The sequence below is a fragment of the Tauraco erythrolophus genome, chromosome 8 (assembly GCF_009769465.1).
Source record: "Tauraco erythrolophus isolate bTauEry1 chromosome 8, bTauEry1.pri, whole genome shotgun sequence".
In the NCBI taxonomy this organism is placed as follows: domain Eukaryota; kingdom Metazoa; phylum Chordata; class Aves; order Musophagiformes; family Musophagidae; genus Tauraco; species Tauraco erythrolophus.
In genome coordinates, this window is record NC_141472.1 from 32,806,804 (window position 1) to 33,828,442 (window position 1,021,639).

Consider the following 1,021,639-nt stretch of genomic DNA (forward strand, 5'->3'; position numbering starts at 1 on the left):
CTATGGCCTGATCTGCAGTCGTGTATCACCAGGAACCCAGAGGACACTGGCCCATGAACGCTCACGTCTGCCCCATGCTTGTACATACTTGTATGCCTAGGGCATGTTTCCACATACCATTTGATTTAACAATAGTTTTGAAGAATAATTCAATTACCTTCAGATTGCACAGTTTACTGCTGGTAGGGCTTTGACAATATCAACTGTTAATTTCCAGTCTCACTAAGTAAACTAACCAGCAATGTCTTGCCTTCAATTTCACATCCATTTTCTTGCTCATGCAAGAAACCTTTTCCACTGTTCCAGTTTGCTAACTTCAGAAAAGTTAAAGTGCTTTATTTACTTAATTCAAATTGCACCAAAGAACCAAGTAAGGAAGCACATTTAGTACTCAAACCAGTAACTTTCCCAGAAGTAGTTTATACACTGGAACAGAGGTCTAAACCAGAACATCTAAGCCAGTGCATCCACTTCCCTGTAATCATGCAATAAACACCTAGTGGAAAATGAAAAGGACTTCATGTCATCAGCACACCAGACGAAACATTGCAGCATTTTCATTACATTCTGTTATTCTGCCTTAAAAAAAAAAAAAAAAAAAAATCTTTGGGAAGCACAATGGCAGCTCTGTACTCTCCAGTACTTCTCCTCTTCTTCCATCTCATCTTTTTATTCACTGTTATTAAGTACAGAAGACCAGCACTCAGTATCTTTTTCTTATCCAGTAAGTGAAGAGGCTGTATTCTACCTGAAGAAACCTTTAACTAAAAGGCAAAGTGATTTCATAAAAGCAACCTAGTGTTAGGTTGCTGACTGGAAGGCCCTCGACTTCCCATATCCTCTCCAGAACTGATTTTTTTTTTGTAGGCATGCTAGATGCAGAGGAAACAAAGGGCTGACCTTTAATTGACATCAACTTAAAACTAATTTTAAAGAAGATACTTTAAATGCCTCTATATAGATATTCTTCAGATTATTGCTCACTGTTTAGAGTGAGACTAACCCACTGCAGTGCCCAAAAGGCTGAATGTAGATCACACAGCAAATATGATTCTGCAAGTTCAAGCGTTCAAACTAGAAAATGTCAGTATGAAAGTTTTTAATGTACACTTGCTGTAAGTGATATTTATATATGGTGACTATAATATTTAACAGTGCCTAAATGACAGCTACAGAATGGTTTGCAGAAGATTGTGTGGACTGTCAGAAGCAGCAGTCAAAAAGACAGGACAAAAGGCAATGCATTGTTCACAATTCAGCTGAATAAGCATCTGCAAAAACTTCCACTACTGAATTTCCCAATAAAAACATCTTCCTTTAGTACCAGGTAATGTAAAATTTCTATGTATAAACTATACAGAATTAAATTAATCTACAGAGCGTCAGTTTGTTGTGACACAGTATGTGCAAGTGTAACTAGACATGGAAGTGTTTCTAAATATTGTGAATTATGCTTTTATAGTGGAAGATTGAAATAATATGCTTAACTTAAAACAGTAGAAAAATTAAGTTATAACATTGACAGTAACATCTCTTGCCCTAATATTAGCACATTATCAATGTCAGCACATCAAAGAGAAAAAAACACATCTCTGACAATACTAATGCCCAGCTAATTTGTGAAGACGCAAATTCAGATCTTTCACATCTGTAAAGGAAAATATTATTCTGGAAATCAGTAATCAACAGTATTAAGAGAGTTTTAAGTTTTCCACATCTTTAATTCCAACTGCTTCAAGGTAGCTTTCAGAAACTACAGCAGCTTTATTAATTCCCTCACTACAGTATTAGTTTTCTGACAAGTCTGGAAGAGTATTTGTTTAGGAGATGGGAAGCAGAATTTAAGAGCCACTTAATACTGAAAGGAAGTTCCAGGCAGTCAGGTAGCTTGAATCAATCAATCCCAACTCTAGAAATGCTCAGTCCATACCAAATGAAACTCAAAACACACAGATATTCATATCTTTTTATTTTATACTCAGCACACCAGCACAGATCCTTCCTCAAGCTTTATGCCAAGGCTTTATTTAAGATGAGCCTTAAATACGATCGTGAAATTAATTTGCTTACAAACACAGAATCCTTATGCTTTCCAGACTTTGTGATGTTACCTTAGGTAACTAAAACTGTTTCCACACATACTGTTTTCAAAATGCAAAAAGGAAACACAGATAACCAGTAATGGTTACTCTAAGGCACAAATGGAGCTCAGCACCACTCTTCATGGCATAACATTTCAAAGAGAAGTTTTTAATTACACAGTAGTGCTAAGTCACAGCTATCATGCGTAGGACATGTGCTGATGCTGGGCATGACATTATTTCATCCATTCTGCAATCAAACAAAAAAATCACTGTAGTTATGCAATCTTATGACAAGCATATGCCTAGAATAATAGCACTCACTCTGCAACTAGTACCCAGTTCCTCTTAGAGGATTATAATTTGTTATTTACGAGCATTAACGGCATCTAGACACAGTATTTAAATCTCTCTCAGGAAGTGTTAAAAATGCTAAGAACGTTGCCATGGTAGCAGACAAATTATATTTAGTAGATGAACTCTGAAGCATTCTGTTGCATTAGTTAAGCATTCCACTATATTTATAATGCTCAAACGATCTTGGTTTTGTAGAAAACCATCACCATCTAGAGTACAGATACCAGGAGAACAAAGAGCCCGCGTTCTATTGAAGATCCTTCAGGAAGTTTTAAGTTTGAATGTTAACACACTCAGTTAACATGTTGTTATGAATACCTCTTTTAAAAGTAAAAAGCAGAGCATTCGTAACAGTATTAAGTTCCTTAATTCTTTTGTTTGAGCTCAAAAGTGATGTATGCCAAAAAATCTTGTAAATTGCAAGGTACACATTATAAACAAATGAATAAAAACACAGCCCTAATTAATATTTGTAAAGTATCTACTTTTGTTCCTTAAACAGTAACAATACCACATATTTTGTTCAGAATTATTTTATTTGGATTATAGCAATTAGTATCACTAATCAGTAGGCCAAATCCAGGCAGAAAGCACAGAATCAATTTCACAAGGCAACAACACGGACTAGTGTTTTAGCATACAAACCATTTCACTGCATTATCAAGTAGAAATATCTTCCAAACATGCATAAAAAGTCTATGCTTAATCTTTCAGAGCTCCAGGTAATACCAGATTCCTAAATATACAAAAAATACATTTAACTTATAATAATCTTCATGAATCAGACTTATAAAATTACAATTTTTTTCTTCACAACATAGAAAAAAATACAAAAATGACTGTATATAGTTTTCACCCAAATTTCGCTGACATAAATATACATCAAAATGTATGATTTGATGTATACTCACGAAAATTAAGCTGAAAAATAGGTTTTAAAATGACACTGCAGATTGGTCCACACAAATGCCAACCTTTCTACTGATAAATTAAAAAAACCCAACTTTGATAGAAACATCACATTGTGAAAAATTACAATTTACCTGCACTGTAACCAGCATCTTACTGTAATTTACAATATGAACATTTCTACAATTCCAGTTGTAAACTACACACTGGTAAAAACCTTGGTCTTTTAGAGGGTAATGACTAACTCGGACAAAGCCAGCATGGTAGAACATAAAGTATTGTTAACTGAACCAGTGCACACCACACAAAGACTACCAAAGCAGAAAGCATGTCTGCTGCAGAAGTTTAGTGATGCTGATGGAAAAATACAAGCCAAGTAAATAGCCTGTGGGGGGGAAAAACCCCAACCCTCTCGAATTTGTGACAAAGAGTACTAATCAAAGCTGCTTTTATGAAGTTCACACGAACCACGTTACAATTTCAGTGACAGATGAGGGGAAATTTGTTCTTATTTTACGAGGACAAAAAAACCCAGACGTGTGACCAAAGTCAATATTAGGGCATCGCACTACAGTTCTTACTCAAGATCGCCTCCCAGTGATTTCCATGGAAGCTAAACTTGCCAAAGCGCTGCAAGCTGAAGTGCTGGAATTCTTGTATGTACTAACTGCATGTTCATGCCTCAGAATATATTTTTTTACATCAACTTTGCTGGTAAGACTTCTTACTATCAAAGCAATTTCTTTTTCTTCTTTTAAAAGGATAAGTAACTCCATTTTCTTTTAAAAGGTTGTCGTTTATTTGCATTTGTGTGGTAAATTAATATTTCCAATTAAATATTCCATAATAAAGCTTATTCAGAAAAGACGGTTGTACAAGCCTTCTCCCTACTGACAGCTCTCTCTGCTTTTCCGTAGTGCAAATGCTATCTAATACAGATCTGTACTACATCTTTCTCAGCAACAGAGCTAGGAGTTTGTTTCATATAGGAAAATTACACAGCCATTTCTTTTTGCACTTTGAACCAACAAATAAGAAACCAAATCTTTTATTTGGGTGCAGAAATCAAATCAAGAAAAGTTCAGGAGCTGAGCATGAACAGTATCCAGTAACCTGAGCACATCACGAAATCAGATCTTTTAGATGATATCCTTCAGAAATACTGACACTAACTCCTTTGATAGCAAGTATAAGCAAAATGAGATGTTTTGGTCAGAGGTGGAAGTTTACACTTTTTGAACAGCGAGTTCAGTATAATGCAACATTTCTCAGGTCACAACAAAACACCACATAACCTAATGGAGAAATTAATTGAAATTGCTGCATCTTGGAATGCAAAACCACTCTGAGGTTATAAATGGCCATAGTGTTTTTGATTACAGCCAGTAACTGTCTTCAAAAGGTTTAAAATAGAAGCAAAGATCATTATTGTCTCTTACCCTCTCCCTGCTTACAGTTGTCCTGTTTGTGTTGAACAGGAAAGGTGTTAAACGTGTTACTGAGTGCTAGGAAAATTCTGTCAGACTTTTTGATGGAGCCAAAAGAAATTATTGAAAAATGCAAAAATTTTTTTAAAAATAGCTCTGATAAACATAAACCAAAATAATCGTAAATCAGCTCTCCCCAAGTGCTAGAACTCTTGTGCCCTTAGGACTTACGTTTAGGGAGAGCTGCGATATGTGAAGCACAAGTAACTGGGACACAGATACGGGCTGTGCCCAGGGGGAGGTGCTGGCAGGGGCAGCACAAGACCAGTATTGCAGGTACAGTGGTACTGGTCACAATTCGTTTCTGCACTGAAGTCACGCTTTACAATAGGGAAGCCACAGAAGCCCTTGTGTTGTTGCCTGGTGGCTCTGACTGGCTTAAGACAGGACTATTCAACTATCAACTCCTAACAGAGCAAAGACCATAACCTACATTTTCTTTTGCCTTTGCTTGGATATCTGTTCATTTCCCTGCTCCCTTTGTCCCTTCCATTCCCTTCCACACCCCGCCTCCAATCAACAGTTTGTTCATAGCTTGGGGCACTGCTCACACAGCACTGGCGCATTCTGCCTTGCCACAAGGTTTTCTCAGATCTTTCATCTTCTGTTTTATCTTCCCAAGGGGAGGCTTAGCCTGAGAACCCAGAGAAAGCACCTAGGAAAATTTAACTTTCTATGGTCTTCTGCTCTTTGAAAAAAGCAGATGAGGGAAGGCTTGTCCAATCTGCAAAAGCAGTATGTAACACATGAGATAAGCTGCTTTCAAAGAAGGAGCTTATGACTTTGCAACATTTCAGAAGCTGAGTGCCTGGAACTGCCTGCTTGGATGTGCCAGAGTGATACACATCAGTCACTTGAGAAAAGTCAGGTTGAGGAACAAGGCCCTCAGATGATTCCACAGTAGACCAAGTAGTCCTCAACACTGAAAGATGAGTGCCACTGAGTTAGTGGACAGTAATTAGAGATGATAATTTTAAAGCAAACCAGCGAGAACTGCACCTGGTTTTGGGTGACTTATCTCCGTGTATTGTTTAGATTCATTACTGATATCACTAGAAATGTTACCATTAGTATTATCATTTTTTTAATATTTAAAAAAGTATCCAGGGATGCAGTACTTAGAGGAATTTTAATGTTTCAGATAAGCATTATAGCCTCTGAATTAACATTAGCAATTGAGAACCATCTTAAACAAGATCTTCAGAGAACACACTCTGGTCAGACACCCTGCTACTTAAATTCCTAAAGAATCACATTCCCCTCATTTCCCATAATTGGTTTCCTGTTCTTGTTCCCATCACCTTTTAAATACACAACCTACCTTTCTAAATTCAAGCACTTTGCCCGGATTACATTGTCCACTGGAGTCTCTGACAAAATCCTAGAGTATTCCAGAGCATATTGTTTGCTTTCACAGCAATACATACAGTTTCTGGCATGCAATCAAGCACTTAAAAAAAAAGAGGTATCAGTAATACAATCCCAATTCAAGCATTTAGTGGGTTCAACTTCATCACTCATACTGCAACCTTCAGGCATTCAGTAATGAAAACCACTTAGCACATCATTTAAGGAAAAGGTTAATTGCCAAGCCGTATAAAGTTTAAAAGTTTTCTGAAGCACTGCAAGCCGAAAATTATTTCAATGTTTACATTGTGGAATTTCAGTGGAATCAGATTTATTGGTTATTCTTGGTAAATTATTGGGTTTTTACCTCTGACTTATTTTATCTTGATATATTCTTTATAAATGTGCTGGGTATTGAAAATCTGCAGCATTTTGATGTTTGAAAAGTTCTGAAAAAGAGCTGGAATTACTCTGACTTCTTGTGTTCTTCAGTGTGGGAGAGTACCTTTCGCCTCTGATGTAGCATATGAAAATACAGCTGAGGAAAGACTGAAGAGAAAATAGACGTAAGTAAATAAAGTATGAAATGAGGCTTACATGTCTATGTAAGATGCACAGTTACATAGTCAAGGTCACCAATTCTCTACTAAAAGAAAACATGCTTATCTGCTTTCCACTCAAGTCATCTATTGCCTTTTATTGTTTAAAGAGAGTAAGTGATACTGTTCTCAGGCTTCAAGTAATGTTTATTTTTTGCTAGAGCAACCACATTTTTCATCAAATGCAAAATGCCTTATTTAACTGCGCATGTACAAGCAGGATGACAAAAGTTTCCTGAACTGCACATGCACAATACAAAGAACATACATTGCAGGGAGGAAAAGTACTTCCAAGGAATGAAATTTCCAGATTTGTCTAATTTCTTACAATTCTATTGTCACTTTTTCAGGATCTAAGGAAATTTATACAAACTGATGCCTCTTCCATCTCTTCTCTCTTTATCCTCCATGCAAAGCTGCTTCTCCTCCTATTTCTAAGACTACATTACGTGGTATGTTTGCAGAACAATGAAGTAGGGGATGGAAAATATACATACATAAACAGCAGAAAGCTAAAATTGCTGTGAGACACTAAACCTTTGTGAATCATATGTAAATTAAACAAGGTCGGCATCAGCCTAAATTGTATCAGTTACACATGCAAAGCATTCATCATAAACATAGGCCAATGACCTAAACTAATTCGTGTACTAAATTTTTTTTCAAGCCAACATTTTTTCTTTTGGCTTTCTTTACCCTGTATTTAATTTCCTGATTGTTTCCCCCCTATCCTGATTCACTCCACCAGTGTTAAGCTGTGAATACATCTGTCCAGAGACATAATAGAACAGAGAGCCATGTAGTTTCTCCATTAGAGGTCTAAGTAATGGGGATCCATTATAGGCAAAGAATTTAAGGACATCTTTTCTAGCACAATGTCAATTTCGACAGACAAGTACTACACTTAAGAGATTTAAAGTGAGGTAAGTGATAAGGTGCAACTATCAAGAATGTAAAAACTCAATTTTTAACAACAGTTTTCAAAGCTTGCTTTCCTCGTGATATTCATTCTCAAAATTTCCAAGCTCTTCAGTGGGTTCAGAAGGTCGAACTCTCGCATAGGTAACTTTCATGAATGAACAAGTGGACTATGGTGTAATCAACGACTGCAATGAACATTGCTTTTCTTGTGTCTCAGGAGTACCACAGGAATACCTCAACGTGAAGAAAAGGTAGCTAAGACTGCTTGAGTTCAAGCAGTTGGTTCTCAGAGTTAATGTACCGATTCATAATCATAATTTAAAAAATAATTTAAAAGACTCCATTCAAGTTACACATCTAGCAAACAGTAACAGATCATAGAAATTACCTCATTTAAGAGACAACAATTTTAATGGAGAAAGCAGGGTAAAATAGTTACTTGGGTTCACTGTGGGTTCCCACCCACATGTCCTGTCAACTGTGATTGAGCTACTGCACAAGTAGTAATTAATACTTGTGATTATTTTGACTAAAACAAAAGATATTATTCTGTTTGCTTGGAGTTAGTAACATCACCAGTTTTGGAGGAGGGGGACAAGGTGAAACAAAGGCATGAAAAGTGTAGGGTTTTTTTTTTTAAGAACAGCTGGAAAAACTTATGAACTTTGATGTTAGAATTACAAAATGGTTCACTGAAAGTGCTAGTTACAGAGACAGCCACACTACTGAAACTTAAATCTTTAAATATGTTTTATCATTCTGCACAAACAAGGTTCATATAAAGACAGCTGGAGAGATAGCTAACAGCAACAACATCATCACTACGTTAATCTACCAGTTGGACTTTATTTGCACATTTAAATTTGCTAAAGGCTTCTGTGTTCCTATTACCCATTTCAAAGCAGCGAAGCTAAATCTTCCTTCCATCTATAGAAACATCAACTAGAGATTATGTCTCAACAGAAATAGTTCCCTACCCACTAATGCAAAAGCAATGTTCTTATTCCTGATAAAGAACTAAATTTTAAAAAGCTGTTTGAACTTTGTTCTCCTAAAAGTCTGTAAATGGGGGAAAATAAATATGAAGATGTCAACAGTTGCCAAGAAGTACCACAGTTATTTTCTATTCCAAGTGTAAGAGAAAAAACATGTATTGCTGTTTCGCAGGTGTTGGTAGAAAGCAATCCTTGTAGTTTTAACACTGACTTTTTTCTCTAGATAATTTTCCAAATTAATTTTGCAAAATTAGTTAGTCATATGTATGTTAATTCCACAATTATTAGCTTTTCCTGTAACAGCTTTTAATATTAAAAAAAAATAACAAACTCGTACTTACTTGGAATGTAAGAGATCATAACCAGGATCAGGAACGTATAGTAGTCAAAAGAAAAATTGTACTTGTTAGGTAAACTAATGGAATACAAGCCAGACTGCCTGACGAAGGGCAATGCAGCATATATTGTGAGTAATTCACCTGAGACTCCCATTGGATACAATACTATAAACAAAGTGTACCTAGAACAAAACATTTACAGAAAGGGTTAAAGTTATGCTAAACTCTGACAAAGTATTTGTTAAATGTTATTACGATATTCAAATTTTAAATTCCTCAACTCATTATTATTTCCCTTAGCTCTTTTTTGATGAACATTACTGTAAGGTAAGTATTCAAATCAGCAATCAGTTTGAATTATTTAAAGATTACTTTTGAGAATCTGAAAACTATCTTTAAAACTATTCTCCTCCTCCTCGCCCCTCCTCCCTTCCTTTGTTGCTTCGATTTCTGAACTCTTTGATAGAGGTCATTATATTACTTTAAATGGGGCCAAACACAGTTGAAATTAATCAATGACTTTATGATTGTTTCAAGCACAACCCTTGGATTCCAGGGTTACTGTTAAGCGTCAGTTCACTTACGGTTACCCCTTACTGTTAAATGTCAGTTTCAGACAAACACAATCACTTTGCCAATGGGAGTGAGTTCTGACAAACTCCTCTTTCAGCTTACAATGTAGTAGATTTTTTTTTAACCCAGAAATCTGCTGGAAAGAAGCTAAGTCGTCACATTCACAAACAGGGCAATTACCTCAAGGTAGAATCTAATTTTTTGTACTGCAACTATTTCACAAGATAAATATCCCTGTCAAATCAGTGCTTTAAGGCTGATTTCTATTATGCCACCTACCTGGCCCATTTGATGAGATAAGGGAGATGGTTTAACAAGCTAAACGTATAAAAAGAATAACGGATTATCTCAGTGATTGTCCAGGCCACCACAAACAACAGGACGCTATCTTCAGTTTGTACCTGTAAGAAAGAAAACAAGCTCAGTATGAATTCAAGTGTTACTAATTACTCACCAGACCTAAGAAAAGCTCAAAGAAATCAATTCCCACGGGTTGTTTTACTGCATCGTTTTTAGAGAGCAGACTTCAAGAATGAGCTTAAAAGCAACATTAGTAACAACAGTAAAACACCCTTCTTATCATGCTCCATGTTTTTCTAGTTGCTTAAGAACAGCTCTGCTTGGCTATCAGGTAACTTAAAACCTCCCATTCTATGCGAGGTAAATTAGTACAAGAAATCCCTGAAATGCTGAGAACAACTTGTAACTCTTCCTATTCCTGTAGAGTACCAGCTTCAATTTCAGTCCTATGATTGCTTCCCAGTGCACCAAGCAGAAAGGATGCTAACGCATTAGTCCAACACTTGATATCTTGTTTAGACTTTATATTCTGATCCTAGTCTACTACTTCTGAGTAGAAACACTGTTTTCCTCTCTCTACAGATAAGAAACTGGGTCGTACTTTAGAGCAGCAGCAAAACAGCTAAAACTGGGACACAGGCTGGGAGAAGAGAAGAAACAGCAGCTCAGAACGTCTCACGTCAGGTAAGCTTGACAACTACCTGCTGCACTGCTCGTGCTCCTTTTCCTGCTTATTGTATCTCCTTTTTCTGCTTATTGTATCCAGCATAGTTCTTCTGATGTTACACTCAACCCATTATTATGTTTCACTGCTTTACACCTCTTAGAGCTTTTATTTCAGACACACATCACTGAACCAGCTTTTACTCCCTTCACATATTGAAGGTTAATCTTCAAAAGCATGTATTTTTAAATGAGTTATTAGATTTGGAAGCATAATTATGAGGTTTAAGTTTCAGACAGAATAACACTGATGAAGAAGTATATGGGGTCACATACCCACACTACAAACTCTTGAGAGTAAATATGATTTTTATGGAGCCCTCCCCCTCCTCCCCTCAGGAGAATTAAGCAGAATTCTCAGTTGTATGTGTACCTTGAGCCCAAATTCAGTAGAACGTGGGAACAAAAAGAGCTCAACCACAGGAGCCTTCTTTTTTTTTTTTTTTCCCCCTCCAACTCTTGTTCAAAGCGAAAAGGAATTCAGTATGTATGGGTATGAATTTTGGGCAACATACATGTACAAACAAAAAAAGAAACAAGAAAAATCTATGGGCAATCAGAAAGCTTTTAATAGGTTTAATATGAAGGGACTGACCATATATTTGGGTGTAAAAACGCTCCTGAGGATTACCCATAAAAAGCTCTCTCTGTTACAGACTACAAAACTCAAAGATTTGTACAGAAATCTTGGAATATCCTGGAATGTAGAGCTGCTGTTAATCTATATCCTGCTGTGTACAACATTTCAAGTCACTTTCATTGCATTTTGCAGCAAATGCACCTTGTCCTTTTTCCACGTGAAACTCTACATAAGCAAATTATCATTAATCTCCCTTACATCATTATAGAAGAACAAAATCCAAAAGACATTTGAAGATTTTTCAGAGAAGAGATCAAATCTATTTTTACATTGCTACAAGATCCTAATCCTGTCTGGGGGCTGCTTTACAAGTAAGACTTGGTTCTCAACCTGGAAAAGTTAACAGCACTTCACAGATGATGCTCTTCCCGAAGAGCAACATACTTCACAAGCACTCCAGAGCTGCATCTTCTGGTCAAATCAGGAGTAGCAGCTTAGTGAGTTTATCTAAAACCAGGTGTCACAAACTGCAACCAGTACTTTGAAACCGCACTTCTTTCCCTAACTATGGAAGTCAGTAAAGCCAACAAACAAAAATTTCTAGCTTGAAGTAGCACCCAAGAACACGAGCAAGGACAAGAAACCGTGAAGCTAACAGTGAACGATAGATACTCGTAGAAGTAGAAAATCTGGCAGTTACAATCCAGTTCTACCACAGGACTTCTGTTAACACAGCCTTCTCAGGTCTAGTCTTTCCCATCTACTTTAATGTTTAGAAGTTATTAAAGCAGTTCACGCCGTTATAAAATACACACACACAATCCTGTTAAGGTCACTTAAAGAACCACTCATCGTGCCTGTATAGCTTGCGTCTCTATTTAAGGAAGAAATAATACTGGAAATTTGTGCTAGTTTTCACACAAAAGTGACTATCCAGTTCTCAATTAGCTCCATTTTGGACAATAAGGAAGAGTACTGCGCGTTTTCATATTTTGACTACATTCCACAGCTCATCATTAAAAAGCATGTTTCTTAGACACTAACGGATCTGTCATAAGTCTGTCACTATTAGAACATCTCTTTGAGGACTGACAATTTTTCAATACTTCAAACAAAGATGTGAGATGCACGTTATCAAACCCCTGGGAACTGATTTACAAAACAGGCTCTCAAGAGTCTTATTCATTTAGGTACTGCTAATGCTCCATTTGTACTGTTCCTCTTCCAAGTTGAGGATAAGGAGGATAGTACAGCCAATAAACAGTAGACCCTTAATAAACCACTAAGCCCAATGCTGCCCTCAGAGCTCAACTTCTCTTCCTCTATTTTTTCATGTCAGTCTTTGAAGGAGGTGTTAGACAAAGTCAAAGCACATTTTACACTTTATTTACAACTTATTTGTCCAACTGCCTTAATAAGGGTCAATCATACCACGAGTATAATTTCTTGGCATGTGTTTCAAAGCAATTTATCATCAAGGAGGGTCCTGAATATATTTTAGCTTTTCTTCAATACGATGATTAGCAGACAATGTTTGTTAAAATAGAAGATAATCCACAGCCTTTTAAGATGCAAAGATGAGAACTGGGAACTGACAAAATAAAGCCTGAGAGGTTTTTACTGTTCTCCTTGCATGAAAAAGGGAAAGTCTACAGATTTCTTCACGTTAAGAGTAACAGTTTGACAAATTATTTGTAGAAAATTTCAGCTAAACACATACTTAAGCAATCCAGTGCAGAAGAGCAGCACTATGCAACTGTAATGATGAAACAGCACATCTCCATCCAGACCACCGGTTCTCTGGTGCATCAATTATTAAAAAAAGACAAAGCCAAACAAACAAAAAAAACTCAAAAAAAAGCCCCAAAAAACTTTCACAATAGGCACAAAGGGCCTGACAGACATCTGTGTTGTACAGTATTACTCAAATTTTACATAGATGTAAAGCAGTGATGAATCAGGCTTTTCAACTGCATTCACCCATTTAGAGTTCTAAACTTTCCAGCATGGACTTTTTACTACAACTTGGTCTTAAATATCATAAATTAAGATGCTCTTCCCTCTTTAAGTATGCTTTACCACTGATTGAAGATGTCAATTCACAACTGTAGATACTGGTGTCTTAATTGCCAGCTCAATATGCTGTACATGTCCTCTTCCCACCACCCCTTTTGACTCTGTGTCCTGGAAAGGTTCCTCTAAACACACACTGTACTTACACGCAACTCGTCTGTAACCACAACCAACTGGATAAGCACTAAATCACTGCCGATGCCATTTTTCAGTTACCCATCAGAACCGGGTGTGGAATTATCTATCAGAATGGAACTCGACTAAGGCCTGCCATGATGTCACCACATGGTCTCATTTTTCACACAAGTTCAAAAGACAACTTTGAACTGAAGGGCATCTTCTCTCCTCCTATGCCTAGTTTCTTCTAGCTTTTCACCCCAGTCTGCTTGTTTTCTTCCCTCCTTTGCAGGAGAAACAGTAAAATCCACCAAACCCATTACATTGGAAAGGGGTAACAAAGTGACTGCCAATACTGTATTACATGCCAGGCTCTCCTCCACTAAGCTACCAGCTACAGATACGCTGGAGGGAAGGTGAATCTCATTGCTACCCAAAGAAGTGTGCAGTGCTTTAACATTTGCCATGCTTTAACATTTATTATAAATACTTCGATATTGAATTTAACAACACATCAGCACTAAATTCAACAAAAAGCACAAACATGTTAGTGGCAAGAAGCATGCTTCATATCACATCACATATCTAGAAGTGTGTTCTCACAGAAAGGAGGGATGCAATACAGATGTTTCTTCTTTTAACTATATTATATACGAAAACAGTCCAGAAAAGCAAGATACTGAACAAGTCTCACTCAAGAAGTTAAAGAGAAAAACTGAGTTTTATTTTACAAGAACCTCATCATGCAACTGCATAGCTTACAAGTTCCATAAAGCTGTGTGAGAATTTAATCCTGGACTTCACCATGGAGCTCACTTGTGCAGACAGTCCTTTAGAGAAAGTAGAACACTTGTGACACTTTCAATACATCTCCCTAGGTGAGAATGCATGCTCTCTGGTTGGGGGGAAGGGGAGGGGTCAGAACACAGCCTCTTCATTTGATTTATTAGCTCTAAGGCACAGATGAAAAACTCATCACAGGATTCCTCATCCTTACTATTCTTATGCCCACTTTCTAAGACATTAACAAAAACTAGCACAGAATACAGTCTCTCAAAAGACTTTAACCAAACAACAACACAAATGTGAGGAAAAAAACTGCATGTAGTATTGTTGAAAGAATCCTTGTTAAAAACAATCTTTGTTAAAAACTGAATGTTAGGCTGAACTTGTTGCTCGCATTTTCTCCCATTTTGCTGTTTTTTTCTAGTGAGAACGTAGGCATAAGTTTCAAAAAACCTAACCCACAAGCATTTTACAGACTTCCCTTTGATGTCTAACAGACAACACATGGAATAACTCTAATCCATGCAATCCAACCTTTAACATTTGGGTTACTTTGAAACCAGGAAGCAATTCACAAAAACAGATTATTGCTGTTCTTTATGAAGCACCAAGTACCCCAACATTATACACGGAATGAGCAAAGCTACAGGCATATTTCTTTAAAAATACTTTATACAATGTATCTAAAATCTAAAGTCTTGGGATTATGGCTTTTTAGAATTCAAAATCTAGTTTTTATCTCCAGTGAATTAACAGAGACTGGAGTACACTTATTTGCACCAAAAGTGAAATCCATCAGAAAGTAAGCATTTACAAGATTGAGTTTATTGAGAAAAATAACATTCCTCCACTTTAAATAGCATGAAACTAGGGCTCCACATGAGCAAGCACCATGGTATCAGAAAGAGCTGTTAACTGCTAGGAACTACAGTTTCTTACGTTATTCCACATGTGGATGGACACTCTGATAATAGGTTTGGAGTAAGGAAGAGAAAAAGCAGCTTCCTTGAAGACTTGGTAATGAGACAAGCTCCTTAAGACATTCTCCACGTCAAGTCACAAAAGGTCTTATGCATATAATGACAAAAGATGACCATGACTTATTGCAGGCAGCCATGCTGACAATGGCACCAAGACTAATTTCCTTCTTTAATGAGAAGAAAACCAGTAAGACTGGTTGGCTAAAGTAACAGCGCAGATGCTGCATATCTGGGCTACAAAAGGTATTTGGATGACATGAGTCAGTCAGCATGACCTGTATCAATTAAAGTATGTTTAAATTTTAAAATAGCTGTCAGAAATAATTTTCACATAAGATTGCTTCCAAAAGATTCTGCAGAGATTTTTATCAAGTACAGCAATATTTGGTGTAGTAAGCAATGAAGAAAAAACACCCAGACCCCAAAACCCACCTACACTTGAATGTAAGAAAAATGAATGAAAAGATTACCCTGGAAAGCGGTAACAGAGAACATCCAGGCATTGCTGTGCGCCAACAGTTGAGGGGGAGCCTCCACATGCCATGGTAAAGAAAGCAAATTGTGTATGAAAGAGGGGGGCAGTGAGGATATTTTGCTATTAATTATAGCACTAGTGAGATCAATACTAAAAGGCTGTCCCAAATTCTGGGTTCCGTATTACACACCGGAACCTCTTTAACTTTCAGTAAGGACTGCAAAATCTGTTCAGGAGCTAGATGTCTGAGTGAGAGAATCAGACCTCAGACTATTTGATTGTCAAGAAAAGATGACGTCAGGTTTATTTTTATTTCTTTTGATCTACAGAAGTTCACACAAACAATGTCACATGCTGGGATACAAACAGAAGTCATTTAAAGGAAAATAAGGAAGGGACCAACACTTGCTTTTCAGCATGAGTCATTAGTTTTTCTATCTATTTTGTATTTTAACTTACCTCTTTTACACTATGTGTTACTGCCCACGTCAGGAAAACCCTTGACATCACTTGGAAAGCAGTCAGAACAACAGAAGAGGGAACAATGCCTGGAAGATATTTTGCAATTAGTAAATATTCCTGACTATCGAGGTGGAAGGTGGGGAAATAAAACACAGCTACAGCGAAGCCCAGTTATTTGAAATTTTTGGAAAGAAAGCATTTAATTTTTTTTAATTTGAGAGTATGAAGTCTATCCTGTGTTGCATTTATACAGCTCCTGACAAGACTGTGCATCAAAATGCGAATAAAAGTAATCGGTCTTGTTGCAAGCACAGCACATTCCCTAATACACGAAACAGCTGAATAAGATGATAACTTCAGTCAAATAGCTTTTGGGATACAGTCTTTCAAATAAATCCTGTTTGATTAAAATATCCAATATATTCTTCGTTACTGTGATTTAAAGAGTAAAAACAATAAAGATGTTTTGCACAGTATATCTCAAAAAACAGCAAGCAAAAAAGTGTAACTACTTTGAAAAATCACTGATCTAGCCCATATTCTGATAGATTCAAAGTTTGCAATTCCTTCCTGGGAATAAAAATTTTTTTAAAAAAAACAAAACCCAAGGAATAGCTGATATATTGGTAGGTACAAAAACAATTTTAAGATTTTCTCAACTGGATTTTGCTGGCTCTTCTAAGTTCTGAGGTGCTAATTAAACTGCCACCAAAAGGATACTATACACCCAAGTCTGACAGCAGGAATAGTTTTAGACTGCAAGATTACACAAAATTTCTGAACTTCAAAGCACAAGGTTTCATTTTCTTCCAATAGCATGATGAAAACAAATGCAAGAGCAGTTACAGCTCCAAAAATAGAGTAAATTAAAGTGCTTCTAAAACTAATGCAAACCACAGCGACCAACACAATAGCCTCAGAAAGACATAAAGACCAAACTGGAAAGCGGAAGAGGAAGAAAGACTAAGAAAAGCCAAAAGCAAGTTTCATTAGAATTACTTTCAGTCACAGTCATTATGTTAGTCTTCTTTCAGAGTAAAAAGGGAAAAATCCTACACACACAGTTCAGTTTTATCACATATTGTTCATAACCTAATTTCTGTTGTAAAACCTCAGGACAGAATTTCAGTTACTCAGCCAACAGAAAAGGGGGTGCTATAAAACCCCACAATCTGTACTCATTAAATGCTCAGACCTTTTCTTTTCTGCAATTAAGATCATCCCTTCCTAAGCAAGATAACCTAATGTTCTTGCAAAGGAACCTACAAATAAGCCAGAAAGACTGTGTAGTGACCATTCAGATCATCTCACAAGTAAGACAAAGTTTTTCATTATAGTCAAGACAATGCCAATCTGTGTCAAAAACAGAAGATGAAAATAAGCAACTCACCAGCTACAGTTTATGTAAACTTGCCTCTAATTATTTACTTACTGCACTGAAAAGGTATCCAACAGACAATTTTAACTTGGTATTTTTAAAAACATGTCACCACTTATCCAACACTGCACGTGCTGGAACAGTGGCTGACAGAGGGCTCAGATCCAGAACCATGCCCAGACATCTTCCAGATCCTGGACTAAGCCTTCCACCTCCAGCAGGAAATCCTCCAATTCCCAACAAGTGTCTCCTCTCTCCCAGAGCTCCTGACGGAGAACAGGCTGTATGCATAGCTTACAGGTGGAGCCCTCGTACCCCTCCTAACTGAGCAGGTTAAAGCAAAGCCAGCTAGTGCTAACCTTGGCTTACCAGAGGGTTACTGGTAATCATCACTATGGTAGGAAGCGATTGCTGGTACTGCGGCGATTCTGTAGGCTGGGCCTGTACTCACCAAGGCCTTCTTGCTTTTCTCCATTCCCTTTACAAACTCTGTACTACTATTGCTTCTTCATTTTGGTGGCGCTTATCACCTCTTTCCACACCAAGTTCCTCCAGGCAGAAGCTCTTCCATGCTATCAACGTCATTCATACACTTGGATTCTGTCTGCTAAACAAGTCAAGGAACTGCATGTTCACTTTCCGTTTGCCTGTCCTTCAGTCTTCCCTCTTGGTCTCTGCGATACGTTACCTCCTCTCTCCACACAGAGCTCTCCTTCCTCATTTTTTAAATCTTTGCCACATACCAAGGCTCTGTTCTTAGCCATGCTCGATAGAGACATTCTCCTATCAATCTTCATATTTTGAAAAACTTGCCTCACAGATGCTAACATTTCAGATTCTACTGAAAAGATGCGGAGAGAAAAGTTATGCTGATACACACAGCCATCTGTCAGAGATAAGCTCCTCTACTGACAGAGAATTACAGCTCTAGTTATAGCAATTAGTTTTGCAGGGGCAAAGGAATCTGTAAATTTCCTGTTTCTCCTTGCACAGAAACTTTTATCAGAAAAAGTAAGTAAGAGTCGGGCTACAGCAGACAGCTGCAGTGTATCCAGCTGTGCAAAAATACCCCTCATTTTATTTAGCTGACAAATGCTTCCATTAACAGGGAAAAAAAACCAGAATCCATGGGCAATGTTAATAAAATAAGTGGGGTTTTTGTAAAAACCTTTGTTAGGGAAAGCAAAAAGATAGAGTTATATGTTATAAAATGTTGCAACATTCCACTAAGGGCTCTCTTCACTGATATTGAACTGTGTGACTGAGGATAACATGGGCTAAATGGATCCACACTTCGAATCAGCGGAGCCAGCATTATTAGCTTTGCATGCAGACAGGCTGGTACAGTCATCTTCTTTTCTGCTCTGCACGAGCCTGGAAGGTGAAACACAGGACTCTCTCCTGCTATTCACTGATTTGGGTGGACATAACACTCCAAAGTGCAAGGAAAAGATAATCCAATTAATTTTTTTTACATTTTCTTAGATTTAGTACTTGTAAACATTGGCATCTGCACACAAGTTTAGCGTAAGAAAACAGCAGAGCGTTATAGATTTACAATGGTAAAATAGCATTTTATCTGCAAGTTTTTTTTGCCCAGTGTTCTGAGATTTAACTTGTCCTTCTTACCACTTTTTAAGTAAGACTTCAAAAGTTTCACATTTTATTATTAATTTTTGACAATTTTTTTAAAAGTAAGTATGGTTTATTATGGTAAAAACTAGTAATTGAGATTTAGTAAAACAGAACAGTATTGGAAGGACTGCATTGGCATCACAGGCAACTATACGATACGTATAGGTTACTATGAGAAGCCTTTACATTAATTTGAGGAGTATATGATCATTCATTTCTTGAGATGATCTGTGCATAGCCTACAAACTGCCCTTTATAAGGTAACATTTTCAGAGTAAGGGAATTATGCAGGAAGGGCAGAAGTACTTTATCAAATACAGCATTCGACTGCCCTCTGCTGACACATTTATGTATATGCTTTTAAGTTTTCCAAATGTCACATTGGGTTATTCAAAAAAAACCCAAACAACTTTTGCACAGGAATTCAATATGAACCTACTTGTACCACAGCGATACACCCTCCCGTACGTAGACTGTTTGTACGATACGTAAAAAATAGCAGGTTTGTAGCTGCATCTTTAGGAACCTTAATGCTGTCTCATTCTTTAAGTAGTGGCTAGCTAACACTCAAGAGAGGAAGGAGCTCAAGCACATTTAAACCCACAAGATCAACTACTTGAACACAAAACTACCTCTTTGTGAAGACTGGATTGCTTAGAAAAAACAGAGTTAAGCAAAGGTCTGCAGACAGGCACTGCTCCCTTTTGTGGCACACTGGCTTTGATCTTACAGAGACTGCGGCACAGCATCCATCTGTGACCGAAACTGCCAAATGCTGAGGCCAAACTGTCTCTACTCACGACGACCAACAAACGACACACGATGCAATCCTCTCCCTCGGGCATGAGACTCCGCAGGTGGACTGAACCATGACACTGCTGCTGACCCCAGACCACATACACACAACTGAGTTCCTGCTGCCCAGCTAACAAACAAGTTACAGAGAAGCCCTGAGTCAAGTCTTCAGTAACTCTTACTCTCCCAAATGGTTCCATTAAAGCACAGCCGACTCTGGGATAAAGCGTGGTTACCTCTGCCTCATTTTACAATGTATATCTATGCTCTATGGATGCAGGCAAAGTTTCAGTGCTTGAAACATTTTTTTTTTTGGAATTTAAATTACTTCCAGCTAGAAATACTTTTTTTTTTTTAGGAAAGACAGCTTCGTACAGAATATTATAGGATATAGAGATGCAGAGTAATGATTTACTGTAAAACATTTATAAACTGCACTAAGATTTGTAGCATTGGAAGGATCTAGATAAAAATAGAATGTCAAGCAACTGAAAACCTGTTACACTATTTTCCTTTTTTGTGATTTAACTTGCCAAACAATTTAGTAAAAAATTGGAATGTACTTCAAGCAAAAATTAGTGAGTTATGCCAGAAAAAAGTCTGGCAATTCATGGACCGTAACATTTTTAATGCTAATATATTGCTAAAACCGCAGTCTTTGATAAAAATAATAAAACTGAAAATTTGCAAGCTTACCAAGCGCACAATGCAGGATCTAGAACAAAAAGAAAAATTCAAGTCACTAACATTTCAAATGAAGCAATTCAGACACACATTTAGTTCTATCACAAGAGCTTAAGATTCGGTATTTGTATTACAAAGATTAAGCTTAATATTTAGCTCTGCTCCCCAAGCTAAATAGCAGACAGTAAGCTGCTCTCTGCTTGCTCGAAGGAAAAATTCAGCATTTGTGTGAGGCATATCTTATGTTTACCTTCAAATGACTCTATAAATGCTAATGAGAAAATGGGTACCTAGACAGCACTGTTCAACAAAGGCTGCCTTATTTCTCCTAACGAAAACACTCATGCAAATATTAGTAACTCCAGCGAAGAACACTACACCTACCTCAAGCAAAGCTCCAGTCTGGAAGAATTTCAGAGGCTTTTCTATTGAATAGTACAGGCTATGGTAGCTACCTTTAGCCAGGTATGCTCGAACTAGCCCAACTGCAATAACAAGCCATCTGAAAGAGAGAAAAAAGTCTAAGACAAGGAGACATTAAGCAGAGCATAATTACAAAGAAATCCTTAATTTATCAAAGTTAAAGATTATGCATTTTTAAACATCTTTCAGCACCAACATGATACCAATACCTTTAACGTCTAAGTTTATTTTTCAGTGAGCTGTATTTAATCTGGTTATGGAAGGTATTCATGACATTTTAAATAAGATTAGCATCAAATTTTGTTTAGTTTAAGCAGAAAACCATTTACTGCTAGTCAAAGATGTCTTACCATATCATAACTTAAAGTAGTATGACTTGACTTCAACAATTAAGATTCAAAAGGCATTAATTTTAATGTTTCAGTTCAAAGGAAACCCTCAGACTTTAAGATAGACCATCCAGCTTAATTGCTAACATATATTTTATGAGAAATAGTTACAGACAGGTAACTGCAAGAAAACTGAGCCTGCTAAAGCCTTGAAGGTGGCAATAGCCATTCCTGTCCCAACTTTCCTTTTTAAGCAACAAATGTATCTAGACCTATGTAAGTAGTGCCTATATAACTATACTATAAACAATGTGACCTGTTAACCTTGCTGATTTTCCCCTCAGGTAATCTAGGAAGAAACTCTAAAAAATTCTTCCTCCAGTCCTGGCTGATGGAGTAATATATTTCACTACCACAGCTGTCCAGAGTTGGTGTTTGCCCACAACCTCAGAAATTCTTCAGCGAAGCCTAGGACAAGCCACAAAACTAAGGTGAGTTCACTCTGGCAAAACGCTTTTTCATTTGAAATTAGCACCTACGGTTAACTTTAGCTTCCGACTGCTCAACTGCTTGTGGCAAACATGGGGAGAAGGGCTGGTCAACAGGAAGAAGGAATTCTTACCAGCGGCTCCCAAACTTTGCACTGACAGGCTCATCCTGGCTGTCTTGCCCTCAGCTGCTTTTAATGCCAGCCCACTTTATCTCCACCTCCCTGCAAACTCAGAAATGCTGCTGCAAAGTTTGTGCTGACAGCCACCAAGTGTCTCTGCTAACAACAGGACACCTCAGTGGAAGTCTGTATGGACATGCAGAACATCCCCTGACTATGCAATAGCTTTTTACCCTTTGGAAAAAAATCTGCAGCTGCGGTTTTGCAATAGGGAAGATGAAGAAATTCCCTTAATTTAAAGCATATTAGATGCTTACAAGTACCACATTAGTGTAGGTATTATGAAATATACACAATTATTGTCCCAAATGTAATATTTGTTTGAAATACACTGTAAGTTCAGATTTTCCAATAAGAAGTAACTCTGGCATCCAAGTTTGTGTTTGTAACAACATTTGTTAGTACAACGAAAAAAAAGCTAATTTCATTTCTGCCTGGACTTCTCAGAAGATGAGCACCAAAGAAAAGCAGTAGGAGTGGGAAAGAGAAACAGGGAATGGGACACAAGGCCTCCTTTTTTTCAGTAATGACAAGTTATTTCAGTTAAAGCTGTCTTGTGAAACCAAAAGACAAACATTTGGCAAGTAATTGCCATTTACAAAGGGAGAATCAGATTCAACTGGTATTTGGACTTCAGTGTAGAATAAACCAGTAAGCACTACAGTAGTTACGACTCTCCCTTGCAACACTGGCTGCTGCTCCTCTAGAACAGTAAATCAGAGCAGGTTGACGCTGTCCCGTTCGTATCTGTCAAGTTTCTCCATTTTTCCCAGTATTCCGTGTTTGTTGAGAAACCTCACTGAATTGAGCAATTTCTCAGGTTGCACAAGATACCAGTTCTTGGCTGAGCCTGTTCTCACCTTAACCGAGTGACTGCTCCCAGAGGAGCTCCAGCCCCTTGCTCTCCACCCTCCTTGCCGGATCACTCACTCCAGAAAGACTGTACTTTCCATCACCATAGACCACGTCTCTCTTTTAATAATAAAATTACTGTCCTTCAAAAAAACATTTGATACAGATCAAAGTAATAGTCCATACAAAATTGAAAGCTGTGCCTACGTTGCGTTGAAGATTTTAGTACCTCTGTCCTGCTTCTGTGATCCTTAAATAGCTCTTCACCTGCTATGACTAGAGAAAATGGAATAGGAGCAGGTGAAAGTGAGGAAAATCAACTGAAAAAGCAACTTGGGGAGAAGTTTAAAAGGGCAGCAAAATGCACCACTATCACACAGAAGCTAAGCTGTAAGTTAGTTTTTCCAGCTTTCTCTGACCTAGACACTAAAGTCTACCTGACATTCCAGCTGGAGTTACATTTCATTAAATTACCACTGCAATGCTTGTAAGCTTTAAGTTAGACTCTTACACTCATTGATTAATCCAAAATAAGGAAAACAAATACTGCATACACACAATTTAACTTTTTTGTACTTTCAGTTGCTCAGACTTGATAAACAAGCTTCGTGCTCAGTATAATTGCCTTTATTTCTCTTACAAATTATTAAAAGGTGTTTTCTTATGCAAAGTGTACTGAGGTTCTCCATCATTTATGCAAGAGAATACAGCAAAGTTATGCAGTGAATGGACCTGAAAAGGGAGAAGTGTACTTTGACTCTCGACCACCGGTCAGTGAAGATGTGGACAATGAAACTTACAACCCAGAACACTCTTTGATCGACACTGGTAACATGAACCCTTGCAAATTTGAAAGCTACTACATTAAGATCTATCTTGACGAGTGAAATCCTTTTGAAATTCATTGTTTACACCACCATCAGCTGCTTCTACCCAGAAGTACTAGTCAGTTACTGCACCCGACTGAAAATAAGAAACATAATCACATTTTAAAGCAGCTTGTCAAACATTGACACTCAACTCTAACAGAATACCCTCTCTCCCAGCTCCCCCATCATTCAGTGATTTCAGTTGACCATGGTTTTTAGGAAATAATTTCTATGCTGCATCTACGCCTCCAGAATGAGCTTCCTATGCCAGGTCAGACATGACTACGTGACTGCGCGCTGTGGCGGGAAAACAAGTGTTTGACTGAATGCAAGAGCAGAAAGATGCAATGCTTTCTACATCTTAATGCTTTGAACCACGGTCAAAATAAGCCAAGCCAGGACAGCTGAGAACCAACTGCAGGCTGGTCGTTCCCTGTTGTGTCACGTTGGCCCCTTTTCTGAAAAGAAACACCCAAATATGTGAATCAAATGGTAAGTGTACGCAGCTTCACTTAGGGATCCACGAGTGTATATGCTTTTTCTACTGTTTTGCTCTTGCAAAAGCCATTGCATTACCAGGAATCCATATACTACACGCGCTACAGTATAAAATTAGAAAGAAGATCTATTCTTTTTAGAATCAATGTTTTCTTTAGATAAGTCAAGATAAGTGCAAAGTAAATACAATAATTATGCTGAGATTTTTCAATTGTTACTTGATCCATTTTAAATAAAGCTAATACCTAAGGCAAATACAATATTAAAACATTTGCTCTACTACCTGGTTATTGCACAACAAAGCTGTTGTGTGCTTCAGTTTAAAAGCCACCTTTTTGTAAAGAAAAACAAAACAAAACAAAAAATTACTTTAAAGAAAAAAGAATCTCGTGCTTTTACAGCATCACTTCATCATCTGGGTTTTCACAATTCTCTTTCCGAGGCAGCGCTGTCTGAGAAACTAAGTCTGTGCACTCTTGATTGACACCGGGACAGTAACTACTGCCACCAGCTGTGTATCAGTCTTCTCATAGCAAGAAATGAGCTTCTGCCAACCAACTCCTGAAAAACTACCCTATTATGAAGTCTTCCAAAAAGAAGAAATTAACTAATAAGGTTTTTCTTCCTAAGCTCAGCATTGTATATTGCGGAATTTCAGCGGTGTCCAAGGGAAGCGCAAAATCCTCATCCATTTGAAGACAAGTCATCAGTCAGAGCCCTCAGAGACCTACCCCAAAAGAAGAGCAGTGAGTGACAACACAGAGGTATGAGCCCTGATCACAGGACTCCTATGGGAGCTCCCCAAATCACAGAAATCATCACAAATATGCCCAGAAAAAGCTGCTCACGTTAAAGCACCATAAGCCACGCTCCATCCAAGTCTGGAATTTTCTAGGTTTGGTATAAATCAGGAAAACAGGTAACATCGTGATCAAGATTTATGTGACAACAAGAAGCTAAATACACATTTATGTTATTTACTTCTGAGTTTCTAACACTTGGATTTGTTTTAATTTTTTCTTCAGAGGAAATAAAAATTTCATATGCTCAGGAATTTGCCTGCCATGATAAAACTTTCAGGATCTTTAAAGAAACTTTCCATTTACACTGCAATTTCTCTCTCAGGTTTCTGAGATCTTTTATAAACGTAAGTGAACTAAACATGAACAGCTCAATGAGCAGCCAAATGCCTTCACTTTTAAGAAGAGCTCAAAGAGGTTAACTTCTTAACATTATGCAGGGAGATCACAACAGAACTGAAGAGACCTCCTGACTGCCTGGACCGTGTTGTATTGCTCATGTAATTACGTATTTCTGAAACAAGAGATTCATTTTTACCAAACTGGGGGGTAATTATCATCCCCCTCATTATCTGCTGAGGGTATAAACCTGCTGAGCAGTTCTACTTCACAGTAACACACCTTCTGGGTAACGAGTACCTTACAAGTACGGAGCTCTCCCCTCTCAGCTACCTTTGTTACATAGGTGTAACTATCTTACAAGCTGAAATAGCATCAGCTCTCCCCAGCAAAGATAAGAATCCTCATGTCCAATTGCCTTATGAAAATAAATCATATCTGTATTAATTCTATACTATTCTTCCCCAGAAACAGTGAGACCAGTCTGTTTGCCTGACTCCTCACCCGTCAGGCATTATCTAGCAGAAAACAGGCTCATTTGGGATGCATTTTAAAGGCCCTTTTCTCCTCCCACCCGAATACCCTCAATCTTTCAAAAAATGATTTTATTTTTGTCTGGATTTCAACATGACTCTACAGCCTCTTAAAAAAAAAAAACAAAACAAAAGGAAAAAAAGAAAAGGTCTCCTTTATATGCATTTGAGAGTCCTCAGTTGTCGCTATTTTCATTTTTGTGCCTGAGAGCACACCTGAGGATGCACCAACCAGCCCAAGTCTCTATTTTGCTACCCAGGGCAAGAGCAGAGCATCAAGCAGGCCCAGGAGCTCACATGTGGCAAGCAGCAGCCTTCCGCTTCACCCAAAGCATGACCCAGCTGAAGGGCTGAGGGGCACCTCGCAGGGCCCGTACAGGGTGACGGCTCTGCCTTGTTACCTACTGCTACGGATCGACTCCCTGCGTTTAGGCTCCCCTCTCTGCCGCCAAGAGCTGCAGTCCGCACCACAGACGCAGCGAGGCGAGAACGGTGGTCTGCACAATCGCCTGGGTGAGGAAATAGTTGCAGAGCAAATTAAGGCATCAGCCATAAAACACAGCAGTTCCCAGAGAACCTGCACGTGTGCTGCTCCCCTAGTTTGTCGTGCAGGAGGCACGTGGAGGAGGACAGGCGGCAGAGGGGCTCGGCCGGTGCTGAGCGGGCCGGCTCCCGGGAGCTGCCAGCAGCGGGATGCGCTCCGGGGAGCACCGGGCGGGCGCTGACCCCTCACCAGCGCTGGGTTATCGTCACGGCGCACGACGGGAGAACCGAGCGAGCGCGCAAAGCGGCGTTACACGTACGCACAAGAACCCCCCGCAGCACGAGCAGCAGCACGAGCGGGTTTGGGCTGCGGCGTTTTAGCACCATCGACAGCGTGAGGCGCGACCGCCGACAGCACCGGGGCAACGGGAGCGGCGGCGCGTCTCCGCGCGGTGCTCGAGCACAGCCGAGGCGGCGTGCGCCCGAGGGGCGGACGGGGACTGACAGAGCAAGGGCACGGCGACGGGGAGGACCCGATTAGTTCGCCCAGTCCAGCTCCTGCGGCGCAGGGGAACTCGCCTCCCGGCCCCGCCACCCGCCGGGACAGCGCCGGGGCCGCCGGCCGGACCCACACACGGACCCGGCCCCGCACCCGCCCGGCCGCAGCCCGTCCGAGCGGAGCGCACCCGGCGCTCACACACTCCCGCTCCGCTCCCGGGGGGCTCCGCCGAGCCTAGCGGCGCCGGGGGGAGCCCGCCCCGCCGCAGCCCGCACAGGGACCGGCGGAGAAGCGGAAGCCCCGCGGCGTCCGGCCGCCTCCCCGTCCCGCCAGGCAGAGGGCGACCGGCGCGGGGAAAGTTTCCCCGGCGCGGGGGAAGGCGGCGGCAGCCCCTGCCCCGGGGAGGCGAGCGGGGCGCGAAGGGGATCCCGGGCGCGGGCGAGCGACGTGCTCCCGCCAGGGAGACCCCCCGCCGGCGGCCGCCGCCCGCCTCCTTACCCCGCCGTCATCACCACGTTGTAGATAACGAGGTAGGCCGTGGCCAGGGCGCCCGGGCCCTTCCTCCGCCGCGGCGGCTGGCTGCCGTAGCCATTGTCCGCCCGGCTGCTGCCGCTGCCCGACGCCGCCATGTTGCGCCGCTCCCGCGGCCTCCGCCCGCTCTCGGCGTACGGCGGGGCCGCGGGGCGGGGCCTCCCCCGGCGCCGCCGCCATCTCGGAGGCGGGCGGGGCGCTCCGCGCAGCCGTGCGAGCTGCTGCCTGGCGGCGGGAGCGAGCCCCCGGGCGGCGCAGCCGGGTCCGGCGCGCTGCGGTGCAGCGCAGGGTGGGGACCCCCGCGGGGCGCTGCGGGGCACGGCCGGATCCTCGTGTGCCCGCGGAGGGGAGCGCGGAGCGAGAGCGGTGACGAATTCCCGGGGAATTCCGCTGGATGCGCGGCGCTGCGGTGGCGCCGCCCGCTCCAGGCCTGGCGCTTCGGGCCGGTGATAAGCGACCTTTTCCATCGCTTCTTAAAGTAGGTTGGAAATGCCCCCCTGCGGTCTCGTTCCTGCAGGAAGAAATAGGTCTGTCATTTCCGTAGGGAAATTAAATTCGAGTTGCGGTTATTTTAGGAATATTTAGTAGGTTTGTGTCACTTTTATAGTTCAATAAGCTGCTGAAGCCGAGCGCAGCCGGAGCCGTAACTCATTGTCTGCCGAAATTTTACACCACAGCAAAAACTCGGGCAGAGTTGCTTTCATAACAACACAAATCCCCGCATGCTGTTCAGGGGAGATAGAGCTGCCTTTCCAAAGAGTTACAATCAAAGGATGAAAATAAATATTTTTTTTTTCCTACAGAAATTGTAAATACTTGGTAGAGTTACTTCTCAACTTCCCGAAGCAATTCTCAATTTGTTTTTCACGCCGGTTATGGTGCCGTTCCTTTATGAGCAGTACAGAACATCAGCATAAGGCTCCCTCCCTCCCTGTCTGTTTCGGCAAATTCTGCTTTCACGTAAGAACTCACGTGGCCCAGTAAATTCATGGCATAATGCGCGCAACTCCTGCAGTCCATAGCACTCAGTATTCAAGGATCATTTCTGAGAATTTCACTTTCAAACAGTAACGATTTAGTGCGATGTTCCAATAAATATTACAATAAATTTTAGAGAAACGGATCGTTCTTTATTCGTGTATGCAAATAAAAAAAATTTCTGTGTTTTCAAACCCTGACACTACAGAAGAGAGAGCTGCAATGTCGTGTGCTGTCTTCCTGGTGAGCAAAGAGAAACGCTGATGGAGAACTCTCCGCATGGCGCACATGCAATTAGCAAAGGTCTCTTCATCAACCAGGAGCATGCACAGGAAGCTTGAGTGGTTGGACAGGCCAGTAATTAAGTTAATTAATTTGTTTCTGCAAATCTAGAAACCCAAGCAGTGAAAACCAGTGGCCAGTCCGTCTTGGGCAGTAACAATGTCTGGCGTAACCTCGGCTACTTCCACCCTACCGCACGCCAGGAGTGGCTCTCTGAGAACATTATACAAGCAAGACAAGACTTAGAGGAAGTGGTAATACCCTTTATTAAACCAACTAGGATGGCTGGCAAAATTAGGATTTCAAGTACATAAAATATCCTTCTTCAGTGGAAATAGAATAATCTTTCTTCTATTCTTCAAACAACACAAAAAAATTAAGGTCAAATACAGGTTGGAGTCAATTGCTCAGAGTTGAATCAGATACGTATGACATCGTTTTTGAAGTAGAGGCCATTCCTGCAGACGAGAAGGGATGGTAAAAGGAGGCAACAAGGAGATGGTAAGCTAGTTACATCCTTGAGGAAAAGGAAAAGGTGGCAGTTTCTAGCCCATGGGACATTGATGGGCTAGTAAAGGAGGAGAGGGAAGGGAGGGTCTGTGCAGGAGCACCAGTATTGAGCTGTGGGTGCTGATACCGGTATGTGTACCCACAGACCTTGCCCATCCTGCAGACCAGGCCATCAGAGCCGCACCTTCTACTGCTTTATACATGTGCCTACCTGAACGGAAACCAGCAGTCAATGAGTACCGTTAGATACATGCACAGGACAGTAGAGCACATCTGGCAAAGATGACTGTTTCGAGGGCTGAAGATTTGCTCAAGAAACTTGTTGCTACAAGCAGGATGTTTCACAATCTTTGCTTTAGGCAGTTTTTGCGTGGCCCTGCATGGTCCGTGGTGTCTTTGACTGCATGTTAAAAGAAGTCTGCATAAAGGCAGCGCAAGCATTTTGCTAAGTACCTTCATCTTTACAGATTCTAGGAACATCGGTGTAAGACTTGCCTGGATTTTTTCTCTCTTGCCCTTGCAGTCTTTCTGAAGTACATGTTTCCCCACCATAAGAGACTCAACTGTAAAAGAAAACCACAGCCTGGGCTGCTGGGGTAGAAGTGCAGCCCAGCACAAAGATAAGGAGGTTTCACTGTTGCCATCTCACCCATCTCTGTGCCAAGCAGGTCTCAGGACAGAACAGGAGAAGACCGCTGTTACTGATACGCGTAGCCAACGTGTGTGCAGTGACGCCTGCAACAGAGTAGACAAGGAGCGTGCTTTGTGGTATTATTTATTTAGGAACTGTGAGTAACTACAGCCGTAGCGTTCTCATCTTTGCAATTCTGATGGTTTAACAAACTGGGAGCACATTAGCATATTTTTATTAAGGTACAAAATACACCCCGTTGTTGCCTAAAACATTTGAAAAAACGTGAGAAAAGCTCTGTATGCTCTAAATCAGATTCAAAACCTTTCTGTATAAGGAATTGTGGCAATTCTGTGTTTAGTATAACAAGAGGTTTTTATCAATGGAAAAGGAAGAGACATGCTGGCGATCTGAACTTAGCAACAGAGTAAAGCAGTTAAAAACCATCGTGTCATCCACATCAGTTCAGCTTTGAATGTAGAAGAGCAAATCATATGAAACACATACACAACTGGGTAGTATCAAACAACCTAAAGTTGATAATGTACACACCTGTATTAAAGTACACTGACTACTTAAAGGTGAGGAGTTAAGGTAATGTTTGTTTGTTTTTCAAAGAGGTAACCTTTGAAATGCAAATGGTTGCACTTTACACACAAAAAGTGGAAAAGAAAAAGAATCACTTTTGGAATGATACATAGATATAAGACACACTGGTTTTGGATTATGCATGTCACCTTGCAGCCTCCGATATTACCTCTGAACGATAACAACAAAAAAAATAAAAGTGCCAATACTGTGAAAGGAAAGCAAAGTTACTAAGTCTGAGTGCATTAACCATTTCTGAGAAAGAAAACTGGGTTTTGGATTTGTTTTGTTTTGTTTTGTTTTCCTGCATTTTTTAAAAACGCAACAGCCTTACTGGTGCAGGTTCAAGACAAAAACAAGACAGTCAAGCTCATAAAGTAGCAATAGGTCCTATATAGGTTAGGATTCTTTGGAAACTGCTAAGTATAAAGGAGTTTGTAATCCAGGCTACTATCTTTTTGGCTACTCCAAAAATCTGTGGGAGTTTCCAGCTTATCATCAGTTGAAATCTGTTTTGCAATCGCCAAATAAATGCAAGAAAACTTTAACCTGGGATTCCATTCACACACATGCACGTAGAAGTCACCGATTGTGCAATAACCTGTTTTTTTTTTTCACAGCAACATATATATGAATCATAAGCCATTATTAGACTGACCAGAACAACAGAAAATGTTCTCAGTCTTTGTGTTTTCAGTCTGTTTCTTAAGTAGGCAGCTGTAACTGCGCTGAAGTGGCAGGTTCTATAAGGGAAAGGTGACAAGGAGTGATCAGCTGGTTAAAAGCAAGGTCAGAAGTATCTCAGGACACCACCTGGATGTTTGACTTTAGCCAGTATGATGATGGCACTAACAGCGCACTTAGAAAGGGCAGTAAATGTGTGTGAAGTTAGGACAGTGAAATTCTTTTAAAACAAAGGAGAAATGAAACACACCAACACCAAAATCACAATGCTGGCTGTGTCAGACCTTCCCTTATAGAAGATACTGCTCAGGGAGCAGCCATTTTCTTAGGACTGGAGAGATTCACTGCGTGTCAGGCAAACAATTCCTTCTAAAGTAGATCTTGGGGAGCCAACTTAGCTGCAATTTTGGCTGAGGAGAGTGATGGTATAGAGCAATGAGCTCAGTAAATAGACTTTTTCTTTAAGGCGTTCAGAATATAACTATAGACTTGTTTTCCACACATTTAATTTTCAAAACAGACTGGGCAACTTAGCTGATGGCTTGCTTAAAGTAAATCCAATCATGCTAGCAAGTTAAAATTGCCTGCTGATTTAAATTAATGCCCATATATAAAAAAACAGGTATCAACTGATCATGCTGAAAAAACAACCCCCCAAAGACCTATGTATCACACAAGGTGCTTTTGATAACTTGGTTTTCTGAGCCTTAAAAGGAGAGTCTTTAAATAGATCTTTTTCAATTTTTTTTTTTCTTTGAGCCTTGTTTCATTCTTCCTCCTCCTCATCTTCATCTTCTCCTTCTTTTCCCATTGTTTCCACAAGGAGTTCTGCGGTGCACGTGGCTTCCCCAAGGCTGTTAACAGCTTTGCAGGTGTATTTGGCATCATCGTCCCCACATACTTCAGAAATAGTCAAAGAACAGTTCCCATCCTCATCGTAATCTATCTGGAAATGACGGGACTCCTTGACAGGCTGATCATCTTTGTACCACATCACCTCAGGGTCGGGGTAGCCTGCGATGGTGGAGAGAGAACAGCAATTGCAATCAACGAGTATTAACCAGTCTGTAATTACTTCAAGCATTTATTCCACATCTGTATATGGACACGCTGCTATGTTGATACATAAATATTTCATTGAATTCGATTTAAAATAAATATAGATGATCTCAGGCTTTTTTTACTTCTCGTTTACCCAAAATGACTTTATTATGAATAGCAAAAAAATGACAGACAGCACTGAGGTACTCACTCGAGTCCACTACTTTGGCAGTGACTGCAGACACCTTTTCCTGTGTCTCGGGTATCGGCCACCAAGGGACTCTTAGTGGCGTACTTGAGGCTTACCTTACGTTGCAGCTTTTGTGGAACCCACAGTTCCCAACAGCAAGATTTAGAATTTCAAGAGTAAGGTGTTTTGGGCTACAACTACAATTTAATATCCTCCTCAGGTTGCTTTGTTGTGGCTATTCCGAATCTTCCTCCTCCTAATCTGCTCCTTACACACCTGCCTGTCCTGTATGGTGACCGTGGCACTCTCATTTCCTATTGGTGTTTGTTGGGATAAGTGAGGGAGTCTAAGAAAAACATTTTGATTATGCATCTCAGCAGGAGTTCTGGAGCCCTTTGTGAAGCAAAGGCTCTGCTACACTCGAAGCATCCAGAGCAGGGCTGTACAATGCGTGCTGGAGAACAATCCCTTATACAGTACTCTTGGCTGCTATAATAAATTGAAGGCTTGTTGTCTCAGCCAAGTTCTGGACTGTGATGGGAGGATGACTTCCTACTGAGCAGAAATAAAGTGCAGGAATCCTTAATACACAACAACCGTTACAGTGATTCACTGGAAATTTTGAAACATCAGCCGTGGTACATCCATTGATTTTATTTCATGCAGTACTTGTGCACATACCCCTCACGCTGAGCATCCATCAGCAACAATAATCCATCCTCACATCTCCGCTGTGAGGTAGGAAACACAGGCAGTGAAAGAGATTAGGAGCACAGAAACAAACAAGCAGAAGGTCAGTGAAGCAGTTTCTGAACCTCGTTTTAAGATTAGAAATTGTCTAACTCAAACACATGCAGTATGGTATCGACTCCATCCATTTTTTTTAACAGCTCTGCCTAATTTCTCGTTTTCCTTAACAGCTGCAATACAGATGGTTCAGTCTCATCGCAATAGAAGTGCTAGCGGTCTTGGCCTTCAGACTGTGGGGCTGACCAAGCCCAAGCTCCTTAAACACTTTCTCATAAACTTTTATCTATATATTCCAGTCAGAGTTTTCTTTCTTGAACTCGCAAGTCAAAAACCCCACAACAATACCGTATTTTCTAGATGTGACTTTTGTAACCAGCGCAATGATATTATCATTACTTCTCACACAGATACACTGTTAGGGACTCCTTTGCCTTTAACACAATGTATGTGTGGCTTAAAGTTATCTTGAGGTCACCTGAAACTTTTCTGGCATTTCAGACAAGTGAATGCCTACGAATTCTTGGTTTCTGGTTAGCAGTCTCCCAGAGTGTACTCTTGCAATTTGTGGTACTACATTGGATCTCGTTTTTACCATTTCTACACTCAAAAATCATCTTACTGTTCCCACTTGGCTATCCTGAATTAGTCATTCAAACATTGACTCTCGGAGACTTCTGTTCTATGGCAAGCACAGAACAAGCCCGTGCAGCTCCAAATAATTTCTGTTATTGCAACATTTTCATGCTGTGACATGCAGATATTGGTAAACCAAAATGGCACCAACTCAACAATAATACATTAAAAAAAAAATAGAAACAACAGCACAATGCAGAAAGCTGGCAAGGAAGGAAAGAAAGAATCAGCTACGCAAATTCAAAGTACCTTCAATTTTGCAGTCAAATCTAGCAGCACTTCCTTCTACAACCTCTATGTCAAGGATTGTTTTAGTAAAATATGGCTTTACATGAGGCTTTTCTTCAGCCACTTCTTCAAGGAAAGCATCTGGAGGAGAGTAAAGAAATAGTTAATTATTTTACAGGCCATGTTCTCAAAAGATGCATTTTAATTTTTAATTACCAGATGGTAGGGAAAGCATCTTTTATTTCACTTAATTCTGTAAGGCTAATGGGACAGTGAGGACGTTAGCTGCTAAGTTTTGTGCCAATCTTTCGCAGCAGGACAAAGATTCAGACCATAAATAGAATGAAATCAACATGCAGGCCACCACGCTATGAATCATCTTTACTTTTTCCTTGAATTTGTTTCTAACCAAACCTGGATTTTTGCTAGTCAGAGGGGTAAACCAGTTCCAGTTGTATCAGGCTGACAATCTATGTGGATATGTCAGAATTACTTGCTTGATTTTCAGAAGTGTCAAACATCTGCGCTTCTGATTGTTGCACCCCACAAACCTACATTTCAAATGGGGGCATAGGGGAATGGTGTAGGCACATTATTTTTGTTCTTAAACGCCTGCCCGAGGAGCATGGCTAAGGCAGAGCACACGTCTTGGTTACAGCAAGCGTTAATACGTTATTGCTTGCTGGCTTGCACGGGAAGGCAGTACAGCACTCCAATCTTTGTATAAACACACAGTCCCAAACTGACAGAAAGTGCAGCCGACAAATCTGCCTTAATTCTTTGGCTTTAAAAAGAGAAGAGTTTACTGCCCATATTTATACTGGGGCATTTTGAGTAGCAGAACAATACGAGAAAAATGAATTTTTGATAGATTTCTTTAAAAAAAAAAAAAAGGAACAAAGAGAGAGAGAGCGCGTGCGCAGGAATAACTAACTTAACGATTGATCTCTAGAATTTTGCTAAAAGTTTTAGTAGGATTCACAAAGAGGTAAAAATACGGTGCAGAAAAATTCCTTACCTTCGTTCTCTACTTTGTCTGCATTTATAGGGCTGGTAGGCGAGCTCCCAGAGGCCTTCCTCCCACTCATACCAGAAATCATTGCCATGGACGACAGCCTTCCTATTGCTCGGACAGCATGGCCTGTTTTCTAAGACATAACATAAAAGGCTTCTGATCAATCCAATCCAAAAGGCATGTGATTTTCTGTAACAATCGTGCTTCGGACAAATTATCTGGGATCTCCGCAAACCTCGCTGGAATTGTTGGACAAACTGCTTATATATAGCTCTGTTGTTTTAGGAGAGACAGAGCAGGCTGGTCTGAATTACCAAATTTAGTTGCAGATATAAACTTCCCCTGATGAACTCATACCTAAATGAATGTCTCTGGTAGCTGCGGATAAAAAGCACTGTGCGAGAGGAGGGCCAGCAAAGAGCTATGTCCTGTTTAACTGGAACTCTGCTCTGGTGGCGGACGGCTCTTTCCATAGCCGTATGGGCTGGACTGAGTTTCATCAAGGATGAATAACCAGCTAATATGAAATGAATGAGAAAGTACCGTCTGCACGATGGAAGCAGACCTCTGACAGGCTCGAGAATCAACCACCAGGATACTAAAATATGCTCAAACTACGTTGCCTCTAGTACGGATACTTGTATTTTAGCACAGCTTGCATAAGCTCCTAAGAAACACAGACAGTAGAATACAAGAAGAAATATAAAGTAGATTTACATAAATGAATATTTTGTAGGCTACTGAAAAGGCTGAATCCAGGATTTTATACCTCAACTGCCCTAGCTATCAGAATGGCACAGATGGACCTGCTACAACAGTTCCAGCATTAAGAAAAAAGAAGATATGGAGACCAAATACATCAAAGAAAATCATTAAACCAATCTGACCAAATCCATGAGAAGCTTGGTGCTCCAACAGGACAGAACTACTGGCTTAGGAGAATGAAACTACCACAAAATGAGGTATCTTTCAAGAGGCCAAGTGGATAAGTGCTTCCCTAGCTGTTCAGGTTTGTTCAGGATAACATCATCCCCCAGCCCTCAGAGGCATGGAGAGGGCACAGACGGTCATACGCCCAGAAGAATAGGAAAAGTTATACTTGAACTCATACACCTTTTAGTAGCCTGAACTGGAATCCTCACGTGTTACATACATGCAGCTGTGCACCCTCCTACTGCTCGCCCGCAGAAACCAAACCTGCTTTGCTGCATTCGTCCTCTGGCCACGCTGGAGCTTTCACCAGCAGCAGAAACCAACCACCTGGCATGTCATGTTTCTCAGAATCACGAACAGTAGAAATAAAGAGACTTAGGAGGATAAGTAGCCCAGTTCTATGTCCTCTTTATTACCTGCCATTTTCTTCTGGCCATATATTTCTTCATCCTATCTTTGGAAAGTTTTTTGGCTTCCATGTTTTTGGTGTCTTTTTGCAGCCAAGGATGCTGAAGACACTGAGTACAATTGAAGCGACTCCTGTTTTTACACAAAAAGACTAGTCAGTGTTAACCATAGTTGAACCTACCTGCTTTAACGTTATTTTGCGCTCTCTTTTCTGAGAGCTGATTTTTCTGTTTCCTAAATTTAGCACCACAGATCACACGGCACTGCTTTCACAGCCGTGCGTGTTTCTTAAACTCACTTTCAGAATTTCTGTACCTTTTTTTTGAGAGAAAACTGTGCATTTTCAAGTGGTAGTAAAACATTATAAAACAAAGCACGAAAAGCCCAATGTTTTAGGCAGGAACACATACAGCAGAGCCACAATGGCAATGATTCAGCTACCTCATGCTGGCAGAACTGTGTCCCAGATCTCCTTTCCTTCACTTACAGAGATTTCCCCTTTCCCACCACTTAATATGCCCTCCTTCCCTGCAGCACTGAACGTTTAATGAAATAGAAATGTCCAAATCTCTAACTAAGTCACACCCATTCTTCACTTTTTTTCATGGTACACAGATAAATGACCCTCTGTTCTCCATCCATCTGACTGCAAACTCATTGGAAGAAGCATGTTTTTTCCCCTTGGTTTGTTCAGAGTGCTGTAAACAGAGCTTCCAACTCTGATTTTTTATTTTCTTGCCCAATTACTAGATTTATAGGAAAGGTTCCTACTCAGAGATACCGCACTTACAAGCAACACATGGAAATCTGGCAAAATTGCAACCCATTCAGATCAAGACAGAACATGTCGTGCAGGACTGTGTGTGACAGGGTAGTGACGATAAGAGTAGCCACACAAAACCTCAGGGTGCATCTTGCCCAAGGGAAGGGAAAAGCAGAATGAGCAGGCGATTAAAAGCGAGGGCTCCATTCAGACCCTGCACCCTGGACGTAAAATAAGTGTGAGCTGCACACACAGACAGACGGCACGCAGAGCTCCTGATGAAGAACTGCCAGAGGCGCCTGCCTCAGCGTGGAGATTCACAGTGGGAAACAAGAATGACAAGTTCAGCTAAATGTAAACATAGAAAGTTTATCAAGTCCAACAGCTTTACTTCATATCTTTCTTTAGTAGATTGCTGATAAAGTCCTTGGCATCATCGGAGATTTCATCAAAAGCCTCATCATCGAAGTCCCACGTTGCTGAGGTAACATTGGCCAGGGTTTCGTTGTCGTTGTCTCCCATGAAAGGAGAAAGTCCGCTGACCCTGGGGACAGAACAGACAGACAGACCCAAACCAAACAGAGTCAATTTACAAATTACCAGAGGAGCAAATTAAAATTGTGTGTGACATCTCCTGTGCTCTGCAGAGCTTTATCAGTAAAAGCTCCCTTTAAAAAAAAACCAAAAAAACAAACTCAAAGCCAACTACAGATAGTCTGGGAAGGAAACTGGAATTTTGACTGCAAAACTGAAAGGAAAATTTTTGCTGTTTCTTTCTGTTTTTCCAAGACATTTTTGAGGAGAGAACTAGAATTAGGTGAAAGTGGAGCATACTAGTTTGTTAAATGACTTGTCTGGTTCTGCATAAATAATACTGAAATTTTCACACCAAATTCAGTTGAATAGATTTTATTTTTTTTTTCCTGGTTCCAGAGTGACTTTGCTGCCTTTACTGTCAAACCAAGTTTTTTGGTACATTTTATTCCATTTACTCCTGCAGAGAGAGCCCAAGAAGAAACGTGCATAAAATCATGAAATCCACAGGGCTATTTTGTAAATAAAACCACCCTGAATTATATAGCCAGATAAAACAGTGCTACATCACTGCGGGCTGTAGAGTTATGCAGATGCATCCAGAAGTAATTTGGTCTTTATGTTCTCAATCAGTCACGATGATGCATGAAATGGAAATAATACTCTTTTATAACCTAAGTGGAGCTTCCAAGGCTTTTTACTCAATATAACTGATAAATTGCCAGTGAAAGGCAATTACAGAACATCATGGTGTCTTTTTTTGCAGAGTATCTTTCTCCAGTTGAGCTTTGACATTTATTATACTGTACCTTTGGGCATTCAGATACTTTTGATTCCTGTATATATCACCCTTTCAGTAAAAACTTGCAGGTGAAAAGTTGCTTATTCCTTAGAACTACAAGTTACTCAGCTTTCCAGGTCTTCTTCCTGGCATGCAATTTACATAATAACTTACTCTTAATGAAATTTTACAGACTTTATTTGCTTTCTCTGTACAATCATGTTAACCAGTTACAATCACCACTTGCATTTCAACAGCAGTACTTTTTTTTTTTTAAATATGGAAAAATAAGTGGAACTTATTAAGGTTCTGAAAATACTATATGGAAAACTATAGTGATGCTCCTGAGTATCACAGAATAGACTGGTAGAAAAAGAGATTGGGATCAAATAAATTGAGCTACTGGATTAATAATATTAGTATAATCTCCTCCTCCGAAGTTACTTTGCTACACTTTTGTTACTAATTACATTCAAAATCTGATTTGGAATTTGTTCCTAAGGATTTTACTTCTGCAAAGCAGAAACACACTCTTTGAAGCCTCAAACAAAGCAGATACTAAATCTTTTACCATTTCTGGAAGTTGCGTGCAGTACTGCAGAGTCTAGAATCTTACATGTATACTTCAGAAATTTGCTAGTAATAATACATGAGATGAAGATAAAAGGTTTGTTTCTTCTCAGGCAGAAAGAGGTAAATCAGAACAGAAGGTATTTGCTGTCTTACTTTCCATTATGTGGGGTGCATTGAAATGCAACAGTGAAGCCTGACTTTATAAATGTGTAAGGTGGCATAATCCCATTTATGAACATATAATAGGCGTGAGTTACAGCAAGCTGAAAGATTAACATACCAAAAAATGCTCACATAGAACAACTTTACCACGACTGGTCTCTGTTTTGACACTTACTTTACTGGAAGAGACAAGGTTTATGCCTGATAGAATTGGGGTAGCTGCTGCTTGATGAGAGACTCCGTTCTGCCCTCACGCACATCAGCTGTCATGGCCAGGTAAACCGGTGAAGCAAAATCTCTGTCCTGGAATCTGCAAAGCACTCCTGCACGGCCTTAAACCAATCTCCACTCCAATATTTAAGCTTTTTTCTATTTATGACAATGTCATTGTTCTCCATAATGTTTTAGAAAGTGAAAAAATCTCATCCAGACTGCAGCTTTAAGTTTCGGGTTCCGGATGCTGGTTTCTAAGTTGTCTTTTTTTTTGGACTATGTAGTAAGTACAATAATCTCTCAGCCAATTCAGCGGCTGCTGAAAAGGCTCACCTTTTTTACAAATGAAGGGTCTGGGAAGTATTTCTTTAGTTCACTGTCAATATAGGAGATGCATGTCTTCTCTTCGTCCAGTTAAGCTTCCAGAGGGCACACTTGGGCAGCCAGAGCAATAATGATCCCATTTCCCTTCAATACTTGATTGAAATATGGCAAAGGTGACCTCTGCATAGTATTACCACAAATAGTATTGTGCAGCTCTTGTGCTGCATTAGATAATATTTGGCCTATTTCCAGAGATTAAAGCTGCCCTATTGAGAGATCATTTCCATGCTAAAAAGACTGCTACAGACACAGAGACATTGCTTCAGGTGGAAACACCACTGCTCCCCACTGCCGTAAGAGGCAGTCCTTGTAAAGACATCTAGCTTTATGGGCAAAGGGATACTGTGTATCACACACAGCTTTTGAGGGATGAGGATAAATAGAAGATCAGAAAGGAAAAAAACTCTTTTGTTGTTTTGGTTGGCTTTTTTTTTTTTTAAGAACTGCATAACAGAATTCTCGTAGAAAATCTTAAATGCTGTGGTAGGATTGACCCATCCCATGCATTTGGCAAATTACCAGATTGGTAGTTTATTGGTTAAGCCTCTATTCACTTTGACATTTACGAATAGCAGTGTAACATTCAAATGTTTCAATGAACCTCTTTCCGTATTTCTGAATGTGCTGTTGCAAATTTATAAGGCTAAAATAATTTTCTCTCTCTGCCACAGTTTTACACTGTGATTCAGTTGCCTTGCCATGGAAATACTTGTAAGGAGAACTAAGTCCTTGTCTATAGTCAGAAAACAAAATCCAGTGACCAGTGCAGATTATAACCACAGAGTCTTATCTTTAGCACAGATTTAACTGACCTAGGTCTTGGTTGCTCATTTCTTAATAGCCATGTAAAGTAATAATGGCCCAGCAACTCTTTTGACAGATTATGGAAACAATTTCCTTTTGGAATGCTGAAGCTAAGTGATAAAGATGAGCTACTGCTCCAGAAAATTAATACTGAACTTACACTGTGAAGTTACTATTAGACAAGCAGCAAGTTGTTTACTGAAAACATTTTTCCAGCTACTTAACCAGGCATCTTCCTGGCATGTTAAGAACCATTTGTTTAGAAAATCTTTCGTAGTTTCCACTTCTAAATAAAGAAGACAGATATTTTACCCTCTAGAAGTTCCTTAACATTTATTGGTCTGTTCTAACAAAGCTCTGAGTGCAGATTTAGAAATGTTAAGATCGAAAGTTAACTGAAAGTTGCCAGTGTCACTGCCTATGTAACAAACATCATAGCATTTCACTTGGAAATATTTGCATTGAGGCTGCCGCTCATCCAGGAAAGATGAGTTTGCTGCATGTCTCAAAAAGTCAGGCTCGGAGCATTCCCCTGCACGCAGTGCTTGCAGCAGCAACTGATTTGGATGGATGACGCTGAGTTTCTCCTTACAGTCGTTGCATTGCGTTAGCATTAGCAGCAACAAAAGCAGCAAAAGTAGCAGATTTCAGTATGAAGACTACTGTCTGCTGCTGATAAACCTGTGCAGGTCATGTCAAATAAGCCCATGATAATGCCTGCACCCTGGAGATCATGTAGTAATTTAATTCTTTTACAAGTAAAATAAAACAAACAGTCTTGGGCTACTTTGTGGAGGACATGCATCCACTGGACAAAGCCACTTTTTCCTTAGCTGATGGTTGACTGACTCCATATCGGTTGTCTCAAGAAAGAGACAGACCACGGAACCCACGTAGAGGAAGACAGCTCAGGGCTGAAGCAAGGGTATTACTCTGTTCTCATCCTTGTTTTACGTGCCCAGTGAATTAATGAGGAATTACAATTTGCCGGTGCCACTGAACAAATAGTTAATTTTCCTTTGAGCAGTACAGTCACGACATTAAAAAACTCCAAACTTGCTTTATTAAAAGAACAAGGAGTGCTCTCTCATCTTTATATTAACAAGACTTAAATTTTAATACGACATGGAGTCAAGCGTCGGCCAGCATCCTGAGTGCCTTGCCTTCTCAAAGTCCCAAGTCAGCACACCCAGAAGACGAACGATGCCAAAAGATCTTTTAACCAACCCAAACTGACAAACAAAGGAGGAATAACAGCAGTAATGAATGACACAACAGATAAAAACGAAAGGGAACGTTTGAAGAATCGGGGTGCATGTTATTAGAAAGGCACTGAAGGAAAAAGAGTATACAGCAGGATCAAATGTGATATTAAAAAACAGCTTAAGATATAGCATATTAAAAAATTATTAATTGACAGAGATCGACTACTCTGAAAAAATACACACTGCCTAGCACTGATAATGCAAGAAGAAGTATAGGAAATCAAGCAGAGGTTTGAATCAGCCACAGCCAATTCCTCACCAAAACTAGTCAGATTCTATGATGACAGAAGGAAAAAGGGTGTCTGCTTTCAATGTATGTACACGCAGCGCTGAAATCTTAGACAAAAATTTGGTTTGAAATAAAAATAGAATTTAGAAATTGTTTCAGATTACTAAATATTGGAAACACTGACTATCCAAAAGGATCATCAGAAAAGAACTAGAAGGAGAAAAAATAACAAATTCAGCAATGCCCAGAAGAACAAATGAGACAGAAAGAGCTGGAAAGAATTCAGGAGGTTTAATCTTAATATGATAAAGATTACTGCAAATGCAAAAAGAAACACTGAAATAGACATAAATGGAGATGATATACACAAGCTATATTATTTGTGGCTTGTTACTTCAAAGGCAATAGATCATCTTAAGTATGTGGGACAGTACTGTGATGCAGAACAGGACAGAGAACAAGATAAAAGTGGAAGATAAAAAACATGAGGTGGAGAATATGAACAGGGAAATTTAAGGAAGTACAAAGACTGATGAAAAGACAGGACTGAATAAGTTATCCAGACAGATTAAAAGGATTTGATGTGTAGCTTAGAAATGCGGAAAGGGAACCCATGATCTGTAGGATGGAATTAAGTCAGTCATGCCATAAGGAAGACAGATGCAGCACCCCAACAGAGACTGCGGTGTCTGTACTTACGCCTGCACAGCACAAGGCCAGGAGAGAGGTTTTGCTGCCGGGCTTTGGAGGAGCTCTGTCACCCCATTTGCTACTTGAGATTACATCCCACCCATTTATTCTTCTGCAGGGAAGACCCTTTACCCACAGAGATCTCTTTAGCAGCTCTTTGCTAAACCTGGTTTGTATTCACTGTTGTACAGGATATAATGGAAATGCAGTCTTTTTCTCGGCAGGTGACAGGTCTCCTAACAGTCTAGAATCCTACCTTAAAAGAAGTGTTATGTCAAGTCATGCTGTAGCATGCTCCCTGCTGCTTCACTCAGGACCTAGGATGGACACAGCAGCTTTGGGTCATCAGCTGCCTGCAGCAGACCTGTCCCTAAGTTCAGTGCTGCCGCCGCGCTTGCCTCTACCTTCATGGCCCCACTCACCACATCGAGGGGAGAGGGGATGCAATTGCTAAGGTGCAATCCCAGTGATGGTATGTGAGTCAGACACCAAATGAGTGAGTCTTACACTTCGTGCACGAGATTTGGCAGTTCTGAGCTTATAATCAAAACAGGAAAGCAGAGCTACAGCTGAAGAGAGATGCAGTTCTCAATGACTTTTATTTGCATTCTGCAATGATGATGTGATGATCCATTTTGGATAACGGCTCATAGTTGTGAGTCTGCAAAAATAGCTGGGCCTTAAGGAAGTGAAGATGGATTGGGAGCCTGTCACTCTGGGGTGGAGAGGGAAAGTCCAAGCGATGACTCACAGGTCTTCCCTAACTTCTATTACTTTATTCTTATGGCAAGAAAGACAAAAGCTGATTATTACTGTTTATCATTATTGCGGCACTAGGTATGCATCAAAACGAAGATTTTTGTTGCTTTTGAGTAATGTAATTTTCCCCTCAGGAGGAGTTAAATGAGCTTAAAGACACCTTAGCAAACAAGTAATTTCATAATATATTTCACAAGGCATATTGGGTCATCTGAATCAAGTGTACCACCACCGCAATCCCATCAGCTGAATGTTACGGCATCCAAATATCTAACTTCTGGTGGCATAGAGAAACTGGGAAGGAGCAGTTCTGCCACTGCCAGCAGAGCGGTCTTTGGCAAGACGTTTCACCTTTTCTCCATCTGTTTCACTTGCCCCCTTTGCCTTGTCTACTAAGACAACGGCGTTATCCAGCACGTACCGTATCGGAGCAGCAGCCCTGGTCGCATGCCTTACGAGCACACACAACTGCTATCACAGATTTTTACCTCGGTTGTCTGACACGTCACTGCTTCTCCTGCATACTCATGTATGCTTTGATAACAAATGATGGCAAAAGATGTTAAATCCCCCCAAAAAGTGCGTGTCACGCTGGGGTTAATGTTTTGTTCCTTCCCGTGTGAGAAGCCTCTAGAGGGCAATGCAGCATTGAGGTAACTTGGGTTTTCCATTGCTGTGCGGGCAGGCTGGGCTCTCCACACCGCTCCTCCAGTGCTCTGTAACTCAGGAGGCCTCAAAAGTTAGAGAAATAAATGAATTTGTCATCTGAGTACTGTGTGTGTGGTCTACATTATTTGAATATAGAATGATCCAAATGAGCTTTCAAGATCTAGAAAGAAATGCTGGAAGTGAACAGAAAATAAAGGTCCTGTAAATAAACTGGCAGAGCAAAGTGACCTTGAAGAGTGTAGCACGCTTCACATAAGAAACAGAAGATAACAGAAATATTCAGAGTCTTTGCTGGGAGTAAGAGAGTTGATGTAATAGGTTTTGCACATGACAAGAACAAAAATTCTGTTGCTTAGTTTGGAAATGAGAAGAGTTTGAGAACAAGTATAGGCTGACAAGACAAGCAGAATCACAGGAAGACCAAGTAAAGATGAGGCAAACACTGTGCCTAGCCAGGTGTCAGGGAAGACGGCAGCCAGGGCAGAGGGGACTCTTGTGAAAGCAAAAGTAAGGTATTGAGAGAAGCCTCCTGAAAGAACGAGTGCAAAGCAGATCTGCCGTTTACTTACTATTGAAACTGGAGTGAGGAAGAAAGAACCATGCTCCAAACTGAGCTTCCCTTTTCATGTGTTTATATGGCATCAAATGCGTAAAGTCACAGTTGGAGCAAGATCACGTGCTGTTCCACTCATGGAGATCCTATTTCCATATACATTTCTCTAGACCCATTGAAGTTCATAATCATGTGTTATCAAATCACATATAAAGATCAAATCAAATCCCAGTATACGTAACCAAGAGCTGCAGCTAACTGTCCTCTAAAATATTTCCATGAGCATGATCCATGCTGCTTATAAAATCTATTTATCCAGGTGGTTTGTGCTTAGTAATAAATTAAAATGCTCTGTGAACAGATATGATAATGCTGGGATACTTTAGTCTGTCCCACAAGGTATACAATCTGAATAAGAAGATCCCAAAATGTCACAAAAATTTTCTCTCTTGGGAATAAAAGTATGGTAATTATCAAACACTGGTTCATGCCTACCTAAACATTTCTCTTTAAAATCTGGAAAAGAAAAATAGTTAGAAGTTAATAATAAAATAGTCACATTGTCTTTTTAAAGGAGATGAAGCATTGCTGGTTTATGATGTAAGATATACAACACTAAGCAGCTGAATTTCCAGAACTGCTAGTTCTGCAGTTGACCAGTTACACCCTTCAGAGAACAGAGAATTTTTATTAACCATGCTGGAGCTGCTGAGTAGAAAAAAAAAGGCCTGAAAATTGGAGAAGAATTCAGAAGCTGATGGAAATTTTGTATGTTCAGCAACTGTCAGGATTTGTGTTAAGAATAGCAAAGGTACTCACAAAATGTAGCAGATAACTCCTATACTCCACATATCTGTTTCATATCCAATAGGTTCATAGTTTATAACTTCTGGAGCCACAAACTCAGGTGTCCCAAAGAGAACTTTCAGAGAACCTGCATTTTCTGTGAAGAATGAAAGAGAAAACCATTAAGTGCTGCATGCAGATTTTTAAAAACAATTATTCCCCAGTAACAGGAAAGCCAGTTTTGCCCTTATATTTGTGATTTTGTTAAAGATCCTTATCAGAAATAAAAAGATCCTGAACTGCTGTTTTTGTAGCTGATACACGTATAGCAATAAAGAATTATTTATTAAGCACCCTCACACAAACAGCACTGTATAAGGCACATAATAAGAAGGTTCCTATTGCAAGGAGTTTCCACAAGACCAAGTCTAAGAAAGAGGAGAACTTTTAGTGTTTAATTCACATTTGAATGTCCTGAAGCACAGAAGTGTTTGAGCCTCCGTCACTTCAGCAGTCACACAAGAGGACTTCAGGATTCCAGTGTTATAGATAATTTGTGAAAACTTCAACTTCTTTCTAGGATTTATCAAAGCTCAGGGCTCTGCATTTTATGGCAAAGAGAAACAGCAGTGATAAAATTATACTAAGAAGAAAAAACTATTTTAATCCAACACATTTTTTCCAGTTTAGACAGGCAAGAAAATCAATACTGGGTTGCATGTCTCTGAAATTTGAAGTGGCACAGCTCAGTGGTGAAACAAGAAAAGAAGCAGATGATGTGCACCTGTCAGATCACCACCTTGTCAGTAAAACTGGGCTTGAGACAGCTCCCCAAACCAAGCTGGCCTACGAGTCTACCTGTGGAGCTCCAAAGTGGTGAAGGAGAACCACAAATGCTTAGTCATCAGTGGCCACTCCAAACTTTTATTCAGCTAGCCTGTAGCACAGGTGTCCTACATTTGGCTCTGCCTAAACACAATGTGGATGCTTTTAAAATGATCTACAGCAAAGCTACTCCAAGTAATATGAGCTGAAAGAATGAGGTCACGGGACACATGAACTCGCTCTTCATCTTTCTTATGCTGATCTACCAGTATTGCTCTACTGGAAAATACAGTGATGAAGGTAGAATAATAACCTATACAGAACCTAGTATTGCCAGTTTATGCTACCAGTGTGCAATTATGAGTGATATGTCTTTTAGTCATAGTTTGAAACACAAGTCATTTAGATAGAAATTATTAGGCAAATCCCAATGGACTCGTTTTCATCAATGCTCATTCTAAATAGGATGGGAAGAAGAAAAGAAGCAAGGTCAGGAAGGAAGGAAACTAAGGAATAGATTAGGGACTGGGAGAAAAAAACAATCTTAGTAAAAAATTTGTATTACAGAAGTTTCAAAACGTAAGAAAATAAATTGTTTCTGACTTGAAACAGGCTTGGATTTAGGTTGAGAAACTCTTGTCCAGTCTGCACATGTGCCTGAGCAATAAGTATTTGCCTTAAGTGAGATTCACTGCATTACGTTTATCTTTTGTGCAAGAGTCGCATCCAGATTAGGCACAGTAGAGTGAAATAGTGAGGAATCATCCCTCTCCCAAAGAGATTAACATCTAAACAAAACAGATATGAATGGAAAGAAAAACAGATGTAACAGATTCCAATCCTGCTCCTGTTAAGGTTACCACAAGTACAGAGATTTGCAGCTCTACAATCAAGAGAAAAGCTTAAAAAACCTCAAACAACAGCAGATCAAAGTTTTGAGAAGACTACAACAGAAGCTACTTGTCCACAACTCTGAATCTTTACAGAATATTTTTATTCACCAGAACTTCCTCTGGTAAAACGCTGATCCTAGTACTGACTCCACACTTACAGTCACCTCCACCGCAAGCTGTTAAGACATTCCATAAAATGCAGTCATACACCTGAGTATTCATTTGAGGTATGCAAATCCCCAACTTACCAAATGAAAATTGAAGGATATATGAGGTTAAGAACTTGCCTAATGATTGAGCAGCATGCTGGAGGGAACTTTTAAGCACTACCACAGTAATTCATACACAGTCGTGCCAGTTTCCCATTTTAAATGCTGTGAAACCCTTTTTGCTCTGCTCAGGTATGGTGATAGTAAATAAATTGTGGAAACCTCATTTTCATGTTAACTCGTCCATTTCAGAGACCCACCCATGCAGAGAGTACCCGTTTCTAGAGACAGAAACAGACAGAACGCCTGGGAGCAGCCCCAGGAAATCACCTAGATCCTCCCATCCAAGTTCACCAATATCAAGACCTTCCTGCCAGATGTCTGACTACCCTGTAAAAAGCATATTCAAAAGCTATTCTGCAACATCCCTATACTCACATAACCAGAGTTTTCTTACTCCAAAAGGTAGGATCCTTTTCCTGATAGCCAGTCTAAACTGACTTAGCCTAAAACAAGGTCAATGTCTTCTCCACAGTGGCCATGAGGAGTGAAAGGTCACTCTTCCTTTTCCAAGCACAAATGGGAAGCCTAAGATCCCATCTTCCCATTTACCTTCTTTGTAAGGTCAACACCTACATTTTTTCCCAACTGTCCTTATGAAAAATTACTGAAATTTGTCACAAAGAATCTATTTTTCTAAAAGCTTCATCATGATCGTCCAAATCTCGGGCTCAGATTTTCACATCCAAGTTTGGACGCTGTTCTGTGCACTGTGTAAACTACCATGAGCCACTGTGTATGCAAGAGGCTGGTGTATGAAATGTGCTGCCCACAGGTCAGAGAAATGTTTTTTTGAAAACATGACACTTGAGTGCAAGCATACAGTGTGAAACAACTGATACAGCATTTTCTGTGTATAAAAGAAGAAAGAAAATAAAAGAATAAGACCTTTTCTATGCAATAATATGTCAAATCTTTACCCAGATGTTTACAAGCTTAGTACACAAGTAGGATCTGTGTTTGGATATCCCTTAGTTCAGATAGAAAGCTGACAAGCTAGCTGGAAACTGTTGCCGACACTGTGTATAATCAACTGATTAAAAAAAAAATCTTTACAGTACTTAAAAAACATTCTCTTTCCTCCTGAAGAAGTTTATCTTAAACAATTTTCTACATGTGTTCCTCAGCACACCAAAAAAGGTCAGGAAAATATCCCACTGCAGCTTTGGTATTTCCTGACAGTGTAAGAGAACTAATTAGCTGTAGAAGATGACTGCAGAATGAGTGGATCCTAATTTCTTATCAAAACTATTGAATATTTAGAGGCATAATTTTGCACCAGTTACAAAAAGTTAAAAGTAAATCTCAGAAGTCGAGTTGCAAAATCAGCCACTCTTCCCTTCAGCAGTCCCTTGGTTGAGCGATTTCTGCTCAGTCACGGTCAGGTCCATAGTATGAGGGCTCCAAACCCACATCTGTCAAAACCAAAGTGAATTTGACAGCCAATTTCAAAATCACAAGGCTTGAAGGAACACAAGAGGAGGAACGTGCCCTCAGTGCAGCACACCAGACAACTGGCAAGAAGAGGGAAATTAGTGAAAAGTGGTTTTAGCTATTTTTGAAAGTAAATGAAACAGTAAAAATTGTTTCCTGCTTTTGGAAAACGTCTCAGTCAAAACATTATGAACATCTTCATGATTAACATAGTGCTTTTGCTTTATGGGCATGGAACGGGAGGGCACTGTCTCTTCCTTGGGAAATGCCACACACATCGAGTTATCCAGAATGGCAGGCTGATGAAAGAAACAGCAAATATCTATAATGTAAGAATTACGCATCTATAATGCAAGAATTATCAACATATTAAGCCAAACAAATGTACAGTACTGTAAAATCAAAGTCAGTGTCAGTGCCCATGGCTCTCATCCTTCTACATCAAGAACAGCTGGATGTAGGTTGGAGAGTTACTACATACGGCATGACTGCAGCAGCTCACAAGCCAGGGTGAGCTGTGCTGTACACAGTGATGCCACAAGATTAACAGAAAAATGGAAAAGCTGGTGGATATGAACAGGCCACTGAAAATAGGATCTTCCTCTTGCTAAACGTGGGGTTAACTGTGGTTTAAACTTAAAAATGTAGTCGAAGAAATTTATGTAGAAAGAGCATTCTGTGGTTATATGGTGTCTCTTGTTGATGAAATTCACTCCAGCCTTAAATGTGTAGTTTTTAGGCCGACGGCTGGAAGGTCACGGGATGAAGTCTTTCACACACCTCTGATAACAAAAACTTCAGCACTAGAGCTTAACAGTTCATCTGCTTTCCCAATAAGAATAAAAAACAGGTCACGCTCCCAGAAAACTATTAGCTCCATACTGGTGAAGGAACATAAATGGCAGCGATTTCTTTTTTTAATGAATGAAATAAACACCTTATCTGTGAGTTCACAGTGTGCATGTGACCAGGATTCATGTAATATCCTTTTGGAGCTGAACATCCTCTACAAATCTGAAAAGCAGATTTCTTTTCTCCTATTCATTTTACATACCATTTTTGGTTTGTTTTAATGAAATTATATCCTTGAGTATGCAGCAGCCTGCTACTCAAGTGTCAAAAGAAGTAGGATGAGCAGCATGTAGGCAGATAGCAAAAACCAGGAGGTTGTAATTCCAAACTTTACTCTTACAAAAATAATTGTTCTGCTTTTTAATAAGTATTAAATATTTTTTTTAAAGAGGGAAGGCAAAAGATTACAACTAAGAATTTAGCTGTGGGCCACTTTCTATAGAGAGACTAGCAATTCATATCAGTAGCCTCAATTGATTTTAATGGCAGAAGGAAGAGCTTGTCAAACAGAACTTTTCTTTCCCCCCTCTAATCTCATTGTATTATTTTTAAGTAGTGCTATTATATTAACAATTTTGAACATGACAAAAACACAGCTCCTTATAAAATTCCTTCCATGTTTAGCATGTACAACAATATGCTGCTGTTTAGGATAAAAAACGATAAAACTAATAGGGAAGTGTAAATTTAATGCAATTCCATGTTTGAAAGTCTTTTAGAATATCATCTTCCCTCCTGCTGTTATAAAAATTTAAAGGATTTGCAGTATTCATGAAGATCAAGGTTTTGTTCTATTTTTTTTTTTTTTACAATCAGAGAGTGTTTTATGGCTTCCTGTAGTTTGTTAACATTACTAACTACTGTGTATTTTACCTCGTAGTCTGCAGGGATACTCTATCCATAGAAACAGATAGGTACCTTATATACATTTCACCGCAAACTCCTCTTGAACATGAGGTGTCCTACTCCCACTCTTGAATGTCTTATTTTCCCCTTTTCTACTTTTTCCTAAAACCAGAACTATTTATATGAAACATGTCTATTTACTCTCGATACATGAAAGAATGTAACAGTAGGGATGAATTACTGCCTGTCCTGCCCTTTTCCCCATATCATACTGAAATAGGCAGAAAAATCATTACCTAATCTCCTCGCAAGTCCAAAGTCAATGAGTTTGATACTTGTACCAGTCTTGTTGACACACATAATATTTTCTGGCTTCAAATCCAAGTGGACAATACCCTGCTTATGGATATACTGAACTCCTTCTGAAATCTGCTTCATATATTTAATGCACTCTCTCTCTGTCAGTTCAAAGTCTTCATCAATGATTCGTTCAAAGAGTTCTCCTCCAGAAACCCTATGAAAGACAGAATAAAAAGAGGACTTCTATAGCTTTTTCATTTTGGGAGTAATCAAACTATTTCATTTAACAAATACAGATAGTTCAAGCTTGCAATAGTCACTTCAGGACTCAATCTGTGTTTTGTAATGGCATTTTCCATATAAGGATCACATAGGAAGAATCACCTCTTATGTGTGGTATAAATCGATAGATTTTTCCATTTTGAATCTCTTTCCCAGGTTAGGACTGTGAAATATTTGCATTACTATCCCAGGCAGTGGAGATGTAGCTGGATTTACATCCTGCCTTAGATTTCAGCCACCTACAGCTGGCAGTAAGGCGTGTGCCATGTGATTGTCACCCCGCTGACATGTCTGTAACACCGCTCCAGACTCTGAGCTCATGTTTCTCACCGCTTCCTTCCCTCCTATGCTCCATCACTGCACAAGTGCAGATAACATAATTTAGAAAGAAAGAGAACTATAATACATGGGATGGGTCTCAGGAAAAGAGGACAAAACTTCTAGTAGATTAGCAAAAATTTGGGAAGAAGAGAGATTGAGAGTGAAAAACAAAGGCTGAAGAAGGAAGAATTCAAATGATATGGTTAATTGGAATGCAAAGCTCAAAGGGTAGATCACTGACACAAGTGAGCTCCGAAGGAATTTCCTTCTTAGCTATGACAGGACAAGGATATAACCCACAACCCTTTCAGTGCTGGTATTTTTAGCTGAGCCATCATCACGCTCTTTGTAGGTCAATTCCATTTTTATGCTCATCTAAGATGTGAAATAATTGGTCTTTCCAGGGTAGAATCTCCTGGTTAGGACTGTTTGTGAAACTAAAGTGGGACATTCCTAACTTAGATTTAATAGAGCAAAATGTAAGTTGTGGTTTGGTTTGGTTTGGTTTGTTTTTTTAAAAAATTCTGAGTAATCACTCAACTGGCTTATCTGCTTACATCCAAAGATAGGAAATAATTTTTGTATGTGGTGGGTGAATAACCCATACAGAAAGGAGCAAATGGTGAAGAAAAGCTTTACTTTTAGAAATCTGTTCCAAATTAAATGCTCCATGCTCTTTATATGGCTTAATATTTTGCAGCATTCATGCCTATTGCCGAATGTAATTGCACATTTCAGTTACAGAAAGAAAACACGCAACTGAAAACTGGCCTTGCAGTGTTTGCAGGCTGTCAGATATATGATTATATCCCTCATGTACTAAACTGAAATTGAAACATCTGGAGTTCTGGACACATTTGTTGCTTTGGCTATAAGATTTCAGAAAATATATAATTAGAAATGCTACTGCCATTCCCTATTAACATGAAAATATCAAGAACAGCATATGCTTGACAAACAGAGAGGTTACATTGGATTATAGCACATTTGTAACATAAAGCAAATAATATGGCTAGAGCTGCTGAATAAACAGCTCTGGTAAGTTGGAGATCTAGTATTTTGTTACTTCAGTAAGACATTAACCAGTATAGAGGTGTTTATGAAATGCAAAATGGAGCACTCTGGAATTCCAAATGATAACCATCTTAATAATAAAAAGTATCTGGTATTTGACTGTTTAACACAGACAGTGATGACCTGTTTTTACTATAAAAGTGCCATATTTTTCAAATCTCTAAAGGAAAAATTTTCAGAAATCATACCATTGTCTCAAGCATCATTTTTTAGCACATTATTTGGAAATTAACTACTGTTAATTCATTTGTTTGCTGTTTTTACCCTGGGACTCCTAGACACTCTAGTTATATCATTAGATTGATTTGCAACTGCATTTATAGAATTTATGTTTTTACATTTATATTCTCAAACAAATCCAGTTTAATTTTTGCCAAGTTAGGAAGCTGATTAGGTTCTACGTATACACAGAAGGAGAAATCAGCTTTCTTCAGTCACAACTAGTTCAGAATCTAAATGTCTCATTCTTTTCTTGATTCTTCTCTTTTCAGTCTTCTCTAGATGAAGTCACAGAGGTCTATACAGTCATAGAATACACATTTAAAAAATACTTTATTATAAGATTTTGGTCATGGAGGAACGGCAAGAAGAATCTACCTTGGAGTTGCCCAGGCAAATACTTACTGCATTTTAATAAATCTCCCTTCAAACCAAAGAGAAAACCTTAGTGACTTGTGCCAACTTAAATCACAGCAAATGAATGGAAAAACACAGAGTTCACTAGTTCACTGCTGAAAATTTGCTTTAATAATCTTAATTTGCAATACAATAATCTTCTGATCTGCGTCAAAAAAAACTATCTGAAGGTTGTAAAAACTTTAAAGCACTTAGCTCCCAATGCTGAACATCATTCACAACATGCCACTATTTCTCAGATGTTCTTTTTCCACTGAGATGCTTATTGTGGAACAGGTACGTCACTATTTTTGGAAAGGAAATGTCTTGAGATTTGCCCCTGACTTCCAGTAAATGGCAGATGGGAGGGTTTTCAGATAAAAGCACATCAAATTATTTGAACTCTATAATATAGAGTTTGATTTTAAATTAATGATAAAATCTTCTAAATCTATTACAAATATGAAATCAAACCATATAAAACAGTGGCATGAAAAATATTAAAAGGAGAGAGGACAGAGTTCAAAAAGTTATAAGATATGGGAATAAAATTAAAATACAACGAATAAAAATATTTCAATATATCAGGCTGAATATCAGGAAGAAAAATCCAAAGGTGCTCCTCATCAATAGCTCTAATTGGAGTGGAGGAGGAGCTGCTAAATTCCAGTCACTGCTAAAATTTGGTTTAAAAGGAGACTGATGGTAGGTGAGCTTGATTTATTTGAAATCCACTCATTTAGACTCTGATGGGAATAAAGAGAACCACTTGGATACTAAGAATTTTTGAAGGTATTTCCCACAACTTCTTTGATATTGAAAGAAATATTAGTATAATGGCTAAACAAGAAACAATCCGTCAGTGACTCCCTAACAATACAGGTGCAGTTGCCATGCTGAGACTGTGTCACCTGGGTAACACGCGACCGTGTAGAGGGTACCAAGTCATCTGTCACGAAGGTGTCACGCAAGCATCGCGCTGCCCAGACCTGCTCCAGAGCAGGGACAGACTGCTACTGCCTGCCTGCGCGCTGCTTTACGAGCCCTTCCTCCTGCGGCTCTCCGCACTATGGAAATATCAGTGTGGGTGTTCAAAAGCCAGAAAAGGTGGCCACCCCAAACTAAAATGACATCCTAATTAGTTAACAAAACTACTTCAAATTTGATTGCACTTTTCTGTATTTTAAAAAAGTAAAACTCCCTTTGTTGGCAGGGGGAAACTAGCGGAGTGTAAAGCCATATGCTATTCAAAGCTCTTTATACATTTCCTTGTTTTCCATTAGGTCTGCCAGCTCCCAATTCCAAGCTAAGTAGGGCTCCCTTCCCTTCCCGTCATCAGCTTGCTCAACTGCTCAATCTAAAAATAGAAACACCTTCTTGCACATAAGTACCAAGGTTGTATAACTGAGATGCGGACTCTGGAACGCGCTAGTGCAATAGTAGTTTGCACACAATCCAGGCAAGTGCTGAGCCAGCAAAATAGACGTACAGTCTCTTTTGCTTCTGACAATTTTTGTCTTATTCAGCACTTCCAGACGGCCAAAACCCTGCTTGTCCTTCTTGCAGCAGACAACGCATGAAGTAGATGTGGCAGCAGAACAGTGACTGATGTAACTTTTTAGGAAAAACATCAGCACAGATCAGGATTTCATTTTCTTTCCAGCTGCTACTGCCACAAGTACAGGATTCACACTAAGCAGGTGCGTTATGGATGATGCAAACATTGGTCACGTTGGTCATTGTTGGTTTTGAAGTCTGACCATTACTTTCCATCCCATGCTGTGCAGATTCATTTCTTATAATGAATTCTGTTGCATGAACATTTAAGAGAGATATTGAGCTCCTGGAGCGAGTCCAAAGAAGGGCGACTAAACTGGTCAAGGGGCTGGAAAATAAAACTTATGAGGAGCGGCTGAGGGAGTTGGGGCTGTTTAGCCTGGAGAAGAGGAGGCTGAGGGGAGACCTGATTACGGCCTATAAATACTTGAGAAAAGATGGTGGGGAGGTAGGGGAAGGGCTCTTTACATTAGTGATGGGTGATAGAACAAGAGGAAATGGGCATAAGCTTAGTCAGGGGAGATTCAGGTTGGATGTTAGGAAGTATTTCTTCTCTGAAAGGGTTGTCAGCCACTGGAATAAGCTGCCCAGGGAGGTGGTTGAGTCCCCATCCCTGGATGTGTTTAAGAATAGGGTGGATGAGCTACTTGAGGATATGGTTTAATGGGGATTAGGGATGGTTGGACTCGATGATCTCTAAGGTCTTTTCCAACCTAGAAATCTATGAAATCTATGAAAACATGTTCTGAACTTTCTTTTTTCTGGAAGTAAAAATCTGCTGTCTTTGAGTACAAAGATACCCAAGTCACAGGCCTGTGAGACACTTTACAACACTGCTTTTGGCGTGGTCTTCTGTTGCTGCCCACAGTGGTGTGGCATAAGTAGCTCAAGGCAAACCATTTCTGCGAGGTAAAAATGAGCATTGCTGTCTTACTCAGCAAGAACAAGACAGCAACATAGGTTGTATTCAAATTCAGCTTTACTTAATTGGATAGCTTTGGATGAAGAGTGCAATGACTTCTCTTCTACAACTGCTACACCCGGACCATCATGGAGAATCCGTTTATTGACATTAGGGGCAGATAACTCATGCTTAATTATTTTTTGGGGGGAAACAGTCAGTGTAACCAATCTTTCTGCATCTACTGATCTAGATTTAGAACATTCACTGTGTTCACCTGCGGAGGTATTTTAGACAGCATTCCCTTATTATAAATAAATGTTTTGCAATCGGAGTATTTGTGTTGTTGCAGGAAAAACACACCAGACTAATCCTTTTAAGGTCTCTTAAAAATTTAAAAACTGGATATAGCACTTGATGAAAACTAAAGTGTTCCCAGTACCTCTTGGGTCCTATAAATTTGCATGGTAAGAATCGCCTAAAGAAAAAAATATTTTTTCTCCTCCTTAAACATGTTTTTAGTTCTAAATGCAAGCCTAAATTGCAGCTAACTTTTTTCTGTCTCCTCCCAAGTCGCCAATAAAAGAGTGAGCTGCAGAAAAACAGCACATGCAGTTGATTAAAAAACAAACTAGGCAAGAAAAACTGTAACACGTCTTCACTGATTTTTAAGAGATACAACACAGATTCACTTACACAATTTAAACAAGTTGGATAAATAATTGGAAAAACTTGCAAGATGTGAAAACCATCCAGGTCCTGCAGATTCTGAAGCTTTTGACAGTCCTATGTCTGGGTAAGTTGCTACTTCTGTATGCACAATTATTTTCAACATTATTAGCTTTGTTAGCGTGATCTGCTCTATACTTACATTTCCAAGACCATAACGATGTTGGCTTTTTCTTCAAAGGCATCTACACATTGGACAAGTTTCGGATGATGTAGACAGTTCATGATGCTGATTTCATCCCTTATGTTTTCTTTTTCCTTAGCAGAATATGCTTTGAAAAATTTTCCTGCCCAAACTTTTCCAGTCTTCTTTTCAACAAGCCTAAAGACTTGTCCAAATTTCCCCCTGAAAATATATAACTATTTCCATAAAATGTTTTTATAATGTATGGGCCACCATGAATAGCAACATTTTACTAAATATTCCAGTGCAACCACTCCATTCTGAAATAAAAATGTCTCCATATCATGTACTGTTCTGTACCGATTTTGTGCAGAGTAATCTGCAAAAACTTCTGAACGAGTACCACATTTAGAGAAACCCCACTATTCCAATTAGCAAGTTTTATATGAGGGTTAAAAAAATGGATTCCTACCAGGTTTTAATTTTTGTGACTCACGTTTTTCTGCGCACAGTTTTCTATAGGTTATACGCCTCTGAAGGGGCAGCAGATAGGAAATATCTCAGGTATAGGATATAGGTGAAATCCGAATCTGAATGCTGGAGGCTTCAGTACTATTATTTCACATTGCTGTACATGTGCAGTTCTGCCTCGACAATACACTTACCAATATCTGTTAATGGCAGCACACAGCATCCCCTGGCCTTCAGCACCACCAGCAGCACAAATTGCTGAAAGATTATCATGGCATGCAATTCCCACAACCATGAGATTGAGCGCTGAGAAACACAGCCAGGCTAATCCCTGACCTTCACGGAGTAACACTATTAATGCTCTTGGGATTACGACCGCTGTCAACAGAGATTCTAGCCCATGGGCAGGATAATCTTATTACCACTAATGGATATAATGGAAATGTTAGTACACAATGTGTACCTTTTTTTTTCAGCTGGCTTTTAGAACACTGAACAATGAATGAATCCTCTAGCTTTATTCATTTGTGAGCTCCATTTTCCTTGCCAGAAATGCATGTAGGGCCTACTTAAAATTATCAATTAATAGAAATAAAGGATCTTTATAGAGTGGAGGCCAACATATGTTAAAACCTATTTTTACTGCAACAAAGGAGCCCAGCTGGAATGTTGAAAGTGCGAGACACCGTCAGAGAGTGAATGCCCATGATAATTGACTGTTAGCCTTGAAAACTCAAAAGCACCATATAGTACTTACGATCCCAGTCTTTCTTCAATATTATAGACATCTGAAACTTTTTGTTCGGTGTTGATAGTAACCGTCCGATAGTCAACCTCTGTTTCTTTCCCTTCTACAAATAAATATTAAGGACCATGATTTAAACCTCCATAAGACATGAGTTAAAACACAGCTTTGCACTTGTCCTGATTAAAATATGAACTTCTTACCATCGTCAGATAGCTCCACTTCATCCTCCTTAAGTTCTACGACAAAAATAAAAAGAAATAAAAAGACATGAATAATTTACTATATAGGATATGGTACTTACATAAGATAGTCAAATTATTCACAGTAACATGGGCAACTATCAGACTCTATGGCTAAACAGCAAAAAGCAGTCAGGGAGTTTGTGCATTAACTTCATGATTAAAACCTCTTTACCACTTCTACGTAACTATTGATTACACAATCACAATCTGGTCACCATTTCTTAATAAAACAAGTTCATATGATTTGCAGTACTTGTCTATTTTACCTGCCTACTAGGAACATCAGCATACTGAATCAGTTCAAAGTCACCTAATAAATAGCTTTAGGAATGCATTAGTGAAATAGAAAATAAATTAAAAATACTAAAATCAATAGCACCACTTCTGGTTCAATGACAAATCCTTTTCTGGCTTTTTCGGGGATTGCAAAGCCAAAAGTAAAGCAAGTTTAGATGTGAAAAGACTTCCTGCAAAGCATCCAGACAAATTTTTCAGACTCAAGATGACTGGAAAATTTGGACATAATGCACTTTCCTGAGCATGGCTGAATTTTGAAATCATTGAGGTCCAAAAGGAGCCTCAGTTCTGCAGGCATATGTAGAGGCAGGCAGGGACGTTGGCACGCCCAGTGACATAAGATAGAGCAAAAGCTGCCCTGAGTGTCTTGATTTTAATTTTTAATTTTCATGTGCAGCAACTGTCAGTAGCACCGGTTTGTGTGTTGTTCCCTATGTTGCCTGCAGGTATGAGGGGAAAGGGGTTGTAGCTGGAATGTTGTTATATATTACTTACACTGCTTGGGCTAAGAGCTGTGGCTATGACCAGTAATTTGAGAAACTGCAAAGGCAGTTGCACAGTGACCTGTACAATTGCCCCTTTAGCTGCTGAAGCTGCACTTTGCCATTAGAGTACAAGCGTAACCAAGTGGTTTATCCCCACTGCATCAACAGATTTATGTTATGAAACTTTAACGCGGTACTCTGGACGCTGTTAGGTGCTTTAGAGTATAGAGTTATATGCAGTGGGCGAGAAGAAAACGACAGTACAAAAGAATGCAGGGTGAGCGGACAGCGGGTCTGACGCACGGGCATCACCTTTTCACATCCAACACCTCATGCTGCATCTGTATTCTGGTAGCAAAGCCAATCAAGTAGATATAATCTGTTACTAAAGCCCTTCTTTCTGTTTTCTGGATTTGCATTGCTTGTCTGTCCCAGCACAGACTAGCTGGCTTGCAGCGATTTACCAGAAGAGCAGGCAGGGAAGCGAGCCCTCCCTACGCAGGGGTAGCTGTCCTCAGATCTTCCTCAGCTAGAAAACACACTTGCACAGAGCACATCACATTTTCCTCCCCTTTTAAGGGCTGCATAAGGGAGCTGATCCCAACCACCCTGCCAGTAGTTAACGTCTGCCAAAAACTGATTAGACAAAGAAGTCAGTTCCCAGTTCTGCAGCGACACTGTATTGAAGATATGAACTAGAAACATTTTGGTCCACCAGTGGAAGCCTAAATTAGATAAACAGAACATATCTGAGCTTGGTAAGCACTGAGTAGCTGCGTTAATATCTTTCTCAGAACTGAGTCAACAGTACCAAATTTTCCTCTAACATGGCAATGCTGACTTTAATCTGTTGTGACTTACAACCTTATTTTAGTAGCTCTTTTCTTTAAATGCACAGTGAAAAGTTAGCCATGCCTTTCTTCACTGAGATTACATTGAGATTGCTAATATGCACTGGCCACCTCGGTATGAAAATCAGTGATCAGTCTTTCTGGCAGCAGCGGAAAATCCCTAGTTACTCAGTTAAGTGTTTACATAGATGGTAGCCTAAAGTCCTGATATTGAGAGGTGCTGAACACATGCATTTTCCACTGCCTTTAATTAAAGCAACAGTTATATTTGCACACTTGAAAAATCATGCTTTATATGACTTGCCCTTTGTCCACGCTAGCTGCAGTATGAAGAATTGAAATCAAGAAGCCCTGGCACTGAGACCACCAAGACAATCCACCCTTCTGCAAACACAATATATTTTCTTTTCACGTAAAACAATTTTTGTTAATTGTCTTTTATATGCGTTACAATGATTCATATGCTTTCTAGACTTTTTGTATGAAATCTATGTAAGAATACTCTCAGTCTTAAAAAGAACAGCTTGTTTGCTTTGGTCCAGTACAAGTAGTGCTTGCTCTAGGAAAAACAAATGTAGGAAAGAGTCAGGTCCCCAACTTGAGAAGGTGTTCGTCCTGCAACTAAAGAAATGCATTTGAACACAGAATTTTATTATAAAGAGCCAATATCATCTAGCTTCCTTTTAATGTCTAATGTATTCCCCCCCCTTTGAAGAGAAGCTGCATCTTGATTTAGATCAGGTTTTAAATCTTTAAGATACAGGAATGAAATTTCTCAGAATGCATCCAATTTAGCACTTGAAAAGAAATATGATTTACTTTTGTTTGGAAGTGTCTGTTGAGAGACTTACTCAGTTGTGTGATGCTGCACCACTTTGCTATCATTTTGTCTTGCTGTGGCAATAAAAGATAACATCCCAAGGATTATGTGAGACACTTAAAACTCCAAAGCCCTGCATATATAAGTAAGGAGGGAGAAATACAACACACGGTCCACTCCTCAAAGACAGAGAAAAATGGCAAAATACATTATTCCTTGTCTGGGCTGTTCAGTGAGGTAGGACAATCAGTGTGGTCCTTGCCCAGGAGGTAAATATGGGTGTGCACAAAAATATGCATTCAATATCTGTTTTTAAAAAATAATGCTGATTTTTGTGTGTGTTTAAAATTTTGGTACCAGTTTCTGAATAATTTCTGAAACACTTCAGCTTTTCCCGTTAGTCCTTTGGGAAGATCTTAAGCAAAAAATAAGAGGCAAAAGATACTGAAAAATATTTTTAAAAGTATGTGCAACCATAATCAAAAACCCTGAAAAATATTTTTAGCACCCATAATACTGCAAAACCAACATGCTAAGTGGGATAGCCTTGAATCCACAAGACTGGTGTCCTAGAGGCAACAGGAGTGAGGTGCTCTACCATGCTGGGATTTGAAGCACAGGAACTGCAACTAGGTATGAGAGGCTAATTCAGTTTCTGCTGCACGTTCAGTGCTTGGCTAGCAGCAAGCACATTTACTTTTTCTGAAAGCAAATTTGGGATAGTGTTTACGGCTTGTTTTTCCATGGTGTGTCCAGTATAAACTGTAATAATGCCTCAGTATGTTTCAGGTAAGCCACCAAACATCATTTTCCAACTAGGCACCGTCTGAATGTGTAAGTTCTGTGTGCAAGGTTTCATCTCCCATCACCTGTGCACTCAACTACAGAAGTCTGTCAGCCAGCACTCGCACTTCACGCCAGAAATATTGGTTGCTTTCACAAGGCAGGGTTTTGAGATCCCTGAAGCCAAGTTTCCACACTGGATGCATGCAAAACTTACATGCTCAGACACCCACGTGAAGTCTGTGAAGGGATTTCAGCACACTTACAGCCAGCATAAGCATTCACTGCACAGAGGCACACGCAAAGGCGTGTGTACAGCTGCCTGATCTCACTTGGGAACTGTTAAGATATTGTTTAATTGAATTTAGATTTTTTTTTTTTTTGTCTTATAAACTAACCTTCTTGTTTCTCTCCAACTTTTACCAGCTCGGATTCTTGACTGGGCTCGCTGATGCCATACACGTTAGCAGCTCGCACACGGAATTTGTACTCCCGGTCAGCCTGGAGGTCCTGCACATTGAAAGAGGTGCTGCGGCAGGTCGTGAGATCTGTCCATTTGTTATCCACTGAGTTCCAAATCTCCACAGTGTAGGACTGCACCGCACTTCCACCATCATAAGAGGAGCCATACCATGACAGAGTGAGGGAGGAACTCCGTATGTCTGATGCGCAAGGTGTTCCGGCAGGTGGGTCTGGTTTATCTGCAAAAACATATGCAAAGCACATTAGATGAAATCATGAGGGTAAGAGGCAGGACTTCCATACTGGCCCTACCTAACAGCCTTTTTCTTTCCATGCCATTGCTCTGCTTCAGAGGTTTGTACCACAGGGAGGAGAAACAACTGCAGCACAGACAGACATACCTGAATTAGCTAATGTAGATACCAGTCCCACATGGGCCTCGGCATGGGTTGTTCAGTTTCCTGGGCATCTTGCTAAGCCATGCTGAACCCTAATGCCCATCACAACTATGGAGATTAAAACCAGTCACAGCTATGCCTGCAAGTACTGAAATCAAATCTCCCACAACAGTGCAAAGCACTCCTTGGTGAACTTGCTTAGAGGTTTACCCCTGTAACAGTCACTATAGCTGTGATACTCTTTCTCTAGCTCCATTCATCTGCTTCCATACTTCAGGGCCACTACTAACCTTTCACAGCCTCAGAATGTGCCACTTATCCAACTATACCTGCGTAGGAGAGATACCAAAACCAGTTTGTTGGCACAGAAACACAGATCTGGAAGGGTGACAACTTTGTCTGCTAACAATTTAGTGAACAATGTCACCTATGTGCAGTTTTTGAAAGCTTAGTGCACTTTTTGGTAAAAAGGAATTAAACTTAGAATACATCATTTAAATACTGAGATTTTTTTAATCACATATGCATTTTGGAAATTGTTGGGGATGTGGAAGATAGAAACTTCTAACTATTTTTCCTCAGTTAGAGGCTTGCTCCTACCGCCCTTATTTGCATGAATAGAGCCAATATCACCAGAACCTGGGCGCAGACGAGCGACGAGCTACGCAGACGTCTGACGCAATACAAAAACCTTCCAGTTATACGACTTTTTCAAATTGAAGTTTAATGATTACACAGTTATTGAAATTAATGTTTTCCTAAGACAAAAAAAAAGTTGACTTTTAAAAAAATTACAGATCAAGAAAATAACTATGGAAGTTAAGCACTTCACAAGACTTTAATGGGAACAATATCTTCCTTCGGAATAGTCCTCTCAGAAGTAATCTAGCAAAACCTACAAAATAATGATGACATTGATCTGGATGAACTAGGGGCCAAAGGTTGAATGAGAAATCAAAAAATGGAATAAAATGATAGAAGATGAAAAGAAAAACATAGAAAGTGTGAGATGCTACAAACAGTGGTTACACTGGACATGGACTGATAAAATCCTGTCCCATTTTGCTGGTTAAAGCTGCTAATGGACATTATCACTTTGTCTTTAAGAAAGGCAGAGATGCCAAACCAGTCAAAAAATACAGCCAGTTTCTCCGCAATAAAAACATCCAAGTGCTGGGGAAAACTGCTGTTGATTTTGATCAAAGCCTTGCTGTGGTAGTCTGTATCAGTTATCCCTCCACACTCAAATTATCATTCATAGGAAAATCACTGAACAGACAGAAATAGCCACAGTTTGCCATAAACATGCCTTTAGTTCTTGGACAGAGGGACTTCTCTGACTGCTGAGGTTTTACTTACAGAGAAGGAAAATGGAGCAGTCTGATCAGATCAAGACACTTAAATATCAGTTCACTATTTAGAAGGGTGCAAGTTCCATTGACCATGGTTTCCTTGAAAAAACTTTTAAAATTCCTTTTAGTTCAGTTGTGATGCAAAATCCATCTCCCTGCACAACTTCACCATATTAGAATATATATAAATAGAACTTTTAAGTATGATGGAAAAGACTGGGAAGGAGGAAGGGAGATGGTCACCAAGGGTTTGCTGCTGCATTCAGCATGAGAATGCCCAGGCGGAAGAAAAAGAGACTGCCAGAACGTAGGTTATCTTTATTCATTTTGGCAACACTTAAACCACCATTCCACTAGGAGTCATCGTTATACAGTACATCTCTTGTTAGAAAAATCAGGGACCAGATGTCCTTACCTCTGGAACCACTTATTGCCCTGCATAGTTGTCACATTTTACTCGCCTCATTTTCTCACAGAATAAAAGGGACTATTTAAACAAGCATGAATTTGTAGTGTAGCTATAATGAACTGAGTCAAAGAGAGGTTAAATAATTTCTCCAAGATTAGAAAGAGAGACTGTAGCAAAGATGAGAACTGAATCTTGATCTCCTGGTGCCCAAACAGCAGCACCACTCTTCCCTGTACTAGTCCTACCCCAGCCTCCTTGGAGCTGCAAGAAGTGTGAATTCAACACTCACACTGTTCGCAGTAACAGAACCCTTGTACAATACTACAGCAGCCACCAGAGAGCTGGTTGTGTGGCACACCCGGACAGTAAGATTTTAATCAAACAGCAGTGCTAGCCATCTGCTTGTCACTACAGCTTATTATCTGTGCAGACCTTGTAGGGAATGACACTACCTCTGTGCTCTTCAAAATCTGTGCAGAAGAATATTCAGCTATGTGTCTTGTTTTTCTCCTATATAATCATTGCATCACCTCGAGATGCAGATAGAACTTGGATAAGTAACAGCTGACTTATCCTAAATCCAAACAGAACGGAGCAGTTGCTGATAGCAAGAGGAAAATACTTTGAAGAAAAAGCTAAGCTAGTAGTCTATCACCTTACAGAGGTATCTGTTTGAGTTTGTCAAAGTAGTGCAGATTCTCTGACATCTGCGGTGCACACAGATAAACGTGGCCGGTATGTGTTTGGTTTTTTGTTTGTTTTTTTTTTTAAAGTGTTAGCTTGCTCTAATGGTCTGCACTGAATTTTACATTGAAGCAGGAAAGAACACGTATGCTTCAGTCTTTGCAGAGCACAGTAGCCTGCTTCCCATGCAGGACATGAAAATACAGTCTCTCTTTGCTGACTTTCAACACACTTCACTTTCCAAATGAAGCTCTGGGCATGATTTATCAGTTGCCTAGGCCACGGTTACCTTAGGGACCTCTCTTTCCATGACTCACCTAGATAACTGCGATCCATTTGACCAGCACAGTTTACAGAAGCAAAGCTCAGGTATGTGAGCATTGGAGAGAAAACATTCATGGCCAAGGGGACATCAGCAGTAAAGAAAATGCTACATGGCTTAATTCTAATATCTGAAAGCCCTGGGATTATTTCTACTTTCCTAATAAATTCTTCCCAGTGGGCAAAGATGAAAACCTGCAACCCCGGCTGGACTGTCTTGAGCCAAAAAGATGCACGTCTTTCTTTGAAGTCTACCGTGTGCTGCTCCTTGCAGATCTGCTCAATGTATAAATACTAGGGTAGTAGCTGCTATGGGATACCATAAACAAGAACAAGAGTCTAATCTTTGCTCTTTCTTAATATGACAGATGTATATGTACCATTTTACCACGCTTAAAAATTATTTGATATCAGACTGGATGGTATTCTACAGCTCTGCACGTTCAAAGAATTTGCAGATGGTCTCTCCATGTGTCTGTTTTGTTTCTCAACAGTTTATCCTATGGGGATTTTAAAGGTTACCCTTTATTCATCTGTCTGTACTGAAAGCAAGGACATTTTGCCAAACTACATTCCCTTCTGAAATATGAAATCTCTATCAGCGCAATTAACTGCTTCCAATAAAAACATCCAGTGGGTTGAGGACGGGTGTGGAAGTCAAGAACAACTATTTGTCCTTCTGTTTTACTGTTTAGTATACCATTAATGTCCTTGAGCTGCCCATCTTCAATATTTCATTTGCATGTCATGTGCAGTCTTTTACACACACAAACGTACTTCATACTTAGGCTTATATTATGAGGGCTTTACACAGGCTTCCCTGGACCACAGTTTTGCTTTTCCTATTCTGGACCAAACCATAGCCACAAGCCAACATGTGAACTAAAAGGAAGGGAGTGCATCCAAAAATACACTGCTCCTTGTGAACATAGGGGAAGCAACTAATTTAAAATATCAAGCTCTAACTTCAATTTCACTATTACATGCAACAAAAGAAAACGTGTGTATTTACCACCATAAGATGTCTTGACTATATGGAACTAGGTGTAGGTACTCCAGTTTTGGCTAACTTACAGCATGCATATAACACCAAAATCAAGACTTTATGGTATTCTAGATTGTCACAGTCAAACTGGCTGTATCCACACAGTCATGCTGAACTTGGTCAGAATCTTACAAACTTTGTAGCAGATAGTACTTACACCTCTTTTACTAGGATCACCTCATTTGCCTAATAGTATGACTGCAGAGGCTAACAAGATAGTTGTAGGCTGGACAGTTAAATGCTAAGGGGGACTCAAGCACAAAGCTCCCTATGTAATCTCTTTAGGAATATCAGGAGGGTTGCCCCAAGCTGGCTCCCCAAGCTTTGTGGCAGGCAAAGGAGATGGACAGCAGCTAATCTGGCCTCAGGGACTGTTGTTCACAGCAGCACGGAGACTGCATAAAGTCGCTGACACTAGTGGCACAGAGGAAACTCAGTAGCAACTCACACATGCTATATGCCGTGAAAGATGAGTAAGAGGGGAGTGGAGGTGATATGAAGGAGGGCACTACTGCTTTCCTCTCTTTGTGCTCCAGCAAACTGGGCACAGATTAAAAAAAAAAAAAATCTACTTCCCAACGAAGAGAGATGTAAATTACCACTACCTCAGAGCAAGAAGGTCAGATTCCAGTTTATTCTTTGTGGTATGCGTTCCTTAGGGCAGACAGTAAGGTCACGAGCTGGCCTCATATGAAATGTATAAGCCACATTTAAGACCATACCAGGATCGAAATGTGCACTTCTTATTTACTCTCAAATTGAATTCAGCTGCACTCCTTCCTCAGACAAATTCTCAGAAATATTTTGGTAAACAGCCTGGAGTAACCTTTAATTAATGTGTATTTGGACACTCTGAGAAGCAGAAAGCATAAGCATGCTCAGCCTTTAAATCACTGCTATTTATGAGACAAATTTGACTTGAGGTCCTTGACTTTTTTGTCAGTGGTGTGTAACCCAAAATTCCGCCTGATAAGGAAAGGGACTTTCTCTCTTTCTGCATAGGTGGCGAACCTACAGCTCATACAGGACACCCACATAACATGAAACCGTGCTATCCACATCTCACTGGATCTCCACATGGCTAGTTTGCAGAGTCCACAGAACGCAAGCTCCATTCCAGGAGACCAAAAAAGGCAGCAATCTCCTTATCTAACTCTGAGTGCAGGGAAATGGAAATTGTTCTGCTACTTGATGTGAGGGCCAGGCTGAGCCAAAGCAAGGCGATACAGCTTTGCTGCACATTAAAAGCTTGCAGGGCTCTGGCGGGCTCTTTAGCAGCAATGCTGTTCCAGTGGAAAGCCTCTGAAAACTGAGAACAGTATAACCACAGCCTCTGAAAAAAGTTTTTTTTTCTTTTACAAACAGAGACAGTACCGAAGCAGTGTCTCTGAAGTAGTTTTCTTTATCTGTTCGCAAAATTGGTTTGGTTTCTTGCTAAATCCAGTTATCATATTATTGTATAATACTATTATTAGCTATTGTGATATTTGTCTGCCAGATAAAGAACAGACAGAAAGAAACAATTTAATTCCATTCCACAAGCTGTTTAGCCAGAGAAGGTATTTAATATGCTGCAATAGCCAGTTGAACACTGTCCATGCCGACAGCACTGGCAAAGCCTTCATCTGAAATTCAGCAGCAGGAGAAAAGCGAAACCATAAAAGGTCATAACTGAACTCTGCATTATTGCTGACAGGGCTCAGGGTCATGGCAGACCTCTCTGGTTTGCTCGGAAAACTATGCCCTGCAGCTTTTTTTCCAAGGGAGAGGAGTGCTATAAGCAGAGATATTACTACCCCTTAACACCCTGTAACACCCGTTAGCACCCTTCTGGATGTTAGTGTACCACAGGATAATATAAAATTAAACTGGAAAAGAACACCTGTGTTCTCTCGCAAAACAACACAAAAGAAGTGGAAACAAACAGAAATTTTCTCCTAATGAAACAGCCTCCTAGCAGAGGCGAGAACCACATGGACAAGGTTGGTTAGCTCAGGGTACCAGAGTTTGAAATTCACCCCTCCTCTGTAACACACACTGCGGACTGCTGCAGACTGCTGCTAGCCTCCTTGAAGTGTGATCCCTCACTATATTGCCTCTCTTGACAGCTCTGACATAAAATGAAGTTATTTAAAAACCGCCTTTTTGACACTTGCGGAGAAAGTAGCTCACAAGCACTGGAGGCCCAGAGCACGGCTCCGTGCTGTTGTTCCCACTTTGCCAGTTGGGCACAAAAGAGTAAAATGACCTTGCCCAAGGACACGCAGGAGAATGGAGCTGGGAACGAAACCAGAGCTCACCACTCCCACGCAAATGCCCTCAGCACAAGAACATCTCCTTCTGCCACAGGCCTAATGGAACAAACAAATATATAATGCATTCTCAGGAGCCCTTTTTCTAAACCATCTGCTCCTGTGCCTGAGTCAACGAGCTATTCGGATTACTCATGTGCTGCACGTTAAGCATCTGGTTTGATAACTGATTGAATTAGAGCTCCGATACCTGTCCACTGGAAGGCAGAATAAATTTTAGGACTTTCCCCAGTTAAGACTATCAGCAGATTCTAAGTCTCCTCCAAGGTTTGGGTCCTAGGAACCCCACATTTGCGTGCAGGAGTCGTGATGAATCATTTCTTAGGAACTAAGACATCCCTAGCATTTAACAACAGGTAAAATACAGGAATTTTGTTGTGAGAAATACTGTCCTGATGTTTCCTTTTCTTCATCAGAAGAAAGGTGAAGGTAAGCATTAGGAAAAAATAACTAAACAGGGAGTTCTGCTGGAATTTCTCCTAACAGAAATGACATTGAGACTAGATGATCCTTCAAGGAATAAACCTGGATCCGTTTACTGGCACTGATACACAAGCAACGTAAACTGTTTTTCCTCTATACACTGTTATCTTGCTGTGAAAATTTAGTTTTGATACAGCTGCAGAGTTTTGCCACCAAGCGTTAGTGGGGAGGCTGACAGTGGGGGTTACAAAACTGCTGAACTACAACAGCAGCAACAGCAGCAACGTTACGACGTTTCTTCCTTAATCACCAGTCTAGTTGCCCTTTAACCGTAAAACTGGTGACAAAAATCCATCAGCAATCTAGAGGAATTTAAAAGGCTAAAGGTTAGAGACTGAGTCCACGCTCATATTCTTAGGAAATTCACTGCATTCTCGACCCTATCTGTGAACAGGGAATCACATGGATACTGCAAGATATAATGTGATGCTTCTCAAAAGAAGTTTCAGAAACATTCATGCTAGCATTTCTGAGCTGCAGTATTCTCTGTAGAAATGTCTATGGTTGTTCTGCTTCACTATCTGCTTACAGATGTCTGCACTTGCTCTTCCAGAGACAGAACGCAGTTTCTGACCACCACTGGATCTACTCAGTCTGAGGGGCTAGCACTGACCCAGAATTCTCAAGAACTCACAAAAAATGCTGACAGTGCAACTGTGAACTGTTGGTTAGGCGACCACATTTCCTTCTAATAGAGTTTCAGGGCAAAGAACTAATGCTAATACAGCATGCATATATGTCACTTGTCGAACCAGGACCAAGCCCTTCAAATAAGCAATTAATATCAATTATATTCAATGACTATTGGAGTTAGTGATGATCAGATCTTGTTCTCAAGCTAAACTTGTTTTTTGTCATTTTTGCTTGGACAGACTCTGCTCATACAGATTCTGCTAAAGGCATAGAAGTAACAGTTTCCTCACAGAAAGTAACTTCTCCATCCCAACTCAAATATGGAATCATAACCTCATGCAGAGGAGCAGGTATTACTTAGTGAATTCATGTTATACTACTTGCATGCATGTGTGCAACATGATTATATAAGTGTCCTTAAGTACTTGGTTTATCACTGTCCAGCAGTGCATAAGGACACAGTACTAGTATGTGCACAAATGCTTAGAGTAATAAAATCACCATAAAAATTATCTTTAGGCCTCTCAGGGTATAATGATATTGCTCTTATTCTTCTGCATATATCTATCATATAGCTCACTAATCACCATGATTTTTTTTTTTTTAATACAATACCACACCAGGAACAATACAAATCTGAAGGATTTATAAAAAAAAAAAAACAAAGCTGATCAAACTCAGCCCCCACGTGTTTTTACTTCTGTATGAGCAAAAGTAAAAGATGTCAGTAATATCCAGAGTATTCATGAAATACTGACCATCAGAAAACTCCTGTATACTAGGCATGGAAACAGAAACCAGTTTGCCCAAAATCACGAAGGAAGCTTGTGGCATAGCTGCAGGAGAGACTACTTCTCTAGTGCCAAATTCTCCTTGTTGAATACTCCACTATTCTTTTGACTCTTTGTCATAGTATTCAGCTTCAACCAGTATGAAAACCAAGTTTCTTTTTCAAAAGTGGCTACAGACTGGGGTATTCTTGTCACATAGCTAAAATGTTCAGAATGAGAAATTTGATAAATTTACCCATATACATCTAATAAATTACATGAAAGGATTGATATTGCTTGCTATCACTGTAGCGTGAGGGCTCTACTTTGCCTTGCAGTCCTGTCTTACACTAAGCTCATCACTGGCTCATTTAATATCACTTTGGCAACAGAAGTACATTTTAATCAGACATGTTGTCTGCTGTAAATCATTAGCTCAGTCCCACATCAGGCCATTTTGGTTTTGGAGCAGAAATGTGTTGCAAAATCTCCCTAGAGAGATCATTCAGCTAATGAAATTGCTTATTTAAGAGAGCTAATCATAACAATAGAGAAGAGCTCACATGGACATTTTGAGACCAGTCAACCCTTTAAAAAGAAGACATTGCTTAACTTGGATGTCTCACTTCTACTGCAGGTCTCCCAGAATTATTAGTGCTTATGCAGACAGCGTTACACAATGAATCAATGTGAAACTCAAGACTCAGTCCCTGTGGCTTCCTCTAACTTGACTACATATCTGTGCATCTGGTGTGTGGACTGCAAACAGCTCACACTGGAGGCTGAGTGTAATGGACATTTTGTTCATTGATATTCATTAAAATCACAAAGGAAAAAAATTCTTAGAATAAAGTTGGGTTTCTTTCAAAAGCATCTTTTCCCACGGCCCAAACTGCATCAAATCATATACTATTCAAACTCTCTCGGTGTCAGAACCCCTGGTCAGTTCAGTTGAGATCGCAGTGGCAGTCTGAGCCTGACAGTGTGAGAAGTTAAATGTTAAGACTTGAGGAGACACATTCAAAGGAATGCAGTATAGGTTTTTTTTTTTCCCCCTAAAAGTCATTAGTAAAAATAATTTATAATAATCATACTCGGCTATAGTTTACAGTCTAGGACTCATGGTTTAAAACAGCGGGATCATTTCTGGTTTGAATCCTGGCAAATAAGCTCAGTCCTTTGTCGTCTGGTTGGAGGTAAGTCAATAATGTTATTTTTTGTAAAGAAAGGTCTTTAACAACCAAAAGCATAAAACCAAGATCTTAAATATGCCCAAGAAGGTCTTTAGATCTTTAGCAGGATCAGCTATAAGGTCAGCTGCTTATCCTGTTTGAACTTGAACATCTCCAAGGATAGAGACTACACAACTTTCCTGGGCAACCTGCTCCCTGGCATGTGTTACAGTCCAAATTTAATCTGGGAAATGTTTATTGGAGTCTTTCACATAAGAAACTTGCCCATCAGCATGAAGACTTTGCAACCCACATGGTAGTAAGGAGTAATAATAAAAGAAATATTTCTTTATTTCCTTATTTATTTCATTTTATATTTTAACAAATGCCTTTGATTTGCTAAAATTCAGAACAGGCAAGCCTGTTAGCTACCTCTTTGAGAAACATACCTTTAGGTTGGCTCAGACACACTCCTCCAGAGAGCACATGTTCTCTATTTGTAGTTTCCCTCAACACATTCAAGACTCAGTCCTGGCCTGTGGTCAGTTCACCATGTTTTCAGCACGCAGCATACCCATAGATGTGCTTTTTATCAGTTCACTCATAGGGAAGCAGCTCACACAGAGTTTGCAGCATTATTATAAATAGCTGAGGCAAACGGAGCTGATCTTTAGCACCAGGGCTTACTCCACAAATGCTTGTTATGAGTGTGGGGTCAGGGCAGGGAGGGCAAGTTTCTTCCCAGTACTTTGGATGGAGCACAGAGAATGGACAAGTGAGCATTTAGGACTTAAGATGAGCTTTGGTAGACTAAGAAGTCTCACATTTTGCATATTTAGAGAAGTATAGTTTCCCTGTTTTGACTGGAACAGGCTTTGGAGAAAAGTACCTTCCAACTTGCACAAACGTCTGAACACCTCTGAAGGTGCAAGCAGGGTGAAGGATTTTTCTCAGTAGTGAGATTCTAACCCACTTTCTCGAAGGAAGACATTTTTGCTCCCTTTTCCCACATTTTTGAGTACTCAGATGGAAGAATCTGGCCTTAAAATGCATGTGTAGCAAACTAGGAATCTTGAGGTTTTGTCATGCCTTTTGCAGTGCTGACATCAGCGAGATGTCTCACTAAAAGCTTGGCAATTTTACAAGGTGGAATTTATTCTTTTCAGTTGGAAACAGGTAGCTTGTCATCAGCCAAAATGCATGGCAAACTCTAGCACACTGTAAGGATTCTTCACTCAACTGTCCCAAAAGCATCTCTGGGAATCCCATTGTTCTCTGGCACATTTCTTATGGAAGAGCAAAGCCGGAGGCTGAGATGTAGCTTTATAAGGTTATAGAATTCAAAGACTTTCAAACCAATTAACTCCAAAGGATATAAACCAGTGACTTATATAATACTGAGTCAAGGCTCACACAGTGACAAGATAATAGAAATTGTCGGCCTAGTTCAGCTAAAAAAAAAAGTCTGTCTTGCCCAATAACTTGCTATAGTTAGCAGTCTGCAGCAGTTGCTGAGGAAAGAGTGAAAAAAAGGGAAATGTAAAGAGCTATTAATCTCCTGCCATTCTTCTAGCTGCTAATCAGCTGTGTTGGGGCTTTGGAGCCAAGAGCTCTTCCCAGAACAATGTATATGATGATTATTCAATTTTTCATGGTGTTTATTTCAACCTGGCTATACTCCTGACCTGCATAACCCACTGTTGGAAGGAGCAGTACAGTTTATCTATGCATTATGTGAAAAATACTTTTTCTATTTTCTTCTATTATTGAATTCTCTGGCATGTTGCTGGAATCTACTTGATATTTATACTCATTCATTCATTTATCTTTTAACTGCAATGAAAGGCACGCATTAGATGAAAGAAATTCATTTAAATAATCTGGAGGCCTCTATTGACAGTATGTACAGCAGTATGTAACTAAGGGACATTCACCCTTGTGGATATTTTACTTGTGGATATTGTACTTGGAAGTGTGATTCTACTCATTAAACTTTGCATGTTATTCACTGGATTGCTGGAAAGAATTTCCAGTTCAACTTGGGTTAACAGTATTTTTTCACTGATTTTATTGGAGTCAGATTTTCATCTTTGGCCTTGTACTTGGGTTTCTTTCCTTGCTCACTAGCCCACATATCTGTTACAACAGCCCAGCCAAAGCAGTTTTGAGTGTGTGATTAAGAGGCAGCCCTGCTGGTTGAACTAGAAGTCATCCAAATGCCTGGTCAAGTTCTGCCCTCCCTTGCCTTACGTCAAAAAACTCTCTGCAGTCCACAGATAACAGAGCCTAGAAACAGACCCATCCTGCAGACTAAATGTTTTAACCAAATCACCCTCTTTGGTGTAGAACTTCCCTAGGTTTCCCTGGAAACCATTTGCTGTGTATCCACACCAAGGTGAGTTCATTAACCCTTGCTGAGCTAGATGTCAGAGCTCTAGATCTCGTCTGACACTCCAGCCAGCTGGTCTAGATCTAGGCTGCAGTTTTATCTGCAAACACACTGCAACCCAATACCAGTCTACAACTCTGCAGCTGTCCACAGCCCGCTACAACAAACAGGGTGGCTTGAATGCGTCATCTGACAAGGTTGTTTGAGGCTTTAAAATACATGTGTGTTAAAGTCCATATACGAAGGGCTCCATATTCAAAGAAGATTGCTTTTATTCACTGCTTTCTGTCACTATAAAACAGTAGACAATGGTAGAGATGTCAATTAAAAGAATAAAATCTCCTTCCCTGAGCAACAGGATGTTTTCAAATTTACAGTCTAATAGAAACCACCTCAACCCTTCCTGAACTAACAGATTTAAAATTTGCAGTCTAGCAAACATCTGGATGCTGCAGGCATTAAATGGGAAAAAGAACTGGTATCTAACCACAACACAGAGACATGAGTTGTTTTTTTCTTGTGTTTTTTCTTTTTTTGAAGTCTGAGCTATTTTGTACCTCTATCTGTAACCAGTAATTTTTCAAAATAAAACACAGTATAGCCCTACTGAACTTGCTTATAGTCCTTATTACAATGTCACTGTCCAATCCACATATTTTTTAAAGTACTAGTTTTTCATTTCTGTCTTCTTAACTTATCTGATTTTTTTATTTAATTTTCTGCATATTATCATATATAAAGCAAATGCAGAGTGATGTCTGAAGAATGAGTATAAATCTAAAACATTATTATGGACTTACCAACAACTGTAAGGTTGACTTGTGCTTGTCTGCTGCCAAGTTTGTTCTCTACAACTAGGGTGTAACATCCACAGTGCTCCTGCTTTGTTGATGATATTGTTAGCTTGCTGCTGTTTTCAGCATTCTCAATTTTAATATATTCATTTTCTTCAATCTGCCAAATTCAAAAGAAAAAACAATAAAGATTTTATGGGATAAATTTCTTCATATCTGAAAGACCTCAAATTACAATACAGCATTATCATATTGAGTGTTATCTGCAGATAAGTCTATTATAGCAGTGAGTATGTGCAGCTGCTCAAGAGTGTAATCAACACAAAACATCTAGAAATGCAGTGGAACATTATAATGGCTCCAGTCCGGCAAAGGCAACAGGGAGCATTGGTGTTGCTGAGACTCCACCAAAGAACTTTCTAACTCCTCTTTGACAAGCTGAAAGTACAAACTGTGTAATTGGCAAAAGAACAAAGCTGGGTCTCATATATCCCACAGAGACCACAGGGGAATGAGGGTTTAGCTCTAGATACCCCAATACATTTGCTGTTTCCCTTTAGAGGCCAAATGTGCAAATCATCCATAGCTGTACGGACTTTTACCCTCTTGTCTTAACCAGCCTTAGTCTGTACTTTCACATAAATCAGGGTAACAGTTTCTTGGGTTTGAACAATTGAAGATGATGTCGCTGAAATGGAGATGTAATGCCACAGCTGTGCAGAGAGACATACAAAGGGCAGATTTAGCTTTCCTATTCTAACATTTTTATTTTCTGGAGAGGCAAGAATCAAAATCTCAGCTGAATATCATAGGCATATTATGAACTAATTTTTAATTGAAATAAAGCTATCATAGCATAAATGGCCAAGGAGACTTAGATTTTAATCAGTATTAGCTTGAGACATGACATTATTTAAAAACCTCATAATGCTACACTGCAATTGTAGGAGCTGTACACTGTGTTCTTATGAAACAGACAACATAATGTCAATGCCCTTCTTCCTCCCACCACTTCCTTCTTAGATAAGTGACTCTTCCAAGTCATTCTCAGAATTTCATTAAAAATGAAGGCTATTTAGTTTGCCTTATCTTGTCTCATATATTCAGAGAATAAGAAATTACAAGGGTAAGAGCAGGCCTTTCCCTGCTTTCTCCTCAGCTGAGATAGAAGACATGCATTGCTATATGCCCAAAAGTAACCTGAGAAAGATGCTCCTACAGTAACTTGAATGAAAAGTTAGTAAATGGGATTATGTAGGATTACAGTTTAAATTATACTGAAAGTTGTTCCCCCCCACCCCTGTACTTTGTTCTTCTGAGATTCTACACTGGCTTACATGTTTTGCTTCATTAGAATAGTCAAAGGGTAATGGCAATGAAACAATTAGTCTAGTAGAACTAGGTCTGTGTTATGCAGGGAAAGCCCTGAAACTATGCAGAGAAAGCCCTGAGAGGATGCTCAGTGGCTTGCAATGGTTGTGGGGAACAGGAAGCTGGATCTCTGTGTTCCGAAAAAAAAGTCACTGGTCATAGTTAAGAAGCTCCAACAATTGACAATGTTAAACAATGGACTTTGTTCCTCAACTAACGAAGAGGCTTTCAAAGACTTTCCCCTTTTTAGCTGAGCACAGTTCCAACATCCCTCCACTAGACTGCTGTCACATACAAGAGTATGGGTCACAACTTTGTGACATTCCCTTTCTTCGGATGAAAGATATGTATCCAGAATATACCTGTGAGAAGCCGCTGGGGCTCTCTTGAGCCCAACGAAATGTGAGGAAGGAACATGGAGAGGACAAGTCACCCCTGCATACAGTGGCAGGGCTGACATCACAACTCACCACTTACTGGATCTGCTCAAACAACTACTACAAAGAGCCCTCAGGAAAACTGTAAGAACACTTGGGTGATTTTCACTTTTAAGACTGGGAATAGAATAGAGTTGAGATCAACCACATTTATAGAAGAGGAAGAAATCCAAGAATAAAACAATGTGTGGTGAAGTACAAGTGGAAAAGAAAGCAAAATAATGGTGCAGCACAGTACACAGTAACTGGCTCCCCATTTAATTTAATAAATGAAAGACTGCCGCTCTCACTTGTCCTCCTGCAGTGCTTATTAACATTCCTGAAGTTTATTTTCTATCTCCTTCACTTACCATAATGAACCATTTAAAAATTTATGTCATTTTAATGTATGATTTTGCAAACCTTTAGATTGTCTTCTAGTGAATAATTAAATAAGAATGTAGAAAGATGGTAAAAATAGTATTTTTACAAAGGAAACAGGTGTAGAATCACAGATTATCGACCTGATATGGGTATTATGAGCTGCCGACCTCTGTTCTCACATAGATTTCATATATAAAAATGGCCTTGAAATCTACATAAATAGGGTGGTTGTATTCAACAATGAACTGGGAATTCTGCACAAAGCAGAAACACACTTTTGAGGGGTACATTTTACCCACGAGCTAAGACAGAGCTCAGCAAAACGGGACACTGTATGTCACTGGAGCTTCTGAGACCTGTTTTTGTAGAAATGAGTAGGCAACTTTTTAAGTTCAGTCTTGAAACTAAAGAATGTTAAGAAAATATAGGAGTTCAGAAAAAAAACATTCTCTCCCCTAAAGTAAGAGGTTATTTGGGGTTACCGAAAATGGACCCTGGAATATCCTTTGCACTAGCAAACTGTTTTGAATTCTTTCAATTAAATGCTGACACATCTGGATTTAGAGTCTAAACTTCCTTGTAGGAGGAGATGTTTTTATTTATGTTCTATAGAGTGCATAACGAGTTCAGAATGAAACAAACAGAATAGCAGCTACAGTATATATTTATATTTGCTCTATTCCAACATGGCACTTCATCTTCCAGTTTGTACTTGCATATTGGGTTATTTGATTTAAAGTGGGTTTATTAGTCGCTAAAGCAACTCTCTTTAGAACCTGCCCTTATGGACACATGTAATATAGTTCAAGGAAATTAATTCAAGTAGAAGGAACTTTAAACCCTAGAGGTGAGGGTACTCATGGCAGCATAATTGCTGTTGTGCCTTGCATGGTGACATTTGTGTTGTAAGATGTTTCACTCAAGCTTCCTATGTGGCTTTTTGGCCTTCTGACATGACTTTAGATCAGGCATCAATGAAGAGGAGGTTATTTTTGAAGAAGAGAAACGTTTCCTGTGACAGATGCTTTTCAGATACCTGTATCTTTCACATTACCTACCCTTTAATTACATGGTCTAAAGCTTTCCTCAAAGGAACAGTCATTTGTTACAGGATGGGACAGGCAACAATGAGTTTAAACTGTAGCAAGGAAGATTTGGGTTTGGCATTAAAGAAAAAATTTCTAAGACTATGGTTTTTTAAGCACTGCAATAAGTTGCTAGTACAGGTTGTGAAATCTTCATCATTGGAATGTTTTCAGCAGAGGTGAGAAAAACATCTGGCAGGAATGACTTGGACTTTACCAGTTCCTGGGGAAGGGAGATGGGACCAGATGGGTCACTGCAGCTCCTTTCCATCTCTACATTTCTAGTGATCGTTAAAACAGACCAGAAAACAATTTACAACAATTTACCTGCTTACGAAATTTCATCCAGGTGCAAGTTATGGGTGCTGTTCCTACCACCTTGGCAAACAGTTCCACTGATTCACCCGCACGGACTTTTCTGTCTTCTGGGAACTGAGTAATCTGAGGAGGAGTAGCTGATGAAAAAAAAAAAAAAATTAAAAAAATTCTCTTTAGGTGACTATATTTTCTATTTTTAAAATTCAAAACTCATACATCTCTCAGCTCAACAGTTTCAGAGAAGCATTTGAAATCCAGATTAGCAGTTACCTGTTGCTTGCAATGAAACAATTCTGTGGAGATTGTTAATTCTACTGTAGTGACGCAATAAAAATCTACCCATCAGAAGTTTGCTCATGCAAGACCAAGGTACAGAAACCCGAAGGCCAAAAGTGTTAAGACCCACCACCAATTCCAAATATATAGCTTATGAAATTTTGCATTGAGCTTTTCAGAATTTTTTTTTTCATTTGTATTTCATATTTTTGAAGAATGGCTCCAGCTAACTTCTTATTAATTTGCTTGTGCTGAGGGTGTCTGCAAACCTGCTCCCTAATGTCATCAATGGCATTCAGAAAATTTAAGACTCAACACGTGCCTATGAAGATTCTGGCTTCAGTAGCCAGGTAAACATCATGTGGGACATCTATTAGAGAGACAAGGAAGGAAACTGACGTCTTTCTCCATCACACTCAGTTTTCCCTGAGCAATGACAGATCTTTTTGTTTGTATATTACAGCACTGCTTTTCAATCTTGCAGTCCCATTCACACTCCTCCATGTCTGGATCAGGTGCTTCTCCTCTTCCTTTTCACTGCCTGAGTATCAATAGATGGCAGAACATCTATTTTGCTAATAGTACTGCATCCTGACTGTCAGTTGTGATGCTGAGTGTGCCAGAACCCCGGTAGCTGCTAGGGACAGATGCCAGAAATATCACAGCCTGGAAAACTCCAGGCTGAAACCTGTTCTGCTGCTTTACAGTAGCAGCACAGTAAAAAATATTTGGGGTGGGATGTATGTATACAGATTTACAGATTTGAAGACACTTTGACAGAAACAGTAAAAAGCATTCTGTAACGTTAGAATGACCTCATTGCCAAATGTAACATTCCTGTCCAAAGCACAGGGCTACTGGGCATGAAAAAAAAAAAAGTGCTTTATTTTTCTTTTCAATGTAGTTCAAACAAAGTGGCTTTTATTTTCCCTAGACTTGCTCTTTGAAAAGTTATTTTTTGTTTGAAATATCTGAAGGAAACTAGGCGGAAATGTGCTGTCTGTTCTTTAAAACTTTATTGGTTTATTTTTTATTCCTACAGGATGACACACGCAACAAATTACCTGCTTTTGGAGGAGTCTTTGGAGCTGGTTTCTTCTTCACTGTTGCTTCACCTAGTTAAAAAAAAAAAAAGGAAAAAAAAAAGAAGTTAATTCAAAGGTGAGCTTTGTAAGCTGGAAGGTACCAGCTTAACTGCACAGCTTACATCCATAGTGACGCTTAGCTGACAGTTGAAAATCTAATATGCTCTTTCAGCATATTAAACTCAAGAATTAAAAACTTTTTAACAACACTTTTATTATCCTGAATGATCCTCATAATATTTACAGCTGAAGCTGGAACTTTTAAAAGAATCATAGAAATCTGCTACACATCTCCCATACTCTGCCATACTTCATTCCTTTAAGCAGTTTATTTGGAGTGAAAACACTGGGCCAAGATCCAACTCATACCAAATTACTGATCAGATTTCCAGCTTAATCAATGCTGAATGAGGTCAGTTAAAACTAGGGTCATTAACGCCACATACTACTTCTTACATCACTTGTGAGCTAGCAAAGAAACAGCGATATACAGGCAGGAAACACTAGTATCACCCCTCTGCCACACCCTCTTTCCTAGGCAGGGACAACTTTTTGCTATATTCACAAAAGAAAGGGTCAAAACAGAATTTGGAACCTGGGCACATAAATATTGGGAAGACAATGTTCTACAAATTGTGAATGATAGGTAGAAAGAAAGTAGAGAAGATAGGTAGGTAGAAAATGACTGTTAACTGTTTTTCACAAAACAAGAACTAGGGGTCACCCAATTAAATTACCAGTCAGCAGGCATAAAAGAAACAAAAGAAGTATTTTTAAATATAGCATGCATAAGCTAGGTTCACAGACAAGTGATGTTTTGCAAGAGAAAAAAATAAACAAGTTCAAAAGGACAAATTCATAGGAGTCGGGTCTAGTGGTGGCCATTAAATGCAACAGTCTGGATGCTTTCAAACCACTGAATTCCAGAAGTGCAGGGGTTCATTCCTTTTAGAGAACTCTCTTTTTATCTGCTATCCTAAGCATCCTTGTCAGAGGATGGCCTCTGCTGTGAAAGGACATTTCTTAATTTCTTATGCTCAAGTAGGCAGCTTGATTGAAGTAGTCTGGCTTTCAAGATGTTATTGCCTCCAACAGAGGCAGAGTATCTGCTGAGTGCTTTTGAATATCAGGCAGCATATACATAGGTGCCTACTGATAGCCATAACAGTCTCAAAGGGTTTGAATTTTTTTGTGCATTGTTTCCTTAAGTTATTTCAAAGTAGTAAGACACTGAGCAGCAAAAAAAAATCTTCAAAAATCCACCAAATCAATAAAGAGAGTCTTTCATTTTAATTCTCTTTGCTACAGCAAACTACAAGCTGTGCATGATACCCAGGGAACACATCACCTGATGCCCCATGAATAAGGAGCCATGAGTTGTGAACCCACCATGGGAGACTAATGTTATAGCTCAAGCAACAGACAAATGTGAAGATTGATTTTAAGTTTGAGAGTCACTGGAGATAGTAACTGATGTGCTATAGGCTGTTAAAAGACTAAATGCTTTAATAAATGTATAACGAATTAGCTGTTAACACCAGTGTTTATTCAGTTCATTCTGGGGAATATTTCACTATGCACTGAAAATAGAAGATGTTGTTGCCACCTTCTTTTTACAAACTTTCATTTAATAGTAATTTTCTTTCAAAGTATGCTTAGCGTTTACATGCTGTGTCTTCATTGATTTTGTTGGAACCAGAGATGCAATACTGGAGAGGAAGGATATTCTTGCAGTACTTATGGCTGAGTCAAAAAAGAGTACTTGGATATGTCCCAAGGAAGCCTTGCTTCAATGACAGTCAGTTTAACAGAACTAGTTAAAGGTTTAGATTAGTACTTGTGCAGTGTTTATCCCAGCATAAACGGACCACCAGGGCATGAGCTAGGTATCTGTCCTGCCATGTCTTCCATGTGGCATTAACCCTGTTTAAATGAGGGTCTAAAGAGCACTACTGCTCATTAAAAGACTGACATGTACCCTGGCTGCTGTGGTCAGTGACAACAAATATATTTCCAGCTCCTCTTTCCTGCCCAAGCTGTATGAGCAAAGGTAAGTGGTGTTTTCAAAGCAGCTTTCCTCGTTATCATTGTATGGTTATACCCGAGCTGAAACTCTCAATTATTTCAGGCTATAGTCACAGTTACGTAGATGAAACTACTTATATGATCAGGTGGCAGCTGGAAGGGCTGTAGAGTCTGGCCTGTCATCTACTGCTAAACATCCTTATTCATGGAAGTAAGCCATTAGTTATTCATTAGATGCATAATCCGATGAAACTGACTCAGTTATACGATTTAAAAACTGTAAATATTTTTGGGTGTGTGTATGCTGTATTTGACATCAGATTCTCTGCTCTTCTCTAAACTGAGAAGGAAATAGCTGTTGGGTATCTCCTCAGAACTATAATGGCTTTTAATACAATCTAAAGCAATAACATGCATTTGATTACTTCCACAATCCATTAAGCCTAGTATGAACAAAGAGCACCAACGATGAAGAAATCACACCATTTGTCAAGTGCCATATTGGGTTGCAGATACTATTGCTATTTTTCAGAAATGTCACTGCAGATCAACAGGGGGGAAAGCAAATTCCTTAATCCAGCACGATTTTCACTCAGCTATCACCTCTTGGCCTACATTGTATATTTGTTGCAGTATCTTAGTTAACAAGCAAGGTGCTAGTGGAGTCATCACACTCTCCAAATGTTCATGTTTTATTCTGGCTCTTCATATCTCAAGGTTTTTTTTTTTCCTCCTGGCTGACAATGTCATTCTCTGCCTTTGCCCAATACATGCACAGAACAGATAGCTATATACTCAGATACCCCTCTCGCTTCTCTCTGCCTACTATCAGCCACTTTCAGTTCATCACAGAAGGGACTCTGATAACATAATTTGTTCATTTGCAACTACAGTCAATGACATTCAATTCATCACTGTTAAAGAACAACGTTTCTATACAGGCTAGGATGTATAATGAACCACCAGGTATTCTATTTACCCTAGAAGTGGAATAAATACATGTTGTGCCCCCTAGCCCTGGGATAACTAAGGACATGCTTAAGACAGGCTCTCACCAAAATGAAGATCTCTATAGCAGCAAAGCAAAGAACATGAACCCATGACCTCATTCAGCTAGGATACTGCTTTTTATATGCAAATACAAATTTTTTGTTTAATTTTTGGGTTTTACCCACAAGGACATTACATTCACTTAACTGAGGATATACAGACTGTCACTGGATTTCATCAAGCCATGCAGATTGCAAAGGGTTGCTGGAAGGTCTGGCTGAATATCCTGTTCTGCAGACACAAATAGCCCTGAGCAGAAATGAAAGGCAGGGGCAGCATGGAAAGGGCTAAGTATAAGGATCTGTCCCTGGGTCTGTGAAGCTGACTCCTTTGGCTAATAGTGTACACTCCACTGTTCTTAGATCTTCCTTAAGAATACCAGCTCATCTCATGCATCTTTTTGAAAGGCAAGTTTTGTTTCAAAAGCTGCTGGAGACAGTTAGTGAAAAAAATCTAATAAGATTACCCAAAGTCGACAAGGTCAAATGATTGTTTTCATTAAAATATTTGAGCCTCTTGGAAATGTTAGTTCAAGTCTGCCTCTGCTGCTTTTTTTTTTTTTAAAAAAAAAAAAAAGACAGTTTATCTCTCTCTTGATATTTACATTGAAACAGGCTGAAGCTGAAAACCATCCTGGAGGAAAAAGGACATAATATTCCCTCCTTTAGATGAATCTGCCTTCTAGAAACAACTTAATGTAAACATTACAAAGCTGGTATTTACATGACTTTATAGGCAGGTTTGCCTCTTAGAGAGCTTGCGTCTGGGAGGGGGACATAAACTAAAAAAGGGAAAGATCCCATACTGGCTGATAGCTGTGGGACATTTGGTTGTGCCATTATTTGCCCTGTTGTTGAATTCGTGAGAGCAGACATGTTCAGAAGCCTCCGTCTTTCTTTTTTGTTTCCCTTTTTTGGAATTTTACTAAAAATAGGCATAGTCCTCCCCTGAAATGGCTCTTTGCACAACTTGCTTTCATCAAGCATGAAGTAAAACTCTTACAGTCTGAAAAAAACATCAGTACTCAAGACAGCATTTCCAACCAGTCCACAAATCCTCCTGTCTTCCTTGAGGGACATGCCTAAAGTTATGTGCATGTCTTCCATAGTGATGGGTTTCAGCACCTTGTAAACAAATAGAGTAAATACCTAACTCCATTAACAAAAGGAGCAAGACATTTTCTTGCTTCCATCTGCTTGTGGAATAGCCTCATTGTAGCTCAGGACAGGAGAAGGGCTAATGACATACTCTAATACTATAGTCACATAGGAAAACATTTTCCCCTCATGCAAAACTTTTCAAGATTTCATCTTCTGTTGGTTTTTTTAGTTTCCTTGAAGAGAAACTGAAAAAAGAAGTGATGTCTGTAATGTGTTAGGTATCACAGTAATGAGAATATTTATACAGAAGATGGAAAATCCAGAGTCAAGTCTCTGCTTCTTCCCTATCACACTTGAATGCTTCAGATGTGTGTGATATGACATGAAGTCTCTCTCTCTTCTACCTGTAAATGTAACCTCATTCAGACCCTTCTGGGGATAGATATCAAGGTCTGAATCAAAGGTGACTGTTGTCTGTAAAGCTTCACTACTCACTACTACGCTAGAAAGCATGGAGTGACTGAGACCTAGCAGTACAGAAAAAATAAAACACTTGGTCTTGTGGTCAAAGCAATGAATTATTCCGTTCTATACTTGCTTCTATCACAGACTTCCTTGATGGTACAGAACCTTATTACAGGTATTAGCACAGACAAAATGAAATAGGAGAAAGATGATGGCTACATTTGTAGGAGAAAAAGACAATACATCATTATTTACCAATTTCTTCACACATTCCTGAACCTATGCTAATTGCCAAAGAGAAATATGACAGTGACAATGCACTAGCACCAGTAGCTTGAACACTTCATCAATATTTGAAAGCTTAAACAGTTCTGCTTCCTTGCTTTTCAGAGAGTAAATTCCTCATACTATTTCCAAATAACTGTTTATTATCTAAATACAATAAAATAGAAAGCAACTCTGTCTTAAATTTGATGACAGGAAGAAATTAGAAAACTAAATGCCATACAAGTCAGCTATTTGAGTTTGCGTGTTTCTGAACAGTTTTTAATAGCTTTTATTTTATTCATTAAAATAACTGTCATTTTGTTGCAACAGTCCATATTTAGTTTCTAAATCATGCAGAGACTCTCCTCTAATTGAAAAAAATCCAGCCTCCTCCTTCTCAATATAAAAATAAAAATCCAGGAAATACTCTTGCATTCCAGTCAAGAGAGAGCTAGTATATACTATCACACTCAGAGCTTCAATAATGCAACATAGCACACTGGAAGTAACTCAGTATTTTAAAACAGCTCAGCTGGAGGAAGAAACAATTCCGTAGCAGTTTCATACCACAGTGCTTAAGCAATTTCTGCAATTAAAGCAAATCTGAGCAGTGCAGAAAACATCCAGTATCAAATAGAACTTATAAACAACCTAGGTCATGTGAATTCCACTAAAAGCTCTGGTGGAAGCAAGACAACAATGTTCATTTCTTAAATATCGATTTAATTTTCCTATTTCTCATGTCCTGCGAGAACAGCTACAATTAGACGCTAAAATGCTGCGCCCAAGTGTGCAGGAACAGCAATCTAAACCAGGTTACTAGCCTGCTACCCAGCCTATTAAGTAGGAAAACACTGCCGGATCACTTGGACATTCAGGAGCTCTGAATGATTTCAGTGGGAAAAGCTAGGTGTTATGTGCTTGTGCACATTAATTAAGCCAATGGATTTAGGTCCCTGTTTTACAGAGAAGAAACTTTGGTCAATGCTTCTATTACATGCCGCAGATCTGCAATTTCTAGTCAATGACTTAACTGGGAATTAATGGTGCATGGCACCTCTTCAGTTCAAGGCCACATTGCAAAAACTGTACTCCTGTTTCTCTGCATGAGACAGTCAATAAAAATTTCTGTCTTCTTCTGTCAACATACAACTATGCAGGATGGACTGTATGAAAAATACATGGAAAACAAGGTTCTGAGCCAACATGATTAACTCAGAAAATGTCAGTATGGTGTTAGCTGTTAAGTAACCCGGCAGAGTTTCAAAAGGCATACCTTGCATTAGCTAAACAGTGCTGAACTGAGCATCAAGGAGAAGTGATTTACACAACAAATTAGTGTTTCTCCATTGCTCTCTTTATATGTACAGTAACTGAATATTTTTTTCGTCTGTGGAGGCAACCAACCTTCAGAGTCACTAAGTTAAATCTTACATTGTCTTTTGCTTCAGCTAGTTTGGTTGGCCTCGTGCCACAGCTATTTACCCTTGGGCCCCCGTCCTGAGGAATGAAGTCAGCACCTTACATTATTCAGAGTTTCAGAGAAATCATATCTAGGTCTTAAAAACAGGTCATGGCAATTTTATTTACGTATGCTAAAAGAGGAAGTTTCAGCTTCTCTTAGAAAAAAAGGTTAAATATTTTTCCTTGAAAAAGTTTGGTCAGAGGCTTCCCTGGCAATATAACTTACATTGTTTCCGCACACTAAGGACTTGTATTCACTGTGCAGAAAATGTCTTGATTCTTCTTGCAACAGCCAGGAGTTGAGCAGCATGGACCTTCTGGGAAATTTATGGGACTGAGAGAACTGGTTTGAACAGTCTCATTGACCCTTAAAAGCGTGTCGGACTGTCCCAGGGACCAGGATGGCAGCAGCAAAGTCACCAGATCACAGCTGCTACACTGTGCTCTTACTCCAGCAATTAAAAGAACATCTCTGACTTGATTATTTACTTCCTTAGTAAGTGAGTTTTCCCTTAGAAAGTGGAAAGTTTTGTATTGAGGACAAAACAATCTGACATGAAAGGAAGATTTTTGAAACATTTTATATTCATGAGTGCTTTGTTTCATATATTGACAGAATGGAAATCAAAACTCAAAGCTTTTACTGATTTATTTATCTATTATCTAAACTGGACACATCAAGCTTAATGTTTTAATGACATTTTCTTAAAATGGTGCTTGTAGATTTGGGTTCTCTGACAAGATTGTTTATTGAAGAGTAAATAACAGAACTGCATACTAATCACTTGGCCACTGACTCATAAGTTTTCCATGGTAATTAAAATGTGTAGAATCCTACTCACTATGAAAAAGAATACATAAATGATAAGGAGTCTTGTCTGATGTATTTACATTTGTGACATGCTGCTTCAGAGATGCCACTGCTCAGCCTTGCATTCAAGTACCAACAATGCTGAGAAATCAGATCTGGGAAGATGGCAGCACAGCCTTCCAGAGGATTTGATCTGGACAGTGTCAGTGGCGATATTTAATTAACAACTGTCAGCAAGAGAATGCATCGTTACTTAACCAAAAATGTGTCTGCCAGGAAATCAAACAGATCTTATACAGTAGCAGATATAAACGATTTATATTAGCAAGATACCAAATACTGCTAAGTAATGTATTTTAGGCCTCTTTACTTAAAGGTGTGTGGTGGAGGAAGTTCTTTACTTTGATGTAACTTTATTTTTAACTGAGCAGAAGAACTTCTATTTGTGCAATCGAACTCTGTGTTGGGTCATCCCTTCAATGTATGTGGTTTGGATATGAGAATCGCAGATTTAACAAGTGTATTACTCAGATGAGAGAATCCAGGATATCCTGTTAGTTTTTCATATCACTGATTATGACAGATGATAGTTGCCATTTCTTAATATTTACTGGAAGTAGTGCTGTGAATTAGCCCTACAAAAAAACAGGGAGCATTTCTTTCCAAACACTTCAAGGCAATGCTTAGATTTAGGAGGGTTATTTTCTAAAGTATTAAAGCCAATGCTTTTCTCAGTCACAACGATTGGGATAAAGTTTCTTCCTACTATAGTAAAGTTATGTTGCTCTGCTCAGCCCTGGTGAAGTTTAAGAAATAGCATCTAACTGTTGTAATGTGCCTTTTTCCCCAGTACGTCTTGAAAAAAAATAATTGTATTTTGGAAAACTCATGTTTTATATAAATTTTTGGGATATCAGTTTATAAAATCTATAGTATTTTGGATGGGGCATGCAAACTACTCACAAGCCCGAGGATCAAGAAAGTTGGGTTCTAGGCTTGATAATGATCTTGAACTAATTTCTAAAGCTATGATTTACTGCTCTTTTGGTCCTCAGTGTAGCACCACCATCAAATCCTTATTTACTCTTAAAAATCTCAAGCAGCACTTTGATTTTTTCCACAGTCTGTTAGGCCAAAAATGTTTATTTAATATGGACTGAAAATTTTGCAGGTGGCCTTGTTAATTTAAATAAGCAATTCCCTTTAAGCCTAATTTGAAGTAACTTCTAATTTCAATAGGAATTGGGTGCCCAAGACCCTTTACAGTAGATGCTTTCAAAGCTCTCCAGAGAAACGTTCAAGTGGTGAGAATTTTTAGCTTAGTACTTGTGCTGCAGGGTTATGTCAAACTAGAAGACCCTTAAATTATCCACTGATTGTCCTGGCATAGAGTGGAGTTTGCCGTATGATAAATAGTGAAAGGTTCCAATTTTCCACTGCCTCTTCTAGTCTTTTCTATCTGCACAGAAGAAACATAACACTTTATTATTCTAACTCAAGCATTTTACATCCACCTAGCAAAGACATAAGTGACAAAGCCTAAGTCAGTACAGTCAGTGAAGGATGAACCAATTCCAACATTAAAAAAAGAAATGTTCTTCCTCAGGATTGATTTCACTGAGATTCAAAGCTGGATTTGTTTGTTATTCTCAGAAACATTATTATTTATTCTATTCATGATTACAGAGTTGCATTCTGCAGAGTCATAATTATTACTAAATTCTGGTGACAGAATATTAATTGTAAGCAAAAAGAAATACATCGTAATTTTCCTAATTTGTTAACATGGGAGATATTCTTAAACACTGAATGCTAAAAAGCTGCCTTCATAGATGTTTTTCTGAGAATAACTGCTTATTCTAAACCAGAGTCTAGTATGTATTGCATTTGAAAAGAGATAATGCTCAAAATTTTACTTACTATTGGATTTCTAGAGCTTACAAAACCCAAGCTTCCAGTAAAATAATGTCGTCAGAGTGAGTGGTCAAACGACTAGGGTCAGCAACTATTCTCACAGTGAGACAAATTCTACAGATTAACATACTGACAACGTTCATTCTCTTTCACAAAAGGAAATGTATTGATCTTTGCTTTCAGGAACTAAAAGTTAATTACTTTCCTGAAGGTTTCTATTAGGGCAAAAAGAAGGATCACTTATAATTTATCTGAGGGACAAAAGGTTGACATAGCTGCTAACCATAACATTTGATTTGCATTTTCTTACAGAGAATGGAAAATATGGATTTTTCTCCCCTGAGAAATATTTCTAAAAATGACAAAGAGTATATAGCTTCTGTACCCCCTATAGTATATACTTTTGTGACTGAATTCACTATTCAAAATTCAGAATTTATTCACTGATATTCTCTAATATCATTCCTTATACTCTACTTTTCATTAGGACTGTTGGTGAGTTGATGTGGCAACAAAGACTAGAAAAGATAAGAGTAAAAATTTATCTCATTAGACTGGGACACCTAACTTCGCAGTCATTCTTTATTAACCTTCTTTTCCAGAGAAATACAGTAAAGATACACGAATATTTGACTTATTAAGCACATTCTCTTTCAGGTAAGGAACTTTAAAATCTCTACATCTGAAAGGAATTTCAGTTTACATTGAAACTGTGAAGTCTACTGGATCAATTTTGGATATTTTGCCCCTAAGAAACTTACAAATATCAGACTCATTTCAGGCAGACAAATACCCACAGCCCTCAGAGACTGAGGCTGAGATGTTAAAAAACACCTGTGGAATCTCTGCAGCCAAATCCTTTTAAAATTAAGTATGTATTTTTCCAAAGTTTTCCAAAAGCTCTTCCAAAGACCAGCGTCCTAATTTTCCCCCTGGTTACCCTGATGTTGTCAGTGCAACAGGAAAGATGTTTTAAAGGTAGTTTGAAAAAAGAGCTTATGAGAAGTTCAAGAACTTTAAACACTGGTATAATATACCATGTGCAACCTTAAGAAAACCATTTACCATTGTTTCAACCTTCTTTTCCCAATCATTTCTGAAGCCAGAGTTGCTAACTTCTGTTTTGCTGCCTATATCCAAATTCCACTAAAATCAACAGCAAGACAAGCAGTGATTTCAGCAGGATGTGGATCAGGCTGTACATCCACTTATTTAGACTTAGTTCCCAACTCACACTTTCTCCTGGGAAAGCTGCAATTGATAACACCGCCGGGCAGATCAGAGGAATTGTATGCGTCCGTGTGCACAGAAAACACTATTCAAAACACTATCCCATGGAGCTTTAAATGGCTTTAAAACTTTGTTTTCTGTTGATGTTGATGATCGTTCTTAAGTGCTATTATTTACAGCATTTGAAGCTCAGGTGCAGAGGTGGAGCATGTCGGTGTGAGCCTTCCCACACCTCCAAATGACTGGCTGGAGAGAAAGTTACAGTGCCCAGCCAGCAACTCAGAAACAGCTGTAGCCCAGGGCATAACTGTAGGTAAGTGAATAATTCCAGAAGCACAATGATTACCTGTGCTCATCAATCAGTACAAAACTGCACTGAGTCCTGCTGAAAGCAGCTGAAAACGTTCCATTCTGGAAAATCAGATTATAGTTTCTCTTTTTTTTTTTTTTTCTTTGAGCAAGATGGATAAAATATTTCATGTTTCCATTAGAACTGTGTTTTTACATTTTACATCTTTTTTAGGAATTCACATGGTGGACATCTTAGACAACTTCCTAAACCCAGTGTTTGATTTAAGAGATAGTTATATCCCACAGACACTTAATTTCAAAAGTAACAGTGGTATGAGGAATTTCTGAACTGACCTTATTGTGCTGCCTTTACCATTTAAAGTTTATTCTTAATCAAATGCATGTACGCAGAGTGGCAAACATGGGAATTTATAGCTGATTTGTTATTTCAGAAAGCATTAAAAGCAAGTAAAGCATTTAGGCTTACAACCAGGAATGTAAAATTCACCAAATCACTCCCCATGGTCATGGAAAAAAGGACAAATTAAGCTACAGGACATTTCAGTCAAGAAATTGCCTACCAATGGTAAGACAGTATATTGTCTACACAGGATACAACATGACTTGCAGCAAACTACTCGAGAGTTTCTGTGCTCTTTGGGAGTCAGCCAAAAATAAATCAGTGTCATAAGTTTATTGCACCATTATGGAAAACTGAGAATCGAGTGGGCTAGGTTTGAATTCACATTTTCAGCACTTACTTCTAATCCCCACAAGGCAAAAACTCATTTCACATGACTTATGTGCAAGGGTTAAAGAAACAGCACAAGCTTCTGATAGTACGCCTGCAAATACGAGGGAATGACTACAGAATCCCAAAGCACTCTTTTGATTCCAGTGAAAAGGAAGTAACCAAAATCAGTGTCACTTACTCTCTGTTGGCAGCACAGGGGGAAGTGTGGTCTTAGGCTTCTTGGTCTTCTTCTCAGTAGGCTTTGAGGTTTTTGTGGATGAGGCATCTGCAATCAAAATAAATAATAAAATAAAAATGCTATTTAAAAATCAATAATGAAAAAGCTGCCTATTAACATAAATTTCTTCTGGATCTTTCTGCAAAGTTAGAGGAAATTGTTGTCCTTTTGGTTTTTAAGAAAGATTTTCTGACAGACTTGCTGGAGAATGTCACATTCCAAAAGGAAGAGGGAGCAGAGAGGGAGAAGTCCTCTATGAAAGCAGCTGCCCTGAGAACCTGAGAAAGCAACTAGACAAGAGGCACCGTTTAAGATGACAGGTCTATTCTAACTGCACAGAACAATGTGCACAAAGCTGCTTTAGGCAGGGCATGGAAGAGGGAAACAAAGGCATATTTGAAACATCATTTCATCCATAAGAATCTCTTGCCCTGTCATTCTTCTGTTCCATTGTCTATGTGATCTAAACAGGTGAACACATTTTGAAAAGAAGCATTTCCTCTGTATGTTTAAATCTTTCCAAGAAGATATTAGTACACATGGGTTCATTCTGAAAGAAATATGGCAAAAGGGACACCACAGGACTCAAGTTTGATGGATTTCATTATTCCCAAGATTGCATAGCTCAAATCCAGCAACTACTGAGCACTGCAGGCTCCACCACCAGCTAGGAGTCAATAAAAGCTTTCTTCCATGTGTATCCCATATGACATACACACACATAACTAGAAGATGAAACCTTTTTTCAGCAAGGTTATCCCAGGTCCAGCATGTCATATAATGCAAATTCTAACAAGCTCCATGTGTCAGATTGTTTGATCTTGACATTTCTCTTTGAAAGAAAGATCCCGAATTTGGATTATGATCTCAGCAATAGCTGTATCAATTTATAGCTTTCAAATATTCAGCTTTCAAAGGATTTGAGTATGAGGTAGCTGTTTGAAATTTAGTTACCAGAGAAAAGATAACATGAATGTTATGGAACCACCTATTTCAGTCACCTACTTCCAGGTGCCAGAGCATTAAAGTTGGTCTGTCTAAGTTTCCTAAAAAGTTAACATGGGAAGACAGAATCTCCTAGCAAACAATTCAGAGCAGAAGGCTGTGCTTGATCTGAGTTCAAACACTCAGATTCTACACGTTTTTTCCCTGAGCTAATTTGACAACTGAAGTAAAATACTCCTTCAATCTGACTTGAGTCCATGGGGCCAAAAGGAATTACGGTTACTTGTTGAGACTAAAAATCAGCATCCGGTGTGCTGACAGCAGACTGAGTAGAAAGGAGCAATTTTAATTGTTGTTCTATACCACAATTCTAATTTAAAAATAACAGTCATCCCCTCTGCGAGTCACAGACATGGGATATGAACGGGTGTCTCTCCTAAATAGCTGAAGTTTGCTGTAGTGCCATTCCTCAAAAACCTCTTCTCAGCCATACAAAGCAGCATGCCAGTAGGGAATGGAAAAGACAGATGAAGCAGCCAGTATCAAGGTAAGGAATGTGATCATTCTGCTGTGCAATATTGCATGAGCAGATAGCTCCTAACACCATGGGTGCCACTACAAGGGTGAGCCAGACAGCTGACGTAACGCCATTCATGTCATCATGCAGTAAATACGTCATGAGCTGACAGCCTCCCACGGGCAAGACTGCAAGCCAAAGTCTACCTCCAGCCTCCTAGAACATGCATTGCCCAGCAGGAAACTGGAAGTGGAAAATATGCTAAAGGAAGTTTCAGGAAGTAAAGCAACTACTTGAAGGAGATCTGAAGACTAAATCAAAGGAAAAAACACACAGGTGACTGATACATTTTAAAAATCCTAGAGTAGCTCAGGAGAACTACTGTGTGCTAAGCACTTGATGGTCTGATCCTTTAACTCTGCATCTGTGGTAGTTAAGATGTTACAGGGTACGAGATTTTGCATAAAGTCTCTTATTGATAGTCTTCTTTGAACTTCAGTGCTGGTAAAATGTATTACTTTAAATTACAGAAATATAAATAATAGTTTATCAAAGATTTAAGCCAGACTATGTTGTGACCATAGTATCATGGAAGGTGCCATTACAGGAACCAATATAACTAATTGTAATTATATCTATAATTAATTCATTTTCCTGCGACATGAAGACTGACTCTTACTGATGGAGTTACAGGATCACATTCTTACCGTGTGTCATGCTACATTAGGAAAAAAAAAACACTTTTCTTTTCTAGACCTCCTGCCCCAAATACCACATCTGCAACACAGTTATGAAGGCTTAATACCCAAGATCTGTTATTGGGCTTGTTGTTTAGTTTCGTGCTCTTTTTAGTTACAATGGAAAGTATCAGAGTATTCAAGGATGAGCTCGCTAGAAGGTGAACTGATAAGAAGACATTTGGTTACTAAAAGTCTCTTAAGTAGCTTAAAGTCCATGGGGGGTTTAAAAGTCTGTGCTCTCAACCTCATGACAAAACGTTTGCCCAAGGCCAAGGCTACTTGGCAAAAGTACAGTGTCATCAGCATGACTGAGGCTGAAAACAGTATCTCAGTCAGTAAATTGTCCATGTTCTAAGACTATGGCATACAAAGGTCGTTGAGTTGCTAATTTGCTTATTTTTACTCACTTCCACTAGAAAAAAACAAATGACCAAATGTCACTGAATGCAAAGAATTGAAAAGTTCTAGACTGAGAAATGTGCCATGCATAGTCCTGAGGCAGACTGGTACCCAGGCTCACACAATGAATTCTTACGTGCTCTTAAAGAGTGCATACAGCTCAGAAGCAAATCTTCATAAGTTTAACTTACTGCTCTAAAATCCTTGTAGAAATACAGTGGGCAGCAGGACAACATGGATTATTCCACAAAGCAGCCAGAGCCTTTGGCTCTGTACTGTCTCTCTGCTCATGCTCCTTCATGGTATACACTGAATTACATATGCATCAAAAATGCAGGAGAGAAGGGGGCAGGGTTCTTTTTCGTGTATGTGGTTTATAAAGGCTAGTATTGGGAAATAAAGGGAGAATGAGGAGTTCTAAGGAAGTGTTTTCCCATGTCCAGCAAAGTACTTACCTTCTACCAGCACTTTGCAAGCACACTCAGCTTTTCCTGCTGCATTCTCAGCTATGCATCTGTATTCGCCCCCATCTTCAGGCATGGCTTTCTCAATGGTAAGTGAACACAGTGTCCCTAATACAAAGGAAGGAAAGATCAAATGGATGTTATGTTGCAGTTCACAAAAACCTTTGTGCTAGTAAGGAACAGAATGCATCAAATGAGCCAATCCTTTATTACAGGTGATCTTCACTGCTAGAAAAAGATGTTTTGTCCTTAAAAATTCAACATCAGAGTTGATGCTAAATAAAATAAAAACAACACACTGATAGATAAATTGAATCTTATTGCTGTTCCCCAGGATACTAAAAGCTGTCCCTGCAGCCCTAAAGTGGTTAATGGATGAGGGTAGAGAAGACTCAGAGCAGAATCTCTGCTGCTGTTCTTTGTTTCATAGCAGGGATAAGAAGTCCTCACTCTGATGATCTTTTTCTAAAAGTGCTTGTAGTGTAGGACCGTAAACAAGAGGGCTTCTCTCAAGTGACCATCTGCAATATTTTCATTTAAACTTATCTCTAGTATTCCCATGGGCATTCACATGTGAATGTAGAACTTCAGCTTAGTGCCCAAGTTTAAAAATTAGAGTGCCATTTTCTTTTTGCTTTAATTGCTCAGAAAAAAAGTCTGATATTGTAAAACATCTGTTAGAAAGTCCAGTATATCAGTGGCAATCAAATTTGTCACTGCAACGCATTAATTTCTTTTCAAACAAAAAAGCAAAATTTCACTTCATTGAGTTTGCAGAAACAGGATGCGACACAAGCTCTGTAGTTACCAAGGGAAGCTTGGTACGACCCAAGGGAAATACATTTCCTCTTAAAAAATAAAACTCTGTGAACCAAAACAGAAGCTGTTCCCAGTAGTTGGGGGATGAGGAAGGAGAACTGTGGTTTACCTAATCCCTTACGCTCACTTGCATTGCTTGGAACAACGAAGTACTTTGCTCCCCAGGGAGAATCCCAAATAAAACACTCCAGACTCTCCTCTTCCAAATATCCCTTATTAAATGAGGGTGAAGTGTGGCATTACTTTTTATTTCCCCACTGGAAAGCCTGGCCTGGCCCCTAAACACAGCCTGAGGCATTGTGCACTTCCACCCATTGCTGTTAGCTTGTCCAAAATGCCTCTACTCCTCGCTTATTTCAGCCTCAGTAATACCTTCCCCCCTTCCTCCATTTACCATTCCCACAGCCTCTCCTAATTAATGGCAAGATTGGATAGATGATCTTTTTAAAACATTTCCCCTGTGTCCTGAGAGATAAGGAAATTTCCCAGCATCTCTTCCTGTTTGCCACCTTTCTCTATGGAGGCTGCCTTCTGCCTTCCACAGTGCCTGATCCCGGGCTCTCCATCAAATATATCCCTTGTGATGTGGGAACTGGCACAGGCACAGGTGACACTGGTCCTTGAAAAGGATGTCGAAAGGTCTTTGAAAGGAACACTCCTCTACCAGAAGAACTTTGAGAGCTTACTGGCTCCCCTTGAAGACTAGACCTCAGTTCTGACATGGCAAATATGCTTTCGGCATTCAGATTTTCCCCTCGTTGTAAAACTGGATGTTATTATTCAAGACAAATCTTATAAAAAAACATTCAAATGGTTCCCAACAAATTTGGTTTGCCAGACATGCACATGGGTTAGAAGAAAATGAAATCTTCCCACCTCCTCATCCTCCAGAAAATCAAGAAGCTCTAAATAATGACAATTTTCCCCCTGAGAAACAATGTGAAAACGATCTCAGAGGAGAACTGACCCCCACTCACGTGTGCTGTGCTCAGCCAACCACAGGGTGAAAAGAAAAGCCACGTGCTTTCCCTCAGGCAACTCATCTCCACGAGTCCGGCTGAGCCAAAAATGTCATGAGCTGCAGTTCCATTCCAAATGGAGGAGGGACACTAGAAAAGTATTCTTGCAGGCATCTAGCAAATACAAATTCACATGTCTCTGCTGTTTAAGGAGACAACTGGAGTGCAAGCCAAAGATAAATTTCAGTCTAAGAATTTGTATAAATCTGTATAACATGATTAGAAAAGATAGAACCAAAAAATGCTATTGCAGAAGAACAGAAACTGCAGAACAAAGACACACATACGAAGAAGATCTCTGGCCACTTTACTGCTTGTAAGGATAACTGGATCGTTAAGGGACTGGAACAAAGCAGCATTTACTTTAGTTTTTGCTGGAGTTTTCTACCTGCTTAAAAGCCCTTCCTCACCGGCATGCTAATCAGCTCCTTGGAGACTACTGTGACATAGGGTCATTCCTCCCCACTCATACTGTTGCAGAGCTGCCCATACAGCCTGCTGCAGCAACGTAAGTTAACACCTTACGAGAAACACTTCCTTATGCAGCATATACAAACAGAAACATCACAACCTAGCGGCAAGTAATTCTCCACACATATATGAAAATCTAGAGCAAATCCTAGGGTTTTCCCATGACGATCTTTGACTTGCCATGTGCATTCAGTGCTCTGTTAGTTTTGCTTTTAGAATCCAGCCCTGGCCAGGCTGCATGGCAGGGATCTGATCAAAGCTGCATTTGGATTATTCTGGAAGCAGAGTCCTCATGAAATAATGTCAGTCTTACTCATTCCAAAAGAATATTTATATGTGCTGAATTTTAATGAAGTTATTTTGTGAGAAGGAGGATGAAGGTAATATGTTTTTTCAAAGGCTGCATCCTTTTTCTCCTGCAGCGATAATCCTGTTTCCCTCCACTTCTTCATACTTGCCAGCAACTACACTGGAACAGCACATACAAAGTACATGGGGATTGCTGGGCTTGTTGCTACCACCAGATGCAACGGTGGTATTCTTTCCTCAGTGCAGGAGTGAAGGGCAAATGAGATAATTTGGGTTATTCCCCTTTATCGAGCCACTAGTTTTCATGAAACTGTGGACTACTAGGACTTAGTGTCCTGTGTGGACAACTAGGACATTGGCCAATGGTTCAAAATAGTATTAGCCAGGCTGGGTCAAGAGCATAAGGGGAGGCTGAGAGAGCACATGGCTGTAGAAACCTAATTTTCTTAGAAAACCAGAAAAACAAAACAAACCAAAACAAAAAACAATCAGGCTAAACTTGACGAGATTTCATAAGGATAGGAAATTCCCCAATAGGCCTATGTTCTGTGATCTAGAGTTACCGTCAATTCCTGGGGCTTGACATCCAAATGTCTTTCAATGAAGTATTTGGTATTTCCTCTGTAAAACCCCTTCATGACCTGAAACAAGCTTATTTTCCCCCAACTGCAAGAAAGCCCAGACTGGTTATTCCAGTTGGGTATTCTGAATCCTGGCATGTCACAAATCCCAGTCAACTCAAAGAATTTGCTATCAGTTTTGACCCCCCATCCTTCCACTTTTTTCTTAGGAAACACTGTCACGAAGGGCAGGATTGGAGTAAACATGAATACTAGGATCTTCCACTTAGACGTTGGAACTGGTGTAACTCTAGAAAAGACCTTAAGAGCCACAGAAGCTGACAGTTTACTGGAGGCTCTGGTTTAGATACACAAAGCCTTTCCCTTGCATTTTGAGCTATTAAAGGATTTTCTGACTTACTCAAAAATAATGCAAGCCAGTTTAAAATATCTCTAGGCTTCTGCATTCTTTCCATGAAACTCCACAGAAAGTCAACTTCAGATATAAAACAAATACACAAACCAACAAAAAACAGCTCCTGAGTCTAAATCCCCACACTGGCATCTAGCTGGCTAACCTCCTGACTCCTATCCCTGATGCAGACTAAAGTTTACGGCTTTCTCATTTGTAACCCATGTGATAAAGAAGTAGTATGGAGCACTTAGGCAATATTAATAAATACTAAGCCATGAGAAAAATTGTACACAGGAGCCAGAACAAATTTATTAAGCAAATCGTTGGCCCACTGGTGTAAATTTCTTAATAAATCAGAAATTGTCTGGGAACGTGCAAATATGTACTAGTGTTGCAGTCACGTTGAAAAATAGCAAGTGGGTTGACCTGGAAAATACCGACTACAGTTACAATGAAAACAAAGTAGTGAAAAAATCCATGAGTTTCAGAGAAGAAAAATTGTCAAATTTAATTATTGCTAATTGATTTAAGGGAAACAATGTAAGATACCTGCTTTCATTATTCATGACATTACACATTTAACTGGCAAAGGCATCTGTGTAAAGGTAATTTTCTTAGTCTTTACTGAAATATTTGTGTTATCTCACATTATTCTGCTCGAAATCAATGCTATATTACTATATTAATGACATTCATGTTAGGAAGAGTTAGAGTTGCCAAAATAAAGATCTCATGAAGAAGCAGACAACAGGAAATCATCACCGGGTATGTTTCTGATGGATTTCCTCTATGATCAGACTAGGACCAAAATTATTCGATATTCTAATCTGTGACACAGAAGTATTCATAAATTAATGTTGATAGAGATGATAAAAAGAATGTTGGAAAGAGAAAACACAGGGGAGTCCTCATAAACAATCTCATTTTCTTGTTAAGCTGAGTCCTGTTTGCTCAAAAAAATGGGGCTTCAGTGAAACGACAAGCATCCATGGACAGCAAGGGATGCTCTATTTTCAGAAGGTTTAAAGGTTTGATACAGAAGTAACAAACATGAGCTCCACTGCTGTGAAGTAGAAAGAGGACCAATGACCTCCAGTAAGCACAGCAATATGAAGGTGACCTCCATCTCACTGATGCTGATATCGACACATGGTTCTGCTGCCTATTTTCTAAGTAGGATAATAAACCAACAAACAGCAACTGGAGAGGAGGCATTAAAAAGAAAAACAAAACAAAACAAAACCTCAAGTCTCCAAGGTCTGGATAAAATGCATTATGGAGAGAAAGTTAGTGCGAGCTTGACTTGCCAAGTTTTGGGAAAGAGAGAGAGAGAGAGAGAGAGAGGTAGCTTGACTATGGAGTGACTCTAGCAGAGAAGGGAAATAAGCGTATGGAAGAAGAAACCAGTTAAATTCAAATCAGAAATAAGACGTTTTGTTTCTTGATTTAAAAACAAAACACTTGTAAGAATAAATAGACATTACGTAATGTAACAATATTAGACATTAGATAGCAATAAATTACCAGTGATTATAGCAAATGTGTCTCATTTGCTATGCTTAAACCTACACTGCATGCATTTCTGGAGGAAGGAAGATGCAGACAAAAATGGTAGTACAGAGGAAAATGTTGTTGCATGTGACAGACATGGAGCTGTGTCAGAACTGATGCTCAGACTATCTCCATAGCCTTAAACTTTCTGAAGAAGTTTTTTTTTAAGCTGCAGAATCCATCTACTTTCAGCTGTTGCGTTAATTACACACCAAACCCTTGCTCAAAGTTAATTAAAAAGAAATCAAAAGAGTCATGGCAGCTCCTGGTTAGACTGACAGACACAGACTTGCACAACTAATAGGAAGATTTAGGAGTTATGTTAAGTCACAAGAAAGTTGTTAAGGCATTACTGCTAACAGGATTACCAACTCTGTATGCTGCCAAGACACTTAAGAAGAAAAAAAATGCTGTCTTACACAAAGCAGTACAAACTCTGGGCATTTTCTAAGCTACACCATCACTGCTACCTGAGTGTATATTAAGTAATTCCTCCTCAATCTATATAGTCACATAGTACTGAATATAGCCAAAAAAAAGCAGAGCAAGCTGATTTAAAAACTGGCAAGTTTGCCAGTTTTGACTTCTATTCACCATGCACCTCAGTTCTCTAGTCTAGTAAGGATGCCACCTTCCAAACCCCTTTCACTGTTGTCTTCCAGAAAAACTTTCGTAACCATGCAAAAGTTTTCTATCTGGATATTCTATCCAAGAGGACACTAGCACAGGGCACTGCTGTGCCAAGTACTACACAAATGTGAAACAAAATGGTTCCTGCTCTGAAGAGCTCACTGTGTGAGGAAGCTTGTTCTACTCAGTCCTTATATGTCTAACTCCATTGTAATGTCTGCTAGAGCTTTCTTAAACAACTTTTTTCCAAACAAAAAGCCCCCCATAACTTCAAACAAAGAACTCTCATATTATAATCAACTGCCTCTTAACCATATATCACCCAACCTGCCCATATAGATGCATAATGCTCTAATTTTTGAGTACCTTTTTTTGTTTGTTTGTTACAGCTACCACTTATTTTGAGATTTCACAGACAAAAATCACATTGATATCAAGAAAGCAGATAACTGCATTCTGACAAGTGTTTAAAAGAAGAAAAATACAAAATCAAGCCATTAATAAACTGCTACCAGGTCAGACATGTTTGTAGAAGAAAAATGGTGTAAGAGCTCACTTTCTCATAAAAATGATACTTTAAGCAACGAATCACTCACGCCAACCAACTGACAGAATACTATTTGGGGAATTATTAAAAGAAACCGAGAAACAAGTACTGATTTTCATTATTTCAAAGGGAAACAAAACAGTATTAACAGTTGAAATGCAAAATGGAAGGAATGATATTGATGACTGAAGGAATGATATACGATATCATTTTGGGCAACCTGGTGTAGTGGAGGGTTTCTCTGCCCATGGCAGGGGGGTTGGAACTAGATGATCTTTGAGGTCCCTTCCAACCCTAACCATTCTATGATTCTATTCTATATGTTATGATTGTGACACTCTGTATAATGCTGCCCAGATTCTGATTTCTAATGGCTAATGTAAACTTAACCCTGGAATAACAGAATACATTGCACACCCTAGATTAAGTACTAGAATACAGCACAAATACTGCGTAAATATGCCTGAAGGTGAAGGTCTTTTTTGGAGCTGGATTTAATTTTTCCTTTGCCGAAGACCTTATCAATCAGCGATTATTCTGATCGTGGTGTTTGAATTTGGACTTCTCCAATGGTACAAAAGTGGGGCTAACATCCCCCCCAGCCTTGCACACTAATGGCTAAATTGCCTTGGACAGGCAATGTAGTTTCAGCCTCTTCAAACACAGAGAAGATGTGTGAGTAGAGTTGTTCCTAAAAGGTAAAGGGCCCTGCTAACAGCTAGGACAAATATGCCAAAGAAAGTTACTTCCAGTGAGTGACTACATAAAGGGACTAGTTAGCTTGCCTATCCTGTGAACTTGTTACACACAAGTACTTTTAAGTCTGCCCTTCCTGGCCAAATATGCCACTTGTTTTATCAGGTGGGCATGTTCCTGAAACCAGATTTTATGTCTCTATCTTCACAATACATTTGGCACCAGGAGATCAGCAAACTGCTGCTCTCTCTTTTTATTTTCTGGCAATGACAGAAAGGGTTAATTTAATTTCCAAAAGAGATATACATGGCATTCTGCAGGTTCATGTGTTACTTACATCGAATGGTTTGTGAGCCAGTGGCCCATTCTAATATGGGCTTGTAGTGTGATAAGAAGCAGATAGACATGTCTTACTCTAAATAGAAGATTCTTCGCTCTCCTGTGAGGTATCTCTTGAAAATTTTATATACATGAGAACCAGTGGTCACCACCAAACACCACACCAGCACAAAACCAGTTGGTGAAATAGCTAAGAACAGACCCAGTCTATCCACATCTATAGTGGATTTTGTTGCTGAACACAAGAGGAGCAAGGTGATACTGAAGAAATAAAAAATGGCTTTGCAAGATTTAAGCCCATTAATGTGAGCTAGGTCCATTTGCTCTGAATTACTCCTTCCTCAAAGACTCAACCTTCTTTCAGCTGAAGATGACTAGGGGATTATCTCCAGAGCCCATTAAGTGATGCTCAGAGGTTGGCCAAAGGCACTGCTGCAGAAGGACATGACACCTGCGGGCGTGACAAGGCTGCTTTTTGCATTTGGGGCAAAAGATGGAATCTGGGATTTTGGCACTTGGCTGCTGAGTACTACGTTTAAAGCTGCTCCAAACACCTTCTGTGAGACTAATCCACACAGTTTCTCTATTGAACGGTATTTCCTGATATTCATCCTCAATTTGTTATTTCTCACTCCTAGTTTGTGGCTCTAATTATTGCTTCTCCTCCCTTGGTTCCTTCAACTATTTATGTGTTCCTAATGAGGAGAAAAGAGAAAAATCAATCTCTAAGAAAATTGGAATTTTATTAAAGTAAGTATCATGCATATCTAGTTAATTACTTAACAGTTGGCATGAAAGCATTTCACAGTGAGAGAGCAGCACCATATTGTTCTCCAAGTGCCAAAGCTAGCAGGTACTGTCAGGAAAAAAAATAAATTGACCATCATGCAATGCATCCCCTCAGTGTACCAGAGGGTATGTAATCAGGTTTTAAAAAAAAATAGTTCTAATCCTCTTTCCATTTCTTTCCATTAAAAGAGAAAACCATAGCATTTACTTCCCTGTGTAATATTTCTTTCTAAGATCCTCTGAAAATACATGCAAAAGAAAGCATAACTTTGAAGTACTGACAATACTGTCTTGCTAAGTATGATGCTAGTGAAATGCAGGTACGACTCAAACCTAAGGACAGGTTTTTCACTCCTGGAAACACGATGTCTTGGAACAGTGGATTCCTTATCCAGTGGTGACCTTTGTTCCTTACCTCAATGCTAAAGTGTGACATCCTGACAAGATGCCAGCTCTGGGATGTTATGAACAAGAGTGTCACCTAGCCCAGACAAACTGGATGGACAAGTCACATGCCGTGCTCAGGCAGGTGATAGAGCATTTCGGTACACGAGGATCACTTCCCTGTAAACACAACTACACTGAATTTTCAGCTCCACAGTACCATTTCATAAAGTGAATATGAGTTGGGGGATTGTAACAGTCAATGACTCAGATTGTTTCAGTCAGAAAACAGTTTTCTGCAGCACCACAACACTAAAGCTTCAGGACTTGAGGAGGCTTCACCACAGCTCAGAAGCTTTGATACAGAGATGCTGTCTGTCTGATGTACTTAGAGGTGCATAATTTCTTTTCACTCTGAGCAACTGCAAGAAAACCCTTGAAATCTTGCTTCCAGTGTAAGACTGATTAAATTGCAGTCTCCCACCTTCCTGATCCTGTCAGTCCTTTTACAAGCATGGCATTTCCACCAGTCAACTTTTTCTCATGTACATGACAGTTATCCCTATTTTATACAGTCCCCTCTGGTGAAAATCATCATGTACTCATAAATAAAATTTTTATGCTACTTCAGACACATGCCAGACAACGCACCTGCTACCATTTCCCTCTCTCCATCTACTTACTTTGGTATCTCCTTAATGTAGCACTCAGGTACCTTTTTTTTCCCCCACCCTATCTGAAGGCAATATTGTTTCTGACTGCATCCACTTTAAAGGAATTCTCATGTTTCAATGCTTGGAACACTGCACACGGATTCACTCCTTGTGGTAAACCATTGTGCGTATTCATTTGGTTCTCATTTAATAACACTGAAAATAGTCTGGATTAAATGAAGAAGAAAAATCCACAATTAAGAGTGCAGACTCCCACATCAAGCTATAATTCTTACTGTGAACATGAACCTTTTTACTACAACGTGCAGGACAGTATCATTCCATATAATTCCCTCAGTGCTTTATGAAACAAATATGAAGTCATTAGGGGTTTTTTTTTGTATTATCAGTTATCCTCCCTATTTTTGTCCCAAAGAAAATGTATTTTGTTTAGATATAATATTAACTTTTACACAAAACCAGTCTAGTAGGGTTTAATTATCCAGAATGTGGAATATAAACAAATCACTCAACTTGACAACAGTAAGTGTTCTCTCTGAGGACTTTTACCAAACTCTGTACTGTTTTGAAATTAGTTAAAAGTCGTCAAGACAGTGGGGTTCAAATATTTCAGTGTCTGTAAAGGCAACAGAAGCATCTGTGGTGGGGTATTAAATACACTGGAAATCAATTCTCAACTCTGATCTTAACTATGTAACTTGACATCGCAGCAACTTCCTTCTACAACACAACCCCTCTTTGCTTCTGTGTTTCTTATTGCAATAAAAAGCCTGAAATTTTAAACACACAAGAATTAAATTAAAATTTGTAAACAAGCAATAATATTATTCTGTTTTCAATGTTCTAAATCCTTAAAGTTCATCTTAAATAAACATCGTGTACCAGCTCCTTGAACAGCGTTAGCAACGTAAACAGCATTTAAAAATGCAAGAAGTTCAACTCTGTAAAAATTACATCTGCAGGCTGTTAAAGGAGAATCTGCAAGAAATGTCAAACAGTACTGTTCCTTGTGTACTCCACTGAAATAACAGGAGTTGCATCTGGAAACAGTTACTGGCACAGGACTTAAATAAAGTATTGCATTACCTTTAATGAACCAAATATTATTAATCAAGAGCTGGATATAACAGCGTGCCATCCAGCTGGCTTTTAATTCAATTAATTTACCTTCTTGGGAGATGACAATGGACTTTGATGATTTGATGGTTTTGCTGTCTAGAGTCCAGGTGACAGCTGCAGGGGGATCAGAGGAAATCCGACATTGTAAGACCAATTTTTCACCATCTACTACTTGAGCATCCTGAAGCTTCTCTGTAAAGGAGGGTGCTGTTCCTTTGCTTGCTGGTGGTTTGCTTGCAGTTGCTTTATTTTCAGCTTTTTTCCCAGTTATTCCGCCATCCACCACTGCACACCCATGTTCACAGTTTCTGTCGTTCTTCTCTTCTTTTTTCACTGCTGGTTTGGCAACAGGGGCTTGAGAATTGGGGGTCGCATTCTGGGCTTCAGAATTGGTGCGGGCATTTGGGGTTGGGGTGCTAGTGCTGCCATTCTCTGCAGGTGGCTTTTTCTTCGAACCCAGCACAGATCTGAAATCTGTAATGCCTGGTTTAGGAGGTGGCACCTTCTCTGGCAATGGGGTTTTTGGGGTGCCTTTCTTGGCCAGCACAGAGCGGAAGTCCACCTGCTGAGGAGCATGAACTTTCCTTTCCTCCTCTGACAAGGTCTTGGGTTTGACCTGCCGCTGCAGGTTTGCTCGGAAGTCCATTTGCTCGGCTGGGATTTCTTTCAATTCCTCTTCAGAAAAACTTTTGGTGCTGACTTTCTTGCCTAAAATGTCACGGAAATCAAGTTGCTCAGCTTCCTGCTGCCTCAGGCTCTCCTCTGTGTGTTCCCGAGTTTCCACTCGCCTCTTCAGCACACCTCGGACGTCTTCCTGCTCTTCCCCAGCTGTTCTGGTTTCACTGCTGTTCTTTTTGAAGCCACTTGTTCTACCAAATGTTAGTTTACCATGATCTCCACCATCTCTTCGCTCTCCAGAGCTGCCTGATTCCCTCCCACTATGATCCGAAAAAGAAAAGAAAGAGAGAGCCAGGAAAGGGGCTGGTTTAAAAATGTCAGGGAACAATCTCAGAGCAGGAACAAAATGTGTTTATAGAAGGGGAGGTTGATTAGAGGAGCACACTCCATTAGTTTATTGCATCAATGATGACTTCAGGAGCCTTATAAGGGCACAAACAAAAAAGATCTTCTCTACTCTGGCTTGGTACCATGTGCTTAGCCTGTATGATGAAAACAATTTGTTGGGCCACATTTGGGGATTAGGTTGAACAGCAGCCAGCCTGGGTCTGTAAGGGCAGGGAATTAACAGAGCAAAAAATAGAACCCACCCATGCAAGTCCCTGGGAAAAATACTCACTCTCTGAGCATTTCTGCTCTGGAAGCTGAACTCTCCCGCAGCATCAGAGACACCTGGCAGCTGCATTCTCCAACTTGGTTCCTGAAATATTTACGTGAAATCAGAAAAGCAGAGGTTTCTGCCTCCAAAACTGTAACTTGCCCTAGCAAAGTGATTGTGTGTTGCACTAAAACAGCTCAAACCCAGCATGGCATCCTCCTTTCCTGTGCCCAGCATTGTGGTGGTTGACTGAGTGGATTTGGTCCTCTTATATTTGGAGCCAAGCTATCTCAAATAGCTTTTACAGATCTGTTGTGTCTACACTGGGAACAACATACTTTCTGAACAAAAATCAAAGCAATTTACAGAATGAAACAGCTGCAAACAAACAAGCTAAAGGAAAACAAATACAAAAGCTGGAAAATCAAGGCAGAGGAAAGGGCTATTTTGCAAAGTTGAAAATCTTTCCAACTCTGCCTACTGTTTATTTATTCAAACCCAAGCTCTTAAGTTTTCTAGTGTTAAGATATTAAAAGCAGGGTCTCATTTCCTTCCCTCCCCCCGGCCCAACCAATCAGCAAAACCCATCTACATGGATTGCTCCAGCCTGTACATGTTTATATTAAAAAACATAAAAGTGTCACCATATATGGTGCTGAGTACTTATTCTTCCTTTTGCAGAGGAATACCATGGATGCCTTCTGGAAAGGGCTCCCATTAAAGAATTCATTTAAAGTGCTCCCCCCACTCCCGCTGCTCCCTCCCTTCTGCAGATATATATCATTCTTCTAGCCCCAAACACTCTTCTCCGCTTAACACAGGACATGCCAAAAGCAAAATTTAACTCCCCCAGGGCAGCAGTTGTGTAACTGTTGCCACTACTTCCCTGAACTGCTATTAAAAAACCAGACTTGAATTGATTAAGGACTAGAGATATCTTTTATTAGTGAAAATACTTTCGTCCTTCCCAGTTTAAGTATAAGCTTGTAAATGGACTACGAACTCCTGGATGATTTTTGTTTTTCAAACAAAAGTGGGTTTTCTACTGAAAACACTTCCTGGACATGAACAAGACACATGTGCGTTGGGAGAAGGAAGGAAAGAGAGGTGGGTTTTCCCAGCTGTCTTCTTTCAAAAAGACTAGATAAGAGCACCTTCAAGTCCACTCTGCCCTGAAGTTTAAAACCCAGACTCAGGAGTGCTTTTCTGTTAGTTTGGCATAAACATATCATCTGGCTGTTTGTTAAATAGTGCATAGAAATACATTCCTAGGTATGGTTCTGTTTGGATGAACAAACTATAATTTCACCGTTCATTGCAACTTGCAATGAAGTCACACAGTAGGAAGGACCGTTAACACAGATGCAGCACTGAATTATGTCTTTATAATAGCAATTAGTGCCATCACCTTTTCAGACGGATTTCCCTTGCTTTCTGTTGAATTAAACAGTGTATCAGCCTAATACAAAAATCAAGCCTTTAACAGCAAGAAGAAATTGATGGGCTTGACTGAAGTAACTGGATTGCAAAGTAAAGGCCCTGCTGGTAGGAACAGATCTTATTTGACCTTAAGACCATTAACAACAAGAAGCCATAGAAACATTTTTTAATGCTTTATATCCAACAAGTGAGAATACGTACACTAGAAACTGTTATCAAAGGCAATCCATAAGGACAGCACTAAAAACCACCTCCCCAATTTCCTCCAATACAAAAAACTAGAGAACATCTGAGTACCAAACAGAAACTGTCCAAATGGCAGGAGAGGATCCAAGTCAATGCAGAGAGCATTTAACTCAGTCCTGCACTGGAGACTTGCCATTCTTACTTCCTCTTATGTGTGGTCTCCATTTGGAAGCAAGAGAAACAGAAACGAGGAAAGACAAATGGAAAGATAAATAGAAAGAATTGCAGATCACCTCCTCCCAACATACTGATGGACATCAAATGATGGCAGGGTACCAACAGTGCCGAAAACCTGTTGTGTTCAAACAATGCATTTCAAACCTGCCCCTTTTGTCATTATTGAAATCCATGATTTTTTTCCCTGCTTCTCAGAAGCTTTTAAGAAAACAGACATACTCTGAAACTGCTCAAGTACTTTATCATTTACCAGTGCTACAGGGCTGTTAGCAGGCTGTTGGTTTACCAGAAGATCCCTCCCGTAGAGCTCAATTACTCTTCCTTCAGGACTTAAAACCAATCCGAAGCTGACAAAGCAGGAGAAGCCATGCAAGCTGAAGTATAGACAATTTACAGCATACATCAAATAGGGAGGCACCACTGCTCAGCTGCTGTCATGACTGTATGGCAAAAATATTTGCCCACAAGAATTGTGTCACCAGTGGGAGAGGTTAAAGTTACAGAGACAGCACTCTCCCAGGAGAGGGATCTAGGGAAACTGAATGTGGTCCTGACAGCTGTGAAGAATAATAGCATTTCTGCAGGACGCACTTCTGCAATGCATCTTTCCCTCTGCAAATTCTTCACGTATGCAAAGCAGCAAATAAGGAAGGCAAAGTAAATCTCTCTAAACTAAGCTATTTTTCACAGACTTTGGAAAATAAAGGAGGGGGTAAGAAAGCAGGAGAGCATTTTGTTCTTTCTATTTTTAAAACCTTGGGAAGCACTTACAAGTTATGGCAATAGTGGGACATAGAAGTACCTAGATGGAAAAATGTCTCACAAGGTAGTTTTTTGATGTTAATTATGATTTCTGATCCAAACGAATGGCTGAAAACCAACCACCGGATACAAACGTTGAGTCTGTCTCTGATTCATCATATCCCCGTTCAAAAGTGTTGTCTTCTCAGGGCAAGGCCTGCTCCCAATGAAATCAAAGTGAGTTTTGTTACTGATTTTAGGAGCAGGGAGAACATAATTTTGTCTTCTGAATTCAGCTGCAGAGTCTAAAAACGTGAAGTTAATAATACTGACCCACCTTGAAGATCACAAGATGGAAAAAGAGACACAAGCCAAGAAAAATTAAGAAGAACTGAGTGGTTTAGATGCTAAATTCAATCAAGAATAATTTTGGAAACTTTGTAAATATTTTTACATTTATGCAATTTCAGAATCTAGGCAAGGCAAGATACATAGACACAGTTAGAAAAAAAGAGCTTTGCACCACGCAAGCACTACTTCAAGTCTTTCACGTCTCTGCTGTTTTGAATCGGCAATAACAATATTATTTCTGCATCTTGGGGTTCTCTGTATTGGCATTTTTTCGACAAAACCATAGACGAAGATAGATTTTAGTGGTTCTGTTATTGGAATGATAGACACGGATAAAACCTATGCTTAGTAGCTATGCTGTAAAGAAGTGTCTGGAAATATTGACTTTTGCAGGATTATTCCGTAGAATGCCCATGCACAGGACTTATCTTTAAAATGTCAAGGAATAATAATAATAAAAAACCACTAAAAACAAATAAAAGCCCAGCTGCAAAGCCTGAAGCAATTTTAAAAATAGCTCTCTGTCTTATTGTAGGATCGTTTTCCCTGGAATGGCTTTTATGTTCAAAATATCTTGAAATACTAGTTTCTTGGCAGAATCTACTCAAATATTTTCACTGAACCTTAGATGAGACTTATTGTCTGCATGTCCCTAGGAAGCACTCTCTGGAGGAAGAGGAAAAAAAAGAACTGTTAATTATAATGTGGGGACACACTGAAAATTCCTACTGGCCTACCAAGTGTGAAACAAGTACTGCAGAGTAAATTACATTTTTAAAAGAATGAACTGAAAGGGGCAAAGACGCTGATCCCTAGCTATAGCTGGTGCTTCAGTGCAGGTAACTGTAAAGCCTCAGGATGAGGTTTTGCAACTCTTTTGTGAGTTAGTTAAAAGGAGAGAAAGTCCAGACACTCTGAAGCTTTATTGCTCAAAGAAAGCAACTAATCTACTGGATCACAACTTTAGCTGACATAAAGCAGATCAGCTCTACTGGCTTCAAAGAGAATGCTCTGATTTACCTCACTTGAGGGTTTAGCCAAAAGCTTTTTATACCTGAAAGACTAATAATTTTATTTGTATTTTACAGCATTGAGTGCGAGAATGGAATAGGAAGGATTCACGGTTTTCTTTTCTAAAAATAGACAATGTGTTGATAGCAGAAAACAAGGTTTGCAAACTGTATTTTACAGAAAGACAGACTATATTTACTGTTTGGTGTAATGGAATGTAATCTCACAACTGCTTTTTATATAACTTGAATTGCAGAGTATTCAAGGTACAACCGATTTATAAGATGAACGTTTATCCCTGATTTTATTCAGATTATCAAAATCTCTAAATAAGATTAATCAACACTAACCAAACTTTTATGAAAGATGGAGTGGGAGAGAAGAGAAATACTCAGTGCCTGAAAAGACAAAGGTTAACAAAGGTTGTTTAAGGAACTGCAGGAGAATATCTGAGGCCTCTCGTGTTGACTGTGCTCTTATAAAGATAAAGGCTATCTCAACAAACACAGTCTCTGTCCAGTACTCCAAATTTCTTTGCTTACCTTTTCATTTATGATGTACACACTGACTGAGAGAACATGAGAAAGTCATACTGGGATAAAAGGATACCAGTGCTTCAATCTCTGGAAGGATGAAAGCACACAAGAAGAAAAAGATATCCGTGGTTTTCTGAGTCAAAAAAGGATTGTTATTTCCCATTTCAATCCTGATAGTTTCACTGAGACTCCAACTGATTTATCTGACTTATCCCTCAACTGCACGGGCCGGCATTTGCAGGCTATAAAATGTTCAAATTTCAATAGATGAACCGCAGTAGTGAGTGAACCTGTTGTTGTTCTTATATTTATGCAACACCATTCCTTGAGGCCTGAGCCTTGGCAGACTCAATGGAACGCTCTTAGGACAATTAAAAAGAAGAATGCAAGTGTAGAGGAATCAGAGGTCTGTGTAGGTTTAAAACAAGGACCAGGAGAGGCTACAATGACTACCTTCTGAAAAGTCAGACTTTTTTTTTTTTTCTCTTTCTCAAAGAGAGAAAGCTAACCAGAAATCATTGAGGGATCACACTGGGTTACACACCCTTCTCAGCTCACTCTGATGAAAGGAGAAAGAACTAGGAAGAGACAAACAGATCTTTTGTTAAACCCAAATTTTTAAGACCAGGGTTTTAATTTGTAAGCACCCAACATAAAAGGAGACTTGTGGAGATATCAGGACAGAATTTACAGCTTAAGAAGAATGGAGAAGAAAATTGGAAAATAATTAACACTGGTAGGAAACCATGCCCAGAATAAATTATGGGAATTGGAGAAGGAATGACTCCCTAAAAGCAGCTATGTAACATGCTTCTAAAATTGATACATGAAAAGGAGCTGCATATTTTATTTGAAAAGAAAATAATTATGTTTAAAAATAGCCCACTGTCAACTTCTCTATAAAATCTTCAGTGAATTGACTTGTGGTTTCTCAGTTATTCCATATTTTTACTGGATTTTCTAGGAGTTTTTGAGAGAAAGACACTAAATGCAGCTCTCCTCCTCTCAGGTACTGTTAAGACTGTTTCTGAATATATTTCTTAATCAAGTATTCCAGACAAATGCATGTAGTTCAAAAGCTATTTAGACAAAATTATTTGCTTCTAAAAATTAGTTTAGCTCTATTTCAAACTTGAATTTATACAGCTCCTTGGATATTCCTGAGGTAGGTACGTTCTCTGTTATTCATCATGTATAAGCAATTGCCTAAAAGCATATGGCTTTCTGTTCCCTGAATAGTAAGTGAAATTTTACAAATGACAGCAGGGTAAAAAGAGATATCAGCATTCCTCTTGCTCTAATTGCAGCATAGCTTTGCTCATTATGGATTAGAAAAAGCCAACATGGATGCACTGATCTTTGTGGGAACCTCAGCTATTTCTCCAGTAAAAGGATTAGGGAATAACTGAAACTAGCATGCAATCTGCTGTGTTGTCTTCTAGCTTTAAATCTACTTCTTCTCATCCCTCAAAAAATTGTTCTCCTCTGCTAATCTTCTGAAATAATGTATTTTCTAAGTGTTTCTGTTAAGTTCTAGAGTCATGATATTGTCAGGTTTCCACTTTGATAAATGTCTTCAGTGATGAATTTGGCCTGGGTGATCACCAGCTACACCTGATCCTTAAGGTCAACTTGTCTAAGTCAGCCACAATAAAGTCTCTCACAAAGCCCTCTTGGCTCTCCTTTGTTCTTCCTTTTCTCTTTCCTTCTTCCATTCCTGAAGTTTTGCTGAAATATCTCATTCTCTTTCAGTTCAAGTTAAACCACCAGCATATCATAAGAGAAGATGCCCATGTCCAAGGCACGCAAACCAAAGTGTGGAAACGTACCAGTAGAAGGTAGCAATTCTCACAGTTTGGCCGGCTCTCTCATGTAGAGGTTAGTGACCTTAATGAACTGAACTGGCATTTCTAATCCTGCCAGAGGTACTGAGTGTTAGAAACACCACTGATCCTCAAAGAGACTTATACAAGGTCATGTCTACATACATCCTTGTAGACAGGATGCACAAGCCAGCGTTACAAATGCCCTAGATGACCTGGGCTGATTGCGAACAAGCCAATTGTTCTGAAATGAGTCAGTTCACAATTTATTGCAGAGTACAAAGGATCTAAATCTACTGAAAAGCTTATTTGCAAAACAGTCATGGCACGTATGGCTCTACCTACATACATGTTAGTAATAAGACTTAAGTGTAGAAACTCTTCATTATAGGAAATCTTGATATACAACAGCTATAATTTTCTAAAGCACCCTTTTCTGGTGAAAAGTGAGTGCCTCATCTGACTTTAAATACTAAAATATACTGAGGCTAGTTTGTGGCTGCCTGTGATAGTCTATGGAAACATACCTTAGCGCTAGGCATCTACACAGTGACACGTCCATCATTTGTGCAACACTGGTTGGAAAATAAACTGTAACTATAAAAAATTAAACTCACTGTTTAGAGGCTAAGTGGGTTAAATTTATTAAGAAATGTGCACCCTTTTTGAGTTAGTAAGAGATTAGTAATTTATTTACAAGCAGGTAAAGGATAATTCAGTTTATAAATTTCGTACTAGCTGGATATATATGAAAGAAAAATAACTTGTTTATAGCATGAAAAACCACAGAAACGCACCATAAAGCAGGCAAGTGCAAGCAGTGTAGAACTGCAATGCTAACACTTTGTAATACTGGGCAGTATCTGTTTAAACTGATTCTTCATTTAAAGGACAGTTATTTTATCAGAAAAAAAAATCAAAACAGTTCTTCAAAATTTTGTAGGAATGACAAGAAGTTCAAAGCATCAAGGTGTCTCATTTCAAAGACATGTCAGAAGAAGGAGACTACAATTTCCATATAAAATTCAGACATTTCAAACATGGCCAGGAAACACTTTCTCCCCTTAAAGGTATGGATCATAATCTTCTGGAATGGCCCTTCCTGGTCAGGTTGGTCCCATGGAAAGCAGGCACACTTACAAATATCCAGAAAGATGCCAAATATGATAAACAATAGCTCCAAAATCAACACCTTGATTGAGGTTTCCCTTGCTAGAAGCTCAAATTGCTTCCCATACTGCTGCCACAAATCTGTGTTTTTCAGGATCCAAAAAGGAAACTCTGTATTGCTTTGTCCTTCTTTCTGACTCTTCTTGTGTTTCCTCTTTCCTCTTTGAGTTTTACTAGTTCTTGTCATACCTCAGAAATAATTTGTTCCTTTAGTACCCCACTGTTTTGTGCAAATAGGAGGGAACCGTTGTCTTCTTCAGGTGGGAATTTCAACTTGAAGGTAAATAAACTAATTGTTCCAAGGGAACAAGCTCTTTTCATAGCAAACATACCTGAGCTGAATTTCATATTGCCCTGCATGACGAGATTGCACATTCCTCAAGATCAGTGTGAAGATGTCTTCGTTTTGCAGGATTTCACATGCTGTTCCCGGCATTATTTCTTGCCCATCTTTAAACCAGTGAACAGTGGGGAAAGGATCTCCAGCAATGGCACAGGATATAAGGACATTTTGCCCCGGAGCTGCTGTCACTGATCTCGGTTTGCTAATGAACCAGGGCTGAATGCCATCCTGAGGTTCTGTAGTTTACAAACACAGTTTACAAATGAGGAGAAAATGCCAAGCTCGAATGTAACCAATAAGCCGACTAATTTCAGGGAAAGCAATCACAGACAAGAAAAGTTATTTTGAGCATGCAGGGTATAAGTTTTTAATCTTGAAATAAGTCAGGCTTTAATTTTGGAAGTAACTTGTGTTGGTACTAAAATCAATCATTTACTTGGCACTTCACTGGCTCGATCTGGGCTTATACTAAGAGCAAAACAAAGCGACTTTAAAGCTGCCCTAAAAGGAATCTTGAAGATTTGTCCTTGGAGAAAAAGGGAAGGAATAGCTTTAAGGGCAAGTGACGGTACGACGACTGCTGTGCAGATGAGAGCTCAAGTAATAAATCATCATTAACAACTGCATAAAATTGCATTTAATATGGAAGACTGACCTGGAGGCTAGATCTCAGGGGAGCTTAGAGAATAGAGGAAGGTCTGAATTCAGAGTAGACAGTGCCAACAGACTACAGACCCACCCCTGGAGGCACAGCTCTCTGAAATCCTGGGGTTAAGATCCTTTACATTAAAAATAATAGAAGTCTTCCATTGATTTCCCATGGTTCTCAGCAATGACTATGGGAAAATGTTGGCATACAGTAAGATTAGAAAAGTCCCCTGTCATGAAGATAGTGAATGCCCAATCACAGGCATTTCATAGGTACTTCAGTGTTTACTGTGAGATTTATATCACATGTGGAGATTCAAAGCCAAATTTTTTGCAGCTAGGTCTCAAATTGCAGAAATCTTGTTGTTCACCTGCTACCACTACAATGCTAATATTAAAGCCAGGATACCTGGCTTCTAGACAGCTTTCCCAAATACTCAAAGCCTTCATTAGAAAGAAAAACATCATTAAATAGTTTATATTAAGTCTGTAGCCAAGTAAGCCTTGTAGTTATAATCTGAAGCTGCATTTAGCAGTTTTGCACTGTCCCTAGGAATAGGACTCAGGAATGCATTTTTGAAATAATAACATACTGTTCCAGAGTGAAAAGTTTTTTTTTTAAAGTTGCTTCTGCTCAATATCCTTTTTAATTCAGATGCAGAGACTGAGAACTCCTAGCATCCTTCACAACAGATCTTATAAACACTCATGTACTTTAAATAGACACTCCTCTAGCACATTAGAATTATTTTCTTTTAGCATTTCCTAAGGTGGAGAAGAAATTTTACCTTGTACTGTCAATGTAGCCTGGGTTTGAGTTTCTCCTAACTCATTCCAGGCTTCACAGGTGTATTTGCCCGTGTCTTCAGGAAATACTTCCTGGATATACAGACTGTACTCATTGCCTTTCTTCTCGAAGTGGAAATCTTCTGTCTCCTGGATTTCTTTCCCATTGTGCAGCCAGATAATTTCAGGAGGTGGGTTAGCTGAAAAATGGGAAACAAGAAAAATCAGAGACACACCCAAAACCCCACCATATACCGATTACAAATATGAACAAGGTTGGTTGTTTTCTGCCGTCTGATTCTGCAATTTGATCTTCAAAACATTCAGGAATTTGACTAACATTGTCGATGCTGTCTAATGTGGAATAGTTCTAAGTCTGTTTTATTACACTTAAAATACAAACGAATAAGGGAAGCATGTATATACAACAGAGAGGGAGAATGAGTTCTAGACCCCACTAAGGTGGTTATCAAGGGTTTCTATTACCAAAGCTCATACAAGGACTGCTCTTTTCTGTAGCACTAATCTTACCCCAGCTGACAGAAATTCAATCTTGTTTGGTTCACAACAAAAGCTATTACGAGTCCACTGAGACTTGGTTTTAGTTCAACAGCGGGACTCAATAATAACCACTTTCTTCTTACTATTATTCCAAAAGAGGATCACTGTACAGGTCTGACAACATTAACACTGAACAACATTCATCCACTCTGAAGATAAGATTAGACAAACCTAGCTTTTACTTTTAAAAAATTAGCTCCTTGAAATATTATTTCCAAATGCAAAGATACCTGCTAAAAGAAAAGGACAGTGGAAAAAAGCACATACTTTGCAGTAGGACTTAAAATTTTTAAATACAGTTCTATAGCTACGCACCTGATACCTCCACAGTCATTATCACTTGACTTCCATCCATTACTTTGAGGTCAGTGAGGCCTTTAAGGAAGATGGGTGCAAACGTTGTGTTTAACTTGGCAGCCTGCGCATTTTCTGCCTTCTTGCTGCTCTTCTTTTCTGTGAAGCCAAAAAGAGAACAAAAGGGGTTTCTTACTGGAATTTTCATAACAAATTTTAACGGACCTTAGGTTCAAACTGATTTGAGTCAGTGGTCTTTTTTCAGCTCTCAGAAGGCAAAAATCACCGAAACTGCCCAAGAAGGCTGTTGTGCCTTACCAGTAGAGTCCAAGGAGAAAGGCAAGAAATGGGAATGGAACTGTCCTTCCTCCGAGGATCCTCTTAAATCATTGTTAACAGATATCATAGAGTATCACACAGAAATTTACACTCATTTTCCCCAAGTACACATGCTCAAGTGCAAAAAAAAAAAAAAACCCAAAACCAAACCCAATAACTTGTAACCAACAATTCAATGCCTTTAATTACTGCTAAATTCACACAAAAATCTTAGGATATGTTACAAGTTTCGATTCTCAGGACTGATGAGTTAAAAATGTAAACTACAGGATTTGCTACTGTGTTTGAAACTACAGAGCACTTAGATTGATAGATGGTCAGTATCAAATGGGTTTGAGTTTGCCATACTCCTCTCCTGTACTACACTTAGCCAACTGATTGACAATGGGAAAGATTGAAACCTGAGGTTATCAACATACAACATAAAACAAACTGTTGGACTAGCGATTTTGGTTTTGTCTGGTTTTTTGAGGCTGTACAATCAAATGATGGGTGCTGGAGTTAAATTAATCACTCTTAAAAATAAAATCTGTCTGTGATAGATGTGTAATTTCCAGCATCCTCAGTGGTCTCCTCTGTCTTGGATTCAGACGCTATGAAGCAAGATCATTTAACTGTGACCTATATGGTACCCTAGACTAGGAAAGATACTTCTGCTCTAAAAACCTGAGCAAAGACACATCTGAAGCCAAAGTAGTGATCATGACCAAATGTAAGAAGTCATAAATATTTATTGGTCACTTGGATACACTTTTTGTTTTGTTTAGCTTGAGTTCAGACCTCTTACGTATTGCCTTTAAAATGCCAACCCTACTTTCTGTCCATACATGAAAGTCGCTTCATTTTACTTATTCCTACCTTCAAAATTTTCAAAGGTATATTAAGATCATCCAAAATAGCATTATAGCAACACAGAGTGACAGGCTAGAAAAAAAAACACCGTTCATAAAAGGATGGTGATTAGAAAAACTGAAAACACCTCACTGAGCAAGTCCACTGAACCTCCTGGAGGCGAAAAGTTAAGCTTGTCCCAGGGTTATTTAAGCTCAATGTAAATTTGGAAGCTGCCTAGGGAGGAAGTTTTTCCTCTTCTCTAGCAAAGCTTTTTCTAGCCAAAATCTTGTCTTGCTGGCTTACGTCGTAGGTCTTTTCTTGGCACTGAGCAGTGAGACATTGATGCATGTGAGAACGGAAATATGGGACCTGACTGAGACCCACTCTGCTCGGTGTTATGGACTTAATACTCTAAAATGCCTGATTCACCATCAAGCCACATTGATCAGTCTTAGGGATTCCTATAGCACCTGCCTGTAAGTGACTAATGCTGTGTAGAAGATAGCCATGAAGTTGGGTCAAACTCATCTAGGTAATAAACTGCTGTGGTTCACCATATTCCTCTGTTTTGTACTGTTTACTCAGTGAAACAGCATCAAACAACTGCTGCACTAACCAATATCTACACATGCTCCTTCACTACTCCAACACCTTGCAGAAAATCCCTTTGTCCCTCAAACTGACACAGACCTGGGAGGTAAAGCAGAAATCCATATAATGTGAAAAAGGAAGAAAAGAGAAAGAAAGGAGGAAAACAAAATAACAAGAAAGTGATAGAACAGGAAAGAGGCATAAAAGAGGGGAAAAAAGGAAAAAAGGAAAAAAAAGGACAGTTAAATGATAATGTTTCTGTTATCCCTTTTGTTGAAATAATTCGTAACACTGCAAATCGGAAAAGGCAGATATGCAACAAAAGGAGAGCAGGAAAAGGAAAATAAAAGGAGAGGTGTGGTTCTAGACCAACAGAGAAACAGACCTGGGGTATGACCAGAGAAGTTCAAGCCTTCAGAGAAGGATATATAACAAAAAAAAAGAGTCGAAACAGCTCCCATGATAGAGTTAACAGTGACCAGGAAACAAATTTGCTAGTAGTGGCTCTAACAGCAACTCTCCCAGAACAGACCAAGCTGCCTCCAGCAGAGCCCTGGTACAAACAGCATTAAGTACTAGCAGCACTCCTCATCTCTCGCAACTGGCTCTTCGCTTTATTAGACTGCCGTGCCTATTCCATGTCATCTAAGTAAATGGATTTCTGTAATCAACGAAGACAATATAGTATAACAGCCTCAGCTTATTAAAAAGAAATGGGTGAGCAACTACAGAAGGAATAGAGCAAAATCATTTCCTAAAAGGAATTCTTCAGCAATGCTAACTCCTCCAAAATATATGCTGCAGAAATAAAAGTTTTATGTACCGGAATAAAACCACCTTCTTGCACAGAGCTGCATAAACATTAAAAGGAAGCAGGCAAAATAACTCACCGTAATTGCATACATGAATCACAAACCTAACAAGATTACAAAAAAGTTAGACTTCAGTTTCTGAAGTTTTCAGGCAAACGTATCCTATGTTGGTGAGGAGACCTACTCATATGAGTGACATTAAGAAGATTTACTGGGGGTTCAGGCCCTACCCCTGAAAGAGTGACTTGCAGGATTAAAGGATGAAGAACAACTTGCCATTGTTACTGATCACTGTTCACTACTTGTAAGTGGAGCTGTCAAATTGAAATGAAGGGGGCCAGAACCTCCTCGTCATCGCACAAATCTTAAAAACAGCATTTACACTAAATTTAAGCACTGCATAGGTTTATGCTGATCTCTTTTATGAAGACCAGTTCTGTGCCTAAACAGAAAATTATGATGGTAAGTATTGAAAAACAGAAGTCTATGGTATATGAGTAGTAAAAAACTTCAAGATTATTGTTTCAGCAGTGCAAGAAAAGTTACTGGAGAGACAAAAGAGTTATTTGATTAGGGGAAACTGAAAGAAATGCAGAGAAATATTAAGATGGATTATGAAGTCTGAAATATTGAAATCTTGAGGATTACTCCAGGGACAGAAACAAATTCAACTTTATATATCATAAACTTTCTGAAGACATTCCTATCCTTGTAAACCTATCATATATCAATGCACGTACACCTTGATTTAGTCCTTGAAGTATTACCTGATTTCTCAATGTCTACTACAAAGCAGGAGTAAAAATGTCTCCCTTTCTAATGCTGATGTTTTTTGGAGCGTGGGGGCAGCGAAGTCATTCCTTTACCAACAGATATGAAATCTGTTGCATGCAAGAGCTCAAAACTTAGAAGCTAGCATGGCTAAGGTAACCAGTACTCCTTTTCAAACGTGTGACATGCAGGATGCAGTAAATATATGGCTAAAAAGACTGACTTATGGCAAGTCGAACAGGCTTTCTTCAAAACACAAGCATTCTCCCCTTTTAAATATTTTTTTTAATAGGGATATCTAATCTTATGCTACTGTTGCTCAGTAGTATACGTTAACCAGTAGTGTATGCTTATTGTACCAACAACTTCAGCAGAATACCGCAAAAATTGTCTAATGTTTCTTGACTTGGCAGCAACAATTAAAAAGACCGATGTTTTAATCCATAAATGTTACGTGTTCATTAAGAAACCATAGAGGCTCATTTCATGTAACATTTCTTCCTTTACTTAAAATTTGATAGTGTTCATTTCTAGACTTAGAAAAAATTAAACTGACCTACTGAAAACTTTAGTTTCTCACAGATGTTTTACACAAGACAACACAGTTATTTAGTTTTACTTAGTCTTAGTCTAAAATGATTGCATTTTCTCAGAAGGGACCGACGCAATCACACAGAGGCCAAATTACAGAGCCTGAATGTTAACTATTTTCAAATTCTTCTGAAGCTTGTAAATGCTTTCAGTTGTTTATTTATTACATAGCACCATGCAGTGACTCAGTGCTTTTCTGATGAAGGCTTTAACATTTCACAACTTTACCATGAGATAGCAGCACTGTACATTTTCACAGCTTATTTTAATACACCTAAAGGCTTCTTCAATCTTAGACTTTACAGCTCTTGTTTGGAAAAACAACAATCAATTTGATTTTGGAGGGTACTTGGGAAAAGATGGGACACTGCTCATTTACGATTACGCAAATAACTCCTGTTCCCATTTACGGTGAAAAGATATTGGGTGATTCTCCTTCCTTCTGAAAACACTTGGCTAACTATTTTGCCAGGAAAGTAGTACAAGGAAAACTATAAGCAAAAAAGCCAGGCACTGTTTGCAAAAGGGCAGCTTCAAAAAGTCTAACAACCATAGAAGTTCACATTCTCTGGCCACAGCTAGGTGCTAGCTAGTCTCCTACATCAGGAACAAAATCTGAGACTTGTGCCAGGAAAATGGAAGGCAAGGAGATAAGAAATACAGGACACAAATAAGCAAGCTGCACACAACGAAAGGCTAATATCAGGACTTGCTTTCCCTCCTTCCTCCAAAGCCCCTTTCGCCACATGAACTCTGCTGGGGTTCAAAATTCATATGCTCTTCAGTGACAGTTGGCTTCAAATCCCAAAGCAGGGGGAAGGAAGAGAAAGCAGAAAGCACAGGTACAGCTCCCAGCTCAGATAGTGCAAGTCACTCTGCTTCTGGCTGAAACAACCTCTTTCATAACACTGCAGGGCATTTTTGCTGCCAAAACTATAGACAAGAAAAATACGGCACATCTGGCACCAGAAAGGAAATCTGGAACCTAAGGAAAATTTTGTCTGACATTAGTATAAGGGCATGACTTTGTTATATATCTTCACATCCTCAAGCTTAATCAACCGGATACGAAAAAGAGGAGATCCAATCTCTTCCTATTATGTTAATGCACTCTAAGCACCTATAGCCATTTAACATCTCCCTCACCACTCTTACTTCTTATTACTTTCAAGTAGGTGTAGGTTCACTTCTAATAATGAAAAGAAAGAATATAACAGTTAATGCATAGCAGTATTGCCATAGCGACTAAAAAAATTCTATCCCAGGCAGCTAATTTTCTCCCTCCCATTCCTTTTGCCAATCAACTTCTGTTGCTGCAGTGAGTTGTCCCCAGGTGGATCACGTCAAAGCAATTCATGAGGAACATCAGAAAACACAGCATAGGGTGGGTTTGATAAAACACAGGTACATTTCAATAGCTTGTTTTCAAACTGTGCAACTAGTTTATTTCACAGCAGCTTATAAAAGCTGCCACAATTTTTTAACCACAGCTGTTGGTTTCATGCAGGTCAAATCACGCAAGATAATGCAGAAGATACTATGATTTCCTCAAAGGCTGCTTACATAGCACTGAATTCTCACAGGCTCTTATAAAATTATGAAACCAAGAAGTTTAACAATTTTTGCACAGAGCTGTGGTCTGGCATAATACATAAGCCCAGCTGGGGCGTTCTCTGGTGAGCAGTGGTCTCTCTGTCATTTCAACAGACATTTGATAAGGCATTACACAGGGTGATAGATTTAAAAGTCCACCACAATGATCCCACCTATATGGTTCCTATGGTTTTTGCCTTTCCTCAGGCTTTAATATGCATGAATGTTGGGAAAGAGCAAGTAATAAGATGCACAGCTCAGTGGGAAACACAGCCTGGGGGACCAGAAATAGCAAGCAAAGCATTTAAAGGGTACCTTACATACCCACATATGTTTTCTACAAAGCAAAAGTAATATCGACTTTTCCCACAGCATTGCCTTACCCCTAAGAGTTCATTTGTTTTTATGAGAAAGACACTCTAACAAGCATCCAAATCTATGTTTAAAAAAGCCACTTAGTGCATTAAATCCACAGAGATTAAGGAGAATTTAATCTCTTCCAGTTTCTTAGAAAAATACAGATTCTCAGCATCTGGCACCAGAAAGGAAATCTGGAACCTTGGATGGCAATGGGAAAAGAGATGTATTGCCTCTGATACACAACTATTTCTATGAATCTCTTATTCTGTTTTCCCATGTTTCTGTAATCAATAGTAAATTAATCCATCTACAGCTACCATATCAAACATCTGTTTATCTATTAAGTTGTATTAATAGAAATCTAAGGTGATAAAAAAATGCTTTCCTGTTGTTTGATATTTCTCAATTCAGGATTTGAAGAGTCCTTATATAAATTTAACCTTCATATATCTGCAGAGTGGAAATCATTGCAAGAGGAGTTTTAATGTTAGCCGTGGGCCTAAGCCAAAATACACTTGAATTTTTTAAAACCTAGACCTGGATCAGAAGTCAGTGCTTTAACATGTTTTTATACTGATAAGCAAGTGTGAGTTACTGTGTTGAAGGTGCATATGTAAAAAAAAAGTGGAAAATTGGTGCTGCACGGAATAGTTAACCTACTACAAATCAATTACACAATACACATGTACCAGTTTAACTGCAAGTATGCAGCCAACTATTTACTTTCTAAGGCAAAAGATATGGATATATCTATACACTCAGAGAGAAGGAAAAAAATAATCAGTAACTGATTGGATATCTGTGGCATTTCCGTTCTCAGATTTGCTGTTAAAACTCGAGTAAAGAAGAAAATCCAGATCCAGATGTAAACTTTAAGAAGGTTTCCAAAGACTGGATCTAGGTTTTACCTGGCCTATAGTCAAAAGAGTTACCATTTTATAGACACCATTTATTCTAGTGAATTTTCTTGTTCATTTGCCTACCCAGATGTACTGAAGACTTTTTAACGTGAGCTGCAGAATGCTGACATCTCCTGTTGAAATATCAGGACTTCAGCATGCTCAACACTGCACAGAATAACACAATGATTGAGTTGGGAAGAGACCTTTGGAGATCATCTAGTCCAGCCCCTGGCTCACGCAGGGTCAGTGCTGCACACATATGCACCTTCAGTGCAACAACACAGCTGCACAAGATCAGCGTTACAACTGGTTACACGTCAAGGACATGCGAAGAATAGAGAGTTTGCTGCCTTATGTTCAGAACGCTGCAAACAACTTGCAGTGTTTAGTCTTATAAAAGATTTAATTATGCTCAAGAAATCTGCTTGCCAGAACCATGTGGTTAACTGCCAAATAATGCCTAGTCAGAGACGTGCGAAGGACTGCCTCAGCAACATTTACCATTTATGGTGTTTAAATATCATTTTGGCTCAGAGGATAGTAAGTCAACTGAGCTGAGGGGAATGCTTAACTCAAAAAGCTCTCTGTGTGAGCAAGCTCAGAGAGAGAAGCAGCAGATTCCACTAAAATCTCTCAAACCAAGACACAGGTTCACACACAGATCTTGAAAAAAGTTTCACCTCTCCAAATATTTTCAATGTAAATAAATGCAGCTGTTACCAGATCTCATGTTAACAATGCTATCAACTCAAAAAATAACAGATTTTATAAGGCAGAAAATTGATATTAGGACACTCATCTCATCTTTCTTCCTGTAAAGTATTTTTCTGTCTCAGGCCTGAAGTGCTGTGGTCAAAATATTTTCTGCAAGTTTTCCAAGAATTCCAGACTTGATTTATACTGGCATAAAAAAAATACAAGACCTCTATGTTCTTGAGACATGTAGGGACATTTCTGCTTTATTAAAGATCTCAGGTTGGTATGCCATTTTGCAAACTTAGGTCATGAGAACTAGATGTTTAATGACCTAGCAATGTTCTTTACACATCTACCTCCCATCATTTATTTCTGTAGTTACAATATGTTTTTGTAAATGGAAGGTAAGATTGAAATATCCTTGGGAGATGCTTTCACTGAAGAGCTGGGCCAAATTATAGTCTGGATGTTGTGCCTTGCATTACACAGAAAAGCTGTTAACCTGAGTTTAACAATGCCCTAAGCCTATACTAGTCAGGGTGGTTAGGGATATGCAAAGGTGGCCGAGTTCCACTTTATCCAGTCTGGCAATCTATTTATTTTACTGCAGGCTAGTCTTCCAGCCCTATTCTGCAGCTCCATGTACGCTCCTCCTTGCCTGAGTCTTTCCTTCTGTATGGAATAGCACCAGGTCATCAGCATTTTAGCTTCTGTTTTGTCTACTCAGTTTGTTTTGCAAGCCACAGCATCTGAAAGAGATGCCACCTCAGAAATCCCACTATCAAAAGGCTGACTACACCAGTAAGAATAATGATTTGGGAGAAAGAGTCAGAATAGGATAGACTGTTTCAGCTGGAAGGGACCTGCAACAATCATCTAGTCCAACTGCCTGAACAATCCAGGGCTGACCACAAGTTAAAGCATGTTGTTAAGGGCATTGTCCAAATGCGTCTTAAAACACTGACAGGCTTGGGGCATTGACCACCTCTCTAGGAAGCCTGTTCCAGTGTTTGAGTACTCTCTTGGTAAATAAATGCTTCCTAATGTCCAGTCTAAACCTCCCCTGGTGCAGCTTTGAATCATTCCCATGTGCCCTGCCACTGGATCCCAGAGAGAAGAGTTCAGCACCTCCCTTTCCACTTCCCCTCCTCTGAAAAATCTGGATTTAGAGTGCAGGGGACAGAGATACACAGTAGCCAGCTGAGTTCATGGCAGATCACTCTACAGTCAGCAGATAGAATACCTCAGCCACAGTCTCACTGCAAGTTTTTTCAGCCAAAGTGGCATTTGCTTTTGCCTTCATAAATGTCTGCCTTAGTAATGACTAACTCTGTTTGCAAGTTATTTACATGAAGTAATTGCTCTTTTGTCACTGCCACAGACAGCAACTCCATGGAAGGCTTGAGAGCACGTATACCTACCAAATGTGTTTATAAGACAGCTCAGCTGGCCCACTGCTCACAAATTCCCCAGCGTTAGACACCAGTCTGACAAAGAGAACTGAAGAAAAGGTGCTTCACATATGCTAGATCAAGCCAGGTTAGCTCCACGGTGACAATGTGCATACTGCTGAGGCAGAGCTTCGCCTTCACATGTACAGTCTCAATTTTTGGTGTGGCTGCCCAGGTAGAATTTAACTTAATTGCCGTGTATCATGATAGATAGAGATACCACTTCCATTAGAAAATGCACTGGGCTATGCATGAGCTGAAACGCAATGGAAGCACCATGAGAACAGGCAGTCACACAGAGCACAAGAGTCCCCCATACTGATACAAAGAGTTAGAGCCCCTTCAGCCCTTCCCTCCTCTGGCAAGTCCACACTGGCAACAGAACAGTTAACCTGTGGTAAGATTAAAACAGTTCTCGCTCTGTGTGAGTAATCAAAAGGACACTGTACTAAGAATGCTCTGAAGGAGCTCCTCAAATAAGACAAGTAAGACTCAGCTTGAGGGCAAGGAAACATTTGAAGCTAGAGTAAGAAGAAGAAAAAAAAAAAAGGAAAAAATACAGCAAAAATACAGCAACATTATATTTCTGGGTAAAAGTCCGTGTTAGAAAGGAACTCTGAATTAAGGCTTATTTGGCATTTAAGTCCAGTAAAGTTAAGGTAGTTCTAGTATGATACTGTTTGTGGTCAGTTTTCTTCTTGACGAATTTATATTAAAAATCTCACAAACACAGATGTTAGTCTGGAGGGAAAAAAAAAACCACGAAGGCAAAGAAAAAGGCAAAGTCTGTGTATGTGGACTGGTAATCGAGGCTTGACTACAGTGGAGCTGCATGGAAACACCTTCAGTAGTGTACAGCTATACAAAATTCCTGCCCTCTGTTCCTTTCCTCTACTACACAGGAATGACCCACTCATTAGGACTCACACTATAACCTGTGTTAAGGCACTCAGACATCTCCGTATTGCTCATTTTTCCACTCCGTAAAATAGAAACCTTCTTCTAAAAGTGTATAATTGCTTTACAAAATCAGACTTCAAGAAGAAACGCTAAAGCAGGTGTTAGAGTTGTGTATCTGTCTAATTAGATATATTTTCTATCCCAAATGTACCTACAACAGGTTGTTATGCTGCTTCTGTTATGTGGACATTTTTGCCTTTTAGGGCAAGAGAACTGCATAGACTCACAGAACTATTAAGGACAAGGCAGGACCTGCTGAATTTCAGCATGGGAGCCCTGTATTTGTTTTTTTCAGCTTTGTTTTCAGTTTTGTTGGCCATACTAACCCAGGGACTCTATGCTGCAACTCAGTTTGATGCTTGAGCAACACACTTAAATTTGTAAGACTAAACTGAAGAAATATACCTTTAAGAACTTGCCATCCTTACTTGGCTTTACATACACAAGCCATGTATTTGAAATTTTCAGGTTTCTCTTTAGTCACCTAACTCAAAGACAGATGCTTCCCTTAGTCAAACCCATCTCCTCTTTTCCTTACTTGGACCTTCCTTTCCTACAACCCTACTTCTCCTTCTGCATATGCTGTTGATAAAGCAATTCTTTAATTCTCACCTTTACAGCTCTTCTCTTTCTGCTGATGCTGAATATTCCTTGCTTATACACTCACAACCCTCCTCCATAGTCCTCCCATTTCGTTATACTTTTGATAATGGTATTCACAAATATATTTATATTGAAAAGACATATGCACATCACCCTGCTCTCAAACTAATGTCTTTAGTTCACTGAGTCCTTCGATTAAAAGCCGTTTTTTGTCTTCTTGAACACATGACAAGACGCTTGTAAGGCCCTGACATCCTCTGCTTTCCTGTAAGCATCAGCCCTGCTCCTCTGCTTATGTAAGGATCTTTCTTCGGGAAGTGCAACTTCCATGAGAATTTTGCACTGAAACATATACATGTTTGTTTGTGTACGTTTTACATCAGCTGGTCATACAAGGTACTCAACAGGTTTCTAAATGCTGTCAACATGTCTGCTCCCAAATCCAAGAGAAATTAATAGAAAGGGACAAAACTCACACTAACAGATGTGCTAATTCTCTTTAAAAAAAAAAATGAAAAAAATAGGCACAGATATATCCTCAGAGTCTGTCTTACTGCCTCTGTAATTTTAATTCTAACATTGTAAACAACTTGCTTAAAGACATATTTCACCTTTTGATTTGTAGTTTAAAGGCAAACATCAATCCTACAGGTACTCTTCCATTTGTGACTTTCACTCTGCCTAAGTATGAGGCACTAGAGATGAAAAGCTTAAATGTGAAAACAGGTTACTACTAGCACTTAATTAACCATTTTACCTGTGATGTCGTGGTTTTTAATTGTTACATAACCATTCTACAGACTGAATTTCTCTTTGGTGGCTACTCCATCTGAAGTATCATGACTGATGGCACAGAAGTGAGTAAAATACGCATTTGCTCTTTGTCACATTTGTTTAGCAATATTTGCACAACAGGACTGTTTTGATACATCCAAGTTAATCCATTGGTCATGGAAAGGAAGCTCAGTGAAGCTAGGCTGGAAGTCAATTCACAGAAGTAATGAGAGCTGGGTGAATTCATAACTACATGAGAAAAGCAGGAAAAAGGCCAGGAAATGAACGTAGACAGAAATGATGCTTAATGTCGGAAACCAAGTCCATTTTCCTCCTGAAAAACACACATTACATCCAACTCTCAAATGCTTTGGGACTGGTTTTCAGGGATTAATTCTGATTAGTGCTTCCTCCCATCCTACAGCTTGCCTACCTCAAATCTACCTGCACAACAGTAATTTCTGGAGCGTTTTACAAATTGAGCTAATCCTATGAGATAGTTTGATGGCTGACTGTTTACAGAGTTCACATTCGCTAATTCACATCAGCTGTTCTTGGAAACATTCTTTGTTTCCAAGCATCATGCCCATGCTTTCCAAATTACTCAGGCATACATTCAGTTAACAGGTTTTATACGTATTTTGATGACTTCCACTTTTCAGCTGAAGCTTACAGCATTATAGAATTTGGCAATCCAAGTTTGGACAGTTTGCCCCTTGGCCAATGCAGGGCCATTCCCAAGACTGTTATAATAGCCATCTGTTTTCTGTCATTCTTGTACATAACAGCTTAATTTTCGCAGCATTTGATCACTTCACAGTTGAGAAGACTGTCAGATGCAGGGGTGGGGTTTTTTTTCATGTTTCTTTTCTTTTTAAATCAAACATTTTTTCTGTCAGCATCTCATCTTTGTTTTTCGTTTATAAGAAATACTAATGCAATTCCTGCCATTTAATTTTTGCTCATTCTGCAAGCACTCATCCCTCATTTGCATTCAAATTTGATTCCCCTTTTACTGGAAATGACTTATATCAAGAAGCTGTCTTCACAGAACATTGTTTATATTGACAGCACAAATCCTATATCATTAAAAGCTTCCACATATGTTTTGCTTTTGCTCTTAATTTTTGGTCTCTAGCCGACATTGCATTTCACATTTGGTCCTGAGGTGCTGAAAGAAGGCAAGTTTAAGAAAAAAAGCAGCTTAGTCTCACAAGAATTACATTTGTTTGTGACCCATACAGAGTGCTGGACTGAGAACTTTGGGACATTCTTGAAAGCACTGGAACAGTTTATGTGATGCTCACGACAGCTTACCTCTGACCTTTCGAAACAGTAACAAACCCCCTTCCCTTTCACTTACTGCTCTGAAACCAAGAGCAAGTGGTTGGCCAAGCGGGTCCACCAGCCGCTGGCCTGGAAGGCCATTTAAACGTTTAGCAAGACTAGATTTGTATATTTTGGAGTCTTCTGTAGTCCTGTATGTTTATGCTACAGTTGAAATACAGCAAAATGCTTTCAGATAGTGACTTCGAAAAGCTGTCACAAATATTTCATCACTTGTAGGCAAGTAAGACATCATACTTCATTCACCTTAGGCAGAAATATGTATCTCAGAGAAACAAAGCTGTAGCCTCTCAATTAAGGCTTCAAAGAGAGGCTGCTTATTGCAGTGATAGCCTTCTTTAAAAGATTAATGTCTAAGAGAGGTCATTCTGAGATAGAAAGAAAAACAACCCACAATCTGAAGACAGTATTTCTCACGACTGGAGGAAAAGACTCCTACCTGAAAGCCTTTCTTCCACCTCCTTATATTTCACGGTCCCACTCACACAAGATGGAAGAGTGACAGGAACAAAACAAACTGGTTTTCCAGAAAGCATCTCCCTTCACTGCTCCGATAAACTGGTTACAGCAGGGACTCTGACAGGCTTTCAGGTGACTCTAATCTGCTCGTCCAACGATCAATGAATGACTACAGTAATCGGATTGTAAGGGCTACAGGCTTCCCAACATAGACACTTACGCTGCGGAGGCTGCACTAAAAAAAAAGTGTGAACAGAAAGAGGTGGGGGAGAAAGGGGAACAGATGTGAAGTCAGGAAAGTGCACTGCTGTCAGGGAGGGAGAAATGAGGTCAACAGCCACTAAGCAGGAGCAGCAGTATTTGCTGAATAGTGTTTGCTCACTAAGGGAGGCAGTATTAGGCCTCTATTCCAAAAAGCAGCATGCAGAAGACAAGCATCGGCAAACGGGTGGCTGCAGAGCATTAGAGCCCACAAAAGTACCCTGGCTGCAAGCCTGTGCTGCTGCTATCACCACCCATGACTTATGCCCTCCCTCTTGAAATCAATCCATGATGCTGCTGCCTGGTGGGAGGAGGCTGGTGAACTCTCAAGGAGCTTGCGGTGGGTCAGAGATTTTATTTGTCATCTACTGCAGAACTGCAAGAGGACATTCTCCTGGGAGTCAGCCCTCATGCAACAAGCTCTCCAACTTAATGCCATACCTACAGAAAGCTGGAAAAAGCTATTAACTGCCTCTCTTACATGCAGAGTCAGTTTGCAAAAGAACAAAACCTTCCTACACAGTATTAATTTGGTTTGGCACAGCAGTAGATGGAGCCCATCATATGTTCCATCCCTATTCCTGCTCTCTCTCCAGCCTGTAATTTTGCACAGTACAACCAGGTATTGGTGTGAATGTCGGGTGGTTAAACATCCCTTTGACACACCTTTTCTACAGGTGGATCTGACCTACAATTCTTTGTCAGGGATTAGTTAACTGACAGAGACAACTACATATCAGGAGGCTTATCTCAGGTGTGATGCAGACCTGAAGAACAGTCTCTATGGCTGGGAGCTCCCTCACCTTCCAACTATACTACTTATTACCAATTGTCTCGCCTAAATACTATGAGTGTCACAGCTACAGCAAAGCACTTACACTGACTCACTATATAGGTGCATCCAAAACCAGTTAACTTCTCGTCACTTCAGTTTTCTATTCATGAAAAACTGATTAAAACATTCAGTCACCCTGATAAAAAGCTGATTAATATTAATATTCAACTTCAGTATCTACAATTGCCATCAGTACATAATGACTGTATATTTCAGGTGACCTGAATGATGTAATCTGCATATCCCTGTTGAGGAGCTGGGTTTGGTTTTTTGGGTGGGTTTTTTTTTTTGGTGTGTGGGTTTTTTGTGTGTGTTTTGTTTGTTTGTTTTGTTTTGTTTTTAAATGAGATGCCCAGAGTATTTAAAAAATAGCTTGTACAGTTATTTTCATATCACAAAACAATATGAAAATTGTAATATTAAATGGGAACACCAACCTAATTGCCTAGCTTGCACACACAATAACAGCAACAACTCGGTCACGCACACATTGCTTAAAAACTTTAAAAAAAAAAATTGTACATCAGCCCCAAAGCCTCCCACATTCTGATTTTTCTGTGTATAGAAAATGATGCATAAGTTAGGAGGAAAAAAATTCTAACATTTCGGAGCAGCAAGTGGTACAATTTCAGGATTGTCTGTCATTGAATGTTTGAATAACTCGGACCATGTTTCTCACCTCTCAGGTTTTCTTGCATTAGACTAATTAATCTAGCATTTTATCCAGCACACCCCACTCACTGGAGAGTTCAGTTAGAAAAAGTTCTCATGGTGAAGACATCTGTTAGGCTAGTTTTTCAAAGGAACGCTGCTCATTCTCTGTAGTTCATATTTACCTGTATTTCAGTTGTAAGAAACTGCTGTCACAGGGAAGATGGCTGTTGGGATTCAATTTAGTCTACTTAGTCTTTTACAAGGCCAAAATTAGCTTCACCTTGATTAACTTAGTTTCTCCACAAACTACCTAATGGATCTATCTCAGTTTACTCAGCCTTCAGACCACTTAAGTGATCTGTTATTTTCTTGTCTTAAATAAGCAGAAGACTGATTAGTTTGAATTTTTTAAGACCATTGCAATTCTTATGCCCCATCCATATGAAGTATGGGAGTTTTTCGACACAGAGCCGAAAGCCTCCTACAAACAGCTAAGTAACTTCAGCATTTTTCATACAAAACAAAGGAAGGACTGAGGTTGCTCAGCACTGGGCAGAATTTATCCTGCTTAATATAAGGAAGCAAAAGACAACCATAAATGAATCTGAGACTGATGACTTAGAAAGAATGCTATGCTCCAATAAGCCTAGCGAGTTATTGAGGGCCCAACGCAAAGCATACTCAAAGTGCTGGAAAAATTCCCCCCTTGTGTTTAACAGGACTTGGAGCAGTAGCCCTGTATGGGGCAAAGTGCCTTTAAAACGTTGTTTCCTACAATAATCCCACAAAAGGAATTTTCCTTTGACAAAAACAAAGAACAGATCTAAAGGACAAAGAACACAAAAAAGATGATCAGAAAACATTAATGTGTGGCCAGGTAACAGCTGTGACCTACTAGAAGGTTTAAGTATCATCTTGTACTATAATTCAAACATGAGGCTTATGTTGTAGTTGTTTTTCTGTTTTCCTTTTGAACAGTTTGTCACTGACTATCCTTGCTGCCAGTATGGGACTTTTCTGAGTTATCTGTGAGCTTAATTTAATTTAGAAGGTGGAGCTTTTTGCCTTTGAAAAATAAAACTGAGTTTTACTGACTCAGTTTACTGACAATTTATTCCAGGCAAAGTTTCCCCAATAGTCACAGCAGATATGCCCTTCCATGAGACCCTTGCTGAGTCAGAATAGCGAAGTCAAAAGTGGCAATATGAAATGAAATGCAGACCCAGACAGACTCAGTGATGTCTCCAAGGACCACAGTAGTAAGTTAAGGAAAAGCTGAATTCTGGCACTGGTCTGATACTGATGATATGCCAAGAACATCCATTCCTTCTTAGATTAAATACAAATTACTTTTCATATACAAAAAGAAAAGATTTCTCTAGTAATGAATGAACAAACCGAACATTGCATGAAACCTGAAAACCTTCAATCACCTTGGAGACAAAAAGGAACTGGAGAGACAAGGGTTATAATTCAGGAACAGTTTTTACAGACTATTCCAAAAATCAATGTCTGGTCAGGAGAGGATTTTTGAAATTTTCTCTCTTTCTGCACGTACACTGATTTCCTGTGGTAATCTGTCTGCAAAAGCTGAGCATTTAGAGAAGTGTTAGCAGCAGCATTCAGAGTCTCAGAGAACTCTAATGCCAATAAGCATTTGCTAGAGGGTCTGATGGAAAAAATATATGAGCAGATAAGAGATTTGGAAACCACGATTTTAAATTTGGTACTATTTTTGGCAGGCAAATCCACATTGATCTGAGTCTTGGGGAAAGTTACTGTAATCCTCACGGCAACAGGGACATAATGAGTTTTAGAGAGGAAGTGGAGGGGACAGCTAAAGCTGTAAAAATGTTGAACATGAGGCTTTACAGCTTGTCACGCATGTTCTTAATTTTGCTCTTGTTCTTCCCCCCACAATCCATGACTCCCAGAAAATACAATGGAATGCAAAACGAAGGAACTAACTTCCCATAACAGTGGAAATGCATCTTTCTAGCCCCAGACCAGCTAAAGTACAGGAGGAATCCAACTCAGTGCAACAACGACTACGTAGCCTGAAATAGCTCAGCAGAGTACACAAGCCTAAGGAAAGGCTAGGTCACTATTGCTCCACATTAGCATTGTATGTCAACCCTAAAATAACTCCGAAATGGTTAGTAAGAGAGGGGTTGTCTTTTTAGTTTCTGTGTCCCAGTGAATAATCAGCAGGTCCCATGTCAAAGACAGCTCCCTTGAGGTGGAGCGCTCGATCGGCGCTTAGCTAATGCAGATGAAATGCTTCAGAGAAATTATAAATGACAGCTTTGAGAACAGCTTAGTTTCAAGGCTTATTTTAAATCAATGTTTTCCCTTATGCCTTTTTTCAGGGGGGGAGGGGGAGGGTAGGGAGGGAATGACTGCATTTCCAATTTGATAATCAAGAAATTAACTCATAGGTTTACCAGAATGACTTTGTTTTCATTTTAAGCTTGTCTAGGGTTTTAAGTGGATTCATACAGACAGAATAGGGGCAGGCATATCACTGAAGTGCTGTAGACAAACTCCACAGAACATTGGCAAATGAAGACAAATCTTGGGATCCCAGGGATCAGGGTACATTTCCCACTACTCTGTGTGTACAAATTTGGGGCAGGTACTATTCGGTTGTAGGCAAATGGAATAGTTACTTTGGCAGCTGTCACTCAGCAGTCTGTTGGACAAGCAATGCCAAACTATTATAACTTTGGGAAAAAATCATTTCCAGATTACAAATACAAAATACAGGCTTTATTGTAGAGGGAGGGGGAATCTGAGGGACAAGGATTGTAGAGGGAAGGGGCTGATCATCTCCAGGCCATAAAAAAAAAAAAACACCTGTACAAACTGATGCCAGGTGAGATTGTAAGAATAAAGACCATAGTACTGATTGATACTACCTCACTGTTCAATTTATCGATAGGATTCTGTCATCTCGTGTCTCCATTGCGATCTCTGGTCTTTTAGACTGTGTTGTTCAGATCCTAGTGCAGAATTACTGCTTTCATGGGTAGATCAGCGATGTCAAATCAGCACTGAGGCTACCAAATTGTTGACATTTGCTAAGAGGGTGCTCTCAGATTTCAGATACAACAGATCACCTCGACTGCTTACTACAATGTTCTTCCAGTGCTTTCATTACCAAAATTCTACTTATTTAGAGATATACTGCTCCCAATTAGCCAATACATACCTCTTCAGAATTATCTCTGACAAATTCTGGTAGCAGAACAAGAATATTGGCAATTGCTATTGTAATTGCAGTCCCTGGCACTGGTCTCTGTGCTCTGACTTTCAAGAGAAAGGAGTAGCATCTGCCTCCTCACCACAACACACTCTGCCTGATGGCTGATATTGGTGATACTGCATTTATTTTTGTTTCAGCAGCGACAGTCCTTTCCTACACCGGTTCACCTCTTCCAAAACTTAGCCACACTGCTCTGAACCACACTAAGCCCTTCTTTGTAAAGTCAGAGCATTAATATCTTTTTTTTTTTTTGAAACATGCATATTACTTTACATTTCACGGTCCCTAAGCACTTAAGCTGCACACATCTCCAAGGGGCAGAAAAGGTACCCAGCTGACAACAGCTTAGAAGAAAAACAGAATCCACTTACAACCACCTCTGTTAAGGATCCAAGATTTTTTAAAAAATTATTCTAGTTGATATCATTACAGTAATTACAGCAGGCTGAGATATTCACCTTTGACTGTGACCCGAGCACTGCAAGATGCCTGTCCTGTGTTGTTTTCAGCCAGACAGGTATAAATGCCATCATCTTCTGGTAGGGCATCTTGGACAGTCAGTTTTGCAACTCCGTCTTCAAAAGTGCAATGGGCATACTGAATTGGCTGGTCTGCAGACAGAAAGGAAGAGAATTGTCTTAATACATCAGCCTCAAGTTTCAAAAGCACTTCTTGTTTTCAGTGAAAACTGGACGCCTAACACCAGCCAGTATATTAAAGTGCAGAGCCAAATCCCACTCTCTGGTGCACAGCCACTGCTCCCTAATGACTACAAACAGCAGCATTCCAAGCACAAAGCAGAATACAGTTGTCAGACAAATCTCGCAGATAGGTTCGCTGGGCGGTACCTTGAGTAGCATCAAGAGGAGAAAGGTTTATCTTTGTATTTTGAGTAGATTCTCTTTCAGGTGGATAAGGAAAGAAAATATTTTGTCTGCTTGCTTCAGATATTGTCTCTGTCTTGTACTTTGCCTGAAACTAGATATCAGCATTATTGTCTAGATGTGCAAAACCTTTTGGGAATGGAGAAGCGCTTGATGTCCTTCATCAAGTACTTTGTAGTGGAAGACATTCCAAGGGAGACAGCAAAATCTACGATGGAGCCAAGAGGCTGATTTACACAAGCAGTCAATCTGCACTACAGTATGTATAGTCTGGTAACAGACAGGTACAGTCTGAGCTGTGGTGACATGACTGTTAAAGAAGTCCATTTTAAGAAACTGGTTCCTTGAATTGGTTTGGAACGTGCTTAAACATTAGTATAGACTGGCTAAAGTTCCCTTGCTATTGTTTCAGGAACTGTCATCAATCTCAGCCTTACTTTCTGAAATGCTTCTGCAATCTGTTTTCTCAATATTAAATAGTTTCCACTACTGACTCATCACTGGTTGCTTTCCCAGTGTATGCAATGCTAAGAGGGCCTGATATCACCGCATAAACATCATGCCGGAAAAAGAAATTGGGATCATTTAACAGAAGAGGGTGAAACTGCAGAGAAATTGTGCAGGCCTAAATCAAAGACATCTGTCACTTGGGAAATCATGGTCAAAAGGAAAGATCAAAAGCTCTGAGGTTTCTAAGAATCAGCTCTGCTCTATGAACAGGATAAATTAAATGATGGGACAGATTTTTCTCTCATCTCTGATTTTCAACACTGGCAAACTCAGAAGGCAGTCATGTATACACTATCCGCACGCAAAATTTGAATCTGAAATACAAACATATGCCCAAATCAGCATGATCCAATACTTACATATTTATAAAACGTGGTAGATGATCTTGTTCCTTTACTTACAAGTCATCTGTTTGTTAAGTTTGCAAATTTTCTACTGCATGAAAAACTGGGGTGAACGTTTAATCAACTGTCCAGAAGACTTCAATTTTAGAGTAAACTCTCTCCACCTTCTTCACAGGTCACATATTGTTACTACCAGTTCCTTTGAGCTCCCTTTCACTCAATTACACACAGATTGTTGTAACTATTAGGTACAATCATATTTTTTGCATGTGGGAATAACATTACATTCAAATAAGTACATGTAGAGCTAAAGCCCAAGCAGACAAAGCTTTCTGTAAGAGGACATGGGGCACTGGACTGTCTTCCTGGTCTGACTATAGAATATCTAACCTGACAGGGATCTTGTCTAGGATTCTGACATTGAAACTATTAATGGTACCTAATGATGCTATGATGATACCCATATCAGAAATACACTCAGGATAAAAGCTGCATCATCAAAACCAGAACAATGCCTTTTTATTTCTGTTGTAAATAAGCAAATGAATAGGCTAAGTGTTCTACGTGGAAAAAGAAAATGTCTCCTTCACCGTGTCCTCAAATTTTGTCAGGGCATCCTTTTTCACTCCAGCTCCCAACAAAACTGTGACTATTTTTTAGCACTATTCACAGAACCATGAATTCACTTACAGAATAGCCTTTTCATCAGACCCCAGAAAACAAACACAAGTATATCAGCCCTGAGGAATAACCCACAGCAAGATTCTTAGTTACATCCAATGTACTTATATTTTGATCTAATAAAAACAACTCTCCCAGTAGTGAAATGTTCCTTTCTCCAGAGGCAGAACAGTCAAATTTCCATGATAGCTTGGCAGCAGGAACAATAACAAAAAATACCTTTCTGCTGGCATGTTATGCCAAAAGAAAGGAAACTTTCCCCTGGCCCATTTATTAAAAGCTTTCTGGACAGATCAGAAAGGTATCCTAAAACCAAACACTACTCAGGGGATTGTTATGCTAAAGTCATGGTCATACTGTTCTAAATTCAACAGAAAGAGGTTCAAGTCAACTTAGGCAAAGAAAACACACAGCAATATGAAAAGGAAGATATTTAAAATATAGTCATATAGGCCTTATTCCTGCAATTTAAAAAGAAGCTACCAACAAAGTATTTGAAGAAGATAAAGTAAATTGAAGTTACATACTGAAACATTGTTCAGAGAGTATGTGTAAAAAGTTATTTATAAGGCTTTGGTAAGGCCAGAATGAAAAGACAAGTAGTTTACTTTCAGGGCATTTGCCAGTAAATCAGTGAAAATTCAGAAAGAAACTTAAAATACAGAGTGAGAGCAATAGGACAAAAAAAGGTCTCAAAAAAGTTGGAAAAAAGCTTTAAATCATCAAAATAGAGAAAAAGGATAAGACAGAAACTGAAGCTGATAGAGCTGCAGAGAAGAGTAAGAGCTTGAATAAAACCCATATTTCAGTCAGGCAGCTCTTATTTGTGCAGTCTCTATGAATATGGACAAAACTACTCATCCGCACGGGCGCTAAGAAGTATTTACAGCCAATGCACAGCACACATCACCTATTTGTTGTCTGGGTGGACCAGAAAGAGAAGTCAATCTATATAATGGCTTGGAAAATGTTTTAAATTTATATGTAGTCACAGCTGGTAAAAATGGTCAGTATCTAAAGTAGTACTAGTATATAACATTGTACAAGAAGTTATTGCAAGTCTTTTAGTGCTTACGTGGTGGGGATTCCTTGGAGATCATGGGAAGGCATATCGGACAGCACACAGGCTGTTCCGTATCAAGGGCTGGCCAGCCTAGAAGTGAGACTTTTTTCCTATTTTTAATTTTTTTCTCAAAGCAGCCTTCTGTTCATGTTTCTTATGATTTGATAACTTGCTTTTTACATTCAGAATTTCACCAAGATATACGTACTTTTCTCACAATTCCTTTCAAAAATTAATTCTAATTTGTTATCATTGTCATGCTTGGAAGACAATTTGCATTTGACATTTTCTTGTGAACTTTACACATGCTGTCCCATATGATTTTTATTTCTACACAGTTCTGCAAAAGTGCTTTATTTTGAACAGTAGTGTGATTGCTCTCAGTAGATTGCCTTTTTCTCTGCCGCAGCCTATCGGTTGCGAATGGAAAACGTTTTATATTCCAAGCATGGACAGCAGATTGTCACACACCTTTTTTTAAAAACAAAATTTATCTGCCTGCCTCAAATTATATACTGTGAATGTATTGTTTTCGTCACGTGGCCAGTTGATGAAAGACTCCACCATGTCATTTTGCCAAAAGCATTGTAATGTCTGCTTGGAGTAATATTTCAGGACCAGAATCACAACTTTCCCCTTTACTTGATAATGGATATAAATATGAGAAGCCTCTAGTATCTAGCTAGCCGGTAGACAGGAAGGAAATGTTTGCATTCAAATGGATATCACAATAGACAATTTGATCCTTAGGCAAAATAATGACCCTAGGAGTGTACATGGAATTACCAGCATTAAGCTACTCTTTATAATCCATTCAAGTTTGTATCAAAATGGTATATAAACAGTTATGTATCACAATCAGATGCAAGACAGAAAAGCATTAAACTGTAGTGGTATGTCTTAGGAGTCTGGAATGAAAGCAGTGTGCTTATGTCTTTAGAATAATATATGATGTCTCTAATTTTTATTATTATGACAATTTCTTGTGCTTCTGTTACTCGGACTCATCACTGCCTTTTGGTTTCAGAGCGGAGTTAATGCACTGGCTTTCATTTACAGAATCCTAATGGCCTGAAATCCAACTATTTGAAAAAAAAACCACACCTGCTTTTGCCTCCTTGTGATATTGATCCAATTGCAGTGAGAAGCTTGGATGCAATATAAACATGGCTATATCTTAACAAGGGCAGACTCATCTGAGATTAGTGAGAAGAAAGGTCAATGCAGAACAAACATCTTGACAAAAAAAGGCAGGGGGGCACAGTGCATATAGGAGGCCTACAGAAATGTGTTGCTTCTTGATCTCTAGACTGTATTTTTCAGGAGACAAGGGTTTTCTGGTTTGCAAAGCAGAACACGGTTACATTAATGGAGATGCTGTACCTATGTCTGATGAGCTGTAACACAGAAAGTCATTTGAGGCTTTTTATGTGGACAACAACTGGGTGTAACCACCTCATTCAATGACTAAGGGAATCCTTTATGAGCAGGGGATACCCTTAGAACATGAAGATTAAATGATTGACCCTATGGGTCGGAGTTGTTCCTTTTGTGTTGCAAGACACAATCCCTGCATAGTGAAACAGTGATTCTACTCATGTCTGCAAAGGAGGAACTGCAGAGTAGCCTTCAGGCAGAGAAACAAATCATTTCCAATGGGAGAGTGTCAGAGCCTTTACTCACATGTTTCGTATTGTAAATAAAGTAGTGGCCTTTCTATTCTACACAGGGAGCTATTGGGAAAGGGAACGGACCAGGCTGCGGGAACATACCAGTCTCAAGGTCAGGGTTCATTTGCCCTGCCACCTTTTTCAGTCATCCTATTTACTCTGAATAGCAAAAGAAAAACAGAAATCAGGTACAAATAATTAATTTAAAAACAGTCCTGGAAGGAACATCTTTATGGCAAAATATCCTCCTCTTTGTCTTTAAATCACACACACAAAGATAGATAGTCTGGGAGAGTCTGCAAAAAAAAAAAAAAATTGCACTTCAGGAGTAACAGAGGTGATCTATGTAAGTGTTTAACAGGTATGATTCTAAAGAGCGCTTAGCCAAAGGATGTAGTGCCTGGATCTCTGAAAACATTTGGAATCTAAGCAAAACGCTGATGTTTGGGCCCAGCTCTGATATTAGGAGGGGTCTGTAAGGGAAACTTGTATGTTCAGTTGTGTAATCAGGGCAGGGTATAGGAGATGACACAGACTGATAACAGTAAAAAACATTTTACTTACCCTGTTTTTTTAGTCAGCTTTGGGGAAGCGTTAGAGTATCAAGGAACATATTTCTAGTAGAGAAGCAACCAGAAAAGCTGGGATTTGAAGATCTTGGGGACATAGCTCCTAATAGCAATTATGACCTACCCAGCTGATGGAAGGGTGGAATCGGGCATGGGGTTTCCTTCCTATCACACAGAGTGATATACTGCACGTATTTCGCTTAGAACTTCTTATCCCTGCAGGATCATGACGCCAACCCGTTACTCTCAGAGTGCCAAAGGAGCGGGAGTAGCAGAGGATTCAGCGTACAGTAGCAACACCGGCTTTGCTGCAGCGCGGTGGAAAGCTGTGTTTGATGAAACCCAGGAGGTGTGCGTACGCTCTTGTCACCAGAGTCCCCTGCTGGACACACTGGAAAGCTGCAGTAAGACAGAAAACTCAAGAAAACCACCCTTTGTGCATATTATGCGCATATAAACTGATTTTTTTCAAATATTCTAGCGCATTATGCCACAGTGCTTTAGCGTGCTTTGTGCAGTATTCACAGCCTTGGTACGTACTGACCAGGGTGGGATTTGAGTCTGTGGATGCAAGTGTGTGCATGCAGGTACTGCAGACCGGGGGATTCCTTACCATTGAGAAGCCATGTGATCTGAGGCACAGGTACGCCTCCTACACAGCACTGCAGAACAAAGTCTTGCCCTTCACTCACAGTGCAGCCTTTCAAGACACTGGAAAAGCATGGAGCAACCTCTTGAACTTTAGGCCCTTTAAAACCAAAACGAAAACAGTTCCTTTAACCGAAATGGAAAAAATCATCTTTATCACTTAGTGACTTTTTCTAGGTATGCTTAGGTGACACAGCTGGGCTAACAGATTCATCCCATGCAAACAACAACAACAAAAAATTCAAAATCAGAGTGAAATGTTTTATTGGGAAATATAAATAATTTTGAGCGATGAACCGGTATAAAGAAGGGGTTCTTCTACAATCTACTAGCACTCCTCAAGCTATATCTTAGGTGGTAGTTTTCTATAGCAGAATCCACCAGTTGCAGCCAATCACTAGAAGCGTACGCAATATATTACCAGAAAGCTCAGTGCAAAGAACAGGAAAGGTAATTCTTTACTCCTCTTGTCTGTCTTCTCCCTGCCCCTCTCCCACATTTCCCCTGGCTGGCAGTGAAACAGGGTGACTTAAAGATGCAGTTTACAGGTCTCGCATGAGACAGAAAGAGAGAATCTTGGGCACCCTGCTTTAACCTCAGGCACAGCAAATAGAGAAATGTTGCATAAACACGATCATAGCTCCAGGACAAAACCTAAAACCAGGTGAAAAGATTGGAATTGACACAGGATTTGCTAAGAGGCCAACAAATTTTTCAACCAGACCAGTGAGACAGTGCCTTCAAGCTCAAAATAAATGGAGACTGGGAAGCGTGCTAGAATTTAGCAGAACGCTATTCTCATTCCTTCACTGTTCTTCTTATACACTTTACTGCACAGGATTGGTTTGTGCTCCCCAAACATTTCAGATATGCAATGTCCTACAGAAATGCCAAACAACTCCTAAAGAACCGAATGCAGAACAACAACAAAATCTTCGGCAACCTGTATTAAATACGAGCATTGATAGAAAACCTCAGTGGAGAACAGGTCTCCCTGTGTACAAAACATCCAATGGGATGATTTTAGCTATACAAACAACAAAAACAAAAGGTCAGAAGGGAAACTGATGCAGAAAGTGGCTTGCCAGCTATGGCACACCACACTATTCACAGAGCTAGGAGTCAGAATTAACCATTCGGAGAAGTCATAATGCCCTGCCACAGTTTTCAAAGTGCAGATGGACTCACAAGAACTTACTTACTTCTGACAGTTAACAACCAGCTGGTGGAAGTCTGGCCTTTGGTGTTGAAAGCGGCACAGCTATAAGATCCACTGTCCCCCAAGCAGGCTTTCTTTAACCATAGGCAATGAATTCCATCTTCTTCGTATATTTGGACATCTTCTCCTGCTTTAATAGGTTCACCCTCTTTGAACCACTCAACATCTGGTTTCGGTTTCCCTGAAACTAGACAATCCGGTATTTGAATTTTTATGAACAGGTATTCCCCTTAGTGCAATTCCATTATTTGCTTTAGCGTCAATTAGGTATAATTCACACATATATAAATAGATAAACCTTAATGAGCAAATTATACACAAAACTATGTTCAAAAAGATGGTTTGATGTTTCTGGTCTTGCAAAACCTCTTGGCCAGTCTTTCTTTTAAAATTACGAATATTTGGCAACTTGAAAAACCTCAAGCACTTCTATCTGAAAATCGCTCCTCTAAAAGTCCCAGACAAAATGGATGTGATATTAGAGGGCAAAGAAATAAATTTCTCTCCATGCCTTCCTACCCTGCTAAATTGGTTTCTCTGAGCATCTAGCAGTACTTTGCAATCCACAGAACCTACCACTGAGGGGGTTTATTCTGGGACTGTTAAGCCTGGAGAAGAGAAGGCTCCAGGGGGATCTCATGCATGTATGTAAATATCTGAAGGGAGAGTCTAAAAAAGATGAAGCCAGGCTCTTTTTAGTGATGTGCAGTGATAGGATCAGAGCTGATGAGCACAAACTGAAAAACAGGAGGTTCGGTCTAAACATAAACACTTTTTTACTGTGAGGGTTACTCAGCACTGGCACAGGTTGCCCTTTGGGTTTGTTGAGTCTCCCTTCCTGGAGATATTCAAAAGGCACCTTGACATAGTCCTGGACAACCTGCTCTAGGTGATGCTGCATGAGCAGGGGTGGTGAACCAGATAACCTCCAGAGATCTCTTCCAACCTCAAACATTCTGTGATTCTGTTTTTTTTTTTCCAGACTAGGGTTCAGGTGTAGGTAAAGCAGGCAGCTTTCTAGGACAGTAAACTTTCAGGGAGCAGAAGCAAATCAGCTGTGGCTTCACTGCCTGCTTTGCCTGTGTCAGAGCTCTAGAAAACCAGATTGAGCTCCTTGTAGTGCTGAGGGAGGTCTGGGCTTCATGGAGCAGTTGCTATGATGAGCAATGAGGAGAGGTTAGGAAAGAATGCCAGAAAAGGCCACCCACTCCATCCTTCACTTATTTTCAGCAAACAAGACCCTCTGGGGCTTCCACCTTGCTGATGCTCCTTCCCAGCTCTACCCATTTCATTATAGCAAGAGTGCTCAGCCCCAGAGGAAGGTACAGGCAGTAAAAGATGGCAGGGATATCTGCAACAAAGACATATGATATACTGCAGGAAACCCTTCTGAACAGAGAAAACATAAGGATAGGGGAGTAACTTATGAAGAAGAGGAACCATTAGCTAGAAGCAGGACCCCAGCTGATACAAGTCACTGGAAACAGGAAAGCAAGGAATTACTACTTTTTTTTTTTTTTGGGGGGGGGGAGGGGGCAGGGAGGGCGGGCACAGTGGAGAAGCATCCCATTTCGTACATTGGAAAGCGGGAAATGTACTTTTTCTGTGAATTTTCTCCACTAGAAACTAGAAGCTATTATTCAGAAAAGATTCTCTTTCCTGCTCAGCAGAGAAAGAGCACATCGGAATCCACAGACAAATAGTGAAGAAGAATGAAGTTTTGGGACAATCTCCAAAAGCCAGGGAAAAACAAATAATCAAGCCCTGAAGTGTCAAAGAACCTGGATGCTTTGCAGTAACCATACAGACCCAGAAGCATGCCGAGTTGACAGCCTGGCAGGTAGAAGCCTCCTTAAGGGTGTAGTAGCATTTCCATTGTCCATTGCAACCAGAAAGCAGAAGTGCCTGTGAAAGCAACTCTGGTCACCCTTTGCGGAGAGGATTCTCAGGAAAGAGAGTTTCTCACATTACGTATTAAAGTGCACCGAGGACATTCCACTGCAACTTCCCTACAGAGACCTTGCCTTTGCATATAAGACTTTGTGCTTTAGGTCCAAAGCCAAATGAAAAGGCAGTCACTGGCTTCCATAAGAACTGAATGATCTCCTTGGCTTCTGTACAATAGGGGCTACATTTCCCTACCCAACAGGATCATGAATTAGTTAAAACTTGCAAAGTTTTTGAGATGCTCTGATGGAAAGCAATCCATGTTTTTAGTACTAATATATCTGAAAAATAAACTATTCAAAAGGTACTAGGATTTTTGGAATATTTTCTCTCCTCTTTACTCTCTAGGCTTGTGGTATAAATTGTATTCTTTACTTGCGGGGCAAGAACCATCAAGAAATGATATAAATTACCATGGTTTTGTTGTGATTTTTTTTCCTTGACAGATAAAAACCAATTTCTCTTTCACTTGTGGGAACACTTTAAAATGTGAATGTTATTTTTAAAAAAGAGCAGAAAAATGCTTCAAAACTATTTTCTACTAGAATTGTAATAAAAGAAAAAGAAGTATTCCAAATCTACTCCCTGGATTCAGCAAAAGGCAGCTCTCATTACTCTTCTGAGAGGTTAAAACCCAGTCAAATTCTGCAGAGCAACTAAACTTTCCTTTTAATTCTGACTTTATCGTTCCAGCTGTTAGGAAGAACTCAGATCAGCACTGGGTAGACAAAATATGAGAGGTAAAAGTAGATGCCACAAGGGAAATGCAGTGACTGACTGTAGTTTCTTATATGATCATTTTTTTGGCTCGAGGGCAAGGTAACTAATTACAGGTCCAAAAGTGTACCATCCATTTTCTCTCTTACACCCTCACATAAGAGGCCCTAAAACTATCTCCTAGAAAGAGCAGCACTGATTACATCTGGGGAAATCCTAGGCAAGAGAAGGGATGGACACTACCATATGGAATGGTTTGAGCATTTCATTGAGAAGAGTATTCTAGAAACAGCACAAGATTCTGCATCTATTTCCAAAAGGCCTTAGAAGGAGGACAACTTGCAATGAAGAAGAAATCGCTTCCCCACTTCCACACGCAGAAGGGGAACCTGACTCACCCAGGGCTCTGATAACTTCCATCCCTTTACCTTTGCTCTTGAATTTAATTTCCTGGCCTTCGGATGCTTCCAGGCTCTGTGGACGGCTCTCAAACTGAGGGGGAATTCCCAGAGGCTCCCTCTTCTCCTCCATTACAGCCTTCCGGGCTCCAGATTTGTTTTCTGCTTCTCTACTCCTTGGACTGACTTGCCCTGTCAGAGATGCGGTATGCTGAGCCGACATCAGGGGCTGCACAGCTCTTTTTCTGTCTTCGGTCTGTCTGATGAAAGTGGCCTGGGGCTCTGGTTGCAGTTTAACAGCTTGTAGTGTGATAGTGCTTGAAGTTTTCTGCAAGACCTGAGATCCCTTTTTTCCTTCTTTAGGTTCCTCTTGAAGAGACACTGCATTGACTTCTTGGTGCTGTACCTGCTTACTGTCTTTGGCTTCTCTGGCGATGTAAAAGGTCTCTTTCTTTGCTGACACCCCATCTTTGGTTTCAACCATGAGTTCAGTGCTGCCAGATTTCAGCTCTTTAGCAATCCCATTGCTAGTTGCCTGTTGGAATTCTGAATTTTCAACAGCTTTAACATCAAGTGTTGTTGGTTTCGATGGCATGCTGAAGGAAAATGATAAGTTTACAGATATGACACTGTATAAAAACTAATTGTTATTATCAGCAATGACATAAGTGTACAAGCCCTTAGCAAGAAGGTGGACTAATTAGCCTTTAGTTTCCTTCACACAGGTTAAGAACAGCGATGAAAGAGGTGAAGTGAAAATCTTCATAAAAATGTGATCAGTGCTCAGACACTGTCTTGATTGAGGAGTTTCTGGATACAAATCCACTGCTCAGGTTCTAACACGGTTTGCCAGTCAGACACTAACCTTGCATACACTGCTTTAGATAGAGAGCAATTACCCGAGACCCTGGCATGGCCATGATGTAACGGTACTTCACGCTTTAATAAATTGAGACATTGTATAATTATAGCTCAAAATGCCACATAAAATAGTTCCCTAAAGGGAAATGAAAATGTAAATTGTGCAGTGAATTTATTATTCCTAATTATAGTGTCTTGTAATTTAGGTGATTTCAAAAGAGGACTGATCAGGAAACTTGACTAAAGCCTAGGGGAGGGAGAGGGGGTGTTGTCAAAAAAAAAAAATCAAGTTGACTGAAAGAAAGCTGAAGAGGAACTTTTTGCAAAGGCATGCATCAATAGGACAAGGGGCAATGGCTTTAAACTGAAAGAGGGCAGATTTCGATTAGATCTAAGGAAGAAATTCTTCACTCTGAGGGTGGTGAGGCACTGGAACAGGTTGCCCAGAGAAATTTTGGATGCCCCATCTCTGGAGGAGTTCAAGGCCAGGTTGGATGAGGCTTTGAGTAACCTGATCTAGAGGAAGGTGCCCCTGCCCATGGCAGGGGGGTTGGAACTTTATGATCTATAAGGAAAGCACTCTATGATTCTATGACTGGATGTAACAATATCAGTTATGGTTTTATTAGGACAAGTTTCTCAGAATTGTGATGCATTTGCTGCTCAGTACTTTGTGGGCACAAGAGTAGCTAACTGGGGACTCGAATCTAAGTTTCCTTCATTGAAGTTGACTGTCCTGACCACTAAGCTATTACCTGTAGAGCATTGTCTCTGCATTTCACAGTTCCAAAGTATTATTCCAAGGCAAAATTTGAACGTAGTTGAAATACAGGAAGTAATTTCTAGCCCAGCTCTGGTTTGCTGTACTTGGTGCCATTGACTTATTCTCTCACAGAGATTCACGATATTTATTGTAGTACTTTCTTCAGCCAGAGTTAAATGTACTAGAGAAATAATGCCCATGAGATTTGCAGTTACAACTGTAATATTTTTACATTTTACAAAATATTTCTTTTGGTTTTTGTTTTTTTTTTGTTTGTTTGTTTTTTTTTTTTTTTTTTTTTTTTTTTTTTTTTTTTTTTGAATAAACAATGGAGGAGGCAAAACTACCCCGGAGAACCCAGTATAGGGCGAGTTTTGGCTGTAGAGCTGCACAGTTGCATTTACACTAAACTTATTTTAATGTATGTTCCTAAAAACCACACAGACCTGAAAAATAGGGTGGCACAGCATTTTCAGATCCATTTTGCAATGGATGTGGAGTTAGGACAATGTAAACATGTCATTTTGAAATCCCATCCAGGACATATGAGGACAGATGAAACACCCTGAAGACTGTAAAGCAACTGGCCTTCATGAAACGGTCTTACACAGTCAGCTTAGAGGATTTCATTCCTGCATTTTCTATTAATGAAGAAAAGCCATTTTACAATTTTTTTTTTAATTACAGGCATTTAACCTTTAAATCTTGATAATGCCCTAAAATATTAATTTTTTTGTTTGTTACTTTAACCATACTTTTGTATGTATTTTCAGACAACAGCAAAGACCACAGCCATACTACATTTTGGTTAAGACAGTAAAGAACAACCAGCTCAGTACTGACAAGATGCATTCAGGTTTTTGACTCAAAAAAGGAAGTTGGACCAATTAGTACAAGTACAATTTCTCCTCACATAGTTTTTGTTCAGATTATATAACTATTTGGCTACATAGGAACAGTAAGCATAAAGCCATCTAAATTTTGCTTCCTGAACCAGATCAGAACTCTGTAATTCATAGCGTTGCCACTAGTTCCACCAACTATTTTGGAGGAGTCTACCAGGACAGCTGAATTTGGCAGTAAGAGAGAATCTCATTCCAAGTAAACATTTTCTAACTTCCAAATACAGACTGACCCAAAAAGATTTATCACTTTGTGAGGAAGGCTCAGGCAGTAAATGTCAAAATTAGTGCACTGCAATTAAATATTCCGAGAAAGTAATCCAGTAAAAGCATACCATGGTGGCTGAGTGTATGTGTCAGTCTTATCTGGACCTGAAATAAAAAAAGAGAAACCAGGTAACATACATACAATACTTTACATAATTTCATAAATTTGAAAGATTTTAAACAAATTTTCACTGTTATTTTCAATTCATTGAAGTCAAGATTGACTATTGCCACACCTAAAATTTGATATGGACAACAGCAAGCTGCTCAGTAGAAACACAAGAGGTCTTGGTCCATTTTGAGACATTGCTGGGTCAAATAAGTTCTCAAGTTCCTTGAGAACTACAGGTACTGTGAGCCTCAAGGGCTTCGTGTTGGGAAAGAGAAGTAAGGAAGGTATCCCAACTGGGACGCAGCTCATCAAATCTTATGGGAACTCCACAGAGCTTGTAGAAGTGGAGAAACACAAATCATCAGGACCACACCAAAGCATGCCCACAGTGAAACTGCAACTGTCCTCTGGTTAAAACAGAAAACCAAATTAACAGTAGTAAAAACCTCCAAAACCTGAGCCCAGCTGTAAACTTATACCAATTTATTCGCTCTGTAGCAAGTATTATCATGTTTAACATGAATAACACAAAAGCTAATATTTCTTCACTTTGCAACACCACCAGGAAATCTGGGAACATGGCTGAGCCATATTGATTTGCTAAGGTACCTCATCAGCTGCACTGATATAACTCAGCACATATTTGCCCAAAGTCAGTCTGTTAGTTCACGTGTATGTGATCCTCCATGTGTTCTCCCAAACCCTGACAGTATTTATTTCCCTTGGAGGCAGCATGAGATAATAAATAGTTGGGAGGAGAGAAATACTACTCCAGATGAAGTACGAACCACATCTCTCCATTCTTCCCTAGTCAATACTACAGGATGTAGCTTGTTTTCTCCTGGTCAGATCAAAATTACATCTATGCTGTTGTCAGCTGTGAGACTAGAAACTACAGTAGAAAGACTTGTAATAATAAATATGCAAGATAATGAATTTTGCAAGTCATCACCAAATACTCCATAAAAATGGTTTCAGAGTCTGTCTCAGGGAAAAGACAAAAACATGTGATGGATGATACCCTCATTTCCATTGTGTTTTGCAAGCAAAAATCCACATCTATATGCTTGGACTTGCCACACCATTCAGAGTGATCAAAAGAATCTATTTACATAGGCACAAATGTTGCAGTGAGAGAGGGAAATAACCCATTGACCTCACTTCAATAAACCTGCCAATAAACAGTAACAGAAATTCTTCACATAAAAATTAAAGCTGAAAAGAGACTGGACAAATGCAGAAGAGGAAGCTAAATAACTACTGGTTGCAGGCAAGATAAAACCATGCAACCCTGTTAACTAAAAGAACATTTTCCCCCTCCCTCTCTACTTTCCACTATGGAAGCTTGGGGAAAAAAACATAGCTCTTGGAACAGGGTTATCTATAGATGAAATTGCACGGATTTTGAAGAAAACATAGTAATTCTGAGCCACTTGATTGTCTGCTAGCATCTTGCAGCAACTCCTATGACATGATTTAATTGATAAAGAAAGAATTAGGTATTATATATTGTGGTTAGGTGAGTGGAATTATCCGATTATTCAAGCACATTGCAAGAGAGCGCCCTTTTTACTGACCTGTACTAATCCAAGAAAGAATGCCTGCATTATTCAGAGATGTGGTCAGCATCTGAAGCAAACATATCCCACAACTGACTTTGTGACCCCAGTTCCACATCATCTCTCAAGGCAGATGTACCCATTACACAACAGAAAGCTCACCACTTCAGAGAGAGCAAGTGAGGATCAAGTTTCAGGTTCAAAAAAAAAAAAAAAGGCTTATTGAACAAAATGGCCCTTTCTATAAAAGATCAGTTGAACAGGCAACCCGTACAAGCTCCTTCTACAATGGCTTGTTCAGGTTGGAACTTACAGATAAAAATTACAGCATTAAGTGGTAAAGACTAGTTGTGGTTCTGCGCATCCCAAATGTAAATCCTGTTGTTATTTATATTCTTGATATCTTACAGAGTGACAGCATTGATGTGAACCTAAAAAACTCACATCAAAAAATTCACTGCTGGGTGCGTAACCCACTGATCTTATGACTGCAGCTGAAGTCAGCAGCTGCTGATTTACTTATTTAGTTGGGTCCAGTAACTGCTTACCCCCCTGACTGACGAAATTGTCTTTAGTGTGGTTGCTGAAGGCTGTATGATTTTGAGGCTGATGCAAAGGGCACCCTGAGAAGCACTAAACTGCAAGATGAACTGTGTATGTTAATGCATAGACAGAATAGAACTTCCTAAATTATTTATACAAAGATGTTTATTTCCTTTAACAGCAGTGAAATAAGCAGGATTGGGAGTTGAGAAGCCTGATTTTAATCTCATTAAGCTGTTTTCTCTCTCTTACAGTTTAGAGTTATGCTCCTTTACTCTACTTTCATGGTTCTACAAATACAGATACAATTTTGTTTCCCAGAACGGAGCTGGTATAAATGTGCATCTGATGTTAGCACTCAGCAAATACCAAATTAATTACTGATTATAATGACAAGTGCAAGGTCTCCATTTGCTGAAATTAAAATCTATGTTTGAAACATATGGAAGACAAAATCACAGTAAAAGTGAAAAATTGATTTTAAAGAACGTTTTTACAAAGCATTTAGACAGTCTTTTTCCCATTGAACCAACACGTTTTCAGTTTTAGCACGCTCTAAGATTTCACAGTATCATTTAATGAAGAGAGAGGAAGATAATGGGAAAAAGTGAATGCTTATACTGAGAACATAACCAAAGATATTTTGAAGCAATGTCTGTGGTTTGCTTGTGCTCTCTTCTGTAAACTCTTCACTGTACCTTGAACAGTGAGCTCTGCAGACACAGATGCCTTCCCAGCAGCGTTTACCACTGTGCACGTGTAAATTCCTGAATCAGCAAGCTGAGCATTCTGGATTTCCAAGAACTGGATGCCTGCTTTTTCAAACATGTTGAAACGCTCATTTTGCTGCAACTGAATGTCACCCTGCAAATATCACAAGACACCATGAGATAGCTAGCTATTGGTAAGTGAAGGGGAGCAAGAAATTTTTTAGTAAAACATAGGTCAAAATGCTTTTCACCTATCTTTTAGGCAAATTCCTTCTATGAATAATACTCATATGGTACAAACAAAAAACTGTGTCCAAAAGTTCTATAATGCATATCTGCAGGAACCAGTTTTTCCCTGCATTTTTCCACCAACTATCCTCAGTTTGGTTTTGCCTTTTTATTTACTATATTCATATTCCTAGAAAAATTTCTTTTCATTGTATGTGGGCTCAAAGCGGTTTTCTGTTCATGTTTGTTCCAGGAAGTCAAACATCACACTTTTAAGCAAAACCTTCCAAGCTGAGAGTAGTTCTCTATCCCTTAATAGCTCTTTTATGCTGTATCACTTCAGGAACTGGAAAAAATTCTGCATAAGAGGACCTCATCAGTGGCCAGGTGGGGCTGGCAGAAAGCACTAAGCATACACGAAGAGAGGCACTGCTGCCACACAGCTCCTTGCAGTGCTACACTGGAGTTAAATCAAAAGGTACGGCTTTGAGGCAGGAAGAAATGCATGGAGATCTATGCTCCCTGTTACATAGGTTAGATGATCAGAAGGAAAATTTCTGCCTTTAAATTCTACAAAATAATTGACCACCACAGCTTTTCCTGTCCTAATCTTAGGAAGGGAAAGCATACAAATCTATGATTTGCAGGGCTTTAGTCAGTAAACATTCAGGAAACTCTGCAGTGTTTTCAGACACTGTTATTCCTGAAGTTTCTATCAACTTACTGCTATCTGGGTGCTCTAAGTTTTATTTGAATAAAAAAAGCTAGTTCACATCAGGGGTTTGGTGGTGATACAGTAGAAACTTCTGCTCTTTACAACTTAGCAAGTAAGAAAAGAGGAAAGAAAACAATAAGCAGAGTAGGACATTTACACAAAAGCTTATTCATTAGCTCTGAAAAGCTAATTTTAATTGTTTATAAAGCTTCCATGCTGTATGAAAGGTGGTCATGTGTTGGCTCTGCCCTAGCCAGATGTGGTCCAGCAGCCATTTAAGTTCATTTCCATGACGCTGAGGCACAGCTGAAATACCCACCACTCAGCAGGACCCTGCAGGACCATCTGACATGTCCAGAAGCATTGTGGGCCTGAGCTTGTTTGCAGCTAGCCTAAGCACATGCATGATTACCTGTTAATCCATGCCTTATGAATAGGGATGCACAAACATGCTCAACAACAACGACCTGCCAATACAACTCTGATAAAGAGCAACAACGCATTTGCACTTTACAGAGCATATGAATTATTGAAAGACAGCTTCATGGTGCTCAAAATACATGCTAAAATAATATTATGAAAGCCTGAAGGAAAACAATTTAACCAAAAGTGGTGGTTAGAGGCTAAGTTCAAGAGAGCGGACTGGTCTGCAATGGTATGACTACTGAACCTCTGAGCAACACACTTGTGGTACTTTACAGAATAATATATGCAGATCTGCAAACGTTGAAATACATCTTTTAAGGACACAAACATGAACAGAACTCATGGAGCTACTAATAACAAGAACTTTGCCTACTTCATTCACTGGATCAGACAATGAATGCCAGATTACAGAGTAACACATTACAGAAGCTGACAATCAATAGCAAAACACATCATATAACCCCTATCAAACCGCAAAAACAGGTACGAAGAAGTACCAAAGCGTAGATCCAAGCTGCTGGATTGCGAGTCTCTACTTGCTGTTTACCATGCTGCCCTGAACAAAAAGAACTGAATGACAAATCCTGCTTTGCACTGAGTTGCATGGCTGGAGAACCTGAGTCTGGTGGGACTGAAAGCAGGCTGTTGTGGAGGAGCTGCATTGCAGAGTGCCTAGAGAGTCAGCTGCCCCATAAGAACTGATGGCAGCTGGAAGGAGAAGCAGACTCTAGATGGAGCTGCCAATGGAAGGAGATGTCTTAGTGAGTGCTTCTACAGCAAGAGGCTGCTTGTTTTCTGAGATGTACCCTGGCATTCTTGTATTACAGACAGCAAGGATAAGTCTGGAATAAAGCAGACAATTACTTGGAAGCATTTCCCTGCTCTATGGGCAGTTTTATGGGTTCTGTTGTGATTTCCTTTCCTCCCTCCTTGAAAACCTGGAGACACCAGAGGAAAACATAAGCTCTGAGAAAAGCTTTTTTTTTTTTCCACTATACGTAAGGCAACTCTCTGTTGAATGCTGAAGGGAGCAGGATGCCAACAGCGCAGTCACATATTTGCTCTTCCAAATTAAAGAAAGCAATTGTAATTCTATAAAATACTAATCGTTTCAGTAAAAATGGTTTAATCAGTATAATAATTATCACCTGAAAGCTCTCTCCTTACTAACAGAAAGAAGTGGTTGGAGATCTTGTGTATGCCAAAGTGGGCACTAGGATTTCAGTCTTCAATGCTTTTTTAATAGTCTAATGAACCTTAAATATTGCTCATTTATAAAGCTTTTTTGTAAATGACAGATGTGCACAATTCCCAATTTTAATGCAGATCTGAAGTTGACAGCTCAGATCTCCTTTTCTGCTACCACTGTCTTAGCAGAGCTCAGACTGAAACAGTTGAACTGTTGTTCATCTGCCTTGGATTTATTTTTTTTTCATTTGCAAAAAACAATCGTGCATGCCAAAAATCAAATCATATCTGTTAATTCCTAAACAGTTAATTTTCTTTTCAATTCAATTTCATTTCTTTGCAAACACCATATTTATTCTAATGTACAGGTAAAACCCAATGTGAGGGATACAGAAAAGACAGTTTATGACTGACACTGACATGTAACTTGAGAAATATAGCTGTAATTTTCACAGCTGTCAGACTCCTCTGTAACCAAGTCAAAGCATGAAATCCCTGCAGACCTTCTCTATAAAACAGAGATGACAATAATATTCACACTTCCCATTCTTTGTCTACTTCTCTTATCTAGTTAATAAGGTCTTTGGGCAAGTATTTCTCATACTTGCTATTTTTATAAGGGAACCTTAATCTTGTTTGGTGCTTTCAGATGATTTTTTTGCACAAATATTTTCAACAACGAGACAGATACGAGAGAAGTTTATACTGAGAAGGAAAGCTATTATCTTTAGTGAGTTCATTCAGTATAAAAATAAGGAAGAATATGGCTCTCCTTGTACCTAAATTCTCATCACAACGATTTGCAGTAGCAAGTGCATTTCATCCTTTCAAGTCACAAAATTGCAACAGAGAAAGAAAATATTATTTTTTGGGGGAAAAAATCATACCTTAAACCAAGTTACTTGAGGCTGAGGTCGTCCTGTTATTTTACATGAGAATTTGCCTGTTTGGCCTTCACGTACAACAACTCTATTGGGTTTTGTAGCAAACTTGGGTGGACTCTCTCCCCAGATGCTCGGCCTCTGCTCCACAGGCAGAACAGTAAGTCTTCCCCTGGAAAGGCAATTGACATCCTGGTTTCACAGAAGAACTGGAAGCTGTTGTGGTTAGAGCACACTTCAGGAAGCATTTTAGACCAGTGGTCTGCCAACAAGAGTATAAAATTAGTGGTAATCGAGACTGTAGTTACACGATATTTTTTTTGGCCAATGGAAGAAATGGAAATGCTGGTATGACTGCCCTTGACTCCTCATGCAACTAAATAGCATGATCCTAGACACCCTAATCCAGCATATACATAACTCACATAAAAGATCTCGACGATAACTTCAGTTGCTTATAAGCAGAGCTGGGCAAACCAAATGATAGGAAACACTGCACACATTCAGTTCTCCCTGTTTTCTGTTTCTTAATTGCCTCCTAACAGATTATTTGTGCATAGTTATTCACTGTTCATAGTTCTTTATCATGTAATTCAAGTACTATGGCACAGGAATTTTTGATTTGTGAATCAGCAACTTGTTTTTGCAACATTTCTGACATGTCCTGTAAAGATTTTTGGTTTGGGAAAGGCTTCTGTCTGGGATCTCACTCACTACAATATTTGCAAGGCAAACCCGAAAAGAGCAGAAACCCAAAGTACACCCATCCCGGGTGAATGTCTGTTAAGTGTAAATGCCCAGCTCTACTTACATGGATGGCACAGCTGGGAAATGACATGTGGAATGAAACTAGAGTGACATCAGTGACTGCAGTCCAAAACTCTCAGTTACACAGCCATAAAACATCAAGCAGTATTATAGCAAGAAAAAAAAAAGTAAAGGTACAACTTCAGGTCTTGTTAATGTCAAAGGGAGCACTCAACGTTCTTTCCTCTGAAGCCCAGCTACAACAAAGACACGCATTAGCAGATGGCAGATGGTGATTTTTTTAAAATTGTTTTTTAACCTTTAATATCAAGCAAATGGAACCATATTCAAGGCCTTCTTTTCCAGATGGCCTTTTACTACATGCAAGTAAGATGTGCCAATACCTCACCATTTCTGCCAGGTGTCAGATACTAACAGATACTGCATCTCCTTAGTCCAAGGTGCTGCCAAGATAGGATGGTTGCCATATAGGCAGCATGAGGTTTCTAAGTAAGAGATGATACCGTGATGAAAGGATTTACACAGGCAAGAGGACCAGCAAACAGTCTTGGAGGAGAAGGGTGACTGTAAAATGCTAAAAAGGAAAACATTTTACCATATAATTAAATATCTGATAGCTTTTAATGTCATCTTCCTCATGCTACAACTAAAGAGCATAAATGTGTATTAAACAAGTCTTTTAGTGACCATCTTTACATGGTGTTTCTATATTTATATATCTATACACTTATACTAACACATTAAAAGAAAGTCAACTACTAGCTAGCCTGCAGCTTTATGGCTGTTTCCTAGATATACATAAACTGAAATGTATTTTTTTTTCTCTTCCCTGTTTATGTAAGGCATAAACTTTCTATACCATAAAATTATTAATACTGAATAGGAGTAAAACACATGAGAATGAAAAAGGAGGACAATCTCTCTAACTCCATACAATGCAATGGATTAGGACAGTGCTTTGGTAAATCGGAATGTATAACAAAACCTAACAGCAATCTCAACCGTCCTTTCTTGCTTTGATTATTTAGCATGTGTGCATTTCTGTAGCAAAATTGCAATGCAGACATTATCATGTAAAAGCCTTCCTGATTACTCAGTTTTGCTTACTATTTTCACTGTTGTAATCTCAGTTCTCAGTTAATTTTAAAATTCAAAACGTACAGAAATAATATTTGTATCAATAACAAAACTAAAATCTTCAGTTTTAACTGTCTGTATTCTGATCACTAACATAATCAGAAACATGTATTTTTGCCAACATCCAGGGCGACTCAGTCCTAGGGATATAAATCTGAAATAATTCTGCTTAAATTTAAGCTACTTTTAAAGAAATGAATTCAGCTGTTGGAAGAATGAGGCCTGGGGCTTTTAAAAGAGGGGCATTCACTAAATTGTAAATGCTTACTGAAGTGCAGAAAATACATGACAGCGAGAAGGCTCTTCTGTGCACCAGTGTGGATCACCCCGTCAACCTATTCTTGTTAACTTTTACTCCAAACCATTCTTGCTAACAGCTACTCCGAACTGGAACAATTCTTTTTTCTGGACTACAGTTTACCCTCTGTATTGCTTGGAAATACTTAAATTACATGTGAGAAAATGCTGATTTCAGTTGCTTTTACTTCTTACTGATGAGTCTTAAAAGTGGTACTTGCTCTGGCTTTATAAGGAGGCTGTCAGGTCATGGAAGATGTGGGGAAGGATTTCTGAATAGCAGAGTCAAGATGGTGCAATATTGCAGCAGAGGAGGGTGCAACATTGCAGACACCAGCAGAATGTTCTGTTTTCAGACAGACTAACTCCTGACAGTATGAAGGAGCAGCAGCTGTATCAAGCTCCTTATGTCTTCCTGACAGCTTCATCTATTTTACTAACACAGCAGCTCTCACAGTAGCTATTCTGCTTGGGATAAATGGAGATTTGAACTTAGAGCATTTGACTTCACAAATACCAGAGTGCTTGTTTTCACATGTTGCTGTAGCTGGCACTGCCCTGCCTCTGCGAGCCCAGCCATTCCTGCTATCCCCATCTCACAAGTGTGAGAAATCACGCCAAGCAATTCCAGTGCAATGTTGTGCAGAACTGAGTTCTTAACTACCAGGCTTTGCCCTCCTACATTCCCTTTGATTCTTGCACAGGTAAGGAGCCTTGGGGGTTCATTTCCAGAGAGGAATTACTGAGAACTGGACAAGAATCCAACCCTTTTTGACTGACCCTGAAAGTGAAACAGAGCTAAAGACAAAACATAGAGGCACTTAAAATGGGGATAAATGGTCACTCTTTAGAAAGAGTAATTTTATTTGTTTTCCTACCAAAACATATTTAGATGTCTGTTAAACAATACCAAAGCCAGTGGACTTCTTACCCGGGGGTTTTGGCACTGGATGGCAGGCTGTATTTCTTCAAGGAGTTTCCTGTAAACACAGGACAGAAAGACAGGAACTCAGAAGTTAAGACCATTGGGAATTACAGATACTAAATACGCATTTCTCCAGGTTTCAAACATGAAGGAGGAATGCAACACCTGCAGTATGAGGTTATATCACCTGTAGTTCAAAGTTAGGCTCTCCAATTTCACAAACAACTTTTAGCAGAGTTACCATCTAACGCCTGGCCTCAGTAGTAACAACACTGCAGATTATTCATGCAAAAATATTTTTAAACAAGCGAATGAAACACTGTGACTAATTTCTACAGTGCAGCACTAATTCGATTTAAGATAGCAAAAAAAAAAGTTTTTGGACTCTGAAAGAGGTCTGACTTTACTTGGTTCGTTTTTCAGTCCTGTGCTAGCCCGGATTACCTTTTTTGTAAAATGATTCTTTTTGAAGCACAACAGCTCATCGTGCTTGCGGGTGTGAGCAACAGGGAAACGCGTACGAAGCCGTGTGAGCTCAGCGCCATCTACTGCACACAGCATTCCCGGGGCTTTGGCACGTTAAAAAAGGGCAGGGACCTGGGGCAGCATCAATCAAACAGCTCTGATGGCTGTGGAAAAAAAAAAAAAATTCTTCTAGAGCCTTATAAGAATCTACGTTAGCACCAGATAGAACAGCCACGCAGGATGGAAGGACTAGGTCATGTTTCAGTCACACATCTTCTCAAGCAGCAGTCAGCGCCACAGAGGTGTCTGCTGAGAACAGAAAGCATCTGTGCTTTGCTATCTTGATGCATAGAGGGATTTTTTAAATAAAGACAATGTAATTCTTAAACTCTGAGAAATTCAGTCACTGGGCACTACCAAGAAATTGCTTTTAAACTGCAGCAAAGCCCAGTCCAGAAAAACTGATATACGAACAGCTTTAAAAAATCCTCCACCTCCATGCAAGTTGTCACTCATAAAAGTTGTCACAATTTAAAACAAGGGGGAAAAAAATATTTTGCATAATTTTTACAACAGAAGGCAGTAACAATCATGTCAGATCTGTGCATATTTCAGGATGTACTCTGAGGATATCTGTTAGAGATTTTGACTCTGGATAAACCCAAATGCTGATTGTTTCAGGACTGCTGTGGATTTTTGCTTTGCGTCAAGAATTCAACACAAAGTTGTGACCTGAGGAGCTTTGATATTCCACAGATCTCTGACATGACCAAATTGCAACGATAGAAGCAGTACAATTGATTTCCATCCTTTTCTGGCTTTGTGTCACTCTTCACATTTTAAATTTGGCAGTTTGCAACTATCTAATATGCAGATGTTCTCTTAAAAATTCCTGGGTTTGATCTTGGCTGTTTCCCGTGTGACATTAAGCATGCAATTACAACCAGGAGTTCGGCTTAGCAAATGGAAGCATGCATGGAGAGCTCCAGAAACCCACTGCCTCAGCGTGCCTATCTGATGGGCTGTGAAGCAACCAAGATCACTACAGTTTCTACTGCCTGAAAGAAAATGTTAACTTTCCAGGCCTTTGTTTCTGTCTTGATTGGTGGCTTCCATGACAATCACAGTTTTTAGCAAAGTCTTTAAAGCTAGGTCTTTTGCTACCTGGGCATCATCATCCACATCCGAAACTGAACACATACTTTATTTAGCCATAGACATGTGGTTCCCTGCAAAATGTCTTAAACTGTGAAATGCACTTAATGAATTTTAGTCTTGCACCAGTGATAAAGCATGTGCGTACAGTTGTGATTTTAACCAGACAGTTTAACACAGCCTGTTCGTTTAACTAAACTCTATAATTGTCACAACAACAGCATAAGTATCCTCTTACCTTCCACTGTCAGTTCCACCGTCACTTGACGAGCCCCACCATCGTTTGCAGCCTCACAGGTGTATTTACCACCATCACCTTCCTGCACACCTTTGATTACCAAGCTGAATATCCCCCGAATGCTGCGGTCCACAACATAATGGTCTCCCTCTGGGACAGGATGCCCATTTCTGTACCATGTGATCTGAGGCTCGGGGTAGCCTCTGACCTGAACAGATGTGAGAGAGAGTGGAGAAAGAAGGCAAACATAACAGATGATGGTATTAGGAAGAAATGTTGGACATTGAGCAATGCAGTGGAAAGTTCTTGACACAGGAGCTGTTAAATACATACTCTCTGCAAGCCAAATGGCAGAACATAATGAAATGAAAAAACTCTTGGATAAGGGAAACTGTTAAAATCATAAGACTAGTCAGACAGATAGATACCTACACAGAAAAGTTTCCAAGTAAAATGGTGTACCTGCAGAAGCATAGTGATGGTGCCAAGGAAGAATCCTGACACCTGGGTCCTGTTCAGAGACCCAAGGGCAGTAGTGCTACTGTGCCTCTAAGTATGTAAGTTTGCAAGGTAACTAGATCAAAAATTTCTAGCATGATTGCCAAGGATTAGGCTTAGATTGTAAATCTGCATGGAGCCATCTAGTTTTCAAATGTGCTGAGATACAGCAGCTCCTGACAATACAGAGGCAAGAAATGCAGACAGATACCAAAGTTTGTCTTGATCTTTCAAAGCAGAAGATAAGGAGGGGCAATTTGAGAAAGTGTCATTAAGGGTCATTCTCATGATGTGGTGGTAGGGAAACTATAAAGACCTAGATATATTCGCACATACACACTGCTCAGCTTACAGAGCTTTGTGGACTACTGATAGCCCAAAGAAGAGTTTTCAACAAAACAAACCTGTCCTGTGCTCATTAAACAGCAGCTATATTAACGTATCCTTACCTGCTATGGCATTGATGGTAGATTCAGATTTGCAGGCAGATTCTCAGGTGGTATAACTGAGAATAGAATTACTACTTTCAACTGAGCTGTTGAAACCTGCTGAGGATCTATCTCTTTATTTCATAAAAAAATGGGACAAGCAGACATACACCAGTTTCCACCAAGGAATTGACTCCTCAGGCAAAGGTTCTTCCTTTGCTTTATGAGAAAGGCCATCCTCTTTGAAAGTCACTTTAGTACGTGTTAACTGTTAGCACACTTCCCCAATCATCATAACAACTCCTGATTACAGTGTTTTTCCCTTCTTTCCTATTCCCCCACTCTAATAAGTCAGCTCTCCATCTTCCGACTCTTTGATCCTTTGGCTACACGTCATGAAGTAACTGAGTGGATCAAGACGAGCTGGGATGAGTAATAGTTGTGGCTGTGTTTGCTCACTAGGAAAGGAGCAATGTTGCATTTTGAACTATGTTATCAAATCTTGGTAACTGAATAGGAAGGTCCCTTCAACCTCCAGGCGGGCAAAATATTGATGATCTGTCTTGATTTGAAGAGGGCTTGGTTGTGGCTTGCACGAATTCCTCCCAGCATTCTCCTCTCAGTTTCCAATCTGCATTTCAACTTTTTTGACTACACGGCACTTACTTTTCAAATTACAATCTTTATCCAACCAACCCTACCCATTCTTAGGTTTTCTTCTTTGAAAACCTTTCATTTTTAATCCAGCCCCACCTCACTCCAGCTGGGTTTCTCATCTGTTGAGCTTCACCTACAGCTGTCAGAAATTTTTCTCTTTCCTTTAATTCCTTGGGTATCAGGTCAGACAAGTTAATTTTGCCAGTGACGTGGCGACCCCTTCTTCCTGGCACTCCTTACTCAATATATATATAGAATACATTAACGTTTGCCAAGAGCATGAATATGCTGAATATGCTGGAGACAGCTTCCACTTCTGGTACAAATTTCTCAAGTTCTTTCCGAGTCTACCTAAGAGACATATTCTATGAAGAATACATTGTGGGATCCTGCACAATGGGGAATCGATCACTGTTTAAAAATACCACAGCATCTTTCTAAAGCTCTTTGCCGCCATGCTTTTTCTTTCCTGTGCTTTCCAAAAAACAGCAGCTCCCACTCAACCATCCCGCCGAACACTACTCCAGCATATTGGTTTAGTGCTTGCTCAGAGGGCAGGCTCCCAGGAATATCTTTCTCAGCACATCTCATTTTCATAAAAAGGGAGTTGTGAAGCATTAATAGGAGATTTCTACAGTAGTGTAACTCTTGTTAGTTGATAATGCGCTCACTGGTACAGAAAGCGACTTGTACCAAAGAACTGTTTCCTACTACTAACTTGTCAATGCCCTCCTGCCTATCTTTTCATTTTAGATTAAGAAACCAACAGAGAGACTAAATGATTTACTCAAAGCCAGCAAGTATATTAGAATGGAGTTTCTACCTCTCATTTTTGGTTAACTGGATGTTAAGATTTCCTTGAATTTGAAATATTTGAGGCAAAGCGGCTTTGAAACTGCTATTTCAAGTAAGGCAATACAGTAAAATGACAGAGTAGCACTTGAATTGGCATGAAGAAAGAACCACATTTTCAGTTTTCTGTTTACAGCTGCTGTGTTTCTGGCCTGTGAACACAAGTCATTAATTACACGTCACCTAATACATTTACTATTTTTTCCAGTTCACAATCATTCCTCCTGGTGTTTTCTTCTACGTATTGTTCAATTCAGTTTCGTAGCTCCCAAGCATAAACCTTCCATCAGTTATTCCAGGGAACATTTGGGGTTGAAGCAATGAGAAACACTTTCCTTCCATTTTTCTTTTTGTTTTATCATATTCTTAAGTCTCTCTTGGACCACACAAGGCCATTTTTACCCGACCTCTCAAGCTCTGGTAGACCATTAGACATGCCCTTCCAGTATCAAATGGCTGAGCCTATATTAAGTATTTTTCCATTTCTTCTACGTGTGTTTATGTGTTTATTTCATGCTTGCTATGTCTCTATTATTTTGTTCATCCACACCTCTACACTGAGGAAATGCCACATAGAAAATTACAAACACAGGCGATCAGCATGCCCTTTCCTTTCAAAAGGTTGAGTCATTCCCTTCCCAAACTCCTTTTTTGTCAAAAATGAATTGATGGGAAAGCAGAAGTTTACAGAATTGCTCTGTTGCAAGGATTTATTTCAGGTTTGGGTTTGGAATGTGTTTCAAACTGAGCCAGCCCTCTCTGAAATACATAGTCTTGCCATAAAAGTGTCAGGGACCCTTAAACGAATCACTGGTTACTAGGTTTTGATCCTAATGGATCAATTCCAGAACTGCAGCAGGTTTTATATTCCTTCCTAACCTTTCCAGAGCTCACTAAAAACATCTGCCTTGAATAAATCCACAGCAAAAGAGAAATTTATCTGCTTATTTAATGCCCAGCAACAGAAGGCTATAGCCTTTATTTACAGCTTGGCCTATGTGAGTATTGCCAGTCCCAGTGAGGCTACAGCTTTTCTTTACCTGCTCTACAACACTAACAAGTGGAAAATTGACAGCAAGCAGCAAATAACCATTGCACTAGCACAGACATGAGTTTTGCGTTTTTGTCTGGACCCATCGACTGCTTAGAGTCTTCCTGGAAAAGGCTGCTAAAGTAAAACAGGCCTTCTGCTCCACGCATCAACACAGCAAGTAGAAAGACCTGAGAGAGAACCTGTTGCATGTGAAACTTCCAGAGTTAAGATTCAGTTCTGCACCCAGGTTTGGGGGAATGCTATTGACAAAGGGATGGCACTATGTTTCCAAACAAAAGAAATAAGGAGAAAAAAATACAACAAATCTACTGAAGCTGTACACTAAAGGATAGTATTATTTAAAAACATGCTGCTACAAACTAGTCCTCATGATCACAAACCTAAAGGCATTCAGTGACCACCAATGCCAAATACATTCAGTGACCCTTTTTCTTGTTTGAAAGCGCAGGAAAGATTTTCTAAAACTTAGCCTATATCGATGTTCCATAAAAGAGCTGTTTATATACCAATTTCAAAAAAACAGAGGTTTGCCTACTTAAACATGTCACAGTTGCAGCAGCAGTTTAAGGCAATGAGATGCACGCTTTTGGCTGATGCTTTTAACTTCAAAGCCATACCCTGCTTTGTTGCTGGCTCCAGAGAGGTTAACAACAAACGCAAACCCACAGCACCCAAAAAGAGTCAGCCACAAGTGACAATAAACCAAAGTGTAAGTAACTGTGAAACACTGATGGGGGATGTACTATTACTGAGTAATTGTTGCTCACCAGCCTAGACTGTAGCTCCAAGGATGTCATTGCATCTCCCACAGCCAGGAGGAAATGGCCCACCTTTTGTGGGCAGTGCCTAAACCTTAATTAGATAATTACCAATTCCAGCCAGCTGGGTGATAGCTATAAGTAATAGTACACTGCTCACTTTGATGGCAATACATTAAGACTGTTGGAAATGATGGCAAACGTTTCATGACATATTCTGGCATTACGTTCATTACGCTGGCTGAAGTGTTCAGTGCATGACCTTAAGGACTAGCTAAACGTCCCATGTTGCTGCTGAAGGTCACATCAACACATAAGCAATGAGATCAGGAAGAAAACAGCTATCAAAAAGATGTCTTGGTTTGCAAACCCCCCGATTACATCATCTATAGAGAGGCACATCAAAAGTTGCACTAAGACTGGCAATAATACAACTGTTATGAAGTTTCTATTCAAAATAACTCCCCTCACTCGGATGACTTCATATGCTGCAATATGAATTCCACTAATGAATAAAATTCATCTCAAGAGACAATCCTTCTCCCATGAAGTCAGAATTTTAAAATATCCAGATTCTGTCAGCACACAGAGTTCAGTTGTGCTTCTATTTCTGTAGATGGCCTTTGCCTTTAATTTCACAAAATCCAGAATTAAGACCTATGTATGTAAAGTATTCAGTCATTGAATAAAAGAATCAGTTGTATTTGAGTGGTTCAATCCATCTAAAGAAAACTGATTTTGAATCTACCTTTGAAAGACAGAAATATTCTCTATTCAACTCTTTATACTTCACATACTATTTAAAATGTAGCTTCCAACCCAATTTGCATACCTTGCTCCTTTTTGAGGAAGGTTGTCCCCTCTGTAGGCTGTTGAAGAATAACAGGGTATAGTAGGTGGTATTTAACATCCTAAAATAAACAGGTTTGATGCTCCTGCAGCTGTGACACTGCTTTTTGACATCTGGTTCTCAGTTAGAACTCGATACCGTAACTGCCCACTTATATTTGAGATGGAAAACTACAGAATATACTTAAAGAAAATGCATGGAAGTTTTAGTTGGTCTAATTAACATGTGCACTGATAAAGGGTTATGCAAAACTAGACTTTTCCACTTCTCTTGAGACTTTTAGGGATACGCACCCCTCGAGGCTATTAAAAGCAATGCTCTTAGCCTCTATCTCATTCACTGCAATACAGAGAAATATTTTATTAAAACCACTGATGGTTAGTAGTGTAGCTAGCACATTTATAGTTAGACTGTAGTGTCTGGAAGCATTAAAACAACATAAAAACAAATTTTGCATGACCTGGGTAACAAGACTTACAAGAATGGCAGTAATGAGAAATGTTTTCTAATGCATAAAGGTACTTGCAAAGCTGAAGAGAATAAACTGTTCCCCACATCCACAGTGGATAACAATAGACTTTTAAGAAAAATTGGTCAGTGGGTTGGTAGATGATGTCTGACAGCAGTGATCTCCTTCAGAAGAACTGCCGGTGTTTTGCTTACTTGGTTGCCTGCCTATCTTAACACTAAGAAATGCCAGAGCGAGGTAGTTTTTAGAAAAGAGTTTGTAGCCTGTCCTCTGTTCCATGCCCACCTTCAACCAGAAACCAGTCATTTCTGGGAACTACATCTCAGAAAAAGCCACAGAGATGAGAAGCTGCAAAGGGATAAAAAGACGATAGCCTCAGTTATAGTTGCCAGATGTTACCACTGAGCTCCGAAGTGTATGCTTTGGGCAGATTATTAGAAGTCACATCAGAAGGAGATGTCAAGGGAGATGTGGAAAACCATAAAGAATATCTGACAAACTTTGACCTTTATTCTCCTGACTGCAAACAAAAGCCTGATACACAAAAAAAGAAGGGACTTGGCCTAGCAAATACTCATTACTAGCAGGGTGTAAACTGCTTGCACCTCTTGCAAAACTTAAGAGTATTGATCCGTCAGATTGTATCATGAAAGCAGCAGAAGAAATGCCATTAAGTAGCATGACAAATTTTGTAAGGGTAATTTTATTCAAAGAAGTGAAGATACAGGAAAAAACAATGTATAGCACTTACACTTGAAATGCAGTAGAGACTGTATAGTGTACTTCTTCTTCCAATGTCTAGGTATCAGCAAAAATGGAATATTATTCACTTTATTGCAAGTAATGTATTAGATGGGCTCATCTGAAGGTCATACAGCTGAAGGCTCTCATGCAGCCCCAAGAGATTCAATCCATAAAGTAACAGCTGTTCTGTGGATGTGGCTCATCCTAGGTCCTACAAAAAAAGAGGTGTTTCCCATAGTCACCAGACTCTAGCCAGTGTCCTCTATCTTCCTTCAGTCAAGAACAAGAGTTTTTGCATCTGGACATTGATCAAAAGACCTGCGAGGGGAATGAAGTACTTGAGAGCAAACTTACCAGAGGATGCTAAGAACTGGATACACCGTGACACTTGCTCTGTCCATGTGGACAGAGCTGTGCTCTGTAGTAAGAAAAAAAGCCCCTTCTTGTAATACTTCATACTGATGTGAACTCTTAATGTCAGTCTTAGGAAAACAGCACTACAAAACTGTGGAGACTACAACATCAACACCATGAATACAACCCCACCTAATAGGTGGTACATTTTTATTTTAATTTAAATTTTTTGGTTAGTGTAGCTGGGAAACATGGTCCTGGCCAGTGCAGCTCTTCTGTAAGTCTTGTAACAAGGCTTCTGTTAGGCTCAAGCTTCAGTTTGCTTTAACAAATGAACAGCAGATGTTCTTGATAAAGGAAAGTGGACATGATACATCGTTAAGCTCCTTCTGAGACTTTAAACACACACAAACTATATCTCAAGAATAGTTTATCCATTTTAAAAGCTTGCTTCTGAAACAGAAAACTTGCCTGGCAAGGTTAAACATGAAAACGTTAAATATTTGGACACTTAGCTATGACCTTGCAAACAAAGCAAAGAACCTACCTCTTCTACGGAGCAGTCTAGAATCTACAGTCGCCTCATTTAAAGCAAAACGGGAACACATATTAGGACTAAACATAGCTCACCTCAGAGCATTGCCTATTGCACGTACAAGAAACAATAATGGTCTTTCTGTAAACATCGGGTATGTTTTTGTTTAAGTGCCGAGCTCTGGTGTTTGGGTTTCCCGTTCCACATGTACACAGTCCTCGCAAATTAGTTCTTTAGGTGAAACCTTAACTGGAACACAACTCTGAAGACGTAAGTCTTCACAACTGCTGTGTGCGATTATCTGTTTCTTCTCACAAATGGTGTGGAGCAGGGAGAGAAAAATGAGAACACAGGCCTTCTAACAGACTGTTGTCTTGAAAAAAAATCAAAACAAAACACTCAACCAAAACCAGCAACAATAAAAAAAAGAATCAGAAGTAGAAAGTAGCATCAAACATCTGCAAAGCACCACCAAATGCTACAACTCATTCTTCAGGCACCCATCCTGGCAATCCCTGCATTCTGTTCTTACGCAATTTCAGACCATGTATAATTGTGCTGAGCTCCTTCTCAAGGTTTCACCCATAGAAGTTTGAAACCACACACATTTTGCTTGATTCTGATTTGTTGCAATGAAAACTTTTGCCAGATTGAACTCCTTGATATCACTAATGTTAACAATGTGATAGAAGAACTCTCATATTCTTTTAGTCTCAAGTAGAAAGATAATATGTCCCAGCACTAACATAGAAAGGCTGCAAGATTTGTCATTGTCCCCTCTGTCCTGGTGAGAGATACGGAGGAATAGCCTGGAGATGCAATTCACAGAATTCAATCCAAGGGTAGACCCAGAAGGTAGAGAGAGTCTTAGCACTTTCTTCCTATTTATTAAAAGCTGTTCCTTTAAAATAATTACTTCAATGAAACTGTTAGCGTGTCATATGAAGTTTACATCTTCCTAGCCCCATGGAAAAAACTTGTGGCCCAATTTCAGAAGATGCTGAGTAATATGTAGTTTTCACTGACTTAAAACATGATAGTGAGTGTTGAGCACTTCTGGCTCATTTTGGCTGCTTTACCCAACTATGGGGATGTGAGTGAAAAGCAGCATCCTTTAGAATTCCACTAAAAACCTCCACAATATCATAAACCTACATTGACTGAGTTCCGATTATGGATCCTGGATCTAATCTGTAGATCATAGGATACAATCACAGAATTCAGGTGAGACACAAGCCAGGGGAAAGTAAGAGTTAAAGGATTTCTAAATTTTCACATGCGAGACTCCTTCATAGAGTTTTGCTTTGCTGTCTGGCAACGTGCAAGGGTTTCTGCAGGAGCTTGGCAAAAAGTCCATTCATCCTAGAAAGTGTGGAATGATCTGATCACGTGGAAGAATAACTTTCTGCCATGCTCCTGCGCTTATTCCTTCCCTCAGTACGGACAATGTGGAATTCTGTAGCAAAAAGACCAAAGTTTATCTTACACAAAATTCTTTGACTGATGAAAACTCATTAGATTTTGCTTCGTTAGCTGCAGTGCTTCATTTGGCTGGAAGCATGCTTGCAGTTCAGACCATAAACCAGCGCCGGCACTACACCCACTCTACTGGGTCTAGTGAACTACTATCGCGCCTCACAACTCCTAATTGTCTAAGTAGGAATTTAGGTACCCAAGGACAAAACGTCCAACTTAAAACACATAAAGATGCCCACAGAAAATGCTCACACAAACACAGCCATTATGGTGGTCACAGGCAAAAGATGTTACAAGAAGGGAAAGGTGCCCAAAATGGTAATGCACTGGAGAATTCATGAAAAACAGTAAGCTGCTTTGTAAGAAGAACACTTTGGACCCTACATTGCTGCGAAGCTCTACGGAAATTATACAAATAAAGCTGGTGTGGATCTTCCATCTGAAAATGTAAAGTTATGAGACGGTCACAAAACCAGATTTACTTCGTGCATGTGGTGGGAGTTTAGAGAACGGCCAGAAGTTACAGTCTGGAGCATAGAAGCCTGAGCAAGTGCAGTGCCTTAGTACATCATTAGGGAAGGCTTAGGTGGGCTTCCCAGACTGTGTGCAAGGCATTGTTTGGTTTAATCCTGTTCAACATTTTACTGTGGCTTCCTAATTTTTATGTTTTGGAAAATAGCAAATAAACACCCTTTATTCACTTCCATGTCATTCATGATTGTATGAACTTGTTCCAACTCTTTGTCTGCTTGTGTTCAAGCTGAAGAGTCCTTGTTTTTTAATCTGTGCTTGTACTAGGAGCCATGAAATACCTCTGATAATCCTTGTCAAACTTTGTCTCTTTTCTAGCCTGAGATAAGTACAGATCAGAACTGCATGTAGCACCCAAAATGTGAGAACCCACAGATTTCTGGATTGACACAGCAGACTGTTGGGGGTTTTTCACTTTCCAAACTTTTTTTAACACTATTTGTTTTGCCCATCTTGAGCTGATTAGTCAGAGACCTGTTCAGGGCAAGATCTCTGTTTTGAAAAGTAATAGCTAATAAAAACTGAACTAAGTAAATTTTATTTTTCTACTTTGTACTCATCAATGCCAAACGGCACTTGATGTTTTACAGTCCAGGCACTAAAGAGAATGAGATCCTTTTGCAGATGGCACCCCATCAATTTTAGTTTTGACTCTTTAAAGTAGTTCTGCATTATCTGCAAATTTTGTTATCTCATTATTCAACCCTTTTTTGCAGATTGCAGAGGTGCTGAACACTACACATACTACCACAGTTCTTTAGGGGAATCAGCATTTACGGTACTCCCAGCAGGGAAGAATTTATGACCTACCATGGAAGACACGGTCTGCTAACCGAAAAGCAGACAGCAGCTGCAGATCATTTCTTCTTCAATCTTCTACATTTAATAATGGTGGGGCTTTTTTTTCAAAATTCAGCATGGATAGTTCCCAGAGGTGCATGGAGTATTGGCTTTGTGCTTAGCCACCAGAGTAGAGCTGTTTGAACAAAGCATTGCTTTCCCAGGTACCATAACATCTATGAGTCCATTTGTCCTAAATTATTTCTGAAGGACTCAAGTGGAATTTCAGAGCAGCACTGTGTATCAAGCTGCTTTGAGTTTATTTAATTTCTAAGTTCAAACACCACCCTCAGTTAAGGCAGCTCTTAAGAAAATGCTTACGCCCTACTTATGTCTTCTGGAATTAATCACATGCATAGGTGCTTTTCCTAAATTAGATTTTATTTCATTTAAAGAATAAGTTTAGATTTATTGCATTTAAAGTAACATTGTTATAGGAGTCTTCAGACAGCCCCAAAATAACCAGAAACATCATTCAGATGAAATACAGAACACTATCAAGGTGGAGTCCACCCTTTCCAGCACAGTGGACATGAGGGGAACACACTGTATAAACACATTTCTGTGTAGCTGTAACGTCAATCAGCAAGTGAATCCAAGGTTGTAAACCTCTGTTACACTAACGAGGGCATTTTCACACAGGGGTTGCAGTCTCAAGAGTGGCAGTGGTTTTTTGATGGAGCTTTAATAAATCATCCTACCAGCAGCAACATCTGCCTTTTCACTTTCCCCACATTGCAGCCAGCTGACCTGGAGCCATTAAGCGCATGAGGAGAGTTTCACGCAAACCACCCATACAGCTCACCTGGACTCTTTTTTTTCCTGCAAGTACAAGTTTTCTGATGGGATTACAAGTAGACTGAATCTCTGCCCTTCTTTCGATTTATATTTAGTCATTATCCAATTTTTCCCCTTTATAAAAAAGTTTGTCTAGGTTGGCAATTCAAAAGCAGTCAGATGACATAAACCTTGGGTAAAGTCTAGGAGAAAGGTTTGGCTATTTCCCCTGTTGCCACCCAGATGCTGTCCTGCCTCCCTTGTACTGCCTTGTAGTTGTTGCACGTTTTTATGAGTTACACTGGCACACAAAGATGACAAGGTCTCTGCAAAGCAGTGAAATTCTGACACTTTGTCAAAGGAGGAGTGCACAGGATACTGAGTTATGTTCAAACCAAAGACTATTTCAGTTCCAAAACAGGCAGCTGTCATGTAGGACAGTGTCCCTCTAACTTCATAGCTGAGGATCTGTGACACGGAGACACTCAGAGACTTTACCAAACTCACACTAAAAGGAAATTAACTTTCCATATTTTAGTAACATTAGATCAAATAATCTGAGCATATTTCCTCCTTGCCAACAAATTTGCTATTGCAGCAAACAATGCAAAGACTGAACTGAAGTTGCAGCGCAGAGAGCAGCACAGCTGCTCGTACCCTGAATAACGACTGAAGCCATCAACATCATATTAACGTGTTTGTATACAGGTGTCAAAGTGCAGAGTATGAAGTAACAGCAAAGAGAGTCCAGACAGAGCAGGACCAGAGTCTTGGCAGCAAAAGAGAAGCATGTAAAAACAGTGTTACAAATAAGACAATGTTAACTCACCACCACAGGAAAATGTGAGCAGCATAAGAAGACAGGACTCTGTGAGCTCTCAGTAACTTCGATATTGCCACACAGCTCTTTAGAATAGAAGTGTCTGTAGAATGGGCCACAAAGATTTCAAAGGCAAGGGTGAGTGCAAGAGGTCTCAACAAAACAGGGAAGATAAACTTTGCAGCCCGCTAATGGGTGAAACTCTCATCAATTTTAATGAGAATTTTATCTGCTTGTGAATCTCTTCTCAAAGAAAAAAAGAGGCAAACTGCAAAGAGGAAACTTTCTTCCCATGTACCAAATGATGTCAAGGCCTTTTAAAAAGTGTTAAATTTTATGAGGTGCTGAATAGTTTGAATAGATTAAAATGCCAAAACCCGAAAAGAAATAGCTGATCTGTGTGCGTGGTTATGGGTCATTTAGGATTATGCAGTAAGAATGCAAATGAGTTCAAAGGGAAACAACTGTGGCTGCTGAATGGAAATAAGGCTCTTGCTAATTGCTCCTCACAGCCCAGCAAGCCCCTAAAATGTGCTCTTTTACCCTGTCCTTCTCTCCCTTGCATCTCTGGTGATTCTGAATCAAGATGTCTATCAGCTGTCACTAAACGAAGCAGCTGCTTTAAGTCAGTAGGAATGAGTTTAGGAGCACACCAGAAGTTTCCTGATAGGATCAGTGTTCATTTCAGAGCAGCATCAATCTTTGCTGCAGAAGAGAAGATTTTGAAAAATCAGACCAGAGTTTCACCATGTTGCGAAAGCTGTCAGAACAGGAGCAGTTCATTCATTTCCACTTCCACAGGACAGCCTGATTTACTGTGCTTGCTGCTACTTTTGTTCATAAATTTTATTTGGCAGCACTAGAAAAAAAGGCTGAAACATAAAATGGTTTAACACAATAAAAATAAATTGTTGGGAAACTGTCTTGCCTCTTCCCCGCACAAAAAGCTTAGCTTTTAACACCTGACCAAGATTTTACTTTCAGTTGTGAATCCTTTATTCAGTAAAAATTCAGAAAGGTGGATACAGATTGTTCACACCAAACACAAGCACTAGGAAGACAAGTACTGGATGAATTAACACCAACATTTTGCTCTGTCATTAGCAAAATGTGTGTATGTCCCCACTCAGAAGGAAAACCGTAACCATTCAGCTGTTTTACCTCACAGAACTGACCACAGAATCCAGACACTCTGAGCCACAGCTTGAGACTGGGACATCATCGGGTCAAAAAACTCTGCTGATACCACATGAAAAAAGCAAAACTAAACAGCATCAATTATTTTCAGAGCAACGATCCCTTCATAACAATAATATTTGGGGTTTGAATTGGCAGCCACATCTTAAAGACGACAATCCACTCTGGTTCTTTCTTGTCTCAGAAGAATGATTGTCATTCACCGTAATAACACTTGCAAAAAACTAATTTTTCTATTATTTCTGGAAGACAGGAAGATTTTTTTTTTTTCTCACTGATGTGAACTTTCTGTCTTAATAGGATGCAAACTTATTTTACATGCCACTGAATACTAGTGGCCCTATCTTCTTCATACCTTCCTAGCTTGAGGATGCTGTTCCTAGGAATTTAGTATCAATACACGCTATCAACAGGTAAGGAAACTCTATAATTTACATGAGCACACACAATATGCATGACCTACTGTGGAAAATTGATAAAAAAAGAAAATATATGCTTTCCTTCTGTGTGCAAAACACACAGCTAATGGAAAATATGTTTGGAGATATGAAATTCATAAGTAAGGGCAAAAATCCACATCTGGAATGTAAGGTGGTAACAAAAACTCTTTGCTCTGAATGAACATGCCCATACTCTATCAATTTCCGGCCAGACAAGATTTATTTCCTACACTTTAGGAATCTGGCAGTGGCCACAGAAAATGCTCAAACTGGATTTTGCTGCTGAGTTGACTGCACAGTTGTATGTTCATTTAAAGGCTGTCTGCTGACAGTGACGAGTGCTGCTGGCAGAGGCCGTGCTCTGGACAGGCTATGGAAATCCTCCTCAGCTGCGTGTGCTGCTTCGCTGTTCACGCTGCTTGGTAGGGCTGGCGAGCACACTGGGCACAAAACGACATTTGTTTTAAATGTCATTAAAAGTAGAACTGCTGTGATTACAAAGAGGCATAAAATGCAACCTTGGATCATGACGATACAAATCCATTAGACAGCCCAAACATGCTGCATTTCTCATTGCATCATTTATGCCACTATAAGCAACTTGCTGCTATGCATTAAGCAATTAAGACTTCCACACATAAGCCTATTGCAAAACATGAACTGCTCATTCGCAACTGTCAGTGATGGTTTTATCCTGTAATAATCTGTAAAATATATAAGCTTTCCAGGCTTCACACATACACTTTTTAATAACAGCTTAGCAGAGAGAACTCATACAGTACAATATACAAACTGCCGTGTTTAAAATAAAAATAAAAATCAAGGGCTGAGCAACAACTGTTTAAAAGAAAAAACCCTCAAAGTACTAACTGAAATACTAAGTATAAATTGATGTGGCCATAAATTTCTAGTTCAACAGTCCAGAATAAATATTTATAGACATGCTGAGTTCAAGAGAAATTTTGTGGGCTTGCCTCTTCTTTCTAATGCTTTCTCCCCAAACTAAAATTGCTGTGATCTTGGTAAGAGCAACACACACGTGCACTCAAAAATAGCTGCATTTGTTTAGGTTGTGGAAAAAGTGCTTACTGTGCATATGCTTTCAATAGAGCTCCTCTTAACTGCAGTTGCTGGCATTCCTATCGAGAGATCTGAACAAATCCAACATAATGTTTTCCATTGAACCTATGAGCGTGTAATGGTCTCCCGAGCAGACAAATCTTTGTCTACACTTCTGCCCATTAGCATATTCCAACAGGCAAACAAACTAGCTTTTGTGTCAAGGCACTGAGGACCTAATTCTGGCACTGTGCTTTCATTGAGTGATGCATTCAACACAACAGCAGTCTCCTAGGCACTGGTGATACTTGCAGCTATTGCAAATCATAACTTTCTCTTCCGAAATTGGACGCTACTTATCTCCAACATAGATAGGTTCATGTCTCAGGTACTGGATGCAAATTGAACTTCTGGAAGACAGCAGTTCAGTTCTGAATCCAGGCATGTACTTCTGTGCCATCTTGCACGAACCAATAAATCTCACTGTGCCTCAGTACTCCACATAAATGTCAGAGGGGGTAACAATGACTATTTCCTCGGTTGTTTTAGCTAGCAAGGTCATCAGAGAAGGGTCCAACTCTAGTCTGGCCTGTGTATATGTTAAATACTATCAGCAAACATACACTAGAACTCCAGTTGAATTAGACTGTTTAAGTGGTACCATGAATAAGCAAAAATCAATATCATTTATCATAGTGCTTTAATCTATATTTCCAAGATTTTATCATATTTTTCTTCCAGTGCCTTGGCTTTTAACTTAACTTCATTTTGAAATATTCATATTTGCCTCCTTGTAGAGAAAAATTGCTGAGTTAATCTTTTAGAAAGAAATATCAGAATTTATATAGACAAAAGAATCAAGCTTGTTATTAAACTCTTGTTCCAGAGCGTTTACAGAACTAAAAAAAACCAGTTAGATTTCAGATTCGAGATATCAGATACTACCATGTGTGGGTGCGTGCTTTTACAAAGCTTTTGCAAAATAGTGTGCATTACACTAGTATTCTAAGCTTTGCAAAAATGATTTAAATAATACATGCTCCGTAACTATAGGCTTGCTTGTGTATTATGGGACACATGGAAAGAATGGCAACCTCTCAAGCCACACAGTTACCATTTGACTCTACTGTGCAGCTAGAGCAAAATTACTATTGTGATTCAACGTGAGTTAAGAGAGCACAGAGCCTGATGAAATAAGCTCAATATTCTTTCACCAAAAGCCAAGTCGCCATGAATAAAATTATTTAATTTGTCAGTCTTTGCTTCTCCATTTTCTTTGGGCTACACATGCAGATTGCTGTCATCTTTAAATGAAAATTTCTTGTATTCATTACATATGGGCATACTGTTTGACTTTTAATTAGTGTTCTAGTAAGCTCGGCTGTTGTATTTATAATAAATAATATATTCCATAGAGTAACATTTACTATAGTATTTTGGAAAGGTGCAGAAAAGCAAGGAAAATTCAGAAAGAAAGATAAAATAATTTATTTTTCAATTTCACCTCCTTCTGCTCATGAATTACAAAGGTCTCTATATAAGCAAAAAAACATCCAAAGCTGACTTGGAATTTGTACCAGTTTAGGCCACAGTATTATCAGAAGACAAGGATTGCTTTGTTCTGTTTGGCTGAAAGTTTACAGCATTAAAGCTATCTTCATAATCAGAAAGCCTAGGAAAAAAAATATTTTTTTTAAACAGAACATTTCCAGGTTTTCACTCTTTCATGCAAAGTGATGTATATTCTTAAAACTCCTCAGAAGAAGAAAGGCAGAAGAGCTTAGATCATCTCTAGAATCTCACCACAACATATCTTTAATGTGGAAAGGCCAGCCCAGAGGTCAGGTTACTAACTTGTGAGTCAACAAACACGATTTAATTCCCAATCAATAACCTGGATGTCAAGTCTCCTAGAGGAGTAAATTCAACATATTCAGGCAGGCCATTCAAGGCCCTTATATTGGACGAGTCCTCTTGGGGATGACCAGTCAGAGGAATGCCTTGATTTTCTAGCTCCTACTAGTGCAGAGAGCTTTGACACATAACCTCTGAGAGCAATAGGAGCAGCAGTGTCTCCCTCACCAAGCACTACCCCAACATACCAACATCTCACCTCTTCCAAAGGTGATTTCCTCCACATAAGAGAAGAACAGAGAGATGTGCATTCACATGTGATGCTGAACTATGAACTGGGAAGACTTCTGGCTTAAAAATCATGATGAAGGCAAGTTTATCCCCAGACACTAAACAATGAACTCTGGCACCTTAGGCACAGAAGTATGCGCTATTTCAGCCACCTGCTAGAGATTCACTTACCTCCAGTAACATAGTGATAATGTCTAACAGACTGAACATTTAAAACTGAACCGGGAACCTATGGAAGGACAATCTGGCCTGGCCTACTTTTGCTCCTGACTGTACCCTCTGTTTGGATCCTGAACCTGATTCACTGCTTGTCATGTCTGGGACCATCGGTAGATCCTGTTAGAGCACACGGCACTGCCTGCTGCGCTCAGAGCCTGTGAGACTGTGGCCCATTGGTGATGGCACAGCCCGTGCATGGCTCACCCTCAGCTCCTGGCTCGCTTTCCTTTGGGAGCAGCCAGCCCGTGCTGCTCCCTGTCAGACAGTCTGGTTTCTCTCCTTCATGAATTGGTTGAATTGTACACGACTTACAGCAATGTTATTTTCTGTTCAGCACACACTTAGATGCTAGGGAGTCCAGATGTTACATGTGAAAAAAAAAAAAATACGTTGTCTGGTTTTGCCCAGTAGGTTTCCAGACTTCATACTGTATCCATGAATGAGCAAAGCCAAGTAACATGTCAAAAGCAGAAAATTTTAGCTTTGGAGTCTAGGTGCTAGAGTGAGTGTGGACTGAGCAAAACCACAATGAGTAATGATGTGTTTTGATTATAAACCTTCTCCACATGTGGCCTTCTGCAACGATTCTGAATGCATCATGTTCGCTGTCTATTAATGACTACTTTCTTTTCCTACAGGGAAAAAGCAGAATTATACTGAAAAGTATGATTTGGTGTCATTTGGTATAATTCAGGTCAAACTCTCTGGGACACATTTATAGACAGTCAAACACATACTTTGCTATTTTACGTGCTTTCATAATTACATATAGCACTGGACTCCCCCTCGACCTTTGTGGTTTCATCAGACAGATGAAGGCAAGGTGCTGGAGTAAATTTTAAGCTTTGCTCGTGGTATCAGGCTTGGTTGAGAGAAGCTCAACATGAGCCAGCAAGAAGTGCTTGCAGCCCAGAAAGTCAACCGTATCCTGGGCTGCATCCAAAGAAGTGCGGCCAGCAGGTTAAGGGAGGTGATTCTGCCCCTCTACTCTGCTCTCGTGAGACCCCACCTGCAGCGCTGCATTCAGTTCTTCCAACCTAAGAAGAACATGGACCTGTTGGAGTGGGTCCAGAGGAGGGCCACAAAGATGATCTGAGGGCTGGAGCGCCTGTCCTATGAAGACAGGCTGAGAGAGTTGGGGTTGTTCAGACTGGAGAAGAGAAGAAATTCTTCACTATGAGGGTCGTGAAGCGGTGGAATAGGTTACCCAGAGAAGTTGTGGATGTCCTATCCCTGGAAGTGTTCAAGGCCAGGCTGGATGAAGTTTTGAGTAACCTTATCTAGCGGAAGGTGTCCCTTCCCATGGCAGGGGACTTGGAACTGAATAATCCTTAAGGTCCCTTCCAACCTAAACTATTCTATGATTCTATGGCAGAAGGCAAATATATTACTAGCTAGCCAAATGCATATCTGATGATAAGTATTCCATCCTACCTTTTAGGTTAGCTTGAAAAAGGAAATTTAAAGTTTTTCCAGCTAGGGCCACATTTCTGGAAGAACGAAAACAAGCAACGACATTTTCCACATTTCATCCCTCTCATGCCACTATAGGTTATTGCAGCAGAAGGAAAAGAAAGTTAACTGCTTAGCCTGTTCCAGTTACTAGGTCTTCTTTAACCTTTAAACCTGTTATGACTGTGAAAGGAGTCTAATGCACAATTTCCCCAAAAAGCAAATTTAAAACATCACAATGATAAGTTGCAGTCATGTTTCATGTATTATTAAAAACATTTATTTAAATAAGAAGCACAATGCTACATGATGAGTTTTACTGCCAGTGGAATTGACCACAACAAAGACTTACACACTGGCCCAGAGTAGCAAGGGAGACCACCCTGGAAAAGATGATGATATTTTTCAAATTAAAAGCAGAATTGAAGAATCTGATAAAATTTTATTGAAATTTGAGACATTCATGATTAAGCATCACGGGACAAGAAAAATGAGAAGAATTATACTGACTGCTCTACCCTGACTTACATGCATTCAACCTCTGAACACATATTTGTTCAGCTATTTAGGATATGCTGATTAGCTGTTTTTGTCTTGGGAAACAGCTGGATTTTCTTCTCTTCCTTCTTCAGAGATTTTTATCTTATCATCCCTAAATGGTGGACTTTATGACTAGTCATGGTATTTATTCCATCATTACTTTTGTAAAAGACTGAACCTCCTTTACACAAAAATATGAATATTTTGTATCTCCTTTTCCTCTTCAAATTTGTCAATACATAATTTAAGATTTTCTTCTCTGATCTCTATTTAAGGACTATAGAAAAATAGCAAGTCCAGAAATCCCTACTAATGCAGTAAATTTTCTTCAAAATCAACCCAAGGGATATCTCTATGGATAAATCCCTAAACAAACACACTTGCTGCCTTTAGCTGACAAAGCCATGCTTTACGATGATATATCACAGTAGTGGGTGATCACAAAACATGTATCTACAATAAACATTTCAGAGTCAGCAGTGTGTTGGTTCCCCCAATTCGAACTGAGAGCAGATAGATGCAACTAAATCACACAGAATTTTATTGTCTGGTTTCTCATGTGATTTTAATTGCTTCCATCTCAAAATCCAAACAACTGGAAACACGTTAAAGTAAAAGTAAAGAAAGAAAGAAAAAGTGGTGACCAAGAGCAGCACAAATGCACAGACTGGCTTCGGCTAAAACAATGCTGGTTTGGATAGATACTACATAAAATAATAAGCGATTCTCTTTAGCTCCATATGCACATTAGTAGAAGTGTTCTAAAAAACTTCTATTATTAATATTATTATTATTATTATTACATTATTAAAAAACATTGGGTTTGATGTTCCTTTAATTACAGTAGTCAGCAACAAAACAACCAAGAATAGGGAGCCAGTCCTTCTGCCATTGCACAGAGCAGCAGAGATCTGTCTGCAACTGGTTATAGACAAGGTGCAGTGAGGCAGAAAGCAAACAGAACAATAAATCTCATAGTGGCAAACAGCACATTTCTGCTACAGTTTGGGGTGGGTGGGTTACTGAAAACAGGCTTGATTGTACCAAAAAAAAAAAAAAATCAACCCTGACAAATGGCAACTGAGAATAGAGATACTGTATGTCCAGTCTTCCCCAGTCATGGCCTCTTTCCCACTTAGAAATTTCATCTGGGTGGAATTTGAGGATATGGAGCATTGTCTAGGATTTCTGAATATCTGGCAGATTGGAGCAACTCTGCAAAAGGTCTGACCAAACTCTGCTGCCAAACATCCAGAAATCTTGGCTGCTGCCTCAGTGCAGCGCATGCTCAGATCAGTTGCATGGGATGGTGTACTAAGCCCAGCACTTTTGGGAATCATCACACACACTGCACACAGGCTACACAAAGAACGCTTAAATACTTCACCTGGCCTATGATGGCCACAGGTGTCAGGGAGACAGGTATGAACTGAATTTACGAGTTAAAGAGACTGAGAGACAGAATTGAAGCTCAGAGACCACCGCTCCTGTTTAAAACCTAGAAATTTCTTGAGCAGCAACTTGCAGCCCTGCAGTTTTTTCTAAAGGACAAAATCATATGCAAGGCAGGGAAAATGAGTGTCAACACATGGGTGCTTGTGTCAGCTGATGAAGGGAAGTGTCTTTGAATAACTCTGGGTGTAGATGACACTGCGTGGGGAAGCAATTTTGACTGAATCCCACCTTAACCACTTCCCGGCAGAGCAGCCACTTTACCCTTGTCTAAAGCTGAAACTCTTTTGAGCCACTGTTTCTAAATGCCAATACAGTTATACAATAAAACAGAACCAAATAAAATAATACATGCATTGCTCATGAGAACATATAAATGGGTAAAAAACAGCACTGTGGTAAGTGAACGTCATGGTTCAGGTCCAGCCGGCAACTCAGCACCACGCAGCCACTTGCTCACTCCTCCTCCCCCGTGGGACAGAGGAGAAAATACAACAAAAGGCTTGAGGGTTGAGACAAGGACAGGGAAGGATCACTCACCGATTATGGTCACGGGTGAAACAGACTCGACTTGGGAAAAAATAATCAATTTAATTTGTTATCAATCAAATCAGGGACAGGGAATGGGGGCTGCACTCAGTTCATCACACTGTTCCTGCCACTCCTTCCTCCTCACGGGAAGGACTACTCACACTCTTCCCCTGCTCCAGCATGGGGTCCCTCCCATGGGAGACTGTGCTCCACAAACTTCTCTGACATGAATCCTTCCCAAGGGCTGCAGCTCTTCACGAACTGCTGCAGCGTGGGTTTCCCACAGTCATGGCCTTCTTTGAGTGCAGCCACCTGCTCTGGTGTGGGGGTCCTCCACAGGCTGCAGGTGGATCTCTGCTCCACAGTTAATCTCCATGGACTGCAGGGGACATCCTGACGTCTCACCACTGGCTGCCGGGGAATCTCAGCTCTGGCACACCTCCTCCCGCTCCATCTTCACTGACCGTGGTGTCTGCAGTTATTTCTCTCACATCCAGCTTCTCTCTCCCCACCCTCCCAGTGGGCCCAACTGGCCCGACAAACCCTGGTGGCTCCGGCAGGATGAGCTCTGGGAACAGGGCACTTCGGAGTGCTCCCTAAGTCTCGATTTAGGGGTGAATGAAGGCCCCTGGCTGACACCACCAAGCTGTGGGGAACCGCTTCCCAGTGCGGAGCCGCGCGCAGGCCTGCAAGGCACCCCAGCCTCATAACTTCTCTTATGTTTCAGTAACTTCCAAACACGCCATGTTTTTCCCAAGAATGCTCACTGGTATGTGGAAAGAAAGATCAAACAACACCTCCATCTCCAGTCAAATCAACAACTTTTCCAATTCTTTGCTCCCCAAAACATGCCTTAGTGTCTCATATCAGATTTCTGGGAGTATTACACGGCATGGTAGTTTTAAAGCAGATGAGCACAAGTCATCCCACAGCATTCACTTTCAGCAGACAACTGTCTCCCATGAAAACATGGATCTTTCTGAGTTTCTTCCTCATCTGGCTCCAAACACGCACCTCTCCAGAAAGTGCAGATCCAAAACCACTGGCAGCTTCATGCAATTATCTGCCCAGTACATTTTGTAACAGCAAACTTCTCATGCCGACAGCAAAGCACTTTATGCCATGTCATCATCCTCTGTCATCATACGGGCTTCTCTCATTTCAGATCCTGCCACCTCAAACTTAGACCTACAATGTAATTAAGGCATACCTCTGGAGTGCCTGCTGACTGAGGCTTGGAAATGGAGCACAGATTGCTGCTCCAAGTCCAAAGCAAAGGAAAGTTGACAAAGGTTTTGCCATGCAAAGCTGGTGCAGCAGCCATAGTAAACAAATTGGTTAGATCTGTTTTTCCATTAGCAGGTAGTTGAAAGGATTTACAAATGCTGTGGGAGCGTTTTCCTTCAACGCTGCTTTTAGCGCTTCCCCACTCTTTATCTCTTAACACACCACATAAATGGGTCTCCCCTCTACCTCAGAACAGATGGCAGAATCACTGTCAATCTTCCCATCACCTCGTTTCTCCTTGCCTGATCCCAGTTTACTTTCTCAGGCACGATGTTTCAAAGAGTACCTGCGCAACCAGCGGCAGCAAAAGCAGATCAGAAGTTGGCAAACTGATGCGTATCATTGGACTTAACTGATTCAAACAGATACAAGCAGGATGTTGCAATAGCAGAGTGTAGAAGGACAACCAGAAAGCACATTAAAAAGAGGCAGGATTTGACATTGACCTGGCTTGCCTTAAAATTTACCATCCAGCTCCCTTATCTGGAGGGGGATGGAAGGGGAAGAGCAGAACAGTAACTACTCAAAGGGCAGCATTCTGAACTACGTACCCCAACATCTACTCAAGGTATGAACTACGTGTCAATACATGAAATCTAGCTCCCTGGGATTAGAATACCAGACTAGATTTAGTAGTTTGATATCTTGATTCTGGCAATGGACCATATATGATGGTTCACATGAAGCAGAAAAACAACCCATACTGCACCGTTGCCAACTGTGCAATGCTTTATCCAAGGAGAAAAATTCTTTCCTGACCCCTAGGCAATCAGTCTGTGGTCTGCAGCATGACATTTGGCTGCTCCTCTCAAGCAGAGCTGTAGCACAAGTATTCTTTAGGCTCATAAAATTAATGACCGTCAATATTACCCTCAAAAACTATACTTGTGTGCAGCCAAAGCAGGTTGAGTTAACTGCCTGCCACAATCAGAGGTTAATATCACCCTGGACAGGGAAGGGTTTGTTGGAAACTGACGGTTCTTTGACTTGTCATTTTTTACTGCTTGACACTGTGACATTTTAGTAAAGAACCAGAACTGTTCACACCATATTTTTGATGTAGTGAGTCTATTGCTATTTAAGTTCAGTACAATTATGTGTGGGCAGCTAATCTCATAGTTATCAACTGAAAATGCTTGTTTGGGGCAGCCATCTTAATTTTTTTTAAAGCAATAACTCTGCTGCAGACTATTTTATTGTTCTCAGAACCCAAAGCTTAAAATAGGGAGGGAAAGATCAAAAGAATCTTCAGTTCAGTGGTTAGAGAATAGTAAAGATTCTAATTTTTTGTTCTCAGCTTCTCCATCAGTTTGCTGCAGAAACCTCAGCAAATCTCCCTATGTTTCAAAGTATCTTTCTGTACAGAAGTTAACACAGACTAGGGAAATCTGGATGAGAGCACTGACATTCACGGACTCCTTATCTGGACAGTCACAGTGCAGAGCCCTGCTGGGGTCAGTCCACCCTGCTGCTCTATTCACCTACATCCATCACCAGGAATTCAGGGTCTCAGTACTTTTGTCTGCTGCAGAAAGTCAACCTGTTTTCTAAGACTTCCCCAGACAGTCATGAAATAACTCTTCAGTGCTTCTAAACACAGAAAGGGAACCAGAGGATTAGCTTGCCATCTTAATGCACACATGACAAGGCTCACAAATCCAAGCAAAAGCTGAAACTGAGCCGTAACACTAGGATGGGCTAATTCAGGCTGAGAGCAACACTTAAGCTGTGGCTGTAGGTGGATGCGGAGTGGAGTTAGGGCAACATTTAAAAAACTGCTAGGTTCTACAATGGAGACATAACTTCTCCTCTGAACAGTTACACTGGAAACTTAGAGCTGGATAAAGTTGCCCAATATTTAGCAGTCAAATTTCTAAATATGAAGGAGGAGGTCTTCTGAAAAAGGATGCAGTTTGAGACATAAGACAGGGCTTCAGTCTTAAGTCACTGAGCTTGTAGTCTCTGAAAGACCGGTAAACGGGTTACTAGGATATCAGGTAGGCACAAAAACATGCAAAGTTGTGGAAATCTTCTTTGACTACCCTCTGCCCATCACAAGAAAAGGAAACTTGTACAGATTTGAAAATTCCAATGAAAAATCTTCCTAGGAACTTCTGCCCAGCACTCCTATTAATATATGCTTGCCATCCTCATGAGAGTTAGAAAAGCTAGCGAAATTCATGGAAACGTTTAAAAGCTTTATTTCATTTAACTGCATGGAAAATTACACCATTTCCATCCCTATTGGTCTACTGTGATGTTTTGAACCTTTACTAGTGCAGCTGAATGTGAGAGAGACTGAAACAAATTAAATTTTAAACTAGATATATGGCTAATGAACTTGTAGGTCAGCACAGTAATGCGCTCCATGTGGTAACTGGAGTATCCTGTGCAGTGTCAGAAAATGAAATTCAGTAACACCCAAAGTCTGAAAGAAATTGATAGGATATTGTGCTTGGATTGTGAATTCATCAAATGTTAGCAGCAGCAGCAAAATACCATCCTGCCTGATTATTTACAGATCCTTATTCAGCTATGGCTGAAAATGGTTTGCTTATCCTCTCATGTGACACTTGCCACAGAAACCCCCATGATATTTGCTACAAAGAAAGGAATCTCCTTCTTAGTATGCCATTGAGCATTTTAAAATCCAGTGATGTTCAGATGAATTAGAAAGATAAAGACATACAATCATAGTTTAATGTTGCAAAGCACTGATAAGTATTCCAGTGATTAATATAGCAGAGAAAGAAACAGCTTAAAACAAAGCCTGGTAACACTTTGGCCTGCTCTTCTTTTCCAAAAGCATCATAAAAGGTCTGACAGACAAGCTACAACGCCTTAGCTCAAGGCAGGAGATTACTACCATGAGCTGTTCACCTCACACATGATGTGCAGTTGAAGAACAGCACATCAATCAATTCCTAACAAGCTGGGAACCCACAACACTATTTCATAATAATCTGGGATGGTTTCCCTAAAAATCACCTCAGCAATTGATTGATGAACAACTGAGATGTCCACGCAGCAGACGTTTGGGGAGCATCTAGGGAAGGTAACCTTGCCTTTGCCTTACTAAGTGGTTCCACCCCTCAGCCGGTGCTCCAGGCCAAAATCATACTCATACACTTGAAAGACGATGAGCTAACGTTTTACGCTGAGGTCACACTGGAAAACCGAGATCTGCAGTCAGAGATAGATGAACTTGCTGAGATTTTAGTGAGAAAACCAGGGTAGTAGTGGGAGAAACAGGAAAAAAGAATTCCTTTTAATGGCAACTCCAGTTCCTTTCTACCTCCAATTTCCTACTTTTATGGGCTATTTCTCAATTTCTGCGTTCTCCTTGATCTTGAATTGCCATTTCACATAACTTATCTTACATGTCAGTGGAAAACAAAGCAACAAGTTTGACTGTGGGGCCCTCTCTTACTTTTTCACTTAATGAGAGTACAGGATCGTCACAATATCAGATTTATATCCTGTCTTGGATTGTCAAAATGTTTGTTCTTTCTGATAAGATAAATTCCACCGTAGAGGAACTCTTTGAAGAAAATCTCCTGTCTAGCCATTTTTTAAACTTTTTATTTTTCTTTAGCCTGAGTCTAGTTCAATATTTATACTGTGTGATGAAGCAGAGTATCAGCAACAACCCATCATAACATCTGTAGCCTATTTTCCAGGATAGAAAAAACGAAGTATATTCAGTAGCTACTTCTATTAATAAATCTTAATAACTTGTTTTTAAGATTGTCCTTCTGAACCTGTCCTGAACAGGTCCACTGTCCTTCTGAACTTCTGGAACATTAAAGCAATAGAAGAAGAAACATTGCACTAAGCAGCTGGAGACAGGCCCAGCTGATAAAAGATCTGCAGGCTGCTGCAGCTATTGAGTGACAGCACCCTTTCAACTCGTACTGTAGCATTCCCCCTCACCCTGCCCATGTTACTTAGACTGGGAGCACAAACAAAATACTAATTTGAACCCATCAGGTATAAACACCACAATCAAACACAATATCTTCAATCACATTACATTATAAACAACAGATGACACAGACTCAATTTTAATAGTCAGTATTATAATTAAAAACCTATTTTTTCTTGCATAAGATAATAAGGAGAACATACTATGCTCGATTACTCTCTATGTCAAATCATTACAATATAGCTTGTTACACCCTCAAAAAAAAAAAAAAAAAAAAAAAAAAATTGCAAGTTCACACATCAGCCTCCAGCTAGGGCGGATTCCAGGAAATTTGGAACTAAAGATCAGAACTTTAAAGATCAGCTGGTTTATGTCTTTAACTGTGTTACGAATTTCTTCTCACCTGTGTTAGCTGAGAGAGGTAAAGCAAAGCTCCTCCAGGGCAGCAAGCTGGACTGAACAAAAGGCAGGCAACACTCCATGCACAGCACGAGGCCGAAGTGCCAAAGACAGTGGCTGTAACGGCGCCGTCGTGGTTTGCCAAACCGTTGAGGCAGGCTACCTGCCACAAAGTAATTGCAGGCTTCACATGTATTTCAGTGAAGCCATGCTCTTAATGTTTGGCACTTAAAAAAGCACTTTGAGAATTAAAGGTTCATTTCAGCTATACGACGTGCATGCAACTAGTATATTATCATCCCCATTTTAAGGATAGAAAATTAAAGGTTTCAGCCATGCTCATATACCAGATGGGCAGAAGTGGAATTCAGATTTTCATCATGTAGGTTCAATCCTGGACTTCAGTCAAAGCTTTGTTCCTTCAAGGAACTTTAGTCTGTCAGTTTAATTAGTATTGAATTTGTGTATTTTTTCCAAGCTACTAAAAAACCCCCTCAGACTTTACCCTTCCAGCTTCTAAAGAGACTTCAAAAAGGGGATTGGTTTTCCTGAAAAATTAACACTTTAAAACCAGATCTGAAAAAATGCATAGCAGTAACGGCACTCTAGCTTGTAGGTCATTATATTTTGCAGTTGCTTCCATGTGACTAATAATAAAAAGCCTGCAGAGAGCACTAAAAATTGGAAATATCCCACTTGAGCTTTTAATTACATTAGGAAACACGAGAAATGTAAAACCAAATCTTAGCAACATCACATGCTTCAACTTTGATTTCACTGTACTGTTATGGCCAGTTGCAGTGTTGTCTGGAAGAACCAGTCAGAGCTAGAATAGTGTTGTGCATAGGTGTCACATGCATAAAGTAGCAATGTGTTGCCATTTTTCCACTGTATCTGCAATAAAGCAAGGTGAAATAATAAGGGCGGGGGGAAGAAAAAGGATAAAAGTAAGAAAGGGAATGCTCACTGGGACTGGCCGATGTCATACTCACCAAAGGTTTCTGACTCGTGCCTTAAAATCACAATAAAAGTAATCTATTTCTTTTTTTTAAATATTTCTAAAGGTTTGAAAAAAAACACCCTTGTTCTTCAGTTTAAACACTTTCATTGAAATTATCTACTTCCTATGAAAAATGCCAACTTTTCTTCAAAAAGTCAAATCCAAGAACTACTTCTGAGTTTTGGTTTGCACTTAAAAATTTATATACTCCAAAAATTGTTTTTCTCCCCAGTTCCTGTTGAAAACTCCCAGTTCCTGGCTTGCTCTGACATAAACAAATCAGAGGAACATCAGATGCCCTCTGCCAGCTCTCTGTTTAACTCAGAGTTTCAGAAGTTATGAATTTCCTAAATTCCTTCTAGCTTTCGCTTTTGTTACAGTAAAGTTGCAGTTTCCTGCCCCTGTCAGACAAGTCCCACCACTTCAAAGATTAAGTGCGGTCAGTCTGATGAAACAGCTGTCACCACACAACCAGAGCATGACATGGACAGCAGGAAACTGAAAGGGCTGAGAGGGGAAACTGGCAGCTCCAGGAAAAAAATTTAGGTTAAGGGAGGCAAAAGGAAGATAGCTAGAACAAGGAAGAGATCATACCAGGATTGAAGCATGAAAGCAACATGAATACCAGGTAAGCACAATTCAATGTCCAAATCATGAGGGAAAGAGGAGAATCTGGGATCCATGCCCCACTACACACCCTTTTAAACCCTTTGGATTAACAATTTTCCTTGAACAAATCAATCTTTCCCCTGAAAACGCTCCTTTTGCTTTCAGATTAACATGTATGGCAGGCAGTGCAGATACAAAAACATCGCAGCTCTCTTTACAGATTCCTGGCTCGACTACTGGGAAGAACATGCTGTAGCAGGGTTAGATTTGTGTTACACACAAACCTTCACAAACAGCCAGATTTGGGATGCAGGGAGACAGATATGCAGTAGGAGAATATATACTCTCTGATTAGAGACAGCTCTTGAAGCAGTTTTCCACTGATACTGAACTCAGTGCCTGGCACACTCAACTAGCTTATACTTCGCACACACTCAGGTTTTGCATCACCCTCCTCTACTCCGAAACAGACCCCTAATGCCCCTGTCGACTCAGGAGAGTAAACACTGCTGTATTCTTGACTAATGGTCCCATATTGCAGGGGCAACTTCACCACCTTTGCAGCCTACTAGGCAGCTTCAGGAAAGCGCAAACCCAAATGCAGAAGCCCTCCATCATCTCTGTTTCTTACCTTCCCCTCAAATCTTGCAGTGGCTCCCAGCTGCACTCGGATATTCCGAGGAGGAAGAGTAAATGCTGGTGCTTCAGCAGGGACAGGGGGGCTGAGTGTCAGGGAGGTTTTGGAGACTCGAGTAGCTGTCACCATTTTCACATCCCCCATGATGTGGCCTGTAAAAGAGAAACAAGTGGTAATAGAGAAGTTATGGTGATTAATTACTTACATTACAGTAACAGCTAGGAATCAGATCAGGAGCAGATTGTTCTATACGTGTGCTACATTCATATACGTAGTGAGAGCCTTCAGCCTAAGGTGACAAGTGCTGTTTTCTGGGTGGGGAACCGAGACCCAGGAAGACTGCTGGTGTGACAACGGTTGCGGTCAAGGTCACAGCCTTGAACTGAACTCAGTTTGAACTCTTCCAAGTCCCAAGCCAGAGCCTTAACCAAAAAGTCATCCTTTATAACTGCATTAAAAGGTAATAACTTATTTCAGGAGGATATTTTCACAACGTGACTTTGATTTTCCTGGCCTGGAATACACCGAAATCAATAAGTCTCAAAAGTAAAGCCAGCGTTAAGCAAGTACTTATGAAATAGAGAGACCTCTGTTTGCACTGGATTTGAGTTGCAAGCGGGAATGTGGAAAATTTGATTTTTCATACCATGCTTTCAAGATCTTAAGAAATATCTGGATATCTCCCTCCAAAGTACTGCTAGTACATAACAAAAACTTTTGCAGAAATTCCAAGTCTCTACTTTTCTGCAAATCCTTCTACGGCACCTAGACTAGTAAAATAGCAAGGAGACCAAATTTCATAATGCTACAAAAACAGGATTTGAGAGACCTCATTACAGATATCTGCTTCAGAGGTAATTCGCTTGCTACACATTTCATACTTCCCAACAGAAAACAAAAATTATTGTATTCGTGAAAAAGCAAAATTTCAGGTTTTCCAGGAACCAAAAAGTAGTAGCTGATCCTAGTACTAATACCTTGAATCATCTACATAAATTAGAAGCCCCACAGTAAAATACCTATTTAATAGACAACTTTAACAAAGGAAAAAAACTGAGAAATGGCTTGACCCACCAATAGGTCCTAGTCCTCTGCCATACACACCAATCCATGATAGATTCAGATTATTCATCTGAAAGGTACAATAAATAATACTTGAGTAAACACTGAAACTTCAATTTGAACACGAGAAAAATTAATTATTCTTGACTGTAAGAAGGATACTTTTTCTAGAAGAGGCTGCAGTTATTTGGGGAGCACAGGAATACAAAACTCATTAACTTCCAAAACCACTCCAATGTCACACGTTTGCACCTGAAAACCCAGTCAGAGAACATAGGATTCCTGACATGCTCCATAAACATACGGAAACATCTTCTCTACATTGATCAAAAAGCAGCTCCTCTCGTGGAAGTTATTAGTCTAAAAGTTAGATGTTTAATCTGAACAAGAAGTTTTGGCTCCCTCACAGTCAGCAACTGATGCATACTGAGTCCCTATTTGCCAGTACATTTTTAAAAGTTATTTTTCTTTACAGATTAAGAACAAACACTTTTCAAATCTCAAATTGGCATAAATATCAACTGTGATCTTTTGTCACTTTTAGTACATGACATTGATAATTTTGTATCTGCTTACTTTTTCTGAATTGCCCTAAATCCCATTCTAAGGTTTATTTCTTTCCTCTTTCTCAAGTGCTTCCTTGAATTTCTCTTTTCCACAGATGATCTTTACTTTCCAACACGCTCAACTAACTACTCAATCTCCAGTTTTTCTCCCCACATGTTCTTCTCCTTTTCTAAGCGACACCTTTCCATAGCCTATAAGCGCCAAAATCTGCAATGCCTCTCTAGCTGTGAAATTCTTAACAAACAAACCAGTCTGCCAATACAAGCCTGAAATAAAATTTTAAGACTACCAATAGTGACAGTAACGTGCCAGGTATAATATAGATGTTATGAAAATCTTCTCCAGTCTGAAGACACTGTAATGCATTTGATTCTGTAAGAAGCCAGTAACAAAACCTATCCTTACACACACACCTGTATCAACTTTGCAGAGAATTTACAAAACCAAAACAACATCAGAAAAAAACATATATCCCCTAAATTTTATTTTAAAAATAATATTATAAAAGTAGTAAAATTGAAAACAAAACAAAACAACCAACAGCCAGAATCTAATCCAATCATGCAAATAGAACTCCATTTTGGCCAATACCATTATAATGGCTGAAACAAGCAAGAGAGAAAACTAGATGCACTGCAGATGCTCACAGGACTATTCCGTAGGGACAAAACGCTCCAGTATCTGTCCTTAGGAACAATGCACTGCTTATGCATGGCAACTTTAAGGAACCAGTTAGGCATGATACCTTCTTACACACAGAAACCTTCACGTGGGTATGCTACAAGACCAAATTCACCAAGTACCTGAAACAGAGCCACCAGCACATGCCTTGAAAATGGAAAATGTCTGCATGGAATTTACACTGTATTCAACATATGCTCATTCTCCAAGCATCACTGGGCTCAGGTATGTCTGGACCGCATTGGACAAAAAGTCTTGTGGCTAGGAAAGACTCTGATGAAAAGACTGAGCTAAAGCTCAACACCAGCTTTCTACTGATTTCTCTGGTTATTCGATCAAGCTCTACACAAAATGAAATGGAAAAAAAAAAAAAGAAAAGAAAGAAACAGGAGGGGAGGGAGTAGAAAGAAAGAAAAAAGTCTTGAACAACTAAGACACTCTTACTAGTCAGGTTACATTTCGATTGCATGTTGGTAAGATGCCAAAAACTGTCAACAAATTGATGCCTAATATAGTGAGACTGTAAAGCATAAAATAAAGTAATAGCTAGTTGTTTCCATAAGCACATCTTGCACAGATTTATGTTTTTCTAAATAAACTGTCTAAACAGGACTGAATTTACAAACAAGCATTAGCTCAAACCAGCACAAGCAGTTTTCTAACAACATAAGCCCCTAATCATCCACATTTAGCAGCCCAACTTTAATTAGCTATGTATGCTGAAGATGCTTCGAGTAAATAATTAGGAAGTAGGGTTTTTTTTTCAGCTTAGAGGATGTTTAACAATTATGTTCTCAAACAAATAAATAATTCCAAGTTGTGCAGTCTGGTGTTACTACGCCACTACCATGTCCAAATATTTTAAAGAAATAATGTTCCAGAGAACAAATCTTGTCCAAGCTTAAAACTTGATGAACAGGAAGAAAGCAGACACTTAAAAGCTATGGAATATATCTGTTGTTTTTTTTTTTCTTTGATTTAAGCAACTTTCTAGAATGAGTCTATCCCTAAAATCTTTTTCTTAGTTATGCCTGCTGCTGAGTAAGATTTCAAGGATGCTATGTGCACTCAGAACATTTCGTTTCACATGCTGTGCACACCTAGACTATGGTCTTTAAACAGATCCAACTGCAACTAAACTTGCAATACAAACACTGTGGTATTAAACATAAAAGAAAACCACCATGCAAATGTTGGCTTGTAGGGTAGTGATGTGGTTAGACAACATTTCTAATCTAGATTTTTTTTTTTTTATTCTTAATCCTTTCTAAAAAGCACATAAATCCTTACAAATTCTCACAGTGTGCCTCTAATCTTTCTAATACCAAAGCAGACTAATGTGTTCCAAGCATTTTCTACTGGGAACAAATCTCTGTCACTCAATTCTCTGCTCACAAAAATGCACCCAAAAAAGCATACACTATGAAATCCACCTCATCGTTTCTTCGCCTCCACTTACTTTACAAAGTAAATACTTACCGTTGGCTTCCTACATAACCATTTAATTACACTAATTTCCTTTTACCAAGTCCTTCCTCAGAGGCAGAAGAAAAACGAGTTGCAGAGAGGGCATGTGCGTGCGTAGGAAAGCAAGCTCGAACAAGTGAGAGGAAACCAGGGCTGCCAGCTGAAAAGCCTGTATTTGACTTACTGATGTTGCAACTCTACACCTAAGAAGCACATTTTCACTTGGTCCAGCTGTTCTGTTGTTTTAGCCACACAGCCTTCAATAACCTCTGAACCACCCCTGAAATCTGGATAGAAACTTTTGAGTTCTTTAAAAACAGGAGCAAAAGGACAGACAGCCCAGGGGTCGGAGCGTTTGTCCGCTGTTTGGGAGTCCTGGCTGAATCCCTGCTCCACAATGGGCTGCCTGCATGACCTCAGGCAAGTCACTAAGCCTCTCTTTTGCCTCGGCCCCCATTTGTAAAGCGGGGATTATTGTACTTCTTTACCACAAAGGAGTGCTGTGAGGATAACTGTATTAGAGGGTGGGAGTCAGGCTACAGTAACAGGACCACATAAATAGGATAACTAGCAAAAGGCACAAAATTACCATAAACTTGCAGGAAGCTGGATCTCATTATAGCTTTCTTTTTTTTTATAAATCAATCAGGGGGTGTTTTCAAAAAGCACACATCTTAAAACACTAGGTAAAATTTATTCCCTTACACAGATCACTGAATCCAACAGAGTTTTGCTAGGGACTAAACGTTATCCACTATGCTTCAAAACCTTCAGTGTTTAAAAGTTTCTTTCATCTCTAAACCTGCTTGACAGCTTCCCCTTTTCACACACCTTATTTCCTTTCCTACAGCTTCTTTCTTTACCACAAGGACTAACACGCGGTCGCCATACTTCTATACAAATCTATAACTGAACACGGTCTCTACAGAACTGCAGAAATGAATTTTTGTGCAATGACTTGTGACTGTCTTTTCAGTCTTGCCCTACAAGACACACAAGGAAGTATCCAGCCTCCTGTTGGCTACCCAAACCCAAGAAACGCCATGTAGGAAGAGCAATAAACCATAGAGGATCAGCAAAGGTGATCAAGTTGTGTGTAGACTTAGCAGATGGGAAGAGCTTGGAAGCCAGAACAGGAAGTGAGGGCCTTGTAGCCCCACCAGTTGTAGCCACACGACTCCAAGTAGCTTCTCCTTCAAGACCCAGAAGTTATAATGGGTATTGACCTCTGGTAAAGGAAGAGCAACAAAGCTATGCTGTTGCAAGTAGGACTAATTTGAACTGGCCATACTAATAATACAAGAGAGTTAATTATTTTTCTAAGAGAAAAATAGGATACTGTCCACAAATCATGCTTTTGTAATGTTCAGATCTTGTTGTGCCTGCGCTATGCTATTTGTAGGTCTTGCTAAGTGTTGTGGTCAAGCAGAGCCTCAGAACATGGCCTGACACTATGGGAGCAAGTGAGATTTTGTATCAAGGCATTTTCAACCCAGGCCCTTAAATGTCCTATCCTTTTCCCAGTAAAATTTGATAGTGACTATTAGACAAGGCAGTAGGAACAGGATCAGATGCCAAATCTTCACACGCAATTCCATGATCCAAAAGTTTTGGAAGCTTAAGTTTTGGCAACACCATGTGTGTAAAATCCCTGGGTATGTTCCCACAATATGCATTTTCACAACCGTCCCGCACAAATGGGAATTGCAGATTAACTTGCAATTTGTGCTAAAGCTTAGGCTCACTAAAGTGACAGCAAAAAAATTCCAAACTAAATTACAATTTCATTTGGGACCATCACGTCAAAGATTTTCCCAGAAGTAAGCAAGTTCTTCAAATCCCATCATTTCAGTGCCTTGTATTTCACACTCAGCAAGTCAGCCATGAGCCTTTGCATTAGCAAGAATCTTGCTTGTACAAAGAAAATGGAAAGAACAGGTTCAAACTGTTCCAGGTGCTTATTTTAACAAAATACTATTGCAGCTCCTGTGTTTTATTCAGATAAAATAATGTTCTCCAGGCTGCTTTAAAGACTGAAATACTGTCAACCTCCAAAGGAAATGTATACATGTGAGACTGTGATATAGAGCTTGAGCTACGAAGTCTAGTAAGAGCTTTCTGACATGAAGCTAGGTCATTTTCTTACATAGCACTGTTCAATACCTTCTAGGAGTTCAGGCTACACTACTTGAGATAAGAGAAGAAAAGTGTTTTGTGGCAGATTTCCTTTAGTCTACTGTATGTCTTGGGTATCCTTGCAAGAAAAAGGACAACTCTTGTTATGTACTCTTTCAGGGCTTCAGCAATGCTCAGTACAGTTTTTATTGAATGTGCAAATCACAACAGTGTCTACTGTAGAAGTGTCCATAAGTAAAAGTATTTAATCCAGTGTGACTGAGAACAAAACTTCATAAATAATATTCAGCTGACAAGTCTCTAAAGGAGACAAAAAGAGATGATCATACAGTTTGTGTGACAAGAACTGTACTATATTTAGTAGACTAGAGAGAGAGGTAATAAAAGCATCTATTGGTCCAATAAATAAATTTAGTGGCTTTATTATATTTGCATAACTAATGCAGCACGGGCTTTAACCTGAAATAGTTTCCACGGTACAGCCATGTAGCTGGGTGAGGAATTTCATCCTGATCTTATATAAAAGAATAACTTAAGATGATGCTAAGTAGCCTACATTTATTTAAAGATAGGTTCCTTAGAGTACAAGGATGGCAGTCAAAACTCTTTATTTATATAAATAATACAAGAAAAAAAAAAAAATTCCCACGTCTTCTTATCAAGGAAAAAGAAAATCATGCCCTCCCTAGCCCTTTGTGCTGCCTAGCAAAGAAATCACTTGCAAGGATGTGACTTTCTTGCAGATACAGATGGTCATAAACATCCTCTGATTTTCCCCAATTTAACACTGCTGTTTAGGGTACTAAAGATACCAGGTCCACTGATGTGTACACATATCTAGCTTCACCTACTGTCAGTAGTCACGTTGCTGCAAAGAACACATTTAACATAAGCCCTGATATGTGCCCTTGCACAATTATGCCTTAATAGTTTATTGATATATTAAAGTAGCTGCAAGGAGCATCTCAGGTACAAGGAAGGATGTGGAAAAACATACAAAAGAGATAAATGGTTGTATACCTTTGATAATATGCACTCACCTTGATTATAAACAGATATGCTACATTATTCAATTATTCCATAACCGCTGAGCATTAAACTTTAAGAAAAAACGTGCCCATTACAAAGCAGCTGAACGTTTGTCTGAAAAGAATGCAAAGATGTTTTAAGACTCAAAACCTTGCATGTTTAATTTGAAACACCAGATAAAGAAGCAGTAAATCAGGAGATAGCACAGAAACACAGATTTTTTGCAGCTGTTATCTTAGAAGAAATACGCGTAACTAAAAGTGACATGCATTGGCAGGTTCAGTACAGCATCCATACCTAAGAATTATTTTATAGCAGCAAACGGAAGCCAGAGGGAAACCTAGATGGCAAATGAGATGCCAAGTTGGGCTTTTTCTAGTCGATTCCAAAGTGGCTTCCTATAGAAGCACACTGGGGAGAATAATTCAATCTGACTTCAAAACCTGCTACAATTCTAGTTTAGAAGTAACATTTAAAGAAAAAAAAGGAGGAAAAAAAATAGGAAAAAAAAAAAAGAAAAAAGGCAAGACCTACATAAAGATTTTCACTGTATTAAGCAGCAGGTCACTGGCAATAAAATTCTACTGGTTTTCCTTTAAAGTATCATTTCTAGTACTCAATATATATCAAAATCCAAACACTTTAGCCTTGAGAAGGTTTGGACTAAAAATCTCAATCTGAATTTTGTTATTGACAGATGGCCTCAAAGGAACAAACTTCTAGTAATACCTTTTATAGTCCTTAAAGAAGGATTTTCAGGATATGCATTTATAATATCTGAAGAAAGAAAGATCGCATCAGTCCTCACCTTACCAATAAACCTTTGCACTAAATTTGCACCTTATATCTTACGCTTTACAAGTACAGAAAATAACTGGTAGAAGTTGATGTTTAGTACAGAAACATGCATATGTCAAAGATCATCCAAAATTCTGGGTTTGGGTATGACCTTGATCACTGAACAGCAAGACCTAGACTACTAACTTATTTTTGCAGGAAGGAAAATAATTTTCCCAGTGCTATGCTGCCTTTCAGGACATACACTGATGCAAGGAGCAGAGAAGCTCATAGGAAGACATTTGTTTCAGGTCATCTTCACACAGCAGATGAGAATTTCCAACCTGTTTCCTCTCTCCAACTCACATCCATACGGCATCAGTGACTGAACAACACAGAATACCTGAGGATCAGCTGGGAATCCCAGCTGACCACGGATTTAAGAGGACTTGGGTGAAACATTTGGAACAGAGACTCTTGAAACCTTCTTGAGATATAACTTGCAATTCTAGAGTAACTTTCAGTGCCAGTGGCAACACTGTGGAGGTAAAGCATGTCAGTGTGAACTGATAACAGCATGAAGTTTTAAGTACACAAGGAAAAATTCGCTGCTACAGCTCTGGCTTCAGACCTTAGTACTCAACATACACAAGCCCAATAATACTGCTTTGCTAACAGCAGTATTTAGCACTTAAACAATACCTCCTGTCCAAGCCCCTTAAAAGTCATTTGTATGTATTAACTGTCCCAGTACTGAGGAAGAAGAATGATTCAGTGCTTCCATTATGTAGTATAAGACCATAGAGCCTGGGGATAACAACAAAAAAAGAAAGTAAAATCAAGGTGTCAAAGATCCAAAGACTGAATAAAAAAAAATGAATCTCTTAAAAAGAAAGAAAAATCTTATTTCCTCTTTATGTTGTAAGGTAATTCCTTTCATCTGAGTGCAGGTTTCAGCAAGGCTTCTAGCAGAGCTAACAAGTTTAATTCTGGAGCAAGTTAGCACGGAGCAAGTTTTGAAAGGTCTACCTACCATTTGATTTAAATAAAAAGTTTTATAGAAAAAGTCATATTTTTGTGATGTCTTAGTGATGGTAAAATGTTATGCTAAATCAGCAGTTTACAGTGAAGTTGTCTGTTGGTTTTTTTTGTTTTTTTTTTATAAGTTCCACATTTCAAAGAGTAACCACAACATTAACTTTCCTTGATGCTGATGCTGCAGGTGGCCAATTGCTATTGCCCATTTCCAAGCCAGAAGGGCCATAAACTTGCATGAAAGGTGAGTCATGGAAGATTTGTGGTTCATAAAACACAGAATTTTTAGCCTCTAAATTTTGCTTTGTGATTTAGTTTCAAATATAGCCAGAACACAAAACACAAAGAGACCCAAGTCTGCCAAGTTCTGTGCCATTTGGGAAAATGAGCACATGCACTCCACTGGCTGAGGTGTGTGAACCCTGGGGTAACATTGGAAAGAAATCTGTTGCCTTCAGCCAGAGATATAGACTGGGCCATGGATAAACATCACTACATTTCAAATTATACTACAAATACTTAATACTAAAGGAATTACATTCTTCATTTGAAAGAGCCACTGGTTTTTCATGCTGAGATACTCTGCACAAGGCCAAATTCCGTGCTGCCTTCCATTCTGTGAAGTCCCATTAACTGTCAGCAGAAAACCGAGCCCATAAGTTCTCCTGCAAGTGTATTTTTTCTGGAAACAGCAGTTTTGTTCACGTATGCAAGCCTGCATGCTCCAACATTCATTGGTTATACATCAATCCTTAACCATGTATTTGGCACTGGAAAGCAAACAGAAACACTATCTTGCTGAAGAAGTTATAACCCACATGTGAGATGGGGCAATATCTTTTTTTTTTCTTAACTAACATAGAGTTGGTTTTATTTCATAAAAGCATTAGACAGCACACAAAACTTACTGTGCAAGATGCTCCTGACAGTCAGACAGTTACAACGTTAACAAAAACATCGTCAATTAGATTGCAGAGACATTTTATCTCAGAACTTCAGGATAAAACAATATCTACAAGAGTGAATAAGCTTATGGTTGGTCCACAACACCCTTAACGCCACATTACCTGACACAGGACAGCTTCCTGTAACCTTCTTCCTTTCTCTATTAATGGAAAGAGAGAAGTGAAAGCTTTAAGAGGGCTATCCAGGAGAGCTGTGCCAGAGATCATCAAGAAGTTAAAGCAGTCTTCAGATGATGAAATGTGAACCCCTACACGCATCCTTTGAGCTGGAGACTTCTTTCCTACTTTATCTCTACTGTCCAGGTTTTAGCAGTGATGTAACCAAACAAGACCAACTCCTAACACTGAAGCCATCAGTCTGCTCTTCTCAGAGCTAGTAAGGTTCCACATCCAGTGCTGCATGTCACGCTCTGAGCCTGAACTAGCTAGAGACTTTGGAAACAAGCAATGAGAAGGGGTAGCATTTTTATAATTTCTTAAATGGAATAATTCCCCAAATGGACCCCACTAGGTAGACAAGTTAAGGTGGTAATTATATTCAAACACTTAACAAATTGCTGCAAAGAAAATGAAGACAAATTTACTCTCAATGTACATGGGATATAAGACCTGAAGTCATAAGCTTTTAATTGTACCAGGGACAGTTTAGACATTAGGGAAAAAGTTTAATAAATAAAAATTGAAGCAGTCCTGGAAGAGATTGCTCAAGGAGTCTGTGGAGTCTTCAGTGCTGGAAGCCATACAAATGTCTGTCAGGAATGACATGTACAGTTGATTTAGCCTTGGACATGGGAAAGACTGGATGGCCTTCTGAAGTCCCTTCCAATCTCATGACTCTGATTCATCTGACAATTGATGTTAAATTTGGACTACAATATAGAACTTTCACATGCTGGATATGGGCCAGTAAGAGAACTGTTACTGTGTAGAGAACACCATAAATCTGAAAAGAAACAACTGGTTTAAGGTGAAAAAAAAAAAAAAAAAATCAGCCTATGAAAATGACAACAATATCAATATATAAATCACTAACATTGCAGAGCTTAGCGAGAAGGAGGGAGACAGAAGGAATCTGATTTAATCTTACTGAAGCACCAGTTTGCAAATTTCAGCCAAATGTCCATGTCTGATAAGAAGTGAGCAAAGCTTTCATTTGAGACTGCAGAGAGCGGGACTTGCAGGCAAAGAAATCAATGCTTAAACACGTTTCCATTTTCAAACATAGGGAAACTGTCCTGTTGCATTCAAACACCTCCTGCATAAAGAAAGTTCTTTACATGCTTTTTACTAGGTTTGTAAATTAGAGAGTTGCAGTAAGTTACTTAGATCTCATCACCTTTGTTCAGCTGTGTTTTACGAAAGCACAAAATGCACGTTCTCCAAGCTGTCAGCTTCAAAGTGTATGAAAAAGAAGATTCAACTGTGAAACAGTGGTTTGGAGCCTCTTCACATTTCAGTGGGGCTGGTATGAACAGAAGAATGGATGGACTCAGTCTGAGATCCAAGTTGGTCCTGACTGCCCTGCTTTCAGCTGGGAAACAAGACCAAGAAGGGCCCATTTTCCTTCTTTTGCATGGAAATTTGTTAGAATGGCTTTTCACATGAAATCTGGGCCTCATCCAATCCTCAGCCCCTCTTTGCACAGTGTATCTGTTCAATGAACATATCAATATTTACTCTATCAGCAGGGAAAAAAGTGGTAGGAATAGTAAAATCTTTCCATGATGTCCACAAAGCAAAAGTTTTCCTATCCCCTTTTAAAAGGCCAAAATTGAGCAAGGCATAGCACTGTGATGCTCTCGTGAAGATGTTTTATAGAGGCTAGATCCTGTCAGTCTCATCAACTTGTATATCACATTGGGAGTAACTGGCTTAGCTTTCCTCACGGGCAGTAAAAGATGGGAGGTGAATAACATTTCATGTCACTGCCAGGCAGAGATGATCCCTAGCACGGAGAGAACAGAGGGTAAAAAAAGGAATTGAGATTAAAACCAAAAAATGAGAATAAGAAGGAAAACAAAATCAAGAGAAGATTAAAAAGACAACTCTGAGGATGCAGAAAGGCACTGAGGAGCAGGTAAAGCCACGGTCACGCAGGCAGAGTGAATAACAAAGAACATATGATGAAGGCTGTCAAAGGCCAACCAATATTTTGCCGTACTGGCAGTATAGTTGAGAATCATGATGGCTCCACTGTGGAACTCTACAGCTTTAATTGAATGAACTTCAGGACATTTTCTTTGATTTTTTTTCTCCCTACTCATATAAGAACAGACAAATAAGAACAGATAAATAATCCAAGAACGACTGAGGTTCATACAAACCCCTTTTTACTGACTTTCACTCACAAAGCTGGTTGTTGAAGAGTCATTCCCCACACCTCCCCATTCATTTTTCAAGCTTTGTTGTTTGCAAAGTGTTTTATATTTCTCCCTACCCAAGTGCCTCAATCTGTCTAGTTTCCAGTCTAGGTCAATTCTCCTTTATATGAGATCCCAACAACCACTCTGGATGCCAATACTGAAAGCAAGCATGTCAGAAAGACGCCAATTATCCAAGTGTTTACACAGATGTGAATAAAAATGTGCAACGTTGATATTAGAAACAGAGAAATGCATTCTTCACTTTAAGATAAAGTATTAAAGATTTAAAAAAACCCACATATGAAAAAAGCCAGTTCTTCAAACGCTGCTGACACTTCACATCCCATTACCTCTTTTGTATATCTCTTGCATATCTAAAAATTGTTCATGTTTTCTCCATTCTCTTTTCCGTTCCTTTGGCATGCAGCTCCTACCAGAGATTTCTTCTTTAATGATCGATTAAGAGAATCGGCCCTCTCCTTAAATTAGCTCTCCACCACCACACTGAGATACTTACATTTCTTAAGAGACCAGTGTATTGAAGCCTTAATTGAGACTAAAATTTGATCTCTGTCAAATTTATTCTGACAACCAGTTTCAGCCACGGAGGACAGAGGGCAGAACCAGCCAGTTTCTGTTTTGTTCCCGGTCATACGTTATATTCCACAAGTAGAATATCTGAGTTGAGCAACAGAAAAAATAATGTTGTCTTACTTAAATTTTACTGAAGTCAGTAGAAAGACTGCCAGTGCCTTTAGTGAGACCTGAATAGGAGGGAATGAGGGAATCAGGTCCAAGGCAAACTCTTCATTTAAAAGCACTTGCCAGGAGACTTCTGTGCGCTCGCTCAACACAGAGCTCTGCAGATTCTGAAAACCAGTTTAGAACTGGGTGCACTTTTAAACTCTGCAGAGAAGCTCTAAACCAGATGTGCCTTGGAGTATCATTTATCAATTAAAAAAGTAACCATATGCCTCAGTTCTAGAAGGTGTCCATGAACAAAAGGTTCTTAATTAACTTGGAAATAGTAAAAGAAATGGGAAACCTGATCTTTGGATAGTATCAATGAGATTAAAAAGTTCAAAGAATTTTGTAAAGCTTGAGGAGGGTGTTTGAGAAATTATCAATAAAATCCATACGATTTTCTCTTTAAGCAGTTTCTTTTCCTATACCCAGAACAACCAGAAAGTTACCCTACAAAATTGTCACAGAAAGTGTCAAATTGGAATGAGAGTTCTGCAAATGACAAAAATCCCCTTTTAGACAAAAATCTCCATGCCACAAATCTAGAAGCCAGCACTGAGGGGGGTAAGAGAGAAGAACAGAAAATTGCTTTTCCCGGTGGACCCACAGATACAGCACAGACACAATTTTAGCACAGGGCAGTTTTGGCCAGTTGCACAAGAAGATTTCATTTTTTCATACAAATTATTAAACCAGTGTTTTCCCAACAAAAGACAATTAAAGACAATCTATATCCAGAATCAGTAAACAGGGAGTAGAAATCATTGCACTGGGAACTGCAAAGGTACACAAACAGAAAGTTCATTGGTCTTGCTGAGGAAATTCTTGGAATATCTGCATCTCATGTGAGCAAGTCTGCTGATCATGGAATGCTTAGGCTTCAGTTTTAAATGATGCCTCCAAAACCACATGCAAAATAATTGATTGCTGAAAAAATTTTGTGAGCACAAACACTCATGAAGAGAAACCAAGCACTTAAGTACCCAACTAGTTCAAGGAAAAAAGAAAAAAAGATAACTAAATTACATCTAAAGGTATCAGAATGAAGTTGTTTGTTTTTTTTTTTTTTTAACATCGGGTATAATTTCTGAGGAATCGAGCTGGACAGGTAAAAACAAGGTAATTAATAAAAATAAAAACATATGAATATATAGGCTAGACAGGTACATCAGTAAACAACTCCAAATCAATACAGCAATATTTTGACAAGTATCAGCAAATCCTAAACCCTCAGTAACAGGATCCATAGCACAGGAAGCACAAAGACCTTTTTCTATAGCAAGTTCCAGGTCTGTATTAGAATTCCTTCTGTGCCACAGAATTAGAGCTCGCGACACCCAGCCCCAGCAGGGCTCTGACAAACAGCATCAGGATGTCACACGTTACGGGTTACAACAGAGGAAGACTTCCCCCGTGTCGCAAATACCCGCCCTACTTTTCCTGTAGCCGCAATCACTTTGCTAATATCTCCAATGGCCACGATCCTTTCCCTGCCAACGTCTCCACATTCCCCAGCTAAAAGAGATACTTCAGAATATTTACATGTTAATCAAATTACGCATTTCCCTATGCTGCTTCTTAGCCAGTTTTTCACAGTATCACACTTCGAGCTACTACAATGAAGCCACAGCTGTGTCAGATTTTTTATTTTTTGTTTGCTTGTTTGTATTTTTTTAGGTTTGTTTTGTTGGGGGTTTTTTTTGCATCACCTAGATCTCTTCCATGCATCTTTGCCATGTCAGCTTCAAACCTGAGCTCTGCATTACTTTCATGAAGACATACAGCGAGTCCATATAAGAAGAAGGACCCAGTTCTATTGCTGTCCTCAGGCTCTGTGAAATGCTGTCTTTCCTCAGCTCTTAAACAACAGAATGCAAAGCGATTTGAGAGGTTCCAAGTTCCCATGTTTATCACCTGGATTTCTTCATGGCAATATTCAACTTATTAGACTGTTAAAAGGCTCATCTCCTGCTTCCTGAGGTTTTGTTTTGGTTGGTTTCTGGGTTTTTTTTAAGGTGTGAGTGTTTATTTTCAGCATGGAGGGTTTTTTTTTGCTCAATACCTTCTTGATTTCTCACATGACCACTGAGATAATCTACTGCTTCTTCCTGCCTCCTCTGTCCTCCCACAGCAATGACACGATGTTCCAACGGTATCACTGTCGGATGCATTTTAGCTGTATGGGAGGGAGTACAGTGATATATTTATGGACACCATTGCTGATGACTGAAACACTAAATGCATGGCTTATGATGCTTCAGACTACTTAAAATAAAAGGTGAAGCACAGAGGCCAGACAAGCAGAGGTAAACAATGCTTTTGTGATTACTATTACCACGTTTTCATAAGGGAGAGGAATGTCTTAAAGTAAGGAGCTAACTTTTAAGCTGGTATAAATCAGACTATTTTCATAGGGTCACAAAAGTGAACCAGTTTACACTGGCTAGGGATCTGGTAGCACATCTTTCTGCAAAAGTTTTGGCAGCTGAATGTAAACCCATTAATCATGAAGTACAGTACCACAGTTCTGTGAGATCTGCAGTCACAACGACCCTCCATTATTTATTCAGTTTCTTATCTGGCAGGAAAGACCAGCCTCCAGGAATCTGCCTGGTGAGGTACAGGACAATGGATGATTTCTGCCCCTGAGGCAGCCACCTCATATTTGGAACGACTGGGTTATCTGAAACCAGAGGTAGAGTACCTAGCAAGAGTTTTCTTCAGATAAAACAGCATGGTCCTGTTTTCAAATAGTGGAGATATTTCAAAGCGTCTTTTTCTTTGCTTTTTTAGATAACCTTTAAACAGAGTAATCCAGGCAAATTCCACACAAGATCTCGTAATTTGAAGAGAGGACAGGGAGCCCAAGCTTCCAGATTCTGTTTCTGATCGTGATTCCCTCTCAGTTTGTGATCTTTTCCCGCCTCCATTCTCTCAGTGCATCTCCTGGTTGGTACACGAGTGCTATTAATCTCAGAGATGGTTATGAGAGTTGGCTTTTTTTAAAGTACGTCTGACAACTCTGGATCAAAACACTGCTGCAAGAAATTGGTAGAGCCTGAGTCTTTGTTTTATAATCACCTTTACTATTTGCACAGTAAGTGTCATTCACGTCAACTGAATGACCAGGAATGACAACTAACCGATTTGAGTGGTCAGCGGGTCAAGAGAGGTGATTCTCCTCCTTTACTCTGCTCTTGTGAGACCCCACCTCAAATATTGCGTCCAGTTCTGGTGTCCCCACCATAAGAGAGACATAAATCTGTTGGAGCGTGTTCAGAGGAGGGCCACAAAGATGATCCAGGGGCTGGAGCACCTCTGCTACGAGGACAGGTTGCGGGAGTTGGGATTGTTCAGCCTTGAAAAGAGAAGACTTTGGGGAGACCTAATAGCTGCCTTCCAATACTTGAAGGGAACCTACAGGAAGGCTGGGGAGGGACTTTTTACATGAGTGTCCACTGATAGGACAAGGGGAAGTGGTTTTAAGTTGATGATCAGATTTAGATTAGATCTTAGGAAGAAATTCTTCAGTACGAGGGTGGTAAGACTTTGGAATAAATTGCCCACAGAAGTTGTGGATGCCCCCTCCCTGGAGGTGTTCAAGGCCAGGTTGGACGGAGCCTTGAGTAGCCTGATCTAGTTGAGAGGCATCCCTGCCCATCACAGGGAGGTTGGATTAGATGATCTCTAAGGTCCTTTCCAGCCTATGCCATTCTATGATTCTATGATTCTACATAAGAAACCCTTGGCAGGCAGCTCCTTAGGCATTCAGAAATACAGACTGGTTGTCAAATAAATCATAGAAATTATGTAAGTTGTCATGAGGTGCTTATTGCAGCTTTATGCTTTGTTATTAAAGCAAACACCACAATCCACTCTGAAGCTTTAAAATGTATGTCCAGATGCAGTTCTGTTTTGAGGACATTTCAATCCAAGTGATGAGAGGCAGCATTGTTATTTATGTGTGGTTCTGCAGCACATCTGAATGATTCACCCAACAAGTGACAAAGGAAACAGCTTTTCTAGGATCCTAGAAGATGACATTGTACAGTATGTTCAGCAAAGCATCAATATTTCTAACACACACAGAGTCATGAACACAAAGAGAAAAATAATCTCCTTCTTGCAGCGTCAGAAAAAAAAAAAAAAAGGAAAAAAAAACATAAAAGTAAGGGCGATTCCTACAGACAGGACAGATACCAAAAAGACTTGCTACCACTCTATTTTCTATTTTTACATTTCTGATGGGGAATAACAGCAAGAACAAATAACAGGATGCAGCAGAATTCCAAATATGAATTGGTGTGTTGGTTTAACAGACAGGAGCAGCTTTTCCCAGCACTGTTATCTAAGCCCATGAGATATCCGAAACAATTATTAACCACTTACTACAAAGAAGTAGTTACTCCTGTGCTGGAAAAGACAGACACTATCTGGATTTATTGCAGTTATGCATGAAGAGAGGTCTGGTAGAAAACATGAAGTAAACCAATTTTTACAGGTTTTTGATATCACAACTGGAAATCCTTAGAACAAAACTTGAATCAAGAAGAAAATTGCCCAATTCGAAATGGTTTCTTATAAGTCTAAAACTTAGGCCAATTTCCTGAGCTTGGCAAACATTTCAGTTACCATTGCCATCCCTAATCACAGCAAGTTTTTCCTTCCAGTATTGTTTTTTTTTCTGAATTTGAAACGCAAGCTTAATGCAAACCCACATCAAGCAGAAACAGGATAAAACAGCTCCATGCTGAGCCTGTACGGGTAAAGCTGCAGAGATTCTTGCTGCTCTAGTCACAATAATAATTTTTCAGCTGAAAAACTACTGGTCCAATTCAGCAAGTGCCTGCTTTGCTCCTGTGCCACACAAAGCCACAGAAAAAGTGATGCTAGCCTTCTGCTAGTTTTTTTAACATCTGTTAGCTGGGACATAGCAGCATAGAATCTTAGAAGCTTGTAAAATGAATTAAGCAGACAAATGCACTGTATTTGTTTTCAGTTCGACAGGAGGCTCTAATATTAAATACATATGAAGGAAGAGACATGTTAAATCGAACGAGCCTGGAGGCTTAAAGTGATATTAATTCCACTTGCTTTCAACCATGTGGATCCAATGATCAAAGGGATTTAGAAGCAAGAAGGGAAAAATGGAAATATCAACACTCAGCAATGCTCTGCTGCCTCAGGGCAGCACAGGACAGTAACAGATGTCAGGAGAGCAGCAGGGCTATCTCTTCTCACATCGAAAGGAGACAGGAACTGCAGTCACACTGGATTTTCATGCACCAACCTCAAATCTTCAAGATGCTGTTATGAAAAGCTGCAAATTGTACTTCTACTCTTCTGCTTTATAAGCTTAGAAACTCTTTATATAAAGCACTGCTAGTGATGGCTAGTTCCTTTTAGCATGACTTCGGAGAGATGGGAGAAGAGCACCAAAACACCATTGGCAGTGACTGAAAATCAGTAGATATGTCTTTGAAGAGACCAGAGACAGACCTATTGAGTGTTTATGTGAGCAAGAGCACTTGCCAAAGGAGAGCAAATCTTTGTTTCAAGCTGTTTAAAGAAGCCTTCCCAGATCCAGCATATGTATTTTGCGTTATCCAGAAGCTATAATAAACTGGACTAGAAACACTAGCTGATTTTTTTTTTTAAAAAAAAAGTCAGAGCAACTTTTTGCCAGAATGTTCCTCCACTAGCACATGAGAAATCTCCAGTTATTCATTATTGCACGTTATTATGCTAGCAGTTAGTTTTCTGTCCTGGGGGATTTATCCTTCCTATATAATAGAACAGAAAAAGAAAAAATAGAAATTTATTGCTGAAAGATATTCCAAAGAATACTTTTCCAAACTAGATAAGGATAGAGAATATAGAAACAACTGTTATTTTGGTTGGTTTTTGGTTTGGGGTTTTTGTTTGTTTGTTTGTATTTGTTTATTTCCTGAATTACACAAAGATAACAATACAACAGTAACTGCTGTGAAAACTGATCAAATAAAGTATTCTTTTTAAAAGTCAATAATATTTTTCTTTAAACATTAAGTCCTTGAAACTGTCAATTTGCAGAGTTCTCCAACGTAGGCTGTTTCTCTGAGTGAAAGTGAAGTAACTCCATTGGTATTGATAGAGTTAATCTAGATTTATAACACCGTAAACAAATCATAACTGACCAGGTATGTGTTCTTGTTTTCTTCCTGATCTATATTTCTCATATATATATATTTGGGGAGTGGTAGGGGTGTGAGGGTGGAAATCACAGGAAAACATTCTAGGCAAGAACATAATTTCTCTGTAGATAGCAGGTGCTATCTACAATATTAAATTAAGACAAAGTAAGAGACTATCCAGTTGGAAGACTAGGAGGATTTAGGGCACCTGTGATTACCCACTTTATTTATTTTTATACAAAGCGGAAGCCGAGACTGCTAGTCTTGAAGTAACAGGCTGCCAAATGACTGAGGATTACCAAGTGGTTACGTCATAGATTTTAGTCTTTGCTTTACTTGTCACTGACATAACACAAGATCTCACATTTGGACTCACTGACAGATCATCTTGTGATGTTTGCTCCTCAGGAACAATGTTAGAGAAGACAGGTTTTCTACAGAGTAGTACTATAGAGTTTTCTACTCACTGCAGTGACCTAAGTGCTGATGGTTTCATGCCCAACTACATCGTACTGCTACAAGAGACAGACAACAGGTAACAAAGCGTAAGTGAAGACTCTGGACTTCTAATCATCTCTTCCAAAGGCCTGCCCAGCTTTCCGATAGAGCAGAGCTAGATGATGCCAGCTCCTTAAAGGTCAAAAGGCAATCAAATATCCTTACGTTTGAGGAGGAACCAAATCACTCAGTAGCCAGAAGGAATCAAGTCAAATCTCATCCACAAGCCACTTCTCCGGCATCACCTGCTCAGCTTGCTAAGTTTTGTCGGAGATTCTCCTGCGAGCCTTTGTGCATAACAGTAAACAACATTAAAGCTTGCACTGAAAGAGTTTCAGCCAAGCTCAGCATGGTTGCACTTCTGAATCAAACCAATCATGAAAGTAAGTTTTCACAGTATTAGGGCCTAAATTGTTCTCCACATTTTTGTAGAAAGACAGATCAGCTGAAGGCTGGTATATTAACATTTTTTAATTTTATGCCAGGCCTTAATTCTGTCAAGAAACAGACCCAATCTTGCCAAGGGCTGTGAGTTTAAAACAATTAGTCAAAACTGGTCATATAATTAATAACTTCATACTTAGCTTTAGTATTTCCCTGCCTCAACTCGAAATTGTGTTAATACCTGGCACTCAGGTTCTGCTGAACTGAATGGGAAGGTTCCCTTGATTTAACAGACTTTCCATCATGCCTTTTGGCAAACTTCACCAGTCAGATTCTTGTGTGCAAGACATCCATCCAGAGAAGTGGAAAGTACTCTTGCAGTTACTGGAGATTGTTGGAAGAGTATTTGATGAAACACTCCTCCCCAAGTGTGTTTGTTTTGGTTTGTTGGGGATTTTTGGTTTTGTTTTTGTTTTTAAGTAGCTATTGTTTCAAAGGACTAGAGGATTTGGATTTTGTTGTTCTTAAATGTTTAAGTTCTTTGTTCTTCTGCCCTAAATTTTAAAAAAGTGCTAGTGATAACTTTCCTGATGTCTTGCGACATTTTTAAAATATTTTAAATTTACTTCGGGAAGATCCTGTGGTACCTTATAAATCTCCCAGAGAGCAGAAAAGGATTTTTGTGGGCTTTCTTTTTGCCAGATTTCCCCATGCTATGTGTATTTTAACTACTACTTTCTTTAGACTGAAGTGCTGCCTATGTTTTAACTCCTCTTATGCAGAACTGCTGTCTTCTGCACAGAAGATTCAAATCACCAGAGCCCAAAATGGTCAGTTAGAGACAAAAAACTTACACGTCACTTAAATAACTGTCAGATGTCCTTACTGTTCCAACAAGATAAGGATTGTCAGTGCGCAGTATAAACTAACAAGCTCCTCACAACACATGTAGCTTCAGGAAAAAAGGTAAATGATGAAGAACAGATAAATGACTACGTATAGGTTTCTAGCTTCTTCAAGCTACTTCTTTCCCCATTCTTTGGAGATCACCAATTTGATTTTGAAATGTAAACTATTGTAGATTTTTTTTAAAATAATTTTAAATCATGAAAGAAAAGAAAAATCAGTGGGAGACCTGTATTCTTAATGTTAAATAAATGGAATAGATAAATACAAACCACAAAATACATATGAGTGTGCCCTTTGGTTTGAAAATATCAGCCATTTTTCCCCCAAGTGCTAATCCTAGTTAATGCCAGCTCCTTTCCTTTAGGACTTCGCAAGTTTCGTTGCTTGCTGCACAGCCTTGTGCATACATAAAGCTCTTTATGAATTTAGTGAGTCTATTTAGATAAGTAAAATTACGTATGCACATCTAGATGGAAATAAAAATGAAGCAACCACCATGGAACAAGGATACAAAAACTTTAGTATGGCTTTCAGTCAGAAGAAACATGGTCCTGGGAAGTCTTCAGATGCAATGTTATTGGCATCTGACAGAAATCATAGAATCATAGAATGGTTTGGGTTGGAAGGGACCTCAAAGATCATCTAGTTCCAACCCCCTGCCATGGGCAGGGAAACCCTCCACTACACCAGGTTGCCCAAAGCCTCATCCATCCTGGCCTTGAACACCTCCAGGGATGGGGCATCTACAACTACTCTGGGCAACCTGTTCCACTGCCTCACCACTCTCTGAGTGAAAAATGTCATCCTTATATCTAATCTAAATCTGCCCTCTTTCAGTCTAAAGCCATTGCCCCTTGTCCTATCACTACATGCCCTTGTAAAAAGTCCCTCTCCAGCTTTCCTGTAGGCCCCCTTTAGGTACTGGAAAGCTGCTATAAGATCACCCCTGAGCCTTCTCTTCTCCAGGCTGAACAGCCCCAACTCTCTCAGCCTGTCTTCATAGCAGAGGTGCTCCAGCCCTCGGATCATCTTCGTGGCCCTTCTCTGGACTCACTCCAGTAGCTCCATGTCCTTCTTATGTTGGGGACTCCAGAGCTGAACACAGTATTCTAGGACAGAACTGAATCCTTTGCTATTGAAGCGTTTGCTTTCCTCAGTGTTTGCAATATTTTTGCACTTGAGTGAAGCAATGATTGATTCTGAACTTACAAGGCATGAAAAGCACCACTGTAATGCAGACCGAGGGCACTGGTGACAGGTTGAAGGCTCAGGAACAGACATCCAATAAAATCCGAGCACATAAACATGGCTAAGTGAGACATCTGCTCCAAGCTACTCGGTTCATTCACAGGGTGAAACTGGTTTGCACTGTTTACAAATAAATATAATAAATAATCAGGCAGATCTGTTGCCAGTTAAAGCAGTAGAAAAAACCTTTCCAATGCCTCTTGCAGAAAGACATCTGTTAACTTGAACTCTCCAACCCAAGGAGCTTAAGGAAACCTGTGCTTACATATTATTTGGGTTTATTTTTTCTCTCTCTTCCTATTTGCTTTTCTGCTCTCACAGGTCACTTTATTAGTTATGTTTTACAAGGAAACATGTTTCCTAGCAACAAAGAACTTCATAATTTTGGCCATATGCTTACCATTACACCAGAGGCTCAATAATCAAAAATTATTTAACCAGAAAAAGAGTCTAGTGTTCTGAAAAATATTTTGGAAACAAACTTATTCATCTATAAAGAAAACATACAACTTGCTTGGACTACTACATAGTATTCGAGACTAACGTGTTTAAAAGACCAAACCTTTCTTTAAGGGAATCTGAGTATGAAATTTAAAATGTGAGCTAGATTTACAGCTGTAAACTCTCCCCAGGACAAGCAGTTTTCCTATTAATGCATCTTCTGCAATCATCTGCTTTCTCTAGTGTGATTTTTCATTCTGATCCCATTGAGAAGAGAATTAGCCAGGGCATAGTGGCTTCTCGTGAACTGAGCCAAGTGTAGCACATTCAACTGTTGAGTATTAAAGGCCAGATTTTAATTTAATTATTATAATTTCTTTCACAGAGGTTACTAGCACAAATCAACAAGGAAAAGCAGCGCACATGAATGTCTTCCACTGTTTTAAAGGAGAAGACCTTCTTCTTCAATCAAGACCAGCTTCAGAGTATTAATTTTCCATCCTAACAAATGGTTTAACATCCAGGCTCAACTCAGCTTTCTGACCTGGACTGATTCCACTAGACACCAAATTATGTCTGCATATCAGCTCCTTCAGCGAAAGCACATGATAAATCTCATTCAGTGAGAGAGGATATCAAAAGAAAAAAACCTCAAACATATCCAATAACACCTCAAAAATCATAGAATCATAGAATGGTTAGGGTTGGAAGGGACCTCAAAGATCATCTAGTTCCAACTCCCCTGCCATGGGCAGGGAAACCCTCCACTATGCCAGGTTGCCCAAAGTCTCATCCAACCTGGCCTTGAACACCTCCAGGGATGGGGCATCTACAACTTCTCTGGGCAACCTGTTCCACTGCCTCACCACCCTCTGAGTGAAAAATTTCTTCCTTATATCTAATCTAAATCTGCCCTCTTTCAGTCTAAAGCCATTGCCCCTTGTCCTATCACTACACGCCCTTGTAAAAAGTCCCTCTCCAGCTTTCCTGTAGGCCCCCTTTAGGTACTGGAAAGCTGCAATAAGATCACCCCTGAGCCTTCTCTTCTCCAGGGTGAACAGCCCCAACTCTCTCAGCCTGTCTTCATAGCAGAGGTGCTCCAGCCCTCAGATCATCTTTGTGGCCCTCCTCTGGACCCGCTCTACATTAAAATTTTGGAAACTTGTATATTTTCAGTATTGAAGACTCATGCAGTCTTTTGGTAACTAGCAGGGACAGTGATGGCATCGTACTGTGGTTAAGATGGAGGTGTCTACCACTGTCAGCACCTAGACTATGCCTCTAACCAGCTTCCTCTCTTAATGAGGGACCATGCATACAAGACAATTAGTTAAGTGATGAACACTTGTGTATCCCTCTATACTCCTATATCACAGGAATTAAAGATGAAAAAAGAGGGAAAAACAACAATCAAAAGACCCAAGTAAGCCACTGTTGACAGCACCTCCTTCCGTAAAAGCATGAAAAGCTATTGACTGTTCTTGGCACATTACACATTTCTACTAGGCAGAGACAGAAAAGAAGATATGTAACTTGAACTGCTGAGTTTCTTGAGAATACCAGGAGCTATCTTGACTTGCCTTCACTCAGAATAATTGCTATTTTGTTTCTTGCTGGAAAAGCATATTTATCACTGCAGTCCAAACTGGACATGTGAAACCACAAAGAAATCAGGATTTACAGCTGTTGGAGGATCAAAACGTCTGCATTTGATCCTATGGAGATCATCAAGTGATTGGCTCTGTAATGGAAGTGCTGCAGCATCAACAAGCAAAGAAAACAGATTAAGCAATACCTTCTTATGACCAGTTCTCATCAGCTCCTGACCTCTCACTAGTGCCAAAACTTGGAAAAAAACAATACTAAATAAAAACTTAATGGCTTTAAATGCTGGAAAAATATACTTACTTCTCTGGAATGAACCTCTAATCCAAACAAAAAAAAAAAATAACATCTTCTGCTCTTGTGAATTTTGGCTGCTCCATTTATATTCATATTCTTTCTTTACGCCTGCAATGACATCACCCAATAATAGGGAAAATGGAAAGTCATTGCAAGCCTAATTTGCAGCCCTTTAAAGAACTCAAGATCCAAACCATACTGAATCAATGCATTTACAGGAGTGGGGCTACTGCCGTCAAGAGTTTTATATAGATGTTATTTAGAGGTCCAGACACACATGAACAGTGGAAAATACAGTAATTGAAAACGCAATCATTGACATCCCTTTAACCAGAAGAAGGCTATACCAGATTAAATATTTAATCTTGAAAGGAAGAAAAAGAAGAACCTCAGACTTTTCAGTAGTTTAAAAACTGAGATGACTACAATTTTCAAAAATGTTTTTGTCTAGAACTTTCATATTTAATGCTCGTAATAGTTCATTGCTTCTCCTTTTATTGACTACATAATATAATCTTGTTGATCTAAAATTCTTTAGGGATTTCTGAATCCCCTTGTGAAGCACATATTCACAGGAGGGGACTGGAAGGATTATAATGACTTGCATCAGTTTTCTGAAGAGGTATAGTTCCTTTAATGTAGCCTCTTAAAGGGAGCCCATATTCTTTTTATTGCACCGTAGGGATCTTTGGATGGGGTAGGGGGCAGAGAAGGAAAGTCCAATCACATAAAACATAGTGATTTTAATCAGGATTTAAATTAATCAGAGCTGACCCATGTCTGGCAAAAATATATGCTACTCCCTGTAAAGAAACAAACCTGAACCACTCCTAGTCCCCATGAAATTTTCTAACTAGAAAAATACTCTCTTGTACACTGAGTTCCCCAAAAGAAATATTTTATTTCTTCCCTGAAGAAGAACTGTGCAAGGAAAAGTGTTTTCCTCTTCTAACAGCAAGTCTGCCCACAGGTGAACCTCTCCTCCCTCCCCATTGTCTCTAAATTCCAAATCATCCAAAGTAGCATTGAATTGCCATATCCACAGGTAACGTGCCATTGCTGAATCTCAGTGCTTCAGCCATCCTCTTCATGCTTAGGCTTAAACCTAGACTGGTTTTGGTGCCTTGTTAGTCAGCTGAGACTTGGGACTAGTCTAGTGCAGTATCCTGCCCCATTCAGAGCTAGCAGGTACAGAGGAAAGATAGGTACAATCCAGCTGCTTCTTTTCCTTTGTAATAGCTAACTCAGGTTAGACGCAAAAGTGGATGCTACGTCGAGAATTTTGCAGAAAAAATAGAGAAAATAACACCAACACAGATGAGACAACCTACCTGGTAAGAAAGTAAGCGCCTTGGCCAGAAACGGACTATCCTCTACACGTTATTAAGCAATCTGCAAATAGAGAAGGTCAGAGCATTAGCAAACAGATTCATATGTTAAAAAAAAAAACCCACAGAACAATCATTGTTCTTATCAGTCAAGCCTGGTCGTGTTAGGTCATGTTATGATACCCTATCATAGGGCATAAAATTCACCCTAAGATACATCTAGTGCAGAACTTCAACTATGGGCGTCTGTCGCCTAAACTGGGACTCAGCAAAATTTTGAGGGTTGCTGCTTTTAAGACTGACCTTTGTGAACACTGACGAAGTAAAAAATTCAGTTTAAAAACATGTTGTATGACCCCTTCTCTCTGGATATTTCCAAGAGATATTAAAAAAGTCTGCAAGAAGGTGTAGAGACTGACGGCATACACAAAAAAGGATTCGCCACCTCCCGTGGTGATCTGCTCCCTAGAATGCCCAAGAAAACAGATGCATCTTTCTTCCATGTAGACTGGTAACTGCAATCTATAAACCTAAATTCTTCTCCACTGTGCCAATCATCAGACTATTCAATTTCTATGGGTCTGAGAAAGACCAAGGCCATTTCCAAACAAAACAAATAAGATAAAATTTATAGCTTTCACCCAGGATGATTTGTGTATTTTGGAATAAACAGTCTCATGTAATAAGGTTACTTGAAAAAAAAGAATGTGTTTACATGAAAAGCACTAGCACAGGCCAATTTTTCACTCAGTGGTGGAAATACTGTGCTGTAACTCTTGAAAATTTTGCTTAATAAAACCTGATTGCTTTTCAGCTTTTTCTCTCAAACTAAGATCAATACATCCTTAATCAGATGTTATGTAAGCTTACCTGTAACTGATACAGTGGCAACTCTCTTCAAGAGATTGCAAGTTACTCCTAAAAGAAGTCATTCTCCTTGTGCAATACCAAACATGTTTTCATTATCAGTAGCTGACTCCTCAGACAGACTGAGGATAAAGAGAGCTTATTCTCCTTTTATGTTTGAATTTGAGTATGAGCTGAGAAGTGAGGCATTTTAAAAGATTGCCAGTTTTCCCATAGCCCTGACAGAGACAGCAGGCCTTCCTGTGGCTGACACACCTAACAGCAATACTACCCAGTGGCTCTTTGTGGCTCTCCAGTCAAATTGCTATTATTGTTTTTAAAGGTCACAGCTACAGAGGACAAAATAACCCAAATCACTCTCATTAAGCTTGATCTTTCCCTAAGTTTTTCTACTTCACACAAAAAACTGCTTCTACACAAATCTCACACTTGATTGTGTTCTGTCTGGGCACACACGTGCACTTGTGCTCACTCATTCATAACGTTTTTGGCCAAAGGGAGCTCTTGAAAACTGCAGAAGTGGGATTAAAGCCCCCAAATTTGTCCCCGTCCTGTGCTCTAAGGCTGGCTGGACACTCCACTTCTTCCCTAGTTTACATGTGGTACAGCACCAACAAACAGGGATTCGAGCCTTCATTTGGCTTTACAGGAAGAGAGCCTGCTGAAACTCGGGAGTTAAAGCGATATGGTAACAATGGAGACGTCAACTCTCAAAATCACATAGGCTCTAACAAGGCTTTCACTTGGCACCAGTTACAAGGATGCTTTGTAACAGACACCTAGCCTCTGAAAATAAGACAATACTAATTGCCTTCTTAACAGGTCTTCAGATAGACTATAAACTGGACCACAAGCTGGAAGTTTGAACTGAATTCAAACTGGCAACTGAGAACTTATTACTGAGTTAAAAGTTAGAAGAGATTATTCCAATCATTTTGTCTGAGCTTGGTGGGACACAGCCCAAAAAAATGATGCAAGAATTCCTTCACTTCTTTAAGATCCTTTAGAGAAGGCATCCAGTCACTCTATGGTGTCTCTAAAGCCATATTATTATTTTTTAAGAACGTTAAACATTTTGGCGTGTCAGTTCCAGTGAGAATTAAACCCCCCTTCAGATTCCAATCTCTGGGTCTAATTCTACCATCTACAATCTGTACCTCCTGTTCAGGTAGGTACAATTATAATCAGTTAAGAATCACATTTTTATCCTTTTGAAAAGTTAAATGTATTGAACTTCAAGGCATTTTTCCAGACAATGAATCATTCTTTTATCTCTTTTTTGAATCTTTTCCAATTTCAGCCTCCTTTGTGAATTGTGGCTACTAGAATTGGATTTGGTTAAGTGTACAATGACCTCCATGGTGTTACAAAAAAGTAATGTCCCCACCTCTCTCCTGCTTGATGTTTCTTTCCCTTCTCTATATCTCAACAAGGGCTTAATCAGATCTCTTGCCTACAGCATCACAATGACAGTCCTTATTTCCTTGTTTATTCAGTACTAGCCTCAAAACATTTCCGAAGCTGCTTTCTCAGATGTAACATCCCATTTTCTGTGACCCGCACAATGCTCCCATACACATTATCTAACAAGTGACTGTTAACAAACATGAGTCTGCCTTGCAATAAAATCCAGATTAGCACATATTATTATACCTGTTCCTTATATTATTGGTTAAAAAACAAGTATAAAACAAAACCAAAACACTCAAGAAGAAAAAACTGCTCTGCCCCACCGATGCTTGCATGGTGTCAATAAGTCCTTAGAATTAACCACTCACCTCGAATCTGAACACAGTGTACTGCAGTCAGGGTGCTTCTGATGTAAGGGAATTTCCGTAAGATTTCAGGAGAAGCAAATGTCAGGAGAGTTAATGGGTTTGTACGTGTTGTGTAGAAACACTAATTTGAAACACAGTGTGGATAAAAATAAGTATTGAATTTGAACCATTTCCACTGACTCTTGGAAATGAATAGTGGGGTTTTACTGATGTATTAATAAACGAACAAAATTCACCTCTGACGCGAGTGATGCCAGTGATGGATCTATTTGGAGCATTTAGCCTGCTAATCACATTAGCAAAGGTCCAGCTGATACAAAAACCATCCCTAGAGATGTCGCTGTTTTCCCTTCCAGAAATACTAAGAAACAGCTAGTGAATGATTTAGGGATTTTTCCATACATATAATTTATACAAATCTTCCATTGCTTCATGCTAATGACAGTCAGACAGGTAGCAAATATCACAAACTGGGAAAGAAAATTTCGGCAGAAAAAAAAGAGCGGGGCTTTTGCTAAAGCTGTTTTCTACTGAAAAGCTCATAAATGGAAACTTATTTGGCATCTTTGTTGGAGCTGAATTGGCAGAGTAAGATGGAAAGCAGTTCTGTATCTCATTACTGCCTCTACTATCACAAGCTGGAAACTTTGGAAAAACAGGCTCCTTTCTGTTTAGATACCACTGCGCTGTTGCTGTACAGAGTGTCTGGTTTACTCTTCTCCTTAGTACGGATGAGATCTGCATAGAAAGGCTCTTTGTCTTTTTAAGGCTTCACCTACTGCTGCTTATTTTCTACCTGATATCTACTTGTGACATTGTAGGCATTTCCTAAGCAACAATTACAATGTCAGCAAAAGATGGACCAAATGCCACCACACAAACACATGTAATCCAGTGTTCCTGACGTAATTTCTGTTTGATTTGGTGCAGTACACGTTTGCATTAATTAGTTAAATTCAGTAAATTTAGCTTTCTAAAAGGACTGCAAATTGGTACATAGAAAGAGCAGTATCAACAACTACCCAATCTTCAGTCTAACTGGAACAGGACCTGGATTTAAGGTGAGCAGTAAATGCTGAGAAGAAGCAAGTGTGTAAGAAAACCTCTGCTTTTATGTCAGGATTCCCCAGAAATAAAGGATGACGAGAAAAGATATCAAAAGCCATGACACGTGCTTGATTGCAGTAGGGGAATTATTTCTAAATAGCTGCGTTGATAAAGGAGACATGGCAGCTACTTTAATAGAACAATAAAGGTGTTCTTACATCTCATGTAAGGCCTAATCAGGGCAGCACAGTGTCCTATAGACATATCCAGGCCAGTTCCAAAGCTAAAATAGCAACATGAGCATGCTAATCCACTGGACTAATTATCACTCTTGAGACCTAAGCTAATTTTTCCAGGTGTTTCTTTGTGTAAGACATATCAGCACAGAAAGCAAAACCGTGGACTCTCAATGTTTTGCCTTGCTTTTCTCGTTTAGGAAATGCAGTTTCCATCCAGGAGCAGCACAAATCTGAATTCCATCTCCACACTGTTTAGAGCCTTACACTGGAAAGACAACATGGTCTAGCAGGCAGAACAATCAAGTAGTAGGAATTCCAACATCTGACCCTGTTTCTGGGTAAAAGCATTTCATTTTTCTTTCTCTTTTTCTTCATTTTGTATTTGGTTTATGTATTGAAATCCAGTGCAAAGTATCTGTGTGCTTGCACAGAGCCTAGCACAACGGCATCACAAGCAGTCATTTTTTAGTGCAACAAAAAAAAATACTACTTCTTTTGTTTCCAGGTTCTCACAGTAGGGTAGGGCTCTGTCTCACACTTAAAGATGTCTGGAAAATGGAATACTATATCCAGATTAACACAGAAGAAAACAAAAGCTTAAGTCAGCCATATAGCACAAAGAACCATAGTCCCTTAGCACCTCCAGTCTTTAGCTACTCATTTCACAGCTAACATTGGAAATTAGCCCCCCACCATCCTTTTCTTTCACTAATCAATTGACTGATTTCTCTTAAAGTCACACACACTCAAAGGGCACATTTGTTACAATTGTGCCATATGTGTTCAGAAAAAACTATCTCCAGTCAGATTGGGCTCTTTAGACACAGTGAGATCAAACAGCTCACAAAATCCTTTGATGGAAATTTAATTCTTTAAAAATATGCACGAGGTAATTGAAAACACATTTTATGATATTTCAGATTATAAACAGTAGATGTCTGGCTGGGTTGAACAAATAGCATTAAGCCTTTTTCTTCCTTCTGAAAAACCACAGTGCTTGGCAGCGTGAGGCACTGATGCGTCTTCTGCACCAACCCAGGGAAACCAGCGTTTAGAATGAAGCGCTGTGTGAGGATGCAAATTGCACTCCAACAGAAGAAACTATTTGTAAACATTGGTTATTCTTCAGTCAGAGCCATTTTGTGATATTTGCATGTTTTTCCAAGATCTAAGCACAAGGTTTATTATATTTTTCCTCTCCCTGCTTTCCCTTGCATAAGTCTTCAGGAAAAAGCAAAAATAAGTATCCTTTGCTCACAATCACCAGTCTTACCATCAATCCTATGCACTCTAGAATGCAGAGACATCAAAAATTGTAAGATAAAGGTTCAGAGTATAAAATTCCATTTGAGCTTTGCTCACTTGATATTTAAGCCTTGTGTTAAGTATCAGAGATACCACATGTAAGAACAGAACAATCAAGGTCTTTTCATGTTCGTCTGAAAAAAGATAGGACATTAATGGGCTGGGGTGGGGTGAATGAGGACTTTTCTGGCAAAACCATTTAAGAAAATGGTATCTTTGTCACAGCTGAAGTATTTCATGCAAAGATACAGGCTAGTCTGAAGGAGGTAATTTCTAGTTACAGAAAAAAGTGCAAAACTAGCCTTGACTTACACCAAAGGAGTCAGGACCAGTAGTCCACAGGTACTCAGTGACTGTGGGGGAGCTTGCTTCAGACTCAGCCTGAATCACACACCGGCTATGAACCTCAGTCTTCTACAGGACTCAAGGCATGTGAGGTACATGATCAGTGTCTCAGTGCATTTAAAAAGTCTTTTAAGAGTAAGAGCATAATGAGTCTGTCTCTCCCCTTTCTTTGCTCCTTGAGGAAAAAGAGGTGGAGGAAATCCAGAACTGTCTGGGGTTCCTTCTGTGGCAGAGCCACAGAAAAATCTGCGTGCTCAACACACCAGGAGTCAGGCTTGATTTGAGTTCATATTGCGCTTCATTATCTGTCCCGTTTTTGACACTCTATCAGTAACCCAGTCCTACACTTTCTCCTCAAATTAGAGATTAAACTACCTCAGTCTAAAAAATGAAATAGCTATGATCTTTATTTCCACAGAGTTGATTTTTTGCTTCATCTTCTTCCAAGTCAGTGGTCCTTGGAAAATACGAAGTTTTACTCCAGAGTTGGAACAACACAGACCAAGGCAGGTTCGAAAAGCAGGCCAAGACTGATGCAGCCTTTCCCTAAGGTAGAAGGCACCTTATTACTTGCTTCAGCTTCCTCGCTGCTTGAGCCACAAATGAGAGAACAAAGAAACATTTGGTGAAACAGTGGTACCTACCTGCTCTCTGCTTCCGCTTCTGCCTACTTGTGTTGACAGAAGTCTTTTCATTGCGTGTGGGATAAAGAGAAGCCTTATTTTATGGAAGAAGCTTCCCCTGCCTCAGAAGCCACTGATGTTTAAACTAAGGCTTCCTGGTTTGTTAGTGTCACTGGAACGCATACAGTGACTGAGAAATCAATGATTTGAAATGATAGAGTATCATCCATGCTTCAAACCAATGCTCTTGTTTTCCCTGGGTCACTGAAAGAATGAGCTGCTCTTTGTACAACAGGAATAAGAAGTTGATGTGTTAAGTCTAAAAGGCTCCACTCTTCCATACACTCATTTTAAGGGATTTTTCATCATAACTAAAGTTTTGAAAAGTGAAACAATCCAAAAGGATAGTGTGATCTAACAATAAATCAAGCTTTGAAGTGAGAGCACTCTGAAACTTTGGAGGAATTACAATTCATTGAGTAGGGAGGCATCTGCACCTTGGTAAAACCTAGCAAACTAGTGGCAAAGCAGAACTGAATAGGCAGCTTATTGTTCTGCACCACTCTCCCTGGGTGAAGTGAAAGTACAGGAAAATGAAGTCTTTCCCTCTCACAACTAAAGATAGAACAATGCAAATCCCAGGGCAGTATTGACTTGTTAAACAGTTTCTGCTGGCTCTATTTTAAAGCTCTAAAGACTTTGAAGTGGAGTTGTAAACTCAATTGATTTCAAACAAAAGGCTAATGTAATCCACTTTCAGCACCAGTACCATGCTGGCAGTGAATACATCCTTCTCAGTAATAGAAATTACTTATTGGGGTTTAAAGCAATTCATTTCAGTGCTTTTAAGTCACTTAAGGAGTTGGATAGGAATGATCTTGGCTGAATTCAGCCACAGGAAACAAAGCCAATCTCTGGACCTGTTTTACTGGGGAGACAGTAAGGTCTCCAGGAACACTAGCATTAATATCCGACACATTCATGTGCCCTTTTTGTCCCAAGCTGCTTTCCAGGTATTGCAGTTTTGTAAGTGAATTGTTTCACCCAGCCCCGCAGTGCAGCCACCTCTGAGGTGGGCAAGGTCAGCAGGATCAATTAGGGCAGTAGCAGACGCTGCATCAGCTTAAAGGACTCGGCAGCCGTCAGATTCAGACACTGGAAAATGAATGGAGAGTTTGAGAAACACGAGCCACCCTTAAAAGATTTTATAACACTTCCAAGTCATGAAAACAAAATGGTTTAGGAGTTTGTGGCAACAAGATCAGAAGTCTCCAAGAACAGCCAAATGGAAAAAGATCTAGGAGGGAACTGATTAGAAGAATATGGGACAGACTGAATGGAATTACCAATTGTAGAGAGTCTAAGGAAAACAGCAACTAGTAGAAGATAGAATAGGTCAAAGATTTTAAACCTTTCCAGTAAGTTTCACAGCGTTTGGCCCCTTCCTTTGGAAAGTACATGTGATACACCAGGCAAAGTAATGACTCAAGGCAAAGTGCGAAACTAGGCAAATATTAAGGTGGCCCTGACATAGTTTTACAGATACACATGAAAACTGCACTGCCTGTTTCACTGTGCTTTTCAGTTTCTAATGAAACGTAAGACATGTTAAAAAACCTCGTGAGGTGGGATGGAAAAAGCCTGCAGTATAATTTTTGAAGGCCAGTGCTTGGCAATGGGCACCCAGGACAATTTAAATTCAGAAGTGATTCAAAATTCCTGGTGTAACTGCAGGCCTGTTCAAGGCCCAATGAATAAAATTAAGATCGTTTTGTCCAGCAACTGTATTCTGGGCTACATCTGCTATTCAACCTTCCAGGACCCTTGGCAAAAATCTACTATGTCATTTATGTCCAAATGGATCTCGACAAGGAGAATCTGCTTTCGAGAAGCTTCTGTAAAGGGAGGACACAGCCTAAGAGGATTTTGCTATAACTCATTTTAAATCTTCAAATTAATATTCCCATATTGTTGACAGTTTCCAACGTTTGTCTGCTCCTGGCTTCTACAGAGTTGACTTCCACGTGAATCCAAGAGCTCTTCTCCCTGGATAACATATCTACACTGAATGCCTTGGAAAGCTTTACTACTTTCCTCTTCTACTTTCATAGCACTTGACTTCATTCCAGACTGAAGCACTTTGAGGTTAGCGGTCTTTTCCCCAAACTATGACACTGAAGTCCTTTGTCATGCCAGCAATTTGAAAAATATATCAGTAACAATCTGTAATTAGAGCAATTCAGTCATGTTTGATATAGAGAAAGAGAAAGGAGATTTTTAGTTGCATCTCAGCCTCTCAGAATGGCTATTTAGCAGCTGGAGCTGCCTTAAAATAAAAGCTCATATAGTAAGTTTCTTCCATGTTCTCTAACTCAGATAAGCACAAAACCATTTTTAAAGGGCATGCCAATTCCTCTTGAGCCAGACTACACAGCAACAGCACTCTCCCTCTCAAACTAATTATTTTGTGCTAAATGAAGAACAGAAATTACTCTTTACTTCTAAAAAATACAGCATGCCCTTCCCTAACTCGAACTCCTACTTGTCAGGTAGGAAGCATACTCGGCCTCTTGTCCTTCAGGCTAGGCAGGTACCAACCCCAAATCCAGCAAGGAGGCAAACCTTTTTGCATGTCGAGGGTGTCAAAGGATTTGGCGAGCATGAGACTGCCTGCAGTCAAATACATGACTAACTCCAGTTGAAACGTTATGACAAAGGTCTGTTTTTCCCTTTCTCTTTATTCACTTCATACTTTCCGTTGTTTACTGCCGCTCATCTATAGCTAATGTTTCTGTAATTGACCAGACTTGGGCTGCACAGATAATCAGAAGCCAAGTCTTCAGCTCACCCTGTGCTGTTAAGAGACTGCCCAACACAATACTACTCACCTTCATTACATACCCTCCCGTTTTTCTACCTGCTTTGATGCACAACAAAACAGTTAATGTTCACCTTTAAAGTTGTATCAATGCCGTTTGAATTAGCCATCCATTGAATGAATGACAGGAATTCACACCTCAAGGCTTATTGTTTCGGGCTGCCTGCCAACCCAGGTGGCTACCGCTGCGGCAGTGACCTGCTGGTCACTTTAAAAGGTTTCTTCACAACTACAAAAAGCTACAGAGTTAGTTTGAAAACTTCTGGTCATAAAAAATAGAGTAAAACTCTGGTATCTGTCTAGCCTCCAAACTTTAGCTAATCCTTTTCAAGGAAGCCTGCCCCGTTCATTTAAAAGTCCTGTATTTAAGCCACAGTTCTCTCCTTTTCCTCAGTACAGCATTTTTCAGTGTGACATCCTTCTTAGGAAGGCATAAAAATTTCCTCAGCTCCCTGAAGATGGTTTGCTTAGAGTTGCATACGTTCACACGCATGGTCAGGGAAGAAAGCAGCCACTTCTGCACCCCCAAAGGAGTGTGAAAGCTGGAATATTATATAAATCACAAAAATAGGCAGTGGGCCAGATACTAGAAAGGAAAGCAATTCTCATTCCTAAGGTACTTGCTGGTTTCCTATTGATTGTAATGGGAAACTTCCAAGTTCCCACTCCCAGTCTCTGAGACAGCAGCAAAAATATACACGTTTCTGAGCACACCACGACAGAGGTTAACGAACCAGCGGGCCCCTGCAGCTTCACTGCACTGGCTCACATTGCTATTGTGACACTGGCATTGACCTGGAATTCACTTATGGCAGTTACAGGATTAAACAAGCAAAATCCTGAACAACAAAACTCACGTGCATTTCGCCTATTTCACATTGCATGTGAAATACAATTGTCTGTCACTTGTCAAAGGAGCTTTACAGAACTAACACCTTCCTGTATTGCTTCCTTCAAATTCACAAACATGAACCAGAGCCCCACACTTCCATCCCTTCCATGACAAAAGCAGGAAATTCCCTTGCCCCTTATTTCTAGTGAGGAATATTTAAAACCAAAAGTGGACAAATAGAAAGGTTAGCAGCTGGAAAGAAGCATGAGTCCTGACTAGGAAAGCAACAGTTAAATTACCTAGATAATAACAGTAAAAAACTTCAATAAACAGAAGTGGAAAAGGCTTCCAAGATGATTAAAGGGAGAGCAAGTGAAGCTGAAGTGAGTGTATAGATGCTGTAGGACAGACAAAACAGAAGTAGGATCATCACCTCACAAAGCAATTGCTCTCATGAAATTCATGGAGTCCCACTGAAGAGGTAACTCCAAGTACGTTCCTGGCTGATGCTCTGGCAGACAGGGCTACCGTATGCTTTGAAGAGAAGAGTACAGAATAAATATAAGGTTTGATCATTAAATGGAATGTTACCAAAATATCATGTCTGTAAACAGAGTCAGACAGCTAGAGATTTTGGAAAGCAAACCATAAAAATGCCCCAATGCCTCATTCTTATGCATATCCTATCTCCAGTGACCATCAGTAGCACTTGCCTTGGGAAAGGACACATAAAGCCAGAGTAAGCTTACAGCAATTCTTTCCCAAATACACCCTCCCCGCTTCTGGCAATCAGCAGTTTATGGACTTAGGAAGCCAGACCATCATGTTTCATAGTCCCTAAGTTTAACCTCTATGAATTTAACCTCTTCCTGAACCCATTTAGGCCTTCTTGACATTTTATTGCAGTGAGTTCCACAATCAATTGCACATGCTTTGCATTAAAAAAAAAAATATGAAAATAAGACTTGTTTTAAGCTTGTTGTTTGAGTTTTACTGAGTTCTCCCTTTATTCAAATGAAGCTATGACTGGTTATTCCTTGTTTACTTTCTCCACACCATTTCTAGTTTTGTGACATCTGCAACCTTGAACCAAGATTTTTTCCAAACTAAAGGGTCCTAATTGACTCTCCATGGATGTCATTCCATATCTCCGATTTTTCTGCCCATCTCTGAATCCTTCTCAGTTCTATCAAGCCTTTCGAAGTTACAGACAGAGCCGCAGATCCAAGTTTTGAAGACGTCAGAACAAATGTTTCTGGTTTATTCTTTATTATATTCCCTAACTTTGTTATTTGGACACCCCTGGAACTGACAATTTGAAAGAACTATCTACAGTAATGCCAAAATCACTTGCTCTACATAAAGAATTTAAATTACATTCTCCATTAACATATTGTGTTGGAATTTTCAAATCCTCAGTTATATTTATTACTGTAGTACCTTTCTGATAGTCAACCTAGAATTAACCCAGACACCATGCTCAGCACCAGAACTTCTCCCCAGTGCTGTAAAAATAGGAGAACACTCATTTCACTTCAATAAAGTTTTTCAAGTAGAAAGCTGTTCTGGGAACAAAGCGTCCCAGGAATTAGTTTCGTATCATCCCTAGCACTTACGACATTTGACATAGAGCAGAGACAAAAAGCTGCAAAAAACATTCCTACCATTTCTTAAAAGTCAATCTATATTGAAAAGAAGCCTGAAGAAATGCTGTGTGCTCAATTCTTGCACTCAACACTCTTGCTTTTTCCCCTTCTCCAAAAGCATGATATGGAGACATAAATCAGTAGCCTCAATTCTTCACGCGCACACACCCCCCTCCTCACCTCCCAAGTTAACAGAACAGATGAAAACCAGCTGCCTTCCAATTTGCCTCTGTTCTAAGCAAGTGATTCCCACATTTATCAGTATTTCATCCAGCTATTTTTTGGCACCAACATTTTCAATATCACTTTAGAAATAGAGGGGTGACTAAGGATGGGAGGGGAGAACATAAATATAACCCACATACACACACAAAAAAACACCCACTGGTGTAAGGTTTCACAATGAGACACTTCCTTTGCAAGATTTTTCATTGCCTTTAATGATTTTTCCCTTGACATGACTTTAAGTCATTTTCTCATATTGAGCAACCAGAACAAACAAAATTAATATAGATTCCTTTGGAAGTAGCAGAAAGCTCCTAATTCAATGTTAACTCAGACAAAGATTGACCAATATTAATCCATGTTTAAAAACCAAATAAGCATTCAGCATATACCTCAAAGGGTAGTTGGAAAAGGTTGCTTTTTTCTCACCCATTGAGAGCTTCCAGGTTCTGTGCAAGCAACACCAGGCTGTGAAACAACAACTGGCTCAGGACACTTCTGAGATACCGAATCCACACACTGAATATTGCTTGCCCGGATAGCAAGTGAGAAAAAGTTATTTCCAAAGGCTCTTAGAAGGCAGAACTGTAGTTTTATCCCGGGAATAGAATATGCACACGCACACACTCCATAGCACACGAAAGATCTCTGCCTTACTCAGCTCCCTGGTAACCAAGGTTCTGTTTTGTTGACTGGACTGTTAGGAAACATTCAGGAAAGAAAAGCGTGGCTTGGCAGTAATGCCCTTGACTCAGAAGACGAGTTAGTCATTATCAGTTTGTATGAGTAGGGGTAACTACAGTGACCTTTATCAAGTTACTTCATCTTTCCAGTACAGCGTTCCTCATCTCCTTGCTTGTAAAAGGATGGGAGCTTCATATTTTGAAGTGGAAACTCCTTAGCCCAAGAGTTGTGCCTGTTAGTGTTTGTACGGCGACGTGGACAGGTTTCTAATCTTCAGTCTAGAGGGACCTTGGATGCACACCTGAAGTATCCACTGCTGCCAGTGACATTAATCTCCTCCTTTCTGTCCCCCCATCCCCTGTTCTCATATTCTTACCCTTCGCTTTTTACTAACTTTAGCATTCACCCAAGCACAGGAGGAGCTGGATCAGGACTGAAAATAAAATCAAATTACATTCAAAAGGACCAGAATTTGGAGTTTGAATACTTCCTCCATTCTGAGACGCAACTTTTCAAAGGTCCCTGCCTACATGCTGTCTTAGAAATACATTCTAGGCTAACGTCACTATAATATTCTTTAAATTCTTTGTTAAGAAGACAGAATGTGGACGTAGGTCCATCATGTCAAAATTGTATCTATTCTCAAGTAAAAGCTGGTAGCACGATTCACTAACTAATCCAAGCCTATCTTTGTGTGCAGTTCAGCAGTCAGCTTACGTTTTCTGCAATACTCAGGACAGATGGAACATCCTACTACACAGTGAGTTAATAATGTGATAATAGAAAGCTAAAATGTGCATGAGTGCACCTGGCCTACCAAAGTGACAATAGCTCATCCAAAGAGGCAGAAACTGTCCACGTACCAGTGAGAAGAGGCAAACTTACTTCCTCCTGGGCTGTCAGATGACCTGCCATCCTCAAAGAAATCCCAGACAAGACAGAGATAAAACTCACGAGCTACATCAAACCAAGTTTCTCCTACATGGATATACATTGGACAGATGCATTGTCAGAATCATAGTGTAACATTCATTTCCTGTTCGTTAGAGAAGGTTTGATCTGACAGATCAGTATGGTTTTCTCAGCTTTGTCACCTCCGCCTTTCTAAAAATCTTTCTAACAGTATTACCTATTTGGGATTTTAAAAAGAAATATTTGTATTCAGTGTAACTTGAATCAAAGTACTAAGGATTATTTAAAGGTAAAAGGCATCCCATTCTTGTGGAAGGAGTGATCAGCTTTAAAACAAGCATACACAATGTGCTTGTCATGCTCAGCTTTCCAGTACCTTTTTCCAATATCCAAAAGATACAGGAGGCACCACAGCTTCAGTGAATTGCACTGACAGTGGAGATGCCCACATGTGCATAAGTAAACTGTTAAAACAAGTGTTGTGCCAGGAAGGCTTCCTGGCATGGAGCGAACAGGGGGCACGTTCAAACCCCAGTCATAGAGCTTGTGACAATAAGTCGGCTCAGATAGCCTAGGAAATTCTGTGATCCTAGCTGTCCAGGAAGCTAACCTAAACCGTTATATAAGTTATTTCTGGCATTACCCATTTAGTAACAGACTTTCGTAACAGACCACAGGTGTAATTACAGGATTCAACACATATCTTTTTCACAGACAAGCGTTTGCCTACGGAGAGCCAAGCTGACATGACTAAAGCACTAATGCAAGCTCCAGGGAGAACCCGAGTTATACTGCTTTTGACTCCGGTCAAAAGCGTAATGCGTCTTTCGTGTTCAAAGAGAAATGATCCAGTTATTACAGAAACAAATTGTCACAGAAAGTCTACAAGGCAGGCAGAAAGTTCAAATGCAACGATATTCCTTCTAAAAAAGACTTCCAAGAAAAAGATGTGCTGCGGTGAGGAATACCTCGCTGAATGAGATTACTGCTTTTAAAAATATATGTGATTTCACAGTCTTTCTAGTCAGGAGCACTGGTCTTTTACACTCCAAAGAGCTAGGCAGATATTCTACAGCTACCACATGGAGTTTTAAGAACATGTATCTTTAGGTTCACAGAATATAGCAGTAGATTAAGAGATGTAGGACACTTATGATTTCCATGAAAGATCAATAGATTGTTTGTCACATCAGAAGAAAACCCCACGAATTAAAATATGATCAAAATGTACCATTTTTTGCTGAGATCCAGGAAAGTTCCGAATCGTGATGATAGAGACAGCTTCATAAACTGTAAGTACAGTGAGCTGTCCAAATTTCTAAACTACAAACCAGGACCCCAGAAAGACTGAGAGTTCACCCGTTTTGGGAGATGCTGTAAGAGGTCTTCATCTTCCCCAGGGATGAGGATGAAAGAAGGAAAACTGATAACTGATAACATAATGGCAAAGTCTCAGAAATGTCAGGGGGAAAGGATCTCCACACGTCCCTGACCTAACATTCCACTGGAAGCAGGACAACTATCAACACCCGATCAGATCAGCTGTGGTTTTGCTTGGACAAGCCTTGCACACCTCCACACACAGACAGGCCACAACGTTTGTGGTAACCAGTGTCAGTGCTGCACTACCCTCCTAGGCTTCAATGTGAACCACTCAAGCTGCAACTTTTGGTCACTGCCCCCCATTTTTCCAGCTGCCACTACCAAGAACAGCTTGGCTGTTTCATCTTTGCAACTCCCCAAATTGCAGGCTGCTATTTGATTGACGGCTCAGTAGCAAGACTATATATGAAATCTTTGAAAGTCTCCCATTACAGTAGGAGACACCTAACAATGAAATCTCTTTGGAAAGGAAAGAGTGAGAATGAAGAGCCCAATTTTCAGTTTCCCACTAATTTACAGAATTTTATATTAAATACAATAGTACAATATAAAACAGCATCTTTCACTAAAGGCAGAGTTTAGTGAAAGTGATGGTTTTCTTCCACACTACTTAAAGAGAAATAACTTTTGCCCTGGTGTCCGTGATTCCCAGCTTTCTATCCCTCCCAAGAAGTGTAATAAGAAATTTAAATGTAAGCTTTTTTTCACCTTAAGGTAGGGGTGGAAAAGGGGAGGAGATTCATGTGTATTATCTACTCTGTTGGCACTCAGAAGGGCTATGATTGAGAGAAAAAACACCCTATGGAATACGTAAAAACTGATTTCATTCAAAACCAAATACTTTCTGCAGAAACATCCATTTTAAAATGAATTCTCTTCCAAGCTTATTGTCATCATCACAGTCTTAAGTTAGATACTCAAATTTACGCTACTGCAGGCCATTTGTACTTCCCTGTTTCCTTAACCAAAACAAACACACAGTCTAACTAGAATATTACGTTTAAAATTAGCATATTCATGTCAAGACACTGTACTTTCACAGTTATTTGCTTTTCTTCTCTCTGCTTCTGAGCACCTTTGGGATATGCCTTCATAAAGCAGCTATTGAATCAACATACAGAAAACTAATATTTTGCAATATGCATTCAAGTTACTTTAAAGGTAAAATTTTGGGCCAAATAATCAATTGGAGGGAAAACAAAAAAAAATAAAAATCCATTTACCTCACTGAAGCCAAAACTCTTCCCTAGGTAATTCTTCCTAACTCTAAAGGTCAATGGATTCAATAAGTACATAATGTTTCCAATTCAAACTACTTATGTTCTTGGATGAAAACAGGCTAATGATCAGATCCAGATTGGGTGCAACTCCGATGACTCCATGTGGTCTCAAACACTTTGAGAAGAATAGTCATGGTAATGATAGCACCAGCTGATCCATCCAAAATATGAAGCTGCTCATGTCCGAGTAAGAGTTGTCTAAACCTGGCCATTCTCATAAAAATCAGCATTTCCATACCACCACAGTCTTTTATGCACTGAAGTCAAGCGGCTAAAGAAGCACAGTTTTTCTACCCTCTTTTTACATATTTTTCTCTTATTAGGTTGCTTATTCAGCCTGTCCTAAAAAGTTCAAGTCCAAGAACTGCTGCAGTTTTATTTAAATAAAGATTTTAATTTTTTTTAAGAAAATGTATCATAATGGAGACAGAGAAGTGACTGGTATGCTTTTAATCTTAAAATATGTCCTGTACAGTTATAACTTAAGGCATTTGTGCTTATTTTCAGAGTACACTTAGCTAAGAAAAATCTGCAGAATGGCAATTTTGAGAAGAAAAATTGAAGGAAGAACTCCAGCACTACAGTATTTGTAACATGAAACAGCTTTTTTCTAACCAGAACTTGACCCCACTTTTCAAAGGCAAAAGCATCAGTTATGAAAAGAAGGTGATGCTTGGTGAATTTCCCAACGGATATAGGGTGACTAGGACTGTGGGCAACATGAAATACAAAACTCACTACACTCACATTGAGCTCGCTTTTAAGGGAATTGTTCAGTTGCACCTTTTCGTCAAAGGAGAATAAACACAAACATGCAGGAACATGCACATTTGAACCCTACACTGGTATAAAGTTGTGTTTGCTTCAGTATAAGCAAGTAAGGGGTGGTGGTGTCTATTTCTTTATCTAAAAACACATGAATGCAGTTTTTAACGATTACAACAGTCAGAGTAAAAATGAGTGGAGAGGGCATGTAAAATGCAGAAAGCAGGAGCTGGAAGGAATCAATAGTCTGTCAAGCCAATTACTTGTCTAAGCCCTTGTTTTCCCCTCACCACCTTTTTCCCAAATCCAACTAATAAAAAAAAACATCAAACAACCAACAGTCAGTGTTCGCATTGGAAAATTGGTATCTCCTATAGGGTTCAGCTGCAATGGTATTCATGTTCCTTTCAGCCTCTGTTTGAACAATGTCACTATGGAAACAGATCTGTGATGCCCTGCACCTTATCAGGCCTTCTCTGTTTAAATTCCTTTCGTTCGTTTTCAACAAAGCCATTCACTGAACCTCAACTAATCCAGGATTCTGTTAGGGGCGAGGGTTTCGTTTGGTGGTTGGTTGTTTTTTTTCCCTTCACTATCCTGTCTCTTCCAAAAGGTTCTCTCCCCCACTAATGTCGACTGACAAATTTTCTTTGCCTCCCATCTCCTCAGTTCCTAGCTCAAAAATTGTATGGCTGTATTTATTGCCAAACAAATTCTATAGTTTTTATCCCACTCTCTCCCCTCCCCAAGTGACATAGTTTTCAATGAAAATTCCACTCATTCAACAGCAAGTTTTTCGTTTTGGTTTTAGCTGCTAGGAATCTGCCTGCATCTACATCAGATGTGCCTTTAACTTCTCTCTAGAGAATTCCTAGGTTAGAGGTATAAAGGGTTACATCTCTGCAATACCAACAGTTTATCAGTTCCAGATGCATATGGAATCTCAAATCCTGTGTTTACAAATTCCAACTATTAGAATACTTTTGGGGAACCGAACAGGAGGGGCACTGGCAAGCTTCAAAGTTACTTTATGCAAATAAAAGGGCAAATTTGGGTTTGCCCTCACTGCATCCAGATCTGGTGCACAGGAAAGAGCCTCCGCAGTGCTTCTGCAAACTCAGCAGATGCTATAGCCTCTGAAGCAGTAAGCAAAATGCACGATATAATCCTCCACCTAAATAGATACGAGCCAAATACTATTTAACTTCTGAGTTTTTGTAATATTGCCCATGACTGTAATTTGAAGCAAGGGCACAAGGGAAGTTGTGGAAGTTGTTCCCTTCTTTAAGGGAAGATTCTGGTACTTTCCAGTGTGAGGGGAGGTGGAGTCTTACCAGCTTGCATGAGTTTTGTGGAGGATGGGAGTTACAAAACAGTTTTATTTTATTTGCTTCCTACCTTTGATATTCTGGTTGGCTGAGGAAGCAGAAGATACGGCAACACAGTAGCCTAAGACATTCTGTGGCTCTTGGAGTTCCCAAGGTGGACTGGTATAAATGCAAAGGCAAGTGTGACTAACTATCCAAATGAGCTTCACAACAAAGAACTAATCAAAACCTCCTTATGACTTCCACTGGGACAAAGCAACTGTATGTATGTTGATGCTTTAAGAGAAGGTGAAACTGGAAGAAAGCATACAACTCAAACATTCCCCCTTTAAATGTTTAACTGCATTATTTCCAGGCTTTCATTGAGCAAGCTGTCTGATGGAGGCAGGAGAAGCACAATTCACAAGCAATACTCATTGGGCTTCAGTTACTATTTCAAATGGAAATAAGAAGGACTCTTAGGAACCTCATAGCAAACCAGTTTGTTTCATGTTGCTACTGCAAATTTATATTGTCTTTACTTTTATCATAACATACCACCTAACAGCTTTTATGAGGTGTAAAACTTGACACATTGTATTAGTGGATTTTAACTAGTATTTTCCCTGATACTTGCACAGCTTATTTTGGTTAACTGAGGAACACATTTGAGATACAGCCAAGGAGAAGACCTGCATACCTAAACAAGTCCTTCAATCCAAAAAGTTAATCAAATTCACATTTTTTCCATGCATCTAACCATGGAACAGCAGCCTTGTTTCCTATTTCTGCATAGGTCAGGAACTTGCCATTCTATTTCAGCCCATAGCCAGGGAAAACCACAGCAAAGCAGGTAAGCTCCCTGCTCCCAAAGGCAGCACTGCCTCCCTGTAAAGTCATGACAAATACAACATAGTTCATAGCGAACACGTTTAGTTCATAGAGAACACATTTTTCAGAGAGCTCCTCAGACACTCTATGCTAAATTCCACTGATGTTCAACAGAACATAGATACTTCTGAAAAATGCTACCTAGACAAAGCAAAGAAGGTAGAGACCAAATAACAGACATTCCAGATTCATCCCTAGTGTACTAACAGGAAATTTTTTAATCTTTATTTTTATTTATTTATTTTCAGGCACTACTAGGCTTGGCACAAAATAAAGCGTTACTTTGCGTTACCCCCCACGTTCTCAAACTAATCATTCTTCATAAGTCATCTCTGGCAGCTACTACTCTGCATCATCATCTCTTGCCATTGAAAGACTAAACACATTGCTGATTTTCAGGGACTTAAAAGCTGGGATATAAGATGAGGAACTAGGAAGTGCCGTGCTAATTTAATTTCTTGCCACAGCTCACCTTTCACTGAGCAAGATCAGGGCATTTCCACAGACCCTGTGCATCAGGCCATCGCTACGTCCAACCTCCTCTTACACAGATGGCAAAGCTGCACAGCAAGAAGTCAGCTGTGCCTTTGGAGAGGAACAGTCCTACACTCAAAGCTGCAGTTTCGCAACCTAATTGGGTTCACTTCCATGTGTACGTACCCCACTGGTTCATTTTGTTTCTCACTGTAAACATCCCTCTGCTGGGTTTTAGCCCCAATCTTGAGAGTATACAGTTACCAGATATCAAAGAAACAAAATCAAACAGAAAAATATTTAAATAAAAGAATTCTGAGTAACAAGAGGCTGGGAGAATCAGAGACATAAAAGTCATGGGTGCAAAATAAACAGTGATAATATTTAAGCTAGAAATCAGAAGAATGCTTCCAATATGGCAGAGGGACACCTTCCCACTAACTAAAGCAGCCTAATTTCTCTTAAAGATCAGGGTATGAAAGAGGTTGTATGGAACAGCTATTGTAAATAAGGCTGGACAGGCCCTCCTGGACCACTGGGTCTCATTCTCTGCAGGGATAATACTGGAGTTGGATACTCTGTATCCAACTTTATCCTTTCATTATGTCCTGTCATTCCCTCTGAAATTATTGAAAGTTGTGCTTACATTTCTGAGGGCAGGTCTGGGCAATTTGCCTTTAGCCTCATACCACTGAATACACTTCCCTTTCTCCCTCCCTGCCCACAACTTTAAGAATTAAGTTGGGAACATAAATCTCTATTTCAGATTTCCTTAGTTTAGACAGACTAAGCCAAGACGCTCCCCACCCCTCTCAAACTTCTATAGCAATGAAGTTATTTTGGAGTAATTTCTCCTCCTGTGGAAGACACTAGCCAATGACATTGATATGTATTTTCTCTCCATATTAATTAGATTTTGTAATCCAAACTAGAGTGAGACTTTGGTTGCTTCTGTATTCTTCAGGCTGCTGTGGGTCCTCAGAAAACAACCGAAGTGGTGAAATTAATTTGGAACACTGGTTTTCCTCAAAAGCTTTCTCATAGAAAGCTTTAGTGATCCTTCCACCAGAGACTGCTCACCAGACGGTTGCCATTAATTACTGCATGGAAACATTTGGCCAGATATACACAAGACACAAATCACTTTTTAGAGATTTAGTTGTTTTAGAACTATGGCCGAAGGAGCTGGCTTTCTCCCATTGTGTCTTGTATGCATCATTTCAAACTCCTATGGCATTTTTACTGGCCTGGCTGTAAACAGAAGCAGGTAGGACTCCGTAGTGAAGCTGATGAAGGATGGGTCTGAACCTGAAGTGGAGTAGGTAAGTGCAGCTTTGCTAAAACTATGAGCCTCTTCCTGCTGCACTGCACACTATCAACCTAGAGGCTGTAGCAAGTTTAAACCCGTCATTAAACCTGTGTCTACATGGAAGCCTCTGTTTCCTGGCCTAGAAGAAAATTAATTTGATGATTAAGAGAAAAACAGTTATAGCCTTGTGGGTGCAAGCAGTAGTAGAACCAGCTGCCAGTCCTCTTGGAGCGAGGAGACATATTGCAATAAGAACCACATTTTCTGTAAGAAGTCTCAGAGAACATTACTAGCAAGTTGTCTCTAATGTCTCAGATTTATAGCATGGCCTGGCTCAGAACCACTGCATTTTGAGAGCTTCCTTGCAACAAAAACTGTTATTAAAGTGTGAAACTCTGGCCAAGGCTTTCACTCCTATAGCAGTTTATTATCTCCCTCTCTTCTAGTGCTAAAAGTCCAACAGTACAATGGTGTCCCCAGCTTATATGTTAAAACACGTGCAAAAACAGTTCAGAGCTACAGCATTCACCTTCCAATAAAGCACCTTCTGTGTGAACCACTGGGGCATGTGGAGTCTTGAGGTCAGCAAAACACATCGTCTCGTTCCATCTTGATCTCTTCTGACATTAAAAGAGATGAGAAAGGAAGAAAATTGTGCCCTAGCGTGTCCATAGGTAGAATCATGCATTTAGTGGATGTGGTGTGAAACAGTAATGCAATGAAGGTGGAAGAAAAAAATCCAGGGAATTTTCCATCTCGTTCTGTATAAATTATGATGCACGAAATGTACGTACACTACTGTTTGCAAAGAGAACAGCTCATCTAGACACAGTTGACATTTTAAAGCAAGTTAGTGGTGGTGAAACAGAACAGTTTGCAAATCGCGCCAAGAAAGTAACCTCATTTTCAGTTTATTAGGATAGAAACTTCCCACTGAATCTGCCTCCTTTCCCTTCAGAGAAATGAAACATTTTTCTAGGAGCGAAAGAACTCAGATCCAAAGAAGGAACTGCATTGTGATACTCTCAGTCTCCCAGCTGATTCTCCTGCCCAACAAGTCCTCACTTTATATATTGATATATGGAAGAAATCCCCTTGTAAGGAAAAGGAGATTAGAGGTTAACATTTACTTTAACAATAAAAATAAGAAGCCACTTCACAACCCATTTCAGTCTCATGGGTTAAATGGAACCAGCTGTACATGTGGCCATCCTGCAAACAAAACAGTGTGTCAACTAAAAAGAAGTTATTTCTTGGTGGCACAGAAAAGCAGATAAGATGCTACACTGTTGTCACGAAGGGACAGGGAGGAAGGTTAGAAGGGACAGTTCAGTCATTTATTCCCACCCATTGGATACTGTCAGCAATTCAGTTTAACCCTTTCACACTTATATTGAAACTGATGGGTGCTACCTGGGTCAAGCACAAAACACAGGAAGACAATTCTTAAGCAGTGGTGTCTCAAGAATTTCTAACAGCTGCTGCATTGACTGAGCTCAAGTCTCTGAATTAAGTCCTGTGAAATCCAGTATTTGCCCCAAGAAACATGTATGGGATTATCCCATAGATTCCACATGCACAGGATACATGCAGCTTCAAAAGACAGCTCCCTGCTGACTGAAGGAGAAGCAGGTATTACAGGGCTTTTAAGTCTCTGCAAGCAATATAGATATCATATCCTTTTACTGTATTACTCTGTAGACTCCAATAAATCTACAGAATTCAGCTTACCACAAGGCTACTGTTTTTCAGAGTGACTGACCCAGTGACTGGTATTTATTTGCTGAGACAAGCTCTATAAAAAGAAAAAATCCACACTATTCCCCCTCATCGCCACAAAGATGACATCCTGTTGCCAATCTGCTTGCCAGGAAACCATCTGGAAACAATATCGATACCACAATCTATAGGCATCCCTCCAATGCATTAATCAGGTCACCAGAGTTCAATAACTGACAGCATCTTTAAAACCTGGAAAGGATAAAGCTGTGGTAATAAGGCACAGTCAAGATCAATCTCCAGGGCCTGGTTAGTTCTTCCTCTCCTTTGTTTTTTTTCCTTTTTTCTTTAAAAAGCATATAGCATTAGCATTTTTTTTCCCCAGTGTTTGGGTTTAAATTTGCCATTTCAGAGAACTTCGAAGCGCAATCAAGGCCTCTCAGTTTGACACCTGCACACGTAATGGAAAATGTCTATCGCCTCACTGAAGCAAATGCAAGTCCTCTCACACATGAGAGAGGAAGAGCCACGAGACTTCTGCCTTGACAGTAGAGTTATCCATATAAACCCTAAAGGGCATTGAAAAAAGTCTGGAGAGAATTACATGGAGCATGACGATGATTTGGAGATTGCAAAAAATACACTAAAAACCATAAATATGTACATATATGCTTACTGTAGCCAAAAAACATACAGAATTCGGTTTACGATGGTTTCAAGGTTTGTTATCACACAGAGCAGAAGCGTGAAGACAGGCTGAGAGAGTTGGGGCTGTTCAGCCTGGAGAAGAGAAGGCTCCAGGGTGATCTTATCTCAGCCTTCCAGTACTTAAAGGGGGCCTACAGGAAAGCTGGAGAGGGACTTTTTACAAGGGCTTGTAGTGATAGGACAAGGGGCAATGGCTTTAAATTGAAAGAGGGTAGACTTTGGTTAGATATAAGGAAGAAATTTTTTGCAATGAGGGTGGTGAAGGAGTGGAACAGGTCGCCCAGAGTAGTTGTGGATGCCCCATCCCTGGAAGTGTTCAAGGCCAGGTTGGATGAGGCGTTGAGCAACCTGGTGTAGTGGAAGATGTCCCTGCCCATGGCCGGGGGGTTGGAACTAGATGATCTTGGAGGTCCCTTCCAACCCAAACCATTTTATGATTCTATGATTTTCAGAGGGAGACCAGCAGTACAAGATGCTAAAGTTATCTCAGAGAAAGACCTACCAAAAGCAAGGGGCTGGAAACTAAAGCTGCAGAAATCTACACTGCCTTTCTTCTAAAGTATGAGAAGAGGTAACAAATCAGAAAAAAAAAAAAAAAGTGTTGCATGTAATTTTGGTCTCCTATCTTTCTTCCTCGAGTGAAAAAGCAGGTGGTTTTCTAGGAGGTACGTTTTAACGACACAAGTTATTGAGTACAAGACCAATAAAAAGACACACAGTCCTGAAAAGCAGAGAGTAAAAGCAGAAGCACAGCAAATCCCCCTAGATCAAAGAAACAAACAAATCACAACTATCCAGTTTTATCAGTTCAGTACAGCTTTCCATGAAAAAAAAAAACATATATATATATATATACCTCACTGCACTGGAAGTAAGCAGCTGTTCATCACCTTGGACAAAACTCTTTGGGGGCAGTGACAAGGTCTTCCTCGTGTTTGCACAGCAGCTGGAATAACACAACTCGAAGTTTACTGTTGTACTACGTAACTCTAACACAAATGGGAGCAGTCAGCCCTTGTTCTGAATTTATGTTAACCAGAACTGTCCAAAATGACAGCATCAAGTCCTGATATTGAACCTAAACTCAGGTTTTGTGTTCTCAAGTTGAGATTCAGTATTTGTCAAACAGTTCAAAGCATTTTATTTTTTCAGTAAGCTCATTTTGTTTGGTTTCCAGAAGTCTTTCTGTCTCCTGTAAGCCTGGAAACTTTGCAGAGCCATTTTCCTATAAAGCATGGTCACGTTGTCTCATTTGAAGATGGAAAAGAGTGAATAACTCTGATATCTGGAAGAAGCAAGGTACAGGGAGTCCATGTAATAAGTTTAAACGGTGATTTTTAATCTTATTTAGTTATTTTTCATGCTACAAACTTCCAAAGGTAGCTAGTAATAGCTTCATATCCAGTTTATAAGCACCGAAAAATATTCCTGGTCTGCAGATGAGGTGGAATAGCTGTGGATAATAATAAGAAGTCAGAGTTAACCTCTGAAAACTTTTTTATACCTAGATAACAAGCAAAATCCTTCTGAAGCCTGGCACTGAGAACAATTCCACAGCTAATACCTCCACAGAAGTCAATCATCACAAAAGATCCTGACAGGCACTGAATTTTCATTTGATAAGAAGTCACCCAAGAGAATGGATTAGTCAGATATAGGACTGTAAGAAGTCTTCTGTATCGCGAAGTCCAGTTCCTCTTTATGACACATAACTGTTTCACTTAACATCATTTCCCTTGCACATATTACAACAAAGCGATGAGGTACAGGTTTTCACCACAGATGTTATTCCAGTCAGCTTTGATGAAGAAATTGCTCTGGACAATTTCACTTTCATTTTTTTTTGCAGTAACATTTAAAGTATACAACTCTACTTCATTATTTAGCTCCTCATATGATGGGGAACTCCTGCAACTCATCAGTGAAGTCATCAAACAGAGGGAGCGTGTACATTTCCCACAGCTTTCTGGTCTGGGCAGATATGCAGCGGGCTGGAATCCAAGACCTTCAGCAACAAAGCACAGACACATCACTAGATTTGAAGCAAGATTGGTCCAGCACTCACAGGTTAAGTAACAGCCCAAACACACAACCTCTGCAAAGTTAGGTGTTTCTATTTACAGAATGCAAGGTGACTGCTATAGCAGGGGACTGGATGTGGCTCAGAAAAAAATCCAAACACTCCAGTCCTGTGCTTCTAGTAAAAAGAATATACGTGACTTTATTGATATAGTGCAAAGAGAACACAGTAGTAGGTTTATTCAGCTATCTAGGTGTTATTGGTTAATATTAGCTTTGATTAGCTAAGCAAGGTTAATCCACAATAATTTTTTTGCATATCTTGTTTCAGTGCTGGATTGCATCTGTAAAAGCAGCCCTTCAAAGTGCATCTGTAGAGAACAAACTTCTGCACTGCTCCTTCAAATGCATGCATATGCTTTGTGGAAGAAGGACAATCTGGTAACTGCACAGAAATGAATATAAATACACTTCAGCTCTTGTAAACACGTCCACAGAGAACTCTTGTAAAGCCACAGAGTATTCTCCTTCAGGTTTTTTCCATGTCTGCAAGACTGGAAAAGCAAGGTTATCTTCTTCCTGGATGTTTTAACTGCAGGGGTTTTGAATTTTATTAAATCCTGGGCTAGAATATGTGTAAGTACAGAGTTTTAATCATCACTGCATATACTGTGTGTATGCAAAAAGTAATGTACGTAGCTCCATTAACACCCAGAACAGCTTCATGCCCAGCTTGTGCCTCTCAATTTTAATAGATGGCTTCCACAGAGTATATCAACAACACATGAAGACCTTCAGAAATACTCAGTATTTACCCACGTGGAAAAGAAAGGGATGATATAGTATCAGTCATTATTCTAGATCCATATACAGTTCTCCAATGGAAAGGAGACTTCTAAGTATAGGGCACAATCCAAAACAGAGAAAGCTATAAACGCCACCTGCTAGGTAACACAAAGAATGACACTGATATTACAGGTCACCAAACAAAAACAGTATACAGGTATTCAATTTTAAGAAAGGGAACTACAGAAGGATGTGGCAAGAAAGAAAGAAGGCACTAAAAAGGAGCAGTTCAAAAAGCAAGAAGCCTCAGGGAGAGTTAGGAGAGTATTACAGGGCATAGATCAGCTCTTAGAAAATGGATTGCTTAAGTAAAGACAAGGAAGCCCACAAAACATGGCAAGTAAAATGTAAGTAGGAAATTAAGAGAGCTAAAAGGCAATCCAAAAAGTGCCTGCAAATGAAGGCCACAGTGCTAGTAATCAGCTCTTTGAATACATCAGCAACAGGAAGCCAGCTAGAAAAGCAGTCAAACTGCTGGATGACAAAGGTGTAAAAGGGGCAGATGGAGATGATAAAGCTGTAGCAGAGAAGCCCAGTGAATTCTTTACATCAGTCGTTACTGCTGAAATCTTTGGGGAGATTTCCACACCCATTGCACTCTTTGTTGCAAAACTGGCAGAGGAGCCAAATCAATCTGAAGTGAATTCAGGAAATACTGGACCAAACAAGGAAGTCGGATGTTAATAAATCACTGGGATAGAACAATGTTCACACAAGTTCTGAAGAAACTCAAACGTGAATTTGAAGTGTAAGCCAAGGTGTGTAAGCCAGCATTACAGACGGCCTCTGTGCTGGAGGACTCACATATCCTGCCTGCCTAACTCTCAGCTACAGGAAGGGCTACGGAGAAGAAGCTGGGAACCACACTCTGGCAAGTCCGACTTCATTAACAGCAAGAGTGAGCATATTAGAAAGAATAAGGAAGCAAAAGAGAGAGCTTAACAGACACTTTTTAAGATGGAGATGAATCAGCAGTGCAATCTCTGGGATCAGTGCTGGGACTGGTGTTACTCAGCGTGTTTGTCAATGACAAAACTGACTGGTAAAAAAGTTGGCAGGAAGGCTTTAACGCAGGTAAACGTCAAGTAATTCATCTAGACAACACCAGCTCCTACCGTTCCTACTCAGAAGCTGGAGTCATCCTTGACAGTTTTCTAAAGTCATTGTCTCATTGTTCAGGAGCGGTTGAAAAAGCCAGAAAAGCATGGGGCATCATCAGAAAGAGAACAAGGCAGGACACTTCTGCCACTTCACCCAGCTTGAGCACTCCCATAACTTGGTATGTGGGGAGCAGATCACAAAACACAAGAAGGACATAGTAATGTTAGAGGGGTACAGAAAAGGGCAACCAAATGGAAATGGAGCTGATACTTCACATGGAGAGACTAAAAAGGCTGGGACTTCTCAGCTTGGAGAGAAGGCGGCTGAGGGTGGATATGACCAGGTATAACAAAACAACCCATGAGCTGCTGAATGCAGAACTGTTATTTGCCAAACCCTACAATGCTAGAACAAGGCATTGCTCACTGAAACTAGCAAAAAACCCATTTAAATAGAAAATACTTGTTTACCCAGCAGGTTACAAGCTTCTGGAACTTGCTGTCACACCAGGCTGTGAAAGGAAAGGATGTGCATGGGTTCAAAAAGACATTAAAAAACTCCTGGACAATGGGTCCATAAATGGACATTTAAAAGACTAAACAAGTATGTATCCTCTAATATTCTTAACACAGGAGCTGCAGAACCTGGAGAGAGAGGGATAGAAGTGGATCTCAAAAAACTACTGTTGAAGAAACTTGTATTAACTGGAACACTGAGGCAGTTTTAATATTATTCATTTTTTACGTAGACTCAGCATTCCCACACATCGCACCACTTCCCAAGGATAAGCAATGACCAAGATTCATCAGAGCTTCAGAAAAGGACCTCCTGCCACTGTGACAACCAGACTACAATTCACTGCATGGTTTAATACAGGAATGTTGGTTTAGAAATCTGCTTTCTGCCAACATGCTGACCACTGGCCCTTAGTATCTAATGATATTTTTCCATAAACGATGCAATAAAATAAAATGTGCATGTGGCTAGTATTCTCCCTCCTGTGTGGCTTCTGGATTTATTTTGTTACTTCATCTGTACTCTAACCCAGACAAAGGAGCAAGTTTATAGAAAGCAAACACAGTCATTACCTCTCATGGCAGGGGCAGGAGTGGGACAGAGACAGATACAAACAGCAAAGTATAGGAAACTAAAAAATCTAGACCAGTTACAGGTGCCAGGGCTTTTCTTTTAACACTCTTTCTCCTGAAAGCACCTTTTACATCTGTACGTACAGTACAGACATTCATACATAATTATTTTACCAACCCAAGTAAACCCGGATTTTAATTTAATTTTTAATTCTTCACAAAGATTCATTTTAGAAGCATTTCTAACAGAACAGCGTCTTTGAAGACAGTAATTCATTTATATCTCAAAAAAATTTAATCAGCAAAGCTGTATTTCCTGTCTTGTAAGTGAAATATAAGCTTAGACAGAAGAAAAGAAAACCTTCACAAGATCTGTAATTACAGCGAGTTTGTCTTCAAGACAGCAAATCCTTTGTTTTAAGGTTCAATTTAGTTCATTATCTTGTAACTCTTACAGTTTTAAACGAAACTATTTTTGTTTGAGTCTTCGGGAAAAAAAAATCTGTACTATATAGATCAAAAAATAACAAGGTTTGACAAACTTATCTCTTATGCTTGCTCTTGACATAGTCTGTTTCAAAACCTTGTGCTTGTAATAGAACTGCATAGAACGGAACTAGCACTGTAAAGCCACATAGAGAATTCTGTTCACCACAGAGTCCATAACAGGCACGAACATAAATGAAACGCAATGTGTTCTTCTGCTCCTTAATTTGGTGAGAAGTAGGCTATCTTACTACAGTTCCCTACAGCAATATCAATACCCATACATTGCTAATGTAATATGTCTAATGTACCTGTCACGCATACAGGATCCTGCACAGTGCTCATGCAGCAAGTTCAAAGCAGGTCACCTTAGCTGTCAAGCAAAGTACAATATAACAAAAAAAAACAAACAAACAAAACCCAACCAAACAACAACAAAAAACCACCACAAAACATCAAGTACTAAAAGGTATTTACACATTTATGTTTACTTTTACTATCTCAGACAAAGCAAAAAGGATAAAGTGCTTAAGAGTTTGCAGCTAGAGGATACTGCATTAAGTCTAAGATGAAGATCACACATGTAGAGAAAAGAGTAAGGTCCACACTATTTTACCTGGAAAACAATTTGAACATCTCTGACTTTCTGTCCTTGCTGTTGAGATGTCATGCAAGTCGCTAACTTCTATACCCTCGTTTTCTGGATATCACTGTGGCCCAGTCAGGAATGGAGTCCCCTCTTCTGCTCAGGCTAACCAGAACTACTGAGCTAGTGTCCATACCTCAACATCCATAGCTATAGCTTGGAGATACCTTGGAGAAGGAATATAACTTCAAGTTTCATATCAGATAAGAGCTAAATATATCGAATGAGAACTAAATACTTTATTAGTCATGTGAGATGAAGTAGATAATGGCACAGTTTCAGGTAAAATGAAGGAGCAATACTTCTGCTGACTAAGTTTAGAAGCATTTGAAGAAGATCCATATAAACCAGCCTTTTAAACAGCCACACGGACTTTTACTCTGCATGAGACAGAATCATAGATCAGTAAGTAGCCCAGTACCTACGTTTAGATTGACTTCAGCACATAACTCGAGCAAAATTCCCCATCAGCTGCAATAAAGCTTTGGTCCCACAAGGTTGGGGCTGAGGCAAAATGGAGTGAGCGCTTTTGAGGCTGCCCGGTAGGTGTTCAGGCCAGCCACGTCTGCAGGGCAGCACAGCTCCTGCCGCCTCACCCTCCCTTCAGCATGAAGGGATTCCCTCACGGATACCCACCATCATCCCACAGCCACACCTTTATCCACATCTCTCACATAATGACATTGTAACGGGCCCGAGTGGCAGGTTGTGCAGCGGGGTGGCCTGTCAGGAGGCTGTGAGCCGTCTGAGCCGGTCCTGGCCAGTTCCCGACGGCTCTCGCACTGAGGGGAACCTCCACGGGGAAAACCACCGGAGGCCAGAGCCCGACCGTCACACCAAAACATCCGTCAGCCACAGAAGCGCCTGGAAACAGGGTGTTAGGGAAAAAACATGGCGCCTGCTGAGGGCTGGAGACGCTCTGTGGGGTTCGCCATGGCTGAGGCGGAGGGACAGCCTGCCTCCGCGCTGCCGCTGCTCCGTCACCTGCAGCGAGCCAGGGGCCAGCGGGGGCGGAATGAGCGTTTATGGAAGCGTCCTCATAATCGTCAGTGGTGGTCGTGTTCCTCAGTACCCGAGTCGCTGATCGGAAGTTTTGATTGCCAAGAAAATAATTCTAAAAACTTAGTTCTCTGACTCCAGCCTGTTTTGCCAGCAACACAGAGGCAGCTTGCCACGAACTCTCCTTCCAGAGCGCTACAAGGTGTGAAGGCACATCCCTGAGCAGGGCTGAAGGAAGCGCAGGATGCAAACTCCACAGCTGCCCTGGGAGTGCTGAAGCTCACATGTCAAAAGTCAGCAGCCTCTTCCATTCAAATGTGTTCGCTCCACTCACGGACATTCTCACAGCAACATGAAAAACTGCTGTACTAAGAAAGAACCAGAAAATGAGTGGGAATAAGAAAGGGAAATGAAGAAGAAAATGAAACAAACCTTCTTCCACCACTCCCCTGTCTGTGAGAAAGATGCACCTGGACACGCACAGACACACAAGCCAGGATCTCTTCCTGAATAACCTGCATGATACATGCTCAGATATTTGCCTCTGACTGATATGAGCTCAGTCAGCAGTAAACACCTTCAGCTGGTTTCAAATTACAGCCAGGGGAAGTAGTACCATAAAATTCCTCACAGCCACCCAAACCATTACTCTTCTATTTTCTTCCATGTGGGGTCATCACACCCCCTCTGGAAAGCTTAGAGGTATGACACCACAGCAGGCATCTTCAGAGAGAGACGGACAATGGCGTATTATGAGGCTCGTTGTAACATCCTTTCAATATTCTTAAGGTCCAGTGATTTAGAGAAGAGGGTCTTTTGTGTTTTCTGTCAGTTCCAGGAAGCTCCTGTCACTGGCATGGAGACTGCGTATGGAAAAGAGCTGCTAAATAGACCAGTTCGCTCCCACAGTACTGAAACCCATGAATACTGCAGCTCCGTTGAGGTCAGAGAAACTGCACAGCTCTGATGCTGGGGGTGAGACACCCGCACACCAGCTGCTACGTTTCAAAGCCAGGGCTCCCCTGCGAGGGTCTCACAGGCTCTGCCTGAGATACAGCCCCGGAGGCCACCGCCGCCAGAACGTCAGCGCTGGAACAGCACGGATCCCACCGATCTAACCCACAGCAGCGCTGGAGTAAGCTTACGACGCACAAAACAGAAAAGGTTTCTCACCTCCAAAACTAGGCTGGGCTTGAGCTAGTGATGTGGACAGCCAGTAACGCTTTCAGACATGAAGCATTGACTTAACACCTTCCTCTTCTACCACCAAGGAAAGGGAAGCTTATAATCATAAAAGATCTAAGGTAAATAACCTGAGTAAAGCAGGCCATTTTTGACTAATTTATCTTTCCTGTGTATTTTAAACACAGCCTGCTTATTGCTTCTGTTTTGCAACTTTCCTTTTGATACAATGAACAGTGTAAGACCATACAGACAGTGTTTCCCCGACCTAGACTTTGTGAGTGCTTCTTACAGAACGTGCTCTCACCCTTTTCCTTTATCCAGTCAGACTGTTAATCCTTGTTCAGGCGAGACAGTCAGTGATTTTTTTAATTTTTATTTATTTATTTAAATGACACCAATTCCAAACACATGACAAAATAAAACATGTGAACGAAAAAAGGCCTTTACTTCAGTATTTAAAAAACTGCTTGCATTTCTGCAAGGAATTAATAGAATGATATATGTATTCCATTAAGAGATGAGCAGCTTCATAAGAATTAACACTGCAGAAAACATGACTACACAACTACTTACATTTTATAATGGGGTAATAAAGTCAGGAGTCCTTATTATTTGCACTGCATTTTACAGAGTAAATCAAATTGTGACTGTCACTTAGTAGATACAGATAACCTCACATCCTTGTCTCACCTTTTTCATCTTGTTTATCTATCAAGTATCATTTTGCACCAGAGTATTCATCAGTTTATAGCATCACCTTGAAGTCAAACACAACAATGTCCTGATCAGTCCTAGACAGCTGGTAGCTGTAGTTCCTTTGACTCATGCTGCCTGCAAAACACAACTCTTATACGACTTAGAAGCAAACAGGAAACCTGCAATAGTTCCAGGGAGATAAGAACAGTTAACTCACAAAAAAAGGATCCTTTCATTATTCAGAACATCTCAGAGAGTGTCTATGCCAGACCAAATACCACCATGTCTCTCTGCAGGCACTCAAATCCTGATCCTCTTTGTAAGAGTATTTGCAACAGTCCTTGGTCTCCCCATTACCCACTCATCCCTTAATATTTTGCTGAGGTCAACAATCAGGATAGTGATTTTTGTTGCTTAGCAGCATTTCCCACTGAAAGCTGGATTACACTGGGTTAGACAGTATATAAAAGGTCTTGGGCTGAAACTAGAGGCTTGGAGATCAAGTTATCCTTCACTACACAGTTCCAGTATTATTTTGGGCACTTCCTTCTGTTCAGATATCATCCTGTTGCTCTGCAAATAACCCAGCTCACAAGATAGCTGAAGAATAACGGAATAAGCAGTAAAAAGACAACGCAGAGCAATGGTCTTAACCTGCTGTGCAATAATTAGAAATAAACTGCAGTGGGTGTGTAAAACAGCACATGCCATCACTCACTTTCCTCAGCCAGGAGGTCTGCAGCTTCAGACCACCTGTGGCCTCTCAGCAATTTATCACACTTCACAAGATGACAGAGCAAGTGATGCACATGACTGGCAGCTAGAGCATCTCTTCTTTTTCCCACAGGTTGTATCTTCAACTTTCAAACTGAGTGTATGGTCTGTTTTAATCCTTTCTTGATGAAGAAAGTAACTGAAAACATCCCTCGGTGAGAATTCCGTATCCTATGGCACATCAACTGCATCACAAGCCTAAAAACATCTTTGGCACGAAGAATCCTGCGCATGCAAAACAGCACTTCAGTCTGAATAATTAATATGCCATCAGCTGGCCATGTTTTTGGCAAGTAAGTAAATTTAATCCAATTACAGCAGAGGTGATGAGGTCAAGCTGACTCTTACTGAAGAATCAGCAGCAAGACGACCCTCAAAACATAAAGACACTGCAGCTTACTGGACTTCTTTAGAGAGCTGACACACTGTAGTGAAGTTTATTAATGCTCAGACTTGTTATAACAAAGATAAGTGCCAAGAAACTGCTTTGTGCCAGCAAGCAGAAGAGGAAAGGGATTCAGCAAGAACACACTTTGTAAAGCCCAGTGTAATCCTAAGCACTTAATTGCCTTTGGCAAGAGCTGCATCCCGTTGCTCTCTCAGAAGTCGTTTTATCTGCAACTTGATGCTCACAGCTACAGCAATGAATGGAGTGGGGGAGGAGAAGAAACTGGGGGAACCACTGAGAGAACTACAGCTACCGGTCTGCCTTTGCTGAACTACCAAAGCAAAATATATAATATACCAGTATGTGCAAGGCCTGCTCCACGCATCTGATGAATCTGGAGAGCTCCCATAGATGCAAATAAAGACTGACTTGCACCCAGGCTCTTTAGTCACCTACAGAGGCAGGGAAATTTGTTGTAGAGTTACACACCTGTATTTATACCTCAGGATTTATGTAGGAATGGCCTCACTTCCAGACATTCTGAGTGAACCTGTATAGGTCAGTGTAAATTTGAAGGTATAGCCAGAGTTTCCATTTCTTTTCATTTTCTCTGCTTCCAAGGCAGCATTCACAAATATTTTGCTATATGTTAACCCCAACTCATTGTTCCCACATAAATGGAAGACTCAAAGTTAAATAATGCACCAAGCCTCTTTAATTAAATAAGGAGTCTGGGGGAGGAGTTTCTGCAGACCCTTTTAAATCTTAAAGCCTGCCAACTAGATGAACAAAAGGTAGATTAGGCTCACATGATAAATCCCAGTAAACCTGAAAAGCCTTTGTTAATAAGTCACTAAGAGAATTTTTTTTCCCCTAGAATTTCTGCTCACCAGAAGTGAGAGTTAAGATTATTTGAGCAGGTTTGGTTTCCACCAGCATTAAATGGGTATATGCCTCATGGAGCTCTAATCTCCTCATTTCTATAGAGCTCAATTCTCCTTTCATTCCTACTAAAGGAGAACCAGTTATTTCTAGCTTTTATATAGGGAGCAGCTGCTGAAACTTCAGAGGCAAAAAAAAAGTTTATGAAATTAGTCAAGATTCCCAGGAAAATAAAACTGGAATTCTATATCAGCTTTAATAGCAACAACAACAGAGGTACAAATGTATTTTCATTTCATTTTGGTATTTCTTTCATGTAGTAGGTTGCAAATCAACCTTTTAAGTTTCCATTCATAAGTCAGCATTCAGTAGCTTGTTCACAGAGCCAAATGGCATGTTAGTCTGGCAATTAGTACACTCTTCTGTTTGTGGAGAGGCTTAATGAAGACATTATTAGAGACAGACCTTGCTGTAGCACATTCAACAGACCCTATACAATTGCTCAGGAAAGACTCAGATTTTAGCAAAACCCATACTATAATCACAGACAACACAGATGGCATTAAATTTATCACAGGGTCAGCTTTAAAAAAAGTCTGGAGTCCATCCTACCTGGATCCATCTGGCTTCACTAACGAATCCTTTTCGGCACTACAGATTAATCATATCTTCTTTGCATTCAGCGCTGAACTCCCAACAGCATATGTAACCCTAATGTACACCATGGAAGCATTTCCATCAGCAAAAGGGATGAAGGCAGCTGTGCAAGGCTTGCTAAGATCCTGTCTGGAACAGTGCATGCCACTGTCATCATTCAGGCTCAGAGGAAGTTTTAAAAAGTCTACCACAACAGGTGTAGCAACGTGTTTCTAGAGCAATCAGAGAAAGGACATCCTACTTTCCAAAGGGAGCTTAAAAATGAGTAATTTAGCATCAAAGAGAGAAGAAGGTATTAACCAGCCAAGGGGAAAAAAAAAAAAAATTACATTTGTTACTTCCCAACTTGTATCTGTGGAGTAAAGTTTGGGAAAGCTATTGAGAACAGCTCTGAACACAGCAAAAGCAAACAACTAAAGCTTGTTTTAGTATGAACTTGACAAGTTTACGAAGGAGAGGAGATGGGCCTTTCAGTGAAAGCAGGATGAAACAGCCCAGGATCCCTTCCAGTCCATGCTCAGGCCTGAACCCAAACTACCTAGAAGAGTCCAACAACCACAGACATGGCTCTCAAACAGAGCTTCTGAGCACGCTTTCCGGATTTAGACATTTGCCACTTTAAGGCGTGCATTTGGAGCAGTTCTGAACTCTGTTTACATCTGCATTTTGTTTTAGGAGGGCTCTGAAAGCAATTTGTAGCTGTTGGTTTATAGTCTTTCTAATACAGTGTGTTTGGCCTGTGTAAGGATATTGGTATGGATTTTGATTGACTGTAAAAATAGGATCACTGCCCAGAGGGAGTCCTAATGATCCTAAAGGAAGAGGCAGGGAGAACGCAAAACAGACCAAAAACTGGTGGAAAATCATGCATCTCTTACGTTTGACTTAAGCCAATGACAGTACGTACTCACTGCTTATTTCAGACTTCAGCGTTATACAAGTAAACCAACAGAACTTTACTGATCTCTTTCCTTCATCCTCCTTTGCACTATGTAGTGAGGCAACTAAAGTTGTGGATAGATGCTTGCAACAGTAAAGTATCAGGTTTCTGACTGTCTTTGCAGCAGACTTTTTAAGATTTCCCTACAAGACCAATAAAACCCGGGTCAGTGATAATAACTAGTCTGAGCCTCCCACATTCATACAAAATCCTGGCTGTGATGTATATCGAACCAGGCATTTTCCTTCTGCTCGTGATTCTCCACAGAGGCTAAACGCCACTAACGTATCACACACCAGCACAGGAGGTGCTGCCTACACTTCCAGTGGCTGGTCCTCTGGTGGCAAACGTTCTCCTACTACAATCAACAAAGTCACTCCTGTTACTGCTGGAATTAAAACAGTCGTCCTTTAGTGTTGGAATGCAAAATGCTAAGGACAAGTATAACACAGGAGTATTACGGAAACGCATTATTGTGAGCACCACGTTACAAAACAACAGTGCACGTAGCAACCAGCTACAGGAGAACGGTATCATCTGCAGAACCAGAAACTACTGTGAGTATGTGCCAGAAGAACATTAACTATTCATGCCATCTGACAGTTATTCGTAAATACAGTTCTGGTTTAAAAGCAGGCGGCTTCTAAAATGCATTCTAAGAGCCTAGTTCCAGGAGCATCTCAGCAAATATAAGGTTGCACAGGAAGACACATACCATATTTGGTAAATAATAATGCAAGTCATTAGGAAAAAAAATAAAGACGTGTGCAGGAAGTAGGGGGAGGGACATAGTCGCTCAGTTGGGATTTAAAATGTGAGAGGAATTACTCCTTCTCTTACAGCTTCACTGGCAGAAACAGTATTTCCAGCGCTCCACTAAGAGGTGGCATCGTTTTAGAGAGTCCTAGTGGGGAACACGCCTTCTGCATGTCATGTAACTCCATGCTGGCACTCCATAAGGTTCGTTGTTTGGAAACCCTCAGAAGTATCGCGTGTGGAACCAGGTATTTGCACTTACCCTCTCAGCCATTTCGTTTTTAGAGAGCATAATCTAGACTTCAAAACACTTCCTGACTCTGGGAGAAGTATTCCTATGGCTTTGCTCTGAAGAAGACTAGGCTGAGGCTAAAATATATCTTTGAGCTGCAAGAGAAGGGAAGGATTCTCTGCCTTTTTGTCCCTGGTCTCCAGCCCCTGCTAGTCTGTCATGCCACTCCCTTCCAGTCTGAGCCAGGCCAGAGTCCAGATGTGCACATACAGGAAAGAGGATTAAATAGCAAAGAATCCCAAAAAGCATATTGCTCCATAGCGTGAAGGCAGCACGCAGAGAAGTGATTTCACCTCCTCCTCCTCCCTCCCCTGAAGTTAATGATTCTAAACATTCATCTCCTTCCTCCACCCCTAATGCAGTATGTTTAAGTGGTGTCACCAGGATTTATCCCTCTCTGAGACCCTAAGTGTATTGCACCACATGGTACAAATTACTTTGAGAACATCACAAGTAAAAAGAAAAAAAAAAAAAACAAACCAAACAAAAAACAACAAACAAAAAACAACCACAAACACATACATTTTGTCTGAAACATGAAAGATGTAGATGTGCAGTGAAGGAACATTTCTACATGTGCCTCCACATACGCACCCTTCTACTTGAAAGGCTCCGAAGTCCAAGGGAGAGCCAGGGATGACCACTACAGCCTCGCCTGTAAATGCCTGTTCTTAACAATCCTTTGCTACCTGCCAACGGAGAACAATAAACCTACAACAAATCCCACATAAAAGATGACAAGTACTTACTACCAGCTCTGCTTGCTCTCGGATTACCGCGCTCTGGGAGGGGAGCCGTAGGTGAGCGCTTCTCCCCGCAGGAGCCCAGCCGACGCTCTCGCAGGGGAAGGGACGGGAGCTGGGCTGAGACACTCGCAGGAAGCCCGCGGCTCCGATGCTCCAAGCCCGGCATGAGCCCGCAGCCCGCGCCGCTGGGCTGGCCCACTGCAGCGCGCCTACCTCGTCCCTCCGGAGGAGCAGGTTTCCCTCCTCCTTCTCCGCCTACTCCGCCTCCCCCTCCCGAGGATGCCCCGGTACCCCCCACCCGTGCCCGCCCCCGGGCTTCCCTCCGCGTCCCGGGGCGCAGCCGGCAGGGAGAGCCCCGCGGGTCCGGGGAGCGCTGCCGGAGTCACCCCGCTGCTCCGGAGCTCCCCCAGCCCCGGACCGGCGCCTCCGGCTGCAGCCCACCTGCGGCTCGGCTCGGAGCGGCTCGGTTCGCCGCCGCCCCGCGCACTCCGGGAGCGGGGGAAGCGCGGAGCCCGCGGGGGAAGCGCGGAGCCCGCGGGGGAAGCGGTGCCCGGCGGCGATACTCACTGCGGCCGGCGCGGCTGCCTTTAACTCCTTCCCTGCCCCGCCAGCGCTGGCTGGCGGCCGCCGCGGAGCCTTATTAGGCAGCGGCCGCGGGGTCGGGGGGAGCCCCGGGCTCGCCACGGCGAGCGGTGGTGGCGGGGAGGGGCCGGCGACCCCGGCCCGGCCCAGCCCAGCCCAGCACCTGCACAGGTGGGGCGGCTACGTATGGGGAAGTGTATAGAGCAGTGTATGGGGAGTGTATAGGGGGATGGATGAGGAGTGTATGGGGTACCCATGGGTGCTATATGAGATGTGCGCAGAGGAGTGTATAGGGATGTGAGGGCTGTATAAGGTGCGTATGGGGGGGCTGTAGGCAGCGTGTGTAAGGGGACTCTGGATGGGGAAGCATAGAGGGGCGTGCTTATGGGTTTGCACGGGATGTGCATGAAATACATATGGGATGTACATATGTTTTCTGGGGTGAGTGTATGGCTTGCATATAGGGAAAGTGCATAGAGGACGTATGGGAAGGTCCGTGTGGGACTTAGATGGGATGCCTAAGGGATGTGTTCACAGGGGTGTGTGTATGACTATGTATGGAGAGCATAGGTGTCTGTATGGAGCTGCAGCCCTGCCGCCCACTACCCGATCCCAGCAATGACAGTCTCTCAGGCACACAGGGGACCCAGGGCTGCCCTCTGCCTCCCTCCCACCACCCCCTTCCACCCCCACCACGCCCCGAGCCTGGCTAGGGCTGCTACACAGGCACATCTGCCTGGGGACATCCAAATCTGGGGCAGGGGATTTAGTTTAATAAACCGTTTACAGTTAATTGTGTTAAGTGCTAAAGTAGTGTAGAAGGAAGAGCAAATGAGAGATGGGGACAAACTGAATCCTCTTCCATACTAAGACCTTAGAACTGCTGTTTTATAATGTGGAACCAGAGACCCTGGAGGGGAGGAGTAGGGAAAACAAGATGCATTGCAAGCTTAAAGCCTTTTTACTCCAGTACTTTTAAGAGTTTTAATTTACACATTGAAAAAACCCAAACAACTGACTTCTTATCTGAAATGGATTTATAGCCAGATCATAAACATGCATGCAGATACACACACCAAAAGCCCAGGTTCTATGAATAAAATCTTTTTTTCTGTCATCTTGCATTCCTCTGTGCTGCATTCAAATTACTGCCAGGTATCTTAAAATGTGGTTCTGAACTGCTACAGAAAAGGGAAAGCACAAGCTGCAGAGAACTTGCCTCCTCACCAGGCTCTAAAATACCTTTGGGGGTGATGGGCAAACCACAGCCCAGGCTCTTATTCTTTCTCTCCTCTCACTCTGTTTCCACTCAACAGCAGTCAACTGAGAAAAACGTGGCCAAGATAAGCAAGTCACAAAAAAGCTGTACTTTGCTGCAGCAATGTCAGGAGTTTTGTATTTGCAGAGACCTCAGTGTTTTTTGTTTTGATCCCGAGGGGAGCTTTCCAGCCATTGATAAAGGATAGAGGATGTATCCTACAACCTGAGTCAGCTGTACAAGGAGGCTGTGCAGGATGCTGCCTTTTCCTGGTACATTGTTTATCTTACTGAGCACAACCCTCTGCAAAAGATGAGAGCAGTTACTGGTATGAGTGCATGAAAAGCTTTAGCCATCCCTTTTGACCAATTCTCTTCCAGGTGCAGTACCAAGTGACTGAACTAGGAGGAATTGCTGCTGCCTCTTCAAGAGGAAGTTGTTTGCTGGCAGTGATACTTTCTTACTCTTAATTCCCTTTGACTGTCTGTTAGGAGCACAAGATGCTTTTACTGTATTAAAGGCTCTGGGACTTTGAAAAAAAGATAAATAGATAATTTTTTTTTAAAGCAAACAAACAAACCCTGAATCGCTGATGTGACAGTCCTAAAGAAAAGTGACTTTATTTTCAGAAGTTCCGAATACCTTATTTCTCACTGGCTCTGTTGAACCTCCCTCTTCGGATTTTCTTTTCTGTGAAGTCACAAGAGAGTTTCAAGGAAATTTTAAGAATATCTGTAAAGTAAAGTAAACCTATGAGTTGATAAAAATAAATTTCAAAGGCAGCTATTAGCCTGTTTACTTCACAGGTAATCTGGTGCCTGGTAACACCATTTGTAGTGTTAACATTCAACTGTTCTTATGTGCTATGCTATTTACATGCAGCCAGGCTACTGCTGCATGTAAATAGCTTTTTACTCCTAGGCTTTTTCCTCCTCAGTGCATGGTGGTGGAATGTTCTGGACCACACAGATGTGTTTCCCTTTAGTCCCAGACGAATGGACATACATCCTTGATCTCTGCTGAAGTGCATGACTCTTTCATAAATTTCATAGATTTCATAGATTTCTAGGTTGGAAAAGACCTTAGAGATTATCCAGTCCAACCGTCCCCAATCCCCCATTAAACCATATCCCTAAGTAGTTTATCCATCCTTTTCTTAAAAAAGGTGGTGCTTTGTTTATAGTTGATTTCAAATGGCAGTGCACATGCACAGAATCCACGGAATCCCACACCTACATACCTGTTGGCACATGAGCTGTTAAAAGAAAGATGCTTGTTATATGAACATTTTCTTTCTGCAGATAAATGTTTATTTGGCATTAGAATACAGAAAGAACAGAGAGACTGGCATGAGCTTGCTTTGACCTTCTCCATGCCACAGCTGACCAAAGTCTGTACTGGTAAAACCTTTTGGGAGTTTTCTTCTCAAAATTTTTGAGTGTTCATTCCAAGAAGATGCTATTCTGCATCATGCTTATGCTTTTCTTTGACGATGCCCACTGTACTTGAAGACCAGGTTCGAGAACATCTGAGGAACTTGAAGGTGCACAAGTCCATGGGACCTGATGAGATCCATCCGCGGGTCCTGAAGGAACTGGCGGATGAAGTTGCCAAGCCACTGGCTATTGTATTCGAGAAGTCGTGGCGGTCTGGCGAGGTCCCCGATGACTGGAAGAGAGGGAACATAACCCCCATTTTTAAAAAGGGGAACAAGGAGGACCCGGGCAACTACAGACCGGTCAGCCTCACCTCTGTGCCTGGCAAGGTCATGGAGCAGATTCTCCTGGGAACCATGCTAAGGCACATGGAGAGCAAGGAGGTGGTGGGTGACAGCCAACATGGCTTCACCAAAGGCAGATCGTGCCTGACCAACTTGGTGGCCTTTTACGATGGGGTGACAACATCGGTGGACAAGGGTCGACCAACGGATGTCATCTACTTGGACTTGTGCAAAGCTTTTGACACTGTCCCGCACGACATTCTTCTCTCTAAACTAGAGAGTCATGGGTTTGATGGATGGACCACTCGGTGGATAAGGAATTGGCTCAATGGCCGCACTCAGAGAGTAGTGGTCAACGGCTCAATGTCCAAGTGGAGACCGGTCACGAGTGGCGTCCCTCAGGGGTCCGTGTTGGGCCCGGCCCTCTTCAACATCTTTGTCGGTGACGTGGACAGTGGCATGGAGTGCACCCTCAGCAAGTTCGCCGATGACACCAAGCTGTGTGGTGCCGTCGACACGCTGGAAGGGAGGGATGCCATCCAGAGGGACCTCGACAGGCTGGAGAGGTGGGCCCGTACCAACCTCATGAAGTTTAACCAGGCCAAATGCAAGGTCCTACATCTGGGTCGTGGCAATCCCAGGCATAAATACAGACTGGGTGGTGAATGGATCGACAGCAGCCCTGAGGAGAAGGACTTGGGAGTACTGGTGGACGAGAAGCTCAATATGAGCCGGCAATGTGCTCTTGCGGCCCAGAAGGCCAACCGCGTCCTGGGCTGCATCAAGAGGAGCGTGGCCAGCAGGTCGAGGGAGGTGATTCTCCCCCTCTACTCTGCCCTCGTGAGACCTCACTTGGAGTACTGCGTCCAGTTCTGGAGTCCCCAACATAAGAAGGACATGGACCAGTTGGAGAGGGTCCAGAGGAGGGCCACGAAGATGATAAGAGGGCTGGAGCACCTTTCCTATGAGGACAGGCTGAAAGAGTTGGGGCTGTTCAGCCTGGAGAAGAGGAGGCTCCGGGGTGACCTTATAGCGGTCTTCCAGTACCTCAAGGGGGCCTACAGGAAAGATGGGGAGAGGCTGTTCAGGAGGGCCAGTTATGATAGGACAAGGGGTAACGGTTTTAAAATAGAGGGAGGTAGGTTCAGGTTGGATATTAGGAAAAAATTTTTTACCATGAGAGTGGTAGAACACTGGAACAGGTTGCCCAGAGAGGTGGTGGATGCTCCATCCCTGGAGACGTTCAAGGCCAGGTTGGACAAGGCCCTGAGCAACCTGATCTAGTTGGAGATATCCCTGTTCCTTGCAGGGGGGTTGGACTAGATGACCTTTGAAGGTCCCTTCCAGCCCTAACCATTCTATGATTCTATGATTCTATGATTTCTAGCCTAGACTTCATGAAAGTCCTTTCTTGTAAATATTCTTATGTCTTACCAGTTGGGAATTGCTGCTGTAGACAATCTTGTAATAGCATCATCATCTCTGCTTTCAATTTAAAATGATTGCTCAGGCCTTAAACACAAAGAACAAGGCCCAGTGTTGCCAGTGAACCCGCATCTGCCTTCAGCTGAGAGAGAGGAGTAGGAGACACTTGAATCGCGATGAAAGCCACTGAGCTCCATAAGGAGAGCAGACGGTGTCCCTGCTGGGTTTCAAGGGATTGACTCATTCTTAGCAGAGCTCACATATTTCTCTCTTTTTTCCTGTCTTTTTGATTGCAAAAGTCAGATGAAGAAGTTGGGGGGGTAGGGTGAGGGATCTCCCATCGTAGTAGAAGTCAATATGACATAACGATTCTTGCCCAGTCATGGTTTCTCCCCAGAGTCTAGTTGAGCTTTCGTCCTAAGAGCCCTCTAGGACGCTGGATAGTGCCACTTCCTTAGATGCTGATCCTAAATCAGATCAAGCTCAAGATAATGCATATTCAGATATGACATTTAATGAATGCTGCTGGCTAGAATAATCCTGTGCATTCTTAACTGGCTGCTTGAAGGTTTTTGAGGGTTTTTTTTTAATTGTAAACATCCTTCATGTGGCTGCTCCAGGGACATGTTGAGGAAACAGGCTGGCTGTGTTTAAAAGATTTCAGCTCATCTTGACCTACATGCAGGTTTTTGTAGCTTACAAGCCACATACTGTAACCAGCAAAACCCTCAGAGAGCTTATATAGCTTCTGTAGCGCAAGGCACAGGAAACAAATGAAGGATGAAGTTACTCAGCTGAAGTGTTTGGAAAAGTGAGTTACTGAAGCTGAACTATAGCGTTCAGATGGTTATCAGGTGATTAGGAGTACAAGGAGCAGAGCTGCATAAAGGGAGTAAAGATAACCTCTCCTTTCGCTTTGTGCCTTTTTCCTGATTCATTCTCTCACTTGCAATCATTCTGCAAAATCTATTAGGCTCCTTTTAGGATAAAGTTCAAAAGGTGCCTAAACACAATCGTGCTTTTATACGTGCTTCTTTCTCACTTGAACTGCTGCTTCAGAAATTGCTTGCATGTAGGGCCTGTTCTGGATATGACCCCTTATTAAGCGGGGAAACTGGTGGAATCAGATACTTAGGAAGTAACTTTGTTGGGAAGGAACACATCCATCCGTTTCCCAGAGCTAATTCTTTCTTTTCTCTGTCTGGTATGCGAGTGCCTGTTTTTGCAGAATGTAAGCTCTCATTTTCAAAAGCAACGCAGCTTCTAGCATCTTGAGATCAGAAGATCATCTTCTAAAATTGAGCCACTATAATACCTCCCCAAACCTGCAGGCAGGCTAAGTTATCATTCCCCCTCCTGCTTGTGTCTTTGCTGACCATGAACACAGAAAGCATTGAGAAGCCTGTGAGTTTCATTCTGCGAATATAGAGATTGAGTATCTAAGGAGGGGGGAAGCCAAGAGGTCAGGCACAACATAGTTCTAACATTGGCACGTAGAGTTTAGGCCAGCATTAGTTCGCTCAGCTCAGGAGCAAGAAAAATGATTTAGATGTGTCAGCAAAAGACCATGGAGGCAGTTTATGCGTATCTGGTAACATGTATGGGTATCTGAGTCTACACTTTTAGGTTTGTTGGAAAAAAGGCGACAGGGCTGTAAACATTTGGCTGTTGGGGAAATTACAGATTTGGAAATTCAGCAGCTGTTTTATCTTCTTGTACTTAGAGGTTGGAATAATGTATAAGCTAGGAGCAGAAACGAGAAAAAGATGGCAGTTTCATTGATTTTAACAGCAGCTAAAATGTACAACTTGTGCTTCAAACCAACAAACTGTTTAGACTAGCAGACTAAATATTTGGTTGGACTACAAAAATTCTGCACCATCGTTTTTCTAAAGCCACTGGTGATGCTAGAGAACTTTCACTTTCATACATTAAAGCTTTAAAAACATTAACTACTTCTGACTCTTGCTGAATGAAGTCTGTCAGCAGAGTACTATTGGCTTTCATGGAAGTCAAGTGATGGATAAAGGGAGTGGTTACTCTGTGTTACGCAAAAAGGCTTTGAGAAACAAGTTCTGACTGAGGCTAGATTGATCCTGCAAAGGAATGGATCGGTATAAAGACGATTAACAGAAAGACAGTATTGCCACTCTGCATCACGCAGCTAGCTTTACCCTTTTCTTCATGAAATGGAAACAGATAGTACCTGCACATATGGGGAAGACACAGCTTTTTGTCCTGAAGGTCTCATTTCAGGACAACTAAGTTCGAATTGACAAGGGTTTTCTGAGATGAATTGGGGTCTGGAAAAATTCAGCAAATATGCTTATTAACCATTTCTACCCAAGCTTACTTATGTTCTGCTCAAGTAATAGCTGAGATCCAGAGAGCTTCCATTACATATGCAGTTAGTGCCCGTTCCCATTCTGTACCGAGACGAGCCAAGCTAGCTACAGAGTATAATTTACTCTTATTACAACCTTCAGTCTCTAATCTCAATTTCTAGCCTAAAGAAAGAATTTCTGGTAATGGCTACATGGCTACAGCATGATTACAGAGATGCATAATGGTCTTGCTTTTTTTTTTTTCCTTTCGTCTTTTTTTTTTTTTTTTTTTTTTAAATTACGAAGCTTAAGAGTGCCATGCAAATAGTCTAACACTTGGGAATGAAAGATCAGAAAAATGTGATAGAAACAACTGCTGGTATGTCTCAAACAATACAAATTTGTTATCCTGAATAACTAAACACGATAAATTGAGAAGGTATATTTGAAGGTTGCCTAATTGATGGCAATAAAGTTGTTATTCAACAAAGCTCGGATGAGATAACTTCAACAGTTTTGGGAGAGTAACATAGCATTTGTAATTAAAAGTTTTTGCCAGGAAATTCTGTTGCATTTATCAACCAATACTGAAACAATGGAAATGCAAGAGGATATTAGAGATCTGGAAATGCAACACATGTCCGACCATGCTTCAGTGCGCGTTTGGAATTGCCAACCACCTACAGCAGGAGTTCCACATAAATAGTTCACCATCTATGTTTTGGAAGCCAACCCCAGTTACGCTGTAGATACACCAGGCTTCTGAATTTATAGCTAGACTTCTGTTGTAGCGTAGGTGAAAACTTGCAGCTTGTAGAGGGGAGTGCTTCACACAGGATTTCCCAGGCACTTCTGAAACAACTGTGTTTGCACATCACTCATACACGGCACACGTGTCTCAAGATACCATACAGATGTAGCTAGTACAATTTATAGATCTAGGGAGAGAGAAAATGAATGTTTTCTTTACTTGTCCCTCTTCCTTCTTTTTTTCTGAAAGAGAAAACATTTATTTGTACCAAACATGATGAGAGAAATCAATCCTGCTATATCAGTGCACCAGCTGAGAGTATTGTCAGCAAATTCCATCTAGACTAAAAACTTCAAGTCCCTGTGGTGTGTCAAATTTCTGAGACTTTAAAAATGAGTTTGAACAGATTAACTAGCTGGGACTTGAAGATAAAGCTGGCGTCTCTGAAAGACAGGTGTTTTACACAGTGCTAAGTGTGCTTGGTTCCTCTTTTATTCAAAGGAAGCAAAGGAGTTTTGTGAAAAGTCTTCAATAGGGTCTTTTCCTTTTAAAACTGTGGAAGAGTTCCAGCCAGTCTGTAGCATTGGCTTGAACTTTGTTTTTCTCCAAAGCAAGAACCCTTTAGCTTTCAGTGGCTTCCACATTTTTTCCTCCTCTTTTCGTAAGATGTGCCAGTGAAGTCAAGTGGGTTGTATTAACGTAACATTTTTCCAAACATTCACACTTAGGACCAAAAAAGGGAATATTTAATAAACATAACCAGGAATATGTTGGAATGTTGATCTTCTGATGGTCATAAGAATTTTCAGTCATAAGGTCTAATTAAATATCCCAAGTTGGAAACACTTCTAGTGACTGTTACGTCTCCCTGTTATCTGGACAAACATTTTTAAGTGGCTTCTGTGCCAAAGTGATATTTTTAATGCGAATAACACACATGCACAAGAGACTGTGTTAAAATTCACCTAGGCTAGTGACATTTTGGCATCTCAAATTTAATTTGAAAGCATCGACCTATCTTTATGTGCAGGGGGCTAACTGGCAATGAAATAGGTCTGCAGTGGTAATCATATGTGTTCGTTTATAACCAAATTTTTCAGTCTAAGAAAAAAATTGTCTGCATAGTGTAGCATGGGAATTTGGACTACCATTGCTGACATTCTTGAATTTCGATAGAATGGGATTAAAGAGAAATAAAGACATCAAATAAAACATTTTTCCAAAAGTACTGTACGATGTTATTATTCAAGAATAAAGAATTTTTTTTTGCCAAGATTAGATAAAGAAAACAAAAATGAAACCCAGAGATAAGAAATGACTAATTAACCACGTCTTCTGATTAGGAGCAATGGAATTCCAGTAGCACTCAGATAATCAGAGCTGCTTTGTATGAGCTGATAAAACAAAAAAAAATCGTTTAAAGAGATGATCAGTGCCCTAAGGAGCATCTCATCTAAGTAGACAAGTCAGACAAAGGAGTATCATTGTTTTAGAATTAGGGAACTGAGGCACAGAGTAATCGTCTTGTCTGCAGCCAGTTAGTGGTGGGATGGTAATTGAATGCAGATCTCCTTACCACATGCACATTCTCTGTCTATGTTCCAACTGGTCAGCTGAAACAGCCTTTCATTACTGCTCTGTCAACATACCAAGAATTACACAAGACCATGAACGTTTCATATGTGTTTGCTTCAAATCCACTTCTCCCACCACAGTATTTAAAAGCATGTAGCCAGTGAGCAGATACTTACTGAAGACACAATAAGTTCTCCAACCCAGAGCGCAGGTTGGAAGTTTACAGCCCATCTGGAGACTCATCCCCCTGCAAAATTCCCACCGACTTTCTATTTTAGACTCCAGCTTCCTTTTGCAGGATGAAGTTTTTCTTTCAGAGATCTTTAAAAGCATTTCCAGCTTTTCTTCTGATAGCTGGAAGATGACGCTGCATTTCCTTTAAGCCAAGATCTGCCTCTTTACTGTATTCTTACCATACCTTTCCTTGTACAGCGAACGGCATTCATCTGTCCAAACACAGTAAACAGTATCATTCGTAGAAAGAGTAAGGAAAACCATTGCAGCAGCCCTAAAGGCAGTGTATGCAATTGTCAGGACTACCAGCAGCTGGAAGAAGCAAGGAATTAATCCTGTTCATCAGTGTCAATATAGTCTTTGGAGAAATTGAGCAAGAAAATAACTAGAGGAAAGTTTTGGGAGACCAAAGAAAGTTACAGCCTGGCCACTTATCTGAGCTCATTGAGTCCAGATAAAAGAAGCAATTCACAGTCAAACTCTACTCCTAGGCTGTAACTCAAGGAGGACACAAGGTGTTCCCCAGCTCCTTCCTAAGCAAAGTCTTTTCTTTTATAGACCTGTGAAAATACCTCACCCAGTGGGGCTTCACAGGCCTCCTGCAGTACAAATAATCCATTACCCAAAGTCAGGCCATTTGCTTTACTAAACACAACCTTCTCCAAAGCAATTTTATGTTACACATTTGTGTAATTCATTCATACACATCTTAACCTACTGGGAATGCGGGAGGAGAAAGCACTTAGAGAATTAAGTGTGAAGGCCTCCATTTGCTCACAGGAAAAACAAGCAGCTATTTAAGAACTTTGGCACATAGGCAGTGATATAAACCACATTTCAGATGCTTAAAATGAGGAATAGTAATAATAATAAGTGAAAGCAATAGAGAACATTTTGATCCCTGCTTCTCTTGGCTTGAAATCTACAACTTGCTTGATCTTTCTTTGCATGACAGGAACCTTAGTCAGCACAAGGGAAATTTTACTGACCAGGAGACAAATCTATGATTCTTTAGAAACCTGGAGGTGCCAAATCAGTATTTGGTACCCTCACAGCCTTTGGGGTAATGCTGCAGGTACAAGCTTTAATACAGGGATACTATAGGATATAGGGTTTGTCTATGTGGCATTATGAAGAAAGAGCTGTGCAGAGAGACTGCCAGCGTAGCTTGGTGCTGATGATGGTGCAGTCACTTAAGCACAGCGCTGTGCCACCTACCTGGTACTTTCCAGAGTAGCGCAACCACCATGCAGTAAGTAACGCATAACAGCAAACCCCCTACGTGGCTTCTCTAAAGAGATGACCTAAGCTACAGAATAAAATCACTAATACCCTTTTAAAATTAATAGTGTTGGTGTCCATGGGTGTGAAAGAATTCAAATTCTTTCAAATCATGCTAGTTTTCTGGTTCCATCATGTCCTATGGCAAGGAGTTCCATAACCTAGCCTTTTGTTGAGAAAATATGTTTTAAACAAATGTTGGCTACTGCCTGTCTGATACAACTTAAAAGAAAAGGAAACAGAAGAGTAATTTGCACTAGCTTAAATTTTGCTTCTTGCAAAAAACACCCCATCCCTTTCTTCTGTCCCCTCCCCAAGGAAGGTTAAGGGACTCCTAGAATCCAGGTGCAGGGCTGAGAACTACACGAGACAAGTTCTTGTTCCTTTTTTGCGATTGCAGAGTGATGAGTAAATTACGATGGCCATGGTCCTTATTAGCAAAGACACAGTTAATGTATCCTTCCGCTGTCCGCATCTTACACCACCAGAGGAGGCAAGTCTAACCTATGACTTTAAAAAGTATAACCGTTTGATAGCTCTGTGGCATTAAGACATTACAAAGTCCGTAATATTCCTGCAGGCAACCCCTTGTGTAGAGGAGAGGGAGATCACGTTTAACAGTGCCCTCTCGTGACTGACGGAATAAAACCCTCTGGTTACCAACCAGGTGGTCCACTCAATGTGGTGTGGTACATCGGCAGAGTGCTTTGAAGAAGATGTAGGGCAGTGTGCAGGTGAGCCCAGCTTTCATTATGGATAGAAAATTTATTAACTGCACTCTAAACAAAACCATTCCCTGTCCAGACAACTTCCAAAGCAGACACTGGTTGACAGAAGCGATCAGTGATCTCCATCTACCAGAAAATCCCAGCGATCAGAGCTTGCTACATGACATTATTATTATACTGATCGCAGTTGCAGAGGACACAGTTGCATTTTTAATGTGACACCCAGGAAACATCTTTTTTTTGGGCTAATGAGCTACTTTGTGTGCCTGCAAGCCTGGCACACCACCATCGGCATTAGGACCTTCTCCTCCACACTCAGAGGAAGGGCTCCCTTCTCTGCTAGAAGTGGAACGGGGTTCTCCGAAGAGAAGGAAAGTAGATGGAAAGCAGCTGAGTGCCATGTGTTCACCCTTAAGCTAAATACAGAATGACTTCAGAGTGTCCCTGAACTTTTGGGCTGAAAATGAGGATAGAATGAGCACAAAAATTAGTAACAACCCAGAGATGCGCATAGTACCAAGCAAGAGATGCAACTACTGTTTTCTCAGATCTTCCTTGGTTCATCTTCCTGGTGCCACGCCACGTGCTTTGTGTAAAACATACCACACGTGCTTGCACCCGCTGCAGCACTGCTCTTCTAGTACTGGGTCACTATGAATTACAGTACCAGGGGCAGCTTCTTCATACCAGTTATGCTCTTCTGTTCACCCATGCTAGGAAAAGGGGCTTTTAAAAATAGCTTAATCATCTTCCTTGCAGCAGAGAATCTGCAGAGATCAAAGCTGGCATCTCTTTTCTTTGCAGTCCTGCTGTGAAACATTGAGTATTCAGGTCACCTCTGATCAAAAGAACTACTTTTGTCAGGGCTGCTTTATGCCCTTGCAGTTCCTAAATTTTTGGCAGCCAAATCCAAGTGAGTACACTTATAGTAAACGCTCTGTTTTCACCCAGAATTTATGCAGCTTGGTATCTGTTCCAAGCTGTGCCAGCTCTGCACTGCCAGCCCCAGCCTCTGTGGCTGATCTCCAGCCCAGCAGCAGGACAATCTGAGCCCTGTCACACTGCAGTGATAGTTCCTCCTGTGTATCACAGGATGCTTTGCTGTTTTTCAGCAAATAAGCAAACTAATTCCCTGGGCCCCGGACTAATAAATCTTGGTTTGCTGTTGATTTGTACTTCTTGACCAATTGCAATTTCATTTTTATAGGAGATCTTGACTATATGGATTCTTCAGTCTCAGACTACATGTGCATTCTTGCAGCAAGCTTTCAGGGCATTTATAGCTCTCTCTTTTCTGTCCAACTTCTAATTTTCACAAAACTTGTACAAGCTTAATTATCTCGTTCCTCCACTTCTGTCACATTAGCTTGAAATCAGACAATGAGTTCAAAAGTCATTAAGGGGACACAGACAGATACCAGGATCATATAAGCCTCATTTCCTTAATAAACTAAATTAACATTTCAGATGGTGTCTGGTTCTCATTGCTCACAGTCTAGACAAAACAGGCATACACAGGACAGGCAGGGTATTAGAGCTCAAGTTTATTTTTATCTTTACTCGATTTTCACAGAAAAGAAATTGTAACGTCACAATAAAAATAATTTGAAGTGGTTTTGGGAACAGCTCAAGAGAATGGTTACAGAAGTAGCAGCATTTCATTTCTATGTTTCCAGATTTATTCCAGCATAGGACAATACTGATCAAAAGTCAGGGGTGTTTAAATTCCGTTCTCATTAAGCGGACATCCACTGCAGACAGCACTGATTGTCAAAGCCATTCTGATTTTTAGAAGTGATCTCTAAATCGTCTTTTGGGACTAACCGATCTTCCTGTTGGTTCCAGATGATGAGGAAGAAACCAGTACTAGGACATTAAAAAGTAAATATTACATAAAAGCTGCAAATAGATCAGTAGGGGAATGTGTGGTGGCAGGACATGAGCAGTAGCCTGCAAAGAAAAGCAGACAAAGGGGTAGCTTTGAAGTACACTCCAACATCACAGCTGAAGGACTCCGGCATCAGAAATAAAAAAGGAACGTAGATGGATATTGCTTTATAAGTGCTCATAAAAAGTGGATGTGCAGTGAGACAGCTATTGTAAGCTGAATGCTGTGAGTTAATCCATACTTTTTTCACAAGAGCACTGAAGCTAATACATCCTGGCATTAGCTCCGGTAATTACTCTGTGCAGGTGCGTACATTTGCTATGCCTGTAGCCAGCTTTGATGCTGCTCCAACACAAGCTGTTAGCTGGGAAAGGAAGGCAGCTGTGGGTAGGTATTTTGTACCTGGCATTCATTAAGACATCTAATACATACCCCTGATGGAGGAGCTGGAATTTGACTCTGGTGAAAGTGTGTACTTTGTGGATTTTGTTTCTGGAAGTGCTTCTGATACAGAAAACCATGACTAATGCTCTGTTATTCCACCATAAGGATAAACAAAATATTAGAGTCTTTTAAAAATAATATTGTGGCTGTAAGATTTTTTTGCCTCTAAATGCGTATGTATATAAATATACATATGTACACGCATGTGTATGTGACTCTTTAGCACTAAGGCAATATTTAGTCATTAAGCAGAAGACAGATCTTTCCAAGCCTTAATCTGGAAAAGACTGCTAGTTTGCCTCTCTGACCTTCAAAACAGACTAAGATGTCATTGCAATGCAGATGTCAACTCTGATTATTATTTTCAAAACCAATTGTTTTGAATGAGCTTGAAGGATTTGAAAATTGATGACTGCAACAGCTCAAAGGGCTAAGCATGTTTTTGGTGAACTAAAGGATTGATGCAGAAATTTCATAACCAGCAGATTCTTCCAAACACTATTTTCAAGTTGGACTAGATGATCTTTAAAGATCCCCTCCAATACAAACCACTCTATGGTTCTTTGATTTCAGATATATACTAACCACAACTTGCTTACATACCCAGGCCTCTGGTGTCATTTCATAAGGATGGGTGTCTCTACTGCAGTGTTCCAAAATGTCTACCATAAAGATGAAGAACTAAACCAGGCCCAAATTAAGACAATAGTAAAGGTGTGAGATACAGATAAATTATGGTAATATACGGCTGTTTATTGGCATGCTTGCTGGAATAACTGACATTCAGTTTCACTCACACTCAGTAACCTACCTCTATACAGAAATTGTCTCTTGAAAGGTACCTTGATAGGTTTTTAAGAAGCAGGGTGTGGGTTTTTTGAGATCTAAAAGTATTTCTGGCACACCTTAAAGATTCTTAAATCAGATTATTGCTCAGACTACTTATCTCACTAGTAGCAACGATTTGGCACCCTAATGGGCCACCTTCTCAGAAATGGCAAGTGTTTCGATGAAAAGAACCACCTTGCTGTCCAATTACAGTTTCTAGATAGAGGTGAGAAGCATAGAAGAGCAATGGACATTTCCAAATGGGAATGGAAAGTGTCAGTCTCCAGACTTGCCAATTCCCAATGCTTTTGTAGGCATCAAAAAGAATCAGTTACGATTTTACCCCTTAATGAAAAGAGAGACGCTTCCTACCATGGAAAACATGCTCACTCCAGTTGAAACGCTGCATTCATTTCACCCTAAAACATCCAAAAGGCTGGGGTTAGAAACAACCAAAAATGACTGCAAAATCAACCCCCAAAATAAACTGCAGAAAAAAAACCTTCAGCCTGTATGTTTTGCTGCCAGAGTTTAATTCTCAACTGGAATTGTTTGACTTCTTTATATGTTGCACGTATTGCTTTTATCCTGGAGTATGAGTTCATCAGTAACATAAATGTCAGTTCATGTCAGCTGAAATTTGGAAATTAGAGGTAGACTAGTCACATCAAAGTGAAATGTTTTCACCACATCTGTGAAGCTCAAGAAACATTTTAATTTCTTTACCACAGACTTAAAATGAAATTTGATTTGGGCAACTTTCCATATCTCAGGTTCCCTGCTTTTAAATGGAGGTTCTGATAATAATTAATGACACATATTCTTTGCCTATTTGTACTAGACTTTCAGGACTACAAGATTTACACTGCCTTTTGCTCTATATATATTGCTCATCTTCTAAAAGAGAATCTAGCTTGGCGTCTTTTGGCCTCATAACAATGTGAATAATTGTGTTGACCTCCAGAAAAATGGCCTTAATTAATTAACAGAATAAGCTAGGAACTCAGGCTCAGATCAGACTGCTATTCATCAGTAGAAGCATTCAAGTGCTAAAATATTTGCAACAAATCTTGTAATAAAGGCTTTAACAGTTCCTCCAGTGCAATAGCATTTGTCTGAGAATGTTTAAAAATATTTTGTTGTATGTCTAAAGAGCTGAGCATGTGAATGAATTAGTTAATTCATAGAACAACGACTTTTATAAAGTTAATCTCATTAAGGCAAATCTAATGATAAATTGAAAACAACAATTAATCGAATAGATCTAAAAACACGTGCTAAGCAAAAAAAAAATACATGTTTTCATTATATATTGTAAACTGCCTAAGTACTAACTGATGGACTGTTCTGAACACACCTCTGCCTGAGGCTTTAGGCTCTACAGCTGCTATTGGAAAGCCCATTGCCTCTTTACACACAATCTGTATCCGAGGCATCAGCTTTGTCCAGAGCTCATTTCACTTCAATAAAGCTGAATAACAAATTCTAGCGGTTTTATGCAAGTAACATCTTCTGCTTTTAAGGTGGCTATGCATGTGTGCAGTAAGAAGGAACAGTAGGATTGTGAAATTATGTATAGTACCAAAGAAAACATTTCAAGCTGTCCCATTATCTTGCCTGCCAGTACAGGAGTACGGAATATCGATTGAAACTTCAAGGCAATATATTTACCACTGAATGAAATACCATTTACTATCACAGAATATAAATAGCTTCCAAAGCATTCTGTCTCATATCATTGAAGCCAAAAGGCTAAAAGAATTCAAAAAGCAATTTGCTACTTGTTTGGGTATTAAGAATTTATCTAGTTCCATTACAGATTGTAAGGATATAAACTCATGGTTCAGGATCTACCACTAATTGCATAGGAGCACTATAGTCAGACTGAAAGTTCTCTAAAACACAGGAAACAAGCTGTGATGCAGTGCCCAATTTAACTTAAAAAAAAAATAAAGGGAGATAAAACAGAAAAATAGTTAAATATTAAATTTAAAGTACATTGGGAATTGTTGCAAAAATAATAATAAAAAACATAAAAGAAGGAAAAGGTAGTTTTGGAAAATATAAATTAATAGATCTAAGATAAAATAATCTTGTCAAGAAGTAGGAAGGAGTTTGGAACACCCTACTAGTAAAAAAGAAGTTTTGCCTAACTGTGTAATGAACATCAATGTGGCCTGGCAACAGTAAACAAAAACACACAAAAAAAGGGGTAGTCTGGAGAAGTACCGACTGTGCAGGTAGGGAGGGCTGCCAAGGGCGGGCTGGTGCCCTGTGTGCCTCTGGAGCCCTGTGCTCAGCTCTGGGCCCTTCATTCGCCGCTACCCGGCTGACATCCTGAAAGCCTGTTGAGGAAATTTTGTAGGGGCTGGAACCTGACTCATAAGCAAAGGCAGTAAGTTTCTCAACAGTTCGGGTAAATTGTACCTACTGAAGCAGTCAAACAGTCACTAACAATATTTAAATGGTGTTAGATGAGGATGATGTAGGGCTTTGTGATGTCACTGGTTATCTTTCCACTTTCTGTCCCTTGCTCGAGGGCATTATTAACATCTGGCTTCTCTCTCTTAGGAGGTGATGCCACTAGTCCCCAGAATGACCTTTACAGACTGATGAGAAATTACCCCATCTCCCAGCATCCCAGATATGCCTTGGGTTGCAGGCACCCAAGGGCATTCTCTCTGCATTACCATTTTAATTAGATCTGATGTTTCCAAAGAAACAGCATACCTCGTGCCTGCTAGAGCTAATTGGAATCCTTCGTAGGCCCTGGCATGCTTAAACAGAAAACAAAGGCATTCTAGCAACAATTCTTGGAAAACAAATTACAGAAGAGAAGCCTAAAAGTAATAGAGTATAAATTGTGATGACACCTAGCTGTGGAGTTGTGCCTCAGGTGTTTCAACAACTCAACCATCCTGGAAATGGAAAGATGGATGATCTAACCAGCCAGCCATCTGCTGCTGTTGATTGTGCACAATGTTTTTTTCCTCCTTTATCTACAAAATAAACTTTCTCCCTATGTTACCTGATTCTCTCTCTCTCTCATCTGTTTTTAGTCCCTGACTTTCATTGCCATTCACTGTCACTGTAATAAATTGGGCCAGAGCCCTTTCCTTGAGCAATGAGAGTAGAGATGGTATTCTAGATATGCATATCTGATAGGATAGGCAGTACTATCTTACCTTGCAATCTTTAGAGATTGCTTTCGTTCATGCTTAAATGACTTTTCAGATGATCAGAATGATACTGGGGCAGCTACAAAGCTTCAAAAGTCCTGTGACAGAGCAAGTTTTTACTGGATGTATGTCTTACAAAACTTAAAGTCTTCTATTTGCTTTGAGCTCTTCAGGAAAATCACATATGAAATCTAATGATGCAGGCAGCAGGTCCAGCATTAGAGCTCAGCGGTGCAGGAGAAAGCCCTTTCCCAGAGCAGCTCCAGGTCTACATGGGAATTTCTCCTGAGAGACCAGGACCATCATAGTCACCAATTCGCACCTTCTCCAGATGTCTAGGGCAGATTTTAAGAAGCTTGTGTTCCTCCGTAACATATAAATTAGTTGAAAATAAATAGGACAAAAGCATGATTTCCTACAAATGTGTTTGGTACATCCCATGCTCAGGTAAAAGATCACTGACAGAGTCCCACAGTCAGACAAAGTACACAACCACACAAGGAAAAAATGCTTATGAAAAATCCTGCTGAAAACTGAGGTTCAGCAAGAAGTTTAACAATAATTCCTTGCTCAGCCTAATTAGAAAAAGTGGGAATATTCAAAGAACTCCTCAGTACAAGTAATATAAAACTACTGGGAGCTGTTCCTGAATGCTAACTCCTGGGAACCTATAGTTACGTTGGCATTTGTCAGTCAAAACAGAATGAGGGCGAGTGCAGGTGTTTTGATTTACTCCTGTCTCAACAGGTAAACACAAATAGAGTGGGTGCTCTGGGCCTTGTTCTGTAGGGATGGTCAAACGGTTAACAGAAAGACGAAGGTGTAAGGTCCAGAAATTGGCTGCTGTAGTTAAACTAGTTTATGTTTTCTGGGCTTGTTTTACAGGTAAGAATTTCAACATTCATTCAATTCCTTTTTCTGTATTTCTTAAGTCTTTGTTTAGTCTGCAAAACCTTTTCTTCATTGAAAATATCTACTGTAATGACAACTTCAGTAAAAATTTGTATATATTCTTATATACCTGTTTAGAGGTAATATTTCAATGGCTTAGTTTATTCAAAAATTCAACTTAGTTATTCAAGAATGCATAAGAGGGAACTTCATTTTGCTCTCACTTTTAAAATTTATTTAGCTTTATACAGTGTCTCTGTCGTCAGGGTTAAGGTAGTGACTTGTGTTTTCTTTACGTAGCGACAGAACGAGTGGTCAGGAAAGCCAAGCTTTAAACTTCAAAAAACCAAAATGAAGCTTTCTAGCTTGAAGTAGTGATGCCACATTGCTGGGGTGATTTTTACAGTATTTCTTTAAAACTGGTTTTCTATTACTAGATACAGGTTATAGCTAGTGCATAACTGAAAAGGGTAAGAAGGATTTTTTCAAAATTTAAAAATCATGCCTCAGTTTCATATCTTTTTGGATTGTAAATAGCTTCATTAATAAGTGTCAATCCTTGATCTGACTGGAAGCAGATTCAGACAACGATTTAATGCAAAGGATTTAATGTAATAATAAATGATTCGAGCACATTTCTTACTGGCAAACTGACTCTTTTGTTCCAGAACCACCAGACACACAGAACTGCCTTTATCACGAAGTCTCAAATCTTTGTTTGTGTTAACCTTTTTAGCATATAGGAAAGGGCTCTTTTGTAAGAAATGGATCAGGAGATGTCGTCTTGGTATTAATCCCTCAGGAGAAGTGATGATAAAAGAATAACACAGAAATTCTGAATGAAAGAACAGAGCACACTTACAAGGGTTGCATAGATTTCTGTGTAATGATTATCACTAATTGTGCTCTGTCTGTAGGTAAGCCTCCTTTTAAGTCCATTCCTCCCTGTGGAAAAAATCACTTTTTGTTAAAATCTGGATACTCTTCTAGTAGCAAACCTAATACTCTCTAAATCAATGAAAGCCCTTGGTAAATACATTGGGACTGATGCATGAGAATATTGCTATTTATTATTGATTATGCATGGAGTAGGAAGAAAAAGAATAGCTACAAGCTTAGTTAAAGCATCCCTTAAGCTATTACTTTCTATCTTAAATAGCATAAACACAGAATGATCTCACAAATGCAGGTCCTGATCCTAAAACTGAGATGCAGAGTGCCTTGACAGGCTGGGAGGTCAGATACTTAAACTCATCTCAAGCACATGATCTTTTATGGGCGTTCTTTGGGGAACTTAGCTTGGAACTAGAGTGTCCCTGGAAGTTGGAGCCATGATTTACAATGAACTACCCACAGACATTCAGATGCCATTATGGTAAGAATTTGTTTCCTCCAGTGGGTAACCAAGGAAGACTCTTAAGCCAATGAGGGTTGCATTGCAAGGAAGATGGGAGCAGAACCATGCACAAGAATGCAATATGATATGTGCAAGGAGAGAAGTACTGGCAGGAAGGAAAGGGAGAGGCTTTGATATATAAGCATAAAGCCTCAAACATTAGACCAAGAAATGCACAACTACTCCAGAAAAAATGCGCAGTCTTCTCAATGTTAATGGAATGATGTTTCCAGATTTGATCAACCGTAAGTGCAACGGTGCACGGAAGGAATGCATTTGTTGTAATCTTGATTTAACTGTCAATATTTGCAAGAGGTGGATGGGAACAACAAGACTAGTTAATGTCCCCTTTAACTGTCAGAACAACTCCTTTAGAAACTAAAATCCTGCAAAACCACAAACATGAAATCTTTAATGACTAGGCGTACTACACAGCCAGACTGTCTAGAGCATAGGCTGAGAATGATCAACTTCAAGCCTTGTGACCCAAGTAATGAATCTTCTTGCAAGCCTGTAAAGCAATCTTCAAAAGGAGAAGTTTTCTTGGCTAATTTTTGGAGCCCTGGCTGATTTTTCAACGAAACCCAGGCACTGTAAAATGACTTTCATTTGCAGTCCTCCCAGGTCTCTGTGAAAGGAATACCAGTCTTTTCAGCACACGTCAGAGAGGTATGTTCCTATTTAAAAGATGAAGACACTGCTGCTCAGTTACTTCAGAAGAGGGGAACCAGCTGAAGAAGCCAACTGGGGGAAAATTTCTAGACTTTTAGAAGTGGTCTCTGGATTTTAGAAGCAAAATGTTTCTCATTGTGGCTTCTCCTGTGAGATGAAATGACTGATGAAACAGCGTATTTGGAAGATGTGGCCAAATCCAAAGTAACCACTTTTCTGCAGTTGGGCTGGAGGACAACAGCTTTTGTTGTAGCTGGGTAAACCAGTGTTTTAGAAATGCCCAGAGTTGTTTACAAAGGAAGAAAACTAAATCAGCATCAGATAACTTTTAGAAACGGCTCCTTTTGTACTCTCATAGGCATGAAATGTAGAAGTCATGCAAGATCATTCTTGAAGACCTTTAAGCAAAAAGGGGCTAGTACTGCATACACAGGACTACATCCTATCACTTTTGGAACCTTTGGTGGAAGTTTCTACGGCGGCCGACAGAATAGATTTAAAAAACATCTCAGTAATTTAAAATATTAATGGTGAACATGTGTTGTAACTGCAGTTAATTAAGCGTTGATAAAAGAATCTGAGCGTAAACAATTACACACTCCCTAGAATATTTCCTGAGTGGCACTAACAATAGCGGCTCTTCCGTACATGGCCTGAGACAGTCTGCATGAGCGGTGTCTGAGGCTCCTCGGCGGGTTTGTGGTGATGATTCTTGCTCTCATTTCCACAGCCAGCTGCTAGGAGAGAGGCTCTGCTGTAGTGAACACGCTCTGAGGCTGCCTCTGGAAGCGGTGCTTTCTCAGGGGACAGTCTTAACCCTTTTGTAAAGATTAGGGTTGGGCTATGAGACAGCAGAGACAAAAGTGGAGTAAAGACAGTGATGGCATGTGAGGGAGCATTTAACACGTGTTCACTGAATGCAGTGAATGAATGGGGCTGGACGGTGACTCCTTGGGCCAAACGCGTGCTGCTGGCTCTTGTCTCAGTTGACATCATGGTCGGCATCGCTGCCTACACTGATAGAGGGAAGGTAGGTGTTTGTGACTCCTTGAGGTGAGACATCTCAAAGGCTTCTTAATAGCATAGCAGTGGTGGCAGGACCTAATTCAGGAACACTTCTGGGAATAATTCACCTGGGAAGCTTGAACAGGCAAATGCCTGTATTTGCTAAGTATATGACACGCAGAGCAAATTGGATTGAGTGCCAATGGATAGTCTTTGTTAAATAAAAATAGTAAGTGCTTTTGAAAGAACTCACTTCAAAATCCGATCTGAGCTTGTCCTTCCTTAGTCAATGGCTGCTATGTAAGTAATCACTTAAACTCTAGCTTCACCAGTTAAAGGGAGGCTCCACTGTTCTTTCACACAGAGGTTCATGGTTTAAAAGGTGGACTAGGTGGTAACATTCCTGTGTGCTTGGTCTTACAGAGAAAAGAGGAAAATGAGTAGCCCTTACATTTCAAGCACTGGCCCACGGGCCAGTGTGAGACATAAAAATGCCATGGTGAAAAATTCTTTGAACAGAAGTGCAAACTTTGGTTGGAGACAACACTAGTGCTGGAGAGAGCCCAATGTCATGGTGAACTCCTGCATCTCTGCAGATTGGGAGGGAAGGGAGGTGAAGGTGGAGGGAATGTAGGGGAACATCTGCACAGAGCAATAATTCTGTGTTGTCTGTATGGAACCTTGGGGGCAGAGCAGAGTTCTTGGCTCTGCTTCTCTTGAGTTTCTTGGAAAGGGGGCACTGGGGCAAGGGTGATGTTGGGTTGATCTTAGTTCTGAGACTAAGTATGAAAGAGAACTGGCATTCCCTAGGGGAATAAAGAGAACCTGAAACTGATGTTAAAGCTATTTGTGTTCTAGCTTATGCCAAGAAAAATATTTTACACTTAGCTTAATATCATCATTGCAAGTCCAAAACCATCACTGCTAGCTTCTAAATACAGAATAGAATCTGGGAGGAGGCAGTAAGAAAATATATGTTTTGGCTGTATGATTGCAGCAGAGAAGTAGCCAGAATTCATCATGGGCTTGGACAAAACCAGGAGTCTTAAAAGAAGTAATACTTCTAAGTAGTCTTGAGACATGCAAATGCTTACAGGGCCTATAAACCACAAAATGTTAACTGTAGCACAACCAGCCACCACCCTTTAGCTAGCTTAAGGTGCTCCTTCTCCAATCAGTAAAGCACCAATTTTTACACTGTCTTTGGAGCATAGTGTGAAAAATTCTGATGTTCACATGTATGCAAAAAGGATATTTTTCAGCAGATGTCATTGCTGGTGAACTTGCAATACTGTTGGTGTCACTTCATGACCAGGGGGTTGTTGTGCAGCTGTGCACTGTGACTGACATCTTGTGTGTGGCCGGGACAAACCTTTAAAAGTAAAACTGGAGAACCTGTGGGATAATGTTCTCTCCACTCTGCGTCCTGATAAACAGAGTATGTCTGCAAAAACATTTGATTTTCAGTTCAGCTTGGCGTTTGCTTTTCAAACAGCATGTGAAATCATTCACTGAAGATGCATTAAGGTGTGACCACAGCATCTGTGTAGATCTGAAGTTCACAGTTGACATGTCTTGCTTACATATGATTTCGTTCCTGAAAGAGATCACCATGTAACTGTGGCATTTCTGTCAAGCGTTGGAAGGGAAAGCAGTGGATGGCAACGGGGATTGACTAATCCACATCTGCACAAAGATAATCTGATGAATACTCTCCTTCAATCTGCACCACATTTTACTGTGAAGCCTTGTGAGGACTCGTGGCAAGTATAACAAGGAAGTGCCAATAACTGAAGGTATGAACTACTTACTTACAGAGAGGTACCTTTCCCTTGCCTACACTGCAGTAACAGATGGAAAGAGCTAAAATGAATATACTTACAAAGACTGTTAAATATTGCAGAAACAGTCCATTTCCATAGATTCAAAGAAATCTGGAGAATACAAACTGAGAAAACTGTTTTCTTCTCTACCAAAAAGATTATGCACTATGTGTGTGTATATACCATGTGTGCACCTTTTTTTTTTTTTTAAAAAAAAAAAAAAGCATAAACTATTCTTATTCTAAGAAAGACCTGAATAAATGTGATATTAACTGAAGGCAAGGATAGGTTGTTCTGTTCAGGCTCCTGTCTGGTTACAGCTCAAATTGTAAGAACAGTCATGGAAGTTACCATCACTCTTGGTTTCACCTTAAAAGCCGATAAGCTAAAGTAAGCTCAGCAGTAAGTCCTCATCTGCTATTTGTTTGACTCTCCTGTACCTAAGGCTCTGCAGGCAAAATCCCTGACTCACTCATATAACCAAAGACTACTGAATTTCCCTGAATCTAGCTGAAGGAAAATTGACCCTAGGCCTTTGTCATGCAGAGAAATTACTAAAGGACTTCCCTGAACTTTGGGGAAGATGGACACTAATCTCTAACACTATTGGTATTAATCTTGATCAAGAACCACTCAAGATAGCCTGCCTGAGCTTAATCGGAAACAGGTCATTAATGTGGGTAGTCTGATCTGCAGAGGATGGTTTAGAGCTAAACCTGTGTTTGGACTGAATTGTCTGTCATACCCACTTTAACACCTCAGAGGTGATGTGACATTTGCAACTCTTCTTGAAGGTTCTGGTGGGGTGGTGGGTGTGCAGACCTGTCCTGGCTGGCCCACTCAAACTTGAATATTCTTCTGCCTTATTTGGGGAGATCGTTGAAGTGACTAAACCTATGATTTTTTTTTTCCTTAATCTGTTCCTCTGATCTAACCAGTCAGACTGTAACCAGGGAAATATTTCTTTGCCTTCTAAGGAAAAAAATTCACCCTTGCTAAGGACGCCTGCGTAAGTCAATGACTTAAGAAAGGTAATTGAGGTACCAGCAGCAATCACCGTTATTTTGCGAAATGCACCGTGAGCTGTAAACCCTTCCTTCCAAACAGAGCTGAATGGTGCTGCCCCTTGACAAGTGGTGTCCCAGGTAGTTCACTTACACACACAGATGCTGCCCTGGCAGCACAGGCTTCACTTCAGCAAATAAGGCACCTTTGCCCATTATGAAGCCTTTGATCAACTTGGACACTGTATTAAGGCAGCAATCCTTTGTGTCTGCAGGGAGCTATCACCATGCCCAGTTCTTTGCATGAGACACTGCATTATAGACATTCATTGCCTAAGAAGTCAGAGCAGGGAACCATATATGGGTTCATAGATTTCATAGATTTTCTAGGTTGGAAAAGACCTTAGAGATCATCCAGTCCAACCGTCCCTAATCTCTCATTAAACCATATCCCTAAGTAGTTCATCCACCCTTTTCTTAAAGACATCCAGGGATGGGAACTCAACCACCTCGCTGGGCAGCCTAATCCAGTGGCTGACAACCCTTTCAGAGAAGAGGTTAAACTAAGGTATCCTGGATTCTGGAGTATTGCCCAATCTTTCTCCTTTTCCACAAGGAAAAGGGTTCATAAAAGGAAAATGACTGTTAAAAGCTTGATGAAATGTGTTTTAAGAGTTCCTTTCCTTTCCACATCACTGGAAAGTGCAGATCATGACTTCACAGAATATGATGTGTGAAAATGAAACTCCTGTACCTTCTCTCTGTGACTAAACAAAAATCTAGAGGAGGCTACACGATCACTGAAGTTGCAGCTGCTGAGGTCTTCCTTGTAAGTTAATCCTTGAACCAGGAGAGATGTTTCACAGCAGTTATTACTGAACATAGAACAATGATTTCATGTTGAATATAAGAATTTCATGTATCTCTTATATTTGGAGGCTGATACAGTGATGCACATAAGCTGAAACCAGCTTTGTTGGCCAAGGTGGAAAGTTCTGCTGAATAGTTGTGCAGCTGTATGATCAACTAGCTACCTGTGATAACTCCTCAGCGCAACTAAAAGCCACAACAAAAGTTGAGTTTTTCTCAACTTGGCATCATAAGGGTCAATTTTAAGTCTTTGTAAACACTGAAAACATACTATAAAATAGCTTATTTTATAAGTACTTATAATATAGAGGAAGAAAATCTTCAGCTGTTTTTTCCATGACCACAGTAAAACAGCAGGTGTGGAAGAACAAGCCTTCAGACACAGAGGAGATGGCTCCTTTTTCAACTGTCTTGTCTCATAGCTGTTTATGCTATTGTTAGTCTTGCTAACATCACCTCCTGGCTGCAGATACTGAGGCACCACAGCTGGTTGCCCTTTGTCTGATCCTTCAGCTTCGAGTGAGGTCCATGCTCTTCTGAGACAATATGTCTACTTGAATTTAAATACTACCTTTTTTTAAACTTAAAAACAACAGCAAAATTCCATGTGCAACACAAAAATGACTTGCACAGCTGACAGTGTGGCCCAATTCATTACTGTATTCTCTTGCCTATTCCAAGTTATTCTAAAGTATCCTTAACAAACCTAGAACAGAAACGGAGCTTGAATTCTGTCACAAATACACTTTGCCTCCTCTACCTATCACGACTGTCCCTCATTGCAGGGATACGTCCAAAACTAGAAGCCAATTAAGGATTGTATTGCTCTTACTGGAGCTGTTGGCACGAGTGCTGGACTTGACACAGGTAAAAATTCTGATCTGCTTCCAAATAGAAAGTTACAGTTTTCAGCAAGTGTACCCAGGGCCAGTGAGGAAACAAAGTTTGGTGTTGGAATCTAGCCAGGTAGTTCCATCAGTTAGATTAGACTGAAAAGTAGTGTGGAGAGAAATATATCTAAGTCCATGAAAGGACATAGGCCTGAGGTCTACTTGCTTGCAACAAGGATGAATCCTAATAACTCCCAATTTATGCAATGACAAGCACTTGTCATGTCCTGGATGGCGAAGAGCAGCAATACAGACTGCAGTTATGAGCTACTCCAGTATTCCAAGCATTGGTGTTGACAAAGGTGATGCCTTTGGTCCATAGTGATTTCTACTCTGTTACTGTGCGAATGAGAAGAAATAACTTTTAAGCAGTTTTAGGCACCAAAGATAAATATTTCTTTCTGCTCAGCCACCTGGGATCTTACTTGCTATGTACTTTTGAGAATATGCCAATTAGAGTGGTCAAAACACGCAGACTCTACTATTGCCTTTATTTCTGTAGGCATTATTTATAACACACCACACATTCAAAGAACGAGTTTGTAAGAGATGTTATCATTATTTATCTTCTGTTGAGCCTTACTGAACACTACAGCTATGTTGACTTCCACAGTTTCAAAGTCCTTATCTTGAGCTGAATCCTGGAAGCCCTTCCCACCTTTTAAAGACTTACACATTGATCTTGCTGGCTTTTGCTTCCACAACAGTGCGCATTCATAATGCCCATATATGGGAAATTTTATATTTCATTTAAAGTTGCTGTAGCTGATTGACATATCTGAGTACAAACCCAAGAACTATATGAAAGAAGACTCGTTCTCCCTATTTCTTCTTAGCTTTTCCTCCTTCTAAGAGAAGGATATACATTACAAACCTGCTTATATCTCATTATCCTCAAAAAGGTTTTCCAGTAGTGACCTCGTGGTTTGACAGAACTAACTTTGTAACAATGAACAGGACACAAATAAGATGGTGTAACATCTTCCCAGTTGAGGTGAAAGTGAATATAACTGTTCTCAATGCAAGAAGAACGTGCTTAGGCCTCCTGACACCACAGCTGCTTTATGCAGATTGCAACTGGCTTTGGCCAGGACAAATACTGAATGGAGTTAACACTCCTAGCTGCAAACAGAAAACTGAATTAGTTTGTCTGCTAATGAATATCAGCTTTCTTGTGAGTTTTAAAGATCAGAACTTATTGTAGCTTGTCTTTAATCCACATCATAATCATTGTTTAAATCTTGCTTTGCTTCTACACTGAAACTGCTTGTAAATGTTTAATTAAAATGTGTTCATTTGCATACCATCAACCTGATTTTGAATCTGAGCACAATAGTGTGGAGAGTAATAAGAAATCCAGGCCAAGCCTTAAAAGCATTCTAAATCACTGAAGTCACTATTTAGTCTAACTCTCCTTTTTCAAAGCAGGAGTGCCAGTTGGCATCTTCTGTATTACGTGTTGTCTTCATACCTTTTTATTGCTCAGTTACTAGTAACTAAATAATCACAGAACTGCTCCACAGCACAACGTATGGATAGTGCCCTAACCCTAAAACATGTTCATTCAAGTAACTAATCATGGGGAAAAAAAATAAATTATTTAAAGTTGTAAATCTTGAGACTTTTGTCTTACAGTGAAACACAAAAGAAGAGGCCAGCACCAAGCAGCACAGTAATGTTTTCTAGGGGGGAAAAAGTAAGCAGCACTGCAGGAAAAGCAGTCTTAAATTCAGGTCTTTGTACTGGTGACTTCTCAACTGTAACTCTTGAAGTTCCTGCAGAGCTGCTCTTCTCTGGCCCCTACCTGTGGAACTTCTTGCCCAGGTATGGTACCTCCAATTGTTCTTTGAGGAACAAAAAACAAAGGTAAACAAGGACGTTTAATTTAGCCTTCTGCACCCAAGTTCCTCTTTAAAAAAAAAACAACAAGCAACTTGAAGAGATCCACCTAGTCAAGGCAGAACACTTTTAAAGTTCAAGGCAGCTCCACTCTCACCAGCTAAACTCCCACTTCTTGATTAAACTCAACTTGGATTAAGAAGCAATGCAGCTGAGTAAGAAGTCCTGCCCACCTGTTTCTTTGATATTGACACTACTGTTTGCACACATTCATGGTGAACCAGAACAAGGAGCCAATTTCTTGAAATATATGGTCATAACCAAGGAAAATAACTATATGTCCAATTTTATAACAGTCAAATTATAATTAAACAAAAATTTCTCTATCATCTGTAACTGACTTCAACTGCGTCTCTCTCAATGCTGTTCTTACCACTTTAAAAAAGCACACCAAAAAACCAAGCAAGTGTACTTTATCATTTAATAGAAAAATTGTATTACTAACAGCACACGGGTTTCTAAAGCACTTGTCAAGGTCTGTTCTAAGAATTAATTTTGCAATTAAAGAATATAAACCTAATTCGTAATTTAAAAAAACGCATTTATACCTGTTACTTCAAGTTGTACACATCAAGGGAAGCAGCACCATAGCTTAATGAGGAACAAATCCCATCCACAATTTAAACAGCTAGGAATAAGTTATTTCATACCAAATAAAAAATAATATTCTTATCAGTACCATACTTACTAATATATTTCAGAAAAACCTAAGTAATTCAAGTGCACCTCATTTTGTTTCCTCATACTCATTGTTTCATCATGCTATCTTGCAGAGTTCTTTGTAATCTAGCTATGTTGGCATCCAAGGCTGCTAAGCTATTCTTAAAGTCCTCTTCATCTCGAGAAGTAAACGTTGAGAAAGAGGATGCACTCCACTCAGACTTCCCTGACATATCATCAAATGAAATGGAACTAAAAGCAGCTATTTCACTGCCTTTTTTCCAAGAAATCTCTTTTGGAAATAGCATCGGTATGTGAGGGTATGTACCAGGCTGAGATTGGTCTGGTTTATCTGGGAAGTCTTTTGGAGCTGCACTTGGAGTGCCTTTAAGCCTCATTTGGACTTTGTCTCCTTCTGTCTTCACTTTATCCCCTGTAACTTCCAGCATTTTTTCCACAGTCTTTCTCACACTGCTCCCAGTACTTAATTTATCCAGAAGAGTCGGATCCTTCGATATCTCACATCCATTCTGCTGCACAGAGTTAGAGTGTTCACAGTCATAGTCCAACATCTTACAAGCCCCTCTACTTTGGGGTAGTAGACAAGTTCTTTCAGAGATTGGCAACTGTTTTTTAGAGGCACTGCTAGTCAATGGAATATAAACAGTGTCATCCAACCTGGTTTGGTCATCTAGTAAAGTCCCAGAATCACTAACCGTTTCTGCATCTTGCTTCAGTGAGGTAGGCAATATTCTGGGAGTTGATGGTCCTCCTTCCAAGAACGCACTCTTTATTTTACTTCCTTCAGCAGCCGACTTTTCATAGGATAGATTTCGTATTTCTGATTCTCCGCTTTTATTTGAGAACTGAAGTTGTGTATCTGTCAAAATATGATCCGTTTCTAATTTTTTTAAATAAGTCACTACTGAAGTACTCCCAGGAAATGGATCAGGTTGCATCTGCTTTTCATGGTCTTCCAAAAGAGACTTTGAGAGACCTTTTTCAGGTCTGGGTCTGATGTTGTCTACTGTGAGGTCAGAGAGAAGCTTGGCCATACTGCCCTGCAAGGTTCTGTTAAGATAAGATGAATTAATCTTATTAACTATTTTTTTAGCAACTATTAAAAACCCACCTTTTATATAAAACCAAAAAATTAGATTTATCAGACGGCAGCAAAGTTACAATTGTCTTTCTACACATCATAAAAGGTAGTATAAATATGAGCCTATTCCAAGTTTATTGAATTTCGTCCTTCAGCTCAGAGAAATGTGTCTATAAAAAAAACCTACAACCCCCCCCCCGATTTACCTGCTTTGAGTACTACAAAATAAAATAAATTGATGTCAAGAAACTGCTACAAAGCATATAGACACAGCTATCAAAATCAGTGAGAATTTTTTTCTGAGTGATTCTTCCCATTACATCTAATAAAACATATAATGAAAGGAATATTTCTTCTTATTTTTCTGCTTGCTACATCAAAAGAAATGAAAGCTTAAATGCCTATGTGTATAGCATATACTTATATACATGTAATGAAACATCATTATACCACCATCTGGTGGTCAGTATAATAGTCATAAAGCGTGTAACATGTCAAAGCTTCTACTAAAGAATCTTAAGTGTTGATTAAAAATACTCTGCCGTTCCAATCAGTATCAAATATAAACAAGACAGACAACAGTTTAATTTCCTGTGCACATCATGTCCACACAAATTTTATGTACATACCACTTTGCACGTGCCAAAAGCTATTTAAGTCTCCCAGCTTGCCACTACATTCAATATACAACACTAAGATGAAATAAATTCCACCTTCATTCAGTGATCCAAGAACTCCAACATCATTAACATCTGGGCATAATCTACTTCAAACGTGTGTACAGTTAAAGAAAGGACTGCTCATTACCACAGCAAGAGCTTGCTGTGGGTCCTGAAGACAGATTTTTCTGCGAGTTCTTCTCCAAACAGACCAATTTCTGAACCACGGTGAAGAAAAAAAGAAAAATAATCCCCTCCTTAATTCAGGTTTGGTGGGTTGGCGCTGACTGGATGCCAGGTGCCCATCAAAGCCACTCTATCACTCCCTCTTCTCAATGGGACAGGGGAGAGAAAATCTAACAAAAAGCTCGTTTTTGAGCTTTATCCAGAGGGAAACTATTAACAAAAAGATCAGAGTGGGATGAGAAATAAAACCAAATCTTAAAACACCTTCCCTCCATCCTTCCCTTCTTCCCAGGCTGAACTTCACTCCTGAATTCTCTTCCTCCTCCTCCCTGCGAGCGGCACAAGGGGATGGGGAACTGGGGTTGCTGGCAGTTTGTCACATTGTTTCTGCTGCTCCTTCCTCCTCAGGGGGAGGACTCCTCACACTCTTCCCCTGCTCCAGCGTGAGGTCCCTCACACAGGAGACAGTTCTCCATGAACTTCTCCAACATGAGGTTTTTTCCCCCTTCTTAAATAATGGTGCTACCACTGTCTGACTGGTTCAGCCTCGGCCAGCAGTGGGATCATCTTGGAGCCGGCTGGCATTGACTCTGTCGGACATGGGGGAAGCTTTCTTTTTTTTTTTTTTTCTTCTCACAGAAGCCACCCCCTGTAGCTCCTACCAAAAATCTGCCCTGCAAACCCAATACATTGGGTTAAGATTTAGTTTCCAAATTGCACAACTTCAAGGGAATAGCAGCAGGTTTTCGGGTCCACGCGCTTCTCACGGAGATCCTTACCGGCAGGTCTGCTATTAAGCGTTAAACCTTCGCACAAATTGCAGCAGACAGCGTTTTACTTTGCAGCGGAACTCAAGTCATGGAGGACGACAATTCTGTTTTAACAAAATTATAGCACCATTCTAGCAAAACTAACTACAAAGAGTTTTAGCCTACATGATCTCCTACCACTAAGATACTAAGATTACAATAATCCAAAGTCTGAACAAACAAAACAAAACAAACAAAAAAGCAAAGCAATGTCAAGAGGCAAAAAAATAGCTTAGCCAACGGTACCTGGTTAATTCACGCAGTCTGTTAACTTCTGCATCACGCTGACGTAACGTTATGCCCAAAATCTTATTTTCTTTCTCTGAAGCTTCCAGCTTAAACTGAAGGCTCTTCACATTTGCTAATGCCTCTTCCGCTTCTAAAACACCAAGAAGAATACCTAATTATTTCTTTGAAGTTTTAAAAAACATTAAATGAAGACCAAATTCAAAACACGTACCAATCTTGAGCTTGGTGGAATGAATGTCATAATGCTGTTTGTTTTCTAGCAATTCTTCTTCTTTATCTTGAACATCTTTTGCAAGATGTTTATTCTCTTCTTTCTGACTTTCTATTATTTTAAGTAGTTCTTCGTTTTTAGCCTGCAGTGACTCAAGACCTTTCAGTGATTCTTGCAATTGACTCTGGAGCATCATATTCAAGGACTGCAAAGAAACTACTACCAAAAGTAAAACATAAAAAGTTTAAGTGGTTTTTTTTTTGTTGTACAGTTTGATTTCTAAATCAAATCAAGTTTTAAAATAATCTTGGTAATATGAATTTTGCTTACAGATAGAAGGGCGTCTTGAGGCAGCAAGATAAAACTCAAGCTGCCTTCTTAATTATCTAAATATGTCATCGTCATTTTAACATACACAGAAGGAAAAATAATCTACTGGACAGCTGAAGAGCTGAGTCTCACTATGTGGAGTCTGAACAGGCACAATAATCCATGCAAATGCAGTTGCAGGATTAGACCCATAACGCTTAGTTGTTGCCACTAAAGGCCATAATACGTATTGTTATTTTTTATTTATGTATCTATATATCTATATACGTCTGTATCTATTTAAATAAAGCTTTAACAAAACCGCCCCAACAAGCATCATTCTCTACTAGTACTTTACATTCATAGTTGCAGCTTTGTCCAGATGTCTTCTCACTTATTTCTCGTTCCCCAAGTTGCTGATTTAATATTCTTAGTCTCCTAAATGTGAATTGTGAAAAAGCACAAATTCAGTAAGTTCAGAATAAGTTCAAACACCGCATTTTAAATTAGTTTGGTAAGAAGCTGCTACTGAGAATTAAATGTCACAGAAAGTTTCAGAAATATAAAAAAGTTTTAGTAATGCATTTTTCTTACATTCCTATCTTTCTTCAACACAAAAGACCCTTTGCCAGTTCCGGTAAATATTTTTCCCTCTATTCTAAAGTAAAATGCTACCCAGTTATGTATTTGGGAGCTCCTCTGAAACGAGAGCCATTTTTTGCATTTGAGAATACATTACAAAAAGAATATAAGCAGGCTAACAATGTTGATACTTTAGTTTTCAGAGAGAATGATACATTGATCCCTCCTAGACAACAACCCAACCATGATGTAACTGCTGCTACTAAAACATCAGTATTAAGTGAAGTTTTGCTATGCGTTAATTATTTATTTTTAAACTATACAGCCTTACCAACACACTTTCTAATGTATAAATACTGCACAGATAACAATGAAAGGGTCGTAACACACCATAACAATGATAAAATACGCCATTTAGGACAGACCAGTCAAAGACGCTTTAGGCACATTTGCAGTAAATACAGCATCACTGATGTGTCACATACCTACGCAGCTGGGCATTTTCACTTCTGAGAGGCTGTAAAGCCAGCGCTATTTCAGCTTGTATGTTCATACTTCCCACTACAGCTGGGAGCAACGATACGCAGTCTTCTATTTCATTCATCAACCTTAACATTTCTGAATCATCTGCAAGAGGTGAGGGGGAAAAAGGCCCCATAAACATATAGACCTGTAATATGACAGTAATGTTTTCAATGCAATTCAGCAATCTGCAAAGTGATATATGAATGTATCTACATTCTTTTTTCCCCACAAAAACCTTATCTTTATTTATTTATCTATTTAAAAGTTTTAGGCTTGACTATGAAAACTATGCTTTAGGTCCTGATAAATCTCAATCCACCATCTCTCTGACCAATCTTGAAGGATTTGCTGTTGCAATCTGTCTACGCTGCTCTCTTTCTCAGGCGAAAACACTGTACATGAAATGAGAACAATGTTTACTCTAGCTGTTACAATAATGTTCAAATACTCCAAAAATAATTTAATGCTTATCCAGAGGGAAACTATTAAAGCTGTGAAGTTTTAATAGTGAAGCTATTAAAGTTGTGGAAAACCACTCTAAGATGTCACTTATCATCTGACACATACAACTTCCAGAAACTGAAGTGCTCGCTCATTTAACGCAGCTATCGTGCTATTTGTATGTAATCGCCCTACTGCACAATGAAAACGTCCTCACCTTCATCTGTTATGAGTGCCCTGAGCTCTCGCAAAAGGTATTTCACAGTCTTAACTTTATGGGCTGTTTCTTCTGGACTTTCTTTTCTAGATTTTAGCACTTCCTTCACAAAACTCGTCTTACAGCTTGTATCTCTCATTGGGGCTATGTCAAGTGCTTTCAATTCATCTTCTTCGCTGGCTGTGCCCTCACTATGGTCTTCAGGAGTATCCTCCTCCTTGTTACTTGAAGCATTATGTTTTGCAGGACAATGATGACGGTGCTTCTGTTCAGTCCTGCCGTTCATCATTTCATGTGATTGTAACAGGGCCAGGTGAGCTTGTATGCATCTTACCAAATCTGCTTCTTTTATCTGTTGCTCGTGGTTTGGGGTCATCTCTCTGCCAGAAGATGACGAGGTGAATGCAGGCACTGTAGAGTTACTTGACACACCTGAAGCTGTACAAGGGATCATGCTAGGAAGAGCGGTGGCAGACTGTGCAGCAGGAGTAGGAGCAGCAGAAACCACCGGGCAAACCACAGGTCCTCCTATCTCTGGCACACGTTCATTGCCACTGTCTACACGAACATCCTGCAAAAAGCATATTCATATTAAATTAGCATGATTTTTTAAAAAATCTTAAAATACCCACAAAACCCTTGTCTGACTCAATGTAGTCTTGATCATTCTTTGCAAATTATAAAAGCAACTACAACTCATTAATTGCCTAGTTTTCCAGTATATTAAGGAGCAATTAAAATGTAAAACTCATTTAGATTGCCTGCATCTTAAATGTTATTGGCAACATTAAAGCACAGTCCTTTTTCAGCTGTTGTGTAAAGAAAAAACCTGAGCAGTGTTTTGTTTTTGTCTTTTTCCTTTATGAACAATCATTCCTTGAATCAAACCAGAACAGGGAATAAAAAAAAACCCACAATGCTATCACCTTTCAATATTTTAAGTAGATGAACTTCTTAAAAGTCAAGGACAGCACTAACTACACATGGACTGCCTGCAGATGGAAGGTAAGTCTACAGTCTTACAGTTTCAAGGTGCAAGCCCTTTACCACATTTCCCAAGGTGGCAGTTGGTACTCTCCATTAATTCTATTCTATATCCTGAAATACACAAGTATTTTAAAATTTGGCTCTAAGATAATACACAGTGTCTGAAGAAATAATCAACTGGACCATTAGCAGGGAGAAGCTACATATGAGATATGATTTCTTTTATCCAGAGTTGGTTTATGACCCTGATGTGCATTATTGAGAGTGCAATTATTAACAGTAACGAATGATCTCCTGCATCTTCCATGTTTTCTGTCCATTACAGAATTCACCATGCAGAAACAAGCAGCCAGTTGAAGTGCCTCTAACTTCACTTTTTGGTGCCTATATAACATGTATGTTAAATAGCAGTATTCTCTCTAATTATTTATTTATTCTGTTCATCACTATAGGTTGAAATATGCAAATTTTTTTCTTTAAGGAAAATTATTACAGAATCACAAGAAAACCCCCCACTTAAATAAACGTATAAATAAACAGGCAGTGCTAATTTAAAACATTTATTAATAGTCAAAATCAAACTTTTACTTACTGACTGAGTAGATAAGGGATTAGCTGAGTGCTGCAGGGTCAGAGCTGATGTGGAGGTAGGTAATTGATAATTAAAAGCTGCAATATTTTGACATCCTAAAAGAAATCAACACTCATAGATCAGGACAAATTCAGGCAAAACTCATACAGTAAAATAGCAGGCTCTAAATTAACGGTTCCACTAACCGTGATTTGAGGTAGGAAAAGGGGTTACAGTAGGAATTTCGTGACTGTTCTGTGGTGGCTGGCCAGTTATCAAAGACATCTGTGTGCGCACATGCTCGCACAGTTTCTGATGTATCACAGGAGAGTGTTGACTGCAAGGCACGTGAATTGGTTGAACCATTTGACTCTGTGCTGCACTGGGAAGTTCTTTCTCAGTAGAAGGCGTGGTAGACGAGGCAAGTTTTCTATTTAATATTGGCACTATGGAGAAAGAATGAAGAAAAAACCCAGCTGAAGTTGTCATGTCTTCTTGATCTACACAAATTCATTGTGTCGTCAGGCAGACTCTGGCAGATTCCTTTGAAAAAGAAAACCGAAAGACCCTATGGCTTACGATTCCAGTCGGATTTTTACTCACCAGCAAACTAATCCATTATTTTTTTCTTTCAGACAGAGCAACCTAACCCAGTTGGACAGACTGCTCTCCTTGAAGGAAGCAGAGAGATTTAATCCTATAGAAGGAGAAGGCCAGTTCTAAACTGCAATTCTTAAAATCTCTGCTCAGCTGCTTCCTAAGCTTTTAGACCATTTGGAATGACCCATCCAAAGCACTCTCCAAACCTAATTTTCTTATGCTTGGTATAATTAAAACTCTGTATTTTTACAGTGCTGAAAAGATATCAGCTATGTGCTCACCTTCTACAATTCCCAAAATAGGCATTCTGCTACGTACCTAGTCTACAGGCCTCACCTGTCTACTGGATTAGAAATCACACAAAAGAAACGGGGTGGACAGAGAGAGAGAAACGCTCATAAAAAGTGAAATATTTCAACTGAGCACAAATCAGCCTAGAGCACTCCATCTACCTTCTATTCAAGTGCTCTGGCCACTAAACCATTTGAGTTACTATGTATTGCTGCACTTCCCTGATTCCAGAAACTGATCTTTGAGAAAACCCTGGCTCGACACCTAATGCCAGGACAGTTTTTAGTTGTGTATCCCAAACAGAGACCAAGCACTGTAATGCTTCACTGTCCATGAGAAATGGAGCTTGAGTATTATCACTCTCCTCCATGCTTCCTACCAGCTAAACTCGATGATGTTGGCATTTGTAAACACACTCAGCTTTCTTCCTCGTACGTGAAGCTGGCGCGTTTGTGAATTTTAGTAACTGTTTAGCAGAAAGGCAATGAGTAATGCCTACATCCTTTTGTGCATCCAGCCCTGGATCAACCTATAACAAACTGCAACAATTACCTAAAGCTTTGTTACATCTCCTCAATAAGTTGAGGAGTCTCTCCACGTTGTTTCAGAAAAAACAAGCCCGAGAAAGCCCACTTACCAATTTCCTTTCGGATGTGGGCAGAAGCAGTGTGTTTTTTCAACCCTTTCTTCTTGGAAGTATTTCCTTTGATTAACAAAGGCTTAGAAGTATTTTTAACAGATGTTGTTTTCCCTGGTTGTTTATGGGTAGTCTCCCTTCCTAGTATGAGTCAAAACAAAAACTAGTCAACAAAATAAATCAAAGCAGTCTTACAAAAAGTAGAAACATAACTTAAATTTTCAATGGGTACAACCTGTAGCCTCATTTTGTAAGATACTCTTCAGCAAAGCTGCACAACGGTCAAGTCCATTATGAATAGTATCAACCTGCACAAAGAATACTGCAGTCAGGAAATGCGTATCACTGCTTCCTTTCAGTAAACCAAGATACTATTTTAGAGGTGAGCGTTCCCCACTCCATCACCTGAAAAAGAACAACTGATAACCAGCAAAAGCATGTCATTTTCCATGTAGTACTTTGCAACTACACAGAAGTTTGTAAACAGGCAAATTTTGAAAAAAACCCTAAATTGTGTTGTTGCACACGTGACCATTTGCTGGATTTTATGTTTTGGTAGTTGCATGTGTGTTGTTTTTATTCTTATTTCCACGCACAGTTAAGCTATTATCTACAGTGTATTTCTATTTTGGGCATAATTGATGAGCACACAGAGAAAACAGCACTGACTCCACACAACTCACTCTTTGGCACAAACCCGCCCTTAACGAGATTTGTCAGACCTTAACCCAGTGCCCACAAAGCCAACTTGCATGCAGCTGCAAGGTGCAGTATAGAAACTCTCGCCAGCTTTGCAGGAGCTATTTCTAGTCCAGATGCAGCAGTGTCTAAATTAACCTGTTCTTCTTCTATTACTCAAGATATTCTAATTTCCCTTCTCTTTAGATAACAGAAATGATTGTATTAAAAAGTCACTTAATTACCTGATCATCAGAGTCAGTGGAATAGAGAGAGTATCCAGACTCCACATCAGAGTGATGTCCTTTTCTTAAGCCAACCCTGAAAAAGTCAAATTCACTGTTTATATTACCTCCTTAATATGCAGCAAAGCAGAAAATTCACTTTTATTCAATAATAGCAAACTAAAGTAAATTAATTTTATCAAGAAACAAAGTACCTTTCTCTTTCTGAAAACTTTGCATTGCTGCAACAAATATGTTGAGCAGATATCGATAGCTTACATCAAAGGAGAATCCACTCTTAACAGTTTTTTCTACGGCTAGTAACATACAAATTTAATATTTTATAAATAAAACATGCAGAGAGAGTCAACCCTGTATTTCTACAGGCATAACTGCTATGCAGTTTGTGTCTGTCTATTCATGGGCTGCTTAGAATATGGCCGTACTGCGTTTTAGCTAAAGGTGTTTTCTGATATTTATTAATAATTTCTGGCTAGTGGTGAGGTATGACAAGGATCAGGTGCCCAAACGCTCACATGTACACTCAGTCTTGGACAGTATGCACAATTCAAGCCTTACTGTTTTCTTCCATTTGTTAATTTCGCTGCTCCTGTCAGCCTTCCAGAAGACAGCACCTGTTGATTACAGAAACATACTTTGATTTTCACGATGTTCTTTCACAACATACCTGAAGACCATCACTGCCCACTAACTCCAAGCACTCCTGCTGAGGCAGATCAGTTAAAGGCTCGGACCAAGGAGGGGGCCCAGCGCTGCCGTTAGGGACACAACTTTGTAGCTTTCACTTCACAAAGCGCATCCTGAGCATCACCACGTTTGATTCCCACAGCATGTCACAGATAAAGTAATCCACTTATCGACACGGTCGGGGCTGGCATACCAACACCCCTTCCAGACGGAAGCCAAGCTCCATAAATACACACCGAAACTTCGGGATTTTGAGAATACGCGCCGGTCGCTGCCCAAACCACAGGCACGCCAAGGCGGAGGAATCCCTGAACGGAAAGCTCGCTGCGGTGCCCCTGACCGACACGCATCGGCCCGCGGCGCCCTGAGGAAGAGTTGCCGGGCGCAGCCCAAGGCCGCTGAGCCCCTCCGGGGCCGTTACTGACCGCCCCGCTCGGCGCCCGGCGGGGACACCCTCCGCACCCCGCCCCGAGCAAACCAGAGGTCTAACGAAGCGCCTGAAGAGAGAACGGAGTCCCGGCTCCAAACGCCCTGCTCCCGCCCCGCACGCACCTTGCACGGCCGCGGAGCGCCCGGCCGGGCCATGGCCATGGCCATGGCCCCGGCCCCGGCCCCGGCCCCAGTCCCAGTCCCAGGCCCGGCCCCGGTCCCGCCGCCGCGGGGAGCGGACAGCCCCGCCCGGCTCCGCCACCTCCCGCGGGGCGCGAGCCCCCCGCCGGCCGATCCCGAGCGCGATTGGCTGACGGACGGGACGGCCGTTACGGCGGGGCGGGGCTAACGCCCCCTGACCCGCCCCGCTCAGTGACGCCTCGCGGCGCGCCGGCGGTAGCCGACGCGGGAAGGGGGCGGGGCTGCGCTGCGGAGTGCGGTCGGGGATTGGCGGAGAATGGGAGCCGAGGAGCCAATCGGGAGGGAGAAGGGGAGAGGGCGGGAGTGAGGCGCGCGGAGGCGCTGCCCGCCGCGGTGGCCGCGCCGGGCGGGTGAGGCGGGCCCAGCGCCTCAGGGCGGCGCGGCCGTCCCTCGCCCTCTCTGCGCCCGTCCGGCAGCGGCCTCTCCGCTTCGTAAGAGAAAAATCAGCTCGCGTAGCTGGGCCTTCCTGTCTCAGTGCTTTCCTCCCACGGCGCGGTATCTGATGCCTTAGGGATTCTTTGGCAGCCGCAGGCCCTGCGGGGCAGGGGCTCCATGCGCTCATTAAATTCATGAAAAACAGGCCTTGCGATGAGTGGGCCGCCCGGAAGGAAAACTGCAACATCTGCGTGGAGGACCGCTCATAAAACTACCTCACGGCCTCTGCTTGCCTGTGCAGTCCCTGTCCTTCAAGGCCTCAGGCACAAAAGGTAAAAGACAGGTAGCAAGCCAAAGGGAACTGTTGATATTTTGTGTACAAAATCCACTGGCTAAAACCAGTGGGTTTTTGTTCCCGTGCCGGATTTCAGCTAGTGTTAAATCTCTGGCAATCCCTGAAAACGTCTGTGTACATACATCACACAGGGTGGTGCCTGAGGTTTCACACACGTGCACACGGGCACGAGTGTTCTGCATTTAGAATCATAGAAGGATGTTTAAGATCGTCAAGTCCAACCATTAACCTAACACTGCAAAGTCCACCACTAAATCATGTCCCTAAGCACCACATCTACATGTCTTTTAAATACCTCCAGGGATGATGACTCAACCTCTTCCCTGGGTCGCCAAGGTTCCAATTTCAGGGAAGAAGTTTTTCCTCATATGCAATCTAAACGTCCCCTGGTGCAACTCCTATTGCTTATTATTGGGAGAAGAGACCAACACTCACCTTGCTACAACCTCCTCAGGTAGTTGTAGAGGGTGATAAGGTCTCCCCTCAACCTCCTTTTCTGAGGCTTAACAACCCCAGTTCCCTCAGCTGCTCCTCCTAAGACTTGTGCTCCAGACCCTTCACCAGCTTTGTTGCCCTTCTTTGGACACGCTCCTGCACCTCAATGTCTGTCTTGTAGTGAGGGGCCCAAAACTGAGCACAGCATTGGAGGCCTCGCCAGTGCCAAGTACAGGGGGACGATCCCTTCCCTAGTCCTGCTGGCCACACTAGTTGTGACACAAGCCAGGATGCTATTGGCCACCTTGGCCACCTGGGCACACTGCTAGCTCGTATTCAGCCGGCTGTCAATCAATGCCCTCACGTCCTTTCCTGCTGGGCAGCTTTCCAGCCACTCTTCCCCAAGCCTGTCATGTTGCATGGGGTTGTTGTGACCCATGTGCAGGACCTGGCACTGAGCCTTGTTGAACCTTATACCATTGGCCTCAGCCCATCGATCCAGCCTGTCCAGGTTCCTCTGTAGAACCTTCCTGCCCTCAAGCAGACCAACACTTCTGCCCAATTTGGTGTCATCTGCAAACTTACTGAGGGTGCACTTGATCCCCTTGTCCAGGTGGTTGATAAAGATGTTAAATAGAACTGGCCCAAATACTGAGCCACCACTTACGACCAGCCACCGACTGACTTTAATTCCATTCACCACAACTCTTTGGGCCCAGCCATCCAGCCAGTTTTTTACCTAGAGAAGCATACGCTTGTCCCAGCCGTGAGCGGTGACTTTCTCCAGGAGAATGCTGTGGAAAACAGTGTCAAAGGCTTTACTAAAGTCTAGGTAGACATTATCCACAGCCTTTCCCACATCTACTAAATGGGTCACCTTCTTATAGAAGGAGTTCAGTTTAGTCAAACAGGACCTGCCTGTTTTTATTAGCTGAATAAATAGACCTTGTGAAAACACAGCATTGAAAGCAATTACGTTTAGTCAGGCTGAAAATGTGGTTACATTACTGTGTTATTAAGAATACTGTGGCAGAAGTGCTTATAAATATTCAACATCCGTGCTCTCCCAATGTGTAAATTGTGGTGGTGTTAGGTATTACTATGTTAACATTTGCACTGAAACTATGCTGGACTTGAAGTAAAGCTGAGCTGTGAAGATATTTATCATCTTGTAAAAAAAACCGGAAAGGTTTCCTGGCAGGAATTTGGAGACTGTTTCAATTTTTCTCTTTGAAAATTGAAAATAATGAGATCACTATAATAGGAGAACAGCTTTAGGAAGGATATAAATTAGACAAATGGAAGAAGGTAAAAAGAGCTCAAAAAGATGTGTGGCAACTACCAAACCAGTGCCAGAACCATTGGTATACTGTTTTTTTAAGGGAGTTTATGGAAGTTTATGGATAAATTCTCATTGAACTGATAGATGTGAGTGCAGCAATTTAAATAATAAAGAATTATCCCAAGTTATTTAGAAACAAGTAGCAGATGCAAAAAAAACCAATACCCCTCAAACCACAACCCCATCCTTTGACGTATTATTTGAGGACACACAGAACAACACTTCATTTTTTCATCAAAAGAAAAGTTAGTACAGAAGGCTATCGAGTTCCATTCTTGTCAACAGAACCATTTTGAAATGATGGATGAGATAGCAAGATTGTCTTATAAATAACTTTAAAAAATGCAACTGTAAAGATGAAAAAAATTGTATAAAAAATTCAAATTCTTGTGAAGTTACAGACGTCCAAGTAGTCAGTCTGTAAAGAAACGTATAACCTATCATGAGACTTGTGATAAAATACAAGAGTTAGCAGCAGTGTATTATGGGCATAGAGTTAGCTATCAGAAGAGTTGGATGTTTTTTCTGACTGACAGTGACTTTCTTCATTGAAACGGTTTGGAGAATCACTGAATGTCACTGGACCTGTCTGGTTATGGTAAAATTGTGATTAAAAAAAGCTTATTCTTTGTCTTGCATACTGAAATGCTTCAATGTCATGTTCTGCATTCGTACATAATACTTTATTTCTATCCATACTCGTGGTCAAGCTGTATTTCAGAGAGAAAATTAAATTCCATTTAATTCCATTGCATTCCATTGAACCAATTTCATCTTTTTTTCGTGTTTGAAAGATAACTAGCATTCCCCAAACATTTCCAGGGGCATGATTTTGGATGTGGAGAAGGCCAGGTTTGCTCACCCTTTGGGAAAGCAAACTGTGACAATCTGACACAGTTCTGTTAGAATCCGACAGGTTCTAACACTACTTGGTGTAGAAATAATGCTGAAGGAAATTAAAAAAAAAAAAGCTGACAAATGCAACATAAATAAAAATATAGTGATAAGCAGCATTGTCCTGAATAGATGAAGGGGAGACTTCTTGGATTTCCATGTTTTATCTCAAATTTGGTGTTGTGCCATAGCTAAATAATTAGCTTATGTAAAGAAATAAGGATTATATTGTTGTTAACGAGGAAGAAGAATAAATTATTTTTACAAATACTGTACAATGATGTCCAAGTAGTGAAACAGAATGAAGTGTGAAGTAGGGTATGACAGCTTAATGCAGGTCATCATGCATTGGACCATCCACGCAGAATCTACTGTGACAGAACATGCTCTCCCTACCAGAAAGTGCTTGACATATTGGACATAATTTAGAGGATAGTGACACAACCAGTGTAATACAGGACAAAAATACATGTGGAGGAGAAGATTCAAATCGTTAACCAGGGAAAAGCTGCCTGAATTGGGAATAATTAAAACATATATGTGGTTGTATTTGCAATCCTAAAGCTTGAGGTGCTGTCCATGTTGCATGAACCATCACTGAAAATAACAAAAAGCTTATTCTTACCCTAAATAATTTACAGCTTAAGTTGAAATACCAGGGTGATACTGTATATAAGACTGATGTGCTTAATAGTGGTGAAGAAATAAATATGCTTAGACCGCAGTTTTCGGGGACCAACAATTTTTCAGGGGATGATAAAGTAAAACATAAAGTAAAACATAAAGTAAAACAAAGCTCTTTTATTACAGAAACGAAAGAAAGCAAACAAAATGAAGCTAAGAAAGGCGAGAGAAGATGTTTGTCAAACAATCCAGTTTCATCAGAAAATGGGGCTTTTTCAGTGCCTACCTAGGAACACCAAGTCATCTCCTCATTCAATGTAAGTTCTGGAAGTCTCCTTCTACCAGTACTAACAAGGTCTAGTGGTCTAACTGAGTACTAATCTAAGCATGATCAAGCACCAGCACAAATTAATTCTAAGCTTTCCTCTGAATGGGCTACAACCAAAAATTTGTGTGGACTTAAAAAGGGATTATTTCACAAAATTAGGAGCTTTTTATGAGACAAGTAGGCCAAGAATACAAATGGTAACTGATTACTGTTTAAGACTGTTTTGGTAGGCCTCCAAACCTCCATCAATCTACAATTAGGGAATTGTCGTGGGTTAGGTTGAACTGCCCCCCCCACACACAGCCGGTGACTCCCCCTCCCCACCCCCAGGAATGAGGGAGAGAATTAAAGGATAAATGTGAAACCCGTGGGTTGAGATAAGAGTGATTTAATACAGATGATTTAATACAATGTAGGTGCTCACCACCCCCTCATATGCGAAGCCCGTCTCGTCCCGAAAACTGCAAATCCCGGACGAACGCGAGGCCCCGAAATAGAGAGGGGCAGAGAGGGAGAGATAGTACTCCGAGAGTGGGAGTACTGGGAGAGAGAGAGAGGAAAGGAAAAAAAAAGAAAAGCAATAGAGCGAAAAACACAGCAAGCGCAAAAGAGCAAAAGCAGCAAAAGCCAAAGCGCAAAAGCCAAAGCGCAAAAGCCCTTCTTCCCGGCTGACCCTCGCTTTTATACTGGGCATGACGCTGCACGATATGGAATACTAATTGGCCAGTTTGGCCCTCAGTCTTAAGTTCCACACAAATCACAAGGGGAATCGTGTCCCCCTTGTCCCATCTGTGCTCCCCCCTTATCCCGCCGTGCTTCTGCACTCCGGCACACTGAAAAGTCCTTGGCAGCTTGTTATCAGCGTTCTTCTCAGAGTGAGCCTCTGAGTAAAACCAAAACATGGAGCTTTTCTAGCTGTTAAAAAAAAAAAAACTCTGTCCCAGCTAAAACTAGGACAGGAATAAAGGTACAACTTGGCTTTTTTGTCTATGCACTTGTCCTTCAATCTACTAAGGGTAACAGAACACTGGAACAGGCTGCCCAGAGAGGTTGTGGAGTCTCCTTCTCTGGAGATGTTCAAAACCCGCCTGGACACGTTCTTGTGTGATCTGATCTAGGTGGTCCTGCTCCGGCAGGCAGATTGAACTAGATGATCCTTTGAGGTCCCTGTATGGATCCTCCGGCTCATGGATCCAAGTCAAGTTTCTCGGTGATGCCCAGCACACAGGCGACTCAATGTCTAGCACGCAGGTGACACAGGGGGGTTGTAGAAGCAACCCAGCTTTTTATCGCCTTGAGGCAGAGCCGACCCATGGGAGCTGTGTAGATCACTCAGCCCTGAGTTGTCTGATGAGTCAGTGCTGCATTGTACAAAGAACCAAAACTTGATTTGAGCCTTGAAATCCCTCAACAAAGAACATGCCCTGAGTCTCAATCCAACTATTGTCCAGTTGTTTGAGATAAGGTAAAGGAAAGCTGGAAGGTTTCTGCTTCCAGGACAACTTTGTGTACTCAGACAACTTTGTGTATTCAGACGATCCATACGGGGAAACTCCCTGTCACACCCCCAAAGACCCCCTCAGGCATGGTACCTACACAGTCACGTAAATCAGGGGATAAAAGCCCTACGATTTGGGTTGGGAATCGGGAGCTGTTTCTCCAACTACACAGCTGGTCTGTGAGGAGATTGTTCCTCCCTTGATCGGGACGCTGGCCAAGGTAACTTCCCTGGGATTGAGAGCCCTTACCTGGAGGGGTAAGTGATTATTTAGCAGCTTTAAGTCTGTGCGCTTGTGCGTTCTAAGTCTAGTGCGTTTGTGTGTTGTCTCTTCTGTGTGCTGCAATAGTGCATTCCGTGACTCTCTTGTGTGCTGTGATAGTGTATTGTAACAGTGTATATCTTGCTTTTAAAATTGCGACAGTGCGTTCCTCCATTGTATCCATAAAAACCTGCAATAGTGGCATATTGAATCTGCAAGTGCAGTTCAAGTGAATTGTTATCTTGAACCTTACAGTTAAACCTGTGTGACATTCTGTGTGATATTCTGTGTGATTCTGTGTGTGTGTGTGTAACAAATACAAAAGAGGAGATGAATAGCAATGAATATGTAGTTAAGAATATAACCTAAGGAAAACAGGTACTGTATTTGTCAAAGATAAGCTTAAAGGATGTCTTTTCACAGTAAAAATACTATTAGAGGAAGTAGAAGTCTAGTAGAGAGCTTTTCAGGTAAAGATATAATGAGGAAATTAAGCTGGATATTATGGACTCTAGAACTGTGGTGCGATTTTAAAATAGGTTTGAAAATAACCTACAAAGTGTTCTACTAGATTTTCAATGTCTCAGTCAAAGATACGCTGTAGTTCACTCGTACATGTTGAAAGCTGCCGCAGGACTTGCTGCGAGGATCTCTATGATTCTGAAGGCCTGTTGTCAAATTTTGATTTTGTGATGTATTTGGAATGAATGAGTGTATGAGCCATTAATTTCTTCTTCCTAATATGTAAATATAGTAGGAAAAAGCAAAATAACTTAGCTTTGGCCCGTCTGCCCATATTTAAGTGAAGTATCTTACGTAATGGGATGGCCCACACAGCACCAGGCTTGCTGGCATCAGGTGGGATTCACCTTTCTTATGGTGGGTAAGGGAAGAGCAACAGACATCATCTACCTGGACTTGTCCAAAGCATTTGACGCTGTCCCTCATGACATTCTTGTCTCTAAATTGGAGAGACACGGATTTGATGGATGGACCACTTCGTGCATAAGGAATTGGCTGGATGGTCGCACTCAAAGAGTTGCAGTCAATAGCTCAATGTCCAAGTGGAGGCCAGTGATAAGTGGCACTACTTAGAAGTCCATATTGGGACTGGTGCTGTTTCACATCTTTGTTGGCGACAATAGGATCGAGTGCACCCTCAGCAAGTTTGCAGATGACACCAAGCTGTGTGGTGTTGTGGACATGCAGGAGGGAAGGGATGCCATCCAGAGGGACCTTGGCAGGCTGGAGAGGTGGGCCTGTGTGAACCTCATAAAGTTAAACAAGACCAAATGCAAAGTCCTTCTAATGCGTTGGGGCAATCCCAAACACAAGTACATACTGGGTGGAGAATGGATTGAGAGCAGCCCTGAGGAAAAGGACTTGGGCGTGCTGGTGGATGAGAAGCTCAACATGAGCCGGCAATGTGCGCTGGCAGCTCAGAAAGCCAACCGTATCCTGGGCTGCATCCAAAGAAACGTGGCCAGCAGGTCGAGGGAGGTGATTCTGCCCCTCTGCTCTGCTCTCATGAGACCCCACCTGGAATACTGCATTCAGCTCCGGAGTCTCCAACACAAGAAGGGCATGGAGTTGTTGGAGTGGGTCCAGAGGAGGGCCACAAAGATGATCCGAGGGCTGGAGCACCTCTCCTATGAAGACAGGCCGAGACAGTTGGGGCTGTTCAGCCTGGAGAAGAGAAGGCACTGGAGAGACCTTCTAGAAGGCTTCCAGTACCTAAAGGGGGTCAACAAGAAAGCTGGAGAGGGACTTTTTACAAGGATGTGTAGTGACAGGACAAGGGGCAATGGCTTTAAACTGAAAGAGGGGAGATTAGATTAGATCTAAGGAAGACATTTTTCACTCAGAGGGTGTTGAGGTACTGGAACAGGTTGCCCAGAGAAGCCGTGGATGCCCCATCCCTGGAAGTGTTCAAGGCCAGGTTGGATGAGGCTTTGGGCAACCTGGCGTAGTGGAGGGTTTCCCTGCTCGTGGTAGGGGGGTTGGAACTAGATGATCTTTGAGGTCCCTTCCAACCCAAACCATTCTATGATTCTACGTGAAGTGCATTAAATTTTCTTCACCTCGAGATGTTCTTACAAGGGCAAGCTCATAGAATCACAAGGATTATGACCTGTAGGAAACATCACTAAGACTCGAGCTGTTTTGACCTTTATAAGCTGACGGCTGCAGAACAAGAACCCAGGATTGTCGGAAATCCTGCTGCCCGAGTCCTTTTGTGTGAGCTCTGGAACCCACAAGATGGCGCCACGTGAACATAGAATAAGAACTGCTTCAACCAGAGTGACTCATTTCCTTGGGATAAATCAAGGCACGTTTTCGTTTGAGTAACATTAGGACAATTCCAGTGGTGTTTCACAGAATCTTTGTCTGAACTTGTCTTTTCAGGCAATCCTAATGACAGCAATAATGTTTTATTAGTGAAGATGTATGTATGAAATAATAATTTTTGGCTGAAACTTCATGTCACTCTTTATGGCTCTACCAAATATAAAACCTACTGTGACATCAAAGTGATCTTTAACAACACATAGGCCGTTTTCGCAGTATGTAAGTTTAGTGGCAGATCTAGAATCCAATGGCTTTACGGAAGAACAAACTTTAATAGCAGATGAATTTCTCAAAACAATTCTCATTCTCATTTTCATTCTAAGTTTGGAAAAGAAAGGAAGCAAGAGAACAACAGGAAATAAAATATCTAAAGAGAATTTACTCTAATTAGAGTGTTTGTTTAGGTTTCCGATCAGGAAGGATTTGAAATTAGTACTAATGGTGTGAGTATTGAAGGTAACAGTCAATGAAGTTTGTCCCACCAAGGTCAAGTCTTGTAACTCTGGTTGTTTGAGGAGCAGATTCATAGATAAGTAAGTTATAATATCTGAGACATTTTAAATAATAAACTTTTATTGCAAACAGCCAATAGAGCTTTATCCACAAATTTTTGCTTGAAGCTTTAACTGTCATTTGAGCTGTACCAGATCATCCAGGTGATCTCAGGAGGTCCCTTACAAGCTAAATGATTCTGTGATTCTAATTCAGAACTTTTTCTTCTACGTTTTTTTTCTTCAAGTCCACTCTTGATTGCCTCATTGTAACCTATTGCCTTGCTCACTTCCATGGCCTAATCTCATCTGCATTAAAGCTTTCAGCTAGAAAATAAAGTTGATTCTACCAATATAATAAGAGTGCAATAACCAGTGCTCTGCTAATCATCCAAATGGCCTCACGTATGACTTATGGAGCTATGCAGTCTTCAGTATATGAACATTTGCCCAACACTGGTATTTGGGATGAGAGAGAGGGCTCGTTTCCTAAGATCTGCAAGTGAATCAATTACATCCACACATCTAACTAGTCATGTCAGCTCAGTAACCTGGTTGTCTTCCACTGCTAATAGAAAATCACAGATCCGTTTTCCTTTCTCTACTGAATGGCTAGAAGAATTGAAGCAGCAACACATTTAAGTGCTGTGAGAAGTATCTAGGCACTTTTCTGAATCCATAGTGAAATCTGTGACTGTATTTGCTAGGTTGTCAGCATTAACTGATAGGCTTTTACATTCCAGTTTCTTGAAGTTATGTGAGAAGACTGCAATCTGCTTCCCATACGAATTGACTATCAATTGCCATTAGATCCAAACCCACTGCCTACCCTTCGTTTTTCTTAGTAACTGAAAACACGTGTTATGGTACTAAGTTTCCCGCGTATGTTTGGGTTTCTTTGACAGAGATTGTCTGAATATTAGGGAGTGGTGAAAAGATGCTGATCTCTTTCCTTGGACACAAGAAGTTTGCTCCAGTCACCTACAGTAATTATACAAAATCAGAATGAGTGAAGAATAGCAAGACAGAGCCAGGATACTTTTCATCAGACATATCTGCTGAGTGATGCAGGAAATAAGGGAAGTCTTTTGGGCTTCCCCTCACAGCTATGGTATAGTGCTGCAGAAGAAGCTTTAGCAAATTGTTAGGTGAAGCTTATAACCTTTGTCCATGTCTCTCCAGCTGCCTTCCCCAATGCTTCATCTGTTGCGAATTGTCTGGAAAGGAAAAAGCTGGAAAAGAGCCTACTACAAATATTGTAGCTCCATTGATCTCGGAAAGAGTATGGTTAAAGTAATCCCCTTATTCCTAAAAGAAGGTTTCCTCCTGACTTTAAAACCAGCAGGTGTGGTTAGCTGATTAAAACGTGATTATTTGATCAACACAAACATTAACTCAAAATGACAATATACAGCATATTCATCCAGGACGACATGAAAGTATGAATGAACTTACAGCTCAAATAAGTTTACATGCCAGGGTTGAAAACTTCAGCCACTCAATTTCTTCAGTAAAATGTCTAATATTGACTACACTGGCAGTAAGTCTTCTGGGAGATTCAGTGCCTCCTACATGTGAGCCAGTCCACCTACGTGCATTAGAGCTCTCCCTTCTAGCTTGGAGATAAGTGCAATAAAAAAATACATCACAGGAAAATGCATGCTGTTTTGCCTCCGTTCAGAGGAAGACAAAGTTTTCTGTAATCGAATGTCACACCCAAAATACTTGAATTTGGCTTGACCTGGCCTTTTCTTTTTGAGGCGTGCTGTGATGATTAGGGGCTAGATATATAGGGAACATCAGTGATATCAGGGACTAACTGGATGCCTGAAGCACACATTCAGTGGGTACAATTAGGAAAGATTATAGCAAAAACATTCCATAAGTAAAATGGGAGGAAAAAGTGGAAGCACATAATGATTATGAGATACTAAAATATAGGTAAAATTAACAGTGTGAGTACAGGAGATAATCACTTCTGTAACATCTGTAAGAATGTTAATTTTACAGAAGTGTGGCCTGACTATAATACTAAATTTGTTAGTGGACATTTATTCAGGCATATCCTGTCTTTGGCAGCAGTGGTATGAATCGTGTGAGCAAGTGATCTGAGTATGAAAACCGTAAATCTTCAGGGCCAAAGGAAGCACAGTTGAAGAAATACTCTACTTTCTACTATATAGAAACAGCTAACACATTAGTATTCACCATCCGTTATATTTATATTAACCATATGGAGTATTGATGGACATAGAGATGAAAGCTGATTATCCAACCTGAAAATGTAGTCAGTGTAACAATATTACTGGAATAATAAATATAATAAAAAGCCTATGGAGGTACATTATCAATGTGTCATATATTTGCCCCAACAGTGTGGAAGATATTTCTTGCTCTTTGATCCAGGACCTTTAAGAGCTCTGGTGTGATGTCTTTCTTGGACGTTCTGTCCAAGGTACCCTTCTTGGTGTCTAGGGAAACATCACTACAGGCCACAGCAGATGTACAGTAATTCAGACCCATGACATCAAAATTTAAGATGTTAAAATAAAGAAGGCAAGCCTAGAGGTCATCTGGTCTCTCCTTCTGCCCCAAGGTTGGATCAGAGATGTCTGTGTCCATCCTGCCAGGAGTCTGTCTAGCTTGCTCTTGAAGACCTTCAGATTTTCTGTGTGGCATTCTACCTGCCATGGCCCAGAGGGCATCAGTGGCCTGAGTGGCCCTGACCAGCCTTCCCTGGGATAACTCCCATGCCTGCCCTTGGTCCCAGGACCCTAGTTTCAGCCCAGCCCAGGGCCATCAGTCCTTGCCCCAGCAATGCCATAGGATGCCAGGCTCCAGCTCCACAGTAGTCCTGCTTGGCTTGGCCATGGGAACTCCTGATCCCAGTCTGCTGGTCGACGTCTTGGCTGGACCTTGGACCTGCCTCATCACCAGGAACTTGCCTGATGACCTGGACTTGGGACTGCCTCCCCTGACCTGCCCTGATCCCTCACTGGGGGTACTGGGACGGGCCCCTGCCCGTGGCATTGCACATGAGTTCTGGCTTCTCATTCCTGAGGGATCAGCTGGCCCCTGCTGCGTTCTGATGCTACCATCTCCCTGAGCAATCTGCTGCACTGCTTCACTGGGAAAAAGTTTGTCCTGCGCCCAGCTTAAATCTTCCCTGTTGCATTTTAACCTACTGTTTTATTTCTGTTGTCAATGAACTTGGAGAGCATCACTTCCCTTTCTTCTTTGCAGTAGTGTTTTGAAAATTTGAAGACAATTACCATGCTGCCTTCAATATTCTCTTTTCCGTAGTAAACAACCTGGAATTGCTCAATCCTGCCTGTGTGTTGTGTTTCATAAAATTTTAGTTACTCTCATCTGGAGTCTTCAGCTGATAAACATCTTTCTTGAAATACGATGCCCAAAACTGGACGAACCACTCACGCTGAGACCTTAACCAATGCTAAGAATAACAGAAGGATTACGTCATCTGCCTGTAAATGATACCCCTGTTTATATTTCTCAGTGCAGTGCTTTGCTCTTTTGCAACAGCAGTGTTGTTAGCTGATGCTGAACTGGAATTTCCCAGCAGGCCTCAAAACTTTCTGCAAGCGTGAGCCATTGAGTTATTCCTTATGTTGTGCATATTGTTGCTGAGTCCTGACTCACTGTAGGATTTTGCACATTTCCTTATGGAATGGCTATCTTTTTTTCCACAGGATTCCTCTAATTTGTTAAAATACGTTAAGGGAATTTTTAGTCTAGATTTCATCTGCTAGGTCCTTGAGATTAGAATCTGCTCCCTTCCTCCTACATCTACCCACATGTAGCTGCCTCTACCGGCTTTTTTTATCAAATACTGTCCCTTCCTATCAGCAAAGTAATTAATAACATAGATATTTCAATTATCATTTTGATTCAATGTTAACACCATAGTATGACAACTGAATTTTATCAGAGGACATTGTAAGAAAAATTCTGTGTTTTACATCTGGCGTACTGCTTGGTTATTCCAGTTTATTCCATGTTCTGAAACCAATTTCATTGCCGCTGCAATGAATTGGTTTCAGAACATGGCAGCGGAGTGATGGAGAAACAAGTTCACAACAAACCTTGTAATTAATTGTACGTACCATCCTTATGTGATTTTTGCTTATGTTATTATTCAATATTATTTTTGCCAATTTGAGGAATTTACTGATATTTAAAAAAAATGCCTGAATCTTCTGCCTCTGAAAATTATGAGCTTTGCTTAAATGGCATTTCCTGTCTTTCTGGTGAATTCGATAAAAGATGGACCTGCTGCTACAGTCCATTTAAAATGAGATCTCAGCTGGGCCAGATATACAGCTGACGTAAATCTGTACAACTCCCTTTACCCTAGCCTGGAAGCTGCCTTGTATTTCCAGTTTAGCCACTGGGAACTTTCTGAATCTGATCTTATCAGTCGTCTAAGTAATTTTTACACTTTTTAGACTTTAGCCTAAAGCATTTGAAATAGTTAGAAAACGTGCTATTTATGTAATAGTAGGCTCGAGATTATTTTCTCTAACAGCCAAGTAATAGTGCTGAAAATGTATCATTGTATGTTCCTTGAAACAACATAGGAAATGACTGAAAATAAGCAAGTCTGTGATATATCTCCTTAGGTCTGGGGCTGCATCAAAGGATGCAAGTCATGGCTTGAAGGTAAAATGTTATCTTCATCTTAAATCATTCAGTAGAACTAAAGAGCACTAAATCATCAATATGGTCACCTTCACCTTAGTTATCTTATCTGAGAAAAACAACTATTGATGTAAAGTAGACAGTCACGGAAGAGCACTCATACTCTAAACCAGGTTTCTCCTAGCCTGTTTTATAGGATGGAAACTTTGCTTCACTTTTCCTTATCTGGCTCCAACACAGTCTGTACTTGAAAAGTCTGCTTTTGATCTTGCATTTCATGTAAATATTTCTCAGCTAAAGTTCTCAAGCAATCTTTTTTACTTTCACTTATGGAATAGCCAAGTAAATCCTTCAGTGGTATTCTCCTCATCATATTCCCTTACACTTTTGAGCAAACACTTCCAAAACCTTTTTCAGGATCTATGTCATCTCTCTTCCACAGAAAAAAAACAAACCACAACATTTAAAATAAATCACTGAGAATCGTTGCCTTCAATTTTGCCCAGCCTTGTGTTGAAAGCGACTGGAGATATTTTCCTATCTCGTGACTGTTTGTTGTCTTATGGGAAATGGATTTAGTGATTTCACTCTGCTTTTTAGTGAATATGTTAGCATAATTTATGACTCCCACAGCAGGCTGGAAATACAAAGACTTGAAAACAGATATTTCTTTTTCTAATATAAATCATTTCAGATTACTGCTGAGGGACATTGCTTAGGCCAGGGAAGCTTGAACTCCTGGTGTCTGTGCTTCTTCACACGGAGAGACATAACGGAGCTATATAGGGGAATTTCTCTAAGGCAATTGCTACAACCTCTGTCCTTCTCAAACAGCTTAAATTGCCAATATTGACTTTAAACTCAGACGTGTGGTAATGCTTGTTGTACCATGGGACTGGCTGTCTTGTGAACACTGTGCGTCCTGCCTCAGTCTCCTTTTCAGAGTTGAATTAGGCTGAGGTGGCTTGATATCTTGGTCGTACAGAGGATGATCTGACATCTAGAGACTGTCGTGGCTTTTGAGTAAAACTTATTGGATTTTTTTTTTACTTTATTTGTCTTCTGTCAAGATGTTGGATTTTCTCCCTGTTCTCTTCTGTGTGATTTTCAGACCCATAACTTATACACAGCTTCATTTCCAGTTTAATTCTCAGAGATGGAAGTGGTGGCCTCAGCCTTAGCACCTGTGTCAGAACACATGAAAGAAGCTTGCTGACCTAAAATAAGCTGTTTCTATGCTCAGTGTCTCCCACTGAGTCCCTCACTTTCACTCACAACTCTAATCCCTGTTCTGATTCCAGTAGTTGTCATCTCCTTTAGTTTATTTCCTGTTTCTTTGCCTTTTTCTTGCACAAAAAGTGTCAATCCTTTTGTTATGGTGGATCTACCTTTACAGGGTTCAGTGCTGGCTTCTTGCCTCCTGTCCCATATGGTCTCCTTCAAGGAGAAGTGTGACCTACGCTATCATGTTGTGAGCTTAGTGAGCCCTTCAGTATGTGTGGGATAGACCCTTAGAAAGACTGGTTTCTAAATGTCCTTCAGTTGACTTAGGTACTTTAGGCTCAAAATGCAGCCTTTTCCAAAGATCTCCAGAGCCTGATATTAAAAAGTCTTATTTCTTTAACAAAAAAAAGTCAGGAAGGCAGATCTGATTTTAAATATTCAATATAGTGTTTGAATTATGTTTCTGCACAAGTCAAGGGACTGGAAAATAAAACTTATGAGGAGCGGCTGAGGGAGTTGGGGCTGTTTAGCCTGGAGAAGAGGAGGCTGAGGGGAAACCTGATTACAGCCTACAAATACTTGAGAAAAGATGGTGGGGAGGTAGGGGAAGGGCTCTTTACATTAGTGGTGGGTGATAGAACAAGAGGAAATGGGTATAAGCTTAGTCAGAGGAGATTCAGGTTGGGTGTTAGGAAGTATTTCTTCTCTGAAAGGGTTGTCAGCCACTGGAATAGGCTGCCCAGGGAGGTGGTTGAGTCCCCATCCCTGGATGTGTTTAAGAATAGGGTGGATGATCTACTTAGCGATATGGTTTAATGGGGATTAGGGATGGTTGGACTCGATGATCTCTAAGGTCTTTTCCAACCTAGAAATCTATGGATATGAATCTATGAACCAGAGAACGAAACTGAAATCAACTGTTTACAGTCTTGAAACTTATTAATCTATTTCTGTTCAATGTGATTAAAGTGAAATGAATGAAAAAAAAAGTTATTATAGTAATCTCCCAAGTGATTATTAACAGAAAAAATAGGACTTGGAAAGTGTTAGCTCAAAAACAGCAAAAGAAAAAACACTTCTGGGGTTGAATTCCTACTGTGCAGAATGGTAATGAAACTGATAGATCAAGAAATCATGGCAAGGAAATAGTATTAACTTTCTCAAGATTTGTAATCCACACTGAGGAATGACCAAAGATTACATCCCAAAAGCTTGAGCTCCTCCAGGCCTTGAACATCAATATTTCTAGTCATGAAAAATTGCCACCCCATATGACATTACTGCCTGTATCCTTTTCTCTCCTTAGTGGTTCCTCAATGTAAGTCTGATAATTCCCACCTTGCTGTTCTCAAGTCAATGAGCTCATTTTCCTCTACTATTCCACCCTCTCTTCTTGTTTCACTTCCCAACCTTTTGTGAGTCTTCATCCTGAAATACCTCCCTGAACTCTTAACATACAGTTCGCCACAAATCTGTCCTGTAGCAGATAATTTCCTCACGTTCCATGACTAATGTCCATGCAGATATCCCACTTCTTCATCATTTTCCCACCTTACCACCCCCTTCGCCACTGTCCTCTGCATATTAGGTTGTTCCTGCTCCATGCTCATCCTTACTCCAGTTATCTCCCTCCTCACCTGCCTGCCCATCCACTGGCCCTCTCTCCCCATTTCCAAGCTCTTCTCCATTTTCCATCATTACCAGAGGCTAAGGTTTTCTCCAAGGAGCTTGGCTAGTCTTAAGGAGAGGAACCATTGGACCTGGTCCTAGAAGCATCTCTGTGATCCTAGCTGTAGTCTACTGGCAGGAACAAGGCTCCCCTTTCCTTGCATCCGTCTATGAATCACAAACACCCTGATCCCATCCGCTTTGTGTTGCCCAAGGAAGGGTGAGGCTGGGGAGCTTGGACAGGTCACTGAGGCTCCAGAAAAAAGCTGTTATCGTGCTAGAGATCAGCAAAGAGAGTGTTTGAACCTTCAGGGTGTTCACCTCAAAATGTTGCTGTGACTGGAGACAGGCAAGGTGCTGGTTATACGGAGTCTGCCCTACAGCATGGGGTGTGTAAATGTAGTGAGGCGAGAGGGACACTGCATGCAGTTTTTCAGGGAACTTGCAAACACATTTGTACAAATAGAGTGGCCCTTGTTTCGGGGCGCTCTGTGTCTGGGAGACAAGGGCTCCACTGGGATCAAGGGGGTTGGGGAACAAGTGAGAACAGTCTGCAAGTGTGTTTCTCAGCAAGGATGCGAACCTGTGTGTGAGTGTCTGAGGGGATAGCAGCACAGTATGATTCAAACGTCCAACACGATTGTCAGCTTCTAGAATTGTATATTTAAATTAGGGTGTGTTTTATGTTAAAATATATATTCCCAATCTTTGTATGTCCTTCAAATCCTCTATTTGAAATCATGATTCAAGTGGAATGATTTTAGGCAGACAGCCTAAAAGCAATAACTCCAGGAAGTCATCTGAGCTCTGAAACATAAGAGCTTTCCAAGGGAAGGCAGGGTCATAGAAGGCCTGATTCCTACCCATTTACCCTGAAATGATACATAATATTAGTCCCAAACTAACAAACAAGTATGCTACAAGTAGCTCCCATGGATTGTGTATCGCCTTTGTAAATTGTTTGGATGCTTCAGTGAAAAACCTTCAAATGCAAAACGCCTTATAGGATCACAGAATAGTTTGGACTGGAAGGGACCTTAAAGATCGTCTAGTTCCAATCCCCCTGCCGTGGGCAGGGACACCCTCCACTACACCAGGTTGCTTAAATAGTCAAGAGGTATAGTACGTACGTTCTAAATTATGTGCTCTCGGTATAGAACACAATAGATACAAATATATTCATGAAGATATAAACTAGATATCTGGCAAAACAGAGCTGTGAGTAATAATAATGCACTGCTCTGAAAAAGAATCACTCAGTAATTAGAGCAGAAGAACTACAGGAATTGTACATTTTTGTAATTGTTACAGTAGAAAAACTTGACAGCTTTTATATCAGAATATTATCATTCTGGCAAACTTCTTTCAAATGGGAGACTGGTGCCTTTGTTTCAGGTGACAGGAACTGTGCTGTACATAGACTGCAGTGAGGTCAGTCCAGAGGTGAATCCTAAGCAACTTCTAGTGGAAATTTGCTATACTTCTTTATGTGGCTTTAGTCTACAAATGAAATAGAAATGATTATTTTATTTCTCCATACAAAGTTTTTCTCCCTTCCTGATGCCTTTGTCTAAAATTGCATCTTGGCATATCTTTGAAGGTCAGGAAGTGCAGGGGAGGTAGCCTGCTGTTTATGGAAGTGAAACAACATGAATATAAAGCTCTCTTCTTTCAAGGAGTTCTTTTTTTCCCAGATACAAGAAGCTAAATAATGTTGCTAAATTGTCGTTCAACAAGGCATACGGGTGGTTTGGTTTTAGCAAGCTGAAGTCTGTGCTGAACTGGTTGTAGGCTTGCTGAGGACTCTTGATGGAGTTCTCGTGCTCAGTTTTATGTTCCCCTATGTAACTGTTTCAAGTTGTGAATAGGCTTTACATGTCCCAAAGAGATTTGTTGCTAACCAATTAGCACTAATAATATTACTTTCTCTTTCCTATTGATGTCAGAGTAGGCTTTTGTGCTTCAATGTAGTGGGAAGAGGATGGGCATATTAGTTACCGAGGGCTGGATCATGCTGCCTTGTAGGAAACTCTGTGGGAGGTATACAAAAGAGAGTGAGATTCCTCCATTGGAAAAGAAGTAGTAGGAGGCCAACTTCTCCTTCCCCGCTGCACAGACGGCACGGGGAACCCTGTCTAACACACGTGGACAATCTGCAAGAGACACCGACCTCAGCAGTGGTTGGACTTTGTTCTCTTCAGGTTCGTGAAGCACTGCTTAAATAAAAGGGCATAGAAGCTTGGTGTAAATTAGAACCAGAAGATTGGTTTTATCTTCTTTGTAGACTCCCAATAGCACCTGGGAAACGAACAGCTGTCTCTGGGCTTCCTCACCTTCAGGATTCTCAGAAACCATTTGAGAGTCATCTGAAAATATTCACCCTGACTGCATATAAATAAGTATTTTTATCTAGACAGACATATTTATTTTTAAACTTACTACTCTCTAAGCTGGCTTTAACAGGAAGTAATTTTAAATCATGCTTTGTGTGCTGTAATAAGGCAGAATATAATGAGAAAAACATCATATTTCATTCTGGTTTTCCTTTAAGACATTTTGTGATACAGCATTACCCCAGGGTTAAAAAAAGCCCACAGCAATCATCTGTAAGTACTGGACAAACTGTCAAGGGAGCTTCATAGCATTCATATCATTGCTGAGAGGGTGCAAATGCAATAGAACATGGGCATGGGAACTTTTTTTTTCTGTGGTCTGCTAGGAGCCGAAACAAGCTTATGGAGAATGAATTAAGTTGATCTGAGAAACTGCAAATATAGACACTTATTCCTTGAGAAAATTAAATCAAACAAGTTTTATTGGGGTTTGATTAAATAATCCACATGATTTTTGTTATGATTCATATTTATATTTTATTCTTTGCCATAATGTCTTACTATGCAGAATAGTTCATAAAACTTATTTAATAGGAATGTATTTAATTAATCTACAGAGAAACATGAATTCTTGATTTAGCACAGCACAGTAATGTTGTGATAAAAACAAAAGCTTAATAATGATGAGTGGGACAACGTGTGCAAAGGAAGTGTCCCTCAGCAAGCGGCTGTGCGGTAACCACATCACCACTGGTGGAAATAAGTAGACAGGAGGTTGCTATGGACATGCACACTGTGAGCATTAGGAAAACTCTGCTTAGGCTCCTTCCTCCCCCAACTTGCTCCTAGTGGTTGACCCTTCTTTAATCCATGTTTTGATAAGAAGGTGAGCAGAGAAGAGAGGCTAATCACTTCTTCATGGTTTGGAGCACCACAATCGTTTGACAGAAACAAAATAAAAGCAAACTGCCCAGGCAGTGGAGGCATGCTGTGTTTGTATCCTGTCTTTCGGAAAGAACAAATAGTCTGAGAGAGCTATGGGAGAAAGATAACACAGAGGAGCTTGCTGGTTTTGTATCACCACATCCTTAAATAGAGAGGGGAGATTTGAATGCTTATTGTTTCCCTATTTGTAGCCATAGCCAAGGGAAACAATAGCCTTGAACATACAGCCTGGCCCATATTGTCTGCTCTTGGACCTTAGCAGGGTGCAATATGTATGTAGGTGGAGGGGTTCGAATACTGAATACATTTTTGAAACTCAGATGTTCTCATCTTCATCCCAAGGATACATCTTTCAGCAAGCCTGGGAGGTCTAAATCAATTATTTACTGTAAGTTCCCTGCTTGATCTTGGTTTTTTGCTATCCAATCTGACAATCTAAGGGCAGCAAAAGTCACTAGGGTGTCTCCTTCAGGCTGCAGATTTTTCATTGCCTAATTCCCCGGTGCAAGTGGGATGACACAGGGATGGCATGTGGCCCTGGCTGAAGCAAAGTGTGCTCTCGCTCTTCCTAAATGAACCCTGAGCTTTTCTAGCTGCCTGCTGCCAACACTGGCTGCTCTGACGCTTGGCGGGAAGAGAAGAAAATGACAATTATGGCCTGGTTGCTGGATTTTCTTATTTCATGGCCCCTAGGCTTACCTGAATGGAAGGAGGGAGCCTGTTTATCATAGTTCATTTGAATCCTGCCAGTCATTCCTCCCCTCCAGTTCTCCTGAAAACTCCATGCTTCAAAGAGAAACAGATAATAAAGCAGCCAGAGTGAGTATTTTCTCTCTTCTATCTCTGTGACCCAGCCAGCATCCAGCAGAGAAGCTTCTATACAGCTGCAGCAGGGAAGGGACGTTGGCTCAGGTGGCCTCAGGTGTACCCTGCAGCTACTACCCAGCTTGTTGGAGAGGAGGCAGAAAAGGTATTGTGCATGGAGTTGCCAGCTACGTTGATAACGACTGATCCTATCAAAAATTTTCATGTTTTCAACTCATCATCAAATACGAATTTTTCTGAAGTCCAATTGGCACCATAGGGACTACAAGTCAGCAGCAAGGTGAAGGCACAGCACCTCTGCTGTGCTGGTGTGCAAGCTCAAATTTCCTTTCTGACCTTCCCTTCAGAAGTTGGAGAGCAAAGAATGGAGGTCAACGTGAGATAGAGGAAAGAGACTTGGTGGACAAGCTGTGGGTAAAAGATGACTTTCTGGATATTCACACCAGTTCTGTGCACCCACCTCACACTCACAGCTGCTCCTTGCCTTCTGGTCTCTCCCTCTTCTGCCCTCTGTGGAGTCCTCACTCCCCATATCTGTATCTCTCTGTGTCAGGGAGGAGACTGCAGCATCCTGCTGCACCTGCCCAGGTGTTCCTGGGCACAGAAAAGAGCAAAATGGCCAACTGGAAGATTTTTCCATGAAGGGTCTGTGTGTGATAGTGTTACATTGCACAGTTAAACAGTTACACAGCAGCTTGGGAGAGCACATTAGTAGGAGTAAATTAACTTTGAGGACATCTGTGGACCATATATCACCCTCTCAAAGAATCCACAGAGACTTAGCCACCAAAGTCTCTACCGTAACTTCCTCTTGGGCTACTTGGCATGTGATCAGGGCATGTGTAAGAGCCCAAACCATGAGTGCAGTGAAGCCTCCACAACCACTGCCATGACTGGTAGGAGCACTGCCATATACTGGGCCACAGCAGGTGGAAACACATTGGTCTTCAAAAATCAGCTGTGTGCCCATGTGGTATCAGTCTGCATGTATTTGTTCTGGTTGCCCCCCCAGTCCTCTTCCCCCACCACAGCCCACATTAAGAGATTATTTACTGACAGCAGTACAGTAGTGCCAATGGATTGTTGATCCTCCAGTGTCAGAAGTTCAGCTGGTACAACAGAGAAGGCCTCAACATTATAAGTAGAACTCAGATATCCACCTGTGTTTTCTTTTTCACAGAGGTTTAAGCCAACATGATTCCTCTCAGGTTTTCCACAGGTTAAGTGCAAACGTAAAGAATTACTTTGATGTGGTTGTCATGCTGCAAGTTATTAAACCACAGAAATTCAGTCATGAATCTTAAGGTAGATGGTGATGTACATCCAGTTGGTGTTGACATTAGGTTTTAGAGTAATCAGTCAGATCCATGATTAGTACTTTAATAACAAAAAGAATTAGCCAGCAGAACTTCCACTCCATTAAAAAAGAAAAAGAGGCTGTTTTAAATGTTGCTGAGCACATAATCTTTCTGAGACTGGTATCTTGACTTTAAACACACAGTATGAGTCAGAAAGCCTGTGAAGGTGGTGCTCAGAGACTGGCTCAGACAGCAAGGAATGTGGAGCATGTGAGCTCACCGAGGCTGTGTCTTGACACAGCTCAGCAACTGAGAGCTTCTGTGAAACCTCTCCAAGGCTTCCCAGCAGGTTAGATGTGCTGCTACAATTACCTTAAAGGGCTAACTGCTTGATGGAAGCCTAAAAACATTTCTCACGTGTATCTGAGCCTTCATGTAAGCCTCATAAGGTCCAAGCGTGCAACCAGTGCCCTGACAAAAGATTGGACCTTGGTTTGTGATGTGGTCCGTCTGAGCGCTGCCTTGTGCAGAGACCTCACTGCAAAGCATGCCTTGAAACTGGCCCAGCAAAGTACAGGTGCCGAGCCAGGAACCTCACACATGCAGATGTCTTCGTGCCACTCCAGTGGGCTAAAGGAGGGTAAACAGGGCTAAAACTGAGGCAGGGCGGATGGGAGCACAGCTACATTTTCTTCGCTAAAAGTTTTAGGTTTTTTTTCTCTCCTTGCTGTGGCTTTGGTAAAGCTGATTTACCTGGTCGAGCCGTGATTTCTTGTGCTTTAACTGGCAACTTGCTGGCTGGGGGAATCTTTAAGAAGAACAGGATAGCTTTATTAGTCCTTTTTACAAGTAGTTGAGGGGAACAAAAGTCTGGGGAGCCCAGTCTGCTTTCCTTCTTTATAGGAAAAGCTTTCAGCTGCTTTTTTATCTATCCCACTCAGAAATTTGAAAAGAAACATGATGGTAAAGTAAATTCCCCTTCTACCTTTGCAGATCCCTCTGTGGGATGGCACTGAGCAGTTTGGGCAGCAGCTTGTAAGCTGAGTGCAGTGTCCACCCATGTGTGTGACAAGGCCACTGGCAAAGTTTACATTCCTGACTCTTATTCTTCCATTGTGCAGCCTGGTCAGTCCTCTGCCCACCAACAGGAATCTGCCAGCTTGCATAACCATCTCCTCATTGGGTCTGCTTTAGCTTTTTTTTTTTTTTGGTATTGCTAATGTAAAGAGACCAGAGAGTTAGAGAGAGCAGTACATAATGAGAGATGGAGATGGTGTGTGTACATCTACATCTATGCATAATTTTAGCTAATACCTAAATTAGCAAAATATCTAAAGGATCTAAATTTTGCTTTGACTTTTACCATGTAATTGGAACTCTGATAATGCTGCATCAGTACGCTGTGAACTGGAAACCCCCAACTCCATTTTAATAGAATCCATACTGAAAATCAGAAAATAAGATTAAAGATGATGTTTTTGACTTCTGGGCTTTATCAGGCTCTAGGAAAAATTTTACATTTTCAGCTGAAGCGAAGAGAAACTGGCAAGTCAAAGCATAAAGATGAAGAAAGATGAAAGCAGTTGAGAAAGAAGAGGAGGAGGAGAATGAAGGAAAAAGGGGTGGAGGAGGAAGTATGAAAGGGTCAGGTGGCTTACTAGGAAGGCAGAAAAAGCATCAAAGGGTAGGAAGCCAAGCACTAGAAGAAAGAATTATAATTTTCAGCAGCTGGGGAGAAGACTAGAATAGAGGAGCCTTAATGGTGCACAGTTGGAAAGAGAAACTGAAAGGTACTAAATCAAAAATGATAGTAAAACAGAACTTGTGGGGGAAACAGCAGAGAAAAGCAAAGCAAAGTGACTGCTAAATGGAGAAGCATGCTGTCATTTTTATCAAGGGATGGTGGCATAAAAACAGTACTAGCTTTGGCTTCAGCTGTTCTGTGAGAGGTGTTGGAAATCCTTTCGCAGTGCTGCAGAGAGAAATATACTTTCAATATTATGTTCAGCTGAGGCTTGTCAGCAAACCGGTGCAATCAGCACAGCTGATTGGTTTAGCGTTCTTTGAAAACTGGTCTGCTGAACCTCTTTTTGCCTAAGATACGATATTTACAAACATTTCTTTCAAACCATGAAGTTACAAATCAAGAAATTAATGAGAAACTCCTCGTAAATATGATCCTGCATTTAAGGAGCAGTACAATGATCTTCAGTTGGGAATGGGATGACCTTTGGGAAGATCATCAGATGGGAATGGGAAAGAATCAGAGTGACTTTTCTCATTTTCTGACTATAGTTTTTTTCTGTATCAGGTTTTGCTGTAGTCTTTTTCTGTAGGTAGTGGAGAGATTTGGGCTCTTTATCATGGGATCCTGCAGCAGAATACATAATTTCCTTAGATTCCTTGCGTATTTCCCTGGAAGTGTTCAAGGCCAGGTTGGATGAGGCTTTGAGGAATCTGATCTAGGGGAACGTGTCCCTGCCCGTGGCAGGAGGGTTGGAACTAGAAGATCTTTAAGATGCCTTCTGACCCAAACCATTCTATGATATTTATACTGAAAATTATAAGCAAAACTAATTTCTATGCATAGCTTTGTTTTGCTTACAATTTTTTTCTACTATATTTTGCAGAGTTATTTCTGTGTTCTCTACTGTGTGACAACCTTTTGTGAGGGTTTTATCCCTGTATTGTGTCAACAAATGATCAAGTTTTTTTAGCACCTGTTCTAGATTTGTTCCAAACCAAGAACATGGCAGAGCAAAATAGGGTTATCCTGCCTCTAATTTCTCTGATGAAAGTAAGAAATAAATCCAGAAAAATTAGGCATAGACACAGTGTTTTGTCAGGAGGAAAGAGAGAGGGTGCTGAGAGAGAAAATGTATTGGTTTGAAATAGTCTCTCTTCACTAAATCATAATTACTGAGAAGATTCCAACCTGTTTTCAATGAACTGGATAAGAATATTAATGTTTGCTGTTTTAGTGCTATTAATGCAAATGGCAGAAGACCTCCAGCTCACCCACCCTCCCCACAGTCTTTTGTCCACTAACAAGGGAAATATGTAAGGGATCATACATCACCAGAGAAATGCTGAAATCAGCCTCAGTGACAAAATATCGAAAATTTGATGGAACAAATTATCTGGCATGCAGGCTGCAGAAAGGCCTCAGAGGTAGTAAAAAAAAGTCAGTGGTATTGTTAAATTTTGAACCAGATCCTTTAGCATCTCCACAGGACTTTTGTCTAAGGGTGTGACTCAGTTTTGAACATAACCCAATGTAATGAAATGTCAGCAGAATGTGCTTCATGGGAAAACCTAGTTGCTTGAGATACATAAAAGAAAACTGATTAAAGTGGAAAAAACTGGTGGAGAATCATGCATCCTGAAAGGGAGATGAAAATAATAGCTGACTCCTTGTACTTCTAAAAACCCTCATACTATTCTGACAGTAAATGTGAGCAATAAAATGGGAGGACTGTATGTGCATGCGCAGGAGGTGTTATTCCCCTCCAGTGATGACTCCAATGATTTTTACCTGGTGGGCATCTCAGCAGAGTAATTTGTAGAAGACTTACACGTGTGTGTGTGTGCATGTAGCTCCAAGGAAGTTGAAGAGAACAATATCACAAAAATCAAGAACAGAATTGGTTATTCACTATCATAAAAAGAATAAGCAGACAAAATCTTTAATGGATATACATTGGCAGACTGAAAAAAAAAAAAAAGACCATTGCCTTGAAAAGAACCTGTTCATTTTCTCCTTTTGACCCCTTTTTGTGCTCACCTCCAGTTGCCATGTGCCTGTCTCAGATCATGAGGTCTCCTGTGCAGAGACTCTTCAATAAGTGAGAAGAAATGCAACATGACTGCAAACTTTGTAGTGAAAATAAAATAAAAGCTTGCCTTTTCATGACCTTGAAGACTATTGCAATGAAATTCTTTACTGACTCAGGTACTCATCATAATAAATCCTTTAAGTCCAGAAAGTCTGTCTCCTGCCTTTGTCTAAACAAGATGAAATCAAATAAGGTTCTTCTAAAAGTTTTGTATTAAACCTAAATTACAATTCCCTGAAAGAAAGATTAGGGTTTGAAATGGGGCACAGGGGAAGAGGTAGACCAGCGTGGTGCCTGGGGTGCAGCAGCTTGCTGCGGGATGGTGGGAGGCGGAGGCATTGCTGGGAGAGGAGCCCTGGGGTGCCCTGGTGTAGAGCCACGTGGTGGAGGAGAGAAAGACCACCCCAGTGGGGCAAGTCTTTCGCTTTGAAGATGAAGTGGTCAAAGGGGCATAAGCTGCCTCAGGTGGTCCTTGCTGGCAGAGAAGCATGGACAAAACCAACATCTGCTTCAAAGCAAGAAGCTAGAAATTTTAGCAACTGCCTTCGATTTCTATCAAGGGAAAAGGACAGTGTCTAATACTGACAAGGAAATACCAGACAAATCTTGCCATATAGCAGTTGTTTGCTAGTCAGGAAGGCTACTAAATCACAGCATTACTTTAGAAAAAGAGCTGATGTATTTGAACACACAGTGAAACTAGAGAATCATGTAATCATGTTGTTAACAGAGCTCAGCCCTTCTATTGCCTGCCCTGTGCTATTTATCTCTTTTCTTTTTTGGATCATTTGAAAATGAGAGCCCAATTTCTCTTCAGGCAGAGGAAAGACAATCACATTGCCTGCACAAAGCCCCTTCCTGATAGTCCATCCTCACAGGTCCGAGACATGGTCCTCCCGAAAGGAGCAGAGCCTTCTGCTTCTCCTGTAAAGCAGCTATCGCTGTACAAATAACAACATAATGACATGGGAGGAAATGACTCGGCAGTGAAAATTGGGAGGAAACTACTGTTGATTGAACTTGAAAAAAACCCTGCTGCTGTTGTTCGGAGTATTTAGCCTGGCTGCAGTCAGTCTGCTTATTCCCACCTTTTGCTTTGCAAAAAGTGGTTGGATTTCTTACAGCAAATAGAAGCAATTGTTGTAAAGACAAGTCGTCAGTAGCATAGCTCTGCCCACACCGTGCAAGCACCGTGTGTTAGGTATATGGGAGAAAGCTGGGAAAACAGAAGGCATCTGCATATCCACACTTGATGTGCTGTGAGTTCAGTCTTCATCAAGCCTTTAAAGGAGCATCTCCTCAGGGAACAGCAAGAGAAGCAAGTTGTATGATGACAAATGAGAGACTAATTCTTTATTGACTGAATCAGATTATTTAATGTAGTTGTACCCAGAGTCCGTGACCAGCTAGTGAAGAGGCAAGCTTTGGATCAGGTTAAGAGGAGGGGTGCAAAGCCATGAAAAGGTGTAGCCTCCATAAGGCATAGCGCCTACGAATTAAAACAGCAGTCATGATGACTAAATCAGAGTCCCGACCTTTGGACATCTACCTGACATGGAGGTTTCTTTTCTTGTCACCACAGGCTTCTCTGTGTCTGGAAATCTTTTAAGATTATTATTTGAGAACTATTTCTGAGTGACGAAAGGATGCCAGTGCCTGCCCAACCTGCTGCTGAGCTAACAACAAACGTAGCATTCAGTCTTGCCAGAGCATTACAGTGTTGTGGCTGTGATGATCCAACCTAAAGGTATAAGCAAGGCAAATGCTGCCGCAAAATGTGCTACATTTTATTAGGTCAGATGGTATTACTGGGAAAAACAGACATATTTTGGGGAATGTAAACCTCTTCTTAGGGAAAAGTATTGCAAAGGCCTGTAGGAAGACTTATGCACCTGAAAGCAAATCTGCTGAACTAATAGAAGACATTCCTTGTCTTTGCAGACTATATCTCTTTTTGTGATAGCAGCGTGGTTTAAAAAACAGGATCTTTGCATTTTATCCTATTTAGTTTTGCTCATCCTCTGTGATGTGGAGCAGCCCACTGCTGCACTGCCTTTAATCTACCATGGAAGAAACGTCAGGCGAGTTAAGAAATTTGGAAGAGGGAGAGAGATTTTGGTAAAAGCTCACTATTTTCTAGCTACTCTGTGCTTTGTGACCCAACATAGAACAAGGGCTGGAATAACTGTGAGGTTTTCGTAAAAGCCTGAGGCAGGAGGAGCATTAAGATAGTGAAAAGCCACCTTGGCATTATATCTCACTTTCATTTTTTCTTGCCTTTAGATAAGAAATAAACAAAATGGAAAGGAGGTGCATGTAAAGAAGGAATTTTATCTTGCCTTCTTGTATTTTAATGTGTATTTTTCTCTTTTCTTGAAATAAATGGCTTTTGTTAATTCAGTCAGTGGTTAAACATCTAGAACTTTCAAGGTTAATTTAAGACATTAATCCTTCTGTCTAAAGACAAGCACACCTGAATCCCAAATCTTTCTGTAAAATATTTCCAAACTTTGCCAATTCTTTCAGACCAAAAACCCCTTTATTCTCTGTGGATGTTTGTCACTGTAATGTGGTCTGAAATACACAACTTTTCCTTTTATTTTATTTTTTTACCTTCTTCCTCAATTACTTATTTCCTTCCTCCTCTAAAATGAAAACCTGGGTGGAGGGAAAAAGTGTGTAACTGTATGTGCTCATTGATCTCTGTGATTCTAAATATACACAGGGCAGGATAATTGTAGTTTGAACTGAAGGCTGCCTGTACAGGTCTCATTGAATTTTAAAATATGTTTCTGACAAATGGTTTTAATTAGATTCAAATGATGGTGCTGCTATTTTGGGTATGTAATTTTTAGAAGCTATTTGTCCATGAAGATTCAAAAGAAAAAAAAAAAATTTAAACTTTAAAAGTTTTATCCCTAGAAAAAGCTGCCCTAAGAGTGGTCAGGAACATGTTTTAAACATGCAGCTTTGGTGTTTCTTAATCTCAGTCATGATAATGTCAAATTCTGAAATGCTCAGAAGTGATGTTGAACTTGTGTTCTCTTTTACTAGCTCTGAAATCTTAGGCTAATGATTCACATTCATATATTTTAAACTAATGCAGATTTATGGGACTTCAAACACAATGAGCCATATGCTCCCTCAAGCAGCAGAGGACGGAGTGAGTAAGACACTTGAAACACACTCGCCGAAGTGCCTGACGCATACTTTCTTTTACAAAAGAAAAAAATTCTGCATCTTAAAATACCATCATGATTTCAGATCCTTAAAGACTGCAAAGCACAAAGACCAGTGAAATCAGTGAAGAGTTTTCTGTTGGTTTCAGCTGGTGGTACAACAAGAAGAGGAGCTTTGTCCAAGCAGAAATGTGGAGAGCGCGTTAAAACGAATTGGCTGAGGAGCCTTCTCCTGTGTGATTAAAATTAGCAGAAAATGAAAGTTGTCTCATTCCTTCCTGCAAAGAGATATTTTAGAGAAAGGATAGAAGGGCATTTAACTCTCGAGTTTGGAGCTGTATGAATCTTCTCTGTTCTGCAGCTCGTGGGGATCTTTGTCAAAGATGATGCTGCCTGTGCAAACGCCAGCCGGGCCCAGAGGTGTGTGCCTGCTCTTGACTCCTCCGTCGCTGGACTCCTCTTGCTGCTGATTGCTTTGAGCCATAGGAGGGACCAAGAAAGAGGGAAGGCAATTTTATATTGCCTCCCAGCAGGAATTTTGTGCTGAAAATCTAGCAGCCACATTCTCATTCTCCATTACTATAATATTGCAGAAAAGATGGAAGAGGTTTTTTTCTGAAATTACTAATCTCTAGTCGCAAAGGAATAAAGCCTTTGAAGAGAGCAATTTGGTGCTGAGGCAACTTCTTTCTGTCCTCTGCTTAGTAGGGATCTATTTTTAGATGGTTTTGATAAAATTACATTCAGCCTCTTTGGTCTTTGTCAGAGGATGCGAGTTTGTTTGAAGACTTTCTGAGTAGTGCCGGCACCTCAGCGACAAGAGCCTCTGGTTCCTGAGCTGAGAAATAAGGTGGTTCTGGTAACGGAAGGCTGTGCGTTATTCAGTAATCTGCACGTAGAGTTATTCAGTAATCGACACGTAGAGTTCAGCCCCGTAAATCTCCTCATGAATCACCTTCTTGTTTATTTTCCACTCTCTCTGATTAATTCCCTGAATTCCTCAGTGCCGATGTCTGTAATGGGAGTCTATTCAGGTCAAAATACCTCTCACCGGGCACTTGTGATTTCTGTTTTCCCTTTGCCACTAGGAAGCAAGAGGGTGATCAGTGGCAGAAAAGTTTGCTCATGCATTTATTTTTTTAAAGTAATGGATGCAACTATCCATTTAATGCTTACCTGTGCTAAAAATCTACAGCTAGAATTAAAACCTGTGAATACTTTGCTGGTTTTTTATATATTAAAAAAACCCTCATCTTATTTCATTGGATATTCTTTCCACTGCATTGCTAGGGAACATAATAATTTGGTTATGCCGTTCTGAAAACATGGGGGAGTTTGGTTTTATTTTGTTATTAGTTGAATTATTTTTAATGAGTTGGATTGTATCACCTGTAATAAGAAATAATGAACATTTACAGTAGAGGGAGCAATAGCACCATTGCTGCTCTGTTTGGCTCTGTCAGTGGTTTTATAGCTTTATGTAGCAGATACATAGAAAAACAACAATTATCTAGATTAAAAGATGTGATCTTTTCTGTAAGAAAGTTTCCCTCATGATTCATATTAACTATTAAAATAATACTTTATTTTTGCTTAGGGAGTTGTCTTGTAATACAGCTGGATGAACTGAACAGCAATGCTGTGTCCACCTGGAAGAGATTTCGTTTTTCAATTGCTGCCTTAAAATTATGATCTTATCAGGTATTTTAAATTATAATCAGTGTGTTTGGCACCTTCCTTTTGAGGTTTACAGACTGGTTTAAAACCTTTGTGAGTGTTTGTGCAACCTGTGGTTAACAAGACCCTTCTAGTGTTGCTATGGAAATTGTGAGGCTCCAGTATACGCACGCTGGATCCTCTACAGCTTAAACAGGAGTGGGAGAGGTGATGGCGGTTGGGCATCTCTTTGTTCAACCAAACGACCCTTAAGCAGGAGGCAGTCAGAAAATTTAGAAAATTATTTGGGAAAAGGCATCTTAATTCAGGATGTGTTTTAAGACTTCTGTTCAGTGCCTTACAGGCTGTTTGTAATATATACATCAGCCTTCCCAGATTGGACTTTTACTGCAGGTCAAATAAAAATCAATGCCATTACTGGGCAAACCATTGTCCCTAATCCTTCGGGTGGTCACTTGAGAAAGATTTCTGTATAGTACAATGTATTTCCTTACATGAAAGAGCCTCTTGAAAAGGAGGAGGAGGTGGATGCATTTGGCACTGACGTGTCAGTGGAAGTTTTTGTGGGAGGCTGCAGTGGCTGCACACCAGTGTGGGGTTTGAGCTGGTGCCTCTCCAGATGCACAGGTCTGGACGATGCAGCTGAGAACAGAAATGTACCTAAATGCTGCTTTGAATTGCAGCCTCTGCACCATCTTCACTTCAGTGCAATTACAGGAAGGACATTCCTCCTATATGGGTTAGGATTTCTGAACAGATTGTCTCCTGCAACGTGTGGTGGCTTATTTAGGGCAGAGATGTGACACATCATGGGAAGTAGTTCAGGCTAGAGGACTAATCTTAGGTAAAAATGGAGGGGTGAGGCGTTTGGCCTGAAAGAAAGAAACAAATTTAGATTTTTCCATCATAAAATGGAAGAAAAAAAAGAAAGTTGGCAAATCCGGAATTTTCCTATGGGGAAATTTTGAATTTTGGAAGACTATTTTTCCTGAAAATGTAACACTTAGATTGAAACTTCCCAATGAGTTCTGCTGTTGAGGCTGCAAACTCTTCAAAACCAGGACTGTCTGCACATACGGTCTACATAGTATGTGGTAAGATAAGGCTCTGATCTTAGCTCGGTCTTTAGATATTACAGTGAAAATGAGACATTACGGGAAAAAAAAAGTAGGAATAGAGCTTTTCTCTGGTGTTCACTGACAATGAATAAATATTGATCTCCAGAGTGCTGTCTTTATGAAACCACTCTTCTTACCAGAAGTGCACTTTATAATCTCTTTGGAAGGTGATTAGAGGCAGAAGAAAAAAAAAAAAAAATAGCTCATGGCTCAGATGATCCTCTTGCCATTCAGAATTAGCTGTCAAAACATTGTCATTTATTGTAACTGACTCATTTAAAAAGCCAAATCACAGATGCATAAATGGCTCTTGTTCATAACATGATCTAAATGAAATGTCTCTGATTTTGTTTTATTTACTTTGGACATCATGCCATCTTTGCAGAATCATGTTGGTGTCACTTCCATTTTCTTGTTAAAGGTTGCTTATCAACGACTCACAGCATCGTCTTTTCATTTCGCTTTGACAACCCAGCATTGCCTCCATACGTGCACACTGACATTGTTTCATTCTGGTATCATAACATCATCTTGATAGAACCACGGAAATACTGTTTTGTCTCCATAACGGTGTTATAATTACATCATACTGTCTTGAAGCAATTAATATTACAATAATGTGTTACAAAAAGTGTATGTGATGTGCGCATAGCAGTCTGTGCTGTAGGACTGTTAGGATTGTACTGAGGTTTGTTTGCAGGTCTCCAAAGAGTGGCAATTTGTAATAGATGTTTACGCACTAATTAGTGTTTGGGTAAAAAAAAACCAAAAAACAAAACTTTCTACCTTGTCATAAGTAATTGCCTTTTCTGTGTTCCCTCAAAAAGAATTGACTTACAAAAGTTATTTTCAATCTAGAGGATGACCGCAGGGTTGACCAATTAACTCTCCACTTTTCTTTAGCACTCCTTGAGCATCTTGGAACACTATATAGCGGAATGAGGGCTCCTTGCCACTCCTGTGAGGCAAATAAGTATCACCATAACCATTTTACAGAGGTATAAGAGACGCACAGAACTGTGAATTGCTTGAGGTAATTTTGCAAATCCATAGCAGAATTGTTACAAGATCCAGAGATTCCTGTGCGTGTAGAAGAATGTGTGTCCATGCACACACACACACAGTCACTCCTACACGCAAATCACCCAGGGGCTTTATGTATGAAAATATGGCAGTATTTAAAATCTTATAAATGGCAAAACACCTTTAAGGCAAAAAAAAAATCCAAATCTTTGTGTTCATGTTCAGTGCATTCTTCCTGACCAGAGCAGCCCTGTTTCTCACTTGTGGACAGTGTAACTGGGAGAGAGAGAACGGCACAGGACTTGGAGGGAAATTCTGGGTCATCAAGACCTTCCACCTACTGCTGGCAACTCTGTCACACAGTTCTTGAGTTTTACAGACCAACCGCCAACTTCATTTTTTATTTAGATAATTTGTCTTTCATTAAGATAATAGAGAAGAAGATGGCGAAATAAGATTCCTAAAAACATGGATAGAAAACTGCCAATTGCAGGGAAACAGAAAGCATTGCCCTAAAGAATCGGAAACTACAAATAAGAGTCAAACCCTGCAGTTCTCTGTTTGAAATCTGGAAGAAGGCCAATGACAATTTTGCTTTAGCTGAGAGTATTTCTGAAATGAATAAGGAAGTGACAGCCCTGAAGCTTGAACTGTCTTTCTGTTGACTTCTCTAAAAATTATACTGGGCTCTGAAGAAGCGTGTGTCTTTGGCTGAGGAGTGGACAGAAAGCAATGTCTGTTGAGTAGGTTTAGCTGGAGGTTTCTGAAACCTTTTTGTAGATCAATTTCTCAGAAGCTGTGGAAAACTCTTTTCCAGAGAGAGACTTTGGAGTTGCGTCCTGTTAGCTGAAAGTTCACAACAGATTCTGAGTCAGTAGCTTCTCTGCCTGATGTTAGTGTCTAAAAATGTCCACCCACACTGTTACAGACAAAACTGGAGCATAGCAAGGAGGCAGCTCCACGCCTTGGCAAAGTATGGCGGATACAGTAATTCCTTCAGGGATTTTTGACATTATTTTCATGGTCTTCGGCACTTAACTTCTACAGAATTGTGAAGGGAATGGAGTGCCTAAGTCTACTAGGCTCTTAGCGTAATCCCAGTGTGGTAATGTGTTCCTTCCTTCCTCTTTTCCTTCTCACTTATCTCCCTCTCCCCATCTGGGTTTGCAGGAGATGGCAAATGCTCCTAGAAGGAAGGAGAATATGTCAACGGGCAGTATCGGCTTATGGTGCTCTTCCCAGGTATAAGGAGGACTAAAGCAAGCGCAGGCACCGCCGATGTAGCGGGGATACTCAACTTCCTTGTACTGGAGAGGTTGGAAGCATCAGGCTGTGTCTTAAGTGCGTGCTGTTTTGTTAGCGTACCATAAACCACAGAAAGTGTTATTGGGCCTGGAACAACAAACCACTGTGCCCCTGGCGAGGATGGGAAGTCCATCTATCTTTCATTTTCTTTAGGGATGCATGTTGGAGTATTTTTCTTTTTCTAATGCTTTCATGGTTGTGTTTCTTCCACTGCTAAATGTATCACAGCAAAACCCAATTCAATCTGAAGAATAACAACTTTGTAATGTAGAGAATATACCTTTCAATACACTTCATAATGATCTAGAAGATTAACTGAATAATGAAGTGGTGAAATCAAGCAAGAAAGCATGGAGTACTGGGAGGATGTCCAGAAGGATTTAATAAAACTGGATGATTGGGCAATATGATGGCAAATGAAATTCAGTGAAGATAAACACACAATAATGCATTGGGGTAAATAATTTAAGCTGCTCATGTGCACTGATGAATTCTGAATTATCTGCAACTTCTCAAGTGTAAGACCTTGGTGTTATCACGGGTAGTGCACGGTCTAATGATTGATGCAGAAGAAAGGAGTGAGGGAGATCCTGGAGCACATTAGTACAGGGTGGAAGGATGATTTTTTGAACAATACTCTTACTGAAAACATATAGAATGAAACAAAAGTGGATTTTAATTCAAGTAAGAGAAATTGCTCCTGACTAAACTTCCTAAGATTAGTTCCAGTTTCACAGTCTGAATGGATGATGAGTTGTGCTGGAAGTAGTATTTGAACCTGGGATTTCAGCAATAAAAATATCTTATACTGATCAGACTGAAAAGCATTTGAATGAAATTTGGTGTCTTTGATGTTAGAAGGACTTTTGCCCCCACTAGGCCTGGGATTTTACTTCAGTTCCACAGCTAAAGTCAATGGTAGATTTATGACACTTATATACACCACCGACTGAAACGAAATGCTGTTGTTGTGCCAGTGTTGCAAATACAAGGCATAGAAAACCTATATAGTCTAATAAGTTAGACAAGATAATAGCCATTGGTAAATAAAGAAAAATATTTAGCAGCAAACTTTAACCTTCATTGCCAAAATTAATTTTAATTTGATTCCCTATACTTTAAAAAAAATATGTGTATGTAAAAAGAAGTATGTTTGAAGCTCACCTTTCCATCGACTGGGGGAGAACCAGCACAAATATATGTGTATATGTACATGTATATAAGGGGAGCAGGAAGGATCGCCTTGGCAAGAGATTAAAATGAAAGGATTAAAATACCATTACGTATAAACAAATATGAATTCACGGATTTCAAATTATATTTGACTGTGTGAATGATAATAATGACTGCAGTGTTTACTTCTGTTGCCTAGGCAAGCCATGTATATTTACAATATTGACATTTGAATCTTAAATTCATTTGTCATGTTGTGCTGTTCCATTTTATAACTGATGGAGAGATTTATCTTTGAGATCAAAGCTTCTCCTGGCAGAACTTGCAATCGGATATTATTGAGCACTTGCAGAACATCAGACTTGGAGCAGGGCTAGCTGGTTTTTGGGTGTCACTCCTGTGAGCAAACGGGGACCAACATGGCTGTGGCCTAGGCTGTGCCTGCAATGCCAGCTGGGAGGAGTAAACAGAAGCTGTAAGGAAGATGTGCATCTTTTAGGCACCAAAATATCCTGCTATAGCTCCATACCACCCACCATAGACGGGAATGTGGAATTCCCATCTGTGCAAATGATCCGCCCAGCCTTCTCATCGGAGTAAAACTCACCCTGAAGTAGTGTGTCATTCAGCTGTAGATCTAAGAATACTTCACTGAACCATAATGAATTTAGCCTTTTCCTGATGATAAGAATACAATATAGCCCTGTTGCAGATAGGTTAATTATTATTTAGGTGGGTAATTATTCTCTGGAAGGTCACAGTTCACAGCACAAAGAAACCTTGAATTTGAATCTAAGTATCCTTACTCCAAATATTTGTTTCTATCTAATATATATTTGTTCTGGCTTTGGCACTGAAGTAAAGTATTTTTTCTTTGGCTACATACCAGACTGAATATCACTGAGCATGTACTGAATGTACGCAGGTTCAGAGTCTTTCCAGTAGCCATAACAGCTCGAGCTGCACAGGCACCCTGAATTTGTTCCACTTTCAGGATGCTTGGCTTGTCTTTAACCACCAATCATTTAAAACAAAGTCTCTGAAGCAAAAAACCCCCACATTTTCAGATACAAAGTCAAAATGTCAAATTTCAAAAGAAAAACATTCTGAATTCTTTCTTGCTATTTCTAGCAGAATTCTTTCAGCCAGTTTTACCAAAGCTATGCGTTACAACAAATTTATTAGATGTTAAAACCTGATATTAGCCCAACTCTGCCTTGCACTGAAACAAGAAAGGTTGCCCAGCCTTCTCCTTCTGGGTATTTGGTATCCTGAGCTCCCTGCTGCTGCCCCAGACAGCTCTACACAAGAAATGAAGTCCTGATGAAATGACTTAGGCTTTCTCTAATCACTGACAAGGTGGTGTATTAAGGCCTTTGTAGACTTTTGTCTGTGTTATACACCAGGTCTGCTGGTAAAAAAACCTGTTTTACCAGGACCAAAGAGGCTTGGTCCAAGAATGCTGGATCTTGGTAGCCAGGTGGCCTATGGCCTATAGTTTGGACTTCTTGCAGCTCTGGAGCATGAGCTGTTGTAGTGGTTTTATAATAAAAGGAACTGAGGGCCGAGACAAGAACCGGGAGGGAGCACTCACCTACCAGGGTCCCGGGCAAAACATGACTCAGGCTTTTTCTTGAAACAAAACGATTTATTAACAGTTGCTTAAACAAAGACAAAAGGAAACAAAAACAGTTACTTTAGAGGATAAAGAGTAAACAAGGCTAGATCTTAAAACAACACCTCCCCACCCCCTTTTTCCTTTCGTTCCTGGCTCTACCCTCCTCCCAGCAGCGCAGGGGGACAGGGAATGGGGGAGTGCAGGTCAGTTCATCCATGTTGTTACTGCCGCTCCTTTCTTAAAGGAGGAGAAGTCCTTACACCATTTTTCCCTTGCTCTAGTGGATCCCCTACTCACGAGGAAAATCCACAAACTTCTCCAGCGTGAGTCCTACCCGCAGGACGCAATCCTTCCCCATCGGATTACTCCAGTGCGGGCTTCACCACAGTCTTGGATTCTCAGGGAGTTGCAGCCACTCGCTTCGGCGTGGGTCGTCCCACAGACTCTAGATGCCTCACGACCTCGTCATGCATCCCATGCCCCATTATTAACAGGACCTCGTTGTGCATCCCATGCCCCATTATTAGCAGTACCTGGTCGTGCATCCCCTGCTCCACGACCTCTCCTAGGCTCAGGCATCTCTTTCCCCAACGTGGGCTTCTCCATGGGCCGTGAATGGGTCTCTGCTCCGCTGAGTCTATCTTGGCTGCAGGGGGGCCGCCTGCCAGCTCACCACCGATTGCAAGGGAAACTTCAGCTCCAGCACACCTCCTCCCGCTCCATCCTGACTGACTTGGTGTCGTTGTGGCCATTTCTCTCAGATCTCAGTCCTCTCTGGGTGAGCTCGGCCCGGCAGGCACCCCGAGAGCGAGGTGCTTCCCGAGTCCCCCATGAGGCTCTGCTGGTGCCATCTTGAGCACATGGTGCCCGCCCAGCCCGTGCAGCCGCCCGGCCGGGAACCGGGATCGAGGGCAGCGCCCTCCTCCCCTCTCCTCCCTGGGCAAAAGACAAAAAGCCCCTCCCGTCCCTTTGTCTCAACTTAAATAGGGCAATTCGCAGAGGCGCCGATTTGGCTCAACCCCCGAGGGGGATGGGACTCAGATCTGGTGGCACAGGGAGCAAATCCCCTCTCCTGCCACCAGAACACCCCCCACATCAAACTATCACGGCTGTCTAGTGCTGTCTGTGAAATAAAGTGAGCTAACATGGTGTAGCATGGGTTTTGTCTCTTCCAGATGGTCACCAGACTACAGGGAAGAGCAGACATGACATAGTCAAAGAAAGGAAGATGGTTGGTACTTGTGTACAGTTTCTATCTTCGTTAGTCATAATGATACAGGGAGCTTCCTTTTAGCAGATACCAGTGTTTCTAAACAGATCCAGATGACCACTGAAGGTTTACCCCTTGAAGGAAGAGAGTACTTCAGCTCCAGCAGCTGTGAGGCATTATACTTTCAAAGATATTCAGAATCATGTGTGGTCCTTAAGAATTTATAGCATAGCTTCCCTGGAGGGCAATTTTGATACCAGCCTCTATCAGACTGACAGATGGGGCTGTAGAAATACCTACCTTGAAGGCAGCTCTTCTACTGCAGAAAGTATGTCAGCCTTACCTGCTGTCATATAAATGACCTCCCTCTCAGAGCAAGTGTCACAGCAGCTAGAAACAATATTGTTTTGAAAATAGTATCTGCAGATGCTGTCTTGTCCCTTCTGCAGAACAGTATCACCTGTGACTTCCCATCTGGTTCCTAATTTTATCTCTTTCTAAGGTCTGAGCATACCAGATCTGCGCTTCTACATGAATCTTGGTCCCATCAGCACTGGAACTAAAAATACAAATATCAAAGTGGCTATTTGTGCTGAAAACCCAAATTATACAAAGGCTTCTGGGCCTCTCTGTGGTACTGACATTCTTCCTTGAATGTTCTGCCACTGAAGCATCTCTGGTTGGGTGAAAAACATTCATATCTGCAGTTCTCTAAAGTGGCACAACCCTCATCAGGAATCTCCAATATACTGTATGCACATTATCATCCCTGTCTGTCTGTATAGGTCTCCTTGCGAACCATGGGAATCCATCCCTGATTTCTTAATGCATGGAAAGTGTAAGATACTCTGAGCAAGATATGGTGGCAGTAGAGACCTACTTTCAAAGTTCAGAGCTAAGCTGGGCTTTGAACTGTGTGAAATCTGCAGTACCGCTGCAAGCAGCTAAGCACCAGATCTGTGATCATTGTGGAGTGGAGTGGAAGGCTGGTCCTCAGCCCAGCGGGGCCGGGAAGTGCAGGAATGTGGCTGGTTGGACACATCTTCCTCCTTGCCTAGTTACTAGTCTTTGATTGCAGGCCCATGTACTTCTTTTGTACTCCCAGTATCCCAACACCTTCCCTCCTTCACACTTGCCTGTAGCAAGCAATATTGGGAGGAAGCTGGCGCTAGTCTCCATCCTTTATAAGCAGCAGAGAAAGGAGACCTGCTAATGGGTGGAAAAGAAAAAGCCAAAAGGACAATAAATTAAGGAGAACATCTGGAAACTCTCCAGCCATAGCTGTAAGCCAGGCTGAAAAGATATCTGGGGAAAGTGGCAGAAGAGGAGATCTGCTTAGCAAGACTCTTAAAGCTCTCTGGAGAGAAGTAGTTACTGGAAAACAGGGACACGCTGAGTAACTGACCCCTGCTCCTGGTGTCAGGAAGAGTTATGACCGCCCCTGAGATCTTGTGGAAGGAATGGCTGTGGGTGCTTGCAGGAGCCTGGGTGAAAACTCATAGTTACTGAACAACTCCTGTGCATCAGATTTGGCCTCAGTAATTCACTGAGTGCTGCCTTCAGTAACAACTCTGTTTTTTAAAAAAATACAAATCCAAACCACCACAAAAAATCCCAAAACAAACAGCTGAGGGGCATCTCCTGGCAATTCCTCATGTGTGGCTCTGCAGGTAAGACTTACCCAAATTTGTTACATGAGTGATACTGTGTTGTTAACTTCAAAACAAAACAAAATTTATTTGATTAACCTTATTCATGTGGGTAATTTGGGAAAAAGACATTCCAGTTACTGGGTGCAGTCTGGTGTGAACATTACAGCGTACATTTATGGTGTTACAGATATTGTAAAGCACTGAGCAGGACAAACAGCTGCCAGGTATAGGGGCCATAAGGATTGCTGGCAGGATTTATGAGGACTGTATAGCATAGTTTGTAGAGGTCTAGGGGATTTTGAAAGGTTGACAAAGATGACACTACCTGATTCAATATGAATGCATGAATCATTCGATGCCCTAAGGACACTTCCGGTGTGTTAGCTGATTAAGTTTCAGTTTCTTAGGAGAATTCAAAGCCTAAATACTTAAACGAATTTAAAGATCCAATAATTTCGTTTTCTAACTTTTTATAAAAAAACCTGAGCTCACACTGTTTTTATTTTTGCATACACGACTTTTATTTTATCCCAGGAAGAAAATTCTTTCTCACACTACTTTATACTGGTGAACTGGAAAACAGGTCAGTATTTATGTCCAACCATGTGTGAAATTAGTATCCTACAAGTGCACTGAAATGAATGCTCGTGGTAATCAAGTAGTAGTCACTGTTTAATTTTAATGCATGCTTCACCTTAAAATTGGTTTTCTGAATAGCTACTATGTACATTTACATTCTTCCCAAAACACTTCAATATTTAATACTTCCTTTTTCTGATCTAGTTCTGTAACTCTTTCTGCACTGGGCAGAACTTGCCTGGGAGGCTGCATGGAGTTTAGTAGCTCCTGGTAAATAAATACAGCTCAGTATTGCTAAGAATCTGGCAAAATTGCAGAATCAGGATTAAATGTTTGCAGTAAACTTAGTTAGAATACAATGTTCCAGCTTAACAGTGCTTAAGGCTGATATTCTTTATGTACATAAAAGTACAGCATAGACTTGGCCAACACAGGCGTCTCTCTTCTGCCCTGCTGTAGCAAACGGAGCCTGGCTCAGGGATAGCACCTTTGTGATTAGATTTTTTTTTTCATTAGTTAACAGAATCTGTGATCCATTATCACTAGCAACTTATTTAACAAATGTATCCAAATAATTACTGGGGAGAATTGGATTTTCAGTCACTATTGACTCTTCCCAGATTCATATCTGTAAACTTTGAGAAGGACCTATAACTTCTGGGGTGCATAAACTGTTCTGCTTGCTGCTAATTCAGTTTAAGCTTCTGTGGCCAGAGTGGCAAATGCATTTCTATATCTTCTGGAAGAGGTACATTCGTCTGTCTGCTAATGCTAGCAAATCTCTGCATTGCTACAGTCATAAAACTACTCTATATTTTAAAATTATCTTGCTAATTGTTATAACTTTCTTCTGGATGGGGTGATGTTTCTGGAGAGAAATGGTTATTGCTCAGCTTTCTGCCCAGTTTTGGGGAAATTGGAACTAATGTCGACTCTGGAAGCAGGAGACTGGATGGTAACTGAGTAGACATTCCCACTTCAGCTTTAATCCAGATGGCGAGGATAACAATAGCAGTGATGATGCTGGGACAAGGGCTTTGGCATGGGATTAGAGCTTGCTCTATGCCTGCCCATACAGCTGTTCCACATCTGAGCAAAGTGGAGAGCTAACCTACGTGTGCAAATGTGTATGTGGGTGCTGCAAAGCCAACCTTCGTGTGCATGTGCTGTCAACTGAGTGCAGAAATAAACTTTGGCATATATGTGGGCATTTGAGTCTAAGCACATGAAAAATGCCTTCTGCCTCCTCTGTCCTCCCCTAGAAGCTTCTCTGCACACCGTGTTTCTGGGGACTTGCAGATTTTCCCTCGCAGCATTCCTGATAGTCTAGAATATGGATAGAAATTTCCACCCCCTGCACCTGGTCCCATTTAAGAGCAGAGTAATTTCAACTCTAATACCTAGACGTAGGTCTGAGCAGGTCTCTGGGTGTGAGAAATTCTTCTCACATACCCCAGAATGTAGCTGCCTTATTAACAAGGCAGCCTCAGGTACTTTTAAGACTTACGTTTTCCTGCTCTGCTGTTCAGGTTTTCCCTTTGATCCTGCCCATTAACACTCTGTATTTAGACATTGCTGTGACACTGAAAGGGAGGGACTTTCTGCACGAATAACGGTCTCTGCAGCACCTTGCAGACTGCAGCTTGTCTGCTGAGCCTGGCAGGGTGGGTTTTCTCCCTGTCCCTTTTGGAATGAGAACCCTTGGTGCACATGCTGTTTTGGAGCACTTGACTCCTGATCCTTTGTGCAGGACACCCACGTTGCACGTGCTTTCTCGAAGTGCTGTACTGTTTCCAGCAGTGCAACAGCCCTGGAGCCTTCAAATACATTTCTCTTGTCTTGGATCTGCTGTCTTGGAAAGATGAATTTTACTGATTTCTTGTTCAAATTTTTCTCCCTCCTTCCATCCTGTAGTCTGCAAGCTCATGAGATTTAGCTAAAAAGTGTTTCATCTCAGATGCCACCTATTGCCATCCCATTGGAAAACTTGACTGTAGCAGAGGCCTTAAATCAAACGCCTGTGTGACAGTTTCTGCTCTTTGAGCAGCTTTAGGGGCTGTCACAAATAAAAACATTCGTACCTAGTTAAACTAAGTTGTTTGGTATGGATTGAGGTATTTCTCAAGTAGAGCCATGCAAAAGATTAAAGCAGTGTCTGCCAGGGAAACTAGTGTATTTTGGCTTACGTAATTCCACAGAGGTTTCTTTTGTGTTCTGTTTTTCAAGGAAACTGTAGGTGCCTTCACCGTTACTTCTAAAAAGTGAATTATACATTGCAGAAAGTATTTCATTCTATATTTAACAGCTCTTCTTTGAACAACAAAAACCGTAAACTTGTTGCTGAGACTTGAACTCATGGTAGCTCCTAGTTGTTAATGATATTTTACAGTGACAGCCCTGTTCTGCTTGCAGTGTTAATAAAAATAGTAGCTCACTTAATGTCTGGGGTTGCACTAAAATTTACTGATATCTGAAAGTGGTACTGCCCACCCTGCACTGCCATGGCGTGTGCATACGAGAGGTGTGTGCAACACGTGACAGCAGGACTGCTGCTTCAATGATAACACCATCATTGTGTTATCCAAAACAGTGGATAGATTGCGCTGGGCTTCCCTGGCCAGCAGAGCTGCAGGCACCAGACAAACTCGCTGTGCCTTGCACAGCAGAGATGGGCAACAAAAACGCGTGGCTAAGTCTTGATATACTTTGATGAAACTGGATGAAAAAAGCTCCAAACACCTTTATTCTTTAGAAAGTGGAATTTCCCATTTGTTTCAAAGCATGAGAGATCTACGACCATTCTTGTTCTAATGAAGTTGTCCTATGAAGAAAAAAACCTGTTTGTTTTCAGAAGATATCGGTATTTTAGATGGTTAAATATGAGTGCCTGAAACAGTTTAATCATTAACCAGGAATCCATGTAGGTGTCCGAATGGCAGGTCAGCTCAATGAACTGCTCTCCCTCCCCCAGCATTTTCTAACATGTTTGATTGCAGGTTATACAGACAAAGATGTTTTCTGTTGCCTCTATGATTTCTACAACTGATGCTAAAGGCCGCACCTGCAGGGTTCATAGTGAAAGAAGAATATAAATTTCGCTGTCATTGACAACATTAATTCCCTTTGGATGATGTTAAACCTTCCTCCCTGTCTAGCTTCTAAAGATGCTCCTGAAGGAGGAATGCTCTGACTCTAAAATTGTACCAAATCCTGAGTAATTCAAAGTGCTTCATGAGGAAGCCACGTTCTTCCCAGCTACCAAGGCTTTAGCCCACACTCATGAATCAATCTGTGTGCAAGAGCCTGGGGGAGAATGAGGGTTAAGGAGGGAATCTGGGTTGTGGATAGTGAGTATTTGGAGATGAGATTTGAAATGATGCAGCTTGCTTAAGCCTGGAAGATGGAAGGCTTTTCTGCGTTGTGGCACAATGTGGACGAAGGGGTGAATGATCACTGAAGAAAGTTTGATGCTTGAAAGACTGATTGTAATCAGGTGCTTATAATGTGGTAATGCCCTACTGCTGGTGTTCCTGGCCTCCTGGTTGTCCTAAGAAGGTGAGCTCAGAGGCAGCCTAGACATAGCTTTTGTGTTGATGTTTTCTGCAGATAGTTGTGCAATGACCCTTTTTATCCATAAACATAAAAAGGTAAATGGCTTCAGTTAAAACCAGCTGGTGTTAGGCTTGGGAAATGGGCGGTAGATCAGAAGGGAGGGAATAAGGCAACCAGAGGAAAACGAAATGCTAGATAGATCTCTCTGGGATATTTGCTCTTATTTCTGCAGTCCCCAGGCATGACATATGATTTGAGTCTCGATTCTGTTTCAATTCCAGTCGTGAACAGTAAGGTCAGAGAAATGTGACTGAGATCTCTGTGCCCAGCCTGCCTGGTCAACGCCATTTTGACAGTTAAGTTTCTGCAGGGAAAGTTTCAGCCTTTCTATCAAGTGCAATATATCTCGTCAGTGAGCACACATCCAAATCCAGCCTTCCTCTACACTCTGTACAGAAGGGATCAGCTGGAGGAAACCCATGTTCCTCTGCTGTCTAAAATATTCTGGGCTGAAACAGGAAAGGTTCTGCCAGCCTCAGCTGCTAACCTGCCTGGCAGATTGAGATCTGATCCAAACCATGTCACTTACAACCATTTGGCTCTGAGATTTCTGCCATTCAGATGATTTTCTTTCTTGAGATGCACTAGGCTGATGCTTAGCTCTTTTGGAGTGCCCCAGTGAGTCCCCCTGTGGTGACCAGGTTCCCGGAGGTGTTTTGTCCTCATCTTCTACAGCTGACTTCCTCCTGCACACCTATAGAGCGAGTCCCTTAAACATCAGAGGTTTTCAGTGGCAAAGGAGTGGTGACTGGGCATTATCCCTACAGGATAACGGCACTGAAGGCACGGGGACATGCTGGCTAAAAAAAACTGTTCTTGAGAATGGGAGATGCTATTTTTCAGCAAGAATGGGTTATCAAGGGGTAACACAGCCAGAGGGGTGATGACTCCAACAGTTGCTTTTTCTTTTTCATGGCAGAGGTAGCAAAGATGAACACTGTGAGGTGTGAGAGTAGCAATCCCGTTTCACAACGGTGTTTTGAATAGGTGGAACAGCAACGTTTCTCCTTAATCAGGCTGCTAGTTTTAGAGCTGTTACGCTATTATAGAGGAATGAGGAGCTGGTGAGACTTCAAATAGGTGAACAGGAGAAGAAAGGAAGGTGCCCAAATGGCAAACATCTGTCTTTCTGTCTATCTCTGCCTGTCTGTGCTTGAAATCTGGATAGCTGGGCTTGGGGAATAATATTTAACACAGCTGCTAACAAAGTACAAACAAGTATTCCCCACAACACTCCTTTTGAGGCAACAATTATTGCCCCAAATCACAAATATTGGAGCTACAGCGGAGAAATAAAAATCATTTAGCTAGCTGAATCAGTGTCTGAGCTGGGACCAGGGTCCTGGCTTCTCAGACTTCTTTTGGCTTTCTAGTCATCTAGGACTGTAAAGAATAAAACACGAAGGCAAGCCTGCAACAACATGCCGTTTCACTGATCGTTTCCAAAGCAATCGTGCCCCACAGCCGGTGAACAAAAAACCCAACCCACCCCACCAAACCCCAAAACAAAGAAATGTTTTTCCCTGTAGCCACACCGGCGTTCACCTTCTCTCCCGGGTACCTGCCCAGCTGACAGCCGGGCGCCGCGCCGTGCCCCCGCCGTTACTCATCGGAAGGGAGAGACATGGCAGCGGTGCAGACCGGCGATGCGCATCACTACGGCTGCGGAGCGCACCGGGGTAGGAAATAGAAAAATTCCACCCCCCGCCGAGGCGTCCCTGCCCGCACCTGTGCCCGGCCACCCCCCCGCGCCGGCAGCAGCTGCACCCCCGCCCCGCCCGGGGCGCGCTGCTGCGCGGAGCGGCCGCGCCCCGCGGAGGGGCTGCCCCGGCGGCGGGGGGCGCCGCAGCCGCCCCGGCCGGCGCCCCGGCCTGGCTCAGGAAGTGCCGGTAGGGAAGCGGCGGGGGCGGCCGCCGGGGGCCGGGCCGGGCCGGGCTGGGCTGTCAGCGCGGCGAGGGGCAGCAGCGGCGGCGGCGGTGGGGGGAGCGGAGCGGAGCAGGTCGGAACAATAGCGGGTGGAGGGGAGGGGGCCGGCGGCGGCGGGGCTCGGTACCCCGCCCCGGGCCGCGCCGCCCAGCGCAGCCCGGGGGCAGCGCAGTCCAGCCCCGGGGCAGCCGCCCCGCAGGCACCGCGGAAGGGATGATCCGGGCGGCGCTCGGCTGGGCTCGCTGCTAAACGCGCCTCCATCCCTCCCTCCCTCCTCTTCTCCCTCCCTCTTTCTCTCTCTCTCGGCTCTCCTCCTCCCTAACTCACTGGATATTACCAGCCGCCGGGCTCGCCGCCGCCTCTCTCCCAGCCATGAATCCCACCGAAGGGGCGGCGGAGGAAGGCGCTGTCCCCGACTCCGAGGTGGATGCTTTCTTCCGAACAGGTAGGGGAGCCGCGGGGAAGGGGCCGGGACAGCGCCGGGCCCTGCCTCTGCCGCGGGATGCGGGGCTGGCGGCGGCGGCGCGGGCACCGCCGGCAGCGGAGCCGCGGGGAGGGGAATTGAGGGGATCCCCGCCTGCCTCCTCGCTTTGTCCGCCGCAGCCCCTCGGCTCGTCCGTGCCCCGATCCCCCCTCTCACTCCCGAGAGGATGCTACAAGGGGCTGCGCTCCTGCTGCCGACTGCCTCGGGAGGGGACCGGCCGGCCCCCGCCCCGCCAGGCACAAAAGCCCCGTGGGGGATGCTCGGGGAGAGCCGCCGCGTTGTCGCCCCCGCGGGAGGCTGCGCTGGCCGGGCCCCCGCCCAGGGCAGCGGCGGCCGCCCGAGTACTGGCCGGTATTTGGAAGCGGAGCCAGCTGCCCCGGTGCTGGCCGGTGTGTGGAAGCGGAGCCGGCTGCCTGCCCTGCCCGCCCCGCTCCGCCTGGGCGAAGCGCCGGGCGCTACCCCGGCCGCCTTCGGGGCGCCCGGGGAGGGCAGCGCTCGCCCGCAGCCCCGCTGCCGGCCGGGGATGCTGACCTCGCGGGGACGGGCTCGCAAAGTATCTCAGGGCTGGGCGACAGCCGTGTGTTCCGCTCTCCTGTTCAGGGGATGCTGAGGTGGAGCAGAAGTGTAGCTGGGCTGCAGCACAGCGTGGTGTGGGGCCTTCGCTAATGATGCAGCCGTTAATTAAATTCTCTGGGCAATGGGTGCGTGCTGGGGTCCCCGCTGCACCAGCCGTTTGTGAGGTGGTGTTTGTGTGGGAGCTCTCAGCTCTGAAACATGGCTTTGCACAGGATCAGCATCTCAGCTGAAACAACTTGTGGTCTGCCTTCTCCACTACCCCTCCCTCCCGACAAAATCTTAAGAAAGTATTATAGGCTTCTTGGTAAATCTGTAATTAAAAATCGTAAAGGATTAAATGCTTGTTTCATAAAGGGGATTGACCCTTTGAGGTGAAGACTGACACTTATTGCCACAGCTGTTTGTCAAGACTTTGCTTCTCAGCTGCTTTCCTCCTTCTACCTGCTCGTTAGCTACACTCAGTGCTTTGAGCTCCAGTTACAAAAAAACAATTATGTAATCACTGAAACTTTAAAGAAGTAAAATCCCGAAGGCTGCAGCAGCTCCCCTGCTATGGTAGACTGCACCCCATTTATGTGAAAACCCTTTGATCTAGAGGATAACTATAATAAGGTCTGGCTGTGTGTCTTGTGATCCACAAGCCATTAAGCCATGGGATATTTGCCTGTTGATAGCCTACCTGCTTACAAGCTAATTTCCTAAGTCTCAACAATGACAGATTTGTTTTAAAAAAGAAAAATAACTCACTAATTTTCCTTTTAAAAGAAACCTGTTAATTAAGGTTCTCCCCTACATTTTCCTCTCTCTTCCCTCCTTCACCCAAAGCCGAATCATTTCTCTGTGACACTGCCTTCTCAACGTAAGCACATTAGCAGAATTGAATTTGGACAGAGTCAAGTCTGTCTAGTTTATATGAAAAAAGTATTCCTAAATGAGGAAAAACCACAGGGAGCCACATGACTAGACATTTTTCCTAATCTGCTTCCTTCACCTGAAATTTCACCTGCAGATCCATGAATACAGTGTCACCTGCCTTATGCATTTAATCTGGAGATATCAGAAAGTGCTTCTTGAGGAAACAAAATCCTAGGAACCTGGGCCTGGAAGAGATGCCTGGGCCACGTCCTTGCACTGAAGCACGTATGCATAGGCTGTTCCTGATGGTTGTCTCATCTACTTTATGCTTCATCAAAGGAGATGGCAAAATTCTTGTTTCTGCACCGTTATGTAGCATCTCATGTCCAAAAAGATGACATGAAAAAAACCAACCTTATTAGTAATTAATTTTGATTGTCAGCTGTCACAACGGCCAGGCAACATCACTGAGAAATGGGGAAACAGCAGGAGAGCAGCACGACTCGCGTGGAATCGCGCTGCCAGTTTCCCACATTGTTTGTGCACCGTTCACTTCTGGGGTTTGTGCACTGCTGTTGTGCCTGTCTGGAGCTGGTTTTAATGGATGGCAGAGAGAACAGCTGATGTGGGGCTTAGGAGAACAGTTGTAGATGGGACACAGCTGATTCTCCCACTCCTCTTTTTGGCTGTTGATGGCAATCCTGCCTGAGTAACGGTTATGAAGCGTGGTTTGATTTGTAATAGCTGCAGAGACCTGCATTGACTTAACATCTTTTTTTCCCTCGATACTAATTTCTTCTTTTATTCCTTCTGTCCTGACTTGTATTCTGGACTTGTAAAGCATAACCATTGTGTCTTAACGTGCCCTTGTATGTTCAGATCAAACGAAAAATGAGTCTATGTGGTTTAAAGATTAGCTGCTCCAATAGCACAAGCGTACACTCAACTGCCCAAACTCTTCCCGAATTCATAGCTACTACACAGAAAAGCATGAACTCATTCTCAGTGAAAAAAATGGAGTCCAAGCAACTAATACTTCACTCAGAGGCTTTTAGCAAGCAGACAGGCTTTGCACTGAGCCAGGAGGATCGATAGGCTGCTCCCTGGTACCAGCAGAGGAGGCTGATGCTGGGAATGGCGCCACGCATGGAGCAGCTCTCCCAGCAGCACCCAAACACTCAGAGGTAGCAGACCCTCCTCAGCGATGACAACTGAGATAGCAGCTCTCTGAGCTGTACCTGGAGAGTAAAACTGAAGGAATTAACACGAAGTAATAAAGGAGGGCCTGTTCTGGTGCTTACACGGATGAGAACTAGGAATGACTTTTAAGAAAAGGGTGGATATAACACCTGTGTGGTTGATGCTGGCAGTCATTTAAACCTCCCTGGAGACAGGCAGGGTAGGGGCTGTTCTAATTTTCACCATCAGATATATACAGAGAGTAATTCAGTCTTCTTTTAAAGAAACATTCCCATGTAATTGGGATAAAAATCAACAGGCAGAGGGACTTTAAGGGCAGAAATGACTATTGCAGTCTCCTGCTCTGATTTCTGGGAAAACACCAGCTGCTGAATCGAGGCAGTGATTTCGGTGCAACATCTATCACTTCTGTTTGAGCTTATGTTTGAGTAAGAAACCAAATCTATGCCTAGGTATGCCTTATTAAAATTTCTTATATCTGTTTTGGTGACAGATAAAATATGGGCAACTTGTCTGGAACTCTCAGTAGTCTCTATCAAATGTGCACCGAGGCTTTTATATTGCACAGAATGGAATCCAAATACTTGTTTCAAACATAAAGTAAGTCACTTTGTAAAGGGTACAAATGACAAATATCTGATACAGACACAGAGGGAAAGCTTTACCTTCATGCCTAAGCTGCAGGAATTTCTGTAGTGTGTTTTGGAAGCAGAGGTGAAACATAAAAGGAAGTCTTTTACGAAAATTTTAAATATTTATAGAGGTCAGTGACAGAACAATTTAGCAGACTACCAATTACTGGCAAAGGTAATCATCAATATTTTTTTATCCAGTAGCAGGTACAGTTTTATTTTCTAATTTATTTTTCTAGCACTCAAGTATAATATTGATTATGTCTGATACAAAGATGCTGACTGTGTCATCGATACTTCCTGTGAGTGAGTTGAAAATTGATATTGTTCCATCTTCTTTGACTGCGATGAATTATTCTGTTTGCTTTCTGCCTTCCACCAGCCGGTTATACTTCCAGCGTTGTTCATTTGTGCATGAGTGACTGGCAGCTCCGCTACCAAATAACTTCAAAATGATTGGCAGTGGCCAGGCTGTTTGATCAATAGACGTGCTTGAAATGATGTCTGCAGAGAAGTGCTCCTCGAGGTTGATGGCATCAAGTGTCTCTTCATAGAGCGGAGGCATTGATTCAATCGAGTTGTCACTGGGGGTGAGGTGTTTGCGTGACGCCTGGCTTCCTCAACTTGAGACTTGATAATTTATAAGGCCTGGTCTGGCAATATGTGCTGATAAAGGAGGCTCTGTTGTAGAAGACTGTCAGGTTGTGCCTACCACTTGGAAAGTGCCTGTTTTCTTTAAGGTGATGCTGTTAATTAAAACCTGTAACGCTCTCTGGAGGCATTGACCTCTGATCCTGTCAGGCATTTGAGTATTCTTTCTTTCTTTCTTTCTTTATTGTCTAATGTAGGTGTTTTTTCATGTGATCGACGTCGGGGAGGAGGACGGTTATGTCACTACATGTGGAGACCCAGATCCTCCCAAGCCTCTGTCACCTGGTGCCCCAGTGCAGGGGGAAGGCCGTGTGGCTCTGCCCTGCTGTTGTCCCATCGCCTCCTTAGAACTCTTGGAGGGAACTCTAAGAGTCCAGGAATTGGCACATAGACATGGTGAAAGACACGTAGATCAATCAAGAGGTCTTGGTGGGAATGGCTGTCCTCTCCCTGCTCTCACCCTGCAGCCACTGATCACAAATGGGCAGAACCTGCTGATTTGTGGGGTCTTGTGGCAAAAGGGAAGGATCTCTTTTTGTCTAATCCTGGAAGGGAACTATCTGAATTGGTGATTTATATTCAGAAAAGCATTTCTTTCCAGTACTTCTTCCTTCCTCCTCACTCAGAAGTACACACAGGGCAACATGGGTGACATCTGATAGTCGTTTACAATATGTTTCTTCTGGATGAGATTGTGTTGTGTTATAGGCCAGTGGAAGATATTTATTCTATTTGATATTAATTCAATTAATACTGAACAGAAATTACTTCCAGCTTCTGTTCAGAGCTGGTATGTACTGAAGTTCACAGCCACTGATTTCCAGGACAGGGTGTAATAGTGAACATAAGCTTATAGCACAGGCATCAGTAAAGTGCACAGGCAATGCAATACGGCTCAATATGTCACATGCAGAGGTTATTCTGGGAGGGGGGGAACCTGTTGCCTATGCTGTGTTTTGGGGTTGAAATTGTGAAAGAAGAAAAGCGCTATCCCAAAGTCGTCATCATCGTTGAATCATCATAGAATGGTTTGGGTTGGAAGGGACCTTTAAGATCATCTAGTTCCAACTCCCCTGCCACAGGCAGGGAAACCCTCCATTAGACCAGGTTGCTTAATCAAAGAGGAGCTCTGATCAACCCTCCTAGTGCTTGTGTAGACCGCTTTGTGTGTGGCCTTAGATGGCCACGCATGTGTTGGGATAATGAGCTGCACATATACTAGCGAGCATCCAGCTTGGCCAGGCAAATATACTATCGCTGTTTCCCACTGCCTGCTTATCAAGTCCCATAATAATAGGCTGCTGGGGAAACTTGAAGTTTAGAAATGGGAGCAACTTCGATGGGTTTGGTTTGGTGGTGTTTTTTGTTTGTTTTTTTTTTTTAATTTCCAAGCACACCCTTACGTTAAGAGCCCGCTGGGGAGTCCTCTGGCTGGACAGGTGCTCTGGACCTCGTGAAGGTTGGGGATGAAGTATTCTGTTGTTTCAGCTGCTGTGACCTTGTGGTCCCTAGGAAGGTTGATTATGGATGTATAGCAGCTTTATTGCTCCATGGCGACACATACCGTACAGTACCCAGTGGTATTTTAAGTACTTCATAGTTATATCAAAGAAATACTTATGGAGTATTAGGCCTTATAAACCCATAGCGCTGTGCATTTTATGGCTGGAACTTAAAGTAAGTCATGAAACAACTTAGAGGTATTTATGCTTTTGTTTGATTTGGACTGGTGTCCTGCTTTTAATATTTCTTTGGATAAACAACCCCCGTTTTACAGCCTTGCATGGCACACGCGCCCTGTGTTTAACTGAAGGGACTCTGCCGCTTGGGGAATTTTGCCTAGCGAATCTGGCAAGCATAACAGCGAATATTACGATATATGTGTTGCAAAAGAAAGCTGGATACAAAAAGAGAAGTCAAATATGATTGTCTGAATAGAGAACCCTAGAGTGCAGAGGGCTGTAAAAGAAAAAAGTCATAATATTTTGAAATATTTTTTTTCCACTCAGTTCTGGGACAGATTGTGTTACTGTCGCGCAGATCCAGAGGACTTCAGAGGAATTGTTTGCGAGTTTTCATGGATGTAACTGAAAACAGAACTTGCCTTGGTACTGCCATGGCAATCATAAATCTAGGTTGGAGTCAGTCACCTGTGCGGTATGTGGACTGCGGTGGGCTGAAGTGGGATTTAGAGCATTTCGTGCTAAGAATGGAGTAATATTTCAGCAAAATATTTAATTTTTCATGTCGTATTTCAGATTTGGTTCAGAGTGAGCCCAGTATTTGAATCCAGGGCAAAGACTTGACTTTAAAGTCATTGCGAAAATTGTTACATGTGTGATTACTGTCGAATACCGTTAGTTTCAGTTGCTTTTAATTTTTTTTTTTATTTTGAACTATTCAGTGAAGATTCAAAGGGGTATATTAAAATTACGTACAGTGTTGGAGTGTGAAATACCATGTAAAACATTTCTTGAAATTTAAATAATTCCTGTTTCCTAATCAAGGGTTTAGGAGATAATTCTGTTTCTACTTTTAAATATAAATATTCATTTTGTTTGCTCATTTTCATTAACTTACTACCTAGAATAAATTGTAGTTTATTGGGGTTCTTTCTCCCTTACCAACATGTATGGTTTTGTTACTGAAATCTAGGAGTGTTTTCTGTTTCTTCCAAATTACACAATATAATGACTGAGAACATATAGGTACATAGGCCTAATTTGTTGCACTCCCACTTCAAGGCAACAAATTGCCTTTAAAACTAAAAATGAAATTCCTTTTTTTGTAACCTCAATTATCTGAACCAGCATTTCAGTTTCACTGATGGAACAAAACTACCATAATTAGGCAGACTGTAGTTTTTAGCGTAAGGTCACATCATGCTTTGCCGAGAATAATAAGAGGAAATGATCTTCAATTTAACATCTCGGTGACGGGCAGGCCAGCTGCTCTGGTCATTTCGGGTAGTGAAGTGGCCTTGGGAAAAACAGTGAGTTGAGTGTGTGTTGTTCGTGAGAGAAATTAAATTAACCGTATCGCACAATTGGTACCCACGTGGACTTAGAGGAGTTTTCAGGTTTTTTAAACTACTTTTTCTTTGTGTGTGTGTGGAATAAGCTGTGCTGCAGTGGCAGAAGACAGGCTTTACCTTTAAAATAAAAAAAAATAATTACAAGGAAAGACTGGACTCCAAGATATCGCTCTCTTCTGAGGATTGCGAGCCTTTCTTTGCAAGGTGACTGTTTGGTAAAACAGTAAAGGCAGCAGCTCAGGCACGCTCCGCTGCAGCCGGGATATGAAGAGTGGTAGTTGGCCCAGGTTGGTTTGTTACCTGAAATTAAAACATACATATATATATATATATATATAGAGTGAGATGAGCTTTGTAAAGGTTCCCCGCTACTACCGGTGCTGCTGGCGCAGTTCCTGGCTCCTGGAGCGTACCCTGGCGCTCCCGCTGTTTTAATGGCAACTGGCAGCCTACATTGGGAGCAGCATCGTCAGCTGGAAACAATAGTGTCTGATTCTTGTTTGTCAGCCCGGACAATAGCCCCACTGATGGGCTGCGGTGGAGGAGAGCAGGCTTCCTTTGTATGGCAGTGCAGGCATGGCAGATGGCTAATTGGACATGATAAACCACGGGGCAATGGGGGAGAAAAAGGAGATCTGCAGGGATTATCGGCTTGGGTCCCCCACGTTAGGGGAAAAAAATAGTAATATTTTAAAGATGTTACCAACTTTAGTTCTTTGCCATGAATATATCATTCAGTAACGAGGAAGGGGACACACTAACTGAAGTCTTTCCTTAGCTGTTGTGAAGTCCATTTTATTAGCTGGGAGCAAATCATATTACTTTATGGGAAGGTAGGCAAACACATGGCCCCCAGAGACGCTGGCATGGCACTTAGGAAAATTAGCAGTGCATATTTTCACCAGCCTTGTAAGTGAATGTCAAACTGTTGTGCCAAACAGCATCCGAGCTGAAAACAAAGAGCTTTGCAGCAATGCTTTTCAGGAGCAGAAAGTTACGCTCTACTGTAGTTTGTCTTGATACAAATAGACATCCATAAGTGTTGGAGCACTGAAAAACGAAGCTGATTAATGAAGACAGAATTTATTTATTTAAATGTATTTTGTTAGACTTAATAGAGTATACACTAAGAAGCCAAAACCTGAGGCCCTTGTGTAAACAAACTTTTGCTTATTTAAAACAGCTTAGTGAAAAATGGAATTAAAGCCTCGAGGTGAGGACCACAAAAATGATCAGAGGGGTGGAACACCTCACCTATGAGGAAAGGCTGAGAGAGTTGGGGCTGTTCAGCCTGGAGAAGAAAGGCTCTGGGGACACCTTATTGTGGCCTTTCAATACTTAAAGGCGGCTTATAAGAAAGATGGGGACAGACTTTTTAGTAGGGCCTGTAGTGATAGAACAAGAGATGATGGTTTTAAACTAAAAGAGGGTAGATTCAGACTAGAATTAAGGAAAAAAAAATTATGAAGGAGGTAAAACACTGGAACAGGTTGCCCAGAGAAGTGGTAGATGGACCGTCCCTGGAAACGTTCAAGGTCAGGCTGGACGGGGCTCTGAGCAACTTGATCTAGTTGAAGATGTCCCTGCTCATTGCAGGGGGATTGGACAAGGTGACCTTTAATGGTCCCTTCCAACCCAAACAATTCTATGATTCTAAGGTATGTGTCAATCCCAGGTAGTTTTTGCTATGAGATATGTAGGCTTAGCTGGTGGCTGTGGGCTGTGAGCTCAAGGCTGTGCCCACAGCCTGGTAGCAGCAGGCAGAAGTTTGTCCCATTGTATGCATTTTAATTCCTTTTTGCTCCCCCCCTAGTTCAACAGCAAGAGAAAGCACACTACAGCTTTGAGAGTAATTTTTTTTCATCTTCCCTCTGTCCACAGAGGAGGTATAAGAAGTCAGGCTGAAAGGGGCTCATGTGCATCAGTGGCTGCTGCAGTGATTGCAGTCATCACTGGCTTTAGTTCCCTGTTTAGTAAAATGGTATCAAGTGCCCAGAATACTTTGCTATTTTAGTGTCTCTCATAATAATAATGTTATGGCATATAACAGATACATTTAAATTGTAGTAAAAATAAATCTGCAAGAGGTTAAAAATAATAGCTAGCAAGAAATAAGCAGTACTGTGTGGAAGCAGATTTGCTTTCTGTGGAAATGTCTGGACTGTGTTTCTCTTCCACTGTTTACTACTGTCTTTTCCCACGGGACAAGTTTAGTGGGAACTCCAGATGAAAAGTTTCAGTGGGTTTCCTTTAAGTGCTGTACCTGTCAGTCTGCTCAGCTTTTGAAGCCATAGGTGCAGGAGACCATTTGAAGGATTGAGTGGATGCAATAAAACTTCCAATAGGGCTATCCTCCTGTAGGATCTACCACGTTGTCATTTTGTTACAATGGTTCTCTACCACAGTTTCTTATTTGTATTATTGTCTCGGTCACTGATGAGCTCCTTCTGAAGCAGGTGCTGCATGAACACTTGTCAAAAAGGTGATTCCTGCCATCAAGTACTTAGAATAAAAGCTGTCAAGTGGATTGTGAATTCTTTAACCAAAGACTTGTCTTTTTCTTTGATTTTGCTTTTAAACATGTCTTAAGGACAAGCCACAGGAGTTACGGAGTCTAGCACTGGGTGTGGATCAGAGGGAATGGCTGAGAGTAAGGTACAAGCAGAAAAATAGGGAAGAGATGAGAAAACTGTAGAGAAACCTGAAAAACCTTGGAAGAATGCAACTGTTGCCTAGCAGAGCACTTCAGAGTTGGAGAGGGCTTGGCTGAGAAAGGGATGTCAGCCTGCATGCTCCATGGAAGGGAAGTGGGTGATGTCAGTGTGAGGAAGGTCAGAAGCCAAAGGAAATCACAGAAATGAGACAATAAGAGGTTTGTTTGGAGTTGTAGCTTTTGGGATGGAAAGCCAAAGGTAGGTTTTCTGACACGTTAGAGAAAAAAATTGGCAGACTTGGGCTGAGTATATAGTGAAAGGAGGGAACAGGCAAATCCTGGGCATGTACTATGCTCAGAATTGGGAAGCCAGCCATAGGAGGTATTCCAAAGCACAGGCAAAATAGCAAGGTTTTCTCTTCTAGGAGATGCTCCTCACCATTGAAGACCATTATTATCACACTGCAGTCTTTTAATGGTGACTGCACCAAATGCCTGTCTTGCTTTGATGCTGCGGAGAGAAGACATTTCCCTCTGAAGTGAAGACCCAGAGCCAAAATCCTTCGGTGTTCTGCTTCACGTTTAATGCCATTAAATATGTCAGGAAGAGCCAGCCTCCTTGGATCTGACTGCTACTGTGTTTGCAGCCATTTAACTTTCCTGCTCTGCTTTTCTGTGCTGAGGCAGAGTTCAGGAGTGATGCTAATAGAGTCAGTCTGAAGCGTTCAGATAAATTTAGTCCGAAGGAGCAAGTCAGGCCTACCGGGTAAATAGTAACGATCTTGTGAGCTTCAAGGACTTAGATCTACCGCGTGCGACTCTCCCGTAACAGCTTGCTCCTATTCAACTCAATCCTGCTCAAAACTTAGCTGGGGTGTTAAATAAGCCAGCTATCTATTACAGATGCCCGTTAGTCTGTAATCTGTCTGCTGCTTCAGGTTACTTATCAAATTCCTAATGAGACTGTCTTGAACTATTTGAGGCCAGGAGAAAGCTGTTGTCACTGGCTCGGTTTAAAACACCTCTGTGCTGAAACAGAACAGAGGGAAAACCCTGTTGGTCAGGGGAGTTCAGATCAATTAAAAGTGCTCTGTATGGTAATGGAAGTTTGTAAAAATGGCACTTCCCAGCATGTCTGCCCTTACCGTGGGAAAGGATTCTATTTATTTATTTTTAAAAGCTACTAGCCTTCATCATTGAGTTGTGCAGTAAGGTGTAACTGGCAGCTCAGACCTGGTTGCTGTGATTGGGATTGATTTCGGTGCTCGATCCAGCTTCAGCTCCATCGTGATGTTTGTGCCTGGGAGCCTTGTGATGCTTATGTTCAGTAGTTCAAAACCAATGGCTGGTAGGTTCTTGCTCGGGTAGTCAAAGGACAGGTTTCTACAGCAGCCACTTCAGAAGTCAAGCAGAGCTCAAGATGTGCAGGATGCACATGATTGCTTTGCTGGGCTCAGCCATCCTCAGCTCCTCTTGGTGTGCAGTAGTAATGGAGATAATAGTGATTAGAAATGAGAAAATAGAATTAGTACAGCATTTCAGAACATTTAAGTAGTCACAGGCGGTGTAGAATAGGGAAGGCTCCTCAAAGCCATCTATAAAAAGGGAATAACAGGCACAAAGCTGTAGTAAGTGGTTTTCTTGAGGCTGCATGGACTTTGTGCACGTGTTCTCTAAAAACCCACGTCCTGGTGCTGGACCAAACCCTGACAAAGTGCTGCATGCCTTTACCTTCTGTTGGCAGGGTGCAGGCCAGGGAAAGCACACCAGTCAACTTTTTACTGTAGGATTGTCAAAAGTCATGGCTGAAGTGACAGGTGAAATCAGAGAGATGTGCCAACACTTGACTCTCGTTAAACCACTTGATATGGGTGCCTATATATGGATGCAGGTGACCTGCTTCAGACAGGTTGTACATCTTGGCCTTAGTCCTGGAAATGGGATTAACACACCTTGCCTATGTCCACACCAACCAGTCAAAAGGTCTTAAGATTTTTATTACACTGACCCTATTTTTAAATATACGTAGGTCAGAGCCACATCTGGTGTAAAAAGTGGCCCGATGCCAGTGAGAGCAGAGGAGCTACAGTAATTTACACAGGCGGAAATTTTGGCCCGTGTTCAGCTGACAGACTCATGTGGGGCTGGGGCCAAAGAGTACTGGTAGCAGAGTAAGGATATTTCTAATTTAATGCGTTAAGACATCCAGATGATTTTGCTCATCCCTGTGGCACCTGAACGCTGACAAAACGAGGCACTTGGGCTCTGGGTCTGTTCTGCTCACTGTTTGGTAGGGTCCCCTGTGCCTTTTTTTGTAATGAGCGTGCTGCTGTGAAAGTTACATCTATTAAATGCTAAATGTAAGAAAGATTTAATGACATGTTATTAAAAAGTTCCCCCTACCTAAAAATGCTTTGTTTCCAGCCCAGGTTTGCTAATATATTCCATATTTCACAGAGATCTCATGAAGAGAATGCTGTCAGGAGCCATTTACAGCTCTGATCCTGCTTTTGTTGTCTTTACGAGTGTCAGATTCCCTTTCGCTGCAGAGCCAACCACTCTGCCACGAAGTCTATGCCGTGGATGTCTCCCATGGGCGCGTTAGTTACTCGGGGCATGGGAAGGTACCTCCTGACTGGTTCCATACAGCAGAGTTTAACTGAGCTATAAACATAGTATACGATTTCCTTTTCTTGGTCTCATTTTTCCTCAGACTTTTTCCTCTTGGAATATATCTAGCAAATGTAAAACCTGTGTGTCACTATTCCAAATGGGGCTGTTCGCTTAACTTGGCATTGTCCAGGGCAGAATAAATACCCAAGGCCTTCTGAAGAATGCTGAGTTGATTGCTCATACCACCTGTATTTACCAGTAACGTTCCCCATGTAACATGTGCATGAGAGAACTGTGAAGAGTTGTAATTAAGTGCTTCTCTGAAGAGTAACTTTGACACTGACAAGAAATAGAAAGTCATGTTGCATCCTCCTATGGGATTATATAGACGAAGGGAAGTTTCCTCTTTGGAAGTTATCTTTGTATTTATTTTCTTTAGAGACAGAAGCTGCAGGAGGTATAGCACAGGCAGCGGTCACCAGTCTGTGGACTGCAGAGATCGGTGTGGGAGCTCTCTCCCCCCCTGAATGCCACTGCCCCTCCATTGCTCCCCAGTCCAGAGCGCAGCCCTTACTTTTTGTTGGCTGCAGCTCCTCAGAAAAGGGTTCCTTTGGCTCATATATACTTGGAAGATTTAAGAAGCAGCAAACCTGCTCCTTGGCTGTTTTCTAGATGTCCCCAATCCAAATGGGCCTCTGTCTTGTTGAACTGAATGACAGTGTGCTATGGGGGGAGTCTTTTGCTCCTTCTCCTCTTGTCCTGCCCCTGGGGTATGCAGTGACCTCTGTTTGCACACAAAGTAGCTGAATGTCAAATGGACAAGACAGAAACTTTATAGAGATTAAACTGGAAATCTTGAAAATAATAGGATAGCACAGAGGGCAGACTTGGGGTGCCTAACCGGCAGGTGTGCAAAGTGCCCAGGCAAACAAAGCAGGACTAAGCTCCTTTTTTTCTTTTCTCTGTTTGTTTTTTTTTCATCTAACATGTGGCTATGTTAACAGCTGCAGCTAATGACTTCTGAAGGGATCTCCTCTCCTGGCTCTCTTTTGCTGTTCCAATCTATGTATGTATTTTCCCTGAGAGCTGTTCCAGGAACTGAATTAAAACCTCCCTAGTCATTACTTTTTCCTTTTGGTGTGCGGACACCCTGCAAACAGTGGCTCGGGCAGCAGCCTGAAGCAGTTAGCTTTCAGAGGAAGCCAACTGTAGCAATCTGTTTTTAAAAGGTTATTTTGATGAATTGGATTTTATGACCTGATTTGAACTGGTCTTGGGCACCCACGTGTTGTGCTGCCTCAGTCTGAACCCACAGGAGCGTCACTGTTTGCTGTTTTGCCATTGCAGTCCTATCTGCTTTCTGTATCAGACAGCAGCGAGTGAGTGTCTCCATCCTCAATCCTGCTTGTCCTGTGCGTTGACAGTACAGAGTTGCAGATCTTTGCTGGGGAAAGCAAAAAACTATGCTTGCCATATGGCAGTTTCTTGGCTGTCCTGTTTCCCTTCAAGCGGTGGGAGTCTGGAGTTGGGGCTGTCATCTTTTGTGAAACGCTATTATGTTTTTTATTTTGACTATCTGTAAAAAATTATTCAGGAATCCTCCATGACCAAAGAGTTTGTATAAATTTCATCCTTAACTTTGCTATAGAGTCATGGATAAAGGTGCAGTGTAAGACCTTAAAACACCAGAGTTACAAACACCCACATCTCTCAGTTAGAGTAAATGAAACTTGAACAGCCTTGACCCAGAAAGCCACGGGCTGTTGCAGCATCAGTCCCTGATGCCTCGTTTGGACGCATCCTTGCACAGCTCCTCTTAGCATCAGTAGCGCAGGAGCTTTACAGTGGGGCTTTGGTGGGCACCAGCCTGGGCTTGTACCTCCTTATCGGAGGCATTCAGCATGTAGGAGCGAATATAAATCCTGTATTCAGTCCTCTTGAAACTGTCTCAATATTTCTATTGTGTAATTCTACACAGTATTTCTATTGTGCTGAAGTAACTTGAGTTTATTCTCAATCCAGAAACAAATGGGAAAGCTGTAAGGATTGCTTTGGATTGGTATTGATGCTCAAGAAAGCTTTATGTTTCAGGGTCACAATTTTACACACAGATAAGTAAACGAATGTGTGAGTTTGGAAGTTTAGGACTTGTCATGGAGGTGTTTATCATACTGCAGTCCTGCTGGGACTTTGCTGATAAACGGGATTTTTAGACAGAAAGCCTCCATGGATGGGTAGCTGCTGATGGCTCTGTTGTTGGCACCCATCCATTTGAGCCCCTAAGAGGCACTTAGATATTGCAACTGTACTTTTTTCAAAGTTAAGGCTTGAGGTTCACAGTTTTGAAGCCATTGGTGCAACCAAGGAATCTCCCAAGTAATTTCTGGAAGGAAGGCTGCATTCCTAATATCCTGGCCAGATTCCTCTTGGGATAGCTATATTCTTCTCTTGCTTGTGTACATTTCTACTGTGAGGTTACACTTTACAATGCTGGTGTGCCTGAATAGTTGCTGAATTTGACTGTCTGAATTGCTGCATTTTAGTATTGAGAGGTAATTTGTATCTGTGACTCCTCCATAGGGCTTCGGGGTGAAGATCCTGTTATTCTTAGCGCCTCCCCTGCCTTTACGTAACCTCCCTATCTCGCTCTGAGCAAGGTAAAACAAACGCAGCCTCTGGCAGCTCTGTCTCAGGAACAGCACACACAGGCACCACATCCAGGCACCTCATCCTTCCCGGCTGCTCCCGAAGCTGTCCGGGAACACACGGGCTTCCCTGCGTCATGGCCCAGCCTGTGCGCCTGAAGGAAACCCCCTCGGCTCTTCAGCTCTTCCTGACCAGCTGCGCACCAGTCCGGCACGTCACAGCTCATTGTTTAAGATGGCCAGAGCGCGTTGCGGTCCTGCAGCATGAGAGGGGCTGTAAAACGTGAAACGATGTTATTGTTGTTAAGAAGTTTATAAGCTGTTAAACGCCACGTGTTGGTCAGGCAGAGCTTTTCTGTTTCCACTGCTTGATAAGAGGCTTGTGAGTGAACACCTGCTGTATGCAAGCAGGGGAAAAGGCAGGCTCCGGTTGTCTCCAGCATCCCAAATCAATGGGTGCTTTCCTGGTGCTGACTGGAGCTGAGTTCCCAATATCTCGGGTGTGTATGTTTGTATAGGGTTAATGAGGATGCAAGCAGCTGAATTCCAAGCTTTTGACAGAAGCTCTTGAGCTTCTGCATCCATAACCTTCCTGAGGCTCCCTTAGGTAAAGCCTGGCATGCTTTATCTGACAGAGAGCTCGACTGATATTTCTAATGGCTTACTCTGCTGGTTTCCGTGTGTCTAGGTGCAGCCAGAAACGTTCATCCTAAAGTTGTAGGTATCCCCAAGTTATATTTACAAGTGGGAATGTTTGCAACAGAAATGCCTCAGCAGACAGGCTGTGATACAGGAATGAGTGTTGCATCCCTGTAAGATGAAACAGTTGTGCCTTTTTGGATGGGAACCATGATTTGGATACAGGAATCTTATGTGCTAGAACAGCATCTTTTACTGAGCTTTTAATTTTATGCATCTCATCTTTTCTGGTCGATGTCAGACCAGAGGTTCCTCAGTTATTCTCGTTCATCTTAAGTACAGTTATACCCGTGCTGTGAAAACTGGTTCATTGCAGAACAAGGATTTTTTTTTTTGCAATGGAGAATCTTAAGAGAAAAGATTGCTGCTGTGAGAAGCAAAGCTCTTGGTCTTGTTGTTCTGTGTTCCTCTTGTCATTGTTAAAGCTCTTCATGTTAGACTGTGAGCAGCCCACATCATCACTGGCTCTCCCTGCTGCTGGAGCCTGCCGTGAGACCATAATCCTGCATTTGCCACCACAGTGTCTTCCCATACAGTGTGATTTTACAAATCTAATATTGTGCTTTCTCTGCAGGAACAAACAACGACAAGCAGATAGGCTGCAAATAGCAATGTTAGCAGAAGGAAGCAAGTATCCCGTCATCTGACAGTGCTGGACAAGCAGCAAGCTAATTTTCACCTTGTAGTACCAAGGTTGTAGATAAGTTTAGTGGACAATGTAAATTCTGGAGATGAAGGTCCTACTTCTGCTGTGCCTACTGAATGACGCTTAGCAATTAGCGTTGCCCCGTGCCTCAGGTTTCCCTCTGAGAATTGAGCAATTGGCTATGGATGAAAAGCCCTATAGAATAATAACACTTAAAGCAGTGTGTACAACAGTTGTTAACACAGAATGCTGTCATCATCTCCGCTTTATAAATGCGAGGAACTGAGGCCAGAAAATGGTTTGCCAGAAGCTATTGATGTAGTCCGGGCAAGAGTCCTCATTAGACCTCCGGAGCTGGCGGCCGCCTGGCCAGCCTGCAGGCTTCATGCTGCTCATCACCCTCCTGCCCTGCCTTTGGCTACCGCGGCGCTGGTTAAACGCAGAGGACTTTGGTGTGCGGAACAGATTTAGGCTCATTCCTTTCACTGTTCCTGCTGAGTGAATTGGAAAAGTAATAAACAAAATGATTTTTATCTAGGAAAAAGGTTTTGGAGTCCTCCATTTTTAACAAGCGTACATTAAGAGTACAAAGTATATGGGACAGCATTGTCCTAATTAGTTTTCTGTCAAAATTAACAGCTCTTGAGTTCAATAGGAACAGATTTAGGCCAACACAGTGTCTTTGAAGAATTCACAGGACTTTTGCCCTGTGATTTGGATATGAGCTGAAGCTTCAACATCATGGAACCTCCTCTGACCAGAGCTTTACTCTTCATTTAAAATGTTCTCTCTCTTTAAAAGCCAGCTTCTTATTGTAATTTGAATCCATCTTATTTTAGGGTATATATTTAGTATCCAGCTGATTTTTTTCCCCTCTAAAGTTCTTGGATAGCAAGTCCATTAAGAAATCTCAGTGTTGCCAAACCAGTTTAAGACATTTGGAACTTCAATTACCTGCTGAACTCTTAAAAAGTAATTTGGTAATGAAAGCAGTGAATGCATTCTGCAGTGTTTAAGGATTGCTTACAGAGATAAAATGGTTTTGGCTGGATGTCAGATAATACTTTTATGCTGAAGCATATGTGCAAACAGTTTTTTCTCCTTTTTTTTTTTGAATGAATCTGAAGAGCCTAATCCTTCAGAATATCCCCAAACAAATCTGGATTACTAGATTCTGTGTTCTTAGTTGAAGACAGTCGTTTAGTATTTGCACCTGAGGAACATCTTTCCTCTCTACATCTTGATGTATTTTACAAAGCCAATGAGTTCAGTCTAACCAAACTTCTATGAAACAAGAAAATATAACTTCCCGTTTTACAGCTATGTTACCCAGCAGGAGGACATGATCTGACTCTCATCTCAGGCTGGTAGCAGAGATTGCTGGAAGATGATATGGGATGGCATACCCAGGTGTATATATATAAATATATATATATATATATATACACCCCCAGGTAACTTGGGGAATAGATTCTTGGAGTCTCCCTATTTTTGACACTGACTCCAATGTGATCCTGGACACGGGTCTGATGCCTCTTGCAGGTGAACAAAAGAAGGGTGGAAAACTGTTTCCCTCTCACTCTGAGTTGCAGTTTATATTTGCATGGGTCTGTCAGCGAGCTCTGCTCGTGCCTGGGAAGCCAAGCAGGGCTCTGGTGTGCAAGAGACCGGCCAGCGAAAGAGCTGAACTGCCTTGCTACTGTACAGGTAGCAGAGGGCATTTTGCTTATGGGAGAGAAGCTTCTCAGCTTTTCCAGTGTTCTTCCATTTTAAATTCATCTTTCTGAAGTTGGGTTGGCTGAAACAAATACACACTTAGCTCAGGTTTGAGAGGTGATTGAAGCCATCCCCGGTACTGCGAGATGCCTATCTGGTGTGTGGCTATGTAGTATAACAAGCCAATCCTAGTTACCCTAAAATGAAGAATTTAGTTGAAAAATGAAGACCATTAGTACACGCATTTTTTTTTAAATTGTGTAATGGAATCTGAAGCTGAGTGGTGTTTCCTGTGAATCATACCCTAACTTGTTATACTCCATAGTTCATCTGTGACACAGAATGCAACATCATATGCAATTTATTTTTCCTGAACAGTATCTACAGCTGTGGCCAGATGTGCTGGTTGGCGTGCAGCTGAGTTGAGTCAAAGGCTTTGCACCCAAGCCAAGCTCAAAGTGGCTGGGCACTGTCCCCACTGCTGCGGAGTCAGTATCTGCAGGCATAGCTGCACGTGCAGTTCTTCTCTAACCCAAATCAGTCAAAATGATCTGGGTTACAGAAACCCTCCATGATTTTAAATAGTAAGCCAACCTGGATCATTTTGACACAACCGGGTTAGGGAGCGACTGCATGCAGATATAGCGACAGATTGGAGGGGGCGGGGTAACCCAGCTCTGCTGCAGCCCAGCCCTCAGCTGGACCACGGGCTGAGCGACACTAAGTGTGGGTGAGTTCAGTAAGCTGCCCTGACTTTTGTCCTGTGTGATAGCCTTGTTTTATAGGAAATAATGAAATAGTCGAGGGCTAGAATTGCAGCTGCTGTTTCCAAGGTTTGGCCTCTGATTGTCAGTTTAAAGCCTGATGCCATCTGTAGTAGCTGTACTCGTACGTTCCTGCCCAAGGGTCTGGTAGTGGCATTTTTTTCCCCCCCAACAGACCATTTAGAGCAATTTCAAGGTTCTTCTCAAGTGCACTTGCTTTCATGGACTGTAAGGAAGATGCTACCCAGGCAATATTTTCTGGATAACAGCAGTGATTTTCAGATGTTTATGCACATGACTGACACATATGTGGTCTTGACATGAGAGATGAGAAGGTTTTCACAGCCTTCTAAAGATGCTGATAAGGGGCAGATGTAGCAAGGCTTTCTGCAAAAAACTGAATGGAGACATTCAAGATTTTTATTTCACAGAAGATAGTATAAAATTCCTGTAGCGCTGTCCTGGGTAAATTTGTAGGTCTGTGTGTTTGACACTGGACTTGACAGTGATTTCATTGATTTCTGCTGTGCTGAGACTCAATTACTCTGGTTTAACATCAGTGTGCATAAAAGCAGAGTTAGGCCCACTAAAAGGACAGATACTTTTTCTTTCCCCTTGGGGAACCTGTTGGCAGTGGTTATGCAGGTCATGTTCACACGCTGTGACCTGTCTGCACAACAACGCACCACTCTGTGTCACTTGCCAGCAGACGTTTCCAAGATACCTGTTATAAAAGAGCAACTTCTCAGCCCATCTCCCCTCCCAGGAGATCCAGTCCTCTTGTTCCCATAGCACATGCACTGGATGCTGGATCCAGCTTCTCACCAGGGTGACATGTTCTTGCCATGAGGGACCTCTTTCAGTTTCTGGTGGAAGCAACAGTCAGGGAATCCTATTTGGTGTGTAGGCTCATTCAGGAGAGTTGAGCATCCATATAAATAAATGGAGGAAGTCCTGCTGCAGTGAGGTGTATGGTGCATGGTGGTGAGAGATGCCCAGGCCGTTGGATGGGATGCCCCACTGAATGCTGGGGCCCATCTCATTGCCTTCAACAGTCCCATCTGGTGCATGTTGCAGGTGTGTTGATGAGGGTGTGTGACAGCTTTCATGTCTTCTAGCCCTGAAAATGATGACAACCAAAGAGAAGTGTCTTTCCCTTGTCGATGTTTATTTCCAAATGGCAGTCACAGGGGGACTCGGTGCTTCCTCTGGCTGTTGAGGCGAAGGCTTGACCTCTCCTCTTTCCAGCTCTCTTGATATTTACTTGTAACAGACCTAGATGTTGCAGTACGTTTTTCTGGGTCATCGAATGCATTATGTGCTTGTCCTTCACAGAAGAAATACAGTGTCTTTATCTCAGCCCATCAGCTTATTTTGTTGGTTTTTAATTTTGTTGTAGTCATTTAAACCCAGTCATTTTGTCAATAGGCATTACTCATACGGGGAGAAGTTAATTGATTCGTACTTGAGCCACGCTCCCTCGTGCACACATGCACACAGGGCTGTAGGCTGAAGCAACAGCTACAAGTCCAACCCAAAGGGCTGACTCTGCTGCTGTGCGACCTGTGGGGATGGGATGCAAAGTCCCATGGCAGTGCTCAGACACCAGTGGGGCTGAGCAATCCCAGAGCTGGGTCTGGCCTCAGCTGGTTGTGTTTGGCAAATCTGCAATTTCTCCTGTGTTATGAGCATGTGCTCCCAGTGCAGGTCCTCCTGCTCGTTGTGTTACATGCAAAGACAAGTCTATGCGCAGCCTACAGGCTTCAGCATTTTTGGAAACCTCTGTGCATGAATGTTTATCTAAATTTCTGGAAAAGAGCTGATTGACACAAAAACACAGGAAAAGCTGCATTGCAGATGCTTTTGCTATGATTTGGGTATGTTTTCTGGAATACTTGGCATTTGTAGCATTGTTTGGTCTCCTTCAAATCATTACCTGCCCGGAGGCCAGGACTCTGGTGGGCTGGAGCTACAATTGGCATCCTTCAACACTACTTTTCTGCAACAACTCTTTTATTTGTAGAATTCAGTCCAATTTCATGGAATTCAGGCTGTTTCACTTACCATTTATCATGCTTTTCCATGCTATCTCTGCATCCAGGTAGTGCAATGGTGCTCCACATCATCTTGTCCTGAAAATTTTGGTAGAACAATAAAAACGTCCATATTTATCGATGGTTTCAGGAGAAACCTATTCAGCTTTCAGGTTGAAAAAGGAAAAACAGATAATTTGACATGTTTGGACAAAACCACTAATAACTGAAAAATTTGTTTGAAACGTCCCAGAAAATTAGAATAGAAATTGTTAGTTCCTGAGTGGGTTACATTTTCCAACAGAAATAAGAGTTTGTTTTGAGAACAAAGGATACTTTCCTTTGATTATTTTGCTGAGTCAAAGCCATATTTGATAGTGAGGAGAAAGTTTTGCTGGAAACTACTTGTTCAAGCCCCGCTCCTACAACTAGTTGGTTAAGCATCTCGTTCTGCTTGCATCACCAGTAAATTACCATGCTTTAATATTTACGTTAAAAATGAGGCTGATATATACTACAAAAGCAAGCCTGCGACCTGCACGTGCCAGAGGTAAGGGAGCTGTCGGCCGTGTTTGTGCCGTGGTGATTGATGGCAGCTCTGATGGAGTCGCCTCTTCCCTCTCTCTGTCTTGTCTGCATGTTAATGCCTCCACGTTTGATAATGATGCACGTTAATACATTTGTGTCTTATTTTTATTTCTGAGTGCTGGTGGCCTGGATTATGTCTGTGTTTCTCTGAAGCACCTGGCATGCTTCTGGTCAGTCGTATAATTCTCAGCGGAAGAATTTTGCTGGAGATGAATACATCCCTGCCTACGGAGCACCAACCTGTGAAACCGTTTGCATGTTGTATTTCATGAATCTGCAGATTTGTACTAAGGGTAGATGGGTCCATATCTCAGAGCATAGGCATTGCATGGATGAGCACTGGATATGCCTGGCGTTTTGACATATTTTCAGTGTGACAGAGGTGTGGGTTAGAGGGTATGAGGAGCACACATCGGGCTGTTGGTAGGCTTCTTGCAGGCGTTTTCTCAGACAGTTTTCAGGGGAGCCCCCGTGTAGAGAGCAGACAGCAGATCTATGCCCGTGTTGTACTTGTGTCTGCTCCTGAGCCAACTTGTGAGGACTGGTGTGGACACAACCAGTGGAGTTGTATGTGATTCCCTTGTGGATGTGCTGGCTGAGATACACCTTACATGATGGATGCACTTGGCTTTTATGCTTTGTGTTCAGGCATCAGAAGCTCATATAAACCTCCAGAAGAAAGTTTCTCTCTGTGGACATGATTCCTTGTGGAAAGGTGTTCAGAACACTGGAACAGGCTGCCCAGAGAGGTTGTGGAGTCTCCTTCTCTGGAGATGTTCAAAACCCGCCTGGACGCATTCTTGTGTGATCTAATCTATGTGGTCCTGCTCCGGCAGGGGGATTGGACTAGATGATCCTTTGAGGTCCATTCCAATCCTTAACATTCTGTGATTCTGTGTAATGCCTTCAGAAGAGCCCAGAGCTTTTCCTTGTCACAAAGATGCTCCAGATCACTATTTATTCACTTCTCTGTGGGATGAGGGCAGATAGTCTCCCTGATGCAATGTACTCCAGTTTGTCCTACTTGATATTGCTCTCTCTAATATAGTTATTTATGGTAGGGCCAGCTCAGCGTGCTATTGAATTTAGAAGCCCTTTGTTACATCATTAGAAGTAAAAATATTTTAAAAGACAAGGGCAATTTAGAGACCCAGAGTTAAGTGTAGCAGTTTAAGCAGCAAAGGCAGCTGGTACTCTGAATAGCACATACAAAGACTAGAGATTTAACAACATGGGAGGAAGGGGGCTTCAGAGACCTGTGCCACCAGTGAATATGGGGTAGTTTCAAAGACTGCAGAAAGACCTTAAGATATTTGTATCGACTACTGCCTGTATGATTACAATGTGCGAAGAGGGTTTATGAGAAGTAGAAGGAAAAGCAAGATTTTCACTAACTTAGTTCCCTGCATCTTTTTATACTTTTTTTTTGTAAATATTTACTTTATTTTGAGAGTCTGGTGGGTCAAACAGATCCTGGGGCTGCTGTCTGTGTAGGATACTTGGAAATCAGTAGACCTAAGGATAAGTAATTCTTTAAAGATGACAGTTCCCCCCTCCCTCACTTATTTACTTCAAGATAAGTCTTGAAATAAAAAAAAAATCCCCTGCTCCCATTGACAAATATTGTAGAGTATAGCATGAATATATAGTGTGAGTGTGTGTGTGTGTGTGTGAAGTAGCAATTTCCCACATAGGTCCAGTCAATTTTCTAGCTATTTGGAAGTCATACAGTATCACGGTTCCAGAAGAACAACAGAGGCTGCAGTTTGCAAACTCTGCCCCCTTCTTCTCTCCTGCAGTATTTATTCACCAAACTGTGCAAAGTGCTGTTAGCCACCAAGGCAGTTTGGGATTTATCTCCCTTGCTTGCTTTGTTTCACTAAGGGGTATGGAGCTTTCTTCCGTTCATCAAGCCACTCTGGTGAGGTTTAATATTGTGAATATGCCAGTGCATGGTACAGCTGTCATATTCCTGCTGCTCGAGCAGAAATTTATGGCAAGGAAAGACAGATACATGTGGTGTTGAGTTCTGAGACTGACAGATTTGCTGTCATGTCTCATAGCAGCATAGGTGAGATAAAGCTGGTTTTTATTTATTTTATTTTGTCATGGAGTGCAAAACTTGAGCAGAAATTAGGGATGTTTAACAAGTAAATGGAGCCTATTTTTCCTATTGGTGTGAATTTGGAATTTCCCCATTGATTACAGATGATTAGAAAAAATTAAAGCTCACCTCAGTGACACAGAAGAAGAGACAAGGTACGAGGCAGTGATAAGCACAACCTCCAGCTTGCTGGGGATGGCATCCCAACCCTCACTTGAGACAACGTGAGCAGTGCTCATCTGCAGTGGGGTTATCACAACTTTACTGAAATGGTTGTTGCGTGTGAATTGTTGTCTTCCTTCCAGCAGCTGTCAAAATCCCACCTTGGGTAATGTCTCAGAGTGGTTTGATCCTGCTGCAGGAGGCCACCCCAGCCCCGTCCCCCTGAGAGTTTGTTACATGCAGCCGATCATACGGAAGCAGCGGGCGAATCCCCTCCTGGCCTCCTTCACCTTCCCTGGCTTCATCTTAGAGGTTCTTTACAGCCTTAATGATTCTAAGGATGCGTTACATCACGTTAAAATGAAGCAATTAGGGAAAAACCTGAAAATTTGGGTTTAAGCCAAGATTTTGAATAGTTGTTACCAACGTCTTTAATTTTCTAGGGCCTGCTGGTAGTTCCTAAAAAGTTGTTTAGAAACAACTAGGGGTTAGTCCACGCTGTAGCATTTTTTGTGGAGGTTTTTGGTTAGTATTTATATTCTGAGGCCATATACGTGACTATTAATGTCAGAAGCTCTTGCCTTAAACCAAGCAGTGAAATAAACGTCAGAGTTTCCTTCTCCTCTCCTGTACCTTTGCAGTAGGTCCATGTGCCCATAATCTGTCCACTGCATGTGATTTAGGATGTCTAAGAGGAAAAGGATATTTTCCTGTATATATGAGTGAATTTTTGTCTCTGAAGTAAAATGTGAAGAATTAAAAGGAAAAAATCCATTCATTATGTAATTTCCTCTCCCACTTATTGTATTTTGTTTGAAAAATGTAATCCATGTGACACTTGGATGTTACAGTGAATTTGTTTAAAAATCTTACAGGTGATTCCAAATGCTTATTACTTCCTTAGTGGAAAATCAGTTTCTAGAGATGTCTTGGCAAATATTATTGTGTTTTTTCCTTTTTTCCCCTACATCATGGTCGCACTTTCTTGTCTAATTTTATTGTCCAGCTCTTTAGAAAAATAAATGAATCTAGGAGATCTGGTTTATTTGCTCTGCGCCTGGTTTGGCTATCATCCAGCCTTGTTCCTATTTGGATAGTTCCAGCTTTTTAACTTGTCTTCACGTCCTCTTTGTTTCTATGGGCGGATTGTATTACACTCCTCAGTGCTTCTTCATGTGTTTCGGTAGTCACAGAGCAGGGCTGGTCTGGATAGCAGAGTGTAAAAGCACGGGCAATTTACTGGCCTTGCCCTGGGAGGGGGAACAGAAAGAATTAAGTCAAATGCAGGATGTTGTGCTCTGGAAAAGCAGCAATCTGGAGTAGGAGAATAGGAATATCTATATTTACATGGTTTGCAGAAGATGTGGAACATAAATCTTACTTATTCTAGGAGTTTAGTTTCACGTTAGAAAATAAAATAAATTCAGAGATACTTTTTATTTTTGACTTGTCACACTGGCATGACCAGAGCCATAGAGAGAACATTGAATTGGTTGTGGCTTAAAGCATCAGAAAATGTGCTCCATCCTTCAGGCTGGGATCATTCCTTTGGATTGCTTAGAAGAGCTGGTAATAGTTATACCCCTGTGTACCCTGGACATGACTTACATGTGCACGCTGGAGTGCCTTGGCATTAGTGCAGGTTCTGCATTTACCACATGCCAGGGTGGCACGATGTATTGCTGTGAGCTGTCACTTCGTAACACTTAATTTCATTCTGAAGGACTTCTGCTAAATGTATTTTTTTCCCCTTTGTCTTACACATCTCTCTGTATCCCAACAGAAAGCTACTCTATGTATAGATCTTAAATAATAGTGCTTTTTCTGATACTCAGCCCTCTGAAGAGAATACCACTCTGTCTTGATCCAAGATAGATGTCCTGAAAAGGAAAAATATAATCTTCATGATTGCTTTGAAAATCTTCACATTCATTGCCATTTTTTAGTGAATGAATTTCTTAGATACCTTTGCCCGTAGAGGAACCAGAAATTGAATGTCTGCAATGTTTGCTTCGTTTTATTATTTGTATATTTTTGGTACTTCAGGAATAAATTCTGATATTGGGGAAAAAAAAAGGCTTATGTTTTTTCCTGCTCACCTATGAAGTTGTCAAGCTCTGTTGTTTCAAATCTGATATTAAAATGTGTTGAACATCTTCTGGTGCCTTTGGTTGTGAATCAGCATCAATTTATATTGTGCCTTGGGTGAGACGTTTTGTTCTTAGCTTTCTGAAGGTTAGTTTCTGCTTTACCTGGAGTATTTCCTCTGCTATTGCAGCAGTTATGGTTATCTGTCCTTTTTCCTTTAGACTAACAGGAATTGTTGACATCTGAACACCTTTAAGTAAAACATTCATGCTTCATTCACTAGGCTGCTCAAGTGTATGTATGCTGTCAAATTTGCTATATTGCTGTGAGCCTTTAGCAGCTAATATGCTATGTATCACCAGTTCATTAAACAAAACCACAAACAAGCAATCGAAACCCCAAACCAGCCCTATGGAGTACCTAAAGTAACCCAATTATTACAAGCACCAAATACTGCTATTTCTAAGCAACACATAAAGGTCTCTTCTCCGTCATTGTGAAAATGAGTTTTGATGCCAGAGCCTTATGGATGCTTAGGCTAAAAGATTCAGATTGCAGTTCCTAATATTAGACGTATAAGTACATTTTGGACTTGTAGATGAGTTGAGATTGCATTTTGGAAAAGAACAGTAACACTGCTCTCTCTGGCTTCTGCAAGTGAAGTTACTTGTTCAAAAACATGAAATAGATGTCTGGCGTTAAGTAGCCAAGATGTTGGCTGTAGCTTTCAGAGCATACGAGATGCAGAACAACTTTACTGGTGGTTAGCTGGAGCATTCCCTACACCCACCATGGGGCCGGACTTGTGGAGAGCCGCCTGGGGGTGGTGTGCCAAGTGCTCATGCAGCACAACCGATGAGGTAGTGTTTTGTCTGTTCTGAACAAGCGAGAGACAGAAATACTTCTGGTCTGATTCATTAATAATGCATGTTTGAGCCCTCCACACCAAATAAGGCTGTGGTAGCAACAAAAAGGTCACATTTTCTTTGACTTTGTGCTATCCGTGTTGCTGTTACTGCTTAGTTTGTGATCAGGTGCTGTGATAGAGCAGTTACTTAATGTCTCAGACATGTAGCCTGGAGCCTAGGGTAGAGGAAATTTAAGAAGGAAAATACGTGTTCTCTCAGCAGTACAATTAGGAACTTAGAAGACAAATGCAGCTCCAGCAAATATTAAATGGTGTGTCTGAGGCCCTTTTCTGCCCCAGTTTGCTCTTCATGGAGTGAATTTATAACTGGTAAAATGTCAATGTTGTGAAAGGTTAACACTCTTTAAAGAAGCAAGGCCTTTGTAGGTTACTAAATGTTAGTTAAAATCTGGGTTCCTGACACCTCTAGTGCAGCTGTTTTCTGTAATCCCCCTTCCAGTGAAGCCAACAAGAGCTTTACCATCACCTTCAGTAAGGTTAGATCCTTCTGCAGCAGAGAGGAACAGAAAGAGCAGCGATTTACTAAGCCAGCCAGGAGGTCTACTCCAACACCAAAAATTCACTTTCCTGTAGTTGCTTGATCCTTTCTTTCATTGCTGTTCTAACAGAGATTAAAAGCAGTAGTGTAGCAGCAATATTGGAGGCTTGCTCAAATTTACATCTGTCTGCTGATGTAACAAAACTCTGTGCTCTGGTATTTGCAAATTTTCCCCGAATTATAAAGTGGCACATACAGAGAGGTTTCCCTCTGTCTCTCCCCAGTGCCATCTGGACTTTGTTTATCTGTGTGTGAAGTGGGGGATTTTATGTGGTCTCTTTATGTAGCCTGGGGAAAGAAGTGACGTTTGCATCCTATGATGGAGGCACTAGAGATCATGATCTTGATTTGTTTTATTTTGGTTTGTTTCCTCCCTGAGTTTCTGTTGCCTGTGACTGAGGGAGCATTGCTTCCTGGAGAAGCGAGGACCACATTTGCAGTGGTGAAGTGAGTCTGAGTGTAATCTAGGATGAAACCCAAGTCTCCAGGCTTGATGTCCCTTGTTGCTTCACTGTCCTAGTGCATGTGGACTCAGCTACCTTGCACATGAAATAAGCTGGTGCTGTGAGTCACAGCCCCTCAGCACTGCAGCTTTCACCAGGAAAGTGAAGGCTCGGCGTGTGCCCACGGGGTTTGGTGCCATCCAGGACTCAGCTGGTGCTGAGCTGCCCTCCAGACCTGGATCGTCCTCATCGTGAGGATGCGGTCTGAAGAGTTCGTGGGCTGTTGGGAAGGCAGCTGAAATGTTTGAGCTTTTATTTGGTGTTTTGTGCTCCAGTAGCTTAAATTGACTCTGAATTTTCTCCAGTTCCATCCATTGCAGTTTATTCACAGTTGTCCCCATACAAAATAGCCTATGACAGTTTACACGAGCTGAAGAATTGCTCCTGTCTGTCATTTGCCTTCCTACCAAGTCACACAGTGCTTTTTACAACAATTGAGGACCGAAAAATAGAACCAAATGTTACAAGAGGTCTGTCCCTCTCATCCTATCTGCAGTGCCGCCCGTCCTCCTGAGTCCCAGGGCTGAAAAGGTGCGTTCTTGCTCTGCAGTGGTTTCTCTCTCTGCTGCTCCGTGATGGACTGGAGGCTACAGCAGGAAAGTTAGACTTTAAATTATGTTCCTACAAGATGATGATGTGGGAATACGGAAGTGAACTAATTATATTTATTTGATGGTTGTTATTTGTTGGCTATGGCCTTTCTATGTTTTGTTTCGGTTTGTTTGGTTGTTTTTTTTTACAATAAATCCAAATGTATTTTTTTCAAATTCTTGAATCTCCAGTCACGCTTCCTATGAAGCAAAGTATAACCCAAACAGGACTGCAATGGCTATTCTTGCACAAGTTGCAAGGAAACCACATGTGGTCACATACCTCATCTTACTTGAGATCATTTGAGATCTCTTTACCCCACACTATCCTGAGCTGTCAGATTTACATTGGAGCTGATAAGAGAAATTTATTTCACTAGATTTCCTGCTTTGAAAGGAGCTGTATATTTTGCTGACGTGATTTGATTTCGCTGAAATTGTGACAGAAGTTGGAACTTTCCCAGGGTCCCTGTCGAGGAGGCAGCCAGCTGTGCAAGCTGCTGTGGGGCTGGCGATGCCCTCTTGGGAGGGCATGTGGTGCCAGGGCAGCCAGGCATGCAAATCGCCATGGGGCTGAGGATCCTGGCATCACAGGACCTGTGGCTCAGGAGCAGGCTGCCAAGCCACCAGGGCCCCATTTTTCTTTTGGAAGAAAACCAGGTTTTTAAATACTAAAATCCTGCATTAGGCAACAGCCTTTCTCTTCCCAGCTCTAGTTATCCTGACCCAGAAAGAAGACGACCATCCCAAATCCCCCTTCTCTCAACAGTTAACTATTCCTTGGATGTTTCCCATCTAAGTATTTGTTTAATGTGCTCCTTAAATCCCAACAGAAGGAGATACAGCCCAGACAGTGTGAGAGAAGTCCGTTTAGTCTGAAACAAACTGTATGAAAACTTCCTGGTTTATTCCATGAAAAAGTTCTGCAAATCTACCATGACTGCTTTTTAATTTTTAGAATCTGCTATGGTTATAAAACTGTTGCTGTCTCCCATTTAGGAAGCTGAGTGAAATATGTAATGAAACACGCACTTCACGTGTGTGGGCTTATCTGGTACAACTGAAGGATGAGGGCTTTGGGCTGGCATCATCTCCCACTGCAGAACTGTTTAATACCAATCCAACAGGAGACATAGCTGCAATCAGCAGTAGGCAGCAATACAGCAGTACTCATTAAAAGAGGGGGAAAATTATATATTGATTAGAAGTTTTGTCATATCCAAGAATGAGACAGATGGTTCATTTATGGGCAGGGAAAGGTTCTTTGCTCTTATTTATTTATTTATTTATTTATTTATTTATTTATTTATTTCAGCCATTAAAACACACTCAGTTGCAAGACCTGGAGAATATATGTGGTAATTAATAAGCTGACAAAGAAAAGAGGTGATGTTGTGTATGTCCTGTTAGCTCCTGTCACCAGTACCGAAACACCGCTGAGCCCTGGTGAGATAATTCATAGAACAGCTGTGAGACGTGGGGGATTATTAGCATCTCTGTTTTACAGATGGCACTGAAGCATGGAGAGGTGGATGAAACACTAGGATTTGACAATGGTGAGGGAACAGGAATGGATCCAGTTTTCTCATGCTTAACTGCAGGACCTCCTTCCTCTCACCACAGCCTCTCGTAATAAAAATTAGAGCCTGGCTCTGACATGGTCCAAGTTTTGCTTGAGCATTTTGTCTGATACTCTTTGAGTTAGCAGTAAATGAGGACAGGGAAGGGCTTTCACAGAGCTTGAGCCGGAGCCTCTGAGGGATTGCTGGCCTGTTAATGGGTTGGATTACAACCAAGAAACCAGTGAGAAGCTGGTCGACCTGACTCCCTTGAGCTTCCTCCTCCTGTTGCCCCAAGCAAGCAGAAAGCTGCTGGCTGTGTCAGGTGACATAACCCCTCTGTCACCGTGTAGTAACCTCAGACAGACTCTGGGAGAGTGATGGTCAGAAAAACTGTCTGTGCTTGATGGCAGTGAGAACTGAAGGGAACGTATCTGCCTATTTTGGCAGCTTTACATGCACGTTTCCAACAGGAAGATGATCTCTCATATGTGATATACTGGTGCAGGTCATAACAGCCTGAGCCTGCTTCATTGGATTTCAGAGGAAAGAGCAGAAACAGTACAGTAGTAACAGCTACCCTTATGAGCATCTGCCAGGCAGTCAAGAAAACCAGGTTTGCAGCACCAGCCCTTCACACTGCCCCATGGATGTAGGTGCACTGCCCAGACCCTCCATGCGCTTGTTTGCCTCTTTTTCCTCTAAAAGAAGGCAGAACTCCTTGAGACCCTCACTGGTGCTGAAGTCGTTATTCTTGTGGCTTGATGGCAAGCAGAGGTACTTGATTTATTATTTATGGCAAATAATTTGAGGCTTCAGTCAGATCTGGCTGTATGGGTCATTCAGGTGGTATGTGACAGTCTACACCAGCAGGTGTTGAGCTCACTAAATGCATAAGATAGGTCAGATGAAGGTGAACAGTTCAGATGAGTATGGAGGGGTGGAGAAGTTGGGAATAACAATGATGGATCCAGGAAATGGTGTATGCAGTGGTTGTCTAAATGAATGACAACTTGTAAAGAATAGTAATTTAAAAATCTCATCATTTCTGAGAATGCAGGTTTGCTCCATAAGCTTATGTGACTACCCGGCATCACTATGGTAAGCTATGTGCTGTGGTTGTGTCTTTTTTTTTTTTTTTTTTTTTTTTTGATAAAAAACCAACTGTTTGGTTGGTGTCTGTGTTTCCTGAGCACTGGCATTAGTAAAACACAGTTCTAAACAGTCACCATATAAATTGGAAGCAGTGATCTCCAGACAGCTACATGCTAGTCTTAAGAAATAATACTTAGCTTTTAGGGAATAACATGTTGCATGTCCTTCTAAGCTTGCTTTCAGCACGTATGAGTGGAGTTCTGAGATTCCACTTGAAGTCATTGTCTTCATCCATCCCTCAATGATGAGACCGCTGAGATTCCTCTCTCTTTCCTTTGTTGTCTTGTATAGAGTTTCTCTATATCCGGGTACATCTGTCCTTTCTACCATTGACAGTTTTGGAGGGTGATTTTTAACAGTTGAAGATCATCTTCATGTCTAAAGAGCTGGTGGATTAAGAGCTTTTTCAAATCTTTTAAAAGGGCTGAAATTCTCCAAGTTCTAGCTTCAGATTTCTCTTTTAGACGAACAATTATGGATGAGATTTCTTGCTCATCATTGCACTGGTGCATAATTCTAAGAACAAGGTGAGGAAGTACCCACTTTGCTGTTTTCTTCTGTGTAGATGATAAAGTTAATCCCCACTTCGTCAGCTCCCAGCTTCAATTTTATAATTTTGAGTTAGTCTAGGTACAGGTTTGTTCAGCACTCTCATTAGGTATTGACTTTTATAACTGCTGACTTAAACAAATCCAGCCTCAGAAATCTTCAAAGAGTATTTACCAAAGGTCCAAGACAACAAAGTTCTTCTAATTGTATCCTAAATCAGTAGGGATGTTATGCTGCTGGTTTCATGCTAAAAATATTATTTGTATTCAACAAAAGAGACACTTCCAATTTGCACATCTATCGCTTCTTACAGAGCACAGTTGTTTTCTCAGGATATTTCTTACGTACCCACTAACAAATAAGCAAATAAATAAACAAACACAACTTGTAAAATGGACTGAGAAATAGAATTTCTCTAAAATACAGCTCGTGTGTGGGCTAGATGACAATACTGGTGATGTAGAGGACTAAATGGTAGCGTATCAGATCCTCTAAAATGACATAAAGAAAGCTACTCCTTCTGAGCGTAATTTTGCAGATTGTGTTGCCTCCGGTGTATGTTTTATAGCACTTCTTTAGTGGTTGCTTTTGTCTGTAACACAGTTTTTGGGAAGCTGTAGCTAGAAGTAAGAGAGATATGAGATATGAGCCGGCAATGTGTGCTGGCAGCCCAGAAAGCCAACCGTATCCTGGGCTGCATCCAAAGCAGCGTGGCCAGCAGGTCGAGGGAGGTGATTCTGCCCCTCTACTCTGCTCTCATGAGACCCCACCTGGAATACTACGTTCAGCTCTGGAGTCCTCAACATAAGAAGGACATGGAGCTGCTGGAGCGGGTCCAGAGGAGGGCCATGGAAGATGATCCAAGGGCTGGAACACCTCTGCTATGAAGACAGGCTGAGAGAGTTGGGGCTGTTCAGCCTGGAGAAGAGAAGGCTCCGGGGTGATCTTATTGCAGCCTTCCAGCACTTAAAGGGGGCCTACAGGAAAGCTGGGGAGGGACTTTTTACAAGGGCATGTAGTGATAGGACAAGGGGCAATAGCTTCAAATTGAAAGAGGGGAGATTTAAATTAGATATAAGGAAGAAATTTTTCACTCAGAGGGTGGTGAGGCACTGGAACAGGTTGCCCAGAGAAGTTGTGGATGCTCCATCCCTGGAAGTGTTCAAGGACAGGTTGGATGAGGCTTTGGGCAACCTGGTGTAGTGGAGGGTTTCCCTGCTCGTGGTAGGGGGTTGGAACTAGATGATCTTTGAGGTCCTTTCCAACTCTAGCCATTCTATGATTCTATATAAAGACTGGAAGTGAATGCTAACGTTCTGCTCTAATTTTAGATAACGGGACTCATTCTGGTGAATTTAGATCTTCTAAATGGAAATTTCTTGCTGAGTAACCCAGGCTCTCTAGCACCACGTTTTATTTGTTACATCATTGCTCATCTACAGTGAATCCATTGTTATCAGTTAAGGTACTGCGTGATATATTAGAGCCAAATTTACTGCTCTGGGGATTAAAACGACACAACAGTGCAAAGCTGAAAGGACCTATTTGCTTGGTGTAATTTCAATGAGTATATGTGTCTAAGTAGGGCAAAACAGCTTTGTGTCATCCTAGAATTCATATAAAACAGCTGAGTCACATTGAGACATCGCTACAAGAAGTACAAAACCAATTTGAAATGCACTTCTTTGTGTGCTCTATTGGAAATATAAAGGTCAAGTTAAGCAAAGGATGTCATGAGATGATGCAGGAAAGATACAGTAGGAGAAAATAATTGAAAGCAAGTACCCAATTAGTTGTTCCCATCTGCTTTGTAAGTGGTAAGAGAGGGATGGAGTAATGTCATTAGTGCACAGTCACCGTAGCTGTGACTGAGATCCTTCCATACGCTGTCATGTTGAAGCAACAAAGCAACAAATAAAACCCACCAACTTTGCAGCTGGTTAAAGCAGCTTCATTTGTATTAAGCATTTGGGAATTACAGTTTTTGAAGTCCTTACTGTGCTGATTTTTCCTTATTTTGTGTTACATGTGAAAATAGAGATGTTATGCAGCCCACAAGAAGGACATGACAGAATCCTCTGGCTGATTTGCAATCGTAGAGCTGCTTATCAGGTCTTCCATCTCCTGAGCTGAGTATCACATTTGTGACACATATGTCTTTATCACATCCCAGTGAACATCTGAAAGATGTGGTGTTCACCCAGTAATGATTTAAACCAGACAGTGGATACTACGAGGAATATGTTGAACATGAGAACTTTTCCTCCTTTTACTGGAAAAGCTCAGTGAGCTCTTATCGAGTCACTAGTGACATTTGAAGGCAACCATCATGGTTATATCTGCCCTGGGAAAAAGCAAGAGAAGTTTCAGGGGGTGGCATGCATCACAGGGAAAGCTGAGCAGCATCTGAAAGTGCACTGCTTGATGATGTCTTGGCATACTGCATACTGACAAGTCCCAATAGGCGTCTTCTGAAAATTGGTCCTTTCAGTAGTTATTTTGTGTAAAGGTATAAACAAGGTTTGCCTGTCAGGATTTTTACATGTGTTTCTCATAAACTCCATGTCCAAGGTATCTAAGGAACAGTTTACAACTTAGCAATATGTGAGAATGGAAAATATTATTTTTGTTGTAAGTATTATTGGCTGAGTGACTGAATTTCGCATAAAGCATCCAGTGCTTCTGAGGTGCCTGTGTCCCTGAGGAGCCTCTGTGCTCGGAAATGGATGGAACTCGTGGCTCAGGACTGACTGCATCACACACTCGATAGGAATTTGAAATTTCCATAGGAAACTGAAATGCTGTATGTCATTCAAGCTAGAAATTTTTTTGGCCTTTTGAAAGTGTTCAGTCTACACAGGCCGGGTCTGATCCTGCTCTCTTTAAGGCTAATGGGAGCCTTGCCATCACCTTAACGGGAGTAGGAAAGAATCTGTCATAAGCCGTTCTTGTCCAAGCCATGGATTATTTTGTACAAGTCAAGGTCTTTGCTTTAGTTGCTCTTCTTCTCATTGCTAGATTTTTTATTATTATTTGTTTTCCCAGCGTACCCAAAGACTCTGACTGAGATCACAGCTTTACTACGCTGTGCCACTGTACAAACAGGTACTTTGAGGGGAAACCTGCTCCCACAGAGCTTCTAAGTAAGTAGCAAGATAAGGGAAAGCTGGCAGGTGAAGGAAGAGGGGTGTGCAGAATGGACACAGCTTGCTTGGGAGTGGCAGGCATGGATGAGGGGTGCAGCCAAGTCTCTTGGTCCAGGTTCAGTGCTCCCAGGACGCTACTCTGTTCTGTGCTGGACTAATTGTGGATCTGTTCTGATGGAATTGAGGGAGTTTTCCAAACTGATTTAAGCTGGAGCACTATCTGCCCTTTGCTGTCTGAAGGCAGCAGGAGAATGGACAGACTCTTGTCTAATGGGGAATTACAGTGCCTGTTATCACAGGGAATAGAAGCCACTTATGCCATTTCTCTGGCTTATCTGGTCCTGTGAGTAACCATTTGCCTCTCAGGAAAGTTGTCCGCATGCTGAATGGTTCAACATGCTGTGTGGTAGAGTGCCAGTAAGATAACCACAAATAAATTGACATTTTTCCTATTGGATTTTCAGAAATGCTGAAGATCTTTTTAAAACAGGAGGGAAGTGAAGCTCCCGGAAGCAAATGCACCATAATAATTAGTCTTAGATGTTTCAGGGTGGCTGTCATTTGGGTTTCTTTATTCATTAGCTTGTGTTCGAGAGGAAGAAATGTAGAGAAGTTGTGGATGCCCCATCCCTGGAAGTGTTCAAGGACAGGTTGGACGAGCTTTGAGCAACTTGGTGTAGTGGAGGGTGTCCCTGTCCATGGCAGGGAGTTGGAACCTGATGATCTTTGAGGTCCCTTTCCAACCCTAACCAGTCTATGATTCTATGATTATGTATTTTCATTTGATTCATTATTAGTGAATGTTCCTTAACTTTCATCAAACTACTGTGAAGTGTATTACTTCTTTCCTGTACTACTTGTATGTATTTCTCTACAGCTCTATGGCTTTACTTATCCACAGCTCCTTCAGAAAAGGGGATTTCTTTTCTTTTGTTTTCACAGAGGCTGGTTTATTCCCCTGGCCCGGTCTTCACTGTTGGGGAAATGACTTAACAAGTTCTGGGTTTGCCTCAATTAATTTATCTAGTTTTCTTCATGGCTTTTTCTGGCTATAGGGCAAACATGGTATCCGTTTAGCACAGGACAACACGGACTTCAACTGTGAGCAAAGATGACGTTGCCCACACAGATATATTTAGTTTAAATACATTGGTACCAGACTTTATGCCAGCTGTCTGCTTTCCAAGGTTTAGAAATGGCTGAAAACTCACTCCCCAAGTTGATGCTGGGGGACATTTTTGTGCTAAATTTTAAGTGAAATTATTTTCACTCTTGCAATAAAAAGATTACAAGCCAGTCTGCTTCCTCCCTGTAGCAAAAGTCACCGACATGTACAGTGTGACAAGTTGGTGTTGCCGTTAGGAGCTTTCTTCGGTATCTGATACTATTTGAGAATGGTAATGCTATGGTGTATTTAAAGGCTCTGTTGTAAAATGCATATGCACGGGGGGTAAAATTAAGGTTGCCTGGGCAACGTTAATTCTGGCATTTCCTGATTTTTGAATGCTATTTGCGCAACCTCCTCATTGCCTCAGAGTGGTGCTTGCACTGTGTTCTATTTATATGCACATGGTATAACTAAAATAAATGTTTTGTAATGTAGTGTTGGATTTCAGCGAGTTATTTGTCTTCATTTCATACTGGAGTTGTTTTGTTTTTTGGGTTTGTTTTTGAATGTTTTTAACAGTTAATATTCACAGGAAATGTTACCGATTTTGTCCTTCCAATACTGCAGGCAGCTCTTTTCAATTGAACCTGGTTGTGCAGGGGTAAATCAGGAAAGAATTTGGCTCAAATTATTTCTATTTCCTTTGGTATTTTTCTCCCTGTTTTGCACTAGTTCTCTATGCAGCTTTTCAATGAGCAATATGTTTCTCCTACAGTTTCACTTTTACTGGAGAGATCAGGGTGGAAAACATAACATCCAATCAAAGTGATGTAATCTCCAAGGGAAAAGTTGCTTCAGCCTTCTATAAGTAGAAATTACATTTCTTTTTAGTAGGTCTCCTGGATCAAGCTGTTTAGGGCTTCTAGAGAGAGCAATTGCATCCAAATGGATTTTCTCCAAAGTAAAATGTTCTCTTTTTTGGCTGTGCTTTTAATAGCAGAAGTTATTTTAACCCTCATCAATTTCTAATAGGTCAGAACAGTGAAGTTCACTGAATCATCTGAAAATGAAGCTGTTAGATAATCTTAAAAATCGAACTGAGGAAACAAGGACTGCCACGTAACCCATGATGTATGGGGAGCTCATGGAAGCAAAGATGAATGGAAGGAGTTTTTGTGGAGGTGGGAGCAGGAAGGAAGCAGGTGGGTAGAGGTAGCTCTAAGTCAGATAGTTTTAAATGTGGTTCAGGTAATTTTAATAGTATTCCGCTGTTTCTTCTAGTATTGGGGAAAGTATTTCAATTTCCTGAGGCCCGGTGATTGAACAGTGAAACAAATGTTGTTTGCAGCCATGACTGATGGTGAAATCAGACCTTGCAAGATAACTAAGGGAAGAACTAAGTCAGTAATTAATTCGACTAGCAAGCTCAGTAAATCTAATTGTCCTTTTGAAAATGAGGGATGAGGATGAGTAAACACCTTCCAAAGGCGTGGAGAGATGCAGTGCTGGGGTAGCACCTCATCCAGGAGTTCAGACTTTCAGCAGCCCTGTGTCCAACCTGCTAGACATGACCTCTTTCTAAAAATGTTGATTGTACTGTGATTTAAAATTAGCATTCCCCCCAGCACATCACATGGTTTTCTAGCAGGGGCAGAGTGAATAAGAGTGTTCGGGACACTCCCAATATCAGCTGTTTCAATCTAAGTACAACGAAGGAGGGGGTTCCATGTCCTTCAGACCTGCTCTCTAGGCTGGAACATGCTGTTCCTTTCTCCCATCCTGAGCTTTACAACATACTTTAGGCCAAATTGTCTGCTGAAGTAAACAGCCAGAGTACCCTTTTGAGTTTATACAATCCCAGACAGGTCTTCCTCCCGTGGGGGCTGGGGGAGGGTGGGGAGTATCATATTGTAACTTCACCAGATCTAAGTGCTGCAAGCGCAGGGACTTTGGAGTTAAGGAAACATTTAAAATAAATCACTATGATATTATAAGAATGTACAATTAAGTCAGTCAAATAATCTACTTTATACTAATGCCTCACAATAATGCTTAATATGTGATAAGGCATTTTAGTGGTTGTGGTCCTAGAATACATGCAGCTGATTATAAGGCACATTTGAGTTTTTTTCTTCTTCTCCTTGTGGTATCTTGTAAGGCAGAGACATTTCCTACAAGACAGAGGAATGAATCCTTGATTTAATTTGCAAATGAAATTCAGCCTAAGTATTGATTTGCTCAGAGTACTGTCATAGTAAGATCATGCAATGACTTGCAGCATTTTGTGCCAGCTTCTGTTTCCATCAAGATCACTGGGAACTTTGTCACTGACTTCCTTGGGAGCAGCTCTGGGCTACTCCCATGTACTTGTAGTGCTAGTGCTCCCACTTACCAAGGCCTGAGGACAAACTGGTCTTGGATGTGACAGTTCATTGCTCGGAAAGCCATTGGGGGGATATGTGGATTTTTGATGTGAGGTTTTCAGTTGCTTCCTGGACCACTTGTAGCCTTGACGCTGTGTGGTTGTCACTGCTGCGCTCTTGTATCCATCACAGCTCTTCTGGCCAAAGGCCTTTGCACAGATGCACCTCTACTAGCACAGCTGCGCTCAACCTGGAAAAGACTAGAATAAATCTAACAAGCAATTTTTCCTTTTTAACTTATAAATGCTGCGTCCAAAGCCCCATCAGCACAGTTGTCCTGGTTTAATTGCACTGATGTGAAACTCTTGCGCTGTCACAGCTCCATGAGCTGGAGTGAAGACCTCGGTGCATCCCTGATGGACACAGTGCACAGGCAACAATACGTGGGCATTTCGACACCTCCTGTGTGCTGTTTTTATCCTTCAGTTCCTGTTTCCTTTTCTCTAGACCATGACATCCCCGGTGATTAAATACAGTTCTTTGTAAAGAAGTGACAAACTGATCTTGCTCTGAAGATCTGCTCACTGCACAGAGAGAAGTGTCGAGTCTAGGCGTTTGTTGCTCTGCTCTACAGACCCACCACAACTCTGATCAAAACCCTCTGAAACCTTTCCTAGGTTTATACACTATCAGAACTACTGTTATCTGCGTTTATCTTGCCAAGCCACCTGTAGATCATTGTCTTCAAGTTTACAAACTCATTGTTTCTCAAATTATACTCCCCAGTAACATGTGTACAACCCCAAAGAAGGAAATAGGGTTGGCCAGATGACACAGGAGACATAATCATGAGTAATGGATTTACACAGCACTGGACCCGAAAGGATTTGTGTTATTACTGATGATGCATGAGCCAGAAAAAAATTGAAGTTGTCTTCCAACTCAACGTGAAGTTTGCAACAGTGTTGTTTTTCTTTTAATCTCAGCTTCTTGTCATAGTGGTTCTTAATAGCTGTACAAGCCGTGTAGACCCGTTGTACAGAGTCACAGCATGGAGCTGAACGACACTGCACAGGAAGATGACAACCCTGAACAAAAGGAAAGCTCTTCCTAAAGACCCAACAGTCCTCTGATGAGGAAAACAAAACTTTTTTTTTTTTTTTCCACCATGAAAATATGTGATGGAATCTGAAAGTCAGGAATTCTTTCCATTTCCTAATTCACAGCTTTCAAGATCGACATCAGGGTATGTCATTGTTGGTAAATTAATAGCTTCAAGCTGAGTTTTGTCACAACATCCACCATTTTCTTTATAGCCAGCAAAAGCACAGACAGTGCTGGTTAAGTCACCTCTTAGTCAAGTCCTCCACTTTCTTTACTTCAGCATTGTTTAGTTACTAAAAGTAATTCAGGGCCTAAATTTTCACTGTTAACACTTGGATTTACTCTGTTATAATTCATTTGAAGCCAGCAATGCTACGTTGTCAGAAAGAATGAAGAAAAGAGAAATATCTCGCTTCAATCTAAAGAGTTACTGGTGCTAACAGTTATGAGGAGAAAGGGCCAATATTTTCAATGCAGTATCCTACAAAGCTTGGACATTTAAGTCCATATATGGACATGTCATTAGCACATGCCTACTTTCAGACATACTGAATCTCTCCAGCCCTTGTTGACATAAATGGAAATCGAGATGGTTATTGCTGAAGCTCATGTGAGGCTTTGGGTCTGCTTTATGCATGTGCTTGGCCCAGTACTGGAGCTTCTAGGACTTTGAGCCAGATGCTGAGCTCTGGACTGGGTGGCTTGCCACTCTCCCTTCCTTTTTGATGGACTTTCTGCACCAGCCCTCAAAATTTGTGAGCAAATAAACCGGCTTGAAAGCGTAGAAGACCATGACAAGGCTTTCTTCAAATCTCATCAGTGCTTTTCCTTATCATCCAGTTTCTAGCTCCCAGACCGTAAGATCGAGGCCAAAGTGGCCTATTGCGGAACAACACGAGATGTGCCCTTTCAGAAATAAGCTGGTTCTGTTGCCTCTTGAGTGCTCTCAGCCTCGGGATCAGCAGAAAAGGACCGTTATTCAGATGTGGCTTGGCACAGAGATGCAGTCACTGAGCTTCCAGGCTGGCTACAAGTTGGTTCAGTTGAGCAATTTTACACAAGGCCAATGCAATTATTATTTTGTTTTTCTTTTCTTTTTTTTTTCTTTGCTTGTTAAGAGAAGAAAAAATTCAGATTCTTTGCATTGATTGGAAGGAAAATGATCCTTTACTACTGAATTTCCCAAACTGCCATGTAATCCAAATAAGTCTGGATTTGACCGAATTCCCATAAGAGGCTTAGTGATATCCGAGCCATTGTTTTAACTTAATGCTGTCTGATGCGTTGATATACCTAGTGCTGCAAAGCTCAGGATTCTGTTTTGTTTGTTACATTGTGGATAAAGAAGTTCATTTGAAGATGAAGTCCCTTTCGTCTCTTTTCGAAACGAACAAATCCGTATTTTTCATTTAATGGGCCATAGTTTGTGGCATGTCTCACTGCACGGGCTTTTCAGTTTGCTTTCCGAACTTGCATTTCTGACCAAGGGTCTGTTTGATTTTGGTAGAGCTATGTTCAGAAAGCATTATGATCTTTTGTTGTTTCAGTTCTTATTGCAAGTGCCTCTCTCAACGGGAGTCAAATTCCTCATTTCCACTGCTGCAAATTTATTGTGAAAACTACCCAGTGTAACACATCCTTGCTTCCTTTTTGTAATGGATGAGGTTTCACTGGCATAGTGTTCCGTGTTTGTTCTGGCTAGTGGTATGATTTGCTGAATGCTATCCTGTAGCTGCCAGATCTGAATATATGTCTTCTCACCACCTTGTGAGGATGAAAACATGACAAATTATCAATCAAGATGTTGACTCTTAAGCTATTGTTAGTCCAACTGAAACTGTCAAAGGGCATGCTGCTAAACGCAGAAGAATAACTGTGCAGATCTTCTGTCGTATACTAAGGAATTTTTCCCAAGAACTTTACCATCAGCTATTGTTGTCAGGAGACGATTATAAATTGGCATGATTATAGCTGCAGCGTCCAAATTGTGCTCCCACTCATGTTAGACGTAAATGAGCAGAAGCAAATTCACAGCATAATGAGGATTTATTAAACACTGAACCAGATTGTTCATGTGTTCTGATCAAGTGAGTATTTTGGGAGGAGAGTGTACCTGTCTGGTTGCGTGGCAGGGAAGGCACACGGCTCGTGCCTGTGCCAGGCTCCCAAGGTCAGCCGCGCGTCCCTACCCTGATGCCAGGCCTGTCCTTGAGATGCTGGATGGGAAGGAGAAAGAGAGTTTGCATCATGAGGGCTCTGGGGATCACAGGGTGTTTAATTATAACATCACCTGAACAGGAGAGAGTTGATGCACAGTTCCACACGTGAAACTGAAAACCAAAGAGAGTCTGGAGAAAGAGGCAAAATTGATTCTCCTTCTCGTGCAGGTATCTTGTCTGATATTTCAGTGACATTCTACAGTGATTAAATAGATAAGAGAGGATCTGTAAACCTGTGGATGTAAGGGTTTTTTAAAATTTTTTGTTTTAAAAAAAAGACTGTTGGGGATTTGGAAGTAAGGCCTTTATGATCTCTTTAGTTATCAGTAGGGAAGACTTGGTACTACACCAACTCATGAGAGACTGGCCTCATGGCCTCTCTTTGCTGAAGAAATAACTGTTAGCTATCTCAGCTATAGTTCGAGCTAAGCAAAAAAGTATTGCACACTGGGGAACTGCTCTTTCCAGCCCCATTTCTTTCTGTCATTTGTATGAATAATGCTGTGACTGACAAAAATGTGTCACGTGTTAGCATGATATAGTCCCCATGTTCTTGCTGTATTTCGAAGCATCAACTTGATTTTCCCCTTCCTCAACTGGTTCCAGTGCTGTGCATTCCTCGTGTTTCATATTGATCCCATATGAGCTAATGACAGCAGGCAAAGTTAGAATTCTGATCATCGTATTTATCATTTGGTGACATCAAAAGCCTCAAGGAGGGGTCTGAGGTCTTTCCCAGGTCCTGTTACAGGTGCTTGCTGCCTGGCATCCAGATTTGAGAATGTATTTAAGTGCTACTTTTACTTTAGACTCCTAGGTCCCTACTGAAATGAGTAAGAATTTAGGGTCCAGATTCATCATATTTATTTCCATTGCGTTCAGTAGCTAAGTCTTTACGTGTAAAGGCTTAAGAAGTCAGGCAGTGAACATGAAGTCAGTTGGGTGGATGCAGGTTATGGAGTGAGCACTGTAGCCTTGTCAGTATTTTGATAACAGTCTGTAAGTAAACTTTTAAATTAATGAGTCACGTGTCAAAATGCCTATTGAAATTTGTGCTTTGCTGCAGTAACTGCTGCAGCTGAGGCACAGATCCTCTTGACGTGGCCTGGCAGCAGCGGGGGACAGCGCACGGAGTTGTGCGTGTGTTGATTAGGTACCTCCAGAAGTGATACGTCTTTCCTTGCCAAAATTATAACCTCTACACCTGGATACTAGTGCTGTTATAACTCCAACAGACACATATGGAGCTAGTTTTTCAGTTGGCAACAGCAGCATATTTTTATTTGATGGCACTTGAGTCCTAAGTGGGAATATGCTATTATAATGACTTACTGAAAGTTTTTGTAGCGAATTTATTGCTAATTGCAAAATGTATTTTCTTTTTTTGGAATAGCTTCTCTGATTGCCTTGTTGCATATGATGAATATGGAGTCAATGGCCTATATAGAAACTTGGATTCATGGTAACAATTCCTTTTCTGCTGACTTTGAAGCCGTTACATTGGAAATTATTGGTTTTACTTTGTCGTTATTATTAATGTAAATCTGAACTGTAACTTGTAGTTATTCACCAAATGTTTCTCATAGGTACTGTAACTTATAGCTAAATTTGGCAGGGAGGGGATCCTATCCAAAACCCACAGACAACAGTGAGGTAGACATTGCGTTGTCACACTCAGTTGTGTCGCTGGTATTATGGTATGTATGAAACAGCCACGTTCAGGGGTCCCGTTATGTGAGCGGCTGCTCGTTCACACCTGGGATAAGAGGTAACCCTCACCTGGCAGGAGGAAATTCGTGTCTTAATATACAAGGCATACAAATTGTGGGGAAGAGAGATTGTATTATATAAACCCTAAAAAGCCGGCAGGTGACACTCCTGCTGCCTATACCTCTCTGAAGCATTTTTATTTAAGACTGAAAGTGACTTCAGGGCAGGATCAAGAGATTTTGGTCATGCTAACCTTCGAGGGGAGAAAAAAAACACCTTGAAGGACCAAGTGCTTATTACTCACTGTTCTGTACATCTGCATGCTGCTTCTCAGCAGGTTTTTACTGAGAGGGGAACATATGGTATCCCTCTGCCCCTGCCTAAATCTATTCTTTTGCATTTGTCTTGTCACAGTCTTGGAGTTGCTGCCCCAGTTCCTGTGACCCCGGCGTCAGGGCAGCGTAGCATCGTGCAAATGGGTACCCCTGGGCCATCAGCAGTGACTGCCCTTGGTCAGGCTTCATGAAGGCCCTGTGACTCATGTTACAAGGCACAGATCCTCATTGGCATTTGCAAGAGCTCTTTAAGGTGCTTAGATATCCATCTCCCTTCATTTTCAGTAAGATCTCAATGGTGTTTCACCTTCCTCTCTCCTTCTTTGAAATTTCAGCCTGACTCCTTTCTGAACAGAGTAGAGGAGCTGTGGCCTGCACGCAAAACTGATGTTTCATGTCAACAAGGAGGGCTTAGTTGCCAACCAAGTTAAGAAACTTTAGCAAATCTCCATTGATGTTTTCCCAGCCCTAATAAGCAACTTTTACTATCATCTCTCAGTCTGCTGGAGGAAGGACTGAGATGGAGCTACCATTCAGTCTTACAACTTTGAAGGGAAATAATAAGGAACTGTGCTCACAGAAGTAGGGTTAAAAGCAAAATGCAGTCAGTTCAGTTGATAATCTCTGCTTTCAGGTGTAAATGTTAAGCTTTCAGTTAGGTTGCTGTGCCATCAGGTGCCTCTCAAAGCCTAGTGCTAGTTTTGATGCTGTCACAGCAGGGCTGCAGTACCCCAAAGCAGCAGTGGGCATGGAGCAGCCTCTTCAAATACAGCCTCAAAACGCGCAGCCGATCCGTGCTGGCAGGAGAAAAGGGCTTGTAAGGTCCTACATCACTCTTGTAAGCACTAAATTTAGAGGGTTCTTGTGTCATTGCAGATAGTTTTGTTGTTTGAAGGCAGAGAGGGACATTCTGGAGACCTCCTCTTTCCACAGATATTTGTTTTTTCATTAATATAAAAGGGACTATTTGTGCTTCTCAAACTGAACATGGGGCACAAAGTGATAACTGCTCTTACTCTTACAAAATACTTCAACCAGAAAGAGGAAATGTCTGAATTTGTATAGTTCAGCTTTAAAAAACATTGACTTTCCCTTTATAAAAAGAAAGATTTTGTGTCGAAGGAGAAATGAAAAACATTCCCAGACCTGGGTAAGGCTCTTACATAAGCCGTCCTTTCTTTTCCGATGCCCAGCAGTAAAATGATGCAAATGAAAAAGATACAGTGTGGGGAGTACTATTTCAGTGTAATCTTCCACCTCACGAGTGATGCCTGAATGATTTTATTATAGAACAACATGGTTCGGGGCACAGTGTCAGAAAGTCAGCTCTTGCCTGGAGCGTGCATTTAAATGTCAGTAACCCCTCTGTTGCCAAGTGTCCGGAGAAATCCCGTTTCCTTATCTTTTAAAACTTTTTCTCTCTCTTCTGTGCTGAATCCTACCACTGAATTTCAAATATAAACCCATAGAAAAAGAAAAGTTCTGCATGTGGACTGACTTTTCAGTGGCGTTACTGAACGTGCCGTAATGTATCGGGATTGATTCTTGTTAGTGTAAATTAATATTTAGCATCAGTGTTTGTAGTGTGACTTGGTCTCACCAGGTTGTCACCGAAAGGCTTTGCCACTGTCACTTGCTTCAGGAAGCGCCTGCAGGTGCTCTTTGGGAGGGTGCTATGTTAAGGAGAAGCACACAAGGTAGGGTATAACAGTGGTTTGTGGCACTGCAGGCGTGGGGAGGTGAAAAGGTACTGCACGTGTGAATTTGGGTTTCAGCCTTTGCCCAAGAGGGTTTCCTTCAGAAAAATGCGTGCTGTGTTGGTACTGCGGGAACAGTTTACTCATATCAGGGAGAAAATTCAATTCCAGAGACCATGTGGAGGGATAAATGAGCATTTACCTTATGTAAACATATACTCAGCAAACTGTCAGTGAGTGCTCTGTAGTCTGTGCTGTCCTTCAGGGCTATGCCAAAGCCTCTTTATTTTGGGAGAAGGACTTCCTGTCTTGTCTCATGAGTGCCAGCTATATTGAGGGATATAATTAATTTTAAGTATGTGGTCAGTCCATGCCATACCTTACCTTCAGGCCAGTGCAGAAGTGTTGTGCTGACTTCAGCCTCCCACAGGGAGCACCAACTGGGTGTAACTTGTAGAAATAGCCACCTTCCTGGGACAACATAGGTCCTGTCCGCCTGCAGCAGCTTGGGTTGCCCCATACTGCTCCCTGCTTGGGACATGGAGATGCTGACCCAAATTCTCTCAGTCCTTGCTGGCCATTTGTTTCAGGTGTTGAGCTCTGTGGAGTGGATGCTGGCTCTGCTGTGTGTATGACAGATAGCTCAGTTTTGGTGGAAAGCTTTAGCTGCTGCTGAGCACAAACAATAGAGAAAAGGCAAATAGCTTCTGTGAGGAGGAGCGCAGCCTGTGCCGCTGACCCGGGGCAGCAGGGATTGGGGGGGCTGCTCTCCCACCCACTGTACGGATCGTGCAAGCCCCTCAGAGCAGAGCAGCCTTCCTCACCCAACGAAGGCGCTGGCCTTTGTTTTCTGGGAATCAAATAAGCCCCGGGGTGAAGCAGCAGTGGGAGTACAAGGAGGAGCAGGAAACGTTTGGCTGGCGTTCGAGCAGGGATTTACGTTTGCCGTCAGTGCATGCAAGGAAGGTTGCAACGGAGCAACTGCTGCACAGTGGAGGGGCTTGGGTGCTGGCGAGCTGACGGGTTAAAGGGTGATTCAGCAGCTGAAATTCAGACCTGCTCACCTGGCCACTCTAGCTAACAAAAAAATCGATGAATGTTTTCATGGGTGTAATTTTTAACTGAAGCATGTTTCCTCCAAAAACATACCTCCTTTCCCTTTCCACCCTCCTCCTCTGTTTGGTGCCTAGCCCTGGGTACCATTTGATTCCCAGAGCCGTAGAGGTGAAGCTCTCAACACTTTTCAGCTTCTGCACTTTTGGACTTCGCACTGAAACCTTACTCTTGGCTGACTGCGTAGGGCACCGGAGATTTTACAAGTCTGAGGGTGTCTTGCACGACAGGGAAGTATTGAAGTGAAGGAAATATTTTTTTCTACCCAGCACATATATAGGAAATTCGTTGTCACAGGAGGTTGTAAGGATCGAAATTATAAATGGATTCAGAAAGGAATTACATGAATTCATGAAAAAGAATTCCAGCAAAAAAGTTTACAAAACAGTTTAATTAGAATGTGTTTCTGAGAAAACTCTTAAACCACTGCTTGCTGGAAAAGCATCCTGGAAAGGATCACTTGTTGGATATCTGGGTCTTATACTCTCTCCATGAGGTTCTTCTAGTTCTATCAGTCCCTCCTTTCGTTGGGCTTAGGGCTGAGCAGGTATAGCGTTTCAGCACTGATGTTCTCTAGCATGATGCCTGTTTCTTGGCGACTTAAAAATTATTTTTGTTGCTATGTGAAGTATGAGGATAAAAAGAAGAGACGTAGTGAAAGAGTTAGCCTCAAGAGACCAGCGCAGCAAGGGCTCTCCCAGAAGCTCTTTCTTGGGAGCCGTTGTACATATATTTCTCATGGATGTGAATGCTCTGTTCCCGCTCATGGCTCTTTGTGCATACTGCGCAAACGGAGCTTTAAAGGCAGCATAGAAGCATTTTTTTTTTTCTGCCTTAACTCACTGCATGGATATTATTTGGCAAGTAATTTTAAGCAGTAACACATTTGAGAAAATCTGCAAGGTTTTGTTCGAGTAAACTGTAAACAAATTTAGAAGCTTAATTTGGCAAGTGAATTAGTTACTCTGAAGCTTTTGCTGGCCTCTCATGTCAGGCCAGTAGTGTGTTTTTGTAGTTGTTATTGCTTATGTACCTATTTACATGCCATTATGACTTCTTGAACTCTAAATTATGTCACCTGTAGTAACGCGTAAGGAGTCAACGTGTTTTGTTTTTTTCATCAAGCATGGGAAAATACTAATGTATAAACATCTTGCAATCTTGATTCCTTTACAACTTCTTTAAGCACTTAACAACTGCAAAAATCCAACTTCAAACACTTTCTGCAACTACTTAGGGATTAATTGAATTAAGATAATTCGAGTGTTGGCATATAACTACGCGTCAGGCTTTAAAAAAAAAAATTTTGCAAAATGAAAGGATTCCATTTTTTTTCCTAATAAAAACAAACAGCTGTGTCTCCCATATGGTATTCTCTTGTAAAATATTTACATTTGAAAGGCGCCCAGACTCCTTGCAGTAGAATACAATTTAAAACAATGAACGTAAGTGAACAAAATCTATGTTGTCAGCTCTGATCACAAAGGTTTTTAGCATGCACCTTCCCCCTTCTGACCCCTCTGCTCTCAGCATTAGGCTATCGTCTTAGCGTTGGAAGATTTGCCTTGTCGAGTAACTCAGTGTTTCCCTTTCTGAAGAAATAATAATTTTCATCAAGGCTCAACCTGGGCAAGTCAAAGGGTGTGTGTGAGAAGAAAGATGTTATGAAGGAATTGGAGGGAAAAAAAACAATGAAAGAAGAGAATGAACTATTAGTACATGAAGTTTTGTAACGGTTCACTACTCCGGACTGCAGAAAAATTGGCTCTAGGAGAGTCTCCCTGGAAGCACCATTGCTCCTTGGTTAGTGGAAGCAGTTTCCTTGGCTGTGTGGCTGCCAGAGTCTGTCTTTTTTAGCCTACTGCAAGGATAAATGTTAACTTTCCAGCTGGAATTGCTCTGTTTGCTTTCACAGGGGAAAACAGAACTAACAATTCTGGTAATGTTATTAAAAAATATTGGTCATGTCAAAAGTCTTGCTGCCTGTAATTACGTTTAAACATCCCAAACTGAATAGCAACATTCAAACTCGGCTGGAGTATTTGATTAGGCTCGATTAATAGTTAGTAATGGGTGTGCAGCTTTTATGTATGACTCGATGGAAAGAATGGGGGAATTAATGGCAAGCTTTTCTGGAAAGCTGTGAATGACTGAAGAGCTACAAGGTCTTGAACCTCGTCCTGTCCTCTGCATGAGCGAGTGGGAGGAAGGCTAGTGCCAGGCCTGTGTCATAAAGCAAAGGGTCTGATTTTACCAGATTAAGGCAAGATCTTAATAGAAACCGAAACAGTTTTTTATGTCTGATGAATGCAAGGGTGAAGGGAGTCTCTTTTTTCTTGCCTTTTTTTTTTTTTTTAATTTTAAAAAAGTTTCTGTTTTGTCTCAAGCTCACAGCAATCTCTTTGCTGGCTGTGTTTGCTGTTGACGTTATGCTCTGCAGAGCAACGGGGACCTCAGTTTGTAGCGTTTCAGCAACAAACTACGATTACAGGCTCTTTTGTGCTGCGGGACACATCGTCTCCTGAGCCTGCCAGATACCCACAGTTTACTGAGGCGTTTCCTCTTGGAGAGTTGTATCACCAGTAACACCACCAGTGCTACTAAAGCAGTACATCACTTCCTAATGTAGCCAAGAGTTTGGATAGTTAAAGGGGCTTTTCACAGAAAAGGCCGTTCCTCAGGGCAAGGACCACCTGCATGGACAGAGGTGAGCACTACAATCATCCAAGTGATGTCCACAGCAGGGCTTAAGCTAGGACAGTGCATTTATTGGTATATATGATGTATTTACATTGTATTGGTGTAAAATCACATCCCTGGCCAGCAGCCACATGTGGAGGAAAACTGGGTGCCGACCTGGCTTTGGTGATTAGAGAAATCCGTGCACTTTCACTATTCATTGTATGTGGCTCCTGTTTACCAAGGCCCCTTGGCGTAAGCCTTGCTGAGCTCCCCTGCAGTCCATGAAGGTGTAGAAGTGTATTATGAAGGAAGCTGGTTTACCCTATGCAATGTTATTGTGACATCCCAAAGAATTAGTTTCCAGCGCAACTTCATCCTTTCCCCTGGTTTTCCTGTTCTTCCCATTCCGAGTGAGCGCTTTCCTAGCTGTAGTAAAAGAGTATTTCCCTTTCGAATTATTTATCAGCTCCATCCAGTGCATGTTGCTTCTCAGGAATAATATGAACTCTTGATAGGAAGATAGTTCTATGGTTTTTGGCAATAAGCCACAAGATGGTCAAAAAAAAACTGCATCTTTTTATTATATGCAGTGTTTGGACTTTGGGAATAGTTTATATTCAGAAATAATATATTGCCAGAGCCTTGAGAAAAGCCATGAGACTAAAGAATGCTTGTTTTTGATGCTTAAAAAAAGATTGTAAGGATAATGTTTATGACACAACTGATGTTGGAGATAAACTTGTTATTGGGGTGTGAAGCAGCATGCTATTTTACCTTGTTTTGAATGGAGGAATTCAAAGTTCTGGCTTTACAAATGCATTTTTTCTTAATTGAAGAGGAGAATCTCAGAAGTCAGAATACACGAGCAGATAATCTGCGTGCTAAACTGATGGTGTCTTTGAATAAATCCGGATGATGGATTTCTGACACGAGTGCTGGAAGCTGGTGACTGTTTGAAAAGGAACGCAGGAAAGGCACAGCTATTTTACACTGGAAAGGAAAGCACCTGGCACGTTTACATTTCTTTTGGAGACCCATCACCCGCCTGTGTTTTCGGACAGGTCTGCAGGAGATGGCAGGAGGATAATAGCAAGTTCAAGGGATGCTGCTTACAGCAAAAAGCCCTGGAGCAACGTTTTTAACCCCTGGCTGGCTGCTGCTTTTCTCTGTCACCATGTGTTGCCCTGGAACAGCTGTCGGCGGCTCTGGGCGCACCAGGCTCGCAGCACACAAAGGCTGGGCGACACGGAGGTATGACCTAATGTTAATAGTGCTGCCATTTATTGTGTGGCTGCCATGGGACTTCCCCTGCTTTGTCTAGGGTCCTGCCTAACCTAATATTCTCTTTAAAAGGCTTCCTTGTGCAAGGAAGAGTTATGAAATCAAACTTTCTCCTTTATTGAAGCAGCTTGTGTTTACTCGTGATGTGCTTGCTCAGAAAAGCTATATTTGTCACCGCTGGGGAAAAGAGAGTAGGTTCCTGTGCGTCCTGTTTAATCAGAGTTCCAATGGTTGTTTTCTAGGGAACAAAAAAAAAAAATCAGGTCAGCAGTCAAGGGATCTTTTTATGTTGATGGTGATGATTTTCATTCTCCAAAAGTTATAATCTAGATGAGGGAGGCAAAATACTTGGGGACAGATATCTGGCTCTGTAGAGTAAAAATGTTAAGTGTTGCTGCAAGGCTGAATGTAAGTCTTTTTTCACTCGAGTGCTCTGCTGTATTCAGGCATATAGCGGTGGAATTTTTCAGCCTAGATTTTTGCCTTCAAATTTGCCTGTTAGGATCAGTGTGTAAAGTCTGTGCACATCTATTTTAAAACTAGCTGTAGTTTGTTGCTTCCTACCATCAGATGGTGAGAGGCATATATTTATTACATACTTGGGGGTGTCTATTATATTCCTGCAACAATAATGTGAATAAATACAGCAGATCAGCTATGATTAAGTATGATAATATTTTAAAAAATCAATCCTTGACTATCTAGAAGATCTCTCTCTCTCTCCCCCCCCCCCCCCCCCCCATCTCTCTCTCTCTCTCCCTAGAAGATCTTCTATCTTATCTTCAATAGAAGATAAGCCTAATTCCAAAGGGCAGGAAGAATGGAGCATTGTCCTCCAGTTCCAAAAGCACAAGCTCTTTGCTGCCAACATCTGTTCAATTTGTCTGTGGTTGTTAACTTATAGCTGACCCGTAGTGCATATTGGGGTAGTCCTTTTCAATACGGTGAAGGGCAGTAGTGCGTATACATGCTGGCCAATTCATTATAATTGGTTTTGCAAACTGGGAAATCTAGAAGAGCAAAGGTTGATTAAGCACAGGATAATTGGAGCTGCAAAATTTGGTAAAATACTATTAGGATTTTACTGTGCCCAAGGGATACCTAGGGGAAAATCAGATTATAGATACATCATGGTAGAGACAATGGGATACAGTCCTGTCCGTAATTATTCTTGATGTTTTTATTCAAGTCTGTAGTTAAACTTTGCCTTCGGTTAGAAAGATTACTTGAGATTCAAGTGCTAGAATGAGTAACATATAATTCAGGTTCTTGTATCCATTGTCTCTAGCTGGTTCCTAAAACTGAGGTGCCTGAAGTAACTACGTGCTTGTTAAAAACTTAATGTCGGGTTTTCATTCAGAAAATGATAAATGGATGGGCAGGAACAGGAAACGTTTAAATGCTATGAACATAAAAGCCTCATGTGGCAGCAGAAACAGAATAGCGGCTTTTTGCCAAATGCCTGGGACAGAGGCAGGGCCCTGAGCACCCCCACAGACTTGTGATGCCGGCGCTCAGCCACATGGTGAAACTCTAGCTCGCCAACTTTGTTTCCTTACTTGGAGAATCTGTTTCAAATTTATTTATAAAAAAACCCCACCCCAACCTATTAAATATGGCTCGTTACCAAGTTTAAAGGATATCTGTAATGGATATTTCTCAAACTTGCAGGTAATAGAGGCTGCCCTTTGGAGAGTTACCTAAAATGACCCTTTCCATGTTTAAAACCATTTGCTACCACCACCGCAAAATGAATTGCAAGGATATTTGAAAGGAAACGTGTATTGATAAAGAGACTCCTGGGATCCTTCGGCTGTGGTTCGGATTCGTCACAACGGTGATGCTGTCAGGTGTCTGATGTTTCGCAACTGGTTGTTGCATAGGGGAACACTCTGTTTTATGTCACTAGAGGTACAGGAAAGCACAGCGTCTTGGACAGAGGGCACTGATGTGGCCTGTTGTTCAGCTTCAGCGTATCACCTTTTGAAAAGTTGCTTAGCAAAGTCGTTGGCAGGTTGTTTGCAAAGCAAATCATAAAAAATACGGACTTCAAGAGATTGTCTAGTCTGTTCCCTACTACACGGTGACTCTTGTGTTGTATCTAGCAGCTCCAGCAAGGAGATGGCACAGCCGCCACACTGGGGCCTATTCCACCACTTCACTATGCCTCGTTTTCTAATGTTTTTCTCAAAACTTTCTCTCATTTGCAGAAATTTAAGCAAGAATCTACAAGTTTGAAGCTGTCCTTTCACAAATTTGTTTGAAAATCCTTAGTGTGTCTTTTCATAGTCTTTTCTCATGAAGTAACCCCAATTCTTTCAGTCTTTCCCAAGAGCTTGTGTGCTCTGGACCTCTGCACTTTTCTCTTCCGGCCTCTTTCCAATATGCTACATCTTTTTTTTTTTTTTTGGTGAGCAGGGAAGTTAGAGTGTTTCCAAACTGTTGATTGGGTAAAATAGAAGGCAAAACTGAAGAATTAACATTTCATTATTCAGCTAATTCAGCTTGTTCCAGGTGGCCCAATGCCAATTTAATGAATTTCTTGTAATTCTGATGCAAGTGATTGGGATGCCTTAATTTCCCGAATGTTGTAATTCACTTATTGTCTCACTATATTTTTCCTGCTCCATTCTATAGTATTTACTTGCTGCTAGTTTTCAGATGGGATTTTTGAGTAACCGACAATGGAACGAAGAGATCCAGCACAAGAAAGTGGAAATTTACTGGCTGCTCTGTTCCATCCCATCTACACAGTGATTTATCTCTATCTTCATCTGCAAGCCAGCTGCCCTCTGTGCTTTCTAACTCTGATTTGATCCTCCTTGCTGTTGTCACAGTAGTCTGGGACAAAAGAAAACTTCTCTCCTGTTTTCTTGCTGTCCTAAGGCTGTTGAGGTTGTATCATAGCTTTTCCCTTTGTGTCTAAGAACAAAAGTCTCAGCCACAGAAACAACCTGGACTTAATTTCCTGTGTTTTGTGAATGTAAATCTTGGATGGCCGTTTGCTGAGACCAGCGATCCTTATGGCTGTAAATGAGAACAGAATATGGTCCTGCTTGTTTATAGAAAAAAAGAAAACCCGCATGGTTTGGGCTTTCAGTGAGGTTATCTTTTGGTTACGGATCTGTCCAATGGTTTTCAAGCTCTGATTTCTAAAAGTTACTCAGAAGACATCTGTTGAAGGATTTTTGGCCTCAGCAGTTTGGCAAAGCGCTGGTTTTATGGGATCTATATCTAGGTTCTTGACTGTTACTGCTTCTACTGGCTTATTGTTTCTGTGCTGATTTGCAGCTCTGAGTTGTGGTTACCTGCAGTAATAACTTTGGCCCTTTCCACTGAACAAATGGACCAGATTCAGAATTGGAGTTGCAGAGAGGTTGCAAATCAGGGCCACATGTAGAGACTTAATATTTTCAGGAGTACAGATTGAAGGTGCATTTCTGTCAGGGGAAACATGCCAAACAGGATGGAGTCTCATGGAAGCCAAAAGTTTGGGTTCTGCAGTGAAAATGCTCCAGTTGCAGTGATGCTGAGGTGACTTGGAAGAACAGCTCTTACCTAAGTTGGCAACAAGACTATTGAAAAAACATCTAAAAGAGCGCAGCCCTTTATGAGAAGGAGGCAGCAACCTGTGCAGTAGTGCAAGCCTCTGAATGAAACAAGCTCCTGTGATAGCTGCATGTCTTCTTCAAGTGTGCTTGGTTTTGTAGCAAAATGTGAGAGAAATTGTCATTAATCTACTATTGTAGAATAAAGTTCTGTCATATCTGTATGCAGAAAAAAAAGAATAAAAAGCACTGAACTTTCCCAAACCTCAGAGCGGTGTCTAGGGATGATGAAATGGATGGAGACCTGTGCATGACTGTTCCCTCCTCTGCGTGTTTAGTAGCCACAGGGTGCAGTGTGGTGACAACAGGCATTTCCTGGCTGGGCCTGTAATTCTTAGAGTAGAATATTTTCCATGCCTAGAACACGATAAGATCTGAATGTCCTTTTTTTTTTATAGCTGAAGAAAACCATCCATCTGACCAATCATTTTGTTCACTTATTAGCTGTGCTCAGCACTACTTTCCAACCCACAGTTGACTAAGTGATAGAGAATAGTTAGATTGGACTTTCAGTCTTGAAAAACGCATCTTGTGGAAGGGACCACATGCTGCTTCTGCTTTTGGGGCTCAGGACACTCAGAAATGGTGAGGAATTCCCAACTGGTACATGCTGCTACATTTACAGTAGCAAATAGTGTGCAAGAGGGAGCGAACGTTCATCGAGAGACGGTTGGTGTGGAGGAGCCGATGTTTGCATGTTTTGTGTTGCAGCTGTTGCACTTTGGACTGGCCCTGTGGGTGTCCAGATCATCCATTTGTGGTGTGTGTGCATCAACCATTTGAGCATCATCCAAAAGGACGCACTTTGGGTGCCCATAAGACCTCTCAGCAGCACAAATCAAAGCACAGTAAGTGGCAGCAGTTGGGAGATCTCTTCAAAAGCGCATTCCGGACCTGCGCCGTGATGCTAAAGTAGCTGCACCTACTCTTGCCCTGTGAGATGAGGGGCCACTGCTGGCGTGGTGAATATATTGCTTCTGTTCCTCTAACCTGCCCTAAGTATTATTGTGGCTCTGAGGGATGACTGCACCTCCAACGCTCTCCTTCTTTGTGTTCCCTTCCTCGGTGTAACACGTTTGCCTCTGGCATCATCTGTAAAGCTCCTCCTTGCAGCGCAGCCCACCGTCCGCCACGGGGGCCGTGTTCTGCCCCCTCAGCCAAGCAAAGAGCAGGCACCCAGCTTCCCCCCCAGCCCCTCCGCCTCCATCTCTCCCAGGGGCATCCGTGTGCACATCAGCACTGCTTCCACTCAAGTGGTTGCTATTTTGGAAAAGAGCAGAGAGGATATCAGTCCCTGTGTAAAGCGCTTACTGGAAGTGCCTCACTGACTCACAGCAATTACTGGGGTATCTGAGGTTAAGGGAGTGATGAGTAATTGAGGTCTTTTTCACTTTGGGTTGCCAGATCCTGTCTCCTTGTGCACCCTATGGAGAGAAGTAATTTGCAAGCCTTAAGTAAAGAATTTATAATAGGTGGATTTTTTTTTTTTTTACCCAACAAGACTAGTAGTGTCTCTAAAATGTCCCTTTGCGTTGACTGGAAGTGTTAGCAGGGGCAGAGAGGGTTGCATTGCACCCTCCATGGGAGGAGGGGTGCTGGGCTGTGCTGTCTACCAGACCTGCAAAAATTGTCTTGAGACCTGACCTTTTCCTGCGTAGCCCCTGGGAAAGGTAATTTTTGTATCACTTACAACACAGGGTCGTGCCTAAGATTTACCTCTGGGTCAGCATCTATGGAGCAAGAGCCCAGTAAAACCAGGGAGGACCAGATTCTTGCTGATAATCTTCCAAGAGTGCCGTGAGCCTCTTTATCAACTGGTGCGCCACGTCCTCAGCAGACTGACGATTGATGCCTGATAGCAGACGTTCCTGGGAATAGAAATCCCCACGCTGCCATGTTATGCATTCATAAGGCAATTATCAAAATGGAGGTGATCTTGCTGAGCATACAATTTGAATGCTGAATAATCTCACTCAAATGTAGTATCAGTACAGAGCGCGGGAGGTGTTTTTCATGCCTGAGTGTCTATCTTAAGCAGAGAACCCAGCAGATCTTGTAGCTAAAGCTTGTTAGTACTGTGTACCCACCGTCGGTGTCTATTTACTGCGATTGCCTCACCCGTTCTTCCTGAAGCAGGTTATGGTCCAGAAATGCATAGCAATTTATCTGACACTATATATTCCTATGGATTATTGACTGCTGTGTGCAATTCCATCAGAGGTACCAGATGGTTGCTCCTCTTTTTTCTTTTTAGACTCAACATGGTTTTACTTCGGGCTTTTCCATGTGTCTAAAATTTCAGAGCAAGTTTGGCTGTCGTTAGTCTCTTGCCTGCCTTCCGTCACCAACTTTCCTTGCCTTGCCTTTGTCGTGATGCCTGCTGTGCCATCTTCTCCTGGAGGATGCCTGCCACGAGGGACTGGAACTGCAGCCCATAAGCATTTAATTCTCGAACTAAAAATACGGACATGTCATTCCAGTCACTTCTACCCTGAGGCCAGACAGGCTTGTGGGGATTTTTATCATGTAATGAAATGCTTCCAGTGACACAGTCTAAGTGAAGAATAATATCTTATGCATCTTGTGGAAATAAATTCAAAACTGAAACGTAATTAGAATTGCTTTTGAAAGAGGACAAATCATGCTGAATTAAAAATAGGGAAAATTTCTTTTTAAACATTCACTTTTCTGAAGAATGTTGGGTTTGGGTCTGATTCATTGAAATAATGAGAGGCTTTCAGAGATTAGTGTTTGTCTAAAAAATATTGGCTTCCAGTTATGTAGACCGCATGCAACCTGAGCCGATGAGACCTTTCACTGCAGAACGAGTCTTGGTATCGCTATTTAAAAGCAAGTCAAGCAAAGAAAGCTTTGCTTGAATAAAAACCTTCATCCTAAGCTCTGGGCAGAATAGATCTGGGACTGAAGAGTGCCTTGTAGGGTCACAGCTTCATCCTTTCTTCTGCTTAGGATCAAGGCAAAGTGAGCTGTGGCAGCTCCTGGGTTTCGTTACTCTATGGGGCTGCGTGTAGTGTGAGTTCACAAGGCAAACGTCCTCTGGCATCACACTTTGCAAAACTTTCTGAACTCAAAGAGTGTCTTATCATAGAATGGTTGGAAGGGACCTCAAAGATCATCTAGTTCCAACCCCCCTGCCATGGGCAGGGACACTTTCTGCTACACCAGGTCTTGTATCCCACTTAGAAAACTTGAGCCAAATCAAGAAATGAGCTAAATCAAAGCATTTTTTTCCTTGGTGGTACTAAGTCCTGGTTACGCAAAGTGGTTTTCTGAGTCTATTTTTTGGGGCTTAAACCTGGAGCTGATCGTGGCCCTTGGCCTTTCCCCATCCCGAGCAGGGCGCAGGGGCGCTGACCCTGGGCAGACCCAGCTTTCTGCACCAGTGCCGTTCAGCTGCAGCCTGGTAATTGTGCAGCCAATTAGTCTTTGTTGCGAGTGTCTGTGACAACATACACTTTGTTTTAATAACAACCGTTATCTGAAAAGCCACTCAAAATTAAAACAGATGCAGCCATTATGTGGCTGCTTACATTTGCGTGGCTCTACCTGCTTTCTTCAGTCATGAGTGAAATTGTAGCTTGTTCGGGGAATATGACAGACCCCTAAATATGGTGATCAGGCAAAATATTTTCACCCGGCTGCCTTCACACAGAGGAGCTCACAGACGCCTGTGCTCCCAGTAGCTCAGGGCGAGACAGTGAGCTGACAGATTTCTGAATTCAAAACAAATTCAAGTCAGCCTCGAAGGCAGTGGTGGGAGGGAAGCCTGCTTCTCTCTCCCCCTCCTCCTCCATGTGAGTGTTAGGTCTCAGTAAAGCTCCAAATTAAAACAAAATACGCAAGTTGTGGTTGTGTGAGCATTTTTGTGCTTTTAAAAAAATATTCCCCTAAGAACTCAATGAAAAAAAAAAATCTTTCCTTTACCTACAGTGGTGGGAATGTGTTTTTGATAGTAACAGTACCAGCAATTATCATTCTTGCAGTGTTCAGAGACCATTGTTATTTTTAAGGGAAGAGTGCACAAGAAAAAAAGTGCATCAGCTGAACTCTCATACAACAGTATGAGAAATACTGTTAGAAGATGGTTAGGTCATGGTTAAGAAGAGATCAATGTCTCCTCTCAGAGCCCCTGATTATATTCTTCCATTTTCATAACGTGCTCATTATCAGATAACACTGCAGTGGGTCATACGAGGAATGGTTGTATCTGCTATGAGAAGTGATGGGGACTTGTTGAATGTTTTCAGTGTATTGTTGTCTGGAGAATATGAGAGACCAGTGTCATGGTTTGATGTGGAAGGGGGGGGTGGTTCTGGTGGCAGGAGAGGGGTTTTGCTCCCTGCGACCTCCCTGGTTTTGGAACCGGGTTAGGTTTGGTTCCGGCCACCAGATCAGACTGCCATCCCCTCGGGGTTGAGCCAATAGGGCGCCTCTGCGAATTGCCCTATTTAAGTCGGGACAAAGGGACCAGAAAAGGTGCTTCGCCCAGGATCGAGCAGAGAAGGGAGGAGGGCACTGCCCCCGCTCCCTGGCTCCCGGCCGGGCAGCTGCCTGCGTCGGGCCGGCGCCGCCCACGGAGAATGGTGGCGGCGGAGCCAGCTGGGGAACTCGGGGGCACCCCACTCCCGGGGTGCCCACTGGGCTGAGTTCACCTGGAGAGGACTGAGATCTGAGAGAAACAGCTGCATCGACAGCAGGTCAGTGAGGATGGAGCGGGAGGAGGTGCCGGAGCCGAGTTTCCCCTGCGGCTGATGGTGAGATAGCAGGCTGCCCCCCTGCAACCAGGACGGCCTCGGTGGAGCAGAGACCCACTCGCAGCCCGTGGGGAGAAGATGCCTGAGCCTGAGGATGGTCGTGTTGGGGTGCACGACGAGGCAGAGAGGCATCTGGAGTCTGCGTGACAACCCACGCCGGAGCGAGTGGCTACAGCTCCCTAAGTACCCGAGACTGTGGTAAAGCCCACACCGGAGCAATCTGTGGGGAAGGATTGTTTCCAGTGGGCTGGACTCACGTTGGAGAAGTTTGTGGATTTTTCCTCGTGGGTAGGGGATCCATTGGAGCAGGGGAAAAGGGTGTAAGGACTCCTTCTCCTTTAAGAAAGAAGCAGCAGTAACAGGACGGAATGAACTGACCTGCACCCCCCAGTCCCTGCCCCCTGTGCTGCTGGGGGGAGGAGGTAGAGCCGGGAGGAAAAGGAGGGGGGGGGGTGAAGGTGTCGGTTTTAAGATCTGGTTTTGTTTCTTTCTGTCCTCTCAAGTAATCGGTTTTTGTTTCCCTTTGTCCTTCTAAGTAATCATTAATAAACTGTTTTGCTTTGAGAAAAGGTCTGCCTGTTTTGCCCAGGACCATGGTTGGTGGGTGCTCCCTCTGTTCTTGTCTCAACCCTCAGTCCCTTTGGTTTTTTTTTTTTCTCTCCTCTCTACTTTACTGGAGAAGGAGAGACTGTGTGAGTTTTAGTTGCTGGATCAGCCTAAAACCACTACAACCAGGAAAGGACTTACATGAGAGAGATGTCTCAGTTCAGTACGAGCCACATTTGCTTTTTCTGCATTGGCTCTTATTTGCTCAGAGTTCCTTTCCTTTTGGTTGCACAGTGTATGCCATGAGCTTATATGAACAGCAAGGTCTCTGTTCTTCATTTCCTAAGGAGAAAAACAGTGGTATTATCTTCTTTTTCTAACATTCATCCTTCACATTCGATCCTTCTTCAGAAATCTCTCTTCCTCATGTATTCTTATTTCCTCTCTTTTTCTGACTGTTCCCTGTAGTTACAGTTCTCCGTAATGACCACTAGTTACAGACATACTGCCTCACAGGGAGCACCAGGATATGTAAAAAGAGAGAAACTCATATCGTGATCTTGAGTTGCTCCTCTTCGTTCTCCTTTTCTTGATATTTCCCATTGTGCTGTGTCTAGTAGCATCCCGTTGAGCCTGTACCTGAGCATGTCCATTAAAATCAGTGAGATGAGTAGTATCAGCAACAATCACTCACCCGAGGAAGATCTAAAGCATTACATGGAGATTGGAAGTTAGATTTCCTTAGGGACCTATTAGCTTTTATTCTATTTTCTTGATTTTGTAAGGCATAATAGATGTTGGTGGTGTCAGGGTGATGAAGTGAGGAGATAACACTCCCAAGCAAATGTGAGCACAGAATTTGTGGTGTTGGGCAGAAGAACGGAGGTGATATGATGGAGTTGGTACCTGGTGTGTGCCAAGGTCTACCTGAAATTTCGGGCTGTCAGCTGCGAGCCTGTATCTCCTGGCAGTGCTGCCCCAGTTCAGGGTTTCATCAATCTTTTGTGCAGGATCTTTGCAGTGGGAAAGAAGCTTCTCCATCATTGTTCGTCTGGATGTCAGTGCTAAAAAGATCCTTTAATGACATTTATTAATTGAAACAAAAATCCAGTAGAGGAAGAGATGCATACACAGAGTGCATAACTTTGGAAAGTTGATTAGAGGCAGTAGAAAATCTGTTATAACTACATTAGAAGACCTTAAAAGTGAATCACTCAGACCTTAAAAAAAATAATTGATCTTAACCGTAGTTTTGTAGAGGAAGTTGCTGAGTAGAAACTTTTTTCACATTTTTCAAGTGATAATCTGGGTTGCAGTCATGTTAGCGGACTCATCCAAAACGCAGACAGACAGTTTCAGAAGATTAAGGGAGCAGGAATTCCTGGCTCTTGGCCCTGCGTTCAGACCGTTTGCCCTAACAGAGAAGAGGAAACCACAACACACCAGGCACTTGAAGTACACTCCATTAAAGAGAACATGAGACTTTTAAATTAGACCCTATTTCAGCAAGGTGCTTTCAGCGTGCACTTAATGTTGTGTGATTTATGAAACGGCTTCACATGTTTTCCACAGGGTTACTCACGTTTAATGTTGTTTGCTGAATCAGGGCCTAAATCAGATCTTCTTTTAAAACTTCCTAGTTAATTAGCGATGTCATATTGCCTTGTACCCAGAGCAGTTTCCAAAGTGGCATTTTAGAGCCTGTGGGTACAGTTAGCTTAAAGTAATCAAGATGAATGTTAGATTTGGAATGCTAGTCCTATCTAAATTGCATGTTAACTAAAAATACTATTTGGATAAGCACTATTGAATCAAATAATATTAACAAACTGAACTGGCTCGTGCATACAGTTTAGGAGATGTTAACGATCAGGAACAAGAGGAATAAACAAGCAAGCTGTTGACATACTAGAGAATAAAACACTTATTTCTGTCACATTCATGACACAAGGTTTTGTAGTAACTAGGGACCAGTATTTTTCTCCAGCTGTTGTAACTTGGCTTAAGCTTAAGGTTAATTTGTCAGTTAAAGTAGAGGCATAAGATGATGGAGGAAGAGTGGTGATGTGTTTGTACTACGTGACAGAAAGTCTCTGTTCTGTTCTTGTCCTTGCTATAAATGTCCTGTTGGACTGTGGGCAAATCCCTTCAGCTTTGCAAGCCTCAGCTCTCTGTCTTCTGCTTCATGTTTCATTTACCCTTTGGTTGCATATCCAGAGTTTGGGCTTTCCAAAATAGAGCTCAGTGGGTGTATACAATTTTAGCACACTGGGCACTACTTCTGATTAATGTTCAAAGTGTTTCTGAAATACGAATAATAACATGCAATTTACAATAATCAGACCACAAAATGATGCAAACTACAATGTTCTATCATTTTTATTTGTTTGGAAAAAATGAAAATTACTCTCCTGGCTCATTTGTTTTGTGATAGCGTTGTCCTACACGAAGTCATGTTGTTTCCTTAAGAGATATGCTGAAGTTCTCCCATCTCCTCCCCGTTGCCACTAAGATGACCTGCACTATTCAGGGCTACGATCTCAGATGTGGTGCTTCATTGTTTTGCCTCACCATGAGCCTAATCTTGATCACAGCCCAAACTGTATTTTGCTTTACAGTATTTTGTGTGATCAATATGCCATATTGTCTTGTTCAAACTGCTTTTATACATTAAGTGCTACTGTTATTTAAGGTGAATACTACATGGTAGAAGTAATTACTATCATGTTGAGCTGTGAAACAGATGATTTTTCTTTTGTGTATGCATTGGACAGCATCTTTACATTTCTAGAAGCTCTGCCTTTAGGGAAGATTTGTTCTTAGGACTCGGGTTGTCTATTGGCATGGTTCTTTATATATAAAATAAACTTGCTTAGATGGAAAATATTTGTTTAGATCTTGGGATATGGAAACACCAGAAGCAGCTTTGAAACTTTTTCAGCTTCAACAAAAGCTACATCTGGAAGAACCAATCGCACTGAGTTTCTGTAGGACGTTTGACTTGTGCATCTTCTTCCCAGTTCCTGTGTAGCAGGATTGAACCAATGTCCTATTGTTTGGTCTTACCTTGAAATAGAAAGGAAAATGGCCCCTTGTCATTTGTAAGATTGCCCATCTCCATTTTCTTTCAAATTGGTTGCTTGAAGGAGACCTAGCCTATGGAAATAATCCCAATTACACTTTAGAAGCACGACAGAGTAAGTTCAGATGAAATGGTTAAAGAATGAATGCCATCTTGTCATCATTTTAATATTTTTTTATATAATAGTAAAATTATATTTGCTTGGCATTGGTGCTGACGTCATACTGTTGTGCATTAACTCTGAAAGCATGAGTATGTATTTAAAGTGCATCTTTATTGCACAGGGTTTCAATTTCAATGTGATGTAGCTTCCAAATCAATTAGGAAGTATGGAAAAAATTATTCACTGAGCAGAATTTTTCTATTAATTTGAGCTACAATAGAAGTCTATGTAGATGATTTTAATCTCCATGTTACTAGTAGTTCTCTATGGTGGAGTAAGATGACATTTTATGTTCTGCCAGAGTTGTTTGCATTTTTGACACAGATCCATGGCATTACTAAGGTTAAGTGAGAGGAACCTGAGGAAGTTAAATGTGAAAAATTTATCTAAGGTAGAGAGAAAAATGTTTTTAGTATATGTAAAATGACAGCCACCCATTGCTGATAGCTAGAAACTGCAATAGATGGACTTTTTTTTTTTTTTTTTTTCCTAGACTCCTTGCAAAATAGTCCTGGAACTGTCTCAGGAAATTCAGGAAATCTTTTTATGGCAAAAAAGTATGAAAATGTATTGTGAATCATGCACCACTTTTCAAGCTGTCATATTCAGCATTGCTAAGATACAGAGAAGGAATTTCCACATATCCTTATTGTCAGCCTGTCTTAGCCTCTGTGATTGCTGAAGTGAAGTTTTACCAGTGATATCTGCAGGAAAGCCTCACCAACAAAGAGCTCTGAATGCTTCCTTTTCATCTTATACAGCCAATCTATAGATAACGCTGGTGCTATTGGGTCGTGAATAAATGTTCAGCCCTGGGAGTACACACCAAAAAACACAGCATAACACATAAGGCTTCATATCAGTAGAACTCTTGAATGCCAGTTGAAGCACAAGATTAATTTTTTTTTACTAGTACATGAATGGACATTTACAGGAGTTGCAATATTGGAGCTGTCATTATTTGGCCAGCAATATGCCCCTGCATTAATGCACAGCCTAACGTGTGATTTGCAGGTAGAACTGGAAAAATTAGTCTCTGGCTTTTATACCTGTATGTTAATCTGAGGCATGTGAATACCTCATTTGTAAATTCATTCAGATACAGAGACAGCTAAATAATCTCTCCAGAAAAACTTGCAGGTGTATAAAGGTACTTAGCAATATTCTATGAAAATATAGGAATAAAACAGACACCTAACTAATACAGCTTGACATTGTTAAGTCTTCAAGGTTTGCCTGGAAGTCCATTGTACCTGATGGAGGGATTCTCATTGCATTACCTAGGACTTGAATTTGAGTGCAAGTGTACAATATTTTGCAAGTTTAAAATATGAATAGTTGTCAAAGCAGCATATGAAAACACAACAAACAGTGTAAAAAGCTGGCGAATTAATTAATTAAGGGGATTCTCCACAGATTCTCTATTTTGTGTCACAGTGCTGGGGGCTTGGAGGTAATAGTAGGTGAGGTATAATTAAAGGGCTTTTCAATTTAATGCTCCAAATTTTGAGGGTTGCATGGTAGATTACCAATCACTTAGCCTGGATTTTATTACATGCCCTATGCAGCTCAACAGCTTCTGAAGAATACTCATTGAAATGCTCTGGAATGTAGCAATGCAATATTGATCTGATGTGTATCCTGTTTGATTTGACGATGGAAAGCAATGTTAGCCTCTGGTCTTTTTCCTCGATTGCTGTGGCCGACACATGGGATGTCCCATCCATGAAGCAGTCATTGAAATCAACAAAGTTTCATGAGCAGAACAAGTACAGGGTTTGTGCTGCTGTTCCTGGGGTCTTCCTGCCTTTCAGCAGACTGGTGCTCTGTTCTGCCATATAAGTAAAGACATTACCAGTGGGGAAAAAAATTCCCCTTCTCAGCTAAACTTGTGTAAAATAATTGACATCACTCAGGCTAAAGGGGATTTAACTGCAGGTAGAACTTGGAAAAATTGGAGAATTTTATGGGAAATAATAAGTTTTGAGCTTGGGAATAACTGATCAGGCCTTGTGAGGATTTGATGGTTAATTTTCGTTCATCCTTTTCTCTCTTCTGAAGATTGGTTATGATGACTTGTGGATTTTTTGTTTGTTTTTGTTTGGCTCAAAAGATTTCTTCCCTCAACTGTTTCTGTCTGTTTGTTTGCTTTTAACCAAACCATGTTTGTATTGCGTCCAGTTCTGGAGTCCCCAACATAAGAAGGACATGGACCAGTTGGAGAGGGTCCAGAGGAGGGCCACAAAGATGATAAGAGGGCTGGAGCACCTTTCCTATGAGGACAGGCTGAAAGAGTTGGGGCTGTTCAGCCTGGAGAAGAGGAGGCTCCGGGGTGACCTTATAGCGGTCTTCCAGTACCCCAAGGGGGCCTACAAGAAAGATGGGGAGAAGCTGTTCAGGAGGGCCTGTTGTGATAGGACAAGGGGTAATGGTTTTAAAATAGAGGGAGGTAGATTCAGGTTGGATATTAGGAAAAAATTTTTTACCATGAGAGTTGTAGAACACTGGAACAGGTTGCCCAGAGAGGTGGTGGATGCTCCATCCCTGGAGACGTTCAAGGCCCGGTTGGATGAGGCCCTGAGCAACCTGATCTAGTTGGAGATATCCCTGTTCCTTGCAGGGGGGTTGGACTAGATGACCTTTGAAGGTCCCTTCCAGCCCTAACGATTCTATGATTCTATGATTCTATGATTCTATGTTGCAAAGGTTTGCTGCAGGGGGGAGCGGTAGTGTCCAAATACACTCCGTGCTTGGAATAGGTTTTGGACAGTACTTTGCTGAACTGTATGTAGCGGGGATGCTCCGTCACGCAGATAACGTTCAGGTGCCAGTGCGATCGTACAGGTGTGAAAAATGTGTCAGTGGTAGAGAAGTGGCTCAAACCAGCTCTTCTTTGATAAGGTATTCACTCAAACCAGCTGTTCTTTGATAAGGTATTCACAGATCATCTTTTGCATTTAATGCTTGTAGTATCACTAAAGAGATGCAAAAGGTTGTTGCCTGCAGTTACGATGGCACTAATGCTCGTGGGATTGAGATGATGAATGTTGACTAAAGTGAGTAAGTGACCGGATCGTGAAAGGCTTCTCTGTATTTCCGTGCGAGGGATAAAATAGTAATTTTCATTTTATTTTCACTTTGTGGGAAACCTCCAGTTCCTGAGGAAGTATCGTTACTGGCATGGGGTCTTCTCATGTTGCATCATGATCTGTTTCTGTAAATATGGTTGGATTTTCAGCTTTTCCATTAATGAAGAAGTGGTTTGAAAACCTGTAGGTCTTTGCACGCAGTGTTTCATGCTGCCTTGCAGCGTGCGTACAACCGCTCAAAATAGACTGTTGCAAGTCAACAGGCTCAGGGTGAAATTCTGCGTGATTTACACGAAATAAGATACAGGAGGGTTTGAGCAAGCACTCAGTGTTGGGTAACAGAAAAGTCTGTGGGAAATGCAGCCAAACAGCTTTAAGGTGCTTTAGGGGAACGAAGGAGGTTGTCAGCAATTGAAGGAGTTGGGAGGTTTTAATCATTTAGAAACGTGGGTGGGACTGTCATCACCAGCCACTGCTGACCATAAAAGCCCATTCCTGCAGCCCTTAGGCAAGGCTTTCCTCGCCCCAAATAGTTGTATAATCACACCTAACCCGCCCCATCGGTGGTAATGTCTGGCAGGTCATTTCACAAAGCAGCTTTTGGTTATAACTATGTAAGCATCTTTGAGCTCCCCATAACTAAACATTGTTATTAGCTAGTGGTTAGTAGCTTAACAGCCTGTGTTGGCTGTCCACGGACAAGACCAAATGTATTTACATTTCAGCACAGAAGCAGATTATGTTGGGGTGCTTTGGTAAGCATTTATAGAGAGACTAAGAGCTCCCATGCTGTAAAGGACCACATAAAAAGAACGTTTCTTGACATGGCCCACACAGTTATGTTTGATGAACCTGAAAATGTTTTATATGTGGAGACCTTGCAATGTTTTGTCTAATTGTCACAAAATAATAATGATATATCCAAGTTGCTGTTGTTTTCCAAAACATAGCTGTAGTAGCGAATAAGGAATCAAATCTTCCCAGAATCTTACAGAATGATGTAATATGTTTAAATATGTAAACTCCGTAAGTGGCCCTCTGTATGATTTGAAGGAAGTCTATAAAAAGAAATCAAATGTTACCCTTGTTTGCCATGCAGTGAGGGTCCTGCTCAGCGTTTCAGTGTGCTCAGGATGGTCACCGGTGCCCATGGGATGTCTCTGACTGGGTGCTCAGTGCTACTCTCTCCGTTTCTCAGGAGGTTACACTGAGGCAGAGACCATGCCAGCTCGTGAGTCCCCGTCATCCGCAGGCTGGCTGAATGGGTGATTTATGTTGTTAAATGGCAATTTAGTGCTGGTGAGGGCCCCAGAGGCTGAAGTCATTTATTTATGCAGGGAGCCATCCTGCACACAGCAGCGTAGTGTCTGGCCCCACATGAGGAAGCACCCGGGGCTGCCTGTGTGGGACCTGGCAGTCCTAGACATCCTGGTGACTTTCTGACATGGACATGCGCCCAGAGGAACTGGCCAAAGGCCACTAATGCTTCTCCTGTCCATCCACGGTTCTTGGGCTAAGCTGGGAGGACGTTTGCTGGAGTTCCCCTGGGATGGGTGACTCACACAGCACCAAGCCATGGCTGTGCTTCCAGCTGCCAAAGCGCCTTGTAGGGTGGCTGCAGAAATCCCTGGAAACATTCAAGGTCAGGCTGGATGGGGCTCTGAGCAACCTGGTCTAGTAGAAGTTTTCCGTGCTCATTGCAGGGGAGTTGGACTAGGTGACCTTTAAAGATCCCTTCCAACCAAAACTATTCTATGGCTCTATAATTCTATGAAATGCTGGAGTTTTCCACTTAAGCAATGGGAGGCGTGGGCGCGGTTGCGAATGGCATGGGAGGTGTCTCCTAAATGAGAGCAAATGGGAAAGTGATTTGGGAAAGTCTGGAAAACACGGATGCTATAGTACAACCTTAAGGCAGCACAGGGCTTTTGCTCCCAGGAGACCTGAGAAAGACTTGAACTGGTGGCATGGAAGTGGCTGCGCACGGCTCCCAATGCCCTGAATTGTCATGCTCTGCCTGAGGGAGTGCTATAATGTATATTGGCATTTGTCGTAGCTGCAGTGCTGGTAAACAGTTTCCTATGACAGGCACAGTTTGGCAGAACAGTTAATTTATGGGTTCTTTTTTTCCTTTGTCCAGTCCATATTCTGCTTCTCACTGGAAACAAAGATGTTTACAGTCAAAGCTGGATTACCAAACTGCCACTGATGTTATCAGGAGTGATGATTTAGCATTTATTTATACCCACCCATTAGGAAACAAGCTCAACATGAGCCAGCAATGTGCGCTTGCAGCCCAGAAAGCCAAGCGTATCCTGGGCTGCATCCAAAGAGGCGTGGCCAAGAGGTCCAGGGAGATGACTCTCTGCTCCCTACTCTGCTCTCGTGAGACTCCACCTGCAGTACTGCCTTCAGCTCTGGGGTCCCCAACATAAGAATGACATAGAGCTGTTGGAGCATGTCCAGAGGAGGCCCACAAAGATGATCCGAGGGCTGGAGCACCTCTGCTATGGCTGAGAGAGTTGGGGCTGTTCAGCCTGGAGAAGAGAAGGGCCCGGCGAAGCTTTTTAGCAGCCTTCCAGTACCTAAAGGGGGCCTACAGGAAAGCTGGAGAGGGACTTTTTGCAGGAGCATGTAGTGACAGGACAAGGGACAATGGCTTTAAACTGAAAGAGGGCAGATTTAGATTACATCTAAGAAATTCTTCCTTCTGAGGGTGGTGAAGCACTGGAACAGGTTGCCCAGAGAAATTGTGGATGCCCCATCCCTGGAAGTATTCAAGGCCAGGTTGGATGGGGCTTTGAGCAGCCTGGTCTAGTGAAAGGTGTCCCTTCTTTAAGGTCCCTTCCAACTCAAACCATTCTATGATTCTATGTGGCGGACAGTGATGCTTCTGGCAATCTACACCCACTGTTACTTAAAGGAGCCAGTCACAATTTAATGCAGTCATGGCTTCTTGTTGTTGTCTCAGAAAGCAATTAAAAGTTTAATTAAAATCAGCACTGTCTTTATTGGCTACAACTGTAAATATCCTAAAACGATCAGACATGTGTCTGCAGCCTTTGGAATTGTGAATAGTGAACGGTTGCCAAACACTGAAATGAAGGAAAGTGTTGGCATGCGTTTAAACCCCGTATAAATGCTAAATTGAATCTTTTAGATTGGATAATAATCTCCATATTTTTTAAGAACTATTTTAAGTATATCTGTCTCAAAATAAAGCAAGAAGGAGGCAAAGGGAACGACATATACTTTAGACAGAACAACATTACTCATCAGACTTTTAGCATTAATGATCACAAGGCTTTTAAAAGACTCTCTGTGCAATACTGTAATGTAGACCATATTTCCAGCTGAATATTTGGGACAAATAGAGCCAGTTGCTACAAGACAGAATTAAGCCTTCAAGAATAAGCCTTTGAGAGGCACTGGGATGACACCGTGGTGGGGAGAAGTGTGTTGCTTCTCGTGTAGTTCTCTTCTCCTCCCCATTACACTAGAATCTTGATTTAAAGCTCAGTAGATTATGAAGTTAGATGATGTTTACTTTTTAAAACTGTATTAGATTTTTGTAGAATTAATATTTCTTCTATTTTAATTTACGTCTTTAATTAAGAAGGTTTTGGCATATATTGTAGACAAAGAGTCTTGTTCAGGAGACACATTGGTTTGAAGAGGAAACTCTACCAGCATCGCCTGGGTCTAAGTGAGTGCAGATGTATAGATTTAAACTAATGTGGATATATGTCGGAAAACTTCCCCTATTTTGCTCATTAAAGGTTAAATCACAGGCTCAGTAGCTAACCTCTTCTTGATTAAAGGAAGCTGTAGAGCCAAGGAACGTCTGCATTCATGAGGTGTCAGGCTGTCAGCAAAATGGAGGAAGGAATCAAAGACAATGATTAATGTGCCTTCTGTTTTGCATGCTTGAGTCTGACGGTCTCACCAGGCCTGCAGGAGGGGAGTGTCCTTCACTTTCAAACAGCATTTCAGTGTTACACAACGGATCTCACCCAGGATGTTGTAAAAGCCCTTATGGTCCATGTCATGGGATCTAAAGCTGTGGGATGCTTGAGTGTTTGCCTTGTTTATTGTGTTATTTTTTCATGCAGAAAGGAAACCTCAGAAAAGTGCATAATTACTAATATTAAACAGTCAGTGTGCGGTAAAAATAACATTAGATCTTGGTGGAGTTATAGCTGCAGGGCTGTTCTTCCTGGTAACAGCCACATGCTCAGCCGCTCCACCAGATTATGTCTGCCAAGAGCCCAACTATTCTGCAGTCTATATGTACATAGAGACCGTTGCTGTGGACAGAGCTGTTATTAAAAAGGCACAGAAATCATGCTTTCTGTTTTTCCATCCCACCTTGAAAATGCCCTCCCAGCGCCCATTGCAGGAGTTGGTTGGTGTGAGGTGCAGAGAGGAAAGAGTTTGCATTTTCTTTTCTGTACATGGCTGCTCTGCTCGGGGCTAGCAGTTAATTGAAGCATGATGGTGCTGTTTTCTTTATGTTAAAAGGTAATTTTTTTAATGAAATATGTGACTTGATAACACAGAGAAGTCCTGATTTCCTTCTGTTGCTGAGGCAGGCATTCTTCAAGTGCTGCCCCATTCCTCTGGCCTGCTTTTGTTAATCATTTATTGTGAAAATTCCTAAACAGGCCAAAAATCTCATCTGTCATAAATGAGAAGGTAGCAACAGTTGTTTTGGTCAATGGTGCATAGGAGAAAGCATGAACAAAAATCCTCGACCTGGAATTTGGGAAATGTAGAGGTGCATGTTTTGAAACATGTATAATATGTGTGGCAGAGAGCAAAAGAAAAACTGGATTTTAAAGGAGTTCAAAATCTAAATCTTAAGTTTTGCAGTTTGTACTCTGCACTGGTGGAGTTTATTCCCAGAAAAGTGTTGCAACCAAACTCATTCAGGCAATGAGTTTGGTTAAGCGCAAACTTGATAAGCATCAATAGTGTCTTGGAACAAGGATAAAAGCAGTAATAGTAACAGAATAAGATGTTTGATAATGGAAAAGTTTAAAAATATCTGAAATATTCTGTGCTTATAGTTGTATGCATATCTAAATTCAGCCTCTGTTTCTCATCTTATCAGTAAAAAGGTATCACCAGACATAACGTTTAGGTGTGCAAGGTCTCACCTTCCTTTCTGGCATATGATAGGCATTATTTAATAAACATAGTTAGCTGGAAGCCTGATGCAATGTCGTGAACTGCAGGCTTTCAAAAATTGTGTGTTGGGCTCACCAATGCCTTAAAAATGAGATTTGCAAACAGCACAAGTTAGCTTGCTTTTTGTATGTGTATTCTGGACTTTAAACCTCTAGGATCTGTCCTTTTAAAGTTTACATTGATAACCAAGTTTCAAGGAAAGTTTCAGGAGGCTTGTGGTAAAATCAGGAGCAATGCAATCTCTGTTTTATAGTATATTAAGCCCAGTATGAATACTAATACAGAACTGAAGTTTTACTTCGCTTTCTCTCATGTGTAATATATGTACTTCCAGAGGAGACACGAATGCGACTTGTTGGTATTTATCCAACACAATGCACTGATCATAATTTAATCGTATGCAGTAATATTTCACAGATTTTATTGAGATAAAATTTTGGAGTTTGGAAACAAACTAGTCTGGCTTATTTGAACACATTCAAATAGACACTCTGGAAACCTGCAGAGTTCTGGGTGTTTTCCATTTCTTGTGAGATCTCCAAGGCCAAATTAGAGCAAAACACATCATTAAAAGGCCATACAACTGCCACAATTGTCTCTCACCAACCTGTAATTACAAATAGTTCCCACCGATTTGCCCCACCGACCTCCAATGAAGGCAAACGAGCGTTTATTTGGCACCGGGTTGCAAATTGTCCTGTGTGTTTCTTGTCGTACATTGAACTTTTTATTATTTCCGCTTTGTTTCTTTGGGTTTTGGGCAGTTGTGAGTTTGTAGTGTTTGCCTAAAAGTTATAAAAACAAGGGAGAGAAAAAGTTAAAACTGAAGAGGGAATGCGTTGGCAGAAAAAAATCCATTTGAAGCCACCGGGGAATTCCTACTGTCACTTGAAATGGCTGTTGAGGGGGAGGATAATACAAAGGCCTGGATTTTAAAATGTGATTAAGATAAACAAGCAGCATTTCTTATCCTTTAGCTGGTTACAATCTAATCCAAGCAGCTCAGTGTAAAAGTGCATTTTTGGCCTTAATTGATATTTTTTACTAATGCCAGTACACAGTCTGGAACGATCACGTTTTGCTTTGACAGTGCAAAGCGTTGTGTAAGTTTTCATCCGTACCACTGAGCCATAAACATTGCCTTAGCCCGTCTGCCAGAGCTTGAACGTTTGAACTGGGAGCCGTCTTGCCACGAGGGTGGGAAGGGAACTATTTTTCTTGCCGAGAGCGGAGTCGTCAATGGTGGTTTGGGGACACATCAGCAGGGGCTGGCTGCAAGTTTTAGATCATATGGGTCTGATCCTGTAACCTGGCTGGTCCTGAACTCTCAGGGAAGCATAAGAAGGTGTGTGAAAATTTTTGACCATGAGAACAATCAGCCATTGGAATAATCTCCCCAGAGAAGTGGTGGATTCCCCAACATTGGACGCATTTAAGATTCAGCTGGACAGAGTGCTGGGCCATCTTGTCTAGACCATGCTTTTGTCAAGAAAGTTGGACCAGATGATCCTTGATGTCCCTTCCAACCTGGTATTCTATGATCCTGTGAAATTTCATAATGCTGTAAAACCATATCAGTGTTAACTTATTCAACCCATTTCATTTATTTGTAGTAGGAAAAGTTTTCCCTTATATTTACTTACTTCTTAAAGTTATTTTTTCTTTTGGTGCACTTAGTGTTTATGAAGGTGCAGGATAATGTTGGTGAGAGCCAAGCACCATATGCAAAGATTGCATGCTCCCCACGCCAGCCAGCATTCAATGAAGGCCAGGCTCTGAGCCATTTAGGACATTTATAACTCCCACTGAAGTAATTTAAAGTTCTGCCATCCAGTACCTTCCAACTATATTGTTTTTCCTTTAAATCTAATTGCTGCATATCTATCCGTGTCCTTTTAAAATAAATTTCTCAATACTTTGCTTTCAGAAGCATGAGGTCATTGTTTTTGATAGTTAAGAGTTTCAAAAGAAAACAACACACTGATTTGCTTCATTCAGTTTGTTTAAAGAAATGAGCAGTGACATTCTTTTTTATTATTACTGCTCCATCCGAAATCCATATATCTCTTTTACAGTCTTTGGTGGCCTAAAATTATAAATAACATTTTAAAGGTAGTTTGCCTGTGGGAAAAGAAAATTTGGGGCAAGCTGGCTGTGCAGTCGTCAGGCCAAACCTGACAGAGCTGAGACCAAGCGCTGGTGAGCAGAAGGGACACAAATGAAAGCACAGTTGGGGTGGGAAGGCACAAAACGCGTTAAGCTTCAAAGCTGTTGCTCATGAGAATTAATGGGAAATAAGACGTGGAAATGCCATACCTGTGTCTGTATGAATGCGAATGAAGCTTGTCTTGACCCTAAGAGCTGACTTTGATGTGATAGAGCACATCCACGTGTGTCCAAGGCTGCTCTGCACAGGGGAGAGCACTGGGCTGCTACCAGCTTGTCCTCTTGCATCCTTTTCTTGTGAGAGGTGAGGAGCCATGGTCACAGCTGGCCCCGTCATGAGAAAACTCGGAGCTCTGAGTGCTGAGCTGGCTGGGATTTTAAGAAAAGGAATAGCTTAGACATGTGGATTTGCATCCAGGGGCTGCTACTGTGCATGTCCTCCTTTTGCCTCTTTCCAATGCTGTGAAGCACAGGGTTGCTCTGAGTTTCCTCTCAGTTCATTGCTCCCAGGGTACAAGTGCGTCAATTCGTTCAAAATATAAAGTCAGGAATCCCTCTGGACCTGTTCCTCCTTGCACAGTTAGGTATATAGTAAAACAAAGATAAATTGGTACTACCATGTGAAATACTGTGCTCACTGTGTCTGTGCTGACTTTGGATCACCAGCCAGCTGGCTCCTCAAGAAGAATTTTAGTCGCCTCTGAAACCTGTGAAACACTTCACAAGTTCACACAGCCTCAGTAGCCAGATCTTGCCAAGGGAGGCTGGGATCCATGCCACCTTGCATGTGTGTAGTTCAGCATGCCAGACTCCTGAGCAGGGTATTTGGAGCTGGTTGGTGATTGTCTATTTACTAAACAAACCTTGTCTGATTATATTAATTTACATCTTCTTTGTGTATCATTATCAACTGATAAATTAGTCACTTGAACTATTCTCCTTAGTTTCCATGACACCCATCAGTTCTGGGATGGGGAGCACAAGCATCTATACACAAACTTCAGGTCTGGTGTCCATCTAAAACTATCTCTTAACACATCTTGCTATCTTCCATGCCAGTTAAGAACTCTTTCTGCTGTCTGATAAAGTCCTTACTGATCCAGTGACCAGCGGCAACATGACCAAGATTTTGAGTGCACAGGGTCTAATTCCTTCCACCAGATTCTGGTTTATTTCTTCACAATTTCCAGATCATCAAAGATGATAAGTTCCCTGCAGGTCACTCTTTAAAACATGGTTTTCCAAAGGGCAAGACAACCTGGCCAGCCAACTGAACAGGAATGTTACTGGCAAACGTGAATCAACTCTAATACAGGCAATATTTCTACTTTAGACCTGTCTACTAGCAAGGAAACAAAAATATTATTACTTCTGTTCTGAGATGGCCAGGGCCAATTTGGGACTTAGAACTCCTATATGTGCACCATCTCAGCCCAGGGATCTTCAAGAAAATCAGAAAGCTCTGACTAAAATGGATTTAACAGCCCTAACACAGTTAAGACATTTTAGTTCTTCAACCTTTGATATTTGCACTCTGCAGTTTCTTATAATCAGGCTCTTAATCCTGAATTCAGTCTCTCAAGAGACAGGCCCAGGGTCTGCACCCTTCATCTCACCAAATGAATGTCGAATGGCTCTTTGGAAGAGGGAGCTCCCATAAATATTCAAGACATCCTCACCGGCAGCAGAAAAGGCTCAATTAGAAACACTTACCTGGCGAGGTAGGAAAGGATTTCAGTTTGGCTCACTGACATCTTCTGTCTCTATCCAAAGCACAGAGCCAAGGTATTTTGGGCCTGCCAGTGCTGAAGAAGTCAGGCCCCCCAACAAGATCACCAGAAGTTCTATTTTAGAAATGGTCTGGTTTTCCCTTCTGCAAAGATAAGAGTTTAAAATATTTAAGAAAGAAACATAAGTCTTCCAGGGCCTTTAACTCAATCTTGATGGAGCTTCTGAGACAAATTTTGCAACCGGTGCCCTCATTCTTTCCATTCCACTGTAAGTGAAGGAGAGAGCTACAAAGTTTTAACAGCAGGGCTCCTTCCCAGTCTTTTTATACGCATATATCGCATAAAGGACTCCCAGACACCTATCAAAAGTGATCTTAGAATTCCATCCAAACTGGCCAATGTATCCATCAATATTCTTTCCAGAACTTGAAGAAGCATGGAAAAGCTGAGCTTACAGGACATTTGGGTACAGTGGACTTTATATAGACATATATTTTAGATCTACTCCTCAGCTTTTTGCACCTTCTGCAAAAATAATAATAGTAATAACAATTTAAATAAAGCCTATCTATATCAGCATAAGGTAAACCAAGTCCAGCTCAGCCTGCATTTTGGAGACATCCTCTTTGCCAGAGAGCTTGTGGCACCTGTAGGGCTCTGCTCTGCATGGGCTGCTCAGAGGACGAACACTTCCCAGGCTGTGTGTCTTGTACTCCAAGGGTGCTCTTGACTGCAAAGCCCTTGGTCTGTCTGCAGGGGGTTGTCAGGAATACCTGAGCTATCGTGGGTACCAAAACAGCCTCGCCGCAGGGTGGAGTTCCCAGCAGGCTCGTTTCTCAGAAAAACATAGCTGAATTCTGAGCAGTCATAACTTTAGCGGTTCTGCTACTCAAACTATCTCATTTGCACTGTTGAAATATTCTGTGACTTCTTCAGGATGGATACAAGTTTGTAATAATCAGACACAGAAGCAAATGTAATCCTGATGCGCCAGAGCGAGTGTGCAGGTAAATAACCATGTAGATTTGCTTTGGTAAATTATCAGTTTCATCATTTTCTGTTTGTGGAGTGTATGAGTCATGACTGAACTGATCTAAACTGTTCACCACTGGGTTGAAGTGTCCTCCCTCTGATCTACAGGTCGTGGTATTGAAACTGGGCTACAAGCAAATGTATTTGAAGTTGTTCATTTCTCAGTGTCCAAATATGCCTCCTTTGCTGGCAGCTGCAAAGAAATGAAGACAAGAATTTCTTAAAGTTAAAATATGCCTTTGTGATGGTTCAAATTAATGCTTAGTTATCAGTTTGGGGAGCATTGGGTTTTTTTCTGATTTTTTTTTTTACTCAAGCAATCTATCAGAAGAGCACGCTTGCTTACTGCATTTCAACTATAATCTGTGATAAAAATGAAGATTGTTTTCTTAACTCAGGATCAGCTACGATAAACTTCAGCAATGAGTGTGTATGTGCATGAGAAAGTGAAAGAAAATGGAAATTTTAAGAGAAGGGCTTAATGAGTAGAAAGCTAGGAGCTGTGTTGGTTACAGTACAGCAACCCGTTTGCTTCAGACAGAAGTGGCGGAGGCTGGTAAAGGGTAGTTAATTGAACAAAAAGACACTGTAGTTACTGAAGACATCCGGCAAGTGGATAACTTCTTTGTTCATGGTGATGCATTTCCCTAAATCAGTTTGCTTAGAATGAGTTGTCTGATGACAACTTTGCTTGTTGTTTGAATGAGAAGTAGGGATGTTTAATTTGTGAAATCAGAGGTTAGATAATGGTAAATCAAGGCGACTGTGCTGACAGATGGGAATGCTGAGTCACAACCAGGCGCTCCTGGAGGCTGTAAGTCTAGGATCTATCGGTACAAGTAGATTTGTTTTCTTACAAATGATAAGGAGAGAGACCTTAAGAGAGACCCTCTACAGAAGCATCGATATTATTTTCTCTCCTAATACCTTAAAGTTCATCTGATCCTTAGAAAGACCTTGTGTCTACTTATTTAATTTAACAGAATACTTTAAGGCCTTCAAGTTATCCGCAGGTAGTACAGAGGGACTGGTAAAAAGCTGATATAAATGTCTCCTTCACCAGGAAATTTTTCTTATTTTACTGAGGCTTGGAGGAGAAATAGATGCTTACATGGAGAGAAAAGCCCATGGGTGTGCTGGATGCATTCATGGCAATTAGTCAAGGAGCTATCAGCAGGATTTCTTACATTTCTTTAGTCTGTGGCATCTTGAGAATATCCGTTCCCAAAGTACAATAAACTTCATGAGGGAAAGAAAGCTACAAGGAAATTCCAGATATGAAATACAGTGCTTCTTCAGTGTATGGTGAGGAGAATATTTGGGCTTGTAATAGCATGGAGACTGCAATACCAGATAATCCCTTTAGTGCCAATTTCTGGGTGTTTTTCTGTGCTTTTAGTATTCTTTTGCTTTTTCTGGGTCGTTTTTTATTTATTGCATCCCTGCTTACTCAGAAGGAAGTGCCTATAAAACATGTTACAAAAGCAGTGGTGCTATTTTATTGGAGCGTGTTACATGTGTCATATAATTATCAATCTATGCAGTGAACAGTTTCATATCATGCTTTGTTTGCAGCAGCTATTGAGAAATGGAGGTTTTATTCAGCTTGTTTGTCTACTTCTTTTTCTTAATGATTGAAGTCTTCTGACATAGTAATTCCTTGTAAAATTAACTTGATCATAGTAGAAATAGGATTTCACCCACCGTATGTGTGTACGCAGAAAGATGTAGTCATTAAGCCTGGTAAGACACATGATGAACACATTGACACAAGGTTAGGATTCATAAAGAAAATCTCATAAAGGCATTGTCAATTTGAGTCAGAATTTGAACGATTTGAACTTTTTTGAACTGACATCCTCCCTCCCAAAAGCCACAAAAAAGTTTTCAAGGCCAAATGATTCGTCATGAAAAACTACATCTGGCTCAGGGACTTCAGTCCGGGTTCCCCGAGCCAGGATTGCTTAGGGGACCACAACTGCAAAAAGAAAGTATCCGCCATGTTGGACAATTTCAGGGGAGCAGGAGTGGAAGGGAATTTGTCTCTGGGGAAGGGGAATTTGCTGGAGAAGAGAGCAGGCAAGCAAATGGAAGAATTACAGGAGGAAAAAAGGGTTAATCTGTGGGCCTTGTGATCTCCTTTGATGACGCATGTAGGGGTTCACCACCGTAAAAGCCATAAAGGGTAGGTGAATACCTGAGCGCCTCATGACATATAGACAGGTTGTGGTGTCGCACTGCATCCAGATGCTCCCAGAGCAAAGAACTTGTCTTTTGTTACTGTTCTCTGAAGATTTTGCTGCCGACTGAAATGGTATTTGGGTTCATTCCTCAGCACGCTCATTTGCAACCTCAATTAAGAAAAAGTTCAAGCAAATGCTGTGTGCACAACCCCATGAAAAAGCCTCTGTGGCCTTGAGTCTTTCCTCCTGCTTCAGATGTTTCTGGGGACGCATTCTTTCGAACGCTGATATTGTGTTGCTTCCAGAGTGAGCCATTTTAGGATTGTGGTTAAATATCATATTGTTGAAATTACCGCTGTTGATATTAAATTGGCTGGATGGTGACTCTTGCTTGGGGTTAGCACAAGAATAAATTCCTTCTCTAACGATTGCTTTCAGGTTCAGCGCCACTAACATTGTGCAGCAAATCTGTTCTGAATGTGCTTAACTAAACCTCTTGGCATTAACAGATGTGTTGCTTCCACTGGTGTACACAAAACAGATCTTGCAGAATTTCTTTGTTTTGGGAAATCTAGTCTCTTGAAATCAAAGAGATGAACTGAATGTTTAGAATAGGTTTATATATGTTTTAATTCTTTCCCTGTGGCAATGCCATACTGTCTCTTAGATGAGATACCTTCAGATTTACATCCAATACCGTTGATAAGATGTCTCTTAAAATTTGACATCTCAGTACAGTGCCACGTACTATTTTAATGTGGAATCTTTTTCACTCATTTTATATTCATTTAAAACCTGCTAGTTTCCAGCAAAGAACCCCTAAAAAGTAGTACTTCTCTGCCAAAGTTTGCTTGGAGATATACAGGGTAGAGAGTTTGAGAAATACAATGCTTTGATCTATGATTTCTTGTTTGCTTGTTAGAAGCAACATTTCCGTCTTGGTTCTTCTGTTTGGGTTGTCTGATGTATGTGGAGGTTACTGTGTATTTGTTAAACACTTATAATTTTCACAACACTGTGCGAGATGCAAACATCACAATAATCCCTTTCTCGGGGATTTCACAGCCTAGAAAATGGAAAAACAACATAAGCACCTGAGTCAGTATGTAGATAATGTGCCCAACATAACTCAAGAGGACAGAGCAGCCCTATAGAAAATTTACATGTGTACGTGAAATGCATATCCTGATCCTGGAAAAGAAATGAGCCTTTTGGAGAGAGGAACATGAACTCTGTACCAGTGTTTGAGTGAGGGGGAAATGTTGGAATTTTTTGGGTAGTAACTTCAGAGCATGAGGCAGGAAGGCGGTGAGATGGGAGAGGTGGAGCCTGTATGCGCTGCAGTTTCTAAAACACGTGAGGTGAGCGCAAAGGTAGTAAGTGGGCAACCCCCAGTAGGTGGTCTGGTGGGGTACTCTTGTGATGCTCAAGGATGGGCCGTCCTTGAGATGGTGGGTGGTGGGGAGGCCATGGCCATGGCTCAGCTTGAGGGCAGGGTGGCCATGGTCAGCACTGAGTGTCAGCTTTTGTCAGCATCTTAGCCATTGTGTTTAGCTCAAAGGTCCTCGGAGAGGATTTGCAGCCTTGCAGCCTTGTGCCTTCTAGCAAGAGGTCCTGTCTTCTGAACGGAGAAAAGTGGGATTGGAGAGGGTCATAAAGCAGAAAGTGGTTTATTGTGATGATGACTTTCTGACTGTTGTTTACACTACTGATACATAAACTCTCTCCTATCTCTTTGCTCTCATTTATACCATCTCCTGCAATCTGCAGCATCCAAGTGACACTAGTTATGTTTATTTAAACAAACTTTTATATTCTGCCCCTATTACAGCTTGCTTCAAGTCTCTTTTCTTACTTGAGCCATTACTAGTCTGACTCCAAAGGGGAAATAATCTTTAGAATTATTCCTGGTGCACATAAGGACAAAGTGGGAGTCACTGTCTCAACGGACCCTTCCAGAGACTGACAAAAAGTGCTTGATTAACCAAGGGGGAGTCAACTTGTGCGCTATGCACGCAAAGCAGTTTTGGGGTGTTCTCGTAGTAGGGGAGATTGCTTCATGACAAAGGCTCTGCTAGAGGAGTTCACTGTGCATTAAAAAGTGTCAGATTTTTATTTATAATGTGAAACTGAGTAATTTGCTCCTTTCATTAACCTGTAAAAGTGCAATTGCCAGAGGTCTAACAAAATCAGCAGAGCTGAGGCCTCCCTAATAATTACAATCAGTTTCTAGCTTTAACTTATGAAAAAGAAACACGATAGTATTATGTGCAAAGCCATTATTAACTGCTAAGCCTTTGTAATTAATTTTCTGCTTTCTCCTAACAGTTTTTATTTTTTTTTGCCTTGGTCATTTGCATTATAAATCTTTCCTTCAATGCCATGGATTTAAATTTTTAAAATTGAATGTAATGAATGTATACATAAGTCCTTTTGTGTTGTAAACAACACTAGGAATCCTGATTGAATAACTAAACAGATCTTTTAATTCTTCTGTTGTTACTAGACTACCAAACACTGTCAAGAATTTTAACACCATCATCCTTAGTGATGGATCTGATATAAATTGCTGGACAAAAATCTTCTTAAAGCCTAAGTTTTCAGTTGTTTATATAGTCCTACTTAGCTATTCACAAAGCATAATCAGCTCAGATAAACCTCTGGCATGCTTAACATACCTGGGATGTGCAGACTGTTACATCCCTTTACGGAGCAGGAGAAGATGTAGAAAAGGCTTTGCAAAATTTATTGATAAGCAACCGAACAAATCCATTTTGTTTCTTAGCCTAGTTTCTGAAAGACCAATGCCATTGTGGTGGTTGCGAGATACTGCCAGTTCTCTGGATAATAATTTTTGAGCCCAGTGGGAAAAGACTGAGTATGAATCGAGTTATATCATCGTTAGACCGCAGAGAAGCCCTGTTGTAAAGGGTGGTTCTGAAAGCCCGAGCTGTACAGAAGGCTTTGGATCGAAATGTGTCTTACACCCCAGGGAACCCCTCCACAAGACAAGAAACCCATAAGAAAAGGACATTGTTAATGCTAGTGTTGATTGTATTTAATTAGAGCGTGAGGCTGGGAAGCAATAAATCTGTTTGTTGTTTGTTTGTTTGTTTGTTTGTTTTTTTCCTGACTCTGACCTTGACTTGCTTCAGCTGCTTGGGTAACATTTTTACCCTCTTTGGATAATCTTTAAAAGGATTAAGAAATTTTGCTGTCTGTGCTACTCATGGTGATAACATTATGCTTTACCTAGAGAAATTGCATTTAGCCTTTGTGTCATCCAGACCCACTTTTCAATACTACGACTGTGATATCAACAGGGATGTTCCTGGAGCCTGTCTTATTCAGCCAAAGGAGAAGGGCAGAGTTACGGAACTTGGATATTACCACTTCTTTCACGGTAGTGAATACTTGCTCTAGCATTAGTGTAAGGCCCTTTCAGGGGCCAGAAGGGCCAAAAAAATGCTCTTTTGTAACATTGTATTATTTGTAGGGAAGCACAAATACTAAGCCCTTGTTAAGGTGAGGGTGAAATCTTTCCCAGTCGAATCAGTGGAAGCTTTGCCAATTGATTTTGTAAACCCAAGCTTTTAACACATTGATTAACTAATGGGGGGAAAATCCTCACAAGGAAACTCAAGATGCACACTTGCTACCTTGGAAGCTTAAACTCAGTTTACACTTTGATGAAAACAAGAGAATGTTACAAAATTTGGAAATATCCACTAGAAATCAACAAACCACAAGCCTCTCCCTGACTGTGCTTTTCATCCGTACTTTGGGCTGTTAACCTAATAGGAACTCATTGATAAGAGCACTAAAAACCTATTGATAAATTGATGAGAGAAGTCGTGAAAAACAGACAGGCCTGGGAAGACTCCCTTCCCAGCTGCATATCAGTCTGCAGATACTCCCCAGCCTTCCGAGCAGCCGATCGTAAAGCCATTTGCTTTCAGACATATCGGGATGGAGTTCTAGCAGCTGGAGCTGAGTGAATAATTACTTCAATTAAAATGCATTCAGCAAGAGGTCAGTGAATATTTGGTGTAACAACATATATGGTACTTAGCAGCTTAAATGCATGGAGATTTTTCAGCTATGTATATATACAAAGTGTCACTTTGGGCAGGTTGCGAGAAGCTCAGGATAGCAGCCAGAGGTCTGGTTTCTCCAGCCGTGGTGGTTGTGGTGGGGCTGTGGGGCTGGAGCTGCGATGAGGGGCCTGTGGCTGCGGGTGAGGTGCTGCCCTCCCAGGGACGGGGCTTGGAGAAAACTCGATCGCGTGTCTTGGGGTTGGACTGCAGACTTGGTGACACCCCAGGCTTTATGTTTGAATGATGCTGAACACGCACTGGGTTGCCCTCTGGTATTATTACGCAATAACTGCACAAAAATGCAGTTAAGCTACACATGAAATTAATTGCAGATAATATGCAACAGACCCATCAACTGTCTCCATGGTCTGTGTGAGACACTGTGGTCTGGTATTTGTGGAAATGCAAATTTATTTCTAGGTCTTATAACCCATTTTAGTTGTGACAGGGAAAGTTAAGGCACCTGACAGGGTGGTCAGGGAATAGTGTGTCCTGACTCCTTGGTGACCCACTTGTCCTATATGTAAAGTGGAGATATTAATTCTACCCATCCAAAGACCACGAACACTTTATCTAGATGGAAAACATTATTAATTTGAAAGCATTTTCCTTTCCTCTTTTTAGCCTTTCGCTATGAGCATCTTTGTCTGCAAGATCTTTGCTCCTTTCCCTCCTTTTGTCTTTAAAATCGAATGGTTCAAATTCATGGAGCGTACACCAGCTGAAGGGCAGCAGCGTGCTGCCCAGTAAGGGGCCCAGACCCGAACTGCAGCAAGCGCACCAAGTTCCCAGTAAGTCATGAAGGAGAATGTTGTGGGACACACAGCGGATCACACCATTGAGCTTTGCTGCTGTGTGCTGGGTTACGTGGGAGACTGTGGGTCAGGGTGCCTCTGTTGACCTTCATGCTGATTGCACAACTTTTTAAATGGATATATTTGACTTGGCCGGGATCGTTAAAGAGCTGAGCCTTAGCAGTTCAATTCATCTGGCTTTTTTTTTTTTTTTTTCTTCTGGAACTAAATCCCATTTGTTACAATGGTGGTGAGAACTGGAGAATTCACTTAGGTCTTCCTATAGTCAATACTATGTCCAGTCATGCTCTTTCTTTAGTCTTTCTCATCTGAAGTTTTCTCTTTGTATGTGGCAGTAGTTATACCCTGTAACGCAGTCAGGTGGTTTATTGCTGGTAAACTATGTAAACTAAGCTTTTAAAGTCTCATTTTCAGATTTCTTTTTTTTTTTACCCTGATTATTTTTTTTTAATGGCAGTATTCTGCATCACTTCTAAAATTTCAACCTCACTGTAACAATAAGGATTATTATTTGAAGTAGTTTTCCAGTTCTACTTTTGCAGTCCTCTGTTTGTCAATCCCTTTTGCAGCATCATTGAATAAAAGACTTGAGTTCAGCTGCTGTAGCTCATTAACCCAAATTCTTTCAGAGATGCTGCCTTCCAGAGACAAGTCCCACTTTCCTGCACACCTTGTTTTTTGCATCATTTTTCACCTTGCTGTGTAAAAATACATGATTTAGGAATGGGTTCCCAAGCAACCTGCTGCTGTTGACTATCGTGCCTTCATCACCGCTTGCTGCTTTAGCAGCCTCTGTATCAGTCAGGCCTTACAGTAGCAGCAAAGTTGCTTTTACCTCTTGAAGACTGATGAAAACATACAGTGGCTTCAAGTATAATAATAATTCCTGGAGAAACCTCTGCAAACTCCCCATCCCTCATGTGCGATTCCTCGCTGATAAATATTTTTGAGATCCGTCATCCAGGTCTGAATTCATTTAATGCCCGCTTTATTGGTACTCTGTCATGCTAATTTTTAATATCAGTGTGGCACCACACTGAATCAAACATTTTATAAAAAATAAGTGCACTATATCAATATAACCGGACTTCAGCAACCAAACTTGCCACCTCATTTCAGAATGAAGTCAGGTTTGTTTGACAAGATATTTCAACAATTGAAGTACGCTCTGAGATATTGACCGTGTTCATCTCTATCGATTGCATTTTGTGTTAACTTTTACATTCATCTGCCTGAGGTTGATGTCAGACTCTGTAGTTTATATCTGCTTGTGCTTTTTCAGTGTTGGCACAGCATTAATTCTCTGCTAAATGTTTTTCCCTGGCGTAATTTGCAGGCCAAACTTCTTAGCTGGACTCTAAGACCTTTGGATCTTGCTGCTTTGTGTTTTGTTTTTTTCTTTCCCATACATGCTGCCTGACAATGTTTTCAGTTTTTCATTACCTGGAGAGTGGTTCATCATCTTTACATGATGGGAATTCATTGTCCTACTTCTTTCAGGGCACAGTGCCTTTGTCACTGATAACAATTCAACTTCTGGTGTCTAGCAAAAAGGGCCTACCTAATTGCTAGGATTATAATTGCTGGGATTTGTTTTTCTGTAGAAGTTTATATCAAATTTTAAAGTGTACAGAAATGCGGCTGAGGAAGAATAATTTACTGTAGGAAGTAGATGAGCACTCTGTTCTTACACAATGCTCAGATCTAAAATGAAAGTTCAACTTGGCTTCTGGAGCAGCGTGCTGGGTCATTTTCCCTTTAAAGACTTTTTCTCCTTTTGCAGTGAAACCTTTTCCTGTAGGACTTTGCTTCCTTGAGAAGATCTCATGCTGCTTAATGTCAGCAGATACACCCACGGCTAGTCAGGAGGTAGATGTCAGAAAGGCGTCCTGCCGGGTTTGGATTCCTGAGGCAAGCTGGGTGCCCTGCTCGTTGAAAGGAAAGAAGTTCAGTGCTGCCTCATGCAGCAGTCAGTAATTTTCCCTGGTTAAAATGAAGCTTTGAATATAAAACCCCATACTCGCTCCCCAACAAGCCTGATCGAAATACTTATTTCCTTTGTTCAAAAAACAGAAATCACTATCATTTCTTGTACTTGTGCATGGCACAGACCAAAGCTATCCATTTGTTCATTATAAAGACCTATATTATTGTGACTTGTATTATATTTGCTTTTTGCTGTTTGAACTTCTAGTCTTTGACGTTGTTGTGATCTGTAACAGCACTGCCAGCAACTTGTGTTTCCTTCTGTCCTTTCCTATCCTATTATATCCTGTCCTGTCCAACATTTGTGTACTGTGCTCGTCACATCCATAGCTGACTGTCTTCCAGTAGTGCATCAGGCAATCTGAAGAGGAGCTGAAACACAGCATTACCTCAACATAAGGAATTAATATGATTTAATGAATAACTAACTACTACAAATATGCAGTACTTCCAAACTCAATATAAGATGCTATTAACACAATACATACAGAAGCCTGGGCATCTCTATTCAAGAAAGGTGCCAAGAAAGGCTACAAGGATGATCAGAAAACTGGAAAAGCTATATATGGGGATCTCGTTGAAAAGATACTAAAGATGTGGCTTGTTTATTTATCTAGAAGAAAGAAGACTGGGGGTAGATAAGGTTTGTTTTCCTGTAAATACAGCATGAAATAATCTATTATTCCACCACTAAAAGAAATTAAACTCCATGTTCTTGACTAATCCAGATCGTCCCAGAATGTCAGGTCAAGTTAGATTGGGTTAGTAGCTGGTTTTTGAACTTTTCTATGAGGTTACTAGGAACTGGGAAGCTTGGTCATCATTTGTGAGAACATGAAGTTCTTCAAAAGTCCAGATAGATCTTTTCAAATTATGACCAGTGTCTAGTGGGCTGGATCAGACCTCTTGGGCTAATTTAGTTTCCTCTGGCTTGCAAGCATCCTGTAAATACTTTTAATGATAGACAAAAGGAGAAGATGGAGGGTCTTGTGACCTACCAAGCACTAGGTATGTGTGCTTCATGGCTTGAATAGTGCACAGACATGAGTCTTGTTTCAATCAGCCTGTACAAAAAGTGGGAGACTGTGGGAATCATGGCTGGTCGTTACCTAAGTGAGAAGCAAATCCTGTGCTGTGGCCAGTCATCGCAGACTGGTCCTTCCCTTCCTACGCTGCAGAACCCTGGGCCCAGGAGCTCAGTCTTCAGAGAGCATGGCTGGTGTTGCTCGGCAAAGGCTACAGTTACGGCTGGTCCTCCTGTGCTCCCTAAATCCCTACAGCTCCTACCACTGCTGGGAACACAGCAAAACTAGGCACAAAAGTTTTGGTGAGAGCGGCTTTACAGTGCTATTAATTGTCATCCAGTTGATTATCTGCCTCCCCCCTCAATGTTTTCTGGCTGGTTGGTAATTTGATAGATTCAGGATGATCCTGGAAATATGCTTGGAAGACTTTTTTGTCTTTTGTTTTGTTTTGTTCAAAGAGAAGTAATTAATTCCTCTCTTGCTGAATTCAATTCTGTTGCAACTTAGTTTTTATGCCTCATCTTACCACTTGATAGGCAAATATGTTTGTGTAAGAACTGGCTTATTAAAGTGGGATAGCCCAATAAACCAGAAGTAAACCCATTGAATCCCAGTAATATCCTTGCCTAACAAAAGCCAAATCCCATGCAAGTGTCCTTGTTTATTGTTCCAGATTACATAAAAGTTGTGCCAGCCAGTGATGGGAAATAAACTCTTATTTTTCTTCTGATATTTGAGTTTGCGGGTAAAAAAAAAAAAAGAGGAAATATTTAGCTCTTTGAACAGGAATGCCATCTAACCCCAGCCCTGAGGTAGAAGCCAGACGTCTGGATGCTGTCTATGTGCCTATCCTGGAGATCTGCGGCAGGGTAATTTCAGGGCAGAGAAGATCCAAATTGTTGGGTGCCAGATAGCTGGATACTGACCACAAATATTCAGCCACATTTTGATGACAGATATTTGTGTTATTCTGGAGGTAGATGTTTCTTTTTGTCTTTTCCTGTTGCCAGGGCTTTGCCTTTTTATGAACATCTCTGGTGAGGGGGAGGGCGAGTTGTTGAGTGCAGCAGGTCAGCAGCAATTCCATCGTTTGGAGTAGTCTCAAGCTGTTTGGAGAGAATAACCTTCCTTTCTCCTTATTAAATGCTAATAACCATATTGGCTTTTGAAACCTTTCTGTGCTCAGGTATTTGGCTGGCATCTGCGAATCCTGGTGTTGTATGGAGGTGGGCTGAATATTTCCATAGCTGCAGAGAGCTGTGTTCCCATAGCAATGGAGAAACCTTAGCACCTTGCATGATTCACAGTGAGGAAAGGCAATCAAGGGAAAACAGTGGTAAATCCTACACAATCCTGGTTCTGTGGGACAGTTTGTCGTGTCTTTTCATTGCTGAGGAGGAAACACTGACATGGCAGCACTTGATGAGCACTTGATCAAATCAAGGTGAAAAGGAAGAGCGCTGGTATGTTTGCACATACAGAGGTGACAGTGCTCACCTGGATCCATGTTTAGTATCCGGGCTGCCTTGTCTGCAGCTGACAACAGGCAGCGTTGTCCTATTTGTGTCTGACCATCACACCTTGCCTGAGGAGAAGGAATTTGGGGACAGCATTTTCTCTGTAGTGCCATTCTCCACTCAGCCTTCCTTGAAATCAGTGCAGAGTAAAGAAACTATGCATTGTGCATACTGATGCACTGAGCTATTGAGCATACAGCTGCACAATTATGGTTTTGCCAGCTTTCAGGAGCAGCCAAGTTTGGGAGAGGGTCTGACATGATGAATCAAGAGAGAGAAGTATTAGAGTGTATTTTCTGTAAAATAATATTCTATTATTTTTATAGTTTTTTTGCTTGATAAAACACAGAACCAGAGAAGCAGGGAAAAAGGGAATCTGGATTGTATAGCCAGAATAGCCAGATTGTCATCTTCTGAAGAATGTGTCTTAACAGATAACCCTAAGCAGGCTGGAGAGGCACCCAGACTTCTCCCTTAACAGGCTCTCTCTCTTTGGGAACAGAGATTAGAGCTGTATCACCTGGGTTTGCTGGTGGAAAGGTTCGCTTGGACAAGGACATCAAGGACTGGATGCCATTCAGTACCTGAAAGCAGGTTAGGGCAATTTGTGCCCTGTCAGTAATGCGATGGGGTTGTGCCAGGATGTGTTACTCTGGCTTGCGAGACAAAAGCAACCATGGCTTTGCATGTATGAATGGGCAAGAAGGAGCTTCAAAGGCATCTAGACAAACCTTGAGACCACTATTGTAGTGACCTTTAAGACCTTTTGTGAAATGTCCCGTGAATATTTAAATAAAAATATGCTATATTAAAGAGTTGTTTTATTAGTAGGAACAGACATATCGAGATCCCCTATCTGAAAGCTGAAGTCAGATAAAGTGAAACAGGAGAGGTGGGTAACACTTTAGCAATCAGGGTTGTAGCATCTGCAGTAGCTTACCAGTGGATGTGGGAAGTTCTTAATTACCTGGAATATTTCAATAAAGATTAAGTATCTTTCTGAAGTAAATGATCTTATGTGACCACAGCATGTAGCTTCATTTCTCAAGAACTGCTAGGAAGTTTCTGCAACTGGTCTGAAGTGGCGGATCTAAATTCCTGTGCTTGTGGTGGTCTCTTCATAGGTATCTATGCTTTGATTATTTCTGCGGATGCCTAAGTAGTAAAGTTAAAGGGGTTGATAAGGCAATTGGTTGACACCAGTTTCTGGACTTTGTACTTTACACCTAAAGAATTCTCGTGATGAGTTTCAAAGCACTTTTGACTCGGGCATGTTTATTATGTATGTCTTACTGATGAAAAGAAAAAGCATGCTGAAGTAAGTCACCTTGCTTAAGGTCACATAGGAGGGCTGTAACATGACTGAGACTGGAAATTTATCTTCTTTTTTTTTTTTTTTTTTTCCCACTGAGAAGAGCCCATAGCATCTGTACTGATAGATCCTCTCCAGTTACATTAGCTCGACAATACTGATACTTGATCTGGCAACCTGGAGAATTAGATTCCTTTGCCCATTGCTAAGAAATAATGGGGGAAAAAAGCAAGACACGTCTCATTCATTTTGCATTCCATTCCTGAGCTGAAAGAAGGGGTTAGCTTGTGAATTTAAATCACTGTTAGCAAGATACCTTAAGTGGGCTGGCTGAAAGAATCTTGGCAGAAGTTGTAGTAAAAGCAGATGAGAGCTGTTAAATATTTTTCACTACATATAACTTTTGACCATCTATACAGGTCTACTGGTAGATTCTGCTGCTAAAGACAGACCAATAGAATCATCATGTGCTTGTCATTTTTGTATTTAATAATATGATCTTTCCTCTATCAAATCAGCAGAGCTGAAGTCTGAAGCTCTTTCACAGGCTGCCCATTGTGTTCCTAAACAAAAAAATGCAAAATCGTGCCTTTTTACTACATTAATTAATAAACAGCATCACAATGGGAATACGTATATTGCCTTTTGTCTCTCAACTTTACTCAACAGAGGTAGATAACCTTCTAATTTCATTCAGAGAGAGAAAAATAAAGGTGAGGACCACATAACTCAGTCAATTGAACGGTGCTAGAGCGGACAACAAAGTTCCTCAAGTTCAGCTCCACTTACAATTGGTTGTCAGCTACCAATAATCAACTCCTTCAATCATGACTTGTGGCTTCTGTTTTATGATATGACTAATGACAGTGGAATGCATACCTTGAGCTTATTTTCAGAGTCTGAGCCATAAACAATTTTAAGAGCAAGTCTTCTTAAATGTCTCTCAACATCACCTGCCATTTTTAAATATTCAGGCACGTTTTCACATAAATGTTGTTGGTCTTTTTGTCTTCTCAGGAAAATAACATACTTTTGGCTTGATTTCAATCTGAGAAAATCCCTCTAGCAGAAAGAATATGTCGTTAACTGAACTCACAGAGGGATGAAATTTAACTTTTTGAAGAATTTAATCTAAATCTTGAAATATATCAAAGAGAACAGTGAATCAGCAGAGCTTACCTACAACCTTCTAAAAGTTCTCCTTTAATATTCACTCTACTGAACTTCTGCTTCTGAAGGTATTTGAGAAGTCACATTATCTTTTTACGGAAACCTCTCTTGATCTAGCCCATGAGCAACAGCTGTGAAGATCAATAGTCCACTGATGGCAAGGAATAAATTGTATTGGCAGGTTTTTTTAGCAAGAAGGAAAAAAGTGTGATTTTAGAATAAAACTAGAAAGTTTATAAAGCATTTCTGGTGCATTAGTAAGATTTTCTAAGAGCTTCTGCATAGATATGTACAGATAGATTGGTGTAATTCTTAACCCAAGTGGATATTAGAATAAATATTTAATAAAACCACTTATAATGTGAATCATAGAGTGAAACATAAATCTCATGTACAAACTTTCTATTTCTTGTTCTGAATTTTGATGCAATATTTATTGACTAAGATCAAGTTAAATTTAATTTCGGCTAGCACGGCTGGATTTTCCAGAGTTATATGTACTCTGCTTGTCATTTACTCAGCAATCCACCTATGAACATACCTTGTTTGCTGTCTTTCCTTCAGGAAAGAATGAAATAATAAATTTCCCAGTGTTTTATATTTCTGCATCGTGAACTTACAATGAGTAAAACTAAAAGTAGAGGCAGTGTCAACAGGTTGCTCGGTAACAAAAGGGGAAGAAGCCAAACCCAGCTGTAATTCAATGACATATTTTTTGTCTCAAGTATCTCTTCAGCAGGTTGGTTCTGATTTTATAAGCTGATTGTGCTATGAACAGCATTAATAGTATAAACCAATGTGTACCTGCATTGTTATTAGACCAGAGGGACTTTCAAAATGAGTGTTTCAGGAGACTGGGCTGTCCCCAAGCTGTCTGTAGCTTGAAGAGGAAAGTAGGACAGCTTGAGCATCTGATGTGTGCTGATGTGGTACACTCTAAATTATTTTTGGTTTCATAAATCTACAGGCAAGTGCCTCTTCCTCCTCCTGGCTGTCTGATATCTGAAGATGTTTGTGTGTCCTGGTGCCTTAGCTCTCATATACATAGACATACAAAATTACCAGTTGTCTACTGGCCTTGTGGCAATACAACTTTTTTTTTTTTTTTTTTTTTTTGTTACTATTAGTATCTATAATTTGAGGCTAAAGTGATTGCTTGTAGTCAGTTTCTTGCAGAGGAGATGTTCTGATTTATGTCCAAAATACTTGTGGTTTGGTCCCTCGCTCAGTAATGAGGCAAATGGCCCACATACTGAGACGATACGAAGTCACTTTCCTGATCTGCTGCTTACAAATAAATATTTTATGCTGCTTCTAAACCAAATCCCGAGACTTCCCTGCACTTCCCATTCAGTGCTGTCACCCTAGTGCTACAGGGGAAAGGGTGAAACCTGATTTTTGGTGTGAGAAACTGAACCTTGTGTAGGAGGCCCCTAAGTGATCTGGTGAGTGTGTTTGAGCTCTGAAGTGGAGTGTTTTTTCTGTAAGTTGCCCTGGCTCCTTTGCTACTCAGGTACTTTAGTGATAAGCGTAGTATAAGCATGAGGATCATGAAGTTAGTCAGAAAAGAAAAAGAAGCAGAAGAAGGAATTTTGAGCACTGTGGATAAAGAAAAAGCTTTTGAAGGATTCAAAAAAAAAAAAAATTTACATGTTTTTGACCATAGGGATCTCAGATACCAGATTTTGACTGGCAAAGTAAATCTGTGCTTTATGCAGCACAAACATACAGTGCAGCAGTGACCAAACAAAAATGAAATCTATCACTTGTCATTGAATTGTAAAAAATATCTAACATATGCATGTAATTACAACCAGGATTACATATGTACAGAGAGCCAAGGGAGAGCTGTAACATCTATGCTTATAGAATCAGCAAGATCTTTCAAGTTCTGTAGGGATTACATGATAGTATGTTCATTTTACAAATATGCTTGTGGTTCTAATACACCAGTTTCTGTTCCTGTTGAGTTACTGTTGTCTTACCTCTCTTCTTGACAGCAGTTTAATCTGGAGATCCTTAGTTACATTGTCTGGGGGACCTGGAAAACTCAGGAGATAGATGAAGGGCTAAACTTCAAGGCCAGGTTGCTCTCAGATGCCATGTATGTGCATATGCTGCTGAACAAAATACCCATTGTGGCAAGGATCAAGCGAGTGAAAAACGGGAGCGAAGAAAACTTGTTGAGAATGTAACCAAAATGGTAGCAAATCCATGATTAGTTTTGTAAGTGGTTTCTTCACTTGTGACCAAATTAGTGCCTAGTTCACAGTTATTAAAAATAGCAACACCTGTACCACTCTCACATCTCTGCTACCAGTGTGTCAGATGCAGTGGAGAAAATCCAACTGCCCACCAGAGAGACAAGGAATGCCTCTCGCTTGGCAGCAACTGAGCTGCTCATTGCACATGTTGTTACTGATAGTTATCCCTTAAAAGCCATGTCTGTCACTTGTTTAAGCAGGCAGGGAAAGTCCATTAGTTTTCTCTGCTGCCCCTTGGAATGGAAGAATTCAATTAGCACTTAGTTGCTCTTAGCAGAGGTGGCCAGCTTGATACTCTTCCTGTTAGAAAGGTCTCTCCCTACTTCCTGAGTCCAGACAGATCCTGCCAGAGAAGTATCTTGCTCTCCCTGATGTCCTGTCCCTCTTGGCAAGGCCCCTCATGTGAGCGGCTGGTCAAGGAGCACAACAGCAGCTCAAGGAGCGTGTGTGTGACAGGATGGAGCCTCCTGCTCCCATTGATTTGGAAAACTGGTCAGATCCTTGCATACTTTAACTGCTGAGTGCTTTCACACCAAATGCACTGATGTTTGCAGTTGTATTTTTTAAAAACCAGTTATTTGTTTGCATTTCTGGTCGTGATCATGTGAAACAGAAAAAAACACCTTGATTAACTTAGATTTCCTACCAGGATAAGGCAGGCAATTTTCCCCTGCAGCTTAGTTTTAGCTCCTTAGGGACTAATAAAAATTATAATACTGTATCTTGTTTAAATCATTAAGTAACTTTATCCAGTTTTGTAGAAGAAAATATTGTCAGCTTATCTGCCTGCTTTGATGTAGAAACTTTTCCTTGGGTAAAGCTTTTTCCATTGAAATCTTATTCATGTCGCTTTTATTATTTTATTGTTTTCACACGTGGACCCTATTATCAGCTTAGGGATGAAATGGTGCTTCTATATTCCTTAAAATAAAGAGTTCAATGAAAATATTATTAATCTTTCTGGGATATTTACCCAGCATTACGAGTAGCATATCTGTGGCGTCAGTGTTAATGATTTTATGTAGGAAGGAATGACATCTCTCTGTTGACCCTAAAGCACTGTGGGTTTGCCAAGTATTGTTTTGCAGTGCAGACATCTAATACTGATTACTCTGGTCCCATGAAAGGGTGTATTAGCTGTAACATTGATTTTTCTTGTGCTCTTACATACACAGGAAAAAATGTGTTTGCTACAATTCATTTGAAGAGGAATCAAACAAGTTTTTTGCATTCCCTTAGCCTCAGCTGACAGGAAGGTTTGGGTCCTGCCTTCCTAAGTGATGCTAACTAAGATGGTAGTGCAAGAAAGGGTAGGTTTTTAAATCATGGGATACTGAGCTCTGAGAGAGACTTACTGAGCCTGTGCTGCCTTGTTCTACTGGAAACTGGGATGGAAAAACCAAAAAGTTGGCCTTCCCCAGGCACAGGTGAAAGTTGGGTGCCAAAATGAAGGATGGTAGTGTGAGCGATGCGTCATCCTGGCCATAGTGGAGGATGTCAGAGAAATACTTAACGGTGTACCTCTGCTTGAGCAGATCATTTCTGTAGCTGCAGGAGGCATGATGGCCCCTAGTACTGCACTTAACTCTTGTCATGCCATGAGCCCTAGATCTGCCTCCTGAGTTTATTTTTAGAAGTGATTTGACAGAGAAAGAAGTGCCGAGACTTGCCCTTTCCCTGTGAAGGGAGCTCTGATCATCCCTGTAGCTGCGGCATTCTTGTTTGGCTGCCTCTAATCTAATCTAATCTAATCTAATCTACCTCTGAAGGCATTTCCATACTGCGCTCATTACTGTGGTATGTGAGCGCTTTGGGCAGTGAGCTGAAGAGCAGAGTGAAATACAGAAATTCCCGGGGCAGGATCTTGTACCATGTTCGGCTTCCGCTTCTCTGTTTTTAGGGAGGTGGTGGGTGGCAGACTGTTGAGTTTGCCATCCCCATTCTGTACCTTCTGTATCTGGCCCTGGGGCAGTCGTTGCTTGCTGTGTTTCCTGTCCTACCACCATGTGCTGAAGGACTTCCTATATGACAGTTTCCACCAGGTCCTATAGGTCCAACATCCCATAATGACATTGACTGTGATGGGGCCACTGCAGCTCTGCCCAAATAGAACCCTTGAGTTGCAAACCAACGATATCTGGGCCCCTCAGTTCAAGAAGGACAAGGAACTGCTTGAGAGAGTCCAGCGCAGGGCCACAAAGACGATTAAGGGAGTGGAGCATCTCACTTATGAGGAAAGGCTGAGGGAGCTGGGTCTCTTTAGCTTGGAGAAGAGGAGACTGAGGGGGGACCTCATTAATATTTATAAATATGTAAAGGGTGACTGTCATGAGGATGGAGCCAGGCTCTTCTCAGTGGCATCCAATGATAGGACAAGGGGAAATGGATATAAGCTGGAACATAGGAGGTTCCGCTTAAACATGAGGAAGAACTTGTTCCCAGTAAGGGTAACAGAACACTGGAACAGGCTGCCCAGAGAGGTTGTGGAGTCTCCTTCTCTGGAGATGTTCAAAACCCACCTGGACACGTTCTTGTGTGATCTGATCTAGGTGGTCCTGCTCTGGCAGGGGGATTAGACTAGATGATCCTTTGAGGTCCCTTCCAATCCCTAACATTCTGTGATCGCCATTAGCAGCAGCATGTTTCGTCCTTTGGACCATTTCTGAGTAATGTGATTTTTAAAGTCTTTTTTTGTTTCCTGTGCTTTTAACTACAGATTCACCTTCCTTCTCCAGCTTGGACAGTAACGTAGCTTCCTGTGACACTCCCCTTACAAACAGGTCTTTATCTTGTGCCTTTCATGATCCTTTAATTGCAGCAGGATCTGCCTGTTTTAGGGTTTAGTCACAAGGCCTGAGTGTGTGTTTGCTTCGTGTGCTTAATACCTGGAGGAGAGTGAGTTTTGTCCTATTCCTTGGTGCAGAAGTGAATTGCTGCCAGATACACGGAGTGGAGAAGAGCCATGCAAAGAAAAGTACAAACACAACCAGCTCCCATACTTGGTGGCAACCTGGCATGTTAGGGCCACATTTTCCTGCAGCTTTCCCCCTGTTATATCCAGAGTGGCAGGAAAAAAAGAAGAGTGCCAGTTTGGCTTGGAGCCTGGGTCTCCAGAAGATGCAGTTCACTACGCCAACTACCCACCACCGTTCATGGTGCTGCTGAGGTGCCTGTCTTCTGCCCAGCTACATCTCCCCATGCAACATTGCAAAGAAACAAACTTGTCTGTGATGGTTCAAATGCTCTGGTAGCTGCTGAGGTGCTTCTTCCTCTTTTTGCCAAGGGATCCCTGTGAGGTGGAATACTTCTGTTTTCAGCAGTGATGGAGAGAATAAAAGGTACTCGTTCTCCATCTGCTGAGCTCCACTTAAATTGTTATTCTTTCATGCTTTCTTCACCCTTTGAAACATAAAACTGGCAGGAACAAATGAAGCTGTAAAATAACAGCTCTGAATTAATACAGCGTAATTGTGCCAAGTGCTGTTAAAAAGAGCATTGCCCTCAGTACGCTCTTAACACTTCAGCTGTTACGGCTGCTGGGAAGAGAGGAAAGTTGTTCATTTTTACCTGCCTGGATACTGTGGGGTTAACAGGCCCCACGCTAGGTCTGTCACTATTAAAATCGTTGTCTGGAACGAGTGGAAATCCTGTGGTAGCAGCTACGGAGGCAGTTGAGCAGCACCAGCTAATTAGCCTGGCTGTTAATACCTGGATCTACGGGATTGCCAGTTAAAATTCCCAGAAACAGGCTGGGCACTGCTTAGATGAAAAACCTGGTAGGAGCATGCACAGTGCTGCTGGGAAAAGGGCCGGGATTTTTACTGGAGTCATCAAAGACTGTTGTGGGTGTCATGTCTCTTGGATGAGACTAACTGAGCAGTGTAAGGCTGATCTATCATAAACATTTGTTTAAAGTCTTCCAGGAAGACTAATCCAAACCCAGGGGTCCCGGTGCTTTAGCTGGCTGTCAAGCAAAACTGCTTTGTATTCATAGGCAGGTAGCAGCGTGTCTGAAAATCTGCCAGTTTCTCTATTTAATTATCTATGAGGGCTGTTTCACCATTAGGGCGGCTGTTTCTTATTTTGCATTCTCTAAGGAAACGCAAGAACAGGCTCCCTGTGCCAGTGACAGGGAAATCCGAGGATGCCCAGGAAAAGTGGCTTTGCTGGGGCTGCAACTCTGCTAGGGATGGTCAGAAAAATTTTGTCAGAGTCTACACGCTGTGCATTGAAGCTGAAATGTTTTGTGGTAATATACTGGTCTCAAGGATGTTTTTTAAAGGAAGGATTTGGGAACCAGCGTAAACCCTGATTGCTTCTGAAAAGGAGAAAGAAGGTCTCTATCAAACCTCTCCCCTTTTCTACCTTGAAATAGATATTTCTCTGTACTGGTCTTCCTGTAAAATTTGAAAAGGTTTTCAGTTCAATGATGAACTCAAAAGAAAATAAGTTATCCTTTGTTCAGCCCTAGATTGTATTAGGGCAAAGAGATTCACAGGCCAACACATCTGAGAATCCTAAAAGCCCATCTTCGTTTTTTGTCAGTAAGAGGATGCATGTCCTGTGACGTACAGGCTGAAAAATCTCTTTAAAGACCTGTGCTGATTTTCACCGAGGTTGCGGTTGTTTTTTTCCTTTTCTTTTCCTTTGATTATTAATTGTTGGTTCTCTCTGAGGTAAGGAAAACTGGTTGCTCAGAGCAATAATCTCAAGCCTGTGCCTGTCGGATAAAGATATGTGATTAATTGACTGAAGTGAGAAGGGTGTCTCATTTAGATTATTAGTTTGGTGATACCGTCGTGGGGCTACAGGTGAGATAGGTGTCCGGCTAATCACAGCCGCTCAAAGATCGTGTAGCAAGACTGTGTTGCTTATAGGTAGCGGTAGGTCTGGAGCTGCACTGCACATTTCTTCACATGTCAGGTTTATGCACTAAACATGATTTATTTGGAGCCTGATGGAAATATTAGACAGTAGAATAAAATAAACAGATCTAGTTGCCAATGTTTCAGAGTTATTTAAAAATTCAAATTAGAGGTCTTCGAGTGCACTGCTCCCAAGAAGCAGTAACATCCAGGGGATTAATTCAAGAAGAGCTGAGCTCAGATTCCAGTTCCACCACTGACATAATGGATAGTGATGAGAAAATAATTTTCCTTAACATTTTTCAAAGGTGACCATTTGCTTTGGGTGCAGAAGCTAGTGTGCTGTTTGCTTGGTTTTCAGTGCCAGAGCCAGGACCCAGTGCAAATGCTTAGGGCTCACCACTTCTGAGAGTTTATCACGACCATCCTCGTAGCTGATGAGAGGACATTAAATAGCTGTCATGGATGCCTTTCGAAAACTCGCGATGGGCGTGTTATTGAGTGCACTCTCAGCAAGTTTACTGACGACACCAAGCTGTATGGTGTGGTCGACCTGCTGGAGGGAAGGGGTAAAGCAAGTAGAAGGATGAAATTTGCAGTGGTTCAGCCTTGAAAGGCTTTGGAAATGAATGGGAAATACAATATTTAGTTACTTATTCAGACAAACCGGGTTCCTGGTGTACCCTTTCCTTCAGGGTGTTGGTGAGTGAGCCTTGGTTCAAGAAATATATCCTAAGAATGAATTTCTTAAGTCAGAAAGGAAACAAAGAAAAAGTTTTATGGATATTCAGGGAAACTTAGACTGAGAGCAGGTCAAGATACAAAGGAGCCACTACTCTGCCCTTTCCCTGCAACTTTGTACTGATAATTGGAAAAATACATTAGCAGATGTTGCACTTTTCTGAGGAGAGTGAAAGATGCCATAATTAAGAGAGGGCTGATGTATTATTTAAGAGTAATTTGCAATTAGTGTTCCTAAGATCTGTGCCATATTATTAGTTTCTTCTCTCTGTCTGGATCAAATGCAGTTGGATAATCTGCAAATTAACAATGATGGAAAAATCACTATGGGTGCAGACCTTGCTCTGTGGACTGAAAAGATCTGGAAGAGAAATTGGCAGTTTGCTACTCTGGTTGCAGAGGGTAGGCGGCAGAGCAGCGTCGGTGAGGCCCTGGGGCACCATGGGCATGAGAGATTGGAGGAAGTTGATGTCTGGGACTTTTCAGCTAGTCCAAAGTTGTGATGGCAGGGCTGGGAGAGAGGAGATTTGTACAAATTTCCTGTGGGACCACATTTCTGCAAACGCTTCCCTCCTAGGGATGGGATCTCTGCACAGTAGGAGAAGCAGAGCTTTGCCATCAGACCTCCTGGATATTTGCTGGAAGAGAAACTCACCTGTCCCCAGGTCTCTCATCCCTGCCTGTAGGGTGAGCTTCTCTCACCTGCTCCTGACTTTTCCCTTTGAATTCACTGAAAAAGGTCATAATTATGCTTCAAATGCCCTTAATTTTTTTCTTTAAGGTTATTGGTGTTGAAAAAATGAATGTGTTTTCCGGTGTCCATGCTTCACCACTTGCATGCTTTGAGACTACAAAAAAGTTTTCTAAAGTCTGTTTCTCCACGTAGACAGGAGGTGACACATGTTAGCACTGTCACATAATGCCAAATGAACAAGTTTTTCAGGCTCTTTGTCACCTTCTTCCATCGTTGCGTTTTCCTTTCGTTTGGCATATTTATCCTTGCAGTGGCCATGGCTGAGCATGATCAGATATAATTGATTATTTCAGTCTGTTCCACACTGTTTGTGGCTTTAATAATGTGGTAGGAATATAACAGTGTTCAACCTGTAATGTCAGTGCAACTAATAAATATTTATCACATGTACAGTATGCCAGGGAGTGATTCAGAAATTATTAACATCCAGATTTGCATACAGGAGCATTAAGAAACCCCATAAAATGGACCATTCATTTCTAAAAATATATGCAGAAACATGTTTTGTTTTCAAATTTTCAGATATATGTGTTTTAAAGAAGCCTAAAGAATGGTGATTGGCATGATCCTATAATTCTACTGCCTTAAATGTCTGATTATGCTACATATCCCATAGGGCAGCTCTTTCAAACAGACTGTCAGTCTGGGCTGTTTTCTGAATCAGCAGCAGGTTTAATTCGAGCTGGTGTCGCTGTGAGCACCTAGTCCTTCTGCTAATGGAGCAATGGCGAATTTGCATGGTTGGAAGCAAATAGCTGTGGCTTAACAAATTCTAGTTTGTCCGACAAAACATGCTCATCTACTCTTAGTGTGCTCTTAGCTTACTCCAGTCACTAACGTGCTGGGTTTAAACCTCTGTGAAACAGCTGCAGATATCCCCTCAAGCACATTTTCAGCAAATGTGTTTTATTTCAGTACTGAGGTGGGCTTGAAGTGCACACATAGTTACTGCAACTCAGTGGATGGGCAGTAAATTGCTGAGCTGTAACAGCTCAATCATTTTTGGTTATGGGAACGTACCTATGCTTTCTGGTTTTATTAAGAATTCGATTTTTTGTTAGAGGCCAAATTTGACTTGGCAATGGTAAGCTGGAAATGCTTTCGATTCTTTTTCAAAATCAAGCAGAAAAACTCCACTTGCAATATTTTAAAGAGCTTTATATTCATTGTCACTAGTGCTATCTGGCTATGTAAGCAGAGCCTTCTAGGAGCTCATTTCTTCCATCTGGGCAAATGAACTTGCTGCTCAAAATAGAAAACCAGGAAGATTTTAAACCCCTTTTCACTAAAAGGGAATTTCAGTCTCTCTTATGTTTAGGCTGGCAGTGAGATACACACCTGAGAGTGAAAGACCTGTTTTTTTTCCTCTGAGTCGGTCTGTTAATGCATTTGACACTGGTCTGGCTTGTAGAGCTTGTGCTGAATCCGGCTGTGGACCTGGCGATTCTTTTGCAGAGATCACGTGCCACTGTCCTGTTGGAGGTTACGGCCAATGGAAGATGTGTCCATTCTGTAGCTCTCAATCAGCTTGCCCTCTCCAGAAAGACAGGATCTCCTTTGATCCCACGAAGCTCCTTCTACACTCGTTGAAGGAAAATACGGAATAGAATTGAGCTAACTTACAGGTACTGCAGAATCTACCTTGCTGTCAAGTTTTAACCGAAAACTGTGGCTTTCAAAAAGCCTTTCGCATTTCATGGAAGTAAAGAACTGCAACTGGAGTCTCTCCATCATAGCTGTAATACTAATAATAACAATTTCCACCATGTCTGTAATGGTCAGCATGGCTTGAGATGTTTAAGAATCCTGACTAGTCAGAATTGCCATAACCTCTTTTACCTAATCCCTCCATTTCAAGTTTCGTGTCTGCTGGAGGAAGAGTGGGTACCTACTGGTGAGCAGAGGCCCAGAGATGCGCCTCATATTACCTTATTTCCTGTCTTATGAACAAATTTGGTTCTAAACAGTGGCTTCTTTCTTTTTAAAAACTAATTTCCCCTGGAGTTATGAGGTTTATTCGTTGCAATAGGCATTCTTTGCGATAGGCTTGGCTTAAACGTTCAAGATCTGTAAATGTCGGATACATAAATGTTGCTGTTTTCTTTCGCCTTTTAAGTATTCAGAGCACCAAAGTGATATGACGCCGGGAGTTTGGTGGTTAATAATAGGCATAGCGATGCTACTCTGAGGATTAAATTAGATTCAAGGTACAGCCAACGATGCTGATTCAGTTTCTGACTTTCTTACAGAATTCAGACTAATGAGGAAGAAACCTGATAGAGAATTATCATTTATATCTACTACCTTGAACATGATGGGGTAGCACATTGTTGAATCAGCTGGTTTTAGAGCCCAGGTACCAATCCTGTGGTGTTGATGAAACTCCATAAAAAAGAAAAACAAAAGAAATTGAAAAGAATAAAACCGTGAACTAAGAGTTGAAATGTTTTATGAAACACATGCTAAATCTCCCTGCTTTAGGACTGGTGGCCTACAATGGAGCAGAGCACTGGGCCAAAAAGAGTAAATCTTACCCTAAATGAGCGAGACAATTTTACGCACAGCATGAATTTAGAAAGGGGAGGAAGGGAGGAGGCCATAAGACCAAGACAAAACTTAGCAGGAACAGAAGAGGTAGAATATGTCTGCGGCAGAACGCAATCATAAAAGGAAAGGAAAACTGACATAATATGAACAAAAAAGGATGAACTCTTTTTTTTTTTCTATGGCGCTTTGTCGTCCACTTCAAAGCCTATTAAACCATTACATCATTTGTGTACTGAGTACTAAACTGTGCTTTCACTGGGTCATACGTTGTTCCCAGGAACTTTACTACCAATTCACATCACCTCGAGGCTTGATTTTGCATTACGTCGGTGACACTGGGGTTAGTCCTGATTTATATCGCTCTAATCATGTAAAAATCGCACACTTCATTGGTAACACTTAGCGTTTCTGTAGGGTTTATCATTCATTGATCTCAGAGCGCTCTGTGGCAATAAATAATGATGATTTCCAGCATGCAGCAGATGATTAAAAAAAAAAAAGGAAAGCACAGAGCACTTGCATGTTTTGCCTGTGATCACATGGCATAGCAGGGAACACAACCCAGATCTCCTGATGCCTTGCCTATGAGATCATGCTGCCTCCCTAAATAAAATTAAAATGGAGTTCTGCAGTGAAAAGGAATGGCTCTGCTCTGATACCAGTCTTACTGAGATCAGCAGTGGGCCTCTGCTTAATAACACCACGTTACTGCCGGGTTCACTGGGAACGCTATTAGATTCCCTCAATAACTGGAGAAGAAAGTGCCCGAGCTTTGGTTCCCATCTGTACACAAAATGCTGTAGGACATTGCAGCAGGAACACTTCAGCAGGTGAAAAAACAGTCACCTCACAGTTTACATAGCAAACCAAGTATTTGCTATATGCATCCAACTTATATCACAATCCAAAAAAAGCACTGTTTTTTTTCCCCTAAGGTGGCAGTACCCCCATATTTATGCCTGACTTTCTGAGGCTCAGCTGTCTTCAGTGAGATGCATGTTTATCCCACTACCTCTTTCGCTCTCTTTCTAGCCCATTCTGATTGGAAAATGTGGTTTTAATATTGTGAAAGAGAGACTGTGTTTCCACACTACCAGCACCACAGGAAATTCAGCCCTTTCTAATAATAAAAAAAGACTTAGTGATTTCACTTGGAAGGGAGTTCAGGACAAGTGCGGTGTGCACGGGAGCCGATCTGGTGTCCCACTGCAGGGATCCGAGGACGTGGGAGCTGGGCAGCAATGGCCGTTGGCAAGGACTTCGGCTGTGTGGAAAATACACCTCAACGGGGGAAAGAAAAAGCAGCATCAGGATATGAGGCAGTTGGGATGGCTGCTTGGGTCTGTCCTTGTCAGATGCTCAGTTGGCAAAATGCTGCTGCTTATGGCAGTGCTTCATGGAGGAATGGAGGTGCCAGGGTCACGTTGCTCAAGGACACTGAACTCCTAAGTTGCCCAGTCAAAATTGTAAATTTGGGTCTCCACGCTCCAAGGTGAGTGATGTATCCTGTAGACAAAACTATTTATGCCAGCATTTCCCATATGAAGAAAAAGGAGAGATAATAAGAAGTTACTATTTCACTATTTCTAAGTCTACCATTTACCTGTTTTTCCCTGGAAATATACTCTTTTTTCCTCCTAGATTTTCTGCCCCCCTCAAGAAATGTTTTACTTCAAAAGGTCTGGACAAATGGTCCTAGCAGATGTTTAGGCCACCTTGGTGCACATCTGTTTATTTGTGTTGGACCTGTTGGGCTCTGTGCAGTATGTGGGCCACAGGTCCTGCCCACCCTAGGCAGAAAAGTTTTCCTTACAGAGAGTCTCTTTTCCACGGTGTGGACAGGACCCCAGTTCTGCTCACCTTCTCCCTGTATGTAGCACATGGCCAATTGTAGAGGTACAAAGGAGCTCGAGGGTTTGTGTCAAGCAGCCTGAGCCCAAAGTATCTGCTGGTGACTTCTGCAGTGAAACAGCCTGATGTCAATGCAAATGGAAGGATGCCTTCAATTAAGATGCAATTTGCTGGGAAGTAATAAACTTTGGGGCAGTGGAGCCTATGTATGTGAGTGTAAAGTAGTCTGTGATAAATGGCAGGGCAAAGGCATGGTGCTGGTTTACTGAAATGGAGCCTCTGCTTTTACACATTTAGAAAATACAGCTGTGATTCATCTCTGTGGGTTAAGGTTTGTGATCCAGTAGAGGAACGTGTATCTGACTGCCAAATATCTGAATATTGCAAAATTGACCTGAAATACTGAGTTCCTGTGGTGGTGTGCAGTGACCTATTGCACTTTCACGTGCTGCTTCACAGGTGTGCATGGTTGGGGTATCTCTTGAGATACTTTTTTTGTGATAATGTGTTCGATGTGTGACAAGCTACGTCTGTAGTGGTGCTTTGTGATGACTGACCATGTGTTTTGTTAAAGGGTTTTAAAAGATATATTTCATGGGTTTGCTTGATGGCAGTAAAATATTTTGATTGTTTTAAAACATTGTAATAAGGACAAAGAGCAACTTTGATGTTGGTGTGGAGTTCTGGTCTTCCTCTGCTTCAGTACTTCAAGTTTATACAGAAAAGAAATACTATGTTGCCATGGTAACTGCTTTTTCACAGTTTCACCCTGTGTAACTTGCTATAAATCTTTCTTATGTGCTAGATGGACAAAGAGAAGATAAGGAGGTAAAATCTAGGCTCAGAGATCAACGTATGGAAAGGTAAGTATAAGGTGTGGTCACCTGGAAGTAATTCAAGCAGTGTAGAGCACACAAACTCTGCCAATCTATCTGTTCATCTCTCTCTCTATTTTATTTAATTAATGTTCCTCTCTCGGGAATACCTGCTTCATCGAGTTCCCTGTATTCATAGGTCATCTAGCAGAACTGAAATTGTAACGTTATGGCTCTGTCACGTGTCTCATGGTTTTCTTAACAAACATTGCAGCCACCTATTTATTAATGGATTTGCTCAAAGCAGACTGATAAACAGTGTCTGTGATGACCTCTGTGGGAAATCATTACTGCCTCGCGATGCAGTTAGCATCCCATAAATCAGTAAGATTATAACTCCCACACTCTCCACAAAACGCAGCTCCTGCCTCCTCGGTTGCCCTGCCGGACTCACACGTCTGTGCTGGGGATAATGCTGGTGATGGGGCAATCTCCTGTTGCAGTAGCAGATTTTCTGCTAAGTTTTTCAGACCAGTTCAGCATGTAATTTGTAATCAGTGTCTAAATCCTAGCGTGGAACGGCTTTAAAATACAGAGAAGGGGCAAACATCGCTTGGTCATTTTTGTTATTGAGAGTGAAGCACCATTCTGGCATAAGCAGTTTCTGTCTTGAAAAACTTCCAGACCAAACGGCGGCAGCAAACAAAAGCTTTAGGGTACAGACAGACATACGGGGTTGAAGGAGCTTACCAAAGAGCATTCAGAGGTGCAGCAGTGTAGCGGGGAGCAGAGGGAAGCTGAGCCCTGGGCCCGTCTGGCTGCGAAGTGTCCCCCTCAGTGCAGGATTCTGTACATGTTCATGATTTTGTGTGAGACACAAGATTAAACTTCTCAGCGTCCCCTGGTGATTGTAACGGTGATGGATGTTGCAGGGTGAAGCAGGCTGAAAACTCCGGAGTAAGAATCTTTTGAGTGAAAAAATATGAAATGATTTATTAGCATTTGTCCCAGATTTTGATGACATCCTGGATGCTTACCGTGGAATATGAAAAAAAGCAGTTCTTGGTCACACACTGTTGTGGTGGTGCACTTACAGGCATTTGAGAACCTGATATTCATGAATACCTCATCAATAGCGTACCTCATCTCTTCACCATTTTTCCTTTGTGGGGAATGTGTTTGTGGTGAAATACAGCATGGCAGACAGTACATTAAAACGTGAATAACTGGGAACATACTGTACTTCTCTGCAACAGGTAGATCAAAACAACCCAGAACCTCCAACAAAAGCCTGGCTTTCAGCTCCTTTTCTATTTTTACTGGTGGCATGAAAGCTTAATGAGAACCTTGATAGAAAGCAAGAGCATTTAGCTGTTTGACTTCATCTCTTTTTTAACACGTACTGAAAGGCAATTTTGCTAGAACTCTGAATTCTTGATCTGTGCTTCTCCAGTTTGTTATAAAGTGAGATCTGACATCTGAAACACTGGTTTCAAAGGCTGTCCCATGTTCCTCTGATGGTCTGCAGCACTACAGGACCACACTGGTTTTCACCAGTGAGATTCTTTTTGCCAGGCAGTTAAACTAAGTTGAGGAAATTACCCAGATGTTGTAATTATGCAAATAGAGGTATTGTGGCGGATTGCAAATAGCCGTTCTGGACCTAGGGAGCAGCCCAGACAAAAACCTAAGATTCAGACTTTTAGTGAAGTAAAAAAGTTGGAGAGCATCTTGATTTTGTTTGTATTGATTGCTTTATCCATTAAGCTTATGTACAGGAAAGCTTTTGTGAATGAGTATCAGGCTGTAGGTAGGCAGCACGAAAGAGCTGCTAGCAGGATGCTTTGCTTATTACCAGACATGCTATAGATGGGGGCATCAGTTGCCAGGAAGGTATTGAACTGTAAGACAAATGGCTGACCTTGTAATGGGCAGCGTTAGGGACTTGTTATGGACCGTTTCCTCCATGAATGGGGCACTTTGGCACCAGTCTTATCCCCCATTGACACTAGAAACAAAAGTCCCTGAGAACCAGAGCCGGCCTCAGACGCCGAGCTGTTCCCGGCACGGGGCAGGGTCACTTGCTGAGATTTCTTGGGAGCTTCTGTGTGTAAAGAGAAGGAGCTGCAGCCTTCACCAGACTCCGAAAGTTCGATCCTTAAATAAGAGTGATTGGTATTAATAATTAAAAAATCACAATAATGTGTGTTCTAGAGGATGAGGTTGCAAAATGACAAAGCAGAGGTGGTTTTGTCATTAAAGACCTTTATAACCTTTCTGGGTGCTGAGTTTTTTCCAACGTTCTGTGAGTCTGGAGTCCCAAATGATTTAGTTGGTGCCAAAGCATACAGGGCTGTGCTGCAGTTGTGGTCATTCAATGTGTTAGAGGATCACTTGGGTTTCCTGAGTTACCAAGGTTTTCCTCCAGTTGAAAATAGGACCTGGAGAGGAGACAGTGGAACTTAGCACTTGCCCTGATGTTAAGTTGGGATGTGGCCAGAGTATACATCCAGAGTAGGAGCTGGGAAAATTTCCCAGACACCATAGTTTAGATGTGCCCATGTAAACACTGTCTGCTTTTCCTGATTTATTTGACGGTGTCACCTGGATAAACTTCTGCAATGCTAGGCAGTACCTTTGAAAATCAACCTCCAACAGGGAATACTCGCATCCCAATTTTAGGCATTTGATCTGAGTACTTCAGTCAGCAACTTAGGTGACCTGTATAAATTCAGTGGAGTCTCCAGAGGCAACTCAGAGCCTCTAAGCATCAAAATAGAAGCCACATAAAGGGTGGGAGTTTTTTAACTGCTTTTTTCTAAATCTGAAACAAAGCAATAGTGCTGTTTAACTGCTTTGTAGGAGTCTTATAAGAACGCAGTCAGTGACTGTTATGAGAGACCTGGGACAAAAAGATAAAACACATCTTCACTCTTACTGCAGCCGACTGTATTGCAGTCAGATGGAGGGTAATAGGAGTAAACGATGTCTCAACAAGAGCATTAGGTTCCACGGTGGTTTGACATTAGAGGGAGCAAAGCACAAGGTGGAGTTAGTATCAGAGGTGATGAGGATCTTGACTTGCACCATGCACAAGAGAGTAGAGACTATGATATTTTTCTAGTGATTGCATAAAGCTTTGTCAGGAGGTGTAAGTGAGGCCTTCTGTCTAGTTGAGGTCACTCAGTTTCTGCATTAAGAGATGAGATTTTAATGCAACTTCTGACCAGCTTGAAAGGTTTCTTGAAGCACTGAATATCTTTTCAGCCTGGGTCTCGTACAGGGCATGGCATAGTGAAATCCTCATCTGGGAAGGGATTTTGTGTTGTCACTGTGCATGTAATACATGTACTTCTTGGCTAAAACTACTTGGATTTGTTTGCATTTGATTGAACTTCAGGTGGAAGTTCCAGATGCATCCGTGATTTTGTTGGTAAGACAACTGAAACCATTTTTTTGGGATGCGAGGATTCCCTGTTGTCATGATTCTTTTTAGTGCATCAATACAAGAAGATAGACTTTTTTTTTCTAGAGAACATGTTTTTCATGTTCTGAAGTTCACTCATAACTGTCATTTCTTCAAAAGTGAAAAAATAAAGTTTAGTTTGTTTGGTTTTGCTGGGTGCAATCATCAAATCACTAACATAAAAAAGGGTAAAGCAGCAATGAAATGGAAATAATTTAAATGAATCATATTTAAAGATTTACCATATATCTGCCTTATTACCGTTTGTCTGCCTTTTTCTTTTCTAACTGCAATCTATGGCAGACTGCAGAAAATGAAAAGCTTTTCTTCTTTCTCTACCTTCTAGAAATCTGTATGGTAGGCAAAACATACACAGACATGCACAAAACTGTTAATGAATTAGCATCCTGTTTGATTTTAAAGACTCCATCAAGAGACAAACCAGAAACAGTCAATTATGAAATTGTGTCTTTATGTGTAAATTACCTACCAGATTCCCTCAAAAGGAGGTTTAGTCCCAATGAAAATGATATGCCCGTGTCCTCATACATCCAATGCACATAAGATAACCTTCCCTTTAAACTTTTGTAGTAATTAAATGTAAGCTCATTGTATTTTTTGAAGTATCCATAATTGAGATTAGGGAAGTGTGACAGCAGTTTCCTCTTTTAGGAAAGTATGTTGCTTTGCATTAATCATACTTGGTTGCAGGGAGAAGAGTGGGTGTGACTTTTGAAATTAAGCAGCCACAGAGAAAAACACTTAGTGATTTTCTTCAGGCAAGCTACTGTTTTGAAAATTATTTTAATTTGAAAGCAAATGATCTTGAGATCTGGGTTGGAGAAGGAGGAGTGATGATTTATTTTTATTCTTGTGTAGTGTTCCAGCCTCTTCCCTGTGATTTTCATTGCACTGAAAAAATTAATTAACTTAATTGAGTTCATTTGGAAATAGTAACAGAAGGATGACAGACGCGCTTGTGCCCCTCTCCCTAATGAGGGACCGTTGTCTCATTCAGTGGCTGCCCAGTGCCGTGTGTGTGTGGAAGGAGTACAGCAGTGGTCCCACTCCCTCAGCCTCTTAATGAGCAAAAAACTTCCCCCACTCCATCATCAGTCTGTAAATAATAGCTGCAAAGATGGTCCTGCTGGTCTCCTGCTGGGAATGGCAAGGACCATCTCTCCGGTGCTTCATTCTCTAGGTGTCCAGCTTGAACAACTTTTAGTAGGGCAAAATTCACTCAGAAAAATAACTGAGATGAAGAAATCAAGAGGGCGAAGGGGATGTTTCCATCTGGAAGCAGGAGGCAGATGCCTCGGTCCTCCTGTGCCCCCACCATATCCAAGCAGCAGGCTCTGTTGGCTGCATCGAGGCAGCAGTGTAGGCATGGGTGAAGGCAGCTCCTCTCTCACATCGAAGCCTCCCGTGAACCTCCAGAGATCTGAGTTTGTCTCTTCCTTTACAGTTTCAGCCTGGATGTTGGAAACATCTGCTAACCTGTTCACAGGCATGAAGAAAGGGAGGATTTATGTATTTTAGTCAACTTGATTTAAAGGGGTAAGACTTATTATGAGACAAGGAGGTATCAGCTGTTCTTCCTCGTAGAGGGAGAACCACCACATGGCTGCAGTAGGCTGTTTTTGGCAATCACAGCCGAAGTGCAATAACGTGCATGTTTCCTATGAAACATGGGGGAACATGTTTCACAGGAAACAGCCCTGAAAAATGCTGAGCAGCTCTGCAGGGACAAAGCACGCTCGGCTTTCCTCACTGCCAAGCCCCGTACCCCTGGGGTGCTTCACCTCTTGAGACCTTGGTTTACCACACCTTCCCTGTGCAGCAAAACACAGGAACACATGTTTGATGTTAAATCTACTCCTAAGACTTATATAACTCATTAAATGCAAGCATATGCGTTTAAATGCTCTCCTGAGTGACACCCTCACAGCACATGCCAGCAAGCACGTATTTAATTTCATGCATTTGGTGAAATGTTGGTTTTGTTTTATTTATTTTTGTGTCTGGTGAGAAGGAACAGCTTTTTTTATTTGATTTTCCTGCAACTTTCTGTATAGGGAGTGTTGAAAAAAAGGACTCTACACCATCAGTTAGAAGCTTTGCTACCTACTAAATCTAATTACTTCCCCCTGTGGTTTTTAAAAATCAATGGTGATTTCTAAATGAGTGTGGTATATAATAAATTAGGTTATTTTCGTGGCAGCTTGTATCTTTAATATCTGGCTACAAGATCAGAAGTGTTAACGATTGGACATGATGTGTAAAAGAAGATGCATCATTCCCAGTTCCCGCTCTATCTTTGACGATAAACAAGCAGTTACGTTTATGCATTAGAAAAGGAACGTGTATTTCTGTAAACGAGACACTACCAGAGTCCCAGCTGAGCAGAAGTCACCCTGGCTTTGCTTGAATGTTGCATGAGCATGGCTTTACTGGAGCGAGGGAGGATTTTGAGGCTTCTAATATGCTTTTCTTCCCAGTTAACACCACCTTCCCCCTCACGAGGTGTGCAGTTTCCCAATTTAGATCGGGCTGATCGTTGCAGACGTAGTTCAGCAAAGCTTTTAAGCATGTTCTTAACTTCAGTGTGAAATTAATGAGCATGTGTTGACGCTTGTGGATTCATCACTGTCCTACCTGCCACTCTGACTTGAAGCAAAAGAAAACTATTGTTGAAGCAGAACTAGAGCTATCATGCTTCAAACGCGTTTGGGTCCGACACTTCCAGAGAGTGCGGGGTGGACCTGCCTTTTTTGATAGTAACACTGTAATACGAGCTCTTAAATTAATTACAGGTGGGCCAGTTTGTATCAGCAGAGATTTTGGCCTAGGGTCTCTGTGGGCAAAGATGTAATGCTTTCACTTTTCAAGTTATATTACTAGCTTATCGAGATTTTTACCTTTATCTTTTTAAGTAACGTCCACCAGTTCTGGACAGGAACCCCCCTTTCATCATTTGGTGTGAGTAAGCATGGAGGTTGGTGAACTGTGAAAGGACCTGTTTGAAAGAGCTCTTTCCCCAGTAAGGTTTCTGAGGACTGTGAAGTACCAGACGACATATTTTTTATGATTTTTAAATGGTTCAAGAGATGAACCAGAAAACAGTATGCTAGTTTACTTAATATCTTCCGTTAGGACAAGAAACTTCGTGGAAGCTTTCTCAAGTGATGTGGTAAGAAAACATGTCAAAAAGTGTATTTTCACTGTGAACAAGTAGGGTGAGCACTGGCTGGGGAGGTCATGCTCAGCCAGCTTTCTGGTGACACTTTAAGGTAATAATGTGATGACAGAATGGGATTTTGTAGAAGATCTGCACGTAGGCATAACGGTGGTGGAGGAAGGAAGAAGGCAGGTTTTGGAAAAAGGTCTACATGGATAAGCAGTAGCAGAGGAGTCTCTGTGTGCCACTGGAAGCTGGCCTTACACCAATAAAAGATCACAGCAGATGGAAAATTCAAAATTGAAAGGGGTCAGTGTTGTGGCATGGCTCTGCTCATTCTGAGCAACTGGTGAGGCAGCAGGATGGGGACCCAGGGAGATGTGGTGGGAGGCTTCTTGGGTCTATCAGCCTCCCAGACCTCCAGCAGCTGTGCCTCTGATGGCTCTGCAGCTGGGATTCCAGCATTCACATGGGACTGTGCCTCCCCCAGGCCATCTGCTTGGTACTGAGAAGTACAGTCAGTGGTAGCAGGAGTAAGGCAAGCCCTCCAGATATCATTGCCTTTATTAAAACAGTGCAAATAATCAGGATTGTGGGGTTCTGTTTTTGTTTTTGTTTTGGTTCTGTTGCAAAGGTTCAAATTGAAGCAGCGTTAAAACTTTCCTATTTATTTTTGTCTTACCAAAATCAGTAATATAAGATGGCCATGATGTCTTGCATTCAAAATCTATACTGAAACAAATGCATGCAATTGCATATATTCATCTCTTTTGGACACAGGAGGGAATTCTTCTTGCTCATCTTCAAAGGTCATTATCCCTAGACTGTCTAATACAAAATATTAATTAGGGTGACTAGTATAATCCTCTTTTATCCCTGAGAGTCTTCTCAAGCCTGCACAACCTTGCAGGCTTACTGCCAAATTTTTAGTTAAGTGCAAAAGATGCCTTACATTTGTGCTGTAAGTAAATGAAATGATCAAAATGCACAAGCAGCATCTGACATTAATTGCATGAAATACAGTTCTGTTGAGAGTTGAGCAGAAGAGATATTCGCTACTGGAGGCTCCTCGTCTTTAAGATTGATGATATGTAGGACAACAGCCTTAAAGTTCATTACTTAAAGTTCATTGGAGGCTGCTGACAGGGGAGGCCGTCTCGATGAAGTGCGCTCCTCATGTAGGATTTCTTGGTTTCCCAAACGGGGCTTAGGCTTTAAAGAAGAGAGTGTTAATAGAAGTTAGATCTTTTGGGTTTTCCTTATGGTCTCTGTAATTTCCAGCAAATCTGTGGTTCTGCCTTATATTCTTGGATTCAGAAATGAGGTGGTGCAGGTATAAACAGGTGCTTAATGCACTCTATTTAAAAAACGACATTTCCATTCCCGTTTGAAAGCAAAAGCACCAAGCTTACTAGTGAAGCTTATGAGTACTTAATTAATATAATATATTGCTGTTATTATTCTCAGAATGATGCTAGGCATCCCCCTCGGAGGGGGTAAATTGAATCCTGATAAGTGGCATTTAAACAAAACTGGAAACCAGCACTTAATAATAGGCAGTAAAAGTGCAGAATATCATTGTTCCTCCTTTGAATTCAGTTAAGTCTGGGTGCGGGTGAAGAAATAACCACAGACTTCCATCTTTTGTTAAGAAAAGTAAAAAACAAAGAAAACTTTGGGCTGAAATAATCATTATACTTCATAACATCATTTGCTGTCAGTACAGTGCTTAGAGAAAAGGAGAGAGGTTTTATGGTCCTTGGCTTAGCGCTTGATGGACATTTATGGACTTTATCAGGCATTTCTTCCCAGGCTCTGCTCTCATTTTCTTAAAAGACAAGCATAATCATTTTTCAGTCTGCTGCAATCTCCTAGACCTCTTAATATGATCCTTTAGAGCTAATACAGAAAAAAAAAAAAAGTATTTTCAAGCTAAAGCCTTAGGCAGAATCCTTTGTGTCCTCTGCAACGCGATACCAAAAAAGTCCAGTGTTGAGTTAATGCCTCAGAAAAAGAAATTCAATGGCATCTATGTTGTCCACCAATCAATATGATTTTCAGGCTTCTGAACAGAGCTTGGGAATGTTTTGGTGTTGTAATGAACAATTTATATGAAAATATTTTTCTGTACCTACATGTTTTTTCCATGATCCCCAAATCACAATCTTTTAAACAAAATCATTATTACAGGTCCAGGAAGTTTTAAGACGTTAAAGTGCATTGCATTAAGTCAGTTCTTCCTCATGCCTGGAAGAGAGGTAGGCACAGCAGGCCACCACAGCTCTGCACAGAGGTTGCTGCGGTCAGTAGGCTTAGCTCAACACTGCGAAAACTCAGGTTGGGAAGAACCGGTTGCTTCCCTTAGAGAGCATTTGGGTGGGAGGTGGGAGGTTCTCCCCTTGCTTCACCCAGTGGTACGTACCTCTCTGTTACGTGGGGTGCTACTCAAGTAAGAAGATTTGGCCCTGAAAATTGTGGAGAACTAGCTTTGATTTAAGGTGCGGTCTCGTCAGCTGGAAAATTTGTCAGTTGGAAAACTGTGAAGTATACAGGGAAAGAAAACTGAGTTGCAAGACCTGTTAAAGATGTGGGGATTTATGGAACAAAACCCAGTGATGGATCTGAGAGTGTTTAGTTATTTTTGTAACACATAAAACCCAACTAAAATAACTTAATTAGCTTATTTCACATCTAACCTGAAGTAATTATGACAAATAGATGATGGGGAGGAGCTGCCTTCACGGGCCAGTGGTGACCACGCTCTCCTCCGTGCCACGCTTTTCCCAGACCCTTGTTCACCACACACTCATGTTCAGCATGATGCTTGAGTCCATGCTCACTTCCACTAAAGCACACTTAAGCATACGATTAAGTATTTTATTAAATAGAAAGCTTTGCTGATTCAAGGTGGTGGGTACCACGTCAGCCTTTACTCTGCTGTGCTGCACTTCACCCTGTCCATCCTCAGGGCTGCCGATCCTCAGCGGAGCTCGTTCCCTTCGCTGCGCAGCAGCTTCACAGGGTGTTGAAGGCTTGATTAGTGTTTGTGAAATGATTTGAAATCCATGGAAGGAAGTTGTCACAGGAAGGCAAAATATTACAAAAGATGTCTGTTCTGCTGTACTTGTTAATAGGTTCTGGGATCCCTCAGAGATGGAAAGTGTTACATAAATGTGAAATTTTAATTATTTCATGCAGCATTACTCATGCAAAGGTACTGCAGACCTATTTCTATCTGATTAACATCTGCGGTGTTTAATTCCAAATGTTTAAATATCGTTATTGGACAAATTGAAACTACAGACAAAACCTAATTTGTTGGTTTATAATGATGGTAAAACTCCATTATTATTTTTTATGTAACTTGTTAAAGATCATGTGCATGTGTGCAATTATGAGTAAATCACACTCAATTATGAATAAAACGGTACAATGGAATGGGTCACAAGTGTCCGGTATTTCAGTGATTAAAATAACAAAGCACAATGGAAAGAAACATAAATAAATCGAGACCCATTTTTAATTAATATCAAGTCTCTTTTGAAACATGTCATGCAGGTCCAAGAGTGGTGCTGCCGATGTCCATTGCAGTTTAATAGCCTCTTTTGTGTGGTTCTCATTTGCATAAGATTTACTTGGGAACTGATTCTTCTCCAGCCCTGCTAGCTGCTATTTTGGGAAGACAAAAGGGACCGAGTATGGTGCCGTATCTCAAGCATAGGGCAGGATTTCAAGAGCTGAACCCTGACGGGCTTTGTATGGCTGTCAGGCCGCTTTGTTTTCCTGAGCTGCTTCGGTTCAAGCACTGAGTTTGTGACCTTCCCGTCTTACAGAATAGAAATAATAATAGTTCAATTATTATTTCTAAAAATAGAAATAATAGAAAGTCCCATTTTAATTGGACCCCAGGCCTTTTAATAATCTTTTAATGATTTCTGCAAGTTTTGAACATGGGGAATTGCAGCTTCTTTATAGCATGTGAAGCTCAAATAAGTGTCTGTGTGAGCTCCTCACTCCTGCCCTGGCAGCCCTCTTCCTGGTCCAAGGAGTGGGGCAGTGCCCGAACCCTGCTGGGATGATTCTTTCCCTACCTGGGAACCCAACTGCCTCCCCAGGGACCTACAGGAAGGGTGTGAAGTGTGTTGGATGGGAGACAAGGGCATGTAAGGGACAGGGATTTGGTAAGGAGTGACTGTGCATTTAACATACTGCAGTATAACCGTAGCCCACAGGGTAGGCTAGAGAAAAGGCTGTAACATTGAGAAATCATCACTGAATTATGCTCATGGCCTTTCCAGTCCCAGGGTGTTGCGATCTGGAGCGAGTAGAGAAGACTTTGAGCCACCCACGGCTCTTCTGCCCCAACGTCTGTTTGTGTTATGCTTGAAAGTCATAGCATGGTATCATGGCAGGTCACCTTAGTGAAGTGGCTCTTCATGAGCAGCTTTTGGCATTTTGTTTCCGCAGGGACTGCAGTCTCTTGGGGTTTTACCTTTATAACACTGGCTGAAGCTAACTTCTTAGGTAGGTGTGAACATGGCTGCAAGTGGATGTAACACCAACTTGACAAACCTGTGAAGGGGTACAGGTACAGTACCACTAATGCCAAGGGCACCATCCAACAGAAGATCAAAGGTGGGAAATGCCATTTACACCATACTCCTTGGCATCTCTGTTGAGTTTGTGGACAAGGGTGCTGAGCAGTGTTGGTGGTAAAGTCATTTTTGGAATTAGAAGACCTATTTAGCAGCATCAGCACAAAAAGATTGCAAATTTGAAGTGACTGAAGAGGTAAAATCTAAATAAACAGAAACAAAAGCTCAGCTGAAAAATCGAGGGTGTCATGACAGGGTTTTAATACTGTCTTCAAAGTAGAAACATAACTCTAGCACCATCTGAGTCTCTAGGAGAGGCCAATCCTGCACGGTCCAGATTCTTGTAGGAAGCAGAGCGTCGGTGGGAGCTGAGATGACGGAGCTCCTGGCAGGATGAGACCAGGAGCTGGCATGTTTCACAAGTGGCTCTTTTTGCTGTTAGCAGCCAGCTCTTCTTTGATGAGTAGCAAAATAAAATGAGTGATGTGCTTTTTTGGTTCAAGGAAGTTTTAAAATGTGATGGAGAGCTGCCAGGATAGGAGCAGCGCTCCTCCCTTGCTTTGCTTTTGATGTGCAACAAAGATGAAGGCATTGCCTTGAAATAGTCTCCTGCACTGGGCAAACAGAAGAAGATGAAAGGGAAGAAAAGTGGGAAAACAGTCCTGGTTTAGACCATGGCAAAGGCACTGTGCAGAATAGCCTCTGTAAAATGTGCCATGATAGGAAATCAATTTTGAATTACACTATGTGACGCATACTGTATTTTCCATCCTTCATTATAATGAGCAAGCGCACCCTTACATAATGATGGCTTTTTAAGAGATTGCCTTTGGCTGAATTTATTGCCAGACAGATCTACCCCATGGCATTTAAACTTCATAATGCTATGAAATGTGCAAGCTGGCTGAAGCGGTGGGAGGATGCTTGTAAAACTTCATGCCAGTGAGGGCCATCTTTCTTTTGCTCTTACACCTCATTGATCTCCTGCATTGGGTGAAAAACAACACAAATCGATGCCACAGATCTCTTGTAGGAGTTGAGTTTCACCTCCCTTTCTCTGTACCTCAGCAGCAGCAGTGCTGCTGTAACAGGAAAAAGGGATTTTCCTTAGCATTAAGTTCCTATGTCCACATAGCATGTCTTGTGTGTCCATACCACCAAGGATGTCTGAATAGCTGATGTGCATGAAAGGGTGGTGACAATTGTTGAAATAACTCTGCACAGCACTGGGTAGAGAAGCTTGTGCTGTCTGTGTGGAAATCCCCAAATGGTTTGGAAGTGACTTGCTGAAAGTTGTTGGCATGCAATGTCTGCAGTTTCACATTCCTCCTCAAGATGTATGGGTGTATTTTCCAGTGTTCTCCCAGTTTTGAAGCACAGAAGTGGCCCTCAGTGAGCCTGTTGGGAGCAAGCGGTGGGGGAGACACGCTCGTCTTCCATCACATTTACTTTCTCAGCTTTGCAGCTGAGGCTGCCAGCAAAGATGCAGGTTGTGACGGTGACTTTTAGTACATGGGCACCTGTCCCTTCCAAAGCCTGTGGACAGATGGAAATGGTTTCATGGAAACCAGATATTGCATGCAGATAGTAATTCAAAGGCTGGATTTGAACCAGTCCACCATGGAGGGAGTGCTGTACTAGTTGGTTCCTGCCTTCCAGCAGCCAAGCAAATGCACTTTTCGATGAAATTGCACTGAGTTGTCCTTGTTGTTTTAGGGTGTATTCATAATTGACATGACGGATGAGATTTTCACATATTTTGTATTTTTATTACTAACTCTCTACAAATAATATGGTGAAATCGCCCCTCTCTTCCTTTCTTTCCAGAAATCAAAGTAATAGTTAATGAGTATGAACTCCCTTTCTACTTGGGTGACATTTTCAGCAATGCCCAAAATTAAACTCAGTGATTTTTTTATTTCTGGAAATTCTAGTTGGAAATCGCTAACCATCCAAAATTCACCCTGGAACGTCAGAATGCTTCTCACTGAATCATGTTATAGCCCCGCTTAGCTGCATGAGATGCTGATTCACTAAAAATAGAAAAACTGAGGACTCAATTCCTGGTTTTATACAGTGAATTAGAAAGATAATTTAAATTAGAAAAGAAATGTTTTTGAGTTCCCATATTGGAATCTAAGCTGGACTGGGTTAGGTTTTTCACTTTTTTTGAAAATTCTTTGAAAAATATTGGTGTTTGCACTACACTCATCCCTTGAAATGAAGAGATATCTCCTGGATCTGGAATGGATGAAGGGTCCCCAATGCGGAGCCTTGTCCTGACAGGCGTACAGAGGCCCTTCAACATCAATATTCTCTGCAGCCCCACTTCAGTGCCTCTTTAAGCGTCACTTCCCTCATGTTGAGAAGGTCAAAACACCAGGAGGAAATTGAACGTAACTTCTTGACATTTGAGATTGTGAATTTTCCTTTTGAATAGGAGCAGCAAATTTGCAAGTTAGTAAGACTAAAACTCTAAACCCTTCAGACGGTTAGAGGAGGAGGAATGGCCCCAGCTAAATCCTCCAGGTCTAGCAGCCTTGCTCTTCAGGTTTGATTTTGGTCAGCAGCCTGAGTTGGTGGGTACGGAAGCAGCTGCCGTTTGTTTTATTTCCCAAAGCACAACTGTTAGGAATCCCCCAGTGACAATAGTGGACTTGGACATGCTCAGCTATGGCAGAGTGATCGTCTTGGCTTGCCCACGTGCTACCCTCCGAGTCATGGACTGTTTGCATAGCACATAGGGATGGATATACATCACTTTATCCCGTAGAAGTGCAGTGAGCTGGAGCTCCTCAGCAATAGAGGCTGGGGGATGCTTAAGTGCAGATCTGGTTTGTAGCTGGACAATACCATCCTCTCTGTCTCCTTTGTGCCTTCACCTTGTCCCAGATGGTCCAGAGGGCTGTAGGGTTTGTTTATAAAGTGGTGGGGGCCGGACTTTGGTTTGCCCACCAGAAGGACATGCAGTCTGTGCAAGGTTGCTCTCTCTATCCTAGCACGCATAGGTTTGTGTTTGTGATCTCTTGATGGGGAAGGAGAGCCACCACCAGAAGCAGTGTCCCTCAGTGTGTGCTCACATGAGGTGGCAAGGAGAAGTAATTCCCATACCACAGCATAAGGCTAATTAATCACTGTCTCATTGAGAAAGCCACTGAACTTAGGCTTGGGTGTACAACTGGACAGACAAGTTGAATGTGGTCAATACTGTTCTCTAGCAGTGAGGGCATCTGGCATGGCGCAGCCCAGGTCTGTGTTAATGCACTGGTTTAATCTCCAAAGCAGGGTGGCTACATGCAGATTGCTCATGGGGAATGGTCCACTGCCCATGCTGCCCTACTTGGAAATTGTTTAGGAAAGTGGTGCTCAGCCCAAGCCAAAATCATGCCAGGCACCATTTATTCAACAGCAAAGAGCATTGACTTCCAACCTGTGTTTAGTTTATTCATACAATACAACTTGTGTAGACTTGAGTTCAAACAAATGGCCATGTCGTGGCCAAAGCATCTACTCCAGCTTCAGGAGGAGGCAAGAGGAACTAACTGCTCCCCAGCTCCTGCAGGCTCCAGGAGGCCAAACTCCCCCAGCATGTGCATGTGCTTTGAGGTGGGCAGGGAGACTGGAGCTGTCTGAAGGGAAGCATGAGACCTGGGCTTTGACTAGTCTGGCTGGGATCAGAAAAGTGCTGCACCAATGCAGAATAGCACAGCTGTTTTATTAGAATTTTCCCAGGGTGTTGCAGCCCAAGTGTTAACAGTAAGGAATGTGTATCAGCGAATATAAAAAGAACACTGTCCTTGAGATAAGAAGGTAGGTTGAAGCTGTGAAAAACACACTGTCCCTGGGAAAAAAACAAGAAGGATGAAACTATGAAAAACAAGATTCTGAGCAAAACATACTAACTGCAAAAATATTAAAATATTGTAACAAATATAGAAATCTGTATCCAATCACAGTGTGTATCATACTCGTGCTTGTCGCGTGAACAGTAGTGCTAGACCAATTAGCTTGCTAAGTACAGCGCATGAAAGCGTGCACAGAACCGAGCTATGCTATAAAAAGAGCAGTATCACAGAATAAAGCTGAAGCCTTTTTACTCATCATATTGATGCGTCTTGCTTCCCCGTCCTCGGCCGCAACATCTGGTGACCCCGACGTGATCAAGAGGGTTTTCAACGACCACAACGCGGACGAGAGAGAGGACGGCCATCCCGGCGCCCGAGAGAGGCGGATAGCCCGAGAGAGGCGGAATAGCCCGAGAGGCGGATCGTCCGAGAGAGGCGGAATCGTAGCGCTACGGACTGACCGGTGAGTCAGGCAGACCGAGGTCTGGTTCGGGATGGGAATGCTGCAATGACAGCCTGGGAACGAGATGATGGAACGGGACGTTGCATTGTCGTTGTTGAAAAGCTTCTTAGAGGAGCGTGGACTAAAACTTGAAAAAAGATATTGGCCCCTGATTGCAGGGGGGTATGCAAAAGAAGTAAGCGACTGAAAAACAAAAAAAAAAAACAAAAAAAAAAAAAAAAAAAAACAAAAAAAAAAAAAAAACAAAACAAAACAAAAAAAAACAAAAAAAACACAAAAAAGCAACAACTGCCTCAACAGGAGGAGGTAAGCGACTGGGACAAAGTGCTAGAGAAACCAGCACTACTAACAGTTCTAACTTGATAAAACTCCCGGTACTCCTGGTTTGGGTATCAGCCCATGTACCGGAGGCCTGACAAGGACTTGGGACACTATAGACGTTAAACTTTGGCGTGCAGCCACCTGTGGGGATGCTGCCGGCCTGGAAAAGTCATCATCGAATCTTTTGATCCAGGGCCCCGAACGAAAGACAGACTTATTTCTTTCCCCCGCTTCCAACGAAGTCGGTACACCGGCACCCCCGCGCCGCGCCGCCCACCGCGCCCGGCGGCGCCCCGGGAACGCCGCTGCTGCTGCCGGCCGGGGCCGCGGGCGGCGTTTGCCTCGGCGCTGCCGCTCGTGTGCGGGAACGAACCGCGGCTGGAAAGGACGGAGACGCGCGGCGGGCCCCGCTGCGCCGGTTCGTTCGCGGCTGATGGTCCCCTCGGCGGGAGGGGGCGGCGGCGCTTACGGAGCGCGAGCGGCCGGAGCTGCGGCAACAACAACAAGAGCAACAACAACAAGGGGGGGGGCGGCACAGGGCTGCTGGGTCGTCATCGCCACCCCGCCCGGCTGAGGCGAGGGAGGGCTGACCCCCCCCCCCCCCCCCCCCCCCCGCCCGGCCGCTGCCTGTGGCCCAGGTTGTACCAAGAGAGAGCACATCGTAACTTGGATCGTCTCGATCGGCATCGCAGGAAATAACTAATCCTCTTTTGTTCCAGCAGTTTCAACAGTTAATATCAGTGTTGCAAAACCGTAAACATGCACATTCCATTATACATCTGCGAGCGCACACCACGCTTCCAGGGCCTATAGCAGAAGGGAACAGGCGAGCTGAGCCTCTCACGAGTGCAGCTCTGGTACCAAACTCGTTAATACAGGCAAAATCTTGCAGGACTTCTACCATCAGGATACTGACGCTATTAAGTGACAATTTGGTTTAACACGACAATAAGCCCGCTCAATCGTACAATTGTGTACTAGCTGTTAAAATATGATCATGCCACCAGTGAATGGTGTTAATCTTCGTGGTTTACGCTCGCAGGAACTTTGGCATACACTTCTTATCAGACATATGTATTTTTGTCATCATAAAGTATTGAGCATGTTGCTGGTATTTCTTACAATCCTACTGGGCAACCGATCATAGAACACGCACATGGTACTTTGGAGAATATGCTTTGAAACAAGAAAGAGGAATGATGGGGAAATCTCCCAATGAAACAATAGCTAAAGTGTTATAGGTGTTAAATCTCTTAAATCGAGAGCTAAACATTTTGGGATGAATAAAATGTCACTCATGTCAAAATTAGGCACAGGCAGGGTTACAGCAAGTAGCTTTCCAACAGCTGACTGAATTGGCTACGAGAGCATTAAGACGTGTCCCTGATTTTTGGGACAAGGGAGGCTTCCTTTGCTTCCATTCGGCAGGGAGCACAGGAACCTTATGAGCATTTCTTTGATCAGCTACAAATGGCAGTTCAGAGATAAACAGAAAATCCGGCTACTGCAGATGTGTTGGTATTCCAGTTAGCCGTTGAAAATGCTAACACAGACTGCCAACAAGCTCTTGATCTTATCAGAAATCGGGCAAAAATGATTGCAGATTTAGTAAAGGCGTGTCACAATGTGGGCTTGAAACACTATAAAGCAAAATTTTGGGAACCAGCTAAAATCATTGCAGCTTCAATATTTGCACCAGGAGTTGGAGTGGCACAGGTGTTAACTACACTGAATAAGTTGGGTTGTTAGCTTGCAAAACAAACTAATGCTACAGCTTCTGCTTTATCAATGCTCTTAATTGACAGGATGGTTAAAATCTTTAATAAAGCAGACATTATATTGCTAGTAGTTCTTTTATGCATAGTAATAATCACCCCCTGCCTATTGTCACGCTCCCAGCAGACGGTACAGAGTACGGTTAATCAAGTAATGATCACAGAAAAACAAAAAAGGGGGGAGTTGTTGTGGCATCATACACACAGCTACAGTTGAGGTTTGACCTTGATGATTTAAGCCTGTGCTCTTTTCTGAAGTTGGGAAACACCGATAAAGAGGATGAGAAAGAAAAGGGAGTGTGAACAGCTGGTGCAGGGAGTGTGAGAAGTTGACATGAGGAGTTTGGGAAGTTGATATAGAGTGTGTGAGAAAATGATGTTTAGTTTAGCAAGTAAAAAATAGCTCCTTTTTAGGCATAGCCAATAGTAAAATTAAAATAGGTGCGTGCACTATTGTTTGTAATCAATCACAGTTGGGTGAGGGCCGCATAGACACATCGTGGCCAGAGTAATAATCTATAAAAGCTGCGTGTATAACAACAATAAAGGTCACTCTGCTATCACAAAAGAATTTTGGACACAGACAGTCACAGCTGCACAGCCTCCTTTAACAGTAATCATTAATGGGAAGGCTTTTCTGGCCTAGTTGACACAGGGGCTGATGTATCTATAGTGAAAAATCCTGACTGGCCACCCTCTCGGCCTCTGATACAAGCCCTGGCAGCTGTGATCGGAGTAGGTGGAACACAGATCCCACAGCAGAGTGCACAGACCTTGTTAGTAGTAGGCCCAGGTAACAAACAAGCTGTTTTGAAACCATATGTTTTTGATGTCCCATGTACATTATGAGGTCGGGATTTGTTGAATCAGTGGAATGTGAGGCTAACCTCAAATTTTTAGCACGTCACTGATGTCCAGCCCTGACTCAAGCTGGCAAGCCGGTCTGAGTTGATCAGTGGCCACTAAAAGGTGAGCGACTGAACTGAACTCAAAAATTAGTCAATGAACAGCTCAAATTAGGACATATAATTCCCTCCAATATTTGTTGTCCCAAAGAAATCAGGAAAATGGAGATTTATGTTAAAAGATTTAAGAGCTATTAATACAATCATTTCACCAATGGGTGCATTACAACCGGGTGTACCAAATCCTACTATGATTCCAGAATGTTAGCATTTGATGGCAATTGATTTAGAAGATTGGGTTATTTCACCTTTTTACTTTTTTATTTATTTGCACCCTAACGATTGTCCTAGATTTGCCTTTTCAGTTCCAGTGCTTAACAATGAACGACCCACGCAACAATATCATTGGATTGTACTGCTTCAAGGAATGATGAATAATCCTACAGTTTGTCAATTGGTAGTAGATGATGCTCTCTGTCAGGTCAGACAGTAAATCAAGCTTAGCAAATTGTACGTGCCTACCCTGACCGTCAATGTATTGTGCCTTCAAATACTCCAGCAGGAGTAAATCCAACAGGTTTATGTGCCAATGAATTATGGCAAACTGATATTACTTATATTCAATTGTCTAATCGATCTAAATATGTGCATGTAACTGTTGATATGTTTTCTGCCCTTGTTGTTGCTACTGCTCACACTGAAGAAAACCATGGGAGTACCAAAGAAAATTGGGACAAACAGTGATCCAGTATGGTGCCTTTTTTCAGGATTGGAGAGTGACTCACACTACCAGTATCCCTCATTCACCTATGGGACAAGCTGTTATTGAACAAACTCATTTAACGTTAAAACGAATGTTTGATAAACAAAAAGGGGCAGTCTTCCGTATATTTCCCCGCAAGAATCCTTGGACAAAGCCACATATGTTTTAAATTTTCTTAATTTGTCTGCTTCTAGGCAACATACTATGGCTGTGGATCACAATTTTAAACCCAGTGCCATTTTTGCAGAAAAATCAACAGCATGTTATAAGAAGCTGGACTCAACTCATGGGATGGCCCTGCGCCTCTGCTTACAGGGGGAAGAGGGTATGTTTGTGTTCTTCCCACAGGTCCATAGTGGTTACCAGCAAGAAACGTAAAGCCAACCAGGACTTTTGAAGCTACAAATAGAGAAGGGGAGATCCAAGAATTAGCAGAGCAAGCAGAGATCACAGAAACACCGAATGAAGAGAATGGTTCAAATGGACAGACTTGTAATAGAAGATTTCATGTTAATATATCAACTGTTCTTATGTTTCTCATTGTTAGGTATATTATGTGTGTGAAAGTTGCTTGTATATATGCTTTGTGTCTTTTCTCCGATCGGAAAGTGTATGGATTCCACCCGTAGTTACTGGAAGGAAAAGAATTAACTGGTACCAAATTAATGACAAAGAATTACTAACTGGACTTAGTTGTAAGCACGTAACTTTGAAAAGAGAAGCTAAGAGGATTGTTGTTGAACAACATGTTGCGATTCGCAAAAACCGCTGTTAGCCGGCAGAGCACATACTGGGCAGCCTTGTTGCATGCACTGGCCACGCGTGCGGCAACGCCGTGTCAGTACCTTTGTCGTAGACTCTGCTAAGGGTGAAAAGAGATGGCTCAGAGCGGAGCTGAGGGAGGCTGCAGAGCACACTGTGTGGATAAACAGGGGACGCCCTGAAGGTGCCGTGCCTGCCTCCCTTCTCCACAACGACCCTGCCGATTGACACCCTCCTGCTCAGCGAAATCTTGGGTATAGTGGAAATAGTAAGGCCCTCGGAAAGGGAAGTAGTATGCTAGAAACTGCTTTTGCAAGGCTGTACCAAAACAATATGCTAGTAACTGAAATTGCCAGTCTCCTACACAGAGTTTTATTCGTGCAAGAAAAGAAAAAGGGGCAACGCTGTCACTGATCGATCACACAAATTTTTTCACCAATCTGCTCGACCTCTTCAGAAAGAGTTTGCACTGTCGCGAGCACAAGCCCGTGCCATCGTCGCTGCAAGGCACCAACCCTCGAGGATTGCAACCAAGAGGAGTGTGGCAAACTGATGTAACTGAGTTTCCCGCCTTTGGTCCACTGCGCCATATCCACGTCACCGTGGACACTTGCAGCAGAGCTGTATGGGCGACACCAGCGCCTTCTACCGCCTTCCGATGTGTAAAACAACATTGGCTTTCAGCATTTGCTGCCCTTGGCTTACCACAAGTCATCAAAACAGACAATGCTCCTGCATACACAGGAACAACATGTGCTGCATTTGTAGCGGATTGGGGAATTGAACATAGAAAAGGTGTTCCGTACAACAGTACGGGTCAGGCTATTATTGAACGGTGCCATCAAGATGTAAAGCGACTCGCTGCCATTTTGAAAAAAGAGGGGGAGATGTCCCCCAACGCGCGAACTGAAAGGCGAAGGCGGAGGCAATCCAGGAGTTCCCAAAGACTCGGACCTCTCTGCAGAAGAATAGAAGAAGTGCTAAATCTTCCAAAGAACGTATTAGACGACTCTGATCCAGACGAGATAGATTTTGCCTTTATCCATAGTCTGATACGCACACGCAAAGCTGCAAAATTATACCCGCTAATGCACTGTAGGTGTAGATGTAGAAATTTACAGGCTATAACTATAGAGTGTGGAGGTTGTAGTCGCATATGTCATGAATCGCAACGTGATGCAGTGCAAGGCTGTGCAGATTGTAGACGCGCTTTAGATATTAACCCATACCAGGCGCTCGCTGCTTGGCTTAAAATAGAGAACGCTTCACGACAAAGGTTAACTGCGTTGTTTGAAAGTGCAGAAGAAGCTATATTAGCATACGCAGCCTTTAGGTTACAAAAACTACTGACTGTTGTAGAAGTAGCACAAAAGACACAAGTGATGGGTACCAGATATCAGAGGCAGTGTAGACATCATGACAAGGATGGAGGAGTTTATTGGTAAGACAATATTCATAGTAACAGGAATCTTAGTTTGGTGCCAAATGACCTACGGAATCAACTCCATCAGCCCGAGAGACAACATTTGGGTAACCATTGCTAACAAAACAAACCAGTCATCAATCTGCCTAGCCCTGGGTGGTATTGGAAACCCATTCCGTACCTGTCTCATAGGAGTACCAACATGGAAAGTGGCAGCCTTTAGAGGGCTAGTAAACACCACTAACCTAACATATAGCAACTTCAATACCACAACGATCTATGGAGCGACCCCTCAACAGTATGACGGAGCAGTACAACGCCGGCTTATTCATGCACTTAATGCTTCCCTCCAGTCTAATCCAGAAGAACTAGACCTGCTTGGTAGTATGCATGCAAACACTAACGCTGGGAAAATAGGAGGATGGTTTTCATTTTTTCCCAAAAAAACAGCTCAAATAAAAACAGGAAACTATGGGCAACCTTAGATTCTAATCTTGACAGCGCATTGATACTTCGATTTCTATAATCGAGCTGCAATGGCAGCAACATTACTGAACCTCGAAGGTTGCCCGAAGGAATTTTCTTAATTTGTGGAGACAGGGCATGGAATGGCATTCCAAAACAACCAGAAGGAGGTCCTTGTTATTTAGGCCAGCTAGCCTTATTCCATCCCAATATATCCCTATTAAGAAAATGGAGTAAAAATCACACCAGGAGAAAAAGAAGCCTACATGATCTAGACTGTAGCAGTGTAGGCAATCCCACATTTTGGAGTGAATTTGGACGAGTAGCTGCCTCCACACTTTTCCCAGGGTTAGCAGCAGCAAAAGCGCTCACCTTAGCAAAACAACTAGGTTGCTGGGCTCGTGACGAGATAAACTTAACATCCAGCATTCTAGATGAATTAACGAAAGATGTAGAAAGTGTCAATCATGCAGTATTGCAAAACAGAGCAGCGATTGACTATTTGCTTTTAGCCCATGGGCATGGTTGCGAAGAGATCGAAGGAATGTGTTGTATGAATTTAACAGGTCCAGGAGAGTCAGTGCATAGAAAACTTAAACAACTAAAGGACAAACTACATGCCTTGAAAGAGGTAGATGGCATCAATGGATGGTTGACTTCCTGGGGAATAGATGGTTGGGTGAGAGATCTCATCAAAACGTGCTTGGGGCCTCCTTTGTTGTTAGGCTTTCTCTTGCTTTTTGGACCATGCTTAATGCAATGTGTGACCCAACGCTTGTCAGCTATAGCGCACGCCGTTTTTGAAAAAAGAGGGGGAGATGTTGCAGCCCAAGTGTTAACAGTAAGGAATGTGTATCAGCGAATATAAAAAGAACACTGTCCTTGAGATAAGAAGGTAGGTTGAAGCTGTGAAAAACACACTGTCCCTGGGAAAAAAACAAGAAGGATGAAACTATGAAAAACAAGATTCTGAGCAAAACATACTAACTGCAAAAATATTAAAATATTGTAACAAATATAGAAATCTGTATCCAATCACAGTGTGTATCATACTCGTGCTTGTCGCGTGAACAGTAGTGCTAGACCAATTAGCTTGCTAAGTACAGCGCATGAAAGCGTGCACAGAACCGAGCTATGCTATAAAAAGAGCAGTATCACAGAATAAAGCTGAAGCCTTTTTACTCATCATATTGATGCGTCTTGCTTCCCCGTCCTCGGCCGCAACACCAGGGATGCATGGAGTGGTCAGTGAGGGTGTCTGGAAGCAGAAATGGGCTCTGTTTGATCCGCTTGTGTAAACAAGTGGTAAATCTGAAGCCAAAATCAGATCTGGTTTGCAGCACATAATCCCCCTTGGCTTAACTAGGGTTAATGAGGTCTGACTCTGGGCTGGTAATGGTCCCTGAGAGGTTCCTTCTTGTCTCTGTAAGGGACCATAGATTCTGCTTTGCTCACTGACAGTTATTTTGACAACAGTGCTGGGTCTGGAGTCAGGAGATCTATTTGTTCTATGTAACAGAACAACTTTCCAATTTATGTATGTGTTTTACATTGCTATTTTTGTTAACGCTGGCTTTACCAATCAGTCTCTTCCAGTTCCAATTTCTCAAGATATTTGCAGTCCAACTGTATTGCAGATACAAATATGGCAGCATTTCTCATACCTCTACTGTCTTCTGTATGGAGTGCCCCCAGATTTGGGGTGGATTTTGTTATCCTTTCTGTTGCTCACCAGCCTGGGCTGCGGCACCAGGGACGCTGTTGCATCTTCCGCAGCCAGGAGGAAATGGCCTGCCTCTTGTAGGCAGGATAGGTACCTTGAGTTGAGTAGTTAATTAGTAGTTCATTATCTCAACTCAGTCCAGCTGGGTAAGAATGATTAGTGCCATACTTTCCTGTACAGGTATGTTCCAGCTCACAATCCCCACTTCATTCCCTTAGCCCTTACAGGGTCTTTGGTCCGTGTCTGAGCAGAGCAGGGAATCTTCCTGGCTCCCAGTCTAACGTGAGAGCCTAGGAATATTAGGTACCTAAATGGGACAAATATTAAGTTATGTATCCTCTAAAGAACTACTTCTGTCTACTTTCCTGTATGGTGTCACATCTTCCAAGATTTTAATGACTTTTTGTTTTCTTTTCAAAGACAAATATTTCCTTTCCTTTCACATGGTTCATGTGGCTTTTTAGAAACGTGCAGGGGAGTTTGAAACACCAGCTGTTTCCTTTCAAAATCTCTTTGAAGGTCCCTGGGCCCTGTACTCCTTACTCAGCTCCCGGGTAGCTGCAGGGTCCATGATCCATGCAGACTGCAAGGGAAGAGTTTCCAGGCTCTCAGCCTCACCCAAGGGTATCTGGGGCTGCCTTGTCTCTGACTTGTGACAACTGAGTTGTCCTGGTGCTGCTGTGGTGGAAGCAAGTAACATATGGATGACTGTCATTGATAAAAATTCCTCTTTCTCATGGCCTGTGAGATGTGCCTTCATGTTAAAGAGCAGCAAGGGGAAAACATTTATTGACAGCAAGAAAATGCATTCCCATGCAATTTGCAGTCAGGATTTGGGTAAAAATTATATAGGAGAGGTGGAAATTATCACAGCTGGCCTGTCCTAAAGAATGAAGGGCTACAGCAGCTAAAATGTGCTCAGCCTTCAAAAAGACTAAAGACACCTGCTGAGAGCAGCCAGTTAGGAAATGTAGGAATAGTAACGCCGGACTTGCTCCTGGAAACATCCCATTGCAGTCATGGGAAGACTGTAATGGTTGTCAGGATAATGTCCTGACTGTCCCCTGGCACGTTTCTGGGCATACCCTGGATTCGAGGTCATTGCCGGGATGCTGGGGCTTCCCCCATGAACAGCACTCCCACTCCTGTGACAAAGATGTGTCTGGTGTCCCCATCACATTGATGCTGCCCTTGCCTGGACACAGCCCACTGTCCTGGGGTGATCGTTCCTACAGAGGTGGCCGTCTTTCCCTTCCGGCTCAGTGCCAAAACGTTCATACAACCAAAAGCCTTGAGATGTGTTTGAAGCTGAGAAGAGGCTGACTGCAGCTTGTTCTCTCCATGAAGGGGATGGCATTGTGTGGGCAGGCGATGGGGTCCCTGGCTGTGCTGTGAATATTGGCCTCCACAGTCCCACTTAATTCCCTCCATCCCTGCTTCACTCCCACAGACAGGATTTAAGATGCCCTGGCTACCTCTGTGCAGTTGTAACTCTGCAGCGGAGCCACCAAAGCCAACCTGACATCTGAGCTCTCTCTGAACTTTGCAGCCACCACGAAGCATGGGTTGGCCACATAGCACAGGAATTTTTCCCCCTGAATGATGCTCCATCATTAAGAATATTAGCACCAGGTGTAACTATTAAAGCACAATTGCGAAATATTTGTTCTAATGATGAACTCATAGCATTACTTTTGTTGCTCTCAACAATGGTAATCGCTTGGGTCCCTGGAAGACCCTGCAGCTAAGGGATAACCATGGCCTTCCCACTGCAAATATGCCTATGGGTAACTTTACGGATACGCAGCCTCATTAAGCCATCTGTAGAAAATTAGACTGCTTGCTGCATAATTGTTTGCAGGACCGGGAACTGGGCTCGTCGCCTTTCTAACAAAAATTGTATATCTGTCTAGAGACTGATGACTATTTTAATTTGCATGAAGGCCATGGTAATGAAATAGGCTTGATGAAAATGAAAAGCAGACTATGAGAACCTGGCATCGGTGGTGAGCTACTGATAACATGGTCTCATTTGCAGTTCATCCCGAGGCTGTGCTGTGCTGGTGCTGGGAAAGTGTCCGCTCCTTACTTGTATCCTGAGAATATCCATCTTTTAAAGATCCGTATGCCAATACTGGTGCTGTGTTCTCACTACTTATATTCTTATATACAAGTACTTCCTTTTTAAAGAAAACATTAGAATTTTCCTTTTTTTTTTTTTTTTTCATTTCTTTGGAAAGGAGAGATGGTCCTTTACTTGAACAGTTGACTGTGCTGGATTGAGATGGTTTCATTCCTAGCTTTTCATCTCTGTGATACTGCAGTTTACTCAGGGCATAAATAGGATCATGCTCCTTCCCTTCTTTTGCTGTGGGTATTGTCTTTAGAGATTGTCTATTCTTTGGGAAGTGTTAGCTCCTCAGGCTCCCATCTAATGCAAGCAGAGGTTTCCAAAGTTGAGGCTGGCATGTCCCACGTGCCTAGACCTTCATCCCAGCTGCAGTCTGACTTTGCTCACCTGCAGACAAATCTCTAGCTGTTAGGCTGCTGGAAAATGAAGCTCGTTGCCATGCTGGTGACCACAATGTCAGGCAACACAGAGTGCACTTGAGCGTCTACCACGTTAGACACCCAAAGTTTAGCGGCTTAGGTTAGTCCGCAGAGAGATTTCAAATGTATGGATGGTCATTAAACCATTGGCTTTTGCCTAAACTGTTGGAAGTCTTCCTTCATGCCATAGTTAGAAATCCGTGCTGTTTTCTAGAGAATTGACTCTATAAATCAGTGTGTGTTGTGCTGCTCTTGGGCCTAAACATGTTGGCTTGCTGCTAATGCAAAACTCCAGAAAGAGGAAACTCAAAAACACTCAAGGAGCTCAGCTCTCTGAAGGTGCTGTGGGTGGGATTGATGGATCCTACTTCAGAAGTTTACAGCGTTTACACCTGCATCTGGGCTCATCAGGAATCTTTCTGTTCTTAATTAAGAGATACAGACACTCTTAGAGAGTGATGCATCTAATCTTTTTAGACATCTCCTTCAAATAAGATGAATCGCCCCTTATATCGCCCCATTTCTCTCTTCTCTATTGATTCTGTTGTAAGCCATTTGCACTCGATGAAGGAAAACCACCAAATGTTGGCCTCTGCAGTTGTCTTCCAGCACCCCGCTGCAAAGGGAGAACTTGCACCTGCCACTGCTCTGTGCAAAGCCAAGACTCAGTAGGAACCGAGGACTTAGGAACACTCAAGTGTCAATGGCAACTGGAGAAAACAGTGATCGAAACCCACGGCCAAATGTATTCCCGAGCCCACAACGCGCAGTAGGGCTTTACTGCTTTCTGTGCAGTGCAGTTTTGCGACCTACTCAATTTCCCTCACTTGCTTTCTCCTGCTTTACTTGATCGAGGAGCATCTTTGACTTGGATAGAAGCAGCGAGACCACAGCGATACACACTGTTCCACTCTACATGCTCTTTGCAGCTACTTGTGGAAGCCTCCTGGCTTGCATTTTTTCCACAACGTGCAGCCATATATTACAATCAGGGAAGAAGATATTGCAAGTGGGGAACTGATTTATTTCATACTCTGCTCTTGTGAGGCAACCATGGATTGAAGTGGAAGCACACAAATAGGCCAACGCCGTTAGAGGGCCTTAATAAATATTAATATGAGCATGTGCTTTCCTGCTAAGAAAGAGTGACTGGTGAGCAGAGTTCATGGTGGCAGCTGTGCACAAATTAGCTTTTCCCTCTGCTGAGCTCATGTGTGGCCACAGAATTACACAGAGGAGAGGCACCAAAGTGAGCAGATGCACCGTTAACATCATCGCACCAAGGAGTCCATCTAGTCTCTATAATTAACATGAGAAGTGTCTTTGGTTTTCCTTCTTACTTTTTGATCTTTTTAGGAGTGAGGCTTGGTTTGATGTTATTTAGCAAACTTTAGGACATGATGATTTGCCAAAGCATATAATTTACACCCAGTCTGGCGGTTTTTGCCATCAAGAGAATACATTATCCAGAAATGTAGGTAATTATACAGCTTCCAATTTATTTTTCATATTTTTAACTTTTAGGCTTTAATCACTTAGAAAATGGTGAACAACTTTATTTTATTTACCAACTTACTTTTCATGCATGATTTATAGCAAACTTGCTAAGGATCCAAATCTGATTTCAGTTAAAATACAGAAAACCTGCCCTGTAAAATTGCTTTAGTGTTAGTTCAGTGAAGCTACTTTACTTGTGCTGGATGCAAGAGAAATTTTTTTCTTTAACTAATCCAAGTATACTTGTATTTTAAAATATTTAAAATATTGTTTCTAGGTAATCAACTGAATTGATTAATTTTGGTCAACCTGTCCTTCTGAACAATTAGATCCCGGTTTTTCACACCCATTTCTTTTTCATGAATCAGAAAGAGAAAACAATTCTTCCTGTTTGTTTGTTGCTTTTTTTCTTCCAATACTCAGTCCTTTTCTTAATCCTGGGTGTGAACTTATTACACTGGCTGTATTGAACCTAAACTAAATGGATCATTCCATTGAGGCAGTAAATATTTCCAAACGTGGCAGAATATGGCCGTAGTGATAGATAAAGCAGTATCAAAAGGAAATAGATGTACCAGATTTTAGCATTTCCAATACTTGATAATTATTTTCCAAACTTTGAACTGTTGAAGTTTTCTGTAAAACTGTATTGAACTGAATGCATAACCCAGTCATTCCTAGGTCCCTGATGATCAATTGGGTGTTATTTGTTATTGATTCCCATTGCTATTTTCGATCTAAAATGGACAAGACTTGATTTTAGCATGGTACGTAACACTTTTAAAGGAGACGAAAGTCTTTTGATGTCCAGAAATACTCACTAAGGGATCTAGCCTAAGTGAATAACCATCATATGATTTCAGAGTTGAACATAAGTATAAACTAAAAGATTTTTTATTACTAGCAAATATAGAAGTTGATTTTTAATACAGAATTCTAATTATTTGTCTTTAGAATTTGTAAAGCTAAGGATTGTTTATACATTGGAAGTCAAATACAAAATAGGTATTTTATATGCAAAAGAAAAAAGATATGTAAATATATTGGGTTGGATTTAGTTGAGAGAGGTTATTAAATTATTCAGTTCTTCATGTGATATTTAGATAAATAAAGTCTCATTTTCCACTATGCAGCTGATCTCATTAAAGGGGGAAAAAAACCCTTTTAATGTTTAAACCATCCTCTAATTCTGAGCAAATCCCAAAGAATGTGCTAAGGAAAGAGAATTCTTAAATCGCTGGATTTTGTATCCTAATTAAATCTCTTGACAGCTCTCTGCATTATGTGCATCAGTGGCTCAGTGCAATCCAGGAGGTGGAGTTCAGCTTTTCATGGTTTTCCTTTTTTATGATATAAGGCTTATATTTCCTTTTTATTCTGGGTGCTGAGGAGCCCTGTTTCTGGGTGATCCAAGTTCAGTTACTCCTTGGAGGTGTATGTTTTGGGTTTTTTTCCTTGGGTGGGAAAGGTCCAAAGAAGGGGTGGATGTTGCTAGTAGTGCAACAAATTAGGAGGAGGAGTGGATCCATTTCTGAACTTGTCTTAAGAATGAAGAATGGGATTTGACTGATAGATTTTTAACTATAAATGGATTAATTAGAGTGTGACTGAGGTCGTGTATAAAAAAACAGCAAGCTAATTAAGTCTGAGCAGTACTCCAAATGCCTTTTGTGCTGATGACTGGAGATCAAAGGCTAGAGAAAGTTTTTTAAGATTATATTTCTTTAAATGAATAAATGAGCCTTACTAAGGGTGGACAGACAAAGCATTCTTTTCAGAGGAGCACAGACAATCCAGGCATATTTTCTACCTGGTTGATGCACTTAGGAGTGTCTGGTGTTTAATCGATGCTTGAGTATTCAGATATATTGTACTCCCGTGCATTATGGCAGAATAGATTTGTACTTTTGCATTTTCATGCTTAATTTAAATGCAAAGATTTTTCTCCTATGCCTTGGGCTTAATTTTCAGAGATTCTGGAAACTGTTCATTATGGTTAGACTGTGTTTATTGTGGTTAGACTGTAGCTGCACTGATCCAGGAGTTGCATATGCCCAAGAGACTCACTCATCCTCTCTTCTTTCGAGGGATGCAATCAGGTATTCTCCTATACTCTCCCGCTTCTCCGCTGCATGGTCTCTCTCCTTTCTTCTGCTACATGGAGGTGGCTTATAGATACACAACCAGATTTGGGGTTTGTGGAAGTTTATTGAGGCCAAGTTATAGAATCATAGAATGGTCATCTTGTATCTGTTTGTAAGGTCATTTAGGATGAGCTACACCCATGTCTTCTTGTTTTGCACTGGGCTTTTAAAGAGTTGTGGATTCAAGGCAGTAGTAATGCATAATAAAAAGCATCTCCTGTGATGTGCTGAATGTCTGCAATCAGCAGTGAAGTCAAGGGAGACGATGGGCGCTCAGCTCAATACAAAGGAGCCCTGAATGTTGGTGAGGATTAGGAGCCTAAGTGCCACCTTAGTTTTTCTGTAAAATTTCATTTCTGTGGTTTAAATAGAAATGATGGATTTCCTGAGCAGAACAAGCCTAACCTAGATGCAATTTTGGGGAAGTCAGAAGTCAGTAGCAGGGCACGTTTGGAGCAGAAGGACAGTTGTACACCTCACTGAAAACGGCTTCTTTCTGTCAACAGTCACAATGAACTTATTTAGTATAGTTTTCATACATTGTGTTTGAAGATGTTTTTGCACAGTTATTTCTCATTTTTTCACCTGATACAGCATGGTACTTAAATGTTGACTTTGGTATTTCCACTCCCCTGTGATGTTGATGTAACTTTTCTGTGTCGAAGTTGAGGGAATTTTTTCCTTCTAGACAAGAAAAGTGCATGGAGAGGGCTGCTAATTTTTCACCACTCCATTCTAAAATGAGAACTATTTCCATTTGGATTTTTAAGAGAAAAGATTAGGGTTTTGCCACTTCTGGGGCTGGTATAGACAAAATGATGTCTTGAGGTCCTGTGTTTTGGTTCGGCGAAGTATGTCTTAGAAGTGACCCGACCATTCAGAGTTACACCATTTAATTCATGAGGTTTATCCCTTTTCCTGTCCTGTGGCTCAGCTACCAAAATTTAAAGGATCATTTAGGACAATGAGAGTTACTGGCTGATGCCCGGGTAGATGTGCAGAGTCTCCTACTGAGGGTGTTGAAAAGCTGCACAGCAGATGAGGTTTATAAGATATTGCTCCTGGCAATCTCATCGGTCAGATTTAGTCTGACGTGCAAAGACTTGTGAATAGAATTGAAGGAGGATTTATTGTTCTCCTGCTCTGGATGGCCCGAGGCGGAGTGCCGTTCTCCAGTCCATGGGTTGCTTGCAACATCCCTGTTGCTTCCCATGCATCACAGCAGAAACTGCTTCAGTCCCTAATGCTCTTGGAGAAATATAACCTTTTGGTGACAGTAAACATCACTTGATGGATGCTCCAAAAGAGGTTTTATTGACCTCTGTGTCTTTTCATATTTTCTGATTTCTTTCTTTTTCACAAAAATCCTGGCTGGGATAATCCTTTGTAGAACTGTATTGTTTCAGAAATGAGAGTAGCTGCTGGCTGAAGGCTTGAAAGCATCTCCTGTTGCCAGATTTGACCAGCAATATAGGAAAATAGGAAATAGCTGGTTCCTCAGTGTTTTCTCCCTGTGCAGAAGTCTGTGGTCAGAATGAGATGATATTTGATGTCTTTCAATTCTCAGCGTTGGTTTAAACCAAGAAAGGCCTTCACCTTACTCTTCGCAGATGGGTGCTCTGCAAGCACCTCTTTCTTTCTCTGCCTCAAAATAGAGCACCCAGCAAATGGTTGCAGGTGCTGACAGTGATATTCAGACACTCGTGAGCCCACGGCACAGACTTTGGGATGGCGTTTTTTAAACTTACTCAGTAGCGGATAGGCCCTTTGAGTATCCAAATCAATAGCAGAACTCTTAGACTTGAAAAAAAATCCTAAATACGTCTAAGGACAGATCTGTGTACAAAGAAATGTAAACATTACCTCGTGTGTCTTGCCAAAGCCACTTAAACAGCTTTCCTATATCTGCAAGCAGTTTTTATTTGGAAGAGAGATGACAATCAGCCAGTGCTTGAGCCATATCTGCCTTTCTCAGGGCCTAATTAAATAAGATGATGCCTCACAAGCATCTTTATTTCCAAATAAAAACTGCTAGAAATCATATTATGGACAAAGGAAGAATTCTGTGGAGAGGGAGATGGGATATATCGTGCCTGTTCACAGAAATTTAAATTGGGTTATTCAGAGGGGCACAGCGAGCGTACAACTGCCTGTATTATGGAATATTATAACTGTATGTAATAGAAATAAATTCAAGTGCTATTAGATAAAAACATCATCATCTCCATTATTCTAAGACCAATGGCCATTTTGCCCAGTTCAGGTGCTGTGAAACAGCGCTGGAGCCGCTCTCCCAGCGTACAAAGGCATTTATGTGGCAAAAAGCTGATTGTTGAGCAGTTGCTTGTCGCATACTTAGGAACAAGTCTAGAGTAAGGTCTTCTGTTCAGGTGCATAGCATGAGCAAATCTGTTATAAAATTGGGATGCTATTTCCATTCTCTGCAGAGGTGTTAAGTGAAAGTGCATTAGGGACTTGGAAGTTATCAGGAGTTACAGTGGAAAGGACAGTTCATTTCTATATAAGAGTACAGTGTTACTTAGCCACTGGAATCAACCGTGTCACTCACAACATCTTAACCAGCGGGCAGCCGAAGGGAGCCATGCCGTGGACGCAACGTGACCTGCTGCTGGACGTACAGCATACGCCATCCGCCATCCGTGCCAGAGCAGCACACAGTGGGTCTGTGTCCTGTAGAAAGCCAGATGCCTCACAGATATGGATGGCAAAGCAAAAAGCCCCTTCCATTCAAGAGCATCTCCAAAAATTGGCGCTTTCTACTCCTAACAGCGTTGCACTTCTTTCATATAGGCTGGTAATCTGACATGTTCATACCATGCGTACCTATACATATATGTATATATCGATGGGTATATACACATGTAGGTGTGTCTCTATATACATACCTATATATACACCCCTATATATGTATACACACATCAATGTATCCATAAGCATAAGTATGCATGGCATACACAATGTGCACACACACACACACAAACTCAGTTCTCTCTGGCTGTCTTTCACAACTCTTGACTTTTGCAAGTGGCCTGTACACCACATTTATAATGCAAGTTATGTTCTTCAATTATTTTTTTTCTCTTATTATCTGGGTGAATTTCTAAGCAGTGCTCTCCCTGCCTTCTCCAGGCTGTGCTAGTGACTAGGAGCTTGCTTTGACAAGGAATGAGCAGAAACCTGGATTTGATCTATGTATCAAGCAGTCAAAGCAATTTGAGATTATTGCATGGAAGAGGTGACGGTTAGTGCAGAGCACACGGGTCAGGCTTTTGAAGCCCTGAGCCTTTCTTGCAGTTTTGAACCTTGTAAATGAATTTAGGGTGCAAATCAGAATATTCTCTAGGTCTTTGATTTGCAGCCACACAGAATCAGAAAGAAGCACAAGTGTTCAGCCTGGCTCTTCCTTCTCAAAGGCTGGCACACAAATGGGGATGCCCTAATTATACAGGAAGCAAAAATACACCTGAAAAGGCAGTCCTCATTTGAAATCTAGCCCTGTATGAAGTGCAAGATGGAAAGGAAATCTGGGGTTTTTTTTCAGTGAATTGGGAAAATGTGGAATTTAAGTCAGAGCAACTGTTCCTCTGTGTGCTGCTGCTGTTTGTCTTTCACAGGAATAAAATTTAATATGGATATGTTTATTATTACCTCGTAAAACCAACCAGCATTTTAGAGTGGAGTAAGTGAATATCTTTGATAGATTGTTTTCCCCTGTTGGAATGAAATCCCAGTGAAAACAATACCATGTTTAAGGAGTCCTTTGGGAAGCAGAGGAGGATGGGGCTGGAAAGCCCTCTACTGTTTCACACCGCTCTGTAAATAAGCTTGCATCTCTCTTCTGACTTTTCACGTCTCTATCCACCTGGGAAGACGTTTATTTTTAGGACACTACCCATACTTTTATTTCTGCCTCTAGAACTAGAAGCAGTTGTTGTACTTACGGGATTTACTTTTGAAACTTTTCAAAACTGTGGACATAAATTGGAGTCTTCTCCCTTTTTAGAGTTACTTGGATGTGAAATTCCCAGTGTATTTCCCACCTCCAACTGCTTATAGAGCAGGGTACTGTGTGCGATGTGCAGAGGGGAGTTCTGCAGCTGACAGCTGGAAGCATGGGAAGGTGGATCCTGCTCTTGAGGCACATAGGCTGCAGGGGCTGTATCCGCTCCTCCACCTGTGTGCTTCGCACACAGTGAAGTTCCGGTGTTTTGTTTCTTTTCTTTCTGATGGCAAGAAACCTGTCGACTGTACTTCTCTCTCTCTGCTTGTAAGATTTAGGCATGGACACAGATCACTGAAGTTTAAAGTGTAACTTCGTTGACTTTGAGGGACACTAGCTCTTCACCATCCTTGGTATCTTCAAAATGCTTTGAGGTCTTCAAATGGAAAGTGCTAAAAAGGTGAACAGTAAAACAGTATTTTACCTCCTGCTTATACTGGAATGACCTTGTTTTTCTGCGTAGTGATTTGAAGGGTTGGTTCTGTACCACTTGATAGAAGAGCATGATAATCTGTTCCTGTCTATACAGAAATATTGGTAATTTGATTTAAAAAAAACACCCCTACAAACACAAATAACTTTCACTATTAATCATCAAAGATGTTAATAAATAGAGCGCATAAATGTTACATTGACTGTGTGTCTCAAATATTACAACTCCCACAAGATAAGCTTCAGTATAAGGATTGGCCTATCTTTCTGTGTGTTGAAATTTTTATGGAATTGTAGCAATGCCCTGAGCAAGGATTACATGGGGGAAGCAGCTTAGATTACCTGGAGATTTAAAGATTTTTTTTTTTTTTTTTTAAAAAGAGAGAAAGAAAAGCCAAACCCATTGCTGCAAGATTCATGGGGGGATGAAAAAAGCTTTATAAAAAGAGAAAAATTAATTAAAAGATTGGGCTTGGAGGCAGCAGCTGTATCAGATTTATAGTCTGAAGATCTAGGACACCCCTGCATCTCTTCAATCTGGATCACTTGCCTGTTAGGAAAGGAATTTCTGTGCTGTAGATGGTTTACTATTACTAAAGACACAACTAATATTGATAAAGCAACTGAAATGAAATTGCTAAAAAAACCAAACCAAAGCAAAACAAAGAAATACCTCAGAAACAGTTTAGGGCGGCAAGATGTCTTGCCCCAGTGCTTGCTGAAGGTCAGCTTTGGTTGTGATGTTTTCACTTGTGCCTTGCTGCACTCTCATGCAAGATCACGTTTCTGTTCAATCTGTCAGAGATGTCCATCTCCTCCCAGCAAATCTCTGCACTGTAGAAGCTAGAGATGAAAATCTACATGGTCCTCCATCTCTCCTTTTCAGAGTATTGTTCTTTGGTATAATTATCATTTGCTACTTCATTATGTTAAAGCTGGTTAAGTAGACACACCCTTGGAGATGAAAGTAATTTGAAAGTGCTGTCTGTCAAGGTGTTGAGCATCCTTATTTATGTCCCTTAAAGTCAGTGGGAGTTGATAGCACTTAGCACCTCATCGGACATATTCAACATCCCAGAGGGCTTGAGTTGTACATTACAAAGCCCCTCGGGGAGGGACTCTGTCATGATTTATTTGTCTTTGAATCTCCATAGTCCCCTGTGGTGCTATAGAAATAACAACACGGTTCTGGAAATGCTGTTCGAAGCCTCGCTTAGCTGACCCACTTACCTTAAGCATCTTATACTTCTTTACTACTGTTAGACTTGGGGGTGCAATGTCTGTCCTTTGTCCTGGTTTCGACTGGAATAGAGTTAGTTCTTTGTAGCAGCTAGAAGAGTGCTGTGTTTTGGTTTTAGTCTGGGATTCGTTATAAGAAGAATGTTGACAGTGCACTGATGTTTATAGTTGGTGCTGAGACCTCAAGGACTTTTCAGCTTCCTGTGTTTTGCCAGTGTGCAGGAGCACAGCAGGGTGGGGAGGGGAGCATGGCTGGAACAAAGGGGCCACAACTCCCCTTATTTGAACTTAGACTAAGGATTGAGGGCTAAATTGGCCGATGGAGTATTCCATATCACGGAATGTCATGCCCAGTATAAGATAAGGGTTGACCGGAAAGAAGGACTCTTGCTCCAGGGGCACTCTCTCTCCGACTCTCGGAGTACTCTCTCTCTCTGGCCTCTCACTCATCCAGGATTGTGGTGTCAGGACTTAATCTCTTTTGGGACTGTATACTGGGACGGGACAGGCATTAGTCACTGAGTGGTGAGCAATTACACTGTGCATCACTTCTTCGTATATATTATTATCATTATACATATCTATATATTCATATATTATTGTTATTACTTTTAATTTTATCTTATTATTATTATTAAATTGTACTTATGTCAAGCCATGAGTTTCCTTCCCTTTTCCCCTTTGATTCTCTTCCCCATCCCTTGGGGATAGGGGAAGGTGAGTGAGCAGCTGCCTGGTGTTTAGTTGCCAGCTGGGCTAAACCATGACATCCTCTCAGTGTGCTGAGCAGGAGGGTGCTGGGGGAGATCTGGGGCACCCAGCCCAGCAGCCTCCCCCTCAACATCACACTGTGAAGCAGCCTGGGCCCAGGGACTTCTCCTGCCCCTGGAGCATGCAAGTCCCTCACTCATCATTAAAAGTTTAGCTGGAAACTAGTTTATCAAAGAGGTGACCTGCAAACACTGAAGAACAAAGAATTTTAGGACGGTGTTTCAAACGACTCAAAGACCAAGCAGGTGGGGGAGATGTGCAGCTTGTTTTCTCCTTGTCCTCATTAATGGGCTCCCAGCTGCTGGTTTGAGTGTCTGGTGCAGGATATGCTCCACTGCCCGTGTCGTGGCATTGCAGCGAGCGCTCGGCCTCCACGACTGCACCTTACTGAGTTTTGCCACTGGTTTTGTCAGAGTTTGGTTTGAATAGTATAGCAGATTAGCTCACCCTTGCCTCAGCACCCTGCTTCCAGCCTATGGTGGGGTGTCATCATCACTAAGTGATGATGTTGGCTTTCCCCTGAGAGGTTGATCCCACACAAGGTGCATCGCTGCCCATCCAGGTGAGCCACACGAGGTGCATCACTGCTCGTTTCCACGAGCCCGATCAAGCAGACATGTCCCCAGGTGGGAGCACACAAGACCTGCTGTCTAGACTTGGAGGAGAGGAAAATAAAACAAAGATAAAATCTGACATCTGTTCTGTGTCAGATGCCCTCCTTATCCTGCTGCTCAGCACGTCAACTGAATTACAGATTTACTGGAGAGAATGAAGGCTCCCCCTTTTAACACAGCCCGATTGATGCAGGTTTGGAGGGCTAATTTGCTAGCTCCTTTGGATAGAAAGGTCAAATATTCCTTTGTTCATAGCAAGCGAGTTAGCTCCTGTAGGAACTGGTGTGCATCTCTGTGAAATTGCATGTGATGCATCTTTGTTTTTTCAGGGAATGACAAAGAGTTTGCATTGACCTCAGTGGGGCAGGAGAGGGATTTCAGGCTCGTCTCTCTGCAACTTGAGGTGACCGTCTGCTCTCAGTTAAGTGTGGAAGGTCAGGATGCAACCCAGGCATTATTGGTGCCGTGTCGTCTCTGTGACTCCCGTTAGAGCTCACGCACTCAGCTCAAGATGGGGCTTGTGGGTCACAGCAGTGAACACAGCCGCTCAAGAAGGAGTTTTGCACTAGTTTTTGGATGTTTTGTTTTCCCCAGTTTGAATTGTCCTGGTCTTTATTTAATAGAAATTTTTTACTTGATGCTCTGCCATTGTTTCCTCGAGGGGTACATGGAGGCTGAGCAGAAGCGCTGTTTTCTTCTAGCCATACCAGCCCCACCATTTCAGCAATGGCTGGAGCTCCATAAAAGCTTTTATACATGGAGGATCACTTCATACTGAAGTGCTTTCTCATCAATGGCTATCAAGGTCATCTATTACTCTGTAGAAGTTTCAAACCTACTTGTTAAATTAGGAAATATTTTGGGCATGCAATCCTGGAAGTGCTGCAAAACAGGTGTGTACAGTCCTCTGGCAGAAGGAGCTTCCAGTCTAACTCAGAAATACTTTCATCTGTTTTTCAGTCGTTTTACAGCTTTCATTTTCCCTCTTCATTACATGTTTATCACCAATTAAAAAGAGGAGAATATAAAATCCAAGGTTCACTTTTGTGGTCAAATAGTTTTTTTGTCTCATGTGAAAGAGTTTCGCTGCTAAACACGTTATCTGCTGCGGGAGACAGAACTCTGGGCTGGGAGTTTGACTGTTAAATCCCACCAACAAGGTTCTTGATGACTTTGACAGATAGCATGGCTTTTATGTTGTGGCTCAGCTTCACATTCAGATTTTCTTAACCTCATAATATCAAGATCTTCTCGCAAGGAAATGCTCTGACAAGCTGAAATATTATTTCAGTGATTGTTCGCCACACACACCTGCTTATCAAAAATAAATCCTCTCAGCTTTCTCTGTAACTATGAGATGGGGTGGGGAGGCCCGGAAGCTGCATGGCAAGGACTGGAGGCTTGCTTGGGGAGATGCCTGTTGATGAACCACCCTCTTGCTGAGGTTTTTTTCAGAGGCTTTTCTTCAGTGTTGCTCTGTGAGGGAAGTCAGGGCAACACAGAGGCCACAGGATGCCCTGGGGCTGGGATGCATCACAGGGTGACATGATACTCAATGTGTAAGTGCAGTGTAAGTGCAGAAAAGGAGCCCAGGAGTAAACTGTTGTGGGTTGCACACCCTCCTCTGTGTGCTGAAGAGCCCTGAATAGCAGGAGCTTTTCTCCCTCTCTTATGCAAAGGAACGGGTTCATCCGTGGATTTTGGAGACACTGGAGCCTGGCAGCCATCCCCTGCAACAACCCTTCCTCTCCCCACCTGACCATTTCAGCTCCAAAGCTAGTGGCTGTCACCCTCAGCGCAGGAGCTGGCCCTGAGCATCCTGCAAACACTCTCTTCTCTGCTGTAGCATGTGCACTGCCACGAGCAGGGGTAGGCAGTTCCCCCCAGCATCTGAAGGGTACACATCAGAAAAGTAACAGAATGAGACCAAGGGAAAACCACTGAAGTGTGGGGACTGGTCTGTGAAAATATGTATGAGAGGTGCCATGATGGCTGTCCACTTTAGTCTTGCACAAAGTACCCTGAGGTTCATCTCTGCCTGTGACTTTACTTGCCAAGTAGCTCATAGCCTCCTCCTGTAGTCAAACTTTATGTTGGATTTTGGAGACAAGTGAGAAGGCTGCTTTTTCTCCCTTTTCTGTGGGAGGTATTCAAATCTGCAAAGTGCTGAGTTGTATTTAGGGCTCACTTGTGCCAGTGAATGAATTAGAGAGTCGCAGTGATGCAGCTGATTTATATGCATTGGATGCTGTATTGTAGGAAAATGCATAGCGTTATCCAGCGCAAAGACTGGTGCTTCAAAGTACGAAAGGACCCCACGGAGGGGTTTATCTCCCCACCAAAACCTGGTGCAGGGTTGCACAGCCAGGTAGCAGCCCAGTGGAGTCCTTCCTTGCTCTCCTCCCTTTAAAGTGTCAGCCCCTTGTGCTGCAAAGCCGGATGGCAGCCTCGATGGCTCCGCAGCTCCGTGGTGAACCGTTTCCCTTAAGATGTGATCTCTCTCCTACTGTGGGCCAGATCCTCAGCTGGGACAAATCGTAACAGCTCCCTGTGTTTCACTGAAGCGATGTGAAATTACAGCTGCTGAGGACCCGGCCGGTACCAAACAAAGAACCCAATGAAAACTTTAGCTCATGGAGATGGCAGCCAAAAATTCAGATAAACAGCTGTAGATCCAAAAGCAAACCCGGGCTGTGGTTTCATTGCTCACCAATGTACCGTTGTGCCAGGGCTTTAAAACCTGATGTTGTGATAAATGCAGTAAAAGTGCTGGCTGTGCCGGTGCAAATCCCCTTCCAAACCCAGGCCCTTAGAAGTCTGGGCAGACGTACCCAAAGTCAAAATTTGGTGCTCGGCTTTCCACCTCGTGCCTTTGCTGCCTACTATTGGCTTCCTTTGACAGGCACCAGCTGGCCCTTTGCCTTTCGTCTGGCTTGGTTTTGGTGAGCAAGTCTTTACCCCCATGCTGTGAGTGGACAGCTAGTCATGATGTGTTTATTCTTGTTGAACTGGTGAAACACCCAGTTGGGAGGGAAGCTTACCAGTCAATTTGGTAGGAAAGGGACCATTTCTCATATTATGCCATGAATCCACGAGTCCCCTCACATTCGCAGGAGAGGCTCTGGGGTACAGCTTCGTGCAGAGTTTTAGAAAATGCCCACTGAGCTGTGAATGAAGAGGTCCAGTTGATTTCAGCATGGCTTTGGTCCCAAAGCATCCAGGGTTTCTGGCAGCTGGCTTCTTCCAGCATCACGCTTTATATCTATCCATAAATATATATATATTGGATCTCACTTAGTCATGAGTATTTTTCTTTTACAGGAAGGAGGAAATGCACAGAAAGGAAACGCAATGGCTGCATATAGAAAAAATGTTACTTTCTTTGGCTTTAAAAGTTGAGTTCCTACTAACCTCAGGAATATTCCTTCTCCCTCTGGGAGAGTCGAGTTTTGTCTGGGTATCATGTCATCTGTCCACATTTATTTTGGATCCAGAAGAAATTATTAAAAGTGATTGAAAAATCAGGCTTTGAAACAGTTGGTGTAGAAGTGTGAGACCTGTCTATCACCTTCCGTCAAGGAAGTCTTGGCATCTCTCTCTCCATCTGACAGTTCCCCTCACCCTGCTTCTGTAAAACAGACACGCTGGCTGCTTTGCTAGGGGAGCACAACTGAGCTGGTACCAACAGATATGCTGTGCTCACCATGTGACCTGTTGGCAAGTACCCTCCTGAGAAAATTAATCCTTTTAAAAGAGAATTAAGGAGACTGGAGGCTACCACTGTGCCCTGCAAAACATATTGGTCTCTGGGATATGGTCCACAGAAAACCTTTTTCTACTTTTTGCAGAGGAAGTGCTGTCTGTTCTCCATCATTAGCCTGTTTGTTTTTTTTTTTTTTTGCTGTCACCAGTGATGCTTTCTTGGTCAACATCCTGCACTGTCATCAAGGTAGCTGGGTTTAGTCCTTTCAGCTATTTATTTTCCAGCATTATCCCCCCTCTCTTCTCTTTTCAGAAGTGAGTGATTGACCTATTTTCTTGTTTCTTCTTGTCTGTGCATCTAGTCTTCCCCTGTGTTATTATTAGCAATCTGAAGCGTTGCTCACTAATCTAGGAAAACAGCCCTCTCCCAAAGACACATAGCCATATGCCTAAGTGCCTTCTTGAGTTTAGACCTAAATCTATGGCCTTCTCCTGCTGTCCCCTGCTGAGAGAGAGCTGTTTCCAAACTAGGACTCCAGTCGCAAACCCAGGGCCGCCGCAGGATCAGTTTGCAGAGTGGGTTTGGCAGCCCCAAGCCGTGATTAGGTTAGAGACCGGGATTCAGAGCTGTTAACTACTCTGCTAAACAGATCATAGGCAGCTGAGCGGCTGCAAGATGGGAGCAGCAAATTTGGGCTTGGTGCTGACACAGCCTTTCAGTAACCAGACGTCATGGGCCCAGAGCACCTCTATATACAATAATATATATACAGCTTTATAGACAATAGGCAGAATTAGCCCACATATGTTGCTTTTTCCCCTACCTGATAAGTTACCACGTATCTACACTGTCTCCTCCACTTGCTGTCATTGATTATAGAGATGGTACTTGCCTGCTGAAAACCAAATCAATGAGATTAGCTTAGTCATCCTGGGTCCGTCTTCATTGTCATCTCCCTACAGGTAGAAAAATCAGGTCTGCCCACTTTGACATCCCTCGTGTCAATGTGTGTCACTCTTTATTCAAGTTACTGCCAGTAACTTTTCCTGGTGCTAAGGCCAGGCTCAGGGAGCCCGATGTTCTCTGCTGTCTGTGCTGAACCTGAGCTTGCCCAGTCTCTCGTCTGCTCCTCATGGGGAGTTAAAGGGCTTCTGCCATACAGGTTCTTCTTCAGCCTGTCACTCCTTCCTTGCTGATCCTCCCGACCCCTTCAGACCATTGTCTGATTTTAATTGTTCTTATCCCTTTTTTCTTTCATTTGACACACTCTAGTGTCTCCTAGCATTTCATTAATTTTTCATTTTCTGCCCCTGGGAAATGTCTCTCCATTTTTGGCGTGTTTCCCTCATTCTCCCCACAGAACACTGAGTCAAAGAAATCATTTAGTTTCCTAGCAATATCCGCCTCATCTGTCATCGAGAGATAAAATTACTAAAACAATGAACAAAAGGTTAAAAAAAATCTGGATACCTCCAACTACCAGATTGTAGATCCCTGCAGTCAAATACTGGTTGCGTGTGTATTTTCCCCATATGCCTTCACGTTTCGCTCCTGCCCACTCCCTCCCCTGTGCTGAAACATCTTGGTTTGATCTGATCCATCTTTCTTGTCTGGAGAGCTGGGTGGAAACCTTTCCTGAAAGCATCATTTTTCCTGATGGGGCAGCCGGAAGGTTTTTTTGGGGATGTCTCTCCATTAACTGTCATTAAAAGGAAGTATGGAGTGGTTTGTAGCACTAGAAGTTTTACTGGGATGCTCATGAGTGGGAATGGGCAGCCCCTTTGCCTTCTCTAAATATGCAAGTAATGGTCAAAAAATTGGGCGGACAAAGCCAAAAGTAAGGAGGAACAAGAAGTGGATCTGCTTAGTGGAAAAAGAGGAAATTCTTGTTTTATTATTATTCGTACTGTAAATGGAAGTGTTTCTCTTGGCCAGCAGATTATACACAGCACAGCTATTATTAGTGCCGAGGACGAGGATTTGCAAGTGGATATACCTACTGTCTGTGGGTACAGAAACTCCTTTGGATGGCAGTGGCTTACACAGGCGTGATGTATGTAGTGAATGACTGAGGGCTTCCTCCAGTTTGCCTTATGGATCTTGAGAAAGCAGTTGTTGGACGTGGTGTGCTGCAGGTCCTCGTGGAGCCAGGTGTGGGAGGAGAGCACCAGGCCCAAGCTGTGTCCTCTGTTGGGTAGGTGCAAACCTGGAGGTCTCGAGGGACTTACGCTGGATTGACACCTGCATGGCTCAGATGTGCTTTCTTCTAACTGGGAACTGGTTGAAGATATTTAAATCTTCAGAGATCTTCAGGTCTCTGAACATTAACTTGCAGATTGTTCACAAGCAAGTGTCACGTCGTTAAGGTAGTAAATTTGAACAAAAAGTTGCCTGAATTGTCTAAAATATGTACGGGGGAGATTTTGTTCAACAGAATGAGACTATCTGGTATGTTTCAAACAGCTGTCAGGCTGAAGCTTGCTTTTATCCCAGATGTGTGAATTTCCAGCAATGCTGTTGTTCATCCTCAGTGCTGTATGAAATTCTTTTCCTGCTATTGCCATTGAAGGAAACAAATAAATAAAGAGAAGGCTGTGTGTGGGGGTTATAGTGTCTTCTGCTTTCGTAGGGTGATTATAGAATAAAGCTTCTGACAAAGCTTCTGCGCAAGTCAGTGCATACCTTTCTTATGACAACAAAAAAAAAAGGGGGAAAAAGCCTCTAATTTTGTCTCAGTTTTGAGAGTTCTGCTTTGGGCTTCTGGTAATTTTGGTGGTTACTTTAAAGACGGAATCCAAAAAGCATAGAAGTGTGTGATGGCTTCGTGATGTGTTAGTACCGGCCAAAGCCATCGAGTCAGCCCTAGCAAAGGGGGCAGGTGTATTTTCCAAGCCTTGACAGCAAATACACTTGTTTAGTGTTTGACCTGCTTTTCAGTTTGCATTCTTTGAAGATCTTCTCCTCTGTGCTCCTCTAGGTTGCGATTTTCTCTTTTAATATGTGACAAGGAACTTTTCCTGATTGAGAAAAGGCCATGACCATGTCCATATAGTCCATTGCTTTCCATATTGTTTAAGCACATGCCTCAATAACCCCGCGGAGCAGGGAAGTATTACCAAATCATGACCTTTATTTACAGACTAAGTAAATATTGGTAACCATCAAGTTTATATCATGAAGTCAGAGGAAAGACTTGGGTCCGGTCGCTGATTGTCCAGAAAGCATGTGTGTGGTCTGTCCTTTACAGCTCGTGGCCGTACTCTGTTACGAATTTGCCAGAACAACCAGTCTTTTTAAAAATGCGTATTTTTCCAAAGTGCTATGGGAGCAGTCCTAGACCACTTTCTATTCCATAACTCAGGTTAATAAAACACTGTAAGTTTGCTTTTCTTATTTTAGCTTGATGACCTGCGATGAACAAAAATCAAGCAAAGTTTTACAATTTATTTCCCACGTGCATTTTAATTCTGCATCTAATGCAGGTTACTCCATCAATTGATATTTTTCTTAAATCAAGAGTTGCTATTTAATTTTTCCAGGTATTTCAGCTGTTTCAAATTTGCTCTTTTAAATAGCCACTAAAGCATCAGGATGACAGTTGGTCAACATTTGGAAGTCTGTTTTATGGAGAGTTTTGACATTACCAAATTTGTTTTCTTTCAAAATTAGAATAAAACTAACCTGGTTTGAGTTTCCCTTTGGAACAAAATTTGCAAAGCTAGAGGTGAACATACCACTCCTTCCATCATAATTAAAACTGGCAGAGGACTAAAAAAGGCTACAGGGATCAAACCCCGTCTATTGGCAGCACAGAGGGAACTCCGCTACTTTCTAAAAGATGAGGGAAGCAGAGGGATTGCACAGGAGACCTGAATTTTAAATCCATCTCCATGGTGTGTGCCCATTATTGCTGTTGCTTCATTGCATTTAGCTTCAGTGCCCATCAAGGCCCACTCCCTGTCCCTGCAAACGTGGCAGATGGGGACACGGACCTGGAGAACAGCGGGAATCTGAGCAGGGCGCCAATTAGGCAGGCACTAAAAGCACCTTTCTGGAAGACCTGTCCAGACAGTAGACATCCCAAGGGGACGAGGGTTTGTCTTTTTGCCTCCTCTCTCTCTTTCTTTTTTTAAATGGGCAACTCCAGTGAACTGTAGTATGCGTCACCAGAGGAAAATATATGACTCCTTTCACATTTTTAGTCAAAGCAGTTGGGATTCTAAGGTGACTTTTCTGCTAGTCTCTAATAAGCAGGTTTGTAACGTGCACAAGCATATGTATCCTCTAGTAAAAAATGTCTACATCATGCTCAGGTGCCACACGACTCACACTGTAAATGTCGTTAGTGCCTTATATGTTAACAACCCTAATTGTTTTCAGTGATCTGTGGTGAATCCTTAACTGAGGACACTGGCTCTTAACAGGAGAAGTTGCGCTAATTGCCCAGTTTTCACAGACTGGCTAAAACCTGTTGGCCTTTTGAAGTTTGTGTGTGTGTATATAATCTTTGTTAACAGCATATAGATCATTAATAGAGCATTCGGCTGTGGCAGCATCCTCTATCAGGGACCGCAGACCTTAGTGCTTACTGCCAGTGAGTTCCTGGGAAGAGAGAGCCAGATGATAACTTGACCCTCGCTGCACGCTCTTTATGCTCAGAAGCTCCTGTAAGAAAAAGACACTACAGGACCTCACGGTTTAGCATTTGTGTGAGCCCTTGTTTATCTTTGAATTACTTGGGATCTCATTTCTTGGAATCTGGGATCACATTATACAAACACTCTTCAGCCATAAATTCTGCAGATTTGTGGAAGTGGTTACAAAATTAAGGCTGTGAAGTGGTGAAAGCCTTTCTTTGGTGCCTCAGATGATGTCTCAGTTATTTGCAGCTGGTAAAATCCAGCTATAAAAAATATTTTGTTAATGAAATGAAATTCCGTAGTAAATAATTCTGCCATCTGTAAAGCAACTTGGAATAACAGCCATCTTAGAGGTAACGTGACTTACAAATTTCAAGTTACTTGCAGCTCTTTCCTTGTTGCTTCTCTGAGACAGACGAAATAACTTGCTGCTGATCTGACTCTGCAAGATAAGTTTTTGCAGTTTCAGGATGAGGGCCATGGCAAAAATGCTATTTCAGCGTGACTCTGAGCTTTCTCTCTGGTGTTTGCTGGCTGCGGCGACTTCAAGTTGCTGTAATAGTTGGGTGCTGCTGTACGTGTGTGTTTTCACTGAGGTCATCTGTAAGGCTCAGGCAATCACTGTTGGCTTTCGAATGTTTTTTTGGACTGGAATTACATGCTTCAGGGACTTGTATAGGAGGTGTGGATCCCTCTGAAGAGCACTCACTATTATCAAACAGCTTCTAGGACTGGTGGTAATTAAACAAGCCTCTGTGTGTTCATGTCACTTCTTTGAACTTACTGCTGCTGATTTTAGGTAGGTAGGATCCAAAACCAGATGGAAGTGACTGTGAGGTGCACTGATGAAGTGTGAGCATTTGTCCTAGAATCACAAGAAGAATTTCTCCATAGGAAGATCATAGAGATGATCCAGGATGGTAGAGCCATGAACAGACAAAAATATGCTAACCAACTCTCTTATTTCTTGAGTACAGCTGATAGGAGATTTTCTAATCTTCGGCTCCATAGGCTGTGCTGTTACTCTGGACCTGTCAGCATCAAGATCTCATGAGAATAATTTAATGGCAAAAGGGGATTTGGACCAGAAGAGCAGGAGCATTTCTCTTGCTGAGCAGCTACTAGAGCGAATCGCTTTGCTGCCTTGTTCAGCACTTCCCCACCCATGGTAATTTTGTCCTGACCTATTGAACCTGACTGTAAGGTCCCCTGGGCCAAGATTGTAATGGTGATTTCCCTGGCTGCAGCATCACTCCATGCTGCTCTGTGGTGACAAATAGCAAAGCTGACAGGAGATGCCTGGACCCAGGGCTGGACAGCAGTGAGCCCTCAAACCACCATCCTGGGGCTGCGGGATGCCAGAGGCTGGGGTGGGAGCATGGAAGGAGGGAGCCCAGCAGATAGGCATGTTGTACTGGGCAGCAGTCTGCAAACAGCAACCCGATGGCTGCTGTCAGAAGATGAGCCAAGGTTTGGAGAACTCTTCTGTTTTTAAAGAAGCACAGAGAGAAAAAGGGTTATTTTTTGGCACAAAACTCAGTTTCCATCAGCCTGTGTTAAAAGAGCAAATGTGACTCTCTCATACTTGTCACATAGACTTTTTTTTCCCCAAAGAAACCAAAAAAGTAATAGATTCTGAGAATGTAAGACCTTGCTGTGCTCGTGTTTTGATTTATGGCTTCTATTGGCAAAGGAAGCAATACTAGGTGAACAAATTATTCAGACATCAGAAAAAGTCGGGGGGAGGAGGAGATGGGCGAAACAAGAGGCCACTAAAGAAATTTGCCTAAAGAGGCACCTAAAGTGATTCCTGTTTCCCAGTGGAGGGCTGGGATAAAACGTGCAGCACAGAAATGCAACTGAGCAGGTCCCAGATGTATTTTCAGCAATTCAGAAAGAGGAGGCAGAAGTGGAAAGCAGAAATGATGTTAAAAAAGGGGGATATTTGGTGTTTAGAGGGGAGGACAGGGGCTTTTTTTGTGTGTGTGTGTTATGCTTTGCTGCTTTTGCAGCAGTGGGAATTATGAGGCTGCCTGGTACCACAGCAGCTCTATTGATGACTCCAGTCTGAACCAGTACTTTAGCATTCACGTTACATAGACTGAACTGCCGACAGTCCATTCAGCACAGCAAGTGAAAAGGACAAAACTGCCCTGTGTTCTGCTCAGCTGCGCTGCTCTCTGTTTCAGACTAATACAAAAACTCCCCTCCAACAGTAAAAGGAAACTCAGATCACAGTGTAAAGCCTGGTTCTCACTAGCAGTGGACTCAGAGAGCCTTGGTTATATCTGATATTCCAGCTGCTGAAGTGTGGGATGGGACATCCTAACGTTATGCTTTCAGAACTGCAGGTTGAAAGAGTTTGTTATTCGATAATCCGATCTATACAGTTCTCTTTAATCTCCTTTCCTGGTGGAGTCATTAAATACACGGGAATGTTTGGCAGAGAAATGATGGATGTGTGATATATCTTATTTTCGGAACTGACTTTCCTTTTTAACAGGAATGGACATTTTTTCCACCCATCACATTTGTGCCTGACACAGGAGATGTAGTAAAACTCCTGTTTAGAAAGTGTTAGGTCAGCCTGCAGCATTTCCTACACACAGAAACAGCTAACATCATTGTCTGGATAAACCCCTCAGATTTACAGCTGAGTGCTTGTTTGAACTTCCGAAGTGTGCTGAAAGGTTGATTTTAGTGGAAGCAGGACCTGCTTGCAGCACTGACAAAAACACCTGTTTGCTGTAGTGGGAGCAGGGGAGAATGCAGAAGAGGGTATCGGATCCTGAAGGCTGTGCTTGATACAACACTAGTGCTGAGATTTCACCAGTGGAAGCAGATATTTTGAGGGTTTATATTTTCAAGTTACCCTGCTGGAGCATCCTAACAAGAGGCTAGGTTTAGAGCATGCTCATCGCATATCTTCTTGAAATCTCTACTCCTTAAGAGGTCTCCTGCAGTTGCTAAGAAACTAGGTTCTCCAAATGGACGTCCCTTTGAAAATCCTGGTCTATTATCAGACGCATTTGTGGTATTTCAAAACAGCCACAAGATGCTCAGTAGTGCTTTTTGTTATTTTTGGTTTTCTGCTATGGGCAAGAACAAAAAGAACCATCTTTTCTCATAGAGACAACTGATAGATGAGAAATTCGGCAGAAGAAAGGATGTCTGTCATCACTAGGCTTAGGAGGATGGTGATTCTCTCATAATACAAGGAAATCAGTCCATGTACACAGGGCCAACTTAACACAACCCCACCTCACTCAGACCTTTCTTCCAAGCCTGCGTGGCTAATACTGGTGAGGAGCAACTGTGGGGACAGACCAAAGAGCATCTTCATCCTGAAGCCATATCCAGCTGTTGCTGCTCAGGCTCTGCTTTTTCGTCATCCTGAATATCTGAATTCCAGACTCAAACTTCTTCAGTGAACAGGCTCAAAGAATAATTTCCAGATGGTAGAGTTGTTCTTGTGGTTACAGTGGCAAAGTGGCCAAGAGGTTGGCTCAGATGGGGCTGATTTGGACACTAGTGATACAGCAGGTTGAGGTAGTCATTTATGTTGCCTAGAAGATGGGCAATGGCTCTGCCAAGCTTTTTACTGTGGTGGCTTCTCAAGTGCACTTACAGCTGCTTGATTATCTGTACACTCCACTGTTGTTTGACGTGAAGACATCCTCGTGTGAGCTAACCCCCAAATCCTTCTCTGCTTCTCTGCTCTGCACCCACAGAAATGGAAAGGCATCATCACCCATTGCACTAACATAGTTCGTGTTCGTCCCTGAGAAAACAGCCATCATTTGAGCCTATCACCAGTCTCTAGCTTGCTCCATTTTTTGTTTAAAGACATGTTACATTCAAAAATATAAATGAGGGGCCAGCTTCTTCTCTGATTTATATGCTCTATGCTACCACCTGGTCCTGAATCTGTAATCACTCCATGTCAAAATTTCCCATTTCTCTCAGGGAGTGTTTCATGCATGGATTGTATGTATTGACTTGGCCTTGTAATGATATGTTTGCTTGCAGGATGTTATTTAGCTGCTAGTTATCTTTGTGTACTGTAGAGAAATTCAGACAAGATTTGCCACTTGGTAAACAGGAAGGCAGGGTAGGAACGAAAGCCATTTTATTCATATGTCAACTTCTTTAGCTTTTTTCTTCAACAAATACCTTCTGTTTAAGAAAAGAGTATGTGACAGGAGTAAAACATGTATAAAGTGATAATGAATTTTCAGCTTGGGCAAGAAATTGCATATTGCTTTTATTCCACATTCTGGATTTGAATATTATCTTGTCTGGAAAGATTTGATGAGGTTTTACTGCCAAGTATCAGCACATTCTTATCAATCCAACACCCTGTCTTCTGATCACCGTGGAAAAATGGATGTTAGGCCTGTTTTCTGTCCAAAAAGGCGGTTTATAACTTGAGCAAGTTACCCTGGAATAAAGAATTGTGGTTTGGGATATGTCTCCCTCATCTGCATGAATTTACAACATCCATTTGAACTGGCACTGATTTATAGTCTTTAAAATAGCACAGGGCATTTAACTGAAGAGGACTGACAATACGCAAGGAATAATAGGCTGTGAAAGGAGTAATCGGTTATGAGGTTACATTGCTAGCAGGTTTCTTTTTCTTTGTAATTTGGCTTTGAGCCTAAGTTAAATTTCCTTTTTCTGTGCATGTGAGATAAGCAGTAGTTATTGGTCTTGTTTGAAATGATTTCTTGATTTCATTAAGGGTCTAAATCCTCTTTCTGGAAAAAGAGAGGCACAGCCCCTGTGCACAACTCAAACTGGGCCAGGACAATCGGTCTGTAATGATGTGTCAGCCTTAGACTCATGGATTCCTCCCTTGGTTTCCAGATCTTCTTGCTATCCTGGGTTCTTTCCTTTAATTCTTTTCTTTTTTTAAACTTTTTTTTTTTCCTTCTAAAAACACTTTCCACTATAGTACCATCCCAGGATGGCCACTGGCTGTTGGGTGTCTCTAATACAAATATGGACATAGGTCCTGTCCATACATCTAGAGAAAGTGTGCTGTGAATTTTGTTTCCCATGAGTTGGATATAGGGGCACAGCTGTAAATGATGACCCATGTAACTGACAGGTAAGTTAGTAGCCCATTTGTAAGCAGGGAAAAAGGGGGAGAGAAAGAAAGGAGACTCATGTTCAACAAATTATTCTGTAGATTTTCCCATCATCTTAATTGTTCCTCACAATTTCCTTCCATAAGTAATTATGAAGGAGAAAAGTCGTAAAGTATAACTTAATTTGCCCCAATTAATGTTGAATGATCAGTGCAGTTTGCAGAATTGAGTGATTCAGCTGCACTAATGGATTGTGGTGAAAATGGGTTTCTGTCACGTTATATAATGCTCTGTTATTGTCTTTAGCTCAGCTCCTGAGATGCTAGAAAATATCTTGTTTGCGCTTACTCGGAAGCCAGAGTCTGTCTCAGTTTGCAAAACAAATTACGTGGGTTTTCTCCTCAATGCTGTTACCAGGAATCCTGACAAAGTCCAAACCAGGAAATGGCTGGATTTCTTATTGAAAGGTTATCTTTATGGTAAAAAAAAAGTGTGGACTCATTACAGATAAATGTATTTGCTATATCCTTCTTTAAAATCATGTTCTTATGTATTAATTTCCAGGACTACCATTTCCCCAACTGTTTGACTGCAAAAGCCATTGATAAGAGTTTATTTCCTGTCATGGGACCAGACACTGTTTCCAATTACCATCCTACAGTTATATGTGCAACAGATTATTGACTATTTAGAAGACAGGATAAAAAAAAAAAAACTGTATAAAAACGTAATTCTTTTAACTTGTGCCATGTTCCAATTTTCTTCTTTTGACTTTTAGTCATGCAATTTAGCAGGATAATATTTTCATTAAAAAAGCATGTAGTCTTTCTCACTTTCTCTTTTTTGACTCTTTGTCCTCATTTTCACTGATCAACTGGCTGCTTTCACCCCATCACGCTTTCTTCTGGAAAGGCCTGGCAGTTCTGAGCTATCACGCAATCTCGTTCTTTTAGGAAAGTCCTATATATTCCATTAAATTCCTATAAATTCCAATTGGGTTAAAGGAAGAACATGGAGTAGCTGGATTACTCTGTTTTCAAAAATAATGTGTATCTGAGGCTTGAATAAAAAAAAAATGCAGCCTGAATAAATGATAAGCATTTTCTCCCAGATGACACAAAACCTCTAACAGGAACCTCCTATAAACAGATATGGCTCCAGCCTGGAGAGCTCAGAGATGAGCACGTCTCTTTATGACTTGCTGACGCTTTCAGCACCAGTTCCCTCACAATAAAATCTGGGTCTTGGCCTAAAAAAGGTGTTGGAAAGGCCTTGGAATTTGGCCTTCTGTGCCAGAAGGGCATGTAGCTGGGACCTGTTGTGGTAGAGATGCAGTTGAGATCTTGGACGCTTTTGTCCGGAGGAACAGATTTGACTCACAGCCACAAGAATTCCTGTATGAGACTTGGTTTCCCTCACAGGAAAGTGGGATGAGGAACAAAGATCGTCTAGTTATTAATATCTTCATATAATATTTCTCTGCTACCCATTGCCATTTTTGATATTAACTTCTTTTTAATTTCTTTGGCCGCATGATTGGTTAGCTGACCCTATTTAGAATCATAGACTCCATCAAACTGGATATTTCCAGAGCAAGAAGCTAGAGTGCCACTGATGAGTCTCCTCTTTAGTAATATTGGATTTGGTCTTGACGTGACTTCAACTGTGGAAGACTGGGAGTGGGGAAAGCCTTTCTCTTCTTTTCTGAAGCCATTTTGTTTTTTGCCACATGTCAAACACCACTGGCTGCCAGCTTCCTCTCCGTGCCCTGCTTAGCACCTCACATGCAGCCACACAGGACAAGCACTTTAAATGTGAGAGGTAACTCGGGGGCAATTCTGCTTCATCTGAGTCTCACCTGAGTAGAGACCAACAACTGATTACTCTGGATTTCAGTGTGTAGGTTTTCCTGTTGAGGACAGTCTCTTCAACCTCTTTTCACCAAACATCCCACACAGAGTTGGGGCATATATCTGAAATGTTGAAGGTGATAGTTTTGGCAACCAGGTATGCTCACTTCTCCTGCAAAAAACATTTCACAAAAGACTTGTGCTTGCAGCTTCTTTTTGCAACTGCATTGGCAGCTTTCAGGCTTATAGGTAGAGAAATTATATGCTTCAGTACCCAGGCGATTAAGTACGTGGTTTCATGTTTTATTTTCAAAACTGCCAACTTTTGGAGCTATTATTTCTCAGAAATTTGGTGCAGTGATTGTCAGATGTAAGGAAGGCTTAAGGAGGAAGAGATCTGAGCTAACGCCCACTCTATGCTTAAATGTCTCTTCCACCACCCAGACTACACGTGGTACCACTCTATACCTTCTGAAGGTTGCTACTTGCTGTGGTGGGAATTTCAGATCTAATGGAATGTTGGAAAGCTCAGAAGATCACGACTGTGTAAACAGACTCCTAAGACAAGCGCTTTTTTGAAGTGTTTAGTAAAAACGCCTGTAAACATCTGCAGTGCGGAGGATAAGCAAGTGAGTGATTCAGTCCTGGTTTTTGTCAGGGCAGGCAATGTGGTGCATGGCACAGGGCTCTGCGCAAGGAGTGAGGGGCTTATTCTGAGCCTGTGATAACCCCATGCGTGACCTCAGTGAGAGACTTGGCTTTCCCATACCTCTCTTCCTTCACCCACAAGGTAGATGCACTTTGTCTCCAAGCACACGGTTCTCCATGGCGGCTGCTCTGAGGTACAAGTGATCCTGCTCAAAGACGTGCATGTTGAAAGCTCAAGGATGACTCAGACAAGTTGGTCGTCTTTATGAATGCAGTATTCTCCATTCTTATTTCTCATTTACTCCACTAAAAACTGGCACTGGGTGATGGGTTACACCTGAAGGTGTTCTCTGGGTCAAAACAGGCCAGTGGGGCAGCTGAGAATAGCTCTTTGTGACCACCATGTGCTGGAAACACCCTGTAGCTTGGACTGATGGCAAGTTAGATTACACCTGGTGAAGTTCAAGCAATCAGCAGACTAATTGCTCAAGACTTTACTTGGCAGCAGTGCTAAATGAGTAGCACTTGAATATCTTCTCATCTTTCTAGAGATGGACATGTTTTCTCTCAAGAACAGCTTTACATCTTTTCTTTCTGCCTTTTAATTTCCCTTTGAGCAAATCGTACAGAGAAAACGCCCACTTACCACTGATGGTAAGAAATTTTCTTGGCCCGTGAAAAGACAAGATGCCGCTTCCAGGCTCTGCGGCTGCTCTCGGGAGGAAAGGAAATACACTGTCCCCAGCATATGGGTGAGCCAAGATGCAGGAAGAGCGAATGATTTGTGTGTGATCACATGTTACGTCGGTGGCTGGGATTCAGAAGGAAATGTTTCATGCTAACCTAGGTAGCCGTTATCCTTCCTTATCTTGGGACAATCAAGGAAATGTCAGAGCTTCCTGGAGACCAGAGCTGGCACAGCAAGACCCCAGGCAGAGCCACATGGAGCTGGAGGAAGATCTCACATATTGGGCCACCTGCAGCTTTTATCTTCACTGTGACACGAGTCACTTCCTTCACAGGCATTCAGAGAGGGTACACCAAGGAAGAGAGGGCCGTTTTACTTCCAAGGATAAAACACAAGTGTGGGTTCAGTCTTGATTTCTGGAGAAGTCTCTTAAACGAGCCACTAAAAGGGATTGGGACCTGCACTGATGTCCGGACATCTCCACCGTCTCCTATTTTTGCAGGAGGATAGGTAAATGAAAGGTTAGAAACATCCCCCATTTATGAGGCAGTAACTGTTTCCTGGGCTAAATTAATTTATAAGCAACTTGTGAGTAAGGTATACATCCTGAGGCTTTGAGCCAAGGGATTGTCCATGATGGTTTTATTGCCAGATTGATGTGGTACACCTCCATGTTACTCTTAGCAGACAGATATGCGGTCTCCTTTTTCTCATCCTAGAATAATTTAATAAGGGAAAGATAAAAAATGAAATAGGCTTTCAATATCAATTTAATCTGCAGCTATCAGCAGCACTGCGCACTAGTCATAGCTGCACACTTGTCCCCTGGTATCCCTGAAGGCTCTCTGCAATGTTGCTGGTATGCCTTGACACTGATTTCCACACCTGAGCCATCTTGGTTTGCTTTTATGTTTAACTCGGCTCCGAATTTTCTGTCGTTTTCTTGGTTGTCTGGAATAATTACGACTTCTCAAAAAATGCTACTTTTGCTTTCAAGTATCTGAATTTACTCAACCTAAACTCCAATTTAATGTTATTTTTCTTTGGAATCCAGCAGTAAGTGTTCAGGTCTGAGTCAGTAACTGTGCCATGTCCTGTGCTGTAAATGGCAAGGCAAATCCATTTCTTCTTATAAGGAATTAAAATGATTCGCAGAGAAACTGAAAATAAAGTCATACAGAAGTGTGGAACTGAAGGATGGTTTCAGTGGGGTAAATCTACAGTTCTCTGAAAACTGCGCAGAGCTGCTCCTCTGCATCGGTGTGACTAAGGACAGGGTTTAATCCAAAGTCTAAAGCCAGTAGTATTGGGAAGGCTCCTTTTTCCATCCAGCTCAAAGCATTTCATTGCCTACCATCCCATCCATACAAGGCCCCTTCCCCCTGACATCAAACAGCCCTTGGCTCTCCAGGACTCAGCTCAGCTAGAAGCATCATGAGAGAAGCCGAGCTCTAAGCCTGCAAGCAGAAATGCTGTATTACCGGTTGGGAACTATTTGCATTCTCAGATGAGGATGACTCAAATAGCACGAGCTGTGACTACGTGCTGGGAAAATATCATCCGGAGGATGGAGTGAGCCACGAGTACACCCGCTCCTTCTCGCTGTGCTCGTTTCAGCATCCCCCTGACAGTTTACGAGGGCCGATTGGTAACAGCTCGTTTGCAGGAGCAATGACCTTGTCTTGCATTGACTATGGGTTTCTAAAATCTCCAGGTAGATTTCATCATCATGGGCAAGACCTTGACTGGGGCTGGAGTGGGAAAGGATTGGCAATTGCCTGGCATTAAATAGCTCTGTGATTGAAGTGGCCCTGGAAGGAGCTCCTTGGGAGTGAATGTGTCCTAAGCAGCGCAATTAGCATTTGAGACTGCAGTTTCCTTCGTGTTACACCTGAATACATAAAAAGAGCCAGAGAACAGAAATACATCTCCCAGCACCGTAACCGCCGTAATTGGCCTGATGTTACATTGATCACAGCGTTCTTTAATGATGAAAGCCAGGCACCGTGCTTTCCAAATCAACAGTTTTACACTTAGCTAAAAATGATAATATTAGGATTTAATTAAACACCCTTCCTTGTCCTTGTGGGGGGGATAGGAAAGGGAGGAGTAAAGTAAAGCTTTTTTTTTTTGCAGTAAAGCTGCAAGGATGGCCTGGTACGACTGCCTCCCCAAGCAGGCATCTCCAGTTTGTGAAACCAGTGTGGAAAGGCTGGGTCTGTATTTTGGAAAGTTCCTCAGAACTTGTTAACTCAGTACATCTGTAAATGCTGGCCATGTTCTCAGCCTTTATTTTCAGTCCACTTTTCTTGTAAACTCTTATGCATTATCTCTTTGGTTGCCATCAGACATTGTCATTAACTCCCAAAGGTGCAAAGCCCAGATCCAGACAGGGTGGTCAGCATTAATGTGGCTGTACCACGGGTCATGGAGGAATGCTTCATGACAACTGGTTAACGGGGCAACGTTCTCTTGGTTTACCCTCAATAAATCTGTGTTTCACATACAGCTGTTAGCTAAGGCTCCTTCAAATCCTTTGCAAGGCTCAAGGCAACCATCATAATTGGTTCTACAGAGCAGCACTGGAGGTGTAATATATGTTTGACTGGTGGCATCCAAAACCAGTTGGCACAGAAGCCCAGAAGGAAAGAGCAAGATGTATTGGAGGGATGAAATGGGGAGAAGCAAAGACATGGTTGAAAAGTGGAGAGTTTGCTGTAGGGAACTCATAGGTAACGTGACACAGAGTTGGAGAGTCTGTGTGTCAACGCAGTGAGAAGCTAGTCCATAGCAAACCAGATTCCAGGAGTTCATCTGCCCCTAGAACAGCTTGTTTCTTTCATGAGCATGATAGTGGGGCTTGGATACCTGATTATGACCTGTAGGAGTTGCCACGAGGGAAGCCTGCTAACCCCTACAACTCTGAGGTTTTACAGACAGACAGCTGGGGAATGGTTAAGTTTACATGTACACACGCGTGTCTGTGTAAGCAAGTTGGTGATGTCTGTGATGCAATAATTTGCAGCTGTCAAATAGTTAATACAGACTCAGCCTGCGGACTCATAAATTTTAGTTTAACATACAATTCTGCTCTGACAAGTGTCTATATAAAAATAGCACCTTCCTACTGAAATGATCTGCTGTCTATGTGTAATCACATGCAAATCTGATTAATTTGCTGGCTAAATTAAGGGGAACTGTTTTGAAAAATTAATGCCTAAAGTTAGGTACATACTATTTAGGTACCTAAATATGCAGTAAGATTTTAAGTGGTACTTAAGTCTTGTCACTTCAAGTTGCCCTTGGAGTAGCCTTCAAAATCAGATTACCTTTCTGAAGCCCTGAAGCGCAGAATTAGATAAGTGGGTTTGAAAATGTTATCTTCAATTTTATTCCCTATTATCTCTCTTGAAGCTGGAAATACGCAGCCGCTCCGGGAGTGGGCGAGCAGAATTCGTTTTTGTTCCTTTTGCAGTTGTACAAGCCAAAAAGATGACAACTTAACTTCTAGATCCCAGCATGAGTTTGTAGACCTGGTAGTTGGAAAAACAAACCAAACATCTTTTTTACTTGTAAACTGACTGCGTTTGATCTGGAAATCATTGAGATGCAATAAACATGAACTCCATGATCCTATTTTTATGGAGTCAGTTTTCCGAGTAGAACCACACTTAACAAAACAATCATTATAATTAAATAGCAGCCCCTTGTGAAAAGGGCTGGATTGAAAACACTGACGACAGAAGCCTTCTGTTTATCCCTGGAACAGCAGCGACAGTGGTAGCATAAGCTACAACACACTGTTCCTCGAACAGTTGACACCCAATGGACTAACTGGTGTTAGAGCTTCAAGTCCCCTGTTTGGCCGGGTACCTGTTTTCTAGCAGTGGTGGGAGCCCCTGAGCCAGCAGTAGTGTAAGTGGTTGCGTAGCCACATTGAGCTCACATCACCCTGAGCAGGCAGTGGTGATGCAGGGCACTTCACCTTGCAGGCACTTTTGTAGCTACCCTATTGCTAAATAATTTTCTGGAAGCAAAGGGGTGAGGAGGTACGTCGGTTGCTATTGCTTGTTTGGTCTCCGCACAGAAGCTCGCTGCTGTTTTGTCAATTACTGCTGGCTGCATGGAGCTTGGACTTTTTTTTTCCTGTCTTTTTATGCTGACATCTGTCTGTTGGACATCAAAGTGCAACCATTCAAAGCCACACAGTCATATGACTTACCGGACACTCAAGTGATGATCTACACAAATGCGGGCAGGCTCGCTCCTGGAGGAGGCATTCTTCTGTCGTGACGCGTTAAAACTGCTCTTTGTATTTGGGCAATAACAAAGATTCATTTGAAGGTATTAGCTATCATCAGGGCTTGACCTCTTCGGATAGTATTCTTTAGTGAGGGTTTTAAAGTGGATTTGGAAAGATAATTATTCTTGTCCTCGGGTAGAATCTGGGCAATTTATGTGCTCAGCTGACTGGCCGTTTTGGCCTCAATGGATATTTATTCCCATAATGTAGGATTTCTCTGCATGGTCGTGTTGTGGCGGCTGAGGATGATGGTAACGGGCAGATTAGATACGTGCAGACAGAGATACTGCTCAGGATGACACATCCTTAATTGTCAGTAGTCTTATAGCAGGCAATGTGCTCAGTACTGTAGCTCTTCAGTGCAGAGGAAGAAGAGACTATTTATCTCTTTGTTTTTCTCTGTGTGTGTAAGTTCACAAAACATTTCCAAAGAAGCATTTCATGGCCCTGAAATGGTCGTTTGTCTGTATCATTTAAGCTGGTATACAACTCGGAAAATTGAATTTTGTACCTCTTCTGCATGGTAACTTTCTTTCCATAGTATTTCAATATGCATTTTTTATGCACAAACATGTCATTATTGCTTTATCCTGCAGCTTTCATTAGTTGTCAGTGTCATGTATCTTGACTTTCTGGAGTTAATGTACACTTTGCTATAAATGGATATTGCAACGTTTGATAGGGCTTCCCAGGAAAGTGATAGAGAGGGTAGACGTATTGCCACAGGCTGCGTTTTAATCAGATCACAAAATGAAGCAGGCACCACCATGAGGGTATTTTTCTGGCCCTCTCAGTCCCAGGTAATATCCCGGAACCCTGCTGATGGGCACTAGGACAAATCCTGCAGTGGGATGTGCTGGATGAGGTGTAAGACAGATCTGTGGACTCATGAACATTTCCATGGTATGTTCCTCAGGAGCAAGAGTTCTAGCTGGAAAGTCCTAGCTACTTTTCCAGCACAGCTTTATAAATATCAAGTTTATAAAAGGTTCTTGTAAATGTTCTACCATGACACCTGCGGTCTGCTATCAGTCAGCTGCTATGAAATATGAGAAATGCCATTACATGTTTGATTGTCTCCAGCCATAGCTGGCTCTGGGCATCTTAGGCACTTTTGGGTAGAAACTGTTCTCCATGATGTGTTTGTGCAGCCCTGTACCAGTGATGCTGGCTGGAGCCCATAACTAAGGTGGAGTCAGAACAGGATGCAGATGTAAGACAGGTGGTGAGGGGCACCAGCACAACTACTGTTTCCCATGACTGACACATGCATGTTGCACCAGCTGGTGGTGGCAGAGGGGTGGAAAACACATCTTCTTAATGTGCACCTGCTAATATAAATTAATTATGATAATAATGAAGGCAAAGTGTGATGAATCTGTTCTCTCCACTCCCTCTTTCATTCTGCCTTTTCTTTGGAAGCAGGCAGAAAAATAGGAGTGCATTTCTTTCTTTTCCTTTGTGCAGTTAACTTGCCTTTTTTGTTTTGTCATTGCTTCTAATGTCTCACTGACTTCTGATTGCAACTTGTCATTTATTCAAAGCCATCTTAGCATGGTAGTGCCTAGGAGTTATTGACCAACTAACATAACAGACAGGTCGTTTCAGCAGCAGAGCTGGAGTTTGCAAGAAAAGGTCGCAGAAACCCTGGGCTGAGTTGTAGGCTGGAAACATGGACAAGGTCTGTCTTTTCATCAGCAAATCTAGAGCCAAAATATGAGAAGGTGCATGTGGGTGCATGTTTGTGTTGGAGAGCAGGGATGCCTTGAATGAGATGTGTATGCAGAATGGATTCCTGGCTGGGGAAAAATATAAAAATAGGTTATTAAATCTGGTGTGAAATCTCAACTGTAGTAGGAGATGTGGGGGAAAGGAGGAGCTGTGTTTTCCCCTCGTCTCTAATTTACTGAAGGTAATAAATGTCCTTTTGTTGACTTAGCTGGGTTTAAATTGGGGTCTGTTCCTCAATATTGTACTCAAATGAGGCTTGGCAGCCGCGGGTGGCAAGATCCTGGTAAGAAACCGCAGGCTGCAGTAGGTTGTCTGTGATCAACGTATAATTTCAGTATCTTTAGAGGACTTTTCTAACAAACTTTGTGGACTATTGCTGACACTTTGCATGTGACAATTTCCTCCTGCCTGGAATTGCTGTTTTTGCAGAGCTTGCTGTTCAGTGAAACTGAAATCAGGGAAATCATCAACCAGTAAAATCCCTTCAGAAGAAGGGAAGATGTGCATGGGAAAAGGATTTTATAATGCAACATGCAAAATTAAAAAAATGGTTTCCAATATATAGCACTTCTGTCACCTCTGTTAAAAAAAAGTGAGGAGACAATGTCAGGTCTGTGGCTTTTGTATTTGCAACCTGGCAGTGGGCTGGAAAGAGGGGCCCCAAACTTTCTCTGTGTTTTAGGGATGAGTTGAATGGTCATTTGACTCCAGCTGTCGGGGATCTATAGAGCAGCAGCTTGCACCCTCTGGAGATCAGTCAGATCTCATTAACCTGTAGCCGGTTATTTGTGCAGCTCTGAGCTCCTCTTTAGTGAAAAGAAGCCAATTTACTGAGTTTAGGTGATAATCTTGTTAGATATATTTTATCCCCTCCATAAAGAAAAGTATGTTTGGGATGAAGAACATATTTCTGGTAACTCTGGCGTCCAGTCTCCCAGTCTAATGGGATATGTGAGGTGAGATTAAATGCTTATCCTCTGTCTTTAAACGCTGCCCAGTGGCTTTGTGTAACTCTACCTTCTGGTGAGTATCATTTCAGCAAATTTAAGGACTGCTTGTCCAGGAAGAGATCCAGACAGCTAGTGAGGCTTTAATCCCAGTCATCTCTTTATATGTGTCTTTAGCTGGAACAAACTAAAGGAAAGCTGCATTTTCAACCCGTCGGTGATCCTTTTCTATTCAACATTACAATAACATTGCAGGTTTTTACCACAAAAATGTCAAGCTTCTTACAGCAGTAAGTCTTAGGGCTATAAACATTTATACTCTCATGCTAAAGAGATTTGGGCATAAGGGGCTGTGCTGGCATTAGGGAGCAGCTGAAAATATGAGTAGGCTAACGTTAGATTAAACAGAGGCAGGCAGTAATTTAATTGGCATTTATAAATTGAAAGAAGGAAAAAATAGTAAGTTTAAAAAAAAATAAAAAGTAGCTAGGAAGCTTTTAGAAATCAGGGAGGTAATTTGCTTTCCAAAATGATTCACAGCATCTCGTGTTAGCCAATTAACAAAACAGCAGGTTTATGAATTTAACAGCAGTGGGGTTTGGGCTCGGTTCTCAACCGTGTGTTTGTTAGGGTCTGTTCAGCCCCCTCAGTGCTTTTCCTCTGCTCTTCGGCATCTGGGGAGCTCGACCCCTTTCAGGGGCAGTTACAAGTGGCTGCGCTCAGCGATAGGAGCCAGATGAGGGTGAAAGGGGCAGGTGGAGAGGCAGGAGATTATGCATTGACTGGCATGAGTCAGCCATCCATAAAATGATTTTCATTAATGTTTAATGTGTGTCAAAAATGTCAGCATCCGTAAGAGAGGCAGATAAATTATTTAGTCCTGTGAGTGTCTTGCCTTTCCCCTCCCGCTGATGTATGTAAAATGTTTGCCCTGGCTTTGTTTAGATTTAAGATGTTGTCGGGAAAGTTGAACTGATCGCTGTTACACCTTGTGAGACCCTCGGAGGAGCTGCCACTGCCACCGCTTTACAGTTCGGTGCTTCATTAGGGAGGCCTGGGCAATATGAAGTCAGTGGCAAGTGGGTTATGCACAGTCCCTGTCTGTGGGCCCTCCGGGTAAGGGCTGCGGGGAGCTGCTGTCGGAGCAGCCCAGCATCGCAGCACAGCCCCGAGCCGGCCCTGTGCCCCACGGGGATGTGCTGCGCCTGACGATCGTTGCCCTGCTTTCCTCTGCTGTTCTTGCTGGCTCGGTTTTGCAGGTTTTGTTCAGAGGTGCATCACCTGGAGACCTTGCAACTGCCTGGTCTAGATGAACCACGTCCCACTCAGGAGTGGGAACAGCCCCTGGGATCCTGGTGGGGCTTTGGCTGTTCTCCCACATACCCCTCTGCAGGGAAGGTTTCTAGTTGCCTGCCCCGTTTCAAGAGCTTAGGGCATGGATCTTGCTGTATCCCTAAACAGGGAGTTCATGCACGGGAAGGGAAAACTGCTCCTTGAGTTGCAGGTTTGGGCTTTTGTTTTGTTAATTTTTAAAAAAATCAGCTTCACAGGATGACACAGTAGCTGCAAGGTGAAATCATAAGCCCTAGCAGAAAGAAAGAGAGACCGAAGGGGATGAGCAAAGGAAGAAATGTGTCTTTGAGGTACCTTTGAGGTGAGGTGAGACAGAGGGAAATGCAGCCTAATTAATAGCGAGGTGCTAGTTTGTGAATGTTGGGTGAACCACAATCAAAATGACTAATTTAGTCACTCTGACACTCACGCTGGACACAATGGTCCTTCCCGGGCAGGGATCTTTCTGAAGGCCCTGGGAACTTCGTCAGCCTGTGCGTCTGTTGGCACGGGGCATATTGAGCCCTGTCAGAAAAATTAAAAAGAGAACTCTGCATTAAGAGAGAAAATGTACAAATTGTTTTTAAACACGGGGGCAAATGCAATTGCTTTAATTGTTTGGGATGTTTTTTCTCTTTTTTAGGGAAGTCACAGGCCTCGGACGAGGATCTCAATTGGCCTCTAATTAAAGTTACTTTCTTACTGTCTGGCGTGAAATCCCCCTGAGAGGCAGATGTTTGCAAAGCACACTTGAGGCACTGGCATATGGTTCCTTTGTAAGGCTGGCGTTTCAGCAAAGTGCCTTCTGAATGTTGTACATAATTAGATATTTTATTTTATTTTATTTTGTCCCGGAGAAGTTACTGGCGGCTGGGGACCTCCAGGATCTGAGAGGGAGGCTTTCTGAGAGACGGATGGGAAGCCCTAAGCACGTCACCGATACGTGACAGGTGCTGGCAGATGCCCTGCTGCTGCTTTTTGGAAAAAGCCTGTCGACTAAACCAATGCCAGTTAAAGGAAATTGTTATAACCTAGAGAATTTAATGGAGGATGAGGCTCTGGGTACCCAACCTCTACAACTTCACAGAGGACTTGCATCCTTCCTACAGGAATCCATCAGCAAGTCTAAACTTTTTACAGGATTATAAAATTCTGAGGAATGTTTCCATAAGGAATCCAATTGTAATTGAGAGGGGAGTGAAATGAAAAGATAATATTCATGTGTGCTAGGCTTGGGTAGAAACCATGGCTTAAAACGTGACATCAGATTACAAACGGCCCATAGCTCTTTATTAACACCATAAAAGACTGTTGCATCTGGGTGGTCACTGACGTGTAGTGCAATCTACAGCAAGACACTTGGTGATTAAAAGCTCAAGGTGCTGAATACACTTGTTTCCCTCTGGGGCAGCACATCCATCCCTTGAACACCTAAGAAATAAAATGGAGCATTTTGTCAGATGACCTAATTTTTCCAGTTCTCTTAACATCTCCCTTTCCTGCCCAAAAAGTCCTTTCTGTGATCACCAGAGCAAGGCTTTCCTTCTGTTGGTACCTCATTTTTGCCTAGCTAGAAATGTACACTGCAACAGTTCCCTGCCTCAGAAAGGTTTTTCGAGACAAAACTAATTGTTTGTAAGGTGCTTTTGAGGTCTGTGGACCTGACTGTGCTTTACTAATGTGGGCAGTCATTACTTCCATTCCGTAGAGAGGAAAACCAAGATCTAGTGCAGTTAAAACAGCTTGTTCAGGATCACAAAGCAATTTAGGAGCAGAACCACAAATAGAGCCAAGTCTTCTGACTAGTAGTCAGATGTGCTATCCACGGGGCCACCTATAACATCTAATTATTTTTCTAAGGGTAGGAACTAAAAGATCTCAGCCTGATTCCAAAGTCTTGATGAAAATTAAAAAGAAGTGCATAAAAGATTAACTCACAGTCATTGCATTCTCTTAGCGTCTCTATTAGTGTATGTTTAAAATGAAATGAATAAAATCCCCCACGGATGGAGATGAAGCAGCGCCTTCGCGGCAGATCGTGCGTTAGTTCGATATCCTTCTGATGCTTTGAACGGTTTTAAGCCACGTATGAAAAGGCAAAGCCTGGCTGTTGGCTTGGGTGGGTTGCACAGGGTGCGATATTTTTGGCTCCAGATGCTGAACACAGCTTATTAGAAGCCACATGTGCACAGAGGCTGATGAATTTGCATGCTTGCTGCAAGTGGCTGTATCTTTCTTGAAGCCTTGCCTGTTCTTCGGCGTGCTTTCAAGCTGAGGCTACTGTTTGAATGTGTGGACATTCAAAGGCCGTGCTGGGAGGCTCGATGCTGCCAAGTACCTCGTGGAAGGAATAACAATCTCAGCAATTAGCCAGCTCCCCCAAAGCCCAGCCCTGCCTCTCTGGGTCTTGTGGGCAGGGGAGGGAAGGGGGCTGTGCTGGCAGTGTCTCTCCCTTTGTGGGGATTCAAGCGGTTGGAAATCAGAGGGACCGACCTGTCGGTGTAGAGGGGACAGGAAAGCTGCTGGACCTCTGATAAGCGCTGGCAAAAATTGGAAGGAGAGGTAGCCTGTAGAATTGCCACCCAATAGCTGTGACCAGAAGGATGTTTCAGCAAGAAGTAGTGGTGTATAATTAATAAAAGGAAGGACAGAATAAGGAAACACAGAGAAAATAATATTTGTTTTGGACTGAGCCTAAGTATTACATATAAACCCAACATTCGTCTTTTAATTTTAGAACAAACACAGCAATGTAATGAGTATAACTTTTGTCTCAGCTGGGATAAAGTGCTTGGCATGTGGTGCGGTGGGATTAGTCTTCTGTGCAAACCATCTATTCGGTGTCTCTGGTTCTTGCAACTTTTGAGGCTATGGTGTAGGTCTGTGTGTCAGCCTGCACACTAGATCTGGAGGCATAAAAACATTTACTCCATGTAAGACTAACAGGAGTACAAGAGATAAGATTTATAGCAGATTTATGGTCAGGTACCTGTTAGGCACTTTATGCCTATAATCCTGTGTTTATATACAGTAATGCATGCAGGAACAAGTAGCATTGAACCACAAGCTTAAAGACTGTGTGGGTCTTCAGTTTTATAGCAGGAAAGCCATCCCAAGTCTACGAAGGTCCCAGGGATTGTTTACATTTCCATTGCAGAGCTGAAAGCAAGCTCTAGCCCCTTCTCCGCACAAGGTAAGAAACATAGCCAATGCCAGCTGTGTTTCCACGGAAAATATCTGCCATGTCCACGTTAGCTTTTGCTGATCTCCCCAGATGAGCGTTGCGTGCTGAGACCACGCTTACTGCTCAAGGTATAACACAGACGGGCTGCTTGCTGCGCTCAGGCGTTTGGGAAGGGTGGACATGTCAAGAGCAGCAGCTGAGAAGTTCTTTCTTGAGAAAGTGAACTGGGGTTGGAGGGGGAACGCTGCCATCCTCGCCCCTGGACTGTGGTGTTAGATCAACCTGCCTTTCACCCTATCCCTGCCACGCTATGACCTGCAACATGTGCTTCCTGTGAGGCCTGGTATTATGTTTTTTTGGTCATTAAAGAGGTTACTGAAGTATATGGCTCTGGGTTGATCTTCAATAATGGTTAGTAATGATATTTACAGATTAATTTTATATTCTTTCTGTCTGGTCCTGCCTTTAGATTCAGTTCAGTTCAATATTTCCTTCCTTCCTTCCTCAGTGAAGTCAAAACCTGCTCTGGTGCTGCTTGCAGCGGGGAAGGGCAGCAGGAGAACCTTGCAGGCTCCTGGGAGGCTCAGGACACTAAAACACTCTTTCTTTGCATCAGGGATCAGGCTGTCATCCGCAGAGGAGCGATGGGCAGATGCAGAGTGTCCAGCCCCATTTGTCTCTGCCAGATGGTACTAAAATACTAGTCCAGAGCACATGTTGCTTCTATTCAACCAAATGCTTGTGCCATGCTGTGGCCTTTCTCTCTGTGAACCAATGAGCCTCGGCCAGCGAAATCCCAGCGGCAAAGGCCCCGGCAGCCCTCGGCTAAGCCCCTCTCCATGGCTTGTAGAAAATCAGAGGAATCAAAGTAGGAAGGCTCACAGCCCTGTGGGGACAGACAATAGCGTGCAAGAAAGAAAGGAAGGGGTTAAAGAGGGTTTAGCACACACAAAAAGTAAATATTTGAGGCAGAAATGGAGAAAGAAGGAATAATGGAGAGACAAGGGCAGGAGGAGGAAGCAAGAAGTGTAAAGAGAAGAAAAAGGAGGATTATATTCTGCCAGAAGACAAAGGGATGGTTGTATGAGAAAAGCATTGAGGAAGCTTTGGGGAAATCAGGGTTCAGCTCTGCGCAAACTTTCTGTCTGACACAGGACAAGTCAATCTCTCTCTGTCTCGGTTTGCAAATGCTGCAATGGGAATAATAAAGTCTCCTTTGTTCTGCCTCTCTCTGCTCACATCAGACGTCCCTTCTGTTTGTGTGCTGTAGAAAGCCAAGGTGCTGCCATACTGCAAACAAAATTAAAATTCACTGAGGCTTTGGGGGAGGGGGGGAAAGAGGTAGGAGGGCAAATGGGTTATGATAAACCCTAGGAGATAACTGCTCCAGAAAACAGAGTAGATGGGAAAGAAATACAGGAGAGGCCTTTACTGAGGAAAGGAGAAAGAAACAATATGGACCAGATTAATACGACAGTTGGCTCCTGGACTCCAGTAGAGTTCCTCGAGGGATGGGTTTAGCCCAAGGAGTTCAGTTTTGTTTGGTTAAAGAAACTTTGCCAAAGTTTTTAAGTAGTCAAATCTGTTCTGCGAACTATGAGAATGTGGGCTGCCTTTCCTGAAATACTGCATGGGACTTGGGATGAACAACTCCCGCTGAAGGCATCAGGAGCCAAGTGATTAAGCCCCATGCGATGCTCTGACAGGAGGCCTTCTTCTTGCCTACGCATACATTTTTTAAGTATAGAAAGTATTTCCATATTTCTAGCAGCTGATCTTTATTTGAAGCCAAGAGCTGCATTTTTCAGATTAGAACTGAAGCTTTTCTAGGAAGAGCCACTCTGGAGCAGACCATGGGTTCATCTAGCCCAAGATGGTGTCTGCAACAGGGGCCTTGCACTCTGCTTAGAGACATGGAGAACGAAATCCTAAAGCCCACAGGGCTCTCTCCAGGGATAATTTATATTTCACTCCAAGAGTTAGAGTTTGGCGTTCACTCCAAAGTCTGTAGGCTTATATTCTTTCCAAAACTCTTGCTCATTTTGTTAATCTTTACACTTCCCTGGAGATCTTTGTTGTTTACAGATCTCTAACCTGTTTGGAAAGCCCTTGGAGCTGCTGACCTCTGCGTCCTGCGGCAGCGAGTTCCCCAGGCCGACTGAGGTGTTTGTGTTGGGAAAAAGGAATTTTCTTGTCTCCTTTTCAGGTTTGCTGCATTTAGTGTGGAAGCATGCTTAAGCTTCCTGTCTTACCCAGCTGGCTTCTCATTACAGCATCTCACCTAAATCTGTGAGCTGCTTCTGCTGGGCAGGGAATCCCTGCTAGGAGATGGGCTGTGCATGTGTGACACTGCTGTGCTCTGAAATGTGACTCAGCCGTGCTGAGGATCCACTGTTTTAATTTTTCCCTGCTTCCAAGTTTACAAGAATACATCATTCTGTCAGCTGCTCCTGCAGGCGTGGTGTGTTTTCTTCTCGTGTCACTGGAGTAATAAAAGTTTGTGGATAGTCATAGTGTCCCCGCTATGTGTGTAGCACTAAGCCAGGATGTGATGAAGGTGTGAGGGGCTGCAGGGTGACAGGGACATGGTACCGTGCTCTCTGTGCCTCTCTTTTGGTAAAGAGGCGATTACAATGCTCCAGCTTCTTTGCAGATCGTGGTGAGTCTTGCAGGTAGGAGGGCAAGAGAGACACTGATGTGTAGTTCCATACTTATGATGATGGTGAACCAGCAAACCAGTGCATGGACGATGGGCAGGATGGCTCAGTGTTCAGCCTGTCCTTCCTTCATCCCTCTGTCCTTCTCTATCCTTCTGCAGCAGAAGGGCTCAGGTCTTACAGGGGTAGGACAGAGGTGTAGGGTAGGATACAAAGTACATCCTTCGTCATTGTCTAGGAATGAAATAAGTAGATGGTTGTACACCCGGGGCTCTGCAGCAAAAATTGGATGGTGCTGTGCAGACATGGCTTGGGATCCAGCATGCAAACAAACAAAACAAATGTATTAGAAACAGCTGGGGGATAGGATGAAAATGAGCATTATTAGGGATATGCTTATAATAACTTATGTACTGGGGAATGCATCATTGCTGTGCTGGGCCCTCCTGGAGACAGATTTGCTGTTGCTTTTGGAGCCCTTATTACAGCCATTGGTTTTCCCATTTATGCATCCCTTCCCCCAGCCCGTGCTGGAAAACCTGACAACATGCTCTGAGCTGTGGCTGCTAACATGAGGATTTTATCAGGAGCTGGCGTAACCTCTGAAAGCAGTGCCCCTGGCCTCAGCTGCGGGTCGAGAGCTGCCGCTTGGGTGAGCGTGTACCTCACCCAGAGTGGGGGCATTGCTTTAGGGACTGACCTACCTTCAGGAGTTTCCTCCCTCATCTCAAGGGAAGTTTTGCAGCTCTTAGGAATTTTTGAGGATTCCCTGGCTGTCAGATGAGCTTACAGTTTTCCAACTCTTTCATCATTTAGGAGCATGACTGACCTGTCCTGGGGGATACTGAGAAAGGTGAAAACACCTGCTAATAGCGCTGTCCCCATCCGTGTCTTTTCTTGCCTTCCCTGTGCACAGTCAGGACATTGGGGCTGTTGGCAGCGAGCCTCGTGCCTGCAGCCTGCCCTGAGCAGCCCAAGAGGTGACCATCTTTAAAAGTCAGACATTGTTTTCCTGATCTCCATGCGTATTACTTCTGAGAGATGGAGTCCTTCCTAGTGGGAGAGTTTGAAATTGTCCTTCAGCCCTCAGTATAGTGGGCTCTTGCTAAGAAGTCCTTATTGTGTGTTTTACATATACAAATGCCGCACCCACTCATACTTTTTTGGTGATGTTCACTAAGACTTCAGCATTGTACTGTCTACTGTACAGTTAAGTGCCTAAGAATTCACTTTGCTGTTTCCCTGACAAATGTAACAAATATTGGCCAAAACTCAGCTTGCACTGACACTGCTGATCTTGCAGCTGGAGAAATTTGGCCCAGCGCTCCACTTCAGTGTCTTCGAGCCATCGTGATATGTCTACGACGTTGGCTGTTCTTGTTTGCTTCATGGTTGGATAAGATGCTTATCTACAAAGCTCCTTAAATTCCAAACATTGCCTATGACTGAACAGTTCCTACCTTTGATGTGAGACCTAGCCACAGCCTGAGATCAGAGAGCTTATTCTTGTTAAGAGAATAAGTTAATAGAAAAGTCTTGTATATTTAACACAGAGTGCACAAAGTCCTGTTTACTTGGATGCAGAAAGAGTTCAGCACCCAAGACTAGTTTCTCTGGTCCGGAAACACTTACTGACCCAAAGCTCTCTTTAGGGATCTCTCAGGACTGCACTCCAATGCCTGTTCAAATTGCAGTTATGTTGGTCTTGGCCGTGCGTTGAATGACCTCACACCTTGGTGTGCTGGTTTTCACAAGTCTAGGCTCAGCTGGTGAGCTTGCTCGTCTTCTGGAGCTGAGTGTCACGGAGGTGACACTTGAGAGCATGTAAGGGCATGGAGAGGTAGTTGTAGCCATTGGTCACAGATGAGGGACGTATTTTCGTGTACAAGACAGTCTTGTTGCAGAAGCTGACTGTGAGTGGCAAATGCTACCTCGTTTGTCATTAACAGTAACTCAGCCATCGTAGTAATAAAACTTGTCAGTACACAGGTTCAGCTGCAGGTGAAAATGGCTGTTATGGTCTTCATCCAGTCTGTTCCATATGTCTGTGTGGATGGAACCACTGTACCTTTGCAGGCTGCGTGATGCAAGAAATAGATGACAATATATAGGAGTGGCTTTTATCCCCATTCCCACTTTCAGACCCAGATGGTCAGGTGTTACCGGCTGTGTTCAGCGAGGAAGGCGTGATGGCCGGAGCAATGTTGCCCTGTTTCTAACTAGTCAAGAAAGCTGCTTAGTGAGAAGACTTTCTTGCCCTGATACCATCTCAGAAGAATGTTGGTTGCTGCCTGCCTGTGAAAGGCAGAAAGTAAAAATACAGGGTTTCAAATGTGTTGTAGTCTTTGACGAGCTGGAATAGATTTAAGGCCGTATTGAAGATCACTTGTTGTGATGGGTATTCACTACCCAGTGATGGATGAGTTATTTCTCAGAGCAACTGCAAAGACGTCCTTCAAACTCACCTTTTGTTTTGTAATAGTGCTGATGGAATAGCAGTGTCTGGCCTGCTGTGGGGTGATCAGTTACCACTGGTCTTTTGCAAAGCAGAAAGAGCTGTTGGTGGCTGAAACCATCAGCAATTCTTTTCCTAAGGCTTCCAGGAGAGTGAAAATCTGGATTTCTTTGGTGAACTTTCAGGAGATGTGAAATAATTTGGCCCTCTAGGAAAGGTAAATGGCCTGTGCAGGTATATTTAACATGTAATCAAAGAGCATGAATTGAGGATAGGCTGTGGTTTCCAGCCTCCCCTTGCACAGGGAAAACTTTGGCTGGCTCATAAGGAGCATGTCCTCCCTGTGAGCATGGTCCCCACCTTGAGCTGTTCCATCTCCAGCCATGCTGTGTAGAGCAGAAAGGGGGGAAGGGGAAAAGCCTTTTTTACACCAGCCCCTGTGCAAATCTGTGTCAAGGGCTGATGTGAAATGGATGTGTATGTCCTGTAATGTTCCCTGCAATTTTGTCTGGACTTTGTTCAAAACAGGGAAGGGAGAAGGCTCCTGGCTCAGTGTGCAAGCTGGGCATCTCTCAGGCTTGATAGTATGGTCTGCGAAAAAGGCAGTGGGGATAAATATGGTTCCTTAGTGGGAAATTTGTTAACCTTTCAGAACTTCTGAAGGATAAAGTGATGAGTTGATTCTCTGTGTTTTCTTTTTACAAACATATCTCTATGTTTATGCTGTTTGTGCATCAGCCATTAGGATTTGTCTCTTGGTGCTTTTATGCAATTTATAGACATTCTCCAGTCTGATTTTGAGAAACATGGAGTGTCTGTGAAGCTGGGAGCAAGGACTCACTTTCTTCTAATGTGCCTTTCTTGTTTTCCTCTGTTTTGCAGGTTCTTTTCGAAATGATGGTTTAAAAGCTGCTGATGTCCTTCCTATACTGAAGGAGAAAGTGGCCTTTGTGTCAGGTGAGTACATCTTTTCTGGATCCCTCCAGCCCAGCATGAGCACTGCCTGCTGCGTCCTGGTCCTTATGGCACTGCAGTCACGAGGGACCAGTTTCATGTTTGGACTTGGTAGTACTTAAATTAGCTCTTCTGCTAAGAAAAGGGCTGTATGTGGAACAGGGCTATCCAGTAATACTCAGAGTGTTGGAAGCTGGTCCATGATGATTTTCTTCATATTCTGAGAAACAGGTAAACGGGTAGCACAGGTGGGATGAAAAGCAGCTTCTCAGCTCCATCCCAGACCTGTGCTGTCTCAGCATTCAGAATGGTTCAGGAATCTTGCTTGGGGTTCAAGGTCAGTGAACAGCACTAATTCCTGTTTGTAGGATGCACTCAGACCTATAAATCACTGGTATTTCATTTGCAATCCAAATCAACTTGCAGTTAAAAGTACCATTAATGCTGTATTTGCATTACAACTCAGATGCTCAGAGATCTGCCATCCTGTACAAAGATTTACAGCCATCATTCAGGAGACAAATCTTGAGGACCTGGGGGTGGATGAAGATTAGACAATATGGAAAAAGCTTTGAGAATGGCTTGAATGATATTGTTTCTGGAGTGAATTACAACTTGTCAGGGAGAGGAGGAAGAGAAAGCCTGTACTAATCATAACCTTAACATGAAGTCACTCAAATTGGCAGCGTAAAAATGGGATATTTCCAGTGCCAGCGTTTCTGATGATTGCAAACCATTCGAGCTGCTTTTGATGATCTCCCTTGTTGCAATGAGAAAACCTGCATCAAAAGCAGCCAGCCTCCTTGTTTGCAGTCTTTGCTGTTTGTTTCCTTCGTCTCTGCGGTAACGCTGACTGCAGAGGGGAGGTGAGCAGCAGTGAGGCCATTGATGCCCGGGCTCTTCCTCCTTGGCTGCTGGAGCGGGACCCGTGAGGAAGGGGCTCGTTGCTCTGCCAAGCCATGGAAATGTCTGGCCAGGCAGGAAAAGCTTTCACCTTGACTAATGGTTGGTGTGAGATGTCTTCCTGTGTAACAACAATTCAATGGTCCAGGGATCACGAATCCAGCAGTGACTTGGGCAAATGATTTGTAGCTCCATAAACCCTAAACTTTCTGACCAATGACATGAAAAAATCCAGGACTTTGAAGGAAGTTTATGAGACACCAAAAGCCTCGTGTGAAAACCCAAGACTATCCCAGCAGTGCTCACATGCACAACTACTTTACCTCGCACTGGTGTCTCATTCTGAATGTCCTGAAATGTTTTATGTGGTCATTGTTTTTCACTGCTCTGAAGAGGGGAACACAGTCATGAAAACACAGAGTACCTGCAGGCTTGTTTGTGACACAAAGCTGAACCAGGCACTCTGGGGAAGTGAAAGGGAGGAATTTATGCAAGGACTGTAATGGAATTTAATTCTTGGCTCCTGCTGTTGCTTTTCATGGAAATGACTGCAGGATCATTTGGTAGTTCATGGAATACTTAATAACGACGACCTGTCTCAATCGTTTATGCAGCCCCTTCCACGACGGTGCCTGCATTCAGCTCTGAGCCAGAGGGTCTCGCACCAAATCATCAGCTCGTTAGACGCTGTCCTGGGCCAAGCTTGCCTTGTGGGGGGGCATTAAGTGAGCAGTGCCAACACCATCCCCTGAGGTTTTGCACTGTGATCCGCTGCAGGCAAGGGACAGCTCGCTCCTCGTAGACCCACCGGCCCTGGCCTTACATCTGTTCAAAATGTGCCTGTTCCTGACACAGCTAGCTAGATAGCGGTCCCAGGATTTACACCTCCTCTCCAGTCTCCAAACGCCAACGACTACAGGCAACAATTATCATAGAATCATAGAATGGTTTGGGTTGGAAGGGTCCTCAAGGATCATCTAGTTCCAACCCTCTGCCATGGGCCTTCTCTTCTCCAGGCTGAACAGCCCCAACTCTCTCAGCCTGTCTTCATAGGAGAGGTGCTCCAGCCCTCGGATCATCTTTGTGGCCCTCCTCTGGATTCGCTCCAATTATCAGAGGCCTTTGCAGATAAAATGCTCTGAGCTGCTGCTGGTTTAGTGCAATAGCCCCAGCATCACCCTCCAGCAGGGAGTTTAAGTACTGCTCAGTCTTCCCCTGGGTTGTTGTAATAAAGCAGATTAAGAAAAGGATTTGAGCACTTCAACTGATGGCTAGGTTCTTTTAAATTAAAATGGAATAACTTCCTAGAGAATGCTTTGAGCACAGAAGAGAAAATGTTTACCAAAATAGAAAAATCAAATAGTTGGACTTTGCAAGATAAAAAAATAAATCATTCTTTAGTTAGCTCAGACTCTTGGGAGCACATTGCATTTGTAATCAGGCTTCCTCGAGGAAAAGGAGAGTTTTATTGAGTCTTCTTCAGATTTTTATACTACAGTTAATTTTAACGATAACAGTACAGTAAAGTTGTCAAGGAGGTTCTCCTTACACCAGCAGAATTTATCAACACACACACAAAAATCTCAGCTGAGCATCTCATTTACGTACTTTATTTCTTTTCTCATCTGCTGTGGCTCACCAGCTTGTCTTTCAGTCCGTTGAGTGGACAGGAAAGCTGCAGAGAGCAAACCAGCGCCTTCAGGCAGGGGCTACACCGTACTCTGTGTTTCAGAGCTGTGGGTGCTCCGCACCCAGCCCAGGCGGAGCAGCAGGGCAGAGCGGGCAGGGGAGTGATGCCAGGCGCTGCCTGCTCCGGAGCAGGCACAACAGGACCTGCCTGCACAGCTGCACGGTCTCAGAGCAGCACTCAAGCTGCCAGAAGTGCTCTTAATTTCAGAGCTGAAATACAGCTCTAACTAGCTGGGCACGGATTCATCCAGCCTAAATGCCGTCCGGGGCTCAGTGCCTGGCGCTTGCCCTCAGCTGGCTCACCGCAGGAGAGTTGAGGGATGGATAACATTGGGATTTTTTTCCTGAAGCCGGTTCTTGATTTCTTCCAGCGATCTCATGTATGAGCTAGACGGAACCCAAGCAAAGTTTATGTGCGTGTGTGTCTAAACAGCACCTGGAGATCCCATTCCAGCACTCATAAGCAGAGAGATGACCCAAGCAGTCGGGAGCATGGTGCTTTCCAGCAATCACTGTCTGATTGGTTCCAAAGTTGACCTCGTGGAAGCAGATTAAGCAAGGGGTTGGTGGGGACAAGGCTTTGGCCACCTGCCTAAACCCTAATAAAAGCTTGGCTTTGCCTGGGTGGTTCGCTGTGTTGCTTCCAGCAAAGAAATGGCTTTGGGAAGCAGTAGAGAGTGAGCTACAGGCTGGAGACTGATTTTTATATTCTGAGAAGGAGATGAGCACAGAGGAGAAGAAATAAAACAGGTTGTAGGTTATTTTAGGTGGGTTTTTTTCAGTGAGAGGTGGTGAAATATTTTGGAAACCAGGCTTATAGTCTTTCTTAGGAAACACAGATACTGTTTTAGAAGAGTGGTTTAACTTGGTATGTTGTTGAGCTGCTTCATTATATTTATAGGAGATTTTCTATTGATCAGTGCAACACAGGAGGAAGCGTGTGAGGCTCTCAGGAGAAGGAGGGAAGCGCGTTACCGCATTCCCTTCCAGCACACAGAGCTTTTTGTACACTTAGGCTATGAAAAGCTTGTTCGTTGACTAATGCCGTGGGTCTTGCTGAAAGCATTTGCCCTTTTCCCACATCCTAGAAGAGTTTCTCAGGATCCTTCCCGGCAGTTCCTGTTCCCTGGCGGGCTCAGAGGAGCGGCAGTGCGTGGGCTCCCGCCTGTCACCCAGGTACTGTCTGCTCATCTGCCAAGGCAGGAGCACAAAGGAGGAGGCTGGCCAGGTTTCTGGCAGGATGGTTGAGCACGGAGGAATCAGGGCAGAAGGGTGTAATAAGTTGGTGAGCTGCTGCAGCTGTGACAATCAGAGCTTGTTCAGCAAAGCAGGAGGTTTTTCCATGGACTTTGGGCAACAAAAGGTACAGGGAAGGGAGAAGTGGATGCAGTAACAGTTTGGCCACCTCCATCCTTCAAAAGCCCACTGTCCCCAGCCCCACATGAGCTGGGTCACAGCGATGTCTGAGTGTGGCTGAGAGCCTGAAGGGAAAACAGAGAGAGATTTCCCAAAAGGTCTTTCAGAGGAGGAATTTCACTGTAAATAGATCAGATGAAAGGACAACTTTGCAATTAGGTTACATTAAATTTAGTGCAGCAGGATGAATCGAAGAGGAAGGCTCAGAGGGGAAGACACTGACCTTCCCAAAAACTTGTCATAGGCACACGGGACCACACGTGCAGGAGCGTGGTTTTCTTTTTCTCTGACAGATGCACTTCATTCTTCAGAGGAAGAGTTGAAATGAGATCCCAGTGCCCTACAGGCACTGGAAGAGTTCAAATCCAGGTTTCAGGGCGTCTCAAACGCTGATTTGTGGACACTGGAATTTGTATTGGGTTGGGAATAGAACTAACCAAAACATTTAGGTTTTGAATGATGTAAACATCTTGTATTTGCACAAAAAGTTTTGATTTGAATTAGAAGTTTCCATTGTCGTCTTCCTCTGGAATGGAAATTTCAAATGAAACATCAACAATTCTTCTATATTTTGTTATAGAAAAATGTCTTCTTCTTTATACCATTCCCTGATGTAGTTTGAAATCAACGGAAATTCCAAAAAGAGGAAATATGCTATTAGAAAAACATAGCATTGCTTGGCTATTGAATTTTCCTAGTGGTTTTGGGCCATCGTGCTTTCATCTAGAATTTGCTGCTGCATTGATGCAGATTTTTCTTTGAAGAAGAAAATGAGGAAGTTTAGACTGTAAAGTTTCCAGGTCTTTTGATGAGGTCTGAGCCTGCTGAGTTTTTTGTTGTTTTTTCCTTTTTGCTTTTTAAGATTTTTAGGTCATTTTTGAGGATAGAGAAGGGCCTTTACCTATTGGGGCTGTTTAGATGTCCTCATCAAGACTAAGGTTAGAGCAGAAATCAAAAAGTTTCCTGGAATTCCTGATTTTATTTACGGGTTGTAAATCTAGTGAGCAGAATCAGTTGCCGTATTTCTTTCCATACGTTTAAACCATAGCCGTGGACTAAATTACATGATTTCTGTGGAGAATGCCTAGTCTCTGCCAGCACTTACTGTCCTGGCACTCGCACACCAGCAGCTTGCCAAGATCCATCAATATATCCTTCAAGCAGGGAGATTTCTCCTGTATGTTCTTCCTTAATTAGCACGTATGAGAGTAGTGATGTGACCTGTGCTGCCTTGGGGAGAGGCAAAAAGGTTCAAGTACCTTACAAAACTGGGCAAAAAAAATCGACCCAATCAAAATTTCTATCCAAAAAGACTCACAAGAGCTTGTGGGATGTAAATAACATCCATGGATGTCATCCAAACGTGCTGGACTCTGCCTCCTGGTTGATGAATCCCTGCATCCTGTCACATAGGTGTAACATTTCAATGAATGATAGGGACTTTCAAAATAACAATAAGAGGAAGGAACGGAGCCTGTGAAGCAAGAAGATCTGTACACATCCCATCCTGTTCCAGCCAGCAGGGTTTTCTAGTCCTTAAAGACATAGTGAGCTGCATATATATCTCAGCAAAGGTCTCATCTTCATTTAAGCAGGTGTTTGAGAGTTGTCCTTGTATAGAGATCAAGGCTGGGAGCTTATAAATCAATATAAGGACCCAGGGAGGTGACTGTAGCCTCTGAGATAATTAATACGATAACGACCAAGCATTTTGGTCATTTTGCAGTAAGGTGTGCTCTTCTGTCCCATTAATAAGCCTCATCACCTCTGGAAACTTCCTTATTTCTGTGAAAGCGCTTTGGTTCATAGAGTTATGTTTTTTTCTCAAGGAATCAATTTCAACTGACAGGAAGCACTGAAATTCACAACTGGACATCCTCTGCGCATTAGCAATGGCTGGGTTGTTTTTTTAATACTTTTTGGTGGGAAGATATAGGCTATTCAAAATGGAAATACTTTGCTGGAATGTGCAATTTCAGAAACATTCTTATCTGCCAGTGTTTTCCAGCTCCAGGCTGAATTTCTTCTTAAAACCAGAGGGGAAGAAGACTTTCTAATAGCAATTATGTAAGTTCAGTAGCTTGATTTCTCCCCCAAACTTTCATTAACTTGTACGATCCTCTACTTGACTGTAGCTGTTGAGGACTTACCTGCTGGGGATGTGGCAAACCTGAGCAGCCAGTTATATTAAATCAGTTTATTACATATTTCACTTTGTTGATGAACATTAGAAACTTTGCCATTGCTGTTTCTCTATACTCGTCTCAAATCGAGAAGACAAACAGGGTGTGATGAGAGTGAATATGGCCTCTCTTTTTTTCTCTCCTTATTCTGTACGCCTTCCAACATGGTGCTCAGTGGGGTGAGTTTGGGGTGCTGGCCCGTACCACCATGAGCAGCGTGACTGGCATCGCCGTGTGCTGTTTTGTTCTCTTCGCTTGACCAGGGGCAAGAGGGAGTGCAGTGGGGTGTTGTGTTGTAGAAGATTAAAGGTTTATTTTGTTCAGTTTCCCCATTGTTTTTTAAATATATCCAGTTATTCCCATACCTCTGTGATTGAGGAGGCGAGATCAAAAAAAAACCTAATTTGCAGCTGGGGCAAAAGGTAGCGAGTTTTGCATAGGTGTGAGTGAGGATCAGCGTGGAAGGGGAGGATATTGGTGCTTCCTTCATACTTCACAGCAAACCATCTTCTTCCAGAGGAAGAAATGAGCTCCTCTGGACTCTCCCTGCAAATTTTGCCTTCCACACAAAGAATCTCTTCCTTTGTTTTAATGTCTCATTTGTCTTTAGTTTTGATTCACTGGGGCAATAACTTTCTCCTTGGGAAATGAGACAATTTTCCAGTGGTTTGTTGGCAAGTAAACATTTAAAATTAAAGAAGTACCCCAAAATACTTGCATAAATCAGCAAAGGTGTATCACAAGCCACAACAGGTGGTCTCTTCAAATCCATGCAGTGGCTCTGGGTGATTACAGAACAAATTTACGTGGTGGAAAATGGGATCCTTCAGTGGCTGTGCTGAGCATCCCATGTACAGCCTCTGATCTGCTCTGCCAAGGGATCTTCTGTTGGGAACATTCAGCTTTGTTTTTAGAGTCATTAACCCTAAATGTATTGTTGCAAATGTTGGCCATTAGGATTTGATTCAGGCAATTGACTCTGGGATATGGGACGCTGCAAAGAGCTACTCAAGGAGGATCAGGCCCTGCTGACTGCTTGCAGCTGTGTTAATTTGCAGGTGGACTTTCTGTGGGAGCTTAAATTTCCGTCACTGTTGCACTAGAACCACCTGCTTTGGAACTGACAGAATTTGAGAGTGGTCATACAGATAATCCTATTTATGACCCTTACAATAAATTAGTCCCTCTTGAAGCTGGAGGAGTTTTTGTATAGGAGTCTGTTTGCAGGAGGTCTGGTAGCAAGCAGAGTCTCACAGAGCTCAGCTATGGCAGGGAAAGGAGTATTATTTTAACACTCTGGATACCAATTCCTTGATACTTTGCTTTCCTAGGAAGTCTGTCAATTAGATTTAGAAATCCAGAGCATATTGTTTGCCATTTTATCGAGGCGTCTGTCATCAGCTGAGCTTATTCTGTCTCCTAGTTCTCTTCATTAGCATTCATTTTTTCACCATATTTTGGATTGAAATACCTTTTAAGGAGTGTTTCAGCTCCTCTGGAAACTCACGGTTTCAGCAGAGTCTGTAATGAAAAGATTGATCAGCTTATGATCTGCAGGGGTCAGATGAAGCAATGTATTCATCTGAACTGCAGTAGACATCTGAATGGAGGCCAGAGACACTGTGTACTACTACTGTCTCTGTTGCTGATGTGTTGCAGGACCTTAGACAAGGTACTTGGGAGTCTTTACCTATGTGGACGTTTGTCTGTGTCAATGGCTAATCCTTGTAAATTCGTGCTTATAAAAAGAGTGCAAAAAGAAGGAGAGGGCTTGAATCCCTTAAATACAGATAAATGCAAGCGGGTAAGTATAGTGATAGAATGGCTGATAGAAATGGAGAGATGAAGCTTGAAAACAGCTCGATAAAATAATCTTTTTTATACAAGAAGTCTGCATTAAAGGAAACTAATAATTTCCTGTCCTAAACAGGATTACACAAAGATAGAATTTCAGCTTTTTGTGTATTATCAGGGATGGATGTGCCTCAAGACTTGAAATTGAGAAGGTCCATGCATAGAGTTCACATTAATAACACTCTGGGTTGGCCAACATCTTGACTTACCTGTGGGCAGTTGGAGCCACCTTAGGCAGAAACATTTGTGCCCATCACTGAGAGGATTAAGATGTCAGTTCAGGCAGCTGCCAGGACAGGGATCTTGTGGCTGGAGTCCCTTTCCTCTGGGTTACAGGCTTGACCAGAAAAGTGGTCATCACAAGGTCAGTGACTTTGCTGCCTGTTTCTATGCAGGTTTTCTGAACTTTCTTTAATGGTTGGGTTTTTTTGTTTGTTTGTTTTTTTAAAGTGGTATGCATTACCATGCCTTGTGCCATCACTGTAATATCCCCTCTATGATTTGTGGAGGAAAAATGATGTAATCCTACTTCTGGGAACAAATGCTGAATTTAGCAATGGTTTCTGTATAGGCTGGAAGACAGGGAGATGGGAAGAACTGGAAAGCAAGCCAGTGACAGGCAAGGACATCAACAAAGGATTTTGTAGGAGGAATGCAAGACATATATGGCTAAATATTTGTTCTCAGTGTACTTTGTGCCCTGAAGAACATGTGTTTTTCTGACTCCTTTTTCCAGAGCACTAATAACTAGACCATCTGTTTGCCTTTCTAAATCAGAGCAAAGCCCATGAAAACCCACCTTGAAAAACAATTAGAAATTATCAGCTGTTTGTTTTAGCATTTAATAACTGTTATTAGCAAACCTAATGACATGTTTGATTATTGTATCCCATGTCTGCAAGCCCAGTGGGAGGCAGAAGATGGGACATATTGATTAGAGCAATTGCGACTTTACTTCCTTCTATTTTTTATTTTCTTTTGAAACAATATGCTGGGTAGTTCTCTGAATAGACTGTGCATGTAAAATTGGTGTTGAGATCATGGCAGACTTTGGGCAGGATTAGCCTCCTTGGGTGAATTATTAAGAAGCAGAGACAGAGTTTCTATAATGTTTTTAGCTGCTGACCTTTAGCCTAAACACTATGAAGCTCCAACACAGTGGACTAAGAGTCAGAAAACCTCATTTCTACTCCTGGTTCAAGTGACTTGCTGTGGGATCTTGTCGGGGGAGTTCCTGGCTACTACAATAGAAAGCACCTGTGCCTTGTTAGGACAGGTGCTGTGAGTCACGTTGGTCAACCGGAAACCACGTGACTCATGGAGGTTTAAAGGTGGGGCACTCCCAGGAGGGAGTGGGGCAGTTCCCTCCTGGAGACTGGAGTGATAGGAGCCCCTGGAGAGCAGTGTCTTGAAGCTCTCTGTTAGAAACCTTTGGTTGTGACAAGGACCTTTGGAGGGTGTTAGAGCCTTCTGATATACGAGGAAGATCACAACGACCTTCTGGGTTGTGATCCCCGAAGATTGAGGCATCAGTAGTCCGCAACAATTGGTGACCCCGACGTGATTCGTCGGAACAGGAACCACTGGGACTGCAGACCGAAGCTTGAGAGCGGTAGGAGCTGCGGACTGACCAAGACACCTGGAACAAGGTGAGCCGCTGAGAGTGAACATGGGTCAGAATCTTGTAAAGGAAAGCCAGACCTTCACCTTTCTCAAATCTGCAGGAATGGCTGCGGGGCTCAGTATAAGTAATGAGGATTTATATTACCTACTCAACTGGGCAGCGGGACATGAAGATCTAGTCAACCTCACCTCTACCTTTAACCTAGAACTTTGGAAAAGGTTGGGGGATAAGTTACTCTATGAAGCTGTGGTTAATCAAAAGGGCCGGACCGACCTGCTGCGTACATGGGAGGCCCTAGATAATATAATCCAAAAGGGGTCAGCAGAAGAGGAGGAAGAGGAATTAGCAGATTATGTATCTGCAAGTGAAGGGTATGAAGGGAGCAACGAACCATCTGAAGGAAGACTAACCCCAGACAGCGTGGACAGCGAGTTAGACGTATCCTCGCTGTTCATAGAGGTCAATAAAGTTGCGGGGACTATGCAGGGACTCTACCCCACCCTGCAGGAAATAGTGGAGCGTCCCCCACCCTTTGCCCCAGCAACCCCCCCTTCCTCCTCAGGATGCGTTATGCCTACGGCTCCGCCATTCGAGCAATTGGCCCCACCCTTGGCAACTTCATATCCCGCGGTATCTGGTTATCCGGCCCAGGTACATTTGGCACAGCCAGCACTAGTGCGCCAGGCCGTAACAATGCTCCAAGGAGTATCTCAGCAGTTGGCAGCTGTAGTGGAGATACTGCATCAGGCTATGACCCCCCCTGTAGCAAAAGAAATTTCAGGAGAAACCTCCAAGACAAGTGCTAAGGAATTACCACCAGTTTCTCCACCAAGGGAAAAATCACTAGAATCTATCTGTTTATTAAATCCAAACCCCTTGGGAACCCCTACAGCAATAGTTCAACGCCGTGACCCGGTCCGTTTTTGGAACAAAATAAAAATGAAAGCAATAGAGGCTGGGGATTGGGACTTGGCTCAAGTCTTGGGGCTGCCAGTCAATAACGAAAAATCATCCATGATGGAAATAGGGGCAAGGCCAAATGTATTCCCTGTGGAATTGACCCTCCCGGGTTCTAACCAGCCCAATCAATACCTGGGCTGGTCATGGAAAGTCGTACGAGACATACAAAAAGCGGTAGCACAGTATGGGCCAAACTCCCCAGCAGTAACACAATTATTACGATTACTAAACTTGGAAATATTGGTGCCGTATGACTTTCAACATCTAGCTCAGATTATGTTCCAGCCGGTACAACGCTCCATTTTTATGAGCACATGGAGGCAGTTGGCTGACCGTCAGGCACTACAAAATATACAGTTACCCCAAGGTGACCCATGTTATGCCGTAGGTGCAGATGTCCTGATGGGAACGGGTCAGGTATTTAGTAATCCGGCGGTACAGGCCCAATGGCATCCCCAAATTCTGGGGCAAATCAAACAAATAGGAATGCAGGCCCTCATGCGGACCATAGAAATGGCGAAACCCCAAGCGAGGTATTCTACAATTAAACAAGGAATTAAGGAGCCTTTCTTACAATTTGTAGAAAGATTGCAAGGGGCTATAGAAAAACAAGTTTATGACGGCAATCTACGGGCCCTGTTGACAAAACAACTCGCAAGGGATAACGCCAACGCTGACTGCCGAAGAGCTATTGAAGTACTCCCAGGGGACCCCTCCCTAGAGGAGATGGTCATTGCATGTGCTAAGGTCGGGTCCGTGGAACATGAAATGACCGCGCTAGCCACCACCTTGATGGCCTCAGATAATAAACTGAAGTGTTATAAGTGCGGGAGAATAGGTCATCTCGCAAAAAACTGCAAATCCAATGGCCGGCCGAGGAGCAGCAGAAAGAGAAAGTATGCACAGATGTCTTATACTCCAGGCAAGCCCTTTGCGGGAACACTGCAACAACCGCAAACTAATCCGGAAAAGACCCCTGAAGGAATGTTGCGGCAGCCGCAGATTAAGCAGCCAGAACAACCAGGGTGGATGTATCCAACCTCATCAGAACAGTGGATATATCCACCACCAACATGGTATGACAGGAAAACATAAGAACGACTCCCCCACGGTTTTGTTCCAAGGCATCTGACAAATGGCGATGAAAAATGGAACTGGAACATTGGAAAGCCCTAAAGGCTACCAGGTGTTTGTTTCTTTTTTTCAAAAAAAGAAAGGGGGAATTGTCGGGGGAGTTCCTGGCTACTACAATAGAAAGCACCTGTGCCTTGTTAGGACAGGTGCTGTGAGTCACGTTGGTCAACCGGAAACCACGTGACTCATGGAGGTTTAAAGGTGGGGCACTCCCAGGAGGGAGTGGGGCAGTTCCCTCCTGGAGACTGGAGTGATAGGAGCCCCTGGAGAGCAGCGTCTTGAAGCTCTCTGTTAGAAACCTTTGGTTGTGACAAGGACCTTTGGAGGGTGTTAGAGCCTTCTGATATACGAGGAAGATCACAACGACCTTCTGGGTTGTGATCCCCGAAGATTGAGGCATCAGTAGTCCGCAACAGGATCTGGGCTGAATTTCTTCCCCTCTCTGTACCTCTCTATTCCTCTCAGTAAAAAAGGAGATAATAATTAAGAAGAGTAAAGGTATAGGCTCCCTGTACAGCCAATACCAAAAGATTTTCTTCTCTTTTAGTGGTTGTTACTACCTGTCTGGATGCTCTGTTAGAGGAGATGAAGGTTCCAATAAAAGTAGGTTAAGTGTCTAAAGTTTGATGGTGGTAGTGTCCTATTCAGTCTGCCTAGAAAGGCTGAGATTTGCCATTATAAAGTGCAATGGAAAAGCTACATATTATTAGTATTTAAAAGAGTAAATCACAGTTACTGAGCTTTGCAAGTCTTACGGTGAATTGAACGTACCGTGGTTTGTTCTGGAAAAAACCTGACATTTCTTCATATAGGCTCTTCATAACATTGTAAATTATGCAGGCATTCATAAAAATTAGGGATTGCTCGTGAATAATTTGGAAACAAATGATTTTAATATGTATGATGCACTTGTAATAATAATTTCACCCTATTGCTCAAAGCATAGAGCAGTACTTTTATCACAAATGAGAAACATTTGTTTCTAAATCTCACATTTCTTGAGATTTGTTCCATGTCTCCTTGTTCTTCTGTGCCGTAGCACTAGAAGAAATCAGTCCAGGCACTTATCCTTCCATCATCCAGAAACCTCCAACTGGGTCATCATGTAACCTTCCTCCTCCAACAAGAATTAACCCATTTTCTCTGGTCTGTCCTGGTAACTTCTGTGCCAGCGCCTTATTTATCCTCCTCCCGTGAGAGCAGTTTAGATGAACTGTTGAGAGACAGTTTTTACCCTGAAGCAAAGACAGAACAGGGGTGTTGTGGACTGTTTCCTTTGCTGTAGCTGAAATCCTTGTGTTACTGTTAGTAAAAGGGTCAAGAATTTTCTGTTTTAACTTTTTCAGCCCACTTAAATTGAGGTAATGTTTTTTTTTTTCTTCAGAGCTGTTTGGTGGAATTGTAGGTGGGAAAGCAGTCCCTGGCCAGGAACACAGTTTTTGGTTTACCAAACTGAGATGAATGCACAGCATCAGAGCAATCAGGGCTACTGGGCTGTGAGAAGCTCATGGTCCTTCCCAGGTGTTTCATATCCTGGGAGAGGTTTATAACTGTGGGCTTGGATGTCTCCTGATCTCATCTCTTAGTGCTTTCCCACTTTGTAGAAATATTTATATAACTAGGAATGGAGGAGGAGAGGGAGTCTGACTGAGCAGCAGGTAGCATGTTCTGGGATGCAATTCAAGTTCAGTTCTCTGCTTCAGTGAGTGTCTGGAAGCTTTTGAAAGCCTTGGTTACATCTTGATATGATGGGAAATTTTTCAAAACCCTGAAAAGCTTCCTGTGTTGAAAAAAATATTTCCCTTCAGCTTTAGTTATTAGATTGGTTTGCCATTCTATAGGCTGGCTTGCTTTTGCATGATATAATGGTTTTGGCATTGCTATGGTGTGCGAAATAATCTCAACAAAGGGAGAATGTGCTTAAAATGAGGAAACTTTTTTATATGTATATAGGTCTGAAAATAAAAATGAGTTTATTGCCTTGTAAATTGAGTCTTTGTTACATTACACCCCATTCTCATGCTATGTGGCAGAGGCAGGGATCAGCCAAGGTGAGACCAAGTTCCCATGGATCTTCCTCACCTTCACGATGTGAAGCCAAAGGTAAATACCAGGCACAGAGATTTGGGTGGAGATTAGGTGGGACAGTTTTTGTACTCCATATGTACTCCTGGCTGGATGAGGGCTCAAAATGAAGATGGCATCTCTTGTCTGCCTCTCCGTTTGTACCTCTGGCCAAATCAGGCATGCCCTGGCTCCAATGGAGAGTTGCACGATGTAGCCCTAAAATAGCATTCATTGAAAACTATGGGAATTTCAGTGCTGATGAACTGTAACATAGAGTAACACTGTATAGATGAAGTTTATGTAACAGACTTTGACTTGTACAATCTGCAGTGCTGTAGAAAACTCTTTAGACAGGACTTAGGAATTTAAAAAAAAAAATAAATAAATGGATATATAGTAACAACATTGCTATTTTTAGCTACTTCTGTGTGACTCTGGTCGTGTAGAGAGCCTTAGTGCCAGAAGGTGAGCTTGTACCTATTGTGGCATCAACTGAACAGACAGTTTCAGAATCAACGAACAGGGGTTATGTTTTCAGAGGGGAGCTGGATCTACAAGTGACTTCTCTGTTCTGTAAGCAGGGCCAGCAGGAAAACCTGTGCTTTGGAGATGCATGCGTGTATCTCAGCAGTTTGGTTTCTGGTTTGTCCACCTGCAGGAACTCCTGCCATATGAGGCACCTCCTTGATTCCTGATATAAATTCTGCCCAGTGTGGTGATCCAGGATACTGTTTTTCCAAGAGCACATGTGCTCTCATGCTGATTGTACTCTTACAGCAGACCCTCTTAGGACTCTTCCTACTGAATTAGGGTGTTTAGGACCCCTACAGAAGTCATGGCCCCACAGATTGCAGATGTCCTGTGTTCTGCAAGAGGGAACACAGCATGGATCAGTGCCGGAGATGTGCGTGTCCTTGTATAGCTTTTTCTTCTTGTTGGCCAGGTAAATTAGTTCAGAGAAGCACGTGATTTTCCTTTCTCAGAAGTTATATTTCTGTTAAAGAGATTATACTTTCCATTGAAAAGTGCAAACTCATCCGCATCGCTATAGCTTATTTGCAGGGTCTTTGCAGTTCTGTGTTAGCTTTTTGAACTGAAGTTTTGCTATGACTTTTTTTCCTAGATGACAATGCAAACATGTATCTAACAACACAATTCCTGAAAAAAAAATCCTGTGATAATATGTGAAGAAAGAACTAAACATTGAGGGAGGCACTAGATTTTAGTTTCAAGCTTATTAAACCTTGTTCACAGCAGAGAATAAAATAAGGTGCTGTAGAACAGTCTGTATTTGCCCCTGTATTCGTGATTGTATAATTCAGGGTAGAGTCATTCCTTTATGGCTAAGCCTTTTGACAGTTGCTGCATAAGATGAAGTGCCAGACATTGGCAGTTTAAAAGTAGTGGATTTCAAGCCAGGAAAGCTACAGGGGAAAAAACAAACCAAAAATCATTGCAATTGCCACCAACACCCTCAAAATAGAAAGCATAGGAGGCATGAACTTCTAATCAAAATGTCAATTTCTAGTGAATTGGCAGACAGATTAGAATGTCTTACTGCTTAAACATTACCCAGGATACATCACCTCTAATGGTGGGACGTTGTAAATTATCTGGCAACGAACGATGCAACAGACTGAGTAACAGTGAAAAATACTTTCGCTTTCTTGATGTTGACCAGTTTAAAAATATCCCCACAGTAGGATTTCATTAGCATTGCCTGCTTGGATTGGCAGTTGTATTAGATTTGATGGGATTAGGTGAAAGTCAGAAGAAATACTAGTAGCAATTTTCCTTGTGTGTTGGGATTTTTTTTTTTTTTTTTTATTTCCCCCCTTTGGAGCTCCAGCAAACGCAAGCATGTCTTCCTTAATTAGGCAAGCCTGAGAGCTGCAAAGAGTGCACAGGCTCTTGAATGTGCCGTAATTTATGTTTATCAATTCAGTGCACATAGTTTTTTTGACGTGTGCTTCCTGCCTGATTTTCTAACAATCCTTTATTTTCCGCAGGTGGCCGTGATAAACGAGGTGGTCCTGTCTTGACCTTCCCAGCCCGCAGCAATCACGACAGAATAAGGCAGGAAGACCTTCGGAAACTTGTGACTTATTTGGCCAGCGTGCCAAGGTAAAGCTAGAAAAAAAACACTTCAAAGCTTAGGGTGGATGGGTGGGTGGGGAACTTGTTCTTGGCAGTTGCTGGTTTCCAAGTATTAACATTTAGTACCTTCGGTTCTTGGGACGGAGAAACAAAAGTGTTCCCTTCCTCCTCCTGTGCATGCTCCGACGGTTTTTATCGCACACGCGGCGATGCAGAAGCCCCAGAGCGGAGGCAGCAAGAGCAAACCCAGGCTTCAGGCTTGTGACAGCAACAAGGAGCAGCTCTCATTCCCCATGTTTCTGTGTGGCTTTTCCAGAGGAGTGGAAAGGGAGGAGAGCGCTTAGAGGTCTGTAGTTAAATCTAGCAGCCGGAGAGAGCCTGCTGTCTGCTCTTGCTTTTTAATGCCTGGTGGGAGGTTCAGGAGTGCTGGGGTAGGGGGCTGTAGTTGCTGTGGAGGAGAGCCTGCCCCGTGCAAGGAGGCAGATCTTCCTACTCCAGCACTTCCCAGAGCTTTCTCCAGGCTCAGGAAGGACATAAGTGGACTAAGAGGGAAGCTTTCCAAGAAAGGCATTTCAGATGGTTCTGCATATAAACCAGCACCTTTCCCCACGTTAGTCTCCATGTCCCTCCCCCAGCATGCGGGTCCCCATCCCTTTCCCAGGGATGCTGAAGGAAAGGTCTGTTGCCAGTGCGTATTCATCTTTGCAAGCTCTGGGAGACAGTTTATAGGGCTCAGTGCCCAGGCAGGTATTTCTGAGCCAATGTTTAATGCCTCTGAGAGTACGAGGCTATGCACGCCCTCATCCACTTCCTTTCCCTATTTTCAAGCTTGCCAAATATCCTTACCCAAAAACCACGGCACCGGTTATTGAGGTGAAGGTTATCCCAGGGCAAGTGAGGGACTGAGAAGGGATGTTCAGGGTTACAATAACACACCCTGTGCCACCCAGGAGCTCCTTCATTTTGAACCCAGCATATGATCTATTAAACAGTGCTGGTATTTTTGCAAAGAGCATGGAGTTAACAGCTGAAGGGATTGGCTGCATCTGTAAGTCAAGAGGTAAGGGTCTCAGAAACCCACTCAGTTCCTTAAACATGCAATGTGCAGAGAACAAATGTCCCCTGTTTGGTATGGAAGAGAGTTGAGGGCTGTTTGGAGACTCATCACTCGGCTGCGGAGAGTGAGGGGCAAACCCAGCCGTGAGTGCCAGATCTGCCAGTTCTAGCTTCCTGAACTTGACAAGTCCTCTAGCAATGCATTTTTTAAATGTGTTGGACTTTTTCTCATCAAGGTTTTACTAATAAGCTGAATTGGTTTGCTTTTCTTCCCACTCCCTCCCCTTTTTTCCTCTAGCCAGCTCTATTTTCAATCATATTGTAAGAGAGATTACGGACATGCTACGGGGCTGGGCGAGCAGTAGGTCACTCCCTGGGAGTGCATGTCCCAGGGCTTGGCGATCTCCCTCCAGCTGCTGCAGTAATGAAACTGCTCCCTTACATCTTATCATTTTTTACATGGTTGCAAGTAGGAAGGTATGATGTTGCTTGGGGTTGCAAGCAATTGCACAGCAAAAATTACCTTCTAACATGTCAACCTTTTCTATTAATTTCTCTTCCCTCATGGAGGTGGCAGTAATAGCAAGATATGTCCTTTCCATCCCCCACTCTCACATAACTAAATCGATTAGTTCAATCTTTGATGCTGCTTTTAGTTGCCTCACTGTGAATCAGTCCAGCAATGGTTTTTCTCTGATGATGCAGAAGCCGGGGGACAGAGGTGCATGCTGAGTGAGATAATACAACACCCAGCTGCTTGTCTCTCTAGAAACACTAAATAAACATTTCCCTCCTCGTCCCCACTGCAAAACCTTGTTCTGCCCTGGTGTTTGAAGCCTTTGAAGGACGTCTCTCTAGTTACAGCAGAGAACAATCCTTCCTCTGTGGTACAACCTCCCATCGTGAAACGTGTCCAGCGGTGAGGGACTGGCTACTCATGAAGCATGTTCACCCGTTTCCCAGGGATCTTTGCAGATTGGTTCTGTGAAGGCATTAACCAGAGTACTGTCCCCTGTTTGGGATATCACATAGTGAGGTGTGGAGCAGAAAGCAGCAAGAGTGATCAGAGGTCTAGAAAAAGTGGCCTATCAAGGAAGAGTTAAAAGGGTTGAAGTTGCTCAGCCTAGAGAACAGAAAGGAGTGAGAAAGGTCTTTGAACGCATGTGGTGATGCTGCAAAAAGAAAGGGTTTGTAGGGCTAGGACAAGAAACAAAAGTGGCACACCGAAGCAAGGGAAGCTTAGGATGGACATGAGGGAAAGATTTTGAATGGATTCCCATTAACACTAGAATAAGTCATCTAATTTCTTCTTAAATTCCTCCATAACTCTATAGGCAAACCTCTGACACGAGTATAAATGTTAGGGAGAGGGGATGATGAATCAGGAGGTGACTTCTTTAGGTTCCTCCTGGTCCTGTTTTGTCTGGTACCGCAGCTGTGAGCTCATTGCCGTAGGAGGGAAACGTGACCAAACTTCGTGGGTTTTGCGTGTGGGATTGTATAAACACTGAAAACTCATTTTCCCTAAACCTTTTGTTCACTTTAACAAGGGCAACCAGCAGAGCTTTCAAACTTATTTGCTTTTTGGAAACAAATATATGGAAGGAACAGCTTGAATTCTTATCACTGGCTTCTAGCTCCTATTTATTCCAAGATGAGTGCTGTAATGAAGAACTGCATCAGCCATCCACCAAAATAAACAGTTTCATTAGCAGAGACTTTGCACAGAGTGTCAGGAGAAACTGCTCTGATGTTCAGAGTGCTGAAAGGGGGAGAGTTTTCTGTGCTAGTTGAAATACTAGAAATTCTTCTTTAGGAAAAAAATAGACTGTAATTTATCATATTGACACCAGTATAATAATTCTTTCTTTATTCCAGTGCAATAGTTTCTGAGTGAGACAGATTGCTATCCACATTGATACTATCTGTCACTTAACCCTTGTTTTATATCTTAATGGCGGGGGCAGAGGTGGCGCATTGCTGGGAGCTTTGAGCAGGTATGAGATTGGTGATGAAATATGATGATAGATTAGGTTAAGTGAAACCAGGGTCTTGCGAGCAGTTTTCAAAGTTTCTGATTCAGCTTTCTGCAATTCCTCCTTCAAAACCAGAATAATAATGTGGGTTTTCTGAAAGCAGCAATGTGTGTTTGAGATAGAGCAGAACAGTGAGTGCTTTCATGCAGCTGCGAGTCACGGTCAGGCAGGTGCCTGCAGTCCAGGGGGCTCCCAGCGTGGCTGAGGATTCCTGCTTGGGGGTTAAGACTTCAGATGAGGAACGTGGTTTGTTCATACCTCAAAATGGTAACTTTACAGTCCATAGTACCTGAGGTGACTTAAGGGTCCTGGGAGATTCAAGAGCCTGATCCTGCACTCTTGGGTACTAGGAGGAGGTTGCAAGTGGGTTTGGTGCCGTGTGCCAGTTCTTTCAGGCGTTTTATGAGGTCCTTTTCTCCAAAAAGTTCTGCTACAATTAGTTACTAAGAAACAAAAATGCTATTCATTAGAAGTAAAGATAATTGCCACAGATGCCAGGTTTCTACCACTCTGCCATTTTCTGCTTGTTTTACGTTTGCACTAATGCTTTCTGGGTAGGAGAAGCTGTATTTCTTGTGAATCAGGACAGCTCCTATTTACATGCAAATTTAAATGGGATGCAATGTTTAGAAATTTGGAGGGCGTGACTGAATCTAGGATAACGTGGTGTTTATGATCGGGGAAGCTGAGGGGGAATCTTCTGGCCTCACTGGGTATTTTATTTTTAACACCAGTGCGGTGCCATCCATTCCGGTAGGCTGAGTTTTGATTTATGTGTGCGTAAATGAAACCAGCACCAGGCCAATCTCTTCTGCGAGCCCTTTGGAATTAAGAATTAAGTTATGCGTAGGCTATAGGAGGATACAAAGGAGACAGAATATTATTAGCCTGAGTTATCTCCTCGTATGGTGAAGCAATACGATGAAGGAAATGTTCTCTGTCAGCTATAGTGAATCTTCCAGCAGAAGACATCAATCTGTTTCGGAGCCAAGATAAGCAGTCTTCTGTGCTCGCTGCAGAGGGGGAAACCCGAGATGCCTTGGAGGCCTGTAGTTTTAAAGACATCTACTTTTTATTTGTCCTCTGTTTAAAAACCTGCTCAAATATTTCCCTGTTCTGGGAGACATCCAGGGCTCGTAACAGCAGCAAAATGTTTCCAAGGGACAGCCCTGTGTGTTTGAGCAGCTCATCAGAGCTGCCCGAGGCTGAGGGAAGGTGCTAGGATCAGTAGAACAATTTAAGTGCCTCTAATAATTAGTTCAGTGATTGGGGCTTTATAAAATTGGAAGAACAGTACAGGGGAAGGCAAAATGTAACAATACTGACCCATTCTTGGATTTATTTTAAGCTCTTCTCTGATGACCTGTGGTACCATGTATATTAGCTCCTCTGGCTGGGAGTAGTGTGAAACTCATTTTGTTGATTGATAGGAATTAAACCCTAGAGCTCTACTTTCTATTACATGATCCTAACACAAAAGAAGCTTTTGAGGATTTTTTTTTTTTCTGGAGACTATTGTAGATCTACAAAAATAACCATGTATTTTAAAAATAACATCAGGGACTTCATACTAATTTTAGTAACTAAATATCTGGTGCCATCTACAAGATAAGATTCCACCATACACTTGTATTAAAATACCATAGTAAAAAACGAAGTGAAGCTAATGAGGCTAATGGAGGTTTAGTATTTCCCTCAGATATAATTTGATTAAAAAAAAAATTTGCAAGTGCATTTCAGAGAGAGAAACTCATTATAACTGACAGGAATGCTAGTGAATTTAAGAGCCTTTTGCCACTTGATAGCCAGTTCAAATCCAGCCTCCATTGGACATGGTATTGGTACGTGATGTTATTATCACCATCTGTTAGGGACTGGGGGACTTTTGTGGAAATAGTTTATGGTCTCACCTTGTTCTGTTAAAAGGTTTCTGACCACATCACTCTGTTTGGCTTCCTGTGTCCCTTTACCGACCACCTCAGGACCAAGTTGTATGTTCACCTGTTATTGGAGATCAGGTGAGATCTCTTTTCAAAAGAGAATCTCTGATTTCCTTCCAGCTGTGGTAATGACCTGTTGAGACATTTTATTCCTAAATAAGTGGATAGTGGCTATAATTTATGTTGAAATTCTGCAGTAAGTGTCTACAGCTGCCAGCCTGGCAAGATCTCCTGTTTACCAGAGGCTGCTAGAAAGTGTGAACTTAGAAGTGCAGAGAGAGTAAGAAGAGCCGTCAGAGCCTGAGAAGCAGGAGTTATGAGAAAAGATTGAAGGTGTTGAGGATGCTTGGGTTGAAGAGAAGGAAAGTGAAAGTTATATGATTACAATCCAGTATGCAAGACTGAGCTCAAGGAAACAATTTGGTCTCAGCGTACATGGCAAACAGGACAAAAAGAAATGTATTAAAATCATAGATTGAAGAAATGAAGCAGGTTTCTGTAGCATCTCCATCTTGGACATCCTGTTAGAAGGCGTATCAGGAATGACCCAGGTATTGTCACTCCAGTCTTGCAGCAGAGGAATGAAAACAACAGCCTTTCCAGCTCTCTTGACACTGTTTTGTATAAGTCTTTGTTTGTTTTTTTTTTAATAGGTACAAGATTTTAATTTCCCATGTTTATTTTTAATCCCTGATTTTATTTTTTTTTTTGAAAATTAGTCCAAACCTGAGGTAAACGGGGGCTTTCGGTATCAGTTTCCAAATTACTTCCTTCTTTCATTGCCTGTTGCTGTTTTCCTGGATAGTGTAAGGACTGATCTTGTACTGCTCTGGACCTAAAGCAAATGTCCCCTATTCCTCTGCAGGAGCTGAGAGCACTCCCAGACTGGTTCCAGCTTGGTTAGCTGCTGAGCCCTGCTCTGCCTTGCAGCTGGATAACAGTGCAAGTGTTTTCAGACTGGGTTTGTGATGAACAAGACAAATAGCATGATACAGAGCCTTGTAGTTGATGTACTGTGAATTGCACAGCTCAAGTGGCCTTTTTCTTCTAAAGACTAATAAAAGGCAGGGTAAGCTGGGCTCTGCATATCGCTTCTACTGGCGACCAGCAGTATCTTCTATTTGGTCTGGCAGTAGTATCTGTCATCTCTCTATTGTGAAATAGAGGCAAACGAGAGTAACATCATGTTAATTGAGACAAACTCATGGAGATTTGATTGTCTTGTTTCAGAACATGAGCTCGAGAACTCAGATAAATAAATAAAATAAAAAAGCTTGATGTCATTTCAAAACTGAATTCCTTATTTGAAAGAAATTCCTTAAAGGACAGAGAAAATACTTTGCAAATTCTTTTGTAAGTTGTCTAGCTTGTATCCTAAAATATTTGCACAATTTTGGAAGACTTGAAAATCTGTTACTGTTTTTTTTCCCTCTAAATTCTTCAATATTTCTACATTCTTGAGTAGTAGCTTGCTTCATTTTATTATATATTAATTATATCCCAATAAATAATTGGAATTGCTGACTGCCACATGCAGAGAAACTAGGATTTCAACTTGCTATTGTGTTTTTAAGCATTCTATTCAACACTCCAAATCTGCTTAATTTTAGACTATAAATCTGAAATTGAAAACAGTTAATATGAAGGAATCCCGCATTTATTGTGTCTGAATTATTTCCAAGGCAATTGTTCTTTTTTATAGGGTAGAGGAGGGGGTCCAGTTTTGTCTTAGTGCCAATCACGCAGACTCATGCTGAGATTTCAAAGTCATATTGGGTTCTTTCTGGTTCATCTAATGTCTCCAACATAAAGATTCTCCAGCGGGTTACTCATTTGAAGATTTAGGATTGCAGAGGTAACACTACAGGCCAAGTCTAACGAACACAGAAAATGTACAGGCCTGGAAGAGAAGTTCCTTTTCCTGGTGCAGTGCTGCTTTTCCAGCCCAGTGAGAGCTCGGTCATACCTTCTTCAGTGGAGTCAACGAATAGGGCTCCACGGGGGAACAAATCTGATGGATAAAAGGTCACCGTTTTATTTTGTGCTCTTCCCAAACAGCATAGCAAATGTCTCTACCCAGTTTGGGTCTAATGTCTTTTGGTTTTACTGTTGTGGCCCCTTTTTGCTCCAGCCCTACCCTCCCAACTGTAGGCTGTTTCTCCTCACCGCAGGCAGCACATTCAGGCTGGAAGTTCAGAGCAGCCAGGAGGACAGCAGTGAGTGGAGTCCTTCTCCGCAGCCCCCATCTTCCCAGGTCCACTGCACAAAAACCAAAAAACAGGCTGTGCTGCTGAGCTGTAGCTCCACAGCATCACTGCCCCCGGCTTCTCTCTTTCTCACTAAGAGAGGAGGGTCTGGAGGGCTCCTGAAACGCATCGGCACAGCCTCTGTGCAGAAGTAGAGATGCTTGTGGCAGTGCTTCCCACCAAAAGGATGGCCAAGGGGATCGGACCTGAAGATAGCAACCTCCTGTAAGGATGGTGACCCCACCCAGCGGCATCAGCTGAGCCTCCTCAAGGCATCCCGAGAGGCTGATGGCACAGGGGTCTGCGCTTGGCCAAGGCACTGAGAAAACCTCAGCTGTCTTCTTGAGGGAGCCTTGGACGCTGCTCAGCAACCCGGCATGGGCTGGGGGCTGCTGGTCTCTGGCTCTCCCAGGCAGGATGGGTGCCTGCCCTGTGCAGCCGCTCCCCGTGTTGCCGCATTTCTGTTAGCGATGTTGTAGGCAGTGTCTGACTGCATTTCCAACAGGTGGTTCGGGCTGGGAAGGATTCTGCTCACATTTCTCCAAATCTGGAGCAAACAGCAAAACAAACCCCCTCACCATGCACATCACTGGAGCCACCATGGCCGAGTGACAGCCGGCTGCACCAGCCGGGTCTGGGGCCTGATCCCATCCCCTGAGCTGTCTCACGCAGAGCTGCGCTGCCACACTCTGCTTTTTGAACTCCATCCAAGCCCTTGATCTGGGGGTTAGATCAGCATTGTTCCTCCTTGCTAAATGGCTTTTGCATGTTGATTGTACCAGAGTTTGCTGCCTGGAAGAAGGATCTGAAGTGATGGAGAAAAGGCAGCAGCTTGTAAACTAGGATGTATCTTGCACCTGTTCACTGGTGAGGGAACCGGTGGGCACCACAGCCTGCTATAAATGTTATGCAGAGCATCATTTTCTCCATCCTCTTCCTCAGTGGCTCTCTGACAAGTGGTTTGTGTGTCTGTAGCACACTTCACCAAGCTGCCTTTACTGGCCTTTTCCATGCTAGTGCTGATTTAAAGCCATCGCATGCTCCTTGTGGGCTTTTTAACCATCAGATTTGTGGCTCCACAGTGCTCCGAGAGGTCCAGGCAGCAGCGACCTGGAGACTTCTGTGGAGAAGGCAGGTTTGTGCTAATGTGAGCAGTAATTCAGAAGAGCTAAAATTAGCAGACAGAGACCTTTTGTGGGAGCGGCACGCTGGCAGCAGAGCTGGCACCGGCCACATGCGGTTCCCTCCTGAAGCTGTCAGCAGCCATCAGCAGAATATGCAGCCATTCAGCCAATCTTAACTTTTCTTTTCAGTGATCTCTTTCCTACGTTTTTTGCAGAGACTGTAGAATAGTTTTTGTCTCGTTCCAGCATGGGTGCTTGTGTTCCTCATCAGTAACTTCAGTATGTGCTACATCCTTTTCACTCTTAGAAATTGTTATAATTTGGAAGCATCTTATGCCACCCTCTTCATGGATGTCATTAGAAGCAGGAAAACAACTGCTGTGCTTTGCAGTCTGCTTTGTAGCGGGAATATTGTCAAAGGTATCTTAATGTCAATGGAAAGCTCTTCTCAACTCCCATGGAGAATGGATGAGACCTTTACCGTGTGCCAGTATGGAGCAAATAATTGGAGATGCAGAAGTGCAGTTGGCTCAGTCTGGACAGCCTGGTCTTTATCCTCATTGGATGGGTGGAGGTGTTGTGGATGCTGCTCCAAAGTCTGGATTCCCCAGTGCACAGTTTGGGTAGGACTGAAGATGTGTTTTCAAGAATATATTTTTAGCCTTGTCTCCAAATGATAAAAAGCTTATGCAATCATGCTGTCTGTCAGTCACTGTTTAAACCAAATCTGTCAGAGAAGACTCTCAAGAATATTAAATTCCTACAAATTTAATGAGAATAGACAGCTGTGTCAAGGAAAGAGACCTAATTAGGGTCCACAGAGAGGGAAAGGTGGTCTGAACTCACTCCTTCTCAGAGCCTGGAGGTAAAGGGGATATCTCCAGAGCACGTAAGAGGCAAATTTGTTATTAACCATTAGAGAATCAGTGTGCAGACCACTACCAAGGGTTTGGCAGTTCCCACACTCACAGAAGTGCATGCTAGTTTATGGTATTAGAAAACTGGATCATACTAAAATAGAACAATGGCCGATTCATGGTAACATATGGTATTGAGCTCTTAAGCCTGATGCTCTTACAAGCATGGAAAGTACGGGTTGGGTCTGGCAAAATTTGTCTCAGAGGTTGGGATGCTCACTTCTCTGCTGTTTGCGAAGGGAATTGGTATCCAAGTTTGGTAGGCAGTTGTAAATCTCATCAATCGTTTCTTCTCATTTTCCACAAGGTGCTCCTAACCAAGTAAGTCTGTCATATTTTATGTTTTCCTTATGGATCCTGGCGGTGCTGCAAAGCTCCCTGTGGATCTGGTAACGTGTGCAGCAAAACATAATTGTAACTATGTGGTGTGAGGCTGTTGGGCTACTTAGATTAAGGAAAAAAATAAAGAGAGGAATACTGTAACACAAAATAATAAATAAGAAAAATCACTCTAGAATCTCTCCTTTTCCCCTAAGAAAAGGCAGAAGAGCGTAACTCAAACATGCTTTTGGCTCAGCAAATATTATCTGGTCTGCAACGTGTGCCACAGTGTACTTTTCTACTGTTAACAGGGGAGTATTGGTCTCCCTGTCTGTGAACACAGGGCTTTATATTTGTGTCTTATGTATTAAAAACTTTCACTTGGTAAAATTCAACGTTCTTCCTCCTCTAATCCTAAACCAGGGTCCAGCATCCATGCCATTATTAAATATATCCATTTAAGTAATACAAATAGCAAAGATACCAACACATCATCAATTAGCCTGGAGAAGAGGAGGCTGAGGGGAGACCTGATTACGGCCTATAAATACTTGAGAAAAGATGGTGGGCAAGTGAGGGAAGGGCTCTTTACATTAGTGAAGGGTGATAGAACAAGAGGAAATGGGCATAAGCTTAGTCAGGGGAGATTCAGGTTGGATGTTAGGAAGTATTTCTTCTCTGAAAGGGTTCTCAGCCACTGGAAGAGGCTGCCCAGGGAGGTGGTCGAGTCCCCATCCCTGGATGTGTTTAAGAATAGGGTGGATGATCTACTTGAGGATATGGTTTAATGGGGATTAGGGATGGTTGGACTCGATGATCTACAAGGTCTTTTCCAACCTAGAAATCTATGAATCTATGAAGATGGACGGGATCCTTAGCAGGATCTTTCTACACATTGTTCCTATACATGAGGCTGTGATACTTTGGAACTCCAGGGAGTGATTTCAGATTTTCTCTGCAGGTTAACATTCTGCAAAGCATGGTAAATGGTTTTGCTGATCCTGAGGGATGATCAGCAAAACACTGTTTCAGGTCAAGAATGAATGCTATGTTCTGAAGTGCTTTTGCATGGTATTAAGCAGCTCCATGGGCAAACATCACGTCCCACTAGGAACAAAAGTTTTTTTTCCCTTAGAGTACTCCAAATGGGCTTCCTGTGCATGTTTCATCTACTGCGCCTTTACACTTTGTATGCCACATGAAGAAGGCATACCATGTAATAGTGGATGGAGACTTTTGTATTCCGTGTTTTCAAATACGCTTTAAATTATATTATTATAAATTATACCTCTACAACAGTTTCATACCATTCCTCTTTACCTTGCATGTTCATTTCATGCCACTGAAAGATTAGCTGCAAGAAAGGTAGGTTTATGGTACTGGTTACTATTCTTTCTTGGCAAAGTACCAACAACATCCCTGGCTAGGATGATTTCATAGGTCTCTTCTATCTCAATCTGTGATTCAGCAGTTGACTGCCCTAGAAGCCAAAGTCCTCTGCTAATGCAGCAATGCAAATTTTTTCTTCCATTGTTTTTCTGTTGTGAGTCAGTCCTAATTGGAGACTGAAACTGCTTTTCCTTTTCAGTAGCCTTAGCAGCTCTGCTTAGACCACCAACTAAGGACTGTATTTATTAACAGCTCTGCTTGTGTCTTTTGTCATCTTTGTAGATGGTAGTCAGATGGGAACCTCAGGTTTAATTTAGGCCACTCATTTAGGTCACATTTTCACTAAGGTAGATGCCATCATGGAACATCAGGGAAGACACGCAGAAGTTCCTAAATTTTAGTTCTGCACTCAACATTGAGTTCTCTTCTCCCTTGATTTAACTGTATAACCTGAGTTTACCAGTCCATACAGGAGACACCTCACAAAGGTTTGGGAAACCAAATTAGCTGAGATTTTTACATCTCAAAGGTAGAAAACCCTAAGTGGTTTTATTATAATTATGCTGCGTGAGGTGGAAATAGAGGTCCCTTTAATAGTATGCACTGATTAGACCTCTCATTTGTGGGAAGCAGAGTTTTAAAAGCTGCATTTCTCAATACTGTCTTGGGAACACTATGTAAGAAATTGGCCGTGTGCTGTGTCACCTCCCGACCTTAGAAAACGCACTTGATAAAAGCGTCTCATTACAAATGTACCATTTTGCCATGCAGCGAGTCTAGGGAGTAGAAGAAGAACTTGCAGAACTGTAATTCCAAACCACAATCTAAATAAAAAGCAGGTACCTGATAAACTAGTGGGTGATCTTATGCATAGGAAGAATGATTGGAAATGCTGCCTTGTTAATAAACTGTTAGTCTAAGAATTAATCAAATAGGCAGTATGTTATTTTTCTTCAAGACCTCTTTTTCCTCCATTCTCAAGACAGAACTGAACTCTTACAACACTGATTAGTCACATCCAATTTTGTGGTTGTGTCCCCTTATTTTTCCATCCTTCTGTTTCTACAACATTTGTAATTTAGTTCAGAAACTGCATCTGGAGAAGCAAATGTCGCTGGGATCACAGATTAGTTTAGATTTTGCTTCCCACTGAAGATTTGCGGGTAGGAGCTGTGATTCCATTCCAAAATCTAATTAAAAACCAGGTACATAGGAAACTAGCAGACAATCTTACCCATAGGAAGAATGTCTGGAAGCTTTGCTTTGTTAATGAACTGTTAGACTAGAAATCAAATACACAAGCAATATGTGCAGGGTTTTTTAGCATTTCTTTCTTCTCCATTCACAAGGCAGAACTCAACTGTTAGATCATTCTACACTTACTAGGCTTATTGGAAATCTCAGTTTCTCCTTCATTTCCAGAACAGTCACCCCAATGATTTTTGCAGTGTTAGATGGTATATGGTAGGTGACAGGAAAATAGGATCAGCTAAAAGGGTTTCCTGGGATTTTCATTTAGGAATGAATTCTGTAGGACACTTCATCTCTGTGTTTTGATGGACTGTTAAATTGCATCTGTGGTATATTAGCATTGGCAGCACTTTTCTGGTGACTTGTTGGGCACTGCTAATTGTTTGAAAAAGGCATACATTTGCGTTAGGTAAAATCAACTCAGTACCTTTGAGAAAGAGGCCACCTGAGGATCCACCTGCTCTAACTTTGACACTAGGTTTAGAAATACTTGCCTTAGTGAATAAGATGCTAATTGTTCTCATGTTAAAATATGTATTATATATTTCATACATTCCCAGTGGAACCTGGAAAATTCAAGCGGACATGTTAGAATAAGATATAGAAAGTGGAGCAATATCAATCAGATGCATGTATCGGATACAATACCAGTGCAAAGTTGTCTTGATCTCCATTTCTGCACTTTTAAAATTGGTGACAAGTCATTATTTTCAGAAGCTGAAGTCCATCTTGCCAATGTCATGCTCACTTTGCCCATTTCGAAGTAATCAACTTATAATTGTTTTTATAAATGAAAACACATTTTTGCCTTTTTTTTTGGGGGGGGGGCGGGGGGGGGAGGACACAAATGCACAAAAGAACTTTAACTGTATTCATGCTGCCTTGAAAAGATGCCAAAAGTCAGATGTATAATTAGGGATTCTGTTAAAAGTCTAATTCCTGCACCTGTGAACATTTTTTGGCATGCAGCTTTTTAAGTTCTTGCTTTTCTTCTCATATTTCTTATTTTCTTGGCCAAAAATAAGTTCCCTTTCAAAGGAAATTGTCAAAGATCTTCTGGGATGTATTTTGTTCTTTGTCTAAGTCCAATACAAAAAGGCAGTTCCCTCTGCTTTTGTTACTGAGTGAAATATTCTAAAGCATGATATTAGACACTGTTTTATTTAACACACTCATGGCAAAGCTCTTTAAAATCCTTCAGGATGAAAGATGACAGGTTATGACTGCACTCTTATGATTTAGGTTTGTTCTTCTAATGCTAAAAGTAATGCATGAGGCACTTTATGTTCTAGCTCACAGGCTCAAATATTGGTCAACTTCTAACAAAGCTAATGACAAACTATTTTGTGAGATGGGGCAGAAAGAAGAGCAAAGAAGTCGTTACCACCAGGTGATGTAACAGGATTTTTTTGGGTGGATTTTAAAGTAGTTGGAAACAAATTAAAATATCAGCTAATTTTATGAGTGGCTCTGGATTGATTTATCAAACCATTAGTTCTTCCTACCTTTGATAGGTGCCTCCAGGGAAAATCACAGGATTCATCTGTTGGTTCTTCCAGGCTACAGCTGACTTCAGCAGAGTCTGAACATACTGGAAATCTATATCTGTTCTGCAAACAGAATCAAGCAAGAAATATATCTCAATATAACAGACTAGAGAGTGTCTGCCTAGGCAGCCATTCACCAAGCCTAGGACTTTTCCATAACTCCCTTACATCTTATGACACAACAAACATATTTATTCGTTGTGTAAATTGACAGAGGCATGAGAAGGAAATCATCAACATGGAAACATGCATTCACCATGTCTGCTCTTAGTTACAAATGAAAGAAGGATATCAATACTTTTTTACAAGCACATTAATTTACTAAAATAAATTTGGAAATTGATGCAAGAGGTGAACTGAAGCAGAAAAGGCCTCCCTGGCCTGCAGGCTTCTACTTGCCATGTCCTTCTCCTGATTCTTGTTTAAGTACTGTGATCTTCCTCCAGAAAAGCAGTCAAGTGCATACGGAAGTCCATCCGTATCCAGCAAGTGTAAACATGTGCTTCATGCACCATCTTAATTGCTTAATCAAGCTCCCTATGTTGTGAGGCACAACCATACAAGCAGGAACCAGATGGAAGATGTTTTTTTCAGGGTCACTGAACATTGCTGTCCTTTAAAAACCCAGTGTTGGGATATGCCTGCATCCATGCAGCATCCCCACAATGTGATAATTCGGGCAGCAACCACTGTCGTAAACTCAGACTCAATCTTACCTCTTTATTTTCAGATATCAACAACTTGAGTGAGCTTGCTTGATGGACATAAACACACATTGTTCATGATTCTAGGAGAGCTTATATCAAAGAGGGTTGAAACAGTTATTCAAGTTTGGAATCAGGAATTACAGCAAATGCAGGAATAGCCCGTTCTTTTTAGAGTCATTAGTATTGTGGGGGTTTTAGCATTGAAGCACAATGAATTGTTACAACATTGCTCTCATAAGAGACTGGTACAATATTCTTACTATTTTCAAGTGGTAGGAAAAAGTCTGAGTCTATTTGAGCTATGTTTTGTATGCTGTTTGTAAAGCATGTCATAGCAACAGAGATTTTAATCTGTTTTCCTTAGTTTTATATCATAAAGCATTTAAAATTATGTATTAGGCTAGTGCTCCTGTGGGTTCTATATCAAATGCAAAATAATTGTGGTTTTACAATCTTTTCCACTACAGGCTTCTGGTACTAGTTGTCTGATTATGCTGTGACCAATGCTTTTACTCCACGCGTTAAAAAAGGAGCAAAATCCTTGATTATAATTGAAGGCTTATTTTTATGTTTGGCCAGGTACTTGCCGGGTCCTAATTGACAGCCTGAATTCTACAGCACAGTCATCAAAATGGGCAGTGAGCTTATGTGAATAATTCAGAGCTTTGACAAACGTTTTATCTGCAGGTTTGGTGGCAAAATTAACAGCAATGAAATAGTTAAGAATTCTGCTATTTAGGCAGTCAAAATTGGCTTTTTAGTTAACATCCCAATAAGATGGAGGGTGCAAGTTCACTGTTCTCCTAGTCTCATTGTTTCTTTCCTCTGGCTGCAGACTCAGCAAGACAAATGTGCATTAGTTTATATTGTCAAGGCTATCTTTGCAAGCAGATGGGCTGGAAATCTAATTAAAAAACCCAAAAGCTTTGATTCTGGCAAAAAATAGAAAAATCTGTGGGACGACCCTAAATCCTCTGAATTAAATGGATGCTCTATGTCAATGCAGTTCTATTGTCCCACTTTATAAATAAAATATGAAGGGCTCTACTTTCACACAGACTCATAAATGTGCTCATTTATGAGTTTAATAAAGCATGTGTATTCAGTACAATTAGATAAGCATATGTATAGAGCAATAAATGCTCCCTATATAAAATCAGCACACGTGTAACAGAGAATATAGCCCAGCATGGATAAATAAGCACATGCTTAGATTATTAAGTGATCTCTCTTAAGCTTTGGTGAAGTAACCATGAAGCGGCCGTGCTGTTTGCAATTTGTGATTCTCCTGCTGTTATGTATCCTACCTGTGTCTGAAAATGTGGTAAATATAGTACGTTCATTGGAAGAATGCATTGACCTCAATAAAGAAAAGTACTGCAACACCCATTTTACAGATTAAAAAAAACCCACAGAGGTAGAGTTGAGCTATAACACAGAAACACAAGAAGGAGGCAAGCAACCCAACTAGGATGGCCTCTCAGTCTCATCCCCTGGACTGCAGTGCTCCAGCCAGATTTAAAAAATGAATAAACCGTGAAGCCATAATTGAAAAAAAGCCACTTAGAGTTATTTGTGTTATCTCAGTATCAGGGAGTTACACTTATGAGGCTTTTCTTATGCTGAGTGACATGTCCAATGTGAGCATCAGCTAGAGGTTTTGGAGTGACTGTGAAATGCTTCCTGTTGTTTCTCTCCAGTTGTTGCACAGGGGGTGGTTCATCTTGCTGCAGAAACCCACCCACTTCTGCAGAGGATGTTACATTGCATGAGTTTAACTCGCAGGTAGGAAACCCATTAGTCTGGTGGAGTAGACATATCTTTGATGTGTCTCTTCCCGATCAAATGAGCCACTCAATATTAGGACAAATAACCTTAGGTGCGGTGCTCCATGAATCTGCTCTGTGATTTTTATTACCATGGGCTGGCTGATTATCTACAGTAAATTCTAAGAGGTTTCTGACTAGCAGATTCCTGTCGTTCCTATCCTGGCACGTGTTAATTTGTCAATGTAATTTTCAGGTCTGGCAGCAAGAAAAGCATCACCTGGGGTATGCAGTTCCTGATATGAATAGGATGGTGCATGTTCACTTGCGGCACTTATAGATGGACTTGCCTGGGAAGTTTTGTTGTGCTTTTGATAGAGGAGCAATATAGCTAATAGAGGAAGGGGAGCAGGCAGTTGAAACCAGGCAATAACTTTTCAGAGCATTTATCTGAACCTGCTTTAGTTGATGAAACAGTTGTTCTAGGTTTTTCCAATTAGTGGTGGCTGATGGGAAGAGGTACTGATAGAGAACTGAAGTTATTAGTGGTCATGATGGAAATTCAGGATAATAAGGGAAGCAACCTTAAAACTGTGTTGGCATGACACCAATATGTGAGTTCCTATCAGGGTGGGAAAGCGCCTTAGCATGATGGACTGTACAACTGAGGGGACTGCACAGAGGCATCTAAGGAGCTCAGTCTCCTACAAAGGTGAGAGCATCTGAGGCTGGAGAAATACCTCAAGTGCTCTTGGGAAGACAGGCAGAGTGTTAGCTCAGAGACTCAGTCAAAGTCTGCACACTTATTGCCAATTTTTGGTTCCAGCATTCGAGTGTTGGATACATCTTTGCTTTCCAGAAGCTTTTTGGATCCAGCTGTCTTACTCTGAGGGTCAATGGTATCTTTTAGGTCTTTTGTTTCCTTTGAAATACTGAGTTATCGACTTCTTTGTGCTCAGTCAGCATCAGTGATTTTGATCTATCACACATTTATATCTCCATACAAATAATAGGGGATACATCACATCAAGTAGCTTCATTGGCAAGGCTTAGTCCCCCTGGCTAGACAGAGTGAGAGATCCTGGCTTTGCTAGGAGACAGATTCAGAAATAATTGGACAGGAGCTAGATGTTTTGAAGCTGGATTGTGAATAGCATGTCAGTATCCACTGTCTCTTGAGGACTCAGTAAAAAGGACTTTTTCTTCTCTCAATGCCATCATCGTAGTTATTTGAAAGGATGAGTAAAGTCTACTGTGTAAAGGAATACACAAAAATTAATTTAGGTTGCTTCTATAGCTTCAGAGCAAGCCCTTCTGGATGTAATACCGCAGGCAGTCTTCAACCAGCCTGGCATGGCAGGAAGTAACTATCTGATAAGTGAACTATTTTTGGGTAGATCATTGTGTCTACAAAGACCCGCTTTGTTTGGATATGGGTGGAGCTCAAAAAAAAGTGACTACCACTGATTTATTAGTCATAGTCAGTCCCCGTTGCCCACCCTGGGGAAAATGGAGGCATCAGCTTTTAAACTTTAAACTCAAATTCTCACGTAGTGTCTTAGCAAAACAGACTCATTGCACGGACGCAGAGTGCTTCTGGGATGTAGCACTCAACCTTTCCTCCCAACAGATGCACTTGAATCCAGTGTGTGCACTTCAATAAAATGAGTGTGTGGACTCTGGCCAAAATCTTGTAAGCCTCAAAGAATGGTTTTATCACTTCTTCTTAGGAGATAAAAACTGCAAAGCAAATCTCATGCTGAAGTCTGCACTGCAGATGGGCAGAAGCAAAGTTACTTATTTGTGGAAGAATCTTCTATTTTGAAGTGCAGATTTTTAAATGACGAAAAATCCAAAAGCTTTAGAAATTTCTCACCAAAAGTACCTCTAAAATATTATGTCGATCAAAATATTTTGGTTTAATAATATTCAAAGGGTGGGGTTTTTTTGTTTGTTTTTTGGCGCTTTTTTATGTTATCTGGTCAAAAAAGGGAACAAAACGAAAAAAGACATTGCGTCTGAAAAGGTCGAAATAGAATATTTTACTGTTATAAAAGACTTTTTTCAGTTTCTGATTCAGTGCACACTTTCATGAGAACCTGCACTTATCATGAAACATCTTATTTTGAATTAATATGTAATTTCTCATCTTCTTTCCTTAGTTTCTTACTTTAATTACAGCTCCAATGTACATGGATGTACATTGCTCTCCTGGACTGCCAGGAGCAGCATACAAGAACTGATGAGTGCTTACTGCAAGAAATGTCAATACTACTTAGGAAAAGTGATTTTAGCGTCTTTGAAGAGTATTTTTTCCTGTCCTCATCTATGAGCCCAGTTGAGCCCTGGATCAAATGTGTGAGTCCCAGGGTGATTATACCTGCTTGCATCAGGACTGAGTTTGGCATGGTGTCTGCCTCTGGACATAGATTGGATTTCACCAGGTGCTGCTGTCTATTGTCTAAACCAACATTAATCATTCTTTGCATGAGCCAAACATGTTTGCAGGCTTTATTTATGCTATAAAAGGTCTTTCCACTATGGATAACTCTGCCTCCCACAATGTATTTCAACGAAACGTGTGTATTTGCAATCTGGAAACTTCCCATTCTGGGGTGTCTTTTACTATGATGACTGGAATTCCTGGGGCTGTTCACCATGCTCCATTCACTCACTCGTTAAGTCACTGATGCCTTGAACTGCTAAATCAGGATCCGGGGTCCAAGAGCCCCAGGTAGCCATTGCCCAGATGAAGCATCCTTTTCCTTATGTGAAAATCTGGCAGTGTTGACTGTAGACTAAACTTTATAGCAACTGCATGTGAAAGAGACTTCACGGTCTCCTTGCCTGGGCTACAAAAAATGATTAAAGTGCAGTGAAAAAGATATATTTATTTTTAAAATCTTTCTAGTTTGACTGTGCTAAGCACAACCATATATATTTTTTTCTCACCTGGAATCCAATGGATTTGAATCTCCAAACATATTCTCAATAACCTCTGCCCATCCAAATCTTTTCAAGAATGGTGTGTTTGTATTTCAACACAACTCTAATATTTATTTTTCCAGCAAATGTCAATAACATATAATTTTCATTTAGCAAAGCGTTTTTGTTTTGTTTCTGCTAAATCATCTCAAATACAAAACTTTAAATGCTCAAGAGATAGTTGAATGGTGCTTGCTGTTCAGATATTTCTTTGTTGTAGTAACAGATCTTTAAATGTAGCCCTGCTTCAACAAAAACAAAAACCTGATTAATTTCATATTTATCTCAGCAGCTGTTTCAAGGAAGACCTGCCAGATATTGATCCAAATATAGTAGACGTGCAACAAAAAAAGAGGAAGAGAGTAAATGGGTTTATATGACGGCATCATTTACCAGCAGAAACTTAATAGGAATGTGAAAAATTATAATATTCGTCCTCCAGATTTGGCTTTAACAGCTGCAGTCATGCATTCTTGGACACAGCTGTGTTTTATATCTTTGCTATTTGAATGAAGACAGGAAGCTTCTCAAATAGTGTTTATTTGCTCAATTAAATAGGAGGATGAATGCCTGCAGAGCTCTGGGTCCCGGTTCTGGCCCAGGGTGTAATGATGTAGGTCAGGATTTTCACCTGGGTGGAAGACAGCACAACAAAACCCTGCTGAATCCTGACAGTGATACCACATGAGACCTGAGTCTCTCAGAACAACTCTCTGGAGCTCACAGCATCATGGTTACATGTTGGGAAAAAGTTCTTACACCTAGCTGATGTCTGAGTTCTTCCCAGCTTACACCATTTTACAACAGAATTACTTTGACTTCAGAGCCATTTTTCTTAGAAGTAAATGTTGAATACCAAAATAAGTGACTTGCTTGAGAATAGCAGGAGCACCCGTTCTGGCACCAGTTAGCTTATGCCAAAATATTTGGGTTTTTTTCTGTCTTACTGTTCCCTCCTGTTGACATGGGGCCAGAGGCAGGAGTTGAATGTGGACATTGTGCAGCCCACACAATCTGCATTCTTGTGCCATTCACAATCACACCTCGTGTCCCCGAAGAGCAGTGGCTGGAAACCAGAGACAGGAGGTTTGTCTCTGACCAGACTTCACTGGCTCCAAGTCTTTTTACAACATGTCAATGAAATTTCTCTAGATCGCTGCTTTGTGTCCAGCTCCAGCCAGTGTGAAACTGGCTTTGATTTCTTTCTTTCTCTTTTTAGAAAAGAAAAGTGAGAATGAGTGATTCCTTTTAAGCACTGAAAGAGAAGAAACAAATTTAGGTCACAGTAAGGAAGAAAGGATTAATTGGAAATGGAGGCTGGGTGACTGTGTCTCCTCTAATTACAAAAAAGCATTGTGAAACCAAGTTAGAAAATGTAAGAAGGAAAATTTAGGATAAAGTCTGTCTACCTACGGTCTTTTAGGTAGCTGAAGTTCTCAGGTGGAAGCTTTCTGTGAATCGTTATTCCAGATTAATGGTGCGCTCACGATGTGCTTCACTAACCTCCTTCACTGCTCACTGATACAGCAGCACATAAGGGAGATGTGAGGATTAGCAGTCACAAGTGTTTCAGAGTCTTTGAGAAGACAAACTGCCCCATCACCCCAAACAGCCACAGTCACTAAGGAGTGTGAGTGACAACTCAGACTGATGGTGCAAAAGTTCAGGAACATGCTTGGTAACTATGATAGCGAGCAAGGTACATTTTGCTGAGAAGTATTAAATGGAGTAAAATATTTTAATAAATAATGCTGATTCAGGAGTGCTTGACAAACAGGTCTACTAGAAAGGACTTCATCTGGTCCTTTAAATGTATTGGAAAGTATATCATGAATATAGATGACTGACTATTTCTATTGACAAGGTGATCTTCAGGCTCAACGTGGTAATGTAGAACCAAAGTATGAAAGTCAGTAAGTGGTGCTGATTGTAAACCTCCCCAGCTAGCTTCGTTTTCAAGCTGGGTAAACAAACCACAGACAAGATGAATGAAAAATTGCAATTGATCAAAAATATTAACACGTAAGTTACTGAAGTGATCCTTGGCACGTTTTGATATGGAAACTAGGCAGTGGAATTAGTTTGATCTCAAAATTAAATGAGGCCTTTGGGATAACAGTCTGTGCTTGGAGGCTTTCACATACCCGTTTTTCCCTTTTTCCTCTCCCTTTTCCACCCTCAGCTTGTGAATCATTTGCCTGACTACAGCCACATTTGTCAAAGGAATGGTGATCTCAAAAATAATTAAGTTCCTGCAGATTTTGTGCTTACAAATTGATGCTTGTAGAGCTACTTGTTATGCTGAGAGTGTCTCCTGACAAGGTTATGCTGACCCTTCTTAAAGGAGATCTTGCTCTCACTGTTAACAAATCATATTTTGAATGAGATGCTGTACATGTCAGATCTGTGCTTTTAGTGGTCCAACAGGCGTGCTAAATGTGCTGCTTTGTCATTAACTCATGACTGCAAAATGGGCATGGAGAGATTATGTTATTTCAGCTAATCAAGTGCTGAAGCTTCTAAATGCCAGAAGCTTTGGCCAAACCGTAAGGATGAAAAATGCACATAATCAATGATAGGTATTTGAAAGATTAATCAGAAAGCATGAAGTCTTTAAACTCATTTGGTACCCAGCAAGCCAGCTCTTGCCAAAGAAAATACAATTTAGAATGTGCCTGAATTAAAGAGGAAATTTGAGAAAATGACCCTATGAAAGTACCCTAGAAACCAAAATAGAGGCATTTATTTTGACAAAATTATCACAGCTGCTTCTGAGTTTCAATTTTATGCTTTTTAAAAAAAAAAATTCAGATTGTAAGTATTGTTTTCATAAATATTCCTGAGTATTTTTATTAAACTTAGAAGCTGGTCTTTGTCTTGGCTTAAAAGCAGTGTAGCAACTGAAATGACACATCAACTGTCAAGTATTTTGTGTTCGCCGTTGCAAATCTAGTCTAGATGAGCACAGCCAAAAGGCTGATGCATTGTCCAAATTCCTTGGTCTGAGTGTTTTCTCCAATTTCTGGTCAAATATCAATACCGGAAAAAATTAAGCACCACAATCAACATTAATTGCCATCTGAAAGTGATTACTTGTGCGTAATGGGTATGTGGGTTGATGGACCGTCTTGGGAGCCAGGGATAAGGCATGTCTTGATTGGGCAGTGTGGAGGAGGCGTGATTGCTACTGATGCTTTTCCCAATCGATTGCTAAACTGGGAAGGGTTTGAGTTGTTACTTTTAAACAATAAATTTTAATAAGCATGGCTGGACTATTTGAAAGGAACTTAGGGTCATGTCCTCAATACATGTTGAGGCAACTGAATAAAAATGACTGACTGTCAAAGAGGACAAATCTTCACAGATTGCCCTGACTCACTAGAGTTCATGGATGCTTCATTACGTGTGTGCAAGGCCAAATTTTTTAGGACCCTATCATTAGCTGTAAATATTTAGATATTGCAACTTAAATTTTGGCCTTTTTAAAGTTTTTCTAATTAAACTTGCTATGAGATGACCCCACATTTATGTAAGCCTTTTGTACTTTCACATACGTGTTCTGTTGTGGTTTTGTGAACTGTTATTACTCGTTATTTTTAATTCTTTGGATTTGCATCTATATAGTTTCCTGAAGAGTAATTTTTTGGAATTAATTCTAGACAGCTGAAGACTGTAGTATGAGTATAGGTACTTGGAGACCTCCACCAAGGCAGGCTGCTTAGACAAACACAGCATGGCAGATGGTCCCTGTCCTGGAGAACTTACAATCTGAATAATTTTCTTACCTCCCTCTTCTGTCTCTGAGGTATTAGTACCTGATTAGTATCCGACTGCCTGCTTGTATAGTATAAGTGCTCTCAAAGGCACCCCTCTCCACAGCATGCTCAGCAACAGAAAGTAGAAATAATGAGCAGACAGTTTTCTGGCTTGCAACAGTTTAAACACTGTTAAATAATAGTTTTTGACAAGCGTATTTAGAAATCAGGTGCTAATTTTCTGCAAAGAGTCAGAGAAGAATGCGTGGAATTATCATTCTGCCAGGGAGATCTAATTCTGTAGATGAGACTACAGACCCACGGGTCTTGTTACAGGTTGGTACCATTCATCTCATTGAAGAAAAAAATTGCAAGCAGAGCTAGTTCTGCAAGACCGTGAGCAAGGTTCTTAAAACAGAGCTAGATTTGCTCAAAACGATAAATATCATCCATTTGTACATTATCTGCACTATAATTGAAAAGGGGTACCCATCTTTTCATTGATTTTATTTCATGAAGGAACTTACATGCCTGTGTGACCAGTTGAGTAGGGAAATGCTGTTTGTAATTAGGAGTATTGTACTGAGTTTTGTATTCTTAGTGAAATAGTTGTTACTTGTTGATGTATTTTGAACCTTAAAAATCCATGATTATTCTCCTTTTCTTCTTTTCCATTCCTGCATCCTATCAGTTTCATACTTGAAAGTGTACTAAGCTTGTTGAAAATTTGGTCTAGTTACAAGAAATGTGGATAGTGCTGTTAGGGAATGACTATTTATTACCTCTTCCAGGACAAGACTCAGGAAGCATCTTGACCCCTACCCATGGGTTGATGCCTCAGCCTGGCCCTCAGGGTCAGTGGTTGTTTTCCTGTGTCCACCAGAAAAGGCCAGGGAATCATTAACCTTTCTTCTTCCACTGGAAACAAACTGTGAAGCCTCCAGAAACCTGAAAGTAGGGGTTTAGAGTGTTGTGGAGCGTTTTTTCATTCATGCTTAGGCATGGTGTGCCGTTCGGAATGGGCGGCAGTACTGTCTGCTTCATCCACTCCTTCTCTGCATCTCCAGGGTCCAGAAAGGCTGTAAACCTTCAGTAAGCACAGAATCCAGCCCATAGTTGCATCTCTTAGTTCCCTATCTATCTTACTGTAGGCTGGACTTCCAGTCATGGTGGTATGTAATGGTGAGTGTCAAGATGATATCACACTGCCTGTACTTTAAAGCTGGGGGCAGGGTCTAATTTTGGGTCTGTTTGGGTCTAAGACTTTAGTTCAGGTTCATAAACAGAAGACTTCAGTCCCTCAGGACATTCTCGTTCTGCTTACTGTAACAGGTTTCTCTATTGTTTATCAGTAAGTATTAAATTAAGTTATTGTTTTAGATGAGATTTGGTAAGTTGTCAGGTTGGCAGCAGCCCTGGGGAGCTGGAATGAATTTAATATTGGCTATGCCTTGCTGTGGTTGCAATCGGGGGGGTTGTGGATATTTATTTATTTATATCAGAAAAGACAGATTTCACTTACCTGTTACTGCATCTGTTGTTGGGGCTCTCCATGTGCCTGTATGACTCCTGGATCTCCTTGTAAAGTGTTTGAAGAAAAATCAATCCTTGGAAAATTCATTTCAGAATAACAGGGATTGGTGACTTGGCAGAAGTTACTGAAGACCCTATAAAGCTTTGCAAGTAAGAACAACCAAAACACAAACCCTCTTCTATTCATCCCTTTCTGATTCGATTCTTTGTCTCAGCTCTCATTTCAAAAGGCAAGAGGCAGTAGCACCACCAACAAAGCTTCTTTTAGAGCCTTTTTTGGCTTTCCTTGTGGAAGGATCAGATGTCTGACCTTTCAGCAGTAGGTAAAAGGAGAATAAAAGATCTATATTCCTGACAGTGTTTGGAAGTGCCTGGCCTCCCTAGTTTTTCTTTGCACTGACTGTTGTAGGCAGCGTGCTCTAGATGTGCCAATAATGTTAAGGCAGAGGACCAAGCTTGTTGGCTTCGACTGCTCCTTCCTGGCACTAAGGTGAGACTGTTCAAGTCAGCGAACTCTCTTAACATGGCAAAATCGGCTTTGCCATGGGGTGGTCTGTCAGTGCACAAATCTTCCTAAATACTGGTAAGGTCACCAAGGACTTTTATTTTATTTTATTTTATTTTATTTTATTTTATTTTATTTTATTTTATTTTATTTTATTTTATTTTATTTTATTTTATTTTATTTTATTTTATTTTATTTTATTTTATTTTATTTTATTTTATTTTATTTTATTTATCAAAGTGTGACTGTCCAAAATGTTAATTATCTTAATATGCTTTTATTCCTACAGCGAAGATGTTTGTAAACGAGGATTCACTGTTATTATCGATATGCGGGGATCCAAATGGGATTTGATCAAGCCTCTCCTAAAGACTCTTCAAGAAGCCTTTCCTGCTGAGATTCATGTTGCCCTGATTATAAAACCTGATAATTTCTGGCAGAAGCAGAAGACAAACTTTGGCAGTTCCAAGTTCATCTTTGAGGTGAGAGCCATATGAAAGATGTATGGGAAAGAATTATCTCTGATACAAAATTTTATTCAGGTAAAAAAAAGTCCCAAGCCCTATGTTTGAGAGGAAAAAAGACATCTGAGGACTGTCTGCAGGAGTGGGCTGATGCCCTGGCATCAGATTGCCTTATGAGCTCACTGGTGGAACAGGATGGACGTTTCATCTCAGAGGTTCACATACATAATTCGCTTTGTTGAGGGTTTTTTTGTGGTACTTATTTTTGGTGGTGTTACATTCAGGCTTTCCTTTGTTTCTCTTACAAAAAAATCCCATCGAATCAGTCAATATACTAAAGACAAGGTTCTCTGGATGGCAACATATGGGTTTCTTAGTTGACCTCTACCCAACTTCAGGTGGTGGCTTTTTTTAATAAAAGTCATTTATACTATATTTATCTATATATTGCCACTGCTTTAATTTAATTGAGATTTACAAGTCAGGGGTGACATTAACAACTCATGTTAATGATAAGGTGCCCAAGTCAGGTTCTTTGAGAAGTAAGCAATATACAACAACTGCATAATGAAAGGGAATTTTACTAACTTTGTCATTGGTGAAGACAAGCCAGCTGTGCTCTCTTAGTGCACTTCAGTTTTCTGTGAATTTCAGTTTCTTACCCAAAGAGAAGCAAAGCTCAGGTGCATGAGATGCTCACAGATCAGTCATGCCCTGTCATGAGTTATCATGTGTTGCTGTTTTTAAATTTGCTGAGAAACAATTCTATCATTGGCTGTCTTACTTATCAATCCATTAATTTCAGAGAGACACTCAGATTTTGCATCTCTGGATCTCAGAAGAGAATTTGGCTGTAGTTCTTAATGCTGACTGCAATGGAAAACTGTATTTAAGTATATATTTAAGATCTGTTGAAGTCATTGTTATAGAAATATGTCCTTGTTTTCAACCTCTTCTCAAAAGCACTCGAATTGCAATGGACAACTAGATTGGTGTTAAGCATTATCAAACTTTTATATTGTTATCACAGTTTAAGTATTTGTACATTTTTTCCCCTCTGTCTCACAAAAACCAGTCATCCCATATATTTTGCTTTGTTTAAATGGATCTTTACCTTCTTTGGTTACCTATAAGGACTCAGCCATGAAAATAACTTCCACTTGCTATCCCCTATGCGCTTTTCAAAGCAAGGCTGCCTTCAGTATAGTTTTATGTCACCTCCAAAGACTCCTCACACTTACTGAAATCACTGCTCCTGGCAGAAGTGGCTGCCTGTACAGTGCAATGAGATTGGCAATGCCGCCTGTGGGGAATGAGCGGGATTGGGGCAGTGGGAAGGAGAAAGGAGACATTTGAGTATAGAAGAACGTGCAGCAGGAGGAAGCCTGTGCAGAGACTAGTAATAGAATAGCTTTTGGGGATGGGGAGTTCTGTTTAAAATATAAATGGGCACTAAGGGCCAGTCCCACAGTAGCCCATGAAAAGACAGCTTATGCGTGTGTATCCAACACTGAATTTCAGTCTCCCAGTGCTTTAGTGAACAAAAGCAGTATCTTCTTAAAGCTTCAAATCCTAGAAGTAAAGTAACAGAGTTCAAATATATTTTTTTTAGAACATTTGTTTGTTTTTAAAATGAATTAGTACTTTCTAGAGGCTTGACCTTTTTTTTTATTGTATGGAGTTGCTGTGATGATAGTGAAGAGTAAACTGCAGTCAAGCTATTCTTCCTAGTTACAGCTCTGAGTCTGTATTGTGTTAAAAGCTCTGGACTCGTTTGCTGTACATGCTGGCATGCATCAAGGGTATTTTCATTTTGTGTGCGTGCCTTTGAGCCTTAGTCTGTCTGCTGGGCTGTTCACATAGGTGTCTGTAATGGTTTCTGTAATGGTTCCCAAATTTTTGGACCAGAGGAGGAGAGTCAGTGCTTTTGCTGTCTATTGGACCATCTGCAGACACTCAAAACTGATTTTAAATCACAATTCTATGATTTAAAAAGACTTCTTAAGCTAAGGTCCACTTTACAGCAGATGCCCTGTAATACACACACCACAATCCAGGAACTTCTGTTTTAAAGGATTCTTGTGGGTGCTGCTGCTTATAGGTAGGCTCAGGCTCTGGGACGGCTCATATTCTCTCTTAAGAAGGACTGTGAATATCAAACAAGCATCGCAGGTCAATATGACTCACATTTATTTGATTTATGTGTGGCAGTACACAGGTACCCTCTCTGCACTGAGCCATTGTGGTGATGTCCCACAGCTGTGATCAAACACGAGGCCCTTGGCAGGAACAGACTGCAGTGGAAGGCAATGGAAGTCTCCATTGAATAACCCAATCTACAAACTCAGCAGTAACCAGTGTCAGTTTTAAGGCCAGATTCTGCTTTTGAGCTTAATGGCAGCATTATGCATGTGCCAGGGCAGTGTATGACCCTTAGTGGAGGCTAATGATTTGGGTTTTGTGTTGTGAGACTCTGGCAGAATGATTCTGTGTCACAGTCCAGAGAGAGAAGCATGCTCGCAGATCATCACACAAAGAAAAGAGTTTAAAAAAGGGTTCGGTTGACATATGTGGACTCCAAAGCTTCCTGTCACTTTGAGGAATGGACCAAGCAGCTTAGTTAGCATTAATTCAGAGGTGCCTTCAAGATTATTTTATTTCTCCTGCCAAAAGGATTGAAATAGTGGGCAGTGCTTTTTAAAGTGATTTCTAAAAGAAATACAGGTGATGCCTGAGAGATAGTTACTTTATCTTACCACCTACCTGCCTAACTAAGGTTGTTTTCGGGAGAGTTTCAAGAACTCTTTAAAGAAACAAATCTGAATAAAGAACTTAGCTGCAGAAGTCGTCAAATGAAAAGCCTTTCTGCTATATCATCATGTCAAATTCTGTACGTGATAAGAGCAGTGCTTGCATTAACTTGACACGCTGCAGAGGAATGCCCAGGTATTAGCCATAAAGAGAAGTCTTTTCTTGACAGGCAGTTAAACTCTAAACTGAATTATCTTCAAGGGGTCAGTGTCCAGGTCAAGAGGTTTAGAAATTAGAAATCCCTCTGAAGCTCCATGCTTACCTTCCTATTATTTGTTGACTCTTCCCTCTGTCCTATCCTTTCCCCACAGCAAGGAACATTTCAAGAAAATTTGAATGTAATCTTTCTACTGAGTGTAAATTCAATACAATCTGAATTTTAATACATTGCAGAACATATTAATATAATTCCTTATATAATTAATATAATGCCTTATATTTTTAGATACAAATTGGAATAAAGGCCTGTTATTAGCTTTAAACCAGTGGGCAGCCTGCTATTTTGGACATAATTCAGGATAATGGACAGTACTTGAAGTATTTTTCTGTGTAGATTACTTTTACAAGATTGCTGTAACTATTGAGGGCCTCCATTTCTAAAGAGCACAAACTCTGACATTCTTTAGAGGCTAGATCTTGAGGGCATAGATGTGCAGTCACTGATGAACATTACAAGCCTTTAAGGGCTACCAACTTGGGTGTTAACATGACAGCACTGAAAATCTCTGGTAGCATATGAAACCCTATGCTCATATTTCAGAAAAAACTAATTTGTCTAAAATAGATGGGAACAGCCATCAGTTGTGTCCTTAAACTGTAATCTGCTTTCCAGGCACCGAGTGCATTTCTCTATCACCGATTGCTGAGTTTGAATGAATTAAAACCATCTCTCATTGATTGTGTATGATTCACGAGCGGTACTTCCTATTAGCAATAAATTCTAATTGTTAATATTCCAATGACATTTCACTTTTACATTGATTTTGGCTTAATTACATTAGAAATTACTGATATGAAAGAGATCTTCCTGTGGCAAAAGCCAACTACAATAATCTGGAAGAAAAACCCAGCATAGTCTGCATTTTGGCAGTAGGAGAATCCCTATAATACCATATACCTGGTTAGTGAACAACCATGTCCAGATATCCAACAGCTGCAGTTAGAAGTCCTCAGCGTCCGACTGGGTTAAAGTGATCTATGGCAGAAGCATTCTCATGATATGTTTTTGATAGTCAGGCCAGCTGAAAAAGATAGACATATCCCAGTAAATATCATGTCTTTTAATATAGAAATAAATCCGTGCCATTAATAGAAAAATTTTCAGTCCAATTAATTCATCAAAACTAAACCTAGTCCTCAGCGTTTTTTACAACTTTCCTTCAATTACGTATTGATGAGGAAATAATCCCTTCAGGCTATTTATGCATTGCACTGTTATTTCTGATTAGACAGTCACTGATTCAAATGCTCTCATTTTCCATTCCTTAGACAAGTATGGTATCTGTTGAAGGCCTGGCAAAACTCGTTGATCCTTCTCAACTGACGGATGAGTTTGAAGGATCCTTGGATTACAACCACGATGAATGGATAGAGTTGCGTGTCTCCTTGGAAGAGTTTTTCAACAGTGCCATCCATTTATTATCAAGGCTGGAGGATCTCCAGGAAATGTTGGCTAGGAAGGAGTTTCCGGTTGATGTTGAGGGCTCAAGAAGGCTGATTGATGAGCACACGCAGCTTAAGAAAAAAGTGATTAAAGCTCCTGTGGAAGAACTGGATCGTGAGGGTCAGAGGTTGTTACAATGCATAAGATGCAGTGATGGTTTTTCCGGTAGGAACTGCATTCCTGGAAGTGCAGATTTTCAAAGTCTTGTGCCAAAGATCACCAGCCTTTTAGACAAGCTGCATTCTACCCGGCAACACTTACATCAGATGTGGCATGTCCGCAAGTTGAAACTGGACCAGTGCTTTCAACTCCGGCTTTTTGAGCAAGATGCTGAGAAGGTAGGGAATAAACTGTTCCTTTCATACTTCAACCAAAACTTTATTGTGAGGACACTGTGGCCATTTTTTCTATAATTAGCAACATGAGGTATTCACCACAGGTGTAAATCTCATGTCGCCAGCAGATGTACTTTACACGACTCGTAAACCAAATTCACTGAACTAATTGTTGGATGTAGCAGGCATAATGATATCCAAGAATAACTTGTCTGTGTCACTTTTGATGAAAGTTGATCTGCTTTTTTGTGTCACAATGAGTCCATTTGGTAGATATTAACATGAGAATGAGGCTTTTTTTTTCAAGTTTCTTTTACTAAATTTATGAATATATTTATCTACGTGTCACAGCACCTAAAGAAGAATGATTTTAGGGTTTGATTCACTATGATTATTGTTTGCACTTCTTGTAAGGCTATGGGAAATTTGCAGTTTAAACCCTCCTAATTGTTTTCTCAAACAACGTTTTCAGTTTCCCTTTCCTAGGAAATCACAACAGGATTTGCAACTGGTAAAATCTTTAGCAATCCTTCGTACCAAGGACATGGCCACTTAGTTCCCACAGCATGAGATCTGAGGCTGTGTTTAGGTTAAACACATAAACAGATCAAGAAAAAGTATTCTGAAGTGATGGCGACCTGCGAAACTCAGTGTGGCTGTTCCGCATTAAACAGCATGTAAGCATGGCGTGTGAATTCATTCCTGACACTGAGTCAGCCGCCAAGATTCCTGTTCACCAGCGTTAAGACCTTATTTGAGAAATACTTAACATTAAATTATTCCATAGAGACTGCATTGCGACTTCGTATTTCTTAGACATTTGTACTGTAGCATATCAGCCTGAAAAGCACATAGGATGTCTTGAAATGGAGTGTACAAAAGAATGTAGGGCAGCAGAAGCACTGGTAAGTAGTGTGGCTTTAGGAAGCTGCAAGTCCCACAGGTGTGCAGTACTGCTCCAGAGTTACGTCGTCCTTCCCTGCCTCTTCAGGAGATACTCGTTCAGGCACCTGTAGTAGATAGGGAAGTCTTATGCAGCAAAGCATAGCAGTTTGTCGTGTTTGTTGAAAAGACTGGCTAAAAAACAAGCAGAGTTCCCTAACCAGGTCTCATACACAACATCACCTACAAATTTCAGTAAACACAATAATGCAGGCCTCTTACTACTTCTAGTATTTGTCTGCTGTTCATCTCTGGAAGCATATGAAGGTACTGTTTTCAGTTAATTTATTTTAGAAAACTGTGTTGTGCTAGAGCCTTGGCAGACTCACTTTCTTAATGCAGAAGTGCCTGACATCTTGTGAGGTGGTTTCCTGAGAAGTCTTTGCTGCACATTTAAAATTCTAGACCACAGCAGTAGAGTATTCTCAATGGAAGGTGCTGGGCTCTCAGACTCATGTTTATCTGGTCTGTATATCCATCAAAAGCACCAATTTCTGAGTCTTCTCCACTTAATGTATGATCCAGTTGTTTCACAAATGTGTCTGCCTGGACCCAGGAGGAATAGCAAAAGAAATGCAGACATCATCTGCAGGGGAATCCCATTGAAGATTATTTTTTTAATCAGCTGCAAATTAATTTTATTTTTAAAACGTCAAGGAGAAGCAAATTGCTGAAACAAATATAATCTTCAGCAGTGCAGAGCAAGATGCAAGACATTGGTTTTCAATGCATGCACTAAATATCTCTAAAAGATGCTAGGACTGAAATGGCTCCGTCATTGTATGATCAGTCCTCCCATTGGGAAAACCTTGAATTCAGATGAGTACCTCTAAAATGAGAGTCACTGCTGAATCACTCAAGAATGCATAAAAGCAGAGTTTTTCTTCCAAATGCTACAATTTCTTCTTCTCTCTTTTCCTGTGTGTGACATGCTATAAGATCACTCACTGCCGCCCTTTCCAGCTTTTCAGTTTGCTTCAGTTAGGATTTTCAGTCTCTTTGGGATTATTCAGATGATCACTGCTTACTAGCATAATTATTTTTTTTTACTTACAATGATTATTTGCTAATATTATTCATCAAATTATTATTATTCATCAAATTATGGTTATTATTGTTAACATTACCAGTTGAAAGGCTCTCAGATCAAGTCAATGTCTGACAAGTTCTTGTTGCTCAGCACCTTTCTGTAGTCTTGAAGGAAGTCTCCAAAATATTTTTCCTTTCTATCTTCTGCACTGGCATATACAGTTGGTGTGATAGGTGTCTGAGCATTGTGACAGCTAAGTTCTTTGCACATGTTATTCTGAGGTTGGTAAGTGTAAGGTTTAGGCAACTCAGCAGATGAATGAAAATTTTGAGGTGAAGTGAGAACATGATTCTTGCCTTTTTAACACTGGCTGTCTCGAGCTATTCCTGATTGACAAAACTGGCATTTTGATCTTCTCGATATCTCTTATTCATCTACTTCTCATTAACTAAATATATAGTCTTTCTTTGGCTTCTTTGAGTAGCTCTGCTTGCCTTTCCTTGACTACTGGATTTTCCCAAAGAATAGAAAATATTTTGTTGTTTTGTTCTCTAAAATCAGTGTTTTTCATCTTTTCTGTTTTGAGAATCCTACAGTTCTTCAATTAAAGGTTGCAGACCCTTTTACTTCACATTTCACATATGTAGGCTGATGTAAAATGTTGATGTGCTTATTCTCCTTAGCTGCCTTTTGCAGATCTCTTTGAAGCAGTCTGGCCATCGCAGACTGGAAAGTACTTGTCTCATAAAAAGTTCAGAGCTAAACTCAGTCTGAGCGCTGTCTCCACTGTATAAATATCCACCACAGTGTGTCTGTGTATTGAATTTTAAAGTTTCCTGGTACCTCCATTTGCTCAGTTGAACTCTACCCTCTACAATTAGGTATGGTAGCAGAGCCGGGATGGTCTGGATCTCCTGGGGAGAGGCACAGCTCTTTGCCTATAACCTGGATATGTCATTTAGGGCTAATGAAATGACAAGTCTAATACCCTATGAAAACTCAAACTCCAGCATAAAACTCTCAATATAAATAAGGTTTTAGGGTCTTTTAAAATATCTCTGTATACTCATTGGGTGATATTTTAGGAAACATGTTCTAATAAGGAGAAAATGGACAAGGACATTACATTTTCTGGACATCTCTGATTTAAAAAAAATCAGGTGTCCTCATTGCCTGAAAAGTTTTTAAAGATGGGACAGAAAAAAAAAAAAAGGGAGACACAGAAAGGAAAAGCACACAGTATTTTAAGGTAGGTTAGTTTTTTGAACCCTTTGGTAATAAAATACCCCAGATGTTCAAAGCAAATCAATCCACTTTTTTCCCCTCCTATAGATCCCCTCTATTGGAACATTTATAAATGACAGTCACTGGCTGGACAGCAAATTATTCAAATTACAGGTATTACAACTTACGTGAGGTCTGCGTAGTTGTGTGCTGAGCAACTCATATTATTGGCAAAATACAAGGAGGGGGTGGCAGTCACATCCCAGGCTTCTCCCACTCAAATCAGTGGGAGAAAGCAGAGCTGTCTGTGGAGAAACTTTGTCTCTGAGTCAGGCCTTTAGAGTTTTATTTTCCTGTGCTGGGGCCGAGGGAGAGGAAAAGTTGGGCAATCACATAGGCACAAGCAGCGCAGTGAGATTGAATCCCCAGATGGAGACTGGAAGCTCCTTGAAGCTCGAGTCAGCAGGCGGGTCAGCCACGTGGGGAGCTTTGGCAGAGTGGTGTGAGGAAGCTCACATGCTGTGCCGTGCTGGCTGTAATGATCTGCTGATAAATAACACATTTCAGCCGCCGGTGTAGCCCTGACCCTCACTGCTCAACAAATTCATTCCTCACCAACTAGTATACACATGCATATGTATGTCTATATATGATTTTGAAACTAGAACTGAGGCTTCACAGTGTTTTTACTGGGTAGCAGGGAAAATATATTTAGCCATCAGTAACATGAAAAAATGTAATCCCCTCTAAATTGAATATTGTTTAAAACAAAAACCCCACAATCAGCATAAATCCAACTATTAGAACTATCTGAGAAATGTTAATTGGTTGGTTGAAATCTAGATAGGGAGAGGAATTCAGGCAAGAGTCCACATGTTTTGCACTTGAATAAATACCAAAAAAAGACAAAAAAATTATCCTTACACTCTGCACTTTCCAGCCCTTCTGGAAATCATTTGTCACTGGCACCCAACTTGACTCTTGTAGGAATTTCCCCATCATTCTGGGTTGGTTCCATATCAATTTTACTACCCCGGCGTGTGTGTGAATGAAAAACAGCCATCGTGATGTAATTAGCATTGTCCACATCGAGTATAAACAATATAGTCATCAGCTGGGCTGAACCAAGGATCTCTAGTGTAAACTTGTAACACCAGCGCAAAGAAAGGGCAGGCTGCTGTGATGGCACTGGGGTCAGCCTCTAAGGGAGGCAGAGGAGACTTTGCCTGTCCTCATCTCCCCTTCTCCTTCCTGACTTTCTTCAAACTCCATTGCACAAAGGCAAATTCCAAAAGATGGCAATGGTAGTTAAAAAATGCCACGAGCGAGTTTCACTGGAAGTTTGTGGTGGGAGAAACGTTTTATTTGGATAGGGCCAGCTCCGTAGGAAGTCTAGTGGCAAACCACAGGCCACATCTAGTCTTCAAGGAGCAGTGAAGTTGTGGGCTTGCAGTCAAAACCATCTGCCTCAGCCATGCTAAAGCTTCCCTTTGGAAAGCACAGCTCTGCTTGTGATTTTCCCTGTGGAGCAGGCTATGGGAAGCTGTGCTGGCTGCTGGGGGCTGCCGTAGTTCTGCTGCTGTGCAGGTGGCTGCAGCGAGAGGGAGCGCAGGGCATGGCCAGCAGCTCCTACCCCACAGCAGCTGTTGCTCCAGGTGATGTGACCAGCCTGGAATGACATAAAGATTTCAGTGAGTGCAAGAGTAATCGAAATGTGATAACAATTGCAGAAGAGAAGGCTCCGCGGTGATCTTATAGCAGCCTTCCAGTACCTAAAGGGGGCCTACAGGAAAGCTGGAGAGGGACTTTTTACAAGGACGTGTAGTCATAGGACAAGGGGCAATGGATTTAAACTGAAAGAGGGCAGATTTAGGTTAGATATAAGAAAGAAATTTTTCACTCTGAGAGTGGTGAGGCAGTGGAACAGGTTGCCCAGAGAAGTTGTGGATGCCCCATCCCTGGCAGTGTTCAAGGCCAGGTTGGACGAGGCTTTGGGCAACCTGGTGTAGTGGAGGGTTTCCCTGCCCATGGCAGGGGGGTTGGAACTAGATGATCTTTAAGGTCCCTTCCAACCCTAACCATTCTATGATTCTATGATTCTACAACAATGCAAAGTTCCTATGATAGAAGACATGTTTGGAGAGTGGGGGAGTAAACAAAATGATTGAGGGGGAATAGGGTGGAATAACAGTTGCACCAATTCTCCTGCATCCCACCCCCTGTGCGGGTGTGGGCAGCGAGACCGTAGCACCAAGGAGCACACACTGCATCCCTCCCTTCTCACACACAGCGCTGCTTCAGGCCTCTTCCTTGGTCTGGTCTCCTTAAATATGGGGACTGATGTGTCATTCTGCTGGATAGGTGCTATTAAACTCAGTCCCCCTTTAGTGAAATAAAAATGGGGTGTTTGGTTTCTGAAGGAGGAAAATCACAGGTACACCAATTGGTGTACCTGGCCAGTGTCCTATTCCCATCCCTAATGAAAAGCATTGGGAAGACTCCTACTGATTTTTGTCAGAAGCACAATATACCCATTAACACTTATTCTGAAGTGCCAGATGAAATTTAGGAGTTCCTGGTTTAGAATCTAATTTAACACCATACAGAGTTAGCCTAGAAAAATACAGAGAAGCTCTAGCTCCACTGAAAAGTCAGCAGGATTATCCAAGAAGTACATTTTCTGAGTATTTGAATCATGCTCACGCTATTATTGGAATATTACGCCTGCCAAAGGTTCATGTTCCTCAGGAGGAAGGAATGCTCTGCAACATACTCTTTGTCTGAAAAGATGCAGGATGACTTTGATGGAATAATAGAATGCAAAATGTGGAAGTTTATGCTGTGGTTTAGGGAGGAAAAGATGGCTTTAAGAAATAAACATTGCTATCTTGATGTTGGAGAGAAGGGAAACTAAGTGCACTTGTGATTGTATGATACATGTTCACTTTAACCGTTTCATATGTTGCTTCCGCTTATACTGCACTTAAAAATTCTGGTGCTGTAGTTCTGTAATAAAATGGATTACAAATCTGATGATGTGATCCTTCTTGCTAATAGGAGGCAGTTTATTTTATTACAGTCCATTAAGTAGAGCAATTGTAGCTGCTCCTTTAGTCCAGTGATGGTGCATGGAGAAGCATTTCCTAGAAATGGGTCTTGGCTGACTTTTCTGGAAAAGCTGCGTAAGAAAGATTAAAAGGATCAGCAACATCTTCACTTCCTTATTTCCCCTCACCTCTACGTTTTCTTCTTCTAGCAGTGTCAAGAGACCCTGGAAGTGATACATAAGCTGATTATAGAGTTTTCCTATTTACAACATGTCATATTAACCCTTGAGCATTTGTGTGAGGCCAAAAGGGATAGCACCTGGGGCAGACTCCTCTGGCTGAGATAAAACCCATTTAGTGAAGGACCATGTCCCCTCTCTTATTTCACTGCTGGAAGAACTCGGTTTCTTTGGTCTGTTCTACGTGATATATATAAAATTGCCTCCAAGATTTCATGTGAAACATTGGCTTAGAAATTACTCTAAGGGAGATATGTCCCAGGGAATGAGACTGGGAAACCAATGAGGAAAGTAGAGAGGAGCTGACGGAGGGAGCTGTCATATAAGAAATGAATACGAAGTGAACGAGTGCTGGGGAGGTGGTTAATTAAGACTGGGGACGAGGCAGGAAGCATGTTAAGAGGGGGAAGAACCAGAATCAGGATTAATAACGAGAGCACATCCTTAGTGTCATGTACCAAGGAGAAGTATATATGCCCCGTGCTGTTCCACTGCGAAAGGATTTGTTACTGAATGAACGGTATTTAACAGTAATAATCATACAGGCATAATAAGCGTGGATTAGACATGGATTTTTGCGTAGGATTTAGATTTCATTTAAGTTACTTGAACACCGCATCGGTGTACAGAACTCAGCATGCCCTGGATTTTCCATCTAAGTACTTACACCACAGATATCACAACAGCACAGTAAGTGAGCATCACAGTAAGGAGCTTTCCTGGAGATTTTGAACATGGTGGGTGTTGTTAGACCTGAGGTAAGCTCCGTAAGACTTCCACAATAAAAGAAGTCAATAAGCTTAGTGTCTTCTGCAGAAACATTTGACTGAGAGTCTAAATGAGATTCATTTAAGCATGTTACTTTCATCCTTAGCCCATTCCAAATGTCAGTGTAGACAAAGGACAGAGGCCTTGGGGTACAGGTACTGACTGGGAAAGCACTGGACTGGGGTCTGCGCTTGTGAACATGCATGTGTTTGCAGAGAGCTTTATATGAAGAGTGACCTATTTCCAAGAAGAGTCATCTATTTCCAAGAATTTACTGCTAAGCATAAATGAAATCCCTTACCCATAGTCCCAGAAAAAGAGTTCTCGGAGATCACAAGGGCTCAGTTTGTTGTTGGTCCCTACCCCTCTCAGCGCAAAGCAGCTGCTTCTCTCTTCACTGGGTTACACAATTCAGTTTCAGGCCAGTTTTAGCTGCATCCCCTGGCCTGATTGCATTTTGGTGCTCGAGATCTCCCCGAACTGTCTGCTAAAAAGACAGAGGCCTGCTCCTGTAAAGCAGAGAGAGTCTCAGCTTCTACTGAAATGAGTGAAAGACTCACGGTCTCTGTAAGAGTTCCTGCTGACAGGTATTCAGTGAGCCAGTGCTGTTAGAGCCCGACATCCAGGAGCTGGGTAGCCACCATCTCTAGCTGCTGCCTCTGGCTCCAGCCTTGCTGATGGCAGGTTTAGCAACTTTGCCACCCGCTTACAGAAATGGGACCGTATTTCCAGCTTTCTGTGCTGGTGTATCCCCCCCTACCAGTATTCCAATTATTTTAGTAAAAATAAGCAACATTATGGGCAGCCTGGTTTGCCAGGGCTTGCAGCAGTTCTCATATAAGGAAAACAAGCTTTGAAAATGTTCCTGACACAATTGGTTCTTATTTTTAAGCTACAGAAGAAATATACAGATCTCGACATTTATGGATCTATAATAGGCATTGCTTAAGAGCAACATTTAGTCAAAGTATTTTAAGTTGCTTTAGCATCTCTTTCTCTGTCTTTTCTCATGCATATGGAGTCTTGCAGAGAGCACATAGTGTCTGTTCTCTGCTGAAACCTTGTTTCCATATCTGGCGTCTACTCTTTCATACTGCCAGTGAAAAACGCTTTCTTTTATAATCTGAAGTTTCCCTTAGCATGTGGTGCCTTTTTTGGTATAGAGATTCTCACTAGACAACTGTTCTTCCCCATTAATAACATCAGACTTCGGATGCCATTGCTGGGAAGGAAAGTCAGCTATCAGTCTAACTAAGCTGAACAGAAGATCGTCATCTTGTGCCATCCTTTGGACTTAAGCCCACTCTGAAACTAAAACAACAGAGAGTCCAAGTCCCATGTTCAACATGAAGTGTTTTCTCTGACATAGAGTTTCCGATACCAGGCAGAACACAGAAAGTAGGTGCAGATGTGTCCCTAAATTGTTGAATTGGCAGACATTGTCTTAGAATATCAGATCTGAAATGTCCGAAGGATAATTATATAGATGATATGGAAAGGAGGCTTGAATTCAGACTGAGCTGGGTGCGTAAACAATAGTTAAGTGCATGTTTGTATGGCACCTAGCACAGTAAGTACTGAATCTGGCTGGAGTATTGGCTATTTCCAGAAAGAAATGTAGATTTGCAGTTGAAAAATTCCCTTGGAGTTGCAAGGATGGGGAAACATTCCTACTGAATACAAATATGTATCCACACATGACTTGAGTTGTTTTACTATAGTAGTGGGAATATTCTGCTTCACTCGATATATTTTGTGTAAGACCTTTTGTCCTGGTCGACACCTTTCTAATAGCATCAATCAAGGACAAAGGACCAACATAGGAAATTCATATCAAAGGGAGAGACTGTATATCCATTCATAAAAATCTGTGTATTTACCCAAATGAACTGATATCAACTCTAATCACTTTTACTGAATTACTTCACACATCTTAGACTAAAGGAGGCTCTAATAAAGCAGGTGAGAATTGAAAGCATGTAGCAATAACTACCGTAACAGCTGGTTTTCATTAATTTTCATGTTTATTCATATGTTCTCTGTCATGTTTCTTTTTTTTTTTTTTTAATTTTAAAATAATTGAGTTCTTTCTACTGAATACTCCTGCTTTGCCTTGAAGCACATCAGTGCTTTCTGTCATGGATAAGCCACTCTATGGTGTTCTGATGCAGCTGAATAAACAGTATGATGTTATAAAATCATAGAACCATAGAATGGTTTGGGTTGGAAGAGACCTTAAAGATCATCTATTTCCAACCCCCCTGCCATGAGCAGGGAAACCCTCCACTACACCAGGTTGCTCAAAGCCCTATCCAACCTGTCCTTGAACACTTCCAGAGATGAGGCATCCACAACTTCTCTGGGCAACCTGTTCTGAATGCATCTTTACTGATTTTTTTTTTCTGAAGCTCAATAGTAGCAAAACAGGGCTTAGGCTCATGGATTCCTCAAATTACTGGGTCTACCTGTTCGCGGACTTCTGTCTTTTTTTTTCTGGTTTTTTTTTTTTTTGAACAAACAAAAAAACAGTTTGCCTAGAAACAGAAAAAGTGTTGTAACAAGGTGTAGTGGTGCACACAGAGTGTGTGTTGACAGTTCCTTGTGATGCTGTGAACATAGATGTTGTGCTAAAGAGATTTCAGAGTGGGATCAGTACCTTCCACTTTGGAAGGCTCTGAAAGTGGCAACTATACTGTGTCAAATCTGCAATCCCCCTAACCTAGTCACGGACACAAAAGAATTATTGGGAAACTGTGGGGTAAATCCTCTTCAGCATCTATAAGGATAAATCACTTGCAGAAACCTTCATCCTTAACAGAGGGATGAACGTGTGTAGCCTGTATGTCTCAGTTCAAGGAACCTGCATGCCAGGACTTGCAGCCTTTGCAGGCTGTAGCTCTGAATTAAAGATGCAGCTAGCTGACATCTGCTCTGTTTAATATGATGTAGGCTACTACGAAGACAGGTTGCTAATGCCATCCATAATTTGTTGCTCCCAATCTAACGTGAAGAGTTGCCGAAGCTGGAAGTAATCACGGGGGGCTCTGTGGGAACTGTTCATTACTTTGACCACTGCCGGTCACGCTTAATAGGATCCTGTTCTTCGTATCTGTAGGAAAGAACAGATTTTTGCAAACCAGGAGATCATTACAGGAGTTTTTTACTTCCCTCAAAGCACAAACAGAGCTCATTTCTGCTAATTGGACTGTAAAATCAAAATGCCTTCATTATTAGTGATGTTCCAAAGGACCTTGCAGCTTTTTCACAGTGTTAAGCTTGTATCCTGCTACTTTTTTCCTTATCAGTCAAGGCCATGGGAGGTCTTCCCTTATGTACCAATAGCTTTTCTGTCTTTCCATCCACTAGTAGCAAGACTGGGGACAAATCTAATAACAACAGGACAAATTCACAAGTACACACCAACTGCTTTGTGCTGCTCCTGCAACTGAAAGCAGCTACAAATCCAGTTTTGCCATCTGGTTTGAGGAAGTGTGGGATTGCCTTGCCGGCTGAGCAGAGCAGTAGAGGGAACTGGATAAATATATATCAGAAATCCTCTTCCTGGTGGATGTTATTTTAGTGGTGAATGTCACCTACCCTTGTTGCAACCATCGTTTCTTTCCCTGTGGAGGAGAGGGCAGGACTCCTTTTGGAGCCTATCACTGGTATTTCTGCTTCTGCTGCAGCGAGTCTGTTGCTGGTTTGACAACTCTCAGGGTACAAGCTTCCTCCAGTAACGCTTCCATGACTTGAGTTCAGACTCCACAAGCAAAGCACATAAGAATCTTCTGAAGGCATTTGTGGCTCTCATTTCTTAGATGTAGACAGCTCTCCATCAGGAAAGGCAATCATCTGCCAGAGACTGATTGCTGTTGAGCTGGATTGGCTTTGGAGCAGCAAAATTGAAGTACAAAGGATACAAAGTTCAAAGCTAAAAACTGGGAATTAAAAACCACAGGGGTTAACTGCCTTGCCTCCTGTCACACAGGAAGCCTGTCCTGCAGTCGGAGTCCTGATCCGATGTGTAAAATAGATATTTCAGTGCTTTCCATCTCTCTTTATCAATTCATCCTGCCCCATGCTGCAAAATCTGTTGTGGTTTTTTGTTTTTTTTTTTTTTTTTTTCAGGCAGCTAAATATGTTGCCTGCGCAGCACTTGGAATTGAACCTGATCTTTTTGATGGGAATGTAAAAACAATAACAATTCCTCTCTCCACTGCTGCAACTAGGGATGAGGAAGACTTGTGCATTTCCTTCATGCTAAGTGTGCCCTATAGCATAGTTACAGCAGTCCGGGGCCACTTTCTGTCCAATTTGCACTGGATCATCCAACGCATTTGTGACCTTTCATTGCAAGAGGGCAGCACGTTAACTGAGGGATGGCGTAGTTCCTGCTTTATGTTTCCTGACTCTGGCAGCAGTCGCCTTGCAGTCCGTCCACTCCTGACTGTAAGGAAACGGCTCTGAAGCCTGCCGCTGCTGGAACTGGAACATGGTGTGCTCTGCTATTTGCAGTTTCCTGCTGCCGACACTGGATACGCAGTTACTATTCCTCTTGCTTCCTCCATGAACATTAGAATGGGTCCAAAAATAATTGAAGGCAGTATGTTCGATGGAATATTTTTGCATTTGCACAAATTTCCTCTTTATTTTGCTTGCCAATTTTGATAGAGAGCAGTTCGAGGCTGTTTCAGCTTCTCCAACTTGGCACCGCTGGGAGGCATGGGAATGCTTCCCTGATCAGTATGGCAAGAGAAAGTGTTCTGGCATCTGAATACAGACATAAAAGTGTTTTTAGGGATGAATATAGCATGTTATAACCAAAAAGTTCTGCTTTAACTAATGAAGACAAGAAGACCCAAATGCTCTAAAGGGCAACAAAGCCCACACATCTAGAAAAAGAGAAGAGCGAGGCCCGCATGCATTGAAAAAGAGAAGAAAGCTGCTTTTTTTATTTATTGCTTTGATCCTCAAGAAGGTTAGGTGATAAGAGCCTAGCTGCCAGGAAATAATGTAATTAAACTGTGCATGAGGTTCACAGACTTATTTTGCAGCATCTTTCAGATGTAGCTGTGTGATTATCCCTAAATGAATGTCTTCCTGGCCTAGCTGAAATGCTTTAAATGGCCCACACTTGGCAGGACTTGGGGTTTTAAAAGTATATCTTAAATTAACCTTCATATCTATGTACAGTGAACGCATTGAGGGTGGACGTGCATTCGTGTTGCCTCCTGAGGAGCTGCTGATGGTTTAAGAGGTGAAACCAGGAGCATAATCTGTGGATCGTTTCCAGGTGTATCGCTGTCACTTTAAACCAGTGCACTGGCTTTTTTTCTTACACATCGTGCACATTATGAAAACTAATTTAGAAATGAATTGAACCTTCACATACTGTGAGGCCCCTCCATACCACTTGGCATTGGAATCCTGGATGCTTCACTTCCCACACAGGTGCTGAAGAGGTGTTGCGAGTAAAATGGTCTTGAGTTGAGGAATTTTGCTCAATTTATTGCTAATCAACACAAACTTCTGCTCTTGATTTGAGCGTTGAGAGGAAAAAGCAGGACACACTCCCATAAACACCTATTCTTCCCCAGACTCTGATTTTTTTGTTTCCCTGATTTTTTGTCGTGGTCTATACCCAGTCGATCAGAACTCTTCCGGTGGGGTGACAGGCAGTGAGGGATGTCGGGGATAATATTTGCATGTGTTTCTTTCTGCTACTGTCACAGCTGTTCTCTGATTCTTAAAACTTTTCTGCAGCTGTTCCTTAGTGTCCCCATCCCCTTTGCCATGGAGAACCCCATAGAGTGTCTCCAGCCCTCAGCAGCCGCCATGTTGTTTCCCTAACACCCTGTTTCCAGGCGCTTCTCTGGCTGACGGATGTTTTGGTGTGACGGTTGGGCTCTGGCCTCCGGTGGTTTTTCCCCGTGAAGGTCCCCCTCAGTGCCAGAGCCAGTGGGAGCCGGCCAGGACCAGCATGGGGTGGCTCATGGCCTCCAGACAGGCCACCGCACTGCTGCCCTGCTGCGCTCCCGTCGCACAGGGCAATGAGCTGGCAGCCTTACACCCGCCAGATTAGCTCCTACAGTCCTTCCAGCCCTGGGGAACCAGGAGTCACTGCGAGGGCTGAGTTGGATTTTAAGGTTTTTACAGACAGGACCGTTCGCTGAGGCAGCCCTGTGAAAGCCAGGGTGCTGCCGAGGGGATGGCGGGCCCCGCGCCACTCGGGCAGCGCCTGTCCGCTCCCCCAGCTTGCAAAGTTTGCCAGTGTCAAGGGAAAACATTGAACTGATGGATTCGTGGGATGGGGCACAGGGGTAGGGAGTGCCGGGCACTCCAAAATCTGGTGGAAAGCCGACGTCCTTTGCTTCCGTCTGTGCAGAGATCCCAGCTCCGGCCCTGAGGCGCCACGACATGTCGGAAGTTTTGACCTGTGATTACACCACGGCTGTATCTCAGGGCCTCAGGCCCGGGTGACTTTGGCAGGGGAAATGCCGTGATTCTGATACGACACAGTAAACGTCTGGCTGGCCGTTTTGTTTGTAATGGCAGCTCTTCGGCGGCACCGGAATGTTGCACATTAAGCCAGGAATAGAACCAGGGCCTATAACAAAGTCACCAAACTTGTACAGCGTTTTCAACTGAATGAAATTGTATCTCACAGATTCTGAAAACTGAGAGGAAGATCCCTCATCTGGGGACCTACTCTGATCTTTTCATAATTTACACTTTTCTCCATCCACGAGACTCTTGTCTATTTATCTCTTTTAGTATTACATTTCCTATCCAGCCAATGAGTTAATTTGTGCTTAGACAGCAGCAGTTCTCTGTAGATGGTCTGTGCCTAGGAAAAGCTGTTTCCATTTTAAGGAACAGAAAATCCTGTCCGGGAATGTCTGAGTATTTGATGTCACTAAGTGCAGTGGAAAGGTACAATGTTTCAAAAAAGCGAAGCAAACATATAGATGCATAAAATACACTCAGATATCATTAGACATATTTATGTGTTCAGTATCTGTAATTTTCTCCCACCTTCAACAATAACGTTATTGCTTATCTATTCAGTGTTGTAGGAATCACATGCTTTACTTTGTGCATGGCTGTGGCTTGATATCTGTCAGGAAAAAAACACAGATATCTTGCTCTGGCATTTAGTAGGAACATTCAGCACGAGTATGTTGGAAATGGTGTTCTGATGTTAATACAAAGCTATTTGTCACATCACACATCTAGCTAATTTTCTACTGGGTTGACAGTTGGGCCCATTGTCTGGAATAATTTAAAGTGCTATAGCTTAAACTTACTATATGAATCATATACACAGATATTTATAATGGAAAAACTGTGTTCGTGCAGGGGTGAGGGTTACACAAATACAGCTGTGGGTCTGAATCTTCAGCTGGTGTAAATTGGCCTCACTGGAACGACACCAATGTACCCTGGCCGTGGGCTGCGCCGAGCACATGTGAAAGGGAAAGATCTGGCAGAAGCATCAGCTTGTCCGTCAGCGTCTGTAAACAAGAGACAAACACAAAACCAAACACAACTTTGTGTATAGGCCCTGCCTTAGCAAAGCATTTACATGTACACTGAGTTCTATTTTAAACCTATAAATACTTTAATTTAATTACAGCTATATGTAGAGAGCGGCAATAGGAATTACAGCAGATTGGGATATTTTTCTATTCAAGCAATTTCCATCAAATTTGTTGATTCATGAAAAAAGTTAAATGTGCTATCAAAGTTTTCTGTAAGTTCTTGTCTGGAGGCACTAGGGGACTTTTTTGATTGATTGCCTTTTATAAAGGTAGCTCACATGCAACTCTTTGAAGCACCAGGCCCTTGCATATTAGTATAGACTGTGTATGTACCACAAATCTATTGTATGGTTTTTTTTTTTGTTGTTCAAATATTGGCTAAATTCAATTGCAAGAGATGTAAGGAATATGGCTTGACTGATCTTTAATTGAATTGTTGTGACTACTTCAACTCACTTAATGAGATAGAAACAGACCTTGTAGTTGGAAACTTAGTAAACCTCAAGAGAGTGACTCTGGCAGTTACGGTTCCACGTGTGTTATCATTTTGTTTGTATTGTGGAAACGCATGAAAATGAATTCACTTAGCTGTAGGTGCCCTCAGAGTTGAACTCTTCACTTGTTGTTTTAGATTAGTCAATTTAACACTCCTTGGATAGTTTTAAAAATCCAAAATGAACTTTTGTATGGACCTCTCTTTAATAAGCAATGCATGCTTATCTCTAGCATTTTCCAACCTGTGGATCATGGATATTAAGTTCCTTAGTAGTTGGTAAAGGTATTCAATAAAACAGATTTATTGTCTGTAGACTTTAATTTGCTATAGCACCTGCCTTGAAAAGTGTTATGGGGTCCACAAATTGGAAAAGATTGAAAAGCACTGATCTAATACGGATTTCATCTGGCATATAATTAGTCATCTGCCCTCTATTCAATTATAGGCAAGATGTTCTTTTAGATTAACTGTTTTTTTCTCTTTGTTAGAAGCATATGGAGGCGTAGTGGGAGAATACATTTCTGCCTGGTGCATTACATGTGAGACTGACTGGAGTTTATTACAAAACTCTTTCTCCTATTTTTTCTAAGTGCTCCTGAACTTGCTCTTCTTCTTTGGAACATAACCCGAGTTGTGCTTGTCAGAGCAAATCCAGTAAACACTACTGGTCTTTGTCGATATTTATGCAGGAGGCTACGAAGAGAAAAGATAGCGAGGTAATGCAGAAGGTACTGATGTCGATTCAGTAGCTATTGCTTTTCCATTTTTCTGTCTTCTAAAGTTGATGCCAGAAGCACTGCACAGGTGATCCTAGATGACATCAGCTGGAAAATTTCCAGAAAAACAACCCAGTATTCTACTAAGTTCTATTAGGACCTTAGCTTGGCTAGAAACATAACCTTGAACTAGAACAAGTGCAGAGAGAGGCTGTGTATCTTATGAAGAAATAAAAAAGCTGGGCTTTAGTAAAACAAACGGCAGGAGAGACAATGAACCCTCCCCATCCACAATGAAAAAGGTTAAATACCTGGGAGGAGAACTGTTTTAACTTAAAAGACAGTGTTGACCTAAGAGCAAATGTGTATAAACTGGCCGTGAGTCTGATTTAGAACAGAGAGTATATGAAGAGTTCAGTAACTGGAGAAGAATGTTTGTAAAACTGCTTCTCATAGGAGGAGCTCAGTGGTGGCACTTAACTAGTTTTCAGGTGAAGCTTCATCCCTTTATGAAAGGAAATTTTATACTGTGGTTAGTTACCAAAAGCAGACTGGAATTGACCTGCATGTCCCCTTCAGACTGTTTCATTGATATGTATCCTATGTTGTTCTTCAATATGGTGTGGTTATACTGGTTATTGTTCTGCCCTTACTTACCAGTAAGTAAGATATTTATGGCTCAGAACTTACAGAGAAGGTGATTCACTACAAGCAGGTTCATAATTAATTCCAGTGCTAGTATAGTGTTAGATGGATTTGGGATTTATTATTTTTAGCATGTATAAACAATTTCATTAATAAATACATTCAGTTCACTTGCTGCCAAAACCATGAGGGCTGTAACCCTCCCATCATTACCACTTGGCGTAGAGTGTGCAGCCAGCCGTGTGGTGGGAACATCATCCTGTGGTGCTCTGCACCACTGTTTCAGAATCCAGTGCTAATGCTCCTCAGCGAGCTCTGACAAAAGCCAGAGAGCAGAGGTTATTATTTGAAATGAAGTTATAAATCTCATTTTATCTGAGGTAGGGCTAGACTGCACACAGTCCACATACATGCTGTTCTGTATTTGTGTGTTTCTCCTCTGTTCTCAAACAGCTGTTCTCACCCTGTACTCACTAGCCTGCCAGATGTTACAAATCTCGAGAAATATGGAGTCACATTCTCCCTCTGTAGGGCTTATTCATGACCAGCTTGAGATCTGCTGTTTGGTCTAACACTTAACCTGGGTTGTCTAGTAACTCATCAACTACGATGACAAAACATGAGGTTAAGAACTCGTTCTTGCCAGCGTGACTGACGTTGGAGATGTGATGTGATATCCTAAACCTCAAGCAAGTGGCCTCAAGACCACATGTAATAATTACTGGCGCATGCATGATCATTACTGACAGTGTGGATACTTTAGCAAAGCGTTGGGCGGAGAGTCTTTGGATCATTCTTAGTTCTTTTGACTCTCTCATAAGAGACTAATTTTCTTAATTAAATGTAGTACTTAACATTCTTCAGCACATGTATTCACTTTCCTTTATGTATTGCTAGAAACAGGGACCACAAGAGATTATCACATTGGAAGTTTATCTTCTATTTTAAGTATGCTTAACCCCTCCCCTCAGCTACTCAGTCACTGGAAAACTCTTAACTGCTTAATGGGTCTTCACATTATCTACAGCAGTGTGAAGATGTGCCAGTCTGGGAGACGTTGAGGACAGTTGCTTCACGGGTTTTAAGTGATCTAATGTCTGATCTTAGTTATTCTGTGCTCCTGTTTAGTGTGAATTCAGGACTATAGGAATGATTAGCAGACTTAAGAGAAGAATTAACTCACTGGCAGTTAGCACGACTCCAACTAAGAAGTAAATCAAAGGAATAATTACATAATAATTAAAGATCCATTAATTTTATGATAATCACTAGGCTAGGTTTGTTAGGGCAGTAGTTTTCATGAATGAGATGAGATCAATTGATACAGTGTTGTATAGCCATGTTATAATGACACGGAAAATCTCCGCTGAGACGCTGTATCTGGAGTATGCTGATCTCACAGGGCACGTTCTTCAGACTCTACTATTTACGTTATTAAAAACTCATTCTTTTGACAGGGAACCTAACTTATCGAAAGATGTTAAACATTTTTCCAGGCACCCAAGTTAGCCCCTTGAAACTGGGGTGGTCCTCGCAGGGTTGAGTGAAATAGCCATTGCTGGGTCATTGCCATGCTCACATCCTTAATGGTGTGCTTTAATTAAGCAAACTAGGCAGCACACTCACTTCAGGAGCACAGGAAGCGTCAGTGTCTCTCATGAGCAAAGCGGGTTTAACGTGAAAATTTTCAGGAAATATTGCTAGTAATGTGGGCCAGGCCAGACAATGTTGACAGGTCTTCATATTGAAACCTCCTGGCCAAGCATTGCAAACTCTCACAGCATCACCATAAGTCACACAACATCTGGTATTTTCAGAGCCTCAACTTCTAGTCATATTATTTTGAGAAAACTGGCTAAGTCCATTTGTCGACTTTGTGGTCAAATTGAAAAGTTTGAAAACACAATCCATTAGATCTCAAAAGCAAATGAGACCCCATTTTAATGTATTTATTTTTTTTAGTTGTTAAAATCTCATGATTGTTAAGCAAATCTCATGATCTGTGGGACTGTGTGATGCTTATCATTTCCATGCATCCTGGATTAGCAGGGTGAAAGTACAAAGTTTTCCATGATGTCAGATCTGTGCAATAAAAAATAACCAATACTCTCTTCTGTGTACTTGGAAAAATGTCTACAGTTAAGTAAGCATCAAGCAAAAATGCTTGAGAAGTCTCTGAACGAACCAGCCCTGGAAAAAAAAAAAAGGCAATGTAGACAAATCCAAGCAGTACTGCGCCCAGGCTCTGCTGGTTTGGGGGTCAAGTTTGTGTTTCCACACAGCACTGGACTGTGCCATGCAGAGGTACCAATCCATCTGGAACTTTTTGAAGTATCTCAGATACAATAAAGCGTTGCGTAATGTAGGTATGTCTGCAGTTCTGCAAAGCGCTGGTTGTTGTGTAAAGCAAGAGTGATTGTAAATTCTGCTTATTATTCACTAAGATCTAAGAGCGATGAATGTTTTTGCAGTAAAATGCATCATTAAGCCTACTTTAGACCATAGTGAATCTGTAGCTTTTTTCTCTGCACACGTTCCTGGGCATCTTGCTTTATTTTCTCCCTACTCCAAACCACATGAAACTCAAAACTCTTCATCCTCTGGGCTTTCAAGTGAGACTTGAGAGAGTCAGGGAGAGACTCCAGACCATATTGATGGGGGATAATTTGCTACAGGCATAAACCAGCTGAAACCAAAGCAATTTTTAATGAAGAATATAATAGAAAGATTTGAAGTCTAAATTGGAATTGAGTCTCTTCCAAAATCTGCTGTTGTCCATGACTAGAAGTTTACAAACCATAGTGTTTTGGAAGGTGGTGCAGATCTGATCATTGAGGTCTGTTGCTTAGTTTTGCTCAAAATTCCTGAAGGTCATCCTTTCAGCTGCTGTTATATATTTCAATTGATTAAACCAGACAAAAAAATTAATCATCTTTTAAATTTCTTTTTTTTTTCCTTGATAGTTTATTGTTGTATTTTAAAAGGCAGAAGCATGGTTTAACTTAACCTAGATTCTCATCCAATAATATGCGTAGAGATTGGATGGAGGAAATGCTCCCTGTCCACAGAATAATAGATTACTAGTTTAAATTACTTATCTTAAAAAGATCCTGATTCGGCTTTGCTAAGCATAAAATATTAGATTTACTGTTTATTTTTAGTGGATTGCTGCCAGTTTTCTTCTCCCTAAATGCCTTTAGATTGTTTAAAACATTAAAAAATGTTCACATCAAACATGTATCTACTTACAAGAAGTCTGCGTCGGTTTCTCAGCAGAGATGTTGTTGGGACATGAACTCTGCTGTTATGGAATTTTTTTTCTTTATTGGCTTTATGGCTTTTTTTTTTTTTTCTTTAAGCCCAGAAATGTGGCAAATTGTTTTGTGCTTATATTGCTTATTAAATCTGAAAGTGAGAAAAAGGAATACAATGAGAAAGCCTTAGATGTCTCTTCAGGTTGTGGTAGGTTGTTTCATTCTGTTTAGTTGGCACTAATCTTTGAAACCTCTGATTTCATCCTTGCAAAAATCTTGTTATTTATACTTTTTAAAAAGATGATTATACACCTGATTTTGATCAGCTCCATGGGTACAAGTGAGAAAATAGCTGTGTCAGATATATTAGCTTGGACTTGCATCATTGTAACTTGAACCAAATTCGGCCTTTAAGACTACTCATCAACACAAAATACAAGCTAGTATAGACTCTGTAGTTGAAAGTGTATTTTCATAAATAAAAGATGAAGAAGTCAGGCATATGTGACAGATTTGTGAGACCAGATCAGTGCAGTGTGTCTGGTGGCATTGGAGCACTTGCAATGTTTATTTGCCTTTTGATAAAAGGGATAGTCAATATTATTTCTGCAAATCCCCTGCGTAAAGCAGTGCACTCTCCTGCCAAATTGAGTGCTCAGCACAAAATGCTCAGTTTATTGCAGGATTCTTAGGTGACCCATACAGGACCTTCCCTCTACTCTAACAAGTACCACCTCTACAGGGAAGGAAGGGGTAACTGACCCTGAGAAACGTATAGGGCCTGAGTGGTGGGTTCTGAGTGTTCTTCAGCTGTCACAGGTCAAAAATTGCTACTCAGTACTAAAGAACAAAACGGCTGTTGGCTGGTGGGTAGGTAAACGGTATAACAAAGATCTGGACTGATCCTTTGACTGTAAGGTGGTTGCTTAGAAGCTGCATAATGTGCCTTACAGTCACTTACCAGGGACTGTATTGACCTGACCTCCACTGCCTCTGTAATTATTATCGTTGTATTTTCTTTCCTAATAATGAATTAATAAGTCGGAGTTTTTTGTTATGAAAGAGTCCTTACTAATGGACAATTCCTCAACTTGCTGGGATGAAGGGAACATGGTTTGAAGGGATTCCGTAGCAAAAATGTTTGCATAAAAGAAGTCTGAGATTCTAATGCCTGCAGAGCTGTAGACAGGAGTAAAGAATGAAAAGTTCTCACTTTGAAAGCATTTAGTCTCTACCACAACACAGAACAAGCCAAAACATAAACACAGTGTCTCCTACCTGACTTGTGATGGCTTATAATGAATGAAGGTGCTGCAGATTGGAGCATCGCATGAACGTGCTGCAAATTAAGGAATGAGTTTCATCAGCTTTGTGCAACATGTTTCTGTCTGTGTCTGAAGTACTGAACTATCCATTCTGCTTGGAAATGCATTTGGAAGTGGGAGAAGTTGAAATTGGACTCTTTATAGATATTCATACAGTACTTTTTTGCTTTTTCTCTCTTCATCCCAAAAATAATAAGTGGAAGATAGACTGGGTTTTGGCTTTGGAATTGGAAAGATCCAGGAAATATAAGTATAGGAAGTCAACTGGCTATTTGGATGTAACTTTTGGAAACTTCACGTATATGCTAGAAAGAGAAGGGGATGAGAAAGTCTCATCAATAATATTTATGGAATTTTGAGTCCATTTCTGGATTACGGGTTCTTTATGAACTGCTAGATCTTTGATCCATGAAGCAACCCCTGCTTTTAGATCTCTCTGCTGCCATCTTTCTATATATGAAATTCCCATTACTTATAGGAAAAGGCTATGAGATGAGCTTTCCGAGGAACATACTTTACGAATTATGTTTCCTGACCTGTCATTCTGTTAATAATGGAGTATGGTGATAACTTAAATGCTTCCATTGCTCAACAACATCTTCTTTAGATGAGGATCACAGATGAGTTTTTTTGTCTGTTGCATATGTATCTCTCTTGAAACTGTGGATTTTTATATTTTGCACCATCTATTATTTTTTTCATCCCTGCCTAATACTTTTTTATTTGTCTTTGTGAATACTTCTAGATGTTCGACTGGATCAGCCACAACAAAGAATTGTTCCTGCAGAGCCACACGGAGATCGGCGTGAGCTACCAACATGCCCTTGACCTGCAGACGCAGCACAATCACTTTGCCATGAATTCCATGGTGAGTGGGGCGCACGCTGCGAATGGCGAGTCTGTGCGCGTGAGTGAGGAAGGGGCGGGCACGAGAGGCCACCTCCAGTTCCGAGAGCACTGCGGACCTGTGGGAGGTGAAGTGAGGCAGGTCAGGCTGCGCTGTGGCAGCAGCCCTCTTGCTGGGAAGCACAGTGCTGCTCCGTCCACCCAGACACTGATACATGATTATTCCCTGACTTAAGAGCACCACAGTCCTGTGGAGTTTGTTTACATTTTGGAGAGCAAGTACAGTATTTTTTAAGTTTTTGACGTTTCTTTGACTGGGAATTAATGAGAACTGTAGGTGTCATCTTAATAATTTATGTTTCTCCCCCACACCCTGCGAAAGTACTTTTCAAAACCTTGAAAAAGAGACACTAATCAAGCTGTCAGTTGTGACCACAGTGGGATTTGGGCTTTTTCAGTAGTTAATCGATCAGTCTTTTTCAATGCAACTCAACTTACCTTAGGCTTAAAATCCCCCCCGCTACACACACAAAAGAAAAAAAAAAAGCGACATAAGCCCTTTGCTTACTTTTTTATTCTTTCCAGGCATAAGGTATTGGTTCTGGAAACTGCTCTACTTTCAGCACAGAAATGAGAACAGAATGTATTGATGTTTTGATTGTTGCACTCGGTTAGAAAAATGCATGCATGCTCCCTGCTGCAATTGCACAATGCAGAGACGAGCCCTCTCTGAATACGCTCTGTCAACTACACAACAGCTTGCTCTGAGTAAACCAGTTCCTGCAGGTGTAGCTCTTCTTGCTGTGCATGGCCAGACTACAGTTGCACTGGGGCTGAGACCTCAAAGGTGGTGGTTGATGTTTAAGCTGGTGCTGTAAGTCACTGCAGAGCCATACCCTACTGTGCCACCAAAGAGCAAGGAACTTGAGAGAAACTGTCTGAAACATAAAGAAGAGGTCCTGACTACCTGAGGTCAATAAAGACCGCACACCACTTTCATAAGTTTACAGGTGTTAACTCTGGTATTCTGGCCAAATTTCAGATCAGGTAATTGACTTCTCTGACCTAAATTCCACCTGCCATTTCCACCTACCTAGCTATTCCTCACTAAAGCACTGTGCCCTGCTAGGATGTTGCGTGACAGTGGAAGACGAGAAATGTTTATAATGCCTATTAATGTATTTATTGTTATTATAATTGAAAGGGGTACTGAAAAACAGGCTTTAGGCACCTGATTGTTAAGCTCGCCATCACAACGCCACCTAGCAAAATACAGGATAGCACAGCCTTCATGTAATACTGCTGCTCACAGGGTCTTAACAAATAAATGTGTCCTGGAGGTTAGTGCATTAAAAGTCATTTGGATTATGAAAGATGCAAAGTCAGTCATAATTCTTCAGAAAACACCATTAGACAAGTCAAGCTAGAGGACCTCTCTTTATCCTTTTTTTGGTAACTGTCTGGTATTATTTTCTTAAAATAGCTGGGAGCTAAACTTGGAAAGATACAACTTAACAGAAAATTAACAGGTGACAGGGATGGTGCCACCTAATGGAAGAAAAATTATTTTCCTCCATTCTTCTGTCTGTCCCTAAGTGAACTTTTGGGAATGAGGAATGCAAGGAAGTGAGACATTTGTGAAGGTCATGGGGGAACTTCTAGGGGCAGGTAGCTCTCAGTGGCTGCACTGTGGCTCGCAGCTGTGCCATCTCACCATGGCAGAGCTGCCAAACTCCTGTCTACTAGAGCTGCCCAGGAGAGAGACCTTTTCAGCTGAGGGGAAAGAGTGCGACAGATGATGCGCCTCCCAGTTTATGCTGTCTCCAGTATAACCCACACACGTGTATAGTCATATGGAAGCCCGTACAGTCAGCATGAATCAATCTGCAAAGAGGATTGTCTCCTCCATCTCTTTAGCATAGAGGATCTATGTGGAAGGCCATGAATACTGGCCACCTTTAACTTTCAAGTACTGTGAGAGATGGCACTCAACTCTGCTCTAATTAATTGGTTTGAAATATATGACTTTGTGGAGGAACACCGTGATATAATAAATATGCCAGCAATATGTATGTTCTCAGATAATCTTCCTTATAAGGCTACAACTCAGAGAGAGCAGTACACCTGTATGTCATTTTCCATATGCTGCTTTTCTTTTAGCTTTAGTTGAATTTTAGACCTAGAATCCCCTCTGATGATGGGGTGATGTCTTCCTTTTGGTTTTGTATTCAACATCAATTCATATAGCAAACAGGCACAGTTCATTCAACTTAGATTTCTATTTTAAAAAATTCTTGTGATATGCACTCTCAGTAGGAACTTTTTAAAAAAAATTCTTCAACAGGTTTCAATTGTTGAACAGAGATTACATAAGGAGTTGTGGTATCATTATGGACAGTATGGCAAAGCCAAGATAAAAAAAGACTATGAAATATTTCAGGATACAGATGCAACTCAGGACTGCACTTTTTAAAAAAAAAAAAAAAATCTAAATGAAGCCTCTATGGTATTTATCAGAAATATCAGCGTTTTACTCAGTGCTTGAAATTCCTCATGATCAAATAGGTTTCTCAAGACTTTCCATGTTGCTGACAGCCCTGTATTTGGGTTATGTGTCTGCACAATGGCCTTTCTAGAGGTGATTTCAATGCAAGGGTTTGCACGGGCTGGCAAACGAGGTGAGTTTTACAGCCTGGCAATGTTGGCTTGTGGAATTCAACAGGGCTACTGTCTTGCAGAAGGCTGGGCATCCTATTTTTTGGAATAGCAGACATGGGGAAATATCAAGCTGAAAAAACATTTGGAAAATAGTGGGAGAAGGGTAATCACCTTAAGCTGCACGCTGCTTGAACTAATGCGGAGCTGCTGTTCTTATGTCAGTGTAGTGCTGCTGTTGGCAGTGATGCTTTTTTTTTCAGATGGAGCAGATTCCTTGCTAGAAAAATGTGGAGTCCCCAAAAGTCAGTATGGTGAATATGAGCGTGTTAGCATGCAGGAGACAACAGCTTGCTGCGTAAGGGTGTTGGGCTGCATACTAGTCACTCCATTTGTGGTAAAGCATGCAGGAAGAGCAAGCAGAGATTGAAACTAAAATGACCCTTTGCTGGCCACAGCTCAGCTCCTGTGGTAGATGGTAATTTTGTCTCTTGGTGTGCACAAGAACTCTGTGCCAGCCTACGTGAAGACATTCTGTAGTAAGGATGAAGCCCCTGCATTTGTTCAAGCAAAGAGCCAGTGATGGTCAGCAGTGGATTCAGGATGGATCGACTTGCTAGAATGAAGGAAAACCCGAGAAAGTTGGGTGATGACTCTGAACATGGCAGTAGAATGTTACATATCCCAAGCCTACACAGCAATCTGAGCCATAAATTGGTTGTCAGAGAAATGGGGCTAGAAATCAGGTTCAAGTCCATTTCATGTGTGAAAACACTTTGTGAAGGAGAGTCTTGCCAATAACAGAGAAACTAGTGGGAAAGAACCACTGCAGCTAACTGTAGCGTCTTGAGGCAATATATACAAGTTCTGTATGTTTTGTCAGGTTTTGTGATGCACAGTCTGATTATGTGGGTCTTAGGTTTTTTTATTCAATATAGTTTTCTCTAAGAAAGTGATGGTTAGTGATGTTAGAAATACTTAATCATGTAATTGCTACTGCACAACTGCCTTCATTCAACTGTCTTCCTTTTATGGCAACATCTTAGTTCAGTTGTTCATCCTACTATTTGATTTCTGTTGGAGAATGTTGGAAAATGGCTAATGCATGTTATCTGACAACATTTTTATAGCAGTAAGAGTAGGAGATTTAGGTCCCTGTTCCAGGTGCTGTACACTTTCAAAGGAAGAAATGGTCTTTGCCATGCAGTCTGTTGCCTAAGGCTCTGCTCCTACAGTCTTTGTATAGATAAATTACTCTTGTACATCAAGAATCTTCTTGCATTAAGTTGCCCACTGATAAACATTTGTAAAGTTAGGGATGAAGAATAAGTAACAGAATGCAGAAGGTGTTAGAGAGGAAACTATAGCTCTGGTGAATTTACTATTAGGTATGTACTCATTTGTATTTACAATCCAGTATTCCTCGATCTCTTCGTGTGATACCCTTGGCTGCAAAAAGAAAATGACAGGAATCCTTTCCAGTTTCTTTACCAGAGAATGGGGAGGTTATTACCCTGTTTGCAGTCCCAGGTAGAGTATTGTGACCCACCCAAGTCTGAAAACTTAAGATTCTGGTGAGTTTTAATAAATAAAAGCATTCACATTATTCATATCAGATTCATATCTGATAAGCCTTCAAGCTCTCTTGTGCTAATTACAAAATAAATATTTAGCTACCATACTTTGGGCTCAAGACATGGAGATAGGTTCAAGAAGAATCACTTTTCAAACCCAGTTAAATGATGCTGCATTTTTTTAATATAAATCTTTTGGTTTCTGACTCTTGAGGGTGAGATAGATCACACTGTAAACTTTTTCTCTGGGAATTTGCTTTATAATTGTAATTTTGGTACAAATTTGCTTTATAATTTAGCTAGATCTTTTTTTGTGTGTGCAATATATTAGTCCCAGCAACTGTTGGACTGAGAATAGTTCAGCTATCATGAATCTGAGTAACAAAATAATGAAAACTTGAAGCAGTCATGTTGGTTGTGGGGCTTGGGATTGTTTATGGCTTTTGGGGTTTGTTTTGTTTTTTCAATATATTAAAATCAGTATTGAGAAAAGATGTGGAGGAAGACAGTGTAGCTGAGGATGGCTGTATGTTTTGCAGGGAAAAACCCTACAGACTTCAGTGGAAGTTGGATCAGATATTGGATCTCTCTAAGGTGGTATGGTTTGGTGGGTTTTGTTTCTTTACACTATGCCTAGTGTCCTTTGAGCCTGGCATAACTAATAAGAGTTAAAATATCCTCTTCAGTTCTTCTAGAAAATAAACTCTCCAAATGTTTATTGGGTCATGCCTTTTGTCACATGCTCTTCCTATACATCTCTATAGGCATGCTGTGACCAAAGCTCCTTCTTGGAAAAACAATTTGTTACTCTGTTTTTTACAATAATAATTCTTCCTTTTGAATTACCACTGTGGGATGTGGAGAAGTCATGTACTTGAGGTAATAAACTGTAGTGTGATATTTTTCTTTCAAATAAGCACCATATATATATTTTTTGTGATTCAAGGCAGTGCTTGTTTTCACTTCAGTTTCAAAATAAATTATGTTAGACTTTATCACAGCTGTATAATGTTTATACTGAAGCAATAATACTTTTCACGAAGATGAATATTTAGCTCCAACATTTTGTGAGTAATCTCAACAATCTAGTAAATTCACTAGAGTTAAAAAACAGTGTTTCAGTATGACACAAAGCATACTGGTTGTAGCTCTACACTTGAATACATGGTGGACGTGCCATTTGTTCCGACTGAAAGTACTTGTGTTTCCTCTGCCAGGACTTTTTTATGCCTGGATCCGTTAACCTCCTTAAAGAATGAGTCACTATTTTCTGTGGGACGTGTAAAGCGCTGGCATTGCTGCTCTCCTGCTGTCAGGGAGTCAGCTGTCTTACACCAGATGAAGATGCATGTTGTCCTAAGAAAGTCGCAATATATTTCAAACATGTTACAATTATCACGTAAAGACTAATGATGTCTGTTGAAAATTCCCAACATTTATCTTAAATGAACGATATTTTTCTGTATGTAGGCTGAGCTAAAATGCCATCCAATATTATTCTGCAACAGAGTATATATGATTCGCCTTGTTATAGAAACTTAAAGGTCTTAAAGATATCTCATGAGTTTATTTTGTCACTGAAACATTCTGCTTTGGATTTATGTGTTAGGTTCGTTTCACAGATGGTTTCTAAACTCACAGTAACATAGTGCAAGCTGGTTATTTTTTTATTTTATTTTAAAGAGCTCTTCAATAATCAAATTTCACCTTCAATTAAACTGCAAAACCCTTCCCTTGCCACCCACCTTCGCTGCTTGCCGTCACAATATCTCAACTAGTTCTCTAGGAATGAGTTGAATGCAGCCAAGTTCCTTGCAGATTTACTGCTTCTTACTGCTCATTTTTCTTTTGTGAGTGTAAGGTATTCTTTTTATACATGTATTAGAAGAAAGTATTGTTCCAGCTAGAGTTGGAGGGTTTAATTAAGAGGGAAGGTCTCCCAGCATGCCCGCTAGATGATCAGCGCTGAGTTGGTGTATTTCCCTGTGGGAGATCATTCCACAATTAAAACTCCACTCCTGTCAGTGCTTATTGCTGAGACTGAGGGCTATTATCCTACCAAGTCTTAGAGACTGTAGCAGTGATCGAAACCAGGACAAGGGGTATGTGCACTTGCAAGGCATTGCAGAAGGCTTTCCTAAACTGTAAAAGAAATTCTTGCATATCATGATGCTGATGTACATCTGGGGAAATTTTTCTTTTGTTTGCCAGTCAAGTGATATTTAGAAGGCAAAAATCTCCTTTTTTTGACTAAAGTTTCAAAATTGAAATACAGTCAATGAAAAATTAACTCTAACACAGGGAGTGCTTTTGGAAAGTTTGCAAATACATGTAAAATAAAGGTTTTCCAATGATAAAGGATATATATTAGCCAAAACTTGGGTATATCCTAGTGTTATGACAACAGAATGTCAACTGACGTGCTTTTACCCTTACTTCTAGACATTAATGTATTGTTTGCTCATTGTTTGATCTATTTTAGTCCTAAGGGAGTGGAGCATCTCCCTTATGAGGAAAGGCTGAGGGAGCTGGGTCTCTTTAGCTTGGAGAAGAGGAGACTGAGGGGGGACCTCATTAATATTTATAAACATGTAAAGGGTGACTGTCATGAGGATGGAGCCAGGCTCTTCTTACTGGCATCCAATGATAGGACAAGGGGAAATGGATATAAGCTGGAACATAGGAGGTTCCACTTAAACATGAGGAAGAACTTCTTCCCAGTAAGGGTAACAGAACACCGGAACAGGCTGCCCAGAGAGATTGTGGAGTCTCCTTCTCTGGAGATGTTCAAAACCCGCCTGGACGCGTTCTTGTGTGATCTGATCTAGGTGGTCCTGCTCTGGCAGGGGGATTGGACTAGATGATCCTTTGAGGTCCCTTCCAATCTCTAACATTCTGTGATTCTGTGATTCTGTGAAATCAGTGATCCCGTGCAGTCCTTTTTGGGGACACCTCTCACATTTGAAAAAAAAAGGTGATGCCTTAGGTTATATTTAAAGTGACACTCTCTATGAACCGGCTAGTAGTGGATTTTCAAGCTTAAAGGAAAAATAGTCACAGACATTAGTTGCTTTATTTAATTTACTTTCTATTAGGATAAAAAGATCTATCTAACAGTGACATAGGAAAGTCTCAATTCATTCAGTTTTCAGAGGTGAAAAAAAACAGAGGGAAAGGAAGGTTTAACTTTGTGAAATGTCAACAGTTGAATTTTGGCAGCATAGCTTTTTGTTCCATTTTAGTCAGAACATTACATATAGGCAGATACAAATGAAAAAAAAGTGTCTTACAATTTTATTCTACTTCAACGTGGAAAAGAAATGTCTTGCATTTTGTGGATTGTGGTCAATTAAATGTTCTTCTCCTGAAACTGAATTCTGGAGCACCTTGAAGTCATATTGCATTTTACCTCAATCCACAACAGAGATTCCATCTTTCCCAGTTTTTCCCAGAGATTCCATTTTTCCCAACAATGGTGACACTGGGTAAAGGTCCTGAGATTGTAAAATGTGTTACATCTGATGGGATGTGCTGTCCCGAGTTCCAGATCTTTAGCCAAGTCTTTGCTCTGTCTTGTTTTTCTGTGAGATCTTGAACAAGTCTTATGTGTCCAAGCCCTACTTCAATGTCTCCACTTCACTGAGGTGGGACAGATAAAGCTGAGGTAGAGTGTGCACGTGTCCAGAAGTAGGAGATATCTCCATTGCACTACCTGTTGGAGCTATACAGAAGAGCACATCGCATGTGATATTGCACTTTATTTATTGCTCAGAAAGCAAAAGAGGGGAAGATCAGGAGTCTGTGTTTCCTGAGCCAGCTCCACTTGGTGCACAGTAGTGGAGATTTGAGCAGGTGACTCCCAAACTGCTCCTTGCTTTCTGCTGAAAAAGCTATGGAGTTAGTGGGTTGGCTACAGGATGGTTTGGTACTCTTCCATGAAGAATTCTCGTCTAGGAAAGTGAAATTTCATACATAAAAATCCTCATCTCTATATAAAAATATAACAAACAGACGTAACAATATATAAATCTGCTTAACTTATAAAACAGACTCTAAGAACATCTGCTGTATTTCAACTAATCCTACCTTTACCCTTCTGCTACTTAATACATCTATATGCTGTAGTGATAGGGAACCAAGGAATTTGCCATTTTCTTCCTCCATGCTCGCTTCATTGCGATGGCTGAGAGAATTCTGAGGGGGGAGGGGGAAATAAATAAATGAAAGCAAGATGAAGGCAACTATTTTTTACATGAAATCCAAACTTCTTTGGCAAATCTTCTTTTCCTTCAAACACAGCAAAGTTCCACGTCTTCATTTGGCACAACTCATCCAAGCTTTAGCAATTGTAGTGAACCTACACTGCCTTCCACCAGAAGAGCTGACCTGAAATGTTGCGAAATGATCTTGGCTAAGGCTCAGCCATGAAGACTTTCTGGGAGAAAGGCTTAACTATTTAGTCTAAATTCCAGTTTCTAACCTAGAGGGACACAAAGAAATGTTTGACTGCAGCGGGTGGTTGAAATTCCAAATCATATTATCTTTTTCAGCATGCTTTAAACTTCAGAACAATTTTGATCGGTTACTTTAATTGTAATTAAAAAAAAAATATTTCTTTAAAATTAATCCAACAATTTTGAGCCAAATCCGGTTTTTTAGAAGAGGCTATGTGATAAGGGGAAAAAACAAAACTGAAGGCTCAGTATTGCTTTAGATCTGTGTTATTTATGTGACAACTGTCGCAGTCATGGTTCTACCAGGCAGAGCAGAGTGACTGTAAGGGCTGTGGCCCCATCTTTCTTTCCTTTAGCACCTGTAGGTATGATCAATTTAGTCCATTGTTATCCCACACACTTTGCAGACATACTTTGCCCTGATTTGCCACTTAGTTTGGACCTGTGCCAGCCTTGACAGTGCTCTGTTGTGTTTCATATTTGGATTGGCAGATACCTTTCCACATTGTGCTCACACTCACTACGAGGAGATCCGGCTCCAACAAACACTTCCACGCCTGATTTATTATTTGCCCATGCGTAATACTGTTAAAATCATCAGGTCTGTGTCTGTCCTTATGTGTAAAGTTCTTACAGATTCTACTCTCTGTAGTTCCTAAAGCCCTTTTGAAATATTTTAGTGGGTCAAGAAAGCAGTGAGTCAACATTAGCAAAACATCTCAAATTCTGGGATGTTCCTTTCCTCTGGTGAGGAGGAAAGAGAAAGAAGTGTTTACATCAAATGGCATTCCAAAAATCTGCAAGACAGCGGTCATTGGTCTTTTGATGGCTCGTCTTTGTAAGATATTGTCACGAGGGACATTTATTTTCAGATTTACATTCCTATGCAGAATGGGGGTATTGTAATGCAATTACCTTGCTGTTCCCAGTTCAGTTTGAGAAAGAACTATCCTTTGACTGCTTCAAGGCTGAATAAAAACTATTATGGAAAATTCTTATGAAAGAACAGAAAATATTACCCTTTTACTAGGCTTTTTGAATCCTTCTAAATTCAGAATGTAGTTAAATGGTATCTCTGCCAGAGAACAGCTTAAAATAACCTGCAGAAAAGATAACATTTTAACTGAAGAATATAGTTTAACAGATATTTCTATGGAAACTCTTATATTTCTATAGAATATCCTTATGAGCTCTTTTAAATTCTGTAAGACTTTTCCATTTGTTGACACTGCATGTCTATAAAGGATTGTCAGAGAGTTCTCAAAGGACAGAAGGCAAACATTCACTTACGAATATGTGGATTTAGCATCCAGAAATATGAAGTAATGCAACAGAAATTTCAAGAATAAGATAGAAGCAATGAGTAGACCCTAACAAGTGAGTAAATAGCTGAAGTATGACAAATAGTTTTGCATAAATAAATTCAAGGAGAGAGGGGGAGATAACAGTGATAGATAATGGGATAGATGTGCAAAAAGATTCATGAGGGATGTATTTTTAGAAGGGAAGGTAGTATGCCTGCTATTCATGCATATTTAAGCGAGTAGTTGATTGCTCACCAAACTGCTCGGCTTTACTCCAACTGATGGTGTTTGGAATGTGTAATGAAGGCAGAGGTGGTCATGGTTCTTCCTTCTCTTTATTTATGTGTGCTTTTTAATTTCAGAATGCCTATGTCAACATCAATCGGATCATGTCCGTTGCATCGCGGCTTTCCGAGGCAGGCCATTATGCTTCCCAGCAAATTAAACAAATATCAAGCCAGCTGGATCAAGAGTGGAAGAGTTTTGCTGCAGCTCTGGATGAGCGCAGCACCATCTTAGCCATGTCTGCTGTCTTTCACCAGAAAGCTGAACAGGTGAGCTGCTTTTATAACTGGCAAAATGATTCACTGCTGCTTTGGTAGTGGCGATGTTGCAATACTACCTGTTCGCTTTTGGCTTATATGCACTGAGATTAAGAGCCTTGTTCCTAGTGGATCAGTGTCTCAAAACCAAATAGTAACATTTCCTCCAAAAAACTGGCACATGTTCTCTGAGTGGGTAAGAAAATCTGTGTACACTTTAATGGTGAGAAAGAGTCTGATCATAACTGAAGTGCACTGGTGCAGTAGCATACTGCTTTGTTTCTGTTGCCTAATTTTTCATCAGTGCTGTGGATAAATTCAAGATTATTATGGTCAGGAAAATAGTATGTATCTGCACTTATATGTATATATGATATGTGCTATGTACACAGGAATACTCACACATATGACATAGACCAATAGCGGCAGACAATTTCTAGGAGCCAAAACACATTACTGTTAATGAAACTTATGGAATTCATTCCACCACCTGCTTTTGCAGTGCTTTCCATAGCCCCAAACTTTGTTAAACCTTACTAAGTAGAGACTTCAGAGACAGCTAGGGACGTCTAAGAAAAATTTCCATGTCCCTGAACTCTGGTTTCTGTCTTTAACTACCAGAATTCTTCCATAATTTCATAGCTGCAAAAGATTTAAAATATGTCAGTGAACAAACCTTCTGCTTTTTTTACACCTAAGCCAGGTCCATGGTTCAGCTTTCATCATATGTTGATTACATTCGTTTTCCAGTGACAAACACTACCTTGGGGCTCTCTTCAATACTTTTGTGTGCTTGTTTTTCAAAGTAGTTAATATCAAAACTACTAAGTGAGTGTGCTTGATGTTTGTAAAATGACCCACACTTCAAGTGTCTGAAGAAGAAATTATAACTGATAAGCCAGAAACTGCTGCATAAGCCAGAATATATGTATGGAAAAGTTTAGCTCGAACAGTAAAAATGTCTTTATTGTTTGTTTCTGACCATAGAAATTACAATGTTTTTTTCTTTATTTTGGGTTTCTTTCCTATTGACAACAGGCCATAGCATAGAGCAATTACTCACCCTACTGGGCACTTACTCATGTAAGAACACTCAGTGGCTCTGATGGGACGGATACACCGAGAAGATGCCTAGTGCAAGCACTTCCATCTCTGTACAATGGGCATTGCAGTGTTTAGGTGTAGTCTTCATGTTAATAATTTTCAGTCATCATATGTTCATAAAAAAAAATCAAAAAATAATTTATATCAAGTCTATAGTCACAATGAGGATGTTTAAGATTTATTAATTAATTAGTTCTTCCTTGTTTGTTTTGCTTTGTTTAGTGTTTGAGTTTGTGGGGGTTTTGCCTTTTTTTTTTTTTTTTTACAAGCAATCCCCTGTTTTTCTGAAGTGTCAGTCTTGTTTGCAATTTATGAGGAGTTGCTGAGGTATTGTACAGCGTGAAAGGCAGTAAAACAGAAAGCTGTATTGAACTGTCAAACTAGAGGTGACTTGATTATTTTTTTTTGTCTTCCTGCCTTTTGAACATTGTCAAAGTGGGTATTTTGCCTCAGCCTTTACTTGGAAAGAAGCTACATTAATGTTACTTTCAGCTTTGTGTCTCTTTTCTTTATAATGGTGTGGATGGGTCTGAAAAACCTAGTCCTGCCTTGGCATCTCTGCATAAAGAAATGAAGTTTGTACTGCCTGACAGAAGTCAGTCTCATTACTAAGCAGACAGGAGAATTTGCTAATTGTGAACAGCAGTTGCTCCTCACTTGCAATAAGAGATAATTCAGTGGAAGGTAAATGCTGATGTGAAACCTGTAAACTCAGACTGTTGCAAAACAGTAATGTGGGAGTCGGTGTGTCCGTCAGCCAGGACTAAAATTTCAGCCTTACTTTAGTAGCTCTGGTAGGATAAACCAATGACTTGAATGCTAATAATTTAGTGATTTGAACTCTGTATAGTATAAAGAGTGAAGTGTTTGAGATTTGGTCTATAACTCAGTTTGCTGTCTATGAAACGTTCATTCCAAATGTGAATCTTCATTATTTGCCATCACCCAGGGTTGTTTTTTTTTTAACTCAAATCAAGGCTTTAGTGTTTTACGATAAATAAGGCTTAAATCTCTGAAGCAAAGATGTAGATAAACCCACTATTTCCTCTGTCGCAGATCAAATCTTTTTTCACTCCCTTTGTTCTGTCAGTAAAGGTAATCTTGTTGCGGATCCAACCATTTGTCCCACAGTCTACCTCTGCTTCCGTCATACCGATGTGATACGCAGATTGTCTTTCCTTCTCCAGTGCGATAAGCTGCTACAGTCTCTTTGTTCATTCCTTCCTATTGATTAAAGTTCCCTGCAATGCCAACAGGAAGCAAGTCTATTAGGACCATAATCTCTCAGCTTTTGGCACATCCCAGCCTTCAAGGAAGTTGTTGGCTTGGGACAGAGATTTATGAAAAGCTCTACGATGTCTATAATACGCAAGCTGAGCAGGAAGCAACTTGTTTTTCAAGGTCTCTTCCTAACGACCCCACACAGAAAATAGCACAGAATACAGTTTGTCTGGCTTGGAAGGATGAAAGGCTGAGTCAACCCTGCTGGGAATTGAACCTCACATCTGTCTTCACGTGCCTTAGAATCACATTGCTTTCCTGGCTCTTGTTGCAGATACATGTGGCGTGTTGAATGGGACTCGGCTGAATGAGTTCCTGGATCAAAGCTTTTTTTTTGCTCCCCCCCCCTTTGTTTCTTTCTTTTTCTTCTTCTTTTTTTTTTTTGTGTGTGTATGCGTGAACGTGTGTGTCTTCCTTAAGTTTTTTAAACACAATGTGAACATGCTGAATCATCATCAAGAAAAAAGCAAAGAAAAGAAAGAGGAAAAAAAGGTAAAAAAAGAAAGAAAGAAAAGACAAATCTTGCCAATTTAGTCTCCAGCAGGCTTCCTTCAGCACAGGTATTTGATCAAAAGCCAGTAAATGAAACTCCAAACAACCACTATGTTGAGGTCAAGGTGCAACTCAGGGTATTCAGTGGAGGTGTTTCCCAAATGTCCCTTAATTCCACCTGCTACAAATCTCTTGCTTGGTGGTTTTTTAGTTCTTTTGTCTTCCCCAGGCTCTTTCTCATGCTAGCATGGAGATATTCTAGTGCAAAAGAGAATCTGCGTCTGTATCTTTAGGTATGTCTGCAGCTATTGAAAATTGCAAGGAGAACATGCCTCACATCACTGTGATTTCAAGACAACTGTGATGATTTACTCCAGATGGGATTCCAGCCCACTAACTGCCAGATGGGGGAAGCAGACATACCAGTCGTCCTCCCTTTCTTGGTTGTAATCTGTGAAAGTGTGCTAAAGTACTCATAACATGTTCAGTCTAGAGATTCTATCAGAATGAACAAATTAATGTCTTCAATCAGCCAAGAGATCTCAACCATTTAATTCTCAGAAGTGCACAAGCAGGGTTATTATTTGAGGTAGTAGGTGTTAGGTGCACGTGCCAGACGTTTATGCTCATCCTCTGAAAACTGACCCCAGACCATTTGTTTCGTATTACCTCACTCCCCAACCAGGAAGACTACTGTTCTCATCTCTTATCTCTGCCTGGATCTCTCTAAGCATATCCTGAACTCCCCTATTTGAGGAAAGGAAATGAAAAAGTGTGGAAAAGATGAAAGGGAGGAATAATTTGAGGAAAGGAAAAGCCAGTTGATATCTATAAGATGCAGGGATAAGACCAAGGTAACTTCTGCATTAGATAGAGAAATTCCAGAAACAATAACAGGAAATATACAATTAGCTTCATACAAAAAATTCAGGGCATCAAGAGATATTATAGGTCACTGAGGAAAGCAGTTTCTTGACCTTCTTCCCATCTTTCCCCACAGCCATTGTGGAGCATGAAAGTATACTAGAGTTTGGTTTTAATTTCTTGAGGGCCTAGGAGAACCACCCTGGTTATTCTGCAGCTTCCGTGCAGAGGCCTCACAAGCAGTAAGCCAGGACTGTGCAAAAAAACATGGAGAAATATGGACTACAAAATGTCTGAGCTGTGTTTTGGAGGAACCATGTGATACATCATAGCAGTCCCTGTGGAAAACTAGTAAGAAGTGGTCTTAGAATACTTTATTACCTAATACAGAATTTGCAACTTAGGTGAATAGGTTGTGAGTCAGGAGTAAGTGTAGGTCATTACTTTAAAGTTACTTTTGGATTGGATCAGAGGCACAAAGGTATCTTAAGGATTTTTTTATTTTTTAGGAGAAATTTTTCTTAATCTTTCCTGAAATCTTGAAAAACACGGACACTTGTTGGAGCCTGTCCTTCAAATCATATTTAAGCAGCTTTTATGTTCCCAATAGGTGCTATTGTTATCTGTGGGCTAACTAGAAATTTAGGCAATTATTTTGAATGATATTGAGTATCCAGTGGCCAGTAACAGCTCCTGTTCTAAGCTAACAGCAATTTACAATGTTAAATGCATCTTTTTTCAACTCAGTCAAATGGTGATTTTGTGATATGAATATGTTTCTAGCATGAACAGTTACATTTAATATTTTTTTTGTCTGCCACAGTGCGTGACAAATAATAAAAATTAACATAGCTGCTTTTTTTCAAAATACCCAAATCAATAGTCCTATGATACGAACTAAGACTTTGCAAAAATCTTTAAAAAAACATTTGCTCTCCCTATGTGAATCCAACCACACAGCACAGACCACTAGGCATTATTTCAGGTTATCAGAGTGAAATGCTGACGGGCTACATTTCTTAAAACTTTTTAAAGCAGATGATGTCAACTGCTCCTGCTAGTGGCAGAAGTAAAATTACTGATGTAATTGCTGACGTAACAGTGTCTATATACAATAGATACACAAAAGAAAAAGAGATGTGAGACAACAAAGTGGAAATGTGGCTGTGTGCATAGGATCTTCCTGAGACTTCTTCCACCTAACGTGCAAATCACAGTCTGGGGATAAGGTGATATATGAGTAACACGACTATAAGAGCTTGTATTAAAATTGGTAGAATTCAGCAGTTTTGATAAGAGCCATAAGAGTGTGATTCCAGCAGCAGGAGCACTGGTCTGTGAGGTGTAAAGGTCTTTTGTTCACTGTTTCAACCAAGAAGTTCATGTAACAGCCCCAAAAGCGATTGATCTCAGCTCCGTGCTCTTAAAACTGCATAGGAAATGATGTGAATTCCACTACCTTGGCACAAAACGTGATGACTTCAGCTTTATGCAAGTGTGTTTGGGGATTTCATCTGAAGAGACTCAGCAGATCAAACCAACACAAGAGAACCTGCCATCCTTGCCTCCAGTCTTCTAGAAAGCACAGTTTTCACTGGTAGATTTGTACTTTGTAGACATGAACGTTTAGGAATTCATCTTTGTCACTTAATCTTTGCGCACTGAAAGGAAGTGTTTACAATGCAAACACTTTATAGCCTTGATTACACAGCAGCATGGTGAATAGCTTTACACTGCTAATAAAAAAGGATGCTGATGCCAGAGCTGGAGTTGAATTGAAATTCTTTGCTTTGAATCTCGCAGCCCTTCATGCTGTGAGTGAGCACTTTCCTAACAAGCCACAGGTGAACACTTCAGGAGTGGATAAAGCTGTGATCCTGGGGATGGTTTTGTGGCATTATACAGTCACCCTACAGGGCACTGCATCTGTTGTGTAATTAGCTGTTCTTTTTTATAAATAGCCCCTAACTATGGCAGGCTGGTTTAACAGAAAGATGAAGGAAGAGAAAATATTAATGAGAAGTAATGAGGTGGCACTAGGCAGTTAGTATGGACGAAATATGAACATGTGAGCTGTGTCACTGAGGTAAGCACTGCTTAAAAGAAAAACAGGAGGGGAACCTTAGAGTCTAAATTCCTCTTTTCTTTTATGGAACAGGCAGCACCCAAGGGAGCATCCCAAATTTGTTCTGTCAAAGTGCATCAGCACTGCTCTGGAGGCCTTTAAGAATGGAAGAATATTTTTTTTCCATCCCTCTGCTCCCCGAAGCCATTCAGTTTCTGGCTGTCTGTTACGGCTTCCAACCAAGGTGCTAAACCGTATCAGTTGCAATGGCAATGATTTTTTTCTCCCTTTTCATGGATGTCTGCCCACCAGGAACTGGACTGGGACTAGCAGCTCATTTTGTGTTGGCTGCTTAGCAGCTGTCAGATGGTAATGGTATCTGATCACTGCTGACCTGGGCCAGAATCAAATTGTGACCCAGGGGTTTAAAGCCTTGCTATCCTATTAGCAATCCCACTGAGCTGGCCCTGGGTTGGGAACTGCTTGAATACAGACTATCTGCCTTTCGCCAAAATGAATGTCAGCACTCATTTTAATGGGAGTTTTCTGTTGCTGAGATCAGTAGTGTTAAGGACAGGTAAGCGACTGAGGGAAGATTGACAGCTGAGACAATGCCAAAGACAGCTGGAGCTGTAACTGTGTCTTTTTGTGCTTCACGCTGATGGTTTTTTCTAAACATGTCACAGCCTCCTCTTTTGGAATGCAACGTTGTAGCCTCCCTGCATGGTATGCAAAGAGTCTTAGAATGGGTGTTTTCTGAGGCTGGTTAAAGGAGCATTTGTTTTTAATCCAGAAGAAACAGAAAACATTCCTTTGGATCTAGGTATTCTTCAGGTACTGAGGAGGTGACAGGAATGTGCTGCTCCGGGGTGCCCCAAAGGACTCCTTTATAACTGTTATGTTTTCCTCAGTCCTTGCTGCAGTCATGTGTGGCACTCTTCAAACAAAGTTTTCGAATGTTGATGAGCTACTGTTCTGTATCGCTGTTGCTGATGGTTCCTGGAATTGTTTCAGTTCCTTTCAGGTGTGGATGCCTGGTGCAAAATGTGCAGTGAAGGAGGCCTCCCCTCAGAAATGCAAGACCTGGAACTGGCCATCCATCATCATCAGACTCTGTATGAACAAGTAACACAGGCCTACACAGAGGTATGTGCTTCCCAGAGAAGAATGTCAGTATCTGTTAAGTGATAACAGATATTTGACTACATTTTGGAGTTTAGCTTTTCTAAATAAGATAGGTTCTGCTTTCCATTTCTGCCACTTTTTCAGAGAGAGAGTCGGATCTAATCCCAGACTGTTAGAGGTGACTCCCAGCAAACTGCTTGTAAGGGCACAACAAGACAAATCCCATACAGAGAGATGGATCCCATACAGAAATGAAATCTAGAACTAGTGTTGGCATCCCAAAGAAGAGTTGCTTCACTGTCTTTGCTGAACAGGGAACCCTTTAAGCCACCAGTAGCGTTACTCTGTTCTTTCCTTCTGTGGATGAGTCCTGGCTCTAGCATAGGTATGCTAATGGGAACAGAGAATGCCAAAGACTTTTTCCTTCAATATACATGCTCACAGAGATGTCAAGTCCTCATTAGAATGAATGCTGCAAAAGGCTGTGCTTTAGTTAGAACATAGAATCATTTAGCTTGGAAAAGACCCTTAAGATCATCACTTCCTGCCGTTAACCTAACATGACCAAGTCCACCACTAAACCATGTCCCTAACTGCCACATCAGATATATTTATATATACGTTGTTAAATATCTCAGACTTAAATAGAGTATGTGGGTTTTTTTCCTTTAAAAGAGTATGCCAAGGATGCTAAGACTAAAACAGAATCTGTGGCGTTTTGTCAAAAAAACCCCATAAAATTCTTCACTTGCTTTTTATCCCATCCAGGCTGCAGCATGAAGTAAAAGCTACCAACAAACAGCCAACATTCAGTGCACCCAACTGTGCAGGCCGGGGTCTGTGTTCAGTCCACTTCATGTTGCACGAGGACTGCAGGACCTCCCTGGCATCTGGGAGGAGTCCTTTTAGGAATGGTGCTAGTCTAGATGTTCACCCCAGGCATGGGCTGACCTGCAAATTAACCCAGGGATGGGAAGCTGTGTACTTTATCCATTCTATTCTGTTATTCATGCCTCCGGGACTCAAGCTTGTTGGAAAGTAATCCACAGATCACCTGAATGCTTGGATTTAGTTGTATTTTTCATGTCCCTGTACTGTTCTGTGCTTGACTTTCTTTCTGGATATCAAAGGATTTTGCTCCTTGCAGGGCTTTCTGAGCTGGACAGGAGGGCTGTGGGTAGTGCTTGCTATGCTTAGTAAGTTACCAAGTGAAGACTCCAGAACAGAACAACTCTCCTCCATGCTGTGGTCATCGTGTTCTTGGAAGAATCTGTAGTATAAAGTAGAAGAGAAAAGGATTTGCTTATCTAGGCTTGGTGGTAGGCACTCACGCGTACACAGTGAAGCTGTGCAGGTACTTTAATGATGAATGTAAGGAATGTTTCATAGAAACCTCTTATTTTCTGAACACCTGAAAAAATTTGGGAGTTAGTTAATTAGAATGAGCAAGGCTGGGTTGCGATCACAAAGGGCAATTCCTTACGCAGTACTCAGGCTTCTCAAAAACAGCGGGTTGTGGGAAGAAACAGAACAGTCCTGTTGACCTCTAGTTGCAACTGTGAATTTTATACATGTGCTCAGTCAGGTGAAAATAAGTTTTTTTGATTGCATTTAAAAATTATTTCTAAAAATTAACTCAATTTGGGACTGAATAAAAAATTGTAATGTTTGAAAGTGGCATTTTGTTTATCAGCCTCAATCTTAGTTTTTGTGAAATGAAAATTCATTTAAAACTCATGACCAGAATCAACCTTTAACATGCATATTGCTCTTGCTGATGCTTCCTCAGAAAGCTATAACTTGTCACAGACACAGCTGTTTGAAACATTTCTATATTGTTTTACTGATAAGTATATTTTTAAACAGTATGTAGAATTGCCAGAAAGATTACAGTTTGTTATTTCGGAAGTGTTCATCCCTTTTCCCACAGCTACATGGTAAGCTGAAAAGCCTGGATTAGACTTCGGAGTCTTGCCTCCTCCTGTCCACATGCCTATTTCTCCAGTCTATATAATGCCACTCGCCCATAGAAAATAATGTGTCTTCCCTCAGAGCTCTCTATGGTGGGATGAAAACTGTAGCTTTTCCCTTCCTTTCTTTTCCTGCAGAGTCATTAAAAATCAACGTTTTTATTTCTATAATCCAAAGAGACTTGGAATAGAATGAACATTCCTCGGAATAACCATTTTATATGCGTATCTAATAGGATATTAATTAACATTTAATAAGATACATGGGCCTATTCTGTTCTATTACAGAGTGTAACAAAGCAGTTCAGATTCACTGCAGGAATCTAAGACGAGATTCCCAAAGAATCTCAGGGATACTCTTTTTTTCCATCTTGCCATGGCTGTAGCCATAATTATTTGCCTTCTTTCCTTTATTGCACTTGAGTGAAGCTCAAAAATAGTAGAGGCAGAGATCATGGGCCTGATACTCAGTCCACAGCTACGCAGTCCTCCCCTGCACTACGCCAAGCTGCTGGCAGAACAGGCCTTCCTTCTTCTGGGAATCAAGTAATGCTCTTGCTTTTACTTTGGGTAAAAGTAAAAGTTTGAGTGCTAGAGTGAGGAGATAGACAAGATGTATGCCTTTGGCAAATTCCTCTCTTGCAAAAAAAAGTTCTTCTAGATGTCTTTAGCCAGGGTGTGTTTATGTTGCTCCACCAGTGTTTCTAGTGGATGAACAGCAGGAGACAAACTTGGGACACCCCTACTGAGGACTGTACTGATTTGGTAAAGACAAGAAGAGAGAGAGAAAGGTTTTCTCCAGTCAGGCTTGAGCCTGGTTGATAGTAAGAGCATCGTGTTCACTGTGACTTGATTAAGTGCATTTTACTGTCTATTTCCAGAGGTATGATATATTTGCTCTAAAGACCTTTTTTTTTTCAGAGTGCAAATTGTAGCTGTTTCATAGATGGCACCATTGGTCTAGTCACTTAGAAGGCATTGGAGATCTTTCTGACCCACTATATAGGATATCTACAGATTTTAACTTATTCCCTAGCTATGTATACAGCATCTGTGGAGATTATTCCAGTAGCACAACAAAATAATTTTTTTTGGTTCACCCAAGGTCACATAACTTCCTACAGAAGGATTTGCCCATCCTAGCCCTTCTCCTACTATGAAGCCAAAATGCGGGAGTATCATCATATGACAGGAGTGTATATGCGTGTTGTGTCAAGTGGTGAGTTAAACCTTCCTAGAGAGTCCAGCAGCAATTCTGTACTTTTCAAATTAAGTGAGAAATGGTCAGATTTGCTTTGACAGACGCAGCACTGGCAGTTACACCTTACAGGGACTGCATACCATGCTGGGTGCAGGTCCGTTCAGTTTAAGACTTTTGCAAAAGTTCTTACAAACACATTGTAAGTGAGATGTAAGTGAAGCGATGCAACTAAGCTGAGTTGCTAATGCTTGTCTCCTTGCACAGTCCTTGAAAAATTCAAAAGATTAAGATGAAAAAAGATTTTGTGATTTATTTTTGCAGTTATAAGGAGAACATGGAAATGACTGAAAGCACAGTAGGTAGCTTCTCCATTTGTGAATTTGTTCCTTTCTGAAATCTGTTCATTGGTGAACCCTTAAGAGTGCAAACCTCCTGTGCCCATTCATTGGGAATGCAGTATTATTCCCAACAAAAATGCTTTCAGAGAAGAAACTTTTTAAGCCAAACAACTTGAGAGCTGCAGAAGATATGAAATCCTGAAATATGTATGTAATCCTTGCAAATACTGAGTACAACTGATTACCTGATTGTTACTGTGCTGCTTGCTATATATTTAGTCCAGCATGACCAGAAAAGCCTGTAAATTAGGGAGCAGGAGAACACTTCTAATAGCCTCTGTTTTGTGTTAATGATTATTAGCATCACAACACAAGCACTTGAAGTCTGGTGTGTATGTCTGGCTGTGCCTATCAGGGAAAAATCATAATTTGTAATTTCTGAGGCTTTTTAGAGAGACAACAGGAACAAATTATCGTGCAATAGATAAAAGCCTAAATCCTACAGAAGAAAAAGGAGTGACAATGCAGAAGTGTACTCACTCTTTCCCCTCACACCATGAATCTGGGAGAAAGTTGTCCTTTCAGCTTTGGAAGAAGCATGAGCGTAGAAGCTGTTGCCTTTGAAACAATGTTTTTCTTCTGCATTGCTCCTGCCACTGAGACTTTTTATTGTGAAGGCCTTGTTGGCCGTGTTCACCCACCAGTCAGCTCTGGAAGAGCGCTTTTTTGTAAGATAACTGAATTTAGTCTGGTATTTTGATCAGTCATGGTTAGTATACAGAATATTTCACCCAAGGATCCGACCCCTCAAAATTGAAGAATTGCAGGATTTTACGTAGCTATGGGAAGTATGCACTTGGGAGATGGTGTAGGTATGAATAGGTCTGTGTCATGGCACAAAGTTTCCAGGAAGGTTTTCCTGAGTAAAGCATGTCTGTCATATTGTCAGGGTAGTCACTTGTCTGTTACTGGTAAACTTTTGAACCTTTATTGTTGGTCCTGATTCTGCTGTGACTTCTATCAGTGTAAATCAGCAGGGGCTATACCAGTGTCATGGTTTGATGTGGGGGGGTGGGGTGGGGTTTCTGGTGACAGGAGAGGGGCTTTGCTCCCTGTGACCTCCTTGGTTTTGGAACCGGGTTAGACTTGGTTCTGGCCAGCAGATCAGACTGCCATCCCCCTCAGGGTTGAGCCAATAGGGCGCCTCTGCGAATTGCCCTATTTAAGTCGGGACAAAGGAACTGGAAAAGGTGCTTCGCCCAGGATCGAGCAGAGAAGGGAGGAGGGCACTGCCCCCGCTCCCTGGCTCCCGGCCGGGCAGCTGCCTGCGTCGGGCCAGCGCCGCCCACTGAGGATGGCGGCGGCGGAGCCAGCTGGGGAACTCGGGGCCACCCCACTCCTGGGGTGCCCACTGGGCTGAGTTCACCCGGAGAGGACTGAGATCTAAGAGAAACAGCCGCATTGACACCAGGTCAGTGAGGATGGAGCGGGAGGAGGTGTGCTGGAGCCGAGTTTCCCCTGCAGCTGGTGGTGAGATGGCAGGTGGGCCCCCTGCAACCAGGACGGCCTCGGTGGAGCAGAGACCCACTCGCAGCCCGTGGGGAGAAGATGCCTGGGCCTGAGGATGGTTGTGTTGGGGTGCACAACATGGCAGAGAGGCATCTGGAGTCTGCGTGACAACCCACGCCGGAGCGAGTGGCTACAGCTCCCTAAGTACCCGAGACTGTGGTAAAGCCCACACTGGGGCAATCCGTGGGGAAGGATTGCTTCCTGTGGGCTGGACTCACGCTGGAGAAGTTTGTGGATTTTTCCTCGTGGGGAGGGGATCCACTGGAACAGGGGAAAAGGGTGTAAGGACTCCTCCTCCTTTAAGAAAGAAGCAGCAGTAACAGCACGGAATGAACTGACCTGCACTCCCCCAGTCCCTGCCCCCTGTGCTGCTGGGGGGAGGAGGTAGAGCCGGGAGGAAAAGGAAAGGGAGGGGGAGGAAGGTGTTGGTTTTAAGATCTGTTTTTGTTTCTTTTTATCCTCTCAAGTAACCGGTTTTGTTTCCCTTTGTCCTTTTAAGTAACCATTAATAAATTATTTTGCTTTTAAGAAAGCCCAGTCTGTTTTGCCCAGTACCATGGTTGGTGGGTGCTCCCTCTGTTCTTGTCTCGACCCTCAGTCCCTTTACTATATTTTTTCTCCTCTCCACTTTACTGGAGAAGGAGAAACTGTGTGAGTTTTAGTTGCTGGATCAGCCTAAAACCACAACAACCAGAAACATTGTAACGTCATCCAAGGACAGATCAGACTGACTGTAAACCCCAAGGCCTATAACAGGACCGTAGTGAACTCCCACGGTGAATTTAGACAGTGCAGAGTGAGTTTTGGGTCTAATAAGCAGCTCCCAAGTGTGTGCATAGCCTTGGTTTCCTGTTCCCAGTGGCTAAATTGTTGCTGATTATCTTCCCACAGATAAAATAGGAGGTAGTATGCCTTGTCTCCTTCCATGTCTAGAAGCTGCTTCTTCCTGCCTAGCAGCTCTTGCTACCTCCATAATGTTGCCAAGGTAACACCTTTGCCTCAGTGTTTCCTCCTAAAATCTCCCCGGTCTCGCCACTATCCAGTGCTGTTGGCCAGTACGGTTGTTCCCTCTGTGACTCCAGCAGGCTCCAGCATGTGCAAATTGTTCCAGCTGGTCTTCAGCAGCAACTGAATTTGAGTATGGAAAGCTACTCCCTACAGACTCTCCAGTTATTTCCTGATCTAATTCTAAATTGCCTTGAGTATTTAATCTCCAAGGACCTTCCTAAGCCCACCTGATAGTCACGTAATATGATGAGATTTGAATCTTACTTTTGCCAGTATAAATCTCAAAGTGTCTCTTGATTTCTCTGAAAATGCACCAGATATACACTGCTACAACAGACTGGGATGTGGCATGGCTTGCCAAAAGACACAGGTTTGGGTATGAAAGGATAATTGCTACATTTGAACAAGCAACTTACAATACAGAAATAAATGAGACTTGGAAATTCTCGAGATGTGTTTTAACTGTGACTGATAATGTTCGAAATTCAAACTGGATGAAAAACGTTCATTAAGCCATTCTCTAGCAAGGTTGGTGATTGTTATTGCATAGAAATAAAAACACTTTTCAGAAAATCTTGTCATTTTCAATACAGTTTGTTTCAGAGGGAAAAGGGAAAAGTGGGCGGCGAAGAGGAGAGGAATTCCAATGGTGTCCTTATTTACCATTTCTGTTGAACAAAATATTTTAACTTTGCAATCTGCAACTGAAAAGTATTTCAAAAAGCCATTTTTAAAGAACCAATGCATGCACACCCTTGTTAATAGCAGTTTGGTTTTTATGGTTCCATTTTTCATTTTGCCCCTGCAATATAAAAACACTTCAGGAATGTTCCAGGAAAAAATCTGGCGTTAAGAAATCTGGTTTTCTGGGTTTTTTTTAATGCCCAAATGTCTTTGCATCTGCCAATGTGTTTTAATATGCTCAAAAAAGGTTACATATGTACAGAAGGCTTTGCATTTGCCAGCAAACTTGGTAGCCCATTGAAAACAGAGACTATAGGTCCCTCTGAGCTGTTCCTGGGGAAGAAAAGAATCGTTATCATATACTAATTTATTTTTCACTGCCACTGAAAGAAATGCAGAATCGGAATGTCACACTTCTCAACATATATACATACCTAGAATCCTATGAAGAAAGGACTCTCTCTTATCATACAGAATATGAATGACTCTGCCATCTGTGGTTTTCTTAAAATGCCACTTCCTCATGAAAATAGGCCTGCTATTGCAAATGCCACCTGTCATCAACTAGTATATGTCAAGAATTTTCTGTGCCCAAGTGTCAGAACGTAATACAGTCTTAGGATCTCTGTCTCTGTGTGTGCAGTCCCAGCAGCGCAGTATCTGTGCTCCTGCTGAGTGGCACAGCAGGCCCACTAGGAAGCAAAGGCAAGTGCTGAATGTGTAAGTACCAGTCAAATAGAGATGTTATGAGGTCTTTCATCCTTTTTGACTAAAATAAGGAAAACACACAGGGGAAAAAGAATCAGCTAGGCTGTTCTCTGTCAGCTATTGGATGTTTAAGTATCACTGCAGTGAAGTAGACCTATTTCTTCACTCAGGTGAGCCAAGATGGAAAAGCCTTGCTGGATGTCCTACAGCGTCCCTTGAGCCCTGGGAATTCTGAATCCCTCACTGCTACTGCAAACTACTCCAAGGCTGTTCACCAGGTGTTGGATGTGGTACATGAAGTCCTGCATCACCAGCGGCGCCTAGAGAGCATCTGGCAACACAGAAAGGTCCGGCTACATCAAAGACTGCAGCTCTGTGTTTTCCAGCAGGATGTTCAACAGGTAATATCATTACTAAAGGAGATAAAGAATGGTCCGTTCTTTGCAGCCGTAAAGATTGTTTGGTGACTCACCTAGAGGATATTACCATAACCAAGATTTCACATGCAGCTCTATCTATGCTAGAAGTATGCTAAAATCCTAATATGCCTTTCAGCACCTCTTGGTTTCATGTTGGAAACCATTGGTCAGTACTTTGATTACTGATCAGTCTATTCCCCACGAGAATGTGACGCTGTTTTCAGTAGTTAATTTTTCACAAGTGAGTAATTAGCTGTACGTAACTCTAATGCTCTTGAGAAAGTGATGTTTAACAGAAAAAAGAATTCCAAGTTTAAAAAAAATCGAACTGTAATATACTTCACCTTCCTATGTGGAAATAATACAGATACAGACCTTTTAGTGGTGGTGTTAAATTATCTTTGCACTATTACCACTTATGGAGTCCGCGTACCTGTGCTATGAGTTTGCTGGCTGAAACGAACCGCACACCCCAATGTGCAGAGCCCACCTCACAGAAATACAGTTCATACGTTACAGGCTCACCTCGGAGAACTCAGGCTCCAGGTGAATAACTTTTCTCTCCCAAAGGAATCCACTTGAATGCCAGCACAACAGCGTAACTGACAGTAAGTAGGAGATGCCAAATATGCAAGCACAATCAACAGATGTTACAGGACTCTGCTTATTCAGGATGGTGTGGTTTGTTTAAGGGCCCCATTACAGCCCAAAGCAGATGTTGGCAGCAATATGGTACTTGCTTTAAATGAAAAGGCTGGATGCTCTAATCATGTTTATGGAGCATTCTAATGTCCCTGGGGTTCTTTATGTCATTGCCTTTCTCCAAGTGAAAAATGAGGTGGAGACGGAGTGACAAGGCTGTCGCATGCAAAACAGACGTAAACAAGCAAGGACAGGAGACAGGCAACTTTTATTTAATATGAAAATTTGTGGTCCTGGTAGTGCCATGGTTGAAGTGCACCAGCACAGACAGAACTGCATCCTTTGCAAATATGTATGATTGTTTCTTTGACAGTCTTGAAAAGTTTGCCAGAATTTCTACCTGCTCAGTTTTTCCTATAAAACCACACAAATATTCATGCCACATATATAACTAAAACTGAGATTGAATGTAACACATGCTTAATTTAAGCAACTTCACTTTTGTTATGTGTCAGCAAACATACTGCATGGTAATAAAATTCATCAGTTATGTATAAAGTAGAGCATGTACTTGGAATTCAGTTAGAATACTCCCTGCAAACTACGTGAAGTTAACGCAATTTTGGGGTTAAAATCTCGAAAATCAAGAGCTGTAAATTCTGATGTTATTATGCTTTTTCCAATTGTGGTATATAATGTCAATAAGCATCTATATTCTCTTAGGTATTCTTCAGCCCCTAGGGTGATTTACACTTTTGTTCAATCTTTCCAACCCAAAACTTTCTCTCTTACATGTTCTGAAATCAGTAGAAGTGTTTATGAGTTTCATTCATGAAACCCATTCAGACTTTTACCTCCCACATGCGCAAGGCATTGGGGCTGTGTCACTGGTTTTCAAAAGGAACAGGTCTTTTGCACGTACTGTGACTTCTGGTGAGAGGAAAAGAAACAAGCAGTAAAAGTCACTGGAGTACAGTCACTTTACAAAGCATTGCTCTGTGTGAGTTCTGTTGGCAGCAATCTTTCCAAATTTTTCTCTTAATGGGTAGTTATTATCTGGGAAGCAACAACTTAATGACAGACACGTTTCTGTCCTAGCACACACTTAATGGAGGCATCTCTTTGTCCTACTTATAAAGTAGAGAGGAAGAGATGAATCATTCTGTTCACTAAACATCTGTACTATTCAAGCTAAATGCTTTGCAACTGATAAATGAAATTATCAGCTAAACAGAAATATCAAGTGTAGATTCTGTGAGGAGGAGGAAGATATCTAATTATGTTGGGATTTTTTTTTTTAAATAATCACCTCCTATATATCTATCGTGCAATTCCTGCTATGCTTATTTTGTTAAATGCCCGTCAGTTGGCAGGTGAAGCTGTCTGCCTGTATGTTGTTGCTAATCATAAGTAACATTTATCTGTAACAATCTTCTGCCTTGTCAAAATTTAATAACCTTCAACAAGGTTCTTCCTGGTTCAAGCCTAAAAAGAAAAGATGTGGGAGAACAAATCCTGACAGGAGAGCCCTGAGTTTATTAGACTTCGCTGTCTTCTAGACAAGTAAGGATACAGTGCAGTTTCTCTAAGGAAGATGCTCCTCTTCTCTTTCCACCCAGCTCAAAATTAAGCATGTTCTCACAGATGCAGTTTTCCGTCTCAGGATGTCCCATGGCTCACTATCTCCAGCTGTTGGCCAGTGGAGTAAAAATTCTCGTGAAAGATCATCTCCATGTCAGAACTTACACTCTCTCACTTGTTCATCTATACCTTTCTCTTCATGTCATCTCTTCTGTATCAATCTTGTCTTAAAAGCAGATGTGAATAGGGACAGTTTTTGTTGTGTTGCATGTTCTTAATACAGACTCCAGGATTATTTTGCACCCTCTGTCTTCCATTAATGGCGTTAATAGCTTTTGGTAAAGGCACATCTCCAATAAGAGATTCTTCTGAATCTTCAGAGATCAATCATTCCTCACCTAACGACTCTAGTTAGTCTTGCCAGAGGGATCAAGTATTTAGGCATGCAATATCAAATGTTCGTAGTGTCTTGTAAAACTGGTTAGCTGGATGAAGGCTTTTTGTAGGGCAAGTGTGTGCCTTTTGCCTGGATTTAAGGGTTAAGCTGTGTTAAACAGGGCTCGTTCATATCATTCCTGGTGTATTCTGCACCATTTTCAAGGCCAGACTGCATGCTGTATGCATTACTGGCAGGTCAGGGCTATCTCAGATAGCTTCACACTGTCAAGGAAATCCTTTTGATTTTAGCTGGGTTTCGGTTTGAACTGCACAAAACCTGGAAACATTGAAAATGATGGATTAAAAGAAATAAAAGAAATAAAAGTAGTTTTTATTCTGAGATAGAAAGTCAAGCATCCTTACAGTCATGCCATAACCAAAATATAAGTTGTGCTGTAGGAAAAAAAAAGTTTAAACACTGTTACAGTGTTAATGTAAGAAATGTTATGCTGTAAAATGTCATTAGAAGTAATCACTACCTCACACCATCAGATGTTTTACAAGATTATTTGCTACATCTGTGTAGTAATGCAATTACATCAATTTGCACATGTGAACCAAGGTAAATAATGATGTGCTAAGGACAATGAGTTATGAATATACAGCATTTTGAAGAAGGAAGGAAAATAAATGGCATGAAACTGCATTTGCAGCCTGCACAGGAAATAGGGCACCATTCCTAGAAAAGGGATAGCAGATAAGACAATTTGTGAGCTGTTATGAGGCTCTATGCAGGCGCAGCTGACAAGGAGCTCGTTTAACACCAGAAGTATTTAAGATCGTTATAAAAATGTTGGGTTGCCGACTGTGTAAAATACTTCATTGCTTTAGTTGTTTTTTAGAAGTTCTCTGTCATTTCAGATAGGGAAGAGTTGCGCTGTTTGATCCTTTTAGAACACAACTGTGGGAGGAGGTGCTGAGATTCTGTCCTGCAAGGAAGGAAGAAAATCCTTGTGACATTCATACTGATATTCTGTAATTGCTGCAGATGCTCGAAGCCCATTTTTGGTGGCTTTTCATTTTTGCTGCTCTCTGCTCTGGGTCTTCCCCTTCTGTGGACTATGTACCAGCAAATTAACACCATTTCCATTTCTGTTGAGATTTCAAATTATTCTCATATTGTCTTCAGCTTTCACTGCTTTCCACTATTACATCCTGATTTGCCCTGTCTGCCTTTGCATGCATCTCTCCACTTTAATATGTTCCCTATGCCCCCGTGAACAGCAACACTGTGAAACAGCAAGGGTAGCATAAGGGTTGTACCATGAGCAGATGTTACCAAGCAGCTTTAGAAATAGCTGAAGTAAGTTGTAACACTGTTCTTCACCCCATTGCCTCCCCCATCCCTTTTGTTTCATATGGGCAAGAATTTTGTCTGAATTCTCTCACCTCATAAACTCATTCAAGTGAAGCTGTAAAGCCTGAAGCAGACCTATTAAAGTAGAAGGAAAATGGAGACCCATCAGATGCATTATTGAAGTGATCTGTGCAAGTCTTGAACTTGGTATTTTAAAGCACTTTCGTGGCAGAACAGTCAAACTGCTACTCTTATTCTGCAGGCTTCATTCTTTCTCATGGAGATTCTTGATCTTTCCTTTATTTCCATACATGCACACCAATACTTAGCCTGACACAGGCAGCCTTCTCCACAGATTCACATGATTCTTTCAGGATCACTGCTGGTGCTGCTTCCTTCTTGCTTCACTTTGGTTGTGATGGTTGCCTGTGAAGGAAGAGCTGGAAAATAGGTGGACGTAGAGGTAGTGTGTTTGCTGCTGGAGTTTCTTGGCTATGTACAAAGCCTTGAGTTAGCTGGGGTGGCTCTGCATGGCAAAATGGAACAGGCCCATCATGCCAGATGAAGACCAGTGGTAAACAGCAAGATGACACTAACAAACGCTTACTAGCAAGAGGGCAAGCATGTACTAAGCAAGCTAGGACTGTTGCCATACCAGCTGTAGTGATGTCTCAAATCCTCTTGGTTATTGAAAAGGTCAAGCTAGACCAGTGTCAGGTTCACCTGGATTTCTCTAAATTTGTGGATCTGCATTCTGTTGGCTTCATGCCCAGATACATTAATGGACATAACTTTGGTTTCCTTGTGTGGTTATCTGTTTCTGGTGATGGATAAAAAGGCCATGTGGCCATACTGATATCATTACATTTACCAGCTGCCGTTGTTGTGGGAGATTGCAAAGTATTGCAGAGGAAAAGCTGTCTCTCTTCATAACCAAGCATTTTAAATCGTAATGTCTCTGGCTTTTACTGGCCGAGAAAACAGATCAGGGCATGATCCTGACGTCACTTGTATGGAAAAATGTCCTGCCAACATCTATCTGTCTCCATACAGTATCTGAGAACGCTGAACACTTCATGTGATGTGTGTGATCTACGTAGTCCATTTGCAGAAGAACGCTAGGATATTTGAGGCAGTTCATGATTCATTTAGCTCTCACACAAGATTTTAGAGGATTAGGTCTGTACATCCCCCCTGACAGGCACACATACACTCAGTTGCTTTGGTCACTTCAAGGCAATGAAGAGTTCTCCAAAATTCTGTAGCTTTCCAACTTGTCATAGTTTGTTTCAAAACCAGAAGAAATTAGACTTTATATGTCCTTTTATGCTTTGTTTAAAATAATACCTTCACTGGGTCTTGTAAAAGAAGAGACTTATTTGTAAACAATTACTAAGAAAAAAGTACATTACAATCAAGTCAAGATTATATTTACTACATATGACTGCAGCCACAGCACCCTGCAAAAATACATCACATGCTCTATGCACCATCTGAGCATATTTAGCCTGTAAATAGCTACCACTGGCAGATCAGTAATTAAAACATTACAATTCAAAGCATCCTAGAGAATTTTCACAGCCCCTTTGGTACATTTATCAAGTAATGATACACACTCAATGTTTGTCACTTATTTGTTTACATTTTTGAAGTATTACTCCTGTATTTTCTCCGAGCTTAGAAGGTACATGTGACCTTACAGTTGAAGTGTTACTTGATAGTGAGTAGAGTTTCTACCTATGATTGTATTGAATTGATGGAAAAGGAACTCAGGAGTCAATACTGGTGAAACTACTTGGCAGCCTTCTTCCAATGGGATGTAACAGGAGAGAAAACAACCTTTTGTTATCCATGACTCAGAGATAAATACCTCTGTTTTCACTGACCCTGTCCTTCCAGCAATTGTTGAGGCCAGAGTGTCCACACCTGGTTTATTATCTGATATAAATATCTCACCACACAATTCTAATTGACCACACCACGTTTTTCTTATTAACCACACAACTTTTACCTACGTAGCTCCAAGGGACTAACTGAGTAAGACGTGCATGTGTTTCCAAAAACACATTATGTCCCTAACAGCCTCTTATTTAGTACTTGTCTGCTTTATTATTTATGCAGTAAAAGATGGTACATTTGTAGTAAAAGGATCTTTTGTTTGTTTGTTTCCATCCACTCTTCGTCACAGACCATACAATAAAACATCTTGGCAACTGCTTCTTTAGAGCAATTTTCGTTCCATTCCTTTTGTTCCTGCCAAAGGGACTGGCACATTTTCAGGCAATGTGAGTGGAAGTCTAGGCGATGGAGAGATTTGTGGCCCCACTCATCTTCTGAAGAGGACTAACAAGTAACCAACACTGGCACTGATTTGGAAGTAAGGTGGTGGTGTATTCGTACTGATTAGTATCCTGCAGATATTATAAAATGAATTAATAATGACACGGACTTTTAAATAACACAAGGGTTGCTGAGTGACTTAGTTGCTTATTTTGAACTGTTAAAAAAGGACTGTCATTCCTTAATATGAACCCACAGTGGGATGGAATTATGCGGGAGTTGCAGATGATTTCTACTGGCTATATATGTATCTCCAAGCTCTGGTGGCAGCAGAGGGAATATTAGAATAAGAGCACCCTGCACAGCTATACAGCTCCTCTTACTCAGTAAGCAGACTGTGTAGGGTTTGCCACACAGGGCAGTCACGCTGGGAAGGAGAATGTTGCCTGCATATTTCTTCAGTTTCTGGTTATTTCATACGGATGTTTCTCCAGTTCCTTTAGCTCCTTTACGGAGCATTTATGGACAGTGGGCTCAGGGTCATCCAACCCAAACAGATCAGGGTTCCTGGAAAAAGAGCACAGCTGAAAGAAACAACATGCATTTTCTTCTTTACCAGTGACTGGCACAGAAATCTGCACTTCGGAGGAAGTGCATAGCTTCCCGAGTAAGGAGTGCAAATACATGGCATTTTGCTGTTTGAGCGTGTTCAGACAGTGGCTGTTGGTATAGAGCTAGGCTCTGTGCTTTTGTCCAGGCGGTCACTTTTGCATCCTGTGACCAGTATATGTGATAAGAACACCTCAGAGATGTCTCAGGCGATCAGCCTAAGAAGTTAATTGCTTTAAATACTTCAAACTTATGTTAAAGAGAGGGAGCTCTGTTCTTAAATTCTGACAATGGTCTTTAAATATAGATCAGTATTAGCCTGTATTTTTTTGTGCCAAAACTCTTCACAAAGAACTATAGGTTTAAATTATTACTTTTTCATTGAATGATGTTTATTCTGGAAATTTCTTAAGGGTTGCTGATTAACAATACTCTATCCTCTTCATAATTTGATTTAAAGTGTAACTTGAAATTATCTGGAAACAACCTTTGTGTCTTTCTTCCTCTATATAGTTATTAAGCCAAGCATACAATTGTTCTTTGTGCTTTTAAAGAGTCACTGATTAAAAAATAATAATGATCACTTTTTAATTTACACACAGAGCAGTAGTGCTAGGGATATCAAACTTCAGGGGCCAGCTTCAGTTACCAACTGAAGTTTACTTAGCACTGATGTATGAGCAGTGCAAGAACACTTTGATGAGCTCCACAGCTGTCTTGGGAAATAGGATCTGAAGAAATCTGAACCAGCCAGCTTGATCTCTGAACCTATTGAAGTGAGAAGAGGAACTGAAAAAAAAAAAATCTTTTGTGCCCCAAAAAGTGTTTTTCTTGTTTAGAGCACTGTCTGTCCTTCAAGACTTAGTCCTTTCAGATGGTCTGTTTTGCTATTTCCTGAACTGCAAATGTTTGGATTCTTACTGAGAGCTTAGGAATCTCTGAGAAGGCCTCCTGAAAACCCTCTGAAATCCTACTGACTCTTTGAGGTTTTGGATCTACCTCATAGTGGATGAAGAGGACTTAATTCATAAAATGAAAAAATGGAGAAGGTGATATAAAGATACAGTTAGTTCTCTGTAGGTAGATGCAGCTATCCATGATCTGGATTTATCCTGCCTGTCTTTAGGAGTGTAACTGAATCATCAAAGTTAGGAACCTAATGCATGGTTTCCTTTTATAGTCAACAGAGAGACACTGGCATCTTTAGAGAATGACTCAGTCTGTCTAAGATCTGAATTGTACCCTGGATACTTCCCTCTCTTACTGTTGACTGTCGGGGAAATAATGATAAGGTAGACTCTTCAGAGAAGACCTTCATTTTATCACCTAATGTTGGGTGAGATGTATTAGGGTGTAAAATCCCAATCCTGTGTGGTGTAGAACACCTTTAGCCATCATGCCAGGCCACTTAGTCAGTGCCTTTCTGATCCAGGATTTGCTTTGCAGCAAAGTGCAAGAAAGTCAGTCCTAGGCAAACTGCTAAAATTTGCTGTTATGCTTAAGCAGAATCATGCTCCTTATATAGCATATCCTCATTGTCTATTTCTATCCCAGGATTGTTTGCATGTCAGCATCCCTGAAAATATGATCTGTAGTTTATTGTTTCTGAAAGGCATCATTGGCTCTCGTTGTTGTAGCAAAGGAGGAGAAAGGATCAGGCTTGTCTGTTACTGATTAGTCCTACAAAAATAGTAGGGCTGCAGTGGTGAAGCAAGAGAAATAAAGTAGAATTTTCTCCAGAAATATGTATATTTTTTGAAAGCAATTGCTAGAATGAGTAATTGTTACCAAGGACATGGAGAAAAATAAGGTCTTTCAATAAACGTAGGCTGCAATGCCAGAAGGCTTTCTCCCCTGTAACTTTAAGCAGTAACAATAACAGTAGTACTTCTTGCACATTGTGATTTCTTTCATCTCAGGATTATGGTTTTTCTAAAAGGTTGATGTTGAGTGACTTGCCAAAGGTCACTGAAAGCTTCGTGACTAGAACTCTTCATGTCAGGATGTCTGATTCACAAATCCCTGCTCTAAACCCTCAAAGTCATTGCTACTCCAGTTTTACCCCTTATGAAAAGGTTTATAGGATTTATTGGGACTACCTAAAAATAAAATACGGGTCTGTTATGCTAAGAAATAAATATGCTATTTTAGGCATTGGTTTAGGAGTCCAAAATAGTAGGTTTTTCTACTTCATTTGTTTCCCTTGATCTTTTCTCCCAATTATCTCCTCACATTGCCTCCCAGCTCTTTCATGATCCTGCCTGTCACTCAGAGTGATCAAATCTCTTTCATATTGCTTTTGACTGATGGCCAACAAAAGGTATTTTCGTTACAGTGAGAAAAAACCTAGCCAGACAACAAAGAGAGTAATGATAACTAGTTCCTAAAATACAACTGTAACAATTTCACTATGTTTTCTTCCACAGAGCAGCTGCTCAGCCAGCTGGTTACTTTCCCCCTCTGGTAATGAGTTGCAATCACGATTTAAGATTATTATGTCTTGGTGGGTAGCAAGGCCCTGATTAGGTAGAGTTGATCTGGCACCATGACCTGTTTCTGCTAGCTGGTCCTCTCCATGCTAGTCATTCCCACTAGCTCTTGCTCCTCCCTCAAGCAGCTCTATCTTACTCCATGCCACAAACTACTTTTACTGGCTCCGCTCCATATGGCTGCACTCTGCAGCAGCTCTTTGCTCTGTCAGCATCTCCTGTTGGATGTGCCTTCTTTCGGTAGCTGCCCTACCTAACCAACTTGTCTGAAGAGTTCTGGTATTTCTGTTCTTGGAAGAGATGTTGTGCACCATTTAGGACTAAACACAGTGGTTTAACTCACAGGAGACTTTTAAGCAGCTTCTTTTGTTTCATATTCCTCATAGGGAACACTTACACAAAGCTCCTTGTTTGTTTTTTAGAGTTGTAATTTTTGGATTGTACTTCTGGAAGCTGTTGTCTAGGCTGGGGTGACCCTTCAGGCATATTTAGACAGAGCCGGTTGGCTCAAACTCCTATATACTGTTACAGCTATAAACTTTCTTTTATGTTATGCTATGTTTCCCTTTTAACAAAAACATCCTTCATATTTAAATCATGCAAAACAAACATATTTCAGGCCTGTCCATTGGTCTTTTACCTTTCTCCTCCCTTTGTTTTCATAGTTCTTTACTTGGTGTTTCTTTCCTGTCTTTTGGGTTTTTTTGGATGCAACATATGCTGAGGGATGGAGAAAATTACTTTTATTTTTGGCTTCAGCAACACACAAAACATTCTGACCTTGAGACACTTCCCTTCCCAAATAAGGAGGAAAGGTTGAGGGAGGAGGGAGCCACAAAATGAAACTTTTTAAAAAAAATTTCCCTCTCCCTCCAGCAAAAAGTAACTTTAAACAATCAAAATGTATTTTGGGGTATTGTTTCTGCTTGCTTACCTCCCCGGGTTTCAAAGTGCAAGAGGTGTCAGGAAACCAGGAGAGAAGGAAGTTCAGGATGAGAGGATGCCATATTCTGGGAGCCACCAAGCTAGGGGAAAAACACAGGAAAGAAAGCAGTTTTTCACAGAAAACTCCATTTTAGGGGAAACTGAACTTTTCATTAAAAAGCTGCTCTCAGGGGAAGTCCCCAACCACTTCTGCCTCTCACTCTGCCCATGACTTTCATTCCTGGAGTCTTTTAGGTGGCTCCTCTTCGCTCTCGAACAGCTCAAGGTTGTTCCTTGCTGAAAGGGCTTTTCATAAGTCTGATCCTGCTTGCACATATATTCGAGTTTATTATTGCATTGTCTCTACCAGTCTGCCAGGGGACTCAGGGCTCAGCATCCGTTTGTCTTCCTCATCGTAAACAGCTTCTCATTGCCATTATCCATGGCCTCTTGTGGTGAATCTGCAAGGTCGTTGGCCTTTCACCCTTCAAAACCCTCACAGGGTCCATTTCTGCTGTGACACGTACAAGAACTCAGCCGTGCAGTTAAGGGTAGGTTACACAGTGACGTGAACATCCTGGGCTTTTTATTTCAGCTCTGCTGTGTCTTGTATACTGAGTGCCCAGCTCAGCATGGGGTCTGTATGCTTCAGGCAAAGCTTCTCACACACCACAGCAACTTAGCCCTTTCCCTACTGGTTTGCAGTACTGAGCTGTGACTTCTCTGCCCTGGGACACCATGTGTCACGTGCAGCTGCTTTGCCTGAGTAGTGATTGACAGGCAGCGCAAGCAGAAGAGATGCTGTAATGGCCCTCCAGCAGGAGAAATGCTGTGGTGCAGGTCTGAATCCCTGGGCAGGACTCAGTTTTAGAGGAGCCCTGCCAGGAGGTCAAACACAGCCTTGCTCTGCATTCCTTTCTCCCTGTGAACAGCCTGACACATAAAGTATCTTCAACTGGGAGATAAAATCTTTGAGACATCAGGCAATTTATTTAGAAGAAGAAGAAGAGGAGATCCTAGAAAAGTCCCTGATGGAAAATAGCCACTCCTGGCATTCAGGGCACATCTTTCATCCTTGTTCTCCTGCTTCTCCTTCCTCACATGGTTTGCACTTCCATATTTTACCCCTAGTCTCAAATCAGGTCAGAGCCCCATGGGAGAAAGGTTCTGTTTTTCCTAGATGTCGGCATGATGCTCACCCCCAAGGGGCTCTGACCCTGGCAGGGGTGTTTAAGACCACGTCAGAGCTGTGCCATCCTGCTGAGTTCTTCTGTTACTGGCATGAGACTGTGTTCCAAGACCCGTTTATCCAAGTTGGGATTTGTTCTCTTACTAAACCTGTCTTTGCTACGTGCTGTGATTACAAACCTTGTTAAACCAAGATGATTAAATTGTCTGCTCCCAACAGTAACCTAAAGCAGCGCTTTCTTTAATACCCTGGTCAAACAGCAGTTTTCTCTGTGGTGAAGCAGACAGCTCAAGCGCAGTGGGGAGTGCCTCTACGGGGCCTGAAGCGTAGTGCTTGCATTAAAGCCTACTCTGTTGTAAACTCATCCTTGCTTTATCAGTCCTTTCTAATTGTTAATTGCCTTTAAACATCTTGTTTAAACTAGTAACAGTTTAGGTGGGTTGATACTATCAAAATGTAGACAGTACTGTCTTAATTCATGTCTAAATTAGGAGAGCAATCTCAGGTTAGTGCAGTGATAGCAGTTCCAGACAGTGACCCAGAGCACTGAAATTAGGAGCCAGCCACGTAGGTTGCCCTTTTCCCACTGAGTAGATAGGGAGTGTATTTCCCAAGGTAGGTGCCTACTCAATTTACTGTTGTACTATTATACTTCTGCCTACACTAACACAGTTTTGCTCTGGTTACAGTTGGAGCTGAAAAAACATGCAGTAAATGTGTTTAGGATTTATTTTGTTGTGTTTTTTTTTTTTTCTTCTGAGTGTTTAGTGGCTACCACTGAACGTTTAATGGTAGCAGTAATGATATCATTATCTGAGTCTGCCATTTATTTATCAGTGGATTTCTTTCTTCATTTTACGGACAGGGAAACAGGCACTGAAAGGGGCTATAAAGCAGATCAGGGTTGGAACTGTGAAGAACAGTCTTTTTATTTCTGACTCTTTTTCTGCTCTCTATTAGTTTTGGTTTGTTTCCTCTCAAAGCCCATAGGCACATCTATCCCTGGCAGAGTTAAAACCAATTGTTCTATTTACATACTTAAGGATAACATACTTTTTAGAAAAAAAAGTTCATGTAGCTCCTTTTTTTCCTTCCTGTGTGCTTGCTGTATTTCTTGGGAACCTTTTACATTTTGGACAGTCCCACTGAGAAAAAAATGAAGCAGACATATGCAAGGAAAATACTTCAAAAGCCACGAAGGGCCACGCTTTCAAATGCACAAATTTCTCTATAGGATCAGAATGATTTTCCTCCCAAACATAGAATCATAGAATCATAGAATGGTTTGAGTTGGAAGGGACCTCAAAGATTATCTAGTTCCAACCCCCTCTGCCACAGGCAGGGACACCTTCCACTAGACCAGGTTGCTCAAAGCCTCATCCAACCTGGCCTTGAATACCTCCACGGGTGGAAACATGAAACATGAGAATCACTGTGATGCTGTCTTCACAAACAGGAAAATTAGCTGTGATGATAGCTGGTATTAGTAACAACTTGGAAGTCAACACCTTAGAAGTCTAAATCAGAGCTTCCAATCAGAAATCTAAATCAGCTGGGTGCTGCAGGTGTCTCTACTTACTATCAGGTCTGCAAATGCTGTTTTTTGTTGTTCTGATGCCAGAGAAGCAAAACAGTGTTACTAGAGGTAGGAGGAAACACAAGGTGCTAAATAATTATTTGAGAAATTAAAAAAGCCGCTAGTACACATGGTCACAGCATAGTCTGAGCACTGTTAACTAAGCATACAATAGCTTTCTAGTAATTAGGATATTGTTTCATCTGTTGATGCTTAAGAGCTGTAGATATAGAATCATAGAATGGTTAGGATTGGAAAGGACCTTGAAGATCATCTAGTTCCAACACCCCTGCCATGGGCAGGGAAACCCTCCACTACACCAGGTTGCCCAAAGACTCATCCAGCCTGGTCTTGAACACTTCCAGGGATGGGGCATCCACAACTTCTCTGGGCAACCTGTTCCAGTGCCTCGCCGCCCTCAGAGTGAAAAATTTCTTCCTTATATCTAATCTAAATCTCCCCTCTTTCAGTTTAAATCCATTGCTCCTTGTCTTATCACTACACGCCCTTGTAAACAGTCCCTCTCCAGCTTTCCTGTAGGCCCCCTTTAAGTACTGGAAGGCTGCTATAAGATCACCCTGGAGCCTTCTCTTCTCCAGGCTGAACAGCCCCAACTCTCTCAGCCTGTCTTCATAGCAGAGGTGCTCCAGCCCTCGGATCATCTTTGTGGCCCTCCTCTGGACCCGCTCCAGCAGCTCCATGTCCTTCTTATGTTGGGGACTCCAGAGCTGAACGCAGTATTCCAGGTGGGGTCTCACGAGAGCAGAGTAGAGGGGCTATATCCCCTACTTCAGGGCACATGAGGAAGAAGCTGGGCCAAATGTTGAGCATGCTCAGGTATTTCTCTTCCTGAGAGCTCCAGAGTGTAAGCTAAAGTGGTGGAAACAACCATAGTGGAAAATGAAAGGGAGGTTTGCTTGAGCAAAAAATCAAGAGCTTTTCAGGTTGTTTTCAAGTTGTTTTTGCTTCAATGCCTGCTCTGCCTGGGACAATGTTCTTCTCATCCACTTGAACTGTGGGAGACCTGGGATGTTCTTTCAGAAAACTCCGATTATGTCCGAGCAAACAGCCCAGATCAGGGGGCCAGACCTAAGACTAGAGCTGGCCTCAGCGCTGACTGACCCAGCAGTTGTGACTTGTAAAACTGATCTGAAAGGACAAACATGAGACAATAAATGGAGACCAGAGGAAAGCGTATTAGTCTCAGAAGGAAGAAAAGGAAAGCCTCAGAAGGAGCAAAATCACTGTTCTAACTAGTGCTGTGGACAACAACAACCAAAATCTTCTACATGCCCTAGGTGAGAAAATATTTCTGAATATTACCATTGATAAGGGACTGACAGATCTGATTAGTTGTATTGCTAATTCATCACACTACAGCTCATTGCCAGGTATGATTCCTGAGTTTTGGAGAAAAGACTTGCAAACAGCAACACCAGCAGCATAACTGTAAAAGAAATAATCTACCTGCCAGCCTTGAGAAGCCACATGCAGAGCACAGCAGCATTTTCTATGCTGATGCAGAGCACGTTTTGTGTCTTGTACAGAAGGAACATGCACAAATGTGGTTATTTATGGCTTCTCCACCCACTCACAGCTTTGAAACTTGCTCTAAAAGAAGTTCAGTATTTAAAGAACACAGTGTTTAAAGAATACAACAGGTTTTTAACCTGAAGATATTTTTTCTTTTTTTTCTTTTTTTTTGTTATTTCCTTGAAAACAATATTCTGGAAACATTAGTAACAATCCAGGCATTAAGGAAGAAATATTAGTTCTTCATTTGTCTGTCTATTGTTCTCTTACTTGGAATGTTTTTAGAGAGGCAGTTGCCAAATTTTATCAAGTAAAACAATTAATCAAGAAAATGAAAGATAAGTGGTATTTGTTTGATGAACGGGAACTTTACCAAAAGAAAGCAATGTTAAGTTGAAAGAAGGTCTTTCTCAGGGAAGGAGAAGCATGTGTATTCCCACTCCCTTCTGGGGAGCTTGCATCCTAGACGACAGCATTTAGTGAAGGAGCAGGTTGGGGCTGCGTGACCTCAGCCAAAGCCCAGAGGAAACGGGCAAGTACTGCTCTCAAAATGCCCAGCCTACACCCAGCCAGCTCTGCCAGAGCCCTGAATTGAACGTGCTGTTCCCAAGAGAGAGACATGACTAAACCCTGCATCTCCCTAATTACTACGGCTGGGATCAGCTCTTTTCTTTGTGTGGAGTGAAGGTGGATGCGGCCACGTCATATTCTCACTCTTCTCCAAATGCATGTCAGTATTAAACCATTGTAATAGGTTTATAGATGTGAAGAACTGTACGAGAACATAATAGCCACCTGCAGAAAGCAGACATGAGGTTATTTTTGCCAGAGACTGTGCACACCTCATCATTACATGAAGTGAGCAGCCATGTTGCCTGTGGAAGGGTGACGCATTTGGGAGCAGGCGAGAGTATTTGTGACTGTTGTACAGGTCTGTAGGTCTACAGAAACAGCGAAAGCTCTTGGAGGGGTAGGGAATGGAAGAGCAATGCTACTGCAAGAGAAGGCCTGAATCAGCAGGTCACCATGAACTTCTGAGACTCTACTAGAAAAGTTGACAACAGTCTTGCTGGTGCTCAGGCCATGGCCATGGAAGATATTTAGGATTTTTTCACTTAGTCATACTGCTAACTTTGGAGCCCTTTTCACAACTAACTGTTCTTGAATCCTCTGCAATAGAAGCTGCTAAGAAGGAGGTAGCCAGGGGGAGTTGTTATTCTGTAGTGATTTCCACTGCAGAAGCTGTTGATGAACAAGCATCCTGCTGCAGGGACTGTCTTGTCTGGACAAGCTCCTACAGTCCTATTTCCAGATGGGCTTGTAGGATATCTGTGGGTGCTAGAAGCAGTGAGGAGTCTGAAGAAGACTATGTGCATGTATTTTTGCATATTGAGGACTTCTCTAACGCTCTTCTAAATTGGCAGACACGCACGTCTCAGTAGTTGTATAATTTACTCAGATGTGCTCAGTAGTATCAGCTATGCTTTGCAAGGCTGTCCCTGCTGCAAAGAACAGAACACGAATGTTCTGCTTTTGGCAAACTAGTGGTCTTTTTAACTACAGAGGTTATATTTTTGTTGTTAAAATGAGAAATTGTGCAGAGGTGAAACTTCTACATAATGTCCAGGAAGCTCATAAAAACACCGACAGTCTGATTTCTTGGGGACTTCTTTTTTTTTGGTTGAATGTAGACAAGGGAATAAAGGAAGTTTTTAAAAATGTTATAATTGGCTCTGCATTTAATTCTTCTTGTTAATTTAGTTACACTGTGTAGCAAAGTACTGATAGATCTGTAAGGTTGCTTTTCCCTTCAAGGGTAAAAGGGACTAAATGTTTTTTCTTTTTGAAAAGACCTCTTTAATTATGTGGTGTTATTTGGATTAACTACAATTAGAGGGGGAAAGCCGAGAGTGATTAAAAAAAATCGTACTTAATAGCAGTTGCATTAGTTCTCTGGCTTTTGAAAGAGACCCAGACACAGCTGAGTACATACATACCACACGGAGGACTTGTGGTGAAAAGTAAAGGCAAAATGGAGGTGACAGACTTTTCACTGACTTCAGGGAAGGTTGTCTATTGTAGCATTTTAAGAGACATCTGCCTTGAGAAAGGATTGAAGAAATATCAAAATTCACTTTCTCGTCCAGTCCTCAGACTGTGTTAATGAGTGTAGCTCTGTTCATTCAATTTCACCTCTTCTTTAAAAGCAAAACAAAGCAAAACAAAACAAAACAAACTGGAAACCTCAGATTGCTTGGTTGGTGATAGTGGGATACACTGATTAGGTCTCGAGCCACTTTGAAAGAAGTGACTGTTACGACTGACCGTCTGAGCTGAATTATGTGCAGAAGAACTTGATTGACTGGCTGTATTGTTTTCTGAGGATAAATCAGTCATTGCCACTCGGACAGGTCAAGCTGTGGCATTTCAGGATTTATAGCTATAGGCTCAGCAATTAGGCGTTTATACCACAGTGAATTTGGAGCAGCTTACACCTGATTTCAAAGCCTTGCTGTTCAATGGATTGCCTGCTTGCTTTTGTACAGGGGCCATGATGTTGTTTACTATTAAGAAAATAAAACTTATGGGGAGCGGCTGAGGGAGTTGGGGCTGTTTAGCCTGGAGAAGAGGAGGCTGAGGGGATACCTGATTACAGCCTACAAATACTTGAGAAGGGATGGTGGGGAGATAGGAGAAGGGTTCTTTACATTAGTGTTGGGTGATAGAACAAGAGGAAATGGGTATAAGCTTAGTCAGGGGAGATTCAGGTTGGATGTTAGGAAGTATTTCTTCTCTGAAAGGGTTGTCAGCCACTGGAAGAGGCTGCCCAGGGAGGTGGTTGAGTCTCCATTCCTGGATGTGTTTAAGAATAGGGTGGATGATCTACTTAGGGATATGGTTTAATGAGGGATTAGGGACGGTTGGACTTGATGATCTCTAAGGTCTTTTCCAACCTAGAAATCTATGAAATCTATGAGAAATCTATGAAATCTATTTATGGTATTTCAATATTTTCCTGTATTGGAAAAGGTTCCTAGGGTCCCCAACCAAATATGGAGTCATGTATTGCTAGAGGCTGCGAAAGCTTAAAGTAAAACAAACACTTTCTATTCAGCCTTGCTTGTTTTGACTGTGAGTGTGGTTAATGTCATTTTAGAAATACAAATAGATGCAGGAAAGTTGAGTCATTTGCTGAACTGCAGTGCTGGGCATTGAACCAAATCGCTCAAATTCCAGTCTACTTTTGATATGAAGTCCTTGCTGCTTTTTGCTTATTTATCAAAACTCTTGGATAATTTGTATGCTTAACTAAAGAGAGTGAGCAGAGTGGGGCACTGTTCCCTTCCACCGCTGCTGAGCTGCATTAACACAGCTGTATCTGTACATTAGGAGTGCTCTCGTAACGTGCTGTCATATGAACAACATTTGTTCAGAAGTTGCTAAATGGGAAATGGAACCTGGTGTTCAAACATGTGTCCGGAGGCTCAGATTCTGCTGGATGCATAGCTAGCTCCTGTCTATTAACTTTACAAACATGAGGTCTTTGATCAATGTTGGCTGAAGTTAGTTGAAACTTTGCTGTGGATTTTAGTGGGAACAAGATCTAAGTTTTAGAGTCAGATATAGATGTGTCTGAAATTAAAAATAATGTCATGGGAGCCAAAGATGATGTTTCTGGTTTAAACCTGACATGTGATTCTCTTCTCAAAAAAAACAGTTTTTTGAAATACTTTACTGTGCCACCAACTTAAAATTATAAAGAAGAAAGAAGTGAAAAAGGGAGCTCAGTTTTTATTGGGAGGTAAAAACCACAAATGAGAATGGCTGAGTTTTGTTTTGGGTTCTATTATAAACCATTAATAATAGCAGGAAAAGCCAGAGGATAAGTTCCTTTGTATTTTGGTGTATTTTCTCAGCTAGACCTTTACTTGACATTACCCTGCTGTGACAGGGCCAGAGATAGGAGGGAAAAGAAATCTATTTTCAGCAATGATTTGGAATACAACAAAGGAACTGTATTTTAATTAAAATCAGACTTGGTGTGCATTTTAGTCATTAAAAAGGATTAGGATTTATTAAGCCTCCTTGAGCTATTGCGGGTTTTGGGAATATTTTGTTTTGTTTTTCTTCTAATTCTCAGAGTTTGTTCTGTCTTCACTTGTGCTGTCACTGACACCAAATTCTCCTGGAAGGCCTGGTAGCAGGCCAGGGGATGTGCTGCCCACGGCAGCCTGCACAGAACAACCTTATCCAGAAGCAGATGCAATTCCAATGGATAGAAGTTGACAATCCCCCACTGGCTACTGCCTCCACCCAGAGATCAGTGGTTTCTCTGGCAAATGTGCACTCTTTATTGCTTAGGGGTCCTTTCCTTTTACCTCCCAAGAAGGGAGTGGTTTGTGGGTATCCTGAGAGCACACCTACTTTGAATCGTGTTCCTTATAAATGCATGTATGATGTGTAGCTTCTAGTTCTTCTATTGTAAGAAAATGAATTATTTATCTTTTGCCAAGAGATTCTCCGTCTTGTATCTGCAAATTCTTGTTCACCCAGTAAGTGTTACTAACTATCCTTATGCGATTTTGAAGGGCTTTGACAGAAAAGATTGGATTTTGTTCCTGTGCAGTGTAACAAATCATTTACAATAAACTTTGGATGTAAAGTATCTATGAAAGCACAATCTGAAACATGAACCTTTTAACAACACTTCCTGGTTACAAAAAGCATGGTTGGCAAAGGCAGAACTTCTGGAATAGATATTTCAGACATATAAGGCCTTGGGAGTTACTGAGCATTCATAACACCATCTACAGAAAAGACAGAGATGAGGTTTGATTCTTGTGAGTGGAAGAATCTCTGTGATGAGACTATAAAATCTCAAGTTTTGAAGGGCCATATGAATTCCTGGTATCACCAGGAGCTGTAGAGCAAGTAATAAAGTGCACATAGTGGCAGCTGGATACTGTTTGGCTTCTTTTCACTGGCATAAGCCTTGCAGATTTTGGAGGCTCTATCCATGTGTTTAAAGTTAGGCAATGCTTATACACCTATTTGAAATAAGACCTCATTTAAAGCTGAAAAAATTGAGTGTACTTGACTGGAATTGGTCTGGAATTTGTTACAACTCTGCTAGAGCTACCAAAGAGTTAATCTAACCCCTTTGAGTTAGGACAAATTTGTACCATTTTGAAATCAAGATCTGACTCTTAACTGCTTGAAGTGTAAAACAATATAATTTATTTACAGTTTTCAGAGTAACCTAGTTTTAAGAGTCACTATGGCAACAACAGTGGGTCTTAGGGTAACAAATATTAATGATTCCCTCGGCCGGGACACTTCAATGGGTCATCTTGCTCAGGAGCAATGAAACTGTTCAACACAGGTCTGGGTCAAACGCAGAAGTCGGGGTGCCCCACCACTGACAGCACAACATGCTGCATCTTATTGATGCTGATTTAATCACCAGCTTACGCTTCTCACCTCTTTCAGGTAGGGTGAGGGCAGGGTTCAGTGACTGGTGTATTTGAGCAAGCCTCTGTCTTCTTCTCCAAGTCATTCTCATTTCATCTTCATTCACTGCTGCTAAAAGAAATACAATCTAAAAGATGGGAAGATGCGGAAGTTTTTCAACTAACTTCAGCAACAGATATATTTCCTTGAAGTATGGATTTACTACTCCTTTCACATTTTGTATTCATGTAAAATGAGAGCAGAGCATGAAGACTTGCTAGGAAAGAGTTGACTCCCAAGGAGATTTTAATTTAAAGCCAGATAAAGTTATGAAGTGCTTCTTAGTTTTCACATTTACTGATTAGGAAACATACCTACAGAAAGAAGCTTCATTTTCAAAGAGCTACGTTGAAAAATCTGTCCTTTTAAAATAGCGCCCATCACTTTTTTTTTTTAAATTTAAAAATCACATTAACTTTTTAAGCTATTAAAAGAATTGACCTTAACTGCACTAATGCAATCATCTTGCCATATTCCCATCAGACAAATTAGCCTAGAGGAAGAGCAATTATCATCCCAGAGCTTTGCTTAATTATTGTCTGATTGCTTCTTCAACCTTTTTCCTTTAAAACCATTCTTCCATTTCTTGATTCCCATGTTTTCCTACCTTGTTCTATCCAAACTATCACCATTCCTGCAAATGAACTCCCAAGTACTTTTTTTCCCCTGACCTCACCTGGGCGGTATTTCTTTTGCCAGTTTAGCTGTGCCATAGGTCTTAGATTTCCCATAGGCACGAGTTTGATCATCAGCAAAAGGAGTGTGGAGAGGCCTCTGGAAGCGTTGCCTCTAAGCACCTGCTTCCTGATGCTGCACTCGGACGAAACCTGCCCGAATTGTCATGATTATTATTTCTGCAGTTACACAGATCATTCCAAAGGGACAGCTACGGCTATTCTTCCTCCAGGTAGCACTTTGAATCTTGTGGTTATCCAGCCATATAATGACTGCGATAGCTAGCGCACTCAGTCTGCTGTAATTGTGCTGGAGTTTTATTTAATTTTCTTGGTGACCTGGGTTTGCTGCTTATTTTCTTGGGTGTGTAATTATGCCCCTGAGGAGATAAGGAGGCAGGACATGCACATCATGATAGAAAGAAAATAATGCTCCTACCACTTTTGATGTTAAACTGGGTGAAATAAGAAAGAGATATTAACATCTTAATATGTGTATATCCTGCAGCATTCCTGCCAATGTTGCTGACATCAAACGGGCTTCTTGAGCATTTGGTTTATGTTCTCCTTCTGTTAACAGGCTCCTAACAAACATTTCATACTTTTAAGTATGTAAAAGATGCTGTAAAAACTTTTACTGTATAGGAATTAAACACAGAATTATGAATCTCCATCCAGAAAAGAAAGGGAGCCGCCTCCTCCCCTCCTAGCCTCACATACACATTTTCTGGAGTCCTGTGCAAGCTACCATCAGACTAAACAGAGCAGCTCATTTATTTCCTCCCATGGACATTTTATGGGACTGGGCAGAGGAACAGGAGAAACAGCAACCCCAATCAACTCACCAATAGTGATTGGGTCAGTAAGGTGTGGGATGGGAATTTGCCACAGGTGAAGGTAAAATACCAAGACTTTAATACCCTCCCATCCTTTCAGAAGATGTCTGTGAGTTATAAAGTTTCCAGGCAGTTCCAGAGGCAGCTTTACCCCATGCTTGGAGATGTGCCTTGAAGTTAAAGCTTATTTATGTTTTTATTATGTAGTGTTATCTAGTGGATGGCAGCCTGGATTGGAAAATGCTATCCTCTGTGGGCAATGTGTCCGCAGAGTGGTTAGCCTGGCTTTGATTTGCAGGCGTGCAGGATCAGGCTTTACTGTGCTCGGAGCTGCAAAGCAGGAGGGAGGTCCTGGCCCCTGTCCCGAGCAGCTTTCAAACTAGTGGAAGTAGAGTAGTAAACGCATATTGGAAAGAGAATTGGTGTATACTGAAGTTACAAAATATATTTTGTTTCAAGAAATACCTCAGATGATGGCTTTATCTGCAGCACAGTATTTTCATTTTAAAGAAGTAATGACTGAGAGCTTTTTCTAACTGTTTTAAGAAAACATAGCTTGGCAATAAAGGAAAATTAGGAAATTTGAAGATGTAATTTGGAAAACACTCTTAACTGCATTTTTAACAGCATCTTCAAACTGTTTATGTTTTTAAGGAGGAATTAAATTATTTGAACTAAGTCACTGTAACTTCAATGGCTAACTATATCTCAGGAAGTTAATTTTTCAGCAGTAGAGTAAGTTATACATGGTCTCAATTAAAATGTTAATGTTTACCTTGAATTATGCTAGTTCTAAAGACATTTACTTTCTTCAGGGTAAGGGAGAATGTGTCCAAACGTGCTGACAGGTAGACGTTTACAAGTGGTGATGATTTCAGGTCTTATTGTGACCTTTCAGAGTTGTTCCTGCATTTGCTGTAGACTAATTGCTTAACATTTCTCACTGTTTTCACTGGGGACTAAGTGCTTTGTATCCATGCAGATTTATGTTCTTGCTCACTCAATTATTCCAGCTCCTCATTTAGTGCAAACTTTCTGTGCCTTGTTTGATGGAAACAAAGACGTGATATTTCTCCATGCTTGCAAATAATCGTGAGCTTATTAGGTGGCAAATGCTTGTATAAGGAAAAACATATTAGCTGCTCACAGAAATGCCGAGGATTCTCTTGAGAGTTAGGACTATCATGTTATCAGAGCCTCAGGCTAACATCTTGTCTTCTGCCAACTTCCTGGGATGCCTCAGCAATTCACTTAGTATTTTAATATGTCTATATATAAGATTTTCCCCTCTCCTTCTATTCAAAATGAAAATACAGCATTTATGTATTTCACAGAATGGTTGTGAACATAAGACTTTGCTGCAGAAGTTGCCAGCTCTTGCATGAGTCCTGGAACAAAGGTTTATTCCCTATGGATTAATGTTCTAGCACTTTGTTTGTTTCTTTTATTGAGAGTGAAGTATCCATATTTTGACCAGTACTCTGGCCTGGATTCATTGCCTTTGTTTTCATCTTTGTTTAAAGTGGGCATCATGTGTTGTATTTCTTGTTTTGAATTGAAGCGGGTAACAAAATACCCGTTTATAAAGCAAAAGTGGCAATCTCTGTTAACACTCATCTAGCAGTGACTAAAGCAGCCCAATATAACATTGGTTGGGATAAAAATTTTGTTATTATGTGATTACTACTTTAATGCAATAAGTGTGTAAAAGTTACTAGAATAATTTGCTGCAGAATTACAGTGAATGGCTATCAAATATTAATAAATAGAAAGCATATACTGAGTACTAACTTCTTATGAAACATTGTTTGAATTAAAGCCATTTGCCATTTAAAAAATAATATTTTTAAAATGAGGCCTTATTAGGTGAGATTTTTTTCAAAATTGAGTTTTGATCTGGTTCCATTTTTAATAGGTAAGTTGAAAACTCCTGACAAGAGAAAAGAGGATGTTAATGGAATTATTTACAGACTGTTAACGACACAAATGCTAGAAGGGTACCCTCCAATAACTGGTGTTATTCCAAGTTATATACAGACTCCTGGTCAATAATATATTGCAGAAAAGCTCTAGCAGACAAGCTGGAAAGTCACTGTCAAACAGTTTGAAGGAATGTATTTGGGATTCTCTCCCCAGAGCAAATGGGAGACAAACTGATCAGAAAAAGGGATGCAGGAAGCGATGACTGAACTGCCAACACACCCGGTCCTGCTTCCCCATCTCCACAGTGACACTTGTGCCAAATATGTGTTGTCCCTGCAGGACATAAAGTGCTTTGATACCCCATTTTGTGACATTATTTGTACTCTGTGGATTAAAAATACCTTGTAAGCACAAAATATTAGTTAAAAAAAATGCTTTTTCCAGCAAAGACATAGAGTTGGGAAATAACAATATGTATATAAAGTTTCGTTTGTACTTGCAACTTCTTATGAAGATATGCTTGGGATCTACACTACAGAAAAGACTCAAAGCCCAGGTGGTTTAGATTCTGTACAACCAAGCCATGAAATAGCTTTACTTGCTTGAAAAAAAAAAAAAAGATAATCATGTCTTCCATTTTTCCAGTCTTAGGCTTCTAGGCTTGGTCAATAATATCTGATTTATCAGCCCCACACAAGACAAGTGGCTCCTTTGCACAACGGCTCTCTCCCATCCCGCTTCTGTGTCCTGGGAGCAGAGCCCTTCTCAGGCCAAGCTGCGGTGAGTTGCAAGGCATCCTGCAGCCCCTGCCCAGCTTCACTGGGGCCTGTGATTGCTGCTCATGCCCCAGCGCTGCACAAAGAAAGGATGCAGCTCTGAGGCCATTTGCAGGTGCAGAACTCTGTGGTAGTGTCACTATCCTGGGGATGCTTGGGGTGTCTTCTCCCTTCAGTGTGACAGAAACACCAGCTGTTCTTTGCTAGTCCATTAGCATCAGTAGCAGCAAAGATCAACAATTCACTGTGAGCATGGGGTTCCTTGCTGAAAGAAGTCCTAGTACTTATACAAGTTCCAGTACTGATCTAGTTATATGTATTCTCTTAGCCTCTCTGATTGGGAAAGAGATGTAGAAAGGGTGGGGATCACATTCTGAAATTTTCAATCTCGTATTGTCAGGTTATTTTTTTTTCCAGCTTGTAGTAGACCCCAAACAGATTTGATCTAAATTTTAGTGCCAGTGTTATTACGAGAAGGAGCTCCAAATGGATGATGCTCATAGAGTTGATCTATTTTTTGAAAGAAAATCCTCTTTAACTCTTAGAATATCAGATTTGCCACTCTACTTTTCCATAAGGATCAGTTACATTTGGAACTGAAAACCTGAAAGACTTGGAGGGTGCACACCATCGATATTTTATGGCCTGCAGTGAAGGATTCTTAACCTTTTCATTCTAGCTACTCTGATAATGCTTTCTCCCTACATAAAATAAATTTTAATTGATTCCTCTGTCATGCTTTTGGACTCACTTAAGATGCTTCCTGTAGAGATCTGCTGTTTATGTGAAATCAACTATCACTGCTTTTCAGTTTACACAAAGAGGAGGATACTTGCTGTAGAAGATTCCAGATTTCTGATTCCTATTCCCCAAAATTCATTTATGTGAAAGTAAATATTTAATATCTGCCAGGCTCAAATAACTAAGCTACACTTCAAAATAAATTGAATAGTAAAAATCCAATAATCTTAATTTACCAGTGACATCCATAAACATTTATCTCCTATCCAGTTGGAATGGACTTTGACAGATCCGCATGTGTTTAGCCATAGCAATACCTCTGCAGCTGCTTTATGCTCACCCTGAGAATTCCTCTGTGCTGCTGAGACAGGAGAGGTAATTGGATGTTGTTTTTTTTTCTGACAGGTACTGGACTGGATTGAAAATCACGGGGAAGCTTTTCTGAGTAAACACACAGGAGTGGGGAAGTCTCTACACAGAGCACGTGCACTGCAGAAAAGACACGATGATTTTGAAGAGGTAGCACAGGTAAGAGTCTGAATCGGAGACCTCTGCTTTCTGGCTTCATTTTTGTTACTCCTCTTGTATATTGAGAAAAAAAGTGTTGCTCTTTTGGGTCACGCAGCTCTCTCCAAACATTTGGAGCTGACCAGGATCCTGCCTCCCAGGTTCGTAAGTTAGCATGCACACTGCAGAGCATAGTAGCAGCAGGGCTTATAACCGGAAAATCGCCACATTGAGTCGATGGAAGGTCTCAAAGGCTGTGAGAAATTGCCAGCAGATTACGGGACAGTAATACAAACCGTTGGGATGTAGAGGAGGATGGTTATGCGCGAAAGAAACAGAAAAAATCAGTTGTAACTCCTACAGCAGAAACTGAGGACCTTGAGAATAAGGTGGAAAGCAGTAGCTAGAAAAGAAGCAGGAGAAACACTAAAGTGTGTTTGCACTAAGGGCAACTACCTTTTCACTCTTTCCAAGAGTACAGTGTGTTATGTGGAAGGGGGTTTTGTTTGTTTTGGACTGAGAGGCAATTGTTGCCGAGAGGCATTATTAGTAGTATTATTATTTTCCTCATAGCACAGTGTAAGCAAAGCTTGTCCAGGAATTTTGGTATGAAACCAAAAGCTTCCACCTAAAAGCTTCTAACTTTTTCCGAAAGCATGGTCATAGTAGATGTTTAAACATGCAACCTGTCTTTATTTAAAGAATTTAAAAGAAAGAGGGCATTTGATAAGTTCTTCCAGTGACTGAATAGCTTTTTTCTTTCTCTCTCTCTTTTTTTTTTTCTTCCTCTCAAAGTATCTTATGGCCAGAAATCATCCAACCTCAGCACTGGCTGTCAGATCATGTTACACCTTTTTGGTTTAGATTTGAAGCATCCTCTATCCAAAATTGATCTTCTGTAAAGGCACTTCTGCTTTGGATATTTCAGATAAAATCCCAATTAATCTATGTAAAGGAGAATGTATCAAATACTTTGTCTTCCCAATGCACACAAGGCAGGTTATTGCTCAAATATTTCACTGTGGCATAAGACAAAAATGTAGGTGGTTTTTTTTTGAAAAAAACTAGTTTAGTTTAAGATTTTTCCAGCAACAGGGACATACCTCTCTCACTGTGCCCTCAAGGAAACTATTTCACTGCCTAATGGAAGCTACTGGCTAGATTATTTTTTTTTTTCTCTCCCTCATGTTTAATTTATATTTCTCTTAATCTTTTTTTTCCCCTTGTTTATATCCCTTTAGTCTTATTTATCTCTCCTTAAGGAGATAAATACCAAAGAAGGAGATGAATTAATAACCCTGAAATATCTGTAGAATGTTAGCATGTCTCTCCTCTGTGCTTTTTAACCATGTTAAACATATTAATTCTGCTACCGTGTTCTTTATGTTCTTTGTGTTCTTTATACCGTTAAATATGTTTTGTTACCTGTTTCTTTGGATCCATTCAGTTTGCCAACATCCTTCTTTTCATCAGATGTTCAGCTCTTGATGGAATATTCTATTGCTTGGCTTGCTACTGAACTTCAGTGTTACCTTTCGGCTGTGATGAGATGTCTTTGCATACCATTGACAAATCAGACAGCCTGAAAGCAGCAGTTCTAGATTGGTGAGTCTCTAAAATTTCAAGGGATTTCCTGTCGATTTAAGCCATCTCGTACTAGGCTTGAATTTCTGGAATTATGTTTTGCAAATTTATTAAAATGGATCATAGGCTGGAGGTGCAAACCACAGTTCTATAGGGCCTCATTCACAAGCACGAGTTAGTAGTAGATTTCATTCTGAAATCAACATTAGGTGCCTTTCCAGAAGATGTGCTTGGGTCAGCTGTTATTGGATGCAACACCAGAGTAGCGAATGACAATGAAGATCATGTAATATACAGGAGCTGAAACTAGCTGATTTAATATCTATTGTGGCATTAACATTTTCTGAATCTCCCTTCCCTATGATATATTAGCTTCATAGTTCCAGTTACATCTCACATTTCTGGATCGCGGTTAGCTTTTTTTTTTTCTTTTTCATCTCCTCTGAGTAGCATCTCATGGGAGATGTAGGAAACAAATTAAGAACAGGTGAGGAAAGACAGAAAAATAACACGGTCTTGACAATAGAGATGAGCGCAAGCTGTGTAACTGTCTGCACATGGAAACAACAGCTCACTTAAGTCTTGCTCCTCTGGATGATGTGATTTAGAGATACATCCCCTCGTCAGGGTTTAGGAACCTTACAGATGTGCAGCTTGCGTGTGTAGGTACTAAGGTAAGTCAGAATAGAATTATTTCACTTAGGACTTTTCTAACCCCCCTGTTAATCCTCCTTCTATGCTATATCAGCATGTCTGACACATTTCCATTCACTTCAAGAGGCTGAATTCAGAGCAAAGTGTGTATGAATCTAGTTCACTGTATGACCACATGTTCAAATGAAGGTGGGTATTTGGGAGGAGAATGGAGAGGAAAGAGAAAAGTATAGTTTGCCTAGGTATAGAATCTCCTAGATTTGTCTGAATCTGATTCTTTTACACCTTAAGTGATATTATCAATGAGCATGTCATTGCTTTGCCTAGACAATTGTAAACAGTCACAATCAGTCCTGTGCTCTGTGTGTGAAGTTTATGGTGACTCTTAAATAGAAATAACTGACACAAGTCAAACCTAGTTACTTCCCCCTGGCTTTGACGGGAATAGTTCCCTCTGGGGCATTCACACCAGAATACCACTGCTAATTTATGAGGTCTGTCTGCGGTGTGACACTGGAATGTGGTGCTGGCAAATGGACATGGGGACATCTGCTGAGGGGAAGTGAAAGGAATCTCAGGCTTTATCTGAGGTCAAGGACTTGAGAATATAATACTCCACTTTGGAAAGAGTAATAGTGAGGGTAAGAGGGAGGCCATAAATTTGTCACACCTGAGTTCTCCTGCAGAAGCTTCTAGTGAGGTCGATTTTGTGGTTGGGGAATAAATCTCCTCCTCACTCTGATTATGACCAATTCCCTTCTTTATGCTTAACTATTCTTCCTAATTCCCTTCTTTATGCTTAACTCTTTGGAGTTGGTTGGTGATTAATTCTAACTTAAGTTTAAATATTTGTCATTTTTCTCGAGATATTCACTATCTTTGCCATGGCTGGGGTGGATAACTGACATTGTTTTTTGCCCATATAGCCATATAATAAAGCACATGTGCTAAGATCTGGAAGCAAACTGATGAGTTTTCCCATTCTCCTCATCAGAATGTTAATTACTGGCATTAATGACAATAGACAGTTGTGTTTGTTTTTCTTAAAAAATAAAATAAAAAGTGTAGTACTGACTGGCCTGGTGAGATTGACAGTATAAGCAATAGTATTTGCTATTGGCAGTTCTCTGAAAAGAAAACACTTAGCATGCCATACAGTATGAATTTATTCTCCAAAATCTACTGTCTTTTGACTTTGATATATTTCTTCTTATCTCCTACTGTTTCAGGAAGGCATTTGAAAAGGTCAGACCAGAAGCAATTTTCTTGAGTTTTCTTGATATTTTCAGTGGTGGGCAAGACATCTGTGTTTTTGAATACTGACTAACTGCATGTAAAGAGTAGTAGCGTATCTGGGATTGCTGTGCTGAGAAATGCTCTGATTGACTGACCTGCCAAGGCACTAGATTGAGAGGTGGAATGTGCTCCCTCTATGTTTGATTAGAAACTGCACAGCTTTATAAATCTGGATGTAATGATCCAATCAGGCATAGCTCAGATAGATCACATTCCTGCATACAGCTGTGCTCAGAAAATGTCAGTGATTTTTAGAGCACTGTATCGTGGGCAATAGGAAATATAATTTGGGTTCTCTTTCTCATAACTGCTGTTTAGACAATGCTCTGGCAATTTTTCTGACGGTATGTATTCTACATGGAATGCACAGATGGCAAATGTTGGAATTTGGATTAAAAAGCCTGAGCTCCCGGGAGAGAGGTTGTTATCTTGTATATACCTGCGACTGTTTCTCGGCCAGTGCTGATACTGTTCACAGGCTGCAACCATGAAAATGCCAACCTTAGGCACAGTGCCGACCGCACAGTGAAATTCAGTAGTCAGGCATTATCAATGAGGTAGGTATCGAGATATCACCAAAGAAATACCTCTCTGGGGATGTAGCTGCAATGTTCCTGCAATGACAGCCTCTTTGCTTGTCTGGGATTACTTTGTGTGAATCAGATAACCATAGTTCAGCCAGCTATTGCTGTAAATCCAAAGATAATTTCATTTTAGACTCTCTTAACTTTCCCTTATTCAGGGCTTTTATCCTGAAAACCAGTGTGCTTTCCAGTTAGAAAATTCCACTAACTGGCTTGCGTTCCTAAAATCTCCCAGCACTTCAGTGCTATTGAGTAGAGCCACACGTGTTGGATACCCTTCTCCTGTTCTTTGTATCTGAAGAGAGGAACCACAGATCATTCTCCTTCCTTCTGGCATTCCCAGCAATTGGAGGTTAAGGTCGCCTTCTCGACATCCTCCCCTGCTCACAAAGAGCATCACTGTGTTTGTAAGCTGGTGCCGAATTAGGAAAGATACTGGGGAAAGAGCTCTGCTAACCCCACTCGCTACACTGAATGCTTTTGTGACTTGAATGATCTGAAACAAGCGCTTCTGTAGTCTTTCTGCATTTATGAGCTTTTCCATCAGATGCACTGATAAGATTTCCCATCGGGCAGGTTCATCCGCGTTTTTGGGACGTGAGCGCCCACCAGGACGTGTCTGAGCCTGCAGATGGCACTCGCAATGCGCTGTACAAGCCCTCAGCTCCCTAACGGCAAACAGCTGATGTTTCTAATCCAAACTAACCCAACACTGTCTCGAAGTGAAATGAAGCAGAAGTGGAAGCTGGCTCGCACGCTGTCCCCTTGGTGTTCTCCCACCCCTGCCAAAACCCTCGTTGTTCAAGGTCACCCAGAAAAACAACCTTTCTTTTTTTTTTCTTTTTTTTTTTCCTTCAAATGCAAAGCTGGGCGGTCGGTGCTTTAGTGCAGGGTGGTGCTTGTCAGCTGTGTTTATGGGATAAGCTGCTCTCAGATCTGTGGAGCTGCTTTCAAGGCTCTTGGGCCACATTACGCTCACAGCTACGACTGAGTTTTGTATTCACTACCTGTGTGCATGTTGCATGCAATATTTGGTTTGTTTTTCAGAGTAATCCAAAGGCACTGTTGTTTATAAAGTAAAATATCACAACCTCAGCATGCTACAAAGCACATGTTCGGAACAGCCTTCATTCAAAATGTGTGGAGTTGTCCCTTGTTATCAAACACAGTAAGAGGTAGACTGGAGGCTAAGTTGTCATGGGGCTTGTCTGTATATCCAATGCAGTTTTTATTTAGGTACATAGCTGGATCCTGTATTCCTGACTTTGAAAGTTTCACAGTCTCCATTTTGCCAAGGTATACATGCAATGCGTGGACCATTCTTGAATTTCATAGATTTCATAGATTTCTAGGTTGGAAAAGACCTTAGAGATCATCCAGTCCAACTGTCCCTAATCCCCCATTAAACCATATCCCTAAGTAGTTCATCCACCCTATTCTTAAACACATTCAGGGATGGGAACTCAACCACCCTCCCTGGGCAGCCTCTTCCAGTGGCTGACAACCCTTTCAGAGAAGAAATACTTTCTAACATCCAACCTGAATCTCCCCTGACTAAGCTTATGCCCATTTCCTCTTGTTCTGTCACCCATCACTAATGTAAAGAGCCTTCCCCCACCTCCCCACCATCCCTTCTCAAGTATTTGTAGGCTGTAATCAGGTCTCCCCTCAGCCTCCTCTTCTCCAGGCTAAACAGCCCCAGCTCCCTTAGCCGCTCCCCATAAGTTTTATTTTCCAGCCCCTTGACCATTTTAGTCGCCGATTATTACAAAGGAGAGCCAAACAAAATGAGAGCAAAAGTGCTGAGCTTTGCAGTATGCCATTTGGGAAGCTCTTCAGTGTTCATGTTCTTGGGTACCTAGGCTTGCCTTCCTCCTAGAGAACTTTTGGAAGATGATGATTAAACACCTCAATGCTGGCTTTGAACTATCAAAGTTAACCTTATGTGTACATAAATAGTTCTTTAAGATTCAGCTCTTCCTTTTGTCCTTCTAAGGGAGTTAAATGTATTTCCTGTAGGGGAAGGCTTTCAGAGGAGATCTGAAAGCCAAGAGCCTGTATCTTCCACTAGAAATCAAAGATCAGGTGATATTCTTCATCTGAGAGGCAATCTGTGCTCCAGTGTTCCTGTCTAGAGTATTCCTTTCTTCCATGGTACTGTTCCTAAGCTGCTGTCAGTTCAGAGATAAAAAGAACTGTAAGTGTAAATATATTGAAAAATATGATTATATTGTTTGTCATGTGAAATATCCAGTGGATTCAGTAAGAAGTCCTGCAGGTAAAAATGGTGTTCTGTGATGTCTCAGTCCCACATAGTTTTACTGGAACTAAGTGAGGTACTTGAATAATCAGGCCAAAGCTGAATTATGAACAGCTACTTGTTTGGCCTTCAGGATAAAAACCTAGTGCTTTCCCATGCAAATTCCAGCTCTGTTGGATGTCATTGTTCTAAAGTTTGGCATGAAGTTCAGTACTGATGTAAAACAGTTAGGCATAAATTAGGAGCCCGTGTTGATAATCAGCACTTAAGAAACATTGTCTCAGGGTGCTTTTTTTAAAAAAATTGTTATTATTATTTTTTTAAATTTGTGACCTTCTTGGTTGGTGAAAGGAATGGCTCACTGGGCTTACTGGATTTGGCCCTTTGAGTTGGGTAACTGAAATCCTATGTGGTATGAAATACTAGGCCAAACCAAGGAGACAGCAGATAATTAAACCTGGTAAGAATTATGCTTAAAGTTAGCAATAACACTGTGGTTTCAATAATGTCAAACCTTTCTAAAAATAACAGAAACATGAGAGACAGGCAACAAAATATCAACCCTACTCTTATCTTTATCATCCTTTACATGTTCATAAGCAAATTCTGAGGCTATAACCTGCAGTTTCCTGTTCACTTCGACTGTGTAAATGTATTCACTTCTACACAAAGAGGAAAAAATACCCTCTGGCAGCAGATTACACAGGTCTTTGTACCATCGTGCAGGAAGTCTAAGCTCCAGAGCTCTTGGTTTCTTCTCCTGGCTGGCAGCAGACTGCATCTGGCAGTCATAGGCAGCAGATAAAAATGAAACTGCCTGTATATGGGTTGTCTGTGAAGGTTATCTCAGGACTTCTGGATCTAAAAGTTTCTAGCAGCATAGCTGAAGAGACAGATAGTTTATCATGGAAGCCATAGCATTACTTTTTGCATGAAGTCAAGCAGCTTCTGGGTGACTTAGGACGTATCTGCATTGCAAGCGCAGAGGCACTGAGACTGTTCTGCACAGCCTGAGCCACGAACCAGAAAGGCTGGGAAGGGCTGAGCAGTAGAGCGGTGTTGGATATAATTCCACAGGGACTCGACTGCCAGACCTAAGTCAGAAGCAGGTCATGTAAGACATATATTACCTGAGGAAGTGTGATACTCTGTGCTGTGGATATCAGTACCACGCTCCTTTGCATTATCTAGACATGCCCATGGAGGCTTCATTAGTAGGGATTGCTGAAAGAATGTCTTGTCTAATCTTCTGAAAGTTTGGCTAGCAATGTAATTGAATTGGTGACCGTTGATAGTCCATGATCTAGTAGTAACGGGGAACCTGTTTTTAGAGAGGCACTATAAGGGCTCGGAAGTCTTCGGTGTAGTCACTTAAAGAGCTGTCTCTATTACACCATGTCTCTGAGTTTGCATTTCAGTGTATTTCTCCTCAAGCTAGAGGTGAATTTCTTTCCTATTTCTTCTTTTCCAAAATCACATGACAGCCGGATCTTTTCATTAAACCGTCTGCAGCACGATTCACAATCTAAATACTCCCTATAAAAACTGAGGGCTTGGCAGTGCAATACATTTTTGACAATTGCCGGGAGCTAGCTTCCTATTGCTGGTTTATTTGGGTAGGTTTATTTTTTTGTCTTTAAAATCTGTTCCTTTAATTTGCCTATAAATGCGAAATGCTGTTCCCATGGCAGACTGGGAGAAAAATAAAACTATTTAAGAAATATGTATTTTTAATTCTAGAGGTTCTGGAAATTGGAATTTCTATTGTGTGGAGAATTCTGAGTTTTTTAATTTGTTTCATTTTGAATCAGAAAACAAAGACAAAACTTCCTAAAGAAGAAAAATCCTGGAATTTGTTTTTTTAAGGCCATAAATTTCTTAAAGAGAACATTGGGAAATTGTAACGCTGATGTGTTATATAACATGCATACTAAAAATATATTCAATATGGAACTGATGTCTCAACTGAAAAAACATATAGCTGAAACGAAAGGTATTTACCATTGACAGTTTCTGTGAAATATACACACTTAGTTGAACCACTACTGTTTTGACTGACCCGTGTATGTTGGTGAAAACAAGTGTCATCTAAAGGCTTTTGATCCCCTCTGATCATTTTTCTTTGTATACTCTTCTTATTGGCAGATCAGTGGGTTATCAAATTCTGCCTGTTGATTCAGGAAGATTAATTGCAGCAATGTCCAAATCTCATTCGTAATGATGGTGGGCTAGTACTCTTCAGTTCATGGGGCTTTGAGCAACCTGGTGTAGTGGAGGGTGTCCCTGCCCATGGCAAGGGGCTTGGAACTAGATGATCTTTGAGGCTCCTTCCAACCCAAACCATTCTATGATTCTGATATCTTGTATCTCTCTTGATCACTCTGCTGCGCAAGATTTGGAACAAAATCACACTTCTAATTTCAGAGAAATTGCTTGTAACTGGCTTGTTTTGAAGTGTGGAGAATCCAGTTCAATGGCTGTATCTACACTGCAGAGAAGCTGCTTGGCAGTGTGGTTATCCCTCTCTTCTTTTTCTATCACAGGTCTCTGATTGTCCAGATGAAGGATGTGCTCTTATTCCCACATCAGGAGTTTGAATTGACTAAAATCTGCATTTGCACTATGAGACTATTGCGAATATTTTATACTGATTGTATATAAATAGGAATGATTCAACCAAGATTTATTGCATAGAAATCTATTTTTAAAATTTATTTCCCTAGGATAGAGTTCAGATCTCAGTTTCTCTTGTATAGAAATAGGGCAACATCAGTGGATTTATAGAGGTCTTTTGGAATTACATGTGTGTAAACAGGGATAAAAATCTTAATGTATGTATAAATAATGCACTTGTTGATTCAGCGCACATAATCCAGCCATTAATATTGCCCTCCATAACTGTGGTCTAAGAGGTCTGGTTTTGCATAACCAAGCCCCAAGAAAGCACTGGTTTGTGTCGCTGTGGAAATAGAGTATGATTTGAGGCATTTACGCATCTTTGTTTAGTGTCTGGCTCAGAGCACTGCCACATGCAAATGTGCAGGTTCCTCTCCCTGTACTGCATCTGCTGAGCTAGGGAGAGAAAGTCTGAGATTGACATGAGAAAAGCAAGCAGGATCAGCCTTCTCATGTCACTAGAGTTAAATGAAATTAAAAGTGAAGCTTGTTTTGAGAGAAAGAAATCACAGAATTTGCAAGAAGTCAAGGACCGAGACAGGGGGTGTTTCTGAGCTGTCAGTGAGTACGTGCACGTGTGTTTGTCTAGCATGGTTGCCTGTATTAGCATGCACCTCGTACAACAGAAACCGGTATGGGCTCCAGAACAATGACACCGTGTCCTATTAACATGCAGCCCTCATTATTATTAGTGTTTTGCTCAATGTATGAGGGTGGAATTTTCTGCACAGTGTAGGTAACTCCTCATGACATTAGTGAGATGCGCAGCTATGCAGCAAAGAGAGTGCAGAGCCTGCTTCTGCCTCCCCCGGAGGGATATTAGGGCTCGGGCTCAATGCAAAAATGCACAGCGTAAAAGGGCGTTTGTGACTCATTAACATCAGGGAACGCAAAGTGCAGCTGCCACGTTAAACCTGTCAACCTGAGAGCTGAAGCAAATGCATTGAGGATTCCATGGAACGATGGGTGTTTCTGCACAGAAGGAAGAGGTGGCCGAGAGCGCTAGTTTTTGGCAACTGACTCCTGGTTGTTTTGCCTGTGATCAGGGTTTATGTTGACGACCAGAACTTGGATTTGTCGATGCCCACACATCAAAGTTGAGTGCAGGAAGGACTTGAAACCTGCAGTGCTCCACAGCAGAGGAGAGAGGTCTAGCACAATTTCAGTGTTACTTTCTGTTGTCTTCTGGGATTTGTTTTAGGCTCAAAATGAACCTAGTTGAATCCTTTTTAAAATCAGAGGTAGATGTTTGTTCCCACTACAAAAGTGGCTCATACAAATACTGCCCAGCCAGAAATGCATTCACAGCATTCCTCCTTTGTAAATAGTAACCATTGCTGACTGGTTTCACAGGGTGGCAAGCTGTCCCTCCCAGTGCCAGGCCCTTTCCCAAAGGGTTCATAGTTTCATCTGTGCTAAAGCATAGTTCCTCAGTGCACATTGAGTGATGGGCTCCGTTCCCGCTCTGCCTCGCTGTCATGCATTGAAAATCAAATGGGAGAGAAGGAGCCTACGGCACAGCCGAAGCTGTGCAGCCACGATGAAATATCAGTCAACTCATCAGAGTGTGTGCTCCTCCTTGGGGCTGGTAATTGGGTCACTAGGTCATTTAACCATCGTACATTTATTTTCTTGTAGTCGCATGTAAATGTGAGACAGGGAAAAAAAAGATACTTCAGAGTAGAATCTCATTTGTGTGCTAGTATAGGGACACAAATAAAGAGATTATTTTGGGATGAGAATGGTGAGGGTGCAGTGTGAATTGCTGCTGGGACCTGCTGGGCATGCCTCCAGGGGTGGGGGCAGGTGCCCAGATCGTGCTGCTTGGAGTTTGGCACAAAACTGGGACTCCAGGATAGCAGGCAGAGAGAGATCAAAAGACAACTCGAAGAGAATTTCTCTGATCTTTTTTTTGTCTCATATTATGTCCAATCTTATCCTTTGGGGGCCGATTTGGGATTTTGGAGGAAGGCGGATTGGATAGGCAGAGGGAAGGATTTGGCAACACTAAATAAAGAATACACTGGAAAGCTCAGGATTTTTTACAGTAAAAAATTTGGCAAATGTTGACTATAGAGGCAGTATTTTCATATGCCTGCAATATTCTTGAAGATGTACTACTTGCCAAAAATCAATACATTTTATAGCACGAAGATTTCTGGTGGGAATACTGTTCTCTACCAGACCTCTCATTGTAAGTCATTATTAAGATATATTTGTCTCAGATCATGTGTGGCCTCCTAATAAGAGCCAGAAATAAAAAAAAATGCTATCTTTCTAAACCTTTGTTGTGATTATGGATAACCTGAATTGAATTTCACACAGTCGAACACATTTTTTAAATGCCCCATACAAATGCTTTCTGACCAACATGAACAATTTTAGTCCTGTCTGGAAGCTTTCTAAAATATATGAATATCTGCTGTAAAATAGATAAAATGGTTTATTACTTCCAGGATAGTGAACACCCCTTTTATTTTTCCTCATTATAAATATGCAGTACATCTCACTAGCTGTTAGAGAAGATTTTAATCTTTCTAAGTTTTAGGGCAGACTAAGCCCTTAGTCCATTTTGCTTTGGTGGCAGCTCTGAAGAACTAATTTGATGGGTAAGCTGTACGGACGGTTCACACGTCAGGGAAATAACAGTGGTGAAAAAAACTGGTTTATAAATCTAATAAGATACAAAGAATGGTTTCTACTCATTTGAAACAAATTCCAATGTGTAACCATGACAGGGAGCTGAATTAATGTTGACAGTGAAGAGATTCTGAATCCAAAGAGACCATCTTGCTGACCTGCTGCTAAGGACACTGAGCTGGAACAAGGAGATGAAGTAAAAAGTTACTTCAACTTTAATTGAGGCTGGGGAGGCTGCTTTACTCTTGTAGATAGCAAAGGGGCATTCACCCTCAAGTTATCTGAGGTCCAGAGAGCATGGGTACGGGGATGGAGGTTATCTAAGTGGTGGGCAGCTGGTGTGTTACCACTCCTGTTCACAGAGTATGTTGAGAACTTCCTTCTGCCAAATGGAAATATCCAAACTGTCAAAAAAACAGAGGCATTGGTATTTTACTCTCATCGTGTGTTTTGTTTCCAGCAGGCAGTGTACTGGAGTGTGAAGTTTACTCCGGATGGAAAGACCAATTTTTAAGTGAATCTTTACTAGAAGTTAAACTTACCTGGGCAAATAGAAAGGGTCGAAAGAACAGCAAGGGACTCTCTGCTTCCCTCTGAATCTAGAGGGAATATAAACAGTGCTAGCACATGGCACTAGCTCAGCTGCACCATGAGACATGATGCGCGTTTCCTGCACCACTCCCACCTGGGTTGGTGCATGGGAGCTGCTGCAACGCAGCGTGTCAGGGAGGCAATCTCTGTTTCAAAGGAGCAGCAGCAAAAATCTCGGTAAATCTCTGTATCCTTCCTGAGGTAGCAGCTACAGACCGGCCCTGCTGAAAGGCTTCAGGATATCTTCCTCCATATCTTTTTCTGTCGAACATCAGTTGGCTTGTCAGAGGTGGCCTTTAACTTACGGCAAAATAGAGCTCACTGCACATCTTGAGGTCCTATGGTGCATTCATGGTAGACTTGCCTTTTTGCAGCAGCCTATGCATATAATAATGTTTTTGTCACATATTAGCAAACAGAAAGAATGATTGTGATGTATATATGCAGTTTTGCTTCAGACTTGCCTGGTATTTGGCTATATAGGAATTCTTAAGCTGAAAGCTGTGGAGAATTCAGGACAAAGTTTTGCTGATTTTTCTTCTATTAAACATGATCTCATTCTATAAACAGTCCCATGTCGCTCAAAGTGTGCTTCAGGAAAGATGTTATAACCTGTCTCTGCATTAATGGAAATAAAAGCACAGCTGAGTGTGGATGGTGGCTGTGGGGGAAACAGGGAAAGGAAATGCTTTGCTGTCTTATTTAAAGCAGGTTTCATGAAAACCTAGACACTAGAAACAAAGCCAGGCCGTTTACAAAATTCACATCCTCGTAGGTTTATTTCTGCCTCTATTTTCAAGGCAGCAGTGCTGCCAGTTGTATTTGGTACTGACTTTTCCCAGTGCTGCTGACAGTCCAAAGCCTTTTAATACTGTCGTTGCTGTGTCTTTGAAATCTTCAAACTGTGAGCATGATATTAAACCCAGAATGCCTGAAGTTATTTCAATTCAGGAGACCGTCAGGACTTGATAAAGCTGTCATGACTGAACACATGTCTGCAGGGCTCAGAAAAGATGCAAGCTGAGCCTTTGGGACAGAAAACAATACTGTGTCCTCCTAGATTGCTGCTCACCTCCGAGCTGCCACACGTTTCTTTGTTTCTCCACTCGCCTTCCCATTTCCCCCAATCATAAAGAAGTTGTGGGGCTTTGCTGTCAACTGTCTGGGCTTGTTCATGATATTTATAATTTGAGAAGCTTTCAAAATGCTGCATTTCACTCCTGACAGTTTGCCTTCTTGTGCTTCCTTGTCATCTCTACAGAAAAAAAAAAGCTTTCCTCACCTTTGCTGAGTTTCAAAGGCTCGGTTACCTTACAGTGACTTGAGCAGCTCTCATTCCTACACTCTGCTAACCACCCAATTATCAAGTCATTGTGCAGTGACAATGCTGTTTTACTGGTACATTCACTGTGCTGTATGACACTAACCAATATCAGATGACATTTTTTTTGGCCTTAAAACCAGTCCAGTTTCATGTCTGATACCAGAACTACTGTGTAATTGCAACTCAGTCAATTATGTTGTTTTCATTGTTCTGCTGTCCTCGCTGTTGCTTACTTCCATGTGCCTGTTACTGTGCAAGGATGTTCTCAAAGAGGAGGGATCGAGCTCTTTTTATGGCTATTACCAAGGATCAAATTCTAGGATAAAACTTGGCCAGTAATCATCAATTTCAGGTATCTTCCCTAATTCTTGTACATCCTTGTAGAGTCCATAAAATATTGAAAATATTTAACAGCAATGGAAGTATTTCATTGTCTCATTTTAATATGCTGTTTAGGTATGCTTCTCCCATAAGAGTAGTAGGGTGATAGTAAAAAAAAAATATTCCAAAGAGTATTAATTGACCTTTACCTGCATAACCCAACCATCATATTTCCTACTTCTTCCAAAAATGAGCCTCCATATTAAGTACACTCTTTCTATTTAAGGTGCCTTAAGGTCCAAGAGAGGTATGACTGCTGGCTTTGAAGGACTGAGACCACCTCAGTTAAAAATGTGAAGCTTTTTCAGTGCAATCTCTGAAAATTGTTTCCTCTGATGGTTCTTAGTTTGTAAATGGAGGTGTTTGTGTGTCAGACTGAGTGGATGAGCCTTCCTGTGGCAGCAGGCAGCACCGCTGTGTCAGCTGGCAACCTCTTGCCTCAGGAAAGATGCTGAGGATGGCTTTGTGGGATTAAAGTTTCATTCTTGTGCCAAAGGGGTGTTCTTCCAGCTCCTATGTGGAGTTTTGTAGATCAAAGCTTCTTAAATCCCGTCTCACAAAGTGTAAAAGTGCATGTATTTCTAGCAGTTTAAACTGGACCTTCTTCAAGGATGTGTGTCAGACTACAGTGTAATCCTGCAATGATATGCCCTCCTTGTAACCTGAAGTGTGCAGATTGCTTCCCTGGGAAGAGTAGGACTATTTACTTATCTCGTATAAAGCAAGTGCTTAGTGATTATTTAATAGAGGAGATTGCACATACATACTCACTAAAATAAAATAGGGAAGAAAAAGGAAGTTTGCCAGGCTCCAGGTGAAGCCGTTGGTGGGTGTAATCTTTTTGCCTACAAAAAAAAATAATAATCCCTTGTCTTCTTCCTTGCAACAAAAATAGAAATGAGTCTTGCAACATTTAAAAAAAAAAAAATCTAAGCAGAGGTTTGAAAAGTCTAGATCTTCGTCAAACATGCTTTTGAGCATTCTGATTTAGAAGAATAAAATAGCTTTGGAGGCATTTGAAGTAAAGTCCTTGCATAGATGGTACTGTTCAGGAGTGATGGTTAAGCTGACCACACTGAGCTAAGAAGTTTGTATGTTCTTTTGTGTATATGGTATATGCACGCACGTTGCATCTATGTGTCTTTGCATACTTATTAACACTAGATATGATGTGTGATATTAGGTTAATATTTAAAACATTATTTCACTATATGTTTCACTGGCATTTCATAGAATAATAGTTGTGATCACATTGGAGTTAATTAGTGTGATTGTGGTAATAAGAGTATTCTCTATTTGATGTGTGACTGGGCTCCTGATTGAGATGAACAGCTGATGTGATAAAATATAGCATAGGCAACATTTTTTTTAATCTAAAGTAAGCACTCAAAATGAAATAGCGCAAAGAAGAATTCTTTTAGCTAATGTATTTCCAGCTGTTAATTCTAATCTTGCTTATTTATTGGCTTGAAGGTCTAAGGTAGCTTTTAAACAATTTATTTGGGGTTTCAGCATTTGATGTAATGTGTAAGTGTCGTTCTTTTAAATTCAAACAATAAATTAATCTCAATTTGTGTGTTTGAACCCTGAGGGAAAACCGTAAATAAAAGGCAATGATACATGGAAAAATATCTGGTTCTTGGCAATGGTTAGTGAAGATGCTGTGTGATATCCACCTCGTCATTCCTGGCAACTATTTATTTCTCATTCATGCTGAAAAATCCCTTATGCTTGGATAATCCACTGAAATAATGGAATTATTGGAGGTGTAAAGTAGTAATTAGTACCAGCATGGTATTATATCTGGCCTCTTAGCCATCTGAAATGGGAGCAAACTTCACATTCCCCAAATCTGTGGATGTTACTGAACTGAGCTAAGCTTGCACTCACAAACTTACCTGAGACCCTCATTGTTAAACTGCTTAAACAGATGTGATTCACTCATTTAAAGGCAGGCGTGTTCTTATGTGTCCATCAAAAGAGGAATATGACAGACTGTAGTATTTTAAGAGCTCAAACTTAAAGGACAGTCCAAGGAGAACCGAGGTAAAATTATGACAAGAAAAACTTGAGATGAATTGCCATATCTAAAGGAAAAACAGTCTGGAAAAGGAAGTGATGGAAACTTCATTACCTGCATATTTTTAAAAAAGATCTGAAGAGGTTTTCCTTCTAGTGTACAGTAGGGAACAATCCTGTACTGATAGAGCAAGTGGTGCATGACCTCAGAGAGCTATTCTGCCTTTAACTTCTGTAACTGTAATTCCTGGTAAGTCTGTTTTGAATAAGAGCAATAGAGTACAAGTAAGAGTACAGGTCTTGATTTGATTATGTGAAATTCAAACTGAATAAAATCACATCTTACATTAGATCATCGTACGCGCTTAGCTTTTGCCCTTCTTAAGAGAGCAGGAATTTTGACAAAGATGGATGCTTCCTTAAACCTCAGATTTATTTATCAAAGAAATGCTTCATTGTGGTCACTCATTTTGGCTTTAGAATATCAAATTACTAAAGATATAATTCTCCAAAAGAGCCTGATTGTGATGTCATTTAACCTAAACAAAAAACGAGCTAATTTTAACAAAATGGCTTGAGCAAAGAATCTGATAGCAGTAACTGAGCGTCATAATTAAGAATAACAATAGTTTATAAGGATTGAGATGAAATGCAGAATAAGCTCCATAATAACCATTTTGTGAATGTGTATGGTGCTGTAGTTTCTGCAGGGAGGAGTGCTACCCGCTGCCTATGCGCAGAACTGGGTTGCGAGGCCTCCAGTTTTCTATTTTTAGCCCTTTGCCATTTTTTGTCTCCTCCTGCGATCTTCAGTAAATGGCTGGGAGGCTGACCCAGTTCTCACTGGAGTCAGTACGATCCTTTTCACTGTTTGCGGTGAGAGATGGATCAGGCTTTGAACTTTGTCTCGACAGCCCATCTTCACAGCAAGAGTAATAATACTGTGATTTCATCTTTGGTGTTAAAGAGTCAAGTCGTGACTCTGAAGAACATAAAGGAGATATCACATCAGAGCAAGCCTAGTAAGTCTCCTAAGCTTCAGCCTGTGGGCATAAGATGGGATTCACACCACTAGTCTTCAGTCAAGATCAGATCTAAGCTAAGGTCTCTCTCTCATCAGTACTTACTGGCTTCTAGAGATGCCATCTCTCCCATGCCCTTTACATGGTAAAACCTAAGTGACAAAGCTCTCTGAATCAAATCGAGGAACCTTTGCCTGGAACTGCCTTGCACAGCCCCAGAACTTGATTAACACAGAGTAAGGCAAACCAGTGCTGCCTCATTCCCCTTCAGCATATCTAAATATCTACTCAGGAAGTGCAGTCTAGTTGTGTCTTCTGTGTTTAATGCCATAGTGTATCTGATCACCTGCCCTGTTCCCCTTCCTCGTGTTTCTCCTCCTGCGTATGCAACTTAGCTTCTTTTCCTGACTGATCGGCATGGTTCACAACACGTTGAAGATCTTGGAGACGGTTGCCATGAAAACTTCTCAAAGAAAAGAAACAGCTGTAAAATACTATGCAAGGGGAGATTGTTCTGGAAAAAAATTGCCCAGATTTAGGCCGTGAACTCTGCCCTGCACTACCATTAGACAGCTATTTTCAATGTAATCTGCCTAGAAACACCCAGCAATAAACTAGTAACAAGTGTAGTTGCTAGGAGTACAGGGAAAACTACGTGGAACCGTTTTCTGAGTTTTTCACTTGAGTTGAAACCAAAATGCTGCACTACATCAATGCCTTAAAAATGCAGGGAGGGGTCAGTGAAAAGCACAAATACATATGATTGGTACGTTTTGTTTTGTTGGTGTTTTTTTTTTTTTTTTAATTTAAAAAGGATATTAAGATATTTGAACGCATCCAGAGGAGGGCAACAAAGCTGGTGAAAGGGCTGGAAGGAATGTCCTGTAAGGAGTGGCTGAGGACACTGGGTTTGTCTAGTTTGGAGAAAAGGAGGGTGAGGGGCAAACTCATTGCTGTCTACAGCTTTCCGAGGAGGGGAAGTGAAGAGGGAGGTGCTGAGCGCTTCTCCCTGGGATCAAGTGACTGGACATTTGGGAATGGTTCAAAGCTGCATCAGGGAAGGTTTACGCTGGACATTAGGAAGCATTTCTTTACAAAGAGGATAATCAAACACTGGAACAGGCTTCCTAGAGAGGTGGTTGATGCCCCAAGCCTGTCAGTGTTTTAAGACGCATTTGGACAATGTCCTTAACAACATGCTTTAACTTGTGGTCAGGCAGCTGGACTAGATGATTGTTGCAGGTCACTTTCAACTGAACTATTCTATTCCATTCCATTCTAATTTGTTTCTAAGTGACAAAGATATTAGATTTCTTTAGCTTGCAATACGTACCATAAATAAGAAAGGCAAAATATTTCTGTTCTGCTGCCTCTAACCTTACACTGGTCCAAGAATTAACTGATGCCTTATTCAGTATTTTCTCTTTTTTTTTTTTTCTTTTTAATTAGGGAAAAAATGTCAAATACTTTGAAATCAGAATTAGGGTCCTTGATTTATACTGAGCACTGCAGTGCTATTTTCTGAGTAACAGATGAGGTCAAGCACAAACTGCGTGCAGCCAATTCTCTCTGATGATGAGAATCAGTGCAACTCCTACTCAGAGTTAAAAAGACTTGGAGAGAACAGTTGACAAAACACTTCTCTGGCACAAAGATTATGGACAAAGTAATGTTTGTTTCAACTTTATGGAAATCTGTTAGGTAGTTTGCTGAAAGAGCTGTATTTGGATAGTGCATTTTCAATGCAGTTTCATGTGTTAAACTGAAGACATGGTGCAATCTTGACTGAGATCTGCTACCTGAGTCAGAGATAGAAATGGATCCTGACATTTTGGCATTTGTTGGTCTGAGATGCAAAGAAAAGCATGATAAATATAACAGGCAAATTTTGCATCAGCTTTTTCATAAACCGTTTTTTTTTCAACTTGCTATAGAATATCAAACTGTTAACAATTAATGAACCAAAGTTATGGGAATCCTGTTAGCAAATATTGCCATGGGATAAGACAACAATCACCTCAGATTCTGCATTGTGGTAGGGATTGCTGTATAGGTTTTATTAGACTATTTCTTCTCCATAATTGTGTTTGAGGTTTTTTTTATTTGAAAGAAACAGAAGAGGTATGAAGGCCTCTTGATTCTTTCTAAAATGAATTCCGAAAACATGCATTACAGTCATTTCCATTCTAAAACCTGACGGGTGCAGTTTAATTTTCTTGTGATTGCAGATTTCATGATTGAAATAGGTGATTATGGAAAGATTAGTATAGAAAGATTATTAAGAGATTTGAGATGGAAGTTGGGTTGTGCTTGAAACAGTGCAGAAGTATGTAATGCCAGCTAGCAGATCACTGAGAATTTCAAGGGTTTACACATGACAGTTCTCTCAGGGGTTAATGCAACGTTAGGAAAAAATATCACACACTCCTGAAGTTTTAGAGAGTGTATAATTTTATAACTCATAGATTCTTTTCCTGTGGAACTTGTGCTATTATCATTTGATAGGAATTAATTTCCACAGATGTAGAAGAGAGATTCTCCATAGGATCTTCACTCTGGAGGGATTAGCCATTTTTCATGTCACCTTCCTCAGGATTCCACAGAAAACCTTCCATGGGTCTGCGGTTGGCAGAAAAGGAGACAGCCATGATTGTCCTTCTAGTAGCAAAAATTTCCTTCTGAGGTTGCATTAGCTTTTACCGCCTTCCGAAGTTTTGAATCTTCATGCCAGTTTGGAGATGTACCTAGATCCTGTGCCCTTGGTAGATCCTTCCAGATCTCAGAAGGCTGGGGAATCTGATAAGGACAAGGGACAAGGAGTCATTATATGCTTCTCTTCATCAGGAAACTTAATTCTCTCTTGGATTCCCACCCTGCCTGATCCAGGGTGATGTCACACCAAAAAGTACAAAGTGCTCCAAACAAATGAAACAAGGGTCTAAACTCTGAAGATCTTACTAACAAGAGAGTGAGCTCAGAAGGAAGGTGTACGAAGCAGGCAAGCAGTGGAGCGTTATAGTACTAACCAGGATGGAGCTCTCAGGTTCAACATAACTTTAGTTCAGAACTTGTAGAGACATAGATGTACGTGAAAACATTTGATATGCACCACAACTTCTGATATGATTAATGGACACTTGAAACAAATGAACAGAACAAAAGTAGAGCAGGCTCTCACCAAATAACTAGCCTCCAGCTTATTTGTCCTGTGCCATGTTTATATCTCAGCTGACAGTAGATGACAATCCTTTCATGAGTACATCAAACTTTGAAGTTCAAAATGAGTGTAGTTAACTCCCAAATGTGGCTGGTTATCTGAAATATATCTAAACTCCTTAAATCTGCAACAGTGAGCTGGAAATCTCTCAGCACCAGGCCTTCCTTCTAGAATGACAGAGACAAAGCCATTAGTGTTTTTCCTATCATAAACTGCACCTGTTTTTAATTAATACCCAGACACTCAGCTGGGAACTCAGTGGACAAAGACGGAAAAACAGGTGAACAAAAATTTCACCGTACTTAATATGTGTTGCATTCAGGCTTCTTGTGTGTGATATATTTAAGCAAACGTGTCCAAAATTAGGTACGAATGCTTCAGGGAAGCATCACTGGATGCCTGTGTCTGGCATAGCCCAGGTGAAACACTGCATGTGCCTCCTTCCACATCCAGACAGCTTCCTTGCAGAAAATCCCCTTTGCCTTTGGAGAACCTTGTGTAATACAAAGGGAGTGCTGTGGGACCGCTGCATCCTTTACTGTTTGTGCAGTGTGGCCAGAGCCTCTGTTGAGGCCAGTCTGCACTCTTTTTTCCCCGAAGTCTAGGGCTCAGCCTACACCCTTTTCACCATGCGGTGTATTTATATCTGATGATTGTATTGGTGAACTTACCTCTTCTAGACGTAATTAGGTACATCACGTGTTGGAGTCAGTGAACTCATAGTGGTTTTCAGCAGAGATATACATAAGTGTTTTAGAGACAAATGCAGCAAAGCTGTGTTCATACTGTATTTCAGCAAAGGTGGATGTGTCCCGAATCTGTGCCATGAGCAGAGGGTGAATGGGTTTAAAAGTATACTAAGTATTATAAATGAAAGCAGAGGACAGCCTTCTCCCCAGGGAACTGGAATGGTGTTTGAGCTGTTGTGGTGGTACTGTGTGAAAAACGCTAGAGTGGAGTAAACTTTGAAAACTAGTGCTGGCTTTGGCATTTGCTCCAAATACTATTGGAAGAGGATCATTCAGAAAGGATGTTGTTAAGTGAAACTGGACCCTAATTCAGATCGTATTAAATGGAACATTTTTTACAAATTCTCAGCTAAAGAGGTTTCCAAAAAATGATTATTAAAGCATAACATTTTGCAACTGTTAACAACCTAACCGTTATAGCAGTACGGGAAATAAAAATTTACTATTGGTAACAAAACTATCTAGAATATGTTCTTCACAGTCCAAAAGAAGAAATGCAGATACTGTAGATTTATATTCAGCCCTCAGAAACTGGGAAAATGAACAGTGAATGAGCTGTTTTCTTTCTGCTTTTTATAACTGGAAATATTTTCCCCTATTAAACACTTGGAGGCCAGTGTTCCATCTTTCCATTGAATATTTTCTCCAGCCACAGCTATTGACTGCAGCGAGATATTATCTAAGTAAAAACAACATGACTTGATTCATGGCTTTTATGTTTGACAGTGTGCCTTTAATGCTCAGTAGTACATGTGTGTCCACAGTGTCCAAAGGTATTTTGGGTATACCTATAAAGTTAATGCATTTTTAAACTGAGGAGGATTCTCAGTAGGATTTTGAAAAGGAAAGTGCTACAATTCTACTTTTCTTGAAAGGGAGGTTAAAATTCCCAGTGGGAGCAGTATTAGGCCAATACTGAGCATTTCTGGAGATCTCACCGGGTACTAGAAACACACTTAAACTGATATATTTGTCTATCCTTATTTTTGTTAAGTGTTAAATGCCACAGAGCTATTGGCCTCAACTTGAATGAAGAAAGCTTTCTATGACAGCGAGGGCCGGCTATGTTTAGTTAGCTAGACATAGCTGACTAAACCATAGCTCCATGGCTATGGAGAAGATGACTGTGCTCCCTTTCCATTTTTGCTGTTATTTGTGAGACTCTCTGGTGTATTAATTCAGTGGTGTTTTCCAGAAATATGAAAGAGGGAGAGAAAGGATGGGCAGGTAGTTTGAAAGCTGAGATAAGTTTGATGTAATTCCCTTCTGTTCCTCCGTAGTCTGGCATGTATTGGGTACATCGCTTAGCTTCTGTGTTCTTCAGTTCCCTCTCTGTGGAGTAGGAGTAATACATCTCATATCGCAAAGGCTGTGGCTATGGGGTAAATCTATTCAGGATGGTGAAGTGTTCAAATTCTTATGTAATAGAGAGCAGGTAGGTGCCTTCAACAGACTGGAGGAGTTACCTCTCCAAAGCAATCTGAGCATTACATATTGGCAGCTGCAAGCTGATAAAATAGACTTACTCCGTTTAGAAATATGATGCAGAACAGTAGACGAGAGGAAAAGACGTAGAAGGAACTTGAAGACACCGTCCTCTCAAGTTATCTCACAAGAGCCAGTGAAAGGCAAATGTTTCTTGAGGCTGAGACATCTCTGGCTAACGTGATTACATGCTGTAATGTGATAGCTGTTGGGAGGCCTTTGCAATGAGCTTGTATCCAAGTGTCACGTGAGGCACCGTAGGCTTCTGAGGTGGTTAGTCCCACTTGCTTCATTACGTTATCTTTGAGAAATACCAAGGGACTTGGAAATAAACAAGTGCACAGTCCTGTTGCTGTGCCTGGCAGGAGAAATTATTTCATGTGCACTCAGGGATTAGTCTATGTGGCTTTATACATTCTCCTTTCACAGATGGAAGTGCCAGTAGGAATTATTACTATTGTTTTAAAACTCTGGTAATCACTTGCTTTCATGCCTTTGAAAGTATCAACAGCCTGTTTCAGGGGTTTACTTGCCACAGTTGTATTACTCATACTCCGTTTCTTGCTTTGTTTGCTGGTAGAATACGTACACCAATGCAGACAAGCTTTTGGAGGCTGCGGAGCAGTTGGCTCAGACTGGGGAATGTGACCCTGAAGAGATCTATAAAGCAGCCCGGCATCTGGAAGTACGGATTCAGGACTTTGTCCGGAGAGTGGAACAGAGGAAACTTCTCTTGGACATGTCAGTCTCCTTCCATACCCACACCAAAGAGGTAAGATGTGCATGAGGGAATTTTTCCGTGTATTGCAGAGTGCTGCAAGAGGCTGTCTCTGAAAACTCTGATGACATGGAAAAGGCATCTTTGCCACGCAGGGCTGATATCCAGTTCATTTGATGCATATGACTGACTGTTGTAAAGAGGAAACAAAATGTGAATGAAACCTGTGAGTGATATTCTACGTTAAAATGTAGGGACAGCATATCTAACATATCAAGTGGTACTTAATTCACAACTAGAATGTATTGTCGTAAAGCAAGAATTCTCTTGTAAGAACATGAGCTGATATTAACACGTTAGGTATAAACATGCTAGCAGTGTGATAAGTATCCTCAGAGGGATTCCATTTGAATGTGATGTTAATTAATGTAGCCATTATTACTAAATGTTACTGGAAATCTTACATCGTTTAATGAGGCAGACTTCACTTTTCAAAATTAGAGTTAAAGAGCAAATAACCATGCTCGGGTACAGTGAATCAGTAAGGACTTGAATAAATGCTGTTTAGTGTAATTGAAAAATATCCAGAGATAAGGTTGTCTCGCCAGAGATACAGTGGACGGGACATCAAGTGGGAGGCCACTGGGGATGTAATTAAAACATACTTCACATTTTTCTGCAGACCAAAGGCCATTCAGTGATGAGTGACTTTTAAAGACAGGGTTTCTGCTGAGAGAGATGGAATTAGTCAGAATGGTTGTTTTCATGTTCTGCAGCATCTGTTTGCAAAAGCACACTTGATCAGAAAGATGCTCTTAGAAACTGAAAGCTTTGCAAACGAGTTGTGTATAGCAGCGTGTTGGGGAGCCTCCTTAAATAGATGGTGTATGCACATGTTCAAATAGATATATAGATATGGGAGATAGTTGGAGTTACAGTGTGTCCATTAAGCTGTTGATACATGAAGGTTTTCCTTTCACATCCTGCTTCTGCAATATGCTTGTTACTTTAGTCTTGTGAATAGTACTATTGTTTCCAGAGGAGCTCAAATGCTTGCAGCTATGCTTGTTTGCCTCAGAGGAAACTTAATTGGTTATTTCCTCAGTCAAAATTATTTCATAACAGCTTCCTACTGTGATTAACCTCTCTTCACCTATGCAAGTGATGACTAGTAACACAAAGATAAGCATGACTCCAGGAAGTTATCAGTATAATATGTTTTCTATCATCTGAATTTCTTCTGATGATTACTGGTACTGGTTAGCCTAATTTGAGTTTGGGAACTAGAGCTTCCCTGTATGAATGGGTTTGGATTGCAGTGCACTGTATTCACTTCTATTCTTTGACGAGAAGGGAATTTGCCTCCTCCACTCACCTGGTTTTAATGAGCCTTCTTTTAGTGTATAGAAATGCAGATGTATAAAAATGCGTATTTTTTAAAAACTAATCAAAACCCAGTCTTCTGTGACAGCATCCGTGCTGTTTACTAGATATTGAAAGTATCTCTGCCTCGTTGCCATTTATCCATGAAACAGATTGGTGCTGTGATGCCTTTTTGGAAAGCTTGCTAAGTACTTGCTGTCAGTTTTAGGAAGATCCAGAGTGAACAGACTCCGGGTGCCCCTCTCTGTACAGAGGGACAGGTGAGGGAGCTGTTGCATAAAACTGGGATGTCAGCAATGTTGAGGTGGACCCAGGAATCCACATTCATCAGGATGAAAGACAGCCATTGATTTGGGTTTAAAGAGGCTACTGAAGTTATTGCAGTCTCCAGCAGCACCCCAGCGTTGGAGGATGCACAGTAGCTCTGCAAGAGAAAGGAAGTTTTCACTTCCTTTGCCCTGTGTTAATTCAATCCCATGGGGGCCAAATACACACTGGTTTTTTGCAGGTTCATTGAATTTCACTGTGTGTCACTACCTGCCTCCTTCAGTGACACGTTTCTGCACTGGTGGGAGTCACATACCTCATTTTTTTTTTGCCAAAAATAACAAGTGAAGAAGTTGCTGCGGTTTTAGTATTTGTCTGCCAGCTCTGGGCATCCCCACAGACACAGTGAAGTAACCAAAGACTGCTGACTGCCAGGGGGAACCTGGTGCAAAGACCAAAGCATTACAACAAGAGAGCCTTAGCACGTGGTTGGATCTATATTTGCCTTGTGCTATAAATAGATGGGCTCAAGAAGAAATAACTCATGTTTGGCCTTGCTTGGCCCTTCACATGTGTTGTAAAATGTTGAATTAACCAATGTCATTGTCATTCTTCAACATGAATATAAAACACGTAGCTGGATTCCTCAAAATGAAGAAATACAAATGTCCTTCCTTTGCCACCATGCCTATGATATATTATGCCCTTTCTGTCTTTCATACCAAATGATCTCGGTTGGTTCCTTCCTGGGCTCTGACTAGGAAATGTGCTCAGCCCTGGTGAGACCTCCTAGCCTACAGAGCTGGCCTGGACCAAATGCAGGTTCTTGCTCTAGCCACTCACCCACTTGCCCATGTCAGATCTGCACCACCCATGCTCATTTTATGAAACTGCTTAAAAATAAATTCACTGTATTTACTGGGATTTCAGTCCCAAATAACAAAGATAACATTAGATTCCAATTTTAAAGTCAGGATTTGTCAAGCAAAATTTCCTTTGAGTCAGTAGCAGTTTTAGTTACAGAGTTTGGAGTCAAATCAAAATTCTAGCAGATGTCAAGACAAGAAGTCCTTTTGCTGCAGCAGTAAAATACAGAAAGATCTGAGATCCATTGCTGCTGTTCTACCAGGAGGCATTCCAGTCACAGTGCTGACACGTCTCCCTGATTGACCTTGCCCCTCCTACCTGCCAAGCTGTGCCTGATGCTGGACTGTATTATGCAAGGCAAGGAGAAAATAGTTTGGTTGGCATGTTAATGTGTTTAACACCTGACATATTTTGCATTATTCTAGCAGGCTTTATTAGTTACTTAATGGTAGCCATCATTATTCATTTCACCCTTTGTAGTTCTTAAAAACATTTCTTAAACTATTAAGAATTGTTTCTCTTATGTCCTTGGAAATTAATAAACAGTTCCCTTTATTTTTTCTTGGCAATAATGCAGGAAACTATGGCCTAGATGTATTTTTCATCTAAGTTTCCCAAAATCTCATTATTTCTTGATGTATTAATCTACTGAGACAGAACTGGAAAAAGGGAGAATTAAATAGAAAGAATCAGTCTTACTGACATGGTTTTTATGGAAATATTCTAAATATCTTCCTGCAATGAACATATTGCTTCTGATAGTCTTCCTAGGACAGATGAATTACATTTCTGATGTGATAATTCCCTGGTGTGGATGAGTGCACTGATTGTGAACTTCTCACTGCTTCACCTGTACTTCGCTCACCTCTTCATCTTCATGTGTGACTACTCATATTCCCAATAACTGAGAAATTTTTAACAGCACCCATTTTTAAGAAGTGATCCTGTCAAAGAAATGTTTCCATGTGTAATCTGCCTTGCTAGAATTTCTTCAGGACAATATATAGTGTTGAATTAGGGAGTCATTTGAATCCAGACATCCCATGAGCAATGAAAGTGAAGAGTGGCTTTTTTACACTGCAGTAGACTTCAATCCCTGCATGTTTCATGTGAAAGCATTATAAGAGGATTCCTTCTGCTAAAGACTGATTTACACAGTTGAAGGAGTATGGAAAAGACTGTCAATTAAGCATAACAATAATTTAGATTTTTTTTTTTTCAAGTGGCCTTACTTAAACTACATGCAATAGGCTGAAATGATGACTTTCTGGTATGGTAAAAACATTTTAGAGGCATAAATTTAGAGCAGTCCCCTAAGTCATTGTTGGTGTCATAACTTGTGAGTAATGTAGTTGTCCTGTGGCCATGCCTATAAAAGAGATGTTGTATGTCCTACTGTCCTACAGTACTCATTATGCTCTCTTAGTATATAGTCAATATTTTCATACCCTTTTAGGCCAAGGCATTCCTGACGGCGTGAGCAGAAACCTGGTACCTTGGGAATCATATCCAATTACCTGTATGGCAAGGGTAAAGTTATAAATTATTATCAGTGGGATAAATGCATTCAACAAACTTGAACCCGAATTATTTCTCTAAGGATTAAGTGTGATTGAATACAAGTTCTTACTTCAGATCTGAATCTTACTGGCAGGAATGTCAGATCTTGCAGTTTTATCACAAATCTCATGATAGTTGATGTTTGTTTTTTTTCTGTGAGCTTTCAGCTGCCAAGATCAAATGATGATACAGGATTCTTGGCTGTCATTTTGTTATGTTTAAAAGTGAATAGTTTTTTAGCCTCCGGGAGAAGAGGTTGCAGATGTGATAAAATCACACCCTGAAGACTCAAAAACCTCAAGGCAAATAATAAAAACCTCTTATAATTCATTGTCTGAATCTTAATATTTTTCATTGGTCTCACAGTTTTATACTTACGGTTCTGAAGTTTACTTTACAATTTGAAGTATAAAAATGTAAACACAAAAGAGCACTGTCACCTTTTTCATATCATTAAAAAAATTTAAAATCCTTTTGCATAATTAAATGATGACTTAGCATCTTGTAAATGTCTTCACTTTCCATCAAGATTTTCTTCTCTGTTGAGCAATCATAGTTTTGTTTTGCCTGGCTTAAAGTGGCAGAACATACTGCTACCAGCAGTTTCTGATACGGCTTCAGTGCTGGAGTTTTAAACAATGGTATAGGAAGGCCTGGGAATTATTTTTGTCAAGTAAGGACTGAGATGAGGCTATGCATAGATAGCTGTGTGTGATATCTACATGCAAATAAATTCTTGGCTTCATCAGCAGGATTTTAAGCTTTTAGGATTAATGTAGGTGTTTAAGAGCAAGTATATGTACCTCAGTGTATTGGCTATATAACTGAAGTAAAGATTTGTTGTGTTACTTGTTGTATTGGCTGATAATGAGATTGCTAATTTAAGAACAAGGAAGGAACTTCACTGAATTTTGATCCATTTACAGTATATGGGTCTTACCTGAACTACAAAGCAATTCTTCAATTGCTTTATAGCTCTTCAAGGCATAAAAAGAATGTTTTACCACCTCTAGGTTTCTCATATCTCAGTGGGATTCAGATTACCAATTTGTGTTGCCTTGAGACCTGCAAGACAGCAGTACGAAGCAGGAGAGGCAGTAGTGTGGTCTCAGGCCATGAGCTCTGTGCTTTTTTGGCCCTTGGTAGGTCAGAAGAGCAATAGGACGAGGTGCTCAGTGCTTGCAGTTCCATGTTGAGCCTCCCAGGTTTACGTGGCCCAACAAACAGGGGGATGAGTATGCTCAGGAAATATTTAATGTTGAGAAAAATGAACTGCCAAACTCTTAACAGGTTCTTTCTGAATATGTGCAAACTGGAACTTGGCAAAGGTCTTCTGAGTGACCAAATTTAGGCAAATTTTCACATGGATGACATAATGTATATTTTTGACATCAAGGCTAAACCCTGCAAAATTTCAAACCCTTGCTTAAAAGCATGGAGGGTCTGGAGCATCTCATGTGAGCAGAAATAAGACTTCTTTTCTAACACAGGCAAAGTAAGTCTTTTTTCCCCTTCCTCTCATTCTGGACCTTTTACCTCAAAATTCATCAAGTTCAGCCTTAGGCAGATACCTGATATGGAAAGTTTCACTCTGAACAGCTTTTCTGATAAGGCCGTGAGAAACTGAGAGCAAAGTCCTAGACCATTAAGTGTCAGGCAGCTTTCTATATAGACCTAAATTATTTGTGTTCAGCAGGTCACCTTGGTCACCCCATAGAAATCAGTGGGGTTACTCAAGTGAGTAATGGGAGTGGGTTTACCCTGTCAGGTAGGAACAGTAACAGTGTTTTATTGCAGGCACTGCTAACTTAGTTTTACTTGATAACCAAGGCCTGTGAAATTAAATTCTCTCTGCTTCAGCTGAATATCGTGATTAGGAGATTATTTCAGTGTAGGTCACAAATTTTGACAGGGCTTGGCCCTCACGTTGTGGCAGAGTTGCTGGGAAGCAGGGAGCAGAAAGTTCACGGAGCTAAGGTCTGCTGCTGTTGACCCTTGTCAGAAGAGTTGACCAAATGAATCAAAGCTAATCATGGAGCAAACATGACAGTGGTTCTGAGATATATTGTATAGTCCTGTCATTCATTATAAATTGACCCAGGATTCAAAGTTGATGTTACTGAACTTACTATTTTGGTTTTTTGACTTCAACTGTTAATATTTTCAGAGCAATAGCCCATTAGGTAACAGAGTCTTGTGATGAAGGGGATAATCAGTTTAGCACTTCCACTTGCTGTCAACTTGTAGAAGTCCTGAAAAGATCTTGGTTTCTGAATATGTCTACCACAAAATATTTGTCTTCCACTCTTGTACACTGCTCCTGTCCTGGACAGTGGTTTTGTTCCTTTTCTCATATTATAGCCAGATTTATAAAACAATGAAAGCATAAAACACTAAAATGACCCAAACTGGCTCTCTGCACATAAAATATCCACTGACTGGCCATTTCACATCCCAACGCTTTTCAGAGTTAGAATGACGTGCCACGTGGCTTGTCCAAAAGCTAGAAATTATGTTCCTTCAGTGGGATAAAATGAACGGCTGAAATACATACAAAGCAGCATACAAAATCAGACTTTGAAAATATCTGCCCCTCCTCTCACTGAAGGGCTGTGAAACATCAAACCTTAAATTTATTCCTTGTACAAGTACAAATGTTGTTTTTGCTGGGAGCTGAATCAGTGTAGTTTGATGAGGGAAGTATTGTAAGCAGAGAAATCACAAGACACGGGAGTGAAAAAATCAAATGCTTTTATAAGGGATTAAGTAAATGCTGGGTTTTTTTAAAAAAAAATCAAGTGCTCAGTTCGTAAAAATTCTGATGTTCCCATCAGAGGTGGATTTGCAGGCAGAGAGCAGAGGACGTGGGAGAAATGAACTGCCAGAGCTGCACATACAGGTAATTTGTTTGCAGTCCTTTGCCTGGATGGCAGGTTCCTTGGAGAAGACAGATATGTTGCCAGCTTACTGTTATCATTCTGATAATTGGGGCTGTAGAGAAGGCTCTGCTGGTCTAACAAGCGTTATTTTTGCGTGAGCTGTGTAAAAGTTCACTTCGGGTTATCAGCAACCAAGTACCATGAAGCAACAAAATAAGAGCAAATCCCTCTCCAACTCCAGAGCCATAGACTGGCTTTGACCAAAATGCAAACTTTCACCCATCGTTCAGGTGGGTGGGTTCTTTGTAGAGTTAAATCTCATCTGCAAAGCAACCAAAGATCTGGGATTGAAGAACCAGGACAGCTGGGGTCGTGTGGGGTGCCCCTCTTTCCTGTCCATTTGTTGTCTAGAAGCAAGATTTTTTCATGAAAGATTATGAGGCTGGGAACGGAGAGAGCTGTCATATCCTGGCAGCACATCTCGCTCTTGAGCAGGGGAGTTTGAAGCATGTCCAGACTGCTGGTGAATAAAATTCTGCCATCTGTAATGGTAAAAAATTGTGAGACAGAATCAAGGTAATGAGAAGTAAATGTTTGTAAATGTAGCCATATAGACCAAATCTCAGGAAGTCAAACCTGCAGCAGAGCGAGGGCAGATGCATGCTGCTTTCCATCATTCTGCCACGTGCTAGCCAAAGGATTCCTACAGACTCTATTTATGTTCACACTTCGCTATCCACGTTTTTCAGGCCGTTCACCAGCATTTTGACTGACTGATTGGCTTCACTCAAATACTATCATTGGCTTTTGAGGGCCCTTGCATGTGTTTTGTGTGTTAGGGAGACGGGTCTCCAGCCTGTATGCCTTGCACTCCAGATAACAGTGGTTCATGTTGCAGCTAGAAGGGTGTTTTATAAGCACGTTTAAATAGGATGTGCCAGCTTTCATACAGTACCCTTTTATTAGTCATATTACAGCTCCTTTTCCTGATTTCCTGAAGCTGAGGAAGATGAGCTGCTCCCAGTTCCATTGTGTGGATCTGCAGCTTTTACTGCTGTGTACAAAGGCAACAGAGCTGGCAGCCAGTGCCTGTAATAATTTGCGCACCGAGAAAATGTTCATCGGAGCCATACAGGGGCACTCCTGTAATTCACTCGCCACTCAAAAGAGACATCACATTGCACCTTAAGTACACGCATGCAATGGAGTCAACACAACCAGTTTAAAATGGTTGGTGTCAGTGTGGTGGTTCAAGTTGATGGATCCAATAACACTGTTTGGTTAGAGGAAGGTCTCACAGTTTGTTTAATCCTTAGCAAGTTTCAGAATGATTCGGAATTGTCACAGGTGGTTTATTTCTGAGATTCCCTGGGCGTAGTGCACGAAGTTGCACAAAAGGCTCAAAGCAGCAGATCAGGGTAAGACTGCAAGTGATATGGCCAGTCACTGGAAAAAAGCAGAAGGAAGAGGTAGAGCAACTCCCATTTGAGAAGTAATGAAGCGTTTAGAACCAGTTAAAAGTTTAGAGGAAAATGTAATGGTACCTACATTTATTTAAGTAAATTGCTGAATTTGTAGTGTATATTTTACAGTTATGGAAAGCTCCTGCTGCACCAAATTGTACTGAATTACACTGGTGTAAATCTGAGTAAATCTTTTGATGTAGGAAGAACTTCTTCAAGCCCGTTATCAGCATGATTAGTGCAGAATTTGATTTGTTTAGTACAATTACTGCAGTTAATTACATCCAGATTCGTAATTACAAATAACTTATATTAAAATTATACTAGAAAAGGAACATGTTTTTGCAATTCATGATGGTGGCAGAAGAAGCACAGAACACGTGCATCTGATTCTTCAGTTATAAGCCAACTTTCTCTCCTAGAGTGAATAGTCCCTGAATTACATTTACATGACCTTGGGCTGGGGATCTACACGCTCCCTGATGTAACGTAGCTACTCAAATCATGTTTCCCTTGAGAGGAGATTATTTTGTGCTATATCAATCTGGTCCATGCAGGACTTGGAAAAAGCATCAGATGTTCAGGCATTGCAAATCCTTTTGCCATAGGCAAGGTTACTAATTAAAAAGCGTCAGCATGCAGAAGCACCAGATGCAGCCCAACCAAGGATGAATGTCAAGAAATTGGCGAGGAAAAGGGAGAAAGCAAGAAAGAGGTTAGGAAGAGATCAGATGGGTTTTTTCACAGAATGTTCCCTTTCTTTCCACTTGTCGTTTCTTCCCAACCAGTTTGGTGGTATCTGACATTACTTCTTGCAGCAGGGTGTCTCATCAGCTGTATCTTACCGTGGAAGTCACATATTGTGGCATTTCATAGGTGGTGTCTGGTCATATCCCATCTTGTCACATTTTATTAGGTATGCTGTCATTGTGTAACACTTTGTTGGTGGCATGCAGTCACGTAACAGCTCATCATTACACACATTGTTTTCTATATTTTTGTTGGCATTTCCGTGAGACCTTGAATGTAACTTTGGAACATGTTGAAATATGCTTCCAATTTATAACTACCATCAGTTCTTTCAACTGAAACGGCATTAGATGCGTTCTGCATGTAAATAAACATCAGCTGATGAAGGTTAATTGTCCTGAAAAGCCTTATTGTCTCCACCATGTTGGTGTGGGGAAATCAAAGTAGAAAAGACAATTCCCTGAAGGCTGCGCAGTGAAGCCAGATTCACAACAGCACTTCAACAGGTGCTTAAACATAGGCACAGGCTGAAGTCCTGCCATAAATTAAGCTGAACTTGGGGTCTGTGTGACTTATTAATGCATATTATGAAAAAGCTAGATGATACTGCTCAGAATAGGTTTGTGTAAGGCTGGCGTAGTAGCAGAGGAAAATAGCATTGATGGACATCTCTCTCTGGAGCAATTATGTTTGTGTTTGGCTTTTTTTCTCAACCTGCCCTTGGTTCTCTGGACACTTGTGTTACAACTGATGGAGTGGAAGCAATGCAAATCAGGTGGGAAGAGAGAGTCCCCATATTTCACTGCATTCTTCTGCCTTCTGCTGTAGCCTTCATTGCTGTGATGGATGTTCACTTCACTGAGTTGGCATGAGCATCCTTTTGGGTCCTGCTCTGCAACACATGACACTTTTCTGCCATAGTAAAGGGGTAGAACATATACCCTGGAAAGTTGCTTGTTTCCATTCACATCCTTGTTTTGAATGACTAGCAAGAATGTTGTACAATGGTAATTCTTGTGGATTGAACTGACTGGTCCTTTGCTTTTCACTGTTCTCATTACTCCGTGTTTTTAAACTGGTTTTGAAGAGATTAAAACTCATCTCCGGCATTTGAAAATAGCAGCTTATAAACACTGAGTGTTTAATAGTTATTCCAAACACGCAGGCAAGATTTTCTTAGCAATCTCTTTAGGTTTTAGATTTTGCTTAAAGTGGTCCCTTGCTCTATGTCAGAAGCATTAATTTCTAGGTAACAGGCACAGATGTCCTTCAAACTTCCAGTAAGTGGTCTCATTAAGCACTTGACTAAAATGAAGGGTATTGCATCAAATGAAATAGCTGGAAATAAAGAGCTGTATTGTCTCTTGGATGGAGGGAAACTGCCTGTGTGTTATACCCAAGAAAGACGCAGAAGTTGTTACAATGTATGAGAGATGCCAGATGCTCCCCCGTGCTCCCCCAAAAGAAGGGAGGGGGCTATTCTTATTTTCCACTGGGCTAGTAATCAGAAGAGAGTTGGTTTTCTTGTTTAAAGCCATGGTTACCTTGATAAATAAAGCCTCAGTTCTGGAGTCTCTATGGACCTTCAGCGCGGATGTTTTAGGGCTAGGTTTTTGCCTTAGACTTCTGTGTAGCTGACAACTCTAACATTTTTAGATATAGTTTGCATGAGTCAGATTTGGGGCTGGATCTCTCTGATAGACTTAACTGAGGTTTTTCCACTAACATCTTTATGTCTATATCCTATGGATCATACCAAAGCATAGATCAATTTGAAGTAAGCAAAAAAAGTATTTTTGTGTTATTTCTTCATTGTTTTCCAGGATTCTGTATCTTTGGTTTAGTACATGTTAAGCAATACAGTGCAGAGATTATCTCCTTTTCTGGACATGTGCATCGCTGGCAAACTTAGTAGAAATCACCACAGCTGGATGGGGAAATATTGTGTTAGTATTTAAAATATCTGCATGTATCTACATATACCCCCTGCACAGGATCACGTGATATATTAGCAGTAGTTTGGAGTATGTATGTATGTGAATGGGACAGGGGATCACAAATTTTGCTCGTGCTAAGAATGAAAGAAGAAAGGCAGTTTCTGCAAATACGAGATTAAAGTCCTGTGTAACATGTGGAATTTTAATGAAAAATTGAAACAGTTCACTCAGTCTAAGCTAGCTAGCTGTTCAGAGTAGGTCACGGCATGAAACAGGAAACGCACAAGATGCTGGTGGTTTGGGGTTTTAGTAGTCAGGTTTTTTAAATCAGTTGAATAGTTGCATTGGAATTAAACATCAGACCCTAATAGGGACTGATTTTCCTGAGCTGTGACAAACATGTGATTTCTGTTTCATGATTAACAGCTCTTCTGACTCTGGTGTTGCAGTGACATGAAGTTCTTCTTTTCATTGCATTCACAAGTGGAGCTTGGTAGTAATTTATTTCAGGTGCTGTCAGTTGTAGCACATAACCTAGGAGGTTTTTGAATCATGTTCTTATTGTAGATTGTTCCTGAAAGATCTTCCTAATCTTATTAATATTGACGGATTCTTTGTATTAGGATTTCCCAGGGATTGGTGAAATCTAAAGGATTAAAGGTCTCTGAGTCAAGGATGACCTAGATTCTGATAGATTTTATTATGCAAATCCTTACAATCAGAGGTCATTAATGGAAATATCTGAAGCTAATATGAGTTAATATATTTGAGTGCTCTCAGAAATTAATGAGTGTTTTGGTTCCAGGTGAGTACAGTACAGTTTATGTTTAAGTATTTCAAAACTGCTTTGATTTAGAAGCATACTCAAAAAGTGTCTTAGGATCTTAAATGTCCAAATCGGTTTGACTGTTGCTGAATGTGACAGCAGAATGTGGGTTAATGGGGCAGGCATGGCACAGAAAATAGTCTCCAGGTTCTGGAGACACTTTTGAAAACAGGGTTTCCCTCTGAAGTCACAGTGGGGGATCGGAAACTTTCTCCTCTGCCCTTTCTAACATGATAGTTTCAAGAAAAAAGCGGATTCCTAACAATGAAGTAAGTTCTCAATTTCACTTTTATTTTTATAAAGGAAATTCCCTGAGCTTTTCTTGTTATCTTAAGTAGAAAAATGAAATATGGCAAAGAACAGCAAGAAATTAAAAAAACTATTGTCTTTCCCAACTCGAAACAGAAGTATGATTTATACGCATGATCATTTTCTCTTCTATATTTAGAAAGTTACTTTGAAGATCTGGTAAGTGGAGAAAGTAATATTCCCAAACAGCCTGGTCCTCGCCTCTTATAGTTCAGCTGTCCCTACTGTTTGAGTAGGTACAGGGAAGAGAGCAAAACCAGGAAGATTCTGAATGCAATTCATATATAAAGGCATTAATGCATTTTCCTTCATGGTGGCTTCCCAAAGTTCAGCACCTGGACCTCAGGCCACAAATGTAAAAGCTCTCTATTTGGTTCTTTAAATATGTTTTTATTATTTCATTTATTTCACAAGCCTGGCTACTTAATTTTATTTGTTACTTTTATTAATAGTTGCCTTTTTATATCATGCATTTCTCATGAGAATGGGAAAATATCTAAATAACCTGAGCAAAGACATTCTATTTCAGGCCAGTAGTAGAGTAGACCAGTATGATTATGTTATTTATGAATAAACAGAGGCGATTACCCAAAATATTCAAAGCTGACTCTGAAAATCTAACTGAAAAGCCTTCAAATTAAGCATATGTTTTAAAACTTGTTTTTTTTAAGCCTGTCAAGCAAGAAGTCAGTAGCAGAGGTGGGGACAGAGCACAGGGAAGTGGGCTGTCCCTTCTCTGGTATCATGAGCAGTGCTGGGACAGGTTCTGATTTTGGTTTTTGTGGTTTAGCTCAGGGTGATATCCTTGAAGTCAGTAATGTGCGGATAGTACAACATTTGACACGGGCCTTAGGTTTGGACCCTAACTGGGAGAAGCCTTGCCAACTGGCGCTTAAGACATCCCTCTCCTCCTTTCATTTTACACGGACATGCAGAATTCGCAATCTCAGAAGAAATCCTGTAGGAGGGGGATCCAGCGCACCTCGTTTTGAACAGGAACATTTTTATCAGCTCTTTTGCCACCCCCACACGTCTGTCGTCTGCTGCATGAGTACCTCCAGCTCCCTTTGAGACAAGCTGCTTTGCAGCTCCCTGGGATGGCAGGCAGAGATGCAGCCCCACTGCCGCCAGCACCGCGTCCTTTGATGGTTCCCAGTGCAGCGTGTGGTTTCCCCGCTCCTGTACTACTCCGCTACATTGCAGAACATACCAGCAGAATGTGGGTTAATGGGGCAGGCATGGCACAGAAAACAGTCTCACTGGTGGAGTCATTAGGATTTGCTGGCAGATTGCCAGCTCGGTTGGTGCAATTTTACACTCACTTTTCAGAGCAGACTTAAAGGGGAAACCTCTGTTCTCTTTAAAGCTTTACAGCCAACGAGGGGCTGCTGGGGCTTGCCTGCCACCGTCCAGATCTCTGATGAACAGCTGGCTGGAAATTCTCATCTAAGCACTTACTCAAATGATTTGTTGTTGTTGTTATTTGGAAATTGTTAGTCAAGACTATGTAAAATTAATGGATCTACGTGGGATTGGTGATACTGCTGTCGCCTACACTTGGTTTTTCCCAAAGGCAAAAAGACTCAGAGTCTGAGATGCATTTTGAGGAGGGGGGCAAGTGGCAGGAACCCACAAAAAAAAATGAAACCAAAAAAACCTCCAAAAACCTCAAACCCTTCACAAAACCTTCTGCCTGGGAAGGCATAGCTAAGCAGGCATAGCTAGACTTCAGCCAGTACCACACATACACACCAGAGATTTCAGATCTGTTCTGCAACAGGCTTCAGCTGCATGTGGAATTAACAGCAGCTGATAGCACTCAGCTCCTGAAAGGGGTAGGTTATCACAGCTGCAGGACATTGTAATTTGTTACTTGTGAAATAAGTTAATTAGAAGACTAGAATCAGTTATTGTTGTATAATACACTTAAATGCAAATTAATTTTGGTAAAAATTACCTGATGTTATATTTATTTTTATTGTTTAAAATGGAATTGCATCAACTAGAATCAATAACCAATATATCTTTTTATTTTTAAAAACTTTAGGTCTGTTCTCATGTGAAATATGCAGCCCTGGTTAATGCTTACTGATCTGGAATTAGAGAGCAAAAGGGTTAAATCTCAATCCCTCTCTGATTTATATTTCCCTCCCCTCCTTCCCAGCTGTGGACATGGATGGAAGATCTGCAGAAGGAGCTCTTAGAGGATGTCTGTGCTGATTCTGTGGATGCGGTTCAGGAGCTTATCAAGCAGTTTCAGCAGCAGCAAACAGCCACCTTGGATGCTACCCTCAATGTTATTAAAGAAGGGGAAGATCTAATCCAACAGCTCAGGTAAGCATCCACCTGGAGGACAGGTGTTGGGAAATCTGATGTGTGCTGTGGTTTAGGTGTGCATAAATAGGGAGCTGTAAGTTAGGGTTAATTGGGGGAGTTTATGAATTCTTTGCTTACTTATGATTGTTCAAATTCTTTGAGTATTTTATTGAAATTGCAAGAAATTATTTGTGTGGACTGATTAGTGTAGTCTGTGGATCAGCATGAGTTCCTGTTTGACAGAGATTATTTATAGGCACAGTGAAGTGAATTGAAACAAATGTGTTACAGGTGAATATTTTTAGTTGGTATTTATAGAAGATTGTTAAATTGTTGTGAGCTGAGGCCTTGTGATTTATATGGGTTCTCCTGGTGTAGAAGTGTATTCCTTTTAATAAAATATACATGTGTCTAGCAATCTTCACTCTTTCATTTTGCATGCAGCACCCTTCCATTTATCTTTGTCCATGTGAGGTTTACTCATACTGTCAAAGAGTCTGATACTGCCAGTTCTACTTGCCTTATGAGTTAAAGCAGATCATTTTACCTGATTTAAATTACGTTAAGAGACTGGCTCCAAGAAGTTGGGGTTGATTTTTTTTTTCTTTCTCTTTAAGTGTAGTAGAAGGAATGTTTGCAGAAAGTACAGTAAGCTTGCACCAAATTTGTAGTTGTGAGATCTCTCTCATTTGTTCTTATTTACAATGCTTTTCTGTTGCTTTAACTTTGTTGACATTATGGAGTTTTCCTGCCTTCTAGTGATGTTACTGAGCTCAAAACTAAGACCAATACATCATTTATTCTTTAGAGCTTTTTATGCATTTCACCAGAGACTGTCCCAGAGAGTTATGTCACCCTCCCCACCCTGAGCTTTCCTTATAGGATGCCTTCAATTCTCACACAAGAAGTGCAGTAAATAGTAAGCCACGATAGGAAAAGCCAAGGTGCTCTAGAGCAGAGGAGATAATCAAGTGCCCTGTTGGAGCTCTGCCTGTAAGAGCCCTCCTGGAGTCCCTGAATCTTTTAGTACAGCCACGTGCTGAGCTTTCCTCTATACTTTTTCTTGTCACCCTGGCTGTGGAGGCTTCTCCACTGGGTCAGAAAAAAAATGAGATATTTGAAAGATCTCTAGGTTTTGATTGTCATTCAGCCCTAGGCAGCCACACAGGAGAGAGAGCCTGTGTAAATGCCTAGGCTTGCTGTGTGTGGCTTGCCTCCATCACAAGGGGAGGGCGAAGGACCTGAGCTGTGGTGTTGCTTGCTGGGACCAGAGTTCGAAAGGAAGGATCAGGGGTAGGCAAAGCTAGGCTCTAGTCATTCATTCATCTTCGCTGATGAATAAGTAGGAAGGAAACATTCGGTGCTTGATAAGTGAGCTTCCAGGAGGAGGGAGTTTTAGATTAAGAAGGTACCTGTGGCCAGCCATACCAGGCCCATCAAAGGTCTGCGTGGCAATTTACCTTTATGCAAAGAAACTTTTTTCAAAATTTAGGGCATTTCTATGAGATCACAAAAATGGCAGTGAAATTCTGGACTAAAGATTTTTTTTGTTGTTCATCCCACCTATTGGCATAACATCATATCAGCATGAACATCCATGGAGAAGTGCCTGAAAGGGACTCTGTGTAAGCCCATCAAGTGGAGCATGGAGTGCTTTGTGGGGTTGCAGAAGTGTCTGTATTGAAGGAGTCCTGGTGCAGGCTGTGGGATTGGCCTGAAGGCTTTTTGCCTGCACCTGAGTCAGTAGGAAAGTGGCTTGTGGAGTTGGAGAGTGCCCAGGGCAATATTTGGGGCTGAGAAGTCAGTGGAGCATCAGTATGAATAGCAGTTATTGGAGAAAGGCCGGTGTAGTGACTGCAAGGTCATGCAGGGGAAGAGGTGAACTGGGAGATGGCATGTGGGACTTGAGCTTTTTTAATGTAAGCTTAGTCAATTCTTAGTTTCAGTCTTTGAAAAGTAAGGGTGGCCTCAGGTTCAAAACTTTTTTTGGACTTGGTGTCACACCTAAACATTTGTGAAATGCCAAGACAGGTTTTACAGCAGCTCTATTTAACAAAGTAGCAGCATTGTTGGGGTCTGGCTTGTATTCTGGGCAGTGAGCAAGGTGGAACAGGGTGAACACATTTGTGCAAAGTGATCCCCTGCTTCTGATAAAGTGAAGACCAAACACAGAGAGAACAGTTGTCTGAAGGATGGAAGCCCTGAACGCACGTGAAGATTCGCAGAGCTGAGCTGTCAAGACTCTCTGATTCAAGTGTTGGTTTTGAGCACTCTGACTAACTGCAAAGCCTGTAGTGCGACCCTGGACTCTTTCAAAAAGTGAAGCAGAACTGTGTAAGAAAAACATGAAACGACCTCTGTGTGTGCCCACTCTGACAGCTTTTGTGGCTACTGGCAAAAGTAAACAACACGCATACAAAGGAAAGGAGGAAAATCGGAATTGCTGCGATCTTTCCTTAATGCAGCGTCGCATTTCACAGCGATCACCTTGTACCTGCCGTGAAGAGTAGCTGAAGACTGCAAGTGCTACAACAATGCCGAGAATGAAATACACTGCTCTTATCAAGCATGTCATAGCACAGGTTAAAACCAGGAAAATTAATGGGGCCTTGAAAAAGTTTACGTTTCTTGTCCTTATCTCTGAGAGAACAGATACTGGTTTAGAGATCGTTTGTGTAATAGCACTCTGTGTCTTCTCCAGATAGCTTAAGGAAAGCTCAGCTGCCTGAACTAGTTAAATACAATGTCTGGGACTGCTCTTCACAGAAGGTCTTCAGGGCCTTCAGTGACTCTGTGCCAGGAGACCATACCAATGAGGAATAAACCAGGCCTGGCTAGGAGCACTGTACATGTCATGGTTTGTATTGGAAACACTTTTTTAGCTCTTCCTTATCAGTGTTTTACTGAGATGATCATCGTTCTCAGCAGCCAACATGAAGCAAATCTTTTGAACTACATTTCCAGGAGCGTTGCCGGGGACAATACTTCTGTACATCTATGAAAGGCAAAACAATGACTTGCTCCAGTGAGTTGCGAAGGAACAGGAATGTTAGGGGCGAAAAATAAGACAGTGAGGAGTTATGGATCTTGCTTTATCTCTTTACAGTAGCTCAGCATATGAGCTTTTGAAAATGGGGACATTTCACTAAGCTTTCTCCTAGTTAAAGCACTGGAAGTGGCTTCGGGAGTACAGTGTTCATTCTGAAGAAACTCAACAGCAATGCACTAAACCCAGTTTTATGTTCCTCCAAGTTTATCTTGTATTTTTTTCAATCATTTCCCTGCATTTTTTTAACTCATAACCTTTCAGAGAATACTAAGGATCTTCTATGAATTCTTTGCTAGAAATTCTCACCCCCAGACTGAGCAAGAAATCTTGTGGCAGAAGCATCTGATCTCAGAATTCATTTTTCTGGAAGGAGATCTTTCTCAAACCAGTCTATATAGGGATTGTCAAGGCCTTATCTGAGGAGACTGTGGAAAAGTACCAGGTTATTATGCTTAATTTTTTGTATTGCATCAGCCACTGAAATGCAAGCGTGGCTTGATTTGAAGAGAGAGATGTTTAATGAAAAAGAATTTCTAAAACCAAGTGTGTCTTTAGATCCCGTGAGAGATTATTCAACACCAGTTTTGAATAATTCATTAAGTCATTTGGATAATATATGAATAGTAATAATCCTGCATTTGAATGAAGATATATTTCATGTCCTTTTATGGAAGACAGGTGCTGTCTGAAGGAAATAGAACTTGATTTAACGTGGCTTCAGATTAAGCCGTAGTTTCAAAATCCCACCTTGTTGTCTTCGTTCATCTTTCCTCTGTACAGCTCGAATATGGAGGCAGAGAGAGACCTTGTGGTCACCAAGAAGGTGAAAACACAAGACTGTCAGAGTAAGGCAGAAACTGTATCATCTGGAGAGAGTAATACTGGTGCAATATTCCCTTATAAGCAGGGGAAGTTGGTAGTACTTGCTTCAGAATAATGCTGGAGCATCTGAAGTTCATTGTATCAAATATAAAATATTTGGGGAAAAAGAGGTGAAATACATTCAAAGAGCAAACTACTATGCAGTGAATAGTATTCTGTATTTCTGATTTTATTCTTAGGCTTCAGATGTTCAGGCAAATGCTTTTTCTGTTCCTTCAAGAAACATAAAGAAAACTGAATAACTTGTGTTTTGTTGCCTTAGAGTCTCAAATATGTGTTTTAAACTCTCCTAAAATGACTCAGTGTGTCAGTGCCTAGTTTCAATTTAAGGCACCTGTAAAAGGTTATACTTTTTTTCTCTCAATTATGCTCACTGACAGTGTTCAATTAGCATTTAAGTTGACTGTAGACTGTTTTGATCTGACCCTACGTGATGATAATTTGCAAAGAGCAAAGCACAAGCATTTCAGTCAAGTTCTTTAGAAAACTACTCATGCTTTGCTAGATGTTTATGGAGGGAAAATTCAACCCAGAAAAGGGGAAAAAAAAAACAAAACAAAACAACTAAAAATTGGGAACACACTCTCACTCTTCCTCAGCAGGGAGATTCCGCGGACACCTCTACTCAGCAGCCCAGGTTAGCTGGCCAGAAGAATGGCTCCCAGCCACGTTTGGTTCCTGTGGGACAATGTGGTGATCTGGCAGCATTACCTGACATTTTGCTTGTGTTCCAATATTGTCAGCCAGTTCCCTACACACATGGGAACTGCCTCCTGCCTTCTTGGTACACAAGAGCTTGTTGGTCCAGTATGTGCTGTTGGCTTTGTAATTGTGTGTGTGTGTGTGTCCCCGACTTTCTCCAAGTCAGAACTGGGCATTAGTAGGAAATATTGATGATAAGACCTGCTGGCTTACTCACTTCATCCTGTTACCCTGCCAGTGCACAGATCTTTCCAACAGAGTATTTAATAGGGGTTTCAGTTGGCTTGGTTTAAGTATGCCAAATAATGCAGCTGCTATCACCACCTTTGAGCAGGATGGATGGAGAAAACCATTGCATCTAAATCTTGTTTTAGTTGAAGTACCAAAGCCAAGATTGAATTATGGCTTCAAAGTTTCCTTTCTGGTTCTTGTTAAAGTTAGGGGACCTTTTGTGGCATATTTGAGGATAAATTTCAGCTCTTTGTGTCTGCAAAGGCTATTTATCCATAAAATACGCATCAAAAAAACTTACTGAAGATGTAACAGACTGTAGGTGAGCCTATTAATATATGTGAGAGCACAAATAGAAAAGAAACTGTCAGGACTGTCTTAAAGACTTCTTTCAGGTACAGCAAACTTCCCCGTGGTACTCGCCCACCAATTAAAGGGCTAGCTCCCTCCTGCTGCCTGTATATGAAAGGTGTAGATGGAGCAGTATCTGACCTGTCACAGGCATGTCTTATTTCACTTACCCTAGTGAAAAGACAAGTGAGAGTCTGTCTTACAGTGTTTGAAAGGTGTTTGCCTTCAGTGGAGTTTTTTGCACAGCGTTCTGCATCTATTGCTGTTACTACTTAATCCAGAGGAAATCAAGACAACCCTGCCCCTTGGTCTAAAATGCTGGTAATTCTGATTCAATTAGTCTGTAAATAATAAAGAAAATGCACAAAATTAACTTGTAAAGGTCCAGGTGGCTAAATAGCATCTCTTAACTTGGTGTGAATGTAGGCTGGAGCAGAATGCTCTGTAGGATTCAAGGGGATCGCCAGCCAGCCTCCTCAAGAGAGACACTGAGATTGATGTGCCATTCTCCTCCCCTTCCCAAGTGTGTAAGGTCGCGGTGTCATGACACGAGAAAGGATGATCCCCTTGTTCAAACTTTGTGCCGAGCTCAGGAGCTGCAGGATTTCAGCGAGTAGAAGAGTTTACTGTAGCATACAGCTTCCCTCAGCCCTTTGTGCTTGGGTTTGCTCCTCAGCAGCACGCAGAATCACAAATGTGTAGTTCCTGCTCTTTTGCCTGCCTTGAAGCTCCGCTTTAACCATGCGCTCTGCCTTCCTACAGGGACTCCGCTGTTTCCAACAATAAGACTCCACACAACAGCTCCATCAGCCACATTGAATCTGTCCTTCAGCAGCTCGACGAGGCCCAGGTACAGATGGAAGAGCTCTTCCATGAGAGAAAGATTAAGCTAGACATTTTCCTTCAGCTCCGGATTTTTGAGCAGTACACCATTGAGGTAAGCACTGGCTACTTGACCTGAGAAAGGTAGAGCTGTGGGAGAGGGAGTACATGTAAACATATGCTGTTAGGATACACCTGAAGCTGTTTGATTATGCTCAGCTGTCCAGGTGAGGAAGAGAGAGTTACAGCCAGGTTTTAAATTTGGCGTATTGAAGCTAAAAATGTGCTTTTGGATATACTTCTAGAATGCACTGAAATAGATTTGTGTCTGCTTACCTGAGAGTCTGCCCGCTTTGCAGAGAAGCTTTATAAGATGCTTCTTGTAACTCTTTATTGACACTGGTCACTCAGGGATTTGAAAGTTCTATATCACTTAGTAGTAAGATTTGTCCCTTCAGACACAAACATAGATACATACAAACAGATACATGCTTGGCTTTAAACCACTGAGTGAAAAAACATGTCATGCATTGAAGGAAAGGATATTTGAAAGATGGGCTCTTCAAGTATCACAGTGGATTTATTTAAAAAAGAGAAAAAAAAGGGAGGAGAAAGTTAAAGTATGTTTTTATGTCCTTCTGCAAAAGAAGTATTTCAGTCTATTTTCTACTTCTGTTTTGAAATCAAAAGCACTGGATGGAAAACTCATCAAAACATTAATAATTGAGGTGTTCTTTAACAGAGAAACTGTAAAGAGATTCCGGCCAATCTCATTAATTACTTGCTGTAATTCTGATGGGACATGATGCAAAAAGAACAACATGTAGATTAACTTATGCACAAAATCCATGAAAGCCATGTGTCAACACTTATGTCCCTTCTGGGATGTGTTCCTCCTACTGTATCCCACTGGTGCTTACTCAGTTCATAGAGCACCTTTACCTGTGTTTGAGGATATATTCCTGAAGGTATTGTTTGTAAATCTGTAGGTAATGTCAAGATGGGTACGAGTAATTAATGAGAGCCTTAGAATGTTGTGTTATACTTTGTGAGTGTTCGTTTTAGAGATACGGAACGATGAATTATAGTGGAATAAAGGGCTGGAAACAGGGTTTAAGTGTCTTGGTCTGTATTTGGATGTCAGAGGTAGAAATCACTGAGGAGTGTCTGAGCTTTCCTGTTGTAACTGCATGGTTAGGTACTGTACCCAAGTCTGCTCTACAGTGCTTATTTATGTAAATTAGAATAGTTTCATTTTACTTACCAGTTACATACAGCCTCCTTGATTTTGGGAGACACTATTCTTGACGAGTATGTGTGTGTAAGTACAAATGTATGTGCTTCATGTCAGAAAACATACTTTGCCGTGCGAGCAGTGGTTGCCTTAAGAACGCCACATTCAAAAGTCGGGAGCCTGCAGCAACTGTACTATCTCCTGTATTTAAATACAAGATACTTTGAAATAACAGTGTGACAAATGTGGAATAGCTGAGCCTTTTACTATTAAGATATAAATGGTGTGCGAGTGCATGTATTTATACCTATAAATGGCACCCGCATTTTCAAAAATGAAGCAGGGGGGAAAAAAAAAAAAGAAAAACCATATGTGGTTCTGGAACACCCAAATGTATCTGTAGGCAGTATATGGGGAACACGTGTGAGTCGTTCACTAAGATCTCAGCCTCTCCGTGTTTCACTGCAAATTCTAGGTCTGAACCTGGAATTACACTGATTTAAGGAAAGATCTAAAAAATAAATAAATAAAACAAATAAATCACTGTTTTCAAATTCTTTGTACATAGTCGGCCTTTACCACTATAGATTGCTTTACTGATGGGGCAACCGAGGCATTAGGAGATGATGTGACTTATCCTAGTCCCCTCCATGTGTGGTGGCAGAGATGGGAATATTATGTGGATCCCTCTGTTTTATTTCTGCATGAATTGTACTTCTGTGTATTCACAGGCACAGTTGGAGTGGCTGTGATACGTTAAGATGTTTAAAACTGGAAATGTGCTTCAGAGTCTTCTAAAATCAGATTAGCTAGAGAAGATTTTAAAGAAAATCACCATTAATTGTCACTGTAGATTTGCTATTTTTTATCATAAGAACATCTGAATTCCCTCTGCAAGATTAATATTACAAGGAAATCCGAGAACATATTTCATAGGGAGTCTATGGACAGATGATTTTATGTAGGAAGCTCCTTCTTTCTGAAAAATAGTTTTTTATTTTAGAATAATTATTACATTTAATTTACAACTGAACTTACAATGAAAAATATATCCAGGTCAGCATCTTGAATTTTATAAGTACATTTAGTGCTTACACAAGAAAAACAGTTTGACAAATAATAAAAAGTAAGGCAATTTGAAATAAAATATTAAATTATAGAGGTATGCTGTGCATTTCAAACAGCAGCTGAATTGACTCAAACTGACACAATAATGATCCTTAGAAAGTATATTGCGATCAGTTGCCTCAGCTGTATAATAAAGATCCCAAGTCAGTAGGAAACTGTTATCAAAATTAACAAAATTATCTCAAGCCATTGTTGAGAAGCAAAAGGATTTTTATTTCATCATCATAATTAAAAAGCATGTAGTGTTTCCGATGGTTGACAGTTGCAAGATTTAAGAGGAAAAGGTGATGAAATTTAAAACGGGAAATTAAGTATTTTTTCTACTAAAGAAAAGTAGCTTGAGCTGTGACTGAAAATGTATTTAGGTTGTAATTTTCCGTAATAGCCTAGGTTCTGCATAGATTAAGAATAGTGAAATAATGTGTACCAGTATGGTGGTCAAATGAATTTCTCCTCTTCTAGTCTAGATAAGCCCCCTTCCATCTGTCCTAAGAGCAGTGCCAGCAGCGTGTGTTCAATAGAACACATCCCGAATGAAACCCCTCTACCTACTGCAGCCCTGCTAATCTCTCTCCTTCCTGCGCTTACATAAGCTGTCTGCAAAAAATGGAGCTTCCACCTCCTGGACTTGAACACCATTGTCCTCTTTGCTGCTTCTGTCTTGTCAAGCATTGAGGTTCTCGTTTTCCCCTCTCAGGTCTGTGTTCTCACCCTTGGTTCTCGGGTTCTTGTGCTCCAGGGAATCCCTTATGATGAGGACCTTCCCCGGGAGCTCTGGTGAGAGGAAAAACATACATCTCTGTAGTGCAAACCAGAAGGATGCAGCTGTGGGAGCCCATCTGCTTCCAACAACTTTAGGGAGAGCTGCGCATTAGAGCTCAATCTCAGGGAACAGTTACATCTTGTGTTGTCTCTTTCCATCCAGTTTTGGTACCAAACATTTTTGATTCTATTAATTTTCCCTCCTACCTCTCTCTCTCCCCTTTCTAATTAATAACGCAGACTGAAAGTATTAGGGATTTTTCAAACTCACACATGGCAATTGAGTGATTGACCTTTAGTCTTGTTTAGAAAGTGTCTGACTGCCACTTGTTCTTTGGAAACTTTCCTGCTCTTACTGTTCTTCCCATATATTGAAATCCATGCCATAGATCACGTAACCCTTTCCTTTGGCACTCCTTCCTAAACTTGCACTGTACCCGTCTGCTTTGTAGCCCTCCTGGTTTTTGATTTTTTTCTATAATCTTCTCTTCTTGACAGAAGTTTGAAGTCAAGACAAACTTCAGAATTAATGATTACTGCACGAGCAACATGTACTTCCATCTATTTAGGCATCGTTGGACCTTTTCTTGTTCTTCAGTGAAAGCTGCCAACTATTGTTGCATTTTGTCTTCAGGAAAAGTATTTTACATAAAGAGAAGCCACCTGCCCGTTTCTTTGGCAGGGCAGACCAGCTGCACTCGTTTCAGACTTCTAAGCAGCATAGGCAGCTTTTGTGCTGTACTTGAGTCAAGGCAGGTTTGGCAGTTACAAATTTGGATACAAACCCACAGGCACACAGCGTGTCCTGCCTGTTCTTTCTTGCCTTAATCTCATTATATTGACTGATATTTACACTCTGGGTTCTTAGGATAAAGTATGAAATCCAAACTATGACACCACCTGGAAACAGACATAACAGAAACATGAGAGAGCATAGCTATCCCTATGGGAGGTTATTCTGCCTTAGATTTTAAAACAGTAAAATGACAACCCATTCTTTATTTGGGAAACACGTCTAACTTTGATGCCTGATACGTTTTATTCCTTTACCATGTTGTTGTGCATTTCAAGACGAGATGGGATCATTAGGATTATATGGTTGGGCTTTCTGTGTGATGGAGACTTCAACTGTGTTCGTGCAGCCAGCCAAGGAACTCAGGAGATTTCATGCAACATGAATGTGGTAGCTGATCCACTACGAGGAAATAGGGCCTAAGGCTCAAGGGACCGTGGCTGGCAGGCGTTAGCGGCAGTGCTGGCACCACACTGAGCACGTTGTACGTATGAAGCAGTCTTATAGCAGAGTTATAGCCTCAGTAAAATCCGTCAAGTATACTTTGTCCCTTGCTTCCGAAATAGTCATTTAAAGGCTTATTAACCATTATTTGAATGAATGCTAATATACAGTAAAATGCTGAATAAATGCATAAGAAATGAATGGTAAAATGCACTGAGTTGCAACCCCTAACAAAATTACTGCCATCCAGAGTCTTTCTGTGTATTTTTTCATTATATCTTTCATAGACACATGATCAAATTTACCTGTAGGCCTCTATAAAACTCTGTGACTGAGAACACGAGTGCTCTCAGCCAATACCTGTCTGGCGACAGTTCTTGGTTACCTCCAAAGAATTTTCCCTTTTCCCTTCTCTTCCCTTTTCCCTTCTCTTCCCTTTTCCCCTTCTCTTCCCGTTCCCACTTCTCTCTTCCCTTTTCCCTTCTCTCCCTTTTCCCTTCTCTTCCCTTTTTCCTTTCCCTTCTTTCTTTCCCTTCTCTTCCCTTTTCCCTTCTTTTCCTTTTCCCTTCTCTTTCCCTTTTCCTTTTCTCTTCCCTTTCTTCTCTTCCCTTTTCCCCTTTTTCCCTTTTCTCCTCTTCTCTTCCTTTTTCTTCCTTCCTTTCTCCCTTCTCCTTTTCTCTTTCTTTCCTTTTCCCTTTCTCTTCCCCTTTTCCCTTCTCTCTTCCCTTCCTTTTCCCTTCTATCTTCCCTTTTCCCTTCTCTTCCCTTTTTCCCTTTCTCTTCCCTTTTCCCTTCTCTTCCCTTTTTCCCTTCTCTTCCCTTTTTCCCTTTCTCTTCCCTTTTCCCTTCTCTTCCCTTTTTCCCTTTCTCTTCCCTTTTCCCTTCTCTTCCCTTTTCCCTTCTCTTCCCTTTTTCCCTTCTCTTCCCTTTTCCCTTCTCTTCCCTTTTTCCCTTCTCTTCCCTTTTCCCCTTCTCTTCCCTTTTCCCTTCTCTTCCCTTTTCCCTTCTCTTCCCTTTTCCCTTCTCTTCCCTTTTCCATTCTCTTCCCTTTTCCCTTCTCTTCCCTTTTCCCTTCTCTTCCCTTTTCCCTTCTCTTCCCTTTTCCCTTCTCTTCCCTTTTCCCTTCTCTTCCCTTTTCCCTTCTCTTCCCTTTTCCCCTAGCTCCTTCCCTTGTGTGTGTTGTTCTGTTTCCTGCAATGCACATGGATCTGTGCAATGCTAGACAGAGCCTATCCTAGTCTAGTCTTAGAGCAACATGGTTCCTAGGCTAAGACATAGTCCTGGAAGGGATTATGGGTGTTCCCCCTGTAAAACATAAATTTGATCTTGTATGCTGGTTATCTTTCAAAAAGCCCTGTGATCATTAAAATCTTCACCTGCTGGATATCTAATTTTCCACTATTCAGTCTCTTTGGCTCCATTTCACTTGCTAATTAAATTTTTCAGCCTTGATTTTACTTGCTGGCTCTTCTGGCTGTTCGCATCCATCCTTGAGCATGAGTTTAGAAGGCAACAGGAGGCAGCTTTTAGACAGTAGTTTACTTCACTGTTATTTACAACTCACTTGAGTTTCCCATTCCAGGTTTATAACATTAGCAGAATCTTTCAAGTGAATTAGCTGCCTGTGTGAAGGTACAAGATGTTTTATAGCCCCTCACTGACTTATAGCTGACACTCAGATGTGAGCTTCTTTATTAAAAAATAAAAGTTACAGAGATCTTGAGATATATTTGAAAGACAGGGAATGGTAAGAAAAATTTCAGACTTTCCTGTTCATAAGCTGGAATCCTATAGTGTCTCACACTCAGTGAGCTTTTGTTTTTCGTTTTCATGTGTACCTAGTTTTCAAACTGCACATCACTTCACTTTAAGGAAAGGCAGACACTAAGCTGTCTTGGGCACCCTGTCTTTTGGAGCTGAATCCACTGTTTCTCTTGATATTTTTGGGATTCAGGAGCCCAAAGCACTGGAGCAGAATCATCACTATGACAGCCTTTTCACACTTCAGTGGCCCAAGTCCTCGCTAAGCCAGTGTGGCATCTCTGTCTGTTGTCAAAAAAATGGGTGACAGTATTGTCATACTGCACAGTGTCAGCCCAAAGTGAGTCCTCAGAAGGAGAAACAGCAAACTTTCTGCTTATATGAGTTGCAGAAGTGACAGACGCATTCACCCTTTCCTGCCTACATCTCCTCTACCATATACCTCTAGTATTAGCCTGCTCATAGATCCATTTATACTGTCATATCCAGTCCTCTGTCACCCCTGGCATCTCTGGTGCCCAGTCTCTAGTATGTGCCATAGAGATCTGGTCTCCCCAACTCTGTTATAACTCCTTTCTTTCTGCATTTGCAGATACTCCCTCAGCATCCAGGAGTCAGAATTACCTGTTTTGATTCCTCCCTGGATCACATCTGACCTCTTATCTCATCCACCCTCACTCTCTGTTCATCCCAGACGTATGGGATTTTTTTTCTTTAAAAAATCTTAGCTATTCCTGTTTCTTGTTTCTGAGCTCTGTACAGATCTGCTTTGTGCCTGTGTGACTGTTCTTCTTGTCCTGCCTCATCCCTGTGCTCTCCCCACTCTTCTCACCTTTGCCCCTCCTCCTACTTGCATCATAATTTCTCTTGCAACCTGCCTCCTACATTTGCTTGTTCTTCCCAAGCGTCTTTACTCTTTTTCAGATCCCTCTCACAAGCCCGCTCTCTTTGTGTTGGTAGCTCTGCTCCCAAGATAGAACTTTCTTTTCCTCCTCCTCATCTGCCCTTCCCCAGCCCATACTTCAAAATATCAGCTCCTCTGTGATTCATTCGCCATATAACATTTATTTTCTTTTACTTGATTCCTCATTTCCCCTCTCCTCCTCCTTCAATTGGCAAACAAAATTTTCTGGTTGGCATTAAACAAGATGACTTCAAGTGTCAAACACTGAGTTTAGGCCAAGCACGTGGCATTCAAGGCTCAGCAGCACCATTTGGGAGATGATCTCAGCAGCAACATTAGAAAAAAGATACTTAGGAATATATATATGAAATCATTGCAGATGTACAATTGCCTGCAGAGCAACTGCTGCAACTTGGGTAGGCTCTTTGGCCTGATTCACAAGCAGACTGTAACGTAGGCATCAGATGGTTGGACTGCTACTGTTGTTGTTATAACTGCTGTTACTTTTCACCTGCATACCTTTTCTCTATGCCTCTTCTCTTTATCCAGGATTGCAGACAATCATGTCTCTCTGCCTTTGGTCATGTTATCTGCTGGTGTTGCAACATGATAAATCCAGGAAGCAGCAAATGCAGCAACATTGCAGCAGTGGGAATTTAGATATATTAAGTTGCTACTTTAGGAGGATGCCTGTCGAAATGGAATGTGGTCTAGACTGTGGTCGCTGTGTCTGCATGAAGCACAGAGCTGGCTGACGTAGTCTGTATGTCTATTAGAGCCTTGTGATATTAGCATGGAGCTCAGAACAAACCTAATATTTGTTCACATGCTGAAGTGAACTCTTGTGCTGTCTCTGCTGCTCTGATAAGGATATCTCAGGTATCTCATTTAATACTAGCTTGGGTTCACTACCAGCATTAGTTCCCGTCCCGTTATCGTGGCTGCAGGAGCATCTATTTCAAGTGAAGAATGAAGAAATTTGCTTTCTAGGCTCATTGTCAATCAACAGCTTTGTTGTGTCTTTCTCTCTCATGAGTTCTCTGGGATCACTTGACCTTGGTTTAGTAGCATGGAGCTGTTCGTTGGCCACCAACCTTATATGACCTGCAAGGAAGGAGTGTGGCTCCTTCCAGGCAGTCACCAGGACTGTGGCTGACAATGAGGCATGTGTGCAACTTTTCTTTGAACAGTGTAGGCACCTGGTGATAAATCTGATGCTTTTGCTAATGCAGACCTGTGCACTCCCGCTGTGGCTGCTCTCATAACCTTTCAGATTTGGTATGAGTTCCTTCTCATGCCACAGCAGAATAGAGCAGAGCTTGGGGCTTCCCTTCTTACAGGGCTTGTCTTCTTTCAGGGCACGTGAGGGATGCTAAGGTCTGTTTAGAATCATAAACGCTGGGAAGGAAAGTGAATACACATAGAAGTGCTGTCAGTTCTTCCCACCAAAAATCTAGCAGATGAACAGAGTAAATTCTAATCAGCCATTCTTCTGGGTCAAAGGGAATTAAACAAGTTCATGACCAAGGGAGCCTCATTTATGAGACTGTCGTGGTTTAAGCTGATCCGGCAACTAAACTCCACACAGCCACTCTCTCACTCCTTCTCCAGTAAAGTGGAGAGGGGAAAAATATAATAAAAGAACTGAGGGTTGAGACAAGAACACAGAAGGAACACCCACCTAACCCTGGTCCCAGGCAAAACAGGCTTGGCTTTCTCAAAACAAAACAGTTTATTAACAGTTACTTAAAAAGGACAAAGGGAAACAAAACCGGTTACTTGAGAGGATAAAGAGAAAACAAAGCCAGATCTTAAAAACACCACCTCCCCACCCCCCTTTCCTTTTCTTCTCGCCTCTACCTCCTCCCCCCAGAGACGCAGGGGGACAGGGAATGGGGGAGTGCAGGTCAGTTCATCCATATTGTTACTGCCGCTCCTTTCTTAAAGGAGGAGGAGTCCTTACACCATTTTCCCTTGCTCCAGTGGATCCCCTACTCACAAGGAAAATTCACAAACTTCTCCAGCGTGAGTCCTACCCGCAGGACACAATCCTTCCCCATCGGATTGCTCCAGTGCGGGCTTCACCACAGTCTCGGATTCTTAGGGAGTTGTGGCCACTCACTTCAGCGTGGGTCGTCCCACGGACTCTAGATGCCTCACGACCTTGTCGTGCGTCCCATGCTCCACTATTAACAGTTACTCGTTGTGCATCCCGTGCTCCATGACCTCTCCTAGGCTCAGGCATCTCTTCCCCAACGTGGGTTTTTCCATGGGCTGCAAGCAGGTCTCTGCTCCACCGAGTCCATCCTGGCTGCAGGGGGCCACCTGCCATCTTGCCACCGCTTGCAGGGGAAACTCGGCTCCAGCACACCTCGTCCTGTTCCATCTTCACTGACCTGGTGTCGGTGTGGCTGTTTCTCTCAGATCTCAGTCCTCTCTGGGTGAACTCGGCTCAGTGGGCACCCCAGGAGTGGGGTGCTCCCCGAGTTCCCCAAGCAGCTCTGCCGCTGCCATCCTCAGCGGGTGGCACCGGGGAGTGGGGGCAGTGCCCTCCTTCTGTCTCCTTGCTCCTGGGCAAAGGCACACCTTTCCGGTTCCTTTGTCCCAACTTAAATAGGGCAATTCGCAGAGGCACTGATTGGCTCAACCCCGAGGGAGGATGAGAGTCCAATCTGGTAGAGCAAATTCTCTCTCCTGCTGCCAAAACCACGCGCCCCCCAACATCAAACCATCACAGAGACAATTCTTGACGCAAGCCCAGTGCAATTGGCTCTTACAACAGCTTAGGAGATAGGACACTTTTTTCTGATACAGTCCAGGTTTCACCATAGATGTCAATGCCTGACCCAATCTGTGAAAGCATCCGACGTCCTTTTTTAAATTTGAAAAATATACATCTGTAGTTAACAGAGATGCCTAATTACAGCCTCTTCCAGAACAACAACAACAAAAAAAAATTTCCCTATACCCAAGTCAAACCAGTTAAAGACTCAAATTCAAATTCTGGGACCATTTCCAAACGATCCAGTTTGAAGTACAGAAGCTGCTGGGATTTTGAGGCATTGGCTGTACAGGCAGAAAAGGAAATGTCTTAATGAGATATGCAAAGCAGCATGGTCTCTGGGATAGGGCACCAGATTGGGATTCAGGAAACCTGGGTTGTTATCACAGCTCTGCTATTGCTTCTTTGCCTTCATGTGCTTTAGATTCCCTTCTAGCCATCTGCTTGTCTCAGTTACTCAGCGCAATGTACCCAACCTTCCTGTACACATATCGCCTGAGAAATTTGGTCATGTTCCACCTCTTGCTCTTCCTGATTCCTTCCTCTCTTCCCTTAACCCAGCACATAGGATGATTATCACTCCTTCATCAGCCCCCACTTGGAGGCAACTTCCTTTCTTCCTTCTCCCCTCCGTTGCTGGCTGTGCTCCTGGCCCTGGCAGAGCTGGCACTGGGCTAACAAGCCCCACTAGACCTGTCCAGCTGTCTGGACCTACTCAGATGCAGTCTTAGTCCCTGTTCCCGATCCTGGCAACATGACATGGAGCACTATGGGCTGGCCTTGCATCCCGCGTTGTTTATTAGCTTGTATCCTGACTGCCTGTACTGTCCTTTCCTCTTTAGTTGGAACTACTGATTTGAACTGGAGAGTGCAGATAATGGAGCATAAGCCCTTCAGTGCTTTGCAATGGCTAATAGGACAGGTAGATATTTATGTGAACCCCTTCTGTGAGGGGAGCCTGGTGAAAACTGGTTGCTGACACAAGCTGCCTAGGAGGCAGTCCTTCTCTTGAGTGTTTGTAGATGCCTCTCTGCTACAGACATGTCTTGGATGCTCAGGCCCAAAGTGCAAAAAGCAGTACAGGCAGGAACAGCAGTTTCCCTGCGCTCGAGTGGAAATCATTGTAGATTTAACAGTAAAAGCACTGCTGATCAGTGTCCCTTCCACAGCCAAGTAGAAAAGTTGCTAAGAGAAACAGCACCACAGCAGAGAGGTTTACCCCGACAGTTTTGTAGAAACGCTGGATCTCGGCATACTTGTGGGAACATTTGTTGATTCTTTCATATATCCATTGTTGACTTCCCTTGACAGTCCAACTCTGAAAGATTTGAATTTTCCTATCCTGGAGTTGATGTCCATAGTCATGAACGGGAAGGAGAGATTTTGTTTTGATCAGAATCCCCCCATCATAGCATCATGGCTCTCAGAGCAAACTAATGAAACACATTTTTAATCTTTTAATCTTTTCTATGAAACACATTTTTAATCTTTTGATCTTTTCTATTACTGTCACTTACAAATACTTTTAGATGTCTTCCTGAGTGCACATGCGTAAATACGTTCACAGAAAATTGGGAAGTACTTTGTCAATCCTTGCAAAATTTCAAATAATTATATTTTAGCAGCCTGACTATCAATGTAATGAATTTAAACAGAGAATATTTTTAATAGCTCATCAAAAATAAAATTTTGCTGATTCACTTATTTCACATGCCTTTCCATTGGAAAGAGCAGAAAGAGCTTTGCATTGAACTTTGTTATTGTCATGACTGTGGGAACCTGCACTTTCTCTAAATCTGTTGTTTGTAGTTTGAAACAAGGTCAAGACCACCTCAGTTCTGATTAATGTTAACTGGGGATCTGTCTCTAAATGTAAATGTACCTAGTAAAGCCTTCTCCAGCATCTACCTTGACCGTTTCCCCAGAACCGTTAAATCTGCCAATAAGCCTCCACAGTCCAGGAACTCCAGCTAGGACGTGTGAATGAATCAGAGGCTGCTGGAATCAGGAATGAGGCCAAAGAGACTGTAGAGATAGCTATTATTTAAGGGTAATTGAGCGGAATGGGCAATGGAACAAGCTAAAATAAAACAGAAGCCCCTCAGGATGTCCATGCTTTGCCTTTCACCCTGCGGCTGAGGTCCCGGGTTCTTGGTTGAGTAAATCTGCTTTTCTGCTTCTCTCAAAAAAGAGCCTAAAAACTGCTTATGTTTTCTAATGCAAAACTGTGTACTCCCATCCATGCTAATGTGAGAAGGGCTGAGAGATGGTCCATTTGGGTTGCCTTCCTGTGCCTGTGTGGGATATAATCTATACTTTCTGGCAACGAAAACTGAATAGAGGGTTTTGATCTTGGCTACTTGGGAAGTTAAGCATCTCACTGCACACGGCATTGAAGAGCACCTTTAGTGAGAAACAGAGAACTTTTCACTACATCAAAACATGCACAAGTGGGAATTTAGGTACCTCGTTTTAGCTCTCTTGAATCTGGCTATAAGGAATTGACCTATGAATTAGAATTAAGGCACTTATTTAATGATTTTTAGATACTTTTAAAAAGTGTATTGTGCACAGTACTAGTCTATATGCATGATTTAATTCCCATTCCCCTTGTCCCCCCGTCCCTCATTCGTTGTCACTTGCAGGTTCTCTCTTTTTGTCTGTAGTAGCAGACTCTGGGTTGAGGTGAGACCGTGCTGTTTGGGTGGAGGCTAGATCTTGCTTTAATTGAACAGGCAAAACCAGAGAAGGACTTTGATACCAGTTGGCTACATGTGGGCTAAAATGTAAAATCCGGAAGATACAGTAAATGGACTGCTCAAATCGTCAGGCTGTGTGTTATAATTGGGAAGGAAAGAAACCAACAGAAGATTTTGCATGTTCATGTTCCTGTGAGTCATTGGTGGGTTATATAGGTCTTTGGTTAGGGCCAGATACCATTTGTGACTCTGCTGGTGGTTCACCTAGCCCTTGAGTATGATGTTTCCGTGCTGTACTTTCCTCAACTGTAAAAGTGAATTGTTTTTATTCATTTCCCAGTGTAAAAGCTTCCAGATCCACAGGAGAAAAAGTTATACAGGGCCTGTTTCCAAGTCCACTGAAGACAATGGAAAGACCCTTATAAAAGACTGTAAATCCCTGAAAGCACAACATAGGACTCATTTTATAACTGCAATCAATGTTGTGGGGGTTAACTCACAAATTCATGATAAAATATTTAGTCTCATGATGCATTTTCTGTGAACAATGGGTAGATACTGTTCACAGTTCATTATATCAATAATAATAATTCTGAAAATGTATTAATTATCCCTGGTTTAGGGCTTAATGGAAGCAGCTTATAATTTCAATTCTATGAAGATAGAAATATTATTTCTATAAATTAATATTATTTCTATCTGTAATATGTAACATACAGTGTGTTGCAAAATGGTTTTAGAAACATTCAAGCCATTTTGGGATTATGTGGTCACAGGTGTTACAAATTGTTTTGCAATTCTGTAAACATTCCTTCTTCATTTCAATTTGAATTTATTCAGAAGCATTAGCTCTACCAGTGATGTGGATATCGTGGGTCTTCTCTTACAGTGCCCTTTGGAACACGTAAGGGAAAAAAAAGGTGTCAGATTTCTTGTTGGACCAATAATGTTTTCATGGATCCTCACCTAAACAAGATGTTGAGTGTGACCATTAAGTGGGCAGGATCCAGAGAGTACCGACTCTGTGGTTTGAGGGTTTCTTGACCGGAGTCAAAATGTGAAGTACTTTCATGATCCAAACACAGTTTGAGTGTAAGATTTTCATTGCTCTAGTGCAAATACAGTGTCTATCTTCTGCCCATAAAGGTTACGGCAGAGTTAGATGCCTGGAATGAAGATCTGCTGAGACAAATGAATGATTTCAATACCGAAGACCTCACTCTGGCTGAACAGCGTTTGCAGCGTCACACTGAGCGGAAGTTGGCCATGAACAACATGACCTTTGAAGTCATCCAGCAAGGACAAGATTTACACCAATATATCATGGAGGTCCAGGCTTCAGGTGAGCAGAACAATTTGGTCTCTATTCTACATGAAAAAAAAAGCAAAAAAATGAACAAAAAAAACCCCAATAAAAATCCCAAACCCCAAAAATGCATATCAAGAAAAAATACTCCGATACATATCAAATACATCAGCTTTCAACATAAGTAAGTATGGATAATACCTGTCTCTCCACTCCCAGAGCTGTTCCACAAGTTTTGAGATTTTTTGGTTCAGGATTGTACATAAAAAATTGCTGTTTCTTTGAGACTGAAACTCATCGAGGAAATAAAGCTGACTTTCAGGTTTCATTCAGAAAGTTTCACAACAGCAGGACTGAGTTTGTGATCAATTCCAAAGTGAATGGAGAGAGGAGGACAAAACAAGTTACACTGATAGGTCCTTGCCCTTGCCCCAGCTCAGAAACGAGCACTGCAGGGAATGGTGAGTTACAGATACTTTAGCTGGCCGGTCAGACCTCAGGTCTGGATGAAGTCTCGTCGTCGTAGACTCCTAAGCTTGTTAACCTTTCTGCAGCTAGACTGTATCAGCAGGCAAACTGACCAGATGTGTTGGCTTCGTTCTCCACAGACTTCAGTACCTTTTCCCTGTGCCACATTTCAGGGTGCAGACATGCCCGAGGGAGAGAGAAAGGAGCGAAAGCAGAAAGCAGCTAGTTATCCAGGAGCCCTCTGGGAAAGAATCCAAATATGAGAGCCTTGAAACCAGCTATGAAATGAAACTCTTGTTTCAAGCCAGCTCTAATTGAAATTGTTTTGTACAAAAATACGATAAACCTTACTGGAATTTTCCTTTTCAGTGTGCACTTGAAAGTTAGAGGCAGCAACTGGGATGTAAAAAAAAACCTTTGGCATGTGCTTTTAAATGACAGACTTGATTCATGTTGATAGGGAGTCTGATACTTTTACTCTGCTTCTCAGCAGTAGGATCCTATTTCTAAGACATCCTATGAATCAAGATTTTTATATCCATGTATTTTGCATTTGGAAAAGGAATATCATAATTCGGATTAATCACTGCATAAAGTTCAGAAATGAATGTTACTTGTGAAGTGTTTTACCCTTCTTAAATGTCTGGAAAGAGTACAAAGGAAGAACAATTCCTATTCTTTCCCTCCCAATTTTCACTTTCAATATAAAAAGGATTTTTATGGTTTTATTCTTCAGCAAACATTTTACCTCTAGGCACCCACCTTTAAAAAAATCTGGCAGTATTCAGCCTGATTTGCCAAACTGCATTCAACAAAGGCTTAGGGACTGCTACAAGAGTATGCTGTGAACTGGACAATCAGGTGCATTGTGTGAACCATGTGTGTGAGATTGTATGGGATCTGCCTACAATATTCCTGGTCCTGCGCTTCAGCTCCCTTGCTTTCTGGAATAGACAACTTGCGTAATACATCAGTTAAGATGTTTGAGGTTTTGTTTTGGTTTGTTTTTTCCCCCCGTCCTAGAAGAATTTTCATATGGGTAGGAATCCATGGGAGGCAAAGAATGTGATCCAGAACAGAGCATAGTCAGAAGTGTCAGAAACGGATTTTTAGGGGAAAAAAAAATAATTCTGTGTTTGAAAGAAGTTAGAAACAACTTCTTTTATATTGCAGACAAAAGATTAGCAACTAAATGAAATAACTTTTAAAATGTTTTTATAAGATTATCTAAGATCACTTTCTGTGAAGCCTACCCAATAAAAATCCATTGCTCCCAAAGGCAAGGAAGCAGAAGCCTCCTGGGGATGCAGAATAACTGTAATTAATCAAAGGTAATGGTCATATCTGCCATGCATGGAATGCTAAATGCTGAGAGAATGGCAAAATAAGGGAGAGAGATTGCTCTTGGGAGCCTACTGTTTCTTATTTCAGTAAAGGACAGTTACACTCCATAAAAAATTCATTTAATTTTACTCTCTCGTCCTGAATCCTTTCTCATAGTCGTTCAGTGCATAAGTTAAGGGATGATTGTTCTTCCTGCCAGAGCTGCAAACTCGCAGGGGTTCTGGGAAATCAGCTGCTATTGCTACTTCCTATTGTACAGTGTCACCACTGCTACAATCAAAACTCAGCTGTAGCCATAGAAGATAAAGCCAGAAAAAGTGTGATTTTTCAGGGATGTTCTACCTAACAAGCCACTCTTAATTGACCAGGTTTCTTCCCTTTCCTATAATTCTCTTTGAGCTTTATTCTTTTTATCATGTCACACAGGAAACTGATTCAATTTTGATTACTCTGGCGTTTGGCTTGGAGGTCTTTAAGCTAGTAAGTCTGTCAGATAAAATTACATCCAGGTTTTTCCACACATGATGCCTTTTTCACTTGGAATTCTGGTGCAGATAGAAAAAGAAGTTTTAGCCATTCACCCATGATTTTTGCATGTCCGATGCAGATTTGGAGCAGTGATTCTTCCCAGGCTGTGGAGTCTGGATATCCTGCGAACAGTGTCACGTTGGTACAATAAATGCAGTGGTCTTGTGATGGACCGTGTCAGACTGTGCAGATATTCAGGGCATCCGTGCATGTGAGTCATCTATGCCAGTCCAGTATTTCCAAAGCTCTGTACAGCTCAGAGTTACATTCCTGTGATTCCTTCCACTTCTCCAGCACATGTGGGTGAACCTGGTTTGGATTAGTCTTTTTTCACCATCAGAATAATTATTCTTCAAATGAATGTTTGTTTTTATTAGGGGATATGTAAGATCTCAAAGTCAGATTGTGTTTTCTGAAATTTAACAGTACTTTCAAATTGTCTTCAACTTGTCAGATTTTAGTCTCACTAAAACCTATGTCCTTCAGGAAACAAATTTGCATTTAGAGAATATTGTAACAGCATTCTCAAGAAAACTGGACTTTTTAATGAGCCAGCACTTTTTATTTCAATGAAGCTATCTTCTATTTTTCCAGTTTGATTGTAGCTCTATGACTGATGCAAAGCTAAATATGCAGGCAGACATTCTCAAAAATGGATATTGATTTTTAGGTGTCTAACTTGATATGTTGAAAGGGCCTGGTGTTTCCAAAAGTGGCAGCTTGGACATTTCTGAGAAATTAATTTCCTATGGAAAGTTTAGGATCATAATTCAGCAGTGATTTAACATCTCAACCCAAGCCGCAGTGATGATGCGCTGATGCAATTCGTTAGCGTACGCACCTTTAGTCATTCTTCTTCTCGGTACTAAAAGTAGTAACACTCTAATAGCTGATTAATTGATTGCATAAATGTAGTTGGTTATTAAAGTCCATTTGCATTGTCAGTATCATTGTCATAATGAGCACGACAGTTAGGAGTCGCTCGTGGCTTACAGAGCTACCTTTTTATGTCTTAGAAGCAATTTGTCTAAGTCAAGCCTGCAATAAACTGTAGAGTTGATGTTGGGGAAATTTATACAGTCCCTACCTGTTACATGGAAAATTCAAAGCCCTTTTGTTTCCTGGTTGTCAGGCTAACGTCATCCACGTCTTTTCCCAGGGTTGCATTGCTTAAAAGGGAAATGCAAATCTCTTTTGTTTGTGATGCTATTTATAGTTATAACTATAGTTTATATTCCAAGGAAGAGGATACTAAACTTTCCTGTCACAGACTTTTAATAGTTCAGCCTAAGAACAGGTTCAAAGCAGTTTCAGAACAGCTTTGTACAGGTCAAAAAGCAATTCTCCTTCCTGACACTACATAGCACCTCACATTGCAAATAGCTCAGATGTAACGTATGTTTTTGAGGATGCTAGTTAGTGTGGCTCAGTACTCTTTTCTGTAATATTTTTTAAAAACATTATCAATTTGTTATTGTTCACTTGATATCTGCTTCACTGGTACAGATGTTAGAAGAAAATGGCAAGCAAGTTTGGTTTCTCAGATTTTCTATCAAAACACAATGTAAAGATAATGTGTATGAAATTATTCTGAAAACAAGGCTTTCTATTTTGCAAGCCAGTCTTTGAGAAGAATAAGTGCTCTCACCACATGCGCTGGCACTGTGGAATAAATCTACATGACATATGACAAGCAAGAAAGGGCAGATCATTCATCATAGGGAGCACAGGCTGCCCTTGGATAGCATCCCAGACAGTCCACTGGTTGCTGCTGATGAGTTAGCACAATCGAAACCATACCAGCTGAGTGTGCATGAAGGAAAACTGTGCATTTAATATTGAATAGGTGTGGTGAAGTCAAGCATATAAAAACCCATCATGTCCTGAGGATACAGAACCATATGCAGGCTAATCATAGCAACAATGCCTGGTGTCTGGCAATTGAAAGGAACTTCACTCCCAAGAATAGAAACATATATTAAATTTCCAGTTCTAAGTGGGGAGCCAGGGGCAATTCCACTTTATTTGGTAATGAAGAAACTGTTGTGTTTTGGCTGGGAAAGGGGATAAGCCAATCACTTGCATTCCCATGTGCTTTTTTTGATAAAACCAGAAACCAGGAAAAAGGGGATAGGGTCAGTCATAAGGTCATATTTATTTTGTGTACTGTCCTCTGTAGATATTGCTGTGAGAGAAAATGAAAGTCACAAGTCTCTGAGGAGGATAAAGGGGAAGAAAGGGCATCTTTCTAAATGGGTTTTAAAAAGTGTCCAAGCCTTTTGTACATCAGCTTCTAATTAACACATTTCTTTTTTTACTGTCCTATTATCCCATGAAATCAAATGGCTTTGGAGAAAAGTGTAGTGTTTTCTCACCATTACTGCAATCTAATTGTTTTTATATTAGGTTCCTGATCCTCCCTGTATTGAGGCCAATGGCAAAATTCCAGTAAATCTCAATAAGTGAAGAGTTGGGTCTTTATTAGTTTATAATCACAGGGATTACAGTAACATGGGATGACATCATGTTTCCTCCAGGCCAAACTTTCACAATTACACTGGTAATGTACCCAGAAATGCTATTGCACCAGTGTAGTAAAGAAAGATGTGAGTGTGTTGAATTTCATGTAGCCACTACACACAAGGCTCATAGGGTCATAAGAAAGTTCAAGAGGTAGGAAACGACTCAGTAGGTCTCTGTTTCAACCTCCTGATCAAGTCAGGGTCAGCTATGAAATCAGACCAGGTCATTCAGGAGTTTATCAATTTCATGCAAGACGCAAGGGATGGGGAATGTGGTACTAAGCCACCTTTTCTCTTAGATATGTGGGGTTTGAATGAAAGTCAGTCTTTGGAATAATTCTGAAGGAATTATAGGTTGGTTTAACCTCAGTTCTTGATAATGATCCTCTGAAGTCCCCAGCTGGAGAAAAAAGTTTGCACTGTGGGATTCCACACACTTGTAGTGCTTCTGTAGATCTGGTGACTAGAGTTTGCTTCCTTTATTTCACTTTTCTATTTTCTTCCTCATCTTTTTTCTCTTCTAATTTCTTTTCAACATGCATTTCTAAATTATAAGTTACTGAATTACTGCAAGAAAGGGAGGGTTTTTTTCTGTCTTCTTTTTTTTAATTCGATGTTCATGCAAGTTTTTGAGCAAGGCTGTGGTTACATCATGTCCTACTAGCCGGATGCTGCTGGGTGAGATGAGCAATGATCACCAGAGAAATGCTACTTTGTAGAAAAATGTAGAATAGGAAACTGGGAAAGGCAAATACTGCATGTGAGAGGGTTTAGTGAGAAAGAATTACTCAGAGTTGCAAATCAATGTGTTAGGTGGCAAAAGATGTTGAAGCCTACATTTGTGCAGCAACTGAAATTTCAAATTATTTCAGTCTCTCTCTCTGTATGTTGCAGGCATTGAGCTGATCTGTGAAAAAGACATCGATCTTGCAACACAGGTTCAAGAACTGCTGGAATTCCTTCATGAGAAACAGCATGAGCTGGAGCTTAATGCTGACCAAACTCACAAGAGGTTAGAGCAGTGCCTACAGCTCCGGCACCTACAGGCTGAAGTCAAGCAGGTGAGAGTTTTTAACCACACTTAAGGGTCTTAAATGGCTTTTCAGCCATTACATACACGCAGAACTGACCCCATAACTTCTCAACTGGAGAAGCTGCCTCAAACTCCAACTGTTCTGGGAATACAATGATTTGATTCGGGATTCAGATTTAAGGTCTTGTGGAGAATTGGCCTGAAGCAAAGGATAACTGAGCTGGGAGGTCTAAGTATGACATTGTGGTAGTTTCACCTTTTCATTTATTGCTATGCATCTGTTGACCTGCAGGAATCTTTAATATCTTCTGACTGAGATAAAAAATTCTGCCTCTCTAGATGCTAGGACTTGTTTAGCCATCCTTGTATTGTAACATTGCCTTTCTTCCAGATTTCATCCTAGTGTAGGCAGTTGTGTTCAGTCTCCCTAGGTTTCCCCTGATATTTAATTTGGATGCCTCACATTTCTTTGTTTTCCTTTGCTACACAGGATAACGCTACACTTCCTGCTTCCTAATCCATAGGTGGCTTCACACTTCGGTGTATATCTGGATTTCAACGGAATGAAATGGTCTTGATTTCCTTAGGAAAACCAGGAACATTTTTCCAGGCACCTGGAATATTCAGATTTCCATTTTACCTGTACAAATGGGAGGGGGGTTATTGTGTTGTTTGTTTTTCTTTCCAAATGCTATAAGGTGTTCATCAAAAGATTTACTTCTTTGTTTACTAAAAAAAAAAAAGGAATATACTGAGTGCTCATTACACATGATCATAGTTATTCATTCTTCAAAAATGAATTGTTTTATCATTGCTGGCAAAAAATCCTTCGTTCTGAGACAACTCTCAAGCTAGAAGCTGGCAGCACCAACACCAGTGCATACGTTTTCTTTCAAAGTCCACTTCGATGTGAATATTTTGCAACTCTAAAGGAAAATAGCACCGAACTCTCCTAAATTTTGATTTTGCAAATATAGTAATTTTGAATTTGTGGTAATCAAAAGCCAACTCTTCACAGAGCTCCAGAGCTCTATCAGAAGCTTTGGCTTTCCTTTAAAAAAAAAAAAAAAAAAAAAAAAAAAGAGAGACTCTGTGATATTCATAATCACCATCTTAATATGATTATGAAGTGAATCCTTTTTTTCGATAGGTTCCCAAAGTTTCTTACACATAACTTCATTAAGCTTGGAGTTTTGTACAGTAGATTTATGATAAAGTAGAGCCATTTTAATTTATGATAGAAAATAGAGAGGAGTAACATGTAGCAGAAATGCTAGAAATGCAGGAGGTTGTCGCGCTCTGGCCAAGTGTCCGCTTGACCAGGATGAAGTGCCAGTTGGCTAGCCCTGTGGCTGCTCCTGGAGCCGTACAGCGGCGGTGCAGCACTCTCTGCAGGTACCTGACGTTACTTGCTTCATTGTCAAGTATCTGCTGGGCCTTAACTATTTTAGAAACCAAAATCTAACCAAAGGACATGGTTTTAGGACTGAGCTATCTCATACTTACTGTAGAGGCAACAGCTGCCTTGGATTAGTATTTCCTTGATGGAGCTTGGGACCATCAGAGCCTTCATTACTATGTGAACTTTCAGAAAACCAATTGTGAAGAATTGTTTTATTTGTTCAGCTGAATACTGAGGACTCCTTTGCTTATTAACCTATAAATTACCAAAGCTACAGTTTCCCTTAGAAAGAGGCAAGTTAAAATATATCTGTGCCCTATCTATTTGGTTTCCTGTAGATGAGTCATATTCCCAACCCTTTAGTGAAATTGGGAAATATATTGATTTTTGGCTTGTAATTCATCTCCAATCTGGTCCAGATTTCCTTCACTTTCATTTTAGTGCATCTGAGACAGTGGATGATCTCATTACTGAATTGTTCTCACTCTTGTGAATCAGTTGAGATGTGGTTGCTGCAAGACACCTACTGTAGCTGTGGTTAAGTTCTGCTGACATAGTAAAATTGGTCAAGGCTGCTGCACGTACATGTGTTTGCATTTTGACATCATGGCTTGTGGAAATACAAAGTCTTTTAACTGTCTCTATCTATTTAAGTCTCATTTACCAGAGATTTCTGCTTTATATCACATGCACCAAGGTTTCAAATGCCAAGACAATGAATCGAAGTTTGGGACCATTGAAGTGGAACAATTCCAAATGAGATGTTCTGTGAACTGCTTTAGAGTGGAAATAGCACAGATCAGTGATTCACAAACTCTTTGTTTTTAAGAAAGATCCTGCCCAAGACTGATTTCCCCTCATTTGGATCCCACTCATTTCCGACAGAAACTACAGAGCTTGAATTGCTTACATAAAAGTAATAGCAGAATAGAGTTGTGGAGATCAGTTTAAAAAAAACAAACTCTCTAATGCTGTACTTGCAGCTGTTTGGCTTGCTTATCCCCTTATTTTATCTTTGTATGATTTATTTCTTTTTTTGATAAGGGTTGAACTCGACCTACTTTACTCCCAGATATCCTCACAGTGTCCTGCTACACTTATTTTCCAGGTTGTTTTGAATTGTAGTTATCCATCCACTTTTGCTGTTTGGCATTAGATTTGCCTCCAGATGAATATGCCCAAAGGATGATGGGAAGTAGTCCTCTGAAAGACACTGAATATATTTGAGGTTTTCCCAATCTAATGCCACAGAGCTCCTGGAAACCCGATGCAGTTTTGAACATGGCTAAAATTAACAGAAGCTGGTGGTCATGTCTATGGTAGTAAGAGCCTCTCAAAGAAGCTGTGAAGAGTCCAGAGATGTAAAAGATTCACTTACGTTATTTTGCCTTTTAAACTTAAAAATCTTTTCCACTGTAACTCAAGGGGTATCGTTAGCAAAGTCTTAAGCCTTTTTCAGGAACATCAAGGAAGGCATGCTGACCAAATAAACCAGCAGACAGAAACACTATGTGGCACACAGCTCTCATTTCTTAAAGAAGGCTGCACAAGAGTTGCCTCACTTTTTATTTTTCCTGTAAGGTCTGATTCTGTGCTCAGTGAAGATGGCAGGGTTTCAGGGCATGAATTTTAGAAGAACTTGGTACTATTATTTAATTTCAGAGGAGCCATACACAGAAGTAGCCTGTTTTAAGCAAATTGGAGTCAAAGGTGGGAGCTGTTTCAGAAGTGTGGTGGTTGCTGTGTCTGACAACTCATGCTTTGCAGTGAAATTGTTCTCCAGTGGCAACTGTCTTTTATCTAAGACGCTGTCCATGTGTTTCTGCTTCTCCATTATTAAAAAAAATAAAAATGGTTAGGCCTTTTAAGAGAGTCTTTGGAGATTTATTTAACTCCAGGGTTATTTAATCACTGCTTCTACAAAGTTGATAAAATCTGTAATTTGTAGGAAATGTCTGTTTAAAGCCATCTTTTACTGTTGGCCTGTCTGCACGTTGCCAGATAATGGTGAATCTATTAACACAGGAAATGATCAGAGGAGTGTCTTGGTGCTGTATTAGCTGCTATACATATTTTAATGAAAAAGTATTAAGCACTATGTAATTAGGAGGCAATTCGTGAACAGGTCTTTTAAACCAGATATGAATGTGTAAATGCTCTCTTTGAACCGTTTCACAGTCTACTTCCAAACCAGTGGCAGCAAAAGCCCCTACAGGTGATACAGGTGACTGGGTTTTGCACTTAGACTTAAGAAGCTTTGGATATGCAACTGAAATTTTTTCTTACTGTATGTAAACAACACGTGCAAAAGAAGAGGCAAAACACCTAAGAGAAAAACATTTCTATGGAAAAAGCTGCTGCAATGGCAAATGAGGCCCTGACGTTTAAGTGTTAGACTTCTGGAAGTAGAATGGGCTCATTATTTAAGTTCTTTCAAGCAAAACTTGCTAATGTTTGAGGGCTCACTGGGCCTGGAAGAGGGAGTGCAGGAGCCCCACAGTGAGTGCCTGAGCCCACAGTCTGGGCACAACTCAGGGATGGCAGCAGCCTTGGCCAAGGAGAGCGCTGTAAGCATTGCTGGCAAGATGTAGTCCATCAGAACCTGACCTGAACTGCTTTACCCTGAATATTTTTATGTCAACAAGATAGTTGTACGTTGGAATGCACGTGTATCATTAACACTGGAGGAAACCTGGCTGCTTTTGGTTGTATGATCCCTCTTCCTCCTTACTCAATCTTGTTCCTATTAGCTTTTCACTAATTGAGTTGCTTTGTTTTAAGACTGAGGCTGCACTGGTTTTATTACTATTTAGAGACTCGGATATTTATATGAAATCTGCATCAAAACCTCTGTGGCAGGTTTTGAAAATTTCAGCTCAAATGAAAGCTGTTCCCAAGAGGACCCTGTCATGCCCTGATTGTATTGTTTTAAAAAAAAAAAAAATCTGGTGCATTTTTAACATACATACTCAGTATTTCCTACACTCTAAATGGCCCAAGCCAAGATATATCACGGTATATAAAATGTGAAAGCATGTCTTGCTTTATGATGTCCTTACTTCAAGTCTTTCCCAGATACAGTGGTTCCTTGGTTAACTTCAGCTTTTTGGTACCATGTAGTAGGTAATAATGTAGCTTTCGTGTCTGATGGATTATAGAGAATGCCAGCCAAAAAGATTGCCATATGATAACCTGATTTCTTTTCCTTTAAATCTTTGTTGCATTTCCCACAGGAACAATAACACCTGCTGATGAAAGAGAGAAAGCTGACAAATGAAATCTTCCACACTGTTGTACTGAGCAGAATGTAATTTTCTACAAATTAGGGTCAGCTACATGTGTAGATGGCTCTCCTTTCTTTCTTGTAGGGAAAACTCATTTTCCTACCCTGTGGGGAACTGAATGGCTGTAACTAGGGTGATATATGATGTAGGGATAAAAACCAAAACAACAGAAAATACCTATTTCTTTCAGAAAATTTAATGGATCACTTGGTGAAAATGAAGCCACAAAAGGGAAATTACTATGTAGAATATTGCAGCAAAGTCAATTTTGGAGCTTTGTAAATCATGAGCTAAATTTAGGGCAGTGATTGGGCAGTCAGGATTTCCTGTGCATCTGTGAATTTAATTCAGCAACTTTCTGGCTTTATTGGAATAATTTACACCCACACAGGTAGAAAATAGGCTTTGAAACAGCACAGCAAAGCACTTGCAGTGTGTTCTTGGTGTTAATTTTCGAAAACCATGTCTTAAAATAGCAGAAAATGCTGCTTCTTAAATGAATAAATACAAGCTTGATAGATTAATTATGTATATTTAGGATTTGATTCTGCAGTCATTACAGCATCGGTTGCATGTCTACAAGTAATCTGAATATCCCTGAAGTAAAGCTTCTTGACTAAATATAAAAAGCGAGACCTGGGATTTCTTGCTAGCCCTGCATGCAGGTGGAAACTCCAACTGCATCTTAACTCTGTGGCCAGATGAGATGAACTGCATCTTCTCCCTCTTCACCCTTAAGCTCTGACTTTTGTGTGAAAGAAACACAGGCAAGTAGGGCAGAAAGGAGTGGCAAAGTCCATGATTACAGTTAGAAATTTGAAAAAGAGAGAGATCTTTGTGTTTAATTTCGAATCTCCCTCATTATGCTTTGTGGTTTTGCCCTGGTGTATATGCATAGGGGAACATCCATTTTTGTGATCACCTTGGAAATGAAAGCCCTTTGCTATCCAAATATCCATGTAAATATTTTGGGAGTTTAATTCTTCAAGCAATAACTTCTTTAATAAGATCTTTGTCCTCTGAAAATATATGTCATTAAGTCTTTATCCTAGGATTTCTTTCTGATCACTGACTAAACCTGAAACCCCACTGGGCAAAGTACCTTTTTGTTATCCAGGCTGAAGCATTTCTGATCAGTGACTACATAAACCTTTGTGCTGAAGCAAACTTTCCATAAGCACATCCTTTCTTTACAGGTGCTTGGCTGGATCCGGAATGGTGAATCAATGCTGAATGCAAGCCTTGTCAATGCAAGCTCCCTCTCTGAAGCTGAGCAGCTCCAACGAGAGCATGAGCAGTTTCAGCTGGCCATAGAGGTAACACGAATAAATGAACTCTGTTTCTCCTTCTGTGGTCAACGTCATACAAAAGGTTATCTCTTGGGCATCAGTCATTGCTTACTTGAAGGAAGGGAAGGAATAAAACCTTTAGAAAATCAACTTGGCATTAAACTCTTAGTGCAGCCAGAGGTTAATAGTGAAATAAATTATTTATCATCTGCAGCTAATTCTTTGGCTGTCAGATATCACTCTTTCCATTCATGAAAATGACACTTATGCATCTCCTGATAATGTCTTTGGTAAAAAAAAAATAAATAAATTAACATTCACAAAGTGATCTGAAAATGGGAAAAGTTTGTGACGTCAGTTTCTTCCTATGTCCATCATTTGGAGATCATTTCACAGCATTCATTTATGAATATCTTTGTTACTGGGTAATGCTCTCACATGAAATCTTTGGTTCATTCAACTCTCCTTTTGTTGACAGCAAGTGAGACATTCATTCAAACCCACATTCTCAAATAACTTTAGAGACAAGAGGGGTGATTTTTACAACTTGCCTGCAAAACTGAGCTTTTGCCCCTACTTGCCCTGGAGTAGCACGTCTTTGACCTGGCCCTCAAAAACTAATTGTGAGCCAACTCATTTGCCTCACTCACGGGGCCAGCACATGGCAGGAGGAATAGCACTCTGAGCTGCTTTCCTTTGGATGAGAAGGCAGTGGAGGACTATGGACTCCCCTGAGTAGGGCACTGGAAGACTCATAGTTAGGCTCAGTATTTTTATATATCTTTGTCATTATGAACAAACCCTACTCTCACAGGATGTGCTCACTCCAGTGTGAGAAAGAAGGAGCATTGCTTTCTCCTGTTCCTGCTTAACAAGGTGTATATGCTTCCCAGGTTATGTTGTTACCTTTTTACAGAGCAAAGAACAAGTTGGAAAATGCCTTTATATGGTTTATATATATCTGAAAATAAAAAAACAAACTTTAAACTATGAAAATAATACTTCCATAATGGAAATTTGAAGAGATACCTGGTTTTGAGGAGGGAAAGTGTCTTTATGTCTTCTGGTAAACTTTAAATATGTCAATATACATTGCAGTTTTGCTAGTAAGTATAAAGTGTAAATCTCAGCTAATGACCTATTTTGATCCAGCTCCACTCACACTAAGGAGCAGCTGTTGCAGCTCCAAGGGAAAAGGAAGAAGTTTTCTATCAATTCTGTATGAGCTGGCTGGTACCAAGCTGTGCTGACCACATCTTGGCAGCCGTCGCCAGACAGCGGTGGGGAACAAGACACCCACTGGCTGCGTTATCGCAGCTTGCGGCCGTTGAGGAAGTGCTTGAGTTTGGTGGTAAATGCAAATCACAGAGGGAGAAGAGGGTTACACCACAGTAAGGGGAAAATAAGTTTTCAAAGGGAGAAAACACTAGATTAAATATTTAAAGTGTTTAAAGCTCAGTATGGAGAAGAGATCAGCAAAGCACACAGAGCAGACTGTTCTCTAAAGGCATTCTAGATGTGGAATTGATTTTCAGTTGAAATCCTTTAAAGTCTATTTAAAACAAGTATTACAACTCTAACATCAGTAAAGCAGCTGGATATTAAATTTAACCAGTTGTTCTTGAATGTCTTCCTAAATGTTTCTGCCAAGTATTAATCCTTTTTTTGCTAATAGCTTTCTCTACATTGCATTATTCATCAGTGTATTACCAGACGATTTCAAGCTTCTTTCCAGGTCCAAAGATTAGATCATAAAAATATCACATGAGAATTTGTCAGCAGCAGTTACAAATGGGATGCAGAACAGAGGAGTCTTTGGGAGATTTTTAGGGCTTCTGTTCAAAAGATTAAAATCAAATATTGGACTAAACCATGCCTGAACACACTTACTTAGGAGGCTGTGAAGGGCCAGGGACTGTTTTCCTCTCAGCAACCCACAGGAAGGTGTGGAACCACCACTTGGAAGAAGGTGTAACCACCACTTGGCTACTCTGAGTGGAGCTGGTGCAGGCTGGGGAATGGGGCAGATAATTCAGTCCTGCCTATAAAGTGGCTACTGCGTAAACTGAGGAACGGTGGGGAAAATGGCTTAACTCCCCCCGGCTCTGCCCTTAAAGGTAGCATAGTGTAGCTCCAGTATAAGTGAACTGACTTTCAGAAATGTATCTCGTAGGGGCTGATATTTGTGATATAGTTCATGCCATTTAGTAAGGCATCTTCCTGTTTTCTGGGGATGATGTTTTGCATCCTGCAGACAGGACAACTACACACATGAGTAAAGCTGCTGATGCCAGCAAAGTGCCTGGCATGAGTCAAATGAGAGGGATTAGGCCCATAGTTTGCTAGCTCTTTGTTTTATGCTTTTGTATCTGCACGTTGTCGGGGATGCAGTCAGCTCTGAGTACAGGCTGGGTGGGAGCTCAGCACAACAGCTGCCTGCATTGGGGTTGTCAAAATGGATCCACTGGGAACCCCACCCCGGGTTGTTGCCCAAGTGGCAGTAGCTGATCAGTGGAGCTAACCCATCGCAGCCAGTGCTTGCTTGTCTCAAGCTTTAATAACATGTTGCAAATGTGTGTGAATAATTGAAACTAAAATGCTTTGCAGAATGTAACTGTTAACTGAAGATAACTCTGAAAATGTTTCGTTCTCTCACATCTCCATGCTCACACCTCACTTCACCTTTCTACCATATGTCTGGCACATCTATACAACCTCTCTTTCCTCCCCTCATACACAGTCCCTCTTTCATGCCACTTCCTTACAGAAGACACACCAGAGTGCCCTGCAGGTCCAGCAGAAAGCCGAAGTATTGCTACAGGCGGGGCATTACGATGCTGATGCTATCAGAGAGTGTGCCGAGAAGGTGGCCCTGCACTGGCAGCAGCTGATGCTGAAGATGGAGGACAGGCTCAAACTTGTCAATGCCTCAGTGGCCTTCTATAAAACCTCTGAGCAGGTGAGCTGAACAGTGTCATATCTGTGCCATAACATATGGCTACAGCCTGGGATTTAGCTCCCAGTATATAGTGCAAAGGTCTTGCCTCTCACCAAGATCAGCGGTGCAGGCTCCCACAGTGTTGGACTGTTCCAAATACCTGCTCTGCTAATACCACTAAGGAGCAGTGCTCGTTCTTCTCACTTTTCCTTGAGTAACCCCAAAAGTAGGAAGAGTGAGACTTCAGTCAGCCCTGCTTGCCCTTAAAATGTGCCTTTTTTCTTTATACATGTATTTGCACGTCTTCATCCACACATTAGGTGCATATAAACCTTTCTGTCACTGGAATAGGGCCAGCGTTGAGCTCTTGGGTGACTCCTAGCTGGTAGACACCACTGTGAGTGCACTCCATGATGTAGCAGTGCTGGTAGGTGTGGATTTTCTACTCTGACCCTGAGGGTCTTCTGCCAGCAAGGAGTCTCACAGCATTGGCAAAATTAACTGAAAAGACATTTGCTCCATTGGCATAGCAATGCTAAGCCACACGAGGTTTGAACTGGTCAAAATTGTTACTTTGACAAGTATTGCAAAAAAAACCCAAACAAAACCACAACACCCCCCTCCCCCCCCCCCCAAAAAAAAACCAAAAACCCACAAAACCAAAAAAAGGCAGTGTTTGCAATAACTTTCATCTTAAAGATTTCAGTAAAGCAATGTAATTCTTGATGTTTGGAGTTTTTTTAATTGTCCCCTTTCCAACAGGAAGAATTTCTGAAATCCCACCACTTTTGGTTCAAGTTCTCATGATATCAGAGTTAGTTTTGAGGAATATAAATCTGCTTTTCCTTGAGAACTACTTGCAATTAATTACTTGTTACTTTGTGAGCAACACTAGCCAGTGTTTTTACTAGTAGTTAAACACCACTATGCTGAAAAAGATGCCAAGATATGAAGGGATTTCTCTTAAATCCATCAGCAACACAGATAGTTACAGCAGTAACCATTATACGTTGACACAACTTTACTTCATTCCAGGTGTCCATGAATTGCAAAACACATTCCAGTGGGCCGCTGGTACGGTGGGATTATTCATCCCTTGCACAAACAGGCGCCATTCATGCTGTAGTCAGTGAGGATGAGTGTCATAGTGTGGATGCCTGAATGGCCTTGCCTGGTGTAATTTACTGCAGCCAGGCAGTTGTGTTAGCATGGACATTGCGGGAACTTGTGGTTTTATACAAAAGGCAGCAGTGATATCCATTAAATTTTCTATTGTATCACACAGTTAGTTCCTCAATTAGAGAACCAGACATGGGAAGTTTTTTCGCACAACTAAACATATCATTATAGAAAGAGATTGTTTTTTTCCTTAGCATTGAGGCTGTAGACCATCTTTGGGGCCCTTTTTGATGTTGTTTGTTTAATGCACTTTTAAGATTGTTTAAGATGAATTCATTCCTTATAATAAATGTCAAAGACATATACAGTCCCTGCTGCATTCAAGATTGAAATGGTTTACTGCTAGTGGAGGATTGTGAGAAATTAAAACCATTAAGGGATTCATTAGTGCTTTAGACAGTCAAATGTGCTGGTCAAAATATGCATAGCCAGTAATTTATCAATTCGGTCTCTCTTCCTCTTTCCAAGTCATAGACAAGCATATTGCAGTGCCCACCAGTTCATTCACTAGTTGTGTCTATTCAGCAGATGTTTAGGGCAAAGATCATTCAGTCTTTGAATGCTCATAAACTCACTTTATGTTGATTTGAATGCTCATAAGCCCCCTTTATATTAATTTCTCTCATCATCTTGAGAGATGATTTTTGCATGTGTAGAGACCATCATTTCTAAAAAGATGTGGACCCCAGGCAGTCCATCTACTTTCATTTTTCAAGTTGCCACAGTCCAGTAGAGTACCAAAGTTTTCAAGAACTGAGAAGTAAAACGGAAATGTTTTTCTGTGCCTGAATGACACATGGGGCACTTGCTCTCCGATAAATGTTTGAGGGTGAATGCTGGTTTGCATCCAAGCAAGAAGATGATTTCAGATTGTCAAATGCTTAAGGTCCTTGAACAGCCTGGCAGCAGGGTAAGTTGATCAGTTCACCTCAGTTCATCAGTTTTTAAATTGAGTTTGATGTGTTCAGGAATGGAGTTATGTGAAAATGGCCTGCGACGGTGCGGAGGATTGGTGGGTGATGCTGGAGTCTCTTCCAGACTATGCTTTTCAGCATGTACGGTCCTCTGAATTATAACTGTGTTCACATAAAAGTTGCAGGAGTGAGTGAGAAAAGAGTGAACATGGTTAGCTGGACCCCCAGCAATAACTGACTGGATCTTGAGTAATCTCAGCAGTGGAGCGTGTAGGAAGAGCCCTCTGGGAGACAAGAGGAAAGTTCCAAATGGTCCTGAAACCTTTTGCAGTTTTTTTCGTATCTGCACCGGCCACCAAGAGTCATTCTCAGGATCTGCAAAGCAAAAGACTCAGCCTTGTCCGAGGCCACTGCATACACAGTTTCCAGACTGTACTGGTTTATTTACCTCATTCCCATTGTTCTACCAAGATAGAAGACACTTGTGCAAGTCCTAAACAGTGGAACACCTGCATCCACCTAGGCTGTGACACTGATTTAATGTCTATTGGTTTCCATCAGTCTTTACCAAAGCTGTATAGGAAGCAACTAACATGCAGCTGAAGAGAATTAGTTCCAGCTTCAGACTTTGTTTCAGGGAAGTATTTAAGCATGCATTTTTCTTTAAGTATGTGCTAAGTCACTTGACTTCAGTGGGATTTAGACACATCTAAAGCACCCTTCCAGAATAGGATTGTTTCCTGAATGATTCACTGGGGCCAACACTGACCCCTGCCCTGATTCAACCTTTTGAGCTTCCCCCTGAATATCCATTGGAAGAGGAGAAGGGTTTATCAACCTTAAACCACATGAATTGCATCCCAAACAGTAGAGATCCCTATGGGTAAGAAGAACTACTAGATCATTGTGTCCAGGGCCTGTTTCATACCCACTTATCCTCTATGCCATGACCTATATATGCCAATGACCAAAGATTTAGATTTGAAATGTTATTGGTGATAGAGTTTTACTGAATATATTCCTCCTGATTATGATTGTAGATAACTGAATTGTTGTGCTGTGGACGTGTTTCAGGTGTGCAGCGTATTGGAGAGCTTGGAGCAAGAATACAGACGGGATGAAGACTGGTGCGGAGGTCGAGATAAACTTGGACCAGCAGCGGAGATAGACCATGTCATCCCTCTGATCAGCAAACATCTAGAACAGAAGGAAGCTTTTCTCAAGGTCTTACTTTAGTTCTCTAATAAATCAGGAAAACTCTCCATGAAGTAGTCACTTTAGAGCAGTGTTGGTGAGTTTGGGAGGATCCTCTAAGGTGTAATTCCAGTTGAGCTACTGGCTGGGTGTATAAGCCCCAGGCCAGTTTCACGCTGTTATACTAGGGGTAATAAGCATTATCATCAATGCATATCTTGGAGAGATGTCATCAGGGCTAATTAGGTGGTATCTGCATTGCACTTGGATGTTAGTTGAGCTGGTTCAAAGTTCAAATTGTCAAAATTGCATATGATAAGCACTATAAATGACAGGTATTATACAACATTTTGGCTTATACAAACCATCCAGCATTTCAAATTTTGTTCTCCAAGACAATTACTGAAAAACTACTAACAACTGAAGCAACTGTGTCTCTGCAGGGCAGCACCAGGATGGAGACAGATTTCCTCCTGCCTTCCAGGTGCTGCTTTGTAAGAACTGTGGAGCTGATAGGCTGACAAGTCAATTGCTAGCCAGCCTCCCACCTTCCTCAAAAACTGATGTACAACATGAAACTACCCTTACAGGCAAGGTTTATGAAATTATGCCTCTAGATTGTACATTTTTTGAAACAATGAGTACTATTCTTGAGAGATGGGTTAGCTTTGCTTAGAGTGAAAATATGTGATGTACTAGCTCGTTCCAAACAGTCATTTTATTATTGTAATTAATTTACCTTAATATATAAAATCAGCCACTATATTCAAAATTACTCATGTGTTTTAATACATTTATGAGGCTGTTAATTTGCTGAGTTTATTGACTCTTAGCTGAAGGTCTCATGTTCCCATATGAAACAGACCTTCTGCCTGCAAAATAAGCAGAGAACTCCCCTGGGTCCTCTTTGCTTTCTTTGCTCATCTTTACTAATTCTTTTTCATGGGGGCTGTTTTTCTTAGGCCTGCACGCTGGCACGAAGGAACGCTGAGGTATTCCTCAAGTACATCCACAGGAACAATGTCAGCATGCCTGGAGTAGCAAGCCATACCCGGGGGCCCGAGCAGCAAGTGAAAGGTTGGTGCTCTCGTGCAATGACAGCATTGAAGGTTTTGTTTGCTTCCCCCTCTGCTGGTGTGGTCATCGTAAAGTTTGTGGACATGCTGAGAAGGCACCTTAAGTTTTGCCATCTGCTGTTACTAAAATGATACATATGCCAGACGCCTTTAGCAGTAGCAGTGAGGCCTCTCAGAAGGTGATCCTTCCTCTGCTAGGCATGCGTTCCTACACCAATCTCTGCTGTTGCAAGCAGTGGTGGAGGAAAAAAGGAAAAGGGTTTGAAACATGGGCCCTCTCTGGCTTCTCTTGTCAGGAGAGTCCGTGGGAGTGACACTATGCCATCCTCTATCACGTAGGTTGTCAGCTGAGATGTCAGACAGTATTTTGCCTTGATATCTATAAAATGCATTAACAAATAAGCGCATATCAAATACAATGTCTAGATGCATCCTGTTGCTACTGAGCACTGGGAAAGTATGAACTCCAAACTTGTTTGTTCCTAGGATGGATCTGCTATTTTTTTGTCTCTGGAATCCTATTTGATGTCCTACCACATCAGAAAATCACTAGCAAAAGTATCTGCCTGTAGTTAACTTTCTTTTGGTCAAAAGAACGCTGCTTACAAGCAGATGATACATCTGAGATGTTTGAAATGTTGCCACTCCTCTGCTTAATTAAACAATTATTAATCTATGCCTAGCATTGCTCAAAAGTACTGATAAGACTGAGCAAAGTGATTCTGCAGAACTAAACCATTTTTTGTCGTTATTATTGGCTTTCCTACAAGCTGCAGAAAGAGACAGGTTAAAAGCAGTGCAGTCATTGTATATGTGGGAGGGATGGGAACTTTGGTTAAACACAGAAGATGAAAATGTTGCTGCTGAAGAGATTATTTTCCTTCCTTTCTTTCAATACCAGTTCTTCAATGTTATTAGGAGTTTGTTCAACTTCCCCCTCTACTGTGTCAAATGCTTGTTGTTGTTGTGGACTTTTGTTCCCTACTGTTGAAAAATCACGGGAAAATTAATTAAGCCCTGACTCAGCAAGCCCTTGAATATGCACCTGATATAAGCTTGTAAATGTTCCTCACTGAGCTTGTTTGAAATGACTCACTTATATAAAAATCAGCTTGTATATCAGACTTTTTGTAAGCTAAATGTGTATTCTTATGCTTCACGAGTCTATCTACAGAACATCTTTGAAGTGAACACTTTAGTTCAGAATAAAAGCATCGTTTAGTGGGATGCTTATTGTACTTCCAAATTAAAGTCATTAATAAAGAACAAAATTAGTTTTATTTGGCATAAACTGTTTCTGCAGAGACCTGATCTAGAGCACCCATGACAAACTTCAAGTTCATTTGGTCATTCAGACTAAGTTCCCGTTGTCCTCAGCAGGGACCAGATTAGGATTACAAATTTTTTGACCATAATCGGTGTCGCGCTTGTCAATGGGGATGAATACATCCAATTCTGTTTCCTGCCACCAGTGTTGAAACATAAGCGATGAATATCAGTACATTCAGAAAGGGCTTAGGGTGAGACAGGTTATCAACAGGAGCTGTAAATGATCCTAAGTCACTGTAAGTGGCTGAGAAGCCAGACTCAATGTTTCAATACAAAAGAGCGTAGCTGCTGCTGCCTAGGCTGCCTGTGCCTAAGTCCTCTCTAGTGGATGCTCCACTGTGAGGATAGGACAGGAGGGCTCCAGGCCTTATTGCCGAGGTAGCTACCTGGACTCCATACCCAGACATGGCTGGGATGAGCCATGCTGCTGCCAGCTACGCATGACTTAGCTCAGCTTAATTAGAAAAACTCAGGTTAACTAAGGTTTGTGTTAGCATCAATCTCTTGTACTCTCTCTGCGTGGAAATTTTCAGTTAAACCCATGGTAGTTTTTAAAGAGTTAAATCACACGTTTTTATCACATTGATATGGTCTGGCTGAGCACTTGAGTTTTGAAGGAGAACGCATTTGTCCTAGACTCCAAGGAGTAGCAAGTCTCCTGCCAGTCTCTTGAATCTGTGTGTCTTCAACATCCCCATCACATAGAAAACCGTTTAAAGGAGCAGTACCAGACCTCAACCCCAAATCGTAGCCCAGGAGTAACTGCACAGGGAGCACACAGAGGGCTGCCAGGCAGCACAACTGTGTAAGAAACCTTACCAGGTATGTAAAGCTGGGGGCTCAGGTCTGAATTACGTTCGATCATGACCAGAGCTCTGCATGGGACAGTAGGCTTTGGTGCCAAGTGCTGGGTAGTGTGTGGCCAGAGCAACAGACAAGGCAGTAAAAGAGTAACTTCTCCTATGTCAACCAGTACCAGACTCCTGAAATAAGCAACAGAAGAGAATGAGAGGACTAGAAATCATGTATCCTGGTATATTTACTGGAGTAAATCCCAAACTCTGTTCTAGCATCTTCTCCTTTACCAGATAACCGTGTAACTGCACTTTTTTTGTATTGTGTAAGGGTTTTTGTTTTGTGGTGGTTTTTGTTTTGTTTTGTTTTTTTAAACAGCCCCTTTGAATCAATGCTTGTTTTCAAGAAGTACAATCTCAGGGGCTCTGCTCTTGGGAATGTGGTCCAGGCAGAGCAAGTAAATTCAGTTTTTATGGCTTATTTCTGTATACACTCATTGAGTCACTGGTCATGCAGACGTTTTCCTTTGCCCTACAGCCATTCTGAGTGAGCTGCTGCAGAGGGAGAACCGGGTCCTTCACTTCTGGACCCTGAAGAAGCGAAGATTAGATCAGTGCCAACAATATGTTGTCTTTGAGCGCAGTGCCAAGCAGGTAGTGTAAAAACTCCACTTTGTCTTTCTGTCCTGGCAATGTGTAAGTATTTCTTGTATCCATGTAATGCCTCTGTATGGGGTTCCTGTTGCAATCTCAAGTTGTATTTGAAAGCTGTAACTTTTGAAAACCTGACTAATGTAAATTTTTAAAACAATTTAAGAAAATGCCAAAACCCAACTACAAAACTCAGTATTTTTGCCAGATCAGATTAATTTCTGGATTTGTTCGTTTGTTTGAAAAAAAACTATAAGAGCAAACTAGGTTTATTGAACTACTTCTGAATGCCTTCTCTGAGTGTAGATTTATCTGTTTGTAGGTAGAATTCCCTACTGTCCTTTTTCTCCTAGGAAACATATAGCACCTTTTTTATCCTCTCCCACCGGCTTTGATTACTGTATTCTCTTTATGTGTTACTAGAAAGTGGTCTAGTATATGCAGTATTAAGTCCCAATGGATTTGATATCCTTTATTTGGCAGATTTTTTTTTTTGTCAGAGGATTAGTTCTTGAAATACAAAGACTATTTGTTTTATTTTTCCTTTGGTTGTTTTCGACGTTCACAGGCCTTAGACTGGATCCAAGAAACAGGTGAATATTACCTCTCTACTCACAACTCCACAGGGGAATCAGCAGAAGAAACTCAGGAACTCCTGAAGGAATATGGGGAATTCAGAGTACCTGCCAAGGTAAGCAGTGACTTTAATCTAATTATGGCATCTGCCTTAGTCTATGTTTATGATCCTGTTTCAATGCCTTAAATCTGTCTAATAGGATTCTCTTGATTTTGTATTTTCCTCCTGATGTTCCTAGCCCCAAAGAGAAATGTCTTTCGAGAACTGTGATCTTTCATTTTGAACAAGACATAGGCACAGAAAGGAGGTTTTCTCCCCCTTGGTCTGTACAGGTCATGGAGCATTTTAGTTCTGATTAGAAGGAAGAGAAAGTCCGTTTGCATACAGAGTTCACAGCAACCGAATGAGACATACGCTAGTTCCATCCTCAAATAATTATACAAGAATTGTATAACTAATGGATGTGAACATATCCAAGGTCATCTTGGATTCTATATTTGCTTCTTCTCTCATTAAAACCACAATTTGATTCATTAATTCCAGCTGGGTTGATCACAGATGACCGTTTATCTCATTAGAAATAATCTACTGATCCCAACAAAATACTTTAAATGGCTTTGTAAACTCCAGGGTGAACATTTTTAATACAAAGCTGCATTACCAAGAATCTATTAATTTATATGGAGCAATTCTGAGAAATCTGGAGGGGTTTACGGAGGAACGGTGATTGGATCTGCTTCAAATTAATTCAAACCATAGGTAATTCACAGACAGTGAATCCACAGGGGTATTAACAGTCGCTGATAAGGATCTAAATTGCAAAGTCAGTCTGCAGCAAGGCCATGGTTTTAGTAGCTTCATTTCACTATGTCCTGAAATTGATCTTCTGTAATCCTTAAATTCCTCATCAGGCCGTCCATGCTTGCATGGGTTTGATTCACAGGCTTTGTGTTCTTCTTGTCCTCTTCTGTTTTCTTTAGCTTGCATGTTTGTGAAAATGGGAGATAACTAGCAGTGGCTGGAAGTTAATTTGGTCAGACAGGACCCATACAACATTATCTCTGGCCTGTAACCACCCATAATCAGTCCACCTGAAATCATGTTCCAGTTCATAATGTAATTTTGATTAGAATAATCCTGACTCATTCTGAAGTTTCCAAACTATTTCACTCTTGACTTAGCCTAGAGTTGAGTTTTATACCTTGTTTCTTATTGACCATTACTGGCTGTTCCTTACGCTGATGGATCTAGTCTTGCTCCCTAGGGCTCTAGTAAATCACTTTCCTACTGCTGACCTAGAATATTTTCACTGCCACATGCAATCTGATAAGTGCATGTCACTCCCAGACTGATGTTATTCTCAAATTAAGCTGTAACTGAAAGCCTTCCTGATCCAAATAACCTTCTGACCAAACTAATTGTTTGGAAAGCAAAACACCAGTAGCTTTTGGGAATGAAACACCCTTTAAATATGACAAGTCAGATTTTTACTCCTCCATACCTAGCTTTGCTTAAGTACTCAGTTATATTTGTTAAGCTGGCCTCTGATTCTGCTGTTAATTTATTTTGCTGGTGAAATTTCTTGAATTTAGTTTTGTGTTTGAAACCTGCTAGATGTTTTATGGTCTGACATGCATTTGTCCATTTGTGGCCAGATTGCTGATAATGTCAGGTACTTGAAAGCATGTCTTGCTTCAGGCAGAGTGGAAAGTCCTCCCCATCTCTGAAAAGCAGCTTGCCAGTACCTCCGGGGATCCCACTGATTCTCCTTTTGCTTTCCAGGATTAACATGTGCGTTACAGCTGGAGTACAGACTGTGCAGTTGGTATCTCAGTTTTTTTGAGTTGGCTTGAACATAGGGTCCAGGAACTCAGGTTCCAGGGGTAGATTTGGAATCTAAGCTAAAATTTATAACTAGCTGTTTTGTGCCAGATTTGCACAAAGTTCCTTAACAAGGAAAACCATCGTGACTAAAGGGCAGTCAGAGCCCAAGCGGAATAGAAAAGACCTCTGGAAGATTTGGGGGCTCAGTGTATGTTTTGGAGTTCAGGCATCTTTTAGTTTGTAGTGTTCTAACTGGAACTAAAATACTGATGGGAGATTTTATAGTAGACCAAGAATTTGGATTTAAATTCTGTTTGTTTCTGAAACAGAGTAGTAGTGACTCAATCTCACTTCCTGGACTGATATGTGGTGTATTAATGACCTGCCTACACAGGTCTGCAGAACCATCTCAGTATAGATTCAGAGTAACTTGGTGTATTTTATGAGGTGTGATTTTTAAATCCTGTCTTCTACTCCAAGGCTCACAAAAAATAAGGTTTTGGTTATGGGAAGAAGGCATGTCTAACTTCCAACACATTTTCCTTATGTGTTTGTGTGTGTGTGGTTTCAAAAATGACTTTTTCTATCTCCTGCAGCTTCATAAGTGTCCTTATAAAAATGTCATTTCTTTCATGTTTTGCTGGGCAAGGTTTAAAGCATCTGACTCTGTATAAGATGAAGTACAGGCACTCTTTAATGATGTATGAAAAAAAAATGTGAGCTGCTTCTGACTGCTGTGTGAATTACAAGCAAAGGAAATAATAACGCATTGTAACCGAGGACTATATTTTGGGCAGCAAACAAAGGAGAAAGTGAAGCTCCTCATCCAGCTGGCTGACAGCTTTGTAGAAAAAGGACATATACATGCCACTGAAATTAGGAAATGGGTCACCACCGTTGACAAACGCTACCGTGACTTCTCTCTCAGGATGGGGAAATACCGCTACTCACTGGAAAAAGCCCTTGGAATCAATACAGAGGTACTGTAAGTCCGTGTCCTGCTGGGGTTTCATACGAAAGCTGAAAGTCACAGAGGGAAGTGAGGCTATGGAATGAACGCTGCAGCTTATCGTGTGTCCATTAGAAACATTAAAACCTAGCCAACCTACCTAGCCAAGCTCAGAACTGTTTCTGAACAGAAAAAGTTTTTTTGTGACAGATCAGTGATATGAGGAGGAGACAGATGAAGATCAGAAAAACTTTCTAAGCAAATGTTTGCACCATTCTGCAGGAGACCATACAGCTACTGGAAAGGACAGGAAACACATTATTGGAATAAAAGTCTGTGTTAATTTTAGCATAAGCCATAAATGCTGCTTCCACACCATTATTTTGAATCAAACTCAGGCTTTGACTGTAAGTTTCCATTCTCTCATCCTTTAACTAAGCAAAAAATTGATCCCCGACCTCATCTCTGAGCTCTTTGAGGTGAAATAGAGCAACACAAGAGAAATAAAATTTAGAATCTCCTGCTATTCCCTGGCCACAGTATTAATGGGAAGAGCCAGAGGCAGAAACACTTAAAAACCTTCCAGTCAAGTATCCTTTGAAATTAAGTATCAAAGAAAGAGGAATAAATTCCTTCACTTACACCCTCAAGATGAGGGTACTGTTCCTTGTAGGTTCTCTGGTTTACGCAGAGTTACTAACCACAGTTTGGAAAGGTATTTCCATGGCAGAAGGCCATTGAAAGTGGGGATTGTCTCTGCATAGTGCCCTATTTTATCAGACTCTTCATGAAGTCTCATACTAGGCAACTAATTTAGATGTGAATGACTAAGGTGAAATTTAGATGTTTGTCATCAATACCTATTGCTAGATAGGAGTAACAACAGTGAAGACTAATAACTATCATAGTTGTTGCTTTTTAAAGAGTTCTCTCTCACCTTCTCACTGTAGTGAGAAATCTAAATCTCTTTGAATTTCCTTTCTTCTGGCATTGATATCTTTATCTTACTTTTTCCCCTTCTTTTTCCATTTGATCTCATGACCATGCTGCATTTCACACAACAGTAGGATTACAATGAATTTAAAATCTGTACTGTCGCTTTTTCTAGGATAACAAGGACCTAGAACTAGATATCATTCCAGCAAGTCTTTCAGACCGGGAGGTGAAGCTGCGGGATGCAAATCATGAAGCCAATGAAGAAAAAAGAAAGTCGGCCAGAAAGAAAGAGTATGTCCCCAAATGCTCGCAGTCTGCCATGACGCATTATCTAAGAGTGGTTCTATAATATTTGCATGACCAGAACTGACAGTCCTATAACTCCTTCCAGCTCTGGAAGCTTATTAAGCTAAGTCTACAGATGTAGGGCAGAAGTTGTGACTTGTAGGCTAGAGAATTTCAGAACATACAGGTTGAATTTATTTTGGTTTTAACCAGAAGTTACTTTTGGAAAGGGAAAGGAGTGAGTCAAACACTTTGATTAGACCCTGATGTCATGGAGATACTCATTGTCATGATTTCTTTCTACCTGTATGTGAAAAGTAAAAGGAACAGGAAAAAAATGAAAAGCATCTTTATATGTCTAGGTATTAGCTAAACTCCAGTGACATCCAGAGGAGTTAACTGGGTTTCAGTGACACAAGAGTTCACTTGAAGTTTAGTTTCAAATTTCAGTGGGCATAAAACTGAGAGAACTGGAAATATTTCATACTAGAGGAAATACTTGGAGAGTGCTTGTTGCACTTAAATCTAGAAACAGTCTAATTTTGCAGTATTTTGTCTTAATTTTTGTGTGAGAATATTCTTGAAAGTATTTGTGTGTATGATCCTTCTCAGCCCTCTGAAATGGTCACTACGGTGCATAACCTTGATAAGAAACTGTTTCTACTTTAGGGAACAGCGGTTACACTTGGTCTGCCTGTGGCACATTTTCAAAACACGGGGCATTTCAACTTTGAGATGAGCAGCCTCAGGCACTACAGATGTGGTTGCTGGGCTTCCCAGCAGTCTGGATTTTCTCTGGTCAGATTCCAAACTGTTGGAGCCTCTTCAAAGTAGTGGTGTCTTCCAAATCCCTGTATTGCCACTGAAGGTCAAGTTTCAGGTTGACTTACCGCTGACTATTAGTGAAGATGCAAGTGGTGTAGGTGAATCTCAAGTCCTTACTCCTGGGAAAAAAAAAAAACATCTGAGAATTAGTTGGCTGCTAAAGATGGTCATGTGGTCATGTAGATAGTAAATCACAACTCACAGTTGCAGAAATAAAACTTATTAGAATTTTATGCATAAAAGATACTTAGAAAATAATACTACAAAGGACTAAAGTAAGAAGTAGTGTTTTATTCATGGTCCTGAAAGGTGCAAAGTGAGGCAGCTGAAGGTTTAGAGTGGAAGTACAATGATTCATAAAGACAAGAAAAGGATGTTTTGTTTTCTGTTCATTGTACAAATGTCTATAATGTCAAAACACCTGAAATACTTTTTTTTTTTTCCTCAAGATTTATTATGGCTGAGCTGCTTCAGACTGAAAAAGCTTACGTCAGGGATTTACATGAATGTTTAGAGGTAAGTTACAGCCCGGGAAGTCTCCAGTATTTTCAGGAAGGACATGGTATCCTTTGCGGGGGTGGCATTCACTGTACTGCAAAGGCTGACCTTGACAAGAGTCTGTGTGAGGGTACAACCATTGGAGGCTAGCCACAGAGCTGTGTCCTGCTGGTGGTGGGAGCATGGTGGGCAGTGGAGGGAGCTTGTCTCCCACTGGCAGAACTGTGCCCTGTGCTCCCCATGCGTGGCTGTAAATGGCTGTACCTCCAGGGACACCTCAGTGTGCCTTTTTTACAAAGCCGTGCTCACCCCTGCAGACTGAGAGCAATGTCCTGGCGCTCAATAAAGAGCAATATATTTGCGTGTTGACCTGAAATTTGTTGGTTTCTAGTCTTTTTTAAATCACGGAGTGTTTTCTTAAAGAATTCAAATCTATCCCTTTGGATCATATCACGCTAGAGAAAGAGCTGGATTTGCACTGTCAAATACCTGGCCTAGCTCTACAGCAGGGTGTTTCTGAAGAGTACTGTGATATTCAGAGCAAAAAGCAGGGCGTATTTCAGTGAAATCCATCAGCTTTCACAATCTTGCGGTTTGAAAGAGATTTTTATGTGTCTAACGCTACTGAAGTGGCAAATCCAGCTTATCTTTCAACTGTTTCTGCCTGCAGATTTTGGACACCATCAGTTGGACAGCAAAGACAGGTGGTGTTGGCATGTTTCTGCTTTTTCCTCAGACAACTTCTAAGTGTCAGCACTTTGAATTTCTCTTGAGAGCTTTCTGTGACACTGGAACATTTTTTTTTTTTTTTTTAGTTTGTTTGTTTAATCTCAAAGTACATAGTTCCCTTGCCAGCCTGTGCCTTTGGCAATAAAACAGGGACATCTATTCTTTTTCACTGCATTTATTCACAAAGCTAAGAATTGCTGGTGTCTTTCAGACTTACCTTTGGGAAATGACAAGTGGAGTGGAAGAAATACCCGCTGGGATCCTTAATAAAGAACACATCATCTTTGGCAATATTCAGGAGATATATGACTTTCATAACAAGTAGGTTTTCCTGACAATTCTGTTAATGTTTTCTAAGGAAACCAAAGGCATGTGTATGCCCATACATCTATGTATAGGACAACGCACACAGGAGTGTAAAGTAATTGATCCAGATTTGCAAAATAATGTTTGATTTATTCTTTTGTTTCTTTTATGAATTGCATCTTAGTTTAAACTTTGCCTTCAGCTGATTAAAGTGTTAAAGTCATATTCTTTCCCTGCTGTACTTCGAATGCAATAGCAGTTATGAACTTAACGTTTAGGGGTGCTGAATCCCAAAATTTCAGGCTGAATTTCAAAGTGTATCTTCAAGTGACACATCAAAACTAAAGCAGTTTGAAAAACAAAACAGAAAACCCTCCCCTGTTGAAGTTCTGGGAGACTTTCAATGCTTCAGGAATATAAACACGCCATCACATACACATAAATATAGTCATCACATACACATAAATATGTTCCAGCAGAGGCTGCCATATGCATGCTTTTGTGCAATCAGCTTCAAAGCATATCAGGATGGTAGATTTGAACTACGTATTACATTAAAAAGGCCTTCAAATGCTGGATGAATTGACTTCCAGCCCACAAGAATTGCCCTGTGTTATGGGTAAATGTTCTTCCATTTAAAACTATGCTAGGATCACCGAATTGCCTTCCCACTTCCTTGTGGTGCTATATTTTCTTTTTAGTAACCCTGACTGATGCCATCTGATTACTCTCCTTTTTGACTTTCCCTTCTTCCCACCTACCACCCCTTCAACCCTCAGTCATGCACCTCAGCTACCTGCAGCTATCGTTTCTCCTTTCTCTGACACATCCTCCTCCAGCCTGCTGCTTCTGCATAATCCTTTTACCACTAGCAACGCTAGTTGGGAAACTTCTAGCAACACTAAAATAAATCATTCCTCCCTTGCCTCCACCAGTGTCCTCCACAATCTTCTCCTTTGACTGGTGATGTTAAGGCACCCCCCAGCCTGATTCAGGGCTGAGGAAACAGCACATTCAGTTGTTTGTCTTTCTGCAATTTTTGTTTCACGTTCCTCTTTCCACTCAGGCATTGTACAGGACTCTGTCTGCAAGCAGAGATGTCACTCATGGTGCAAGGTGTTGGGAGCGAGTTGATTACAAAATCTGTATTTTGGGAGTTTACTACTTACCTATGAAGTGTCAAACTTGTTTAAATTGTTGTCTTTTCTCCAGTGTGCCGAGTTTGGTGATGGAAAGCTGGCAGCTTTGGGCTTCTCTTTTTACTCTTCTGCCGAACCACTGCACAAGATCTTTTTGAAGATTCACAATTTAGTTCTTGAATATCGCTTTGCAGTCCTGAATACACTGACTCACTACTAGGGATTGCTACCTTTTCCTTTCTAGTAGAGTTGGGCACGACTGTGCTCAAAAACCAAACCATACCTTGGCAAGGACACACTTTTTCCACTGGCAAGACACGTGATTAGCCTTGTAATCAAGATACAAGTATTGATCATTAGCACCAATTAACTCATTGGTCATTCTGCTTCTCCTGGGTATTTGACTGTAACTAATTACATCGGTGTCTTCTTTTTTCAGCATTTTTCTAAAAGAGCTAGAGAAATACGAACAACTGCCTGAGGATGTCGGCCACTGCTTCGTCACCTGGGTAATGAGGCTTCTTCTTTTCATTATTTATTCAAATTAATTCCCCCAGCACAGACAGAAACAATCTGGGAGTTGGTGCAAGGGTTATGTCCTTAGTGATAAGTGAGTTAGGAGCAAATCTGCAACTACAACTGTTTTGTCCTTCACCTCTCCTAGGGTGAAAGGTTCCCTCCCTTAACTCTTCTCCTGAGCAGTGGCATGAAGGCTTTCCAGAGCCTCTTTCTTTGTCCTGCACTGACCAGCACAGCTTTTACCTCTGCTGGTTCCTGTTTAACAGGACTTCATCAAATCAAACCTGTATTTAGGGGTGACATTCATTTCTTTGTGAAGGGCCCTGGGAGGACAAACATTCAAAATCTTAATATACCTTCCTTAGAGAATTTTGGTCATGCCATGAGACCTCTACAAAGGTGAGAACAACATATTTTATCAACATTTTTCTTCAGAAATTAGTGTCAAATTGCTGAGCTACTGTGCTCTCTCATTCCATTACCCAATGCCAGGATAATTTCCAACAGGGCTTTGAAATCTTGATCCTAAGAGTCTTCATGGGTGTAGGAGGCTCCAGGAATTGCCTACAGTAATTTATCTGTGTGAAAGCTGTTCTCTTCTCAAAATATTTACCAGGCAAGTTGGCCGTCTTCATGTTTTTTCTGATGGTTTTATTCATATTTCAAAGCTGGGAATTAGTATTTTTAAAGTCATCATGGAAAAAATTCACTTATAAAAAGGTAAGCATATTTGGATGATTTCAAATAGATTTTTAAAAACATGACAAATATTGATGAAATGGATTCAGAAATATTGTTTATGAAGAAGAGGTTTACATATTTATGGAAGATGGACATAGGGATGGATCATTGTGTGCAAAATCTTCACGGTACTTTTAAGATACTCCCACATCATTTGCAGCAATAGTACCTGTCCAGAGCTCTGTGTGTGGTTACAGACATGCATACAAAGCTGCCTGCCCAATTGCAGGATCCTGTTATTTAGATACTTGGTATAAAAAAAGAAATAGTAATAAAAGGAGGCCATCCTCCTCTTCTGTTTGCCTGCCTGTCCCTGAGACCAGAGTTCAGTAATATGAAACTGTTCTAAGGCAGGAGTGCCCAGATGCTTTTAATTTCCTCTTAAAAATAAATAAATTAGGAAATGAAATGTGGAACACTCCTGGCACAACATGAAGTTTGAGCTGTTAAAGTCTGAACCAAGGTAGGAAAGGCAAGTTTGGGCCAGGCGTCACAAGTCTGAGCCAGTCTCAAGTCAAAAATGTTGGCTTGAGCCTGTTTAAGCTAGGTGAGCCTCTTGCCCAGAGTTTCTGCGCTGGCTTTATCTGCGAGTAGGTGATAGAGCCAACACTTCATGACTGGGTTTTGAGACCTGCAGACTTTTGGATGCAATCTGTGTAACATCATTAGAGCTCCTAGAAATTATTTTATAGCTGGATTAAAGTTTTGGGCCTTCCCTCTGTGACACTTGTTAAAGAAGGCCTCCCATAGCTGTCACACGGTGCACCTCATTTCCCTCAGAACTGCTCAGGTAAGGTATGAACTGTGGGTAAGTCTTCTGTTCTTAATTTGCAATTCGTAGGTTGCTTTGAGAGGTGGGGTTTTATCACCTGTATTTGTCCTGGTGAGCCTTAATGAAGGACTGTGCCAGCAGAGAAATAGCTTATCTTGCTTTTCCCTTGATGTTTGTTTTCACAGGCAGATAAATTTCAGATGTATGTCACCTACTGCAAAAACAAGCCTGACTCCAGCCAGCTCATCCTGGAACATGCGGGGACTTTCTTTGATGTAAGCAGCCATTGCCATTTTCCTTCAGCCCGCATAGTGCAGCTGAATCACCTCTTTTTTACATCTAAGCCACGGATTCCCTTTTGTGCTTTGGCATTTGGGTTTTTCACCCCACTGCAGGTATCACATGCTGTGAAAACTGATAGGCTGCGGTGTGATGTGTGATCTTCATCAGCGTGGCAAGTCGTTTTTAATGGAGACACACATTCTTATGGGAACCTTTGTGCGTCTTCTGACCCAATCCTTTCTAAAGATCTGGTTTAGATGTACTGTCTGCTTCTGGGTTTAGTGGTAAAACGAAAAGCAGATCCCATTATATTTTATGACCTGAAATCCCTAAGTCCAAAACAAGATCCTGTCCTCCTGTTCTGCAAATTTTACCCACCCTATTAAACATTTGCTTCATCATGTTAGTAAAGGACTCTATTGACTGCAATTAGATTATTTCCCTTACAAGTGCTACATGGTTTGCAGGCTCCAATCCCAGTTTTGTAGGCTAAGAAAAGTCTTTATAAAGTTTTGGGAACTTTTAGACTAAGCTTTCCTTCTGATTTTTGGAGCCTCCTCCATTTTGCCGTGCTTTTCTGCCAGATTATAGCTTTAATTAGTTGCCTTTTTGAAAAGATGCTAAAACCTCTTTTCCGAAGCGCTGAAAATCTTTTTACAAATGTAACCAGCAGGATCCAACGTGCGATGCGGTTGGCAGCTGACGTGAATCAGCTCCTCTGGGTTTGGTGTGTGCCGATGGTTGCAGCTTCTCAATTAAACTTCACACTGAAAGATCTCACACGAGCCAGCAGAAAAGCGATGAACACCTTTTTTTTTTTTTTTTTTTTTTTTTTTTTCTTTTTTTTCCGCCTTGTTACCAACGGTCTAAAAGTAGAATTGAACTGAAAGGGATTTTCCAGGAGGTGGCGCGTGAGCCTGTGGATGGTTCGTACCGGCCGGGGGCTCCGGGAGGCTTTGAGCTGCCTCGGGCTCCGGCAGCGGCGTTCGCACAGCTTAGAAGCGTTTCCTCTGCTAAGTTTTTCCACTCCAGCTCGGCATATGGGCTGGAAACCCGCCTGATGTTGCTTGATACTGAACATTCATGTGTCAGCATCTGGTGTTTTGCAAGGGGAGATGTTTTCCTTCCCTTGGTGGGAATTGTGCTGGACTACCCAGTGATGCCTGTGCAAAAAGAAGAAGTTGGGTATGTCCCTCAAAGAATCCCCTAGCAGTCACTCAGAGTGACTAAAGTAGTTCGAAGTACCTGTAGATCCTTCTTATCTTTATCTTGGAGTGGTAGTGGTTAAGTGAAAGGACAGGGGACAGTCTGGCCCGAAGAATACAGAGGAAATGGCTAGTTCTTTTCTTCCAGGCAGAACCTGGAATTTCCCAGAACACTCTGATGGTGAGAGTGAGTTATCTAGGATAACACCTCTTAGTAAGAAGCCTGCTTGAAGATCACAAGTGCACAACCCCTCAGATTGCATAAACCATCATAGAAATCCACCTTTGAGATGAAAACAAGCAGTCCCAGTAATCTATCTGAACCCTCCAAGTCCATGGAAAATTTGCAGCTTCAAGGATCATTGCAAGGGTTAGATAATTAGGAGAAGGAGCAAAGGAAAGTGAAATATCTTGTTTAAAACTCTGAAGAGAATTACTAGCGATGCTATCATAGTTGGGATGTTCTAAGGACATAAGTGAAGCCATATATGTAGAGAAAAGCAGTTTCTTTTCTTAAAACAGTTGATACAGGTGGAAAAACATGCATAAACTCTCAGTTGTGAAACTTGAATAGTTTATCCTATAGCATAAGTCTAATAAAGGATAAAGATTGCGATCTTCCCTCCCTACAGATCGTGCTTTGCATATAAAATTCAGAAGTTATTGGCATAGTTATATTAGCTGGAAATTGCATAGGGAATGGAACTAGTGTGCTTACTCTTTCATAACTGCAGTAGACTCGTTAATTTGCTTCCTTCATTTCTTGTGTCTGTCTTGTTCATTATCTGAGAATATTACTACATCACTGAAAACTGTGTTCTTCATTCAGTAGTTTCAAAGATAAACAATGCCTACCATTTTTAACAAATGCTAATATTAGTAATACCACATACTTCAGGCCAGCAAGATATATTTTTGATTACCAACATGAGTTAGCCCTCAGCTTCAGCTGGTGGAAATCAGCATATTATTGAGGTGATTGAGTTGATTTTAGAGTTTCTTATTTAAGCAAGCTTTGGTCCTTAGGATAAAGAGTTTGGTTCAGTCATCTATATGCTTCTGCTAGTTTGAATATTTTTTTCCTTTAAATCTGAAAAAGATCAGTTTGTTGTATTCAAGAAGCCACAGGGCACCGTTGATTTGCATGACCAGCGTTTACAGAGCGGAACATGGTAAAGCTCATTGACTTCGGTAGCATTGCAGAGCACTGGGCTTCTGCATGGGTGATGATTCTTACATAGCATCTTCACTGAGCTGGAGCGTCCCTTAGGAAATGGGCAGAAGCACAACCAGGGTCTCAATTTCTCCTTAGTAATATTTTTTTCTGAAATTGCTCACCGAAGACTTGTGTCAAGCATTACAAAACCTAAATGTTTCAGGAGGGTTTTAGTGTTGAATCAGTCTGCTCAGCAAGCCGTTGGTCTGTACACTCAGTTCGAGATACAGTTTGTCCTCCTACCAAACCACTGTATACAAATTGATGACTTCTCTTAATCTGTGAATCTCTTTAGATATTTGATACGAAATCTGGGCATTTTATCACTGTTTCATGGTAAATTTGGCAATTCTTATGGTATGAAATTGTATTTAAGTATTCCTGTCCCCATACTGTGCATCCAAGGGCCTCTGAGTCCTGTGCTGCCCTACACAGAGGATATTTTTGGTGTTTGTCTGGGATTCTGTCATTCCATGTAAAGGAACATATTGATCCTGTTCTGCAGCTCATCTGGTTTGCAACACACAACTGCCATCATGTGGTGCCTGTCAGATACCTTCATTTCTTCCAGACCCTTGGGACACTTTTGCAGCCTAAAGTTGTGTCTAATGGTGACCCATGGTGCACTATAATGTGAGCGAAGCTTGCTTTAAACGAGAAGCAGGGCAAAATAGAGAGCATAGAGCCCTGTGACTAGCTTGCTTCTGAAACCTGCCAGCTGCTTCAAAGCTAGCTCCCATATCTCCGTGCTTCATGTTACTTAGAGGTGTGCAAGAAATGTCTGCGCTACTGTGCTCTACACCGCAGACCTCTCCAACTTCCACCTCCAACCACAATAAGTCCAGACCTCTTTAGTTGTTACAAAGCCAGCCCAAGACATGCTCCAGCAGGCTGCCATCTTAAGCCGACACCTCCAGGACCAGAGGGAGGAGCTGCAGGGAGAACGTCCCTTTCCAGCAGTGTGTTTGTCTGATGGCCATGTAGCAGTGCTAGTTCGTTCCTGTGCAGCAGGGACAGCTGTCACTCCACCAACTCACTCCGTCTCCGCACAGAGCATCCTGGCAGAGCAAGGAATACCTGAAGGGGAGGCATCTTTCGGGGAGCATGCCCTGCTATTCAGAGAGCTGGGGGGGAGGAATAGCACTAAATTCATTACTTGAATCCTACAAAACCAAGTGTACTTGGCCAGCTCCAGGAAGCTCACAGACCTGGCCAAAGTCTTGCTGGCTCCAGCAGTTACTAATTGAGTCCCAGCCATGTGCTCTGCAGACACTGTCCCTGTTTGGAGCCAACCATGACTCAGCTTTGTGCAAACTCCGTTAAACCCTACACAGAGCCACTTCCCTTTTGAGTCTTGTTCATGGCATCAGAGATATTTTTTTTCTAAAACAAATTTGCCTAGTACAAAAAAAAAAAAAAAGAATCTGTTGGCACTTTGTGTAAAAAGTGGCTATTTTTCCATTCCAGCATAAAGATAAACACCGGATCTGAAAAACTCGGTAACCTCCATAGTACTCAGCAGAAAATTAGACTCTATACAGAAGGAAAATTTCCATTCTTGGCAGCTCTTTCCCTTTCATCTTCTGTAACTTCGTCCCTCTACAGCCTCAAATTTACCCTCCAGTAGCTGGAGATAAATCCTGTTCCTCCTCTGCTTCCTTAGGAACTGAGGCTTTCCTGATGGCCAGGAGCAAGGGGAGGCATGCCCAGGGCCTGGCAGAGACAGAAGGAATTCCAACCTGTTCTATTTCATCAGAAAATCTGCTCCTGTAGGACATGAGTTTGAACTCTTTTAGACAGCTAAATATGTACGTTAAAGTCCTGTAGGATTTTCCGGAGCTCCTAACTCCTACTGGAACCAGTTGGAGGGAGGCAGCTGGGCCCTTTGCAGACCTCACCAGGTGCCCATCTGCAATGTCTCCAGAAGTTCCTGAGCACATCACATTGACTAGCATAGATGTTTTGGTTGAGACTCAGGTGACAAACCAGTATTCAGTGCTCTGAAAGGTATCATGAGGGTGTCTCTCCTGGCCCCCAGCTGCCACCGCAGAACAGCATAGGTCTGTCAGCACTGTGTCAGACCTGTCACTCCCATGTGGATACTTCAGCTACCCCAGGGCTCTCAAATGGTACTAGATGCTTACGTTTAGATTGCTAAATTACACCCTACGCATCCAATTCAATTTAATGTCATTCCATTTTAATTGAATGTTAAGACTGGTTTAAGCCTTCATAGCTAGGAGAGACCCGTGGACGTGACAGATAAGTCATGTTTGAATCGGGGCCTGTGTAGTTGACTCGACATAGCCTTAGCTCGACTTGCACAGGGCCCCTGCAGTGCCAGTGGCCTTAGGGGGACTCTGCAGTTTATTGCCGGCCTCTCTGAAACCAGTTATTTGCATGGGAGCTTAAAGAGAGTTTTAAAACTAAACAAAAAAGTGCAGAGATCCAGAGCTAAAATTAGTTATGGGTGGTTCTGTCTGGCAGGGGGTTAATAGTTTTCCATGACTGACTGCTGGTTTTATGTCTTCTAGGAAATTCAGCAAAGACACGGTCTGGCCAACTCTATCTCTTCTTATTTAATCAAGCCTGTCCAGAGGATCACAAAATATCAACTCCTACTGAAGGTACCTTAGTGAGCTGCCCAAATCAGCTCATGCAGAGCAGTTCACAGCTGTCATGAGTTAACGTATTCTTAAGGGAGCTGCTTCATTACCTGTTCATGACCTGTAAGCAGCTGCTGCTGGGCTGCTACTCCTGTTTCCCAGGCCTGAGCATGGCAACAAAATGTGAAATCAGGTTGGGTGTTTCAAAGGAAAAGACTCACAGAAAGAAAAGAAAAAAAAAAAAAAAGGCAACAAACAAACTGTAAAAACTGAGCACCTGTTTCAATTGGGTATTTTTGTATCCAAAAGGATTTAACCCTAAAAAGTGAGAACTGGGAAAGGGAAGTTGAAGGGATGACAGAACTGTTTACTTTCCTTCTTGCTAAGTTTGTGATGTATAATATTTTGATTAAAGGCTTCAGTGACAGCAGTAATGAACTTTAGGAAATTTCACTGACTCTTTACTGAGACTCTTTCACTGGCATTAGATTCTGTTAGGGAGCTAACATGCTTGTGTTTGACAAACAGGGAAGAGCTTCATATGCAAAGCAAAGACTTCGAAGTGAAATAATATTTGTTGGTTTGTTGTAAATTGATTACAGGTTTTTGCAATATCTTGTGAGTAGGTGAATTTTAGATCTAACTTAACCAGCACTCTTCACTTCAAAACTAGTAAACTAGAGAAGAAAAAATATCTGGGAGATAAGATACAGATTCTGACTTGGAAAAGCTAAGACTGGATATGATACTTGCATCTCTGTAAAGCTTCCTGAGTATATGCCAAAGGAGTGATGTGCTGTACTAGGAAGGTACTTACTGGGTACATTCAATGTGTTGACAAATCTGTGCTTTTGACTGGTTTACTGAAACAACACGCAGGTTTACCATAGTCTTGAGAGTGTTGTGGGACAGCAAGCCTGCACTACACAAACCATCTGCTAATGGGAAGGCTAAAACACTCCTTCAGTCATCATCCGTTTGGTCTCCTCCTCAGGTGACTCTTTCCTGAAGGGACTTCCCTGCCCTGGGCACAGCACACTGCCAGACCTGCCTGCACTGCAGGCACTCATTGGGCAGTGGTCCTGCAACTCAGCTGGCGTGGCTGAACTGACTGGTGACTGCAGCACAGGCATAAATCCCCAGAAACCCGCTACGTGCAGAGTCTCACTCAAGAGGACAATACATTGTCTTGCTTATAGCCATTCCCATTTGATTCCCACTATCTGTGAGCATGTTCAGCTTTTGGGTTTGATGCAGTTCAGCTTTCTGCTGCCACTGTTAGCGAAGTGGTTGCAATTTTGTGTCCTACTTGCCAAGAAAACCAATCTGAGATAAAGCCAGCATGTCGGTCAGTTTGTTTATAGGTGTTCTGCATTGCCTCTTAGGAACTGCTAACCTGCTGCGAGGAGGGCAAAGGGGAACTGAAAGATGGTCTGGAAGTGATGCTCAGTGTCCCAAAGAAGGCCAACGACGCAATGCACGTCAGCATGCTGGAAGGTAGCAGATGGGCAGGTGGCTGGGGCAGGGGAGGGACCCGCCAATAAATGAAGCCTTCTTGTAACTTGTGTAGAAAGTTAGTATAGGTTGACTGTAGCAATACTGTTGATTGATCGTAATTTTCAGGTACTTTCTGCCTCATTTCTAATATTTCTCTAAAAGTCTTGGAAAAATAAGGACTGGCTAGTAAGTTTTGGTTTTCTGTTTAGCTCTTATGTGTGTGTATATATGTATTTATATGTGTGTGTATACATATGTACACATATACGATGTATATATATTTATATTTTGTTAAAACATTCTTATTTAATGAAACAAAAAAAACCCTCTTGGAAGAGTATCGGTTTAGCTGCTGGCAGCCGTAATGATTATTGGATGAAAATGTTTCTAAATACTGTCTCAACATTTCAAAAGAAAAAGTTCTGGGTTTCTGAGTCAAAACAGCTTGTATTTCAAAATGTTAGTATAATTGCCCCAAAGATGTTTTTTTTTAAAAAAAAAAAAATTATTAAAAAAAAACATAATTACAGAAAAAAATATTTTTATTGCCCCAAAGTTAAGTCTTTTATTGGCTTTTTTCATTCTGGACAGAGGTGCTTTCTTGGCATTTTCTTAGCCTGGGAAAATCATTTCCATCTTGGCTTGAGTCAGAACCAGGAAGCAAGAAGAGTACTAAAACAGGCAAGAAAAAGGAAGTGGTGCCAGTAGCTAAGCAGCACATTAAGAGCAGGTGATTAAAATTGCAGGGGGGCAAACTGACCCAGAATAAGTAGAAACACTACAAAGACGGTTTTAATTGTGGTATCTGGTGAAAAGCAAGATTTTCCAAAATAATGCCCAGATAATCTGTCTCAGGAGATGACCAACACCAAGCAATAATAAAGAAGCAGAGATGACTTCGTTAGGGTCGAAAAGCACTCGGACAGTTGTCTTCTGAATAAAATATTATTCCTGAATACTTGGAGCAGGGACCAGGGCCATTTGCTGCTCTCCCAGGGCTATCTGACATGAGCAACAGCCAGCTGTGCTGGTGGAGAAGCAGTCCCAGCTCTGAAGAGAAGTGTGGCCCAGAAGCTGCTGACACCTTGAGCTAGGGACTCCCTTTTCCTTCAAGCCTCCCAGTTATAGAATCACAGAATCCTTTGGGTTGGAAGGGACCTCAAAGATTATCTAGTTCCAACCACCCTGCCATGGGCAGGGAAACCCTCCACTACACCAGGTTGCTCAAAGCCTCATCCAACCTGGCCTTGAACACTTCCAGGGATGGGGCATCCACAACTTCTCTGGGCAACCTGTTCCAGTTCCTCACCACCCTCAATGTAAAAAATTTCTTCTGTATATCTAATCTAAATCTATCCTCTTTCAGTTTAAAGCCATTGCTCCTTGTCTTATCACCATATACCCTTGTAAACAGTCCCTCTCCAGCTTTCAAGGAGGGAAAGCTGTGATCCTTAGCCATGTGAAGGTTTTTGACATGCAGCTGGAAGATGAGAAACTCCTTCTGGAAAGCTCATTTCAGCCACCATGCTGATTCACTCTCATAAATGTAGATCCCCCATGCCACTGCTGTGAACTCACAGGCCCTTGAAGGTTGGGTTAGCATGCTTGAAGGCATCATGGTATGACAGAGCACTTCCAACCACTGCACGTTATTTTTCTCTGAATTTGCGTTGACATGCATAAGATTCCTTGCATTGCAGTTCTGTGTACAGTGACTGCCACTGAAGCCTTTGTAATGTTTACCTTTAAGTAATTACTACTACACTTAGCAGCAGTCTCATTTAGCACATATGATGTATTTGCCTCTGGTGAAATAATTATATTTTTGCAGTAGGAAAAAAAAAAAAAAGAAAAATATTTTCACTGGGCCAATGGATATCCATTAACGTCCTTTCAGAATATGAGTTAAAAAAAAGAGAAAGGCCCTTTTATTTTAAGTCCTTACTGCTCTGGTGTTCCTGGGCATTACTAGTTCCAAGAACAAATACAAGCCCATGTATTTTGTGGTTTTAGGGTTTGATGAGAACCTGGACGTCCAGGGAGAGCTGATTCTTCAGGATTCCTTCCAAGTGTGGGATCCCAAGTCTCTCATTCGGAAAGGCCGTGAGAGGCATTTGTTTCTCTTTGAAATCTCTTTGGTGTTTAGCAAAGAGATCAAAGATTCTTCAGGACACACAAAATATGTTTACAAGAACAAGTTACTGGTAGGTGTGGCTGCAAAGAAAATATTCTGGATGTTGTGTTTCTTGTAGGTAGAGATGGAGCTTGGGGGACGGCTCACGTGTCCCCTTGCTGGGTTGGGGATACTCATGCCACCTGGAAGGGCTGGCTCTGGGCCCTGCGGGGCTCACCTGGAAGCCAAGCTCACAGTGAGTCTGGAGAGGCTTAAGATACTGAGATGTGAAGGGTGGGTGGGAAATTCAAGGAGGATCACTCAAGCCATTCACTTCCCTGCCATCCCCTGCTGGTTTTCTGTTTCTTTTATCTGTGTATAGCAAAGCAAAGACAAGATCTTACTCCCTTATCCGTCCCTGCCTCCACACTTCTCCCTACAAATATGCAGTTTTCTAGACTCATGAGGCTTCGTATATATGAAATCTCTCATCATCTTTCCTCCACACTAGACCTCAGAACTGGGAGTGACTGAACACGTTGAAGGAGATCCCTGTAAATTTGCTTTGTGGTCTGGACGAACACCATCCTCAGACAATAAAACAGTGCTGAAAGTAAGTTTTTTCTGCTTATTTTCTTTGCGTTTAGAGCTGCTAGTTCAGGCCTTGGAAGCACTAAATGAAAGGTCAGTTTCTTCCCTTCTCATATTTGCATGGCTTCTGTGTCTGTCAGTGGGGTCATGCCTGCATCAGGAGCAATTCAGCTGTAAGGCCCCAGTATGAATTGAGACAGTGCAGTTCACAGTCTGGCTGAAATTGCATCTCCTCTTGCAACCTGGGTTGAGCAGCTGCACGCTGACACAGGGCACGTCTCTGGGTGTTTGGCTGGGAGGTATAGTTCTCCTAGTCCTTTGCCACTAGGCTTATCAACAATCAACCTAATCTTCAAACCTCCTGAGCTGACAGGCGTTTCTGTCAAGTGAGTGTCTAGCGGAGAATTCATGTTACAGTCATTTTGTCTGAGAAAATCCCAGCTGTGCACAGATAACCTATTTCCCCTCCACAGTGTGTGCTGTATTGCCAGCATTAAATACATTTATCCAGAGCTTAGCTGCTTTGCTGTTGCTTGCCAAGTAGGTCTAGTGAAAACACCCTCAGTTCTTCTGGGTTTACCAGGTACTCCAGCAGCTAAAACAATACAGCAGAGAGGAGAAACAGTTAATCATGCATTTTCATCAGCCAACCACGATTCTTCTACATAAGAGGTGACATGCTGGGAATGTGTTAAAGTGTCTGTCTTTCTGCCTTGTGGAACTTTAGGCATCCAGTATTGAAACAAAACAGGAGTGGATCAAAAATATCCGGGAAGTCATTCAAGAAAGGATTATCCATCTGAAAGGAGCTCTGAAAGAGCCAATTCAGCTCCCCAAGACACCAGCAAAGCAGCGAAACAACAGTAGAAGGTAACCTCAGTCATTCCATACAACGTGAAATCACTAGTGTTTTCTCGACCAACAGCAGTGTAGTGCCTGTGGGCTTTTTCCTGGATTCACTTACTTTTTCTTACTACAGTCAAAGGCAGTTTTCATCATTTTTGCTTTTTATATGTTGTCTTGGCAAAAGTAGCTAGAAAGCTTTTCTATGATATACATATAAAGGTCTTTTATTTTAGTACTCCAAAGTATTAGAGAGAAATGAACAGTAAACAATTCTGCAGAGTCCAAGGTTTCTTTTCCAAAGTAGAATTTACTTCTTCACATTTGAGTAATAACAGATTTTTTTTTTTCCCGTTTGACATTTTGAATTGTTTGACAATGAAAATCACAGCTGGTCATGACAATATAATAATACAGTGGAGAATCTGTGTTTCATCATCAAATACAGACTCATTTCAGCCTGTGAAGTAATATTAATTTTTTTGTCAACTTCTTTGAATCCTGGATTAAATAGATATTATAGAAAATGAATTGTTCTTTTGCTGTCTTGCTGGCATTCTCAAAAGCCACCTGTAATTTGAGCATCTCCATTTCCTCATGAAGTTTTATCACTCTCTTACTTCAGGCTGTATTACAGAGGCATCCAAAATATGAGTAACCAAGGTCACCCAGGAGACCTGTAGCAAGGCAGAGATCCAAACGTTTCTTCCTGGGGGACATGCACCAATACAAGAATTTTCTAGTACAGAATGGGGATCTTAATGTTTTTATCTTTGTTCTCAAATATGTGTTTTGTGTTATTTAAGTGTTTATTTTGAAAGACTAGTAAAAATTTAGGAGAACTGTATCTATATAGCAAAAGGGAAGAAAATACTCTCTGTTAGCAAACTCCTAGAGGTACATTTGTAGAGCTCTACACTGTCTTTATGTTTATTTGGCTATCATTTTTATGGCTTAGTATTAAATTCCTGAAGACGTGGTTCCTGCGAGACAAGAGAAATACCCCTTCCTTCAGTGTCACATGTATCCTGGACTGAATGGTTTTGGTTAAGGCAGAAACCTAACTGAAGGAAAATTTCTGCCTGACACCCTCATTACAGAGCTATTTCGGAACACCAGAGTCTTCTATGCTGTAAACACGCAGGCAATGGCTGTCCAGTTTCTAGCAACAAACTTTGTGATTATGTGCTAATCCCAACCCTATGGTTGAGGGTGATATAATTTTAAATTGCAAGCTACATAGCAACATGGGCTGCATCGGTGGGGTAATTTTAGCACAAAGCTAGTTCTGGCATGCTGACTCAGCACTTCTCAAATCCACCTATAAAGTTGTGCACATTCCAAGCTGGTGTGTTAAGTAAGCATCATTGTTTCCCTATTATGTCTTTTGCAGAGATGGAGTAGATGATGCAGACAGCCAAGGAGATGGCAGCAGTCAACCTGACACCATTTCCATTGCATCCAGGACATCGCAGAACACAGTGGACAGCGATAAGGTAGGACTGAAATGTGAAAATACAGTGCAGCTACTTGTCCCCAGAAATATGCAAGTGAAGAGCAGAATAGAAGGCAAAATAAAGCAACCTGTCTTCTACTGACTGAGCCAAAACTTGTGTTCCCCTGTGCTGGGCTATTAAAATCCAGTCTGTTTCTAGGTGCTCGTCAGTACTGCTGTTTTACACGGTAATACCTCTGTTGCTGCAGCTTCTTTGTGGTTAATATACAGAGGTTGAATTGGCTCTGAAGAAACACAGCCCAGAGCAACCTTCTCCTCCCTAGTAGAACTTGCCCTGTGGGAGCCAGCTTCTGAATCAGCAAACAGTTGGTTATGTTCCATATTTGCCCTCTGAGCTAAAATCAGTAGTTTGCTGGAGGGAATACAGGTGCTTACACACCAATTAATACAGCAAAATTGGGATCCTGGCTGGTATCTCAAGAGCCTGGGAGACCTGCGCTTTCCAGAAACTGATTCAGGACCCCTCTCCTCGTGGACATATGGTGGAGCATATGGATGGCCCTGGGATGTGCTAGATTCTGTTGGAATGCTGCATACTCTCGGCACGTATGTACTTGTCATTTTGCTTATCAGACAATCTGAGTCCAGATTCCCAGCTCCACTAGGATGCCTGACATGAATTTGTCACCCTCGTACCTCCAACTGTGGTCTTCAGCTGAATTAGCAGTTGGTGGTAGAAGTAAATGGGCTGTTAGTAATAATTTACTTTAGCTACACTGATGGGGTTTCTCATATCCACTGAGAGAATGTCCATATTCTCTTCATGTGTTGTTTTGAAATCATGCGTAACTTGCAAAAGGATTAACTCTGCAGCACCATTATGGATTTATCTATTTGTCAGGGCTTTGATTATGCCACTTACACAAGGTAGAAGAGTCTCTTTACAAAATCAGAGTTCAATTTTATGGTCATAAAGTTCACAAGTAAGGTTCAGTGCAGATGTTATTTTGAAAGCTGGACTCAGAAATAGGAGTTAATTGCAAATAAATTATCTTTAAGACCACCTGTTGTATTTATCTTAAAGGCGTGTTCCCATGCGTTTGCTTTTTTGACCAATAATGTGCGTTAGAAAAGTATTAATCCTCATATCCAAAGGCCACTGTAATGTATGCAAATACTTTGCCCGATGTCAAAGAAGTGTTTTCTCATGTCTTCAATCCACATGGATTTGCCTTGCTTTTCCATGTTTTTCACATTTATCATTCCTGAGAAAGGCCCTGACTTAGTAGAGTACTTGAGCTCATGCTTAATTTTAAGCATTCGCATAAGCTTTGTTCATTTGCCCCAAGCTCATTGACTCGGTTGCATGAAGTATGGTAGATAGGCAAGGTAGATAGGTAAGATGCTCTGTATTGCATGCTGTAGCTGCATACTAGATCTATAGTGCCAACGGCACAGGAAACTATCGGGCTGTACCCTGAAAGACAGCCCATCATGGCAACAGCTGCTTTAAGGATGCAAGAGTGGAAAAAGTTACGGGAATATCTATCCAAAACCTTGTTGGAACTGAATGGCGAATGCGTATGAGAGAAATGGAGCACCAGATCATAGAGGAAAGATTTGTTCCCACTGGGGAATGGTTAAATCAGTTCTAGGGTTGTGTCATGTTTTTGACTTTCCTGAGGTGGGTAGGTTCACTTGCTGACTTAAGGCTATCGGTGTGTTCATGTATCATTATCTATATTCAACAAATAGAAACAAATTCCAGTGTACAGCTAAACCTTAAATATTACTTGTATGTGCTTTGTTGAATCTAAGCAACTAGTGTATCATCCTTAGATTGAGAAGCAGTTCCTGCTGAACAGTTTCCTTATTGTCACTGATGCTAATGCCAGAATACTGTGGAGAATTTAGCCCCTAGAGTGCTGCATTACTGTGTCTTTGCTCCAAGGAAAATGAACTCCTTGCATCGCTTTATAATTCTCTCTCAGTTTTTCTGTACAATGCTTCCCAAATTAATGACAGATAGAGCTGGGATGTCTTGCTTCCTGTTGAAGTGTCATGGAGGCACACCTGCCTTCAGTCTCAGTTCAAACATTGGCTCTTATGCTGCTTGCACAAAGCCCTTAGCATGTATTACCATCTGCTATAAGGGGTCTCTGTGTTAGCAGATCCCAAAGCTCTGCAAGGACCCAAGACTCCTAGGGGTGACACTTTACTACATGGAAACAGTTCATTGTCTTTCCAAGTTATTTTACTCTCCAACTTTAAAAGGGGATTTTTTTTCCTCCAGTGTGTAGCTGAGCTTATCTTCTAGGACAGTCTGAATGAATCTCGTTGGACTGGGAAGATTTATCTTCTCACGTAGACTGGTACTGAGTTATCAGCACTGGACGACTGTACCATATACTCTCTACTTAAGGTTTCTTGGCACAGTTGACAGTGCTTGGGAAACGCTGTAACATACGTGCTGTAACTAAGTCACGTGGTACTGGTTACAGCGCCGGCAGGTAGTGTGTTCAGCAGGTAGTGGTCTCCCTGCCAACTTTACTCCACCATAGTCAGCAGAGTTATTCCCAGGAGTTCAGATTCAGGCTCTGAGTTTTTTCACAGCTGTAGCCTCCGTGGGTGACCTCTCTGTGTGCCCCAGTGATATCTCCATCCAGAGGAGCCCGGAGAAAGAGCTCCTACCTCTAAAAACTCTGTCTGTTCACAGCAGCCTCATTTACAAACACACGCAGAGCCCTTTGCGGTGCTAGCTGTGTGCCAGGATAGCAGCAGATTAATCCTGCACTGGGACCATCTATGTATTAACTCAGTGCCAGAAACAATTCTCAAGTAACTTTTAAGAGTTGATATTACTCTCCGAAGGCAGAAGAATTCAAAGAGTTAGCTGACACACTTTGTCCTTTCCCTAAATCTTGCTATTATTACACCCAACGATTACCTGATGCATTAGTTGAATGTTCAGACAAGAATACCAAACAACATTTTAGACAGAGAAAACCACAGCCTCTCAAAGGTTCCCAATTTCAAGTAGCACTTCTTAATAATACTCCTTGTGCCTCAAGTCGTGTGTGTTTCTTTCAACCTCTTTGTGAACCAGCTCCTTCTGGGTTGCAAGTAGCGATTTCTGTCTCATCTCTCATCATGGCGCAGCCCTAGAGCAAAGTTTACATTTGCATTTGAAACTCCTAAAAAGGCAGAAGGTTTTTTGTTATTAAGTGGGAATTAGGTAACAGCACTGTAAATTCACCAAGGATTTTGCTGATCAAGGCAGCTGAACTTAGTCATAACATTTATCAGGGGATCATTTGGTGCAGATGATAAAGCACTTGACTGGGAGCAAGAAGAGCTGAGTCCTAGTTCTGCTCTGTCACTCACGTGTTGGATGCCATCACAAATTGCATCTGATGGCACATTGCACTTATCTGTTTTGTTTCTTGTTTGCATTAGAAATCTGAGAGAGCGAGGGACAGGAGTTACATTTGTACATTGATTACAGCCTTGTTCTGTGTTGTCCCAACACAGGATACAGACCCAAATTCAGAGTTTCTTTTTTATATTGAAGGAAATTCACAGCAATCTTTACTAGATTGATTAGAGAGAGCAGACTCTCATTTGAAAATATTCTTGATTATATGCCTGACTCCAAAAGTATTACTAAGTCTTTAAATATTCAGGCTTTCCTGGCTGCAGGCAGAGTTGTCAGGTGACTATGAGAGACTCCAGATTGAAAAAAAAAATAAAATGTCCAAATCTATTTAAAAAAAAAATGTTGTTCCTGTCTTTTAAATTAAATACTTATTTAATTAGCTTCTGAAATGTGGATCTTAGTCCTTAATATCTTCAATTTTCTTGAATTTTTCTCTCTTAAAAATACAGTTATCCCTGGGCTCAAACATTTAATTTTCATTAAATACTATATAGTAGAAACACAGACTTCACGTAACGTCTGTAGGTCTGCACCTTCATAAAAGGAAAGAAAAAGAGAACATATAAAATGTTTATTTTTCGATTTCCAGTCTATTACTTTTTCTATATGTAATCTATAATCTAAAATATTTCATACACTGAAAAAGAATTATTTGAATTGTCATATGGCAAAGTGTTATCTAGAGGAAAAAAGTGGGTTCATGAACTGGACTCAGTGCTAAAGAATCAGTAGATAATGAATACTACGATAGTAAGTGTAAATCCCAATGAGAATCCAAGTCAGGTCCTAGGTAACCTACCATGCAAAACTTCTTTACCCTTTTCCAAAAGGCAAACTAGACGGCTTTGTTCTATACAGTAAGGCCTCTTCAGCATGCTATCTGAAAATCTCTCCTTAGGGAGAAGTCCTTGCCCTATTCAATTCACAGCAGACAGGATTTCAGTCTTTATATTTGGATTCAAAGCAGTGGGCAATTGCATAAAGAAAATGCTAGCATGCAGGGCATTCTCATTTGTTAAGCCCATTGATCTACTGGCTTGTAAACCAGCTGTTTCTGGCGATTCTGGTCCATCTTATAATAGCTTTGTTGTTGTTGTTGTTGGCCTTTGTAGAATGCTGAGGAGAGCAGTTCTCCTCTCCTCCTGTTGTTTTTGGATGTGGGAAAAAGCTCTGAAATGTGAACCAAAAAGTTTTTACTATCTAAAAATAAATATACATGATATACTTTTATCTTTTCTATTAGATACTGGACTCAGATCATCTTTCAGCAGTCATAAGACTGAGATCTTGACCTCTTCCACATTGATGGTATTATAGAAAACCTGGGAATAATCATTTCTCTAATTGACGGTAATTGGTATAGGAGAGGAGACTTTAAAATTAAGGCTTGTCGGAACAAGTCACCTAGGGGCAGATTCTCTTTCCTTGAAAGGCTTCTAATCAAGGCAAAATAGTTTTCTTCCTGTGTTACTGAAGGAGAAGTTAGGATCTGATGCAGGAAGTACTGCTTCCGATTCTTCGTCAAGAAGAATTCCAAGTTCCTTGGAAGTTTCCTTTCCAAATAACACCAATATGAGAAGTGCCCTGATCTCCCACTTTCTTCCTTGAGGCTACTAATCATTTTGGGTTTGAACTCCATAAAGTTCTGCACCAACATGCTGCAAGTTTTTCTAAATAGGTAGTATTTCCTTGAACTGTTGCCTAGTGTTAATATGTACTGATTTAAAAAAAAATAGAATTACCAAATGGAAATGCCCACTCACTTAATAGTAAAAGAAACTTGTTCTGTTATGTACCTCACAAGGAGGACATAAGGAAAATGACTATGTTTATTAGATACCACCATCAACATATACGATATGAAGTGGTCAGTCATTGTTTCCCAGCATAAATTAATCTGGAAATTACATATTGAAATTAAAATGCCTAAAACCAAAGTTGAAAAGCCAAAGATCCCACTCTGACCAGGCAGCTTGTAAAGAAATGAAGTATGTATGGTGAGGAGGAAGTTTACAAATACTCCCTTCTCTGAAATCGTTGATCCCATCAGCTGGAGTTCAGCCAGTTGCTTCCAGCAGTGGGAGTTGGAAACATGACTAGGGCAAGTAGGGAGCTCCTGGTTGCTGATGGCTGGCGCTGTTCCCTAAATGTCACTGAGGCAAAAGTCTTCTCCCTCACACTAGCGCAAAGATGACCTAACAGCCCTGCACAGTACGTGCCCTGCTCTCCCCATCACAGGACATGGATCCTGCAAATAAAAGGTGGATTTCCAAGTGGTTTGCATTGATATGAAGGCAGAGGCACTTCAGAGCAGGGTCCAGTTGCAAATTTGTATTTACACATGAGCCCAGCTCTCTAGCCACTTGAAAGTGGAACTCAACTAGCCCCTTGGAGCATGCTAGCACTGGGACCACAATCCCTGCTACTACCAGCATTGCACGTCAGCTCTGCCTGGGTCATAAAGCTAATCTCACCAGAGAGTTCTTTGGTTTTGGTGCTAATAAGATTCTTCTTTTCTGTGGTCTCAGACTGGCCTGGAATCAGCAGCAAGCATAAGGCTCCTCTCAAAGGTGGAATGACTTAGAAACACTCAGTTAAAGAAATGAAAGTATGTGCTACAAAATAATGAAATAGTAACAATCTTTCAATGAAAATCCCCTTGAAATCTTGAAATAACAACATTAACATAAGGGAAAACATTTTTAAAAATTGATGTGTCGATATGAAATGTTACTTTGTCAAATACAGAAAGTGCAGATAAAAATGAGAGATATTCCCATTTTCAGAGAGGGAATTAAAGGCACAGAGAATATAAAAACAGTACTATAAGGCAAATGCATACATTAATTTTACTAACAAGAGCACTCTCGCTAAAACTGAGATGGCAATTTAATGTCTACTTAGTTTCTCAGCAAGGGGACTGATGTACCAATCAGAACTAAAAGCTATACAGCAGATCTCTGTCTCTCTTCAATGCTGTTAAAGTATTCTGTAGCTTTCAGTTATGTACTTCACTTTCCTGAAGCATTTTTTTCCTTTGAACCCTTGGTACTAGGGTTTTTTAAATCATTTCTGGGCTCTTACAAAGTATTTACACAGCTAGTAATCCAAGCCCTCTATCCCTCTGGCATTATTATGGCACAATGTGTGCATCCCATGATCCGAGTTTCAGCCTTTCCCATCTCTGCCAGTGAGTTCTGTATTGAGTCGTGCACAAAAGACACATTCTACAGCAGCACTGGAGGAATTTCAAGGAACAAGAGCTGTTGACCCCCAGCAGTGCTTGTGTGTGGTCAAAACATGTCTCACTATGGACTGGAGTCTAGGCAGTGCTTGAGCAGAGGGAGTGAACTGAATAGAAAAACACTCATCAACAGAAAGTCACTCTGCCAATGGTTAATGGCTGCGATAGATTGTAGCTGATGTGAAGGAAGTTGGAAGGTATGATGTAAACTCTGGCTATGATAGAGCTAAGGGAGACCATCATCATGGGAATATGAAGTGGATTGTAAAGCAGGTAGTCACTAAAATACAGAATCTGGAGTATTTCTTTAGAAATCTTTCTGTTTTCTGGAGCTCTGTGAAAGGCGATGCATATAGAGTTGTCCACCAGGTTAGGCTGAGCATTGTCTTGAAGAGATTTCTTCCTTCAACCTGTATATTTTACTCTCACTAGATTAGATTAAACAACTGTGAGTTTCTAAAAGGCAAAGGAAGCGATTGATTAGGTCTCATTCATGTAAATATTGTTGTGATTTTTCTGTGCCGATCCTGTCCAGGCAAGTGATATGCCAGAATTCAGTAGTGTACTGTCTGGAGTGCTGCTCCCTTATAGTGACTGATGAATTATGGTACCAGAAGTAAAATTAAATTTATGTAATAGGAGATGACTGATGACTGCTGACTGTTAAGTGGATTTTTCTTGTGAAGATATGATAAAGCAAAGCAGAGTGAATTATGACCCCAGAGAATATATTTCTATTGCTTGGATGCTGCCTTGCATTAGTGCAGTTGTCACACTGAGTTCTTACTGCCTTCACCTGTGGAAAAGGGAGAACATGATAGCTAGCAAAGGAAAACCTCACATAAAACATTTTGGCACTTTAATTAGCCTTCTTCAGTGCACACTAGCCGTAGGTTCTCAACTCTTTTCAAGATACTGTCATGTAGTAGCAAAATGTTTATCTTATCAAGGAAATAAATTGTTCAGCCAGGGTCTGACAACTCTCTCTCTCTAATGGTAGTTTCTTAACATTTCCCTAGGCTCTGGGACACTGCCTCTCAATACTGCTCTGAATCTTGGATAGGACCCCTGTAAATTCAACTATTCCCTGCAAAAACTATACAAATATATGTATCTTATTTACTGTGAACGGTTCCCTGAAACTGTGGTCATTGAAGTGACACTTGGAGCTGATAAAATAAGACTGTTATCTCTGCTGGCAATGTCGTCTTTGACATGAACTTGCCTTTCTAATCATTCATGCTCAGTAATACTATTGTGTTACTTTTTTTTCCCCCCTCTTTCCTAAGTATACGTAAGGACTTTGCTTCTTGTATTTCTTATCAGGAAGGCACCACTTCCAGCATCAAGAAATGTTCCAGCTTTTGAATTGCAGGGTTGTACTCCTGTCTCCTGAAATTCAAGATTTTTCAGTCTTTTGATAAAAACCTTGAGGCTTTTGGAATGAAATATAAAACAACTCAAACAGGCAAGGTTTAAATTACATCCTTAGATTTCCAAATGAGGTCATCGCACCTTATTTGACTCATTGTGCAAGGTTGCGTGGCTACTCACAAAGACCTGTGAACCCAGATGTGATCCAAATAGTTAAAACCGTCCTTTGCTCAGACAGCCAGTGTCAGCCTGTGCTCTTGCCGTGGTATCACTTAGTCTCTGTTTTGGGGACTTGGATGATAGATCTCATATTGCCTTTTTTTTATCTCTACACTGGTCACTATGACTTGTAGCTTTACAGGAATTTACCCACCTGTCATCTACAAGGGGAGTAAGTCAACAGCTCTATTTTTCGGATTTATGATGTGTATAGCACAGGATTTCCAGCTCCTCAGCACAGGTACTAATATTGGCACTGCCTACAACACAAATCTCCCAGGACGATTCTGGAGCCTTTGGCCCTTTTTTCCTCTGAGAACTTTGAAAAAAAATGGACTTTGGTTTTCCCTAGATTGGAACCAGATTTCAAAACAAGGGAAAAAGTAATTCTTACCAACCTCGGTTTTCAGCCAGGTTTAATACTGGCTTGAATTACATGTTATCTGTCTTTTCCGGCACCCATTTCTAAATGTATCAAGTAGATGATCAAGAGGTTTACCTCTGAGAAGTGACCTGTCAAGGGTGCAAGTGCTGCTGAGAGTAGGGACATTTGCTTTCTGTTGTTGCCAGCAAGTATTTGTTGCAGCTGTGGGTGGAGGGAGCGCACGAGGCAGGCTGTCTTGTTTCAAAGAACTTTCTCAGAAAAGGTGTATGTGTTCTTTTTAAAAACAAAGTAAAACATGAGCAGCTGCTTTTAAAACATGACACTTATTGGAAGCACTTCCAAACTTCATAGTAATTGCTCAGTGAACTTTGTCTGAAGTTCTAACTATCCATTTCTTATTGTACTGCATGGCTGGACAATTCCGCCCACAGCTACTTGAGAGATGATGATAGTGGAAGAATTTCACCAAAGGCTCTCTTTTTTTATCCAGTAGTTGAATTTTAGTAAGACATTTCCCAGAGATTTGAGTGTTTCACACAACCCTGGCTTTGTCACTATGAAAATATAGCAAAGCCAAAACCAAGGGAAGAAGGCAGCATAAGCTTTGCTAGCGGTTCTTTCTTTCTCACCTCAAAGGACATTTAAAGCCATATGAATAGTATTAGATTTTTAATTATATGATATCAAAGAAGTTTTAATCCCAATGTAATTGTTTCTAATGTGCCTATGGGTGCCTATTCTTAGATCATTTCAATCTAATGCACCTTTTGGTGGAAAATAAGTCAGTAACATTTGAAATACAAGTCAAGTTCCTCTGTGATAAAACAAGTGTACGGGGCTCCTTTAGGCTGAAGTTCTCCTGAGAACATTGTAGCTGTGAATACCAAGGCTCAGCACATGCATGTGAGGGTACTGAAATTTTATTTCTGTGGCAGCCCACTTGATATCCCCTTTCTATTCCTGCAAGCAGTATGAAAATCAGATTCTATACTAACGTGCTGATGAACACATTCTCCTTACGGGCGCAAGGCACACAGCTAAAGGTCATCTTACTCAATATAACAAGTATCCTAAATTCACTGCAAATGTGGTATCTCTCAATCACAAGACATTTCTGAAGAACATGTGATCCTGCTCAGACGGAACAGCTGTAATTTTAAAGTGTACAGGAATAAGGTGCAGAATGTTGCCCTTGTAAAGATGGTTGAAACTGCTGCGAACTACATTATGGTGTTAAATGACAGGGAATAAATCATGCTCCATATCAATAAATCTATATTACCAAACAAAAAAAAAAATGCTTGCTGTAAAGAAAGGATGTTTAAGTTATGAGGATGTTTAAGTGAATCAGTTTGATGCAATCAAAACAGAATAAGAAGGAAGGAAGTGCAGTAATATCGCTATCTTTCTTTCAAAGATATCACCAACCTGAGTTTAGTACATTTAAAAATAGAAGGATTCAAATAAATTACTGATTTGCACAGAAGAATTAAATGATATTCTGTTTTTCACCTCTGAAGAAAGACCAGCTGTTGTTTGACTTTTATAAACGTGCTGTGATTTTCAAAGAATCAGATGTCAAAGATTCATTGCTATTTATGTTACATTAGAAACTGAGTTAGACTTCAAATGGCAGAGGAGCTTCTAAGATCAGAATTGATCTTTGACTGAATGGGAAACAGTTAAAATTGATTTGTGTTAGTCAAAAACTGTATTTTTTTCCAGCAAGATTCCATCTGTAATTGTTAGATAAAGATATATATATTATCAAGGGGCTGACTTCCTTTTTCTGCTAAATAAATGCTAATGAGAGTGCAAGCTGAACTGTAAGTCATTAAAGGCCATTTCCTCGTTATTGCTTATCAAAATGAGCGTTCAGTGACCTCTGCATTATCCACTAATTCCTTCCCTTTCTCCTCATGAACAATTCCTGTTCACTTTTGTTCTTGCACTTCTTGCACAGCATAAAATGACAGTTTTGGGCTGTGACACTGGTGAGGTGATTCCTCAGGCTGCCCTCAGACTTGCTTCCCCTGTCACATCTAATGAGTGCACTGGCACTTCCTGAGACTTATGGTCTGAAAGGTCTGAGCAGCACTTTGTGAAGAAGCCTGCTCAAGACATGAAATAGATACTCCTGGTTCAGTGTCATGCTGTTTTTACAAATTTTTCTGATGACAGAAGGAACAAAAGGGTTTATCGGAAGTGGATAGATTATATGCCCCCCCTAAAATGAGGACTTACACAGAACAGGAGGTTAATTGGCATTTTTGAGTTGTCTCTGTAGCCATTCTTGGACCAGGCACTAGATCATCTAAAGTGCTAAGCTTGGAAAGAAAGGAGCAAGCAGGTTTCAGAACTTGTTTTAAAGAAAAGTATTTTATTTTTCGTTTCATCTCAAGTTCTACCTTCCATGTTGTCATTAAGCAAGAAGCTGTTCTTCATCTAAACCTCATTCTCCTTCCATTCTTCAAAGAACTTGAGTTCATATTTATTTATCCTGTGCTGTTGTTTTGAGTTGTTTCTTAGGTTTCATTCTGGTGATTACAGCATGTTTGTTTGATTTGGCTGCACAATATTAAATATATCCCTCTGGAGGAACAATATGTTTTCTTGTTGGCATAGATTTTTTTTCCTTCATCATTTTTGTGTGGTTCATACTTATTAGCAGTAAAGTGCCAGGTTTGTTCAAGAAAGAAAACTTTGGAATGGCATGGTTACAGCTATAAAAGGTGTATAGGGATAACACAGAATAACTGTCTAGAAAGGAAGAAAAGTTTAAGTGTGATCAGAAATTAGTGTTAAGAATGGGTCTTTGAGCAACACTCTTGTTCATTGATCAAGGACATTAGAGGACATCAGAGACCATCCAAGTTCAAAGTTAATATTAGCAGGAGGTTTGATATTGGAAACAAAACTGTGTGTGAAGGAGAGGGACAAGGGAAAAGAGTTGCAAATTCCCTTTTTCTTCATATAGGAGATTGAGTCAGAAAAACACAATTCATAGCCAATATTTATAAGAACACCTTTAATTCAGGAGTGGACAGTTGTGCTGGTGTGCGGTAGCTCTCAGGTGTTCAGAAAGTCTAGGAGAGGCCTTTCTTTCATCAAGTGCATATGTATATTTGCGTACAGCAGTCGTCACTGCCTTCCTGGATGTAGTCCGAGTTATACAGCCAGTTGTTGATCCTAGTGTGTGCTGGTGGCCTCATCCAGATTTGGCTGACTCTTGGTGCACTGTATTTATTGGTTCCTGGGGATTCAGCAAGACTGCTTGTCTCCAGACCTGATCAGCTCTCGGGAAAAATGTCAGAACCTACCATCTCAGCTTGTACTTTTCCTCTCTCCAGGTTGCTGTCTGCTGGTAACCATTTCTTCATCCAAACCTGTATATAAAACCTATATAAAACTCATTCATACATTCTTACATGGAAGAGACCTTTATGGCATGGCCTCATAAAAGTTGCAATGCCTGATTATGGGCAAGAGGGAACATACAGACAGTGGGTTAATTGATTTTTAACTCTTTTAGCAAGGCCACATCTACCTCAGTCTTTGTGTGTTGCCTGGTCAAGTACAGCTGTGAGCATGGAGGACCACGAAGCAACACAAGACCATAGCTACTGGACTAGGAGGCAATAGAAGGAGTCAGAGGACCACGGAGGGCAAGCCACGGGGGGGAAGCACAGAGCTGGACTGGGAGCTGAGGGAGGTGAGAGCTTTTGTGAGAAATATTAGATGTGAGGGGACCAGAGGAAGAGATCGCACAACCCAATGTTGTTTTCTCTTTACCCTTAGACCCCAGTAAGGGTTTACCTCTTCTCACCCCTAGGTCAAGTAGGGAAGAAAACGCTTTGAGTTATGAGGAGGGCTATTTTAGTTTCTTCTGCTAGTCCACAAACTCGTGGTCTTTTCTGTGATCCAAGGCAGCACTTATTCTGGAGCCAAGCATTTTTGCTGCAGGATGCCCCAGGAGGCACTTCCCTGCCTTGAGGTCAGCATTATCCCCACCTTGTAAACCACACACATGCCTTGCTACTGGCAACCTACAGCTGAGAGAGAGACATCCAAAGCTTCCCCCAAGCCTTGGTTTCGAGAATCACAGTGCTGCTGCTATCCAGATCAACTTTATTTTTATGTTTGGATCTTGCATTAATTTAAAAAACACCAACAGTCAAAATCAAACTCACCCTCCTCAAATGTGTGTGGGCAAGAAATAGAGAGGTGTGAAACGTATGGCACGGCTCCACAACCCCTTTTCTCCTTGGGTTCATTTTTCCTGACACTACAGCATCACTTCCTGACCATGCTTGCAGATAAACAATTATTGAAAGAACATGGCTGGACCACACATGCGTATTTTCCACTCTCATGGAGAAAAGCTGTGTGTTGGCTGCTGGTTATTTATTTTCACAAGAGGCGGTTGGGTTTGTTGTCGTGTCTTTAGGGCACCATCTCTCGAGGTGCTGAGCCTTCTCAGCTTGCAAAGGCTGCAAGCAGAATTGAGGGTGGGAACCAGCTGTGCCCCACAGGTTTTGGGCCTCAGTTGACGTTATTACTTCTGAAAGTTTTCCAGTGTTTATATTTACTGCGTGATGTTGAGGAGTCAATAGAAAAAGACAGCAGGGGGTCTACCCAAGGGAAAAAACACTTTCCTTAACCAAACCACGTGATGTTCCTTTAAAATTGGAGTTGGAGTTGTTAAACCATCAGTTAGAAGTGTGGTGCTTATAAAGAGAGAAGAAAGTAAATTGAAACACACACAGAGAAACTTCAGCTCCCTGGTTTGCTACAATAATGCAGTGAGAGCTGATTTTTGTATAAATTTAACTGATTCTCCTTAGAAAGTAAAGGGCCACATTCCATACCTGTTGCTACATATAAAATGGGAAATGTGGCACTCAGCTGGCTGGTCTTTGTGTTTGCAGCCAGGTGCCACACATCATGGAGGATCCTCCGCTGTGCAGGCTGCCAGTGCGTGCTGGGGCACTTGAAAGGCTGACAGCACTCTGTCTCTGCCACTCCCCATACTTCCCCAGCAGCAGACCCAGCCAGGGAACACCTTCCTCCAGCTTTGTACTGGCTTAACCAGCTGCTGACTGTAGGGTACAGGTTAGGGGCTGAGGGCTGTGGTTCACAGATCGCCTTCTGGCTTTTGTTGCAATGGCTGGGCAGACCATGGCTACATCCCCCCTCCCTCTGCGGCTGAAATATAGCAGAAGTGTGAACCAGGCCTTCAGGGGTTGTTTTTGTGGGTCGTCTTTTGAAATCTCTGAGGTTTTGTAATCTTTCAGAAGCCCTAGTCTCAGTGTTACATGCAATTATTTTTCAGAAACTCTTCCAGCCCTACAGTTCTGCCACCTTCCCTGGCAACTGAACCTTTGATACATTTTGGCTTTATGAAACCTATGCCCTTCAAGCTTTCTAGGAGACAAATTTGAGGACTTAAAAAGGACTTTAAAAATCAACCCTTTCTCAAGCTCATTGAGTTGCTCCTTTATGACCTTCTTATTGTGTGATGCCTGTGTGTTATTTATGAGCACTTGGCTGCTCGTTTCCACAAAAAAAGATAACATTGTTGAAGCAGAAATGCAATTAGTTATGTGGTAATGCAAAGAGGGAGCAAGGGGACCATGAGAGCTGTTGTACTCAGTTAGGCAGTCTGTGAGGGTCAGAGATGCAAGGCAGAAAAGATAAGTCATTTGAAGAAATGGAAAGAAAACAGGATGAAATTAAGTCAGTTTTGTTTCACCAAGTCAAGGAAATTGCCTTACTGTGCACAGGTGAATATCTGCCTCTGAGCATCTCATAGCTCCCACCACATCCAGCCCTTCAGGAATCCATTGGCTCTTCAAGGTTTTGTTTCGGTAGTAGCATAATTTGCCTCCAGTCCTTGAACAAAATACCTTCCCTTTTTGGGGGAAGAGATTAATGAATAGAAATAGTTCAGTAAGGACTGGGCTAAAGTGGATGTCTTCTAAACAAACATACAACTTATTTTCCATCTGCTGGTTCCCAGTCCTCGGTTGCCATGAGAGAGAAAGAGCAGCAATGCTGTATTTCAGAAGAACCAGGATGTGCCTCCCAGGGTGCAGATCTGAAAGGTGGCCACTTGCATCCATGAACCTGGCATTTTTGTTGATAGGAGCAGTATAGCAACTGCTAAAATTGACCCTAACGAATGAGGGCTTTCCTTTGCATTTCTTAATGTTGCATCTGATAAATTCCCCAAAGAATTCTTCTGGGCATCCCATGCCTATGTAAAGACTAAGGCTAAGTGACTTAATAGGATAAGTGCTTTATAAAGCAGCTCTGTAATATTTTAGTTGTCTTCTTTCATTTCAGTAACAAGCATAAGGGATGGTAATGTCCTAGTACACAGGGATTTGCAATCACCATTAATGGAAATAATTCCCCTCATGGGAAACAATATAAAATACCATCCCAAGAGCTAGAACGCTTTTCCAGCTTTTCATTTTAATCACAACAGATTGGGTCTCTCTTGCTAAATTTCTTTGTTCTGTAGAGGATGAAATAAGCCTAGCAAAGAGGAGCAATTTTAAGTCCTTAAGATAAACTCTTGATGGGGGACAATAAAGGAGCGATTCTGAGTGTCCCAAGGCAGCATCTGTATGTTTGAGGAAAATGAAACAAAACCATGGCAGCTATTAGCAGTTTAGTAAGTATTAAATGAATCCTGAGTGATGGCAGAATTAGGAAGAGTTTTTACCTTTTTCACATTATCATCGTTAACAGATGAGGTCTCACTCAATGTTCGTTCTATTTCGGTGGTGAATCCTGCTTTAACAAATATACAGACAAGCTGCAAAAGAGCAACTGACTTCAATTGCATGGCATGTCTGTCTTGCATTCTGTGTTCATAGAGCTAATGTCTACTGCAAAGCAGTCGGAGTTGTTTTATGGCTGAGGTCACAGAGGAGTGATGTGATTGCCAGAGCTCACACTGCTGCCTCCGTGATCGCTTGAAGAGAAGTTCTGTTTCAGTCCCACTTTGTGCTGAATCCACTGGGCACCCTTTCTTATGGGAAATCAATGGACAGTACTCGTTCAGAGACTTTCCTGAGGTCTTACGGGTGGTACCATTCTAAATGTCATTTGTGTGCATCTCGTCTTCCCTGCCTTCAGCTTGGTCTTAAGTAGCGGTCCAAATTCACCCGTTTTCATTATTCAGGTTTGACTTGGGCCGAACCTTCACAGATAGGGTTTACATTTCTGTTTTGAGAGAGGAATTTGGCCCATTTCAGAAAGGATTAGATAGCCACCCCATCTGGAAACAGATTGAAATTATCTGCTCAAGGAATGTTAGTTTCCATGTATTTAGGTTCATTAAAAAGCTAAAAATGAACCACGAAATTATTTCTGGATCCAAATGCTTATTTTCCCAAGATCATAGTGATTTCAGGCTGGGATTTCAACTCAGCAGTTTTGTTAAGTATCTTATTTTAGTGGCAAAAAAAGAGGAATTTAGTTTGAAGCCTAACTTCATTAAGGAGTGATTCAGCTTTCTGTAAGTGGGCCTGGGCAGCGATGGAGGAAGCGCAGTGAAGCAACTAGCAGCAAGGTTAACAAGGCAGCAGGAGAGTGTTCCTACTGAACCTCGAGCGGCTGATGGGAGGCTCGGCATCCCATGCCAGTGACACAACACATGACCCATACAGCAAAAATTAGAAATAGATTTTGCATTTTGCTTTGTTGGACGAAGGGCAATGAACGGTGAATCAGAGTGCGTTGAACATACTCAATGATGAACAATGCACTGTGAGGGGTTTTAAAAATCCGTGTTGAAGTATTTCATGAAGATAGGATTTCTTATGAAATTCTGTGCCTTCCTGCCTGTGACAGAGATGAAGTCATGCTCTTACCTGCATGAAGAGCAAATCACTTTTGCCGTCAGGTTCGTAGAGTGCCAGACACCATCGCCCCACCACCGGAGCTGAGAGAGAATCACTTGCCATGTCCTGCTTTTTTTCCAAGTACTTTATGTTCCAAAGAAGTGCTGGGCGAGGCTTGGTTTGACACTTTGTGGTTTTAACCAGCACTCTGTAAGTGTAGCAAGGATCTTGTTTGTTCCTGGAAGCCTTTTTGAGCTGGAAAAGGAGCACCTCTCTGGGGCTGAATGCCAGGATACAAATGAAATGTGCTGTAAAAATGAGAACACGCAAAGGAAGGAGAAGCCTTTAAAAAGCCAATTTAATGTTATTTCTTTCTTTTCAAAATGCGGAAACAGCTTGCAGTGCTCAGAAGCTCTTAGAATCTGTTTTTCACATCTTTAAAATATACAGCAGTGGAGATTAATACATTGGGGTTTTTTTAATGAAGTGAATCTTGGAACTGGATTTGAACATTTGCTGCAAAGTCTTCTATTTAAATGCTTTCTTATTTACGGCGCCATGCTTGGAATATTATACGTAGCATCATCTGACTATTAACTCTTAGAGCAAGATGGATTTTAGGATTAAATAAATTGTGTGCATTCTTTTAAATTGCTAGAACCAAAAGGGCTATCATATTACCCAGCTTCAGCCATTCCAGTGGCATGTTACAGGGGCAGTGGTGGGTGAGCAGCAGGGAAGAAGCTGCTGGAAGCAGCAACTGAATGTGGAGCTTGAATTGCACATCCTCTACTCACCACATAGGGTGGGTGGCCAAACTGTTCAGTCATGTACATAATTCATGAGCAGCAGGCAGAGAGAGGGGGAACGGTAGCCTTGATTCAGACAATATAAGCTCAGTGCTCGGCATATATTTATTGTCCTTTGAAGTCAGGAGATTTGAACCTTATGTGCTTTGTTTGCTAAGTTGCGGTCGGTTTGCCAGGTTACTTTTTTTGCATTGCTAGGTTAGGGCCAGCATTACGAGCTGATGTAATGTGCTAACACAGTGATTATTCCAGGAGCTGTTTAAGGGATGGTGTTTTTCTGTTGTGTGACTGGTCACAGTTACCTTTTTGATGCAGAAAGATAGATGTTTTCTCTTTTCATTGATTGCAGTATAGCGGATACAGAACTCGCTCATGTAGAAGCAGTGTGTAAAAGTGCACATATGGGCCATCTGGATTCAGCTGCCCATCACACGTGTGTTCCCACCACCACTTTTGGGAACCAGTTATGAGTCCAGGCCAAACCCTGTCACGTTTAAGCATGTAGGGACTGACTTTAGTGGGACATGAATTTGTCTCCCCTCTCAAGCAGGTTATTGCTTTGAACCTTTACCCTTGAAACTGGAAAGTTTTATGAGCCTGATATTGGCTTTGAGCCAACAGTACTCTTTTAGTCAAGCAAGGAAGAGTCATGTTTTTAGAGCCAAAGATGAAACATTTCCTTCCTGCTGTCACACCTGTTTTCATTGCAGAGTGTTAATTGCCTGAAGAGTTGCTACCATTTACAGTCAGCTGTTCCTTGGACAAATCACCTTCTGTACACTCCTCTCCAGCTTCCACTAAAGTGTGTTCTTGGGTGATTAAGTCTTATGCAAACAAACTCTTGACTGGATGATCATTTCCTTACCTGATCCCTCATATTCATGTGTTATTCTATCTGCTGCATAGTGTACAGTGGTTTACTCCATCTTCGGTTTTTTGAAGAAAAAACTCCTTCATTTCTCCATACATCTAGGATATAAAATTCAACCTTTGTTGCCAGGAAATTTGTTCCCTGATGCTGATTGGTCAATGAAGTGCTTTAGTCCTGCCATCTAGTTTCAATTTCATCCAGTGATTTGGCTGGATGAAATGACTGGCACAGTTACTCAGGTCAGTATGACTCGGTGGTACAGGCAGGCAGGGATTTTTTTTGTTACAAAGTGTAATCAGACAAAGATATATGGTTTATCTTGTTTTATTGACTTCAAATACAGCAGAAATCAATTTCAACTTAAATGTCATCGTTGAGTATGGCTTATGTGTTAATGGGAAAGGAAAAAGAACAGGAAGAGGGAGAACAGTAAAGAATGACTGCTCAGAAATGACAACAAGAGACGTGAATTTTAGTAAGAGAACTAGCAGAAGGAGGAGAAGGTATCGGGTGAACTTGTCTCTTATATTAGTAGATAAATCAGGCATGTTTTAGCAAAATAGGCAATGGGAACAAGTGATACTGTGACTTTCTATTCTATTCTGTAGGCTTGAACAGTAATGTGACTGTTTTGTCTGAGATTACCTGTAAAATGGAGAGCACAGGGTACTTGTGACAGCCCTTTGGTCTGACCACCATGGTTGGTATTTTGCAAAGATCAGAAATGGCAGTGTGACTGGGTATCAAGAGGTGGGAATGAGGAATCATGCCTAAAGAGCAAAAAAGTTGGGGAGCTGGAGAATGGGAACAGCAATAAAGCCTAGAGGCTGAGACGGGGAGAAAAGCCAGGAGTGAGGGCATGTGGAACAGCTCCAAGCAGTGGATGGCAGTCCCTCAGAGCAGAGGGATCGGCAAAGCTCCACCAGGTCCACAGCCCTCTGGGACACTGACTGTGCCCAGATGGCCAAATGTGTCTTGCTTGCCTGAGAGGAGCCTGCTGAGAGCAACCCGTGGCAAAGGGCCCACTGACTTGATTGTCCAACTGCAGCTGAAGGCATCTGATGCCCTCCAAAGGTACCAAGGAGCCTTCTGGCTGAGATTCCCTTTCTAGAAATGAGACAGTGTCACTTAAAGATCCATTTTGTGCTGATGTCTTTCACAGAAGAGTAGAAGTGGCAGAATACTGTCTTTTGGAGTAGGCTTGTTGCAAGCAAATTACAGCCCATGAGTAGTGAATGCATTTGACAGCAGAGCTTTTGATTTTACAACACATTCATAACACCTTGGAGCACTTAGTACCTTGTTAACCCAATTAGCATATGCTAAAACTGCCAAAGCAATCTCAACAGCTATTAATCACATGCCAAAATGTCCAAGATCATGCTTTGTTATTACCGCAGAGGCAGCTAAGAGCATTTTGAGAAAGAAGCATCTTTAAATGTCTAAACGCAGACAATTGGTTGCAGTAAAGCCAAAGAATGCTGAATCCAAAATTGATACAAAAAAATAAGCCATCGTACCATGGACTGTCTCACCTCATAGGCGGTGGAAGAGCTGTAGTAGTGTGTAAGTGGAAGTGGCTTATTCTGAAGCTATAAAAAGAGCCCTAAATGATTTGTGCTGAGCAATCGCTGGTAGTGCAGTTCCATTCCATATGCTACGCAGGTTGTTTCTATCACGTGGCAGAAAAAGGAAGCATTAGTGAGACGTGACTGCAGCGTGCAAGCAAACAGCTTGCGTCTATGCTTGCGCTTACGTACTCGTGTTGAGCAACTTCCGATTATCCTCACCCTGAGCCATTTTCAGTCTCTAGGGTTCACAGCTGACATTAAAGTACAGTTCAGCCATCAGGCACCGGTGATCCTTCACCTCTGTTGTAAGACAGCTTTTAGAGGTGTTAATGTAATGGGATCATTTGGTCCTCTCCAGAAGGAGCGGGACAAGGGATCTGGGTCACAAACAGGCTGCATCACCATGTCCGTTAGGGAGCTGCTTTCCAATTTCTGTTCAAGTTGCCATAGCAGAGTCTCTTACGCTAGAAGAATTGTTTAACTTACAGTAGTCAAAACTGATGTGGTTTCTAATGACATAGTAATAGGTATCTGTGTTCCTGCATGAGATAGAAATAATACAAAAGATCCTGAGAAACCTTCAGAAATTGCATTTGACCTCAAAATGAAAACAGTAAGAGAGGATTCATAAGCGTCAAATCATTCCTCTTCACCTGTGGCTTGATGAAGAGATTGCAGTTCTCAAAATCTGCTGCTTCTCACTTTTAGTTAATAGAACTGAATTGCAAGTCTGGTGTATTGACTCCAGGAATAACAATGAAACTACAAATAAAGAGCATGAGTTAATGATGGATTAAATCCAGCTCATGTAAGTAATGCCACTTAGCACCTGTTGATAGAAAATAAAATTAAACTAGCTTGGAAGGTTTTTTTAATGAGGCTATAATTCAGCTAATATAGGAAATAGCGTCTCAGTTGATAGACTTTTGTGGGCATTTGATTTGGGACACATGATATTTTTACTAACAAAGCAGAACAATAGAAAATAAACATGACAAATGGATTGAAACCTGGCTAGCTGACAGATATAGACATAAATAGAAATATTATAAGGCAGACAAGGTTTTAGGGAAATCCTGAGGAGAATATTCCTTACCCTTGAGATAGAAAAAAGTTTTTAACTTCATTTTCTAAGGAAACAAGGCCTGCTTTCATAGTTTCCACATCTGTTTGTGCTCTGCCCTCTAATAACTTTTGTACCCATTAGACAAATTTCAAGCAAATTGACAGAAGCTTCTGATCTCAAAAATAAATTTTATGGAGATCAGCATAAGGATAGGGAGAGAGACCTAGAAGCTGTTCTAATTAGGAGAAATGCAGCAGTGTGAACGCTTGTATTTATGGGCACACACATTACTAGAGAATCCACATGGCTGAGACACTTCATAGATGCTTGAGCCACAAAAATTTTCCACTGTAGCTGGAGACTGACTACGCAGCCCTGATCTATGGGGAGCTGGGCTGCACTGGCTCTGCTCCATGGCGACTACTAGTTATCCATGAGAAACTGAAGAAATGAAAGTATGCCACTAATGTCTGCAGCTAGGTGAGCAATCAGGAGCAAAAAGAACAGCCTGTTGATGCAAATGTATTGGCAAACTTGGTGTAGGTAAACAGCACAAGCCCTAATACATGCAGATCTCATCGTTACAGAGGGAAGAAGGCTTGTAGGCACAGGGGTTAGCAGTGGTGTTGAGGAGACTGGTGATTTCACCAAAGTTGTGGTGGCTTTTGCCTTGCTAGAAATGTGCTAATCCAAACTAATACCCATTAGTTCAAATGCAGACTTGTACTCAGCCTCATGAAAATGTGACTGGCACTGTCTCTGTTCCCAAGACACAGAGAGGATATAGGGGAGTGAAGTGGTCCAAGTTAAACGCTGGAGAAGAGGCAGAGCTGGAGTTAAAACCCAGATCTTCTGTGTCCCAGGCAGTGGCCTTCTGCTAGGCTATTTTAGCTTTCATATCTGTATGTTCCCATCTTTAAGCGGCAAACCAATCCATGTGAACATAAAAAAAGCACCTTCCTTATATGAAAGTACATAACAGCTTGGAGCATTCAGCACTCTTGAGACATAATTATGCTCTGCTCTGTTGCTAACTCTTTAATTATTTTGAAAACACATCTGTAACAGCATATACAAGAGCAGCAGGGTAACAATAACAACAAAGTTGTGCTGTGTTCTTGGTATAAACTCTTTGGTTTGGGGTTTACGATTTATGTGTTCTGGAACTGGATTATTGCCTCATAAAACGATGCAGCAGCCTTTTCCCATTTAGTTACCCATCCATTTTTATTAGGGTGCTCTATAGAATGCCTGCAATAATATTATAAAGGTGCAGAAGGTTCATTATTTCACAACAAGTGGCTAGCCAAGACCATTATTATTTTTACAACAGCCTGTCTTGCAATTGAAATATAGTTTTGATTATAACCTTTTTTCCCTCCTCCCTCTTTCCCTTTTCTTTCTCAAAAGCAGAGATGTGCAATCGTTCCTTTTCAGATTGCTTTTCCACTGCCCCACAAACATGTCATTTTCAGTGAAATGGATGGATTATAATGGAAACAGATCAGTGATAATGCATTACTGGAATGCAGCCATCCTCAAGAGAGCTTATAATAATATCCAGTCTTCCTAAGCTTTAAAATCTGCAGTTTGGACAGCCTATAGCTCTAATGTGGAATCGAGTTCTGAATTTTCCTTGCACTTACAGTTCTTTGATGCTCAATTGTTGTTTGGGTTCTCCCCTCCCGTCACGTTGCCATGACAACTGCCTTGCATAAAATCCAGGGCTCAGACAATAGAGCCACTGCTTTAGAGAGGGGCTCCAGGCTCATAAAAGTTGAAATTGTTGCTCAAAGAGATTACTGAAGATTAATGACTCTGCTCTGAGCACCGTGGAGCAAATATCTGAAAATCATGGTAATTAAATAAAAAATATATGCAGGCGATGTGTTCTCCGAGTCAGGAGTGTTGACACTTGCTGGGAGTGGTGGAGTTACTGTAAATCTGTACTAAAAACATCTGTGGGTATTATTCCTGCGTATAGTTTCTTTATGCTAAATAGCTACAATGTTTAATTAGCTGTGGTGCCTTTCCTTCACCTGTTCTGTGGTTGTAAATTGAGCATCCCGAGCAGGGCTTGCCACTGAAGCTGGAGCAGGTTGGCTTGTCCTGGGCTGGTGCCATGTGCCGTGTGCCGTGCTGGTTCAGCCTAATGGCCCCGTTGATGAGACCAGTGCTCCGTTTCCTGCCACCGGCCTGTCGTAACTTCATGGGCACGCTACCGGTCTTAAGGAAGATGAAACAGAGCTGCAAATTGCTTGAATCATAAACCAGGACTTGTTTCATGACCCCATGAAGTACGTGGCCCTAATGTTAAGCATATGCTGCGCTCTGCTCAATAGGAATAGAGTTAGCACTGGCTTGAGGTTAAGTGTATGCTTTTAAGTCCTGCACTGTTTTGAAGGTCTTAAGAGTTGTGAACCTCACCGGGACAATGAATTAAACATGTTGATTATATTTGCAAAAGTGTTAGCTGTTTTCATATCCGGTAATAACATCTCTAATTTTACATGCCACATTAGTTGCAAGCAGCTGTCACACAGCAAGATTTACAATGATTTAACGGGAGTCAAGGAAAGGCATTTTGTCTTCCCCAAAGACAATAGTACACAGTTGGTTCGGAGTTTGCCTCCCTCTGAAGGTGAGCAGTACTCCTTGGGACAGGCTCCAAAATCACATCTGTTCGAGAGCAGTGTATTACAGCCTTACGTTACTAAAATCAGAAGAAACATGTGTACTAGGAAAACCTTAGCTTAGGAAAAAATCTCATGTATTCTAAGGGGATAGAAATATTAACTCAAACCAGATGCATAAAGGCTAGGGCCATCTTTGTTCGCTACAGCAGATCTTTCAAAATCTCTTCCATATCGGGGCTGTCTGCCACATAAGATCTCTGTTTGTGCCCGTCGAGAAACCTGCAAGTACAATGAATTCACGAGAAACTCAGAAAGCGTCCATCCTGCCAAGCAAAGAAGAAATACGTGCAGTCTGAAAGGGAACAATAATTCATTCTGAGATCTAAACCTGTTTTTAAATTAGCTGTTTGTATGTTAACTTCCTCAAAGCAGAAGCTCAGCCATCTGTTTCAGTTAATTATTTAGCCTTTGGCTGAAGTTTAATCGTTGTAGGAACAAAAGGCAGGGGAATCAGTAGTCCTAGAGGGTGCACAGGGACTATGCCCATGAGATTCAATTTAGCATCAGGCCCCAGTGCTTAAACAAAGGGCGGATTTGCACTGCTGCACGGGGTACAACCCCTGCGGGGACCAGCATGGCGGGGATGCACAGGTGTAGTGGAATGTATTTCATTGCTCCTTGAAGATCCTTTGGTTTTGTTTCCATATCCAGGACATGATCCTCTTTGAGGAATGCTAGGTTCTCCTTTGGTGCAGTGACAACAGCAATGATCATAATATATAAATTTGGCCCTGGGAATTTGCTAACCTGGTATTCATGGCCGAACTGCTCCAGCCTTCTCCTGCTTGTGCTGAGCTGTTGGCCTGGGGTAAACCGTACCAAAAACCTAGGAAGCATTCAGGCAGCTGGGCCAGCCTTTTCCATTGGGATTATTTCATGTTGATTGCTGCAAATTAGACACATATAAAATTTATAATGTGTGGGAGCCTGTGCACAGAACTTCAGCTTCCTCAGTATTTACAGAATATAAAACAGTCCTCCTTGTTTAAGGCTAGGATGAATGTTTCTGTCACATTAGGAAGGAAACTTTATTTCATTCTGCAGCTGCTATTTAAACACTAAGAGATCTCTTTTAATCTTAGGCAAAGTTCAAAATGAGATGTTTCAAACATCTGGTAACTATTATGGGCCATGCCTGCTAGTAGAGGTGATAAATAATAGCCAAGAAGAGAATCAAATATCTTAATAGTGTTTTTGCTCGTTGCTTCAAAGTTTGTCCTCTTTCAGTGTTATCTGTTCTCTTTTTCAGCATAGAAGTCAACATGACTGCAAAGAACATTGTGCTGTGGGTGAGGTGGGTGGGATCGCAGTGGGATGAGGGTGACACCCTCAATTTTAAGTTAGGGGAAAACCAACAAACAACTTGGCTTCTCTTTTCCAGAGCAGGGAGGAATCGAAATCAATCACAAAAACGCACCCTCTGTGCTACGTGCCAAAAACAAGATGGGTGGTTCTAGCAGAATATCGGAGAGAGGGCATTTCGGTTTCCTCCAAAGGGGAGATAACAGATCAGCTTTCTCGTTTGTCATGGAAACCTTTTGTCAACCCAGTAACAGTGACGTCAAGGTGGCAGTGGCAGTGGCATGGAGACAGGGTTAGTTAATATAGCACACACCTGTTGAACTGCCAGAGGGGAAGGTACGTCAGCTTTTACATTTTCCATCCCTGATTCTAAACAACTTTGGATGAAGGTTTAGAAAGTGTTATTTAAGACCCAGGACAATTTTCCTAAGCTGTAGCAGATTCATACTGTGAGCAGGTGGTGCTGGAGCCTTCAGTCCTGAAGAAATCCAGCTAAGAGGCTTTTGCTCAAGCAAAGCCATTCTACAAACCCTCCTATTTTGGGTATCCTTTTGGAGGGTGGTGAGAGCAGACTTATACCTTAAAAGAAGAGCACCAAATTCCTTCCGTGTGTTTGTTTTGCTTGAGAGTGAAGGTTTTGCTAGCATTTACCAAAGGAGCTTTTTAGAAACAATTCTATAAAAAGGAAAAACTGAACCTATATTTATTATGCCACATCTATAGCTGTAGATGAATCGCAATAAGCTGTAGCTCATTTTTGGAATGACTGTTTTCCTGACAATTTTTTACTGTAGTGCTTTCACGTTTAGTGTTGTTGACTGGCTACATTTTCTTTTTGTAAAGTGAGACTAGATAATTTTTCACTTTGTTGAGTGTCGCTTTTGTGACTACCTTCCCATTTTTAGCAATTAAAAATGCTTTAACAGTTCCTTTAAAAATAAGCTTACTTCTTTTCACAAGAAAAAGATGTTAGCAGGGAAAGAAGTCCATATTTGCTGGACTGTTCATGTTTACTAGCAAAATCATAGATTATATGTTTGCAGAAGACTTTGAATCAGTTAAAGAATTACACTATGTCAATAGTTGATGCTGTTTCTGTTACCATGGCTAAAACATTAATTTACATTACTTGCATTTCTTGTCTATGGTAACACATGGTAATTCTAATAAATGAAAGTGTTCCCTTGTTGTTGCTAAATGATATACATGAAACGGAGTATTTCCTATCATGTAATTTGTAAAAGGAGAAGGAAAGCCTATGATATGGATGATGATTCAAATTCTACTGGGTTGCAAAGTGGAATTAAGGCTGAGAAAAAGAATGGCATGAAATGACATAGAATGATCAGAAAAGGACAATGAAGTCAGCCAATGTAAACGACATTCACTGTACAAATAGAAACCAAATGTATGTAGCGGAGCCAGCGAGTTGTAGAAATTCTTATAAGAGAGATTGAGATTACATCTGGGATTGTAATTTTCCAAATAACCAATGAATTATTGTTCAATTGATAACCCGTGGCATCCTAATAGAGACGGATGATGTCAAATGGCTGCCAAGCTTCAAGGAGGTAAAAAAAATAAAAATGGGTGATAAACATTTTGTTTTCTGTAGAAGATGAAATTGTCCTTCATATGAAAGGAATAACGTTTAACTACATTAGTACTGTTGCTGTTGTGGTGAGTAGGTGTAAATACTCCGGAACTATCTTCAAAGAACTGTAATTCTCTTTGGCTTCATTTTGGAAAATGTACACTCCTCTACATTTATTATTTTTTTTAACTCCTTACTGATGATTTCAGCCTGGCAGAAAGGTCTTTTGTGTTATCTAAAGTCTCTGTAGTATCATTTGCTTTTATTTGGTGACTTTGTGGCTGGAAGACGAGAAAAAGGCTTTATAGGCATTCTTTAAAAAAGACTCAGAGCTCTTACTACCACTGATAGGGAAACTGAGAAATGGCAAAATGTGTGGTTGAGTTATTAAGGTGCTTGTTTCACCTTTGTCATCGATATCCATGAGATGTGACTGTGGTCTCTGTAATGAAGTTGCCATATGCTTGGTGTTAATACTGAGAGAATAAACGGAGACAGGATGGAATCAAGTCTTTTATTTCTCAGTGACCCACATCCCACTCTCCAAACATAAAACAGCATCCAGCCCCGTACAGATACTGCGGAATCATGTGATCAAATGGCCTCACCACATACTTAAATGCTTCTCCGTTTTTATGGACTGCTTCTTGTTTTGCTCTGATTGCAAGTACTCACATCACAAAAGAACACCATTTACAATTTAAGTCCTGTTGATTTTTGCTGAGCTTATGTGGGTGCTCTCCTGAATTAGACCCACAGTTTGTGCTTCTTGCATCAAACTGTATATTCATGGGGGAGCATGAAAGAGATGTTTGTTAGGGTACTGACATGTCTGTTTGCCCCTTCACTTTTCTTTCAAGCTTTCTGTGCCAAACTATCTCTTCAAATCATGCAATTCAGGGATTTTTTTTAAAAATGAGTAAAATTTTGGAAAAAAAAAAATTGATTTTTTTTTCCTCAGTCAGCTCCTTTTCTTTAAAGTCCACCTAGCTGGTAAGTGAATGGAAAGGCTGTATTGCTCCAGCTGACAGAACACTTCGCTTTTCAACACCAGCAAACTCCAGGAGTTTTTAAAAACATTTAGGATTTGGCCATTTTGATATTTACCCTTTCCAACATTAGGGATGGAAAGCAGGTTACCTGCAAGCCCAGGGAAGGGGCCTGACTCAGAGGACTGCCACATCTCCTGTTCTCCATCCTCAACAGCCGCAGCTCAGCCATGGGGGCATGGGAACCGCACCTGGTCCCTGCCGCCCCTGCCCTCCATGGGGAGCAGCCTGGCCCCCCCAGCAGGAGCAGGGCAGTGGGACAGGATGTCCCTGGGGAGCCCAGGAGCTTCTCAGCACAGGAGAGGAGGAGATGGCTTGCTGCTGCAGCTGGGCAGTGATACAGCGGTGGCCAAAAACCTCTGTCTATCTGCCAGGAATGAGCCTGCCTCTGATCACTGTTTTCCCTGAGTTGCTCTGTTTTCTGCAGGCACTTTTCAGACTCTGTTTTTTTTCCCGTGCCTCAATGGTGCATCTTAGTGACAAAAATGCCTTTGATATAGGAGAGAGGCGAATTCATTTATCTGTACCTTGTATCAGTCCAGCCATTAGTTATGGTACAATACAGAGCAGTGTGACAAAGAGTCCCTTTTTTGCTAGAGGGACAGAAAGGGGAACCAGAAAGAAGGAAACAGTGCAGGCTGTGATAAGTTATGGACATGTTCTTAATAGGGTCACTACTTGCTAAGTCCTTGCGTGCAAACCCCTAGGAGGAAAGAAAGATGGTTTACATAGTGTTTTCATCATTTTCTTGCAGAAATTTATCATTGAAAGAGCCACCGGCTCATAATTATAGTGTCATGTGTAGTGATGCAACAGTAAAATCCTTTTTCATGCAGTAAAGACTAAGTTCATTCACTTTTCGTTCTTCCTCCACTTAGGACTCATTCAGGCACTCAGAGCATTCCAGCAATTTTTTCGTTAGATTGGATAGGGGTTAACGAGGTTTGGACAGACAGCTCTGCTACTGTATTTCCTGGGATAGAGGAAGTTGCTTATTTATTATTTATCGTTATCATTCCTGTCCAAAATATGCTCACATTTTATGAAAGGAAACAGGTGCTTATGCCAAAAATCTTACAGCATAGATGAAGAAATAATGAATTAGTGAAATGGAATTTATTAAGGGAACACAATTCTGTGACTGGAACAGGAGATATTTAGCCAAGGAAGTGTCTTGTTGGCTATTCAGGTTACGCAGGTGCGATTAATACAATGTTAATACTGTACAAACACACGCATGGAGGATAGGCTGTGGATGTTAAGAGTAATAGTAAGTGGAGTTTAAAAAAGGTGCAGCAAAGGTTAATAATTTCTGTCCTCATTCTAGAGTTCTCCATTATGCAGTCTGGGAGACTTATCTCAAAGTGAATCAAGGTTTTGTATGGGAATTGCTTGGTTTCATTCCAAGTCCTGATCGGCACTGAGGGCTCTTTATTGACCTGTTAGTTACCACTGCTAGTATTCACTATCTTCCTTTGTTCACCCCTGGGCCCTCAGTTTGTTCTCTCTCCTCTGTCTCTGCAGCCCCAGTTCTGCCACAGCCCTGTGCTTTTCCCATGTCTCCACTCCTCTGTGCGTGGGCTCCAGTTGTCCCTCTCATCAGTAGCTAGGATGCCATGAAATCCTTTGCTATTCCAACTGAAACAAAGCAAGGCAGATCCACTGTCAAACTATGAATTTGCTGTCTTTCTGCAATAGGATTTCTTGCACAGCTTATCTTTATTTCCCAGTTACTAGCAAAAAACCAAATGTAGTTCCCCTGAGCACATATCTTTATATCGACCAATTAAGGATAAGAGAGATTTAGCCTAGGATTTTCAAAAGAAACCCAAAGGAAGTAAATGTTCAATTCACACTGAGCTTCACTGACTTCAGGCTCTGTCCCTCCTCTGTGCCTCTGAAATCCCCAGCAGTAGCTCTCTAATTGAGCTGCCCTGAACATGTCCTCCATGTGGCTTTAGAGACTCATGGAATAGGGTAATGTCAAACTTTAAGTGTACTTGGATGTCATGTTGAAAATTTTACACTTGGCTACCAAAATCTTGTGCTTATCCTGGACACTGTTACATTTCACGTTGTCAAATACCCTGAGGGTGTTTTAAGCTCAGTTCATATCACCTTCCCCTTCATGTGTTGTGTGCAAAAGAGAAACGTGGTTTTGGGGAATGAAAGAACACATGCACGAGTGTTGTGGGTAAACATAGACATCTGTCTTTAAAACTTGAGGCCTCTGTATTGATTGAGGTGAGTCTAGCAAGAACAGAAATGAACGTATTTGTCTGGGAACCATTTGCATGTGACAGCGATAGCACAGGGCAGAGTGTTTTATCTCAGTGTCTTCAGTGAAAGAAATGAAGCAGGAGCTGGGAATGTGCTTATCAATAGACCTTATTATTCTGTTCATCCTTTGATAAATGAACATAGCTAGTTCTTTCAGGCTCCCCTCAATCTTCTACTTGTTTGTGCTGGACTTCATTGGTCCATATTTAGCCCTCCCTGATAATGTGACATGATAACAAATGTAAATGGCAAAGTCAATGAGCATTTCCTTTCAGTTGAAACAAAGCAAGTCAGATTGACTATCAAACTCTTTGGATTTATATTCTTGTTTGAAATAGAATTTATTACCTTGTTAGAAACTAAAACAAAACACACACACAAAAAGCATGCAACCATTTTTTGTTATTGTAGTTAAAGGAGAACAATTTTATGGGAGGAGTGTCCTCTGGGCATGCTCCAGTTGACTCTATCAAACAGAGGCCAAGAATGATAAAATTCAAAACCTGCAGCTTCTGGCTCCTTTGGGAGTCACGTTACAGTAGTATAAGCAACAGTCTTTCATTTTAAAAAGGGAAGCATGCAACTGCAGCCAAAGGCCTTTCAACGCTATTTTAGGTAATCTGATCAGCATAAAGGCCATTGTAATCTGTTGTGCTGCTCAGGTTTTAGGCGATACTTTCGTTTCATAATGCTGTTTCTGTGTCCACTGAAAACATGTGCTTAGACGTGCCAGGCTCGATTGTGCACCCTGTTACATCACTTGGCAAATGAGGTCACCTCAAGTAAATAGTGGTATTATGGAGAGGAGAATGAAAGCCCCAGGATTTAACTGTTAGGAGTCAAGCTGCAGCCCATTGTGATGGGCTGAAAATGATGCAGCAATGCTGAAAAGCCTCAGTGCCTGCAGTGGATGAGGTAAGCAATAGGGAGGAGTAAAACACAAGTAATCATGTCCCTCAAGATCCTTTTTCCATAGCGCCAAAGACTGACCAAGGGCATGGGCATGCAACCGTTGGGCAAACTCTCCTGCTCAGAGTCAGCATTGCTCCGCATGGAGTTCATCCATGCAGCCTGTTTGTAGACGCAGTAGTGTATTTTCACGCGGTGATTAATTCACATGGTGATTCACTAAGCTGGAGCATATCGTTAAGGTGAGACTTTAATATAACAAGCAGCAAACTACAGGCATTAGAAAAAACAGCTTGAGAGAGAGGGAGAAGGGTCTGTGGCATTGCCCGGCTGCCTCCCACTGCTACCAGGCCAACTGCAACCACCTCACCCAAACAGGGTCAAGATGCCCTCAGCCATCACACGTTCACTCAGCCTGGGGCATGCCTGGCACCCAACACCATCTAACAGTCATGTTGGTAACATGCCCTCATTTTTCCAGTATGTAATAAATCCCTTTGAAAATTCCCGCTCGGCAGTGTGACACCTGCAAGGGGAAAAGGGGCACGAAAATGTGCCAGCTGGGACCAGGTCCTCCTTCAGCAGCTAGAAGATAAACGCCACTCACCGTCATCATTCCTCCCTGTGCGTTTTCTGTCACCTCAATCTGCATTTCCCTTTATGTTCTATTAGATCAACTTACTACTGAAAATCATTAAAAGCAATTTATCCAAATCCACCTTTGAGTTAATTTTGGGTGTAAGACTCTGATTTATAGTAACGGGACCTAGGGACCAACAATAAAAAAGAAAAATAGCAGCTATTAAATCTGTAAAAAGGAAACGACTGGGAAAAGGAGAGGGATGCCAAGCTAGCCTCTCCAGCAATGGCCAAGGGGAGTCAGACTTACAGGACCATATGGCTTAGACATAGTTTGAATAATCTCTTTCAATTAAAAATAAAGCCAGTACTATAGAAAACATCTGTTCTGTGAATTCAACAATTTGAACAAAAAAACATCAGGGGAAACTTTAAGTCCTCCATCATGTTTTCAGTTTCTCTGTTCAGATCCTTACCCATTTTGAGGAGTTAATATCCCTGAAGGAGGAGTGTTGTGGTTTCCTATGATGCTACCAAGCATCAGTGCAGGCTTTTGCATTTCTGTATGCTGGGCTCCCCGTCCGTGCTGCCTTCATTGCCAAGGTGTGTGTGTGTTTTAGGAGAGCCCAGAGCACCTGGGGCAGGTCAGTGAAGATAGCAGAGAGTCTGCAGTGAAGAGGCATCGCTGGAGCTGGGCTGGGCTGAGACACAGGAAGACAGATCCTGCCAGCAGCCCTGTGCACTGCTACTGTAACAGTTCTGGAAGCTGGGCATGGCTGTCCACTGGGGAGGGTATCTATCTAATGTAATCAGGCTTGTCTATATCTACAACACAGTGGTATTTAGACACTAAATCCTGATCTCTGTATGGTAGTAAAGGTAAAGAAGAGAGCATGAGATTATCCCTTTTCTGCCTTCATACATCATAACAGGAAAACGTAGCTTTGCAGTAATCTACCACTGCTTGTTTTGGAAAGGTCTGGGGTTTACTTGACAAGGGGAGACACAGGTTTGTGTCTGTTGCAGGTATTGTTTGAAATTAAATCACTTTTCATAACTCCATTAAAGGTGTAACTGTGCAGACAGCAACATACCTGTGTAAAATAATTATCTAGATTATAAAGGAAATACAATCTGGGGATATATGAATCGGGGAAATTTGATCCAATGCACAGAGATTCACTTTGTTCTAAAGCATCCCTAGAGTGATCTTATTGTGCTTTTCCTCTGAATATCATTTGCATCCTTCTCAAGAGGACATCAGTCTGAGGTCTCTCCTCTGGTTGATGTGAGGCATTGTTCCTAGTTCTTCAGGTAACTATTTTTATTTGAGTGTAATTTAAATGTAGAGGTGGCTAATCAGAGACCTGTAGGTCCTAGTCATTCCCTGACATTGACATCAAAGAAGCTGTAGGTTCTCTGCTGACAAGCAAATAGTGGGGGTCATACTCAGCTGGGAACACTGTCCGAATTCTCTTTCTCCAATGGTACCAGGTATGTGACACAGACAACAGGATTACTATTTTAAACTCATCAGCTGTGCGGACCTTTTACTGTGCACGCTTCGCCTCTGTTGTTTGTACCTGGGGATGTTTTACAAAGTTCCCGGCCAGAATATATAATCAGTTTTTGTGTACTCAATAGCAGTGTCTTGGGAATCGATGTTTGATGAATCATCTGTTGGCTGAAACTCTTGACCTTGGTCAAGATTGTCTGCTTTGCTCAGACTGTGCTGGACATACAAAAGAAAGCAACTAGTCAGTACTCCCTGATTTCAGCCTGTCCTGCTTTTATTAACCCTGGATGAGTTTAAAGCATCTTGTGGCTGTGAAATATGGCAGGTGGGCGATTATCTTGGAGGGTTTCAACCATCTGCCTTTCTCACCTTCTGCAACACTGGTAGCAAAGGGGTTTGGAGCCAGTTGTGCTGGCTCTGTGTCACTGAGGAAACATTATATCTGCTCCATTTAGTGCTTCTCCAGGGAAGGGAAAGGAATGGAATTTAGCTCTCTGAGCTAAATGCCATGAGAAAACTTCGATCTTACAGGATCGAACGCAGACCGATGCTCTGGTTCAATTTGTTGGGTGAAACAAAGTGAGTCTGGTTGTCGTCATCTTCAAAAACATTTTTTTCTAGTTGGATGTGCTGCTTAATTTGGGTCGACTTTAGGCTTACTTTCTGGAAAAAAGGCTCCAGAAATAATTCAGACAGCTCCATTCAAGCTGTTGTGCAGATGTGGAATAACTTACTGTGTCTTGATTTATAGAATGCTGCATATCCACATGCCTATCTTGTTATCTCCTTGCTGAGAGGAGCAAAGCTGGTACATCTGGGCTACAGCGCTGTCACCATGATCCCAGCCATGTGTTTGACTAACTGCTTAAATATAAAGAGACCTCCTGGTGAAGCTCAGGCAGTGTTCCTCTTTGGTCAGACAAAACAAAAAGGGTGGGAAGCACTGACTCCATCTTAACGGAAGATGGATAGAGGGACCTGAGGACCAAGAAGGACTCAGAGATGAGCCAGGTGTTCTCCACCAAATTTCCAATTCTGAACTCAGTCTGAAGCAATTCTGCTTACCGTCATAGGTTATCTCTGGTTCAGCTCATAGCTCCTGAAATACAGCGTCCATCCCCATAGAAACAGCTCCGTACTGATGCAACGAAGCATTCACCAGAATCACCGGAGCTCTCAGCTCAGCATCTTGTACGGCTTTAGAGGGAGGAATGTGACTCAGTCTTCACACTCCAAACAGCCTGTTACAGAGTAGAGAAAACTAAAGCAATTCTCTAGTACTGAAATTCCTCAAAGGCTTCTGAATTTGATCTCTCTCACCTCTCAGTAAGAAGAAAATCTGTAGAAAATTATGGAAGTTTTCACAAAGAACTCCACAGAAGACAAGATTTCTCGTGCCTGTCCACCAGCTAGAGTGACAGCTCCTGGATGTATTTCAGTGCAGACAGAATCAACGTCTCAGCAGTCTTACCCACTTTTTTTAATCTCTTGATAAGAATGCAAATGCCATTCTTGCTCCCACTGCCTCTCTCACCCTCTTGAAATAGGCTGTTTGTGGTGACTAAATGCTTCTATCGAAAACTGTCTGTCATCCAAAACCAGATGGGCAGAAAGCCGAAGAGCAACAGAAAACTAGCAATTTATATTAGGACACAGTGCCACACCACACAGACTCTAGCAGACAACAAACTAGCAGAGCTCTGTGTCCTGTTGAATATATGTAAATAACCAGCTAGTGTGGATTTCTGCAACGATGCTGGCGTATTTCAAAATAATTAAATACTCTGAGCAGCTCTTCTGACCCTGACGGATTCATTCTCCATTGCTGATTCTTTGACTGAAAATCAGATGTTGGCTTGAGATTTGTACTGCAGAGTAAACAACTTCTTACCTACCTGAAATATATTGGGTTTTACCTGCATCTGCAGATGCTGTGCACTGCTGATTCTGCTTCTGAATGTGATTTTACAACTGGAAAACATACTGAAGGGGAAACTGAAGCATTTTAGGAGCAGAAAAAGGAAAAGGAGATAAATATGAACCAATGATGCAGCAATTTGAATAACAGAGTACGCTGGATAATTTAGTACAGTGAGTTGGGCTGGGCATGGTTCTTTGCATTATCGTCTATTTTTAAATAGCTTAATGTTGCATGAGAGGATACTTGTGTGTTACGTACTGACCGAGCGTCTTCGGCAGCCTCCAGCCCTTAGGCCAGACAAATGACAGGCTGTAGGCTTTGGCAAAGCTCTGGCAGCTCGAGCTCACGGTGTTTTCAGTGATACTCAAAAGGAGTTGATGCAAAGGTGAGACATGGGTGTAATGCACTGACATTTATTCTCCTGTTCTCTGTTACTACTCAGTTGTGAGAAGGGTCTGACCAAACTATAGGCATATTTGGAAATGGGGAACCCCAGGTATAACTGACCAGTGTGCCTCACTTGGCAGTGAGGCACAATGACTGGCAATGAGATTGCCTGAGCTGTAGTCGTTTCTCAGCAACCAGCCCAGGGATTTAAATACAGCACTGAGCAACAACAGGAACCACTCAGGTGCATGCAGCATTTGCTGCAGGGCTGGCTGGGAGGACATGGCAGCATCAAAACTCTGGCTGTTGCCCAGCTCACAGGGTCTCTCATGAGCATTAAACATAGTTCCCTGACAGAACAGGTAGCCAGGTTGTCTCTGTTATGTGCCCTCACATTTCACACACCACAATGTGGTTCATGAGCCTCTAACGAACTTAAGACCTTAATTATGAAAGGGCTAAAACCTGAATTATGGCACCGTGCCACAGGAGGGAAGACCCAGCACACCAATGTTTTGCACCCTGGTAGGAACAAGCAACTGAAATGCTGCTACATTTGCTGGGGCAGCTGATATTTATTCACTTGATGCTGATACAAGCACCACAGTTTCCCTATTACCAGTTCTGTGCCTCTCAGAGCTTGGGTTCATCTTTTAGAACCAGTGTGAGATCCATTGTGATTTGCAAGATTAACCATTTAGTTGCCCATTTAAGAATCACCTAAGGAATCCTTCTCCAGACACCCATCTCCCAAATCCCTGCTCACCCTGTTAGAGAGCTATTCATTCCCACTTTTCTTTCAACTGGAGCATATTTAGTACTAGTTAAGATCTATTTTAGAGGGAAGGAAGGAAAGCCTGTGACCTGATAGGTCTTTTCCATCTGCAGTATAATGATAAATATGCCTCTGGTGTTCAGCCTTGCTTCCTCTGGCTGCTGCTTTGTGGCTGGAAACTAAGCAGATGCAGCAGTGGCCACGCACACACACTGTGATTCAGGAAAGACGATCTTATGGTAATCCTGCACTAACCAGTACCTGCTGATCCCTGGAGCTGAGCTGGCTCCTGCGCTTGGAGCACCCTGGATGCCCCTGCAGCAGGATGTGTCCATGCCTGGGATCATTTTGGTGGCTGGCACTTCACCCTCCCATAGCTGATGGGCACTTGGTTCTGGTGTTCCCAGAAACAAAAAGACTCTTTTAAGTCATGACAAAACTCGTTCACCAGAGTCAGTGTGAGACATAAACTGCTCGCATCGATGCTCAGAGGTTAGTGAGCAATGTCCTGCAGTAGAGAGGGGAGTTTTCAATCGCTGTACAGCTGGGTCCCTGCCTGCACTGCTGACATGGGGCAAGGCTCTGTTCTAGCTCAGGTTTGATCTGTTTTAGAACATCATGATGAAAACACACACTGAATGCACAGCGATGCTTTTCAGCCCAGGCACAAGTGAACGCAGAGGATGGGAGATGGTTTGCTGGTGGCCGGCAGCGTGGAGACAGGCTGAGGCTTCTGCTAGCTGCTTTCAGAACATACGGCACGTTTGCTCTGGACTGCTGGGGGCCTTCTTGCTTCCTCATTGTGTTTTGCTATTTGCTTCTGCCATTTACTTTTCTTCCTAATGTTAGGGCTATTGCTTTCTGTGTAATTCATTAGATTTGTCCGTGTGTCAGATCTTTCAGTTATGCCTTGTGCTCTGCAAAGACATGTTGCATTGTCATTTTTATTTTAATGTCTCTCACCAGTCTTGTTGTACCATACACAGATTAGACTGCTGTCTGGGCTTTAAATATATCCAGTTGGTAACTTTAATTGTGGTTTTTATCACAGGAATAATAAAAGTGAACGTTACATGTTAAAATATGAAGCCATTTACCTGTGAAGTTCAACCTTAAGAGCATTCTCTATTTTCTTTCTCTTTCCAAACCAAATGCAATATGTGTGAGAAACCAGCTGCCCATCTGTATTCCAATTTGCATGCTCTGAGGTAAAGAGAAGCATGATGTACTTCTCTGAGATTGGAAAATTACTTTCTAAAAACAGATTAAGTAACTAATAGCTTGAGGGATCCCTTCATAAGTGAAAGGATTTCTGTCATTGGGAATCAGATGTATTTGCATTATTCCTCAGTGGCTTACAATTTGTATATGTATTTGTATAAGATGAGCTTTCTGGAGACATTACTTTGCTGTGGGTTAATTTGGTAAGCAAATGTTCTTTGTGGTGTGGTGGTATGTAAGACACAAAACAGGTATGGCAAGCACTTACTTGGAAGTCCTTGGCGAAAGGAAGGAGCTCCTTTTCCGTTCTTTGTGGTCAGCACCCAAAAATTATCTGTGAGCCCCTACGTGAGCTAACTGCTTGCACCTATCACCTGCATCTGTAAAAGGGAACCTGCTTAATTCCTCCTGCCAAAGAAGATGTATTTTTTGGTATGTATTATTTTAGCACCAGATCCTCCAGCAGTGAGTTGGAGCATGGGGAAGCCCTGGTCCATATTTCCATCCAGAGGATATTGGAGGAGCAGGTGATATAAATTCACACAGCTTCCAGGGAGCTGAGGAAGGTTAGCTCCCCCACTCACACACCAAAGGTAGGCTTTTAAAGCCTCTTTCCCCTGCTGAGGAAGAGCTTGATCACACCGGGTGCTGAGCAGCTCCTAGAGGGAATGATTACTTCCAGTTCTCCTTATATTAAATAGCTATTTTTAATGAATCAGAGAAAACAAGAGCTCGGGGCAACATGGTACCTAAGAGTCATGGAGAACACCTGCCTCCTCTGGGATAATGATTACAGGTGTTGCCCCAATTGAAGCATCTGTTTGTATCACAGATGTTTAGTTATTTGAGGAGAGATTGACAGAGGCCTGCGATAGACTGATTTTAGGTGAGCTGCCCCTCAGGCTGCTGTGCGGAGGGCAGGGTCGCAGATGGGGAGCGAGGAACTGCTTAGGGCAGCACTTGCCAGGTTGATGCTCCCTGGAAAGTACTTTGTTAGTCCCAAACTCTCCCAAGTGCTGTCTTCAGCAAGTCTTTTTCCCTGGGATGTTTCAAGGCTGTTTAATGTTTCCTGCTTAAGCAACAAAAATGATTTATTTTTCAAAAATCAACCCAAACCACCTGAAGAGATTTTTTTAATATTCTGGAACATCCTCTGCCCATATCACTGGAAAGGATGGGTCTTGGGATCCTGTCTGAACCAGCTCCTTCAGCCTCAAACACCGCACGTCATACTTAGATAAGCACTTTGAAGACAAGCGGGAGTTAATTCCTTAGGGCAAATTAGCTTGCTGTGGGATGGCAAACACGGACACCTAGTGGTCCTCGAGTGCAGGGCACGTAGATGCTTTAAACTCTCTGGAAGAGGAGTAGATACAGCAGAGTGTTTGTTCACGTTTTCCCCTAACAGAAGGAGAGATTTGATTATTTTCAGAGCAAGTATCATAGATAACATAACATGGGTGAAATAAAATTTACTTGGCAAGGAGTAGTGAAAGAATTAGGGGAAAAGCGCCACATTTGCTAAGGTTTGTCGGTGTATTTACTGAGAAGTAATCAGGTTTTTTTCTGGTGTCTTAAATATCTCATACCATATCAGATCTGATACCATATTGGATCAGAAAGATTTTCTACTCCTAAATTAGTCCATAGCAAAGAAATCACTGTAAATATTATAGGAATACCTTGTTCTTACCATACCTGTGAATGTTTGTACTCCAGTTATGGGGAGATTATGTCAGTGTGATGAGTGGTGGGTTTGCTGATAAACTGCATAGCTAGGTGCTAAACTGATCTCTCGCGTGCTTTCACCAACCCACTGAGCTCTTTCTGCCAGGATTAATGCTAGCACTTTGTCTGAATGGCCTCGAACAGCTGCCATGGTTTGTTTTGTTTGTTTTTTCTATTTATTTACAAATAATCTTTCAGAGAAATATTTCCTTCTTCTTCCCCAAATCTAGCATTTCGTCTACGGCAGAGACACAGGACAGGTGAGAACCAGTCCTTGTCCACTGACCCCTTTCTGTAATTGTAAATATCACCCCTGTGAATGGGATTTCTTTCACACCTGCATTGGACACACAAACCCCAATGCCACCGAGTGAGGAGACAGGCCGTTCCCATGGGAGTGTGCATTCAGGGCTGCTTGGGCTAAAATAAGGGATTTTGAGATTGTACCAGTCTGTAGAGATGTGCACTCTCCTCAAGGGCTCCCCCATTCAAACTGGTGAGCAGATCCCAGTTCTCATTGATTTCACAGAGATGCTCAGCATCTTACAAGACTTCTCCCAATTCAGTTGGATTTAGAATTTGTTCTTTTAAAAACGTTTTCTAATATGCTCGGCTTTAGCTTCATATCCTAAGAAATAGGGAGGTTTATGGTAGATTACACTGTTTTGAATCAGTTTGTTTACTATTCTCATCTTAATAACTTTTGAATCAGTGGACTAATTTCTGTCAGATTTGACACTGGAATAAGGATCTCAAAGATTCCTCCATGTTTCAGGGAAACAAGCAGCATGTAGAGGAGAACGACCCAAAAGAGGGCCCCTAATGACAGGCAGACAGTGAGAAATCCACACTGCAGAGGAGCATTAAGAAAGATTCCTCACACTAGAAAAACTCAGATTTGTGCTTACATCTTTTTAGATCCAAAAATCAACCTCTGAGATCCAAATCTGTAAGAAAACAAGCTTCATTAGCTCTGCTGCTTGTGCAGTCACTTCTGTTTGGTTCTGCTGTAGACACAAGTGCTTATATATCCGGTCTCTGGTTATGTAGAGACTATGATTAAACAGAGACCGGTATTGTTCATCGAGAGTCGCAGGGTGTGAGGCTGAAGGAAAGCAGCAGGTTGCCAGCACCCAGTACGGAAGTAAAACGATACATTTATTCTTAGATACAAATCCTGGAAGTCAGCATATAATCAATCATTCTATGTTTATATATTTACACCTCTGTTTTCCATCAGAGAGCATGGGAGGAGCTTTTCTGATCCGGCCCCGTCAGGATTCCCTACTCTCCCAAGAGGTCCCTAGAGCAAGTTGGGGAAGATGAGGGCATGTTTCTTGTCTTGCAAAAAAATTGTAGCTGTATCCTCACTGCACTGGTGGCATGTGGGAATGTGTCTAGTTCATGCGTAGAGGGGTGAGCTGCGATTTGTCCTGCCATGAGGCACAGTGCCGAGGCAGCCTGGGCTACTGCCAGTCCAGCAAGTCACCCCAGAAACTAAAGCAAGAAAAAAAGCAAGGTTTGTGATGGACACCCACAGCTAGAAAATTCACAGCTAGAAAATTTGCCCACAGCCAGCATTCAAAAGGTCACTGGGTGGGTAGCTCTGATTTCTCACTTCAGCCTAGCGGAATCAATAAGAAGTAAAGGAAACCAAGGCCACAACATGTTGAACTTTGACAAAAGCAATTATTAACTTGGCTTCTAAGGAACACAAATCCCGTCTTTGCCAATGTAAATATGATGCAGAGATGATTGCCTTCATCCTGCCCCCTCTGACTTCTATTCCTGTTCTTTTTTTTTTTTTTTCTGTTGAACCTGGGCAGTTGTCTGGAGGGTGTGAACTAACCGTGGTGCTCCAGGACTTCACAGCGGGCCACAGCAGCGAGTTGAGCATTCAGGTGGGACAGACGGTGGAACTGCTGGAGAGGCCAAGTGAAAGGCCGGGCTGGTGTTTGGTGCGGACCACGGAGCGGAGCCCACCTCAGGAGGGTCTGGTCCCCAGCAGCGCCCTCTGCATTTCCCATTCCCGCAGCAGCGTGGAGATGGATTGCTTCTTCCCTTCAGGAAAAGGTAGGCAACAGTCCGGCAGGTTTTAACACTGTTTCAGATTTCCCCTTTTGTATCATGTAAGTGCAAAGCTGCTTGGGCTGCCCTGGCAGTCGGCGTGGGTAAAAGGCTGTTGAGTCGTTAGTGAGTTTTGTTACCAGATGTCTGTGAACGGGCACAGCACTGGCCTAACTCCATTTCCATGAATCAATGTTTGTACGTGTTGCGTCTTTTGCTGTGTGGCAATCGTTCTTGTCTTGACATTCTGGATAAAAATTAGAGCTTTAAAGAGCAAAGGCAGTGTTTTCAGTGCCTAAAAGCCTAGAGGGTGGGAAAGGCATGTTGTATATGCACCCAGGATGCCCCAAATTGTGGATGTGTTATTTTATGAGTGCCACAGTGCACATGAGTGCATGGACTTTTTAGTATATCCCTGTCCATTATTGCAAAGAAGCCACCAGTGAGTACTGATACACCTATCGACTCGTGAACTGGAGACGTGTGTAATGGCACAGTACGATGGGGAAATAAATAATCCTTTACAATTAGCGTGTAACAAAGCAAATCCCTGGTATTATCCTGAGAGCTTGGGCTTCACCCGCAATGAAAGGTGAAATATTGTTCGTCTCTGTGGTGTCTGTGGCCTATTCAGTTGATGTTCTGTTCTGAGCAATGTGTGTCCTGCATATAGCATCCATGCAACCAGGCATAGGAGACGCTCCAGAATGATAAAGGAGAACCAGTCCAGTTCAGTGTGGCCAGAGCAGGTCTCCTTTTGGCTGTGCCTCCACTTTTGACCGCCCCCACTTTTGACCACACACAATGCAAGTAAGGGCCAGGGAGGAAAGGCTCCTCTTGTCCCACTCCTGACTTCAAGCCTGCAACCTGAACTGGCTTTTTAAAATTTTTTTTTCTCTGCTGCATTAAGGGAAATAGAATTTGATCTGTTCTTGTTTGAGCAAGTTAAGCTTGGTGGTTTTGTTTGTTTTGAGAAAAATCATTGAACCCGGCTGTAGTCCATCCTCGCTCCCTGCCTGCACTCCCAGTACGGAGGCGGGGAGCAGGGCAAACCCCCAGGACCGAGCAGCGCAGTAGGGCCAGGGTCTGCAATCAGAGTTTCCCTTAAAGAGCCGTCTGATCCAAACCTGGGGAAGGAGAGCTCAGCTTTTCCTCTCAGTTTTGATCCTCTCAGCAGGTCTCTCTTGGTTAGGTGCTTCCCCTTGCCCTGCTTTGCAAGAGAGAGGAGATGAAGTCAGTGTCCACTCTGCCTGCGCTGCAAACTCCAAACTCCTCGCTCACTCCTCAGACCCGCTGCTGACTCTCCTCCTGCCTCATGCCGGGACCCTGCCCTCCTTCTGCTGCCACAGGAGCCTGTCCTGGGCCTCAGCTCTCCCCTCAGAAGCGCTGCACTTGCTTACAAGCTAATTAAATCTGTGAACAAACAGAAAAGTCAAGCTGAAAATCAGCCTGGTCTGCTAAGAGCAGGCGCTGCCTGGCATGACTCATAGGAAGCCAGAGACGTGTCTGCTGCGTGCGTGGTCCGGCAGTCAGGCTTGGTCCTCTGCTGAAGGACACTGTGAGACATCACTCAAACTTCATTTGGGTGCACCAGGTCGTAGAGCTTTTCCTCAATTGAAACAAAACTAAAAATGGCAGGAGCAGGCTGTGGAAAGGGAGGCAAGAAATCCCGAGGAGGATGGAGCCAGGGTGGTGCAGGGGCTGAGGGCTGGCAGGGAGCATGGGGACTCTGCTTCTGGCATGATTACGTGAGCTTCAGGGCCCAATTGCACTGCAGGTACGGTGTGATGGGCATACTGCCAGGCTGTGGCTCGTGGACCAGAGCCGACTGATGCCTGGAAGCCAGCGGGCTGTGTCAGCACAGCGCCGAGCCGGCGCTAGCACACTTTGCCTGCCTGTGGGGCGGGTTGTCTCATGTAACACACTGCGACTGCTTCCAGGTTGGAGCTGGGTCTTGTCCCATCTTCTCCAAGCAGGTGCAGAGTGGGTCTGGGGCCGGCTGGCTCCAGCCATGTATTCATGGACTTTGTTTCCTTATTTGTCTTTCCCCCTCAGCCTCGGTTTTCTTCCTGCACATACCAAAGCTGTATGAGGGAGCATTAATGGGATCTCCAGAAGTGCTGCTAGAAATAATAAAAATAACCATCCAATCCACAATTTTGGCCAGAGTACAGCAAATAGGTCCTGTGTCTAATCAGTTCTCCCTCTATTAGGAAAACAGGAAATTGTTTAAACTGAATGAACAGATGCTGGGAATAAAGAAAGAGGGGTAAGTTTAAAGGGGAAAATGCACTAGCCACTGGAAGAGCCTGCTGGTCTTATGAGAAGCTGGAAGGATTAGCATGATAAATGGCTTCTGACTATTCAGATTCATGTCCTTCTCTGCTTCCAGTAGCTTTAGGCATGGGTTGGACTCAGGATCCTTTGGTCCAGCCTTCCAAAATTTCTGGCCTTTCTCTACAACCCAGAACAAAGGCTGGCACATTTTGTATCAACAACAAATGGTGTCCTCTGTCCGTTTCAAGTATGTAAATACATGGCTGCAGAAGAGCAGGTTAATAGCTGAATTTTGCTTGCAATTACCAAGACTCATAATTCTTTGCTTTTACTAGCACTGTAATTTCAAGAACAGAAAGTGTCTATACTTAAAACATTTCTAATAGTAGAATTTGCCATCTATGATAGAAACATGCAGAGTTTTGACAAGTATTAAAACACAGTTACTTCTGCTTAGTGGGAAATGGCAAATTACTATGTTTGGTCCTATTATAAGTTATGGTGGACTATAAATGTGACTCATGTGGCTCACAGAAGCTACCTACCATCCTTAAAGTGAAAGAGTAAAGAAAGTAATTTGTCAGCCAACATATGAATAGATGAAGGCTTGAAAGATTTGGTGGGATCAATAAATCAAAAATAAGCCCTTTTAAACAGCCTCACTGAAAGCTACTGGAAATGCAAAACCAAACTTCACAACTGAACATGTGCTCTGGTTCTTCCTCACTTTTTTACACTATTCCTTTGAAAATAGGTAATGAATTATCGTAAGATAGTGCAAAAGGAAAAACGTAGTGCAAATGTAAGAGAAAAAAAAACTGAAAGACAACACTTCCTACCTTTTGTAATGAATATCTTTACAGATTTGTCTTGTTGTTGATCAGTAAAAGTGCAGAGACTTTGAGGTCTGATCTTGCAGCCTTCCATCTGACTGCTGGCTGTGTTCCTTTGGAAGGATATACATTTGATTTTTTTCATGACTTGACTACAGCTCAGAGCCCAAGGATAGTCCTGCCTGTCCTTTCTGTCTGATGATCTGACAGTGTTTGCAATCATCTTCTGCTAAAAGGCGAACAGGTTTCTGGGATTCACCTTTTGCAAGTGAATTGCAATTGAAGTGAATTTGCAATTGAAGTTTACAGATGACTGAGTAAAAGGAACTCGTCTGCAGTCTCTGTTAGTGTACTCAAGAATTTGTGGGATGGGGTTTTTTCTGACTAACGTTCCTAGGAAGGAAGAAGAAAGACGTGACACTGGGAACGAAGCTCTGTTAGAACTATCCCACATGGCTAATTACAGGAGAGCTGTCTCTTTTACCCTATAATTGAGCTCTAAGGTATTAAGCTATAAATTTCAAATTAAGAGAGAAATCCACATAGATAGAAAGCAACTTAATGACCTAGCCAGTATTCATTAAGCACACTGTGACAAGCATATTCCTGGTGTCAGCCTGTTAGCTTTGACTGAGTGATTCCAAATTTGAATTTGGCCCATGAAACATTTAGATGAAATCTTGATCTTAAAACTCTTGTCTTATGACTTCTCACCCAGCATTTTTCTTGTAACATCGAAGTCACAGTGTAATTCAAAGAGTAACAGAGGCTAGTTCTTGCAGTAATTTTAAGCAACCTCCATCACCAAAAGAATAAGAAAGCGTTGAAAAAAAAAAAAATAGGGGTTTATGTCACTTGTTTTGGACTGATGATATGCAAAGGGAACCTCTTCAGGGCCCCAAACCAGACCCTGCCTGCAGGACACTTGTGTCTGGTACATATCTCTGGAGGACACGAGGACTACATTGTTTTAAGATGCTATGCAAACATCTTGCTGTGCAGGCAGATGGCCACTGAACAGCAGGGCTTTGGTGGCAGTGGTGGGTCCTTGTAACAGAGCAAACTGAGAAGTAGTTGGGTCTCTTCCAACTGAAGAGGGAACATAGGTCTCACAAGGTGTATGTTAGCAGGGTGAGCATCTCACCTGCACTTCCCAGATGGGTCGCGTTGGCCCTGGTGCATCAGCTGGGAGAGCACCAGACTTTGGGCAGGAGGGACAGGAGTTTTAATGCTGCTGAGGTGACAGCTTGTACATTTAGGAGGGTCGCCTACCTGATCCTACAGCCAGGGAGAGCCTGTGGTGGATAGGTGCGATGGCGGGCTGGGCTGTGAAAGAAGGAAGCAGAATAAGGATTTAACGAGGCTGATGAGAAGAGGAGCAGTATCAATGAAACAGAGGTCATGCTGAGACCTGCGTTTTTGTGACCACCCCTCGTGGGAAAGCGCAGATCATTTAATGGATTAGCGTGCAAAGCTGGTAAGGCTAATCCGGCTCTTGCTGGGGTTGGAAGTCTCTTTCCTCCAGTTCCTGGTCTCAGAAGAGTGATCTATGTAGGGAAAAGCATAATCGTTTCTTCCCACGTCTCTGTTTTTAAGAACATCTTGGATTTTAGTGAGGGAAAAGAGTCTAGGCTGCTTTTATTGTGTCCCTGTTCCTGTTGAGTATTCAATTGCAATCTGCATTGGCTCACACACTTTCTCTGTTGTGTTTTAAACAATCTGTGTTGCAAAACATATTTGATGGTAATGATTCTTGATGTCCCAGGAGAGCTTTGTGAGGACGATTCAGAAGTTTTAGTGCACTGCATTAAACCTTCAGTTGTCCTTGTAGCAGCTGAGAACTTGTTTTTGTTTTCGAAAATCTTAATTAAGAGCAGTCGATTAAAATGTTTGTAAGGCTCTGAACTAAAGGAAACATTTCATTAGGTAACACAGTTGATTTAACTGGCACATAAACAGGTCATGGGGTTTCTATTCAGCAAACAATGTTCAGACTCCCATTGTCAATATAAATATGCAGTATTTAAATAGAAAAACAAACCCTCACCTCTGTTCCTAATACCATTCCAACAAGGGTGCTTAGAGTCAAAATTTCATAGTATAGACTGTCTTTCAAGAGAGGTCACGTGGACCCCTCCTGCCAGGATTTAGTGCCTCATGGCATGCTTGTTACAAGCTCAGGACATGGCTCACCTAGAAAAATCACATCAGGAAAGTTTTTGCTGTGTTTTCCCTCCTTTTCAATTATGGTAAAGCAGCTGGAAACAAGTTGGCTAACCAGTGTGGTGTGACTGTGGGCTGGCACCAAGGACTGCCGGGCCCAGCTCGGGGTTACCGCTCTACCTCAGCATACACGTGTGGCTCCATGTGATTGTGAAAGGAGTGGGAATAGAAAGATCAAAGAACTCAAAACCACCTTGCTATTTCAATCAGATCACACTTTCCCTTGTTTTTTCTCCACTGTGTCTCCCTCCTCTCTCATCAAACAATGGCTGTTTGTCTTCACTTTCATGGCACTTCACAGCTTCTCCCCACGATATCATTCCTTTCTGCCTCAGTAGGCAATGTCTGCCCCAGTGCTGGAGAGCTGGTGATGCCTTACTCCCTTGCCTACTGGTATCTTTCGATCCCAGACCTTTATGCTTTCTCTTACTTCATAGTCACCCTGTGGAAGAACTCAGATACCCATAATGTGTCCATCCTTAGTGCTGTTCATGCTTACACCTTCTCCTGGACTCTGTTATCTCCAAAATAATAAAAAATGAACAAATATTTAGCAACAGTTGACAATATGGGTGATGAGATCCAATTTTTGTTGTTTCTAAGAGGTAGGCCAAGTCCATCCTGAGAGGATGAGCCATACCTGTGTAAGGATATTCATATCACTGTGACTGTAGCTCTACCAGGGATTTTACCTGTTGGATACATCAGTACATCAAGAAGACAGAACTATGCTGACAAATCCTTGCACAGTCAGGGCAGCGTCAGTCCAAGCACCACCTGAGTAACTGATAAGTTAGGCACAGCCTGACCAAGCATGGCAAATACTTGTCCTCCACGGTGAGTCGCAGCAGCTACAAGTCATGGACGCAGATTGTATGCAGGCTGTTGGAGCCATGTTCTGATGGCTTGTGAATACCCATATTTCTCTGACGTGGTATTTCCATTTCATTATTTTTTCTGATTTTCACACTGGCATCACTAGATATTTAAAGCTAGATTCAGCTATGTGGACTTGTTCAGGATGTATCAGGTACCAGTAAAGTCAACTACACTTATTGCTTCAGCTGCTTTGTTATCTAATCAAAGCAAAAGGCCTCCAGTGCTCTACCTGGAACTTTATTTTTGTGGAGAAGTACAATTTTGATGAATGCTTTTGATAAAACAGGAAAAGCTATTTTGGGGGAAGTTGCTTTGCTTTTGTACAGTGGATTTTTATTATTTTAAACACAGGAGCCTTTGTTTAAAAGAGAGAAGGCCTGCAAATTTTCTTGTTTACTTTGCCTTTGCTTCCCCTTTTGACAGAGGGTAAGACTTTATCCACCTAGTCCTCTGTCAGCTTAACCCCAAATTTCACTGTACAGTGTCTGTGCTGGCTTTTTCACTGGAAAATAAAAAAAAAAAAAAAAAAGCAGAAGGGAGGGAATTTAAAATACTGTGGCCAACTGAGCTCATCAAGAATGCCAAAGGGTTCGGCACCTGGTCTGGCAGAGAAACTACAGGGAAACTTAGCAGTGGTACACAGAGTGCTGTAATCCACACGTACTGTGGTCACAAATGGTTTGATCAGGATTAGACCATGGATGCTGTAATGTTTGAACACATCACCGTTTGTTGGGCCTGATTCCCTAATGTGAGACCCATCTACCTGCTTTTCCTGCTGCTTCTTCCAGCCTTGTCATAGGTCACCCTCGCTACATGTGTACCCGGAGCGACTTGGGGAGTACAGCAAATAGGATAAACCACAGGATAAAGGTGGGCAGAATTCGGTAGCTGATACTGCAAAAAGGTCAGGGCACCTGAGCTAAAGGTCCCTTCTGGCATTACAGTCTCTGACAGCTTTATTATTGTACAACTCATGCTCAGTTTTCTAATGCATAGCTTACAGCACCTTTAGGACCTCTGCTTAATTTGTCTGGGAGGCTTTCAGAGAATAGGGTTTCCTGGTGGCAAATACCATATCGATCACCTCTATCTCATCATTAACATACTGGCACCATCATCCCAGGCTGTCACTGAGTATGAGATAGAATTGCTATCAAGGTAATAAATCCTTCTGATTTTAGCATCACATGTCAAGGCCAGCTAAAAAAATAAGAAGAAACCTGGCAGAGAATCCCTAATAGTGGTCAAACAGGAAAGCATCAGTGAAACTGTAGTGCAGGATGTTTCCAAACTCAGTGTGGATCTGTGAGAGGACAGAAATATTCACATTTCAGAAAGGTTAAACACTTGTCTCTGGGGAAGGAAGCAACGACCATGGTATATCGCTGCTACGCAGGCTTCTGTCAAGAATGCGCAGAGCGGTGCTCATGGGATGTCTATTTCCAAAATGAAAAATGTTCTCTCTCAAGATAAAGGGTCATTTGTTTCCTTTAGATATGCTTGTGGGTTTGTTGGAGAGGCAGTGTTTGGAAGAGGGCACAGTTACTTATTGCAGCACTTCTATTTTGTAGAGAGATGGTGGTTTGGTAGGTCCAGGGTTGGGTGGTGGAGCTCAGCATACAGCTGGCTAGGCAGACTGGGTCTCCCTGTCGAGGACTGGAGCTGTAGAGAGTGAGGGGAAAGGGGAGAGGGATTGCAGCTCTAAAAACGCTTTCTCTTACGGCATCTCTGGACCTGTTTCCTCTCTTCACTTGCCTTATTTCTATCTGTCTGAGGTGTTGAGAGCAACACTCAGGCAGACGTGGCTAAGCATTTTAAGATGAGGCAGAGAAAGAGACTCGAGTCACCGAGACATAGCCATGCATTCTCCCAACTTTTTGATGTTTCTCTAAGACTCTCACGTCCTGCTGTAGTTTGCTTGTAAAGTCATTGTTGGAAGGCATTTTCATGCTTCCCCACAGGAAAAAAAAAAAATGACACAGAGATCCTCTCTGCGTTGGGCTCAGGACCACGTGTCCTCCCACAGCTTCTGTGCAAGACCAAGGTCATAAATTCTCCACTCCCTCCTGGCTCTCCTGCCTGCCTTCCCAGCCTTCTTTCCTAGGGTCACCTCATGCTTTCCAGGGCCAGGTTAAGCCAACCCAGATATTCAGGGCTCTGTGCAGTGAGATAGCATTGTGCTCCTCAGTGCAGGTGTTGAGGAGCCCCAGAGCACCCCTTTCCCTATACTGCAGAGAAGCAAGAACCTCCCTCCTTGGCGCAGCTCACTCACAGACAAAGGGGAGGTCCCAGCTGGTCTGTGCTGCTAGGACCTAACTGCTTAGGTGGTGGGTGGGTGGGTGGCCACAGCCCTCTTCTGGCCCCATGAGCATACCTGGGAGGATTTCAGCTGTGCATACCTGGACGAGCAAGACCACACTGGTCCTATTTTCCCAATTCATCTTCAAAGGCATGCTGGAAAAGGAGTCTTTAATTTTTATCACTCACATATTGATATCCCAACCATTGGGACATCACAAAGGCCAAAGACAGTTCTACTGTGTAGAACTACTACTACAACTACGACGACGTACTATACTTTTAATTCATTAAGTGAGATAGTTTCCTGGAGTAATGTGGACTGTGCAGCATCCTGTATAGCCTGGGGAAGACCAGAGGCTTTTTCCATTTGAAGGACCTTAAGCCAGGGAAGGCCTGTCCTGCCCAGTCCCCGGTTCTCCCAGTGATCCCAGCACATCTCCTTTCACAAAATGGCTGAGCTCAGCCTTCCCTTGCGTTAGCAGGGTCAGAGCGGAGCCTTTGAAGGGACTCCACTAAAAGTGCTCATTCAGTCTGAGCAATGGTGGTTGTAGTGAGAAAGGACTCAGGCTCCTGCTGTCCAACTGAGGTTCAAGAGACCAGGTCAGGTCAGGTATTGTCCAAGGCTCTCTGCACAGTTATCCAGGGGAAGCACCTACTGAAAACAGTCTGAATATAATGCCTGTTTCTTTTTGTTAACTGCATAGGAACCTTATAGATGCCTTCTGTTTCTTCTCCTTGGATCCGTGGTACCTCGGTGCACTGCAGACACTGGAGCAAGCGGGCAGAGCAGAGAGTTCAGTCTGTAGCATGAGGTTTTATACTAGCTCTGACCTGAAGCCAGCAGCCATAACATCTCCGTGCCTCTGCCTCACTAGTGAAAAACAAGCAGCCTGGAGGAAGGGTATAAAAATAGCTCCTTGAGTAACATCTATTTCCTCTGTGTTTAGTCGTGTGTCTCGAAATACATGTTGCCTGGTGGAAGAGGGGAGTTGTTCTGTAGCACTTGGCCCATCCAGCTAACAGGAAGGTCAGCCTTAAAGAGCGACGGGAGCGTGTGGATGGCTTGTGTCTTGTGTTTCCTCAGAGACCAGACTAAATTTAGCAGAGTCACAGATGTACATTGGTCTGTAATCCATCTGGGACTGCGGGGAGAAGAGTGGGATCTGGGTTGTTTGCCTAGGCTTTTTGCTGTGTAACCAGATTCAATGAGCCACCATTCATTATTATGTTCCTCATGGTTTTCTGCCTTGCCGAATATGCTGTAACTTGCTGCCTGATCCTTTTCTCCAAAATGTTTAATGTTTAAGCATGAAAGAAAAATAAACTGCTGGTCCTGGGTTCATGCCTAACATCCCTACTAACTTCATGTCCAATTGTGGATGTACTTCTTAATAGCATCATCACAAAGGCTGGACCTATAACTGGTGCTTGCAAGAACTGCAGTAACACAAATACTAATGACTGATGATTTTGGCTTCCCCAAAATGTTGCCTCCTCACTCTTTCAGCCTCCAGACACTTAAAGGGACTAATCCTAAATGCAGTATTTGCACCCTGCAAGGAAGGCCTGTACACTGCTGGGCTGGTCCTTCCGTTGCTAATCTTAAACAAATATTTTATGAGTATGTTTTGAAGTGAACTAGCTCTGCTAAAAATCCCATATCCCTGACCAGTCTGAGCTGGAGATAGGCAAACTGCAATGCAAAGCACATGTGTATTAAATAATGTATTTCAAGTAACTGAAATTATGTTTCTGTGTATCTGCTTCAGTACACTGCACAGATTTGATATATTGATCCTGACACAAGAAGGCTCATTTTCCTGTCACTTACACCAGCATTTTGTCGGAGCAGTTATTCTCAGGTTGCACATTTTGCAAAAGAGACTGAACCAATGTCAACTTTGCTTAGTTCAGATTAATCCCAAATTCTAGAAAGTAGAGTTAATGTTATTGTCACTATGATGGTCTAAAAGTCTAGGGCAGGAGGTTACGTACATAAACGTACAGTTTGTTTTTTTCCATTCATATGAACTGGTCTCATAAAAGATACTATCTCTTCTTACAAAAGTTGCCTTTAACTCCAGAATTGCATTTATCTTTTCTTTAATGCAGAGTCCATATTTGACTCTATTTTCCTTAAATCTGTTTAAATAAGTCTCTCACAGTTCAGAACAGCTAAAGAACAGTTCTCTTTTTTATTATAAGAAATTAAACCATTCTTGTCTTTGGTTGTCCTCAACATTTATTAAAAGGCTCTATTTTACATACGTTCATAAATGCACTGAAGAATTATTGATTCTGCAGAACTGTAATGTAGTGAAATAAGTATTTTCTTTCTTTTGAGAGTTTGAAAAATACAAATTACATTTCTGGCAGCGTTAAAAAAAAAAAGAGGGATAATTGCTTGCATATTGCAGTAAAGATTGGGATGGCATTTTTTCTGTTTTCTAGACTGGGAAGGAACACTGAAATCTTTCCACTCACGGTACACTTTTAAAAAGTATTCTTAGGTCTTCATACATTTCAGTTTTACTCCTTCCAGACTGTACCCAGCTTTTTATTTTCTCTGCAGATTTCATGTAGCTTCAGAATTTTAAGTTAATAGCTGCATTTTGCCAAGGAATATATACCCAGTTTCCTTGGAAATCTAAGGGAATTGCATTTAGGTATCAGAGAACACATTCTGGCCTTAAGAGCCAAATGGCATTCTTCAGAAAAGCACTGAAGAATTTATTAACTCTGCAGGACTCTTACTCAGTGAAATAAGTACATTTTTCCTTCCACTGACTGCAAAAGTCAAAATAAGTTTCATGCAGTGTGAAGGAATCAGAGTGCTCTTGCTGCAAAGGAAGGGAAGGCCCTTCTAGCCCGTAAAAAAATGTTTTGTGCGTGGATGGCAGGGGAAGGTAGTTCAGACTTTACACCCCAGTGGTCTTCATGGCCATTGCACACATCTTCAGACAAACCTGCTGCAGTTGTGCTAAGCATACACAGTGCTGCTCCGCAGGAGAATTGCTTTGTACATAGCCTTCACCTGGGAGCTATACACGTTCTTCAGTGTTCAATCTGCTACAGCCTTTCCTTATTTCGAAGATGTGTCTTTCTGCACGTAGGGAAGCAAAAATGAACATTCCACTCCCCATCAGCTTGCTCATTGCCACCGTAAAACTTGCGACGGGACGTGCAGGCCCAACAGAGATGGGTCTGATCTCAGCAGCACTGAGGGCTGGTGCTTCTCTCTGCTGAGCAAAAGATAGTTGGCCAGATGTAAGTACCCATTTTGTCTCACACAGGGAGGTTGAACCTCTCTGAGCATCAGACATGCACCCTATACCTACCTGAGCAGCAAGGATCTCCCATAGTGAGTGGGATCACTGAGACCAGGAGATAGTGCAACAGTACAGGTGATGCATCAGTCATATAGCTTGAAGCTTTTCCAGTAAAATCTGGACAATAATGACAGGAGAACCAAGGCAGATCAAGGAACCAATCTAGGCTAAAATGAACTTTTTTTTCCACCCTAGGTTAATTTTAACCTGGATCCGTTTGTGGATCAGATTCACTGTGAGGCTGCACAAACATTTCTGTTGGCACAGGGGAAGCGGCAGGAAGGAGCAGGCACCTGGGAGAGACAGAAAAGGCAACAAAGGGTTTTGGCAGGGCTGCTGGCTCTTGACAACTCAAAGTGCTCATGGAACTGTCATGTAATGTGGAGCTGTTACAAACTGAGAGGTCAGCTGAACATAGGAATTAAAAAATACTCCATGACGTCATGTACTTGTCCCTCTCACAGAAAGACAACAGTTTTTTCTGTCTTGTGGTGGCTGGAAATGTCAGTGTGTAGAAGTCCAGCTTTTGGCAATGTCTGATGGTACCAAGCAGAAGAGGGATTTCTAGAGTACTTGGTGCTAGACTAGCAATAGTTCACTGAAGTTCCCAGGAGCAGCATTTCTGTGCAGGACTTCAGATCAGCAGAAATCTTGCCAGCCAGAAAGCTAGTGTCCTAAAAATCCCATTACTGCTAGTAAGTGAACACTAAAGAATGAAAATAGGCAGAGGTGCTCCACACTGATGAAAGCAGAGAGGTTGTTTTCTAGTCAGTCATTGCACCAGCTGATAAAAATAGCTTAAAAACTATTTTTATTTAATTCTTCACACAGCAGGCTGCCTGTTATGTGTGCCGTTGTTATTTATACCCACCATAAGTTTCAATAACAGCTTTACAGGTTCTTTTATGCTTGTCTTAGATCTGGTATTGTAAATCAGAAAGCTTTGCCATCCTAAACATTGCCTGGTAAGAACTCCTCTGCGATCTTTTTACCCTAGAATAAAAGGGAAGTGGAAAATACAGTTAATGCAATAATTTGGCCCAAATAAATATAAGCTTTTACAATACTGACATTGAATTTTGTTTTAATTCCAGTCCAATTCCTTCAGACTGGCCAAACAGAGAAAATTTTGTCTCTAACTAGCAAATAGTGTGTGCTCATTTTTTTAATTTTTCTTTTAGCTTGCCTTGAACTGTAATTGTGTTGGATACTGGGTGGGGAGTAGGTGCTGAACAGAACTTGCAATTTTCTGCAATACATCTCAGGAAAATAGTCTGAATATTCTTCCATTAAAAAAAAAAATAAACAAAACAACCCAAAACAAAACAAAAAAAAAACACACACACAAAAAAAACCCAAAAATAACAACAAAGCCAAACAAAGCAAAATCAGAACAGGTTACAACTTACTCTAAGGACGGAGAAATGCCATTTAAAGATACAATTAGCTGTGGTTTCTACCATCCAAATAGAACAACCTCGGGCAAGTTGAGACAGGCAGCTCAGGAATCCTTTTGCTACACTATTAGTCTGTAGTTGCTAAAAAAACAACTCACCTTTGTTGTGCACAAGTGGGTGAGGCTCCTGTTTGTCTTGGAAAGCAGAACACGATGGGCTGAAATAGGGTTATGATTTCCCTGCTGAGGCCCAGCACTGTAAGGCAGGAGCCAAAACAGGTCCAAAAGGCAGCGCGTTAATTCTTCGTGTCTTCCATCATTGCAGTACCTCCCAAAGATATGTCTCTGCTCTAATGGAGATAAGTGCTTCAGGGAACGAACACAAAACCTGCTTTAAATTTTTATTTCACTCTTTTCTGCTGAAGGGTTAGGTTTTTTATTCAGACCAGTAGCTCGGTCAGGACGCGTCCACTATCCAGCATAGCTCTGCAGCAACCAGTCGATATCATACTAACATAATGTGGCACGTGACTCCACTTACCGGACCTCTTATGTTAGACCGGTTTGTGAGGGGAGGCTCTTCATTGCAGCCTTATCTGAGCATTACTCATCTGGGGGTACTGCTGGTGGGTCAGACAAGTTCCGTCTGCTCACACAAGCCCTTGCTGAAGCAGTAGAGCCAGCGCAGGGGCAGGTGAACGTGCACCAAGGTCTTGGAGGAAGGCAGTGGGGCAGGACTGTACGCCAGCTTCTAACTGTTTTCTTAAGCACCTCACTGTCAGCAAATAGTTACTGCTTAGGAAGAAGCTGTATATATAGTGGAATTGGTCCTGTGCCCAGGAAAACAGAGAAACTGGACAATGTAGGAATCTGTTCCAAGATATCTGAGAGAAAGTTAGGCTGGAGCTTGCAAGGGTGGTGTGTGTTCTGCAGGTCTGTTCTGCTTCCGAGAGTGGGTGAAACTCTTCTAGATTATACCTACATGAATATTTTGGGGGCAACTCTAAGTACCCTTGAAACAGACTGAACCACATGAAAGCAAGGGTATATATCCTTTGGACTGGATCGAGTCCAAAGAAGGGCGACTAAACTGGTCAAGGGGCTGGAAAATAAAACTTATGAGGAGCGGCTGAGGGAGTTGGGGCTGTTTAGCCTGGAGAAGAGGAGGCTGAGGGGAGACCTGATTACGGCCTATAAATACTTGAGAAAAGATGGTGGGGAGGTAGGGGAAGGACTCTTTACATTAGTGACGGGTGATAGAACAAGAGGAAATGGGCATAAGCTTAGTCAGGGGAGATTCAGGTTGGATGTTAGGAAGTATTTCTTCTCTGAAAGGGTTGTCAGCCACTGGAATAGGCTGCCCAGGGAGGTGGTTGAGTCCCCATCCCTGGATGTGTTTAAGAATAGGGTGGATGAGCTACTTGAGGATATGGTTTAATGGGGATTAGGGATGGTTGGACTCGATGATCTCTAAGGTCTTTTCCAACCTAGAAATCTATGAATCTATGAATATCTCATTCTGCAGACTGCTCTACAGCCATCCACTTCATGCTGTTTATTTGATGATCTTTCTAAGATACTTTTGAAGATAAGTCTCTGAGCAACTTCTCTCTTTTTCATAGGCTCTTCCTTCTTTATAGGATGCAGAGAAAGAAAAAAGATAGGTTGTAAATTAGGAAAGAAAGTTAGGCTAGTGTCAGTAGGGGACTTCTGATGTTGGGGAGAGGTGGGCTGTGCAGGACATAGAGGTGAGGTCCATTTCAGCAGAGCAGACAGGTTCTGGCTGGGGCCTTTACGGCTTTACAGTAGAGTTGGTGGGCCAGGACACTGTTTGGTCATGGCAACTCTTCTAAGTTTCCATAAACCTATCCCGTGCTGACAACTACAGCAGAAGGATCGGGAGGAATGATATATTCTAACATTTGCTGAACATATGCCTACATTGCAGTTCAGCGTGGAGTTTGTGCTGGACTGTCCATATTTCTTCTTAATTTGTTTGTTTTAGCTAGTTGAGAATGTTCTTTTTTTTACCTACCACTGTGCTGAACTGAGAAGCCAAAAACCTCTGCTTGGAGTTGTGTTCCCTTGCGCCAGGAGGGAATATGACTCTATTTATTTATTTATTTTTAATTTATTTGATCTGTTTTAGTACCCAATAAAGTTGTTGTTTTTTCCAACTGGCATGACAAGGCTCTGGCTATTTTTAAAGAATGTGGTTCATTTGATTTAATCTAATGAATGTTTAGTGCTGTTGAAAATAGCTGGAGCCAGAGCCAAGAATAATGTACTGAAATGTGCTGGTTGAGCAAGGACTGCTTCACTCTGCCAATCTGCTTTTCCTCCAGTCGTCCAGATTCACCTGGTTTTGCGAGTAGCATTTGCAGGCAAGACGTATTGATTGAGGTACATTTTAATACTAGATCTAAAGGCTGATAATATCGGAGCCATATTTTGCCACACTCATTTGAAAACACATCAGACAATAACAACTCTTCTTCTTGTTCAGTGTAGGATGTCTAATCTCCGTTTCAGACCACTTAAAAGGGAATGTGAAATGCTAATATCCTTTTATTGCACACAGGAAAATTGAGGGTGAAATGGTCATTTTTTCTTCTAAAGTCACCCAGAAAGCAAGTGGGAGAATCAGTAACGAAACGAGTTAGCTAGAATCTACTGGGCTTCTTAAGCTGCTGTGTAACTCTTGATTTCTCCATGAACTGAAACAAGACCATAATCAGAAAACAAGTTCTACTAAGTCCTTGCCCTTGGTGTTTCTCACTGACTGGTTCTCAGCATGTCCATGTTTACTGTCCCACCTCACCATCTGAGTTGCTCTGCAGAGGTACCTTGCACTATCTGAATATGTCTCTGCAAGTCATATCATATATTTAAATGATGTATTTAAAACTGTACGAATCCATCTGCCTTTTGCCATCCGTGAGTTATTTCTGCTAGTTGGTTTCCTATTCCTTCCTAAGAAATGAGTAGCTAATACTTAAGCTTCATTGGATTAAAAAAATAAATCAGCCGTAATACATCTTACTCCGTGATAGTGGTGCCCGTAGGGATGGATTTTCTGCAGAGATCACTTTACACCCTAAAGCACAATGTAGGATTGACTTGCATAAGTAATGAACAGATGCTCCTGACGGCTATTACATTATTCATCTCTCTTTATACGTGATGGGGGAAGGAAACAGCACCTGTTACTGTGGGAGAAATGTTGTCGCTGCTGTTCTGTGTTACAGACCTCCAGGGCAATCTGGGCCAGGCATATTTCACTGCATTTCTGTTGACCCAAATGAAGCCATGCCAGTTTACATCCACTGGTTGTTTTGTCCCGTGTTTCGCTCAGATATGTCCCTCCGTTTACAACCTAAGAAAATTAAATAGCTGCTGCAGATAAGAGGGGGCCATGGAGACAGTGTAAAAATTGATATGTTCCATCTTTCACCCCAAGATATGCACAAGAGGACTGGGTAAAAGTATTAGAACTTATTTCCCTTCTACAGCAAAAGTAATTTCTCCAGACTCTCTCAGATTTCATACGAAAGCAACTCATACGCCTGGGGACTTTCTAAAGGTGTATTTAAGAGCAGACAGAACTAATTTCCTCATCATCCTGACGTTAGATTGAGATGACTTCCCTTCTGTCGTCTGCATTGCACAGGGCAGCACACTTGGCCCGTGGCACAGGCACGCTGCTGACGGCCCTACTTTCAGATGCGGCAATCAGGGCTCTTAAAAATTTTCCAAGCCACTCCACTGCAGATTATCAGCAATTGTGTTTGGAGTGCGGTGCCAGGAGACGTTTCCTCGAAGAATTCCTGTGACTCAGCCATAGGTTAGAGCAAGGGCAGGAATGTTTTCTTTGCCAGGGGACACACAGGTTATTCAGGGACCACAGGGTCACACATTAATGCACGCTGTCCCATAATAACATGAAAAACATAATACAAACATAGGAAGTGAGGTTAAGGATCCTTTCTAGTCCCAGGCAAGTGCCTCCTCACCAGGGGCAAGTGGGCTGTGCACATTCCCCCCTCCCCCCAACCCCGTGTGATCTCTGCAACATTTCTACTTCCCAAAGGCCGAACTCCCGACTTGAAGCTAAAGGCTCAATGCAGTCGGCAGGACAGTTCCCACTGCCACTGCTGACAGAAGTCTTCCTCAGCCAGGGCTGAAGCTGAGCTAAACTGTGACCACAGCATATCTCCTCTTCTGCTTTATCAGAGCTAATTGATATGATGCGATTATTAAGAATACATCTTTCAGTCTTAGTGAAATATTTATTGCATGTATGATTCATCAGCGAGTATGCATAGGTATGTGCATTTTTAAAGAGTAACTTTTCAGGTATAACCTTCACAATATTGCTAGAGCAGTAGACGGGGGGTGGGGGGGAAGCCTTTTTCCCCCCACAATAATGACGTCAATTCTGTTGTAATTAAGCAAGCAGTTTTTCAGAGCTGAGATGGCACCTTCGTTACGTTTTCAAGTTTGGCTGCAATCCCGAGAGCTACTAACTTGCCTCAAAACCCTCCGGAGAGTCTCGGACCTCGCTGCCTAAGCGCCGTTTCACTGAAACTCCTGCCGAGCGCCGTTTCATTGCGGTGCCTCTGGCGTGTCTCAGGTGCTCTTTCCGGGCCCCATGGCTCCGGCGTCCCTCGAGTGACACCGGCCGAGCCCCCTGTGCTGCCGGCCCCGCTCCGGGTGCTCCCCCCGCCGTGCCGGCCCTCGCCGCTAGATGTCCCCGCCAGCCCCGCGACCGGCCGCCGCTGCCGGGGTCCCTCCTGCACTCCCCGGGCTGCCGCCGCCGACATGGGTCCTCGTAGCGGCCATCTCTCCGAGAGTCGCGGGAATTTAGGGGTGAAATGCTACTTTTACCATGTTTTCTAGTTTCTTAAATGAGGAGTCTGAAAGATTTTCTTACGATGACTTCTGAAACCCACTACGGACAGGGCTCCGTTGTACCGGGTGCTGCACAGGGACTGCTCCTGCCTCAGAGGTCCGTATCGCTGGTCCGGGCAGATGCCAAATGAACTGGAAAATGCCAGTGAAGAGCATGTTCATCTTAGCCCTTTTTCTTTGTCTGCACGAAGCAGGCTGAGTTTAGGTGGGGGGCAGCTGGCCCATAGGTCAGAAGGTGGGCATGGTGTGAGAGGTGGGTAAGAAAAGAGAGAGATGGAGTATGAAGCAGAAAGCAGAAGAGAAGAGCTACCCTCTCAAAAGAGCCCTGCTATAAGTTTCCTGAATCACTCGGAGGCCCTAAGCTGGTGCCTTCTCACCACCTGGCACTTCAGACAGCTCAAAGAGCCACCTGAAGAGCTGCTGCCTGGGGCACCATGGCAGGGGCAAAGGGTCCATTGGGAAAGGGGGAGGCGCAGACTGGTGAAGCTGTCCTAGTTAGTTCCCAGACCTCTCCAGCTCCTTCTGTTCCTTCTTCAGCTACAGCTGTGGTTTCTGTTTCCAGTGAGACTTACTATCTCCCTGCTACAGGCACAAGAGCCCTGAGTGCACCACCGAGGCGCTCCCTTGCATCTTCCAGATAGGCAAAGACCCAAGTCAAAGAAAGACTCAACACATAGCAAAGTGGAAACAAAGTTACAGTTCCCTTCACTTTTATGTGCTGGAAAGCACCTTGGCGCCCAAGGGCATTGGCAGGAAAATTTTCCATGCTCCAGGCTTGTTAGGAGGTTTCCAGTACTTCCAGCGAGGCTGCAGTTGAAGAACAGTTCCCACAGTGCAGCCAGAAGTAAAGCAGGAAGGTTTCATATTTGCCGTTGTGGTAAAGGGAGTCCCTCAGGGAGAGTCTATGGCACTCTCCTGGCACCAGGTACTGGGGTCCTCTGCCAGGATGGCTCTAGGGTCCGCAGAATCCCACCTGGCAGCTCCATGAAATCGCCCAGCACAGGTCTCCCCCTGGCCAACAGCACCCATGACATAGGTGCAACGCCACATGGGTCGGTGAATGCTGTGCTGAAGGTGCAGCCCTAACCTCCTGTCCCCAAACAGGTCTTGGCTCCACGGGAGTGTCACTTACTCCCAAAAGAAACCAAAAGCCTTTGTCCAGATCACCAGTCTGTGGTGTTGGTACAACCATGCCTGCTCAGGCTGAAGTCCTGGCACACAGAGGCACAAAGCACAGCACAGCTCCGCTCTGCCAATCTCTCTCACTAAGTGTTTATGCCTGGGAGAAGCAGCTGGTTGGATTTGTTGAGCTTTCGATACCAGAGCACAGAATGATGATGATGCTGCTCTGGAATCCTGCCCGACCTCTCCTACCAGCTGCCTCCAGCAAGGTTCGGGAGGTTTTTGGCACCTCCACTTTTCCATGCTTTAGGTGGGAAAACCTAACACAGCAGGCTGGCACCTTCCAAAGCAAGCTGTGCTTCTAGATCTCAGGCGTTTTGGTCCATGTGTCAGAAGGGTAAGCGTTTACCCTACAGTGCTTCAGGCAGGTCTCCTACTGCCGAAGGTGGACAGAAAGCAGTTGGGATCACAACAGGCTGGGTAGTATTTTCAACTAGTTGTAAAAAGTTTTAGCTGTCAGATATGAAAGCTAAGGCATGGTGCTGGGGAAAAACAAACAAACAAAACAAAAAAGAAAGTCATGAACTTTTAAAAAAACCTCACAAGGATACAAGTTTTGCCTTTTAAAGACTTTGGAGGACACACACCCCCCTCCCGCCCCAACGTATCAGGGTTTCAGCAAACTTCCTCCCAGGCAGTTTTTATTTCTCGCTACCGACTTCAGATGCCGCCCGCCCGGCCGCGGCCGCCTGCCTGAGCGCAGCTGCGGCATTTTTTCCCCCGAAAACTCGTTTTCCTTCCAGACAGAAGCGGCAGCGCCGTCTCACCGCAGGCCCCCTCCCTCTCCGGCCGGCCGGCCGGGCGCGGGCGCTGCGCGGCCGCGCAGGGCGCCCCGCCCGCCGCCGCCCCGTTGCAGCAGGCGGCGCGGTGGCCGCGGGCCGCGCTCCGCCCCGCTCCGCCCCCGGAGGTGCGCGCCGGGCACGGCGGGGACAGCGGCTGGTGGGCGCCGCGGCCGCGGGCGGTTCAGCCGCTTATCACGGTTGTTTTTAAATATTGTTATGGCTTGAGGACTTTTTTTTTTTAAAAAAAAAAAAAAAAATTGTGATTTGTTGTTTTTCCTAAGCGGGCCGGTGGCTTCTTGCCATGAGCAGCCCGGAGGCAGCATGAAAGCGGGCAGGCGCGGCTATCCCGCCCGCTCCGGTGTAGGATGGCTCTTGGCGAAGTGCTGCTGCTGCTGCTCCTGCAAAGGTCGGTGGGGCCCGGGGTGTGGGGAGAGGTTCCCCGGGGGGGCTGGGGCAGGCGCCGGCGAGCCCGGGGGCTCAGCGGTGCCCCCGGCGGGGCAGCATCCCCCCGCCGCCTGCCCGCTGCGCCCCGGCGGCGAGCGGAGGGAAGGGGCAGGTGAAGGCGGAGGGCAGCGGGGCTCGGCGCCCCGCAGCCCGCTCGGTAGCGCGGGGGCGGCCGGGACCCCCGGCGCGGCCGGAGCGCCCTCGGCGGGGAGCTGCGGGGCCGCTGCCCGGAGGGGCGGATGAACCGGCCGCGGGCATCGGGAGGGAGAAGGCTAAAGTTGACAGGATACGTTTTATCGTTGCTGGTAGGAAACACCCTGGGACTGTAAGGTCAATAGGGTGGGGAGAAATATTTGCTTGAATGAGATTATTTTTTTTTCCCCTTTCTAGTCTTTCTTGGGCTTGGATAGGAGCAAAATTCTTTGAGAACATCTGCTTCTCACAGTTCACAAATCTCTGAATGGTGATGTGGGAAGGTCTGGGGAAGCTGGCTGAGCTGAAACGCTGAGAGAGATGTGGGAAAGCCACGGTAGCTAGAGTGCCTTGTAAAAATAAAATGAAAAGCTGGCTTTTACAAGGAGCAGTGCAGCTCAGATGCACTGACCGAAGATTTCCCAGCCCGCAGGCTTTATGCTGGCATATGCCTCTTGAACTTGTTCTGGATAATGTGAGTTTTTGGAAGATGTGTGTGTGATATTTCAGTGTTTCCTGTTCTCTGAATGGCCAAGCAAAACGGTCTTAAACAGAACTTTTGCCTTTTCTTTTGTTTTGGGTCCTTTTTTTAAAGACCAAAGCTTTTTAATGCAGTTGAACCCGTTCGCACATCCCCAGGTAAAGCTTATTTGAGGATGGGTGGGTTTACTAATTTCATGAGGCACACGTTTGCAATGCAGGAGCCCTGCTTCCCCGGTTAGTGAACTAGAGTCATGCTTATGAGGTGACAGCAGCAAACCATAACTAGTTGGTGAAGAAGTTTGCCATGATTTCATAAGATGTTGATCTTTTTCAGCCTAGGGAGAACGCACCACTTCATGCCAAAGAAGTGACTCTTGGGGTCAGTGCACAAAACCCCGCCGTTCTGCAGTCTTTAGGAAGGAACGTGTAACCTGGTTGTAGGGGTAGGGCTGCTAACAGAAAAGTTGTGGTACTAAATTACTGTGAAAGCCAAGCCTCTTGGACAGCCTGTGCTTTAATGTGTTGGCCCATGCAGCAGGTTGGAGTCGTATTCAAGCTCTCTGACATTGCTCTGGTCTCTAAAATGTTGATTCTAACAGATTAAAATCTCCCTGCTGCTGGTCCTGCCTGCAGACCTCTCTGGAAAGGGGAAGGGGAAACAGCTGGCTCTGCTCTTGGCTTTTGAAATGTTAAACTGTGTTTGCAGTTCTAGTTTACCTGGTTAGTAACAAAAGGTGTTTTGTGATACCGATAGCTTTACTTCTTTCTTGTCCTTGGTAGTGAACTTTGGGCCAGACGTTGTAAAAGGCTATCTGTTACACTGTGTTTATTAAAGAAAACCAGAGCTAGATAGGTGGTGGAAGTACTCCCTGAATATAAGCAGGTACCGAACCTTGCATTTGATGAGGGATTTGGATGCCCCGGACTACAGCATCAATGTGCTGCTGTTGACAGCTTCTGCCATTAAGCTTGGAGATGCTTTAATGTGGTGACCAGACCTTTGAAGCTCTAACTTCGTGTATTCTGCATTGTCAATGATCATCTTTGCTTCTAGGGGGACACTGGTCATCCCAGGGCTTCTCACTGATACTAGACTTGCAGTGCAAATAGGTGACCGTAGTTTGTATTTAAGATGGATGTGAAGCACCTTGAAGCTATTCTCGCTGCTGTCCTGTAAATGACCTTCCCTTTGTCTTTGGAAATGCGGCTCTGCTTTATCCTGGTGACAGATGCCTGACGTATCTTGATCTTTTGCAACAAGTGAGTAGGTTTTGTTGTGCCAGTAAGAACCATTCGGTGAGAGAAATTGAGAAGAGGAGCGTGCAGTCGGTGCTCAAGCAAAGGTTGCGTTGGTACAAGCTCTCAGTGCTTTTCATGCCGTGGAGCTTGGAAGTGATGTAAATGCTCTGTCTCCTAAATAGCAACAACAACGCAAAGCTGGAAAAACCCAAACCCTAGATCCCTGGTATTGTGAAGTACGTAAATTTTGTGTACCTGGGCATTTCTCTGAAGGATTTGGATGGATAACTCGGACTATTCTTTTGCATCAATCTTACCCTGTCCATTGCAGCAGTAGAGACCTTGATACTGCTTTCTTGCTTGTTTCACTTGGTGAGTTTCTGATCTTGTCAGCTTTGCCCATGTACAAAGCTGTTGGGATCCATCCAGAGAAAGCAACTGACTCTTAGTACCATTTGCAGTTTTGCTCAGACCCCCGATAGTCCCTTGCATGAACTAAATAAGGACTACTTGTCTGTTCTGAAGTATGGAGAGATATGAATCCTAATATAGGAGTGCTGCAGGGCAGGAGTCTCTCACTTGCTTTCAGCCGTAAAAAGGGCTTGTTAAGAGCAGTAGACTTGCACAGCCTTCAGGCCAATGGCCTTATTCAGCCAAGAGTGGGCAAGCAAGGCATTTTGCAGTATCCCCTAAATGCACAAATGCGAAGTGCCCTGGTGTAATGGGATGCTTCTTAGTGCTGCAAAACTGGCCCTGAAAGCAGACTGATAAGAGGGTTCGAATTCTCATGGTCTTCTGATAACTAGAAAGTCATTGAACTCTCCTTAGAAATGAGTCCAGGATTTGCAATTGAATATACCTTGTTTTCTTTTAATATGGAGTCTATCTCCTCAGTTGTCTATGTGGTTCAGATTAGAGACCCCTTTTAAAAGGGTTGTGATGAGGGAAAGCAAAGAAATTGGAAGGATTCTTGCTTTGTGAAATGTCTTTTCTAAAGCAAATTGTTAGCTGCGTGCCTTGGAATTGTGACAAGGTTAAAACTGTTGCCTCTAAACACCGAGCAAAGCGCAGTGGGCGAGTGCCATTGCTCTGCGCTGCGTTCAGCACAGAGCTCTGAAGCTCTGCAGTGGGTGCGCGGAGCTTGACTCAGGTGGAGGCTGGACTCTGGGCTCTGATGCACGAGGGGCTGTAAAGACCAGTCAGTGACGCAGATTTAACCTAGAAATTAAATTCTGTGTGCTGTATTACACCCGAGGCCTTATTTAGAGACATTTCTTTGCAGTAGTTTAGTTCATTCAGTTCTAGCCCTGCCTGGAGCACGCTGGGGTCTCGTTGCCCTAATGGGCACCAGGAGGGTGGAAGGCACTAGCGAGGTGTAGGAAATGCTTTTCTTTGAGCACAAGGAGAAAGGTGTTTCCATCTACTGGACTTGAGAAACTAGCTGTGAGTGCATCAGGTACAGCCCAAAGAAAACAGTCTGTGGTTAAAGGTAATCTATCATCAGCATAACTTTACAGTGCAACGCTTTACACCCCATTCTAGGTAATATTATGTGCTGCAAAGTGGCTTCAGGTGAGAATATAGAACACTTCTGACTTGAGAGTAGCCAGAAATAGGGAAGATGGATTTAAATGGATGCATCATATCAGCTTCAATAAAGAACATGTCCCTCTACCTCCTTGAACAACTGCTGAGCAGGCTGCTGGTCGTATCCAAATTTTCCATTTCAGAACAAAATAAACTTAAGCTGAATGTCAAACTTTTAATCTCAGTGTGTTAAAAATGAAAGATTGGGTGGGTTTGTGTCTGTGCTAAGCTCTTGGTAAAGCTGTTACTTAAATTTCCTGTCCCTCAGGCTTCTTTCTCCTATCTCCTACAGTTTTGCTCTTTCTTCTGTGTTTTTTTTTCTTTTGTTTTACAGTCCTCTTTTTCTTTCTTTCCTTCCTTTTCCTCTTCTTGCTATCCTTCCCTGAGTCTTTGATTTGTCGCTTGGCTCAGTCTGGTGAACCTCTTTGCTGTAAGATTTACAAAGTAAGCTTCTCTTGACAGTGATGGTGACTAATGCGCAGAGAAGGGAGTTCAGCCAGCCACCTTGTACATCTTTGCTAGCTGGTCAGAAACAGAACCTTAACTGGAAGTTGGGCAAACCGGCATCGTTACAAGGGCTGTCAACAGCATGTTAATAAGAGTTATTTCTTCATTAGGTAAAAAGTGAGATCTGATGGTGCTTTTTATAGAAGGTGCTGACACTGTGTTACAGGCAGCTGCAGAGCTTCTCTAAGGAAACTGGTACCTTTGTGCTGAGTGGTAGCAAGAGAGTGATCCGCAGTAATGCATTCAAGCCCGTAACATTTCCTAATTTGAACATATTTTATTTAGTGTTGCAGGCTGAGCCATGGTTACACTGTGTAAAGTGTAATGGAATGCATGGTCAAAGCAGTTCTGTCAAAATTGAGGCAGAGGAGAAAACAATAGTAAATTAAGGGTGTCAACCAAAGCTCACTTGGTTTCCTGGTTCTTCCTGAATGAGAAATATGAGGAAACTGTTACCTTCCCCAAATATACGCCTTAGGTGAAGTCTATGTGTTGCTCATTAGTTGCATCTCAGAAAAGTCAAGAGATCAAGTGTACTGGTCTTTTGTGGGCAGTCTCTCTCTCGTGCCAGAGTTCTTCTCAGTTCTTTCTCCTGGCGGATTCACAAGCAAATGGCTGTGGTGAGGTTTGGGAGAGTTGTTATTTTCTTCCAGCTCTGTTAAGAGAAAACTGGTAAGCCCATGACAGGAACATCTCTGCCAAATCCTGTGTTTTCCCACCTCTGCAGGCTGAGTCAGGAGTCAAGTAGGTCATGGCAGATAGTTATTGGAAGGGACAAAAGAGTTGCTGCTCAGTTGAGCAAGCAGGATTAACATGACAAGGTTAACAAAAAAATCTCTCCTTTTGTTAGTGTGGAAACGTGCTTTTCCACACCTGCTTTACACCCTCCTGACAGTCCTGAGTTAAGCATTTCCCAAAAGTGTGCCTGATGGTCCCCATGGCAGGCTTTTGGGGTAAATAAAAACTGGAAGGTCTGAACCTGTTAGTATTTTGTTGGTATTTGTGTGTATGGGCGTGTCCTCCCTTGAATGTGGCAGTGAGATGTAGGAGGATTTCAACAGAGTCCTGAAGTTGGTAAGCAACCTCTCTGAATGTGGACAGTTGAAGGAGAAGCTTGGCCACTGCTCTGTTGGCAGGCTGGGGGAATAGTGACCTCTTTTTAGGATTATTTAGTTTTAAGTTGGTAAATCTTACCTATTTGCCAGAAGGTTTTTCGAGGGTAGAAACCTTGTTCATGGATACAGCAGGTCAAGTTTTCAGCAGGTCTGTGTTATTGCAAATCTAAAGTGTCCAAGGGCGCAGGGGGATTGAGGTTTTGCAAAGTGCTGGTTGCTGCATGTGACTCTCTGCTCACCGCTCTCATCTTCCGCCAGCCACCTTCTGTAAATCTGATGTTTATCGTATCAGTGCCAGTGTTCGGGATGCTTTAACAATCTTCTCTCAGTTCCTAAGATCCAAGTAATTCTAGCGTTATTTTTTTCTTTTTGAAAGTTAGACACTCTGCTAGACAACTCTCGCTCTCTCGAAGCAAGCTAGCCCCTCATCCTCTGTCTTTGTGTCTCCCTTTTGTGACTGACTTTGCAGCCTTATCTTTTGAGATGTGAGTGTCTACAGGACGTGACAAAAGTTGTACAGAAAATAAACTTTCAGATCTTAATTCGTATGTGTAAAACAGATAGCAAGAGCTTCTATAAAGATCAGCTTTCAGTTACTGGTCTGGGAGGGGATCCTTATTATTTGGATTGCTGCGTTGTTTTCAACTTCCATAAATTCATCCAGCTTTAAAGAAACATGGGGTTTGCTTTTATGCAGGCAAAGCTTCTAAACTTCCCATTTACTCCAAGAAGCATATAAGAATTCACATGGCTTTATTCGTCTTGTCAAAAGCCTGAAGAAGGGAAACTTTATTCTAGGGGGAAAAAGAACAGATAACTGTGAAAAATATAGCTTGGGTAACTCCCTGTTCACTGTGAAGAACATGGGGTAACTGAACATGCTGCTTTCCTATAAAATAAGTACCAGATAGATGTATTGTTTAGGAATTCAATGCACGGATGCTGAAATAAAATCTGGCCATTTTGAAATGAAACAAAAAGGGCAGTTGTTTCACATGACGCCAGAAGGATTTTGTTTTTTTCCAAACTGTTATGTTTCAGCATACACCTTGTTAAAACTTTTGTATGTATTAAGCTATCTATCATTTTAAAGTTAAAAAAAACCCAAACCTCAATATTTCAGTCTAAAAATAGCATCAAGATACTTCTCAAACACACCAGAACACTGTTACGTTTCAGCGTATTTCTTGTCTGTTACCAGGCTTTATGAATACATTTTCATCTTTGGTAAAAGTTGTAATTTCTTTTCAAAAGAAAAGAATCGGTTGGGCAGTGAATGATTACAGCAGGGATCTACAGATGTGGTTTTCAATTCAGTGAGGAATTTCAATTCAATTCAGAATCTCCTTCTATGCCAGTTTAACTGCCGTGTATCGGTTGCTGTTGTGGAACAGTTCAGTTGCTAATATTGCATCACACAATTCAGTGTTGTGTAAAGATACTTTTTAAAAAACAACTGCAGAAGTGCTTCTGGCTGTTTTCTTGAAAAAGGTCTGGAGATCCTAAGTAGGACTTCAGCACATGTAAAGAATTATTAGAAAATACCTAAGGAGATACACTTGAAAATATCTCCCTTAGCTAATGTTCTTTGCAATTAGAAAACCACAAACCAAAAACTAACCTGTTTACTTTTAGTTCATAATGTTTGATGTGGCTGATTATGCTGAAACACAACCTATTCCTTAGATTAAAGGTAGTTAGTTAGTGCATCCCATCGGGTCTCCTGTCGAGTTTGATGTGCCTCTCTATCCGTCAGCCTCTGTCCTGGACCAGCCTCACAATCCTCTCCCCAGCAGGCTGAAAACGTGGAAATGATATGTCACTTGGGCTCCTTTCAGATAATTAGGACAAGATATGAAAATTTCACCAGTAAAAGTCCTAATGAGATGAGAAGTAGAACCTGAACACTGAATTATAACAGTTAATAGTAGAACAGCCATGGGAGTTTCTTCTCTTTGATGGAGAGAGCGCCATTATATATGCTTCAGTTTACATACTTGTCGTTGGCTTTTCTCTAACGTAGCATGCATAACATCACGTTGCAGAAAGCCCACTGTAGCTCTGGCTGGTTTCTTACTCCCTCATCTCTCAGTACTTCCCAATGCTTATGGGTGCTCCTCTACCATACAGGAGCTGTGGTTGCTCAGTACTTCTGGAAAATGGAAAAAATACATCCCCCATTCTGTCTGTTGCCACAGGAGAGTTAGTAATTGCTGTTCTGTTGCCCTTATTGCACCTCAATGCATTTGGTTGTTCCGTGTGTTACAGCCATTGCTAGTCCTGGTACAGCTCAACAACTTTGGAATCTTGGATCCCTGCAAAGTTATCTTCCAGGCTGTGCAAGGCTGTAAAGTTGCGTAAAGGGGTGAAGCCTGGGAGCCAGACCTGCTGGGAACCCATTAACAAATGTAATCCTGAGGAACCAGTATGTGGTTTCTGGTGGAGATTTTTCTTTTATATTGGAAGGTGGTAAATTAAACCTGGAAATGTGATGTCGCTGTATCCAGGAAAGCACAAGTACCATCTGTATGTCAGTTTTCAGCAAAAATCCCTTGTTCACTAGCACAAGACAACACTGAAGCAAACATACCTGTGATAAGAAGGGACTAGATTTAGCAACCCTGGAGGCGTCTCCATTGTTACGTTTTCTGCGCATTTTTCCATGTTCGTATTTCACATGGAGCAAGCAGCACCGAGCACACAAGGAGAGCTGGGAGCGGCACATCCCCAGCTACAGCTAAATCCGCTGGGGACACTTTTTCATGCAGTTTAGGCTTGCTGACAATTACAGCTGCAGAGTGTAGCAGCTGAGGATGTGCCCTGATATGCTGTGTCGGGTTTTTTTCCTCCTCCCTTCGTAATGCACACGCAGCTTTAGCGAACGGAGATTCGCTGCATCCCCGGGATGTCTTAACCCGGATGTCTTAACCCGTCTGAAAACACACTGCAGTTCAGTGAGTGCTCTGAAACTTTCTTGAGGTCACGTAGGAAATGGGTAACAACACGAGCATCAGATAGTCAGCAGTTACAGCTTCTGGGGTTATATCTACCTGTTGATTTCAGCCTTTTTATAGGCCTGCTTATCCTTGGAAGCACATCGCACACATACCCGAGATCATCGTGTCCAACAGCACCAGTTAACTGGCGCTGAAACAACCTCCACTGCACCACGGGGAGCAGCAGGATTGCGTTAGGGGCGAAGGCAGCATCTCGGTGGTTGCGGGGCAGAGAGCACGAACCAGCATGTGTGTTCTTTCTCGTCGGCTGGGGCTCACTGCGGTACCGAATCAGATGTGCCCACGTTGAGCACCCCTGATGAACAAGGCCTCAGCTGTCTGCTGCCACAGACGCGTGCGCCAAGGCAGGCTATGAAAAGTGTTGCGCAACCCAGTATAATTTAACCACATGCTGAATAAATACACTTTTGAGAACTCTTTTGAAGAGATGTTGCCTAATTAATCCTGCAGGGGGTATAATAAGTATATTTTTGAAATCCAGTTTTAGCATCGTGCAATTAGCTTTTATGGCCTAAGGATTCTGATTTAAGACATTCTTTAGTTACTAATGGTAATCTGTTTTAATTAGAAATGCAAATGTATTTGAGATCCAAATGTATCTGAGCAGTACAATGTAAAAAGATGATTCACAGCTAATACCATTGAAGTGCCTCAAGTCTGGTATTCTTCCGTAGTTTGAACCCTGAGGATCAACATGATATTCAAACACCGCTCAGCTGAAGCTTGTGGAGGCTGAATACACTTCTTTGGAAATGGAATAAGTACTAATCATCAGAGATCCTTTCTAGGGCAGCAGAAGGATAATCATAACTTTAGGCAAGAAGGAAGCAAACACTTTGAATGTTACAGTAGTAAGTTCAGCTCCGCAATAGCAGAGCACAGCTCCTGCCAGGGCACAGGTGCCGAGCACACAGCAACATCCTAGTTGACTTTGTCTTAGTATCAGAGAAGTTACTCAAGCTTGAACATCCTGAGCTGCTCAGGGAGGGCTGTAGCTGCTCAGGGAGAGCTGTGCTGCCGTAAAATTTGACCTGGCAGTGTGTCTAAGAAAAGCCTCAAGCAAGGCAAGCTCCAGACAAACATCTAAAGGCTAATGCTCACTGAATATTCACTGCAGTCACTTGTCCTGGAGATACTAAACTATCAGGCAGGTGGATGTCTGTGGTCAGACATTGTAAGTTGCGGTATGAGGTTACCTGTATTTGACAAAGACTTTCCAGAATCAAAGAGCCTCTGCTGCTACACCAGTCCAGCCCTTGCTGTTGTGTTCAAATAAGAGTTTCTTTTTCTTAGTACTTTGAAAGATGTGTCCAAGAGAAAGCAACTACTCAGTAATAGTGAAAATGGCTTTTGCAATGATAGTCTCTTATTAGACATGTTGCTTGGTAGAGCATTTTTACAGCTACTTGCGGTTAGACGCAGTGATGCAGCTAGGAACTCAGTGGTGCAGTCAATGTAGTATACCCTCCACACCTCTGCTAAGCAGGACGTAGAATTTTTTCTGTGAGGAGGCTACTGGTAAGGAGCGATGGTGTAGGCACCATCAAAGCCATGGGAGGTCTCGTGTGGCCCTCTAGATGTCAAAATCAATGAGATTCTCAGAGCTGGCTGCATTGGGAGGGCTGGTGACTGGGTCAAGGCACCTGCACAGTTTCAGAGGGCTGAGACGTTGGCAGGGTGCTGCAGAAAGCCCTCCTGTTCCCTTGCAGCAGATGCTCTATGAGACTTCAAGTTCCTGTCCCATCTTTCTTGCTGATGCAGATAGACTGTAGTAGTGATTTTGTCACCTGGAATGTGATGAACTTGCTGACTGGCACCACGGGGAGGGCTCCTCACAGAACTGCTCCCTGCCCTGGAGAGCTGTCAAATGAAAAGCCAAGACGTAGGTCGCGTGAGCCTGTTATATGGGGAGGCAAGTGACGTTCTGATTTTTCGTGCTTAAGCTGAGTGAATTAAAGCTTCCCACGAGTCTAACTGATAGTCTTGAGTGTGCAGTTAAAAGTCTCTGAGCTGCTTAGCCATTTCCCTGTGCTGTGTTCAAAGAGCAAAACATCACAAGCACCAGCAGTTCTTATCTGTGTGTTTTATTTCCAAGCCGCTGTTTGCATTTACTTCATTCATTACTTCTTTTAATTCATCCCAACCAGTATCTTTGCTGTGAGCTTGTATTTTCTGCTAGTAATTCTGGAGGACAAGGGCATGGAGGAAGCTGCTTCGGGCACCAGCCCTGGAGGCTCCGGCTGCAGTGTGTCTGTCGTCAAACACCCCAACCTCGTTGTTCTTGGTGGTTACGTGGTGTCCGCTCTCACCCTGCACCACTTGCAACTCATTCTTATTCCGTTCTTTTCTTTTCAGGGGCTGTCAGAGCCTGAATAATTTAAGAGTGAACAAATGAGAGACGTTCATGGAGGACTCTGTTCTTACCTAGGCACAATTTGACAAGCATGTAGATTGCCTTGGGTTTCCACTGCACCTACCACAACTTTACTAAGAGAAAAGCCCCCTTTCCTAGACATCTGTGTCACTCTTGCTTAGTAAAGTTATTCAAGATCAGCGCCTTTGGAATTGGTTTGTAAATGGACAAAGACTTTCTCTTTGCCCGGAGCTCCTGACAGCCTCCAAGTACCAAAGAGAACTCCACAGCACTAGAAAGCAAGAGACAGCTGCTGAATGTTGGAAGCTACTGCATTTGGCAAAAGAAGCTGACGCTAAGATGCACACAGTTGTGTTTGTTTGTTCTGCTTGTTTTCTGTGCTTTCTGAGCCCTGTGTGTGCCTGGAAAGTTTAATGACCAATCTCTTCTTTCTCAACATGCAGTTTTTCTTCCTAGCCCAAAAAGCTTTGGGTTCTGTTCTTGCTTTATTTTTTTTTTTACCAATTCCAATTTATTTTGGTCACCAATGCTCTTCTGTAATTTCCATGAGGAATTGTTTGGGAATGTAGCCACAGTTTCCTTGGAGGTAGGGAGACATAAATACATCATTCAAGTGTTGTTGTCCTCCCTCCTCTCCCTCTATTCAGCAGAGTGGTCCACCTTGTCATATAGGTTGCTGGCTTCAAGCATGAGGCAAAGTTGACCTTAGCAATGATGTCATTTAACTGAGAAATTACTTCATTAAGTGTGGAAAAATTCTTATAGTAGCTCAATTTGGGAGCTGCTGAATGAAGCTGACCCTTGACACTTCGCAAAAGAATAAGGCTTGTGTTGTACTAACAGCTGCTTGGAAACCATGTGTAATAAAGTTTGGTTTTGTGCCCACCACCAGGATAAAAGATGATATTCGCCGACTCTGGTACCCTTACGCTCCTAGCAGGGAAAAACTGCTTAGATCAAAGTTTAAAAGTCTGTCTCTATGTGAGTGTCTAAGCATTTCACAGTTCCTTATGCTAAAAGTAACAGTGTACTTGCAAAGACCAGCAAATGCTGCTCTTGTTCAGCTTCAAACATGACATTTTCCTTCTCATCCTCCCATAGAGGTTTCCATAAAGGTTCAGGGTTAAAACTTTTTTACGGAACATGCATAAGACTCCTATCAAAATATATCAAGGGGCATTTTTGCTTTGTGTTTGGGGCTTTGTTCTTTTTGCTGCTAGTGACACTTATTCTGAAAACTTCAGGGTTGGGGATTACTTTATTTTTGTCACAGAATGAGGACAGTGTAAATACAAAATGTAAAGTAGAAGAACTTAGAGAAGTGCTTTCAACGACTTGTTTGACTAAATTGAAATAAATGTTGATTTGTTCAAAAAAAAAAAAAAAACAACTCATGCCCTTTCTGGATCTTGTTAGTCTTGACTTTTTATTTCCTTTGTTTGCTAAATCAAAACGCGTGCCTCTTGACTTCAGAAATGTGCTCTCCCAGCTGTGAGGCATTCGGGAAGGCTGCTCCAACGTGTGCTCCCAGCAGATGTGTTGGGCCTGCTCTCACTATGCTCTGGGATGTGCGCTGGGCGCAAACCCAAGGCAAGAGAATGGGTGAATGAAACTGAGTGCATAGAAATACCGCGTCTGGCCTCAAACTCTGCTGCGTGGAGCAACTGCTCTTTTTCTGAACTTTTCCACACCCTTTTATTTGGTAAAACCCTATTCTAAAGCATTGTGGCTTTGTTGGGCAGATAAGCGAGGTTCCCTTGGAGAACTCAAGGCAGACCAATGACGTACCTATCTCATAGTATTTTGGGATAGGAGCTGGCTAGGAGTATCTCACCAATGAGCTGGTGGCTGTGAATATTTGTTCTCTTATTATTCCTGTCATGAGCTCAGAGCAGCTTATCTGAGGGGTCAGATGAGACTCTGAAGCAGGATGAATTTGTCAGGCTTATAAATGGAGAGAAAAGGGCTCAGATCTCCCGCTAGAGAAGTCATAGATACGCATCGCACTTGTAAGCTGTTACATGGAAACACGTTTCTGAGCAGGGCACCCAGAGAGGAGGACCGCAGATGTTTCAGCTGCTGTTCAAGTGCTTGGTGCCGTGGGGTTGAGTTGCATGCTTTCCTGAGACCCTCTTCAGAGGCACAAGGACACGTTCTGCCTTCATGTGCGACAGCTCCTCGGTTAAATGCTCATCTGTAGAAAACAAGATCCTGCCCTGTATTCACCTGAGGACTCATCTTCCTTTTTCCCCCATGCCCTCCCTACAGTCACCTCTGACAATAGCTTTAGGTCCACATGAAGCTCCAATAGAGATGACTTCTGTAGCTGTTCCTCTCACTAGGCACTCTTGGACAGTAAGTGTCATGTTTTATTTCAGCAGACTCTCTTGCTGTGCCTTCCCCTTGTGCTGTTTCTTTCCCTGGAGACCTCGCTCACTCATTCAGTGTGTTCTCAAGATTTCAGTAACTTTTCTTGCAAGGTCTCTTGAGACTACGCGCCTTGCGCTCTTTCTCCAGGCTTTTGGTTTTATCTTGCTCTTTGAAACTTTCCCAGAACTGCAGTGACTTTTCTCTGACCTCCAGGAACTGGAGCTCTTGAGCCCTGACACTCCGACTGGCACAACCAGGACCTGGAGACTACTTTGGGATGTCAGCTTTCCCAGCACATGCTGGATGAAAGCTGCATCTGAGCAACACCAGCTAAAAATAAAAGCTATTCAACCGAAGCTAATGGCGGGTTGTCATAAGTTATTGCTCATTAAAGTGAATTGTCAGATGCTTAACTTCAGCTAATCATTTCCTGCTGCGAGATCGGCCTGGTATGAAACATACTCAAATGTGGGAAGGGGATTCACAATAACTAAATTTAGCTGAGGGTGTAATTTCCTCAGACTCCCTCTGTAGTTAATGGAAAGAGAGAGGCTCCTACAGGGTGCGATTCCTGCTTTGCATCACCCTTGGGCAGAAGTGTGCACAGCTCCTCAACTGCCGAGGGCACGAGGTGAGCTGCTGCCTGCCACAGAAGCGAGCTTCCCCGAGGGATGGCATTTGCCCATCCCAGCTAGGTGAGTGCTTGTTTTCCGCGGCTTAGGTTTCTACCTGGAAGTAACGATCAAGAAGTTGAATATTAAAACCAACAGAGAGGTGACCATTTCTTAAAGGCAAAACCCATATGCAAAATCCCACACAAGCATCCTCTGCTTTGCGGTGTAGCTAAAGGGAACTCTGCAGATCATCCTCTATCTCAGAGCAGCTCTTCTTGCCCATTTCCAAGAAATATGAGCTATTCAGGTAGTACATCCTGAATGTTGTGTGACTAATTTAGTTTTTAGTTCTTTTTTTCCCCTGTTCTTCATGGAAGTCAGTCATGTTTGACAGTGAAATAAAAAGTCAAATTTTGAGTTTTTACATTACAGTGATTGGAAAGTTTGTCACATATGTCTGCTTTTAGCAGCTTGGGCTACTTTCTCTATTGGACTAGAAACTTTTGCATAAAATATTTAACTGCATACCACTCCTCTTGAGTTTGGACAGAAGTAATTTCATCCACATAAATGGAATTGGGAGAATCCTGCCAGATTGATTTGTGCCTTTTGATGTTACTTCCAGCTTGAAGCTTCAAATGATACTCCAAGACACAAACAGAAAATTCAGTTGAACCTTTTCAATTCTGCTCATTTACAGGAGATTATAAAGTTAGGGAGAACGTTTGAACCTTGGAGCAAAATTTGTATTTAGATTTCAATGGCTTAGTTTGAACATGTGTCTACCCTCTGGTGTGAAACTAGTTTCTGCGTGGTCTCATCTCTTTTTGCCCTTGAGCCGAAGCACAGGGCAGGTCTGTGGTTGGACACGTGTAGTGTGGTTGAGCTGAGCTGGGAGCGAATGGGGAGCCGTGAAGGACTCCAGGACGAGTTTTGCAATTCCATTGCGAAAGTTTAACGTACTTCTAATCTAAAGGACTTTTCAAGCCGGTTGTCCTCTATCTTTGTCTGGCATGGGCACTGAAAATTTCCTCGTGTTCGCTTACATTTTCACTGGAGCGTTTTTTGGAGGCAGTGCCTGAGGAGACGGTTCATCTGTTGACATTAAAAGTTGTCAGATCCATCATTTAAGTTGTTATGAACGAGTGTTTTCACTTGAGGAATAGCTGTAAAGTGACTTTGTATTATCCGAATGTTGTTCTCCCGAATTTTTGCAAATCCATGCCAGGTTTTACAGGCAGAATAGGCTCTAACACTAAAACTGGGATCGGTACTGTCATCCGCCTAAGCCACAAAGTTTTGTAACCCTGACTCGTGCCAATAAAAATGTTTCACTAAGCGTGTTTTGGACATTTAATACAAAAGCATAAAAGAAACCAAAGAAGCAGTTTTCGTACCTTGTTCTGCCATCTTTGCATCCGTTGAGTAGAGCTTTAGCCCTGAAACCCTCAAGCAGATCCAAGGTGGCTCTCACAGCAGTGTTTCCCAAGGGAAAGTGTAAAGCCTCAAGAGGCTGAAAGCTGTGAACTGGAGCCTGCAGCCTGTGCTGTGAAGGAGATGCTCTTGGAAAGGGCAGGAGAGGGTGCATTTTGATGGTTTAGATGATTCTTGTTTGTTTAGTGTGAAATACTAATGCTTTGTTTGTGCCTAGGATGGGTCTAGATGACTCCTGCTTTCCAAGACTTTCTGGTACAGAGTTTCCTGTTTTTCAGGAAATAATAGCTCAAATAAAGACCAAGTTAGTCTTTTACCCACGTCTGCTTCAATTCCGTCTTTGTCAGAAATGTTATTTTATAGGAATCACTAAATATGGAAAATGGGTCTGTCGAGCACAGCAGAGCTAATTTATGTCCTCATCAGTCAGATTGTCGTTATTGGCTTTCATTCATGAATGGAATTATTTCTGAAAAAAATTGTTGATTTAAATGTACGTGCTAATAGGATTACAGAGATCCCATTCTGGCTCATCTTCTTTGACTTCTGTGGAAAAATCCTTTTCTCTCAGGCTATTTTTCAGAGTTGAGAAATGGAGCTGTACATAAATCAGAAGATTCACCTCTTCCCACCTAAAGCAAGATTGTGTCCTGCCATAGTCACCTGTCTTCATAGTTATATTCTATATTAACTTCTGGTTATGGAAGCATATTTCCTTCCTATTGTATATGATGTGTGATTAGTATAGATCAAAAAGAGAAGCCTGATGTTTTCTTCAGAGTTGCTCTGAGCAGCCTTTCCCTTTCCCCATTAGAGATCTGAGTTCCTGCAAATGAGTCCAGTGCTGCATGAGCCTGATCAGACAGACCTCCCCTCCCATGTGTGCTCTGGGGAACAGGGAGGTAAAAATAAAATGCCTTGTATTTATGTTCCAGCAGTAATTCCCGCTGACTCAAGTGGGAATACAACTGTGCCTCTAAAATGAGTCTATGAGATTTTTGTTCTTCCTTTCATCCAAGGTTGCACGGAACTGGAACCTTCCATTTTGCAAGTAAAAGAGCTGTGCTTTTATAGATGTCTGTTCATTTGAGCAACAGCAACAAAGATTTCATGCCTTCGGTCTGGCTGAGTATCTGTCACAGTCCTATTGCCAGAAGTTTCTTGGAGGTTTGCTTAGGGGTGTTTTGGAAACCATCATTTCTTCTGTCTGAATGAATGGTTTGGCCAGGAAATCCATCTAGCCACACTGGTCTGCTGACCTCCCTACACCCATTTCGCTTCACCAAATACCTTTTTTTAGACATATGTTTCCCGGGACATTGATGTCAGGATGGCAGCTCGCTGCAGCTCTCTGCCGAGCCCTGATGTTCCTGAAGACCTGCTGCAGTGCGAGGGCAGCCTCTGCTTTGCTGGTCTTTGCGGGCAGCGCAGCTGCCTGAATTACCACATCATGTGCTGCTGCGTCTTTCCCAAAGTGCTCTCTGGCTTTTCTTAAGCAAACAGTGTTTCCAAACAGCTCTACCGATACAGTTAGCCAAGCACATCCGTGCTAGTGCTTTGCAAGAAGAGCATGGTAACGTGTCTTCCTTTTCTGCTTGATCCACCTGGTGCCTGGATCTCAAATTCGTATCAAGTGTCATGATTATTGTGTTTGTAGCCATACGTGGCACAGAACCAGTGGAGCTCATGCAAGCACAGCCTAGGAGGTTGTCTCCAACTTCTTTCCTGGCAGATTTTGTGAGTTGCGTGTTTCTGTCTCTCATTTTGTGAGCTCTGCTCTTCCTTGAGCTCCAGCCCTGCCTCTGCAAGCATTTCGAGGTGACCTGCTTTGTGTGCAAAGGAAATCATTCTCAGCAGGGCTGGCAAACGGCAAGTGTGACTTGCTCACAAATGTGTCCGTGTTTGCAGTTCCTTTAAAAAAGAAAAGGAAAAAAAGGTCGGGAAGATTGTGTGTGGACTCTTGGTGTGGCTTTTGGGTAGTACATGATTGACAATGGTGGGAAGTGAGATGATGAGATGGGAGTGCTTTGTATGTGTGTAGGGTGCTGGGTAGAGCAAACTCACCCCACCTCGAGGGGCTTTCATGGTGGTTGGGAAGCAGGGAGATTTATACCAGCCTTTCTCTCCCAACTCCCTGTCTATCCTCCAGCCAGCGGAGACCACCTTACCATGTCAAGGCGAGTTAAGGCCACGTTTCCAGTCTTGGACTGCATGGGCTGAGTGAAGCCCAGGCTCTGTCCCAGATGCCTTACCAGGGTCAGCCAGGGCACTTCAGCGGGCAAGGAGAAAGAAGGAGATTTCATATCTGTTAGGTTTGCGTACAGCATGGCACAACCGAGATTTAGTAACCTCGTGGTAAATAGCCTTTTTCATCACCAAAGGCATGACCTTGAGCGAGAGAATCCAGAGCCTTGTTCAGGTGGGATCATTGCATGGTGTAACACACCTCCCTCTGGAAACCATTGCCTTGGCTTTCTTTCATCATCGCTTGTGGCTCTGGAGGCCTGATGTTCGGTCTGCAGAGCTTTCCTGGCTCTACATTCAACTTCGGACAAAATTCCTGCAAGCTGGCAGGGTGGGCTGTGGGCCAGCTCGGGACTTGGGCTGTTTCTGCCCACCTGCTACTTCACCAGGACGACAGAGGACAATGACTGACCATTGCTTCCCCAAGACGGCCTCGAGCAAAGAGTGCCATGGTGTGAGAGGTGCTGTGTGCCTGTCCGTGCCCCGGCTGTGGCTGTGCTGCCTGCGGAAGGGGAGGGGTGCAGCAAGGCTGGGGTCTGGCCCTGCTTGTAAAACCAGGGGTGTTTCTTGGTGGGAAGGGAGGTCCCTGCCCCTTCCATCGTAGACTTCAGTGTTCCCGGGTTTGGTCCTGCCTCAAACCCATTGGGCTGAGGTGGGATTGTGCATCTCAGTAACAAATCTTTGGGGTGGAGGGGGTTGTTCCTGGCTCCATTTAGCCTTCTATCAACTCACCTCCTGTACTGAAAGGTAAACTGGCAAGGTACCATCGACTGGAGGTAGGGATTCGGACTATGTTACTTCCAAGATGTAGTAAAAACCTCTCTGTATGTTAATCAACCAAGATGTGGGAAGATCACTTTCTCCTCGGTTCTCCTCAACCCCATCCCAAGCCCAGATGCCAGCAAAGACAGCGAGTCCGTGATACAGCTGCTTGCTGCAAACCATCCCTGATAGCAACAGCCTCCACCGAGCAATCACTTCCAGCGTTTCCGTGACTGCAGCCTTGACTCCCTTGGCACTAGTAATGCCCAAAGTTAATCCTTCAGCAGCGGCAGTGGGAGCATGGGCACCTGAGGGCACCCTGTTTGGTGCAGCCCCTGGGTGAGGAGCCCGCGAGCTTCCCCCGCCGCCTGCGGGGCTTTGGGTGCTGCTGGGGGGACGGGGGGATGCGGGTGCTCCCCAAATCAAAATCCCCATCGCGAAGCTGAACGTTGCTGACGCGAGGTGCGCTGATAAACAACCAGAGCATCACGCGGAGCCTGCGAGACGAGGTTTATCTAAAGCCTATTGAGGAAGATAAGCTGGCCACTGACAAATATTATCTTACGCTGGTTGATTTAACGCAACGTGGTGTGCATGAAACAACATCGACGGGAGCTGGCTAAAGCCAGGCCTTTTGGAGATAAGACTGCTACTTTGCCCTTACGGAGGAATGTCAGAAAAACCCCAGCAGCTCCACCTGGGATCCGTCCTTCTCCCAGCCCCTCTCACGCTCACCCCTGTCATCAGAAGACAGATGTCTGGATTTTCTTCCTGCCTGGGAAATGAGCTTTGACTTCCTCTAGCTTGTTACAATTATTTCCGTATGTTCTAAAAACCTAACTTTTGACCCCAGGTATGTAATAAATTATTGGTTCAACTTCCGACTGAGGCTGCCTGTGGTTACAAAATATTATAAAACATGATAACCCTCACAGTCTGCATTTTACAAGCTGGCAGAGCAGGCAGGCTGCAGTCTCTGCTTGATGCAGAGCGGCTGTGAGCAGCAGCTCTGCCCAGCGGGGTAGGAGCTCTGCATGCAGGTAGCAGGAACTGGCTTCTAAAACAATGTAGGTAACTGTTCTCCAGGAGAGTAGCTCTCCCTCAGCGTGTGTACTACCCAGTATCTCTTGTGATATTTATTGTTGAACTGGGAATAGCTGGGTGCACCAGGCTATTTTCATGGGTTATAACTTATGTTTTTGTTTTCTGGTGGGACGGATAAGAGATTCAGAAATAACCATCTAAAAATGTTTAATAACATCAGCTGGCTGCTTTCTGATGTACAGTCTGAGATGTATCTTAACAGGAGTTCGACAATTTCTGAATTCTTTTTAAAAAAAAAAAAAAAAATCTTAAACTATGTGGGATTAAACATATCAGTCCCTAATTGCTCCTGGGGAGGGAGTTGCCTTGCCATGGTTGCAGAAAGGTGAAAGCGGGGCACTTGTTCCTAAAGGGCGATTGAGGAATCTTCAAGTAACTTGTTAACTTTGGTTTTAAAGAGTTACTGACCTTGGCACATCTTTGGTCTGTTGCTTTGGTGGGGAGTGAGGGAGATTGCACCTATTTCTAAGGTGCTAGTTTGAACATGTGTATCGATAATTGCAGTTGGGTACAGTTCAGCAGAATCTCCTGCTTGGATATAATGGAAATATTTTTTAATTTTAAGCCTGCCTTGTATCTCTTTCTTGAGAGTTTCCGTCGGTTTGAACAATTTATCATCTTTTGTAATTGTTCGTTCCAGTTTCTTAGTTCTAGGGCAGGTGTGAAGTCTTCTGACAAATTGCTTTCAGAGGCAAAGGAGATAATTTTAAGGCACTTCAAATAACCTTCAAAAGTTAATAAGTAGTCTAACTAACAGTAATGTCATTGGGCTCTGGAAATGGCTGAGAAACATTTATGGAATCAGAACCTGACAAAGTGCTGGTGGCTGTCAGGTCTCCTGTAGTAATCTGCTTCTTGTACTTATTTTCTTTCTGGCAATTCACAATGAAATCTGTGGGAAGAAGCTGAGAAATTCAGCACTTAGCATGAAATTCAGGCTTTCATCAAAAACTAGGTGACTTTACTGTCTGTGATCCTTCATAAGGACAGATAGTGTGGTAGGAAACAAGAGAAGTGTGCAAGATAGTGAAGATTGCCTGTTGCAGGACATATTCCTCTCTCTGGTGTGCAGTAAAGTTTACACAATGTCCATAGGTCACAAAACCTCTCATCGAGGCAGCTTGTAATTTCATACTTAGGACTGTCAAGCGCTTCATGTGCACTAGGAAATAGAGGAGGTGCTGGTATGATCTCTGACCTGCCTTGTCTTCTTCCAGACGCGTATTCAGTCTCTTCCAATGACAACGGGGGTAAGTCTGATTCAGTGGCCAACTTGCAACCTCAGCCATCCCTCAACTCCATCCAGAGCTCTCCTGGCCCCAAGCGCTCTACCAACACGCTGAAGAAATGGTTGACTAGTCCTGTGCGCCGGCTGAACAGCGGGAAGACGGAGAGCAACATCAAGAAACAAAAGAAGGTGCGAGATGGCAGGAAGAGCTTTGACCTCGGCTCACCAAAGACTGGAGATGAAACCACTCCTCAAGGAGACAGCGCAGATGAGGTGTGTGTTGGAGTTTGTTGCAGGAAAGACCTTATCTCTGATAGTCTTTTCTGTGGTGTGTGATTCACGCTTGAGGAAACGTAGTTCCCTTACGGTCTAGAGGGAACAGTGAATCATAGGTAAAATTGCGTTGGTTGAAGCTGTGTTGCAAACAGCATTGTCATCCAAAGAGCAATGGAATATATAGGGAATAGCATTTCAAAGTCTGCATATATTATTGTCCTTGGACTGGATTTTTTTAATAGCTTATTAGAAAGCTGCCAAGGATAGAAATGAAGTTTTTCTTGAGCAGCTGTTACCACTTTTTGCTGAGGTTCATATCACCTTTATCCTACATGGCAGTGTAATTCTGTATTGAAAGAAAACACTCAGAGAAATAGCCATGTTTCTGTTAAATCTGCTACGTATTTGTAGCTGCAGTTTCTCTGGAGGCATGTTCTTTGGCAGAATAGCTCTTTTCTTATAAAGTGAATAAGGAATTACAAGCCGAAAATGGAGAAGATACTAACTGAACAGAAATAGAGGAACACATTTTAAAAACTGTACATTGAGCTGTTCTCATTTAAATTAAAAAACACTTTTCCATCAGCACAGAGACAGCTGTAACTGCCTTAGTTGCTTGGGTGACCTATAAACTGTATTTCTGTAACTCATAGAATGCACTGAGATTAACCTTACATCTTTATTGCTTCTCTTTCATCATACTTAGCATTACCTGCAATTCTCTCCACCCAATGCAATATTGAGCCAGTATTAGTATTACTAACAGACTCAAAGCCTGGTGGTAGGGCTCAGATATCTGAAAAGATAAAAGAAACCCATCTCTGCCTCTAATTATATTTCACTTTTCTTCAGAAGAGCAAGAAGGGTTGGGGAGAAGATGAACCAGACGAAGAGTCTCACACACCTCTTCCTCCTCCTATGAAGATTTTTGACAATGATCCGACCCAAGATGAGATGGTAAGGCCTCCCCTACTATACCGGTTTGCTGTTTAAGTGCAGTCTCGTAGTGGTCTTCTAGTATCCAAGGCCTAGACTTGTGGTTATAAGAGACACCCATGTGCAAATCATATTCTAATGCCTTTCACCAACTGGATTTACAAATAGTGCCAGATAAGCAATTCAGCCCCTGCATCCCGTTTCATGATAGGTCAATAGTGTGCTTGTGTTGCGTGTGGTCAGAAACGCCTCGCAGGCTGATAAAGCCTGTTCTCCACATCTGTTTTAAAAGTGCTGTTGGTGTCTGGCAGTAGCAGCAGAAATAGTATTTGGTGGCAGTCTGGGCCCGAGGAGCAGCACAGGTGCTGGAGTCTGCTCAAATCCAGAAATCCCACCTTTACCAAGAGTTAGATAGCTCGGGCTCTCCACTCAGGCTTTGTGTGTGATTGGGGTCCTGGAATGTTGTCAGTCTGTGCCCCACCATCCGCTCTCCGTTTCAAAGTGCTTTAAAACTTGCACTAGTGCTAAAACCCAGTGCTATCGTGTAGTATTTCTGGGGTATGTGGCTGATCATCACTGAAAGGTGCATCAGCTCCGGTTAGTTCAGAAAACCACAAGGTACCTGAAGTCCCTCTTAGGAGGGTGGGAAAGCCTTTGGTCTGCCCATCTTTGTGCACCATGCTGGTGGTGGTAGTTCTTTGCTGTTAGTCAGAATTTGCTGTGGTAGATGTTGTGGTGGCTTGCAGGGTCCTCCGGTTGCTCTTTTGGACTTGGGGTGAGAATCTATGAATATGGCTATGACAGTGGTTTGCATTCACAGTCAGTGGGGGTCCTGTCTGCACGTGTCTTCCCCCACCCTTTCCTGGTGCTGTCATCTCCCTTGTAGAAATCCATCCTCCTGTTTAGCTGTTTCCTGCTTTCCTGCTGGCATCTGTTTTTAGCACTGGCACTTCAGTATCTCTATCCTCTGATTGTAATCACTGCCTGCAAAGAAGCAAGGATAGGGGACATCAATAAATTGTCAGGAAAAAAAAAAAAAAAAACCAAACCAGAATGTTCTTGGGGAAGGTTTAGGCAGGAGTTTGGAAATACGGAGAGAGAAGGGCGCAAACATTTCTGGGACTCAAGGAGCAGAATGATGGAGGAAAGGCTTCGGGGGCTTGCTGCTAATCTGTCAGGAAATGTTATGACATTGTGGTGGCAGCAAGACCAGAAGGAAGCAGCTGGAGTCGTGGACTCTTGCCCTTTGAGTGCTGTGTGTGCTGCTGGCTGGCTGGTGAGGGGCAGAGGCGAAAGGTCGGCGAAGCAGAGCCATGGTGGATCCATGCCCAGGACAAGAGCAGTGGCTCCTGGCTTGTTCCCTGTGCTGTTTAGCTAAATGTTTTGGGGTTAGTTTGATTTTTTTGGGGGGGGTTGTTTTGGTTTTTTGGGGGTTTTTTTTTGGTAAAGAAAAACAAAACTGCTTTAATCAGGACACTATTTTTGATTTTTAACACACCATGTGATTTCAGTATTTCTTAAATACATTTCTGACAGCATCAACGTTGTGGAACTAAACAGTTTTCTGCTCCAGATGTCTAAGCTTTAATAGAGCGTTTTGGCATCCTGTTTCTTCACCCGCTCCTAAAAGAGAAGATTACATAGAGCAAGATGCATCTGAAACCCTTTTTCTCTCTGTTTTTCTTCCCCTACTCACTTTTTGTCATGGGGAAAAAATACTTAAGCTCACAAACATGGCTCCTGAATTCTCTGGCACAGAAGCACCACATTAGCAATGTTTGAGTCATGCTGGAGCCAAAAGCTCTTTAACAGTGTTAATTTGGGCAGAGCTCCTTGCTCATGTCCTGCTGCTGCTTACAGGCACAGGCTGAGGTTGGAGCAGCAGCGTGGGGAAGTAGCAGCGGTAGGTGGGACAGGTCTGCATGGTGCAGGGAGTGGCATCTTCCCCTGAGCCCATCAGCAAGGCAGCAATATTTGTGCCTTGCTGCTCCTGGAGGCTCTTATAAGAGCAAGTTGCAAGATATCTTCTTATTAGAAATTCATAATTTACTTCCTGGGAAATAGGAATACTATTTTTCGATTTGCCCCACACAAACCAGACTCTCTGGTCAATCACAGAAGAGTTTTATTTTACCCTGAGAGACTTGTAGGCAGCAAATGTTTCCACGTTGCCTTCAAAGTCCTGCAGTTATTTATTTTTCAGAGATATTGAGCAATTTCAGTTTAAAGAACCGAGTGCAACAGCTGTTCAGCGCCTCCAAAAATTGGACTCCTCCTGCTAGAATGGTTATGTTTGATGATTATCCTCTATGTATTTGTCCAGTGTCTCTGCAAAGTCCCTATTTTCAGTCTTTTTTTCTAGACACGTCTGTCCGCATTGCAGGTGAAACAGGCTGTCTGAGCTTTTACATTTGTATGAGATTCCTGCATTACCAGCCTAATTTCTCAATTACCAGCCTGATTACCTGTAGGTTTTGTTGTTGTTGTAATTAGAACTGTTGATTAGATGTATTTATTGTGAAAGAAGAGAAGAGGAGTGGCAGACTGTTCACGTTCCTGCTCTGTCACAAGGCTTCTGGTTGGCATTGGGCTCCTTTGCCTTTTTCTTCTTCTTCCGGAGCTGTGTTCCTCAACGTGAGCAACCTCCCCAAAGGGCCACTTAAAGAGGTGGCCATGTGCCTGATTCCTGCCGTCACATTTCCACGTCTCGCTCCCCAGCACTATTTAATCTCAGATGCGTGTTTGTTGGCACCTGCACAGCGACTTCGCTGCAACGGGTGCTCTCCAGAAGACCTTTATTAAGCAGCTGACAGATGAATAAGCTTTTTAATAATTTTAATGCAGAGTTTATAAAAATTTAGCCGTGCCTTAGTCTGTGTCAGCCTGCCAAAAGCAGGTTATCAAAGGGCTTATAGTTTTAGTCAGTGCTTGTGTGTCATTCAGAAGAAACGTACATACAGGTGAGCTAATAAATACCAATTCCCATAGCTGCCACATGAGTTTGGGCTTTCAAAGTGAGGTTTCTTAGGATAAAGGCCAAGGGGTGAAGAGGCCCATATGGAGCAAAAACCTTGAACTAAAGTGAAATATTTCACCCAGAGGCCCGTCTTTGCTGCACCGTGGGGGATGCTTGGGGATAGCACATTGATGAGGTCTCGGTGTTTCTGGAGATTTGTGACAACCAGCAGCTGTTAGCTGTGGCTGCCTGAATGTGGAGTCATCCAAAGACATTACATGATGTCAGGCACCTAAAATCGAATACTTGCGACCAGCAGACAGGCATAGAGAAGTGAGACTGGAAATATTCTAATGTCAATAGGGAAAAGTGGGCATCTCCAAAGAGTGTTTCTGCCCTCCTGTGCCAGGTACCTAGCAAAGTAAGATATATAGGGGCACTTTCTCTCCACTGATTGCAGATTGGGGAGAGAAGAGATACACGTTTTAGATGACTGAAGTTGCATGAATATGAGGTGTTATCTGAGTTCATTTGGAGTTGCAATTGATCTGCGGGGGAGGGAGGGGGAATTATTTGTTTCCCCTCTTGCCTCCCTCCCCTATTGCCTGTAACTCCCTGTGTACCTTGTACTTAACTGCATTTATTAAAAATGTATGTATGGGGGAGGGGGTAATTTCTTACATCTACAGTAAGAAGATCAATTTTCTGGAGCCTGTAATACTGTAGATGTCCTTCAAAGCACAAACCAACAGACAATAAGAGTATTGCAGCCTGATTGCAAATGAACTTCAGTTCTTTGATGCTGTTCCCTGGTTCCCAGCCTTTCAACTGCTGCAGGGAGACGTGCAGCCAGAAGTGGATGGCAATTCTGTGCTTGTCCGATATGGCAACACTTACTCACCTGACCATGCATGTGGTCCTCTGACCCTCCTGCTCCCCTTCCATGTTCGTTCTCCTGTCTCAGAAGCTGCTTCACTGACCGCTGGTTTCCTACTCCCTTCTCATCCTGCTAACTTGCTTTTCCTTTGCAACCTGGTGTCTTGCAGTCCTCTTCTTTGCTAGCTGCTCGGCAGAGCTCCTCCGATGTCCCAACTGCTGCGGATCTTGTCAGTGCAATAGAAAAGTTGGTCAAAAGTAAGCTGGTAAGTTTAGTGTTGTGAAAACTGTGTGCACAACAGGCCTACTATGACTCCAGGGAAGGGCTTTAAAAGTCTGCCTCTTGTTTCTGGTTTCCTTGCTTTTCACCTTCATCTGCTATGCTTTTATTAACCCTCTGTGCTCTACTCCTCAGTAGAGTGTCTAATATTTTTGCTCCCCATGTGAGATGAAGCCTACATCTCACATTGCCACGTAGGCTTTGTGCTGCACAGTCAAAAGGTGCTTTTGGAGTGGGCTTTGCAGAGCATGAGCTACCGTACAGTACTCTTTCTAGGGTCTTGTTAGCGTTCTTTCAAATATTTCACACAGTGGGGTGTTTTGTTTGTTTTGTTTTAAAGCTTGTTCTGAGGCACAGGAGTTTTACTACCCACATGTTAATTTGTTTGGTACTCTGGCTTCCCTGAAAAGACCCTCTAAAGAGTAGAACTGCTTGAAGTATCACAGCTGTGCTTTAATTTTACAAAGATTCATGTGTCGCTTTTAATCTGCCTTGTCAACTCTTTCTGACAGGGAGTGGAATAGGCAATAAAAATGCTCTGGGTTTAATTTGTTCAAAAATGTCAGTATCGTGCACTCTCCCTGTCTGGTCTCAGGTCTGTTGAACAAGGAGTAAATCCTGTTTTATATCTTGGCTTCTCTTAAATTTTCCCTGAAACAGTTCAAAATGTTAATATCAAAGCTAAACCTTTTTCTACATGTCCCAGGACCTCTAAAATTAGGTAAATGCTTGCTTTGAAGAAGTTTAACTTAATTACAAGTCAGGATTAAAACGGGCTTATGATGAACCTTCAAAGGTTCATTTCCTTGTGTATACTGGAAGAATGAAGAGAGGAAAAACAAAAGAAAAAAACCCGCAGTGATCATTAAGTTACTGTAACTCTGTGCAAGCAGCTTTATCTAGTGAATCCTTTTGGAGGGTTTTGATGTTTTCTTGGTTTGAGATATTGGTACATGAAGATAGTCAGCGTTCATAGGGTGCTTGGTAAAGAGTAAGGTGAATAAGCTCTTTGTGACATGGGAAACAGAGAAGGACATTCCCAGAAAATTTACTCAAAATAGTTTTATTCCATCAAGGGACAAACAAATCCAAAAGTATTTCATTAATCCAGTCAGATGTATTTTTGGAAGATATTTTATTTTCTCTCCCCCGCATGCAGGCTGTTAGGTCAATTGCAGTTACTTTCCAGGAATTTGAGGGAAAATAATTATTGTGGAATGTTACTATCTATCTTTCAATTTCTGTTTAATTTTGTGTTTTACTTTACTATCAAGAATCCCCATTTGGTCTTTGGCAGAGAAGCACTGACCACGTGTAGCCTAACACTGGTTCTGATTGAGATACCACGATGTTTTCAGGTTGTTTTGAAATAATTTGGAAGAGTTTTCTCATACTGGGGCTACTGGAACATCTTTTTCCATCTTCTAGCAAAACGACATCATCTCTGTTTTAATGCTTTTTGATATGGTCTTATATCAACTTAAAACTCATTTGGTTGTGTTTCACCAAGTCCTACAGAAAAGTATTGTTGAATACTCTGCTTGGGTTTAGACTGCAGTGTTGATTGCAGAACTGACTTGAAACAGGAGATAACACTGATGATGGAGTTCAAGGATAATGTTTATTCTATCATTCTTTGGGGTTTTTTTTAGACCCTTGAAGGAGGATCTTACCGAGGAAGCTTAAAAGATGCCACTGGCTGCTTAAATGAAGGAATGACGCCTTCAACTCCCCCACGAAACCTTGAAGAGGAACAAAAAGCCAAAGCAATGAGAGGCAGGATGTAAGTTGTTTTGTTGGTTCTTCCTTCTGAAACACGCATCCAAGGAGGACAGGTACCTGCACTGAAAGAATACTTTGTAGTCAGCGAATAAGCATGAAACTAGGAGTAAAACTGCTCTGCTTGTTTCTCTTTTTTCTTAACTTGTAAAAATACTTCAAAAAAACACTTGCATACCCAGGAAGTTCATCATCACCTTTAAAATGTACAGCTTTTACCTCAGATAGCAAATACGTGTTGCTGTAACTGAACAGCTAGACAAGTATTACTGAGATGTTTGCCTTGGTAATTACTGTGTTGCCAGAGGTGAAATCAGCTCTCCAAGGGGAAGATGGGGTTGACCTTGTTAGCTACCTTCAAGGAAAAGAACAGAGAATCCCGGTAGGATTTTTTGAATGAGAGAGTATTTTTTTTGCCTTAGTTATTAGCAAAGGAAGGGACAGAATTCAGATGCATTTGTGGTCGAAGCACACCACTGAAGAGAAATTTTCATTTGGGAAACCCTCATGTTCGTGGTAATGGGAGAGGAAAGAAATGGTGGCACCTCATAAAAGCTGGTTTTTAAAATTATCCGTACGGTCCCTTAAATGTAAGAAAAATAACACTTGTGCCTTCAAAGCTTATCATGATTAAAGCATTTCTTAAATGCATAGTTCAGCTGAAGGACACAGAATTGGAGAAACAGAATCAAGAATTACATGAAAGAGAGCTCAGGTAGCTATTTTATTTATGCTGCCTCTTACAGTAACAGTGGTAACTGCGATCATCTAATCAAATGATACATTGATGGGAAAAGCAACAATACACACAGACCTCCTTGGAGTGTGGTAGGGTGAGAGGTGGAAGCAGAGCAGCCCATTTAGGAAAGATGCCTAGCAGGGAAGGAAACCAAGTCAGGGGAGGAGGTAGTTAAGTTTAGATGAGGAAGCAGGAGCAAAGTGTTACATGTCTGTGAAAGCCATCATTTGCTCCTGCAGTTTGTTGTAGGAAGCCAGAGGAGCAATACAGTGAGGGACTGGATCAACTCCCAGCAGCAGGCAGGGACATGACACTCCTGGATGTGTTTCTGAATGGGAGAAGTTTTCTACTAGGCAGCCATCAGCCTGCCCACGGGGAACGTCTCTGCCTGTGCCTGTCTCCTAAAAGCTCCTCAGTATTGCAAGATCTTGGATTACTCTGGTAGCAATTCATTAATTAGGTAACTGACGAGGATCTGCAGGTAGCAGTTCTAGTGCGGAGACCTTTGCCACTGTAAGCACAGATGCAGTAACGCTTTCTAATGGGTGACGCGTCTGGCAGGGGGACTGGCAGCGCGTTACACGTAAGTAGTGGCTGCCTCCGCCCAGATTTCCGGAACGCCAGAATGTTTAGGAGCACCTGATAGTAGCTTTCAGCACAAGACATGCGTCTCCTCTTTAGCATCTTTCTGTCTGTGTTCTGTATCTCTGCAGCTCACTATGTTTAATTCCAAAGCCATATGAGGCAGCTGAGCTCCAAACTTGAGCTGTGACCCCCCGCCATTCCCCACAAAACAGCAGCTGAATTCTTGCACAGACGTGGGCAGTAATTTCCTCTGTCTCTGGCAGCACATGCATGTTAGCCTTGGTGTTAGGAAACCTCTATTCCATCAGACTTGATTGCTGCATTTCTATGAGCAATAAGGCAATAGCCTCATGGAGTAGCATTGTTCAGTATAGATTTAATGAAGACTTAGCAAGATATCCAGGTATTCAGACTTATTCAGAAGTGAGGTGGCTCTATCCATGTCCCAGTTCATGCCATTTTAAATACAGCTGTGTAGTCAATACCTGCTGGTGACCAGGGCAGGCACTTTCCAAGCAACTGCCTGCCCTTGCTTCATATTATCAGATGAGGAGATGAATTTTTGGCAGCATGCATCTTGGAAACCTTAAATTTGGGAGTACTTCTAAGGTCCTGTGTCAGAGTAGGCTTCGGAGAGCTAATCGAGAGGATCAAGGTTGATTTTTCTGCTTGCTAGGAAGAGGGGAGCTGGGGGAATGCTGGTGCTGATTTTAAGGTAAGCAGTTGAGGTGCAGATCTTGGTTCCTAATAGAGGTGTAAATTTGCAAGTTTAGTCTCTTCACCTGATAGACACCTGCTTGCTGCACTGATTTTTAATTCACACCCACCTGCCTGCATGGGCTGCAGCGTTAGGTACTACAAGTGCCCACTGCTTCATTTTTAGAGCAGGATTTGGCCAGATGTATCCTTGCAGTAACTGAAACCTAAGGAGTCCGGCTGTGAGAGAGGCAGTGGGCAGGTGGGAGAGGTTCTCCCCATCTTTTCGGCAGCTCTCTGTGTTCGTGGGGAGCAATGCAGACGGAGGTGGTGTGAGCAGAAGAGTAACTTGCCAGCACGCCTCCACGCATGGAGGAAACACGGCAGGCCTGTCGCAGGGGCACGGCAGGTCAGCCAGCGAGGGGGGACTGCACAGCGTACGCTTGTTCAGGCCACATGCTGCTGCTTTGTAAACGGGCAGCCTTTTGCCCCGCACGTGTTTACTGCCCGGGCACACAACTTGGCAGGGCGCTCTGGAGAGCACAAGCATCTGGCATCACCACTGGCAGCCCTGCCTTCTGCCAAGGGGGCTGGATTTTGCTCTCAAATGAACAAGAAGCTGTTTGACCTCTTCCTGCCACGTGTTTTAAGTATCTCCTCAGCTGTGTCTGAGCCAGGGACACGTTGGGAGTGCAGCCGGAGCAGGATTTATTTTCTCCGTAACCTCTCATAACTGAGTCCCTCCTTGCAATGCCAGTCTACTTTTTTTTTTGTTTTTTCTCTAGATATTTTCAACCAGGCTTTTATCTTAGCACTGTTTGCCCTCAGCCCTATCATTTCAAGTGGCTCAGTCTGCTGATTGATGTGAACAGAGCGATATTAGACATGAAAGCACTCCCCTATCTTGTTAGCCTTGTTACTGCCGTAGTGAACTTGAGCACAGATGGAGTTTATTTGTCATGTGCCAAATCTATGTATTGGCGTAATTGAGAGGCAAACTGTCGGCAGCAAGCTGTAACTTTTTGAAATTGTCGTCAAAAGAACATGATGTGATCAGTCATTTGACTTACAAAAGAGGGGCTTTTTTAGCTTGCTGTTGTTTGCGTGCATCAGGCCTTCGTTAGATGACTCTCCTACCTTGGATTATTAGCTCTGAAATCCGTGTAAAGCATTTGACACCCACACATAGATTACCTAGTCTGAAAGATTAAGCTCTTGGTTATGACAGGAGGGGAGATTTGTTTTCCAAGGGTCTGAAACTTCCAAATTAAAACTTAATGGCTGAATCTTGAGCAAAGCCAGAGGGACTGGGGCAAGAAATCCTCTCCTGCTTGCTACAAAATGGGTCAGGACACATCCTTATCACTATCAGGAGGAATCCGTGCGGGGTGGAGGAGAGGAGAGTGGGGAGCGGTAGTTCAAAGTACAGGCAGCTGGTTGTGCTGCTGCTCTTACACCATCCTGGGATGTGGAGGGAAAGAGGGGTAGGAGAAAAGAGTGATTAAGAGAACTGAAACTACTCTGACCTGAAATGTGACTTTTTTTGTCATTTATATTCCACTGAGCTGTGAGTGAGTGAAGACTGAGTCGTGTTACATGACCTGGAATGACAGTGAGGTGATAGGTGGTAAGAGGAACAAACAGTAACGTCAAGGAATATGGTCAAATATGTGTGTGTTCTGTTTTAATTTAGGTTTGTCTTAAATGAGCTGGTACAGACTGAAAAAGACTACGTCAAAGACTTGGGAACTGTTGTGGAGGTGAGCTGAAGCAAACCCTGCTATGCAAAATGTTTTCCCACTAAAAAGCACCATGCTGTCAAGTGACAACAAAAAATACAGCATGAGAAACAAACTGCTTTATTTTGCACTCTGCTTCCATGGTCCCCTTCTCATGTTGACAGAAACAAGAAGAAATGTCTTTGGAAACTGTTTTTGTTTCCATCTAACAAATGTTGTATTTTAGGTTTCAACTTCAGTGTGCAAAGATTTTTCTTGGCTACGCTGCTTGTGACAAACTCTTTCTGCTCTAATGCAGCCTTGAGGGCAGTGGGGGAGGATAACTTAACGCTCCCGCCACTTATTTTGTGCTTTTCTTGCTGTCATATTGAGTAATGCTAACGCATACTTTACTCAAGTTTGCACCTGGACTAAAGTCCTGTGTCTGAGTACCTTTCCAGAAGCTGGTTTGGATCTGCGCTGAGGTGCGCCTGTGGATTGTTGTTTTGAAAAAAAAAAAACAAACACGAGAGATAAAATAGCATTTTGTTTTTTTTTCTGTTAAAAAAACAGTCATAGTTTTTTAAGCTTCAACTTGTAAAGACCTGGCTGATCCCTGGGGATCACCTGTCAGAGCCAACTCACATGCAGAGTCCCTTTTTTTTTTACCCAGCAAGGATTCAGACCTGGAAGCGCTTTACTGAAGTGGGCTTTCGGCAATGCTTTTGGCATTCACTAGTCCAAAGAGAATTATCAGCCCATCTAACAGTGATTTTCAACAGCTTCCAAATTTGAGGAGCTTTGTGTTATCTTCTGCTTACATCATGCTCCACTGGCAAACCTGACAGGGCTGCAGTGCTCCAAAGGCTTATAAAGAAACTCTCAGGAGGTGTGAGAAATCCTATTCATGTTAAGCTTTAAACTTACTGCTTGGCTTTGTGCTCCCACAAAAGACTTATGGTGATGAGTGGGAGAACTCTGTACAGTCTGGCTTCTTTCTTCCTCTTCCCAGAGAAGCCAAGATCTTAATCAACTACCTTTGTTCAACTTTTATCTTCTAATTGCACTTGTCAATGACATCTAATAACGGTTTGTGTACCTATTGTAGGTATTCAGAGTAAATCCTTTAAAGTTTTCTTTTGAGCAAGCTGTGTAATTTAAAGTATCTAGATGAGTTTCTGGTTTTAAATTGTACAAAAGGTATTTTAAGCATTTTCAATGTAAAAAATCCTGACGTTAAACTTCTGCTTCTTTGAAAAAAAAGAATGCAGTTACAGTTCCCCTTCAAATGAACCCTTTGCTAATCACTGATAACTAATCTTAAAGGGCTTCATGAAGAGGATAGAAGAAAAGGGAGTTTCTGAAGATATGAAAGGGAAAGACAAGATAGTGTTTGGCAATATTCACCAGATCTATGACTGGCACAAAGAGTAAGTTTTTTGTTTAGTTCCTTTTTAAGCACATTTCTAACCATAAAGGATTGGGGTATGTGGTGTCTGTACGTCTAAGCTGATTTTAATTGAACATCAGCAGGTCATTCAGGGCTGAACTTCCAAAGGACTTTGCCTCACTTTAAATGGTCTCTATTGGTTTGTAAGTGCTGCTTAATAACTTCACAAATCATGACTACCTTGAATCCTGAGAACGTGTTCTAATTCATGTGCTTTTAACCACAGTTTCATGATACACTAGATCTTGATGTAGAGCTTTGTCTACCCAGCCAAAAATGGCACAGCTGCATGATGTAAAGCATTGATCTTACATAAAATCTTTTTTTTTCAGTTAATAAAACAACTTTGGTGGGCTATAGCTTTGCACAGCCTGGCTTCATGGGAGGGTGTTTGTCATGCTCACTCTGATCGCAGACTCAGATTTATGCTGGCTCAAACACCATGCCAGGAGGGCTGGTCAGTGTGACAGAAGTGTGTCACACAAGAGAGTTTGCTCTGTGTCAGCACTGCCACTTCTTGCTGGGAGCCACAACGAAAGGCTCCATGTGAGATACCACTGTAGTCCCTCCGCAGTTCCTGAGCTACTGCTCCTAAGCAGTCTTCCCGTGCAGCTGATAGGATCATGAAGGCTGCCATACCAGTAGCATTTGGCTAGTAAGGTGATAAAATGCAAATACCTTCAAGGTTCTTCACACGTGAAATGACTTGACATGCTGACATGCTTTGGCCTAGTTGGTGCTTTTGACTGAGTTAGGAACTCTGTTCCTTGAAAATCTTACTCATAGAAGTAGCTTTTTGAAAGCTCCTGGGAACACGAGACTTACTTCAAACCCTGGGCCATTTCTGCTGTAGCTTTATGAACAGCAACATCTTGTTATGGACAATATAGTCATCATTTCAACTCTGCCACTCAGAAACACTCTACAGCTCCAGCTAATTAGAATTTGAGCATGCATGGGCAGCCTTGAGCAATGGACTGGTCTGGATCTTCCTTCAGCTCTGGACATTTCCCTCACCCAGGAAAGTGTCCTTCCCATCGTGTGTCCTGCAGGTGCTTATCTCGTGGCCGGAGCCTGTCCTTATGTTCTGATAGGTGCCCTTGTGAGCACACACAAAAAAAAAGTCAGAAAAAGCTTCACCATATATTAAGTTGATACCAGCAGTGGAGTGTTTTCACCAGTGCCATTCTCTGTTTAAGTGTGATGACAGGAGTTTTCTATAACACATAGGGAGAGATTCCCTATTTTTAGCTCTGCATATCTGGGTCAAGAATATTTAAATGCAGATGATTTTAATGTTTTTAGAGGACTGAATTATGGAAGTAGCTGTATCTGATGGTAGTGATAGGGCTGTTTAGCTGGGACAGCTGTCCAATATGTATCTCTTTTTGAGGTTTTGGGATTTCTTGGGACCAGACTGTTGCAGACATGTCCTCTCACCAAATCTGGCTACTGTAGCAAATCCTTGAAGGCATTTGAGACAGAAATCCTGCAGTGAAAAAGCGAACGATCATGGAAAGGGAGATTATCAGGATTTGCCCACCATTTAGAAAAACCTACCAGTGTTTCTAAAGTTTAGTTTAGCTACTTTTACCCCACTTTTAGGTGTCTCAGTGTATTCTTGGTAAGGGCGTTGAAGCCAGAAGGAATGACCTCCCCAAAACTGCATGTCAAGATAGAGACAGTGTTGATGAATTACTATTACTATTATGAATTGCAGTGTATTACCAAGAGCAATATACTGAAAAGCAGTGAAAAACAGAACATACCAACATTCCCCCAGCAAAAACGTATTGATTTGTTTATTAAGGTGGAAACTTTTGCATCTCTTTCACATTGACCAGTACTCCGAATCTGCTCATCCAACTGAGAACTCCTGGTAAAGCTTCAGTTGAGTTTTCACAAGCATTTTGGTATATGGAAAAGTTTTACTTTGGGAGTTCTCAGTGAAGGAAAGCAACGGTTGCAATTAGATAGTAATTGGCACTTTTTAAAAACTTAAAGCACTGTAATAGTAAAGAAGAGCAGATAGCTTGTAAGACAAGACCTCCATATTTCACAGATCTTATCTAGTATTTTAGAAATGCTGCCATTAATGGCTGAATGCCAAGGTTACCTTTTCATTTATTATTGAACATTTTAGCTAAAATAGCACGGACACATCTGAAGGATGACTAGTTTGCTGCTAGGATGACTTGAAGAAATATTCTGAAATGTTGATATCCTTTCTTTCAGCTTTTTCCTGGCTGAACTGGAAAAATGTCTTCAAGAACCTGACCGTTTAGCGCAGCTTTTTATTAAGCATGTAAGTTTTATTTTGTTACCTCTCTCTAGTGTAGTTGTCATTCAGGATGTGATGAGTCCTTTCTGAAAACATCTGCTTGTCTCGACTGGATACTTTTACATGTCTAAACTTAATTTAAACATAAAGTAGCCTATAGTTATGAATCTTCAGTGAGCAGCTGGATTGAACTATAGCATTAATCATTGCGTTCTTGTAGACTTCTTATTTTGGGGGAAAAACTGATGCAGCCAAGGACATCTGCCAAAATATATTTCTGACAGGTACTTGCCAACTGCTATGAGTGACATATTTGTGTGATATTAGCCAGAGCACAACTCTACAGGAAATTTCAGACCTACCAGTGTGGGGATGACACCTCTAACTGGCTACCCCTATGGAAACCTCCTTTTGCTGAAGGTGCAGAAGTGGAGAACAGAACCAGTTGTCAATTTAACTTTCCTACTTCAGCAAACTAAATACCTTGATTAAACAACAAATAAGTAAGACCAAGCAGAACATCTTAGCAACCTTCTGCTTGTTTTTAATAGCAGAACAGAATGGTAGCCAATATCTCACCAGGCTGCTGTGCATCTTGCTTTCACAGGAGCGGCGATTACACATGTATGTGGTATATTGCCAAAACAAGCCACGATCTGAATATATAGTAGCTGAGTATGAGACATACTTTGAGGTAAGCATTGCTTATTATACAGTTCTGCTACTTACAGCTTTGGGTTCTGGTCAAGTAGACTGTTCTGTAACCTGTGGGGTTTATTTAAAACAAGCTCTAGAAGCTTTTGATACCGCACATGCTGCTAAAGTCTCTGCTACAGGAGAAAAAAGTAATTTCATTTATTTCAAATTCTCATGTCGTTAATTTCCAATAAATACTTAATCCAGTACTGACTGCCTGTGGTCGTCAGAGTGCCACAACTGCATTGATTCCTATCCAAAATAAAATAGACTTTTTAATCTGTAGAATACTAACAGGGCAGGAGGTTTCTAGAGCTGGGTGGTGCCTCATAAATTCCCAATAAATTTCTCCGTTTCAAGAAATCTTTGGGACTAGACACATTTCGATATTAATGTGAAAGACGCTTGTTTAACGAGAGAAAGATGTTTTGTTTCACCCAAGGGCATGAGGCATGCTCTGCAGGACTTGTTTATGAGCTAATCCCCGCTGCAGTGGAAAGAGCAGTATCCAGACCTTGCAGTCCTGCCCGGTCAGCTCAAACGGGGAAGGGATTTTGTGCTTTCCAACGCCTTCCAGCTCGGTCATGACTTTTAGCCAGTCCTTGCCTAAATAGGATACGCTAGATTTTTAAATCCTCTAAAATTCCCTCTTGCAAACAAAAGATTAAGAACAGACTAACTTTCTGTGGAAATACGTCTCTGCTGAGACATTTTATCATGTTCTCTGTCTTACTCTGTGGTTGTTTGCAATTGTTTTTAATCCTCAATTTTTAGGAGGTTCAACAGGAAATAAGCCAGCGGCTAACCATCAGTGACTTTCTTATCAAACCTATTCAAAGAATAACTAAATATCAACTTCTTCTCAAGGTGAGTGGAAAGATGCAGTTTGGATTAAACTATAGTCTTTATCTTGTGTTAGATGATGTTATCTTAAATCAACCTTAGTTTTTACTGAGGAATAACTTAATCAAATTAAGAGGAAAGAGGAATCTGCTTATACATGGACATACAATGACAGAGTCCCATAGAAAATGTCCAGAGAGCAAGAGGGCCACTTCTATGGGAGTACTTTGCAGTTTAAGATAATAAAAAGATTTTTTTATTATTTTCTATTGTATTTTTTTAATGTAACAATTAACTTCAAATAGGAATTTTTTTCCTCTGAAGTTTCAGAACAAACTTTCATTCAATTTTTTTAAATTGCAATAAAGACACACAAGTGTTTTAATAAAGCCTGTCTTTGGTGCTGAGTGGCATGCTTCTCATAAATGCTATAGTCTCCATTTATGAATATCTCTCTTCCAAATTAGCATAAGAAACTTATTTCCAGAATATTCTGATGTCTTAAAATCTGGGGAGCCTGTGGCAATTTTTTTCCCAAGAAGTCTCTGCCTTCTGCTGACTTTATCCACAATGCCAATTACTCAGTATTTCTGAAAATTCGTCCCTAGGGATCTCAAGCTAATATCTAAAATTAGGTGTGACTGACCCTACACTGTAATCTCCAGCAGTACCGGGGCTCTGAGTGGATTTCTTCTCTTTTTTGAACTAGTCTCAAACAGGCTGCCATCAGCCCACAGTTTGGTAATTGCACACTAGCAAAGAAACAGCATTTTGTTCCCTGAAATGGAAAAGAAAAATCTTCAAGTGTGTGTGGTCTTGTGGCTTAAGACATGGACCAAGTAAGCAATCATCCACACCCTTTTTCCATATCTATAACGTGGTTATAACGTTCAGCAGCCTCTGAAGATGAATTCATTAATATTCGCAGGTTCCTTCTCAGAAAATCACAAGCTGAATACGCTTTTTCTTTTTCAAATTGGCATCTTTGGTTTTCTCTTTCTGAAGCGCCTTAATACAAACCTTTCTGCTTTCTCCAGGACTTCCTGAGGTACAGTGAAAAAGCTGGTCTGGAGTGCTCTGATATAGAGGTACGTTTTCATGTCCTGGACAGCAGTGCTGTGTTATCTAATGGTACTTTATATAGAGGAATGAAAACCCCAATATTCCTTTGACAATAGTCGAAGATCCCGCTGGTATTCTAAGCGTGGTATTTCTCTTGGCTTAAGTCAGAAGTAAAAGATGAAGGCACAGTTCTGCATTGCAGGAGCACCATCCTCTTTTAGACATCACCGTACATCTTCAGTGCATGAGGGCCTCACCATGAATAACTGCTAGCAGTGAATGTGCTATTGAAGTTCATTATTTGACACTTTGCTTTCAGGAACCCTCTGATTCTCTTGTAACAATGCAACATCCTTTTTCCTTAACAGAAAGCAGTTGAATTAATGTGCCTTGTACCGAAACGTTGCAATGATATGATGAACCTAGGTCGCCTCCAAGGCTTTGAGGTATGCGTTTGCATTCTGCCTATAATAACAACCAGGCAAGGAAAAGTATTTTATCTTTTTATGATTGTCTGTACAACCTGCCCTACTCCAGGCTATTTTATCCAGTGCTTGTTCTTCTCCAGTGCTGAGCTGTATGCTTTGGTGAGGTTTCAAAGCTTTGGTTAATATACCTGTCACTCTAAACTTGTGGCAATCTATCTATTGTCTCTTCAAAATGTGAGGTCTGTAAAAGCTTCTGCAAGCTTGAATTAGACTTCTTATGTCTATTGCCAGAGCAAAATAAGTGGTGAACCAGACTGCTCTGCCTATTAGCAAGGTCACCTAGGAATAATGGGTTAACAGCTCCCTCTAAGTTTAGCAACATCCAGGAGGGGAGTTGTGAGTTATAACCCAACAGGATACAGCTTGTGGTTTGTAACTAAGCCAGTGTAGACTTTGGCAGTCCTGGCGAGATGTCTTATCTCCGAAATGAGGTCAAGTTTATCTCACTGTAGCATTCCTGCAAACAGGTAGGTCTTGGTTTTTTGCACTTTCAGAGGTGTTGTGTCGTTGACTGCTGGCTTAGGGGGTGATGGAGAGCTCATAACTAGAGGGACTCCGAAGCACTACAGTAACAAACTACATAATGGGAACAGTGTTTGAAATGAAGTGTACAAAACAGTCTACCTGAGATCTCTTGCTTTTGGTTTTCTATGCACAATCAGTGGCAGTGAGAACAAGGAAAACTTGTGTTATTTTCCTTAAACTGAGCTCTTGATTTACAAGATTGCTGTTTTGATAACTTAGAGGGGATACGTCTCACGTGAGTTTAGTACTGCCTGGAAAACTTGGACTGCACGAAACATAGCAGATCGTCTCGTGGGATCATGGTGGGTTGGGATTTGTAATGTTGGTGCCTTATCTGCTTCTCAGGGCAAGCTGACAGCTCAAGGCAAGCTGCTGCAGCAGGACACCTTCTATGTGACGGAGCAGGATTCTGGAGTTCAGTCTCGACCAAAGGAGCGTAGGGTGTTTCTCTTTGAGCAAATAGTTATCTTCAGCGAACTCCTTAGAAAAGGATCTTTAACGCCAGGCTACATGTTCAAGAAAAGCATAAAGGTAAGAAATAGAGAGGGAGAGGCATATTCTGTTTGATGGTCACGTAAGGAAATCTTACCAGTTTTCTGTTATGAGACTGGTCCATGCTATCATAGATGGGCAACAATTTGCAGGAAATATTTGCGTTTACCTTGCAGGGGATCAGAAGCCGTTTAAGACCGTCGCTAAATAAACCACTGGGTGTCTAAATTTACTGGGTAGTTTTTACAAGGAACACAGCCAGGGCAGGTCCTCTGTCATTCACAGTGCTGAGTTAGCAAATATTGCTACAAAGCCTGCAGTAGGCAAAGGAAGTACACAACAGTTGCTTTTAAGCATGATCATAAAAGGTGGGGGAAGGTGTAGTGTCCAAAACAGTCATCTTCGGCCAAACTGTAAGTCAATATTAGGCTTCTATGTGACATTACTTGAAATACTTTCTCTAATGGGGCAAGAGCTCTTAGTACAAATGTGAATGTTGCAAGAAGATAGAACTATTTCAAAAACAAACGGAAACATATACAGTTCTAAAACCACAGCTATTTAGGGGAATTCTAAAACCAGCTGAACTATAAAGAAAGTTTTAAGAAATTAATTTTGGTTTTAAATTATTTTTCCAGATTATAAAGCTGGGACTAAAAGTGAAAACTGAAATAAACCAGGGAAAATACTTATTTGTTTATTTGTTTGTTTAAGGGGTTTTATGCTTGTTTAACAAATGCAAGGTTGGCCTCTGAAAGGGTAAGTGAAGGTGAATGAATGTGACACCTCTCCTGGTAGAACAGCCTTTGCTGTGCCTACAGAAAGAGCAAAGTCATGGGTTCATTTGAATGTCTTGGTCGTTCAAAGCTGAGAAACCAGTCTGGGATTGATTTCCTTTTCAAAGACACAAGTTAAAAAGAGATGTGGGAGAATGCATTGTGTTTGCTCTAAATTTTAAAAGGTACATTAATATGAAATAGAAGGGAACAATAAGAGATGAAATAATGCATATTAACCATATATAACTAAACAAATCTATGGTAAGCAGCATATTTACTGAAACGAAGTCATCTTCATGGTTGACAGAAGCTGCAACATTTACTGAAAAGCCTATAACCATTTGCAAGTCAGTGTATTTCATGGTTTCCAACCAAATAACAAGCTATAAAGGAAAAAAACTAAAGTGTACAAATAAGCAATCATCTTGATTTAGATGATCAGCTTTGATTTTATCTTATTGCTGATTTAAATCATTATTAAAGTTGGAGATGGAAAAAAACATGAATCATTTTTTCTTCAGTTTATTTTATGTATAACAATGAGGCTTTTATCTGCAGGAAACAATTCCTGAATTGTATATTGTAGATAAAGAAAGAAAAATAAATCTCTCCTAATGTCAATAAAATTAGCTTGCCTCAAGGGTCTGAGCTGCTGCTCTAGTTAAACAGCCTATGCTGTTCCCACTGCCTGAGTTTAAAATTTTTGTGTGATAATTTTCCAGTCCCTCTTTTCCTCCATTCGGCAAACAGCTCATTCTCCTGCTGAGTGCCCGCAGCAAGTGTGGGATGCCCCATGGCTCTGTGTCCATCTGCCCCACCGCAGTGTGGAATCTGTGTGCTGGCAGCTCTCACACCTGCCCTCCCAGCCCCTGCTTCAGCTTCTGGCTGCTTTTGCATTTCTCTCATGCTGTCCCACAGAGATGAGCTGTGGCCCACAGTGGAGCAGGACCATTCCCTATGGCAGGACTGTTCCCTGGCTCCTTGTGCCATAGGCATCCTCACCTTGCAGTGGAGCCTCAACCAGAGCTGGGTGATTCCATGGCGAGAAGCACTTTGTCCATGGGTGTCACAGAAACAGGCTCCCTCACCACCTGTCTTTTGTAACCCTGCCCTAAAAGTGGGCATCCAGAAGTTGCATCTGATCTGAGCTCATGAGCCAGAGTTTGAGGAGGCTTTACACTGTCAACTAGGACCAAGTTTCTTTGACCTTTGTTTGAGTGCTGACAAGATCCTGCTGGGCAGGTTGAACCCATCTTCAGAGCAGTTATCAGGACTGACGAGCCTTCTTTGGCTAGCTTTGATACCATCTGCAGTCACAGTTGTTCCGTTCTCTGGGAGACACTCCCTGAGAGATGTAGGCTGTTTCCCTGCTGGTCACATCTTCCCACACAGCAGAAGGACCTAGCCAGCACTGGAGATGCCATTTCTTTCCTCTGCGTCACAGCCACTGCTGAGCACTGAGGTCTCTCCATTAGAGTAAGCTGGGCATGTGACTTCAAATGTACCTGTTCTGGTCAGGGAAATGAGGCTCCCAAATATGGTTCTCCAAGGTCTGACGTGCTCAAACTGTGATAGAAGCTTCATCATGATGTCCTATATTAGCAAAGAACCCTTCTTTATGCAGTGAGGTAGTTAGCATTCAAAAAATGCACTACTTGGATATCTTATCCCTACTTGGATACTTCTCAGTTGGATACCTTTCAGGCTCTCAAAATACCTAAGTGGGTAGCCTTGGCAAATGCATCTCCCTGAGACATGAATAGGAGGTTAGGGACTCTGACCTACAAGTCTTTTTCCTGGAGTCATACTAGGATTGATTTGCTTGCTTTGGCCATCAACCAGAGGAGCAAGAGCTCAGAACAAGAGGAAGAACGCTGTCCAGGCTTACTATCTGTCCCTTTCCTTGTTCCCATGTCAGAGGAGTTCTTGCCTGTCCCTCTAACTTCACAGGGACCCCTAGAAGATAAGGAAGAGCCTCCTTCCATCTTGCAGTTTGAATACTGGACAGTATTCAGATACGGAGTGGATCTCTCCATACCTTGACAGATATTCAGAACAATTGGAGATAGACCTCCTCTAGAAGGACGTTATTGCCTTAGTCTTCGGAACTGTCTGCTTTTGACATGAAGACTCTCCTATCTCTCTCTTTTTCTGAAAGGCTATGCCAACCTATTCTTATTTACTGTCATAGATAGGAAAAGTGAAAGTTACGGGTACATTTAGAAGCCTCACAAGGGCAGGACAGCAGCCAAAATTGCAATCTCTGAGATTTCCAGAAAGAGTATCTGTGACTACAACTACAGTCAGGTGAAGTGATTGCGCGGAGATGACGGCGTGATCTACTAGAAATAAGATCTGTTGGAGCATCAGGAGAGGATTGCCCCCCCCCTTTTTTTTTTTATATCCCTGTTCACAACGGTCCATTCCATTTTTAAAATACTCTGATGACTGAGACTTTCCCTGGAGGATAAGAAATGTAAACACTTACTTAAATTGGAGGAATGACAGACTTTATTAACATCTTAATAGGGGCAATTTAACTGTATTTACAGGTTACAGTAAATTATTAGCATATCAGTCAGGTCTATATTACCTTAAAATAGAAGTTGTAATTCAAGACAAGGCAGGCGGATGTCTGGTACATCTGTCAGAGCTTTATTAAGCATCATATTAAATTTAAGATTTATCTGCCTAAATCTAGATGAGGCAAATTCTTCTGATTATGATCTGACAGTCTTAATTATTTTCAGGAACTTTTCACAACAGTTTCATTCCGATTCTTCAGTAGTGTTAACTCATATTCCATGTAACACATGCTTACCTTGGCTTGTTTCAGATGAACTATCTTATCATTGAAGAAAACGTGGACAATGATCCCTGCAAGTTTGCTTTAATGAGCCGGGAAACATCAGAGAGAGTCATTTTACAGGCAGCTAATCCAGAAATTCAGCAAGCTTGGGTACAGGACATCAACCAGGTCCTGGACACACAAAGAGATTTCCTAAACGGTATGTACATGGTCTTTGCTCTATTTCCCAAACTGTGACAGTAAATGAGATTTAGAATCTTTATGTTTTCGTTCCCTCTACAAGAAAAAAATTCAGCAACTTCTTATCATAAGGGAAATCCAAAGGAGAAAACTAGAGCTCAGTCTGCCTGTCATTAAACACTGGGTCAAGTGGTATCCACAGAGAACATGGGAAAGAGTCCTCAAATTTACAGCTGATCTTTAAAGAGACCACCTCAGTGCCACAGTACAGAGGTCTCTGTCCTGTATACCAGGTCTGCATGGTGGGATGCAAAGGATGGGAGAAGGGCTGGGCAAGCCTGATCTGAACTGCTATGTGGCCCTGGAGCCCACCCTGAGAAGCTGCTGGAGCCCCATCTTGCATTAAAGACTGCAGGTCATTCTGGCCTGGCTCCACTAGCAGCATCTCGTGGACTGATTTTGGCAACCTGTTGGCTCCTTGCTTAAATAGATGGTGGGTCCCTGAGCAGTTGCCCTGTGTGTATCAGTCAGGTTCATGTTCAGGTCTCAAGTCCCTCTTGTCAACGATGTACCTTTGGTGGTACTTTTGTGCAAGATCCTTTAAAAATACAGGGGTTTCCAGGGCTGTAGCACCTGGTGCTTTCCATTTTACCGGGAGATTTAAATCTAATCCCTCTCCAAGACCACACTGAAGCCAGGTTGCCGTTGTGTCTGCACAGTATCTGCCACTTAGTCAGACCAAAGCGCATCCCCAGGAACCTCCTGTCCAACGTCACCATGTGCTACAAGCTGAGGACATGAGGTGGGACAAAGGCTGCCTCACCATCCACCCACTTACAGGTCCAAACTTGGTGGGGCAGCAGCTTCTTTCAACACAAAATGAAAGAGAAGGCAAGGAAACATCTGGGCTTGTTTCTCCTAGGAACTGTGGGAGCTGTGCAGGGACAGGGGCCTTTCCAAAATGTCAGCTTTGCTTTGGGGATAGATTTGGGGTGGTTTGAAATAGTATTTCAAATTAAAGCTATGTTTCTAAAAAAAACCCCAAACAACCAAAACCACACATGATCAACAAAAGTGTGGATTTTGAAAATAGAGAGTAATCAAATTCACTTAACAGTTTTAGCTTGTTCTTGCTCATGACTGGGTGAGGGAAAGAGGGAGAACCAGGCCTAGAGGAAAAATTTAAAAATAGTATCTCTTTCTTTGTTTGTTTGTAAGCAACAAAGTAGGAATCATTACTTTGGAAGGTTCCAAAATTGTTTTGTACTATTCATTTCAAAACAACTTTTTTTTTAAATCAAGCTTATATTAGAAGAGAGTTCTATATTTAAAAACTTAATATGTGTTCAGTAAGGAATTTTATTTGCTTGAACCAACATGTTTTGGCTTGGCACAATCAATTAGATTTCAGGTTTTGGTGTTCTGTTTTGTGGATTTTTTTGTTGCAAAATCCAGAGGCTCTTTCAGTTCACATCAGAACAAAGATTCCCTTTTCTTCAAGATTGAGGTTTTGTAGTCCTTTTAAAATTTTCATTTAGTTCATTTTTACTTTTCAAAAGTTAACTGGCAGAGGGCTACAGGCAAAAGCTGTTTGTGACAGTTCAAAAACTATGACTGGGCTGAGAAGGGAAATTTTGTTTCACTAGATTCCAAAACCTGATACCGGATTTTCATGACTTGGAATTGAAGGGGCCTCATACAAGCACTGTGAAATGATTCCTTAAAGAGACTGGTGAGACGAGCGGTTTGACTAGTTGGTACCAAAACTTGCCAGTTTTGTGCCGGTGCAGTTGGCTTTGAATGAGGGCTTACTGGAATAAAAATAAGTTCCAGTAATGGTTAGCTACAGAAATGTTTTTAAACTTTGTGAGAACTCCACAGGCACTACTGCAGGGGTTTTCTGTCCCTTCCACATCTTTCTTTCTTATTGTTTTATTTTTGATATATTCCCTCCTATCCTCCCAGGCCTTACTGCCCTGTGAGCCCCTTCTTCTACTGAAGCATCTTCATAGCCCCTGTATAGCCTGTCTTCTGTGAGGCCAGCAAGGAATTTGGTAGGTCAGGAACATAATCGTCCGTATCTCTAAAGCTAGAAGTAAAAATAGATTTATATTAAAACACGGGCTTAAGAATTTGCTGTAAACATAAATAAGATCCAAGAAAATGATATTGTATCTAGTAGAGCCTGTCCAGTCCAGAACACTTTAAGTGGCTTTTAGGATGTAATCTTATTGAGGCTGACTAATCTTTAAATACGTTCTTTAGCTTTGCATTTCATTAAAGCAGATGTTTTCTGTCTTTAAAATCATACTAAATCCACACTGAGCCAATGCTGCGTAAACTTAATAACAAAATATTCCCTGCGAGTTCTTGCCCAAGCTGTCTCTGATTTTCTCTCTTTAACAGGAAAGCCCTAAAGAGTACGGGGCTACGTACAAAGCATAGTGTTTGCATCCACGGTTCATAAATGCAAAACTTGGTGCAATTACACTGTAATATTCAAGCTTTTTGTATTTTTCCTTGGAAAAGCAAAAGCTTGAGAAACAGACCATTCACCAAATTATTGGCTATAGCGACTGTCCTTTCATTTTGCTTTAAGAAGCAAGCTGTAAAGAAAATATGTTATTGGTGGATAGATTTCATAAGGAAAATGCCATTGGTCTCTACCTTTTTTTTTTAATCATGTTTTGTGGGGGGTTTTAAAAGAGAAAGAGAGAGCTCCCAAGTATGTGGACACTGATTTTTCCCAGAAGCCTGTAAGAATACTAGCAGATGTTGAACAGGAGTCTGGAAGCCAGGCATCGCTCTGATAGTTAACGGTGGAATTAGTAGTCACAAGTGGACACTCAGCTAAATACCCTTTAAAAGCACTGAGTCGGATAGATTTTTTCGAGATGGATTGATAAGTATTCATTCGAGTCTTGCTGCTAAAGACCTTGCAGCCTAATCTGCTGTATATACTAGAAAAACATCACTGTCACTGTCAAAAATCACTGTCAAAGTTCCCCCTAACCTTCCTTCTCCTCAATGGCTGATCTGCAGCAGGACCAAACCCTTTTCAGCTGCAGTTGAGGTAAGCGAGTGAAACTGGTAGTCACTGTGGCATAAATATGAATCACTTCTGTGACAAGGGTCAAGATTTCAGAGCCAAGTAATCTTCCAGATTGCTACAGGTCTATGGTTTTTGTTTTCTTGAAGAAAATGGTGATCTGGCATCCTTCTTGATTTTTTTTTTTCCAGTGTCTTGTTGTTCAGTATTAAGTGATTTTTTTTTTTTTTGTTAGAGTAGCCCTGCCATTCTCTGGAAGGAGAATGCTAGAGAGTATGCTGTGTGGTGCTGAGCCTTTCTGTTTTTCTTTCCTTTTCCTCTTGTTGAGAAAGACATTCCTTCTGTTGTGGTTCCCTGGTTGGGCTGATGCTGTGACATTATGTCCTCCGTCTGCCTGTTGCTAGACTAGTCTCTCTGCATTCCAGTAGGTTTAGTCTGGTGCATGTACATACTATTAACTGACTATAAATCATCCAGTAAAGCCACATGACATGCAAAAACCAAACCCATAGATCTGGGGATGGTAGTCTGAGCCTAGCAAATCTGTTCCTTTCCCATTCACTGCGAGTTCCAGCCCTGATCCCTTCTCCTCCAAACATATTCTTTATTTCTTTACCATCTGGCATTTTTATCCTTCCTTTCCCAGTATAAGCTCTCTCCATGACTATGAAATGTACACTCTCACAAGCAGACTTTTTTTTTTTTTTAAGGCTTATGAAGCTATTTAATGTTGCTTGTGGGTATTTTCTGGAGAGATCTGTACTGCTGGGATTAAAGTCTTCATGCTATCTATACTTCCTCACTTGCTGGTCGTTTCCAACAGTTTCCTTGAGCCAAAGCAGTTGATACAGAAAGCACATAGAGAGCCAAGTTGCACTACATCATAGATTCATAGAATGGTTAGGGTTGGAAAGGACTTCAAAGATCATCTAGTTCCAACCCCCCTGCCATGGGCAGGGAAATCCTCCACTACACCAGGTTGCCCAAAGCCTCATCCAACCTGGCCTTGAACACTTCCAGGGATGGGGCATCCACAACATCTCTGGGCAACCTGTTCCAGTGCCTCACCACCCTCTGAGTGAAAAATTTCTTTCTTATATTTAATCTAAATCTACCCTCTTTCAGTTTAAAGCCGTTACCCTTTGTCCTTTCACTACATGCCCTTGTAAGAAGTCCCTCCCCAGCTTTCCTGTAGGCCCCCTTTAGGTACTGGAAGGCTACAATAAGATCACCCCGGAGCCTTCTCTTCTCCAGGCTGAACAGCCCCAACTCTCTCAGCCTGTCTTCATAGCAGGGGTGCTCCAGCCCTTGGATCATCTTCGTGGCCCTCCTCTGGACTCACTCCAACAGCCCCATGTCCTTCTTGTGTTCAGGACTCCAGAGCTGAACACAGTATTCCAGGTGCAGTCTCACAAGAGCAGAGGGGCAGAATCACCTCCCTCAACGTGCTGGCCACACTTCTTTTGATGCAGCCCAGGATATGGTTGGCTTTCTGGGCTGCAAGCACACATTGCTGGCTCATGTTGAGCTTCTCATCAACCAGCTCTCCCAAGTCCTTTTCCTCAGGGCTGCTCTCAATCCATTCTCCGCCCAGCCTGTACTTGTGCTTGGGATTGCCCCGACCCATGTGCAGGACCTTGCATTTGGCCTTGTTGAGGAGTATTTAGTAGTCACACTCTTCTCGGGAATACACAAATGAGACTTAGGAGTCTTGACCTGTGTTTTCTGATGATAGAAAATTCACTGTAAAGGAGCTGTGCATCTCTTATTCAGGCTTTAATTTATTTTGACTACAGGAGGTGATTAATTTGTGCGATTTCAAAGAAAATGAATGCCGTTATGTATGCTATGAATGGCAAGTGTTTTAGCCCACTGTGCTGGTTAGAGAAGCTGTTCTTTGCAGTACCATGGAGTGCTGTGTTCAGTTCATGTGCAGTGCAACGTAAAATGCTTGCATCCTGTCTAGCCATGAACGTACTGTGTGCTTCCATGGGGGGCATCTCCTGATCCTGTTTGGTTTGCAACTTACGTATCTGTTCCGATTGAATCACCCCACGTGCTCTCTGCAGCCCTTTGCAATGTCACTGAAAGCATGTCACTAATTCTTGTCTTCTTTTGCAGCGCTACAGTCTCCCATAGAGTACCAACGCAAAGAAAGTAGCTCAGCAGTGCTGAGGCCCCAGACCAGTAGGGTCCCTCAGCCCAACAGCAGACCCTATTCTTCTGTTCCAGTAGGGTCTGAGAAGCCTTTGAAGGCTACAAGCCGTAACCCATCTCTCCCACCCCTGAAGATATCTACCTCCAATGGCAGCACAGGGTATGAACACTCACAGCCCGGAGACAAGTATGAACAAAGCAAGGTACTGAGCTCATCTGATAAAACGTGACCTCGTAGCCCATTCCTTATATCATTGATAATCTGTGAAGTTAGCTTTAATTATCAGCTAACCAGGTCAACAGGAATCAACATACTGAAGCAATGGTGTCAAATGTGATTTGGGATTAAACAGAGACTGCGAAAGCTCTGCCATCCACATGGCTAGCACTTCAGCTGGGAAATGGAGACAGAGCCTGAGCCTGCAGTGCTGATCCCAGTGGTTTTCAAGGCACTGTGCTTGCAGACCTGGTGAACTGAATATCTATTGGCAGTACTGGCAACAGCAATATTCAGGCTTTTCTAATATCCATTAACCACCCATTCCTGAAGAGGTCTACTCTGATGGTATAGAAGAGTTTAGACCTTTTCCCATGTAACAGCTGGCAGGTGCCAGTTGAAGGTTATAATTTGGGTGCACGTGCATTGCAAACAAACCACCGCAGAGCCAGTAACCTCCAGCAGTGCTTGGACCCTACTGCTGGCTGCGGTTGACCAAAGCCACTTTCCAATACAACCTTTATTTAAGATCATGAGATGTGTGAATATTCATTCAGCTTCTAAGGACGAGCCTTCGTTGGTCGTTCACCCTTCTTGGCTCAGCACAGATCGTTCATCATCGCCATACAAATGGGAACATGGCTGGGGCACTGTCGCTAGCAGCTCTGAAATCTGATATGAAATAAGAGGCTGGTTTGTATCAGATTACTGCTGCCTTTCTGATCCTTAAAATCCTTTTCTACCAGTGTGAACTTTTAAGTGTTTTGTATCTTTTTCCCTGGTACAGTTAGGCTGCAAATGAAGTGGTGGGATTGCTGCCAGAAAAGGTAGGTTCCTCAGTGCCACCTGCTCACCAGTTTCTGTTGTGTCCGTTTTCACAGACTGATTTGGGAGGGTGCAATGGAACCTCTTCCATGGTGGTGATTAAAGATTACTATGCACTGAAGGAGGATGAAATCTGTGTGAATCAAGGAGAGGTGGTTCAGATCCTTGCTATTAACCAGCAGAACATGTTCCTGGTGTACCAGCCTGCAAACGACCACTCTCCAGCTGCTGAAGGATGGATCCCCGGCAATATCTTGGCTCCCCTCACTAAATCCACTACAGATAATACCGATGGAAGCATCAAGTAAGTGCCATGTTGGCTTCGCTGGGAGCACTTATGTGGATTTTTTGAGGAAAAAAAAAATACATAAAAATAAACAAACACAAATGGTAGGGAATTCCTGCTGATTTTTATCTACAGTGCCATTGGAACAAGCTGAGTGGCCAATCTGCAGCATCGGGCAGCCATGGTGGATAGCTCGAGTTTTGCTAATTTTCATTTTGTGGGGTTTTGTTTATACTTTGGAGAGAAATAAAACCCTAGATGGTTAAAGACGTGGTTTATGTTACACCGTTTTGCACCAACGTGGACCTGCTTGGACTGGACTTATATTTATGTTGTATTAAGTTACTAATCTATATATTGGTTATAACAGCATCTAGCAAAAAACCCCACAAAAAAAATCCAGGCCCCGTGTTGGACCGAGGTTCGCTTCTCAAGGAGGAGAGATTTTGTTGTCTATGGCAATTTCCTTGTACAGCTTATATCTTTTTTTTTATTTTGGTTTGATTTGTTTGTTGGTTTTTTTTCTGTTTGCAGTAACTTTTGTAATATAATTTTTGGTTTGCAAGACCCCCATCCAAGTACATTCCTGTATAAAGTATTTTGCACTATTTAAAAAAAAAAAAAAAAAAAGGAAAAAAAAAGAAAAGAAGCTCATATTGATGAAGTCAGGTTGTGCAATATAATGGATAGTCGCAATGTTCCTCATTGTACCTGTAATGTAACTAATTTTAAATGTACTATTTTAAATATGTAAAATAAATTTTCACCATGAGCATGTTTTAATGAGATAGAAGAACTAGTTTGACCCTTTTTTGGTTTTGGTTTTTGGTTTTTTGTTTGGTTTTGTTTATAACATTTTGTTGCTTATTTAACAAATGTGTGGATATATATTTTTCTTTTCTGATTTTTAGAAATTTGTCAGTCTGAAATGACTAATGCAAGAAAGTGGTTTTTTGGTATTAAATACAAAAGGTACAACCCTCTTTTCAGTAATACCTCTTGATTTCTTTTAACATCTAAAATGACTAGATGGTAATGCATGGTGTACACTACAAATTGTGTTACCTCACACAAGTACCTCGAGGCGCAGAACTGAACACGAGGAAAGATTTTGTGACAGATTCACTGAAAGTAATAATTTCATCTCTGCTGCAGTTTCAGTTCAGAGAAATGATGACTTTACCTGTCAGTCAGTAATGAATGCTACTATGAATTGCATGTTAAGCCAAAATAATTGCTTAGCACGTCTCTTGCACATCCGCCACGGCCGTTCCTGGGTTCCTCTCTAACCACAATATGCAACCACGTGCCCTTAGATTCACCCACGGCACCAGGCTTCTGGTGAAGACTCTGATTTCATGGCAGCTGTACAGTCAAATTCTGCATCAAATTATGAATTATGGCCAGGAAGGTGTAACAAAATTGAAAGATGTATGTGTTGCAGTTCTCTCTTTCTCACTGCAGTGAGATTTCAAGTCTTAAATCATATTTTCAGACTCAAACAGCTAAAACAACCCTGAAACCAAAAATATGCTTGAATAATAGAAGTCCGGTGGGCAAAAAATGACCTGGGGCTGGTGTTATCTTCAGCCCTGTCTAGTCTGTCAGATCGTACTGACTAATTAGTATAAGTAATAAAACTATTTCTTCCGTTGATAAATACTGTACAGAAAATACATGATCAATCCAGTAGTGTTGACCTGTCAGCGATAGGTCAGGGAGTCCATCAGCCATGTCCCTGACTCTTACCGTGTCTTAAAGAAAACTTAACAGTCCTGAAGTGTTGGATAACTTCCTCTGCTCTGCACGTCTAATTTGGACCTCCTCCAGAAACACCCAAATATCAGACAGCACTTACTATCCGGCTGAGACGTGCAGGGTGCTCTGGTCCTCCTTGCGCTCAAACATGACAGGCCATACTGGCTGTTTGCAGTGGAGACACTAATCCTGGTGGCAAAAACAGTTGATATGACCCTGTTCAGTCCTGTGTCGGTGGCAGCCAGCTGTTGGGAGGCCGTTAGTTTCCTTTTTTTTTTTTTTAAATTTGGGCTACTACACAGCTCACATCAGGTGCTGAAGTAAAACCAGAAACCACTTAGGAGTCAGACGCAGTGTTCATGGGGGAGCGTCGGCTGTGTGGGGCGTCCTTTGGGTCCTACCTTGCTAACATGCTGCGTTTTATTGGCATCGCAGGTGATCGTGGGATTACATGCAACTTGATTTGTAAAATGTATCAAGGTACTGTAGACATGACACGTGCCAAACATTGGGCTTAAACATGCAAATCAAATTTGCATGACTTAAAGGTGGGCAGATGCTTTGAACCTGGATCTCCGCTCATCACACTGCTGTTTTGAGAGCTTTCTGCTTTGGACAACATAGCCCTCCCGAAATCCCCCCCAACCTGTCCACTATTTAAACCAAATGAAATCCATATTAAAAACTGGTTTGATTTTTTCTTAATTTTTTAAGTCTGCTTTGATATGCAATTTCTGTTGTCAGCACAGCATTGCTCTTACAAAGGGTGACATGGTCTATTATTTTTTTCCAAGAGTAAGGTCATAGGGGCAGTAATGAGGGCTGAAAAGTGTACTGGAAATCGTGCCTGCTGTGATGTTAGCCAAAAACCGTGGATTATCTGATGTCCTCTCTAACCAGATTGGCAAAATCAAATGGGAAATTCTTGGTCTTGAGTGGCACAGCATTCTAGGAAATGACTTGTCTCTTGGAAAGCTAATGATGTAGCTCCTGTTTGTTGGGCTATTCGTGTTCTGAGCAACACGTAGGGAGCAACGCCTTGAATCTCTTAAATTTGTTTTAATTTGCTCTATGGAGGAATCTATTAAGACTGTGCTCCTGTATTTACATTTATTTCACTACGTTTAACCAACAAGACTGAGGACCAAACTGACCTTTTAACTGTAGCAAAAATAAACTAAATTTCGATTTGTGGCCATGCAAGTCAAAGTCCCTCAAACCAGATGACCAAGTTCTAGTCACCTGCTTCCATCATGGGCATTTTTTTCCTGCTCCATGCATTTAAACAGCGAGCGTGGTGCAACATCTGCTTCCCAGAACTGTTTGGTTTGGTTTGGTTTGTAACTTCGACTCTCATTGCTCAGATTAAGATAGGCATATTGCCAGTGGCATTCACCTTTTAGGGAATTGCAATAATCACAAATGTGGATGCTGGTTCCCTTTTCCAAATCCTTCCTTCCTGCTATGATTTGCCATTTGATTGCTGCGTTTTTTGGTACAACAGGAAGTCATGTTCATGGCATACCCTGCGCATGAGAAAGCGGGCGGAAAAGGAGAGCAGTGGCAAAAATGAAGCCAATGGGCCACGTAAATCCAAGGATATTCTGGGGAACAAAGTCTCTGTTAAAGTGAGTAAGGCCATCTGAAAGCTGTGTGCTGCTCTCCTGCTTCCCATCCTTTTCACCCCCTGTAGCATCCTCTCCTTAGAGAGGGAGGGGGCAGCAATTTTGAGTTTGTTTTGTTGTTTGTTTTTTTTTCATTTTTTAACTTTAGTTATAATTTTTTTCTTTTTTGTAGTATCCATTTTAGCAGGATTTTTGCATGTGAGATAAAATGCAGCCTTTGTTTTTCGTTTTCTTTTTCCTGGCATCCCACATACAAGTAAGTAATCTTCATTAAAGAAAACAACCCTGTTGTATATAAGGTTAAATAACTGTTCTTAAAATTGGGACAGTAGTGATTTACTGACCTCTGACATAGCCCAATCTGCAGCTCCATCAGAGCAGCTGCAGCAGTGAGAAAGCCACTGGGGGAACCAATGGCCTTACTGAAGTTGATGAGTTTTCTCTAGGCCAGTATTTCACCACATCTTAAGATAAGGGGTTCTCAACCTTGAGATGCTTGAGATTTTTGGTCTGGGGAGATGGTCTTAATGACCTTTTTCTTTGCATATTATCAGACAGGGAAGAGATGCTGACTCGGTCTTGCCAGGAGAGGGTCTTGTGTGTGTCTGTCTGTGTGTGTGTGTGTCTGTGTCTGTCTCTCTCTCTCTGAGATCTCCCAGTATGGAAAAGGTTGAGAACTGTGGGGTTAAGCACCATCTCCTGCTCTGGGTGCCTGACTACTGTGCTCCAATTCAGAGGATCCATCCCTATAAACCAACCATGAGGCCTGCTCAGGACTAATCTGGGGCTTTCCCTCCCAACAGAGGCAAGCAAACACTTGTTGTGATTTTGACACAACCAAAGCCCAGCCTTGGTTCAGGAAAGCACTTGAGCATGATCCTTGGGATCCACCCCTCGTCAGGAGAGCCCATGATTAAGTGTTTTCCTTTGCGGAGGCTTTCCGTCTTGCAAGCCTAGTGAAACAGCCATGGCATGTGCAAAGGGAGGAACCCTGCCACTGCAACCCGGGCATCCCTTGTGCCCGCCGTGCTGCCACTGGCCGGGGAAGGACTGGGCCTGAGGGAAGCGGTTGCTCCAGCATGGTGGCCACAGTTCTTCCTCCTGTTGCTTCCTCGCTGTTTTTACTACCGGAACAACTTGCAGAATCACTGCCTCTTCTTCGGCAAAAGCATGTCTTTGCCTTCACTTCCCTTGTTTTGTCATTGGTTTGGGTTTTGTTTGATTTTTTAGAGCATTTTCTGTACTGTTACCCGTTCCCATGCTGCTCACAACTCCTGTGCTGCTCTGCCCTGTCTAACCAATCCTCTCCTAATCTCTTGTTCTCTTTCTTCCTCTTCATGCTGCCAAACAAGGAGACAAACAGCTCAGAGGAATCAGAATGTGATGACCTTGACCCCAATACTAGCATGGAGGTAGAGACAATCATCCTTGTGATTATTTTTTTTTTCCAAGAACGTGTGCCTGTTTCGAAATGCCTTTGCTGAAAGGGCTGGTGGGTCTGATCACTCATGGACATATGTGCCAATTCAGTGTGAGTCACACAAAGTGACAATTCTGGTTTTGCCAAGCGTTGAACTGGAGTTTGGGCTGCCTTTGTGATGGGAGCAGTGGAAGAAGCTGCTGCTGAGCTGGAGGCTCACGCAGCCACCCTCAGTCGCTGTTTCCCACCTGGGACCTCATTCAATGAAACGATAACGCATGCGTGGCAACTGCCGATAAACTTAACAGCTTTCTGTATTAAAAACACCTCGCCCCCTGGCAATACATGCTGAGCTGCCAGTCAGGCTTCTGTTATAAATCAGGGGAGCAAACGTTGTTGCACCACAGCCAGTGCTTTAAATTATCTAGAAGATCAGAAAAGACGTTTCTTTTTTCTCTTAGCAGTTGATGTCTCTTAAATAGTGAGAAATCGCGTTTGTGCAAAGTGAAGGAGACAGTAAAACGAGTTGCGTGAATTTACTCATATCATAGACAAGGCTGGTGCACTTGGTGGACCCAGCTTGTGATACATTACACGAGTCTTTTTACAGTGTGAAGCCACTGATTCTAGTCGAGTGACTGAAGGATGCGTTTTTGAAAGAGCCAGAAAGAGCTTAAAATCATCAGTTATATGTCAGATTCTTCTCAATTAGTATCTTGCAGGGCCCATTTTTTCTGTGTCTAGTGACCACACGAAGCATTTGCATGCATTGTACCAAGGCTGAAAGAGCTTCCTACTGAAACAAGATTCAGAGAGACATAGTGATTTTTCAGAGATGGTGGGTCAGGTCATTGGAGAACAAGCATATCTGTGTGTCCTAGGAGATCTCCGGGATGCTGGTAGCCAGGTTGCACTATATATACCCGGCAAAAGAAAGCTCATCTTCCTCTGGAGGACAAAAAAAAAAAGAGAGGGAGAAACTTACTGAGATGCACCAGCTCAGCTACTAAGCTGAAGGCTCTCTTTTATTTTAATTGTGTTGGCGTCAATAAACACATCTTTGAGAAGAGGATGAGTACTAAAGCAAAGCTTTTGACCCAGCAGACACCCTGGAGAATGAATGGTGCTTACCACTAAAGCCGCATTATTCTCAGGAGCATGTTTCCATTTTCAAAGAGCCGTTTGCCAATCACAGGTAACAACTGGATGTATTTGTTACAAGGTAGTGCCCAGTTATTGCATGTAAACCTGTAAACTTGGGATCATTGGCAATTACCCTGTGGAGTAACAGGTGGCTGAGATACAGGTGTAATGTACAGAGCTGGGTGAGAATCACCATTCTTTTTGCAGAGGATTTCTGTGTTTTGACTTTGGTCAATAGGAGGAAAATCAGATGTTTAAAAATTGTCAGTGGAGTCCTTACACTGTCGGCATTTCTGGTCAGTTCTAGCATGTTTCATATGGGTCTTTTTGTTTGTTTGATTTGGGTTTTTTTACCATGGCACAGTTTACTGTTCTTGCCTGCTCCTCAGTTCAGGAGGTAAGACCCTTTCCATTTAAAGCAAAAGATGCTAATTTGAAGTCTTGGCTGTGTTATGAAGCTGCTGTTAGGGGGAGTAACTATGTGCCTGGTATGTGCCTTGATTTATACTCAGAAACTCTGTGTTGCATCTCCCAGGTCACTTACTGGAGATGACAGTGTCATTGCCGCACTGCGGTCCCAGGGGCCACAATGTTCCTCATGGCTTAGAAAGCTCAAGTCTACGTCTGAGCAAAACTCTGTGGGGCTGAGCAAACATTTAAAATGGCAGAGGGAGAGAAAAAGAGTGCAATCTTGGGGGTGACTTGCGCAAACGTAAGGTGACACTGCCCTGCAAGAAGCGGCACAGCTCTTGCTTTGGGTTTAGTAGATATGCAACCTGGAGTGAATGTGATCTGCTCGTTGGTCTGGCTAAGAAATACTAGGGGGAGGGATTGCTGATACCTGGTATGAACTAAACAAAACCATCCAGAGGGAGCAGAGCAAGGGCAGGTTGAGGGAAACAGCCCTAGAAGAGGCCAAGGGGAAGTCTAATCTGCAAAGGCCTGGGATGTTCACTACTGGAAGCCACAGTTTTTCTCCCTTCATCTTTTTTATGAATGTTTTGATGCTGCTTTTTCAAACACGTTGAGAAATGAGCTATATTAAGTCCTTGGGAGCTGAAATCTTCCCTCATTAAAACAGAGGCAAGGCAAGCTACTTCTGCCTCCAGAGCCTGGTTCAGGGCTGCATTGGGTCTTTTAGGCTTTGTGTCCTAGGCTTAAATAACTGTTAAACAGCTGAGCTCCCCCTCCACCCCAACCTGCGTGTGCACTGAAAATCGATATCTCACCTGGTTTTCCTTTCCCTACTCCACGTGGTATGTCCCATTGGAGCTGCTGGTGAGCTCCCAGGTGAGCTGGAGGCAGCATGACTGGCCACTCGAGGAGCAGGAAGACCTTGCCCTCACACCTGGCTCAGCTCATGACCAATTTTATAGACATGGGGAGTGCTGGTAGGAGAGCTGTGTCCTGGACACCAACATTCAGAGGTGCTTGAGATCCCCCCATGTCATTAAGGAGGAGTCATTGGTAGCTATTATTACAGCTGGGTAATAACAGGGCAAGTCACCTGGCTTTTCTTACAGGACCGTCACCCCTGATATGTCTCCTCCTCCCATTGTACACTCCTTCCCAGTGCTGGAATAGAGAGAGCAGTCTCTAAGTGCAAAGCAGCCATAATAATTACTTGGAAATGTCAGTGCAATTTACCTCCAGCCTACTCCCTGCACAAGAAGTTGGTAAGCTGGTCGTAGTGTCCCTGATGTCCCACAGCTACTGTGGTCTTTCAGATCTAGCTTTGCTTGCTGTTCATAAAATACCACGTATCCATTCAGTAGATACAAGGTTTGTGAATCGTTTTGCCTTTGTTTCAAGGGGAAACATAGACAAAAAGAATGTGGAGAATATATTCAGTGAAAGCAGGAAACTGAAATACTGGGTAACTGTTTTAAAAGAGCTAAAATATCATTGCTGTGTTTTTGCCTACACAGGGACATGCTGGCCCTGGAGAACTTTCCATTCGTTGTAATTTTGACTAGAAATAGCATCTCTTTGTGGCTGTTTCTTTTCTCTTTGTTTATCAATACGTAATTGTCATGGTTTAACTCCATCCAGCAACTAAGCCCCACCCAGCTGCTCGCTCACTCCCCGCTCCATGGGATGGGGGAGAGAATCGGAAGGGTAAAAGTGAGAATACTCGGGAGTTGAGATAAAAACAGTTTAATAGGTAAAGCAAAAGCCACGCACACAAACAAAGCAAAACAAGGAATTTATTCGCTGCTTCCCATCGGCAGGCAGATGTTCAGCCATCTCCAGGAAAGCAGGGCTCCATCATGTGTGACAGTGACTTTGGAAGACAAACGCCGTCACTCCAAACCTCCCCCCCTTCCTCTTTCTTCCCCCAGCTTTATATGCTGAGCATGACGTCATATGGTGTGGAATATCCCTCTGATCAGTTGGGGTCAGCTGTCCCAGCTGTGTCCCCTCCCGACTTCTTGTGCACCCCCAGCCCACTCGCTGGTGGGGTGGGGTGAGAAGCAGAAGAGGCCTTGGCACTGTGTCAGCACTGCTCAGCAGTAACTAAAACATCCCTGAACTATCAACACTTTTTCCAGCACAAATCCAAACCACAGCCCCGTACTAGCTACTACGAAGAAAATTAACTCCATCTCCAAAACCAGCACAGTAATGAAAGTGCATAAGCATGAAACTGAAATTTTTTTCCCCCTAGTTTTCTGCTTTGCGCTGTTGTTTCACAAAACAGAAGGTGCAAACTCACCTGTCAGGCATGTGAGTGGAGGAGCAGGCACTTAAGGAGCATGTGTAGCCATGTGAGGGATAGGAGTAACCTATATTTAAGAAAGATTGGAGACTCCCTTCCCACATGTCTGAAGCTAATTGCTCAGGCATAGGCAGCTTCGCTTCTGGGAAGAAGGTGTATGCCCCTGTGAATGAGTAAATATCGTCCACACCCAAGTCTGGGGTCCTGGACAATGATGTAGCTAATTGCCCTACTATTATATGTTGTAACGTCTCATGGGGTTTCGAGATTGCTGAAGGGGTCGTAAGTCAACTGCGCAAATCCCATTGGGCTGCCTCTCTTGTCAAACTGAATGTCCTTCCAGCAGTCAGATCTGACTGAGCTAAACCTCGCTAAATTCAGCAGCAACTCTTCCAGGCTTTGAGATGGACCTCACATGTAGGGATCTGACATGGGCCCAGACGTCTTGTTTTGCACAGCGCGAGCCCAACTGCAGTGCGTGACGAGTAATCCTGACCAACACACAACTGTCACCCAGTGTCTGGCGTTTGTTTTAGTTTCTTAGCTGTGCAAGGGAGAGATGAAGTCCAGGCCCACCCTGAGTCAGTGGAAGTGCCATCATTAGATTAGTGAGCTGGGCTGTTGCCAAGGTATGTAAGTTGAGCTTCATAATCTACTTTTTTCAGTTATGACATTTTAGCATGTTAAGAAGTACTCAGAGACACTTACAGCAAGATAAGCACTAGGAAACATTTTGTAGGGAAGACTATTGTCTTAGCACCCCTGCAGTCCAAGTGGTTGAGTAAGTAATGGTTTGGTGGATACAGCATTGGCTCCAAGTCAACGTGCAGCTCAGGCCAAGAATTTCCGAGTGCTTTAGGAAAATGCCTTCACCCCCTGCCTCGAGTCATCCATCTCCAGAGCAGATCTAACATACTCTCTTTGCGAGGTCTCACACAATACTGGTAAGAAAGCCTTTCCTGGCCTGTTATCACAGTATGAACGAGTACAATCCTGAGAACCTCCCGCGTTTCCCTGGGGTGACCTCCATGGGTGACATCGCCGTCCTGCTGTCCTGAGTGGCCAGGGATTGCTGAGACCATCCAGGAAGGTGGCTCATCAGGTGTGATGCAGGCTGAGCTGGCAGTGCAGGTGCTGTGGTTTAGCTTTTGGAAGAGGGAGAAGTGACCTATTTCATCTGCAGGAAGGGGGTAGAGTGCTATAACACAGTGCCTGGAATACCAAAGGCATCCCCCAGCTACACCCATTGAAGCACACCAGCCATTAGGACCTTGCAGCAAGAGTGTGACATGGGGAAGAGGACTTGGCTCTGCATGGATGTGTGTACGAGAGTCAGCATCCCTGAGGGCTTCTCCATCAGTCTCAAAGGCAGCTGAACCCATCCACGCTGGGTGCCAGAAGGCATCCCCCATCCCTACCAAAAGGCTGATGCCATGGGACGTATCATCAGATACCATTCTCCCATTTTAAATTATGTTTTCCCTTTGGCAGATCTATCCACATGTAGTGAGATACTTAGTTGCTCCTTTTTTCCAGAAATTTCTCCTGTTAATTTGTGGGTTTTAGGAGGAGGTAGGGGGAACACTCTGAACTTGTCCCCCTAAAAGTCTCAAAGTAGAAGTTGACCTAGTCAGAGATGGATTGATAGATCGTTTCCTGCAAATTAGAGTTGGCTTAATTCCTCTCCAATTATTTTTATTTTTTTCTGAGAATCATTAATATTTTTCTTTTTTTTTTTTTTTGGGTGAGGGAGCAAGGAACGTGCTGCCGACTCTGCTACCAGCATGTGCAAACGCGCCAATATTTTATTTTAACTGAGTGAACAAGAAGTGCCATGAAGTGTTTACAAAATGCCGAGTTGCTTGGCTTGGAGTAAACATGCCCTCTACTGTTTAGATAAAGCATGGATCTTATTACAGATGCTTAATTTGCAGCCTAGCCTTATGCTTTGGAGGGGGGGAGATATTCTTGCTCCTGGTTTTGTTGCACTCCCTTAAAATGGGACTGAAACACGCTTGCAGAGCATTTCAGGCCTGGCTGTTGGCGTTGCAGAACGGTTTCCCGCTCCCCCCCAGCCGCAGCACGTGTGTACAAATGGGAGATAAGCTCTCGCTAGGAATTAGGGCAGTGGGAGTCACTTTGCCGCTGCTGCAGATGCCTTTCTGTCTTTATAACGTGAGCTTAACGAGCCGGGATAAACATGCCCCAGTACTGCAGGAGTTGCTGGATGCAGCATCTATGCTGCTTTTCTAAAGCCTGGCTGTTACACTGAGTTGCTCCTTTTTCCCTCTAAAGATGCCCTGCTAAGAAAAAATCTCACTGAACATTTCTGGAAGCCCGGGGGCCAGGTGGCTGGGCCCTTCACCGGCGTTTGATAGGTACTGTGAGCAAATTCGGCAATAATATCCAAACCCTTGTTCTGTGGAAAAAAAAAAAAAAAAAAAAAAAGACATTTCGATCCTGAATTGCTTAGATCCCTGCAGGTCCCCAAAGGCATTCAGGTACACACCATGTGTGCCCTTCGTGGTGTGAGCCCTGACACAGTGCAGGCTGGAGGAGGGAGAAGCAAGATCTATTTCTGGCCTTTTTATTGAATAACCCTGACCTGTCCTCCCACTTCTTTATCTCACCTCCCTCCCTCCGGCTCCCTGTCTTTGCCTGGTCAGCGTTAGACCCCACATCACTCAAGCAGAGGCTGTTTCATGGTCTGTCTTTGTCACCTCGTGCGGGGTTTCCATTTTTAGCCATCATTGCACTGGAAACAGAAACTCTCCTGGCCGCGGAGGGAGCGTGACAACTTTTCACCTACCTTGGGCCAGGCTACAGCTATCTCATCCAAAGACAAAAAAAAAATAATCTATCTCATTTCAACTAAATTTATGATGCTAGAAAAAAACAGCTGGCTGTGTTTCTTACCTGAGGAGTGACTGTGGTGCTGACCACGTTTATCCCTTAGGGTCTTTGTTTGCCCAGTGTGGACTGACGCTGAAGATGGGGTGAGAAGTTTTTGCATTGGGTAGTTCCATCCCCATGAGTTTTTTGGCTCACAGGCCAGGCTGGCAGCCACAGCGTGCAGGTGGTGTTTGCTGGGATTTCTCCAGGGAGCCCTTGTGAGCCCGAGGCCCCAGGTCACCTTCCCCAGCTCATGGCCTCCATGGCCCGGGATGCTGAGCAGAGGGCCAGACAGTGAAATCCTCATTGAAACCACTACAGAGTGAGTGGGGTTTCAGGGCTGAGCCTCATGTTGCCTTTCAGAGAGGAAAAAAGTAGAACTCCACAAAAGGCACGTAACCAGCAGGTGGTTTTTTGCACCCGATAATCTCAAAGCAGCGCAGGGCATTCCCTGAAGGAGCGATGCGCAGCAGCCGGGGCTCCAGCATCACCCCTGCCAACACCACCGCTGCCCTTCGGCTGTGCAGGAGCTCCCCAGGGCGAGCAGGGGCTTTAGTATGTGGAAGAACACCCTGGAGAGGACAGTCCTTCACCTCCTTTTCTCTGAGGGAGAAGTCCCTTGGATTTCGAGCCCACAGTGTTACCCGCCTCGGTGGTGCCAGGGTGCTGCACCCGCTGCCCATGATCCCCATTTCAGCACATGGCACCTCCCCTGCTCGCCAGCAGCCCGCCCCGGCCCCTCGCTGGTGGGGGTTTCTGCTCCTCAGAACGACGGGGCCCGGCTTTCATCTCTCTGTAAAAGCCCTGAGAAAGGGGAAGAGAATTGGGAAGAGTTACATGCATGGACTTTGGTAGCTTTTCCTGCTTTTTGCACACACAGTCATTTTCAAGAGGCTCTGAGATGTGCTTGGCAAATCTGTCCGTAAGGGAAACCAGCCCGGCACGGGTAGGAGGCCATGCGGAAAAGCAGTAGGTGAGTTCCCGAACTCCCGAGGGCAGCAGGGCTGCGCTCTGGAGCCCTCCTCTCCACCCACGGGGATTAAAAACCTATTTGGCAAGTGAAGAAATCATCTCCGAAGGTCTTGCACTTAATCTAGAAGAACTCTGTGGAGTGTGTCATCTCCTGCCATCCACCCATAGCCTGGAAACTTGGCTGGATGCAGCATCTATGCTGGCTGGCTTCTGGCCCCAGATCTGGCTGTGAACCCTCACTTTCCTATTTCTGCCCTTCTCACCCTGCCATTTGGCTCCTCCTTCAAAGCAGACCAGATTAAGTGATGTATTAAATCACTTTGGTAGCACTTAAACATTACTCTTGCAAATGGGCTTTTATTTTTGTCTAAAGTTACAGCAGGCAAAAGCTGCAACGTGGCTGGAGGGTGTTGTTAGATAACATTTTGTTAATTAACAGATGAAGTTTTATCAAAGGAAATGTACATTTTACCCATAGACTCTTCTAGTATTATCTAGCAGCGGTAATTTTCTTTCTGATATTCCCATGGTGAGGCAAGAGAACAAAAACATTGGTAAGGCAGTTATTATAAATGATCATGCCTTGGAAGTCATTAGAAATGTAGCATTATTTATTTATAGATATATCCATTACATTCATCATTGTAGCTTCACCTTCTAATGAATCCTTTAGAGTTATAAAATTAATACAAAGTGTTAGGAGTGTTTCCTTCTCCTGATCTCTGATGCTAAAGGATGGAAATCAGTGAATAAGGGAATTTAGTGCGTGCTGCAGAGAAGGAAAGGGAGAGCTTCAGAGGATAGATGCATATTCCAGTCAAGCCAAAAACTACACAAATGAAGATGTATTTGCAAATGAGCTGATGCCTGGGGTTGCTAAGGTCATAGTAGATGGTCTCCGTGAGTGAAAAGTGGCAAGTGATGGTTATCCACAAACAGCTTTTTCTTCCTTTGCTGTGTTGTGTGCATGATATCACTTAATCACAAAGATCCGTCTCTCCTTTTCCACATGCACAGGTGGGAGAGAAGATGTTCTTCTTCATCCAGTGCCCTCTTGCACCCTGATTTCTTCCTGTCCTTTGGATCTAGGGGGCTGTATGGGGTCCTGGACCCTGCAGAGCAGCAATCGCTGCCTCTAACCCCCTCACCCTCTCAGAGGCTTCCATGGTGTTATCAGTGGTCCACATCCTGGCATCAGTGCCCAGCTGCACCCTTCAGGTGGGGCTTCGCACTTCCCAAGTGAAACCAGGGCCAGGAGGTGCAACTGGGAGGAGGAAGACCCAGCTGGGTCCCTCACCCACTGAGGCTCTTGCGTGTCGAGATGAACTGTGCCATCCCATCACAGGGGTGGCATGCTATCATGCACCCTCCCCACCACAGAGGTGTCCCTAGCATGGCTTTAAAAAATAAGAAGCCCTAATTATAATAGTGCTCAAAGAGTCCTCTCCAGGGATGTAGGCAGGAGTTGGCTCCTTCCAGGATGCTGGGAATGAAACGTTTGAAATCTCAGCATTTTGGGGAGCGTGTGAGGGTCCAAACCAGCACGCTTTTGCCCACCAGGTACAGACTTCCTTTAGAACTGACTACCTGGTAGGAACTGAAACTGGCTTTGCCCACAAGCAGCAGCCCCTACTTGTTTCTGGGGCACTGGCATTGGCCAGTTGTTTCAGCCAGTACCAGGAACGTTGTGTTCTCTGTAGATGTGTCCTGAAGGATCAAATTCTGCCTATTGCTAGGAAAAGGATAGTCTCAGATGGTAAGGAGTTTGTTGACATAGGTATGTTTCTATGGGACAAAAATGAACCTTTGTGAGTGACGAGTCCATGTTGTGCCTGGTTCATTTGGCGTCACCTGGTGGTGATGGGGGAAAACAGACCCTGAGGTCTCAGTGCTGGTGCCAGAGGTTTGCCTGGGGCTATGAAGAAGGGCTGTGAAACAAAAATGAACCTGAATATGCTCAAGTGCCTCCTTGAATGGCACCCTGAGCCATTCACCTTGGAAGACTATTTATAAAGACAAAATATAAATATAGATCTTGAATATGTATCTATGTTATTTTGAAGGGTTATTGCTTCTGCTTCGTGGCCTGGTTTCTGAACCTCTGCAAAAACTCCCATCAGCTTTGGCAGGCCATGAATTAGGTCACGGCTTCATTGGCATCTTCCAAAATAGCTCTTAAATAGATAGTAACAAATACACTTAAGGCAAGATAAACCACACTGCTTTTTGTGGTGTTTGATATCAAATTATTAGTTTGAATAATGAAGGCTTTAAGAGATTATTAAAACTGTTAATGAGGCTAAAAGCTAGGTACTGTTGCACGCCATTCCGTAGTTAGGTTTTATACCGCCTGTGAGAACTTAGGGGGTTTGTCTTTGCTATTCCCACCATTGCTTCCAGGGTTTACAGGAGGCAATTGGCATATATGGGTCATGGTGAGACAGTAGCTTTTCAAGTCTTTGCTAACTTGATCAATTAACTAGTTAGATAAAATAACTCTCAGTTATCCAAACCTAGATTCAAGTTGGAAAGTTTCCAGCAGTCCAATGAAATGAATGTAACTTCACTCATTGTGATAGACCATGAGTTGTTGCAGGACTGACATTTGTCAGTAGGCAAAAAGAAGCCAGTATTTCTGGTTTAGTACTTTACCTTTTTTCCATGAAGCCGAGCAGAAGTTAAAAGACGTCTCCCCAAAGCCGGTTAGTGGCCAGAGCACTGGTGAGACACCCCAGGTTCGTGGTCACTGCAGGCGCTGTGTGACATGGGTCTGGAGCCAGGCACAGGGGGGCACAAACCACCTCCAGGAAGAAAAGAGTTAATGACTTGAGCCTTATTACCCAAGGAAAGAGAAAGCAGGTCCACCGTCCTCAGCCTCAGTGTTGTGCCTGTTACCTGTGATGCTTTACTGGAGTTCAAGAAGCCATACCTTTAATTTACTTCCCCAGCTGCGCACAGGCTTGTTCAGTTGTCACTAGAGCTTGTTGCATCTGCCAGTTGTTAGAATTTGCTTGTAGCCACTGGTCAGTGCTTCTGTGGCTCTGGTTGCGCTCATCATGGTACCTCGTGAAACCAGACGTCTCTTTGTCACTGTCCAGAAAAATAAATGCTTTTATTTCTTTGTATTTTTCAGATAATCAACCCCAATTTCATTCAAGAAGGTGAGTTAAGGACAGCTGTGCACTAACTGGCACGGAGGGGCAAGTCAGCAGCTGTGATTTGCTCCAGTGCAGCAGCACGCTCCGCACTCATCAGCGTTTACAGCAAAGCCAGCTCCCGGCTGCTCGGTCCCCAGGGAAGGCAGCCCTCCTGCTGGCTGCTCAGCTCAGCCAGCCCAAGGACCGCAGGCGAGGCTGAACCCCTCCAAACCTGCCTTCACAGTCTCACCCTCCTGCCAGAGCACAGGCCTGGGCGGGGTGGACAGTCCCCGCTACCTCCTTTGCTGTCTATGCTGTCTATGTCTGGCTTTTAGTGAAGGGGGAGTTTTGGTAACATAATCCCAGGACCCTCAGCTGTTTGGGACCCAGATCCCATAACTGGTCTTGTAACATATTCTCTAGACTTGTATGGGGAGCATCCTCACCTGTAGATTAAAATAAGGTGTCACGTATGTGTCCCCATGTTTTTTTCCAGTGGCTCCAGAGTTTCTTGTGCCATTAGTGGACATCACCTGCCTGCTCGGTGACACAGTGATGCTACAGTGCAAAGTCTGTGGGCGGCCCAAACCAACAATAACTTGGAAAGGACCGGATCAAAACATTCTTGACAATGACAACAGCACGGCCACTTACACAGTGTCATCCTGGTAAGCTCTTGCCTTTAGATCCCAGCCTAGCTCGTCATGATGGTCATGTTGCCCTCAAATATGGCACCAGCCAGGCTACAAGACTCACCAGAAGTGCAGTTAATTGAGCCTGGCACAGTGTCTTTGCACACCACTGCACCACATGTCAGCTAGAAAGGGTCAAACTTTGGGGCTCAGGTAGCTCTATAGTTTCCCAAGCTGATGTAGGGTATATCCACAGTGTGGTGCTGGCAGACATGAGTTTGCTCTGATTGACCTGCTGAGCCAGCTGCAAGCCAGAAGCAATTAATATTTCCAGCATATTAGTTTGGCTAATACTGCCTCTGCGTTGCTGGGGCTTCTCCGCTTGAGTTTGATGCCAGTAGGTAGGCACAGGAGTCGGGCAGAACAAACCCTCACCAGCGTGCAATACCCATGTCATTGGGTGTTTTCTCATGTCATGGGCAGAGGTGGTAACTCCTGCATTTTTCCTGAGCCCTTCCTCAGCTATTCCTAAAAGAGCTTATATGTGCTCCTGGGAAGGCTACACCTAGCTATGCTCGGGCAGAAAGATGGTTGTCATGATGTTCTTGGCCCGGCTAAGGGAGAGGAAAACCATCTTTACAACAAGCACTGGGAATATCCAAAAAGATCTGGAGCTGAATTCAGGTCAGGTAACAGCCTGCTGCTGGATGCTCATCTGCAGCTTACATAAGCGATTTGGGCCACACTGCAGTGAAAATCTCTGGGAGGCAATTTTTCCTGCGAACTTTTCAGCACTTCTGGCACAGGCTGAGATGAATCCAGGGAGTACAAAGTCACTGAAAGTGAAAAATGAACACTGAGAAAGAAGGGATTTTACATGGTCAATAAAAAAAAAAATTACATCTGCTCAAAAGGTTCCTTCAGAGACCATTGGCTTGTACAGCCACCTCAGAGCACCCAGAATTGTCTTTTTAGCCATTACTCAATAGATGACCAGTGCCTTATCTTCAGGCTTCTGGCTAGGGTTGGGATGGGAGAATATTTCCATACAGGGCTCTGTTTTCCATCACAGTCTTTGCCTGTTCATTGGCACTCTGTGCACTATCAGAACTTGTCTTGTCTTGTTACTTGTATTTGTTTTTCGGCGAAGACGCTGCCTGCCAAGGAAAGACCCAGCAAATTAGTGGCTGTCTTACAAATCTTGCTGGCGTGAGTGTCTGGATTGTGAGGGAAGGAGATATTTCTGTCCTGTTTTAAACCAGCATAGTCAGGCCAGCCAAAGCCACAGCGTGCAGGCAGTTATACCGGCAACCATGTCCTTCCGCAGTTTCCCATAGATCACACACTGAAGAACTAGTCTAGTTTTGCCATCAAGGGGATTTATTGTTGGCTCTAAGCTGGGTCTCTAGTACAGCTAAAGCAGTTACACAAGCAAAATCCTTTAATTCAGGCCAATTGCCTGAAACTGCATATTAAAGACTACAATGTGCAAACCAAAGTGACTGTGTACAGACCTGCTATAAAGTCACCAGACTCCACAGGGCTGTTTATCTGCTCAGATTGGCCCAAAGACTGAGTGTCTCTCACAAAATCAGCGCTGGTGTTCTTTATCCCTAGCTGTTGTGAGATGTCCAGCCTTCCAACCAGGGGCCTAGCAGCCTCATTAGATCAACGGCGTATGCTCCAGGGGTCTGAAGCTTCCCAGAAACGTCAGGCACCGTGTGCTGTGTGACCGCATTCTGCATCTGCGGGAAGCCCCATTTATCTGGCATGTGTTGGACTTCAGTGCAGAGGCACAGCAGCTCAGCATCTCCGGAGATAGGAAAGATGTGCCTGGGGAAATCTCTCCAGATGTAGGGGGTCTAAGCATCCACATCTGGACTGGCATAGCAAATGTTCAGCTCCTGGACTTTGCTTGCTGCTTGAGTGATCCTTCCCCATCTCCTCTGCGGCCACAGCAGACATAGATTTGCCTAGCAGGCAATTTGGACCATTCTGCTCAAAAGTTTTATTAACAGCCTAATCCTGACATATGGAGGGGTTGTACTTGGGTACCAGATTGCTGAGGGGGGGGATGTTCCTTCAAATGAGTTAACAGGATTTGCATGCACCTGTGTTTGTAACGAGGCAGGACAGGAACTGGTGTAAAAAGCTTTCGCAAGCGAAGCAGTGTTTTATAATCTGGGCTTCCTGCACCCACAGTGACTCCGGGGAGCTCACCTTGAAGATCTGCAACCTGATGCCTCAGGACAGTGGCATTTACACCTGTGTGGCAACCAATGAACATGGAACCGCATCAACCTCTGCGACCATCAAAGTTCAAGGTAGCGCATCTGACCTTAAGGTTTTTCCCAAGGGTTTTTCCCTTGGTGGGGGCTGGGAGCACACCGGAATAGCTGGTGCAAAGGCAGCCAGACATGGAGCTGTGCCAGGTGAATTGAGACGTTAAAATCATACAACCGTTCCTCAGCCAAGACTCCCACTGATGGCCAAAGGCATTGCCGACTCTTTGCGCTTGATTAAGTCGTCTGATCATAAGCATCACATCTGGGAAATGAAAATGCTTTGGCACTGGTTCAGCTCCTGCATCCTGCTCACAGCGCTGCTTCCCAGGGGCACGGGAAGGTCGGCTGGGGGAAGCAGACCTTGTAAGCTGCCGAGCCCCTGGGAGGATGACACCCCGGCTGCCCGCAGGGAGCTCTGGGCTTTAGAGCCTGCCTGGGGTCAGGGGACCTGGGATCCAGTGACACCGATTTTCAGCCTCCCCTTCCCTGTGAGGGAAGGACAGAGGAGGTGAGAGTAAGGTGGCCTGGGTGAACTGTTCTGCAGGGATTCAACTCGGAGACATGTCTCTGAGCATGAATTCTCAGCGCTGCAATTAGTGACCCATCTAATTGTAATGAATATGAAATAATGAGTTGATGCTCATGGCCTCCAGCTCTGGGAAGGGAACTGTTAGCATGAAAGATGAGGGGTACCTGCTGCGTTGAAGGGGATGGAACAGAGACAAATGTCTCTAGTGACTAACAAATGCAGGAGTGTCACCAGCATTTATAAGTCGATTTGTTTGGTCTCACGAACTGCCCCAGAGATATAATTTCCCCAATTTATCCAAGCAAGTTAGTGGCTCCACTAACTACTCCTGTGCTGAAGGGAGCCCTGAGCAAAACATAGAAGAATTACTGGTCATTTGTCAATCCGCTGTCAAACATACCAAGCACCATACACACAGAAGCACTCTGAATGCCTTGTGTCATTTTTGGACAATTCAAGGGTAACTGCCTCCCCACCTCCAGAACATCACTTGCTGCTTGGTGAAGTCCATAGGAATATTTGTTTTGCTCAGTTCCATGGGCTTTGCTTCAGGTCTTGAGCTGGAGCAAAAATTGATAGCAGAAGGTGGCAGGTAAAGAGGCTCTGCCTTTACAGCAGCTGAGCTCAGACATATCCTCTGCACCCAAGAGGCGATTCTCCTGAATGGCCTTGCAGGGAGCTACCTGGGGCATCACAGTCCAGTTGACCACCCATTGTGAGCAAGAAGATATTCCCCCTGCCCTGTAACACCATGAGACTACATCAAGGCAGCAGGGCTTGCAAGCAGCACATTTCTTTCCTAGCTGCTAGTATGGAGGTATCAGATCCACGGTGGTAGGTGAACAGGACCGTGACATTCCCTTTCCTCTGGCTGTGCTGGTAACCCAGTGTAAACCAGAGCACTCCCTCTGCAAGGCACAGCTGCCTCGTAGTGACCTGACATACCTGATACACCTGATCTTCAGAATAAAGCACTAGCTCTTGTTGACACGATGCTGGACTTAGTGCTTGTTTTCTCTTCCTAAGGTGTCCCAGCTGCCCCAAATCGCCCCATTGCTCAGGAGAGAAGCTGCACCTCTGTGATCCTGCGCTGGCTACCCCCCTCCAGTACAGGCAATTGCACCATTTCAGGCTACACTGTGGAGTACAGAGAAGAGGGTAAGTGGTTTGAGCTGTGCTTGCTGGCCTGAGAATAAGAACAAAGTAAGTCTGCTTTATGGCACAGCAGGTCCGAAAAGCATCCTTGCCACCACTGGGGTGCCATTAACTGTTGCTTACAAATCCCAAAGCCTAAGGCCAAAAGAGGCCTTCTGTCATCCAGTCTGACTTCTCATATATTGCAGACCTTTCGGTTTCCTCTAGTCACTTCCAGCAAGTACAATGTGCTAAGCTAAAACATATCCATCCCTAAGGCATCCTTTCATCATCTGCATTCTGCCACCATGGTTTCCATCCTTTCTGATGGATGTTTCCTGGGAATGTAAAAACAAAGCAGCCTCATTATTTTCCTGATCTGGACAGAGTTGCAGATCCGTGTATACTTTTCAAACTCAGCTCTGAAATCCATTTGTTCTGAAATCCAACCATCCTTTTCCCCTGAAGAATCAAATAGATATTAAACATACTGTTTTCCCCATATGCACAGGCATGTGCTCTTGAAAAGGGCATTTGAAATCATTCGCATCCCTTTTTGCATTCTTCCTGCAAAAGCGTGAGGGTCCCTGGGCTGTAAACCTTGCCTTAGGTATGTGGCCTCTGTTTTTATCCCTTCGTCCTTCAAAAAAATCCTACTTCATACTAGTAAATGTGCAAACTCAATCACTCTATCATATTACTACCTTCTGTTAGCAAATACTCTGCCTTGACCCTTACTGTGCTATCAGTGTGACTGGCATTTTTGTGAAAGAATAAAAGCTCTTCTATTAACAACAGCCACCAAAATAAACAGAAGAAAAGCAGCAGTGTGTTCCGTTTTCAGTATTCCTCCTACTCCAAAGGAATCACTGACTCTTCCCTGTAAAACCAACCTTGACCTTGTAAGACCTGGCAATCAGCATTTGCCCACAGCGCACCTAAAATACATGGGTCACGGTGAATAATATAAAGGTAGAAAGCCCTGAACTTACTAAAATAAGACAAAATTTGATACATCCTTGAAAGAAATCCTAGGCTATGACAGGGCTCAGTGTCTCAGGGGTCTTTTTCTGTTCTGTGACCCTGTGCAGATGAATAAAGTATTGCTCCTTTGGACGCCACAGGTTAGGTGAAGATCAGGTATGTTTCTGATAGGAGCAGAAACACATGACAGAATCACACATTTCTTTGCTGCAGTCCTGCTCACCTGCAAAAAGCCCATACTAAGCCTCAGAAAGCTGATTCTCCTCCTGCAGCTCCAGGTTTCACTGTAGCCACAATGCCTTCTGAAAGACTTCATCTGCAAAGCACTTTGATTGCACTGATGCCCTGTCTCACCGTCACCTGGGACTCCCTCGCCCATGTTTGGTTTTGTAGTGTTTCTGCTACCGATTCTCTCATAGCAAAGCTGTCATCAAATCAGCTCTCCATTCCTGCCTTATCACGCTGCCCTGAGACATCACTTGTAGTACACAGCCATGGCTAGACTGCTGGAGAGATCAACTTGTCTCTGGGCTGTGCTTTTTCCATCGCTATCGGTCAAGTCAGGGGCATTTCCTTCTTCCCTCATTTAGCCAGACTGGAAGGTGGCTGCAACACAAAATAGCTTCCTATGGTCCGGTTCTGGTTTAAGAGAAATACATCAGTCTGCTGTAAAGTTGCCTTTTAAAAACCCTGTGGATTTTAACCTCCCAGGGCATTGCATGAGTTGGGCAGAGAAAGCCTCTGCTCTGAGTTCACGTATTGAGACTCTTTTCCTTCAGCTCTCCTTCTCTCGTGCCATAAAACACAGGCTCGCAGGTCTGGCAGCAGTCGGTGGCCTCAACTTTGGACACGTACCTTGTCATTGAGGACCTGGCCCCAGGCTGCCAGTATCAGTTTCGAGTGAGCGCCAGCAATCCCTGGGGAATCAGCTTACCCAGCGACCCGTCCGAGTTTGTGAGGCTCCCAGAGTATGGTGAGTGAGCACGGCGAGGAGAGGCTGATGCTCGCAGGTGTCCACCTGTTTGGTCTGTATGGTGTGCTTCAACGGATCCTGATAAAAACCTTGATCTTGGACCTGACAGGAGCACAAGAAATAGCCTGGGAGATGCTCTGAGCCAGTTCCTGCCACTAGAAAGACATTTCATGTCTGCTTCTCCAGCCTCCCTCTGTCACAGAAGCTACTGCAGCTTCCTAGCTGGTCTCTGCTTTCTCTCCCAAGACTATTTCTTTACCTCTGGGCAACAGGCTCCATGTCCTGCCTGGTGTCCCCCCTGCCTTTCCACAATGCCAGCAGCAGCAGGGGCTTCTGGGCAGCCCAGCTGGGGTCTGCAAGTCAGCTTGCAAAACATACCCCACAAGCAATGCAGCCAACATAGGAATGCTGTGATGGAGGTGATCCCCCAGCACGTGGTGCTGCAGGAATTTGGGGTACAGCTCACCCATGACAGTGCTGTGAGCAGAGCCCACGTTTCCCCATGTTTTAGTAGCTCCAGGCCATAACTAGGTCTGTGACTGGCTTTGGAGAGCCTGTGCTGGGTGAAACGAGCTCACACGGCATAACGTTACCACACAGTTACACTCAGACATGCCTTAACACTGTCCGTGTGGCCCTTTTCAGCCCTAAATTGCAAGGACAGATTTGAGTCCACCTTATCCATACTTTCCTTTAGGGAGCTCTGGCTTTTAGTGGTGGAACACATTGGAGCTACGCCCAAGCAGTATGAAACTGGGCTCCTACTGATAATGTTTGCTGTCTTAAGAAATTAGTCTCACATAATTTTAAAATATGCAGTTTATAGTCTACAGGCAACTGTCATTAACCTCACGCTTTCTTGAATGTGCTTTGTTCTCTCAAAGACTCTGCTGCCGACGGTGCCACAATTTCGTGGAAAGAAAACTTTGACCTCGCTTATGCAGAGCTGCATGAGATTGGGAGGTAATATTAACCATGCTTATCACTGCAATAAACCACCAAAACAATGGCTTGAAGCTTTTTCCTTGGAAGAAAGTTTAGGTTTTTAGGTTGCTTTTTGTAGTTAACTTGAAAACCGCTGCTCCTTTCAAAGAGCATTGTGCGTTAAGTACTGATTAAAATACAGACTGGGTAAAATATGGACTAAATCCTGTTTTTCAAGATAGGCTGTGATTTGAAGATTGCAACCTGAACAATTAGGCAGCCAAATCTCTGACAGCCACTGCTAGATACCTGCTCTCACTGGTATCTCCCCTGATATCTCTGATTCGATGGGAGCTTTTGAAGTCGTGACAATTTGCAGGTTCTGGATACCTTAACCTCAAAAACTGAGTTTGCCAAAGCACTTCAGCATGTGACTGACTTAAATCACATGCCCAAGCACTTTGCTGATTGAGACAGTCAGTTCAACAGGAGCCTAAATAAGAGCTGCCTAAGCTGTGAGCCCTCGGTGCTCTGGGCAAACAGATAAGGGGCATGCAAACAGTTCAGGTTAATGCAGTTAGTGCTTCATCTCAGAGATAAGAGTCGAGTAATTCTGGGGCTGAAAGGATAGGAGTCTCTCTGGTTCTGTAGAAAGAGGAGTGATATATTAATAGGAGGCCAAGTTCAGCACATGGTTTCACTGAGTAGTTTTACTTTCAGGAACAGTACTAGGCACTAGTCTGTGTGAGTTTCCTAAATGCTTTTTTCTTAATTTATTACTGTGTGCGTGAAGCAGCAAGACAAAATGATAGGTTAGTGATTATTTAACAAGGCTTTTCTTTTAGTTGTCTGAGAAACTTTGAGCTCTTTATTAAAGCAACTGGAGAAGGGAGAACCACAGCTAAAAAAAAAGAGATAGAACCTGTAAAAGTGGCAGCAAATTGAACCCAGGGGAGATTGTTAGAGGACATTAGTATGGCTGCAGAAAGCAAAGTGACACCGTTTGCTCTCAGTGTTTGTAATCCCCAAAGAATCTCTACACCCAGGGTAAGAGATGGAGGCTCTTTGTTGGAAAAGGTTATGAACAACTAGTTAAGTCTGATTGCTTGTGCAATATTAATGCACCGAATCACATAACACTTTGAAAATCACTGAAAACCAAGCGTGATTTATTCATGAGGTCCCTTCATTACTCTTCTTTTTAAATTTATTTATTTCAGGGGTCGATTCTCCATAGTAAAGAAATGTGTTCACAAAGCCACCCGGAAAGATGTTGCTGTAAAATTCATTAGTAAAAAAATGAAAAAAAAAGAGCAGGCAGCACACGAAGCAGCTTTGTTACAGCACTTACAACATCCTCAGTACATCACTATCCACGATACCTACGAGTCTCCTACTTCTTACATCCTAGTTTTGGAACTGTAAGTATGTGGAGCTTGAATTCAAATGTCTGGGTAGGAATTACAGCCCATTAAAGCCAAGGACAAAATTCACCCTGACTTCAGCGGGGCAACGATTTTGTCATCTGCCTTTTATTGATTGTGACATCAAATGCAATAGCCGTTTTCTGCAGAGCTTCCACTGCCTTTTCTGTGCAGTAAATAGGATTCAGAGGGACAAATAAAACTTCTTTCTCCTCAGGAGAGGCTTGGGTAATTGTATCAGCAGTTAGTTTGTCCCATTGAACTGCATCAGATTTATTTGGGCAGTTTTGTCCACATCTTATGTTTGAGTAAATGTGTTTCAGCTAGATTGAAGCCTACATTGTTCTAGTACTTGGCAAAAAAAAAGCCGTGTAGCAACTATGCTTGCCCCTATAAGGAGTAAGAGCAACCAAGATCCAAAATGCTTCTTTGTTACAGTATATCTGACAAAGTATATTTGGTCTATTTGCTTGTTTATTTATACAGATAAATAAAACTAGGTGGAAAACTTTTATTGGGTTAGTTTTCCCACAGAACATATTACCAGCTGAAAATGTCAGTGATTTTTTTTCTGCATTATGCAACCAGCTTTATAAATAAATAGATGAATCCACATAATTAAGAGGATCTGTTTTCAAAGGAATTGCCTCCGTCTATGGAATCCATCCTTAAGCAAATGAGTTTACTTTGAGACTGTTGCTAAATTTTTCAAGGATCGGAAATAATAGTTGAGGAGTAATCATTCTACCACTTCCATGGCCCGCAGTATCTTGAGATATCATTAAATACTCATCAAATCTTGCGTTTTAGTTTCCTCCATTTTTAGGTCACAAAGTTTCCATTGCAATTTTGTTTTCAAATATTAACTGTTCCTAGAGATACCATGTGATCTTTCATGTGCAGGGTTTGATTTGTTTGTAGGATGGATGACGGTCGTCTCTTAGATTATTTAATGAACCATGATGAGCTTATGGAGGAAAAGGTTGCTTTCTACATAAGAGACACAATGGAAGCCTTGCAGTATCTTCACAATTGCAGAGTGGCTCACTTAGACATAAAGGTAAGAAGAAAAGAGAACGATGCTGTTATTCAGTGCCCTGGTACAGAGAGTTCCCAGCTGCACAGACAGGGAGGAGGTACAGTTTGTACTCCAAAGAGATGATCCCTAAATGGACAAGCACTGTCGTTCAGACCTGTTGACCAGAGAAAGGACTTACTGACCTGCAGCACAAGGTCTTCTTCTTCCTTCAGGCAAGAGATGCACCTATTTCCTTGATTCACTGGTTTGTTAAAAAGGGCTTTCTGGACCTAATGAAGGAGAAGGAGGATGTCTGAGACAAGAGTGAGATGTCAGTAGCACCTGACTGAAGGGGAATTATAAGATAAATCCACGGGGTATGGTTTGGGCTCACACCTGTACCAGCTTAGCTGTCAAGCTTCCTGAGAAGAGCTGGCTTGTGCCCAGGCAGCTCAGGGCAGGCCAGAAGGAGCACGTGTGTCCCTCATATCCGCAGCAGTGCCCTGGAGAGCCCAAAGCAAGGGGAGGGTGCAGGGGAGCAGGAGGTGGGGAAGGCTGACAGGGACAAAGCACGCTGCATTGTGCCGCAGAGCCTGAGAGGGGAACTGGGTGGGAAATACACCCCGGGAGAGGTTCAGAGGAAGAACAAGCCGCATTGTGGAGAAGAAATTTAGGCAGTCTCTTACGTCATGCTCAGTTAGATTAGCACAGCTCCTACCTCCTTTTGTGAGCGCACGTGGCAGGAGGCACTGTGCTGTCTGGATTGGGCACTGTACTGCTGTCCTCGCCAACATCCCAGTTATCTCGGATGACAGAGAATTAGCAATTGAAGTTACGATCAAGTGTTTTGAGTTTTGTGATCTGCAACATTGATTCAGGTTGCCAGGGGTATCAGATAGTCTATAATTTTTTTTTTCAGTCTTAAATAACAATTAAAAATGGAGAATGAGATGAATTTAACTTTCTGGTACAGTGGACAATCCAACTCTAAGGAGGTCTCTTCTCAACTCTCCAACCCCCGGGCATGTCAGATGAAGTGAGGCTTTCATTCTTCTGCTGCCTACCACTACAAAAAAACCCCATTCCTTTTGTACAGTATCTTATGTGAGCATCAGTCCCAAAAGGCTAAATTATCCCAGTATCTTTCAGTAAGATGGTTTGTATTTTCAGCTGTGTTTATAGGACCTGTCAGAAAGTAGGTATCACCTGGAGGTAAGAATCTGCACTGAATTCTCTATTCGATCACAGGATACTTCCCAGAAACAAGGTGGGAAGCCAATTTTCTTTGACCTATTTACAGTTCTCCTGAATGAGAGATGCTAAATAAAGCACCTTCTGTTGCTAGGTGGGAAGCAGGAGGTGCACTGGTAGTGACAGCAGACCTAGCCATGGACTGTCCTGTCCCAAGATCCAGCTCAAGAACGTGTTGATTTTATCGATGCAGACAGCGCAGGAGAAGAGCAAGTGGAGAGATTTGAACAGCAGTGTAGTGAACTTTGTTTTATAAATACATAGCCATGAGGCAGCAGTAAAATATGCATGAGGATGAGAGGCTGTAGGACAGGAAAGTGAGTCTACAGAGGGTGCAAGAAATAAATTCAGAAATCATCTCAGAGCCAGCAAAGGAAGCAAAATCCATTCTAAGTACCCAGAGCAGAGTGTATAGGCAATGCTCAGCATCTCCCACAGAGAGAGAGATCTTAGATACCAAAACAGTTGGTAAAACAGAGGGAAAACCAACTGGGATGAAATATAATTGCACTCTGGCTTAGAAGGCATCATTGTGTCCTGGTGTTTGTAAGGGAACACCATCCATGTCAACTGACAGCAACAGTAGTGGCACGCACCAGCGTCCCTGCCGGCATATGTGGTAGTGGGAGCAAGGTTGAACATTTACTTCATGAAGAATATTTCTGCTACGTTATCTACATTTATGTAGCCAGCTGTCATGTAAAAAAAAATGAATCTAAATAAACTGACCAGATATACAAGTCTTGCCTCAAAATTTAAAAATCCATCAGTGCTCTTAATCTGTAGAGATTAGTTTGGGAAAATAAACTGTGAGTGTTTGGAGCAACATGCAAAATCCCAGTGTGTTGCCCTAGTGCAAAATGAGGATGTTGTCATTGCAACTTTACAGCAGTGTAAAGAGCAACTGAGCTGGTTCTTTGTCATTTATTCTCCTGATCTGTACCTCCCACACCTGATTAAATGTGAGTTTTGTTGGCTATTAAACCTAACAAGCAAAGCTAAATATTTGGATAGGGGCTTATCTAGAATGAAATCTACAGAATTTATTTACAAAAATATAATACAATTAAGTTTTTGTTATTATCTTTTCAACAGCCAGAAAATCTGCTCATTGATTTAAGGATCCCAGTACCTCGTGTCAAGATCATTGATTTGGAAGATGCAGTTCAGATCACAGGTCATTACCACGTCCACCACCTCCTTGGAAACCCAGAGTTTGCAGCTCCTGAAGTTATCCAAGGCCTTCCTGTCTCCCTGAGCACGGATATCTGGAGCATTGGGGTCCTCACCTATGTCATGTTAAGCGGTGTCTCTCCATTCCTGGATGAAAGTAAAGAGGAGACTTGTATCAATGTGTGCAGAGTAGATTTCAGCTTCCCGCCTGAGTACTTCTCCGATGTGAGCCATGCCGCCAGGGATTTCATCAATGTTATCCTCCAGGAAGACTTCAGGAGAAGGCCGACGGCAGCCACTTGTTTACAGCATCCGTGGCTACAACCGCACAATGGCAGCTATTCCAAGATCCCACTGGATACCTCCCGCTTGGCTTCCTTCATCGAGCGCCGCAGGCACCAGTATGATGTGCACCCAGTCCCCAGCGTCAAGAGTTTCCTGATGAGCAGGCTGAACCCAGGCACGTAGTGCCTGCGGCCCTGGGGTCCTACACTGCTGGTGCTGAGGCAAGGCGCAGGGAACGAGCAGGCACAAAGCAGATCTGTCTGTACATAGTCCTCTCTTCGGCATTTGAATTCCACATGGCTTCCCCCACTGCAGGGCACGAATCATTGCGGAGGTGGCAGTACCTGCCCAGTTCCTCGGGACCAAAGCAAAGGAGGTAACGGCGGCAGGTATCTGCTCCCTTCCCTTGGTGGGCTCCTCTTGGGACACGTTGTATTGTCACATCCACTGCCAAAAAAGGACTGCGGGAAGCAACTGGAAACGAGAGCCAAAACAGTAGTTGCCTTAATCTTTGTGAGGCAGCCTTATAACAAATCCTCTTGATCTTGCCAAACTGGTTTCAAAACGTATGAGAGATTGGGAGTAGGGTAGTGAGGGGGAGTGAGACTGGGCTGACCTGGTGTACTGCGGAACTGGACCGAAGTCAGTTTTTGCTGAAATCATCGCAAGCCTGCTCCAGGTTAACAGACGGATTTTGCACGCTCCGTCTGCCTGGGTCTGCCATGATTTCAGTGGGACTTTGCCTGCGTAGGACGTGCAAGATCAGGCCCTAGTCACTGCGGACCGGCCTCCGTGGTGGCGTGGCTTAGAAACACTCTCGTTGCGTGGCAGTGCTCAGACCAAAATCCCCCGTTAATCTTTGGGCTTTCTGCTGTGTCAAGTCAACATGCAGTACGTTTCGGAGCTACGCTTAAGGCAGTGAATTCATCGGAGAACATAGCTGGTTTTGACTAAGCACAATGGGACTATGATGGGTTTTTTTAAAAGCGTTTTATAAACACTGTACAGAAATCTTTTGCAAAACCTGTGAATTGAGAAAAGGCTGTGTCCAATTTTTGCAGTATCTGTAAACTAGATGATGATGATGATGATGAAGACAATTTTTTTCTATCACAGGTTTTCAGTATACATATATTGTATCATATATATAAATATATATATATAAAGGATCCTGTTCCATTTCTAGTTTCAGAATTGCTTGGCCCAAAGTCCATCTAAGCCTTTCAGAGTGCAGTAGGAGTGGTGAGTTCATCCTTGTGCTTACAGCTTGAAAATCGTTTTCAATGTTTAAAGTATGTCATTTGTTTCATTTCCAAACTTGTAAATATCTCTCAGCCGCCGTTAGCACCTCATCACCAAAGCATTCGTGAGGATATTTTTCTGTCCAAAGCCTAATTTGTAATAAAATAAAAAATATTCACAATTAAAACATTTATCTCTTGCAAGCCAAGCTGCAACATCATCATATTGATGTTACAGGGAGAGAGCCAGCCTTACGTTTAACCAACACAGAGAGTCTGCAGTGACAAATCAGCAGTTCATAGGCTGGCCAAATCTTCCTCTCCAGCAGTGGGACTGGGAGGGGAAACACCTCCCCAGCTGGGGCTTCCCCATCCTGCTGCTGCATCAGAAAACTCTACAGCCTTGTAGGCTGATGATCAAAGAGATTCCCCCCACCTCGCCCCCCCCCCCCCGCCCCCCGGCATGCGAGGACTTTGTCTCAGCGCTGAGTGCCATTGCTGTGCCTGCAATGGGAAATGTCAGTTGTTACCAAAGGTTTTCCTAAGGAAAAGGGCTTGATCTGACCATGTGTGCTCAGTATAGACTCTCTTGTAAGGCCAAGAGTCTAATTTAATTCACCATCCAAGTAGCTGCACTGTGAGCCTGCGGTATCTCTGCAGGAGCAAAAGCTGTCTCTGCCAGCACGTGGTGGAGATACTCTGCGAGTACTGTTAAACTCTCAGGGCCCTGCTAGCCCTTTTTTTGACCCACCTCCAAGCTGTTTCAGGACAGGTGGGAGACCTGGTCCTTCTCTTTGTGCTTGCTCTGTCAGTACACTGGAGTGGTCAGTATTTTGCTAGTGGAGAAGAAAGGAGGCACAGCAAAAAAAACCTCAATGTTCAGCACCGCGTGCGTGCGATACAAGAAAAGACCTTGAGGTCGGGGAGCCACAGCAGAAGGGTGAGCCCGGATGCCTGAGCAGAGTCAGGAGCGATGCAGGAGGCTGCGGGCTGACGGAGAGAGATCTAATACTGGGGGAAGTTGTGGAAAGGCTTGAAAGAAACTGTGTTCACAGAAGGCTAAACCTCCCGGATCAGCTAGAACTTATCTCAGTTTCCCTCTGCAGTGCAGCAGCTGATTTTCTAAGCAATCCAGCAGCACCTCTTAGACAAAAAACAGACTCTCATCCTGAGCAAGAGTGCGAAGTATGCCATTTCCTAGCAACCGAAACTTCTTCAGACAGCATTCATCAAGGGGTGTCTTTAATTAGCACCAGCCTCAGGTACTTTATCACTACAGGACTGTTTGTACTTCTTCCTATTTGTCAGAGCTGGCTCTTTGTGCTGTGATTGTGCTGCCCTTAAAAAAATGTTTATGGAAGTGTGGTTTATAAAACCCACAGCTTTTATTAGGCCTGCGGGTACAGTTTAAGCCACAGTGTTTCTGCTTGGCCTGAATACAAACAAATTCTCATGTATCACATGAAATCTGGAGTTATTTATCATTTTATTTTCCTACCTCCTGTCTTTGCATCTCAGACTGCAACAGCAGACACTTTGGATGCACGGGGGAAAAGCTGGATTGTTTAAGGGAATATTTAAGCCTCTCATTGCCATCAAATAACAGGAAAAAATAAAGCCAAAAGGCTGAAAGAGGATCCATGTTTAGGTATTGGTGCTCAGATTCAAAGAAGAGATTCCTTGTCAAGGGAGAGCTGGAGGTGCTGAACTCTGAAGATTTTGAGTGTTATGGGATTGCTTTCCTTTATGGCTCTGCTTTTCCCATATTCATGTTAGAGAACTTCTCTTCCTGGGCACCGCTGCTCTTACAGCATATTCAGGAAAACTTGAACCTGTTAGTACTTCCAGATACATCTGTGATTATGAACCGTTCTTGCATTTTGTCTCGAAGATTTCTTTTGCTTGAATAGTATCAAGTTGGCATGAAATGCTGTGTGATGAACACAGAGGAAGTATTCTGACCACGCTTTCTCAAGGTCTCTTTCAGCCAACCTGTGGCCTCTCTGCAGATCCAACAGGCCTTGTAACTCTGCTGTAAACTGTAGCTCTGTTGCAAAGAGATTATAGAAGCTCAGTCAATAGGCCTGGAGTGAGCCCACGGAGTGGGAAGCACCACAGCCAACCCCTCTGCACGACAGCCAACTCCCTTTGCAGCATTCTCCAGCTACTCGATTTTTTTTGTGCATGAAATATTGCCTGTAACAAACAAGGGGAAACACAGTTTCTCATGAAGCTCTGTTAAGCCTTTACTAAGCTCCCCAGAGAGCAGCTGACTCTGAGGGGAAGCTTTCTGCCTGCAGCTTTACCACTCAGGGCGTTCCCAAGATGGCCAAGCGAAGGCATGATGGCAGCTGCACCCTCTAGCTTCTGCGGCAGCTTCAGACCAGCTAGAACAACCAACAGCACCACCACCGACGGAGCGGCAGGAGCTTGGTGCAGACTGGCACTGCGTGCGCAGCCACCACCTCCAGACTTCAATATTTTAAAGTGATCCAGGCTTTAAAATTTATACAGTTTCTCTCTTCCTACTTGTACCAAGTCTTGATCAGTCTTATTGCCTTTTAATTTTTTCAGTAATGTTTATCTTTAAAAGCATTTTACTTTTAAACTAAGTTAAAGCTGAGACAAAGTCTGTGCCATCCACTGACCTGTATGATTTTTGTGACTTCAGGAGAGATCGTTATCATTTCTGACAATGCCATTAGGCCTTTCTTATAATACCGTGAAATGCAGAACCACACATTATGGCTTGACTATATGTAACCATATTTTTACATCCTTGCAATGAAGGAACTGCATCGCACAGCGACCTGGGATAATGTAAACTTCGGAGACAGGTGTAAAGGCTAGTCTGTATATACAAAGGTCTAACATAATTAAGGTGCACAGGGGCTAACCACCTGGTTTCGTTTCTGTTCCTTTTACTGCAGAGGAAGATTCTCCTCTAACAGAGGGCTTGGATTTATTTTCCAGCTCATTTTTTCACGACCCATCAGAAAATGGTGCTTTCCCAAGGAAATAATATAAAATCCCATTTTATTAGGCTGACTGCACACTGCCATCAAGTGATGAATTCTCGTTCTGGGATCTGTATAGTGGTGTTACTATAGCGTCAGGATGCTGAATATTCGCTGTAACTGTAGTCTTTATTATGAAGCTAGTGAAAAAACCAACATCTTCTCTACTCAAGCCATATTTCACCTTCATGTCCAACTTCTGATGCTGGTGCTTTTACTTCTCTTTCTACCAAACTGTGCGGCGTTGCTCTGCCACTGAGGTCAATTTGCTGATAACTTTTGGAAGGCAAATGCAATAGAAAGTGGGAAAAAAAATCATTAAATCTCGGACTTACTCACTGAGATAAGAGCAAACAGTTGGAATGTATTGATGCTTTTCAATCTTTGCAACAATCAAGTGAAGGAGGAAAAAAGAAACAGTATTGCTAACAGCTCAGCATTTTCAAGGTGCAAAGTAATTCCACAGCCTTAATTATTTCAGTGTATTGCTGGTCTGCCTTAAATGTATCTTCAGTTTTATTGCAGATTTCATTTTGTATGCACACAATGTTGTTTTGTAAAGGTAAGTTTGTAAATATTTCCTTTTTAAGTCTAATCACTCATGTGTGCTGTTGTGAGGTGATTACTTGCTGTCCCATGTTGTTATTACTATACTGCAGTATATATCATCATCTACAGATGTAGCTTCAAACTGTACATTTTCTGTCCTTGCATTCCTATAAATAGAATATACTAATGACGCAGTTTCTGGGCTTTTTTGATTAAATACAGTTGTTCAGAGAAGCCTGGGTCAGTCTTATTTCACACACATGGCCATCCTTCTGAGGCCCTGAAGACTCCGAGCTCGCTGATGAGCTTTATTCAGCTCATCCTTTTCCGAGAGGCGTTCACAGGAGACGAGAGGAAGGGCCTGCCGCTCCACCCAACTCCCGGCCTCGCACACCTCAGCCCGGGAACCGAGAAACGGGAGACAAAAATCACGGCAGACCCGCCCGCTGCGCTGCCGCACGCGGGAGCAGGGGTTCTCTGCTCCGCCGTGGAAAGCGGCGCTGCCCCAGGAGGCCGCGGCCGGACGCCGGGCCGGGCCGGGCCCCGCAGCCCCCGCAGACAGGCGCCGGGCTGGGGCCGCCGCGTGCCGCGGGCACCGGGCGCGGGATGGCGCGCGCCGACCCCGCGTGGCGCGGGCGCGCCTCCCGCCAGGCGCCACGCTCCGGCCCGCCGCGCCGCGCTCCTTCTGCGCATGCGCACCCCGCCTTCTGCCCCTCCCCGCGCTGTTTCGTCATCTCCCGGCGCGCGGCGGGGATGGCGGCGGCGGGGCGCGTGGCGGCGGCGTTGCGCGAGGCGGGCGCGCTGCGCTTCGGCGAGTTCGTGCTGAAGAGCGGCCGGGCCTCCCCCGTCTACATCGACCTGCGCGGCCTCGTCTCGCACCCGCGCCTCCTCCGCCAGGTGCGGGGCCGGGGCGGCGCCCGCGGGCCGGGCGGCGGGCGGCGTTTGTTCGCGCCCCGGAGGTGCCCCTCTGCGGCGCCCCGGGGGGTCCCGGGTGTCTGTCCGCCTCTTGCGGGCTGAAGGGTCCGGTTTAGCGGGAGGAGGGGAAGGGGCACGGGAGCGCCGCCGGGCCCTGGCCGGAGAGCCCTTCCCGGGGCTTGGATCGCGATCTGCGGGCCGGGAGCCGGCTGGATACGGCAGGCTGGTCGCGGGGGGCCGGCGGCTGTCAAGTGGTGTAAAGGAGAGCGGTTCTCCTGCGTTCGCGTTGTTCCCTTGGTAATACGTGCGTTCAGTCGTAGTCGATCTGGTCCGACGCTTAAAAAGTACCCGCTTTTCCTTCCCAGGTCGCAGATCTTCTGTTTCAAGCAGCCAAAGATGCTGGTCTTGAGTATGACTGCGTGTGCGGCGTTCCTTACACGGCGCTGCCGTTGGCCACCATTATCTGCTCCGAAAATCAGGTCCCAATGCTCATACGGAGGAAGGAAGCAAAAGACTATGGTAAAACCTTCAGATCAAGAGGTTACGTTTACTTGTTGTCGTGCTTGTGAAATGACTTTATATATTTGTGGTTCTTTGTAATGTGCAGCATCTCCGTTCCAGTTTAAGGCTACCACTCCCATTCAAAAAGCAGCCACTTTTCCCCTTAAAACATACCTGCCACAGCATCACAGCCTGGTCAGGCTCTCCCAGCTGGTTGCTGATTAAGATGCAGCTTGAATCCTGCTATAGTAGGTTTGGAGACTCTGGAAGGAGGGAGTTTTGTTTCTTTTTTTGCTTCAGCAGTGTCTCCTTCCAGAAACTGAAATTTACAACTCAGTGTCTCTCATATGCTGAGACCAGTGCCACGTTTCACCTCCAAACAGGACTTTTTGCATATCTACTAAGAGGAGCCTTTCTACTCTTGTCTTTGTTTACCTCTCAAACCCCTTTTTCTTTCGTGTCCCGTAGTCCTGTAACCAGTGGGCAAGGGGGACTAGGTGAGAAGCAGTCAGTTCTCTATCCATTGAATCAATTGTTGGATTTTGGCAGAGGCAAGGGGGAGAGAGTAGCAACTGGATTTCAGCATATGGTAAAAGCTATCCTCTTCCAGCAGTATTCAATTAGAAAAGACACTTGTCATAACTAAATGTTATTCCTGTGTTAGTCAGTGTGCCAGGCATGTTGCTTCTTGTGAAGGACAAGTCAGTTGTGACAGCAATTAACTGCCTGGCACAAGGTTTCCCATGTCACACGGATTGCAAAGCTGTACTCACGCTCCTTCTCTAGGCTGTCATGGTCTAAGCACCGTGCTCCCTGCATAATGTTCGCCTGCTGCTCGCTGTTTCCTGGGAAAGCTCGGCATCCTTTGTTGTTGCCCCTCAGGAGGCCTTTCATGGACGTGTGCCTGTTGTTGGTTAGGGCAAAGGCATTTGGAGGCTTTACTCCTAATTGTGGTAACAGGCGTATTAAGCGCCGAATAATGCCTATGGAAAATAGGACATATGGTGAGGAGTACCAGTAACTTGGCTACTTTAAAAATGTTTTAAATAAGTTGAGAAAATAGTTTAGTAACTCATTCTGTTCATGGCATTCAGTTCATGGTAATAATAAACTTCTATGGTCACCTTATCCAAAGATTTAAATTTGTGCAGTTAACAATATGTCAGTTTTGTTAGTGGAGCATAACTTCTGGAAACACAGAGAAGTATTTTATTCACTTGGAAAGTAACAGTCTGTACAAACTGAACTACAAGTCAGTGACTGAGCTGTGGTAAGAACTATGATAATAATATCAGGTAATAACTAAACAAATTATCTCTCCATGCTGACAGTGAATGTGACATTCCTATTCTTTTGAAGTCCCAAATATGGATATGCTGCAGTGTATGCTTGTATGTGGAACAAATACGATCTTTACAGTAGCGTAGCAAGTTAAAGTTTTGATACTTTAGGGGGTTTTTGGGTCTTTTAAACGTTCTTTGTTTAGTGGAGTTTTTGTCTTTTATTTTTAAGGTACTAAGCGGCTCGTGGAAGGCACCATTAATCCAGGAGAAACGTGCTTGATCATTGAAGATGTGGTAACAAGTGGATCTAGTGTACTGGAAACTGCAGAAGTTCTTCAGAAAGAAGGATTAAAAGTCACGGATGCCGTAGTGCTGTTGGATAGGGAGCAGGGTGGGAAGGCCAGGTTAGAGGAACGTGGAATTCGCTTGCACTCTGTGTGCACGTTGTCTGGGGTGTTGGAGATTCTCCAGCAACAGGGAGAAGTGGCTGTTGAGGTGGTTGAAAAGGTGAAGAAATTCATTCAGGGAAATGTGTTTGAGCCAGTGGCTCAGAACGGCCCTGCTCCCGTGAAGAGACGATGTAAAGAGTTGAGCTTCGGGGCTCGCGCGGAGCTGCCGGGGGTGCATCCTATTGCAGCCAGGCTTTTCATGCTTATGGAAAAGAAGCAAACGAACTTGTGTCTTTCTGCTGATGTCACCAGCTCCAAAGAGCTGCTGCAATTAGCAGCCCTCTTGGGCCCCAGCATTTGTATCTTCAAGACTCATATAGACATCCTGACTGATTTTACCCAAGAGGTAGTGAAGGAGTTGAGAGCTCTTGCAGATCAACATGAATTTTTGATTTTTGAAGACAGGAAATTTGCAGACATTGGAAACACAGTGAAACATCAATATGAAGGTGATTATCATCAACCTCAATTTACTGTAACTTTAGTGCTGGTGTGTGTAACTGCAGTGCTGGCTCAGGTCGCCAGGAGAGATTATGGAATCGCCAGCCTTGGAGAAGACTCAAGGGGACAAGGCCCTGAGCAACCTGATATAGCTTTGAAGTTAACCCTGCTGAGAGGCTCCCTTCTAGCCGTGATCTTTTTATGAATCTAGGGTTGTGCTCAGTAAGTACTTCTGAGTAGCCGCTTGCCGTGAGAAGACGCAGCGTGGTTTCTTAAGGCAGCCTGCTGTTGTATGCCTGTGTGCTTGCTGTGGGTTTCATTCAATACTGCATCTGCAGCTGTAGAACCTTTTTGCTTTTTCTGATCCATACGTCCCATATGATCTGCACACTGTATTATGGAAAGGTAGCACCTGTGACAGTGGATTTTTAGGTTACCTTAAATGTCTCAACGAACAGTAAAGGCAAGATACTAAGAGCTGTTTGTGAAAAGTTAAACTGAGAGATTATGCTTTGTGGGTAGGCAGCTATCGGGACTGTCTGGTGAGACTGAGCTTGTAACTGTCAAGGTTCAGTAGTAAAAATGTCCTTTAAAATGTGAATGATTTAGCATGCAGCTTGTTTTGTTTAACTTGTGCTTCCTGTTTAATATGTTTCTAATGACGCTTTTCCCGTGTGTTCCTATCTGTGTTCTCAGGTGGAGTGTTCAGAATCGCATCCTGGTCAGACATGGTTAATGCCCATGTGGTTCCAGGCTCTGGAGTTGTGAAAGGTCTGAAGGAAGTAGGTCTTCCTCTCCAGCACGGTTGTCTTCTGATTGCCGAGATGAGTTCCCAAGGGTCACTTGCAACGGGTGAATACACAAAAGCTGCAGTAAGTAGGCGGTTTTGGTTTAGGTTAAAAGCTTGTGAAGTGGTGTGACAGGGAGGTTTCATGTGCTTCTAATGTTTGCACTTCCAAAAGTCTCTCCAGCTTTAACTATTACAGGTTTTTTTTCCTGTGGAGACTCAAGAGTCTGACAATGTGGTGTTTAAAGGTTGCAGCTGTAGGCTAGTGGTGTAAGGTGGTCAGAGTTCACTCTGTGAATTCTAGTAAACATGCCAAGTTTTCTATTGGCTCCATCCCCCCCTTTTTTTTTTCTCTGAAGCAATAGATTTCTAATTAGTTTATGTTCATTCATTGTATTGTTTATAACATGGAAAGAAACATAACATTCATGTTCCTGGTCGCAAGTGCAGCAAGATCAGTGAGGGGTGAGTCAGCTCTGGGTGACTTTATATTGGTAAAGCAGGAACAGGTGTTTCATACCCCTGCCTTGCACAGCTTAATGTGTTAAAGGGTGGATGAGAAACAGATTGTTAGTCAAACTTAATTTTAGGTATAACACTTGTAAATGTTTACTGATCTTCAGGTACAGATGGCTGAAGACAACTCGGATTTCGTTTTTGGATTCATATCTGGATCTAGAGTTAGTAATAAACCAGAATTTCTTCATTTAACTCCGGGAGTGCAGCTGCAAGCTGGAGGTAACTTTTTCTGAAACATTTATAGTCTGTTTTTACATTTGTAAGTGATGTAGCCTTCAGTGAAAAAGTGACTTCTGAAGAGAGTTTGGGTACTGATTCTCTGATGGGAGGTGTCTGTATTTGCCTTTATGGGCTGCCTTCTGTATTTCTGGGTACGCTGGTCCCTTTCCTGGGAGCTCTGAAAGGCACCCAGCAGGCTACACAACTTTATTTGTGTGCTGAGATCTGTGCATACCACAAAGCACAGTCCTTAAAACATGTGAAATGTCTTCAGATAGGTGTTAGGTTAGATGTGCAACTACTCAGTAGAGTAGAAAAAAAAAACTGTTTAACAAATACGTAGGTCTAACTGTAGCTCTGTTGACACTGGTACAGACACAGTATCAATGAATTGGAAGTCTTTTGCTGTCTGAACAGGTTATCACTGAACCAGCAGGGAAGATGTGTTTCTCTGCAATACTTAATTCTTACGAAACTTGAAGTGAAACCACAAGCTTTTACATGAATGTTTTGGGGGTTTGCCTCTTTTAAGAAGGCTAAGGCTTATTTCAGTAATCTTGACCAGTGCTTCCTTGCATAACTGTTCATCTACCGTGATTGATAGATCATGAAAAAGGAGGGTGCTCTCTGTAAAACTGGATCTGTGTAACAGGGGTTTTGTTAGTTGGAGACACAGTTTGGAGTTATGTTTGTGAATGGTTAGGCGGAGCGCTGGAACAGCATACATATTTTCTGTTCCAGCAGCTCTCTGAAGGTTTTTAGTAGATACAGTTTTGTACGAACTAAAAAGAATGGTGTCTCTATTTCAGATGATAACCTTGGACAAAAGTACGTAAGCCCCAAGGAAGTTATTAGTGAAAAAGGTTCAGATATCATTATTGTGGGACGTGGCATCTTGTCGGCTTCAGACCGTCTTCAAGAAGCAGAGAAGTACCGGAAGGCAGCTTGGGAGAGCTACATAAGCAGACTTCGTATTCGTGCAGAAGATTGAAAGCAGACTGCTTTCCTAGTTAGTAAGCAAAGCTGATGGAGCTGCAATCATCATGAGACTTCCAGTTAAATACATAGATGCTTCAGCCAGTAGAAAACTGCCCTTTTGGAGAAAAATCTATTACTGACTATATTATTTTTCTAATCGCACACACAGAGATCAAGATGTACATGCCGTGATTGTGTTTTTAATATTTGAATGTATGAACCCCAAACTTCATGCCCAGTTTTTAGCCTTAATAGCTTTTCTCTGCTGAAAAATGTTACATGAAACACTCCAAGGATATTTGGATGGCTGTTGCTTTTGTTTCTCCTACCACCCTCAAATTTCTTCTGGCTGTGGAAACAGTATTTTACTGTTCTCAATAAACTTCACCTGCAAACCTGACCTGCTGCCCCACTCTCACATGATTACTCAGCTCTGGAGCTCCAAGGAGCAAGTATGGATCATAATCCCACACTGTGAAATTGAATAATGTGTCGTTTAATAAATACTTTTGCTACTGTTTTCCTTTCATTGGATCTGTAAGTCTTCATTTTGTGGCAGTGTGTGAAATACTATTTTCAGAACCCTGGTGTTATAAAAAGTCATTCTAGTGTGTTTGTGACTGCGGGAATTGCTCATGATTGTGTTTACAGGAGCTACAAAGAATTTGTCAGAGCAACTACTTGTGCACTTAATTACAGTGGAGCTGTTGATTCCTCTAATGAGAAACAAAATTGTACTTTATTGACTTTTTGTGACAATAGCTGGAGTGCTTCCAGGAATTATTTTCCACTGAATGTATGATGAATAAGGACAAGTAGAAATATCTTGTATGATTGGTTTTAATTAGAAAGGATGGAATAACCTTAAATATATCTAGTATGTGTGTGGTGGAAATCAACTTGTATTTTCATTGCTAGCAAGAAGGCAAAGACAAACGGTGATGCAGTTCTAGACTGTTTCTGTTCTTATGCTGATGCAAAACACGCAGAGAAAGCTCAGAGTTCAAAAGTAGAGTTTTTTGGTCATTGGATTGATCTATGTAGAATGTCGAAGACCAAGGTATGCAGACTTGCGTTTGAGGGCTTTGTGTTACGCTTCTTGTATTTGTGACATTGTGCTCAGTTGGCAGTAAGACTTCAGAAATGTAAAACTGAAAGACTTCCTCATTGTCTGGGCATGTTGGGGGTGACAACCATACCCTTGGACAACATGCCCTGGAAGTGTGCTTCCACTCTGCTTCATGGAGGGGCTTCTTATTGTAGCTTAGAAGTTGGTTACTATGGGGAGAATATTAGAATTTACTTGGGTGGTGTGTTTTGTTTTCCTTGGGGCTATCATTTGATTCATGAGTCTTCTTATGCACCATAATTTACATCTGGAGAACTCCATCAAGAACTGATGAAAGCTGTCCTGGCCACCTTCCACAACTGAAGTAGTATTGTGCAGCTGCCCTGCAACAGTCTGCAAGTCATGATATTTCACATCAGCTTCTAAGAAGTTCTAGTCTTCATAAGTGAACAGAGGATTTGGGATTTGTCTATCTCAATTATCTGATGGCCCTGAGACCTGTAGCAGAAAAGACTTTTTCACGTAAACTTTTGCAGAAAATTACTTTTTCCACCAGAGGGAGCTGAGACTCTTTTTTTCAGGATAGTCGATGCCCTGGCTCTTCTGCAGCTGATAGTTTCCAGTGCTGATACCAACTCTAGACTTGCTTAAAATTATAATGCGTCCTCTTTTCAACAAATTACACCCTTGCTGATTCCATCCTTTGCAACAGTAGAGTTTACCAGAAAGCTGCCTGAGGCTGGAGTTCAGCACTGTGTGTTGTTGCGGGCTCGCTGGTACAGGGCAAGCAGAATTTTGCGAGTTCGGTGTTTCCCGCTAACCGCTGAATGGCATTGAGCGGGCGGCTGACATCTGTGCAGCTAAATCCCTGAGGGGTCTTGGGGAGCTGGTTTGTCAGGCCCCTCGCTGAAAAATAGCAACCGGATTTGGAGAGATTGATGTGATCTAATACCCAGTCACTTTTAGAGGGTATTTGCGATTCCTTTTCTCTACAAAACAAGTTCCGAGGAGCAGATTGATCGGGAAAACTTCATTTCACAGTCCTCCATTGTGGGCTCAGTAAATCATCCAGAAAGAGCTGTATTCTGGCGCTTCGTTTGACACCAGTGTCGCAAACATTTCAATTAGTAAAACAAAAAACATGTTACCTCTTAAAAGCATTCTTCTGCCAGAATGATTATAGCAAACAAGCGTGTGCACTTTCTTTGAGGCACCTGAAAGTGATTAAAAATCCATTTCAAATTAAGAACAAATGTTAATTTCCTCGCTTGCCCCTGCTGCTCACATTCATTGCCTAGTTTCTGCTGATTGGTCCCGACTGTTCCTAACATGGGAACTAGGTCACAATTTACAAAACTCATTTGCATCATAATATACGAATCTGGAAGTCTTGCAGCTCATTCTCCAATCTGATTGAGTATGAGGTAGAGGCAATAAGGCTATATTTAAATCACTGGGTTATCATGTGATTTATATTATCTGGCAAGCAAACATTTATATGAAATTGTGATCCTTAATCTGCTCTGGAATAAGCTTTATAATAAAATGAAAGGATATCACACTTTTCAGAGTTAAGTAGGACTGTGATCAACCGTTGCCAGTGCTTGCAGCAGAAAAAGAGCTGACTTGCTGCTATGTCTGAGCAGAGCAGCAGGGACTGCGTGAGAGACCAGCACCAGCTGGAACCATTAAAGAATTGTTATGTAGCTTTTGGTATTTAGCTGTAAAATTTGCTCTCTGAGATTGTGGGTATCTCTGTCTAGCACGAGCAGTGCTGTTTCAAGAGAACCCAGCCTGGACACTTCAATTGGTATAACTGCCTCAGTACAGTGCTTTACTCAGACTTTAAATTTTTGCAAAATCTGGATAAACCCAGCACCGAATTAAAACCAGCTGAGTTAAAATTTTTATCCTTAAAAATATGATTTGTGTGTCACAGTATCGACATTGCTTTATTAACCAATAATTGACAGGTCGTATCATAGTTTCCATAGCCTATTCTATGAAAATTTATTGAAGATTTATTCCCAGAAAAATAATGAATCGCTTCCCTTTAAATTTATTTGGAAAGCCTGTAGCTGTGGTTTTCTTTAGGAAGTGACACAAACATTGCATTTAGGGAGCAGGACCAAAGGAATGTGAAACACCCAGAGGAAGTTTGTTTCCAGATCTGAGTTTTGGAGGTCGCTGTCTCAGGGACATGGTCTGTTTTGGAAGGCTTGTAACTGGCCTGCGGGCTAGACAGGCTGGATGCTTTGTTTGTTTGCAGTCTCTCTGTTGCTTCTGGGTCGGTCTGTACCACGGTGACGAGCACAGCTTCGTGTTCGAACACTGCGGCAAATTAAAACTCAGCCTGGTGCCTGCTCCGGCTTCGGCTTTTCCTCTGTCTCTGTTGGTGTTTGCAGGCTGGGAGTCGTGACCCTGCCTGTGTGTCTGGGTTGACTTTGTCCTCAGTCTTGGTTCTCTGTTTCTGCATGACCCACATCCTCCTCTGAACTTTTTCTCCTAAGTTGATGGTCTCCACAGTCAGGCTATGAAAATGCAGGGCTGTAAGAGGAGGCTGGCCAGGTCGGAGAACAGGAGAAAACCCAAACAAGGCTGTTACTGTAAAGTTCTTACTTACAGTACGGTCTCCTGAGCAGAAGCGTGATGGTATGTCATCATAAGTTGTGTTTAGCCCAAGTAGGTATTGCAGGAGGAGAAGCTAAGCTAATGCAGTAGTCACTTTTGATCTATTCCTGAAAAACTAATAATAGTTCTACAAAAGATAGTTTCACAAATAGGACTGTTTAGACGAGGAAATTCTGCAGCATTCACTGCAGCTGATCATTTTTGGTTTGCTGAGAGGTGTCGTAGACTGATGATGGGAACAATGACCTGGTTATACAGGAGAAAATATTGAACAGAAGACGACTTCTGCTCAAATACTGACAGAGGAAATGCCTGCCAGCCTGGGAACAAGAAGCATCCCTGAGGAGCACGGCTGGCGTGTTCGAAGTGCAGCTGAGTACCGAGAAACCAGGGACATTCCAAGATACCATTGATAAGTGCAAAACCAAGGAACTGTAAGAGCAACTTATCATCTGGAATGGTGAAAAGAGTCTGGAAAAAGGGGAAAACATCCTGAGAAAGTAAGTGTTGGCAACTGCATTTATTATTCTAACAGAACAGAAAAACAGACTGGTAAAACAAAAATTGGTCTGAGAGAATAGAAAACATCACTGGTTATTGGCTGTGCCAGGGTGAAAAACAGAAATTAGTAGCATCTATTGGCTGCTTGGGGGGGTGGTGTCCTATGCCCCTTCATGTCTCTGTGATATGAAAAGGACTTACGTTTTTACCCAAAATGGAGCCTCTTTCCTGCACATGAACCCCTTTTCCCCACGAGATTTCCTCAGCAGAGCGAACCCTCTCCAGGACACCAGGCTGACTCTGGACTCCATGATGTGGGTCATCAGCCAAGTGAGACTTCATCCATTGTCAACTGGCCCCACTTCTGAGATGAGTTTGATTGGCCCCACTGCTGAGATCAGTTTGATGAGCACTTGGGACTGGTAATATTTGTAGATATATATATAAAAATACAAATACAATATATGTATATATAAAGGCCTACATGTAAGTAATTACTGATAAGTACATTTGCTGCTTTACTAGTGGTAATTCTGCAGTGATCTGTAATATTGAAATACAGATTTGCTGCTAATATTGATTGCTGCTGCTGTGAAAATACATGTTTGCTTTCTGGTAGTAATTTGTCATAACTTGTGAGATAGATACACATACCTGTTTTGCCAATCATAACTATACTTGCCTTGATAGTAGTAATCTGTAACAAAGTAAAGAACATCATAGGTAATAAATCCTCCATGTCTTTGTGCGTGACAGAGTCCTGCAAATCTGCAAATGGCTGCAATCTTTGCACACCCACAGGCCAGGTAACCCTTCTAGTTCGCAGCATTAATTGGTGTCAGAAGTGGAATTCTGTGGTACACAGGTCATGGGTGCTTGGGAGAAGGCAGGAGAAGAGCAGCAAAATGGCATGAGGCTAAGGGGTGGAAAACGCCTCAGTGGGACAAGGATTGGGTGTCTGAGAAGTGATTGAATTGGGAAGCGCTGCGGGCAGAGTTTCAGAAGTGACAGGACACTCGTAAGTGCAAAGCAGAGGATGGCAAAGGGGACTTCAGGGTTCTCATGGAGGGTTTAGCAGCTGCGGGTGCTTTGTTTAACACTGCTAGGCAGGAACTGGAAGCTTCGCAGCGAGGTGAGGATGCAGAAGCATGAGCAGGTGCCTTTAAATCCCATAGATTTGTTGCAATCCAATTACTTTGACAATTAGAAATGAACCTCAGACCTCTGACTGTACGACAGCTGCAGCAAGAACCTACATGCCTGATCTCAGAGAGTGAGATCATTGAAAAGATACACACACTGAAAATGGATGATGATGAGGAGGGCTTTGATTCTGGCAGCGGGTCTTTGAGCCCACTTCGTTACCTGAGCATCGTCCCAACAACACTGCCTCCGTGTACCCTACCATTAAAACCTCCCCGGTACAACTCCCAGTTCCTGCCAGAGAGAAAGGCTCTCTCTCCACTGCCTGGGGTCACGATGACCCCTGCGAATTTTAACACAGAACAGCTAAGGCAGCTGTCCTTGCAGTATGACAAAAAGCCCCATAAGGACTGAGTGGGATGGGTGGGATGGTGCTACCAGCCAGGGACTGGAACCCTGATCCTTAGTCAGACTGAAGCCGGACAGAGATTACTGGGAGGAAAAATATTTCTTCTAAAGCCTGATGCAGGGGCCAGAGTGAATACCTTCTGCCTGTTATCCTCAATAATACATGTTAGAAAAATACCAGGACCTTGAGGATATCTCCCTCACCCTCCCTGGAGTACTCTTCATAGGTTTTCTGGCTGGACGATGATGCTGGCTGCTTGGGATGTCCATAAGGGACAAGGGGCAATACCCTGGGACACGATGGCTGTGCCAGCAACTGCAGCAGGGAAACTAAAACTCTGGCAAAATGCAGCACCCGGAAGAACCTGGCCTTAATGTTACACCATGAAACCTGAGATTGGAACACCATAGTGGCCCAAGGGCTGCAAAATTGGACAGCCCTTCTGGGAAGGTGATGAGGACGGGGAAGCACCATCAAAACGATAGTCCGTAAAAGGGAAGGTTGGGTTGGGGTCGTCCAGATGCTAAAGAGAGGTCAGAGTACTAAGAATACGGGACAAAATGCTCAAAATGCTGAAATTAATCGATCTGACATGAAATGACTTCCCGGCTAACAGGAGCATTGTCTGGAACAGAGACATTTATGGGATTTCCTGCAAGGAATAGGCTTCACAGCAGGCCAGTTAGAGAGGATGACCATGTTTGTCTTGCAGAGACTGTGGGATAAGTGGGAAGGGGCGGCACCAGCAGCCTGGGGGCAGGGAAGGCGCCCAGTGGCGTTAGTTCCTCTGCTTTCCCCATCCCTGACAACCTTGTTAAGTCCGCTCCCCTGACCCCTTTATCTGAAAATGAATAGAGGAGCTCCCAGCATCAGCCCAGGGAGTTCCAACGACCCCTCCCAGGTAGTCAAAATTTTTGGAATTAATATTAACACTCTTGTATACCATTAATAGTGAATGGCAAATACTCATCTCTTTTCTTAATGGGTGCAGAAGCCTCAATATCAATGATTAAAGCTGAGAATGCCCCTGCGTTAATTCAGAAATCTCAAGAAAAGATTTCTATAGCAGTGATTACCAGGAGAAAATGAGAGCTCCCTGTGGCCAAAGTAAAATTGGCTTTGCCCAGTGGAAGGACACTGAGACCCACGGTGGCAGTAGGGCTTTTAAGAATTTTGAGTATCCATATGTTAAAATCCCAGACTATTAATGCTCCATTAGGTTCTCAGGTGCCAAACCTCCAGACCCAGGAACTTTGTAATTCCTGTTGATAAAATACCTGCCATAAAGGCTGTTGCTTTTCTGTTAGAGGCAGCACCCAAGTAATCTCGAATTCTCTTCACCTATGTATGACAGTACTGTATTAGCCCTGACGCCTCACAAAGCTCGCTCTCATCCAGAATTTAGGACAACGGGATGTTATTCAGAAAACTCATTCACCATACAACTCCCCTATACGACCTGTCTGTAAGTCTAACAGCACCTGGTGTTTGATGGTAGACTGGTGTAAATTAAATAAAAATACTGGACCGGTACATGGTGCTGTCCCCTCTATTACAAATATTTTTTCTATAGAGCAAGCAGCCCAACCTTGGATGGCTGTCTTCCATACAAAAGCTGTATTTTCCATGGTCCCAATTCAATCTGAGGATTGAGCAACATTCACTTTTACCTGGGGCAGAATACAGTTTGCTTTTACCCAACTACCCCATGGGTTCAAACGTAGCCCTACATTATCACACCAGGCTTTAGCTAGAGAATAAGAACAAGTCCCACAGAGCCAGGGGTGACAGTATATCAATGCATAGGTGACATGTTACATGAGGGCAATTCTCCCAGTAAGGTCTAAATCATGCGTGATGGCTCTGGGAACTGTCAGATTCTGGCAAGCATCATTTTATTGAGTTTGGTATAATTGCTTGACCCTTGCATGGTCTGTAAAGAGCCGTGCTACCTGGGCATGGGCGGTTTCTCATGAAGAAGCATTTCATTTACTAATACTCAGTGTTTCAGAATATCAAGCTATGGACCCCATCATATCAAGAGCCTGCATGTAGGACATACAGAGAGGGAGATCAATGGGGATAGTAGCAATGAGTTCCTGATAAAGTCGAATTGACTCCTATACCATTCCGATGAAAGGGCAATGTTCCCAGTAACAGTATTTGTCTTGGGAAAAATCCTTACTGACTGCTGATACAGCCCCGTTAGATACAGAGGCGATTGCATTAGGGGCACCTTTAGAACTATGAGCCCTCTTCTCCATTCTTAAAAGAATCAGAGAGTTTCCTCCCTTTTCTTATGGATAGAATGAAATACTTCAGTTGGAAGGACCTGTAACGACCATCTAGTCCATCTGCCTGGCCACCTCAGGGCTGACCAAAAGTTAAAGCATGTTCTTAAGTACATTGTCCAAATGCCTCTTAAACACTGACAGGCTTGGGGCATCGACGACCTCTCTAAGAAGCCTGTTCCAGTGTTTGAGCACCCTCTCAGTAAAGAAATGCTTCCTAATATCCAGTCTAAACCTCTCCTGATGCAGCTGTGAACCATTCCCACGCATCCTGTCACTGGATCCCAGGGAGAAGAGCTCAGCACCTCCGTCTCCACTTCCTCTCCTCAGGAAGCTGTAGGAAGTCCCCCCTCAGTCTCCTTCTCTCCAAACTAGACAAAGCCAGTGTCCTCAGCCACTCCTCACAGGACATTCCTTCCAGCCCTTTCATCAGCTTTGTTGCCCTCCTCTGGACGCATTCAAGGACCTTCACATCTTTCTTATTGCAGGGCCCAGAACTGCACACAGTATTCAAGGTGAGATCACACCAACGCTGAATACAGCAGGACAACCCCCTCTTTTGACCAGCTGATCATGCTGTGTTTGGCGCACCTCAGGAACATTTGCCCTCTTGGCTGCCAGGACACACTGTTGGCTCACATTGAGCCTGCTGTTGACCAGCAGCCCCAGGTCCCTTTCCACAGGGCTGCTCTCCAGCCACTCCTCGCCCAATTCATACCTGTGCCTGATGTTGCTCCATCCTAGGTGCAGAATCTTGCATTTGGACTTGTTGAATTTAATGTCAGTAAAGATTGCCCAATGCTCCGATCTATCTAGATCCCTCTGCAAGGCCTCTTATCCCTCAAGAGAGTTAATAGCACTTCCCAGTTTGGTATCGCCAGCAAACTTGCTAGCGGTGCATTGAACTCCTACATCCAGATCATTGATGCATTCAGATCATTCATAAATATATTGAACACAACTGGCCCTAGAATTGAACTCTGAGGAACACTACTGGTGACTATTGGCCGGCCAGATGTAGCCCCATTCACTACAACCCTTTGAGTTCTGCCCTTCAGCCAGTTCTTCGCCAAGCCCACCATGACCTTACTCATTTCACAGGTGAACAACTTGCCCAGAAGGATTCAGTGAAGGACAATATCAAAAGCTGTACTAAAATCCAGAAGAACTACATCCACAGCCTTCCTTTCATCCACTAGCTGGGTGACCTTATCATAGAAAGATATCAAATTAGTTAAACAGGACTTTCCCGTCGTAAACCCATGTTGACTGTGCCTGATGATTGCATTGGTCTTTAAATGCTTTTCAATAGAACCTAGTATAATTTTCTCCATAGGTTTTCCAGGAACTGAAGTTAGACTGACAGGTCTGTAGTTCCCTAGGTCTTCCCTAATGCCCTTTTTATAGATTGGAATAACACTGGCCAGCTTCCAGTCAGCAGGGACCTCCCCAGACTCCTAAGATCTTTGGTAGATGAGTAAGAGGGGTCCCTTACTGGTCCCTTAAGCTGGTCCCTGACAATTTCAGTGTCCACAAATGGAAATTCACTGTTCCCACACTCATGGCCCTCCAACTCAGAGGGCCAGGCAGCATGAGGTCTATGAGTATTATTAAAGACTGAGGCAAAAAAAGCATTGAATGCCTGTTTTTTTCTTCATCCCTATTAGTCAGATGACCATCTTCAACAAGTATCAGTCCAATGTTTTCTTTAGACATCCTCTTGCCCTTCTTGTTGTCTGACACAACACTGGCCAGTTTCAACTCTAATTGAGCTTTAGCCTTTCATGTTTTGTCCCTGCATATGCGAACCACAGCTCTGTACTCTTCCTGCAAAGCCTGACCTCCGTGGTAGAAACTCGGCTATCCTGTCTTCTCTATATACTGAAAATTTTAAGCTCAACCATTTTGTGGTCACTGCGGCCAAGACAGCCGCCTACCATCACATCTCCCAAGAGTCCTTCGCTATTTGCAAATAGCAAGTCTAGGACAGGCACTTGTTCCATAGCATGTCTCACTCCTTCGGCATTTCAATCTCAAGATTTGACATTTAACTTTCAACACAACCAGTATCCTGTCGGTGCTCAGGGCAGAGTGTCTAAGCCCGCAGTAATGACTCCATTCAAAGTTTCCTAAATTTGCACCTGTGCTGTTTCCAAACTTGGGTCACTGAATTACAAGGAGCTATTGTTAATATTTCCGCTACATTTGAAATTACTCAAAATGCTACTATGGATGCTCTAAAGACCTACAGACAGAGATTAACTTGCTTTCACAATTGGCTACTGTTGCAAGTGAAATACTAGAAGTCATCATTGTAGGGTTAACTAAGAGGGTTTTATTAATGATCAAACAATGATCAAATGGTAATTAATAGATGATTGAATGAAAACCAAATGGTAATCAAATGATGATTAATCAATAATTAAATGTTAATTAATCAGTGATTTAACAATGAGCTGACATTGATTTAAACGATAATTTAGACACTGATTAGATGATGATTTAGATGGCAGTCGAACACTCTACTGCCTACTGTACGTCTAATAATTAAGCTATATCTGGACATGTAAATGTTGCTAGCATACATTATACCTTTAAGTCTAATGTAAAATGTTACTTACCTTGTTATTGACATCAGATGCCAGGTAAGGGGTGTCTCAATCTCGAGGAGTAATCTTGAGAGGCGTCCTTGCTCAAGGGGACATTATCACCTCTGTGCATCCTGCTGCCGTGCAGGAGAGCTCAAGAGGTTTGGGGGGGCTACAGATACCTGTAGCATAAAGCGGTTGACTCCTAGTCAACCCCCCTTGGTGTACATGCAAGTGTGCAGCTGTGGCAGTTTTAGTTTTGTCTAGTCCCAGCTTGGACTGGTACTGTTTGTCGTAATAAGAGGTAGCCTGGAGTCCTTAGTCCCTGAGATGTTGTGGCCCTATCACCATTGCCATGGTTCGCACAGCAGGGCTGATTTCCATCAGGGCTGCTTGTCCGTGATGCCTGAACCAAGGTACTGCTCCCTCACTCAGAGTAGGTGCACCCATCACAGCTGCCTATGTTCACTGGGGCTAGGGGTTGTCTTCTAGGCTCTCAAAGAGGTGTGTGTGTGTTAATGAATAGTACCCATTGCTTCTATGTTAACAAAGTCAAATAAACTAAATACGAAGAGAATGTTAACCAGCAACATATCCACCAAATAGCCCAAGAGCAGCCCCTGCCCAGGGACTGCCCAGCTGGACAGCCATGGCCATCATTTTGGCTGCCAGATACCGGAACGTGGGCATGATGCTTCTCAACGCCATCAGTTCTTGTCCTAGTTGTAAGATTCAATTTTTTCTGTAGCGTATCTCTTATCAAAGCACTCTTTTGTCCAAACCTATACTCATGCCTCAACCAACAAACCCTCTCAGGACATTGGGCCTTACATGAACATGGATCTCCTCTGCCTCATGCATTAGGAGGCAAGAGAGATGCACGAGGAGGGATGTGGTATCACTTCTAGTGACCCATCAGTGGTTGTAGGCCAAGGGGTGGAGTGATGAAAGCAGCCACGAAAGGCACCTGATTATGAGGTGGAAAATATTGAACAGAAGACGATCTCTGCTCAAGTACTGGCAGAGAAAATGCCTGCCAGCCTAGGAACAAGAAGCATCCTTGAGGAGCACAGCTGGCATCTTAGAAGTGCAGCTGGGTACCGAGAAACCAGAGACAGCCTGAGATGCTATCAATGCAAACTGCAAAAATAACGAACTGTAACAGCAACTCATCATCTGGAATGGTGAGAGAAAAGTCTGGAAAAGGGGGAAAGCATCCTGAGAAAGGAAGCGTCAGTAGCTGCCATTGTCTGTTCTGACTGACGGAACAGAAAAACAGTTTTGAAATGCAAAAATTGATCTAAAAGAATAGAAAATGTCACTATGTATTGACTGTGCCAGGTGAAAAATAGAAATTTGCAACATCTATTAACTTCTCCGGATTGTAGTGTCCTTCCACCACTTATGTCTCTGTGATGTAAAAAGGACTTACTTTTTACCCCAAATGGTGCCTCTTTCTCTGAGAAGTGCCCGTGCACGAGCTCCTGTTCTCCACCACATTTCCTTGGCAGAATGGACCCTTGCCAGGGACGCCAGGGTGACTCTGGGCTCCATGATAGAATCATAGAATCATAGAATGGTTAGGGCTGGAAGGGACCTTCAAAGGTCATCTAGTCCAACCCCCCTGCAAGGAACAGGGATATCTCCAACTAGATCAGGTTGCTCAGGGCCTCGTCCAACCTGGCCTTGAACATCTCCAGGGATGGAGCATCCACCACCTCTCTGGGCAACCTGTTCCAGTGTTCTACAACTCTCATGGTAAAAAATTTTTTCCTAATATCCAATCTGAATCTACCTCCCTCTATTTTAAAACCATTACCCCTTGTCCTATCACAACTGGCCCTCCTGAATAGCCCCTCCCCATCTTTCCTGTAGGCCCCCTTGAGGTACTGGAAGACCGCTATAAGGTCGCCCCGGAGCCTCCTCTTCTCCAGGCTGAACAGCCCCAACTCTTTCAGCCTGTCCTCATAGGAAAGGTGCTCCAGCCCTCTTATCATCTTCGTGACCCTCCTCTGGACCCTCTCCAACTGGTCCATGTCCTTCTTATGTTGGGGGCTCCAGAACTGGACGCAGTACTCCAGGTGAGGTCTCACGAGGGCAGAGTAGAGGGGGAGAATCACCTCCCTCGACCTGCTGGCCACGCTCCTCTTGATGCAGCCCAGGACGCGGTTGGCCTTCTGGGCCGCAAGAGCACATTGCTGGCTCATATTGAGCTTCTCGTCCACCAGTACTCCCAAGTCCTTCTCCTCAGGGCTGCTCTCGATCCATTCTCCGCCTAGTCTGTATTTGTGCCTGGGATTGCCACGACCCAGATGTAGGACCTTGCATTTGGCAAGGTGAGACCTTGCATTTGATGTGAGACACTGATCAAGTGAGACTTTGTCCGATTGACCCTGCTTCTGGGATGGGTTTGATTAGCACTTGATACCAGTAACTATATATATATACCAGTAACAGTATATATATTTTTATATAATATATTTTTATATATTTAAATATTATATATTTATATATTATATGTATATTTTAATATATATGCAGACACATATATAAGTACTTACTGATAAGTATGTATTTGCTGCTCTACTAGTGGTAATTCTGTAGTAACTTGTAATATTGAAATACAGACTTGCTACTAATACTGATTGTGTTGCTGTTGAACTAGATACCTGCTTTCTGGTAGTAATCTGTAGCATAGATACACTAACCATAAGTGTACTTGCCTTGATAGTGATGGCCTGTAGTAAGATGCAATAAAGTAATTTAGGAACTTAATCCTCCCTGTCATTGTGCATGAGAGTCCTGCGAACCCTTGGTTGCAACCTTTGCCCCCCCCCCCCCAGGCTGGGCAGCTCTTCCGAGTGGTGACAGTGGGATGGAGGAGTTTCTGTTGGGCTGCATCCAGTGGATACCAGCACACACTAGTGGGCATGGAGAAAGGGCTGGGATGAAATCAGACCCTGTATCTCTATGGTGTGGTGTTGTTTTGGCTCTTGGCAGATTGGCAGGTAAGAGGAGGAAGAGCCAATTCCAGTTCAAAGTATGTTCAGATACAGAGATAATGCTGGAATACAAAGGTCAGGAGATGCTGCTGGGCTGCAGATGTATTCAGTTATCTCACCTTGGTATTTCTTTCCAGGAATCTTAACGACCCTCTCCTCAACAGCTCCTTTGCTTTCCACATGGATGGAAAAATGCAAGGTTACACAGATTGAAGAGTGTGAGGCCATCTTCCAGAGCTTGGGCTCAGCCATCAGCTCTTTGGCACCTTCTCACTCCACCGTACAGGGCAGAGGACGCAAAGTGGGCACGTTTCATGCACCTGGGTCATGGCAACAGCTCATGGAGCAGCTCCGCGCTTAACAAAGCACATAACACCGCCATTGGTCTTGACTTTTCCCAAGGGGTGACATGATGTTCTCTCCCTCAGGAGCACCATCAGCGCAGGGGAAAGGCGCTGGCGAGCCCCAGCCCCAAGGGCCCTGCAGCAGCTGCCACCAGCTGTGGCCTGGGAACCAGGAGGAGTCGATGTTGCAACGGCATCCGGATTCCAGCTCTGCCAGACAAGCGCTGACATTTTTTCATCACTTGTGACCCGTTGGTACCTTCTGCTGGAGTTTCCATTCAGGAATGCTAGCTGTGGTCAGGCTGCCTGTATTTACAGACACAAATAAACTGCTGCTGACTGAAATACACGGTTCCCATGGCTGCGCTTGGCGCTATCCTTGCAAGGGTGAAGGCAGATCTGCTTACACAGTACAACAAAGCCTTCTTGCCCTTAGCATCACTTCCTTTTTGGATTTTTTTTAGATGCAATTCTGTGGAGAAGGTAAATTTGGTGGGGGGAGGGGGGGGGCCCGCTCTGCGCTGCCTGTCCGAGTGCCGCAGGCAGCAGGATGCTCTTCACTGACAGCATCGACCCTATTCCCTTCTATTTGGACACCAGCTTGGGTGCCTGGCTTGCGGCACCCTTCCCTCACTTACTCGCTCCCCTCGTTGCTCCCTGGCTACTCTGCACACCCGTTTGGTTTACTGAGTCCCCCTTGCAGGGCAAGGAGAGCACTTGCAGCCCTGTCCCCAGGCCCCTGCTCTCCTCTTTTCCACCCTCCCTACCCAAACCACCCCTTAGCACGGAGTCAAACCTTGGCTCCCAACAGCTGCCTCAATTGTCCAGTCTCTCGGCACTAACTCAGCATGCCAGGAAATGCTCTGGCATAAAGGTAATCTGCAAGGGGGGGACGGGGGGGGGGGCAGCGCCTGTGCCTTTTCTTTCGGAGTGCAAAGGAAGAAAGCAAAGGGGTAGGTTTGTTTTTCAACTGCTGGGTCCCTCAAGAATTACCGGCAGCAGAGCTGTGTTCACAGTGTTTGCTGGTTTGGGTGGCAAAGCTGGTTTAAGACATTCCTGCCCTTCCTTTCCCTCCACTTTCCTTCCTGCTCCCCCTTTCCATGCCTGGGGCAGTACAGCTTGTGGGAGGCACTTGCACAAACCCAGATAAAACTTGCTTTGTCTACTGGTGAGGATTGTTTTTTGATCATTTTCTATTTTTTCCTTTTGCAACAATGATGAAATCTGCTTTGCCAGCCTGGCACTAAGGCAGTGGGATAGGTATGAAAACTGAATTTGCCTGGCAGCATTAGTCCCAGGTATTCAATATACAGCAGCTCAGCCTGCAAACTTCAGACACCTGGACTTCTACCTTGTGTAGGAAAGGGGGAGCTCTGACGAGCTGCCCTTCTGCACGGCTCAGGCCTGTCCTATGGCTCAAGGTGTTGCGGTGGGGAGGGGAGGCAGCGCAGCCCCCAGCCCACACACCAGTGAGTTACACGAAGGCAGCTCCAGTATTTAACCAGAGCCTGCCCCTGCGTTTGTTTTCAGGATGTATCCACCCTCCTCCCCTTCTAGGGCAGATTTAGTGGAATCAAGTGGGAAGACAGGGCCTGGATTTCATTTATTTTGGGGTTTTGGGTTTTTTTAGCCCACTTGATCAGCGCTGATGCTGCCAGCATACCACTTGCTGCACTCCTAAAAAAAAAAAAAATCCCCATTTTGAGCTATTTTTAGTGTGGTCTGCTGCATTTCTTCAGTGCTGCTGGTAGGAGGAGGGGGGGACTATAAAGTTCTCGAAGGAGAGCTGTTTATACTGAGCAAATAAGAGCTTCTGTTTACTGAGGCAAAAACAAATTAAAAAAAAAAAAATCCGGAAGGATGGGCCCATGGCCCTTTTCCAATGAGAAGAGCAAGTCAAAACAATGAACACCATTTGTTTTTGCTTTTCCCTGGCAAGCTTCCTTCAGCTGACTATTGCATGATCTGTTCAGGGCTAAGAGACAAGGAAAAAAGGGGAAAAAAAAAAAAAACGAAGGAAAAAAAAAGCAGTAGGCAGTAGCACTTGCTCTGGCTTCTCTCTCGTGCTGGTGGCCATAGCTCCGCTGCACTCGGTGTGGGTTTAAAGCTGCAGCTGTCAGCCGGGGTAACCCAAACCCCAGCTCCAGGGAAAACAGATGGGGCTGGGGGAGCAGATTGGGGTGGGGGGGGAACCCACAAACTCAAAGCAAAATGCATGCGAAGCAACAACGCTGGGCTTTCCCCAGCCCCCTTTCCAGCTGAAAGCTCAGTGCTACCCTGCTTTTCCAGCCGGGATCTGCCAGAGCCCACAGCTCTCATCCTCTGGAGAAAAGTGAGCGATCTAGGGGAGTCACCGTGTGCTCCCAGCTGCCCTCCCGCAGGCACCCAGGCCGGACACCAACTTGCACACTCCAGGGAATGGGTGTTTAATTTAGTTTCCTCAGACTCAACTCCCATTTCCCTCGGGCTCCCACCCATTTCCCGTCTGTCCAACATCGCCGGCACAGAGCGAGAGCTCCTTGTGGCACTCCCCGCCCTGGGTCAACACCGGGGTATTAAATCAACGTACCTTCTGCGGCGATCACAGTGGCTCCAGCTCCTGCTTTTATAGCCGTGCTTTGACCGATGAGGCAAATTAATATTAATTAATAAATCCATCAGGCAGCAGCCCTTGTGCTGGCAGGAGCCAGGCCCAGTTCGCTCTGTGGGTGGGGGGCTCGGCAAGGAAACAATGAACTCTACTCACAGCATCATATATGCACAATAGTTTTATTTTGTTGTTTTTTATAAAAAAAAAAATTCCTAAAGACTGCAGAACTCTTGTATCCTAATTTCTTACACAAATGTTTCCAACACCCTCTTCCTTTTAAAGCTAATTCCCCCCCTAACAACTTGCAATGGCGTGGGTTCCCCTGATTTTTGACCTAGTCACCCTTTCTAACGGGATATGTCTAAAGCTGCAATATGGCACTTGGTTGACTTAGTTGGCAGGTTTAATATATCCAGAAAGCTGGGGTGTGGAGTCTCACATGGCTCGGAGTCCATCAGCACCAGCAGGGAGCCTGCCTTTGCGTCTGTGCCTCCAGAACGGACCAGACTTTTATCCTTACTGTGCAAATAACAGGCTTGGGTCATCAACCAGTCCTGTCATAAGGGATTCTCAGCCCTGAAGAGGATCCCATCTTCAAGTGGGGAAGCAGCACATACAGTCAAGCAATTGTCCACAGCAGTCCCAGGCGCTGAGACCCCATCAGTCAACTGTACCGTTGTAAGACCTGTTGAGCTTGTTGAACGTGAACTCTACGTTATGCGTGGAAATGGGCTTTCGGTAGAGAGGATTGGATGCCTTTGGAGAAATGAACAGAGAAAAAGAACAAAGGTGAGGGACAAAGTTCGTGTCATGGTGAAAATGTGTATAATCTCTCTTCCTGTGTCAATTAATTTGGAGATACCACTGTGTTTGGCTTTGACTGAAATGTGCATTCAGACTCAAAAGCAGTCGCGTTTGTCCACCTGACCCACCTTCCATCCTGTCTGTAGGCACAGGTGATGCCCTCAAACTCTGAGCAACTCCACCTAAAGCCTCCCAGAAGGGCTCCCCTCCCTCACAGACCTGACCAACCTGGCTGCCACCACAGTCCCTTGGTCTCCACTCTCCTCCCTCCTTCAGCCTTTCAGCACGGCTGGGAAATACACGATGAAGCCAAAGGCTGGGTATAATTTCACAGAGTATTTGTAACTTGCCAAGGGGAAGGACATTGTGCGACGTGCTGGACCCTGAAGCCCTGCATCCCTTGCACCTGTCACCCCTCTCCATCGCTGCAGAGCTGTTTGCTGCTGGCAATCCCAATGCCCCCCCCTACACCAGCAGCACCCCCACCCTGGGCTCACCATTTCGTATCTGGCCCGGGAGCGTTCGCTCTGGAATCGGTCGAACTCCCGCCTGTCGTGAATGGTGACGAGCAGTTTCCAGAGCCCCAGCAGGATGATGCCGATGAGCACCACGCTGCCAATCACTGCCAGCACGATCGTCACGGCACTGGGGGCTGAGCTGCATGCTGGTAATGAGGGGGAGAAGGTAGTTAGCTCTGGTGCGAGTGCATCCCAGATCAGGATACAGGGATGTAACCACCTAGACAGCAGCCACCGAGCAAGTGACCTCAGGGCAGCGTCAGCAGAGGTGACTAAATTAAAAAAAAGCAACAGTCCTCTCTGAAACCAAAGGGATTTTTTTTTTTTTTTCATTAAATAAATTCCTGGCTAGAGGCAGGTCAAAGGCACAGCTGTCACGGACGTCACTGGAGCTGGGATGTCACAAAGAGCTTTGGGGGAAGAGCAGTGCTGCAGTGCCACCATCCAACGGTCACGCCTGGTTTTAATGCTGGGTGACCCATGTGGGACACAGAGGGTTAAAGTGCCTCTGGCAAAAGCCAGCTCAGCTTCTGGCCCATGTGGAGACAGGTAATCACGAGGCACTTCAAATAAGTACGATAACTGTTAGCTCATCAGAGAATCATAGAATGGGTTGGGTTGGAAGGGACCTTAAAGATCACCTAGTTCCAACAAATCAACTGGTCTTTCAGTTGTGCAAGCTGTCCCACAAATAAAACAAAATGTGTGGTATCTCAGTCTTTCCCCTACTGGCCTGTGCCTTGGAGGACCAGAGCAGATACTCGGGGTATCGACAAGCTCACCAGTTTGTCCTGCAACACCACATGGGCTTTTCTTTGAGAAATCGCATTGTGCGGGACTAAAATAATGCACAGCTGTCTGCAACAGCCTGGCGAGGGGACGAGTTCATCTAACATCCTGACTTAACCAGGTGTCCCCTTGTCGTGGTTTGGGCCAGCCAGCAACTAAACGCCACCCAGTCGCCACCCAGCCCAGGTGATGGGGAAGAGAATTAAAGGGGAAATGGGACAGAGACCCGTGGGTTGAGATAAGAACAATTTAATACTACTACTATATGAAAAAATATATATATAATGATAATAATATATATGAGTGATGCACAGTGTAATTGCTCACCACCCAGTGACCAAAGCCTGTCCCGGCCTGGACTAACGATCCTGAAACAGGTAAGCTCCAACACCACAATCTCGGACAAGCGAAAGGCCCGAAAAGAGAGTGAGAGCGAGAGAGAGAGAGCACTGTGAGAGTCAAGAGTGCCTGGAAGAGCAAAAACCCCTTCTCTCTGGTCAGCCCTCATCTATATACTGGGTACAATGTTGCACGATATGGAATACTCCATTGGCCAATTTGGCTCTCAATCCTAAATCGAAGTTCAAATCATAAAGGGAGGTTGTGGCCCCTTTGTCCCGGCCATGCTCGCCCCCAGCCTGTTGTGCTCCTGCACACTGGCAAAACACAGGAAGCTGAAAAGTCCTTGCTGTCTCAGCACCAACTATAAACATCAGTGCACTGCCAAAATTCTTCTCATAACGAATCCCAGACCAAAACCAAAACACAGAGCTCTTATAGCTGCTAAAAAGAAGAACTAACTCTGTCCCAGCTGAAACCAGGACACCCCTTCTGATTTTTTTTTTTGCTCGCCGTGGCTGTATCACCTTATCAGTAGCTGGCATGTGTTTTGCAGCATCAACAGCCTGGGTTCCGTTTCAGCAACCTGAGCTGGCAGGGAGCCCATCAGCCACTCACGAGCAACGCTGGCAGCTCAGGTGTGTGTTTCACTCTTGGTCAGAGCCCTTTTTTATTGAGTTTGGAGGATCTGGAGCTGAGTTTCAGCACTGTAAAACACCTCCCTGTTTTAAATCGTCCTGGTTCACCTGCTTGCACACACCTTTGTGCAGCTAAACCAGCCTTTCTGCCCCCCTAGCAGCCTGTCATCTCTGGCAAGGCGGGCTGTGCCGTTAGAAGGAAAGTCAAAGGAGGGCCAACCTGGCTCTTTGAGGACGGTGAGGTTGGATTTCCCACTGGCAAGCTCCGAGTAGGTGAACTTCATGACGCAGTTGTTCACCGGGTAGGCACAGAGGATCGCATTCGGGTCATCCGTTTCTGGAATGAGATGCCAAGTTTTTGGTTTGTTTTTTTTTTTTTTAATATAAAAAAAAATCCTAAAGACTGCAGACTTCTTGTATCTTAATTTCTTACACAAATGCTTCCAACACTCTCTTTTTATTAAGCTTATTTCCCCCTAAAAAACTTCTGATAGCGTGAGTTCCCCTGATTTTGACCTAGTCTCCTTTTCTAACGGGATATGTTTAAAGCTGCAATATGGCACTTGGTTGACTTCGTTGGCAGGTTTAATATTAAGAATTAGCACAGTTCTCTGCAAGCTGAGCAAGGCCTCCCACGGCTGCCAGGGAGTGGGGAAATGGGGACCGAGCCTGGAAAGCCGCACAGTTTGATCACAATTCGTGCAAATCGGAACTGAGCAGCGTCCAGACTCACTGCTCAGGAAAGGCAGCGCTCGGCAAACGTTGCAGGGCAAACAGGCACAGCCTCACACCTACACACACTCTTCCTTCATGCAAGTCTCCTCTGGCAATAAACACCGTTTTCTTCTTAATTTGCTAATTTTCTTGAAGAGTGGAAGCTGAAGAGAAAGCGAGGGGCAGAGACTCAGCCTGCGAGGACACGGCCGGGGCTGGCAGCAGCTGCAGCCCATGGCTGGCTCGTGCTCCAGCTGTGCTGAATGGCTCCAGCTCCGGAAACGGCTGAGAAGTTTGTTTTTAAAGGGTGAGATAGAAGAGGAAAATGGAGAGGGGAGGAGGGAATGAGGGGGAAGGGAGGAGCTGGTTGGAGAAGAGGATAAGGAGATTGGGGATTTGCAAGAAACGTGACCACTTGATCCCCATGGCCATATGGATGCTGTTTGTTTGCCTGTTTAATGTACCGTAGCAACAGGCTCTGGTCACTATAAGATGCTTCCCGAGGAAGGCTGCTTCATAAAAGCAATTAAAAAATTTCAGCACAGTCGTCATCTCAGGTTTGCACCTCCAGCTTCAGGGGGGATTTCAGCAGAGCCACTGGCCTGCATGGCCACAGCTCATGGGGTGTCCCCGCTGCAGGGACAGCGCCTGGAGGGAGATGAGGCAACATCTCCGGCCACGCCAGGTAGCTCTGCAGGAGCACATCTCTGGAGGCCTGCGTGGGCTGAGAGTTTCAAGGGTGAGGAAGGGATTTGGGCACCTGGTGCTACTGGTTGGCAAAGACGTGCCCCTGGCTTAGGCACCTGGAAAATGCTTCCCACAGCCCTCCTTCTTGCTTATATCCGTGCCTGTCTGTCATGCTGAAAAATGATGGCGTTAATGACCACTGCTATTCCAGCCCCTTATCTTTCTCCTGTCTGTTTGTCTTTCCTTTCAATGCCTTTGACCCGCTTTCAGTCGAATGATTAACGCCCTCCATTCCAACGGCTCTGAGCCCAGATGCAACTGCCCCTCTGGTGAGACCTGACAGGGTTCCTAATGTGGACAAACTTCAGCTGTTCCTACCTCGGGACAGGAGAACCTGCTCTACCTACCCAGTGGTATCAAAGGCAGGGCTGGAGAAGTGCTGATTGTTACAAAGCAAAGTACTAACTAGATTAATATTGGTAAAACTTCCATGTTTCTTGACTAATACCCTTCTGAGTTAAGCAGCAAATCTTAGTTCCCTCAGGCCCAGCTGTTTTCAATCCCATCTTCGCACCATTATTCTACTAAATGATATGGTGATTAAAGTCTCAATAGTAAGGATCTCTGTCATTATCTCTCTAGTCTTCACTAGGTTTCAGAGACCACTCATCCCCACCGAGAGGTGCGATGGTCCCACTGAGCTTTCAGGTCCATTGATGTGTGCTGTTGGCAGGTTCCGCTCAGCACTGGACTTGGCATGCTCATCTCATGTTGAAAGGTACTCTCTGGAACCATCAGGAATGGAGATTTAATATTGCAGAAGCAAAGGAGATCCTGCAGAATCCAATGCAAGTCATATAAACTTCCCAAAAGGCATCATCTTGACTCGTGAGCTCAATGATAGATACCTCTGCTCTGTGAAGCTTTGAAGCACTGGCTGCTTCATAGCCAGAGCCAACAGGCACGTGGGATATTCCAGGGTGTGTTCACTGCCACTCGATATTTAAGAAGGTCCCATCCTCCACTGCCAGGACAATGCAGACCTATGTCTTCTGTGACAAACATCAGCATTTGGCCTCTCAGCAGGGACTTTTAACATGCACTACATAGCACAAAAGCACTTTAACACCAGCATTTGACTGAGTCTGCCTGTAAAGAAGCCCGTAGTCCTCAAGCACTTTCGCTAGGAATATTTTGCTTTACCTTTTTCCCTAGTAGCCCAGATCTCCGAGCTGCAGAGTTCCCTGAACTACCAAGAGCTCAGCACTGCCCACAATCTGACTGCAATAGCCCAACAGAAGAATAAGGATAATTCCCCAAAATGTCTTAAAACAGAAATTTGGCTGTGTTTTTCTCTCAAAGCCATGTGGAGTGTTGACAAACCATGGCCCGGTCTCAAATCCCAGGGCGCAGTCAGCACAAAAGCTGGCTTTGACATGGTGCAACACCCGGGCAGGAGAGTTGAGCTTTAATCCCCAGTATTTGCTGGCTCCTAAGAAACACAGACCAGCTGGGTATCAGGAAGGATCTTTGTGTGGTTTGGAAGCACCTTGTAACCTCTCATAGTGTGCTGGGGCAGGTGCACTCCCCGGTAAACCACAGGGAGGATGGAGAGAAGAAGAGCGAGTGTCCCGAAGGGAAAGGTAGGAAACCCCACTGGTCGTAATTTAAAAGCTAGACACTGGGTGTGAGAGGAGTCAATGGGAAAAACATTGCCTGCAGGAAGCTTAGGAGGTGGGAGAGAAAGGACAAGCAAGGTAGAGCACTTCTACCTCTATAAACCATAGGATGAGGAGGAAATGCCAAATGTGGACAGTGATTTATCTCCGCTGGATCTCCATCTGTCCTTCCAAGGGGTATTGCTAAGGCCAGAGTCAGGACTGTGATTAAATCTGTCACAGTTTGGGCCCTCTCTACTCCCCCGAATAGCAACCAGAGACTCCCAGAATGGAACTTGAAAAGAAGGGGGAGAAAGTCACCTGCTGAAAGATGCAGGTGTGGGGTGACCTCTAGAAGAGGACACCAAGGGTAAGAGAGGAGCTTCCCAGAGGGACTTTCAGCAGTCAGCTCCATCAAAGAAGAACTCATCATCTTCAAACCAGCTTTGCTTTCTCTTACAAGCTCATTTCTTTCAAGATGAATTCTCAGAAGATCAGAGAATGCCTTTTTTGGGTGATACTTTGCCCTTTTGCACTCTCTCATGGCTCATCTAATCTCCTGTCTCACCTACCTCATCCTACTCTCTTTGCCCCTCACACTGTCAGTAATGGTCCTCACACAATTCGATTTTCAGATGTTATTTAAAATTAAAATTAAAGGTTTTTTTACTTCAGTATAGATTACGGCCTGGAGAGAGGGTCACACATACCACATACATACACGTATGTTCCTAAACACCAGGTTCTCCCTGAGGCTTTCCTTACTGATGTGTCTTGGTGTGGTTAAGAGGAGTTCAACACGACAGTCACTGGCTCCCACCATCTGCAGTCCTGCTGCTGCTGACTTACCAAGAACATCCACAGTGGTGATGATCTCGTCCTTGCAGTGCTTTTGGCAGGTTTGGTTATCAGCCAGTCTTCCTGAGTTAAACAGCTTGCATTCAATGCAGTCCCTGCAGAAAGATACATGGAGGGGAAGATTAAGCACCTGTCAGAAACCACAGGAACACAGAGATTCCCCCCTCGGAAAGGGACTCCCTGCATGTTGGTCTGGAGGCTGCACATCTGCACCACAAGGAAAGAGCAACTTCATAGCCAAGCATCTCCATCTCGAGGAGGGATTTATTCTGGGGGTGGATTCAATAAAGGTGCAAAACAGCTGGTAGGTTTGGGGACTGTTTGCCCTTTGGATGTCGGGGAGCTTCACGTCGGCTACTGCAAAATCCATCCTGCCTGAGATCAAGGCAGACATCACTGCTGCTCTGCACCAGCCTGGGGCTGATGCCCAGGGAATTTCCATCACTGCGAGGCAGGCAGGCAGCCCTGTCCTCCTGTCCTCTGCAGCTCGCAGCTCTCTGGGACCAGATGTTTGCAGCTCAGGGTGCAGCGAAACTGGGGCTGCCAGCCTTGCCTGCAGAGCGAGGCAGCACTGGAAAGGAACAGGAACATGAGCCTCCATGAGGACTTGGGCAGCAACACTTGTTGCTTCTCTATCTGGGATGCTCTCACGTTGCTTGGTGCAGGCTCTGAGTGGCAGCAGGCTTGCCTGGGGCTAATCACCCCTGCTGAACCAAGCAGGAGTAATTCCTTAGCTGAAAAGTCTTCCAGGAACCAAAGAGCTGCCCGTCCCACCAGCGAGAAGCCCCTCCTGAACCTCCCCATGAGTACCTTTTAGTGCTACAGACACCTGGGCAGGTGGGACACTTCTCACACATCTCTCCAAAAGCCCCCGGCTCGGTGCACTGACACTTTCCGCAGACGCAGGAGCCCCTGCCGCTGCACATCTGCCCGTTGCTGGAAACACAGCTGTCCGTCTCGGTGGAGCAGTTGCAGTTGTCCCCAATGTAACCAGCGTGGCACTTGCACTCCCCGCAGTGACATTCCCCATGGCCTGAAGGCGAGAGCGAGGAGGAAGCGTCAGTGGCATCCCAAGCTGCCCCTGCACAGGAGGGACCAGCAGCCCAGCAGGCAAAGCTGCTGGACAGACCTTACTTAGCACAGCAACAAACCGATGGCGATGGGAAACACCTAGATATCGACATTTAGCAGTGAAAAATACCTACTCGCAGCTCCTCCAGCTTCCCTCTACAGTTGCTCAAGACAAACAGGCACCTCTCCCTTCCTAGGTAGGACAAGGTGGCCGGGACAGGGGCACAAACCGCCCTTGGGAGGTACCAGCAGTGATCATAGAATCACAGAATCATTAAGGTTGGAAAGGACCTCTAAGATCATGAAGTCCAACCGTCAACCCAATACCACCACGCCCACTAAACCATGTCCTGAAGTGCTATGTCTACACGTTTTTTGAACACTTCCAGTTATAGTGACTCCATCACTTCCCTGGGCAACCAGTTCCAATGTTTCACCACTCTTTCAGTAAAGAAATTTTTCCTAATATCTAATCTAAACCAAACCTCCCCTGGTGCAACTTGAGGCCATTTCCTCCTGTCCTATTGCTAGCTACCTGGGAGAAGAGACCAGCACTGAGGTGGTGACCACAAGGAGAACAGGGCAGCTCCCTTTAAGCAGACACGGCCCACAGCTGGGGAAGGTGACTTCCACCCCAAGTCCCCCTGGGACCCCCACTCAGCATAGCACTGTTGTCCTTCTGCGGGTGGAGGGCAGCAAACTGAGCAGGTCCATGCAAGGAACAACCACCTACTATTGCAGAGCCTAAATAGGATTAGCTGGTAGAAACCACACACTCCAGCCAGGTGTCAAACTCGTTACCCTCTTACTTTCCTCTCTCCAGAGGAGGGTTCCCAAGTATCCCCCTCTTTTCAGGGTGCCCCTTTGTACCCTCCTGGCTCACCCCCATTCAGTGCTTGACACCACCAAGCAAACATTGACACCTGAGAGCACGTTTCAGCAGCACGTTGTCATGAGCCTTTCTTACCCACAGAGTGAACATCTCCCACCTCTGCCTCCTGGTGCCTGGTGCTGCATGACGGGGCTCTGCAGAGCATCACATCTCCCACCTCTGCAGATGGTGAGCCCCATCTCTGTCACTCAGTCCCCTGTGCTTCCGAAGCATCACTCGGCTTCACTTCTGTGCCCACCTGAAGGCCCCAGCTAAGCCACGAGAGCTACGCACCATGTAACACCACGATTTCTACTGCTGCTGGAGTCATAAAAACGAAGGGTTCCTGGGAGTGGCTTTCAAAACACTGCTTCTCAACCCAGACGTGTCTGTCTCAGGCATGGCACAGGGCAGGGAAACACTTTAGGGCACCAGAGGACCTGGATGCTCACTGCGTGAGCCAGGCAAGAGACAGCACAGCCAGACTGCGGCCACTTTTCTGCTCGGTCTTGCTATGGCATTAGATTTTGCTAGCAGACCTGCTGTGCCACTAACTGGGGGGCCCAAGCCAAGCTTCTAGCCTAGCCTTCTCCAGGCCACACCACTCAGCAAGAAGTTTTCTCCTCCTCCATGCTTCCTTGCCTACTGTGGACTCCAAGCTCTGGAGATCAGTATTACTGCTAGGCCCTCAAAATGGTGTAAAAGAGGGGGCTCCTGTGAGGGCTTCTATGTTTACTGGGCTGGCTGGAGTTTTGTACTAATTGATCACTTCTTTCTCCATCTACATTGAGAGAAATGAAGATGGCAATGGAGCAGTGCTTCCTTGCTGGTTTTGAACCCAGGGTTTAGCAGCAAAAAGCCTAGCAGGCCAACCATTTCATAAGGTCTTTCCTATTCTGCTTTTGTAACAGCTTTACCTAAGAAGTACTCCCAAAAACATTAAAACTCCTTAGATAAAAACTGAATCGACAAGCACCACCTCCTGTGTCCAAGCAGGACCTCTGCGTTCCAGCCAGTACCATGAAGGTTGCTGGGACCAGCTGAACCTCCCCCAGCGAGTAACTCAGGGCAGCTCAGAGCAGGGATGAATGAAGAAACCCATCCAGTAAGTTTTCCTCTACTGAAGCATCCCCTTGCAACTATGGGGTTTAGCGACGGGCTGAGAATATCAACAGGCTTCAAGGCTTTCGGTGAGGTTAAGTGGAGTGGCTGGCTGCCCAGCATCTGGTTTCAGCAAGGCATCCATCAGTTCATTGGAAACACTGCTCGAATTCCTGCTTGGTCAGTCCCTAGGAGAAGGGATGCCTTTGAAGGCAGAGTTTATAGAGCTGAAGGGTTTGTATATGAGGCTCATCAGCAACCTAATTACAGCTCAGCCTTCCCGCTGGAAACAGCCTCAAGCGCCTCAGACAAGATAAATTGTAGACACGCTCCTTTCCTCGACACAAACCCGCTGATCTCCCTGCCTCTCCCATTGCTCCAAGACTACCGGAAAGGCTGTGGGTTGTCAGGCTATATTCCTTGCCAAAAGTCACGGGAGCACCTTCTGTTTTACTAGGCGTCTCCTACGTCCCGGCACATCACGAGTCGCCCTCCTACAGCCTCTTCTGCTCTCCCACCGTTTGCTTTGGATCCAGCCTGCAAACTCAAACGTTACTAGATGGAGGAGGTTATGTTTACAAGATCTCTAGAGCTGACCTCCTTCCCTGCCTACATCTGATGGAGATTAAAATTCCCTCACTCTGTTTGCCTTCATGACAGCCTTGCCCTCTCCACAGACACATCCATAGAGGCAGGTTTGGTTTGCCTCTTCCCTACAAAGCTCAGGTTTCCGGCCCGTGGGACACAGCTATGCCCACCACTGCCACTGCTCGGGGTGCAGCTGCAGAGCGAGGACCCCTGCGCCCTCTGCTTCACAAGCAAATCGAACGGGGTGGCCAGCTTTTAGTCACAATTAATTCAGGACATCGGGCTCTGGCACACAGCAAGTTTGGAGTCTCCATGGCAATGCACGCGTCCAGATTAGCTATAAATCCCAGTTTTCTTAAATGGGCACTATTTCAAGGAATCCAAAGCAGCTGGCATTGGGAATCCATGTATATGGCATTTAGTAAACGTGCTCACGTGTGAATTTGAGCTGTGAGGGCCAAGAGAAGCAAGCTGATTGCATTCACACCCCGCCACGGGCCTGACCTGGGTGGGAGCCCCCTCCTTGCTCCCAGGCAGAGGGGCAGCGCCCCTGTATCGTCAGCCTTAGCTCAGTCAGTTAGCTCCTGGGACACCAGAGCCCAGCATAAGGTGCGAATCCATTGGAAATCTGTCTCTGGACCATAGAATGGTTACGTTTTTAAAGCCACCAGCGTATAGGAGGCTAGAAAGATTGTCTATTCCTTCCAGTCTCTGGCATGCTGGGGATGGAGCCTGGAATGACTGTCCTGGGGGAACAGCCATTTCCAAATAATGCATCCTGTTAAACCACTGCGATTGGAAAATTTAAGAAACCGCACCTTCAGGTACATAATTCCATTTATCAAAGGGGATGAAGGAAAAAACCTCTACATGAGGGTGACTAAGTGTTGGGTGTGAGCTTAACATTTGAAAAGATGTTGAAATGTGTTTTCTGCCTCGGCCACACTGGCTCAATACGCAAGAAGTCACTGGCTGAAGCTCACCACGGGAAATATGCCAAGACTGAGAATTTCCATGTCGACCTTTAATGGCAAAGATGTTACAATCTTCACTGCCTGCATCAGCTTGAAAGAGCGGCTGCTCCTGCACGCACCGTAAGCTCCACTTCTGGTGCTCTCCATCCATCCATCTCTCTCTCACACAGCCTGAAGACTGGAGAAACACAGTGAGTGGGATACATTTATTTCTCATATGGATATGACAAGAGTCGTCCCACTTCTCAACGTCCACCTGGAGTGCCAGAGATGGAAATCCACTGTCCTCTTGCCCAGGACACAACCTGAGAGGAGCCCCAAGGCAATGTGGCAGTGAGTCTTTTGGTGATGGTGAACCGGAGCTGAGGTTTGCAGCATGCATGGTGCTACCTCGTACTCGGATTTTGCAGCAAAATGTGATGCATGTTTCCAGTCTCGGCTCTCCTGTGGTCACAGGCAGCACTGATGTGGTTAGGCAATCTCTATGCCATGTAAGATCATGCCTGTGGGAAGCCTTCCACTACTATGTTGATGAGGAACCTGGTTTCACTTCCCAGTTTCATTTCCAAAATGAAAATGTGTCCTCGAGAAGGGTGTGTTTCTGACACCTCTGCACCAGCAGAAGTCTCACAGTGTGGGATGTTACCCTGGACTTTAAGCCCCCGGAACCCTTTGAGTTTGGATGTCCTCTACTAAAGCTGGTTTGCGAAGCCAAAAGATATTATGCTCTCCAAATATAACAAGAGATGTTTTCTCCTGTTCTCATCCTTGAAACAAGACGAGCTTAAATGTTTAAAAGATCCAGATCTAATTGGGAAATGAAACGCTCCCTCTGAATTTGATAACATACTTTCCAGTCAGCTCTTGATCGTCATGGGGGCTAACAAGAAACACGTTGTCCCAGTTTTAGCTGGGACAGAGTTTTTTTTTTAACAGCCAGAAGAGCTCCCTGTTTTGGTTTCACTCAGAGGCTCACTCTGAGAAGAATGTTGATAGCAAGCTGATGTTTGTGGTTGGAAGTGAAACTCCAAGGACTTTTCAGTGTGCGGAGTACAGAAACACGGCAGGATAAGGGGGGAGCATAGCTGGGACAAGGGGGACACGATTCCCCTTGTCATTTGTGTGGAACTTAAGACTGAGGGCCAAACTGGCCAATTAGTATTCCATATCATGCAGCGTCATGCCCAGTATAAAAGCGAGGGTCAGCCGGGAAGAGGGGCTTTTGCGCTTTTGCTCTTTTTGCACTTTTGCTCTTTTGCGCTTGCTGCGCTGTTGCTCTGCTGTTTTTTTTTTTCTTTCTCTCTCTCTCTTTCTCTCCCTCTCTGCCCCTCTCTATTTCGGGGCCTCGCGTTCGTCCGGGATTTGCAGTTTTCGGGACGAGACGGGCTTCGCATACGAGGGGTGGTGAGCACCTACATTGTATTAAATCATCTGTATTAAATCACTCTTATCTCAACCCACGGGTTTCACGTTTATCCTTTAATTCTCTCCCTCATTCCTGGGGGTGGGGGAGGGGGAGTGACCGGCTGTGTGTGGGGCGGTTCAACATAACCCACGACACACGTGTCAGGGGGGCTGCAGAAACACACTGGGAGGGTGTAGCAGAGGGAAGCAATGATTCTGGCGGGGGAGAACAGTCCCCACACTAAGTTTGGACTAGTCTGGGACCCAGGAGGGCAGGAGCCACAGGGTGCACCGCTGCTTGGAGGTATCCTTTTCCCAAGGAGGCCACCAACGTGGACCGAGACCCGCAGCCCAGCTGGGCCCTCTGTCTCTCTCCCTGCCCCAAAATATATCTCTGTCCCACTGCTGTGCCCCGGCTGGGCTGCATGGCTCACTGTCACTCAGGCGGCTATTGGCAGGATGTCCAACCGTCCTCATTTCACCCCGGTTGCCTCTGCCTCTCCCCCTCGGCTGCCCGCCGGAATGACAGCCGCAGACCAGACCCCCTCTGCCCTCACCCCGCCTTGGCAGCCCAACGCCAGCACCACACACCGCAGCTCCGGTCCCTGAGTGGGGTAGTTGCCAGCAAGCAGGAGTTGGGATAGTAGCTTCTGGCAGGAACTTCCAGCCTCTGACCCTGATTTCATGCCAGGCTTCCTGATAGCAGGCTGCACAGTGGGATCCCGTGGTGGCCAGTGGCTGAGCGCTTGGCGGGACAGCCTGCCTGCCCCCCGTGATAACCCAGTTTGCCTTTTCGGAATCGTACCGAGAACTGCTGCTGCACCGAGAGGTCTGAAACTCGATGCACTACAAGTTCTGTCGCTAGCTCTTTTGGATTGAAAGTGTTTTTTCTAGAGCATCCTACTTCTGGGGACTGTAAAATCATGCAAAACCATTAGCTTTCTTTTGAGAGAAATAAAAAAATGATCCCAGCTTTTATGGAGGGCGAGAAAGGGTTTGAAAATGAGCCCCTCCAACACTCCTGGTTTTCCCCACCTTCTAGAAAATTAATTTGATGTGCTAACCATACGAGAAGAAAATAATCCTTGTGATTTTTAAGCCACTTTTTTGGTTTCCGAGCACTCAGGAGGGAAAAGGTCATACTGCATTTTGTTCCCATTAAATCAAGCCACTTATTTTTGTGCCTCTCTGCTCACACCCAGGCTTTGGGTCAGGACCTTCAAAATGCTGTGCCTCTGTCATTTTTGGTTACTTTAATGACCAGTTTGAAAAAAACCTACAAAAACCCCACAGGAAACCCAATTAAGAGAAATAAGTTATGGCAAGCACTTTCCTGAATCCCTGGTGCCATCCATCCAACACGAGGCACTGCTTGAGCATCAGTTTTGCACCAGACCTGGTACAAAAGCAGCAAAATCTCTCAGCAAAATCTCTCAGCAAAAGCACCCGATGTCCGCAAGAGAGGCTCCGAGAATGGCACATTTTGAGTGGGAGGAGGAAGGGCAGCGGAAGAGGCTTTGAACACTTGGAAAATGTAGACTTTTCCATTTGGGAAAGGGCTATGGTAAGACACAGTGCTTGCTTAGGCAAATAAATCATCGACTTCCCCACTAATCTCTTTCCATGACTCAAAGCAGCCGGCACCGCACATCAAGGCGAGGCGAGGCAGCCTGCCCGCAACACAGCTCCAGCTCCCGGCGCCGTCCTGCTGCCAGATGGTCGGCACCGGTGGGAAGTCCAGGAGAGCTCAGGAAATTTTAAATACTGGGGATGGGCATAGGATCCGTTCCGCGGGTCATACTGGGCTGGTAGGGAAAAAAAGGGGTGGCAGGCTGGCAGGAGCATCCCCAACTCCTGGAGCCCACAGAGCCTAACAACCTCCTTGGGAAAAGGAGGTCACTATACAAACACAGACAGACCAACGTCAGGGGTCTAAGGTTTCTGTGTAAACTGAAACGCATCCACTCACGCCAGAACAGCACACCCATGCTCATTTATCCACAACGCAATACTGAAACAACAAAACAAACGCTTCTTACTAGTAAGAAGTAAATAGTGCTTTTCTGTATGTTATTTACACCATGGATCTGTACATCTTCCCATTGCATTAATTTCAACGGATATTTATATCCCAAAGCTTACAGGTTTGGCCAAGAATCAACAAGGCTTTAAATACACCTTCATTGCAATCCTAGCGCTGGCTGAGCTCACCAACCATCAAAAATAGCATCAGAGATGCAGACTAATGAAACCAAAGGCGAAGGAATAAATACACGCTTGAGCTGCTAATTCAGCCTTGGGTACCACGAGCCCCGTTACTGCAGCATCCCCCGCGTTGCAGCACTGCCAATATGAAAAAAACCCTCAGCCTCCCCCACTTTCTCACTCACTTGGGAACTTCTGGGTTAAACGAGAACTGGGCAGGGAAAACAGGGCTTTGGAAACTGCTGTCTCATGAAGGCAGCTGAACGCGATCGGGGCAGGCGGATTTCCTGCGGCAGCCCTGGCCAGCCTTTCCTCATTTTCCTTGTCTCCACTACAGAAGCGGAGCTGAAACACAATCACGAGATAGGGCCGATGATCCACCAGAAAGCCAAAATGGGCAGCGAGGAGTCATTTCCTGAAGGAGATCTAAAGCTGCATTTCTTAAAATAAAGACTTCCATTTTTTTTTTTTTTTTTTTCTCCTTAAAGCAAGCTCAGCACTCCACAAATTTCTTAACTTTTGCATACATTAGTGTCTCAGCCGAGCCTGCTGGATGGAGACCCAGAACTGGGAATTGGAGCTTTCAGGTCCTGCTGCCAACTTCGTATAGGGAGCAACACCAGATGAGGGCTGCTGCCAGACCCTTCCAGAGCTGCAGTGCTCCATCCCGAATGGGGGCAAGCGGGATGGCTGCACCGGTTCCCTTTGAGCCACGGGTCCAAATACCATCCCACCAAACTGGGCACATGCTCATCCTTGGCTTCACCACCCCTTAAGCACCTGACACAGAAGGCACTGCAGAGATGGCGAATAATTCTGATTATTCCTTAAGCCAGATAGAAAGGAGGGGGTGCGTTGGGGTGGAATCCTCTGATTTGTCCCCCTCCTGTGCTACTCTCCAATCTTCTAACTTAGAGAGGGCTCTGTGCCATTGCCCTTCTCTATTGACCTCCATCTCTTCTCATGCAGGCATTTATTGAGTCTCCCATGGGACGCACCAATGCCTCTCCCATTGCAGTGCTCCTCTCTCCAGCCAACTCCCTGGCCCCTAACAGACCAGACCCACTCACAAAACCCCCTCGATGCAGCTCCCCCTATTTATTTCCTTTCTCCCCAAAAAGCCTGACAAAGAAAACTGCTTGACAAAGGCTCTCCCAACCCTGCCCAGATAACACCAACTCCTGTGGGTCCAGAAAGCTCCCCCATTTATATACTTCTTGGCCTATCTCTTTGCTCAGGTCTGCTTATACAACTCTACATTTAACCTTTAGCTTTTGTCACCGTGAAGGCTTTGGAAGATTTAGAAACATGAGGGGACATACGGTGTGCTCACAGCTAGATGAAACCCAGATATAGGGCTTCAGAAAAGCTATAGTGAAGGATGAGCTTTATCTTCCCGCTCTGGTGCCCAAGCAGGCTCCTACTGGCTCCTACTACCTAAAAATGTCCAGATTTGTTCTTAAAACAAAACCTGGCTCCAAAACAAAGCCACACGATCCCAATAGCCTGAACTCCAGGGCCAAATTCTATGGTTCAGACTCATCCTTCAAATGAAAAGCAGGCTAATTCCCATCCTGTTGAAACCCAAATAGGCTGAATGTCCTTCAAGCTGGACCTCGTCAAGAGGAGTGGGCTCTGCAGCAGAGCGAGATTCTTTCTCTGCACAATTCAGTGCTGCAGGAGCCTTGCCCAGTTCTGTGTCTGGATGCAAACACATAATCTGGTGCAAGTTCACCAAAGGTCCATGGTTTTGGAACGGATTTCTCTGTTCCCAAAGAAGCTGGAAGAAGTCAGAATATCATTCAAAATAAGACCAAGAAAAAGAGAAAGAACAAACACACAGTCTGTGCTGCACTTCCCTTTCAGGTCAATGGTTTAAATTCAGTTTTTTAAACCAAATAGAGCAAAATTCATGGGTTGTCTGTGCATGTCAAGAAGAAATGCAGAGACCCAGAATTTCACTCACCTGCTGGCTTGAGGCTTTTATATGCCTCTAAACCCTAAATATAGCACTCATTTCCAAATGCTTATTTCTGCTAATTACTATAATTGGAAGGACCAAATGCAAATGCCAAACTCGGCAGGACATCGGCCGTAAAGGCAGAGCATTTAAGAGAGGTTTTTTTAAGACATTTTCTCTCTTTGGGGACTGAGCAGGCAACGCGCTGTGTTTTCAAAGTTCATCTTGTTTTTCTTTTGGAGCTTTCCACTTTCTGAGACACGAGGTTTCCGGTGGTGGGAGGGGGCAGCTGCAGCAGGACAAGGGTGTTTGGGTATGCGCATGCACCATCAGATGACACCTCTGCTTGTGACCCCCATGCTGTGCTGCTTTAAGAGCAGAGATCCATAGACGGAGCTCTGGCTCCTGTAAAGATGTCAAAGACGTCACTTCTTTATTCTTTAATTCTACCCTGGCATTTAATGCCTCATTAGCATGCATTAACGCTTGCAAAAGGTCTGCTCAAGGACAAGGAGAAACCCCAGTGAAAAGAGGCACAAACAGCAGCGTTCTGTGCGGGCTGGTCCTCCAACGAGCCGCTGCCAGATTTGGGGAGAGCTGCAAGACTTTGATAGCAATGAGAGCCCTGGCACAGGGAAAGGAGGGGTAAGAAAAGACAGCCTTGCCCTTTCGTGCCAGGAATGGAAACTCTGGCAAAACAGTACTTGATCCGCTGGGGAAAGAAAGTCCAACTCAATTGCTGTTCTGGTGTGAATGACCCTTGGCATGAGCATGGCAGGGCAGGCAGGGTATACCTGCTGCCAGAAACACGAAGGAAGACGAAGAATAAACACAGTACTGAGAAGAAACATGAACGGAAACATCATTTGTGTTGCTATGAGAAATTTATGCAAAGATCCTAGAACATCTCGAGCTGGAAGGGACCCATTAGGATCATCGAGTCCAACTCCCAAATAATCATAGAATCATAGAATGGTTAGGGTTGGAAAAGACCTTAAAGATCATCCAGTTCCAGCCCCTCTGTCAGGGGCAGGGACACCTTTCACTACATCAGGTTGCTCAAAACTCCATCCAGCCTGGCCTTGAACACCTCCAGGGATGGGGCATTTACAATTTCTCTGGGCAATCTGTTCCAGTGCTTCTCTATCCTCAGAGTGAAGAATTTCTTCCTTATATCTAACCTAAATCTACCCTCTTTCAGTTTAAATCCGTTGTCCTACCACTACACACCCTTGTAAAAGTCTTCTGTGTACTTGAAGAAATACAGGGGCTATGATTTCTGTGACTACCATGACCTGAAAGATAAATCCCTCAACCTTACACCTTTGATTGTTACACTCTGCCTACCTAAACAACTGTCATTGCATACAGGAGGCCTTACGTATCGATTCCGACTTGATTCTTGCATTATCACACATCCTGCCATATTTCTCCTCAGAGATGCCAAAAACATTTAACACACAACAAGGTAATGGCAATGCCTGGTGGTACAATACCTAATACCGCATTTATTTATTGTGAAAGAAATCTAGAGGTGTGTGCACATCAAGGACGGAGCGTTCTGGCTAAGAACCATCCACCCACACTGAAATGCAGCCACCTCTGACCTGAAACACAGCGGCTGCACCAGGCTTCACGGGAGGTCATTAGCAGAGCAATCGGAGCGGGGAGCCCGGCATTTTCACACGCTGCAGCTATAAGCACTGGAGGTGCTTTTGCAGGTTACAGCCGGTGGATGAGGGTCACCCCGTGCCGTTTGCCCCAGCCCAGTGGCCATTTGAACCCCTTGGGATCTTCACCCTGAAGAGGCATGGAGCAGGATGGGGAGGTGCATGTTCTCTGAGGAGGGTAGCACTTGTCTCAGGATTACAATGGAAAGAGAACAGAAACCAGGTTAAAGGGGAAAAAAATAAATCTGGAGAGGAAGCAGAAGAAAGAGATTGGGGAAGGGTGGAAATGATGCCCTGGGGGAAGTGGTAGGGGGGTTTCAAGAGTCTCTCAGGACTGGAGATGTGAGAAGACACATGCACTGAGTCACCCCCATGCTCCTCCAAAAGGCCACCAAGAATTCGTGTGCCAGGGAAGTTGAATCATAGAATCGTTTATGTTGGAAGAGACTCTGCAGATCATCAAGTCCAACCGTCAACCTAGCACTGCCAAGTCCGCCACTAAACCATGTCCCTAAGCACCACATCTACACGTCTTTTAAGTTACTTCAGGGACGATGACTCAACCACTTGCCTGGGTAGCCTTTTCCAATGCTTGACAGCCCTTTTGGGGAAGAAATTTTTCCTCATATGTAATCTAAACCTTCCCTGGTGCAACTTGAGACCATTTCCTCTTGTCCTATCACTTGTTGCTTGGGAGAAGGGATCAACATCCACCTCGCTACAACCTCCTTTCAGGTAGTTGTAGAGAGCAATTAGGTCTCCCCTCAGCCTCCTTTTCTCCAGGCTAAACGACCCGAGTTCCCTCAGCTGCTCCTCATAAGACTTGTGCTCCAGACCCTTCACCAGCTTTGTTGCCCTTCTTTGGACACGCTCCAGCACCTCAATGTCTGTCTTGTAGTGAGGGGCCCAAAACTGAGCACAGCGTTGGAGGTGTGGCCTCACCAGTGCTGAGTACAGGGGGATGATTGCTTCCCTAGTCCTGCTGGCCACACTATTTCTGATACAAGCCAGAATGCTATTGGCTTTCTTGGCCACCTGGGCCCACTGCTGGCTCATATTCGGCCGGCTGTTGACTGAATGAAACTTCATGAAGATGGAATTTTACATGCAAACACCTCCCATCCTGCTCTCAGTCCCTCTCTGCACCAAGGCTATGAGCCCTGGAGAAGAGAAGGCTCTGGGGAGACCTAGCAGCCTTCCAGTACGTAAAGGGGGCCTACAGGAAAGCTGGAGAGGGACTTATGACAAGGGCATGTAGTGACAGGACAAAGGGTAATGGCTTTAAACTGAAAAAGGGTAGATTTAGGCTAGATCTAAGGAAGAAATTCTTCCCTCTGAGGGTGGTGAGGCACTGGAACAGGTTGCCCAGAGAAATTGTGGATGCCCCATCCCTGGAAGTGTTCAGTGCCAGGTTGGATGAGGCTTTGAGCAACCTGGTGTAGTGGAAGGTGTCCCTTGGCAGGGAGGCTGGAACTAGATGATCTTCAAGGTCCCTTCTAACCCAACCCATTCTATGATTCTGTGATTCTATGAGATGAGCACACATGGAACCACGTGGGACACGCCGCTGAATTTGGTAGCTTAAGGCAGAGAGACCTGCAAAGACCCACAGAGCTGTCGGGAGTGTGAGGCTGGCTGCACAGACGCCAGCAGGACAGCATTAAGGACAGGTCCCTTCGAGGGCAGTGGTTTATGGGGTGCACATCTCTCTTGGCTTAGGGCTGCCAAGAGGAAGGAGCTTGTGCCTGAGCCAAAGCCTATCCACACAACCCAAAAAGCCTGCGCTGTTAGAAGGTGTGATTTAAATGAAAAACCTTCTGGGCTTCTCTGTTACAGACAACAAGCAGTTCCCTAACTGGCAGTGATGGGTATCAGTGGTTAGCAGTACCACACTGACAAGGGCTGCCTCACTACAGCCCTCCAAAATAATAGTGGTTGATGCTCAGGAACCCCGTGTTTGTAGGGAAAATTCAAATACTGCTAAGGAGGGATGCTGATGCCAACCAGCCACTTGCAGAGCTCCTGGGCAGTCTCTCTCCACCCTTTCAGATTACCTGGGAGCCTGGGCTGGGTATCCCTGCTTTCCATTGCAGAAAGTGTCACCCCAGCACGGGGCATGATGCAAGCACGGAGCATCGCAGGCTGCCTGCAGCGGGTAAGCGTGTCCCATATGCATCCCTGTGGTTTCCCAACCTCTTCACACTGTGTAAAGAGCAGAGAGCTTCTCAATGACATCCCCCACTAAAGGCTGAGAGGTTTTGAGTGTTGCTGTCAGAGCTCACTGCCCCCAGGTCAAGCACGGACAGACTCAACCTTTCAGGAAGACACCATGGGATGCAGCCTGGGATGACCCCGGAGCTCAGCCACCAGCTCCCATCACTGGAGTGAGACCTAAGAGCCAGAATCCCAGCTGTGACGGCAGCAGTGGGCTCCTCCATGGTTCCTGCCTTGCCTGTGGAAACGTTTTCTGAATCACCACTTGAGCAATCATGCTCTGCCTCCTCAAAACATTACGACAGCATGGCATGGCAGCCCCCACACTCTGCAGGAGGTCAAGCAGGAATGCAGGAATAGCAACAACTGACAGCAGAGAAGATCTGGTTTATAACAACATGCTTTTGGGAGGAAAATGAAAAGAAGAGTTTTTCCTGAGTTGGGGCTCAGATGTTGTGCAGAAAAATGACACCAGATACATAGCCAAACAGCATCGTAGGGAGCTTGTACACGAGGTGAGAGCAGCATCAGTCCCAGTGGGATGAAGGTGAGTTCAGCCGACCGCTCTTCCAGTTGATCCCCATCACAGCCCTCAGCCCTGCCTGTCCCCGCTGACCTGGACCTTGCATTTCTTTAGGCTGACTCACAGGATGGAAGTAAATGAAGCTGACCTAAACTTTACATTTCTTTACACTAATCTATGTGAGCAGAGTAGTGGAACATGCCTAGCTTCCCAGTTTAACCCTGAAAATGAAAGAAGACAGCGGAGGTCTCCCATTTGATTCATTTCTTATCAAACATTTGAAGTCAATATAAATTACTGTTGGAGCCAAAACATTTCACAGGTGGGGGGGGGATGTGAGCTGGAGAGGGGCTGCGCACCCAACAGCAACGCCAGGCACGGGCGCTCCAGCCTCAGTTCATCACTGCTACGGGTCACAGCAAGTCAGAGGTTTATTTTTTTCCTCTTATTCAGGGGGATTTCTTTGTTTTACACATTTCTTCTCAAGCACACAGATGTCTCAGGGCAAGGGTTTTGTCTGAGCAGCTTCTGCAGGTGATAAAAGCCAAGGCGGAACGTGAAGGCAGCAAGGAGAAAGGTTTTCAGGAAGCTCGAGGATAAACGTTCAGCCTGATCAAGTCTTGATCACATCTTCAAAGAGACATGCCATCTCCTTGTTACTAATTCTGGCCATAACACCCCTCCGGGCTATGCAGCGGCTCTGTAGGCAGGAGAACTCAAGATGTTTGAAACCAGGTTTGTTGGCTGCTAAGAAGGAGCGATGGGCACCCAGCACCCATGAAATGTGATGACACATACACACCTCTCCACTTTCTAGCCCAACCTCACACGGTGTTCAGCTCCCTGTCCCACACCCTGCCCTTTGCTGGGGAAGAGACGCTCACACAACCTCTAACCCACCCTAATGGAAAATGATTCTGGCTCAGAGGACTTTACTAGGCTCACCCTCACCCCAAACCACCCCTCCATGCCCTGCAGCCCCGACAGCACACGCAGCTGCTGCCTAGCCCCCTGTGAGCACCCAACCTCCTGCTAATAACTGGGACCACTAATGAAGCAGCCGGCACCATGAGGTTGCACCGCGGTGACCTGAGGTGACGTCGCAGCCTCTGTCACTGAAACAAGCCTCAAAAATGCTGGTAGATGTGTGCTCCCCCCTCCTTCTCCATCACAGGGAGCAGAGCAGGATCAACCCATGGGGCAGCTGCCCCCGAGCCAGAGCTGCATCTCCTCCGCAGCTGCATGGCTTCCAGCTGCACAAGTGCTTAGCAACAACCAAAGGATTATTTTTAACTTCTATGTCTTCTATGGTCCTTTTGTCTCCCCCCTTCACGCCTAGCTTTACTAGGCAGTGCTCAGATTCCGCCTTTTTAACTTAACTAAATGAAAAAAACCTCAAATCCCGCAAATCAAAAACCTAAAGATAACAAGACTTGACATCACTTCAAAGAAAACATTGCAGATGTGGTTTAGGCTCTGTTCCCTATTCTCTTTCTGCTGTCAGCCACCCTCTTCCCTTGTTGCAGGGCCTACATTTGCTTAATGCCACCCCCCGCCCCCCCTTGGCACTGCCGCAGGCAGTGGGCACAGGGAAGCTCCTCTTCCTCCCCAAACCACACTCAACCCATCACCTGCACCTTGGAGGTTAATAAACCAAATATTACCCATTTCTTTCTTAACAGCAGCTTCTGGTAAAAGCCTACGCACTAGGAATGAAGATAATTAAGGCAAGAAAACAGAACATTAAAGCTGGAACACCTTTATTCTCACATCTGAGCCGTCAGATGCCCACCAGCATCCTCCATCCAGGCACTACCACTGGGGAGGTGAATAAGAACTACAAAAGTGTGGAAGAAGGTCTGTTTTCATAAGATGCGTCCATGGGCGCAGCGATTCGTACGGTAACTGACCCCACCAGTAGCCCCAAGGTGGAGATACCCCAAAGCATGGGGCTTTATTGCACAACCAGAACCCGCCGCGCTGGCACGGGAGCCATCGTCCCGCCAGAGCTCCCACGAACACAGCGCTATGAAACGTTACAGTCCCCGGGATGGGGAACGCCAAAGCCAAATTGGAGAAGCAGGAGTCAGATTTCTAATTTGAGGTTGTGTTAAAACAAACAAAAAGCCTTATCTCACCGGGCCTTAGTACGGGCTAAAACCTCACAGTGCTTCCTCATTTAATAAAACCAAGAAAGGGAAGCGCTCAGAAGTAAATACAGAGGACTCGTACATCCTCAGCAGGTTTTGAAGTGGTTTCCGCAGGGCAGCTGGAGTTGCGTCACACATCGGCTCGGCTATTCTCTGTGAAATAAGCCAGGGATTTTCAATGAGCTGTCACTTCCTAAATCCCAGCTCAGAAGTGATCCTGGCACTTGCAAGTATTTGCAAATTTGACTCCCGATGCTTTACTGCTGACCTGAGCTTTTTGTGTCAGTGGAAGCTCTGCACCAGCACGCAGGGCCAGACTCCCGGCTCCTGCGCTCCCAGGCATTGCCACCTCACCACGCTTCAGCCAGCCATGATCTTTAGCCACCTTCACCAGTTCAGATGCTCTCAGCTGCTTAAGAGCTAGAGAGAAGTTGCAGGGCCTGATTACAATTGCAAAGTGTTTATAAATCTGACCTATTGTCTAATTAAAAAAAAAAAATGGAGAAGAGACATCACAGAAGACCTGATCTCACAAAGATGCTCTAACACCAGTACGGATTGCAGGATGAGATCCTTTGTGTTTCAGGGGGAGAAATGGCTTGCTCGGGCAGTATGGATTTTCAGGATGAGATCCTTTGTGTTTCGGGGGAGGAACGGCTCGCAGCGTGGTGAGTGCTCTTTACTTACGCCTCAGTAGCGACTTCCCTGTGTGCAGCCATGGCCCTGGGCTGAAGAGCCCACAAATGACCCCCACATGGGGAACGGGGTCACAGCGGTTATGGTTAAGGGGAAATTTCTCCAGGGACACCAAAGTAAAGACGATGCCGTATAGCCCTGCATCTCCCCCCTCCAAAACAAACCTACAGCACCAAAGTTAACGAAGAAGCTCGGCTCCGGCCAGCCCGTCTCTCCTCATTAGAGGCAAAGGCGCGACTGGGGCCTCTCCTCCCTCTTGCCCACCTAGTTTTATGGGACCTTCAGGAATGCAATTAGCGCCGAGATGTTTCCTCCTTTGTCAAACTGCCTGGCAGGCAGCCATGGAGTTCAGAAGGCACTGTGCTGCGCAGCCAGCTGCCCCTTCCCGGGTCAGCTGCGGGCAGGAGCAGGGCACCCACATTCCAGAGCAGATGCCAGACTGGCGTGCTGAAGGTCTCAATGCCAAAGAGTAACTGCTCCATCCAGAGAAACGCTGGGAGCGGAGCGTTCGGGGCTTTGGGAAGCAACTGCCTGCTTTGTTGGAGCAGGATGGCGTGGATAACATGGTTGCATCTCTTTTGGAGGAACTAAGCACTTCTGCCAGCCATCCCCGATGGCCCTTCCAGAAGCTGGATTAATGGTTTGAAGCAGTTACTCTGGAGCTGTTAAGTGGACACAACGAGCAGCAGAACAAATGCCACCTACCAGGGACTAAGCAGCATTGACTAAGGGTTGGACGCAACTTGAATCAACATCTACGACATATTATAAATGACTTCTTTTCCTGCCCACTCGTGCAAGAGGCACATTAAACCTCCCTCCAACAGGAAGAGAATTCTTGCTTCTCCTTTAGATTATCTCCCACCCAAAATCTGCTTCCCCACTTCACAGGGGCCTACGAAAGGACAGGAGCTGTAGGCAGCACTGCCTGCAGTCATCCCTCCCCTCCAACGCCGACAAAATGAGGTGCTGATATTTATAAACAGATGCAGGAATGAAAACGCCTTTGCTGGCCAAAGAACTGAGTAGCCTGAGACAAAAACTCCAAGTTCATCTCAGAGGATATCAAACCCGCTGCGGCTCTCGCTGGGAACACGGGATGCCTGAGCGCAATCCGCCTCCCCACCCTGTGTCGGGGCAGGGACTCCATGGGGACAGCTGGGCTCCAGATTATGGAAGGAAGAAATGCCCTGGCTGGCTGGTGATGGGCTCATGGTGCTTCTGAGCTGAGGCACACAGAAACCACAGTCATGTACATGCAGAGCGGTTTGCGTGTGTGGATTTTACTTCTGAGCTTGGCAAACTGTGTTTTCCTCCTTGTGCCCCTCCAAATCTCAGGTTGGGTTGGACCGGCTGCTGTCCCACCTGCTCTGTCTGGAATGGGCACTCCGAGGGACATCATTCCATCTCGTTCAACAGCTTGGGCTGGCATAGATACATTTAGCAGGGAACACTGCGGCCCATGTGCTAAAACTTGGGTTCCTTTGAGGTGAAAACACTGTTCAACATATGGTCATCAGAAATTCACTGCAAGGCATGAAGTGCCTTCTACACTACGAGAAGATTCATACAGTATGAATCCACAGGGATGAATTCCCCTCACGGGTCTGAGCCCAGCAAGTCCTGAGCAAGGATGGAGACAACGATGATCTGCAGCAAAATGACAGCTCCCTCCACACTGCTTTTTTAGTTTCTGTGTTTGCTAAAACCTAGTGGTCTCCCCTTGGGGTGGGATTCAGCCTGCAAAGGTGGCGGGCATCAGGATGCCGGGGCCTTTCAGGGACATAATTGTTCCCAGGAAAAGACAGGGGGGAGCAGGATGTCATCTCTGCCACCCGTAGGAACCAAAGCAGTGACTGGACCCTGCATGACCACTCCACAGGACCTCCTGCACCCAAGGTGTGACCCAAACTCCTCTGGCTACCAAGTCTGCACACGCTGGTGGACTGAGACATTCAGTGCTGAGCTAAATGCATGGTCTTTTTCAAGAAGGCCCCATTCGTAGGGAAGAGAGAGCACACATCTGTTGGAAGCCACCAGAGATGTCTGTGTAGCAGAGGGCTGTTTGTTAGGGGCAGCTTTGGGTGGGCACAGTCCCACTGTGCAAGCTCAGATACTTATGATGGGCTGGAGAAGCCCCAAGCCTCTTGGGCTGACAAAACCACCTCAAAATGTTATGTCATTGGTGCAGCACTTGCTACAGCCCAGATTTAGCATCACAACTGCTAGAATTACAAAAAAAAAACCCACAACAACAGACAACAACAAAAAAACCCAAACCCCAACAAACCAACAGCAATGGAAATACCAGGAGGCATAGGGAGAACCATCCCACCCCATGCAGCCACGCCGGACTCTATCCCATCCCTGGAGCAAAGAGGAGGCCACTTGGCCCCAGCCTACCCTTTGTTTTCTTTCATAGCTATAAAAAGACTTTTAAATGACTTCAGAAAACTCCGGCAAACCCCAAACCAGCTCTGCTGCTCCTCCAGCACCAGAAGCCCTCCACAGAGACAGAAGAAAGCAGGTACAACAGAAGACATACAGCTTGTTCTCCTGTGGAGTGGCAGAGCTCCAGCTCTCCTCATGAAAAGGAAATTTGAGCAAAGGAGTGTCCTTCTTTTGCAGTACCAATCGCTACATCAGTAACTTCCAACCTCTTGTTATGGCATCGCTGCCCTGCTTGCTATTAAATATACTCCGTTTGGGTGGGATGATGCTATCAAAGCAATATAGTCCCATGGAAAGCCCCAGGCAGTTCTGCTCTTAATTACTTCACAGCTGAGTTTATTTTTTTGCTCCCATCTACTTTTAAATACTTTTCCTGCTTGCTCACATCTCTTTCTGCTCCTGCATCAGCAGGAAGAGCTCCAGCCCTCCCGGTCTGGGACAATCGCTGTGGGAGGTTGTACCTGCCCTTCTCACTGCTCTGCAATGGGGAGCCCCACGGAAATGCCAAAACTCGGGGTATCACCTGCCCCATCTTCAGCAGTGCCGAAACACCGCGAGCCAGGCTACAGGAAAACGAGCACGAACATCCTGTACCCGCCTGGCAACACGGCTGCCCCAAACAGCCAGCAACACGCAGCCCCATCATTTTCTGCCCAGCTCAGAAACACGCAGGGAAAGATAAACAGCAGGGAAAACCCCGCCACTTCCACAGAGAAAATGGGAAAAATATTAGCTTTTCAAAGCTTATGCTTGTTTTGGAAATTTTGCCCAAGATGTTCAATAAGGAAATATTTTACTTGCTGGAAAGGGGATAAGTTTTAAAGAATAACCTTTCGCCCAGCTCCAGCTGAGAGAATTGTGTCCAAGGGCTAATCCAGGCAATTACTTACAAGGTAAATTATGTGACGTCGGACTGATAAGGAATTAAAGTCATTTTAGCAAACACAGCTAAATGACTCCTCTACCTTTGCTTAAGCAAAGCCGACTGGCTGCATCTTTCCCAGTGAATGATTTGTTTTCCCAGCCGGCAGAAAAATCGATATGTAAAATACCTTTAGGAATCTTCAACACAGATTTTCTGTAACAGACTGAAACACAACCTTTCCTTTCACCTGCGGTGCACCAGGGGATTACTTCAAATGCTTCATCTTTAAAAAAAATGAATGTTTCAGCCTACACAGGGAAAGGTGGCACATGTAGAAGAAATCCAACCTAAGAAGACACCAAAAAGCTTCAGAGGATTCAAGCCTGTGCTGATTTACGCTTTCCTAGGGATATACTTCAGCGTGCAAGAGATGTGTGCAGTTACGTCAAAATAACACCACCAAAGCCAAGACTCCGCTCATCTCCGGGAGACCTGGGCAGAGGCTGAGTCTGCAAGGAGAGCGCCTTTCACTGGGGGATGCGGTTTTTGGGGCGACAATGTGCTTTTTGCTCATTAGTATGGATGCACTTAAATCCCTCCCTCCTTTTTTCCATAAGGAAACCCTCCAGAACCAGGAACGATTTCAGCAAGCCCCTACACACCCCGCAAACTCACTCCAGCCCAGCAACCTTCCCCATTTTGGGCAATTTCCCCATCCCTGCAAAGCAGAGGAGGAAAGGCTCCTACCTGAGCAGAGGACTCCCTTGTACCTGGCGCAGGAGAAGTCATCGCACTCGCAGAAGGGCCCGTAGATGTTTCCGAACTCGCTCTCGTAGCAGAGGCACTGGTTGCAGCTGCACTCCCCTCTCCCGCTGCACAGGGGTTTGCCCTCCGCCTCCCGGCACATGGCGTGGTGCGTGTCCCCGCTGGCGCCCTCCTCGCACTCGCACTTGGCCCCCAGGTAGCCGGCGTCACACTCGCACAGCCCGCAGGTGTAGGTCCCGTTGCCGCTGCACTTGGTGCTGGCCGGTGTGGCGCGGCCGGTGCACCCGCAGAGGCAGCTGTAGGTCACCGTCACCTCCAGCGTGTCCCGAAAGCCAGCGGGCTTGATGGTGAAGGCATGGGAGGTGTCCTTGGCTGGGCAGCTCCGCGCCTCCAAGGCCACCTCGAAGGAAACCTGGGTGGGGGGGACAGGTTGAGATGTAAGTTTACATGCTGAGAGAGTTGGGGCTGTTCAGCATGGAGAAGGCTCCGGGGTGATCTTATTGCAGCCTTCCAGCACTTAAAGGGGGCCTACAGGAAAGCTGGAGAGGGACATTTTACAAGGGCGTGTAGTGATAGGACAAGGGGCAATGACTTCAAACTGAAAGAGGGGAGATTTCGATTAGATATAAGGAAGAAATTTTTTACAATGAGGGTGGTGAGGCACTGGAACAGGTTGCCCAGAGAAGTTGTGGATGCCCCATCCCTGGAGGTGTTCAGTGCCAGGTTGGATGAGGCTTTGAGCAACCTGGTGTAGTGGAAGGTGTCCCTGCCCCTGTCAGGGGGGTTAGAACTAGATGATCTTTGAGGTCCCTTCCAACCCAAACCATTCTATGATTCTATGCACGACTCCAAAATGGCCTTCAAGGGTGTCCCAGGAAGGACGGCAGGAGGGAAGGGCAGATGTCTCGAGGAAAAGCCATGGAGCAATTCTGCAGAGTGGGGCCATGCTCAGCACATGAAGCTTCGCTCTGACACGTGCAAAAACCCCCACGACGATTGCACATCGGGTGAGGGTATCTGCAGCTTGATAGACGTACACCTGCTGCTCACACGAGGAGTTTGGCATCCTTAACGTTTTCAAACCCTTCACTGTCAGCCGTCAGCAGTAATTTTCCCCATCAGGGACCATTGGTTTCTGTGCTGCGAGAAGGAACCTGTCTATTCCCATGAAATAAACGGGGCAAAACTCTAACAAGCAGCGTGGTTTCCATGTTACTATAAATAAGAAATTTTGTTGAAACCAAGGACTAGCAAGGATCTAACCCATGCAGTAGAAGGGCCTGAGGTGCCTACAAGATCATGGATTGAGAAGGTTTTATGGGCATCCTGATCTGCATATAGAGATGTGCAACAGTCACACTGTCCGAAGGTTCCTGTGTGCTGCTAACAGGCTATTTTTGATGGATGCTCCTGTTAAGCCTGGCTTCAGAAGGGTTATACATCGTTAGCCATCGCCCCTCTACTAATTTTCTCTTACTACAAACCAGTATCAGGGATTTTCTCCCTGGGAAAATCAAGAGCATTCAATGGCTGCTCCCTTGGCCCCTGATTTAATCCTGCTGTTTTGGGGGGGTCTTGGGCTGGACGGAGCTGCCCAGAGCTGTTGGTTAGCAAAGAGGATTAACCTTATTCCAAGGAAACGAGCCCCTCTCCTAGGCATCAGGAGGGAATTGATTTTCTCTGAAGACACTTGGGGTCACCTCGAGCTCCCGCCACCTGTGCCATCCCACATGCCAAGGGGTGACATGCAGACGGCGGCATAGCAGCCACCTCCAACCAGGGGAGCTGCACCCCAGGAAGCCTCCCTTGACCCCCCTCGAATTCCCAAGGCCTGAAGCAATTAGGCAATGAGCTCGAATTACAGAGAAGGAGATCAGAAAGCAAGCTAAGGGGATCAGGGTAATCCTGCTCCCTTTCACCTGCTGACACCCACAGCCCCGGGACCAAACCCTGGCAGATTAGGACTCAGTGCCAGCCTTATCCTCTTTGGGGAAACTCTCTTAGGAGTCAGATCTTGACCCACATGGAAGGAATGGGGCAGAGAGCAGCTGATCAAGAGGGGATGGAGGGACGGGACCCCCATGATCCTGTGGCACACTGGCCTGTGCAGGCACCACGATACTCGGGTGCAGCTAAAATGGGAGAGGCACCAGTGCCAGTCCCCTGCTGCACCCGCTGCCAAACCCCCTTATGGTACGAGCTGCAGTGGCTGGAGCGACTTCCCTGCTCGTGCCAACACCGGCAGCCCTGGATCAACCACCAGATTAACTCTGCTACCTGGGGGACTCAGGCTTTGCCGTGGGAACAAAGAGGGCACGTGCCTAGCATGGTGATGCTCCACGGATTGCTCTTACCCACTCCAGGGATTGCTCTTACCTGATGATCCGAGATCCAGTAAAGTCAGTGAAAAAAGCGGAGGCCACCTCCCTTTTAACACCTCACGTGATCCGTATTTGGCGGGGTAAAAATCCAGCTACTGTTGACTCTTTCAAACTATTTTTATACGCCTCAGTGCTTAGAGCTCTGGTATGTTTGCAGAGCCACTCTTCTCAAATAAGGCAATCATGTGCTAACGAACCCGTGCCCGCGTCCTCGCAGACAGCAAAAGCCTGGAGAAGGGGTGGGGGTTCCCCGCCAGTCTGAGCCCTCCTGCCCCAGCCCTGCAGCCCAGCAACTCATTCATCTGTATCAATATTTAACAGGCAAAGCTTAACTTTTCTGGGTTTTTATAAAAAAGCATAAGATGGATATGCCGTGTATCCTTTTAACATTAAGGGGCAAACTATGTTTTCATTCTTTGCTGCCACCCAATAGCTCTAGGAACACAGGAGAGGAGAGGTGCTGCCTTGCTGAGCATCCTGGCAGTTTTTGCAGCCTTTGAGGTTTACCTTGACCTCTTCACTCTGGGAAAGCCAGGTTTAGGTTCTCAAATAATAACAAAAAAACCTTGAATATTTAACAGACCAGGAAAGACCAGCAGACTATGGCAATAAAAAATTCACAGATGAGAGCATGATGCATGGCAATAAAAATTTCACAGATGAGAGCACGATGTGAATATCTAGGATTACAGAAAAAAAAAAAAGCAGCTCATTCTTGCCTATTGCATCCTGCTGCCTGATCAAGACCATTTGGCTCCAGGTGCTGTAGACAAGATGCCTGCACTCCCTCTTTCCTCACAGCTGACCTTGGGTTGATCTATACCACCTAGAGCCACTTCTAGCAGAGCTGCTCTCCGTGGGTTTCTGTATTAACGTGGCACGGCATGAGGAGAGCAGAGGAAGATGAGCGAAGCTGTATTTTATCGCCTGGGACCACTCATCGAGAGAGGTAAGCAGCTGCACGGAGGGTGAAACAGCCTCTCCAGGGGACAGACCAACAGGCAGACTCACCGTATCTCCTATTTTGAGATCCCCACACTTCCTGAGCCCAGGATAGGACAATCCATCCTGGCACGTGGCAGTGAAGGTCAAGCCAATGTCCTCAGGGCTGTCCCAAACTGTGAGCTCCACCTTGGACCGAATACTCTAGAAACACAACAGGAAAGCAAACCGTCATGTACTCAAAGGTGGGTGGGTTTCTTCTGCTTCAGTCTCTTCTCCTGATGTTTCCAGAGAGACCTATAAGGAAAAAAAAAATCACCCCTGCACACACATTGACATTTGGGTTGGACTCCACCAGCTCAGGAGACTTCTGATGAATGCAACTAGACTCATGGGGAGCTGCCCACAACCCCTATGCCCTCTAGGACAGGTGTGATGACCACTGTAGCCAGCATTGAAAAGATATAGATGTGCAAGAAAAAGAAAGAAGAAAACATTCTTGACCACAAGCAGAGCATCTCTGAGCTGAAGGTCAGAGCCTTGTGCCGCACATCTGCACCTCCTCCTGCCCATAAACCAGCCCCTTCGCAAAGTGCAAAGTTTGATTCTCGGCTGGCCGTCGCGCTACGATATCCGTTGTACGGCACAGAGAAGGTGTAAAGCTGCACTAATTCTGTCCTGCTTTCTGGATTTCACCCGACTGGTGAGAAAAAAAAATGCATTTTCCCTCTTAGGAGAAAATGCCATACAAAAAGTACCCCCTTCAGATGTGTCAGCTGGAAACATCACTGCAGGAAAAAATAAACAAAAAATCTCTTTTTTTTTGTGAAATTTTTCACAGTGAAAAATGTTCTCCATCAGCAAGGTTTTGGCATGCTCCTATGCCCTTTCTGCTGCTTCTCTCTGCCCTGCTGCACACGCAGACTTTTAAAGTCAAAACAAAACGAAGTTTATAAGTATTAATTTGGAATGAGGTTGTTTTGTTTAATTCTTCCAATGGCTGGAACTGATTTTTTTTATGAGTGGTGTCCAAAACCAACAAAAGTTTTCAAAATGGAGCTTTCTGCACAAATACATTTATTTTCCAAAGCCAGCTTGCAGCTCCATCCCTCTCCCTCTTGTCCCAACCCTCACCAAAGCGGCCAGATTAAGGAAAATTGCTAATTCAGACCTTTTGCCAGTCCATGTGATAACAAAACCAAGGTTCACATGCCAGCAAAGAGCTAACGTTTTTGGAAACTGGCAGGAAATAAATGAGTTTTGGCCAGGTGAATCTAAACAACCCTTGAGGAAAGAAAGGAATAATTTCCCGTCTCTCTGCCGTACCAGAGGAGCCATACATGGGGTGGTGATGTGGACCATGAGGAACATCCATTGCCTGCGGGCTGGCCACTACGTGTGCCGGTAAATCTGAGCATACTGCTCTGCCCAAAGTTATTCCATAGAAATTAGCCATCACATTGATATGTTCTTCCATCTTCTTGGCCAGAGCATCTCATCTAGGGCACGGCAGAAGACAGGACACTGGGCCGGACCTCGGTATAACCTTGCGTGGGCTCTTCCTATGTTCTTATACAGATGCCAAGATGTATTATTAGCCCTGTATGATAATGCTATTAGCCTAATTGTAATGCTATTATTATTAGCCACTTTGCACCATGACACAGCAATACTTTCTCACGGCACCACAGCCATCACTAAGGGTGACTGCAGACTTTGCTGCTGGGTTGTCTGGTGGCCCCCAAGCCTGCTGTGCCTTCAGGGACGACCGGAGGACACTGGAGAGAGCCAGAGGAAGGACTTGGCCATGAGTCAGAGCAACATCTCTGCCTGAAATAAAGCTGTCTGCTATAGCCCAGGGAAAATTCAAAGGATGGATTGTTTCAGTGTGAAAACAAGGGAATTCTGGAGCAGCAGTAGCTCCAGGGATGGCTGATGTGAAGGCTACCTGCCACAGGAAACATATCGGTGGTGTAATGAGAAACACACCCGAGACTGGGTTTAGGAAAGCGGCTTTTAAACCAGCATCCCGTTTGCTCCCTTTGGTGCAAACCCAGCCCATGTGTCCATGGCACAGCCCCCCACAGAGCCTCCTCATCTCCCAGGCATGTGCAGATTTGGGGGAAGGTTTTTTTTGTTAGTGAGGGCAGAGAACAAAGCAGTCCTCGTTCTTTTTCACTTCACACCCTTCAGGATGAGGGAGAGATGACAGCATACCAGGCAGAAGAAGAAAGGAGACGGAAGATGACGAGATGGGGCAAAGGGATCTCAGAGGTAATGTAAGCCCTGAGCAAGTCTGATGTACGCATCGGTGGAGGGAAGCAGATGACAGAGGACCAGAGATGGCCAGAGCACTGATGGGGAGAGGCTGAGCCCAGGCCCCTGGTGCAGATGAAGGGTTTTCTCCTGGCAACATGGCATCCTGCACCCATCACCTAGCTGAACAGGCAAGAAACCAGCCCTGGTCTCAGCAGCAGATCATTCCCAAGGGACACCTTGGTCTCAGTGTCCCAGTGGTGGTCTCCAGCCAGGAGCACTGGAAAGCTCACAAGCAAGGAGGAGGAGGGAGCAGAGGTGGGGGTGTGTGTTGGTTTTGGCTGGGACGAAGTTAATTTTCTTCACAGTAGCTAGTAGGGACTATGGTTTGGATCTGTGCTGGAAGCAGTGTTGAGGACACAGGGATGTTTTTGCTGTTGCTGAGCAGTGCTGACACAGCGCCAAGGCCTCTTCTGCTTCTCACCCACCCCACTAGCGAGTGGGCTGGGGGTGCATAAGAAGTCGGGAGGGGACACAGCCGGGACAGCTGACCCCAACTGATCAGAGGGATATTCCACACCATATGACATCACGCTCAGCATATAAAGCTGGGGGAAGAATGAGGAAGGGGGGGAGGTTTGGATGATGGTGTTTGTTTTCCCAAGTCACCGTCACATGTGATGGAGCTCTGCTTTCCTGAAGATGGCTGAACACCTGCCTGCCCATGGGAAGCAGCAAATAAATTCCTTGTTTTGCTTTGCTTGCATGTGAAGCTTTTGCTTTACTTATTAAACTGTTTTTATCTCAATCCACAAGTTTTTTCACTTTTACTCTTCTGCTTCTCTCCCTCATCCCAGCACGGGGGGAACGAGAAAGCGGCTGGATAGGGCTTAGATGCTGGATGGGGTTAAAGCACGTCAGGGCATTAGATTTCCAACAGTTTTCATCAGCTTACATCTATCTGCAAAGGCTCAAAGGGTGGTCAAATGGAGGCACGGATGCATGTTACAGCTGGGAAATCGAGGAAAAGAGAGGTTTCCATGCGATGGCACTGATACCACATGCAAGGTCAACATGGAGTGAATGTTCATTTCTTTCTCCACAGCCAAGCGTCTTAGCCACAAGACCTTCCCTCCTCAAGGGGACATACTGGGACAACTGGGCTTTCGTTTTGTAGTATCACCAAGGCCTCGTCAGCAGCATTAGCTGCTCATTGCCTTCCCTCAGAGGGTGAAGCTTTGGGAAGCACTCTTCTCCAGGGCATAACCAAATGCTGCTTTAACTGCAGGGAGCTATGAGGGAAGGGAAAATGACCACTACAGGTCATGCAAAGCTCAGCACAATCCTGCATGATCTCTGGATGTGTAAACTCCTCCAAAGAAGTCCTTCCTCACTCCCCTGCACTAATGAGCATAGTACCAAGAAAAGCTTGCAGCCATCAAAAGCTGTGTTCCCAAGTCCCATACATGAAGAACCCTACCTGAAGTCTGACCCATTACGGAGTCAGATCTCTATGCCCAGCATCAAAACAGCAATATCCTTCCAGGAGCACAAAGAGCCGACCCATAAGAATTCAGGGAGAAGGCAACAGAAATGCCAACAACTAACCACCCAACAAATGTGCAATTCTAATTGCTCTTCTCCCCTGCTGCTTCTAATTGCTCTGCTCCCCTGATCTCCATGGAGATGGACAACATCAGGTTAGCAGTACAACTCCAGATCCTTTCCTATCCTCCATGGGTCCGATTGCAGCCAGGCAGGCTGCACTGGCAACGCCACATAGGCAGGGCTCCTTTGGGACCCAAGAGAGACAGTGATGCTCATGGGGGTGCTGAGGACCAACTTGTGCTGCACAGAGACCAACGCAAGGATGCAACCTTAGCTGGAGCCTGGTCGTGTCCTTGGGAGGTCTTTGAACACCAGTTAGCAAAGAAATAATCTATTTTACCTACTGGTAGGGTGCTCAGAGAGAATTGTTTTAGATCAGGGCTGTATTTTGAGGCTAATTTTGCACATGAGAGACATGGGGTGAAACCTCCGCTGTGCTTGAGGGTCCCTTGGGTATCTCCATGCTCCATCTCCACCTCACACACCTTGTTTCCCTCCCCACGGTGGATTCCTCAGCTCCGGCAGTGTGCGAAGGACCAGGGAGGGAGGTGGCCAAGTCCGGCGGAGCACGCCGGAGAGAGGTGAGCCATCTGAGCTCTTGGCGCGTCGCACAACAGCAGCCACGGCATTAAAACACACTTACGTTGTAGGCCTTGACGATCAGCTCGATGATATTCTTGGAGTCTTTGTGCAAAATCTCCACTGTTGTCCCAGGAATCAAGGCAGTAAAGTTCTTGCGGGGAAAAAAAAAAAAAAGAAAATGAAAGAAAATGCTGAGATGTGGAGAGAAAAGCAGAGAGTGAGGAGGGAGCAACCCCGCGCCAGGGCCACCAGCCACATGCCCTGCCCCATTCTCCGCTGGTGTACACCGTACGGCTTGACTCCCGCTAATGCGGAGCTTTGGGAAGCAAAGCATTGGTCATACGGCACGTTGAACGCTAAACGAAGCTCAGGGACACGGCACAGGGACTAACGGAGCCCGGTCTGCCGCTGGCGGGGCAAGACCCAGCTGCTGCACGCTCACAAGAACCAGCACCGCGGGGAGGAGGGAGGTGCGGCAGCCCCACCTCGCCTTACCACCCCTGAGCATCCCGGGAGACCGGGTGGAGAATGAGCTCAGCCCTCCCGCTCTCCGCGGGCGAGCTGCAGCATCTCAACCGTAGCAACGCGGCTGCTTGTTTTCCTTTGAGCCTCGAGAGCCGGAGCAGAGGTTTCCAAAAGAACCCTGCCTGAAATGCCTCCCCTGTGTCCCCAGAGGAGTGAAAGCCCTGGAGCAGGGCAGCTCCCGGCACAGGCTGGCCCTCACGGCTCGGGTCCCCTCTTCCTTTTGGAGGAGAGAGCGGGAATGGCGAGGGAGTTCAAACCATATGTGGCGCGTCGGGGCCCTGGCCTCCGTGATGGAAAAACACAGCTGGGCAGAAAGGCGGCGTGCGATTAGGTAATGGGATTAAGTCACTGCAGAATGGGTTGAACAGGTTTCTGCTCTCTCGCATGCTGCACGGCTGGCAGCCATCCGAACACTGAGCTTACGCTGGAGTCTATTTTAGGTCTTCCCATGCTTACTAATGTATGGATCTGTCTGCTCTAAGAAGCTTTAGTACTTTTCGTTGAAAGGACTCGCGGGGAGAGATGGGGTCTCGGCCTCTGCCCCTGCCTGCCCCGTGGGCAGCACGTGGCCACGCGCAGGCGCGCTCACGGCTGCACACACGTGTTGTAATAAAATCAACGTCACTGTTGTAACGAAATCAAAATAGTTAATTTTTTTTTTTATTACCAGCATTGCTAAATCAGCCTCTGTAAAACCCCGTCCTTTAGAAGAAATTAATGATTTACACAGAATACAAAAGCGAGCAGCAGACCACCCGGCAACGTGGTTTGTACTAAACAATGCCATTTGTTTGATACACAAAGTTTCCCTGAGTGATAATACCAGGCGTGGTCAACAAAGCAGAAAGAACAGCCTGGAACTGCCAAGGTGAAGAAAAGGTAATTTGGGCAGGGGGAGATCGCGACCACTGACTCATTGACCATCTCCCCAGACGATACCACCTACTCAAAAGAGAACAATGCAAGTAGGAAACTGAGCGTGCGCTGTCATTTGCACCTTAGGCAAAAAGATTTTAACCAATCATTTAATAGAATAACGATGTATATGTATTGCAGTAATGACTATGTCAATATTGTGAGTATAAATAATTGTCGATTTGAAACTTTGGGGTGCTGTCTTGGGACAGGTACCCATATTTGTGCAAATATGTAACAAAATACCTCCGCTCTGTGTGCAAATCAGCGTATCGCACAGTGGGTGAACGAACCCCAGGTTTTGGGACAATGCACACGCGCTCGCGGCTGCCTCTGCTCCACGGTGTCAGCAGGAAGATGCTTTCAAGAGGCATTCAAATGTCCCCCCAGCCAGGGGGGTTTGGCAGTGCTTACCTTGTACAGGACGTAATGACTTTTTGTAACGGCGAAAATCAGGTGGATGTTGTTTTCAGTGAGTTTCTCCCCCAGAAGTGCCAGGGAAGGGTAATCCTAGGGGCACAAAAAGGGCAGAAAGATTGATAGGTAACAGAAATAAAGACTAATTTCGTCATTCTTCTCCTCCCAACAGCAAAATGCGTTCCAGAAATGTGGCATGTTTTGTTGCGGGATGAAGTCCCTGATGTACCAGCACAATCCCAACTGAAATAGTAGAAATTCTGACATCCCTTAGATATTTCTGCTGCACCTTTCACTAGAATATATGACTGACAACGCTGTTAGCTGCAGCAGCACCTGAAACACTACATTTCTTTCTCTTCTCTTCCCACTTTGCCATTAGCAGACAGATGCACGTGTGTGATAAGCTGGCTGCCATCTCCAGGGACTCCAGGCAGGGAGATCTAGAACTGCAGTTAAGTGGAAATAGATGATTTTTCTCCCAAAGCAGAAACATCCATTGCCCACTTCTTCTGCATACCGGAACCATAAAGAGACTACAATAAGCTCTTTAATTCTGCACACTTCCCAGACAGAGAGGATGGCAGGGAGATACTGCTCTAGCTACCCACAGGCAATGAAATAATGAACCAGGGCTCACGTTCAAGAGATCAGCTTGAGTTTAAAATCCCAGGCTGCTTCTGAAGTGCTGTCCTTAGGAAAAAAACACCTCATTTACTTGCAGGCTAGAGGGCTGATTGAGACCCTCCAAGACCTAAACATGGAAACACTAAGGCAGCATCTGCCCGCCAGCTCCCCAGTGTAACCCCAAGTCAGTACAGGGGCTGTCCTCCGGTACGTACACGCTTGCTAGAATTGCACAGGTGGATGGAAAGTGTGTTTCTCTGAGGAACCTGGCTTCCACCTAAAACCACCTCCCGTTACAAGGTGACATCTGTACAGGAACAAAAATTGCAAGTAGTGCTTGTGGTTTGCTGCATAAAGCATCCTTCTGCAGAAGGACGTGATAATGTCAGGCAAGCGCTCATTCACCCTGGAATTTTCCTCCACTGAGTTTAAATTAAAAAAAAAAGGCCAGTTTGTCTGTTTTTTATTAAGACCTATGTCAGTGTTGTGCTCAATGGCTGTGAATCAGAGGAGCAGCCTGATGTGCTTGCTCATATAGCTTCCCCAGAGAGAAGCTGACGGTCCACTGGACATTTTAGAAAAGGGACAACATGTTTTATGCTTCCTTTACCCTCTGCAGGCAAAATCTAATGCTTTTCAGGACACTGAGTTACTTTTCCCTGCCTTGCAATGAGCCCTGAAGAAACTTGCTAAGGTCCAAACTCATTTTTGAGCATCGCAGAAGCATTCGCTGTGGGTGGACGCCCAAGGGGAACAGCAAATTTTATTTGCAAACTGCAGGACCAGGTAGAACCATGCTGTCAGGAGCTGCATACGCCAAAAGCTGTTGGAGTCGGGGGTGGCTGGGCTCCAGAGAGGTCCACCAACACCTCAAGGTCCCCATGTCCCCCCTCACCAGCTGGCTGGATGCGCTGTACTCGTTGGCTTCATTCAGGTGGCACTGGCCGTCATGAGGCTGCACCAGCCCCCCCAGCTTCCCATCCAGGGCTATGTGGGGCACGTCATCTGTCGTGAAGACCAGCAGGTGAGATGCCTCCTTCCGCCAGCCGATCTTTTCCTGGGGAGAAACAAACCCCGTGAGACAGCCGGTCTGCCCCTGCCAAGGCCATGCTTCGCCACTCGCCCTGCACATGGTCCCAGACACACACTCGTCCAACAGCAGACCTGTTAGCACTAATTAGAAGAGCAATGTGCTCCAGTCCACCCATCCCTGGAAAGAAAGCAAAATGTCAGAGGCCCACCTAGCATTTCCCAGAATCTCCTTCCAACACACTTACTTATAAAGAGGCATGAGGAGGTACATGGACTGTCCACCAGACCTTCTCTAGCCAGATCCAAGAATAAGAATTTCAGCTGCTTTTATAGCCAGAGGAGACCTGACAAATTCCTCCACACACATTTAATCTGACCTTGTTTCCTCAGCTCTGCGGAGCAGCCAAGGCAACAGCAAGAGCTGCAATATCCCCGCTCAGCAGTTTCGGTACCGCCCGCTGCAAAGGCTGTTTCTGAGCTGTGACACACAGTGCGGTCCCGCCCAGGGGGGCTGGCTTTGGGGCACCCACGGGCATGCACAGGCACCCTGTGCAAGGAGACAGAAGCAGGGATAGATTTTACTTTTTTTCCAAGTAAAGGGATAACATTTAGTGATAAATGTTTCCCTCTCATGGAGCTTCCCCACGTTTCTGGCTTTGCACCATCCCAAGAAACAGATCTGTGCCTACAACAGCACACTGAAACTGTTTGTTGCAATGGAAGTGGAGGGAAATAGAGAAGCCTAAAGGAAATTTTTGGAAACCCCAGTGCTGCAGCATGCTCTCCGGTGCTCGCCAGCTGCTCCCACTGCCAGCTCACACCAAATCGGCCAAGCTGAGGTCCCGCCTGCCAACCATGGCAGAGACCGGAGCCAGAAAGCCCCATCTCCCAGCCCTTCCCTTGGGCCGACCACCCTGCCCGTCTGCTGGCAAACACGCAGCCCCACTCCTTCCCTCCCCACGCACATCCAGCATCCCCCTCCTCCAGCTCCCGGCTCAGAATGGCACAATTTCCTTGGGAAAGGACAAGGGAAAAGCTGGTAAAAGCCTACTGATGGGAAAACAGTGCAGATGAACACACTCAGCTCCTCCAGAGCTTATTTAGCAACACCTGAGCGCTGTCTTGCGTTGCAGTGCGATGCTGCCTACGAGCCACCGCAGCCCAGCTGCAAAGATGCTTCCTACGGAAAGCGCTGGTGTGGGCAGGGCACGAGGGCAGAGCAGGCAGAGGGATGTGGAACCACAGCTGTCGGCGCAATTCTTGCCTGCAAATGTGAGTCACAGCCCAAAGCCTGCTGCTCTTCCCGATAAATATCTCTTGCTTCAGGGACACTATTCCCGAGTATACATCTTTTTTCTCCCTATTGCAGAAGGTATTTTTTCTTTAATGGTGTTTTAAGACCCATACAGCGCAGGTCAGGACATAGGAAGAAATCTTTGGCAACACACCCCCTTTGCCACGTACCAGCACACTGCAGTTCAGCTCAGTACGCAATGAGGACTATTTTGCTCTGGGAAGTAGGAGTCACTCAACTGAAGTGACCCCACTGGACAAAAGGCAAAACCATCATACCAAAAACGTAATTTCTTAAGAACTCGACCTAAAAGTGGTTACAGCTCTAACAATGCAAGAGGCAGTTCTTGGTCTACTCAGACACCAGACAGAAACCTATCCAGTTCACTTTTCTTTGTGTATCCAAAGCTGATTTCTGTTTGGTTTTTGTTTTGTTTTGTTTTGTTTTAATGATTGAGGCCAAGAAAATCTGAAAGAGATTAAAAGGATTAATCAGAGTTTCATTTCCTCAGAAATGTGCTATGCAGAAAGAAAACAAGCTGCATTCAAGCAGCAGCTACAAAACCACTTCAGGGATGACGCTTCTGTTCACCTGCCTGCTAAGACCACCTTTAAATCAAGGGCTAAGCATCCCTTTACAGACAAAAATCTCCATGTCTCCAACACACATTTTCCCATATAAACAACATCAAAACATCTTTGGTTGCTCAGTTTAGGAACCCACTTCCAAAAAGCCATGAGTTCCCATAGTTTTGGTGCCAATATTCAAGCACTGAGAGTCTTCAAGCTCTCGGAGCAGCGGACCAAGGTGTCTCAGATGAGGTGGTCAAGCTGGTTCTGATGCCGAAGCTGCACCAAAAGGGCTGGAAAAAGCCCTTGGAGAAGCTGGCACACCGAGGAGCCGCCGCATCTCATGCTGCCTCTGCCAGCGGCTTCCAGGCGCTGGAAAATACAGCTCTTGAGTGCACAGTTTCCACCACGAAACCCAGAGCAGCACTCTGCTCCGCTTAAAACAAATAACTAAAGCGACTTTCATTTATTTTTACTGGACTGGGATTGTTGAACCAAAAAAAACCTGCACTGATGTCTGCCCCCTCATCTGGTTTTTCATTCCCAGGGGATATAAAGGATTCTGAAAGCCGGGGTGAGACCTGACCCAAAGTAGAGTGAAGCAGGAAGACGTGTCTCTGCAGGGCTGGGCGCGCTATGGATGCTGCCCCTACTCCTACCACCAGCTGCAGTTGCCTCTTGTGCCTCAAAAGACCAGCCTCTTGCTCCTTACAGCCAACAGCGACTGGCAAAACGGCCACAGCTATCCTAGCACAGCCCAGCCCTCCAAATCCTATCAAAAAGCCTGCAAAACCCAGTATCAGTATTTCCAGGGCTGAAATAAACGTCTAAATTTAAGCTTGGGGCACCAAATAAAACGGGTTTAATTGCCAAGGATTCAACTGCCAGGAGACCCCCCCTGGATTCATCAATATGTCTAAAACCCCACCAGTTTCTCAGGCACAGACCTTTTTGGAAGAAAGAAAGATACAGGTGCAAGCCAAGTAAGTCTTAGAGATTAAAAAGCCAAAACCTCCTTTGTTTTGCGTAGCTCCGAAAGGCACCTCAGTGTCTCCCAGATGCCTTGGCCCTCTTTATGTACCACTGTCAAGCAAGCATCCATCAAAACTATCTAAAAAGACACTTTATTTTCTATTCCATTATTATCTCCTTGCTGCAGTGTGGTATATAAGATCCGAAGCTTATACATACCACCAAGCCATATGATGTTTGCGCTTAGAGAATGGCAGAAAACCAAAATACTGCAAATGGAAAATGTAATTGCAGAAGGTTGATTAATATTCCTGGCTAACCATTTTAGCATCAGGATAAAGGCTTATTGTCTCTGGCTCTTTCATTACCTCCAGAATAACATTTACCATATCTTCATCTTTCAGAAAGGAGCCAAACCCTGAGCCTGCTCGTTAGTATTAGCTGTCCAAACTTTCCCCGCTCCTTGGGTTGAAAACCAGGCCAAAAACTGACTTGAGCGTTACAGAGCTCTTGGACAGCTCATGCAGAAGAAATGCCTGACATGAATTACAGCATAAAAATACCTAGTCAACAGAGTAGGTATTGTTTCTCCCACCTCAGCGCTTGAAGGGGAGGAGAAGACCACACTCGGACACCTCGGCTTAGAAACAGCAAGACTCTGCCATGCCATGACTGGCTCTCTCCAGGACGTTTTCCCTGATGTCACAAACTCTGCTGCTGAGCACAAAGTACTTCATGGTCAACACACCGCACTGCCCCAAAGGTGGGGGACTTTGAGGTCATAAGTGCCCTAAATCTTGGGTTTTGAATACGGTAGAAAAGGTGAGACCTGGAAAAGCTCCTTTTCAAACTGGCAACCTGTCACAAGTGGAGTCCCCCAGGGATCGATATCGGGCCCAGCGCTGTTTAATATCTTCATAAGTGATATGGAGCTGCTGGAACGAGTCCAGAGGAGGGCCACGAAGATGATCCGAGGGCTGGAGCACCTCTGCTATGAAGACAGGCTGAGAGAGTTGGGGTTGTTCAGCCTGGAGAAGAGAAGGCTCCAGGGTGATCTTATAGGAGCTTTCCAGTACTTAAAGGGGGCCTACAGGAAAGCTGGAGAGGGACTTTTTACAAGGGGATGTAGTGATAGGACAAGGGACAATGGCTTTAAATTGAAAGAGGGGAGATTTACACTAGACATAAGGTAGAAATTTTTCACTCTGAGGGTGGTGAGGCACTGGAACAGGCTGCCCAGAGAAGTTGTGGATGCCCCATCCCTAGAAGTATTCAAGGCCAGGTTGGATGAGGCTTTGGGCAACTTGGTGTAGTGGAAGGTGACCCTGCCCATGGCAGGGGGGTTGAAACTAGATGATCTTTGAGATCCCTTCCAATCCTAACCATTCTATGATTCTATGATTCTATGATCTGGATGATGGGATCAAGTGTACCCTGATGAAGTTTGTTGATGATACCAAACTGAGTGGGGAAGTGGACACTTCAGAAGGGAGAGCCACTTTGCAGGAAGACCTGGATAGGGTGGAAGAGCTGGCTAACAAGAACCTTATGAAGTTCAACAAGGACAAGTGTAAGGTCTTGCACATGGGAAAACATAATCCAGGAGTGCAGCACAGGCTGGGATCTACTGGGCTGGGAAGCAGCTCTGTGAAAAGGGACCTGGGTGTCTTGGTGGACAACAAGCTTGATATGAGTAAACAGCGTGCTGCTGTGGCAAAGAAAGCCAACAGGATGCTGGCCTGCATCAACAAGGGCATCACCAGTAGAAATGAAGAAGTCATTATCCCACTCAGAGTTTGTGAGGCCACACCTGGAAACCATGTTCAATTTTGGTCCCCACTACACAAAAAAGATGTCGACAGGCTGGAGAGGGTTCCGAGAAGAGCCACAAAGACGATCAAAGGACTGGAAAGCCTGCCTGAGTAAAGGCTGAGAGAACTGGTTTATTCAAGCCTTGAGAAAAGAAGGCTTTGGGGAGACCTTATCACCATGTTCCAGTCTTTAAAGGGTGGCTACAAAGAAGATGGAGACTCTCTTTTTAGAAGGAGTCACATGGAAGAGACAAGGGGTGTCACGGCTTAGCCCAGCTGGCAACTAAGCACCACTCAGCCGCTCGCTCACTCCTTCCCCACAGTGGGATGGAGAGGAAAAATGTAACAAAAGGCTCAAGGGTTGAGAGAGGACAGGGAGGGATCACTCACCAATAATGGTCATGGGCAAAACAGGCTTGACTTCAGGGCTAATCAATTTAATTAATTACCAATCACATCAGAGAGGATAATGAGAAACAAATCCAGATCTTAAAAACACCTTCCCTCCACCCCTCTCTTCTTCCTGGGCTCAACTTAGGTCCCAGTTTCTCTGCTTCCACCACAGCAGCACAAGGGAATGGGGAACAGGGGTTGTGGTCAGTTTGTCACACGTTTATGCTGCTTCAGGGGGAGGACTCCTCACACTCTTCCCCTGCTCCAACATGGGGTCCCTGCCCATGGGAGTGAGTTGTCCATGAACTTCTCTGACATGAGTCCTTCCCACAGGATGCAATCCTTACCCATCAGATTGCTTCAGCACAGGTGTTCCCACGGAGTCATGACTTCTTAGGGCGCAGCCACCTGCTCTGGCATGAGGTCGTCCATGAACTGCAGATGCAGCTCTGCTCTGTTAATCTCCAGCAGCATGGGGTCCTTCACCCCAGAGACAGTCCTCTACAAAGTCCTTCAGGCACAGCCACCCACTCTGGCATGGGGTCCTCCACAGGCTGCAGGTGGATCTCTGCTCCACCGTTTCTCTCATGGGTGGCAGGGGAGCCACCTGCGGTCTCACTACAGGCTGACGGAGAATTTCAGCTCCTGCACACCTCCTCCTGCTCCATCTTCACTGACCTTGGTGTCTGTGTAGTTGTTTCTCTCAGATCTCAGTCCTCTCTCTGCTGCAGCCTCACTGGGCCCAACAGACCTCAGTGATCCCAGGAGGATGAACTCCACCCAGCAGGTGCCCCGGGAGCAGGGCACTTCAGAGCTCTCCAAGCTGCACCACTTCGGCCATTTCCAGTCATCTGGCAGGTGCTCTGTTAAACACCGCTGGATGCAAAGCATCATTCATTACAGCAAAGAGCATCCTTACCATGAAGCAGCACTTCACTGTCACCTTAGACATCTGCCACCTTCACCCACCTCGACGGTGCTGAGCCCCACCACAACCTCCCATCGACTTGCTGAGAAAGTTGGGGTTATTCAGTCTGGAGAAGAGAAGGCTCTGGGCAGACCTTATAGCAGTCTTCCAGTACCTGAAGGGGGCCTACAAGAAAGCTGGAGAGGGACTTTTTACCAGGGCAGGTAGTGATAGGACAAGGGGTAATGGGTTTAAACTGAAAGAGGGCAGATTTAGATTAGATACGGGGAAGAAATTCTTCACTGTGAGGGTGGTGAAGCACTGGAACAGGTTGCCCAGAGAAGTTGTGGATGCTCCATCCCTGGAAGTGTTCAAGGCCAGGCTGGATGAGGCTTTGAGCAACCTGGTGTAGTGGAAGGTGTCCCTGCCCATGGCAGGGGGGTTGAGACTAGATGATCTTTAAGTCCCCTTCCAACCCAAACCATTCTATGATTCTACAGTCTTGGTCGCCATGAGGGAAATTAATCACTAAGCTCCCTGCATGGGGTCTGGCTTAACTTGGAGTTAATTTTCCCCCTAGCAGCCCTCACGGTGTTGTGCTTTGTATTGGAAACTACAAAGGTGTTGATAACACACCTGTGTTTTGGCTACTGCTGAGCAGAGCTCAACAGCATCAGGGATGTCTCTCCAACATTAACCACCACCAGTAGGCTGGGGGTGGGCAAGATCTTGGGAGGGGACATAGCCAGGACAGCTGACCCCAACTGACCAAAGGGATATTCCATACCATATGAAATCTGCTCAGCAATAAAAGCTAAGGGAAAGGAGGAGGAAGGGGGGGCATTCATTATTTACAACACTTGTCTTCCAGAGCAACTGCTATGCGTACTGAAGCCCTGCTTCCTGGGAAGCAGCTGGACATTGCCTGCTGATGGGAAATAGAGAATAAATCTTTTTGTTTTCCTTTGCCTCCACACGTGGCCTTTGCTTTGCTTTTATTAAACTGCCCTGATCTTGACTCATGAGTTTTGTTTCTTGACCCACAAGTCTTGTTTCCACCTTATTTTCTCTCTCCCATGTCCTGCTGAGGAAGGGAGTGATGGAGTGGCTTGGCAGGCACCTGACAACCAGCCAAGATCAACCCACCCCACTCCCGTTTTGGCTACAGGGATTAAGAGGTCAATCAGCTGGCCCAAAATTTTGGCTATTCTAACTCTGGATGGAGGGAGCTTTTGCTGCTCCCACCTGCGATGAGCGGGCAGCTGCTCCACCCACAGCAAGGGGCTGCCAAGGCAGTGCAAGTTACAGTGCAGCCCATGCTCCTGCCTGGCACACCGGTCTCATGGACCTTATTTCCCATCCCCAAGCTCCAGTAATTAATTAACTGCCACGGCTGCAGAAATTCCTCTGTCATGACCTGCTGCGTCATGCCACAGAAGTGCACTTGTTCACCTCTGCTCACCCTTCCCAGAGGGTGCTCAGTCCTGAATTTAGATGGTGCCAGGATCTATATTAATCTTCTGAATTTAAAAGGGACCAGGCTGTGCACTCAAGAACGACAGCCAAAGATTTTGGTCCTTACCAACGGTTTGAGACTGGCATAAATGTGCAGGAAATATCTCGCAGACTTCCTGCCTTCCAGCCACATCTCCAAAATGAGCCCTTGTGATAAGCAACACAGTATTTCTGCACCATAGGGAAACGTTGTCTCATTTTTGCAATAACATGGTGGAAAGGGCCTGCAAAAAAAAACACATGGTGGGTGGCACAACTGAGTCACTGTCCTGAGGTGTCTCTGCTCTAACCGTGAGAGCCACCTCTCCAAAACCAAGAAGCGCTTTATGCCCAGACGAGTACTGGGAGCAGCACTGTAGTTGTGCCAACAACAACGCTTGTGGCAGGCTAGGGTGAGGGAAGATGATTGTTGAGTGGCATCAGATCCAACAGGGCAGGTTCAGTCCTGTCCTGAGCATGAAGCATAAATGAAGCCAACCCAGGCAAGGGAAGATCTGGTTTTCCCATGGGTCTGCGTCCCATCACTCCTCCAGACGATGCCTATCTCCCAGCTCCCAAAATCCAGACTCAGAAGAAAACATACCCAACCTAAAGGACCATGCAAGGCTAGGGTGAACAAAAACCAAACTGTAGGTCAAAAGCAACTGGAGCCGTCCCCGGCGAGGGAGGTAGCTCAGTCAGAGAGCAGAGGGGAGCAAACACTTCCATCCCTGATGCACAAAGGGATATGGAGCAACCCACCTACTTGTTCCAGAAAGATCTTCAAGCAAACATCTCCAAAAACCCTAAGGATGTGGCTAACGTGGCATCAAGCTAATGAACTCTGTCTTTAATTACTGCTCGTAGCTTCAGTTTTGCTGACAAAGAGGGAGAGCAGGCTATCAGCACCCGGAGGTGGGATCATCCAGCCTCACATGCCAAAGGGGGCAGGTACGAGCAGTAGCAAACAGCTTCAACACTCAATACAGGTCAACCACTGTGGTTGACACACACTTAAGAAATGCATTAAGCCAACACACAGTGCTGCTGCACACAAGTGTACATAAATCTTACACAGATTTCGTCCCAGGTGCTCAGAGATCAACACGTACAAGTCTATAGTTGTGTGATGAAATCTCAGCCCTAAATTTGCATTTGGAAAAGCTCCATTTTCAGCCCTTTAAACTAGAAAAGATATTAACTTTTTTTTTCTTTGCCTGTTCATGTACAAAACCACACAAAAACAACGGCCTCTACATTTCAAGGCATCTTTCATGGTTTCTGCAAGAAAACTTTAGTAGTCACTTCTGAGAAAAGGCATACTGAAGCCTTACCCTGGTCCAACAACAGAGCAGAAGAAACCTCCACCTCTTCTGCTTTGCTTTAAACCCTCAGAAATCAGAGTGACTCACCTTGCACACGGCAGCCTGCAAAATCGCATCGAAACCGCCCTCTGGAGCATCTCGGTTGCGGGAAACCTTCTGTTTCTGAACTTCTTCGTTGAAACGGTCAACTTTATCCGTCAGGGACAAGAGGTGGCGGAAGCCAAAGGATGGGACGCAGCTGGGGAACAGCTTGTAACTGCAAGAGGAACAGAGGAGTGGTCAGCTGGGAGGAACCGCGCCAGCAGCCAAGAGCTGCAGAAGTTCCCAGCTCTACCAGGCTGGTCTCCAAACCTCTGTTCAGAGGGATGGAATACTTCCACAAGGCTTCATGTTTTGGATGCTTTAATTTCTGGCTATTTATCTACAAAACTTTACAGTAGAGCCCATCTTTTTGGTTCCTCCCTGGGGGATTTGAGCAGTTGAAGCTTTCAGAGATCTCAGGAGGACCAAACGTCTCTCTCCACGTAAGGTCCGAGAGAAGACACCAAGCACCGGGCCATGTGGCTCTGGAGTTTCAGCACCCATAAAGCGGTTTCCACACCAGAAGTCTGCAGTGCAGGATGCGACCCACAGTGATGTGGAGAGCATGTTTTGGCAGGAGGACCAGAGCCACTCTCTCCAGCAGCCCAGGACAGTGGGCTGGTGCCAAAGGGCACCAGGCAGGAGCGTCACTGCCAACAGCTACTTTTCCCCTATTTTTCAATATCTGTTTTCACTCTGTCATCCAGTTTTCTTGGCAATACGTGCCACCCCACACCCACTGCACATCACCTTGCACCCCATGAGATGCGTTAATAACTGCCACCACTCCTGCATCCTCCCACTCTCCCCGCCAGCCACTGAGCCAGGGCGTCGCTGGAGCAGAAAGGCAGGAGTGGCACCCTCGGGCAGAGAAATGCCTCGGCAGAAAACCAGGAAAACTTTTTCCGTATAAAACAGAAGGCAGCTTCAGTGCTCAGCGTGTGGCTGGGAGAGCTCAGCAGAGCAGCTCCGGTGGTGCGGGAAATCAGCGAGCGAGTGCAGGGGAGAGAAGAGTTAAGAAGAAAATGTGTTTAAAAAGGAGTTGGGCTGGCACTAGTTCACTCTTATCTTCAAAGATAAAACCCTGAGAACAACTAAAGGCCTCTGCTGACACATTACCCACTATGGGTAAGTTGTAAGAGGCTTTTTACACAAAGGAGTATTTAAGATTTACCACCACTGGGAACTCAAATCCCTCCCCAAGGGACCTCGGAGCAGGGATTTCCACTCGCACAGCAAGGCACACACCAAACCGTGGGGCAGGTCCCACTGCCCTGGGCCCAGCTGCCAGTGAGAGCCGTCCCATGTTCAGACTTGCATCCCGCTCGCACCTGGGGCCAGGGCGAGGAGCGTGTGACAGCTGAAACCTCTGCACGGCAGGGTCCCAGCAAGCCGCCCCTAACTGACACAATACATCTGGGTGCTTGGTTTGCCAAAGTCTTGGTCCAGAATGAAAACACTGACGTACTGTAGGGTCCCACCTCTTAGGGTCTCACCTGCTCTATACTCTCTACAATCCCAAGAGGATCTATCATATAGAATATTATACTATATATATATTATATTATATTATGTGTGGTTTAATATTTTTTTGTTTGTTTTACACCCCAGGTTTGCTGGCAGAAGCTGCAGGCAGCAGCAGGACAGATGATGGATATCTGAGTGACTATGAAAGGCACGCACTGGTGCGGGTGGGTTATCTCAGGCTGTAACCTCCCCAGGTCTTATCACAGATAGGTGGGCAATTGGGTGTTCAGTCAAACCCTCTGCCTTCCTTATCTTTTTCAATTTAGTGTTTGTTTCCTTCCTATTATCTCTCTTGAGTGACACCACAGCTGTGAGAGGCCATGTCCTGGCTCCCCAGGAGGTCCCAGCCAGGATGCTGAGCCAGGAGCAGGGGCAGGAGGGAGGAGGCAGGGATGTCAGCTGGATCCTATGTGAAAACAGGGCCTCATCAACCCCTAGACCTGCAGGATGGCCATCACTGTGAGGAGGAGGAGGAGGAGAAGAGAGCTTGGACCAGAGACGAAAAACACCCACTGCAGCTCATGTTTAACTGCAGCTTTTTTTTTCAGGTGCAAGCAGGGCACTGGGCAAAGTCTGCTTTGATGCTAGAAACAGCAGCAAATAAAACCACACCTCACGACCCACCTCGCTGGCACATCAGCGAGATGCCTGACAGCAGCCACAGCTCGCAGAGCCAGCAGGGGAAGGTGCCACCACCGGAGAACATCAGTGAGCCTGCACTCCTGGTCTGGATGGAGAAGAGACAGATGGTGACTGGAAGGGAGCGTCCACCAGATGAGCTACCTTGGGCAAACCTTCTTAAATGGTTTCTGAATACCAGGCTGGCTTAATGTAACCCATAAACAGAAAAGCAACCACCTGGGTAAAACCAAAAGGACAAGCAGATAGCCTGATGGTGGTGGGAGAAGATGAGGTGGATCTCTGGATGACCTTGATGAAAGGGCACTGGCAGTTTCAGGCATGCCTTGCTGCAGAGTTGTCCAGTTCCATCCTCTCCTTCTCTCCCAGCCCTCTGCTCCTGCATGTTTCACCCTACCGCACTCAGCAAAAGCCGTGTCACTTCAATTACATCACACACCAGCCAAACAAAGTGTCTGAGATTTCCTCAGCTGGAGCAAAACCCCATCTCCAGCCTGCAAATAACATGAGCAGGTGATGGAGACTGAGGACAACAGAGATGACTGAGTACATCCCTCTGAGGTCATGCCAGAGTTCTGGGGGAAAGAGCCACGAAGAGCGTGGTGCACGGTGCCATGGCAGCAGAGAGCCACCTCCCTGGCTCAGTCAGTGTGGTCGCTTTTGGCGACGCTTCATGGCCAAAGCTCGAGTGTTCAGTGTTAAAATCCATTTGACTTTCCTCTCTGCACGGAACTGGTGAAAAGAGAGTAAGGATATTCTTGTCTGGTCAATGGTCAATGTGCAATGAGATGTCAAATACTTGGTCAATGCCAAAAGTTGTCCTAGAAACTCACAGCTGATGTAAGCTCTCTTTAATCTGCCTCTCATATGGAAAGCTGAATGGATGCTCACTCGCAGAGCTTGGCATCCATTCAGGTGGTGATCTTACAATGTAAATATCCATGAATGCCTCAAAAGTGCCAACCTTGCTGCCCTGACATGTCTAGAAAGCACCCCAAAAACAGACGAGGTGAAGATGGGGGCCATGAAGGTAAGTGTCAATGGTGACATTCTCCCAGGAGGGCACTCGCTGCTGTACATCCTTTCATGTCAACATCTGAACCCATCTGAGCCTGGACACCCTCCACTACACCCAATTTCACTCTGGCATAATCCCCAATTCAGTGGGGATTGATCCTGGCTACGGCAGCTAAAAGGCAAACAAAAAGATTCTAGCAAAGACAATAACAAGCCAAATAAAAAAAAAAAGGAGGAAGGTGCTGATATCACCACAAAGCAAATCACATCACTTGTGCTTTTTGCAACTGCCAGTTTGCTTTCCTTCCACAGCAATAAAGATTAAAAAACCTGCCTGACATCTGCCAAACACTTTACAAGAGCTCATTAATCAGTACTACAGGCCGTCCCAAATCTCACTTCCTCCAAACACTTCTGCTGGAAAGGACTAGCATGCCTTGGTCTCCTTATCTGTAAAATAGAGACAAAGAGCTTAATTGACCTACCCAAGGCCAAACTATGACTCAGAGCTAGGATCAGAAATCAGGGATTTCTGGCTCTTGCTCCTTTCCTCTTAGAGCCTGTAAAAAAGCCCACTGTGCCTGCAGCCTCTTCAGGTACTTAAAAATAGCTTCAGGCTCCCAATACAACAGTTTCCCACCTCTAGATGCAGAGATCTCCCAACAGCCACTGCGAAATTGGAAGTTGTCCGTGTTTACCAGCACGGTAACAGTTGCAACTAATCAGCATTCCCAAAAGCCAGGGCTTAAGCGTGGTTCACTATTTAAGGCAAGAATGAGAAGAGAAGACTGCAGCCAGGCTCCGTGCAAACACAAGGCTTGTCGCTTCAGGGTACGCCTACCACTTACCCAATGCAGGGATTGTTTTGGTATCTTGGTGCCGTGTAGGAGAAAGGAGAAATGTTTTTGTCCACGAAAGAACCGAACCCCAGACGGAAATTGCTAGTGAGCTTTCGCATCTCTTCAGCCAGCTTGGTTCCTAGATTGCGGATGTTGTCGAGGTCGTCGTTCATGGACAGGGAGAGATCCATCAGGTAGTAGAGGTCCACGGGATAGTCCTCCACTTGTCGAACCTGAACTCGGAAGGAGGTCCGGTCACCTGCACACACACAAGAGTTGAGAGTGGTGAAAAGGAAATTCCTACCACTCATAAGACCCACCCTACAGGCTTTTCCAGCCCCTGCAGAGCAGACATATCCCTTCCAAAGAAGAGGGTGAGGGGAATAAGCTTTTCCAAACCCATCCTTTAGGAGACTAATAGGAAAGCAGGTAATGGCTTCAGGTCCTTCTAAGCTCTGTAGCGTACTGGCTGGCAAGAAAAAGACACATCTATAGAGCGCATATCTCTGGAGATATGCGAAAGGGGCTTTTCTTTCCATCTCAGCTGAGAGAATCTCTAAGGGGGACACACATGAAAAATGCTGCTGCCTCAGACTGTGTACAATCCAGGGGCATTTTCTTAGAAAACTGGAAAGAAAAGCAAGCGGGGTGAACCTCAAATGGATGTTTCATGGAGTACTGGAAGAGGGACCCTGAACATGCTTACTTGGGTATGTCCTCAAAGCAAACCAGGAGCAGTCCAAGAAGTCCTGCACAAAGGAGAGAAGGAGGTGGAGCAGGAGAAGGAAGAGAGTCAGGAGAAAACAGCCAGCATGAGATGAATGCAAGACGTCCTCTGAGCTGTGCAGGGAAGATAAGTCAAAGCAGACAGAGAAGAAACACCTTTGAACAGGACCTCTCCCCCACAAAAGAGCCATGCCACCATCATTCTGGAGAAAGCAGGGCAAAAGGGAAGTGAACTGGAAAAGGAAGGTTGTCAGGGTCATACGGGGAAGTACAGAGGCAGAGATGAAGCTTCCTGAAGTGATGAACACGAGGAAAGGAGCTGACAGGGCTGAGCTACAGGTTGCGCAAATGTGAAGAGCAGCAGAGGAAAGCCTCTCCCCTGACCCTCCCATTGGCCAAACCGCTTTCACAGAGATGCCCTCCAGAAGGGGTGCCCAGGAGGGGAGGCCACCACTGCACTGCCCATGCCTCAAAAAAGGTGGTGACTTCAAAGTGAACTCATCTTCACACCAGGCAGACCTCAGAGGAGCCAGAGAGCAGGTGGCAAACGTTTGCCTTACGCTTTGTAGAGAGAGGGGTCTAAATGGGAACCCCACAACTCCAGCACCCTCAAACCCCAGGCTCATTCAGAGATCCCAAGTCTCCAGCTGCCACCTCGGCCGCTTTTCCAGCTCAGTGGAGTCTCAGAGCCAGGGACTCGGATCCTCTCCAGACCAAGCATCCCTCCTGCCCACCTCTCCCAGCTCTTCACAGACGAGGCTGAACTTCGGGGCACTGGCAAGTTCTGCAAAATGCTCATGGCTTCCCCTTCTCTTCCCCAGAAACAAAATGCACATTCTTTAGTATTGTGAAAATACTTCCCTAACCATTCCATTGTTCTCCTTGTTGTCTGGAGCAGCACAGCTGCTCCCACTTACTTCCAGCCCAACGACACGCAGCAGCAGCGCCCCAGAGCCGCCGCGCTGGCGAGACACAGCACGATGGGCTTTGCAGCCTGGCCACGGGAGCCCAGCACGGCACCCGGGGTCACGCTACGTCTAGGGGCATGCAGGGCCAGACGCTCTCCCCAGCTCTGGGGTCCACTCCGTGGCGATTCCTGCAGCAGTTCCCGCACGAGTTCTCTGCAGGAGATGCTTTGGCCCAGAGTCATCCACGCCCTTGGTGATGGAGTCGGGGTCCCAGTGCCCAGGGGATGTGCGTAAAGGTCAGAGCCTTCCTCTTCCGCAAAGCTGGGGGGGGGGTTGATCCGCATCTGCACTCTTTGCTCCATCAGTTCTACGTGTATCTCGGACAGCTCGGGGCTGGGGTACCAGAGGAGTCAGCTACAGCTCCTAAACCAAGACCTTCCCTCTATTCAACAATTTCCCCGCACATTTAGATCAACGGTTGCTTCCAAGCCAGGGTTTCTTTTCCTACAGGTAATCGCTGCCTGCCTGGCAAAGGCAGGGCTACAAGAGGCACATCCGCAGACACGCACACGGAGGTACTGCCCAGGTACCGGCTGTAGGAAGAAGGAAACTCTTGCCATGAATACTCCTCCTTATTCTCCCGGCTTTCTTTCTGGGGAAAGTAGCAGGACTTTCTGGTAAAATTAATTCCCATGCTTTTTTTTTTTTTTTTTTCATTCCTACATATTTTTCCCACTGGAATACCCAACTGTTTCAGAAAAAGAGGATGTGTCCTTCTGCATTTCACAATGTTTCCGTTTCCAAAACACTCTTCTTCCCAAGCAGGCCCTAAGATGGAAATTCCTGTGCCAGAGAGGGCATTTAGGATGCTCTAATGAAACCTTCTTCTGTTAATAGTCATGAATTTATTACTCCCAGAGAAGCACCAAAAATAACAGGACCTTAGGCCTGGTTCTTCTGTCATTCCTAACTGCACAAATCGATTAGAGGAAACATCGCTAATGGATCATAGAATCATAGAATCATAGAAACTCTGTGCACAGTATTACTCTCACCCTACTAGGGACAAGCCAGTGTTCTCCTTCCCCATGTAGTATCACCATCCTCTCCTTAGGGCTTTTACTGAAAACTTTTTAGCTCAAAACTGAATTCAGAAACATCTCTTGGATACCATCACACAGAGGCAGTGCAGAAACTGGAAAAACTGCTTTCGGCCACCTTAAGAACACACACCTGACAATCACTTATCCATGAAAAGCTCTTCTTTCTGCTCAGCGAGGCTTACGGCTTGATGAGCAACGCAACTTGCATCTATTCATTTTTTTTAAATTCCTTTTACACTCTTCCATTTGTCATCTAACCAGGACACACAGCTTTATAGCTGGACCCAAGATTAAAAAGCAGTATTGTAGAAACTAAACACTCCATTTGAAAGCTACCCCGTAAGGAGCTCAATTTAAGGCCTCTGGAAATGAGCTGTGGGCACAGAGATTTGGGAAGTGACTTCTGCCACGGGATGCTTAGATCAAACTGCCTCGGTGGGATCAGCGAACAATTGACAATTCGCTCCCTTCTGCTTCTGCTTAGCGGTCTAAAAATAAAAGATACCATCACCACAGAGCGCCATGTGAATTCAGCTTTGAAATAGTACACTCTTCATGCCCAAAATTAAATCAACATTGTCTCCTTTTTGCCTTGGGTTCACAGAGTGAAACCCTCAGAACTCATTCTCAGGCTCAAGGATTAATGGATAATTTAAACTGGGGATGCTAACACAAGGGATTAGGAAGTCACCAGCCCTCAGTTAAGATGGAGCACCGTCCAACATCCAAAAGAGAGTAAAAATGGGAGATATTACTAAAAACATCTAGGTATGTCCCTCCTCCTGCAACGACTCCAATACTCTGCAGCAGGCACGCAGGGAGGGGAGCTCCCCAGCCCAAAAGCATCCGACAGCGCAGCATCTGGGAAGCCACAGGGAGATGTACCACCAGGCCCTGCCGCAGACTGGATCCGTGAGCATCCATGCCTCCAGCTGGGCAAAACCCACCGGGATTGGGAAAGGGGAATTTGCTGAGCACAGGGCACTGGGCACGGAGGAGGGTCTGTGGGAGGCGAGACATGGGAGCTGAGCCAGCCTGCTCTGCCATGGATCACCTCAAGAAACAAGAATAACAACTTGCTTTTTTTATGGGAGCAAACCTGTTTCATCAGCAACATTCAGCCACAGAAGCCACGCATCCAGCCGTACGTTCAGGGGGGATTGCCCTCAGGTACCTGCTTTTTTTGCTTTGAAGCTAAACTTCTTTACGTTTGAGGGTCGGACTGATGATAGCAGTCATACTGCTGGGGAAGGGTTAATTGAGAGACATGACAACTATCCAACCCGTAGCATTAAAACAAAAATCCCACAGCAACTGGTAGGCTCTGGGAGAGCACTGGTGGCGTGAGCACCAGCTCAAACTCCTGTTTTTCTTGGGCAAAACATTGTATTTCATTGTCCGTATGCTCATGAGAGCTGTCACAAAACTGTAAGCCTTAGAAACCCACACCAATTGCTTATAATGAATCGAGTTTTTATATTTGCTTCTTAACTTCGCAATAAAGTCCTTTTTTCTGCCCCCCCCCCCCCCCCCCCCCCCCCCCCCCCTTCAGAAATCCCAGCTGCCAAATTTTTGCAAGAATTCTGAACCCACATGAAAGCCTCCCCCCGCCACGTGAAAACTTTTGATAACAAGCACGCTCGCATGGCTCAGCCCAGCCGTTCTCTTCTGATTTCTAATTAAAAGGAAGAGATTGAGGAAAAGTGATGGCTCAGGGGAATGAAATAGGCACCTGGCTGCAGTCCAAGGCCTGAGTCACAAGTTCAAATCTCCATCTTCGGCCTCAATCCCATGGCTCTTTTGCATACCGACAGAAAACAGATCGACGGTTTTGTTTCCAATTTATAGAAGGAGCTGTCTCAGCTCAGAGTCAAGCACTGTCAGCTTGGTGGAGGATCCACAGTTATTTTAACTCCTTCCATCCAGCAATTATGTTTCTAAGCTGAGCAGGTTCCTTTTACACACAGGCAAGGGTTAAGACTAGCGTTGGTAACAGATGTGGGTGGGCTTTGAGTGATTTTGCATAACAGCAGTGTCCTCCCACGGAAAACATACACCTGTTGGTGATGCTCCATCCAAGTTCACAGGCTGTGGAAGGGGCCAGCAGCCACCTGCTTTAGTGGGCTACAAGGTCAGGAGCTATAACATGCTCTTGGCATGTCCCGGACACTCTTTCTCACCCTCCCCCACGCCCCGGTGTAGGGCTCACAGCTGTGAGGGACTCACCGGGACGGAGATTCAAGGCAACCTTCTGAGGCGTGATCTGCGTGACGTCCAAGTGGGTCTGGCCAGAGCCCTTGCTGCTCAGAGGGACATTCTTCACGACGCTGATGCTGCTGCTGGGGTTTTCGATGGCTCCGGCACAACCGTTTGCGATCAGGTTCTGCAGGAAGTCGCACCGCGACGTGATGGACTTCGTGCCGCTGAACTCCTGCGGGGTGAAGAAAGGACAAAGGGAAGGGGAGGGGGAAACATCAATCCTGTGGCAGGAGCTTTGTTTTGACATGCTGGTATCTGTAGCAAATAGTGGTGACAAGGAGAAGCTGGTGTCATTTGTGGTGGCTGTACTCAAAAGCAGCCTACGCTGAGCCTTGAGCCTTTCAGAGGGATCTACCAAAAAAATAAATAAGAAATTCTGCAAGGATTTGAAAATTGAATTTGCTCCCAGACCAACATGGCAGAAAGCTAAGCCTGGAGTTTCATTCCAGCCACAGCAGCAGCACTTGCTCCCAGTCCTGTCTTGGGCCACGTGAAAGCAAGGGAAAATGTTGGCTTTGCTGCCTGGACAGCCATCTGCCACCTCTTTGAGGGGAAAAGGTGAGAAGCTGTTATTTTTCGCACGTGCATCACCTCGAAGGAGCTTTGCAAAAGAGAGAAGAAAGGACGCTGAGGGAAGCAGGACAAACCCACCAACCCAGAGAGCCAAGTCAAGGTGTGAGGCCAGAGCTGGAGGCTGGGCAGCTCCAGGGACTCTGTTTCCCGGGCGAGACACCACATGCCCCCACACAAGCACCACGTTTCTTCACCCTCACACCCCTGCGCTGCAGGCATCAGCATGACATCATCATAGGGGGAAAAGAAAAGTGACACCACAGAAAGCAGTCCCCAAGGTGGAGATGGTTTTAGGGGGCAGCCGTCTTCGGCAGCTTTGCTGGACAATAACGGAGGTGGGAGAGCCTGGATGGGAGGTGGTCAAAGGCAGCCTGTGCCCACCACAGGCAGCTGCTGGCTGCCAGAGGATGGGCTGTGGTGGCAGGATCCTGCCAGTGCCCGTCCCAGAGCTCCAGCCCTCGCCACAAGCCCCGGGTGCACTGCACAAAGCAGCCTTGTGCAGGGCGGTGCTCAGGAACAGCCGCCCGCACAATGCAGCCTTTTGCAAAGAGCTCAGTTGTCATAATGCCTTTTCTTAATTTTTTTTTTCTTCCCCCAAAAGGGCCAAAGGGAGCGAGTCGCATGCCCAAAACTTACTCAATTTTCAACAGCCTATTCCTACTTATTTCTGCACTGTAACAATAGAGACAACCGTCTTCTGCTCTGGGGCTGATGGACTGAAATGACATGAAATAATGCAGAGAAGATGCTTGCAGCCACACCAACCCCTCCTTCAGCTGTGCAGCCAAAAAACAGAGTGGGGCTGAATAAACCTCACTTTTTACTGATGCTCCGGCACGGCAGAGGATGAGGGAGACATTGAGGAGGGAAAGGTCATCCAACAGATCTCGCCTTCGCAGCCGGTGGGGTGCTGCAGGGGTCCCCCGAGGACAGCCTCGGCCGCGTGGCCCCAGGACACAGATAGAGGCTCTCTGCTGCATTTTCTCACTACGAGGTCCCAACGCTATTTGAAAAATGCGCGATTTGCATTCCAGCATCCAGCGGCGCGGTCCAGCCAAGGAGACGGCACGTCGGGTGGATATGAACGCGAATTTCTTGGAACGCATCATGTAAACAGACGAACTTTCAGAGAGGAGGACTGAGACTGTTTAAATCCCAGCATGACAAAATAAAAATCAGAATAGCTCACAAAAACGAAAACAACGCCCAGCCTTTCAGAGCGGCACGTTTAGGGCAGCCTTGGAGAAAAGTTTGTATCAGATGCAGTTTGACCTAAAGTCAGTGAAAAGCCAGCGGGGTCCAGGCACTCTCCTGGGTCAGTCCACCCAGCAGCAGGGCACCTGCAGGGAGATGCTCTCCTGCTCTCCCGGTACCTGGACATAGCCCCAGGTGAGCATCTATGCCAGATCATTTTTGCTGTCGCCTATTAGGAATGACACTCTGGTTGTGCAAAAAGCAACACAAGCAGCACCAGGAGTGCAGCTGGGAACCTTCAGTTATTCCCCAGGGATTAACACTGGACAGAAGTATCCAAATAGGACAATATTTAGAGCTGCTCATGCAACTGCAACAGCCTTGAGCAGGCGTTTCCAATCCTCCCCGGGGTCTGCTCCAAAGCCTCTTGATGTGAACGGAAAGCCTCGACTTCAAAGGGCTTTGAACTAGGGCTTAATTTTCTGGCTGGGGCCGGGCTAGCAGAACAAGAGCCAGGAGGGGTAGGCAGCCCGGGGAGAGGAGCATGGTGGCTTCCTCCCCCAGCTGCTCCTCTTCAGCAGTCAGGCTCGTAACAGCCCGAGAGAGGGCTGTGGGTATGGTACCCTTCATATCAACGTTCACCATCCTCGCAAGGGGTGTAGGCGAAAGCAGCCACGTGGGACCCGTTGGGAGCTTCGGAGGGGCAGGGCGGCCACGCATGTGCCAGCCCATCCATTCACACAGAGGTGAGGAACCGTTACTGACGTAATACGTTCTTCTGCAGCTCTTGTGACAAAAGTTCTCCGAAGGAAGCCCAGGAGGTCAGGGGGAAGCCCATACATGGCTCCTCCTGACAGGAGATGCGCAGAACGCTGGGGTCAGCAGCTCCTCCGCACAGCTCCCCCTCTCTTGGTCCAGCTGCTTTCTCCTAAACTTTCTTCCAAAACGGGCCCGGAGAACTTGTTGCAGGACAAGCTGCAGCTCAGATCAGATCCAAGTCCTTTCTTGTTCAGTGAAATGCCATGTTGCCCGGGGTGGAAGACAATAACCCCCAGCAGGGGTGCAAATGCCCAGGGGAAGGGGGTGCAACTCAGAACCCAGGGGCTGCAGGACTGACCCCTACTTCTGCTTTGGTTCCTAACCCAGGTGGGGTGATGCTGAGCAGGGCAGTGACAGCGGCCTCAGGAAAGCCCCAGCAGTGGCCACAGCCCCCTGCAAACACCCCTCGCCTGCACCCACACGCCAAAACCCAAAGCCAAAACTGTGGCTTTCAGGTACCATCCAAGTCAAGCACAATGTTTCCTGCGACAGAGAAAAAAATCGAGGCTCCCAGAGGTTAAACGAAAAAGGATGAGAAGATCTGAGGAGTAAAGGGTATCGCACAGGTCCAAATAACTCACGAGCAACCAAGCAGAAAGGCAGCCCCACACCAGCTCGGACGCGGCACACCAGTTCAGCCCCCAATTCCCCCCGAGCAGAGGACACCTCACAGTCAGTTAAGCAATTCGGTGCTCCCCAGAACCCACCGACCATCTGCCTGCAGCCTTGTGCCAGGGAGAAAAACCGTAGGTACCCCTCAGCGGGCAAGGACCACCCCAAGCATCGCTTCACGCCACCGAGAAGGGTTGGTTCGGGAAGGTTCCACATAGTGCCCATAGGCAACACCAGCCACTGGTTGCCCCGGGGACGCTTTTCGGTCTGGCCTCTGCGCTAACGTGCTCACAAAAGCCAAGGCAGGCAAGTGGACAGATGTGAATGGAAACAACAGCGTAACAATTACATGCTCATCAGTTCGACAGTTTTAAGACAAATTGCTTGGGTCATGCCATAAAAATGGAGAATAGCACCAACTGTATCTAACAGACTATATCTAACTCCTGGCTGGACACGTCCCTTCCATTTTTTGCTTTAATCGATCCAGTTCTGCATTAATTCAGTCTGAACCATGCCTGCTTTAAATTGACATGTTCCCTCTAGGAACAGTCTTGATTTTCCTTCCTCATTCTCCAGGCACATGTTCCTGAGATGGGAGAGGACGGGGTACGAGCAACCTACTGGAAAACAAAGGCTGTTATTGGGGAAATTTCAGTTCAATTAATGAAAAAGGAAATTTCAGTTTAATTAATGTAATTCATCTGCATCTCTATTTGGCATGAACACACATAAATTCGCACACATAGCTAATGCATGACCAAACACACGCACACACCATGTACACACACCTAATAAACAGGACAAGCCTCTGCACGTTGGTACGCTGCTACCCAAAGCAGCAAACAGAAGATAACAGCAACATAATGGCATAATTCTTCCCTCCATATTGGTACTCCCAAATACTCTTTTGGAGAGCATTCCATCAGCAATCACTCCAGGTTGATTTATCACAAACACAAACCCTACCTGTCTATCCCACTCCACTTGGCAGCTCGGAGGATGGCACTGAAGCCACTTCCAGAGCTCCTGCTGTCCCCAGCAAACCCAACAAGCCCCGGTGAGCCTGGGCAATCTGACAGCACCACAAAAAAAAAAAAAAATCATCAACAAGTGTCCTTCCTCTCCCACCCATGAAACCCAGGCTGCCAGAGATCATAGCAACCCCACAGGCCAGCATGTGCCTTCCAGCCAGTCTTCCACCAGCAGCGCGCCAGCGGTTACTAGTCATTGCCAGCTTCTTCTGGAGCTTGCAGGAGAGGCTGAGGAGTCTCCTCAGATTCCAGCACGGATGGAAAGGCTGCAGCAGTCTCCATCACCCAAGAGTCACACATTTCCCCCTGACAGCCCTGTTTCAACGCACACTCAGGCAATGGTTAAGGTCACACATTCATACCTCCTCTTTTAAGTGCCATTTAAACAGATCACTTCATTTAAGTCCAGCCTTTCACGGTATTCTTCCACGAGCCAACAGAATCGACATCGGCTTCCAAATTTCCAACAGCCCAAAGACTTGTGGTTAGCTCAGCAGCCCCTGTGGGCTCCAGGGCCGCTGGGTACCAGAGGCTGCTATCATCAACTCATCCATCATCACCCGCTCGGATGGGAGCAGAGAAGCTGAACACTACCAGAAGGAAACAGAGGCTGATGCAAGCTGAGGGGACATGACGCATCCTGTACTAACAGGTTAGGAGGTGGTACTTACAAATTTATAGCATCTTGACTACTCAGCTGTAAGTATCTATCTATACGTATGCTCACCCTCACAATTCAAGGCAATAAACACAAGGAACCTTATCCCACTTGGAAAACCATCGGGATAGGGCTCCTTGTATCCACAGACTTGCTTTCACACACTCCTGACCCCTATTTGCAGTCTGGGAGCACTTTCTGCTCCTCTGCGGTCACGCGGAGCCTGGATCCAGGAGTGCAGAGGGTGACAGAGAAGGATGCAACACTGCAGGAGGTTGTGTGAACCGTGGTCATCTCTGGGAAACACCACGGCTTTCCTGCTTGTAACGCTCCTCTCCCACAGCTGGAGTGTCCCTCGCAGCATCGGCACTGCCAGGCACCCAGAGGGACAAAGAACAAACAGGTGTGATGGCACTGCCAGGTGATGTCATGCTCAAAGAGAGGAATATTATGTATAAGAAGATACATATACACAGGAAGTTATAATAATATATATAATGTATTCTGTGCATATGTATATTATATATATCTATATAATAATATATAACAACATATAATATATTCTGTGTATATGTATATTATATATATTATAGACATCTCTACACTTCATGTATATATAATACATATATATACTATAATATATACTTATATAGAGGATTATATTATATATATTATTAGACTTCTATTACATATACTTCCTGACAAAATTATTAATTGTTGCCTACAAAGACGACAACAGCTGGCCCAATTTGCTCCCAAACCTCTTATGTAAATGCAAAGGGAGCAGAAAATACAATCAAGTTGATCGTGTTTCTACCAGAACATAACTAGCATCTACAGAAACTCCTCCAATATCTTAGCATTGATACTTAAATAGAAGCAGAGCTATAGAATTTACTGGCATATATGCTCCTAGGCAACATATATAGCTAGAATGACAGCTAATGGGAATAGAGAAGGAAAACAGAGTAAAAGCAATTTTATAAGTGTACCTGACATGGCTGCGGCAGAGGGAAGAGAAATAAAGTGGTGAAATGACTATGGAGAGAAAGTGGATATTGCAAGTTTATAATATTACTTTAAAACTTCTGAAGTTAAAAATCTCTAGATATCTTTCACAATCCCATTACCTCACCTGATGACCTCAGTTAAAGAGAAATCAAGTTTTCAAACAGTGAGTTCTAAAAAAAAAAAATAAAATAATACAGACTTAGAAGAAGAACTCACTAAGTTTTAGTATGGAGCTTGTAAAGGGGACAGCAGCTTTTAAACACGTAGCTCTTGGCACGAAACACCTTGAAATGTATTTTTAAATAGCTGCTGCAGGCTAAAGGTCAGGAAATAATACAGCACTTCCCTGTAAACACTCGTCTTCCTCCTTGGCCCCTCCATTCCATTTAGGAATTTTTTTTTCCTTAGTAACTCTCCTGTTTGCAAGACAAGAGAGAGACAGGCTGCCAGTCTCATGGGCTGCCATACAATTAGTGGTCACAGTGACCACCAGATAAACATTTCCACTGGCAGCATTTTCCAAAAAAATTGTCTTTTGAGGCCAAGAATTTTAGAAAAAAAAAAAAATGCCCAAGCTATTGGGTACCCATTGCTTACTAGCTAGTGCTCCTGAATCCAATCTCTCCACCGCAGATGAGCTGGCTGAAGAGGAGCTCTTACAGCTGTTTACAAGATGTCTCAAGAGTGGGTTCTATTGCTTTACCCTTTCATTTCTGCACACCATTCGCCTCCCTGGAAAAGAACCCAGGAAAGCCGTTATGCTGTCAGGTTGCAAGTGTTAGCAGCGTTAGGAGGTTTCCCTTGGAGAGTGGTGGCTGTGCCTACGAGTGAGCGAAAACCCAGTAAAACAGGCCTGGAGAGCCAGAGGCCAGGGTACCTGGCACAGATGAATCATGGGGCTCAAGGGTCTCCCTCACCCCATCCCCATCTCCATCCCCATCCTCGTTCCCCACCCCGAGGGGCTGCAGCCTCCCCAGGCAGGGCTGGCAGGAGAAGGGACGGGACAGAGGAGCAGGCAGGCAGCACCGCCATCACCAGCTACAGATGGAAGGTGAAGCGTGTGCTCAACCCCGCAGCTTGCTTCCCCCAAAGCGGAGACTAGGACAGCCACACTAGAGAAAAAAAGGATCAGCAGGGAACAGAGGAGCTTTGCTCCTGGCCATGCCTGTCGAGAGGTTCAAGATCATCCACCGCTCTGGGGTTTCTCACAGCCCAAAGGTGGTTCCTGGCACAGCAGCTGTGCCTGCAAGAGGCAGGGTCTTTCCTGACATCTGTAGGCACCCTCACTTCTCCCTTTCACATTTAGGACAGATGCAGGCACTAAGCAGACAACAGCTATCTATGCATCGGGCATTATCAGGTCTTTCACACACCTCATTCTCTAAAAATCACGTCTACGTGATAAGATGTATATTTGACAAGACATATGTATCTCTAAACTTACAAGCAGTCCTTAGGGAGCAGGGAAAGACATTTGCAATTTCTCACAAACCAAGGAGGCCCAATAAAATTATGGGTGAGCAGCTTCAGCACCAACATAAGGATGTATTTTCACCCCGAATCATGCAGTTAAGCTGTGTAACTCCTCCCCACAGCACAGTGCAGACACCAGAAGCACGGGCTGGCTCCCAAAACGACACAATAGATTCAGAACGGAGAATTATCTTTGTAACAGACAAAGAGCTCGTGCCACGCCAGGTCACGCGGCAAGGGACACGTAGCTGGACACCAGCCAGGGGCTTGGGGCTTTTTAGGGAGAGAGCTTTCGAGCAAGGCTCCCTGCAACACAGAGCCCAGGCAGGGACCCAGCATCCATGAAAACAAGAAGGTAATTGAAGGGACAGAAGGACTGAAGCAACAGTGCTGCTCTGTTGAGGGTGCATGGGGGCCAGCAAGGTCAGGGACTTATTTCCTACAGTGTCAAAGAGCTGGAGAGACACATACACCCAAAATACGCTTGGCCATGGGAGTCCTCACTGCCCTCACCCACCCTTCTGGCACAAGACAGTGTCAGGAACACGCAAAGGGGAGGATTTGCTCCCTTCCCGCGTTACAAAAAGCATAGCAAGACAAATGAGGTCTTCCCACCTACCTCCTTGGAGCACCAGGCACACTTGGGATGGATGAGGAGACACTCTTCGCAGGACGTGGCACTTCCACGGGTGCATAGATTGAGACCTTCGGGAAGAGAGAACAGAGAGAGGGGTGGGCTGAACCACTACTTCACTCTAAAACAGTGCTCAAGGGGTTTCTGAGATACTGTGAATGTTAAACATACTGTAAGTTCAAACAGTGTCAAGAGCAAAGACTCTCTCAGGAGCTTATAAGGGTGGGGAAGGAGTAAAACTCTCTTCACCTGTAAGGAGCTCTCATTTTCTTTCCTTCCCCAAGAAAAACAAAAAGGAGAGAAACTAGTTTTGAGGGGCTGACAACCACCAAAATATGACCCTGGTGATTTTTTCTCCCTTTTTTTCAGTGGTTTCTGGTTAATCAAAGAGTTCATCTATTCATCTTCCTAGTGAAATATCTGTGGACAAAATGCAACAGCTCTTCGACCAGCCTGGAATACAGAGGCGGCTGTCTGAACCCCCTGAGATGACGACTTTCAGGCACATCTCCTGAATTTTTTCAGCTGAATATATGGAGGTCTCCTCGCCAAAACTTTCATCTTAAAGCAGCCTTGGAAGATACTCATCTCCCCCTTCCACCCAGGTGATTTCCACAGTGGACTCATGTTACAGTAAATTACTTGTAATTTATGATGGGAGTCATTTCCACAGGCTACCCAGGTTAAGGCAGACAGCGTGTTCACACTGGGGCACATCCAAGGCTGGCCAGGGTGGAAGATGCCTCCCCACGCCATGGCCGAGGTCTCTCCCTGCCCATGACACCGGTCGGGGCTCTGCGCCCACTGAGGCAGCAGCGACCAGGGCAGCGATGATGCTCTTTGCTCTCAGATTCCTGACGTCCAGCAGCACAAGGGGTACCAAGAGAGTTTTGCTTGCAAAATCCACGATTTGGGCTTCAAAAATTAAGTGGAACCACACGAGCTAAGCTGAAGCAAACATCAATGGCACTGGCTCTGAATGCAGCAGCTTGTTTAAGCTTGCCTGTGGCTAGGAATGTGCCCTTCCATACCACCGATGCCCCAGCTCCCCCGGGTGCAGCTATTAACTTCTACTGTCAATAACTCATTAAACACATCTTCAACCCAGGATTCTGCACACAGGCTGCCCGCTCCAAACGAAACGCCTCAGGCTCAAACTCTGAGTCCGCTATTTTTTCCATCCTGAATGTCAATAAAAGCATTGTCAGGCCTCTATTTTCAGCCAGTCACATCTGCAGATACCATCGCACCACGCTGCTGCTGGGTATAATCTGCAGATCGTGCGGACTTGCCCACGGCTGCTGAAAAGCTACACAGAGTTTTCTCCTGTCCCAAGAACCTTCCACCCCAAGATTTTTGGAAACGGGATTTTTGCTGTATTCCATGTGAATATTGCTCCCAAACATGAAAAGCAGTGGCTGCCTGGGTCGCTCACATACGGGGCCAGGCTGCGAGCGCAGGAAGCAGTGAATCAAGCTGGACAGCTGGAGGAAAACTTAGCGTGCCCTGGGCTAAAAGCAGAAAGAGGATAAGTAGGTCCTGTCAGTAATTCTCCGTCATCGCCGAGGCACGACCGCATCAGAGCCCTGCACTGACGGGTCTCTGCTGCCTGCAAGGTGGTTAACTCTCACCCGGGAGTGCAAAGCCCTGGACTTTCTCTATGGCTCTCATTCAGACAGGCTGCTTGGGCTCATTCATACCCAACAAGAGCCTTCTTAGGGGTTGGTTGGTTGGTTGGTTTTTTTTTTTTTACACTGGCTATCACCACATACCCAGGCATTTCATTCCTTGTTCATATTCTGAAGCTATATTCCAGCTCCTGGACATTGCAAGAGCTCAAAACATAAATAGGTAATACAAAGTAAAATGTAACTTGTTCAACTGAGTTCCAATTTGCACAGACATTAACACTTGCGTCTCTAAACCCTATGACACGGCCTAAAGCCTCTCCTCGAGAGCCGCTGCTCTGGCAGCGGTGCACGGGGCAACACAGCAAAAATAATGGGCTTTAGAAAGCAAACACTTGCATTCATACCCTGGCTACCCGGCCCTGGCTCTCCCACAGCTTCACTTGCCGTCTGCAGGGAAATAGAGGCTATTTACCTCCGTCCCTGACTGCTGGATTTTTAAAATTACTTAGTAATGGTAAGATCTAAATGAAAACCAAGGTCTCCTCCTTCCACCAAGTGCCATGACCAAAGCAGCCCACACTCCTGTGGCCAGCCACGGGGTGACATTCCTCCCGGTGGCAGCTTTTGAAGTTTCCAAGTATGCTTTTCTTTCCACTTTGGAGCAAAACCAAACCGTTTCCAGCATTGTTGTGAAAAAGGAGCTTGGTTAAGCCCTCTGATTTTGGACTGAAACCTGAGCTTTTTGAGTTGGAGTAAAAACACGCAGGATTTTCCAGATGCAAGTCTTTGCTGTGCTTGATTCAGCGCAGCCTTTCCCGAATGGGGCAAAGGAAGCACCCGAAGATGCTCATGCTACTCCAGATCCTTCCACATGCTGGGGCGAGTCACCGAGTAAGACCGGAAGAAACTCAAGTCTGCTCCTTGATTCTGACATATTAATGAAACCACTCCTAAACTTCAACTAAACTTCTTCTAATGGGGAAAATTCCATCCAGGATCTAGTTCAGATTACTCTGGAGGAAAATAATCTAACGCCCCTGGACTCCTGAGCTCCACAGTTCACATACCACCCTTCACATTGATGCTACTGACTCCTAAGCCCTGTGCCCAATTTTTTTTTTCGCAGAGCAGTGTCCAGCAGGCATGAAGAGAATCTCCGAACGACATCCTTCCCTTGGGCTGAGCCACAGGACAGCCCAAAACAGCAGAGGAAGACAGCGCATCCCACTAGACTGATGAGATTTTAATGCATCAAACTACTGGTGCAGAGCAAGATAGGAAACTCTCATGAAAGGTACTCAACCAATTTACTCATAAAGATGCTCCAGGCAATCAGACCTCATTTTAAACCTGCTCTGCAAGAAATCCTAGTTTGGGCAGCTCCTCAAACTGAGCCGAATGTACTGGCTTGCCTGGGGAAAAGAAAAAAAAAAAAAAAAAAAGTGATGTACTTTATACAGCTAAGTATGAAAAAAAAAATCATGTTACTTATGCTTGCGATAAGCATTTTAAAAGCCTCGTCCCCGAGATGGTCTGCTGCACTACTGAATCATCAATTCTAAGGATCAAAGCCACAAAATAAATAAATTAAAAAAGCAGAGAAAACCTCCTCCGAGTTTCTCTCTTGCAATATGAGCCTCTTGTTAAGATAACTCAGTAAAAGATTAAGCACCGAGAGCAAGTACCGGAACGGTAGACTCAGGCATTTTGTGGGCTCCCTTTATACAAAAAAAGTTCCCCCGAGTGCTCAGAGAGCAGAAAACCCCTTATTTCCAGCGCTGCTGGAGCAGAGTCACAAGCTGCGCCGCGGTCTCGGAGGGTGCCCGGGAGCCGTGAGAGCATCCCCGCGGGGACGCGGACGGCTGGCCAGGCACAACGCAGACGTGGGGGAACGACAGGAGGGGAGAAGCGTGGAGCTCGGACACCGGCTTTGTGCTGCTGTTCCTCATCCCATCACTTAACACCCGCTGCTCCGGCAAACACCCCGGGGAAGTGCCTTTCCCGGAACAGAAGTGGTTACAGCCGTTTCCATTAAAGCGTATATTAGAGAGAGCGGTAAATACAGCAGTTCCACGCTTTTTAAGGTTGAAGACTCCGCACCGCAAAGCCCGCGGATCGGTCCCTGCCCAGCGGCGCTGCTGGAGTGCGGGTCTCCACCGCCCCGCGACGGGGGGCACTCGGGGCGCAGAGCCCCCGGCGCGGTCGGGGACGCCCCGGGACCAGAGCGGGAAGCGCAGAGAGCCCCGGCACCGGCCGCCCACCCGGGGCTGGAGAGGGAACGGGCGCACACGCCAAACACAGTGCAGGGCGCCAGTGGGGAGACGGGAGCGGGGCTGAGGCAGCCGGAAAGGAGGGAGAGAGAGGAGGGGAAAACAGCAACCGTAACGAGAGTGCACCGAGGCGGGTTTGGGGGATAATCCGCCTTCCGGGCGGTTTGCAGGGCCCGGAGCGGCGGGGAGCGGAGCGGCCCTTACCTCTGCCGGGCTGCAGCGGGGCGGCCAGGACGAGGAGGCGGAGGAGGAGGAGGAGCGGGGGGGGCTGGCGGGCGGCGGCGGGGGCCGGCAGTCCCCCTCGGCGGGGCATGGTGCGGGCGGCCGGGGCGGCCGGGCAGCCCTTCCCGGCCGGGCCCTCCCCGCCGCCTTTTGTGCAGCCGCGGCGGCGGCGGCGGAGGAGGAGGCGGGGGCGGCGCCGCGGAGCTGCCCCGGGGGGCGGCGGGCGCCGCGCTCCGCTCCGCGCTCCGCGGCGGGACGAGACGGGACGGGACGGAAGGAGCGTGTCGGTGTGAGTGTCCCGCTCCCGAGGGTGCGCTGCCACCTCCCCGCCCCGCAGCGCCGCGCAGGGAGGCGTAACCCCATCCCCCGCGGGCGCGGAGCGGGCACACGTGGGCCCCGCCTGGCCCACGCACACGTGTGGATGCGTGTGCACAGGGACACACGCACACGCACGCACACAGCATCTGCACACACGCCCACGCTCGTACACACACGCACACATGCGTACGTGCATCCCCGCCTGTGCACGCCCACGTCACGTATGTACATGCATGCACATTTCATACACACACATGGAAACACCCCCTGCGTATGCTTACGTACATGCATATACCTGCACGTGCATGCACGTGTGCACACGCACGTGTATAACTTGCACAGGCACACACGCATATAGGCACACCCAGACACACGCATGTACACACAGGCAGCTGTGGGCAGCGTGCACGGACACACGCACACCCGCCATACGTGCGTATGTACCCAGAGGCACACAACAACGCGCGCCCTCCTCGCCCGGCTCCCAGCAGGGCTTGCCGAGAAGTCCCCACGGGTCAGTGGCCGCTCTGACATGGCTTTTTCCTGCTTCAGGGATTTTCTCTGTGCAAACAAACCGTGTCCATCTGTTACACAGCTCCCTAGGCCGTGGCACCCGGGCAGCGCTGCCCTGCCTGCTGCCTTTTGGCACTGTTCACACACTCACCGCCTGTCCCTGGCGCGATGGGACGTCAACACTTCAGATCTAAAGGAAACGGCGGATTTATGGTCGTGTTTGGGTTGCCGGGGAGCTTTCTGTTTTCTTCTGTTTTTAAAAGAAATCATGAATCAACCGCAGAGCTGATCACTGATTTTAAAGGCAATTTATAGTAGCAGTTAACTACCCATGGCCTGCAGACCTCCGTGCCACTTGTAACGTCTACTAAATCTCAGCATTAGATTTTGCTTGAAACACACCCCCTCAATCCAATACATTCCATTGCTGTTCTCAGAAAGAAGTGATTAACTGTAATGCCACCTGCCAAAATTCCCCCTTATTTGCTCTGATTTCCGATGCTGCTTCCATAAACCTCGCTGATTTCTTTAGCCTCTTCATATCCCTGGGAGACACCAAGTTTGGGTTTAAAGTGACTATTTGTCGTAGGAAATGCCCACTTAGAAAAGTTGTAACATTTTAACTGTCCTGGTGCTGCTAAATCCCAGCAACTCCTGGTGTGGCTGCAGGAGCATCGCAAGGGTATCACTTGTAACCAGTGCAAAACCATCACTGAATACCCACCCCCAACATCTGCTGTGGTAGGAATGTGGTGTGTGGACCATGCTGTGACCTGTGGGCTGCCCTTGAGCCATCGGCTCTGCGTAGGCAAGGGGCAGCATCAGAGATCCCTCTTATCCCAAGAGCCCGAAAAGGTGGATCCCGTCACCCTTTATTAATAATAAAAGTAATACCGGCCACGTTGTGACTGATCTGGAAACGCAAGACATGATATCCGGGGACTTCAAGGCGGGTTGTTCCTCTGTGACATATTTTTAGTATTTCTGTGAAGAGAAAGAAAGTGAAATGCAGATCCTAAGTTTGCAAGAGATAAAGTACCTGATGTGAGCCTTCGTGCCCAGAGGAGCCTGTGTAGACCCAGAAGTCCCTTCTCAGATCTTCTGGCCATGCCCAAGTACCCCAAGACACAATCACATGTACAAACATACATAGATAGACTTGTATGTGAGAGCTTTAATCACCCATGGAGACCCTCATCCCTTGTACTTCATCCCTCATCCCTTTTCCCTGCATTCTGCCGTGCTATCCAGGGAGCGCTGGGGGTAAGGAGCAGATGGGTAGGGGCAAGTGGTGAACAAGCAAGAGTGAGAAAAGAAAAGCAGGGTCATGGGAGACTGAAACTACTTGGAGGGAAGAAAATCACTTTGTGAGTCTCTACTGTGGCGTCTCAAGTAGCAGAGAAGAGAACTTGAGGAAGAGGGAAACGACTTTCAGGAGGAATGTATTGGCGCAGGACCGGAGCCAGGCCGAGGCGTAGGAGCTTGTCAGTCACCAGTTATATTTAGCTGGGCTCAGGCGAGGTCGAGTGCCTGCCCTCGCTTTCCATGTGCTCATGGCACTCATTGCCAGCTGTGCCCAGGTCAACCTTACCCCACAGCCCCCACAAGAAACCCCTGAGAGACGGGAGAAGGTCAGGAGCTGCTACTACACCTTTTTTTGAGTTGTGGGCTCCTGCTAGTGTTCAACATCTGCTATCAGTCGTGTACCGCTATCATCGTACTTCTCTAGCCAAGCTCCTGTGAAGGTCCTGCAGATTCACAGGCTGTATATCTCATCACAGTAGACCACCACTGACCCACAGATCACACTGTGGGACCAGGGCTTTATAGGGAAAGACCCCGCAGGGCTGCAGGGGAGGAAGTGCTGCAGCTTCCCCAATAAGAACAACATTAATACCCTTCTCCAAAATTGGCGCTGTGTTCCTGCCCCTGCACACTGCAGCAAAAGGGGATGGAATTGCAGTAAAGACCAAGCGAGCAGCTGTAACCTCAAGAAGGAGACTTTGTGGTGGTTGAATGTGGGGAACGCACCCCCATGCCATGGGCAGCTCAGCTCTGGAGCAAACAGGCAGCTTTGTGTCCCTGAGGTCAGCTGCAAACCAAGAAATGGAGCATCTGTAGAGGTAATGTGTGGCCTGAAAGGAGGTCCCCAGAGTAGGTGTTCGGCAAAATTAATCCTTCCTGCTTAACTCCAATGAGGGTGTGAGACCACTGTGTACTGGCTGCTTTTTTAGAATCAGGGACAGGGTGACAGCAGATGCCCGAAAAGAAGATTGCCTCCATGTACGAAACCAGATGAGTCCCTCATCTTCCTCCTGAGATTCTCTTGTGCTAAATAAGAGGCTGAGAAAGAAAGCTTTTTTTTTTTTTTTTTTTTAGTGCCCCTGTGTTAACAAGATTATTAAGGACGAAGGGATCATAGAAACCAGTGGAAGATGGATGAGTTTGGGCCAGTGCCATGATTTGGGGTGGGAACCCAAACAGCTCTATCTCCTGGGGACTGTGAAAAGATGGCCTGCAGCAAAGTCACTCTTGATCTCCAGGACTGCTGCCTGTGTCTTTTCTCTCTTGACCATCATGTCTCCTGTCTGCAAAACGCCACTCTTGAGGATTGCTTAGTTCATGGGACTGAGATCCCTCAGGTTCCTTCAAGTATTTAGGTGCCACAGGGGCCCTTGAACTTGAGTTTTGAGTATCATTGCACAATTCTGCTGGAACAGAGAGAGGAAAACCCCTGGGCTGGAAAGACCTGATCTTTGTGCTTGCTGTCTTATCGCTTGCATTTTAAAGCTATGGTCCAAGCAGGAATAAACCCAGTGTATCTGACCTAGGCATGCATTTATGAGTGATGCAATTGTAAGTTAGTTCTTTGGCTCTTTTATCATCAGTCAAAACAAATAAAATCCTTTTTCAGAGATACTTTGGGTGTTTTAAAGATAGGTTTTCTTTGTCATATCTTCCTCGTGGCAGGAAGGGTGGATAAAAGCATCTGAGTCACATCTAGATGTCTACCATGGCACTGAAGAGGTTCTAGATTTTCAACGACGATGCTTCTTTCTGCACCAGTCCAAGCAAAATGCTGGTCCCTGAGACCCAGCCCACGGCCACAGCCTGTTTCAGGGTGACATTCCACCTCTGCCTTGATGTTTTTCACAAACTATTGCCTTGATGCTGCTGTAAAATCCTGGGACATCTCTGACTTTCTCCTGTTTCTAGACTCTGTGGCATAAGTTTAGGCTTGCTATTTACTAGCAGCCCCAGCTGGATATAACTCATTATAACCTCATTATTGGATACAATTCATTCAACCACCATATCTGCAGTGAGTTCAGAAGCCACAGGATCTCAAGCACAGCTTTCTCATGCGCCAGAAAGAGCAGCTAAGACAGCTGAGATTACCAGTTTCCAGCAGTCACAGTGAAGCCAGTGATGGCTGGCAGGAGAATCCAGATGCCTGGCCTTGGGCATCACCAGTGTGCAGCAGGTCCTGAACATCCCTCAAGTCCTTTGGTCCAAGCAGCTCTTCATACAATGAAAGATCGGCAAAACAGGAACCCAGATGATGATCGAGCTGGGCTGATTTATAGTTTTAATAAAAAGGAGTTTTGGGGGGAGCTGGGGTCAAGCTGGGGGGTAGGACAAGGGATATGAAATAAAAGGCAAACGTGTTTGAACCTTGGGGAGGCCCACTGTGTTACAAACAGTTCTCACACTAGGAAAACACTTTCTCTTTCTTTCCAGTTCCTCACCGTGCTGTTTGCCGCATCCTCCTGGCCGTGCCGCAGTGGGAAGCGGGAGCACAGAGCACACACTGTGGGCACCGTGTGGCTTTGCTGTCCCCATGCTGCCTCCGCACCTCAAGCCAGCCCACAGACCTGGCTGCTGGGCTTTTCACAACCATGGAAAAAGTTTTCCTCCTGTTTTCTCTGTGGAAGCTACAAAAAAATTCCAATTCACACAAAATCCCTGTCAATAACAGGCAACAATTGCATGCCAAAAAACAACAATCATGAATTTCATCCTTTCTTATAAAGTGTTTGTTCTCCTCCAGCTAAAGATGCAGTTCATGTTGCTGCTGCTGCCTGCTATAAAAATAGATAAAAAAATACCTATTTTTACCATCTGAGAACCAACCTCTGTTCTCAGCTACTCAGGACCAATGCTACCACTCCTGACCTGCTGAGAAGCAGCTTTGCAAGAATGATGGAAAGCAGAGAACAACACCTAAAGTCATCTTGCCAAATTTTGTCCCTTTCCTACATGAAAAAAGGCAAAGTTCAGAATAAACCTCTGTGCAAGACCATGCATGGAGCTGCTGGGCTGGAAAATAAGGCAGATAGACGGGGAGATTTTCTTCATGCCTTTAAGCTGCATAAACATGAGTTCTTCAAATAGTGGTGATGGAGCCAGACCAAACCTGGCAAGTTTTGGTGTTCCTACAGCTCCCGGAGCAGGCTGAGGGGCACTTGGCTGCCTGAGTGGCTGTTTTCAGGAGGGGTCATTGACATGCTGAACTGAAATGGGTGATGGATGTCTCCAGCCATGGGTCACCCCAAAAAATGTGCCTCAATCCCTGGAGTTAGGGAGTATGCCATCAAAGGGACAGGCATGGGGATGCACAAGGCCGTGACACAGGAGAGGGTTAAAAATCAGCAGCTCACTGGAAACCTGCCTGTGGTCTCTGTTAATGGTTAGCCTCAATTAAAACGTGTTCATTAAAAGGTTTTGCCTTTCATGTGACTTATCCTGCAACTGTGAAGAGCCAGCTCCATCTCGTGGCCAGGGACCCTGCCAAGTCGCAGAGCAGAGGGAGCTGGAGGAGAATACGATGGCCTGAAGGGTCCATCCCTGCTGCCTTGCACAGAGTGTTAAGAATTATTCTCTCTTCCTGCACATCTTGCCTCAAATAAAATGGAATCATCTTGATGAGGACTAATGGAGAGCCACAAAACCAGGAGCATTTACTGGGTGCATCTAGACAAGGGTTCCTCATAAAACCCAAGTGGAGTGGAAAGCCCAAAGATAGCCCCTTCCTAGGTGTGCATGTGGGGGAAGGATCATTAAATATGACTTAGTATGTCAGCAGGTAGAGCCAGCTAGGCTCAGCTCCGCTCATATCTCTGGCAAAATTCCCACTGAATACAGTAAAAGCCCAGGTCCCAAGCATCCGGGCGAGCAGAGTACTCTGGAGGTACAAACAGATTTCCAAGAAATTCACCCTGATCTGTGTGGTTTGGGCCTCCTGATGTCCCATGCAGCTTTTTCAAATCTCAGCTGACGTTTGGTTATTTAATCACTATCTGAAATAAATCATTGGATTCTGGTTTTTTGCTTATTTTTCTGACAAACGCTTTCTGTCCAGCATGAGCTTGCTGCAGAACCTCTTCACGCCAACCTCGGAAGGACAAAACAGTTGAGAAATGATGAAAAGTCTACAAGGAAAGACCTTGCCTTGAAAAGAATAATAACGTACTGTTACACATGTGCAACACAAGTGCTGTTTCACTTATAGGAGCAATATATAGGCCCAGGAATATATATACAATATATATTCCTCCTCAAGGACCCTTATTCCCATTAATGTCGGCACAAGTTAGGCACTGAAATACCTGCCTGGACTTGACCCCTGATTCCCACCGATTTAAACATTCCTCTACTTGAGAGGGAATTAGGTACCTTAGCACTATATTAACCTCTTAGATTTGTTGACTGTCCCAGATATGAAACATTTGTTTAAATTTTTGGCTGATTTACCCCATAAAAGGATCTCTATGGATAAAAGACTTCAGAGAAAGTCTTTTTTTCCAAGATCTCATTTAAGCAGCAAACTTTTTTTCCACAGATATCCCTGACTAAAGGAGAGGCAGAGATTCCCTAATGTTTAACCAGGCTCACATCAGCGGGCAAGGGCAGCAACGACGACACCAGTGAGGGTCCAGAGGAACCATCTCAGGAGGGCTGTGAGCTTTCCTCGCCCTCCCCACCCCACCAAGACGTGACGGATGTTACTCTGGGAAGTTGTTAATGTCACTTCAGAAAACCGACTGCCAAAGCAATAGCCAAAATGGGAAATCAGCTGGGACAAATGTTCCTTAAAACGCTACCAGAGGTATTAATATTTTAGACCAGACAGAAAGTGAAGATGATGCCCGGTTGCCATAGAATCATAGAATCATAGAATGGTTTGGGTTGGAAGGGACCTCAAAGATCATTTAGTTCTAACCCCCCTACCACGGGCAGGGACACTCTCCACTACACCAGGTTGCTTAAAGCCTCATCCAACCTGGCCTTGAACACTTCCAGGGATGGGGCATCTACGACTTCTCTGGGCAACCTGTTCCAGTGCCTCACCACCTCAGAGTGAAAAGATGCCCACCAAAGGCAATGTCAGACCCTCCACAGCCCTCTCTGGAGCCTTGGGCAAAATTTCTTACTCCTCTCGGTGCCCTATTTTCCCTTTTCCTCCTTATCTGGCCCTGCAAGTCCTCTGGCTCTCCTGGGCAAATCTCTGCTATGTTTGGGCCAGCAGCTGCACAGATATTTTCTCTCTGCTCCCCTTGATGCCACCCACTTTGATGGGTGCCATGGGGGACACTGCCAGAAGACTGGGACTGGGCACACTGCCCAGGGTCTGGTGACACTGCTTGGGGAGTGGGAACAGAGAGGAGAAGGTGAGGCACAGCTCCTTTACTAGCAGTTTTTCTTCCACCAGGAGAGGGAGGGTTGGAGCTGTTGGTCTTGGTTTTCGCTTGGTGGCGAGGAGAGGGATAAACTTTGCTCTCCAGAGGTCGCTCTTTGGAACTCGCATGTGAAAAGCAGAACCTTCCCGGCTCGAAACCAGGAAGCATTTTGCATTTTTTTGAGTTACCTGCTTGCAAAAATTTCCCCTTGTTTCTTTTATCAGGCTGTTTTTACATAAACAGCAAAGAGCCCGGTGCACAGCACCTTACTCTGCCTCTCCATGTTTTAGGAACAACCTGGACATAACTAGGGCATACAAGACACGCTGTGTATGCACACCCCAGGCTTCACCTTTCAACCTGTGCTGCCATTGAATAAAGCAGGTCAATGAGTTCAGAAGGTGAGAAATGTCTCCCTGGCCCAGGTTGTCCACCCAGCCCCATGCTCTGCTCCAGAGGCTGTGACAGGAGGAGCTGACTTGGGGGCCTGGATCCTTTTACAGCCCCATCCTCCAGCACCCCCGCTTTCTCATCCTGTTGTCAGATGGTACATCTCTGTCATGCTTTTGCATCCTTGAATTTTCCTAATCCCTTTCTGAACCTGCAGATACAGCCTCCACAACCCCCTGTGGCAGCAAGTTCACTGCTTTCTCCTGTAAAGCATTTTTTTCTTCTGTCTGCTTTATTCTGACCTCCTTCAGCTTTGCATAACCCCTAATTCTGGAGGGTGTTTGGCTGCCACCTCGAGTCAATGGCTTCAGAGACCCATCCATGATGGCTCAGCACATCCCAGTGGGTCGATGGGGTGTGATGTGCCGGCTGTGCCCGGCACCGCAGCTGGGCACTGCGGCCCCTGTACCTCTGGGCTGCGCCGCTCCTTTGGGTCCCTGGGTCACCGCTGCCTGGTCCTGGTCACTTATTAACAACCACCTTATCTGCTTGACCTTATACTTCCTGTTACCTAGTTACTTCATGTACTTTCCTTTAATCCTGCTCTTTACTCCTGGTTTTACCTTCTGACTTCCAATTGATCTGGCTCCTCCAGCGGATCCATTGCAGAGTGTGATGGGTATGGGAAGTTCCCCAACAGCTTCAGCTACAAAAACAGCCACAAAGAGAATCACTGAGCTCCTCTGCTACATCTTCATCATCTCCATCTGCCCCTTTTATACGCTTGTCATCAGCATTTCCACTGATTTCCTAGCTGTCTTGGTGGCTTTGATATATTTAAAGAGGCTTTTATCAGCAGTTAGAGCATCCTTTGCAAGGCAATTTACGGATTATTTTTAGCCCTATTTATTTCCTGTTTAATTATGACCTGACATGTTTTATGGGCTTCCCTATTCTTAGACCACTTTGGGATTTTAGGGTTGGGTATTTTTTTGACTAGTCACTGCAAGTCACTGCAAAAATCAGTCTTCAGCTCACACCCCCAAAACCTAGGAGAAGTCAATTTAATCCTCTTGGGAACTCTTAATAAGAAAAGCTGCTCCATCTGCAAACACTGGACACAAGGCTTTGAAACAGGGAGCATTATTGGGCGAAAAAAGATGGATGAAGGGTGGGAAACTGGGAAAAAATAGCAATTGATGACTTGGCAGTTGCCAAACTTGACAAATGACAGTCCTCCTCTCCCAGGAGTGGCAGATGAATGAGACAGTGCTAGGCTTGCCTCGCTTACCTTCCTGTGGTTTGTGTCCCTGGGCTCGTGAACCCCAAATTTCAAGTAGGATCTTCTGTCCCTGGGTTGTGCCAGGGTCCAGTCACCCTCCTGAGCCTGGGACGAAGCTGAGATGGTTTCCTCAAAACCAGCTAGGAATAGTGATCTTCACTGGGGCATCTGCCTGAATCCCTTCAGCCCTTACCCAAGTTTCCGTAAAAGCTCTCCATAGCATGGGTTTCTGTTGGGGAAGGGGAGCACTTCTTGCTAGAAGGGAGGCTCTTTTCCCCTTACCTCTGTTCCTCCTGTTGGAAGGAGTGCTATTGTTCACCTTGAAAACAACAAGCCATCACAGTCAAAGAAGTACACAAGAAGTGAAAAGTCAAGCCCTTGAGACTGCAATGCTGTCTTACCTTCATTGCTTGCTCTTTCTTGTTTATGTCCCCAGTCTGGCACATCACATGCAGGATCTGTGTAAAAGCAGTCTCAAAAAGGAAATAAGGGGTGGTTTTCAGGCAGGTAACCAAAAGAAAAGCAAAATGCTTTCTGCTTTCAGGCCTGAAAGGTGGTGCCTTTCCCACGCAAGTTTGGATGCTGGGCGTTGCTGGGGAGTGTGTAGAGGCAGAGTTTTGTGTCTCATTTTTGAGGCTGGTTTCAGGCAGTTTTTTTGCAGTGCAAACAGCACAGGATCCAACACTCCTGATTAACCCCATCACGTTACTGTGGCACAGCTCCTCCAAGGCAGCTGCCCAGACCCAGGCTCTTACCCCACCACCATCCACAGCACCGTACGCCTCCCATACCACCCCACATCAATTGAATATGCTCCAGTGTATCCAAATAAATGAAGAATGGCGTGTGACTTAAGTGATCCCAGTACCTCCATATTAGTATGTGTCATAACTGTGCAAACCTCTGTCCCAACTCCTTTACTGCTATTTAGTACACCCTGTGCAGACGTGCCAAGCAGTTAAGCTCTCCGGTGTAATTTTTGGCCTAGGATAAAATTAGGTGGCAGACTTGAGTGGCACCATCTTCCCACCTTCTCTGTGGGTCATGTGCCACCCTGCATCTCCAGGAAGAAGATGGATGGGAAATCCCTGGATGTGAAATGAGTCGTCTGTTCCCTGAAGCCTCGCACCCTGCCTGCAGGCATGTCCTCTCTCACAGCGATGGGTGAGGGTCGCACTCAGCTCCCTTTCCCATGCCCAGTTGGGTTTTAAAGGGTGAACAGCTGAAATAAAGCATGAGCCAAGCAGCAGCTATCATATAAGACTAGAGAGAGCTATTTTCCATGATTACATTTCCCAACAGAATCACAAGTTGCAAATAGCCACACAGAAGTGAAATATCTGAGAGTTTGTGCTTTCGGTACAGAATTCCAGTCCAGATAAAGTAGCTCTAGCAGCCTTTGAAATGCTAAAGAGTACTAGGCTTACAGTAGTATCTGATAGCCCTTCCCCAGCACAGGCTGAATGAGAACTGGTTGCAGTTGCAGAAATTAGCTTTGAACTAGAGCAATAAAAATTCCTCTGCAGTTAAATGGCGCAAACACCTGACTATTTTTCCTGCTTTTATTATCAATCACAGCAAAACTCTAATCGCACCCTCAATAAAGTTTTACTGCATTAAAGTTTCGTTTACTGTTGAGCTTTCAGCTGTATTTCCAACCCCTATTGCTTTGCGAAAGAATAAGAGATAACACTTAAAAGCCTTTTCATGTGCCTCTGTAGCAGGCTCCTGTTACACGTATTTTAGGGATCCTCTGCACTAAGCTGATGGAACCAGGCGATTTACCTCAATGAAAGACCACGATGCATGGGCTGTTACTCTTGATACAGAGAAATCTTTTTATTAGACTCCACATAACCCCAGGTTTCAGTCTGCCATACAGAACAGGGCAGGAGAGGGTATCCAAGCAAAAGCAGCCAGCTGAACGAAGTAGAAGTCTACACTGAGCTTCATGTCTTTTTGCCATCTGTTCTGCCTGTATCCCACTCATTTTTCAGTGTCACCCCGTGCAAACTCCCTGTTCTGCTGGCAGCAGAACATTTTCCTGCTGCTGAAAAATCAGGAAAAGGGGAAAAGGAAAGGGCTTACCAAAGGGATTAGAAGCAGGGAGCATCTCCTTCACCCGGGGAATGAAGGGGACACGCAGGGCTCAAAGAAAAAGAAGGGGGCAACAGGCACAGGGGGCCATACATGAATGAAACTGCTGGTGAAGGGACATGGTCCCCCTTGTAGGGCTTTTCTATCTGGAGGAAGGACAGGGCCTCTCTGCTTCTTGTGCTAAGGATAGCCACCATGCCTTGCTTCATGCTTCATGGGTGAGCACTCTCAGAGGAAAAGTCGAGAATAAGAGACCAAATCTCTACCATCCTTTGAATAAGAAATCACTAGTAGCTAAATCCAGCTAGCCCTGCTCGCATGGAGTAAATAAAGGTTGCCGCATGCATGTTGAGATGCCCACAGCCAGTGGAGAGTGGCTAAGGCCACCAGAATGTGGTGTACTATGGACACCTGCCAACAACCAGCACTGTGCAGTTGGGTGACAGCAGCAAGGGTGACAGGAGTCAACTGGAAGAAAGAAATTCTGCCAGTTAACAGTGAAAACCCAGGAAGGTAACAAAGAGAAACTCGCACCTTTTCACACCCAGCTACTTCTCTCATTGCAGGCAGTTCAGAGAAAGCAGGGTCTATCTTCTTTTGCTGGAGAAGCCACATGAAAAAGACCATGACCTGACTGGTGAGTGGGAGGTGGTTTCCATCACCAAGAGCACTGGAACAACCCATCTGCATGCACATTCTGGTAACCTTTACAGCCACATAGAGTGTTCTCTATCGCTGGCCCCCAAGCTTGTCATCTAAGTTGGAAGACACTTCTTTTTTTTAGCTGTGTGATATTGGCAGACTGACATGAGCAAAGCTGACATCACAGAGAGAACCTTGTCCAGCATTTTTAAAGGAAACCCAGCTGCACTAGCTACGCAATTCCTATCAAAAGCGATAACAGAACATTGGTGCCAGTCCTACAACGATAAACATTTTAGCTTTGTTAAGACTCAATAATATTTCTAATCAGAACCTCTGAGTGAAAGCTGGGCATACTGGTGTCTAAACTTTGCACAAGTTTCAACATCAAATAGTCTCTGGAGTTGTAAAAAACCCAAACACTTACGCCACTGAGCAGCAACATAAGGAGGCCTTGGTACTGAGAAACAATAATGTTTAATAGGAAAAGTTAATCTGGCTATATAAAAACCAAACCATAAAATATAACATAGAATTAAATTATGCTTTAAATGAACTTAACCTATAAATGTATGTGCATATTTTTACATATATATATTAAATATATAAGGAAATGTTAAAGCTAGTCAATAGATAATGCACACTCAGTAAACTACGGTAAAATGTGGATTCTATTACAGATGGATTTATTGAGTGTACATAAGAAATGAAAAATAAAAAGATAAAAAGACTTAAGATGATTTAATAAAAATGCAAAGAATGCAAGAGAAAAAAAAGGTAATACTTTCCACAGGAGATGAGAATGTAAAGTCAACATAGTTACGAAAGATGAAGAACAATAGTGTTTGTTTGCAGGTATCGTTTCTTGTCGTTGTATTGGGAAGGAAGGCTGCATAAAAAGTCAGACAAGTACCATTGTCTCACCCAACACATGTCAGCAGAGATCTGAACTGAGTTCTTTCAGATAGGAAACACTGAGGGGTTGAGGAGGGGAAAAAGACTGTATCTGATACCGTACAGAGAAACAGGTTAACTTCTCATGAAGAACAATTTTGATCTCACTTTGATCTGCCGCAACCCATGCAGGTTGCTTGTAGCTGAAATGGAGTGAGCACAAATACAGGCAAAGCTCTGGGAGATGACATTTTTCAGTATCACACATATTGCCTGGATCATCTTCCAGAAGAACAGAAAAACAGCAAGGTTAGAATCCTGATATCTTGTCAACACTGACTCTCTTGACAATGTACTGGCTGCCAAAAGAAGTCTAGTTCATTGGAGCCTCTTAGTTCTTTTGAAAGTCCTCCTCTTCTCCCTATGCTCTGCTTCATTTTCCCCTTATTTCAGAGAGTTGTCCATGGTCTCTTTCAAGCAGGGGTCTTACTTTACAAAATCTTCAGAGAATCTGGGGTCACAGACTTTGTTGTCTCCTCTGCTGAAGTAACTGCATTGGTGAGAGGCTGTGAAACTCTTTGGTCTGACTCATTGTCGCAGTGGTCATCTGGCTGCTTAGTATCTGCGCTGCATCCTAAAGCCTGCAGGCTCCCGTGATATTTCATACTACAGAGAATTTGCACAAGAAAAGAGAAGAAATAGAGAAGCGCTGGATCAGAAAGCTTGCTTTTCAGAATAGTTCAGCATGTAGCACAGTGCACTTGATAGCCCTCTCTCTGTGACACACCAGCCCTCAAGAAAAACCAAACAGGCAGATTTTCATCAGTGAAAAGTCGACGTCTTTGGAAAGTTAGAAATGCCAAAATCCACGTGAATCTGATCAAACAACTAACTACATAGATGGCTTTCTTCTCTTAATTGTCAGGTTTTTAAAAGTGTTTTTTTTAGATTTTAAAGATCAGGTTTCTGTGTTACTTCCAGACCTCAATTCTGCAAAACATGTAAGTGCATTACAATTGAAGAAATGTTCTTCGCTAAACAGGGGTGGTTAGTAGCACCGCGGAGGTGGAGCTAAAATGTCGTTTAGACGAGTTTTGAATGGGCAACGTGCTCCCTACTTACTGGACGCGTGTGGAAAGCAGCAAATCAATCATATCACACTGTAGCATTTCTCAAGCCCCTGCTCCCTCTGCAGATCCCTCGCAGAGTTCAAGGACAAAACAGTTTTTTCAGAACACACCTTTCAGCTAAGGACACGCCTCTGCTGAACAGGCTCTTCTGGGCTGTGTCGACGCAAAAGCCATGCGAGGTTTTTCATGGCACTTTACACTTTACCCCTCTGCAATGCTGCAGCAACTGCAGAGGCTCTTGCTGCGAACTAGGCAGTGGCAGAGTGGGTGAGAGGACACCAACGCCCTGGGCAGCTCTGCCAGCTTAAGCTGACCATGAATCTTGCATGAGGCTGCACCTGGGAAGTGCCACTGCAGCACCTGTTGACACTACAGCTGGCTTAAAAGGAGCACAGGTTGTAAGAGCCCGCGGTGCCTGCGTGTGTGCCTGCGCTGAAGGATGTGTTCAGTCAGTGCAGAAGAACGTCCTATGACACAGCAGACCACTAGGTAGCCAAACTGTTGCTTTGACCCTTGCTTTTCACATATCCCTCCAATGACTCAAGGATGACTAATGGGGCTTTAGGAAGGTCTTCATGAGTGCTGATCTCTGTATTAAGGGAAGTTTTTTCAGCTGCAGCTACGGTTGTTTGATTGCCTTTATACCACTTCGGCCTTCTAGGTCAAGGGAGGATGGACACAGTGGAGTTTAAGTTTCAACAATATCTGTAGCCCACAACGCTGCAATTCAGGAACGCAGTTCCCACAGGCCTGTGTGAAACACTTACCATATCATCATAATCCCTCTCTGGAAATCGAGTTTTATTTGTAGAACTCGTCTCATAGGGGTTGTTTGGCTGATATCCTGGATTCAGATGGCCAGAAGTGGTCTGGACTCTGGGGAACATCATGGTCTTTCTATCATCAGAGGTATTCGGGCTGGAATATCCTGACTTTATCAGTCTCTTCTTCTCTGGATCTTGTTTGTATTTGGCTCTTCAGAGGAAATGAAAGAACAAAGGAGGTTTTAAAAGTTTTACTTATTGAGTAAGTCTGACTTACTGAGTTGTCCGCTCCCAACTTATTTTGAATGCTCAGTCCTGTTCTGAAACATGTAACAGATTTTTCTAGCATATGTACTGCAAAACCCTTGTTATCAATGATAGAGTAGAAAGTTTGGCATCTCATCATAATGGGGCTAAGCTTCTAGGAGAGACAGAGGGGGACTTTGGCCTCTTTCAACTAGTTCCTGGAGTGAAGGAGTTATCTTCACCGCCACTAGCTCTAACTGACTATTCAGAGGATGAGATGAGGGATTCATTAGGCTCAGTTAAGAAAAGTTGCCCTTGTGCCTGCAGCCAAAGCTGGATGCTCAAATGATGCATTTGAATTGTCTGTGATCACAAGTCCATACATCACACACACAGTTGGCACCAGCTTGTGCACCTGCCGACAAGCTATGTCTGCTATAGGTGGTCTTGTAGGCATCTCTACCTGGGCAGCGCTGAGAGCAAAGGCAGATGAGCTGCTTCAGTGCTTCTGTATTTATTATGTGGAGAGAAGTGAGGAGGTGCAACTGCAACTGGAAATTTGCCAGTAACCAGGAACAGCAAGCTTTAAAGAGGTGCTTGGCTGGAAATGACGCCCGTATTGAGCTGAAAGGGGCATGCCAGGCCTTGAGCTGAAGTGTTAGCAGTGGAAGCTGCAGAGAGTCTGAATTTGGGCCACGTAGTCTTCTGATATCAGCGTCTTTCTTCAGTCTCATCCAGATGCCATATCAGTACTGGCTAGGGTAGGATTAGTATTAATGGGTTGTGTATTTTGAAAAACTTGACTGAAGCTTTCATGGTCAGATTCATAGCAAGAGAATAAATACTTCTGGGGAGAGTACACAGGCAAAACCAAATTCTAATGACTACATAACTTAAATGAACTTGGCATGCAACCACATTTGCAGCCCTGCCTCTCCCTAAATTTCTGCTTAGTTCTCTAGGAACATGCAGCAATGCAGCTTCTATTAAATTGTCAGAAATACTCTTACCTTACTGACACAACAGAGAGTGCTACCACTAAACCCAGGATAATCACTCCAAGCACTGTACCCACTATTATAAGGATGAGTTCACTATCTGTAAAAAAAAACAACAAACAAGAAACAGCAATTGAAAACTCATGGTAAACATTGAAAACCAAGTCCTATCTCTTGAAAAAAAGAAAAAAAGGAAGACAGAAAGAAAGACAGAAAGAAGGAAGGAAGGAAGGAGGAAAGGAAGGAGGAAAGGAAGGAGGAAAGGAAGGAGGAAAGGAAGGAGGAAAGGAAGGAGGAAAGGAAGGAAGGAGGAAAGAAAGACAGAAAGACGGAAGGAAGGAAGGAAGGAAGGAAGGAAGGAAGGAAGGAAGGAAGGAAGGAAGGAAGGAAGGAAGGAAGGAAGGAGGAAAGGAAGGAGGAAAGGAAGGAGGAAAGGAAGGAGGAAAGGAAGGAGGAAAGGAAGGAGGAAAGGAAGGAAGGAAGAAAGGAAGGAAGGAAGGAAGAAAGGAAGGAAGGAAGAAAGGAAGGAAGGAAGAAAGGAAGGAAGGAAGGAGGAAAGGAAGGAAGGAAAGCAAGACAGATATTGTTCATTCCAGCCTTCTGGTGCTCTCAGTACAACTGTCTGTGGACACAGAAAGATGTAAACAAAGGAACTGATCTGCATTAAAGATTGTCTCTTCTGGATGGCTATTTTGATCCCATCTCAGGTTCCTAATCCCATGCACTTGATGTCTTCAGCTATAGTTGTTCCAGTATAGCTAAGGGACAAGACAAACTGGGAGGGCATAGGGGTTGCTTAAATTAGCATTGATGTTAAAATATGTAGCTAGGTGTCAGATAGGCTCTTCCCATGCCCTAGGCACATAAGACACACTGATTTGAGATGTCTATTATGTGGCAGTATGAACACTGCATAAATACTCCATATCTGAATGAATGTTTGTCAAGGAAAATTAATTTTCACTGATCTTGCTGCAGAACCAGCATGACTAAAGGAAGAAGTCATGGATTCTGCATATCTTTCTTCAACTGTGAATGTAATTGCTGCTAAAATCTAGTCTTAGCTCTGTGTAGCCATGGTAAGGAAAAAAAAAAAAAAAGAATTGTGCCCTGCAGGGCGTAATTTGAAGATAAGGATGTGACAAGTAAGACAGTCTCTTGAGCTATCCAACCTTACGAGTGGTACCTACTTGAAGATCCCACTCTGGATTTATGAGTTTGCCATTTAATACACTGAGCACCTGTACTGGAGATAGATACACAACATGAAACCACCAACTGTGCCGTTACCAGCAGAACAATCCAGCACATTTAATCATAGCAGCATACATCAAAACAACAGAGAAAATGATTTCTCAAAAGAACATTGTATCAAACACATGTGTGAAGTAATCTTGGTTATTGCTCAGCAAACTTTTTACATCAGTACTCACCAAGTGCCATATGGAGAAGATGAGGCTATTCATGGAGTTTACTATTAGCAGGTCCCAAATTCGTGTTTAAATTCACAATGTGTTGATTTTGTGTTGATTTAGCGTTTTCATTTGCTTTACGAAGAAAGCCTTAAAATTCCCAAAACTTTCTCTTGAAAAATATATTCCATGTAACAAAAAATAACCTTCCTGCCAAACATTTACACCTGGTAAGATTCACTGTGCTGCACTACAATGGCCATTAGCCAGTCTCCAAAACTTTTAGGCAAAACCAGAAGAAAACCCTTGAAGATCTCATAGCTGCAGACACACGTAAGTCAAACGTACAAATTTAAGAATGCAGGAGTGTGAGATTCCAAAGGGCCACATGAGGATATACCTTTTCCTCAAATAAAGCCAAAGGAGTTGTGAGAAGTGAAGAACCACAACTGCTTGGTTTTCAACCTGCCTCTGACTGTATTAGATGTTCTGAGTTTAGGCACATGTGAACACTAGAAGGCATGAAGAATGTTCTCTCCTAATCTATATAATGGTGGAAACTGGAGAAGGTGTAGCAAACAGCTGCAAAACCGACTCAGAAAAGGGAAAAAGCTTTGGAAGGCCAGTCTGGTTAGCTTGTCCAGATGATCACAACTATGCGATAACACAGTTGGGGCCATTGCCTCTTCACCAGTATAGAATACTAAATACTATGCAGTGCTTGCTTGCAAGGTAAACCACAAACAGGAATGGTTGGGTATTAAAGCAGAAACGTTTCAAATGAGAGGAATCCACTGACATTTGAATAGCGGGAGTGATTAATTATAGGAAAAACTAATCTGTTAGTGGTGCTGAATTCAGCATTGCATGTCTTTAGATGAGGACTAAATGCTTTTCTGTCAACTAACTTGTATTTGACTAAAACCTACTGGGCTTAATGTAGACGTCATTAAAGGAAATGCTACTGTCTGTCTGAATATGAGATTAAAGAAGGATTTTTCCTTCCAGGCAACAGTGGAATTTTTTCTAACATTTTCCTGCTATCAATACAGGATGGTGGCACCTCTAAAGGCTACTACTTGTTATTTTTGTTATCTCAGCCAGATTAAACATTACTAGGTATTTTTCCATGCGGTAATTAAAAATCAGAAATTCTTGTACTTACTGTTCGTGCAGTTTTCTCCAGAGTAGCCCACTGCACAGCTACATGGGAGAAAAAAAGGGAAAGAAAGAAAAGAAAGATAAGCAGATGATCACAAAACAATAGTATATTTCTACCTTTTGTCAGCAATTTCTCTGCAAGGTGCATTCATTACATGTTTCCTCTTTATGCTGTCTCTATATTGAATTGTTTAATTTCCTTGTTAGAGTAAAACAATCTGATGTTTTCAGAATGATTGGTGAGCTGGGCACGCAAAGTTTCAGGCTCTCAGCCTGAAACATGTTAAAAGGGCCTGATTTCTCCAAAGAACTAAGCCCTACACCTGAGTGACTTGCAATTCTACCCATTCAAAAACCTCAACATAAGGTCTGTAAGGACTGGCAGCTCTTTATCTTCCTCTCATGCTAGTTTCTTATATTTAAAATATATTGACTTTACAGTTAGAAGTGTTCAGTGTGTGGCAGCAATAACTACAAAAAGAGCTGAATTGATGGATATGAAGAGTAAAGTCCCTCCGCTTATCCACGGGAGCAGAGCACAACCAGTGACCTACTCAGCTTCACCAGCAACCACCACTGCTCTGTTCTGATCCTGAACTGACAGAAATATCCGCAGAGGGAAACCCAAGGCAAAATAACATAGGTCTGAAAGTTATCGGGAAACAGAGTCCCCACTGATACCAGCGGAAATTTTCCAGGGATTTGAGGCAAGTCTTGCTCTAATGCCTGTTGCTTACTAAATGCTTCAGCATATCTGTCCCCATGCCTCAATAACTCTGAAGGAATAGTTTATGTGGGCAACCCACAAAATAAGCGTGAAGTAGTTTATCCTCTTCACTGACTCACAGATGACCTTGGATCTCCTTGACTTTCCTCTGAGGTATTGTGACTGCACACCAACAGCTAACGACAAGCAGTTAAAAGGCTGTAATTTGTGACACTAAGGGAATTTATCCACCTGCTAGCCACCTTAGGCACCTCTTTGATTCACACAGCTGCAGCCTGTTCTAGATTGAGGGTGACCTTGTGCTAGATGTTCTTCTCGCCGGTCTCTGCCTAGAACACAGGAACACAAGAAAAAGCTGAGTACTCACGATACACATTTTCCATTCTTCTTTTCAAAGTCAGGCATGCATTTGCAGTTTGGAACCCCGTCTTCTATTGCACAGTACTCTCCGTTTGCTGCAGAACAGTCTTTACTGCAATCTGTATTTTCAGAGGGAAAAAATACAGAGTAAATTGAAGATAGCCTTAAAAAAATCAACATTGGAGAAACCCCCCCCCCCCCCCCTTTTTTTCATTTATTGCACTGTAAACATACACAATTTTGTTGTGCTTCAGAGCACCAGAATGGCTTTTTTAGGGCTATACTTAAGTAGAACAGAAACTGAAACACAAAAGCAAAAAATTAGAAGTAAACAGTCTTTGTTTAAACCATCCACCTTCATCAGAATGGAAATCTGGCTAGGCTGCATCTTACACAGGCAAGCAAAGACATGCAGTTTGATCTCACAGCAGACGATTTTTATTACCACTGATCTAAAACTGGATCAATTTTAGATGGGTTAGGGGCTACACTGGATCACGTCTCACTGGCTTTCACGATTCTATTAAGAGTGTTTGCAATATTTTTTTTTTTTTTAATCTCATATCTTAGTCTTTTATCCTGTAGTGTGAAAATTTTAGTTTTCATAAGAAGAAAATAAAGTACACCTCAGGGCTGTGAAGGATGGCTAAAATATATAAACAAAGTACTCATTAAAAGATTCAAAACCAACAAGCAAATAAAACCCCAACAAAGAACAGTTACTAAAAAGTGCATAAATCATTCTTCCCACAAAAATCCTGTATAAACACAGGTAATGCAATCCTAGAACTACCAACAAGGGGCAGAGCTCTAACAGACCATTGTAGCACATCATGAGGCTTCCAGTTCTGTCAGTGTCCCCATAGCTGCCACCAAGTAGCACATCAAATTTATTCCCAAAATATATCCTAGCAGAGAGGGCTGTGAATATAGGATTCAATTTGTTCCATCCTTTACCTATTTAGGTTTCAATTCTTACCAAGAGTTTAACAATGCATTTAAAGAGTTGCCCACTCGTTGCTTTCAGTGATAATTTTCTCAGGCTTAAGTAGTTTATCCTACTGGAATAGAATTATGGATGTGTTTAAAGTGAAATATGAGAATGTGTTTCTATGGCATTCTTGATAAGATACATGTTCCCTGATTTTTAGAGGTCAGTACATTTGCTGAGCACCATTTTCAAAAAGGGATTGAGTCAGGGAATAACCAGGTCAGCCTTTCAGGGACAGATAACATAGCAAGGTTGTTACCCGAACAAGAACGATCATCCCATTCTGTCTTTGAGAAATTACTTAGGCATTCGCATGTTGGAAACTCTTTTTCTTCGCAGACTGTGGTTTGAGTGTCACAATTAAAAGCAGCACAATAAGTTGTCCCTTTAAAAGATAAACAGGAAGCAAACCTGAGTACTAACAGTATAATTTCAGAGAAAGCAGTACACTTGCTCAGTAAATCAGAAAACAATTATTTAGCCATTCTGAAAAAAAAAACAGCTTCTAAGTCCTTTTTTTGGGACACCAGTATTGCAGGTATTTGGACCAGCACTTTCTTTTCCCTTGCTCTTTACCAGTTAAGGTGCTGTTTCTTTCACATCTTCTGACCTTCTGTTTTTCAGCCTCCTACAACTGCCTCCAAATCTTCCTGGCCCCCTAGTCCACAAAGGGGGAAATTCTGCCCATAAATTCATATTCTGAACACTGACTTTCTGACTCACCTTAAAAAAAACTTATAGAAAAATCCCAGTACTATTCCTTTATTTTTTTCTACAACTGTGAGGCCCAGATCTCATGCAGTTCTACGTAGATATAAACGTTTATGGGCATGCAGCTCATTTCAAAAGCAATATTAGTATGCTGTTTGCCCAGTGTGTTGGTCTTTAGATCCAAGTCCCAGTGGTAGCAATGGTTTACAAAGCTCAGAGGGTGGCATGCAGTGGAGGTGTGTGATTGCACTGGTACTTTGTGAGCTCTATGTTTTTTCTGTTTTTCCCTCACGTTTAGGACTAGCACAGAGGAAATGTCATGGTTGAGGAGGATACAGTCACTTTTAGAGACCAAACTCAGCCTATAAGCCATGAAATGAACTCCTATAATTTTTAGCTCTGCCGTTTTTTCAAAGTTGATTTTAAAATTGGAGTATATTTAAAAAAAAAAAAAGAAAAAAATATTTTATTTACAAAATCATTCTCCAAGTATTACACTTCTAGTAATGCGAGACTTCACTGGTTTAGACCAATGAATCACTTAGCTCAGTAGCTAATCAGTGAGGCCTCATTTCAGTTACCATGGTTAATTATGGAAGAAGTTTAAAGACAGTTTTAAAGAGAGTTTCAATCTATTTTACCAGTAAAATACTGGCTTATTCTCAGAAACACATTATATGTCTGTATGTATTTTGTCCTGATTTTTCCAGCCACTTAACACTCAGCAGGCTAAAATCAACATGTCCTTGCTTACTTGGGAATAAGTATTTTCCTTCCCTCCTTTACACAACAAGTAGAAAGCCTTAATAAGACAAAAAAGCCCAGCACTGAATGGTTCAGTCTTCAAAACTACCTAAGATTGAACATTCAGCTACTTAAAATCAACAAGGCTTATGCTCTGATGAGCTTAGCTACCACAGAAATGCTCTAACCAGCTTTGAAGATAAGAACCACTGTTTCTACTGATTATTTACTTCCACAGTAAGGAATTACATACCTGTGTAGCCAATGACATAGGTTGAATTGTTTATTGCGTTATTTATCATTGAAGCAACCGTATCATTGGTCACAGATGAGTTCTGCACAAACAAGTTTATCACTGTTACCCTCATTTGAAGAGAAGATCTGGCTTCATTTACAGATCTGAAAAGTACAGATAGCATCATTTTAAAGTCTCATATAATCCTATGGATAGCAAGCTAGATGCAAAGACAAGAGAAGATTTCTGCCAAACCTTCCTCTCTCCCCTAGCTTCTTTCATCCCACAATGTGGATAGTTCATAGAATGGTTCAGGTTGGAAGGGACCTCAAAGATCATCTAGTTCCAGCCACTCCTGCCATAGGCAGGGACACCTTCCACTAGACCAGGTTGCTCAAAGCCTCATCCAACCTGGCCTTGAACACCTCCAGGGATGAGGCATCCACGACTTCTCTGGGCAACCTGTTCCAGTGCCTCACCACCCTCAATGTAAAAAATTTCTTCCTTATATCTAATCAAAACCTACCCTCCATGGGAAACAGATTAAAATGGGCTGTGTTGGAACTACGTACTGTGCAAACAAACTGGCACACTTACTCGATTTTCACGATGACAGTCTGTTTAAATTCTGTCTCTACATCCTGGAAGGCATCCTTAAACTATAAAAGATAAATGAATTGGAGTTAAAGGCAAGCAAAAACATAGACCAAAATCACATGAACCACTGAGGCTTCAGCTTTAAATTTTAATCCAGGCCATGCTACTACAGGCACAAATAAAGCAAGATGATCTGTCACGTCCTCCGTGCAAGGTATTGCAGAAGAGGAGTGGTGGGGCGGTGCTGCAGAAAAGGAACAGGGAATATGGGGGAGCAGTGGAGTGATGGAGAGACACGAGTTGAATGAATGGCAGGCAGTGCATTAGGGCTGACTGGCTAGCTACAGATATTCTCTTGCAGACCCATCACTTAGAAGGGCATCTCTGCAGTACTAACCTACAGACAAACAGAGGGAAGAGGGAGAAGTAGACATTCTTACAGATGTCACGTGTCCCTAAGACGCAGTGAAGTGGGATTGTCAGGGGTTGATCTTGTCGGAAAAAGCACAGCACTGATGAAAGCACTGGGGGTTGTATGGGGTCAGTAGAAAAGTCACTGCTCTCCCTAATCCTGTGTGAAGCAGGGAACAACTGGTAGAGGCAGCAGCCTCCGACTGCCACACAAGCAGGAGGCACTGTGAGAAAAGGGTAAGATGTCTAAGTCCACTGAAATGAAACATAAACTATCCTTCTTTGTAATAAAATAAAAATTGTTTTCTATGCTATTTTCACTTTTGCATACTATTACCTATCTACTCTAGTGCTGCATATCATGCACTTCTGCAGCCACGTCATGAAGAAATGTTGGTCAAAAAAACGAGGAAAATATTTTTTAACATTTTGGAGAGACAATTTTGGGTTGCTTTCGGATAAAACATTCATAGGGAGCAATATAATAACATGAAGAATTTGATAAACATTTTTGATGAATTCTGATTAATAATTGGTGAATATTTTTAGATTATCTGTCTGGTAGAGTTGCATACCTTCTTCCTTACTTCCAGAAAGTGACATAAGCAAATCCACTTGCTTATGTCACTTTCTTAAAATCCATAGCTTTCTTTAAAAAAAAAAAAAAAAAAAAAAAGAAAATGGTTCATTTTAACTCATACCACTGAGAATTACTGAGCCCTCAGCAAGCAGTGGAGATCAGAGACTAAATGGCTTGGAAAACTTCACTCAGGCCCATGGTTTTTGGAGAGGGAATGGGGAAAGATACAGAGCAATTTCCATGAGAACTTCCTAGAACAGAAGCAGCACCAAAACTGCAGATATTACTTATTTCAGGTACATTCCTTCACTTCAGCAAGAGCCATGCATGTACTCATCTGAGGGCAAAATTCAAGTCTTTTATGAACAGACCTAAACTAGTGTGAAGCATTCTTTGACAGAAGTAGATTTCTCAAGTGAAACTGTCCTAGGCTCCACGTTAAAAGCAGCGTGTTTTCCCTCTGTCTGCATGACATTAAGGATAGCATTTAAATATATATAAACAAAAAAAATCATCACTTACAAATGCTGTTATATTTTGGAACAGCACTTCGTACTGCACGGAAGATACAATTTGAAAACTATCGCTGTATGTTTCATTCAGTGTAATGACCCCTGGGAATATTTCCCCTGGAATAAGAACAGAGAATATTAATTAATTAGAAAGCATTCAAATAAGCTGGGTTTCACCTTAGAGTTCTCCAGCCTTCAGAGATGGGGAAATACAATGCAGAAATCAATCAGTGCTATTTTTTCAAATGCTGGAGGAATCAGTAGGGGACAAATCAATTCAGCGAAAAGGGAGGATGTACTCTGGCTACCTGGGAAGCAGGCAGGATCCTGGGCTCAAGCAAACTGGCCGGACTATGAAACTGAACAACATTGGATGGTAAGCATGGCCTGAAGCTAACAAAAGACTCCATCTGAAGTGTTACAGCATTTAGTAAGAAAATACCTCTATTAAGGACTCCAAATTTGCAGCCCTAAGTAGCTAACGTGGTTCACCATATCATAGAATCATAGAATCATAGAATCATGGAATGGCATAGGCTGGAAGGGACCTTAGAGATCATCTAATCCAACCTCCCTGTCATGGGCAGGGACGCCTGTCAACTAGACCAGGCTACTCAAGGCTCTGTCCAACCTGGCCTTGAACACCTCCAGGGAGGGAGCATCCGCAACTTCTCTGGGCAATTTATTCCAAAGTCTTACACCCTCATACTGAAGAATTTCTTCCTAAGATCTAATCTAAATCTGTTCTTCTTCTGAGAAAGTGATTCAGTGTCTACTTGCTTTTTAGGCTCACAAGTAACTTAAATAAGAAGCCTCATTTGCTCACACACTTGGCCTTCAGCAGCATCTCAGAGATGCATTTTGACAGAACTGTGATGAGTGTTTAGCAATAGGGAAAATAAAGTCAATTATTCAGAGGTCTTCATGGGTTTAGGCCTTTTTAAATCCTGGCCATTAATAATAATGTCAGGTTTACATTTGCATTTTCCCTGCTTTTCAGTCATTTTAATCTCCAGCACCCTTGACAGAGAACTCACCTTCTTTTCCTAGCACATTAACCTCTTTGGCTGCTACTGTTTTACGAGATAACGATCTAGGTCATTGCAGCAGTGGCTGTCTGCAAAGCAAGGCATTATTCAGCAGTCACTTTCCCAAACTGATTGTTTTCAGTTACAACATGAGAACAAGGGACAGGAGTAGAAAAATTCACTGGAGCCGTTATCTGTGAAGTAACTAAAAATATAGGTTGTCTTTCTGCAACTCACCTCTGTGACAATCCTCATTGCTATAGTAGAGTCCATACTGGCACTGGCAGGTAAAAGTGCTATTTAAAGAAACACATTTAGCCATTTTTTTTCCACAAGGGTCTGAGTCACACCAGTCCTCTGATACAAAAATGAAAGATATTGACATCAGGATTTCTATGAAATTGCAATAGCCAGTTCATATATAAGTAGATCATATATTAAATAGTTCATATATACTTCTACTAAAGGAATCTATTAGGTACGTTTTATAGAGTATAGATGCAATTAAAGAGCACATAACTATGTCTTGCTTGATTAATGCCTGTATAGTAACTGTTTTCCCTACACAATCCACCAGGGTATCACAGTGAGGACAGAGTAAGGCTGAAATTCATTATCTGTCATACTGAGCACTCACAATCGAACACTATTTGATACAAATAAAATCAAAACAAAGAAGCATATCGAGGGTTGCCAAAATCAGTGACTAAGTTAGAAAAAGGCAGACTACAATGGCTTGTGCATCTTTAATACTGCACTGGCCTTACTGTAATACAGTGTCATGGTAGGGTCCTTTACTGCAGACACACTGGTAAAATGAATGCTCCCAAGTTAGTCATCGTACTATACATACCTGACTAGATATCAGAGTATGCTGCTAAGGAACTTGTTGCAGGGCTTACAGCTGTCACTGTAATATAACTAACTATATTAACTGGCCACTACACCATACTTCTACAGCAGTAAAACATCACGGATTTGTGCCAATTGCTGCCTTCTACTTACTTGCTGGAGTTGTTGCTGAAGAAGCTGTTGCGTTCATTCTTGGAAAAGGGAAAATAATTTCATATGTCAGCCCTGTTAGTGCCTTGGTTACACTGAGGCCATCAAGGGCAGCATGGTATGATGCTTCAAAACCTTTCTCAAATCTTCCTGTCCCTTGCCTTGTACTCTAGCCAGTGCTTTGTCCCTGTTTCCTGCAACCTGTTGCTCAATGAGACTTACCCTACATGCCTGCCAGTAGTATCTCTTCTCTGGCGACCTCTCTTTCCACAATTTGCCCTCTCCCTGCAAATTTTCTCTGTCTGAAAGCTCTTCAGAGTCTGCAGATCTCTCCCTCTCCCGCAATGCCGAGCTTGTCACTGCCACCCCAAGGCCACGGTAAGTTTCTTGGTTTTGCCCTCACAGCATCTTCAGTGTGTCCACAGCATCCTGTGGCTTATGCCTCTGCCCTGAGCCAATCCAGGTCTTCTTCCACTCCACCATGTTTAAACACTTGGAATAAACACTTGGAAGACTAGTAGCACTACAGGAAAACTTACAGCTAATCCTTCCTTTAAAACCATCCCGTGACAGGCTAGCCTGGAAACATGCACAGCAATAAGAAGGAGAAAAATCTTGGGAAGATATGATAGCAAATCCACCAGAAGAAAGAAATTTAGGGAGCAGTAGGACATCAGAATAGTCTCAAATATATTTTAAATTCAATTTTTTATAGGGTATGTGTTTGATTAAAATGGTCACAGTTATACTTCCTCTAAGTAATTATATATTCTATAAGGATTTCAAAGTATGTATTTCAAATCTACACATAATTTATTTTTATACAAGAAATTTAGAGTTTTATTTGTTGTAAGTTAGATATAGGATGACTAGTCAAAGTCACCAAATTCGGCTTTTCACCCTGCCCGGTTTCTTTCACTTAAATCCATAGGTACATTCTCATAGAAAAGGTCAAGATTATGTGTGCAATGTAGAAAAATACAGTAACTCTCTTTCATGTACAAAAAAATGGAAAGGAAAAAACTTGATTTTCGTTTACTAGTGGGCTAATCTCCTACTGTGTTTCCAGGGCTCATACAGAGGTCAAATTCTTTTCCAGAAGGCAGAGAACTCAAGCAGAAAGCAACACTTGTGAAATCATCTCTAACACTTTCCCCTTGAAGCAAAGGCCATCAGGAAAAGAGGAAAGAGTGAATAGGGTTCAGAGTCTTGGTCTGGGCACCTTTATCTCCCCGGGGAGAGAAACTCAGAGGAAAAAAACGGACAGGGGAACACGTCCCTGTCTGTGGAGACAAGAGGTCTCCCTGAGACACAAGTACTCCAACCTGTTGTTTTAAGGGGCCACCTGAGGGCTTTTTGCTCCTTACCTGAACTTGTTGTGGTTGTGGTCGCACTTGAGGCAGGACTTGTTTCAGTGCTGTCGCCTGATGAAGCGAAAAGAAAAGAAATGGTAGCAGTGCTTAGTGTTGTGTGTGGGAAAGTCTTGGGGAACTCTGTGTGTGCAGGACTAGCTCTGAGACGGTAAGTCAGGAACCTGTGTTGGGCTGAGCAGCCACAGCCCTGGGCAACCTTGCCCTGCCTTTGGGCTCTCTGTGGCCGTGATGCCTGTATAGTCTGACATGTCCAAGACTCTTTCTCTACCATGTCCCAGGGCATGACCACGTGCCCCACGGGCCATATATTGCCCACAGCTCAGCTGCACTTGTTGGCTACAGCCAGTGCAACCACCAGCACACACATGTCTCCCTGCAGGAAAGCTCCCTACGCCTGCTCAAGGCAGCACCACATGACCGAGACTGGTGCTCAGAGCAGGCTGACAGCACCCATCACCCCGTGAACGTGCTACCCATGATCGCCTGCTTGGCAACACTGTTTTGGGGAAACTGTGAAACACCGGCAGTTCCTGCATGCAAGGACGTGTGATACTTATGTGGGTCTTGGGGTCAGTTCAAGGAGGCAAAGGGACAAAGCAAGAGAGGACAGAGTTGCCAAAATCATTGCCAAGCCTCTGCCCTTGCAGCAAAGACCAGGGAGGTCAGAGAAGCAAGGCAGGAGAGGAGATGCAAGCTTGATCTGGGCTTAGTGACTCCATCAGGAAAGAAACTTGGGGAAAGCTGGACGGGGGAACACATCCCTGCCTGTGGAGCCTGCAGAGTTCTCTGAAACCGAGTTACTCCGACCTGTTGTTTTAAGGGGCCACCTGAGGGCTTTCTGCTCCTTACCTGGACTTGTTGTGGTTGAGGTCGTGGTCGCACTTGTGGTAAGAGTTGTTTCAGTGCTGTCTCCTGATGAAGGGAAAAGAAGAGAAATGGTAGCAGTGCTTAGTGTTGTGTGTGGGAAAGTCTTGGGGAACTCTGTGTGTGCAGGACAAGCTCTGAGACGGTAAGTGGGGGACCTGTGTTGGGCTGAGCAGCCACAGCCCTGGGCAATCTTGCCCTGCCTTTGGGCTCTCTGTGGCCGTGATGCCTGTATAGTCTGACATGTCCAAGACTCTTTCTCTACCATGTCCCAGGGCATGACCACGTGCCCCACGGCCCATATATTGCCCACAGCTCAGCTGCACTCACTGGCCACAGCCAGCACTGCCACCAGCACATGCACGTCTCCCTGCAGGAAAACTCCCTACGCCTGCCCAAGGCAGCACCACATGGCTAGCACAGCGTCAGAGCAGGTCGAGGGGTGCCATCAGGCTGCGTACAGCCAGCACAATCTCTGCTCCCCTATACTGACCTTCTCCCCAGGATCTGCTAGTGAAAGACTGAGACAGCAGATCTTTCCAAATGGTGGGCAGGTATGACGTGACAGTGAGGTGCTGGCAGGAAGGATGCGCTTTTCCAATCCTACCATGGAGGAAGAGCTGAGTGGGTGGGCAGGCTTCCCTTCTTCAGGGGCACTCCAGCAGGAGCTTCAACCCACTGGCATGGGGCTCCTCAGAACCACACTGGGACAAGGGCCTCCGTCAGGCATGAAGGAGTCCTGGGAGGGACTGCTCGGTGGTCCCTGGCCACCGCCCCTGGCGCCCAGAGACATGGTGATGTGTGGCCCGTCTTTCCCATGCTCCAAGCAGCCACAGGAACAACTCCCTGCAGGGCCTTGTCATGGGCTTGCCCTGGCCACCGATTCTGCGTGGATCCTCTCGCTTCCAGACTGGTGCAGGAGGAAAAGGCACCAAGCAGGAAAAGAGCAGCCTCTTATAAGCGTCCCCAACACATTCTCCTTGCAGCAAAGGACACCAGGGAAAGAGGCAAGCGTGTGGAGGATTCAGAGTCTTGGTCTGGGCATCTTTGCCTCCCAAGGGAGAGGACTTAGGGGGAAAAACCCGGACAGGGGAACACGTCCCTGTCTGTGGAGAATGCAGAGTTCTCTGAAACGGAGTTACTTCAACCTGTTTTTTTAAGGGGCCACCTGAGGGCTTTTTGCTCCTTACCTGAACTTGTTGTGGTTGAGTTCGCACTTGAGGCAGGACTTGTTTCAGTGCTGTCGCCTGATGAAGCGAAAAGAAAAGAAATGGTAGCAGTGCTTAGTGTTGTGTGTGGGAAAGTCTTGGGGAACTCTGTGTGTGCAGGACTAGCTCTGAGACGGTAAGTCAGGAACCTGTGTTGGGCTGAGCAGCCACAGCCCTGGGCAACCTTGCCCTGCCTTTGGGCTCTCTGTGGCCGTGATGCCTGTATAGTCTGACATGTCCAAGACTCTTTCTCTACCATGTCCCAGGGCATGACCACGTGCCCCACGGGCCATATATTGCCCACAGCTCAGCTGCACTTGTTGGCTACAGCCAGTGCAACCACCAGCACACACATGTCTCCCTGCAGGAAAGCTCCCTACGCCTGCTCAAGGCAGCACCACATGACCGAGACTGGTGCTCAGAGCAGGCTGACAGCACCCATCACCCTGTGAACGTGCTACCCATGATCGCCTGCTTGGCAACACTGTTTTGGGGAAACTGTGAAACACCGGCAGTTCCTGCATGCAAGGACGTGTGATACTTATGTGGGTCTTGGGGTCAGTTCAAGGAGGCAAAGGGACAAAGCAAGAGAGGACAGAGTTGCCAAAATCATTGCCAAGCCTCTGCCCTTGCAGCAAAGACCAGGGAGGTCAGAGAAGCAAGGCAGGAGAGGAGATGCAAGCTTGATCTGGGCTTAGTGACTCCATCAGGAAAGAAACTTGGGGAAAGCTGGACGGGGGAACACATCCCTGCCTGTGGAGCCTGCAGAGTTCTCTGAAACCGAGTTACTCCGACCTGTTGTTTTAAGGGGCCACCTGAGGGCTTTCTGCTCCTTACCTGGACTTGTTGTGGTTGAGGTCGTGGTCGCACTTGTGGTAAGAGTTGTTTCAGTGCTGTCTCCTGATGAAGGGAAAAGAAGAGAAATGGTAGCAGTGCTTAGTGTTGTGTGTGGGAAAGTCTTGGGGAACTCTGTGTGTGCAGGACAAGCTCTGAGACGGTAAGTGGGGGACCTGTGTTGGGCTGAGCAGCCACAGCCCTGGGCAATCTTGCCCTGCCTTTGGGCTCTCTGTGGCCGTGATGCCTGTATAGTCTGACATGTCCAAGACTCTTTCTCTACCATGTCCCAGGGCATGACCACGTGCCCCACGGCCCATATATTGCCCACAGCTCAGCTGCACTCACTGGCCACAGCCAGCACTGCCACCAGCACATGCACGTCTCCCTGCAGGAAAACTCCCTACGCCTGCCCAAGGCAGCACCACATGGCTAGCACAGCGTCAGAGCAGGTCGAGGGGTGCCATCAGGCTGCGTACAGCCAGCACAATCTCTGCTCCCCTATACTGACCTTCTCCCCAGGATCTGCTAGTGAAAGACTGAGACAGCAGATCTTTCCAAATGGTGGGCAGGTATGACGTGACAGTGAGGTGCTGGCAGGAAGGATGCGCTTTTCCAATCCTACCATGGAGGAAGAGCTGAGTGGGTGGGCAGGCTTCCCTTCTTCAGGGGCACTCCAGCAGGAGCTTCAACCCACTGGCATGGGGCTCCTCAGAACCACACTGGGACAAGGGCCTCCGTCAGGCATGAAGGAGTCCTGGGAGGGACTGCTCGGTGGTCCCTGGCCACCGCCCCTGGCGCCCAGAGACATGGTGATGTGTGGCCCGTCTTTCCCATGCTCCAAGCAGCCACAGGAACAACTCCCTGCAGGGCCTTGTCATGGGCTTGCCCTGGCCACCGATTCTGCGTGGATCCTCTCGCTTCCAGACTGGTGCAGGAGGAAAAGGCACCAAGCAGGAAAAGAGCAGCCTCTTATAAGCGTCCCCAACACATTCTCCTTGCAGCAAAGGACACCAGGGAAAGAGGCAAGCGTGTGGAGGATTCAGAGTCTTGGTCTGGGCATCTTTGCCTCCCAAGGGAGAGGACTTCGGGGGAAAAACCCGGACAGGGGAACACGTCCCTGTCTGTGGAGAATGCAGAGTTCTCTGAAACGGAGTTACTTCAACCTGTTTTTTTAAGGGGCCACCTGAGGGCTTTTTGCTCCTTACCTGAACTTGTTGTGGTTGTGGTCGCACTTGAGGCAGGACTTGTTTCAGTGCTGTCGCCTGATGAAGCGAAAAGAAAAGAAATGGTAGCAGTGCTTAGTGTTGTGTGTGGGAAAGTCTTGGGGAACTCTGTGTGTGCAGGACTAGCTCTGAGACGGTAAGTCAGGAACCTGTGTTGGGCTGAGCAGCCACAGCCCTGGGCAACCTTGCCCTGCCTTTGGGCTCTCTGTGGCCGTGATGCCTGTATAGTCTGACATGTCCAAGACTCTTTCTCTACCATGTCCCAGGGCATGACCACGTGCCCCACGGGCCATATATTGCCCACAGCTCAGCTGCACTTGTTGGCTACAGCCAGTGCAACCACCAGCACACACATGTCTCCCTGCAGGAAAGCTCCCTACGCCTGCTCAAGGCAGCACCACATGACCGAGACTGGTGCTCAGAGCAGGCTGACAGCACCCATCACCCCGTGAACGTGCTACCCATGATCGCCTGCTTGGCAACACTGTTTTGGGGAAACTGTGAAACACCGGCAGTTCCTGCATGCAAGGACGTGTGATACTTATGTGGGTCTTGGGGTCAGTTCAAGGAGGCAAAGGGACAAAGCAAGAGAGGACAGAGTTGCCAAAATCATTGCCAAGCCTCTGCCCTTGCAGCAAAGACCAGGGAGGTCAGAGAAGCAAGGCAGGAGAGGAGATGCAAGCTTGATCTGGGCTTAGTGACTCCATCAGGAAAGAAACTTGGGGAAAGCTGGACGGGGGAACACATCCCTGCCTGTGGAGCCTGCAGAGTTCTCTGAAACCGAGTTACTCCGACCTGTTGTTTTAAGGGGCCACCTGAGGGCTTTCTGCTCCTTACCTGGACTTGTTGTGGTTGAGGTCGTGGTCGCACTTGTGGTAAGAGTTGTTTCAGTGCTGTCTCCTGATGAAGGGAAAAGAAGAGAAATGGTAGCAGTGCTTAGTGTTGTGTGTGGGAAAGTCTTGGGGAACTCTGTGTGTGCAGGACAAGCTCTGAGACGGTAAGTGGGGGACCTGTGTTGGGCTGAGCAGCCACAGCCCTGGGCAATCTTGCCCTGCCTTTGGGCTCTCTGTGGCCGTGATGCCTGTATAGTCTGACATGTCCAAGACTCTTTCTCTACCATGTCCCAGGGCATGACCACGTGCCCCACGGCCCATATATTGCCCACAGCTCAGCTGCACTCACTGGCCACAGCCAGCACTGCCACCAGCACATGCACGTCTCCCTGCAGGAAAACTCCCTACGCCTGCCCAAGGCAGCACCACATGGCTAGCACAGCGTCAGAGCAGGTCGAGGGGTGCCATCAGGCTGCGTACAGCCAGCACAATCTCTGCTCCCCTATACTGACCTTCTCCCCAGGATCTGCTAGTGAAAGACTGAGACAGCAGATCTTTCCAAATGGTGGGCAGGTATGACGTGACAGTGAGGTGCTGGCAGGAAGGATGCGCTTTTCCAATCCTACCATGGAGGAAGAGCTGAGTGGGTGGGCAGGCTTCCCTTCTTCAGGGGCACTCCAGCAGGAGCTTCAACCCACTGGCATGGGGCTCCTCAGAACCACACTGGGACAAGGGCCTCCGTCAGGCATGAAGGAGTCCTGGGAGGGACTGCTCGGTGGTCCCTGGCCACCGCCCCTGGCGCCCAGAGACATGGTGATGTGTGGCCCGTCTTTCCCATGCTCCAAGCAGCCACAGGAACAACTCCCTGCAGGGCCTTGTCATGGGCTTGCCCTGGCCACCGATTCTGCGTGGATCCTCTCGCTTCCAGACTGGTGCAGGAGGAAAAGGCACCAAGCAGGAAAAGAGCAGCCTCTTATAAGCGTCCCCAACACATTCTCCTTGCAGCAAAGGACACCAGGGAAAGAGGCAAGCGTGTGGAGGATTCAGAGTCTTGGTCTGGGCATCTTTGCCTCCCAAGGGAGAGGACTTCGGGGGAAAAACCCGGACAGGGGAACACGTCCCTGTCTGTGGAGAATGCAGAGTTCTCTGAAACGGAGTTACTTCAACCTGTTTTTTTAAGGGGCCACCTGAGGGCTTTTTGCTCCTTACCTGAACTTGTTGTGGTTGAGTTCGCACTTGAGGCAGGACTTGTTTCAGTGCTGTCGCCTGATGAAGCGAAAAGAAAAGAAATGGTAGCAGTGCTTAGTGTTGTGTGTGGGAAAGTCTTGGGGAACTCTGTGTGTGCAGGACTAGCTCTGAGACGGTAAGTCAGGAACCTGTGTTGGGCTGAGCAGCCACAGCCCTGGGCAACCTTGCCCTGCCTTTGGGCTCTCTGTGGCCGTGATGCCTGTATAGTCTGACATGTCCAAGACTCTTTCTCTACCATGTCCCAGGGCATGACCACGTGCCCCACGGGCCATATATTGCCCACAGCTCAGCTGCACTTGTTGGCTACAGCCAGTGCAACCACCAGCACACACATGTCTCCCTGCAGGAAAGCTCCCTACGCCTGCTCAAGGCAGCACCACATGACCGAGACTGGTGCTCAGAGCAGGCTGACAGCACCCATCACCCCGTGAACGTGCTACCCATGATCGCCTGCTTGGCAACACTGTTTTGGGGAAACTGTGAAACACCGGCAGTTCCTGCATGCAAGGACGTGTGATACTTATGTGGGTCTTGGGGTCAGTTCAAGGAGGCAAAGGGACAAAGCAAGAGAGGACAGAGTTGCCAAAATCATTGCCAAGCCTCTGCCCTTGCAGCAAAGACCAGGGAGGTCAGAGAAGCAAGGCAGGAGAGGAGATGCAAGCTTGATCTGGGCTTAGTGACTCCATCAGGAAAGAAACTTGGGGAAAGCTGGACGGGGGAACACATCCCTGCCTGTGGAGCCTGCAGAGTTCTCTGAAACCGAGTTACTCCGACCTGTTGTTTTAAGGGGCCACCTGAGGGCTTTCTGCTCCTTACCTGGACTTGTTGTGGTTGAGGTCGTGGTCGCACTTGTGGTAAGAGTTGTTTCAGTGCTGTCTCCTGATGAAGGGAAAAGAAGAGAAATGGTAGCAGTGCTTAGTGTTGTGTGTGGGAAAGTCTTGGGGAACTCTGTGTGTGCAGGACAAGCTCTGAGACGGTAAGTGGGGGACCTGTGTTGGGCTGAGCAGCCACAGCCCTGGGCAATCTTGCCCTGCCTTTGGGCTCTCTGTGGCCGTGATGCCTGTATAGTCTGACATGTCCAAGACTCTTTCTCTACCATGTCCCAGGGCATGACCACGTGCCCCACGGCCCATATATTGCCCACAGCTCAGCTGCACTCACTGGCCACAGCCAGCACTGCCACCAGCACATGCACGTCTCCCTGCAGGAAAACTCCCTACGCCTGCCCAAGGCAGCACCACATGGCTAGCACAGCGTCAGAGCAGGTCGAGGGGTGCCATCAGGCTGCGTACAGCCAGCACAATCTCTGCTCCCCTATACTGACCTTCTCCCCAGGATCTGCTAGTGAAAGACTGAGACAGCAGATCTTTCCAAATGGTGGGCAGGTATGACGTGACAGTGAGGTGCTGGCAGGAAGGATGCGCTTTTCCAATCCTACCATGGAGGAAGAGCTGAGTGGGTGGGCAGGCTTCCCTTCTTCAGGGGCACTCCAGCAGGAGCTTCAACCCACTGGCATGGGGCTCCTCAGAACCACACTGGGACAAGGGCCTCCGTCAGGCATGAAGGAGTCCTGGGAGGGACTGCTCGGTGGTCCCTGGCCACCGCCCCTGGCGCCCAGAGACATGGTGATGTGTGGCCCGTCTTTCCCATGCTCCAAGCAGCCACAGGAACAACTCCCTGCAGGGCCTTGTCATGGGCTTGCCCTGGCCACCGATTCTGCGTGGATCCTCTCGCTTCCAGACTGGTGCAGGAGGAAAAGGCACCAAGCAGGAAAAGAGCAGCCTCTTATAAGCGTCCCCAACACATTCTCCTTGCAGCAAAGGACACCAGGGAAAGAGGCAAGCGTGTGGAGGATTCAGAGTCTTGGTCTGGGCATCTTTGCCTCCCAAGGGAGAGGACTTCGGGGGAAAAACCCGGACAGGGGAACACGTCCCTGTCTGTGGAGAATGCAGAGTTCTCTGAAACGGAGTTACTTCAACCTGTTTTTTTAAGGGGCCACCTGAGGGCTTTTTGCTCCTTACCTGAACTTGTTGTGGTTGAGTTCGCACTTGAGGCAGGACTTGTTTCAGTGCTGTCGCCTGATGAAGCGAAAAGAAAAGAAATGGTAGCAGTGCTTAGTGTTGTGTGTGGGAAAGTCTTGGGGAACTCTGTGTGTGCAGGACTAGCTCTGAGACGGTAAGTCAGGAACCTGTGTTGGGCTGAGCAGCCACAGCCCTGGGCAACCTTGCCCTGCCTTTGGGCTCTCTGTGGCCGTGATGCCTGTATAGTCTGACATGTCCAAGACTCTTTCTCTACCATGTCCCAGGGCATGACCACGTGCCCCACGGGCCATATATTGCCCACAGCTCAGCTGCACTTGTTGGCTACAGCCAGTGCAACCACCAGCACACACATGTCTCCCTGCAGGAAAGCTCCCTACGCCTGCTCAAGGCAGCACCACATGACCGAGACTGGTGCTCAGAGCAGGCTGACAGCACCCATCACCCCGTGAACGTGCTACCCATGATCGCCTGCTTGGCAACACTGTTTTGGGGAAACTGTGAAACACCGGCAGTTCCTGCATGCAAGGACGTGTGATACTTATGTGGGTCTTGGGGTCAGTTCAAGGAGGCAAAGGGACAAAGCAAGAGAGGACAGAGTTGCCAAAATCATTGCCAAGCCTCTGCCCTTGCAGCAAAGACCAGGGAGGTCAGAGAAGCAAGGCAGGAGAGGAGATGCAAGCTTGATCTGGGCTTAGTGACTCCATCAGGAAAGAAACTTGGGGAAAGCTGGACGGGGGAACACATCCCTGCCTGTGGAGCCTGCAGAGTTCTCTGAAACCGAGTTACTCCGACCTGTTGTTTTAAGGGGCCACCTGAGGGCTTTCTGCTCCTTACCTGGACTTGTTGTGGTTGAGGTCGTGGTCGCACTTGTGGTAAGAGTTGTTTCAGTGCTGTCTCCTGATGAAGGGAAAAGAAGAGAAATGGTAGCAGTGCTTAGTGTTGTGTGTGGGAAAGTCTTGGGGAACTCTGTGTGTGCAGGACAAGCTCTGAGACGGTAAGTGGGGGACCTGTGTTGGGCTGAGCAGCCACAGCCCTGGGCAATCTTGCCCTGCCTTTGGGCTCTCTGTGGCCGTGATGCCTGTATAGTCTGACATGTCCAAGACTCTTTCTCTACCATGTCCCAGGGCATGACCACGTGCCCCACGGCCCATATATTGCCCACAGCTCAGCTGCACTCACTGGCCACAGCCAGCACTGCCACCAGCACATGCACGTCTCCCTGCAGGAAAACTCCCTACGCCTGCCCAAGGCAGCACCACATGGCTAGCACAGCGTCAGAGCAGGTCGAGGGGTGCCATCAGGCTGCGTACAGCCAGCACAATCTCTGCTCCCCTATACTGACCTTCTCCCCAGGATCTGCTAGTGAAAGACTGAGACAGCAGATCTTTCCAAATGGTGGGCAGGTATGACGTGACAGTGAGGTGCTGGCAGGAAGGATGCGCTTTTCCAATCCTACCATGGAGGAAGAGCTGAGTGGGTGGGCAGGCTTCCCTTCTTCAGGGGCACTCCAGCAGGAGCTTCAACCCACTGGCATGGGGCTCCTCAGAACCACACTGGGACAAGGGCCTCCGTCAGGCATGAAGGAGTCCTGGGAGGGACTGCTCGGTGGTCCCTGGCCACCGCCCCTGGCGCCCAGAGACATGGTGATGTGTGGCCCGTCTTTCCCATGCTCCAAGCAGCCACAGGAACAACTCCCTGCAGGGCCTTGTCATGGGCTTGCCCTGGCCACCGATTCTGCGTGGATCCTCTCGCTTCCAGACTGGTGCAGGAGGAAAAGGCACCAAGCAGGAAAAGAGCAGCCTCTTATAAGCGTCCCCACACATTCTCCTTGCAGCAAAGGACACCAGGGAAAGAGGCAAGCGTGTGGAGGATTCAGAGTCTTGGTCTGGGCATCTTTGCCTCCCAAGGGAGAGGACTTCGGGGGAAAAACCCGGACAGGGGAACACGTCCCTGTCTGTGGAGAATGCAGAGTTCTCTGAAACGGAGTTACTTCAACCTGTTTTTTTAAGGGGCCACCTGAGGGCTTTTTGCTCCTTACCTGAACTTGTTGTGGTTGAGTTCGCACTTGTGGCAGGACTTGTTTCAGTGCTGTCGCCTGATGAAGCGAAAAGAAAAGAAATGGTAGCAGTGCTTAGTGTTGTGTGTGGGAAAGTCTTGGGGAACTCTGTGTGTGCAGGACTAGCTCTTAGCAATTAAGTGATCAAGAGGAGGACCACGAAGATGACCCGAGGGCTGGAGCACCTCTGCTATGAAGACAGGCTGACAGAGTTGGGCTTATTCAACCTGGGGAAGAGGCGGCTTCGGGGAGATCTCATAGTAGTCTTCAGTACCTAGGGAGGGCCTACAGGAAAGCCGGAGATGGTCTTTTTATACAGGCGTATAGTGATAGGACAAGGGGCAATGGCTTTAAACGCAAAGAGGGTGGATTTAGATTAGATATAAGGAAGACATTTTCTGTCAGGTCTCCCTGAGACTGAGTTACTCCAACCTGTTGTTTTAAGGGGCCACCTGAGGGCTTTTTGCTCCTTACCTGGACTTATTGTGGTCACATTTGTGATAAGACTTACTCCAGTGCTGTTTCCTGTTCAAGAGAAAAGAAGAGAGATGTTAGCAGTGCTTAGTGTTGTGTGGACTAAAAGCCTTGGGGAACTGAGGACATGTAGGCCAAGTTCTGAGCAGGTCAGTGAGGGATCTGTTTGAAGCTGAGCAGACACAGCCCTGGGCAACCTTGCCCTGCCTTTGGGCTCTCCCCAGGCCCAATGCATTATTGGTGTCTTATGTTCCCACATAGTGTTGCTGCCTTGTCTCTTTGTGTCTATTTGCTTTTCTCATCCCTTAAACAAGCAGTGCGTTCATCACCATGTGTCTTCAGTAGTTGTAGTTTTTAAAATTATCTTTATATGACACTGTGCTCCACAGTTTAACTTTTGCACATTGACTTGTCCGATTTTCTCTAGACCTCAGCTAAATCCACAAAAATACATTCGCTGCAAGATATACATATAGAGATATTTTCCGACTACGTAAGATGATGTCAAGACAAGCATCATTAAAAAAATTATCATTAAAAATTCTATATGGACTTTTTCAGAGCAGTGGTGGAAGAGTGACTACCTTGGCTAACACGTTCTCCTATGCTGAAACAAATTACAGAGGACTTGGAAAGCAGAGTATTTTTATTCAGAGAATGCATATTCTGTTAAATTATCATCACTGGCATCATGACTCTCTTTCCAGAACTACACTACCATACAGTTATGATAGCATACATTAGTTTTTGTCATTCTTTTCCTTTCTTTGTATAATTCTTTCTGAATAAAAAGAAACCTGGCTGATACTGGACAACAGTTGAAGAAAATTTTCCTCACATTTTGGTTTCAGCATTACCTGTTACTGTGTTTACTCTTCTGAAGTATTTTATCTATTTATTTTTAGGATGTTGATTTTTTATTTAAACTATGTCATTCTTAAATCTTGATTTAAGTAATGTTTAGTGTTGTTTTTTTTTTTTTGTCTGGAAATAAAGATAACAAATAATAAAACCTTGCTGATAAATGTATGATACTGACAAGTGGCCAGTTTGCATCGTATGACCTAACTTTAATCTGAGTTAGTTGCTCTATGAGTTAGGAATAAATATATTTACTCTGAGTTAATGCCACTGCAATCATAATTTAATCAAAGTCATTAACAGCATGCAGCTGGAAGACTAATGTATTTGTGGCTAAAATCCTTGGCACTAAGACACTCTTATAGCTGGTATATTAAAAAAAACAACACTGCAAATCTCAACAGATACTTTAAAAATAGACTGTTTTTTCAAGAGCTTTGTAGAGCTTTGGAAATCTGAAGTGAGACAAATTTCATAAACTTTTTTCTTCTGATCAATAAAGCTTATGTAGAAAAGGCACAACAAAGACAACACCCGAAGTAATCCATTAGTCTCTCCTAGGTGAAGCGGAAACGAGCAATTGTGCCAGTTCTCTGCCAAGTCTTCTGACTCCACTAGTCACTGAGTCCTATAGGCAGCACTATTTCTTCCCCAGTCAACATACAGAAATGTACATTTTTCCTATAACCATGATAATACGAATCTATGCTGGCCACAGGACATGGTTTTGCCACATTGTTTAGACTGCCTTCTCAAAATGGATGTTGGGGCAGCAAACTCTTACAGAAGTCGTCCTTAGTCTACAACTGTGTGCCTTGTAGAAGCTCTGGCTAACAGCTGTCCAGGAGTACCCTTTGGACCTGGGAAGAATCCCATCCATGGTGACAGTAGAGCACATGAGCTGCAACTGAACCTTACTGACAGGCTTGCAAAGGTGGCTATTTATGGCTCTGGCTGCCTAGACCCAACCTCCTGTGTAAGGAAATAGGATGTGTTAATAGACTTAGACATTTACTACAGCGATAAAGAAATGGATGTTACGATCGAGGTTACGGAATAAGAGAGACATCCAGCGGCTGAACAGGGCAGGGCCTTTGCCAGTACTATTCAAACGGACACATCCTGCAAAAGTTTTGCAATATTTGCTTAGAATGAAAAAGGTTTCTGGGCAGGCCCATCCCGATGCAAAGTCTGTTCAAGTTAAGTGGAAGACTCACATTGCTTTCGGTAGCTCTTGGGTCAAGATTTTTCACACCTTGCTCTTAACCACAAGCCTCCAACATAAAAAACGACAATTTTGAAGACTTCTGTGCTTATAATTTATAGCTAAAAATTGGTCTGTAGCATGTTGTAGCAGATGTTGCTGGAAATACGTAAGTAGTCAACAGAGACCCACAACTGCCTGTCACCAGCTGCAAGCTGGTGAAGGTCTTAATTTGGCTCATATCTCTGTAACCTTATCTCCTTATCAGCTGAGAGTTCCTGTCCTCTCACAGCTTCAAGTTGCCACAAAACTCTTCCTATAGTTGTCTTAACTCTACTTCTGCTAATGCCTTCGCTGAATATCAGGGACAGGCAAGTTTGCGCTGAGTCTCTGGCCCACAACTACCAAGTTTCTCACAATGCCAGAAAAAACAGCAAGAGGCTTAAGGAATGACACCTGCCCTTCTGTTTGAGTAGACCACAGTACAACCCTCTGCCACTCGAGCTGATGGTGAAGTTCCCATTAATTTCAACAGGAAGGAATGAATGCTCTGTGAGCCAGCTCAGGCAGTACTGCTTTCCAGGTGGATTGTTTCAGGAGCCTCTGGCCAGAAGGCCAGCAGCAGCACTCCTTTCCCTGGGCACTGGCGTGGAACAGTCGCACCTTTTGTTGTGACTGTAATAGAGCTTGAATTACCTAGGTTTAGTGTGCAGGTCCTGAAAACTGCTCTTGGAATAGGCTAAAATTAGGTTAATCACAAGCACCAGTGATTTTGCATTGTTCTGTGAAAAAGGAAAACTCTTGGTTTGCAGTGACATTTTTCGTTGTTAATTAATCAAAATCTAGACATGCTGAATTGTGTATCGCTACTGACCTCCAGCCTCTCAGCAGCTGCTGAAAGTACTAAGCAATCCATTCACGGCCACAGAATAGCTGCTCTGATAAATCCCAAAACAGAAGATAGTGTTTCTTACCTTTGGAAAGGCTCAACATCAGGCTGAGCAATACGATGAGGAACACACTGCGTCTCATTGCGGCGTCTGTTGCTGCTGCTACTTGCTGCTAAAGCTAAGAGAAAGTGCTTTTCTCTTCTGGCGTCAGCTCATTTAAGGTCCCAGACACAGGTAGAGAGGTCAGCCCCAAGCTGACGTCATGGTGGCAAGCAGCAAATGATAGATGCAAGCTGTGTTTTTTTCCTCCTCAGGTTGGGAGGAGATTTCTGGACCTACAGTGTTCTTCCTTGAAGTCATAAATGCTTGAGACTTGTTGACTCAAGGAAGTTACTGCCAAATAAACTGATGTGGGAACTGACAGCACACCAGCTACAGCCTCCCAGCTCTCCATATTGACACCTTCAGTGCAAATTAAATGTCGGGTGCTGTATAACCTGTTCTTAAAGAGGAAGAAGCTATCCCATCCCAAGGTACTCTAGCTATGCACTTCAAGCAGAGTGCCTGGGATCCACGTGCTCACTTCCTTTGCGATAAATTACCAGTACAGACAAACTCTATGCCTCAGACCCTAATTGTTCTTTCCTTATAAGCAAAATTTTATGCCAAAGCCCTTCTTACTGCTAAACAGGGTAAAAAGCAACAGACAACACCTGCATCTTTGACATCAAACAAACAGGATTGAGGCTGGGCTTCTGGCAGCGATTATGGCTGTTTTGTTTGCTGGCATCTTGTGTGTGTTACGGACTCACTAAAGTGGTGTGGCAAGAGAGTGGGGAGCAGGCAGGACAGCTGGCAGGTGTCTGACTTTATCTGGATGGCAGCCCTCCTTTCTTGAGAGGAAGCACGTTTGTGGCAGGGAGACATTTGGAAGCACGGATGGTCAGGCTGGAGCAGGGAGCTTGCAGCAGATCTAGAAATTAGAAATAATCCAGAAGGCCATGGAGCCGGTAACACAGCTGTGAGGCAGGGAAAATAGGTGGGACACAGAGCCTTTTTGACATTGCACCTCAGGAAGCCTCTGAAAATTGCTAGTTAGAGACCAAGATGGAGATTTGGTTTTCCCAAACCCTCTTATTTTTAGCTGTCTCACCTGCCTGAGTTCTGTAGCTGAACAGTGTGTTTGTTCTGCTTTGTGCTCCAGTAAAATGCACTGCTTGAGACCATCAGAAATCAATGGCCCACAGTGGTTTCCAGTTCCTCTTTTTCAGGTAAAGATGTCATTTCTCTCACTTTGAAGGTCTGGGTGACCCTGGATCCTGCCACTACTGCCAGTAAAGCCTTTCTGCAAAATAAACACAGGTTATACTGTCATTATCAGACATGGACAAGAAGGATGAGCAACTCATTGGTGTGTCCCCTGCAAAGCCACCTCTGATGGCTCTAGAGCTGGTCTCCTCTGGCAAACTCTACTGCCAGCAACACTGGCAGGTTACAAACATATTTCTGAACGTGAAATGACAGCTCTGTGTGTTGTGCTAAACACCTCTCCCATTCCTCCACCTGCTTTTGTTTGATCTGCTGTTTTAGGAACAAGAGATGCAGTCTTGTGTACTGATCTCGTATAATCAGAGGGTGACTCTCCTTGTATGCAGGAAGGTGAGAGACACCGCAAGTATCACTCACATCATTCCTGAGCTTAGGGTTGTCCTAAACTTTTAACTTGCGCTGAACCAGGAAACATCGGTGGCTTACGGACAGCAAAAATGGTTGAGAGTCTCTCTGCAAGAACAGGGAACGGGTGGCCTTGTCCCTCTGTGCCCTGCCACACGGACCTGCTCTGGGTGCTGAGCCTGAACCGGGGCGGGGTTCTGTCTGCATCTTCCTTTGCCCCTCCAGCCCCAGAGCCCCTGCAGGGTGTCCTGCTCCCCGCACCTGCCCCAGTGCCCACAGCGACCAGCTGGCAGCCGTGCTGGACTCAGCTCCTGCCCCTGCTGCTGCTCTCTCCCATGCCAGTCACTTGTCCCAGCCCATCTGATTCCTCTGGGCCACCCTTCAAAATTCCCCTTTGCCAGGGGACTGACAGAAAAAGGGAAGGAAATGCCTGGGAAGTGCTTGTCACCAGAGCTCTGTCTCTCTCTGCTCAGGCCACGCTCAACCTCCATCCCAGGGCACCGATACCCTCACAGCTTCAACCCATGGAGGGCATCTGAAAACCAAACACCAAATCTCGTTAGGATAAAGCATTTCAGTCCTGAGCAGGCTGTGCCGTGAGCCGCCAGGGAGACCCAACAGCCCCAGACACTGGCCATTTGGGGAGCTACAGCGTGTGCTTCGGCTAGAAATCAGTGTGCAGAAGGGGACAAACCAGGCTGTGGAGGGTGTTTGACAGAGCTGTATGCCACCGCTCCTCTGGGGATGTCCAGCCCCCATACCTAGACCCTTTAGTCATCATGATACATCCCAATGTTTCAATGCTGCCTCAAGGTGCAACTAGACTAATTCAGGTCTCAAAATCTCCCTGTTGGCTGTGAATTCAGCATGTAAGACCAAGAGAACTTCTCAGAGCACTATCGAAAATGAAGATCAGGTCTTCAGCAGGTGTAAATGGTGCAACTTCTCTGCCTACACTGGTATCTACTGGTTGAGTGTGTAGTCCTGCACATTAAAACTGTTCTCTACAGTGAATACACATCAGGAACTGGCGTATTACCTATGTTTTTAGAGTTCACTTCTATTCTTACCTGGTTGTTCCTGTGTATCACGATCACAGTTTGGGAAGCGTGAATCACTTGCAATGCAAAAGGCACCAGTTCCTCCAGGAAATAATGCGCTGAACAGACATATCTTCACATACCAGATCTTTTTGTCTCTGCTTGCCTTCCCCTGTCCATTTTGTGACACACCAGTAGTCATGACAGGCTCTCCCCAGAGAGAAGGGGGGTGACAGGCTGTATGTGCCCCATTTCTTCCCAATTTGTGGGGGAATTAGCAATAGAGATTTGATGGTTTAGGAGAACAGACACGGAGAATTACCAAAATAGGAGAACTAATGTCAGTAAAACATCAGGAACTCAAATGCAATCAGTAATGAAGTTACTGAGCACGTATTTAGACAATAGGTACTTGACTGTTAGTCCGGACTTGCACAGCCACAGCAGTTGTGATGTCTAAAGGACTTCCAGAGAAAACTTTCTGTGCAGAAATTGCTAAACAACTTTCTAGAATCTGTAAAACCAAACTGTTGCACATTAAAGTTCAGATACGGCAATCAAGAACACCGACGAATTGTTATTAAGGAATAAAAAGTGTGCTACATTTAGTAACAAACACAGTAGTTGTTCTCATCTTGATCTTTGTCTACCGCAGTAAAAAGAAGTACGGTAAAAGGCGTTGTTCATCTGTTAGAAGGTGCATAGTCCTGCGCAGCCTCATTGTTTAACTGGAGGTTGTACGTAATCAAGGGGCAATCACGCTGCCAGAAGACATATGTTAAAGTAGGTGTAAGTGTCTTTTAGAGCTCTTCATTGCATCAGCTGGATACTTTCTTCCTGTGCACTTTTTCAATCATATTCCTTAACTAGATTCCTATACATTTTGCTATCTCATGTAAATTTGATTCAACCACTGTGTAGTACATACACAAGTAGTAATATATGTTGTAATTTGCTAAAACTTAAAAAAACCACCAACCTCAGGAAACTAAATCAAAGTGCTATACATACACATTCACCCATAATCAGAGGAAGCAGGTGCACTTTGACTTCCTTTTAGGTGATTCCCAAGATCCATTCACAGTATGGATGCATTTGATAGTCTCAGAGGCACTGGCTTGCAAATCTGAAGTGGGCAGGACTGTTAAATCATGGGCTTGTCCATAAGTGCAAAGGTCTTTCACCTAGTCTCGTGACAATGTTGTGACAAGTACTTTTGCACTTCCAATTTCCTTGTAAGATACCAACGTCACACAGAAAATAGAACAACTTGCAATAGTATTGGTAATAAAACTGAGGCATTGTAACAGTCGTCTTGGAAATGAACAGAACCTCAGGATTTAATCAGGTTACTCCCTCCCTTATTATCCCGCCAGTCTTATGAGACGAGGAGCAGGCATACAACACAATTCTGTACTATATCACCATAGAAAGTAGACTAAAGTTTCAGGCTGCAGCAAGAAGTATGTTCTAGACTCTCTGCGAGTGGCACTCACTCCATCTAGAGCAGCTGTCTAGTGTGGGGTCTTGTGACACTACTGCCAAGGGTGAGGGATATCTTACCATGGGGTGAGCTACCCTCTGCGGACATTTGTCTCTTTTTATAGCTAATGAAGAAGCCAGATGGTGGGTTCAAAGTGACCATCTAACTTTCGGTTGAGCAGATGAATCCCACCTTAGTCCCATCTGACCTCTATTGCAGTTGAGTGTTGTATTCCTCTGGAGCAATATAGGAGAAGATTGTCCCAGATGAACATACTTGCCATTACTCCAGATGGTCTTCCACGTCATGCCTCTTCCCAGCAGCCTGGGTTAGACACCGTGTTCATTTGGATTCAAGCTACCCTCCTTCTTCCTCTGAGAGACACTCAGCTGTATATTCTTCACAATCCCCAGTGGCACTTAGTGAGGTAGGACTGATCTCACCATTGGTCAGGTCCAGACCCTTGTCCTTGCAACAGCCCTGCTGCACCAACCTCTCCTGAGGTTTTACTCCCCTCCAACACGCACTCACACACACAAACACACAACTTCATCAATTCTCTTGCATTTCCAGCAGGATGAAAAATTAAATTGAGGAAAACTTTAAAATTAAACTTTGAGTTGCTTAATGCTGCTGAAATAAAAATCAGAACAGACTTGTACTTCAGCTGAGCAGAAGTTCATTTAGCACAACTAACAGAACATACCCATTTCCTCTTTGCTTTTCATTTTAGTTACTCAATCACCAAGCACCACCAGAAGAACAAAAGAACCATAAGATTTCTTATTTTATAGATCAGATTTCTAATTATTATTAAAACAATATAAAATTGCATATGCATCTATCTACAGGGAAAGTTAAAGACGATTTAAAAGCTGAGACATAGTAATATTCATAGTTTTATTGTATCCTTTTATAATACTGACTATAACGCCAGTTTTAATAATATTGGATGCAGGTATAAAAATAATCCAATTCTCAAAAATTAAATTTTGCTACTACAGTACTGTGTAACTAGTGGAGGCTGAAAATATGATACAACTTTAAATAACACTGGTTTGGAAAATGTCCTCAGGACCCCAGCGACTTGGAAGCAAACATTCAGAGATACGGGGGAAGGAAACAGGGCAATGTCAAGAACGTAAAGCGGGTTTACATTCAGGTTGATAAAAGAAGCACAAACAAATGCTGAAAATTTACCTTTTGAAAGAGAGCTCACAAGAAGTGAGCTTTACTACTGCAATTCTGAAAGGCGCTCAAACAAACCATTATGATTTCACACACCAAGACTGACCTTCTGTTAGGACAAAGTCCTGTAGAATTTAACAGGGCTTAAAACAACCGACTGAGTTGAACAGAACTTCCTTTAAAAAAGGAAGCTATTAAATATTTATTCTATTCGTGTTGTTTGGTTTTGGTTTTTTTTCTTTAAAGTAAACCCATCCTAGCAGATTTTATTGGAGAGCTTTTATTTCAAGTGAATTCTATGGCATTGTTCAAGAGAAGTGATCAGTTTTTACTGTATTCCACAGGACTTTTCCACATGGGATTTTGCAGATCTGGGGACCACCTGCTGAGGTCATTAACCCAAGCAAGACTCCCATCCCTTCCAGCATTTTACCAGAAAAAAGACCAGCGAACTTAGCATTTACATACTACTTTTGAGGAACATCAGGCACTCTCTCTAGGTTTTCCCTCACGAGGATACTACATTCATCCAACACAAACTAGATACAGAAGAGGTGTCATCCCACACACGGCCTTACAGTACAGAAGCCATACTTGCTTTAGATGTTTACTTCTACAAAACAAGTAAGCATATTCCTTTCTTCTTTTTTTTTTTTTTCTTCTTTCTTACTCCTTCATGGATTTCTGTCCTGCTTTTCAATTTCAGCAGTTCAAGGTAACAAGGTATACATTGCAAAGCTCCCAAAATCTTATAAGCACACAGTGCATACTCCTTTCAAAACTGGGAGATCTTGCTTCATTTCTGAAGGGACAAGTAAGAGTCAACTGACGAGCAGTTCTTATCTGTGACTGGAGAAAGCAGCACCTCTACGTCCCTGGAAGATCTTACACGATAGGAAACAGGTTGGCTGATCCGTAAAACAACTTGAGAAAATTCACATTAATTTTCTTCTCAGGAAGGTGTTTCAGATCTTGAACCTGTTTCGTTCAATCTCAAATAATACAGGTCCTGCTACAGTAGTAAGTATACTTCCAAAAAATAAACACAACAGGGAAAGGCAGCAACAGTATCACAGAAATAGGCAGAACACAGAGCCACGGGAAAGCATGTACTACACACAGGTGGCCTCGGTGGTAGAATAATTCAGGACCCAAAAAAACTTCATTACAGCCCATGGGAGAGTTAGCCCAGGCACTACAATGGATGCTGGATTAGGTACTTTGTGTGTAAAGAGGAAAAAACATGAGTCAGCATAGGAAGAGCATTTAAGTAAAATGCATCCTTTCTTATTAATTTAAGGAAGAAACTAAAGATTAAACATCACTATGAGGGAATGAGAAGTCCAGCTGGATTTGGAAAGGATATGGCCCATCCACCAGCATTAGAGACAAGTCCTGGGGAAGCACTTGGTGTGTCTGCGGCAACATCCAAACCCGTTCTGCTGCTCACTCAGGTCCCAGCAAACAACCTTTATGAGTGTTGGCACAAATAATTTCGCAATCATAGAATCATAGAATGGTTAGGGTTGGAAGGGACCTCAAAGATCATCTAGTTCCAAAGCCCCTGCCATGGGCAGGGAAACCTTCGACTACACCAGCTTGCCCAAAGCCTCATCCAACCTGGCCTTGAACACTGCCAGGGATGGGGCATCTACAACTTCTCTGGGCAACATGTTCCAGTGCCTCACCACTCTCAGAGGGAAAAATTTCTTCCTTATATCCAATCTAAATCTCCCCTCTTTCAGTTTAAAGCCATTGCCCTTTGTCTTATCACTACATGCTCTTGTAAAAAGTCCCTCTCCAGCTTTCCTGTAGGCCCCTTTTAAGTACTGGAAGGCTGCAATAAGATCACCCCGGAGCCTTCTCTTCTCCAGGCTAAACAGCCCCAACTCTCTCAGCCTGTCTTCATAGCAGGGGTGCTCCAGCCCTCAGATCATCTTCATGGCCCTCCTCTGGACTCGCTCCAGCAGCTCCGTATCCTTCTTGTGCTGGAGACTCCAGAGCTGAACACAGTATTCCACGTGGGGTCTCACGAGAGCAGAGTAGGGGCAGAATCATCCCCCTCGACCTGCTGGCCATGCTCCTTTTGATGCAGCCCAGGATACAGTTGGCTTTCTGGGCTGCCAGTGCACATTGCCGGCTCATGTTGAGCTTCTCATCCACCAGCACTCCCAAGTCCTTTTCCTCAGGGCTGTTCTCAATCCATTCTCTGCCCAGCGTGTACTTGTGCTTGGGATTGCCCCGACCCACGTGCAGGACCTTGCACTTGGCCTTGTTGAACTTCATGAGGTTCTCACAGGCCCACCTCTCCAGCCTGTCAAGGTCCCTCTGGATGGCACCCACCTCTCTCTAACTGCAATTTATTGCTATTTTTAAAGCCTTTTACTACTGCTCAGTTTGGAGGCAAATACCTCTTGGAAGGCTGGTGACTAGCGGTGACGTCATACGTGACTGTGATGGTGGCATTTACGGGAATTGCCACTACAGCAATTAGGTTCATTGCTGCTGCGTAACCCCGCGCTTTAAAGGTGGAGAGCAAAGGGCATCCAAATGGCCCCGTCCTATTTTTCCTCATATAGCCCAGTTCAGTGCTGTGAGGCTTCAACAGTAGGCAAAAGCCCCCTGATTTTTCCAGTGCAGCTGGGAGGGCTGGTGAGGGCGAGCAGCGGTGCATGGCAGGGACGCAGGGAAGCTGCGGTATGAGCCTGTCTTTTGAATGATCCCGTGAATCTGTGTTGTGCTGCTCTGTTCACTGAGGCTGTCTCTCCTAGGCTGACTGCTGGGGGTATTTCTGTGGGTGAGGGGCTTTTGTCAGCACAACTGGCAGAGCACCATAGCAGCAAACACATGCCTCCCACATCTTTTCCTGTCAAGCAACAGAATTAGCATTTTTACCATAGTTAATCAAAAATACACCCTCCCAGCTGCCCATAGGCCTTTGCTGGGTGCCCCCCTAGCTTTCCACAGCAGCCAGGTGCAAGAGCAGCTTTTTGTGCAGTGCTGGTGGTTTTTCTTCCTTTCCCCACATCTGGCTGAACGACTTGCATCCTCTTTACAAGAAACATGCCACTTCTACCTTATCCTCTTGAACAATAGCGAGCAATTCCCCTTGGCAAAAACATCCAGTGTGCTCAAAATTGGCAATTTGGAGAAGCTAAAAGTAATCTAAATAGACTGAGAAATAAGCTGCATTTATTTAGACATCCTACGGGGAGTTAGGTACTGAACAGAGAGGTATCTGTATCTGAAAGTCGGCTTGAGGGCATGTGAAGACCCCTCTCATCCCCAACAGGAGCAACAAACCCCATTCCTCTGCCACAAGGTGCTTAGTTCATGGCACAGATGGAAGCAGAGAGGATCCGGGGGCAGCTTTAACAGAGGCGAGCTGCTCAGAAACAGGTCACATCACTGCTGCAACTGGGCAAACCCACTGCTGCTGGGATGTGGTAGTAAATAATTGTAGTAAAATAACTGTCATCAGTTGTAACAAAACACATGTGGCTGAATCATCTCAGGCTGCATGCACCAGCTGCACAAAGATTTCCTGGATCACCGCGCTGGAAAGCACCTGCACTGACCCTGGTGCTAACTCCTGCCTAAATCCTCTCCTGCCCGCTGAACAGGGCCTCCAGGTCACTCAGAGAAGGTGCAGAAAAAGTTCTCTCTTTTGGAAAAGGCCAAGTTTTTTGGCCCTCACTCAGAACATCCTGCTGCGTTTACCAAGACCCTTTCACTCCAGATACAGCATTAAGAAGAATTTGCAATTTGCTGTGAGATACAGACCAGGAGTTTTGTTCATACAATCCGTGTTACTCTTTATATAGAAGGATTGATCTGCAATGGTGAGCTGGTCTTTCCTACTTTGTCCTTTGTACTTGGCACACACAGAACACTTCCCAGTCTTCAAACTAATCAAGCAATAAACATACTTGCCTATAAGCATGCGACGAAACTCTTCCCTATCTGATGAAATGCTGGCATGTGGTTAAATCCTACCGTCACTGCTGGGACACTCCTCCTTTTTGCTGACCTGCTTTCGTAAACAGGGACAGAGCCCAGTGCTCGTCTATACGCTTTGGATTTAGATTTAACATTGATCTCAGCTTCCCCCTTTCTTTGATAACACAGACAAAACCCTCCTCCAATACCACAGGAAAGGCAGTTCTTTCTGTCCTGACCACATGTAAAACCAGAGGCAACTGACCCACACAGAAATGCCTCTGCCCATGTCCTCTTTGAAGGATCCCACAGTACAGCAGAGTCACGCCCTTCGTTCACATCATCCAATGGATCCTGTACAATCAAGATACTGGCTGCTAACGAAAGGGAGAAGAACATCATTCATGGACTTGAAATACTGATCAGCACGGGGAACAGCTAGTTCTTGTGCTTTACCTGTTACACTATTTTGGATACTGTAACTAGAGTTTTCCTTAAATATAGCTCCTTAGGCAGCTGTACTTCCCATGAGCATCCATTCATTTCCTCCCTACAGTTGAGATAAGCTGCGTACTACCACCCACAAGGCTGGTTATGGATCAGACAGGCATGAAGTTGCATGCATCATCACCATGAGATCACGTAAGTGCAAAGGATACTGCCCTAGGCATCCATAAAGATCTGTTTTTCTGCAAGTCCACACTGCTGTTTCTACATAGTAGATAAGGGGTGAGGCATAAAAAGACACTGCATTTGTGTGCTATGGCTGGTGCACCAAACTATGTCTTCTCAAGCACATTTGTGGTGCCTTTCCTGCCCTGCAGTTTCGAGAAAATACAAGTAAATGTGAGCAGGGACCAGAAACCTCTTAGCCCACACAGCTGATGACTGCCTAGCACTAGGTCCCCTTCCTCTGAGTAGCTGTTGCTCACTTTTGATAGGGAACACAACAACCTCCGAAGTGCTGGGAAAGGATCTGGGGACGCACAGTATCTGTAGGACGCAAGTACTTCTACCTGCTCCTTGACAGAGGGCTCCTCATTGCCTCAGGTTTACCTCCAGGGAGCAACCACACAACAAATCAGCATCTGAACTGCTGTTCTCACTTGGGGTTAGGCACTTTAGAGGATGCATCCTGTGGTCCTTAGTGTTTCACTGAGCTGAGCTACCTTATAAGCTTACTTGTAGGCACTGCGCCTTCGAGCACTGCAGGGGAGAAGGGAATATCGAAGGATATGTGCCCTTTGGTGAAACTAGCTTATGTACGCACTACAGAGATGGTGGGTTAATGGCTAAGGAATTGTGTTATTTGTTATGGTCATACAAGCAGCCACCTTGAATCAAAAGCATAGTCACATTCAGGGGAAGGATCTATACCTGGACCCTGTATCTCGACTGGGTTTCGATGACTCACGTTAACAGTGCAGTAAAGATAAGTGGTAAATATACTTCATTAATAAGGTCTCTTTCAACACCCAGCTCAGGTCAGAATACAGTCTATGAGCTCTCAATCTGATCTTTGGTGAGAAATGTTAACAACTTACATTCTTCAGCTTTTTCCAAGGTGATTAATATGAATTAACACACCTAGGCGAGGAAACCTGCCGGGTCTGAATGACTTGAAACTAAATGGAAGCACACAAAACACTTCAACGTAAGTGATCTTTGCTCTGCTAGGATTGAAAGCATCATGTTTTTCTCTCCCTTAAATGCAACTGACTGCAGTAAGCCTTATTTTCCAATGTACTGAAAACCTCCACAGCTCCTATAGAAGTCAAGGTAGGCTGTGGAGTCTTCAAAACTACGTCACCCCTGCAGTGTCCTTAATTCAGGTTCCACCTGCCCAGCCACGGCTATAGCATTATTTCTCCTTCTCATATTGCTCGTAAAGAGCATGCTGAATTCCCAGCTCATCTTCTTCTTCCCTGTGAACAATTATTTAACATTATATTGCTGTTTCTACAGGCATTTGAATCCCTGCAGGGAAAGAGCCCCATAAGATCCTATAGGGAAGCACTACAATGACGTGTAGTGACATCACTTCTGAATGACACTGGTTGACAAAACAACAACATACTCAGACTCTTCCCTATATACAAGAAGTTTTCAAAGCAGCGCACAGATCAACTATGTCTTTTTTCAGTTAAAATTGTAGTAGTATGACTAACTTCCCCGTATTCCTTGGAGGCAATCTACCCATGAATTCAGCCAACATTGCCAGGCACCAGGCTTCAGCAAGGACCCCTCCACCTGGAGAACTTCTACCAGTAGGAAGGTGAGGGCCAGAGGACAAGCCAGCTTCCCTTTCATGTACAATGCAGAAAGCAATGCAGCAATGGAAAAGGGAGTGGACAAACTTGCCCTACCAAAAGCAGTTGCA

General features: G+C 42.6%; 7 protein-coding genes across 12 annotated transcripts; 2 read left to right on the forward strand and 5 right to left on the reverse strand.

The window, feature by feature from the left end:
* Nucleotides 1–746: 746 nt before the first annotated feature.
* On the reverse strand, nucleotides 747–27,534 carry HACD2 (3-hydroxyacyl-CoA dehydratase 2). Its single transcript, XM_086615589.1, has 7 exons — nucleotides 27,389–27,534; nucleotides 20,980–21,097; nucleotides 20,608–20,626; nucleotides 16,101–16,189; nucleotides 9,887–10,008; nucleotides 9,038–9,216; nucleotides 747–6,730 (listed from the first exon to the last, which is right to left on the reverse strand). The coding sequence occupies exons 1-7, from the start codon at nucleotides 27,517–27,519 to the stop codon at nucleotides 6,648–6,650; spliced, it is 741 nt and encodes a 246-aa protein (XP_086471715.1). The 5' UTR covers nucleotides 27,520–27,534; the 3' UTR covers nucleotides 747–6,647.
* Nucleotides 27,535–29,983: 2,449 nt separating this feature from the next.
* MYLK (myosin light chain kinase) lies at nucleotides 29,984–250,729 on the reverse strand. Of its 3 annotated transcripts, XM_086615379.1 has the most exons (33): nucleotides 250,567–250,606; nucleotides 212,849–212,909; nucleotides 187,131–187,288; nucleotides 158,602–158,809; nucleotides 156,750–156,798; nucleotides 153,623–153,788; nucleotides 150,167–150,332; nucleotides 147,323–147,359; nucleotides 144,492–145,057; nucleotides 141,383–141,586; nucleotides 140,146–140,280; nucleotides 134,270–134,422; nucleotides 115,735–115,872; nucleotides 114,861–115,058; nucleotides 113,414–113,660; nucleotides 105,608–105,688; nucleotides 104,359–105,248; nucleotides 93,980–94,096; nucleotides 90,885–90,971; nucleotides 79,315–79,365; nucleotides 77,984–78,111; nucleotides 74,407–74,560; nucleotides 61,575–61,877; nucleotides 57,899–57,934; nucleotides 57,708–57,801; nucleotides 56,498–56,701; nucleotides 50,873–51,090; nucleotides 45,491–45,614; nucleotides 37,447–37,599; nucleotides 36,301–36,424; nucleotides 34,955–35,084; nucleotides 33,958–34,077; nucleotides 29,984–32,108 (listed from the first exon to the last, which is right to left on the reverse strand). In XM_086615379.1, exons 3-33 carry the CDS (start codon nucleotides 187,278–187,280, stop codon nucleotides 31,861–31,863), a joined length of 5,679 nt encoding a protein of 1,892 aa, XP_086471505.1. In that variant the 5' UTR covers nucleotides 187,281–187,288; nucleotides 212,849–212,909; nucleotides 250,567–250,606; the 3' UTR covers nucleotides 29,984–31,860. The 3 variants fall into 3 exon arrangements, with proteins under 3 accessions (XP_086471505.1, XP_086471504.1, XP_086471506.1); XM_086615378.1 differs by lacking the exon at nucleotides 212,849–212,909 and having other exon boundaries at nucleotides 250,567–250,729; XM_086615380.1 differs by lacking the exons at nucleotides 134,270–134,422; nucleotides 140,146–140,280; nucleotides 141,383–141,586; ... (7 more) ...; nucleotides 212,849–212,909; nucleotides 250,567–250,606 and adding an exon at nucleotides 128,777–128,873.
* A 29,024-nt stretch (nucleotides 250,730–279,753) lies between these two features.
* On the reverse strand, nucleotides 279,754–290,467 carry CCDC14 (coiled-coil domain containing 14). Its single transcript, XM_086615650.1, has 13 exons — nucleotides 290,429–290,467; nucleotides 289,748–289,803; nucleotides 289,190–289,265; nucleotides 288,502–288,574; nucleotides 288,267–288,407; nucleotides 286,945–287,184; nucleotides 286,760–286,854; nucleotides 285,181–285,751; nucleotides 284,483–284,624; nucleotides 283,774–283,853; nucleotides 283,107–283,325; nucleotides 282,893–283,025; nucleotides 279,754–280,961 (listed from the first exon to the last, which is right to left on the reverse strand). The coding sequence occupies exons 1-13, from the start codon at nucleotides 290,465–290,467 to the stop codon at nucleotides 279,977–279,979; spliced, it is 2,850 nt and encodes a 949-aa protein (XP_086471776.1). The 3' UTR covers nucleotides 279,754–279,976.
* A 45,550-nt stretch (nucleotides 290,468–336,017) lies between these two features.
* KALRN (kalirin RhoGEF kinase) lies at nucleotides 336,018–872,155 on the forward strand. Of its 3 annotated transcripts, XM_086615857.1 has the most exons (62): nucleotides 336,018–336,072; nucleotides 336,660–336,764; nucleotides 511,431–511,505; nucleotides 527,342–527,456; nucleotides 552,797–552,989; nucleotides 557,271–557,783; nucleotides 579,753–579,875; nucleotides 590,203–590,394; nucleotides 597,203–597,334; nucleotides 604,962–605,192; nucleotides 630,635–630,757; nucleotides 653,799–653,990; nucleotides 668,342–668,511; nucleotides 674,471–674,645; nucleotides 688,184–688,379; nucleotides 694,100–694,266; nucleotides 700,121–700,240; nucleotides 702,954–703,172; nucleotides 706,319–706,468; nucleotides 707,401–707,515; nucleotides 710,176–710,291; nucleotides 710,857–710,979; nucleotides 713,487–713,669; nucleotides 714,747–714,865; nucleotides 716,134–716,200; nucleotides 717,123–717,232; nucleotides 718,796–718,865; nucleotides 720,574–720,663; nucleotides 725,626–725,718; nucleotides 727,083–727,194; nucleotides 729,208–729,398; nucleotides 729,819–729,920; nucleotides 730,626–730,768; nucleotides 732,135–732,237; nucleotides 771,213–771,242; nucleotides 772,809–773,055; nucleotides 813,869–814,152; nucleotides 815,008–815,112; nucleotides 819,094–819,189; nucleotides 820,856–820,986; nucleotides 824,696–824,762; nucleotides 826,047–826,150; nucleotides 828,406–828,475; nucleotides 829,059–829,145; nucleotides 829,922–830,014; nucleotides 831,028–831,078; nucleotides 831,421–831,498; nucleotides 832,411–832,596; nucleotides 836,173–836,344; nucleotides 841,496–841,734; nucleotides 842,630–842,877; nucleotides 846,122–846,245; nucleotides 847,595–847,654; nucleotides 858,522–858,549; nucleotides 859,022–859,193; nucleotides 861,360–861,481; nucleotides 862,998–863,129; nucleotides 864,898–865,062; nucleotides 865,947–866,025; nucleotides 867,207–867,407; nucleotides 868,332–868,470; nucleotides 870,775–872,155. In XM_086615857.1, the coding sequence occupies exons 1-62, from the start codon at nucleotides 336,018–336,020 to the stop codon at nucleotides 871,318–871,320; spliced, it is 9,039 nt and encodes a 3,012-aa protein (XP_086471983.1). In that variant the 3' UTR covers nucleotides 871,321–872,155. The 3 variants fall into 3 exon arrangements, with proteins under 3 accessions (XP_086471983.1, XP_086471984.1, XP_086471985.1); XM_086615858.1 differs by lacking the exons at nucleotides 336,018–336,072; nucleotides 819,094–819,189 and having other exon boundaries at nucleotides 336,692–336,764; XM_086615859.1 differs by lacking the exons at nucleotides 336,018–336,072; nucleotides 819,094–819,189 and having other exon boundaries at nucleotides 336,692–336,764; nucleotides 702,981–703,172.
* A 4,542-nt stretch (nucleotides 872,156–876,697) lies between these two features.
* UMPS (uridine monophosphate synthetase) lies at nucleotides 876,698–882,245 on the forward strand. The gene is made up of 6 exons (XM_086615756.1): nucleotides 876,698–876,841; nucleotides 877,225–877,378; nucleotides 878,873–879,541; nucleotides 880,230–880,405; nucleotides 880,944–881,058; nucleotides 881,868–882,245. The coding sequence occupies exons 1-6, from the start codon at nucleotides 876,698–876,700 to the stop codon at nucleotides 882,047–882,049; spliced, it is 1,440 nt and encodes a 479-aa protein (XP_086471882.1). The 3' UTR covers nucleotides 882,050–882,245.
* Nucleotides 882,246–899,264: 17,019 nt separating this feature from the next.
* On the reverse strand, nucleotides 899,265–968,488 carry ITGB5 (integrin subunit beta 5). Of its 2 annotated transcripts, XM_086615427.1 has the most exons (15): nucleotides 968,380–968,488; nucleotides 964,260–964,345; nucleotides 956,234–956,438; nucleotides 951,280–951,529; nucleotides 947,255–947,423; nucleotides 938,266–938,427; nucleotides 936,741–936,836; nucleotides 934,948–935,037; nucleotides 930,510–930,644; nucleotides 927,100–927,529; nucleotides 906,420–906,642; nucleotides 905,601–905,704; nucleotides 901,913–902,029; nucleotides 899,906–900,072; nucleotides 899,265–899,360 (listed from the first exon to the last, which is right to left on the reverse strand). In XM_086615427.1, the coding sequence occupies exons 1-15, from the start codon at nucleotides 968,486–968,488 to the stop codon at nucleotides 899,265–899,267; spliced, it is 2,439 nt and encodes an 812-aa protein (XP_086471553.1). The 2 variants fall into 2 exon arrangements, with proteins under 2 accessions (XP_086471553.1, XP_086471554.1); XM_086615428.1 differs by lacking the exons at nucleotides 930,510–930,644; nucleotides 956,234–956,438; nucleotides 964,260–964,345; nucleotides 968,380–968,488 and having other exon boundaries at nucleotides 951,280–951,476.
* Nucleotides 968,489–981,828: 13,340 nt separating this feature from the next.
* On the reverse strand, nucleotides 981,829–996,672 carry MUC13 (mucin 13, cell surface associated). The gene is made up of 12 exons (XM_086616165.1): nucleotides 996,669–996,672; nucleotides 996,190–996,246; nucleotides 994,058–994,213; nucleotides 992,803–992,909; nucleotides 991,290–991,351; nucleotides 990,711–990,856; nucleotides 989,262–989,387; nucleotides 988,019–988,130; nucleotides 986,929–986,966; nucleotides 984,364–984,451; nucleotides 983,111–983,318; nucleotides 981,829–981,879 (listed from the first exon to the last, which is right to left on the reverse strand). Exons 1-12 carry the CDS (start codon nucleotides 996,670–996,672, stop codon nucleotides 981,829–981,831), a joined length of 1,155 nt encoding a protein of 384 aa, XP_086472291.1.
* Between the last annotated feature and the right edge of the window lie 24,967 nt (nucleotides 996,673–1,021,639).

What these genes read in the sequence shown, in the direction of transcription:
- HACD2 (XM_086615589.1), bottom strand. Translation starts at nt 27,519, where the DNA reads ATGGCGGCGTCGGGCAGCGGCAGCAGCCGGGCGGACAATGGCTACGGC. An exon ending in TATCTCATCAAATGGGCCAG is followed by an intron (nt 9,217 to 9,886) that starts GTAGGTGGCATA and finishes GTTTTGTTCTAG; the next exon opens with GTACACTTTGTTTATAGTAT. An exon ending in TATGATCTCTTACATTCCAA is followed by an intron (nt 6,731 to 9,037) that starts GTAAGTACGAGT and finishes TTTTCTCTTCAG; the next exon opens with TCTTTCCTCAGCTGTATTTT.
- MYLK (XM_086615378.1), bottom strand. Translation starts at nt 250,729, where the DNA reads ATGCCGGGCTTGGAGCATCGGAGCCGCGGGCTTCCTGCGAGTGTCTCA. An exon ending in AGTGGAGCTATCTGACGATG is followed by an intron (nt 57,802 to 57,898) that starts GTAAGAAGTTCA and finishes ATTTATTTGTAG; the next exon opens with AAGGGAAAGAAACAGAGGTT. An exon ending in CTACTAAAGAAAGATATGAA is followed by an intron (nt 36,425 to 37,446) that starts GTAAAGCTGTTG and finishes GTGTAAAAACAG; the next exon opens with GAGTCGCTTCAATTGTACTC.
- CCDC14 (XM_086615650.1), bottom strand. Translation starts at nt 290,467, where the DNA reads ATGGCCATGGCCCGGCCGGGCGCTCCGCGGCCGTGCAAG. An exon ending in GCGCTCCGCGGCCGTGCAAG is followed by an intron (nt 289,804 to 290,428) that starts GTGCGTGCGGGG and finishes TGTAATCAACAG; the next exon opens with GTGCTGTCTTCTGGAAGGCT. An exon ending in ACAAAGCTGCAACTATGAAT is followed by an intron (nt 283,326 to 283,773) that starts GTAAAGTACTAG and finishes TACTTTTGGTAG; the next exon opens with TAGTTTCTTTGCAGTCCTTG.
- KALRN (XM_086615857.1), top strand. Translation starts at nt 336,018, where the DNA reads ATGGCAGCGGTGCAGACCGGCGATGCGCATCACTACGGCTGCGGAGCG. An exon ending in AGTTTCAGCTGGCCATAGAG is followed by an intron (nt 700,241 to 702,953) that starts GTAACACGAATA and finishes CCTCATACACAG; the next exon opens with TCCCTCTTTCATGCCACTTC. An exon ending in GCACGTCAGCATGCTGGAAG is followed by an intron (nt 727,195 to 729,207) that starts GTAGCAGATGGG and finishes TTGTGGTTTTAG; the next exon opens with GGTTTGATGAGAACCTGGAC.
- UMPS (XM_086615756.1), top strand. Translation starts at nt 876,698, where the DNA reads ATGGCGGCGGCGGGGCGCGTGGCGGCGGCGTTGCGCGAGGCGGGCGCG. An exon ending in ACCCGCGCCTCCTCCGCCAG is followed by an intron (nt 876,842 to 877,224) that starts GTGCGGGGCCGG and finishes TTTCCTTCCCAG; the next exon opens with GTCGCAGATCTTCTGTTTCA. An exon ending in GTGAATACACAAAAGCTGCA is followed by an intron (nt 880,406 to 880,943) that starts GTAAGTAGGCGG and finishes ACTGATCTTCAG; the next exon opens with GTACAGATGGCTGAAGACAA.
- ITGB5 (XM_086615427.1), bottom strand. Translation starts at nt 968,488, where the DNA reads ATGCCCCGCCGAGGGGGACTGCCGGCCCCCGCCGCCGCCCGCCAGCCC. An exon ending in CAAAACAATCCCTGCATTGG is followed by an intron (nt 947,424 to 951,279) that starts GTAAGTGGTAGG and finishes TTCCTCTTGCAG; the next exon opens with TTACAAGCTGTTCCCCAGCT. An exon ending in CCCGGGCCAGATACGAAATG is followed by an intron (nt 899,361 to 899,905) that starts GTGAGCCCAGGG and finishes ATTTCTCCAAAG; the next exon opens with GCATCCAATCCTCTCTACCG.
- MUC13 (XM_086616165.1), bottom strand. An exon ending in CACAACCACAACAAGTTCAG is followed by an intron (nt 994,214 to 996,189) that starts GTAAGGAGCAAA and finishes GCAATTTCATAG; the next exon opens with AAATCCTGATGTCAATATCT. An exon ending in CAATGAGGATTGTCACAGAG is followed by an intron (nt 992,910 to 994,057) that starts GTGAGTTGCAGA and finishes TTCTTATTCCAG; the next exon opens with GGGAAATATTCCCAGGGGTC.